The 1153433-nt window shown below is 42.7% G+C and overlaps 1 protein-coding gene and 1 non-coding gene across 2 annotated transcripts; one reads left to right on the top strand and one right to left on the bottom strand.

Moving 5' to 3' along the window:
- The first annotated feature begins 197406 nt into the window (after positions 1–197406).
- LOC126413202 (gonadotropin-releasing hormone receptor-like) lies at positions 197407–945469 on the top strand. The gene is made up of 8 exons (XM_050083098.1): positions 197407–197422; positions 197579–197931; positions 748552–748735; positions 832702–832901; positions 879760–879887; positions 898389–898515; positions 902196–902210; positions 944915–945469. Exons 1-8 carry the CDS (start codon positions 197407–197409, stop codon positions 945467–945469), a joined length of 1578 nt encoding a protein of 525 aa, XP_049939055.1.
- Trnat-ugu (transfer RNA threonine (anticodon UGU)) lies at positions 577324–577398 on the bottom strand. The gene has a single exon. It is a non-coding gene; the product is annotated as a tRNA-Thr (tRNA).
- Positions 945470–1153433: the final 207964 nt, after the last annotated feature.

The following is a 1153433-nucleotide window of genomic DNA, read 5'->3' as shown; positions in this document are numbered from 1 at the left end:
GGTCTTCCGCGCGCCTGTGTGTATTGCTTCGCGTGAGCTGTCGTCCCGGACCGCTGTTATTGCTGGGTGGTCGTTAAAAGTGGCGCGGGTGCCGCGCGTTCCTCTAACAAGGGGAAGGCCTCAGACACGGCCAACGGATTCGGCTCAAATGTGGCAGGTCGCTTGCGTACAACCTAAAACGAAGGAATCTAAGTTATTTTGTGTCAACACCCCCGCGTTTTTGAGAAAATCACCCCTAAAGATTGGGAAGAGCAGTCGACTCAAAATTGGAGGGATCGATAGATAATTGTAAATAGAGCGTTTTTCATCATCGGGTATGGGGTCCGCAAACGCAAACTTTTCCAGAAATCGAGGAAAGAAACTTATATAACTGCCGCTTCTGTACCCACGTGGTAAACGCTACTCTGCGACAGCGCTGATAACGCACCGGGCAAGGTAACTGGCTTGGTCTCGAAGAATCCGGGTTCGAATCTCGAAAGATACGACGCAACAAACAATAACCAGTTACTACAGCATAAACAGACGAGCTAATTACTACAAACTATATAGAGTACTCGTCATATGTTACGTACGGAAGGGCACTGTATTCATTCACAAAACGTATTTGATTCGGTGCATTAACGATGGAAATATCACTACTGTATCCGCGAGGTTCGCGGCAGCCTAATGACGGAAAACAAATCTTTCCGATTGACTTGTATAAGGCTCGTGCTAGACACCTTCACTCTTCCAGGTTCACAACTATGATATGACGAAGAGGCAACCGGGACAACTTAACTCTCCGCGCGTGCATTCCGTCCCGTGCCTCGATGTAAACAAGCGTCGCGCAGTTGGTTATCTGTGATCCCTCGTGAGGAATTCGCAGCACTCTTACTCGGAGTTGTTTTCATGTGACAAGGCTTAAAAGTTTTGTGGTATCACCGCCAGACACCACACTTGCTAGGTGGTAGCCTTTATATCGGCCGCGGTCCGTTAGTATACGTCGGACCCGCGTGTCGCCACAATCAGTGATTGCAGACCGAGCGCCGCCACACGGCAGGTCTAGAGACTTCCTAGCACTCGGCCCAGTTGTACAACCGACTTTGCTAGCGATGGTTCACTGACAAAATACACTCTCATCTGCCGAGACGATAGTTTAGCATAGCCTTCAGCTACGTCATTTGCTACGACCTAGCAAGGCGCCATTATCAGTTACCACTGATATTGTGAATCATGTACCGGCAAGACCGACGTTCTTCATTAAAGGATTAAAGTTAAGTATTCCACCATCTACGTCCGTTTTTCTAAATTCTAATTTCCTTGTCCTATTCCAGACCTCACGCCAGCCTGTGTGGGCTAAAACGCGTGCCTTTCGGCCTCCTTCTAGTAACACGGTGTTGGCTCTCCTGCCAACCAAAACAAGTTTAATACTTTACTAACACACGGCGTTTGGGAAATTAGTTTGCCTACCTTGTTATTATCATTCCGTATTGATTTACTTACCTTATTACCTTATTAACCCTATCAATTGAGATATGGAAAGATACAAACGAAAAGAATAACATCCGCTAGGTTTCTTCGAGATTCGAACCCGGGTTCTCCCATTCCGAGCCAGTTACCCTGGCCATTGCGCTATCGGCGCTGCCGGCGAAGAGCTTTTTGCATGTCGGTACAGAAGCGCCAGTTGTAAAAGTTTCTTAGCCCAATTTCTAGAAAAGTTTGCGTTTGCGGACCCCATACCTGATGATGAAAAATGCTCTACTTTCAATTATCTATCGATCCCGTCAATTTTGTGCTGATTGCTCGTCATAACCTTTAGGGGTGATTTTCTCAAAAACAAGGGGGTGTTGACCCAAAATATCTTAGATTCCTTCATTTTAGGTTGTACACAAGTGACCTGCGAAATTTGAGCCGAATCGGTTGGCCGTGTCTCAGGCCTTCCCCTTGTAAGATGTTCTGGTGCCTCGTACTGGTACGTTTGTGAATGAAGACTTCACGTCGAAACTAGCCATCAGGACTGTGGCCGAGATAGACCTTTCTACAAAATGGGTGTAGTCCTTAACGTACGAACTTGTGTGGCTCACTAAATGTCGGAGCTTCGGAACCGGTTCTTTTTCTAGTCTGATTTAATGGTACTCACAGTCGGTCGTAAAGAAAAGGCCTCCTTATGGATCTTCGGTACACCACATACCCATCAGCACACGATATTGCAGATTTCAGTTGCTAAGAGTTGATGGTAGAAATCGAGTGTGGCACATACTCCACGAACCCATGGAGCCGAAGTGTCAATGAGACAAACTAGTGGGGGCTCCATAATGGTGTGGGCTGTGATTACATGGGATGGTTCTAATGGCTCTGAGCACTATGCGACTTAACATCTGAGGTCATCAGTCCCCTAGAGCTTAGAACTACTTAAACCTAACTAACCTAAGGACATCACACACATCCATGCCCGAGGCAGGATTCGAACTTGCTACCGTAGCGGTCGCGCGGTTCCGGACTGTAGCGCCTAGAACCGCTCGGCCACCCTGTCCGGCTTACATGGGATGTGTTGGGTCCTATGGTCCAACTGAACCGATGACTGGATCATTAGAGACCATTTGCAGCCATTCATGTGCCTAAAGTATCCCAAACAACAACATTCCACGGGGCTGCAGGTGTTCGCAGTTGATTTGAAGAACATTGTGGACAATTAGAGCAAATCAGTTGGCCACCCAGATCGCCCAATATGAATATCGTCGAAAATTTATGGGTCATACTCGAGATATCCGTTCTTGCACAAAATCCTGCACCGGCAACGTTTTCGCAATTGTGAACGGCTACGAAGGCAGCGTGGCTAATTTTCTGCAGGGGACTTCCATCGTCTTGCAGGCCGCGGTGGTCGAGCGGTTCTAGGCGCTTCAGTCCGGAACCGCGTGACCGCTACGGTCGGAGGTTCGAATCCTGGCTGGGGCATGGATGTGTGTGATGTCCTTAGGTTAGTTAGGTTTATGTAGTTCTAAGTTATAGGGGACTGATGACCTCAGATGTTAAGTCTCATAGTGCTCAGAGCCATCTGAACCATCCAACGGCTTGATGAGTGCACGCTAGCTCGAATTGCTGAATTGCTGCACTACACCAGGCAAAATGAGGTCCGACACAATGTTACAAGGTATCCCACGACATCTGTCAGTTCATTGTATGTTGAAAGTGAAGTAATGTTTTTGAACGGTCCAACGCCAGCAATGACGTAAGTTGTTCCAGGGTAGCACTCGTAACACAAGTGAGTGCGCTGGAGAGTGAGGGTAGAACGGAGCAAGCTGGCCGGCCGGCACAGAATTTTCTGTTTTTCCACGTAAAAACGCTCTACATCCGAATGCAATATAAGAATTTTATTTAATGAAATAGGAAATTTTATAAACAGATCTCTGATTCTGGCAACCTATGAAACGTCTCTTAAGTGGGGGCAGGCATATTCATCTTAACTTAGTGCTAAACGCCACTTTTCTGTGAAATGAAATTTTTTCTTTCAGGCTAGTGTACCTGGCGGCGTCGACATCTGACATGGAAGTGGCTTCTTTAGCGTGCGTGTGTTCGCGCTTTGTGCCCGGCGACAGTGTTTTTGTAATGAACGAATCGAAATGAAATAAGCAACTTCCCTTGTCCTGGCTAAGGACAATAACTGCAGCTTTAGGAGTGACTTGGATGAAGCAGGAGTATCAACTACATATACAATGGTGAGTTTTGTGGAGGTCCTGCAGCGCTATGACCAGTCCTCGGTTAACACTGCTGTGAACTGTGTGTCTCGAAATTTGGTAGAAAATCCGAAGAAATTCTGGTCGTATGCAAAGTACACAAGCGGCAAGACGAAGTCAATACCTTCGCTGCGCAGTGGCGATGGTACTGTTACCGACGACTGTGCCGCTAAAGCGGAGTTATTGAACGCAGTTTTTCGAAATTCCTTCACCAGGGAAGACGAATGGAATATTCCATAATTTGAAACACGAACAGCTGCTAGCATGAGTTTCTTAGAAGTAGACACCTTAGGGGTTGCGAAGCAACTCAAATCGCTTGATGCGGGCAAGTCTTCAGGCCCAGATTGTACACCGATTACGCTCCTTTCAGATTACGCTCATACAATAGCTCCCTACTTAGCAATCATATACAACCGCTCGCTCACCGATAGATCTGTACCTACAGATTGGAAAATTGCGCAGGTCGCACCAGTGTTTAAGAAGGGTAGTAGGAGTAATCCATCGAACTACAAACCTGTATCATTGACGTCGGTTTGCAGTAGGGTTTTGGAGCATGTACTGTATTCAAACATTATGAATCACCTCGAAGGGAACGATCTATTGATACGTAATCAGCATGGTTTCAGAAAACATCGTTCTTGTGCAACGCAGCTAGCTCTTTATTCGCACGAAGTAATGACCGCTATCTACAGGGGATCTCAAGTTGATTCCGTATTTCTAGATTTCCGGAAAGCTTTTGACACCGTTCCTCACAAATGACTTCTGATCAAGCTGCGGGCCTATGGGGTATCGTCTCAGTTGTGCGACTGGATTCGTGATTTCCTGTTAGGAAGGTCGCAATTCGTAGTAATAGACGGCAAATCATCGAGTAAAATTGAAGTGATATCAGGTGTTCCCCAGGGAAGCGTCCTGGGACCTCTGCTGTTCCTGATCTATATAAATGACCTGGGTGACAATCTGAGCAGTTTTCTTAGGTCGTTCGCAGATGATGCTGTAATTTACCGTCTAGTAAGGTCATCCGAAGACCAGTATCAGTTGCAAAGCGAATTAGAAAAGAATACTGTATGGTGTGGCAGGTGGCAGTTGACGCTAAATAACGAAAAGTGTGAGGTGATCCACATGAGTTCCAAAAGAAAACCGTTGGAATTCGATCACTCGATAAATAGTACAATTCTCAAGGCTGTCAATTCAACTAAGTACCTGGGTGTTAAAATTAGGAACAACTTCAGTTGGAAAGACCATATAGATAATATTGTGGGGAAGGCGAGCCAAAGGTTGCGTTTCATTGGCAGGACACTTAGAAGATGCAAAAAGTCCACTAAAGAGACAGCTTACACTACACTCGTTCGTCCTCTGTTAGAATATTGCTGCGCGGTGTGGGATCCTTACCAGATGGGATTGACGGAGGACATCGAAAGGGTGCAAAAAAGGGCAGCTCGTTTTGTATTATCACGTAATAGGGGAGAGAGGGTGGCAGATATGATATGCGAGTTGGGATGGAAGTCATTAAAGCAAAGACGTTTTTCATCGCGGCGTGATCTATTTACGAAATTTCAGTCACCAACTTTCTCTTCCGAATGCGAAAATATTTTGTTGAGCCCAACCTACATAGGTAGGAATGATCATCAAAATAAAATAAGAGAAAGGTTTAGGTGTTCGTTTTTCCCGCGCGCTGTTCGGAGTGGAATGGTAGAGAGATAGTATGATTGTGGTTCGATGAACCCTCTGCCAAGCACTTAAATGTGAATTGCAGAGTAATCATGTAGATGTAGATAAACATTAAGTTGAACAGGTTGCTGCTGACTGAAATGACGTTTCTCATGAGTGTAGTATGTGTTGCTATAATTTTGAACTGGGGATATACTAGACATGGCGTGCACCTAAACAGAAGAAAGATACGTTCGCTGAGCTTCTTACAGATAATATAAGGCCCCCCCACCAACGTACAAAGCAAGAGCCCTGTGGTTACTTCTTCTTAGTTAGAATAAGGGATTCAGGCATCCTGTTTTAAAATAACAGAAGAGCACAGAAAAATTCTTAAAAATGCACAGAAAAGTACGGTTAGCTTATTTCATCAAAGTATTAGAGGATGGACTAATAAGGTTGAAGAGTTTTTTTGCCTGTTTGGAAAATTTAGAGAGCTCTGAATAGCTAGATACTCTGTGACTCTCTGAGCACCACATAACCACAGAGCTAGAGACGTTGCATATGGATGACTGCACTATAGCAGATTACTCATACAGAACTAATACGGGAGAAGTCAGAAAACAAGATCAGAAGCATTGCGACAAGTTGATTTTGTAGTGATCAGGAAACAGAAGTGAGTGCTTGTCAACTAACACTGAAAAATAATTCACTGTTAATTGTAACTGTATATCGATCCACACTAGGAAATTTTGAAATGTTTATGAGGAATCTGGATTCCTTACTGTGCTATCGGTCAGACACCATCAAGCAGTTATTACTCTGTGGTGACTTGAATGTAGATTTTCTGCATGATTATTATATTGTTCATCATTGTGTCAACGTCGGGGTGCGTTGGAAATTATTGTAGTATTCTGAAATATCAGCTGCGCCAAGATCGCTTGTAAAACATTTTATTGATTATCTGTTTCGACAGGTCTGTGCTGTCATCATACGGTATTGTAACATATTAACAGAAGTTAATCATTTTTACTCATTCCTAAGTCACATAGTGATGATCCGCGGCTTTACAATAAAAGGCAGCAAGGAACATCAGCATATCACACATAAAATAGCACAAATATAAAACATACATCATGTTGTTCTAACGTGTGTGAATTTCTAAGGGACCAAACTGCTTAGGTCATCGGTCCTTACACTTACTCAGTACTTAAACTAACTTATGCTAAGAGCAACACACACACGCATGCCCCAGGGAGGACTCGAACCTCCGGCGGCAGGGGCCGCGCAGTCCGTAACATGCCGCCTCAAACCACGAGGCCACTCCGCGCTGCCCTAGCGCACATGTTCAATTACCACCTCAATGGCAACGCCCCAGGACAGCAGCAGAACATGCTGATGCTCCTTTTTACCTTTTATTGTGAAACGACGCAACAGGACTACATCACCTACATATTTGGAAAGATCATGAACTTCTGCTAATATGTTCTAAGTCCCGATGATGAGAGCACAAATCTGTTTTGAAACCGATAACAAATGAAATGAGTTACAAGCGATCTTGTGGTATCTAATATTTCGAAGTAATAGAAAGAATTGTGAAAGGAAAAATTATCTGGAAACCTTATTTGGATTCTACAATTTGATCTCAGTCACTAACTTTCCAAAACGGGTGGATTAATACAGTAGGACCGTAAATGATAATGTGTTCTTCGGTGAAGCTCAAAGCAAGGAAATAACCGTTTACCCAGTAACAAATGCCCTCTGTGATCAATATGCACAGTTAGTTAGATTAAATAACGAAGTGCCTTACACTATGGATACTCCTCAGTAGACATCAGTTAGAATAGATGATGACTCCAGGAGGAACGTTTTTAGAGTAGCTTCCAAGAGGTGACCTGGGATGAAATTTACAATCAATCAAATGCTAACAAAAAATTTGATGTATTGTTTGACAAATCCATATCATTATTTGAAAATTGCTTTCCGCATAAGCTAATCAGAAAGGGCATTTTAACAGCCATGTAACAAACCATGGATCACTAGAGGGATTACAGTATCTTGTGAAAAGAAAAAGGAAATGTATTTTCTCACAAGAACGAGCAGAAGTACTGCAGCAGTTACACACTATAAAAATACTAAAAATTACTATGAAATGTTATTAAAAATTGAGGAAATCAGTAGTTTCGACAACAGACATAGGGCTGTATGGAATGTTGTGCACATGGAGACAGGAGATCCAGCCACCTTACAGGATAACATCATTATTGAGTCACAGATAGTAAATATACTTAATAACCATTTCTTAAATATGGTAGAAAGCATAGGGAAAAAAAGTTCAAGAGAAAAATCACAGCATTATGTTGAAAAAGAATTCAGTTATGTGAATGTATCACGAAGTTCTACTTCTGATATTAAGAAAAACATAGATTCTGTCAAAAACAAAAGCTTATATGCTTTCGATTGTGTTTCCATTACAGTACTAAATATTTGTTCAGTGAGTACTAAATATTTGTTCACATATAATAAGTATGGTCTTATCTGAAATTTGTAATGCATCAGTAACTCAGGGCATTTTTCCAGAGTGATTGAAATATGTCATTGTTAAGTCCCTTCTTAAGGTGATAAGAGAGATGTCAATAGCTAACGAACTGTTTCACTGCTGACTTCATTTTTCAAAATTTTTGGGAAGTTGCCGCGTGGAGTGGCCGCGCGGTTAGAGGCGCCATGTAACGGCTTGCGCGGCCCCTCCCGCCGGAGGTTCGAGTCCTCCCTCGGGCGTGGGTGTGTGTGTTGTTCTTAGCATAAGTTAGATTAAGTAGTGTGTAGGTCTAGGAACCTATGACCACAGCGTTTGTTCCCTTAGGAATTCACACACAATTGAACATTTTGGGAAGCTCTTGCATTTTTATTTTTTTTATTTATTTTTATTTATTTATTGTTCCGTGGGACCAAATTAAGGAGAAGTCTCCATGGTCATGGAACGAGTCAATACATGAAATTATAACACGATATTACAAACAGATAAAATGAAATATATAAAAAAAAACACATTCAAGTGACAAGTCGTAAGTTTAAATAAAGAAAATCAACATTGTAACACTGGAATGCTTAATTTTTTAGCTCTTCCAGGAGTTCCTTGACAGAATAGAAGGCCGGCCGCTGGTGGCCGAGCGGTTCTGGCGCTACAGTCTGGAACCGCGCGACCGCTACGGTCGCAGGTTCGAATCCTGCCTCGGGCATGGATGTGTGTGTTGTCCTTAGGTTAGTTAGGTTTAAGTAGTTAAGTTCTAGGGGACTTATGACCTCAGCAGTTGAGTCCCATAGTGCTCAGAGCCATTTTGAACAGAATAGAAGGAGTGAGCCATGAGGAAACTCTTCAGTTTAGAGTTAAAAGAGTTTGGGCTACTGCTAAGATTTTTGAGTTCTTGTGGTAGTTTATTGAAAATGGATGCAGCAGAATACTGTACTTCTTTCTGCACAAGAGTCAAGGAAGTGCATTCCACATGCAGATTTGATTTCTGCCTAGTATTAACTGAGTGAAAGCTGCTAACTCTTGGGAATAGGCTAATATTGCTAACAACAAACGACATTAAAGAAAATATATACTGTGAGGGCAATGTCAGAATTCCCAGACTATTGAATAGGGGTCGACAAGACGTTCTCGAACTTACACCACATATAGTTCGAACAGCCCGTTTTTGAGCCAAAAATACCCTTTTTGAATCAGAAGAATTACCCCAAAAAATAATACCATACGACATAAGCGTATGAAAATATGCGAAGTAGACTACATTTCGTGTTGAACTGTCACTTATTTCAGATGCTGTTCCAATGGTAAATAAAGCAGCATTTAGTTTATGGACAAGATCCTGGACATGGGCTATCCACAACGGTTTAATATCTATCCGAACGCCTAGGAACTTGAACTGTTCCGTCTCGCTTAAAATATGCCCATTCTGTCTGATCAAAATATCGGTTCTTGTTGAATTGTGAGTTAGAAACTGTAAAAACTGAGTCTTACTGTGATTTAGCATCAAATTATTTTCCACAAGCCACAAACATATTTCATGAACTACATTATTTGATGCTGTTTCAATATTACACACAAGATCCTTCACTACCAGGCTGGTGTCATCAGCAAACAGAAATATTTTTGAATCACCTGTAATACTAGAGGGCATATCATTTATATAAATAAGAAACAGTAGTGGCCCCAGCACCGACCCTTGGGGAACGCCCCACTTAACAGTGCCCCATTGGGACTGAACATCACTACCACTCTCAATATTGCGGAGAATTACCTTCTGCTTTCTGTTCTTAAAGTAAGAGGCGAACCAATTGTAACCTACTCCCCTTACTCCATAATGGTCCAACTTCTGCAGTAATATTTTGTGGTCAACACAGTGAAAAGCCTTCGTTAAATCAAAGAAAACACCTAGCGTTCGCAACCTTTTATTTAATCCGTCCAAAACCTCATATAGAAAAGAGAATATAGCATTTTCAGTTGTTAAACCATTTCTAAAACCAAACTGTACATTTGAAAGCAAATTATGTGAATTTAAATGCTCCAGTAACCTTGTATATACAACCTTCTCGATAACTTTAGCAAACACCGATGGCATAGAAATAGGTCTAAAATTGTCAACATTATCCCTGTCTCCCTTTTTATAAAGTGGCTTCACTACCGAGTACTTTAATCGGTCAGGAGACCGATCACTCCTAAAGGAAAAGTTACAGTACTGGGCTAGCATACATAGAGCAATACTTCAGTATTCTGCTAGATACCCCGTCATATCCATGAGAGTTCTTGGTCTTTAGTGATTTAAATCTTAACTCAATCTCCCTCTTGTCAGTATCATGGAGGAGAATTTCGGGTAACAGTCTCGGAACACTATTTTCTAAGAGCGCTATATGATTCCCTGTTGGGACTAGGTTTCTATTTAGTTCACCTGCTATATTCAGAAAGTGATTATTAAATACTGTACATATATGCGACTTATCAGTAACACGGACATTCCACTACGCACTGATTCTATATCCTCGACCTGTCTCTGCAGACCAGCCACTTCCTTTACGACTGACCATATGGTTTTAATTTTATCCTGAGACTTAGCTTTTCTATCTGCGTACCACATACTTTTTGCCTTTCTAATAACATTTTTAAGCACCTTACAATACTGTTTGTAATGGGCTGCTGCATTTAGATTTTGTCTGTTTCGAACGTTTTGATATAATTGCCGCTTTGTTCTACAAGACATTCTTATCCCTCTAGTCAGCCACCCAGGCTGCCTGTTTGTGCTAGTACCCCGTTTTGAAAGTTCTAACGGAAAGCAACTTTCAAAGAGCACGAGAAAAGTCTTGAGAAAAGCATAATATTTATCATCTATTGTATCAGCGGTATAAACACCTTGCCACTCTTGTTCCTTGATAAGGTTTAAAAAGGTCTCTACAGCAACTGGATCAGCTTTCCTAAACAGTTGATAACTGTATTTAACATGTGTTGCAGCACAAAAATCTTTTAGAGCTAAAATTTGTGCATCATGATCTGAAAGGCCATTCACCTTTTTGCTAACATAATGCCTTTCTAGTAATGAGGAATGAACAAAAATGTTGTCTATGGTTGTTCTACTGTTCCCTTGCACTCTCGTTGGAAAGAATACGGTTTGCATAAGATTATATGAATTAAGGAGGTCTACCAGCATCCTTTTCCTTGCACAATCACTTACACAATTAATGTTGAAGTCACCACATATAACTAACTTTTTGTATTTCCTATAAAGTGAACCAAGAACCTCTTCTAGCTTTAGCAAAAATGTTGTGAAATCGGAGTCTGGGGATCTATAAATAACAACAGTTAGAAGTTTAGCTCCATTAAATTTAACCACACCTGCACAACATTCAAACACCTTTTCAGTGCAGTACTTTGAAACATAAATTGACTCAAATGGGATGCCGTTTTTCACATACATGGCTACTCCCCCACACCGCAAAGAGCTCCTAGAAAAGCTGCCAGCCAACCTGTATCCTGGTGACGGAAGCCTCTGAATTATCTCCTTATTTAAGAAGTGTTCAGATATACCAATAATTTCGGAGTCCACATGTATAAGCAGTTCACTAACTTTATCTCTAATACCTTGTATATTTTCACTGTGGATCCCCAAAGCACAATCTTAGATCCTCATATATGTCAACGATTTAACAAACAATATACAAGAAGCAGAACTAGTTCCTTTTGCAGATGACACTAGTACTGTAATCAGTTCAAGTATACGTACACAACAGAAGAAATGGTACACAAGATTTTTAAAAATATCACTGGTTTCTGCCAGTGGTCCCACCTTCAATTTTTTCAAAGACACAAAATATTCGATTCTTCACATCCAGGTGTACTAAACCAATGACAAATGTAGCACATGGTGAGAAAATAATAAATAGTGTGGAAATTTCAAAAGTCTCAGGTGTCGATATTGACGAAAAATTAAACTGGACAGAGCACATCTTGGAACTCCTAAGACAAATTAGTTCAGCCACATCTGCACTTAGAATCACTGCAGATCTCGGGAAGAGACAAATCAGTAAATTTACATAATTCGCATATTTTCATGTAGTAATGTCAAGCGGAATAGTGTTTTGGGGTAACTCATCTTTAAGAGAGAAAGTCTTCATAGCTCAAAAACACTCTGTAAGAATAACATGTGGTGCTCAAACACGAGCATCTTGTAGACATTTGTTTCAGTAGTTGGGCATTCTGACTATTGCTTCACATTACACTTATCTCTTCAAGAAATTAGTTGTAAATAATCCACTGTGGTTTAACTGCAGTTCAAAAGGAACAGAAATGTACACAATTGCAAAACCAGAAGGAAAAATGGCCTTTATTATTCCACATTAAAGCTGTCCTTAGCACAAAATGGAGTGCACAATGCTGCAATTAAAATTTTTGATCACTTACCCGGAAAAGGAAATGTCTGACAGACAGCAAAATAAAATTTGAAAACAAACTGAAAAAGTTGATCCTTGACAACTCCTTCTGTTCCGTCGAAGAATTTCTATTATTGTAATGTGTGGAAGGAATTACGAACTCACGTCTGTATATCTCGAAATAAGACAGTCTCGTTTGCAAAATATTTTTTATTTAAAGGAAATGACGCGTTTCGACCTTTTGGGGCATCAGAAGATTGACGTCAAAATTAACACGGAAGCCAACATTTGTCCATTAATGCCCAAATATGGCATCTTTAAGAAAGAATGTTTTGATAGCACAAAAACGTACTGTAAGATTAACATCTGTTGCTCACCCACGATCATCATTAATGGACGAATGCTGGCTTTCCAAATTAATTTTCTCGTCAGTCTGATGTTGCCCCAAAATGGCGAAATGCGTCATTTCGTGTAAATAAAAAAAGATTTTGCAACCGAGACTGTCTTAATTCAAGAAATTGATAACTGGTTGCTATACCAGGCGGCCAGCATGGAATGGAACCATATATTCACATCTATATTTCTTTTTTGTTTTTATAAAAACCTTAGTGATGTTGAGCATGTAACCATATTTACAATTAATTTGCGGTGTGAATGTAAAATGACTCGTTCCGCATCTTTATGATTTGTCGTGCACAGTGATTCTTGAACATGAAAGTAACTAACTAACTGTCATCACTTCCTCAGTAGCTGTTGCGATCTCGTACGGAGCTGTTTTTAATTTGTTTTGTTGTATTCGAAACATATAATTTTCTTTTGCATTGATATGGATCCTAAACAGCATAAAGTTGATTGTGAAAATAGGAACTCTTTTACTGAGTGGGCTGAACGATATTATTTTACGGTGCCTGATAGGCTTGGAACTGTTCTAGTTTGCGCAATACGCAACAAAACTGTCTCTTGTTAAAACTGCCCATTTAAAGTGACAAGATGAAACAAATCACCAGCAGTTCTATAAAAAATTTCTTCTGGGTAGTGAAAAAATGGTTCAAATGGCTCTGAGCACTATGGGACTCAACTGCTCAGGTCATTAGTCCCCTAGAACTTAGAACTAGTTAAACCTAACTAACCTAAGGACATCACAAACATCCATGCCCGAGGCAGGATTCGAACCTGCGACCGTAGCGGTCTTGCGGTTCCAGACTGCAGCGCCTTTAACCGCACGGCCACTTCGGCCGGCCTGGGTAGTGAAGCTCGCCCATAAAACTCCAGGTATACCTAGCTTCTTGTGTAAAAAGCGTGGCCTTACCAAAACACTCTAGGAACAGGAAGTTAAGATCTGCCGAAGCAACGTGCTCCCTGCCGCCGTTGGATAAGCAGCTGCAGCAGCAAGTCGTATACTCCTAGCTCACTCATTTGTTACATAGTTTAATTCTTAATTTCTTTGCGTGTTTTTGGTACTTGCATTGTTTAATTCATAAATTTTGGGCGTATTATAGTATTTGAGAGTTGTAGCATCGCGTTCTAGTACCTGAATAGTGTAAATTCGCGTAGTCGTTTGTCTTCTGTTTTTGTTTTGAACGGCCAGTGTCGGTTGGTCACAGTCAGTGTGCTCCCTGCCGCCGTTGGATAAGCAGCTGCAGCAGCAAGTCGTATACTCCTAGCTCACTCATTTGCTACATAGTTTAATTCTTAATTTCTTTGCATGTTTTTGGTACTTGCATTGTTTAATTCATAAATTTCGGGCGTATTTTAGTATTTGAGAGTTGTAGTATTGCGGTTTAGTACCTGAATAGTGTAAAATCGCGTAGTCTCCTTCCGCCGCCGAGCAGTGTCAGCAGTGCGCAAGTAGCAGCATTACTGCATTTACTAAGCAATCTTGTATTTTAATAACCGTTTAAATTTTGTCGATTTGTTTGCGCTCTCTGTAGATTAGTTCAGACGTTCTTTGCAAAACAGTTTTTAGCATGGATAGGGACTGCAACTGCTGTGTTCGGATGCTGGCTGAGTTGGCATCCCTTCGCTCCCAGCTTCAGGCAGTGTTGGCTTCGGTCACACAGCTTGAGGCTGTTGCCAATGGGCATCACTGTGGGGTCCGGATGGGGGTTTGTCGGGGACGGCCAGCTCGTCCCACGCATCCCCCGATCGGACTACGACTGTGGTGGCCCGGGATACTGCCCGCATTGAGGCTGATCCCTCACCTGTGGTAGAGTGGGAGGTCGTCTCAAGGTGTGGCAGGGGGTGAAAGACATTCCGGAGGGCTGAACGGAAGGCCTCTCCAGTTTGTCTGACGAACAGGTTTCAGTCTCTGTCTCAGGCTGATACTGATCTTCGGCCTGACATGGCTGCTTGTCCTGTTCCAGAGGTTGCCCCTCAGTCTGCAAGATCCGGGCGGTCGCAGAGGGTGGGCTTACTGGTAGTTGGGAGCTCCAACGTCAGGCGCGTAATGGGGCCCCTTCGGGGAAATGGCAGCAAGAGAGGGGAAGAAAACCAATGTGCACTCCGTGTGCATACCGGTGGGAGTCATTCCAGATGTGGAAAGGGTCCTTCCGGATGCCATGAAGGGTACAGGGTGCACCCATCTGCAGGTGGTCGCTCATGTCGGCACCAATGATGTGTGTCGCTATGGATCGGAGGAAATCCTCTCTGGCTTCTGGCGGCTATCTGATTTGGTGAAGACTGCCAGTCTCGCTAGCGGTATGAAAGCAGAGCTCACCGTCTGCAGCATCGTCGACAGGACTGACTGTGGACCTTTGGTACAGAGCCGAGTGGAGGGTCTGAATCAGAGGCTGAGACGGTTCTGCGACCGTGTGGGCTGCAGATTCCTCGACTTGCGCCATAGGGTGGTGGGGTTTCGGGTTCCGCTGGATAGGTCAGGAGTCCACTACACGCAACAAGCGGCTACACGGGTAGCAGGGGTTGTGTGGCGTGGGCTGGGCGGTTTTTTTAGGTTAGATGGCCTTGGGAAAGTACAGAAAGGGCAACAGCCTCAACGGGTGCGGGGCAAAGTCAGGACATGCGGGGACCAAGCAGCAATCGGTATTGTAATTGTCAACTGTCGAAGCTGCATTGGTAAAGTACCAGAACTTCAAGCGCTGATAGAAAGCACTGAAGCTGAAATCGCTATAGGTACACAAAGCTGGCTGAAGCCAGAGATAAATTCTGCCGAAATTTTTACAAAGGTACAGACGGTGTTTAGAAAGGATAGATTGCATGCAACCGGTGGTGGAGTGTTCGTCGCTGTTAGTAGTAGTTTATCCTGTAGTGAAGTAGAAGTGGATAGTTCCTGTGAATTATTATGGGTGGAGGTTACACTCAACAACCGAGCTAGGTTAATAATTGGCTCCTTTTACCGACCTCCCGACTCAGCAGCATTAGTGGCAGAACAACTGAGAGAAAATTTGGAATACATTTCACATAAATTTTCTCAGCATGTTATAGTCTTAGGTGGAGATTTCAATTTACCAGATATAGACTGGGACACTCAGATGTTTAGGACGGGTGGTAGGGACAGAGCATCGAGTGACATTATACTGAGTGCACTATCCGAAAATTACCTCGAGCAATTAAACAGAGAATCGACTCGAGGAGATAACATCTTGGACCTACTGATAACAAACAGACCCGAACTTTTCGACTCTTTAAGTGCAGAACAGGGAATCAGTGATCATAAGGCCGTTGCAGCATCCCTGAATATGGAAGTTAATAGGAATATAAAAAAAGGGAGGAAGGTTTATCTGTTTAGCAAGAGTAATAGAAGGCAGATTTCAGACTACCTAACAGATCAAAACGAAAATTTCTGTTCCGACACTGACAATGTTGAGTGTTTATGGAAAAAGTTCAAAGGAATCGTAAAATGCGTTTTAGACAGGTACGTGCCGAGTAAAACTGTGAGGGACGGGAAAAACCCACCGTGGTACAACAACAAAGTTAGGAAACTACTGCGAAAGCAAAGAGAGCTTCACTCCAAGTTTAAACGCAGCCAAAACCTCTCAGACAAACATAAGCTAAACGATGTCAAAGTTAGCGTAAGGAGGGCTATGCGTGAAGCGTTCAGTGAATTCGAAAGTAAAATTCTATGTACCGACTTGACAGAAAATCCTAGGAAGTTCTGGTCTTACGTTAAATCAGTAAGTGGCTCGAAACAGCATATCCAGACACTCCGGGATGATGATGGCATTGAAACAGAGGATGACACGCGTAAAGCCGAAACACTAAACACCTTTTTCCAAAGCTGTTTCACAGAGGAAGACCGCACTGCAGTTCCTTCTCTAAATCCTCGCACAAACGAAAAAAAGGCTGACATCGAAATAAGTGTCCAAGGAATAGAAAAGCAACTGGAATCACTCAATAGAGGAAAGTCCACTGGACCTGACGGGATACCAATTCGATTCTACACAGAGTACGCGAAAGAACTTGCCCCCCTTCTAACAGCCGTGTACCGCAAGTCTCTAGAGGAACGGAGGGTTCCAAATGATTGGAAAAGAGCACAGGTAGTCCCAGTCTTCAAGAAGGGTCGTCGAGCAGATGCGCAAAATATAGACCTATATCTCTGACGTCGATCTGTTGTAGAATTTTAGAACATGTTTTTTGCTCGAGTATCATGTCGTTTTTGGGAACCCAGAATCTACTATGTAGGAATCAACATGGATTCCGGAAACAGCGATCGTGTGAGACCCAACTCGCTTTATTTGTTCATGAGACCCAGAAAATATTAGATACAGGCTCCCAGGTAGATGCTATTTTTCTTGACTTCCGGAAGGCGTTCGATATAGTTCCGCACTGTCGCCTGATAAACAAAAAATGGTTCAAATGGCTCTGAGCACTATGGGACTCAACTGCTGAGGTCATTAGTCCCCTAGAACTTAGAACTAGTTAAACCTAACTAACCTAAGGACATCACAAACAACCATGCCCGAGGCAGGATTCGAACCTGCGACCGTAGCGGCCTTGCGGTTCCAGACTGCAGCGCCTTTAACCGCACGGCCACTTCGGCCGGCGTCTGATAAACAAAGTAAGAGCCTACGGAATATCAGACCAGCTGTGTGGCTGGATTGAAGAGTTTTAGCAAACAGAACACAGCGTGTTGTTATCAATGGTGACACGTCTACAGACGTTAAAGTAACCTCTGGCGTGCCACAGGGGAGTGTTATGGGACCATTGCTTTTCACAATATATATAAATGACCTAGTAGATAGTGTCGGAAGTTCCATGCGGCTTTTCGCGGATGATGCTGTAGTATACAGAGAAGTTGCAGCATTAGAAAATTGTAGCGAAATGCAGGAAGATCTGCAGCGGATAGGCACTTGGTGCAGGGAGTGGCAACTGACCCCTAACATAGACAAATGTAATGTATTGCGAATACATAGAAAGAAGGATCCTTTATTGTATGATTATATGATAGCGGAACAAACACTGGTAGCAGTTACTTCTGTGCGGAACGATTTGAAGTGGAATGATCATATAAAATTAATTGTTGGTAAGGCGGGTACCAGGTTGAGATTCATTGGGAGAGTGCTTCGAAAATGTAGTCCATTAACAAAGGAGGTGGCTTACAAAACACTCGTTCGACCTATACTTGAGTAGTGCTCATCAGTGTGGGATCCGTACCAGATCGGTTTGACGGAGGAGGTAGAGAAGATCCAAAGAAGAGCGGCGCGTTTCGTCACAGGGTTATTTGGTAACCGTGATAGCGTTACGGAGATGTTTAAAAAACTCAAGTGGCAGACTCTGCAAGAGAGGTGCTCTGCATCGCGGTGTAGCTTGCTCGCCAGGTTTCGAGAGGGTGCGTTTCTGGATGAGGTATCGAATATATTGCTTCCCCCTACTTATACCTCCCGAGGAGATCACGAATGCAAAATTAGAGAGATTAAAGCGCGCACGGAGGCTTTCAGACAGTCGTTCTTCCCGCGAACCATACGCGACTGGAACAGGAAAGGGAGGTAATGACAGTGGCACGTAAAGTGCCCTCCGCCACACACCGTTGGGTGGCTTGCGGAGTATAAATGTAGATGTAGATGTAGAACGTCCCGTGTGTATTGGACGTATATTAAACAGCAGAAGCCATTTTCAAACTCTGAGATGGATGTTGGTAATGCCTGCGTCAAGACTTTTGATGACTTTATGAACAAAATCAAACATTAGTTACGATAAAACTGTGTCGGGCAGATATGTCAGAAAATTTAAAAAGGAAAATGGATAGGATGAAGTTAGATATAGTAGGAATTAGTGAAGTTCGATGACAGCTGGAACAGGACTTCTAGTCAGGTGAATACAGAGTTAGAAATTCAAAATCAAATAGGAAGAATGCAGGGGTGGGTTTAATAATGAATACGAAAACAGGAAAAAAAGAATAAAGTACGAAAACAGGAAAAAAAGAATAAAGTACTACAAACAGCATAGTGAACGAATCGTCGTAGCCAAGACGCCTACCACAGTAGTACAAGTTTACACGCCAACTAACTCCACAGATGATAAAGAGACTGAAGAAATGTATGATGAGATAAAAGAAAGAATGTTAAAGGAGACGAAAATTTAACTGTGTTGGGGGACTGGAACTCGATAGCAGGAGAAGGAAGTGAAGGAAAAATAGCATGTGAATATGAACTTGGAGAAAGGAATGAAAGAGGAAGCAGGCTGGTAGAATTTTGCACAGAGCATAATTTAATCATCGCTAACGCTTGGTATCATAAAAGAAGGTTGTATACGTGGAAGATACCTGGAGACACCGGAAGGTTTCAGACTGATAATATAATTGTAAGACAGAGGTTTAGGAACCAGATTTTAAATTGCAAAACATTTCCAGGGGGAGTTGTGGACTCTGGCCACAATTTGCTGGTTATGAACTGTAGATTAAAACATAAGAAACTGCAGAAAGGTGGAACCTTAAGGGTATGGAACCTGGATAAACTGAAAGAACCACAGGTTGTAGAGATTTTCAGAGGGAGCATTAGAACACTGTTGACTAGAACAGGGGAAAGGAATGCAGCAGAAAACGAATGGGTAGCTTTAAGAGATGAAACAGTGGAGGCAGCATAGGATCAAATAGGTAAAAAGACAAGGCCTAGTAAGAATCCTTGTGTAACACAAGAAATATTGAATTTAATTGATGAAAGAAGAAAATCTAAAAATACACCAAATGAAGCACATGAAAGGGAATACAAATGTTTCAAAAAATGAGATTAACAAGAAGTGCAAAATGGCTAAGCAGGAACACCTGTAGGGCAAATGTAAGGATTTAGAGGCATATTTCACCAGGGGAAAGGTTGATACCACCCATAGGAAAATTAAAGAAGGGTTTGGAAAAAGAGAAGCAGCTGTATGAATATCAAGAGCTCAGTCTGAAAACAAGTACTAAACAAAGAAGGGAAAGCTGAAAGGAAGGAGTGTATAGAGGGTCTATATAAGGGAAATGTACTTGAGGGCAATATTATGGAAATGGAGGAGGACGTACATGATGAGATAAGAGGTATGAATTTGCGAGAAGAATTTGATAAACCCTGAAAGATCTAAGCCGAAACAAGGCCACGGGAGTAGACGATATTCCGTTAGAACTACTAACAACCTTGGGAGGATGTGTGAGACAGGCGAAATACCCTCAGACTTTAAGAAGAAAGTAGTAATTCCAATTCCAAAGAAAGTAGGTTCTGACAGGTGTGATAATTACCGAACTATTGGTTTAATAAGTAATGGTTGCAAAATACTAACACGAATTATTTACAGAAGAATGCAAAAACTGGCAGAAAGCGACCTCGGAGAAGATCAGTTCGGATTCCGTAGAAACGCAGGAACATACGAGGCAATACTGAGGATATGACTTATCTTAGAAGATAGATTAAGGAAAAGCAAACCTACGTTTATAACATTTGTAGACTTAGAAAAAGCTTTTGATAATGTTGACTGGAATATTCTCTTTGAAATCTGAAGGTAGCGGGGGTAAAATACATGGAGCGAAAGGCTATTTACAGCTTGTGCAGAAACCAGACGGTGGTTATAAAGGTCAAGAGACATGAAAGGGAAGCAGTCGTTGAAAAGAGAGTGAGACATCTCAGATGTTATTCAACGATTCAACGTGTACATTGACAAGCAGTAAAGAAACCAAAAATAATTGGAGTACGAATTCAAGTTCAAGGAGAAGGAATAAAAACTTTGATGTTTGCCGACGACATTGTAATTCTGTCAGGGACAGCAAAGGACAGAAGAGCGCTGAATGGAATGGATAGGTCTTGAAATGAGGGTATAAGATGAACGGCAACAAAAGCAGGACATGGATAATGCAATGTAGATTAATTAAATCAGGCTAGACTAGGAAACGAGACACTTAAAGTAGTAGATGAGTGTTTTGAAAGGAGGATATAAAATGAACAGCAACAAAAGCAAAACATGGATCATGAAATATACTCGAGGACGAATTAAATCATATGAAGCTGAGGGTACTGGATTATGAAACCGACACTTAAAGTAGCAGGTGAGTTTTGCTATTTGGACTTCAAAACAACTGATGATGGCCGAAGTAGACAGGATATAAAATGTAGACTGGTAATGGCAAGAAAAGCATTTGTGAAGAAGAGAAATTTATTACCATCGAATACTGATTTCAGTGTTAGGAAGTCTTTCTGAAAGTATTTGTCTGGGGTGTATGCATGGAAGTGAAACATGGATAATAAAAGATAAGGCAAAAAGAGAATTGAAGCTTTGGAAATGTGGTGCTACAGAAAAATGTTGAAGATTAGATAGGTAGATGACGTAAATAATGAGGAGGTACTGAATAGAACTGGGTAGACAAGAAATTTGTGGCACAACTAGACCAAAGAAAGGGATCGGTTGAAAGGACACATACTGAGACATCAAGGGATCACGATTTAACATTGGAGGGAAATGTGGAGGGGAAATAGTAGAGGGAGACCAAGAGATGAGTACAGTGAGCAGATTCACAAGGAGACATTACAGCCTTTATCACTGCGATTTTTAACATGTAAAAGTTTTTTTTCTGTATTCGCGTCAGTATGTGCGAACTTTTAACATATACCAATGAATGTTGTAACCAGATATCTTTGCCGCGCTCCTGAAAAGCGCAGAAAAAAAAACCGATGCACCTATGTTTCAAAATAACAATTGCCAATTTTTACTTCTGCAGGGAGCCGTGCCGCTTTCTAGCTGTTCTGTGAATGTGTTGCGAGTCGGACGCAAAAGTATTGTGCTCCATACTGATATAATCATTTTATTGTAAATTTAAGAGTTTAAGTGATTAAAAATATATGTAGCCACAAACAAGCGAGAATGTACATCGTGAAAATTCGCTCCACCGCCACAATGGGTGGCCATGTTAATGTAAGTTTCCGTTTCATAATATAATACTTGAAGCCTTGAAGTTTATTTAATTTCAAAGAAAATCTCTCAACCTTATTTTCATTAATTATACTTGTGATAATCTTTTCTGTTTAAAAGATTTATGCAGCTTATGATCCAGCGTGTGTTCTGTCGGAACAGGAGGCTGTCGTGACGACATCGCTATAGTATTTATTCCAAGTTCTTTCAGTTCCGTTTATATGTTCGTACAAATCCAATTAGTTGGTCCCTTAGGTTTCTTTCATGTAACTTCTGTCTGTTTTCTCCGCGCGATCTTCCTCCGAAAAAAAAATTTCTGTTCATTTTATTTAGTAATTTTCGATATCGCGAATGAGAAAAGACAGTCGCCTCCTGCTTCGAACGGAACACCACGACTTTTCTACCGTCGGAGAGTAACGCACGAATTTTCCGCTAAAAGGTAATAGAATTTCTTAAAGCTGGATCAATTACACATGTTGCTGCTGTTCTCCGACAAATCTGGTGTGATTAATAGTAATTTATTCTGTCACGACAAAAAGAACCAATTTTATTTTTACCAAAGCAACAAAGCTTTCAATTAAATTACTAAAAAAAAAAAAAAAATCATACCAGATCTGGCGCCCGAACAGGGACTCGACTAAAATATTGAAAGTGTCACGGTACTAATATATGATTGCCTTATTTCATGTATCGCTCTTTGGAACCCAGTGCTGCATAAAATTACGGATGAGCAATAAATATACGCAATATTGAAGGACGCGGTATTTACACAAATATCTTGGGACTTAATAAGACGCAGATTTGCACTTTTGAAGACAACGCCGAGTGAGTACCAAATTTTCGTTTGCCATTGTTCTTTCTAAAGAGTAGCTCATTTGACCTTCAATTTCGACCTCACTCTATCCTTTCTGTAGCTTAACGTAAAAAACCACTTTTTTTCTACGTAAATATTTGAACATTTTCTGTAACCTTTTGCTTGGACTATTTGTTTTATACTGTAGTTAGTATTCTCGTGTTAAGTTCAAGATGGATCCCATTTCAGCCTTTTCTGTGTAACAGCGTTGGCAATCAATTGTTTCAACGGCGTTGACTCCATCTTGTCTTTTTGCTACAGACGTGTGTCAGTTATTACCAACGTAACATTAGACATTTGACGAACGCGCCGCGACTTTAACTTGCGCGGCAAGAATAATTAACAATCAGAATTTCAGTTGGCAGTACCCATTTTAAGTTGGCAATAGTTGAATTTCATTATGGCGGACGGACAATCGAGCGCGAACTCTGCAGACGAAAGCGACGGCACTGTTAACAAACATTACCGACTCCGCTCACGCGGAACGGCGGCCAGGACAGACGACAGACAAGAGGTAGTTAACGTGGACGACACTCAGCAGGAAACACCCACCTCCCCGACAATGGTATCAATTGACATTGTCAAAATGTTACAGGAATTGATACTAGACAGCCAGGAGAGGGAACAGCGCGAACGAGATAGCGAACAACGTGAGAAAGACAGAGACAAGTTTTTATCAGAGTTGAAAACGGATATGACAACACAGATTGACTCAGTTAGGAATGACGTAAATACCACCATTGATGCGAAAGTAGGTACCCTCACTACGCAAGTAGGCTCTCTCACAGCGAAAGTAGGTACCCTCACTACGCAAGTAGGCTCTCACACAGCACAGATAGATTCGGTTAAGGGTGACGTCACGGCGCAACTAAACACTTTGACAACACAGATAAGCACTCTGAATAACAAAATTGATAACATTGGTCAGAATCTCACAACTCAAATCGAAGCGTGTCGCAAAGAAACCGATTCGGTAAAACTTGCGTATAAAACAGTTGCACGACAGGTAGACGAGTTAGCGACAGCGGTAGCCACTGTAGAATCAAAAGTGCAATGGCGAATGACATTTCGGACCGAACTATTGAGGAAAGAGTTAACAGTAGTGTTGCTTCGCACACTAAAGCACTTACCGAACTTTACAAAGAATGGATTGATGTACAAGAGAAGCTTGTTGAGGAGAAGGTTACACGTGACTTGAAAGATGTTGTTAAATCCGCAACCTTAGACATATTATCTGCACCCGGCAGTTCAGGAGACACTGTTTGTACTGAACTAGGCCAAATTAGACGAGTGTTTACCCGGGATTTGCCGGAATGGCGGAAGCAAGTAACAGATGAGATATCCGACCTGAAACAGCAAATTCAAACACTACAGTATGATAACCAGAGTGACGGGAAACACTCACTACCTTCTGAGCCAGATGAACATCAATACCAGACAACACAACACACCACAGTACATTCCGCGACCGAAAAATGAATTTAACGATCCACACAACAACAACACTGAACAACTGACGCTCACAACCCTCATGAAAGAGGAGAGTGTATTGAAACACAGAGTTTTTCAACCATTCCGACCGGAAAAGCGAAATATTCATCCAGTCGTTTTCCTAAAGAACTTTTCAAAATTGGAGCGCAGGTGTTCAGCAACGCCTACGCAAAGAGGTCTACAACGCCGAACCTTTCCATTCGAACAGTGGCGGACTTCGCCGGTACTTTGAAAAGTACTTGAGAACGATACAATATTGGGACACTCCCATAACAACAAAAGATGTTATTACGATTCTTAAGTCAAAACTACCCATTTCCATATGCGAAAAATTAGTGAACGTGTCAGAGGAAGATCAGGACGCATTTTTATCCGTCCTTGATTCGCTCGATCTTATACACGAAGACGCGCGTGCGAATGCTAACCGTAAGAACAACAACGCAGGCACATATTCGAATGGAAACGGTAGTACTGGAAATGGTTCACACGAAACACAATACGGAAACAAACAGTACAATAACCGCAATAGAGGCCGAAACAATGGTTACCGTAATGGTAAACACAAAAACAAGCATTACGGCAACCAACGGTACAATCCAATATACAACACGCAACAACAGTATTACGGGAATGCCCCATACCAATCAAACAATAACGGTAGTAACTTCTACCAGAATGGGAACAAATACAAGGGTAAACGTTGCAACAATCAAAATTGCGGAGGTCAGCTACCTCCACCACAACCCTATGGGCAGCCACAACACCAGCAACAACAGCAATACACGCCTCAGCAACAACCATTCATGCAACAACAACAGTACACGCCACCACAACAGGACTTTAGATACAATAACAATAAACCAAGAAAACAATACAATCCACCGGTATATTTTACGCAGGCAAGTAATGTACCGATTTTTCAGCCTGGTAACCAAGTGCAGCACCAACAAGGGTTTGATACAAATCAACACACACAATGGGTAAAAAACCAGCGAGAATGGTCAAGTGATGTGACAGAAGAATCAAATCAGTCGCATCGCAAGAAAGCGGAAAACTAAAGGCAGCACCTTTTCGCCTCCTTGGGGATGCTGCGGGACATAATGGGGGCAAACTCGACCTTGAACGACTTAACGTAATACGTTATGATCGCGACACTGATTTGAGAGACGATTTGTTGCAGGAGAATATTGAGACAGACTTGAATGACGTATGGGAAGACGAAGTACAAGCAATGACTAAAATTTACATAGCCAATACATCAATAGATGCTATTATTGATATTGGTGCAAACGCAAATGCTTTATCACTATGTATGTTTAAGAAAGTTTCTGCAGGGATGAAAATTTTAACGTTACCAGTACGAGGTTGTTCAGTAACAGGAGCGGTAGGATCTTTATCACAGCGAGTCAATTTGCAAGCTCAGGTACCGATAAGGATTAATTCTACTTCTTTCATGTGTGTATTTCTAGTAGTTAAGAATTTGTCAGTGTCATGCTTATTAGGAATGGAGTTCCTGAGGAAGAATAAGGCAGTGATTGATATAGAAAAGGGTATCTGTACAATCCGAGTAGGTGAACAGGAGGTAACGCTGCAATTGTTGCGCGGCAAGGTCAAAAGAGTCAACACTGAGCACAAAGTTAAGGTACGCAGACTGGTACAGCGAATGTTTTTGAACCAAGCACACATGACAAGACAGGGTAACAGTTGGACGGATTTTGATACTGATGATGGACTTCCGACTAGAGAAGAGATTTTGAATAAAGTAAGCGAATCAAGTGAACTTGATTACATACAAAGGCAAGATTTACTCCACTTACTTATGAGGTATCTTCATGTCTTTTCTTCGAAACCTGGAGTAATACGTGACTACGAATATGACATGAAGGTCGCTCCCCATTCTACTTTTCGCAAGACAACGTACTCTGTCCCGTATGCAAGGCGCGAGGCTGTGAAAACTGAAATACGTAAAATGCTTAAGTGGGAGATCATTGAACCGTCAGACTCACCTTACAGTAGTCCGTTATTGCCAGTTTTGAAGCAGGATGGTAGTGTACGTATAGTTTTGGATGCAAGAAACATAAATAAAATAATTATTCCAGTAAGAACTCGACCTGAGGCTATGGATGAACAATTACAAAGGTTTCAAGGAGTAAAATTCCTCACATCCGTAGACTTGAGATCGAGCTACTGGCAGGTCAAGATGACATCACAGTCTCGAAAATATACAGCGTTTATATTTGCAGGTAGATCATACCAATTCAAAGTAGTTCCATTTGGTTTGAATGTGAGTTCAGGCGTATTCATAGCTGCACTTGATCATGTATTAGGACCTGAACTGTTGGATCGAGTAACAGTGTATGTTGATGACTTACTGATTGCTACGAAATCTTGGGAAAAACATTTAGACATAATAAGCAAAGTTTTCCAGAGGTTTGTTGACTATGGAGTCACAGCTAATCTACATAAGTCTAAATTTGGTAAAAGCGAGATTAAATTTTTAGGACATCTTGTATCATCACAGGGAATTACCCCAGATCCAGACAAACTAGCAGCTATTAAAAACTTACCCTCTTCTAAACGCCAGTTGAAAGGCTTCCTCGGAATGACTTCCTTTTTCAGAAAGTTTATTTCGGACCAGTCGATGAACAGTCAAGCACTGCATGATCTTCTAAAGAAAAATACTCACTGGCATTGGACGCCAGAGTGTCAGGCAGATTTTGATCGCATTAAACAAGCACTTCTTAACAGCAATATTTTGTTCCATCCAGACATGGATAAATAATTTTGTATTTCGTCAGATGCTTCATTTCAGGGTCTTGGTTCTTGTTTGTTTCAAATAGAAGTATTTGATGGAAAAGAAGAGATAAGAGTTATCAGCTTTGCAAGTAGGGTTCTCACAGAATGTGAGAGGTCATACTCGGTGACAGAGTTGGAGGCTCTGGCCATTGTATGGTCCTTTAAAAGGTTCAATTACTATATCCATGGTCGGAAAATTAAGGTCTTTTCTGATCACCAAGCTCTTAGTTTCTTGCTCTCGTGTAAACTTCTTCATCCTCGTCTTACACGATGGAGTCTATTCTTGCAAGAGTATGATTTAGAAATAGTATACATCAAGGGTAAAAACAACATTATCGCGGATGCTTTGTCACGCATGCCGCAAGGACTTCCCGAGTCCAGTGAACTTATCGAGCAGATGTCTAACTACCGAATTCTTCTAATGAAAGACCCACTACATAGAAAGTATTTCCTTCAGCTCTGCAAGCAGATGCGTGTACTCCAAGAAACAGATCCCAAATGGCGTAAGGTCAAACAACTTCTTCTAACAAAACCCGATCACCACTTGTCCAAATTTTATAAACTACACAACGATGTTTTATTCCATCGAACTTATCTCCTCTCTGGTAGATGGTGTGTGTGTATACCACACGCATACGTTGAACACCTTATCTGGTACACACATCTTTCCTGGGGTCATTATGGACCTGAAAAATGCAAACGAAAGATTTCTGCGTATTTCTATGCACCAAACTTGCACCATCGAATCCACAAGTTGTTAACTACATGTCTTATCTGCCAGAAGGCAAAACCCTTCAACCATTCGAACCTAATTCCTCTGAATCCAATTATTACTGAGAGACCAAATCAAGTTCTGGCCCTTGATCTCGCCGGCCCCCTGCCGCAAGGGAGGGGAGGGGTGAAATACCTAGTCGCATTGATGGATCTTTTCACAAAACATGTGAGACTTTAGGCAGTGAAATCATCCAGTGCACTTCCGATCATCCGTCGAATCGAACAAGACTATTTTCCTCGATTTGGCAAGCCGGAGGCCATTCTATCAGATAATGCATCGAATTTCACTGGCAGACAATGGCGCAATTTTCTTGCCAGACATGGCATCAAACAAATACTTATGTCTCGTTTCAGACCGCAATCTAATCCCACCGAACGTATCTTCAAAGAGTTCAATAGATTCATTCGAACCTACATACCTAATCGACAAAAACTACTTTGTATCTTCATTCGAGCAGATTGTCAACAATCTTCCACACTTCTCAACTGGATTTACACCTGCGGAATTAATGACGAGTCATCGGGAAAGAAATGAATGGTTAGATCCCATACCTAAAATTGTAGAACCAGAATTAGATTTAGATGCAAAACTTAGGCAAGCATTGGTATCCTTAGCTGTACAGGCGAATCTACGCAAGAAGTCTTATGACAAGAAAGTATCTAAGGCTCTTACATATGATATTAATGAAAAGGTGCTTTTACGGACACATTTTAAGCCATCGAGGTTGTTGAAAAGAAATCGGAAATGGAGGCTATTGAACGACGGACCATTTGTAGTAATTAGAAAACCACATACAGGATGTTATCTACTAGCGGATCCAGCATCTGGCAGAATTAAAGGATTTTATCACCACCAGGATCTCAAGAAGTATAACGAGGCAAAGTAACAAGCAAAGGAACATTAGCCTAAGGTTTAACCTGTGAAACACTTCCGTATTCTAACACACCAATACGACTATTCACACTTTGGCGAAAAACTATGGAGGTAATTGAAGATTTGATTTATTATGGCGTACGAAAAGGAAAGCACATTCCATTTGAGAGGACAGATTCTCAGTTAGTTTTAAGTTAGTCATAGGTGTAAGCAGTCCAAGTTGGCTGTTGGCAATGAGAAATGCCGCTATTGGTGAAAGGAGATACGGAAGGAAGTAGCTGATTGCCACCTTCCAACTCCAATGAATATATATGTATGTGAAATATTAGGTTAAGCAATTTCTTTTTCAGCCCTCAAGATGGAATGTTAGTCTTTAAGTGTACAGAGTACAGCCTATTGCGTGTAAACTGTGCGTTATTGTAACACCGCCATGAACTATACCTTTTGTTAGCGCGATCTTTAGAATTAAACAGATTTGTGTAGCCAAGTGTTTGAACTGTCAAAAGCAGTAAATAACAGAGAGAGAGAGTATCACGTAGTATTTGATAGTTTTCAGGAGATTCAATCTCAGATTCAAAGTATCATCTACGAACAGTAAGCCTCATAAAGATTTAATAGCTAAGCAACAAAGCATTTCCTTTATTCTGTTTTACAACAGCTGTTAGGTCATGTAGTCGAGAGTGCCACTACATGGAAACATATACGTCGTACTGACAAGTCTTAAGTATTCCTGATGGTAAACGTTTCTTCTTTAAACATGTAAGATGCACTAATGTAATTAGCTATTTCACAGCCAAGCCCGACAATTGCCCAGAAGGAAGCGTGAGAAACTAGAAAGCTGTCACCAGATATGACTCACATTATAATAATAAAACTAAGATCTGATATTAGATTAAAGAATAACCACTTGAAGGCACACGTGACGCATGTCATGCATCTAAGGTCACAAAAATATCCTAGTGTAGTTGTGCTAGAATTTGTATATGTATATAGTGTATTTATGTTCATATTTGATCCTCTCCTCTTCCACTTCCCCACCCTATCCCATTAAAAAAAAGTGAGGATTAGAATTTGACAGGCTCATCTGAGTGCTCTTTAGACGGTTGAAGTGGAAACGAAATTTGTGGGAGAGATCCGTTAGCGAAAGTTTTGTTCTAATAGCGTATCGCGAGTAGCAATGTTGAGAGATTATAATACATTCCGCGAGTAGTACTTGCAGCCAGTAACTTTATGAAGCATGAATCTTCCGGAGAGAAATGCATGAGTATGCTCGACCAGTAGAGACAGAATTTGTTCAATCTGTGCTCTACATAAACAGTTACACAAAATTTTGATTCGAAACGAAATAACAAGCTGCTTAAAAGATTTGTTTAAAAAAAAAATTTTACCTTTGTAAAAGGGAGAGAGAATAACCGAAATAATCGTGCCTTGATGCACAAGTAGTGGTATTCAATACGCTAATCCGGCGTGGCGTGACTGAAAAGGTTAACAGAATTTTGTGACTGTAAGCAAACTTAAGAAATGTATGTATGTATGTATGTAATTTATGGACATTGTTTAATCTTGTAATGTATTTACCTGTGAGTAACTTGAACTGTGAACTTTGAAATCGCAATGTGAGATGGGAGATGTGAATTTGCAGACACCCTAAGACGTTCTAAACAAAATGCGAGTGATAAAGTGTACAAAATAAGTGTGCAGTGACATGTGTACACGCAAGTGCAGGGAGTGACAGCGATCACAGCAAAGCATTTTGCAAACTATATGTAAAACGTTGGCTTCACTTACCTGTGTGTAAGAAGCATGGCAGGTCGCAGGGACTGTCGTGTGAAATCCTCGAAACAGACGGTGGTATTTTCTACCCAAGTTTTCGATACGCCGATCGACGATGGAGAAAGGACACTAGACGTGTGTTTTCCGCGTGTTCTCATTTTAGCAGAGCGCGAGTGACACACGTTAAACTTCATACGAGCATACACGAGCGCGTGTTGCACTGGACTAGTAACCGGCAACAGCGCGGAGCTGCTTGCAGTTGGACTCAACAATTAACATTTGAAACACAACCGACGCGCGCGTTGTGGAGGCGTGTCATTGACCTTAGAATGTTTTCCGTCTCACAACTACGCAAGAGACATTGCTAAAGCTATCACAGTGAAACTTAATTATGAACTTTATTTATTCTGTAAAAAGAGAAGTCTTAGCTTCAAATTAATTTCCATTTAATCAGTCACGTCGGATATTTTGCGATAGATAGTTAAATAAAGACAAGGCATTACTGAGCACTGAAACGTTAACTGGAAGGGAAGGTTATCAATCCTGTCCTGAATCCTATAAAACCTTTACCTGTAAGTCTAGATTATAGCACGAACCTAAGACAGGTTTCTTTCTGTTTATTTGCATGTAAACGACCTGACGCTTGATGCGAGACACTAGAGAGGCAACACGAGCGAACACAAAAAAGACGCTACCAGGGTCGCGACCTCTCGGACGACGCCGCTCACCGAACGAGAATAGACGTTCCAGACTCCGGTTAAGTGAGCGCGTGACAAATAAAAGTGTACAGTGTAGTGTCAAGTGAAACGTCCTGATTAACAACGACATTCTAAAAGAATCTAATGAAACGGATAAAAAACATTACGAGACCAAACAGGTCACAGACAATTTTAGAGGACTGTTTAAGTAATTATTTCAACGTATCTGTGTATGTTCGCCTACTGACATGTTTTGTTTTCTATATAGAGTATTATTCATTTATCTTTGTGTGTGTTAGACTTAAGATTGTTTTTTGTCATATTTTGTTTCACAGTAACAGCAATTAAGATAACAGTGCAAGGACACCTTACAATGAACTGAGAGAAGTGCCAAAGTGCACAAAAGACCCTGAAAGACTATTTGTTTTCATAACTGTACTGGAAGCATAAAATAACTAGATGACAAACTCATTCCAATTGTATGTTAGAACGAAAGTAAACAGATGATAAAACACAGTAATGTCTTGAAACTACATGTGAGTCCTGATGATCCTTCCAGAATCATCATGCCTCACATGGGAGGCATTGTGACATTACAGCCTTTATCACTGCGATTTTTAACATGTAAAAGTTTTTTTTCTGTATTCGCGTCAGTATGTGCGAACTTTTAACATATACCAATGAATGTTGTAACCAGATATCTTTGCCGCGCTCCTGAAAAGCGCAGAATATCACGATAGCTATAAACTGTTATACGCTGCTATCGATCAGTAAAAAAAAAAAAAAAAAAAAAAACGATGCACAATGTGTTGCGAGTCGGACGCAAAAGTATTGTGCTCCATACTGATATAATCATTTTATTGTAAATTTAAGAGTTTAAGTGATTAAAAATATATGTAGCCACAAACAAGCGAGAATGTACATCGTGAAAATTCGCTCCACCGCCACAATGGGTGGCCATGTTAATGTAAGTTTCCGTTTCATAATATAATACTTGAAGCCTTGAAGTTTATTTAATTTCAAAAAAAATCTCTCAACCTTATTTTCATTAATTATACTTGTGATAATCTTTTCTGTTTAAAAGATTTATTCAGCTTATGATCCAGCGTGTGTTCTGTCGGAACAGGAGGCTGTCGTGACGACATCGTTATAGTATTTATTCCAAGTTCTTTCAGTTCCGTTTATATGTTCGTACAAATCCAATTAGTTGGTCCCTTAGGTTTCTTTCATGTAACTTCCGTCTGTTTTCTCCGCGCGATCTTCCTCCGAAAAAAAATTTGCGTTCATTTTTTTTAGTAAATTTCGATATCGCGAATGAGAAAAGACAGTCGCCTCCTGCTCCGAACGGAACACCACGACTTTTCTAACGTCGGAGAGTACCGCACGAATTTTCCGCTAAAAGGTAATAGAATTTCTTAAAGCTGGATCAATTACACATGTTGCTGCTGTTCTCCGACAAATCTGGTGTGATTAATAGTAATTTATTCTGTCACGACAAAAAGAACCAATTTTATTTTTACCAAAGCAACAAAGCTTTCTATTAAATTACTAAAAAAAAAAATCATACCAGAGGTTGCAGTAGTTATGTGGAGATGAAGAGCCTGGTACAGGATACATTAGGATGGAGAGCTGCATCAAACCGGTCTTAGCACTGAAGACCACAACAAGAACAACTCTTTCAATTGACGGGGCCCCAACGACGATCAGCAAAGAACAGGGACTAGTAAAGAGAATCAATTATACGAATGCATAGAAAATTGGTTTATGCATAGGACTATACAATGTTCTTGTTAAATACAGGAAAGTCTTAAGAGCCTGTAAAATTGGTGTTACGTGAAATCACTGAAAATTCGTCTGAAATTATTCTTCGGTTTCTGTAAGAAGTGTAGCCACTATACGCTCGAACAAGTCTTTGGTGGGACACTATCGGTGGGGCTGACGTCCTTTACGTACATATTCTATTGTCGGACCACAAATTACAGTGTCACAAGTCTTCACTGCATAAGATTGTTTGTAGAATATTTGTGAGTTAAGGTCCTCACGAATCGTGAACCACATATTCTCGATTACTTAACGATGACTCTCAGGCGACATTGGTGGTTTGGCACAACGCTATCACTGCACTGGTGTCAACACAATTTCGAAATCTTGCCAAAGAAAAACAGTATCGTTTAACAATGTTTACTGCAAACGATATTATAACATATTTCGACAAAGAATAATTGTAAAAATTGTTGCCCGCATCTCGTGGTCGTGCGGTAGCGTTCTCGCTTCCCACGCCCGGGTTCCCGGGTTCGATTCCCGGCGGGGTCAGGGATTTTCTCTGCCTCGTGATGGCTGGGTGTTGTGTGCTGTCCTTAGGTTAGTTAGGTTTAAGTAGTTCTAAGTTCTAGGGGACTGATGACCATAGATGTTAAGTCCCATAGTGCTCAGAGCCATTTTTTTAAAAAATTGTTTTTTTTTTTTAATTTACGCACTTTCTTTACTCCTATTTTCTAAGAAAACACAGTTCACTGGCATGATGTGTTTTTTTTGTGTTAGGGAAATGAGAGACTGAAGTAATATGTAATTTTTGTCTCCGTTTGTACCAAGTATTTCATTTAATCATAATCGCCGGCCGCGGTGGTCTAGCGGTTCTAGGCGCTCAGTCCGGAACAGCGCGACTGCTACGGTCGCAGGTTCGAATCCTGCCTCGGGCATGGATGTGTGTGATGTCCTTAGGTTAGTTACGTTTTAGTAGTTCTAAGTTCTAGGGGACTGATGACCACAGATGTTAAGTCCCATAGTGCTCAGAGCCATTTAATCATAATCCATGTTTTCTCAGTCTGTGTCAAATCCTGGAACATGTGTAAACTATTGATGTTTTTTTGGCAATGTCAATAACAGCCACGGAGTAGTTGTCTTACGTCATAATACTGATTCCGGTATTTTGTCACCCGTCCGGAGTATTATTGTGCCAGTACCGCATGTCTTCTAGGAAAATAGTAGAATAGGAAATGCTTACATATGTGAATGTGTGTGTCTGTGATGATTATAAATTGAAAAAAAGGAGATTACTTGAAATAAACCGACTTAATGTAATTGTTTGATGATTACACACAAATTTGCTCAAGATGGCTGTATGGGCTAATAACTAAATAATCATTTAAATAATAGAAAACAGAAGCGGTATACATTGGAAAGTGGCAATGTTGTAAAGAAAAGCTATCTGTGCTCGTTGCAAGTATCAGGAAGCGTGAGAAAGAGAAAATACGCTCTCCATTTCATCAAGCATATAAAGTAAGTTATGGCAAACATGTTTGTGGTTAATGTACGGTAATTACATGCTAATACGGCATACTGGTCAGAATCAACCAACGGCTCAGTTTAAATAAACTTCTGCTGGCTAAAGATTTCAGGTAGGAACTCAGTCGTATCAATAAACTGTCGTCTGAACGTAAATATCAAATGGCTGAAATGGCTCTCAGCACTATGGGACTTAACATCTGTGGTTATCAGTCCTCTAGAACTTAGAACTACTTAAACCTAACTAACCTAAGGACATCACACACATCCATGCCCGAGGCAGGATTCGAACCTGCGACCGTAGTAGTCGCGCGGTTCCGGACTGAGCGCCTGAACCGCTAGACCACCGCGGCCGGCGAACGTAAATATCCCTGGAACTATAAACCATACGTTAAAGGTATGCGTACGTTGTATGGTAATTATTATAAATTAAATTTTACTATTAGATTGGCACTGGCAAACAGTGAATCAATATAAAACAGTAAGTAAATCACCTTAATTATGTAGAATAAATATTTTTGTAAAGGTAATGTAAGTTGTAACGGGGCATCCGTTAACAATCAGATAGATAAGAGACACTAGTGCTCCTTCAGAAGTGTAACAGTATAGAAAGCAGCTCGGTTCTTCCCACAGTGTGAATTCCGTTCTTTTATTTATTACCAGTGGTAGGCAAAATACCGATTTTTTTATTTTTAGCTGTGATGGCTGTGTTGTAGCAGAGACAAAAGAAAAGTTTACTATACGCTCTTCTAAAGTGCCTGAAATTTAATTTCAGTGACGCCCCCGAGAATGGGCCACAGACGGGCTCTCGGAAATGTCCTTTATGTCGTGAATGCTCCTTCCCAGCAGCGTCGGTGAGTCCTTGAGGCGTCTGGGCCGATGCGGGGGTGGGGATTTGGGGTGGGGGTGCGGGTGGCGGGGAGGCAGCGGGAAATTAAGGCTTTGAGTCCGTCCCCGAGGCGTGGCCGGATTTCTCAATGGTACGGCTGCCGCTGCGAAAGAAAGTTGGTTCGAATTCCGATTCAGCTCTTCGCTTCAAATTGTCACATGATGTTCAACGCTGTAAACCCTACACTAAAGAGTCAGAAATCTCTTTCCAGGTCCTTATTGTATGGTAGTCGCTAGTTAGATAGATAAGAGAGAGAGAGAGAGGGAGAAAGAAAATTATGATTTCGTGTGTTATGTGGTTTATGAAGGGAGGAAGGAGGGAGGACTAGGGTGTAACGTCGCACCGACAGGTGACTTATGAAATTTACTCCATGGGTTACAAGAAAAATTTGCTGCTATTCGAAACAAGTTTCAGATTTTTACTACGAAAAGAACTGACATTCCTTGAATGTTATGCGACATTGCAACTTCATAAAAATAATAAAAATATCAGAAATAACTTTTTAAAACAATTTTTGATGCAAAATCCCATAACAGCTTATAGCAGTTGCACAGAAAATCACAACATTAACGTCCACTAACATCACCTTTCCACGCAACCATTCTTCTTAAACAAAACCGCAGCGGCTGTTGAATAATTAAACCTTTTTTTTTAGTACAATCACCTATGCAACCTAAAGTTACATCATCATGTACATATGCAATCGATTTACAGCGAAACTTAGAGATTACTGGGTGTCCCCAACACTCCCCGTCAAGTTGACGCGAAAGTCCTTAAAATGAATGGTATTTAAAATACGAGTTCTTTTTAAGGCAACCTAGCTGACCTTACACTATAGTGATTTGAATGCGTACCTGATGATGACTTTGGGTTGCGGAATTGGTTGTACTAATGAAGTTTTATCCACCAGCTGTTGCGGATTTCCTTAACAATATTCTTACAGCTGTGGTTGCCCACAACACGAAGTGTGTTGCTCTCTATGCAACGTTACTGCGCAGCTTCTCCAAGGACTTCTCAATGTGGTTCTATCGAGGCAGAAGGTACACACTATCCAATTAATCTTCAGTTTTCATATTTTTCTATAGCACTATTTTGTCTGACGTATCCATAGACAAAAATGTAATGATGTAAGCTGCGCTTACCTCTTCTGCCATCTGTGAGCAAACATACTATTTAGATAGTTTCGGCGTCATTAAAAGTGGTCATTTATTTTGCTGGAGTTTCCAGCCGTTAACGCTCTCAGGCGACTTTTAAGGATTTAGCATATAGTTAAAAATGGTTGATGAGAAAGCTTCATGAATGTACAAAAACGCCAACCAGACAGCGCTATGCGTTAAACATGAAAAGAAAACAGAATGAGATTAATGAAATGTGTAGTGCGTCGCACGAACAACTTTTTTTTTTTCTGACGCTAGTATCTTCGTAGGCTCGTTTTCGAGTCTAAAACCAAAAACCATCAGCGACTTATTTACTTCCATGTTTTGTAAACTGTTGTTAAGGATGCAATAAAAGAAAGGTTTCCATTTAAGAAAAATCAATCGTTATTAAAAACCAACAGTTAAAGCTCTTGTATTAACATTGACCTGTTAAAGAGTTCCTGAAATTAACGAAAGAAACAAAGAAAATCTACTGCAACAATGTTCAGAAAAATGTTTTAAGTTCAAATAATGAGAAATTAACTGAAGTGTAAAGAAAAAATTAAAGACTGACTTTCAGTAAAAAAAATGGCAGTAAGTACATGAACGAATCAGATAAGCACTTATTTCCGCTCATCAAGTCAATGCACAACTTTTCGTCAACTGAATGCGTTTTGCATACTTATTTTTGACATTTAGAACATATTTTGGTTGTTTTTATGTATTAGGGCGTGGGACATACGAGGTGTCGTGACACCTTTGACTTTTTTGGCTGAGTCGATCCCTTTTGGACTTGCTTTGCATTTTCATCAAACCTGCCCTCATTTTTGAAAAAAAAATTGCTAAGAGCTTTGTCCATTTCCTTCTCCAAGTTCCTCGAAAGCCCATTATAAGAAAAATTTCTCTGCCATGAAATAAATTACTGAAAATGTTAAAGGAGTAGTAAAACTACGTTGAGTGTAATGCATGTGAAGTGCTAACTTACAATGAACTAACTAACCCAAAGCAATTAAAAAAATCCCACTAAGACTTTCCATTTTTCAAACATACCATAATTACGTGCAAACAAGCAGTGCAGCAACAACTTTACCTCATTACCATCGCTTGTCCAGTAAATATTTACCAAATCATATTCCATAAGTTATCATTATCTGTATCTTTATCTCTGTACTCTGTAAGTTATTTCAAATGGCTCTGAGCACTATGGGACTCAACTGCTGAGGTCATTAGTCCCCTAGAACTTAGAACTAGTTAAACCTAACTAACCTAAGGACATCACAAACATCCATGCCCGAGGCAGGATTCGAACCTGCAACCGTAGCGGTGTTGCGCTTCCAGACTGCAGCGCCTTTAACCGCACGGCCACTTCAGCCGGCTTAAGTTATTTCAGTCCGCTCAGAACGGTACCCAACACCCGACTCACTTCCTAGCGTCTGAGCCGACCGAAGTGGCCGTGCGGTTAAAGGCGCTGCAGTCTGGAACCGCAAGACCGCTACGGTCGCAGGTTCGAATCCTGCCTCGGGCATGGATGTTTGTGATGTCCTTAGGTTAGTTAGGTTTAACTAGTTCTAAGTTCTAGGGGACTAATGACCTTAGCAGTTGAGTCCCATAGTGCTCAGAGCCATTTGAACCATTTGAACCTAGCGTCTGTTTGAATGCGGCCACAATGGCATGATTACAATACTTCGTTCATCATAAGAGTAAACCTGATGTAGACAAACACAAGTGTGGTGATTGGTCAGCAGCCTAACTCTCGTACACCGGTATTGCTCCACTCTTGGAAGTCGGTCCAACTTATTATGAGATATCTTATTACTATGTCATTATAAATGAAATTTTAAGACATTCTGATGTTTTAACAGTCATGAACGTTTTTCTTAATCATACTTTAGCTACCGGTACGTAATTCTTTTGTTCAAAAATCGTGTACAGTCGCAGTCGCCGTAAACGCTACATGTGCTCTGATTGTCTCGCTGTTAATACGTACCTGAAATTGTTGACACTGCTTCCTGCTACGTAGCGAAATATGCAGGCGGAACACCGTTAATGGCGAGAAAAAAGTGTTCTTAATGTTTTTCACAAGTTTACAGAGAAAAATAAATTCAGGAAACACTATGTTATAAGCAGTAGATCATAGTCATATGTGTGGCGTCATCGGTAGCGTCGACGAAGCCCGCGCGGTAGCTCAGCGTGTTCGGTCAGTATAGTATTCAACGATCAGCTCGAAGGGATGTCAAATGACGTCTGCCTAGACCAAATGAGGAGAACTATAACGAACAGAATGGACCAACATTGAAAAAAAAAAAAAAAAAAAAAAGAAATCGTTCAAATGGGTCTGAGCACTATGGGACTTTACCGAGCGAGGTGGCGCAGTGGTTAGCACATTGGACTCCCATTAGGGAGGACGACGGTTCAATCCAGTCTCCGGCCATCCTGATTTAGGTTTTCCGTGATTTCCCTAAATCGTTTCAGGCAAATGCCGGGATGGTTCCTTTGAAAGGGCACGGCCGATTTCCTTCCCAATCCTTCCTTAACCCGAGCTTGCGCTCCGTCTCTAATGACCTCGTTGTCGACGGGACGTTAAACACTAACCGCCACTACCACCACTATGGGACTTAACATCTAACGTCATCAGTCCCCTAGAACTTAGAACTACTTAAACCTAACTAACCTAAGGACATCACATACATCCATGCCCCAGGCAGGATTCGAACCTGCGACCGTAGCGGTCCCGCGGTTCCAGACTGTAGCGCCTAGAACCGCTCGGCCACTCCGGCCGGCAACGACGGAAAAAAAGAGTGACAATCATGTATGCTTTGGGGTGAAATTTCGGATCTCGTTGAGGTCTATAACTTTTTTTCGGTTTGAAGATCTAGATAACTTAAATATGAAATTCATCAAATACATGTTAATTATCTGATACCCAGTCACCATTTTTTAAGAATAATGAGCGTCTTCCAGTTTCTAATGACATATCGTACGCAAAATTCTGATTTTCATTGAAAATATAATTTCTTAAGTATCAATATTTTCTAAAAGGTTGTTAAAGATTGCTGAAGAAAACATCAAATCTTTTTGCAGAAAAATGAAAAATCTTATACTCTTTCTTTGAATATGCCCAGGACACCAATGGTCTCACACTAGCCAGAGTTAAAAAAAAATGGTTCAAATCGCTCTGAGCACTATGGGACTTATCATCTGTGGTCATAAGTCCCCTAGAACTTAGAACTACTTAAACCTAACTAACCTAAGGACATCACACACATCCATGCCCGAGGCAGGATTCGAACCTGCGACCGTAGCAGTCCCGCGGTTCCGGACTGAGCGCCTGAACCGCTAGACCACCGCGGCCGGCGCTAGCCAGAGTAATAAGCGTCGTAGAAACATGCAAAACAGTAACTGACACGGCGTCTAGCACACAGTACAAATACTGATTTTTCCAGTTGTCAGAGTACCATCGCTATCTGAACCCAGCAGAACTGATCTAGAGCCAAGTTAAAGGATTTGTCGGGAGAAATAACAACGCATTAAAGCTGCCAAACGTTGTGGAACTAATGCAAGAAGTTTTGAGGCACGAAATGCAGAACAGCACGTCAATAAGTAGTAGTAGTACGGTATTCTGCCTTACGGCAGGTCTTGTCATGGGTTAAGTCTCATCCACTTTTATCTATCCATAGCCAGTCTTTTCAATTCTGAATATTTATCTCCTTTTATATTGTCCAGCATTTGACATCTTCTTTTTCCTCTTCCCCTTTTTCCCTCCACCATTCCTTCTAATTCCTTCCTTCAATAAACAATGTCCAATCTAGTTCCGTTTTCTCTTTCTGATAACTTTCAGCATGTTTCTTTCTTCTCCAACTCTTCTTAATACTTCTTCATTCCTTACTCGTCTTCCCATTTCACTTTACCCATTCTTCTCCATATCCACATCTCTAGTGCCTCCAATCTTCTTTCATCTTCCTTCCTCAATGTCCAGGTCTCCGCACCATATGGTGCAACGCTCCAGATGTAACATTTGACAAGTCTTTTCCTCAGATCTTTGATTACTGGTCCACAAAGTAATTTCTGTTTCCCCTTGAATCCTTCTTTTGCCATTGCAGTTCTTTTCCTAATTTCTGTTGTGCAATATATATCATCCATTATTACACTTCCCAAGTAATTGAAGTTATTCACTTGCTCAATTTCCTTCCCCCCTATTTTCATACGGCATTTTCTCCCCTTTCCTCCAGTTGCTATGCTTTTCGTTTTCTTCTTGTTAATCTTCATTCCATATTCCTCTAATTTTATGTTTAGATCATCTAACATTTGTTCCATCTCTCTTGCACTCTCTGCCATGACAACCATGTCGTCTGTAAATCTTATACACTCCACTCTCCGACCCCCTATACAAACTCCTCTCCTTCCATCAAAACTTTCATTAATAATTTCCTCCAGATAATTACAGTGTTGGTGATAAACAACAACCTTGTCTTACACCTCTTCCCAGTTCTATTTCTTCACGCATCACACCTCCTATTCTTTCTCTTGCTCTCTGGTTCAAATATAAATTTCTAATTAGCCGTATCTCCCTCCAGTCACCTACATGTTTCATTAGGATTTCCATCAGTCTGTCCCATCTGACACAGTCAAAAGCCTTTTCAAGATCAATAAACACAACATACACCTTCCTTTTCTTCTCCATGTACGTCTCCCCTATCACTCTCAGTAGCCCAATGGCATCTCTAGTTCTCACTCCTCGTCTGAAACCAAATTGTTCATCTTCTATTACGCAATTAAGCTTTCCATATAGCCTTCTGTTGACCGTACTCAGCAAGACTTTGGCTGCATGCGATATCAGGCTCACTGTTCTATGTTTCTCACACTTTTTGATATTCTTTTTCTTTTGTATAAGTATTAAGATACTTTCTGTAAAGTCCTTTGGCCATTTCCTGTCATGTACATTTGATTGCACAATTCAATCAACTCCCTTTTCCCTTCTTTCTCCAATGTCTTTAACAGTTCCACAAGAATCTCATCAATTCCCATTGCCTTTCCATTTTTCATCTCCTTCAAAGATTCTTCAATCTTACTGGTTGGTATTGCATTTCCTTTGTCATCATCTGAAACTTTATCTTCTTCATCTATCCCAAGGTCTTCTTCATTTGGTCGACTGTCTGCAGTGTATAGCCATTCTATATATTCTTCCCATCTTCTCATTATTCCCTGGGGTTCACTCATCATTTTACCGTCTGCTGCCACTACTTCCTTTAGTCCATTGTTGTTTCTCTTTTCCCTGAATGTCAAATCCATTGCTTCTTTGTACATCAAATCATATTTTCCTTCCTTCTCCAATTTCTCTATCTTGTTACACTTTTCTGTCAGCCATTTCTCCTGTGCTTTTTCTGTCTTATTTCTTAATCCATTATTTAAACTCCTGTAGTTGCACTTCCCTTCTTCTGTGTTTACAGTTTTCCATTTCCTGCGAACATCCATCTAGGTTATCATATCTAGTGTTACCCATTCTTTCTTTATTTTTTCCTCTCCTTGACTCCAAGCGTTTCCTTAGCTGTCTTTTTGAGCCCATTTTTAAAGCGATCCTATCTTTCTTCTGTGCATTTCGCTTCCTGTCCTTGTATCATGATTTCACCACATGCATTGTCTAATTTTTAACAATTGCCTTTGTCGCTCAGTTTCTCAAAGTTAATGTGCTCCCTCTTCTGTCCTTTCCAGGTTCTTTTCAATTTAACTAAAACCTCAGCATCTACTAATACATGGTATGAATAAATAACTGCGCCTGGATAGCTTTTGACACTCTTTAGGCGATTTTGGTATCTTCGTTGTATCATTATGTAATCAATTTGGTATCTTTGGTTCTTAAATCGCGATATCCAAGTATAGAGTCCTCTTTTGTGGTTATCAAATAGAGTATTTCCGACTATCATGAAATTTTCATTGCAGTATTCCAACAATCTTTGCCCTCTCTCATTTCTTTCTCCCACTCCAAATTTTCCCAGAGCTTTTCCTTCTGGTCCTTTATCAACTACCGCATACCAATCACCGATTATAACAATACATGCATTTCTTTTCTCTCTCTCTGTTAAGTTTTCTATCGTCTCATAACATTCTTCTACTTCTTCATCTGAATGATTACTTGTAAGCATATAGACCTTGATAATAACTAAGTCTTTCAGTCTCATCATCATTATTCTTCCACTAACATATTCAATCTTGATAACCTTGCTCTTCAGTCTTTTACCTATCAAAATTACAACCCCATACATTCCATTTTTATCTTCACCTTGTAATGTATTACTATCTTTACGACGTTTCTCATCGAGCCATTTCTAGGTGCTTCTCTCACACAAATAATGATAAAAATTCAAGGCCACCAGTAGCCCAAGCCCTCCTAACCATTTAGAAAAAACGGAAATGGAAAATTATTAGTTTAATTACTTTAATAATTTAATTACAAGTATGCAGATTTCTTTAAGTAGCCAGATAAATAGCACTCCATGTCGTGCATGAAGCAACTTGATTAATTCAGGATTCGAAATCGGAGTAAGTGGGTAAGATCAACACTAGATTATTTATTGTATCTAAGTATTTGGTTGCACATCCTAACTACACATAACTGGTGCCTGCCTAGAAATATTTAAGCAAGAATTACTTGAGAATGTAACAGAGCACAATTTAACAACTGCAAGAAGAAACACAGAAAAGGGGGGTGGGAGACAATGATACTATCATCTCCTTTGCATTAATACCATGAAAATATCTCAGTGAGATTGGCATTACGATTCTACGGATGCACTGTTCTGGACAGAGGTTTATAACTAATGCACGAGGTTGCGTGATAATTATTCAACATACTAACTGCGTCTGCTGCTTGCAAACGGCCAAACTAGAGCACGTGGTGCATTCCGAATCAGACTGTTGTGCTGCTTTGTAGAAAGCGTACGAAAGAACTGATATTCTTGCAGAAATTATAGCTCATTAAACAAGCAAACTGTTGAAATAAAGCCTATTGCGGTGCCGTGGTGAACCAGAAGGGTCAGTGATTACCAAACACGTGGCGCAAAATCGACACACAAAGACAAAAGCAACTTCCACAAAATATAAGATTAAAAATCATTAAAAATCATACTCGCTTCGACACAGTATTGCACTCACGCACGGTTGAAGTGATCCTAACCAGCTTTTACTAATCAGATTTACCGTTTGAAATTCTACTTCACCGTTGTTCAAAATGAACAAAGTAACTTCCACACTTTTAACTCAAACACCCAAATATCGCCTATTTAAAGCAATATAACTATGGCAAATTCGGAAAAATAGCTCGCTTCACACGCTTCAGTTAAGCTGAAGGTCTTAAGTATTTCAACAGTTAAACATAACGAAGTCCTAACTCAACCTGCTTCCTATCACCTGAAACCCCCTTTAAGAGCTGCGATCCGTACTCATGAAGTGTTCACCGAAGAGTGCCGCCTTCTCTTCCGAGATTACCTAGCTCCCCGTGCAGCGGAAGCTACCAGAGGAGTAGCCCTCTGTCACCAACCTCACACACAAGAATTGCCTGCGACACAGCCCTCGACTAAGATGGGTAAACCTCTCTGTTCAGGTATGGGAAACCTAAGTAGGTCATCCTTTACTCCCAGCAGACGATGACCAACTCAGCGCTTCCCACAAAACAAAACCGAAACCCCACATTAAAACACACATATAATATTCAATAGGTCTTATTTGAGCGCTCAGTCTTTCTGGAAGAGTTCATGAATTGAACTAAAATCAGGTAGTAAAGTGAATAAGTTGTAGCGAATTCGACAAGTGTCTTATGAAACGACTTCACAGAGACGTTTCAACCTGAACAGTACAATCGGAAGACGTCACTTTCTAGTTCTCCACAACCACCCCATCTCACCTCACACATAACGAGTACATACAATTTGTTTCTTGTCATTTCATGCTTGGCATTTTCTAATTTACCTTCCTGGAGAAGGGTTAAAACATTCCAAGTCCCAATCCTCAATAAGTTTTCCTTCTTCTTCTCCTTCCTTTATTTTCCATTTGCCCTAATCTCTGGAGTCCTCATTGTATTCCCCTGCTGGAGAACCGATTGAGGGGAAACTTTACCTCCGGAATATTGAACAAAGAGGTCCATCCCGTGAACGTCTAGGGAAGTAATTCCAGTAGTGGTTTCCCGTTGCCTTCCACTGTCCTCCACATCCTGTCGCTGATCCAGTTTCCCGCTGGGGTTGGTTACCCAACCTTCCACTGGGTTGCTCAGCTGTGGAGAATTGAGTTGAGAGAGGCTAAGAGAACTCCCTTGTTGAGTTCTTGTATTCGCATCTCACCCTCATTTTTCAGCCAGTGTCGCAAGGTTGTATCAGCGACTCCCCCAGTTCATCTCCCAGGCCCACGTCAATAAAGAGGAAGAGGAAATGTGGAGCTTTTGGTGACTTGGGATTCTGTTGCTGATCGCCTGTTTATCAACGTAGCAGCACTGAAATGTATTCTTTGGAGTGCCCCCCCCCCCTCCTCCAACGCCATATCACTGCAGGTTAATTGAGTCACTTGACTAGCCAGTGCTCCTAAGTTAAATGCGCAGGTAAAGCTGTTGTGTCCTTTATCATCGTTGAGTCGACGTACGCGTAACGCACAGCATACACCGTATCCTCATTACCATACGTAACTGCAGTCGAGACAGCTTGGGTTCAGCTTCACGTGATACAAAATCCAATGAGGTTGCAGCAAACGCGGAAGAATACGTAGTGTAATGTTGGCAACAGGTTTTTTCTTATGATGAGCTGAGTATAGCAACCAAAGATCACGCTGTTTGCACTCAGAACTTCAATGACGTAACATACTGACTACTGAAAACTACTTGCCCGAAAAATGTTTAGCGTACAAATATGAAGTATAACACATGAAATGTAAATGTAAAGCTCAGATCATTTTCCACGAATACCAGAATTAAACCAGAGACCTTACACTGGTATTAATGCATAGCTCAGGCATACTCGTACTGTAACCTTTTTTTCCACTCTGCAGTAGATTCTTTATTGGTAGGTCTTTGTAACAGAAAAAGCAACAGAAATAGTGCGTCAATTGAGTAGCAGCCAAGGTTTGATTTTTATACGGATTCCAATTTATATGATTCCCTCAACAATATTATTATAGCCTTAAGCTGCAGTAGTCTGAATCAATGCACAAATTTCGACTTCAAAAGAACCATTGCGATTTTCTGCAACAATAATGTGCGCAATTAATATGCTCCAACAATACTTCGACAAAATAGTGGCTTCAGAAAATTTTCTGAAACTAAATTTGCAACATTTAGTTTCATGTTTGCGAAGCAGACATGGCTAATTAGAGGTATGATTCGTCCCTTGCAGTCGAAATTGACCGATATTGACAAGAGGATTTGCCAGCAGTAATTCAGAGGGCAAATAACGGAATTACCGCACTTGCTCGGAGCGTGAAATTGCCTCTGCTGCTTACGTACAAAATTTACATTCACCAACCAACTGCTGAAAATCCGTTTCGTGAGATTATATGTTATAGCAATATGATGTGCTATGAACTAAATAAAATACTTCTGATGCATAAGTGTCTTTCGTAATGTGGAACAGGACTCTTCGTTCACTACCGCTCATTTGCAATGCCCTGTAATGTGAAAACCATGGGTGTGAGTTTATGAATGAGTACCATCAGCTGCCCTCCCGACAGTTTTATTGCTTTCTGTTAACATACACTACTGGCCATTAAAATTGCTACATCACGAAGATAACGTGCTACAGACGTGAAATTTAACCGACAGAAAGAAGATGCTGTGATATGCAAATGATTAGCTTTTCATAGCATTCACAGAAGGCTGGCACCGCTGGCGACACCTACAACATGCTGACCTGAGGAAAGTTTCCGACCGATTTCTCATACACAAGCAGCAGTTGACCGGCGATGCCTGGTGAAACGTTGATGCGATGCCTCGTGTAAGGAGGAGAAAAGCGTACCATCACGTTTCCGACTTTGATAAAGGTCGGATTGTAGCCTATTGCGATTGCGGTTTAACGTATCGCGACATTGCTACTCGCGTCGGTTGAAATCCAATGACTGTTAGCAAAATATGGAATCGTTGGGTTGAGGAGGTTAATTAGGAACGCCGTGCCGGATCCCAACGGCTTCGTATCACTAGCAGTCGAGATGACAGGAATATTATCCTTATGGCTGTAACGGATCGTGCAGCCACGTCTCGATCCCTCAGTCAACAGGTGGGGACGTTTGCAAGACAACAAGACTATCAGCTACGGAGACCATGGCTGCGGTTACCCTTGACGCTGCATCACAGACAGGAGCGCCTGCGATAGGGTACTCAACGACGAACCTGGGTGCACGAATGTCAAAACGTCATTTTTTCGGATGAATCCAGGTTCTATTTACAGCATCATGATGGTCGCATCCGTGTTTGGCGACATCGCGGTGAAGGCACATTGCAAGCGTGTATTCGTCATCGGCATACTGTCGTATCACCCGGCGTGATGGTATAGGGTGCCATTGGTTACACGTCTCGGTCACCTCTTGTTCGCATAGACGGCACTTTGAACAGTGGACGTTACATTTCAGATGTGTTTCGACCCGTGGCTCTATCCTTCATTCGATCCCTGCGAAACCCTACATTTCAGCAGGATAATGCGCGACCGCATGTTGCAGGTCCTGTACGGGCCTTGCTGGATACAGAAAATGTTCGACTGCAGCTCTGGCCAGCACATTCTCCAGATCTCTCTGGTCAATGGTGGCCGAGCAACTGGCTCGTCACAATACGCCAGTCACTACTCTTGAAGAACTCTGGTATCGTGTCGAAGCTGCATGGGCAGCTGTACCTGTACACGCCATCCAAGCTCTGTTTGACTCAATGCCCAGGTGTATCAAGGCTGTGTATTACGGCCAGAGGTGGTTGTTATGGGTACTGATTTCTCAGGATCTATGAACCCAAATTGCGTGAAAATGTAATCACATGTCAGTTCTTATATAATATATTTGTCCAATGAATACCCGTTTGTTATCTGCATTTCTTCTTGGTGTAGCAATTTTAATGGACAGTAGTGTATTTAACCCAACAGGGGTTCAGATGCTTAACCACTATTATCATCGGTAAGGTGCATCTGTTACATGTTTGTTCGTACTGGAAAACACTGACGCTTTCTTGTAGCAGCACGTGAGATGGCTGAGCGGTTACTTTGCGACTTGCTTTGTTAATATGTAAATAAGCTGTGACTGAGTAGGCCCAGAGAATAAGACTTGACTTTCCACACAATCCCCTTACCGCAAAATATTTCATATGAATTTGCAAATGTCCATATACGCAAAGGCATTAATATATCTTTCACCACCAGAACCAAATTGGGCACATTACATCATAACAGCAACACAAGAAAACCCTTTACAGGTGTGCACAAAATTCACAGATGTTTGTTTCTTTCAGTAAAATTGAATGTTTACACTGTGATTGTGTCCACTAATGTCAGACAGCTAGATTATCTGTCATCAGATTGAAGGAAAACATGGCGTCACTGAAAAGTTAATAATCCCTCGTATCATTTTTATCCATCCATAGACTGTAAATAAAATACTGTATTAATCACGCAAACATAAGTAATCTGAATATGCGGCCTAAAGGCGAAAAACAGATCACTCAACACCGTGTCCACATCCGACTGTAAACACGCTGAAGGTTACAGTTTCTAACCAGAAGGTCATTGGTTCAGTGTGGACGTTGACTGTCAGTGAATGTTTGCAATTTGTGTTAACTGAAGAGGAAAGGAAATTAATAAACATTTACAATGGTCTGGTTGCACAGTGTTATGACAACTACGCCTACATCAGAGTTGCTGGGTGGTCACATGTGCCACCAGAATAGCGTGTGCGGGGTACATGATGCTGGAACCTACCAGAAGCATGGGGCGAGTGGAGCCAGGAATGATGGCTCAGCAAAACCATTACAGGGTGTACATAAAGTCCGGGAACACTCTCAATTATTTATTGCACAAGAACCGAACACTGTACAGATATTATACATATGTCATTTTGAAGAGAAGCCCTGAAAGTCTTTTTTCCCTGTATACCGCCACAGCGTAGTTTGGTAATAGTCAGCGCTAGTCGCAAACATGGCGAGTTCAGGTGCGTAGCGAGCCTTCTGTGAACTGGAATTTTTGAAATGGCCTCCCCGATCACCAGATCTCACTCCGTGTGACTTTTTTCTGTGAGGACACATTAAAGATCTGGTGTATGTACCGCGTCTACCACGTAATGTAGCAGATCTCCGGGAGAGAATACGGGAAGGGACTGCTACAGTAGACGATGCCATGCTGGGACGTTCGATTACCATATTGATATCTGCCGGGTCACTCAAGCTTCGCACATCGAATGTTTGTAAAGAAAACTTTCAGAATTTCTCTTCAAAATGCAGTATGTATGTCATCTGTACAATGTTTAGTTCCTGTGCAATAAATAATTGAAAGTGTTCTCTGACTTTATGAACACCCTGTATTAATCGACGTTTTTCATACAGTAGTTCGACGGCTGCAGTCCAGGTGCTGACCATGGCTAGCAGCAGTGTGCGAGTCCGCAGAGACAGAGCAAATCAGTAACAGCATAACAAATGTTGACAGTCAAGGAGGACTTGGTGACGCACAGTGAATGTCCACTCCGCAGCACATGCGGCTTATGGCTGGAAGGACATGTTATACACGTGGCCCAAGGCTGTTGATAGTGGCGTGAAGACACGAGTTGAACCCAGGAATCTTGGATATTGACTGCATTTCAATTCATTATTTCCTTTATGCCCTAATTTTTACTCTCGTAATTGATAATGTAATGATGTGTTTTAAGAAAAGGATGGCTCATTTGTAAAAACCCAGTTTGTGGAAAACATAGCAGAAAAATGCTCAAAGACCGCATTTAACATAGTAAAACTTGCAGTGTTTGTAAAAGTGGTGCATGCAGAGCCACTGAGAAGAAATGAAGAAGCGCTGCAATTTTGTCTTCTTCCTGTAGAATTATCCCTTGTTCGGAACTTCTTGAGCTGCGCAGCCCTGAGGTGTGTAAGCAGTTATTCTTTAGCGGATAAATTTCATTTACATCTATATATTTTTCTGTTGATTCCGTCATGAATTGTAATTATTATCTAATATCCTTAACAATTATGCAATTTACGTTTAAATTAACATGTGTTTCAGCAAAAAGCGGGCTGCATTGGCGATGGATTGTTCGGATATGAACGATCCGGCGCAGCTGGCGTTCTTTCAGAAATTACTTTTCAATTAGTGCCCAAATCCTCCCGAGTTACTTAATTCGATGATTTCTCGGCTGCATGGAATATTTGCAATCAAAATCACGCGGGTCTGATTGGTTTCCATTTCCGAACAATGATGTCTGCCAGCCTATTCAGTGGCCGAATACCAAGCAGATCTACGTACAAAAGACACGAGGATGGACGTCTGTAAGCCAAAGTTTGTTAGTAAGTCGGAAAACTTATGCGTTGCGCACCGCACTGTGTGCATCTTTGTGAGATAACCCACCGTCAGTGTGGGTTGTCTCGATGTCGCGGCTGTCCTATTGTTCTGAGTTTCACTATTTGTAAATTATTAAATTATTTCCGTGCCTATGAGTAACCTTTAAATTTTTTAACTTTTCGCTGCGGGGCAAGGAGAGAAAGACACATTGTGTCGAGCTATGGCACCTAGCAGATGGCTTCGCCTCGGCAGTACCAGTTCGTTACCGTGAAGCATCAAACGTAGCTGATGGCCCGTGGACCAGAGGCTTCACCTAGTTGATGGTGCTGCTTGATGAAGTTGTAGCTGTAATGCTGCACATAGAGTACCGTCTGATGTGGAGACTGGGGTGGTCGAATACACGGCGCTGGTGGAACGAAACTACCAGCTAATCTAGGAACATGTAAATTTGGCCTGTCCAGGCGTGTTGTGACGGGAACTCATTACTATTCTGGCTGCGAAACTTCACATTACGCTACAGCACTACGCAGTTGAACCTGTCACTGCGGTAGACCACTGAGCTGCACCAAGGCATTCTATTATTACTGCAGTGGCCAACAACAAAATTAAGCAGGGCCAAGAACTGCACATTATAAACGTGTGCTCATTGTTTATTACTAGTTTGGTGGCAGAATTGGAGTCTTTTGGTATGAAAGCAAAGCACAGTTACCTTTCAAATAACTTACCTCATATTCCTAATAACCTGCAGATTAGAGTATTACAGAGTAGACTAATTACAGAGTAAAAGTGAATAGAAATCAATTTACAGACATATGCGATGATTTTAAAGTCTACCCGTATTTCTTGAGAGAGGCACAGTATTCATCATCCTACGCCAGTTAGGATACTAGTGCAGCAGGCTGAGGCAAGTACGCAGTGAGAAGAAGTAAACCTCGCTTTCGCACACTGACAGGATAGGTCCCTATTTGTCTCCTCATATTATCTATAAACCCAATTAAATTATTACCACAGATGTTTAGAACTTCTCTTACGTAATACATGTAGAGTTTTTATACACTGCTGGCCATTAAAATTCCTACACCAAGAAGAAATGCAGATGTTAAACGGGTATTCATTGGACAAATAAATTATACTAGAACTGACATGTGATTACATTTCCACTCAATTTGGGTGCATAGATACTGAGAAATCAGTACCCAGAACAATCACCTCTGGCCATAATAATGGCCTTGATACGCCTGGGCATTGAGTCAAACAGAGCTTAGATGGCGTGTACAGGTACAGCTGCCCATGCAGCTTCAATACGATACCACAGTTCATCAAGAGTAGTGACTGGCGTATTGTGACGAGCCAGTTGCTCGGCCACCATTGACCGGAGGTTTTCAGTTGATGAGAGATCTGGAGAATGTGCTGCCCACGGCAGCAGTCGAACATTTTCTGTATCCAGAAAGCCCCGTTACAGCCATGCGGATAAGATGCCTGTCATCTCGACTGCTAGTGATTCGAGGCCGTTGGAATCCAGCACGGCGTTCCGTATTACTCTCCGGAACCCACCGAGTCCACATTCTGCTAACACTCATTGGATCTCGACCAACGCGAGCAGCAACGTCGCGATACGATAAACCGCAATCGCGATAGACTACAATCCGACCTTTATCAAAGTCGGAAACGTGATGGTACGCGTTTCTCCTCCTTACCCGAGGCATCACAACAACGTTTCACCAGGCAACGCCGGTCAAGTGCTGTTTGTGTATGAGAAATCGGTTGGAAAGTTTCCTCATGTCAGCATGTTGTAGGTGTCGCCACCGGCGCCAACGTTGTGTGAATGCTCTGAAAAGGTAATCATTTGCATATCAGAGCATCATCTTCCTGTCAGGTTAAATTTCGCGTCTGTAGCACGTCATCTCCGTGGTGTAGCAATTTTAATGGCCAGTATTGTATAATCACTAACTAGTATATAAACCACTAACTGTAGCGACAGTACTAAATACATTGACGATCCAAATCATTATGACCACTTGCTTAATAGCTTGTTTGTCAGACTTTGAAACGAAATACATCACTGGTTCTGCGTACCAGGGATCCAGCAGTTTGCAGTTTATGGATGTGTGTGGCATTTTATATCTACGTAAATTCGCGTAAATTTTCTAACTGCGTAAATAACGGGCCGCTGATTTGCGTACGCGGTGACGGTGCCCGATAGCGACCCTGGTGGGTTGCATAGGATTTACATCAGGCGAATTTGGTAGCCGAGATATCAACGTGCGTTCACTATAATGTTCCTGAAGCCACTGTAGCACGGTTCTGGCTCCGAGACACGGGCAGTTATACTGCTGAAAAATGACATCGCCGTCGGGGAGGACATCGAGCACGAAAGGGTGCAGGTGGTTCGCAGCTGTCAGCGTGTCTTAGATTACCACTAAAGATTCAGCGCAAGCGCAGGAGAACGCCTTCCATAGCACAGTACTGGTCCAACCAGCCTGCGTGCGTGGCGCGCCATACGTTTCGAGCCGCCGTTCACGTCGATGACGGCGTTTGTGGAGACGATCATCGACCTAGTGTAGCAAAAATGTGTTTCGCCCGAAGAGCCGACACATTTCCATTTGTCGACGGACGAATGCCGATGGTCCCGTGCGCAGTGCAATCGTAACTGACGATGTCGTTGCGTCACCATTTGAACATTTAGGGGTGGTCTGCTGCACAGCTCCATGTTCAAGAATGTATGATGAACCGTGTGCTCCGAAACACTTTTGCGCGCACCATCATTCTGTTCTTTAGGCAGAGATGCGACAGATACTACTTTAAAGAACAGGCAAGCCTCCGAACCCCACCTTCTGTGTAGAGTTGTGGACGTCCAACTATTTAGCACCTAGTGGTAGTTGCACTGTCCTACGTCCTTCCGTAGATGCTTACGACAATAGCACGTGAACATTCGATCAGCTTCGCCGTTTTGGAGACACCGGTTCACAGGCTCTGTCTAATAATAATCTCCTCTTTTTTAAAGTCCGCCCCCCGATAGCTTAGTGGTCAGCGCGATAGAATGTCAATCCTAAGGGCCCTGGTTCGATTCCCGGCTGGGTCGGAGATTTTCTCTGCACAAGGACTGGGTGTTGTGTTGTCCCAATCATCATTTCATCCCCATCGACGCGCAAGTCGCCTAAGTGGCGTCTAATCTAAAGACCTGCACCCGGCTAACGGTCTGCCCGACGGGAGGCCCTAGTCACACGACATCTCAATGGATTTCCTCATTTGCAGTCCATTTCATCGCCTGGGCGATCCCCCGTCGCGCGCGCTCCACTTGCATACTTCTGCTACCGAGTCACGTGCCTGCAACTCCATCATGGGCTATCCAACGCCGCTGTGGGCAGTGCTCATTATGTTTTGCCTTACCAGCGTACGTTCCTGTATGAGCATCCTAACAATCGGAATCAACTCATCATTACTGAACTACATCCAAATGTGGAACATAGCTATATATTACGTGTACGTGTGTGTTGTCAGAATCGTGCAATAAGTCTAATCACAATAAGAAACCATTTGGCATTAATATGCTTAATAGCATATCCCTGAATATTGAACAGTCCTCCTCCGACACACTGTATTTTGAGGCGTTATTAATGAGGCGGGCATAGACGGCTCAGGTTCGGTTTACGGGGAGAATTTTAGGAAAGAGTGATTCATCTGTAAAGGAGACCCCGTGTAGGACGCTGGTGAGTACTGCTGGAATGTTTGGAATGCGTACCAGGACGGATTAGAGGAAGACATGGAAGCAATGCAGAGGTGGGCTGCTAGATTTGTTACTAGTAGGTTTGAACAACACGTACGAGTAAGTGTTGAAATGAGAATCCCTGGAGGGACAGCGACATTCTTTACGAGGAACACCAATGAGAAAATGTAATGAACTGGAATTTGAAGCTGACTGCCGACGGATTCTACTGCCATCAACATACATTTCAGGTTAAGGACCACAAGATGAGACACGAGAAATTAAGGCTCATGTGGAGGTATATAGATAGTCGTTATCCCCTCGTTCTATTTTCGATGAAACGAAATGACTAGTAGTGGGCAGTAGATCTGTTGAAAAATATCGATATTTCGACATTTTTTTTCAAAAATGTACATTTGCATCTGCGGTATCCCCCCCCCCCCCTCCCCGATATATCGAGTACCCATATTTATATTTTTATTACATTTTTCACAATTTTCGGCAAATATTTGATGCTGTTCTGTTGAAATTGTAGCGGGACATATGTTTACTGTCGCTGTGTGAAGGAGTCTTACATTTTTTGTGCTTCACCACGCCCAATCTTTGTCCCTGACATGGTGAAGGAAACATATGCGGCAGAAAGAGTAACTCCAATTCCACCGTTCCACCGGGAGAGGGAGGGGGGGGGAGGGGGGTTGATCGGGAATTACAAGATTTCCGATGAGAAGAAACGACACACCAGTTCCGTTAAAAACAATTTTTAGCACTACCAGTTGCTATATCTTCACATGGACGTTCTTCAAAAACAATTGCTGAAAATTAAATGGTAATTAAATCGACACCCTAGCTGCAAACAGGCGTTTATATACATCATTGGGGATATGTGGAAAATTTGTACCGCGATCGGGACTCGTACCGGGATCTCCTGCTTACATGGCAGACGCTCTATCCATCTGAGCGTCAGCGATGTAAGCAGGAGATCCCGGGTTCGGGTCCCGGTCGGGGCACACATTTTCAACATGTCCCCAATGATGTATATCAAAGCCTGTTTGCAGCTAGGTTGTCGATTTAAATATCATTTCATTCTAGAGAAGCTACACGGTCGTCAATGGTATCTGTTCTTTCGGGAACACATACTACCTTCATATATTGCTCAAAATGATAAACAAAATTCTAAATGACAAGACTGATCGTTGAGGTGGGTGGAGACTTGTTAGGAGAAATGTAAACGTAATTGACGCTCGGCGCTACCGGCAAAAACTGCAACGTTTTGCTTCACCACGCAGTTTTGAGACTAGAGGTGTTAGAAAAAAATCATGGAAGTGAGCATGAATTGTTCCAGACGAATCTGATATGAGACGAAACCGAACGATGGACCCATCAAACTAATTTTATTGTGCTACTTGAGTGCAGTTACGATTGTTAGCAAAGTGATCATCGCAAAGCGTGAACGTGCATCGTTTTCCTTTCAATTCTTGCTCTAAGGCCCGATAGTGATTTTTTTTCAAAATATGGATATATCGAATTCCAGATAGTTTTAAAAATATCCTACAGGGCAGGGTAGCGCCCATAACGCTCCGTCCGGTGGCTTGTATCTATGTAGATGTAGATGTAGAAGCTGGACAGATCGGCTAACTAGAAACCTGACACTGGCATTTGCTCACTTGTACGCACCGTCCTTTGAGTGGGAGTAAACCAACGGGAGAGGAGGCAGAAGATTTCGAGGCACGTACGGAACAAGCGGAAGTACTGGCAGATAGAACAATCGGAACTGCGTCCGAAATGGAGTAACGTAAGTGGCGCGACTTGGATGTCTGGTGTTGACTCACTGGAAGGCGAGAGCAGGGGAAGAGGCAAAACAGTTCCGTTGTGTAAACGAAAAGTTTTCCCGTGTCCCTCGGCGCGCGCGTGCGTCACTGCAGAACAATGGGCAGGTGGAGATCGGCGAATTAAGCGCGGCGGAAGGCGGCGCCAGGCGCGCCGGCTGAATATTCAGCGCGCGGCCGTCCTGTGCGTGTTGAACACGGTCGGCGGCCAGCTAATGGCTTTCAGGTGTCGCCCGGGTGTGCGGCCCCCGCTGCTGCAGCTCGCGGCGGCGAAACAGCACGCGCTGTTGTTCTTTGGATTCCGCTAAGCAGCTTTAATTGCACGGCGCTCCGGCTGGCTCACGCCGCGCACATGTTGCGTAAACAGGACAACCAGCTGCGTGGCGCGCTGTCGCACTCGTTTTTTTTTTAAAGAAAATTCCATTCCGCTGCCCTCAAGACACTTTAGGATGATTGAGAGAAACGGAAAATTAACAAAATTAGTTAGTGTTAAGGAAAATGTTTTCAAAGCCATTTGTTTACATAATGTAACAGTAAAACTGCGAGCAATTTAAGAAGGCAAATTTATTTCTTGAGGATTACACCTAGCAGGTGAACTCAATATTCGCTGAAACATTCCTGCACTCTTACAAGTAAACCCACTCTATGGATACACTTAGATTTTCATCGGCTTCCAATATGTCGTGCTGCGCGGGATTAGCTGAGCGGTCTAGGCGCTGCAGTCAGGTTAGTATGGACTGTGCGGCTGGTCCCAGCGGAGGTTCGAGTCCTCCGTCGGGCATGGGTGTGTATATTTGTCCTTAAGATGATTTAGGTTAAGTAGTGTGTAAGCTTAGGGACTGATGACCTTAGCAGTTAAGTCCCATAAGATTTCACATCCATTTGAACATTTTTTCCAATACGTCGTGGTGCATAGCAGAATGAGACACACACAATTTTTTATATGTGCCGTTAAGGAGGTGCAAAACCTTCTTCAAAAAACCTTAGTTTAATATTTCTGAATGAATACCCTCAGAGGGTAATATATATATATATATATATATATATATATATATATATCAACGGTGCACAGAGATTTGTCGAAAAAGTAATTTTTTTCTAAATCCCTTCAAACTCCACTATTATGTTCTTTATGACTGGTAGCATCATTAGTACCAAACTCAACTGTATGTCATGAAGAGATATTCCAAAGACACATCTGTCAGAAATAAGATAGAAATCTCTTTATATCGATGATCGTCCAATATGTGACTGCTTCAATATCAATTATCATGTGGGCGTTTTAATTTTTTCAGATAAATATATTCTAAATGCATATTATATGTATATTGTTCTCTCTCTCTCTGTCTATCTCTCTCTCTCTTTTCCCCTTTCAGTTTCATGAAATATAAAATATCTTGCGTTATATTTCTCTTGTCTTTTTACATTTTGTGCCTTGTTATATTTTCAAGTTGCAGCCTTTTCAGATTTAATTATCTTATATTTGAAACTGTTTGTGCATTGCTGTTGTAACATTATTGTAAATCCATACAATAATGAGGAAGGTGCAGAATTATACAGGTACAAAAAAAATGCTGAATGCAGTTTCGTAGAGAGGCTGTCTAGATTATGTCTAACAAATGCGTCTTTGGAATTCCACTTCATCATATATGACTCAGCTTGGTATCAATGATGCTATACATTTTGCTATTAGTTAAAAAAATGGTTCAAATGGCTCTGAGCACTATGGGACTCAACTGCTGAGGTCATTAGTCCCCTAGAACTTAGAACTAGTTAAACCTCACTAACCTAAGGACATCACAAAAATCCATGCCCGAGGCAGGATTCGAACCTGCGACCGTAGCGGTCTTGCGGTTCCAGACTGCAGCGCCTTTAACCGCACGGCCACTTCGGCCGGCTCTATTAGTTAAACTCAAAACGAAAAAGAAAATAATAGGTGAGATGGGATTTTGAAAAAAAGTGAATTTTTTGACAAATCTCCATGCACTACTATAACGTTATTTGAATTTTTTTCATATTTTTTAGCGTTTCAACGGTATTCTGTCACGAATATTAAACTCAATTTTTTCAAGGGGGTGTTTCACCCCCTCTTCAGCAGTAGGGACACATATAAAAGAAAACTATTTCTCTTATTTCTCTCTATACTACAACATATTCAAAGCCAATCAAAAAACGAAATGTAGTGGCGTAAGCTGTCGCCAGCGCACCGGTCGGCAAAGATGTAGAGCGAAGATTGGTAGTAGGCTCTGGATGAAGCGCACCTGTCACGAAAGAGGCCAGAGAAACACCGACAAGCAACACGCCGCCAACGCCTTCTCGACAGCGCGTATTTATGCCGCCGCCGCTGACTGGAGGGGCACTGACTCGCACTACCAGTTGGTATCTGTCATTCATTCGCAGAGCTGCCTCAGATCACGTAACGGGCTACGACAGTACAAACCGACCAGATTAGTGACAATAGCAGGACCAGCAGTGAGACTAAAGTTTGTAATAGCAATATTACGGATATTGTCTGCAAGAGGGCTATTACTGATGAGCTTGTATCACAACACGTGAACTCTATTCAGTTAATGTCCATGTAAATAAACAGCCATTTGTGTTGTAGAAAGAGGACATTGGCCACCAGTAATTACATCCTCTCCCTTGCTTCTTTGCTGGTCCCGGCGGAGGTTAGAGTCCTCCCTCGGGCATGGGTGTGTGTGCTTGTCCTTAGGATAATTTGGGTTAAGTAGTCTGTAAGCTTAGGGACTGATGACCTTAGCAGTTAAGTCCCATAAGATTTCACACACACATTTGAACATTTTGAACAAGACTCTCAAAATGTTCAAATTTTCTAATGTGTGTGAATTCCTAAGGGACCAAACTGCTGAGGTCATCGGTCCCTAGAGTTACACACTACTTAAACTAAGTTAACACTAAGGACAACACTCACACCCATGCCACAGGGAGGACTCGAACCGCCGGCGGGAGGGGCCGCACGATTAGTACAAGACTCCATACTGGCTACACGGATACTCCATAGAGTGGATCCCTTGTGCAGTTATACTTGTTAGAAAAAAATATGTGTGGCTGTGAGCAACTGCTTTTCGAATCACAGCTTTAAGTTCTTCTGTTGTAGCAGGCCGACTACGACATACTTTGCGTCAAGGTGACTGTTATGACCAGACAAAACTACAATTCTCCGGACGTAACTGTGGATATTTTGATTGTCCTGTGAGACAGCTCATTGGAACTATAGCAGAAAATATTAATTGACTTTATCACATGAACGATAAAAAGATTTACTTAACTCGATACAATCTGTTGCCACAGGAGTGCTTGGTAATGCACAACTGGCATTGACTATTAAAGCACCACTTGATGCACTGCTTAACAAATCTGCTCTTGAAGTACAGTGTTCAACATTTACAAAATTACGTTTCCGTCTGAGTTCTACTTGATGACGTTTACTGCTACCTGAGTTCTACTCGATGATGTTTACTGCTTCAGATGACGTCGGGAACTTGGGCAGGATGCTTCAGTACCGGCCTCTATATTGACCTCTCTGCAAGAGCACTGCCGGCCGGAGTGGCCGAGCGGTTAAAGGCGCTACAGTCTGGAACCGCAAGACCGCTACGGTCGCAGGTTCGAATCCTGCCTCGGGCATGGATGTGTGTGATGTTCTTAGGTTAGTTAGGTTTAAGTAGTTCTAAAGTTCTAGGGGATTTATGACCACAGCAGTTGAGTCCCATAGTGCTCAGAGCCATTTGAACCATTTGCAAGAGCACTGCTGTACAGAGAGAGAGAGGGTGTGTCTCCTGGAGCACCTTCCGTTGATCATTTCAGTTGCACATTATGAGCGTGGCACTGATCCGTGTTGGTGAAACCACCCATTTCCAATAATTTGTGGAAATGTCTATAGGTTTTGCTCAACAAAGGTTTCAGTGGTGATAATGTACAGGTCTGAGGTGGCTATAGTGGCAAGGCTATTCTCGTCCCTAGAAAAGAAGTAAATAGTGGTCCATTATGACTTATGATGTTGCAGCACACTACATGCGCAGTAACCTTGTTGCAGTGGAAAGTACGTTGGAGTTACTGTGTGGAGTTTTCTTGTGCCCAATAACGAAAAATTCGTTTATTAACATATCTGTTAAGATGGAAATGGGGCCTCGTATCACACGATCAGGTTGTTAACAAACTCATTGTCATTGATTATCTTTTCGAACATTCGTTCTATCGTCGCAATAGGCTATCTTTGGGATCAGTTCTTGGACGATCTGAAGCTTGTATGGGCGGTAATGTGATTCCCGTACCAATATTCTTCGAACACTTGAACTATACAGTTATAAAAATAGTTTATGATGACAGCTTGAACGATGTGGGCTTCATACGACAATAGCTCGAACAACTTTGATATTGTTCCTTCTACGAACAGTTTGAAAAGGGCCTGAACGTTTCTGGTGCAGCTGCAGAAGGTGTGCAGAAGATGAAGGTAGCCAATGGGGTAAATAATTTATTGACTTCCTAGTTAGACCGACAGGAGTAGAATGCGTGCACCTACAGAAGTTGAGTGGTGGCAGCGACCGGCGAACCTCTTGCGTGTCGGGCAGGCGATGATGCGCTGTGTCAGCACTTCTCATCAATGCCGCTCGCTACCTTTCTGGCAGCGCATTCCTGCTGCTACGTATTGCTGTCACTGGCGGTGGCACCTCTGCGCTCGTAACCGTGTGTGGAGCGGGTCGATTCTCAGCTTGCGAATTGCTGGTACTGTTGTCCAGGGTCGAGCCCTGGACCCCGACCCCAAGGGCTCGGGGCTGAGAGGAACTTAGAATGAAGCCTGGCCCATCAAGGTTGCGGTTCGACCTCTGAGCTAGCAGTCCCTACAGGACGGCGGAAGAAGACTGCGGTCCACACAGCTCATACTATCACAGAGGACTCCGATTTGAGGCCTGACCGTACCCTGCTAAGCTTGGTTGGACGACTGTCTCTTAGACACGACCGGTCTTATTGCACATGAAGTCGTGTACGCAGTCTGCTAAGCGCCTCTGCATTGTCACGAAAGCTGGCATAGCATTACGCTGAGCTGGCGACTGTTTGGCACTCGGCACGTGACTGAGCCTCTGTCGTTGCAGTATCCACGTTCTAATTGCATGTGCCGATGGTACGCAATCTTTGTGTTAAATTGAGGTGATGGCGAACTTCTGTGCATTCAGCCTCCACTCTGTGGTGAAAGCACATTGTGCACTACTTCGCAGGCCGGAGTGGCCGAGCGGTTCTAGGCGCTTCAGTCTGGAGCCGCGCGTGGATGTGTGTGATGTACTTATGTTAGTTAGGTTCTAAGTTCTAGTGGACTGATGACTTCAGATGTTAAGTCTCATAGTGCTCAGAGCCATTTGAGCAGCCAACGTTCCAACAATTTCGGCGACTTGTGTTATGTGATGCCAGATGCGCTGGAACTAGTTTTAGTATGCAGGGTGCGCCCAAAATTACCGTTACAAACTTTTAGGACTTGTAGAGGGGAGTAAGTACATAGTATTTTATATAGGAACCCATGCCCGGAAACGTCATTCAGCGACGCTACAGAGCGTCAGAGCTACAGGCGCTGCCTACCATATAATCTGTTGATGTTTGTATATACGGAGTGATTCCGTCTTGATGTTACAAGCTTTCTAGGGAGATGGAGAAGGATAAATGTATCAATTTGAGGTAATAGTAGCGGTACCAGACCTGAACGAGTCAAAAGTTTTTAGTGGAAACCGTTCTGATACCTCTGACAGTGGAATATACGTAGTAGTGTTGTTGTTGCTAAGATTCCAGGAAGGCAACTGTTTTCGCTACTGTGGAACATGTCTCCTCTATTGAGCAAGTGAACATAGCTCTTCAGGTAAGGATTTTGGAGCCCATGTTTACAAGAAATTTTTTCTTGGTTTGGTGAGTACTACCATCGAGGAAAGCTGCCTACCATACAATCTCAACAACAACAGTACCAGCACGAAACTTCCTGGCAGATTAAAACGGTGGGCCGGACGGAGAATCGAACTCTGGACCTTTGACTTTCGTGGGGTGGGAAGGGGGGGGAGGCAAGGGGCAAGTGCTCTACCAAATGAGCTACCCAAGCACGACTCACGACTCGTCCTCACAGCCTTAATTCTGCCAGTATCTCGTCTCCTACCTTCCAAACTTCTCAAGCTCTTCTGCATACCTCGCAGAACTAGCACTCCTGGAAGAAAGGATGTTGCGGAGACATGGCTTCGCCACAGCGTGGGGGATGTTTCCAGAATGAGATTTTCACTCTGCAGCGTAGTGTGCTACCGGGAGTGCTAGTTCTGCAAGGTATGCAGAAGAGCTTTTGTGATGTTTGGAAGGTAGGAGACGAGGTACTGGCAGAATTAAGGCTGTGAGGACGAGTCGTGCGTCGTGCTTGGGTAGCTCAGTTGGTAGAGCACCTGCCTGCAAAAGGCAAAGGTTCGAGTCTCGGTCCGGCACACCGTTTTAATCTTCCAGGAAGTTTCATACCAGCGCACACTCCGGTGCAGAGTGAAAATTTCATTCTAGTACCAGCACATGTATTCCACTGCCTGAGATATCAGAAAGATTTTCGGTTATAACTTTTGACTCGATCATTTCCGGTACAGGGACCCTCACCTTAAATTGATACTTTTATCCATCTCCATCATCCTAAAAAGTTTGTAACAGCATCACTGGATCACCCTGTATATGCACTGACTTACAGGCGCCGGCGCCTATAACTTTGACGCTCTGTGGCGTCTCTGGATGACGTTTCCGGGCGTTGGTTCCTATACAAAATACTGTGCACCCCCCACCCTCTACAATTCCTAGAAGTTTGTAACGGGAATTTCCGAACACCCTATATGTGGGCTGTACAAAGCGAATAACACTGAGTACTTTGAGAACGAAGTCTTTTGCGACTGCAATGACATGTGAAACATTCACGGTTTTCTTGCCGCGTCAATTCGATTTCCGTCCCATTCTGAAAATTCCTTCGTGGTGCGTCTTTCTTTTTTTCCTTTTACAGTGTGTACTCTACTTGTAAATGTTTGTACCAAATTCTCGTTTAGCCTGTATTTCACTAAATTTTATTATTCAGAGGATGACAACAGTGTAGCCAGTTCATAAAACGGTCTGTTGAAAGTGATATTGATGATAACATATTCTAGCTGTGAACTATATGCTAGAGAAAATTCCATTCCGCTGAAAACTGTTTGTAGATTTATTTGAAAAGTCTCATATTCCTCTTTCAAGCAAAGTTTTTAATTTTTCTAAAAATTTAATTTTTCTAAAGTTATTCGCATTCAGAACTTTTGTATTCAAGAATGTTGACTTCTATAAACGATATTTTTTCAGAAACTAATGGTCAGTATTTTAACCCCAGTTTTGCTGATTCCAGAAATGTATATTTTAATTAAATAACCTGTTACTTCCTTAATTGTTTCATACAGAAAATTTCACTTACTTATGAAATCTTGGCGAACTTTGAGAAGCTCCGTGCACAGTAAAGCTTGTCTGTCATAAAGTAGTACCTATTACTTTCTCATTTTTTAATTTTACGGCTTTTGATTCAACTAATTTTTTAAATGAATACTGTATCTTTATATCCTTTACTTGTTTCTTTCATGGGAGCATCTGTCATGTAATAATCTTGTATTTGACCGAAACGTAATTTCTGTTTACCCAGGCGTCTCACACAAAGCACACATAGGCAGCCGAAGGCGAGCATTAGGAATTTAAACATCATATAGTATTCATCAGCCGTAAATGGTTGGCGTGTATAGTTACTGTGTGCCAGCCAATGAGGGTCCGGCGGTAATCTTGGAAGTGTACACGTCACTTCTGTGTCAGAACGCTTGTATTATGTGTACATTATCGATCCGTAAAATGAAATCTAGAATCCAATAAAAACCAGTTAATTATCGGAATTGTTTAGTGACGATAAATGTGAATGTCTTTAAAAGCAAAAATCAGTTGTGTTGTATTTAGCTCTATAGCTTGATAATAACAGAACAACAACAGAATGACAAACTTTAATTAGACGTGTACAGACATACGAACAAGGTGGGTAACGTTCGATGTTATGCCACAGGGGTACTGTTTCAGGAAATCACCCCTCGGTTTCCTTTCAATACATGACACCATTTTAGCACTTTTACCGAACGATGCTTTCGTTGCCCATGTAAATTTACACGTCGTATCTTCTGTTCTTTGGCCACCTTGCTTCGCATGAAGAAATATACTTTCACTTCTGCTGCTACTGCTTCGTCATTCCATGTTTTAATTTTAGGCAAGTCTTTTAAACCTTCATTACTATTCTTCATCACTTTCAGCTTTGTTCTGTTTATCTTTCACCCAAATTTCGTTAAATATGTTGCCCAATTCTTTCAGTAGATTTCCAAACCTTCCTTACATGACACTATCTAGAAGATTCAAAGTGTGTAAAGGGAAGTCCAAACGGTGTTATCCTTTATCAACTGAGCCGCCGAAGTACGAGTCACGACGCAACCTGAAAACTTTACTTCTGGCAGTACTTTTCTCCTATTTTTCTACTTCACCAAAGTTCTCTGGCATACTTCGCTGCAACAGCACTCTTAGAAGAATTGACTCCTGCCAGCAGGCGAGATATGACTTCTGCTACTCTTCAACTTGTATTCCAGTATTTTATTTGACTTCTTCTATTGCTTCTACAACGTAAAAGTTGACCGAAAATGGAGATAATTTTCAGCCGTGTCTTACTTCTTCTTTGGTTCTGTAACCAACCCCTATGATTTTGTAAATGCTTCTGGTTCTGTAATGTAGCCCCACGCTTCTAAGGCCTGCCAATATCTTATCCCACTTTTCATTGGAAAGCCTTACTTAAGGCTGCAGATACTGATAACGTATCTATATCGTTGTACAGTTTGCCTTTCTTTATTAGTCGTGATTTCAACGTTTCTGCTCTGTTACCATTCCCTTTCCTGAAACCAGACTGACTTTCCTAGAGTAGATTTTCAAGTTTCGCTTTTATTCCTCTATATGTCGCTCTGGTCAACAACTTTCAAATGTTCCTTGAGCGAATTGTCATCTGATACTTTTCACATTTATCTGTAAGTGCCTTATTTCGTAATTTTACGATAATGTTTTTCTGGAAAACACTTGTTTCATTGTTTTCTGACATCGAGTAAAATATCCTTCCACAGATTTCAATATCTCCGATTATACACCATCGACTGCTACTTACTTGTGTGAGTTCGTATCATTCAGTGCTCAGTCCAATTCTGACTGCGAAACCGAATTTTCTAGATCTCCCAGATTTACTTCCTCCTCCTTCTCTTCTGTTACCCTTTAGGACATTTCCCTGTAGTTCAAGTGTTTCATGTACACGTTTCCTCTGTTTCCCAATTCCTCGCTGTTAAATAGACGTTTTCTACTTCTACATGTAGCCTTTTCTGTACTCTTTGTCAATGGTTCTCGCAACCCTTACTATGATTACATGCTTCTCCCATCCATTCTGACTGAACTGTTTCGCACTTCCAGTGAACGTCACTCGTAAGCAAATCTACACTGCTGCATTCCCACCTTTCCTAAGATTCTTATATTTTCTTCTTTTATCCTTGAACTTGAGGATATCGTCACTCTTTCACAACGTCCTTACCTTTATTTTCTCAGTACCTATGGATTTCAGTCTGTCTCTGATCGTATCAGTCTCTTTATATGATATGTTCAGAAATTTAGTCACAGATCTATTGGGTGCATTAAGGAACCGATAAATTTATACAACAGCTTTCCTTGAAGTACGTCTCAGTAGAAGTATTTCGGGAGGACGGAAGCTCGGAAGGACAAGCACATAGGGTATTAATGGCAAAAACTAAAGTAACTTATCATTCCAAGTAGGCTTTCACGGCCGGCGTCTTTATCAGTAAACTCTTCCGGGCTAAGTTGCCGTGGTCGATCTGTAGAACTTCTTCTCCCTGACGTTTCGTTCTCAACTACGGAGAACATCTTCCGAGGTGAGTCGACTCACCTCGGAAGATGTTCTCCGTAGTTGAGAACGAAACGTCAGGGAGAAGAAGTTCTACAGATCGACCACGGCAACTTAGCCCGGAAGAGTTTACTGATAAAGTAACTTATATCACAAACCTGATTGACGACATAATTCATCCACATCCCAACGGTCTTCTTCGTCTCCGTCGTTTCTGGCTGTCTAGAAGGCTTGCCAAGGTCAAGAAGGCGGCAATTTAAGTTCCAAGCCAGGTCCGGGTGTACGCATTGCAGGCAAAACAACCATGGAACCTTTTTGCCACACAGCCGGTTTTCTTGATGCGTCGTGTAGTTAGTAACGAGATTTAGCTACGGCTATGTGCAAAGAATTACCCAGAACCTGTTCTCGATGCTTTCGTGTCAAGGTTTACAACGTGGTCACATCATACTGTCACCTGCAGGCCGATTTCTGAGGTAGTGCTTCCTATCAACAGAATGTGGGCCATACCCACGACAACTTCAAGTGACGCAATATAACTAACGAATTTTTTTTTCCTTGCAGCATATCCGTTCTTAGTGTCACCATTATTTCACAACTGGTGCATCAGAACGAAGCGAACATATTTGGTCCACGTCTTTTTCGATCACTCATACCAATTTACGAACAGTTTACAATATTTGCACGCACAAAACACAAGGATTGTTAATAGCGCATGAGATCACGGTATAACACTAGATGAACTGCTCACGTGAACTTAGAGTATGGAAGCCGCATACCAGAAGGTATGTCCTCTATATCCCGTAAACAAGAATGATATGCTTTTCTACAAAGTCACGAGAAACAAACTGCTCAGGTTGTATCGCTACCAATTTTCGGGTTCTGTGGCACCCTGCACGGTCCCAATGACAGCAACTACCGACACCTTAATTCCAGTCTAGATCCGTATATCAAACGCAGAATCGAGATACCTCTCCATAAAGACGTTTCTCTTCTAGTGCACACTCACTCTAACCTACACAAATTTTAAAAAAGTGTTACTGACACTACGTTTACTCCATGCCCTCTCACTAATCACGGGTCTCCTTCTCTGTTGCAGTACGCAATAATCACATTAAAAAGACCTTCGAGGAACTGCCTTTACTTTTTAAACTGCTGACAGTCACCTCTTAATGCTACAAGCAATGAGAGTGTCATTTTGTGTTGCAGACACTTAACTATGGAGCAACTTCTTTTGAAATATCAGACAAGTTCCTCCACTTTTAGAAATAAAATGATGATTGTATCTGTAAGTAATACTAAATCTTAGTTCGTGTACTCTTTGTTAATTTGTTTCCGAAAACTTGTTAAATACCCTTTCTGCTATTCGCCACATCTTTCATTTGTATTTGATGTTGTTGTGATATTTGTTTTTCCATTACAGTTATTTTAATTTTTTACAAGCTGCAGGTAACGAGAATCGTCAGGAATGATCATTGTGTATAGAAGTATGGTATTAAAATAGTGAATAACATTGATATGAATTCTAAGTTCTCTGAGGATGTAGACAATGCACTAAGGAGTACTGCAAGAGGAACGAAATGCCCTAAAATGGGAACTCATAGAATCTGAAAAGACGGTTATCCAACATACAGTGCAGAATCTATGCTACTGGAGAAATGTATTGGACGTTTGGAAGAATATCATCCACATAAGCCCGAAGATAGTAAAAGCAAATAAATGCATAGTCTGCTGCACAGTCAGCTTAACAGGTCGTGCTTTCAAATTTCAGCCAAGGATAATATACAGGAAATGGAAAAAAATAGATAACGCAGAGTTCGCCGTCAAGAGACATCAGGGAGGCCAGGGAGGCAGTGCTGACGTTGCGCTTCGTAATTGAGGAAAGAGTTTGGAGAAAGCAAGAGATCTTCATAGGATTCGTCAATCCAAAAATGTGATCAACCATGGAAAATTGATGAAGATATTTGAATAGTCTCAGACAAATAGATATATGCTATAGGGGCAGACGGATGATAAATAGGAATCTATTGGGAACAATAAGAGCGGAAGACCAAGAACATAATGCTCGCATTAAAAAAGGAGTAAGGAAGTATGGCTGTCTTACTATTGTACTTTTCAACCAGTACATCGAGAAAGCAATGACGGAAATTAAAAAAAAGGTCCAAGAGTGGGTTCAAAATTCATAGGGCAAGGATTTCAGTGATATGATTCGCTGGTGACATTCCTCTTCTTGGTAAAAGTCCGAATGAACTATAGGACCTGTTGACTGGGACGAATAGCCTAATGCATCTGTACAGATTGGTGCAGAGGTTAATCATGGACTGTGGCGAAACAAGGAAGGAAGAGAATCAAAAAACGTTTGGTGTATGTTGGAGCACCACGCGGAAAATTAAGTGGTAATATAAGAAATGAGCAGTTTCTCCGCAGAAATGGCAGAAAAGGGAATGTGTGGAAAACAAACAGAAAAATGGATCAGGTGGTGGGACACGTATTAAGGTGTGTCGCATCATCAACGTGAGGGTGTGAGGGTTACAGTCAACGGGCAATGGTAGATAAGTTACAACGTACTGGACTCCCAGGAGAGCTTCCACGCGGTTTCCAGAGCCGCGCCAGAATCATAGATTTACAATAGCAGAATGACTCCAACGATGTCGTCGAATCTTATACAATGGACTAGCACCCTACTAATCTCGAGAAAACTCTTGAGGAAGGCATAAGTTTCTTGGAGAGACGTCGGCAGGAAGCCTGCAGTATGCAATCGCGAAGTAATTTCTGTGTCCTATCGTCTATGTGAAGGTGGGAGGGTTACAGTAAATGTGCAGCGGTGTGTCGCTTACAAGCTACCGAACTCCCCTGATAGGTTCCATGCGGTGACCGTAGCCGCGCCAGTATCATAGATGAATACTAACGCAATGACTCTGACAACGACCTCGAGGCTTATGCAGCAGCCCAGCAGCCGCCTAATGGCGAGACAACTCTTGAAGGCGGCATTAGTCTCCCGGAGAGAAGTGAACATTGAGCCTGTAGTATGCAATTGCGAAGCAATTTCTGTGTCCCATTGTCAGTGTGAGAGTGCGAGTGGTTACAGTAAGCAGGCAGCCGTGCATCGGTTACACGCTACTGGACTCCCACGATAGACTGCATGCGGTGAATATAGCTGCGTCAGTATCATAGATGTACACTAGGAGAATGACTCCGATTGTGTCCTCGAGGCTAATGCACGGAGCCTGTAGAATGCAATCGCGAAGCAATTTCTGTGTCGCATGGTCAATTTGAGGGCATGTGGGTTATAGTAAACTGGCTGCGGTGCATCGGTTACAAGCTACTGGCTAAAGCTTTTATAAGGACAGTTGGGTGTGGAGATTCTTTTCCAGTGAAAATACTCGGAGCTGGTGATGCTTCAATAAACTTTCTTCTAGAAGTAGCAGCGTTAAGGTGGGTGCTACTCCCAATAATCTGCGTGCGGGCTGACTTTTGTGCCTTATTTTAAGAAGTTCATTTGTAGGGACTAGTTGTTTCAAACATTTGATGGGACAAGTGGGAGCTGCTGACCCATCTTATGGCTGTCCTTTTGTTGTATTGGCAGAAGAGCCAACACCGTGTTACTAGTGGAGGCGGAAATGCACGCGTTTTAGCTCACGCACGCTGGCGTGAGGAGGGAAGAACTATACTGACGTGAGGTCTGGAACATGACAAGGAATTAGATTTCAGAAAGCGGACGTAATTAGTTTGATACTTAACTTTAATCCATTAATGAGGAACGTCGCTCTTGACGGTACATGATTCACAATCTTATCTCTTCAGAAGACATATAGTAACTGAATATGGCGCCTTGCTAGGTCGTAGCAAATGACTTACCTGAAGGCTATGCTAAACTGTCGTCTCGGCAAATGAGAGCGTATGTAGACAGTGCACCATCGCTAGCAAAAGTCGGCTGTACAACTGGGGCGAGTGCTAGGGAGTCTCTCTAGACTAGACCTACCGTGTGGCGGCGCTCGGTCTGCAATCACTGATAGTGGCGACACGCGGGTCCGAATTTGCCGTTGCCTTCCTCTGACCGTAATGGGGATAAATGCTGATGATGTAGACGATACAACAACATCCAGTCTTCTCGAGGCAGGTGAAAATCCCTGACCCCACCGGGAATCGAATCCGCGACCCCGTGCTCGGGAAGCGAGAACGCTACCGCGAGACCATGAGTGGCTGACTGGTGTATATAAAAACAAATTATTACAATTATAGAAAAAAACTGGATATTTTATTCAAGAGAAAGCGCTTCACAAATGCAGCAAGTCAGTAACGTGTTGGTCTACCTTTGGACCTTATGAAAGCAGTTAATCGGTTTGGCATTGATTGATGGAGATGTTGAATGTCCTCCTAAGGGACATCGTGCCAAATTCTGCCCAATCGGCGCGTTAGATCGTCAAAATCCCGTGCTGGTTAGAGGGCTTTGCCCACAATGATCCATACGTACTCAGACAACTCCAGCAATGTTGCCGGCGAAGGTAGTGTTTGTCAAGCTCGAAGTAAAATGGTAGAAATTCTCGCCGTGTGCCGAAGGACATTGTCTAAGTGTAATCTTATTGAGTAATCTCATGACGTTCGGATATCTACAGAGCGGTGCTTGGTGTTATTCATGCGACTGGCCTGAAGGAACGTCGAAACTGGTTGCCTGATAAAAAATATCAAAATAACGGCTGTTGGTACAGTGTTATTACATTTCATCGACCAGCCACTGTCCCAAGCTCCTGAACTCAAGATGGAGCTACATTTACCAAACTTACGCCCCGACAACCGCTAATGATCATGTTGTTGTTGTTGTTGTTGTTGTGGTCTTCAGTCCTGAGACTGGTTTGATGCAGCTCTCCATGCTACTCTATCCTGTGCAAGCTTCTTCATCTCCCAGTACCTACTGCAACCTACATCCTTCTGAATCTGCTTAGTGTATTCATCTCTTGGTCTCCCTCTACGATTTTTACCCTCCACGCTGCCCTCCAATACTAAATTGGTGATCCCTTGATGCCTCAGAACATGTCCTACCAACCGATCCCTTCTTCTGGTCAAGTTGTGCCACAAACTTCTCTTCTCCCCAATCCTATTCAATACTTCCTCATTAGTTATGTGATCTACCCATCTAATCTTCAGCATTCTTCTGTAGCACCACATTTCGAAAGCTTCTATTCTCTTCTTGTCCAAACTATTTATCGTCCATGTTTCACTTCCATACATGGCTACACTCCATACGAATACTTTCAGAAATGACTTCCTGACACTTAAATCTATACTGGATGTTAACAAATTTCTCTTCTTCAGAAACGCTTTCCTTGCCATTGCCAGTCTACATTTTATATCCTCTCTACTTCGACCATCATCAGTTATTTTGCTCCCCAAATAGCAAAACTCCTTTACTACTTTAAGTGCCTCATTTCCTAATCTAATTCCCTCAGCATCACCCGACTTAATTAGACTACATTCCATTATCCTTGTTTTGCTTTTGTTGATGTTCATCTTATATCCTCCTTTCAAGACACTGTCCATTCCATTCAACTGCTCTTCCAAGTCCTTTGCTGTCTCTGACAGAATTACAATGTCATCGGCGAACCTCAAAGTTTTTATTTCTTCTCCATGAATTTTAATACCTACTCCGAATTTTTCTTTTGTTTCCTTTACTGCTTGCTCAATATACAGATTGAACAACATCGGGGAGAGGCTACAACCCTGTCTTACTCCCTTCCCAACCACTGCTTCCCTTTCATGTCCCTCGACGCTTATAACTGCCATCTGGTTTCTGTACAAATTGTAAATAGCCTTTCGCTCCCTGTATTTTACCCCTGCCACCTTTAGAATTTGAAAGAGAGTATTCCAGTCAACATTGTCAAAAGCTTTCTCTAAGTCTACAAATGCTAGAAACGTAGGTTTGCCTTTCCTTAATCTTTCTTCTAAGATAAGTCGTAAGGTCAGTATTGCCTCACGTGTTCCAGTGTTTCTACGGAATCCAAACTGATCTTCCCCGAGGTTGGCTTCTACTAGTTTTTCCATTCGTCTGTAAAGAATTCGTGTTAGTATTTTGCAGCTGTGACTTATTAAGCTGATAGTTCGGTAATTTTCACATCTGTCAACACCTGCTTTCTTTGGGATTGGAATTATTATATTCTTCTTGAAGTCTGAGGGTATTTCGCCTGTTTCATACATCTTGCTCACCAGATGGTAGAGTTTTGTCAGGACTGGCTCTCCCACGGCCGTCAGTAGTTCCAATGGAATATTGTCTACTCCGGGGGCCTTGTTTCGACTCAGGTCTTTCAGTGCTCTGTCAAACTCTTCACGCAGTATCGTATCTCCCATTTTATCTTCATCTACATCCTCTTCCATTTCCATAATATTGTCCTCAAGTACATCGCCCTTGTATAGACCCTCTATATACTCCTTCCACCTTTCTGCTTTCCCTTCTTTGCTTACAACTGGGTTTCCATCTGAGCTCTTGATATTCATACAAGTCGTTCTCTTATCTCCAAAGGTCTCTTTAATTTTCCTGTAGGCGGTATCTATCTTACCCCTAGTGAGATAGGCCTCTACATCCTTACATTTGTCCTCTAGCCATCCCTGCTTAGCCATTTTGCACTTCCTGTCGATCTCATTTTTGAGACGTTTGTATTCCTTTTTGCCTGTTTCACTTACTGCATTTTTATATTTTCTCCTTTCATCAATTAAATTCAATATTTCTTCTGTTACCCAAGGATTTCTACTAGCCCTCGTCTTTTTACCTACTTGATCCTCTGCTGCCTTCACTACTTCATCCCTCAAAGCTACCCATTCTTCTTCTACTGTATTTATTTCCCCCATTCCTGTCAATTGCTCCCTTATGCTCTCCCTGAATCTCTGTACAACCTCTGGTTCTTTTAGTTTATCCAGGTCCCATCTCCTTAAATTCCCACCTTTTTGCAGTTTCTTCAGTTTTAATCTACAGGTCATAACCAATAGATTGTGGTCAGAGTCCACATCTGCCCCTGGAAATGTCTTACAATTTAAAACCTGGTTCCTAAATCTCTGTCTTACCATTATATAATCTATCTGATACCTTTTAGTATCTCCAGGGTTCTTCCATGTATACAACCTTCTTTCATGATTCTTAAACCAAGTGTTAGTTATGATTATGTTGTGCTCTGTGCAAAATTCGACCAGGCGGCTTCCTCTTTCATTTCTGTCCCCCAATCCATATTCACCTACTATGTTTCCTTCTCTCCCTTTTCCTACACTCGAATTCCAGTCACCCATGACTATTAAATTTTCGTCTCCCTTCACAATCTGAATAATTTCTTTTATTTCATCATACATTTCTTCAATTTCTTCATCATCTGCAGAGCTAGTTGGCATATAAACTTGTACTACTGTAGTAGGCGTGGGCTTCGTATCTATCTTGGCCACAATAATGCGTTCACTATGCTGTTTGTAGTAGCTTACCCGCATTCCCATTTTCCTATTCATTATTAAACCTACTCCTGCATTACCCCTATTTGATTTTGTATTTATAACCCTGTATTCACCTGACCAAAAGTCTTGTTCCTCCTGCCACCGAACTTCACTAATTCCCACTATATCTAACTTCAACCTATCCATTTCCCTTTTTAAATTTTCTAACCTACCTGCCCGATTAAGGGATCTGACATTCCACGCTCCGATCCGTAGAACGCCAGTTTTCTTTCTCCTGATAACGACATCCTCTTGAGTAGTCCCCGCCCGGAGATCCGAATGGGGGACTATTTTACCTCCGGAATATTTTACCCAAGAGGACGCTATCATCATGTAATCATACAGTAAAGCTGCATGTCCTCGGGAAAAATTACGGCTGTAGTTTCCCCTTGCTTTCAGCCGTTCGCAGTACCAGCACAGCAAGGCCGTTTTGGTTATTGTTACAAGGCCAGATCAGTCAATCATCCAGACTGTTGCCCTTGCAACTACTGAAAAGGCTGCTGCCCCTCTTCAGGAACCACAAGTTTGTCTGGCCTCTCAACAGATACCCCTCCGTTGTGGTTGCACCTACGGTACGGCTATCTGTATCGCTGAGGCACGCAAGCCTCCCCACCAACGGCAAGGTCCATGGTTCATGGGGGGGATCATGATCATATAGAGTGACATTTCTTTTCATAGCAGGATCTCTTTGGTCTTCATCCGTAGCACTCTTACTCCACATTGGTACGTCGACGATATTCTAAGCCCCGTTTGTTGCCCTTCATGGCAAGGCATCCTGGGCTTACATTTAAGCAAGATAATGCCCGCTCACACAAGACCAAAGTTTCAACTGCTCGTCTTCGTGCTTACCAAACCCTACATTTACCAGCAAGGTCGCCGGATCTCTTCCCAACTGAGAACATTTAGAGTATTATTGGCAGGTCCGTCCCACCAGCTCAGGATTTAGACGGTCTGACATGGCAGTTGAATCGAATTTGGCGCGATATCCCTCAGGAGAGTATCCAACAACCCTATTAATAAATACCAAGCCGAATAACTGCTATCATAAGTTCCAGAGGTAGACCACACACCTTACTGACTTGCTCAGTTCATGAAACCCTTTCTCTTGAATAAAACTTCAAATTTTTCAGAAATTGTAATAATTTGTTGGTCTATACGTACACATCACATCTGAGCCTTGTTGCGCCTTTTCTGGCACACCAGCTCTTTGCACGTCACCATCGATTACCCGGCTGTACTACCATCTTTGCCCCTGTTGTGATCTGGCGGCTGTTTTGCGGTCGCGGCAGTTGGGCTCGGACTCGCTACGAGGTGGAAGGACGTGTTCGCGGGGACGAAGGAGGCAGACACGCTGGCTCGGCCAGCAGCGGCGCGGCCGGTCTACGTTGCAAGACGGTCGCGAGTTTGTGGTGGACCTGCCTGATGTCAACTGCGGGCGCTGTTCGTCGCATTGCCTTGGTGCCTGTATTCTCGGAGAGACCCATTCCTGGAGACCATCTCGAACAACGCTCTCCATCGAAGGTGTAAGTGATTTTGGTGCCTTTGTTTCGTCGAACGATTTGCGTTGCAGCGAGTGTACTCTTTAGTTGGTTGCCCTAGCGTGCCTGTTGCTGAAGTAAGAGCAGCCGGCAAGGTGTGTGACCGCATGAAGTACAGCAGTCACTACTTCCTTTAAAAAATCAGTGTTCCCAAATGAGGTAGTAACTGTAAGGTATTGAAGATATTAGGTCATAGTCTAGTTGTAATTTTCTGCATACGATCTACATTGCAGACCTATGCCAACAAATTAAAGTGCACAAAACCTAGTACCGTTGTGAAGTTGTGCATTTGAATAACGTGATATTATCTTGAAATTTTTTCCCTTTCATCTTTGTACACATTGCCAGCCTTAATCATATGTGGAAATATTGTTTGGCAAACTATGAGAGTGTAGAAGTCTGATAATATATTTTGAGCATTGGATTTGTGTACAGTTCCTAGTTTAAATGTCTTACAGCATTGATATTGCTGTAAAACTTGTCACTTCTATTGAAAGTATTTATTGGTTCTTCATTTATATTGTTGTTTATTGATCTCTTAACTTGTATTAATTGATGTTTGCTTAGTGTCTGCCGTGTTTTCTGCCGCCTGTTTGTGTTCCAGTTTTCTGCAAGTTGGGGTGTGCGGGAGCGGCGCCACGTTCCGCTTCGGTGCACAGAAGCTGTGACGTGACGTCTAATGGGAAGTGACTCCCGGTTGGGCCCCGGCGTTTAGGTGTTGTTTTGGACGGCTGGTCAGCTGCTTCCGGCATTTAAGTTAAGCCACTGACGTCACTGCCCGTTTGGTAGACATTTAACCAGACATTTAACCTGTGTCAGGTGAATGAATAGTTTTAATTAACTTGTTGTGCTCCTTGTGTTATCTGGGTTTGTAACGAACTGGTGTGCTTGTAAATCACGTTCATACTGCAGATTACTACCTTATTAAAAAAAAAAAAAACATTTTTGTGCCACCTTTTAAAATCATCTTCGGATTGTAATTTATGTTTCTTAAGTATTGAAATCTCCATGTCTCATATTTTATGTCATGTGATTGTATATTTTGATATTGCCTTAAACACGGCCAGGTGTTGATTGCCTCTTATCTGTTTTATAAAAGCTTGTTTTGAATAAATTGTCAGTTATTGATTTGCTAGTTGTTGTGTTAAGGAGTGACATAGTAGGGGCGTTGACCTTCCATGCTAAGTGTACCTCTCATTCCGACTTCCTAAGTCACAGCCGGCCGCGGTGGTCTAGCGGTTATAGGCGCGCACTCCGGAACCGCGCTGCTGCTACGGTTGCAAGTTCGAATCCTGCCTCGGGCATGGATGTGTGTGATGTCTTTAGGTTAGTTAGGTTTAAGTAGTTCTAAGTTCCAGGGGACTGATGACCACAGATGTTAAGTCCCATAGTGCTCAGAGCCATTTGAACCATTTGAAGTCACAATGTCTACCAGTTCTGTCCCATTCGTGTAATTCCTTCGTGGTGCTACTTTTTTCCTGTCTTAGAGGGTATATGACAAACGAAAAGAACTCATAAAGGAAAAACAAATATATTGACATCAGAAGTGATATAATATCAGGTAGGCTAATTCTGTGATGCAAACATTCTAAGCAGGTGAAAAATCTAGTATCCAGAGAAGAAGAGCCTGGAAACATCTGAAAGGTGAAATTATGAATGGGACAAGTTCTAACAAGAGGAGGTGATGTCGAATGTCTATGGGAGACACTCACCAGAAGAAGTAGATGGTGAGAGGAATGTCTGACAGTGCCTTCGGCAACAGTTAACGTCGTGTCGGAAGGAATAATCGAGAATAAACATAATATATGTAAGACGAAGACTAGAAAATGCAAAACACATTGTACAAAACGTTGAGTGTTAACAGTTGTATTAAAGTGAAGGCAGCGGCAGGACAAAAGGTAAAAAAACTTTACGAAACTAGAAACATTTACGGCAGTCAGGATCCCACACTAATGCAATTAATGTGGTAAATATATTGTATTAAAGTGTAGGTAGCGGCGGGACAAAAAAAAAAAAAAAAAAAACTGTACGAAACTAGAAACATATGGAGCAGTCAGAATCCCACACTAATGTAATTAATGTAGTAAATATAAGAATGGTCGTGGGAATGCCAGATGATTATCGAACAATTTCCATCTGCTTTAACAAACATTTCAATGAAATAATTGGATATAAAGAGAAGTGGGAAGTTGTAACTTGTTGTTATTGCAAATTTAACTGGATTGAACTAAACTGGTTCAAAAAAATGGTTCAAATGGCTCTAAGCACTATAGAACTTAACATCTTAGGTCATCAGTCCCCCTAGACTTAGAAATACTTAAACCTAACTAACCTAAGGACATCACACACATTTATGCCCGAAGCAGGATTCGAACCTGCGACCGTAGCAGCCGCGTGGTTCCGGACTAACTAAACTGGTTTCCTGCACTTAAGCTTCCGTGTTTGTGTGTGTGTGTGTGTGTGTGTGGGGAGGGGGGGGGGGGTGTAATCCTGAACAATGTATGTGGTGTAGTTACGTAAATGCTGTCTCACAAAATGAGTCGCCAAACACCTGAAACTGTGTACACTATTCGGCCAGAACATTATGACCATCTGCCTGGTAACCTGTGGCATGCGTCGTGACGTGGAAGCAATGAGGCCTTGGTAGGTTGCTAGAGCGAGATGGCACCACATATGCACACACAAGTCACCTAATTCTCGAAAATTCAGGCGAGGGGTGGGATGAGCTCTGACACCAATTTCACATCTCAGTGCTTTCGATCGGGTTCAGATCTGGAGAATTGGGGGCCAGCACATCAACTGGAACTCGTTACTGTTTTCCTCGAACCACTCCATCACACACCTGACCTTGGGACATGGGCTATTATCTTGTTGGAAAACGCCACTGCCATCGCGGAACATGATCGTCATGAAGGGCTGTACGTGGTCTGCAACAAGTGTACGATACTGCTTGGGCGTCAGAATGGCTTGCACGAGCTGCACAGGACCCGTGGATGCCCACGTGAATACTACCCAAAGCATGATGGAGCCGCCGTCAGCATCTCTCCGTTCCGCAATACAGCTGCCCAGAAGCTGTCCCGCTAGAAGGCGACGGATTCGCGCCCTCCCACCGGCATGGTGAAGAAGGTATCGGGATCCATAAGACCAAGAAACCAACGCTCCGCCACTGCGCCAGCGTCCGGTACCGATGGTCACGTGCCCATTTCAGCTGTAGATGCCAATGTCGTAGTGTGCATGGATTGTTCGTTGGCTGTGAAGGCGCATCGTTAGGAGTGTTCGGTGCAGTGTGTGTTCAGACGCACTTGTACTCTCCCCAGCATTAAAGTCTGTTGTTAGTTCCGCCACAGTTCTTCGCCTGTCATATTTAACAGTCTGCTCAGCGTACGACGCCCAGCATCTGTAACGAGGGGTGGCCGCCAATCTCACGACGTCTGGATGTGATGTCATCTTGGTTTCCCCACGTGTTCAAGACTCTCACCACATCACTCCTCGAACACAAGACAAGTTGTGCAGTTTCCGAAATGCTCATGCCGGGCCTCCAGGTCATCATAGTCTGCCCTCGGACAAACTCATGCAGATCGCGCGTCTTCTCCCTTCCACACACGCACAGCTCTGTCACTGATATTACATGCACCGTGAATGTGTCTGACTAGAAGTCATTCCTCGCCAGGCGATGCTGCTATCGTCTGGACGGGCTTATATCGATATTAGGTCGGTGGTCATAATGTTTGGCTAATCAGTGTAAATATATTCACGTGCTGCAATTAACCTCTAGCAAATTTATTAGAAAGCCAAAATTGTATGCCAGGAAAACTGAAAATCTTTACCGTGAAGTTCAATGTGTGACGTCACAATATGTCGTAACTTGCAATTCCTGCACACAAAACTAGCAGAATAAAAAATTATAAGTAAGATTTCAAAACGAATTTTGAAAGAATAAGTCTCCAGAATGTTTCTGCAAAAATGCCCTGTAGATTTACGTATCAGAACTAACTCGAAACATTCCAAACTTTAAATGAAACACACGCAAACGCTACATTGCTGTATACGTATGACAATGTCTGCATAAGAAACCTAAAGACAATTTTGAAATGCAAAGCTTCACTGAATAATCTTACTATGTTCGACTGTAGTGTAAAACTGATCCAAACAAATTTTTTTAGCTTACCTGTGGCAGTGGAAACTCGGTAGTGCTCGAAAGGCATCAACATAAAAATACATTGCAGCCCTCTAACGAGCTAAAAGAAAAGAAACTTTGCGCGGTGCAGTGCTAGGGCATGCAACTTTGCTAAGCACATTAAGCTTGAGTTTTAATCCCTGTGTCCGTGAAGTGCAATGTGGCGAGGTACAATTGGAAATCCAAATTTCAGTGGGAAAACGGTGGAAGATATTGCATTTACTAAATGGCAAAGCATTCAAAAAGTATGTACAATCTCTGATACTTTAACAATTTAACCATCTTCACAAAAATCGTGTATATAAAAATATTACTTTGGCGTGAGCTAAGTTACAGAAACAGTAAGGGTGTGTTGTATCTACAACACTGGGTGCAAGCAATATGAGCAGGTAACTTTTACTTAATAGCGTCTCAATAATCGAACTAACTGACCTCTGAGGCTGCGCGGGATATATACTTGAATATTTCTTGGATCTCAACTGCAGATTTTTCAGCGCTCTTTTAATCGTGGGAGAGATTCTCCGTGGTGTACAATCACTCTACAGAAATTTCTAAAGAAACAAGCATTACTGGATAATAAGCATAAAACAAAGCATGGGGCTATAGACAGAGAGGGCTCAATTCAGTACATGTGGCAGTTAAAGGAGTAATGTTTGATGACTTCAGTGACTACATTAGCAGAAAATTATCGAAAGGTCTTTCACAAAACCCAAAGAAATTCTGGTCATAAGCAAAGGCTGTGGCACCGAGTTTGCGTCCAGTCACTCACGGACGAGACAAAAAATGAAATGCAGAGCAACAAATCAAAAGCGGAAAGGCTTAGCTCTTTCTTCAAATGTTCCTCTGCAGACGAATACCCAGGAGTAATGTCCCAGTTCAATGCTCATGCCACTGAAAAGTTGGGTGAAAAAAAAAAAAAAAAAAAAAAAAAATATATATATATATATATATATATATATATATATATATATATATATATATATATATTAGTGCAAGTGGCGCTAAGAAATGGCGGAAATCATTAAAACTGAACATAGCCACAAGACCCGTCGCAATCTCTGTTAGATTGTACGCCTCATTTGCGGGCGAGATAGTCCCTCTGTTACCTACAATTTATCGTAGATGCCGGCAACAAAAGAACCGTACCTAGTAGTTAGAAGACAGTACGGGTAACACCCATCTTCAAGAAGGGTAGCAGGAGTGATCCACAAAACTACCGTCCAATATCCTTTACATCTGTTTGTTGTAGAACTGTAGAACATATTCAGAGCTCAAAACAATGATGTATCTTGAACGGAGTGACCTCATTCATGCCAACCAGTGTGGATTTCGATAATATCGCAGATGTAAAACCAGCTCCAACTTTTCTCACATAACATCCTGAAAGAAATGAATGGAGCGAAAATCATTTTACTCAGTACCATACCTACGCTTATTATCAAAAGTACGTTCGTATTCAGTACGTAGCGAACTTTGTGACTGCACTGAGGGTTTTTTGGTGAGGAGGGCGCAACAAGTTATCTTGGACGGATAGTCATTGACAGACACGGCATTAAGTTTGGGAGTACACCAGGGAAGCGAGTTGGCCCGTTTCCGTTTATGTTGTATACTGACTTGACAAAACTAGCGGGATACCTCCTAAGGTAGTCTCAGACCTCCTTTCCCCTGCGTAGTGCAGCCTGTTGACGTGGCATGGGCTCAACGAACCGTTGGAAGTCCCAAGCAGAAGTACTGAGTCACGCTGCATCTATAGCTATTAATAACTGCGAAAGTGTTCCCGATGCAGGACGTTGCGCACCAACTGAACTGTGGTGTCACCGCCAGACACCACACTTGCTAGGTGGTAGCCTTTAAATCGGCCGCGGTCCGGTAGTATACGTCGGACCCGCGTGTCGCCACTATCAGTGATTGCAGACCGAGCGCCGCCATACGGCAGGTCTAGAGAGACTTCCTAGCACTCGCCCCAGTTGTACAACCGACTTTGCTAGCGATGGTTCACTGACAAAATACGCTCTCATTTGCCGAGACGATAGTCAGCATAGCCTTCAGCTACGTCATTTGCTACGACCTAGCAAGGCGGCATTACCAGTTACTGTTGATATTATGAATCATGTACAGTCAAGAGCGACGCTCATCATTAATGGATTAAAGTTAAGTATCAAACTAATTACGTCCGCTTTCTGAATTCTCATTCCTTGTCATGTTCCATATCTCACGTCAGTATAGTTCTTCTCTCCTCGCGCTAGCCTGCGTGAGCTAAAAAGCGTGCATTTCGGCCTCCTCTAGTAACACGGTGTTGGCTCTTCTACCAACACTACAAATGCTATTCGGAAATATATTCTGCAAGTGTAATGATGGATTTGTTGGGCTTAATTGCACCGAAACAGTTTTGTTATTATTGTTGTCGTCAAGGTTGGAGTGCTCCGAGTTGACATAAAATGTGTCTACCTTGATTCAAGAAAAATGACCTTGCACTCACCTTGACCCTGTGTATGCAAATATGGCTCATACTTCCCACTTTAGTCATGCACGAGAACAAAGGATGGCTGCAATAATGGTTGAGAAGTTCAATCATGGTGTCTGCGGTCTGCAGAGCAAGTGCTCGGTCTGACGACCCTATAGTAAATGATCACTACGCTTCGCCTGGAGCAAGTGTTTTCTTTGGCACCCCGGAGTACGTGCTTTCTTATTCTTCTATAGAAAACTTACCTGGTTCTGCTACCACCGGAATCTCACCAGTCAACAGCAACAGACCTTGTGAGTTTGAGCCACTGATAATTTAATAAATATGATGTCACCGCCAGACACCACACTTGCTAGGTGGTAGCCTTTAAATCGGCCGCGGTCCGTTAGTACACGTCGGACCCGCGTGTCGCCACTATCAGTGATTGCAGACCGAGCGCCGCCATACGGCAGGTCTAGAGAGACTTCCTAGCACTCGCCCCAGTTGTACAACCGACTTTGCTAGCGATGGTTCACTGACAAAATACGCTCTCATTTGCCGAGACGATAGTCAGCATAGCCTTCAGCTACGTCATTTGCTACGACCTAGCAAGGCGGCATTACCAGTTACTGTTGATATTATGAATCATGTACAGTCAAGAGCGACGCTCATCATTAATGGATTAAAGTTAAGTATCAAACTAATTACGTCCGCTTTCTGAATTCTCATTCCTTGTCATGTTCCATATCTCACGTCAGTATAGTTCTTCTCTCCTCGCGCTAGCCTGCGTGAGCTAAAAAGCGTGCATTTCGGCCTCCTCTAGTAACACGGTGTTGGCTCTTCTACCAACACTACAAATGCTATTCGGAAATATATTCTGCAAGTGTAATGATGGATTTGTTGGGCTTAATTGCACCGAAACAGTTTTGTTATTATTGTTGTCGTCAAGGTTGGAGTGCTCCGAGTTGACATAAAATGTGTCTACCTTGATTCAAGAAAAATGACCTTGCACTCACCTTGACCCTGTGTATGCAAATATGGCTCATACTTCCCACTTTAGTCATGCACGAGAACAAAGGATGGCTGCAATAATGGTTGAGAAGTTCAATCATGGTGTCTGCGGTCTGCAGAGCAAGTGCTCGGTCTGACGACCCTATAGTAAATGATCACTACGCTTCGCCTGGAGCAAGTGTTTTCTTTGGCACCCCGGAGTACGTGCTTTCTTATTCTTCTATAGAAAACTTACCTGGTTCTGCTACCACCGGAATCTCACCAGTCAACAGCAACAGACCTTGTGAGTTTGAGCCACTGATAATTTAATAAATATGATGTCACCGCCAGACACCACACTTGCTAGGTGGTAGCCTTTAAATCGGCCGCGGTCCGTTAGTACACGTCGGACCCGCGTGTCGCCACTATCAGTGATTGCAGACCGAGCGCCGCCATACGGCAGGTCTAGAGAGACTTCCTAGCACTCGCCCCAGTTGTACAACCGACTTTGCTAGCGATGGTTCACTGACAAAATACGCTCTCATTTGCCGAGACGATAGTCAGCATAGCCTTCAGCTACGTCATTTGCTACGACCTAGCAAGGCGGCATTACCAGTTACTGTTGATATTATGAATCATGTACAGTCAAGAGCGACGCTCATCATTAATGGATTAAAGTTAAGTATCAAACTAATTACGTCCGCTTTCTGAATTCTCATTCCTTGTCATGTTCCATATCTCACGTCAGTATAGTTCTTCTCTCCTCGCGCTAGCCTGCGTGAGCTAAAAAGCGTGCATTTCGGCCTCCTCTAGTAACACGGTGTTGGCTCTTCTACCAACACTACAAATGCTATTCGGAAATATATTCTGCAAGTGTAATGATGGATTTGTTGGGCTTAATTGCACCGAAACAGTTTTGTTATTATTGTTGTCGTCAAGGTTAGAGTGCTCCGAGTTGACATAAAATGTGTCTACCTTGATTCAAGAAAAATGACCTTGCACTCACCTTGACCCTGTGTATGCAAATATGGCTCATACTTCCCACTTTAGTCATGCACGAGAACAAAGGATGGCTGCAATAATGGTTGAGAAGTTCAATCATGGTGTCTGCGGTCTGCAGAGCAAGTGCTCGGTCTGACGACCCTATAGTAAATGATCACTACGCTTCGCCTGGAGCAAGTGTTTTCTTTGGCACCCCGGAGTACGTGCTTTCTTATTCTTCTATAGAAAACTTACCTGGTTCTGCTACCACCGGAATCTCACCAGTCAACAGCAACAGACCTTGTGAGTTTGAGCCACTGATAATTTAATAAATATGATGTCACCGCCAGACACCACACTTGCTAGGTGGTAGCCTTTAAATCGGCCGCGGTCCGTTAGTACACGTCGGACCCGCGTGTCGCCACTATCAGTGATTGCAGACCGAGCGCCGCCATACGGCAGGTCTAGAGAGACTTCCTAGCACTCGCCCCAGTTGTACAACCGACTTTGCTAGCGATGGTTCACTGACAAAATACGCTCTCATTTGCCGAGACGATAGTCAGCATAGCCTTCAGCTACGTCATTTGCTACGACCTAGCAAGGCGGCATTACCAGTTACTGTTGATATTATGAATCATGTACAGTCAAGAGCGACGCTCATCATTAATGGATTAAAGTTAAGTATCAAACTAATTACGTCCGCTTTCTGAATTCTCATTCCTTGTCATGTTCCATATCTCACGTCAGTATAGTTCTTCTCTCCTCGCGCTAGCCTGCGTGAGCTAAAAAGCGTGCATTTCGGCCTCCTCTAGTAACACGGTGTTGGCTCTTCTACCAACACTACAAATGCTATTCGGAAATATATTCTGCAAGTGTAATGATGGATTTGTTGGGCTTAATTGCACCGAAACAGTTTTGTTATTATTGTTGTCGTCAAGGTTGGAGTGCTCCGAGTTGACATAAAATGTGTCTACCTTGATTCAAGAAAAATGACCTTGCACTCACCTTGACCCTGTGTATGCAAATATGGCTCATACTTCCCACTTTAGTCATGCACGAGAACAAAGGATGGCTGCAATAATGGTTGAGAAGTTCAATCATGGTGTCTGCGGTCTGCAGAGCAAGTGCTCGGTCTGACGACCCTATAGTAAATGATCACTACGCTTCGCCTGGAGCAAGTGTTTTCTTTGGCACCCCGGAGTACGTGCTTTCTTATTCTTCTATAGAAAACTTACCTGGTTCTGCTACCACCGGAATCTCACCAGTCAACAGCAACAGACCTTGTGAGTTTGAGCCACTGATAATTTAATAAATATGATGTCACCGCCAGACACCACACTTGCTAGGTGGTAGCCTTTAAATCGGCCGCGGTCCGTTAGTACACGTCGGACCCGCGTGTCGCCACTATCAGTGATTGCAGACCGAGCGCCGCCATACGGCAGGTCTAGAGAGACTTCCTAGCACTCGCCCCAGTTGTACAACCGACTTTGCTAGCGATGGTTCACTGACAAAATACGCTCTCATTTGCCGAGACGATAGTCAGCATAGCCTTCAGCTACGTCATTTGCTACGACCTAGCAAGGCGGCATTACCAGTTACTGTTGATATTATGAATCATGTACAGTCAAGAGCGACGCTCATCATTAATGGATTAAAGTTAAGTATCAAACTAATTACGTCCGCTTTCTGAATTCTCATTCCTTGTCATGTTCCATATCTCACGTCAGTATAGTTCTTCTCTCCTCGCGCTAGCCTGCGTGAGCTAAAAAGCGTGCATTTCGGCCTCCTCTAGTAACACGGTGTTGGCTCTTCTACCAACACTACAAATGCTATTCGGAAATATATTCTGCAAGTGTAATGATGGATTTGTTGGGCTTAATTGCACCGAAACAGTTTTGTTATTATTGTTGTCGTCAAGGTTGGAGTGCTCCGAGTTGACATAAAATGTGTCTACCTTGATTCAAGAAAAATGACCTTGCACTCACCTTGACCCTGTGTATGCAAATATGGCTCATACTTCCCACTTTAGTCATGCACGAGAACAAAGGATGGCTGCAATAATGGTTGAGAAGTTCAATCATGGTGTCTGCGGTCTGCAGAGCAAGTGCTCGGTCTGACGACCCTATAGTAAATGATCACTACGCTTCGCCTGGAGCAAGTGTTTTCTTTGGCACCCCGGAGTACGTGCTTTCTTATTCTTCTATAGAAAACTTACCTGGTTCTGCTACCACCGGAATCTCACCAGTCAACAGCAACAGACCTTGTGAGTTTGAGCCACTGATAATTTAATAAATATGATGTCACCGCCAGACACCACACTTGCTAGGTGGTAGCCTTTAAATCGGCCGCGGTCCGTTAGTACACGTCGGACCCGCGTGTCGCCACTATCAGTGATTGCAGACCGAGCGCCGCCATACGGCAGGTCTAGAGAGACTTCCTAGCACTCGCCCCAGTTGTACAACCGACTTTGCTAGCGATGGTTCACTGACAAAATACGCTCTCATTTGCCGAGACGATAGTCAGCATAGCCTTCAGCTACGTCATTTGCTACGACCTAGCAAGGCGGCATTACCAGTTACTGTTGATATTATGAATCATGTACAGTCAAGAGCGACGCTCATCATTAATGGATTAAAGTTAAGTATCAAACTAATTACGTCCGCTTTCTGAATTCTCATTCCTTGTCATGTTCCATATCTCACGTCAGTATAGTTCTTCTCTCCTCGCGCTAGCCTGCGTGAGCTAAAAAGCGTGCATTTCGGCCTCCTCTAGTAACACGGTGTTGGCTCTTCTACCAACACTACAAATGCTATTCGGAAATATATTCTGCAAGTGTAATGATGGATTTGTTGGGCTTAATTGCACCGAAACAGTTTTGTTATTATTGTTGTCGTCAAGGTTGGAGTGCTCCGAGTTGACATAAAATGTGTCTACCTTGATTCAAGAAAAATGACCTTGCACTCACCTTGACCCTGTGTATGCAAATATGGCTCATACTTCCCACTTTAGTCATGCACGAGAACAAAGGATGGCTGCAATAATGGTTGAGAAGTTCAATCATGGTGTCTGCGGTCTGCAGAGCAAGTGCTCGGTCTGACGACCCTATAGTAAATGATCACTACGCTTCGCCTGGAGCAAGTGTTTTCTTTGGCACCCCGGAGTACGTGCTTTCTTATTCTTCTATAGAAAACTTACCTGGTTCTGCTACCACCGGAATCTCACCAGTCAACAGCAACAGACCTTGTGAGTTTGAGCCACTGATAATTTAATAAATATGATGTCACCGCCAGACACCACACTTGCTAGGTGGTAGCCTTTAAATCGGCCGCGGTCCGTTAGTACACGTCGGACCCGCGTGTCGCCACTATCAGTGATTGCAGACCGAGCGCCGCCATACGGCAGGTCTAGAGAGACTTCCTAGCACTCGCCCCAGTTGTACAACCGACTTTGCTAGCGATGGTTCACTGACAAAATACGCTCTCATTTGCCGAGACGATAGTCAGCATAGCCTTCAGCTACGTCATTTGCTACGACCTAGCAAGGCGGCATTACCAGTTACTGTTGATATTATGAATCATGTACAGTCAAGAGCGACGCTCATCATTAATGGATTAAAGTTAAGTATCAAACTAATTACGTCCGCTTTCTGAATTCTCATTCCTTGTCATGTTCCATATCTCACGTCAGTATAGTTCTTCTCTCCTCGCGCTAGCCTGCGTGAGCTAAAAAGCGTGCATTTCGGCCTCCTCTAGTAACACGGTGTTGGCTCTTCTACCAACACTACAAATGCTATTCGGAAATATATTCTGCAAGTGTAATGATGGATTTGTTGGGCTTAATTGCACCGAAACAGTTTTGTTATTATTGTTGTCGTCAAGGTTGGAGTGCTCCGAGTTGACATAAAATGTGTCTACCTTGATTCAAGAAAAATGACCTTGCACTCACCTTGACCCTGTGTATGCAAATATGGCTCATACTTCCCACTTTAGTCATGCACGAGAACAAAGGATGGCTGCAATAATGGTTGAGAAGTTCAATCATGGTGTCTGCGGTCTGCAGAGCAAGTGCTCGGTCTGACGACCCTATAGTAAATGATCACTACGCTTCGCCTGGAGCAAGTGTTTTCTTTGGCACCCCGGAGTACGTGCTTTCTTATTCTTCTATAGAAAACTTACCTGGTTCTGCTACCACCGGAATCTCACCAGTCAACAGCAACAGACCTTGTGAGTTTGAGCCACTGATAATTTAATAAATATGATGTCACCGCCAGACACCACACTTGCTAGGTGGTAGCCTTTAAATCGGCCGCGGTCCGTTAGTACACGTCGGACCCGCGTGTCGCCACTATCAGTGATTGCAGACCGAGCGCCGCCATACGGCAGGTCTAGAGAGACTTCCTAGCACTCGCCCCAGTTGTACAACCGACTTTGCTAGCGATGGTTCACTGACAAAATACGCTCTCATTTGCCGAGACGATAGTCAGCATAGCCTTCAGCTACGTCATTTGCTACGACCTAGCAAGGCGGCATTACCAGTTACTGTTGATATTATGAATCATGTACAGTCAAGAGCGACGCTCATCATTAATGGATTAAAGTTAAGTATCAAACTAATTACGTCCGCTTTCTGAATTCTCATTCCTTGTCATGTTCCATATCTCACGTCAGTATAGTTCTTCTCTCCTCGCGCTAGCCTGCGTGAGCTAAAAAGCGTGCATTTCGGCCTCCTCTAGTAACACGGTGTTGGCTCTTCTACCAACACTACAAATGCTATTCGGAAATATATTCTGCAAGTGTAATGATGGATTTGTTGGGCTTAATTGCACCGAAACAGTTTTGTTATTATTGTTGTCGTCAAGGTTGGAGTGCTCCGAGTTGACATAAAATGTGTCTACCTTGATTCAAGAAAAATGACCTTGCACTCACCTTGACCCTGTGTATGCAAATATGGCTCATACTTCCCACTTTAGTCATGCACGAGAACAAAGGATGGCTGCAATAATGGTTGAGAAGTTCAATCATGGTGTCTGCGGTCTGCAGAGCAAGTGCTCGGTCTGACGACCCTATAGTAAATGATCACTACGCTTCGCCTGGAGCAAGTGTTTTCTTTGGCACCCCGGAGTACGTGCTTTCTTATTCTTCTATAGAAAACTTACCTGGTTCTGCTACCACCGGAATCTCACCAGTCAACAGCAACAGACCTTGTGAGTTTGAGCCACTGATAATTTAATAAATATGATGTCACCGCCAGACACCACACTTGCTAGGTGGTAGCCTTTAAATCGGCCGCGGTCCGTTAGTACACGTCGGACCCGCGTGTCGCCACTATCAGTGATTGCAGACCGAGCGCCGCCATACGGCAGGTCTAGAGAGACTTCCTAGCACTCGCCCCAGTTGTACAACCGACTTTGCTAGCGATGGTTCACTGACAAAATACGCTCTCATTTGCCGAGACGATAGTCAGCATAGCCTTCAGCTACGTCATTTGCTACGACCTAGCAAGGCGGCATTACCAGTTACTGTTGATATTATGAATCATGTACAGTCAAGAGCGACGCTCATCATTAATGGATTAAAGTTAAGTATCAAACTAATTACGTCCGCTTTCTGAATTCTCATTCCTTGTCATGTTCCATATCTCACGTCAGTATAGTTCTTCTCTCCTCGCGCTAGCCTGCGTGAGCTAAAAAGCGTGCATTTCGGCCTCCTCTAGTAACACGGTGTTGGCTCTTCTACCAACACTACAAATGCTATTCGGAAATATATTCTGCAAGTGTAATGATGGATTTGTTGGGCTTAATTGCACCGAAACAGTTTTGTTATTATTGTTGTCGTCAAGGTTGGAGTGCTCCGAGTTGACATAAAATGTGTCTACCTTGATTCAAGAAAAATGACCTTGCACTCACCTTGACCCTGTGTATGCAAATATGGCTCATACTTCCCACTTTAGTCATGCACGAGAACAAAGGATGGCTGCAATAATGGTTGAGAAGTTCAATCATGGTGTCTGCGGTCTGCAGAGCAAGTGCTCGGTCTGACGACCCTATAGTAAATGATCACTACGCTTCGCCTGGAGCAAGTGTTTTCTTTGGCACCCCGGAGTACGTGCTTTCTTATTCTTCTATAGAAAACTTACCTGGTTCTGCTACCACCGGAATCTCACCAGTCAACAGCAACAGACCTTGTGAGTTTGAGCCACTGATAATTTAATAAATATGATGTCACCGCCAGACACCACACTTGCTAGGTGGTAGCCTTTAAATCGGCCGCGGTCCGTTAGTACACGTCGGACCCGCGTGTCGCCACTATCAGTGATTGCAGACCGAGCGCCGCCATACGGCAGGTCTAGAGAGACTTCCTAGCACTCGCCCCAGTTGTACAACCGACTTTGCTAGCGATGGTTCACTGACAAAATACGCTCTCATTTGCCGAGACGATAGTCAGCATAGCCTTCAGCTACGTCATTTGCTACGACCTAGCAAGGCGGCATTACCAGTTACTGTTGATATTATGAATCATGTACAGTCAAGAGCGACGCTCATCATTAATGGATTAAAGTTAAGTATCAAACTAATTACGTCCGCTTTCTGAATTCTCATTCCTTGTCATGTTCCATATCTCACGTCAGTATAGTTCTTCTCTCCTCGCGCTAGCCTGCGTGAGCTAAAAAGCGTGCATTTCGGCCTCCTCTAGTAACACGGTGTTGGCTCTTCTACCAACACTACAAATGCTATTCGGAAATATATTCTGCAAGTGTAATGATGGATTTGTTGGGCTTAATTGCACCGAAACAGTTTTGTTATTATTGTTGTCGTCAAGGTTGGAGTGCTCCGAGTTGACATAAAATGTGTCTACCTTGATTCAAGAAAAATGACCTTGCACTCACCTTGACCCTGTGTATGCAAATATGGCTCATACTTCCCACTTTAGTCATGCACGAGAACAAAGGATGGCTGCAATAATGGTTGAGAAGTTCAATCATGGTGTCTGCGGTCTGCAGAGCAAGTGCTCGGTCTGACGACCCTATAGTAAATGATCACTACGCTTCGCCTGGAGCAAGTGTTTTCTTTGGCACCCCGGAGTACGTGCTTTCTTATTCTTCTATAGAAAACTTACCTGGTTCTGCTACCACCGGAATCTCACCAGTCAACAGCAACAGACCTTGTGAGTTTGAGCCACTGATAATTTAATAAATATGATGTCACCGCCAGACACCACACTTGCTAGGTGGTAGCCTTTAAATCGGCCGCGGTCCGTTAGTACACGTCGGACCCGCGTGTCGCCACTATCAGTGATTGCAGACCGAGCGCCGCCATACGGCAGGTCTAGAGAGACTTCCTAGCACTCGCCCCAGTTGTACAACCGACTTTGCTAGCGATGGTTCACTGACAAAATACGCTCTCATTTGCCGAGACGATAGTCAGCATAGCCTTCAGCTACGTCATTTGCTACGACCTAGCAAGGCGGCATTACCAGTTACTGTTGATATTATGAATCATGTACAGTCAAGAGCGACGCTCATCATTAATGGATTAAAGTTAAGTATCAAACTAATTACGTCCGCTTTCTGAATTCTCATTCCTTGTCATGTTCCATATCTCACGTCAGTATAGTTCTTCTCTCCTCGCGCTAGCCTGCGTGAGCTAAAAAGCGTGCATTTCGGCCTCCTCTAGTAACACGGTGTTGGCTCTTCTACCAACACTACAAATGCTATTCGGAAATATATTCTGCAAGTGTAATGATGGATTTGTTGGGCTTAATTGCACCGAAACAGTTTTGTTATTATTGTTGTCGTCAAGGTTGGAGTGCTCCGAGTTGACATAAAATGTGTCTACCTTGATTCAAGAAAAATGACCTTGCACTCACCTTGACCCTGTGTATGCAAATATGGCTCATACTTCCCACTTTAGTCATGCACGAGAACAAAGGATGGCTGCAATAATGGTTGAGAAGTTCAATCATGGTGTCTGCGGTCTGCAGAGCAAGTGCTCGGTCTGACGACCCTATAGTAAATGATCACTACGCTTCGCCTGGAGCAAGTGTTTTCTTTGGCACCCCGGAGTACGTGCTTTCTTATTCTTCTATAGAAAACTTACCTGGTTCTGCTACCACCGGAATCTCACCAGTCAACAGCAACAGACCTTGTGAGTTTGAGCCACTGATAATTTAATAAATATGATGTCACCGCCAGACACCACACTTGCTAGGTGGTAGCCTTTAAATCGGCCGCGGTCCGGTAGTATACGTCGGACCCGCGTGTCGCCACTATCAGTGATTGCAGACCGAGCGCCGCCATACGGCAGGTCTAGAGAGACTTCCTAGCACTCGCCCCAGTTGTACAACCGACTTTGCTAGCGATGGTTCACTGACAAAATACGCTCTCATTTGCCGAGACGATAGTCAGCATAGCCTTCAGCTACGTCATTTGCTACGACCTAGCAAGGCGGCATTACCAGTTACTGTTGATATTATGAATCATGTACAGTCAAGAGCGACGCTCATCATTAATGGATTAAAGTTAAGTATCAAACTAATTACGTCCGCTTTCTGAATTCTCATTCCTTGTCATGTTCCATATCTCACGTCAGTATAGTTCTTCTCTCCTCGTGCTAGCCTGCGTGAGCTAAAAAGCGTGCATTTCGGCCTCCTCTAGTAACACGGTGTTGGCTCTTCTACCAACACTACAAATGCTATTCGGAAATATATTCTGCAAGTGTAATGATGGATTTGTTGGGCTTAATTGCACCGAAACAGTTTTGTTATTATTGTTGTCGTCAAGGTTGGAGTGCTCCGAGTTGACATAAAATGTGTCTACCTTGATTCAAGAAAAATGACCTTGCACTCACCTTGACCCTGTGTATGCAAATATGGCTCATACTTCCCACTTTAGTCATGCACGAGAACAAAGGATGGCTGCAATAATGGTTGAGAAGTTCAATCATGGTGTCTGCGGTCTGCAGAGCAAGTGCTCGGTCTGACGACCCTATAGTAAATGATCACTACGCTTCGCCTGGAGCAAGTGTTTTCTTTGGCACCCCGGAGTACGTGCTTTCTTATTCTTCTATAGAAAACTTACCTGGTTCTGCTACCACCGGAATCTCACCAGTCAACAGCAACAGACCTTGTGAGTTTGAGCCACTGATAATTTAATAAATATGATGTCACCGCCAGACACCACACTTGCTAGGTGGTAGCCTTTAAATCGGCCGCGGTCCGTTAGTATACGTCGGACCCGCGTGTCGCCACTATCAGTGATTGCAGACCGAGCGCCGCCATACGGCAGGTCTAGAGAGACTTCCTAGCACTCGCCCCAGTTGTACAACCGACTTTGCTAGCGATGGTTCACTGACAAAATACGCTCTCATTTGCCGAGACGATAGTCAGCATAGCCTTCAGCTACGTCATTTGCTACGACCTAGCAAGGCGGCATTACCAGTTACTGTTGATATTATGAATCATGTACAGTCAAGAGCGACGCTCATCATTAATGGATTAAAGTTAAGTATCAAACTAATTACGTCCGCTTTCTGAATTCTCATTCCTTGTCATGTTCCATATCTCACGTCAGTATAGTTCTTCTCTCCTCGCGCTAGCCTGCGTGAGCTAAAAAGCGTGCATTTCGGCCTCCTCTAGTAACACGGTGTTGGCTCTTCTACCAACACTACAAATGCTATTCGGAAATATATTCTGCAAGTGTAATGATGGATTTGTTGGGCTTAATTGCACCGAAACAGTTTTGTTATTATTGTTGTCGTCAAGGTTGGAGTGCTCCGAGTTGACATAAAATGTGTCTACCTTGATTCAAGAAAAATGACCTTGCACTCACCTTGACCCTGTGTATGCAAATATGGCTCATACTTCCCACTTTAGTCATGCACGAGAACAAAGGATGGCTGCAATAATGGTTGAGAAGTTCAATCATGGTGTCTGCGGTCTGCAGAGCAAGTGCTCGGTCTGACGACCCTATAGTAAATGATCACTACGCTTCGCCTGGAGCAAGTGTTTTCTTTGGCACCCCGGAGTACGTGCTTTCTTATTCTTCTATAGAAAACTTACCTGGTTCTGCTACCACCGGAATCTCACCAGTCAACAGCAACAGACCTTGTGAGTTTGAGCCACTGATAATTTAATAAATATGATGTCACCGCCAGACACCACACTTGCTAGGTGGTAGCCTTTAAATCGGCCGCGGTCCGGTAGTATACGTCGGACCCGCGTGTCGCCACTATCAGTGATTGCAGACCGAGCGCCGCCATACGGCAGGTCTAGAGAGACTTCCTAGCACTCGCCCCAGTTGTACAACCGACTTTGCTAGCGATGGTTCACTGACAAAATACGCTCTCATTTGCCGAGACGATAGTCAGCATAGCCTTCAGCTACGTCATTTGCTACGACCTAGCAAGGCGGCATTACCAGTTACTGTTGATATTATGAATCATGTACAGTCAAGAGCGACGCTCATCATTAATGGATTAAAGTTAAGTATCAAACTAATTACGTCCGCTTTCTGAATTCTCATTCCTTGTCATGTTCCATATCTCACGTCAGTATAGTTCTTCTCTCCTCGCGCTAGCCTGCGTGAGCTAAAAAGCGTGCATTTCGGCCTCCTCTAGTAACACGGTGTTGGCTCTTCTACCAACACTACAAATGCTATTCGGAAATATATTCTGCAAGTGTAATGATGGATTTGTTGGGCTTAATTGCACCGAAACAGTTTTGTTATTATTGTTGTCGTCAAGGTTGGAGTGCTCCGAGTTGACATAAAATGTGTCTACCTTGATTCAAGAAAAATGACCTTGCACTCACCTTGACCCTGTGTATGCAAATATGGCTCATACTTCCCACTTTAGTCATGCACGAGAACAAAGGATGGCTGCAATAATGGTTGAGAAGTTCAATCATGGTGTCTGCGGTCTGCAGAGCAAGTGCTCGGTCTGACGACCCTATAGTAAATGATCACTACGCTTCGCCTGGAGCAAGTGTTTTCTTTGGCACCCCGGAGTACGTGCTTTCTTATTCTTCTATAGAAAACTTACCTGGTTCTGCTACCACCGGAATCTCACCAGTCAACAGCAACAGACCTTGTGAGTTTGAGCCACTGATAATTTAATAAATATGATGTCACCGCCAGACACCACACTTGCTAGGTGGTAGCCTTTAAATCGGCCGCGGTCCGGTAGTATACGTCGGACCCGCGTGTCGCCACTATCAGTGATTGCAGACCGAGCGCCGCCATACGGCAGGTCTAGAGAGACTTCCTAGCACTCGCCCCAGTTGTACAACCGACTTTGCTAGCGATGGTTCACTGACAAAATACGCTCTCATTTGCCGAGACGATAGTCAGCATAGCCTTCAGCTACGTCATTTGCTACGACCTAGCAAGGCGGCATTACCAGTTACTGTTGATATTATGAATCATGTACAGTCAAGAGCGACGCTCATCATTAATGGATTAAAGTTAAGTATCAAACTAATTACGTCCGCTTTCTGAATTCTCATTCCTTGTCATGTTCCATATCTCACGTCAGTATAGTTCTTCTCTCCTCGCGCTAGCCTGCGTGAGCTAAAAAGCGTGCATTTCGGCCTCCTCTAGTAACACGGTGTTGGCTCTTCTACCAACACTACAAATGCTATTCGGAAATATATTCTGCAAGTGTAATGATGGATTTGTTGGGCTTAATTGCACCGAAACAGTTTTGTTATTATTGTTGTCGTCAAGGTTGGAGTGCTCCGAGTTGACATAAAATGTGTCTACCTTGATTCAAGAAAAATGACCTTGCACTCACCTTGACCCTGTGTATGCAAATATGGCTCATACTTCCCACTTTAGTCATGCACGAGAACAAAGGATGGCTGCAATAATGGTTGAGAAGTTCAATCATGGTGTCTGCGGTCTGCAGAGCAAGTGCTCGGTCTGACGACCCTATAGTAAATGATCACTACGCTTCGCCTGGAGCAAGTGTTTTCTTTGGCACCCCGGAGTACGTGCTTTCTTATTCTTCTATAGAAAACTTACCTGGTTCTGCTACCACCGGAATCTCACCAGTCAACAGCAACAGACCTTGTGAGTTTGAGCCACTGATAATTTAATAAATATGATGTCACCGCCAGACACCACACTTGCTAGGTGGTAGCCTTTAAATCGGCCGCGGTCCGGTAGTATACGTCGGACCCGCGTGTCGCCACTATCAGTGATTGCAGACCGAGCGCCGCCATACGGCAGGTCTAGAGAGACTTCCTAGCACTCGCCCCAGTTGTACAACCGACTTTGCTAGCGATGGTTCACTGACAAAATACGCTCTCATTTGCCGAGACGATAGTCAGCATAGCCTTCAGCTACGTCATTTGCTACGACCTAGCAAGGCGGCATTACCAGTTACTGTTGATATTATGAATCATGTACAGTCAAGAGCGACGCTCATCATTAATGGATTAAAGTTAAGTATCAAACTAATTACGTCCGCTTTCTGAATTCTCATTCCTTGTCATGTTCCATATCTCACGTCAGTATAGTTCTTCTCTCCTCGCGCTAGCCTGCGTGAGCTAAAAAGCGTGCATTTCGGCCTCCTCTAGTAACACGGTGTTGGCTCTTCTACCAACACTACAAATGCTATTCGGAAATATATTCTGCAAGTGTAATGATGGATTTGTTGGGCTTAATTGCACCGAAACAGTTTTGTTATTATTGTTGTCGTCAAGGTTGGAGTGCTCCGAGTTGACATAAAATGTGTCTACCTTGATTCAAGAAAAATGACCTTGCACTCACCTTGACCCTGTGTATGCAAATATGGCTCATACTTCCCACTTTAGTCATGCACGAGAACAAAGGATGGCTGCAATAATGGTTGAGAAGTTCAATCATGGTGTCTGCGGTCTGCAGAGCAAGTGCTCGGTCTGACGACCCTATAGTAAATGATCACTACGCTTCGCCTGGAGCAAGTGTTTTCTTTGGCACCCCGGAGTACGTGCTTTCTTATTCTTCTATAGAAAACTTACCTGGTTCTGCTACCACCGGAATCTCACCAGTCAACAGCAACAGACCTTGTGAGTTTGAGCCACTGATAATTTAATAAATATGATGTCACCGCCAGACACCACACTTGCTAGGTGGTAGCCTTTAAATCGGCCGCGGTCCGTTAGTACACGTCGGACCCGCGTGTCGCCACTATCAGTGATTGCAGACCGAGCGCCGCCATACGGCAGGTCTAGAGAGACTTCCTAGCACTCGCCCCAGTTGTACAACCGACTTTGCTAGCGATGGTTCACTGACAAAATACGCTCTCATTTGCCGAGACGATAGTCAGCATAGCCTTCAGCTACGTCATTTGCTACGACCTAGCAAGGCGGCATTACCAGTTACTGTTGATATTATGAATCATGTACAGTCAAGAGCGACGCTCATCATTAATGGATTAAAGTTAAGTATCAAACTAATTACGTCCGCTTTCTGAATTCTCATTCCTTGTCATGTTCCATATCTCACGTCAGTATAGTTCTTCTCTCCTCGCGCTAGCCTGCGTGAGCTAAAAAGCGTGCATTTCGGCCTCCTCTAGTAACACGGTGTTGGCTCTTCTACCAACACTACAAATGCTATTCGGAAATATATTCTGCAAGTGTAATGATGGATTTGTTGGGCTTAATTGCACCGAAACAGTTTTGTTATTATTGTTGTCGTCAAGGTTGGAGTGCTCCGAGTTGACATAAAATGTGTCTACCTTGATTCAAGAAAAATGACCTTGCACTCACCTTGACCCTGTGTATGCAAATATGGCTCATACTTCCCACTTTAGTCATGCACGAGAACAAAGGATGGCTGCAATAATGGTTGAGAAGTTCAATCATGGTGTCTGCGGTCTGCAGAGCAAGTGCTCGGTCTGACGACCCTATAGTAAATGATCACTACGCTTCGCCTGGAGCAAGTGTTTTCTTTGGCACCCCGGAGTACGTGCTTTCTTATTCTTCTATAGAAAACTTACCTGGTTCTGCTACCACCGGAATCTCACCAGTCAACAGCAACAGACCTTGTGAGTTTGAGCCACTGATAATTTAATAAATATGATGTCACCGCCAGACACCACACTTGCTAGGTGGTAGCCTTTAAATCGGCCGCGGTCCGGTAGTATACGTCGGACCCGCGTGTCGCCACTATCAGTGATTGCAGACCGAGCGCCGCCATACGGCAGGTCTAGAGAGACTTCCTAGCACTCGCCCCAGTTGTACAACCGACTTTGCTAGCGATGGTTCACTGACAAAATACGCTCTCATTTGCCGAGACGATAGTCAGCATAGCCTTCAGCTACGTCATTTGCTACGACCTAGCAAGGCGGCATTACCAGTTACTGTTGATATTATGAATCATGTACAGTCAAGAGCGACGCTCATCATTAATGGATTAAAGTTAAGTATCAAACTAATTACGTCCGCTTTCTGAATTCTCATTCCTTGTCATGTTCCATATCTCACGTCAGTATAGTTCTTCTCTCCTCGCGCTAGCCTGCGTGAGCTAAAAAGCGTGCATTTCGGCCTCCTCTAGTAACACGGTGTTGGCTCTTCTACCAACACTACAAATGCTATTCGGAAATATATTCTGCAAGTGTAATGATGGATTTGTTGGGCTTAATTGCACCGAAACAGTTTTGTTATTATTGTTGTCGTCAAGGTTGGAGTGCTCCGAGTTGACATAAAATGTGTCTACCTTGATTCAAGAAAAATGACCTTGCACTCACCTTGACCCTGTGTATGCAAATATGGCTCATACTTCCCACTTTAGTCATGCACGAGAACAAAGGATGGCTGCAATAATGGTTGAGAAGTTCAATCATGGTGTCTGCGGTCTGCAGAGCAAGTGCTCGGTCTGACGACCCTATAGTAAATGATCACTACGCTTCGCCTGGAGCAAGTGTTTTCTTTGGCACCCCGGAGTACGTGCTTTCTTATTCTTCTATAGAAAACTTACCTGGTTCTGCTACCACCGGAATCTCACCAGTCAACAGCAACAGACCTTGTGAGTTTGAGCCACTGATAATTTAATAAATATGATGTCACCGCCAGACACCACACTTGCTAGGTGGTAGCCTTTAAATCGGCCGCGGTCCGGTAGTATACGTCGGACCCGCGTGTCGCCACTATCAGTGATTGCAGACCGAGCGCCGCCATACGGCAGGTCTAGAGAGACTTCCTAGCACTCGCCCCAGTTGTACAACCGACTTTGCTAGCGATGGTTCACTGACAAAATACGCTCTCATTTGCCGAGACGATAGTCAGCATAGCCTTCAGCTACGTCATTTGCTACGACCTAGCAAGGCGGCATTACCAGTTACTGTTGATATTATGAATCATGTACAGTCAAGAGCGACGCTCATCATTAATGGATTAAAGTTAAGTATCAAACTAATTACGTCCGCTTTCTGAATTCTCATTCCTTGTCATGTTCCATATCTCACGTCAGTATAGTTCTTCTCTCCTCGCGCTAGCCTGCGTGAGCTAAAAAGCGTGCATTTCGGCCTCCTCTAGTAACACGGTGTTGGCTCTTCTACCAACACTACAAATGCTATTCAGAAATATATTCTGCAAGTGTAATGATGGATTTGTTGGGCTTAATTGCACCGAAACAGTTTTGTTATTATTGTTGTCGTCAAGGTTGGAGTGCTCCGAGTTGACATAAAATGTGTCTACCTTGATTCAAGAAAAATGACCTTGCACTCACCTTGACCCTGTGTATGCAAATATGGCTCATACTTCCCACTTTAGTCATGCACGAGAACAAAGGATGGCTGCAATAATGGTTGAGAAGTTCAATCATGGTGTCTGCGGTCTGCAGAGCAAGTGCTCGGTCTGACGACCCTATAGTAAATGATCACTACGCTTCGCCTGGAGCAAGTGTTTTCTTTGGCACCCCGGAGTACGTGCTTTCTTATTCTTCTATAGAAAACTTACCTGGTTCTGCTACCACCGGAATCTCACCAGTCAACAGCAACAGACCTTGTGAGTTTGAGCCACTGATAATTTAATAAATATGATGTCACCGCCAGACACCACACTTGCTAGGTGGTAGCCTTTAAATCGGCCGCGGTCCGTTAGTACACGTCGGACCCGCGTGTCGCCACTATCAGTGATTGCAGACCGAGCGCCGCCATACGGCAGGTCTAGAGAGACTTCCTAGCACTCGCCCCAGTTGTACAACCGACTTTGCTAGCGATGGTTCACTGACAAAATACGCTCTCATTTGCCGAGACGATAGTCAGCATAGCCTTCAGCTACGTCATTTGCTACGACCTAGCAAGGCGGCATTACCAGTTACTGTTGATATTATGAATCATGTACAGTCAAGAGCGACGCTCATCATTAATGGATTAAAGTTAAGTATCAAACTAATTACGTCCGCTTTCTGAATTCTCATTCCTTGTCATGTTCCATATCTCACGTCAGTATAGTTCTTCTCTCCTCGCGCTAGCCTGCGTGAGCTAAAAAGCGTGCATTTCGGCCTCCTCTAGTAACACGGTGTTGGCTCTTCTACCAACACTACAAATGCTATTCGGAAATATATTCTGCAAGTGTAATGATGGATTTGTTGGGCTTAATTGCACCGAAACAGTTTTGTTATTATTGTTGTCGTCAAGGTTGGAGTGCTCCGAGTTGACATAAAATGTGTCTACCTTGATTCAAGAAAAATGACCTTGCACTCACCTTGACCCTGTGTATGCAAATATGGCTCATACTTCCCACTTTAGTCATGCACGAGAACAAAGGATGGCTGCAATAATGGTTGAGAAGTTCAATCATGGTGTCTGCGGTCTGCAGAGCAAGTGCTCGGTCTGACGACCCTATAGTAAATGATCACTACGCTTCGCCTGGAGCAAGTGTTTTCTTTGGCACCCCGGAGTACGTGCTTTCTTATTCTTCTATAGAAAACTTACCTGGTTCTGCTACCACCGGAATCTCACCAGTCAACAGCAACAGACCTTGTGAGTTTGAGCCACTGATAATTTAATAAATATGATGTCACCGCCAGACACCACACTTGCTAGGTGGTAGCCTTTAAATCGGCCGCGGTCCGGTAGTATACGTCGGACCCGCGTGTCGCCACTATCAGTGATTGCAGACCGAGCGCCGCCATACGGCAGGTCTAGAGAGACTTCCTAGCACTCGCCCCAGTTGTACAACCGACTTTGCTAGCGATGGTTCACTGACAAAATACGCTCTCATTTGCCGAGACGATAGTCAGCATAGCCTTCAGCTACGTCATTTGCTACGACCTAGCAAGGCGGCATTACCAGTTACTGTTGATATTATGAATCATGTACAGTCAAGAGCGACGCTCATCATTAATGGATTAAAGTTAAGTATCAAACTAATTACGTCCGCTTTCTGAATTCTCATTCCTTGTCATGTTCCATATCTCACGTCAGTATAGTTCTTCTCTCCTCGCGCTAGCCTGCGTGAGCTAAAAAGCGTGCATTTCGGCCTCCTCTAGTAACACGGTGTTGGCTCTTCTACCAACACTACAAATGCTATTCGGAAATATATTCTGCAAGTGTAATGATGGATTTGTTGGGCTTAATTGCACCGAAACAGTTTTGTTATTATTGTTGTCGTCAAGGTTGGAGTGCTCCGAGTTGACATAAAATGTGTCTACCTTGATTCAAGAAAAATGACCTTGCACTCACCTTGACCCTGTGTATGCAAATATGGCTCATACTTCCCACTTTAGTCATGCACGAGAACAAAGGATGGCTGCAATAATGGTTGAGAAGTTCAATCATGGTGTCTGCGGTCTGCAGAGCAAGTGCTCGGTCTGACGACCCTATAGTAAATGATCACTACGCTTCGCCTGGAGCAAGTGTTTTCTTTGGCACCCCGGAGTACGTGCTTTCTTATTCTTCTATAGAAAACTTACCTGGTTCTGCTACCACCGGAATCTCACCAGTCAACAGCAACAGACCTTGTGAGTTTGAGCCACTGATAATTTAATAAATATGATGTCACCGCCAGACACCACACTTGCTAGGTGGTAGCCTTTAAATCGGCCGCGGTCCGGTAGTATACGTCGGACCCGCGTGTCGCCACTATCAGTGATTGCAGACCGAGCGCCGCCATACGGCAGGTCTAGAGAGACTTCCTAGCACTCGCCCCAGTTGTACAACCGACTTTGCTAGCGATGGTTCACTGACAAAATACGCTCTCATTTGCCGAGACGATAGTCAGCATAGCCTTCAGCTACGTCATTTGCTACGACCTAGCAAGGCGGCATTACCAGTTACTGTTGATATTATGAATCATGTACAGTCAAGAGCGACGCTCATCATTAATGGATTAAAGTTAAGTATCAAACTAATTACGTCCGCTTTCTGAATTCTCATTCCTTGTCATGTTCCATATCTCACGTCAGTATAGTTCTTCTCTCCTCGCGCTAGCCTGCGTGAGCTAAAAAGCGTGCATTTCGGCCTCCTCTAGTAACACGGTGTTGGCTCTTCTACCAACACTACAAATGCTATTCGGAAATATATTCTGCAAGTGTAATGATGGATTTGTTGGGCTTAATTGCACCGAAACAGTTTTGTTATTATTGTTGTCGTCAAGGTTGGAGTGCTCCGAGTTGACATAAAATGTGTCTACCTTGATTCAAGAAAAATGACCTTGCACTCACCTTGACCCTGTGTATGCAAATATGGCTCATACTTCCCACTTTAGTCATGCACGAGAACAAAGGATGGCTGCAATAATGGTTGAGAAGTTCAATCATGGTGTCTGCGGTCTGCAGAGCAAGTGCTCGGTCTGACGACCCTATAGTAAATGATCACTACGCTTCGCCTGGAGCAAGTGTTTTCTTTGGCACCCCGGAGTACGTGCTTTCTTATTCTTCTATAGAAAACTTACCTGGTTCTGCTACCACCGGAATCTCACCAGTCAACAGCAACAGACCTTGTGAGTTTGAGCCACTGATAATTTAATAAATATGATGTCACCGCCAGACACCACACTTGCTAGGTGGTAGCCTTTAAATCGGCCGCGGTCCGTTAGTACACGTCGGACCCGCGTGTCGCCACTATCAGTGATTGCAGACCGAGCGCCGCCATACGGCAGGTCTAGAGAGACTTCCTAGCACTCGCCCCAGTTGTACAACCGACTTTGCTAGCGATGGTTCACTGACAAAATACGCTCTCATTTGCCGAGACGATAGTCAGCATAGCCTTCAGCTACGTCATTTGCTACGACCTAGCAAGGCGGCATTACCAGTTACTGTTGATATTATGAATCATGTACAGTCAAGAGCGACGCTCATCATTAATGGATTAAAGTTAAGTATCAAACTAATTACGTCCGCTTTCTGAATTCTCATTCCTTGTCATGTTCCATATCTCACGTCAGTATAGTTCTTCTCTCCTCGCGCTAGCCTGCGTGAGCTAAAAAGCGTGCATTTCGGCCTCCTCTAGTAACACGGTGTTGGCTCTTCTACCAACACTACAAATGCTATTCGGAAATATATTCTGCAAGTGTAATGATGGATTTGTTGGGCTTAATTGCACCGAAACAGTTTTGTTATTATTGTTGTCGTCAAGGTTGGAGTGCTCCGAGTTGACATAAAATGTGTCTACCTTGATTCAAGAAAAATGACCTTGCACTCACCTTGACCCTGTGTATGCAAATATGGCTCATACTTCCCACTTTAGTCATGCACGAGAACAAAGGATGGCTGCAATAATGGTTGAGAAGTTCAATCATGGTGTCTGCGGTCTGCAGAGCAAGTGCTCGGTCTGACGACCCTATAGTAAATGATCACTACGCTTCGCCTGGAGCAAGTGTTTTCTTTGGCACCCCGGAGTACGTGCTTTCTTATTCTTCTATAGAAAACTTACCTGGTTCTGCTACCACCGGAATCTCACCAGTCAACAGCAACAGACCTTGTGAGTTTGAGCCACTGATAATTTAATAAATATGATGTCACCGCCAGACACCACACTTGCTAGGTGGTAGCCTTTAAATCGGCCGCGGTCCGTTAGTACACGTCGGACCCGCGTGTCGCCACTATCAGTGATTGCAGACCGAGCGCCGCCATACGGCAGGTCTAGAGAGACTTCCTAGCACTCGCCCCAGTTGTACAACCGACTTTGCTAGCGATGGTTCACTGACAAAATACGCTCTCATTTGCCGAGACGATAGTCAGCATAGCCTTCAGCTACGTCATTTGCTACGACCTAGCAAGGCGGCATTACCAGTTACTGTTGATATTATGAATCATGTACAGTCAAGAGCGACGCTCATCATTAATGGATTAAAGTTAAGTATCAAACTAATTACGTCCGCTTTCTGAATTCTCATTCCTTGTCATGTTCCATATCTCACGTCAGTATAGTTCTTCTCTCCTCGCGCTAGCCTGCGTGAGCTAAAAAGCGTGCATTTCGGCCTCCTCTAGTAACACGGTGTTGGCTCTTCTACCAACACTACAAATGCTATTCGGAAATATATTCTGCAAGTGTAATGATGGATTTGTTGGGCTTAATTGCACCGAAACAGTTTTGTTATTATTGTTGTCGTCAAGGTTGGAGTGCTCCGAGTTGACATAAAATGTGTCTACCTTGATTCAAGAAAAATGACCTTGCACTCACCTTGACCCTGTGTATGCAAATATGGCTCATACTTCCCACTTTAGTCATGCACGAGAACAAAGGATGGCTGCAATAATGGTTGAGAAGTTCAATCATGGTGTCTGCGGTCTGCAGAGCAAGTGCTCGGTCTGACGACCCTATAGTAAATGATCACTACGCTTCGCCTGGAGCAAGTGTTTTCTTTGGCACCCCGGAGTACGTGCTTTCTTATTCTTCTATAGAAAACTTACCTGGTTCTGCTACCACCGGAATCTCACCAGTCAACAGCAACAGACCTTGTGAGTTTGAGCCACTGATAATTTAATAAATATGATGTCACCGCCAGACACCACACTTGCTAGGTGGTAGCCTTTAAATCGGCCGCGGTCCGTTAGTACACGTCGGACCCGCGTGTCGCCACTATCAGTGATTGCAGACCGAGCGCCGCCATACGGCAGGTCTAGAGAGACTTCCTAGCACTCGCCCCAGTTGTACAACCGACTTTGCTAGCGATGGTTCACTGACAAAATACGCTCTCATTTGCCGAGACGATAGTCAGCATAGCCTTCAGCTACGTCATTTGCTACGACCTAGCAAGGCGGCATTACCAGTTACTGTTGATATTATGAATCATGTACAGTCAAGAGCGACGCTCATCATTAATGGATTAAAGTTAAGTATCAAACTAATTACGTCCGCTTTCTGAATTCTCATTCCTTGTCATGTTCCATATCTCACGTCAGTATAGTTCTTCTCTCCTCGCGCTAGCCTGCGTGAGCTAAAAAGCGTGCATTTCGGCCTCCTCTAGTAACACGGTGTTGGCTCTTCTACCAACACTACAAATGCTATTCGGAAATATATTCTGCAAGTGTAATGATGGATTTGTTGGGCTTAATTGCACCGAAACAGTTTTGTTATTATTGTTGTCGTCAAGGTTGGAGTGCTCCGAGTTGACATAAAATGTGTCTACCTTGATTCAAGAAAAATGACCTTGCACTCACCTTGACCCTGTGTATGCAAATATGGCTCATACTTCCCACTTTAGTCATGCACGAGAACAAAGGATGGCTGCAATAATGGTTGAGAAGTTCAATCATGGTGTCTGCGGTCTGCAGAGCAAGTGCTCGGTCTGACGACCCTATAGTAAATGATCACTACGCTTCGCCTGGAGCAAGTGTTTTCTTTGGCACCCCGGAGTACGTGCTTTCTTATTCTTCTATAGAAAACTTACCTGGTTCTGCTACCACCGGAATCTCACCAGTCAACAGCAACAGACCTTGTGAGTTTGAGCCACTGATAATTTAATAAATATGATGTCACCGCCAGACACCACACTTGCTAGGTGGTAGCCTTTAAATCGGCCGCGGTCCGTTAGTACACGTCGGACCCGCGTGTCGCCACTATCAGTGATTGCAGACCGAGCGCCGCCATACGGCAGGTCTAGAGAGACTTCCTAGCACTCGCCCCAGTTGTACAACCGACTTTGCTAGCGATGGTTCACTGACAAAATACGCTCTCATTTGCCGAGACGATAGTCAGCATAGCCTTCAGCTACGTCATTTGCTACGACCTAGCAAGGCGGCATTACCAGTTACTGTTGATATTATGAATCATGTACAGTCAAGAGCGACGCTCATCATTAATGGATTAAAGTTAAGTATCAAACTAATTACGTCCGCTTTCTGAATTCTCATTCCTTGTCATGTTCCATATCTCACGTCAGTATAGTTCTTCTCTCCTCGCGCTAGCCTGCGTGAGCTAAAAAGCGTGCATTTCGGCCTCCTCTAGTAACACGGTGTTGGCTCTTCTACCAACACTACAAATGCTATTCGGAAATATATTCTGCAAGTGTAATGATGGATTTGTTGGGCTTAATTGCACCGAAACAGTTTTGTTATTATTGTTGTCGTCAAGGTTGGAGTGCTCCGAGTTGACATAAAATGTGTCTACCTTGATTCAAGAAAAATGACCTTGCACTCACCTTGACCCTGTGTATGCAAATATGGCTCATACTTCCCACTTTAGTCATGCACGAGAACAAAGGATGGCTGCAATAATGGTTGAGAAGTTCAATCATGGTGTCTGCGGTCTGCAGAGCAAGTGCTCGGTCTGACGACCCTATAGTAAATGATCACTACGCTTCGCCTGGAGCAAGTGTTTTCTTTGGCACCCCGGAGTACGTGCTTTCTTATTCTTCTATAGAAAACTTACCTGGTTCTGCTACCACCGGAATCTCACCAGTCAACAGCAACAGACCTTGTGAGTTTGAGCCACTGATAATTTAATAAATATGATGTCACCGCCAGACACCACACTTGCTAGGTGGTAGCCTTTAAATCGGCCGCGGTCCGTTAGTATACGTCGGACCCGCGTGTCGCCACTATCAGTGATTGCAGACCGAGCGCCGCCATACGGCAGGTCTAGAGAGACTTCCTAGCACTCGCCCCAGTTGTACAACCGACTTTGCTAGCGATGGTTCACTGACAAAATACGCTCTCATTTGCCGAGACGATAGTCAGCATAGCCTTCAGCTACGTCATTTGCTACGACCTAGCAAGGCGGCATTACCAGTTACTGTTGATATTATGAATCATGTACAGTCAAGAGCGACGCTCATCATTAATGGATTAAAGTTAAGTATCAAACTAATTACGTCCGCTTTCTGAATTCTCATTCCTTGTCATGTTCCATATCTCACGTCAGTATAGTTCTTCTCTCCTCGCGCTAGCCTGCGTGAGCTAAAAAGCGTGCATTTCGGCCTCCTCTAGTAACACGGTGTTGGCTCTTCTACCAACACTACAAATGCTATTCGGAAATATATTCTGCAAGTGTAATGATGGATTTGTTGGGCTTAATTGCACCGAAACAGTTTTGTTATTATTGTTGTCGTCAAGGTTGGAGTGCTCCGAGTTGACATAAAATGTGTCTACCTTGATTCAAGAAAAATGACCTTGCACTCACCTTGACCCTGTGTATGCAAATATGGCTCATACTTCCCACTTTAGTCATGCACGAGAACAAAGGATGGCTGCAATAATGGTTGAGAAGTTCAATCATGGTGTCTGCGGTCTGCAGAGCAAGTGCTCGGTCTGACGACCCTATAGTAAATGATCACTACGCTTCGCCTGGAGCAAGTGTTTTCTTTGGCACCCCGGAGTACGTGCTTTCTTATTCTTCTATAGAAAACTTACCTGGTTCTGCTACCACCGGAATCTCACCAGTCAACAGCAACAGACCTTGTGAGTTTGAGCCACTGATAATTTAATAAATATGATGTCACCGCCAGACACCACACTTGCTAGGTGGTAGCCTTTAAATCGGCCGCGGTCCGTTAGTATACGTCGGACCCGCGTGTCGCCACTATCAGTGATTGCAGACCGAGCGCCGCCATACGGCAGGTCTAGAGAGACTTCCTAGCACTCGCCCCAGTTGTACAACCGACTTTGCTAGCGATGGTTCACTGACAAAATACGCTCTCATTTGCCGAGACGATAGTCAGCATAGCCTTCAGCTACGTCATTTGCTACGACCTAGCAAGGCGGCATTACCAGTTACTGTTGATATTATGAATCATGTACAGTCAAGAGCGACGCTCATCATTAATGGATTAAAGTTAAGTATCAAACTAATTACGTCCGCTTTCTGAATTCTCATTCCTTGTCATGTTCCATATCTCACGTCAGTATAGTTCTTCTCTCCTCGCGCTAGCCTGCGTGAGCTAAAAAGCGTGCATTTCGGCCTCCTCTAGTAACACGGTGTTGGCTCTTCTACCAACACTACAAATGCTATTCGGAAATATATTCTGCAAGTGTAATGATGGATTTGTTGGGCTTAATTGCACCGAAACAGTTTTGTTATTATTGTTGTCGTCAAGGTTGGAGTGCTCCGAGTTGACATAAAATGTGTCTACCTTGATTCAAGAAAAATGACCTTGCACTCACCTTGACCCTGTGTATGCAAATATGGCTCATACTTCCCACTTTAGTCATGCACGAGAACAAAGGATGGCTGCAATAATGGTTGAGAAGTTCAATCATGGTGTCTGCGGTCTGCAGAGCAAGTGCTCGGTCTGACGACCCTATAGTAAATGATCACTACGCTTCGCCTGGAGCAAGTGTTTTCTTTGGCACCCCGGAGTACGTGCTTTCTTATTCTTCTATAGAAAACTTACCTGGTTCTGCTACCACCGGAATCTCACCAGTCAACAGCAACAGACCTTGTGAGTTTGAGCCACTGATAATTTAATAAATATGATGTCACCGCCAGACACCACACTTGCTAGGTGGTAGCCTTTAAATCGGCCGCGGTCTGTTAGTACACGTCGGACCCGCATGTCGCCACTATCAGTGATTGCAGACCGAGCGCCGCCATACGGCAGGTCTAGAGAGACTTCCTAGCACTCGCCCCAGTTGTACAGCCGACTTTGCTAGCGTTGGTTCACTGACAAAATACGCTCTCATTTGCCGAGACGATAGTCAGCATAGCCTTCAGCTACGTCATTTGCTACGACCTAGCAAGGCGGCATTACCAGTTACTGTTGATATTATGAATCATGTACAGTCAAGAGCGACGCTCATCATTAATGGATTAAAGTTAAGTATCAAACTAATTACGTCCGCTTTCTGAATTCTCATTCCTTGTCATGTTCCATATCTCACGTCAGTATAGTTCTTCTCTCCTCGCGCTAGCCTGCGTGAGCTAAAAAGCGTGCATTTCGGCCTCCTCTAGTAACACGGTGTTGGCTCTTCTACCAACACTACAAATGCTATTCGGAAATATATTCTGCAAGTGTAATGATGGATTTGTTGGGCTTAATTGCACCGAAACAGTTTTGTTATTATTGTTGTCGTCAAGGTTGGAGTGCTCCGAGTTGACATAAAATGTGTCTACCTTGATTCAAGAAAAATGACCTTGCACTCACCTTGACCCTGTGTATGCAAATATGGCTCATACTTCCCACTTTAGTCATGCACGAGAACAAAGGATGGCTGCAATAATGGTTGAGAAGTTCAATCATGGTGTCTGCGGTCTGCAGAGCAAGTGCTCGGTCTGACGACCCTATAGTAAATGATCACTACGCTTCGCCTGGAGCAAGTGTTTTCTTTGGCACCCCGGAGTACGTGCTTTCTTATTCTTCTATAGAAAACTTACCTGGTTCTGCTACCACCGGAATCTCACCAGTCAACAGCAACAGACCTTGTGAGTTTGAGCCACTGATAATTTAATAAATATGATGTCACCGCCAGACACCACACTTGCTAGGTGGTAGCCTTTAAATCGGCCGCGGTCCGTTAGTATACGTCGGACCCGCGTGTCGCCACTATCAGTGATTGCAGACCGAGCGCCGCCATACGGCAGGTCTAGAGAGACTTCCTAGCACTCGCCCCAGTTGTACAACCGACTTTGCTAGCGATGGTTCACTGACAAAATACGCTCTCATTTGCCGAGACGATAGTCAGCATAGCCTTCAGCTACGTCATTTGCTACGACCTAGCAAGGCGGCATTACCAGTTACTGTTGATATTATGAATCATGTACAGTCAAGAGCGACGCTCATCATTAATGGATTAAAGTTAAGTATCAAACAAATTACGTCCGCTTTCTGAATTCTCAATCCTTGTCATGTTCCATATCTCACGTCAGTATAGTTCTTCTCTCCTCGCGCTAGCCTGCGTGAGCTAAAAAGCGTGCATTTCGGCCTCCTCTAGTAACACGGTGTTGGCTCTTCTACCAACACTACAAATGCTATTCGGAAATATATTCTGCAAGTGTAATGATGGATTTGTTGGGCTTAATTGCACCGAAACAGTTTTGTTATTATTGTTGTCGTCAAGGTTGGAGTGCTCCGAGTTGACATAAAATGTGTCTACCTTGATTCAAGAAAAATGACCTTGCACTCACCTTGACCCTGTGTATGCAAATATGGCTCATACTTCCCACTTTAGTCATGCACGAGAACAAAGGATGGCTGCAATAATGGTTGAGAAGTTCAATCATGGTGTCTGCGGTCTGCAGAGCAAGTGCTCGGTCTGACGACCCTATAGTAAATGATCACTACGCTTCGCCTGGAGCAAGTGTTTTCTTTGGCACCCCGGAGTACGTGCTTTCTTATTCTTCTATAGAAAACTTACCTGGTTCTGCTACCACCGGAATCTCACCAGTCAACAGCAACAGACCTTGTGAGTTTGAGCCACTGATAATTTAATAAATATGATGTCACCGCCAGACACCACACTTGCTAGGTGGTAGCCTTTAAATCGGCCGCGGTCCGTTAGTACACGTCGGACCCGCGTGTCGCCACTATCAGTGATTGCAGACCGAGCGCCGCCATACGGCAGGTCTAGAGAGACTTCCTAGCACTCGCCCCAGTTGTACAGCCGACTTTGCTAGCGATGGTTCACTGACAAAATACGCTCTCATTTGCCGAGACGATAGTCAGCATAGCCTTCAGCTACATCATTTGCTACGACCTAGCAAGGCGGCATTACCAGTTACTGTTGATATTATGAATCATGTACAGTCAAGAGCGACGCTCATCATTAATGGATTAAAGTTAAGTATCAAACTAATTACGTCCGCTTTCTGAATTCTCATTCCTTGTCATGTTCCATATCTCACGTCAGTATAGTTCTTCTCTCCTCGCGCTAGCCTGCGTGAGCTAAAAAGCGTGCATTTCGGCCTCCTCTAGTAACACGGTGTTGGCTCTTCTACCAACACTACAAATGCTATTCGGAAATATATTCTGCAAGTGTAATGATGGATTTGTTGGGCTTAATTGCACCGAAACAGTTTTGTTATTATTGTTGTCGTCAAGGTTGGAGTGCTCCGAGTTGACATAAAATGTGTCTACCTTGATTCAAGAAAAATGACCTTGCACTCACCTTGACCCTGTGTATGCAAATATGGCTCATACTTCCCACTTTAGTCATGCACGAGAACAAAGGATGGCTGCAATAATGGTTGAGAAGTTCAATCATGGTGTCTGCGGTCTGCAGAGCAAGTGCTCGGTCTGACGACCCTATAGTAAATGATCACTACGCTTCGCCTGGAGCAAGTGTTTTCTTTGGCACCCCGGAGTACGTGCTTTCTTATTCTTCTATAGAAAACTTACCTGGTTCTGCTACCACCGGAATCTCACCAGTCAACAGCAACAGACCTTGTGAGTTTGAGCCACTGATAATTTAATAAATATGATGTCACCGCCAGACACCACACTTGCTAGGTGGTAGCCTTTAAATCGGCCGCGGTCCGTTAGTATACGTCGGACCCGCGTGTCGCCACTATCAGTGATTGCAGACCGAGCGCCGCCACACGGCAGGTCTAGAGAGACTTCCTAGCACTCGCCCAAGACTTTGCTAGCGATGGTTCACTGACAAATTACGCTCTCATTTGCCGAGACGATAGTTAGCATAGCCTTCAGCTACGTCATTTGCTACGACCTAGCAAGGCGCCATTACCAGTTACTATTGATGCTGCAAAACATGTACCGTCAAGAGCGATGTTCATCAATTATGGATTAAAGTTAAGTATTCCAGCAGCTACGTCCGTTTTTTGTTAGTCTCATTTCCTTGACCTGTTCCAGACCTCACGCCAGCCTGCGTGAGCTAAAACGCGTGCCTTTCGGCTTCCTCTCATAGTGGGTTGGCTCTCTTGCCAATCCACAACAATTGCCGTGCATAAAATTGACGTCTTTGTTTGCTGCCAATGTTCCCCAAGTAGACGAACGTAGCTGTTTACAGTCAATGATCGGTTCAGCTGGACCGGAGGACCCAGTGCATTCCATGTAAACACAGCCTCCACCATTACGGTACCACTATCAGCGTGCACAGTACCTTGTTGACAATTTGGGTCCACGGCTTACTGGGGTCTGCGCCACACTCGAACCCCAACATCAGCTCTTACCAGCTGAAAGGTGACTCATGTGACCAGCCATGATTTTCTAGTCGTCCAGGATGCAATCGATATGGTCACGGACCCTGAGGAGACGCTGCAGGCGACGTCGTGTTGTTAGCAAAGGTACTCGCTTCGATCGTCTGCTGCCATTGCCCATTAACGATAAATTTCGCTTTACTGTCCTAACGAATACATACTTCGTACGTCCCACATTGCTTTCTGCTGTTATGTCCCACAGTGCTGCTTGTCTGTTAGCACAGATGACTCTACTCCAACGCCGCTGCTGCCTGTTGTTAAGTGAAGGCCGTCGGTCACTGTGTTGTCCATCGTAAGAGGTAACGTCTGAAATGTGTTCTTGGCACACACTTGACGATGTTTTTCTCGGAATATTGAATTTCCCAACTATTTCCGAAATGGAATGTCCCATGGGTCTAGCTCCAACTACGTATCTTTCCACGCTCAAAGTCTGCTAATTCCCATCGGGCGGCCATCATCTCTCCAGAAATGTTTTCACGTGAATCACCTGAGTACAAACGATAACTCCTGGAATGCACTGCCCTGTGCGCGATACTACTGCCATCTGTATATGTGCATATCGGTACGCCATTACTTCCGTCACCTCAGTGTGTATTAATGACCTTGCGGCAATTTTCACAGTACCCTCAGTCTTTTTGCAGATAATGCAGTTATCTCTAATGAAGTACAGTCCGAGAGAAGCTGAACAGATATTCTGTGGGGTTTTGATACGATTTTAAAGTGGTGCAAGGATAGACAATCTTTTCTGAATATTCAGAAATGTAAAAGTCAGAATTTCACTAAAGGAAAAAACATAACATCAGCGCAATGGGAATGAGTAAACTCATACAAATACCTATAACACTTCGTAGCACCATGAAATAGAACCACCACAGAGACTCAGTCGTTGGTACAGAAGGTGGGAGGCTTCGGTTCATTGGTAGAATACTGGGGAAATATAGTGTACAAAGGAAATTCCTTACAAATGACTCCTCCGTCCCATTCTAGAATACAGCTCAAGTGTGTGGGACCCGTACTGAATAAGACTAACGGGGGGATATTGACCTTATACACAGGAGAGCAGCACGAATGAACGCAGCAGATTGTCACAGAGATACAGAAAGACGTGAGGCAGACTCCTGAAGATAGATGAAAACCATCGCGAGAAGGCCTTCTTACCAAGTTTCAAGAAAGGGCTTTAAATGATGACTCTATAAATATCCTGCAACCCCGTATACATCGCTCTCTTAGGGATTGTGAGACAAGATTATATTAATTACAGCACAGAGGCATTTAAACAATCATTCTTCCCATCCCCCGTACATGAAAAAGACCTAATAACTGGTACAATGGAACGTACTCTCTGCCATGCACTTCATAGTGGCTTACAGAGTATGGATGTAGATGAAGAGGATAGACAAATTTGGTACATGGTATTACATAATAATAATGAAGATGAGATTCGTAAATCGGGCAACTAATGAAAAGAAACTGAATTGAAAAAACCTTCGTACTACAGCGTAAGTACACTCATAAATTAAGCATAATGCTGATACATGGTGAAACAACGCTCTGGTGGGCGGTTTGCGGGTTTAAATCACCTCGGGGTATGACCATGCGGTGCATTTCACCTGCGGTCTTCGAACGGTGGAGATGGCAACAGTCCACATACGCAGAGGTGTGTTGGTGCATGTCAGAGTACGGTGCAGCGAGTAAGTGTGCAGACGTTTTCAGACGTGCTAATGGTGACTATGTGTTGAAAATGGCTCAGAGAACACATATTGATGACGTTATGAGGGGTAGAATACTAGGGCGACTGGAGGCTGGTCTAACACAGCAGGTCGTAGCACGGGCCCTGTGTGTGCCACAAAATGTGTTCTCAAGATTATGGCAACGATTCCAGCAGACTGGAAACATGTCCAGGCGCTACAGTACGGGACGTCCACAGTGTACAACACAAAAAGACCGTTATCTCACCATCAGTCCCCGCAGACGGCCACGGAGTACTGCAGATAGCCTTGCTCGGGACCTTACCACAGTCACTGGAACAGTTGTCTCCAGACACACAGTCTACAGACAACTAAACGGATATGGTTTATTCGCCCAGAGACCTGTAAGGTGCATTACACTGACCCCTGGTCACAAGAGAGCCCGAAAAGCGTGGTGTCAAGAACACAGTACACGGTCACTGGAACAGTGGTCCCTGGTTATGTTCACGGACGAGTCCAGGTTTAGTATGAACAGTGATTCTCGCTGAGTTTTCATCTGGCGTGAACCAGGAACCAGATACCAACCCCTTAATGTCCTTGAAAGGGACCTGTATGGAGGTCGTGGTTTCATGGTGTGGGGTGGGGTTATGACTGGTGCACGTAAACCCCTGCTTGTCTTTGACGGAGGAACTGTAACAGGTCAGGTGTATCGGGACATCATTTTGCACCAGTATGTCCGCCTTTTCAGGCGTGCAGTGGGTCCCACCTTCCTCCTGATGGATGATAACGCACGGCCCCACCGAGCTGCCATCGTGGAGGAGTACCTTGAAACAGAAGATATCAGGCGAATGGAGTGGCCTGCCTGTTCTCCAGACCTAAACATCATCGAGCACGTCTGTTCTGCTCTCGGTCGGCGTATCGTTTCACGTCTTCAAACCCGTGGGACACTTTAGGAGCTCCGGCAGGCACTGGTGCAAGAATGGGAGGCTATACCCCAGTAACTGCTCGACTACCTGATCCAGAGTATGCCAACCCGTTGTGCGGCGTGTGAACGTGTGCATGGTGATCATTTCCAAAATTGATGTCGGAGTACATGCGCAGGAAACAGTGGCGTTTTGTAGCACATGTGTTTCGGGACGGTTTTCGTAACTTACCACCAATACCGTGGACGTACAGATCTGTGTTGTGTGTGTTCCCCATGTGCCTATGGTATTAGCACCAGTTGTGTCGCACCACATTCTGCAATTTTCCTTAATGTATGAGCAGAAGGGGTATGTTTTAGGAAACATCCAGGACCATTAACGTCTAGTTAATTTGTTGACACTGAATTTGCTGTCGAGATGGACAGAGATGGCAGGCTTCCATTCTTGGATGTTTTAGCTGAGTGGAAGGCAGGAGTTGGGCTTGCTCGTTCAGTGTACAGAAAAGCTAAGCATGCTGACCCGTACTCGAACGTCAATAGCCTTCACTTTCCTGTACATAAGAAAGCAGTCCCGAACGCGTTAGTATACCGGGCTAAGGTTATTTCTGAAGACGACCATCTACAGTCTGAATTTCAGTGTCTGATTAGAGTGTTCAGGGAAACTGGTTACAGCAAAGGCGAGATTGCAGAATCTTTTCGGTGTGAGCGACGCTGCTGCCTCCAGATTCGGTGGAGCAGGCCAGCCGCATTCCTACCACACTGTGCGACAACCACCAGCAAGGCAGGACCCGTGCTGCCAGAGACATGGAGTGAGACTGTATTCCAACCCCACCCCACGAGATATGGGTCACTTTGGCCGTCTCTGGAGGGTTCTAGACGCTGCCATCCCACCTTTCTAACTGTGCCAACCCTGGCAGTCAGTGATTTTAGCTCATGATGACGACGGCGGAGAAAGCCACCTAAAACTCTACTGTGTTACTGGAAGAGACAAGGCTTATTGTAAGTTGAGAAGATATGTTTAAAGTTTGCCACCACGAAAGACTCCGACAGCAAAAGTGGTAATCACACTTCTAAATTGCTACAAAATATATGCAGCTAAAAAATAACATCCTAAGCAAGTAGCTGATATTCCATTTTTAGGTCTACATGTGACGATGTACCAAAACATACCTGATCGAGACAATGATTACGGAACACTTGTTGGGTGCAATACTGTGTTAAGTAGGCAAGCATACAAACAAGTAATTACTGTCAGTAACTGGAAGAATGCAGTTAACGTAGTTCTACGTCTCAATGAGAGTATAAAGAACAACAAATCTCAACAAGCGCCATTTTAGGAAGGAAGAAGATACGGCGAACATAATATATATGTATCACAATGTTATTTTCAAGTTTAAAATGTCTGTCAACCGCACTAGTATTCTTTTTACGACATTTGGCTTAGGCACACTTGAGATTAAATACGAAAATAAAGTTTGGAGGAAGGCTACAACATTTAAGAACGAGAACTACTGTGTCAAAGCACTCTTCAGTGTTTACAGATCGTATTTCCATAATCAACACTAAATAATACCAAAAATCTAAACATCATGATGCGTAATACGAGATGTAAAACAGCGATAGACATACGAACGGACCTAGCCCAATTTTAAGAGTGACGAAAACGTTTTGATGAGATATTTATTGAACAGCAACACTTAAATTGCATTTTTTCGTAATACGCTAATATGAATTGATAATACTCCGAATACTAGATGATGGAACAAGACAGAGCTGGAAGGTCGATATTCGAAAATTCGTTCTCATCAGCAATAAATTTATTTATCAGAATAAGAAAAGGTTTTGAATATAAACACACACAGATATATATATATATATATATATATATATATATATTAGTAATTTTATTTGCGTATTATCATAATACACAAACACACGTATATTGCTTATCATAATATGAAAATAAAATTACAGATCTCTGACCGTGGGAAAAAAATCCCAACTTTGCACGACAGTAAAATTATTCCTCAAAATATGTAAGAGCACAATCATATATGACACTACTATCGTGATTTACTTGTGTTTTGTATCAGTGAAAAATAAATACACATAGCTCACTTATTCGCGCTATTGATAAATCTTATAGGTTTAGTAGCACTTGTTGACGACCGTGGTGAGGTAACCCTGCCAAACTTGGCTAGCACAATGGATCCACGAACTAAATATTTCAACAAGTATGTTGTCGGTACTACTTACCAGAATACACTAAGACACTAGTGAAGTAAATTTTGGTTTAGTCGATGAGCTTAAATTGTTCTTGTGCCATGTATTATGTTTATGGTTCAAATGGTTCAAATGGCTCTGAGCACTATGGGACTTAACATCTATGGTCGTCAGTCCCCTAGAACTTAGAACTACTTAAACCTAACTAACCTGAGGACATCACAAAACACCCAGTCATCACGTATTATGTTTATGAAATCATGTAAAAACGTATTGTATAACACTACAAAATACACATGGATACCGTTTCTGACCTACTTTGTAACTCAAAGTGTACTTCTCGACAAACATTACGAAAGCAAGCAATGTTATTCCCACAATTTTAACACTGAGAACAACTTATCCTTGCAAAAAGCGGTTTCAACTTGTTCACCACTCTTCCATGCATCTTTTCATTCCTGGAATGGATTTAGCATAGCAGTGTGATCGGAATACCTAACTCCAGCAATTAACTTTTGCTGATTGGTTGCCAGTGCATCACCGTTAAAGATGCCCGTTATCATCGTGTTCCCTAGTCTTGGTTTAGTCGATAAGCTAACAAGGATCTGGCTCCATCTGTTTTCTTTTTAATCTAAGCATTTAATAGTTTCAGTTATTGCATCAATAGATGGAGGCTGAAATGCCCTGCTAAGAAACCGTGCTATCACTCCTGTTACGTTGTAATTTTATTTATGTTTTAAATAGACAGTCACCGAAGTAGCATTCGAAATGTGTGTGTATGTAAGCGAACCTAGCAAGTTTTATAATTAACAGCTTAAGAGATGGTTAAGAGCCTTACGAACAGTACTTACTTTAGCCCTGTCGGCCTTGTCCTAAGAAAGCAAGGTGTCAGAGACGGCCACACGACCTGTTAGCATAACAAGGACTCAATAGACTCAATTGGTCACATAGTCGGCCGACTCGACCTACTGCCGGCGAAGGCCTGCAGGCGTGCGGTGGCGCCGTCTACCAGGGGCCGATGCCCGCCTGTACTGGTGGCTGAGTCTGGGGTCTTGAGCTCAGCTGTAATGTCGCCCCGAGAGCTGGAACCTTTGTTTACGTCAGCTCTCTGTAACTCGGTACTGCAACATAAACTTGCGGCTTAGTGCAGGTCATGCACATCATGTTCTCAAAAAATGGTTCACTAAGCAAGTGGGACTTAACATCTGAGGTTATGTCCCCTAGACTTAGAACTACTTACACCTAATTAACCTAAAGACTTCACACACATCCATGCCCCAGGCAGGATTCGAACCTGCGACCGTAGCAGCAGCGCTGTTCAGACTGAAGCGCCTAGAACCGCTCGTCCACAGCGGGCGGCTCATCATGTTCTACCGGAGTGGATTGTACCTACGCTATTCACAACGACAGTTCTTTGTTTGTTGCCTAGAGACGTTACATTTGCAATAGGCGCTGTCTTGCTTTGCTTCTCTGCAATCAGAGCTTTGTTGTGATCCATATTTGTTTCCTTTTTTCCTTTAGGCAAGATTTCCTCATCAAAGCTGCATTGCTGTAGGAGAACCAAACCTAAGAGTGCGCAGTTAAGGAATAACCGTAAATATCTGGATTATTATCAATAGGAAAATGAAATCATTTTATGTTTATATTTATTGGCACAAAATCTACGCGCTAGGCAACTACAGCTTAAGAGAGGCAATACATTCATTGAACTTTTCAAAAATACAAAAAACGGGAAATGCGCAGTCTTTCGTTCACCTGCGCCTGAGAGTATGTAAAACATGCCTACAGAATACACGTTTAGCAAATGTCACAAATTAACACAATATTACCCTCAGTGAAGAGCATTGTTAGTACCACCATCTCCCACACTCAATGCACTGGATCCAGTCCTCTGGAAACGCCAAAATCTACGTTCTCTACTGGCAGCTTTCATTATTTTCCTAAAAGCAGACTCCTTCGTATCAAGAGCAGAGGCAACCTATGTTTGCTGTTTCCGTTCTCAGTTCGTTGTCTGGCCTCACTGAGCGGCTCTTCAGTTTAGCTCAGCTTCCTGTCCGATTTTCGTACTTAATTTGAAGTCATTCAGAAACAAAACCTATCCTTCGGACTGCACAACGCAAATTTGCAGTTGTGCCCTAAAGAGAGAGAGAGCGAGGTGACGCAGTGGTTAGCACATTGGATTCGCTTTCGAAAGGACGACGGTCCAAACCCACGGCCGTACATTCTGATTTGCGTTTACGTGATTTCCCCAGATCGCTTCAGGCAATTGCCTGGATGGTTACTTTGAAAGGGTACGGCCGACTTCCTTTCCCATCCTTCCCTAATCCGGTGGGACTGATGACCTCTCTGTTACTCTTCCAAATCAACAAACGAACGAACCAACCAACCCTAAAGCCCCAGGGCAGCGTAATAGGTCCGCTGCTTTTTACGATTTACATAAACGATCTGGTTGATGGTATTGACAGCGGTATTAGGCTGTTTGCCGATGATGCTGTAGTCTACAGGAAAGTAGTACCACACGAAAGTTGTGAACAAATCATTAAGGATTAGCAAAAAATAAATGCTTGGTGTAATGACTGGCAGTTATCTCTCAATATTAGTAAGTGTAACCTACTGCGTATAACAATGCGAAAATCCCCATTAATGTACGAGTGCAAAATAAATGCCCAGTCTTTGGAAGCGGTAACATCTGTCAAGTATCTGGGTGTGACTATTCGAAACGATTTCAAATGGAATGATCAGATTACACAAGTAACGGGTAAGGCAAACTCTAGATTTCGGTTGATTGGTAGAATCCTGAAGCGATGCAGTCCTTCAAGAAAGGAAATAGCTTACAATACGTTAGTTCGTCCAGTCTTAGAGTATTATTCGTCTGTATGGACCCTTACCAGTTGAGTCTGATAGAAGAGATTGAGAAGGTCCAAAGAAGAGCGGCAAAATTCGTGACTGATACATTTAGCCGTCGCGAGAGCGTTACAAATCGCATAGAAAGCTTGAAATGGGACACACTTGCAGATAGACAGCGGGCTAAACGGAAGGGACTGCTCACAAAATTCCGAAATCCAATCTTCACCGAGGATGTAGAGCATATATTATTACCACCAACTTTCAAATCGTGCAATTATCACCATTCAAAGATAAGGGAAATTAGAACTCGTACTGAGGCGTCCAGACAGTCGTTTTTCCCTCGCGCGATCCGCGAATGGAACAGAGGGGGGGAAATATGACTTTGGCGTGAATTATGCCCTCCGCCACACACCGCTTGATGGTTAGCGGAGTATATATGTAGATGTAGAAAGAGAACTCACACACCCTTTGTGGACGTTATATGTGCGAAGCGAAGTTAACAGATGGCAGCACACATCACATTTGGGAAACATGTGGATGCAATATGGTAGTAAAATGTAATCAAGAATTAAAGGCTATTGCTTGTGTTTTCTGTGTATAACTTACGCATCTCAGTACCAGAAATATATCAGGAAAGTTGAAAAGTGATTCTTGCCCGCTTCACCTCGGAAACACAGGATTTCTTCAAACAATTTCTGCGAGGTGTTTCTGATACCAGTCTGAACACAACTACGTCAGTGGCGAGCTGAAAAGTTCAGTCAGCTGTCAGGAGCACAAGCGGTGCTCTGTTTGCTGCTGCGCACTCTTTGGTTCGTTTACCCTATGTAGTTCATTAAGCGCTCTGCAATATACGACTTGCTTCTACATCTAGTAACCCAAATTCAGTCTAAATTCTCTGATTTTATGGCACTGACCGTTGTACTGAAAATAAATAAGCACAGCATCTATCAGATAGAGAATCATATTTTTTGAATGCATTTTTCTTTGAAAAAGCTATATAATATTTTTTGGTCTATCTCCATTTATTTTTTGTGAGTACTTGGGAGAAATTCGAGACTGCAGAAAGCCGTAATGCATTATTAGCTGTACCATTGCACGTGCAGTATTCAGAAATTAATAACTAAAAAATATGATAGAGTTCAAACGCTTCGGCAAAAAGTCTTAGGTGTTGTACTGGTAAATTTTCTGAGCATTTTGTCACAAGGGACAGTCGGCATCCGGTTGCTGGTTACTGAGTAACAATGTATTTATGATTTATTTGGTTTGTTGCACCAGTTACCTTTATTTACGTAAAAATACCTTTACAATTGTGAAAACGCCTATAGTATTGAATCATCCTAACACCGAAGGATCGAGTTTCTCGTAGGCGCCTACATACTGAAAGCTCAGCATTGCGTCGTTGTGCTACATTCCCACCGCATTCAGTGAACACATACACTGCGTACGTATCGACCAACTCTTCTTCAGCAGACATAGTGGCTGTGTATGACTGTCAAGGTACAGCATACCCGAAACAGAACCAAGCAGTACCGAATGTAAGCTCGAGAGCGAAAACCAACGTGCGTATTACTGCTGGCATTAAAAATACCACGATTGAATGGAACATGTCTTTTTCCATTAAAGACACCGTCGATATTTGAAATATTGTGTATTTTGTTCACTGATATACAAGCAGAAAGATAAAGGGGACAAGAAGCTGAACGAAACGGAATTACGCTGTAATGAGCCACTGGAGGCCATAGTTCTGTTATACCAAAATACTCAAAAATGGTCCTGAGCAACCGACAGACTTGCCAGCAGGAATTGGGTTCACCCTATACGATAAGGAAAGGACTTCTAAATTAGATTCCCTCAGTTGCAACTTGTCCTATAACGTTACTCAGCTCTTCCGATTGAGTTACGACAATTTGCAGAGCTGCAAGTCCGACTTTTGTGTGCCTATCCACGACATCGCCTGATTATATCCTGGTGGTACGCCAAAAAAAGAAAAAAAAAATGACGGGATGGGAAGGGAGGGAGACTTGGAAGAACGGTTCAGTGGAATAGACAGGCCACTCAGCCCACAGCGTGGCTTGCTGACGTACGAAACTAATACGAACTAATGAATAAGAGAAATTCCAAAAGAAATATGCTGAACTTCAGAATGTGAAGATATTAAAAAAGAGGTGCGAGTATTAGGTTCTGAGAGGAAAAAACGATATCGAGGATGTCTGAATCAAAGAAGATATCAGAAACAAACTGGGAAGGAGAAAGAAGATTTCTTCAAATGGTAACTAATTCAACTAACCCTGAGAATAAACTGAAGAAATCGACCTTGACTGTTGGCCGTGACTTAGTTCGCCAAGATTGGTGCCGTCTAAACACGCCATCTGACTTCATTGGCATTCCGTAACGGGTGGTGTACAGGTTTCCTGTTTGTACTATTTATTCATATGTTTCGTATTCCGTACCATATAGTTTTCGCCAGAAACTGTGGACGGAAGTATGATCTACGAAACGCACTGGATGTTACTGAATACACTTCTTTTTCCTCTTGTTCCTCGACCCTTGTTTAAACTTTTCTTTCATCTTTTTCTCTGTTCCTTATCTTCCTCTTTAACTGCTTGTCTTCTGTTACAGCATCTGTTCCTTCTGAAATTTCCTTTCTCTTTCTTTTAGAAAGCTTCTTCCTTCTCTTGCTTTTCAGCTTGTAAGTAGGCTGCATTGTTGTAATACTCGCCATTGTAGTGTTAGGCAGCTGGCTGTGAACAGCGCGTAGCGTTGCACAGTTGGAGGTGAGCCGCCAGCAGTGGTGGATGTGGGGAGAGAGATGGCGGAGTTTTGTAATTTGTCATGAACTGCTACATATATTATGACTATTAAGGTAAATACATTGTTTGTTCTCTATTAATATCTTTCATTTGCTAACTATCCCTATCAGTAGTTAGTGCCTTCTGTAGTTTGAATCTTTTATTTAGCTGGCAGTAGTAGCGCTCGCTGTACTGCAGTAGTTCGAGTAATGAAGGTTTTTGTGAGGTAAGTGATTTCTGAAAGGTATAGGTTAATGTTAGTCAGGGCCATTCTTTTGTAGGGATTATTGAAAGTCAGATTGCGTTGCGCTAACGAAATATTGTGTGTCAGTTTAAGGACAGTCTTGTATAATTGTTCTAAGGGGACGTTTCATATGGCGACCCTGCCAGGATACCTCACTGGAATCTTCTGATTTTTTCTTGTAGTTTGTGTAATTAGTGTAGATTTTGTTTATTGCTAGCGCGTAATTATAGAGAGAATTTCCTTTGTAGTTGTAGTTTTTCATTGTTGTAAAGTAAAACAGGTGTGGCATGCATGAAGATTTGCACAAAGTATTTCGCAGCTGCGCTTACTATTAAGTAGACATTATATCCATTGCTATGTTATTTTATTTTTGCTCTTCAAATTGTGCTTTTCTGTGTTATTGTGTGAAATATTGTGACAATTATGGCGTGTGAAAAACGTAATACTAGGCTCCAAAGTAAACTGAGAAATGACAGTGAAGACGAAAGCAGTGTGTTAGCGCCACAGAGTAATGAATTAACTAATGTTCAAAGTAGTAATTTGGTAATTGCGCATAGGGAAATTGAGCGGGCGGCAAACAATGGCATAGGCAGTGAAACAATTAGTGAACAGGGAAGCATTATCGATCGATCGATCGGCAACAGCTCGCCTCAGGAATCGGGAATAACAGAACACAATATTGCAAATACTGTAGACCCAGGTTTTGGGTTCTCACCGTTTTCTCAAATGAGTCAAGAAACATTTTCTGCTTGTCAAAATGTGAATGTTGCCGGTGCAACTTCACTGCCGAAAAGCACTGAGGAACATGTTTCAGACACCAGTGCATTGTTATTACAATTAATGCAACAAATGGGACAAAAGCTTGAAAAGTTAGACAAAATGGAACAAAATCTTCAAAAGTTAAACACTACACTTGAACAAACACGTGAAGATTTAACCACTGAGTTACATAACATCGAATTGAAATGTCAAAAGGTCTGTAATGACGTAAAAACACAAATTTGTGAGCATTTCCAACCTATTTTTTCGCGTCATGAAAATGTATTACAGAATCACGAAGCAGCCATAAAAGAACTGCAAACTATTGTTCATGAAAATCATGAGACCTTGCAAGCTAAAATTGACTCAGTTGCATCTACCGATTCGGTTACGCAACTTGCAAGAACTCAGGAAAACTTAAAGGACACAGTAGATACCCTGAAAATTGGTTCAGAAAGACACATGGAGGAAATAAGTATACTATCGGAGAAAGTAGCCGAACTTTCGGATCAGGTCACTAACTTATCTACAAAGGTAGATGATGATCTGAATGACACAAGACCCGTAGCCTTCACTGACACAGAAGAGTATGAACAAATAAGAAAATTCAAACAAAATCAAAATCAAATCAATACACAGTACAAAAGAGAAATCCGGGAAGTACAAGATCAGCTGACACAGGTAATACAAGAATTACGTATTTCAGAGGACACTCGCGCCCCAATACGGGAAGAGGGACATACAAATACGGAACAGCCACAAAATAATAACACAGCGCATTTCGGAAATTATGAAAGAAATTGGCAGGGTGCACCGAATTTTGAAATGGAACCGCCGAAACGACGTAACAATGACCGATATGCGACTCGCCGACATGATGACTTAGACTATAAGCTGTTCATTACTACACGTAAATTCAAAACATTTAAGAATTCTGGCAACGACATTCATCCACAAGCGTGGCTCCATCAATTCTCTCATTGTTTTCCTCCCAACTGGTCATTAGAGCACAGATTAGAATTTATGTGTGGCTACTTAGAGAATGAACCAGCTGCAAGAATGCGATCGGTCATTCACGATTGCCACAGTGAAGGAGAGTTTTACCATGCCTTCCTCTCAGCATATTGGTCTCAAGCTACACAAGACCGAGTAAAACATAGCATCATGATGATGAGACACTTTGAACAATCTGAATTTTCCAGTCTTGTCAAATATTTTGAAGACATGTTGCATAAGACTCAGTATCTTTCAAACCCATACAGCCCCTCAGAACTCATCCGCATTTGCTTAATCAAATTGCCTGAACATTTACGACATATTATTTTAGCAGGACGTTGCAAGTACGACATTGAAGCTTTTCAGGGACTGTTACAAGAACTAGAAATTGACACTGATAATCGCGGAATGCGAAAACAAGAACACAACAATTACAGATCACATCCGTCACAATTCCGCGATGAAAGAAACAATAACTGGACACGACAAGTCTATTCTTACAACGCAAATCGTGACCAAAACAGACACCACCCATATGACAACCACTGGCAGAGTAATAATAGTTACAGAGAAAGATCGCATTTCTGTAGTAATGACTATCACAGAGACAATCAGAGAAACAGACAATATGGGTACCTAAACAATTATTATCAAGGGAGGCAGAATAACTTCAGACGCAACAGTTCGACGCACAGTTACGATTCAGGGAGAAATTCTCCACCACGTGACGGACAAGAAAGAAACTACGCAACCTACCGACATGACGACAGTCGATATACTCGTAACGACAGACCTGAATTGCATCAGAACTGGCGGGATTCAAACAGAGCAGGGCACTTTCGACAACGTGAATTTGTAGAAGCTAGGTCTCCTAATCCCAATAACGACGCGCGCCAACAAAGGGACAGACAATGACTCGCACCGCAGGCAGCCGCTTGCGCCGGCTGGCTCAGGGAAAAATGACATAGACGCAAACCTTAAGAAAAATTCCAGTAATGTTTAACGACGTATACCGCATGATAATTGCGTTGAAGCTGAAACTCTGCGTACTAGGAAGAGTAAAGGTTTACACCACATTTCAAATGTAAAACAATTTATTAAATGATAATCTGCTGTTTAACTTTGTCTTTTCCATATAGCTTTTCACTTTACATTACTAGTATGCTTTGTCAGACTTAGAATCTGTTAATATGCAACAATGTTTGAAGTTAAATATCCAGTCAAGAACCAAGAGAACTTATTTAAACAGAAATTACGAATGCATTGTTATAGTGAACTGACGACACAGCGTTATTGTGTGTGTACATTCTTGCTTGTTAGTGGCACGATTACGTAACGACCATAAGGCTCACATACTTAAAACATATACTGGTACTGCTAATGAGATTTTAATGCAACATTTTGATTTACTTGAAAATACATTCTGGATTTAAAGTACTTTCTGTGAGATACCAGATGACACAGTGGTTAGTTTATGTGACAGCTACACGACTATATCACGACGCTACTAATGTGTGACACAATTTACCTCGTTGCTTTTGTGGTGTATCTGTTTTATATCTGCACAGTTTTTCTGATTTCTTCTGGAAAGTAAAACATGTTTTAGTAGTAACTTTTGTGGTATAGCAACAATGAGACAGCCTTTTTCGTGGCACAACAATACGTTACTGTACAGTACTTTCTTCATCACGCCAATAAACATAATAACTACGATATCTATTCGCAAAGCATTTCACTTTCGTTTATGATGAGGTAAGTACATTGACTTCAGCAGAACTTTGCTTACAGAGGACGATAACTACGACACATGCACAGAATTATCTTACAGCAAGACGCACATTTATCGCTACAGGACACGCATTTGAGTGATCAATTTTGTACTTAAACCATTTATTTTTCAAGATTTTTGAATTACAAAGAAAGTTTTCCGTGATACATTTCATTCCATTGCTGTAATCTGTAAGACTTGAGGATATAATTACATTTATCCTCAGGGGGGTACACACCTACTTTGTGTACCATGTGTTTGGCAAGCACAAGGAGCCCTAGCTAATATGGTATTTGCTTATACAACTTTACACATCGGTACCATATTTCTCTAACACAGAATTACACAGCTATCTGATCATTTGACAGAGAAACAAACATTTTTTTTCTACATCAGTGACAGATGTTTATGTAATTACATCGTTGTATAACTTCACACTTACGAAATTGTATTTTGTCTGTACTTTGTGAAATGCTCATATTTTTCGGAACCGTTGTGGTACTATGAGAGCTTTGAATGATGTATTTGGTATGAGATCACGATTTTTAAAGTACGTTTGAGGTTGATGACACTATTGAAATGAGCAGGGAATTTTCTTTAGGTTTTGAAATTATTGCAGAAAGCTACGACGTTTTTGAGAGTTGACTGAGGTGTTATGATGTTATTATTACGATGACTATGTGTATTACGCTGTTGCAGTATGTTTATAATCAGTAAGCTGATGATATATGAGTTTTTTGATTATGCTACATATCTGTAATCATGAAATATTGAAGAAGTGTCGACGAATAAGGTAAGGAATAATGAGTAGTGTTTAGGGACTCTGATTTGTGGAAAAGGTTGTTGGAAACCAAGAATCGTACTTTAAGAGTTATGAAATGTGTGTATATGCATGAATGTATCACAATGCTGGCGAAAATTTTTTGGACGCTGTTATATTTACAGGATTTTGTTACTACACATTTGTAACGCAAATTTTCGACCTGTGAAATTTTTATATGAGGCTGTCACTGTAGCGAAAACTGCTGTCGTAAATATTTGGGTAAGAAAGGTAAGTGACCGTGACGTAATTCGTTGTGAGCGGCCAGGTGTGCCAGCCGCCTTGAGAAAAAGCCATTAGGTGGTAGAAAAAAAAAGGGGGAGGCCATTATCCTCGCCATTGTCATTCCTTTAGAGAAAGCATCACAAATACGACACGCTAATTACTTGGAAACATATCGTACTTTCTGATATTTACTGAAATGCCTAATGAAATGACAAGAAATAGTTTGTCTACACACCTGACTATGACTACTGTCTTTCTAGATGAGAGATTTTTTTACTACTTATGAAATGCCACATGACTATTGAACGATGTTCTTATGCTTTGCTTTGTACATAGTTGCTTATTTCATTTGATATTTAGTTTCTAGCGGCACTGCAGCATTGGTTAAAATAAAATTTTATGGATGTACTAATATAAATATTTTCTGTCTACAGATCGAGTAAATAATAATTTTTTTCAAAAAAATGAGGGAGCACAAAACGACATTTACCTTACCTTCACAGGAACTGCATTCATAATTTTCTTTTCAAGTCCTTGGTAATTTCTTTTGTAGAATAATTTGTGGTGCACCACTTTAATTACTTAGACATTAAGATGTGATTATACATTTCCCTTATCTGCATTGTTATCTTTAGTGTACTATTTTTTCTGCTTGAGCTATGTCATGTTTCGATATAAGCTGCTGTTTGCCAGGCATAGTGCTACTGAACTTTAATTTGTGTTACTCTGCTAAGCCAGATTTATTTTTTTGTTTGCTGCGCATTGCCTCATATTAGTTGTAATGTTGAATTGCTTGGTAATTTAGATTTACTGTAGCTTGCTTTGCGATTTTCCATTTTTTTATTGCTGTTTATATTAATTGTTTTATGTGCTGCTGCATTGCCTCGTCCCTTAGTTTAGCATCTGAGCTCAGTAGATTTAAGTTAGCTTAAGAGTGGGTAGACTATATAAGAAACTGACTATGGAGAATAGGTAAAGAATGCATTGCGAAGTTATATGAAAAAGATTTGGGCCCAAATGAGTATTGTACAATCAGAAATAATTATTTTGAAAGAAATATGAACAGAATAAAGAAAGCAGGCTTAGATAGGACTTTTTGGGAATAATGATGAACAAAGGGAGATCTCCATGCAAAATACTGCAGTAAAACAAACCCTGTCCTTTCCCTTTTGTGTTATCCCACTATATGTTTGTGTACCCTTGTGTATTTGTTTTCTTCCTGTCTCTGTGTACTGTTTCATAGAACTTTTTTCTCTTCTAATACTAAGTTACATTCACTATGATGAGGAATACTGTTATCCTCAAATACAATTGGCATTAATAATGTGTTATTTACTTTGTAAAGATGTTTAGACATTATTTATTCTGTTTTGTGTTAATGCTCATGTGTGAAGTTGATGTTTCGAAAGTTATTCTGATCTTTTATGTACGTACTCATGTCATAATTCCTGTAACACTGACGTATATGTCTATTTCTATTCTTTTGTAACGCCTGTTTTACTACAAATGTTATCTGTATTGTTATGTTCTTTAATGATGTATTTTGTACCTTTGTTATTGTATTCTTATGTTATGAAATTGTAATTGTCACCAGTTCATCATATTATTAACTTGTTAGTTACATTTCACTGCACACGTTTCTGTTGGTCATAGTATATGGACAATATGTGAGAAGTAGGGACTGTTAGTGTTTGCACGTGTGTTACTAATTCAGCAAGGGACTGGATAACAGCATTGCTGGTTCTAAGGACAATTTCAAAAACTTTGTGAGTGCACAAGTGGTGGTTTATGGACTTGATATATTCTCCGCAAGACCCTTTGATGGTGAATGTGCACCTGCACAATCGCAACAGATGGCTGCTGGCCATCTCTACAAGGACTACAGTGGGTCTGCACCTCTGGTGGCCCACCAATACCATTATCTCTACAAGGACTACAGTGGGTCTGCATCTATGATGACCCACCAATACCATTATTTCTACAAGGACTGCAGTGGGTCTGCACCTCTGGTGGCCCACCAATACCACAATCTCTACCAGGACTCAAGTGGGTCTGCTCTGTGATGACCTACCTACCAATATTCTTCAAAACTTCGAATGACTCTGCTGTGGGTTTGTTCCATTGTGGCCCATTACCTGTCAGCATGTCAAGAGTCAGCACTGTCTTTCCGTTGGAAGGACAACACTACTTCTTCAAGACTGCATGGAAATCCACTACTTCTGTGTGCATTTTCTTTCACTGCTCAGACTTTGAGAAAAACTCTGCATTTTTACTGTGATGAACAATCTGGACTGTCTTTATGGACTGTGAGAAATTTTTAGCTTTTGACCAACATTGTATCAATAAGTGTGTGCATTTGATTTCTTTGTTATTGTAATTAGGAAAAATTTTTTTCAAATCTGTATTGGCCACTGCCCAAAACAATTTGTAAAATTTTTTGTGGGGATCATGGGGCTATGTAAGTAGGCTGTTTAGGTTTTTTTATTGGTAACGCCACCTCTGTATGAAAATCACTGGCTGTGCTGTGTGCAGTCTGTGGCTGCTTTGCATTGTTGTAATACTCGCCATTGTAGTGTTAGGCAGCTGGCTGTGAACAGCGCGTAGCGTTGCGCAATTGGAGGTGAGCCGCCAGCAGTGGTGGATGTGGGGAGAGAGATGGCGGAGTTTTGTAATTTGTCATGAACTGCTACATATATTATGACTATTAAGGTAAATACATTGTTTGTTCTCTATTAATATCTTTCATTTGCTAACTATCCCTATCAGTAGTTAGTGCCTTCTGTAGTTTGAATCTTTTATTTAGCTGGCAGTAGTGGCGCTCGCTGTACTGCAGTAGTTCGAGTAATGAAGGTTTTTGTGAGGTAAGTGATTTCTGAAAGGTATAGGTTAATGTTAGTCAGGGCCATTCTTTTGTAGGGATTATTGAAAGTCAGATTGCGTTGCGCTAACAAAATATTGTGTGTCAGTTTAAGGACAGTCTTGTATAATTGTTCTAAGGGGACGTTTCAAGCTTTCCCTTCACTTGTATTTTTCCATTGCTTATTTCTGGAACTTAGGCTTCTATATTATTCCCTCTTCTATGTCAGTTCTTCTTCTCCTCTGCTTGCTTGTTTTGTCCTTGTTTTTCTCTTTCATTCTCATTTTATAACTGATAAGTAGCTTGCTTCACTATCAGTATTCTGTCACGAAGATCAAAGACCTCTTCAGATTTTTCGTATTTATTGCCATTTTTGATGGCACACTTATCTACTTCTTCCTGAATGTATCCCACAATATTATCATTCACTGTCTTTTGGCTCAACTAACTCATGAAGGGACTGCAAAGTCGCAGAGGTTACACCTGAAGTGCTGTAACTGCCATGCACCAAAAGAACTTATAATAGCGCGCTTCATTTCAAGGAAGTTGAGAATTACCTTTTATTTTCATTTTGATCAGGTTCTTACTGGGATCTTGAAGCGCGAATAACGTGTCTGGACACTACTCTACTAAGCGACGAAGTCTATAATATTTTCCGGTTAAATAGAAATTCGCAATGTGGACCTCTTGCTCTTGTGGATGAACTAGTCCTGTTAGTACATCTTCTATATCTTCCAGAGTAGGCTGCTCCAGCTTGCGTGCCCCTCAATAGATAGCTGGGTGCCCATGGGTACGGCTGGACAGAAGTGGGGCATGCAGCTGATGTGCGGGCAGTCGTCCAGTCGCGCCTTGACGTACGTGATTTTACTACAGCCGCCAGACCCACGGCCAGATGTGATCAAGTGATTAGCGCATACTCAGAACGCATGAAACAGTGCCGCCTAGCGGGAAGTCTATAAGAGCTGCTCCTGTCCGCGTCTGAGCTGATGGGCTTCCAAGCGTGCTAGCAACCCACGCGGCAGCGATTCCTTTGCACACTCGACAGCTTCCTTGTTTTCTTTGATTTCTGTTTCCAGATTTACTGATTGCGTTCTGGTCGAATATGCTTTCTCTCTCTTGGAATCTTTGGTTTCATTGCTGCAAACAGTATCTCACAGCTGGCTCTCCATGGGTCACTGACTGTTACCATAGAATTAGGAGGGTCTCTATTTCCAACTCAGGTCTGGTCGTCGTACGTGCGTCGGCTGATGGCGGGGCGGCAGACGGGGCAAGCCGCGTCGGGCCGCGGCTGGTCGACACGGGTTCACTCGTTCCTCTCGCGCGCGTAACTCCTGCCTCCGTAACGGGCGACGTCTCAGTCGCGACTGGTAGCAAGCGCTCCGTCCACTTTCTTATGGCTAACTTATAGCTATATTGTGCAGGATTTACTTTTTACGCATTGCCTGCTTCTTCTGGGGTTTAATGTGTTGAAATTTGTTCTTCTTTATTGATCTGTCTCTTATGTGTGTGTGGGACGGGGGTGTGGCTTTATTGCTTTTGCTTTGCGGATTTTTCTATTTTTTACTTCTGGAGCGGTTTACTTCAGAGCCTTTTTTAGGCTGGGAGAGGTTGTTTTTAGTCTTCTTTCTGCGTCATCTGTCGAGTAGTGCGATAGGTCTTCTATACTTGTCTCTTGCAGGTTGTGGTTCCGTCAGTGCTCTGATGTGTGGGTTGTCTGCGTCGTGGACCCGGTCATAAAATCTTCTTGCTAGTTCCTTATGTCGCTGTAGTACTTCCTGTTCGTCTGCTGCTTCTTGTAGGAATCGGTGTGGAAATTTCGAATGAACATGAAAAACACGTCGGAGTATTTTATTGTGTAATGATTGAAGTCGTTGGATGTGTGTCCTGGCTGCACATCCCCATACTTCGCTTGCGTAGTCCATTATAGGTCGTATATACATTATAAAAATCAGCAGGCCGTTTTCAATAGACAAGTCTGAAGCCTCGTTGATGAGCGGATATAGTGCTCCTATTCTGTGGTTGATTTTGGCTCGTACGTCTTCTATCTGTAGCTCCCACGTCAGTCTTTTGTCGAGGATTACTCCGAGATATCTTGCAGATGTGTCCCATGGCAGCTGGGTGTTGTAAAGGCGGAGGTGGTGGACAGGCATGGTTTTTTCAACCTCTACATCGCGACTTATATTCCCTGTTTTTATTTCTTGTGGAAAGAACTGTATTGGATGTTTATGTACGAGACTCCAAAGAGTTGCTAAGTTTGCTATTTTCTCCCTCTGCACACAGTAGCTCCTTTCCAGGTTTGTATCTGAAATCTGTATGCTGTGCATACGTGACTCTAGTGAATGTGCGTATAGTTTGGTATCAGGTTTGTGGCACATAGTTAGTAGAGATTGGAGAGGATGAAATCCGCTGCTACCACATAGTGTACTTCTCTTGAGTAGCACCACGGAGACAGCAGAGATTAATGTCGACATCTGGTGGCAACACTGTGTAGAGGTCTGGATTTTAATCCAGGATATCTGGGGATCGATAACATTAGGGCACCACAACTATTCTCCACGCCGCCGAAATACCAGAAACTGGTTACGTGCGGGTCGCGGGCCATCACATACTGTTGCATTAGCGACCTCATCTGTGGAGCTGGTTGATCTTTCTAAATCTACTGTAACAAATTCCAGTCCAAATATTTTGATGTTTTCACACATTCTTGCATCTGGACTGCCCACTTTTATTACCTCACATTGTTCTGGGAATTCTCAATCTGACACAAGTTCGTCAACGCTTAAGTCCCATTCCCAACTCTCCCATCCACTGTCTTTTTCAATCTCTAGAACTGATACACATTAACGATTTAATGCAGGACATGCGAGTCAGCTGTATCGTTGTTGCGTTTTGCTCTCGCATATTTGCTTGCACAGGACTGCATCCTGTCAGAAGACATAGTTCCCTAAAAGCCAGGAGATTGTTCAAATGATGTGCTGGAAGCGACGCTGCGACTCCCCATTCCTTGTTGCTTTGTTGTTGGTGTTATTATAGCATGCTGCTGATTTGCAGCATTTGTCTTTGTCGCGACGTACGAGTTGTCATGTACCTGCAGCGAATAAGTGTAGTAAGTATAATAGTTGTGTTGTCCTTATGTTGACCAATGATAACGAGAGAAGCGAGAGGGTAATACCTGGTGCCGGCTCCCCGACTACTCGTTTCGAATAGCGCTAAAAGGGCCACCAAGTTCAATGTCCCCATCTGACAGACAGATCACCAACAGTGTTACATTCCCTCACTTCGTAACAGACTACAGAGCGGTTTTGAATTTAATGCAGGACATTCATGCAAAGACTGGTTTTAACAAAAATCAGTCCAGAGCACAATAAATCGTTTATTTTTAATCCTAGAATTACAAATAATTAATTTATTGAGATATGGAATGTTTTTAGTTCAAGCCGCAATTTACTACCGATGTCATTCCTAAATGACGTTAAGATATAGTAGCAAAGATGTCTGATCAGAAACCTTATGTCACAAGCTCTGCTCTAATTATCGCTCAAATACTGGCATTAAAAATCTCATCCATCACCAGGATTCGAACTGGGGTCGGACTGTAGCTGTGGTAGAAAATCATTATTATTTATTAATATTTGAGACTTGTCACTAAGGGTAGTACTGGGGTGAAATAATAATTTCAAATATTATATTACATATACATAAGATGTATCAGCATCATCACTACTTGATGTTGCTAAAGAAATATAAGTGTATTTATTTTCGTCATAAATAAGGAAATTATAAATATCAAATATTTCATATTAAGAAACAAAATTCTGTGTTCTCTAATACAGATTATGTGTTGTAATGTATACACATTCTTTTATTTTAGTTTTAATTACTGTAATGTATAATTCCAAAATGACTACATGGCCCTGTAAGACTTTTCCCCTATGATTCCAAAATAGTTGCAACTTACCCCCATCCCAAAAGTCATCTGGGTGTGGCATCCTTCATTTGATGGGCGTGTCACTTATGCTTTACCAATGAATCAGTCATCAAGAAGCATCTTTTAGTCAAATTATGCGACACACTCCTTTTCTCCCCAATTCTGTTCAGTACCTCCTCATTAGTTACATTATCTACCCATCTAAACTTCAGGATTATTCTGTAGCGCCACATTTCGAAAGCTTCTATTTTCTTCTTGTCTAAACTAGTTATTGTCCATGTTTCACTTCCATACATGGCTACACTCCATACAAATTCTTTCGGGAAAGACTTCCTGAAACTTAAACCTATACTCGATGTTAACAGATTTCTCTTTTTCATAAGCGCTTTCCTTGCCATTGTCAGTCTACATTTTATATCCTCTCTACTTTGACCATCATCAGTTATTTTGATGCCCAAACAGAAAACTCATCTACTTCTTTGTGTCTCATTTCCTAACCTAATTCCTTCAGCATCACCTGATTTAATTCGACTACATTCCACTATCTTCGTTTTGCTTTTTTTTTATGTTCATCTTATACCCCCTTTAAAGACACTGTCCATTCTGTTTAAATGCTCTTTCAAGTCCTTTGCTGTCTCTGACAGAATTACAGTGTCATTGGCAAACCTCAAAGTTTTTATTTCTTCTCCATCTATTTTAATTCCTTCTCCAAATTTTTCTTTTGTTTCCTTTGCTGCTTCCTCAATATACAGATTGAATAACAATGGGGATAGACTACAACCCTGTCTCAATCTCTTTCCAACCACTACTTCCCTGTCATGCCACTGGACTCTTATAACTACCGTCTGGTATCTGTACAAATTGTAAATAGCATTTCGCTCCCTGTATTTGGTCCCTGACACCTGCAGAACTTGCAGGAGAGTATTCCATTCAACATTGTCAAAAGGTTTCTGTACGCCTACACATGCTAGAAACGTAGGTTTGCCTTTCCTTATATCTTTCTTCTAAGATAAGTCGTAGGGTCAGTATTGCCTCGCGTGTTCTAACATTTCTATGGGCGCGTTCTCCCGTTATCATGCGGTGAAATATACCTCACTGCAATTAAATACGTATTAAAACTCTTTAAAAATTTAGGGAACTCTTTCTGTCATTACTGGGTGTACTAAAATATTTCTTGCTGCACTTACGATGAGTGGTACATGGATGAGTGGCCTCCAGTGGACTGGAAACTTACATTAACATGGGATATCTGTCTGACATGCCCTGTTTACCCAGGAGTGTGCAGTGATCGCTCACTGGTCAACACATTGGGCAGCAGGTGTCTGCATGTGTATAGATAGTCGATTTATTAACTGTGTGGTAGCGTGTTACCTGTATATGCGGCACACACACTGTAAAGGTGGAGGCGTTGCCAACTCATCACAATAATGCATCTCTAGCAGTGGGTGGAGAGGCTCCTCATTGATACTCAGCACTGAGTCCTCGCCTCTGGAGTTGCCAGTCTGCCTCCACTATGCAAGGCGGTCCATAAGGTACAGCATAACCTAATTTTGTCACACAGACTATGGCTACAGCACGTCCAACTCTTCGCATACACACTGCCATTGCGGCCTAGGTAATAAAAAGGGCATGTTTGCTGCCTGACATAAGTTATACACATCGCAATACACAGGCAATATAATGCATGCATTCTGTATGTTAACGAAGCCTGACTGAGGTGTTTAGTAACATATACTCTAAATTTATTGCCTCTGCTAAAGTTCCTGTGCACCATCAATCCTCCATACAGTGATTTTATTCAGTGCAATAACTTACACACATTCGAGAGGGGTACACCAGCATCTATCTCGAAATTTATAACCCCTGGCAAACTTCCTGTGCGTTATCAATCCTCCATACAAAGCCTGGATTCAGAATGTTAATGCTACCCCACACAAAACAGTGATACACGTGTTTAAATAGAACACACGTAATGGTTGCAAACATCTTCCAGTGAGTCCTTGCACTGTAAAACAATTCTGTCAACATTCTCTTTTCCTGTTGGTCGAAAAACCGTGGGAGGTTACGCTATCACTATCGTTGGCAGCACTTATAAAGATGTTACCGTGGTATAGCTCACCAAATAAAGTGGTGTAGAGCACAGTGTCAATCTGAGAGGGAATATACATGTTGTTGTAGGCATGCTGTCTATTCTTGAGATCAATGTGTTGGTAATGTTTGAAAATCCCAAATTTAATGGGATGGAAGTACTACTTTCACATTGTGAATGGTACGAATTATTCCCAAATTCTACAAGAATAACTACAGTGTTCAATTCTCAGATGTTTATGGTATTACTGGACTATCATAAATATGATTTAGAGACTACCCAAGAACAGTGAAAATATACAACAATGAGAATACTGCACAGTCACACACTTTCAGGAATCCACGTTTAGAAACTTGATATGTGCTAGCTTGGCCGTCAAGCGTGCTGAGAATGAGCGTTTCAGAAGGGAATATAAGTATGTGCATGAATATTTTGGAAATGTGTGGTATGCACTTACAAAGCTTACCCATCAGAGCCCTTCAAATGACACTTTTGCTACTAATTTCGATGGTGTTGTGCTTATGTATGCATATATAAGATGCATCAGCATAATCAATGCTTGACATTGCTAAAGAAATACATCTGTACTTGTACTTATTTGTATACCCTAGAATTTTATAACAGATTAGAAAATAAATACACATTTATGTCTCTAAACTGTGTTTCATTGAAAAGGCAAAGACATGCATATGTAGGCCCTCCATAGCATGTATCAATGCACAGTCATTGTAGCTCAACCAGTAAGGTGCTTCCACTTAAATAAAATAGAAATATCTCATTACTATTGTAGCCCCAATGGCTACGTTATAGCGACAGCACATTTTCATGTGAAACAGAAATAGAACACCTGCAGAATTCATTCATCAGGAAGCATCTTAACAGATTTTTAGATTTAAGAGAATCAAACATGTAATAAGCATTACCTCTCTCTTATTCCTCTTCGCTGAACTGATAGTCCTCCAGTTTCTGAATCGTTACGTGTTCGAGATTCATGTCTTCCAGAATATGTAGGACGACTGGGTTTAGTAGATTTCGTGAGAATATCAACATCCATCTGTCATCACTCTCCCTTAGCAGTGACTTAATTGTTGAGTTCTAAGTTCTGACTGATGCTTCAGTGTTCCAGACTGACAGTATAAATTCACTACCATCACTTAAATTAACAACTAATACTATTTTTCTGCGTTTATCGCGTTTGGTGTCGATTATCATACACTTATTCCTAATATGACCATATCTATGAGAGATACCAATGAACTTCCCGAGGAGATCAGTGAGTGCTTTTTTTGTAAATGAAAGCAGATGTTATATATGCTTTTTTATTTTAAAATTGCATACACTGCTGCGAAAAGCTTTCTCCCAGTCGTGGAAGAACTTTCAAAGGGTGAACACATCAAAATATGCTGTCCAGCTCTCCTCCTCCACCTCATTCCAGCTGACAAATAAGTATCAGTGGTGATGATGGTGACAGCACACTGTAGTCATACATAAGTGTCCAAATAATTATTGGTAATTTCTTTTGTGCAAGTGAAGCAAATCCATTACAGCTAGCTGACTTAAAAACAATAAAATTTAGTTCAACATTCAGTTCAAGCGGTAGTGATAGCAAATGTATTAGTTTGAAGATGATGTCAGATTGTGACTTTTACTCAGGGGTTGCTTTCGAAAATTCTCGGCGTAGTTGTACAGAAGTAATATTACAGTTGGATGTGTGGATCACTTATACGATACTTCAGTAGAAGTTGCTGTCATGTTCCGTGGAACTGTTCAAGCTCTCTTGGTGATACTAGGTGATCACATAATCTCCACAGGGTAATTCTCATGAATGGCTGGACTTTTTAACAAGAGAGAGAGAGAGAGAGAGACAGGGAACACTGTAGGAGAAAATACTTAAAAAAATTTAATATATGCCAGTTAGGTGATCCAGCACGCTTTATACAAGTAAATAACCTAGCATCCATACGTATACAGATTCAGTGAGAAAATATGCACTGATATGGAGTTAGCATGTCAAGCTCTACATCCGCTGGGAGAAATTATTGGTCAACTCTACGACACATTCTATGCATCGAAATGTGGAAATACACAACTATATGTAAGTTTATTAATAAAAAATGTTTATGTGCCATATGTGTGTGTTTATTCTGTATAAATTCCCTTGCATGCTATTGGAAACGTATAGTCATCTTCAAGGGCGTGTGACTGAGACACCATCACCACAAGGATTTTATAGCAACTGACTGGTTCTAGAGTGAAGAAGAATAAGAGGTAGAAAAGAACAAGAAGGAGAATTGATCGTTCCTCCCAGATAACATACAAACGATTCTGAAACAAGAATCATATGCAAGGGCAAATAATTTTTTCCAGGTACTTATATAGTAGTTCATTGACATTCGTAATCCGCAATACACATATAACCTCCTTATTATCAGTTGGGTTCGTGCTTCTTAATATTTTCTCAAGCTTGGCTTGGAGATCTATGATCTCCACTGCAATATCATTTCTAAGTTCCATAGGAATGAAAGAAAAAATACTCATAACAAACACACGCAAGCATAAATTATTAGTATTGTTGTAATGATTACTCTCTGATCTGCTCATTCACAGATGAAATGCATTGCTGTGAACATTGGCCTGAAAATTGCGTCATGGTTTTTGATGAGAAAGTTTCGTTGTGCTCAATTTCAGCAGCTGTGGCATTTACGATTCTGCCAGTGTGATATGGTTGTCTAAGCTGCCTACGGACAAAAAAATGAAGCATGAATTATTGTAGAAACATTCTTTTGTGAACTTATTTCTTACGTATCCACTCATCCACAATCAGACAACAGCACTATGGATTTAGCGCTGAAAATGGCATCATGAATTGTGATGGGAAGTACATCCCCAGGGCTGGGGTGTTTCTATAAAACACAACAGTCACTGGTACAGAAGTATTGGGTATAAATATACCTTTTTATTAGTTGTATCTCTTCTGACTCTTTTTATGTCGACCATCATGATTTAGTTTCTTCTGCCATTCTCTTCAACCCTGAGTAGCATTTGCGTGCTATATAAATCCATACACACACACACACATATATACACTCCTGGAAATGGAAAAAAGAACACATTGACACCGGTGTGTCAGACCCACCATACTTGCTCCGGACACTGCGAGAGGGCTGTACAAGCAATGATCACACGCACGGCACAGCGGACACACCAGGAACCGCGGTGTTGGCCGTTGAATGGCGCTAGCTGCGCAGCATTTGTGCACCGCTGCCGTCAGTGTCAGCCAGTTTGCCGTGGCATACGGAGCTCCATCGCAGTCTTTAACACTGGTAGCATGCCGCGACAGCGTGGACGTGAACCGTATGTGCAGTTGACGGACTTTGAGCGAGGGCGTATAGTGGGCATGCGGGAGGCCGGGTGGACGTACCGCCGAATTGCTCAACACGTGGGGCGTGAGGTCTCCACAGTACATCGATGTTGTCGCCAGTGGTCGGCGGAAGGTGCACGTGCCCGTCGACCAGGGACCGGACCGCAGCGACGCACGGATGCACGCCAAGACCGTAGGATCCTACGCAGTGCCGTAGGGGACCGCACCGCCACTTCCCAGCAAATTAGGGACACTGTTGCTCCTGGGGTATCGGCGAGGACCATTCGCAACCGTCTCCATGAAGCTGGGCTACGGTCCCGCACACCGTTAGGCCGTCTTCCGCTCACGCCCCAACATCGTGCAGCCCGCCTCCAGTGGTGTCGCGACAGGCGTGAATGGAGGGACGAATGGAGACGTGTCGTCTTCAGCGATGAGAGTCGCTTCTGCCTTGGTGCCAATGATGGTCTTATGCGTGTTTGGCGCCGTGCAGGTGAGCGCCACAATCAGGACTGCATACGACCGAGGCACACAGGGCCAACACCCGGCATCATGGTGTGGGGAGCGATCTCCTACACTGGCCGTACACCACTGGTGATCGTCGAGGGGACACTGAATAGTGCACGGTACATCCAAACCGTCATCGAACCCATCGTTCTACCATTCCTAGACCGGCAAGGGAACTTGCTGTTCCAACAGGACAATGCACGTCCGCATGTATCCCGTGCCACCCAACGTGCTCTAGAAGGTGTAAGTCAACTACCCTGGCCAGCAAGATCTCCGGATCTGTCCCCCATTGAGCATGTTTGGGACTGGATGAAGCGTCGTCTCACGCGGTCTGCACGTCCAGCACGAACGCTGGTCCAACTGAGGCGCCAGGTGGAAATGGCATGGCAAGCCGTTCCACAGGATTACATCCAGCATCTCTACGATCGTCTCCATGGGAGAATAGCAGCCTGCATTGCTGCGAAAGGTGGATATACACTGTACTAGTGCCGACATTGTGCATGCTCTGTTGCCTGTGTCTATGTGCCTGTGGTTCTGTCAGTGTGATCATGTGATGTATCTGACCCCAGGAATGTGTCAATAAAGTTTCCCCTTCCTGGGACAATGAATTCACGGTGTTCTTATTTCAATTTCCAGGAGTGTATATATATATATATATATATATATATATATATATATATATATATATATATATGAATATTAATTATGTTGATGTGCAGCTGTCCGACTGGCCTCATCTGGGATAGGCTTAGGGCATATGTCCCATTAGCTAATAGCATCCAGAGACGATAAACTGGTAGTATTGTCTACACCCCAGGAACACAGTCAGACGGCCTGGCTCGGCCATAATACACTCACAAATATTCATTTCAGCAACATCATTCGAAAATCTTACAGGAAAAAGGACATAGCATTAGATAAGCATTGTAAAAAAAAAGTTATTCACACACAGATGTATTAATAAATGTACCAATACCCACAATCTTCATTTGATAGCAATGCTGATTAAGTCATACTGAACCAGTCTCCTGTCTCTGGAGCACCCATTACTAAGAGAGTCAATGTTTCATCCTTCATTAATGGTGGCAATATGCTGCTGTCTGTAACGCCAAACAACACAATCATTATATCATGACTATACATGCACACACTTGCACTAACATAAATTAGTTTTGATAAATACCTCACTATCGTCTGACCTATCTTAAGAGTGCTGCTGCTACCACTGATGGTCAGAGAAACACTGCTGTGTGCTGAAGCTGAGCAGCATATTTCATATATAGTCGAGCTGTGGATGGAAGCTGGATACCTCACATCTATTTTTTGTTTGTTGGTAAGCTCAGATACTGTCCACAACGATAGTGATATTAGAAAGTTAAAGACTAGGAAGAATTCGCCTATGCACTTCTGCTGCTCTGACGTTTTGCCTAGACTACTGGTGTGCTGATGCTACTGCTGCTGCAGTGTAGATGCTGGAAGCTCAAATTGCTGTTTCCTGATCCCATGTATCAGACACACTGCCTCTGAGCGGCTTTTGTGGTAGTGGTGTTGGTTTAGATAATGGAAATTCAAAGTTCATGAACACTTACTGCATTTCCAGCACCACATAGTCATCAGGATCCTATTGTACTGTGAGGGAAATAATAAATGAAAACATGCATATGCACACAATGAATAGTAATGAGAATTCAGAAGAAGTGCTTAATAGTAATTAATCTGAATATGTCATCCACTTCTTTCACTGTTACAGTCTACGAGCGGTGACTGATTTCTGCTGCTGCTGCTGATGCTTCTTGATGACTGATTTACTGACAGAACATAAGTGACAAGCCCATCAAATGATGGCTGCGAAACCCGGATTACTGGGGGAGGGGGTAAATTACGACTATTCTGGAATCATGGGGGAAAAATCATATGGGGAAATGTAGTCATTTTGGAATCATACATTACAGTTACTAAGATTAACTAAAATAAAGGAATGTGTACACATTACAACACATAATCTGTATTAGAGAACACAGATTTCTGTTTCTTAATATGAGATATTTCGTATTTACAAATTGCTTATTTATAATGAAAATAAATACACATACATTTCTTTAGCAATATCAAGTAGTGATGATCCAGATACATTTTATGTATATGTAATATAATAATTCAAATTATTATTTTATCCCAATAGTAGCCTTAGTGGCAAGTCTCAAATATTAGCAAATTAAAATGATTTTCTACTACAGCTACAAATAAACCTTTAACCAAGCTGAGTACTGATAAACTGTAGGTCCGGTAGACACTCATATCCATTTGATGATCAATCTTCTGCCTAATTTGTTGTGGACAGGCAAAATTTCCTCTGTGGTGTCAGTCCCTTCATCTCAGGGTAGCTCTTACTGCAAACGTCTTCAAGTATTTGCTGGATATATTCCAATCTCTGTCTTCCTTTGAATCAAGAGGCAGCCGGCACAACAAATGACAAATGGAACAAACAACCTGTAAAACGTAATTCGATAAATCCGATAAAGAACCAAAGCAAAAAAGGCTCCCAACTATGATACTATAACAGGAGAAATGCTCCAAGCACTAGACGACAAAACACTTAAGTTCTCTATATGAGCTCGTGAGTGAGATGTATGACGAAATACAAATCTCTGAACGTTTCCAAAAACCAGTCCTTGTACTACTACCGAAGAAAACCGCAAGATACTGACAAAGATCATAAGCAACAGAATAGCAGACAAAATTAATCTTAATATAGGAAAGATAGAGGAAATAGATAAATAGTAATTAGCTGAAGAACGCCGTGTATAAATGTTCATAATTAATAATGTACTCTTTGTAGGCTCTATTGATTTAGAAAAATCTTATGACTGGTGTAACATGATGAAAATTTTAATGCTCATCAAGGTGTACCATCGAGACAGGTAAATAATCTAGCAGGTTTCAGCAATCACACAGCGGTTTACAAAATAAGAGAGACTGACAGCAATTTTTCAACAATAAATGAAGGTGTTCAGCAGGGTTGCAGCCTTTCCCGAATTCACGATAACATACACATTGAGGATGTAATAACCGAGTGTAAAGACAAGTCTGTTGAAGGAATAATCATACGCAGAGGAAACATAAAAATTGTGCAATTTGCGGACGAATCTGTAAACAGTCTACAAAAACCCGTGGGAGGCATGAAGAAGGAATTTTTAGTACCAGATACTATGAACCTAAAAGGTAAGAAAGATAAGATCATTGTTTGTAGTGAACTATGCAGTGAACTTATATTTGGATGGAGAGAATCTGAAGCAAGTCAATAGCTATATCTGGGTAGTAGAATGACAGAAGATGATGGATAATGCCAGGAGATTAAGTATGAAACTACACAAACTAAAACGGCATTCAACAACAACAAGTAGCTATAAACATCAAAATATCTTTGTTTAAGTAGCAGGAAACAATGTTTCAGACCTCTGGTTTGATCTTTGATCTATAAGGCTCGTGGATATGGACAGTAGGGGGGTGGGGGCAGAACGGAAAAGAATGCAGGGTTTAGAGATATGGTATGGGAGAAGTTTTCAACAGAATAGGAGAGAAGATCATTGTCGATAACTGTTAAGGAATGGGGGGACCAATGTGTCGGACGCCTAGACGACACTGCACATTCATTGTGAAATTAACAAATGAAAAAATGCACGAGTAATATCAAGACTTCATTACGTCACGGAGATAAAGGAAGGGATGGGAGTGACAACATTTTCTGAACTGAAGAGACGTGTAGAAAATAGTGAAAAATGGAGAACGAGTATTGTTGCCATCCAACCTACGGTTTGAAAACAAAAGAAGAAGAAGTCTTCTTTTCCAATTTTTGCCCATCCCAGTCCCCTGTCATGCGATTCGTTTATATCTCAATACATCGCATATCATCTTGTCCCTCTCTCTAGAAGTTTTCTCCACATCTCATTTTTGGCAGATTCCACTTAAGTTTTGGATCCTTCTGTAATACCACATCCGAAACGCTTTGCCCTTAGTTTCCAACTTTCTCAACAAATCATCATTCATTTGCATACATTGTCGTTCTCCACACGTACTTAATGTCTATGTTTAATACCAGAACGTGCGACTAAAATTTCGGTTAGTTGTCTTAGAAAATTAAGGAAACAAGACTTAGAAACAAAGTACCTTTACCGACCTCCAAAATAATCACCGTTAGCTGCTGTGACATCGGTTGTAACGCATGTAAGCCTTTCAGGGCTTATTTAAGGTATGGTAACACCCAGTATGGAGAATAAGGAGGATGTTGAAGAACAATCACTTTGCACTGAGAGAGAAAGTTGTGCACGCACACATCGTGTATATCCAACAACGCGTGACCACGGGGTTCCGAGTGACTACACACGAAGCATTGTTGAGACTTCGCAACATGTTTAGAACCGCTGTCAGACGTGATATAGCTAATGGTAATTACTTTAATCACCAGTAAAGATATTTTGTTTGGAACTCTTGTTTTCTTTATTTCCTGAAACCATTAACCGGACTTTTTATTACGTTCTCTTTACTTTTTTCACCATGCGGTATTTTGCTTCCGAAGTAGCAGAACTGTGCAGCTTCTTGTACTACTGGACCTTCATTTTGATGGTAAGTCTGTAGTCAGTTTCATTTTTGATGCCACTCAACACTTCTGTTATTCTCTGATTTACTCTCAGTCGACATGCTGCGTTGAGCAAAGTATTTGTACCATCTGCAGTTAAACAGCAGACAATAAAGACTGCATCTGCCTCTTACCACATTCCTCATCCGCGCACCTCTTTTTTGGTACACGCTGTACATTACTCATCTTCCTTAAAACGTCAACCCTTTCTCTGAGTATTTCAAACATGTTTCACCACTCACATTATCGAAAACACCATCGTTGATGTATCCAATATCTTGATATTTGGGGTCCTGCTTCCTACGAAATTATGTGGTTGACATTCTTCAGAAAGCTTGACGGTGTGACACCAATCCCGTAAATTCTACACATTAAGCGGGATAATCGCTTGGTCGACATCTTCCCACAACAATATGAGAAACTCCGGAGAAAAGGTACCAATTCATATCGCCTTGTTCGAACTTAAGTATTCCAGAGTACTATCAGTTTCTGACTCTAATACTGTATCTCAGATGTCTCCTAAATCGACACCCACTTCTTCTTTCATACTATCAAAGTGCAACTTCCCACTCGCAGAGGCTCTCACTGTTTCCTTTCTACCGCCTATTCTCACTTTTCTGCGTTTAACAGTGGTATCAATTTTATGCTCTTCAGCGTTGAAGCCTTTACATTTATGTTATCCGCAAGTTGTTGAGATTTTACTGTATGGTGAATTATGTTGAAGACAATACTGTAGGGAAGGAGGAGGAATTAATGGCTGTGAGATGGGAGACACGCTACTACGAGGTAAGTTGACGTAGCACTGAATGCCCCCGGAGTCGACGACAGTGCCCCAGAATTATTTCCCTTTTATTTTTCGGGGATCTGCTACTTCTAAGTCCTTAATAAAATAAAACATGGTCCTTAGTAGGCTGTAATATAGACGTTCTACGAGGGCTATTCGGAAAGTAAGAAATGATAGGTCGCGGAATGGAAACCACAGTGAAAATCAAAACTGTTTTATTTGCAACAGTTAACTACAACTTCCAGCTACTTACCTCCATAGTCACCGATCCGACTTAGATGTTTGTCGTAGCGTTGTACCAACTTTCCAGTACCCTTATTACAGAAGGCAGCAGCCAGTGCTTTCCGCCAATTCTCTATTCTGGCCTACAGCTAGTTGTCTGTGTCAAAATGTTGTCTTCATAGCCAGTGGTTCATGTCAGCAGAGACGAAACTCAGAGGGAGAGAATTACGGGCTGTATTGTGGATAATCAAACATTTCCAATTGAAAACGATGCAGGAGCATCTTCATTGCCCCTGTAGAGTGCGGCTGAGAACTGTCTTGAAGAAGAAAACGCACGACGGTTGTGTAATGTTGACTGCATAGCTTCAGGCGAAATTTCACTCGCATTTGGCGGGAGACGCTATTGTTCTAGGTATCTTTAGGTGCTCCCTGTGTGCTCAGAACGAAGAAGAACGACGTAACGTGATCGATGGGCATGCTAGAGACACTGCCCAACACACCTGTGCAAAACTTCATCGGATTTTCACTGTGGTTTCCATTTCACGACCGATCGTTCCTTACTTTCCGAATAACCCTCGTACCGTATATTTAATCTCACGATTTAAATAAAGACTGTCTACATCGAAACCTACTACAGACCATGTTTTGATTTGTTAGAAATAACAAAACTATTTCATCCGGCCTGCAAAATACATCAAAACAGGCGAAATACCAACGGACTTTAAGAGACACACAATAATTCCAGTTCCAATCAAACAAAGTACTTATCGATCTGATTATTACCGTGCTTGCAATTTAATAAATCATGGTTTGAAAGTACTGGCGCTAATTATTTACATTACATACAGAAGAATGGAAAAACTGGTGCAAATTGACATCGGGGAAGATCGGTTTGGGTTCCGGAGGAAAGGAGGAACACGTCGAAACAATACACACTACGACATTTCTTAAAAGACAAATTCAAGCATTAGTCGTTTCAGAGTAAGCACTTGTCAATGTTGATTAAAATAATGTCTGTGAAATACTGAAGGAGGCAAGGGTAAAATACAGGTAGCGAAACTTTATTTACAACTTGTACTGCAACAAGACTGCAGTTGCAAGAGTCAAATGACAGGAAGGGAAAGCAGTTGTTGAGCAGGAAGTAAGACAGGGTTGTAGCCTCTCCACAATTTATTTAGTCTGTACGCTGAGCGAGCAGTAAAGGAAACCAACGAGCAATTAGAAAAGGGAATTACAGTTCAGGGAGAAGAAGTAAAAACTTGGAAATTTGCCGATGTAACCATAATTCTGTGAGAGACGCAAAGAACTTAGAAAATCGTTTAAATGAAATGGGTACTGTCTTGAAAATAGATAACAAGTTCAATATCATCAAAAAAATGATTCAAATGGCTCTGAGCGCTATGGGACTTAACATCTATGGTCATCAGTCCCCTAGAACTTAGAACTACTTAAACCTAACTAACCTAAGGACATCACACACATCCATGCCCGAGGCAGGATTCGAACCTGCGACCGTAGCAGTCGCGCGGCTCCGGACTGAGCGCCTAGAACCGCTAGACCACCGCGGCCGGCCTCAATATCATCAAAAATCAATGGTGGTAGGTGGGTAGATCGAATAACTAATAAAAAAGTGCTAAATCGAACTGTGGAGAAACGAAATCCGTGGCACAAGCAGACTAAAAGAAGGAATCGATTGATTGGACACATCCTATCAAGGTATCAGCAGTTTGATAACGGAAGGAAGCGCGTGTGGGGAGGGGCAGGAGGAGTAGTAAAAACTGAAGATCAGGACCACAGTTTGCATGTAGAAAGCAAGTTCAAATTATTGCAGTAGCTTGCAGTAGTTACCCAGAGATGATGACGCTTGCACACGATAGATTGGTGTGAAGACCTGCGTCAATCTGGTGTCCGGATTGAAGGCCAGAACAACAATACATGTTGAATTTGTTCTAACAGTGATTATTTCTGTTTTTATTTCTTCTGGTTCCTCTACGCCAGCTGTAAAATAAAGACAGAATCACACGGTGGCAGTCTATAGATAAGGTCACATCCCAGTATAAAAATATCTTTCAGTAACAGCAATAAGTGAGATAGAACACACAGACGAGTGGAAAAATACGACTACTTGCACAATAGTATGTTTATACCCTTTTGGCACGCAATTCAACAGCGATTCTCTCTGGCATGGATTTTAAAAGTCTTTCGTAGGTTCCCAGGCGTAGATGGCACCAGATGCCTACGCACAGCTAATGCACTTCCAGTAAGTAATTACCGGCCGATTGTTTGACGTTGCGGAGCTAGCACCCAATAGCGTCGGACATGTGTTCCATCGGATTGAAATTAGGCTAATATGGTGGCGAAGACATAATCGTCAGTCCACTATCGTGCCCTTCAAACCACTTTAGCACGATTTTGAGAGTCTGGCACGGACATTTCTCCTATTAGAAGGCACCATAGCCATCAGGGAAGGTACCAAGCATGTAGCCGGCCCGAATTAACATTCACATAGTCCACAGGTGTCATGGTGTCTTCGATTACTGCTACAGATCCATGGAAGCACAGATGAATGTCCCCCATAGCATTACTGCCTTCTCCTCTCTGTGACCGTAGTGCAGTGCACGTTCTGAGCATGTAGCTGGCCCGAATTAACATTCACATAGTCCACAAGTGTCATGGTGTCTTCTATTACTGCTACAGATCCAATGGAAGCACAGATGAATGTCCCCCATAGCATAATACTGCCTTCTCCTCTCTATGACCGTAGTGCAGTGCATGTTCTGAGCATAGGACACGACCATCGACTTAGTGTAACAAGAAACGCGACTGACCCGTCTAGATACTACGTTTTCATGGTACACAGTCCACCCTCTGTGATTCAGTGCCTGCTGCAGTAGTAACTGACAATACTGTTGTTTCACAAGGGAACTCTTAAATGTTGTCAGCTGCGGAGCACTACGTTCAACAATGTGTACAAAACAGTGTGCTCCGAAACACTTGTGCCTTTAACAGACTTGTACTGTGTCGGCAGATCTGCGATGGACTGCCGCCTATGCTTCCTTAGAGAGCGGGCATACCATGACCTCCACAGTCTGTGTTGAAGTAACACCTTGATGACTACTCGTGGTTTCAACGTTCTGCAGGCACACTCCATAGATGCTCACGACAGTAGCCGACCAGCTTCGCCGTTTCGGAGATGATCGTTTCCAGGCTCTGGAGCGTAACAATTTTCCCTTTATCAAAGCCGCTTGTGTCGATGGATTTCTCATTTGTTGCCTCTACAGTGATTTTCTATTGGTCTTTTTTCCGTTTAATGTATGTGTCTTATCGCATCACGTGCCCACAACGCCTCCAGGTTGCGTTCAATTTAACGGTGAGCAGTGGTCAGAATGTTTCTGCCCATTACTAAAGACGAGCGGAAAGAAAGCAGAATATGCTATAGTTTATTAAAACACTCTGCCGGAAAAGTGGGGTGCCAACTGCCTCTCTGTGTCTTCAGCACCATTAAATACTTCCAAAAAAATATTGTATGCAAACATACTCGTGCTAGTGTTAGCATAAATCTCATCTCTCACTCCCATAAATTCCCCTGACTGTAACTCGCTGATACCCTCTGGCCCATAGCTGTAAGTTGCTCATACCCGCCCACTTGCCATTTCCCTCTCACGCATTCAGCTCAGCTCTCTCACTACTACTGTCTCATTTATTCCTTCCCACTACTGCCGTCACTTCTCACCGTCACTATCTCTCTCTTCCTTGCTGTCACTGGCTCTCATTATCACTGTTCTCACCCACTTCACCTTTCTCCATCTCTTTATTTCTCACCCTTGACTTCAGCACTCTTTTCCTAGCACTGTCACTGTCGACTGTGTTTTACTGCCACTGTGTTCCTCTCTTTCTCTCACACTGTCGTCGTCTTCTTTGCACTTTCTCTACCACTTTTTGTACCGCAACTGTCTTCTAACTTCCAGTATCCCACTGCCACTGACTCTCTCAGCACAAAGAAGCTCAAATATGTTCCATACCAAAATTGTTGGGAAAATTTTTAAAGGTGCTGAGGAAGGTGGAATGAGGCATTTGGTCCCCCACATTTCAGTCAGAGTCTTTTAATAAACAGGAGCGTAGTCGCCTTTTTTGGGATCTGACAGAAGCATTTCTCATGGGTTCCCTTATCTTCCCCGCTACCGCAGAGCATGTTACTCGTATGAAAAGAAATTTATGAATCAGGAGAATTTTGATTGGCTATTTATGTGAAACTGAAGTAATGCGAAAACCATAAATGTTAGACCTCACACCGGATTTTATGTGGACAAAAGACTTGCAGATGCTCCAGTACTACAAAAACTTGGGGTTCCCAGAACACTTGTGATGATAACTGACTCACTGATATCATAATTCTCCGTGATATGTCATTTTATAAACTACGTATTCGCCTCGAACCGGATTTTACATGTACAAATAGGGTGATTTTGAACCTCTGTATCTCGGAAACGGATAATGGCATCAAGGAAATTTTCAAGTTTTTTTGAGATCGGGTTCTTAGGAATATATCGTAAATGATTCAGCCATTTGCTGTGCATAGTCGTCTTGGAATCGGCGGCTCGGATTTGGTACCCAAAAACCACGTTTCTCGGTTTTTCTCAATAACCGCCCATGGAAATAGTGCCTCCGTAAGCCCCCTAATGCTCACTGTAGACCACATAAAATGCAGAAAGAACCACTCTATTTTCTCCATTTGCCTAACCTGGAGGGAGTGTTCAAAAATGTCTCTAAGCACTATGGGACTTAACATCTGATGTTATCAGTCCCCTAGACTTAGAACTACTTAAACCCGACTAACCTAAGGACATCACACACATCCATGCCCGAGGCAGGATTCGAACCTGCGACCGTAGCAGCAGCGCGGTTCCTGACTGAAGCGCCTAGAACCGCTCGGCCACAGCGGCCGGCGGAGGAAGTGTATAAATTCAAACTTTAACCCTGTGCTGTAGGATAGTTACTGAACACGATCCTTCTTATGAGTTTGCAAATGATTGCTGGACCACGCGCTGTCCGTAAATACTTGACCACACTTTTCTGTCACCAATAGAACCCGAGGTGTGAACCCCCGAAAAATCTCGTTTTTATGCGCGGCGTTTTGAAACGTATTAGGACATTAGGTAATGCATGCTGTCGCACGCGTACCAATTTTAATGCATTACAGGGCTGACTAGACTAGAGTAGCGTAGATTCCATCTGTTGATAGTTACGCAGCTTCAGAAGTCAATCATGTAAAACTGATTTTTGTGATCGGGACTCTAACTGAACTCGCATCGGTTATTTAATGGATTGAGGGAGCCCTTAAAAACTAGCATGCCACGTCCGTTTAACCATCACGGCTGACCCCACAAGTCGGGATTAATGCTTCGAAAGAGAGAGAGGACGTCAAATGGGCCGATTTGGATCAGGAAAGGCACTAAAGGACATTTTAATTTCCTGTGTCTATACTTTTACAAATAAATCCATAAAACTGTGGCAGCATGACCAGGAAGGATTCAGGATTTCACTCATAGCAGTGGAAGTTCAAAAACATGGCAAATAATTTTTTTTACATGTGAAACTCCATCATTATTTCACTTACTGTTGGCTGCATTTGTTGCAGTACACTTCTCTTCATAAATAAGACAGATTCTTCGATGAATTTTGCACAGCATACAAACCAAACTTACAGGTGTATGAAACTCTAGAATTTATTTAATTTATGAAAAAATGAATAACCTATTAGATTTTCAGCTTCATGCTTAGAAAGAACTCAAATTTTACAATTAATTATCTCAATTTTTACCACAGTTTTTAATAAATTTGGAAAATTCTAGAGTTTCATACACCTGTAAGTGTGGTTTGTATGCTGTGCAAAACTCATCGAAGACTCTCTCTCACTTATGAAGAAAAGTGTACCTATAGCAACAAATGCAGCCAATAGTGAGTGAAAAAATGATGAAATTTCACATGTAAAAAAAATATTTTGTTTTGTTTTTTAACTTCCACTGCTATGAGTGCCAATCCTGAATCCCTCCTTGTCATGCTGACAAAGTTTTATGAATTTATTTGTAAAAGTATACACAGTGAAAATTAAAATGTCCTGTGGTGCCTCCTCTGCTGCAAGTCGACTCGTTTGACGTCCTACCCCTCTTAAAGGCTCTCATGAAGCCGCTACCAACAACTTTCGCAATTGTGACTCTCACTCTTGGCTTTCGCATACGAACTTTTGGTGTTTCCTTCGCCGAGTCCCTCTCATCAAGCAAAACTGTGAGGACTAAAAGGCCACGCGTTGTGTTTGCTGATAGGTTGCCCAATTTGCAAGCGATAGTTATTTTAAACTAATGCCGCCATGACGTCTCCCCTTCAGCGTTGAGAGCGTTGCACTGCTTGCATGCGCATCGGGGCGCCGCACGTGCGTCACAGAGGGCCTTGTTGTCAGACAGTGCCGCATTGGCATGCAGCTGTCGGAGGCCTAGACGTCCCACTGACGTCAAGACCTGCAATCGTAATGGGATAGGAGACACGTTGAGAGAGTAATGGGTAATGTTTCATGCTAAGAGTCGCTTATCCGTTAAGTGCATTCTCTGCTTCCCCTCTAGAGTAGGATAAAGTCGGAGATGGTGAGGGAGTGTGCCGCCTGCCACGGAAACCTGTTACGTTTCATATACAGGCAGAGTCTCTGTACAGAAAACGATACACGCAACAGCTAGCGGAAAGTAACTTCGTCTCGAAATGTTGGGCATAAGAGAAAAGAAGCTAAGTGCAAAGGTTTACGAAAATCAGAAGTCCCTGTCGAAAAGCGTTTTTGAACCTTCGCCTACAAAGGTATTTCAACAAAAAAGATGTAGTGTGATGTAATGATCCTAACGTAGTTACTGAATCTCATTTAAAATGTCCTGGTCAGAAAAGCAGGCCGGCCGTTGTGGCCGAGCGGTTCTAGGTGCTTCAGTCCGGAACCGCGCGACTGCTACGGTCGCAGGTTCAAATCCTGCCTCGGGCATGGATGTGTGTGATGTCCTTAGGTTAGTTAGATTTAAGTAGTTCTAGGTTCTAGGGGACTGATGACCTCAGATTTTAAGTCCCATAGTGCTCAGAGCCATTTGAACCATTTTCAGAAAAGGAATAATATTAGCATCTGATTACTAAACTGCTAAAATTGTCACCCATTCTCAGTTGCAGGTTGCCTGTCTGATGGGTTCTAAGGGCAGCAAAAATTTGATTTCAGGAAACTCATGACGCATGGCTGCATTAGAACAATTTATTAATTTACTACCCGTTTCGGTCAATGACACACAAGAAAAATGGTTCAAATGGCTCTGAACACTATTGGACTTAACATCTGAGGTCATCAGTTCCCTATACTTAGAACTACTTAACCTAACTAACCTAAGGACATCACACACATCCATTCCCGAAGCAGGATTCGAACCTGCGACTGTAGCAGCAGCGCGGTTCCGAACTGAAGCGCCTAGAACCGCTCCGCCACAACGGCCGGCTGACACACAACAGGGTGTGTGCATGACGAAGATTGATGACGTATGGAAATTATTGTTCTGCTGTATTATCATTTATGAAATTGAAAATTAATGTATTTCTTTGGTTTATCATGATTGACATCTGACTTGCAGTAGTTAATTTTTCGTGCCAGGTGATGGTCGTTGACCAAAACCAGTAGTAAACTAATAAATGGTTCTTACGCAGCCAAGCGTCATGAGTTTCTTAAACATTTTCCGCTGCCGACAATTGCCTGAAGAAAACATTCGAAAAATTTAATTTTCAGTATTTCATATAATTATTCACAAAGCGTAATAATATAAAATTTTGTCATAACCTGCTTATTAAAATGCTTACGTTAAGAGCTTAACGCAATTCTTCAAGTATTAAAGTTACCCATTCTTGATGTGTGTAGGGGCAGTGTAACTCATTGCGCTCATGTTACCCAGACTGTACTCATCCTGTATTCGAGAATGCCCGCACTTAGCAACTTACGGCAAACTTTATGCTTAACATCACATTTTCTAGAAACTTCTTCTCGTAACACCAACCGCAAAATAATGAAATGTAAAGTTTTTTTGGCTTATTACATCTTCTCTGTTCATGCAGTAAAAGTTGAATATCAATCATAAGACTATAATTTATTACTTCTTTACCACCAACTCCATTCTCAGCATATTTTTCAGACAGTACCTACGCATACCACTGAATACACCTGCAAAATTATGTGATTGAATGATATATAGTTCAGCATTGTGACGTCACAAAAAATAAGATGCGTGATTTGTAAAGTAATCAGACTTTTGAAGCAGTTGCACGTATCGGAATTCGCATGGTGCGCATGTGTACTACCTTTTTGGGCGTCAACTCCTTCCCAGTGCAAATATCCAAGATGTAGAGGAGCAGTGACAACAGTTGTAGGCCAGTTTAGTCAGCGTAATAGCGTCACATACCCTGTTAGTCCGTGAAGTCTTATTTCATGTTTTCTCATCTCCTTCTGAGCGTTTCACTTTTTTCTCGGGCAGTGTATTTGCAATTGTTCCTCGAATCTTGACTGGCCTTGGGTTCATCCTTTGCTTAATGTGTAACTTCTGGAAGTATACGAATAATTCAATGAACTTACGCTATCCGACAAATTGTTGCCGTATCATAGGTTTTAACGACATTAGTTCAAAAACACAGCTATTTAGGTAAACTAAATTAAGGTGGGCACGCAAAAACAAGAGCAGCACGATTGTGACCATTTTGTTTTATTCGCGGAAGAGAATCAGAGAGACATGACATGAAAGATCGTCATTCAGAACACTAGAAGAAAGACAGTTAATTTCTTGTGAGAACCTAATTACCAAATATTAAACTTCATTAAGTAATATAATTATATTTTAACTCCCATGTAGGCTGCGAACAAAATTTTACGTTATTTACAACCGACATAGGACTACGTAACGAGTTGTTCTTTCGATGCTCCATCAAAAAGAAGCTTCACTATGTGAAACAATGTTTCCACGACCCATACACTCCCTATTATGACCGAACCTGCATCGCTGCCATAGTCACCGTTTTCCCTTATCGTTTGATGTACTTCCCTCACTAAAAATTCACGACGTTCACTCTGACAGGTATTATACAAAGTGCAAACGGAAAATGTTTACGACGTACGACAACGGTGTAGGGGAAACTGAGATATAGGAGACCGCATGTAGGACACTGGTGCAACCCATTGTTCAGTACTGTTTGAGTGTTTGGGGTGCGCACCAGGTGAAATTGAAGGAAGAAACTGAAGGAACTGAGTGACGGTTTGCTAGATTTGCTGTCGGTGGGTTCGAAAAAGACGCAGGTATTACGGAGATACTTCGGGAACTCAAATCGGAATTACAGGAGGAATGGCGATTACTGCCTGAGGAGCACTACTGAGAAAATTTAAAGAACCAGCAATTGAGGCTGATTGCAGAACGATTCTACTGCAACCAACGTACATTTTGCGTACGGACTATGATAATGAGAGAGATAAGCTCATGCGGGGGCATATTGACACCCGTTTTCTCTCGCTCTATTTGCGAGGGGAACAGGAAAGAAAACGTCCGGTAGTTGTACAGCATCATACGGTGACTTGCGGAATATGTATGAAGATGTAGATGTAGATGTAGAATTTAATCTTTCCCGCGAACGATACGCAAACGCTAATTACGTTTACAATTCGACCCCAAACTTAACCCTTACAAGCACAGGAGTAAGTATGCTAGACAAACAAAACGATTAAACTGTTAATTTTATGCTGCGAGAGCCGGCCGCTATGGCCGAGCGGTTCTAGGCGCTTCAGCTCGGAACCTCGCTACTGCTACGGTCGCAGGTTCGAATCCTGCCTCGGGCATCGATGTGTGTGATGTCCTTAGGTTAGTTAGGTTTAAGTAGTTCTAAGTTCTAGGGGACTTATGACCTCAGATGTTAAGTCCCATAGTGCTTAGAGCCATTTGAACCATTATGCTGCGAGAATTCATAATATTTTGAGATAAAATTCATAAAACATCGATTTTACGCTCTCTGTGTGCAAGAAATCGTGTTCTTTTTATATATCATGGAAGATTTTAATCACACAAATGAATGAATTCGTATGGTGCGAATGGGCTGTTTACTTAAGTGGCTTTTGCAGACCAATTTGACGCTGATGCCTGCGTCAATGACCACAAGCGTCCCACATCAATTTGTTCATCTCGTCTTCACTTACACCACTGTGGTACGTTGTAAATTCTTGTAATTTACGTTCTACACTACTGGCCTTAAAATTGCTACACCAAGAAGAAATGCAGATGATAAACGGGTATTCTTTGGACAAATATATTATACTAGAACTGACATGTGATTACATTTTCACGCAGTTTGGGTGCATAGATCCTGAGAAATCATAACCAGAACAACCACCTCTGGCCGTAATAACGGCCTTGATACGCCTGGGCATTGAGTCAAACAGAGCTTGGATGGCGTGTACAGGTACAGCTGTCCAAGCAGCTTCAACACAATACCACACTTCATCAAGAGTAGTGACTGGCGTATTGAGACGAGCCAGTTGCTTAGCCACCATTAACCAGACGTTTTCAATTGGTGAGAGATCTGGAGAATGTGCTGGCCTGGGCAACAGTCGAACATTTTCTGTATCCAGAAAGGCCCATACGGGACCTGTAACGTGCGGTCGTGCATTATCCTGCTGAAATGTAGGGTTTAACAGGGATCGAATGAAGGTTAGAGCCACGGGTCGTGCCACATCTGAAATGTAACGTCCACTGTTCAAAGTGCCGTCAGTGCGAACAAGAGGTGACCGAGACGTGTAACCAATGGCACCCCATACCGACACGCCGGGTGATATGCCAGCATGGCGATCACGGACACACGCTTCCAATGTGCGTTCACCGCGATACCGCCAAACACGGATGGGACCATCATGATGCTGTTAACAGAATCTGGATTCATCCGTAAAAATGACGTTTGCCATTCGGGTACCCATGTTCGTCGTTGAGTTCACCATCGTAGGCGCTCTTGTCTGTGATGCAGCGTCAAGGGTAACCGCAGCCATGGTCTCTTAGCTGATAGTCCATGCTGCTGCAAAAGTCGTTGAACTGTACGTGCAGATGGTTGTTGTTTTGCAAACGTCCCCATCTGTTGACTCAGGGATCGAGACGTGGCTGCACGATCCGTTACAGCCATGCGGATAAGATGTCTGTCATCTCGACTGCTGGTGATACGAGGCCGTTGGAATCCAGCACGGCGTTCCGTATTACCCTCCTGAACCCACCGATTCCATATTCTGCTAACAGTCATCGGATCTCGACCAACGCGAGCAGCAATGTCGCGATACGATAAACCGCAATGGCGATAGGCCACAATCCGACCTTTATCAAAGTCGGAAATGTGATGGTACGCATTTCTCCTCCTTACACGAGGCATCACAACAAAGTTCCACCAGGCAACGCCGGTCAACTGCTGTTTGTGTATGAGAAATCGGTTGGAAACTTTCCTCATGTCAGCACGTTGTAGGTGTCGCCACCGCCGCCAACCTTGTGTGAATGCACTGAAAAGCTAATCATTTGCATATCACAGCATCTTTCTCCTGTTGGTTAGATTTCGCGTCTGTAGCACGTCATCTTCGTGATGTAGCAATTTTAATGGCCAGTAGTGTATATGTGTATGTTAATCTACGAATTGTTGCTATTTCTCTCATGCCCAGCTAACTGAGCGTTTGCACTTACAGCAGCTTTGTAGTTACTTTCTCTCTCCTGTTCATATGTTATTACATTCACTAATTTAATTTAAACTCTTACACTTGAAGTGCTTAAAAAAAATTGATTCTTTTGTAACAAGGAAACCGTTTGTAGACGTTCTTTCTGTTGGCCTCTTCAGAGAAACTTTCGTATATTTTAACCCTGACTTCTTTTATCCAGCCAAGTAACTTAATTTCAGATTATTTTTTTAGAGAAGCATAGGTTTTATATACTATGATAAAAATGTGTGAAATTCTTGCATCAAGTTTTTCACTAGATTATTTTGGTATAATTTGTAACCACTAAGAATTGGAAGTTGTGCATTTATCTAGCTACATTTATAAACCATTTCTGCACTCCTTCCAATGAGCGACAAAATTTACTGGACTAACTTAGTTAAGCTCCGGACACATTACTATCGTTGAAGTCAAACGTATTGCTGAACAAATTTAGAACAACAAATAGTTTCAGTACACACGTGTAAATTTATTGATAGACAGTTTTTGTGCAAAAGCTCGAAACTTTATTCCATTCACACTGAACAAATATATGACGGGAGAGAGATAATATGAATGAAGAACACTGCATGTTTATTAGTAAAGTTATGTCATTTGTATAATATTTCTTACAGTGGTAAATCAGACTGCACACAAGCCTACTGTACATGCAGGGATTACTCTGGGAATAAAAATATTTTGCAGACAGAAGCGCCTAGAACCGCTCGGTCACACCGGCCGGCTTTGGAACTTATTATTGGGAACAGCGCGAAATAACGAAAACACAACCTGCGTGCAATAATGAGTACCACAGTAGGCAGTTTAGTTGAAGAGGAAGGAACATCTAAGAAAGGCAATCAGAGGCGTTGGACATGGAGGGTAATTGCGAAGAAACCTTGTGCAACAGAAGAAATATGTCAAGTCATCGATGAAAGAAGGAAATACAAAAAAGTTCAGGAAAAGGCAGGAATACAGGAATACTAGTCCTTACAAGTGAAGTAAATAGGAAAGGCAGGAAAATCAAGGCGAAATAGCTACAGAAAAATGTGAATCAACACAAAAAAGAGTGGTCGCCGAATGACATCATCATTAAGAATGCAAGAAAAATTTCCCTGTTAAACGCATGGAAGAGAGTGGATGTATGGAAAGAGTACGCTGTATGCTTCTACGAGGGGAGGAACTGCCTGATAATGTGACAGAAGAAGAAATGGCAGTCGATATGGAAGACGCTGGAGATCTAGTATTAGACAGATTTTAACAGAGCTCAAATAACGCGGAAGGTGTAGATTACAGCCCTTCGGAACTTCTAAAATATTTTGGACAAGTGTCAAACTGACTACTATTCAAATTGGTTTGACGAATTTATGAGGCTAGAGCAATGCCGACAGACTTTTGGAAAAACATTATCTTCACAATTCCGTAAACAGTAAGAGTAGAAAAACCCGAATACTATTACATAAGGAGCGTAATATCTCACGTATATAACCTACTGATGAGAATAATACACTGAAGACTGGAAAAAAACTGAATACCTGTTACATGATGATCGGTTTAGTTTTATAAAAATTAAAGGAATTTGAGGGACAGTTCTGACGTTGTGCTTGATAACACAAGCAAGACCTACGAAAAATCAACCACGTAAAATCGATCGACAATGTAACATGTTCGAAATTAACAAAGAAATTGGTACCAGTTATGGTGAGAAACTAGTAATTTACAATATACACATTAACTAAGAGGTAACAATAAAAATGGAAGACCAAGAACGAAATGCTCGGATAAATATGTATAACACAAGGATATAGTATTTCACTCAGTAAAGAGATTAACGGTAAACTCAACATCAAGCAAAGGATCCGAAGATATTTTTCTACTTTTGAAGCAAAATACGACCGACAAACGAAATACGTAGGAAATAAAAAGCAGACCAGTGAAGGCAAACAGGGGATTTCTCGCCAAAAGAGAGCTACTAGCGTTAAACATCGCCCTTAATTTGAGGAAGAAGTTTCTGAGTGTCTATATTTGGTATCATAGTGAATCATGGGCTGCTGTAAAACTTGAAAAGAAGAAAATCGAAGCAGTTGGGATATGGCGTTGTTGGATGATGTTGAAAATTAGTTGGCCTGGTGAGGTAAGAAATGAGGAGGTTCCCCGTAGAATCGGAGAGAAGAGGAACACGCGGAAAACACTGATGAGAAGAAGGGTCAGCATGAAAGGGCGTGAGTGAAGTCATCAGGGAATAATCTCCATGATACTAGAGGGAACTGTAGAAGGTAAAACCGTAGGGGAAGACAGAGACCGGAATATATCCAACAGGTATTTGAGGACTTTAGGTACAAGTGCTTCTCTGAGACGAAGAGGTTCTCAAAGATGAAGAACTCATGGTGGGCTTCATCAAAGCAGTTACAAGAAGATTAGCAGAGCTGGAGGAAATATGGAGGAAGAGTGATGCAGAGAATGTGTCTAGCGTAACAAACGTCTCTAACTAGGAATTTATATTTGCGGCTGGTGGAGAAGAAGCTACCGGAGAAGGTAATACAAACACTGAGTCACCTGTTCCGACGTAGAGGAGACTGAGATCAATTGGGACCCACTCTTAAGATTGTCTTGTGACGTGTCACAAACTTTCAACAGCGAAAGACGAAGCATGATGACATTGATGAGGGCTGACAGATCAGCAAGTAATTTACTGTAACACTGGAGACTAGCCATTACCAGTAACACAGGAAAGGGGCTCACTTCACCGCGAGAATTACAATCTGCCATGGAATCTTCAAATTCATTGTATTCCTTATCCTACCATAAATGATATACTAAGGTAATTAATGAAATTGTGTAGCTAATGATAACTTAAGTAATTTCTTGCAATCTGTCATTTACCACTAATACATTTTTGCAACTTTTTCAGTTAGTCTAATTAAATCGATGTAAATTTTTGTTGGAAAAAGGGATAAAAATACTGCGAGGCATCCACTGTATTTCGTTTGTGTTAGTATTCTGTAAAATGAGTTGGAATTATTATGTTTACACATGCAGCCACAAATAATATATAATATTAACCAAATCACAATTTTAATTTTAGCTTTACTCGAATGTTGGGAAGGTCATTTTCATATGTATGTACTTCTTGTTGTTGTTGTCTTCAGTCCTGAGACTGGTTTGATGCAGCTCTCCATGCTACTCTATCCTGTGCAAGCTTCTTCATCTCCCAGTACTTACTGCAACCTACATTCTTCTGAATCTGCTTAGTGTATTCATCTCTTGGTCTCCCTCTACGACTTTTACCCTCCACGCTGCCCTCCAATGCTAAATTTGTGATCCCTTGATGCCTCAGAACATGTCCTACCAACCGGTCCCTTCTTCTTGTCAAGTTGTGCCACAAACTCCTCTTCTCCCCATTTCTATTCAATACCTCCTCATTAGTTATGTGATCTACCCATCTAATCTTCAGCACCCTTCTGTAGCACCACATTTCGAAAGCTTCTATTCTCTTCTTGTCCAAACTATTTATCGTCCATGTTTCACTTCCATACATCGCTACACTCCATACAAATACTTTCAGAAATGACTTCCACGCACTTAAATCAATACTCGATGTAAACAAATTTCTCTTCTTCAGAAACGCTTTCCTTGCCATTGCCAGTCTACATTTTATATCCTCTCTACTTCGACCATCATCAGTTATTTTGCTCCCCAAATAGCAAAACTCGTTTACTACTTTAAGTGCCTCATTTCCTAATCTAATTTCCTCAGCATCACCCGACTTAATTCGAATACATTCCATTATCCTCGTTTTGCTTTTGTTGATGTTCATCTTATATCCTCCTTTGAAGACACTGTCCATTCCGTTCAACAGCTCTTCCAAGTCCTTTGCTGTCTCTGACAAAATTACAATGTCATCAGCGAACCTCAAAGTTTTTATTTCTTCTCGATGGACTTTAATACCTACTCCGATTTTTTCTTCTGTTTCCTTTACTGCTTGCTCAATGTACAGACTGAATAACATCGTGGACAGGCTACAACCCTGTCTCACTCCCTTCCTAACCACTGCTTCCCTTTCATGTCCCTCGACTCTTATAACTGCCATCTTAGTAACACATAGCTGTTGGTTTCTGCGGCTTGTCATAAGTACTGACTGCGAGAATTAAAATATTCTTTCAGTTAAATTAGAGAGGGTTGCAAATTGTTTCACGTCGTATTTAACATTGAAAGAAAAGGACGGAAATGCAAAACACTCATTAATTTAGCTGTCAGTGAACATTGGACTGAGATGTAATTACGACTGTGTCAGGAAACTCCACTCAGTCGTTAAGCTTTTTTGAATAATCAATGTACTATCTGGTTAATTTCCAGATAAAATAGGCCTTTTTCTCCAGATGATAGAAATATTTTGATAAATAGCAAAGTTCAGGAAAACATCTAATAAAACTTTTATTGACATCAGTAAATTGTTCGTACCTACGAAACTGAACGATTTTCATCCATCCGACGCAGAAAATATGAGGACGTGCTGCCAGTGGAATGATGGATTACACTTTACACTCTGATAACCGTAATAGAGTAGGAGCCGAAACTAATAGGTATAACTATATTTTTCACCTGGTTTGGTTAGCCTTTTTTAATTTTGAGCCGTAATAAGCACTTGACTACTTTCAGCAGAAATCACGTAACGAATACCGTCGTTTCTTTTGATTTGTGATCATTATTCTTACAGTTAGAGACACAAAAGGGAATGTGCTGTAGACGTTAACGAAAGCAATTTATATGTTTTTGATTAAAGGATACGAACAAATTGCCAACACACTCTGGTTCTCGGTAACGGAATTAGGAATAAGAATTGTGAGTACCGGTAAGTGAGAATGGTTACTCAACGACATACCCCGTTCCGCTTGCATGCATTGCGTTTTTGTTTCCAATTTCATTACCCGAAATTATATTTTCTTTGAATCAACGAAATACGTGTCTGCAAATCTCACTTTCAAAACAATCTTTCCTGTAGCTTGGAGAACTATGATTCCTTAACAAGAGATGTCAAAAAGTGATTGATACATAAAATCCGAGCTTCATAGAACTTATGTGTACTCGTAATTAAATGATTTTATTCACATATGTACATGTATGTGACACCAGTTGCATTAATCTGTAGGCAACGAAATGTGTAGTCTGCTTCGCAGGTTCAATTTATTTACAAAGCGGTATCATAGCAGTTGCAAAAGCTACTGTTTCAATAAAAATAAGTGCTGATTATTTATGTTGTGAAGTTTGTTATGTATCACAATTTTATATTACGTTGGAAATAACTGTACGTCAGAGTTCACTTTGATCTATATTGTCACACCATGTTATTATGTAGAATCTTCATTAAAACTTAATACGTATCGGCCGCTATGTTATGATGTTAAACAAATCTGTACATCGTGAACTGCAAAGATAGGTGCTCTTGATAGTAAGCTTTGAACAACAACGATGGTGCCGCAGTGTTTGGAACTGCAGCATTCACATCTGCTACTCCTATGTAGTATTTGACTACTGTTTAAATATTCTGTTCATTGCGACATGTTGAGTACCGGATTCCTCGTTAACTGTCAACAGATCACAAATTTACGTTACAAACAGTGATTCTACACTGGACAATAAATGAAAACCTAAATAACTTCTCTGTGCACCACGTTTTATAGTTACACGCCCAAAACAGATGACTTGAAACCATCTCTGTGTTATAACGACAAATGAACATATTCATAGAGAAATTTAAAAAGTACATCTCCGATACTGGCAAGATACTACACGCTGTGACTGAAAACATGACGATAGCATAGGCGCTAGTGTCTACTTCTTCAGAAATCATAGTTTTTGCTTAAAGGGTCGTTTCCACATGTGAATAATTTTATTTTGAACGCGCAGCTATCGTAAAATAAATCCTTGGAAGTTTAATTTCTTCATGAAGGTTCGACAGAACAATATTCATTTCTAACGCGTTTTAAGATTTTCTATAGGGTCCTAGTCTTTCATTTCGACTGAACTTTGGCATACATTTCACCATATCTGTCACAAATTAGTCTAGCGGCCTCTAAAACTACAGATTTGGCTTTAATTCCGGTTGTTTTCAATTATTTTGTATGCCATCCCTTCTCACCACATCGCCACCAGTACGGGGAAAACGTCCTCATAGATAACATCGGTGTGCCCAGTCATCTCATAAACTTTAGATTCGATCCAGATTCCAGTCAGATTCCTTTATTTTTGCATGTTATTACTTGTGCACCTCTAGCCCCCATTATAGGATACCCATTATCGTAACTGTCACCTATGAAACAACAATCCCAAAGGCTATGAATATGATATTAATATCTGGTCACTTTCGAAGGTTTTTCACTTTTCTATGCCTATCTGCGCAGCAAATTTCAATCAAAATCACTCGAAATATTCAACATTTTACTTTACATATCAGTCCCTTTCCCAGTTCCACAACAATCCCTACAGGTCACTTTGTCCTCGAGGCTGCCACTTACCAGCCTAGAATTTGACACAAATGTTTATCAGTTTTTATCATTTGTGCATTACCCTCTTCTCAGCCCACCGAGTGAAAGGAATTTCGAATTGTCAGTAATCAGTCTAATCTCAACTAATAACTGTCACTTCTGATAATTTTTTTCTGTCACCACCTTCCCACATATAACATAACTTCATTCCTAGCAGCACTATGGGCTCTTAAGCTTCCACTCTTAATTTCTTCACAGTCAGCCATATTTTTTGAAGCATTGCACAGACACACACAGATATATATATATATATATATATGTATATATATTTGTCGTTATATATATATATATATATATATATATATATATATATATGGCCAAATATCTCTCGAAATAAGCATGAAACGTAAAAACTATGAGGAACGAAACTCGTCTAGCTTCAAGGGGGAAACCAGATGGCACTATGGTTGGCCGGCTAGATGGAGCTGCCATAGGTCAGACGGATATCAACTGCGTTTTTTAAAATAGTAACCCCCATTTTTATTACATATTCGTGTAGTACGTACAGAAATATGAATGTTTTAGTTGGACCACTTTTTTCGCTTTGTGATAGGTGGCGCTGTAATAGTCACAAACGTATAAGTACGTGGTATTACGTAACATTCCGCCAGCGCGGACGGTATTCGCTTCGTAATACATTACCCTTGTTAAAATGGACATTTTACCAATTGCGGAAAAGGTCGATATCGTGTTCATGTATGGCTATTGTGATCAAAATGCCCAACGGGCGTGTGCTATGTATCCTGCTCGGTATCCTGGACGACGTCATCCAAGTGTCCGGACCGTTCGCCGGATAGTTACGTTATTTAAGGAAATAGGAAGTGTTCAGCCACATGTGAAACGTCAACCACGACCTGCAACAAATGATGACGCCCAAGTAGGTGTTTTAGCTGCTGTCGCGGCTAATTCGCACATCAGTAGCAGACAGATTGCGCGAGAATCAGGAATCTCAAAAACGTCGTTGTTGAGAATGGTACATCAACATCTATTGCACCCGTACCATATTTCTATGCACCAGAATTGCATGGCCGACGACTTTGAACGTCGTGTACAGTTCTGCCACTGTGCACAAGAGCGATTACGGGTCGATTACAGATTTTTTGCACGCGTTCTATTTAGCGACGAAGCGTCATTCACCAACAGCGGTAACGTAAACCGGCATAATATGCACTATTGGGCAACGGAAAATCCACGATGGCTGCGACAAGTGGAACATCAGCCACCTTGGTGGGTTAATGTATGGTGCGGCATTATGGGAGGAAGGATAATTGGCCCCCATTTTATCGATGGCAATCTAAATGGTGCAATGTATGCTGATTTCCTACGTAATGTTCTACTGATGTTACTACAAGATGTTTCACTGCATGACAGAATGGCGATGTACTTCTAACATGATGGATGTCCGGCACATAGCTCGCGTGCGGTTGTAGCGGTATTGAATAGCATATTTCATGGCAGGTGGACTGGTCGTCGAAGCACCATACCATGGCTCGCACGTTCACCGGATCTGACGTCCCCGGATTTCTTTCTGTGGGGAAAGTTGAAGGATATTTGCTATCGTGATCCACCGACAACGCCTGACAACATGCGTCAGCGCATTGTCAATGCAGGTGCTAACCTTACGGAAGGCGAACTACTCGCTGTTGAGAGGAATGTCGTTACACGTATTGCCAAATGCAGTGAGGTTGACGGACATCATTTTGAGCATTTATTGCATTAATGTGGTATTTACACGTAATCACGCTGTAACAGCATGAGTTCTCAGAAATGATAAGTTCACAAAGGTACATGTATCACATTGGAACAACCGAAATAAAATGTTCAAACGTACCTACGTTCTGTATTTTCATTTAAAAAACCTACCTGTTTCCAACTGTTCGTCTAAAATTTTGAGCCATATGTTTGTGACTATTACAGCGTCATCTACCACAAAGCGAAAAAAGTGGTCCAACTAAAACATTCATATTTCTTTATGTACTACACGAATATGTAATAAAAAATGGGGGTGGTTGTTTAAAAAAACGCAGTTGGTATCCGTTTGACCTATGGCAGCGCCATCTAGCGGGACAACCATAGAGTCATCTGGTTTCCCCCTTCAAGCTAGACAAGTTTCGTTCTTTGTAGTTTTTTCGTTTGACGCTTATTTCCTTATATATTTGGTTCGGTCACGATCAATGGACCACCCTATATACAGAGTGAGTCACCTAACGTTACCGCTGGATATATTTCGTAAACCACATCAAATACTGACGAACCGATTCCACAGACCGAATGTGAGGAGAGGGGCTAGTGTAATTGTTTAATACAAACCATACAAAAATGCACGGAAGTATGTTTTTTAACACAAACCTAGGTTTTTTTGAATGGAACTACGTTAGTTTTGTTAGCACATCTGAACATATAAACAAATACCTAATCAGTGCCGTTTGTTGCATTGTAAAATGTTGATTACATCCGGAGATATTGTAACCTAAAGTTGACGCATGAAACCTCCGACGTTCAGTTGCGTGTTGTAACAAACACGGGCCACGGTCGGCGAACAGCATCTGCAGGGACATGTTTACGATGACGACCGTGTTTACGAGTGTGGCTGTAGTGCACTGTTGTGGTTTGGTCTAGCTGTCGCAGTGTCCGCATGTAGCGCTTGCTGCTATTGTTATTCTGCAGTCGTCTCCGCACGCAGACCAACTGTAGTACAGCGTGTTACCAGACGTCTGTCATAGTGTAGTGTTGTAGGAACTGTGACCATGGTGTATTAGAACTCTGAAAAGGCGGGGATGATACTCATCTATGGCGAGTGTCGACGAAATGCAGCTGAAGCCTGCAGGGTGTATGCAGAACAGTACCCGGACAGAGAGCATTCAACGTGCCGCACATTGCAAAACATCTACCGCCAACTGTATGCAACAGGTATGGTCGTAGCACGCAAACGGGTCCGTAACAGGCCCGTCACAGGAGAAGCGGGTGCAGTTGGTGTGTTAGCTGCTGTTGCCATGAACCCACACATGATTTCACGGGACATTGCGAGAGCCGGTGGACTGAGTCGAAGTAGTGTCATGCGCATACTGCATCGTCACCGCTTTCACCCGTTTCATGTGTCGCTACATCAGCAATTAAATGGTGATGACTTTAATCATCGAGTGCAATTCTGTCAATGGGCATTAACAGAGAATGCGTTGCAGCTCTACCTGTTTATCGGTGAAGCGAGTTTCACAAACCACGGGGCAGTGGATCTACGGAACATGCATTACTGGTCCGGGGACAATCCTCGCTGGCTCAGACATGTAGAGCGACAGCGACCGTGGACCGTAAATGTATGGTGCGGAATCATTGGCGACCACCTCATTGGTCCTCACTTCATTGGAGGGGCCCAAACAGATGCATTATACATCGTGTTTCTACAGAATGATCTGCCAACGTTGCTCGAAAATGTCCCACTGGAAACGCGTCGACGTATGTGGTATCAGCATGATGGTGCACCTGCACATTTCGCAATTAACACTAGGCTGACCCTTGACAGGATGTTAGACGGGCGTTTCATAGGACGTGGAGGGCGCATAAATTGGCCAGCCCGTTCTCCTGATCTTACACCTCTGGACTTCTTTCTGTGGGGCACTTTAAAGGAGAATGTATACAGTGATGTGCCTACAACCTCAGAGGTTATGAAACAACGTATTGTGGCAGCCTGCGGCGACATTACACCAGATGTACTGCGGCGTGTACGACATTCATTACGCCAGAGATTGCAATTGTGTGCAGCAAATGATGGCCACCACATTGAACATCTATTGGCCTGACATGTCGGGACACACTCCGTAATTGAAAACGGGAAACCACATGTGTACGTGTACCTCACCCCTCATGGTAATGTACATGTGCGTTAGTGAAAAAGACCAATAAAAAGGTGTTAGCATGTGGACGTTATGTGCTGTTCCAGTCTCTTCTGTACCTAAGGTCCATCACCGTTCCCTTTGGATCCCTACGTAATTCGGTGCTCTCCGATACATACGATCGAACAGCGGAGGAGTGGTACTCAAGCGTCATCTTTAGGTTACAATATCTCCGGATGTAATTAACAGTTTACAATGCAACAAACGGCACTGATTACGTATTTGTTTATATGTTCAGATGTGCTAACAAAACTAACGTAGTTCCATTTAAAAAAACGTAGGTTTGTGTTAAAAAACATACTTCCGCGCATTTTTGTATGGTTTGTATTAACCAATTACACTAGCCCCTCTCCTCACGTTCGGTCTGTGGAATCGATTCGTCAGTATTTGATGTGGTTTAAGAAATACACTCCTGGAAATTGAAATAAGAACACCGTGAATTCATTGTCCCAGGAAGGGGAAACTTTATTGACACATTCCTGGGGTCAGATACATCACATGATCACACTGACAGAACCACAGGCACATAGACACAGGCAACAGAGCATGCACAATGTCGGCACTAGTACAGTGTATATCCACCTTTCGCAGCAATGCAGGCTGCTATTCTCCCATGGAGACGATCGCAGAGATGCTGGATGTAGTCCTGTGGAACGGCTTGCCATGCCATTTCCACCTGGCGCCTCAGTTGGACCAGCGTTCGTGCTGGACGTGCAGACCGCGTGAGACGACGCTTTATCCAATCCCAAACATGCTCAATGGGGGACAGATCCGGAGATCTTGCTGGCCAGGGTAGTTGACTTACACCTTCTAGAGCACGTTGGGTGGCACGGGATACATGCGGACGTGCATTGTCCTGTTGGAACAGCAAGTCCCCTTGCCGGTCTAGGAATGGTAGAACAATGGGTTCGATGACGGTTTGGATGTACCGTGCACTATTCAGTGTCCCCTCGACGATCACCAGTGGTGTACGGCCAGTGTAGGAGATCGCTCCCCACACCATGATGCCGGGTGTTGGCCCTGTGTGCCTCGGTCGTATGCAGTCCTGATTGTGGCGCTTACCTGCACGGCACCAAACACGCATACGACCATCATTGGCACCAAGGCAGAAGCGACTCTCATTGCTGAAGACGACACGTCTCCATTCGTCCCTCCATTCACGCCTGTCGCGACACCACTGGAGGCGGGCTGCACGATGTTGGGGCGTGAGCGGAAGACGGCCTAATGGTGTGCGGGACCGTAGCCCAGCTTCATGGAGACGGTTGCGAATGGTCCTCGCCGATACCCCAGGAGCAACAGTGTCCCTAATTTGCTGGGAAGTGGCGGTGCGGTCCCCTACGGCACTGCGTAGGATCCTACGGTCTTGGCGTGCATCCGTGCGTCGCTGTGGTCCAGTCCCAGGTCGACGGGCACGTGCACCTTCCGCCGACCACTGGCGACAACATCGATGTACTGTGGAGACTTCACGCCCCACGTGTTGAGCAATTCGGCGGTACGTCCACCCGGCCTCCCGCATGCCCACTATACGCCCTCGCTCAAAGTCCGTCAACTGCACATACGGTTCACGTCCACGCTGTCGCGGCATGCTACCAGTGTTAAAGACTGCGATGGAGCTCCGTATGCCACGGCAAACTGGCTGACACTGACGGCGGCGGTATACAAATGCTGCGCAGCTAGCGCCATTCGACGGCCAACACCGCGGTTCCTGGTGTGTCCGCTGTGCCGTGCGTGTGATCGTTGCTTGTACAGCCCTCTCGCAGTGTCCGGAGCAAGTATGGTGGGTCTGACACACCGGTGTCAATGTGTTCTTTTTTCCATTTCCAGGAGTGTATATCCAGCGGTAATGTTATGTGACTCACCCTGTGTATATATCCTTTGGGAGCTGAGATATGGGCAAAAAAAAAAAAAAAAAAAAAAAGACCCCTGACATGTAAGCTGCCATACACTACAGGTGCGTTATGCTGGTGGTATCCACATGTGTTGCAGGGACTACATATTTGCATCTGCAGACAGAGTGGGTGGGATAGACAGGGGAGGGGGAGAAAATGTGCAATAAATGTGGCATGGGTAAAAAGCTATTACATGCATGCTTGGTTCAGTTTCTTTCACTGTCTGGGGTTCATGATTCATCACTCCTTTCCAATCATCCAATTGTCAAGGGGCATTGCACAAATCTCCTTCATCCTGTCTCCTATACTTCAGTCCACTCTTGTCCTTTTTTGAAAGGGGGAAGGGTTTTACTGAAAGAGTACTGTATCAGTCGTCTTTCATGTTGTATGTCTCAGGAATATATTAATTACGTTCAAATAATGTAGGAGGTAAATATGTTGATGTTTGCTTTACATAAAATGAGATGTGGGGACAGAGTCTGTATGGAAAAATTATAGATTAATCTCATTTCATTTTATTTCATATGAGGAACCTCTTCTGCGTTCTTACCATATTCCCCTCAAGAACTAACTGGCCGAATAGCTATTCGCACATTTATGCAGATATTCAGGGCGGTTTGCCATAGTTCTTCTTTGTAGAGGCCGTGTAATTATCAAGTAAATCTTATTTTTCACACCTGGCTTTTGACCTGGGCTCATCATAGGCAGTGTGCTTCCAACTCTTCTTAAAATGAATGCGCTGTGGTTGGCCAATTTAGAGTAAGCAGAGGAAGCTGTAGATAGTTTACAGAGTTATCAGCTCGAATATGATCCGGGAGCCTTCGATGAGAATAAGGAACAAAGGTTTATGCCGGTTTCCTGGCACCCATTGTATTGAGTGAGAGTCTGCTGTTAGAAGGACGTATTTCTGATTGGCGTAAAAACTTTGTAACGACGTGCCTGTCAAGCGACGTCGTAGTTGACTTTCTACAATTTTTGCAGGACAGGCTATAACCACATGCTGAATAAGACAAGTTCTTAATCAGTGCTCTTAGTTTAAGTTGAATTTTTGTAGGATCGGTCCAGCTTCTTCACGGTATAAAGTTAGTGTTCATTGCTCTTCTTTAATTCGGGCTCAAAGAGAGTTACTACTTTTCTGGCAGCGTGTGCAACGTAAAGTATTTCTGAGATTGTGTGGCTTTCCACTTGCAAAGGATTGGTGAATTCCCTAGGATGGAGTTATCACTCTAATGGATGATCAGATCCTTCGAAGCCAAGCGAAAAGAATACCACGATCGATATATAAATTTGTGAGTGACTTCTTTTATCAATATTTTCTCTTTTTCTTGGAATGACTTGGAGGAGTTGGCTCGATAGTAATATTACCATGCTGTAGTTTTCTCCACTAGTCTTTGACCATTATAAATGCAGACAAGCCAGAGAAGACATTAGTGATTTGTCGATAGGTGTTGATCATTAGAGTCTCCACCAATAGGATGAACTTAGTTACTGAGCTTTGTTTTCTTCTCCTCTAATGCCAACATCCATTAGTTGTGCTCCTTTCTCTTGTAGTATTGCTTGTTTAGTTGAAGTGAATATGCGGATATTTCTTTCCCAAATTCACCCATTTTGCGATATACACTGAAATTTCACTCCTCGCCTCTTAAGGAACCATAAAGATAATTTTATTTTGTTTATGGTGTTTGCTTATTGAGTTGAGGAAAGAGAGCGTGGGAGATAGTAACTGTTAAATCTCATACAAAGAAATCCAGTGTTCTTCCTTCCCCCACATACATTCCGCCATCTTCCCCCGCCCACTGTAAGCTCACTGCAAATGACAATGATCACTTAAATAGAGAAGTTCACTTATTCCATTCGCTGCCCTGTCGCGTGAAGTAGACTTGGCCACTGTTTCCATGTTTCGATACAGTGTATCGATACGTGGAACTGTTTCTTTGTTTCGAAACGGCGGTGGTTCACTGTTTCGAAACAGTGATGTTTCAGTCCGCTCTGTATCGGACGAGTTTCGGGCTCGGCAGAGATACTGAAACACATGCAACACACCACTTCATGAAACGCTTTCAAGAGTGTCGGGATCTTTTTGAGGTACTACAGCATGAAGCTTAAGATTTCCGAAAATAAAGCTTCGTTTCTAATTGACTGCCCTATTCCGAAATGGCGTAATATCTGCCTTTCGAACACTAACCAAACAATAAAATAACGCATACTATTCGCATTCAGACTAAAAAAAGTGTGAAAAACCTTCAGTTAAATTACACATCTTTTATAAATACACTTCTCTGTTCATGTACAGTAATCATATTAAAAAACGCAAGTAAACCTACAATATTTTAAATAAAAAAAGGCGTAGAGTGGCAGTTTTTAGATATGTACGAGGTATAATTGCAAGAAATCTGCTTGACGGATCACTGGTGGTGTAATGTTGAACGGGAAGCATGGTGGATTTATAGTAATGGTTCGAAACACCTTGAGGGACAAAAGTCTTCTCTCTTATATTTTTGTTATTTATTCGAATTACGTGGCGTGAATTGTGAATATAGAGTCAATGTGCCTATTCTCCTCAATGATTCCTTTGACGTGCGTGGAAATTAGCAGCATGGATATATTACCCATGCTAACGGAACGTGGGACTCCCAATAGTGCATCCGTTGTTTCTATAGTTTGCTCTTGCCTCCAGTTCCATTCGTGGTGGTTCTTTATGTCTTCAGCTATGACGTTACTAAGTCCAGTGTGGGATTATTCTATGAAGATGAATCCTGAGAAAATTAAGTGTAACTTGTGCTCGGCAGTGTTGTCCCTTAAAAATAGTTCAACCTCTTGCTTAAACAGACATTTGCGACATAAGCTTATAACAGTTAATTTAAGTGAAACCCTTTCGAAACGAGTTTTTATGGATCTGGGCAATGACGAAGCCAGTTCAGCTGCCACTGCAACCGTTCAGGAACCTGCCATTTCACTGCCTCTGCGGCAAGATGAACAATCTGTGCAGGAAATACCCAGCACTTCCACGGGTTCATTTCTGGCTAGGTATGATAGATAAACAAAGATTACTGGATTTGCATCAACACCAGTGCCTTCATCCAAATGAGCCAAAATAGACGAACAGATTTTAACACTTGTTGGTAAAGAACATCTTCCGTTTAATGTAGTTGAGAGTGTAGAGTTTAGAAAAATGACTTATTTATTAAATGAAAACTATATACCTCCCAGCAGAAATACACTCTCCAACAGTTTATTGTGTCAAGTGTTCGGCAGCACACTAGTGCGAGTAAGATCTGCAGTGCAAGCTGTATCCTACATCTGCATTACGACTGACGGATCGACATCAGTGAAAAATGAGAAATATTTCGCAGTAGCTGCTCACTTCATTGACGAAAACTGCAGTCTGAAGTCATATTTGCTATCTTATTTTAAATTCACTGACAAGCATGCAGCCGAAAACATTTCCAGTGATTTACAAAATGTTACTTCAACTTAGGGTATTACCAAAAAAAATTGTGGCTTACACTACAGATAATGCACCTAATATGGTGAAGGCAGTGATGATGTGCAAATGGTGGATGTACCTTGTTTTGCACATACATGGAATTTAATTGTGCAAGCAAGCCTTGAACCAATTACAGACACATTGGCAAAAGTGAAGTGAGTAGTGGAATTTTTCAAAAGAAGTCCTCAAGCACTTGAGAAATCACACAATATTCAGAAGCAAATGGGCTTCCCTATTTTACCACCGAAACAAGATTGACTTACGAGATGGAATTCCACGTATGAAGTGTTTGACTGGCTTTTGAAAATCAAAGAGCCTTCGCAAACACCCTCACCATCCTAAGTGTGGAGTCACAAAGAAAACTGTCCAATGATGACTGGTAAGTTGTTGAAATATCTTGTGAAATAATATCTCCTTTTGCAAAAGTCACAACAGAAATTTGCAGCGAAAGAAATGTAACCTTGTCAAAAGTTGTCTTGTTAAGCTAAGGTTTACGAAGTCACTGTCTGAAACTGAAAAACTCAGATTACAGCAATGAAGCCATTAATACACTAACTGCTAAACTTGAGGATGGTATCTGTACCTGCTTAGTTCAAAAGTCTGCAGATAAAGCAACTGTTTGTAAAGCAACATTATTGGATCCTCGCTTCAGGGACCATGGATTTCCGAAAACTGGGCATCGATTAAAAGAAACAAAAAATGACGTCATTAAGGGGCTCCAGAACGCCCTATACTTGCAATGTTAAAATAACGCTTATAAATTACATCTTTCCTCACAAAGTATTTGAGGTAGGAAGTTGAACTTTTTACAGATTATTTATTAGAATATGGGCTACAACTTAACACAGGGATTTTACAAAATTTTAGTTCAGTTATTAAAGATGATTTTTTTTTCAATTGTAATGACAATTCACAACATTTTTTTGCAATTTTTTATTTATATATTCAAAAATATACAGTTTTTTGGAAAAAGGCTGCGTTAAATTATGCAGAAGGTACAGTGTAACATTTACTGAAAGTTTGAAACAAATATGTTTGGAAGATCCTTAGAAAATATGTAATTAGTATGAGAAAATAAAAGTTTTGGGAATCGAGCGACAAAGATTGGATTAACTTTTTAGTGCATTCCAGGTCCATAGGATAGATTATCTTCATCCTCTGCAAACTCCTCCTCCAGCTTCCTCTTGTTCCTCCTCCTGTTTACTCTTGCTTGTATTTCTAGACTCTTTACAGCCCTGTCTGCAGCCTGAAGGTTTTCCTTGTCTAAAGCAAGCATCGCTCCCACCATGTTAGAACCTATCTTCATTCCCATATTTCTAAATACCTTGCACCTTACAATGTTGCCATCATTGAAAGTCGCAACACCATCATACACACCAAAGTGAAGTGTTTCTATTCCAACAAATACAGTCTTGGGGATTCTCGACCTTATAACACTATTTACACTTTCATTGGGGTTTTGAGTTTTTCCGTGAATACACTTTTTCAACAGTTCAGGTGCTGCTAAGTCTCTGAAAATAGGTTTTATCACCTCCATTATTGCATGAGGCAGACTATGCTTATGAGTGTACACTTCACCAGTTAGCAATCCTTTGTTATATTTACACCAACTGTCTTCTTCTTTGGGACACAAGCTATGTTGCGGATTTTCATCGGTTGAAGAAGTACGAAAAAAAAAAGAGCCCAAACAGCCTTCTCCATTTCGTCGACACTTTGTGTATTTTGCCTAATAGCCATTCTGTATTTTGTCAATTACACTGTCAGTTAACCTTCCCTTCCCATCCAACCCTTTACCATCACTGAGTTTTTGTTTTTTGTGCAAAGCTTTCAGTCGCCGAAGTCTTGTTCCCATTCGCTTCTGTACGTGTCCAATACACTCAAATTTCTGCACTACAACATCATCACCATAGGGCTTCAGTCCTTGAACATGTTTGAAACTTTTAGAATCACCGTCACCAAGGTAATTAACATATCGCACTTTATCACACGCCTCAGAACGCTGGAATATACTGGCAACACCAGCCACTTCCATTCCTCCACTACTACCACTATAGTTAGCTTTGCAATTATTTTCATGTGTACCTTTATATTTTTGTGGACATCTACAATACTTTGATATTACTGCTACATCTAAAACTTTCCCTGTATACATACTGGTGGCAGATACTACACAATGAAGAGATGTGTGTCCCCGTTTATGCCAGGTACCACCGAACGCTGCAGTCAAATCTCTGTTACCATTATTTTCCATTACTGCCCCTTCCACAGCGTTCTTCATAGATTCTATACAGATGTATTCTACTTTAGACCCTATTAATTTATTATAGGTCGTAAACTTGGTTGGGGGATTTGGAAGATTCATGATGCCACAGATAATTGCACCTGCAGTAGCACCCTTACCCACTGAACGCAAGGAATAAACAAATCTAATGTTGTGTTCGTAGATTTTGCTACCATTTTCTTCAGCTGCAGTTACTGCAACACTGTTCCAAAAGGTGGTCATGTATGAACACTTATCACATTTCAGTTGTATTTCACTAGCACGTCCTACGTGCTTTATTATGGAGAGTTCCAGACCAACTTCACTACAATGAATACATCTTACACAGTTTGAAAAAATTCCTTTGAGAACCGACATATCAAATATTTCATTCACATCCGATTCGCCCATAAAACATTCATAGTTTTCACTCATTGAACCAAGCTTCTTCTGTGAAGTATTTTCTTTCCCACTTTGACTGCTATGGGCAGATGTACTTGAGAAGTTAGGTTCACTCACTTGGTTATCGTCTTTATTGTTTACAGTAATAACACATACCTTTGGCATTCCAACATTTCTCCTTTTCTTAAAAGCCTTCAGAGGATTTCTAATAACTTTACTTTTACTCATTATTATACTTCAACAAAACAGAGACTCAAGAAACAGAATTAATTACGAATATTTTCCAGATAACGACAGAGTAAATAAACATGAAACAATCGACAATCACACCAGCGATATATATTGAACCATCACAGGTTAGCAACAACACATACTTTATCTCACATCACTAAAATGTACCTGATGAACACGGACGTTAATAATAACACCATTTGACAGCAGTTTAACAGCGCCACAGTGGGTCACGCCCATGTAGAACGCATTTCAAAAAAAATTTAAAAATAGTTGTAGTCTTCGGAATTGAATAAATTATATATCTATTAAAAGGTAATAGTCTGCAGATTCAGAAAACGCAAAAAAGTAAAAATTGAACTTTTCATGATTTTGAGCCTTTCCGGAGCCCCTTAACAGGTGTTGTGCAATATGACTGAAACCCACTCAGTGTTGTACAGACAATCCACCACCAGTTGTGGTGAGCACATTCAACTCAAGCAGTGGCATAATTTGGCAAGATTTTGACGGGGCTGGAGGAGTGTTGATCCAAAGTGTACAAGATCCACGTGCTGCAATTATAGTTGAGTTTGATAAAAATATGAAGATGACACTGATAAACAGATCACAAGTTCCATTGTTGTGGTGGAAAGAAAATCATGTGCTGTTTCCTACGCTGTTTGAAATAATGAAACAACATCTTTGTACCAGGCCACCTCTGTTCCATGTGAGCGCATATTTTCAAAACAGGGGCAAACAATAACACAGAAACGATCCCACTATTAAGTGAAAAAGTATACAAAATGATATTTCTGAACTACAACTTAGAATAGGTACAGTAGATCTACTCATAAATGAAACAGTAAAACTTCAGTTGATTTTGTTCTTCTCTGGACATAGTGCACTGAATTTATATTTGACTGTATTTTGTTTAGTCCACTAAACATTACATGTAACTATCTTACAAGAACAGTTTTTCAAATCTGTTGCACACAGAAGACACTTACGTTTTTTCTCACCATTCAGTGAGTTTAATTTGTTGAGTATGTTTATTTAGTTATGTGTTTGAGAATATCTTCTTTAGCAAGAATTGTAACTGCTGTATAGCCAGATCTGCCATGATGTAGGTCTCACAAAGGCTTTACATTATATGGATTGTTTTAAATTTGTATGAATTGTTTCAAATGTTTTTCAGTTAAATCAAGTGTTCATATTATGAGCTGTATCCAGCTGACTTGCGAATGATGAAAAATTGCCATACTTGACCATTGCATTATATGCTCGTTTCTTATAGTAATTTTTTGACCTGTGTGCGTGAGTCACGTTGCAGTCCTTCTCTGTGTGACAAACAATGGAAAATTTAACTGTGAGTAAGAAAAGTGTGAGTGGCACACTCATAAATGTGAATCCAGTGCCTCGCTTCCAGTAATGCTATTTCAATAAATTATCTCACATCATATGCCTTTTCATCAGCACATATAATCACTCATAAAACCTATCAAAATTAGGAGCTAGAATACAGGGAAACGAGTTTGACAAAATCTGTTATGTCAAACATATAAAATCTGTCCTCAGCGAATTGGAAAGAACGAAAGTCACATGACACGAAATCATCGCATTTGCTGGGGAAATACGAAACTGCCAAGACACTTAAATGAAAGTTTAATACTTTCTGCGATATGATTGGAGCTCTGCCACTTCATTTGTGTTTATATCGAAATATTGGTACAGTAGACACTCAAGATGATATAATGCGTAGGCCTATACGATTTCAAAACACATACTGTTTCGAAACATTACATTGTCCTACATGATTTGTTTCGAAACAGCTGTGTGTTTCAGTTTGCCCATCTTTGAAGTCATGATATCCATCTTCCGTTGCGCTTTCTCAAATAATTTTCCGTGCTGTTCTCACTAATGATCTCACACGACACTGCACGGCAGTGGTTTAAAAAGGAAAGAAAAAATCTTAAACGAGAACAGAATAGAGCCTTTTTAGGTGGTGATGCCTGTAAGGATCATCGACTTTCTAGGTCTATTGAACAAGCATCCAGGAGTCCCGTTTTTATGATCTGTGTAGTGATCGGCAGGATAGGGTGAATGCGTAAAGCATTATAGTTCTCACGCGCGTAGGCCGTAGCGTTCCGAGACAGGAAGCTTAGGCACTATAAACCAGCTGCGAGCGGAAAGAAACGAATAAAAATTCCAGCAAAGCGAGCAAGAACAGTACTTTAAGAACCAAGTACCTCTGTAAGACGACCCCGTGTCGACCACAGTTCCAGGGTGACAAAGTCTGGACCCCAACATTACAGCCGGCCGGTGTGGCCGTGCGGTTCTAAGCGCTTCAGTTTGGAAACGCGTGACCGCTACGGTCGCAGGTTCGAATCCTGCCTCGGGCATGGATGTGTGTGATGTCCTTAGGTTAGTTAGGTTTAAGTAGTTGTAAGTTCTAGGGGACTGATGACGTCAGAAGTTAAGTCCCATAGTGCTCAGAGCCATTTGAACCATTTGAACCCAACATTCCCCATCTCTGAGAGCCAAGCAGCCCTTTGTTCCCTCTGAAACGCTTAGCCAACAGACAATGAACGTGCCTATTGCTGAGAGTGAGCGGGTATCATGGTACGTTTCCTGCTCCGCAACTCTACAAACTAAGTTGGCTGGCGCCACATCTGTTGCACCTGCATTTGATTTCTTACTGTTCGAGAACTTAATTTTACAACAGTGACGAATTAAAAAAAAATAGGAGCGTGAGGGCACAGGGTATCGAACTGACGAAGAGCAGTGAGATGCAAGACACCAAGATAGGAAGAAAAATGTAGTGACGAAACTAGTCACATATATCTTGGAGAGGAAAGGGACCACCAAAGAAATTCCAAGGCACCTCGCAGAAACAAGATCAGACCTTGACATACTAAATAAGCGGCACAAAGAAGTAAATAATAATATTTCTGAGGCAAACAGAAATGGTTCTAAAATTACAGATCAGTAAAACAGAGTGACAGAGAGTACTAAAAACTGAACATTAATTATGGAAATTAAACTCATAGTGCAGTAGAGTACCCACTAATAACACACAAGGATGGGAAGCGATTCATGAAACCTTACATGAACAAAGCAAAGCAATATGAATGGGGTCAGAAAGGTTGGAGTTGCTCACTACCACAGCTGAACAACTTTCGGTCTAGAACAATAAGGACCCCGAACGCTCCTGTCCAGGCACAGTTGGTGACAGAGCAGAGATGCAATTCTGTTACATTTCAGGCACAATCAGGCTGCAATAAATGACAGGAACAGAGAAGCATTGACCGAGCTTCAGCAGTTTCCGTCCAATGGAAAAACTGTACCAAGTGTGAACATGAGTGATGTTAGCGCAAGCGGAATTGCACGTATGCGAACTAAATTACGAGAATTAGGTGATCTGGAGGAGAAATTGTGCCATATGCTTGAAACAACCACGGATACAGAACAGAGCAAAGGGAAACTTCAATTGATTTTTGTTTCAGTTCAGAAGTAAGTGCTCTTTCATGATAGTTTGAGTGATTAAGATCCATGGACGTGGCCTGAGCAGTTTGAGGCAGACCGATATTAAAAATGAGTTTCTTCTGTGGACACTTGAGGGGAGAAGCAGCTGGAAGAATGACGTTGCTAATGCGCGACTATGAAATATATCAGGACTTCAAACACTGAGGTCTGGTCTAAGTGGTCCCAGGATCAAACAAAGTTAAGTATTTGGATGATAGCATCGTATGTCAACTTATGTTATGGGAACCTCATTTGGTTTTTCAAGGAGATGATAAAACAGAATCAGTAATTAACTCTGTATGACACGACAGCGTTAGTGTGGAATTGCCTAACAAAACTGCTCCATTGATTACAGAGGGAGATACTCATAGTTGGGCAAAACACGAATAGCGTACAAGCATCTCAGCATACTTTGGAAGAGCAATGTTGAAACAGTAATAGTGAGTCGTGAACATGAGATCGATGAGTGAGAAATAATTCCTTTCAAATCGTAGAGCAGAGGTTGACAGTCCCATTATTATTCTACTCTCAATTATGGGAGGTGGAACTGTGGCCACAGGAGAGGACGATGGTCTCCACGAGATAATTATGATAATAGCAGTTATTTTGGTGATAACGACAGGGCTCAGAATAGTCCAACAGAGATTACAGAAGTGCGGATGATCAACCAGTGATCTAATGCCCCAAGTATGAGTGAAGCTGGAAATGCTACGAACTGACTAGAAGTGTATGGATTGGGTACTGATGTAAACAGGGAGACAAAACACGTGACGGTTTATCCAATTTTGAAGGGATAAGAGCTTTGCTGTTAGGGGAAAGAGGAATAAGCAAAGGTTGCTGGTTGCCCAGTGTTGAGAATAATGGCCGGTCACAAAAAAATTTATGGCATCCCCGACACAATACTGAAGTTAGTGCTGCATTGGCAGAGAAGGCAGTAGAAGTCTGGAGGCAGGTGAGAATTGATTTTATTCGCCAGTCACTCCCAGTGTGGGTGAATTTCTTAATCGTTGTTTCCTTTACTATCAACACAGTACCAGGGAAGGACATTATAAACCAGTGGAGGATGACTGCGAGCTTTGATGAGAAGTATGTAATGGAAGATGTTAATGGTGAGCACGTCAAGCTTGTTTCCGACGATTACGTAGATAAAGATGCTCTGGGAAAACGTTGCTCAGTGATATTTATTCCTGTGTCAAAGATGGAAAACTCGACACCCTGTGTAAATGATGAGGGGATAGATTTGGCTCGAAAGGAAAATGAAAATCTGAATCGCACTGACACCATTGCAGAGCATCAGCTGCAAAGGATATTTATGTCACATGGTAGCGTAGATCCTGAAACACGTGATACAATGAAGAACTTTGAATACTGTTTTACAGTCATGCCACATCAAAAGATATTTGTGTGACCATAATCAATTCCTTTAGTGCATAAAGAGGGGCAGCGGAAGAGATATGGAGTATAGCTGTACATGGAGTTATTGAAACAGCCTCTAGTTTTCACAGCAATTCCCTATTGTGTTTCTGCGCAAGAAGAATGGGCCAATACATCTAGTACTTCAAACACATCAAATTAGTACAATCTCAGAGCCAGTGTTATACCACCCTGAAACACTAGAAGAATCGTTGCAGCATTTCGTGGTGTGCTTATAGTTACTTGGGTAGATTTACGACAGGTTATTGGCAAGTGGAACTGCACCCAGACTGCCGCTAATATATAGCCTTCCTCTGTCATGGGTGCTGCTATCAATTTAAGATATTACCATTTGGGGTAAATGCCTTATATACCATGCTTATCAGTGATTTACAGATAGTAATTCTGCAGGAAGTATGGGTGAAAGTGGCATTATATGTTGATGATGTTCTGATCCTGGTACAATCTTGGCAATACCACAACAAGTCATTGTGCCATTTACTTCACACTTCCAAGACCACGGCGTGACAGTGAACCTTGGGAAGACAATGTTCAGGTGCAAGGAGCTCAACTTCCTCAGGCGCGTGATAAGATCACAGCGGATTTGAACTGCTACTGAGAAGATGAAAGCCATTCAAAATTATGCTGTACCCAGGACAAAACAGCATACTCGTGCCTCGTTAAGGCTAATAAATTTTATAAAATATTGGTCTGTATGTTTCTATAGAAATGTGTCACATCACCAACAACTTTAATCTTGGCGGCCACTTCATTATCACACATATTTATAATGGTCACTTAAAGTGTATGCAATATGTAAAATGTTTTATAAATTTACAATTACTCCTCCACACTCCCCTATTATCTGCTTTCTCATACCAGTTACCTCTTTTTCCATATATCATCGCTACCATTCCATTCCAGCCTCCTTTTCCTCTACCCTCTACTCATCACACATCTTTAAATTATTATTTACGTATAAGCTATGGTTTTATAGATATATCGCAACACCCATACAAAAATCTAGTATTACTCCATCATTCATCTTGTCTCATATGTTACCAGTTTAGAGAATAACCAAACGACTGTTGTTTTACACTTGAGTAAATACTTTATATTGTACATTTAAATTCTTATGGAATTTCAACATTTTCTTAACTCACATGCAAACTGTGGTGTGGGCGTTAATGAAGCACATACTCAAGCAGTTTGACAATGCGTGTTATAGGTAGCGGTACACAAATTTTATTAGTACTTCAATAAATTTTATAATTTAGATTCTACAGGAGTTTTATCTATATTTGACAGATAGTAAGGATCTGAGTGCAATAATCTCATGATCTCTGGTTTTTTCCCCCCACCTACCACTTTGGTGACCCACTTCTTTAGTCTACCCCTCCATCTCAATTCCCCACCTTCCTCGCCACCCACAACACTGCCACCTCTATCCATTCTGAATGATGTCTTCATGTTCTGTTGGTTCCACAACTGCATCCACGTTCCTTCTTACACCCCACCATTTTGTAATCATTGCATTGTGGTTTTCTTTGTTGATTATGTTGTTGTGAGGGAATTTTGGAAGCATTTGGATGCTTCTGTTACAGTTTGTAACGAACCATATTACTTCTCGCTTTTATAGTGCACCATGTTTTATATAATTAACTGTATTAAAGAGTAGGAATTCCATGTATGTTACAAATATGTTACGATAAGACACATCACGATGTTTACATGTGAGCTTTGATAGTGAACCTCCATCTCATATACCTTAATCACTGTTACGTACCAATCTACGCAAAGATAATGTAATTATCACGCAAAATAAGCGCTTCAGCTACCTTGTTCCCTAACATACCACAGATTGAATTGTCCATGCTTTGATGTCTCTCAAGCGATCTTTCGAAGATCGTTTTACCTATATGTCAGCTGTTGTCCAGAGACAATAGTTGGACGTATACCTGTCTATCGGTTAGCAGTTCCATATAATAGCTGGGTTATAGGGTCCAGAAATGAAAGTCTACAATATAGTTAGGTATTTTAGAAATATTCTTACTCTTACATATGAGAGATGTGGTTTTACTACAAGGAATTGTATTTCGTACGAGCCTGATGTCTTTTGACATATAAATAAGATAAAGAATCAAGGTATTTCTACGCTATTTTTCATTGTTGCTCTGTCTCTTCTTTGTGATTTATACTTTTGTTGCCTACTCCAGTTTTGGCATTTGAAAATGGCCTAAATCCGAAACCGGGATCATGTAACAATAAAATAAAGACCGTTACAGTCAAATGGCAGTAGCTCATTGAAAAAAAGCGAAAATGTAGTAAGCGACAAGCTTTTTTCCTTTCATTTCGTGGGGTTCGTGAGGGAGAAAAACTTTTATGAAAGATTGAAATTATCTGTAAAATTTCTTTCAAGTATCCATGTGGTCTTTTTCTCAAATACTGGATAGTTAAGTTATGGGTACTCACACGTCGGAGGCTACATTGCTTTTTCAATACCATTCCCGTCTCTTAATAGATAGGTGGTTTCTACCCACACGGCCCTTCTTTCCAGACAGTAAATGATATGTGTACGACGTTTGGTTGAAATAAATCCAGTGGTTCAGTAGGGGATGTGGAACACACGTACTTACATACGTACATAACGTACTCTCATTTTTTATTAAACAGGCACCTGTCTGGAAATCTTGCATGACCCAACTGAGCGTAAGAATAATGTTCCTTGTTAATGTCATCTTTTGCTGAAAAGTTTTTTGTAAAGATTTTGTGAATCATTGTTTTGCTATGAATAGTCAACCACTTACAGTGTTCCACTGCCATTTTTCTCCCCGTATTGCTGCAGAAATTTAATCTTTTGGCTTCATATGAAATGAGAATTGAGAGGAAGACTGCTTAGGAAACCGTTGTACATTAATTTGATTTCACTTTATTTCACATCAGCATCATGTGCCATTCATTTTGCCGGATTTCTCTTCAAGAATGAGCTCTTAAAGCGTTGATGCATGAGTAATTGGGCATTTCTTTGCATCTGAAGATTCAAGATGGACTGTCTTTTCAAAAGAATCTTATTTTTCACAACTGTCTGGTAGTCGGAGCTGGCAGTAGGGAATGAGCTTCCGACTCTTTTTAAAAATCACGCTATGTTGTTGGCCAAATTAGAGCATAAGCGAGAAGCCGTAAGAGTTCCACTCAGTTTTCTGTTCGAATTTCGCCAGGTGAGCTAAAATGGGAGTAAGGCACAAAAGCTTCGGTGGTTTAATTGTGCACCAGATTTGGTGAGATTGTGGCACCACCAGCGTGTTTTTGTGATTGGCCAAATGCCTCCCCACCCTGTATAGATGCGCAGGTCAAGTGGCTTTATAAAACTTTTGAAGAACAGAGGGAAGCTGCGACCACAAGCTGAGTAAGACATGCTCTTATGAACATTGCTAATATAAGTCGCATATAGGGGGGTTCGATTCAGCTACTTCATAATCCGACGTAGGTGTTCATTGAGTTACTTCAATTCAATTTCCAGCTATTTAATTCAGTTTGGCAGCACATAAATGATAAATTATTCCTAAGATCGGCTGGCTTTTTGCTTGAAAGGCATGAGTGTGTTTCCGTGGATCAAATAATCTCTTCAAAGAGTGATCAAATCTTCCGAAGCCGAGCACAATGAGTACGAGGATAGATATCTAAATTTGCATGCGACAACATTTATGAATATTAATTTTTTTTAGCAGAATGACTTAGAGATGTCGGCTCGTTAATAATGTTGGCATGCCACACTCTCCTACACAAGTGTTTTAGCATTATGAACGCGTTAAAGGCAGAGAAGACGTTAGTAGTCTGAGCATAAGTGGTGACCATTAGAATCTCCACCACTATGGTGCACTTAGCTTCTGGGCTTTGTTTCCTTCACCTGTGAAGCCAATATCCGTTAGTCATGCCCCTTACGTTTGAGTTTTCCTTGTTTAATTGATGTGAGTATGAGAATACTGTGACTATTTGGTGCTTATTTCGTTGCCGAGTTCATCCATTTTGCCATCATTTACCAATGCTGATAAACATTCGTAGTTCACTCCCTGCCAACCACTTAGAGAACCATAACGGTATTTTTTTTAATTTTTAATGCTTGCTGATTGAGTTGAGAAAGGAGTGCCTGAAAGATGATAAATGTGGAACTTCATGGAGAGATATTCAATGATCATGTAAGCAGAAGATCCCGGGTTCGAGTCCCGGTCGGGGTACACAAATTTTGCTGTCCCCATTGAGGTATATCAACAACACCTGTCGGCAGCCGAGGGTTTCAATTAATTATCAGTTACTCTAGAGAAGCTGCATGGTCATCAATGGTATCTGTTCTTTCGAGAACAGTTACTACATATATATATATATATATATATATATATATATATATATATATATATATATACAGGGTGTTTCAAAAATGACCAGTATATTTGAAACGGCAATAAAAACTAAACGAGCAGCGATAGAAATACACCGTTTGTTGCAATATGCTTGGGACAACAGTACATTTTAAGGCAGACAAACTTTCGAAATTACAGTAGTTTCAATTTTCAACAACAGATGGCGCTGCGGTCTGGGAAACTCTATAGTACGATATTTTCCACATATCCACCATGCGTAGAAATAATATGGCGTAGTCTCTGAATGAAATTACCCGAAACCTTTGACAACGTGTCTGGCGGAATGGCTTCACATGCAGATGAGATGTACTGCTTCAGCTGTTCAATTGTTTCTGGATTCTGGCGGTACACCTGGTCTTTCAAGTGTCCCCACAGAAAGAAGTCACAGGGGTTCATGTCTGGCGAATAGGGAGGCCAATCCACGCCGCCTCCTGTATGTTTCGGATAGCCCAAAGCAATCACACGATCATCGAAATATTCATTCAGGAAATTAAAGACGTCGGCCGTGCGATGTGGCCGGGCACCATCTTACATAAACCACGAGGTGTTCGCAGTGTCGTCTAAGGCAGTTTGTACCGCCACAAATTCACGAAGAATGTCCAGATAGCGTGATGCAGTAATCGTTTCGGATCTGAAAAATGGGCCAATGATTCCTTTGGAAGAAATGGCGGCCCAGACCAGTACTTTTTGAGGATGCAGGGACGATGGGACTGCAACATGGGGCTTTTCGGTTCCCCATATGCGCCAGTTCTGTTTATTGACGAAGCCGTCCAGGTAAAAATAAGCTTCGTCAGTAAACCAAATGCTGCCCACATGCATGTCGCTGTCATCAATCCTGTGCACTATATCGTTAGCGAATGTCTCTCGTGCAGCAATGGTAGCGGCGCTGAGGGGTTGCCGCGTTTGAATTTTGTATGGATAGAGGTGTAAACTCTGGCGCATGAGACGATACGTTCCCAGTCCGTTGAAATTTTTCAAACAGATCCTTTATTGTATCGCTTTTCGGTCCTTTGGTTACATTAAACCTCCGTTGAAAACTTCGTCTTGTTGCAACAACACTGTGTTCTAGGCGGTGGAATTCCAACACCAGAAAAATCCTCTGTTCTAAGGAATAAACCATGTTGTCTACAGCACACTTGCACGTTGTGAACAGCACACGCTTACAGCAGAAAGACGACGTACAGAATGGCGCACCCACAGACTGCGTTGTCTTCTATATCTTTCACATCACTTGCAGCGCCATCTGTTGTTGAAAATTGTAACTACTGTAATTTCGAAAGTTTGTCCGCCTGAAAATGTACTGTTGTCCCAAGCATATTGCAACAAACGGTGTAATTCTATCGCTGCTCGTTTAGTTTTTATTGCCGTTTCAAATATACCGGTCATTTTTGAAACACCCTGTATATATATATATATATATATATATATATATATATATATATATGTAGTTAAAGGCTACCCAGCCATTGACCTTCGTCTGCGCGAATGCGCACAGGTTGCCCGAACTCTTACGGGAATCGCCAAAGTGTGCGCGAGTAATGATTGAATGGGCAAATATCTATTAGGTACATTACATATGTAGAATTGTGGACAGTTGGGAATGTGGATCTCACGGGAAGCGGGCATGGGATAAGTCCCTGCAGTCGCGTTATTCATCTGTCTCCTCGGTGGCTCAGATGGATAGAGCGTCTGCCATGTAAGCAGGAGATCCTGGGTTTAAGTCCCGGTCGGGGCAAACATTTTCAGCTGTCGCCATTGAGGTATATCAACAACACCTGTCGGCAGCTGAGGGTTTCAATTAATTATCATTCGATCATTATTCCTCCCCATGTGAACTACACCATCTTCCCACTCCACCTGTAAGATTGCTCGAAATGGCAATGCTGGTTTGAATAGAGAAGTTTAATGCAATCCATTACTCCCTGCCCCGTCGTGTGAAATCATAAATTTCAAATTCTGTTTCGCTTTCTAATGTAAAATAATGTGATACATTCGCCATCTGCCTCGCATTGAGACAGACGTAAAAACCAAAACAGAAAAATATCACAAACCAAAATTGGCAATGTTTTAGTACAACTCATTTGTGGGTCCTAACGTGGACCACAATGTATTAATGAACGTTGTTTTTCTTTCTCGATAAGATTTTACATTTAACACCGAGTCGTTCTAGCCATCTACGCCTGTCGCTATGTACGAATGCGTGCCAGAATGATAGACCAAATTCCGCGGAGAGTACAGAGTCGGGACTAACACTCAACATAGCCCAGCATTTTTAATGACCAATGAGGAGGCGTTGGAGAGAGGCCATGTTACTGCCTACATCGTCTGCTTGTGGAGAAAGACTGGCGAATTACGCTCGACTGTGTTTAGCTCTCCTACAAGGCAGATAGCATAAGCCATTTGCTGCTACTCTCTTGTATTTAGGCCGTTCTTGCAACCCACTCCTATTACCTATTTGATTGGTGTGCAGCAAATTTACGTGCATACTAGGGGATCTGATTACATACGGGTCAGCCAAACGAAAACCGAACATGCATTACAATTGGACCATGAAATGATTCCATTTAATCACCTCAGGCGTTAAGATATTTATCTCAGTGGGAGACGACTCGATCAGATCCTGTTTCGTATAACGCTGTCTGCCGCTGGCGGGACCACAACCACACGCACTCTTGCACTTCCTCATCCGACTGAAACCAACGTCTGGGCGTGCCTTTCTTCAGGTCGCCGAAGAGATGAAAGTCTTTCGCGATCTGGAGAAAGACATACGTAGACGTCGGATGCATTCGGACGAGGAACTGCAAGAGTGAGTGTGGTAGCAAATCAGGCAGCGACCGACTGCGTTCTGCAAAATACAAATATTGATCGTCTCGTCTCCGAAAAGGATGAGTATATTAATCCGTATGGTGATTACTTTTGAAGGGAACCATTCCATAGCCCCGTTGTGGCCGGTGTAAGGTTTTCATTTGACTGCCCCTTATAAACTACTGGCCATTAAAATTGCTACACCAAGAAGAAATGAAGATGATAAACGGGTATTTATTGGACAAATATATTATACTAGAACTGACATGTGATTACATTTTCACGCAGTTTGGGTGCATAGATCCAGAGAAATCAGTACCTAGAACAACCACCTCTGGCGGTAATAACGGCCTGGATATGCCTTGCATTGAGCCAAAAGAGCTTGTGTGGCGTGTACAGGTACAGCTGCCTATGCAGTTTCAACGCGATACCACAGTTCATCAAGAGTAGTGACTGGCGTATTGTGACGAGCCAGTTGCTAGGCCACCGTTGACCAAACGTTTTCAACTGGTGAGAGATCTAGAGAATGTGCTGACCAGGGCAGCAGTCGAACATTTTCTGTATCCAGAAAGGCCCGTACAGGACCTGCAACATGTGGTCTTGCATTATCATGCTGAAATGTAGGGTTTCGCAGGGATCGAATGAAGGGTAGAGCCACGGGTCGTAACACATCTGAAATCACAGATCAAAGTGCCGTCAGTGCGAACGAGAGGTGACCGAGACGTGTAACCAATGGCACCCTATACCATCACGCCGGGTGATACGCCAGTATGGCGATGACGAAGACACGCTTCCCATGTACGTTCACCGCGATGTCGCCAAACACGGATGCGACCATCATGATGCTGTAAACCGAACCTGGATTTATCCGAAAAAATGACGTTTTGCCATTCCTGCACCCAGGTTCGTCGTTGAGTACACCATCGCAGGCGCTCCTGTCTGTGATGCAGCGTCAAGGGTAATCGCAGCCATGGTCTCCGAGTTGATAGTCCATGCTGCTGCAAACGTCGTCAAACTGTTCGTGCAGACGGTTGTTGTCTTGCAAACGTCCCCGTCTGTTGACTCAGCGATCGAGACGTGGCTGCATAATCAGTTACAGCCATGCGGATAAGATGCCTGCCATCTCGAATGCTAGTGATACGAAGCCGTTGGGACCTAGCACGGCGTTCCGTATTGCCCTCCTGAACCCACCGATTCCATATTCTGCTAACAGTCATTGGATCTCGACCAACGCGAGCAGCAATGTCACGATACGATAAACCGCAATTACGATAGGCTACAATCCGACCTTTATCAGTCGGAAACGTGATGGTACGCATTTCTCTTCCTTACAAGAGGCATCACAACAACGTTTCACCGGGCAACGCCGGTCAACTGCTGTCTGTGTATGAGAAACAGGTTGGAAACTTTCCTCATATCAGCATGCTGTAGGTGTCTTCATCAGCGCCAACATTGTATGAATGCTCTGAAAAGCTGACATGTGCAAATCACAGCATCTTCTTCCTGTCGTTTAAATTTCGCGTCTGTAGCACGTCATCTTCGTGGTGTAACAATTTTAATGACCGGTAGTGTAGTCTGCATCTGCGATACAACGAGGTGACAAAAGTCACGTGATAGCGATATGTGAGTATACTCACGGCAGTGGTATCGTGTACGCAAGGAACAGAAGGGAAGTGTATTGGCTGAGTTATCATTTGTTCTCAGGCGATTCATGCGAAAAGATTTCCGACGTGCTGATGCCCACACAACGGGAATTGACAGACACTGAACGCGGAATGGTAGTTGCAGCTAGACGCATAAGACATTCCATTTCGGAAGTCGTTATGGAATTCAGTATTCGGAGTCGACAATGTCAAGAGTGTACTGAGAACAGCCAATTTTGGGCATTACTTCTCATCACGGACAACGGACTGGCCGGCGGTCTTCACTTAATGATCGAGAGCAGCGGCGGTTGCGTAGAGTCGTCGGTGGTAACAGATAAGCAAAAGTACGTGAAATAACCTCAGAGATCAACGTGGGACGTACGAAGAACGTATCCGTCACGATAGTAAGGCGAAATTTAGCGTTAATAGGTTATAGCAGCAGACGACCGACGCGAGTGCCGTTGCTAACAGCACGACATCTCCTGCAGCCAGTCTCCTGATCTCGTGACCACATCGGTTGAGCCCTAGACGACTGAAAAATAGTGGCCTGCGCAGATGAGTCCCGATTTCAACTGGTGAGACCTAATGGTTATGTTGGAGTGTTTGGTAGGCCCCACGAAGCCATGGACCCAAGTTGTCAACAAGGCACTGTGCAAGCTGCTGGTGGCTCCATAATAGTGTGCACTGTGTTTACGTGGAATGGATTGGATTCTCTGGTCCAACTGAACCGATCACAGAGTGGAAATACTTATATTCAGTTGCTTGGAAACCATTTGCAACCATTCAGCAATGGAAAAGAGCACAGGTCATCCCCGTTTTCAAGAGAGGGACGTCGAACAGATGTGAAAAACTATAGACCTACATCTCTAACGTCGATCAGGTGTAGAATTTTGGAACACATATTACGTTCGAGTATAATGATTTTTCTGGAGACTGTCCGCCCCCGGTAGCTGAGTACCAGCCGGCACGGTAGCTCAGCGTGTTCGGTCGGAGGGTTAGCAGCCCTCTGTAATAAAAAAACTGAGCTAATCGATCAACAACGAACTTAAACGGATGTCTCACGACGTCCGCCCCGAGCACATACAAAGAACGAATACCAACAAAATGAGACTTTAAAAAAAAAAAAGTGGTCAGCGCGACAGACTGTCAATCCTAAGGGCCCGGGTTCGATTAACGGCTGGGTCGGACATTTTCTCCGGTCAGGGACTGGGTATTGTGTTGTCCTAATCTTCATCATTTCATCCCCACCGACGCGTCAAATCGAAAGACTTGCACCAGGCGAGCGGTCTACCCGACGAGAGGCCCTCGTCACACGCCATTATTATTATTGTTATTGTTCTGGAGACTAGAAATCTACTCTGTAGGAATCAGCATGGGTTTCGGAAAAGACGATCGTGTGAAACCCAGCTCGCGCTATTCGTCCACGAGACACAGATGGCCATAGACACGGGTTCGCAGGTAGATGCCGTGTTTCCTGACTTCCGCAAGGCGTTCTATACAGTTCCCCACAGTCGTTTAATGAACAAAGTAAGAGCATATGGACTATCAGACCAATTGTGTGATTGGATTGAAAAGTTCCTAGATAACAGAGCGCAGCATGTTATTCTCAATGGAGAGAAGTCTTCCGAAGTAAGAGTGATTTCCGGTGTGCCCCAGGGGAGTGTCGTAGGACCGTTGCTATTCACAATATACATAAATGACCTGGTGGATAACTTCGGAAGCTCACTGAGGCTTTTTGCGGATGAAGCTGTAGTATATCGAGAGGTTGTAACAATGAAAAATTGTACTGAAATGCAGGAGGATCTGTAACGAATTGACGCATGATGCAGGGAATGGCAATTGAATCTCAATGCAGACAAGTGTAATGTGCTGCGAATACATAGAAGGAAAGATCCTTTGTCATTTAGCTACAATATAGCAGGTCAGCAACTGGAAGCAGTTAATTCCACAAATTTTCTGGGAGTAGGCATTAGGAGTGATTTAAAATGGAATGATCACATACAATTAATCGTCGGTAAAGTAGATGTCACAATGAGATTCATTGAAAGAATCCTAAGGAAATGCGATCCGAAAACAAAGGAAGTAGGTTACAGTACACTTGTTCGCCCACTGCTTGAATACTGCTCAGCAGTGTGGGATCCGCACCAGATAGGGTTGATAGAAGAGATAGAGAAGATCGAACGGGGAGCAGCGCGCTTCGTTACAGGATCATTTAGTAATCGCGAAAGCGTTACGGAGATGATAGAAAAACTCCAGTGGAGGACTCTGCAAGAGAGACGGTCAGTAGCTCGGTACGGGCTTTTGTTGAAGTTTCGAGAACATACCTTCACCGAGAAGTCAAGCAGTATATTGGTCCCTCCTACGTATATCTCTCGAAGAGGCCACGAGGATAAAATCAGAGAGATTAGAGCCCGCACAGAGGCATACCGTCAATCTTTCTTTCCACGAACAATACGAGACTGGAGTAGAAGGGAGAACCGATAGAGGTACTCAAAGTACCCACACACCGTCAGGTGGCTTGCGGAGTATGGATGTAGATGTAGATGTAGAATTTTAATGGATGAGAAAATGGATGTTAGTGGGCCGAAAGCGCTCGCGACTGGTTTGAAGAATATTCCGGACAATTCCAGCGACTTATTTGGCCAACAACATCGCCCAACATGAATCCCATCGAACATTTGCGAGAAATAATCGAGAGGTCAGCTCGTGCACGAAATTCTCCACCGGCAAACTGTCCGCAGTTACGAATGGCCTAGTACTTCCGCAGCGGACTTCCAACGATTGAGTCCATCCCACGTGGAGTTGGTGCACCACGACGGGAAAAAGGAAGTCCGACACGATGCTAAGAGGTAGCCATGACTTTTCTCAACTCTATACATTTCCAAATAGGCTAAGTACGAGGGTCACTCCAAAAGAAATGCACATTATTTTTGTAAAAATACAGTTTTCGTTCTGAAAGTGTGAAAAGTTTTGCAGTGTGTAGATACATCCTTCTCGCTTGTTTTCAAACTTAGTTCAACCTGTTCCCGTGAGTGGCACCGTCACAGCATGTCTTCAAGATGGCTGCTACACTTGACGTTCGTCAGAAGCAACGTGCTGTCATAGAAATCCTGTGCTGTGAAGACGAGACCGTGGGAAACATCCACAAGAGGTTGGAAAAGGTGTATGGAGATGCTGCTGTCGATCACAGTACAGAGAGTCGGTGAGCAAGCAGAATACTTGATGAAAGGGGGCACGGCAATATTGAGGATTGTCTCGCAGCGGCAGGCCTCGTACTGCACACACTCCAGACAATGTGCAGAGAGTTAACGAACTGGTGACTGCTGAGAGACGCATCACAGTGAACGAATTGTCACGCTACGTTGGGATAGGGGAAGGTAGTGTTTGCAGAATACCGCAAGTGTTGGCGTTAAAAAAGGTTTGTGCCAGGTGGGTTCGCAGGATGTTGACACTGGATCACAAAGAAGAAAAATGGTATGCAGCGAACTTTTGGAACAGTCCGGGAATGGTGGGGATGAATTTCTTGGAAGAATTGTGACAGGTGATGAAACATGGCTCCATCATTTTTCACCATAGACGAAGAAGCAATCAATGGAGTGGCATCATGCAAATTCACCCAAGAAAAAAAAATTCAAAACCACATCTTCTGCTGGAAAAGTTGTGGCTACGGTGTTTTTCGATACCGACGGACTCTTGCTTGTGGACATCATGCCAAGTGGAACCACCATAAACTCTGATGCCTATGTGACGACACTGAAGAAACTTCAAGCACGACTGAGTCGTGTTCGACCACATCGGCAAAAGCAGGATGTTTTGCTGTTGCACGACAATGCACTGCCCCATGTCAGTCAAAAAACCATGGAAGCGATCACAAAACTCGGATGGACAACACTGAAACACCCGCCTTACAGTCCTGACCTGGCTCCATGTGACTGTCATCTCTTTGGGAAACTGAAAGACGCTCTTCGTGGAACAAAGTTTGAAGACGACGACTCCCCTGTGCACGCTGCCAAACAGTGGCTCCAACAGGTTGGCCAGAATTTTACTGTGCGGGTATACAGGCGCTGGTTCCAAGATGGCGTAAGGCAGTTGAGAGGGATGGAAATTACGTGGAGAAATGAAAATATTGTTCCTAAAGCATGTATCTACACACTGTGAAACTTTCAAACATGCAGATTAAAAGATGTATTGAAAAAAAATAGTGTGCATTTCTTTTGGAGTGACCCTCGTACATAGTGTTCATAGTCTGTCGCCTGATAAACGAAGTAAGATCCTACGGAATATCAGACCCGCTGTATGGATGGATTGAAGAGTTTTTAGCAAACAGAACACGGCATGTTGTTCTCAACGGAAAGGCGTCTACAGACGTTAAAGTAACCTCTGGCGTGCCACAGGGGAGGGTTATGGGACCATTGCTTTTCACAATATATAGATAAATGACCTAGTAGATAGTGTCGGAAGTTCCATGCGGCTTTTCGCGGATGATGCTGTAGTATACAGAGAAGTTGCAGCATTAGAAAATTGCAGCAAAATGCATGAAGATCTGCAGCGGATAGGCACTTGGTGCAGGGAGTGGCAATTGACCCTTAACATAGACAAATGTAATGTATTGCGAATACATAGAAAGAAAGATCCTGTATTGTATGATTATATGATAGCGGAACAAACGCTGGTAGCAGTTACTTCTGTAAAATTTCTGGGAGTATGTGTGCGGAACGATTTGATGTGGAATGATCATATAAAATTAATTGTTGGTAAGATGAGTGCCAGGTTGAGATTCATTGGGAGAGTCCTTAGAAAATGTAGTCCATCAACAAAGGAGGTGCCCAAAATGAGAATTTCACTCTGCAGCGGAGTGTGCGCTGATATGAAACTTCCTGGCAGATTAAAACTGTGTGCCGGACCGAGACTCGAAAAAAAATGGCTCTGAGCACTATGGGACTTAACATCTGAGGACATCAGTCCCCTAGAACTTAGAACTACTTAAACCTAACTAACCTAAGGACATCACACACATCCATGCCTGAGGCAGGATTCGAACCTGCGACCGTAGCAGCAGCGCGGTTCCGGACTGAAGCGCTTAGAACCACTCGGCCATTACGGCCGGCCGAGACTTGAACTCGGGACCTTTGCCTTTCGCGGGAAAGTGCTCTACCAACTGAGCTACCCAAGCACGACTCACGCCCCGTCCTCACAGCTTTACTTCTGCCAGTACCTCGTCTCCTACCTTCCAAATATTACAGAAGCTATCCTGCGAAACTTGCAGAACTAGCACTCCTGAAAGAAAGGATATTGCGGAGACATGGCTTAACCACAGCCTGGGGGATGTTTCCAGAATGAGAGCTTCTGTAAAGTTGGGAAGGTAGGAGACGTGTTACTGGCAGAAGTAAAGCTGTGAGGACGGTGCGTGAGTCGTGCTTGGGTAGCTCAGTTGGTAGAGCACTTTCCCGCGAAAGGCAAAGGTCTCGAGTTCGAGTCTCGGTTCGGCACACAGTTTTAATCGTCCAGGAAGTTTCACATCAGCGCACACTCAGCTGCAGAGTGAAAATCTCATTCTGGAAACATCCCGCAGGCTGTGGTTAAGCCATGTCTCCGCAATATCCTTTCTCTAAGGAGTGCTAGTTCTGCAAGGTTCGCAGGAGAGCTTCTGTAAAGTTTTGAAGGTAGGAGACGAGGTACTGGCAGAAGTAAAGCTGTAAGGACGGGGCGTGAGTCGCGCTTGGGTAGCTCAGTTGGTAGAGCACTTTCCCGCGAAAGGCAAAGGTCCCGAGTTCGAGTCTCGGTCCAGCACACAATCTGCAAGGAAGTTTCAACAAAGGAGGTGGCTTACAAAACACTCGTTCGACCTATACTTGAATATTGCTCATTAGCGTGGGATCCGTACCAGGTAGGGTTGACAGAGGAGATAGAGAAGATCCATAGAAGAGTGGGGCGTTTTGTCACAGGGTTATTTGGTAAGCGTGATAGCGTTACGGAGATGTTTAGCAAACTCAAGTGGCAGACTCTGCAAGAGAGGTGCTCTGCATCGCGGTGTAGCTTGCCGTCCAGGTTTCGAGAGGGTGCGTTTCTGGATGAGGTATCGAATATATTGCTTCCTCCTACTTATACCTTTCCGAGGAGATCACGAATGTAAAATTAGAGAAATTCGAGTGCGCATGGAGGCTTTCCGGCAGTCGTTATTCCCGCGAACCGAACAGGAAAGGGGAGTAATGACAGTGGCACGTAAAGTGCCCTCCGCCACACACTACTGGGTGGATTGTGGAGTATAAATGTAGATGTAAATGTAGTCCTGCCACGTGGATCGAAATAGAAATTGGAAAGGATTGGACGAATTTGGTGCCATATTAAGTTCACCTGCTGCAGTATGATGTTTCCAGCAAGCAACACTGTTAAAGAAAGGGTAATCGCCGAATTTCAACTCTGTGGTGTCGTAGTGGGATGGAGGGGAAGTGACTGACACTTGGCGGCCAGCGTGGGCGTGTCGCCTCTGAACAGGCCAGCAATCAAGAGGGCACCGGGAGGCAGCAGGTGCGACGGACCTCGACGTCGCGAATCAGCAGCGCCTGCGTGGCGGCGCCTTTGGTGGGGACGGCGGTGGGTGGGGGAAGAGGGGGAGCGGCGCCAGCGGGCGGTGGCGGCTTTGGCGGGCAGTGGCTGCGCGACTGCCGGCAGACGCGACCACCGGCCACCGCGACGCGAACGGCCGGCGCAGCTCCGACGCACGCGGCACTCTCCGGCCTAACTGTCGGCGGCGACGACGCCCGAGGGCTTTCTCCTTACCGTCCACGAGGAACAACCTAGAGAACAATCATGAAGAACGAGAAACACCCGTATGACGTTATCACAATATTACTCGATATTCTCGGATCATCTGGCTGCGATAGGTCTCACAGTGTTACAGCGCGGCATTAATGTGTCACGACAATTTCCAGAGCTCATTTCTCTTCCGAAAACCTTTCTTTCGTATAAATGCTGGTATTTTTCACAGCGTTAGCATTCTCCGTCTGCGACCAGTCCTCGCGCCTGGGTGAACCGGCTAAAGTAAACCTGTTGGCGCCGTGTGCGGGCTTACATATCGGTACTTGCGCGTCTTCTCGTGGATGAGTCGGAGCAACGACCTGTGTCTGCGACGGAACCTGAGGACAACCGCAGTGGTACCGGGAGTGACTGCTGGCGAGTGGCGTCTGCAGGAAAACGCACTGCTCTTCCAGCGAAACAAATTTTTCAGTTCCCAGTAGAGTGTGGTTGACTGAATGTGTAGGCTACACCACTCCTGAAACTATAAATAGTTATGTACATGCCAAAACGTGTTCGTTCAGGACAGTTCAGGACGTTTTAAAATAATATCCCTTGCTTTGCAGTGAGTGACATTGCCCTATTTCTATTTCGTCTATCTGATGTAGTTTAGTAGCTGCAGAAACAGGAGAAAACCCAAATAGATCCGTACATTAGTTACGTGCATGACGGCACAGTCAATAATATCTAGCGACTACATTAATCCACGACTGTAAAGTGATTACTTTTGTAGATAAAAACGGCCGTAGAAAGGTATTATTTTTGTTACCGCACAAGTACGACGATAGGGCGCCTTACGTTCATAGTCACAGACGGACACTGATAGCACTTGTATCGAGGATTGCCAAAGAATGCGTGTTATAACTCAGTACAAGTCGGAGGATATGTCTGAGGGATTCTGTGTACTGTTCCAGGAGTCTTCTTGATAACGTATTACTTCTCACCCTTCAGTAACCTTTCTTTTCATAAAAGACATTGTGACTTCTTAGTCTGGTGTGTGATATCATCGTCGACTGTTGCAGGTACCAAATAAAGTAACTGTGCGAAGGATTTTACTTCTGACATTTATTATTTGTCTGCAGTTTATCACGATGGGAAATATACACAACAGAGAGCAACACTAGACGCCGTGGTCACCTACAAAACTGCAGCGTTTGTACGTTCAGTTTCCTAAGAGAAACAAGGCAGCAGCGACCGATGCCGTAACCTTGGCTAGGAGCTGAGAGGAATCTGATGTAAACAAACGCTTTCGCAACGATTAGAGAGAGGAAAAAAGAAACGACTTTGGCTCGGCAGTACAACTGGATGTGTTTAGTAAGGAACAGAAGGGTATCAGGAATCTTCAGTGGCCGTTGGACGAAAGTACAGTGGACCGAGGGAACTTTTACGAAATACAGATTATAAGCGAAACCAGTGCGTTGTTAGGGGATTTCGGAAAGGAGTCGAGCGTGTGACGATGGCGTTGTGCGACGGTGGCTGCGACCTGGCCAACGAGACGGAGGCGACGGCCGTGGCTGCGGCGGCGGCGGCGAGCGGCAACTGGACGTGCGAGCCGGCGCCCACGCTGACGCGGTCGTCGACGGTGCGCGCGGCCGTGCTGCTGGCGCTGGCGGTGCTTTCGTTGCTAGGCAACGCGGCCACCATCGCTAGCATCCGGCGGCGGCCGGCGCGCCAGCCCTCGGCGGTGTACGCGCTCATCCTGCACCTGTCGGCCGCCGACCTGCTGGTGACGGTCTTCTGCATCGCGGGCGAGGCCGCCTGGAGCTACGCCGTGCAGTGGCTGGCCGGCAACGCCGCCTGCAAGCTCTTCAAGTTCGCGCAGGTGTTCAGCCTCTACCTGTCCACCTTCATCCTAGTGCTCATCGGCATCGACCGCTTCGTCGCCGTGCGCTACCCCATGCGCGCGCTCGGCACCGCCAAGCGGCTCAGCCGCCTCATCGCCTTCGTCTGGGTCCTCAGCATGCTGCTCAGCATCCCACAGGTAGGTCGCCGACCGCTAGCAGCTGTACGCCCGCTCTCAAGACCACCGACACTGCTCCTTCGGTACGTACAGTGTGGTTACAAAAGTTATGGGATACCTCCTACTGTCTCGTCGGACCATGTTTTGCTCGTTTGGAAGGTATGAGCTAAAGTCTGATCAGGGTAGCTCCAGAAAATAGTCGGTAGTTGCCAACCGCAAGGTTGAACGAGTATAATATCTTCGAGTAGGAGGTTCTTTGGTGGTTAAGAGAGCCGGGCGCGTGCAGAAAAAAACAGAGGAGTCGCAGGTAGGTGCCCGGAGGAAGCAGACGTGTGGTGTACAGGGTGTTACAAAAAGGTACGGCCAAACTTTCAGGAAACATCCCTCACACACAAATAAAGAAAAGATGTTACGTGGGCATGTGTCCGGAAACGCTTAATTTCCATGTCAGAGCTCATTTTAGTTTCGTCAGTATGTACTGTACTTCCTCGATTCACCGCCAGTTGGCCCAATTGAAGGAAGGTAATGTTGACTTCGGTGCTTGTGTTGACATCTGTGAACGTTTGGGCAGGCATTGTTGGTGATGTCTTGGTTGGGCCCCATGTTCTTCCACTTACGCTCAATGGAGCACGTTATCATGATTTCATACGGGATACTCTACCTGTGCTGCTAGAACATGTGCCTTTACAAGTACGACACAACATGTGGTTCATGCACGATGGAGCTCCTGCACATTTCAGTCGAAGTGTTCGTACGCTTCTCAACAACAGATTCGGTGACCGATGGATTGGTAGAGGCGGACCAATTCCATGGCCTCCACGCTCTCCTGACCTCAACCCTCTTGACTTCATTTATGGGGGCATTTGAAAGCTCTTGTCTACGCAACGCCGGTACCAAATGTAGAGACTCTTCGTGCTCGTATTGTGGACGGCTGTGATACAATACGCCATTCTCCAGGGCTGCATCAGCGCATCAGGGATTCCGTGCGACGGAGGGTGGATACATGTATTCTCGCTAACGGAGGGCATTTTGAACATTTCCTGAAACAAAGTGTTTGAAGTCACGCTGGTACGTTCTGTTGCTGTGTGTTTCCATTCCATGATTAATGTGATTTGAAGAGAAGTTATGAAATGGGCTCTAAAAGGAAAGTAAGCGTTTTCGGACACATGTCCACATAACATATTTTCTTTCTTTGTGTGTGAGGAATGTTTCCTGAAAGTTTGGCCGTACCTTTTTGTAACACCCTGTATAATGATTTCAAATTGTTTTTGTTAGATAACATTCAGAGTTAGGATTTGTATGTCCAAGGTTTGACACAGTAAGTGTTTACGGTAGGTTTTGTGTATGAATTAAAATTTTAACAATGTATATATTGAGACCAACATAGTGTTTCTAACAGCCTGAATCATAATCCAAATCCTTTGCTTAAATTGAATATGAAAATGAGTAGTAGAATGAAGTTAGCCACCAATGAAAGATCCAAGTTAATTTTCCAGTACCACCTTAATGCCATTGCACAAACGGCATTATTCTCTTAAATTTTATTGCTGAGCCCAATACAAAAAAATGGCTCTGAGCACTATGGGACTTAACATCTATGGCCATCAGTCCCCAGTCCAATACATGTTGCATTTCTGTCAAAATGGAGGAGTGCAAGAAACAAGTTCACAGACGCAGTCAGATGCAGGTTTGCTGAATAATTAATTTAGAACAATCTTATCAATGACACTTTAACGTTGTAGTGCAGACACTCGACGTGGCATGGGCTCAGCAGTCGGTCGATATCCGCTGCACAGGTACTGAGTAATGTTGCCTCTATAGCCGCCCAGAGCCGCGGAAGTGTTTCCAGTGCAGGATTTTGTTCACGAACTGTGCTCTCAGGTATGTCCAACAAATCTTTGGTAGGATTTGTGTCGGGCGATCTGGGTGGTCAAATCATTCGCTCGGACTGTCCAGAATGTTCTTCAGACCAACCGTGAACATTGTTCCCCAGGTCACATGACGCATTATCATGCATAAGAGTTACGTAGATGTTTCGTCTCCATTTAGCTGAACGTAAGGGGGGTAGGACGTCATACAGACCGACTTGGAGCAGGAGAGGCACCACAGGACATTTGAATTTACACTGTCTATACTTTTACAAGTAAATTCATAAAACTTTGCCATCATGACCAGAAAGGGTTCAGGATTCATAGTCATAGCAGTGGAAGTTCAAAAAGTAACAAAATAAATTTTTTGACATGTGAAATTTCATCATTTTTTTTTCACTTACTATTGGCTGCATTTGTTGCTTTTCTTCATAAGTAAGAGAGATTCTTCGATGAATTTTGTACAACCATACTTAAGGGTGTATGAAATTCTAGAATTTATTTAATTTATGAAAAACTGAATGAGCTGTTACATTTTAAATTTTATTTTTAGAAAAAAAACTCAAATTTTATAGTTAATTATCTCAATTTTTACCAAAGTTTTTAATAGATTTGGAAAATTCTAGAGTTTGATACACCTGTAAGTATGGTTTGTATGCTGTGCAAAATTCATCGAAGAATCTCTCTTACTTATGAAGAAAAGTGTACCTATAGCAACAACTGCATCCAATAGTAAGTGAAAAAATGATGAAATTTCACATGCTAAAAAAAAATTATGTTGTTACTTTTTGAACTTCCACTGCTATGAGTATGAATTCTAAATCCTTTCTGATCATGCTGGCAAAGTTTTATGAATTTATTTGTAAAAGTATAGACAGTGGAAATTCAAATGTCCTGTGGTGCCTCTCCTGCTCCAAGTCAGCCCGTTTGACGTCCAACCCCCCCTAAAGGGGGGTTTACTATCTTTGGCCCGAAAAAAGCTTATTCTTTGAGATTTTTTTTCTCTGGATGTGTTATAGATATCAATGTCAAATTTGGACAAAATGTTTATTGATATTTCCTCTACAAACTGGATGTTTTTCGACCAGAAATGTCGAATAGCAAAGGCGGAAGTGCCGTCGGAACGAAACAAAATTTCGATGTAGACCTCCACGCGCGGTATGTTACAGGTCAGCCGGCTCGTCTGAAATCAAAGTTGAATCGACGTTAGCGAAGTATGTAAGATTATTTAGGAGTTGTACCTCGCTTAAGTTATTTGGACAATAGGAAACAAAAAGTTGCAGCCATTTGAAAAAGAATAGGGTTTTTTCATCGATTATTCGACTTCGTCGGCCAAGTGAAAAAAATTACAGTTGATGGATCGGAATAAAAGTGGTACTACTACTAGACAATTTAGTTAACTTCGTCGGAAACAAATAATCATGCCAATCGGTTCAGTAGATTTGAAGTTACCATACCGCGCGATTAAAAAAATGTCGTTTAGAGAAAAAAGCGTTTGAGGTTTTGACTACATATAAATGCAATATTATACAACTTACGTTCAATCTGCTATTCCGGGTCCATAAACTAGTCCTTCCTCTTCCTCACACAGGGCGTTCTGCTCGATCTGGGCCATCCTGCACTGCTTCAGAGCCGCTCGTACGACCGATGACATGCGGTTTTCGGCCGCTTGAATCCGGTGGTCGTCCGCATGCTTGGCGAGCTGCGTCGAATAGAGTCCCAGGGTGACGTCCATCGTTGTCATGGTCTTCAGAATTGCTCAATACCCTTCGCTGAAGCTGCTCACTGCCAGGAACGTCGCAATCTCCACAGTCTTCGCACCAGAATGCATATGCTTGGGAGCTAACCTCCAAACATACCCGTTCAAACTTTCATTTGAATTTTGTGTGTTTCCTCCCAAGAACCGGTACAATAACTCGTCCTCCGAAAGAAAAAAACTGGAGCGTGAAAAAGGCCGATTTCAGGCATGTGCATTTTTTTCAGTTCCGTATTCGGAAAAATGCAGTAAATGAAGCAGGCAAAAAGGAATACAAACGTCTCAAAAATGAGATCGACAGGAAGTGCAAAATGGCTAAGCAGGGATGGCTAGAGGACAAATGTAAGGCTGTAGAGGCTTGTCTCACTAGGGGTAAGATAGATACTGCCTACAGGAAAATTAAAGAGACCTTTGGAGAGAAGAGAACTACTTGTATGAATATCAAGAGCTCAGACGGCAACCCAGTTCTAAGCAAAGAAGGGAAGGCAGAAAGGTGGAAGGAGTATATAGAGGGTTTATACAAGGGCGATGTACTTGAGGACAATATTATGGAAATGGAAGAGGATGTAGATGAAGATAAAATGGGAGATACGATACTGCGTGAAGAGTTTGACAGAGCACTGAAAGACCTGAGTCGAAACAAGGCCACGGGAGTAGACAACATTCCATTAGAACTACTGATGGCCTTGGGAGAGCCAGTCATGACAAAACTCTACCATCTTGTGAGCAAGATGTATGAGACTGGCGAAATACCAACAGACTTCAAGAAGAATATAATAATTCCAATCCCAAAGAAAGCAGGTGTTGACAGATGTGAAAATTACCGAACTATCAGTTTAATAAGTCACAGCTGCAAAATACTAACACGAATTCTTTACAGACGAATGGAAAAACTGGTAGAAGCCGACCTCGCGGAAGATCAGTTTGGATTCCGTAGAAATGTTGGAACACGTGAGGCAATACTAACCTAACGACTTATCTTAGAAAAAAGATTAAGAAAAGGCAAACCTACGTTTCTAGCATTTGTAGACTTAGAGAAAGCTTTTGACAACGTTAACTGGAATACTCTCTTCCAAATTCTGAAGGTGGCAGGGGTAAAATACAAGGAGCGAAAGGCTATTTACAATTTGTACAGAAACCAGATGGCAGTTATAAGAGACGAGGGGCATGAAAGGGAAGCAGTGGTTGGGAAAGGAGTGAGACAGGGTTGTAGCGTCTCCCCGATGTTATTCAATCTGTATATTGAGCAAGCTGTAAAGGAAACAAAAGAAAAATTCGGAGTAGGTATTAAAATTCATGGAGAAGAAGTAAAAACATTGAGGTTCGCCGATGACATTATAATTCTGTCAGAGACAGCAAAGGACTTGGAAGAGCAGTGGAACGGAATGGACAGTGTCTTGAAAGGAGGATATAAGATGAACATCAACAAAAGCAAAACGAGGATAATGGAATGTAGTCAAATTAAATCGGGTGATGCTGAGGGGATTAGATTAGGAAATGAGACACTTAAAGTAGTAAAGGAGTTTTGCTATTTAGGGAGTAAAATAACTGATGATGGTCGAAGTAGAGAGGATATAAAATGTAGACTGGCAATGGCGAGGAAATCGTTTCTGAAGAAGAGGAATCTGTTAACATCGAGTATAGACTTAAGTGTCAGGAAGTCGTTTCTGAAAGTATTTGTATGGAGTGTAGCCATGTATGGAAGTGAAACATGTACGATAAATAGTTTGGACAAGAAGAGAATAGAAGCTTTCGAAATGTGGTGCTACAGAAGAGTGCTGAAGATAAGGTGGGTAGATCACGTAACTAATGAGGAGGTATTGAATAGGATTGGGGAGAAGAGAAGTTTGTGGCACAACTTGACTAGAAGAAGGGATCGGTTGGTAGGACATGTTTTGAGGCATCAAGGGATCACAAATTTAGCATTGGAGGGCAGCGTGGAGGGTAAAAATCGTAGAGGGAGACCAAGAGATCAATACACTAAGCAGATTCAGAAGGATGTAGGTTGCAGTAGGTACTGGGAGATGAAGAAGCTTGCACAGGATAGAGTAGCACGGAGAGCTGCATCAAACCAGTCTCAGGACTGAAGACCACAACAACAACAACAACATTCGGAAAAACCGTTTCAGGGGTGGATTCTACACACTTTTATGGATCCAAAAATACAATTTAAAACAAATCGATTTTTGGAAAAAAAACGTAAACCTCCCCTTAAACGAGGCCATTCAATGTTCGGTTCAGCTGGACCAGAGGATCCCGTCCATTCCATGTAAACACAGCCCATGCCATTATGAAACAACCACCAGCGTGCGGAGTATCTTGTTGACAGTTTGGGTCCTCGGTTGCGTGCGGTCTGCGCCACACTCGAAACCTACCATCAGGTCTTTTCAATTGAATTCCGGACCAGGCCGCGGTTTTCCAGTTGTCTAGGGCCCAATCGATATGCCACCGAGCCCAGGAGATGTGCTGCAAGCGATGTCGTGCTGTCTGCAGAACACTCCCTTTGGTCCTCTGCTACCATAGTCCGATAATGCCAGGTTACAACACTCTGTCCTAACAGATACGCTCGTCGTACGTCTCACATTGATTTCTGCGGTTCTTTCACACAGTGTTGCTTGTCTGTTAGCACCGATAACTCCAGGCAAGCGACGCTGCTCTTGGGAGTTAAGTAAAGGCCATCGGCCGGTGCTTTGTCCGTGGTGAGACGTAATGCCTAAAATGTGAAGTTCTTGCCATCGCGGATCTCAGAATACTCAATTCCCTAACGATTTATGAACTGGAATGTCTCATACGTCTAGCTCCAACTACCATTCCGGGTTCAAAGTCTATTAATTCCCATCGTGCTACCACAATCACGTCGGAAATCTCTTCACATGAATCACCTCAGTACAAATGACAGCTGCACCAGTGCACTGCCCTTTCATACCTTGTATATGCATAACTCCAACCCTCTTATATGTGCATATCGCTGTCCCATGATTTTGTCATTTCAGAGTGTATTCACGGTGTTAATTTTAGCACTACGTCCAAGTATTGCCCTGAATTCGTTCAATGCATTTGTCAGGGGCTAGCGGAAGAAAGAACTCACGAGAAAGTTATTTAAACACTTTGACTGCCAGCCACGTAAACCTTGTTTCTTGGAATGATTTGTCATTATGTCTTATTAACTCCACTACTCAAAATTTTTCATACTAACCTTCTGTCAAAGCCTGAAACTACTTCTCCTCGATTACACATTTCCATCTTATCTGAATGTTTGGTTTTATTTTCTTATAAGGGGGCTATTCCGAAAATAAGGAACGATCGGTCGCGAAATGGAAGAAAGAGTGAAAATACGATGAAGCTTTACACAGATGTGTTGCACGACGTCTCTAGCTAGCGTGAAGTCGCTCTTTACAGTTCTGATGGCACAGGCGCGCGTAGAAACTCCTACAAAATAGTGTTCCCGCCACGTATGGGTGCCTGCCCAGAGATTTTGCCTGATTTCCCGTTGGAGTCATGCAGTTTCCTCTTCATGACAGTTCTCCGCCGCACAATGCAGTGGCAATGAGGAAGCTCCTGCAGCTTTTGCGATGGGAAGTGTATCATTGTCCACCATACAGCCCGGACTTGGCTCCCTCTGGTCTTCATCTCCGCTCAAATGAACCGCTGGCTGTGAAGACAACATTTTGGTACAGGCAAACAGCTGCAGACCAGTGCAGAGAACTGGCTGAAAGCACAGGAGGATGCCTCCTGTGACGAGGGTACTGGAAACCAGGTACGACATTCTGAGAGGTATCTACGTCAGAGAAGCGGCTATGTAGAGAAGAAGCTGGAAGGTGCAGCTAACAGTTGCAAATAAAACAGGTTTGATTTTTCACTGTGGTTACCATTTTGCGACCGATCGTTCCTTACTTTCCGAAGAGCCTAGTATTTTTAACAAATGTTTGGTTTTGCAAACAGAATAAATTTTAACAAAGACAAAATGGTTTCCATTTACCTTTCTAGTTGACTTTACTACTTTCAGTAATTGAAAACTTTGAACCTATAACCGCAATTATAAACTGTTACACCCTTCTTCATATAGTATAATTTTTATGTTTACACGTCTTTTTGCCCATGACTATTTTGCTTTCACTACACTGGTATGATGTGTCTCTTCCTGCAGTCCTTCCTAATTGCCTATAACAAATTAAAAAAATGTATCATGGTTGACAAAATGAAGAAACATCGGGAAAAAAGCAACTTTTTAACGAACGATTTACGAAATAAAAACGAGAAATACTCACTTGAAGGTTGACGCAATTCTTTTTCATAACGTCGGGACATTAATCTAAATCGTCTATAGTGTATCCACACTGTCATCGTAAACAAATTCTTACTCCAGTTCACGCAAAATTTCGTCTGTGTGTAAACTGAACGAACAGTTGCCGCTATCCAGCAGCTTGATTTGATACAACAAACAGCTGTTTTAGAAAATTCAGGCCCCTCGCCAACACAATGAAGACCAACTGAATCATCAATATTTGTGATTTCGTATATACAAAGGGAGAAACCGAAATGTTCTCGTCCCGTAAGTTGATGTGACTGGTAGTTAAGATATTAAGTTATTGCATGTTACAATACCGATAAACTGAATGACATGAACATTAATAAAATAAGACAAAACAGTTCAAATAGTAGACATTGTTTCTACCAGTCGTATGGAACACCTTTTCATCTGCATACGGTCTATTCAAAAACACAACAAATACCGTGAGCTTAAGGTTAGCGCTTTGCGGTGGTTCTCTTACCTAAAGCCTGAATGATTGGGTTGAACTGACAGAAGTCCAGCCTGCAGTTTCAGGCCGGTCACATTCTCTGCAATACCAGTTCCACTAATCTGGCTCGGGTGAAGCGTCCATGAGAAGACGCATAAAAATCCCTGATTAAAGCAGCGGGTCCCGTACGTTAAGTCTTACTGAGGCCATAATTTTGCATCTGATTGCGTGTTCTCATAGACTTTCTACATTAGACAAACATAGCTCTGGGCATATAATAGCTCCAAGGAACAAACAACTCTCCCTAATACACGTATCAATCCTCTCGTCACGCAAAAGAAAAGACTGTGAATCGGAGACCAAACAAGTCTTACTTACATTCTGAACCCACAGTTACAATCAATGTTCCTCGTGATCTTAACTGTCCTTCCATATGCCAGTTTCAAAAGAGATCAAATTCAATCAATTATAATCGGCAGACGCAACAAAAATACACACATCAAAAAAGATTTGGGTCACCCCATTTCCCAGAACTCCTGAAGATAGACGTTGACTGTGGCTATTATATCACAGACACAGTCCCTTTGACTGTCAGTAAACCCGCCTTACCAACAATTAATTTTATATGATCATTCCACTTCAAATCGTTCCGTACGCATACTCCCAGATATTTTACAGAAATAACTGCTACCAGTGTTTGTTCTGCTATCATATAATCATACAATAAAGGATCCTTCTTTCTATGTATTCGCAATACATTACAATTGTCTATGCTAAGGATCAGTTGCCACTCCCTGCACCAAGTGCCTATCCGCTGCAGATCTTCCTGCATTTCGCTGCAATTTTCTAATGCTGCAACTTCTCTGTATACTTCAGCATCATCCGCGAAAAGCCGCATGAAAGTTCCGACACTATCTACTAAGTCATTTATATATATTGTGGAAAGCAATGGTCCCATAACACTCCCCTGTGGCACGCCAGAGGTGACTTTAACGTCTGTAGACGTCTCTCCATTGAGAACAACATGCTGTGTTCTGTTTGCTAAAAACTCTTCAATCCAGCCACAAAGTTGGTCTGATATTCCGTAGGCTCTTACTTTGTTTATCAGGCGACAGTGCGGAACTGTATCGAACGCCTTCCAGAAGTCAAAGAAAATGACATCTACCTGGGAGCCTGTATCTAATACTTTCTGGGTCTTATGAACAAATAAAGCGAGTTGTGTCTCACACGATCGCTGTTTCCGGAATCCATGTTGATTCCTACGTAGTAGATTCTGGGTTTCCAGAAATGACATGATACACGAGCAAAAAAACATGTTATAAAATTCTACAAGAGATCGATGTCAGAGATATAGGCCTATAGTTTTGCGCATCTGCTGGACGACCCTTCTTGAAAACTGGAACTACCTGTGCTCTTTTCCAATCATTTGGAACCTTGTGTTCCTCTAGAGACTTGTGGTACATGGCTTTTACAAGGGGGGGGGGGGGGGGCAAGTTCTTTCGCGTACTCTGTGTAGGATCGAATGAATTGGTATCCCGTCAGGCCCAGTGGACTTTCCTCTCTTGAGTGATTTCAGTTTCTTTTCTATTCCTTGGACACTTATTTCGATGTCAGACATTTTTTCGTTCGTGCGAGGATTTAGAGAAGGAACTGCAGTGCGGCCTTCCTATGTGAAACAACTTTGGAAAAAGGTGTTTAGTATTTCAGCTTTACGCGTGTCATCCTCTGTTTCAATGCCATTATCATCCCAGAGTGTCTGGATATGCTGTTTCATCCATTTACTGATTTAACGTGAGACCAGAACTTCCTAGGATTTTCTGTCAAGTCGGTACATAGAATTTTACTTTCAAATTCACTGAACGCTTCACGCATAGCCCTCCTTACGCTAACTTTGACATCGTTTAGCTTCAGTTCGGTTGCGTCCGCGTTGTTACTTTGTGCCAGGAAGGGCTCTCAACAAGGGAAGTGTCCAGTCATCTCGGAGTGAATCAAAGCGATGTTGTTCGGACGTGGAGGAGATACAGAGAGACAGGAACTGTCGATGACATGCCTCGCTCAGGCCGCCCACGGGCTACTAGTGCAGTGGATGATCGCTACCCACGGATTATGACTCAGGGAAACCCTGACAGCAACGCCACCATGTTGAATAATGCTTTTCGTGCAGACACAGGATATCGTATTACGAGTCAAACTGTGCGCAATAGGCTGCATGATGCGCAACTTCACTCCCGACGTCTTCGGCGAGTTCCATTTTTGCAACCATGACATCATGCAGCGGGGTACAGATGTGCCCAACAACATACCAAATGGACCGCTCAGAACTGGCATCACGTTCTCTTCATCGATGTGTATCGCATATGCATTCAACCAGACAATCATCGGAGATGTGTTTGGAGGCAACCCGGTCAGGGTGAAGGCCTTAGACACACTGTCCAGCGAGTGCAGCAAGGCGGAGGTTGCCTGCTGCTTTGGGGTGGCGTTATGTCCGGTCGACGTATGCCGCTGGTGGTCTTGGAAGACTCCGTAACGGCTGTACGATACGTGAATGCCATTCTCCGACCGATAGTGCAACTCCATCGGCGGCAGCTTGGCGAGAAATTCGTCTTCATGGACGACAATTCGTGCCCTCATCGTACACATCTTGTGAAGGACATCCTTCAGAGTGGCCGGAACGTCTCCAGCCATGAACCCTATCGAACATGCCTGGGATAGATTGGAAAGGGCTGTATATGGACGACGTGACCCACCAACCGCTCTGAGGGATCTATGCCGGATCGCCGTTGAGGAGTGGGACATCTGGACCAACAGTGCCTTGATGAACTTGTGGTAGCATGCCACGATGGATACAAGCATATATTAATGCAAGAGGACGTGCTACTGGGCATTAGATTAACCGGTGTGTACAGCAATCTGGACCACCACCTCTGAAGGCCTCGCTGTATGGTGGTACAGCATGCAATGTGTGGTTTTCATGAGGAATAAAAAGGGCGGAAATGATGTTTATGTTGGTCTCTATTCCAATTTTATGTACAGGTTCCGGAAATATCGGAACTGAGGTGATGCAAAACATTTTTTGATGTGTGTGTTAAGTCGGTCAGTAATGGTTACAATGCTAAGACTGCGTTTGACAAGTTTTTAGAGAATCTTTTAGCTCAGCCCCGTTTCTGTGCATTCAATGCTGTCCGGTTTATTGCTATGTTGCCTTCAGCCCCGTTATGACTCCTGCGACCAGGATATGTACACTGATATAGTTGGACCGTTACAACTGTCTTCCACCGGCCGCCCTGATAGCTGATCGGCCAGTGTGACGGACAGCCGTCCTAAGGGGCCCTGGTTCGATTCCCGGCTGGGTCGGGGATTTTCTCCGCTCAGGGACTGGTGTTGTGTTGTCTTCATCATCATTTCAATCCGGCGCAGGTCGCCCAACGTGGCGTCGCATGTAATAAGACCTGCACCAAGGTGGCCGGACCTGACCCGTAAGGGGCATCTCGGCCAATGAAGCCAAGCGCTCATTTCCAGTCTTCCGCCGATCCCTTCAAGGATGTTACGAAGCTGCTTTGACCATATGATCCGGAACATATTCATTAAAAACTATTTCTTGTTCAGTTCCTTTATGCATCAACATGGAATTTAAGACGTTTGCTTTAAAATATTGCATTTTCATTCTTTATTATCGAGTTTTTGCGAAAGCTTTCGACTGTTGCAGTAATGGCTTAAATAATATGGTACTGTGTCAGTTCCCTTTCTTCCCCGAGCGTATCACGATGCGTTTCGGGAATTTACCCCTATTATAAAGAGCAGTTGAATTTTACAGCAGTGTTCTCATGTAATGTCTGCGTTTGTATTTATATCCATCTTTTGCCCTGCGTTAAAGCAATTTGAGACCAGCAGCCTCGTGCAGCACTAACGCATACCCCCACAGCACTCGAAAAAGGGAGATAACGTTTATCCTGATGTCCGTGACTTTTCTTTTGAACTGCCCTTTTATAGATTGAAATTTCCAAATTTATTTAGTTAATTCAGCAGATTAGAATTAGCACGTGTTTTTAGGGATTTACATCGATTATCAACTCAGAACTTGCTGGTTAAATGAATTACATCGAATGTTTTCAAGCCGGCCGGTGTGGCTGTGCGGTTCTAGGCGCTTCAGTCTGGAACCGCGTGACCGCTACGGTCGCAGGTTCGAATCCTGCCTCGGTCATGGATGTTTGTGTTGTCCTTAGGTTAGTTAGGTTTAAGTAGTTCTAAGTTCTAGGGGACTGATGACCATCGATGTTAAGTCCCATAGTGCTCAGAGCCATTTGAACGTTTTCACACTCTGCATGACGAGTGTCTACATTACAACTTAAAAAAATACGGTTCTGCGTCTCATGACACATATTTTTCCTTCAAATCATATATTACGTTTTTCACTTTTACTGAATAATATCCTAACTATAGTTCCGATAGCAGTATAATGGCACAGTAAATGAACACTATCTATTTACAATAGCAACGAAAGAGAAGTACAAATCAATGCTACGCTCTCGCGATTGGAGACTCGCAAAGTGTTTTCATGTGATGGCCAGATCCGGGGACCGTATTTGATTCACGCACGATACATTTCGTTCGGGCGAATTCTCTCGTAGTGAACACATATTCTGTGTTGTTATTTCTAGGTGTTTCATTATTTGGCACTACACCACAGTAATTACGCAAAGGAAGTCACGACTTCTGAGAAGCTGCAGTATGAGCAGTTTATTCAGCGACTAAATTCGAGAGCGTTATCGTCATTTTGTCAGAGTAACTGAGTCATACCGGCTATACATCAAGAGTCATTGTGAACACCCGCCGTGAATCATTAAAAATTGTGAGCATTCGCATATGCATCTATATTTTGTGCATCTGTACGTTGTGTCAAGGGGTAATAATGTACTCTAAACAAACAAACAAAAAATTCGAGGTGCTCCGGAACACTACTAAAAAGGACACGTTAAATAAATTACAAATTTAAACGTTCTCGATTCAACAAAATACCTACGGATTGAAGTTACGAGCGACTTAAAGTGGAACCATCACACAGAAAACGATGTGGAGAATGCGAACCGAAGACTACATTTTATTGGCAGAAATCTTAGAAGATGTAACAGTTTTGCAAATGAAACTGCCTACACTTCGTACTTTTGTACTTGGCTGTGGTATTCTAAATTTCTCAATACTGGTTTTTGAAATGTTGTTCGCAGACTTTCGCGGAATAGTTGATATCTCTCCTAAATCGTCTGACAATTCAAGTTTCTAGTATTGCCGTAACATTCTACCTTGGCTCAACTATCCTACCAATATTCGTGCTGCCCCTATTCGTATACGTTCAATATCCCCTATTCATCCTATTTGGTATGGTTGCCACACAACTGGGCGATATTCTACGGTAGGTTGCACGTTTTTTTAAGCAATCTCCGCTGAGCATATCCTACGCTACTGGCCATTAAAATTGCTACACCACGAAGATGGCGTACTACAGATGCGAAATTTAACCGACAGGAAGAACATGCTGTGATATGCAAATGATTAGCTTTTCAGAGCATTCACACAAGGTTGGCGCCGGCAGCGACACCTACAACGTGCTGACGTGAGGAATGTTTGCAACCGATTTCTCATACACGAACAGTACTTGACCGGCGTTGCCTAGTGAAACGCTGTTGTGATGCCTCGTGTAAGGAGGAGAAATGCGTACCATCACATTTCCGACTTTGATAAAGGTCGGATTGTAGCCTATCGAGATTGCGGTTTATCGTATCGCGACATTGCTGCTCGTGTTGGTCTAGATCCAATGACTGTTAGCAGACTATGGAATCGGTGGGTTCAGTAGGGTAATACGCAACGCCGTGCTGGATCCCAACGGCCTCGTATCACTAGCAGTCAAGATGGCAGGCATCTTATCCGAATGGCTGTAACGGATCGTGCAGCCACGTCTCGATCCCTGAGTCAACAGATGGGGACGTTTGCAAGACAACAACCATCTGCACGAACAGTTAAACGACGTTTGCAGCAGCATGGACTATCACCTCGGAGACCATGTCTGCGGTTACCTTTGACGCTGCACCTCAGACAGGAGCGCCTGTGATGGTGTACTCAACGACGAACCTGGGTGCACGAATGGCAAAACGTAATTTTTTCAGATGAATCCAGGTTCTGTTTACAGCATCATGATGGCCGCATCCGTATTTGGCGACATCGCGGTGAACGCACATCGGAAGCGTGTATTCGTCTTCGCCATACTGGCGTATCACCCGGCGTGACGGTATGGGGTGCCATTGGTTACACGTCTCGGTCACCTCTCGTTCGCATTGACGGCGCTTTGAACAGTGGACGTTACATTTTGGAAGTGTTACGACCCGTGGCTCTACCCTTCATTCGATCCCTGCGAAACCCTACATTTCAGCTGGATAATGCACGACCGCATGTTGCAGGGCCTTTCTGGATACAGAAAATGTTCGACTGCTGCCCTGGCCAGCACATTCTTCAGATCTCTCACCAACTGGAAACGTGTGGTCAATGGTTGCCGAGCAACTGGCTCGTCACTTTACGCCAATCACTGCTCTTGATGAACTGTGGTATCGTGTTGAAGCTGTATGGCCAGCTGTACCTGCACATGCCACCCAAGCTCTGTTTGACTCAATGGCCAGGCGTATCAAGGCCGTTATTACGGCCAGAGGTGGTTGTTCTGGGTACTGATTTCTCAGGATCTACGCACCCAAATTGCGTGAAAATGTAATCACATGTCAGTTCTAGCATAATATATTTGTCCAATGAATACTCGTTCATCATCTGCATTTCTTCTTGGTGTAGCAATTTTAATGGCCAGTAGTGTTTCAGGAAGTAATAGCAATGCACTGTGTCAACCACACTGTACTTAAATACGTTACTAATTTCTGAGTGATTCGGTACCAGTACTATAGCACTATTTTCCTAAAGTAGACTCCGCAATAGACAGCTTTACATATTATGGAGTATGAAAAAGTGCTTGATGAAAATTTGATCACCCCACTCCCTCGCTTGCCTTCCCAACAGTCACCGATACGTGGCACTGAGTCTCAGTCACTACCTTTACCATGTCACTAACTGCCTGTTCATTGCAGGTACTGGTTATGGGGTGAGCACGTTCCCATGTTTTTATGGTATTATGTGTGGTCGGCATTTTGCGGTAAGCTTCTTCCTGCTCGTGCCCTTTAGTGTCAGTTGCGGTAAATTCAGCCGCCAGTCCGCAGATGAAGATCGTGCTTATCGAGCCATTTACACCGATTTAAAACGTTTAATCACTGCGTCTGATCCTTGGAAAGATGGTTGCATTGGGCTGCGGAGACCATTTAGTGTGATGAAAACTTACTTGCACGATTCGCGTTCCAGGAACAAGCATAGAGCGGTTTTTTCTTCTTTATTTTTTCTTTCCTTTTTCTCGTGGTAGCACTGATCGTAACGTGTTGATACGTGGTCGCAGACAGTTTTCTCACGTCGCTCGTCGTGTTGGTGAAGAAGGGAATGGTTAAGCAAAGTGTTTGTTCGAACATAATTTCGCCTGTCTGTGTTGTAGCCCTCCTTAAAAGCTGTTGTCTGAATTTAAGAAATGTGAATGCGTTATTTGTTAACTTTTACATGAAGCAAAGAATTGTGATAACATTAAAATGCGACGAGGTCGGAGTGATTTAAGATTTTAACTAGTCGTATAGCGTGCGTAGTTATTAAATTTAGTCCAAAACAAAAGTTTATCGTGCGTAAGAGCCCGATATTACGTTTTTTTGAACTGAAAGGCAACATTCTGCTTGTATTTTCAACTTTCGTGCCTGCTTATGAGGTGCCTCACACGTTCCAGAGGAGCATCACCTGCAGTTCTGGAACAAAATGACGGAAACATGCGTTTATGACATTTTTGGTGTGGTTTAATAAAATTAGTGAAGTGACAAAAGTGGCAAGATGAATAAGCAGGCTGACGGAATTGCAATGCAGTGGTCACCAAGCTGATAATCTGGTACAGCAGAAAGTGGAAAAATCCGAACAAAATCGAACTCCCGAAGTAATACTTTCCTCATCTACGTTCATCAGGATTCCGTAGCTCAATATGTAAAAGCGGAACCCTTACAGGGTGACTTTGTCGTCTATCTGTGTGTCTGTCTGTCTGTCTCAGGAACGGATGGAAGCATCCAGTGGAAATTTATGTCACATATTGAGGTCTACAGTCTCTTGGCAATACAAAAAAAAAAAAAAAAAAAAAAACCGAAGCTTCTAATTCAATGCAATCAAGAGATTTCTGTACTTGCAAACTCACTCACTAATCCTACCAGACCTACAATCATGAAATTTTCCAGGAAGTAAGGTTTCACGATGAAGAAAAAAAAGAAAAATCTGAAAATTCGAAATTTGTAATTACAGCAAACGGAAAAAATGATTTTGTCATCCCTTTTCGAACTATCTGTCTGTTCCTCAGTCTGTTAAATCCCCTTTTTCTCATGAACGGTGGACGCATCAAGTTGAAATTTATGTCACACACTAATAGCTATGAACTCTTGGCGGTATAGTAAACGTTAAATTTTAAGTAAATGAAATAACTAGATACGACCATTTATGTAACATGCTTTGATAGAAACTCTTTCATCAAAACCTATAGCATACGGTCCCTTGATGCAGAATCATGATATTTGGCAACAAGCAAAGTTTCACTGTAGATGCCAACGAAAAATCCTTAATTTGTAATTATATCACACGACATAAAATCTGTCTTTTTTATCAGACTGTGTGTCTGTCCGTCCGTCTATTACGTACCTTTTTTCTCCTGAACTAACTACTGATAGGCATAGTTAGCAAATGAAAGATTTTGATAGAGTCATAATGTATATAGCAGTTCATGACATCCAGTCTTACAAATTTCAAAACTCCGCCATCTCTCTCCTCACATCCACCACTGCTGGCGGCTCACCTCCAACTGCGCAACGCTTCGCGCTGTTAACATCCAGCTGCCCAACACTACAATGGCAGACAACAATGCAAACTAGCCACAGACTGCACACAGCACAGCCAGTGATTTTCATACAGAGCGCTACGTGGCGTTACCAATATAAAAACCTAAACAGCCTACTTACATAGCCCCCATGCTCCCCACAAAAAATTTTACAAATTGTTTTGGGCACTGGCCAATACAGATTTGAAAAAAATTTTCATAATTACAGTATGAAAGATATCAAATGCACACACTTATTAGTACAATGTTGGTCAAAAGTTAAAATTTTCTCACAGTCCATAAAGACAGTCCTGATCATTCATCACAGTAAAACTGCCGTTTCTTTTCTCAAAGTCTGAGCAGTAAACGACAATGCACATGGATGTAGTGGATTTCTATGCAATCTTGAAGAAGTAGTGTTGTCCTTCCAACGGAGAGACAGTGCTGACTCTTGACATGCAGACAGGTATTGGTCCACAACAGAGCAAACCCACAGCAGAGTCAGTCAAAATTTTGAAGAGTATTGGGAGGTAGGTCATCACAGAGCAGACCCACTGTAGTCCTGGTAGAGATTATGGTATTGGTGGGCCACCAGAGGTGCAGACCCACTGCAGTCCTTGTAGAAATAATGGTATTGGTGGGTCATCAAAGATGCAGACCCACTGTAGTCCTTGTAGAGATGGCCAGCAGCCATCTGTTGTGACTGTGCAGGTGCACAATCACTATTCAAGAGTCTTGCGGAGAATATAGCAAGTCCATAACCACCACTTGTGCACTCACAAAAATTTTTTGAAATGTCCTTAGAACCAGCAATGCTGTTATCCAGTCCCTTGCAGAATTATTAACACACGTGCAAACACTAACAGTCCCTACTTCTCACATATTGTCCATATACTATGACCAACAGAAACGTGTGCAGTGAAATGGAACTTACAAGTTAATAATATGATGAACTGGTGTCAATTACAATTTTATAACATAAGAATACAATAACAACGGTACAAAATACATAATTAAAAACATAATAATACAGATAACATTTGTAGTAATAGGGGCTTTACAAAAGAATAGAAATAAACATATACATCAGTGTTACAGGAATTATGACATAAGTAAATACATAAAAGATCAGAATAATTATTGAAAAATCAACTTCACACATGAGCATTAAAACAGAACAGAATTAATAATGTCTAAACATCTTTACAAAGTAAATAACATATTATAAATGCAAATTATATTTGAGGATAACAGTATTCCTCATCAGAGTGAATGTAGCTGAGTATTAGAGAAATTATACGACATAAATCTTATTAGCTAAACACATAAAGACAGGAAAAACACAAATATACAAGAGTACACAAACACATAGGAGAATAACAGAAAGGGAAAGGACAGGGTTTGTTTTACTGCAGTATCTTGCAAACAAAACTTTCTTTACTTCTTGGAGATCTCCCTTCGTTCTTCATTATTTCAAAAAGTGCTATCTATACCTGCTTTCTGTAATTTTTTCGTAAAACTTCTCAATGCATTTCTTCCAATTCATCACAACTCATTCTCTTATATAGTCTACCCCCTCTTAAGCTAACTTAAATCTACTGAGCTCAGATGCTAAACTAAGGAACGAGGCAATGCAGCAGCACAAAACAATTAACACAAACAGCAATGACAAAGAAATGGACATTGGAAAATCAATTGCAATATTACGACTAATATAAGGCACTGAGCAGCAAAGAAGAAAAATAAATCAGTAATAAAACTAGCTTAACAGAGTAATACAAAGTGAAATTTAGTAGCACTATGCCTGGCAAACAGCAGCAGCAAATGCAATAACTTATATCTGAACATGACATAGCCCAAGCAGAAAAAATATTACATTAAAGACAACAATGCAGACAAGGGAAATGTATACTCACATCTTAATGTCTATGTAATTAAAGTGGTGCACCACAACTTATTCTACCAAAAAAATTACCAAGTAGTTGAAAAGAAAATTCCGTATGCAATTCCGTGAAGGGAAATGTCTTTTTATGCTCCTTCGTTTTTTTGAATAGATCATAAAATTATTTACTGGATCTGTAGGCATAAAATATTTATTTTAGTACATCTATTAATTTTTATTTTAACCAATGCTGCAGTGCAGCTAGAAACTAGATATTAAACAAAATGAGTAAATAAATACATAAAGCAAGCCATATGGCATTTCTCTCAACTAGCAAGACAATAGCTGTGAAATGTTTCTCATCGTTTCATTAGGCATTTTAGTAAATATCATAAATTAAGAGCTCCACAGTATAATCATATGTTTTCAAGTTGGAGCGTGTCGTATTTGCGATGATTTCTACAAAGGAATGCCAATAGTGAGGATAATGGCCTCCCTTTTCTTTTTCTACCTGTGCCTCTGAAAAGGCACACACTAATGGCTTTTTCTCCAGGCGTCTGACACAGCTGGGTGCCCACGACGCATTACGTGCAGGTGGTCACTTAACTTTCTTACGGAAATATTTACGACAGGAGTTTCCACTACAGTGACAGTCTCATATAAAAATATTTCACAGGTCAAGAATTTGCGTTACATATCTGTAGAAACAAAATCCTGTAAATATAACAGTGTCCAAAAAATTTTCGTCGGCATTGTGGTACATTCACGCATTTACACACATTTCATAACTCTTAAAGTACGATTCTTGGTTTCCAACATCCTTTTTCACAAGTCAGAGTCCCTAACCACTACTAATTATTCATTACCTTATTACACATATACATATTCGTCGACACTTCAATATTTCATCATAATAAATACATATCATAATAAACATTCCTCAACAACATAATACACATCGTCGTTGTCGTAGTTATTACGCTTATTGTTGTGATGAAGAAAGTACTGTACTGTAACGTATTGTTGTGCTACGGAAAAGGCTGTCTCATTGTAGCTATAGCACAAAAGTTACTACTAAAACATGTTTTACTTTCCAGAATAAAACAGAAAACTGTGCAGATATAAAACAGAAACACTGCAAAAGCAACATTGTAAATTGTCACTCATTAGTAGCATCGTGATAAAATCGTGTAGCTGTCACATAAACTAACCACTATGTCATCTGGTATCTCAATGAAAGTACTTTAAATCCAGAATGTATTTTCAAGTAAACCAAAATGTTGCATTAAAATCTCATTAGCAGTACCAGTATATGTCCTAAGTATGTAAGCCTTATAGTCGTTACGTAATCGTGCAACTAACAAGCAAGAATGTACACACACAATAACACTGTGTCATCTGTTCACAATAACAATGCATTCGTAATTTCTGTTTAAATAAGTTCTCTTGGTTCTTGACTGGATATTTAACTTCAAACATTGTTGCATGTTAACAGATTCTAAGACTGACAAAGCATACTAGAAATGTGAAGTGAAAAATTTTATGGCAAAGACTAAGTTATAAAGCAGATTATCTTTCAATAAACGGTTTTACATGTGAAATGTGGTGCAATCCTTTACTCTTCCTAGTACGCAGAGGTTCAACTTGAACGGAATTATCATGCGGTATACGTCGGTGAGGAATGCTAAAATTTTTCTCAAGGTTAGCGTCTATGTTATTTTTCTCTGAGCCAGCTGGCGCACGCGGCTGCCTGCGGTGCGAGTCATTGTCTGTTCCTTTGTTGGCGCGCGTCGTTATTGGGATTAGGAGTCCTAGCTTCTTCAAATTCACGTTGTCGAAAGTGCCCTGCTCTGTTTGAATCCCACCAGTTCTGATGAAATTCAGGTCTGTCGTTATGGTTATCTCGTCTGTCGTCATGTCGGTAGATTTCATAATTTCTTTCTTGTCGGTCATGTGGTGGAGAATTTCTTCCTGAATCGTAACTGCGCGCTGAACTGTTGCATCTGAAGTTATTCTGTCTCCCTTGATAATAATTGTTTTGGTTTCCATATTGTCTGTTTCAAAGGTAATCTCTGTCATATTCATTACTATGGAAATGCGATCTTTCTCTGTAACTATTATTACTCTGCCAGTGGTTGATATATGGGTGGTGTCTGTTTCGGTCATGATTTGTGTTGTAAGAATAGACTTGTCATGTCCAGTTATTGTTTCTTTCGTCACGGAATTGTGACGGATGTGACCTGTAGTGATTGTTTTCCTGTTTTCGCATCCTGCGACTGTCTGTGTCAATTTCTAATTCTTGTAAGAGTCCCTGATAAGATTCAATGTCGTCTTTGCAACGTCCTGCCAAAATAATATTTCTTAAATGTTCAGGCAATTTCATTAAGCAAATGCGGATGAGTTCTGAGAGGCTGTATGGGTTTGACAGGTACTGATTCTTGTGCAACATGTCTTCAAAATATTTCACAAGACTGGAAAATTCAGATTGTTAGAAATGATTCATTATTATGATGCTATGTTTTACTTGGTCTTGTGTAGCTTGAGACCAATATGCTGAGAGGAAGGCATGGTAAAATTCTCCTTCACTGTGACAATCGTGAATGACCGATCGCATTCTTACAGCTGGTTCATTCTCTAAGTACCCACACATAAATTCTAATCTGTGCTCTAATGACCAGTTGGGAGGAAAACAATGAGAGAATTGATGGAGCCATGCTTGTGGATGAATGTCGTTGCCAGAATTCTTAAATGTTTTGAATTTACGTGTAGTAATGAACAGCTTATAGTCAAAATCATCGTATCGGCGAGTCACATGTCGGTCATTGTTACGTCGTTTCGGCGGTTCCATCTCAAAATTCGGTGTGCCTTGCCAATTTCTTTCATAATTTCCGAAGTGTCCTGTGTTATTATTTTGTGGTTGTTCCGTATTTCCAAGTCCGTCTTCCCGTTTTGGAGCATGAGTGTCCTCTGAAATATGTAATTTTTGTATTACTTGTGTCAGCTGATCTTGTACTTCCCGGATTTCTCTTTGGTGTTGCGTATTAATTTGATTCTGATTCTGTTTGAATTTCCTAATTTGTTTGCACTCTTCTGTGTCATTAAAGACTACCGGTTTTGTGTCATTCAGATTATCATCTACCTTCGTAGATAAATTATTTAGCTGATCCGAAAGTTCAACTACTTTCTCTGATAATGAACTACTTTCCTCCATGTGTCTTTCTACTGTGTCCTTTAAGTTTTCCTGAGTTTTTGCAAGTTGCGTAACCGAATCGGTAGATGCAACTGAGTCAATTTTAGCTTGCAAGGTCTCATGATTTTCATGAACAATAATTTGCAGTTCTTTTATGGCTGCTTGGTGATTCAGTAATGTATTTTCATGCCGCGAAAAAATAGGTTGAAAATGCTCACAAATTTGTGTTTTTACGTCGTAACAGAGTTTTTGACATTTCGATTCGATTTTATGTAACTCAGTAGTTAAATCTTCACGTGTTTGTTCAAGCGTGGTGTGAAGATTTTGTTCCATTGCGTCTAACTGTTGCTGTGTTTGTCTCTGGTGTTGTTCCATTGTGTCTAACTTTTGAAGATTTTGTTCCATTGTGTCTAACTTTTGAAGCTTTTGCTGTGTTTGTCTCTGACTTTGTTCCATTGTGTCTAACTTTTGAAGCTTTTGTCCCATTTGTTGCATTAATTGTAATAACAATGCACTGGTGACTGAAACATGTTCCTCAGTGCTTTTCGGCATTGAATTTGCACTGGCAACATTCACATTTTGACAAGCGGAAAATGTGTCTTGACTCATTTGAGAAAATGGTGAGAACCCAAAACCTGAGTCTACAGTATTTGCAATATTATGTTCTGTCATTCCCAATTCCTGAGGCGAGCTGTTGTCGACCGATCGATCGATAATGCTTCCCTGTTCACTAATTGTTTCACTGCCTACGCCATTGTTTGCCGCCCGCTCCATTTCCCTATACACAATTACCAAATTGCTATGTTCAACATTAGTTAATTCATTACACGGTGGCGCTAACACACTGCTTTCGTCTTCACTGTCATTTCTCAGTTTACTTTGGAGCCTAGTGTTACGTTTTTCACACGCCATTATTGTCACAATATTTCACACAATAACACAGAAAATAAGAGAACACATTAACATAGCGCTGAAAATAATATCTATTTAATTGCAAGCTGAGAAATACTTGGTGCAAATTTACATGCGTGCCACACCTGTTTTACTGTACAACAATGAAAGACTGCAACTACAAAGGAGATTCTCTCTACAATTACACGCTAGCAATAAACAAAATCTACACTAATTACACAAACTACAAGAAAAAATCAGAAGATTCCAGTGAGGTATCCTCGGCTAAGGGTCGACATATGAAACATCCCCTTAGAAAAATTTATACATGACTGGGCTTAAACTGACACACAATATTTTTAGCGCAACGCAATGTGACTTTCAAAAATCCCTACAAAAGAATGGCCGTGACTAACATTAAACTATACCTTTCACAAATCACTTACCTCACCAAAAATCTTCGTTACTCGAACTACTGCAATACAGCGAGCGCCACTACTGCCAGCTAAATAAAAGATTCAAACTACTGAAGGCACTAACTACTAATAGGCATAGTTAGCAAATGAAAGATTTTGATAGAGAACAAACAATGTATTTACCTCAATAGTGTTCAAAAGTCATAATGTATATAGCTGTTCATGACATCCAGTCTTACAAATTTCAAAACTCCGCCATCTCTCTCCCCACATCCACCACTGCTGGCGGCTCACTTCCAACTGCGCAACGCTACGCGCTGTTCACATCCAGCTGCCCAACACTACAATGGCAGACAACAATGCAAACTAGCCACAGACTGCACACAGCACAGCCAGTGATTTTCATACAGAGCGCTACGTAACATTGCCAATAAGAGAACATAAACAGCCTACTTACAAGACGTATCAAGCTGAAACTTACGTCACATACAGAAGCCTGCGGTCTCTCGGTGACATAAGAAACGTTAACTGCTAAGTCATTGCAATCAAAAGTTACGGCCATATATGTCACATACTTTGATACTGGCAAACTCACTTATTAAAACTTATACGTTACGTTTCCTTGACTTAGAATCATGAAATTTGGCAAGAAGAAAGGTTTTACAGTACAAGTAAAAAGGAAAAGCATGAAAAAATTTTTAATTTCATATTACATCATATGAAGCAATATTCCTTTTGTCATTTATTTTTCGGCTTCAAACTTGAAATTAAAACTTTCTCGGAAGTCTTGGAATCACTGCGGCCAATGTCTTGTCAGTGTAACTACTGATAGCCGGCCGTCGTGGCCGAGCGGTTCTAGGCGCTTCAGTCCGCAACCGCGCTGCCTCGGACATGGATGTGTGTGATGTCCTTAGGTTAGTTAGGTTTAAGTAGTTCTAAGTCTAGGGGACTGATGACCTCAGATGTTAAGTCCCATACTGCTTAGAGCCATTTGAATCATAAACTTTGATAACAGGCAAAAATCGTCCCCATCCTCGATTACCGGAATGGATAAACTGTCTATAGACATAATTAAGTTTCTACGGAAATCTCAATGCGCCAGGGCTACTCGCACCTGGTCAGATTTTGACCTTTAGTTTAAGAGGTAATTTAAAAATTCTGTACGCTTTTCTTCTGACGACTAGCGGCACACACGTGATGCACGTCAGGATCTATGTTATCATAACTTGATGATGTTGCAACTGTATGTAACTAGCACGATATTAATAACTAACATTTCAATAGACTAAAGAAATTATATATGAAGCTTGAGCAGAAGCCTGCGTATTGCTGTAGCCTACATTTCTATTCTCTTACACAAGTCCGTTACACCTTACTTTCTCGAAAACGTAACTACATATATCGTCTAGACGCTGTGGTAGGTTGCCACCGTAGAAAGTTGTAGTCAACAGGCACGTACTAGCGTATAAAGCGAGCTTGATACCAGCCCTGAGAACAGCAACGTCAGTAGGCTCACAAGGGTTAGAAAGAGAGTGAAAACTGTTGACCTAGCAGTCCCTATTGCGGGGAGCCCGAGGGGCGGGGCTAAATGACGTATAACAATAGTGTTGCAGGCCTTATTTGGCAGAGCAGTTACGTGTAGCTTTCAGCTGAACAACATTGATAACAAATACGGACTAAGTGAACAGTTTCACATTCAATATGTTTTGTTTTGCAACTAAGTTGTTGCCTTAAGATGCTGCTAGTATTTGCTACTGTGTTTAGGATCCACTCTGGGACTTGTGCACTGGCTTCTGTTGTAACAGTGTTATTCATGCTTTTTCTAACCCTAGAACTAGCCTCCAGTGTATTAGTTAGTCCTGTCTGGAATAAACAACAATTTCATAACCCTGTTTTTCCATGAGTCTTCACACCTAGTTCCCCACCGCATCTCACCACCAGCATTTCTAGTAAATGCCTGTACCAGTGTTGTCTCAGATAGAAGAAAACAATCAAATGCCTTCACTGTGAATTGTCCTTCTGCCTTCTGCTCTGTACCGCTCGGGAGAGCAGACTGACTAGCAACCCCGTTTCTCCCTCTCCCACCTATGTCAGGACATGACGTAGGCTCGTAACGAGGCTTATAGGTAGTTATTTTTCCCTCGGTAAATTTGCGAGTGGGACAGCAAATGACTAGTAGCGGTACATGGTACTCCCCACCATGCACTGTACGGTGGCTTGCTGAGTATGTACGTAGATGTAGATCAGAACTGCCCAGTCACTCGTTGTGAAACTAATGATGCGGCGATACCGTTTTTGTTACGATTGCCAGCCTCTTATTGCCGTCTGTCGTTTCCCAGTCCTGACATCGCACGTGTAAAAACAGTTAATTTCATATTAATGAGATGTTGAGAAGAAAGACTTGAGAAAACTATTTACTGGTACAAACACAGGCCAGAAATTACATACAATCATAATATACGAAGAGTTCTGCTGTTTAATCAAGATCGCTCTCTTACAGAGCGTTTCCTAGTTAGACGTGAAACATAGTGTGACGTGACATTACGTTGTCTGCTCAAGGGCCTGCTGACAGCTGTATTAATTTGTTGAAGTACATCTTACAAATTCTTTCCAAGAGATTATCCATTCCGTTCAGCTCCACTTTCAAGTCCTTTGTCGTCTCTCACACAATTACGATGTCGGCGGCAAACATCACAGTTTTTAAGTTCTTCGCCATGAACTATAATCCTCTTCCCAAATTGCTCCTTGGTCGAAAGTAAACAAGATATCCTGAAATTCCCGTTAAAAACTTCTAGGATTTGTGGATGGAACTGAGTACATAATATTTTGGATAGTAACCCATGACCAGAAACGTGGCCGGCCGGTGTGGCCGGGTGTTTCTAGGTGCTTCAGTCTGGAACCACGCGACCGCTGCGGTCGCAGGTTCGAATCCTGCCTCGGGCTTGGATGTGTGTGATGTCCTTAGGCTAGTTGGGTTTAAGTAGTTCTAAGTTCTAGGGGACTGATGACCTCAACTGTAAAGTCCCATAGTGGTCAGAGCCATTTTTTGTTACCTAACAACTGTACTGTGTCACGCTTAAGTCAGTAACTCAAGCGGAAGTGCGGAAGTTTAACAAAAATGGCTCGAATGGCTCTAAACACTATGGGACTTAACATCTGAGGTCATCAGTCCCCTAGGACTTAGAACTACTTAAACCTAACTAACCTAAGTATATCACACACATCCATGCCCGAGGCAGGATTCGAACCTGTGACCGTAGCAGCAGCGCGGTTCCGGACTGAAGCGCCTAGAGCCGCTCGGTCACAATGGCCGGCCTGTTTAACGTCTGAATTCAAACCGACGTAGAACGCAAATGGTACTTTTCTGGACATGGGTTCCTATAGAAAGTATGATGTACTCAATCCCCTCTACGTGTCCTAGAAGTTTGTAACGGGAAGTTCCGAACACACTGTATACGAACTTTTAAGACGCCGCCTACGTGTGCGCTTCGACGCCGACCATTCGCCATCGCCGATTATCGGGCGACTTGTCACGGGCAGGTAATTGCACCATCCAGCTGTTAGCAAGCCCTTGAGCAGACAACGTAATGTCCCGTCACACTATGTTTCACGTCTAACTAGGAAACGTGTTGTAAGAGAGCGATCTCGATTAAACAGCAGAACTCTTCGGATATTTTGATTGTATTTAATTTCTGGCCTGTGTTAAATAAAAAAGATTTGAACCAGTAAACAGTTTTCTCAAGACTTTCTTCTCAACATCTCATTACTGTCATTTCACTAAATGCATCCGAATTAAATCAGCGATCCCGAGGGATTCAAAGCCGGAAATTAAACATTATAATTAGAACATGAGTTTTGTTATTCGGGCACTAAAATAACTGATGATAATCGAACTATGGAGGATGTTAAAAATAGGATGACAATAGAAAGAAAGAAGAAATTCTTAAAACTTAACATACATTTAAGTTTACTTTGAAGGAATTTGTGTGGAGTACAGCCTTGCAAAGGGAGGAGGACAACGAGGCCATTAGAGACGGAGCAGAAGCTCGGATTAATGAAGGAAAGGGAAGGAAGTCGGCCGCGCCCTTTCATAGGAACCATTGGCATTTGCCTGAAGCGATTCAGGAAAATCACAGGAAAACTTATCAGGATGGCTGGACGAGGGTTTCAACTGTCGTCCTCCTGAATGAGAGGCCTATAGCCTCGTACGGAAGTGAAACATGGACTATAAGCATTTCAGACACGAAATGAATAGAAGCTTTTCAAATTTGATGTTACAGAAGAACTTTGACGATTAGATGCATAGATAGCGTAACTAATGATGATGTACTTAATCGCGTTGGTGAAAAATGAAAGCTGTGCCAAAACTTGACTAAAAATAGGCTTTGGCTGGTAGAACATTTCTGAGACAGCAAGGGATCACCAGTTTAGTACTGGAGGCGAGGTGCTGAGTAAGAATTGTACAGCGAGCCCAAGGGATGAATATAGATGGCAAGTTCGAATGCATGTAGGTTGGAGCCGTTGCTAGCAAATGAAGAGGCTTGTCCGGAATAGACTAGCATAGTGAGTTGCAACTAACCACTCTTTGGAATTAAGACCACCACCACGGCAACTACAATATTTCGGAGCCAATCTCAATATCGCTCCTCGCAACCACTGCTCTGTTAACGACTGGCTCGTGTGTCTACCGGCTCGAGAGCAGTGTACGTCGAGAATGCCCAGGCAAGGCTTTCCAAGTCACCTTTTTTTCCCCGACCGACCAATTTGCCGCTTGCGAGCATGTTGCTCGCAAGTGCATGTTAGTGGGTACGTGCTTTTTTTGTTCTGTCGATTTCCGACAAAGCCCATTAGCGCACATACAATGTTAAATTAGATGCCGAGCTTGGCTGGAGTGCCGCCCGGATATTGTGTATAATTACGTGAGGCTGAAACCAAACGGTTATCGCACTTCACCAGTAAAATATGAGGCACAATGCTTATCAAAAACCGAATTATTTATGCAGAAGCAATAAGTTATGTGATATAAAGAGGTTAAAAATGTGTATTTATCTGACTGCATCGCTCCAATGTAACACGTGAAATACACTCCTGGAAATTGAAATAAGAACACCGTGAATTCATTGTCCCAGGAAGGGGAAACTTTATTGACACATTCCTGGGGTCAGATACATCACATGATCACACTGACAGAACCACAGGCACATAGACACAGACAACAGAGCATGCACAATGTCGGCACTAGTACAGTGTATACCCACCTTTCGCAGCAATGCAGGCTGCTATTCTCCGATGGAGACGATCGTAGAGATGCTGGATGTAGTCCTGTGGAACGGCTTGCCATGCCATTTCCACCTGGCGCCTCAGTTGGACCAGCGTTCGTGCTGGACGTGCAGACCGCGTGAGACGCCGCTTCATCCAGTCCAAAACATGCTCAATGGGGGACAGATCCGGAGATCTTGCTGGCCAGGGTAGTTGACTTACACCTTCTAGAGCACGTTGGGTGGCACGGGATACATGCGGACGTGCATTGTCCTGTTGGAACAGCAAGTTCCCTTGCCGGTCTAGGAATGGTAGAACGATGGGTTCGATGACGGTTTGGATGTACCGTGCACTATTCAGTGTCCCCTCGACGATCACCAGTGGTGTACGGCCAGTGTAGGAGATCGCTCCCCACACCATGATGCCGGGTGTTGGCCCTGTGTTCCTCGGTCGTATGCAGTCCTGATTGTGGCGCTCACCTGCACGGCGCCAAACATGCATACGACCATCATTGGCACCAAGGCAGAAGCGACTCTCATCGCTGAAGACGACACGTCTCCAATCGTCCCTCCATTCACGCCTGTCGCGACACCACTGGAGGCGGGCTGCACGATGTTGGGGCGTGAGCGGAAGACGGCCTAACGGTGTGCGGGACCGTAGCCCAGCTTCATGGAGACGGTTGCGAATGGTCCTCGCCGATACCCCAGGAGCAACAGTGTCCCTAATTTGATGGGAAGTGGCGGTGCGGTCCCCTACGGCACTGCGTAGGATCCTACGGTCTTGGCGTGCATCCGTGCGTCGCAGCGGTCCGGTCCCAGGTCGACGGGCACGTGCACCTTCCGCCGACCACTGGCGACAACATCGATGTACTGTGGAGACCTCACGCCCCACGTGTTGAGCAATTCGGCGGTACGTCCACCCGGCCTCCCGCATGCCCACTATACGCCCTCGCTCAAAGTCCGTCAACTGCACATACGGTTCACGTCCACGCTGTCGCGGCATGCTACCAGTGTTAAAGACTGCGATGGAGCTCCGTATGCCACGGCAAACTGGCTGACAATGACGGCGGCGGTGCACAAATGCTGCGCAGCTAGCGCCATTCGACGGCCAACACCGCGGTTCCTGGTGTGTCCGCTGTGCCGTGCGTGTGATCATTGCTTGTACAGCCCTCTCGCAGTGTCGGGAGCAAGTATGGTGGGTCTGACACACCGGTGTCAATGTGTTCTTTTTTCCATTTCCAGGAGTGTAAAATGATCGAATGGCATTTATGGCCGGGAGCCTTCACTTTGGGAAATTCGTCCACCGAGTTGCAGCTTAATTCAGCTTACGACACATTAGGCGACTTGTTTGTCGATAACGATGAAATGATGATGAGAACAACACAACACCCAGTTCTCGAGCGGATAAAAACCCCGACCTAACCGGTTATCGAAACCCGGCCCGCCGCTTAGCAGTGACAGGGCTGACCACTCAGTTAAGGGGGCGGACTCCAATGTAACACAAAATTTACAATATTACACCAAGGTTTTTTTTTTTACTTTTGCTTTTCTGATGTCCTACGTTAAGTGAAATATTGTGTTGATGATTTTGAAGTTAAGTGTGTTTGCTGTAACTGAATGAAACCAATATTACCACGCCAAAATAATGGTGTACACATAAAGATACATATATTTCACGCCACTGGTAAAGTCATTCAAAAAATACATGGGAAAGTCGTATGTCTGGGTAATATTTAAAGCACTGAGTTACACATAGGTGGACATAACCTGGAAATTATTAAAATAATAAAACCTACTTGTACGGAGAGGTTCAGCTGCCCCTACCGACTGGTTTTATGCAATCTGCAATGCCTTTAAGTACCTCACGAAAGATGTTCATACACTCTCGTTTGTTACGTGAGAACTGGTAATCATACAGAAAAAAAACAGGATCTTTTTCTGGAAGCTTAGGGTAGTTAAATTCTGTACTGGGGTACGTTTCCACTAGAGGCTACAGTTCTCGAATTATTTAAGAGAAACGTACAAGAGTGACCTACAAACGCGTTTTTCTTGAATATCTCAGAAACCGTGTCCTCCAAAGGAAACGTATCCCAGCAACAAAACCTGATACATTAAATTTCCTACAAAAAGATCCTGTTCATTTTTTTTTGTAGGACTAATAGTCTGCAAGTCGCAGAACATGAGAATATCACATGTGGTTTTGAAGACGTTGTGGGTTGCATAACGCCCATCAGTAGGGGCAGTTGAATCACCCTGAATATTACGTAAGTATAAATAATGATACAAAGTAAAACTTCCCTTTCACAGGGAAGAATGATACGGAAAAATACAGTTAGCAATGGAATAACTGAAAGAGACAAGAGGTAGCTTAAGAGAAAAAATTATCTATTATGTTTAAAAAGGTTGAAAGTTGTAAAAATTTTATCAATATCTTCTTTTATTGGTGCTGGTCCGATTAGCTGTTACACTATTGACAGAAACACGGTTTTTCTTTCCTTCTGTGAGCTCCAAGTGGAGAAATCATGAGTGGCGTGGTGGGGGTTGCTGTATTGCCAAGCACGACGAACCTCTGATGTCATGGACCACGTCTACCAACATTGCCTACTCCGACTTTGCTCGGTTGTCGACGCTGCTGTGGTAAATCATTGTGCCGTGTGGGTGGTACTTGGGGAAGAAGCAGGCTCTGTGTTAGGGGCGACACTGCAGTCAAGAGAACCCTGTGACCATTGCCTGAAGTGGGGCCAACCTCTTTTCCTTCTCCATTTCTCGACGTCAGCCGCTTTCCTTCCCCTCGCTCACCATAATGTCACCTCCTCAGCCCTCCCCTGCCCTCCCTATGCACACATAGACAGTTAAATGGAGATGGAAAGAAACCAAGAGGGAGACAAAGATTCAAATTACAGTCGACGTACAAGAAGAGGTTCAAAAGGCTCTGAGCACTATGGGACTTAACTGCTGAGGTCATCAGTCCAATAGAACTTAGAACTACTTAAACCTAACTAACCTAAGGACAGCACACACATCCATGCCCGAGGCAGGATTCGAACCTGCGACCGTAGCGGTCTAGCGGTTCCAGACTGTAGTGCATAGAGCCGCTCGGCCACCACGGCCGGCTACAAGAAGAGGGAACAGCCAAAGAACTATTAGTACTAACAGAGGAATATACATAATTTGTTAGTTTTGTTAGGTTCATCTGCTTTCCCTCACATACATATTCTCACATTAAATAAAAAAATGTTATGAAATAACATCTTAGTACAACTTTTTAAGATTGCGTAATGCTACAGTGTATTTGTGTATTTCAGTTTTAGGTCACAGGCCTGTAATTGCAGTCTTTGACCTGAGCATATATTTTCACGTGTCGCAAGGTTACAAATATATTTCACCCTCGGTATGTGCTGTTCATATCCGTTTGTAGATTCTTCCATGCAGCGGGGAACTGCGTGCGAACATAAAAATTCTCAGAACGCCTCCAGTTTTGCAGAGCTAGAGCTCTCCATGTCCAGGATGGTTGACGGCCGCAGCTGGCGTACACTTGCCGCTATCATCTGTAGAGTATAGTGCGACCCGCGCGGGCAGAGCGGGGCCGTAACTCCACTGTAAGAGGCGCCGACCGCTGTATTCAGGTGGAAAACCGATTCCAGCCTATCCTTGCTGTGGGTTGCGACCTCTTTTGCGCGTCTTGTAGTCATGTATTGTCGTGCTATGCCTTTTAGAAGCGTTAGTAAGATCTCTAGCGAGAGTGGTGCCTGGTGAGAGCAGCTGTCTTTAACTGCGGCGTCTTTGACGACTGTGCCGTTTTCCAAAGGAGAGATGAATCTACAAAATGTATATATAGCAGTATACATTGACGGGAAAATATCACAGTACCAAGAAGGAGTTGTGCGACATAAACGAACTTGGTAGGCTTGTTTATACATCTGGAAGATAACGTCTATTAAGATTTCCCACCAATCACGCAAGAGTGGCGCTAGTATCCATAAGGAGACATAGACACCACTATCAACAGCTCACTCTGTTTGAACGAGGTAGTGTAATAGTGCTAAGAGAAGCTGGAAAGACTTACGCCTAGCAGGAAAAAAGCCACTGTACATGTCTTCTGGCAGCTACGGTGGCAATGAGGCGGGGCTCCAGAAAGTCATGTGGCTCTACCGAGAGGGAACGCGACCATGTTCGGCAAATGGCTCTGTCACATTGTTCTGCATCTGCAGTAGCAATATGGGCGGCAGATGGCACCACCGTGGCGGTACGACCTCCGAGCCAGACCACTGTAGCACGCATTCCACTGAGCCTTTGCCGCGCGGAGTGGCCGAAGAGTTTGAGGCGCCATGTCACGGATTGCGCTACCCCTCCCGCCGGAGATTCGAGTCCTCTCTCGGGCATGGGTGTGTGTGTTTTTATTAGCATGAATTAGTTTAAATTACACTACTGGCCATTAAAATTGCTACACCCAGAAAAATTGCAGATCATAAACGGGTATTCATTGGACAAATATATTATACTAGAACTAACATTTGGTTACATTTTCACGCAATTTGGGTGCATAGATCCTGAGAAATCAGTACCCAGCACAACCACCTCTGGCCGTAATAACGTCCTTGATACGCCTGGGCATTGAGTCAAACAGAACTTGGATGGCGTATACAGGTAAAGCTGCCCATGCAGCTTCAACACGATACCACAGTTCATCAAGAGTAGTGACTGGCGTATTGCGACAAGCCAGTTGCTCAGCCACCATTGACCAGACGTTTTCAGTTGGTGAGAGATCTGGAGAATGTGCTGGCCAGGGCAGTAGTCGAACATTTTCTGTATCCAGAAAGGTCCGTACAGGACCTGCAACATGCGGTCGTGCATTATCCTGCTGAAATGTAGGGTTTCGCAGGTATCGAATTAAGGGTAGAGCCACGGGTCGTAACACATGTGAAATGTAACGTCCACTGTTCAAAGTGCCGTCAATGCGAACAAGAGGTGACCGAGACGTGGAACCAATGGCACCCCAAACCATCACGTCGGGTGATACGCCAGTATGGCGATGACGAATACACGCTTCCAATGTGCGTTCGCCGCGATGTCGCCAAACACGAATGCGACCATTATGATGCTGTAAACAGAACCTGGATTGATCCGAAAAAATGACATTGTGCCATTAGTGCAACCAGGTTCGTCGTTGAGTACACCATCGCAGGCGCTCCTGTCTGTGATGCAGCGTCAAGGGTAACCGCAGCCATGGTCTCCGAGGTGATAGTCCATGCTGCTGCAAACGTCGTTTAGCTGTTCGTGCAGATGGTTGTTGCCTTCAAACGTCCACATCTGCTGACTTAGGGATCGAGACGTGGCTGCACGATCCGTTACAGCCATGCGGATAAGATGCCTGTCATCTCGACTGCTAATGATACGAGGCCGTTGTGATCCAGCACGGCGTTCCATATTACCCTCCTGAACCCACCGATTACATATTCTGCTAACAGTCATTGGATCTAAAAAAAAAAAGGGAGCAGCAATGTCTCGATACGATAAACCGCTGTCGGAAACGTGATGGTACGCATTTGTCCTCCTTACACTAAGCGTCACAACAACGTTTCACCAGGCACCATCGGTCAACTGCTGTTTGTGTATGAGAAATTGGTTGGAAACTTTCCTCATGTCAGCACGCTGTAGGTGTCGCCACCGGCGCCAACCTTGTGTGAATGCTCTGAAAAGCTAATGATTTGCATATCACAGCTTCTTCCTTTCGGTTAAATTTCGCGTCTGTAGCGCGTCATCTTCGTGGTGTAGTAATTTTAATGGCCAGTAGTGTAGTTTAAGTTCAAAATGGCTCTGAGCACTATGAGACTTAACTACTGTGGCCATCAGTCCGCTAGAACTTAGAACTACTTAAACCTAAGTAACCTAAGGACATCACACACATCCATGCCCGAGGCAGGATTCGAATCTGCGAACGTAGCAGTCGCGCACTTCCGGACTGCGCGCCTAGAACTGCTAGACCACCACGGCCAGGCGTAGTTTAAGTAGTGCGTAAGCTAGGGACCGATGACCTCAGCCATTTGGTCCCTTAGGGATTCACACACATTTGAATATTTGAACTGACCCCAAACAACAGCCATTTGCGACTGGTGTCAAGTGATATACCATTGGAGAGCAGGGTAGGTATCTGTTGTGTTTTCTAGTGAAAGCTGGTACTACCTCAGTGCCAGTGATGGCCGTGCGTTGCTCAGAAGTAGGCCAATTGAGGGCGTGCAAGCAACCTGTCTGGTGCTATATACACTGAACTTACACCTGGAGTTATGGTCTGGGGTGTGATTTAGTATGACAGCAGGAGCACTCTCGTGCTTATCCATTACACCGTGAATAAAAAACTGTACGTCGCTCTGTTGATTCGAACTGTTGTGCCGCCGTTCATGAACAGCACCCGGGTTTTTTTGTCAAAATGATAACACTCACCGACATACCGCTGTTGCAACCCAACATACTCCACAGAGAGTCGACATGTTGCTTCGGCATGCTCGATCACCAGACCTGTGTCCAATCGAGCACATAAACTCGAACGTCATCCATAAACAGCATTAACCGTGCCTCTATTGACAGACCAAGTGCAACAAACATGGAACTCCATCCCACAAACTGACATCCGGCGCATGCACAACACAATGCATGCACGTTTGCACGGTCGCATAACACTGCGGCAGCTACACCGGTTATTAATGTACCAGCATTTAACGGTTGGTATGACGACCTTAAATTAATCTGTGGTCTTGCAATGTTAAGTTCTTAAATATGTTCCTACACAAATGAATTCCCCAAATTTCGTTACACTACACGAGTTATTTCTTGTTGCCGCAATTTTTTTTTCCTTCAGTGTAATTTCAACAGTGGTCAAGGGATTAGAAGTTTCTCATACACTGAAGCGCCAGAGGAACTGGTAACGACACGCGATTTCAAATACAGAGATATGTAAACAGGCAGAATACGGAGCTGCGTTCGGCAACGCGTATATAAGACAAAAAGTGTCTGGCGCAGTTGTTAGATCGGTTACTGCTACTACAGTGGCAGGTTATCAAGATTTAAGTGTGTCAGAATATGGTGTTATAATTGGCGCACGACCGATGGGACACAGCACCTAGGTCGGGCGTTGTGGCTGAGCGGTTCTAGGCGCTTGACTCCGGAACCACGCGGCTGCTACGGTCGCAGGTTCGTATCCTGCCTCGGGCAAGGATGTGTCTGATGTCCTTAGGTTAGTTAGGTTTAAGTAATTCTAAGTCTAGGGGACTGATGACCTCAGATGTTAAGTCCCATAGTGCTTGGCGCCATTTGAACCATTTTTGAACACAGTACCTCCGAGGTAGCGATGTAGTGGGGATTTTCCCGTAGGGCCATTTGAAGAGTGTACCGTGAATATCAGGAATTCGGTAGAACATCAAATCTCTAACATCGCTGCGCCCGGAAAAAGATCCTGCAAGAACAGGAACAACGACGATTGAAGAAAATCGTTCAACGTGACAGAAGTGCAATCCTTCCGCAAATTGCTGCAGACTTCAGTACCGGGCCATCAGCAAGTGTCAGCGTGCGAACCATTGGTTCCACTCGTGTACCCTTTATGACTGCACGACACAAAGCTTTACGCCTCGCCTGAGCCCGTCAACACCGACATTGGACAGTTGACGACAGGAAACATGTTGCCTGGGCGGACGAATCTCGTTTCAAATTGTATGAGTGGATGGAAGTGTATGGATATGGAGACAAACTCATAAATACGTGGACCCTGCATGTCAAGCTAGTGGAGGCTCTGTAATGGTGTGGGGCGAGTGCAGTTGGAGTGATATGGGACCCCTGAAACGTCTTGACACCACTCTGACAGGTGACACGTAAGTACGTCTTGTCTGATCACCTGCACCCATTCATATCCATTGGGCATTCCGACGGGCTTGGGCAATTCCAGCAGGACACTGCGACATCCAACACGTCCAGAATTGCCACAGAGTGGCTCCAGGAACACTCTTCTGCGTTCAAACACTTCCGCTGGCCACCAAGCTCCCCAGACATAACATTATTGAGCATATCTGGAATGCCTTGCAACGTGGTGTTAAGAAGAGATCTCCATCTCCTCGTACTCTTACGGATTTGTGAATAGCTCTACAGGACCCATGGTGTTAATTGCCTCCAGCGCTATTTCAGACATTAGTCGAGTCCATGCCACGTCGTGTTGCGGCAATTATATGTGCTCGCGGGGGACCTACACGATATTAGGCAGGTGTACCAGTTTCTTTGGCTCTTCAGTGCATACTGAGCGTAACACGGAGACGCACACACACACACACACACACACACACACACACACACACACAACTGTTGCATCCTTGAGCCCCCGTTTCGTGATGTACCCGTGCCCGGTTAATGGCTGACGCTACAGTTCAGTTTGCATTGTAATGTCTCTTGCAGCGGTCTCTCCACGATATTTTCAGAAATTTTAGAAATTATATAACTCAGTACATAGCTCGAAATATCTCTTCTTATCTTACCGATTATAAATGCAAAGTAGTTTCAAGCCCAATTATTCCTTGGAGCGTCCATTTACTCCATGGAATAGCTTCTCTGCTATCTATGTTTTCTCTTATGAAAAGAATAGGAACTTCTTGCCGATTAGTCGTAAAAGAAGGATCTATATGTACGTATTGTGGAGCGAGTCGCCATCTTGATGAGATTCTGTATGAGAAGGAATTTAATATATGAACTAAACTAAAGTAAGTGTGTTCGCGTATTATTTAACGGATTATTATTATTGACAGTGTCTGCTTACTACGTTGTGTTGCACGGGATCAGTGGGGAACGTCTGATTTACACTGGACGAACCTGCCGTTTTGAATGCTCAAGATATCCAGTTACTTCAAATAAATAGGCTAACACGGTCTTACCAGCAGATCTCCGGTCTTCCTCATGTGATCACCGAAAGTTAATAATTATTACAAATGTTTCCAGGAGATCGACTCACAATTTTCGTCGCACCAAGACTTCGAAATTGCTTCACTGCCTTATGGAATTTAAGTTAAGCTTAATTTAATCAGGACAGAACAGTATTCAACTGTGTGAATGTGATAAGCCTGCTTTGTCAATGAAAATTCCCTTAATATACACGTTTTTACTATCCTGATCAGTGAAGCTAAATCAGGCCGGTGTGAGAGAGGTTCTTTAAATTTAAGAAATATTAAATTTGGCGACCGTGACAGGACTCATTTTTGAGCATTACTTAAACATTGTGTGAATTTTATGTTGCATGCGCACGAGAGCAAAGAAGACGAGGCCTGTTCCAGAAGTCACAATTTCGCCACAACCTACGAGAACGTCGTTCAGGCCAGACAATACACAATTAAATTTTTGTAGATAGAAATTTATAATAACTATTTAAATGTCTATCGGGTTGAACTTTAGATAGGAAGTGTTTAATAGAAGTGAGTATTATGCAAATTTTAGGTCAATGACATTATTAACTCAGATGCGAGTGACTTTATATGTTTGTTGTTCTGTGTATTAATGGTTCTTACTAGGGCGGCTTATAAAATGGCAATGCAACAGCAGAGCGAATCACAACAGCCCTCAGCTGTTTCTGAGGTTAGTGAAACATTAGACGCTAGCTTAACTGAAGTAGTGCCTAGCGGCAGCATTAGTCAGGCCCCACAACAAAGCTTAAGTGTTTCGATGTCATCTGAGCCGGACGAAATAAACCCATTGACTGTAATCATGCAGCAGTTAACACTGTTAGCCAAAAATGTAACAGACTTAACTAAAGCGCAAATAGAGGCTAAAAGGGAATTAACTAAAGCGCAAATAGAGACTAAAAAGGGAATTAACTAAAGCGCAAATAGAGACTAAAAGGGAAATAAATGAACAATTAGCAGCCAATCAAGTGAAAGTCCAAGAGCAATTAGAAGCTAATCAAGCGGAATTAAATAATAAATTAGTAGAGAGTTTTCAGAAACTTGATGATAAATTAAATAAAGCTGCGGAAGAATTGAAAATTCAGAATGAAAAGACAGAATTAAAATTAGCTGCTCAAATTGAGCAAGTCACTCAGCAGTGTAATGAAAATGCGAAGAAGTTACGCCTAGAGCTAACTGAGTATGTTGCTACTAAGCTTGATACTATTAAAGAGCAGGTCGAGTCAATCCCACAGATAGTTCAAGCACAAGAACAGATGCAATGTTCTATCGCGGTAATTCCGGTATTAGTTGAAGTTCAAGATGAGTTAAAGCAACAAGTAAACGAGATGTCAGCAGATATGCAGGATTTGAGACAATCACAAGACAAGATCCCGAAGGACATGCAAAATTTGGATAAATCCATAAATAACATTAAGGAGAGACAAGACGAGGTTGATCATAAGGTAAACATTCTCGCTGGAAAATTCTCGCAGTTAAGTTTAGAAAGGAAAAGCATTTCTTCAGACAATATTGAACATGTTGTCAGAGCAGCTATACAATCTATAACCGAGGGTTCTGAAGAAAATTTATTTAATAAAGGTTTTCGAGAAGCCAAAGAACAACTAGGCGAAGAACTTAAACAATGGAAAGAAAACATTGAGAGATCTTTAAATCTATCTCGAGAAGATTTGTGTTCCAGGCAAGGAAATGAACCCATGACAAGATCTATCAATGAAGCTACATTATTTACCCGATCAAAGTACAGACAGGGACATCAATGCACACGCTCGTTTTTGCAATCAACATCAATCACAACACTATGACGGTAGTCATAATGCCTGTAATTGTAAAAGCAATACTGAGGAGAAAATGCTGAAACAACGTCAATTCCAGATCTACAACCCAGACAAGAAAAATGTTCATCCCGTAGTGTTTATAAGAAGTTTTAGGGGAGTATTGCCAAATATTTGGAGTGAGTGGCAAAAGGTTAGTTTCGTGACCGGTTATATTCAGGGGTCAGGAGCTATATGGACATCTGATATGATATCAACTTGGGACACATATGAAGATTTTGAACGAGCATTTTTATCCAAATACTGGTCTGAAGGAGTACAAGAACGTTTAAGGCAGGAGGTATTATACCCGGAACCTTTTTCTTTTTCACGTGGGTCTTTAAAGAAATACTTTGAGAAATATATAAACAAATCGCGGTATTCGGATAAGCCTATGCCTCTACAAGACGTGATTGGTATATTAAAATCTCGACTTCCGGCCAGCATCAGAAATAGAATGCTGTATATTAATGAGCATGACCTTGACTCTTTCATGACTACGCTTGACACTATAGATATGATCGAGGAAGATGAACATCGGCCAAGACAACCGGTTATGCAGAGGAGAGCGATTGAGGCGCCAAATGCAAACCGGAATGGAAACGGATTTAATAATTAGTATACTAGGAATAGTCAGAGATTCAACGGAAACAATTGCAACGGAAATGGAAATTTCAGTAACAGTGCTGCGAGGGGCAGATTCAGAGACAATCGAACAGGTCGCAGATACAACCCAATGTTTGGAAATGCAAGAGATTATCAGAACCAGCAGTTTTCAAATAATAATAATGCGTACAGAAATTCTGACACTCGATTTGAAGCAAATAACACAACCAGTCATCAACAACAACCAGTCATAACAGAAGTAGTAGATGATTCAAGAGGAAATAATAATCGACATTTAAACTGAAGAGGGTCGCTTTATGCTCCGTAAAGTCGGCCGGGGAATACAAAAGGGGCAAACCTGTTTTAAAAAAAATTAATTCCGTGGCAATGTTGAGATATAATGAAGGCGAATTAATGACAGATGAATTGACAAGAGACTTAGTGGCCTGTGTAGTCGAAGATAAAAGGGTTCCTGTGTCTGAGATCATCACAGAAGTGGGAGGAATTTTAACCAATGTTGTATTGGACGCAGCTTCATCTACAGACGTAGTATCCGGAACTTTGTTTCGCAGAATTAGTAAAATTAAGAAAATCCCTGTCCTACCAGTACAAAATTGCCTAGTTGTAGGTGCAGTGGGAGCAAAATCCAGGAACGTCAAGATACAAACGCTTATAGAGATAAAATTGGGAAATGTAGCTAAACAATGCACATTCCTTGTAGTGGAAAAGTTGTTAGTAGATTGTATTCTTGGCATTAGAACTTTGCAAGCCTGCAATTGCAAGTTGGACTTGGTAGAAGGAAAGGTGCATTTTAAAATCGAAGATCAATTTGTTACACTGATCTTACTGAGAAAGGAGGCAGTGTATGAGCGATATTTCCGTGGTGCTGCTGTGCAGTTGATTTGTGCTGAAAATAATAATATGTGCCGACTACCGATCAAGTCAATTCAAGAAGAGGATTTCAGACAAACAGTCGAACAGAAGATTGCTGAGTCAGATTGCCTAACGGATAGTCAGAGGGAACAATTATTCAATATATTAACAGAATATGAGTCAGTTTTCGATGAAAGGCCCGGAATTATTAGAGGATATGTTTGTACATTACAGATTAAGCCCCATAAGACATTTTGCCGCACACACTATTCCATTCCCTGGCGATTAAAACAACCAGTTCAGGAAGAGATACAGAAAATGTTAAACTGGAATCTTATTGAACCATCGAACAGCCCATATTGTTCTCCGTTGCTTGTTGTACCAAAGCCAGGAGGAAAAGTTCGATTGGTATTAGATGCAAGAGAAATTAACAAAATTATAGTACCTGTGCGCACACATCCGGAGAACATCGATGAGTTAATACAGAAATTTCTAGATGTATCCTATTTAACCAGTATTGATTTGAGAAGTTCGTTCTGGCAAGTCCAGTTAGACAAGGACTCAAGAAAATATACTGCTTTTATATATGGAGGGAGAAGCTATGAGTTCAAGGTCGTTCCGTTTGGTCTCAATATCAGCTCTGGAGTTTTTATTTCTGCGTTGGACTATGCCCTAGGACCAGAACTACGTAGACGAATAACGATTTTTGTGGACGATCTATTAATTGCCTCTAAATCTTGGGAGGAACATGTACAACTCATTAGGAGGATTTTTGCTGTATTCAAACAAACTGGTATAACTGCAAATCTAAAAAAATCCCAATTTTCTCTACAGAGAATAAAATTCTTAGGACATATGATTAATGCAAAAGGCATTCTTCCAACAGAAGCGAAGATTAGTGCGATAAAAAGTTTTCCAACTCCAAGAAACAGAAGACAACTGAAAGGCTTTATAGGCTTGGCTTCATTTTTTCGTCGATTTATTAAAACTGAAGCAATGAACTCTGAAGCACTAAACCGGCTCCTGAGGAAAGATGTACCATGGCAATGGTCTAATGATTGTGAAAAGGCTTTTTGTGAAATTAAGGATCAACTGATAAATGCTCCGTTATTATACCACCCTGATATGAATGTCGGATTCTGTTTAGCCACTGATTCATCAGATGTGGGATTAGGATTTTGTTTATTTCAAATTAGGTACATCGATGGTGTAAAAACCTTTTGTCCAATTGCATTTGCTAGCAGAGTTTTATCCACCTGTGAAAGAGCATATACCACTACGGAATTAGAAGCTTTAGCAGTTATTTGGTCTTTGAAAAGGTTTAATTATTATGTATATGGCTCAAGGATAGCCGTTTATTGTGACCACCAATCACTAACCTTTTTACAAACTTGTAAGTTGCTGCATCCTCGCTTGTCAAGGTGGACGCTGGCGCTGCAAGAATATCAGTTTCAAATTATTCATGTAGCCGGAAAAGAAAATATTATAGCTGACGCGTTGTCAAGATCTCCAGAAGGAATAACACCTGAACTGGATGTAAATAATAAGGCACAATTTCCAGTGCTTCTTCTTCAAGAAAATAATTACAAGTTATATTATATTCATTTATGTAAGACAATGGCTCAGCTTCAGAAGAAGGATCGACGATGGAATGCTATAATACGACAATTCAACCAACAAAATCGTATGGTCAATTTGGAATACTACCGTCTTGTGAATAATATTTTATGTTTTAAATCTGGGAAGGCTGAGAATCCAAAGTGGTGTGTCTGCATACCCGAAGAATATGAAGAACGATTAATTTGGTTTACACATTTGACCTGGGGTCATGTTGGTGTTGTAAAGTGTGCTAATAAGATTAGATATTATTGTTACTTCCCAAATATAAGGCGAAAAGTGCACAAAGTCATCCAGAAATGTATTCTCTGTCAAAAGGCTAAGCCGGACAACAAGGGAAATAAAATTGCGCTTCACTGAATAATACCTGAAGCACCAAGATCACTTACATCATGTGATATTTGTGGACCACTTCCTAGAGCCAGAGGTGGTGTTAAGTACATTATTGGATTCTGTGATGTGTTTACAAAATATGTTAAACTATATCCTATAAAATCAGCAACTGCAAGAGCTGTCGCAGTAAAGTTTGTAAATGACTACATTCCTCATGCAGGGATTCCAAAATCTATAATCTCCGACAATGCGAAGATATTTACTGGATATTTATGGAGAAAATTAGTATCACAACGAGGAATAAAACAGATATTTACATCTTGCTATCATCCACAAGGGAATATAATTGAACGGGTTTTTCGAGAACTAAACAGATTCATGAGAACGTACTGTCATGATAAACAAACTACCTGGATAAACTATTTGACCGAGTTTGAGCAGATTTATAATAATTTACCTCATAGTTCTACAAACTTTACCCCGAATGAACTGATGTTCAGGGATAACGAAAGAAACTTTTGGGTAGATAACTTGCCTAAGCTCGAGGACACCAAAATGTCATGGGAAGAAAAAATTCGCAATGCTCTCATTAATATTACGGAGAAAGCAAGACAGCGAAAGGAAATCCATGACAGAAACATCAAACGGATTCAGACTTTCAATATCGGACAAAAAATTCTTTTAAGAAGACACATCAAGTCATCAAGGTTGAAGAAGACCATCAGAAAATGGAATCTAATTTATACAGGTCCATATATAATAGTTGATATACCGAAACCTGGTGCGTATTTATTAGCATATCCGGATTCTGGAAGAATAAAAGGATTATTTCCCCATGTAGACCTAAAGAGGTACTTTTAAGAAAAGTGTTTCAAATTAAATGAAAAGTCTGTATGAAGTATTTGGGTGTTAAAAATGAAGTGCGAAGGACAGTATGCCTCAGCTACTGTGATAGGTTAAATGACAGCATGCCAAGCATCTGTGATAGTTCAATGAACAGTAAGCGATTGCTTCTGTGATACTATAGGAATATTTAGAAAAGTAAGTGGAACTGTAGCTATTGCTGCTGTGAAGACTTACGGTTTATCTGTCTACACGATGATCACCAAAGAAGCTTGTGCGTGTGAAATAATATACATTCAGGGAGTGTTAATCTCCAGTGAGAATAAGTTTACTGAAACTATATGATCGAATACGGTGCTTGCGTGTGAAGTTAGTGTTTGTAAACTGACAGATCACAGGAGAACAAATGAACCGCGTTAGGAAATTAGAATCGATTGCTACTGTCCACAGATATAAAGACTCGCTGGTTTTTTTCTTTGCGCGAGCTAAATTCTATTCAAGAGAATTTAATTAACCAGCTTAGTGTGTGTTTATAAAATTAGAGTTAATAAGAAAGTTCTTCATTGAATTTATAATAATGTGTCATTTTCCAGTTGGATTTGTTTATTGTTATATTGCATTCGTATATGTTCATGAGAAAATGCGGCATTTGGAGTATAAAAGAGAAAAATTAATTTCAGCTGGAGAGGTCATGCAGCAAGACTTAATCAAACGTTCTCTTTCAGCAAAATTTCATTTTAATCATGTATGAGTAAGATATAATTTTTTTGGAAATTGTCTCCAATAATAAAGTTTTTAACGTTCTGAGATGCTATCCACATTCGTACTTGAAACCAAATTAGGAAAGATTCAGATCTACTTCCACCTGGAAAAGCCAACGAAAATTAAGTAAATAAATAAATAATAAAAACCAGGATTAGAACCTTTCGGCTTACTCAAGAAGACGGATGAAATTATCCATGTTTTCAAAATTGTTTTCCGATCTGGAGTTGTGATATTGTGCAACTACAGTATCAATTAAGACACCTAAGTGTGGAAAGTATAAGACGAATGGATTTTCCCATTCCTCAGATGGAAGATTGGATGGATCAGGTCCATATTTGAGTTCAAAATGAATCTGGAAAAATTCGACTAACCATTCTCTTCCAGGAATCTTTAATAGTTGACCATTCCTTAGACGAATTTCGATTGTTTCATGCCACAATCCTGAGTACCTGTTCCTGAGGTTCCTTGTGGTCTCTCAAATCCGTTACGTCTCCTGTCCGGTACGCCAATGCGACGCCTGTCCTCCGTGCCGTGTCCCATGTTCCTGTTCGATCAGTTTCACCGCAGTTCATTCAGCAAGACAACGATGAAGAAAATTTTTCAGAAGATTGTAAAAAAATTTGCATGTGTAAAGATTTTTTTTGGGGCAGATTTTATCTTTCCTATGAATTCTAGAATATCACTCAAATTTCTAAATTATTCTGTCTTTCCTATCATCTGTGATACCTAGTTGGGGTCTAAGCCTCCAGGTTTTCCGGGGTTTCCCTGTGAAGGCCAGTTCCTGAATAGGTAGACCTGATTAACAACTATATAAGTCCATCTTCCCTGGTTGTGTACGTGGGATGCGGGTATGCCCCAGTACACGTGAAAGCAACAACTAGGTACCTAGGTAACGAAGATACCAAATCTCTTTCAATTCTTGTAATAAAAAAAAAAAATTCTTACTAACTTCTGAAAATTTATAGGAACGTATGTTCCAGAAATTCTAACGAGTTAGCTAAGCCAATAGTTAGCTCGCAAAGTGGATACATATCAACTTTGCTCGCTGCGAGGGGCGGCCTCTCCACGATATTTTCAGAAATTTTAGAAATTATATAACTCAGTACATAGCTCGAAATATCTCTTCTTATCTTACCGATTATAAATGCAAAGTAGTTTCAAGCCCAATTATTCCTTGGAGCGTCCATTTACTCCATGGAATAGCTTCTCTGCTATCTATGTTTTCTCTTATGAAAAGAATAGGAACTTCTTGCCGATTAGTCGTAAAAGAAGGATCTATATGTACGTATTGTGGAGCGAGTCGCCATCTTGATGAGATTCTGTATGAGAAGGAATTTAATACGTGAACTAAACTAAAGTAAGTGTGTTCGCGTATTATTTAGCGGATTATTATTATTGACAGTGTCTGCTTACTACGTTGTGTTGCACGAGATCAGTGGGGAACGTCTGATTTACACTGGACGAACCTGCCGTTTTGAATGCTCAAGATATCCAGTTACTTCAAATAAATAGGCTAACACGGTCTTACCAGCAGATCTCCGGTCTTCCCCATGTGATCACCGAAAGTTAATAATTATTACAAATGTTTCCAGGAGATCGACTCACAATTTTCGTCGCACCGAGACTTCGAAATTGCTTCACTGCCTTATGGAATTTACGTTAAGCTTAATTTAATCAGGACAGAACAGTATTCAACTGTGTAAATGTGATAAGCCTGCTTTGTCAATGAAAATTCCCTTAATATATGCATGTTTTTACTATCCTGATCAGTGAAGCTAAATCAGGCCGGTGTGAGAGAGGTTCTTTAAATTTAAGAAATATTAAAGCATGAAGATGAATTTATTTGTGAAAATACAAAGTACAGTCACCAACAAACTTTACATACTCACATACTCCTTTACCTTTAACCCAAATGAACACAGACTCATTTAAAGATATTTTTCTCTTATTAGGAGTATACAAAGACAATGCAGAAGGTGACATATACGCAGATTTACCAAAGTCTTTATTTGCAAGTTCTGCCATATGATAGGTACGGTAGGCAATAATGTCTCTATCAACGAAACTTTCAAGTCCAGGTACGTTAGGAACTCCACTACCTCCACGTACAATGGCTACAGTGAGCCAACCATTACCGTGACCAAAAGTACCATTAATGTCAATACTAAAATTAAGTCTACAACCACAGAAAACACAAGGTGCGTCGACAAGTGCAGTAGCAGCAACACACTTAACTGGTATGCAGTTCTTCTTGTCTCCAGCTGTTGTGGAAAACTCGATGTTCTCGATGGTTTTATACACTGTCTGCTTTGTTCTTTAGAATCCTTGCATCTGCCAGAGTACGAATCTAGTAGTCGGACTGATACAAAATATTTTACGAGAAATACACGAATTTTTCTGTTATTTTCGTCTTCTTTCTTCTCATTGTTTTCGATACTCACAAATACGCACACAAAACTGTTTAGATTCCGGACTAAACTCAGTGGCTACACAGCAAAGTGCTGAGCGTTATTGACAAAATGAATTTTCACGACAATTGATGATGCCCGTGGCCACGCACTCGCGTGACTGTATTTAGAGTACGAAAACAGGATGGTGAAGAGAGCGGATGGCGAGCTGAATGCCACGACCGCATTTTACCCCAGGAAAGATCTCCGATACTAATTTGATAGAACGCTGACTGGAACTGCTGTCATCCTGGAAGTACTGAAACGAGGAGAAGTCCCCTCCCTTGTCCAGGATCGAACGCGGATTCTGCAGAGCCGGATTCTAGTGCTGTATCGCGCACCCACATCTGATTTGCTTTCCTAAAACAAATATGACAGAGAAGCATTGACTGAGACCACTAACTGAGAGTTGCTGTTAAGTCCGAGGGGGAGTATTTCACTTCTATATAATCCGTGTTATACTATTTGAGTGTCAATGTCGTGATGTCATTTCCCACAGTTATGTTATGGCATACTATTCGGGAATACGAGTAGAATTTCGTAGCCAACAAGAAACGTACTTTTCAAGGCATACGAACATACGAAAGCAAAATGTTTATGTAGGGAGATAAAATAAACTAAGGTTCTAACATGAGTTGCAGAACTAAAATCAAATACTCTTATTCTGACTTTAGAAACACTTTTCCAGTTACACTGAACAGTCTCAAAGGTTTCTGCCGTTCTGAGTCAGAGTTTGTTGCGTCGCTTATTTACGAGGATAAATGACACATTTTGATATAGGCCAACTAGATGGCACTACAATTGTTTCTTATTCTCCGTTTGTTATGACTGTAATAGACTTAAAAAGAAAATACGAGTAATCAACTGTTGCCGATAGCGAAGAGCCTCCTCTCACCTGTAACAATTATTGATGTTATTATAGAAAATTAACTTACGTTGCAATTTAATACGTTGTCGCACTGGTTCCGTATACGAAACAAGATAGCAATTGCTTTTAATTTCCTGCTATAATTATATATTTATGGAGAAACTACCGATATACCTCTAGTTTCTATTCCTTACGCAATACTGACACTTTGAAGTGAACTGATTAATTCAAAACAGGTATGCTTTTAAAAGACTGCAGCTGGGAAAACAATTTTTTACGCAGATAATACTATGCCTCTCACTTCATACCCTTTCTCCTTTCACATTGTGCAGTTACAGCTTAAAGAGGACTTCAGATAAAACGGCTGTTCTTTTCTAATACTAGACAAGATTCTGCTTCCAGTATTCCTAGAAAGAATTATCTCTGTGTTTCCATCCTTGATTTTTTTGTTTGCTTATAACTTGTAGTACATAATGGCGGTACTCGTAAAAGTATCTGCTTCCCTCGTATCATCCGCTGTTGGAGCGAGAGGAAAATGACTTATTACGTGATTTTTATTCACATCTTGTCGTCACGTTCCTTCAGCAAAATACTGTAGTCTGATAAGTACGACAACTTTTACAAACTAGTGTTGAGTATTGGTAAGCGTAATTCCTATTAAGAATATTGTTGAAACTACCAAAGATGCATAGACAGTATTTCTTTATCTATAGCTATCCTAAATGATCGGTGCCGTAAGATATGGAAAATTCAATGAGGGCACATGTATGCAGTGATAATATATTAATGTTGATAAGAAGAAAAAGTCAATGTCCAAACTAAGGTGATGTAGTTTCACGCATATGCTGCTACATTTGTTATTGTGTGAACAAATTTAAACGAATGACTATGATCAATGAAAATGTGGCAATTCATGGTAGCATGGTACAAAAAAAAAATGTTCAAATGTGTGTGAAATCTTATGGGACTTAACTGCTAAGATCATCAGTCCCTAAGCTGACACACTACTTAACCTAAATTATCCTAAGGACAAACACACACACCCATGCCCGAGGAAGGACTCGAAACTCCACCGGGACCAGCCGCACAGTCCATGACTGCAGCTACTTAGGCATCATGATGGTACATCACCATAGTAAGATTCGGGATTCTGATAAGTTGTTAGGCATGTTTCATGGCCTTGGTGGGTCCAGATCATAGGCGTTCCACCAGAAACGGTTCAACATCTTTCTGGGTACAGTTGAAACTCAATGTGATGAAACTGTGGGGTCGATACATAGCTGCAGACGAGCCGCGTAAAGTCTTTACGCCAAGGAGACATGTCATCTACAGTCGAAACCGTGGGCTGCTTAAGATAAAAGAACAACGGCATAATAGTATGGGAATGATTTCATAGGTGATGATAGTAACCAGTAAAGTTTTGGGAACTCACAAACAACCTTTAGAATGGATTACTTAGAAATTGGTGAAGCAAATGTCTGGTGTTAAGAAATAACGAACGCCTGCCCACGTATCGGATGTTGCGCAGGCGGCAGCCTTCGAGATGGCTCTCCACAGAACTTTTCCTCCAGATATGGGACCACCTAAGTTTCTGCTTTCGTCCTTGCCTGAAAAAAAACGAGTGGAGCACCGAAAACGAATGAAAGTGTTATCAGAAAGGAGAAACTGTGTCGCAAGAGATAACAGTAAACTTGTCTGGTAATTCTGCGAACAAAAGACGGACTACATCCTTTTTTAATAGGAATTACCTGCGTGATGTAGATGAAGATGAAAAGGGAGATACGATACTGCGTGAAGAGTTTGACAGAGCACAGAAAGACAAAACTCTGCCGTCTGGTGAGCAAGATGTATGAGACAGGCGAAATACCCTCAGACTACAAGAAGAATATAATAATTCCAATCCCAAAGAAAGCAGGTGTTGACAGTTGTGAAAATTACCGAACTATCACTTTAATAAGTCACAGCTGCAAGATACTAACGCGAATTCTATACAGACGAATGGAAAAACTGGTAGAAGCCGACCTCGGGGAAGATCAGTTTTGATTCCGTAGAAATGTTGGAACACGTGAGGCAATACTGACCTTACGACTTATCTTAGAAGAAAGATTAAGGAAAGGCAAACCTACGTTTGTAGCATTTGTAGACTTAGAGAAAGTTTTAGACAATGTTGACTGGAATACTCTCTTTCAAATTCTAAAGGTGGCAGGAGTAAAATATAGGGAGCGAAAGGCTATTTACAATTTGTATAGAAACCAGATGGCAGTTATACGAGTCGAGGGGTATGAAAGGGAAGCAGTGGATGGGAAGGGAGTGAGACAGTGTTGTAGCCTGTCCCCGATGTTATTAAATCTGTATATTGAGCAAGCAGTAAAGGAAACAAAAGAAAAATTCGGGGTAGGTATTAAAATCCACGGAGAAGAAATAAAAACTTTGAGGTTCGCCGATGACATTGTAATTCTGTCAGAGACAGCTAAGGACTTGGAAGAGCAGTTGAACGGAATGGACGGTGTCTTGAAAGGAGGATATAAGATGAACATCAACAAAAGCAAAACGAGGATAATGGAATGTAGTCCAATAAGTCGGGTGATGCTGAAGGAATTAGATTAGGAAATGAGACACTTAAAGTAGTAAAGGAGTTTTGCTATTTGGGGAGCGAAATAACTGATGATGGTCGAAGTAGAGAGGATATAAAATGTAGACTGGCAATGGCAAGGAAAGCGTTTCTTAGTTGGTCGAACGCTATGTTTACTTAAATATTGGCGGCGAATTGATCTCCTTTTCATAGGCCCTTCAGCTTGCAACTTTCTTTTATTTGCTCAGGACTCGTTTCCCATCTGCGCTCGGGACGTTGATACAGTTGCTTCTCTTGTCTCCGAAGGCATCTTTAATTTTCTTGTAGACGGTATCTGTCTTTCCCCTAGAGATATATGCTTCTAAATCCTTACATTAGTCCTCTAGCCATTCCTGCTTAAACATTTTGAAACCTCGTACAGTCTGTAATTATATCTTACATGTACTAGCCTGTAACAACGTTTTGGTATATGCGTGAGATGTTTCTTCCAAGAATGTTCAATGGCACCTTCGCAACATTTTCGCAACACGCTATGTGATTTGACTACATTGCTAAAGGAATGGATTCGTAAGTCTGTTTTGAATTCTAATGAGATCAAGCAGAAGCATTTAATGTCCCGTCGACGATGTGGTTATTACATACGGGGCGCAAGCTTGGAGTACAGGCGTACTCCAAAGGAACCGTCCGGGAACGAGCCTTCAGAAATCTGTTTGGCCAGACGGAGGTTTGAACCGCCCTCCTCCTAAATGTGAGTCCGATGTCCTGAGGCTGCACCGTGCCACCTCACTAGGCTCCTCAATAGGGGTAGCAGGTGGCTTGCATCGCACTTAGCGGTATGATATGTGTGTTTTTGGCTCTTGGTCCGGAGTGTATCTGCTTGCGAATGAAATGAGTTTACCGAAGCTGAATATTCTTTAATCGCGCTTTATAGCTGACGTGGCTTAGCAGTTGTTCTTCCCGACGGGATGCAAACAAGTGCTTAAATGCCTTACCTTTGCCGAAATTCACTCAATCGCTTATTTGCATACGCCTGCGCTGGCCACAACGCAGCTTGCTTTCGGCAATGTCTTTTTACAGCTCTATTGATTATAGGAGAGTGAGCAAAACCCGCTGGCTCAACATGTATGTATTTCTCGGAAACGATCGAAGGTCAGGTCAGCGAGTTCCTTGCTTGTTAAATGGCAACGCCAGGCAAATGATCACACGAAGTACATTAGTGTTCTCGTAGCAACGTCTGTTATGGAAAATTGTTGACAGTGAAGCGTATGTGACGTAACTTCATCGTATACGCCGCTTACAGCTGAGCCCAACGGTACGGGCAATAGATGATCTTACAGTGGAATAGATTAAAGTATACACCAGCTAAGCTGTGTAGTAAACAGACAACACGATATATGTAAACTGGGAGAATTCACGGTTTGTGTACGAATTTTAATATTTAGAGCCTCTGTCGTGCTTGGAAAATAATTTTTAAGCAAATGTTTCTCGACACGGTGGATTCAGTGCGAGACCTATTGAGTTTGTATTGCAGGAATTCACTGTTTGTACACCGATTTTAAAATCGAGAATATTTGCAGTAGCTTGCATCGTGCTTGGTTAATAATGATGAAGCAAATATTTATCGAAATTCTGGAAATCAGTTTGAGTCCCTCTGCTTTGACAGAAATAAATTTCATCGCAATAATTTTTCGGTAATGCAGAGGAGATGAGGTACAGATCTAACTCAGTCAACAGACTGCCCGTCAGAGGCCTTACTGAACTCCATATTCTATAATCGAAACAACGGGAGAAGCGCAAAGGAATACGGTATTCTGTTTGGTGCACAGGATGACTGCAATAAAGTGAAGAAATTGCTTGTCGTGCTAGAGACGAGGAGTAGATTTAATGCCTTATTCTTCCTATTGACCTCCGTATTCATTACAGCAGTTCCAAGAGAACAACGCTTTAAAATTTCCAGTGCAAACAGTTATACAAAACACTACCATACGAAACGACTGTAAGGTCGACAAACGCGTACGTGGAGGTCACCACACACGTGTACTGTCCGTATCGCTCACTCGAGGATGTGAGATTTCACATTCCGAAACTTTTCCCACGGCACACATAAGCAGGTCAATGTTAAAATCAGCTCTGTTAATGAAAAGGCAGTTTATATGAAGGAAGTTCTCAATCAGGAGGAAATGAATCAAAGAGGCAATCGTCACTGTACTGCATGAAATGCTAACAATGAAAATAATTGAAACATTTGCATGCACTTACAAGAAAGCTACTTCGCACCTCTTTTTTATTATAATTTTTTTTCTGTCATCTGTCTGTTAACTGGTTTGATGCGGCCCACCATGAATTCCTCTCCTGTGCCAACCTCTTATTTGCAACATACATCCTCAATTATTTGCTGGATGTATTAAAACCCTGTCTTCCTCTGCAGCTTTTGCCCTCTACAGTTCCCTCTAGTACCATGGAAGTCATTCCTTGATGTCTTAACACATGTCCCATCTCCTTGTCAGTGTTTTCCACGTATTACTTTCCTCACCGATTCTGCGCAGGACCTCCTCATTCCTTACTTTATGAGTCCACCTAGTTTTCAACATTCATCTGTAGCACCGCATCTCAAATGCTTCGATTCTCTTCTGTTCCGGTTTTCCCACAGTCCATGTTACACTACCATACAATGCCGTGCTCCATACGTGCATTCTCATAGATATTTCCTCAAATTAAGGCCTACGTTTGATACTAGTAGACTGCTGTTGGCTAGGAATGCCCTTTTTGCCATTGCTAGTCTGCTTTTGATGTCCTGCTTGCTGAGTCTGTCTTTGGTCATTGTGCTGCCTAGGTAGCAGAATTTCTTAGCTTCGTCTACTTCGTGACTATCAATGCTGATGTTAAGCTTCTCGCTGTTCTCATTTCTGATGCTTCTCATTTATTTCTTCTTTCTTCGATTTACCCTCAATCCATATTCTGTACTCGTTAGACCGTTCATCCCGTTCAGAAGATCATGTATGTCCTATATGCAACAGTAAAGAAGACTGATCTGCCCCTCACCGTGGTCAAGGCACCAGACACCCAGTGGTCTGCCAGGCTTCATCTATCACTCTAACTTTATCTCTTTTGTGATTCCCTACATCGATTACGACGAACACCTTTGATTGTTCCTTGGAAACGAAAACTACGGGTTTGCTTCCCCGTCGTTGTCAATCCCGAACGCGTGTTCCATATGTAATGACCTCACTGTCAACAGCGAGTTAAAACCTTATCTACCTCCCTTTTCTCAGAGAAAATTCCATATGGGTACCACGTTAGTGTCCTCACCCGAAAAATTTTGATTACCATTGAATGGACGTACCACACATATTTAAGAAGACTAGAAATGTTTTTGCTGGTCGCACAACCGAATACAGATTCATTCTGTTGTTGAGCAATTGTCTCTTTGTTAATCCTCCTTAAAACCTATTTCTGCAACTATTATAATAATGTTACCATATTACAATTATTTATTGAACATGATACAAAATGCTAGACTTACAACCTTAATTCACAGAATTTTGACATCTTGTGATGGGTGATTTTTCATGACACCTACTGTCCAGTTACAGGATATCAACTGTCTGTAGTTAAAATAAACTACAACTAGTTAAATGGAAGTATTTTGAGCTGTAGTTCCATGGGTCGTGGCAACGCATTGTAACTGATGATTGCAAAAGAGTTTACATGGAAATGATTCCATAGGACTTAGAAGAAATGAGCTATATCACGATACAGCTTCTACATAATGACTTTAATTTCATCCTTATATTAAATTACAAAAATTATTTCTCGTAAAATGCTTGGATAACTTAGTTGCAGATTCTTCTTACTAACTAGCTACACATAGAAGCAAACAGTTGAGTTGATGCAGTGAGATACAACAATGATACATTGACTAGATTTCTGAGAGAAAGAACGGGGGCGCTTGTGTTTACAGTTTACATCTAACTTCATTGCTACACTTATGCTCACCTTTCTTGCCTGTGTTCTCCATATTTTGAAATTGGTAATGTTGTATCACGAGCCGATAGTACCCCACGGGGGTCACAATGTTGGCAACGGAATTGCGAGCGGTCGGTTTGTATCTGGCGGACCCAATGGCGCGCGCCCGCTGAGCCACGCCCCTAGTGGCTCTGGATTGAGAGCGCCCTCTGCTGCCACAACATAGGAAGGTCGGCGGCACCCACACTGCTGACTTCCACGCGGAGCCACTTCGGTATGAGACGTTATGCAGACTCCGCCTAGTTGCGGCTTGTACACCCTCGTTCGTACATTAGTTCGAAGAGATTTTTGACTGTCGGTACTGAGAGCTGGACTCTATTTTTTGCTACATCATTTGTAATGAGTCTTCGTACACTTGGAGAAATACAAGGTAAGTAATTCTCTGTTTACTGTCTAACTTGTTCGCCAAGCATTTCTGCTCCTGTGCAGCTTTCCTACGATGACAGTTGCAGCATCAGGCAGTAGCCTACCTCTACTTACTGTTGTGTATGAAGTCATATTCAACAGGTAATAGGCCTATGACGATGCAGCAGCTGAAAAACACGTAGCAGACATGCATCTCCATCTTGTGAACTGGAAAAGAACTAACTTATTCGCTAATCATTTTTACTCCTGTCCAGTTTTCTTACGACGACAGTTGCTGCACCATTCAGTAGACTACCTCTCCTTACTGTTATGTACGAGGTCACACACAACAGGTAATAGGCCTATGACGATGCAGCAGCTTAAAAACCCGTAACAGAAATGCATCTTCATTTTGTGAACTGGGAAAGAACATGTAGGTACATTACACATAACGTTTTTCTCTTCAGAAACAAAAAGAGTGACATACACTTTTTTATTGTTATATCCTGGATATATTTTCTGCAATCTTTAGTCACTTATTAGGTACTTCGGTAATATATGTCTTTCTTTAGGCATAAGACCAGTTAAACCAAATGTGGTATTGCGAAAACATAAATCTCTATAACGTTCTATTTCTAGGAAAGTAGTTTTTCACAAGTATTTAATTAAATTAGTAATATTATTGCTCGAATTTTGTTTCTCTATTAAAAACTGAGACAATTATGTGCCCCTAAAGAGTTTCTTGGGGCACTAAGACATTTACGTGAAAACCGAGACTGTCCCAGCAAAACCGAGACGTCTGGTCAGCCTAAACAATGAGTGTCAGCCACATAAAGACTTGGTCAGGGCTGCAACATCGTCGTCTATACTCCAGAGAAAGTGGTTAAGAGTGGCGGAAAGTAGAGTCAAAGTGTACACTCCATATTCTTACAAGCTGAAAATTGTCATACCCACAGAAAGTGGTTAAGAGGGGGGGAAGTAGAGTCAGAGTGTACACTCCCTATTCTTACATGTTGAAAATTGTCATCTGCTACACGTCTAACGCAAACATCAAACTGAAGCGCATTTTCGTGTAACAATTACCATCACTCACGTAGATCTTTTAATTCCAGTCTGTCCGTCAGCGAGTCACTTCTTCCACAACTTGCGCCTCTTTTACTCACGCAGCCTTACCCTTTTCGTTATCAGATGCCGTCACCTTCTCCGTGAGGACGGGCAATTCTTATTCCTTCTCCTCTTCAGCACATTTATTGATGGATAACAACAAGCCAGCGCAACTACCGACAAATGTACACTCCTGGAAATGGAAAAAAGAACACATTGACACCGGTGTGTCAGACCCACCATACTTGCTCCGGACACTGCGAGAGGGCTGTACAAGCAATGATCACACGCACGGCACAGCGGACACACCAGGAACCGCGGTGTTGGCCGTCGAATGGCGCTAGCCGCGCAGCATTTGAGCACCGCCGCCGTCAGTGTCAGCCAGTTTGCCGTGGCATACGGAGCTCCATCGCAGTCTTTAACACTGGTAGCATGCCGCGACAGCGTGGACGTGAACCGTATGTGCAGTTGACGGACTTTGAGCGAGGGCGTATAGTGGGCATGCGGGAGGCCGGGTGGACGTACCGCCGAATTACTCAACACGTGGGGCGTGAGGTCTCCACAGTACATCGATGTTGTCGCCAGTGGTCGGCGGAAGGTGCACGTGCCCGTCGACCTGGGACCGGACCGCAGCAACGCACGGATGCACGCCAAGACCGTAGGATCCTACGCAGTGCCGTAGGGGACCGCACCGCCACTTCCCAGCAAATTAGGGACACTGTTGCTCCTGGGGTATCGGCGAGGACCATTCGCAACCGTCTCCATGAAGCTGGGCTACGGTCCCGCACACCGTTAGGCCGTCTTCCGCTCACGCCCCAACATCGTGCAGCCCGCCTCCAGTGGTGTCGCGACAGGCGTGAATGGAGGGATGAATGGAGACGTGTCGTCTTCAGCGATGAGAGTCGCTTCTGCCTTGGTGCCAATGATGGTCGTATGCGTGTTTGGCGCCGTGTAGGTGAGAGCCACAATCAGGACTGCATACGACCGAGGCACACAGGGCCAACACCCGGCATCATGGTGTGGGGAGCGATCTCCTACACTGGCCGTACACCACTGGTGATCGTCGAGGGGACACTGAATAGTGCACGGTACATCCAAACCGTCATCGAACCCATCGTTCTACCATTCCTAGACCGGCAAGGGAACTTGCTGTTCCAACAGGACAATGCACGTCCGCATGTATCCCGTGCCACCCAACGTGCTCTAGAAGGTGTAAGTCAACTACCCTGGCCAGCAAGATCTCCGCATCTGTCCCCCATTGAGCATGTTTGGGACTGGATGAAGCGTCGTCTCACGCGGTCTGCACGTCCAGCACGAACGCTGGTCCAACTGAGGCGCCAGGTGGAAATGGCATGGCAAGCCGTTCCACAGGACTACATCCAGCATCTCTACGATCGTCTCCATGGGAGAATAGCAGCCTGCATTGCTGCGAAAGGTGGATATACACTGTACTAGTGCCGACATTGTGCATGCTCTGTTGCCTGTGTCTATGTGCCTGTGGTCCTGTCAGTGTGATCATGTGATGTATCTGAGCCCAGGAATGTGTCAATAAAGTTTCCCCTTCCTGGGACAATGAATTCACGGTGTTCTTATTTCAATTTCCAGGAGTGTATTTTCTACTATTACTTTGAAAGTGAAAATATAAGCGTGGTATGGCAATGTTTACTGGAATATCCCATGGGGTAGGGTCAGCCATCTGCCGGAAAGAGTGTCCTTTCTGTGCTGACGTCCGATGAACGATGTGAGAAAGGAAGGTTGGCACCTCGCAACGAAACCACAGAAGAATACAGTCGTTGCATGTCTCACCGACGAATGAGCAACGCCGCCGTAGCCACGCCTCCTCCTCCTAGAGTTTCACTACGCCACGACAATCGATGCTACAGTTAAGCCTCAGCGGGGAAACGGTCGTCCCAGTTCGCAATCACCGGTCAAGACGACAGCGGTTGGCAGACCCCCATTGTAACTTACACTGACAAGCCAAAACATCACCACCTGCTTAATAACGTCACCGATTATGCGTTTCACGGATTCGAAAATTTGTTGGTAACTTTGAGGAGGTATGTCGCAACAGAGGCCCAAACACATTCCATGTAATTCCCTTAAACAGCGGAGCGCTGATTTCTGTATGCGGTAACGGCTCCTGGTAGCGACATAAATGGGTTCCATTGGATTCATTAAGCGAATTTCCTGACCAAGACATCAACGTGTGTATACTCCATGCTCCTTGAACCACTAATTTAATTTGTGGTAAGATCTTATGGGACGAAACTGCTGAGGTCAGCTTACACACTACTTAATCTAAGTTAAACTAACCTACGCTAAGGACAACACACACACCCGTGCTCGAGGGAGGACTCGAACCTCTGACGGGGTGAGCAGCCCTAACCGTGGCAGTACGCCCTAGATCACACGGCTACCCCGCGTGGCCCTCGAACCACTGTAGCACAGTTCTGGCTTTAGGGGACACACAATTATCCTGCTGGAAGATGACATCGCTGGAAGGAAAGACCTCAAGCATGAAGGGATACAGGTGGCCCATAGCTATCAGCCTGTCTTAGATTACTACTACAGGTCAAATGCGAGCGCAGCAGAATGTCTCCCGTGGCATAACACAGCCTGAGTCCGTAGCGTGCAGCATCTTTTGAATCGCCGTTAACGTGGGTGACTGCGTTTGGGATGACGCCCATCGACCTGATGTAGCAAAACTGTGATTCATCCGACTAGGCGACACGTATCCATTTATCGATGGTCCAATCTCGGCGATCCCGTGGCCACTGCAATCGTAACTGAGGATGTCGTTGGGCCAACAGGCGAACACGTAGGGGTCGTCTGGTGCGGAGCCCAATGGTCAACAACGTTCGATGAGCGGTGTGTTCCGTAACACTGACGCGTGCACCAGCATTTTGCTCTTTCGGCAGAGATGGCACGGATCGGCAAGTATTCTGCTTTACAAAGCAGGCAAGCCTCCAAATCCTATGTCCTGTGAACAGTCGTGGACGTCCAATAGTAGTTTCACTGTCGTTCTACCATTTTCCACAGATTCTCTCTACAGCAGCACGTGAACATTCGACCAGCTACTCAGTTTTCGAGATACTCGTTCACAGCATCGGGTAATAATAGTATCGCCTCTGTCGAAGCCGCATGTGTCAGTAGATTTCCCTATTTGTGGCCCGTGCCGTCGGTAGCGTGAATCCCCATCCTCTTTGATCCACTTACGTACTTTCCTTTCCTTACCGTGTCACGTTCGCGCAACGCCTCCAGGCGACATGCAACTTCGCGGTGGGCAGTAGTCATAACGTTTTGACTTAACAGTGTATGTCTAGGCAGAACGTTATGTAAACATTATGTCAGTTTACTTCAAGTGAAGGGTCTTGTAGATTTGTCGGTATTAAATGATACTTTTATACCCAGAGACGGGTGTAAATACTCAGAAAATTCCTGTAAATGGATTGTACCAAGTTAGGCAAATCTTCATATCCATTTTGTAACAAATTTAAATAATATTTTATGTGTTATTGCTCCACTCTGTCTCCTCCCAGAGCAAACCAAAGGAGCCACCAATGCAGCGGCGAGTGTATTTACACGAGGCCCAACACTTCTTCCACACACATTGGCCATTTCCTACGCTGATATGTGATAGGCGTGCAGTTTCTGGATGTGCAGAGTGTAGGTGAGTCACAGTACGTGTACATGTTTTTGTTGTGTGATAATAGTGATAATGTGAGAATCGGGAGGGTCAAACCTATGCTACGCCTGTCGAATAGCACCAGGGGGGCTGGTGATATTAAAATCTCCATCCAATGGAACGATCACCATGAGCAGTGTCGCACGTCATCCAGTGTCACTCCATGAAAAACTGCGGAGAAGTTTGGAATTTAATCCAGGACACTGTTGCAAGCAATAGTGATCAGAAACTTTACTAGGCAACCTCTCCTCTTGCTGGCCAAATACTGGCAGTGAAAATTTCATACGCCCGCAGCGTACGAACAGGCTTATCTCTGAAACACTCGCCATCACACAGGACTGCTGTAGCAGCCCTTTTGTTAATTTTCTTTTCACCCTGATTTCCACTTTTAGTGAGCGGGCGCGTTAATCGACTTTTTTGTAGCCCTAACTGCTTTTTTTTTTAAAGAAATTTTACTTTTTCTAAGCAGATGCTCTGACCAGACTCACACACACACACACACACACAAACACACACACACACACACACACACACACACACACACACACACACACACACATATATATATATATATATATATATATATATATATATATATATATCTACAATGTGTTACAAAAAGGTACGGCCAAACTTTCAGGAAACATTTCTTACACACAAATAAAGAAAAGATGTTATGTGGTCATGTGTCCGGAAACGCTTAATTTCCATGTTAGAGCTCAATATATATATATATATATATATATATATATATATATATATATATACACAATGTGTTACAAAAAGGTACGGCCAAACTTTCAGGAAACAGTTCTTACACACAAATAAAGAAAAGATGTTATGTGGTCATGTGTCCGGAAACGCTTAATTTCCATGTTAGAGCTCATTTTAGTTTCGTCAGTACGTACTGTACTTCCTCGATTCACAGCCAGTTGGCCCAATTGAAGGAAGGTAATGTTGACTTCGGTGCTTGTGTTGACATGCGACTCATTGCTCTACAGTACTAGCATCAAGCACATCAGTACGTAGCATCAACAGGTTAGTGTTCATCACGAACGTGGTTTTGCAGTCAGTGGAATGTTTACAAATGCGGAGTTGGCAGATGCCCATTTGATGTATGGATTAGCACGGGGCAATAGCCGTGGCGCGGTACGTTTGTATCGAAACAGATTTCCAGAACGAAGGTGTCCCGACAGGAAGACGTTCGAGGCAATTGATCGGCGTCTTATGGAGCACGGAACATTCCAGCTTATGACTCGTGACTGGGGAAGACCTAGAATGACGAGGACACCTGCAATGGACGAGGCAATTCTTCGTGCAGTTGACAATAACCCTAAAGTCAGCGTCAGAGAAGTTGCTGCTGTACAAGGTAACGTTGACCACGTCACTGTATGGAGAGTGCTACGGGGAACCAGTTTTTCCGCACCATGTACAGCGTGTGCAGGCACTATCAGGAGCTGATTAGCCTCCACGGGTACACTTCTGCGAATGGTTCATCCAACAAAGTGTCAATACTCATTTCAGTGTACATGTTCTCTTTACGCATGAGGCTTCATTCCAATGTGATCAAATTGCAAATTTTCACAATCAACATGTGTGGGCCGACGAGAATCCGCACGCAATTGTGCAATCACGTCATCAACACAGATTTTCTGTGAACGTTTGGGAAGGCATTGTTGCTGATGTCTTGATTGGGCCCCATGTTCTTCCACCTACGCTCAATGGAGCACGTTATCATGATTTAATGCGGGATACTCTACCTGTGCTGCTAGAACATGTGCCTTCACAAGTACGACACAACATGTGGTTCATGCACGATGGAGCTCCTGCACATTTCAGTCGAAGTGTTCGTACGCTTCTCAACAACAGATTCGGTGACCGATGGATTGGTAGAGGCGGACCAATTCCATGGCCTCCACCCTCTCCTGACTTCAACCCTATCGGCTTTCATTTATGGGGGCATTTGAAAGCTCTTGTCTACGCAACCCTGGTACCAAATGTAGAGACTCTTCGTGCTCGTATTGTGGACGGCTGTGATACAATACGCCATTGTCCAGGGCTGCATCAGTACATCAGGGATTCCATGCGACGGAGGGTGGATGCATGTATCCTCGCTAACGGAGGACATTTTGAACATTTCCTGTAACAATGTCTTTGAAGTCACGCTGGTACGTTCTGTTGCTGTGTGTTTCCATCCCGTGATTAATGTGATTTGAAGAGAAGTAATAAAATGAGCTCTAACATGGAAAGTAAGCGTTTCCGGACACATTTCCACATAACATATTTTCTTTCTTTGTGTGTGAGGAATGTTTCCTGAAAGTTTGGCCGCACCTTTTTGTAACACCCTGTATATACAGGGTCTATCATAACTAATGGCGTAAACGCATACAGTTGAAAATACACGATACTAGAAGCAAAAAAGTCTCAGCAAACGTAGTGTCGAAAATGCATACCTGAAGAGCTACGAGCAAATTTTCATCTTCGATACTGTGAAACAAATCTCTTCTACTGCAACTTCTTTGCTTTCCATATTTTGGGAAGTGGTAGTATGGACCAAAATAAGAAAAAAGTCCTGCAAACATGTGATCTAAAACGCATACCTTAACAGTTACGAGCACTTGATCATTGGAAGAGTTGTGTTTCAAAGTAACAAAGATGAACAAGTGCTCATAGCTATTAACGAATCCATTTTAGAGCACGTGATTACTGGACTTTTTACCTTGTATTGTCCAATACTACCAGTTCCAAAAATATGGGTAGCAAAGAACTTGCAGTAGAAAAGATTTGTTTCACAGTATCGAAGATGAAAAATTGCTCGTAGCTCTTAAGATCTGCATTTTCAACCCTGTGTTTACTGAGACTTTTTTGCTTTTAGTATCGTGTACTTTCAACTGTATGCGTTTACGGCATTAATTATGACACACCCTATATATAAAGGAAGCACAGAAGTCAGCGTCAGGCAGGTGGAGGCAGGTTGGCTAGGGGTCGAAACCTGAGGCCTGTCCCGGAATCGCTCCCCTTCAGTATTTAATAGTATATATAATATATATATGGTGGAGAAGAAAAGCAGGTAAAATAAAACATCTTTATTCTTACTATGGTGCCTTTGTCGGGGTAAAGAAGGTAACTAAACAACAAAAAAATTAAAAGGCCGTCCTTCTGGCGGAACCAACATCAGACATGACACCCAGTGCTATCATCTATCGACATGTCCGTAGATCCTTCTAACCCATCATTCGGTCCAGTCACGTCTTCACGAAGAAGTGGTTCATATGATTCTGTCGCTTGTTCCAGTTCGTTCTGTATAATTCACATGCACATAAGGTTCTCATACACGGCACACCAATACCGTGGAGAGGGTCCAAGAAGACACTACCCAGCTAATTAGCAAAGTATTGGCGGCAGCGTGGGTGGCGTCGAAGCGAGTGAATCGTTCCAGTAGGAAGGGCAAAAAAAATCGAGAAAGTATTTGTCATCATCACGAAAAGATACAGTACGGTCAGGCCCTTGATCCATATCACTGCAGTCATCTGTATATGTGGATAAGGAGTCATATCTTGGATAAAAACGGATGTGGAAGTCATTGCTGAATGAGGGCCAGTATCAATGCCGTCAATCTCCACACCTCCATGGCGGACCCACATTCCACGGTGTTCATCTGTACCACACAACGGAGAATCGATACGATATTGCAGTGCTTGTGTTATTCTGATTATGACGCGAAGCTCCTTTGGACATGTATGTATGTCCAAAGCAATAGGCACTGCGGCGACTACAGCCTTTATGAAATACATTGAATGAATACGCAATTGCGAATAGGGACAACCATCAGCTATAGAGTGTATTTCATAACGGATGTAGTCGCCGCAGTACCTGTTCCTTTGGACATGCATGAACGTCCAAAGAAATTTTGCACCGTAATCTCAATAAAACCGGCACTGCAATTTCGTATTTTCCTGCCGATACCGAACAAGCGACTATCAAGTGCAACATCTGACCTGCACGATAGTATAAATGATTCATGTACTAGTACTGGTCTTAGAAGCATGGTTGACGACATATGGAAGTTTGTGGTTGGCCGCGAGTCGAGCACGGATAGTCAAATGGACAGTCGGCCTTATGCTGTGGAGCGGTGCGATACCTTCCGGCCGCTCCGTCCTTGTCGCGTTTCCGGGCGTGTTGTTGTTTACCGCGCCAGTGCTAGTGCTAAGTGTTGTACTTACGTTCCAGACATCCGATGGCTCTTTCGTATAAGAAAGCCACGACCAAGCTGCAGCTCGACACTACGTATTCTAGACTCAAGACCCACGAAGTAGGCACATTTTTACGCGGCCTGATACATGTTGACCCGAACGAGCAGCTAGGTATTCACTTATCTATTGTCTCCAGCTTTGTCTATCTTAAGTTCACTGACGATGAGGCCTGTGAGAAACTTCTCAGACGCTCAACGGAAGGTAATCGGTTCTGCCACTCTGGGGGAAACGTGCTGGATTGGGCATACAAAATGTGCGCGTGTTTGAGCTACCATTTGAAGTTCCAGCGGATGTGGTCACCCTTGCTCTTCGACCCAAAGGCACAATCCTCGGACATACGGCCGAAAAATGAAAGACTTTCGAAACTTACCCTGTCCTTAAGGGGGGTAGGACGTCAGACGGACCAACTTGGAGCAGGAGAGGCACCACAGGACATTTGAATTTCCACTGTCTCTAATTTTACAAATAAATTCATAAAACTTTGCCAACATGACCAGAAAGGATTCAGGATTCATACTCATAGCAGTGGAAGTTCACAAAAGTAACACAATAAATTTTTTTAACATGTGAAGTTTCATCATTTTTTCACTTACTATTGGCTGCATTTGTTGCTTTTCTTCATAAATACGAGAGATTCTTCTATGAATTTTGCACAGCATGCAAACCATACTTGAGGGTGTACGAAACTCTAGAATTTATTTAATTTACGAAAAACTTCATGTTTGGAAAAAAACTCAAATTTTGTAGTTAATTATCTCAATTTTTACCACAGTTTTTAATAAATTTGGAAAATTCTAGAGTCTGATACACCTATAAGTATGGTTTGTATGCTGTGCAAAATTCATCGAAGAATCTCTCTTACTTATGAAGAAAAGTGTACCTATAGAAACATGTTAGTTAGTATGTTAAAAAAAGTATTCTGTTACTTTTTTGAACTTCCACTGCTATGAGTATGAATCCTGAATCATTTCTGGTCATGCTGGCAAAGTTTTATGAATTAATTTGTAAAAGTATAGACAGTGGAAATTAAAATGTACTGTGGTGCCTCTCCTGCTCCAAGTCGGCCCGTCTGACGTCCTATCACACTTAACGGGGTGCAACAGGTCCGTATTGAATTGCACCGCCACATACCATCGTATCTCACGATCGCTGGTTGCAGGGCGATAATTATTTACGATGGTCAACTGAGGACCTGCTCCGGTTGTGGACAGGCAGGGCACCTGCGTACCGAACGCCTGCAGCGCCGCCTCGTGCAGAGGCCCTCAGCCGATCAGATTCGACCGTCGGTGGCGACCTCTATGCCGATTACGTATGTAGCGGCGGCGAGACTGGAGACTCCAGCTTTTTATGATGACTCTTCGGTATTGGTGCAAGCCTTGGAGGCCCCTGAAATAGTGCCCTCAGGAGCCCCCAGCGTCTTCCAGCGTCGATGCCTCTGTTGCCCTCTCGTCGAGCCCAGGCGCACCGCTGCAAGACAAGCCGATGGTGCGGTGGAAGTTGAAGTTCAGGATGCCGCGTCCTCTCCCTGCCCTGCGCCGGACACAGAGGCGAGGCAGCGAAAACAGAAATCGCCAAAGCGCCATGAGAAACGGCGCATAACTGTTGTGACTTGGCAAGACAGCCAAGCCACTAAGAGAGGAAGCCGAAAGGCACGCGTTAAAGCTCACGCAGGCTGGCGTGAGGTCTGGAACAGGTAAAGTAATTATACTAGTAAGAAAAGTACGTAGCTGCTGGAATACTTAACTTTAATCCATAATTGGTGAACATCGGTCTGACGGTACATGCATCACAAGATAAATAGCAATTGATAACGGCGCCTTGCTAGGTCGTAGCAAATGACGTAGCTGAAGGCTATGCTAACTATCGTCTCGGCAATTGAGAGCTTAATTTGTCAGTGAACCATCGCTAGCAAATTCGGCTGTACAACTGGGGCGAGTGCTAGGAAGTCTCTCTAGACCTGCCGTGTGGCGGCGCTCGGTCTGCAATCACTGATAGTGGCGACAAGCGGGTCCGACGTATACTACTGGACGGCGGCCGATTTAAAGGCTACCACCTACCAAGTGTGGTGTCTGGCGGTGACACCACATTCCTCCCCCGCAAATCGGCGAACGGTTGTGTTATAAGGCTTCCACCCGCCGTGGGGAGGACCCCATGTTGACGTATGCGACGAGGTGGGGAGCCTAACAACAGGAGAGGCTGTGCCACCCGCACCCTGCCATTCGGTCCAAGGGGAGCTAGGAAACGCCTGAAAACCTAGTCCATGCCAACATGCGGTGTATGCGCCCGTAAAGAGACACGAGGGGCCGAAGGGTCGACCTCCATCGGGTCGGGGCACCTGACGGGCGAGGACGCCATGTGGTCCGGAGCGGGCAAGAAGTCCATGTCGGAGTACAGCTGGTCACGGGAAGCGATCGGCGGCGCGTGACCCAGGGAGGCGCCCGGCGGTTGCAGCGTCGCGTCCACTGCGGGCGTCGCCAGCGGGAGAACAGGCGGCGGCGCGTCGCCATGGGGCAAAATGGAAGGCAGCGTCGGTAACACCTGGGGATGAGGCGAGCCAGTAGATGGGTCCCCAGGGCGCTGACCGGACGGCACCGTCGCTGAAAGCAGACGGGGAGCGGCAGAACCAGTGCGACGACAGAGGCGCAGCTGATCGATATGCCAACGCACCTCACCAGAGGCCCCCAAAACCAGATACATAGCACGGCCGAGGCAGCGAAGAATGCGCCCTTCGAGCCAACGCCGTGAACCTCGATAGTTGCGATGGTATACAACGTCGCCTGGGGCAAATGCAGGTGTCTGCCGCTGCACAGGAACCTGATGCGGCGGATGTAGCAAAGACATCAAGGTCCGATGAGGACGACCGTGGAGCAACTTAGCGGGCGAGCGACTATCTCGGGGCTGAGAGCGATACGAGGACAAAAAGAGCAATAACGCGTCCTCCCGAGAATGCGACTGTTTCAACTTCAACATCTGTGACTTGAAAGACCTGACCAATCGTTCAGCGGCACCGTTTCACTGCGGCGAAAACGGCGTGGACGTCAGATGTTGAATACCATTGGCCTTGCAGAATGACTGAAATTCTGCGGACATGAATTGTGGGCCATTGTCGGAAACAATAGTCTGTGGAAGACCTTCAATGCAAAAGATAGCGGATAACGCTTGGATGGTGGCAGATGACGGCGTGGAAGACATCCGGACAACAAAAGGAAAATTACTGAATGAACAAAAGGAAAATTACTGAAGGAATCGACAACAACCAACCATCGAGCATTCCAGAAGGGACCAGCAAAATCGATGTGTAAGCGTTGCCAAGGGGAAGTGGCTTTTGGCCATGCAAAGAATTTCTGCGGTGGTGTGGATTGTTGTTCGGCACACGCCATGCAAGAAGAGCACATATGCGTAATCGCAGCATCGATTCCGAAGCAAGTACAGTGCTGACGAGCAAGGTGTTTCGTTCGCACTATACCCCAATGTCCTTGGTGGAGAAGCCGTAAGACAGAGGACTGTAACGAACGTGGGACCACGACCCTGGACTGATCATTATCAGAACGCAACAGTAAAACACCACGTCGAACAAAAAGTCTCTCCTTGTGAGCAAAAAATCGTCGAACCAACGGATCCTTGATCCGTGACTTTGACAAGGGCCATTGCGTAGCAACAAAACGCAGAACGGTAGCAAGGACAGGGTCAGCAGCTGTGGCTGTAGCTACACGACGAAAATCAATCGGAAACGATTCGACCACGTCATCGGTTTCCGCATCAATGAACATGCAAGCAAGTTCGGAAGAATCGAATGCACTATCCTCAGCAACAGGCAAACGGGACAACGTATCGGCGTTTCCGTGCTTAGCAGTGGACCGATACAAGATATCGTAGCGGTACTGCGAGAGGAAAATAGACCAGCGAATGAATTTCTGCGTTGTACGTGGAGGTACAGGCTTGGTCGGATGAAAAAGCGATGTCAAAGGTTTGTGGTCTGTGATGATGGTAAAGTGACGACCATACAAGAAATCATGAAACTTAGTAACACCTAATACGAGAGCCAAAGCCTCTTTCTCGATCCTGGAATAATTTCTTTGCGCAGACGAGAGCAATTTGGACGCAAAGACAGTAGGGCGATCGTGCGAACCATCTTTGTGCGCAATCACAGCACCGATCCCTAAATCCGATGCATCTACCATCAACAAAAGGGGTTTCTGGGGATCGAATGGCGTAAGGCAAGTATTGGAAAACAACGACGATTTCAACTGGCGAAAGGCGCGTTCGCATTCCGTCGTCCAGACGAACGGAACACTTTTACGGCGTAAGCGATGAAGCGGAGCTGAAATGGAAGAGGCGTGGCGCACATATTTATGGTAGTAATTGATTTTTCCCAGCACACTCTGTAGCTGCTTCAAATTCTGCGGCGAAGGCAAGTCTTGTATGGCACGGAGGTGCTCGGGACTGGGATGTATGCCCTGGGCATTGAGTACATGTCCTAGATAGGGTAAGTACCGAACAAAAAACACACATTTGTCCTTCCGCAAGCGAAGACCATTTTGTCGCAAGACCTGAAATAATGTCCTGAGATTGACTAAATGTTCTTCTTCCGTCTTTCCGGTAGTTGCAATCACTAGTTGTGGATTCACTGTTGCCTTGAAGTCCACACAATGTCTCAATTTTCCGGAAGGTTTTTGCAAAATTACTAAGGGTGATGCCCAGAGAGAAGCCTGCACCCGTTCAATTACACCTTGTGATTCCAATCGTGTAATGTTCTTGCGACCTCATCACGCAATGCGTGGGGAACATTGCACGCTCTGAAAAATTTCGGTTGCGCGTTGACTTTCAGTTGGAAATGTGCTTCATAGTTCCTAGCGCAACCGAGGCCCAGTGCAAAAATGTCTGCAAATTCTTCACATAGACGAGAAACACTGGCTGAAGGCACAGTCTGGTTCACTGATAGGACCTGATTGACTATAGACAAGTTAAACAACTGAAACAAATCGAAACCAAACAAGTTCACTGCAGAAGAAGAACGAAGTACGTACAATGACACAAGTTTTGTTTGTCCTTTGTATGTTGCAAGAAGGCTGCACTGTCCTAACACAGGGATTGCTTGTCCTGAATAACTACTTAACTTAACATTTGCGGCACGCAACAGAGGGGTGCCAAGCTGTTTGTACGTGTCGTGATTGATCAATGAAACTGCAGCTCCGGTATCGAGCTGGAACAGTATCACATTGCTGTGAATGGCCAAGTCCACAAAAAGTTTATTGTCCTGCTGACGACAAGAGCGACTGTCTCGTGCAACGTGAACCGACACTGGTACAGAATCACTTGCGACATGACGGGATTTCCTGCGATGTTGACGCACACTATTTGTGGGACGAACACAGTCACTGTTAGAGAGAGTGGCACTGGGCGGAGTGGAATGAACTACATGAATGTCCATGGGTGAAGGTTCACGAGCCTGAGTATTCTGGGTTTGATTCCGATTCCGGCGCGAAGCAAAGGGCCTGGATTGGTTGTGAGTGTCCGATCAGAGCTTTTTCTGGCAATCACTTTGAACATGTCCTTTTTTATTACAGAAAAAGCAAATAGCTTGGCGTGATGGGCAATTCTCACGAGAATGTCTAGTAGCACACCGCGGGCATGATTTTAGCACTGCATTTGCTTGCTTGCGCGGCACATGTGGCGGAGAGCTTGGCGGCAGCTGTGTGGACGGGCGCGAGGGTTGTTTACTGTTCTGTGTAGCTCGCCCGGCGGGCCGGTTAATGTGACACATGGCTGGGGAAGTTTCAAATGTTTCCTGAGCAAAGTCAAGTGTGTCTTGCCGATCCAATATGTCCATCACTTGTTGAAGGGAGGGATTGACCAGTTTCAAAATCTGTTCCCATATACGAACATCAGAAACGTTCTGTGCAATTGCATCATATACCATAGTATCTGAATAAGGGAGTCCACATTCACACTCAAAAGCACAATCCCTAGAAAGGCCTTGCAAAGTTGCAACCAACTCCTGATTAGTTTGACCGGCCATATGTTTTGTACGAAAGAAGGTATACCTTCTACATGGACTGATTCTTTGAAATATGCGTCTAATGCCGACAAAATTTCGTCGTAGGACAGAGTTGCTATGTCGCGTCGGGGAAATAATTTCAGTATCACACGGTAAGTGGTCACTCTGACACACAATAATAAGAAAGGCTGCCACTCGTTACCTTGAATTCTGTAGGTGGCGAGATGGAATCCAAATTGGCGTGACCACTCTGTCCAGCTTTCCAGTGCAGCATCAAAAGGACGAAAAGGTGGTGCAACTGCGTGTTGTGGCTGCGGTATCGGTGGAGCGGCGGCTGTCGCATCGTTTTGCATTGCACGTTGACCCTGGACGAGCTGTCCAAGGGCATCCAATAAGGCCTGCGTCTGCTGGTTCTGTAAGCGATAAAATTCGGAGAGTACATCTGGAGATGGTGGCGAAGCCATTACACAAGCAAATCAGACGGTATCAGTACAAACGCGAATTGGGTCGTCGCCAATCCTCGGCGCCAAACTGTTGTGACTTGGCAAGACAGCCAAGCCACTAAGAGAGGAAGCCGAAAGGCACTCGTTAAAGCTCACGCAGGCTGGCGTGAGGTCTGGAACAGGTAAAGTAATTATACTAGTAAGAAAAGTACGTAGCTGCTGGAATACCTAACTTTAATCCATAATTGGTGAATATCGGTCTGACGGTACATGCATCACAAGATAAATAGCAATTGATAACGGCGCCTTGCTAGGTCGTAGCAAATGACGTAGCTGAAGGCTATGCTAACTATCGTCTCGGCAATTGAGAGCTTAATTTGTCAGTGAACCATCGCTAGCAAATTCGGCTGTACAACTGGGGCGAGTGCTAGGAAGTCTCTCTAGACCTGCCGTGTGACGGGGCTCGGTCTGCAATCACTGACAGTGGCGACACGCGGGTCCGACGTATACTACCGGACCGCGGCCGATTTAAAGGCTACCACCTAGCAAGTGTGGTGTCTGGCGGTGACACCACAATAACAACCGACGCAGTAGAACAGCCCGAGACGGCAACGACGGATGATGAGGTGCGTCAGCCGATAAACTGATCCGACACGGGCGATACCACCGTACCACACGGCTCGACGACTTCTCCCGCTACCGGTTTGTCTCAGTACTGTGGGGATGTGGGAGATCACCGAAGCCCCGAATCCGGGGATGCACCCAGTCTACGTCTGCCTCTCGAGATCCAGTGGTATCGCCGTCCCTAGGAGACTGTGCGCAGGAGATGGAGATGCAGGATGCGTATCTGGATCCTGACGATGCACCGATGCCGCTGGCAGCGTCTACCTTGACGGCACGAGCCACACCCGTCGCTTCCTATCTCTACGCCATAACGACGCTCCACACCACGACTACTGCCCACCTGTAATACCAAGGAGAGCCCTCGTGACTTATGGAACAGGCATACCGCCTCGCTACGATCAATGTCAACGGCGTTACTTCTGCTGTCAAAACCAGTACGCTGCAAGATACGTTACGAGCTGCAGATCTGGATGTTGTTTCCCTTCAAAAAGTCCGGTCAGGACTCTGTATTGATACCTAAGGATATGACGCCTACACTATGCCTTCAGATGTTGGCGACTGAGGTACGGCAATTCTGCTGAGGGAAGGGATTATGGCAACTGATGTCTCCTATTTACCATCGGCCTGGGTTCAAATGGCTCTGAGCACTATAGGACAATATCTGAGATCATCAGTCCCTAGAACTCAGAACTACTGAAAGCTAAATAACCTAAGGACATCACATACGTCCATGCCCGAGGCAGGTTTCGAACCTTCGACCGTAGCGGTGGCGCGGTCCCAGAGGCCTGGAAGCGTTCGGCCACAACGGCCGGCAGGTCGCACTCACGATTGATGAAGTTCGCCTGGTGAGCCTGTATTCTCCTTCCAGCATCGACAGAAGGAGAGAACGCCGCACCTTTTTTGCCGAAGACATAGCTCTGCTCTTCCAGGGCAATGCCGACCACTTGGTAGTAGGCAGAGATTTCAATTGTGTGCTCAGACCATCCGCCAGGAGCCGCACTACACCACCTGCCCAGAACTTCAGCCACTTGTAAAGGAGCTGGCTTCTTTGGATACTTGGGTGATACAGCACGGCGACCGAAAGGCATACACCTACTTTACTGGTCATTCCGCGAGCCGTTTGGATATAATCTACGTCACACTCGGCCTGCGGTCGGCAGTTGTCGACGCTGAGATGTGGCCGGCAGCGTTCCCGGACCACATAGCATATATGTGTACTCTCACCCTCTCCCGCCAACGCGTCCGACGAAGTAGAGGTCTGTGGCGCCTCTGTGTGGCCCTTCTTGATGAGGTAAATTGCAGACGCGAAGTTGAATCCACATGGAGCAAATGTCACCTTGATTACCCGCCTACGGATCCGTACTTCTGTGGTGGTTACGGGGTGTCAGACATTAGCCAGCTATGGACGAGATAGAGCGTGCTGGTGTACTGTGACTATTGATTTCTACTACACTGCGCTCCACGAACTGGCTGTGGAACATCCGTCGCGCGGAACGACAATCGGCAGAACTCCACGTCAAGGCTACGTATCATCGCCGTACGTCTTGCGGCTATGCTGGTGCGAGCGAGGACAAGTGATGATGTTAGTGGAGAACGACCTTCCCTCCACCATATCACTCAAGATAGAAGAAGACGCAAGAGGCAGCTGATAATGGAGGTCGGGACGGACGATGGAGGGCGAGTTGACATCGTCCGAGCGTTCTTACAGTCATATACTGTCAGGGAAGTCCTATCTGATCTACCCGTCTCCCGGAACCCACAAGATGATGCTACGCTCTTGTCGGTGGTGACTTTGGAAGAACTACGAGAGGCCGTGTTGCGCGGTGCTTCCAAAACGCCAGGCCCTGACGGACTCCCTCATTTACAAAAGGTTTTTTGATCTGTTGGGTCCAATGTGGGTCAGGATGTACAGAGAACTCCTGAAGTCCGATTTTCAAGTACCTTCTGAATTCACTGAGGGTCTCTTGATTCCGGTGACCAAACCCGGAGGAAGCTGTCGGTCACTTGATTTTCGCCCATTGACAATGCTAAACACCGACTACAAGCTGTTGACACGCATACCCCGATCCCCCGTCAGAGGCTCAAATCTACGGTAATGGCGGCCATTCACTCTGACCAAACCTACCTCGGAGGCGACACTGATGTGTTTACGACTTTAAGCACCTATAGAGACGTAGTAGCGCTCGTGCAAACATGCCGCCTCCACGGTGCTCTTGTTACGCTGGGTTTTTACCATGCTTTCCATCGCATTGAACGTGGTTTCCTGCGTGCAGTTATGGAACACACCGGTATACCGCGTATGACGACATCTGTTGTGCTTCGTTTGATCCATGGTGCGGTCACGAGGATTATCGTATATGGCTATCTGTCCGCCCCCGTCCGAGTCAACAGGTCCGTCAGACATGGTTGTCCTCTTTCTGCCATGTTATTCGCCACTGCCCTCGTACCAGCTCTTCATGGACTGCGCAGACGCTTGGAAGGACTTAGCCTCCGCTCCGTGACCTTTCGATGTGATGCATACGCCGATGATGTGATGTTCTTAGTACGGACTGGTGACGAAATACGAAAGGCGCTTTCCTGGCTCCAACAGTATGGGGCGGTGGCAGGCAGTGTGATAAACCTCCGGAAATCATGCTACATGGAGGTGCGACGGGACATGCCTGCAGAAAGGTCCCAATGGTTAAATGTTTAGGGATATCGCTCCATCGACAAATACAACGCACGGAGGCCTTTACGTATCTTAAGGTCTTATGACGACTCCGCATAGAGGCTCGCCTCAATAAATTCAGATCGTTGGACATTTTACAACGCGCTCAATACGTCAATGTGTACATGGCTTCTCACCTTACGCCCATGTATTACCGATGACAGACACGATGGCTTCCAGGATACAGGCAGTGTTCGGACACGTGGTAAACGCTTGTGCCGGTTTTAAGATCCGTTTTGTTAGTCTTACTTTACCCGTCCACAAAGGAGGTGTTGGACTCACTCACGTCAAGGATAGAGCGTTGGCGCTGTATCTTAGCTCAACGCGGCGACTCTGGCTTTCACCAACAGATGATCTTCCCGGCATCGTGATAGCAGAGGCGGCCCCACACACGCTGTGCCCACCGGTACCTGTTGGACATTAATCGCATTCGTTGTCACATGTTAGGATGTTTTTCGTGGAGCTCAGCTGTATGTTGGGGGCCATACCGGAGACACGGAATCCGACAGCAAAGACTTATTATAGTGTTCTCCAACGCTGGAATCCGGCTGATGACGTTGTACGACGCCACCCCACGATCGACTGGACGCGGGTTTGGCGAGCCATCCACGCGCCCTTCCTGTCAACTTTAGTGCGGTCGACGTGGTATGTGGTCACTAACGAGAAATTTCCGACCCGACGACGGCTACATGCCAGTCACCTAACTGACTAACCTATGTGGCCCCGTTGCGCGACAGTAGACAGCTGACGAACACAGACTGAACTATGGCCTCGTACGCTAGTGCTGGAAACTGATCCGCCAGATACTGGCTTTCCTGTTACGCCGCCGCCCGCATCTCGTGGTCGTGCGGTAGCGTTCTCGCTTCCCACGCCCGGGTTCCCGGGTTCGATTCCCGGCGGGGTCAGGGATTTTCTCTGCCTCGTGATGGCTGGGTGTTGTGTGCTGTCCTTAGGTTAGTGAGGTTTAAGTAGTTCTAAGTTCTAGGGGATTAATGACCATAGATGTTAAGTCCCATAGTGCTCAGAGCCATTTCAACCATTTGTTACGCCGCCCCTATGTTGCGATTGTGCCCCAGGACCTCTTTCAACAAGACGCTGTGTATTTCCCGATGACCCGAATGAATGCGGTCACTTGGGTACGAGGAATAGCGATACACTACGTGTACCTCGTCGGCGAAAAGGAAGTCCTCGATTTGTGGCAATACATGATCGACGAGTTCCTGGTCTTAACGAACGGAACGGGATACCGGAACTTTTTGCCAACTATTCGGGATCATCATTCATGGACCCAACGCCAAGCTGGGGCATGCAGGGTATGAGAAGAAATTGACTTGCAGACTTGATGTTTCCACGATTCCACTACGGTAACAGATAAAGTTTCTGACTGTGTGCGTCAGCCCCGGGCGCTCCGACGGTTGATGACTGGTGATGTTCATTGCAATGACGACCGCCTGTTACTGGCTGCCTGCTTCGATATGGTGATCCCAGCGGGCAAGATGGCCCTTCTTAGTTCTCACTATCGGCATATAATTTTTGGCGTATGGCTCCCTTGATTTTGTTACTTCTTACATTAAATAAATAAATAAATATTTTTAAAAAATGTACTGGTACGCGTAAAAAAACCACTTGGTCGGCAGCCCGGGTTAATTTCCGGTCGAACCATTTGTTTTTGATTTATTCTTCTTTTTCCGTATCCAAGAGGTAGAAGAAATGCATAATTGTTTTACCCATAAAGCAGACAAAACCTCTCTTTTTTTATTAAAGAAAAAATCTATTCTAAAAATAAAAAGGTCGGATACAGCGTCTGCCACAAAAAGTGAGTTCGATCAAGGGGGTTGCCGATTCCTGTAAAATAAAAATGGTAAGGCGACCGCTCGGGATAAGTGGGAAATCTGGGTTCGACCCCCAGTCGAGCATAATTTTGATTTTCGTTGTTCCATTCTACAGCTGATGGTAGTCCTTCGCAATTACGAATTCATTTAATGTACAACGGAGAATCAGCCATAGGTATGGAGTCTCTGGCGATTCATATATTTGTGGCTGGCCGCGATATGCCGAGCCGCTCTGTCATCGGAATCGAGAAGAGCGCCATGCACTAAACGCCAGACCACCGACCTTGTAACCGAGGGTAGACAGCTTTCAGCCGGATTTCGGGGAAACGGCCTCAGCTAAGGAGGCGTGTATTACTTTGAATGTTTGCACTGTAAGGATGAGCGTGAATTTGATCAGGAACCTGGCTGTACATACTCTAATGAAAGTTAGATATCCGCTGTTTCCAGGATTACAGCTTGCTTTGACGACTAATACACTACTGCTTGTGAAAATCGCTCTAATGAAGCTTGCAAGCGATGTTTCAGGTCAGTGAAGCAGAATATGATGCGTAAACTACGGAGGGTAGTGCGGGAGTAGACTGAGCAGTGAATAAAGAATGCTGAACATCGATGGAGCAGATGCAGTTCAGTAAGCCCTTATGTCGAACAGGTTGAGTAGTTTTATTTTTTAATGAACGAATATACAAACACAAATTAGCAAGACTTATCTCTGACAGTGATAGTATTGTTTCACTAACGAAATACAACAAATGTAATTTATCAGCGACCGATGTTGTTGTTGTGGTCTTCAGTCCTGAGACTGGTTTGATGCAGCTCTCCATGCTACTCTATCCTGTGCAAGCTTTTTCATCTCCCAGTACCTACTGCAACCTACATCCTTCTGAATCTGCTTAGTGTATTCATCTCTTGGTCTCCCTCTACGATTTTTACCCTCCACGCTGCCCTCCAATACTAAATTGGTGATCCCTTGATGCCTCAGAACATGTCCTACCAACCGATCCCTTCTTCTGGTCAAGTTGTGACACAAACTTCTCTTCTCCCCAATCCTATTCAATACTTCCTCATTAGTTATGTGATCTACCCATCTAATCTTCAGCATTCTTCTGTAGCACCACATTTCGAAAGCTTCTATTCTCTTCTTGTCCAAACTATTTATCGTCCATGTTTCACTTCCATACATGGCTACACTCCATACGAATACTTTCAGAAATGACTTCCTGACAATTAAATCAATACTGGATGTTAACAAATTTCTCTTCTTCAGAAACGCTTTCCTTGCCATTGCCAGCCTACATTTTATATCCTCTCTACTTCGACCATCATCAGTTATTTTGCTCCCCAAATAGCAAAACTCCTTTACTACTTTAAGTGCCTCATTTCCTAATCAAATTCCCTCTGCATCACCCGACTTAATTAGATTACACTCCATTATCCTTGTTTTGCTTTTGTTGATGTTCATCTTATATCCTCCTTTCAAGACACTGTCCATTCCATTCAACTGCTCTTCCAAGTCCTTTGCTGTCTCTGACAGAATTACAATGTCATCGGCGAACCTCAAAGTTTTTATTTCTTCTCCATGAATTTTAATACCTACTCCTAGTTTTTCTTTTGTTTCCTTTACTGCTTGCTCAATATACAGATTGAACAACATCGGGGAGAGGCTACAACCCTGTCTTACTCCCTTCCCAACCACTGCTTCCCTTTCATGTCCCTCGACTCTTATAACTGCCATCTGGTTTCTGTACAAATTGTAAATAGCCTTTCGCTCCCTGTATTTTACCCCTGCCACCTTTAGAATTTGAAAGAGAGTATTCCAGTCAACATTGTCAAAAGCTTTCTCTAAGTCTACAAATGCTAGAAACGTAGGTTTGCCTTTCCTTAATCTTTCTTCTAAGATAAGTCGTAAGGTCAGTATTGCCTCACGTGTTCCAGTGTTTCTACGGAATCCAAACTGATCTTCCACGAGGTTGGCTTCTACTAGTTTTTCCATTCGTCTGTAAAGAATTCGTGTTAGTATTTTGCAGCTGTGACTTATTAAGCTGATAGTTCGGTAATTTTCACATCTGTCAACACCTGCTTTCTTTGGGATTGGAATTATTATATTCTTCTTGAAGTCTGAGGGTATTTCGCCTGTTTCATACATCTTGCTCACCAGATGGTAGAGTTTTGTCAGGACTGGCTCTCCCAAGGCCGTCAGTAGTTCCAATGGAATATTGTCTACTCCGGGGGCCTTGTTTCGACTCAGGTCTTTCAGTGCTCTGTCAAACTCTTCACGCAGTATCATATCTCCCATTTCATCTTCATCTACTTCCTCTTCCATTTCCATAATAATGTCCTCAAGTACATCGCCCTTGTATAGACCCTCTATATACTCCTTCCACCTTTCTGCTTTCCCTTCTTTGCTTAGAACTGGGTTTCCATCTGAGCTCTTGATATTCATACAAGTCATTCTCTTATCTCCAAAGGTCTCTCTAATTTTCCTGTAGGCGGCATCTATCTTACCCCTAGTGAGATAGGCCTCTACATCCTTACATTTGTCCTCTAGCCATCCCTGCTTAGCCATTTTGCACTTCCTGTCAATCTCATTTTTGAGACGTTTGTATTCCTTTTTGCCTGTTTCACTTACTGCATTTTTATATTTTCTCCTTTCATCTATTAAATTCAGTATTTCTTCTGTTACCCAAGGATTTCTACTAGCCCCCGTCTTTTTACCTACTTGATCCTCTGCTGCCTTCACTACTTCATCCCTCAAAGCTACCCATTCTTCTTCTACTGTATTTATTTCCCCCATTCCTGTCAATTGCTCCCTTATGCTCTCCCTGAATCTCTGTACAACCTCTGGTTCTTTTAGTTTATCCAGGTCCCATCTCCTTAAATTCCCACCTTTTTGCAGTTTCTTCAGTTTTAATCTACAGGTCATAACCAATAGATTGTGGTCAGAGTCCACATCTGCCCCTGGAAATGTCTTACAATTTAAAACCTGGTTCCTAAATCTCTGTCTTACCATTATATAATCTATCTGATACCTTTTAGTATCTCCAGGGTTCTTCCATGTATACAACCTTCTTTCATGATTCTTAAACCAAGTGTTAGTTATGATTATGTTGTGCTCTGTGCAAAATTCTACAAGGCGCTTCCTCTTTCATTTCTGTCCCCCAATCCATATTCACCAACTATGTTTCCTTCTCTCCCTTTTCCTACACTCGAATTCCAGTCACCCATGACTATTAAATTTTCGTCTCCCTTCACAATCTGAATAATTTCTTTTATTTCATCATACATTTCATCAATTTCTTCGTCATCTGCAGAGCTAGTTGGCATATAAACTTGTACTACTGTAGTAGGTGTGGGCTTCGTATGTATCTTGGCCACAATAATGCGTTCACTATGCTGTTTGTAGTAGCTTACCCGCATTCCTATTTTCCTATTCATTATTAAACCTACTCCTGCATTACCCCTATTTGATTTTGTGTTTATAACCCTGTAGTCACCTGACCAGAAGTCTTGTTCCTCCTGCCACCGAACTTCACTAATTCCCACTATATCTAACTTCAACCTATCCAGTTCCCTTTTTAAATTTTCTAACCTACCTGCCCGATTAAAGGATCTGACATTCCACGCTCCGATCCGTAGAACGCCAGTTTTCTTTCTCCTGATAACGACATCCTCTTGAGTAGTCCCCGCCCGGAGATCCGAATGGGGGACTATTTTACCTCCGGAATATTTTACCCAAGAGGACGCCATCATCATGTAATCATACAGTAAAGCTGCATGCCCTCGGGAAAAATTACGGCTGTAGTTTCCCCTTGCTTTCAGCCGTTCGCAGTACCAGCACAGCAAGGCCGTTTTGGTTATTGTTACAATGCCAGATCTGTCAATCACCCAGACTGTTGCCCTTGCAACTACTGAAAAGGCTGCTGCCCCTCTTCAGGAACCACACGTTTGTCTGGCCTCTCAACAGATACCCCTCCGTTGTGGTTGCACCTACGGTAGGCTATCTATATCGCTGAGGCACGCAAGCCTCCCCACCAACGGCAAGGTCCATGGTTCCCTTGAATACTTTTCTGATAGTAATACAAATTGTAGATTCGTGGATAACGAATTACATGCCACCATACTGTGGCCTGCCTTGCCTACTGTGTGTCGTTGCCTGCCAGAGCTGTGCATTGCAAAAAAGGACGCAGTGTTTTATCACACTGAAGTAGATCCTTGTGATAGTGTTATGGAGTCGCAACGAGGATAACTATGTCTGTTTCAGGAACATAGTATCGGTTCTTTAAAATTCATCATGGAAGTGATCTATGTCCTTGACTATGACCTGCAGATGCCTTCAGGTACAATGTCTCGTTATTACATGCTGTGCCGCATTTTACGACGTACCATGTTCCCGTCTTGAATGCAACGGTGGCCACTTTTATGTCAAAACTAGTAAAATGGGGTCTACATTACATTATACGAAAATAATTCCAGGTCTGATAGCTTGGAGCTTTACTGCGCGCAAGGACGAGCTCTGTTATTCTCTCTTGTATCGAACGTTGCTCCAAAGTGGTTGTACAGTTCTTGCATCTCATTCATGACTCAAAATAAGAAAAAGGCTCTAAGCACTATGGGACTTAACATCTGATGTCATCAGTCCCCTAGACTTAGACCTAACTAACCTAAGGACATCACACACATCCATGCCCGAGGCAGGATTCGAACCTGCGACCGTAGCAGCAGCGCGGTTCCGGACTGAAGCGCCTAGAACTGTTCGGCCACTCTGGCCGGCTCTCATTCGTGACTCTACACTTGCTCTAAAGAAGATTTGCTCTTTCTACATCAAACATTGCTTTCTTGCGCGCGTTTCCATCAAGCAGTTACGTGGTGAAGCTATGTCCAGTAGCAACAGGCAGCTTACCAACCGTCACAGCAACCTGAGTCGTCATTTTGTTATATCTGCATGTAGGCTCGGCTTACCAGTAGGCGCTCGGTATTTACTGCACTACTTCATCTGCTTGTGACACCTGTGCCCGTTAGGTATTTGCGGGCGCCCAGTCTTAACGATCTGCAGGGCGTAGACAAAAATATGGTAACGCCAAAGATACAACACATTACCACGCCCTTTACGGTACGGCAGTCCTGTTCACATTCAAACAGCATCCAACCGTCTCGGAATGGCTAAATACAGGTCCTGCATGGTTTTCGAGGGAATTTTATTCTATTGTTCCAGCAAAATAGTTGAAAGTTAAAGTAACAATGTTGGAAGCAGATAGCGATTACGTATATTTCGCTCAAATGTACACCACAAAGGTCCAATAAGAAATCTTGTGACATTGATGACCATTGGGGGTGGGAGAATTTATCCTCGTGGTCAGAAAACCAATGCTGAACGATGCCTGTTATGTGGACAGCATCCCTGTTCGGGAAGAAACACTGTACTTTGGGATGGACACGATCAGCCAAAACCGTCACATAATCCTTGGCAATAATGCGAACTTGCAAAGTAACCGTGGAGCTCATGGAATACCACGATATGGCTGCGCAAATCATCATCGAACTCCCGATATATTTCACTCTTGGAACATCGACTCGGCATGGGTGGGAAAAAACGTGAAACAAAACTCATACCACCAAACGATTTCTTCCATTGCTCCATAGTACAGTTTTAGGGCTTTGGCGCTTCGTTTTCCTGTTAGGGGCATTTGAATCACTGGAACTCCAGCTCGCTCTACAGTTTTCTGCTTCTGGAGCTCTCTCCAAGTTGTTTTGGTGCTGACAGTGTCCTCACTTCTGCAGTGACTTTTGAAGCTGCTGTAATCATCAGTGACTTTCATTCAACATACACTTTCGTCCATGCTGTGTCGGATGATCTTTTTCCGCTTTCCCTGTATGCGGTAAAAATCTTCTATACGGTGCGTCATGAAACACCAAACAGTTCGACTCCCCTGCTTACGGAAGCACCCACAATTCGAGCAGCAACATTGTTCTGAATACGACTGACACTTGCAACGAACTGACGACATTTCACGGGTACCGTTCGTCATAAAATACAACACTGCTGGCTTGTCAGGAATCTGCATTTATGTTCAAACATGCATTCCTCGCGGTTTTTGCATATTTTTGTCCAACCCCTGTTGCATCATTGCGGGTATGTCACTTTATTCCGTGGCTGTGGAACAGATGTTAACAGCATCTCTTACTTCGCGGTTACTCGGCTATATTCACATCTGAACGTCTAGTACCAATGTTAACAGGGTATAGTATACTACTGGCCATTGAAATTGCTACACCACGAAGATGACGCGCTACAGACACGAAAATTAACCGACAGGAAGAAGATGCTGTGATATGCAAATGATTAGCTTTTCAGAGCATTCTCACAAGTTTGGCAAGGTGGCGACACCTACAACATTGTTGTGATGCCTCGTGTAAGGAGGAGAAATGCGTGCCATCACGTTTCGGACTTTGATAAAGGTCGGATTGTAGCCTATCGCGATTGCGGTTTATCGTATCGCGACATTGCTGCTTGCGTTGGTCGAGATCCAATGACTGTTAGCAGAATATGGAATCGGTGGGTTCAGGAGGGTAATACGGAACGCCGTGCTGGATCCAAACGGCCTCGTATCAATAGCAGTCGAGATGACAGGCATCTTATTCGCATGACTGTAACGAATCGTGCTGCCACGTCTCGATCCCTGAATCAACAAATGGGGACGTTTGCAAGACAACAACCATCTGCACGAACAGTTCGATGACGTTTGCAGCAGCATGGACTATCAGGTCGGAGACCATGGCTGCAGTTACCCTTGACGCTGCATCACAGACAGGAGCGCCTGCGATGGTGTACTCAACGACGAACCTGGATGCACGAATGGCAAAACGTCATTTTTTAGGATGATTTCAGGTTCTGTTTACAGCATCAAGACGGTCGCATCCGTGTTTGGCGTCATCATGGTGAACGCACATTGGAAGCGTGTATTCGTCATCGCCATACTGGCGTATCACCTGGCGTGATGGTATGGGGTGCCATTGGTTACCCGTCTCGGTCGCCTCTTGTTCGCATTGACTGCACTTCGAACAGTGGACGTTACATTTCAGATGTGTTGCGAGCCGTGGCTCTACCCTTCATTCGATCCCTGCGAAACCCTACATTTCAGCAGGATAACGCACGACCGCATGTTGCAGGTCCTGTACGGGCCTTTCTGGATACAGAAAATGTTCGACTGCTGTCCTGGCCTGTACATTCTCCAGATCTATCACCAATTGAAAACGTCTGGTCAATGGTGGCCGAGCAACTGGCTCGTCACAATACGCCAGTCACTACTCTTGATGAACTGTGGTATCGTGTTGAAGCTGCATGGGCAACTGTACCTGTACACGCCATCCAAGCTCTGACTCAATGCCCAGGCGTATCAAAGCCGTTGTTTCGGCCAGAGGTGATTTTTCTGGGTACTGATTTCTCAGGATCTATGCACCCAAATTGCGTGAAAATGTAATCACATGTCAGTTCTAGTATAATAAATTTGTCAAATGAATACCCTATTATTATCTGCATTTCTTCTTGGTGTAGCAATTTTAACGGCCAGTAGTGTATGTCTTAACTATCAGTTGGATCCAACTATCACTGAACGAACGTGTTTTTCTTTATGAAAACTAACTGTATGTTTTTGGAGTTGCAAGGTAGCAGATACTTGTAAGGGACTTACGCTTTTCAGTTAGAAAAGTATCTTCATTCAGTTGGGTTAATTTTTCTTTCACTTAAGTAGCTGATTTATTCCCCGCACGAACACTTTTTGAACGTCGCAGCTGCGTAGCACTTTTGAGCGATTAGCCGATATGTGCATAGTAATTACTAACTCTTCCCGTCATGTCAGTCTGTTTTCTGCACACGCTATCACACATCAATTTTGTTAATAGGGCAACAGCCAATTATCAGTTCGCAGTGAAACTAATTTGATTTCCAATTGCCATCAGCCAACATATTTAATTTTATGAGTTTTTGCTGTAGTTTCATTTTCATAACTTGCCAGCGGTTACTCTTCAGTATGTAGAACGAAGGAAAACACACTCATTTTCGGCTCGAGTCGGTAGCGAGAGATTGAAATCCCCCCTCCACCACACAAAGAATAGATCGTCGGTATTTGAGAAGTCAACTACGCTCTCAAGGATAGTTTTTACTCTTTTTGTTTTGGTGTTTGAGGTCCGCCAGTTACGCAAAACACCGTTTTTCTCAGTACCCAAACATGTTTCGGCACCACTGTGCCATAATCAGTGGGTTTTCGTTTCTATGTATGGTTCAAAAAATTCATGCTAATCAAATGTAAATAATAAATAAAAACGAAAACCCACAGTGGTGCCGAAAAGTGGTTGGGTACTGAGAAAAACGGTGTTTTGCGTAACTGGCGGACCTCAAATCCCAAAAAATTTAACTGCAAACACGGCCAATACAAGGAGCTTCAAATCAAAAGATGGATAGTTTTTACTGTCTACAGACTGACGATAAATGTATAATTACTAATATAGCTGTAGCAGTTTCAATTATATCCAAAGGACATTTTGACATTAATGAACGTGATAGTAGAATAGTATTACTGATATATTTCATTTACGTTTTTCGTAGTTCACTTTGAATTCTTTTTATGTTGGAAAAAACTTTCAAAAATTTCTTCTTGAACAGTAATCGGGATTGTGTTTCTTTTTTTTAAAGTCAAAGTTATTAATAAATACACTGTTATTAAATACCCACAAAAATTAAAAAAAAAAAAGAAACAGAGGATCGTACGACGACTAGTTGGCGAATAAATGATCACACAAAGAGCGCTGTAGATGTTCTTGAACAAGCAATATCTGGCGTACAGAAAGTAATTCTTGCGTTCACGTCGCGGAAACCGGTTTGCGCAGAGGCAGACACCGAACTATCTATAATTGATTTGTCCTAGAGCCCCGCCATTAATCCCTGTTATGGATGCTAATCTGCAGTTATTACTCTTGCTGCTCTCGACCTTCCCGTTTATTTTCCTTCTCAGGTTCTCGATTGTTAGGTACAAATTTTGCTTCTTTTGTGCATATGTCACCACTAGGGGCATACTTGCCGTATTAGCATTTCTGAGGCCACCTTAGGTATTACACGTACTTCCGCTGTCGAGTTTAATGTCAGATTTTAATATTACAGCTATCAACGAGGTTCGGGGTTGCGAAAGAAGTAAACTCGCAAGATACAAATTACATTTCAACAATAATCGGTAGCTATACTTCCGGCCATTAAAAGAGCAATGGAAAAAAGGATAACATATGATAAATTTACTTATCGTACGTGTAGAACATACACTGAAGCGCTAAAGAAACTGGTACAGGCATGCGTATTTAAATACAGAGCAATGTAAACAAGGAGAATACGGCACTAACGCCGATAACGCGTATATAAGACAACAAGTGTCTGGCGCAGTTGTTAGATCGGTTACTGCTGCTACAGTGACGGGTTATCAAGATGTAAGTGAGTCTGGACGTGGTCTTATAGTCGCACGAGCGATGGGACACAGGTTCTCCGAGGTAGTGATGAAGTGGGGATTTTCCCGTACGACCATTTCACGAGTGTACCGTGAATATCAGGAATCTGGCAAAACATCGAATCTCCGACATCGCTGAGGCCGGAAAAAGATCCCGCACCACAAAAAACTTTACAGCTAGCCTTGGCGCGTCAACATCGACATTGGACTGTTGATGACTGGAAACATGTTGCCTGGTCGGACGAGTCTCTTTTCAAATTGTATCGAGCGGATGGACGTGTACGGGTATGGAGACGACCTCATGAATCCATGGACCTCGCATGTCAGCAGCGGACCTGTCAAGTTATTCGGGCCTCTGTAATGGTGTGAGGCGTGTGCAGTTAGAGTGATATGAGGCCCCTGATACGTCTGGATACGACTCTGACAGGTGACACGTACGTAAGCATCCTGTCTGATGACCTGCTTCCATTCATAACCATTGTGCATTCCGACGCACTTGGGCAATTTCAGCAGGACTGCTACGCCCAACACGTCCAGAATTGCTACAGAGTGGATCCAGGAACACTTTTCTGAGCCGGCCACGGTGGTCTAGCGGTTCTAGGCGCTCAGTCCGGAACCGCGAGACTGCTACGGTCGCAGGTTCGAATCCTGCCTTGGGCATGGATGTGTGTGATGTCCTTAGGTTAGTTAGATTTAAGTAGTTCTAAGTTCTAGGGGATTGATGACCACAGATGTTAAGTCCCATAGTGCTCATACCCCCCCCCCCCCCACTTTTCTGAGTTTAGACACTTCCGCTGACCACCGAACTCCCCAGACATGAACACTATTGAGCAAGTCTGGGATGCCTCGCAACGTGCTGTCCAGAAGGGATCTCCACGCCTCCGTACTTTATGGATAGCCCTGCAGGATTCATGGTGTCAGTTCCCTCCAGGACTACTTCCGACATTATCCATGAGATGCAGTGTTGCGGCACTTCTGCGTGCTCACTGGGGCCCTTCACAATACTAGGCAGGTGTACCAGGTTTATGTAGGTCAGGAGGTCAGTGGGCGTCGACGCTGGACAGGAGAGGCGGTGACGGTTGTATGTGTTGGAGGTCGAAGTCCGAGAGCTGATTGGGTTTCATTATTTCCCCCGAAGGAACCAGAGAAACAGACTTTTGCAACAAACATTTTTAACTTTTTTGCTACAGTCAATATTATCTTCCCAGGTGCTCAGGAAACAGCTGGGCTGCTCGGCCAGATGTCAGCGAGAAATGCTGGACAAAGCACCCAAATATCTCTTAAAGTGCGCGGCATTCTATCTGACTGCGAAGTAGAACAGGGGCGGCAGCGGCACCCCGTATGTCGATCCGTGGACGCGCCATGTTGAACCCGAAGGCCTCAACACACTTGAAGACGGACGCGCACGTAGACCTGTACCCACAGCGTCTTCCGGATGGCGGCTGTCGTGAAGGCGGGGCTCTCTACTGCCTGGGAGCCGGCTCTCCGGCGCTCACCCAGCAAGCAGAAGACGGCAGCTTGCAGTCGGTCCGCTCGGCCCTTCACCAAAGGAGGGCTCCATAGGTCTGTATCTTCTACCAGACACGGCTGTGATCTATCAAGAGCGGCGGCGTGGAGCGACTAAGTCCACCTACAGCCGGCAGGCTGCAGTGTCATTATTAGCTGAAGTCTTCAGACAGGCTGCAGAAAGTACATAATGTTTCGCCAAGAACGCCAACCTGTAACTAACAAGACTGTCAGTTCGTCAGGATTGTGATGCATACGGAATGAGCAGACACACTAAGGGTGAGCTGTCCGAAACAAGGGTATTTAAAGCCTACATCTACATTTACATTTATACTCCGCAAGCCACCCAACGGTGTGTGGCGAAGGGCACTTTACATGCCACTGCATTACCTCTCTTTCCTGTTCCAGTCGCGTATGCTTCGCGGGAAGAACTACTACCGGAAAGCCTCCGTGCGCGCTCTAATCTCTCTAATTTTACATTCGTGGTCTCCTCGGCAGGTATAAGTAGGGGGAAGCAATATATTCGATACCTCATCCAGAAACGCACCCTCTCGAAACCTGGACAGCAAGCTACACCGCGATGCAGAGCGCCTTTCTTGCAGAATCTATCACGCTTACCAAATAACCCTGTGACGAAACGCGCCGCTCTTCTTTGGGTCTTCTCTATCTCCTCTGTCAACCCGACCTGGTACGGATCCCACACTGATGAGCAATACTCAAGTATAGGTCGAACGAGTGTTTTGTAAGCCACCTCCTCTGTTGATGGACTACATTTTCTAGGGACTCTTCCAATGAATCTCAACCGGGCACCCGCCTTACCAACAATCAATTTTATATGATCATTCCACTTCAAATCGCTCCGTACACATACTCCCAAATATTTTACAGAAGTAACTGCTACCAGTGTTTGTTCCGCTATCATATAATCATGCAATAAAGGATCCTTCTTTCTATGTATGCGCAATACATTACATTTGTCTATGTTAAGGGTCAGTTGCCACTCCCTGCACCAAGTGCCTATCCTTTGCAGATCTTTCTTCATTTCGCTGCAATTTTCTAATGCTACAGCTTCTCTGTATACTACAGCATCATCCGCGAAAAGCCGCATGGAACTTCCGACACTCTCTACTAGGTCATTTAGATATATTGTGAAACGCAATGGTCCCATAACACTGTGGCACGCCAGAGGGGACTTTAACGTCTGTAGACGTCTCTCCATTGAGAACAATATGCTGTGTTCTGTTTGCTGAAAACTCTTCAATCCAGCCACACAGCTGGTCTGATATTTCCGTAGGCTCTTTGTTTATCAGGCGACAGTGCGGAACTCTATCGAACGCCTTCCGGAAGTCAAGGAAAATGGCATCTATCTGAGAGCCTGTATCTAATATTTTCTGGATCTCACGAACAAATAAAGCGAGTTGGGTCTCACACGATCGCTGTTTGCAAAATCCATGTTGATTCCTACAGAGTAGATTCTGAGTTTCCAGAAATGACATGATACGCGAGCAAAAAACATGTTCTAAAATTCTACAACAGACCGATGTCAAAGATATAAGTCTACAGTTTTTCGCATCTGCTCGACGACCCTTCTTGAAAACTGGAACTACCTGTGCTCTTTTCCAATCATTTGGAACCTTTCGTTCCTCTAGAGACATGCGGTACACAACTGTTAGAAGTGGTGGCGGGGGGGGGGAGTTCTTTCGCATACTCTGTGTAGAATAGAATTAGTATCCCGTCAGGTCCAGTGGACTTTCCTCTGTTGAGTGATTTCAGTTGCTTTTCTATTCCTTGGACACTTATCAAGCCAGTTATCAAGTCACTGTCGCTTGTTAGGCGACCATTTTCTTTCACTTAAACATAGATGTCTGCGATCCTGTCTGCACCGTGATGTCTAAAGTACGGACTGTTTCTCCTGCCTCTGTATTTCTCATCAGTAGTAGCACGCCATGGAGCGGTGGAGGTCGAATGTTGCATGTTATTATACCGTATTGTAGAGCTGGTAGACTGACGTTCTGAGTGACATCATACTGGACCGTTTGCAATCCTTGTCACACCTCTGCTCGCTGTGTAGCAATGAGGTACGGACGTTGTCGTGGTTTTGCAATACTGGCACCCTCTGCATGCTCTACATTACGGTTTTGATACACGGCCTGATTTGATCTTGTTTCTTTTAAGGTCGGCCGCTGTGACCGAGCTGTTCTAGGCGCTTCAGTCCGGAACTGCGCTTTTGCTACGGTCTCAGGTTCGAATCCTGCCTCGGGCATGTATGTGTGTGATGTTAGATTTAAGTAGTTAGTTACGTTTAAGTAGTTCTAAATCTAGGGGACTGATGACCTCAGATGTTAAGTCCCATAGAGCTCATAGCTATTTGAACAATTCCAACCATTTGATTCTTTTAACGACTGGGGTGCAATAGCTTCGAAAATTTTTAGTGCAGACGGAAATAGTGTTGCCATGCAACAATGATAAAACATTTAGATGATTTGCAGGTATACAATGCGCCAAACTTAAGGACATAGGGACGTCACCTCTTTCACCAACAATGACTATAACAAAATTGCGCATCTAGTTAAATTGATCGTAATTGATAGAATCGAATACATCATTCAATATTGCTTCAACTCCATTCTGGTGTTCATCAGTCCTAGTGTCTGGAACTTGGTGGTGCGTCAGTCACTCGTTAACACATGACCAGTTGTTTCCAATCAGTGAGAGATCTGGACAATGTGCTAGCGCGGACAACAAACACCCAGTGTATAAATACAGACACAGAGCTCTAGGAGACTGTGAACAGCGATTGACTGTAACACGTGAGAAATGTAGGGCTTCAGTCCACATACTACATATGTGAAGACCCAACACAGAACGTCGCGCTGACAGTCCATTGTGCTCCAGAAGCTTGTGTGGCTCCTTGTCTTGCTGTGTCTGTGGCTACTTGCTTGCTGTCCGTGAGTCCATTTCCTCACTGAAGGTACACTTTGTGGGTGAACGATGTAGCATGGACGAACAGTGGATATGAAGGCCCTGTCGGACACTGGTCTCGTACCCCCATTGTGATCCAGCATAGCGTTGAGTATGGTCTATCTAAACCCAACGATTCCTTAGCTTCATGACAGTCATGAGGACTCGACCAGCGCGAGACGAAACACCGTAGAATGACAACCGTAGTCTCAGGAATCTTTCGAGCACTATCATGTACTGGTACATATATCTTCTTCTTACACAAGTCTTAACATGGCCATTTCACAGACGCCTAACTTTGAAATGGGATTTATGAAAGGATGAACTAGAAACCCACACCATGATCTTTTCACAAGGTGCTTGGCTACTATAGGTACACAGGAGAGGGGTGAGCTGTGCATTCCTATAGATTCGACTGCTCACTGACCAGTGCAGCGCCACGAAACGGCATCAAGAAGGCGCTGATCCGAGCGGCAATGGAAAGAGCGGATAGCGCCACTCCTCCAGGAAAACTGAGTTCAGCGCTCCCTGTCAACGCTGACTTAACCAGCCGCCCATCTCTGGTTGACTCCAGTTCAGTCACAGACTTCAAGAGCATCAGTACTGAAAATTAGGAAGACGATACTTAGCCTGCGTTCTGCGAATAGTAATAGACATGAAATTGCATATAGGAGACACAGGAAGCAACTTCATAATGAGAAGGTAACTTACGTTTATTTAGTTTTTAGCAATAACGTTTCCTATTAATTTGAAAGTATTATGTCCAGATCATTTTGGATTCCTGCTACCTGCACTGTAACTTCTGTCCTTACTTCTTTGGGTCTGTGCTGACTCTCAGAGTAACAGAATAACACGACTAGAGACCAATCATGAACCTAATCCATACATATCACAAAAACATAAGCACATATGTACATGTGTACTACATGTCCTCTTAAACCACTGGATTAATTTCAACCAAACTCGATACACGTATCACTTACTATCCGGACAAAAAAAAAAAAAAAAATCGCTGTGTGGGGTAGGCAACCCCCCCGTAACAAAGGTGTGGGGGTGGAGGTGAAAACGAAGAATAGCCACGACGTGCGAATGCTCAGATTTTATGGCTGTTCAAATGGCTCTGAGCACTATGACACTTAACATCTGAGGTCATCAGTCCCCTAGAACATAAAACTACTTAAAGCTAACTAACCTAAAGACATCACACACATCCATGCCCAAAACAGGATTCGAACCTGCGACCGTAGCGGTCGCACGGTTCCAAACTGAAGCACCTCGAACCGCTCGGCCACACCGGTCGGCTCAGATTTTATTCACTGAGTATTTGATAATGAGTACAGTTAGTGACTTGCGACAAATTTTACATGTAATTTCGAACTTTTACTCGCTGATAACACCCAAAAAATGTTGAAAGGAAAAAAGTTTATCACTACATTTTCGCTGTTCATGCAGCAAATCTGCCACATTAGGCATGATGTTCCAATGTATTACTTCTTTACTAGCACCTCTATTCGTTACATATTTTGCTGACAGTATTCACATGTATTACTGAAAGTGCAGTAGTATTTTGGAACGTATACTGGGTTCAAAGACTATGAGTTACCTCAAAGAAAACGATTTTTTGACTAACAGCCAACACGGGTTCAGAAAATACTGTGCGTCTGGAACACAACTAGCTCTTTATTCTCAACAAGTAATGAATGCTATTGACAGGGGATGTCAATTTGATTTCATATTTATGATTTCGAGAATGCTCACAGGCGACTTTTAATCAAATTGCGTGCCGGTGTGCTATCGCCTCAGCCTGGATTTGTGATTTCCTGTCTGAAAGGTCACAGTTCGTAGTTATTGACTGAAAGTCGTCGTGTAAAACAGAATTAGTATCTGACGTTCCGCAAGGAAGTGTTAAACGTCCGCTGCTGTGCCTATTCTATCTAAACGATTTAGGAGACAGTCTGAGTAGTACTCTTAGATTGTTTCCAGAAGATGCCGTCTTTTACCTTCTTATAAAGTTATCTGATGATAAAAAATTTGTTAAACGATTTATACAAGATGTCTGTATAGTACGAAAAGTGACAGCTGACGCTGCATAATAAAAAGTGTGAATTCATCCACATGAGCACCAAAAGGAATCCGCTAAATTTCGGTTACACTGTAACTCATACAAATACACGGATATAAATTTAACTAAATAGTTAGGGAACGATCACTTAATTACTGTTGTGGGCGAAGTAAACCAAATAATACGATTTATTGGCACAAAATTGAGAAAATGTTACAGTTATACTAAAGAGAGTGCCTATGCTACGCTTCTACATCATCTTCTATGCAATCGACGGATGATATCGGATAAGTTCAAAGAAGGGCAGCTAGTTTTGTGCTGTCGCCAATAGGGGAGAGAGTGCCACAGATATGATACGTGAATTCGGGTGGCAATCATTAAAACAAAAACGTTTTTCGTTGAGGCGGGATCTTCGTATGAAATTTCCATTACCAACTTTCTCCTCAGAACGCGAAGATATTTTGTTGATGCGCACCTACGTACTGAGGAATGATCATAACAAAGTAATATAAATCAGAGCTCGCACAGAAAGATTTAATAGTGTGACGTCATCCACATGAGTACTAAAAGGAATCCGTCAAACTTAGGTTACACGATAAATCAATCAAATCTAAAGGCCATAAATACGATTTCATACGTAGGAATAGCAGCTACGAAGAACTTAAATTGGAAAGGAAACACAAAGAAGGTTGTGGCGAACACGAACCAAAAACTGCGTTTTATCAACAGAACACTTAGAAGATGCAGCAGATCCACTAAAGGGACAAACTGCACTACGCTCGTCCATACCTCCGTCCTCTTTTGGAGTCCTTGCCACATGGGATTAACGGAGTGCATCGAGAAGGATCAAAGAATGGCAGCTTGTTTTATGTTATCGAGAAGTGGGGGAGAGAGTGTTACGGACATGAGGCAGAATTTGAGACTGACATCATTAGAATAAAAGCGTTTTTCGTTGCCGCGGGATCTTCTCACGAAACTTCAATCACCAACTCTCTCCTCCGAATGCGAAAACGTTTTCTTAACGCCGACCTACGTAGGGAGAAACCATCATCATAACAAAATAAGAGAAATCAGAGCTCGCACGGAAAGATATAGGTGTCCCTTTCTTTCTCGCATTGTTAGAAAGTGGAAGAATAGAGAATTATTGTGAAGATTGTTCGATGAACCCTCTGCCAGGAAGTTAAGTGTGACTTGCAAAATGGGAGGTCTCTTTTAGCTGACGGGCAGCAAATTGCTCAAGCATGTTCACATAAACCATTCCTTATACTGTTTGCTCGATATAGAAAAATGATCCAACTATCATGTCTTTCATCACCTTTGACTGTTTCTGATATGTTCCAGAAAACTGTGGAGGTTTTCCGAGCTTCAGATGCGACCGTTGCGCCGATTAAATTTTTCACATTTGTGGAAGGTGGCTTCGTCATAGACAACGACATGTCCTACGTGATAGGGGCTTTCCCCGATCCGGCCCAACATCTCAATAGGAAATTCGTGGCGTGTTTCCAACTAGTTTTGCTCCAAAACTTGCACAATTTGAACTTTGATGGCCTGCAAGCGAAGTTGTTCACGCAGCATCTTGTTAACTGTTGAGCTCGAGATGTTTAGCTCTCGACACTTTGGCGAACTGAGGTTGATAGGCTTCTTTGCAAGATTTCTGCGATATTCTCTACCATTTCATTAGATATTCATTTTCTGCCAGAAGGTGACTGTCTGTTAACACTCCCAGTGAGTAGGAGCTTCTGATACCAAACCGAAATTGTCTCAACGTCTCGTAAGCTCCTCTGAAATCCCGTTGGAAACTTCTTTGTACAGCTACATAGCACAACAGCATTGGGCTCTCTCTTGGGGTGTAGGCATTTCTGGTAATTATTCAGCACCTGGAACAGAACAAAAGGAATCGTTTTACACAAAACCTTTTAACTTGCTCTATATGATGCCACAAACAGCAGGTATCGGTGTACTTTTAATTGCTAATAATTTTTAATGCCATAACGGAACTTCAGTGATCGTATTTAACAGTATAACAGAAATAGTCAGTCGAAATCACAACAGTTATTTATGTATTCATTACGTTGGCCTGTTACAGTGTAAGCGATCATGTTCAGACCTGCAGCTCTGAAATGTACAACAAAATGGGCCAAGTTTGATACAGTTGTTCAGCATAAAAACTAATATACAAACATCATAGTTACAAAATTAAATGATGACGTGTAGGTCCGGTTCATGGAGGAGCTGTGCATACCAGCAAGCACCAGTCGACAACTGGTGATTATCTAGCGAATGACAGGCGTGACTGTCTGCATGTGCACGTAAAACCTTACTGATGAACCTCTCACGACGTTGAGTATAAGGCGAGACACACATCGTTCTAGTGGCCCTCAAGCAGGACAAGTTATCAGTGGTATAGCAGAACTAACGACACTGTGTTCCCATAGCAACCATTACATCCGATACAGCGTGATCTTTGCTTGGCAGATCCCAAATGTTTGTGGAGAAAGGAATTACAGGAAAGAGAGCTGTGTATAAAGCTCCTGAGAAAGCCATCGTGAGCCACTCTGTCTACAGGTTGACACTAACTGCTTGTAACTTGGTAATAAGTGGGCAGAAATGGCACATGTCGTTAACAACCAAAGCTACGATACCGTAGGCTCTGTCACTAGCACAGTCCCTTTTATACGAATTACAGCCTGTGATATCTTTGATGTGGCCCACGAAGATACAGGTGCAATCAGCGACCGCTAGCCGAGAGACGCTCTTCCACCGCAGCTAAATTTGCAGGTGATGCTGATCAAAGAACCAGAAACTTCTATTTATCTACACCTACATCTACATCCATACTCCGCAAGCGACCTGCCGGTGTGTGGCGGAGGTTACTTTGAGTACCTCTATTGGTTCTTCCTTCTATTCCAGTCTCGTATTGTTTGTGGGAAGAAAGATTGTCGGTATGCCTGTATGTGGGCTCTGATCTCTCTGATTTTATCCTCATAGTCTCTCCTCGGGATATACGTAGGAGGGAGCAATATACTGCTTGACTCGTCGGTGAAGGTATGTTCTCGAAACTTCAACAGAAGCCGGTACCGAGCTACTGAGTGTCTCTTCTGCAGAGTCTTCCACTGCAGTTTATCTATCATCTCCGTAACGCTTTCACGATTACTAAATGATCGTGTGACGAAGCACGCTACTCTCCGTTGGATCTTCTCTATCTCTTCTATCAACCCTACCTGGTACTGATCACACACGGTGAGCAATATTCAAGCAGTCGTTAGCAGCAAATCGATTTGGGGAAGTTTCCGACGGTAGTTTTTATTTCTTTATCTATTTACTTTGTTTTTAGTAGAGACTAATTGAGGTGTGGAAAATCAAGTGAATAGGTAGAACTCAAGATGGAGAGGGTATATGATGAGGAACCCAACCGAAAAACCTTTTTCAATAGGGTATGAGTTACTGGGACACTCCGTGGAGTATCTAGGTATATATGTTCAAATGTGGCCAAGCGGTTCTAGGCGCTTCAGTCCGGAACCGCGCGGCTGCTACGGTCGCAGGTTCGAATCCTGCCTCGGGCATGGATGTGTGTGATGTCTTTAGGTTAGTTAGGTTTAAGTAGTTCTAAGTTCTAGAGGACTGATGACCACAGATGTTAAGTCCCATAGTGCTCAGAGCCATTTGAACCATTTTTTAACCTACGCTTGCACACTACTTAACCTAAATTATATTAAGGACAAACACAGACATCCATGCTCGAGGGAGGACTCGAACCTCCGCCGGGACCAGTCGCACAGTATCTAAGTATAGATACATTGCCAGTCCAAAGGAAATAAGTGGGAATTTTGTGGAAGTGCACGACGATTAACAGGAAACGCCGAAGATATATTTGGAGACGATATGAATAAATAAAAAGTTCACCCCAAGCTATAAATGGAAGAAAAGGCAGTACGTATTGGATAAGCCACTGAAGACTACAACGAGGCCGAGAAGGGCACTAAAGTGTACTCGTGGTGCATTCGATAATTTTTGTGTTACCAAAAGTCGTATCGTACTTGCTCTTAGTAACAAAGTTTTTACCCACGGGCTGGCGTGGATGAAGTTTCACTTTCACTGTCGGCAGAGAGGATTGACATTGGAGGGCCCGGAAAAAGGCGGGGAACAAAGGTTCCGGACTACTTTCCGGAGAAGGCGGTTCTTGATCTGCCATTGGCAGGGAACCTTAGGCGATATTTTCCGATCTCTGAGCGGCGCCTAATGCGAAAATCGATACGGGAGCCCGGGCAGGCTGGGTCCGCTGTTAACGACAGACGGCGGCAGCAGCAGCGGCGGCGTGCCCGCCGCCTATCTGGCGTTCACACTGAGTTATCCCATTGAGGCCGACCGAGCCAGGCTAACGGCGGGGGCGACTTACGTGCCGAGGCGTCCGTCCCAGAGAAGACGCGGCGCGGCGCGGCCCGGCGCTGGCTGCGGTGTGTGGGGGTTGCGGGACGCTAGGAGCAGCGTTGGCTTGTCTAGCGGCAGCGGCGTAACGTTACAATAACCATAGGAAGAAAAAAGAAAGTCCGTTGACGGACATTTTTCCACTACTGTTATGAGCTGTATTTGGGTGTGGTAGCATGAAGTGATCTGTTGGTAAACTTAATCTGTGGGCCGGCCGTTGTGGCCGAGCGGTTCTAGGCGCTTGAGTCTGGAACCGCCCTGGTGCACAGTCGCAGGTTCGAATCCTGCCTTGGGCATGGATGTGTGTGATGTTCTTAGGTTAGTTAGGTTTAAGTACACTACTGGCCATTAAAATTGCTACACCATGAAGATGACGTGCTACAGACGCGAAATTTGGCCGACAGGAAGAAGATGCTGTGATATGCAAATGATTAGCTTTTCACAGCATTCACTCAAGGTTGGCGCCGGTGGCGACACCTACAACGTGCTGACATGAGGAAAGTTTCCAACCCATTCCTCATACACAAACAGCAGTTGACCGGCGTTGCCTGGTGAAACGTTGTTGTGATGCCTCGTGTAAGGAGGAGAAATGCGTACCATCACGTTTCCGACTTTGGTAAAGCTTGGATTGTAGCCTATCGCGATTACGGTTTATCGTATCGCAACATTGCTGCTCGCGTTGGTCGAGATCCAATGACTGTTAGCAGAATATGGATTCGGTGGGTTCAGGATGGTAATACGGAACGCCGTGCTGGATCCCAACGGCCTCGTATCACTAGCAGTCGAGATGACAGGCATCTTATCCGCATGACTGTAACGGATCGTGCAGCCACGTCTCGATCCCTGAGTCGACAGATGGGGACGTTTGCAAGGCAACAACCATCTGCACGAACAGTTCGACGACGTTTCCAGCAGCATGGACTATCAGCTCGGACACCATGGCTGCGGTTACCCTTGATGGTGCATCACAGACAGTAGCGCCTGCGAGGGTGTACTCAACGACGATCCTGGGTGCATCATTTTTTCGGATGAATCCAGGTTCTGTTTACAGCATCATGATGGTCGCATCCGTGTTTGATGACATGGCGGTGAACGCACATTGGAAGCGTGTATTCGTCATCGCCATACTGGTGCATCACCCGGCTTGATGGTATGGGGTACCATTGGTTACACGTCTCGGTCACCTTTTGTTCGCACTGACGGAACTCTTAAAAGAGGACGTTACATTTCAGATGTGTTACGACCCGTGGCTCTACTCTTCCTTCGGTACCCGTGAAACCCTATATTTCTTCAGGATAACGCACGGCCGCATGTTGCAGGTCGTGTACGGGCCTTTCTGGATACAGAAAATGTTCGACTGCTGTCCTGGCCAGCACATTCTCCAGATCTCTCTCCAACTGAAAACGTCTGGTCAATGGTGGCCGAACAACTGGCTCGTCACAATACACCAGTCACTACTCTTGATGAACTGTGGTATCGTGTTGAATCTGCATGGGCAGCTGTACATGTACACTCCATCCAAGCTCTGTTTGCCTCAATGCCCAGGCGTATCAAGGCCGTTATTGCAGCCAGAGGTGGTTGTTCTGGGTACTGATTTCTCAGGATCTATGCACCCAAATTGTGTGAAAATGGCCGGCCGAAGTGGCCGTGCGGTTAAAGGCGCAGCAGTCTGGAACGGCAAGACCGCTACGGACGCAGGTTCGAATCCTGCCTCGGGCATGGATGTTTGTGATGTCCTTAGGTTAGTTAGGTTTAACTAGTTCTAAGTTCTAGGGGACTAATGACCTCAGCAGTTGAGTCCCATAGTGCTCAGAGCCATTTGAACCATTTTTTTGTGTGAAAATGTAATCAAATGTCAGTTCTAGTATAATATATTTGTGCAATGAATACCCGTTTATCATCTGTATTTCTTCTTGGTGTAGCAATTTTAATGGCCAGTAGTGTACTAAAAGTTAATGTACACAACTGTAGGGAGAGGGTCGGAAAGAAAGTAGGAGGAATTTGAAAACACACAAAACAATTTCTTTACCCTGATGCAAACCAATGTTTAGTCGTACCTCGTACACGTCCAGTCTGTAGCTCACCCCGTCTTCAAGTGCCACGTTCTCTATCTCATTGTCGCGAGAGGACGCACTTTGTGTGGCACCCTCCGGCCAATCATAGCAATAGCTTCCCGGCGCAACACGATGGTCCTATTGGATAGCGTCAAAAACGTGCTATAGGGGTTACTCGTGCGCCCAGTATAACGGAAGGACTCTCTAGGAAGATTTCGAAACTCCTTTCGCAAAGTTCCATCTACTAAATCAACGATTTTGGTGGGAAAGATCGTTCCACCTACGTGTCCCATATGACGTACGCCAAGAGAGAGAGAGAGAGAGTTGGTGTCCTCTACCACCATCTGTCTCCTCGTTCTCCGATCCTACGCCCCCCCCCCCCCCCCAATATGGTCCTGCTATTTTCCTGTGAATTCCACCGGTTCAGCCCTCCTTTCCTAAGCTCGAAGAGATCAGAAAATTCGCCTTAGTCCACAGCTAAACCAAAACAATGGATTTAATGCAAGACAGGGAGTGTTCATGAAACAGAGGCTGCTGATCGGTAGGGGAAAGATATACTCAAATAAACGGACGTCTTTCAGTGTGATATCTTTTTTAGATCGTACTACGGTTCCTCAATAATATTGTCTTACGGATGTCAAACTGGGAGTAGGATTCAACATAGAATATGGGAATGAATGTACTCCTCTTCTAGCAGCACATACCTATGGTCACTGGAGGAACGAAAAGTTAGAAAGAAGCGCAGGTCATACCCGTTTTTCTTTTTTTAAGTTATCTATCATGCAGACAAACCTACGGGCCTATATCACTGACGTCAGTATGTTGTAGAATTTTGGACATGTTTCAGACTCGCATCTTATGATATTTCTGTAGACGGAATATCTTCTGTACACAAATCAACATGAACCCCAGAAATAACGATCGTGGGAAAAAAAGCCAGCTCTCTTTGTCCACCAGACAAGCATATCACTGAATACCGGCTCCCAGATTAATGCCTTGCTTATTGATTTCGATAATCTCGTGTGATGTGTTTCCGCCCTGCCGTGTAATGAAAAAAATACGAGCGTATGGAATATCAGGCAAACTTTCTGACTGGACACCAGAGTATTTGGCAAACAGAACACAGCTTGTCATTCCCAGCTGAGAGAAATTTTTGGACGTAAAAGTAATTTCTGGTGTAGCACATTGGAGATTTATGGAAACACTACTTTTTAAAATTTAATTAGTGACTTTTTCGTAACATCTGACGTTCCATCAGGATTTTCAAATCGTTCAAATGGCTCTGAGCTCTGTGGGACTTAACATCTGAGGTCATCAGTCCCCTAGAACTTAGAACTACGAGGTGCATTCAAGTTCTAAGGCCTCCGATTTTTTTTTCTAATTAACTACTCACCCGAAATCGATGAAACTGGCGTTAGTTCTCGACGTAATCGCCCTGCAGACACGGGCAGCCGTGTGGTCGTCCATCAGCATTCGTGGCACCCACCTGGATGACACTTTTCGCATTTTCAGGTCGTTATGCAGGATTGTGTGCACAGAACCCACGGAAATGCCAACTCTGGAGGCGATCTGTTCAACAGTCATTCGGCGATCCCCCAAAACAATTCTCTCCACTTTCTCGATCATGTCGTCAGACCGGCTTGTGCGAGTCCGAGGTTGTTTCGGTTTGTTGTCACATGATGTTCTGCCTTCATTAAACTGTCGCACCCACGAACGCACTTTTGACACATCCATAACTCCATCACCACATGTTTCCTTCAACTGTCGATGAATTTCAATTGGTTTCACACCACGCAAATTCAGAAAACGAATGATTGCACGCTTTTCAAGTAAGGAAAACGTCGCCATTTTAAGTATTTAAAACAGTTCTCATTCTCGCCGCTGGCGGTAAAATTCCATCTGCCGTATGGTGCTGCCATCTCTGGGACGTATTGACAATGAACGCGGCCTCATTTTAAAACAATGTGCATGTTTGTATCTCCTTCCAGTCCAGAGAAAAAAAATCGGAGGCCTTAGAACTTGAATGCACCTCGTACTTAAACCTAACTAAGATAAGGACATCACACACGTCCATGCCCAAGGCAGGATTCGAACCTGCGATCGTAGCAGTCGCGCGGTTCCGGACTGAAGCGCATAGAGCCGCTTGGCCACAACGGCCGGCTCAGGATTTTCGTGGATGATGCTGTTATATACAGAGAATTCGCGAAGCTAGTAAATCGTACCTAGATGCAGGTAAAGCTACAGAGGATCAACGTTTGGTGCAGTGGTTGGAAGTTGATCCTCAACATAAACAGATGTAATGTATTGTGCTTAATAAGCGAGAAGGAGCCATTGTTACATGATGGCACGCTTACAGAACATACCCTGGAACAGTCATATCCATTACACATCTGACAGTATGCGTACGGAGCGGTTTAAAGTGGAACGACTTCATGTAACTGAGCGTAGGTCATCATTGAAACAATTCTCATGAAGTGTTATCCTCTCTCGAAGAAATTATCGACACTCGAAGGAAGCACTTTACAAAATCCCTCATTCAACAAATATTTGAACACTTCTTGTTAGTTGGGGATCTGTATCACGCAAGATTAATAGACAAAATAGGGAATATCCTAAGAACTGTAGTCCTCTTCGACACTGGTTCAGTTAGGAAACCCAAAAGCTTTATGGAGAGGCTCACCTAACTCTAGTGGTAGACGCTATAGAAGAGAGGCGCTATGCATCAAGGTGTGTCTTAGTGCTAAAATTCCGCGAAAGTGTGTTCCTAGAAGTTGTTTCAAATGGCTCTGAGCACTATGGCACATAACATCTGAGGTCATCAGTCCCCTAGAACTTAGAACTACTTAAACCTAACTAAGATAAGGACATCACACACATCCATGCCCGAGGAAGGATTCGAACCTGCGACCGCAGCGGTCGCGCGGTTCCAGACTGATGCTCCTAGAACCGCTCGGTCACAACGGCCGGCTGTTCCTAGAAAAGTCAATGAATATATTTCGTGGTTCCATGAATATCTTCCGAAAAGTCCAAAAAGGTAAAATCAGAGGAATCCGGGCTCACACACAGGATTGCCTACAGATGTTGTTACCTCCAACCACTGGCTGTTGGAACAGGAACAGAGGGCACGTGACAGTCCTATGCCAAGTACTCTTCGCCACACACCATGAAGTTCGTAGGTGCGAACGTAGACGTATAATGGAGCCATGGTGTACAGTTATTCGTTGAAGAGTAATTGCTTGTCTTTTATCACCACCTTTTATCTTTGTATCTATGTCGCACTGAAAATATCTGTACAGCAGCGCAAATGTCGGTGGTATATACTGTAAGTCATCTTTCGAATCAAACTTTCTCCATTTTCGCACGGTATTTTCTGTTTACTGCAGTAATGGCCTCTTTTCTCTTCAAGATTGGGTTCTGTACTACTCGGGTCTGCCAGAGATGAATTTTCCGACATTATTAGTTGTACATTAACAATAGTAAGCCGGCCGGAGTGGCCGTGCGGTTCTAGGCGCTACAGTCTGGAGCCGAGCGACGGCTACGGTCGCAGGTTTGAATCCTGCCCCGGGCATGGATGTGTGTGATGTCCTTAGGTTAGTTAGGTTTAATTAGTTCTAAGTTTTAGGCGACTGATGACCTCAGAAGTTAAGTCGCATAGTGCTCAGAGCCATTAGAACCATTTTTTAACAATAGTAAACAGTAGTATGGATAGGTGTGCTGATGAAGAATTGGGCGATATGCATCTCGTATATGACTGTACTAACAGCAGTGAGAGAATGGCTCTGCGACGTTATGCCGAACTGTTCCCACAAGAACGACAACTACGTCACAGTCCCTTTACATCTATACACAGCTGTCTACGAGAAAATTCCATGTCGGAATGGAAAGTATTGGCCATGCGAGGTATACCAGATCACCCGACCTCATGTCATGGAGAACGTGTTACACTGCGATCATTGACATGTGTGCCAGCTGTATAATGTACGAAAAATGCGCTGGCCGCTAGACGCGCAGTTTGCTGAGGAAGCATGTGGAGAGCGACTGTGATTGAGGGGGGGGGGGCGCTTAGAGCACTGTAGGGGAAATAGCGAGCGCTGGAGGGGAAGTACCGTTCTAAACTAAAGCCTCCGCTCACATTTTTTGTAAATATTAAGTGGAGGCCCTCCACACCCACACTTGCATGGTGAAAACTGGAAATTGTGACAAGGTCGTATGGGACCAAGCTGCTGAGGTCATCGGTCCTTAAGCTTACACACTATTTTAATCTAACTTAAACTTACACTAAGGATGAAACACACACACACACCCATGCCCGAGGGAGGACTCGAACCTCCGACAGGAGGAGCTGAGCGAACTGTCACAAGGCACCTGAGACCACGTAGCTACCCTGTGCGACCACTTGCATGGTGACCATTCTAAAAGATCTAGTATCAGCTCTGCTTTCGTTCCTATATAAAAATAGTCCCACAGAAAACGCAGCTATTTACTTCCGCCTGGCTTGTAAACCATTTGTAACTTTCAGAGAAGCGTCATGAGGCGAATTTTGAGTAAAACGTACAGATTTCTCTTGTTGCCACGTCAAAATCTGCCTCTTTTGCCAAAACGCAGAGGAGTCTACACTGCCTCACCTCACTAACATGTTGTGCAGTCACAGTTACTAGAGAATTCTGAAACAGTGGTTTATTAAGTTTATTAAGTGAGGAACTGAGGAAAAGTAAAGTCTGTAGCTTATGAAAAAGCACATCCTCGGTACAAAAGAACGTGTAATGTCTTCATTTATGTTGCTCCAAACCCCACAGCATTTCTCGTTTCTCCACCTGTCGATGGTCCTTAAAAATCAAATTCCTTCACCGAAAAAGTCTGTACCTATTGGAATAATGCAGTATATAAAAAAGTTTTATATAATAACGATTTGGTAAAATACTCTTGTCTTTGTGTGCTACCATCTGCCAAAATCTTATTTCCATATCTGAAACCGTTTATGAAATAAAAGGAATGTTGTGGATATTTCGCTTTGCCTTTATCGCAGGCGCGGTGCGATCGCAAATGAGTGTGTTATGTCAGATCAATTTTCTCGAGATTGCTGACAGATAACCCTACTGAAGTCTGAAGAAAAATTCAGTACGTTAGACACATTTCATATGCAACAACATATTACGTAGTATGCACCAAAAGAAAAATCGTAGCGACCTCTACTTTTCATTGTATACTTTTCCGAATTTCGCGCAGTGTCTTACTTTCACGTGAATATCACAGGAACTATGACCATTAACGAAACGATGGGCACGTCATCATAAACCTGACATATAAAGCTATAAGAAAAGCAAAAATGATTTTTTTTACCAAATAGTTCCTGTAAAATCGTCTGAGAAAGATTGCACAGTGCGCGCCTCATCGCTGACGAGCCAAAAGATGGAAAACACTTATCGGCCTCCCGTTCCGAACACACAAATGAACTCGCCCAGCGTTTTGGACGAAAACTGGTCAGCCATTGTGTCCTGAGCGAGATATAGTCAGAGGATTGCGAAGTTCTGAACACAAACAAAGATTCTGAGCATCTTACAAGAGCAACGGCTGTACCCTCATCATCCATGGAAGGTGCAGTTATCGCCGCCTACCGTCTTCCCTTGTCCAGTGGAGATTCCAAAAACACTCCTACAGAAATGTGTAGAAAACCAAGATTGGAGTAACAATTCGAAAGTTACAATACTACTACGTTATGAGCCACCGGCGATTTCCATTATGCAGAAATAGACAGAAAATATCCATAAACAAACTCTGAAACTTTGTTCGCGGATTTCGGCATCTCCTTGCACAGACGAATTCTCGCATAGCGTTTAAAAGCTTTCATACACTTGTAAATAACTCAAATTAATCGACTTGGGGAACACCACGAGATGATATCACAACTTCTGCTGACAGCTGCTTCCTAATTTTCTTGACGCGTCACTGGACAGAAGTATTGGAGGAATTTGAAAAATAAACAGAGGATTTTCCCGGTCCTTGAGGTCACCTACATTTGTTCTTCTCAAACGCACGAATTCACTATTCCATTGTGGCACTAGTGACATGTGTAGCTGAATCTTGCTTTCCTGGGATGCGGAGGTGACATGTTTAGAGGAGTTTAAACTATAGTACACCCAGTCCGCACTTATTATTCTTTGTTGAATTTACTTATCTGTCATACATTTATTCGACAATGTTGATCCCAGATAACTGAATTTTTCAACTCTTTCAATACGGTGACCGTGTGTAGAGCACATCTAGCAAGGGAGATCCATTAATACTGATTTTCCCCTAGGCAGCAGGTCAGGCATGGACGCAAAATGGGAAGTCTATACTGACATGTGTTGTCCACTTAATGTGCAGCTACGGCCAGGTGGAAGACACCAGGTAGTTCATTATGTGATTTGTTTGTGGCAAGACTGTTAATCGCAAAAAAATTGGCATCAAACACACGGAAGTGGATACATCTTAAGTTGCTAATGATTATATCTGCACTTATACCCCTCACAATACATACAACAGCTTATACACTCGACCAAGCTTTATGAATAGTATCGTACTGCATATTTATGTATGATATTTGGGGGATAGGTACATATGTTATAATTAGAAGCTTAAATTGTACCTACCGTGTGTTTGATGCCGTATTCTGCGTCTAATAGTCTTCCCACAAACAAGTCGCAATATTAACTACCTGATGTTTTCTGCTTGGTCATAACTGCACATTATGTGGGCAACACATGTCAGTACATACTAACCATTTTGCGTCCACACCTGACCTGCTGCCGTGGGGAAAATAAACATCAGTGGCTCCTTCTTGCGAGGTGTGGATTTTGGTACTAACTAACACAAAATATACTACTCCTTATAGCTGTAATTACCAGAACATGATAATAATTAAAAAAAATACGAAACGCTTGCTAATATTCTGAAAAGTCAGATTTATGTGGTCACTAATCAGCTTTCGGCTTCTTAGATCATGTTCAATTGATAACTGAATGTCACAAGCACAGATAAAGTGACGTCCGACTTACAAAAGTGTTATTTACACAGAAGATACAAAGTACACAGTAATGGTGACATGCAGAGTGTCTACAAATGAATGTATTACAGTTTTTGTCGCGCAGAAATAGTTGTTGTTGTTGTTGTTGTGGTCTTCAGTCCTGAGACTGGTTTGATGCAGCTCTCCATGCTACTCTATCCTGTGCAAGCTTTTTCATCTCCCAGTACCTACTGCAACCTACATCCTTCTGAATCTGCTTAGTGTATTCATCTCTTGGTCTCCCTCTACGATTTTTACCCTCCACGCTGCCCTCCAATACTAAATTGCTGATCCCTTGATGTCTCAGAACATGTCCTACCAACCGATCCCTTCTTCTGGTCAAGTTGTGCCACAAACTTCTCTTCTCCCCAATCCTATTCAATACTTCCTCATTAGTTATGTGATCTACCCATCTAATCTTCAGCATTCTTCTGTAGCACCACATTTCGAAAGCTTCTATTCTCTTCTTGTCCAAACTATTTATCGTCCATGTTTCACTTCCATACATGGCTATACTCCATACGAATACTTTCAGAAATGACTTCCTGACACTTAAATCTATACTGGATGTTAACAAATTTCTCTTCTTCAGAAACACTTTCCTTGCCATTGCCAGCCTACATTTTATATCCTCTCTACTTCGACCATCATCAGTTATTTTGCTCCCCAAATAGCAAAACTCCTTTACTACTTTAAGTGCCTCATTTCCTAATCTAATTCCCTCAGCATCACCCGACTTAATTAGACTACATTCCATTATCCTTGTTTTGCTTTTGTTGATGTTCATCTTATATCCTCCTTTCAAGACACTGTCCATTCCATTCAACTGCTCACCCAAGTCCTTTGCTGTCTCTGACAGAATTACAATGTCATCGGCGAACCTCAAAGTTTTTATTTCTTCTCCATGAATTTTAATACCTACTCCGAATTTTTCTTTTGTTTCCTTTACTGCTTGCTCAATATACAAATTGAACAACATCGGGGAGAGGCTACAACCCTGTCTTACTCCCTTCCCAACCACTGCTTCCCTTTTCATGTCCCTCAACTCTTATAACTGCCATCTGGTTTCTGTACAAATTGTAAATAGCCTTTCGCTCCCTGTATTTTACCCCTACCACCTTTAGAATTTGAAAGAGAGTATTCCAGTCAACATTGTCAAAAGCTTTCTCTAAGTCTACAAATGCTAGAAACGTAGTTTTGCCTTTCCTTAATCTTTCTTCTAAGATAAGTCGTAAGGTCAGTATTGCCTCACGTGTTCCAGTGTTTCTACGGAATCCAAACTGATCTTCCCCGAGGTTGGCTTCTACTAGTTTTTCCATTCGTCTGTAAAGAATTCGTGTTAGTATTTTGCAGCTGTGACTTATTAAGCTGATAGTTCGATAATTTTCACATCTGTCTGACTTCTTGAAGTCTGAGGGTATTTCGCCTGTCTCATACATCATCCTCACCAGATGGTAGAGTTTTGTCAGGACTGGCTCTCCCACGGCCGTCAGTAGTTCCAATGGAATATTGTCTACTCCGGGGGCTTTGTTTCGACTCAGGTCTTTCAGTGCTCTGTCAAACTCTTCACGCAGTATCATATCTCCCATTTCATCTTCATCTACATCCTCTTCCATTTCCGTAATATTGTCCTCAAGTACATCGCCCTTGTATAGACCCTCTATATACTCCTTCCACCTTTCTGCTTTCCCTTCTTTGCTTAGAACTGGGTTTCCATCTGAGCTCTTGATATTCATACAAGTCGTTCTCTTATCTCCAAAGGTCTCTTTAATTTTCCTGTAGGCGGTATCTATCTTACCCCTAGTGAGATAGGCCTGTACATCCTTACATTTGTCCTCTAGCCATCCCTGCTTAGCCATTTTACACTTCCTGTCAATCTCATTTTTGAGACGTTTGTATTCCTTTTTGCCTGTTTCACTTACTGCATTTTTATATTTTCTCCTTTCATCAATTAAATTCAATATTTCTTCTGTTACCCAAGGATTTCTATTAGCCCTCGTCTTTTTACCTACTTGATCCTCTGCTGCCTTCACTACTTCATCCCTCAAAGCTACCCATTCTTCTTCTACTGTATTTATTTCCCCCATTCCTGTCAATTGCTCCCTTACGCTCTCCCTGAATCTCTGTACAACCTCAGGTTCTTTCAGTTTATCCAGGTCCCATCTCCTGAAATTCCCACCTTTTTGCAGTTTCTTCAGTTTTAATCTACAGGTCATAACCAATAGATTGTGGTCAGAGTCCACATCTGCCCCTGGAAATGTCTTACAATTTAAAACCTGGTTCCTAAATCTCTGTCTTACCATTATATAATCTATCTGATACCTTTTAGTATCTCCAGGGTTCTTCCATGTATACAACCTTCTTTCATGATTCTTAAACCAAGTGTTAGTTATGATTATGTTGTGCTCTGTGCAAAATTCGACCAGGCGGCTTCCTCTTTCATTTCTGTCCCCCAATCCATATTCACCTACTATGTTTCCTTCTCTCCCTTTTCCTACACTCGAATTCCAGTCACCCATGACTATTAAATTTTCGTCTCCCTTCACAATCTGAATAATTTCTTTTATTTCATCATACATTTCTTCAATTTCTTCGTCATCTGCAGAGCTAGTTGGCATATAAACTTGTACTACTGTAGTAGTAGAAATAGTTACATTAACTGAAAAACGACGTAAGGTTTTATGTGGAGGTTTATTTAATAGGTGATGATGAGAAAAAACTTGAATTCGTAGTCTCAACTTGATATTTATAACTAAAATTTAATTTAACCGAAGGTGAAAAGGGAAAGTGAATTTGGCCACATATTCAGAGTATCTCACACAACACCTCTTTTTCCCACAGTTCCTGCGATAATATGCAGAGAAAATAGGCCTCAGGACAGCGCGGGCAGTCATCTTTACGGCATTACAGCATTTACCAGTTGCTGTCGCATCGTTCCAATTTGTTGAAGTCTAAGTATTCCAGATGGTATAAGGTTTGGAGCAGTGACATCAAGTGTGCCATCACTAATTGTACACATAGTGCCATTTAAAAGCCCTAGCTTAGTGTTGAAAGTGGTGTTTGTCCGATTGTATGGGTTGGCCATTCGTGCGCATTGTGTGTGCCCCTGACATAGGTGCATCCCTGACCAACTGCAGTTTTCGCATTTTGTTTCATTTCGGAAATACATGAGGTGACAAACTTATGTGGGACACATCGTAGATTTGCGAACCTACTAATCCCAATCATGGTTCATGTAACGTTGCTCAATTTCCACTTGCGGGTTGCCTACCTAATGGCTTCCAGGGCCAACAATAATTTGATTTCCTATATTTCATAGAATTACTAAAGGAATTTAAAAATTTAAAATTTTGTCCTAATCTGCTCCTTGAGATGTAGAATCATATGTTAAAGGTTCAACACAGTGAGACAAGGATTGCAGTTAAAAAGTGTGCATACGTCTAGATGTAGTATATTTCACAAGGCAAAATTACCACGTACCAATATTTAGAATTGTATGGTCATCCGTATTTACACTGCGAGGAACTAGCTACAAGTTTGTACTGAACATGCATCACCCTTAAAAGTACATAGGAAATACTTTTTAATGTTGTTCAATGTTATCTTTAGTTCGTTGGGAACCGGTTACTGACTTCTCAGACCATCTTCAGGAGATAACGGAATGTCACTAGCATAGCGAATATGATTTGCGTCATACACAAATATTATTTGGCCTCCCTGCAACATTCTGTGTCATTCCAGACCATTGGTGGAAGAGCAGACGCACGCAGACTAGGGAACTGCAGTGCCATTCGTAGGCTGCCGTTAACACCACAACACAAACTGTTGTATCCTCGTCGGCACTGTAGAGTCTTGTACCGTAGGAATGAAGGGAGTAGATGTTGTTTGGTGGCCATCATCCTGTTTCTACAACACAACTGCACGCATGTATTAACAGCGTTCTTTATTTACATGAACAGGAAGCTACTTATCTTTATGAGTGTCCATGTGGTGCAAGCTCTTCCGTAATAGTCCACCTTAGCGCCACTGCTAGCGATGTTCTAGTCTCGCTATGCGATGAATGACAGATGCCAGGCTGGAGTGCGAGTCCGTGTGACAGTGACTGAGCGACTACGCCAGTGACTGAGACTGAGCTAGTGACTTAGACTGACTGTGCTAGAGACTGAGGCCTCCGGTCAGCGGCTGCGATCCAAATACTTGCGGTCGAGAGGGCGTTGGCGGCTTGTTTCTGACTTTGACCTCTCTCCTAACCTATCCTTGATCCAGCGCCTGCTATCGATGTTCTTGCTACGTCTTTGCCGACCCGTGTGCCAGCGACAGCTTACGCCAGTTCAAAAACAGCGGCGTTTAGAGTGGTATCGTTACGTGCTAGCTGATGACTGTCGTCGCGTTGTGTTGAGCAATGAATCGGGACTCTGCACTGCCCCAGATGACCATCATCGAGGAGTATCGTGGCCAGCTGGGAAGAGGTTCAATCGTTCCAATGTTTTGGACAGGCAAATCGGTGTTAATTCTGACCTCGTGGTGTGCGGAACCATTGGGTATGAATTCAGGTGACGGCTGGTGGTGGTTGAGACGACTGTGAGGGCCCATGGTATGTCACGAACATCCTGCGTCCTCTGTGTCGCTTCTTACACAACAGTTTGTGGTGTCACTTTCCAACAGAACAATGCTCTTGCACGTGACTCTACAATCTGTCTGCCTCAGTGTGTTTTTGTGTGTGTGTGTGTGTGTGTGTCTGGGTCGGGGATTTTCTCCTCTCAGGGACTGGGTGTTGTGCTGTCTTCATCATCAGTTCATCCCCATCCGGCGCACAGGTCGCCCAATGTGACGTCGAATATAATAAGACCTGCACCAAGGCGGCCGGACCTGCCCCGCAAGGGGCCTCCCGACCAATGACGCCAAACGCTCATTTCCATTTCTCTCTCTCTCTCTGTGGGTGTTTTTGTGAGTGAGTGAATGAGTGTGCAGTGTTGACATATTCCCGTGGTCAGGAAGATCCACAGATCTGTTCCCGATAGAAAATGTGTGGGACGAGCTCTGACGTCAACTTAATCTCAGTGCCAGTACCCAAGATATCAGATATCAGTTACACCAGTTGTGGTCCAGACTGCCTCAGTAGAGAATACAAGGACTTTATTACACCCTTATAAACTAAATCAGTTCAGGCATCCAGGGAAGAGGGTTGGAACGCCATACTGAAGTAGGCTCAAACTGTCACGTTCTTTACAAATGTGACTCGATTTTATGATCGCTGAAATAACATACAGAGCCTCTTAACCCGTGATATTTCTTTTGGTTTCGTAACCCTCCCCCACTCTTCTGGTGAGTTTTTTTCAGGCAGTGTATAATTATCAGAGTAGAGAATGCTACGGTACAGCAACATGATAGAGTTTCAGGTGCATACCATTACAATAACTGTGCCAGTAAGCCAGAATATGAAGCTATAAGAGGCTTTGAAATCGACTGTACATAGGGTAAAGTAAGATCACAACTGAATGGAAAGTCGGTGTGATTCATAACAAAAAAGCACACAGCTGAAGATTATTCACGGTTTTGTGGTTGGATATGAGGGCACCAGCCATCTGGTACTCTTCCTCTTCATTCACAACAACTTTGCAAGTATCCGACTACGGATCTTAATGGCTTCTGTATTTGTGTTCAGATTAATAAATGTACCGTAGGCAATTCCTCAACGCCTTGCTGAGCTCACAACACTGACAGAGAAGAGAACGGTTTAGCCATAGCCTAAGAGCTGTTTCTGGAATACATCTTTCACCGTGGGTGTCAAGCCGTGCCTGTCAGTACAGATATCTCAGTAACAACGAGCGTCCAAGCTTAAGATCTGTAATATATCAGGACGTTACATGCAGGCCGATACTATTAAGTATGAAGAGGGAGGGAGGATTGCAACAAACAATAATTTGACATCGAGTGTTCTGAATGCTAGAATAGGCAATGATTAGCACTTCAGCACAGCCATACAAAATCTGTAACGGTAGAAGCATCTGACTTCCGGACGTAATGCAATAGTACGCAGCGGGTTTCGTATTCAGAAATCGCGTTCGGATGTTGTTTGTTTGTGAGGAGGTAGTGTTATAACTACTATACGAAGGATAAACTTCAGCTAACAAGTGTTGGGACTGCACACCAGTACTGTCTTGCCTACAGTTTGTTTCGAAATACACTACTGGCCATTAAAATTGCTACACCACGAAGATGACCTGCTACAGACTCGAAATTTAACCGACAGGAAGAAGATGCTGTGATATGCAAATGATTAGCTTTTCAAAGCATTCACACAAGGTTGGCGCCGGTGGCGACACCTACAACGTTCTGACATGAGGAAAGTTACCAACCGATTTCTCATACAGAAACAGCAGTTGACCGGCGTTGCCTGGAGAAACGTTGTTGTGATGCCTCGTGTAAGGAGGAGAAATGCGTGCCATCACGTTTCCGACTTTGATAAAGGTCGGATTGTAGCCTATCGCGGTTGCGGTATATCATATCGCGACATTGCTACTCGCGTTGGTCGAGATCCAATGACTGTTAGCAGAATATGGAATCGGTGGGTTCAGGAGGGTAATGCGAACGCCGTGCTGGATCCCAACGGCCTCGTATCAGTAGCAGTCGAGATGACATACATCTTATCAGCATGGCTGTGACGTATCGTGCAGCCACGTCTCGATCCCTGAGTCAACAGATGGGGACGTCTGCAAGAAAATAACCACCTGCACGAACAGTTCGACGATGTTTACAAGAGCATGGACCATCAGTTCGGAGACCATGGCTGCGGCTACCCTTGACGCTATATCACAGACAGGAGCGCGTGCGATGGTGTACTCAACGACGAACCTGGGTGCAGGAATGGCAAAACGTCATTTTTCGGATGAATCCAAATTCTGTTTACAGGTGGTCGAGCAACTGGCTCGTCACAATACGCCAGTCACTACTCTTGATGAACTGTGGTATCGTGTTGAAGCTGCATGGGCAGCTGTACCTGTACACACCATCCAAACTCTGTTTGACTAAATGTCCAGGCGTATCAAGGCCGTTATTACGGCCAGAGGTGGTTGTTCTGGGAACTCATTTCTCAAGATCTATGCACCAAAATTTCGTGAAAATGTAATCACATGTCAGTTCTAGTATAATATATTTGTCCAATGGATACCCGTTTATCATCTGCATTTCTTCTTGGTGCAGCAATTTTAATGGCCAGTAATGTACTTCTACTCGCGTTGGTGGAGATCGCATAACTTCCATACAGATATGGAATGCATGACTACAGGCGGCCGGCCTGAGTGGCCGTGCGGTTCTAGGCGCTACAGTCTGGAACCGCGCGACCACAACGGTCGCAGATTCGACTCCTGCCCCTGGCATGGATGTGTGTGACGTCCTTAGGTTAGTTAGGTTTAAGTAGTTCTAAGTTCTAGGGGACTGATGACCTTAGAAGTTAAGTCCCATATTGCTCAGAGCCATTTGAACCATTTTTGAACTACAGGTGGGACGCGCTCAACGCCATGCAGGTTCCTAACGATACCACGTGAGTGGAGCCAGAGAAGAGAGAAATATTGTTCGCCCAGTTTTTCAGTATCGTACAACCACATCACATACCTTTAGCCAGCAAATGGGCGGACGTATGCATCACTCAGTCGATTGAACATTGTAACACAGAAGGTATAGACGCAGTTGTCCTACTGAAGAAGTTTGAAAGCCCCAAGTTTGTCTCGGCTTATATAAAGATGAAGAAAATCTTCTGGTTCCTGTTTTTCATCATGTAATTCAATCTACAGCCACGGAGGTGAACCACTGTTGACATAGACAAGTTAATGATTACCGTTTATTGCTTGTTATTCATGCTATGACCTTTGATGTGAAATAAGACGTATCTGTTGGATAGACATTTAGGAAAAAATTCTATAATGGTGATCTCCATTGTTAATTGTGGTGTTTTTCATCACTACTCGCTTCTGCCACTCCAATATTCTTAAAAAATATGCCCTAGCAACATTTGCTGAGGGCGAAAATGCGATTTAGTTAAGATTTCGAAATGGTAGGTGAATTTATTACTTGTTAAAGTTTTTTTCTCAAAGGTTGTGTCCTTTATATATCAATTATCTGTAACAGACAAAATAAGACCTAAGTAATTAATTAGTGTGAGGTAATGGAAGAACTCATCATGGATTACAAACTACCGCATAATTAACTTTCTTATACTAAACGTCGAAGTGGATTACACACCGTGCGAGGTGGCGCAGTGGCTAGCACACTGGACTCGCATTCAGGAGGACAACGGTTCAAACCTGCATCCGGACATTCTGATTTAGGTTTTCAGTGATTTCCCCAGATCGCTTGAGACAAATGCCGAGATGGTTCCTTTGAAAGGACACAGCCGATTTCCTTCCCCATCTTTCCCTAATCCGGGCTTCTACTCAGTCTCCAATGACCTCGTTGTCGACAGTACGTTGAACGCTAATCTCCTCCTCCTCCTCCTCTTTAAAAGGCGCCCAATCAGATATCGACGGAGCTCCTATGGGCGAAGACATTCTTCCTCAAGAAGTGCTTCGTACCACAGATTCGTAATCTGCATGAAAGTCGCAATTTGCGCTGCCTATGATCCCTGATTGTCTCTTTATGTGGTCTTCAAACGTCAAACGATAAAACGACGTCGATCTGTTACACTTAGTACTTACGAAAGAAGAATGGGATCATTGCGTCCGATTTTTCTAAATCGGTCACACTTCAGATTTATTCACATCTGTGAATCGTAGCAAAGTAGTGCAATTTCGTTTCCATTCTCCACAAACGTTTTAAGAATGTTTCGAAGAAAACGGACTAGCTGAAGTATTGTGTCATCAGTTTGCTAGCAAGAAGGTTTCTGTTGCTAGCACAGTAATCTTAATCCTTATTGCAACTAAATTCTGTCTAATGGAGCAAAGTTCCATAGTCCACTAATAAGGTTAACACTAAATATAGCCTCCACGTACAGGATGTTGTAATCAAGAAAACGCTAAGCTACCTCTAGCATATAAACAGCAGTAGTTTCCTGTTATAACTGTGGAGGCAGCAGCTTTTGTCAAAGTAGTACTTCCCGTTACGGTATACCTGATTAAATTTAGCTGAATGTTGTTAAACTGTATAATAATAGTTCACTGTTCATAAAAATAGCGTAATAAGTTTCTACGGTTTTCTTGTGTTTTGTTAACGTTTACCTTGACTCACACCACACTCCTGATGATTCACCTTCTTGGAGTTATTTATGAAACGCGAAGAAAGAATGAAAACTGGGAACAAATGGCTCATGCCTCTTGTAAAATTCCCACTGAAGTAGCACAACGAGTAAATTCGACAACCCAGCCTTTATTCTATGCTGTTTTATATGTACAAACGTCAAAAAAAGGTTTGCTTCACCCCGGTTCCCAGAACTTCTGAAGGTAGACGTTGAGTGTAGATATTGTGTCACAGACACAGTCCCTTTGACTGTTCAGAGATGTCACTAAACCCGCCCAAAGATGTAAACAACCATGCATGAACGGCGCCTACTAGACGGTGGGGGTCCAGCAGCCGATCAGTTCCAATCATTCCACCACGAAGGATGTACACAGCTAGTGTTGACTGTGGTTCAACCACGCCTTGACGGTCAATATTGCGGTTCGATCGCGTACGCATTGTTACTTTGTGCCAGGAAGGACTCTCAACAAGGAAAGTGTCCACGAGTCTCGGAGTGAACCAAAGCGATGTTGTTCGGACATGGAGGAGATGCAGAAAGACAGGAACGGTCAATGACATGCCTCACTCAGGCCGCCCAAGGGCTACTACGACTGCAGTGGATGATCGCTACCTGCGGATTATGGCTCGGAGGAACCCTGACAGCAACGCCACCATGTTGAATAATGCGTTTCGTGCAGCCACAGGACGTCGTGTTACGACTCAGACTGTGCGCAATAGCCTGCATGATGCGCAGCTTCACTCCCGACTTCTTTCGCGAGGTCCAGCTTTGCAACCACGACACGATGCAGCGCTGTACAGATTGGCCCAACTAAATGCTGAACGGACCGCTCAGGATTGGCATAACGTTCTCTTCACCGATGAGTGTCGCACATGCCTTCAACCTGACAATCGTCAGTGACGTATTTGGTGGCAACCCGCTCAGGCTCGACGCCTTAGACACACTGTCCAGCGAGTGCAGCAAGGTGCTGTTTTGGGGTGGCATTGTGTGGGGCCGACGTACGCCGCTGCCGTAACGGGTGTACGACACCTGAATGCCATCCTCCGACCGACAGTGCAACCATATGGGCAGCATATTGACGAGGCATTCGTGTTCATCGACGACAATTCGCGCCTCCATCATGCACATCTTGTGAATTACTTCCTTCAGGATAACGACATCGCTCTACTAGAGTGGCCAGCATGTTCTCCAAACATGAACCCTGTCGAAATGCCTGGGGTAGATTGATAAGGTCTGTTTATGAACGACGTGACCCACCAGCCACTCACAGAGATCTACGCCGAATCGCCGTTGAGGAGTGGGACAATCTGGACCAACAGTGCCTTGATGAACGTGTGGATGGTATGCCACGACGAATTCGGGCATGCATCAATGGAAGAGGACGTCCTACTGGGTATTAGAGGTTCCGATGTGTACAGCAATGTGGACCACCACCTCTGAAGGTCTCGCTGTATGGTGGTACAACATGCAATGTGAGGTTTTTATGAGCAATAAAAAGGGCGGAATATATGTTTATGTTGAAGTCTATTCCAATTTTCTGTTCAGGTTCCACATCTGTCGGAACTGAGGTGTTGCAAAACTTTCTTTAATCTGTGTTGTTTCATAAAGTTCCTCTAGGTGGCGGCGCTATACGAAGCCTTCAAAATGGCGTTTGTAGCGGAGGTCAGTTCAAAGCAGAGAGCTCTCATTGCGGGTTTCTTTTCTCCAATAACCAGTGCATCTCACATATTTATAAGCTCTTGCAGAATGTCTGTGGAGACCAGGCAGTGAACAAAAGCACGGTGAGTGCCACAAGGTCGCGCAGACTTGTCCGATCTCCCGCTTGCCGTCCGGCCGCGCACTGCTGCGTCTCCTGCAATGTTGGGACGTGTGGACAACCTCATTCAACCTGATCGATGGATCACACTCAAACACCTCACTGCTCAACTGGACGTCTCTGTTGGTAGCGCCGACACATTCGTCCAACAGTTGGGGTACTGAAAGTTGTGTGGGCGCTGGGTTCCTCGCCGCCTCACAGAAGGCTATAATGAGCAACGAAGGACCAACCCAATGAAGGATGCTCTACGCAGGAAGCAGTATGTGGATGGTGGGTAGACTTTTGATGCAGCAAGACGTTGGGGCAGAAGTCGAACAGTCGCGTGGCACCATACAGACATACAGGCCCTCCCAGTAAGGTGGCGTTAGGCCGTAGTGATGAACGGAGATTATGTTGAAAAAGAGGGTTTTTTAGTCAAAAGAGTGCGGAATAATATGACGTATTGCAATCCGGCATTAAATCAACCTGCTTTCCGAAAAAAAGTGTCGTATTACAAACTGAATACCGCTCGTATTATGTATTTCTAAGCGCACCATGAGTTTTGTGCTGTTAGATATTCATACCAGTGAGTCAGGGGCATAAAATCTACGCTGAATGTGTTTGAAGAAATCTGCAGGAAAACAGCTATGTCAGCTTGAGGTAGTAAACATTTGCCCTCAGAAGGAAGAAATTTCCCAGAAGACTTGGGTTCAGACTTAAATTTATATCACGACCAAACATTTGGGATCACTTCAATCAGTTTCATTATTTTATAAGATTCTTCTTGTTGAGCTGGCGAACAGCCTACCCTACCTGCTGTATCCGGGCTAGAAATTTCATCCACGGGTCCTCATGACGCTGGGTTACACAGGCTGCAGTCACTTAATAAAGTACTGTTTGGGATTGTAATATAAAAGATACGTCATGTACATCAGAATCTCTTCCAATTCTTGAATCTTCTGCTTATTCTTCTACACTGAAGAGCCAAAGAAATTGGCACACCTGCGTAATATCGTGTAGCGTCCCCGCGAACACGCAGAAGTGCCGCAACAACATGGCATGGACTCGATTAATTTCTGAAGTACTGCTGGAGGGAACTGACACCATGAATCCTGCAGGGCTGACCATAAATCCGTAAGAGTACGAGAGGTTGGAGATCTCTTCTGAACAGGTATCCCAGATAAGCTCAATAATGTTCATGTCTGGGGGGTTTGGTTGCCAGCGGAAGCGTATAAATTCAGAAGAGTGTTCCTGGAACTAATCTGTAGCAATTCTAGACGTGTGGGGCGTCGCATTGTCCTGCTGGAATTGCCCAAGTCCGTCGGAATGTATAATGGAGGTGAGTGGATGCAGATGATCAGACAGGATGTTTACGTGCGTGTCACCTCTTTGAGTCGTATCTAGACGTATCAGGCGTCCCACATCGCTCCAACTGTACACGCCCCACACCACTACATAGCCTCCACCAGCTTGAACAGTCCCCTGCTGGCATGCGGGTCCATGGACTCATGAGTATGTCTCCATACCCGTACACATCCATCGGCTCGATACAATCTGAAATGAGACTCGTCCGACCAGGCGACATGTTTCCAGTCACAACAGTCCAATGTCGATGATGACGGACCCAGGCGAGGCATAAAGCTTTGTGTCGTGCATTCATCGAGGTACATGAGTTGGCCTTCAGGTCCGAAGGCATGTATCGGTGTTGTTTCGTTGAATGGTTCGCATGTAGACACTTGTTGATGGCCCAGCACTGAAATGTGCAGCAATTGGCAGAGGGTTGCATTTTTGTCACGTTGAACGATTGTCTTCAGTCGTCGTTCGCCCCGTTCTGGCAGGATCTTTTTCCGGCCACAGCGATGTCGGAGATTTGATGTTTTACCGAATTCCTTATATTCACGGTACACTCGTGAAATGGTTGTACGGGAAAATCCCCACTTCATCGCAACCTCGGTGATGCTGTGTCCCATCGCTCGTGCAGCGACTATAACACCACGTTCAAACTCACCTAAATTTTGGTAACCCGCCGTTGTAGCAGCAGTAACCGATTTAACAATTGTTGTCTTACATAGGCACTGACGACTGCAGAGCCGTATTTTGGCGGTTTACATATCTCCGTATTTGAATACGCATGCCTATACCAGTTTCTTTAGCGCTTCAGTATATAACCTCTTCCATTCATTACACCATCAGCCAGAACGTAATCTGTTTTGGAGCTATGCCGTCTCCACGAAATCATTCTTATGTAGAAAAGAAATACGAATGTCAGTATGATCGCTGTAACTATAAAAATCAACAAAAACGGGTAGTAGCATTCCTGCTACATTCAGGTGTGTCCATAAATTGTTTTCATCATGTTGCATATTTTCAGTAATCATCCTACATGTGCAATGTTAACGAAAAAAATTTATATCGTTCTCTTCCATTCATTACACCATCAGCCAGAACGTAATCTGTTTTGGAGCTATGCCGCCTCCACGAAATCATTCTTATGTACAAAAGAAATACGATTGTCAGTATGATCGCTGTAACTATAAAAATCAACAAAAACGGGTAGTAGCATTCCTGCTACATTCAGGTGTGTCCATAAATTGTTTTCATCATGTTTCATATTTTCAGTAATCATCCTACATGTGCAATGTTAACGAAAAAAATTTATATCGTATCAGCAGCTAACATTTTCGAGAGAATTTGTGAAATAATATTATGTGCAATTTTCAGTCTTCATTAGAAGAAGCATTTCACAGTATGTAATCAGTGAAACTGGATGTAATCAGGAACTACATTCACGGTAATCAATTTGATTTCGTGCACGGAGAGGAAGAACACTAGCTGTAAATAAATTTACGAGCGACTCCCGTAGTGACTTTATACATTAATGTAGGATACGTTACTGTGAGTTAAACTTACTTTCGTTTGTATCAGAAGAGTAATTCCACAGACGACAAATGTTACCTGAACACTCAAAGACGGGTGCGTCAAAGGCTGTCGGTAAATATTCATACCATTACTCACTGGTTCGCTGTTATCTGAAGCCTACCGACTTAGAACGTAAAATGATTCTGATAATTATCAGAGAAACTATTCTAAATACATTAATACCAATACAACCGATTGATGTAGTAAATAAAGTTATAAACAGCATTTAATACAAATGGTATATTTATTATGCAGTGTCGCGTGACGTGTTAATTTCTTGAATAACCTTAAAAATTGGTCCTCAGCGTGTTTTTGGAAGCACAAAGCGGTACTTTCTCCTGAATATGATTGAAATCTGGGTCTTATGCCCATCTTCTAATACTGTTTCTGTTATTCATACTATACAAATTAGAGACTCTGTTACAACATGCTAGAAATCTTAGGTTTCACATTACCCTCCAATTTAGTATATACACATATACTTACACGTTTCAGTTAATGGCAATATATGCGAGAGCGCTATCTATTGAAACTCTAATGATCACAGTACAAAATTCATAACTACTCACCATAGAAATAAAAAAAAAACAGAATTATGGAAAGAATAAGAAAAGTGTGACAAAGCGAGCTTATAGTATTGTAGGAAGTTTCGTGATGCTCTACACGTTGTAATGTACAAGAATAGAGACATAAATGAAGGAAGAGCCATCATTATTTGGAGAGATCAGCCATCAGTTTGTCGTTGATTGATGAGGCGCTTTGTATCTTTATTTGAAGCGTGCAACACAAGAAGACTTGAAACGTTCCGTTAGAAAAATGTATGAATGACTGTGCTGATAAACCTCTTACATTAAGCGCAACGCAATCTGACTTTCAATAATCCCTACAAAAGAATGGCCCTGACTAATAATAACCTATGCATTTCATGAATCACTTACCTCACAAAAATCTTCGTTACTCAAACTGCTGCAATACAGGGTGCGCCAATACTGCCAGCTGAATAAAAGATTCTAACTACTGAAGGCACTAACTACTGACAGGCATAGTTAGCAAATGAAAGATTTTGATAGAGAACAATCAATGTATTTAGTAATGTTCAAAAGTCTATATATATATATATATATATATATATATATATATATATATATATATATCAGTTCATGACATCCAGTCTGGACACACGTCCAGATCATACGCTCTTAAAATTCTGCCATCTCTCTCCCCACATCCACCACTGCTGGCGGCTCCAACTGCGCAACGCTATGCGCTGTTAACAGCCAACTGCCCAACACTACAATAGCATATACTCCAACAAAGCAAACCTGCCACAGACTGCACACAGCACAGCCAGTGATTTTCTCTACGTGGCGTTACCAATATAAAAACCTAAACAGCCTACTTACAGTCTAAGTGCAACCACTTGTATTCTAAGTAGGTTATACCTAGAATTTTTAGGTGCTAAATTGTGACAAGGAGGGTGCAAGAAGTTGCGATGTTTTAGACAACAGAAAGGTGTCAATTCCAATTGTGCAAATTTGTTATGGAATGCTTATCATCATCATCAACTAGTATAATTTTTCATTCGTCATGCAGCATAGGATCCCAACAGGTTCCTCCATTTCTGCCTATCTTGAGCTTCCCACTGGTAACTGAAACCAGTTATCTCTCGTAAGTCTGTGCCTCATCTGTCCGGTGGGCTTTCCCGGTCTGTTTGGATAGATTTACCTCCAGTCTAGTACTCGTTTTGACCATCTGTCATTTAGTGTTCGAGCGACATAACCAGTGCATGGGGGCTTAATTAAATAAAATGAAAATATTTTTAGTAGCTGTATATCCGCTTACGCAGTATCTCGTGAACGGTTGGCCCTGACTTGTATTATTACGCAATCTGACTGCATAGAACAACAACAAAGAATGAAATGAAAATTTTCGTTAAAACAATTAATTAATTAAGTCCCTAGCAACTATAAAACCAACGCAACAACAAGCACAAGTGTAGCTGTTCTGTGTGTGGGAGTGTGACTCAACGTACACATCTGGCACGGTTCTTCTTCAACAAGACAAGAAATTTTAAATACCATTTATACTGAAGTAATTAAAAAATAGAAATACTATAATTGCGTAAGGTAAGCAGAATTACACTCTAATACAAGAACACAAGCCAGATGCTTTGTTGACTGAACCTGTAATGACGCATTATTCAGGACATTGAAATAATGAGAAAAAAAAGAAAAGTAGTTTGTTACCTTAATTTATATTGATGAAATCACTCTAATCCTTACAATATATCTTCACACCGACTCTCTACTACCACATCTCAACAAGACTCTTCAGTATCACATCTCAGCAAGCACTGCCTGCTAGCACATCTCAACAAACACTCCTCACTACGACATCTCAGCACAGACTACCCCGAGTCCTCGACAGGCACTGACTACCACGAGTTCTTAACAGGCACTGACTACTACGAGCTCTCCCCAAGCACTGTGGAGGCGGCTTAATAATACTCTTTGGCGCAATCTCTGGCGCAGTGGCTCAGTGTAGCCACCTTTCATATGCCCCTCCTCCACAGGCCAGAATTTGATGGTATTTTTGCCAGCATTGGTGGTGAAAATACCACCAAATTCGTCCACAAAAATACAGACAAAAATAAAAAATAATATTAATACCTAAATATCACATAATTAGTTAAAATTTTGGCTTTGCACTGACCTTTCAATAACCTAATATATAAAATACAGTAGGCAATACAAATTCTTTCATACATGTGGCTTTACATAATAGTTTACACAATACACAAAAAATCAGTTTATACAAATGTTCACATAAAATACTTTTAATTACTCAAAAAAAAACAAATAGTTGATAATTCCAGCCCAGCAATGGCAACAGGTGCAAACACCAACAAGTGACATCATTTTAGTAAAAGCAGTTCCATCTGTGGCACCCAGTAGTGTTGAGCAGGTACACACAGCAACAAGTCACATTATTTCAGTAAAAAGCAGTCCATCAGTGGCACCCAGTAATGTTGAGCAGGTACACACAGCAACAAGTGACATTATTTCAGTAGAAGCAGTTCATCAGTGGCACCCAGTAGTGTTGAGCAGGTACACACAGCAACAAGTGACATTATTTCAGTAGAAGCAGTTCATCAGTGGCACCCAGTAAAGTTGAGCAGGTGCACACAGCAACAAGTCACATTATTTCAGTAAAAAACAGTCCGTCAGTGGCACCCAGTAATGTCGAGCAGGTGCAGACAGCAACAGTGACATTATTTCAGTAGAAACAGTTCATCAGTGGCACCCAGTAATGTTGAACAGGTGCAGACACCAGCAAGTGACATTATCTCAGTAGAAACAGTTCCATCTGTGGCACCCAGCAATGTTGAACAGGGGCAGACACCAACAGATGACATCTTTTCAGTAGAAACAGTCCATCAGTGGCACCCAGCAATGTTGAACAGGTGCAGACAGCAACATGTGACATTATTTCAGTAGAAGCAGTCCATCAGTTGCACCTAGCAATGATGAGCAGGTGCAGACAGCAAGAAGTAACATCATTTCAGTAGAAACAGTTCTAACAGTGGCACCCAGCAATGTTGAGTAGGTGCAGACAGCAAGAAGTAACATCATTTCAGTAGAAACAGTTCTAACAGTGGCACCCAGCAATGTTGAGTAGGTGCAGACACCGATAAGTGACATCATTTCCATAGAAGTAGCTCCATCTGTGCACCCAGTAATGTTGAGCAGGTGCAGACACCAACAAGTGACATCCTTTCAGCAGAAGCAGTCCATCAGTTGCACCTAGCAATGATGAGCAGGTCCAGAGAGCAGTCCATAATATTCACTATCACTGATCACACTGTTCATCAGAGTTTATTAGCAGAAATTAAACATGCCCTAGTGGCACCAATCATGTAGAAAAAGTACAAGTAACAGTCCATATTATTCACTATCCTAATCACACAGTTCATCAGCAGAAATTAATCATTCCTAAGTGGCACCCATTATGTTGAAAAGTGCAGGTAACAGTTCATAATATTCACCATCACTAATCAGACAGTTCAAGCATGAACAATAGTTTGAATACACATACAAATGCTTTTACAATGCTCTTACACTAAACATACAAATTCTAATAAACACACAAATGATATCAGATAATTGTCATATTAACTATTACAAATACTCAAATATCAGTAAACCTATAATACACTCCTGGAAATTGAAATAAGAACACCGTGAATTCATTGTCCCAGGAAGGGGAAACTTTATTGACACATTCCTGGGGTCACATACATCACATGATCACACTGACAGAACCACAGGCACATAGACACAGGCAACAGAGCATGCACAATGTCGGCACTAGTACAGTGTATATCCACCTTTCGCAGCAATGCAGGCTGCTATTCTCCCATGGAGACGATCGTAGAGATGCTGGATGTAGTCCTGTGGAACGGCTTGCCATGCCATTTCCACCTGGCGCCTCAGTTGGACCAGCGTTCGTGCTGGACGTGCAGACCGCGTGAGACGACGCTTCATCCAGTCCCAAACATGCTCAATGGGGGACAGATCCGGAGATCTTGCTGGCCAGGGTAGTTGACTTACACCTTCTAGAGCACGTTGGGTGGCACGGGATACATGCGGACGTGCATTGTCCTATTGGAACAACAAGTTCCCTTGCCGGTCTAGGAATGGTAGAACGATGGGTTCGATGACGGTTTGGATGTACCGTGCACTATTCAGTGTCCCCTCGACGATCACCAGTGGTGTACGGCCAGTGTAGGAGATCGCTCCCCACACCATGATGCCGGGTGTTGGCCCTGTGTGCCTCGGTCGTATGCAGTCCTGATTGTGGCGCTCACCTGCACGGCGCCAAACACGCATACGACCATCATTGGCACCAAGGCAGAAGCGACTCTCATCGCTGAAGACGACACGTCTCCATTCGTCCCTCCATTCACGCCTGTCGCGACACCACTGGAGGCGGGCTGCACGATGTTGGGGCGTGAGCGGAAGACGGCCTAATGGTGTGCGGGACCGTAGCCCAGCTTCATGGAGACGGTTGCGAATGGTCCTCGCCGATACCCCAGGAGCAACAGTGTCCCTAATTTGCTGGGAAGTGGCAGTGCGGTCCCCTACGGCACTGCGTAGGATCCTAAGGTCTTGGCGTGCATCTGTGCGTCGCTGCGGTCCGGTCCCAGGTCGACGGGCACGTGCACCTTCCGCCGACCACTGGCGACAACATCGATGTACTGTGGAGACCTCACGCCCCACGTGTTGAGCAATTCGGCGGTACGTCCACCCGGCCTCCCGCATGCCCACTATACGCCCTCGCTCAAAGTCCGTCAACTGCACGTACGGTTCACGTCCACGCTGTCGCGGCATGCTACCAGTGTTAAAGACTGCGATGGAGCTCCGTATGCCACGGCAAACTGGCTGACACTGACGGCGGCGGTGCACAAATGCTGCGCAGCTAGCGCCATTCGACGGCCAACACCGCGGTTCCTGGTGTGTCCGCTGTGCCGTGCGTGTGATCATTGCTTGTACAGCCCTCTCGCAGTGTCCGGAGCAAGTATGGTGGGTCTGACACACCGGTGTCAATGTGTTCTTTTGTCCATTTCCAGGAGTGTATTTATGGGTGTCAGTGCAAGCCACTACAAACAAATAAAATAATATTTAGGAGATAGGTGGGTAGGATTAGGAAAGGAAAACACACAAAACACACTCACTCATCTTTCATCCGCATTAAGTTTTACTGTGTAATTGAATAGTGTTAACTGTGTAAATGCAATTCTGTCAAAATTTGATGTTCATCATGTGTATCAAGTAGTAGTGGCAGCAATGTATAACAGTCAATAATAGTTAAGTCAAAGTGATAGTCATCATTTCAAGACCAATGTTTGCCACGCCAGATCAAAATGTACGGTTGCTGAACAACTGTCAGTGAGCCAAGATATGCAATTACTTCCTCTCTCCAAAAAAAAGTTATATACTGCTTAGTGATTTAACAAAGTGTGTGTAGACAATCTTCCTTCCACTTTAGTGTTCTAGTCTGCTATCTTCATCCTCCTTGTTCCATATAGACCAACAAAAAAAAAAATGCACCTCACTTACTTCGCCTCTTATCCACCAAAACTCCAATAATCATCAGCATCACATAATCTCAATACTTCAATAATACCTCTTACGTCGATACATATAAACCTTATCATTAATAGCATTTACCTTACCTCTTGTCCACCAAAACTCCAATAATCATCAACTTCATATAATCTCAATACCTCAATAATACCTCTTCAATACGTCGACACATATAAACCTTATTACCAATATCATTTCACTTCCATAACAACTCTTTCCTCTAGTCAGTCTCCTCGAACAAGTACAGATAAAATCCTAGTGCAAACTTCAGTTCATCATCCCATACAATCTGAAGACACATTGTCAACACACAACCTCTGTGTAATCCATCTGAGCCAAATCTTCCACTCATTATGAATTATAAACCAAAGAAATGCATGCATGACCTCTAACAGACTTAGTTCGAATAACTCTCAGTAATTAAGTACGATTACGGAGTGTGAATGATCATAATATTTCACAGTGTGTACACCACTTCAAGAATTATGGCAAACAGAAGCAAACATGTGGAGTATTTCTTGTGTCAAGTGTCACTTCCTATTTCAAATGCTCACGAAAAATGCAGTGTAATAACTGTCAATGGTCTAAACCTAGTTTTGGTATGTCATGTCGTTAGCTTCCTTCCTATTAGCATAAATTTATACAGCTTCCATAAAACCTCCAGCTCATGTGACTTCTATGAAGTTTCTTGTACTAATGTTGTTCGTCGAATTATAGCAGTTCATTTTCTTATCTTAAAAATATAAGGCACTGAGCGTAAGCAAAACAAGCAATAGCGAGTAAATATACCAGTAGTGAACAGAATGTCAACAAGTGGATGCAGCACAATTTGAAACGTCCCCTTTTGAACAATTCTTACAAGACTGTGCTTAAACTGACACAAAATATTTTTTAGCGCGACGCAATCTGACTATCAAAGATCCCTGCAAAAGAATGGCCCTGACTAACATTAAACTATACCTTTCACAAATCACTTACCTCACAAAAATCTTCGCTGCTCAAGCTACTGCAATACAGCGAGCGCCACTACTGCCAGCTAAATAAAAGATTCAAACTATGGAAGGCGCTAACTACTGATAGGGATAGTTAGCAAATGAAAGATATTAATAGAGAACAAACAATGTATTTACCTTAATATCATCACAAGTCATAATATATATATCAGTTCATGACAAATTATAAATCTCCGCCATCTCTCTCCCCACATCCACCACTGCTGGCGGCTCACCTCCAACTGCGCAACGCTACGCGCTGTTCACAGCCAGCTGCCTAACACTACAATGGCGAGTATTACAACAATGCAAAGCAGCCACAGACTGCACACAGCACAGCCAGTGATTTTCATATTGAGCGCTACGTAACGTTGCCAATAAGAAAACATAAACAGCCTACTTACATAGAGAAAACATAAACAGCCTACTTACATAGCCCCCATGCTCCCCACAAAAATTTTACAAATTTTTTTTTTTGGGCAGTGGCCAATAATGATTTGATAAAATTTTTCATAATTACAATAACAAAGATATCAAATGCACACACTTATTGATACAATGTTGGTCAAAAGCTAAAATTTTCTCACAGTCTATAAAGATAGTCCTGATTCATCACAGTGAAACTGCCGTTTCTTTTCTCAAAGTCTGAGCAGTAAAAGAAAATGCACACAGAAGTAGTGGATTTCCATGCTGTCTTGAAGAAGTAGTGTTGTCCTTCCAACGGCAAGACAGTGCTGATTCTCGACATGCAGACAAGTATTGGGTCACAACAGAGCAAACCCACAGCAGAGTCATTCGAAGTTTGGAAGAATATTGGTAGGTAGGTCATCACAGAGCAGACCCACCGTAGTCCTGGTAGAGATTACGATATTGGTGGGCCACCAGAGGTGCAGACCCACTGCAGTCCTTGTAGAAATAATGGCATGGTGGGTCATCATAGATGCAGACCCACTGTAGTCCTTGTAGAGATAATGGTGCTGGTGGGTCATCAAAGGTGCAGACCCACTGTAGTCCTTGTAGAGATTGCCAGCAGCCATCTGTTGCGATTGTGCAGTTGCACATTCACCATCGAAGAGTCTTGCGGAGAATATAGCAAGTCCATAAACCACCACTTGTGCACTCACAAAGTTTTTGAAATTGTCCTTAGAACCAGCAATGCTGTTATCCAGTCCCTTGCTGAGTTATTAACACACGTGCAAACACTATCAGTCCCTACTTCTCACATATTGTCCATATACTATGACCAACAGAAACGTGTGCAGTGAAATGTAACTAACAAGTGAATAATAAGATGAACTGGTGTCAATTACAATTTTATAACATGAGAATACAATGACAAAGGTACAAAATACATCATTAAAAACATAATAATACAGATAACATTTGTAGTACAGGCTTTACAAAAGAATAGAAATAAACATATATATCAGTGTTACAAAAATAGTGACATAAGTACATACATAAAATAATGAGAATAGTTTTCGAAACATTAATTTCACACATGAACATTGAAACAGAACAGAATTGTAAACAACTTTACAAAGAAAATAACATATTATTAATGCCAATTATATTTGAGGATAACAGTATTCCTCATCATAGTGAATGTAGCTTAATATTAAAAGAAGAAAAAATTCTATGAAACTACACAGAGACAGGAAGAAAACAAATACACAAGGGTACACAAACACATAGTGGGATAACACCAATAGGAAAGGATAGGGTTCGTTTTCAGTGTAACATTTGGTACTGCAGTCCAACCTAAAACTTCATATATCTTTCCTCTTATTTCATCCTTTGTTTCCACCAAAAAAATTCTATCTAAGCATGCTTTCTGTATTTATATGTTCACACATTTCTTACCTCAACATTTATTTCCAAGAAAATCCTACCTAAACCTGTTTTCTCAATGCATTTCTTCAAATTCATCGCAACTCATTCTCTTAGAGGCTACCCCCTCTTAAGCTAACTTAAATCTACTGAGCTCAGATGCTAAACTAAGGGACGAGGCAATGCAGCAGCACATAAAACAATTAATATAAACAGCAATGAAAAAATGGAAAATTGCAAAGCAAGCTACAGTATAAATTAGCAAAAGTCAAATTCAATAACACTATGCCTGGCAAACAGCAGCAACTTATACCTAAACATGACATAGCGCAAGCAGAAAAAATATTACAGTAAAAACAACAATGCAGATAAAGGAAATGTATATTCACATCTTAATATCTATGTAATTAAAGTGGTGCACCACAAGAAGTTATTCTACCAAAAAGTTACCAATTACTTGAAAAGAAAATTATGAATGCAGTTACTAGTTCCTTCTTATTGTTCTTTCCTTTCCAAGTGCTCCTTTTTTAAAGAATGTGGATCATAAAATAATTATTTAATAGATCTGTTGACAGAAAGTGTTCACATTAGCAAATGCATCTAAGTTTATTTTATAAAACTAATGCTGTAACACAGCTGGAAAACAGATATCAAATGAAATAAGCAATTACGCAAACCAAAGCATAAAAATATCATTCAATAGTCATGTGACATTTCATAAGTTAGTAGAAATTCTCTCAACTCTCGTAGAAAGACGCTTGTCATAATCAGGTTTGCAGATGTAAGAATATTTCCCATCAATTCATAAGCATTTCAGTAAATATCATTAATTAAGAGCTCCACAGTGTAATCATATGTTTTCAAGTTCGACCGTGTCGTTTTTGCAATGCTTTCTACAAAGGAACGTCAATAGCGAGGATAATGGCCTTCCCTTCCTTTTTTTTTTCTTCCTGTGCTCTGAAAGGCACGCGCTAATGACTTTTTCTCCAGGCGTCTGACACAGCTGGGTGCCCGCGACGCATTACGTGCAGGTGGTCACTTAACTTTCGTACGGAAATATTTACGACAGCAATTGTCGCTAAAGTGACAGTCTCACATAAAAATACTTCACAGGTCAAGAATTAGCGTTGCAAATCTGTAGAAACAAAATCCTATGAATATAACAGTGTCCAAAAAATGTTCAGTGGCATTGCGATACATTCACACATGATTCACACATGTCATAACTCTTAAAGTACGATTCTTGGTTTCCAACATCCTTTTTCACAAGTCAAGAGTCCCTACCCACTATTCATTACTCCTTACCTTATTACACATATACGTATCCATCGACACTCGTCAATATTTCGTCATTATAAATATGAAGCATAATCAAATAACTCATATAGTAGCCTCAGCCTATTAATCGTAAACATACCTCAGCAGCATAATACACATCGTCGTCGTAAAAATAACATCATAACACCTCAGTCAAATCTCAAAATCGTCGTAGCTTCCTCCAATAATTAAAAAAATTCTCTGCTCATGTCAAAAGTGTCATCTGCCTCAAACGTACTTTAAAAATCATGAATCCATACCAAATACATCATTCAAAGCTCTCATAGTATCACAATGGTTCCGAAAAAATATGAACAGTTTACAAAGTACAGACAAAATACAGTTTCATAAGTATGAAGTTACCCAACTGTGTAATTGCGTAAACATGTGTCACAGATGTAGTAAAAAAAGTTTCTTTCTCTGTTAAATGATCAGATAACTGTGTAATTTGAGTGTTAGAAAAATATGGTACCGATGTGTAAAGTTGTATAAGCAAATACCATATTAGCTAGGGCTCCTTGTGCTTGCCAAACACATGGTACACAAAGTAGGCGTGTACCCCCCCTGAGGATTAATGTAATTATACCCTCAGGTGTTACAGATTACAGCAATGAAATGAAATGTATCACTGAAAACGTTCTTTGTAATTCAAAAATCTTTAAAAATAAATGTTTTAAGTACAAAATTAATCACTCAAATACGTGTACTGTAGCGCTAAATGTGCGTCTTGTTGCAACATAATCTGTGTGGAAGTGTCGTAGCTATCGTCCTCCGAAAGCTAAGTTCTGCAGAAGTCAATGTACTTACCACATGATAAACAAAAGTGAAATGCTTTGCGTATAGATATCGTAGTTATTATGCTTATTGGCGTGATGAAGGAAGTACTGTACAGTAACGTATTGTTATGCCACAAAAAAAGGCTGTCTCATTGTTGCTATACCACAAAAGTTACTATTAAAACATGTTTTACTTTCCAGAATAATACAGAAAACTGTGCAGATATAAAACAGATACACTGCAAAAGCAACATTGTAAATTGTCACTCATTAGTAGCGTCGTGATAAAAATCGTGTAGCTGTCACATAAACTAACCTCTGTGTCATCTGGTATCTCTCAGAAAGTACTTTAAATCCGGAATGTATTTTCAAGTAAACCAAAATGTTGCATTAAAATCTCATTAGCAGTACTGGTAAATGTTCTAAGTATGTGAGCCTTATAGTCGTTACGTAATCGTGCAACAAACAAGCAAGAATGTACACACACAATTACACTGTGTCGTCTGTTCGCAATAACAATGCATTCGTAATTTCTGTTTAAATAAGTTCTCTTGGTTCTTGACTGGATATTTCACTTCAAACATTGTTGCATGGTAACAGTTTCTAAAGCATACTAGTAACGTGAAGTGAAACGTTTTATGGCAAAGACAAAGTTAAAATCAGATTATCTTTCAATAAACGGTTTTACATTTGAAATGTGGTACAATCTTTTACTCTTCATAGTACTCAGAGTTTCAACATCAACCCAGTTATCGTGCGGTATACGTCGGTAAAGAATACTGGAATATTTCTCAAGGTTAGCGTCTTATGTTATTTTTCTCGGAGCCAGCGGGCGCACGCGGCTGCCTGCTGTGCGAGTCATTGTCTGTCTCTTTGTTGGCGCGCGTCGTTATTGGGATTAGGAGACCTAACTTCTACAAATTCACCTTGCCGAGAGGGCCCTGCTCTGTTTGAATCCCGCCAGTTCTGATGCAATTGACGTCTGTCGTTATGATCATATCGTCTCTCGTCATTTCGGTAGAATCCGTAGTTTCTTCCTTGTCGGTCACGTGGTGGAGAATTTCTCCCTGAATTGTAACTGCGCGTTGGACCGTTGCGTCTAAAGTTATTCTGTCTCCCTTGATAGTATTTATTTTGGTTCCCGTATTGTCTGTTTATCTTATTGTCTCTGTGATAGTCATTACCACGGAGAGGTGATCTTTCCCTGTAGTTATTACTACTCTGCCAACGGTTGTCATACGGGTGGTGTCTGTTTTGGTCACGATTTGCGTTGTAAGAATAGCCTTGTCGTGTCCAGTTATTGTTTCTGTCGTCACGGAATTGTGACGTATGTGACCTGTAGTGATTGTTTTCCTGTTTTCGCATCCGGCGACTGTCAGTGTCAATTTCTAATTCTTGTAACAGACCCTGAAATGCTTCAATGTCATCTTTGCAACGTCCTGCTAAAATAATATGTCGTAAATGTTCAGGCAATTTGAGTAAGCAAATGCGGATGAGTTCTGAGGGGCTGTATGGGTTTGAAAGATACTGATTCTTATGCAACATGTCTTCAAAATATTTCATAAGACTGGAAAATTCAGATTGTTCGAAACGTTTCATCATTATGATGCTATGTTTTACACGGTCTTGTGTGGCTTGAGACCAATATGCTGAGAGGAAGGCATGGTAAAACTCTCCTTCACTGTGGCAATCGTGAATTACCGATCGCATTCTTACAGCTGGTTCATTCTCTAAGTAGCCACACATAAATTCTAATCTGTGTTCCAACGACCAGTTGGGAGGAAAACAATGAGAGAATTGATGGAGCCATGCTTGTGGATGAATGTCGTTGGCAGAATTCTTAAACGTTTTGAATTTACGTGTAGTAATGAACAGCTTATAGTCAAAATCATCGTGTCGGCGAGTAGCATCTCGGTCATAGTTACGTCGTTTCGGCGGTTCCATCTCAAAATTCGGCGTACCTTGCCAACTTCTTTCACAATTTCCGAAGTGCCCTGTGTTGTTATTTTGTGTCTGTTCCGTATTTGTATGTCCCTCTTCCCGTATTGGGGCGCGAGTGTCCTCTGAAATACGTAATTCTTGTACTACTTGTGCCAACTGATCTTGCACTTCCCGGATTTCTCTTTTGTACTGTGTATTGATTTGATTTTGATTTTGTTTGAATTTTCTAATTTGTTCATACTCTTCAGTGTCCTTGAAAGCTACAGGTGTTGTGTCATTCAGATCATCATCTACCTTTGTAGATAAGTTAGTGAACTGATCTGAAAGTTCGGCTACTTTATCCGATAGTGAAATCATTTCCTCTCTATGTTTTTCTGAACCAAGTTTCAGAGTGTCCATTTGTGCTGAAATCGAATCTACTGTGTCCTTTAAGTTTTCCTGAGTTTTTGCAAGTTGCGTAACCGAATCGGTAGATGCAACTGAGTCAATTTTAGCCCACAAGGTCTCATGATTTTCATGAACAATGGTTTGCAGTTCTTTTATGGCTGCTTCGTGATTCTGTAATGCATTTTCATGCCGCGAAAAAATAGGTTGAAAATGCTCACAAATTTGTGTTTTTACGTCATTACAAACTTTTTGACATTTCGATTCAATGTTATGTAACTCAGTAGTTAAATCTTCACGTGTTTGTTCAAGTGTGGTGTCTAACTTTTCAAGCTTTTGCTGTGTTTGTCTCTGATTTTGTTCCATTTGTTGCATTAATTGCAATAATAATGTATTAGTGTCTGGAATCTGTTTCTCTACGCTTTTCGGCAGTGCATTTGCACCGACAACATTCACATTTTGACAAGCAGAAAATGTGTCTTGACTTATTTGAGAAAACGGTGATGACCCAAAACCTGAATCTACAGTATATGCGAGATTGTTTCCTGTCATTTCGGATTCCTGAGGCGAGCTGTTGCCGACCGATCGATCGATAATACTTCCCTGTTCTCTAATTGTTTCACTGTCTACACCATTGTTTGCCGCCCGCTCCATTTCCCTATGCACAATTACCAAATTACTACTTTGAATGTCTGTTAATTCATTACTCTGCGGCGCTAACACACTGCTTTCGTCTTCACTGTCATTTCTCAGTTTACTTTGGAGCCTAGTATTACGTTTTTCAGACGCCATTATTGTCACAATATTTCACACGACAACACAGAAAAGCACAATTTGAAGAGCAAAAATAAGAGAACACATTAACATAACACTGAAAAAATATCTAGTTAATTGCACGCGCTGCTGAGAAATACTTGGTGTAAAACTGCATGCATGCTACAACTGTTTTACTGTACCACAATGAAAGACTGCAACTACAAAGGAGATTCTCTCTACAATTACGCGCTAGCAATAAACAAAGGCTACACTAATTACACAAACTACAAGAAAAATCAGAAGATTCCAGTGAGGTATCCTCGGCTAAGGGTCGACATATGAAACGTCCCCTTTTGAACAATTCTTACAAGACTGTGCTTAAACTGACACAAAATATTTTTTAGCGCGACGCAATCTGACTATCAAAGATCCCTGCAAAAGAATGGCCCTGACTAACATTAAACTATACCTTTCACAAATCACTTACCTCACAAAAATCTTCGCTGCTCAAGCTACTGCAATACAGCGAGCGCCACTACTGCCAGCTAAATAAAAGATTCAAACTATGGAAGGCGCTAACTACTGATAGGGATAGTTAGCAAATGAAAGATATTAATAGAGAACAAACAATGTATTTACCTTAATATCATCACAAGTCATAATATATATATCAGTTCATGACAAATTATAAATCTCCGCCATCTCTCTCCCCACATCCACCACTGCTGGCGGCTCACCTCCAACTGCGCAACGCTACGCGCTGTTCACAGCCAGCTGCCTAACACTACAATGGCGAGTATTACAACAATGCAAAGCAGCCACAGACTGCACACAGCACAGCCAGTGATTTTCATATTGAGCGCTATGTAACGTTGCCAATAAGAAAACATAAACAGCCTACTTACATAGAGAAAACATAAACAGCCTACTTACAAATTCTTACAACGAGGCTCTGCCAAGCGAACAATCTGTAACTAATACCATAGTGTAACCTAAACTCTATGTTCGTACACTGTACATCAGCATTGCTATACACCAAATTAAAGAGTAGTTGTGACGACAAACAGAAATGTATAAATATGCAATCCATACGCATAGCAGTAAACATATATCTTACGTAATAAACAGGTCATTAGCATCATATCAGCATAAGCAAATAAATGTTCATATGTCATCTTAATAAGTAAACATGAAGGCGCAAGCAGATAAATCACGAAGTATAACTTACATACATAATCACAGTCAGCACAATTAATCAGGTGACAATTATAATTTAAATAAATAAGCACAGCAGGCACATAATAAAAAAAATATGACATCAGTGAAAAAGCAGTGCAGCCAAGCGATGCATAATATACACAAGTTACAACCCAGTTCATTAATAAGACATTGTCAAAATCAGTTAACGTACGCAAGCACGTCGCTTCACAAGTAAATTCATAGAACATGAAATTAGCACAAAGTATGAATCACGTAATCGCGAGCAGCAAATTACGTCTAAAATACGTACCTAAGTGGAAACATGTTACCTGAAAAATAAACTCAATTAATAGTTACCTTTTTAGTTTATTAGTTTCTTCTTGGAAATTACATTCTTTCTGAAATTTTCTCGATAGCACGTCCTCTTAACGTCGGAGACACACAGAATTTACCTGAAGTTCTTAAATATTTTATACAACCGTATCCTGAAAAATACTTAATGTTAATAACATAATTCATCAAGTCACTATAGCTTTATACTGAATTTAATCGGAGAAATTAGACTATGTATTTGTTTACGGCTGTCAGTGCATTCGCACTGAGCGCTCGATCAGCTGTAGGCGCGTGACGTAGGAAGTAATTGTTTGCGGTCAACGACTTCCTTGTGCGGCGCGCAGACTTGACTGTTGCTTTGAGTATATGCCGCCGCCAAAACACAGCGCGGTATCCTTGTACTCTCTGCGTGTTTACATGAAGCTGTTAGTTTCTCACAAGTATGTCATTCCACAAAAATTTTTCAAAAGTATATCATTCCACAAAAATTTTGGAAACTACGAACCTCTCGTTTTGTGGTAGGAACAGCATAATTACGAATAGCGTCTAATTTTTTTGGATCAGGAAGAATATCTTCTGTACAAATAATGTGACCGAGAAATTTCACCTGAGAACGACCAAATTCAGATTTTTCCAAGTTCACTGTAATGCCAACTCTTGCAAAATACGTAATAATGAATCCAAAATTTTGTTGTGCTCACTCCAAGAACGTTTAGCAATAAGAATGTCGTCAACATATGAAGTAATATTGTCACGAAGATGAACAGGTAAAATTTCGTTTAAAGTAGGAATGAATGCTGCTGAAGGTACAGTAAGTCCAAACGGTAATTTCCGAAATCACTTTTGGGTAAATAGTCATATCCGGTTATTGTTTACTTACTCTCTAGATAGATTGATAGTCGAAGAGTTGTTTTGACAGATGCAAAGAATAGTAAAAGAGTAGGCAGCGGTGCAGAAAACTAAAAGGGAAATAGCACCACTACAGCTCGGGGCCCTATGCTCGCTACGGCACATATTCACTTAGTGTAGTGAATCCCCTGAGGACATTAATAGCCGCACATAATTTCAAGTTTGTGACTTAGTGGCAAATTTGGCGGGAGTGCGTACATAAATTGATCTAACCATGAACATGGATGTATGTCATTCTTAGAATTGCGGAAGATCTTAAATTTCCGAACAGCCAAAAAGTGTTTATAGTCAAAGTTTTCGCCTCGTGGCGACAAAGACCTACCGCGTCTGTTCCAGTCCCAATGACGATTATTGTCAAGTTCGCGCGCCTGGCGCTCTCTTGTTGCATCCCGTAAATGAAACAAATTATTTTCTTCAAAACCTCTGGTATCTGTGATTCTAAATTTCTTTTGCCGTCTTTTCCTACGATTTCGCCTTCGATCTGTTTGACTTGCTTTCGTAATGCCTCAACTTCCCTTTTAACGCGTTCATTAAATTTTCCCTGATTTTCAACATGTTTATTTATGTTCTGATACTCTTCGGTTTCTGCAAATGGCAATGGTGCTGTATCATCTGAATCTCTGTCCCCACTTAAACTAAGACTTGTCAGTTTATCTGAAATCTCCTTGACTCTTTCCGACAAATCACCTACTTGTTCTTTCTGTTTATTTATGTCTTCCGTAAGTGTCGCGACTCGGGTTTCAGTATTAACACATTTGGTAGCTAACTGTTCATATTGTTGTGTTAGATTATTTAATCTGTCATTTGGTACGGATTCCTCGATTCTCTCAAATATTTCTTTCTTATCGTGTGCACGTTGTAAATTTAACTCTGAAAATTTTTGTACTATCACGCGATCTCTTTCTTCCTGTTCTCTATCCTGTTCCCTTTGTCTAATCTCTACTGCAATTAATCTATTATTGTGAGCATTCAAAATCGGTTGTACTTCTTCTCTGATTTCTTTGTTTAACTCATCTTTCATATTTTTGAAACATGTCCCTATTCGTGAGTCTAACCGTGTTTCCAGTATTCCCATCTCAGTTCTGATTGTTCCTATTTGTGAGTCCAACCGTGTTTCCATTGTTCCCATATCAGTTTTTAATTCAGATCCCAAAGTTCCCATCTCGGTTTTAATTGTTCCTATCTCTGTTTTTAATTCAGATCCAAGCCGTGTTTCCATTGTTCCCATTTGTGATCCCAGTGAGTCAAACCGTTTTTCCATTGTTCCCCTACCTGTTTTTAATTCAGATCGTAACTGTGATCCCAAATATAATATTGCACTCATCAACTGCTCCATATCAGCCGGTTCGAAATTCTTTTCGCCCCAAACATTTCCCACAAAACTAACTTCCTTCTGCATAGCCATAAAGCTATCTGTGTTCGATACTATTTCAGAATCTTCTATCGTTAATCTCGTATTCTGTGAATTTTCTGATTGAGAAAAATTTTGAAATGGTTCCGGACTATTTTCCCGACTTATTAAATTGTTTTCCACTTCATTATTCATCATACTGTTCCCCTGTGTTGGCGAGTTCGCCATGTCAACAATTTCGTCATTCTGACTATCCATCATTTTTGTCTTTTTCATCGATCGTGTAATCATTTACAAAACATAAAAAATTCGTCACTATACGAAAATTACACACAATGACTCCTCATCTCCAACAATCCCATTCACACGAAATGTTTCCCTCAAACACGATCAACGATCAATTGAAATAATTGCACTAAATTGTCAAACGCGTATACAAGACAACAAAATTAAATTCTGAAAAGAAAAATACCATTAGAAGAATGACAATTACCAAATCTACACATGCAAAATAGACTACAATTACTAAACTACAAATTACTACAACAATACTACTGTCTACTATTCTTACAATCAGAAGAATTCCAAGGGACGATCCGAAGCAGGGGTCGCCACGTGCATGGGGGCTTAATTATTTATAATGAAAATATTTTTGGTAGCTGTATGCTCGCTTACGCAGTATCTCGTAAACGGTTGGCCCTGACTAATATTATTACGCAATCTGACTGCATAGAACAACAACAAAGAATGAAATGAAAATTTTCGTTAACACAATTAATTAATTAAGTCCCCAGCAACTATAAAACCAACGCAACAACAAGCACAAGTGTAGCTGTTCTGTGTGTGGGAGTGTGACTCAACGTACACATCTGGCACGGTTCTTCTTCAACAAGACAAGAAATTTATACTGAAGTAATTAAAAAATAGAAATACTATAATTGCGTAAGGTAAGCAGAATTACACTCTAATACAAGAACACAAGCCAGATGCTTTGTTGACTGAACCTGTAATGACGCATTATTCAGGACATTGAAATAATGAGAAAAAAAAGAAAAGTAGTTCGTTACCTTAATTTATATTGATGAAAATCACTCTAATCCTTACAATATATCTCCACACCGACTCTCTACTACCACATCTCAACAAGACTCTTCAGTATCACATCTCAGCAAGCACTGCCTGCTAGCACATCTCAACAAACACTCCTCACTACGACATCTCAGCACAGACTACCCCGAGTCCTCGACAGGCACTGACTACCACGAGTTCTTAACAGGCACTGACTACTACGAGCTCTCCCCAAGCACTGTGGAGGCGGCTTAATAATACTCTTTGGCGCAATCTCTGGCGCAGTGGCTCAGTGTAGCCACCTTTCACCAGCCCGTGGCCATTTCAAAATATTTACTCTTCCCATTACGTCACTGATGTTTGTTGTACGTGTGATATTAACTGGTTTCTTCCCGTCTTCCTTTGTGGAACCCAACACTTATCTTTCCATTTCTCTTTGGGTTACTGTTAGTTTTCTAACAATGGACTCGCCTAATTTCAGTGACACAAAAATTTAGTTTTCGGAATTTTTTTAATTTATTTATTTCTTTTTAACTTTTTATTTTGCTGGATGATGTTAAGCAGAGATTTGGTTCATTTGAGAAAAAAGAAGAAAGCACCTATCTCGACACTTCGTGGGTGCTGAAATAATCACCCGAGAAGACTTTTCTTCTGTACCAACTAGCAGTAATGACTGCGAGTACTTTTTTAGTGATGTGGTGCGGTGCTCAATAACGAACGCGCCAGAGTGGGGATCTGTATGTTTTCGTCCAATTCCGTCTGCCGATTTCGATGAAACTTCTTTCTGACTTAATTTATGCTAGTCCGCATCACGCTCGACGTTATGTAACTTCAGTAGTTTTATTATTTCAGTGTGGACCGCCAGTGTGTATGTATTATTCATTTTCTGCCCGGAGAATTATGTTTCCGATGTTTTTACAAATTCCACCAGGATATTTGATAATTATTTAAATCTGCCAAATTAGTATGCTCTACTGCATATGATAAATCACAGTAATAATAATACTGAAATACTGATTACTTTCCGATAATATTTATTTGCTGCAGATAAAAAGAACAACTTAATGTAGGAAAATAAAGACCCTGCAAATCTGGTGTCGGACTGTAGATTGTGTCAGCAAATCCTAAGGTTAACACTTCAGCCGCTTGCACGGTGGACCGACTCGACGTTACTGTCGTAGGACAGAGGAAATACATGAGATTACTATGCCAATTTTTGTGAGAAACTACGGAGCGTGGAGCTAAAAGACGCAATAAGTGTAAGTATTTTTCTCTTTATTATGACGAACATTTGTGCGAAGCTTCATCTACATCATTTACCGGCAGTCGAGAATCTCCGCTCGTGTGTTGAAATATGTCGTTACAGACTCTGGATGAATAAAAAAACCTGGACACCATAAAAGTTGAAAAGAAAGTAAATTAATGTTATCCAGTATAACGGCTTTTGACGTAAAAATAGAGCAACATTCAGTGGAATAAATGCTGACGTAGTGGAATGTTTGCACAACGAGTGTTTGTGGCTGAACGTTTGCCTAAAGTTTCTTAATACTCGTATATTCCACTGGCCAACAGTGCTCCTAATATGTGTACTAATACGGTGTTTTTCACTATTTGCGTATAACCTCTGAAATGCTACCCTATAGCGACGCTTCCTTACGGACGTTACTTTATCGCATTGTTTCGTTCCTTATTAAAGAGTGCTGTTTGAAAATCGCATTCACCACCCCACAGATACGGCGCAACGAGAAAACAAAAGAAAAGTGGAAGAGAACAGTGAGATTCTATCTCCGAATCATTCTTTCAGCGCCATGTTTAAAGAAAAGAAGGACGCCCTTTAAAGTAAAGCGAATGGGAAAAATTTCGTAATTTACTTACATACCTAATATCACAACCGCTCTTTTCAAGATAAAATTTCTAAGATGAAACAATATTTTAGCAAAATGGGGGCTACACTGATGTAGCCAGTAGCAAACGTAAAAATTAAAACAGATATGAAAAAATTACAACGCTGTTTACTCTGCTAATTAAATTTTTGAAGAAGAGTTCATGTCGCTTGTGGCGAAAAGGTAAAGGGAAGAAGCTTGTGTGTGTGTTTTGTGTGTGGTATGTGTGTGCGTGTGCGTGTGTGTGTGTGTGTGTGTGTGTGTGTGTGTGTGTGAGAGAGAGAGAGAGAGAGAGAGAGAGAGAGACCGAAATGATATCCTTTAATTGCATTGCCTTGTAGCTTAATAACTTGTAGTTCCTCAAATTGTTACCATGTTTTACCGCGTGTGACATCATGTAAACATTGTTTGCGTGACATGATGTAAACATTGTTTGCATGTTGAAATTAAAATAATTTCCAAAGTATTTCCTGGATTTTAAACGGGATTTGCGACTGTTCTCTTAAGAACTGCGGAGCTCCCAGTGATACGGCTCTTTACTTTATTAAACATTTTATAACTGTTTGTTCCTTCACAATTGAAGAACGTTGTATGTACTTCCTTGTATCTGCTGAAGTAACTGAATTCCAGCGCTCTTTCCCAAGGGCCGGCCTCGGTGGCCGAGCGGTTCGAGGCGCTTCAGTCCGGAACTGCTACGGTCGCAGGTTCTAATCCTGCCGCGGGAATGGATGTGTGTGATGTCCTTAGATTAGATAGGTTTAAGTAGTTCTATGTTCTAGGGGACTGATGCCCTCAGGTGTTAAGTCCCATAGTGCTCAGAGCCATCAGCCATCTTTCCCAAGTAAAGGGATTACCTCGGCCGCATTACCTCAGGTGACTGAAATGCTGCTTGAAGAATTTCCCTGTTGCCAAAATAATCCTAAATGCCTTAGTATTTCTGCTTCTAAGACAAGAAAATCAGCGAAGTTACAAATGCGCTGAAGCCAACAGTCCAAAAAGATAATATGAAGGTAATGTTTGGTGCTGGTTTACCAGTCGGGCGATAAATCTGTACACAAAGAAACTGGATAAATTGAAAATGTCACAGTCAAACATAAACTACTGTAGCTCATAAAACCACGCGATGCTTAGGCTGCGCAGTTATCCTCAAAACTTTTGCTACCAGCTGGGAAGTCAGAAGACCCTACCGTATGGGGCTACAGTCTCAGCGTATTCAGATGGAGGACAAATGAAACTTTTATATTACGATTGTCTGCATAATTCACGAGACAGCGTGGAGGAACGAGTCTCTCTTTCCTGGAGCTGATATTTCACCGGAGATGATGAATGCAAACATACCTGACCGAATACTGCAGCAGTTCCTCAACTCCGTATTTCAGATTCTCCTTTCTGTCAGTCGGGAAACGAAATATTAATCCAAGTTGACTCCTTCATGCCGAGTGTCGCGAATTCACATCATACCAGTGCGGTGCTAATAACTCGAAAGTCAACTGTTTTTGAATGCGAGTACCGGTAGTTGCTAATTCTTCATGAAACTGCCAACGCTTCTGCCAAATGCTGGATTGTCCTGAGTGTTTCGGGTATCTCTAAAGCACCACGATTTTTTATTTTTATCTTTCATCTAGAAATTTTATTTAGGAACTGTGGGGTTAAGTGTCAACAACTAGTCACTTGGTTCCTCATCCGCGTTTTCACATCTACTGGATTCGATCTACCGTTGCATTTATTGTGAGTTTTGAAACTCACTTTGTGACAGCACTAACTAAATACAAGTGAGGTTCATCAGCTGAGTGGTTTAATATGTTTTTCCGGCTGATGTTGCGGCCGGTGTGGCCGTGCGGTCCTAGGCGCTTGGAACCGCGTGACCGCTACGGTTGCAGGTTCGAATCCTGCCTGGGGCATAGATGTGTGTGAGGTCCTTAGGTTGGTTAGGTTTAAGTGGTTCTAAGTTCTAGGGGACTGATGACCTCAGATATTAAGTTCCATAGTGCTCAGAGGCATTTGAGCCGGCTGATGTTGATCTACGTATTTGCGTTTACGTCATGCACAATGACTGAACATTTCTTCAGGAAGTAAGCACATTCTACATAAGTAACGTTTATATTCACTGTTATTGTTTCAGTTTTCACACTGATTTGAAACGATGTTTTAGAGGATTTATAGTGAAATGTGGTGAATCAATGAATATGCAAATCGCTAAAGAAGTATTCCACTTAGTGACCATGCCTGAGTTGCATATGTACTTGAAATACAGTACTACTGATTGTGTTTAAAGGGAAATTTATTTTTTTCTGTAATTACTGAGCTTTCACGGGTAAGCTCCAAAGACATAATGGTTTTTTTACATAAATTTGTTGTGGCCCGTAACAGCAGACAGATAATGACATAAGAAGTACATGATTATCTGGTGCGTCCATTCACAACAGACCACTTTTTTTTAGTTTCCATTTACTTACGTACAACTGCTTCTTACGCTGTCATCAAAATATGCTTTTCTTCACTTGACATCAGTGAAAAAAGTAACAAGTACAGAATTAATACCAGATAACGACTGGATGTCGAAGCTAATCGTAAACAGAATAAAATACTGTTTAATTTGCTTTCTGCGCACTATACGCTGTGTGATCAAAGTATCCGGACTCCTCTATGTAATGCGTAATTGACTGCTGGATGTCAAGGACCACCATTGTAAAACGATGGAGCGAGTTTTGTGTTTTCAGTAGATAAGTAGTAACAGAAGTATGTGTCGGCGAGGAAAGCTCAGTGACTTCGGACATGGTCTAGTATTTGATGTCACCTGAGAAAGAAACCCTTCAAAAGTTGACTAAGTCTACAGTTGGGAACGTAATTGTGAATTCGTAACTTGAAGGTTCAGCCACTGCCAAAGCAACATCAGGCAGACCTGACCTACTGACGGAAGGTATCGTCGACTATTGCGAGGATGGTTATAAAGAATAGTATGACATTCAGGAGTTCCAAAGTGCTACAGCAGTCCATCTAGCGCAATGACGTCTGGAGGGAAGAAACGGGTACAATGGTCGAGAAGCATATTTCTGGGGAATTGGAAAACGACGATGGAGGCGCTGTAAAGAGCAACACCAATGAAGAATGAATGAAATGAGCAAGTGAGCCGGCCGAAGAGGCCGAGCGGTTCTCGGCGCTACAGTCTGGAACCGCGCGACCGCTACGGTCGCAAGTTCTAATCCTGCCTCGGGCACTCATGTGTGTGATGTCCTTAGGTTAGTTAGGTTTAAGTAGTTCTAAGTTCTAGGGGACTGATGACCTCAGATGTTAAGTCCAATAGAGCTTAGAGCCATTTGAACCATTTTGATATTCACTGATTCACCACAGCATCGGCTGTTCGTTGTTTCATCGAATCTAGTTATGGTAGGTACTTAAGAGATAATACTACCTGCTGTTGTTTAAGAATGGGAGGGGGAGTGTGAGAGACAAAATGCGCTCGATAACATGCGTTATATCTTTGATCGAATAAGGAGCCAGAACGGAGGTAACATCATGTTCCTGATAGCTGTGCAGTTCCACCCGGATGTTGAGAAACTAAGGAGTGCCTTGGAACGTTCAGAGGGAAATTTAGTAGCCAAGGAAGTAAGTGACTCCGCGGGGTGGCCAAGGCATCGGAATGGCAGTGGACTCGCATTCTGGTGTACAGCATTTTAAAACAATGTCCAGCCATCCAGATTTACGTTTCCTGTTGTTCCCCACTTCCATACAGGCAAGTTACAGCCTGAGCAAATCCTGCAGCGGGTGAGTGAAACGAATGCTACAAGACAGTGTGTGCTATTTCTAACATGTATGTGACATAGTTGAATGCTTCACTGATGTGCATTTTCATACCTCCATGGCGTATAGATAGCTCTAGATTTATGGCTTTCAGCACACCACGCCGGAAATCTAATGCTACCATGTTGGAATCACGCGACTTGGTTTTAATGTTTCATTATTGAACACGACGCTCCCCATCTCACTAAAATCTCACCCGACATCATTGAAGATTCTGAAATTTAATTAGAAAGGGAATACATGTTGGTGATGTTAAGCTTGTAACCAAGTGCAATGCATACATAAAATGTGTAGTACATTCTATAATGCCTGAAGCTTCCCAACCATAATCTCTCACTGTTAGCGGTGCCATAATTTCAGTTTACTTCACTTAGTAACCTTCCTTTAAAGTTCATACCAGAGTGCGAATTTTGTCTTACGAGAATGACGTTAATGAACAAATGTATCAACGACGACAACAATAGGAAGTTTTCACGACTTCCGTGCTGCCTCTTCAAGAAGACAGACTATTGCGGGACACACAATTAGTAGTGAACTATGACCTGACCAGAAATCCGTGATGTATCGAGTGGAAGAAAAAGATGGCTACGTTATAACGTCTCGTCGGCAAGGAGGTTGTTATTGTAGACGAAGCACAAGCTCAGTTCGCCAAGGATGGACAAACAAATAGGACGTGCCGTTTTAAAAGGAATAGCCCTATCAGTTGTCACAAGCAATCTTTAAATATATATATATATATATATGTGTGTGTGTGTATGTATGTATATATGACGTCGCCGGACGCAGATTTAACCTCTCGCCCCTCCCCGAAGACCTGTGGCTTAGCCTGTCTCCCATTTCAGTCTGAGGATGGTGAGCTTATATTTCCTTTTAACTTACTCACACATCCGCACATCAACTTTCTTATTAAATCATCATCTGTTGGATGCACTTAGTAGGCACTTTGCCTACGTCTTTGTTGGCGTGGCACAGCTTCAACACGTTCGAGAAAGCACCAACATAGGTAACACTAGATTGTTGTTAGCTTTACATACAGGTTACTTCTGCAAACATGATGTTACAGAAGAAAAAAGTGGTTGCTTGAGTCATTCTGAATGGGAAATAAAATAAACTTACCTTCTTTTCTGAACAGTTTCGATCGTACCCATACTACGTTCTGTCAGGATTGGAAACGAGACAGACGATAAACATGAAGAATTTCTGTTGTTTTTTGCTTGGTACCCAACGCCAAATGGTCACCGCATATACGCTTTGCAATGTTTGCTCCGAGACTGTCTAAGGTAGAGGAGCACCACCTGACATAACTGAAACCGATTTTCACTGACCTGGTTTTACACTCGTCTCCGTTCCATTTCGGTTAGGATCCTTTTACGACCGATATTGTTATGACGTGTTATGTGGCTGGTAATGTTGTGCCATTTTCTGTAGACACTTCACGCTTATACACTAACACGTCGCGCCTCTTTATACAAGGTGTGGTTCTGGGCGAAACAGGATAGTTACTTTCTGAAATTTTGTAACGTCTCCACCTCCACACATTTTGCTGTGCTAATAGCATACAACCGAGCGGCACTCACGTACACACATCATTAGCATGTCTTAGTTCAGCCTTGGAGGGTCAAATCTGGTACTATTTCTGCACGATATACAGCGGTTCGAGATGACAGTGTAGTCTTTGAAGGGGATGACTAATATTTATCCGCGTTCAGAAACGATGATACTGTCACCTCTTGGCTTATATCCGTTTCCAAGAGAAAAAACATGCAGTTTTAAGAAGTACGCTCCCTTCGGGTAGTGATCACTTTGTTTTTCATTTGTGAGACATTGTGCTTGAAAGAAACATGTGTACAGCAGGTACGTTAAAATGAAAGTGTTACAAATTCATTAAAATATTACCTGTCATCTAGTAAAGAGGCTGCATACATTACGCTTGTTTGTCCACTTTAGGGGCGCTGCCGTGCGGTGTGGGATTCTTATCAGACAGGGTCAATAGAGTACATCGAGGAAGTTCAAAGAATGGTAGCATGTTTAGCATTATCAAATAATAGGGGAGAGAGTATCACAGGCACGATATGGGACTTGGGACGAAAATCATTAAAACAATGGCATTTTTCCTTGAGGTAGGATCTTCTCAGGAAACTTCAATCACCAACTTTCTCCTCCGAACGCGAAAATATTTGGTTGATGACGACCTAGGTAGGGAAAAGCGATCATCATAATGAAATAAGGGAAATAAGAGCTCGCACGGAACGATATAGGTGTTGGTTTCTTACGAGCGCTGTTCGAGAGGGATAATAGAGGATAATTGTGTAAGTGGTTCGATGAACCTTCTGCCAGGCATTTAAGTGTTGTTTGCAGAGAAGCTATGCAGATGTAGGTAACACCAGTTAATTAACAAGATATTTTGTTGTCTTCCTGGGTCACGAAATTATAACGTGGAGGGTGAATAAAATTTGGTATATACTCTCACGTTTGTTGCAAAAAATGGTTCAAATGGCTCTGAGCACTATGGGACTTAACTTATGAGGTCATCAGTCCCACAGAACTTAGAACTACTTAAACCTAACTAACCTAAGAACATCACACACATCCATTCCCAAGGCAGGATTCGAACCTGCGACCGTAGCGGTCGCGCGGTTCCAGACTGTAGCGCCTAGAAGCGCTCGGCCACTCCGGCCGGCGCGTTTGTTGCAGTTTAACTCTGGAACGCCTGGAGAAAGTAGCAGACGACGCCAGTTAATTGTTAAGCTTTCTTATCCTCTGGATATTATAGATTCCAGTTGTAACTTCCACGTAAGTATGTGCATGTATGGGCAGTAAAACGATTATTGGAACATTTTATTTTAAAGATATAAAGAAGGTCCTACACTGCCTTATTTAGCTAACTGGCCCAAACTTGGAGCTCATTGTAAGGCCTGTGGCCGGCCTGGCAGGGAACTTCGCAAACTATGAATTCGACACTAGTATCAGTCCTTTTCGAATATTTCGTACGTCATACTCTTCCTAGTTCCATTCCCATTCTCTGTGATGCCGACGAAAAGTCACGCCAAAAATTAGCATATCCACCACTGAAACAATGGGCACGAAATTAATATCGATGGTTTCTATCTATCCTTAGATGTTACTCCCAAGCCAAGGACTCCACCGTCCACAGTGCTGCTACAGATGTTTTACCACCATTTTACTATTTCCCCGATTAGCAAATTGTATTTGTATAGCAAATTGTATGTTACGCTGAAGTTGCTTCAAGAATTCTTTCATAATCGCTACCCCAGTGGGCTCTAGAGGGATATAGCAAACAGCAAATAGCAAGTAATAGCTGCACCAAATTTTCTTGGATCAACTCCAGAGAGATTCGTTTGTTATGCTGAAACACATACATATACGCAACCATATATACGTGCTACCGAACGTTGTTATTTCGAAAGTGTGACACGATATTGAAGTTGAAGATCACGAGACAACGTAAACTGTGAAGGTGTAGGATAACTGAAGGAATTGGCAGAAGAAAGGGCTAGCCCGAAAGGTCGTATTTTGAGACATTACCTATTACATGTTCGGTTCGAACACAAGAACACAAGTACTATAAGACACAACAATTTATGTATTAGACAGTGGTTTCTAGCGATTCATAGGAGGCTAGTTTCTACCAGCATGCGACAGACTCGGAAACACATAAGAAAAACTGGTCGATGTAAGCCGTACTAAATAAAGCATTATTACTTCGTTCTCGCAACCAGTTCAATTGCTTAAATGCATGCAGTAGTATGAAAATGTAGCTCACTTGTGGATGAAAATGCAATCCTTCCGAAAGAGTAAGTAGTTGTAGCTCTCGGGAACTAAGGACTTTGAAGCATTACTTGAAAAATATTCTCTCTTTTTTTTGGATAAGTTGTTCAAAGCAATTTTCTTGCGCAAATGAGCAGTATTTTATTAAAAAAATATTTCAAGTTTTCTACGCCGCGCGGGATTAGCCGAGCGATCTAAGGCGCTGCGGTCATGGATTGTGCGGCTGGTCGCGGCGGAGGTTCGAGTCCTTCCCCGGTCATGGGTGTGTGTGTTTGTCCTTAGGATAATTTAAGTTAAGTTGTGTGTAAGCTTATGGACTGATGACCTTAACAGTTAAGTCCCATAAGATTTCACACACATTTGAACAAGTTGTCTACGAAAAACGTAATAAATTAACGATATCACAGAAATGAGCGTATGGCTGAAACGAATCGGAGGAATTGTACTTTAAAAAGAAAATAAAAATAAAGTGAGGAGCTAACCTCGTCTCAGCAAACTGAATTTTCGACACGTCTCTTGTTTTCATAGAACTGAGCAGACGTACTGTGTAACTGTCTCTGTAATAGGTAGAGATTTGATTTTAAAATTAAACATTTTAAAAAGGGGTTATATTTTTGTTATCATTTATAAATAACATTTGTTCGCCGCGGTTATTAATTAGCACATGAAATATGGTTTTTGTAATATTTGTTTCAGAAAAACAATCAATTCAGATCCGTGAGGTCAGAGGATCGTCACAAAGAGACACAATCTGCTGAATGCAACTCGCCTTCAGCTATTGATTTCATTCTGCTATAAGCAAAGCGCATCCCTGAGATTATTCGTGGCTCATTTAACAGTGACTTGCGATCATTCTTCGCAAGCGCAAATTACGTATGATGTGGTCATTTTCTCCGAAATGTGAATCTGGTGTTCTAGCTTCTGTCAGAATTACTACGGCTGGTAAATAGTAAAAATTTTAGGAGCAAATTGTAGTCTGAGATAATTGCACTCTTTTTATATGCGTAAAAAAAGCAGTAGGAAGAGTGTGCGCCACCATCAGCAGTGACAGTTGCTCCATATCTCACTGAGAAAGAAATTAAATTCATTTGACTTTTTACAAATTATTCTGCTTTATTCAAATACTGGAGCATAACGCGTCGGCGTTCGGGAAGAAACTATGAATTATGCATTGCTCTGATGCTGCGCGCAGGTTTCAAGTTATGACTGCAAGCACGCTACAGAAAGCTTAAGGCAGAAAGGTTTAGCTACAAAATACGTACAGTGTTTTACGGGGTAGGCTGTGTGTAGACTGCACATATGAGAAACTTTTACCTTGATCAGGCAGTGTCCAGATTTATTGTTGGAAGCTTGGACATTTTTGTTTCACTGTGATAGTCGTTTCTTACATATTTATAAATGTTACCCAGTCGACACTATACCTCTGCTACCATTTTATAATGGTTGCCCTATCGTTGAAGACACAGCTAACGTTGGTTAACGCGTTCCTCCCGTGTATGTTCAGAGGAGTGATTGTTGATGGTAGCTGACTGACAGTACCTTCCAAGTGTGGCTCTAATGTCCCCCGTCTCTTCAAAATTTTTCCAAATGCGCAGTCGTTCGATGCGGACAAGACTGCGGTCCGTTTATAATACTAGGATGCGGAGAACAAAGTTATAGCGGTCCGCCCACGCATCTTCATACCGTCCGCCGAGGCGTACCACGTTGTAATTAGTCTTCGCATCAAACACGCCCACGAGGAGCCAAAAGTTTCCCCAATAAAATGTGAGATTGCGCCGTAGCTCCACGTGTGGTACAAGTTGAGGGGATCGTCAAATACTAACCAGACGGAGTATCTTCGCAAATACGTTGTTTGCTCGAGGAATATTTGATTAATATGACTCGGCACTTTATACTGTACTGCAAATTTCAGGCGTAAACGAAAGTACTCCGCAAGGAAACGTAGCACGGACTCTTAGTTTTCAGTATACGAAAATAATTTATCACGCACGATCGGGGGACACCGTAATGTGTTCGCTGATGACTCTATGTGTTTACAGGAAAGTATCGCCCTTAGATGATCCCGAGGTATTGCAGAAAGGCTGGGACAAAATTTCCACACGGTGCAACGCGCCCCTCTTATATGTCGATGAACGTAAGGTAATCATTATAACAAAGGATTAGTGGTGAACACCTTGAGCACACTCCATCTGGCTGGTTAAAATTAAAATGCAGCTACTCATAGAGGTGCAGTGAGAGCTGCAAGTACCGCACGGCAGCGACACTTGGTAGATATTCTAATACGTTAATGGGGAACCGATTTACGGTGAAAAAAAAATTTTGTTCAAATTTTGGCCACCAGGGGCAGATATGTCCCTGTGAATGCAAGAAATACGCACAGAAAGTTTTCTAAATATGATGGCTTAGGAACGGTACATGGGCAGAAAAGGTAAAACAAGTGAGGAAGGCATAATGTTGATTTCATTATTGATCACCGCTTACACAATTTGTGCAGTATGAGCATCAACGTCGACAGGATGCTGCATCCGTAAAACAACGTGATTCACAGTCGATCGCAGCAGTTTCGGTGGTATCTGAGCAACGCGTGCTTGTACAGTGGCCTTGAGATCAGGTACAGTCCGAAGTGGCCCCTGGCAAACGCATTCATTTAGATGTCTCCAGAGCCAGGGTTGGTTGATTTGGGTGAGCGCAGCAAGCAGTAAGGTCATCGGTTCCATTGGATTAGGGACGGATGTGGAAGGAAGTATTCTCTTCAAAGAAAAACAGACCGAGGGTAAAGCTGCCTGTCAATCCAAATAATACAGTACTAAACGACGAGTGCAATGGCTCTTCGTGCACAATACGCGGTGTAACAGTACCCCAAATTCTGCTCTTCTATGTATTTACTGCATACTGTAGCGTAAAATGTCCCTCGTAACTCCATAGAATATTGCCAGTATGCATGTCGTCAACTTCGATCAGTAGCAGAAACTCAATAGTAAATTCGGAACGTTGCTGCGCATCTTGAGGTTTCAGTTGCTGCACCATCTGGATCTTGTACGGATCCCAGTGTAAATTAGACCGCAGAACTTTCTGTACTGTTGACCAGGTGATGGACAGTTCTGGTGACACTGCACGATGCGGTTTTTCAAATAAAATGATGAAATGAAATAAGGTAATGGCCCTCAACCACGTACCCTCCGACTCAGAGCTGAAATATTAAAAGTTTTGGCTGGTTTCGCTGTCTAGTGTCTGGGATACGCAGTTGCCGCATTACAAGCCAAATACTGCTGAGTCTGCAGTGTTCAATATGAATATACACATGAATCGAATGGTAGAAGGTGCCTATCACTCGGTAATTGCGAATGTAACGTAGAAATTTATAAATGAAAAATGGCCATTAAATAAAATCTGCAGGTACTATCCTAACGACTTTAAATGATGAGTACTATAGTAGAAGTATTTTTGAGAATGTGGTACATTTCTGCAAAACACCTGTTGGTGTCGATGGTCAAGGAATAAAATAAAATATAAGTTGAATAACAGGGAAACAATAGATTCATACTGCACGCAATTAGTTATGAACAACAACATAGCTCGCGAGATATTCACTTCCAAACGCATACTACGTCTTCACTGCAGAAGCCACGGAAATCGCACAAGAGCACAGGTCGGCAATCCGAAATATTTCTATCCTCCGCGACCACGCGCAAAGTGCTCCACTGTCCAAGTTCTCCCGCCGACTGTCCGTCCGTTGCGTCATCACGTCCAGCACCTCCCGTGTCCTGTGCGACTCTCCCTCCAGAACTGCCTCGTGTCCTCTCCGGAAACAATGCTACTCCCCAACCTCCATACGTCTCTCTTAGTAACGAGTGCAGTGATTGGCTAGAGCGCTCCCTCCATGTCCCCAAGCCAACGTGCACTCACAAACATATTGAAACACATACGAAATACTGGATTTACATTTAAATAATATTCCTACGGCTGGACAATAAACACGCTCTAACACACACTATTAAATACATAAACAAATTAAATAAATATATATCAAAGGAATAGCAACAAAAGGTAGGCCAATAGCCTAATGTCTCTGTGCTTTGTAAAACACAATAAATATTTAACAAATTTCTTCATGAATAGTATGTACTGGATATAAACAAAGACATAGATGAATAAATATAAGCATGCTGCTACCGTTTTTTGCGTAACTGTGGAGTACTTGTGGCCTGACGCCATCGATAGTAATCGGCCACTTTGACCTCCAATAACTCATGTACTATTCAAGTTACATGCCTGTAATTCATACCGATTTAGGTTTACTCTAATAGCTTTCTAAAGATACCTAGATCGACGAACTCGGATGAACCGTTTAGATTTTGGAAATTCGTTGCTGGGTGTTACTTGTATAATTTATCGTCAGATACTAAACTTTAAATTAATAAATATATTGAAAATCTGATTACACCATCAGAATCGTCGTGCAAATAATTCTTTTTGAGGTATCATGATCCATCTGGCTACTATTAATTTCTATACGAACTGTGAAATGTCTGCCTTTAAGGTTTCACATGGTCCGCCATCGGCACAGCGTCATAATGGAATTCCCAGCCAGGCAGCTGGACCATGCGCTGGGGCCACCCCTCTCGTCCGGCTAACGTCCGGCACCACGTGTTTGCTGCCGGGCCCCGGCTGGCCGAGCAGCCCGTGCGGCCACGCCACCTCCGAACTCTGTTTTCAGGGCATCACAATTCGCCCGTTACATCACGACGAGCACTAACTAGCGTTACCCAGGGCACTTGCTGCATGGCGAATTGCACCAACAGCAAGGTCGTTAATAACTTCCTCTGAGATAGGAAGTCTCCCTCTTCCAGATGCCACACAGAGCTCACCAGTGTTTTCAAATTCCCTTATCATCTTCCTTAATCCATTTAGTGATACTGGGCCTCTCCTCATATCTTTCAGTTGCCGATAATCTGTCAGTGCAGCACTGTAACTGCTGCCGTTCACGCTACAGAGTTTCACTTACAGCCCATGGTCTCTTTTCGCGATACCCATATTGTACACTTTACGGATTGTCAAATGACAGTGTGGATATCGTACCACCATGCAACCAGATTGCAGCGCCAGATCTGCAGCTGGTGGCCAAAACTGGAACTCATTTCTTTTTCAGCGTAAATCGGTTCCGCATTACAGCGTTAACATATCTACCAAGAAAGGCTTGAAAGACAGGAGACGAGGTACTGGCTGAATTGTAACTGTGAGGACGGGTCGTGAGTCGTGCTTGAGAAGGTCAGTCGCTGCCACCACGGTAGCTGAGCGTGTTCGGTCAGAGCGCTGGGTGGCGGTCTCTGTAATAATAATAAATAAAAAAAAAACGAACAAAATGGAAAAAAAGTCGGTAGAGAACTTGCCAGCAAAGACAAATCCCGAGTTCGAGTTTCCGAGTCTCGGTCCAGCACACAGTTTTAATCTACCAGGAGGTTTCATCTCAGCACACACTTCGCTGCAGAGTGAAAATTTGATTTTGGGAACATCCCCCAGGCTGCGGTTAAATCATGTCTCCGCAATATAATTTCTTCCAGGAGTGCTAGTTCTGCATGTTTCCCAGGAGAGCTTCTGAAAAGTTTGGAAGGCAGGAAACGAGGTACTGGTGGAGTTGAAGCTGCGAGGATAAGTCGTGAGTCGTGCTTGGGTAGCTCAGCCGATAGAGCACTTACCCGCGAAACGCAAAGGTCCCGAGCTCGAGTTCCGGCCCGGCACACGGTTTCAATATGCCAGGAAGTTTCATATCTACTAAGTTTCGCTGCCATGCGATAATTACAGTCCACACAGAACCTCCATCAGTAGCTGCACTTCAGTTGTAACCACCCATTAATGAGATATTACGCTAAAAAGCGACATGAGACCGTTCGATCACATGATATTAGTATTTGGGAAGATGAGTGGGAGACTGCGATTTCTGTAAGGGTGCTGGAAAAACACAATGTATTTGTATAGGGATTCGCAAGAAATACCAATTGTGACAAATTGTAGACTACAGTTTCAGTGTTTGGAGTCCTGAACAATTTTCCGTAACAAATAATATAAAACGAATTCAGTGGCGGTGCAATTAGCGTCGTAACTGAAAACTATAGTAGATACGAAATTATGCTAGAGGGACAAATGAGAATCCTTGAAAGAAAGATAACGTGCATGGGGGCTTATTTATTAAGTTTGAAAATAATTTTTATTTTTCGTAACTGTATGTCCGATTACGCTTTGTCTCGTAAACGGTTGGCCCTGATTAGTATTTGTACGCAATCTGACTGCATAGAACAACAACAAAGAATGAAATGAAAATTTCCGTTAATACAATTAATTAATTAAGTCCCCACCAACTATAAAACCTACGAAACCAAAACACAAGTGTAATTGTTCTGTGTGTGGGAGTGTGATTCAACGTACACATCTGGCACGGTTCTTCTTCAACAAGACAAGAAATTTTAAATAGCATTTATACTGAAATAATTAAAAAAAAAATAGAAATACTATAATTGCGCAAGAAAACCAGAATTACACTCTAATACAAGAACACACGCCAGATGCTTCGTTGACTGAACCTGTAATGACGCATTATTCTGGACACTGAAATAATGAGAGAGAAAAGATAAAAGTTTTTTTTTACCTTCGTTTATATTGATGAAAATCACTCTAAACATTACAATATCTCCACACCGACTCGCTACTACCACATCTCAACAAGAACTGACTACTGCCACATCTCGACAAGCACTCCTCACTACGACATCTCAGCAAGCACTCTGACTACTACGAGTTCTCAACAAGCACACCCTCCGCTACTTCTCAATAATCACTGCCAGTGGAGGCGGCGAAACAAAACTCTCTGGCGCTGTAGCTCAGTGTAGCCACCTTTCATATGCCCTTCCTCCACGGGCTAGAATTTGATGGTATTTTTGCCAGCATTGGTGGTGAAAATACCACCAAATTCGTCAAAAAAATACAGACAAAAATAAAAGATAATATTAATACGTAAATATCACATAATTAGATAAAAGTTTGGCTTTGCACTAACCTTTCAATAACCTAATATATAAAATACAGTAGGCAATACAAATTCTTTCATACATGTGGCTTTACAAAATAGTTTACACAATACACAAAAAATCAGTTTATACAAATGTTCACATAAAATACTTTTAATTATTCAAAAAAAAAAAACAAATAGTTGATAGTTCCAGCAGCAGCACCCAGCAATGGTCAACAGGTGCAAACACCAACAAGTGACATCATTTTAGTAAAAGCAGTTCCATCTGTGGCACCCAGTAATGTTGAACAGGTGCAGACAGCAAGAAGCAACATCATTTCAGTAGAAGCAGTCCATCAGTGGCACCCAGCAATGTTGAGCAGATGCAGACAGCAACAAGTGACATTATTTCAGTAGAAGCAGTTCATCAGTGGCACCCAGTAATGTTGAACAGGTGCAGACACCAATAAGTGACATTATTTCAGTAGAAGCAGTTCCATCTGTGGCACCCAGCAATGTTGAGCAGGTGCACACAGCAACAAGTGACATTATTTCAGTAGAAGCAGTTCATCAGTGGCACCTAGCAATGTTGAACAGGTTCAGACAGCAACAAGTGACATTATTTCAGTAGAAGCAGTTCATCAGTGGCACCTAGCAATGTTGAACAGGTACACACAGCAACAAGTCACATTTCTCAGCAGAAGCAGTTCCATTAGTGGCACCCAGGGATGTTGAACAGGTGCAGACACCAACAAGTGACATCATTTCAGTAGAAGCAGTCCATTAGTTTCACCTAGCAATGATGAGCAGGTCCAGAGAGCAGTCCATAATATTCACTATCACTGATCACAATGTTCATCAGAGTTTATAAGCAGAAATTAAACATGTCCTAGTGGCACCAATCATGTAGAAAAAGTACAAGTAACAGTCCATAATATTCACTATCACTGATCACACAGTTCATCAGCAGAAATTAAACATTTCTAAGTGGCACCCATTATGTTGAAAAAGTGCACGTAACAGTCCATAATATTCACTATCACTAATCACACAGTTCATCAGCAGAAATTAAACATTTCTAAGTGTCACACATCAATGTTGAACAAGTGCAGGTAACAGTTCATAATATTCACCATCACTAATCAGACAGTTCAATAGTTTGAATGCACATACAAATGCTTTTACAAAATTATTTTCAATGCTCTAACACTAAACATACAAATTCTAATAAACACACAAATGATATCCGATACTTGTCATATTAACTATTACAAATACTCAAATATCAGTAAACCTATAATATTTATGGGTGTCAGTGCAAGCCACTACAAACAAATAAAATAATATTTAGGAGATAGGTGGGTAGGATTAGGAAAGGAAAACACACAAAACACACTCACTCATCTTTCATCCACATTAAGTACTACTGTGTAATTGAATAGTGTTAACTGTGTAAATGCAATTCTGTCAAAATTTGATGTTCATCATGTGTATCAAGCAGTAGTGGCAGCAATGTATAACAGTCAATAATAGTTAAGTCAACGTCATAATCATCATGTCAAGACCAATGTTTGCCAAGCCAGATCAAAATGTATGGTTGCTGAACAACTGTCAGTGAGCCAAGATATGCAATTACTTTCTCTCTCCGAAAAAAAAGTATGTACTGCTTAGTGATTTAACAAAGTGTGTGTAGACAATCTTCCTTCTACTTGAGTGTTGTAGTCTGCTATCTTCATCCTCCTTGTTCCATATAGACCAACAAAAAAAAAAAAATGCACCTCACTTACTTTACCTCTTATCCACCAAAACTCCAATAATCATCAGCATCACATAATCTCAATACTTCAATAATACCTCTTACGTCGATACATATAAATCTTATCATCAATATCATTTACCTTACCTCTTGTCCACAAAAACTCCAATAATCACCAGCATCACATAATCTCAATACTTCAATAATACCTCTTACGTCGATACATATAAACCTTATCGCCAATACCACTTCACTTCCATAAGAACTCTTTCCTCTAGTCAGTCTCCTCGAACAAGTACAGATAAAATCCTAATGCAAACCTCATCATCACATACAATCCGAAGACACACTGTCAACACACAACCTCTGTGTAATCCATCTGACCCAAATCTTCTACTCATTATAAATTATAAGATGGATTTTGGTTACCTTGTCCATCATTAAATAAAAGAAAAGCATACATGATCTCTAACAGACTTAGTTCGAATAAATCTCAGTAATTAAGTACGATTACGGAGTGTGAATGATCATAATATTTCACAGTGTGTACACCACTTCAAGAATTATGGCAAACAGAAGCAAACATGTAGAGTATTTGTTGTGTCAAGTGTCACTTCCTATTTCAATTGCTCACGAAAAATGCAGTGTAATAACTGTCAATGGTCTAAACCTAGTTTAGGTATGTCATGTCGTTAGCTTCCTTCCTATTAGCATAAATTTATACGGCTTCCATAAAACCTCCAGCTCATGTGACTTCTATGAAGTTTCTTGTACTAATGTCGTTCGTCGAATTATAGCAGTTCATTTTCTTATCTTAAAATATAAGGCACTGAGCGTAAGCAAAACATGCAATAGCGAGTAAATATACCAGTAGAGAACAGAATGTCAACAAGCGGATGCAGCACAATTCTTACAACGAGGCTCTGCCAAGCGAACAATCTATAATTAATACAATAGTGTGACCTACACTCTATGTTCGTACACAGTACATGAGCATTTCTATATACCAAATTAAAGAGTAGTTATGACAACAAAACAGAAATGTGTAAATATGCAATCCATACGCATAGCAGCAAACATATATGTTACGTAATAAACAGGTCATTAGCATCATATCAGCATAAGCAAATAAATGTTCATATGTCATCTTAATAAGTAAACATGAAGGCGCAAGCAGATAAATCACAAAGTATAACTTACATACATATCAGCACAACTAATCAGGTGACAATTATAATTTAAATAAATAAGCACAGCAGACACATAATAAAAAAAATGACATCAGTGAAAAAGCATTGCAGCCAAGCGATGCATAATATATACAAATAACAACCCTGTTCATTAATAAAACATTGGCAAAAATCAGCAAATGTACGCAAGCACGTCGCTTCACAAGTAAATTCATAGAACATGAAATTAGCACAAAGTATGAATCACGTAATCGCGAGCAGCAAATTACGTCTAAAGTACGTACCTAAGTGGAAATATGTTACCTGAAAAATAAACTCAATTAATAGTTACCTTTTTGGTTTATTACTTTCTTCTTCGAAATGACATTCTTCCTGAAAATTTCTCGATAGCAAGTTCTCTTAACTTTGGACACTCATAGAATTTACCTGAAGTTCTTAAATATTTTATATAACCGTATCCTGAAAAATAATGAACGTTAATAACATAATTCATCAAGTCACTATAGCCTTATACTGAATTTAGTCGGAGAAATTAGACTGTGTATTTGTTTACGGCTGTCAATGCATTCGCACTGAGCGCTCGATCAGCTGTAGGCGCGTGACGTAGGAAGGAATTGTTTGCGGTCAACGACTGCCTTGTGCGGCGCGCAGACTTGACTGTTGCTTTGAGTATATGCCGCCGCCAAAACACAGGGCGGTATCCTTGTACTCTCTGCGTGTTTACATGTAGCTGTTAGTTTCTCACAAGTATGTCATTCCACAAAAAATTTTACGTTCGATATGTGATGTATTCCCTTAGAGCGTCGAGATTTAAGAGTTTCTACTTCGACAGTGTTATCATGAATAATTTTGCGAATTCTATATGGACCGTTATAAAGCAGAAAAACTTTGCGACACAAGCCTTTTCCTTTGTGAGACAAACGATGAGACTTAATTAACACCTTTTGGTCAACCGACAAGGTTTTTAATCGATCAGGACGTTTAGCTGATTTCTCTCTTCTAGCAGCCGCAGATGCAATATTTTGTACAGCCAGGTTGACAACTTCAGAATGCCGCAGTTTCCGTGAAGGCGGAAAAGGAACGATTTCAGAAATGCGATTTGTCAGTGCTTTGTTTTTTAATATCAGTATAGGCGGTAAAGAAGTTGAGTCATTAGGAAGTTCATTCAGAATGTTTTGAAAAATACTGATCCCACGTTCTGTGATTCTGATGACAATAAAGACGACACAATTTATTGATTTCCTTCATCCATCTCTCTGAGGCGTTAGATTGAGGGTGAAAAAGTGTAATGAAAATTGGTTTAATTTTACGACGCCGTAGAGTACGAAGCCAAATTTTAGAACGAAACTGTGATCCATTATCTGATATAACCTTATCAACATGACCCACTTCTTTAAGAAAATGTTTGAGCATCTGGCTTGTGTTTTTGTATTAGAGTGTAATTCTGGTTTTCTTGCGCAATTATAGTATTTCTAATTTTTTTATCACGTCAGTATAAATGGTATTTGAAATTTCTTGTCTTATTGAAGAAGAACCGTGCCAGATGTATACGTTGAGTCATACTTCCACACACAGAACAATTACACTTGTGTTTTGGTTTCGTAGGTTTTATAGTTGCTGGGGACTTAATTAATTAACGTGCATGGGGGCTTATTTATTAAGTTTGAAAATAATTTTTATTTTTCGTAGCTGTATGTTCGATTACGCTGTGTCTCGTAAACGGTTGGCCCTGATTAGTATTTGTACGCAATCTGACTGCAATGAACAACAACAAAGAATGAAATGAAAATTTCCGTTAATACAATTAATTAATTAAGTCCCCAGCAACTATAAAACCTACGAAACCAAAACACAAGTGTAATTGTTCTGTGTGTGGGAGTGTGATTCAACGTACACACCTGGCACGGTTCTTCTTCAACAAGACAAGAAATTTTAAAAACCATTTATACTTAAATAATTTAAAAAAATAGAAATACTATAACTGCGCAAGAAAACCAGAATTACACTCTAATACAAGAACACACGCCAGATGCTTCGTTGACTGAACCTGTAATGACGCATTATTCTGGACACTGAAATAATGAGAGAGAAAAGAAAAAAATTTTTTTTTACCTTCGTTTATATTGATGAAAATCACTCTAAACATTACAATATCTCCACACCGACTCGCTACTACCACATCTCGACAAGAACTGACGACTGCCACATCTCGACAAGCACTCCTCACTACGACATCTCAGCGAGCACTCTGACTACTACGAGTTCTCAACAAGCACACCCTCCGCTACTTCTCAATAATCACTGCCAGTGGAGGCGGCGAAACAAAACTCTCTGGCGCTGTGGCTCAGTGTAGCCACCTTTCAAACGTAGATCTCATGAAATCCTGCTGCATAAATTAGAGACCCATTGGAAGAAGAATGTGTGACAATTCTCCTGCCACCGTAGTATGTCTTGCTCAATCAATAGGAGAAGAAGATGGGAGAGATTAAGGCAAGTACGATAGAGGAAGCCGTACCGTAGGTGCGATCACAATGGACGGTTATCTACGCAGGCGCCAGAAAACCATGTTGTTTCTGAAGAGGGCAGCACTCTTTTCAGTAGTTGCAGGAGCAACAGCCTGGGTGATTCACTGAACTGGCCTTGTAACATCAGCCTTTATGATCTTACTATGTTGCTACAACCAACGGCTGAAAACAAGTGGAAAATACAGCCGTTATTCTCCCGAGGACATGCAGCTCTGCTCTAAGGCATAATGAGGGCTTCACCCACCTGTGTAAAATATTCCGAAGGTAAAATACTCTCCCATTCGCATCTAGGGTGGGGACTACTCAGGAAGACGTTGTCAGTGGAAGAAAGAAAACCTGGTGTTCTTAGCGTCGGAATGTGGAATATTAGATCCCTTAGTAGGGTAGGTAAGTTAGAGAGTTTAAAGAGAGGAATGGATAGGTTGTATTTAGATACTGGGTGAATCAGTGAGGTGTGATGGCAGGAAGAACAAGACTATTGGTTAGGTGTGTACAGGGATATCAATGTAAAATCAAATAAGATAAATGCCAGTATTGGTCCAATAAACAATAAGAATACCGACAAGCTACTATTAACAGCCTAGTCGACGCTTTAGAGTAGCCAAGAATGACACCCACTGCAGTATTGCAAGTTTATATGACTACTAGTTCTGTAGATGATGAAAAAATGGAAAGAATATATGGTGAAAACATATTACTGAAATGGAAGAGGGAGGCAAATATTTTGTTCTGATGCGGACTGGTATTCGATGCTAGGGAAAGGACGATGCGACGCTACGTGGCAGCTACTGCTGAGCAGTTGCTCCTCCTAACAGCATCCCACACGAAAACCAATTGCGAGTTTTGTCGGTTTGTCCATTAATAAATAACCCGGAGTTCTTGCGCCAAGTGTACTTATGTTAAATGGGAACAGATTGTCGCTAAGATTGCTTACATAGTTATTTATGTCTGCCTGACATAAGCATCTTCTGGCAATCTTTTCTATTGCTGTGTCCGCTAACATATGCTATTGACCACCTTTAAATTACCACAGTTTTTTAATAGCACTTACAGTCAACATTTAAATAAAGTTACTGGCAAAATAGTAAACTCAAAAAATGGCTCTGAGCACTATGGGACTTAACATCTGAGGTCATCAGTCCCCTAGAACTTAGAACTGCTCAAACCTAACTAACCTAAGGACCTCACACACATCCATGCCTGAGGCAGGATTCGAACCTGCGACCGTAGCGGTCGTACGGTTCCAGACTGAAACGCCTAGAACCGCTCGGCGACTGCGGCCAGCAATAGTAAACTGTTCATTAAAAAGGCGGAAGTACATCAACATGTAACGCACTGATGTTGTGTTCATTTTCTGTGTAAATGTAGAGAATACGCTGTTCTGACAATAATTTGCACAGTGAAAAAGATACAAAGGACGTCATAGATCAGTAAATAAAATAGATACAAATACGTAGCTTTCCAGGATGATAGACATAGTTCAATGCTATCATCTGAGATATTGTATGTTGAAATCAAGTGAGGTGTTTGAAATTTGTTAATTCAGAGATTCATTGTGTAAATGTTTATCCACTGTGAAATATTAACTTTTGTAGTTTTAAAGATGTTGAAATATTGTTGTGTCACTGGATGCGTCTCGTTCTCCTGGGATCGCCGATGTATTCAGATTTGCTTTAATATTTGGTTGCGAATTATTATAGACTCTCAGAGAGCTGTAAGATGCCATCTTCCAGTTTGTCTCAAAGACCGCCATTGCCGAGAGTGCAGCGATCGACGCGTTGTCCAGATTCCCCACACCAGGATGTTCCAGTTTCCAGCCACGTGCTCCTTTTTTCATCTCCGGCTGTCATGGAGCATCCGCTGCGGCCAGCTATGAGTTCCGTGCCCTTTAGCGTTCAGCTGTACATCATATTCACGTTACCTCGTACCAATTCTATTAGGTCGATTACCTTGTCTACATACGCGTAATGTTACAACAAGAAACAAAAACATTAGTACAACATGGACTGGTGGGAGAGGAATGCGCCGAGCGCAGTTTAATCATGGGTAGACCTTGATATAAAAATCATGAATAGAAGATTGTATGTGTGAATGGGAGCTGGAGGCCCCGGGAGGCTCCAAAGAGATTCTGTCATGGGAAGACAGAGATTTCGAAACCATATTTCAAACTGAAAAGTATCTCCAGGGGCAGGTGTGGGCTATGACCATAATCAGTTTCAACGAACTGCCAATTAAAACTTAAAAAATATGGGAAAACGTAGGAAATTAAGGGGGAAGGAACGTGGATACGTTTAAAAAACCAGAGTTTGTTGAGAGTTTCAAAGGGAGCACTACGGAACGATGGACTGAAGCGTTGGTAAGGAATACAACAAAAGACCAATGAATAGGCTTCACAGACAAAATACTGAAGATTAAAAAAAGTAAAAAGATAAGGAGTAATAGAAACCACTAAATAACGCACGAAATACTGATTATGATTAACAAAAGGAGAAAATACAAAAATGGAGCAATAAAATCTGGCGGAAAGGATTATAGGAATCTAAAAAGTGATATTGACACGAGATGCAACTAGCAAAGCAGGAATGATTAGAAGAAAAAAGAAATTTTTTTTATCGGTACTCATGTAAATGAATGTCGATATAACGGGTAGTTCACACGTCTCGGTTTTCACTATCACCACATTATTACTTCAGATAGTGCAGCTTTTGTATCTTTTTTAAAGGAATGTTACAATATTCATGAGCCGTTTCCTTTTATTTCTCAAAATACATGTTAAATTACACTACTGGCCATTGAAATTACTACACCAAGAACAAATGCAGATGATAAACGGGTATTTATTGGACAAATATATTATACTAGAACTGACATGTGATTACATTTTCACGCAATTTGAGTGCATAGATCCTGAGATATCAGTACCAAGAAAAACCACCTCCGGCCGTAATAACGGCCTTGATATGGTTGGCCATTGAGTCAAACACAGCTTGCATGGCGTGTACAGGTACAGCTGCCCATGCAGCTTCAACACGATACCTCAGTTCATCAAGAGTAGTGACTGCCGTATTGTGACGAGCCAGTTGCTCGGCCACCATTGACCAGACGTTTTCAATTGGTGAGAGATCTGGAGAATGTGCTGGCCAGGGCAGCAGTCGAACATTTTCTGTATCCAGGAAGGCACGTACAGGACCTGCAACATGCGGTCGTGCATTATCCTGCTGAAATGTATGGTTTCGCGGGGATCGAATGAAGGGTAAAGCCACGAGTCGTAACACATCTGAACATCCATGTTCAAAGTGCCGTCAATGCGAACAGGTGGTGACCGAGACGTGTAAGCAATGGCACCCCATACCATCACGCCGGGTGATACGCCAGTATGGCGATGACGAATACACGCTTCCAATGTGCGTTCACCTCGATGTCGCCAAACACGGATGTGATCATCATGATGCTGTAACCAGAACCTGCATTCATCCGAAAAAAAATGATATTTTGCCATTCGTGCACCCAGGTTCGTCGTTGAGTACACCATCGCAGGCGCTCCTGTCTGTGATGCAGTATCAAGGGTAACCGCAGCCATGGTCTCTGAGCTGATAGTCCATGCTGCTGCAAACGACGTCGAGCTGTTTGTGCAGATGGTTGTTGTCTTGCAAACGTCCCCATCTGTTGACTCAGGGATCGAGACGTGGCTGCACGATCCGTTACAGCCATGCGGATAAGATGCCTGTCATCTCGACTGCTAGTGATACGAGGCCATTGGGATCCAGCACGGCGTTCCGTATTACCCTCCTGAACCCACCGATTCCGTATTCTGCTAACAGTCATTGGATCTCGACCATCGCGAGCAGCAACGTCGCGATACGATAAACCGCAATCGCGATAGGCTACAATCCGACCTTTATCAACGTCGGAAACGTGACTGTACGCATTTCTCCTCCTTCCACGAGGCATCACAACAACGTTTCACCAGGCAACGCCGGTCTTCCGGTGTTTGTGTATGAGAAATCCGTTGGACACTTTCCTCATGTCAGCACGTTGTAAGTGTCGCCACCGGCGCCAATCTTGTATGAATGCTCTGAAAGGCTAATCATTTGCATATCACAGCAACTTCTTCCTGTCGGTTAAGTTTCACGTATGTAGCACGTCATCTTCGTGGTGTAGCAATTATACTGGCCAGTAATTTATTATGATCTAGTTCCTTGCTAATGGACGACCAATCCGGCCAAGCCGGTAGTACGGCTTAGCTTTCACTTTCGCTCCTCAAGTTAGCTGTGGAACTTCACTTGCGATTACTAATTTACCCCTTGTACTACTCACCTTAAACGAAAAGTGAAATGAACAACTTTAAAAAAGTCTAAAACGAAAGAAAGACAAAGGGAGAGACGGGGCAGAAAAACTGATGATGAGTTATAAATGAGAAGAAGTCATGTGCTGTTAAATATGGACTGTTGTCAGACATAGTGCCAACATAATCAAACTTTACGTACTCACGATGGCTCAGTTTGCCGTCTAATCGTTCGAAATGGTTGCGTTCTACTTCACTGCTTCAGGATTACTCTTGATGTTATCTTTCCTACTACCCGCAAGCGGTTATCATGTTCATTGAGCAGGTACCACGCATTTCAAATTCAGATTAGAAGTCCCACGCCCGTTGCATTAAACGTCACAGCTATGGCTATGTCAGCACACAGCGGGTGACCGATGGGTCGCTGAAACGCGCGGCAGTCTCTTATTGGCCGCTAATGTGATTACCTCATAATTACCCGTGGGACGCAATCGGCACTGATCTGCGATCAAAGAGAAATACTGAAAGATCTGTCCCTATCAATCTGGAACATTCATTCAGTTCGTTACTGGCTTTTAGCTACTGGCACGCCGAAGTAATATCTGGTGCGAGCCATCATTTATGTTTTTTTTCTTCTCTCTCTCTCTCTCTCTGGGGGAACTGGCCTGGGGGAACTGGCCTGAAAAGACGAGTCGATGTCTGCCTCCAGACATTAAATATCAACGCGTCTGCTTAACGTAACGCCTTCTCATAAAAAAGAAAATACTACACAACTTGCGCACCACCTCAAAGTACACCCCGTCACCCCCTAGTTAAATTTTACTTTTCTTTCAGTACGCTATTACTATTTTTCTTTAAGCAGTCTTTATGTAGTAGTAGAAAAGTTCGGTCACATCCTGCTCAACCGAACACTTCGTTCACATCATCATACACTGTCCCATGCTTATGATGGAAGTCTCCACGTATAATGAACGCGTTCTCTATAGAAAATAACCATCCCTGTCCTCTAGCCGTGCGTCATTTCAATTAATGTGCACTTTTAATGCCCCATGCACAACAGCAAGAGAAGTTACCTGTTGCATTCGCTAAAATAATGAGTGATCGCAGCAAAAGAACTAGTTTTTTTAAGCACAAACACTACTTAGTTCTACATAACTCTTATAAACTGGTTTAAAACTCCTAGGAATCGGAATCGCTAACTTAGGTTGACGACGACGTCTAACCTTTACTGTCCGCAGATCGTGGTCGTGCGGTAGCGTTCTCGCTTCCCACGCCCGGGTTCCCGGGTTCGATTCCCGGCGGGGTCAGGGATTTTCTCTGCCTCGTGATGACTGGGTGTTGTGTGCTGTCCTTCGGTTAGTTAGGTTTAAGTAGTTCTAAGTTCTAGGGGACTGATGACCTCAGAAGTTAAATCCCATAGTGCTCAGAGCCATTTGAACCATTTTTAAGTTATCACATAGACAAAGTTTCTAATATCTACACTTCATTTTTATTGGTAAACATTCGACGTGCATTTATTTTACAATGTAGATATCCAAGCATATTGTGTGAATGGCAGTTCATCCAAAGAGTCCTATTCTTTCCAAGGTCTTAAGCCGCCGAATAAAGGAAAGAAGAAATGCAAGAGTTTCGCGTCCCCATAGTATTGCGTTTACCACAGACGAAGCAATATTCTAACTAAGTAGTGCAATAGAAATATGGGATCATTGTGGTTTAAAAAGAAAGAAAGCAGACCGGCAATCCCCTAGCTTTGTACAAGAGGAGTTGAATAAATGTGGAGATAACGTGTGCCGCCTATTTTTATTTCGTTTTATCGAAGTTAACAGTGCCTTACTACTGTAATACACTATATGATGGGAAAAAAGGTATTGCACTAACGGAAATATATGAATACCTTGACTGAACGATACCAAATGTATGCTCCAGTGGTTCCATATCTGTGGTACACAGTGAGGGCAGAAATAATCCGGAAAGCTTGTATGGTTGTTGAAGGGTAGGTAGTGATGAGACATAATTGTTAAGAAAATAATTCGATATGTTGCGCCGTTTCTGAGTTAACTGATAATGAAGACAGACAATGACGCCGTTGCGCACCCAAGTCCCAGCGCGCGCCGGAGATTGTGTGGTCAAACGCGTTGATCTTTCGCTTTTCTAAAACCGAACAAGGGAGCGATAGAAACACTGAAGGACAGAACCAGAGCCAAAGGCTAAGAAGTCACGAACGCTACCATTTACGCTATTACAAGTGACATTATTTTTTATCTATCGGGTAGCTTGAATTTCCGCGCCTGATTGGCTAAGTGCATTACTAATATTGGCTAAGCACATTGCTAATTAATTTGGAAACGCCGTAAAAAATCAAAATTTTTTAAAAGGTATTTCTCAGCACAACCTATCTTCCGACGCCCTTACAAAATTTTCAGACTGTTTCTGAACACCCTGTATTTTGATTAAAATTTCATCCTTAGGCGAACTGATTTTCTGCCATTACTAGAAAGGGGGAATGGTGTGAATACTTGGTGGCTATTAGGTGTGACGGACGTTAATCGAACTTTTAAGGTCAAAACTGCAACACAACATGCTCATTATGGATATCTGTGGCACTTGGAAATAGATCGAATCATTGCTATGAGGATCATGGGAGAATCATGCCTACAGTTCACGCATTGAGTTGGCTACACTGCTACAACTGCAGAAAACGTACTGAGGAGATGGTCTCAGGACAACAGTGTAGCAGCGTACATCACCGTGAGCTCTGACGAATATTGGAGTGATAATATGCGGAAGTCGGGCGGAGTTTACACGTACGAACAGACTACTGGAAGTTGGGTTAGCATCTCGAGCTGCTCTGCGCCTTTTTATTGCTGACACCACACCACACGCAACAGACAGTTGCTTCGTGTAGACCCAGAGTCAACTAGGAAAGTTTTATATCAGCTTCCAACAAACAATCTTCTGGAACTGACGCAAAATACGTTTCAGGAATGGCAAGGAGTTACTCACGATGACATTAGGAGGTGTCATTACCACGGCGAACAGATTTGTGCCGTTTAGGACTCAAACTGATGTTGACGATGGGCGTAACTGGAATGAAAGTTTAACCATCTTATATTTCTTATGTGATAAAACATCCACAAAATGTGGTCAGTACAGGACTGGTACTTCATGGCCTACCACTTCCATGTCTGTCTGAGTATTACGAGCCGTTAAGGCGTTCATGTAATAAAATTGTTCTATGGTGAACATCAGTCGACAAAGATTACATCTTATGAGCGCAGCTCAGTTAAGCTGAAATTACTTATTGCTGAGCGCTTTAACTCCTTGAGTATCAGTGTTTTTTCTGCCTGACACCAGTGTTTAATTACTTTTTCTTTTTTGAAGTACCAGTGCCTTTAGTATGATATCCCCGGTCCTATTGCAAGAAAGAGAACTCTAGTGGCACCCTGAAGTATTTCTACAAATGTAGTGAGTGGATTGTAGCAGTCACTTAACAGCGTTGGAAGCAACAGTCGACGCTGAGACTTTGCTACATGATGGTAGGAAACAGCAACACGCGTTTCTTTTTATAGTGATCATAATAAGTAAATCACTGACAGTAAGCTACTGTAACGTAAATTTGTGTCAATACTACTGTTTGTATGACTAGTTTCGAAATGAACGCACTGGAGCAGTATGCACTTTTGACATAACTTTCTTATATTTCAGGCCCGTTTTCGCTTGTTATTTGGGACTATAATTAGTTTTACGCATTGTGAGTTGATGGAAGTGTAGAGATGTGGGACCGCTTCTAGGAGGACTTCGAAATTGCTTTCAAATATATCTCATGAAATCATTAGTGGTTGAAAACTATATGTCCCAGTGGTTCCAATGTGAAACCACAGTCTTAAAAGAATTGATTCTTTACTTTTTGTGGATTTCTCCTTGTATTCGTATCTTTCTATGAAAATAAAAATTAATTTTGTAAAAAAAAATATTTAAAATTATGTTCCAAATTGAAACCACCTCCTTAAAATAATTGATTGCGAAAGTTTTTCCACTTTCTTCTTGTATTCGTTGCTTACTGTAGTGATAATGATCAGTTTTCAGAAAATTTTTAAAAATGTTCAAATGTCCGTGAAATCTTATGGGACTTGACTGCTAAGGACATCAGTCTACATCTACATCTACATGATTACTCTGCAATTCACATTTAAGTGCTTGGCAGAGGGTTCATCGAACCACAATCATACTATCTCTCTACCATTCCACTCCCGAACAGCGCGCGGGAAAAACGCACACCTAAATCTTTCTGTTCGAGCTCTGATTTCTCTTATTTTATTTTGATGATCATTCCTACCTATGTAGGCTGGGCTCAACAAAATATTTTCGCATTCGGAAGAGAAAGTTGGTGACTGAAATTTCGTAAATAGATCTCGCCGCGACGAAAAACGTCTTTCCTTTAATTACTTCCATCCCAACTCGCGTATCATATCTGCCACACTCTCACCCCTGTTACGTGATAATACAAAACGAGCTGCCCTTTTTTGCACCCTTTCCATGTCCTCCGTCAATCCCACCTGGTAAGGATCCCACACCGCGCAGCAATATTCTAACAGAGGACGAACGAGTGTAGTGTAAGCTGTCTCTTTTGTGGACTTGTTGCATCTTCTAAGTGTCCTGCCAATGAAACACAGCCTTTGGCTCGCCTTCTCCACAATATTATCCATGTGGTCTTTCCAACTGAAGTTGCTCGTAATTTTAACACCCAGGTACTTAGTTGAATTGACAGCCTTGAGAATTGTACTATTTATCGAGTAATCTAATTCCATCGGATTTCTTTTGGAACTCATGTGGATCACCTCACACTTTTCGTTATTTAGCGTCAACTGCCACCTGCCATACCATACAGCAATCTTTTCTAAATCGTTTTGCAACTGATGCTGGTCTTCGGATGACCTTACTAGACGGTAAATTACAGCATCATCTGCGAATAACCTAAGAGAACTGCTCAGATTGTCACCCAGGTCATTTGTATACATCAGGAACAGCAGAGGTCCCAGGACGCTTCCCTGGGGAACACCTGATATCACTTCAGTTTTACTCGATGATTTGCCGTCTATTACTACGAACTGCGACCTTCCTGACAGGAAATCACCAATCCAGTCGCACAACTGAGATGATACTCCATAGGCCCGCAGCTTGATTAGAAGCCGCTTGTGAGGAACGGTGTCAAAAGCTTTCCGGAAATCTAGAAATACGGAATCAACTTGAGATCCTCTGTCGATAGCGGCCACTACTTCGTGCGAATAAAGAGCTAACTGCGTTGCACAATAACGATGTTTTCTGAAACCATGCTGATTACGTATCAATAGATCGTTCCCTTCCTACAGTACATGCTCCAAAACCCTACTGCAAACCGACGTCAATGATATAGGTCTGTAGTTCGATGGATTACTCCTACTACCCTTCTTAAACACTGGTGCGACCTGCGCAGTTTTCCAATCTGTAGGTACAGATCTATCGGTGAGCGAGCGGTGTATATGGTTGCTAAGTAGGGAGCTATTGTATCAGCGTAATCTGAAAGGAAACTAATTGGTATACAATCTGGACCTGGAGACTTGCCCGTATCAAGCGATTTGAGTTGCTTCGCAACCCCTAAGGTATCTACTTCTAAGAAACTAATGCTATCAGCTGTTAGTGTTTCAAATTCTGGAATATTCCATTGGTCTTCCGTGGTGAAGGAATTTCGGAAATCTGCGTTCAATAACTCCGCTTTATCGGCACAGTCATCGGTAACAGTACCATCGGCACTGCGCAGCGAAGGTATTGACTGCGTCTTGCCGCTTGTGTACTTTACATTCTGTAACCTCCCCGTACAAATATATAACAATGATAATGAGACAAGTGTAACCTCTCCGCACGAATTTAGATAAATGAAAAATGTGAAATGGAGCCAAGTGTAATCTCCCCACAAATAATTTTTTGTTAAATATAAATGCAAACTGCAGCCAAATGTAAACTCCCCACAAAATTAAAGAATAATTTTTGACCAAAAACCCACACAATAATATTGATTAAATAATGAACCATGTAGGAAATGTAATTTCCTAACAGAAATAATAATGTCTGGTAAATTTTATAAGGACAGCAGCGCTGACCTTCGGCCCTGTGAAATAATTAAACCTGGTAAATCTTATAAGGGCAGCAACGCTGACCTTCGGCCCTGTATTCTGAATAACAAAAGCAAAAATTCTTATCTCAATAAAAACTGCATCATAAAAACTGCATCTATATCTGCTCTTATCTATCGACACAGCTTCGTGCAATGCTGGCGTATATTTAATTCTGATTCTTGGAGGAAATGCATAGGAAATATTCTTTAAATTGAAATGAATGTTTTTCTTTAAAAGATTTACTTTATAAAAAAATATTATTGGGGCATTTTTTAAACAAATTAATTACAATTAACATACATTACTAGATGTGCGCAATGCTGCTTCATTACCTTCTACAACAATACTCATCGTCCACCACAATCCTGACGCGAGTCGCGAGAAGAGCACGCCGCCGACGAACGCCGACTTCTGCTTAGAACAACCGTCCACTCGCTACTACTACTGCCGACTGACTACATACAACTACTGTTCCTGCCGACTCGCTACACGCAACTGACGACTCGCGCGGTCAAGCGCAGACTAGCAACGATAAATAACTCTCTGGTCAGAGATTCTGTCATGCCTTGCCATCGCTGGTAATGAATACATACGTCTTTTATAACCCTCCACTGGGGGGGCAAAAATTTGGCAGCGATGGTGAGTCATTTGGACTTGCCATGAGCAACAAATTTTTGTTAACTAACTAACTTTACAATCACAGAATATACAGATATATATAGGTGTAGAACATGAAATAAATATATAGTGCACATGCACCGAGTACAGAACATATCAGGCAATGACAAAATATATGTACTATGAGTACAAAACAAATTAACAAATGACATAGGTGCACACGCACTGAAGTTCAGAACATATCAGCAAATCAAAAAAATGTATATGCAATGAGTAGAAATCATGTTAGAAAAAATGATTTTCACTATATTACAAGAATTAGGATAGGAAAGGGAAGGATTGCATCATGGTTGTAGCACTTTAGGTTGCACGCAGCTGCACTGAAAGTCCATATTTTTCTACAGAAGCACAACACCAAGTGAGACAATCTGAAGTTCTTTTCCCAGAAGTATTAATCAGCGTAGCCAAGACACTGAAATGTCGTAGTAATATTCCATGTTATCTTTCTGGTAGTACATTAGGTACACCAAACAGTGGGACCATAATAGCATCTCCACCACTCACGGTGGTGGACAGCATTTCGTGTCAACACCACGTTCTTGTAAGGTACACCAACGTAGAATTAGTGCAAAAACCAAATATAGTGCTCCATGATCATGAGGATATACAGGACAACCGGATATTGCAGTAATTCCAGGTAATTAGGTCAGAAGGTGAAGGACATTAACTCACATACTAGTCTTCATTGAGAATTACACTAATAGTTGGTGGCACTCATTGCCCAGTTATTGAACATTTCTGTACCATGTATGCAGTATTACAGAATAATGTATATAAATCGTTTTACAGAGAACATTGGCATTCATTGCCTAATTATAAACCATCAGAGGTCATCATTGAAAACAAGAGCTAATAAATGACATAGTATTGCAGAATAATGTTCATGAGTCGTTTTACAGAGAACATTGGCACTCATTGCCTGATTACAAAGCATTATATTTTTTTAAATTTTTTTTAAGCAATGCATTGCGTTGGGTAATTACTGAAGAATGAAAATATTTGCTTTTGAGTTGTTGCTGCAAATGAAGATGTGTAACGTCATTCGTCATGAGTCAGCTGTAGCAAGATTATGAAACAAATAGAGTATATGAATCACATTCATAAATGACATAGGTTTAATGAACAACTGCTTATAGCACATTAATTTCATAAATAATTTCTCCTGCAAAATACAAAAATGGATTATTAAACTGAAAGAAGAAACGCATTTTATGCTGAAAAGTAGTGAACTTCGAATTAACAGGTAGTGAAATATGTATAAAAAAAATGTGTTCCCTAGCTGTCCTTTCCAAAACCTTCAGTCATCATACTATGCAATATAACACATACTGTCAAAACGAACTGCAACAAAAACTTAAATAACTACATAGCATCTCTTAACTAACAGCAAATATATAAACTTCATCATTATTTTCATCTGCAAAGAAAAACTTCATTATCCATATCACCATAACTCCATTATTATCATCACCTGTAAAGTAAAACTTCATTATCCATAATAGCATACTCTTCATCATTATTCATCACCATTCATTATCATCTGCAAAAAAGTCACCTCATTACTCATTACACAACTATTCCGTATTTCTAGCATATTTCATCACTAAAACTAAGATGTGTAGTTCTGTCTGACAGCCTGCATCAATCGCCTTGTATTCTGAAAGAAAAATTAGTTAAGATTGCTATTCTACGATGTGTATAGTATATTCTTGTTAATGCTTGTTGATCCTGATCCATTTACTCTTCATCACGAAGTATTGCATCCTCTTTCGTTCATTCCGAAGGTAAAATTCCCATTTCTGTTTAATTTATTTCGTTCATACGTTATTTCTTTCTGAAAATGATGAACAAAGATTAATGTCTTGCATTTAAATCATATACTCATTAAATAAAAACTGGTTTATAGTAGCATAATTGAGCATACAGCATAGCATGACAGAAAACGTAGATAGTGTTCAGAGGCAAAAATGTACCCATTGTATCACAATGTAGCAGCAAAAAAAAAAAAAAAAAGAAGTAAAGTAGTCACGATGTTGAGATATCATAAGGCAAAAAGTCAAAGTCAACTGGAGTTTGCTATATCTTAACTATTTCATAGTGCGTACAAACAAAACAGGAAAACTATCGTACATACATAAAAAATGATGACAAGAAATGTGACTTTCTTTGTGTTCAGCTTGTATGTTGTGTAGTTAATAGAGGCGAGAATTAAAGACTTTAATGGAGAGAGAATTTAATAAAATTTATATGTCACTAGATAAAATTGCATAATTATTCATAAGGTATGTAAGTTTATCTGGAAAAATGTGCACGGTCTGATGTGTAACGACAAGAAGAGCGACCTGCTAACCTTACCTTGCCGGGCACTTGCCAAGAAAAATAAGACAATCATCAATAAGTAGTCACATAAATATAATTGCATAAATTGTCATAAAATGTGTAAGTTCATTTGGAAAAATATGCATGGTCTGATGTGTAACGACAAGAAGAGCGACCTGCTAACCTTATCTTGCCAGGCACTTGCCAAGAAAAAATACGACAATCATCAGTAAGTAGTCACATAAATATAATTGCATAAGTTGTCAAAAAATGTGTAAGTTCATCTGGAAATATATGCACGGTCTGATGTGTAACGACAAAAAAAGCGACCTGCTAACCTTACCTTGCCGGGCACTTGCCAAGAAAAAAAAATAAAAAAATGCGATAATCATCAGTAAGTGTTCATGAGAATATAATTGCATAAGCGGTCATAAAAAATTAGGAAATGGCATTACAGTGTGATAAATCATAAAGTATTTTCATTCAATAAAAGGTTTGACGTTCGACACGTGGTGGTTCCCTTTGGTTTTTCTGGTTCTCAAAGTTTCGACGTGTACAATGTGGTGTCACCGCCAGACACCACACTTGCTAGGTGGTAGTTTTAAATCGGCCGCGGTCCATTAGTACATGTCGGACCCGCGTGTCGCCACTGTGTGATCGTAGACCGAGCACCACCACAAGGGAGGTCTTGAGATAAGGACTAGCACTCGCCCCAGTTGTACGGACGACTTTGCTAGCGACTACATGGACGAAGCATTGCTCATTAGCCGAGCCAATAGTTAGAATAGCCTTCAGCTAAGTCAATGGCTACGACCTAGCAAGGCGCCATTAGTAACATTGCATGTATCTAAAGAGTCTCACTTGTATCGCCACAATCTCCAGATGCACCAAAAAGGATGGATTAAAGTTAAGTATTCCAGAAGCTAGGTACTTTTCTTTATAGCATTCATTACGTATCCTGTTTCAGACCTCACGCCATCCGACTTTAACTTAGCGCGTGCCTTTCGGCTTCCTCTCATTGTGTCTAGGCTGTCTTGTCTAGACACAACATACAACATTGGGGTGAGGAATGCTGCGAATCCGATATGGACCTGCGTATAGAAGTTCAAATTTACTGCACCTACCTTTTACTCTATTGGATAAATAATGTGTACGTACTAATATCTTCTGTCCAATGTGAAATTCACGGCGTGTACAAACCTGTTTTTGCTTTCTTCTCCGGCGCTCTGCGGCACGTTTGATGTTGTTCAGCGCAATGTCAATTATTTCATTGTGTCGTAGTCGACGAGATGTAGCAAAGTTTACTAATTCTTTAATTTTGTTAGGTGGTTCAACATATTTTTAGTATAACAGACGGAGATAGCATAGTGGATTCATTTGGTATGGAATTAATTTAATCAGCACGTTTCAAATAACGTTTCGTGAACAAGATTCTGCGTGTCAAAAGTATTGTTTGCGTTACTGGAATATACAACCTGTACTGTATTTAATCAAATTCTATCTGGCGTGTTATTATTTTCGGGTGGATGCTGTGGCATTTCAACTATTTGTACTGTTCTGTTATTTCTTCCTGACGTATTACGTTCTGGATGATACCTATTGTCTGGTTCATTCATAATAATTTGTTGTGGCGGATGTTCTTGCTGCTGATAAGATAGACTGTCATTAAATGTAGGCTGAAAATTGTGCTCATTAGTTTTTTACGTCTGTCATGATAGTCATTTCTATACGGCGCATTGCGATAGGAAATGAAATAGTGTGTTTTCTGTACGTAGTTATTTCCTTGTTGCTTTGCGTTACCATTTGTTGGAGCTGAGACTACACATGCACGTGGCGAAACATTAAAGCTTGGTTGACCTTGTACATTACATTGTTGGTTAGGTATGCTAACCGGGTGGTTTTGTTGCTGTTGTGGTGAAAAACCTGTATTGTTACTAAAATGCGTTCGTTATTGCTGATAATTTTACACATACTGATGATTAAAATTTTTTTTTGTTATTAAAGTTGTCGTGTTTGTCATTTCTGGAGTGTCAAATCAAAATTGTCACTTTCGGTAAAAACTTGTCTTATCGGGTTTTCTTGACACTTTTCTTAATACTACGTAGAGCAATAGTTGAAGAGCTGTTTTGATAGATATAAAGGATAGTAGAAGAGAAGGCAGCAGTGCAGAAAACTAAAGATGAAACAGCACTACTACGGCTCGGGGCCCTGTGCACGCTACGGCACATACTCATTAAAGCGTAATGAATCCCCTGAGGTCTATTACACGCTGCAAATAAATTTTAGCTTTTGCGTTACAGGCAATGTTGGTGAAAATTCAAAAATAAATTGCTGTATCCATGCTAATTGTAGCTTCTGCATTACAGGTAATGGCGGTGAAAATACAGAAATAAATCGTCGAATACGGTTCAAAGAGTGTATCTGTGCTCTGTCATTATTAAATTCCTTAGATTTTCTCACGGATAGAAAATGCTCATAATCAACGTTCTTGTCTCTGAATTTCTGTACAGGATCAGGTTTGTGTGAAAATTAGTTTGTCTGTATCTTTTCGGATTTTAAGTCCCGTAGTTTCTGTAAATTACTCAAGTTACACTGGCTGTACGAGTGTGAGAAACGATCGGAATGTGCCGTACGCTGTGACGTGTTAGTGACTGAAACATTTTTCATTTCTGTCACTTTAATACGTTCGTTAATTTGGTTGTTCTCCTGTTCACATTTCTTATCGACTTCCGTATCCACAGTGTGTGAAAGTTCTGGTGACTTTAAATTAAACTCGTCGCATAAGTCGTGTAGTCTCTGTAAATTGCTTAAGTTATACTGGCTGTGTGAGTATGACAAATGATCGGAATGTGCCGTATGCTGTGACGTGTTAGTGAGTGAAACAATTTTCATTTCTGTTACTTTAATACTTTCGTCAATTTGGTTGTTCTGCTGTTCGCATTTCTTATCGACTTCCGTATCCGCAGCGTGTGAAAGTTCTGGTAACTTTAAATTAAACTCGTCGTGTAACTGTGTCGCATTTTCAGAACATTTTTCAGCGACTGCATTAATTTCATCTCTAACTGATTCTGTTGTCGCTAAGGCAAAAACATTTTTCATTTCTGTTACTTTAACACGTTCGTCAATGTGGCTGATCTGTTGTTCAAATTTCTTATCGACTTCCGTATTCAGAGTGTGCGAAACTTCTGGTGACTTTAAATTAAACTCGTCCCGTAACTATGTTGCGATTTTAGGACATTGTTCAGCGACTGCACTATTTTCGTCTCTATGTAATTCTGTTGTAGCTGTATGTTTATTATCTAATTCTTGTGCAACAGATCTAGTTTCTTCATTATTGTTAGTAGCACAAGTCTTAGTATCCTCACGTAATTGTTCTTTAATATCATCACGTTGCACGGTAACGGCTGTAATCTGTTCGCTAAGTTGTTTGTTCTGTTCGTTAAGGTTGTCGTGTTTTTCATTCGACAGTTTGGAATTGTTGTTTGATTTTTCATACCACTGTTTGAGCATTTCAATAAGTTGTGTGAAATACTTGTCTATTATTTCGTTAAACTGTTGGGAATTGTCGTCAAGTTTTTTATTAAGTGGTTTATTCGATTCATTAAGGTTATCTTGTTTTTCATTTACCAATAATGCCTCAACTCGATCCGTGCCAAAATTATCTGCTCTATTCTCCGTGCTGTTTGATGGCATACCTGCAATTGTCACGTTTTGTGTGACCATTTGGTCATTTTGTGATTCTCGAAAATGTTTGACAATCGGATGTGCACTGTTAGTCACTACCTCGGAATCAAATAAATCTGTCCTGCTTTGAGTATCCTGTTCATTTTCATTAGAAAAATATATCTGTTCGTCACGAAAATCCTGCAAACCGGGTGTGTCAAGTTGGGCAGCGCTCATTGCAACAGAACGTCCCGCGTCATCAATTTTCGTCAAATTAACAGAGGACACAATTGAATTCGTTTGTTCATCATTAAGATAACAATCATTATTAGTGGTCAGTACGCACTGATTGTCCGTAAATGGATGATTGTCATCATTACACTGCGTGTCGCAAGTACTATCGGTCAAGTTATTTATGTCGGCTATTTCACTCATTATACCTCGTGACGTACTATTAACAGTTTTTCGCGGCATTTTTACACAAATCACAATTATTCACAAATGAAACAAACACTATTACAATAAAGAGCAACAAATTGCCGATGATCTGTGGAAGAAAGAGTGACAAATTAGTAAATGCGTTGCGCCAAACGCTAATTACATTTAAGTAAATAAGAGCAGATATATGACTACTTCTCAGAGGATTCACAAAGAAAAGCGATCCTGGTCCGGACGTCGCCAAGTGTAACCTCCCCACACTAAATATTGTTAAATGAAAATGCAAAAATTGCAACCAAATGTAAACTCCCCACAAAATTAAAGAATAATTATTGACCAAAAACCAACACAATAATATTGATTAAATAATGAACTATGTAGGAAATGTAACTTCCTAACGGAAATAATAATGTCTGGTAAATTTTATAAGGACAGCAGCGCTGACCTTCGGCCCTGTGAAATAATTAAACCTGGTAAATTTTATAAGGGCAGCAACGCTGACCTTCGGCCCTGTATTCTGAATAACAAAAGCAAAAATTCTTACCTCAATAAAAACTGCATCTATATCTGCTCTTATCTATCGACACAGCTTCGTGCAATGCTGGCGTATATTTAATTCTGATTCTTGGAGGAAATGCATAGGAAATATTCTTTAAATTGAAATGAATGCTTTTCTTTAAAAGATTTACTTTATAAAAAAATATTATTGGGGCATTTTTAAACAAATTAATTACAATTAACATACATTACTAAATGTGCGCAGTGCTGCTTCATTACCTTCTACAACAATACTCATCGTCGACCACAATCCTGACGAGAGTCGCGAGAAGAGCACGCCGCCGACGCACGCCGACTTCTGCTCAGAACAGCCGTCCACTCGCTACTACTACTGCCGACTGACTACATACAACTACTGTTCCTGCCGACTCGCTACACGCAACTGACGACTCGCGCGGTCGAGCGCAGACTAGCAACGATAAATAACTCTCTGGTCAGAGATCCTGTCATTCCTTGCCATCGCTGGTAATGAATACATACGTCTTTCAATACGACCAGGATTTCTTCGGATTTTCTACCAAATTTCGAGACAATGTTTCGTTGTGGAACCTATTAAAGGCATCTCGCATTGAAGTCCGTGCCAAAGTTCGCGCGTCTGTAAATTTTAGCGTCTTCGGGATTTCGCTTTCTTCTGAACTTCACACGCTTTTTCCATTGCCTCTGCAACAGCGGTAGGACCTGTTATGGTACCATGGGGGATCAGTTCCATCTCTTACCAATTTATGAGGTATGAGTCTCTCAATTGCTGTTGCTACTATATCTTTGATTTTGAGCCACATCTCGTCTACATTTGCATAGTCAGTTCGGAAGGAATGGAGATTGTCTCTTAGGAAGGCTTCCAGTGACACTTTATCCGCTTTTTAAAAAAAAAATTATTTTGCGTTTGTTTCTGGTGGATTTGGAAGAAACGGTATTGATCCTAGCTACAACGACCTTGTGATCACTAATCCCTGTATCAGTCATGATGCTCTCTATTAGCTCTGGATTGTTTGTGGCTAGGAGGTCAATGTGTTTTCGAAACCACTTACAATTCGCGTGGGTTCGTGGACTAACTGCTCGAAATAATTTTCGGAGAATGCATTTAGGACAATCTCGGAAGATGTTTTCTGCCTAGCACCGGTTTTGAACAAGTATTTTTGCCAACATATCGAGGGAAGGTTGAACTCCCCACCAACTATAACCGTATGAGTGGGGTATTTATTTGTTACGAGACTCAAATTTTCTCTGAACTGTTCAGCAACTATATCATCGGAGTGGGGGTCGGTAGAAGGAGCCAATTATTAACTTAGTTCGGCTGTTAAGTATAACCTCCACCCATACCAATTCGCACGGAGTATCTACATCGACTTCACGAGATAAACCACTACTGACAGACACAAACACTCCACCACCAATTCTACCTAATCTATCTTTCCTGAACACCGTCTGAGACTTCGTAAAAATTTCTGCAGAACTTATTTCAGGCCTTAGCCAGCTTTCTGTATCTATAACGATTTCAGCTTCTGTGCTTTCTATTAGCGCTTGAAGCTCAGAGACTTCCCCAGCACAACTACAACAATTTACAACTACAATTCCGACTGTTCCTTGATCCAAGCACGTCCTGTATTTGCCATGCACCCTTTGAGATTGCAGCCCACCCCGTACTTCCCCGAGGCCTTCTAACCTAAAAAACCGCCCAGTCCACGCCACACAGCCTCCGCTACCCGTGTAGCCGCCAGCTGAGTGTTGTGAACTCCTGACCTATTCAGCGGTACCAGAAACCTCACCACCCTATGGCGCAAGTCAAGGAATCTGCAGCCAACACGGTCGCAGAACCATCTGAGCCTCTGATTCAGATCTTCCACCCAGCTCTGCACCAAAGGTCCGCAGTTGGTTCTGTCAACGGTGCTGCAGATGATGAGTTCTGCCTTCATCTCGTAAGCAAGACTGGCAGCCTTCACCAAATCAGATAGCCACTTGAATCCAGAGAGAATATCCTCAGATCCAAAGCGACACACGTCATTAGTGCCGACGTGTGCCACCACATGCAGCCGGCTGCACCCTGTGCTCTTCATCGCATCCGGAATGACCCTTTCCACATCAGGAATGACTCCATCCAGAATTCACATGGAGTGCACACTGGATTTCTTCCCCTCCTTAGCCGCCATATCCCTAAGGAAGCCCACCCTGTGCGATTGCCCGGACCATGAAGGCTGAGAATCATCCTCTGAAACAGGGCAGGCAGCTGCATCTGGCTCAGCCAGAGACAGTACCTGAAACCTGTTTGTCAGACGCACCGGGGAGGCTTTCTCATCAGCCTCTGGGGACGTCTTTCGCTGCCTGCCACGCCTTGGAACGGCCTTCCAATCAACCACAGGCGAGGGCTCAGCCCCACTGCGGGCAGCAACTGGGGCATCCACAGTGGCAGACCAATCTGGGAAGAGACGGGACGAGGTTGACATCCCCGTGATACCGAAGTCCAGCTCCCCACAGTGGTGCCCATTGGCAACAGCCTCAAGCTGCACGACCGAAGTCAGCGCTGCCTGCAGCTGTGAGCAAAGGGATGCCAACTCAGCTCTCATCCGAACACAGCAATCAGAGTCCGTGTCCATTCTAATCACAGTACCTAAGCTTACACACTACTCAATCTAAATTATCCTAAGGACAAACACACACACCCATGCCCGAGGGAGGACTCGAACCTCTGCCGGGATCAGCCGCACAGTCTATGACTGCAGCACCTCAGACCATTACTGTGGCTCAAAGGGCTACAGGACTGTTGTTTTATTGTTCGTAAGCATGTTCAGAGTAGTCATAACATGTAAAAGGAACATTAGATAGAGAAAGTGCCCAGGTAACCAGTGAGCTATTGACTACATAATTCACTGAGAGTTAGGAAACTGACTGCAACAATTGGGTTAGGTATGAAACGATTTCTGTTCTTACAGTGTTTATGAAGTCTATGTATTGGCCACGACATCTTGGTAGATGATTGTTGCAGTGTGTGTGTTTATGGGTTGCATTTTTTCATATGACTTGTCAAGCCAATAGTAGCATGGCATCTCTTGCCGCAATTCTCACAAGTGTATCTGGCTGATAAGGCAGGAGCAGTGATAGCATTGCGAAGCTTTTTCTGCCTTAACCTGTCTAACAAGCCATCATCATGCTTCGACATTCCAGATGATATATCATCACGCCACTCTGGTCTCATGCTAGCCCGTGCCTCCCATCTGTTTGTGTCGATTCCAAAGCTCCCCATATCTCGTTTACATGAGTCCTTGAACCTCAATACAGGGCGACCTACAGGTCTTTTGGCTATAGAGATCTCTCCAAGTATCACCTCACGTGGTAATCTGTCAGGATTCATACGGTGGACGTGTCCCAGCCAGCGGAGTCGTCTCTGCTTCAAGATAGCTGAAATACTGTTGCAGTTAGTTTCAGATAGCACTGCTTCGTTGGTCACTCGGTACTTCCACATTACTCCGAGGATAGATCTCAGGCACCGCATGTGGAAAGCATTAAGGCGACGTTCTTGTTTGACATAGGTAGTCCATGTTTCAGATGCATAGAAAAGGATGCCGAGGACGCAAGTTTGATATACAAGAATTTTGGTGGTCAAAGAGAGTTTGCCAAAAGTTGTCACAGCTCTTCCAATGCGAGCATTAATTTCCTTGTCAAGAGGCATATTTGATTCTATAGTAGATCCAAGATAGCAGAAGTTATCTACGACTTGCAGAGTAGTGCCATCTAGTGTGATATTCGGCTTTGTGTTATCACCCTGAACCATAATTACGGTCTTACTGCTGTTTGCACTCATCGAGAATAGGTGGCATGCGTGACTAAATCTTGATACTAGCTCTTGCAGCTCTTCTGCGGAGTTCGCAACAATTGCAGCATCATCAGCATACAGAAGACTGACAGTGAAAAGCCTTTAACCTCTCCTAGTACGCAGATGTACTCCAACATTGTAATTCTCGAAAGCCACTTGGAGCAGGCCCGAGAGGAAAATTCCAAAAAGTGTAGGTGCCAACACACAGCCTTGTCTTACGCCACAGTTCATACTGAATGGTTTAGATGTACTGCCATCGAAGATTACGGAGCTACGCATATTGTCGTGAAAAGATCTTATTAAAGAAAGCAAAGTTGGGGGACATCCATTTTTTTCCACTATGCTGTCTAGTCCTTCCCTGCTGACGGTGTCAAAGGCTTTGTTGAGGTCAAGAATAGCCACATATAACGGCACCCTGTGTTCGCGGCACTTCTCTTGTAGTTGGCGCAAGGTGAATATCATGTCATTTGTGGATCTGCCAGTTCGAAATCCACACTGTGACTCAGGGTAGATCCGAGCAGCCAAGGTTTCCAGTCTCTTCAGGATTATCCTTGCATACGCCTTTCCAGGAATGCTCAAGAGAGATATTCCTCTATATTTGTTACAATTACCTCTTTCGCCTTTTCCCTTATAGATTGTTACTATATTTGCATCTCGCATGTCTTGAGGTACTGTGCCTTCTTCCCAGCACTGCAGTAGGATTTGATACAATATCGGCAAAACGAAGTCAAGCTTGATGATTTCTGTGGTAAGTTATCACGGCCTGTACTCTTGGATAGCTTTAGACTTTTAAGTGCGAGTTTTAATTCGTCAACGGTGAGCGGATCATCAAGCTCAGACATAACTGGGTAAGTTGGTAAAGTATCCAAAGCTTCTGAAGGAATGTTGACCTCTTCTGAGTATAGTTTAGCACAGTGCAGCACCCATCTATGTAGCTGCTGGTTTATATTGTTGATTGGGTCTCCATTTAGATCTTTTATTGCAGCGAACTTCCTGCTTGTTGGTCCAATGGCCTTTTTGATGCCTTGATACATGCCACTATAATCTCCTTTGTCTCGGCAGATCTGAATAGTTTTACAAAGGTTGGTCCAATATCTATTTGCGCAATGGCGAGAAACTCATTGCAGATCTGCTTTGCAGGCCTTGTATTCAGCTATTGCTTGTTGGTCTTTAGGATTATTCATAACCTGTATATGAGCTTTACGTTTCTTGTCTATATATGGACGGAATTCACTTTCACATTCAGTAAACCAGTCACTTTGAGTCCTATCCTGCTTCCCAAATGTTCCGATAGCTGTCTGCATAATATTTTCTTTAGCTAGATGCCACATATTTTCGGCGCTCTGTGCAGTTATAAATTGCTCAGGATTCAGTTTTATCTCAAATTCTTCTCTGAACTTTTTGTATAGCGCATCATCTTGAATGGCTTTGGTGTTGATCTTCACTCTTCGACAAACACTCTCAGCTGAGTGAATCTTCTGTGGTGGTGACCGTGATTTGGTCATAACTAAAGAGTGATCAGTATCACAGTCAGCACTGTGATATGTGCGGGAATTAAGGACATGACGTAGGTCGCTTCTTCTGGTTATGATGAAGTCGAGCTGATGCCAATGGCCTGAACGTGGGAGTTTTCATGTTACTTTGTGCATGTCTCTGTGAAGCCTAGTATACTTCTAACTATGTAAAAGTGGCTTTTCGTTCCCTATCTCTGCTTCTCAAAAAAGAAATTTAATACGACACATCTGACAAAGTGGAAATATGTTCATGAACTGTACTGCTGTTTCTGTAAGTAATCCGGACTGTTTACTATACGAAAGCGACAGTGCTATTGTAGTGTTGGCAGTTTGCCAACACTACGCACATTTTTTAAGGGAGGCGGCCATTAAGCAAGCAGGCGATTGAGGTATGAAACAGGAGAAATAATGAATGCTATAAAGAAAAGTACGCAGCTTCTGGAATACTTAACTTTAATCCATCCTTGTTGTATACATCTGGAGATTGTGGCGATACAAGTGAGACTCTTTAGATACATGGAATGTTACTAATGGCGCCTTGCTAGGTCGTAGCCATTGACTTAGCTGAAGGCTATTCTAACTATTGGCTCGGCAAAGGAGCGAGGCTTCGTCATTTTAGTCGCTAGCTACGTCGTCCGTACAACTGGGGCGAGTGCTATTCCGTATCTCGAGACCTGCCTTGTGGTGGCGCTCGGTCTGCGATCACACAGTGGCGACACGCGGGTCCGACATGTACTAATCGACCACGGCCGATTTAAAGCTACCACCTTGCAAGTGTGGTGTCTGGCGGTGACACCACAGCTATCACAAAAGTACTTATTACAAATAATAATCACACAAGTAATTACTGAAATATGAAAATGGATAAAACTGTTCTCTTAAACTGCTGTACCAAAATGATGTGGCAGGATGGGAAAGTGTTGTGGAAACGGGCTAGAATTAGTGTTGGCATAAACTGGTTAAGATTTTCTGTCATTTCATTAACGGACTCTCGCCAAATATCAGGTTACGGCAAGCATTCCTCAGTAGATATAAAATTCTCCACAAATAACTTTTGGCTGTAAGAGTGGTTAACGATAAATTTGCCAAAAATTATATGTCAACGAAAATGCAATGGTTTCAAAATATTTACAACAAAAAAGCACTCGCGTTCACATACAGCGAATATATGTTGTAATTGAAATCATTAACGAGAATATCCTCAAAAACAAACCCCCTTAGAGTCAAGGTAAATATCAAACTTATCATGATCAGAGAAGCAACCTGACCTTCAGATAATATTAAAATTTTCGTACTCAGGTTACGGAAATATGTAGTTCGATTAAGGGACCAGCAACATAACGTGCGCAGCAATGAATGGTGGTGCTGACGATGATACAACTGGATGTATAGAAAGAGACTGTAATTCTTATCGCAAAGGCTGTGATATGTATGAAGAGAAGTGTGAACCACGAGCCGTGGAAGATACTCATCAGCAAGAAAGTTTCCAATAGGCCTATTCTTGCAGCATGAAATAATCAGTTTGTATACAACAGCAAAGACGCAAAAAAGAATCAGAGTTGTCCTGTTAATACACTTGTTCCACACATAGGAAAACACTGACTTTGTCTGCTTATCTGAAGACGTAGAACTGTCGGAATATGAAATACCTTGCGTTTAACGCATTGTCGATTGAGGGAATAGAGAACACGTTGCTTCTGTCTACTGAAAAACAGTTCCTCAAATGTCTGCTAAGTGTAAGTATGTCATCATTTTAACTAGGTACTAGGGCATTCTGTTTCTGTTAGTCAAATAAACTTCTAGATCCCTTAAAAATCTTTTGCCAAATTTATTCAGAAAATGTTTTAATAACGGCAAAGGAGACAGTTTTCAGTTGTTACGTGTAACATTGTTTTCATTATTACTTATTACTAAATGTGGCTAATCAACAGTGAAGACTTGATAACGTAATGTGCATCAGGTCCTCTGCAACGTACGTAGATAAAAAAAGATCTATTTATTTTGAGGGCCGGAGATGAAAAGCGAGCAGCCATCCTTTGTGAGAGTTTTTCGATTCTCTGAATTTCAGCCCCAGCTGTATGGCGTCATTCATCGACACGACATGCACATTACAGAACTGCTGCAGTTATTGGCGTAAGCGCGCTGCCATTGCCGCTAATTTTGCCTCTAACGCATGGAGCTCGGCGGCGGAACAAGAGGTATAAAGAAACAAAGAACTCTTTCTAGGAATAAGTAATCAATCTGAAATCAGTCCACTTACTTTTAAGTTCATTACTTCTGTCCTTCGCAGGCGGATGTTTTAATGCAAATGCTTCCAATGTATCGGATTGTTGCGGAGTAGTTGTGTACTTCGGCGATTACGTGACATTCGTTGCTGTACAGCACACCTATTTAACGAGACCGAGAATACCACGGCTGAAATGGCTGTCTGCGCTGCTGATGTTGGGGATAAACTGGCTGAAATGCGACATGATATACAATGTGAAAATAAACTGCTATTTAGAAGACTTTCGAGAAACGTTCATCACGCGACGAGTTTAAATTAAAGCTACGTGTGGGCTGATATGAAACTTCCTGGCTGATTACAACCGCGTGTCGGACCTGCACTCGAACTCGGGACCTTTGTTTTTCGTCGGCACGTGCACCACCGACTGAGTTACCCAAGCATAACGTAAGATAGTCCTCACGACCCTACTTCCGCCAGTATCTCGTCTACTACCTTCCAATCTTCACAGCAGCTATCCTGCGAAGCTTACAAGACTAGCACTCCTGAAAGGAAGGATACTGTGCAGACGTGGTTTAGCCACAGCCACAACGAAAGCCACAGCCACAGACTCGGTCCTTCACACAACTTTAATCTGCCAGGAAGTTTCATTTCATTCGGAAATAGTGTCCATCGTCAGCATTTATTTGGATCTAATACGCTTTTCTGTTCGTTGTTGAACGGAAAGAAACAGTCTATAAACAACATTTTGAAGAGTTCATTGACATGTATGAAATACATGCCGTGCCAGTTCAGGAAAATTGATGACTGCAGGCCTATGAAGTATACTTCTTCCCGTCGTATCAATCCTTTGTATGTGACAAAAATCATGAGACCAGTCAGGCCAGTCGAGGATTCGTGCATTCCTCGAGGCGTTTGTGGCGTAGCTACAGTGTGGGGTCTTGCGTTATCCTGCTGGAATATGCCACTCTGGTCATAATGTTATGACAACACGGTTTTCCATGCTTGCTACTGGGCGTGCATTCAGCCTCCCTTCAACAATTACACAACGTGTCCCGTCATCATATCCAGTAGAAACGCACACCACGAGTGTCGAAGCTGAAAGAGCATTTGTCTCGAGAATCGCTACTTCCAGTGGACCTCCAGGAGGCTTTCTGTGCAGACATTGGTGTTGATATAACCGCCGCACACACAAGCAAGAATCATTGCTGGACACCGCAGAATGCCAGTCTATGCCCGAATTGATTCTGAGGCTACAGGGCGCAAGTCTTCGTTGTCTGTTGTGCGGTGTTAGCGGTAAACGACGCGTAGTGACTCCAGAACAATCCAGCTTCCTGTAATCCCATCCACTTAAGTCCTCATTTGCCACTTCATCCCGATTTTCAGCTGAGTAATCAGTCTATTCGTCGCAGACAGACACTATTCTACGATTTTCTCGCAGGGTAAGCCTTCTGAGAGGATTTTTCCAGCACGCTGTTATCCTCAGTCCATCTCGTCACCACGTTCCGCAGTCGCTTCACTACAGTAAACTGTATGTACGAAATGTCGATGCAACGCCCCATGTCATTCAGGCCAATGAGTGATCTTTCTCGAGGTCCAAAATATGGCGATACGCTGCACTTTCATGTACTGTGGGCATGGTGTAACGCTTTCTCCACATAGAATATTCGTTATGTAAGGGTGCCTGTCTCCATCTGCAGGAATGGCAATTTCTAGTTCAGCAAATACTCAAAACGAGCTTACACCATGGATGAAATTTTAATAAGTGTATCCCGAAGGCACGGATATGCTCGGTATCCATGTCCCAGTCTTCAGTGAAGGTGTCCATCAACAAACACTTTCCATTTCTCGTCCGTGTAATATGACTGGCACGTCTTCATAACTCAATCTCTGTAGTGGGAATCGGTACTGAATGTGACATTGCTGACTATCATATCTACAATGAGTTGGTTTTGCAGTATACTTATCCAGTGAGAGTGGCGACATGGATTTGGAAAACTTCTGTCAAAATTTATCCGATCTTTCTCTAAAAACAAACATTTCTGTAGCTAAAGATCTGTATAGAAACAGTAATCAGCTACAAATTAAGTTAAGACTTTGTTTTAAAATCACAATCAGTGCTACGACCAGTTAAAAAAATTTCTGATAGCGGCTGTTTCAGGTTATATGATGAATTCGTGCAGTATGATATTAATATTATATTCCACGACGAAATAATTGAATATGGAGGTTCCGCTTTTGTATAATGGAAATCACTATCTATACACCGTTAGTCCTATTGCGCAGCAACAGATGTCAGATCTATATTCGACGCACTACCGTTACAGTAAAAAGTTGATACGTTGCATTTGTGCAACAGCTTTAATGTGACTGTTACGTAGAGATAAATCTGTAACAGTTTCAACGTACACCAGTGTGTTTCACGCAGTACACTATTAATATACGCTGTGTGATACCCTGAACAGTAAATTTAAGCAATAACATCGTTTCCACCATGCCCTTAATTTCGATGAGTACTTTAATCAGAACTACTCGCTGGTTTCCAGCATGCGTTTATCCTCAAACGTACCTGCAAACACTCGACAGGTAAGGGTGTAATAGACGATATAGGTGAATGTTTCAAACTCTGGACCGGTTATGTCGTATTTATGAATGAAAGTGAGTCATTTATGACTGGCTACTAGTCTAAAGCCAAAATTTTTATTCGTCGTTGAACGTATCTACGAGGTTTGCCCAGAAAGTAATGCATCACGTTTTTTTTTTTTTTTTTCCTCAGCCGAAAACAATGCTACGAATGCGCAACGTTACGTATGTGTTATTTGAAATCTCCTGACAGAGCGCGGCAAGTTTCCGTCACTTCCGACAGATAGCGTAGCTGCAGGACAGGTTCAAAATGGCGTCTGTAGGTGATGTACGTTGCAGATAACGTGCTATCATTGAATTTCTCACTGCAGAGAAAGAAACTGTGGGGAATAGTTACAAACGTTTGTGCAAAGTCTATGGAGCATCTGCTGTCGGCAGAAATACACTTAGTTGCTGGGCACGGAGGGTGACGTCATCAGAAGGCGGTTCGGCGGAGCTCCACGATTTGCAGCGGTCGGAGAGAGCATCCACGGATGTCACACCTGACATGTTGCAGCTAGCTGATATTGTTATTCACGAGAACAGACGCATTACGAATCCGCAGTTGGAGCTGCTTCTGACAATCAGCCAAGGAAGCGTGGATGGAATTAGCCGCACTCTTGGATATTCAAAAGTGTGTGCAAATGGATCCCACTGTGTCTAATGGTGGATCACAAATCGCACAGAAAAATCATTTGTCTTGATTTGTTGCAACGTTTTGTAGCTGAGAGGGAGGCCTTTTTGTTCCGGATTGTGACAGGTGATGAAACCTGGGTTCACCATCTTGAGCCCGAAACAAAACGACAGTAGATGGAACCGCGCAATTCCCACTCCCCACAGAAGAAAAAATTCAAACCAACTGCTTCCGGCGGTACGGTCATGCTCACCATGTTCTGGAACTGTTAAGGTGTGATTCTCATTTATGTGATGCCAAGAGGCGGTACCACTAATTAAGAAGCATATGTTAACACATTAACAAAACTAAAGACGCGCTTCCGACGCTTCAGCGCCACAGCAACCTAGGACATGTTTTGTTGCAACATGATAACTCTCGACCCCACACAAGTCTGAGGACTGCTGAACACATCGCGTAACAAGGTTGGACAGTGTTACTCTATTATCCACCCTACAGCCCTGACCTAGCCTCTTCAGAGTTTCACTTGTTTGGTTCAAAAATGGTTCAAATGGCTCTGAGCACTATGGGACTTAACATCGGAGGTCATCAGTCCCCTAGAACGTGCAACTACTTAAACCTAACTAACCTAAGGACATCACACACATCCATGCCCGAGGCAGGATTCGAACCTGCGACCGTAGCAGTCGCGCGGTTCCGGACTGAAGCGCCTAGAACCGCTCGGTCACCTCGGCCGGCTAACTTGTTTGGGCCGTTAAAGGATGCCATTCGTGGAAAACATTTTGAGGACGATGAGGAGGTGATTCACACAGTGGTATCGACAGGGCATACAGGCCTTTGTTTCGCGCTGAAGGAAGGCCATAGCACAGAATGCAGATTAAGTGGAAAAATTGGGTGTGTGTAATTCTCATTATGTTTAAAAAAGAACCGTTGAACAAAAAAAAATGCGGTTCATTAATTTCTGGGCAACCCTCGCATCTATTTCTCATGGCGATTCACTGAAAAACTGCTGGAGAGGTTCGGTTTCTGTAGCTTTCGGATTTCAGTGGCTGGACCTACACTAACACAGGGGACATTTTTACTACATAGAATTTGGTGGATAGCACTGAAGGTTTACATAAATGAAAATAACGATTTTCCTGGGTCCCTTCGAAATGGTAAGCCATTTCCGCAACAGCTAATTCTGTAGCTTTTCTGGTCCAGGCTGCTGACATGTAAAAGTACTCTTAATAACTGGAACTTTGTTTGGGGCAGACCAATATACACTCCCTCCCTTAATAACTGGGGAACCGTTCGGTGCAGACACCATGACGAAAAAGTGAAGCACTTAGAAGATACGATTGGATGTTAGTGTGATTTCATACGCATACACAACATCGTGGAATACGTAGATGATAAGAGTGGCAGTTCACTGTGACAGGTAGAACGGCTACCAGGCTACGTTACTGTTGATCGTGTTTAGTGTGGTTACCAGATCTGGTAGAGTATACAAGGGGCATGAACAGCGTCACATGTTGAGTGATAACTGATGGTCATGGAGAAGCTGGAGCTGGCCAATGTGACCGTGCGGTTCTAGGCGCTTCAGTCTGGAACCGCGTGACCGCTACGGTCGCAGGTTCGAATCCTGCCTCGGGCATGGATGTGTGTGATGTCCTTAGGTTAGTTAGGTTTAAGTAGTTCTACGTTCTAGGGGTCTGATGACCCATAGTGCTAAGAGCCACTTGAACCATTTTTTGAGAAGGTAGATACTTATGTGAGACAGTGTTATCAGAAAGGGGCTTCACTGTGGGTCTCCATTTAGCCGGCTGGTCGAATGGTACAATGACTAGAGTTGTGTGACATTCATATGTGACAGCAGTCCGAACAAGTGATGGATCTCTTTCATCCCGCACCACTGGATGGAGGGAAGTAGCAGCCATATTGGATAAGTACCCTCCCTAGGCTGCCGTTAACATAACACAGACGGCTGCGGCTGGGGTGGCACCGAGACCAAGCAGCTTGGACTGCTGATTTATGGCGTCACATTGTGTTCGGTGATAAATCACGGTTCTGCACGGCCCAGAATGCCCTCGTGGGCGAGTATGGCGGTACGGCGGTGTCACTCCTGGCGTCACGTGTTACGTCTCAGGCGACAGGACTCTTGCTCGTTCACACATGAAATGCGTCTGTACGAAAAGTCTGTGCCATGTTGACATAATCTGTGGACTTCAAGATACCCATACCCGTCCCTGTTAGAAATATGTGGAACCAGCTAGGAAGTCAGCACCGTCCCAGAGCTAGTACCAATTACAGCTTCCTTCCACAGTGGATTTATGAGACATTTCCCGACCGAACCAGTGCTTACAACCAGGCTAGACGGTGTGCTGTATGATATGAATAAGCAGCCTCAAACTGCCAAGTTCCTTTTAAATTTGCCGGCCGCTGTGGCCAAGCGGTTCTAAGCGCTGCAGTCCGGAACCGCGCTGCTGCTATGGTCGCAGGCTCGAGTCCTGCCCCGGGCATGGATGTGTGTGATGTCCTTAAGTTAGTTCGGTTTAAGTAGTTTTAAATTTTAGGGGACTGATGACCTCAGATGTTATGTCCCCTAGTGCTTAGAGCCATTTGAACCATTTGAACCTTGTAAATTTGACTAGATTTTGTAATCACCGAAGTAAGATCGCATACCCTCTCAATCAATAACGATTCATTTCGTCTCCTCTTCCCTTTTTGGGTGCTTTACTTTTTGTGAGTAGTGTATTTTCATTGAAGCTATAAAGGTACAACGGCTCATCTCATGTGGGCAACGGGCCACTATGGTGTAAGTTACAATGAAGCAGCGAACGATTTTGCAAAGCAGAGCATTCTATGAGACAGAAGACACATAAATATCCTGCGTGAAGTAACAGAAGAGGACAACTGCAGATGGCCTACACAACTGTAGGCATCACAGTGCGGTAGAGGAAAGCGTTGGATCAACAGTGCATACGTACAAGACCTTTAAACTGTCGTATTAATCTAACGAGAAGTCATTCAACCACCATTATTAGATTGCTTTTTTGCCAAGAAAATCCATGTAAAAACAAAGTTGTCCTCACTCTCAAATGACAATATCATGTGAGCAAATAAGAAGGCCTAAAACATCATTCGGAGATCTATATCTACATCTACAAAGATACTTCCCAACCCGCCGTACGGTGCGTTGCGGAGGGTACCTGTAACACTACTTGTCACTGCCTTTCCTGCTCGACTCGCGAATACAGCGAGGGAAAACGACTATTTATATGCCCCCGTATGAGCCCTGATTTTTCGTATCCCTCCAATTTAAACCCTCAACAGAAGATACTATAAATTATTTAATGAAAACTGTGTTCTTTAATCTACAACTACCACCAATAGCTCCATACAGCCGTTCCAGGCGTGTACCGTGCCGTAGTTCTGTACACAAAGAATTCAGGTTCTTACGTATGACATAAGAAATCTCAACATAAAAAGTACAAATAAGAGAAAATAAGAAGAAAATCATATAGGATGTAAGTCGAGTAAGTATCTACGTTTACTGCCTCTATATAAATAGGAAACGACTGTAAACTATAAGCAAAACATTGCAGCAGAAACAGATTATACTTCTCACTAACCTAAACTAGATTCTTGTGTGCTGTTTCTAAAATTTGTGTATGGCATGCCTATGAGTTAATTACAATTACTGAACGGCAACAACAGCTTTTGTTTGAGAATACGATCCATTAAATAGTGTAGAATATCTTTGTTGTCACGATACGATAACCGTTCCTCAAAATTTATAATTGGGCTCGAGTGTTGTTACGCACAGATGACGTATTGCTTAGGACATTTTCGTTGTGCCAAATTACAGGTTTCAGTTCTTTCACAGTCATCCAGATATCGGAATAATGGAAGTAAGATGAGGCGTCAGACAGGCTATGCATGTCTGTAACTTTGTCAGCCTCATCTGTACATTTTTTACGGTAAACGTTAAGGTGGAACGAGCGGTAAATTTTCTTTATTTCAAAATATTGTGGGACGTGAACGCTTTCGTACGGAGCAAAATCGTATAATTTGAAGTAAATCACTTATAAAACGCATATTACCGAAAGAAACAAACTGCTTAATTGCATGATCTGTGGAATGCGTAAAACCAGAGATGCGTAGTCTATGGTGAAGTCCAGAAATTTCGAGATGCGGAAAAAGGAAATCAGTTGTTTTAGAAAAACTGAATATCAGTATTACGTCCTTCAAGCATTTGCGTGGTAACAGAAGATGTGTTATGACAGGAGGAAGTGTTGGTATACACGTTATTATTTTCGAGAAAAACGAAGAGAGAACCTCTTCATGGTCAGCAGTGATTTGTTTTGGCGAAAAACAGCTTTCAGGCAAGGAAATGTTAGTGGGAAAAGGTGAGGCTAGTTAGGGAAATACTGCTAAAGTGTAATTTGGAATATCCTAATTTTATGGTAACAGATGTTAAAATAAGTACCAGTGTGTAGGAAATATACGGAACGCCTGTGAACTTTCTTAAACTCAGATATATAATGTGAATATCGACTTTCCTGTCATGAACTAAGTCTTTCAGAATTATTGAATGTGAAGGAGTGGTAGTAAGACTTAATTATTCCACTAGTGGTAAACATAACTTTTACGCCTCTCCATTTTGAAGATAGATCCACACATCTTGCTGACTCAGAGATTGTCAGTCGATTGTTCACATTAACCAAAGAGGTAGGGGTACCGTCGCTTGTTTGTTGTATGTTGAAGCTCCCCGTTGTCACAACCAATTTTGAATGAAAGGAACTAAATCCGTACAAGACAGGGCATACGCAATAAATAAGCGGAATTACTCTAGAAATAATAAGCACAGAGGCTCAGTTCTTTTTAAAATTTCGTGATAGAGGTTTGAATTCCTTGAAACGTATAACATCAAAACAGTACAGAATCTCCCAGTGACTTAGCTGTGGTCCTGAAAAACTCGATGTTGGATAAGTTGAACAGATGCAGAACAATAACTGTAACCCATTATATACACGAAAACAGACCCAAATTCATACTAGGCATATTTTGCGTCAGGATGTGTTGCTCTACACCAAAATAATAATAACTGTAACAATAAAAATGATCACAATAATAATAAAGAATAGTATAAATATCCCAATTCGGCTAAAGGTTCACAAATTTTAAATTTAGAACTAATGTGTCCCTTTATAATCTTCTCGTGATCTGAGTGAATAGACCGATCAATAGGTCGTATCCCTTACAGCCTACTCAAAACTTCGGGTTAAAGAATGAACTATAAAAAAGTGGATATTATGGATTTAAGGAAGTTTTACAATGACAAAGAAACTAACTTCTATGACTTTAATTTTCTGCGTGAAAAGCTTTAAGTAAATTCTCGAAAAATAGCACTTCCGGAATTAACGAGGGAAAACCAACAGTCAGCGAAAGCTAACACGAACTTTAAAACACATTTACTAACGTAACAGACACCACTGACCTCTGAAGTTCCAAAATGATCTTAGTGCATATGTGATCACACACGTGACACGTCACTGCGTAACAAAACTGTTGTTCTATATAATCTACCTATTTCATGCTATTTATTCGTTTACACGATGAAAGAGTGTGTTGCTACCAAATACGTGTCATTTAGTCATCGGATAGTGTTCAATTACGAATGAAAAGTTCTCAGAGTCTCAGCAAAATGTGATTCTTGTTTGGTCATTTTATTTGGGAAAGAATTCTGCAGATGACGACGCAAAAGGGAGAAGATGTTTTGTGGAACTGATACTCAGTCTATGTACTTGGATACGTGACTGATTTTTTTAAAACGAACTACTATTACTGACCAGTGATAGTGGTCATATCGTGCGAGGTAAGAATAGTTAAAGATTATATACTCAGTGATATCTGTACCCGCTTACAGCAACGACATTTAAATGTATCAAATAGCAAGAAAAACGCTTTTACAGGATATCACAGCAATTAATGTTAACTACGTGTTTTCTAAGAGCATGTATGATACAATAATTCAGTACGTTTTATTTCCTATGTATAAAGTACATAATTTCTGCGTCGTTTGCACTCACACGGGGAAGAAGGAATACATGTAGGCTTACGTGGCGTGATGGTAGTTAATTTATGGTGATTAGTCAGCAGGTTATCTGTTGGGTAAACGATTTTAGATCTAATCAGGAAACTGCATACCCCTTGTCATGCAGCTGGCAATGATAGGTCACTGCAGCTCTAACCACAACAACAGATCTCCCTCATAGTCTGTGTAATGAAAAGTATGTTTTTAGAGTTCTGACTCTGATGACCCAGCCGAAAACTTTACTTTTCCCGAATCTTTATAAGACAAGAAATGGACTTCACTCTGTACATAGTGTTAATTCAGACTGAACTCACATATATGTGGCAATTCAGGATTACCCGAAGTGTCTGCTGAATGTACTGTTCTCTGGCCTGGCGCCAGTTCAGGTTGCAACCGGTGTTGCTACTTGCCAGCAGAAACCAACTGCAAACACCTCAAGATGTCGAACTGTTGTTTTGAAGAAATATTGCGGACGTTACACAACGAGATTCGTCTGTAGTCCCCAGAAAAATATGTTAGTACCCTTAGCGTGTACTGTACATAAATTATGAAGTAAAAGTTTTAAAAATTCACAATAATATTAACTTCGCCCAAAAAAAAAAAAAAAAACGATTACCATACACTTCCAATCTACTTGCGTGCGTCCGTAAATATTTGTTGGCAACCGGAATAAAATAATAATTGGATCCTTTTACTGACCTCCCAATTCAGATCATACAGTTGCTGAAAGGTTTAAAAAAATCTTGAGTTTGGTTTGAAACACGTACCCGACTCATACGATAATAGTTGGTGGTGAATATTATAATCCCCAAAGCCTCGAAAAATAAGCGAAAAATATACCTATTCAAAAAAGCAGATTAAAATTCACTTGACGCCTTCCTGAGAAATAATCTCCACTCATTCCTAATTAATAATATAAGTGTAAACCAGATGTGGCTTAAATTCAAAGAAATAGCAGCGCCATCAGTTGAGAGATTTGTACCAAATAAATTAACAAACGACGGAGCTGATCCTCCTTGGTACACTAAACGGGTTAGAACACAGTTGCAGAAACAACGAAGCAAACACGCCAAATTTAAACAGCCGCAAAATCCCCAAGTTTGGCTATCCTTTACAGAAGCTCGAAATTGAGCGCGGACTTCAATGCGAGATGCTTATAACAGTTTTCACAACGAAACTTTCTCTCGAAACCTGGCAGAAAATCCAAAGAGATTCTGGCCGAATGTGAAGTATGTTAGCGGCAAGAAACAATCAATGCCTTCTCTGCGCGATATCAATGGAGATACTATCGAAGACAGTGCTGCCAAAGCAGATTTACTAAACACAGCCTTCCGAAATGCCTTCACAAAAGAAGACGAAGTAAATATTCCAGAATTCGAAGCGAGAACAGCTATCAACATGAGTAACGTAGAAGTAAATATCCTCGGAGTAGTGAAGCAACTTAAATCACTTAATAAAAGCGTCTTCTGGTCCAGACGGTATACCAATTAGGTTCCTTTTGGAGCATACTGATGCATTAGCCCCTTACTCAACAATCATATACAACCGTTCGCTCGACGAAAGATCCGTACCCAAAGACTGGAAAGTTGCACAGGTCACACCAATATTCAAGAAAGGTAGTAGGAGTAATCCACTAAATTACAGGCCCATATCGTTGTCAACATGGGTTTAGAAAACATCGTTCCTTTGAAACACAACGACCTCTTTTTTCACATGAAGTGTTGAGTGCTATTGACAAGGGATTTGAGATTGATTCCGTATTTATGGATTTCCGGAAGGATTTTGACACTGTACCACACAAGCGGCATGTAGTGAAATTGCATTCTTATGGAATATCGTCTCAGTTTTGTGACTGGATTTGCGATTTCCTGTCAGAGAAGTCACAGTTCGTAGTAATTGACGGAAAGTCATCGAGTAAAACAGAAGTGATTTCTGGCGTTCCCCAAGGTAGTGTTATAATGTCTTTGCTGTTCCTTATCTATATAAACGATTTGGGAGACAATCTGAGCAGTCGTCTAAGGTTGTTTGCAGATGACTCTGTCGTTTATCGACTAGCAAAGTCGTCAGAAGATCAAAACAAATTGCAAAAGGATTTATGAAAGATACCTGAATGGTGCGAAAATTGGCAGTTGACCCTAAATAACGAAAAGTGTGAGGGCATCGACATGAGTGCTAAAAGGAACTCGTTAAACTTCGGTGACTCGATAAATCAGTCTAATCTAAAAACCATAAATTCGACTGAATACCTAGTTATTACAATTACGAACAACTTGAATTGGAAGGAACATATAGAAAATGTTGTGGGGGAGGCTAACCAAAGACTGCGTTTTATTGGCAGGATACTTAGAAAATGTAACGGATCTACTAGGAGACTACCTACACTACGCTTGTCCGTCCTCTTTTAGAATACTGCTGCGCGGTGTGGGATCCTTACCAGGTAGGACTGACGGAGTACATCGAAAAAGTTCAACGAAAGGCAGCACGTTTTGTATTACCGCGAAATAGGGGAGAGAGTGTCACAGAAATGATACAGGATTTGGGCTGGACATCATTAAAAGAAAGGCGTTTTTCGTTGCGACGGAACCTTCTCACGAAATTCCAATCACCTACTTTCTCCTCCGAATGCGAAAATATTTTGTTGACACCTACCTACATAGGGAGAAACGATCACCACGATAAAATAAGAGAAATCAGAGCTCGTACGGAAAGGTATGTGTTCGTTCTTTCTGTGTGCTATACGAGATTGGAATAATAGAGAATTGTGAAGGCTGTTCGATGAATCCTCTGCCAGGCACTTAAATGTATTTTACAGAGTATCCATGTAGATGTAAATGTAGAATGTAAAGGAATATAAGTAATCTCTTGAAACACGGTGGTTTCGGAAAATTATTTCTGCAGCGTCAACATCTTTTAGAAACGATCTGAGCCGGCCGGTGTGGCCGAGCGGTTATAGGCGCTTCAGTCTGGAATCGCGCGACCGCTACACTCGCAGGTTCGAATCCTGCCTCGGAGATGGATGTGTGTGATGTCCTTAGGTTAGTTAGCTTTAAGTAGTTCTAAGTTCTAGGAGACTGAGGAGCTCAGATGTTAAGTCCCATAGTGCTCAGAGCCATTTGAACCAAACGATCAGAGAGGCTCTATTTGTTTCTAAGAATTTCCTGAAGACCTAAAAATTTCCTGAACATTCTATAGTGTTTTCCAATCAGCTTGGAGGGGTCGAAAGCTATTAACATACTGATTCACGTGGTATCTCTAATCACTAGCCCTCAGGAGGCGTTTTTTTCACATACTGAGATTTAACTGTAACGAGGCTGGTTGAAACTGCTCTAATCATTTAAGATTTCACAGCAACAACCCAGGCCTAAGGGTGCCTGGCAGTTTTTTTACCCGACACGTTATTTTTCCATTGATGAGAAGTCACATGTGTGCTATGACTTATTAAGATTACGTTGAGAGTTTCCGCATTTATGCTCACAAACACGCATTGTAATGTCCTCGTATTGAGGGTTGATGAAACATACTTTTACAATAGAACTGTTCGTTAGAGTAACTAAACAAAGTACACTTGATAACTGAAAATAACTGAAATCTGTCCATCCTGGACAATATCTCGTGGAGCAGGGACGAGATTTCAGCACGGTCCTACGGTGCAAGGAATTCGTAGGCAGGCACTGGCATCCGCGGCGAATCGGTGCCTCCTGAGCGAGAGGCTGTTGGAAGCGCAGCGGCAGATGCGGCTCACAGCAAAGACGATACAACGACTCCGAGGACAGCGGGAGCGGCAGCGAACACGGACACGGTAGGTGGCGCCCATTGATGAGATTGAAGCGCTTCTTGATACTTCGAGTCCGGGACATGTCTAGCTACCTCTGGGCGAAGTGCGGACCTATGTAGCAGTCTGCTGAAAGATAGGGCACTGTACCCTACCACGTGAGCACGTGACCGTTAGGACGGCAAATGGTGCCCGCTGAACGCAGCGCTTCGTGTTGCAACTCTCAAGCTACATGGTGGCGCAGTTAGCGCTCCCGAACACTGTGGCAGCTCCTGGTCCTCTGACTGAATGCAATGCCTTGCCTCGTCTATTCACTAACGACCTAGTAGGGGAGGCATGAGCTGTACCTAGCCCACTAAACATAGCTGGAAGTATAGAAGCAAAAGCAATGATTTAAAATTTCTGCCACCCCGGGACATTCTTTTTAAATCTTCCCCTGGTAGGAGAAAGGGATCCAATAAAAGGAAGGAAAATTATTACCGCCACTTTTGCCTTAAGTATAAAAAAATTAAGAAAAAAAACAGCACCTCAGGCGTTGGCAACTATTTAATTCTATTTCTAGTATGACTAACCTAGAGCTAGCCCGCCCCGTTGGCCGTGCGGTCTAACGCACGGTTTTCCGAGCGGGAATGAGCGCCGGTCCCCGGCACGAATCCGCCCGGCGGATTTGTGTCGAGGTCCGGTGAGCCGGCCTCTCTGTGGATGGTTTTTAGGTGGTTTTCCATCTGCCTCGGCAAATGCGGGCTGGTTCCCCTATTCCGCCTCAGCTACACTATGTCGGCGATTGCTGCGCAAACAAGTTCTCCACGTACGCGTACACCACCATTACTCTACCACGCAAACATAGGGGTTACACTCGTCTGATGTGAGACGTTTCCTGGGGGGTCCATCGGGGTGCGAACCGCACAGTAACCTTGGGTTCGGTTTTGGGCAGCGGAGGGATGAAGTGGACTGCGGTAGTCGTCGTGGGGTTGCGGACCACTGCGGCTGCGGCGGGGACGGAGCCTCTCCGTCGTTTCTAGGTCCCCGGTTACCTTAACATAACATAACCTAGAACTATGAGGGGACGAGAAAGGATAAAGTGAAGGAAGTCGCCGGGGGGCTACGAAAATTAAACATAATTAGCTATTTTTTCTTTTTTGTGTATGAGCGTGTTTTTTTGTGTATGCGTTTTTGTGTTTTTTTTGTGTATGCGACGGCCAGCACGTCCAAACGTATCTTGTCGCTCAATGAGCGTAGAGTCCGATATCGTTCCTGTTAGGTTCGGTTAGCTTCAGATTAGTTTTCAGCTTCTCTGGGCTCGGACGTTCCAGCTGCGTGGCGGATCATGAAAGGTGCTCCCTAAGGAATAAGAGAAGTATTGCTGGTAGCGTGTGTTGCGTGTTGGGACGTAGTGTCGTTCGTTGAGATAACTCCTATGCCGTAGCGCTGACTTATTGCCACAATTAGAAAGACAACGTATCGTTTGGCTACATGTCCAGGTCCTAGAGTGAGATTTGGTGTGGTGCAAAAGGTCTCTTCCGGGAATAAAAGTGTGTGGATGCCGATCTGAGCGGGTGTTTGGCGAGTAAGATACGCTAAAATACGCCGCTCAAGAGACCAGACTTCGGACGCTGGACCGCAGTGGAACCGGCGGTCGTTTGTGTCGTCCACTCCACAGTGGGTGCAGCGAGGTGAGTCGGCTAGATGGATGCGATGCGGTCGATGTCGGATAACTTTTTTGCAATTCAGTGTGATACACCACGCCGATTGCACGTCTGATTTGAGAAAGCGTGTGTCGACCGCATTCTTTCAAATGGCTCTGAGCACTATGGGACTCAACTGCTGAGGTCATAAGTCCCCTGGAACTTAGAACTACTTAAACCTAACTAACCTAAGGACAACACACACATCCAAGCCCGAGGCAGGATTGGAACCTGCGACCGTAGCGGTCGCGCGGTGCCAGACTGTAGCGCCTAGAAACGCTCGGCCACCAGCGGCCGGCGACCGCATTCTTTAAGTGCTGCCACACATACTGGGGATAATTTCGATGGGGTTGGCCAGGTGGCACTGTTGTAACACTTCGTAAACTGTTTTCGTCTGATACAATCATGTAAGAAATAAAGACCGGTAGACACACCTAAAGTCCGGGAAAAATCATCAGATATGATAAAAGGGGGCTGAAATGGTCGATAGCAAACTGGGGTGGACAAGGAGATCAGCACGAAGTCTAGGAATAGGTGTCCAGTGAAGCTCTTTGGGCAACGATGCCAGAGTCTTAGTTGGGAGCTGACGTACACCTCCTTAAATCTGGTCGGCATTCGTATTAGTCCCGCCCCACCATGGTCCCGTGGAACTGTGGGGGAGTCATATTGCACTATGAATAACATCCCTGAGCTGACAAAAGAGCCTAATGCCATCAAGAGCAATCGGGCCAGTAGAGTTGGGACTGATAGTACCTGAGCGACGTGTGGTATACGGGAAGCATGATAGATTTTCATACATTGCACATGATGTATAATGTCGAGGATTCATAGCTGGTGATCTGTAAGGCTTGCTCTGATGGTCTGTACCAAACGCCTACCGTTAATAGCCACCGAGAGACGAGTATCGACCGTAAATTCAATGCTTAGGCCCTCATCAGTCAGCAGCAGCCTGGATTTCGACACGTTGGGCGAGCTACCTGATGTGTTGCCGTAAGTCGACAGCTATATCAGGGCTCCTCCAATTTCATACTGACTACACAGATAAAGGACTATGTCATCTGCATAGGCCATGCAACAGAAACAGTGCCCGTGCTACGTCATACCTTCCAAACGTTGGCGCAGTCCCTGGAGCACATGTTACAAAGCGAAAGCATATGAAATCGTGGAAATGGGGCAGCCTTGCCGGACAGATCGTGCAATGACTAGGAGCGGCGTGAGGGGACCCTTTTACATGAATTGGAGGTCGCGTGTCTCAAAAGGTGCAAAAATATCGTGACTGCCGCTGGGCAGTCCATATACTGAAGAAATGTCCGCACATAAGAGCAGTCAACACAGTCCAAGGCCTGGCTATAGTCCAGCGATGCCAAGGTACCAGGGAGAAGTTGGTGGCGAGAAAATGCTGTTATATCTCGGTAATGGCAAATGACTGTACAGATATTTTTGTCGCCTTCTAGGGAAGTCTGATAGCAGGATGTGCTGTAACGTGCGACCCTCTTGATTCGCGTTGCCAGCACCTATGTAAATATTTTCTTAATAAAGTTGAACAACGTGATTGGCCTATAATCACGGACCGTTAATCGCCGGTGAAGGTTGCGAAAGGCGATAATGCCGCCACTGAGAAAGGTGTTACGGACCACTGACCTCAGGTACATCTGCTCTTGTGCTATTGTCGTCCATGTGGGATAGCAATGGGCTCAGGGGATCTGTTATCAGGTCCAGCCTTAATAGCATCGAATACTTCCTCTATGGTCACGTCTTCCTGGAGCAGTATGTCGTGCAACCTCTGTGATCAGTTCCATGGGATCCGATACAGCTGGATACAATCTGGTGAAATGATTGTGGAGAGCGTGACCGATGGTTTTCTGGGTCCCATATTGGTGGCCTTTCGCATCAGTGAGGACGTGGATCAGAGCCCTGTGTCGTTGTTGTACTTCCTAGAGGAGGCGGTACATCGACAGATTTTCTTGAGGTAGACGATTACAAATTCGAGATCAGTTGCTTCCAGGTTATGGCGCATGTTCAAGGAGATCTGCGCCTTTGTCCAGTGTACCACTGTCTGCCAGGCTGGCGAGAAAGGCATCGTCAGGAAGATTTGAGTAATCAAAATGCAGGGTATAAGTTCGCCACGACTTGACTTCCTTACCATAATCCGTCAGTCTTACGAAGGGTCGGCTTTGCACAGGGGAGCCACCAAGATAACGTGGAGTCACAGACATTGCAGTGATGCAGCTTTGCGCCTCGACCATACAGCGAGAGTTTGGGGAGGTCAGGTGGTCGACATCGAATTTACACAGATCACGACTATGCCACACAGCTATTGGGCCTGAGTAACGTCGCAGAAGTATGCTTCATGGTCTGAAAAGGCCATGTGCCAGTCTTTTGTACGGCGGGTGTCATCAACAAGGGTGTGGGTGACGCAGATGCGGTCTATGCGGCCTGACGAATGAATGGAGGAAAATGTGTAACCCTGTTGGGTTCTGTGGAGATCCATGATGATGTCAACGAGTCGCAGGCGACTGATGACCAACGAGAGAGTCGCACAAGCTGAATACCATGGGAGTTGGTCGGTGGGCCTTTTTATCGAGTATCAAATCGTCTTGTGGGCTCGTAAAGAATGATGTGACCTCCTTGGTGAAACCGTATGGAATTCATGATGGCAGTTAGACCCAGATGGTTTGCAGATATTAAGGATACTACACATGCCAATCAGGGTGAGGGCCATACCCCTAGTGGTGGGGAGGTAAGCGACGTCCTCTGCAGGGAGCCCATCACGTAGGAGGGTGATGATGCTGCAACCACTGAGAAACGTGGGTGGCGTACCCAGTGGTAATTGGAAGTCAGCGACGAACGCCTTCTGTAAGAGCGCAATATCAACATCCTAAAAGCAGATGGTGTCTCAGTTTTTGAGGGGCTCCGATGGTGGCAAAATTCATTGTAGTGAAAGAATGTTGCTATTTACAGTCCCTTGCAGTCGATGCAGAATGCGTGATGGAAGCATCTGGCGGGTGTAGATCCACCAGATCTGCCACTGGAAGGGCCCCAGCTGAGGCATCTCCATTGGGTGCACCCCCTCAGACACACTGGCTGTCTGATGTGCTCCTTCTTCAACATCATTGGCCCAGGATACCGGTGTTGAAGACATGTGATGGTCATGCATTCTCGGGGTGGGTGAAGTGGGAGCTGCGACAAAAGCTGTTGGGGATCTGTGGTCCTCATGCACTGGAAAAATTGAGTACGTGTTCTGGACTGAGAGAGCATCCGTCACGAGAGAGGCGCCAGGAGTGGTAACACCATGTGACTGGACGCAATGTGAAAGGTCACCATCAGAAATCCTGTCGTCATCATGAGAGGTCATCTGAAGGAGATTTTTGCGCTTCTGATGTGTTGTTTCAAATGAGAATGTGGTCAACCATCGTCCTATGACGTACCCGTCTGGATAAAGGCAGAAATTGGCACTACATTTAGTTTGACGTCCATGGTTTGAACAGGGTTTTCTGTGGATGGTTCTGGTGTGAGCACTGGAGGTGACGCAATGCTCGTCTCGTCGGCGCAGTGGGTGGCAATGACGATTCTTCAAGCATATCCTGAAATGGCTTGGCACGGTTCTCCACTACCTTCGCATAGGTGACAGATAGGGACGTGAGGGCGACGCCAGGGTCACTTCACCAGCCTGCCCTGATTTTCCCCTTCTTAAATTCTTAAATTGTCAGTATTGCATAGACTCTCTGATAATGGAATGGAACCTCAGCTTGTCGAAGATAAATTTGAGACTCAGCATGTCTCCAGGCGAATCATGCAAAAAAAAAAAAAAAAAAAAAGAAAAAAAAAGAAAAAGAAAAAGTCGTTCAGATGGCTCTAAGCACTACCGTACTTGACATCTGAAGTCTAGACATAGAACTACTTAAACCTAACTAACCTAAGGAACACACACATCCATGCCCGAAGCAGGACTGAAACCTGCGACCGTAGCAGCAGCGCGATTCCGGACTGAAGCGTCTAGAACCGCTCGATTACAGCGGCCGGCCATGCAGGGAGCAACCATGCAAATAACCCCCCCCCTCCCCCTTCCCCCCAGACACACACAGGGTCTCCAATTTAAACTTTGTGTCTCGAATTATTGCGTCACCGTTCACCATTACAGTCACTAGTGCCCAACAAATATCTGGGAGTAGTTGGGTTGGGTTGTTTGGAGGAAGAGACCAAACAGCGAGGTCATCGGTCTCATCGGAATAGGAAGGACGGGAAAGGAAGTCGGTCGTGCCCTTTCAAAGGAATCATCCCGGCATTTGCCTGGAGTGATTTAGGGAAATCACGGAAAAACTAAATCAGGATGGCCGACGCGGGATTGAACCGCCGTCCACCCAAAAGCGAGTCCAGTGCTGGGAGTAGTGATGTGTAGATATATCCAGTGTAAAAACCATACTGACTTAGCTGTGAGTAAAGCTATGGCCGGCTGCGATTGGTAAATGAGATTCTACGAAACATTGGTTTGTATAAAAAGAAACTCCTTAAAATATACCTTTGTGGCCCATATTTGGATGCTGCTCAAGCGGGTGGGACCCACGTTAGAGTGATTAAAAGGAAACGCCGATCGTGAACAAAGTAGAATAGCGAAAAAGTCAGAGCCTTCTTTTGCAGGCAAGGAAGCTTAACAGAAGTATTGGGAGTAGTGAAGTGGCAGAAATTGGAATAACGACAACGTACGTCTTGCAAGGCTGTGATCAGAAACTTAAACATCAGTCTTTCGGGGCAGAATCTATGAGTGCCCTTCAGTTCAGCCCCTCTGTATCAACCCCGCAGAGGTGGCGCAGATCAAATTTGGGAAATAACGGGTGATATAGATACATAACTAGCAGTCCTCTCCCTTCTCATAAATGGAACAAGAGGAAGCGTCTATGAACGCTACAACAGAAATTTCTGTCTGCCATAGGCTTGACTGTGATTCGCGGAATATAGGTGTAGATGCAGATATAGATGTTGAGGCCAGCATTCGTCATGCCACCAAGGAAATACTCATTATTAAAATAAATAAATAAATATTTTTTATTTGAATTCATCAGTAAAAAGATACTAAAATCCGTTTGAGCTAGATTTGAGGTATACACCTTACAAATCTCTACCTATAACAAGTCTTAAGTTTGGTCGAAATACATAAAACCCTGGGCAGATCTATTGCGTTGCTTCGTCACCATTCGCGACGAAATAAGCGGGGAAAATTTCAGAAGTTGTCGGATGATGGGTGCCTATCGATGATGAAAAGGGTATCTGTAGCTCTGTCACTCCTACCAGCAACTTATCGGGTAAATTGGAGATTACTTGCAAGATCTGTCTGACTCCTTGATCGTACAGCATCGGCGCTCGCAAAATACAGCAGGTGTGACAACTGACAACAGTAGCACGTTTCAGTTTTTATGGACACGTGGAAATCTGAAGACCAGTAACAGGGATTCTGTAGTTCAGTCCAGAATTCGCATATCGATATCAGGCACATGAAAAAAAAAGCAAGTCAGCCTTCACAGTTTGGTAGAAGACGTGACTCCGCAATTGTAGATAAATAGCGACACAAGCAAGCTCTCCACAGTGAATGAAGCGCGCAAACACCAGTCCACCCCCCCCCCCCCCCCCCACACACACACACACCAAACAGACACAGATCCAAAACAATAAATGTCAAATAAAGGTAGGAGTTCGTTCCAGCCCTTAGAGGAAATTACTTTCTGTATCGAGAGAGGATTAATCTCTAGGACGTAAGTAAGAAGTTAACGAGTCACAGAGAGAAGAAGGAGGGCGCAGGCGCCTGTGCACGTTGCTTATGACAGGATATTCAGCTTGCTGGCGGTGGCCGCTTTCACAACCAGATGCGAGTGAGTGTTGTTACTGCGATGACGGAGATTGTATATATTTTCCTGAGATACGACTGTATTACTCTCGTGAGATTCCAGTTCACACCTGACTCCGAGGTAATGGAGTTCAGCACATGTTGCAATGAAGATGGCGACAGATTTAACGCCAATCTCCACTACCAACCGACCGCGATTAGATACAATACAATACTGTCTTTGTAATGGCCACACAACTTCTAATAGAACCCTATGCTGCCCACTCTGCATTTCATCTAAACCCCCAAGCTTGCAATCCCCACAACAATTTTCATTTCGTTTATGCGTTTACAGTCCTCTCGTCACTTTACTTAAAATACATTCTGAACATCTGCTACCCACGTTCCTCATCTGATCTCATACTATGGAGGTACAGGTGTACAACACTCTTCTCCACAAGATCCATTCTCTACCAGCTAACATAGTTTAATTTTTCAACGTCAAGTCCAAGGTTCTGTCCTCAACGAAACCCTCTTTGAGACTTATAATCAAATACCCACCACAATAGCGGAAAACCGAACACTAAAAGAATATATCTGGTTAACAATAACATCTGTACAATATTTCCGCAGAACAACTCTTCATTACTGGTTTATTATAAAATTTAACCGACAGTCCTGACACTATGTATGTATCCAACATCCTCGTCGCACTCCGTGTTACGTCCTCTCACAAATGCACAGCTTTTCTCCGCCAGTGTTATTGCTGTTGACCTAAACACCCTTAGCCGATCCCCTGTAGAACTACTGGAGTGACGTCAGTTTACTGACACTCTCAAGGTAATAAAGTACTCAGTTGACAGTATACCCGTCATCAAAGCAACTCCACCCCTTGATGTTCTCTTAAAATCTCATCACTAAATTGGGCGCATTTCTGTAGAAGTTGCTGATATTATCATGAGCATACCTGCTTAGCGTCAGTTGTCATAAAAGGTTTATGAATATCGTTGTTGTTGTTGTTGTTGTTGTTGTTGTGGTCTTCAGTCCTGAGACTGCTTTGATGCAGCTCTCCATGCTACTCTATCCTGTGCAAGCTTCTTCATCTCCCAGAACCTACTGCAGCCTACATCCTTCTGAATCTGCTTAGTGTATTCATCTCTTGGTCTCCCCCTACGATTTGTACCCTCCACACTGCCCTCCAATACTAAATTGGTGATCCCTTGATGCCTCAGAACATGTCCTACCAACCGATCCCTTCTACTGGTCAAGTTGTGCCACAAGCTTCTCTTCTCCCCAATCCTATTCAATACTTCCTCATTAGTTATGTGATATGAATATCGTACCGTATAATAATATGAAAAACTTTACCGGAGATACCACCTCTTCGGCCGCGGTTACAGTGGCCTTTTTCGAGCTCCGGGTAGACGATACTCAGAATATTTTAATGCCGATTATCGTAAGTGTTCACTTACCCATCGAACTCACTATGCGCCACAAAACACCTCACACCCCTAAGCCCATCCAATCCCATCACCAACCCCCTTTTCTTGTACCATCCATTTTGGCAAGCAGTATTCTTGGGCATTCAGCTGTGTTTATTATTATTGCAACTCTAGACGTTCTGTTCACCTGTCTTAGTAGCTGCTGTTTATGTGTAGAGTATATTATGTGTTGACGCCATCTTCAGAGACCTAGATGACTGTGGTATACTGTACAAGCCCCTAACATTTATACTGATGTCGAGATACAAACATATGTCTGACAAATTGATATTGCTACAAGTCACTACGAAAAGCTATACTGTGGTCGACATGTGATGTGTGCGATATTTGGTTTGTCCATTAGTCCGAAGCCAATTGACTGGACAGTATTATTTATGTCTGAAGATGCAGTGATATAACTATGAGATTGGTAATATGTTGTATACATATGGACGTTAGGGATATTGGTCTATGACACTGCTACTTATTGTCATTCAAACTTTATACAGGGTGTTACAAAAAGGTACGGCCAAACTTTCAGGTAACATTTCTCACACACAAATAAAGAAAAGATGTTATGTGGACATGTGTCCGGAAACGCTTAATTTCCATGTTGGAGCTCATTTTAGTTTCGTCCACCTACGCCCAATGGAGCACGTTATCATGATTTCACACGGGACACTCTACCTGTGCTGCTAGAACATGTGCCTTTACAAGTACGACACAACATGTAGTTCATGCGCGATGGAGCTCCTGCACATTTCAGTCGAAGTGTTCGTACGCTTCTCAACAACAGATTCGGTGACCTATGGATTGGTAGAGGCGGACCAATTCCATGGCCTCCACGCTCTCCTGACCTCAACCCTCTTGCCTTTCATTTATGGGGGCATTTGAAAGCTCTTGTCTGCGCAACCCCGGTACCAAATGTAGAGACTCTTCATGCTCGTATTGTGGACGGCTGTGATACAATATGCCATTCTCCAGGGCTGCATCAGCGCATCAGGGATTCCATGCGACGGAGGGTAGATGCATGTATCCTCGCTAACGGAGGACATTTTGAACATTTCCTGTAACAAAGTGTTTGAAGTCACGCTGATACGTTCTGTTGCTGTGTGTTTCCATTCCATGATTAATGTGATTTGAAGAGAAGTAATAAAATGAGCTCTAACATGGAAAGTAAGCGTTTCCGGACACATGTCCACATAACATATTTTCTTTCTTTGTGTGTGAGGAATGTTTCCTGAAAGTTTGGCCGTATCTTATTGTAACACCCTGTATACGCGAGCGTCAGACAGAGCTCTATGTTGCGTGAGAGATTCTCGGTGAATGTTACCAACAAATAGCGAGTCGCAAAACTTCTTTAGTGTAGCGTCTGGCAGGAATACCATTAAAGTGCAGTGCCTAGGTTGCTTTGAGTAGTCGTAACTGCTCTCCAGTATCGAACATTGGTATGTGCGACTCGCATGGTGTAGAAGGGAGTAGATTTCTGATGCATGAATCCAGTATTAAAAGCAGAACTTACTATTTCAGAGTTCTGTGCACCATCTTGTGCTATGATAATATATTAACATACAGAAAAGTATGTAAAGTTTCGATCTCTTCTCTGATATTAGATTGGAGCAGAATGTACCAGCTTCTCTCATACTTCTTTCTTTAGCATCCTGGCGTTGGAATTGTTCTCGACATAACGCACACCACCAGTTATTATTAAATTTTATCTATTGATTTTGCTACCCTTTGCTTTTCGACGTGAGTCTTGGTACTCTTAATATTCACTGTTTATTGTTATTTCTGTTCGGCTATGTAGCTGTGAGGTCAGCGTGGCTGCCTGTTACACGAGGGATGCCGCATCCGTTCCTGGTACTCTTAGCGATTTTTCCTTTGTGGGAGGTCTGTAACAGGTGAACTCAGCCTCGTGATGTTGATTGAGGACCTTCTTGAAAGAGTATTAGCAGCACCAGGTATCCTAAACCGAGAGAGCGATGTACTGCCCAGGCACTTCCATACCACATCCATATGACGCCATTCAGAGAGCATGACATGGCGGTCGGTCTGTTTTGTCTATGGGAATAAGTTTTTAAATGATATCATATTCAGGCTTTTGAGCTGGCATGTTATTATTGAGTGTGTTTGATTTTGTAAGCGATGTTGATGATATGAATATTATGTTGCTTGTATCTCGCGAGAGAAGGATGATTATTGTTTCTTTATCATGTCTTTAGGTTTCAGTGTTTCAATCCGTGAAAACGGAATCCTTTGGCTTTGTTTCCCATGTATCTGTCTGTCTGTCTGTGTGCCAATAGCACTTTTTCTCAGGTAATGCTAGACGTGTCAAGCTCAACATTATCTCAAGTATTAAGGTCAGTGGTTTATTGGCGGTGTAAAAGTTTTAAGCTACTAAGTCAATGCAGTCAAATGATACGGCCATTTATGTCAAATATTTTGATGCTCATCAAAACTTTGTTTCTGTTGACCAAGGATAATGAGATTTGGCATGAAGCAAGGCTTCACCGTAAAAGAAAAGGAAAAAACCCGAAAACTATTAATTTATTACTATATAACTCCAGAAATTATATTTTTGTCATTTTCTATCCGTCTGTTTGTCTGTCCCTCTGTTAACACTTGTGTTCTCTGAAAACGTTTGGCGTGTCAGGTTCAAATTTACTTCATATTAAGCTCTGTAGCTCCTTGCCAGCGTAAACAGTTCAAGCTTGTAAGAAAATGAAATCAAAACATAGGATTACGATCATTTACATCACTTATTTTGATACTCTAAATCTCACCTATCAAAACGTGTAGGATACCTCCCGTTCACCTAGAATAATGAAATTCGGCAAGCAAGATTTCAAAGTTCAAGCAATGTAAAAAATCTCAAACATGTTATATTGCGATGATATCACATAAAAATATCTTTTTGCCATTTGAACATACATTGCACTCATCATCCGTCAAAAGCATAATAGGCCAACATTATTGCCTGCAAACGTAAACTGTAAGTTGTTGTCATGTTCTCGTAAGTAAATAAAAATGTTTTATTAAATGTTCTCTCTCTAATGTATAAACTGATCTCCCCTGCTCAATTCTTTCTGCATGTCCGGGCTAGTCTGAAGAACTACTCTAGAGATTCTGATACGGTCTTGGAATTCCCAGGACCAATATCTATCCAGTATCGATGTCGATAACAGGCAAAAATCGTTGAGATTCTAGACTCCCAGGTTAGTTGAACTAATTAGGTTTGTGAGGAACCCGCAGTGCGCAAGTCCTACTCTCACTTGCCAAATATTCTTATTATATCCAGGAACATATTGTTTCAGTCGCTCTTTCCTGACAAGTCAACGTAATTATAAGTTCTTTTTAAGCAATTTTTGATCAATTTTATTCTTGTTTCGCCCGAATTCGCCATGCAGAAATGATATTCACATATCTACACCAGTATAGCACCTTGTAGCAATGTTTCGCCTTTATGTTGCAACGCACCGTGCAGATTAGAGTGACATCTCGTATCTCAGCGGACAGATCCACCTTTTGACAACGAACAATGGATGGTACACCGCGCTGTTTAGGATGGAACTTGTCGGCAGATCAGTTGCGATTTCTTAGACGAGCCACTTTTGTAACATCCTGGGCAAAAGTGAACTGTAGTTATTTCATATACAACGAAGAATTTACCAACGACGTAACTAATGGCTGATCTCCGAAGGAAGAGTGCCGCTGACAAACATAATACCAATCCGAACCTTGACACAATACTAATTTCGGGCGATATGCCCATATGTTAGATATCTCAGTTGAAAAAGTTTTTAGATAACGCATATGACTTTAATTAACAAGAAGTATTCCACAGCTCCTACTGTAACCAACATCTATGACACTAGTTTGGCAGGCATTAAATTAATGCAACAGCGCTGAATTCTGAGTATGCTCTCCTCAAGAGCGTGCAACCTTCCGTAGTCCAGAAAATAACAACTAACCTCGACACGTAGACACCACGTATCAACATCACTCTCCGAGTATTATGATGGAACACACGCTAATAGAGATCGACTGATATGAAATTAACCAACAGCTCTATTCACTTAAAAAAAAAAAGAGCCAGCTGTCAACACTGTCACGACGACGTAACGTATAATTAATACAATATTGGATATTAAAATTGCTACACCAAGAACAAATGCAGATGATAAACAGGTATTGATTGGACAATTATATTATACTAGAACTGACATGTGATTACATTTTCACGCAAATTGGGTGCATAGATCCTGAGAAATCAGCACCCAGAACAACCACCTCTGGCCGTAATAACGGCCTTGATACGCCTGGGCATTGAGTCAAAAAGAGATTGGATGGCGTGTACAGGTACAGCTGTCCATGCAGCTTCAACACGATACCACAGTTCATCAAGAGTAGTTACTAGCGTATTGTGACAAGCCAGTTGCTCGGCCACCATTGACCAGACATTTTCAATTGGTGAGAGATCTGGAGAATGTGCTGGGCAGGACAGCAGTCGAACATTTTCTGTATCCAGAAAGGTCCGTACAGCACCTGCAACATGCGGTCGTGCATTATCCTGCTGAAATGTAGGGTTTCACAGAGATTGAATGAAGGGTAGAGCCACGAGTCATAACACATCTGAAATGTAGCGTCCACTGTTCAAAGCGCCGTCAATGCGAACAAGAGGTGACCGAGACTTGTAACCAATGGCACCCTATACCATCACGCCGGCTGTTACGCCAGTATGGCGATGACGAATACACGCTTCCAATGTGCGTTCACCGCGATGTCGCCAAACACGGATGCGACCATCATGGTGCTGTAAACAGAACCTGGATTCATCAGAAAAAATGACGTTTTGCCATTCGTGCACCCAGGTTCGTCGTTGAGTTCACCATCGCAGCCATGGTCTCCGAGCTGATAGTCCGTGCTGCTGCAAACGTCGTCGAACTGTTCGTGCAGATTGTTGTTGTCTTGCAAACGTCCCCATCTGTTGACAAAGGGATCGAGACGTGGCTGCACGGCCCGTTACAGCCATGCCGATAAGATGCCTGTCATCTCGACCGCTAGTGATACGAGGCCGTTGGGATCCAGCACGGCGTTCCGTATTACCCTCCTGTCATTGGATCTCGACCAACGTGAGCAGCAATGTCGCGATACGATAAACCGCAATCGCCATAGGCTACAATCCGACCTTTCTCAAGCTCGGAAACGTGATGATGTGCATTTCCCCTCCTTACACGAGGCATCACAACAACGTTTCACCAGGCAACGGCGGTCAACTGCTGTTTGTGTATGAGAAATCGGTTGGTAACTTTCCTCATGTCAGCACGTTGTAGGTGTCGCCACCGGTGTCAACCTTGTGTGAACGCTCTGAAAAGCTAATCATTTGCATATCACAGCATCTTCTTCCCGTCGGTTAAATTTCGCGTCTGTAGCACGTCATCTTCGTGGTGTAGCAATTTTAATGGCCAGTAGTGAATCAGCAACAGCGTTAATTAATATTCTATTATCGAGCACTGCTGAGCTTTAGTATGCACCACTATCACCAACAAACTTTTGCTACTGGTGATAACAAAACCTTGCTTTAACTGTGGCTGATTCCACCACAATTCTTTCGTCTGTTTAAACTTACGTGTAGGATATCCACTCGCAGAAATAAAAAAACGCACTCCTCCTAGTACGAAACCAAACTGACGAACACCAATAGCTACTATTCCAGTTCAAAGTGGGCATACACAACCTTGTTTAATAATCATACTGACGTATTATAATTTCATGAAATATTACGTATATGTATTCCGTTAGTTTCTGTTGAAGCAACGATATTATTATTACGTCTTATTTACATTCCGTTGCGAACTAGCGTCTGTGTTATTCGCAGCCTCAGAATTCATCATTTTATTCCCATGTTCCAAATCTATTGCGAACCTGTTCTTTCGTAATGTTGCTTCTTTTTAAGTATATGTACTATCTTTTCCTTTCCAAAGATTCTATCTTTTGCCACGTCCGACTCAATACTGTTATTATTATACAGGTGAGTCAATAACTATTGACACCAAGAATAGTTCCGGAAGTATGATAGGAGCTAAAAAGTTTGTGGTACAAAAGTTGCATGGAACAACCGGACTCGTAATATGACGTTGGTTTTTTATTGCTAGGTGGGGTCGATTCAGAGATATGGAGGCCAACTTGTTTTTTTTTTTTTTTTTTTTTGTAAGTTGGGATGCTATAGTTTGATAGGTCCTTATTTTCTTATAGCGGCTATCGAGACGAATCCAATGATATGTAAGACTAAGGACTTTGAAGGTTAACGAAGGTCAAAAAGGTGCGATGAACGTCGATTTAGAGAAGGTGTTCGAAATGATGTCCATTGGTATCGGTGCAATACTGCAAACTTCTTATCATGGACTGAATGGTATTCCTTACCACTTCGGCACTTATTGAAGCACATGGTCTGACAATTCTCTCTCGCATATCCAGGTGTAGTTGGAACGTCTTTATAAACATTGTCTTTTACGAATCTCCACAAGAAAAAATCGAGAGGCGTCATGTCTTCCAATCCAATGATTTGGGAATTGTCTCTGCAACTCATTTCTAGCCACCAGCGAAAAATGTGCCGTACACCCCCAGTGTTGATCCCACATTCTGTTCCTTGTTCCTAAAGGTATTTCTTCCAACAGCAGACCTAATGTTTCTTGCAGAATGTGGTGTACTTCCTACCATTAAGATTTCCTTCGATGAAATAGGGGCCTATAATTCTGTCCTCCAGAATCCCACACCATACATTCACCGACCACGGTTTTTGGTCTGCAACTTTCCACAGCCAACGTGGATTTTCAGTTACCCAGTAATGCATGTTAAGCAAATTAAAATTTTGATGGTTCGTGAATGTAACCTCGTCAGTAAATAAAATCAAATTAATAAAAGGGTCTTCCATCTGAATCTGAAGTTGAGCCCATAGGCAGAATTCAATGCGACGCATACAACCCGTATCAGTTAATTCTTATTGGAGACTGATATGGTAAGGATGATATTTATGGCGATGCAGAACACGAACCACACTACTCTGGCTCATGCCAGATTCCCTTGCGATTTGACGCGAACTAACACAAGGATCTCGAACCACAGCGGCAAGAGTATCAATTTCCGCTTCCTCGTTAGTAACTTTCCTTTGCCGGATGTATTTCCGATGAGTCAAAGGTCCAGTTGTTCTCAATTTGTCACGCACATATTTAAATGTACGACGTGTAGGGTGAGTACGTTGAGGATATCTTTCAGCGTAGAAGTCTCTAGCTCTCACTGAATTTCTTTGGCATTCTCCGTAAATGATAAGCATATCGCCTTTTTCTTCGAAGGAATAAATCACTCACATTCGTTTGATTCGACGATACTAGTGTCACCGTTCCTATTAGTGTTGTATTGCGAAACCGTCGAATGGTGTTTATACGTCAATGTCATGTGTGATGGATACGCCGTATTCGGCGGATATTTACTATTTGCACGATATACGAGAGAGAATTGTCAGAGCATATGCTTTGATAAGTGCCGAATTGGTAAGCAATACCACTCAATCCATGATAAGAACATTGAAGCACTGGAATGCTACCAATGATCATCGCTTCGAACACCTTCTGTAAAAGGATGTTCATGCCAATTTTTTGACCTTCAAAGACCTTACTGTTACACATCATTGAATTCGTCTCGATGGCCGCTATCAGAAAATAAGTAGCACACTGTAGCATCCCATTTAAAAACATCAAGCTGATCTTCATATCTTTAAAGCTTCCTCACCTAGCAACAAAAAACCAACGTCATATTGTGGCCCCCGTTGTCCCAGTCAACATTTGTCCCACAAACCTTTCAGCTACTATCATACTTACGGAGTTGTTATAGGTGGCAATAGTTTGTGACTCACTCTGTATATTTCTCAAATAACGTATTGCAAAATCTTTGGTTGCCTACGTTTACGTAATATTATATTCTTGGCCCGTGCAAATCCAATAAATGCGATTAACTTTAATTAACTTCCCCTAGAGCAACTCTGAAAAAAATCATCTATTCTCTCCCTGTCTCTTTATCTCTTTCTTTCTCTTTACTAAAAGAATGAAAACTTTCCTTAGTACATTCTCTGTACGACAAATCACGTACGCGGAACACAGTTCTAAACTTTCACGTAATTAAACAACTTAATCTTGTGTCTTGAAAATCTCAATGGTCACATTTTACGGTGGTTGGTTCAAGTCTGTTTATGAACTATCCCCCATCGAATCGCGAAAACAAACTAAAACAAACACAAAAAACATGTGTCATCTACGCGGACGCCCACCTAGCTATCTTCCGAATCTAAATTGTCATATAGCAACCACGTTGGGCTGCCACGCAGACACCAAAATTTCTCAGAACTAATCCAATCGATTAAACTCCCGACCTGAAAACTGGCTGCCGAATCTTGAACGAATTATTTTCAATTAACTTGGAGTGTATTATTATTGATGACGAACGAAAATTCAGAATCAAACCATGACATGTCAGTGTCCTATTATACACCACTACTACCGACCGTTACCCATCTACGTCATAACAGCAACTACTCACGCTTCCTTCCTCGAGGATCGAAGTAAGAACCATTTTTCGAACAATCTTAGAACGGTGATTATCCCTTGTACATGTTAAGTTCATTCTTCGTGGACTTCGGTAATGTTTCTGGTGGCCAGCGGCAGTAGTTGTAGCGTCGCTGACTCGCTCTACTACCCACTCGCTCTGGTGATGGAGCATCTCTGGTGATGGAGCATCTCTGACTGCGACCTGGTTTTCGTCAGCTTTTTTTTCTGGGTCTTTAGATAGTGTACTATAACATGTCAAAGGAATACACGTTAAAAGATATCTTTTACGAAGTTTAAACATGCATTTTCTTGTAGAGGCTAAGTTCAGTCGGCTCTGTTAAGTAAAGCGAAACGAAAAAATTTTTGACGCGTTACAATGTCTTACAACGAAGGACGACAAAGGTTGAGTGTAGCGTCGACGCCGAGGTCATAAGAAACGGATCACAAGTTCAGTTTGGTAAAGAATGGGAAATTAGCTGTGTCATCTTCGTTGGAGCCTTCCCTGCAATTTACTTAATCAATTTAGTGAAACACGGAAAACCTCGACGTGGACGGGCGAATAGGAATTGTAGCCTCCGTCTCTCGAATGTGTGTCCAGTGTCTTAACCACTGCGCAACCTAACTTCGTTTCCACGTAGTTAGTGGACACTCTTGAGAAAGCGTCTCATTCTAGTAATCGACAGTCTGATGCACTTGATTCGAAAAGGTTCCCACCGACAAAAAGAAAATGTGTCGTAGTAGGAATTGTCTTTCAGAATTCTTCGCATTATAAGGTCATTCCCCATCGAAAAGCAATGTTATTTCCGCCCTTGTGATTTTTACATCTTTCACATGTCAGCTTTACTGTACTGGGCACAGATTATATCATGATTTTTTTTATTTTATCTTTTTAATAAAAGTCGTGCGACCATGTCCGTTGGAAGACTTTCTCTACCTCCCCCCCCCCCCCTTTTGCCGATATATTTAACTGTTGCTCAGTTTGGGTAATATGTTTTCAGTTGGAATCCAAGGGCGCCGCCTTTGGATTCTTTTGCTCTGGCTGTTGTTTCTCCCGGCAATAAATCGTGTTGATTCTGTCTCTTTCCTTGAAATTGGAATTTGTAAGCAGGCTCCGATTTTAAGAAACTGATGTAGTCTCTCTAAATAAGATTCTCACTTCTCTGTGTGTGACGTCGCCTGTTATTCAGCTCCATTCTCTTTCGCTTATCTGGTTTTGTTACATTGTTTTTCCAATCTTTTTAGGAATTTCTCGAAGAATTAATGTTTAATAATTTGAGTGATTACATTAGTTTCTTTGAGTGCGGTCTAATGTTTTTGACTTCATTAATAATAATTCGTTTTCTTTTCTAACAATATGGGTTGTACATGTGTTATGATATGTAAGACGTGACTTCAGCTGTACGTTTTGTGCTTATGAAGTTAATTGTGGTTGATGGAGTGTGTTATTTTTGTACGTCGATTATTTGTGTCCATTACGCAGCGAGTTTGTAAGTTCTTTTCTGTGCTTGTTCTGTATCTCTATAGTGTGCAGTTTTATCAAATATATATCGTGTAAAATATACATTTACTTAGTACGTTCATAAAATAGCATTCTAATGAGCAACCACTCATTGCATTGCGCAGTGACTGTCCTGCTTTGTGTACGCTAATACGAATTCAGTCAAACAACTGATCTGTGCCTCAGCGACCAATCAGCCTTCTAGTACAAAATATCGCACTTCAATAAACTGAGTAAACTGTAATACCGCAACAAAATACGGTAGTACTCAGCACTCGCCTCTTAATTTAGAAAAATAAACACAGATACGAGAAACGAATAAGTGTAAATAACAGATTCATTATTCCACAGAAACAAAACACCCTCGAAAACACGAATGGTGGCAACGCTGTCGGTGTATCTATGCATATAAAGAGATGCATTTAATTTTGTTCGCTTCATGAATAATGGAAAACGAAAAGAGCCGACCACAAATTTGTTTCTAACTATGTTGAATCGGGAACAGCTACTGCAATGTAAAAATATAACCACATATATTTTATTCGTACACAAAAACTCCAAAACTCCAAAATAACTATCTGTATCCAAATCAAATATTACGAAATCAATTACAATGTGAATTTTGCAGCATAACACTTCAGGTGATGATTGGCAGAAACATGTAAAGCGCTTCTGCTGACATTGAATGGAGAGAAAACAGGAGACTGCTGGGATTGAGTTTCTAAACTTTAGCTTTGACAATTCTAAGACTGCAGAAGACAAGTATGCGACTGAAGAGAGAATATTATAGAAAAACAACGTTTCGAACTACGTCCCACGATATTCTTCTGGCTGTCGGACATAATGAAGACAGATCTCCTATGCGTATTCTTTTTGATGGAGAGGAGATACAAGTGTTGTACAATTACGTGGTGCCCATAGATAATAATACACATTGGTACAGTAGTTTTCACCGAATAATGCTGCAAGCAAAGTGAATTAAATTTTACGTTGCAAGTGGAGAGTATTAAAAACAGCATAGGTTAATAAGCAATGAATTACTAATGTTATGAGTAATAACTATTTGTCTACGCTGTCATTAGCTGCAATTTACTATTCTCGCGGTACTCATAAAGCTCTTTAGAATAATGCCAGAATGTGAAATGCTCCATATTCGGCTCTTTCACGAAGCCTTCACTATGTGAGATGGGGTTCTGTCATCTAATGATGTCGCTGTTGACGAAAAGTTGAACTCTTACTGACCAGTACCACCTTTCCGTGCCATAATAGGCTTCACACATCACTTTTTCCTTCGTATTTCTATCACAGTCATATATGTAGGGATATCAGTTTTCTTTCCATTAACATTTGAAACAACTCACTGCAGAGTATCAGGTTTCATCAAGCTGACTGTATGAAGAGTCCTGTTTGCTAATGACGCACCGGAACATAAAACAGCCGAAGCTGTTAAAAGCCCAGTACTACATGAATAAATCTGCTTTAATTAAGAGTGAAAGCGTTGTTGCTTATTTAAACGTTTATCTATAATGCAGTGCAGGCACGGAGCTTACGAAGTTGAATGAGGCTCGTAAAGTTCTATATCCTTGAAACAAACAAGGAAGAAGACGGCTTGGATTTATTTACTTAAAGATTGTATGTAGCCTGAATCGACAAACACGACTTTGTTCAAGTTATAAGGCATTTTACGCTACAAATATCTTCCACTCGGAATGTCTGTGTGGATGTATTACAAACTGCCTCGCCAGATGTCGATGTTCAAAGCTCAGAAAGCGAGTAACTTGCTTTGCATTTCGTCTCGAAATGTTTTCTGTATTAGGAGCTGAACTCAGCAAAGATTCTTCACTAACAACTAGGGGAACATATATACGTGGTGGAAGGAAGTTAGCATTATCTTAGTAAGAATATGTGCTCATGTATTTGTATATACGAAAATCCCAGAAATTTATAGTGCTACCCCATTCCCTTCTCTCTCTCTCTCTCTCTCTCTCTCTCTCTCTCTCTCTAGTTGCAATAATTGTGAGGACACTCTATAGGTCACACACTTGCACGAAATCTTATCATCCATCTTGTTTTCGAAGTAAGAATCTTACTCGTTCAATCACTCTCATCCGTCTCAATAAAGCTAGGAGATATCTTACTCGTTCAATCACTCTCATCCGTCTCAATAAAGCTAGGAGGTAACCTTCTGAAAACAGAGTGGGCAATGGCCTTACATCGCGACATGCCCGCTAATTCCTTAATGGGCTCAATCACCCGCCTAACGTTGAACAGCCCAATGACCAGCAACTCACCTTCTGTTCTTGTCCAGACCTTTGAGGAAGATCGGCCCTAGTCTCAACAGGCGAGGCGTCCAGTGCTGGTTCAGATGTACTTTCAGTATCTGCTCTACGTGTACACTTATACTCCGCAAGCCACGTTATGGGGCGTGGGGGCGCGTGCTAGGGTACCACTGTCCTTTAAACTGTTTTCCGTCCCAGCCGCGATTAGTTATTGGATAAATTGTTGTTGGTAAGTCCTTATGTGAGCTCCCTAATTTTATCTTCATAGTCTTTTTTGTGAGCTACACGTAGCAGGTTCAAAATGGCTCTGAGCACTATGCGACTTAACTTCTGAGGTCATCAGTCGCCTAGAACTTAGAACTAATTAAACCTAACTAACGTAAGGACATCACACACATCCATACCCGAGGCAGGATTCGAACCTGCGACCGTTGCGGTCGCTCAGTTCCAGACTGTAGTGCCCAGAGCCGCACGGCCACTCCGGCCGGCTATACGTAGCAGGAACCGATCACGAAATATGCAGCAGTTGTTTACACTCCTTTATCAGTACTTTTTAGCTCAGATTCTAGAGTGATTACTTAATTGGACAAGTCGTCTTGAGCATCCTTCCAATGAATTTTAGTATGGGATCTGCCATCTTCGCGATTATTTTCATGTGGCCGTTCCATTTTATCCTCTACATTTGTTTAAGTTGAGGGTCTACTGCCAATTACTACAACAAGCTCTGATCCTCTCCAGATCTACTTGCATTTCACTACAACTCTCTGGCGTTTCTGTTCCATACAACCGCATGATCTACGAAAAGTCATACGAAATTTTTCACGTCATCCACTAAATCATTTATATTTATTGTGAAAAGGAATGGCCCTGTGTTACTCCCTTGGGTCCAGCACGAAGTCTGAAGATTTTTCTCCGTTAAGAATGACATGCTATATTCACTGGTAACCAGGGTCCGATCAATGCACCCACACAGGTGGTCTGATACTCCGTGTGCTCGTACTTTGTTCATTTGGGGGCCGTGCGGGATTGTATAGAAAGCCTTCTAGAAGTCAAGGAACATGACATCAATCTGGGCTCTTGCACCTACTGTTTCTGGATCTTGTGCAAGAACTGAGCGGACTGAGTTTCATTGATTTCTACAGACGAGATTTCCGGTCTCTAAAACAGTCTCGCCCCTCCAGTGACTGCTATTAGAAGAGGAGCAAATTCTATAGTACACACTATGTAGAATCGCGTAGATATACCATAGGTCCACTAGGCTGGTCTGCAGCGAGTAAGAGGGAGAAAAAATCATTAATTTAAGGCGCGTGGCAAAAGTACTCATACGCAAAATTAAAAGCCTACTGCGGTGGCCGGGAATCGAACCCGGATCAAGACTTCCATCTGTTGAACGATTTTAGTGATTCTTTATTCCATAGTTACTTATTTCGATATGTATCATACAGACGTTCTTCCGGTAGTTTAAAGGATGTGCTGCAGTACGATCTTTCTCATTGAAACACTTTTGGGAAACAAAAGAAATATACCACAGCCTTCTCCCTGCCATCCTCCGTTTCGACGCCATTATGTGTGTCTACACGCATGGCAGTGATCCGTTTACTGATTTAAAATGATGCCAGAACTCTGTGGGATTTTCTGAGATCCATAGATTGAATTTTATTTTTGAATTCACTAAACGCTTCACGCTTGGCTCTTTTTATGCTGATAGTGGTTTCATCTACACATACAACGTTCTGGTTTTGCTGCGAGGCTATGCATACGTTTGAATCTGACATGAAGTTCTCTTTTCTTTCGTAGCAGCTTTCTAACAAGGCTCTTCAACCACGGCGCGTCTTCTCATCCATCAGTGCTCGGCTGATATTTGTCTAATACCTGTCCCATATCTGCCTAATACTTTTCAACTTCATTTATGCCGAACGTTTTTGGTCTCAGAGATAAATGTTTGATATTGACCGCTAAGGTTACCTGAAATCCCCCCTTTTTTTGCATGCGCTAAGCAGAAATATCTCCCAGGCTTTCTTTATATTCTGCTGGCCGGGATGGCCGAGCGGTTCTAGGCGCTACAGTCTCTAACCGCGTGACAGCTACGGTCGCAGGTTCGAATCCTGCCTTGGGCATGGATGTGTGTGATGTCCTTAGGTTAGTTAGGTTTAAGTAGTTCTAAGTTCTAGGGGACTGATGACCTCAGAAGTTAAGTCCCATAGTGCTCAGAGCCATTTGTACCATTTTTTTCTTTATATTCTTGTTTACAGCCGAACTGAATGATGCTCTAACGGCCTTATGATCACTGATTCCCTGTTCTTCCCTAACTGAATCAAAATGTTTGGGGCTATTAGTAACCATGAGATCTAAGATGTTACCACCATGAGTAGTTTCTCTGTTTAATTGATCTACGTAATTTTCGGGCAGGCATTTACAACAATTTCACGCGATTCCCTGTCAATTCTACCCACTCTAATCATCTTAGTCTCCTAATCCATAGCCCGTAAGTTGAAATCTCTCCCCATTACCGTAACATGACTAGTAAATTTAAACACAAGATTCTCCAAGTTTTACCTGAATATTCCGCCACTACTGCCTCTGAGGCATGGTGTCTATAAACACTTCCAGCTACCATGTTACATGCACCTTTAACACTTACCTTCAACCAAATTATATCGCGCTCGTGATGACTGGGTGTTGTGTGATGTCCTTAGGTTAATTAGGTTTAAGTAGTTCTAAGTTCTAGGGGACTGATGACCATAGATGTTAAGTTCCATAGTGCTCAGAGCCATTTATATATCGCGCTCAGTACTTCGGAACACTTGTAGCCACTTCGCTGTAACACACAACTTGCCAATGGTGTACTGTAAGTCTCTTAATTGTCTACTCGATAGGGGTGGTCAAAAAATCATTATGGAAGATCGCCGCAGAATCATCGGAGCCTCTGGGTTAGGTCTTGCTCTCGGCTTCAAACAAAAGAGCCATATGAACGATGTTGAAAGACTCTTGCTCTACTTGTAACCCACGCACGTGGACAGCTGTTTTCACAAAACCTGCCACCTTGTGAGGTGCCAGTTGACCATTTAGCATGCCCCTGAGATATTACAGAACCTACAGTGGTAGACGACTCTCCACAAGGTACTAAAATTAAAACAAAGCAATGTGGTGCATGGTCTGCTTAAATTACCAGGAGTGGCCGGAGTTAAGCATGAAATTGGGTACCGCACGTCACGCAGACATATTGACAACGAGATGCATCAAATTTCTAAAATAAACTAAGGAATACTTTTAAAAACCTGATTTACCGGTAAAAGACATCAAAAAGTTTTATTCACAACATCAAAAATGCAATCATGATCGAGGGAAGAAGGGCTTAAAAGTATGTACGACAGTGTTGATGCAAGTGGGTGATACAAACGATATAAAATTGTGCTCTTGAATATGATAAATTATTATGAAATAAATTAATGAGCAAAAGAAAACTCGGAAAAGCATGAAAAAACACCGCTATTCGCGCAAAGGTCCATAGCGGCTGCAGCTAGCTGTCTGTAAGGATCAGATCAGCAAAAGGAAACCTTGATTCTAGAAAAATGACCTTGCACTCACCTTGACCCTGTGTATGCAAACATGGCTCATACTTCCCACTTTACTCATGCACGAGAACAGAGGATGGCCGCAATAATGGTTGAGAAGTTCAACCATGGCGTCTGCGGTCTGCAGAGCAAGTGCTCGGTCTGACGACCCTATAGTAAATGATCACTACGCTTCGCCTGGAGCAAGTGTTTTCTTTGGCACCCCGGAGTACGTGCTTTCTTATTCTTCTATAGAAAACTTACCTGGTTCTGCTACCACCGGAATCTCACCAGTCAACAGCAACAGACCTTGTGAGTTTGAGCCACTGATAATTTAATAAATATGATGTCATCGCCAGACACCACACTTGCTAGGTGGTAGCCTTTAAATCAGCCGCGGTCCGTTGGTATACGTCGGACCGGCGTGTCGCCACTATCAGTGATTGCAGACCGAGCGCCGCCACACGGCTGGTCTAGTCCAGAGAGACTCCGTAGACTCGCCCCAGTTGTACAGCCGACTTTGCTAGCGATTGTTCACTGTCTATATAACGCTCTCATTTGCAGAGACGACAGTTTAGCATAGCCTTCAGCTACGGCATTTGCTACGACCTAGCAAGGCGCCAAATTCAGTTACTATAAGAAATATCTTCAAGAATGTATTCTAAACAGATAATATTGTGAATCATGTACCGTCAAGAGCGACGTTCATAATTAATGGATTAAAGTTAAGTTTCAAAGTAATTACGTCCGCTTTCAGAATTCTCATTCCTTGTCACGTTCCAGACCTCACGTCAGTATACCAAGCGAGGTGGCGCAGTGGTTAGCACACTGGACTCGCATTCGGGAGGACGACGGTTCAATCCCGTCTCCAGCCATCATGATTTAGGTTTCCCGTGATTTCCCTAAATCGTTTCAGGCAAATGCCGGGATGGTTCCTTTGAAAGGGCACGGCCGATTTCCTTCCCCATCCTTCCCTAACCGTCCGCAGCTCGTGGTCGTGCGGTAGCGTTCTCGCTTCCCACGCCCGGGTTCCCGGGTTCGATTCCCGGCGGGGTCAGGGATTTTCTCTGCCTCGTGATGACTGGGTGTTGTGTGATGTCCTTAGGTTAGTTAGGTTTAAGTAGTTCTAAGTTCTAGGGGACTGATGACCATAGATGTTAAGTCCTATAGTGCTCAGAGCCAGCCTCCTTCCCTAACCCGAGCTTGCGCTCCGTCTCTAATGACCTCGTTGTCGACGGGACGTTAAAACAACACTAACCTAACCGCGTCAGTATAGTTCTTCCCTCCTCACGCCAGCCTGCGTGAGCTAAAACGCGTGCATTTCGGCCTCCACTCGTAACACGGTGTTGGCTCTTCTGATAACACAAAAATAAATATGTTAACAAATTCCCTATTCTTAAGGATTCTGCCGTGTTCAACCACTGAAGCACATTTCGACCTTGGAGTGGGGTAGCAGGTAGAAAATCTCCCCCAATATATGACAGATTTATAGTTACGACCAATGAGAAGGCGTGCATGTAGACTGCACGGGAACTCTCCCCAACGACTAAAATCATTGTTAGGAGTCCCTCAGGGATCTCCTTACTGAATTTCAAACAAAAGTTCAGCTGGTCTCCTTTGAGCTTACCGCTGGGTCCTACACTAGCAGGGTGATGTTTTCTTGTATCCTGCAGATCTTATCTATGCTAAAAGGCATTGCTTGAGCTTTCTTCACATACAGACTTCATAACGGCCTGCCTCACTTTTCGCTCCTGCTGCCTTCAGCCTGCAGAGCACTCTTACAACATGCACCAGGCTGAAGCACTGCTTTCAGCAGGCACATTTTTGTGACATGTACAGTTGCCAACATGACTCAGTCCCAGGCTGCAGAACATTGCAAGCATTACGTTATTCCAATGGCCGTGTTATTCAGAAATACGATGCAAAGTTATTTCCGATATGCATACGTGTCCGAAGGAACAGGTACTGCGGCGACTACAGCCATTATGAAATACATTAAATGTATTCGCAGGCGACCGCTCGCCGTAAATGGGAAAACCGGCTTCGAGTCCCGGTATGGCACAAATTTTAACTGTCGTCATTCCATTCTAGAAATGATGGTTGTCCATATTCGCAACTGCGAATACATTTAATGAATTGCAAGCATTCGTCTCCTTAACTAGAGTAAAAGGGATAGAGCTAACTACATCCGCCATTCTTTTTTCTTTCTTTCTTTCACTGGTGCCATGTCCCGCACTGACGCAAGGTCGGCATTGTTAGGAACGGATTTGGCAAGAGTTAGTATGAAGGGGTGGCCGGATGCCCTTCCTGCCGCCACAGACCTAACTACATCCGCAATCATTGGCATTTATTATTATTGCTCGAAGCTTTCAAACAGCATTAATGATTTGATTTGAATTATAATTCTGATCTGCATACTGAATTATTAAACAGCTTATAGCACAGTTATGGAGAGAGACTGCCGCATAACAGCCTGTAGGACCCAGACAGCAGGGGTCATTCGTGCTGATATGAGCCACGGATTGCAGCCGGGCGCCACGTGTGGGCTCTATTGCTGCTGGCAGAGCCTTCTCAACATATTGGGTGTGGCCTCTCAGCGAACAAACAGGATCACCAATCGCTTTCTTTTCTGAACCGCCCGCTGTCTCGTTAAGTGGCTCCACCACAAGCGTAATTTTGGAGCTCCCAATAAGCGGCAGTCCCACACTCTGCACTTGTCCGAACCTCGCATTGCCCACAGATAAGACGTCCCGATTTGGTTCAGGTGAGATAACTCATACCTGTATTTAAGGCGTAAGGTGATATCTGTGCAGCCAGTACCCAGTTTTGCCTTCCATCCACAGATTTGCATGTGGCCACTGTCCGCCACTAACACTCTCGTGGGTACTGAAAGACTCAGCCGATCGCATCGGAAAGCGCTGCTGCATGAGGGACCTCAGGCGTTTCCGTAAGCACCAGAGGAGTCGCGCCTGTATACCTCACGCTTCAACGCCACTGGAGCCCAGGGGAACCGGCGGAGTCCCTATCCATCTTTAATCTGCGTTCATCTACGCAACAAAGAATATATCACAAAACCAACCCTTCCTACTGACGGTGGGGCAGTGATTTGCGACGCTGTTGTTGCCTTTCGATCAGTTCCACACATGTTATCTCTTTGAAGTCCTCTTCGAAGACTGTTTGTAAAGTACGTAATCTGCCTTAAGGGGGGTAGGACGTCAAACGGGCAGACTTGGAGCAGGTGAGGCACCACAGGATATTTTAATTTCCACTGTCTGTACTTTTACAAAAAAGTTCATAAAACTTTGTCAGCATGACCAGAAAGGATTCAGAATTCACACTCACAGGAGTGGAAGTTCGAAAACATAACGAAATGATTTTTTTTACAAGTGAAACTTCATCATTTTTTTCACTTGATAATGGCAGTATTTGTTACTATAGGTACACTTTCCTTCGTAAGTAAGAGAGATTCTTCGATGAATTTTGCACAGCATACAAACCATACGTAATGGTGTATGAAATTCCAGAATTTTCCAAATCTATTAAAAACTGTGATTAAAAATTGATGTAATTAACTATAAAATTTGTGTTTTTTCTAAACATGAAGTTTAAAATATAACAGTTCATTCGTTTTTTTTCCTAAATTAGATAAATTCTACAGTTTCATACACCTGTGAGTATGGTATGTATGCTGTGCAAAATTCATCGATGAATCTCTCTAACTTATGAAGAAAAGTGTACCTATAGCAACAAATGCAGCCATTAGTAAGTGAAGAAATGATGAAATTTCGCACGTAAAAAAAATTATTTTGTTATATTTTCGAACTTCCACTGCAATGAGTGTGAATCCTGAATCCTGAATCAATCATGATTCGGCAGCTACAAAAGGCAAAAAATTACGTGTGTACGTAAGTAAATTCGCGGCGCTGTACGCAATAACTTTGGATTAACCGTAAACCGCATGTCGGTAAATTTTGACCGTCAGACGTTATGTACAGTAGAGCGTCGATTATCCGAAGTAATTGGGGGACATGGGTGTGCGGAAAACTGGTTTGTTCGGATAATCGAACTGTACATGTCTATTTGCCAAAAAGAAGTACTGTATAGTAAATTTATTCATAAAAACAGACATCTCTTTTAGTATTACAAAGTAACATACAAAGGCAACTTCAGTAGGAATATGTAGTGTGTGGCACAGTTTATTAACCAAAAATATATACATATTACATACGCATTTTGCATGAACACAGTAAACAAAATTAACGTTTAAAAAAATCCTTTATTTTGGTCTGTCTAAGCATGCCTACACGCTTACGAGCAGCTAAGTCACGTACTTTTACCATTGCAGATATCTGAAACTGGTCTCTTTCATCTTGGGCTTCAAACCATCGTAAGGCAGTATCTAAACAAGTGAACGCCTCAGAAGCTGTTGGTATACTTTCATCTTCACTTTCTGGAGCACTGATTGATGAGATGCTGGCGGCGTCATCTTTATCAGTGACGACGTTTACAATCTCGCTGTCCTGCATGATTTGGTGTCCTGGATCTGCATCATCCCTATTCATCCATTCATGAACGTCTTCTTCATCACATTCTTGGCGATCTATTTCTTTTAGCATAACGAGTATTTTGGACATATCATCCTGTTCGTCATTTTCAATCATACCTTGTGAATTTTCTTCTGTGTCCAAAATTTTATTCCAGGCTTTCTTCAAATTCTCTTCCTTTACACTATTCCATGCTGCGCTGATCATGTAGGACGTGTCTTTCAAGTCAATATTCTTATGATTTCTTAAGAGACTTTCTTCTCCATCCTCTTTTCTTTCTGACAATAACTTACGCAACAATTCTTTCCTGTAATATCGTTTGAAAATCTCAATAACGCCTTGATCCATGGTCTGTAATAAGGAGGTTACGTTAGGTGGAAGAAATATTACCTTTATGAACTCGTCTTTTTCGCTTAAAATATCACATGACGGATGAGTTGGTGCATTGTCAAGGAGAAGTAGTGTTTTCTCCCTCTTCCCATTCTCTACCTGATGAGCTTTTACAGAGGGTACTAAACGTCCAGAAACCAGTTCATAAAAATCGTACTATCCATCCAGGCACTCTTTTGTGAGATGTACACAACAGGCAAGGCTGACATATTAACATGCTTGAAACAACGCGGTTTTTTACTTTTACCAATGACGAACATAGGCAATCGGTGACTTCCAGTAGCATTAGCACAAGCCAAAGTTGTAATACGGTCATTGCTTATTTTAGGACCAGGTGCTGCTAATTCATGACGTGAAACAAGAGTTTTTCTCGGTAAACCTTTCCAGTTAAGTCCAGTTTCGTCAGCATTGTAAACGTTTTCGAGAGCATAATCTTCTTCCCTTAATACGTCCCTTAGTTTGACTTTGAAATAATCAGCTGCTGAAGAATCAGCGACAGTTTTTCTCCCTGTATTGTAAGCTCACGAATGCTGTGTCTTGACTTGAAGCGTTTTAACCAGCCTGTGCTCGTTTTAAAGTTCGAAAGCCCTCCAAGTTTTTCATTGCACTGCATTGCCTTCTCATACAGAACGGAACCTGAGATAGGTTCTCCTTCCGATCTCTTTTGTGTAAACCACTTGTAAACAGCACCATCTAGATCTGTGTTAGTGGCGAGCTTCATAGTTTTACGGCTTGTTGATCCATCAGTAGAATCAAGCATAGCCATAAAATTTGCTATGCTCGTCTTTTGTTTTTTTATATCCGTAATTGTCGACTTCCCCACCTTGTACTCATTGGATAAAGTGGTTGTAGATTCACTTCCTTCTAACCATTTAATAATCTCGTACTTGTCCCTTATAGAAAGGACAACACGTTTACGTTTAAGCATTTTGTATCGTCAAGTTCACTTCTTCACGCAGCAGCACACAAGTGGTCGTAACAGAGAACAGAAGGTGACTGTTTGCACCGTGAGAAGCTCTTCTTGGGTGAGCACAATCCTTCAAACTGCGCGGAGCGGCACGCCTCAACTCTAAGCTGGCGACTACTGTGGGAAACTTGGTTTGGGAGTGAGGGGGTGATGGACGGTAGGGTGGGAGAGTAACAGGTGCGAACGAGTACACAGTTCCGTTAAGCGGTCGTTCTGTTGACCGACGTTCGGATTATCGACGCTCTACTGTACATTACATAAACACAGAGTTGAAGCGATTAGCACGGGAGAGAAGGAAACGGAGGCAGCATCTGCACAACTGGAAAAATTGATAACCGTAAAACCATAACGGTGGTAGCCGGTACATGAAAGAAATTGTTACTATACCTATAGTTTCTCACTAAACTGTTGGACTTTTTTTAATATATTCTTGAAAAATTTCACTATTTTTGACTAAAATATTTATTAGAGGACGCTGGTTAAGGGGAACCACCAGGTAAAGACTTTGTTTTTTAGTTTCACGTTTTTTGCAACTATAGTAACCCATTCTATCTTGCTAGGAAAGTAAATATTTCAGTATGTAAATTTTCGTACTAATCATGTTCAGCCAGTCATTTGTTTTTTTTTTTTTTCTTAGCAATCCCTTTCTACGAACTCATTGACTAAGAGGTCGTTACAAGAATACAACAGTTACTGATAGCATACAGTTGTTTTGGGCACTGATATCCGCTTCCTTACATACAGGCTGTTACAGAAAGGTACGGCCAAACTTTCAGGAAACATTCCTCACACACAAATAAAGAAAAGATGTTATGTGGACATGTGTCCGGAAACGCTTAATTTCCATGTTAGATCTCATTTTAGTTTCGTCAGTGTGTACTGTACTTCCTCGATTCACCGCCAGTTGGCCCAATTGAAGGAAGGTAATGTTAACTTCGGTGCTTGTGTTGGCATGCGACTCATTGCTCTACAGTACTAGCATCAAGCACATCAGTACGTAGCGTCAGAGAAGTTGCTGCTGTACAAGGTAACGTTGACCACGTCACTCTATGGAGAGTGCTACTGGAGAACCAATTGTTTCCGTACCATGTACAGCGTGTGCAAGCACTATCAGCAGCTGATTGGCCTCCACGGGTACACTTCTGCGAATGGTTCATCCAACAATGTGTCAATCCTCATTTCAGTGCAAATGTTTTCTTTACGGATGAGGCTTCATTCCAATGTGATCAAATTGTAAATTTTCACAATCAACATGTGTGGGCTGACGAGAATCCGCACGCAATCGTGCAATCACGTCATTAACAGAGATTTTCTGTGAACGTTTGGGCAGGCATTGTTGGTGATGTCTTGACTGGGCCCCATGGCCGGCCGAAGTGGCCGTCCGGTTAAAGACGCTGCAGTCTGGAACCGCAAGACCGCTACGGTCGCAGGTTCGAATCCTGCCTCGGGCATGGGTGTTTGTGATGTCCTTAGGTTAGTTAGGTTTAACTAGTTCTATGTTCTAGGGGACTAATGACCTCAGCAGTTGAGTCCCATAGTGCTCAGAGCCATTTGAACCATTTATTTGGGTCCCATGTTCTTCCACCTACGGTCAATGGAGCACGTTATCATGATTTCATACGGGATACTCTACCTGTGCTGCTAGAACATGTGCCTTTGCAAGTAAGACACAACATGTGGTTCATGCACGATGGAGCTCCTGCACATTTCAGTCGAAGTGTTCGTACGCTTCTCAACAACAGATTCGGTGACCGATGGATTGGTAGAGGCGGACCAATTCCATGGCCTCCACGCTCTCCTGACCTCAACCCTCTTGACTTTCATTTATGGGGGCATTTGAAAGCTTTTGTCTACGCAACCCCGGTACCAAATGTAGAGACTCTTCGTGCTCGTATTCTGGACGGCTGTGAAACAATACGCCATTTTCCAGGGCTGCATCAGCGCATCAGGGATTCCATGCGACGGAGGGTGGATGCATGTATCCCCGCTAACGGAGGACATTTTGAACATTTCCTGTAACAAAGTGTTTGAAGTCACGCTGGTACGTTCTGTTGCCGTGTGTTTCCATTCCATGATTAATGTGATTTGAAGAGAAGTAATAAAATGAGCTCTAACATATTTTCTTTCTTTGTGTGTGAGGAATGTTTCCTGAAAGTTTGGCCGTACCTTTTTGTAACACCCTGTATATCAAGCAGTAGCCTCATCATGTAACGAAACAAGCCGAAATATCATCCTCAAATTTACTTTCACTGGAAGTGAAAAGCACTGTGTCTTTGTTTATGATGTTTTTTGTTTACCGTTTTTGTCCTTTACGCAAACGGACTAAACGATATTCTAGTGGGATTGGGCTACGGCCTTTTCTTAAGAATGCTCTCTTCATTTTTTCTGCGAAATTGAAATGATTCGGATTTCACGTTTTTCTCTTCATGTTGCCCTTTTCCGAGTTGCCAGAGACTCCTGTGACAAGTAGAAGAAACAAAAAGAAACTGATATGCGGATGCATATCCTATTGGCAGTTCAATACTCCCACCGCGAAGTGAATACCACTTCTCTGCGGCTGCTCATGGTATTCTTTACCGCCTAAGGCCGTGTGGCATTTTTCGATTCGTTTCAGTCTCACACTCCGCAACGTTGATGTTGTTCGTTTTTCGTATTTGGGGATACGGCTGTACTTACATTGCTTTGCCCGCAATAGCAATGTCTGATTTTAAAATACGTTCAGCGTATCTCTGTTTACGAAATACAACCGTTGTGCGTTACGTGGACATAATTTCATGTAAACGCCTTAGTCAGAGCGTACTGTGCTGATGTGACAAGGGTAAGTGTGGTGCGTGACACAGTTACTCTCTGGAACGCTTCTCTAAGTGTTTACTAAGTGCTCCCATAGCGGCCGTTAGTGTAAACACCTGATATTAACCATTCACTCAGTGACAGGTCTGTTATTGTTCTTTCCAATATGCAATCATAATGTATCACGGAGAAACTGCTGGAACGGTTTGTTAAATGAAGTTGTTCGATTTCATGTAGATGTTGAAACGTTTCACCTCGATTGTCCGGAAAGCTACCGCAGCCTCTAGCGATGACCCGCTCTTAAAAGCGTCCAGAGGCGACACACTCGTAGTGCCGTGCGGTGCGCGAGGCAAACCACGCGACTTAAAAAGAAGATGCACCGTAAAGGACTGGCCCGAATGGGATGGAAATCGGTAGATGTATATGTACACACAAAGAAATGATAACAATTTCAGAAAAAGTGGATGATTTATTCAAGAGAAAGAGCTTCACTAATCGAGCAATTCAATTACGTGTTTTTCCACCCCTGGCCCTTGTGCAAGCAGTTATTCGGCTATTCATTGATTGATAGAGTTGTTGTATGTCCTCCTTAGGGATATCCTGCCACATTCTGTCCAACTGATGCGTTAGAGCGTCAAAATCTCTAGGCGGTTAGAGGGCCCTGCCCATAATGCTCCAACCGTTCTCAGTATGCAAGAGACCCAGCGACGTGTCTGGCAAAGGTAAGGTTTGGAAAGCAGGAAGACAAACAGTGGAAACTCTCAACGTGCGCGAGTGGCAGTTATCTTCCTCAAATACACTGAAGAGCGAAAGAAACTGGTGCATGTACCTAATACCGTTAGGGCCCCTGCGAGCACGCAGAAGTGCTGCAACATGACGTGGCATGGAGTCGACTAATATCTGAAGCAGTGCTCAAGGGAATAGACACCATGAATCCTGCAAGACTGTCCATAAACCCGTAAGAGTAAGACGGGGTGGAGATCTCGTCTGAACAGCGCGTTGCAATGAATCCCAGATATGCTCAATAATATTCATGTCTGGGAAGTCTGGTGGCCAGCGGAAGAGTTTAAACACGGAGGAGTGTTCCTGGAATCACTCTGTAGCAATTCTGGTCGTGTGGGGTGTCGCATTGTCGTACTGAAAATGCGTAGGTCCGCCGGACTGCACAAAGGACATGAATGGATGCAGGTGATCAGACAGGATGCTTACGTACGTGTCACTTGCCAGAGTCGTATCTAGACGTATCATGGGTCCCATATCACTCCAACTGCACACACCCCACAGCATTACAGAGCCTCAATTAGCTTGAACAGTCCCCTGCTGACATGCCGGGTTCATGGATTCATGAGGTTGTTTCCATACCCGTACAAGTCCATCCGCTCGTTACAATTTGAAACGAGGTTCGTCCGAGCCGGAAACATGTTTCCAATCATCAATACTCCAATGCCGGTGGTGACGGACCAAGGCGACGCGTAAAGCTTTGTACCGTGTTGTCATCAAAGGTACATGAGTGGCCTTCGGCTTCGAAAGCTCATGTCCATGAAGTTTCTTTGGATGGTTCGTACGTTGACACTTACTGATGGCCCAGAATTTAAAACTGCTGCAATGTGCGAAAGGGTTGCACTTACGTCACGTTGAACAATTCTCTCAGTCGTCGATGGTCCCGTTCTTGCAGGATCTCTTTCCGGCGGCAGCGATGTCAGAGATTTGGTGTGTTACCGATATATGCACGGTACATTCGTGAAACGGTCGTACGGGAAAATCCCCGCTTCATCGCTACCTCAGAGGTGCTGTGTCCCATCGCTCGTGCGCCGACTATAACACAACATTCAAACACACTTAAATCCTGAAAACCTGTCATCACAGCAGCAGTAACCGATGTAACAATTACGCCAGACACTTGTTATCTTGCCGGCCGCGGTGGCCAAGCGGTTCTAGGCTCTTCAGTCCGGAACCGCGCGACTGCTACGGTCGCAGGTTCGAATCCTGCCTCGGGCATGGATGTGTGTAATGTCCTTAGGTTAGTTGGGTTTAAGTAGTTCTAAGTTCTAGGGGACTGACGACAACAGATTTTAAGTCCCATAGTGCTCAGAGCCATTTGAACCATTTTTGAACTTGTTGTCTTATATAGGCGTCGCCGATTGCAGCGCCGTATTCTGCCTGTTTACATGTCTCTGTACTTGAATACGTATGTCTATACCAGTTTCTTTGGCTCTTCACTGTATAAGCTCAGGATGCTTTGTCACGAAGGGCAACAAACCGGTGTGTAGAATATCGTCGACGTACCGCTGTGGTGTAAGCGTTTCGTGGATGACAACCAGAGGGGTCGTGCTATGCAATGAAATGGCTTCCCAGACCATCAGCCGTGGTAGGTCGAATGTGTCAGAAACAACTTCAGATGGGCTGATTGGTGTACAGAGGTCAATGGCAGTCGGCGCACGGGGCCCCGTGAGCTCAGCCCACTTTTTGTGAGCCGCCATTTTCTATGCAGTTTACGAGTCAGATCGCGCATCGAAGTTGTTTCTCTGTGCTTAGAATTATACGGGTTGCACATCTAGAAACTACCCTTGTCGGAGCGATGGTTGGTTGGTTTGTGGGGATTAAAGGGACCAGACTGCTACGGTCATCGGTCCCATGTCGGAGCGATGACAGTGATGGCTCCGGGGCTGTGAGTGCCTCTCTGACCATCGCTCTCTCCTCACGTTCTGTCCTCTCCCCGGTCGCAGGTTCGAATCCTGCCTCGGGCATGGATGTGTGTGATGTCCTTAGGTTAGTTATGTTTAAGCAGTTGTAAGTATAGGGGACTGATGACCTCAGATGTTAAGTCCCATAGTGCTTAGAGCCATTTGAAAAGCAACTCCCGCCTTGAAAACAGGCAAACGACTGAGCCATTAGATGCTCCAGCACACGCAGCGGACTCACAGACCATTGCGAAACTCTCCACACGATCGTAAACAATTCCTTGGACGCTGACCAGCAACTTCCAAAATATACTCCGCAACGCTACCTCAGCCCCACAGGAGCTCCACCAACCCCTAGAGGACTGACGGCCTACCATTGGCTACGCGAGCTCCAAAAGAGCTCCACCAAATAATATTAACATTCACGCTTTTGGGGCAATCAGCTTCCGGAGCACTATGTACGAACTCTATTTGAATCGGTGATTTGGAAAAGGGATCATGTTCTTTTTTTTCATGTTATATTCACCCGAAATATCGGGTCTGTTGGTATAACAACGGCGTCATATCCCACCAACAGTAATGCTCGTTAGATGTGTTTTCGAATAGGAGCCATGTCCGGAGATTACTCCATAGCTGTATGAAACTTAGGTTCGTCATCTCAAAAGCAAACGTTTAGCGTCGTAAAATAGAATAGAAGACCTAAAACACCTGGAGGCCCAGCCACTACAAATGGGTTGCTACATCGGTGTGCTCTACCGGTAGTAAAACAAAAATGAAGTTCCAAACATCTTCAGCGAGCCACTTCTTTTTCCATATCGATTGTAATGAATTACTGAAGCCAGCTTGTAGTTAGACTGTTTAGGTTTTTATGTTGGTAACGCCACGAAGTGCTCTGTATGAAAATCACTGACTGCGCTGTGTGCAGTCTGTGGCTGGTTGGACTCATTGTTGGAATATGCACTTGTGTAGTGTTGGGCTGTTGGATGTGAACAGCGCGTAGCGTTGGGCAGTTGGAAGTGAGCCGCCAGCAGTGATGGATGTGGGGAGAGAGATGCCAGAGTTTTGAGCAAACGATCTGGACGTGTGTCCGTCAGAAAAAGGAAATTTGTTTAATTAGATGTCACAAAATTGTATGTATATTATGACTTTTGAACTCTATTAAGGCAAATACATTGTCTGTTCTCTATCAAAATCTTTCATTTGCTAACTATGCCTATCGGTAGTTAGTGCCTTAAGTAGTTAGAATCTTTTATTTAGCTGGCAGTATTGACGCTCGCCGTATTGCAGTAGTTCGAGTAACGAAATTTTTGTGAGGTAAGTGATTCATGAAATGTATAAGTTATTGTTAGTCAGAGACATTCTTTTGTAGGGATTATTGAAAGTCAGATTGCGTTGCGCTAAAATATTGTGTGTCAGTTTAGTGATGATCAGAATAAGTTAAGACAGAACCGTCTGAGTATGTAGAGTTTTACTTAGCTGTTTCTGTATCAAATAACGAAGAAGTTTACAGCACAGTCATTCAAAATTTTCAAAGGGGAATTTTCAAGCTCATTCCCTGAAGGACTCGTTGCTTTCCAGTTTCCACTGCTCAAAGAATGACGTAAGGCAGATCTTCATCATGGAATAGCTACCTATTCCAATAAAAAAACGAGAAGTTGGACCATGTAAGGAAGTGGAGTGATGCTGTCTGCCACTAGAACTACAGTCTTCTACGGCAAGGTACACACACCGTCCAACCTCTTGATTTTGAAGTGCAGTTTGCATATAAATAACATCTAATACTTCAGCAGAATAATCCACATAGTTTATAGACAAATAATTAATACTGTAGGCAGGCAGGCCCGCCCAGTTAGCCGTGCGGTCTAATGCACTGTTTTTAGGGCGGGAAGGAGCGCTTGGTCCCCGGCACGAATCTTCCCGACGGATTAGTGGCGAGGTCCGGTGTGCCGGACAATCTGTGGATGGTTTTTACGGCGGTTTTCCCATCTGTCTCGGCGAATGCGGGCTGGTTCCCTTTATTCTGCCTCAGTTACATTATGTCGGCGATTGCTGCGCAAACATTTCCTCCACGTATGCGTACACCATAATTACTCTACCACACAAACATTGGGATTTCACTCGTCTGGTGTGAGCGACGAAAGGGGGGAGGGGGGGGGGTTTGTCCACTGGGGGCCGAACCGCTCAATAACCCTGGGTTCAGTGTGGGGAGGCGGTGGGGTGAATGGACTGCGGTAGCCTGTTGTGGAATTGTGAACCACTGAGGGCTACGGCGGGAACGAAGTCTCTCCGTCGTTTCTAGGTCCCTGGTTCAGTACAATAAAATAGGCAGGCAGAAAGCATAGTTTCTAAGCTTTTCTCAGTCTTGATTGTCTGCAAGTTGTACTTATATACCAGTCAATTTTTCTGTGTCTTTATTTCTCGCAGGACACAAATTTCGGACTCAAATATTTTGAAATCGTAGCTTCTAGTTTCGTAATACCAAGATCTTAAGGCAAGGGAGAGGTTACAGTTCTATCATTATTTCCAATAATATTACCGTTTTCTGGTTGTCTACCTCTTACACACAGAAGTCGTGGTTTCATTTTAGGTAGTACGCAACTCTTTTTTGTTAAGAACCGCAGTGAAGTCCAGCAGTACATCATATCAATAAGACGATCATCATCTAAACAAAGCTGACGCAATGGTCCTGGCAACTGATCTCTTAGAGCCTGCGTTTTAACATCAGCCAACTTTCCTTTGCATCACTTAGGCATAGTTCGTTGATATTCGCTCGAAATGGTTTGCACTGCATTCATGTTAATTTTCTTTCCAATACGCCTTTTGCTAATGCAGTACTGCCCACGTGTAAGGAAATATAACAGTTTTATGTTGACACCACGTCTCTACAGTGTCCCGTCTTTCCATTATTAAATTGCACATGCGTGGTGTCATCCCTCTCCCACACCTGGTGCTTACAGTAAAGTCCTACGGCTTATGGCACAAATTTCGATTACTCCTTCTACATAATGATTTTTTCTAATTGCTTCTGTTAATCAGTGTAGGCAAGAAAATATAATTCGTATATTACAGCTGGGTTGTTTGGTAACAAGATCAGATTTTTTCCTTCAGTGCACATCAAAACAGCATCAATTCATCACTTGCGTTGCAAAGTGTACATTGCAGGCTGCTTCTGGCATGTTATTCCCATATTGCGAAGCAGTTGTTATCAGATGATACAGATGTTTTACCAACAGTACACTGCAAAAAACAAAACCGTGTCTTTCTAAACGTTCGAAAGACCGTCCACGTCGACAAACGGTGGTGCTGTCTGTCAGTTCTACGTTTTTAGCACTAAAACCATGATTTATTAATCATGACCAGTTTTTTCTTTAGAAGGAAATGTTAAGATCACAATGTAATCATATTAAGAATTGAACTATCTCGCTATTATTTTTGTCTACATAGAATGACGACGTATCGTCTCTCATTTAAAACAAGCAACAGACTTTTGTGTGTATATGTAACTATACAATATTTATTGCTAAATTCACCATAAGATCTCTAAATCCAAAACGCCTACCTATCCTCTATGTCCGAAGTAGAGTGTAAACTAAGGCGCATGTCGTAAACACTCTCGAAACCATCATTTTTTCTGCACCTAAGTGAACGCGTACCCGTGGTCTAGGAGTAGCGTCTTTGATTCATAATCAAAACGTCTTCGGTCCCGGGTTCGATCCCCGCCACTGCCTAAATTTTGATAAATAATCAGCATTGGCGGCCGAAGACTTCCGACATAAGAAGTCAGCCTCATTCTGCCTTGTCAAAGAGGGCGGAGGAGCGGACACAGGTTCAGGGCACTCTCTTGTCCTAGGCGTGGGAACTTGTCCCTAAAGGCGGAAGAATCAGCAATGATCAACGACATGAGGATGCAGAAGGCAATGGAAACCACTGCATTAAAGGCACGTAACGTGTATCCACAGGACATGTGGCTCGTAATTGAAGAAGTGTCATGATGATCTCTCCATTGGCAAAAGATTCCGGAATAGTCCCCCATTCGGATCTCCGGGAGGGGACAGCCAAGGGGGAGGTTACCATGAGAAAAAGATTGAATAATCAACGAAAGGATAACGTTCTACGAGTCGGGGCGTGGAATGTCAGAAGCTTGAACGTGGTAGGGAAACTATAAAATCTGAAAAGGGAAATGCAAAGGCTCAATCTAGATATAGTAGGGGTCAGTGAAGTGAAGTGGAAGGAAGACAAGGATTTCTGATCAGATGAGTATCGGGTAATATCAACAGCAGCAGAAAATGGTATGACAGGTGTGGGATTTCTTATGAATAGGAAGGTAGGGCAGAGGGTGTGTTACTGTGAACAGTTCAATGACCGGATTGTTCTAATCAGAATCGACAGCAGACCAACACCGACAACGATAGTTCAGGTATACATGCCGACGTCGCAAGCTGAAGATGAACACATAGAGAAAGTGTATGAGGATATTGAAAGGGTAATGCAGTATGTAAAGGGGGACGAAAATCTAATAGTCATGGGCGACTGGAATGCAGCTGTAGGGGAAGGAGTAGAAGAAAAGGTTACAGGAGAATATGGGCTTGGGACAAGGAATGAAAGAGGAGAAAGACTAATTGAGTTCTGTAACAAGTTTCAGCTAGTAATAGCGAATACCCTGTTCAAGAATCACAAGAGGAGGAGGTATACTTGGAAAAGGCCGGGAGATACGGGAAAATTTCAATTAGAATACATCATGGTCAGACAGAGATTCCGAAATCTGACACTGGATTGTAAGTCGTTCCCAGGAGCAGGTGTAGACTCAGATCACAATATAGTAGTGATGAAGTGTAGGCTAAAGGTCAAGACATTAGTCAGGAAGAATCAATACGCAAAGAAGTGGGATACGGAAGTACTAAGGAATGACGAGATACAGCAATAAGGAATCGTACAGTTGAAGAGGAATGGACATCTCAAAAAAGGGCCATCACAGAAGTTGGGAAGAAAAACATAGGTACAAAGAAGGTAGCTGCGAAGAAACCATGGGTAACAGAAGAAATACTTCAGTTGATTGATAAAAGGAGGAAGTACAAACATGTTCCGGGGAAATCAGGAATACAGAAATAGAATTCGCTGAATGAAATAAATAGGAAGTGCAGGGAAGCTAAGATGAAATGGCTGCAGGAAAAATGTGAAGTCATCGAAAAAGATATGATTGTCGGAAGGACAGACTCAGCATACAAGAACGTCAAAACAACCTTTGGTGAAATTAAAAGCAACGGTGGTAACATTAAGAGTGCAACGGGAATTCCACTGTTAAATGCAGAAGAGAGAGCAGATAGGTGGAAAGAATACATTGAAAGCCTCTGTGAGGGTGAAGATTTGTCTGATGTGATAGAAGAAGAAACAGGAGTCGATTTAGAAGAGATAGGGGATCCCGTATTAGAATCGGAATTTAAAAGAGCTTTGGAGGACTTACGGTCAAGTAAGGCAGAAGGGATAGATAACATTCCATCAGAATTTCTAAAATCATTGGGGGAAGTGGCAACAAAACGACTATTCACGTTGGTGTGTAGAATATATCGGTCTCGCGACATACCATCCGACTTTCGGAAAAGCATCATCCACACAATTCCGAAGACGGAAAGAGCTGACAAGTGCGAGAATTATCGCATAATCAGCTTAACAGCTCATGCATCGAAGCTGCTTACAAGAATAAGGTACAGAAGAATGGAAAAGAAAATTGAGAATGCGCTAGGTGACGAAAAGTTTGGCTTTAGGAAAAGTAAAGGGTCGAGAGAGGCAATTCTGACGTTACGGCTAATAATGGAAGCAAGGCTAAAGAAAAATCAAGACACTTTCATAGGATTTGTCGACCTGGAAAAAGCGTTCGACAATATAAAATGGTGCAAGCTGTTCGAGATTCTGAAAAAAGTAGGGGTAAGCTATAGGGAGAGACGGGTCATATACAATATGTACAACAACCAAGAGGGAATAATAAGAGTGGACGATCAAGAACGAAGTGCTCGTATTAAGAAGGGTGTAAGACAAGGCTGTAGCCTTTCGCCCCTACTCTTCAATCTGTACATCGAGGAAGCAATGATGGAAATAAAAGAAAGGTTCAAGAGTGGAATTAAAATACGAGGTGAAAGGATATCAATGATACGATTCGCTGATGACATTGCTATCCTGAGTGAAAGTGAAGAAGAATTAAATGATCTGCTGAACGGAATGAACAGTCTAATGAGTACACAGTATGGTTTGAGAGTAAATCGGAGAAAGACGAAGGTAATGAGAAGTAGTAGAAATGAGAACAGCGAGAAACTTAACATCAGGATTGATGGTCACGAAAATGAAGTTAAGGAATTCTGCTACCTAGGCAGTAAAATAACCAATGACGGACGGAGCAAGGAGGACATCAAAAGCAGACTCGCTGTGGCAAAAAAGGCATTTCTGGCCAAGAGAAGTCTACTAATATCAAATACCGGCCTTAATTTGAGGAAGAAATTTCTGAGGATGTACGTCTGGAGTACAGCATTGTATGGTAGTGAAACATGGACTGTGGGAAAACCGGAACAGAAGAGAATCGAAGCATTTGAGATGTGGTGCTATAGACAAATGTTGAAAATTAGGTGGACTGATAGGGTAAGGAATGAGGAGGTTCTACGCAGAATCGGAGAGGAAAGGAATATGTGGAAAACACTGATAAGGAGAAGGGACAGGATGATAGGACATCTGCTAAGACATGAGGGAATGACTTCCATGGTACTAGAGGGAGCTGTAGAGGGCAAAATCTGTAGAGGAAGACAGAGATTGGAATACATCAAGCAAATAATTGAGGACGTAGGTTGCAAGAGCTACCTCTGAGATGAAGAGGTTAGCACGGGAAAGGTATTCGTGGCGGGCCGCATCAAACCAGTCAGTAGACTGATGACCAAAAAAAAAAAAAAAAAAAAAAAAAAGTGAACAAATGACCACTCTCCTTTAGTATTTTATCTTAAATACCCGTATCCTGTATTCCCGTTTCGTTTCAGCGCTTTTTTCATGTTTTATATGCTCTTTCATATTTTTCCGTATTTTCCAGACTTTCTCCTGTATTAAGTGTGTAAATGCACCAGAAAATTTGTGCTTTTATTGCTTATCCTACATGGTTTCCTAAGCATCTAGCAATGATTCGGATTCCCCAACCAAACCACAGAGTATCTATAAAGTCTGTGCTAGAGCACACGTTCCTTTTCTTCCAAAGGTCAAAAAAGAAAAACCTCCATCAACACACGATGCTAACTGCCGAAATCAACCCTTATATGCACTAAAAGACATGGACTGCGGCTGAGACGGACTGATGAGTTTTAACATCTCAAATACAGCTTCACATTTACTGATTCGTACAAAATATGCCTCCATGACCACCTAACAATGATGATATCACTTTGTACTTTCTTATACGTTGATAACACAGAATACTGTACAGCTTAAGCTGTACGCACTTCCAGATAATACCACTGACCTAACACCTGTAGATACATCTCTGAATCGTACCTCTGATGTAATGAATGAGAGTCGAAACCCAAACCTAATCCCAGATCTACCGTGGACTGTTCCCTGTAATGAAACATAGACTAGGTACACAGCAAGAGCATATTTGTTGTTGTGTATTAATTATGTAACGTGGGGTGTTACTGTATTTGTTAAAATATCGCACTGTACTAATTGTTTAATGTTTTATATCGGTGTATTTCTAATCCCACGAAACTGCCTGAGAGTCGTTGGCGGTGACCTCGTGATTAAGTCGTTATCTGGGGTAGAACTGGTATTGATCCGCCACTTAGGTATACCATATCAGGCGGCACATTTTCTGTGACCCCCTGGATCATTGGCTATGGTCTGTGACTAAACATAGTGTCAATGTGATTTAGTACTGCAATTCTATCGAACTCGTCTTCTCTTTGCACTCTTGTGAGTTTGTATTCTGGAAACTTGAACTTAGCGTCTACCTGTGACTTTACCAATAGTGGACTCTTTTTCCTCGAAGATACAAGTGTTGCAGTGCGAAAATAACGCGTCTCTTATTTTCAGTGGAGGCAAGTCGGAGCGCTGCCTCACTGGCGTGGCAAGTTTCTACTTTTAAACAACAAACGACCTTGACGATGGATCGGTAAGACAGGAACGCAGTACCTTCGACTGAACGCACGGCTCCCTTGATTCTCGGCTCTCACGCCGACTCACTTCCTCCTTTGTGAGTAGGTCAAATACAACGAATGGCCTTTGATATCGAAAGCAAACAAAGTTCAAAACACTAGGTCGTGACAGCCTGCAACACCTTTCGGAGCAAATGTAACATTGCCTCAGAAACACTACTTATTTCGAGAGTAGGTCAAAGATAATGTTTGTCCGATATTAAACATCGAATATCAATAGCGACTGTGAGTGGTGGCACAATGATGGTATCGTTACCGTGACACATCTGTTGAAGAATACTCTCTTTTGGTCACAAAAACGTTTATTGAGATGTCAATCCCAGGTTACAATAATCTCCACATCAGCTACTGCGCAAACTAGTTTGTTCAAGGATACTGATGTAACTGTTAATGTTATGTAGCTATTAATATGCTTTAGAACACACACCTTTTCGTCGTAGCTGATCTGAAGATGGTACACTCCAGTCACTGATACAGGTTATAGATGATAGTTTTTGCATAGCAGATGGTGAGTTATTTAATTAGTTGATCTGTTGATCGTGATGAGCTGCCAGTCTTTTGAGAAGAAATATTAGATCATCTTCATATGGCCTCTGCTTCAGATTACTGCCATATATGAGAGGAAACAAAAAGCAACGAACTGTTTGTGCTGTGCCGGTGGTTGTGCATTTCGCCTGCTGGTTGCCTGTATTACACACAGATTTCAATCACCGGCTAATCATCATCAACAGAAAAGCGTTAATTTTGTCGGTGTCTATACGTAAAGGCTCTGTCATCATTTTTATTTCGCCTCTTCTATGCCGTGAAAAAGTTTGTCTTTCATTCTAGGGAAGAGAAAAAGCCACTGGAGGAGCGGTAATAGTACGACTGAAAAACTGTTATTTTTTTTTAGGTTTTGGAGAAGATTCTCGTGATATCATCAAGAGGGTTGTTGTGGAGGAGCCAGTCTTTCGATCTCTGCAGTACAGGCCGTTCTTCATTCCGTACCTCAAGGAACTGGTGTAACACCAAAGTCAGTAACGAGCGTTAATTGTAGCACCTAAGCGGAACAAATTCATGATGGATTATTACGTCTATCATCAACTCACACTATAAATTAATTTCCGCTCACACATTTTTCAGTCTGTACGTGAAGGTAATCTCAGGAGCTACTGTAGGAATTTTGATACTGTTTTCACTAACAGATTTATCCACGAGGAGGTTGTTTTATATCATTTACTACCGCTAAGGCAGTCACGTCGTATGGCTGTAGGTAATTAGAAGCCGGGCTGGACCTCTAGTGAAACACTAATGAATATTATTTTGACATTGATTTCGACATCTTTTGCCTTCTTCAGCCATGGTGATGAAGCAATCTTCCGCTGACTCACTTACCGCTTTATTTCAAAATGTTCAAATGTGTGTGAAATCTTATGGGACTTAAGTGCTAAGGTCATCAGTCCCTAAGCTTACACACTACTTAACCTAAATTATCCTAAGGACAAACACACACACCCATGCCCGAGGGATGACTCGAACCTCCGCCGGGATCACACGCACAGTCCATGACTGCAGCGCCTTATACCGACCGCTTTATTTCTGAGCCATATTCTGGCCATAACATGATGTCTTGTTCTGTATTAATTTCTGACAGAAACTTTATTTAGTGCAACCGCAAACCTGCTGATCGCGTGAAACAGTGATTACGAAAACAACATCGTGACATAACTCACGATGACTGTTAATCAACTCATTCAAAACGGAACGTAACAGAGACACCTAGCAGATAAACCAGGCCATTTCTCCGGTACAAATGAAATCCTAGCTAATTCTTGGTCTCTCCTAGTATAGCATTTGGAGACACAAAATTAGATTCCAGTGTCGAGTGTTGGATTAAATTTGTAGCGTACCCCTCGCCAATAACTCGTGAAGTTTCAGCTATCAACACTAATGTTGATCTGATGGTCTTCGTTTCTGCCGTTTCCTAAGCAAGTATTCTTTTCACTTTGGCATAACAGCTCCTTCCTGCATAATAAATCATTTTCCACTGGAACTAAGATGTAGACGCTACGCCCATGCGATTAATTCCTTCTCCAATCTCCTGGACAACGGTTTTCGGAAACATGTTTCGTAATAAATACCGAAACATTCTACCTTTGCGAGTTATATTGTTCTGCAGTAGTACATTTTGCTGCCTCTGACACGTTGCAGGACGATTTCCTACGTAACTGGATCAGTGCTCTTGGCATAGTTTTCAATTAACATTTTTCTGGGCGGAAGATCCATATTTTTGGATGCCTGTTTTAAACGTAAGCCCGTTTTTATTGAAATCCTTGCTACTGTATCTAACTTAGATCTTACTTCTGTATCTGTTCTCTTGAACAGTCGATTCTTAAAGTTTAACGGTTAGCCTTCGTTTTTGTTTTGTGTTTGCATGCATACTACTGCAGTCAGCTGTCAGACGTTCCATTTCATTAAGCATCCTACTCTTTTCGCTACAGGTCTCTGCAGCTATGTCGTAAACTAACTATATTACGGTAATTTTGTGTCCGTGAAAAATAAGTCTAATATTGAGGCAGCCGTTCACTTTCCTCATTGCCCCATCAATTTTTAAAATTAAATACACGTCGTAACAACGATAAATCCTGCGTCCTTTCATGAGAGAGATTCATTCAGCATAAATGAGCTTGTAGACAGCGTAATAGAAATTCCCCTCCGCCAGGAATTTGCAGTCCCTTGCTATGTATAGACATACATTCAGAGCTTAAGCTAATTCCTGCTTGTAAAATGAGGAGGCTTGTTGGTTCGCGGAGAATTGACGATATTTGTGAACCTTCTACACAACGCACTGTATTGTAGGTGCATTACAAGCTTCCGTCTCACAATAAAAGTGCGAAGTCAGTTATAAAGAAAGTTAGCAGTAAAAATAAAAGTCTGTTCTTTCCATCCATTACTGAAAATAGTTCATCTAGTAAAAGCAAGAAATAAAGGAAGTAATTGCTCGCCTATTTCCGCCTCCCTGTGTTAGGTCTGCAATCTATTCCCGCGACAAATGTTGCTTTTATCGCAATTACCCCAGACCTCTTTATTGTACCCCAAGCTTCTTATAATGGCGACACCAATAACCTTAATTGTCTTACCTGATGGACACGGACACGGCGCAGCCAGTAACAGGTGTTTTTATTCTGCCCGATGGCGGCCATGTGCTGAGGAAACCATTGTCCGCGAGCGAGTTACGTGCGACGGAGCTGGGTTTGGACGTGAGGACAATATACATAGAAAGGCCGGCGTGGGAGAGAACTGTGTCGGACTGGCGTGGACATTACTGTCCTCGTTAATATGCAGCGAGCAGGGCCGCCGCTATCCGAATGACGTCGACTGCCGGTCGCTTGCTGTGTGTGGAGAGGTTTCGTCCTTAGTACGTCTGTGTGTGTGTGTGGCTCATCGCATTCGTTTCGACTGCTCTCATTTGAGGGGGCTGTGCGACATTGTTCTTTCACGAATCCCCAACATTTTCATCCACCAAAGATAACAAATATTCAGTGTTGAAGTTGTGAGAATGTACTCACAGCTAGAAAGTTCATTAATCCGTATGGGTGGAAACAACATTTATACGTCTGGTGCCAGAAAACAGCTGCAGAGGTGTGGGGGGGGGGGGGGGGGTAATTAGAACACACTGCTGTGGTGTGAGGGGTGTGACTTACCTGACTGATGTTGCCGAAATGACGTGTCAAAAGAAATACGTTTTGTCTCCAGTGTGTTAGGTCCAAATGTTTTTAGCAGTATTGGTAGTCGTTCATGACGTCGTTAGAGTATCTGATTATTATCTTGTAAAAATCACTTCGAGCAAGATGTATATCACATATATTTTACAAATAGCTCGCAATAATCAGACAATATTCCTAGAAGTAATAGTATTTTTTAGCATGTGATTTTTTCATCCGTCTACTGGAGAAAGCGAGTATTTTGAAGTATTATTCTTAGCATTCGATAACTTTTGAAAGTAATACCTTGATACGATACCTACAAAGATCACGAGCGTAATTTTTTGGGATAAGGATGAAATTCAAGATAACCATCACTGAAAAAAGAACTAACTTTATTCAGAATATAGCTCTTCCGACAGGCTGAAACTGAAACACACAATTCCGTAAGTAGCTTGACATAGTGCCTCCTTATGGGCGTGGGGCCCGTAAAAAACTGTTAACCTTAGATACATACACGAGTAACTTGGCGAGTGATAATCCACTTCGTTTGGTGACGTGCATAACACGAATCACAGCGTCCGACTGATGCAGTGTCTCAGTCTCAAACAATTTTTTATGAATACATTCCAACCATCCACAACATTTTTCCCATTAATAAATGAAAATACGTCTTCTCATCAAAGCACCAATCACGGTTTTTCGGAGATTCCTCTTGGTAATCAGACGAATACTGGTATTAGAAATCTCGCCCAAATATTCCCCGTTATTCGTCCCCTGACCCACAGTTTAACCCGATGTATGGCTGAAACAGGCAAAGTTATACAACAGTTCGCCCGACTTTCATGATTAGGGAACGAGAGGTATCTAAAATAAATCAATAAATAAATAAATAACAAAACACGCGAATCAGCAGCTTCTGTGCTACAAAATGCTGCATATGCTGGACAAGATGTCTATATACACTATACGCTCATAAGCAAATACACACATACTGGGGCCTGAAATTTCTTTTTTGGGATCCAGTCCCTGAATTAAATTAAAAACTGTCTTTCCCCTTGTTCTGGCCGAGGTTTTCGGCCCGTTCCCTCGGCTGTAAGGTAAATGCCGCAACTGTAATTTCCTCCCAAATCGTTGCCACTGCCCCACTGCTACCGGCGCGCCTGGTATTTGGCTGAAAAGACAGTAACTCGAACAGCCTGTTGCAGCTGTAAACACCATAAAAAAGTGTAGCAAAGAAACTAACAGAAATCTGAATGAACAGATGCCACTCCCACATTGATACTCACATACGACAGCGAGTCAGTCACCTGTTCTCTCTACATAGTTTTATTTTGTGGACATCTAGCTGCAGTGCTTTACAAAGCAGTCGCACGGTGATTTCCTGTCGTTATCGTTTTTCATACCGCACTGTCCATCACAACACCACTCGATATGCTTATCATAATTTTTCAGCAGAGATTGTTTAATTAGGGTTGCTTATGATGAAATTCTTATAGCGTCAACCTATTCTTACGTCAGAATTTCGATGTTCCTACGAATCACTTTCTTATTTGCCTGTTTCAAGTGACTCTGAAAGTGGACCAAAACAGAATTCGGATACCTTCACAGAATGAAGATTCTGTTTACGTGTAAACCACTTTCATTAAATATTTACTGAACTTGTGGATAGAAAAGCTAAACAGTATAAAGTCCGCAGCTCGTGGTCGTGCGGCAGCGTTCTCGCTTACCGGGCGCTGGTTCCCGGGTTCGATTCCCGGCGGGGTCAGGGATTTTCTCTGCCTCGTGATGACTGGGCGTTGTGTGCTGTCCTTACGTTAGTTAGGTTTAAGTAGTTCTAAGTTCTATGGGACTGATGACCATAGCTGTTAAGTCCTATAGTGCTCAGAGCCATTACACAGTATAAAAACGGATATCACTGAAGAAATTTGGAAATAATAAATAAATAGAATGTGGTAGATATATCAAAATATTGAATTTAATTCATAGATTACTAATTCGAGCAGGCCGGTGTAGCCAAGCGGTTCTAGGCGCTACAGTCTGGAACCTCGCGACCGCTATGGTTGCAGGTTCGAATCCTGCCTCAGGCATGGTTGTGTGTGATGTCCTTAGGTTAGTTAGGTTTAAGTGGTTCTAAGTTCTAGAGCGCTGATGACCTCAGATATTAAGTTGCATAGTGTTCAGAGACATTTGAACCAAATATGAGGTTGTTCACACTTCTGATAAATAGCAGTAATGGTGCGGGTAATACCTAAAGGGAAAGTAAGGCTAATAACTTAATTCACACAACGGAAACTCATAAAGTAAACATAAGCATGAACACTGATATAAAAAAGGTGGCTAATTTTATACTGTAGCCTAAAACAAAGAACATACTGTCCGTGGCAATCAGGTATAGCTTGACTGCCAGCATGCCGTGTTTGATTTACTAAAAGAGGGGAGAAGCCAGTAGACTTACATCAGAATCTTACAAAGTTAGGACGGGCTACATAAATCCTATAGTAATTTTATATAATACCGAACTGCACAAATGATGTGTCACTGTTTCTTCGATAAGAAATAAAAGTTTAGTGAAATTATCAACTGATTTTGTGACAAATCAATCTAGACTTTCGTTTATAATCTGTAAAATGTTGATGAATTGTAATACGAATGCAATTACTTCGAGGAAGTCTGTAACAATCTGTGCCTGCAACTGGAAATACGGACGAATTCACGTTGCTGTGTCGCACGCCGTTAGACAAGTGAAAACCGCTGCAGCTTATAAAACTCTCACGTCTACATCTACATCTACATCTACATCCATACTCCGCAAGCCACATGACGGTGTGTGGCGGAGGGTACCCTGAGTACCTCTATCGGTTCTCCCTTCAATTCCAGTCTCGTATTGTTCGTGGAATGAAGGATTGTCGGTATGCCTCTGTGTGGGCTCTAATCTCTCTGATTTTATCCTCATGGTCTCTTCGCGAGATATACGTAGGAGGGAGCAATATACTGCTTGACTCTTCGGTGAAGGTATGTTCTCGAAACTTTAACAAAAGCCCGTGCCGAGCTACTGAGCGTCTCTCCTGCAGAGTCTTCCACTGGAGTTTATCTATCATCTCCGTAACGCTTTCGCGATTACTAAATGATCCTGTAACGAAGCGCGCTGCTCTCCGTTGGATCTTCTCTATATCTTCTATCAACCCTATCTGGTACGGATCCCACACTGCTGAGCAGTATTCAAGCAGTGGGCGAACAAGCGTACTGTAACCTACTTCCTTTGTTTTCGGATTGCATTTCCTTAGGATTCTTCCAATGAATCTCAGTCTGGCATCTGCTTTACCGACGATCAACTTTATATGATCATTCCATTTTAAATCAGTCCTAATGTCTACTCTAAGATAATTTATGGAATTAACTGCTTCCAGTTGCTGACCTGCTATTTTGTAGCTAAATGATAAGGGATCTATCTTTCTGTGTATTCGCAGCACATTACACTTGTCTACATTGAGATTCAATTGCCATTCCCTGCACCATGCGTCAATTCGCCGCAGATCCTCCTTCATTTCAGTACAATTTTCCATTGTTACAACCTCTCGATACACTACAGCATCATCTGCAAAAAGCCTCAGTGAACTTCCGATGTCATCCACCAGGTCATTTATGTATATTGTGAATAGCAACTGTCCTATGACACCCCCTGCGGCACACCTGAAATCACTCTTACTTCGGAAGACTTCTCTCCATTGAGAATGACATGCTGCATTCTGTTATCTAGGAACTCCTCAATCCAATCACACAATTGGTATGATAGTCCATATGCTCTTACTTTGTTCATTAAAAGACTGTGGAGAACTGTATCGAACGCCTTTCGGAAGTCAAGAAACACGGCATCTACCTGGGAACCCGTGTCTATGGCCCTCTGAGTCTCGCGGACGAGTAGCGCGAGCTGGGTTTCACACGACCGCCTTCTTCGAAACCCATGCTGATTTCTACAGAGTAGATTTCTAGTCTCCAGAAAAGTCATTATACTCGAACATAATAAGTGCTCCACAATTCTACAACTGATCTACGTTAGAGATGAATCTCAGTCTGGCATCTGCTTTACCGACGATCAACTTTATATGATCATTCCTTTTAAATCACTCCTAATGCGTACTCCCAGATAATTTATGGAATTAACTGCTTCCAGTTCCTTTGCGTACTCTGTGTAAAATCGAACTGGTATCCCATCAGGTCCAGCGGCCTTTCCTCTTTTGAGCTATTTTAATTGTTTCTTTAACCCTCTGTCGTCTATTTCGATATCTACCATTTTGTCATCTGTGCGACAATCTAGAGAAGGAACTACAGTGCAGTCTTCCTCTGTGAAACAGCTTTGGAAAAAGACATTTAGTATTTCGGCCTTTAGTCTGTCATCTTCTGTTTCAGTACCATTTTGGTCATAGAGCGTCTGGACATTTTGTTTTGATCCACCTACCGCTTGACATAAGACCAAAATTTCTTAGGATTTTCTGCCAAGTCAGTACACAGAACTTTACTTTCGAATTCATTGAACGCCTCTCGCGTAGCCCTCCTCACACTACATTTCGCTTCGCGTGGTTTTTGTTTTTCTGCAAGGCTTTGGCTATGTTTATATTTGCTGTGAAGTTCTCTTTGCTTCCGCAGCAGTTTTCTAACTCGTTTGTTGTACCACGGTGGCTCTTTTCCATCTCTTACTATCTTGCTTGGCACATACTCATCTAACGCATATTGTAGGATGGTTTTGAACTTTATCCACTGATCCTCAACACTATCTGTACTTGAGACAAAACTTTTGTGTTGAGCCGTCAGGTACTCTGTAATCTGCTTTTTGTCACTTTTGCTAAACAGAAAAATCTTACTACCTTTTTAAATATTTCTATTTACGTCTGAAATCACCGATGCTGTAACCGCTTAATGATCGCTGATTCCCTGTTCTGCGTTAACTGTTTCAAATATTTCGGGTCTGTTTGTCACCAGAAGGTCCAATATGTTATCGCCACGAGTCGGTTCTCTGTTTAACTGCCCAAGGTAGTTTTCAGATAAAGCACTTAAAAAAATTTCACTGGATTCTTTGTCCCTGCCACCCGTTATGAACGTTTGAGTGTCCCAGTCTAAATCCGGGAAATGAAAATCTCCACCCAGAACTATAACATGGTGGGGAAATCTACTCGAAATATTTTCCAAATTACCCTTCAGGTGCTCAGCCAAAGCAGCTGCTGAGCCCGGGGGCCTATAGAGACATCCAATTACCATCTATGAGCCTGCTTTAACCGTGACCTTCACCCAAATCGTTTCACATTTCGGATCTCCGTCAATTTCCTTCGATACTATTGCACTTCATATCGCTATAAACACGCCTCCCCCTTCACTGTCCAGTATGTCTCTGCGGTATACATTCCAATCTGAGTTTAGGATTTCATTGCTGTTTACGTCTGGTTTCAGCCAACTTTCTGTCCCTAGTACTATATGGGCGTTGTGACCGTTTATTAATGGGAGCAGTTCTGGGACCTTTCTATAGACGCTCCTGCAGCTTACTATCAGCACATTAATATTGTTATTCCCTGTTGCATGTTGCATTTTGCCTACTCCTACCTTGCCGCGTCTCAGGAGGCGTCTTGTCGGGCCTAGGGAGGAAATTCTCTAACCTATAAAACCCCCATGTGCACTCCACACGTACTCCGCTACCCTCGTAGCCGCTTCCGGCGTGTGGTGCACGCCTGGCCTATTCAGGGGGACCCTACATTTCTCCACCCGATAGCGGAGGTCGAGAAATTTGCACCCCAGATCTCCGCAGAATCGTCTGAGCCAAACCATTAGACAACAGTATTGGCACTGCGATGAAGGTAATCGTTAATGTTATTCACAATATTTTGTCCTGCTTACTATGTGGGTTAATCAGATGGTTTAACCTGATGTCCTAAACACGTAATTGGGAGACAGATGTTATGCATCTTGATGTTTATCAGAACGGCTGTGGGTGGTTTTACCAATACCACGAAGATGTAGCACTGATCCTCATTTTAGCACTGAAATTCGAAGACCTAAAAGAAATGGTGCCCGTCGAATTCCTTGACAGGAAACTACAACTGCTATTGTGTTTAAACGCTGTAGTACACATTCCTGAAAAAGCATGAACTTGTGTTAACGGAAACACCGTCATATCGGAGCTGCACTGCAAGGAAAAATCATTCCCACGGACATCGCTCTACTGTCTCTTTTCATCTAGCTTCCAAACTGCTTCAGCTCACAATCTGGAAATTTTAGGTATTACATTTTTGTTAAGTAGCTGTCAAACGCTTTGCTGAACGTATTCAGGAAATTGATCGCGAATAATGTATTCCAGGGCTTTGGATACAATTGGGAAGATACTGCTTGGTCGGTAGTCACATTTTGATTGCGGAACATTGCACTATTCTTCGTTTCGATTCAGTGCGATATATCGCATTCACGACTAAGAATGCAATTGGTTCATTGTTGATCACGCTACTGCTAATACTATCGTTGCTTATTGTTTCTGAAATGATTCTAATTATTTGTTTTCTGCTTGCCTTTATTGTAACACGTTGTTGGTGGAAAGTATAATCGTTATTTATATAGTTTGTGGTTTCTTGTGCGTGGTAGCTCTTCGCAGCTTGGACGTCTGAAAATACGTAATTCATTTCGTCAGCTGAGAGCTGAAAAACAGTTTTCGATTTTGCCTTTGCAAAATGCAAGTTTTGTACATTTTTCCAGAGAATCGATGACTGCATTCGCTGTAACAAGAAAGTAAGTGCAACTATTATTGGCACTACAAACGTACTGATTGCTTTTCCCTGCTTCACAGCTTTCTGTATTCTTCATAGCGTTTAGACTTCGAATTCGACTTGGAACGCCTGTGAGCGACATTCCTGTTGTTCATAATTTGACGTCGTTCAGCTGTCGGAGTAGGAGAAGTTCTTCTTACTCGTATTGTACCTATAGAGGCATGATTGTCAAAGAGAACCTTCAACTTATCAGTACGTTCATGAACTTTGGCACGGTACCTCATTGGAATTTTAAGAAGTCAGCTGTCAGAGCACGGCAATGTATACGTTTACAGTTTTGTACGAATTATCTAACACGATTTGAGGTTTTGGAGATGTAAGGGATGCACCAGGAATATTACATAATGTGCTGAGAGGCCTCGAAATGATGGACAACGAGCGTTTTTCGTTGTGTCTACGTCCGTGAAAGAGTAACTGTGCATCGGGAGGTGTAATGGAGGAATGCTCGTGTTTGCAACTAAGAATTCGTCGTAGGCTTATTGTGAAGAGATTCTCTCCTTCCATATCTCTCTCTCACTCTCTCTCTCTCTCCCTTCCTCTCTTCCTCCTCCCTTCCCACACAAAACCCTCTCTCGTACTTTGTCCCTCTCTCTCTCTCTCTCTCTCTCTCTCTCTCTCTCTCTCTCTCTCTGAACAAATCTATGTGCATGTTATTGATGTTATTGCAGACAAACACATATATCTGCTTATCCGTCAGCTACGTTAGTGAAGATGGTACAGGACTTTACCATTACTCTTATGCAGGGATGGGAGAAGGAGATGATGGGCCTCTGTAAATGCGTAGATGGAGCCGACGAGAAGGTAGATACCGGCAGGATTCTCTGCCCTGTATACTTAGAGTCGATTCTGTCATGTGTAACGCAAAGTGTGATGTCTGGCTGGGCGAGGAAATGGAAGGAAGCGACATGATAGGGCCTATAGTAGAAGATTCTGAACGTGTCAAGATGTCGCCTTTTTTTCTCATCTCAAACGAAGTGGTAAGACTAATACCTCACGACGGTACCACGAGTGAGTCAGTCGCTCCCTTTGACAGCAACAACTGATTGACGTCGGCGTAGACATACCCTCAAGAGCTTCCATAAAACGCCGCTGCAGGAGGTGTACCTACGTCAGAGCTTGGTGCGTCTCAGTTACATTGTGCATTCACCGCTTACAACCAAAGCACCGTACTACTTCGGATCCAGCAGCGCGAGTTGTATTATAAACCACAACTGTATATCGAAGTCTACAGTCGGTTGTACATTAAGGTGTCACTATCATTCTGTATAGTATTAAGTGATAAAAGTCATACTGTTCAAGATTCAGTAAGAGATGCACTGACATTTTGTGGACATGGGTCGTTTCCTAGTTGAGTATTCTATCTTATTCAAGTCTGAATTAAGTGATTTAATATTTTTTGTGTGTTTTAGCATCTTTTCGACCTCTTCCAGAAGTAAATGTAGGTGATTCTTTCGTAAGTGCGAAGGTGACTTCACCCGCTCTCGTGTAGCAAAATGCCAAATGACACACTGTTATCTCTTTCGATAAAAAGAACCACTGGAATGCCATGTTGTTGCGTTTGCTCTCGCTCTGCCACATAATATTGTTATTTGCTGTGTTGACAGGAGGGGAATATTTGCCAACCAAGAGACTTATCGCCAACTTTAGCCATTAAAGGAACGATTGTACGGAAATTGCAAATGTTCTGTGTTGCGTCCGAGTTCCTCTTTAATTTAGTGCGGTGGAGGCGTTAATGTGTTTGGGAGTGGTTGTGCATCCTACTAATCCCGCGACCATCAAACCACACATACTTAATAAACAAAACAAGAAATGGTTCAAATGGCTCGGAGCACTATGGAATTTAACATCTGAGATCATCAGTCCCCTAGAACTTAGAAGGTCCCCTAGAACTTAGAAGTACTAAACGTAACTAACCTAAGGACAGCCGGCCGCGGTGGTGTCGCGGTTAAGGCGCTCAGTCCGGAACCGCACGACTGCTACGGTCGCGGGTTCGAATCCTGCCTCGGGCATGGATGTGTGTGATGTCCTTAGGTTAGTTAGGTTTAAGTAGTTCTAAGTTCTAGGGGACTGATGACCACAGAAGTTAAGTCCCATAGTGCTCAGAGCCATTTGAACCATTTGAACCTAAGGACATCACACACATCCATGCCCGAGGCAGGATTCGAACCTGCGACCGTAGCGGTCGCACGGTTCCAGACTGAAGCGCCTAGAATCGCTCGGCCACACCGGCCGGCCTTAATAAACAGTTTTATCAGATATATAAACGTTCATGTTCCCATTGAAAAACAGTACGCTCAGAGACACTGACGGATGCGTATGCTGTTTCTAAATAAACACGTCGCTAATACTACGAACCTCTTAATTTTTAATCACACACGTCACATTGTTTTAAGCAATGGGCACTGATGACCTCGCTTTCATCCAATTAACCCACCCACGAAATTTATTCTGCTACTTGCGGTCACCTACATTTTCAGGCTAATCACAGCGAAGTTGAAAACATTATAGAATGCTTCGAGCATTTTTTGTGTACCGGAAGGTTTGCCTGCAACGAGAAGAAACAAAAAATTCACGAATTATCTGGAATAGTATCAAATGCAATCATATGTTTATTTTTTGGATACAAGAAAGAGACATTCTTATCATCACAATACAACTGAATATACTGAACATCAGACTTATTGATATTATATTCCAATCTTGAAAAAATTACGTTTGTCACAGCTTTTCTGGGTGAGGCCTATTTCATATCCGTGCTAAATTAGACGAACAGAAATATATATTTTGCACAGTGCTAAAAATAACAATGTGGTGACTTAAGTGAGAACGCAAGGGCAGCGGATGGCGTGGCGCATTCGCAAGAGGACCAGCGTTCAAATATCCATGCGGCCATCGAAATACAAGTTTTCTGTGCCTCCCGTAAATGCAATGTGACAAATCCTTGGATGGTTTCTGCTTTGTCGACCGAACAAGATACAGCCAGGGCAAAATCACCGCCGGCGCAAAAAAGCGAGCTGGTTGTAGTGCCGTAGAGACTCGCCACTTGCGCGAGTTTCACCAGCGCCACGGGCGACTCCGCCTCGGCCACTTGCCGGCCGAGTACAAACCGCCAGTGACCGGATGACAACGGACAGGAGCCTACCCGGAAGATAAAACAGCAGCTCTCGCCCACTTGGTTATACAGGGCGTTACAAAAAGGTACGGCCAAACTTTCAGGAAACATTCCTCACACACAAAGAAAGAAAATATGTTATGTGGACATGTGTCCGGAAACGCTTACATTCCATGTTAGAGCTCATTTTATTACTTCTCTTCAAATCACATTAATCATGGAATGGAAACACACAGCCACAGAACGAACCAGCGAGACTTCAAACACTTTGTTACAGGAAATGTTTAAAATGTCCTCCGTTAGCGAGGATACATGCATCCACCCTCCGTCGCATGGAATCCGTGATGCGCTGATGCAGCCCTGGAGAATGGCGTATTGTATCACAGTCGCCCACAATACGAGCACGAAGAGTCTCTACATTTAGTACCGGGGTTGCGTAGACAAGAGCTTTCAAATGCCCCCATAAATGAAAGTCAAGAGGGTTGAGGTCAGGAGGGCGTGGAGGCCATGGAATTGGTCCGTCTCTACCAATCCATCGGTCACCGAATCTGTTGTTGAGAAGCGTACGAATACTTCGACTGAAATGTGCAGGAGCTCCATCGTGCATGAACCACATGTTGTGTCGTACTTGTAAAGGCACATGTTCCAACAGCGCAGGTAGAGTATCCCGTATGAAATCATGATAACTTGCTCCATTGAGCGTAAGTGGAAGAACATGGGGCCTAATCAAGACATCACCAACAATGCCTGCCCAAACGTTCACAGAAAATTTGTGTTGATGATGTGATTGCACAATTGCATGTTGATTGTGAAAATTTACAATTTGATCACGTTGGAATGAAGCCTCATCCGTAAAGAGAACATTTGCACTGAAATGAGGATTGACACATTGTTGAATGAAACCTTCGCAGAAGTGTACCCGTGGAGGCCAATCAGCTGCTGATAGTGCCTGCACACGCTGTACATGGTACGGAAACAACTGGTTCTCCCGTAGCAGTCTCCATACAGTGACGTGGTCAACGTTACCTTGTACAGCAGCAACTTCTCTGACGTTGACATTAGGGTTATCGTCAACCACACGAAGAATTGCCTCGTCCATTGCAGGTGTCCTCGTCGTTCTAGGTCTTCCCCAGTCGCGAGTCATAGGCTGGAATGTTCCGTGCTCCCTAAGACGCCGATCAATTGCTTCGAACGTCTTCCTGTCGGGACACCTTCTTTCTGGAAATCTGTCTCGATACAAACGTACCGCGCCACGGCTATTGCCCCGTGCTAATCCATACATCAAATGCGCATCTGCCAACTCCGCATTTGTAAACATTGCACTGACTGCAAAACCACGTTCGTGATGAACACTAACCTGTTGATGCTACGTACTGACGTGCGTGATGCTAGTACCGTAAAGCGATGAGTCGCATGTCAACACAAGCACCGATGTCAACATTACCTTCCTTCAATTGCGCCAACTGGCTGTGAATCGAGGAAGTACAGTACATACTGACGAGACTCAAATGAGCTCTAACATGGAATTTAAGCGTTTCCGGACACATTTCCACATAACATCTTTTCTTTATTTGTGTATGAGGAATGTTTTCTGAAATTTTGGCCGTACCTTTTTGTAACACCCTGTAGATCATCGTCCAGGACTGACTTGGACAGAGAACGTCGTTTAGTGAACTCTCACAAGTGAAGAGACGGTTCTTGTAAATTGCATTTGCTATTTACTGCGAAGTTTTGAAACGTCCCCATTGAACAATTATACAAGACTGTGCTTAAACTGACACACAATATTTTGTTAGCGCAACGCAATCTGACTTTCAAAATTCCCTACAAAAGAATGGCCCTGACTAACATTAAACTATACCTTTCACAAATCACTTACCTCACAAAAATCTTCGCTGCTCAAGCTACTGCAATACAGCGAGCGCCACTACTGCCAGCTAAATAAAAGATTCAAACTACTGAAGGCACTAACTACTGATAGGGATAGTTAGCAAAATGAAAGATATTAATAGAGAACAAACAATGTATTTACCTTGATATCATCATATACAAATATAGCAGTTCATGACAAATTTCAAAACTCCGCCATCTCTCTCCCCACATCCACCACTGCTGGCGGCTCACCTCAAACTGCGCAACGCTACGCGCTGTTCACATCCAGCTGCCGCTGCCCAACACTACAATGGCAGACAACAATGCAAACTAGCCACAGACTGCACACAGCACAGCCAGTGTTTTCATATTGAGCGCTACGTAACGTTGCCAATAAGAAAACATAAACAGCCTACTTACAGTTTAGCTACGATTATTTGCGCTTAGCCATTGAGGGCCTTTTCTGTGTTATATTACAAGCAGTGTTGCAGACATAATCATTCAACAAGTCACAAAGATAAGTAAACGGTTTTAACTCACCTGTGTGACCTTGTTTCTTATTTGTTGGAGTGTGGTAGAACCATCGTTCACCTATGTGTTACCTTACTCTGGGGCATAGCTGTGTAATAGTGGTAGGGAGAAATTCTCTTAGCGGTGTACTACATCAGAAGCCATTTCAAGAACTCACAAACTCGGTCTAACGTGACAACAGTGGTAACTCTGTCTCCATAGCAGTAGCGAAGAGGCCTTTACAAAACTGGCGACGAGTTTGCAAAAGTTTCTCTGAAACGGACATGACTAGCCTCTTTCCTTTGCCTTGCTATGTTCGATTGTTATAACCTCACGAAGCTCCACTCGTCTGGTCGTAAATGCGTGTTCATTGATTGCTCTGGAGGATGGGAACTAAAACTACGACGTACGAAACATTAGTTCACTTTATTACGAGAGCGATGAAAAAGTTTTATTTAACTTTATACAGTCCATTGCCACAGGAGTGCAACGAATATTTACAGCTGTCTGAACAGTAAAGCATCACTTGAGGCACACAATTGCAAACTCTCTTCTTGAAGTACAAGTTCAACATTTACAACAGTACACATTCGTTTGACACTTGAATAGCACTGGTGTCAGAACCAGATGATGCAGCCTGCTTCATCGGATGTCACGAACTGGGGCAGGGCGACTCCATACTTGGCTCTACAACGAGATCTGTGCCATGGCGATGCGATGCTGAGTGAGAGGGCATCTCTCCAGGAGCGACTCACATTCGTCTTGATGACTGCTTATGTCTATCGTACCGATGCCCGTTGCGCGACTTTAGTGTAGCACTGCGATCTTTGGACGATACCACACCGACCTTGTGCCCCATCTCTAATGACCTCGACGTTGACCGCTACGGTCGCAGGTTCGAATCCTGCCTTGGGCATGGATGTGTGTGATGTCCTTAGGTTAGTTAGGCTTAAGTAGTTCTGTTCTAGGGGACTGATGACCTCAGATGTTAAGTCCCATAGTGCCCAGAGCCATTTGAACCATTTGACCCTCGACGTTGACTGGCGTTAAACCCAATTTTCTCTCCTCTTTCTTTGCAAAGGTGAATAATGGTGCTGTCTGACGAAAGCTGTCACTGGTCTACTCAATTTTAAAGAAACCACACTTACTTGTATCATGTTCCTAGACATACTGATAATTACTTTATGACCGGGAATAATTCCCAAATGGACAGTATCATTTCTTGACAGATTCTTTCGGAGATTCGGACCTATGCAATGACCAACACGAACATCTTTTACGCTGTTGCGTATAGGCAAATGTGGTCGTCTTTGGGGGTTTGAGTTGCCAGATCACGAAGCTGACAGAACAGGTCGCACTTTTGACGCTTACTAACGTGCGGCAATATAAATGGCCTTATTATGGCATTCAGGTAGAGCAGTGCTAAAACTCTACAATAGCTGTCCTCATATATGTAAATTGTAACGCAGTGAAGACCATGACCTTAGAAATACGAGAACCACGATATCAATCGTTTCGTTGTTGGACATCCTGTTTCTGTGTAGTGACCGTATATTTCTCATAAGACGTCATAAACAGACTTAGGTTTCTCGAAACCAACTTACCAATAACTCAGTACCGTACTAAAACTTTTGTTTCACTGAATCATTTCCGTGAAACTGTTTCTCGGAAGGAAGACGTAATTGTACACGCCTAAGAGGGTTACATTTAACCACACTATACTGCTCATAAATGAGCATATCACAATATACTGAAGATGGGACATGTGCTTACATTACATGCACGCATTAAAATGTTAGCAAATGATTTCAGGTAAGATAATACTTCCAGTAAATTTTTGCGCGCGTGACAAATAATGGAGTGGAATCTGATAAACCTAGACGTAATTTTTCGCTGTCAGATGATACATATTGTCTTAGAATCGATTATCCTCACTGAACCTGCTGATGACGCCATCCTCCAACTTCTCTAACTCAGAAATCATCTAAACTTTAACTTCTCTGTGTGACTTAAATGCTGTCTTGAAATACTCATTTGGCAGGTATTGTGTATTAAGGCAGTCTCCGTTTTTCAAACGATAACAGTGACCCAAGAAATTGTATATTGCAATTGACAGACGATGATGTGTTTCCTCTAGCAACCAGGCACTTTAACCGTAACACATAATACAATTTTCAGTTTTCGTGACTGCACGGAAAAGTTAACATTTCTGAATCCTTTTGCATACAGGAAAAAATATTTCATTCTGTAACCCAGTGGGCAAGCCGAGCATTTCGAAGTCATTTTCACTACGCAGAGAACGACGATTCAACTCTCCTCTGTAACTACAAAGCCCGCAATTCATAACCGCCGTGCGGCGGGCGGTGCGAGCAAACCAAACGCACGCAAGCTGCGTTTTGTTTTGCGTTATATTCTAATATAATCTTCACGTGTCAAATACACGCCAAAAAGACAAAACAAATAGGCACAGAACGAAATACGTCAAATTTCCACAAAAGTGAAATGCGAACGTTGATTTTATTTGTACTAGAAATAATTATTTTTTAGACCGTTAATAAACGGGTATTATGTAATTAATTACGAATATCGCATGGTCAAATACGAAAGAGCATAAACAATTTGCCGTCGCACTGGTATTGTTTCACGCCTTGATACAGAAATACGGATTGAAGCGGGTATACATTTACGTAAGGCCCTATCAAATCTGATCGTTCGATTACGTGCTGGACGAAGGATTCCAGTACGCTGATTATAACAGCTTTTATTTTTCGAGGTATAGATTGCGAGGCATTAACAGAGGGAGAAAGTAATTTTGCAACGACAAACAGCATTTGACCAACTGTGCAGCATGCAGACAATACTGGTGTCGTGACTGAAATCATAAGCATTCATCCACTGATCAAGTCCACCTGGATGCTTTAATTGTCTCAGTGATTCTTTGTTTCTTGTTGGGTAATATTTTCTTTCCTTTATCCACCACTAATCAGTATAACCTACTTTTTGCGGTTCCTATAGACACGAGAAACCATGTCAGAGGACTGTAAGAACTACACAGATTTGTTACTATTACAGAAACCATGCACTTCCCGAAAAGCAACTTGATACATCTACATCTACATCTACATCCATACTCCGCAAGCCACCTGACGGTGTGTGGCGGAGGGTACCTTGAGTACCTCTATCGGTTCTCCCTTCTATTCCAGTCTCGTATTGTTCGTGGAAAGAAGGATTGTCGGTATGCCTCTGTGTGGACTCTAATCTCTCTGATTTTATCCTCATGGTCTCTTCGCGAGATATACTTAGGAGGGAGCAATATACTGCTTGACTCTTCGGTGAAGGTATGTTCTCGAAACTTTGACAAAATCCCGTACCGAGCTACTGACCGTCTCTCCTGCAGAGTCTTCCACTGGAGTTTATCTATCATCTCCGTAACGCTTTCGCGATTACTAAATGATCCTGTAACGAAGCGCGCTGCTCTCCGTTGGATCTTCTCTATATCTTCTATCAACCCGCGCTGCTCTCCGTTGGATCTTCTCTATATCTTCTATCAACCCTATCTGGTACGGATCCCACACTGCTGAGCAGTATTCAAGCAGTGGGCGAACAAGCGTACTGTAACCTACTTCCTTTGTTTTCGGATTGCATTTCCTTAGGATTCTTCCAATGAATCTCAGTCTGGCATCTGCTTTACCGACGATCAACATTATATGATCATTCCATTTTAAATCACTCCTAATGCGTAATCCCAGATAATTTATGGTATTAACTGCTTCCAGTTGCTGACCTGCTATTTTGTAGCTAAATGATAAAGGAACTGTCTTTCTGTGTATTCGCAGCACATTACACTTCTCTACATTGAGATTCAATTGCCATTCCCTGCACCATGCGTCAATTCGCTGCAGATCCTCCTGCATTTCAGTACAATTTTCCATTGTTACAACCTCTCGATACACCACAGCATCATCTGCAAAAAGCCTCAGTGAACTTCCGATGTCATCTACAAGGTCATTTATGTATATTGTGAATAGCAACTGTCCTATGACACTCCCCTGCGGCACACCTGAAATCACTCTTACTTCGGAAGACTTCTCTCCATTGAGAATGACATGCTGCGTCCTGTTATCTAGGAACTCCTCAATCCAATCACACAATTGGTCTGATAGTCCATATGCTCTTACTTTGATACGTGGCTTACAGAACATCACTATGGTTTCAAGATGGGCTGTTCGTACTCTGAATACATCTTTAGACAATACTTAAACTGGCGAAACACAGAGAGAAAATACATGTTAACAGTTCCATACAGTAATGAGTATATTCCACACCGCTTTAGAAAATATCTTCAGCAAATGGAGAAAATGACTCGGCCAAAAGAACCGGCTGATTGATGAAGATAATGATATGTTGCTCCGGCGTGTAACAGCCAGGTCCTTAGTGACAAAATGTCATAATATCAGTATGATTAAAGGGCACAAACAGATAAAAATTGTAACTACAGAGGAAACCAGAAATAAGGGCCTTAATTCGAGCGCGCACGAGCGCATACACAAACAAACAAACAAACACGCGCGCACACCCACCCACCCACACACACACACACACACACACACACACACACACAGAGAGAGAGAGAGAGAGAGAGAGAGAGAGAGAGAGAGAGAGAACGAACTCACAACAATAAAGAAAATTAACGAAACGATGTGAAAGAATACAACAGAAAAAAATGGCTGCCCGATCACTGAAATGAAAAGGATGAGCCATCTATTGTGAAACGCATTAAGTTCGCCGGACGCTGAACAGCTGGAACAGAGGGTAGATTCCCATTGAAATCCACTGTGCTTTTATCCACAACATAAAATGCACTCAGTAAAAATGTGGTATAGAATGCTTTCCACGCTACGGTCTTAACAGACCGAGGGATCGTCTCGCCAGAATCGGAAGCCATGTGTTAGGGACAGTGACCAAGTGGAAGAGCTTAAGGGTCGCTTCACCCTACGTGACAGCTAGGAGGTCAACCGCTGCCGGATGGTTGGCTTCACCACTTTCTGCCTGTCGTCCCTCATTGCCAGCCACTCCTCCACCACAAAACTACATGCACCAATGACGCAACAGTGAATTGCCAGCCTGCAGAGCAATGGCGCACTGTGCCACGTCATGTTCCTTGCAGGCCTCCTTGGCGGCTCAGTCTGCCTGTTCATACCCAAACCCCCACGTGCCCCAATACCCAGCAGAATTACACCTGCTCCCTCTACCATTGAACAAAGTATAGTCGGCCGTGCACTAGATGGACCAGATCCTCTGCTGGGCACACGTACTGCACTGAATGTATAGCACTAAGGGAATCGAAGCAGATGAAACGGTTTGACCTGAAATGCCTTCTGGGTCACATTTAGCTCCTAGTAAATACAGATCATTCACAGGGAAGACGAATCGTGAAAACGTGGTCTGGGAGCACTACTGAACAGCTAAGGGTGTACCCTAAGCTTGATCCATAAGTTTGTGCAGCTAGAAAACTGTGATCAAATTTAAAATTTAAAAAAGAAAAACAAAAAGCAAAGAGAGGTTGAAACGAAAAACTGGAGTTGAATCTTTTTTATAATGCGTAAAGTGTGAAAGGGTTTCGGGCCTCTGTAAGAGCCAGGATACAGACCTGCTCCAACCTTGGTGGAACTCTCAAAATAACCCCACCCGTCTCTAAAACACAATGTTTCGCACGAATCCCATAGCACCTTGTCACTATTTATTGACTTTGAAAAAGTCCTTCCATCCTTGGCCGTGCAGCGGTACGGAACGCAGGTGCATAAGGCGTGTCCAGTGTTTTAAGATTCGTCGCATCATGATGAATCATTGTCTGATGCGAAGCGGCGGGTCGCTAACCTCAGCACAATGGCTCGGTAAGAGGCTGGTTCCAAAGGCCCCAAAAGCCAGCCCAAATCCTCCATGGTGCAACGCATCGAACGTTTATAAATAAGAGGGCCGAGGAAGCCCATGCACCGTCTATCAATCATCGAGTGAATGAACGACTCACCTTGTTGGTTCCTAAGGTGCGCCACCTTGCATATTTAGTCTAATGTGAGCCATAGAAAGCTCACCGTGTCTGTAAAAGTAATAGCAATGGCCTCCAGTCGCAACTCAGGAAAGTTTAAAACAGAAAGTGAACGGTTTAAAATAACGCACAAACACATACACACGCACTCCTCGGGAAGAAATTGAAACCTCTCTTCTCCGCCCATTCCTGCAACCGTCGAATACTCAGTTGCAATAGACAAGTTTTTGTAAGACTCGATGAGGAGCAAAAGACAGAGAAGTGGTGAACAAACACGGAACACTTGACAGGACGTTTAACTATTGAAGTGATACTATTAATAGCTATGGCAAAGACATTACATTGCGGGGCAATTTCGTCTTGCTAAAATAGGCCAGAGAGAACGTGACCGACTTAGTATCTAAAATAGCGTGATGAGAGGAAGGAGAGTATGGAGATGGGAAGACATCCCCGGAAACCTCATTCATTGTGCCGTCCGAGGATAATGTGGCTCAAAGTAGTATCGTAGGCTCCCTCCATGTCAAAAAATATACCATCTACGTGATTGCGGCACAGTAAAGCCTGTTGTATGGCCTGTATCTGGAGGGCAAAGTTATCAAAGGTGGTGTGATATGTCATGAAACCGCACTGAAAGATATTAAGATCCAGACAAGGCGGCAATTGACCGTCCGCTTAAAGGTGTTCCCGCACGAGTAGTGAGCGCGACACTAAGGTAACTACTGGTGTACATGCGGGATTTCTCGTGTTTCAGAGTGGAATCATAATTGCCTCTCGCCATGAGTCGCGAAAGTGACCTGATGCCCAAATGAGGTTAAAAGTGCCGAGGAGGGGTTCTTTGCTCCGCACTGTGACTTGCCGCATCATAGGCCCTACTACACTGAGCAAAAAGGTGTCAGTTTTTTCGAAGCCTGATATTTCTCTCCCAATACGACAAATAAGTCTGAAAATTTGCTCATAAATGCAAACCTTCGCTTGTAATGCTGCAGAAGCTGGACACCCTGCGACATCACCTTTGAGCAGGGCGACGCTTGAAACAGTAAGATGTCACACGTGTGATAAAAGGCCATAACATAGATGTTGATGCGAGGTGTACGGTGGTTAGTGATGTCACACTGGCACAAAATTTCTCCACAATTCTGCCTAAGGCCATCGCGAAGGTCGTCACGCCACATCTAACCCACATATCAGCCCTTCTTTTGACGCCTTTGTGATCAAGGTCCGAACTGCGACACACACTGCTGAAACCACGCGGCTTTCTTCTGGGTGGCCAAGGAAAACACTTAAGACACACCGCCGATCAGAATCGACACGAAACGTCCTCAGGAGCTGGCATAAAAGGCGTCAATAGAGAAGCTGCTTTTCTCAGAAGTAGCGCCTCCTGTCACAAAAGCTATCAGCGGCCGGGAGGGCGTTGTTGCTAACTACGTGCCCCTCCATACCCGCATGCAATGACGCCTGTCCGGCGGATGATACGGCAGTCGGTCGGTACCGTTGGACTTTAGGAGGCCTATTCGACTGCAATCAGTCGCAGTAGAAAACGACAGTTCACGGAGCTATCAGCAATAGGACCATTCTCTTGAAGTTCAACACTGTTAACACACCCCGGACGTTTCAACACTACTCTTCAGGACACCATGGGGCTGCAAAGCCATTGAACATAATCTGTCCCATTTAGAGCATTGTGTAGTTTTTCTTACGGTATAAGGGGTGGAATCACTAGGGATCATTCAAAACCATTCGACGAAACCTGAAAGTAATCCGAAGCAGCAACCCAAGTGTTTATTCTTCTTCAGCCATCGAATTTTGCGACCTCCTGTGGTGTGATCACGGTGGGGTGCTACATGGATATGTGATAGTATAAAACGGCAAAGGGACTCTCTAAGATCCCTCCAGTTTGGCAAAATACTCGGTGCTACCTACGCGCCTTTGATTAGTGCGTTAAAAATCTACCTATCAGGGACTTCGATAGCCACTCAGTTAACTGAAAGATAATTAATTCAAGACCCGAACTTGTCGACAGGCGTTGACATACATCAACGGGGACAGTTGAAAATCTGTGCCCCGACCGGGACTCGATCCCGGGATCTCCTGTTTACATGGTAGACGCTCTATCCACCTGAGCCACTGAGGGCACAGAGCATAGTGCGACTACAGGGATTTATCCCTTGCACGCTCCACGTGAGATCCACATCCCCAACTTAACGTCCACACACTACATTCGTAGTGCCCCTGTCCATACACTCATTACTCGCGGCGGACAATCTTACCGAGTACTGTAAGAGTTCAGGCAATGCGTGTGCATTCAGCACAGAAGAAAAAGGTCAATGGCTGGTATGGAAATGAGCGTTTGGCGTCATTGGCCGGGAGGCCACTTGCGGGGCAGGTCCGACAGCCTTGGTGCAGGTCTTACTACATTCGACACCACATTGGTCGACTTGCGCGCCGGATGGGGATCAAATGATGATAAAGACAGCGAACATCCAGTCCCTGAGAGAAGAAAATCCCCGACCCGGAATCGAACCCGGGCCCGTAGGACGGCAATCCGTCACGCTGAACACTCAGCTATCGGGCCGGACAATGGCCGGTTAGCCTTAATTATATGATGTTATGTTTTTACAGAATGACATTTTCACTCTGCAGCGGAGTGTGCGCTGATATGAAACTTCCTGGCAGATTAAAACTGTGTGCCCGACCGAGACTCGAACTCGGGACCTTTGCCTTTCGCGGGCAAGTGCTCTACCATCTGAGCTACCGAAGCACGACTCACGCCCGGTCCTCACAGCTTCACTTCTGCCAGTATCTCATCTCCTACGTTCCAAACTTTACAGAAGCTCTCCTGCGAACCTTGCAGTACTGTAAAGTTTGGAAGGTAGAAGATGAGATACTGGCAGAAGTGAAGCTGTGAGGATCGGGCGTGAGTCGTGCTTCGGTAGTTCAGATGGTAGAGCACTTGCCCGCGAAAGGCAAAGGTCCCCAGTTCGAGTCTCGGTCGGGCACACAGTTTTAATCTGCCAGGAAGTTTCATGTTATGTGTTCTTTCGGACATGTCCGAAAGAACAGATACCATCTTCACATACTTAAGGCTAACCGGCCATTGACCTTGTTATTCTGTGCTAGATGCACACCAATTGTCCGAACTCTTACGGTACTCGGTAAGATTGTCTGCCGCGAGTAATGAGTGTAATGGGCAGGGGCATTACGAATGTAGTGTGTGGACATTAAGTTGGGAATGTGGGTCTCATGGGGAGCGTGCAAGTGATAAATCCCTGCAGTTGCACTATCCTCTGTCCTCGGTGACTCAGATGGATAGAGCGTCTGCCATGCAAGCAGGAGAGCCCGGGTTCGATTCCCGGTCGGGGCACACAGTTTTAACTGTCCCCGTTGATGTATGTCAACCCCTGTCGACACGTCAGGGTCTTGATTTAATTATCATTTCATTCTAAGAGAGCTGCATGCTCACCGATGGTATCTGTTCTTTCGGATATGTCCGAAAGAAGAGATACGATCTTTATACACCCATTTAACTGGTACCTCGCAACCTGTAGCGCCTGAGGGCAGCTGACTCCTCCTAAGGGGTGTCGAAGGGGTTGCCTGCCATCAGGTGCTAGAGCAGCTGCGAGGCACCACCCAGCCGAATGGGTGTCGAAGTCTCTGACAGGTACATTTTTAAGGTGCTCGTCAAAGGTGCGTAGATGGCACCCAGGATGTTGCCGATTTGGGGGATAAGGTACCTGCAATAATTCAAGGACTGTGGTGCAGCATACGTGTTATCACAAACCACTTAACAGGAGGTACGCGCTATTTGTGAAATGGCCTGTGTTTTCTCTTTCTCCAGCTACTGTGGTACGATGCCGCTCTGCTAAACTACAATGACATTAGGTGCAAGCTGCTTGCGATCGAGAGTAGCGTAAAGCCGGTGCCAGCCTGTGCCTAGCACCTGTTAGTCGGGGTATTTGGCGGAAAGTGTTGGACCGCGGCAGCGGGAGCGCTCCCATAAACACAGACCATTATGCAGAGTGGCTGTACACCTGCCCGTGACACGCCACTCATTGAAGCCGGGCGGAGCCGGATGGCGCAGTTCGCACGTCGGCTTGTCACCCTCCATCAAGGAGCGGCGCTTGTCTCATTGCGGGTACGTCAGCCTATGACATGTGGTTGTACTCGGTTTTGCCGGTTTTATCGGTGGGCTTTTTTCAGAGTAGCGGTAATAGTGCAATCCATTTCCATGGACATACATGAGAAAATTCTAGTGATAGTGTAATAGATAAAGGGAAACATTGTAGCCAATCTGAAATCGTTGCTACGAATTTCCCGCGTCAGCCACTAAGGGTTAACTGAAGACTGCAGCCGCGCGGGATTAGCCGAGCGGTCTCAGGCGCTGCAGTCATGGACTGTGCGGCTGGTTCCAGCGGAGAAGGTTCGAGTCCTCCCTCGGGCAGGAGTGTGTGTGTGTTTGTCCTTAGGATAATTTAGGTTATGTAGTGTGTAAGCATAGGGACTGATGACCTTAGCAGTTAAGTCCTATAAGATTGGTTTTTTTGAAGACTGTAATTCTCTGACAGAAATTCGAGGATTGAACGAAGAGGATAGAGATTGTGACTGTCTTTTTCCGTGACTTGGCTGAATATACGAAGTATGTAGTCAGCAGGATGAAATATTTAAACAATGGCGATACTTCGGACGTAAGTGTATTCTGAAAACGAAAGCAAAAGTTTTAAAATAATTAATCGCACGTAGTACTAGGAGGAATGTGTCAGTTTCTGTAATCACTTCATCACCAACAGTTGATATAATAGAAAAACCTAATGGAACATCCGCCTGTTTCTCTGAGTGGTAACGTGTTTGCCTATCATGCCGCAGGCCCGCGTTCGATTCCTGGCCGGTTTGGAGGCTTTCTCTGCTCGTGGACTGGGTGTTGTGTCGTCCTCCTCGCCATCATGCCCAATGTGGCGTCACCTGAAATAAGACTTGCAACCTCGCTGCGGAACTTCCCCGAATCGCGACTCCTGGCCAACAACACCACGCGATCACTTCATTTTTGACAAACTGCCTATTGGCTTCTGTATCGGGTTCTTCGGCCATCGTTCATCTAATGATTTTACTGGCGTTTCGCCAGCCCGAGTTGCTGGCATTGTCAAAGCTTCACCCTCCATTGCCGGTGGTGAACTGGAGCCGAGTTCGCAGCCACAAACTATATGTACCTGGCGCGCCAACGTCCGAGGGCTTCTCCGCGGTCATTTCCGGTGCGGTTCTCCTCTTGCTACCTGCGACGGTCGTTCGCTGCAGTACGGGAAGCCCGAATCCGTTTACCTTAAGGCTTTCCTCTTTCTTGCGTGTTTTTGTATTTCTACAGCTTCTCTGAACAAGCCCGTGTGATAGTGCTTCTCTACAGCCAGAATTTCCGTGTCGGCGAATTTTATTACGTGCTCGGTCTCACTCAGTGCGTGCTCTGCCACGGCCGATTTCTCCACCTACCCCAACCTGCAATGTCGCTTATGTTCTTTGATTTATCACCTCCGCATTTCCCTTGTGATGTCTGATACAGATAATTCGCATTGTAGACAACGAGATTAGTTGTAGCTGCTACGGAGAATGTCATTTCCACTGTCGACAAACATATATTAGATAAGTCGATGACACACCAAAGTGCAGAATCTCTTATTGGTATATCAAGTGAATGTTGCAAGATAATTCTGTGCCATTCCAGGAAGTAACAAAACTATCACAGCGTTACCAGACATGTTCCACTACTTTGTCATGACCCTATCATAGTCGTAGCAGGGCGATTTTGTTTCTACAGGGAATGTCTTTCTTGTGTGGGCTAACAATTTAGGAGTGCATCTTTTGCATCAACGATGCAGCAGCTTAACTGCTTTTCCTACGACGTCATGAGGAATATGCTAGTATTTGTGGTAAGTGAGAAGAATGGAAAGTTGCACAGACCACCGCGGTACATACGAAAGAAAATAAACGTAATCCACTGAATTTGGGGTCCATTTAATTGACATAGACATGTAGCAGGACGTGTAATCAAATACCTTGTTCCAAAGTTATGAAATACCCCAAAATATATTACCTATTGACATCAAATCAGCATGGATTTGGAAAGCACCAATCTTGTGAGACACAGCTGGCACGTTATTCGCACAACGTATTGCATATAGGAGCTTTCGGATTGATTCCGTATTTACAGAGTTCGCAAAAGGCCGTTGATATCATTCCTCATAAGCGCCTTCCAACGATATTGCTTTCCTATGGACTATCGTCTCAGTTGTGCGACTCGATTCGTGCTTTCCTGCCTGAAAGATCACACTAACTGAAGGGATGTTACCTAGTGAAACAGAAGTGATGGGTGTAATCCTCGAAAGTAAAGTGATATAGAACTTCTTAAATTTCTAATATACATAAACTATTTAGCAGAAAATCAGAATATTTCTCTTAGACTTGAGGCAGATAGTGCTGCTGTCTAGTAAACTCGTCCGAAGAGCAAAGCGAATTGAAAAACAATGTTGAAAACGTATCTTCACGGTGCAAAACATGACAGTTTAACCGTAAACAAAGAAACGACTAAGGTTCTTCATATAAACGTAAACAGTTCCTTTAAAGTTCGCCTTTACGATAAATCAGTCACATCCTAACGTTGTCGATTCAGCTAAATGTCAAGGACCTACGATCATGGATAACTTAAATTGGAACCATCATACGGAAAATATTGTGGGGAAGGAAACCCAGACACCGCGTTATATTGGAGAATTTGTAGTAGATGATCCCTTTTATGAGTTCGGCACATGAAGGAGCCTAACCCTTTAAAGGAAGATGCTGCTGCAGGTGATGATGAATATGATGATGATGATGGTGACTCTGAACTAACTTCTTTTTCACACCAGAAAAAGAGACCCAGCAGGAGACACTTCTGGGTCAACGCTGTATAAGGAATGGAAAAATGACCGACAAGTATGATAGTTTACTGATATTTGTGGATGCGCAGATATTTATTTATTTTCTGTCGTATCTATAGTTTTCCGCCGAGAAACAAATTCAAACTGCTACTACAATCATATAAAAAAGAAGAAGAAATTATATTAAGTGCATAACGAAATAAATTATAGCAATTGAAAACTGATCATCTAAAAAACTTCATAGTGATCTAATTCTAAACGAGAATAGCTGTTTATTCACACGAAGTAATGTGTGTTATCGTCAAGGAATCTCAAATTGATTCCATATTTCCAGAAATCCAGAAGCGACCTCTAATCGAATTATGTGCCTATTGAGCATCGTGGCAATTGTGCGAATGGATGCGCGCTTTGCTCTCAGAAAAATAACAGTTGGTTGTAAGTAAAGGAAAATCATTGAGTGAAGCGAAAGTGATATTTGTCATTCACCATGTAAGTGTTATAATCCATCTTCTATTCCTAATCTATGTAGACGATTAACGAGACAATCTAATCACCTCTCTTACATTGTTTGCAAGTGATGCTGTCACTTACCGTCTAGTAATCATTTACCTTCTAGTAAAGGCAACAGAAGATCAAACCCAACTGGTGAAAGAACTAGACAATTATCTATACCGCGTGAAAAGTAGCAATTGACTCTGAATAATGAAACTGTACGGTCATCCACATGAGTACCAGAAGGAATTCATTAAATTTCTGTTACACGAAAAAAACCCGATCTGAAACCTGTAAATTCGCCTAAATATCCAGGGACTGCAATTACGAACAACACAAATTGGAACGATCACATACACAATGTTGAGAGAAAAGCAAACCAAATACTGCGTTTTATTGGCAGAACAGTCCACTTAAGGGACTGCCTACACTACAATTGTGCGTCGTCTTCTGGAGTATTGCTGCCGGTATGGGATCCATAATTGATAGGATTAACGGAGGACATCGAAAAAAATTCAAAGAAGGACAGCTCGTTTTCTATTTACAGGAAATAAATGATCGAGTGTCACGGGTACGAAACGCGAGTTCAGGTACAGCCATTAAAACAAAGGCGTTTATCTTTAGATTGAGATCTTATCACGGAATTTCAAACGCCAACTTTCTATTCCGCATGCAAAAATTAATTGTTGACGCTCACCTAGAGAGGCAGAAATGTTCTTAATAATAAAATAACAGAAATCATAGCTCGCAAGAAAAGTTTTAAGTGGACGTAGCTTCCACGCACTTTTCAGTAGTGTCACAGTTGAGAAATAGTCTGAAGGTGGTTCAATGACTCCTCTGCCAGGCGCTTAAGCGTGAATTTCAGGGTGGTCCAGTAGATGCAGGGGTAGATCCGGCTGTCAGCCCGCAGTGTGTTCGTTTACCAAAGCGAAGTCTTCTGATCCGGTTCTCTGTGACACATGGTACTGTTTCCCAGATGCGCTACCTGTCATTGTATGCCACATACATTCCTATTCCATTATACTCACTTCCATGTATGTATTTACAGTGGTATAAAATACTGAGTGTCCGGGCCAGAGGTATAAAAAAATATTTGTTTACAATTCAGCATCTATGAAGATTTATAACTTCATTCGTCCAGCAGTGTACACAGGGGCTGGAACATTTTTATGCATGTTGATACTATTCAACGTGGGCACTGTATCTCGACAGGTATCAAAACGGTACTCCACTTCTCGCCTCGTGTTAATAAGCATGACAGATGTTAACGCCTATACTGCGGCGTCGACCCGTTGTCTCACATCTCAAACCCTTGTTCTCTTAACAATGCCCTCGATAAACACCTGAGCAGTGGTAAAAAAAATTTCTGTTTTGAAGAGCGCGCCGCAGCGCGTAGTGTGAAGCAGTCGCCCTCCGTTTCTGGCGGTGGCGTGGCTGTGGCACTCGCAGCTTTGGTGTCTCCCTCTGGTGGGAAAGGGGAAAGGTTGCCTGTTCCCGTGCATTTAAGGGGCGCTATAAGCTCGCCAGTCGGTCAGTCTGGTCACATTCGTAATTTGCTCGCGGCTAAGAAACGCCGGGACTGGCGACAGACATGCACCCGTTTAAATGCTACCCTACCAATCAACTCGTCCAAGTTCTGGTCGGCCTTCCGTCGCCTTACCGGAACTAAACCCTCCCCCTATTATCCTCTTCTCCATGATGATCACCCTCTCCCTGACTCCCTTAGTAAGGCCAATCACTTTGCCTCCTACCTCTCCGATGTATTTTCCATCCCCGATGATCCCCATTTCGATTACTCCCTCTTCCCGGATATCCGCGATCGAACTGACACCTCTTCCCCTCCCCTCGCTCCTGGTTTCCAGTACTTGGACAACATTGCACACACCCTATCACTACACAGGATATCATTGCTACACTCCGCACAAAACGCAACACCGCTCCTGGTCACGATCGTGTCACCTACCGTCACCTTCGTGAAGCTCCTGTCTCTTTCCTCTCCACCCTGGCCAGGCTCTACAATGTAGTCCTGTCCACCGGTTACTACCCCGACCTGTGGAAAACCTCCCGTATCCTCATGTTCCTTAAACCCGGCAAACCACCGTCCGCCGTCTCCTCCTACCGCCCCATCAGCCTTACCTCGGTCTTCAGCAAGGTCCTGGAATCTATTCTCACCCGCCGCATCCACCAGCATCTCCGCCAGCACCGCCTCCTTCCCGTCAACCAGTGTGGCTTTCGGCCGTCCTTCTCTTCCGACGACCTTCTCCTTCACCTCACTCATCTCCTTTCCGAACAGCTTAATTCCCGTCGCTCCGCAATCTTCCTCTCCCTGGACCTCGAACGTGCCTATGTCCGCGTATGGCATTCCGGTCTCCTCTTCAAGCTCCAAACCTTCGCCCTTCCCATTAAGTACGTCCGGCTCCTTTCTCTCCCGCCGTCCTTCCTATGTCACCGTCCATAACTCAGATTCCTACACCTTTTTCCCCTCTGCCGGTGTGCCCCAAGGCTCCGTCCTCTCCCCCTTTCTGTACCTTTTGTACACGGCGGACATGCCGCCGCCGTCAGCCCCCGTCCACCTTCTCCAGTTTGCCGATGACACCGCCTTCCTTGCCCTTGCCCCCACCCTACAGCGCTCCCAACACCTTCTCCAATCCCATCTTGACCGGTTCACCGCTTGGTGCAACCAGTGGTTGCTCAAGGTCAATCCCTCCAAAACCCAGGCGATCATTGTAGGCAAAACCACCCCTTCCTTCCGCCTCCTTGATTTCTACATCACCATCTATGGCCGTCCTATCGCCCTCACTCCCACCCTTAAGTACCTTGGCGTCACCCTCGACCGTCGCCTCTCCTGGACTCCCCACCTCCGGACAATCCAAGTCAAGGCACGCTCCTGACTCAGTCTCCTCAAGCTCCTCTCCGGCCGTACGTGGGGTCTGGACCCCTCCACCATCCTCCACACCTATAAATCCCTCATCCGCCCTATCCTTTGTTATGCCCATCCGGCTTGGATCTCCGCCCCCCCTCCCTTTTATAAATCCCTCCAAATCCTTGAACGCCATGCTCTCCGCCTCGCCTATCGCATCCGTCTCCCCTCCCCCACGCGGATCCTGTATGATCTCATCCCCTTCCCCCACCTCCTCCTTTTCCTTGAAAGGATACGGATCCTGTACACCTCCCTTAAACTCGACCCTCCTCACCCGCTCGTCTCCCCGATCCTCACCCACCACCGCCCACTGCCGCGCCTGTATTCCCATGTCCCACCCGGTCTCCATTTCTCAACCCTCCTTACCCTCTCCCAAGGTGGCTTCCGCCAGATTCCCCTCCCTGATGATGTCCTCCTCCCCTGCATCTACCCCTCCTATCAACTTTGATCCTCCCCCCCCCACCTCCTGTGTCCTTTCCTTTAGGCACCCTCCCTCCCCCCTTTCCCTTCCCTTCTCTTTCCTTTCCCCCCTCCCTCCTACCGTCTCCCCCGGGCTTCCCCTCCCCCTTCCTCCCTCCCCCTCTCTCCTTTGCCCATGGCATCTCTGCCCTCCCCTCTCCCATTTCCCCTTCCTCCTCCTCTTGGCAGGTCCCCGGACTCGTACACGCTCAGTGAACATTCGCGCGCCGGAGATCATCGCCATCAGTGTTTAGTGTGTGTGCATCGTTTTGTGTTTCGTGCAGTTACAGCTCAACTGTTCACATGTGCCATCGCCGTTCTCCGTGTTTTGTGCGCCGTGTCTCCAAGTGTTAGTGTTTTTTTTTTTTCATCCAACGTGAACGGCTTCTTGATTATTGATTTTTTTTTATCTCCATTTTTTCGCCCGCCGTTTTTTGTATTGTATATATCACCTCTCTGTCCTGTTTAATGTTCCACTTAAGGCTGAAGAGCAGCGTACTATGCTGCTGACAGCCCACCTGTATAGGTGTTTAAAATTACAATAAAGGAAAAAAAAATCAGTCTGGATCAGTCTCTCGTCCCCAGCTTGCTAGTCTGTCTCTCGCCCGCATTTGTTAGGCAGTTAGTCTCTGTCTGTCGTTCGGAGTGCTAGTATGTCTGTCGTCCGGATCAACCTTTAAAGCCGGCAAAATGAGAGTCTTTCCACTCCGCCAATAAGAGAACTCAGCGTGTGGTCATCCGGTAGGGGCTTAGTTCCTGCATCTGAGTCTGTGCGTTAGACCGCCAGTCTGCTAGAGTTTGCTCAGGCAATGGTCATTAGCGGTGGGATCGATCGGTTGGTCGATCGCGCACTGAGACATAAGATGACTTGTCCGTCTTGAGCGTCGGCGCATGAAGGGTCGCCACGTGAGTCCAGTAGGCCGCGGCGTATGGCGAGGGGTAGTGGCTTCGCGGTTGACACGAGAGCAACAGGAGTCAACCCACAACATCAGTCTGGCCGGTGCGAGCTGCGACGCCGTGAGACGGGAGATCGGCGCGCCTTGCTGCGTCCGTTGAAGTGGCTGGTAGCAGACGGTTCGGGAGAGCGATTTGGGGGTGCTGTGCCAGGTCTTCTCGAGAAATCGCAGTTTATTAGAAGTTAAGTGGTTGGTGATATCTTGTTTGATTTACTGTTGTTAAATTCTAGATGTTTTCTTGGTGAGGTTACCAGCCGTTTTGCTTTGGTTTCGTCCCACCATTCTTCTCCGTTTGTCCACCCGCGGGAAGGTGGTTGTTTATAAATTGGGTGGTCCGCTTTTCCCTTGTGGAGTAGGGGTGGGTTAGAGCAACCTGCGGTTCGGGTCGTTCGGTAATCTCCCTATCAATCTACCATACGTTAGTAGCTGCCTCTGTCATGTTTGTCGGATTTGGTGTGTTAACGAATTTATTGCTTGGAGTGTAACGGCCTAACACCTGAAATATGTTTTTATATTTGGAAGCTTTGATATTATTGCCTATGATCTTGAGAGGCGGTATCTGTGTACTGTAGAGCATCTTAACTATTGTTTGGCCAACCTTGTAGAATTTTATATAAGATTGAATGTCATGGGCTTTTATTTAAATGAACATTTTAGTATATAAAGTTGCCACTCTTTCACTGTAAGACATTTCTTAGAAGTTAAAATCAAGTTGCACCTTCGGTGGCAAGGTTAATATTTTAACTGTTAGTGTTTTGTACCATCCCTTCAAGGGGGGGTGGGGTGCATAGTTTGTGTGCTTGTGTAAATTGTTAAAACTCTTAGTTTAAAGTAATCTGGGTGTTGCAGATTTGAACCAGTGTAGTCTTTCAGAGGCTGTTGTGAGCGGTCATAACTACGGCCGTGTCAAAAGGGAGCGGCAAGGTTCTCTGCCCAACAGCTCATAGTCAAAACTTGTTTCTTTCTGCCTCTAAATAAATTGTAACTTCGATATTTAGAGGGTGCTTTCTGATTATAATTTTAAATCTGTTTCTTTTAAAAAAATGCTTTAATGCACTATTAAAGTGAATAAAATTCCCATTTGTTAAAAGGAATTTGGTTATTATTTCATCAGTTACTCCCTTTCAACTACTTCCGTGTTTACATAGTGTGATTAGATGTGTTAATGTACTTGATGAATCGCTAGTAAATAAAATAAATTATTAAGAATATTCTTTGAAAATAAATTACGGTTCAACACCCATGCGCTGAAATCCAGCAGAGTCAGATTGGGAGAGCGAGGGAGCCAGGCAATTGAATCCACCCACACCCACCCACCCCCATCCGATCCAACGCTCAGGAAGCGTCCCATGGAGAAATGTGGTAACATCCTAGTGATGGTGGGACGCGAATCCATCCTGCCCGAAAATGAGGTCGAGAGTCATCTGTGGACCTGCATAGTTCGCCAACATGTCGAAGCGGGTGTGCCCTGTCAATGGCGCGCATGCGCCTTGCGGCTCAGCGCTGTTCACGAAATGGTGAGGATCACATCTTGGAGACCTGCGCTGTCGACTGCGTATGTACCTAACAACATAAAATGTCGAGTTCTGTCGTTATAAGAGTTTGTTTCTGTATACCTTTAGCCAGTTGTCTTTCACTTAATGTGGTCTGCCACGTGTTGCTATCACCTCGCGCGTAGCTACCACCAAGAGGTGATTTCGCGGGCTCTCATGTCTTTGGACGCCTTTGCAGGCTGTTTCCACACCGTGACGCCTCTATATTTTTTTCGCTTATAACCGAAACGCGCTGAAGTGGCCCGAAGTGGATTCTACGATTATCTGCTCTTACATGCCTTGCGAATACTACTTAACCTGTTGCACAATTTTACTTAAAACTTACATAATACTTTGCATTAACGAGACAGATATTTTTAAGTGTAACGTGCTCCTTATTACCTACAGTTTATATAGTGCAGTGGATTAAAACTTAGGAACTGTACGTGCAATATTATTCTTCAACGCACTTGAGCAGCGTGTTTAACGTCCTATTGTAAGGTGCTACTTAATTTGTTCCCCCTACAACGACGTGGAGCTAATAAGCTATGTCTGATATGATCTAAGTTATTTAATCCTTGCTTGTTGTCTTTGACAGTATTTAGGTCGTAATGCGAACCACTGATGTTCTTGTTGCTGCCCTAGGACCATCTCACTTGTGCTGGAAGCCTGCGTCTTCTCGTAGTTGAGTCCTGTTTCGTCAGGCTCTCTAAGTCACGTTGCGGCACCTTTTCACATAATCTGTTTGATGTCTCGTATAATCGCCGCCCATAGCTATGCTGTAAAATACTTAATCGTTCTCTCTCTCCATATGTGATATTCGTACGAGGGTTGGAACTTTTATAGTGGCAACTATTTATTTACAGTTCGTACAAAGTAGATACGTGTTTAAAAGTTTTAATGACCTTCAGAGTAGTCACCAGCATTGCGCATAACCCGTTGCCAGCGATGTGGAAGTCTTAGGATACTCTTAGCAGTGGTAGTTGCGTTGATAGTTCGAGCGGCGCGGTCTATTGCCCGATGAATTTGTAGCAGCTCTGAAGCGAACGCCGTGAAGTGTTTCCTTCAGTTTAGAAATCGAGTTGAACTCACGAGGGCTTAAATCAGGGGAGTGCAGTAGGTGGTATAGCACTTAGCAGCCTCATCAGTCAAACAAATCAGTAACAGCTTGCAATGTACGTGCTTGAGCATTGTCCTGCAAAACGATGTTTAGGTCCTGCAGAAACTGTCATCAATTCTGTCTCTAAGCTGGTCGTAGGTTGTGTTCCAAAAATGAACAGCATAGAGACAGAAGTGAGAGTACTTTGAAAGTAAGTAAAACTTTGAAATATGTATGTATTTTGTACGAGCTGTAAATAAATAGTTGACACTATTAAAGTTGCAACCCTCGTGCGTAGATCACGCTCGATGACAATGTGCTCAGGAATCCCGGTCACCTAAAAACCGCAAACGTCGCTTTCCCTTCCGCTTATCTTTTACAAGTATGACTATCTGTATCCTCCATGACAACCGATACTATCGGTATTACCTGCAATGCCGTGGAGGTCATCTGCTGTGACTTGGATGCAATGCACTTGTGTACTGAGTTCCGGAAGCATCTCTTGTCGTTGCACGCACACCGTCCATTTTCGGATACAAGTTCATGGGACATTTCTTCAAAATCCGTCCTCACTCAGTCATTTGTTACCCATTGGAACTGTTTATAACTCATCGATTTCAGTCTGAAAACTGTTGCAATATACGATAACAGTGTCCACCGACGTCCACCGCTACGACATTCCAGAAACTGACACTAGACAATCCCTTCCATAGGAAAACAAGTCGTATGGTATAATAGGCTCAGAGTTTCCGTTTTATGTACTATAGCCCTTTTATTTTCGCAGTATGTGTGTTACACTGTCGTACTTCATTCGTATTTTGTAGTCAGAAATCAGTCCCATTTATGACGTGTAAAGTTTTAGTGTAAGGTTGAAAATAAGGCAAATTAGTAATCTCTATGCATTATTTCCACAAATAATAAAGGTCATTTTCGCAACCATTTCGGAATATTACATCGGGGAATGATGAAGAAGGGGATATATATACCGGTCTCACATTCCAGTAACTCTGTTTGAGCACAGGGTGTGTAAAGAATATATCTGAATAAGACTGCTAATAAGATGAGTTGGCTTAATATGGTAGGTAATTATTAAGTGATTACACCGGCAAACGGTACTAACACACCTCTCAGTCAAAAAGTACAACACCATGGAATCATGTATTTATGCATACGCTTGCGTCATTACAGTAGGATGCAATCTGACATTAATTTGATGAAAACGCTGCGGCACGGAAGCGGAACCCATAAAATAATTAACTGGCGTAACTCACCATAAAGCAGCAGCAAACACGCTTAGCTTAATGCAATTGTATTATGGCTGAAATTAATTACTGCATTCCCATTTACACATATTCTACTATCTGACTTCATTATTCAAAGTATCACACACTAACACTGAAATATAAGCGGATACTCCTGCAAATCTTTCGAGAAATTTATTGGTTAGATCTTTTTGTTTATCATAAAACAAAAGCGGTTTTAAATTTGTTAGTTACCAGATGATATATTGATAAATTTGCACCCTTTGTCGCAGTTATGAAAGTGGACGACTAACAACTCATATAAACCCCAGAACACTGTCGCGTTGAACATTTTTTTGAGACATATACATAACGCCATGACACGATGTTGGAAGCAGTAGACGATAAAACCTCTGAATGGATCTTTATGTTCACTTCCATATTTCCGGAAAGCAGCAAAACTGCAATGAATCACTATGTTCCCCGTAATTTCATTGACGATAATCCACATAAGGACGCCACGGAAATGGACAAAAAATATTTCAATCGATGTCATCAGTCAGTGGGATAGTGCCATACTAGGAATTCACAGACGGGCGTTGACAAATAACGTTTGACGCATTGAAAAATCTTGCTTTCTTCATGGTGGGGACTACCATTAAGTATGTACGTGGAGAAATTCAACCCAACATATAGTGATATTGATTCTGACTTCTGACAACTACGTCATCGAATACGCGAGGCAATAGATTGCTTTTCAGTTTCAAATATTACAATAGCTCACTTGGTACTTACCATCCACTTCACAGAGGAATGATGAAAGACTATTGGAATCAGATTCACTGATGTACTTTACCAGATTCGAATCCTGCATCGGGCATGGATGTGTGTGATGTCCATAGGTTAGTAAGGTTTAAGTAGTTCTAAGTTCTAGGGGACTGATGACCACAGATGTTAAGTGCTCAGAGACATTTGAACCATTTTTGAAAACAGCGAATCTCAACTATAATTATCGGTCTTCTTTGTTGATTCGCACTAAAGACCACTTTCTACCCGTCATTAACCTGAGCAGTTTCTGCAGGAACGATTGCAGAGCATGTGTGGTCGCAGTACCTATGTAAATTTTTATTTGTTGGAATAATGTGATGCTCTTAGATCAGGAACTTCAGATTCATTCCATTGTAGTAGCTTTTATAGAAGTATGCTGAGCTGATAAATTGCACAATCCGAGATGCGTCAAACGTAGATAAAACGAAACTGAAAGAATCTATTTTTAATAAAACTGCATGAAAAACCTGCTTGGTTTTAGGAGAAGAAACTGTCCAAGCCTTTGCCCCGATATTTTCTTCGATTTTCCTACTAAACAGAAATAATACAAAAACGAAAGCCAAAGAATAACAACTAAATTAAAATAAGGAGCATAGCCCCTTAGAATATCAATCAATTCATCAAACAAAGCACCCAACTTTTAGAAGGAAAGTGAAGCAAGATAACTGGAATTTGCAACCTTTGTGTGAGTGAATTAATCTGAAACTTCGGTAAAGTTGCGGAAGGTGGATATACCTTACCAATGAATGGTGTGTAGTGTTACGCCCGTGATTAACAGGCTTTAATTTTGACGGTACACGTGTTTTTCGTCTAAGAATAAAAGAAATTTATGGTAATGAGTAGGCAGTGCTACGCGCCGTAGGTTTGACATTACAACCGCGAAAAGCGTTTTGAGTAAAACGCAACATATTTTACGGACTCCCGAGCCACGAAATGGCGACCAACTAACACTTTTGCAGCGTCAGGCCGTTCTCGTTCATGCTCCCCATGTTCCAATTACACGCTACCGCATCCCGTCGACCAAACGCTGCCTCCCAGCGTTTTTTTCTGCTGCTTACGCTACAGAAGCAGCCTACCTCAGCCGTTCCATACAGGGTGAAAATAATTTAAACCGACAAACTCTGGGAGGTTGTAGGGGACATCAAAACAAATATTTTTCCCTAATGCCATTTCTTCCTATGAGGAGTATTTAAACCGGTAGAGGAAGTTTTCTCTGGTCGCAAATTAATTAAGCAACAAACACTTTTCCATTTTTTTATGACCAAGAGACAACACATTAGCACAACCCAATTTTCAATTACATTAGATTTTCAAAAATGCCTTCATTGACACGAAAACAAAGGTTACACCGTCGGATCATGTTCTGTCTGACGTGGGCAAAAATCCCAGGAGTATCCTGAATTGTTCCTACTGCTGCTACTATCAGGGCAACCAGATCCTCTTCTGATGTAACAGGAGTTGCGCAAACAGGATTGCGCATCTCTCCCCACACAAAAAAGTCCAGAGGGGACATATCTGGGGATCGAGCAGGCCATGGTACAGGACCACCTCTGCCAATCCACGTTTCTGGGAACCGTCGGTCCAGGGATCGATGCACACGACGACCCAAATGTGGCGGCACCCCGTCTTGTTGGAACCACATGCGTTGTCCTGTTGGGACCGGGACGTCTTCCAGCAATTCTGGCAATGCTCTGGCGAGAAAATTGTAATAGTGCCTGCCATTTAATGGCCTAGGTAGCAGATACGGCCCAATTAAACAGTCCCCAACAACACCGACCCACACATTAAGGAAGAACCGCACTGATTGAAGGATCCCGCTCCACATGCTGCAAGACAGCTTCCTCAAATTGCAGCGTTCTTACCGTGCGACGGCGTCCCTGTCCAGGTAATCTGCTAAATGACCCGGTCTCACGCAGACGTTGGTACACAGCAGCAAAGGTCAAATGATGCGGGATACGGCGATTAGGATATTGTTGTTGATAAACCAGCTGTGTAGCTTGTCCGTTGTGGTGCGCTACGTAGTACGCACCAACTATATCAGTGTACTCACTCCAGGTGTATCGCTCCATTAGTAAACACAGACAATGCACTACTACACTGGAAGACAGCAGTTGCCTACAACTGACGAGCGTAATACGGCCTCCACCAGTGTAAATAATCCTCATAGGAAAAAATGACATTAGGGAAAAATATTTGTTTTGATGTCCCCTACAACCTCCCAGAGTTTGTCGGCTTAAATACTTTTCACCCTGTATATCTAAACGCGAACTTGCACAGCCAGACACAGTGACATCCACGCTACACTTATTCCACGAGTATCTTTCTCAGCATTCTTCCATTTGCTTATATCTGAGTCTATTCTTTCTGTTTGTACATAAACAGCTAACGATGTCAGTATCTTCCCCGTATTCGTCGCCCCACGCAGTTTTCAGCCATTTGTTTCATTTCATCGACTAATTAGTACGTCCAGCATGTGGCATGTGAACCTATTTCATTTATCGGCAAAAAATAAAAATGTTGCAAATTATCGCCCTGTTGAAGTCAAGGACATTGAAGTCTTGGCTCAGTTGTTGGAGGACCGTGGAAAGAACCACTGGGTGGATTTCTTACAGCCTGGTTCCCGCAAACTATTCAAGAATTCTAACCCATGAACTCGATACCCCTTTCTGCTTTGTGGACATTCTATTGAATCGTTTCTTCGTCCACGCTATCTCACACATTCACAGTGGCTGCTTTATACTTCGATTTGTTGTTTCATATCTTTCTGTCACGACATACAAAACGTCTCCTTTCCCTTCCTCTAATGCCCATGTTTTGCTTCCATCAGGCACTGTGATTGAAATATATAACTACAACTCATGTTACACGCCATGTACACAAATGTTGGAATGTCACTGATATAAGCTTTTATAGCTCACGATTATTTTACATACTTAGCAGATTTCATTTACTATTTCAACTGGATTTCATGTAAGTTTCATATTTCTTTACTGATTGCTCAGGTTGGTATAGGCGTGTTTCAATTTGACAGTTTTTTCGAGCTTCCGTTATATTAAGCCCGTTCGAAAGTTTAAACACTACATTGGTATGCGAGTCTTGAACTGACTTTCGTTCTGAACTTTCATTTAATAAGCACACAATTTTCTGCTTCAGTCGAGTTCAATACAAGTGTTCAGTTTAGCAGAACTGGATGCGAAAGCATGCTGTTGTCTTTCGGTGTGCAACATTCACCCCGCAATATTACAACAGAAGATTTCGTCATTTTCCAGATTTTCGCGAAACGAGATACTCGTCGCCACATGAACCGACGTTTCGCCACATGCGACCTTTTCTATACACATAGTCACAAGACATAAGATTAACAGTTTTGTGACAGAGAACAATTATTTATTTGATTTACAAAAATCTGTTTAATGTCGTCTAATAATACACGTTGCCTTTATATGGTTAAATACAAGAGAAATAATAAAATACACTTAAGGAGCATTTCATTGTACAGTACATAGAAAGGAGAAAGATAAAGAAGTCAGATGGAAGCGGTGAGCACGTAGTACCGAAGATAATATGGAGACAGGACGAAAGTTACTGCAAATGTGATGTAGCAAACAATAAGTCCCAACCGGATCGCTATTTTTCAACAATAATTATTAGTGTAGAATTGGCGAAATACGAGGCAGACACGAAATTTAGCTGTAGTCTCCATCGTAAACAATAAAATTTAAAACAATATTAGAGATACTGGAGATTCTTAGACGTAGTAGCAATGCACATTTTAGAAATGAAAGAAAGATACACCACTGATGTTATTAAAATGTGTCCCTCAACGCCTTCATATTCTGACGACAATAGAAAATCTTGCCTCCTCCTATCACACTTGGCAGACGGAAGGTCACTACCAAGTAACCATAACAAAGACTTAAACATAAGGAGACAAAATATCATCGCAATGGCAACGCACACTATACATCCCTCCTCATCATACGACGTTTAAGTTGGGAAGTGTGTGACCTGCCATCACCTACCATTGTCGAATTTTTAATTAGACCGTGATCAGAGTCACAAAACTGACGCTTTTAGAGTCCCCCTTAAAGTATGGCAACCGTCTACCCATCTACTTGACCCCCGCTCTAATCATTTTGCCAGAATCTCAGAGGAAACACGATTCTCAAATGTAAACGGATTGAGATTCCTTCACCGGTTGTAATACTGAGAGCTTACTGACACGCGGCCAGTATATTTTTCTGGGCTCTCTGGTACATTTCCCAGAAATCCTTGCGAGATATCTCGCTGGATAGTAGTTCTTCAACACATCACAATTCAGCTAATGGCAAATTGGACCTAAAAGTGAGCATCAATCCCACTGACGTCTCCCTGTGCATCTCATGCTTAGCTGTATTAAATAAGTGCATTTACTATGCCAGTCTCGTCCCAGTTTGTGAGATGTAAGTGACGGTACGCAACTAACGCCATCTGCTTATTACGCGTACCTCTGCCTGCGAAATATGTGTTTGGAAGCAAGTTGTGGTGGTTGATTATTTTATTCCGAACCAAAAACAAAACTCGTTGAAACCTCTAAATGTAAATGTGTTGGAATTACCGGATACTAAAGCTTTACAAGGACCTTAGGTACTACAGCTGTCTTCAACGAATACATCGCAACTTCTACGGTGGTAGTACTTGTAGGAATCAATCATTAGAACCTTGAAAATTATCCACGCATTCCAGATCTTACTTGTTTCCTACCCGCGACCCTGGAAACGGATCAACAGAATCGACGAACAGCTTCTTCATCTTAATCCTATTGGTTTCGATGCCAACATACCTTGTTTCGTATCTTGTGGTGGTTTGCTTACGGAACACGTCTTACACACGCAAGCCATTGTTCTGATATCCCCATCCATTTCTTTCCAAAAAAAAAAATCCTCCCAGATTCTGGCCAGTGTTTTATAGAATCACAAACGTCCACCAACGGGAAAGTGATGATAATACGGAAATAACGTATGTACCATCTCCGTGGGCAGCACAGTCTACAATGTCGGAAAAAAAAATCGCAACGCCAAAAAATAATTAATGTAGACTAATGAAGTTGCTGGACTACATTTGTCTATGTACCATACTGAAGCGACTAATATTGCAAGATCATAGGTTAATATAAGCGCGTTACATCCTATGCAAACGTGAAATGCTGGTACGTTAACAACCGGTGTGACTGCCACAGTGTTGAATGAAAGTATGCAAACGTGCACGCACTGTGTTGTACACGGGCCGGTCGTCAGTTTGTGATTGGAATTCCATGCTTATTGCACTTGGTCGGTCAATACAAGGACGGTTAATGCTGTTTGTGGATCATGCTGGAGTTGTCGTCCCATGATGCTCCGCATGTGCTCGATTGGGAAGAGGTCTGGTAATCGACACTCTCTAGAGGACGTTGGGTTACGACATGGGTATGTGGCTGAGCGTTGCCATATTGCCCTGAAATGCTGTTCATGAACGGCAGCGCAATTAGTCGAGTCACCAGACTGACGTGCAAATTTGCAGTTAGGGTGCATGGGATAACCACACCGTAACTCCAGGTGGGGGTCCAGTGTGCCTAACACGCAGAGAGGTTGGTTGCAGGCCCTCAAATGGCTTCTTTCTGACCAACACATGGCAATTACTGGCACCGAGGCGGAACTAGCTTTCATGAGAGACCACAACAGACCACCATTCTGCCCCCCCCCCCCCACCCCCGCCCCCAATGAGTACTTGCGTGACTTATTTATTATTCATTTATTTATTTCATTAACAGTACAGAGTAACCCACCGTCTTGACATGTAAGGTGGGTCGGATGCTTCTGAATGTTGCGTGACACCACTGAAGTACCAAATGTTGGTGATATGGTCCTACTCAAGTCTGGATTAATCGTTAAGTAGGAATGGGAGTGAGAGGGGCTAAGCCAAGTTCCGGGGGATCGAGCAATACAGGTTCCGACAGAGATAGCGAGTGGCGCGCCTCAGAATAGGCACCTCTCAACCCAAATACGCGCCCGAGGTACAGGATACAAGATCACGGTTGGAACATCGGAAACCAATGTCGGCCCTTCAATGATCATAAATACCGACGTTTCTTGTGTTCCCAAACCTTAAGTCGGAAGAATGTATATAAAAGGATATACCAACATTATGGTCACAACGCAATCATCCAACAACCGGAGCACAATTCTCAATAATGATAGGTTAATTCTCAGATCTGTTGCGACCATATATATATATATATATATATATATATATATATATATATATATATATATATATATATATATATATATAGATTGAGAGAGTACGTATGTACATAAAACTAGAAAAATATAATCAACCAAGCAACAAGCCCAGAATACTGCAGCTGATGGCAGTAAGTTACCAGGAACCCGCTGCGGGTAAGACTATTAAATGCCCAGAATTATTTTACCTTTTAAATATTAACAGACATAGATAAAGAACCGCAACAAGATAATCGTTGAGGCAACAAGTAGCAGGTAGCAGGTGTTACTGACAACAGTAATACTTAGTCGCCGAACCTGCTGCGACCCAGCATATACATACATCAAAAATAAGGGACTTTTATCAGCAATACATGTATATAACAAGAACTATGTTATCTTGATGAAACGATAATAATCAGTCGCCAGACCTGCTGCGACCCAACATATACATACATAAAAGGAGCTTAAACAGCAATAGGAACCGCGCGATTGCTACGGTCGCAGGTTCGAATCCTGCCTCGGGCATGGATGTGTGTGATGTCCTTAGGTTAGTTAGGTTTAAGTAGTATTAATTTCTAGGGAACTAATGACCTAAAATGTTAAGTCACATAGTGCTCAGAGCCATTTGAACCATTTGTCAAACGGTCCACATCGATATTATCGGTCCCCTTTCCGTGTTCGACTTCGCACTGAAAGGCCGAAATTCGCGTAGCGCTCCTAGCAGTTCTCTCTGTGTGCCTGTAGCGTTCCAGTATCGACTTAAGAGCTTTCCAATTGAAAGCGTTTGTGTTCTAGGTAGAACCTGACTTTCTCAAAAGCATACAAAACTGCGAAAGCTTCCAGCGCATATTTTTCTCTAATGGGGACAGTTCTTTCAAGGCGTACCTCTCCGGATATTCCAGAAGCAGCACAGCCGCTACTCCCTGCATAGATGCGTCCTTTCGAACAATACCCTCTTTATCGAAATCAGGTACGGGTAGGACAGGAGCTCTGCCTAGCTCCTTCTTCAGTCCCTCAAATACAGCTTGTTGAGAATCACTCCCCTCAAATTTACAAATGTTTTTCGTCAACTTCACCGACCAGGATTCATATCAGCGATTAATATGGGTTCGTATACAAGAAGTGGCCCTTAAATCAAGATAATTTCAATAATTACTACATGCAATGGACAACCCTGATGACAAAAAGTGAGTTCTCTACAGGAATGCAACGAAACAGAAAGCTGAAGAACGTGACTGTGGAATATAGTAGCTGGTTTCTAATCATATGTCTTCTCGCTCAATAACGGCAATTTGATTATGCGTTGCATACGTCAGGGCGTTAAAATACAATATGAGTTGATGAGGGGTTGAGGATATACCGCTTGAGGGTGCATTAAACTACCAATAGATTCAGAAAACATCTATGGATTTACATGTATAATTTGACAAAGGTGAAGCACTGTTACACACATCACCACAAGGCATTCATGGGGCTCAGGAAGTACATTCTTACATTGTCTAATCACATAAAGATAATCACCAGTCAAAAGCCTGAATAACCACCTTTTCCACCGCAGACCGCCGTGAGACGTGCAGGAGGAGAGTCAATAAGGTTGTGGAGGGCGCCGACGAGGATGTGGGTCCATGCTGACGCCAGTTGCACTGGGTTTCTCAGTTGACGATTCCCGGAGCGAATAGGCAGATCGAGGTGGTCCCACAAATTCTCGATGGGTTTAAATCCGGGAAGGGGTGGTGGATTCGATGGCCAAGGGTGAACTCATCCTGGTGTTGATACTTCTTGGCTTATGATAACTATGTGCCAGTCTGAGAATCTAACTCGGGACCTTTGCCTTTTTTCGGGAAAGTGTCCTACTGACTCATCCTCAAAGTTTCATTTCCTCCAATACTTATTCTCCTACCTCCCAAACTTCACAGGAGCTCTCATGTGACGGGTCGTGAGTCGTGCTTGGGTCGTACAGTACAGGTGGTGCAGTTACCTGCGAAAAGCAAAGGTCCAGAGTTCGAGTTCTGCTTCGTCACGCAGTTATAATCTGGTTACATATCATCGCACACTCTGCTACAGAGTGAAAATTTCATTCTCGAAACATCTCCCAGTGTGTGGCTATGTCTCCTTTCTTCCAGGCGTGCTAGTCTTGCAAGTTTCGCAGGAGAGCTTCTGTGAAGTTCGAAAGGTAGGAAACGAGGTACTGGCTGAAGTTAAGCAGTGAGGACGGCTCGAGAGTCATGACTGGGTTACTCAGTCGGTAGCAAAAGTCCCGACTTCGAGTTCGTATCTTCACACAGTTTTAATCTGATCCAGTATCATATTTCGTTCTGGAATCCTCCTGCTGTCCTTCGAATCACGCACGTACTCTAAGAGCAGTGTGACACGTTGCATTGTCCTGCTAGTACATACCGTTCTGCAGAGGAAATACACACTGCAGCTGCGCGGCTTGAGACGCCATGTCACGGATTGCGCCGCCCCTCCAGCTGGAGGTTCGAGTCCTCCCTCGGGCATGAGTGTGCGCGTGTGTGTGTGTGTGTGTGTGTGTGTGTGTGTGTGTGTGTGTGTGTGTGTGTGTGTGTGTGTGTTTGTCGTCCGTAACACAAATTAGTTTAAGTCGAGTGTAAGTGTAGGGAATGATGACCTCAGCAGTTTCGTCCCTTAGGAATTCAAACACATTTGAACATTTTTTACAAGGTGCGTGTGGGGATGGTCGTGGTCCCCGATGATAGATACCTACCTGCGCCTTCTACAAAGACGAGATCCACCAGCGAATACCAAGAAAACATTCCCCAAAGCAAAATGCATTTAGGACGTTCGTTTTCACATGTTTCACGCCGTATGTGACAATGGCCGTCTGTCCGATGAACATAAAAGGTTTGGAAGGTAGGAGACGAGGTACTGGCAGAAGTAAAGCAGTGAGGACGGGGCGTGAGTCGTGCTTGGGTAGCTCAGTTGGTTGAGCACTTGCCCGCGAAAGGCAAAGGTCCCGAGTTCGAGTCTCGGTCCGGCACACAGTTTTAATCTCCCATGAAGTTTCAATATAAAACATGATTCATCTGAAAATAACACCTGCCGACACTCAGTGGACATGCAAATTCCAGCTTTCGTTGCCAATGAACAACGATCAGCATGGGTGAATGAAGCAGTTGCCCACTTCAGAGAACCATACGTCTTCTGTGAACTATGGTGCACCACGGTCGCCTCGGTGCAAATTTTGCCATGCAAAGTATACTTTAACCTCGGCGGCATGCTAATAATTTAGAGACTTAGGCCTTCCGCAAATACTTGCACCCCTCGCCCGAAAGCCTTTTGGCCTTTTTGGCGTCAGATAAATCGCACCATTTCCGCAATACGTCAACGACTGCACTGTTTTCTGCGTTCTTCCAACAGGCACTGCTACTGCTGCCACCTGCTGTCCGAGATCGGTTATCACTCGCTGACGTCGCACGTAGGCTGTGGTCACATTAATGTGAGTAGACCGTGTAGAAGTAACGGTACTGTATACTCAGACTCCTCATGGACTGTATTGTTCACGAACAGTTGTACGCCGGCCGCGGTGGTCTCGCGGTTAAGGCGCTCAGTCCGGAACCGCGCGACTGCTACGGTCGCAGGTTCGAATCCTGGCTCGGGCATGGATGTGTGTGATGTCCTTAGGTTAGTTAGGTTTAAGTAGTTCTAGGGGACTGATGACCACAGAAGTTAAGTCCCATAGTGCTCAGAGCCATTTGAACCATTTGAACCAACACTTGTACAAATAAACTGAAAGAGTAATTACAAATATGGAAATTCACTCCGCCCGGCTTTTGGAATTACTGGAGGACACAATAAGAAAGAGGTCAAAAGCACTAGAATCACTTGAATATCTATTCATTCAAGAAAAAATACATTAACTGCTCGACAATTTATTCTTATTCCAAGAGCAATAGAGCAATCTAGAGTGCTAGGAATGTGCATACACTTTACGGGGGCAGCTCCACACTCAACATCCAAATCAGAATATAAATATTTGGCTCAGTTACCGAAAGGAAATACCGATGAGTTACAAAGATCCTAAATGTTTCGACTCAGGGCACATGGGGTGATAGCAGACAAAAGTGCACTGTCTCCAGAAGTTTCAGAAACATGAACATTACATAAGATTCAAATTTATATATTTAGTTATTCGAATCAGTGGTTCGTGATCTATAATTCGAACATGATTTTCCTGGCTCCAGAATTGTATCTACATCTACATCTACATCTACATCCATACTCCGCAAGCCACCTGACGGTGTGTGGCGGAGGGTACCCTGAGTACCTCTATCGGTTCTCCATTCTATTCCAGTCTCGTATTGTTCGTGGAAAGAAGGATTGTCGGTATGATTCTGTGTGGGCTCTAATCTCTCTGATTTTATCCTCATGGTCTCTTCGCGAGATATACAGTGCTATAATGATTGAAGCGATTTCATAAATTCACTGTAGCTCCATTCATTGACATATGGTCACGACACACTACAGATACGTAGAAAAACTCATAAAGTTTTGTTCGGCTAAAGCAGCACTTCAGGTTTCTGCCGCCAGAGCGCTCGAGAGCGCAGTGAGACAAAATGGCGACAGGAGCCGAGAAAGCGTATGTCGTGCTTGAAATGCACTCACATCAGTCAGTGATAACAGTGGAACGACACTTCAGGACGAAGTTCAACAAAGATCCACCAACTGCTAACTCCATTCGGCGATGGTATGCGCAGTTTAAAGCTTCTGGATGCCTCTGTAAGGGGAAATCAACGGGTCGGCCTGCAGTGAGCGAAGAAACGGTTGAACGCGTGCGGGCAAGTTTCACGCGGAGCCCGCGGAAATTGGCTCATGCCACAACTGGAGACCGACAGCGCCGACTTCATCTTTCAACAGGATGGTACTCCACCGCACTTCCATCATGATGTTCGGCATTTCTTAAACAGGAGATTGGAAAACCGATGGATCGGTCGTGGTGGAGATCATGATCAGCAATTCGTGTCATGGCCTCCACGCTCTCCCGACTTAACCCCATGCGATTTCTTTCTGTGGGGTTATCTGAAAGATTCAGTGTTTAAACCTCCTCTACCACGAAACGTGCCAGAACTGCGAGCTCGCATCAACGATGCTTTCGAACTCATTGATGGGGTCATGCTACCCCGAGTGTGGGAGGAACTTGATTATCGGCTTGATGTCTGCCGAATCACTAAAGGGGCACATATCGAACATTTGTGCATGCCTAAAAAAACTTTTTGAGTTTTTGTATGTGTGTGCAAAGCATTGTGAAAATATCTCAAATAATGAAGTTATTGTAGAGCTGTGAAATCGCTTCAGTCATTTGTAATAACCCTGTACGTAGGAGAGAGCAATATATGCTTGACTCTTCGGTGAAGGTATGATCTCGAAACTTTAACAAAAGCCCGTACCGAGCTACTGACCGTCTCTCCTGCAGAGTCTTCCACTGGAGTTTATGTTGTGTCTAGACAAGAAAGCCTAGACACAATGAGAGGAAGCCGAAAGGCACGCGCTAAGCCAAAGCAGGGTGCGTGAGGTCTGAAACAGGATACGTAATGAATTCTATAAAGAAAAGTACGTAGCTTCTGGAATACTTAACTTTAATCCATCCTTTTGGTACATCTGGAGATTGTGGCGATACAAGTGAGACTCTTTAGATACATGCAATGTTACTAATGGCACCTTGCTAGGTCGTAGCCATTGACTTAGCTGAAGGCTGTTCTAACTATTGGCTCGGCTAATGAGCGAGGCTTCGTCAGTGTAGTCGCTAGCTACGTCGTCCGTACAACTGGGGCGAGTGCTCGTCCGTATCTTGAGACCTGCCTTGTGGTGACGCTCGGTCTGCGATCCCTGACAGTGGCGACATGCGGGTCCGAGATGTACTATGGACCGCGGCCGATTTAAAGCTACCACCTAGCAAGTATGGTGTCTGACGGTGACACCACAGTTTATCTATCATCTCCGTAACGCTTTCGCGATTACTAAATGATCCTGTAACGAAGCGCGCTGCTCTCCGTTGGATCTTCGCTATCTCTTCTATCAACCCTATCTGGTACGGATCCCATACTGCTGAGCAGTATTCAAGCAGTGGGCGAACAAGCGTACTGTAACCTACTTCCTTTGTTTTCGGATTGCATTTCCTTAGGATTCTTCTAATTCATCTCAGTCTAGCATCTGCTTCACCGACGATCAACTTTATGTGATCATTCCATTTTAAATCAGTCCTAATGCGTACTCCCAGATAATTTATGGAATTAACTGCTTCCTGTTGCTGACCTGATATTTTGTAGCTAAATGATAAGGGATCTATCTTTCTATGTATTCGCAGTACATTACACTTGTCTACATTGAGATTCAATTGCCATTCCCTGCACCATGAGTCAATTCGCCGCAGATCCTCCTGCATTTCAGTACAATTTTCCATTGTTACAACCTCTCGATACACCACAGCATCATCTGCAAAAAGCCTCAGTGAACTTCCGATGTCATCCACCAGGTCATTTATGTATATTGTGAATAGCAACGGTCCTATGACACTCCCCTGCGGCACACCTGAAATCATTCTTACTTCGGAAGACTTCTCTCTATTGAGAATGACATGCTGCGTTCTGTTATCTAGGAATTCTTCAGTCCAATCACACAATTGGTCTGATAGTCCATATGCTCTTACTTTGTTCATTAAACGACTGAGGGGAACTGTATCGAACGCCTTACGGAAGTCAAGAAACACGGCATCTATCTATGAACCCGTGTCTATGGCCCTCGGAGTCTCGTGGACGAATAGCGCGATCTGGGTTTCACACGACCGTCTTTTTCGAAACCCATGCTCATTCCTACAGAGTAGATTTTAGTCTCCAGAAAAGTCATTATACTCGAACGCAATACGTGTTCCAAAATTCTACAACTGATCGACGTTAGAGATATAGGTCTATAGTTCTGCACATCTGTTCGACGTCCCTTCTTGAAAACGGTGATGACCTGTGCCCTTTTGCAATCCTTTGGAACGCTACGCTCTTCTAGAGACCTACGGTACACCGCTGCAAGAAGGGGGGCAAGTTCCTTCGCGTACTCCGTGTAAAATCGAACTGGTATCCCATCACGTCCAGCGGCCTTTCCTCTTTTGAGCGATTTTAATTGTTTCTCTATCCCTCTGTCGTCTATTTCGATATCTACCACTTTGTCATCTGTGCGACGATCTAGAGAAGGAACTACAGTGCAGTCTTCCTCTGTGAAACAGCTTTGGAAAAAGACATTTAGTATTTCGGCCTTTAGTCTGTCATCCTCTGTTTCAGTACCATTTTGGTCACAGAGTGTCTGGACATTTTGTTTTGATCCATCTACCGCTTTGACGTAAGACCAAAATTTCTAAGGATTTTCTGCCAAGTCAGTACACAGAACTTTACTTTCGAATTCATTGAATGCCTCTCGCATAGCCCTCCTCACACTACATTTCGCTTCGCGTAATTTTTGTTTGTCTGCAAGGCTTTGGCTATGTTTATGTTTGCTGTGAAGTTCCCTTTGCTTCCGCAGCAGTTTTCTAACTCGTTTGTTGTACCACGGTGGCTCTTTTCCATCTCTTACGATCTTGCTTGGCACATACTCATTTAACGCATATTGTACGACGGTTTTGAACTTTGTCCACTGATCCTAAACACTATCTGTACTTGAGACAAAACTTTTGTGTTGAGCCGTCAGGTACTCTGTAATCTGCTTTTTGTCACTTTTGCTAAACAGAAAAATCTTCCTACCTTTTTTAATATTTCTACTTACGGCTGAAATCATCGATGCAGTAACCGCTTTATGATCGCTGATTCCCTGTTCTGCGTTAACTGTTTCAAATAGTTCGGGTCTGTTTGTCACCAGAAGGTCTAATATGATATTGCCACGAGTCGGTTCTCTGTTTAACTGCTCAAGGTAGTTTTCAGATAAAGCACTTTAAAAAATTTCACTGGTTTCTTTGTCCCTGCCACTCGTTATGAACGTTTGAGTCTCCCAGTCTAAATCCGGCAAATTAAAATCTCCACCTAGAACTATAACATGGTGGGGAAATCTACTCGAAATATTTTCCAATTTATCCTTCAGGTGCTCAGCCACAACAGCGGCTGAGCCAGGGGAAATGTGGTGGGTTGAACTACAAACTAATTCTAACTCTGGGAAAATCATAAAATCGACAAGTAATGGGATCTTGTGTAGGTATTCATCTGAATCAATCCATTATGTTTCCTATTCTGAATGACACAGCTAAGCACTAATAGCACACTGAGGGTAACATGATAGGCAGATGGTCAAATTTACACCAACGACATAAAAATTCAGAAATAGACAATTGACATGAATTTCTGTCTCATGTAGGTATTCATCTGAATATACACATTTTAATCTATTTTGTAAAAGGTGCAGCTAAGCTCTAATATCACATCAGGGAAAACAGGAAGGCAGACGGTAAAATTTACACTAACTCTGTAAAAATGCAAAAATAGAAAATCTTTGGGAATATCGGGCTCACGCAGGTGTTCACCTGAATCTGTACACTATGAACTATTTTTTGAAGAACGCAGGTGTATTATTCCGAGAAAAATAAGTAAAATGTTGAATTTAACAAACAATTAAACCGCTATGAAACGCAAAGGCAACTCATGAGAAATATTCGAGATGACGATTCTCAAATTAATATCTAAGAAAGATGATATTCTATTATCTTCTAGAAGCATACTGTGGGCACAACAGCTTTCAGTATGCGCTAGCGATACAAATGGTCCCATTTTAAATTCACATCAGTATACCAAAAGAAATAAATATATTGAAAAAATGTCAAATACGAATAAGACCATGGAACGTCCACCATAAATTACAGCTGAAAGAAAATACTGGTAAAATCAGTACCTTTGTTCCCCTCTACTAGTGGCTTGCAAGAACCAGTCAAACAAACCTTCAGTCCGAACATTCGGCCCAGAGTGTCCATTGGCAGGAGGCCTTGGACCTCTTGCCTGGTGACCAGGTGGCGGGGGACTTCCTGCTAGCCCAGGGACGGCGTACCCACTACTTTTTGACAGTGTATTGCCCTAGCTCTCATCTCGTCACTGTGCAACCAACTGTGGGTCCCACGGCGCGGTACTACCCGCCTAAGTTGGCAACACAAGCTTTCAAAGCTACAGACCCTGACCATGTATAGGTAACATCAAAGCATCCTCTCGCACACAGGCGTTCAGACGCATACGTATGCTAGGAAAAATAGGAACAAAGCGGACTTTGTACGGCTAAATGAATAAACAGAGATTGCTCTTTCCTTCTACAGACATTGCGTGTGATTGCACTAGGCCGAAAATGACAGAGAACCAGACACTGCTCGCATGACAAGAAATGAAGTGATCTTTAACCCTTGTGAAACGGATTCAGCTGTCTAGCCACTGCACGAGTTTCGGAACAAACTTCGTAAAACAATTAACTGTATCCACGAATACTGTCACCTTGGCATTCATTGGCATAGGACACTCCCTACAAGACTTCGTGTGTCAGGATGAACTCCTCTCCCAGCGTCACTATATGTCTCTGAAGCTACAAGTCTGGAAATCAGTTCTTCATCTTCTCAGGTTCAACGGTCAATCGCAAATTCCTAAGACATGTGAACGCCTCTCGTACGTTCCTCCCTCCCCTAACTAAGAAACCTTATATCGTCCAGGTTATAATATGAAGATCTGAATTAATTATAAAAACAACTTGTTTAACAGTTAGGATAAAACCACCACCTAAGTTGTTCGACTAGAGGGCACCGATTAAATTCAGACAGGTTCCAACCAATGGTAAACGCTCTCATATGCTTCGATCCCTCATGTAATGTAATTTGATAATATGCCCTGTTACGATCTAATGAAGTAAACGCACTGTTGCCTGGAAACCACCCAAAATATTTATGCAAATTTGGAAATGGTATATACCGGAGGATCATCTTCTGATTAAGTTCTTCGTTAGATAATAATTGTCTGGATTTACCTGCTGGTCTTGGCACAAGAAACATGAGTGCTGCAAACGGCGACTTCGAAGGGCGACAAACTTCTTCCTGCATAACCGTTTTAACTATTTCAATGGTGTGACGACAGGATATATGGAGGCCGCCTCACAGGCATAGTATCAGTCAAATGAAGGCGAATTTGATTACATTGGTAAGCCCCGAGTAGCAAGTCAACAAATCTTCAAATTCTCTACATCCTTGGTTTACTTGTTCTCTGAGACTCAATAAATGATCGAGTTACGTTGCACCACCTCCTCCTTCCCCTTGTTGTAAGGCCAGCGCCTTATTTTGAGTTATTTACACGCAAGCACCAAGGGCTTTGTTAGACTTCTAGCATGATTGTAATCATGACTGAAGATGGCAGTTTTTATGTATCTGAATGAGTGTTTGTAAGAAAGAATGACGTCTGTAATTTATTATAGCCTAAACGGTGAGCGTGGAGCTGGGTCTTATATCCGAAGTATTAGCGTAAATTTTTTTTTGTTTATTTTTTATAGTGCACGTCGAACTGAGGAGGCGATTTCCAAGAGTATGGAACGAGATAGAACATGAAATTACCATAAATAAAATAAAATCTAGACTAAACCCATGCAGGTGACTTACAGGAATTAATTAATTTTTTCCAGGAACTCCTGAACAGAATTGGAGTTTAGACTTTAATGTGCGAGAATTACTGCTAAGCCATTTTATTTCTTGTGGTAGCTTGCTGAAAATGGATGCAGAAGAACACTGTATGTCTTTGTGCATAAGAGTCAAGGAGGTACAATCGTAGTGCAGACTGGATTCCTGACTTGCAGTAACTGAGTGAAAGCTGCTAATTCTTGGGAATAAGCTAGTTGTTAACAACATACGATATTAAAGAAAATAAATACTGAGAAACCGCTGTCAGAATTCCCAGACTCCTAACAGTGATTGAGAACAGGTTCGCGAATTTACAGGACATATTGGCGGAACTACCCATTAATATAGTGCCATATGTCATAAGCGAAAGAGAACAAGCAAAGTAGACTCATTTTCGTGTTTGTTCCTCATTTATTGCAGATATTCTTCTAATGGTATATATAGCAGCATTCAGTTTCTGGACAAGATCTTGAACGTAGGCTTTCAATGATAGTTTATTGTCTATCTGAAGACCTAGAAATTAAGGTAGTTGGGCTAACCAAACATATGCCCACTCTGTGTAATCAAAATCTGTTTTAGTTTAATTGTGTGTTATAAACTGTAAAATTTGAGTTATGGTGATTTAGCATCAATTTACTTTCTACAAGGTATGAACATATTTCTTCTACTGTAGTATTTGATACATTGATAATATGACACTCAGAATCCTTCATTACCACACTAGTGTCATTAGCAAAGAGAAATAATTTAGAATCACCTGTTACATTAGAAGGCATATCATATAAGAAGCAGTAGTGGCTCTAGCACTGACCCCTGAGGAATTTCCCTTCACATTCGCCCCCCCCCCCTCCGCCCACCACTTAACTGTCCACAAATCAGATGCCACCTCATAGCTGTTTTCGTTACAGTGCAGAGTGATCTTTTGCTGTCTATTTTTAAAGTATGAGAAGAATCAATTGTGATATACTCCTCTTATTCCATAATGGTCCTGCTTCCACAGTAAGATCCACACAATCAAACGCCTTAGTTAAATAAAAGAAGATGCCTAGCGTTCGCATCTTTTTCTTTAATCTGTCCAACGCCTCACCGAGAAAAGAGAATATAGCGTTTTCAGTAGCTAAGCCTCTCCTGGAACCAAACTGTACGTTAGGTAGCAAATTGTCAGAAATGAAATGATCAGTTAACCTTATATACAGGTTGTATCATAATTAATGGCGTAAACGCATGCAGATCTTAGTACACGATATTCGGAGGAAAAAAATCTCATTGAACATGGACTCTAAAACGCATAACTTCATTCGATACTGTGAAACAAATCTCTTCTACTGTACAAGTGTTTATAGTTCTTAACGCATGCACTTTAAAGCTCATAGTTACTGCACATTTTTTTCTTGTCTTGGTCCATACTAACTCCTCCGAAAATTTGGAAAGCAAAGAGCTTCCAATAGAAGAGATCTGTTTTACAGTGTCGCAGATGGCGAAGTGGAGCTAGTTCTTAAGTTATGTGTTTTAGTGCCCATGTTTGCTGAGATATATTGGCTTCAAGTATCGTGTACTATAAACTGTATGCGTTTAGCCCATCTATTATGCTATCTCTTGATACAGCCTTTTCAGCAACATTTGCAAACACCGATGGCATAAAAACAGGTCCAAAATTGTCCACAATATCTATTTCTGCTTTTTTAGAAAGCGTATTTACTAATGAGTACATTAGTCATTCCGGAAACTGACCATTCCCAAAGGAAAAATTATAAATTTGGGTTTGTTCTAACATACGCTGCACAGTGTCTCAGCATGCTGACAAAAACCCCATCATATCCAAGAACGTCTTTGGGCTTCAGGGATTTAATTATTGACTCAGTCTCCCCCTTGTCAGTATCACTGTAGTGTATTGAAGATAGAACGCTTGGAAGGCCTTTTCTAAGAGAGTGGTTCCCTGTAGAAACTACATTTCACCCAATTCCCTACTATATTTAGAAACGTATAACTGAATTATCTGTATCAAAAACTTCTTTAATCCGTATTGACTTTATATTCTCGAAATTGCGTTGTTGGCTAGACACTTACTTCAAGGCTAACCATATAGTTTGAGTTTTATTCTCGGAATTAACTATTTCATTTACATGCCACATGCTTTTTGCCTTTCTCATGAGATATTTAAGCACCTTATAGTACTGTTTATAATGGACAACTACAGCTCTGTTGTTACTTTCCCCAAAGTTTCGATGTAATTCAAATGTTCCAATGTTGGTGAATTCCTAAGGACCAAACTTCTTAGATCATAGGTCCCTTGACTACTTACACTAACTTATGCTAAGAACAACAGACAAAACCATGTCTAAGGGAGGACTCGAACATCCGACGGGAGGGGCCGCGGAGTCCGTGACATGACGCCTCAAACCGAGCGGCCACTCCGATGTAATTCCTACTTTGTTCTGCGTGATATCCTTATATCACTAGCCAACCATCCAGGTTGCCTGTTAGTCTCAGTTTTCTGTTTTAAACGTTCTAATGAAAAAGCAACCTCCAAAGATTATGAGAAATGTGTTGAGGAAAGCGTTATATTTATCGTGTATGTTATCTGCACTATAACATCATAAACGTCCTGCCACTAAACCGGTGTACCTAACTGACGAATGATTTGGATGAGTTGATGAGTCAAAGTGGATACCTTCTCACAGAGGTTCTCTGACTTATTTTTGATATATAAAAAGATGGGTGGTTCTCCTAGGAGATCCCTAATGTATGTGTTGGGAGTTTACCTGTCGATCTCAGCTGAACTGCGAAAGATACTGACTGCTCTGTAGTGCTCGGAGCTCATTGAGGTATATGCTGGCTGCCATGGACCACACTTCCCATTCACGCAACACCATCGGAAGGATGACGGACTTTTAGAGCAGTAACTTTGTCCTTGTTGTTAGCCCACCTCCCCGCCCCCCCCCCCCTCCCCTCATCGTTAAGGAGTGGATACAGCTGATAATAAGCAGCTACCAGAGACCCAAAATGTTCGCAAAAGGAGAACGTCCTTTTCCTTCAAAGTTGGAAGGTGAAGTTGTGAACCCCCCCTCCCCCCTCCACTCCTCTCTCCCCGCTATTAAAGAGAAAGAAAAATGATGCCAGTTAGTTACCTATCTAGATCTCTGCCCAAGGAACCGCACTAATTAAACTGTGCGCAAGGAAGTTAACAAAGGCGACTTTTCGGCCCAGCTGTGTCCTGTTTGCCCTGCAGCTGAGACCATTCACAGAAATCGTCTTATACTGTACCCAGTAATCACACAAGGGATGTCTAAAACTGCTGACATGAAAGAAAAGGAAGAAATCACCTACCTAGTGACTGTTGTTGTGTTCCTGTTAGACATAAACATGCGTTTCTGCAGACGTCTCCTTGATTTTCATATCAAACTGACCGATTTCCACATAGGAATGTGATTATTTTGCAAAATAACATACTGAAGAATGAGGAGAGACAAGGTATAATATTTCGTCGCTTTTCAAAGTGAGCTTGTCCCCAATTAGAAATCTGTCTTGACCACATTATCACATCGAGGCTCAAAATCAAAGCCTTGGAAATCCTCAGTTTAATCCTCCATGTGAACACAGAAATTCTCAACTCACTCTGTTTCAGCACACGCAAGTTGCTTGAATTGCCATCGTTAATCTTGTAAGTAGGCTGTTTAGGTTTTTATGTTGGTAAAGCCCTGTAGTGCTGTGTATGAAAATCGCTGATTGCGCTGTGTGCAGTCTGTAGCTGGTTGGACTTATTGTTGGAATATTCGCTTTTGTAGTGTTGGGCAATTGGATGTGAACAGCGCGTAGCGCTGGGCAGTTGGAGGCGAGCCGCCAGCAGTGTTGTATATGGAGAGAGAGATGTCAGAGTTTTGAGAGGTTACTATAGTTCAATTCTTTTATCTTGGCGGTTCGCGCATGCCCGCCCAGACGCGGGAGATTGCTGCGTTGCCAGTTGTACGCGCCAAGAGAAGCAGCGCCATAGCATAGCATAGTTCGCAAACTTACGTTCAGGGGGGAGCGCGCAGTTTATGAAGTAAAGCCACCACGGCCGGATTAATCCTTTCGCTGCTACAGAGACGTGCTCCCCGCATTCCGCGCTGTGCGCGATTTTGTCATCACTGCACTGCTCGCCTGTGCAGACACACGGTGTTCCGACTGCTTTGACACACTTATCATTCGGTTTCACAAAAACTATTTGGCCCAAAAATTTGATTTTTACACATCTTCTTGACTGATACCTTCCCCCCATAATTTTGTTTCGATGTTCAGCGCAGTTATTGTGCAGCATTAAATGTAGTAAACCATTGCACGAAATTTTGAAGAGTCTGCAGAGGTGAAAGTCCATAGCATATACTTTCCATATGGTCGATTTTAGTTGCCACTAGAAATTTAAAAAAATTACATTCAAACGAATAAAATTCATGAAGTAAGACACTTCGATATCGTTTTCAAATAAAGAAAATATTAAGCACCAAACAAGTTTTGCACTCAGAACCTTTCGCTTAGCAGCCATACACGTTAACAATTACACTACCGCAGCTCGTCATTCAATGCATCTACTGGAGGACTTTAAAGTTCCACGCAAATAATCGATAAACGCTGTTGGTATGACTATTAATTATTCACGTTTCGTCGAAGTACAATAGCAAATAAACAATTGCCGCTGTTCTTTTTTGCGAGAAAGCGGTTAGTGAGAATGATATAAACACCTTTCCTTGCTATCGCCTGAATTAGGAGGCTTATTGCTTGTTTCATTTAATTAATTAATAGAATATGAAGCAATTGGTGTAAACAATGCTTTTTTCCAAACTTTCTATAAAAGAAACTCTGCTATCCAGGCATTGCTTTTCTTCAATTACTCTATTTATGAGCGAACGTTTCTAAAACTGGAGACACTCGCCCGTGCTCTGCACTGCAGTCAAGCTCTGGCAACGTCGTTCTCTGTTCATTGGCTGACTGTGTTTTGTGACGTCAGATGCGCAGAACGAACCTAAACTCGGCCGCCGTCGTAAATGACGCGCACTTTATAAGCGGACGATCTGGACGTGTGCCCGCCAGAAAAAGGAAATTTGTAAAGATGGATGTCATGAATTAATAGATATAAATATGATGACTTTTGAACATTATTAAGGTAAATACATTGTTCATTCTCTATGAAAATCTTTCATTTGCTAACTATGCCTAACAGTAGTTAGTGCCTTCAGTAGTTAGAATCTTTTATTTGGCTGGCAGTATTGGCGCTCGCTGTATTGCAGTAGTTCGAGTAACGAAGATTTTTTTGAGGTAAGTGATTCATGAAAGGTGTAGGTTAGTCAGGGCCATCCTTTTGTAGGGATTATTGAAAGCCAGATTGCGTTGCGCTAAAAAATATTGTGAGTCTGTTTAGTGATGATCAGAATAAGTAAAGAGAGAACTATCTGAGTACGTTCAGTTTTACTTGGCTGTCTTTGTATCAAATAACGTAGAAGTTTACCAGCACGGTCATTCTAAGGGGACGTTTCAATCTTTGGCCAACCACATACTGCCTGCTTAGTGTGAAACCTTCTTGCATTCACAACAGTGGATAACCTACTGGTTTCAAGCAAACCACATGCTGACATGCTGTCTCGTTATTAATATCGCAACAAATGAATGAGGTGGTATGCCTGACGGCAATAATCAAGTTCACATCCCTTACTGCACTCTCAGGAGAGTGTTAACTGCTTATGTTCAACTCCTTTGTCTGCTGTGTGTAATCCAGCCTAAAGTGTCCTACGTAACCACAGAGAAAAATGTTATTGGGTCTTAAAGTTCGGTTTCAGCTCACAAACTGTTCATGTATTATAGCTACTTCCTGTTCCTCATTCCCTCCTTAGTTAACATATCGAAATCAGTCGATGATACATTCTAATTCCTCAAAGTACAAGAAGGTTGAGTGGAAGTTACCCACGAACGGTCAACTGTTGATTCCTTCCAGAATATCAGCTACTGCTTCGGCTTCCATCTCCAGAAGACAAGATGCGCATGCCACTGTGGGTATCCGGTTAACATACTTCCCAAACTTCTCCTGTTTGAGTCTTTATTGTTTAGGAGGTTGTATTATGTATTTTATTATTTACATTATTTCACATTAACATTGGCCGTGGGCAGAGTATTGTCAATTTATAATTAACTGTTTAACATTCCATCGATACCATTGTGTTTTTATGAAAATAATTTTGAGGTTAGTTTTAAGCCCACACCCGAACAACGATTAGCTAAAACTTCACTCCACGCAATCCTTGACCTGCAGTTGGTAGCGCAGTGTGGTTGCAAATTGTCCAGGAGAGGTGCCCATGGCTGTAGATTTGAGAATACTTCCGTAGGTCATCGGTGAGCCGTTGAAAGCAGGGGAGCAGGTGGATATGAATAGTGACACTGACAACATTACGTTGACTGTTATGGACACACAATTAATGCTGCTATTTTTCGGAAGTTAACGGATGTGTAAGTTACAGCGTAGGGCAATTCATCATCTGAATAGGGTTAATAACTTGCTGTTTTTATGGAAGGAAGAAGAAAGCAAGCTAGGAGTGAGTGAACTACAAGATAAGTTTGAGTGGATAGAGGTTGTAATTAGTCGTTTGTTGACTGAGCCATCCTTGTAGGGATGCAGGATGGATTCAAATTTGGTACTAAGGGAGGATGTCAATCAAACAGAGGCCGAGAAAGCAGAAAGCAGAAAACACAGTTCGCTAATCGAGGGTCTTCAGAAGATTCAGATTTTTATAGTATATTGTGTCGCTAGGTGAGTTGAACTAAGGGTTTGAGTTAAAGGGTGTGCTATTATTGAAGTTGTTGAATCCCCATACCTGGCAAAAAGGATAGCTAGTGTCATAATGGAAAGGGAAACATCCCAAATATGCTTCAGGTCTTATGACACACAAGCAGGCACCAACCAAGAACAACGCAACAGAAAGCAAAATATTCATACTTTCCGCCTATACTACATTACAATCAGGCAATCACGTAAAAATTGTACAATACATGAATAAAATCACAACAAAATCTATTTCTAATAGCAAGGAACTCCACCACATACAACATGGCCACCAAAGCCACCTCTTCCACAGCAGACAGATGTAAAATAAAATTAGAAGAACTTTTATCTATGTACAATACTTGAAAATTCGTTCAGCGTCATTAAAAGTAGAATACAGAGCACTCTCTTATACAACAATAAAACATACCCTCAACGTGCAGATACGACACAATGCAAAAGCGTACTCTTGCGCCCAAATGTCCAAGCATTTCGATATCAGAATTTGTAATGAACACTTAACATTCAAAACACATACACCATCGAGTATCTCTCTTAAGCGTACACAGCCCCTGCTGTGCAATAATCTCAACCTGACGACGTGTCAGTTGTCCACCAACACTGCGAGCCACCCTGGTCCATTCTACTGCTCTGTGTGTTACAGCAGTAAGAACATCAGTATTCTCTACGAGTCTGGTTTTGGCTGTCTTCTTCCCTGGGCGCCTGGTAAAGACACGTCACCCCCTCCAGATAGGCGGAGTCCACAACACCTCGGCGAGGCCCTACTTTGACGGGTGACTGCCAAGGCTGCCCGGATCCCCAGCACACCACGTTTTAACTGAATATCTGTCTCGGATGCTGGCCACCAATCAACTGCACTGCACTTCGCTCTTTCAGCAGAGAATTACTGGAGAGGCGTCAAGTCCGTGCACAAAGCGAGCCCTCTGGTGGAGCGCGCCATTCCCAGCCCACCACACCCTCTGCCCCGGCGGCGGAAAATCCAGAAGTGAGAGGCACACTACGCTATGGTAATACTTCCAAGTTGCTTAGCGCCGTGATTCAAAGGAATTCCATTCAAATTGTTTATTTTATTTGTACCACATAAATGCGACCACGAATTCAGCCTGTACTGCCTAACATGCATCAGGCCTAACGGAAACTGTTTCCAGTGTCAATGAAAATAAAATTGGCGCAACGTCTTTCTCGAGGGAAAACTGGTATATCCCGTGTCCCTAATTTTACGAAACGTGTTCGAAACCGTACCACACACTAGACGAACAAACAAAATACGATTATACGGAGAATCGTCACAGAAGTGGTATTAGCTCCATGAATGTTTCGCTAATATAACACAACACGTTAGAATGGACAATTCGTGTTTTATAGGAGCGAAAGTACCAGACCACTAATTTTCGGAATATACATAAACGGTATACCAGATCGGAGACAGCAACAGATTGTTTACTGACGATGTTGTTGTATACATGATAATATGATTGTTGAGTGATTGTAAGTAATGCAGAAAGAGCTGCACAAAATTGTCACTTGGTCCAATTAATTGCAGTTCCTGTTAAACTGAGTGAATAATGATTAATCGTCATAAAATAAAGAAAAAAGGGATCAATATTAGTTTATAAGAATAGAAATGGCGGACATGTGGAGCACGTCACACCGTATAAGTATTTAGGTGCGATACTAAGAAGCGATCTGAAAAGGAGCGTAGGGAAGGCGTTGGAAGGCGTCGATGTGTTTGAAGTGTTCCGGGGAGTTGCATTGTGATCAGTCATAGAGTATTATTCCAAGGATTGGAGTCCAAAGCATGTAGAGGCAGCAGCAGAGATTAAAACAATTCACAGACGTGGTGCTAAGATCATAACAATCTGTGTAGCCCGTAATGAAATGTAACAGCTGTTAGAACTTAAAATGGATATTTTTGGAAGGAAGATGAGGTACAGATCCGGTTAGTAAACACGTATAAAAGGTGTCGGGGTGGATGGAGTGTGCGAGTGGTATTCTGCTGGTGGCGAATGGAAATGTGAACGATGAAGACAGCCAGAGGTCGAGAAAGTTCTATATTGTTAACTACAAACAGACGTACGATACGTCACTGCACTGCCTGTGTTATTCCGAATTACGATGCAAAGTTCCTTCCAACATGCATGCATGTCCACGGGAATAGGCACTGCGGCGATTACAGCTGTTATAAAATGCAAGAAATGTATTCGCAGTTGCGAGTATGAACAACCATCACTTGTATAATGGAATGACAATAAAAATTTGTGTCGGACAGGGACTCGAACCTGGTTCAAATGGTTCAAATGACTCTGAGAACAATGGGACTTAACATCTGTGGTCATCAGTCCCCTAGAACTTAGAACTACTTAAACCTAACTAACCTAAAGACATCACACACATCCATGCAGGATTCCAACCTGCGACCGTAGCAGCCACGCGGTTCCGTACTGCGCGCCTAGAACCGCTAGACCACCGCGGCCGGCCTCGAAGCTGGATTCCGATGTCCGAAGGAAAACTGCATCGTAATCCATAATAAAACAGGCACTGCAATATAGATATATCCACCGACACTGGGCGAGCGACTTTAAACTAAAAAGTCATCCCTGTACGGGAATATACGTAATGGATGTATGAGTTCTAGACGCGTGGTTGACGACATGCGGAACTCTGGATCTGGTCGTGAGTCGTGCTCGGATAGCCTAATAGTAAAGTGGCAATCGCGATAAAAGGGAAAAGCGCATTTGAGTCCCGATCCGGCACAAATTTTCATTGTCGTCATCCCATTATACAGCTGATAGTTGTTCATATTCGCAACTGCGAATAAATTTCTTGTAAAAAAAATAGTGCAGCGCGCCTGCAGTAACGAGGCGGCAGGCGATGGGCGTTAAACCTTGAGCCCACGTGAGGCGTTGTGGACACACCGCTGTAAGCCTTCCTCAGAGAGAGCGTTCAGTGACCGGTAGTCTTTCTATCAGCACATTCCCGCAGCCGGCTGAACTGCGTCGTGGTGACGTGACAGCGTCCCGGCTTCGGTTGGCCAATGCGAGGCCAGGCTTGGTAACTAGCCTAATAGGAGACGGTGGCGTTGACCCGGGTGTCGAACCCTGCGCCAATCCTGCGGTTCAGCGTCTGTAAGCGTCAGATACAGGTTGTAATGGTACTTGAATTACGTAACCATTACGGCACCTCACCTCAACCTCTCGATACCAGCAATATTCTATTGTGTTTCTGTAAAGTAGTTAACATATTTCTGAGACAACATTCAGATTTGATTTCATTAATGTAGAGGTACTTTGATACATCGATATGTTTATATTGCACTGGTATTATTCTTATGTGTGTTCTTCCTTTTGTCACTATGATCTTTGACGTACTTGTAACTCTGATTTTTGGGTGCGTAAACGGTTATTAGAGAGTCAAGTCTTGGTCGTCATGTTGAAAAGACGCAAATTGTAGTCAGTTTATAAAATGTGAACTTTAACAGTGAGGAAGATATTTTCAAGTTATATATTGTGAAGTGATGCTTTGGGAGTTACGTGATATTGCAACAAAAGTAATGAAAAAGAAGTGTAACTTAAATTCGGAGTGCTGATTACTTTTTTACATCACCATTGTGCTAACTTTCAAAAGTTTAATCTTCAAGAATGGTTTATGAAACACATCTATAAAACTTTCGAATATCGCAGAATAACACCTACACCTCTTTGCATCCGAGCTTGGAATCATCAGCACCTAGATTTTCGACGATTGAGCCATGAGTTCAGAACGAGACCAGTGTGGGAAACACGAGAAGATGAGTGCCTAGTTTATTTATTATTTCATCAAATGGCTTTATTAACTGTGCTCTATTGACACCTGCCACATAATATAACGTTGTTGTTGCCCAAAATACAATATTTAGTAGCGTGAGCAACACTACAATCATAATTAATTTTTGACCTTTGTTGTGGTAGGGTTGTTACAAGGTGTCACGGAGATGGTAGGACCTCGGACCTCTGACCCTAAGGTAGCGGCAGGTTGCCCGAAAGGTGGTCTGTTGGAGATAACTGTAGGCTGAATGTGACCTGGTGTTCCGGCCTTGAGGTAGTGGTCGATGGTTCACAGCCCAGTTGCGACAATTGTAATTGTCGTGAGAAGACTGTCAGCGATCCCTGGTTAGAGACCAACATACAGCAAGCGCTGATGCATGGCCAGGTCATGGAGATGGCCTGTTTGGCTTGATCGGGGGTGTGTATTCGGCCAAAATGGGCGTGCTAATGCAAAAGGCAATTACGCTGCTTACTTCATTGCCATCGAAAGTTCCTGAAGGCTGGTCACTGCCCGGAGAACTGAGTCGCTATTGTGGGCACTGTCGGTACAGCGAAATACTGAGTCGGCTGTGTGCGACTCATATCGTAGGTACACCACGGGGCTCCTGTCTTGTGTCGCTACACAAAAATATTATCCAAGTACCGGTACAACTTGAGTGGAAATAAAGACATTGAGAAAAATACAAAAGTATACCGTCAATATTCCTACAAAGTGCCTCAGAAGAAAGACAGGAGGCGATAATTTACTTCCTTCCGTGTCCATCTCACGAGATGACCGTTAATGTGAAACGGTTGGTTTTTTTGTTGATTTGGGAGAGGGGACCAAACACGCCATCGGTTCCATCGGATTAGGGAAGAAAATCGGCCCTGCCTAGCAAAGGAACCATCCCGGCATTTGCCTGAAGCGATTTAGGAAAATCACGGAAAACCTAAATCACGATTGCCGGAGGCGGGTTTGAACCGTCGTCCTCCCGTATGTGAGTCCAGTGTGCTAACCACTGCGCCACCTCGCTCGGTAACGTGAAAGCGACTAAAATGGCAGAAGCTTGTGGGGTACCCACCACCACAGATTACCTGGTGGTTTGTGGAATGTAAGTATCATTGTAGATGTAGGACATCATACAGAGGTTCTGTGCTAACAGGCTACGTATTTTTGGAGTCACAACGCGTTGCATCAAAAACATGGTATCCTATATATACACTCCTGGAAATTGAAATAAGAACACCGTGAATTCATTGTCCCAGGAAGGGGAAACTTTATTGACACATTCCTGGGGTCAGATACATCACATGATCACACTGACAGAACCACAGGCACATAGACACAGGCAACAGAGCATGCACAATGTCGGCACTAGTACAGTGTATATCCACTTTACGCAGCAATGCAGGCTGCTATTCTCCCATGGAGACGATCGTAGATATGCTGGATGTAGTCCTGTGGAACGGCTTGCCATGCCATTTCCACCTGGCGCCTCAGTTGGACCAGCGTTCGTGCTGGACGTGCAGACCGCGTGAGACGACGCATCATCCAGTCCCAAACATGCTCAATGGGGGACAGATCCAGAGATCTTGCTGGCCAGGGTAGTTGACTTACACCTTCTAGAGCACGTTGGGTGGCACGGGATACATGCGGACGTGCGTTGTCCTGTTGGAACAGCAAGTTCCCTTGCCGGTCTAGGAATGGTAGAACGATGGGTTCGATGACGGTTTGGATGTACCGTGCACTATTCAGTGTCCCCTCGACGATCACCAGTGGTGTACAGCCAGTGTAGGAGATCGCTCCCCACACCATGATGCCGGGTGTTGGCCCTGTGTGCCTCGGTCGTATGCAGTCCTGATTGTGGCGCTCACCTACACGGCGCCAAACACGCATACGACCATCATTGGCACCAAGGCAGAAGCGACTCTCATCGCTGAAGACGACACGTCTCCATTCGTCCCTCCATTCACGCCTGTCGCGACACCACTGGAGGCGGGCTGCACGATGTTGGGGCGTGAGCGGAAGACGGCCTAACGGTGTGCGGGACCGTAGCCCAGCTTCATGGAGACGGTTGCGAATGGTCCTCGCCGATACCCCAGGAGCAACAGTGTCCCTAATTTGCTGGGAAGTGGCGGTGCGGTCCCCTACGGCACTGCGTAGGATCCTACGGTCTTGGCGTGCATCCGTGCGTCGCTGCGCTCCGGTCCCAGGTCGACGGGCACGTGCACCTTCCGCCGACCACTGGCGACAACATCGATGTACTGTGGAGACCTCACGCCCCACGTGTTGAGTAATTCGGCGGTACGTCCACCCGGCCTCCCGCATGCCCACTATACGCCCTCGCTCAAAGTCCGTCAACTGCACATACGGTTCACGTCCACGCTGTCGCGGCATGCTACCAGTGTTAAAGACTGCGATGGAGCTCCGTATGCCACGGCAAACTGGCTGACACTGACGGCGGCGGTGCACAAATGCTGCGCAGCTAGCGCCATTCGACGGCCAACACCGCGGTTCCTGGTGTGTCCGCTGTGCCGTGCGTGTGATCATTGCTTGTACAGCCCTCTCGCAGTGTCCGGAGCAAGTATGGTGGGTCTGACACACCGGTGTCAATGTGTTCTTTTTTCCATTTCCAGGAGTGTATGTGTGTTCCTAGGAGTCTGGCTGTTACGTATTTAAAACTAAATTCAGTGGTACTAATGGATGTGGTACCTTGGTCAACCAACTGTCATCGTCTCACACCCCAACTACATTCAAGGGATGACAAGATGAGTAAAAGAGTAGTAAGGATGAAACTGATATCTTCAAGGCAAAATGAAAACTATGATATTTGAGGCAGGCTTGTGATATTGTATTGGTACGTGGTTTGAAATGAGTGCCGCAGAAAGAATAATATATTAATTTTTCCTTTTCCCAATAATAGTGCTACCTACAGTCTGTACGTGCCCATATAGGCAGTCTCACATATGATCACAACTACCTTTCTTTTGACATGACGTTCCAGCTTTACGTGTTGCTTTGAATAATTGGCACAATGGCGCAACTAAAGAAATGTAGGTTTGAATGACAAAACATTGTGTAGTCCTCAAAATTCACGTTTATGACGTGTAAATTCATGTTGTAGAAACAAAACGATCCGTGGCGAAATCAACGTGTCGTCGGCATTACCAGGTGCTTCGAAACTGTTCTCTTCACAACAGGCACCCCTGTCTTAGGCTGTTCAAAAGGACTGGCGCATTTTGTCTCATATATCCAGGCGTATACCGACAGAACATAAAATCGCAGTTCTGTTGGATTCTGCCGGAATGCCTGATATCATAGTGCCAGCATCATTTATCGTCCACTGTAGGGCCGAAAATTAACGAGCACTCGCCTCAGTTTCGCATATAATGTATGAATCTTCCTTTAGCGAGGGCTCGCAGCAATCCGCAACGACGTATGGGAGCCGCTCCTGAAGATAACGCTGCATCACTGCACTGAGGTCGGTATAGTTCTGAGCATGCAAGACCTTAGTCCCAATTCGAGAACTCGGCTACAGCAGTAAGCGTCATAGTATAGGACCACCGAGTAGATAAATTTTCAGATGAACCTGTACTGAAGTCAGTGTTCAACTTTGTACCTCTACAGAACAGGTTGTTAACTAGTACATTAAGTCATTAAGTCACGCTTTGTTAGTTCATGTGAGCTGTAAATTATCCAATGCCCCTGTGCCAAAGAACTGTGCCAAAGTTAAGTAAAGCTTTTATGCTCTTATGCAATAAAGTGAACTAATATTTCATGTGCTATACTTTGACGAGCCTTGTCCCACAGTTGTGGCTGGACGAAAGTAGTCTCGCCTGGTCACAACAATAATCATGCATGAACACAGTATCCAGTTGAGCATCAATCCGTATTTTATTGGAGATCAAGCTGGATCTATAGTATATCCATCACGATATGGTTTAGCAGCGAAGCATGAAGACCCAGAGAGCTTGTACAAGCACATTTAATTGAAACGACCGTAAATTGCCCGTAGCTCAAATCATTTAAAGGCTGCCGTTTAAAATCCTACATTGGCAGCTACCGTGTACGCCATAGACAATATAAGGGGGCCTCTATGCTAGTTACAGTTTGGTTACAAAACATTATAAATTTACACTTAAGTCTTAATATAAATTTACGAATTTTGCATTGGATAAATAAAACCAGGCTGAAATACACTGCTGTCCATTAAAATTGCTACACCAAGAAGAAATGCAGATGATAAACGGGTATTCATTGGACAAATATATTATACTAGAACTAACATGTGATTACATTTTCACGCAATTTCGGTGCACAGATCCTGAGAAATCAGTACCCAGAACAACCACCTCTGGCAGTAACAATGGCCTTGATACGCCTGGGCATTGAGTCAAACAGAGCTTGGACGACGTGTACAGCTTCAACACGATACCACAGTTCATCAAAAGTAGTAACTGGCATATTGTGACGAGCCAGTTGCTCGGCCACCATTGACCAGACGTTTTCAATAGGTGAGAGATCTGGAGGATGTGCTAGCCATGGCAGCACTCGAATATTTTCTGTATTCAGAAAGGCCCGTACAGGACCTGCAACATGCGGTCGTGCATTAGCCTGCTGAAATGTTGGCTTTCGCAGGGATCGATTGAAGCGTAGAGCCATGGGTCGTAACACATCTGAAATGTAACATCCACTCTTCAAAGTGCCGTCAATGTTAACAAGAGGTGACCGAGACGTGTAACCAATGGCAACCGGTACCATCACGCCCGGTGATACGTCAGTATGGCGATGACGAATACACGCTTCCAATGTGCGTTCACCGCGATGTCACCAAACACGGGTGCCACCATCATGATGCTCTAAACAGAAGCTGGATTCATCCGAAAAATTGATGTTTTGCTATTCGTGCACCCAAGTGCGTCGTTGAGAACACCATCGCAGACGATCCTGTCTGTGATGCAACGTCAGGGGTAACCGCAGCCATGGTTTCCGAGATGATAGCCCATGCTGCTGCAAACGTCGTCGAACTGTTCGTGCAGATGGTTGTTGTCTTGCAAACGTCACCATTTGTTGACTCAGGGATCGAGACGTGGCTGCACTATCCGTTACAGCCATGCGGATAAGATGCCTGTCATCTCGACTGCTAGTGATACGAGGCCATTGGGATCCAGCACGGCGTTCCGTATTACCATCCTGAACCCACCGATTCCATATTCTTCTAACAGTCATTGGATCTCGACCAGCGCGAGCAGCAACGTCGCGGTACGATAAACCGCAATCGCGATAGGCTACAATCCGACCTTTATGAACGTCGGAAACGTGACTGTACGTATTTCTCCTCTTTACACGAGGCATCACAACAACGTGTCACCAGGCAACGCCGGTCAACTGCTGTTTGTGTATGAGAAATCGGTTGGAAACATTCCTCATGTCAGCACGTTGTAGGTGTTGGCATCGGCGCCAACATTGTGTGAATGCTCTGAAAATATCACAGCGTCTTATTCTTGTCGGTTAAATTTCGCGTCTGTAGCACGTCATCTTCGTGGTGTAGCAGTTTTAATGGCCAGTAGTGTAGATCTGCAATAAAACACAGATCGATTCGGTTTTCGTTGTACCGACCATGATACATACTCGTGTGATAGACGCAGAACTACATGACCCACTGGTTAAGTCACGGAGCTCGCACTTGGCAGTGCGGTTGTTCAGACGTCCACGTGGTTACCAAGATTTAAACTCTCTTTGGTTTTTGGTGAACCAGTTGGGGAAAATGACGGCATGGATCCTTTGAAACGGCACGGCCGATTTCCTTCGCAGTCCTGATTTGTGCCCCTTCTTTTCAGACCTCTTCGTGGACGGAATATTAAATTCCATTCGTTCCTTTCTTTTGTGAGAACGAGCTAAATAAAACCAGACTGTTGCCATTATTCATGACCACCCTGATCTTAATATCTTTTAATTAATAAACTTGTTGCTTAATTTCATATCTCTACAATTAACAGAAAAGCCTGTTCAAGTTACTACTTGCGTGATGCGTTGCCACGCTTTGACACAGGGCAGACACGGCGGTGTCCAGTCATTGCTCTGTTGGAAACGACGCGTAGAAAGGTTCCGACCAGTGGAAGGAACGAATAGAAGCCAGTGTGGCTTGAGGTGAGTCCAACTCTGAAGACTAAGCATCGCTAAATGAACATACCTGATAATCGAACAAATCGGCATCACTTGTATGTAATACACGATACTGTCCGGCTACTTTCCATTTGTGCATAGTCGAACGTCGTGCAAGTTAATCTCTTATACTGTATTAGCACTGGCTTTTTCATAACCATTGACAGAACATGAATTTATGTGTGTGAACGTGTGTGCATATATTTTTCTTGCAGCCATGTTTATGCAGCCATTATTACGCTGCATCACTTTGCTGTAGTGCTTAGCCGAACATAATATTAATGGAAAGGAGAAAGAAAACTGTTTTAGGTAACCTGCAATAATTGCTTATTTCATAAAGCAGTTTTCGGCTTCATACACCGTAGCAAGTTGCGGACTATCACAAGCCCACATCAAAGAAGAGTCGATGCTTCTCTCTCTAACGACGAATTTCGAGCGAGCGACAGCTGCCACAGCCGATGTCGCTAAGGCTGACTCGAATCACAGCGGTTGAACAAATGTTCACCGCCGAGAATTGTCCGGCAATGGGAGCGGAAGTCGTGGTGTATGGTGCCACTCAGCATCAATTTTCGCTCCATTGTCCCGGTCTCCATTCTGAACTACTCTACTGTCTTGCAACTCTGCTCTCTCTTCTGTACTGTTCGAAAGAAGAAGCAAACATAGATTCCGCCCAGCGGAAAAATGTTCCTATCGGAGCACAAAAAATGCTCATTTAAAAGACTCTGAACGATGGAAAACCAGCTGTCTCATTTTACCTTCCTCAGCGTTGTGTCCGACGTCTTGGACACTGATGTGGCTAGTGATAGTGCAGTTAATGAGACGCCTCTGTATAAGTAATAAGTACTTACAACAAAACTTATCTTTGTTAGCCAAGCTCGGCTGTAACTGTGAAACTGCACACGTGCACTTAAGGTTCAGAACACACTAAATGAGCCACGATTTCTGAGTGGCGAATTGAAACAAGTCAGAACGGCGGTACTGTAACATCATTACACTCACTAGATAGACAAGTTCGTAGACACTTATTGACACAGCTCTGATACCGTTGCCGCGTAGGCACAGTTCGTAGGAGGCGGAAGTCTCTTCACTTCCAGTCGGTTGACACATGCTGTGTCGCGGTGAGTACGCAGTAGAGCGACGTTACTACGACAGGAACTTCCTGGAAGTGGGCAGGATCTGACCTCGACCAGAACTGCCCTCTTGGCCTCTGGTGACGCTACTTCAGGGCAGAGCCGCGGCGGTGGCCCCTCGGAACTACGGGAGTCACTGCTTCTTCCTAGCATCTCATTGGCGCCTCGTGGTTTCGCTTTGCTGTGCGGTATTCCTGTGGTGCTCGATACTTCTTGCGCCCCGCTCAATACTGGTCGACACCGCACGCAGTACCTTTAAAAAATTTCCCAAAAATTTTGGCGTGAGACAATATTCACGCCCTAAAACACCCACAAGCTCCCCGAACTGTGACTCATTCATAACCATCACCGGCGCTCAAGTCACCCACAGTGGCGTCAAATGAAATACGACTTGCGCTTGGCGGCCGAACTGACATACGCTCTTTATCATCTCCATTTTGTCCTTTCATTGTCACCTGTGTCTAATCCACAGTACGCTTCGTTCTGTTCTACTGCCACAGTCTCCTCTCACTATCACTGTCTCTTTCTTGCTCTCTCTTACTCTTAAAATCTCGTTCCTTCCTTCCTACTGCTCATGCCTCTTCTCTCTGTCACTCTGTTCCTCGTTCTCATTGCCATATACTCCGTCTCTCATTACCAATGGCTCTCACCTACCTCTAGTTTCTCTTTCGTTTTATTCCTTTCCTTCCCTCCTCCGCCCGGCACTGTCTCCCTCACTCGTTTCCTAATACTGTTCTGTCACTGTCAACTACTGTGTGTTCCACTTCCATTGTGTCTCTCCGTTTCTCTCACAGTGCCATTGTCTCTTTCACTCTTTCTGTATTACTACCATTCTGTACAACTTCCAGTATGTATTACTTTTCCCTCTCTTTGCCACTTCCACTGTGTTCTTCTCTCTCAGTATAAAATGAGCGTACGGCATTGTGGGCCGGGAGTTCCCCATTCGGGCAAGTTCGGCCGCCGAGGGCAAGTTCAAGTGGCTCTGAGCACTATGGGACTTAACTGCTGTGGTCATCAGTCCCCTAGAAGTTAGAACTACTTAAAGCTAACTAACCCAAGGACATCACACACATCCATGTCCGAGGCAGGATTCGAACCTTCGACCGTAGCGGTCGCGCAGTTCCAGACTGTAGCGCCTAGAACCGCTCGGCCACTCCGGCCGGCCGCCGAGGGCAAGTACTTATTGCATTCGACGCCACATTCGGCGACTTGCGCGTCGGAGATGGGGATGATATGATGATGAGGACAACACAACACCCACTCCCTGAGTGGAGAAAATCTCCTGACCCAGCCGGGAATCGAACCCGGGCCCCTTGGCGTGGCATTCCGCCGCGCTGACCACTCAGCTAACGGGCGCGGACTCTCTCAGTATAAGAAAGCACGAATATGTTCGCATGCCAAAATTTATGGGGAAATTTTTAAAGGTTCTGAGGAACATAGGATGAAGACGCTGGTACCCCACTTTTCACTCAAAGTCTTCTAAATGAAGAACATATTCACGTTAGTTCTGCTCCGACAGGAAAATTTTTCCGTTGGTTTCCCTCTTTTCCCTACTGCAGCAGGGCATGTAGCGCCTGTGGAAAGAAATGTATCGATCAGAAAAATGTATATGGTGTACTTATGCTGTATGCTATACGTGTTCGTGAATGTAGATAGAAAAGCAGTAGTGTGATGTCTCAATGAGGAAACTTTCAGCACAGGGCAGAAGAATGTAGAGGAATTATGGCTCAAGTTTAAAAGAATAATTGACCATGCAATGGGTAGATATGTACTCGGTAGAACAGTTCATAATGGGAGGAACTCTCCTTGGTATTCAGTCACTGTGAAGAAACATCTAAAGAAACATAGATTATTGCATAATAGATGGAAAAAAACCTAGGGCTATAGACAGAGAGATGCTGAATGAAATGCGTTTGGCTGTGAAGATCGTAATTCCTGAAGCCCTCAGTGACTACCGTAGCAGAATATTGTCAAATAACCCTTTGCAAAACCCAAAGAAATTCTGGAGATATGTAAAGCGTGTTAGTGGCACCAAAGTTAGTGCCCAATTCCTAGTGAATGAGACAGGAACTGAAATTGAGGGTAGCAAACCAAAAGCTGCAATGCTTAACTCTCTTTTCAAATGTTCCTTTACAAAGGAAAATCCTGAAGGATTGATCCAATTTAATCCTCATACCACGGAAAAGATGAGTGAACTAAGTATTAATGTCAGTGGTGTTTAACTGTTTCTCAAGTCGTTAAAATTGAACAAACCTCCAGGTCCCTATGGAACCCCTATCAGATTCTATATTGAATTTGCGGCTGAGTGAGACCCCGTTTTAACTATAATCTATCGTGTCCCAGTTATGGGAAAAGACCACAGGTCACACCCGTGTACCAAAGGGTAGTATCCATGACATCGATTTGCTGTAGAATCTTAGAACATATTCCGAGCTCAAACATAACGATGTATCTCGAAGAAAATGACTTCTTCCATGCCAGCCAGCATGGATTCAGAAAACATCGATCACGTGAAACCCTTTTTTCGAATGACATACTGGAAGCTTTGGATCAAGGCAACCAGGTAGATGCAGTATTTATCGATTTCCGAAAAGCATTTGACTCAGTACCGCACCTACGCTTATTATGAAAAGTACGATCGTATGGGGTATCAAGTGAAATTTGTGACTGGATTGAGAACTTTTTGCTAAGGACGATGCAGTATGTTGTAATGGACTTACAGTCATCGTCAGATATAGAAGTAACTACGGGTGCCCCCAGGGAAATGTGTTGGGACCTTTCTGTTCCTGTTGTTCATTAATGATCTTGCAGACAATATTACAGGTGACATGAGACTTTTTGCAGATGATGCAGTTATCTACAATGATGTACTGTCTGATGGAAGCTGCATAAATTCTGTCATATCTTGATAAGATATCAAAGTGGTTCAAAGACTGACAACCTTAGAACTTCACAAAACGGAAAAAACATAGTACCTAGGTGTACCACTTCGTATGGACATGAAGTGGAATTATCACATGGGCTCAGTAATGGGTAAAGCAGGTAACAGACTTCGGTTTATTGGTAGAATACTGGGGAAGTGCAATGAATCTACAAAGAAGATTGCAAATCACTCGTAGGACCGGTTCTGGAATAGAGTTTGGGACCCGTGCCAAATAGGAATAACGGTTGGTACTGAACGTATACAAAGAAGGGCAGCACGAATGGTCGCAGGTGTGTTTGATCCGTGGGAGATTGTCACAGAGATACTGAAGAAACTGAATGGCAGACTCTTGATGATAGAAGTAAAGTATCCCGAGAAAGTCTACTAACAAAGTTTCTGGAACCGGCTTTAAATGATGACTAAGAATGTACTCGAACCCCTTACATATAGGTCACATAGGGATCGTAAGAATCAGATTACAATAATTATAGCACACATAGAGGCATTCACGATATCATTCTTCCCGCACTCCATATGTGAATGGAACAGGAAGAAACCCTAATAATTGGTACAATGCGACGCATCCTCTGCGATGCACTTCACAGTGGTTTTCAGAGTACGGGTGTAGATAGATGCAGATGTAACTGTGAAATTGAAATAGCGCAAAACAAATGATCCACGTCAGACGGGATTTTAGTTGCGTAAAAACTTTGCATGTGCTTCAACATTACAACAAAGGGTTCCCACACGACAACGCTTACACTTTACAGCATAATTCTTCATGTTACGTCACTTTATAAAATACGTTTTCGCCTTACACCGGGATTTAAGTGCGTATTTTACGTGTACATGTAGCGTAATTTTGAACCTCTGTATCTCGGAAACGGATAAAGATTTAATGAAAATTTGGATTGCTATTCGTGGTCGAGATCTTATGAATACATCCTGAAAATTTGCTGTGCATTGCCTTCTCGGAATCCGCGGCTGGGGTTTGGTATCCAAACAACTATTTTCTGGAGTGTGTCTCGATAGAGGATGAAGATTTTTGAAAACACGGTGATGACTCTTGTAGATAAATTACTGGAGAAGAAATCGTTAAAATTTGGGCAATTTTCTGTGATTATTTAATATTTAGATTTCGCCTCATACCGAATTTCGTAGAAGTAGGATAAATTTGAACCTCAGTGTCTTGGAAATGGATAAAGATGCAACGAAAATTTTCACAGTTGTTGGAGATCTGGATCTTAGGAATATATCGTCATAATTTCAGCCGTTTTCTGTGCGTAGCGTCTTGTAATCCTCGGCTTGCTTTTGATCCTCTAGTGACGGCGAAAATATAGTCAAAACATTTTTTTTTTGGGGGGGGGGGGGGTTCCGAAGAGTCACCCATGAACATATGGTGCCTCCGTAACTTCCATCAAGCCCTCCGCAGACAAAATCAAATGCAAAAGGAACCAACACATCTGCTCAATTTCCCTAAGGAGGAGGAAGTGTGCAATATTCATGCTTTGACCCTGTAGTGTAGGATTGTGACACTAAGATGATCATTCTGCTGGGTGCACAATTGGTCCCTAGCACAAGGGCTATCCAAAACACTTGTCCTTACGTTTTCACTAACAGAACCCGATATATGAGCACCGGAAAATCCTGTTTTGATTAACGGCGTTATGGACGTACTGGGTACGCATGCTGTCGCATGCTTACCGATTTACAGTAATGTGGGAAACGAAACCGTCTTTATTTTAGCACAGACGGAGAATGGCCTATAAAAGAAAGTAGTTAAGCTCCAACAATCGCACCGTGAGAGAACATTTAAAGGTCCCTTGCTGCCCCGGTTATATTCAATAACCTGTAAATCTCCGCAGTCATCCATTAGAGGTCGCTGATTATGCCATGCCGGTTACTACGCTACCTTTACCTGAGTTACGCTATTCGAGAGTAATAGAGACGGTGCAGTGTGTATGTCGAGTACCATTCTGTGAAGTTATTTGTCTAGTGAGGCGTCAGAAAGGTTGTGAACCATGCCAATGTCCTGCGATTGGTTGAGATGAAGTTACAACGAGTTATTCTTCGTGAGGTTGATGTTGGAGTAGAAGATGAATCATTCACAGGTTTTCCGGTGTCCGTTATAGTGCAAAACCGTATACTGTTGTAACACTAACGCGTAATAATGATGTTAGTGATGATAATGAGAAATATCTCGATGCAAGCTTTGGTGATAAGGAAAGTTAGAGAAGAGACGAAAGAAGCAGTGAAAGTGAATTCCAACCTTCTCCTAATAAGGAGTTCATAGCCAAAAGTGTTGTCAAGGTGTTTGATGCCATCACACTAGAGCGCGTGTATATGATGATTATCATGTCAGAGGTTTCAACACACATCACAGGATAATGAAAAGATGATCTAAACTGAAGACTAAAAGCATTATTACAGGAGTACTGGACTACGTGACAAAGAAAACTGAAGGCAGTACAGCAAAGGAAATCGTACGCTGCACCTCACACTCATTATCATCAAGCTGCGTGTAACGGCGAAGTTTGATGAAGCGCGAGAATGCGGTTCTTCCTTTCGTTATTGGGATCAACAACACTGGGCACTGGACGTAGCCAGAAATCTCGGGTATATAAAACTTAACGTCACTGTGATTTATTACAAATTTAGTGAGATCTTTTACTAATTTGAAACTACGTTCCAAGCACTAAAGGATAATGACGACGAGGAAGAGACGAATCAACATCTTAAACATTTGTTGCTGAAGTCAAAGCGCGTATGGCGAGAGGAAACACCAAATGGGTTCTGTATGGGTCTGTGATCAGGTTCAGTTCAATTATGAGCTGTCTTCTGAGAGAGCGCTGTCCATAAAAGGGAGAGAAACATGGTCTCGACCTTGTCATCACATAACAGTGCAACACACAGCTACACGATCGATGTTGCTGTATCTGGCAGATTGGCATATAGGCTCTACAATTACATGATTCCAAGAAAGTACTGCACTGAAAAGGTGTTTGAATGTTGTGCAGGTGTGGTTAAATTTAGTGGAGCTAAACTTCTTACTGTTGTTATTTATAGATCCCCAGACTCCGATTTCACAACATTTTTGCTAAAGCTAGAGGAGGTTCTTGGTTCACTTTATAGGAAATACAAAAAGTTAGTTATATGTGGTGACTTCAGTATTAATTGTATAAGTGATTGTGCAAGGAAAAGGATGCTGGTAGACCTCCTTAATTCATATAATCTTATGCAAACCGTATTCTTTCCAACGAGAGTGCAAGGGAACAGTAGAACAACCATAGACAATATTTTTGTTCATTCGTCATTATTAGAAGGGCATTCTGTTAGCAAAAAGGTGAATGGCCTTTCAGATCATGATGCACACATTTTAAGTCTAAAAGATTTTTGTGCTGCAACACATGTTAAATATAGTTACCAACTTTTTAGGAAAGCTGATCCAGTTGCTGTACAGACTTTTGTAAACCTTATCAAGGAACAAGAGTGGCAAGATGTTTATAGTGCTGATACAGTAGACGATAAATATAATGCTTTCCTCAAGACTTTTCTCGTGCTCTTTGAAAGTTGCTTTCCGTTAGAATGTTCAAAACAGGGTTCTAGCACAAACAGGCAGCCTGGGTGGCTGACTAAAGGAATAAGAATATCTTGTAGAACAAAGTGGCAATTATATCAAAACGTTACAAACAGTCAAAATCTAAATGCAGCAGCCCATTACAAACAGTATTGTAAGGTGTTTAAAAAAGTTATTAGGAAGGCAAAAAGTATGTTGTATGCAGATAGAATAGCTAAGTCTCAGGATAAAATTAAAACCATATGGTCAGTCGTAAAGGAAGTGGCTGGTCTGCAGAGACAGGTCGAGAATATAGAATCAGTGCGTAGTGGGGATGTCCGTGTTACTGATAAGTCGCATATATGTACAGTACTTAATAATCACTTTCTGAATAGAGCAGGTGAACTAAATAGAAACCTAGTCCCAACAGGGAATCATATAGCGCTCTTAGAAAAAAGTGTTCCGAGACTGTTACCTGAAATGCTCCTCCATGATACTAACAAGAGGGAGATTGAGTTAATAATTAAATCACTAAAGACCAAGAACTCTCATGGATATGACGGGGTATCTAGCAGAATACTGAAGTATTGTTCCACGTATGTTAGCTCAGTACTTAGCCATATCTGTAACTTTTCCTTTAGGAGTGGTCGGTTTCTTGACCGATTAAAGTACTCGGTAGTGAAGCCACTTTATAAAAAGGGAGACAGGGATAATGTTGACAATTATAGACCTATTTCTATGCCATCGGTGTTTGCTAAAGTTATCGAGAGGATTGTATATACAAGGTTACTGCAGCATTTAAATTCACATAATTTGCTGTCAAATGTACAGTTTGCTTTTAGAAATGGCTTAACAACTGAAAATGCTATAGTCTCTTTTCTCTGTGAGGTTTTGGACGGATTAAATAAAAGGTTGCGAACGTTAGGTGTTTTCTTTGATTTAACGAAGGCTTTTGACTGTGTTGACCACAAAATATTACTGCAGAAGTTGGAACATTATGGAGTAAGGGGAGTAGCTTACAATTGGTTCGCCTCCTAGTTTAAGAACATAAAGCAGAAGGTAATCCTCCGCAATATTGAGAGTGGTAATGATGTTCAGCCCCAATGGGGCACTGTTAAATGGGGCGTTCCCCAAGGGTCGGTGCTGGGGCCACTGCTGTTTCTTATTTATGTAAATGATATGCCTTCTAGTATTACAGGCGATTCAAAAATATTTCTGTTTGCTGATGACACCACCTTGGTAGTGAAGGATCTTGTGTGTAATATTGAAACATTATCAAATAATGTAGTTCATGATATAAGTTCGTGGCTTGTGGAAAAAATTTGATGCTAAATCACAGTAAGACTCAGTTTTTACAGTTTCTAACCGACAATTCAACAAGAACTGACATTTTAATCAGACAGAATGGGCATGTTATAAGCGAGACGGAACAGTTCAAGTTCCTAGGCGTACGGATAGATAGTAAGCTGTTGTGGAAAGCCCATGTTCAGGATCTTATTCAGAAACTAAATGCCGCTTTATTTACCATTAGAACAGTATCTGAAATAAGTGACATTTCAACACGAAAAGTAGTATACTTCGCATATTTTCATACGCTTATGTCATATGGTATTATTTTTTGGGGTAATTCTTCTGATTCAAAAAGGGTATTTTTGGCTCAAAAACGGGCTGTTCGAGCTATGTATGGTGTAAGTTCGAAAACCTCTTGTCGACCCCTATTCAATAGTCTGGGAATTTTGACATTGCCCTCACAGTATGTATTTTCTTTAATGTCGTTTGTTGTTAGCAATATTAGCTTATTCCCAAGAGTTAGCAGCTTTCACTCAGTTAATACTAGGCAGAAATCAAATCTGCATGTGGAATGCACTTCCTTGACTCTTGTGCAGAAAGGAGTGCAGTATTCTGCTGCATCCATTTTCAATCAGCTACCACAAGAACTCCAAAATCTTTGCAGTAGCCCAAACACTTTTAAGTCTAAACTGAAGAGTTTCCTCATGGCTCACTCCTTCTATTCTGTCGAGGAGCTCCTGGAAGAGCTAAAAAATTAAGCAAATTCCAGTGTTACATTCTTGATTTTCTTTATTTAAACTAACGACTTGTCGCCTGAATATGTTTCTTTTATTTCATTTTATCTGTTTCTACAATCGTGTTATAATTTCATGTATTGACTCGTTCCATGACCATGGAGACTTCTCCTAAATGTGGTCCCACGGAACAATAAATAAATAAATAAATAAATGGTAAGTTTGAACCACGTCTGCCAAGGTAAATAGAAAAATTGTTCCCTCCGAACGTCATCGTAGATGCGAATGTGAGCGGGAAGATGAAGGAAGAACACCTGAAGACGTTTTCTATATCACTTTTGAATTCACATTTGACGACAAAGTCACTAGTACCACGTGACTTCTAGTCTACGGGAAGCCTCTGGAGGACTTTTAGGCCAGCCGCTGTGCCCGAGCGGTTCTAGGCGCATCAGTCCGGAACCGCGCTGCTACTACGGTCGCAGCTTCGCATGGATGTGTGTGATGTCCTTAGGTTAGTTACTTTTAAGTAGTTCTAAGTCAATGGGACTGATGACCTCAGATGTCCCATAGTGCTTAGAGCCATTTGAGCCATTTTTGAGGAGTTTAAAAAATCGCTCCACCTAAGACTGCAAAATATACAAAACCTCTAGGCATGTATTTCTTCAGGCAATATAAAGTATATGCCAAGAGAATAACCGACTTCCTCAAACTACGTTCCAGGAACATGCTGCCACAATTGCATGCCAGATTCTTTAACGTGAGCAAGCATTATGTCATTTATAATCAATTATATCCGGAAGTATATATATCAGTCATAGAATGAAGGCTTTCACGACTAGATATCACAGTTGCTGATGAGTGTTCCGGGCTGTATGGCCGTGGTAGAAGAAACTTTTAGGTGCCTGACGTTTCGTCCAGAGATGCGCCACACATCTTCGGAGGTGCTCCAGATGACGCTGAGTCTATTCGACTGCAAGTGAACCAAGACGTTTATCTCGACATTTTTCCGGATGAATGCAGGTTCTGTTTACAGCATCATGATGGTCGCATCCGTGTTTGGCGATATCGCGGTGAACGAACATTGGAAGCGTGTATTCGTCATCACCATACTGGCGTATCACCCGACGTGATGGTATGGGGTGCCATTTGTTACACGTCTCGGTCACCTCTTGTTCGCAATGACGGCAATTTGAACAGTGCCCGTTACATTTCAGATGTGTTACGACCCGTGGCTCTACCCTTCGTTTGATTCCTTCGAAACCCTACATTTCATCAGGATAATGCACGACCGCATGTTGCAGGTCCTATACGGGCTTTTCTGGGTACAGAAAATGTTCGTCTGTTGCCCTGGCCAGCACATTCTCCAGATCTCTCACCAATTGAAAGCGTCTGGTCAGTGGTGGCCGAGCAACTGGCTCGTCACAATACGCCAGTCACTACTCTTGATGAAGTGTGGTATCGTGTTGAAGCTGCATGGGCAGCTGTACCTGTACACGTCATCCAAGCTTTGTTTGACTCAATGCCCGGGCGTATCAAGGTCGTTATTACGGCCAGAGGTGGTTGTTCTGGGTACTGATTTCTCAGGATCTATGCACCCGAATTATGTGAAAATGTAGTCACATGTCAGTTCTAGTATAATATATTTGTCCAGTGAATACCCGTTTATCAGTTGCATTTCTTCTTGCTGTAGCTATTTTAATGGCCAGTAGTGTATTTGGATCTTCTTAAGTAGAGGGTTGTTATATTGCACACTCAATCACTATTCTGAACATGAATTCATCTGTTACACTCATCTTGTTTCTTTAGGATACATATGAAGCTTTCGCAGCTGTAGCTGTGCAGCATTCTTTGTTATCAACGTACAAGAAAGGACAAAGTGATGTCATCATTGTTAGTTAGTCATGGAGGCATATTTTGTAGGAATCAGTAAATGTGAAGCTGTATTTGAGATAGAAAAACTCATCAGTCCATCTCAGCCGCAGTTCATGTCTTTTAGTGCTTATAAGGATTGATTCCGGCAGTTAATATTGTGTGTTGATGAAGGTTTTTCTTTTTTGGCATTTGGAACAAGCGGATCGTGTGATATTGCTCAGATTTTATAGATACTATCTGGTTTGGTTGGTGAATCCGAATCACTGCTAGATGCTTGGCAAACCAGGTAGGATAAGCAATCAAAGCACAAATTTTCTGGTGTATTTACACACTTAATGCTGTAAAAAGTCTGGAAAATACGGAAAAATATAAAAAAGCATGTAAAACACGGAAAACACTGAAACGAAACTGGAATACAGGATACCGGTATTTACGATAAAATACGAGTACTAAAGGAGAGTGGTCATTTGTTTACTTAGTTGCAGAAAAAACGATGGTTTCAAGAGTAGTGTTTCTCAGAATCTATGCACCCAGATTGCGTGAATATATAATCTCATGTCAGTTCTAGTATTATATATTTGTCCAATGAATACCAGTTGATCATCTGCATTTCTTCTTGGTGTAGCAATTTTAATGGTCAGTAGTGTACAATAAGGAACCCACTAACGGCAGAGGGCAGCAATTACTGTATATAAATATGAAGAATAAAGCTGTAAAATTTTAATAACGTTCCTTTTAATTAAAAAGCTTTAATAGTTTTCACATAAAAGACTCGGAGGCAGTACTTTTCAATAAGCTTTACTATTCACCGACATGACAAAAGTCACACGATACCTACCAGAGTGCCTGCCGTAGTGCAACAAATCGTTGGTAGTCCCGTGCATAAATATTGTGCCATGCTGCCTCTATAGCCGTCAATAATGGCAAAAGTATTGCCGGTACATGATTTTGTGCACGAACTGTGGATTTAGTCCCATAGTTTTTCGACGCGTGGCAAAATACTTCGCTCGAATCGTCCAGAATAAACTTCAAACCAACTTCGAACAATTGTGTCTCGGTGACATGGCACATAGTCACCCATAAAAATGCCATCGCTGTTTGGGAACATGAAGTCCATGAATCGCTGAAAACGGTCCAAGTAGCAGAACATAATCGTTTCCAGTCAATGATCGGTTCAGTTGGACCAGATCACTAGTCTATTCCATGTAAACACAGCCCATATCATTGTGGATCCACTACCAGCTTCCACAGTGCCTTGTTGACAAACAGTGTCCATGGCTTCGTAGAGTCTGTGCCACACTCTAATACTATCATCAGCTCTTACTAACTGAAATCGGGACTCATACGACCAGAACACGGTTTTCTAGCAGTGTAGGATCCAGAAGAGACGCTGCTGGCCATGCCATGTAGTTAGCAAAGGCACTCGCTCCGGTGTCTGCTGCCATAGCCCGTTAACGCCAAATTTCGCCATGGTGTCCTAAGCGGTAAGTTCGTCCTACGTCCCATACTGATTTCTGCGATTATTTCACGCATTGTTACTAGAAACTTCGTGGCAGATTAAAATTATGTGCCGGACCGAGACTCGAACTCGGGACCTTTGCCTTTCGTGGGCAAGTGCTCTACCACACAGTTTTAATCTGCCAGGAAGTTTCATATCAGTGCTCACTCCGCTGCAGAGTGAAAATCTCATTCTGGAAATATCCCCCAGGCTGTGGCTAAGCCATGTCTCCGCAGTATCCTTTCTTCCAGGAGTGCTAGTTTTGCAAGGTTCGCAGGAGAGGTTCTGTGAAGTTTGGAAAGTAGGAGTCGAGGTACTGACGGAAGTAAAGCTTTGAGGAGGGGCCGTGAGTTGTGCTTAGGTAGCTCAGATAGCAGAGCACTTGCCCGCGGATGGCAAAGGTCCCGAGTTCGAGTCTCGGTCTAGCACACAGTTTTAATTTGCCAGGAAGTTTCATATCAGCGCACACTCCGCTGCAGAGTGAAAATCTCATTCTGGACGCATTGTTGCTTGTCTGTTAGCACTGTGAACTTTTCCCAAGCGCCGCTGTTCTCGGGCGTTAAGTGCAGCCTATCGGCCACTGCGTTGTCCACGGTAAGAGATAATGCCTGAAATGTAGTATTATCGGCGCAGTCTTGACACTGTGGATCTCGGAATATTGAATTTCCTAACGATTTGCGAGGCGGAATATGCCACGCGTCTAGCTCCAACCACCATTCCGCGTTAAAGTCTCTTAATTCCCGTCATGCGGCCATAAAAACGTCGAAAACTTTCCCACGTGAATCACACGAGTACAAATGACAGCTCCCCCAGTACACTGGCCTTTTATGCCTTGTGTACGCAGTACTATCGCCATTTTTATATGTGCATAGCGCTATCCCATGACTTTCGTCAGCTCAATGTATTATGTGTCAAAATATATGACAGATGTTTCAAGTCTGCTTTAATTTTATGGTCTTATTCAAAAAGGATGATATACTTTATATAAAAATCTATCAGCAAATATAGAAGAAGGTAAAGAACAAAAATTTCATTTTCTGCCGTAATTTGATATTTCTTTCCTTTCTTTCAATACGAAAGAAAGAATTGCACAGTTTCCACACTACAGTAACTTTTAATGCGGACTTAGATGAACAGATGAACTTTTTTACACTCAATTTACAGTAGCTGATAGTGAAATATTTAGCTTCTCCCTCAAATCGGTAATCAAGTTTTGTTAGTTATCCTGATTAGTTTCAAGCAAATAAGATTTTTTTGTGAAAAAGTAGAGAACTCGCTGGTCATTTTGATACTCCGTTTCTTCAATTCTCATTCTTCCTTTGGCTATGAAAATTCGAACAAAAATCCATTTTAATGTCTAGGAAGTCTTGTTTTCGCACCTCTGAAATATTTGACCAGTGATACACAAATACATCACAAACTTTTATGTATACTATATATCCAAAACTGCAAAAACTATTGCATTTTTCGGCTAAAAGGAAACTAATATCATACATCTGTACCGTATTCTTAAATTCAATAAACCCCTTAGCATTCTAGTGGTTAGAAGGACAATCATCGGCATTTCATTCATAAATCGATCCTCATTCGCATACAATTCTTCACACAGCGAGGAACCACATGATTGTGGCACGTAGCCATATCGAGTCTCTTCGAACCTCTCGGGTCTCTACGTTACTTTGGTTTATTTTGTTCCTGAAGCAATCTAGTCTGAAACATAGTAGCTACGCAGTTTATTTTTCTTCCATTGTTAAAGCGCCACAGCTGCTGAAGTACTTGGCAGGTACTTAGAAGTGAAGCTTCGTTTGCTGTTAAGTAAAATCATCAAATCATTGTTCGCAGAAGTCATCAAACTATCATGGCACCTCCTAGTACTGGAACTTTAAATCAGATTACACCTATTTAGTTGATGAACCGGTGACTTTCTCGGTAATATTTGGACGTACATGATACAAAATTATTTGGTACAGTGTTTCAAGAAACTAACAGTTCTTTTATTAATTATGAGCTATGATTATAAGCTCTAGGAGTTACGGAATGGGTTGTACTCTGTTACCACTTTCTACGGACAGCACTACTGGCGCATGGGAAGATGAGACTTGCCAGTCTTTATCCAGAAGCCAATATCTAAGTTCATAACACACGCAACTATCGGCTGCCAGATTTCCTGATGGTGGACGGCTTGTAACGCTTTCGGGCGGGGTATCAGGCTGACCCATGAATAATTCAGAGCGCTGCAGCTCCCGATCTCAATGCAAAAGGGAACACAGGCCACAGTTAACATCCTGTGATGTGGTGAGACTAGGGTAGTTATGGCACTGTTATGAACACTGAGTTCAGGCATATAAAGAATACATATTTCGTGACCACGATTATTTCTTCATTTTCTTTCATTAGTTTGCATCTTCTTTCTTTCTCTTCAACTATTGTTGTTATTATTGTTATTATCATTATTATTATACACACATTGGCAGCTAGTGAACAACACGAAATGTTTAATCGAGGTGAGAGTTTCTCAGTCACGACACTCCTTTCATCTTCTCATAGTGCATTTTCTTCATTTCATCCGACAATGTTGTTTCTGTCCTGAATAGTTTTTCTTCCACTTGAATGCTTTGTGCTTGAATTTTCGTCTGCCTTGTATTAGATTGGTATATAGCTTCGTAGCTTTTTTCCGTCCGTAAGCTCAATAATCCCAACAGATCCACATACTAGACACGTTAGTCACCAATAAAATATTATTTTCCTTCACTACTTAGAACAGTGTGCCAACGCTGAGGTATATTTTCCATTCCGCGACTATAGAAATAGCGTGGTTTTGAGCCATGTTCGGGGCTCATCTTCACTCGGAAAGGAAGTTTCTTGGGGTATGTGTGACAGAGAACGGAAAAGGTGAAAATCTGAGGACGTGAGATTAGGTGAATAAGGTGGGTGCGAAATGACTTCCCAAACCAACTCCTGTCCAGTGTTTTTTGTCAATGTAGCAGAACATAGGCGGGCTTTATCGTGGACTAGCATCACTTCACGCAGCCATCCAGGTCGTTGTTCCTAGATTGCGTCTGCAAGACGTCTCAATTGTTGACAGTCAATGTCAGCAGTGAATGTTACACCTCGAGGAAGCAAATCTAAGTACAGCACACCGTCGCTGTTCCATCACATTCATAACACTGTCTTTAGTCCATGCAGGAATACGGGGAGTTGTTGCTCTGCTTGGGTTCAGCCATTTCTCTCTTTTCCTTATATTAGAATAAAGACACCATTTCTCGTCACCATTAACGATACACGATAAGCATGGTCGGTGTCGTTCACGAGAAAATTGATGTGGTGCAAGCAGAGATGCACTGAGTTTTGCGATTTTGGCTTACAGGTAGTGGTAACCATCGACTCAATTTTTGAATCTTCCCATTGCATTCAAATGTCGGACGATGGTGGAAGATCACAGTTCATCACATTTGTCAGTTCCAGTGTCCACTAATTTGAATCACTGTGGGGTAAGGCGTTTAAAAGAGTCTGTAGTGTCAAAAATATCCTCCTCAATACAAGAAAATAGTTTTCTTGCCGTGCTATGTCCAGTAGCATTATCACCATACATGGAGCAAGTGTTTCTGTCTGTCATCTCTTCTGTCACTCCTCTACTGAACTCAAACAGAAGAATATGTCGGAAATATTCCGATTTCTACATTTGGCACTCCATTTTCTAGCGACCAAGGCACCTAAACTCAAATAACAACAGTGAGCCAGAAATAAAAAATGACAATTCATAAATAAACACTTAGCAACCGGAATACCAACATGCAAAACCAAAAGGACACGAACCTATGCACAACGTAATTTATCTGAGTTAGTTGCGCCAAAGTCCTTCATGTCTATTCTGACCTCTGTGTTTCACTTAATGTTCTTAATGCTTTCTGTGTACTGTCTGTGTAGTCTAAGTTCCGTTTAGTTGCTCCGGAGTCTGGCGCTCGTAAAATTTCAGTCGTCGTTACTTCATGTCATGCACTATGTTAGAAGTGTGTTGGGTCTACTGTCTACTCCGCGGTCTGAGGCGTTCATACACTATGTGATCAAAAGTATCCGGACATCTGGCCGAAAATGACTTAAAAGTTCGTGGCGCCCTCCATCTGTAATGCTGGAATTCAATATGGTGTTGGCCCACCCTTAGCCTTGATGAGAGCTTCCACTCTCACAGGCATACGTTCAGTCAGGTGCTGGAAGGTTTCTTAGGGAATGGCAGCCCATTCTTTACGGAGTGCTGCACTGAGGAGAGGTATCGATGTCAGTCGGTGACGTCTGGAACGGCGTTCCAAAACATCCCAAAGGTGTTCTGTAGGATTCAGGTCAGGACTCTGTGCAGGCCAGTCTATTACAGGAATGTTCTTGTCGTGTAACCACTCCGCCACAGGCCGTACATTATGAACAGGTGCTCGATCGTGTTCAAAGATGCAATCGCCATCCCCGAATTGACCTTCAACAATGGGAAGCAAGAAGGTGCTTAAAGCATGGAAAACAGTTACGGATAAATAAAAAATACTTACTTACTTCTTAAATTTTGATTCGGTAAAACTACGAGTAAAATTCTCCCTCTCTCCCCATGGGGTGGGTTTTGAGAGAAAGGAATTAGAGTTTTACAAATGTTGACCCAAATGACAAACCAAAGTTATCCGAATCTGTGGAAAAAATTAATAAATTATGAGAGCCCAGCGAGCTAAAAAATGCAAAAATGGGAACATGGATTTTCCTGAATTACAGCGCCACCTACCAAGAATCAAAATAAATGTTTAAGAGAAAATGTACGTAGTTTTTCATGTAGAATTTGATTCTGCAATAAAAAATGGGGGTTCCCACTTGAAATTTTAAAGTTGCCTCCCGCCCTACCCCAGGGGGCTGGGGTGGTGGGCTAATTTTAGCACCAGCAGACGTATCCCTCGAGAATAATCAACTTTGGAATCGACACATTTTTTCGTATGAAGCTTATTTTCGAGTTATTCTGGTTTGTCGACTGAAAATTTACACCCTGTGTACATCACTAAATGGCTAAATGGACCACCCAGTGAACATGTCCCAGTGCAAGTTGCCTGTCTAACGCCTACTTGTGGCAATGAAAATTTGATTTTCTGTATTTCATATAAATACTGAGCGAATTCAAATACTTAAAATGCTCTCATAATCTGTCATTAAGAGGTATAGTCTTAGGTTAAAGGTTTATTACAAGTCAGCAACTGAATTTAGAATCCGTGTATGTATCTTGACACTGTAACTAACGGTGTGCAGATTACCCATACCACATGCATCCAGTATTTGAGGTTGAGTGGCATTAGCGACCTTCAAGTAACTTTACGCACAATTACAGACCTTTCTGAGACTTTCTCTCACTAACACCCCCGCCCCTCCCCCTTCCTCCCCCACACTCAGATACATGTACTAATGGATAGAAGAAAGTATATCACTTACTACATTTTCGCTCATATCACAGTGAAAAGCCTCATGAGACATGACATTTTAATTACTTATTTACTACTGAATTAATTCGCAAAGCTGTTATATCATTTTATGATGCATTTCAGCATGTATGATGTCATAAAATTCGATGCTTACAGGTAGTATCCTTAAAACGCTTAAGGAATATGCTGGAATGCTTCTTCTGGAAGGGAGTCGACCGTTGCTCTTCCATCTTCCGAACTTACCCATGCTTGTGCTCCTTCTCTACAGACTCTGACGTTGGCAGGATATCAATATCTTAATTTTCTCTTTTCTTAAGTGGTACCCCTGAGTGACATATAATTCATTGTTGATTCTAAATGAAGCCACAAACATCGTGATAATGGACTCCGGGTTTTCCACTGTCTATGGATATAACATTTCACTGTATACACTTCGAGTACAGTCCTTGATTCAATAAGATGGTTGAAAGTTATACCTACCTACTGCTAGATGGTCTGTGCCAAAGTTATTGGCTGCCCCTTAGAAGAACTGGTCCTTCAGTGAGTTGTTTGAGAACCTAGTGCATCGAGAATTACATGAGATACGGAAAGGATTATGAGAATCCAGGACTGTACTTCGACTAATAGCAATGATCAAATTAGTATGTGAGTATAGACCATTATATGGCGGACGACACTGTTAATGTCATGATACAACTTACCGCCGACGATATTTGCTGTTTAAATAAGGGCTAGTCATGATTTCAGAGATTTATTAGACTGCTATAAGTAAGAACTATCTGGATGAAACAGAATAAAATATAACTTTTTCCCAGCCATACGTAGGTAAACTAGACATTTTAGGAGTATCTATAGCTTCCTACAACAAAACGCACAACCAGATTACCACCGAAAACGACGGGAAAATCCTAAGTTTCTTAAAACATGTTCTAATCTTGGGGCGTTCCATTTTTGTACTAGTGGTTGTGGCTTCTAAATAATATGTTTGTGAGTCAAGGAAACGAGTTGCGAATATATCATAGAAAAAATTTACGGAGACAGTTATTGTTACATATGTTTTCCTGTATTCATTTGTAATAAACTTTGTGTGTCAGAAAACTATTATTTCAGCGATGAGTCCTTATGGGAAGAATTTCTTTTTATTTGTGGTAAAATGTAACTTACGCTGCAAGGGAAGATAACGGGCACACAACAAGGAAACTACGGTACTTCAGTGTAACGCTCATCGGATCCAAGTGCGACTCTTCAACTACAGTGTAATTTAACATACATCTGTTTTATGGGTGTCGTAAATATGCTAAAATAGATTGAGGAGTATGTCATATTATATGCAAAAGTGCTGTACTTGTTTCTTCAGTTGTACGTCTGCTATACTGATGAACTTAATTGTCATATGAACATCAGAATTCCAGCCAGTATTTCGTAGATGAGAGAAGACGAGTGGATTCCAATTTGCGATATGAATTCCACTAATCTCAGCAAGATCTTTGGAGGCAGCACCAGAGTACCTAATATAGGATGGAGAAGCTCATTTAAGGTAACTGATGACATTTTAATTACTTGATAAAAATAACTTTTTATTAAATCTGCTTTCATTTCTGACTGAATGATCTCTGGCCTTTAGGCTCTAGGAGGTACCTTTTCTTTTCAAAGCACAAGTTGTGGAATACTATTAAAATATTTTTATTTTTAGAATAGTAGATGTACGCTCATTGCACAAGTGTTGATGAATTTTTTTCCTTCTGTGACTTGATATGTCACTAGTAATTATCTTTTAATGAAGGTATGGTGCAAACTGAGTAGTTATAAATTGGATATTTATTTCTGAACTTAAATCGGTACTCATTTGGTTTCAATATAGAGAAAGAGGACAAGGAAAACAGTCTAGACCGTTTCCTAGAGCTACCCTCAACACTGCAGTTGAGAATATTTGTTGTCAAATGCCGCTATCTATCTGCTCAAACAGAAAAACAATGACCTCATAATTTTTGATAATAAATGAGGCGTGGTACTTAGGGAAAGGCAGGATTCAGTGTGGACGGCGCCGTACCCAGTTACCGTTGGTTCCTCAGTTTTTTTTTAAAATCACATACACTTAATTTGAAAACAATTACAAATAAGGTTGACAGTAAGGAACAATTATTAAATTTGACTGTTGAGACACAATGTCTAATAAAAAATTTCTTAAGCAAGTTGCACTCTCGGCTGAAGGCCTTATTGACCAGAAATTCAGCTTAGGCCCCAATAGTAATAACGGAAAAAATAATTTGACGGCTGAAGGCCAGGATAGCAAATTATTAAGAACGAATCAAACTTCTCCGAGAGATAGTAAAATATTATAAAAAGGACAATCATTAAATTTTCACTATTAAGAGGCAATATGTAATTAAAAATCCTTAAGACAAATTGCATTCACGTCTGAAGGCCTTATTGACAAGAAATTCAAATTATTTGTTGGCTGAAGGTTCAATAGTAATAACTCAAAAACAATTTGACGGCTGAAGGCATAGATAGCAAATTGTGGAGAACAAGTTAACTTTTCCAAGAAATACTGAAATATTAAAAAAAGGACAATCATCTTATTTTCACTATTACAATATCTAATTAAAAATTCTTAAGACAAATTGCATTCACAGCTGAAGGCCTTATTGGCAATTATCACAATCTGACCAAGTCAAGAGAGAAATGGGCCTCAGACAGTGCTCCATGGATTGATCTGCGAAAGTTGCTCAACTTCATAAACAATGAGACAGGCAGCAAAGAGTTTTATTCACTTAACCGGATGGCAACTCAAACCAGTGACACTTTAAATGCAGGCCAACACTCTTGCAACATCTACTTAACATGTGATAACCAACGGAACGATGGAATAGCCCAGACAAGGCGGAACTGGTGGACAGCACTGCGTCTTCAGAATCTGGTGATTAGAACATCCAGAAGCAGAAGGACCCAAAGCAGTCCAAAAGAAACAAAATATCCGAACCAGGAGGCTGTCGATCTACACGCCTTACTGGACAGCAGCGGCAAGGCGAGGAAAGTTACACTGCCGTAAAAATATACCAACCTCCAGGGCAGGTAACTGGCGCGTTAGCGGCCTCTAGACAGAAAAATACCGCTGGTTGAACTTCATCAATAAACACAAGGAATTCAATGATTAATAATAATAGGTGGAGGATAGCTAATTAATTTCACCAACTCCAACCACTCCACTCATTGCTCTATGTCTCCGCTACCCTGAGAGCAGCAACTCACGAACAAACGGCGTGATCTCAAAATAGTGGAGGTTTCACTGCTGGGGTAGTGTTCACTCAACTCAGACGTCCTGGGTCCGGTGGAGAACGCGGCTGTGGCCCTCGCAACTGCAGCCCCTCGATCCGGCAGTGCCTGCGTACCGCCAGCGATCCCGGCATGTCGGCGCCGCTGCAGGACCTCACTGCTTCTCCGTCCCAACCGAAATACCTGACCACTCCGATCCGGAAAACATTCGACGCCCCTCCAAAGATAGTACAAGGGTACTAGATATCGATAAGCGCTGCTGCTGCCACTCGCAGACAGACAACGCTTGCAAACGTAGTGGCGCCAGTGAACACGAGAAGAAAACGACACGAGACGCCACTATCCCTATTACACGATGCCAACCTACCAACGGCACCAGCGTCGAGCTGCAACACAGCTCAATAAACTATGCTAACACATGATAGTAAATGCCAAAATATACAGCATTTTTACTCTACAGGCTCAAATAAAAGTACGGAACGAACACAGTAACTTGTTGTGAAACGTAATTTCCACGAAATATTGTGGTTGTATAAGTTATGGATTTTCACCTATGCTGCTGAAGTCTAATGAAGGCTGATGTGTTTCTTCGACAGTGTACATAATTCGACTCAAAAAGTTTTTTTCACAAGGACTCATGGTCAACGATTTGTTTAAAAATATGTCGAAATCTTTCGCATATGCTGTTAATGCTAGACAGAATGGAAATTCACATCCATTAATCCGTCCTGCAATGATCCCCACGATTTGCGCTATGTAACATTTGGCAAGACACCAAATGAATTCAGAGACGCGATCCTAGGATCGCCACAGGTCAATATATCCTTCACAAAATTCGGCAGAGGGTCTCGTGGAATTAAGACAGCAATCTTTAGAAGATCTGCGACGCAGTTCTCGGTGAACGCTGCTGGATAAATCAAGAGAATCGATGTTCCGGAGGACTGTGTGCCAATACTGCTATCTCCACCACACATCTCGCTAAAAGATTTTGATAACGATGAGTCACACAGGTTGAAAACAAAAATTAACGCGGAAATTGGCAAGCAAATAAATATCTGTGACAAGATTTTGTCCAGTAAATAATTTCGTTTGAAAAAGCACACTAGTAGCGGACTAGTAATATTATAATAAGATGTGCAACAAGTACCATCATTCACATCGACGTAACAACGCTGCCCGATCAGTACAGAGGTCAGGGTCTTAGGCTCTAATATTTGAGCTCGACTCAGGGTGTAAACGTATTTGTTTATATTTTCTAATGCAGCTCTACTGAATGATACGATAGTGTAACACACACTATTTCTTAAATCGTAACAATTATAAGTAGGAGATTACCTTTATCAGTGAATGTAGCCGGCCGATGTGGCCGAGCGGTTCTAGGCGCTTCAGTCTGGAACCGCGCAACCGCTACGGTCGCAGATTCGAATCCTACCGCGGGCATGCATGTGTGTGAAGTCCTTAGGTTAGTTAAGTTTAAGTGGTTCTGTTCTAGGGGACTGATAAACTCAGATATTAAGTCCCATAGTGCTCGGATCCATTTGAACCATTGAACGTAAGGCTAATTGGTCAAACAACTCAGAAATATTCACTTTACACTAATTTTACCTGTCTTTGTACTCACATTACTACAAAACTTTCTGATATGGTGAACGCGATTAATACGTATACAATTTAAAATCTGCTTGTCTTGCATACTATATACAGCACTAAGAATCAGATACAATACAGCTACTGCAATGCTGCCATCTTGCGATTTTTTGACGTCCACCTACCACTGAGATCGAGTGAAACTTAATTATAGATAGTTTTGTACTGATATAACGTGAAGAATTACGTTACGAAGACTGAGTTCTCTAATTTTTATTCAATTTCAATATGTAATAATCTTTTCTACGGTCCGTGCAGAAATAGACAGGGATAGAAAAACTTTATTGTTATTATGGTATACACTCCGCCACGCACTGTGCAGTAACATGCAGAGTATATGTGTGAATGCAGATGTTAATGCAGTCAGCTACCGACAACTGACTGAGATCGGCACGTATGCCCATTTCTGGCGGAGGAGACTGTTAACTCGTTGACTGTTCTTTTTCCATCGATTATCCGACCTAACTCCAATACGCCTCTGTAACAAGCTCTTGCGCCCTTTGCTCGTCGCTAACAACGTCTCAGACTGGTGTGGTTATGCAAAGGGCGTCTCTCCCCGACCTCGTTTCAAGTACTTCCCCGTTCCCTTATCTGAAAAATAACTTGTAGTAACGTGACCATGTGCATTACTTCTGCACTGTATCTGCGTATGGGTCGTCCTCGTTTTGGCACCTGAAGCACTGTTAAATCAACAGCGTGGTTACCCTCGTTTTTGTCCACAACGAAAATCGCGTACTTGCGTAGTTCGTTGTAAGAAACCAGCATCGTATAGCTTTCTCGGTGAGTTTCCCAGGCGAACTGTAATTTTAATCCATGGATGAAACATGGTCTCGATAGAATGATTTAAAGAGACTATAATTCATTAATTTCTGCCGATGTAGAACGGGACAAGTGCCAGATGTTTGTAATTAAAGTGCAGCTATTCACATAGATCCACTGTGGGCAGTAATTATCGTATGGCAGCGAAATTTCTCAAATATTCTAATGCATTAATGTGTAGCCAATTTACGATGAAAAAATTCTAATGCATTAATGTGTAACCAATTTACGATGAAAAAATTCTAATGCATTAATGTGTAACCAATTTACGATGAAAAAATTCAGTAATGTATTTACGTTCATTACTGAGCTTCTCATAATAAAATCAGTCACAAATTAGTTTAAAAAAAAAAAAGGTAGTGAGGCACACATAACATAACAACGTCTGCGATGTCCCAGCGCATACAAACCACCAGTTTATACATAGGTGTCTGCTGCTACATGCTTCCGGAAACCTACGCAGGATTTGTCGAAACCCAACAACGCAGAATCGTTGGTGTACTGCGTTCCTTTGGTGCAGTTATAACCAGGTGGTCATACTATTTTGTCTGGTGGATACTGAGTATAACTCAGTAAACCGAGCAAGTAAGCGTCACTATATATTGCGTCTAATATGCTAAAAAATGATTTAAAGGAAAATAAAATGAACTTGATACGTCTGGCTCAAACATGTTTACATTTCTTGCATCCTTATTTGAAATGAATAATTGTGGCAGCGACATCACTTTCGCTGGCGAAATTTAATTCAATCTCTACATTAATATAACTACAGATAGCCATTAGACGTACTGTGCGAAACATCTAAAATGTTTCGTCTTCTTCTGCACTTCACGCTCAGACAGACTGTGTGCGCCGACTACATATTAAGTTTTGTGACGTCGTTGACACTGTAGAGTCTTGTACCAGGGGAGGCCAGGAGAGGATGTTGTTTGGTGCCCGGTATCCTCTTTCTACAACACAACTGCACTGTATCAACAAGGTTCTTTATTTATCAGAACAGAAAGCTACTGATCTATGAGCTAGACCATGTGAGGTGCTACAAGCTCTTCCGTAATAGTCCACGTCAGCATCACTGCTGGTGAAGTACACGTCCCGGTAAGCACACTACTCTGGTCGCTATGTGCTGCCTGGGACTGAGACTCTGATTGCGATGCGACTAGACTGCGACCGATGGCTCCACTCTGCCTGTGACCGACTGGGACTTCCGATCTGTTGCGGCGCTCTAAATACCGGCAGTCGACAGGGCGTTGGTGGGGCGTTACTTGCGAGTCTGTCTTTGGTCTTTATCCTGATCGGCTCGCTTGCTCCAGCGCGTGCTATAGATCTTCTCGCAGACTATTAAGAATTGTTCCCATCGTTTTGTCCGTCTTCCACGATCTTTCCTTCCTTATGGCTTATGATAACTTACCTGTTTTAGTAGAATGTCTTCGTTCATTTTGTAAATATGTTCTTTCTTCTGCAATTGTTCACTTTCTCCCAATTACTATGAATATTTAGTTCTGTTTTCATGTTATCGTTAGGTAGTCTGTCTAAACTTGAGCACCGTTTCACCTTCCTTAAGAACGTCTTTCCATCTGTTTGCACCTTACTCTTGCCCTTCAGCGTGGACACTCTAGTCTTGCCCTCAGACGTTAAACAACTGTTGCTATTACTTGACAAATCACGATTCTGCCTTTCTTGCATTGTTGCTCAAAATTCTTTTTATAATTATGTATTCATTGTGGTTCAAAACTTTGAATCTTAGATTCTGTACCTGTCTTTAATGTAACTTATGTCTGCTTCTAGAGAGGAGAAACGAGAGTTTTTTCTGTGGGATTCCTGTTGATATTTGTCTTTAAACGGACAGAGTATTTCCACTGAAATGGCATTACTCTAGTTTTAGGTACTGAAATGTCTAAGACAGATTATTTGGCAAGTTATTCAAGTTCACACACATACCTTTTCTTTTTTGTATGAGTCTATCATATGATACCCCCCCCCCCAAAAAAAAATTGTTATTTATTTTGATTTCAGGATTTATTTCCATTTTCCATTCTATAACGATATGGTCAACGTTTATGTTCGACAATATAGATGAAAGGTTACATTCTTGTCTTCGTCGTTGAGTAGCTGCAAATTTAATATTTCAGTCATTTCGATATTGATCAAAATATCAGCTTTTTGGTCGTTCTCTCTCTCTCTCTCTCTCTCTGTTTGATCTACCCCCACCCAAGGGTGTAGTCGCATCACGTGATAATGACCCTGACATCTGTCTCCACAAAGTTCTATCTTCGGCGTGGTGACTTGGCTGCAACGAGCCCATCCAGGTAAAGTTCTTAACCTGGTCTATCCACTGTAATCCTGCACATTCTCTAGGTCTTCCTCCATTGACTTTTCCCTCTGTCATTAGTTTTTCTATTACTTCTTGCAATTAGACCAAAATATTTTACCTGATTTTGGTTGACGAGAGTGGACATTCTCTGTTGATCTATGCATTAGCTCAATGTACTGTCCGAAGTTTTCGACATAATCTTATATAGCACCACATTTGCAGAGCATCAGTCCTGTGACGATCCACCATCATCATCCTCAAAGTTTCTGCTGTATAGATCATGACAGGGAAGATCAGAGTTCGAACGAGGGTGAGTTCTGTTTTGGCAGTGATGGTGGTGTCGTTCCAGAGGCGGCCAAGTTTTGTTGCACAATTTTTCTCAATTAAAATTCGCCTACAGATACCACACTCGCAATCTCCAGCATCAGAGATAACAGATCCTAAATACTCGAAGCGGTTGTCGGTCTCGTAAAGAAATTCTTGTGATGCCTGGTCTTTTGTCGTTAGGGTGATCTACAATGATCACATTGATGTTTTCAATGTACTCTGCTTCGTTCGTCAACCTTCGCATGATGGTTTCCAACTGATTTTCGTTTGTTGGAATTATCAGTCTATCTCTATATACGTGAGATTGTTAATTTTTCTGCCACCTGCAACGATGCCGTCACACCAGTAGTCAAGAACTTCCCTCATACTGTACTCTCTATGTGCACTGAACTACAGTGTTGAGAGAATTCAACTTGTCTCACTCCGGCATCAGTCGAAAAGATGTCTGAAAAGATGATACTGATTCTTACTGTCGCTAGATTCGAAAAGTAGACAGAATGGATAAGGTATACTAGGAGCCTCGGCGTACCCATCTCGATGAGGATAGCCCGTAAATTTGGCCATTTCACCTTGTCGAAAGCGTTCCTGTAATTCACAAAGCATATTAATATCTGGATACTATATTCCCTTGCCTTCTTTATGAGCTACCGGATGTTCAGGATCCGTTAGGGGTTCACTTGCCTGGAAAAAACTCTGCTTCGTATTTTTTTTTAGTATATGAATTAAATTTCAGGGGTGTCCTGTGGGGCTCATAACATTCCATAATTTAGATATGTTTACTTTATTGAAAGATTTTTTAAGTCGATAAATGCTATCTGAGGTTGTAAGATGAATTACCGAGTTTTCTTCTGCTATCTGTTTTAGAAGGAAGATATGCTATTTTTGAACGGTTACTTCTAAATCCTGCTTGTTTCTTCTGTAATATTACACCAGTTATTATGGTATGCGGATTATTTATTATCGTAGCATATACGTTATATTCTGAATTCCGCATCGTAGTTTTCGCAGTGGTAACTTCCTTAAAAAGAGATGTTACTTGAGGAGGAGATTAGTGTTTTACGTCCCGTCGACAACGAGGTCTTTACAGACGGAGAGCCAGCTCGGATTGGGGAAGGAGGGAGAAAGAAATCGGCCGTACCCTTTCAAAGGAACCATCCCGGAATTTGCCTCAACCGATGTTGTAAAATCACGGAAAACCTAAATCTGGTTGGCTGGACCCGGGTTTGAATCGTCGTCCTCCCGAATGCGTGTTCAGTGTGCTAACCACTGCGCCACTTCGCTCAGTAGAGAGATATTACTTGAGCTTTATGCAATGACGATGGTATATCAGAGTTCCCCCAACATTCGTTTATTATGTGTAAGAATCACAGTTCAAAAAACACTTCCCAATATTTTAGTAATTCACTGTTTATTCGTCTAGACCACAAGGTTTTCTATTTCTTGATTCTTTTCGTGCTTGTCATAATTCTGCCAGTGTTATTGGGCCTCCCGCATTTAATTCGGTTTCAATGATATCTCCAACGTTTTTGATTTCACACCATTATAAACCCTCGTAGTGGTTTTTCACATTTCATAATCAATTATATTTAATCTCACTGTGTCCTTTTCTGTTGTATTAAGGTGCTATAGTACTTTGTTCTCTATTAATCGTCAGCCATGTTTATCATGTTCAATAGTGCTGATATCTCTCTCCACATCTTGTTGATAACCTATTCTAAATAAAGCTTTTGCTTCGTTTCTCTTCCTTTCATAATCTTCGTGATTTTCTGGTGCGTGTAGTTGTAGCTTTTTATGATTGGCTTTTTTTACTCCTTTTTCGAAATTTTGCCTTCATTCTACCTGAAAAATGACTTTCGTGCGTATACATGTTTTAAATACAATAGGTAACAGGAAAGAAATGTGAGGGCAGTGCTTTCTATGACTGTGTAAACTTTTATTCAGAAACTTCGTCACAGAAATTAAATGAGACCAAGGCATTATTGGAGATGATAATGTGAACTGGACGTATCGGAGAAATATTAGACATTATTAACCTGTAGGACCGAAGAAGTAAACTGAAACACGCGGTCTACCTCAGGAGCTACTGTAGGTACCAAAGTTCAAGTAATCTCGTCTGCAAGTGCATAAGACATCTTCTACAGCTCATGACAACGTGTCAACAGGCCGCTGTATTTGGGTTTCACTGTCGTGCTTTTATCGAGAATGCTTTAACCAGAATAACGAATAGTTTCTGTACACATGTTATAAAAATGGAACCATATTGGCTTCTGAATCCGGTTTCAATAGTAGTTTCTAGAGATAAAAATTTGAATAAAAAAATCTTACGTGGTTTCTACACTATATGATTAACGTTCACATAAGAGAATCCATTATGTCTTGAGAAAGTGGAAATTCGTCAGAAAGATACATAGAACCCTAAATATCATTCAATATGTATTTTATAGATGAAAAATCAACATTATATATTACAAACCACCGACATTTCCAACACTTCGTTGAAATCACTTGACGTTAATAAGGTGACATACAAATCAGATTGCCGAATTTTTCAGGCAAGTTATACAAAAATATTTTTCGAGAGCAATAAATTCATAATGCACTGTCACCAATATCATCATCAGCCTCATTGTCCGGTATACAAGGTCGCCAGCTAGAGGAGGAATATTTTAAATGTGGTACCGTAGCCATAGAGGCTGGCACTAGGGGTTTCCCTGTTGTCCAACAGCTGGTAGCACGAGTACCAAGGCCCCTGAGCTGATCACTTGGACAAGAGGCCCTCCAACTGGAGCTGTAGCCACTTCTTGCCGAGTTCTTGCCCAGACGCCGGGTAGCTCCAGTTAGCAGCAGTCGAGGGTCGTCTAGCGCAGTCGCAACTTTCTCTACGAAAGTAATACATCAGGACTACTATCAAGACTTAAGATTTTTTCTAAATAGTGAACTGTTAACGTGTTTGAGTTATCGTGGCTTTGCCAAGGACTTGTACACTCATGCTCGTAAATTAAGAATACACATGGCGAAACAACGCTCTGGTGGGCGGTTTCCGGGTTTAAATCACCTGGGGGTATGACAGTGCGGTGCATTTGACTTGCGGTCGTCGCACGGTAGCGCTGGCCCCAATCCACATACGCAGAGGTGTGTTGGTGCACGTCAGAGTACGGTGCAGCGAGTAAGTGTGCAGGCATTTTCAGACGTGCTAATGGTGACCGCGTGTTGAAAATGGCTCAAAAAACACATATTGAAGACGTTATGAGGGGTAGAATACTAGGGCGACTGGAGGCTCGTCAAACACAGCAGGTCGTAGCATGGGCCCTCTGTGTGCCAGAAAGTGTGATCTCAAGATTATGGCAACGATTCCAGCAGACAGCAAACGTGTCCAGGGGCTACAGTACTGGACGTCCACAGTGTACAAACACCACAAGAAGACCGATATCTCACATTCAGTGCCTGCAGACGGACAAGGAGTACTGCAGGTAGCGTTGCTCGGGACCTTACCGCAGCCACTGGAACAGTTGTCTCCAGACACACAGTCCACAGACGACTGAACAGACATGGTTTATTCGCCCGGAGACCTGCAAGGTGCGTTCCACTGACCCCTGGTCACAGGAGAGCCCGTAAAGCCTGGTGTCAAGAACACAGTACATGGTCATTGGAACAGTGGTCTCAGGTTATGTTCATGGACGAGTCCGGGTAAAGTCTGAATAGTGATTCTCGCCGGGTTTTCATCTGGAGTGAACCAGGAACCAGATACCAACCCCTTAATGTCCTTGAAAAGGACCTGTATGGAGGTTGGGGTTTGATGATGTGGGTGGGATTATGATTGGTGCATGTACACCCCTGCATATCTGTGACAGAGGAACTGTAGCAGGTCAGGTGTATCGGGACGTCATTTTGCACCAGTATGTCCGTCTTTTCAGGGGTGCAGTGTGTCCCACCTTCCTCCTCATGGATGATAACTCAATCGTCCCACGACGTATCGCTGCACGTCTTCAAACTCCCACGACACTTCAGGAGCTCCGACAGGCACTGGTGCAAGAATGGGAGGCTATACCCCAGCAGCTGCTCGACCGCCTGATCCAGAGTATTCCAACCCGTTGTGCGGTCTGTGTACGTATGCATGGTGATGAGATCCCATATTGATGTCGGGGTACATGCGCTGGAAACAGTGGCGTTTTGTAGCACATGTGTTTCGGGACGGTTTTGTCAACATCACCAATACCGTGGACCTACAGATCGGTGTCGTGTGTTCCCTATGTGCCAATGCTATTAGCGGTAGTTTTGTGTAGTGCCACGTTGTGTGGAACCACATTCTGCAATTATCCTTAATGTATGAGCTTAAGTGTATATGGATTTCAACTAGGACGGTCTGTACGAAAGTTGAGCATAAGACAATATTTCTCTCCGTGATTGTGTTCTCTCATCCTTTTCATATGTGCTTCAGAACCCATGCGCCAAGCCGACGGGACATTGTGCGAGGCCTATTCGGAAAGTGACGTCCGATCGGGTGCGAAATGAAAACCACAGTTAACGTCTGATGAAGCCTTCCACAGATGTATTGGGCAGGGTCTCTGGTATTCCCGTCGATCGCACAGTTCTGAGAGCACAATGAGCATGTAAAGATGCCTAGAAAATAGTTTCTCCCACCAAGTAAGAAGGCCTGATGAGAGATTTCGCCTGGTGTCATGCAGCCCGCATAATACAACTGTCATGCGTTTCCTTCTTGATGACAGTTCTCGGCCGCACTCTGCAGGGGCAATGAAGATGCTCCGGCGGCGGTTTCGATTGAGAAGTGTTTGACCACCCTGAATTTCACCTCTGCTCACATAAACCGCTGGCTATGAGGAAAACATTATGGCACAGTCAACGAGCTGCAGAGCAACGTAGAGAATTTATGGAAAGCACAGGCGGCTGCCTTCTACGATGGTATTGAAAAGTTGGTACAACGCAACGATAAATGTATAAGTTGGAGCGATGACTATTTAGAGAAGTACCTCGAAGGTGTAGCCAACTATTGTAAATAAGACATCTTTAATTTTGACAGTCGTTTGCATTCGTGAACGATAGGACATTATTTTACTTTACGAATAGCCCTCGTACGTTTGACGACGAGACTTACTTGGTCACTTCATTAAGGGGTTGTAATAAAATTTTATTCTGAAGTTTTTCTGGTATGCTTTTCTATTGAAGTGCGAGCGTGTGCTTCCGCAGTGCCTGCATTTGGCCGTTGCAGGACAGAAGCAGTTCATTCCAGTAAAAGTAGAACTCAATATCGCACTTCCCTTACTGCAATCACTGTCGAATAAACTCGCCATCCACACCAGCATTTAGCCAACAGGGTACGTGCGAGGTCAGCCAAATGTGTCGCTGCTGGAAGTTTCTGGAAGGCAGAGAGCAATTGCGTCGCTCTCTTTTGTGTTGTGATAGCCGGCATACAGACCAGAAGCTCTCTCGTACTCCAGGCTTCAGCCAGGGTGGAATGCTTTCACCCGCCGTCCACATGAACGTGAACCGCCACCTCTCCCGTTCTCCATTCCGTTCGTTTCTTTGTTGAAACTCCTGGACTGGCAGTCATACACTAATCCGGCTTCCATCATCTCGAATATTTCCCAAGTTCTTGAATTAACTTTTCTATCTCGTCGCCTCCCTTCAGAAGTGCACCCACCCAGTTTCGCAACTTGTATACCAGGGCCAATCATAGCGCGCCGAACCGCCAAGCGGTCCTACCCACTCTCGGCCGTCTCTGCTTTGCTCCGTCCTCCACAGAGACCCGATACAGCACGACAGTTCATTCACTTCCGCGGTGTGGCATTCTTCAGTCGGCACAACTTTCTTCAGTTCGACAGAACAGTGCTGTCGGCGCTGCTTACACTTCGCTATTTGTTCGTGATGTAAAGGATGTTGACATGCCCAGTGGTTATTTGCACAAAAAGAGGTAGTCGAGTGGTCTGTCATCGCAAATATTTAAAACCAAGGGGCATGACAGAAGAGAGTGACGGGAATTCTTACTATCTATTACGCAATCACATAATTGGTGGGTTCTGCAAATTAGCTACAAAAGGCATTACAGTACCATGCAAGAATAATTTAAAGATTTAGTTGACAACGTAAGAGTAAAAAAATTACAACGATCGACGAGTGGGGTTCTGTGCATAAAGAAGCACTTTGTGTTATTTGCAGGCTTCGAGCACATGAAGAAATTGGTGATGCTAATAATAAAATTTCCGATGTCGAATGCATTATTCCACTTTCAGTTGTAACAGTTTTCAGTGGAGCTGAACGAAGAGTATGGAGACATTATACAGGGTGTCACAAAAAGGTACGGCCAAACTTTCAGGAAACATTCCTCACACACAAACAAAGAAAAGATGTTATGTGGACAAGTGTCCGGAAACACTTAATTTCCATGTTAGAGCTCATTTTAGTTTAGTCAGTATGTTCTGTACTTCCTCGATTTACCGCCAGTTGGCCTAATTGAAGGAAGGTAATGTTGACATCGGTGCTTGTGTTGACATGCGACTCATTGCTCTACGATACTAGCATCAAGCACATCAGTACGTAGCATCAACAGGTTAGTGTTCATCACGAACGTGGTTTTGCAGTCAGTGCAATGTTAACAAATGCGGAGTTGGCAGATGCGCATTGGATGTATGGATTAGCACGGGGTAATAGCCGTGGCGCGGTACGTTTGTATCGAGACAGATTTCCAGAACGAAGGTGTCCCGACAGGAAGACGTTCGAAGCAATTGATCGGCGTCTTACGGAGCACGGAACATTCCAGCCTATGACTCGCGACTGGGGAAGACCTAGAAAGACGAGGACACCTGCAATGGACGAGGCAATTCTTCGTGCAGTTGACGATAACCCTAATGTCAGCGTCAGAGAAGTTGCTGCTGTAGAAGGTAACGTTGACCACGTCACTGTATGGAGAGCGCTACGGGAGAACCAGTTGTTTCCGTACCATGTACAGCGTGTGCAGGCACTATCACCAGCTGGTTGGCCTCCAAAGGTACACTTCTGCGAATGGTTCATCCAACAATGTGTCAATCCTCATTTCAGTGCAAATGATTTCTTTACGGATGAGACCTCATTCCAACGTGATCAGATTGTTAATTTTCACAATCGACATGTGTGGGCTGACGAGAATCCGCACGCAATTGTGCAATCACGTCATCAACACAGATTTTCTGTGAAGGTTTGGGCAGGCATTGTTGGTGATGTCTTGATTGGGCCCCATGTTCTTCCACCTACGCTCAATGGAGCACGTTATCATCATTTCATACGGGATACTCTACCTGTGCTGCTAGAACATGTGCCTTTACAAGTACGACACAACATGTGGTTCATGCACGATGGAACTCCTGCACATTTCAGTCGACGTATTCGTACGCTTCTCAACAACAGATTCGGTGACCGATGGATTGGTAGAGGCGGACCAATTCCATGGCCTACACGCTCTCCTGATCTCAACCCTCTTGACTTTCATGTATGGGGGAATTTGAAAGCTCTTGTCTATGCAACTCCGGTACCAAATGTAGAGACTCTTCGTGCTCGTATTCTGGACGGCTGTGATACAATACGCCATTGTCCAGGGCTGCATCAGCGCATCAGGGATTCCATGCGACGGAGGGTGGATGCATGTATCCTCGCTAACGGAGGACATTTTGAACATTTCCTGTAACAAAGTGTTTGAAGTCACGCTGGTACGTTCTGTTGCTGTGAGTTTCCATTCCATGATTAATGTGATTTGAAGAGAAGTAATAAAATGAGCTCTAACATGGAAAGCAAGCGTTTCCGGACACATGTCCACATAACATATTTTCTTTCTTTGTGTGTGAGGAATGTTTCCTGAAAGTTTGGCCATACCTTTTTGTTACACCCTGTATGTAACTGCAAAGTACACTGGTTAGATCAACGGGCATGCCCGGAACGATTTTTCGATTTAAAACACACTGTTGTTGAATCTTTGAAGAGAAAGGAGTGCAGCAACGAAATTTAGAAGAAAAGCAATGGATTGCAGACCTTGAACTGATCTGAGTGCATCCTGCCGACAGTTAGACATTGCAAGCTGTGAAACTCTTTCTGATTTGATGGAGATGTGTTTAAAAATTCCACATTTAAGAAATCGTTTACGCAGGAGAACCATACAAGTCATCAGTAGAAAATATAAGAGTAGAAAACAAAAAGGTCGCCAGGTCCCCATAGCACCCCTGCTTGGTTTTACAGTCCTCTAAGTCATTGTCCCTTTACTTAGTTTTCATTTATCGCGAATCTTTAGCAAAGTGTCAAGCGACTGAAAAAAATTACAGCTGCGCGTGATTAGCCCGCGGTCTAAGGCGCTGCAGTCATGGACTGTGCGGCTGGTCCCGGCGGAGGTTCGAGTCCTCCCTCGGGCATGGGTGTGTGTGTTTGTCCTTAGGATAGTTTAGGTTAAGTAGTGTGTAGCCTTAGGGTCTGATGACCTTAACAGTTAAGTCCCATAAGCTTTCACAACCATTAAAAAATTACAGGTGGCTATTTATGTAACAAGGGTAAAAGGATGGACCCGCAAAATTGCAGACTAATATCCTTAACAGCGGTTTGGGCCGGCCGGAGTGGCCGAGCGTTTCTAGGCGCTACAGTCTGGAACCACACGACCGCAACGATCACAGGTTCGAATCCTGCCGCGGGCATGGATGCGTATAATGTCCTTAGGTTAGTTTGGTTTAAGTAGTTCTAAGTTCTAGGGGACTGATGAACTCAGCAGTTAAGTCCCATAGTGCTCAGAGCCATTTTGAACAGCGGTTTGCTGCAGGATTCTAGAGTATATTCTGAATTCGAATATAATAAATATCCTAGATATCGAAAAGCTCATATCCATGATTCGGCACGTCTTTAGAAAGCATCACTCGTGCAGAACCCAGATTGCTATTTTCTCACATAATATACTGCGATTTATGGATAAAGGGCAACAGGCTGAGTCCATATTTCTGGATTTCCGAAAAGTATTCGACACTGTACCCGAGTGCAGACTGTTAACGAAGGTACGAGCATACGGAATAGTTTCCCAGGTATGTGACTGAATGGCTCGAAGACTTCTTAAGTGATAGAACCCATTACGTTGTCCTTGATAACGAGTGTTCATGATTAACAGGGCTAATATCAGGAGGCTCCAGCGAAGTGTGATAGGACCACTGTTGTTCTCTATACACGTAAATGATTTGGCAGGCAAGATGGTCAGCAATTCCCGTTGCTCGCTGATGATGCTGTGGTTGTGGTGTTCAGGAAGGTGTCGAAGATAAGTGGCCGTAGGTTGATACAATGTGACCTAGACAAAATTTTTAGTTGCTTTGATGAATCGTAGCTGGCTGTTACTCTAGAAAAATGTAAGTTAATGAGAATGAGTAGGAAGAACAAACCCCTAATCTTTGGACACAGCCTTAATACTGTGCTGCTTGACACAGTCACGTCTTTAAATATCTGGCCGTCACGTCGCGAAGCGATATGAAATCTATCATGTTACTGTTTCGGTAGGAAATGCAATGGTCGAATTTGGTTTGTTGGGAGAATTTTAGGAAAGTGTGGTTCATTTGTAAAGGAGACCGCGTATGGGACGCTAGTGCGACCTGTTCTTGAGTACTGCTCGAGTGTTTGGGATCGACACCAGATCAGATCGAAAGAAGCCACCGAAGCAGTTCAGAGGCTAGCTGCTGGATTTATTACCGATAGGTTCGATCAGCATGCAAGTGTTATAGATATGCTTTGTGAGCTCAAGTGGAAATCCCTGGAGGGAAGGAGAAATTCATTTCGGAGAACACTACTGAGAAAGTTTGTGGTAGAGAACCGGCATTTCAAGCAGACTGAACAACGATCCTACTGTCGCCAACATACATTTCGATTAAATTAGGCCTCATACGGAAGCATGTAGACAGTCGTTCCCCCCCCCCTCCCCCCCTCTCTGTCTGCGAGTGGAACAAGAAAGAAAACCACTAATTGTGGTACAGAGTACACTCCGCAACGCTCTGTTCGGTTTGTTGCGGAGTATGTGATGACTCTCGATATTCCACTATAACCCAGTCCATCATGAGGTAGCAAATATGATGTAACCAAGGAGGTGGAAACGTGGGTTCTACTACGCCAAGACTGCTTGGTAGCTGCAACAGGGAAACGCAGTTAGTTAGCAGGAGTACAAAGAAAGAAAGTATTTATTACTTAACTTTGTTGCAAACCATGATCTGTTGCTTTACAATTATAGAAGACGCGAGTATACTAAGTGTCTGCAGAATGACATAATTTACAAGTCAAAAACCTTGCAGTGACGAATTAATCTCTCGTAATCTTGAATGTCGAATCCGGTGAATTTGAAGACTAACTTGGAACTGGGACTACAAAGACTTGATGGCAGCAATGACTAAGCTGCAGAAGATGACTAACATGGGCGCTGGCTGACCACTGATCGCGGCTACGAACTGTAGACTGGCACAACTGCACTACTCCCCTGCTGCACATGAAGTGACTGGCTGTGTACTCTTTGGCTAAAACAGCCGTTCTTCTGTTCCGTTTATCGAGAGAATCGCATCCGGCGGATCGACCTCTCAGGCGGCGGTGTGGTCGTATGACTGACATCACAGTATGTATGTAAATGTAGAAAAAAAATCACTTTGCAGAAAAGATAAATTCTAACAAAAGCCTTTTTGGCTACCCTCAGAAGCCTTAAAAAGCGTCAAACAAAACACGAGGTCTTAAGAATCCATTTTGGCCTTGAAAGTGTTACAAGGATTTCTTCTAAACGTTTTAAGGGTACTACGAATGTTACATGTGTTTTGGAGAGCGTTTGCCGTTTCTATTGAAAGCGCTTCTGTGCATGTAAAGATGTAACTGACTGATCTCCAGTTAATTCCTGTTTTAAGGGCAAACCCTTTTACAACGAAACTGTCGAGGACGTCTACATTACTTTCCTCAGATGGAGTTTCCGTGTCTCCATAATGATGCTGCAAAAGTGCTAGAATATTTCGATCACCGTATGAGGCTAAAGACCTATTTTGATTATAAAAGTATGTAACTCACCATTATGTGGCAACCAGAGTGCGAACATCTGTCAAAGCTCTCCCTGCTTTAGCCGTAGATTGTCACAGACGGCAGCTGATACAACAGTACAAGACTAAGTAATGTAGTACCGTTATACACACACACACAAAAACTGTTTCCGTTATAGGCTGACGGCAAAAACTCACAACACAAATAAGGGGAAGTGCGACATAAGGAAAGGCGTGTTTCTACATCTAAAAGATGGTTGGAAGGAGAAACAGCCTTGGTCGGTTTCTTTTTTGTTTTATTATCCGCAAAATCGATTTTCGGTCACTTAGTGACCATCCTCAGTGCTAGAAGTTAAAAATTTCACTTAACGATCAGAGAGTGTAAAACAGAAAATCAAACTACACCTGCGTAGAAACATAACAGTTGGCAGGGACATACCTGTAAGATACAATTAAAATTGTTAGGCACTGGTATTAACAAGCTTAGAGCGATCCCATAAACTGAGGCTGCTGTTTACATGCACCTGTTCAGCAGACCTCGGTGTGCCAGGGCTTGAACGCCCTCTATGTGACATGTGTCACGTCAAAGCTTAATATCACTGGTTTTGCAAGATATTAACACAAAATAACTTTTGTGCATTCGTGAATCATGAAGTAAACCTTTTTTGTTGTTGTAATGAATATTGTTTAACGGCATTTCAATTGTTGCTTAGTGGGATTTTCGTTCTATTACCATTTTTATATATTTCACTTCTCAGTTTTAACGTAATATTTACGTAAATCAAGAACGATATACTTCTAACTTTCCACGCCAAATGGTGGGTGCTATGTTTTACTGTAAGCAACCGTGTATATTTGATGTCATGTATCTATGGGTTCTGACCCAGTACTTATGCGGAAGCGTATAACCACTGTTATAATAATGCTAGCTTGTTATGTTCATACGCAGGTGTAGTTTGATTTTCTGTTTTATACTCTCTGAACGTTATGTGAAAATTTTAACTTCTAGCACTGAGGATGGTCACTATGTGGTGTCACCGCCAGACACCACACTTGCTAGGTGGTAGCCTTTAAATCGGCCGCGGTCCGTTAGTATACGTCCGACCAGCGTGTCGCCACTATCAGTGATTGCAGACCGAGCGCCGCCACACGGCAGGTCTAGAGAGACTTCCTAGCACTCGCCCCAGTTGTACAGCCGACTTTGCTAGCGATGGTTCACTGAAAAATTACGCTCTCATTTGCCGAGACGATAGTTAGCATAGCCTTCAGCTACGTCATTTGCTGCGACCTAGCAAGGCGCCATTACCAGTTACTATTGATGCTGTAAAACATGTATCGTCAAGAGCGATGTTCACCAATTCTGGATTAAAGTTAAGTATTCCAGCAGTTACGTACGTTTTTTGTTAGTCTCATTTCCTTGACCTGTTCCAGACCTCACGCCAGCCTGCGTGAGCTAAAACGCGTGCCTTTCGGCTTCCTCTCATAGTGGGTTGGCTGTCTTGCCAATCCACAACACACTAAGTGACCGAAAATCGATTTTTCGGATAATAAAAAAAAAAAAACAAAAAAAAAAAAACGACCAAGGCTGTTTCTCCTTCCAATTATATCCATTATCTGGTCGTGGTGCACAGAACACTCCATGGAGTCGCCAATCAATAAAAGATGGTTTCTGTTCAAATTTCTAGACAGTCGCATAACTGGCGCTAATAGCGTCATTGTGAGTATGCAAATCAAGTTTGCTTTAAATACACTCTGTAACGGTCGCGAGCGTTAAGTTACAGGGTGTCTCAAAAATGACCGGTATATTTGAAACAGCAATAAAAACTAAACGAGCAGCGATAGAAATACACCATTTGTTGCACTATGCTTGGGACAACAGTACATTTTCAGGCAGACAAACTTGAGGATGCAGGGACGATGGGACTGCAACATGGGGCTTTTCGGTTCCCCATATGCGCCAGTTCTGTTTATTGACGAAGCCGTCCAGGTAAAAATAAGCTTCGTCAGTAAACCAAATGCTGCCCACATGCATATCGCCGTCATCAATCCTGTGCACTATATCGTTAGCGAATGTCTCTCGTGCAGCAATGGTAGCGGCGCTGAGGGGTTGCCACGTTTGAATTTTGTATGGATAGAGGTGTAAACTCTGGCGCATGAGACGATACGTGGATGTTGGCGTCATTTGGACCGCAGCTGCAACACGGCGAACGGAAACCCGAGACCGCTGTCGGATCACCTGCTGCACTAGCTGCGCGTTGCCCTCTGTGGTTGCCGTACGCGGTCGCCCTACCTTTCCAGCACGTTCATCCGTCACGTTCCCAGTCCGTTGAAATTTTTCAAACAGATCCTTTATTGTATCGCTTTTCGGTCCTTTGGTTACATTAAACCTCTGTTGAAAACTTCGTCTTGTTGCAACAACACTGTGTTCTAGGCGGTGGAATTCCAACACCAGAAAAATCCTCTGTTCTAAGGAATAAACCATGTTGTCTACAGCACACTTGCACGTTGTGAACAGCACACGCTTACAGCAGATAGACGACGTACAGAATGGCGCACCCACAGACTGCGTTGTCTTCTGTATCTTTCACATCACTTGCAGCGCCATCTGTTGTTGAAAATTGTAACTACTGTAATTTCGAAAGTTTGTCTGCCTGAAAATGTACTGTTGTCCCAAGCATATTGCAACAAACGGTGTATTTCTATCGCTGCTCGTTTAGTTTTTATTGCCGTTTCAAATATACCGGTCATTTTTGAAACACCCTGTACATTTGAGGTTGGAAGTGTTGAGTTGACGTTAGTAAAGAATACCTTTAATGCGACAAAGGCACCATTATCGCCATCTCACTGAGTCTGATCGATGGCGTGTAATAGGGCTATGAGGAGCTGTATATTCTTTCTGCGATGTTGTAGAAAGCCTTGGCAGGAATGTAGCCACTGTACATGAATACTGGCAATGGTGGTCAGGAGAATGTACGATCGCAAGAAGGTAGGGCTCCGCTTGACCATTTGTCACTACCGAGAGGGATGACCATCGTGTTCGGCGTGTGGCTTAGGCTCATCGTACTGCATCTGTTGCAACAATATGAGCAGCAGCTGGCACCACAGTGACACAACGAACTGTTGTAAATCGATTTATTCAAGGATAGCTCCGAGTCAAACGCCCTGTGCACCGAAGCGCCGCCATTTTCGACTTCATTGGTATAAAACGGAAGCTCACTGGAGGGCAGGGTGGACGTCTGTTGCGTTTTCTCATGAAAACCGGCTCTGCCTCGGTGCCAGTCATGGCGGTGTATTAGGAGGAGGACATTTGAGGGCCTGAAACCAACAGCAAAACGCTGGGCCTCATACCGCTGCTGTATCCAACATAATCTATAGAGTGTTGCCTTGACCTGCTCGATCACCACATCTGTCCCCAGTCGAGCACATATGGGACATAATCGGACGAAGACTCCAGCTTTGATCGTCCCTGTATTGACCGACCAAGTGCAGCAGGCATACAACTCCGTCTCACAAACTGACATCCTGTACCCCTACAACACATTAATATTCTGGCGGGTACACCGGTTATGCAGGGTGGTACATTGATAGTGACTGGGCCAAATATCTCACGAAATAAGCGTGAAACCAAAAAAACTACAAAGAACGGAACCTGCCTAGCTTGAAGAGGGAACCAGATGGCGCTAGGGTTGGCCCGCTAGATGGCGCTGCCATAGGTCGAACGGATATCAGCTGCGTTTTTTTAAAATAGGAACCCCCATTTTTTATTACATATTCGTGTACTACTTAAAGAAATATGAATGTTTTAGTTGGACCACTTTTTTCGCTTTGTAATAGATGGTGCTGTAACAGTCACAAACACAACGTAACATTCCGCCAGTGCGCACGGTATTTGCTTCGTGATACATCACCCGCGTTAAAATGGACCGTTTACCAATTACGGAAAAGGTCGATATCGTGTTGATGTATGGCTATTGTGATTAAAATGCCCAACGGGTGTGTGCTATGTATGCTGCTCGGTATCCTGGACGACATCATCCAAGTGTCCGGACCGTTCGCCGGATAGTTACATTATTTAAAGAAACAGGAAGTGTTCAGCCACATGTGAAACGTCAACCACGACCTGCAGCAAATGATGATGCCCAAGTAGGTGTTTTAGCTGCTGTCGCGGCTAATCTGCTCATCAGTACCAGACAGATTGCGCGAGAATCGGGAATCTCAAAAACGTCGGTGTTGAGAATGCTACACCAACATCCATTGCACCCGTTCCATATTTCTATGCACCAGGAATTGCATGGCGACGACTTTGAACGTCGCGTACAGTTCTGCCAGTGGGCACAAGAGACATTACGGGACGATGTCAGATTTTTTGCACGCGTTCTATTTATCGACGAAGGGTCATTCACCAACAGCGGTAACGTAAACCGGCATAATATGCACTATTGGTAAACGGAAAATCTACGATGGCTGCGACAAGTGGAACATCAGCGACCTTGACGGGTTAATGTATGGCACAGCATTATGGGAGGAAGGATAATTGGAACCCCATTTTATCGATGGCAATCTAAATGGTGCAATGTATGCTCATTTCCTACGTAATGTTCTACCGATGTTACTACAAGATGTTTCGCTGCATGACAGAATGGCGATGTATTCAGAAATGATAAGGTCATACAGGTACATTTATCAGATTGGAACAACAGAAATAAAATGTTCAAATGCAGCTACGTTCTGTATTTTAATTTAAAAAACCTATCTGTTACCAACTGTTCGTCTAAAGTTGTGAGCCTATGTTTGTGACTATTACAGCGCCATGTATCACAAAGGGAAAAAAGTGGTCCAACTAAAACATTCATATTTCTTTACGTAATACACGAATATGTAATAAAAATGGGGGTTCCTATTTTTAAAAAAATGCAGTTGATATCGGTTTGACCTATGGCAGCGCCATCTAGCGGGCCAACCATAGCGCTATCTGGTTTCCACCTTCAAACTAGACGAGTTTCATTCTTTGTAGTTTTTTCGTTTGACCCTTATTTCGTGAGATATTTGGCCAGGTCACGATCAATGGACCACCCTGTAGACATACCAGCATTTCACATTTGCAGTGGTTTTTCTCGCGCTTACGTTAACCTGTGATCTTGCAACGCTAGTGACTTAAATATGTTATCTAGACAAATATATTGCAGAAATTTCATTATTCTACATTAACCATATTTTGGCGTTGCGATTTTATTCTCTCAGTGCAGTTTCTGTCACTTTTATATGGGCAACAGAGGTGTTAGCTATTTCGCGAGGTAGGTGATAACAAGATTGCAGCTGGCGCTGTTTGGACGGACAGCGGGCGCCTCCACAGCACGGCGGCGCCTAGCCCCGCTACGTAATGGCCGCGCGAACATTAATCACGCCGCCGCGATACTCGCTGGCTCGCGCGCCTCGTTAGCCTCGGGGGCAGCGCAGCACAGCTCAGCGCAGCAGACCTCAGCGCGCGCAGGGCTGCTGGGTATCCAGTAGCTGCGGGGGCGGCCAGCGACGCGCCGCTCCCCCTAATCAGCCGCCTGCCGCACAGCTGGCTGCCTCTAGAGGAAGCGGCCGCGCCCGCCGCCCCCACCGCCCTCGCCGCCCCCGCCGCCCCTGCCGCCCCCGGCGTAACTACAGCTGCGCCCCCACACCCTATACCGTTTATTTCCGCCACAGCCTCCGGGTCACCCCGCCCTCTCTTCTAGCCGCGGGTTCTGCCCCCGTAAACAGTGAACCAGCCTCGTTAACTATATTTTGCTTGTGTCTCTCGTACCTCACCGAACACGCGATAAAAAACGCTCCTCTCATCGGTCGCTATATATGAATGCGAACGTTGCCCGCTCCCTAGTCTTTTTCATTTATTTTTTAACCGTAGCATCGTGGCCGGATTTTTTCGCAGCTCTCGTGACGTCGCAGGGAATAATTTGTTTGTAACACACGCCATTTTTATTCCACCAATCGCCCTAAACCGTTACACAACCGCGAATTGTTGTAAAGTTTTAATTATCACCTCAAGAAAGTCAGTCTGCAAACTTGGTGGCGATGGTGGTGTTCGTCCTGGTCTACGTACTCATTTCGCAACGTTGGGAGATTTGGACGTGGACGCCTATACAGGGTGTTACAAAAAGGTACGGCCAAACTTTCAGGAAACATTCCTCACACACAAAGAAAGAAAATACGTTATGTGGACATGGGTCCGGAAACGCTTACTTTCCATGTTAGAGCTCATTTTATTACTTCTCTTCAAATCACATTAACCATGGAATGGAAACACACAGCAACAGAACGTACCAGCGTGACTTCAAACACTTTGTTACAGGAAATGTTCAAAATGTCCTCCGTTAGCGAGGATACATGCATCCACCCTCCGTCGCATGGAATCCCTGATGCGCTGATGCAGCCCTGGAGAATGGCGTATTGTATCACAGCCGTCCAGAATACGAGCACGAAGAGTCTCTACATTTGGTACCGGAGTTGCGTAGACAAGAGCTTTCAAATGCCCACATAAATGAACGTCAAGAGGGTTGAGGTCAGGAGAGCGTGGAGGCCATGGAATTGGTCCGCCTCTACCAATCCATCGGTTACCGATTCTGTTGTTGAGAAGCGTATGAATACTTCGACTGAAATGTCCAGGAGTTCCATCGTGCATGAACCACATGTTGTGTCGTACTTGTAAAGGCACATGTTCTAGCAGCACAGGTAGAGTATCACGTATGAAATGATGATAACGTGCTCCTTTGAGCGTAGGTGGAAGAACAAACTAAAATGAGCTCTAACATGGAAATCAAGCGTTTCCGGACACATGTCCACATAACGTCTTTTCTTTATTTGTGTGTGAGGAATGTTTCCTGAAAGTTTGGCCGTACGTTTTTGTAACACCCTGTATTTTGGCTGTTCAGAAAACAGTGCACATCGAAAATGACATCATCATTCTGTAAATCTCTCACAAATATTGGTTCCTCCATCCCACGAAAGGCAACAGACTCACGGAGTGCCATATTCGGAGAAAGTAGTGGTGAATCCCAAATTTTATAGTCCGAAAAACAAAATTTGGTACCCTGTCCTCTCCAGAACAAACTGGGGCCTTGTCTCACAGCAGAAACACTTGCTTGGACAGCCTCCTATGAAGAAGTCTGTCCGCGGCATATGGCATCGTCGTCACGAAATTCCGGTAATGTGTGTTGTGAGCAGACCAAACTACTGGGTTGGTGGATAAGTTCGTAGCGTTATTGTTTGCATTTTGGTCTTTGAGTTGCTATGGGTTCATTTAGCGATTGTCGTTTCCCACTTGTAGTTCACTGTTACTGTCTGAGATTACCTGTCGTCGTTTTCTCGTTTGGAGACAGTGAGCGGAGCTGTGGACGCTAGGAAATGGAGTGTCGAGTGGAGAAATCAGAAAATTTCCGTCGTAATTCTTCTGTTTGAGTTCAATAGCGCGGTGCCAGCAGCGGAGGCAGCCTGAGACATTTGCACCATGTATAGGTACAATGCCACTGTACAGAGCGTGGCAAGATGGATTCCTCGTTTCAAGGAGGATCATTTTGGCTTTAGTGCCTCGCCACAATCAGGAAGACCTTCCGTGTAAAATCTTCAAATGCATTAATTAACTATGATCCACGTCAGTGTACTCGAGAACTGACAAATATTGTGGTTATTCTGCAAATGTGCGACATGTAAATGCAGTGGAGAAGGTTAAAAAATTGGGTCGATGGGTACCAAATGCTCTAAGCCAAAGTCACAAGAATTGGTGGGGGGCCCTTACAGTGTGTAAACTTTTAGATGGCAGACCTCTCCCTAGTCCTGAATCGGTAGAAGTCGTTAAACGTCGGGAGGCTTCGGTAGGCATGCAGTTTCGACTGCTGCCAACATTACGTAGCTGACTGTGTAGCTGTACGCGCGTGCTTCGCAACGGAAGAAATCTCGGAAAGTTGTTGACCGATTGATTTAAAATTTTGGCACAACGTTTTTTAGGAATACGCCCGTGGTTTTATATACTTTTTTCAACACGTTTGCGAAACGTGTGGCGAATAGTGTTAGTAGTGAAGAAATAATAGAACAAAACGTCATGCCTGACCCGGCACTTTTTTACGCATCTCGATGTTTACCACGTCATATCTCCTGAGTTATATGCCGTAAAGAGACATAAATTTGCCGGCGCATTTACTGATATATGGGGATACTGTATGCGAAATATGTTGCGATTAGAGTTAATAGTAACGAAATAATACATGAAAACGTCTTGCCTACTGCAGCAGATTTACGGTATGTACTGAGAAACTGTAGTAAGCGACAACCTTTTTTCCTTTCATTATTTTGTGGGGGGTGTCTGCGAGAAAAATTTTCGTAAAGGTTTGAAATTGTTATGTAACGTTTGTTGCTAGTCGCTAAGTGCTCTCATTCTCAAATTGTGGATGCATAAATCTGGGTATTTTCCCGCGGTGGCATCTCATTGTTTATGACGTCATATCTCCTCAAGAATGTGTCTTATTTCTTTTTTTTTTTCGGTAGGAACCTTCGTGGGCGTACGGAGAACAAATCAACAAAATTTCATCGCAATCGGATGAATGGTTTGGGAACGCACAGAGGGCATACCTACATTTTTATATATAGAGATTGACAGTTACGTTATACTATATGACCTGTTTAAGTATATTTAAATTTTATAATTAATAGTTTAACATTGCGGGGAATGAAATAAAATGAGAGCAGTGGGCATCGAACCCGGGTCCGCTGCATAACAAGCCTTTACCTGATCAAATGCGCTACGCATGCTACAGTCACCTGGCTGTTGAAACATTATCCATTACTCTTTTCGGGCGTTCGGAGAACAACTCACCAAAGTTTCATTGCAATCGGATGAATGGTTTGTGAGCACATAGTAGACAAACATACATACATTCATTTATACTTTTTTTACTTCCAAGCCTTTCGTCTGCTTTCGTGTAAGCATGACGCGCAATTTGTAGTGCCAGCACTGCAACTGGTAGGCGTGCCTTGTCCCCCCACCCCCTCCCGCCAAAGGCTCCACTCCCCTCGCTAGGCAATGCTTGCTTCCTCCTCTCCCCGCACTCCCCACACAACTCTGCCGTCTTACAGTTAACACACTGTACGTGTATCTCTGCTTGCGCCATATGAACTGGCTCGTGAACAACACTGACCATTCCTATCGTGTATCATTGCTAGTGACGAGAAATGGCGTCTTTATGCTAACATAAGGAAAAGAAAGAAATGGTTGAGCCCAAACAAAGCAGAACTTCGCCGTACTCCTGCATGAACCAAGGACGGTGCTATGCATCTGATGGAACAGCGACGGTATGGTGTATGACGAATTGCTTTCTCGAGGTGTAACCACTACTGATCACATTTATTGTCAACAGCTGACACGTTTTGCAGACGCAGTCTAAGAACAACGACCGAGATGACTGCATGGACCGATGGTACTCCACGATAACGCCCACCTACGATTTGCTAGATTAACAAAAACAACTTTGCAGGAGTTCGGTTGGGAAGTCGTTCTGCACTCACCTTATATTCCTTGTACGTAGGCTGTTTAGGTTTTTATGTTGGTAACGCCACGTAGCGCTCTGTGTGAAAATCACTGACTGCGCTGTGTGCAATCTGTGGCTGGTTGTCATTGTTGAAATACTCGCTATTGTAGTGTTGGGTAGTTGGATGTGAACAGCGCGTAGCGTTGCGCAGTTGGAGGTGAGCCGCCAACAGTGGTGGATGTGGGGAAAGAGATGGCTGCGTTTTGAGAGTGGACGATCTAGACGTGTGTCCGTCAGGAAATGGAAATTTATATGACTGGATGTCATGAACTGATATATATATATTATGACTTTTGAACACTATTAAGGTAAATACATTGTTTATTCTTCATCAAAATCTTTCATTTGCTAACTATGCCTATCAGTAATTAGTGCCTTCAGTAGTTAGAATCTTTTATTTAGCTGGTAGTATTGGCGCTCGCTGTATTGCAGTAGTTCGAGTAACGAAGCTTTTTGTGAGGTAAGTGATTCGTGAAAGGTATAGGTTATTGTTAGTCAGGGCTATTCTTTTGCGTTGCGCTAAAAATATTGTGTGCCAGTTTAGTGTTGATCAGACTAAGTAAAGAGTGAAATGTCTGAGTACGTTCAGTTTTGCTCAGATGTTTGAAAATAAAATAACTTAAGAGGTTTACCAGCAGAGTCTTCATAAATTTTTCTAAGGGGATGTTACAACCTGATCTCACGCCCTCAGTTTTTCACCTTTTCCGCTCTCTACCGAACAATCCTCAACAGCCTCGGTAGAGCACTTTCTCGCGATAGGAAAGGTCCCGAGTTCGAGTCTTGGTCCGGCACACAGTTTTAATCTTCCAGGAACTTTCAATCCCCAAGAAGTTTCCTTTCTGGGTGAAAATGCATTCCGAAAGTGACTCGACATTCTTGTCTCAAAACCATCGAAAAGCTACCCTAGCGTTTCAGACTGTTGTAAATGGTGAAATAGAATATATTATTGATGTTTAAAGTCTCTGTTATGTGTATCTGTTGTGTTTATTAAGCTTAAAGAAAAATGCTACGAACTTATGCAGCTACCAAACACAGTCATCCAGTCACAACTGTGGTTTCGTTGATTATATGGAGAGGTGGTACACTAAACTAGTATACACGAAATGTTAGTTTACTTTATTACATAAATAAATAAAGGAATTACTTAACTCTGACACAGCTTTCTGCCACAGGATTTCTGGGTAAGTTAAAACTATTATTCACTATTAGAGCTTCACTTGACACACAGATTAACAAACTGTCCTCTTGCAGAACAGTGTTGCACTTTTAAATGAACAAAAGCACCGGAAAACTTAACTATAACGTTGGTCCTACACTATGATGATGACGCTTGAGATGAGATCACGAACCGGGGAAGGTCTTGCATGCTCGACATTATATTAACCTCAACTTAAGGGTGCTGCTGAGGGTGAGAGGGAAGTGTGGTATCGATTTGCATTGCTGACTCTGTTGCGCTGTTTCTGCCTTTCAAATGCTGAAAATTAATTGCCTCACGGCACTCCATTTTATCAGTGCGCTACGCCATTTCGTTTTGTTTCTTCTAACGGCGTGCTACGGCACTGAGCTGCTAAGAGTTCTGTGTGTACCAGAACAGCACACACATACCTCAGAATAAGCAAGAAATTAATTACATAACTACCTTTGTTGGACAGGGTGACTTTGGTAACTACCCCTCACATGTTACTTGGAAAATCCGTGAGTAGGACGTTCTTCAATAGATCACTGAGATCATGAAGGGGCAGCTAGCTTTAGTGTCTCGGTCAGAACCCCAGAAACTGGTAGGCGACTGCAGCGCAGATAAGAGAGTCAGCATCACTTCCACATCAGAACTGGCATCACTTTTTTAGTCCCTCTCCTGCGGCCCAAGTGGCGTAAGATCTTGAATCTTAATTCGGTGGTGTCGGAATTTTTAACAGAGAAGACACAGTACTCTTTTGGTTAGAAGAAAAACTGGACAATAAGTTTTAAGTTTGTTTGTGGAACATACTACTAAGCTACCAGTGGGTCAAGTTTATTGACTTGGAGTACTAGACGATAACAAAAACCCCGTTATAAGTGATGATCAGTGATTTTTATCTGCCTACATGTAAAGACATGATCGACGCTAGCAGATGCCCCCGTCACCCTTTGAATTGTCAAATAATAGAAACACACACAATATCCTAGCCTCCCATGATCGACGTGCCTGTTACTATCTATTCCCGTTTAATATCCTGTTGTTATAGAATCTGCTGCTCTGATATGATTTTTCTACTAAAATCATTTCTACATCTACATGAACATCCACCTGTATGTGCGAAGGTCATCGCTTTGTGTGTGGCGGTGTAAGTCTGCTACTACTGCCATCACTTCCATTCCGCGCTCCAGTCGCGAATAGTACAAGGGAAGGCCATCTGTCTGTTAGCTTCCGTATGAGCTCAAATTCCTTCGTTATTTCTCGAGACGTATATGGGAGGACACTTTTTGCAATATTCCCTCACAGATTTTATTTTGTAAGCCTCTCAATTGTGTTATCCGTCGTAGGAGTTTATTTAGCACATCCGTCACGCTAGTGAGGAAAAAATGCCACACTTGGTGGAATCTTCAGCTGTTGAGATACACAAATGTTCCGTTACAGTAAGCAGGTTCCAATTGATGTAGGTAGCAGTAGTTATGCAGTGGTCGAAGAACACAACATGAACAGCTGTTCTATTAATGTAGCCTGATGAGTGTCTCAGACTGGTGAGCAATACTCAGAAGTCGTTCGAGCAAGTATTTATATGCAGTTACGCTAATAGGGTTGTGCCCTAAGCTCAAAAAATGGTTCAAATGGCTCTGAGTACTATGGGACTTATCATCGGGGGAAATCAGTCCTCTATAACTTAGAACTACTTAAACCTATCTAACCTAAGGACATCACACACATCCATGCCCAAGGCAGGATTCGAACCTGTGACCGTAGCAGTCTCGCGGTTCCGGACTGAAGCGCCTAGAACCGTTCGACCACAAGGCCGGCGTGCCCTCCGCAAACAAAATTTTCTTATTCAAGAGTGCTTTTGAAGTACTATGACACACAAATACACACGCATGCACACGAACACAGACACGCCTCTCAGAGCCTGTTGTAAATACAAAGATCGAAATTACCGCACAGAACACAATAAAATGATGGAAGACGTGAATATTTCGTAAACAGTGCGCGTTGATGAGTACAGCTTCATAGACGCATGAAACAGTAATAATCCTTGTTGCCAACAGGATGTAACATAAATATTTGCTAACATAATCTAAAATTGACTAAACGCCAAAAGAAAAAAAAAGCCCAAATACTTGTAGTTTCATTTTAGGCCGAACATTTCGTTAAATGTCAGTAATCGGTACGCTTGCGCCTGCCTTCGCTGTCTAGTACTTCCAAAACGCCACACACAGCCGGCCGAAGTGACCGATCGGTTCTAAGCGCTTCAGTCTGGAACCGCGCGACCGCTACGGTCGCAGGTTAGAATCCTGCCTCGGGCATGGATGTATGTGATGTCCTTAGGTTAGTTAGGTGTAAGTAGTTCTAACTTCTAGGGGACTGATGACCTCAGAAGTTAAGTCCCATAGTGCTCAGAGCCATTTGAAAAAACGCCACACATAGCAACAGGATTTTTGCGAGTCTCATACCTAAGGCTCTGTTGGTGATAAAAAGGCAGGCTCAAGTGTTTTGGATAGCCCAACAGAAGGTTCGTCTTACTGTAACTACCCTACTGTACAGGGTCAAATTATGAGCATTACACACGTCCTCCAGCTTGGGCAAATGGAGCGAGCAAGTCAGTTGGTTCTTTTTGCGTTAGATGGGGTCTACGGTGAGCTTTGAAGAGGGTGTAGAGGCACAGTTTAGATCGTGGGCGGTTCCTGAGGAAACACGAAAAACATGACTTTTGGGTACCAAATCGATCCGCGGATTTCAAGACGGCTGCACTCAGCAAATGTCTGAAATTTTTACGATCTTGATCTCGAACAGTCTTTAACATTTTCTTGATATCTTTCTCCGTTTCCGAGGTCCAGAATTTCAAAGTTAACCTACTTGTACACGTAAAATATGCAAGTACAGTTCGGCGGGAAACGAAAATGTAGCTTATAAAGTGACATAACTCAAAGAAATAGCCTGTTATGTGTTTCCGTTATCCTCAGAAGAATTCTGGTCTATGCTGTTTTAGTACTGACGTATATGCAAAATTTTTGTGCACGTAAAATCGGGCCTGAGATCTAAATTGATATAGTTCTGCGTTATGTAAATTTCACAAAGTAAACTATCAAAGTTTTACTGACACGTGAAGTCCATATGAGTGACATGCACTTCTGTAGCTGGGAAAAGTAGGGAACCAGTGGTGAAACGCTACTATGGGAGCAGAAAGAAAGGCGAACATGTTCCCGTTTATTAAAACAATCTCACTGAAAAGTGGGGTAAGAGCTGCCCTATTCTACGTCGCTCGGCACCATTAAAACTTTTTCCAGAAATGTTTACATGTGAACATTTTCGCGTTTTTTTTTTTTTTTTTTTTTTTTTTTTGCTGAGAGAAGAACACAGTGGCAGTAGGAAAGAGACGGAAAAGTAATAAATACCGTAAGATATTAGAGAGGTATACAAAGAGCGAAGACAAGGCAGTGTGAGAGAAAGAAAGAAACACAGTGGCAAGGGTACATAGTTGACAGTGATAGAATAGTTCCAGAAAAAGAGTGAAGAAGACAGTGCTAGGGGGAGAGGAATAAAGAGAAGTGGAAGTGGATGAGAGCCAACGATAAAGAGATGCAGAATCCATGAGAACGACAACGAGAAAGAGAGAAATAGTGACAGTGAAAAAGACGATAGTAGTGTAAAGGAGTGAACGAGACAGCAGCAGCAAGAGAGAGCAAGAGGGAGACAGTGAAAGCGAGAATAGACAATATTAGTAGGACAGAAAAAAGGAGACTGTGGCTGTGAGAAAAGAGACAGTGACAGAGACACAAAGAGATAATGATAGTGAGTTTGGGTGAATGAATGAGAGAGAAAAGGCACGTGGTAGTGGTTGGGTGTGAGCGATTTATAGCGATGAGGGTAGTGGGTATGAGCGAGTTGCAGTTAAGGGAGCTTGTGGGAGTGTGAGGTGAGTTACATGTTAAAAAGAGCGGGAATTTATTCGCATGGGCAACATTTTGAGAAAACCTTTAAGGGTGCTGAGGAAGGCATAATGAGGCATTTGGTACCCCATTTTTCCGTCAAAGTCTTTTAATAAACAGGAGGTCATTAGCCATTTTGTTTTCTGATAGGAGCTTTCTTCCAGTGGTATACTAAGGGGAGCTTCTGACTGTCTGCAGCTGACAAACTGCAGCAAAACGTCAGCCGTACTGCAGACGAAAGACAGCTACACGAAAGTCGGTAGTGTTATTAAGATGTATATTTTATTATTAATGTTGTGAATATTAATACGATAATCATCAATGTGTATCTATAGTCATGAAAAATTCGACAAGAGATGGAAAGAATCCGCTGCCGTAGGGAAACCACACCAAAACATCTATAGGCCTCAAAGAAGGTTCAAATGGTTGAAATGGCTCTGAGCACTATGGGAATTAACATCTGAGGTCATCAGTCCCCTAGAACTTAGAACTACTTAAACCTAACTAATCTAAGGACATCACACACATCCATGCCCACGGCAGGATTCGAACCTGCGACCATAGCGGTGGCGCGGTTCCAGACTGAAGCGCCTAGAACCGCTCGACCACACCGGCCGGCGCCTCAAAGAAGGAAGTGATGTTTTGTTAAGACAGCCAGATATTTTCTATAATTACACATTTGAAAGCAAACAAGGGTAAAAACTGATCTTGAATCAGAAGATGAAAGTATTTTTTGAGACGTTTCGTGGACGAATTAAATTTCCTAAAAAACTTACAAGCAGTCTCATCTGGTACCTTCCTCCTATGACTAGTTTCATGTGAACATTCCACTTTAAATCGCTGCGGAAGATTACTTCTACATATTTCAGTTGCACGGTAATACAGCCGTAGTCTCTCCAGTGATTTATTGCCATTAGCGTAAACGGTTATGGATCTCTTTCCCTTTCTATGTGCGTTGGGTCACATTTATTTACGTTTAGAGTCAACTACATTTCATTTTACCAGTCGTCGATCCTTTGTAGGTTTTCCTACGTTCCGCTAGAAAAGTTTACTGTTGCATAGTTTCTACGAACAGCAGCATCGTCTGCGGACAGCCTGATGTTGGCCAGTAGCTTTTTTGTATACTGTGAACAGAAGGGACCACTTGGCATACTTCTTAATGTGATAAAATTGAGAAACGTAAATCTAACTTCAGAACGACGACATACTAAATATAGCGGTAAAAGGAATCCTTATGTTGTAAATGCTTGTTTTAGAAACTATTGTGTTTTAGGAGAAAAGTTTTAAATGTGAGTATGCCTGAATGAGACCCTTTAAAATTGTTTTGAATTCTTTGTAAATCAGCGTATGAATGTCTATTTTTGGTGGAGAGAACAAATCTGTTGGTACTGCCGATCACATGCGCACGTGCGTGCCGCGCGTGTCCTCATGCTGAGAGAACTTGCAAATTTTGCCGCGTGGAGGAACTTTAATTACGGGAACGCTGAATGTTCCGAGAATTGCAGCCTTTTGCATCCGCCATGTGCCTGAAGAGACAGCAGTCTTGGTGCAGTGTTCATCTTATTGCGTGGCTTGAGGTGCTAGAGTCAAAGATATGCCACAAAAGATATCGCAAGCTCCCTAGACTTAGTGAAGAACAACTATAAAAAAGAACTGGATGTGTAGGTGTGTAGCAGTATCTCAGTTAAGTGAAACACTGAGAAAAAAGGAAGTCTGCACAAAATGGTTCAAATGGCTCTGAGCGCTATGGGACTTAAGATTTGAGGTTATCAGTCCCCTAGAACTTAGAACTACTGAAACCTAACTAACCTAAGGACACCACACACATCCATGCCCGAGGCAGGATTCGAACCTGCGACCGTAGCAGTCGCGCGGTTCCGGACTGAAGCACCTAGAGCCGCTTGGCCACCATGGCCGGCTGAAGTCTGCACAGTCATTTTTCTATCCTACGTAGCGTAAGTAGATCGCAGTTTATGATCGCTTGCACTGTCTGTGACGCAGATACCGGTGGAAAAAAAGTGTTTCCTGTAGACGATGACGGCAGAGTTGACAAAGTAAACGACTTGACAGTAACCAAGTCCAAAGCGTAGCGTAAGTCGTCATAAGCGTGCGCAAATGATCGAATCAGCGAACTGAACAAAAGAAGGCATAGACATAGTCAGATTCAAACACCGTACTATCACAGGCGCGTGTCGAAGGCTTCAGACGATAGTGAGGGCCACAGTACAAGTCTAAGGAAAAAAAAAAAAAAAAAAAAAAAAGGAACGACCCGCCACGGAAGAATTTGCCGAGAAGGACGAAAATGGTTAGATGTGAAATATTGGTATTAGTTTCAGGTTTCAGGAAAATTGAGGAAAATTGGGTGATCTATTGAAGAAAAAGGGCTTCACAAATTGAGCAACTCAATAACTCGTCGACCCCCTCTGGTTCTTATGCAAACAGTTACTTGGCTTCGCATTAACTGATAGAGTTATTGGATGTGGTCCTGAGGAATACTTTGCACAAATTGTATCCAGATTGCGCATCAGAGCGTAAAAAACCCGAGATGGTTGGAAGGTCCTGCCGATTATTCTCCAAACGTTCTCGATTGGGGAGAGATGCAGCGACCTTGCCGGTCAAGGAAGTGTTTGGTAAGCACGAAGAAAGCAGTAGAAACTCTCGCAGTGTACGGGGGGCGGCATTATCTTGCAGCGCAGGGTGGCTTGCCAGGAATGGCAACAAAACGGGTCGTAGAAAATGGTCAACTATCCGCTATGCCGCAAAGATGCTGTAGATGACAACCAAAGGGGTCCTGCTATGGAAAGAAATAACACACCTGACCATCAGTCCTTGCTGTACGGCCATATGGTAAGCGACAGTCACGTTATTCAACCGCTGTCTCTCGACATATCTTCGGCTTAGAATCTCACTGACTGGAGTAGAATTGTCTTCGGTGATGTGCCACCCTTGGTCAACAATTTTGCCACTTCTCTCCCCAGTTTCAAACGTACCGTCTGGAGCATTGTGGGACAGGGCCCTCCAACCATCTCGGGATTTTGACAATCTAACGCGCCAATTGGACAGAACTTGGAATGAAATCTTTCAGGAGGACGTCCAACAACTCTGTCAGTCAGTGCCAAGCCGAATAACTGCCTGCTTAAGGTCCAGATGTCGACCAACGCGTTGTTGACCTGCTCAATTTGTGAAGCCCTTTCTCTTGAATAAATCGTCCAATTTTTCTGAAATTGTAATCATTTGTTTGCCTGTACATTTACATCACATCTACAGAGACCTCCGTACCATTAGGATAATTCTTTCGTGGTGAGTCGTTTTTTGTCGTAGGGTGTGCTCACTAGGCACTCTCACGTCAGTCGATGCTGACGGCGGCGGCAGCGGCGGAGGCGGAGGCGGTAGCGGCGCCTTCCATGGAAGCAAGACGCAACACGATATTTTCCAACAGGCTGAAAGGTATGCGTCAGCAATGTAAGAAAATGAAGCAAAGGTTAAAGGTTACACTGCAGCCTCAGTTGCGTGAGCTCAAAGACCAGGGGGCCTTCTTGCTAGCAGAGTAATGAAACTTAGATTGTAGGCGGATGTCTAACGTGACGTTCCGTCTAAAGGTGCTTCGCTTGCTGCTAATTACACTATTTTGCCCTGGTAACTTGTGAAATATGTCACGTCGGTGGCACAAATTATAAGATTTAACTCTCGAAATTGTTCCTGTGAACAACAGCTTTTTTCCCCTTCTGAATTTCTGTTGCTTCTCTGAATAAGCGAGTGAACCATTTCCGCGCTTTGCATGTCAAGAAATGATATCGTATGCTGAAAGGTTGCCAACGTTACTTTGAACCTATTCGTCAACGTATTCGATCGAAAAGGCGTTGGCCTTGCTGATACGGTGAAGTAAGCTTTCTCATACGTTTTCCGGGTTTGAAATTAAAGTTTCAAGCTGCCAGATGCACTTTGCATGTAACTTGTCTTGGACGTGGTTCGTAACAGTTAGTTTCAGCTGAGTTCATAATAGTATTATGCTGACATTAACATAATGATCGCTTTATGTCAGCTGCTCAGTGATTCAGGAAATTTCACTGCGAGATCAACACTCAATTTGTTTTTTCGTTTTTACATTTCTCGTCGTAGACCTACGAAAGGAAAGAAAAACAATATTCTCATTACAGGAAGACTTAAAGAATGAAAGCCCCACGTAGAAAATAGTTTCAAAAGCTGATTACTTTACAAATAAGATAATGTGTTAAATGCGAGGGTAATCCCAAAAGTAAGGTCTCCTATTTTTTATAAGTACATAGACCTGTTTATTTCTACAAGGATTTACGTCTGTTTACAGCTTGAACATTTAGCTATTTTTCGACATAATCACCATTTCTGTCATACCAGCTCGCCGCCATGCTGTTCAGGACGTCATGAACCTCTTCTTTCACCTCATAGTCGGAGCTGAATCGCTTTCCGGCCAAATGTCCTTTTAACCTAGGGAACAGGTGATAGTCACTGGGCGCCAAGGGTGGGAGGGTGGGTGGGTGATTATGTTCCACTGAAACTGTTGCAGGAGAGCAACCAACGGTTTGCCGAGCGATATGTGGGCGAGCGTTGTCATGCACAATGTGTACGCCCTTGCTCAACATTCCTTTTCTCCGGTTCTGAATTGCCCGTTTGAGTTTTTTCAGAGTCTCTCAGTACCTGTCAGCGTTAACTGTGGTCCCAGCGACTCAGCTCCGACGACGAGGTGATCGAAGAGGTTCATAACTTTCTGAACAGCATGGCGGCGAACTGGTATCACAGGGGCATACAAAAACTGCCACTGCGTCTACAGAAATGCATCGACAGAAATGGTGATTATGTCGAAAAGTAAGTAATTGTTCAAGCTGTAAACTGATGTAAACCATTGCAGAAATAAACAGGTCTATGTACTTATAAAAAAATAGGAGACCTTACTTTTGGGATTACCCTCGTATTTGACGTTAAGTAACAAATTTAGAAAAGGTTTCAAATTATGTTTAATGTTCGTTGTACGTAGTTAAAATCCTCTTGCTATCAAACACTTGATGCATATAATCTGGGTAATTTGGTCTCTGTTTCAGTAAAATCACGTTTTTCATGTATCTCAAAGTTTATGACGCCATACCTACAGAAGTACGCGTGGTATAGTCATATAGTTTTATAGATATATCCAGTGGTAGATGTGGATACAGTTTGCAAAAATTCTTGCTAATGTAGTTAGTACTAAAGTGATAATAAATTAAAATGTTGTGCCTGCCGCAGAAATTTTACTGTGTCAACATCGAAAATGTAGCAAGTGATGGACGTCTGTATGCATTTCGTGTCGTGCGTATTAGGGGTAGATACAAATGGACAGAGAGATTGGGAAAGAGCAGACTCAAAGAGAGCGAGAGCGAGAGTGGTATTAGGAAATGGGCGGAGAGAAGAGAACGAGGATATGGATAGAGAGTAAGGACGGAGGAGATGGGCGTAGAGAGGTGTAGGCGAGTTGGACAGCAAGGGGGAAAAACGGAGTTTGAAAGATGAATGGGCAAGGAGGGAGTTACGGAGAGACACGGAAGGAGGAGATGGACAAATAGATGACTGGAATAAATACATAGCTGGGAAATGCCAGATACTCAGGTAGTTATGTATATTAAAGTATCAAATATTTTTTCAGTATCATTTTGTATCTGATTAACTTTCCTGGAAAGGGGAAATATTTTTTGAATAGTGTAAGTTTCTACTTCTAGTGTTGGTCTAACACTGAAATGGATCGTAAACTTAATCGTGCATATGTTATTGTGTCTTTGATGGAATTAGCATTTGACGACATGAATTGTACTTATCATTGGGTCATTTCCATTTCACTGTAAATTATCTTTGAGCCTAAATTTATCCGCTTATGCTTTGAAATCGCGTAATAAATGCAACAACTCATGGACTCTTAGCTTTCTTGTATCACATGTCTCCTACATTTGATCCTTCTGAGTCAATTGGAAAATAGATTTTAGTGCGGCTTTGTTTTCTATCTGTTCCTCAGCTATAAGTTTACATTCACGACAGTTGGTCGGCGCTAGGCTGTGCAGTGCAGCACACCTGGAACAAACAGAGGCGGCGATACGAGAGCTACTGCGTTCACGATTAGGCTGCCGGCAAAGAAGTCAAGTCAGAGAAACAGGCCGCACCATAACCGAGCTAATCAGAATGTCTCTCTCATTCCTTTTTTTTTTATCTTTGTTTGTTTCAAACCGAATAGTAAGGAACAGGCTTCTTTTGAAAATGATCACTGACTATAATTACTGAAGAGGCCTATTACTAGTGTTCGATTTTAGACGTCCGGCCCATGAACGACAGTGTCAGTCCACCATGAGGGCATAAAATGTGATTCTTCCTCAAACGGAATAAGAGTTTCCAATGATTAACATCATCGCATATCTGTAAGAACCATACAATAAAAGGTGTGAAGGCGCTGGATAGAGAAACGGCTGCTGGAAGTGACAGAATTGTTGTTAAACTCTACATGGAAAAGCGGAAGAAAGGACCTGTCTTCTAGCAGCAGTCTGTCGTCAGTCGCTAGAGGAGCGGAATACCGCACACGACAAGAAGAAAGTGAAGTTCGCAACAGCAAAGAAGGAGGGAACTGAGACCGATAAGCAGGATTACAAAAAAATGGTTCAAATGGCTCTGAGCACTATGGCACTTAACTGCTGAGGTCATCAGTCCCCTATAACTTAGAACTACTTAAACCTACTTAACCTAAGGACATCACACACATCCATGCCCGAAGCAGGATTCGAACCTGCGACCGTAGCGGTCGCGCGGTTCCAGACTGTAGCGCCTAGAACCGCTCGGCCACTTCGGCCGGCCCAGGATTGCAGACCGATGTCACTGACGTCCATGTGTTGTGTTATAGTGGAATATGTCCGTCTGTCGCCTGTATGACTTTTTCGGGGACTGAAAATGTCGTGTGGAGGAACAAAGATGGATTTTGCTTGCAGTGGCCGTGTGAGAGCTTGCTCTCTTCATGGACAGGCTGTAGACTGTGCTGCCACCGTTGATATCTTCACTCGATTTGTGAATTGCCTTCGACACAAACTGACGGAAGAAAAATCGCAACTCGAAGAAGGAGCTGTGCGCCATAAACGAAAGTTGGTAGACGTGTTTCTACATCTGATAGATAATGTCTATTCAAATTTCGCGACAGTCGTATAGTAGTGGCGACAGCAGCGCCGTAATGAGAATGCAAATGAGGTTTGCTTTAACTCTTTTTTGGACAGTGGTCGATATGTTGCCCACCTACCATAAGTGCGAAACTGTGTAAATTTTCTATAGAAAAATGACCCTTAAAGATGCATCAGGTGTTGCTAAGTGGATGGTGTACTCTCAAGCGACCACTTTTTGTTTGCTGAGGTTGGTAGAACATTCTTATTGAAATGGTGGTTGGCTAGGCGACCACTGTCCACGTGAGGAGTATCTTTGGTGGCGTTTTGTGTGTATGAGAGAAAATCGTCCCACTGAAGGCGCAATTAATGTGAGAATTTGTTAAAATATAAGGTATGTATGACATTTATTGAATTAATAGTTACGTGTTTTACATTGTATATACGTTGTATGTACCTAAATAGAGACTACACGTAATAATACAGAGATAACTGAGAGCGTGGAAGCAAAACTTCAGTGTCGTTTATTACATTTTCGTAAAAGTGCTCTTTTATCAAATACGTACGAGAGACTATGCAATATTTACGATATACTCCGATAATATGCAATTAATTTACAATATATATAAGCCGGTTTTAGTGTCTGGCTAACAAATTATTAGCAAATGCACAATGACAAAACGTAAACTGACATAACCTCGCATTTCATTATTACAGATACACAGAACTAAGAACACCTTTACATTTCGTGTATTGGAAGAGATGTCATCACAAGACTTCGAGAGTTTGATAGGCGATGATCAGGTTGTTGATTCCGAGTGTGGAGGTGATTCGGATGCCGACGACGTATTGACAAATACTCATCCCACTAATATAAGCAATGGAGATAATTCATACCATGACTCTTCAACGAACATGTGTAATCCCTGAAAGTGATGAGGATGAAGACGAAAGTGAAGAAGAGGATCAACGTGACGATGCTCATGTTAGGCCTACCATGCAGTACATTTTTTCAAAAAACATTACTAATGCTGCCATATACAATTCAGTAAATTATTCACAGGGTTTTGGAACAAACATTGAAGTGAATTTAGAATCTCCTACAGTTTTATTCTCGCAGTTTTTTCCTATCTTTATCTTAGAACATGTTGTCAGAGAATCTAATCTTTATGCTAATCAGAAAAGTACTGATTTAAATGTGACCACAGCTGAATTGAAAGCATTCCTTGTTGTACTTCTTATAATGGGTTTGCACAGACTTCCTAGCATAAGACATTACTGGCCATCTGATCCCAATTCATTTGTAAACAGAGTAGCTTAAGTTCTGCCAAAAAAGGGAGAATGTGGGTATGACAAATTTTATAAGCTTCATCCACTTCTTACCCATGTAAACCAAATTTTTTTGAAAAATTTTAGACCGAGCCGATTTATCAGTATTGATGAAAGCATAGTGGCTTTCAAAGGTAGGGCTTCCCGAAAGCAGTATATGCCAATGAAGCCTACAAAACGAGGATTTAAAATTTGGGTTGCAGCCTGCAGTGTTACAGGGTACATGTTATCTTTTCAAGTGTGTGAAGGAAAATCTGAATTCAAAGAAGAAGGTTCTCTATGTGAGAAGGTTGTTTTGTCACTTTCAAAACGATTCCAGTTTTTATGGTACCGCTGCTTTTTTGACAGACTTTTTACTAGTTTACCATTGCTTTTTAAATTATTGACTAGAGGAACATTTGGTTGTGGAACAATGGTTCAAAATAGAAAATATTTTCCTAAAATGTTATTGAAAGCTGACAAGCATATGAAATTAGGACAGCATGACTCTGTTATGGAAGATGATATTTCTATAACAAAATGGAAAGACAGAGGTACAAAATCAGTAGTAATTGGGAGCAACATGCATAACCCTAGTGACATGTGTCAAGTGTCTAAGAGAAACAAGAAGGGTGAAAAGGAAAGTATAGAGTGTCCCAAGGCTATCGCTGACTATAATAGCTGCATGGGAGGGGTTGATAAATTTGATCAACTGATGTCTGCCTACAGGGTTTCATGGAAATCAAAAAGTGGTAGATAAAATTATTCTATTACTTTCTGGATGCTGCAGTTGTCAGTTCCTTCATTCTTTATTATGAGACTGCAAAAATAGCACAGTCTTATAATGGAAGGCCACTGTCACATCTAAATTTTCGCAGTATCTTGGCCAATGAGGTAATTGTAACTTTTTCTAGCAGGAAGACATGTGGGCCACAAACTTCCCCAAAAGTTTTTATTACAAAAACAAAGTTTTGGGGCAAAAATGTTTCAAACGTGAATCCACATATAGTAATGAATGTAGGGGCACATTTGCCACAGAAGGGTACGAGCAGAAGGTGTGCTCACTGTAGCACAAAAAAGCAACCCGAAAGAAGTAGTACTGTATGCAAGGAATGCAAAGTTGCGCTTTGCCTTTCTTGTTTTCACCCGTTTCATTCTAGATAACATGCTTACCACTGGAATTTGTTGTATTTCATAGTGTTTGCTAATGTTTTATTGTTTGAATAGTGAAATGTGTTCAGTTTTTGTACTTCAGTACATTAGTTAATAAACTGTATTTTACTTGCATTCAGAATGCCATGTTTTTATTTATCTGTACCAGATATAAGAAGGTGGTCTTTTAAATGACCACCATCCACAGTAGTCTAAGCCCCACCCAAAATGGATAGTGGTCTGTACATCAACCACCTATTTCTTCCTTTGAGTTCCAAGACAAATGAACATAAAATAATTGTAAGTGTATTACATGCCTATATAAGTCACATGGGATGCAATAAAAATATTACCTTTCAAATTTTCATAAAAAAAGTTTTGTCCTATAAAGGGTTAAACACATACGGCAACGGTCGTGAGCGTTAGTTACCTTTGAGATAGGACGTGGTGAGTTGATGTTGGTCAAGAGTGCCTGTAAGGTGATAAAGACGCCATTATCAACAAATGGTTCAAATGGCTCTGAGCACTATGGGAATCAACTTCTGAGGTCATTAGTCCCTTAGAACTTAGAAGTAGTTAAACCTAACTAACCTAAGGACATCACACACATCCATGCCCGAGGCAGGATTCGAAACTGCGACCGTAGCGGTCTCGCGGTTCCAGACTGCAGCGCCTAGAACCGCACGGCCTCTTCGGCCGGCCATTATCAACACCTGACCGAGTTTGAACGTGGTCGTGTAATGGGGCTACGGGAAGCTGGATGTTCCTTCTGCGTTACTACAGAAATGTAGCCACTGTACATGAATACTGGCAGCGGTGGTCACGAGAGTGTACGGTGGCAGGAAGACCAGACTCCCTCGGCACTACCGAGAGGCAAGATCGTCGGGTTCGGCGTATGGCTGTGACGCATCGTGCTTCGTCTGCAGGAGCAATTTGATCCAGTTGGCACCATAAGGACGCAAAGAACTGATACAAATCGGTTACTTCAAAGGCAGCTCCGAGCCAGACGCCCTGTAACACGCATTCCACTGACCCCAAACCATCGCCATTTGCGAGTTCAGTGCTGTCAAGGGAGAGCTCATTGGAGGACGGGGTTCAGGTGTATTGCGTTTCTGATGAAAGCTGGTTCTGCCTCGGTGCCAGTGATGGCCGTGATTAGGTGGAGGCCCGCTGAGGGCCTGAAACAAAACTGTCTGCGTGCTAGACACGCTGCAGCTGCATCTGGAGTTATCGGCACGGATCCGATGTCATATTACAGCAGGATCACCATCGTGGTTGTCCCACGCACTCTAACTGAAAATCTGTTAGTCATTCTTCTGATTCGACCTGTTGTACTGCCATTCACGAACAGTATTCCAGAGGACGTCTCCAACGCTCGCCCACGTATCGCTGTTGTAATTCAACGTCCTCTAACAGAGTTTGGACATGTTGCCCCGGCCTGCTCGATCACCAGATCTGTCTCCAGTCGAGCACATTCTGGACATCATCGGACGGAAACTCCAGCGTCATTCATAAGCAGCAGTAACCGACCCTTTATTGACCAACCAAAAACTGACATCTGGTACCTGTGCAAGACAATTCATGCACGTTTGCATGCTTCCATTCATCATTCTAGCAATTACACACATTATTAAAGTACCAGCATTCACATTTTCAATGCCTTACTTCGCTCTTACATTAATCTTGCGATTCACTTTAATATGTTACCTAGACAAATATATTCCCGAAATTCCGTTACTGTGTATTAATTATGTTTCGGTGTTCCGATTTTGTGTCCTCAGTGTAGTTCCGCGCCACTGCTTGGATCAAGTATGTGCGTAGGCAATGTCGTAACTCGTATTCTATGGCGAAATTAGAATTATATTAATACATTCAGCTGCTGACAGGCGTTGATTTATATCACCGGGGACAGGCGAAAATGTGTGCCCCGACCGGGACTCGAACCCGGGATCTCCTGCTTACATGGCAGACGCTCTAGCCATCTGAGCCACCGAGAGCACAGAGGATAGTGCGACTGCAGGGACTATCTCACGCACGTCTCCCGCGAGACCCACATTCTCACCTTGTATGTCCACACACTAAATTCGTAGTGCCCCTACCCAACACACGCATTACTCGTGGAAGACATTCTTACTAAGTCCATTATGATTGTCCTGGCTGTTATGCCCTGGTCGGTTGATGAATTTTGTCTCAATTCCCAACGTTTCATCCCCGTCTGCGGGAGACATCTTCAAGTCCCGTAAGAGTTCGGGTAGTATGTGTGCATCTTCACAGAAGAAGAAGGTCACGGCCGGTATCGCCAGAACTATATCCGTATAAGTATATCCATGTAAGTACGTTTTCTATAGGGCTGAAGATAAACAGAGAGGAGATATTTTCAAAATGGTTTAAGGTCAAGCGAAATGACGAAAAATAACCAAGTCCTGCCTTCACTGACAATATTCAGAACTGAAACCCACATTTTATTTTCTCGAAAGTGCCATTCGGCAAATGATGAGTATTTTTTATCTGTCTGGGACGTTTCAAAAGTTGGATGAACGTCAGAAATATGAATATTTGAATACGGGCATGGGGCTTCGTCACGGGTTTATTCTGCTCGAAGCGTCGCAGGAACGTTTAACAGACTCCAGCAGAAAACTCAACAATTAGATGAGAATTACTCTCAAAACTCAGAGAATAAAGAAACGTTACTTGTATCAGTATTACGTTTCGCATAATTGTTAGGAAGCTAACATTGCCAAAAACCCTTCGTATACAAAGGGGTACCAGCAACCTGTGTAGCTTTCTTCGCATCGCCCATGAGTAGAAAACAATAGAGGAAACGGAAATAAATGTGGAACGTCTTGTGACCTCGTGCCGCAGCAGATGGTAGCATGCGGAGTGCACATGTAAATCTGAGTGTAGACTGCAGCCCTGACTAACGAAACATAACATATATAATGGAAAAAGTTTCTGAAAATAACTGTCATTTGGTGCAAGGCTTAGTAATTCAATGTCTGCATCATTTACCTCACGACACACGTACAAACGACGGAATTGATCTAACAAATTTTGTTGGACAATGAGCACACCAGACTATATTTTAGTTGCTCCCATTGTGTTCCTAGGCAACCAACTCGCTTCTCTAGGGCAGCCTCTGGGAGCGGTTATTGGGCGCCTAAGAAGGCAAAACCTTTTCTATCCTACCTGTGTCGCTGGAACACACTCCAGCCGTGCATTTAGCATTGCGGAGTTTTAGTCATGACGTGCAATACATGACGGAAAATCGAAACTCTCTGGGCTCCAACAGATCGATCCAGCATTCTGCGTATTACCCTCGTTCCACCATCTCTCCGTCCGCACCCTCTACATATTACTTAGTGACAAACTAAATCAATTAGTAGGAATTCTCTCCCAAATTCTATGTAGTCTCCAAAGTATTCTACTCGACTGTTCTTGTAAGGGGGGGGGTCATGCAAATTTAATTCTCACCTAAAAAATACAAAAATATTTAATTAGATTCAAGCGCCAAAAATATGGTATAGGCATGCGTATTCAAATACTGAGTATGTAAACAGGTAGAATACGGCACTGCGGTCGGCAACGCCTATATATGGCAATAAGTGTCTCGCCGCAGTTGTTACATCGGTTACTGCTGCTACAATGACTGGTTAACAAGATTTAAATGTGTTTGAACGTGGTGTTATAGTCGCCGCGCGAACGATGGGACACAGCGTCTCCGAAGTAGCGATGAAGTCGTGATTTTCCCCTACGACCGTTACACAAGTGTACCGTGAATATGAGGAATCCGGTAAAACATCAAATCTCAGACATCGCTGCCGCCAGAAAAAGATCCCGCAAGAACGGGACCAACGACGACTGAAGGGAATCGCTCATTGTGACAGAAGTGCAACGGTTCCGCAAATTGCTGCAGATTTCAATGCTAGACCATCAACAAGTGTCGCCGTGCGAACCGTTCAACGAACGGACGAGTCTTGTTACAAAATGTTTCGAGCGGATGGACGTGACCGACTATGGAGACAACCTCACGAATCCATGGAACCTGCATGTGGGCAGTTGGAGTGATGTGGAAGCGCTGATACTTCTAGATACGGGTCTGACAGGTAATCATCCTGTCTGATCACCTGCATCCATTCATGTCTACTGTGCACTCCGACGGGCTTGAGCAATTCCAGCAAGACAATGCGACCCCCTCCCCCATATCCAGATATGCTACAGAGTGGCTGCAGAAACACTCTTTTGAGTTTAAACACTTTCGGAGGCCACTACACTACCCACTCATGGGGACCGACGATCAAGCAGTTTGGTCCCTTTTCCCCCTTTTCAACCAACCAACCAACCTTCCCCAGACATGAACGTTATTGGGCATATCTGGGATGCCTTTCAACGTGCTGTTCAGAGATGATCTCCACCTCCACGTACTGTTACGAATTCATGGAGAGTCCAGAACGATTTATGGTGTCAATTTCCTCCAGCACAACTTTAGACATTAGTCGATTCCATGCCACGTCGTGTTGCGGCACTTCTGCGTGCTCCTGGGGGCCCTACACGATGTTAGGCATGTGTTCCAATTTCTTTGGCTCTTCATTGTATTATTTTTATGTATTTGCAGTCAAATGTCTGTAATCTTCGTACTCAATGAAATTATCCTGCCACAGCACCGTAGTACGTTGCTTTATTTTGTTTTGCCCCTTTAGTGGCGTCATAGGGTTCCGTGGCGCGGTAAATTCGATGAATAACAAGATTACAGATGATTACCTGCAAATGTGTAAAAATAATAACTACGTAACTTCATGTTTTTGAGGTGATAGTTAAAACTCTATGACTAACCCTTACAAGAACTGTTGAGAACAATGCTTTGGAGATTATACGAACTCGAATTTCTTTCTGTGGGTTTCATTTGATAGATAAAGTGTTTGTCTTTGTAAACAGTCCTAACTCTTTGAACTCGGAATGGAGCAACTATTTGTGACCACTAATGCACTCTCGTGCATTTCACAGTAATATCTTATGGAATGGACGCCTTTGAAATGTGTATGCGTGTTGTGCATGACAAACCGACGACAATAATCGAACGAATGCCTCATGTAAATTAATGCGTGAGAGTGAGTTGGCGTAGTTGAGTTTGGAATCGCTGTTTTTTTATTGGCTGCAGTGGCTGAGTTGTAGCGCTGTTCGCGCTTATTTATGGCAGTCCAGTTGCCGGTGCGTAAATATCGGATCTCTGGCCCCTCTGCCGGACGGGCAGGACTGGCTGTAGCCGGCGGACACCGCCGCGCCTTCCGGCTGGCTCATCGCCGCCTGCCGGGATGAAATATGACGCACGCCTCTCCATACTGCTGCGTCCACGGCAAAATTATCTGCATATAAATTTGCCGGACGCTTCCATTCCCTTCCTCATAGTGTAGATGCTGCACACATTTCTGACAGTGTATTTCCAGGAAGCGTAAGGTAGTCAAATGCACAGTATTAGTGCTTGCACCTCCCCGCATGAACCATAGAACTTGCCGTTGGTGGGGAGGCTTGCGTGCCACAGCGATACAGATAGCCGTACCGTAGCTGCAACCACAACGGAGGGGTATCTGTTGAGAGGCCAGACAAACGTATGGTTCCTGAAGAGGGGCAGCAGCCTTCTCAGTAGTTGCAGGGGCAACAGACTGGATGATTGACTGACCTGGCCTTGTAACACTAAGCCGGCCGCGGTGGTCTCGCGGTTCTAGGCGCGCAGTCCGGAACCGTGCGACTGCTACGGTCGCAGGTTCGAATCCTGCCTCGGGCATGGATGTGTGTGATGTCCTTAGGTTAGTTATGTTTAAGTAGTTCTAAGTTCTAGGAGACTGATAACCACAGCAGTTGAGTCCCATAGTGCTCAGAGCCATTCGAACCATTTTTTTGTAACACTAACCAAAACAGCCTTGCTGTGCTGGTACTGCAAACGGCTGAGGGCATGCAGCTTTACTGTATGGTTAAATGATGATGGCGTCCTCTTGGGTAAAATATTCCGGAGGTAAAATAGTCCCCCATTCGGATCTCCGGGAGGGGACTACTCAAGAGGACGTCGTTATAAGGAAAAAGAAAACTGGCGTTCTACGGATCGGAGCGTGGAATGTCAGATCCCTTAATCGGGAAGGTAGGTTAGAAAATTTAAAAAGGGAAATGGATAGGATAAAGTTGGATATAGTGGGAATTAGTGAAGTTCGGTGGCAGGAGCATCAAGACTTGGTCAGGTAAATACAGGGTTATAAATACAAAATCATATAGGAGTAATGCAGGAGTAGGTTTAATAATGAATAAATAAATAGGAGTGCGGGGAAGCTACTACAAACGGCATAGTGAACGCATTATTGTGGCCAAGATAGACACGAAGCCCATGCCTACGACAGTAGTACAAGTTTATATGCCAACTAGCTCTGCAGATGATGAAGAAATTGAAGATGAGATAAAAGAAATTATTCCGATAGTTAAGAGAGACGAAAATTTAATAGTCATGGGTGACTGGAATTCGATAGTAGGAAAAGGAAGAGAAGGAAATGTAGTACGTGAATATGGATTGGGGATAAGAAATAAAAGAGGAAGCTGCCTGATGGAATTTTGCACAGAGCACAACTTAATCACAGCTAACACTTGGTTCAAGAATCATAACAGAAGGTTGTATACATGGAAGAAGCCTGGAGATACTGAAAGGCTTCAGATAAATTATATAATGGTAAGACAGAGATTTAGGTATCAGGTTTAAATTGTAAGACATTTCCAGGGGCAGATATGGACTCTGACGACAATCTATTGGTTATGAACTGTAGATTAAAACTGAAGAAACTGCAAAAAGGTTGGAATTTAAGGAGATGGGACCTGGATAAACTGAATAAACCAGAGGTTGTACAGAGTTTGAGGGAGAGCATAAGGGAACAATTGACAAGAATGGGGGAAAGAAATACAGTAGAAGAAGAATGGGTAGCTTTGACGGATGAAGTAGTGAAGGCAGCAGAGGATAAAGTAGGTAAAAAGACGAGGGCTAGTAGAAATCTCTGGGTGACAGAAGAAATATTGAATTTAATTGACGAAAGGAGGAAATATAAAAATGCAGTAAATGAAGCAGGCAAAAAGGAATAAAAACGTCTCAAAAATGAGATCGACAGGAAGTGCAAAATGACTAAGCATGCATGGCTAGAGGACAAATGCAAGGATGTAGAGGCTTATCTCACTAGGGGCAAGATAGATACTGCCTACAGGAAAATTTAAGAGACCTTTGGAGAAAAGAGAACCACTTGTATGAATATCAAGAGCTTAGATGGAAACCCAGTTCTAAGCAATGAAGGGAAAGCAAAAGGTGGAAGGAGTATGTAGAGGGCCTATACAAGGGCGATGTACTTGAGGGCAATGTTATAGAAATGTAAGAGGATGTAGATGAAGATGAAATGGGATATATGATACTGCGTGAAGAGTTTGATAGAGCACTGAAAGACCTAATTCGAAACAAGGCCCCGGCAGTAGACAACATTCCATTAGAACTACTGACAACCTTGGGAGAGCCAGTCCTGACAAAACTCTACCATCTGGTGAGCAAAATGTATGAGTCAGGCGAAATACCCTCAGACTTCAAGAAGAATATAATAATTCCAATCCCAAAGAAAGCAAGCTTTGACAGATGTGAAAATTACCGAACTATCAGTTTAATAAGTCACAGCTGCAAAATACTAACGCGAATTATTTACAGACGAATGGAAAAACTGGTAGAAGCCGACATCGGGGAAGATCAGTTCGGATTCCGTAGAAATACGGGAACACGTGAGGCAATACTGACCCTACAACTTGTTTTGGGAGCTAGATTAAGAAAAGCAAACCTACGTTTCTAGCATTTGTAGACTTAGAGAAAGCTTTAGACAATGTTGACTGGAATACTCTCTTTCAAATTGTGAAGGTGGCAGGTGTAAAATACAGGGAGCGAATGGCTATTTACAATTTGTGAAGAAACCAGATGGCAGTTATAAGAGTCGACGGGAATGAAAGGGAAGCAGTGGTTGGGAAGGGTGTGAGACAGGGTTGTAGCCTTTCCCCAATGTTGTTCAATCTGTATATTGAGCAAGCAGTAAAGGAAACAAAAGAAAAATTCGGAGTAGGTATTAAAATCCATGGAGAAGAAATAAAAACTTTAAGGTTCGCCGATGACATTGTAATTCTATCAGAGACAGCAAAGGATTTGGAAGAGCAGTTGAACGAAATGGACAGTGTCTTGAAAGGAGGGTATAAGATGAACGTCCACAAAAGTAAAACTAGGATAATGGAATGTAGTCCAATTAAGTCGGGTGATGCTGAGGGAATTAGATTAGGAAATGAGGCACTTAAAGTAGTAAAGGAGTTTTGCTATTTGGGGAGCAAAATAACTGATGATGGTCGAAGTAGAGAGGATATAAAATGTAGACTGGCAATGGCAAGGAAAGCGTTTCTGAAAAAGAGGAATTTGTTAACATCGAGTATGTTTTTAAGTGTCAGGAAGTCGTTTCTGAAAGTATTTGTATGGAGTTTAGCTCTGTATGGAAGTGAAACATGGAAGATAAATAGTTTGGACAGTAAGAGAATAGAAGCTTTCTAAATGTGGTGCTACAGAAGAATGCTGAAGATTAGATGGGTAGATCACATAACTAACGAGGAGGTACTGAATATGATTGGGGAGAAGAGGAGTTTGTGGCAAAACTTGAGTAGAAGAAGGGATCGGTTGGTAGGACATGTTCTGAGGCATCAAGGGATCGCCAATTTAGTATTGGAGGGCAGCGCGGAGAGTAAAAATCGTAGATTGAGACCAAGAGATGAATACACTATGCAGATTCAGAAGGATGTAGGCTGCTGTACGTACTGGGAGATGAAGAAGCTTGCACAGTGTAGAGTAGAATGGAGAGCTGCATCAAACCAGTCTCGGGACTGAAGACCACAACAACAACGGTGCTTGCAGTGCAACCAGCTAGTTGTACGTAGATAGGGACAGTGATGTTATTGGAACTGGTGCCAGATACAGTGAGTCGTATGACATAGTTCTGAATGTCTTCGCGAAGAGGAAAGCATCCGTGACTATAAGGTTATGATAGCAACTATGACCACGGGGTTTACAGGGAATATTAAGAGAAGTACGAAAATATATTTTCTCAGTGAGAGTAGCAGGATACAATTTGCAGAGTATATGAATAGTCAGCACAAAATATTTGATGGTGAGGACGAAAATGTGATGCACAAACGGAAAAAATTCAAAAGCGTCGTTCAGTATCCCTTAAGACTAGTACGTTCCGTGCACGGCCTTAAAGGACAGAAAAAGCGTACCACGGTTTAATAGCTGTATTAAAAAACTGCAATGTAAACAAACAGAGTTTCATCACAGAGCACGAGAAATCAACTAGCTGACAAACAAAAGCCGAACGAATGGAAATTGAGAGTAAAAAGAGCAACGAGAGACGCATTCAGTGACTTTGAAAGTAAAATTTAGCCAACCAATTTTGGGTAATTCATCAAGCCGGGCACAAAAACGTGCAGTAAGACTTATATGTGGTGTGAACTCAAGAACATCCTGCAGAAGCCTGTTTAGGGAACTAGGAATACTAACTACTGCTTCCCAATATACACTCCTGGAAATTGAAATAAGAACACCGTGAATTCATTGTCCCAGGAAGGGGAAACTTTATTGACACATTCCTGGGGTCAGATACATCACATGATCACACTGACAGAACCACAGGCACATAGACACAGGCAACAGAGCATGCACAATGTCGGCACTAGTACAGTGTATATCCACCTTTCGCAGCAATGCAGGCTGCTATTCTCCCATGGAGACGATCGTTGAGATGCTGGATGTAGTCCTGTGGAACGGCTTGCCATGCCATTTCCACCTGGCGCCTCAGTTGGACCAGCGTTCGTGCTGGACGTGCAGACCGCGTGAGACGACGCTTCATCCAGTCCCAAACATGCTCAATGGGGGACAGATCCGGAGATCTTGCTGGCCAGGGAAGTTGACCTACACCTTCTAGAGCACGTTGGGTGGCACGGGATACATGCGGACGTGCATTGTCCTGTTGGAACAGCAAGTTCCCTTGCAGGTCTAGGAATGGTAGAATGATGGGTTCGATGACGGTTTGGATGTACCGTGCACTATTCAGTGTCCCCTCGACGATCACCAGTGGTGTACGGCCAGTGTAGGAGATCGCTCCCCACACCATGATGCCGGGTGTTGGCCCTGTGTGCCTCGGTCGTATGCAGTCCTGATTGTAGCGCTCACCTGCACGGAGCCAAACACGCATACGACCATCATTGGCACCAAGGCAGAAGCGACTCTCATCGCTGAAGACGACACGTCTCCATTCGTCCCTCCATTCACGCCTGTCGCGACACCACTGGAGGCGGGCTGCACGATGTTGGGGCGTGAGCGGAAGACGGCCTAACGGTGTGCGGGACCGTAGCCCAGATTCATGGACACGGTTGCGAATGGTCCTCGCCGATACCCCAGGAGCAACAGTGTCCCTAATTTGCTGGGAAGTGGCGGTGCGGTCCCCTACGGCACTGCGTAGGATCCTACGGTCTTGGCGTGCATCCGTGCGTCGCTGCGGTCCGGTCCCAGGCCGACGGGCACGTGCACCTTCCGCCGACCACTGGCGACAACATCGATGTACTGTGGAGACCTCACGCCCCACGTGTTGAGCAATTCGGCGGTACGTCCACCCGGCCTCTCGCATGCCCACTATACGCCCTCGCTCAAAGTCCGTCAACTGCACATACGGTTCACGTCCACGCTGTCGCGGCATGCTACCAGTGTTAAAGACTGCGATGGAGCTCCGTATGCCACGGCAAACTGGCTGACACTGACGGCGGCGGTGCACAAATGCTGCGCAGCTAGCGCCATTCGACGGCCAACACCGCGGGTCCTGGTGTGTCCACTGTGCCGTGCGTGTGATCATTGCTTGTACAGCCCTCTCGCAGTGTCCGGAGCAAGTATGGTGGGTCTGACACACCGGTGTCAATGTGTTCTTTTTTCCATTTCCAGGAGTGTATTTATTCCTTAATGAAATTTGTCATTAAAAATATATCACTTTTTCAAACCAACAGCTCAATTCATGGAATCAATACTAGAAATAACAATAATCTTCACAAGGATTTAAAGTCACTTACTCTTCTACAAAAAGGTGTGCATTATTCAGGAACACACATTTTCAATAACTTGCCAGCAGCCATAAAAAGCTTAACAAACAATGAAATTCTGTTTAAGAGAAGCCTAAAGGATTTACTGGTGGCCAACTCCTGCTACTCCATTGATGAATTTCCCAGTAGGACCAATATATATATATATATATATATATATATATATATATATATATATATATATATATATATATATATATGTATGTATTCTGCACCATTTCAGTGCAGTAATGTGTTCATTGTAAGTAAGTATTTTATAAGTTCTATTACATGTTTATTACCTCATAAAGAAAAAACACCTTTTTTTATTTTAAATTCAGTGCATTAGTGATTGTGAAATGATTCTTTCATATAGTGTTCATTAAAATAAATGACTATCATTCCACTTGGGCTCTTTGGAAGGTACATTAGCTTATTTGTTTGAGTTGTAAATATTTGTCATGTATTAATGTTTTTCTGACATGTTCCACATCCTGGAGGACCTCCCCATTATGGATCAATTGGAATGAAAGTAAATCTAATCTAATATAATCAAAAACTTTAAGAAATTTTAGCCTCACGTAAAAACAGTAAGTGGGTCAAAATCATCATTCACTCAGTGACTATAATTCCACCGAAACTGAAGATAACAGAAAGAAGAACGAAATACTGAATTCATTCTTCCGAAACTTGCATTGCGGAAGATTTTAACACGGTCCATCCTTTCGGCCGACATACGAATGTCGAAATGGCAGATACTGAGATAACTGATCGCGGAATAGAAAAACAACTACAGTTACTCAGCAGCGGAAAGGATCAGGGCCAGAAGAGATACTTACAAGATTTTACAAAGATTCCAAGAAAGAACTTGCTCCCTTTCTTGCAACAGTATATCATACATCGCAGAACCAACGAAGGGAATCTAGTAACTATAAAAAAGCGAGGGGTTTATTCGGTTTCTAGAAGGGCCGTAGGACAGACGCATGAAATTATAGGCTCACATCGTTGTAGAGTATGTTGTAGAATTATGGAACATATTTTGTGCTCAGAAAGTATAACGTTTTGGAGAACGAAAATCTCCATTGTATAAGTCAGATCTTGTGAAGCTCACTCCGTTCCATTCCTCCGCCGCGGGGTGTAGCCGCGTGGTCTAGGGAGCCTTGTCACGGTCCGCTCGACTCCCTCCGTCGGAGGTTCGACTCCTCCGTCGAGCATGGGTGTGTGTATGTTGTCCTTAGCGTAAGTTAGTTTAAGTTAGATTAAGTGGTGGGTACGCTCAGGGACCGATGACCTCAGCAGTTTGGTCGGATAGAAACTTACAACAAATTTCCAATTTTCCATTCCTCCATGCGATCCATAGCCCTGTAGACAACGGCGCTCGGGTTGCTTTCGTGTTCCTCGACTTCAGGAAGGCATCTGACACCGTCTCGCCTTAGAGGTTAGTGGAAAAAATGTGCTTATCGAGTATCTAGCTAGATTTGCGACTGGATACAACACATCCTTGCAGATACAAATCAACACGTCGCCCTTAACGGAAGAAAATCGAAAGATGTGAAGATAATTGCGGGAATACCTCAAGGAAGTGCGATAGGACCGTTACTATTTAGAATATATATGAATTACGTAGTAGAAAGCGTTGGGTCTCTTTAAGACTGTTCGCTGAAGATGCAGTTGTTTATAGGAAAATAGCAAGGACAGAAGACAGTATCGATTTGCAGAACGACATGGAGAGGATTAATGAATGCTGCAGGCTCTGGCACTTGACCCTGACTAAACAGAGCGACCTTAAGTGGAATGAACCCAAAGAAATAGTAGGAAGAGCAGATTCATACGAAGAGTTCATAGGAAGAATCTTAAGGAAATAAAACTTCGAGTGATTCCTGCGTATTGTTCACCAATCTGAAATCCTCACTAGGTAAGACTGGTAGAAGAGTCAAGAAGATCCAACGAAGATCGGCGCATTTCGTCACAGGATCGTTTACTCGGTTCGAGAGCGTTAAAGAGATGCTCAACAAACTCCAGTGCAGACGTTACAAGAGAGGCATTGTGCATCACGGAGAGGCTTGCTATTGACATTTCGAGAGAGCACTTTCCGGGAAGAGTGCGACAACATATCATTTCCTCCAACATATTTCTCGAGAAACGACCACGACAAGAAAATGGGAGAAATTAGAGCTAACACTGAGGCTTACCGACAATCGTTCTTCCCTCGCGCCGTTGGTGAGAGGAACAAGCAAAGGCTCAGTTACTGGTATCAGAAGTATTCTGCGCCAGACACCGTTGGCTAGCTTGCGGAGTATGTTGTCCATGTAGTATCACATGCTCATCCATTGCGGACATCTGCACGTATGTCTACATCTATACATATATACCGCAAGCCACATCTTTGTGTGAAAGAACGGTGCTTCCCGTACCAGTATATTATGCCGTTGCCCTGTTCCACTTGCGATTGATGCGTTGAATGAACTTCCGTCGTTAAGCCATTCCTTCTTTTTCTTATTTTCTCAATTTTCTCATTTATCGCTTCGGAGCAATGTAGATGGTGCAATAGTACCAGGTGGCCATTTAACTTCCACCACTCAAATGTCACTTCAGTGAAGTGGTGTATATGTGGCAACGACTATTTGGTATAATCACATTAAAATGAGTGGACGAAGAATCATGGAATAATGGAACAAAGAAATTATCATGGTAAAAGATCTTCATGATCACACTGTGCATAAATGTGCCGCATGTAGACACATAAGAGAGCGTAAGAAATCGGAGTACTGGGTCTACGGCTGTACAATGATTCATGACCCCCTCCACTGCCAGTCATTTTCAAGATCACATCCCTCCCGTCCAACTCCCCTTGCCAGCTCCTCTCTCTTTCTCTCTCCCTTTCTCTCTCTTTGTAGACCAATTGTACTGTAATTCAATCTTTATTCAGGATCTAATTTACGAGCCTATGTTTTTAGTATATTGGTTGGAGGACAGTTTGTTGATGTTTATCTAGGATCCAACTTACCACTTTATTAATTATCCTTATCGCTATGACATTACCAAAATGGCAGCTTCTATATTTGTGTCACAATTTTCTTTATCGCTTCAATTTATAACCCTATATGTCTGCCAGATATTATTCCAGGATAAAATTGTCTTAATTAGCATAATTAGTGATGCAGTACAGCTCCCAAATCAAAACATGGCTTTTAAGTTTATTTATTTATTTATTTATTTATTTATTTAACCTGGCAAGATTAGGGCCATCAGGCCCTCTCTTACATCTAACCAGGCATTCCACTTATTTTACATTCATGTGTTTTAGTAGGCATGTTAAACTACATCTAGTACAAAAAGTGAAATAAACAATTAGAAAGGTACACCTGGAAAAATACATACATATAGAGTTTATATTCGTAGATCGTAAGTACTGTTATAATTAGACATTATTGAAGAGACAGATTTTAGATAGGAGTGCCGGCAGCAGGGAGTATGAGGGAGACTCATGGTGAAGGGAGGAGAAGAATAGAGAGACATGATGAAACATAATTGAGGAAATATAAAGGAAAAGAAGATTGCGTGGCTAATAGAGATAGATGAAGAGGAAGGCATCTCGGGAGCAAGATAGGAGACGCTAGCTTTGCTATTTGACAAATGAGAGGATTGGCCTTGTACATTAATTTTGTGGAGAACTTTATGAGGATGATAGTAGGAAATGCTTCAACTTCTTCTTAAAAGCAGCAGGAGATTGAATTTTGCGCAAGGTAAGGGGCAGTTTGTTCCAGAGGCGGACAGCGGCAACTGAGAAGGAGTTTGCAAAAGTTTTTGTTTTGTGAGTGGGCACAGTTAGGATACCAAATAAGAGTGACCTCGTGTTTCGATTGAGATGGCATGACAGGTTTTTAATCTCTGAAGCAAGGTACTGGGTTGCTTGCGCGACGAGGAGTCGGTGAAGTAGACATAGAGTGTGGTAGTCACGCAATTTGTCCGGCCGCAGCCACCCTAGCTCGGAGTATGAACCACTAACATGATAATATCGCCGAATGTTGCAGGTGTAACGCACACAGGCATTCATGGTTAGCTCTAGCCGTCTTTTGTTTTCACTACTCATGCCTTGTTGAATCACATCACAATACTGGAGGTTCGGTAGAACGAGTGCTTGCACGAGCTGGCGTTTAAAGTCCTGTGGAAATATGAGCATAGAGACAAGCAGACGTCTTTCGGTACACTGCGACTGTATTCTCCGCCCAGTTGAGATGCTCATCCAAAGTTACACCCAAGTTCTTCACTGTTTTCTGATATGGTATTGGAGTACCGTGGAGCAGAATAGGAGCTAGCCGTTCGCGGAAATCTGAACTTATTAATTTCTGATGGGCTATTAAGATTACTTGCGTCTTTTTTGCATTTAGTTTAAGGCCCAGGTTTTTCGCCCATGTTACTACTGAAGACAGATCATCATTCATCTGAGCGATTGCAGTGTTTACATCTTCAGGTCTGACGCTAAGGTAGAGCTGGAGGTCGTCGGCATAGAAATGATATTTACAGGAGGACAGAACCGACGAAATATCGTTGACATATAAAGAAAACAAAAGTGGTCCAAAGACTGATCCTTGTGGCACTCCCGAGGAAACATGTTTCCAGGAAGATCTTTCATTTACGCAGACAACACATTGCTGTCTGTCTTTTAAGTAGCTTTCAAACCATCTCATTGCACTATCAGAGAAATTAAGCTGTTGCATTTTTCTGAGCAATATGTCAAAGTTAACAGTGTCAAAAGCTTTGCTATAGTCCAGTAGCGTCAATATTGTTGCCTATCGATTGTCGATGGCATATTTCAGGTCATCAGTTACTTCAATTAGAGCAGTGTTTGTGCTGTGATGTTTACGGAAACCGGATTGAAATTTGTCATATAGGCTGAATTCATGCAAGTGTTCAGCGATTTGGTCATGAACAATATATTCAAGTGCTTTGGAAACAGCAGGCAGTATGCTAATTGGTCGGTAATAATTAGGCAGTTGCTGGTTTTCGATCTTAGGGATGGGTCGAATTATGCTTAAGTTCGCCACTATGCGATTACAGTTGGCATATGTTTCTGTTGTTGTGCTCTTCAGTGCAAACACTGGCTTGATGCAGCTATCTGTGTTACTCTGTCCTTAGAAAGCCTGTTCATCTTTGCATAGCTACTGCAGTTTCCACACATTTGCTCCTGCTTGCTGTATTCACCTCTTGGTATCCCTCTACAATTTTTAGCCCCTCCACACTTCACTCCAATTGGAAGCTGACAATCCCACGATATCTCGGAATGTCTTCTATCAACCAATCTTTCCTTTTAGTCGACCTACCCCACAAATTGTTCCCTCCCCTACCCCCCCCCCCCCCTCCACCCACTTACATTCTACACTTCCTCATTACTTACAGTATCTACCCATCTAATCTTCATCGTTCGTCTATAGAAGCACGTTTCGAAAGCTTCTATTACCTTCTTGACTGAACTGTTTAAATCGAAATTTCACTTCCATACAAGCCTACACTCAGACAAATACCTTCAGGAAAGACATAGCGATGATGGGCATAGCCCTGTGTAAAATCGGTGTGAAATAAAAAAAATGGGTGAAGTAGCTTGCATTTTTCATGGTCTGCTTATACAGTGGAGAACAAAAGAAGTTAGCACTCTTGCCTAATATTGTGTAGGGCCCCCGCGAGCACTCAGAAGTGCCGCAACACGACGTAACATGGTCTCAACTAATGTCTGAAGTTAGAATGAAATCAATACCTTCAGCTGCTGACGGTCGTTGACATATATTGTAACCTCCCCACCGCAATTTTAAAAGAAAATAAAGCATAATACTTAATAGAAATGGGAGCCGAGTGTAACCTCCCCACAATAATTTTGAAAACGTATGGGCAATATTATTTAAGAATGCTAATGGACACTGCTCTAGGCGTAACCTGCCCACAATCAAATGTACTGACAATGGCAACAAAAATGTGAAATACGCAATCTGACTCAAATATAAATTCTTCACAAAATTAAAGTCCATTCAGTGACAAGAAAATTCAATTAAACCGAAATATCGGTCTTTGGCCCTGTGTAAAACAATCAGAATTAAAGTCTTACCTCAGAATAAATGGATGTCACATATCTGCTCTTGTTGTTGCGCACCGCTTGGAGGAACTGCATTGCAAATAAGAATATTCTCTTTTTTTGTGATTTTAGTGGAATTTTTCTTCAAAAGAAGTGGAATGAAATGGGAAGTGCAACGAAATCTTGAGTTCAATAAAAAATTAAATTTTTGAGAAAATGCTTTTGAAATAAAAAATTATTATTGGGAGACTTGTTGGAGAATAACTACAATAAATAAAATTTTCCATTATCTAATGATTATATTAATTAACAGTATACCTTATTCCTCATCTTGACCAGTGTTGCCGACCGCCTACATCACACAACCGCACTGGGCTGCTACTACTGACCGACCGCTCTGCATGACGACTACAGACTGAGTACTGCTCTCAACTAGACAGAGCTACAGACTCGCAACGACTACTGACCGACTCGCAACGACTACTGACTGACTCGCAACGACTGACTGACTGACTGAGAACCGCTCGCAACACTCGCGCGGTCAAGCGCATACTCTCTGGTCACAGATGCTACAATGCCTCGCCATCGCTGCTGCGTTACATACGTGTTTCATAACCCTCCACTGGGGGGGCAAAAATTTGGCAGCGATGGTGAGTCATTTGGACTTGCCAAGCGCGGCAAAATTTTTCTTTAACTAACAAAATTCTACAACTTACAGAATATTTAAATGTTGTGCACACGCACTAAGTACAAAATATATCAGACAAAGACAAAATGTGAGTACAAAACATAGTAGCAAATCAGAAAAATGTATATACAAATTATTTGACAGATAATAAAGTGCACAGGCACTGAAAAAATTCTTTAGCATATGCAGAACAAATAAACAGACTGGCAAGAATAATTAGATGTAGTACATAAAGTAAATGTTGTGCACACGCACTAAGTACAAAATATATCAGACAAAGACAAAATGTGAGTACAAAACATAGTAGCAAATCAGAAAAGTATATACAAATTATTTGACAGATAATAAAGTGCACAGGCACTGAAAAAATTCTTTAGCATATTCAGAACAAATGAACAGACTGGCAAAAATATTATATTGACAAGTGACATAAGTGTATTCGCATTGGAGTTCAGCGAATCGAAAAATGTATAACCTATGAACTATGTGGCAAGAATCAGGATAGGAAAGGGAAGGATTGCATCATGGTTGTAGCACTTTAGATTGCACACAGCTGCTCTGAAAGTCCATATCTTTCCACAGAAGTACAACACCAAGTGACACAACTTGAAGTTCTTTTCCCATCAGAATTTATCAGTGTAGCCAAGACACTGAACTGTCGTAGTAATGTTCCATGTTTTCATTTTGGCAGTACATTACGTACACCAAACAGTGGGACCATAATAATGTCTTCATCGCTCATGGTGGTGGACAGCATGTCGTGTCAACACCACACTCTTACAAGGCACACCAACGTAGAATTAGTGCAAAACCAAAGATAGTGCTCCATGATCACTAGGATAAACAGGACAAATGGATATTGCAGTAATTCAGGGTAGTCAGCTTATGAGGTGAAGGACATCAAGTCACATAATATTGACAATTACAGACTTAATTAGTAGTTTGTGGCATTCATAGCCCAGTTATTGAACATTTCTGTACCAAGTATGTAGTATTACAGAAAAATGTTCATTAATTGTTGTACATAGAATCAGTAGCCTTCTTTTCCTGGTTACAAAGCATTATGAAATAATCGCATTCTTTTCAGTTACAGAGTATAATTAAGAATCATTAACCTTCTCCTAATTACAGTTAATTAATCATTTGTCATTCCAATAATCATTAGCCTTTTCCTAATTACAGTTAATTAATCATTTGTCGTTAATTGATCATTTGTCTAATTACAGTTAATTAATCATTGTCGATAATTAATCATTTGTCTAATTACAGTTAATTAATCATTTGTCGTTAATTAATCATTTGTCTAATTACAGTTAATTAATCATTGTCGTTAATTAATCATTTGTCTAATTACAGTTAATTAATCATTTGTCGTTAATTAATCATTTGTCTAATTACAGTTAATTAATTGATCATTTGTCATTTCAATATAGTAAGAATTATTAGCCTTAATTAATTACAAATCATTATTAAACAGTACCATAGTTAATTAATTATGTGTCATTCCAATCTATTAAGAATCATTAGTCTTTTCCTAATTACAAAGCATTATGAAACAGTCACATTCATTTCCAATAACAAAGTATGGCATCGTTAATTAATCATTTGAAATTCCAATATAGTAACAATTATTAGCCTTCTCCTAATTACAAAGCATTATTAAACAGTCACATTCATTTCAAATTACAAAGTATCAACATTGGAAACAAGAGCTAATCAATGGCATAATTAATAACAATTCGTGGAGTGACATTAATTATTGGCACTCAGTGGCCAGCAAGTATTGAATAGAATCATCATTCAGTATTATTCAGATTATTACGAAGTCATTATTAAAAATCAGTTAATTACAGTCAAATCATTAATGATCACAGGCATTACAATAAACAGTGGCAGTTATTAGCTAGTGACAAAGCATTATTTTGAATATAGTCTCATTAAGAGGTCATTCGTCATTACAATAAACAGTGGCAGTTATTAGCTAGTGACAAAGCATTATTTTGAATATAGTCTCATTAAGAGGTCATTCGTCATTACAATAAACAGTGGCAGTTATTAGCTAGTGACAAAGCATTATTTTGAATATAGTCTCATTAAGAGGTCATTCGTCAAGTGACATGCTATTCATAGTTGATCAGTATTATTCAGAATTATCATAAACTAGTGACATTATGTGCGACTGGTAATACATTTTTGTTGGTAGCAATGCATTGCGTTGGGATCGATAATTAATTGCTGAAACATAACACTATTTGCTTTTGACCTATTGCAGCAAATGAGGATAGGTAACGTCATTCGTCATGAGTCAGCTGTAGCAAGATTATGTAACAAGGCAGTATATGTGATCACATTTATAAGTGATAAACACAAATGGGTAAAAAATAAAAATGCAAGTACTAGAACAGGTATAATAACTAACAGGTTTAGTAAGTATCATGAAAAGCTTCTCCTGGAAAAAATACAAAAACGGATTATTGACCTGAAAGAAGAAACGCACACTATGCTGAAAAGTAGTGAACTTCGAATTAACAGGTAGCGAAATGTGTATAAAAATGTGTTTCATAGCTGTCCTTTCCAAAACTTTCCGTCATCCTACTATGCAATATAACACCTGCTGTCAAAGCAAACTGCAACAAATACCTAAATAACTACATAGCATAAATACATAACTTCAACATTATCCTCATCTGTAAAGAAAAAAACTTCATTATCCATATCATCATAACTTCACCATTATCATCACCTGTAAAGAAAAACTTATATTATTCATAATACCATTTCCTTCATCATTATTCATCAGTATTCATTATCATCTGCAAAAAAATCACTTCATTACTCATTACATAACTATTCCTTATCTCTAGCATATTTCATCACTAAAACTAAGATGTGTAGTTCTCTCTGACAGCCTGCATCAATCACCTTGTATTCTGAAAGAAAAAATTAGTTAAGACTGCTATTCTGTGATGAGTATAGTATAGTCTTGTTAATGCTTGTTAATCCTGATCCCTTTACTCTTCCTCATAAAGTTATTGCATCTCCTTTCGTTTATTCCGTAGGTGAAATTCCCATTTATGTTAAATTTATTTCTTAGAATCATCATTCCTTTCTGAAATTGATGAACAAAGATTAATGTCCTGCATTTAAATCATATACCCTCTAGATAATGACTGGTTTATGGTAACATAATTAACCCTACAGCATAACATGACAGAAAACGTAATATGTCAAAAACATTGACAGTGTTCAAAAACAAAATTATACACAGAATAATACAATGCAGCAGCAAAAAAAAAAATGTGAAACAGTCACGATGTTGAGATGTCATAAGGCAAAAAAAAAAAATGTCAAAGTCGACTGGTGTGTGTTATATCTTAACTATTTCATAGTGCATACAAACAAAACTGGAGTACAGTCATATACACAAAAAAAATGGAAAATGTGCACGGTCTGATGTGTAACGACAAGAAAAGCGACCTGCTAACCTTACCTTGCCGGGCACTTGCCAAGAAAAAATGCGATAATCATCAGTAATTAGTCAAGTGAAATAATTGCATTAATAAATGACATCATAGTGTGTTGAATCATAAAGTGTCTTCATTCAATAAACGGTTTAATGTTTGAGATATGGTGATTGCCTTTCGATTTTCTGGTTCTCAAAGTTTCGACGTGTACAACATTGGGGTGAGGGATGCTGCGAATCCGATATGGACCTGAGTATAGAAGTTCAAATTTACTGCACTTACCTTTTAATTTGCTGGATAAATAATGTGTACGTACTAATATTTTCTGTCCAACGTGAAAGTCTCGGCGTCTACAAACCTGTTTTTGCTGTCTTCTCCGGCGCTCTGCGGCACTTTTGATGTTGTTCAGCGCAATGTTAATTATTTCGTGGTGTCGTAGGCGACGACTTTTGGGAAATTCTATTAATTCTTTAATTTTGTTCGGGGGTTCAACGTTTTTCAGTATAACAGACGGAGATAGCATAGTGGATTCATTTGGAATGGAATTAATTACATCTTGGAATGAGAGTATGTGTGTATCCCAATCAATATGTCTTTTGTGGCAGTATATTCGGCACAGCTTACCAATTTCCTTCATTAATCTTTCACAAGGGTTCGAAGAAGCGTGGTACTTGGATATATAGATCGGAGAAATGTTTCTGGCTCGTAACATGCGTGTCCATACGCTACTACGAAATTGAGATCCATTGTCAGAAATTACTTTCATTACATGCCCTACATGAAATAGAAAATGTTTTACAAATGCATTTGAAACAGTTTTAGCAGTAGCTTTGCGTAACGGAGTGAAAGTAACAAATTTTGAAGTGAGCTCAACAGCGACAAAGATGTAGCAAAAACCTCTGTTAGTTCTGGGAATCGGACCAAAAATATCTACTGCGGCCATGTGTCTTAATTTAACAGGTATAATGGGATATAAAGGAGGAATATGTGAAGTGGTGTCTGATTTAGCTTTCTGGCAAATTTTACAAGACGCTAAAACTCGTCGTATACGTTTCCCCATGTTGGCAAAATAACAGTTCTGTCTCAGTATAAGAAAACATTTTCGTGCTCCGTAATGTGCGTAACTTAAATGAGTGTACCAAATTAATTTGTTAACCAGTTCGTCAGGAATGCATAATAACCAATTGTTGCTGTCAGGATGAGAGCGGCGAAACAGAATGTCATTGCGTACAGTGTAGTGGTTCCTAATCGTAACATTATTCTTATCTAGCCAAAGGTGTTTAATTTCTTTCCACACGTTGTCTTTATTTTGCTCCTTTGCTATGTCCTGTAATGACGATGAAATAAAGTTTTCAAATGCAACTTGCTGAATGTACATGACACTGAAATTTGTTTTGCAGAAGTTGGTTGCAACGTCTTGCTGATTGTTGCCGAGAGAACGCGATAGTGCGTCTGCTATAACATTTTGTGTGCCGGGATGTGAACAATTGTAAAATTAAATTCCTGTAAATATAGTTTCCATCTGCTTAATCTATCGTGAGTGAATTTGGCTGAAAGCAAAAATTGTATCGCTCTGTGATCCGTGTAAACGGTGGTATGTCTGCCATAAAGAAAGTGCCTAAATCTCGTAAAAGCCCATACAACACATAATGTTTCAAGTTCTGTAACGGAGTAATTTCGCTCAGCAGGTGACAGAATGCGGCTTGCAAATGCGATGTTTTTAATTACTGTAGAGCCATCTTCTTCAATTTCCTGGAAAATGTGTACGCCTAAAGCGGTGTTGGAACTGTCGGTGGTAATGAAAAAATTTCTAGTAAGATCTGGGTGCGATAAAAGTGGTGCATTCAACAAAGCATGTTTCAAATAACATTCTCGTGAGCAAAATTCTGCGTGTCAAAAGTAATGTTTGCGTTACTGTAATATGCAATCTGTGCTGTATCTGGTTAAAAACTATCGTACGTATTATTATTTACGGGAGAATGTTGTGGCATATCCACTATATGAACTGCTTTGTTATTTCTTACTGATGTGTTACGCTATGGATGACACCTATTGTCTGTTTCATTCATGATTATTTGTTGTTGCTGATGTTGTTGCTGCTGATAAGATCGACTGTTATTAAATGTACGCTGAAAATTGTGCTCATCATTTTTACGTCTGTCAAGATAGTAATTTCTATACGACGTATTGCGATGCGAGTTGAAATAGTGTGTTGTCTGTACGTGGTTATTTCTTTGCTGCCATCCGTTACTATTTGTTGGGGCTGGGACTATACGTACATGCGGCGAAACATTAAAGTTAGGTTGACCTTGTAGACTGCATTGTTAGTTACGTATGCTAAGCGGTTGACTTTCATGCTGTTGCGGTGAAAAACGTCTATTGTTACAAAAAAAATGCGTTTGCTGTTAATTTTACACATACTGATGATTACGATTTTTATCTGTTATTTAAGTTCTCGTGATTCTGGAGTGCCTAATGAAAATTGTCACATTCGGTAAAAATATTTCTCATATCGGGTTTTCTTTAGTCATTTTTCTTAATTCTAGGTAGAGCAATAGTTAAAGAGCTGTTTTGATAGATATAAAGGATAGTAGAAGAAAAGGCAGCAGTGCAGAAAACTAAAGATGAAACAGCACTACTACAGCTCGGGGCCCTATGCTCGCTACGGCACATATTCATTAAAGCGTAATGAATCCCCTGAGGTCATTTACGCACTGCAAATAGATTTTGGCTTTTGCGTTACAGGCAATTGCGGTATAAATTCAAAAGCAAATAGTTGTATCCATGTTAATTCTAGTTTCTGCATTATAGGCAATGCTGTTGTAAATACAAAAATAAATTGTCGCATCTGGTTCAAAGTTAGCTTCTGCATTACAGGCAATAGCGGTGAAAGCATAAAAACAAATTGTCGTATACAGCTCAAAGCGTGTACCTGTGTTCTGTCATTATTAAATTCTTTAGATTTTCTTACAAATGCAAATTGCTCGAAATCTACGTTCTCGTCACTTAGTTTGATAATACGTTCAGGTTTGTGTGAAAGTCTGTTTGTCTGTGTGATTTCGGATTTCAAGTTGCGTAGCTTTTCAGATTTTAAGTCGCGTGGTTGCTGTAAATTGCTCACATTAAACGCGTTGCGCGAGTCTGACAAATGTTCGCAATGTGGCGGGTTCTGTGACGTATTGGTAACTGAAATAGTTTTCAACTCTGTTACTGTAACACTTTCGACATTTTGGTTGTTCTGTCGTTCACTCTTATAATTGACTTCCGTATTCGCAGTGTGTGAAACTTCCACTGACTCCAAATTAACTTCGACGCGAATCTGTACTGCGTTTTTAGGGCATTGTTCAGTGATTGCATTAATCCCGTCTTTATGTGATTCTGTTGTGTCTACACGTGTGCTACTTAATTCTTGTGCAACAGTGCCAACTTCTTCATTACTGTTATTAGCACAAGTCTTAGTATCTACACGTAATTGTACTTTATTGTCCCGACATTGCACGGTAATAGCTGTATTCTGTTCACTAACTCGTCTGCTCCGTTCGTTAAGGTTGACTTGTTTTTCGTTCGTCAGTTTGAAACTTTCATTAATTGTTTCGCTAAGTTGTTTGAGATCTTCGGCATAATTGTCAAGTTTTTTGTTCCGTTCATTAAGTTGTTTACTCATTTGTCGCAACAAAGCCATAATTGGATTCGACTCAAGGTCAGCATTTCTATTCTCTGTGCTGTTCAATAGTGGATCTGGAATTGTTTCACTTTCTGTAACCATTTGGTCATTTTGAAATTTACAAAAAGGTTTGTCAGTCAAATGTATACTATCAGTCATTGTTTCGGAATTAAATAAATCTGTCCTACTTTGTGTGATCTGTTCATTTTCATTAGACAAATTTGTCTGTACATTACTTGAGTTTTCCGAATCGGGTGTGTTAAGCTCGGCAGCGCTCATTACTATAGACCGCTCCGCGTCATCAATTGTCGTCAAATTAACAGACGAGACAATTGAGTTCGTTTGTTCATTATCAAGGTAAAAGTCATCATTAGTGGTTGTAATGCACTGATTGTTAGTGAACGCAGGAATGTCATGATTACACTGCGTGTCACATGTCCTATCGGTAAAATTGTTTAAATCGGTAGTTTCGTTCGTAATACCTCGCGATACACTATTCGTAGTCTTTCGCGGCATTTTTGCAATGGTCACAATTATTCACAAGACAAATGAGCACAATGCAAAAGCAACACACAAATACAACAAAGCAACAAATTGCCGTTGACCTGTAGAGAGAAAGTCACAAGATTAATAAAAGCGTAGCGCCAAATCCTAATTATACTTAAACAAATAAGAGCAGATATCTGACTGTTGCTCAAAAGACTCTCAACGAAATACGATCCTGGCAGGGTCGCCAAGTGTAACCTCCCCACCGCAATTTTAAAAGAAAATAAAGCATAATACTTAATAGAAATGGGAGCCGAGTGTAACCTCCCCACAATAATTTTGAAAACGTATGGGCAATATTATTTAAGAATGCTAATGGACACTGCTCTAGGCGTAACCTGCCCACAATCAAATGTACTGACAATGGCAACAAAAATGTGAAATACGCAATCTGACTCAAATATAAATTCTTCACAAAATTAAAGTCCATTCAGTGACAAGAAAATTCAATTAAACCGAAATATCGGTCTTTGGCCCTGTGTAAAACAATCAGAATTAAAGTCTTACCTCAGAATAAATGGATGTCACATATCTGCTCTTGTTGTTGCGCACCGCTTGGAGGAACTGCATTGCAAATAAGAATATTCTCTTTTTTTGTGATTTTAGTGGAATTTTTCTTCAAAAGAAGTGGAATGAAATGGGAAGTGCAACGAAATCTTGAGTTCAATAAAAAATTAAATTTTTGAGAAAATGCTTTTGAAATAAAAAATTATTATTGGGAGACTTGTTGGAGAATAACTACAATAAATAAAATTTTCCATTATCTAATGATTATATTAATTAACAGTATACCTTATTCCTCATCTTGACCAGTGTTGCCGACCGCCTACATCACACAACCGCACTGGGCTGCTACTACTGACCGACCGCTCTGCATGACGACTACAGACTGAGTACTGCTCTCAACTAGACAGAGCTACAGACTCGCAACGACTACTGACCGACTCGCAACGACTACTGACTGACTCGCAACGACTGACTGACTGACTGAGAACCGCTCGCAACACTCGCGCGGTCAAGCGCATACTCTCTGGTCACAGATGCTACAATGCCTCGCCATCGCTGCTGCGTTACATACGTGTTTCAATATCAACGGGGATAGGTGAAAATGAGTGCCCCGACCGGGACCCGAACCCAGGGTCTGCTGCTTACATAGCAGACGCTTTAACCATTTGAGCCACCGAGGGCACAGAGAGAGTGCGACTGCACGTACTTATCTCGTGCACGCCCCCCGCGAGACCCACATTCTCACCTTATATGTCCAGAAACTACAATCGTAGTGTCCCTACCCAACACACTCATTACTCGTGGAAGACATTGTTACCAAGTCTCGTAAGAGTTCGAGTAATAAGTGTGCATCCGCACAGAAGGAGAAGGGCATGGCTCGTATAGCCAGATCTATATGCTTATATGGATATGGTGTCTGTTCTTTCGGAGTCCGTAAGAATAGACACCATATCCATATAAGCTCGATCGTGTTGAAAGAAGCAATCGCCATCCCAGAATTGCTCTTCAACACTGGGAAGCAAGAAGGTGCTTAAAACATCAGTGTAGGCCTGTGCTGTGATAGTGCCACGCAGAACAATAAGGGGTTCCTGCCTACTCCATGAAAAACACGACCACAGCATAACACCACCGCCTCTGAATTTTACTGTTGGCACTACACACGCTGGCAGATGACGTTAATTTGCCATACACACACCCTGCCATCAGATCGCCAAGTTGTCTACAGTGTTTCGTCACTCCACACAACGTTTTCCCATTGTTCAATCGTCCAATGCTTACGCTCGTTACACCAAGCGAGGTGTCGTTTGGCATTCACCGGCGTGATGTGTGGCTTATGAGCAGCCGCTCTACCACGAAATCCGTTTTGTCACCTCCGACCTAGCTGTCACAATACTTGCTGTGGATACTGATGCAGTTTCGAATTCCTGTGTGATGAAATGAAATGTCGAGTGGCTGGGGCCTCCCGTCGGGCAGACCGTTCGCCGAGTGCAAGTCTTTCGATTTGACGCCACTTCGGCGACTTGCGCGTCGGTAGGAATAAAATGACGGTGATTAGGACAACACAACACCCAGTGCCTGAGCGGAGTAGATCTCAGACTCAGTCGGGAATCGAACCCGGGCCCGTAGGATTGACATTCTGTCGCGCTGACCACTTCGCTACCGGGGGCGGACTCGTGTGTGATGGCTTGGATAGATGTCTGCCTATTACACATTACGACCCTCTTCAACTGTCGGCGGTTAGTCAAAAGACGAAGTCGGCCTGTATTCTTTTGTGCTGTACGTGTCTCTTCACGTTTCCACTTCACTATCACATCGGATGTTTCGGAGTGTGGAAATGTCGCGTACAGACGTATGACGCAAGTGACATCCAACCACCTGACCACATTCGAAGTCTGTGAATTCCGCGGAGCGCTCCATCATGCTCTCTCACGATGTCTAATGACTACTGAGGTCGCTGATATGGAGTACCTGGCAGTAGATGGCAGCACAATGCACCTAATACGAAAAACGTATGATCTGGGGGTGTCCGGATACATTTGATCACATAGTGTATTTGTTTCGTCTCATAGGCATTTGATTCATTTACCAACACTCGCTAAATCTCGTGATTCCAGTGCAAATTTTAGAAGTCACACGTGATAGGTTGTCATTTTCACCACAGGCCTGTTGTCGTCTTAAATATACTTATATCTGATAGCCGTTGAAATCTGGTTCAGTCCGGGGAGCAGGCTCGGGTCCTAAGTGGTATGGTAACCGCTCGCAATAAGCGGGAAATCAGTATTAAAGTCCCGATCCATCATAGATTTTCGTATGTCGCTGTAGGTTTTACATCTATACCTATTACAGTTAAATTGAATCTCAGGAATTAATTTCAGTACTTGAATCTGTAGTTCATCAGCATTAAATATAATGGAATGTTACTGTCTCACCGTGATATGTTCCCAAGACAAATCACTGAGAATATTACACTACCTCAAAAATGAAACACTTATGTTAACCATAATACCATTTATAACGCAGAGATGAGAAACGGACACTCGAATTGTACATGCGGATGTCAGAAACAACCAGAAACACTCTCAGGCTGACGTGTATATCAAATATTCGCGAATTCCGCGTGCAGTACTACTTATAACACACAACTTTTTATGTTACTGCTAGTCACAATTTTCTTTTGAAATATCATGTGTATTTCGACCAGTAGATCTACTAGTTGGTCTGGAGATTCTTTTGATTAGCTAGTATACACACAATGTAGACTACACCACACTAGGAGTAACTAACAAAGGAGCGAGTTTGTGAATATGTGGTACGCAAGTAGCAGGAGGTACACGCTATGCCTGTGAATGAATGGAATGAACGAGGTAAGCCCATAGTCAAATAATACAGTGTGTATCAAAAAGAATCATCCGATTTATGTTATTTGTTATTTGAGATAAGTGCGTGAACAACGTATTGTTGAAAAGAGCAAACTCTCGAGTTTTACAAGGTTCCCACTTGGTAGCAGCAAAGTGCGCCCACTTCAATTCTAAAAAAATGGTGTCCGGACAACAAAAGCGTTTTGTGTTCTACGTTTTGCGCAGTGCGGGTCAGTAATAACTAGAGACCGGATTACATGCATCATAAGAACCTTAAATGGTTCAAATGGCTCTGAGCACTATGGGACTCAACTGCTGTGGTCATCAGTCCCCTAGAACTTAGAACTACTTAAACCTAACTAACCTAAGGACATCACACACATCCATGCCCGAGGCAGGATTCGAACCTGCAGTCGCACGGTTCCGGACTGCGCGCCTAGAACCGCGAGACCACCGCGGCCGGCTAAGAACCTTAAAACATGCAACATGCAAATATGCATGAAAAATGCTTAAAATGAATGAAAATTGTTGATATATGCAAGATCAAATAATAAAAGAATGTGGTTGTTACTGCATGCATTATATCTCAAAATCGAATCTGTGCGTATCAGTTACGAGGAAGAGCGTCGGCCACACGAAAAATCGGTACATTCAAAACGCTGATATTTTCTGAATACTTTCTGGTACACGTTAGGGAAGAGGCCTTTCGGGGATTATTTTCTAAAAATTTGCAAAATGGGGACGCACACAGTGTTTTCAAGAATTGTTCCTTCTTTGCTATTGTTGTCGGTAACAATCGGATGCGATGCGAGTGAGTCGCAACAGAACAATCGACATGTACAAGACCAACTTTGAGATATATCGCAAGCAGAGGAGCACGCTCAAAAAATCCGTAATATTTTATTTAAAAAAGAACATATAATCATGAATTTTCTTGAACGGCACTAACTATTAATTAATACTATCGGACCAAAGTATCATTTACAAATTATTTTACATTTTTCTACTACTGTAAACATAAACGATCAAGTACTGTTCTTAATGTTCCGTAGTAAGGTTGTGTCTTCGATCACTCAAAATATTTTTATAAGCGGAAAAGGACCGTTCTACATCAACTGAGGTAACTGGGCAGTAGTTCAATTTGGCTGCTATGTTGGCACTTATTGTTTCTGGTAAAAGTTCATCCATCCCATTAATAAAATTAGGGCTCAAAGCCTTGGTTATTGTTTAAAATGTTTTCAAACTTTTCTTGGGAATACCTCTGGCAATGAGGAGTTCACTAGAATAATTTTTTCATTAACTGAATAAATTCATTGAACCTTGAGTTCAAGCTTTCTAATACTTGCAGGTATATGGGGAAAATGAATGCTAATCACAGCAATGTCTTTTTTAATACCGGAATCATTAAAAGCTTCCTCGCACTGGCAAACTGCCAAAGCTTCTGCACTATCGAAGTCGTTTACTACCCCTCTAATGACTTCGAGATGTTAATTGCAAAACAACACAACTTCGACCCGCGTACCCCAACGAGCTACCACTGGTTTGGGAGGTAAAGGCAAATTTGGTAGTTTTCCTTTGTGGGCCCTGATACGAGCAGGAACCTTTAGAAACGTTTTATTTACATTCAGAAACGTGGAACGTACTTCTTCAGCAAGGCGATGTACTCCATGAGCAAAGCACATCGCAAGAATCATATTGGGATAAAATACTTGGAGTGCTTTCCCTGTGTTGATCATATTGGCAATCGTACAATGATTTACTTTTTCAAGTTCTTTGGAGGTCGCTAAATAGGAAGAAGTCTCTCCTTTTAAAGCACCAACAAGTAAATTTGCATGTAAAGGCCACAAGTGTCTGTTGTTTTGCGGACTAAAATCCAGATAACCCTGTCCTTGAGTTTATTGCGTATTTCTTCCACAACATTTACGTAAATTGTCGGTATGTAATTTTTACGAAATGTTGACTCATCTGGTATATTTTAAGCAGTATTTGCGCAGGAAGCCTTTGAGGATAGGGTTTGTAAGTTTGTGAAGAGGAATATTGATTGCAATGAATGCTTCACATAGATCCATGTTAAACCCGCTTTCAGGTTACCTGTGGAAAAATCCCTGATACTGCAACTTCTTGCTGTCAAAAGTTGTTGTGGTACTTTCTTCTGCATTCTTGCGATATGACATGCTGGTCTATTTGAAACTTTTTTTGCACGAAACGTTTTTCTCGCAAACTCAACGATATAAAACAATTCCGTCATATGTAAATGTTCCAAGATGGTCAGCTATCCATGAAACGACGTTTTCGGGCGACATGGCACGCAGCACCTTACACACTACACGTCTTAAGGACGTTCAACTGTGTACAAGTAAATGGAAAACAAAACTGAAACAACGGACGTGCGACTAAAAGCTTGCGTAGTTTGATTCAATTGTTGCCGACGCGTACGGTATAACAGCGGAGGGGATTAACCGGGGCCGCGGGCGTAGGAACACCGACTCTGTCTGTCTGTTCCTCATCTGTAATGATTTCGCTAGGCAGTGGCCTCTTGGTTGGTGATTGCACGCAGTTCTAGGTCGCGGTCAATCTGTGAGATATCAAAACTAGATCGAGCTAGAGACCACCCGTCTAAATTTTCAAAATATTGTAAACATAGAGGATGATGATGTTTGGTTTGTGGGGCGCTCAACTGCACGGTTATCAGCGCCCGTACAAATTCCCAACCTTTGCTCAGCCCTATATCGCCACGTACATGAATGATGATAACACAAACACCCAGTCATCTCGAAGCAGGTGAAAATCCCTGACCCCGCCGGGAATCGAACCCGGGACACCGTGTTCGCGAAGTGAGAACGCGACCGCAAGACCACGTGCTGCGGACTGTAAACATGGAGCGAAAATACGCATCGTCACTAGTTTTGAGTTAAAACATACAATAACTGGTGAAAAGGAGCCAATGTGCAAACGCACACGCAACATGCAAATGCATATGATCCGGTCTTTAGTAATAACAGTTCAGCGTGGATTTCGTACTAGATATGATGTTGGTTCTTCTATAGCACAGAGCATTTGACGATGGCATGAACAATTCCGAGAAACAGGCTGTTTGTGTAAGTGCAATTCAGCGGGCCATTCCCGAGTGATTGACACAGACGTCTAATGCATCCACCATAGTTTCATAAGGAGACCGCAGAAATCCGTTAGCCGTGCAGGTCGACAGCCCATCATGCCCCCGATGTCCGTCTGGTGTGTGTTACGTCGACGTTTACATATGAAACCATACAAAATTCAGCTACAGCAAGTTCTTCGTGAAGGTGACAAACAACGACGTGTGGAGTTCTGCAATTTCGTTCTTGGTAAGATGGAGGATGACAGTTTTCTTCCACTCTTAGTGTTTAGTGACGAGGCAATATTCCATTTAAATGGAATGGTGAACCGTCTTATTGTGAAAACATGGGATACTGAAGTTGTACAACATGAGAGGGACTCTCCAAAATTTAATGTGTTTGTGGGCAAAGGTTTACGGTCCATTTTTCTTTGCCGAGAACGCTGTTACAGGTAGCACATATCTCGATATGCTTGAGAACTTTCTTTTCCCACAGTTGGAGATTGATTCGAACGACTTCATTTACCACGAGGATGAGCATCTGGAAGTGCGGGAATTTTTAAATGAAAGGGTTACTGATGGATCGGTCACACTGGACCAAATGAATCAGCCTCACATTACTGGCCTCCAAGGTCACCGGACCTGACCGTGTGAGATTATTTCTTGTGGCGGTTTACAAAAGACTCTGTGTGGTGTCACCGCCAGACACCACACTTGCTAGGTGGTAGCTTAAATCGGCCGCGGTCCATTTAGTACATGTCGGACCCGCGTGTCGCCACTGTGTGATCGCAGACCTAGCGCCACCACAAGGCAGGTCTCGAGATACGATAGAGCACTCGCCCCAATTGTACGACGACATTGCTAGCGACCATACGGACGAAGCCTTCCTCTCATTTGCCGAGAGACAGTTAGAATAGCCTTCTGCTAAGTCCATGGCTACGACCTAGCAAGGCGCTATTAGCCTTACCTAGTTTGAGAGTTATCGTATAAATGTCTCAAGAAGAACGCTGTATTCATCAAAGAATAAAAGTTAAGTATAAAGCAGCTACGTACTTTTCTTGCTACCATTCAATAGTTATCCTGTTCCAGACTTGACGCCAGTCGGCGTGTGTGTACGCATGCCTTTCTTTCGCCTCCCTTCCCAATGTGGCATAGCAAGCTTGTTACGCCACAACACTCTGCTTATCTGCCTTCGTTACCAACAACAATGAATTAACTGAGACATCACATGAAGGGCTTATTTCAATAGTGGTAGAAGTCCATTTTTGTTCATTCTGAGATACAGAGTACTAAAGTTAAAGGAGCGCTGAAAAATCTGCAGTTGAGATACCAGAAGTATTCAAGCATATGGCTTCTTGCTTGAGATGAACCTTTCTTTCTGTTTGTTTGGATCATTAATTTCTGAAGCATTATAGGCAGAAAAGTGGAGGTAATGGACTTGTACCACTATTGAAAAAAGCCCTTCACACAACAGCAGCCATGGAAGCTGTAACTGAAGACATGCTTGCTGCATGTAGGAACAATTTGAATACCGTATTGAGATATGAAGTGGATCTCAATGGCGCCATATTTAACACCCATGAAAAGGTAAGGAAGAAACTTTTTGAGTTTCCCGTACATCAAAAACCAAAATTCATTGTGTATGTTTATTAGCTTCAAACATATAGACGTGCCTAATCGTTTTTTTTTACACTCTGTATTATGCTATCATATAGGAGGGAGATGATACCACAGATCTGTACTTGAACAGATGAATAACAAAACATTCTACAACTGTCATAACATTGTAACACAGAAAATTCATAGATCGATCATACATAAAAAAGTATGTGGTCGTTGCAGCAACTAAGTTGCAAGCAAAGTGGGTTCAGCTCTATGCAGATGAACCTTGCTAGGTATAGTATGCAATGGTGGTGGGAATGTTATCATCTCCTTCCTGGAAATATTACAGACGACTAAGAGGCCAGAAACCATTCAATAGCTTAGGTGAGAGCGATACCACCATAGTGATGCACTGAGTGTGACACAAGGTGCTCTGAACCAGGGTCTGTCGACAGATGCATGGTGGCCATGTTGTGTTGGCAGGTGTGTTGCATAGTGGAGCGTGAGTATTGGCAGTTGCTTCTTCAGGCTGGTGGCGCGAAGACTCAAAGACACTCATCTGCTTCTCGTGGTGGTTTGAGTGATTAATGCGTTTATTGGGGTATGGCATGGTCCTTCCACTGTGCTCATAGGAGCAGAGCTGAGCCACAGCCTCTGAGGTGGTATAGCCCCCTGCTCTCGGCCACTGGCTGGGCGAGGTGGCCCCACTTGTGAAAAGACTGTGAGAACGGGTTTCGCATTGACTGTGAAAGTGACCCTTCCTTTTTTTCTTGTTTTATATAAAGCCATAATCGCTGCCTTCTTTCTTACTGCACTGGATGTTACAACATGACTACATAAAAAACAATCTTTAAACATGGAAAGCCGGCCGAAGTGGTCGAGAAGTTCTAGGCGCTACAGTCTGGAACCACGCGGCCGCTACGGTCGCAGGTTCGAATCCTGCCTCGGGCATGGATGTGTGTGCTGTCCTTAGGTTAGTTAGGTTTAAGTAGTTCTAAGTTCTAGGTGACTGATGACCTTAGAAGTTAAGTCCCATAGTGCTCAGAGCCATTTGAACCATTTTTAAACATAGAAACCGTGGCTATCAGTTTCATTTGTTTATTCATCCCTGCAGTACAACTGAGCGATGTTTTGTGTGAGCTGCAGCGTATTTATCGTAATACTACTGAATACTTGACTGGAGGGACCCAAAAGCATTTCTGCATAGATAAGCCACGCAAAATGCAAACTGTCTCACTTGAATGCTTTCAAATTCACACCATCTTTTACCTAGGCTATGTCCACTATTGTGTCATAGTAACGGCAGCCAAGTTTTGTTTCTGATAGTGATACTGGATCATAAGCTATACTATTTAAGATAAAACTATCTTGGAAAAACAACTTGCAGCTACATTGAGTCATGGATTATAGCGATAGTGATAGGGGTGAGGCAGACATCTTTGATAATATATATCTCATAGTGGCAAGGATGATTAAGTGTGTACTAAATTAGATCCTAAATAAACATCAACATTTTACATCCAGACAAAAGGATAACCCCCTAGGGTCACCAATTAAACCCTAAATAAGTGCAGAATAACAACAGCCCAAGTGCTGTATAGTAAGGGGGGTGGTGATGCAGTGAGGGGGAAGGGGAGGGATGTGACGTTGAAAGTGTCAGATAGGGGAAACGATCATCGAACATTGTACATATACCGAGATTATCCCATTATTCACTGTTCGTAAAACGATCCTAACCGACAAGAACCGCAGACAAGTGTGAGGCCTTGTCAATCAGATTAGGTTTCTAAGCCGACATAAATTACTGTTACCAGTGAATGCTGGTCAGTCTCGACAAGTCTCCGAGAGAACACTGCGAATGGAACTCTAAGTAATTGACATTTGGTGTCTGTTACCTTGTAAAAGGCCTCTGTCTGCAGAGGCACATCTTCAGTGCGCCAAACAAGACAGAAATTGGAGAGTAATTGACTGGCGGCATGTGACGTAGTCAGACGAGTCGGGATTTTACCCCTTTTCGTAAGCAACGTGACATCTCGAGTGTGGCAAACAGTCAATGGTTTGTTTAGCCTGCTGCCTGTGGACGGTCAGGGAGTGTTCTGTGATGCTGAAGTGGAGTTTTTGTGGCATATCCTGTCTCACCTCGTTCAAAATACCGTGAACGTGAACCACGATGTGTATCTCAGTATTCTCGGTGACTACCTCTTTCCCTTACCTGTAAATCTCAACGACAGATATCCTGTGGAGCCTCCTGTTTTCGAATATAGCAAAGACTTTGTTCACGTGGCTGCGTGCATACCATTCCTGGCTTGACGAACATTCAGACACAGTATCGCACTCGCACTGTTCCCGGTTCTGAATAGCACAGAAAATGTCTGTGACTGTTTGGCAGAGTGCATAGCGTTAGAGATTCTGGCCACGAAATACATATATGCATATATGCATTGCCCCCTTGTAACTTCGTAACCGTCTAAAGCGCGAGATAAAATTTACCAATAGAAACATGTTCATACGGTGAAATATGGTAAATTCATGTTTTTGTTTTTGTGCGTAAACATATTTTGCAATAAAAATAATAATAAAAAAGTTTGATCAAAGACCATTGTTAAAGAGGCCAAACGGAAACCAACTCTGTATCTCTTTTGCTGCAAGACAAATGAAACTCTACTTCAGTTATTCTCGCCATTCCGTCGTCTGGCTGTTGTAGTGTAAGCACACATGTTTCTAAGTACCAAAACTTTACATAAAATGTAAGGGTTTTTTTGAACTGTGTAAGGGGAATTTAATTGTAGTTTCAGCCCTGATGATATCGCATGGTAATAACCATAACTTCGCGTGAATATTTGCATCTTTCTTTTCGGAGACTGTTGAGAATAAACTAGTGACGAATTGTTCGAGAGTAGAACGACCGAACACGTTCTCTCGTTATCTGTTCAATATCGCTATGCAGCCTCAGCCTGAGATCGGGTTGCTGATCATTTCCTTTCATTCCTTACATATATTTTAAACATAATAATCATGTTGGACTGATTGGTCAGTTACTTTCGAACTATGACGTCGCAGTCGCTTCCGTGACTTGATGTATGGTGCCTCATGATATTAATAAGTTGTAACCTGATAATTACGTGAATACATAAATAACGTCTTATGACAATATCCATTAATGTAAATTATCTATATTTTTTGCTCAGTTTTGACATTTTTGAATGTTTCTCCCTGCCCACACCCGTCACGGAATTGCATAATAATCAGTATTTGTGTTTGCCGAGACGTACTGGACACAGCTTTGACAATAGTAACATCTCTGGCCTCTGCCTTGTCCTATAAATTCACGAGCGATGCGCTGAACGTGTTTGAAATGTGTGAGTCAACATATCCGCAAATTGCTAGCTCTGCAGGATACAACGATCATTGAGTAGCATACCTAAAGAAACTTGTGTATTCTTCTTCTCCCTGACTTGAGGCCCGTATTAGTACTCTACGCGCAATGACTAGTTTCCTTTCCGTTGTTTTTACGTTGTCCTGCTCTTCCGGGGACGCAGGCGCTCTGAATTTCAACAGAAATCTTCTACGTGATTGCAGTGCCTCTCTTGTTGCGGCCTTCAACGGAGATTGTTGCACGCCTGATTAACGCCTTTGTGCTTACTAAACGAAGCCGTCAAGAAATGTGCATCCCTCTTTGTACGTCTTCTATTATTCGAACCTGATAAGTGTCTCTGAGGAGCTGTATCCAAGAATCGGTCAATCAACTGTTGTAATATTTCCTTTCTGTGGATGAATTACATTTCCTTATGATTGTTTTAATGAATCTCATACGTGCATCTGCTATTTATGCAACAAGTTACATTTTTTCTTTGTGCTTTACGTCACTCCGGAATTTTAGTCGTAGGTATTTTATGGCTACTAATATTTACAGTAATTCCTCACCAATAGCGTAATTGAATAACAATGGGTATAACAGAGCTGGTCACAGACTTCGAATCATTCGTAGGATAGAAGAGAAATGTAATCAGTCTCCAAAGAACACAAATCATAGTGCGACGTATAGTAAAGTATTTATCAAGTGTGCGAATCCAGTCCCACATACGAGTAGTAGGAGATACGTAACATTATATATATATATATATATATATATATATACAGGGTGAGTCACCTAAGGTTACCGCTGGATATATTTCGCAAACCACATCAAATACTGACGAACCGATTCCACAGACCGAACGGGAGGGGAGGGGCTCGTGTAATTGTTTAATACAAACCATACAAAAATGCACGGAAGTATGTTTTTTAACACAAACCTACGTTTTTTTAAATGGAACCACGTTAGTTTTGTTAGCACATCTGACCATATAAACAAATACTTAATCACTGCCGTCTGTTGCATTGTAAAATGTTAATTACATCCGGAGATACTGTAACCTTAAGTTGACGCTTGAAACCTCCGACGTTCAGTTGCGTGTTGTAACAAACATGGGCCACGGTCGGCGAGCAGCATCTGCAGGGACATGTTTACGATGACGACCGTGTTTACGAGTGTGGCTGTAGTGCACTGTTGAGGTTTGGTCTAGCTGTCGCAGTGTCCGCATGTAGCGCTTGCTGCTATTGTTATTCTGCATTCGTCTCCGCACGCAGACCAACTGTAGTACACCGTGTTAGCAGACGTCTGTGATAGTGTAGTGTTGTAGGAACTGTGACCATGGTGTATTCGAACTCTGAAAAGGCGGAGATGATACTCATCTATGGCGAGTGTCGACGAAATGTAGCTGAAGCCTGCAGGGTGTATGCAGAACGGTAACCGCAAAGAGAGCATCCAACGTGCCGCACATTGCAAAACATCTACCGCCAACTGTATACAACAGGTATGGTCGTAGCACGCAAACGGGTCCGTAACAGGCCAGTCACAGGAGAAGCGGGTGCAGTTGGTGTGTTAGCTGCTGTTGCCATAAACCCACACATGAGTACACGGGACATTGCGAGAGCCGGTGGACTGAGTCAAAGTAGTGTCATGCGCATACTGCATCGTCACCGCTTTCACCCGCTTCATGTGTCGCTATATCAGCAATTACATGGTGATGACTTTAATCATCGAGTGCAATTCTGTCACTGGGCATTAACAGAGAATGCGTTGCAGTTCTACCTGTTTACCGATGAAGCGGGTTTCACAAACCACGGGGCAGTGAATCTACGGAACATGCATTACTGGTCCGTGGACAATCCTCGCTGGCTCAGACAGGTAGAGCAACAGCGACCGTGGACTGTAAATGTATGGTGCGGAATCATTGGCGACCACCTCATTGGTCCTCACTTCATTGCAGGAGCCCAAACAGCTGCAACATACATCGCGTTTCTACAGAATGATCTGACAACGTTGCTCGAAAATGTCCCACTGGAAAAGCGTCGACGTATGTGGTATCAGCATGATGGTGCACCTGCACATTCCGCAATTAACACTAGGATGACCCTTGACAGGATGTTCATAGGACGTGGAGGACGCATAAATTGGCCAGCCCGTTCTCCTGATCTTACACCTCTGGACTTCTTTCTGTGGGGTACGTTAAAGGAGAATGTGACCGTGATGTGCCTACAACCTCAGAGGATATGAAACAACGTATTGTGGCAGCCTGCGGCGACACTACACCAGATGTACTGCAGCGTGTACGACATTCATTACGCCAGAGATCGCAATTGTGTGCAGCAAATGATGGCCACCACATTGAACATCTATTGGCCTGACATGTCGGGACACACTGTATTCCACTCCGTAATTGAAAACGGAAACCACGTGTGTACGTGTACCTCACCCCTCATGGTAATGTACATGTGCGTCAGTGAAAAAGACCAATAAAAAGGTGTTAACATGTGGACGTAATGTGCTGTTCCAGTCTCTTCTGTACCTAAGGTCCATCACCATTCCCTTTGGATCCCTACGTAATTTGGTGCACTCCGATACATACGATCGAATAGCGGAGGAGTTGTACTCAAGAGACAACTTTAGGTTACAATATCTCCGGATGTAATTAACATTTTACAATGCAACAAACGGCATTGATTACGTATTTGTTTATATGTTCAGATATGCTAACGAAAATAACGGGGTTCCACTTCAAAAAACGTAGGTTTGTGGTAAAAAACATACTTCCGTGCATTTTTGTATGGTTTGTATTAACCAATTACACTAGCCCCTCTCCTCACGTTCGGTCTGTGGAATCGATTCGTCAGTATTTGATGTGGTTTACGAAATATATCCAGCGGTAATGTTAGGTGACTCATAATTACTGGCCATTAAAATTGCTACACAACGAAGATGACGTGCTACAGATGCGAAATTTAACCGACAGGAAGAAGATGCTGTGATATGCAAATGATTACCTGTTCAGGGAATTCACACAAGGTTGGCGCCGGTGGCGACACATACAACGTGCTGACATGAGGAAAGTTTCCAACCGATTTCTCATACGCAAACAGCAGTTGACCGGCGTTGCCTAGTGAAACGTTGTTGTGATGCCTCGTGTAAGGAGGAGAAATGCGTACCATCGCGTTTCCGAATTTGATAAAGGTCGGATTGTAGCCTATAGCGATTGCGGTTTATCGTATCGGGACATTGCTGCTCGCGTTGGTCAAGATCCAATGACTCTTAGCAGAATATGGAATTGGAGGGTTCAGGAGGGTAATACGGAACGCCATGCTGGATCCTAACGGCCTCGTATCACTAACAGTCGAGATGAAAGGCATCTTTGGCTGTAACGGATCGTGCAGCCACGTCTCGATCCCTGAGTCAACAGATGGGGACGTTTGCAAGACAACAAGCATCTGCACCAACAGTTCGACGACGTTTGCAGCAGCATGGACTATCTGCTCGGAGACCATGGCTGCGGTTACTCTTGACGCTGCGTCATAGACAGGAGCGCCTGCGATGATGTACTCAACGACGAACCTTGGTGCAAGAATGGCAAAACGTCATTTTTTTCGGATGAATCCGGGTTATGTTTACAGCATCATGATGGTCGCATCGGTGTTTAGTGACATCACGTTGAATGCGCATTGGAAGCATGTATTCGTCATCGCCATACTGGTGTATCACCTGGCTTGATGGTATGGGGTGCCATTGGCTACACGTCTCGATCACCTCTTGTTCGCATTGACGGCACTTTCAACAGTGGAGTTACATTTCAGATGTGTTACGACCCGTTTCTCTACCCTTCATTCGATACCTGCGAAACCTTACATTTCAGCAGGATAATGTACGACCGCATTTTGCAGGTCCTGTACGAGTCTTTCTGGATTCATAAAATGTTCGACTGCTGCCTTGGGCAGGACATTCTCCAGATCTCTCACCAATTGAAAACGTGTGGTTAATGGTGGCCGAGCAACTGGCTCGTCACATTACGCCAGTCACTACTCTTGTTGAACTGTGGTATCGTGTTGAAGCTGCGTGGGCATCTGCACCTGTACAGGCCATCCAAGCTCTGTTTGACTCAATGCCCAGGCGTATGAAGGCCGTTATTACGGCCAGAGTTGGTTGTTCTGGGTACTGATTTCTCACGATCTATACAACGAAATTGCGCGAAAATGTAATCACATGTCAGTTCTAGTATAATATATTCGTCCAATGAATACCCGTTTATCATTTGCATTTCTTCTTGGTGTAGCAATTCTAATGGCCAGTAGTGTATATATACGGGGTGAGTCGCGTAAGACGTAAAACCCCCATTATTCCGTTGGCGATTGCACGTATTGACACGCGGTGTTCGGCGAATCATAGCCGACTATGGGGCACATACTTTGGTACATGTACAATAACCACAACGTTTATATTGACCGAGATAATGAGGCAAATACATGATTTTAAATGGGACGCTATACTTTTTTTACCATCATTCGAACGCTCTGGAAAAGACGCGTATAGTGATGTAACGCATGTTACTACTGTGATTGAAACTTTTCTTAAAAGACGCTGGGAAATATTGAACGATTGAAGGTCGAGGCGGTCGGAAGCGGCTGCAGACTGTAAATACGCCTCGCGCGACCCGCAGGCCGAGTTGCCGTGCTCTATGCAGCACGTAGATAAATCCTCATCCACCCTTTTTTAAGCAAAGTTTGAATCACAATAGCAACATGCATGACATCACTATACGCGTCTTTTCCAGAGCGTTCGAATGATAGTAAAACAAGTATAGCGTCCCATTTAAAAAACATGTACTTGCCTCATTATCTCGGTCAATATAAACTTTGTAATTATTGTGCATGTACCAACGTATGCGCGCCATAGTTCGCTATGATTCGCCAAAAACCGCATGCCGATACGTACAGTCGCCCCCGGAATAAAGGGGGTGTTACGTCTTACGCGACTCACCCTGTATAGAGCTGATAGACACTTGCCGGCAGGATTGGCCGAGCGGTTCTGGGCGCTACAGTCTGCAACCGCAAGACCGCTACGGTCGCAGGTTCGAATCCTGCCTCGTGCATGGATGTGCGTGATGTCCTTAGGTTAGTTAGGTTTAAGTAGTTCTAAGTTCTAGGGGACTGATGACTTCAGAAGTTAAGTCCCATAGTGCTCAGAGCCATTTTTGAACCATTTGATAGCTACTTGAACATAGAGGCAAACTATCCTGCGGAACCATAACTAAAGAATCATCTTAATGTCAGGAACGTAGGAATAGACCTAAAATAAAAACCCCTACGTATCACTCCTATGGGTGTAGTGAGAGCAAGGTCACAAAAAACTGCAACGAGACGTTTTCTTATCATTCTTTCCATGACCCCGAAGAAAATGGAATAATACGGAGCCTTAAAAACAGAAACAGTACGAAGTACTCTCTTCCAAGTGTTTCATGGTTGCCGATGGAGGATAGCTGTAGATGTATAACCATATTAACAGAATCTTCCGTCGTTTCTTGGTGGAACAACATTATAATAAAAGAAAAGCAGCAGTTTGCTTTTGTTCTACAATATTACTTTTATTGTTAACCGGTTTTCGGCTTACTAGGCCATCTTAAGATGTCTGAAGATGGCCTAGTAACCCGGAAACCGGTTAACAATGAAAGTAATATTGTAGAACAAAAGCAAACTGGTGCTTTTCATTTGTTATGTATAACCATCTTGAATGACTACAGTAATTCAGTTTTTCTGGATTGCGTCATTTGAAAGTTCGCAAACAGGTTAATCAATTTATAATCAAAGTTTATCTACTTTCGTTTGTTTACGGAGCACTTAAATGTTATTTTGGGTTAATAGAACTCCTGGGAACGAAATTTTGCTGAGAGAAAGCGGCTCTAAGAATAATGTTTGGAATGACTCTCTTGAACACACATCTTCCGTGGTTGTAAATAGAAGTTAAAAATGTGAGCCGAACTCCGAGCTCGTCTAATGGACCGCCTTAATAAATGCACCTAGAATCCGATTAGACAAAGAGATTTACTCTCAGCAGCGACACTATGATTGTTTGCGGGGCTGAACCGAACGCTCCGTCACATACTTGCTCTCGGCGCTACAGAGTCAATGCGCTTATAAGTAGTTACAAAAATTTTGATCTTCCATATAGCACATCACGTTGTCGAGGAGCACTTTCCTTCCCTTTCTTTTTTTAAGTTCCATACGCCATTGGGTAAAAACGAAACACTTATAGGACCTCTTTGTTGTCTGCCTTTCTGCCCGAGTCAGGAACAGGGTTGAGGAATCAAGGCGAAACTGACATCAATAACTTAGATTTACTGGCCCTTGGCGGTGTAAAATGTTAAAGCTTCTAACTCAATGCAATCAAAAAATATGGTCATTTTTTGGTACTCGCAAGCTCATTCGTCAAAACCATTCAAACCATTCACCAAGAATAAAGAAATTTGACAAGAAGCAAGGATTCAGAGAACAAGTAAATGAAAAAATCCTGAAAGTGTTAATTTGTACAAGTAACTATGAAAAATTTCTCACTCCCATTCCACTTCCCTCACAAACAATCTCACTTTACTAAGGCTCTTGATAAGACCTTTTAATTTATATCCGAGCACGGCACCCAAAATGACGTTCTTCATTTCAATGACAGCCTGTGCCACCTGGCTCCTTCCCTTACAGCCATTATTTTTAGCTGCAATTTTGATAAGATAGATTTATTTCTCGTTGGCAGATGAACTGAGGGAGTTTTACAGTTTAACATGCCATTTTCTGCAGTGTAGGGTGGCATGAAGAATTATTTATACTTACATTTGTGGTGGCTAGTTTTCTATGAATTACAAAGACATGCTTTTCATTTATCTTTTTTATTCTAAGATCAAGAAAACTGATGCATCCTTCTGTGTGATGCTCAACAGTGAATTTGATATTGTGGTGCATGTTACTCATGGCATTTTCAAATGATTCCATTTCATCCACTGTACCACTGAAGAATATTATTGTGTCATCAACATAACTTCTGTAGTAAATTAGTTTATCTTTTAAAAGGCTGTTGGCCCTGAAAAATTTAATTTCCAAATGTTTAATGTAAATATCTACTGATAGTCCTACAAGACTGCTTCCCATTGCTACATCATCTTGTTGCATACACATTTTCTCATTGAATGAGAAGTTTTTATGTGCTAGAGTTAATTTTAGCATCTCTATGAGTTCATATGTCTATGCCTTGCAAAGCTATTTGCTTTTTTTATTAAATTTCATTTAATTATTTCAATAATATCACAGATATATTTGTACACAGTTTTGCAATGCACAGGGATGCAAATATGGCACTGCCTGGTAGGCACACATCACTTACATCATCAATAAATTGTTGGGGATTTTTGGTACAGAAGTTCTCTTCAAATGTGTAAAATGAGGAAATCTTTATGCTTTTCAGAGATGTAATACACAGAAATGTTCCTTGAGTTAATAATAGGATGTAATGGGCACTGACATTTATGTATCTTCGTCTGAGATCTTAGTTTTGGAGGCACATGATTCATGATTATGTTATGTTAGCATCAGATTTAAGGTAGCTGCAATTTTCAGTAAATTTCCTGATCTTAGCTTGATATTTAGGTATGGGACCAGTCTTCAGTTCCTTTACGTTGTTTTGAATAATGAATTGTAGGTTTTTTTTATGTAGTCTTTGTTGTATATAACTACTGCAGTGTTACTTTTATCTGCCTTAACAACAAGGGCTTTGTTATCTGTAAGTTTCTTTATAAATACTAGTAAGTTTGTTGACTCACGTTTCCCAGAAATATGTGTTTGTAGATTTCTTATGATAATTTGTTTGTATTTTGAAGTTACAATATTTTTTTTCATTTTACCTTAGTTTTTCAATGTCACATCCAATTTGTTTGCTGACAACTAATTCTTTGATGTTTTTGTAAGTTCAGTTGTAAGACCTTTATTTAGTAGATGAAGTTGAGCTTCTTCAGGTAAAATGCTAGTGGAGTTTACTACTCTAACATAAAATTCAAATTCCGAGTCGTTGCAGATGTCAGTACAATAATTCGTTAATTGTGAAGTAAGCAGCTGAGTTTTGTTTTTATCTCTCATGGAGATAAGTAACTGTTCTTTGCTTATCTATCTATTCATGTTATTTAAGATGTGCATGAAGTCTGTAGGAAGTATTTTATTACGAGTTGAAGATGCATTTCGTGTATTTATACATGGAAAATGGTAAAAATGACATACTAAACAGGCAAATATATATCAGATGCAACCTACAGACTTCGTGCACATCATAAATAATATCAGTAGACAGCTAAGCAGAGAATGGTTTATTATTTCCATAAAACATGAAAAGAAAATTCAGTCACTTACTTCAAAATTAACATGTGATATTATTGACAATAACAATGCCTTACAATTGGAATTTTATGATAGAGTAGTAAAATCCACCAACATTTTACTTGATATATCTACACTTTGTCTGCCAATTAAAGGTCTCAGGCATAACATTGTACCAAAACTGAATGACAAAAACATAAAAGAATTAGTTGTCAGCAAACAAATAGGATGTGACATTGAAACACTGAGCTCAAGTGAACAAAATACTGTAAGTTCCAAATCCAAACAAGGTATTGCAAGAACTCCGCAGACAACACATATTTCTGGGAAAACTGAGTCAACAATACTTACTAGCATTTATAATAAACTTACAGATAACAAAGCCCTTGTCGTTAAGGCAGATAAAACTACCACTGCAATAGTTATATATGACGAAGACTGCATCAACAAAACGCTACAATTCTTTCTTCAAAACAACACAAAGGGGCTGAAGACTGGTCCCATACCTAAATATCAAGCTAAGATTAGGAAATTTATTAAAAATTGCAGCTACCTTTTATCAGATGCTGACTTTGAACATAGCATAGTAATGAATCATGTGCCTCCAAAGCTAAGATCTCAGACAAAGATATATAAATGTCAGTGCCCATTACAACCTACTGTTAACTCAAGGAAAAGTCCTGCATATTACACCTCTAAAATGATTAAAGTTATCCTCATTTAACACACTTGAAGAAAACTGTGCCAGAAAGCCTCAACACTTTATTAATGATGTAAGTGTAGTGTGCATACCAGACAGTGCCAGATTTGCATCCCCGTGCATTGTAAAATTATGTACAAATATACCACTCTGTAAACAGAATGAGATTTTCACTCTGCAGCGGAGTGTGCGCTGATATGAAACTTCCTGGCAGATTAAAACTGTGTGCCCGACCGAGACTCGAACTCGGGACCTTTGCCTTTCGCGGGCAAGTGCTCTACCATCTGAGCTACCGAAGCACGACTCACGCCCGGTACTCACAGCTTTACTTCTGCCAGTATCTCGTCTCCTACCTTCCAAACTTTACAGAAGCTCTCCTGCGAAACTTGCAGAACTAGCACTACTGAAAGAAAGGATATTGCGGAGACATGGCTTAGCCACAGCCTGGGAGAGCTTCTGTAAGGTTTGGAAGGTAGGAGACGAGATACTGGCAGAAGTAAAGCTGTGAGTACCGGGCTTGGGTCGTTCTTCGGTAGCTCAGATGGTAGAGCACTTGCCCGCGAAAGGCAAAGGTCCCGAGTTCGAGTCTCGGTCGGGCACACAGTTTTAATCTGCCAGGAAGTTTCATACCACTCTGTGATATTATTGAAATAATTAAGTGACATTTAGTAAAAAAGCAAACAGCATTGCAAGGTGCAGATATGTGAACTCATAGAGATGATAAAATTAGCCCTTGCACATAACTACTTTTCATTCAACAAGGAAATCAATATGAAGTGATATGACCTATCAATGGGAAGCAGTCTTGCAGGCCCTTTAGCCAATATTTGCATTAAGCATTTGCAATGTAAATTTTTTAAGTCCAATACACTTTCAAAAGACACACTAATTTATTAAGAAAGGTATGTTAATGACACAATAAGCTTGTTCATCGGTGCAATAGATGATATGGAATTATTTGAAAATGCTGTGAGTAACATGCATCCAAACATTAAATTCACTGTAAAGCATCAGATAGAAGGGGGAATATTTTTTTATCTTAGAATAAAAAAGTTGAATGAAAATCATACCTTTGAAACACATAGAAAACCAACCACAACAAATGTCATTATAAAGAATTCTTCACGAGGCCCTGCACTGTATAACATGGCTTGTTTCAGACACATGTTAAACTACATAAATAAAATTCCTTTCAGTTCAGCTGCCAAGGAGAATGAAGTCAATATTATCAAAACTATCTGTAAAAATAATGACAATAAGCTATAAGAAATTGATCACCTGTACAATAAAATGAAAGATATTAAATCCTGTGCAGTAAATTAACTTACCCTTAACAGTCACATGAATGCAGTCTAAGATTCCAGTATGTAAATGTATAAATATAAACTACCATGATGAAGAAATGTGTTGCTCTCATCACACCTTCGAAATTTTTAATTTTGTATTTCCTGCAACTAATTTATGAACTGTAATCATAATCAAATACCTGTATATATAAATGTGTGCACATGTATGTACACTTTATTTTTTCAATAATTTCTACTGTCAGAGAACAAATATGCTGCTAATAGGAATTTCTCCTACTTTACTTCAATAATATGTTTTCTCTTCTAGTGAAAATATTTTCATGTTATTACCATGTTAAATGTTGCACATCCCACACATCATCGTTGCTCTGTTGATGTACTTGTTCAATATTTAATGAATGATATTTTTTGTGTTTGCTTAATGATGATCTTTGCACTGTAAATAAAAACATCAAGTGTAAGTATATTGTAATGCTCAACACTCATTTTAAGAATATTATGAAATGTGCCCGAGTAATTTATAATCAAAATGTGTGCCATAAGGAACTCCAGAACTTATTCATCAAATTAGAGAAACACATAGACAACAGCAAAAAACTGCGATCTGTTTTTATGTATGTAAGTGAACACAACTAATTTGCATCATATGTACAAAATGTAAGCACTCTGTCGTATATTTATTAAGAAAACAACTTATAAAGTCTCACTAAGTATTCTAATATTCTTGTGCAGTGTGGAGCAGACGACATGCTTGGTCAAAACATCTATGTAACGAAAAACAATAGTCATCGGAAGATGGGCGAAGTAAGCCAAAACCAGTTCGGGTACTAAAACAGAACATCTACAATGTATCTGGTTATAAATTTTCTTAATTACGAAGAATTAAAATTAAGTTGTGAGAACAATGCTATTGCCACCTAACGAACAGTCACCGTAACTTGAGGTGCTTCGAAAATACAGTAAGTGGTATCTAATTCACATCCGTTGTGGTGCTCTAGTAGTAGAGCGAGTGGCTGGAAAAACTCAAATATGTGAAGACACGGATTTCGAAATATGATGACAGTTTCAGACTGACAGTTCCTGCTTCCCTCAGATTAACAGCTGCATTTCAGTCTTAATTCTCTCCAAATTCTTCGGACAATGGCATTGAGACTCTCAGCTTTGAAGCATCATAATAAATGTCACCAATAATAATAGATAACAGTACCATCATGAGGCTGAGATGTGCTACTTCCCTGAAATCGTTTAAGAACAGTTGCATAGGAATACAAACACGCTGATCCAAAATGCGTGTTCTTGTTCTTTATGGTACAAGTAAAACATTTTCGAAAACCTACGTCAGCAAGCATGAGCAACTTCGCTTCGTTTGTGTACAGTGCGTTCTTTCAGCAACGAAGTAGATGGCTCACCTTTCAGCTTTCTGCCTTTCTTGAGTCAAACCTAGATCTGGACACGATTCTTTGCGTGTTTCGGTGCAGAATTCACTATAACGACTCGACGACAACGAATTGCGGCAGTGAGTTTCAACAATGCATAACAGTGCGTACTAAGCTTCACAGCAAGTATGTTGTTACACGAGCTAAACATGTACATCATGCCTGTTTTTTGTTATTTTTTTTCCATTTGTCCCATCTCAGCCAGCCTCTAATACATATTGAAACATTGAACGCCCATACACATATGATTCGCATTCATTAATTACACTAATCGTAAACATATTACTTACATCGTTATGTGCCCACTTCATTGCAATGAGATGTCATTCCAAACACCAATTAAATGTGGAACACATAACATTCATGTCTACAGACACATTTCCTGCCATACGCTAGAAACATTGTGTAACGTATTTGAACGTGGTGGTATTCACTCACTCAACTTTTTCTGAAATTATTCATAGCTCAATGGAGTGACTAGGAGACAAAATACGCTATGTTGGAAAGTCGTCTGGTCGTAATACTTAACGCTACCCATAAGAAGCTGGGCTGCTTGTACTGCTTGTGTTTGCTTCAGCGTTGAACTTGCCCTGTCAACTAATTACGTCGTTTATGCCTTCAGATATGTTATCAAAAGTTTCTATAGTCATACGGTGGTATTTATTGAATTTATATGGGGAATTTCGCAAAGTTTATCGGATTACAAACAACTGCCCTGCAGATCAGTCTTCTTTATAGTTGCACCCAAATCTTTTTTCTAATTTCCTCTTAAGAATACGTTCTTCTCCAGCAGAAACCAACACAATAAATACCACAGGGCGCGTAATCGCTCTGCATTGAATCGGGAAAAATACAGATACAATCTAGGTGTAACCCATAACGACGCCGGACGTCATCGCATCACACAATAGGTCTACATCAAATCGGTCACACCGCTTCTGATTCCGACAGCCGTCAATCTCCTGCCCTGCCTTGACCATCCAGAAGAACCTGAAAATTCCACGCACCGCTCTTCTACGCATTACTCCTTGCCCCATCACCACCCCCTCCCTGCTCGCCCCCACCCAACCATGGGAGTGGTGAGAAACTGGTTCCGCGCTACGGAGGCGGCGGCGACAGCCGGACAGATTTCATTAAGGCCGCAGCTGCGTACGAAGTTTTCCGATCTTCCGGCCCTCACCCTTAGTAGTGCCCCGCTTTTGGACCTGACACCCGACTCCCAGGAACTAATCGATAAGTAATTAGGAATTAGCCGAAGCGCCAGATAGCGTGATGGGCCACGAAATGTGTTTCGTTTGTCTCTGGCGAAAGAGCAAATTAATGCCGTTTGTGCTCGCTGATCTCCGTGGCGTTTCCCTAGACGACCTGCCAGCGTAATTATGCAAAGGGTAACTTAAAACCCCTGCTAGTTTATAATTCCTCGAAGGACCACTTCTATTTGTGATATCAAAGACATATGCAACATCTACTATTTCTGGCAGTTCGATCTGTATACAAATAAGACTGCCCTAAACAATTTCTACAAGAGTTCCACTTGTTTCTCTTATTAATTTTTGATGCTGTGCTCAACTTCTATCTCAGGACTGTTTCAGATTTTGTTGTTATTAGTATTTCCTTCATGCCATATAATTGTCTTTATGTCATTCCCATTTCACATCCTTTTGATTTCTTTTTTCACTCCGTCTCTATACTAAATCTTCTGTTGGATGACAAAGTGCTCCTTTCAACATACATATCTACAATCTCATCATATATTTTAAGACGAGTGACTGCAAATTTCCATCCCTTTTTTTCATTTCTATTCTTTTCATTACTGTCTCTCTCATTTTTTCTTTTCTTTCATTTCCTTTCTTCCACGATTACGCATTCCTGGTGTTTATCTAGTTTGTGTTTCACTGTGTGCCGAAATATCAATAATTCTGAAATGCAAATTATAGTGCATGTCGAATGTGTCATCAGACAAGTGGCTCCCCCAAACAATTTCCGAAATCTACAAGTTTGACAGCTAGTGTTCAGCCATCTCATGATGTTTCAAGTCGACTGATCGCTAGTATGTCTGCGCAGCTATGTTTATGATGGGTGAGAACATCGAGAAAGTGTTCCTGATTTACAGTTAATCTACAATCAGATTCAAATTCATCTTGCAACATTCCATGGACATGAACATAGATAATCATCTTGTAGTGCAGTTCTTCTTGTTGTCTCTGTGCTTCCTAAGAAAATGGGATGAGAAGTTCCGCCTTCTGCAAGACACCTTTTTTCTTCTGTTTCACCCATACATGTTTCAGCACTTTTGTGCTATCGTCAGTGGGTTCTATTTTTATTTTTAACTGTAAATTTGTTGTTAACATATTAACATTTGCGTCGTTGCAACATTATGTAAAAGTTGCATTTATAACTTAATTGGCGAAAAGTAACATACCTTACACTTTGTTATTGTCCTCTTGTTTTTGTAGCTGTTGTGCTACACAATATACAACTTGTCATCCGCAAACAGCAAAACGTAATTTATTTTCTGTTTGTTATGCATTTACGAACGGAAATAAGACTGTATCACGTTTTCTTTCTGTACCTTACAGTTTTTAAGTTGTAGTACGTTTTCTGTGTTGTTGGAGAAGTAAATAGGCTTACTTCTTTGCCTGTGTTCGCGTGGCAATGCAGTTTTTCGATTACTCAAAACATAGGTGGAGTTTTCGCTACCATTACGTGTTGTTGTGGCTGTGTGGCGTTCACTTGTATCGTGGCGTGTTCTGCTGGGTGAGGCGCGCGAGTTTGAATTGTATTTGGTGTTAGTGGTGTGTGGTTTATGTGGGTTTGCGTGTGTGTGATGAGTACTGGTGCAGAGAGAGAGTGAGAGAGAGAAAGAGAGAGACTGAAAGAAAGAAAGAAAGAAAAGAGAGAGACAGAGAGAGGATTTGTTTGTGTTTGTGTGTGTGTGTTACTTGTATAGTTCTTCTATTGTGGCGAGGAGAGTTTTGTTGCACAGTGATGTGTATTCATTGAGTACTTTCTTTCCTTGGGCTATTGATTTTTGAATGTGGTAGTTTTCTTCTATAGTTAATTTTTGGTATAGGCTGCTGCTAGTTTTTAGGATGTGAAGGTCAGTTTCAATGTTTCTTGGGTGGTGGTTGTGTGCTACCAGGTGGTCTGCAAATGTTGAGTGTGTGCTATTGATTTTCAGTGCTCTGAGGTGTTCATTATATCTGGTTCTGAAGGTCCTGCATGTTTGGCCCACATATACAGATTGACAGCAGTTGCAAGTAAGTTGGTAGATGCCAGACTGGCTGTATTTGTCAGTGTTGGTGGTGATTCTTCTGAGTCTGCTCTGTATTGTGTTGTTGGTTCTGTATGCTATGTTGAGTCCTTGTTTCTTGAGTATATTACCCACCCTGTGTGTGACTTTGTTGTTGTAAGTCATTATGTGCCATTTGTTGCTTACTGTCTGCTGATTTGTTGTGTGCTGAGTTGGGTTTGTATGTGTGTGTGTTTCATGGTTAAGGGCTGTTTGTTTTTGTATTTTGTGGTTTATTTTGTCTACTCTCTTTGCATCATATCCATTCTCCTGTGCACACACACACACACAAATCCTCTCTCTCTTTTCTTTCTTTCTTTCTTTCTTTCTTTCAGTCTCTCTCTCTCTCTCTCACTCTCTCTCTGCCCCAGTACTCATCACACACACGCAAACCCACATAAACCACACACCACTAACACCAAATACAATTCAAACTCGCGCGCCTCACCCAGCAGAACACGCCACGAAACAAATGAACGCCACACAGCCACAACAACACGTAATGGTAGCGAAAACTCCACCTATGTTTTGAGTAATCGAAAAACTGCATTGCCACGCGAACACAGGCAAAGAAGTAAGCCTATTTACTTCGCCAACAACACAGAAAACGTACTATAACTTAAAAACTGTAAGATACAGAAAGAAAACGTGATACAGTCTTATTTCCGTTCGTAAATGCATAACAAACAGAAAATAAATTACGTTTTGCTGTTTGCAGATGACAAGTTGTATATTGTGTAGCACAACAGCTACAAAAACAAGAGGACAATAACATAGTGTAAGGTATGTTACTTTTCGCCAATTAAGTTATAAATGCAACTTTTACATAATGTTGCAACGACGCAAATGTTCATATGTTAACAACAAATTTACAGTTAAAAATAAAAATAGAACCCACTGACGATAGCACAAAAGTGCTGAAACATGTATGGGTGAAACAGAAGAAAAAAGGTGTCTTGCATAAGGCGGAACTTTTCATCCCATGCACATAGATATCTAGCTGCACTTTTAAAGTAATTGAGTGGCACGATGTGTTTCATCACACATGGCACTAATGGCACACACTCGTTTGTTGACGCCTTGTTTTACAGTCAGTCCAAATTGATTCGTAATGACTATTTATTCATCATAGCCGCTACCTACTGGATATTGCGATATTGCTTACAGGCGTGAATATTAATGAACCATCGTCACTGAAAAATACTGACACGAATTTCTTACAGAAGAACAGAAAAACCCATAGGAGCCAACAAAGGGGAAGATCAGATTGGGTTCTGGAGAAATGCAAGAACATGAGAGACAAGAGTGACCCTATGACGTAACATAGAAGATAGATTGAAGAAAGGTAAAACTACATTGATGGCACGTATACATTTAAAGAAATCTTTTGACAATGTTGGATAGAAAGACAGTGGAGATAAGGTATGGACATCAAAAGACTGTCTACTGCCAGATGCAGATATGAGTCAAAGGCATGAAAGGATAGCAACAGTTGAGGAGTGACAGTGTTGCAGTTTATCCCCAATGTTATTCAAACCGTATTTGAACAGGCAATAATGAGAACCAAGGATTAGATTTGTAAAGGGTTTACAGTTAGCGGAGAAATATGAAACTTTAAGGTCTGCCAAAGTCATTGTAGTCAGAGATAGGAAATGATTTCGAAGAACAACTGAACAGAATTTATATTGTCTTGAAAAGAGATTATTAGATGAACGTCAACGATAGAAAAAACCAGTTAACGAATGTAGTAGGAACAAAATTAGGAAAAAAGTACAAAAAGTGATAGATGAGTTTTGCTGTTTGTACTGATAAATAACTGATGATGGCTAAGACAGAAAAAAAAGTATATAGGCGGTAAAAACTTAATAGAAAGAAAAGAATTTCTGAGAAAAAAAATAGTAACAGTCGAGTATAAATTTAAGTGTTAGATAGTCGTAACTGAAGATATTTATCTTTATTACCTTGTATGGAAGTGAAACGAGGACATAAACATTTCAGACAGAATACAGTAACTTCTGAAATGTGGTACAACAGAAGAATGTTGAATATCAGATGGTTAGATCGAGTACCAGATGAGGTATTGAATCGAACTGCAGAGAGAGGAAATGTATGACTCATCACGACTAAAAGAAGGCATTGCTTGAGAGAACACGTCCTGAGGTATGAAAGAATCGTCATTTCGGTAATGGAGGGAAATCTGTAAGGTAAAATTTGCATATGCAGGCCAAGGCATGAATGGCAGTAGTAAGCTTATTAAATCTGATATAGGTTACTGTCGTTTTGCACAGCTGATGGACTTGTACAGTGTGGTGTGCATCAAATCAGCCTTCGGACTGAAGACCGCAACAAGAACCACATGACAAAACAATTCGCCTAAACAAACGTGAGAAAACTTGTGTATTCGACGTATATCAAAGTACATAGTTTAGAAGCAACTGCACAATGCATGGTGGGATTGTTCCTTTCGTCATTCCTAATTATTCCATTTCCATTTCACTAACAGATGAGGTGATCAGTTTCGTGGCTTTCTACCAACTTTAACCTCTCTAATTTTGTTCTTATTACCCTTAAGCCAGATTAGAGTTGGAAGCAGTTGTATATGTCTCTAATCTGTCACTGAAAATAGCACACCTATCGTCCTTAGACAACTTTCACCTTCAAAGATATGCTGAAGATCATGAAAGACATACATATACATGTCGTGTCCTGTCATACATGACTGTACAAGTCTTGCTTTGCCTAACAGTGATGTGATCACTCTTATCAATGACGTAATGGCTCTGAAGGTGATGTCTTCATGATCATCATCCTGTGGCATCCCACACCATCCCCTCCTACTCCCTCCATAGCCAATAACAGTTAAACTGTGAAATGAAACCTCAGACCACAATGTTAAGTCTCACAGTAGTATTGTAGCAATCATTAAAGTGAAACAGCCAGTTCCAATGTAGTCCCAGAGCTGAAATCATGGACATGCCGCAAAACAGTATTTGAAAGATATTCGTACGTATTTTTGCGCTGTGTTTAGAAGTATCCATTCAAAACATTAAGTAAGGGTGCAACTTGTAATATTTTTACATGTAAAATATGACAGCGACACACACACACACACACACACTCACACACACATGCAAATACACGTACACACATATCTGTCAAATTACTGCGTGAAACTTAATGTAACCCCTTGAATTACTTACCACAGTGCTACGTTCGTTCCTAACTGGTTATAAATAACATGCTAAACAGATAGTTGACATTAGACATTAGGTGATGTAGCAAAACCAACCTGATGAAGCATATAACTGCAAGAAGCATGTGTTGGCTAAAATACTCCACTAATTAGCCAAGCACATAAACAAATAGACGCTCTGAAATACTGCCAGCTTCTAGAAGAAGGTAATTAACTCCATTTTTTAGCCTATAGCTGGTGTAAGTAAAATGGACCGTCAAATAAAATATTTCCAAATCTAAATACTTGCGTTATGAATGTCAAGTGTTACAATGGTATCCCTACAGCTAAAATACAAAACGGTTGTTGCCATCATTTTGATCTTTCACACTACAAATTGTCATTATATGACGCTTATTCTGATTTTTCGGTAATATTTCATGTTAGCAAGCTCCATCTTGGAGGGAAGAAGGTATTGCATACTACAGTGGAATACTGTAGTCGATGATAAAAAGTTTCTCAATGTTATGTACAAAAACTACCTTCTAGGAAAAATGCAACACTCACCGATCACAGCTCTGGTGCCACGGCACTCTATACGTTTACACATTATATTTCCAATAATCAGGTACTAAATGACACCAAAATCGAATCAAAATATTTGACGCTAAAACACACAACATAGACAAACACAAATGGATTGATTAAACATAATTTTAGGAATGAGGTAAGAAGATGTTTTGTCGAGATGTTCATTATGATGCAACACTTAAACTTCATATTTTTCTAAGACACAAGGAGGATTTCTTAATACGATGTGTTTACATATTACTCAACTTTATGGAAACAGACAGAGATAAAACATGACCAAAGGTAATAGTGGTAGACAGTACTGAACGGTGCATATATCCAAAATTCAGTTTTTCCACCAAAATACAACTAATTACCATAATAAGTACAAAAAACATATACACAGATTTCTTATCATAATACACAAGTGTAGTAACAGAGCTCTGATTGTGATCAAAAATTCAAAATTTGTACTGAAATTAAATAGTAATATTAATCAAAATATGTGAGCTTTCGAGTACAGCATACATGAGGCACTATTGTCATAACTTTAATGTAAGAAGAAAATTTCCCTTTAATTTGATGGACCTTGATACAACTTTGAAGCAAATGGTTCTAGTTTTTGGACAATTTGTTACGGTTTTGGAGCAATTTGTTAAAGTATTCATTTAACTTGTTACATTTTCAGAGCAACTTGTTACAATTTTGGGCAATTCATTACAGTTCCAGTGCAACATCTTGTAGCTTCACAATCACATGGAGAGCAACTGGTAACTGTTTAGGGGAAACTTGTTACAGTTTTACTGTGATGTAGAGGGCAAATTATTACTGTTCTGCTGCCAGTTTGTTGCAGTTTTGCTATAGCATTAAGGGCAATCCAGTATCTGAAACTCCACAGTCGTTGACATGTCCAGTAGATAATGTACTCAGTGGTTGACACCCCAACTGCTGACATTCACTGAACATACAAATTGTCAGCTTCTGGTGCTTCAATATAATTTTAAGATTCAGTAGCTCACAGCCATAGCCAAGTTATGACCAACACAATGTTAAGTTATGAGGATTGCTGTTACATAAAACTGACTTATCATAACCAGTCAGATGTAGTTGGAAGTTCTCAGAACTATTTGGAACTTTCTGAAACTTCCTTTCAGATCATGACATGTATAGTTACCAAGCATTTGAGGCAGTGGTAGTCACCATTATTGGGGTAATGGCCTCACCATGCAAAGTGACCCTCATTTTCTCACGCAGTATTCACCATTCAGGTGTCACACAGGATTAACTTCTTAAATTTTGGCTGTACATTGTTGGCAGCTTTTTGACGTTTCATTGTAATATGGGGCGATTGGTTACAATATGGTAAAGCACAGGGGCCAACCTATGTAGCTGACACTACCAATTTCTGAAATTACATCAACTGACAAGCAATGTACATACACACTCTCAGATACTGACTTTCCAGAACAGTTTAAAATTCTAGTAGCTCAAACCCCCTTCAAGTATGGCACATAAATCGTTTGTATGTCTTTCGAATACTATTTGAGTTCTGAAGGGTTATTTGTTTGTGTCAGTCTCCACTGCCTTGACTGCTCAGCGTTGTTGCAGAAAATGACAAACGTTTTGTACTAAAAAATTAAGTTAACACATTAGCATGGAATCTCTACATTGTCTGAGTGACTCTGGAAGTGGGTAGTTCAGAATACTCATTTCACACCTACATGAATGTGTATTAGTAATGTTCAACACGCTATTTCCTCAAAGTGGCATCTAGAGTCCACTGTGCACCAGCACATGTTAGCGCTATTGGCAGAAGATGACAGACTTTTGTACCGAAAAATAATGATACCTCCTTAACGTGATGATTACTGTAAGGTTTGGCATTGTCAGTAGAAGATGGCAAATTTTTGTACTACAAGATAAAATTATACCGTAGCATGGGGTTGCTACAAAGTTTGGATGACTTTAAAAGCATAAAAACCCTCATATCGTATCTATTAGAATGTGTATTACTGGTACGTGGATCCCTATTCGTACCACACTTACCCACCATATCTTAGATACCATAAAAGAGGAAGCGGGATGGAATCATGGTTGGTAGTCACAGTTTATAATTAAGACTATTTATTGAAATTACGCCTTTTAAGGAATTTGACAATTACAAATTGTGGATGAGCCACTAGATAAAGCTTTGCAAATAGAGTTAGAAACCTAACGTACTCAGTACTCAAATAAACCGTCCCTTAAGTAAAAGTTATAAAAAACTTAATGTGCCATGCTTTTACAGAAACCTTAAACATAGCAATTAGTAATTACTTCACATAGCCGCTTCATCAAACTTCTTAAAACCAGTTATTACATTAAGATGGCCACACTTGACATTCTTCATTAAAATACCCTTATAAACTTACTGTTTCAATCCGTTAAAGAAGCACTTGTTAAAAGGTCAATTACAAACTTAACGTTGCCGGGCACTAATAACCCTCGCTTTATTTTCCATTATTAAGAAAACAGAATTACTGACAAACTTTAGAAATTCAAACTCCCATATAGGATTTCCCTCGACATACATATAATGAAAACAGTTACCAATAAAGGGTGACTTAAAGACACTTCAACACTAGTGCCAACCTAAGATCCAATTACATAACGTGATAGAACTGCTTACATAAAAACTACAGCAGGAACACTGATTTTTAAAATTGAGTGTTCACTTGCTCAGACGTGTTAATAAAAGACTACTAGAAAGAGCTGCGCAAGGAACTCAGCAGATGCTATGCAATTTAAAATTTAGCCAGTTGCCAGTCGCTACATTTAAGGAAGAAGGTTCGTATAAGAACAGGTTACATACAAGATATGTTTACATATCTACCAGTTTAACCCGCCTTGGCTGAAGGAAGATAAAGAATAAACTTTGGAAGGCGGTATGTGAGCAGGTATGTGGCCAGGTTCTCAAACACTGCCAGGCCTAGACCTCGAATGACATTTCACTCCCCGCCAAGGAGCTGGCACAATCAAAGGTTTTTGCGCGAATCACAAAGACATTCCAATAACTCTGAAACATAGAAACACTCGGTAGAACCTTTTACTCGATATATGAGTAAGCGTGTGAAGGAACACGTTACACTACTGACAAATTCGCAACTTTGACCTTAAGCATTTTACACATGCACAACTGTATTAATATAGTGCAGGCTTTGAACACGCCAACGTAAAATCATTTGATTACAAGAAACACAGAGCACTAGTAAAACTTCTGAGAAAACTTTCAAATAACGGCTACCATTTACCTAGGCAAACTGAACTCTTCCACACCGTCTTAAAGTTAGACTATCAAAGTCTCACCATAATAATAAAATTTAAATGCCTGTGAGTGCGTCGGTCAACAAAAGACAATCACGACCACGTACTTCATATCACGTACACAATACGAAGGAGCGGGTTCCACAGCTTCACCACTTCACTTCAAATTTTGCTCCCAGCAAAATCACAGAACTTGTACCTTCAAGCTGCCCATGTTGCCAAAACGCCCGACCAATTTCACACCATAAAATATAACGGTCATTACTCTCGTTCGGCAGCCGTTGACACCCGTCTCCCAGCGAATGTCACGAGATCTCGAGGGTTACCCGTCGAAGACTAACAACCAAATCGCTTAGCCCGCCAATCCGGAATATAAGACACGCGAAAAGCAAAGATAGCTTAGCTCAACCAAAATCGATCTCGACGAAACATGAAGAAAATAACACTGGCGCCAGCTCGCCAAGACTCAATTACTACTGTTCCCTATGCTATTTAATCGAAGACATGTAGTTTCCAATGTTTGACAGCAGAAGGTGACAACGCGTTGAACTGCAATATGATGTTAATGCACTGACGTTGGATCACTATAATGTTTGGTTAACTCTGATATCGGTTGTAGAGACGAGATTTTGATGAACTTAGATTTGGCAATAACATTATTTGCTTGCTAATTCTTCAAAAATAATAAAACGTTCGGGGGTATTATGCCATGGTCAAACGGATTACTCAGTTAAAGGCAACGTTTCTTCCACATCTGCATGGGACGTTTTCAAATAGAATCATAGGTTTTTTGAGCGTCCGGATTCACACCCTGGCTCAGTACTGTAGCGCTGTTAGTAGCGAGCCAGGGTATGAACCAGACAGTCACAGAACCTACGATCCCACGTAAAATGTCCTCCGCAGATGGGGACGAAACGTTGCGTTTTAATGAGAAATCCATTCCACCCTAGAATAATAGTATGGAACATTTAATTAACTGTGACGTTTCCAGCAATGAAAATTAGCATTTTACAGTTTGGTAAATCTAGTCAACAAGTGAACGTGAAGATGTGAGCTAGATCAGCCGTAGTGTTCATCTGTCTCTTGTAGGGTCAATATTTACGGAGTCTGATGAATTTAATGAGTTTGATCAGTAAGTACCACGGTCCATGAACGATGGACCTTGCCATTGGTGGGGTGACTTGCGTGCTTCAGTGATACAGGTAATTGTACCTCAGGTGCAACCACAACAGAGGGGTATCTACTGAGAGGCCAGACAAATATGTGGTTCCTGAAGAGGACAGCGGGCGTTTCAGTACTCGCAGGAGCAACAGTCTGGATGAGTAACTGATTTGGCCCGGTAACATCAACCAAAACGGTCTTTCTTGTGGAAACCGCTCCCACAATTTTCCTCAAGCGTATGCAGCTCTACTATATAGTTAAATGATGATGATGTCATCTTGCGTAAAATATTTTGGAGCTAAAAATATTCCTTCATTTGGATCTCTGGCTGGGGAACTACTCAGAAGGACGTCATCATCAGGAGAATTGAAACTGGTGGTTAATGGATCGGTGTGGGGAATGTTGTTCATTAATTGGAGAGGTATGTTAGAAAATTTAAAAAGGGAAATGGATGGGTTACAAAAAAATGGCTCTGAGCACTATGGGACTTAACATCTGAGGTCATCAGTCCCCTAGAACTTAGAACTCCTTAAACCTACCTAACCTAAGGAGATCACACACATCCATGCCCGAGGCAGGATTCTAACCTGCAACCGTAGTGGTCGTGCGGTTTCCGGACTGAAGCGCCTAGAACCGCTCGGCCATATCTGTCGTCTTTCATACCATGCCCAGCGTCGACGAATGCGTCGATTTGTTTCCGTTTTTAAGCGAAACGGTTCTGAAATGGGAATTTTCAGCGCCCATTCGATAGAACACGACCAGTTTAGTCTAGTGCGATATTCTGTTTACCGACAGTGAAACACGAAGAATGGTCAATACTCCAGCAGCGACTGAGCAGCGCGCTTCGGTGTGTTGGTAGCAGTCAGAGCGGGCCGGGGCGGCGCTGTCGCTGCCAGACTACTCGTCATCCTTCGTGTTTTGTCGTATCTGTTAATACATCTCGGTAAAACGAGTGTCGCACTAGACTAATCTGTGTCGCTCTGTCAAATGGGCACGTAAAATTCCTCTTTAAAAATCGTTTTGTTTGTAACAGTGGACAAACCTACGCTTTCCATCGTGATCATCGCATGAAGGCCGTGTTGAGCAGTATTTCTTTCGCTGACTTCATCTACAATTTGCAAGAACAGAATTGCAGATATGTGCCAGAACAGCAGAGAAAATGCGCCTGACGCCTCTTAGGGGAGACACCCTGTGTGTGGAGAACAGGAATAGCTCTACTATGTCTTCCGCAGGCGCTCCTGATGCTACTCTTGTCTCTGGTGAACATCCGTCGACCGGGAGGTCGCACAGGCCTCTGTCACTAAGAGACAAGCGACGCATTCGCGTATTTGATAACATATTTCGTATGCTCCGATGTATGCGAATTTACAGTTTACTACTACGTTGGACGGAATCCGGAAGTCTAAAAGTTCGGAATCTGTCGCAGAACATAATGATTGGGTAGGACGAGCTATGTTTCGAAAGAAGTCAGCTTCCTAAATGTATCCCGATTTATGGATAGAAGAATTTCCCTCTTTAGAAAACACGTTGTATTCGAGCTGGGAATATGATCAAGTTTTCTATAGCAAATCAACGCCAACAGTATTGGTCTGTTATTCTGAGCATCTGCTTTTCCTGATTTTACTTGGAAGTAACCCGCTATTTCCATCCAGTTGCTAGGGTTTGTTCACTGTTCGAGATGTTTACGACATATGTGAACGTTTATCGCTGCACAACCCTTCAGATCTTTGGCGCTTTGTATGGAAGTCATCAATGATTAAAAATTTCCGTATTAAGACGTTATTCAGAGGTGTGTCCCCTTCCTTTGAGTTATGCAGGCAGTATACTTCCACCCGATTTCTAAGCATACTGTGTACTGTAGATATTTAACAATCGACCAACTGCTTCCAGTATAAAAACGCCTACCAGACACTCTTGTCAAAATGGCGTGACAGGCATCACAACATGTAACAATGAACAGAGCTCATGAAGGCGTAAATGTTGGAAACTGCGTCTATCAATGTTCGAAAATAACACTTCGAATCAGGTAGAATAATGTCTTTAGAAGCCTTCTCTACTCTTAACGCCATTATTTTTAATTTCATCTGAAGTTATTTTGATTTTTCTAAATCCTGATCAGTCGTGCCGACGTACAGTTCCATATATTTTCTGTACCTCCAATTCTCATCAGTTCTTTTGCACCTCCCAATAATTTGATTCCTACTGGACTTGCGTTGCTATATTCCTTTCTTTTTCAGAACACTTTTTGTATTTCTTGTGTTATTCGTAGTTTCTTCGCAGCTAAATTCCTTGTAGTACGTTCGTCAGTCCAACTTCAGTGTCTACCCATTTCAAACATTCGCATTCCCCTCGATCTAATCTTCCTACAGTGGTAGTCTTCATTTCAGTATCTACTGCCTTAGAGAAGTTTAGACGCAGATCATCATTCTCAATATTTTAATATCGACCTCCTTTCTGATGACTGTGATAAACTTCTGCCTACATCCCTACTAAACTGTGGTTGTGAGTGAACATCTGCTCCTGGGAACGCCTTACAATTTAGTATCTGACTTTGAAACCTGTGTCTCATCATGGTGTAATCCAGCAGGTACTTCCAGTGTCACCAGGCCTTTCTCAAGTGTACTTCCTTCTCTTGCGACCCTTTCACAGGGTGTTTGATATTACTAGTTGAAATTTATTGATGAACCCGGGGAGTTTTTCTCCCCCCATTTCTAACACCGAACACATATTATCCCGTAACTCTGTCTCCTGTTCCTTCACCTAATCACCCTGATAATTATTCCTTATATACAGAGCTACCCCTTCAATGCCTTCATTCACTCTGCCTTTTGCTCTTATATTTGTGACTTTGTCTTGCGTACCTGAACAATTATTGGCGTTGACTTTGAAGTGAATAATGTTATTGCAGAACTGTCAAAAGTGACTCACTCTTTGTCCTACCTTCCTATTCATTACGAATCCTATTCTCTCTATGAAATTTTCTCTTTCTGATCATATTACCTTTTATTCGGCAAGAATCAATGACAATTCTTCCCCTTGTAAGGTCACTTGTATTCTTCTCCGTCATCGAATGAAATTGGACTTGTGTTAAACGCGATGTTTAACCAGTTAAAGATACGTAACGTTACTGACTACACTGGTCTTAATATAAACGTTTTATATGATACGTGTATTTTAGTTATTTTATTTATGATGTAGTTCCAATATGTTACATTGCTTTTTAGAATTGCCAATTGCGATTAATGAATTACTGTCAACATCCTTCTCAAACAGCAATAAGATATTAAGAAAGGCGCTATATAACTTTTATGTATTGTTGTGCGTCGATAGCAATATGCCTGTAAAAAGTAATCGTAGCAAACTTCTCGAATTTTGCCCTCATATCAACTGGAGCAACAAGGACAGCACTGTTACATTCAAACTTCCCTCACTCCCTTCTGTGTCCACTGCTGGTAATTGTGCTAGTACAAGCGTTACAAGAAAGAAATGCGATGTCTAGAGCGACTGTTAAGTTTTTGTATGGGAAGCACATGCATCACAGAATGAGCAGCAGTAACTTATTGCCTCAATTATCCCAATTCGGTGTACGAAGATCACTGTTTAATAGAAGGCTCGCTTCATATTTCTTTCGAAACCCAATTTCCTTGTAACCATCTAACTACATGCTCTCGACCGAGATAAGTCCCACTGCAGATTCAAAACGCAGAGTGAAGATTTTTCTCCTCTGTCTGCTGTTAACGATACACGTTATCTAACACGGAGATTCAGCCACACGATTTACAGTGCCTGGGCTCGTTCCCACTAAATTCGTCGTCACTGTCTCGACGATGAATATTCATGACGCCCATTCGTTGTAGTAGTGTCTCCTTGGTAAGCGACCTATTTGCATGTTAACACTGCTCTCACAGTAGATCCGCGATCTCGTTTTCAGAATTGTACTAACAACTAGTTGTTTTCAATGTTCGTAATCTTGCAGAACGCACCATCATTGTGACAAATAAGAGGGAACCAAAGAGTCTAACAATTAAAGAAAAATGATCCTGTGGTTTCCTTATAAAGAGAATAGATTAAGACGGATAAAATCTTCCAGGTGTGGTTTGAGATCATAAAATTGTTTCTGCTCATCTTAACAATACTGTAATATATGTAGATATACTTCTCCACAGAGTGCGTGCATGGGAGACGCTTTCCTACTGAATCCGAATATCATACAAATAGCGTATAATTTTGATAACAATCAATTCATAAGAACAAAAGTGGGGAAACAGAAACGGTACTAGAGCAGCAAAATATAAGGATCAGGAGTTTGAGGACAGATGATAGCAATATGGAGACTCACATTCCAGAATATCAGACTGCGTGAAAATAAGAAAGCTTTAGAGAAACGTTTCAATAAACTGGGAACTATCTTAACATTTCATATTTTATTGAATTCTGACAATAAATTCAGGAGAATGAAAATTTGAAATTGATATGTTTGAAGCCAGTAATAATAATAATAACAATAATAGTAATAACCCCCCCCCCCCCCCCCATGAACCATGGACCTTGCCGTTGGTGGGGAGGCTTGCGTGCCACAGCGATACAGATAGCCGTACCGTAGGTGCAACCACAACGGAGGGGTATCTGTTGAGAGGCCAGACAAACGTGTGGTTCCTGAAGAGGGGCAGCAGCCTTTTCAGTAGTTGCAAGGGCAACAGTCTGGATGATTGACTGATCTGGCCTTTTAACAATAACCAAAACGGCCTTGCTGTGCTGGTACTGCGAACGGCTGAAAGCAAGGGGAAACTACAGCCGTAATTTTTCCCGAGGGCATGCAGCTTTACTGTATGATTACATGATGATGGCGTCCTCTTGGGTAAAATATTCCGGAGGTAAAATAGTCCCCCATTCGGATCTCCGGGCGGGGACTACTCAAGAGGATGTCGTTATCAGGAGAAAGAAAACTGGCGTTCTACGGATCGGAGCGTGGAATGTCAGATCCCTTAATCGGGCAGGTAGGTTAGAAAATTTAAAAAGGGAAATGGATAGGTTGAAGTTAGATATAGTGGGAATTAGTGAAGTTCGGTGGCAGGAGGAACAAGACTTCTGGTCAGGTGAATACAGGGTTATAAACACAAAATCAAATAGGGGTAATGCAGGAGTAGGTTTAATAATGAATAGGAAAATAGGAATGCGGGTAAGCTACTACAAACAGCATAGTGAACGCATTATTGTGGCCAAGATAGATACGAACCCCACGCCTACTACAGTAGTACCAGTTTATATGCCAACTAGCTCTGCAGATGACGAAGAAATTGAAGAAATGTATGATGAAATAAAAGAAATTATTCAGATTGTGAAGGGAGATGAAAATTTAATAGTCATGGGTGACTGGAATTCGAGTGTAGGAAAAGGGAGAGAAGGAAACATAGTAGGTGAATATGGATTGGGGGACAGAAATGAAAGAGGAAGCCGCCTGGTCGAATTTTGCACAGAGCACAACATAATCATAACTAACACTTGGTTTAAGAATCATGAAAGAAGGTTGTATACATGGAAGAACCCTGGAGATACTAAAAGGTATCACATAGATTATATAATGGTAAGACAGAGATTTAGGAACCAGGTTTTAAATTGTAAGACATTTCCAGGGGCAGATGTGGACTCTGACCACAATCTATTGGTTATGACCTGTAGATTAAAACTGAAGAAACTGCAAAAAGGTGGGAATTTAAGGAGATGGGACCTGGATAAACTAAAAGAACCAGAGGTTGTACAGAGATTCAGGGAGAGCATAAGGGAGCAATTGACAGGAATGGGGGAAATAAATACAGTAGAAGAAGAATGGGTAGCTTTGAGGGATGAAGTAGTGAAGGCAGCAGAGGATCAAGTAGGTAAAAAGACGAGGGCTAGTAGAAATCCTTGGGTAACAGAAGAAATATTGAATTTAATTGATGAAAGGAGAAAATATAAAAATGCAGTAAGTGAAACAGGCAAAAAGGAATACAAACGTCTCAAAAATGAGATCGACAGAAAGTGCAAAATGGCTAAGCAGGGATGGCTAGAGGACAAATGTAAGGATGTAGAGGCCTATCTCACTAGGGGTAAGATAGATACTGCCTACAGGAAAATTAAAGAGACCTTTGGAGATAAGAGAACGACTTGTATGAATATCAAGAGCTCAGATGGAAACCCAGTTCTAAGCAAAGAAGGGAAAGCAGAAAGGTGGAAGGAGTATATAGAGGGTCTATACAAGGGCGATGTACTTGAGGACAATATTATGGAAATGGAAGAGGATGTAGATGAAGATGAAATGGGAGATATGATACTGCGTGAAGGGTTTGACAGAGCACTGAAAGACCTGAGTCGAAACAAGGCCCCCGGAGTAGACAATATTCCATTGGAACTACTGACGGCCGTGGGAGAGCCAGTCCTGACAAAACTCTACCATCTGGTGAGCAAGATGTATGAAACAGGCGAAATACCCACAGACTTCAAGAAGAATATAATAATTCCAATCCCAAAGAAAGCAGGTGTTGACAGATGTGAAAATTACCGAACTATCAGCTTAATAAGTCACAGCTGCAAAATACTAACACGAATTCTTTACAGACGAATGGAAAAACTAGTAGAAGCCAACCTCGGGGAAGATCAGTTTGGATTCCGTAGAAACACTGGAACACGTGAGGCAATACTGACCTTACGACTTATCTTAGAAGAAAGATTAAGGAAAGGCAAACCTACGTTTCTAGCATTTGTAGACTTAGAGAAAGCTTTTGACAATGTTGACTGGAATACTCTCTTTCAAATTCTAAAGGTGGCAGGGTTAAAATACAGGGAGCGAAAGGCTATTTACAATTTGTACAGAAACCAGATGGCAGTTATAAGAGTCGAGGGACATGAAAGGGAAGCAGTGGTTGGGAAGGGAGTAAGACAGGGTTGTAGCCTCTCCCCGATGTTGTTCAATCTGTATATTGAGCAAGCAGTAAAGGAAACAAAAGAAAAATTCGGAGTAGGTATTAAAATTCATGGAGAAGAAATAAAAACTTTGAGGTTCGCCGATGACATTTTAATTCTGTCAGAGACAGCAAAGGACTTGGAAGAGCAGTTGAATGGAATGGACAGTGTCTTGAAAGGAGGATATAAGATGAACATCAACAAAAGCAAAACAAGGATAATGGAATGTAGTCTAATTAAGTCGGGTGATGCTGAGGAAATTAGATTAGGAAATGAGGCACTTAAAGTAGTAAAGGAGTTTTGCTATTTGGGGAGCAAAATAACTGATGATGGTCGAAGTAGAGAGGATATAAAATGTAGGCTGGCAATGGCAAGGAAAGCGTTTCTGAAGAAGAGAAATTTGTTAACATCGAGTATAGATTTAAGTGTCAGGAAGTCATTTCTGAAAGTATTCGTATGGAGTGTAGCCATGTATGGAAGTGAAACATGGACGATAAATAGTTTGGACAAGAAGAGAATAGAAGCTTTCGAAATGTGGTGCTACAGAAGAATGCTGAAGATTAGATGGGTAGATCACATAACTAATGAGGAAGTATTGAATAGGATTGGGGAGAAGAGAAGTTTGTGGCACAACTTGACCAGAAGAAGGGATCGGTTGGTAGGACATGTTCTGAGGCATCAAGGGATCACCAATTTAGTATTGGAGGGCAGCGTGGAGGGTAAAAATCGTAGAGGGAGACCAAGAGATGAATACACTAAGCAGATTCAGAAGGATGTAGGTTGCAGTAGGTACTGGGAGATGAAGAAGCTTGCACAGGATAGAGTAGCATGGAGAGCTGCATCAAACCAGTCTCAGGACTGAAGACCACAACAACAACAACAATAGTAATAACACTTATTCTTCCCTTGCTGGCACGTAGAACTGATATTACACTATATAAACCATTTTTTTAATGTAAGTATATTCAATAAAAATCTTACCTTCTAATGCTTGTACTTATCTCATCAGTTGGATATTTTCATGTGCGTGTCACACAGTGACACCATCCTACTCACCTGGCATGACACACTTCTCTACCCACACAATCATTATTTTCCTTTACCACACTTACTTTGAGAGATTACTGAGTAGCTAAGCGCACAGCAACAAAGCCGAAAAACCGAGCGAGGTGGCGCAGTGGCTAGCACACTGGACTCGCATTCGGGAGGACGACGGTTCAATCCCGCGTCCGGCCATCCTGATTTAAGTTTTCCGTGATTTTCCTAAATCGCTCTAGGCAAATGCTGGGATGGTTCCTTTGAAAGGGCACGGCCAACTTCCTTCCCCGTCCTTCCCTAATGTGATGAGACCGATGACCTCGCTGTCTGGTCTTCTCCCCGAAACAACCCAAACACAAAGCCGAAAAGTCGCAATATATTTATATTCCCCTTGTTGCAGAGACATAGGATTCACAGCAAACATATTATTTTCCGAAGTGGAAGACTTGTGTCAATGTGAAGTACTTATGTTTTTCTCAATTACATGGGAACTACTAGAGATGAGTATCTTTTTCAAGTCCTGAAATAAACCTTACGTCTCTCTGTTTTTATTTCTGCACGAAATGCATTAAGGATTATTCCAGGTTCATTTTCTACGTGAATACTTCGCAAATCACACTCAAGTGCCTGGCAGAGGGTTCATCGAACCACCTTTACAACAATTCCCTATTATTACAATCTCCAACAGCTCCCGGTAGAAACGAACAACTACATCTTTACGTGCAACCTCTGATTTCTCTTATTTTATTATGATGATCGTTTCTCCCTATGCAGGTCGGCATCAACAAAATATTTTCGCATTCGGAGGAGAAAGATGGTGACTGAAATTTCGTGAGAAGACTCCGTCGTAAAGAAAAACGTCTGTTTTAATTATGTCCACCCTAGATCCTGTATCTATCTCTGACAGTCTTTCCCCTATTTCGGGATCATAAAAAAGTGCTGCCCTTCTTTGTTCTTTCTCGAGGTATTCCGTTAATTCTATCTGGTAAGGATCCGAGACCGCACAGCACTACTCCAAAAGAGGACGGACAAGTGTAATGTAGGCAGTACCTTTAGTAGATCTGTTACATTTTCTAAGCGTTCTGCCAATAAAACGTAGTCTTTGGTTTGCCTTCCCCACAACATTTTCCATTTGTTCTTACCAGTTAAAGTTGTTCGTAATTGTACTTCATACGTATTTAATTAAATTTACGGCCTTTATATTTGACTGTTTTTTCGTGTAATCGAAGTTTGATTCCTTTTAGCACTCATGTGGTTGACCTGACGCTTTTCATTATTTAGGGTCAACTGCCAATTTTCGGACCATTCAGATATCTTTGCTAAATCGTTTTACAATTTGTTTTGAGCTTCTTACGACTTTACTAGACGATAAACTACAGCATCATCTGCAAACGACCTAAGATGGATGCTCATATGGTCTCCTAAATCGTTTATATAGATAAGGAAAAGCAGGGGACCTATAACACCGCCTTGAGGAACGCCAGAAATCACTTCTGTTTTACTCGATGACTTTCCGTCATTTACTACGAACTGTGACCTCTCTGATAGGTAATCAAGAATCCAGTCACATAACTGAGACGATATTCCTTAAGCACGTAATTTCACTAAAAGGCACTTGTGAGGTACAGTGTCAAAAGCCGTCTGGAAATATAGAAATACGAAATCAATTTGAAATCCCTTGTCAATAGAACTCAATACTTCGAGTGAGTAAAGAGCTGGTTGTGTTCCACAAGAACGATATTTTCTAAATTCGTGTTGACTTTGTGTCAGCAGATCGTTCTCTTCGAGGTAATTCATAATGTTCGAACACAATGTGTTCCAAAGTCCTTCTGCATATGGACGTTAATGATATGGGCCTGTAATTTAGTGGATTACTCCTACTGCCTTTCTTTAATACTGGCGGACCTGTGCCACTTCCCAGTCTTTGGGTACTGATCTTCCGTCCTGAAAGCCGTTATATATGATTGTTAAGTATGGAGCTGTTGTATCAGCATACTCTGAAATGAATATAGTTGGTACACAGTGTGGACCGGAAAACTTTTTTTTATTAAGTGATTTATGTTGCTCCACTGCTCCGAGGATATCTATTTCTAAGTTGCTGATGATGGCAGCTGTTCTTGTTTCGAATTTAGGAATATTTACTTCGCCTTCTTTGGTGAGGGAATTTCGGAACGCTGTGTTTAGTAACTCTGCTTTGGCAGCACTGTCGTCATTAGTATTTCCTTTGCTATCGCGCAGACAAGGCATGGATTGTGTTTTGCCGCTAGCATATATTACACACGACCAGATTCTCGTGGGATTTTCTGGCAGGTTTCGAGACAAGCTTTCGCTGTTGTAAGCATATCACATTGAAGTCCGAGGTAAATTTCGATCTTCTGTAAGAGATCTCCAGTCTTGGAGATTTTGTATTCGTTCAAATCTGGCATGCTTTTTTAATTGTTTCTGCAACAATATTCTGACCCGCTTTGTGTACCAAGAGGGATCAGCCCCATCGTTTGTTAATTTATTTGGTACAAATCTCTCAATTACTATCGATACTATTTCTTTGAATTCTAGCTACATTGTTAATTTGGAAAGAGTGGAGATTGTCTCTCAGGAAGGCGTGAAGCGAACTTTAGTCTGCTTTTTTGAATATTTTATACTTTTCTGATATAGCGCGCTCTGTACCTCTGTAATCCTGTAATAAAACCTACTTCAGTTCTCACAATTGTTAGCTTGTATGTTGAATCCCTGCGTGATATCAGGTAACATACACTTCCACAGTGATGTAAATACAAGGGCATACTATATTAAAAAGTTACGCCTCCAAATTTTTTATGTTTAAGCTCTTAAATCTTTTTAAATGAAACTAACCTAATTAACAGTCTGTATCTTTATTCTTCGTGTCTGCATATTTGTAGCCCTCTGCCGCTAGAGGACTCCTAATTCTAGCGTCTAACATGGATGTGTGTAACATAACAATGTCGGTGCGTGAGAGACAGCTTGCTGCAATCGAGTTTCGAATTCGAAGTGTTTGACCACATATGGAGCACCCAGTCCTTCAGCATGATAAGGTCAAAGCACACACGAGCGGTGCGAGATTTGCAACAATCCAACTTGTTGGGTTCACTGCCATCGACCATAGCGTCGACTTGGCCCCATCCAATTTCCATCGGTTTCCATTTCCTAAGAACACCTTCGAGGACTTCACTTTGATAGTTCTGAAGCTGTGCAAGCACAGGTGAGGTTGTGACTCCGTCAAAAAAGTCAAACATTCTACAGTGACAGCATCAACATATTGACCTCTCTTTGAGGGTAATGTGTTCAACTCTAGAGTGACTGTTGATAAATAAATCTGTAGACATTAAGAATAAAGAAGTAGAATGTTAATAATTTTTGTTTTATTTAAAAAGCCTTAAGAAGGTTCAAGTAAAAAATTTAGAGGGATTACTCTGCAGCACACCATCGTATTCCATAGAAAGTGACAATTTGAAATTCTAATAAAAGGTTGCATGATGGTTCCCTATTGGTATGATTCATCCAAAATTTATGTTCCTCTTTTTATAAGTTAAATTTGCAAAACTACGTCTTCCTCAAAACAGCATAGTGATGATAACCGACCCGGCGGAGGTTCGCGTCCTCCCTCGGGCGTGGGTGTGTGTGTTTGTCCTTAGGGTAATTTAGGTTAAGTAGTGTGTAAGCTTAGGGACTGATGACACTAGCAGTTAAGTCTCATAAGATTTCACACACATTTGAACTGTTTTTGATGGTAACGGGCAGTGTACATTTGAATAGCACATACTACTCTATCAGTATTACAGTAGTCGAGCATTCTGAGGACGTAACAATACTTAATCACCGTTTTGGTCAATAATTATGCATGTTTTTGCCCCATTAACTGATCATCTTACCATACTCTAATACTTTGGGTGAGATGTTTGTTTAGCGTAACAGCCTCTCCCCTTTTGCCCAGAGGCCTCCCCGTTTACCCTCATATACTTTTCGTAACACCATCTTTTTCCATACAGCACATTTCGGTGTGTGACGGCGGATATGTCTGGGAGTGCTTTGTTTAAACCTTTCCTGTTATCGATATGTACGATATTGCAGTACCCGTGTTATTCTGATTACGATGCAAAGTTGCGGCGACTACAGTCGTTATGAAATACATTAAATTAATTCGCAATTGCAAATAATGACAACTATCAGCTGTAGAACGGAATGCCGACAGTGAACATTTATGCCGCACCGGAACTCGAAACCGGATTTCTCGCTTATCGCGAACGGTCGCCTTAGGATTTGGCTATTCGTACGTGTCCATGCATGTCCAAATGGAAGTTTTGAGTCCGGCGGTGGGCGGCCTTTTTGACCGGTTATGTGCGATACACTAGATTTGCCAGTTTCCCGTCCCTGTACAAACTGTTGATAATATACTGATCTTCTTAATATAATTAGGACTCAGAAAACTATTTGAAAGAGGACGCAGAAAATAAATGAAAGGCCGTAGACAACCTGATAATACTCGCCCAAGGTTTCCTACAGCTTAAGATATTCAGAGCGTATGAAGGATGCAGGAAGCTAATGTCACCCGATCTTGAATGAGTAAATCAGAAGCATGAAATATTTGGTGGGTGGAACGCTGTTATCTCAGGACATTCACTGCAATTTGTATCTGGGTTTCTTGATTCTTGTAGTCTGCAGTTTTAAAAGAAAGGTAACAGATGTACGAGGGCTATTCGGAAACTAAGGTCCGATAGGTACCGAAATGAAAGACGCAGTGAAAAACTATAATGTTATATTTTTAAATTTGCTGTACCTTCCAGCTACATCTCTACGTAGCCACCTCTGAGACTTGGACATTTGTTGTAGCATTGTATCAATTTTCCTATGTCCTCGCCATAGAAGGCTTTCCGCAAGTTCTCTAAGCTGGTCTGCAGCTCGTAGTCTGTGCCAAAATATTGTCTTCATAGGCACCGGTTCGTGCCAGCAGAGATGAATATCAGAGGGAACTAAGTCCGGGCCGTACGGTGGGTGAACAAACACTCCCCGTCGAAAACGTTGCAGAGGTGTCCCCATCGCCCCTGCTATGTGAACTGACATGAAGAAGGAAATGCACTTTATGTGGGGTTGCATGAAGTCAAGCCAGATCTAGCAGCGTGCTCCCTTACTTAGCGGGAGATGCTTTTGTTCTAGGCATCTTTAAGTGCTCACTACCGATAGGAGCGAGGTGTCGCGATCGACAAGCATACTAGGGATACGCCCAACACATCTGTGCCAAGCGTCATCGGATTCTGACTGTCATTTCTATTTCGCGACCTATCGGACCTTACTTTCCGTATAGTCCTCGTGTTATCTTACTTTTCTTCAATTCTACTGATGTGCTGTCCAGGATGATCTGCTTAGAGAATAAACTTGAAAACCGTAAGTAACAATGAGGAGGGGATTAAATTTTTCTACCGACGGCAGTTCAAATACACTCCTGGAAATGGAAAAAAGAACACATTGACACCTGTGTGTCAGACCCACCATACTTGCTCCGGACACTGTGAGAGGGCTGTACAAGCAATGATCACACGCACGGCACAGCGGACACATCAGGAACCGCGGTGTTGGCCGTCGAATGGCGCTAGCTGCGCAGCATTTGTGCACCGCCGCCGTCAGTGTCAGCCAGTTTGCCGTGGCATACGGAGCTCCATCGCAGTCTTTAACACTGGTAGCATGCCGCGACAGCGTGGACGTGAACCGTATGTGCAGTTGACGGACTTTGAGCGAGGGCGTATAGTGGGCATGCGGGAGGCCGGGTGGACATACCTCCGAATTGCTCAACACGTGGGGCGTGAGGTCTCCACAGTACATCGATGTTGTCGCCAGTGGTCGGTGGAAGGTGCACGTGCCCGTCGACCTGGGACTGGACCGCAGCGACGCACGGATGCACGCCAAGACCGTAGGATCCTACGCAGTGCCGTAGGGGACCGCACCGCCACTTCCCAGCAAATTAGAGACACTGTTGCTTCTGGGGTATCGGCGAGGACCATTCGCAACCGACTCCATGAAGCTGGGCTACGGTCCCGCACACCATTAGGCCGTCTTCCGCTCACGCCCCAACATCGTGCAGCCCGCTTCCAGTGGTGTCGCGACAGGCGTGAATGGAGGGACGAATGGAGACGTGTCGTCTTCATCGATGAGAGTCGCTTCTGCCTTGGTGCCAATGATGGTCGTATGCGTGTTTGGCGCCGTGCAGGTGAGCGCCACAATCAGAACTGCATACGACCGAGGCACACAGGGCCAACACCCGGCATCACGGTGTGGGGAGCGATCTCCTACACTGGCCGTACACCACTGGTGACCGTCGAGGGGACACTGAATAGTGCACGGTACATCCAAACCGTCATCGAACCCATCGTTCTACCATTCCTAGACCGGCAAGGGAATTTGCTGTTCCAACAGGACAATGCACGTCCGCATGTATCCCGTGCCACCCAACGTGCTCTAGAAGGTGTAAGTCAACTACCCTGGCCAGCAAGATCTCCGGATCTGTCCCCCATTGAGCATGTTTGGGACTGGATGAAGCGTCGTCTCACGCTGTCTGCACGTCCAGCACGAACACTGGTCCAACTGAGGCGCCAGGTGGAAATGGCATGGCAAGCCGTTCCACAGGACTACATCCAGCATCTCTACGATCGTCTCCATGGGAGAATAGCAGCCTGCATTGCTGCGAAAGGTGGATATACACTGTACTAGTGCCGACATTGTGCATGCTCTGTTGCCTGTGTCTATGTGCCTGTGGTTCTGTCAGTGTGATCATGTGATGTATCTGACCCCAGGAATGTGTCAATAAAGTTTCCCCTTCCTGGGACAATGAATTCACGGTGTTCTTATTTCAATTTCCAGGAGTGTAAATGGCTCTGAGCACTATGGGACTTAACTTCTAAGGTAATCAGTCCCCTAGAACTTAGAACTCCTTAAACCTAACTAACCTAAGGACATCACACACACCCATGCCCGAGGCAGGATTCTAACCTGCGGCCGTAGCGGTCGCGCGGTTCCAGGCTGTAGCGCCTAGAACCGCTCGGCCATCCATGCCGGCGACAGCAGTTCATTAAGAGCTTACATTATATGACTAGAAATATGTAGAGCACGCTATCCAACTAAGCAGATGTAGTGAAATTTATTAACGAGTCAGCAGTTCAAGGAAAAACTTCTAGCTGGTGGAAAATCGATAGATAGTCAAGAAATATATGCTCTTCCAGAATATCTCGAACTGCAAGTTAAAGTAAACACGAAATATTTTAGTCAGATGAAGAGGAAAACACTGATTTCAAATTGAAGAAAATACCAGCATTCAAGTTAGGCAAAATTTTGTATGAACACCACATTTGTCAATTACGGATTCGTACGTCTCTAAGTAAATGATGAGGATAATGGAAGAAAACTGTGGCTGTCTTATAGAACGCCACTCCGTACAGAAAACGAAATAACACAAAATGCAAGGTGGGTCAACAAACTACAATATTCAACATTTTATCTAGGTGACTGTGCTTCCGACTTCTTCCTTTAAGTGGTAATTGAAATTACTCTATTATTCTTACGTTAGAAACTGTTCCAGAGGAACTTAAGGTTCAGTGACGTGGCAGTTTCTCCTAAACTAGTCTCTTAATGGATCTCATGGCTCTTGGCCAACAGTTGCACTCCTGTTTGTTCTCCCGGGAAAACTTCACGTTGCAGACATCCCCAATGTAGCTATGCTAAAAACTTCCAGGCCCCTTCCTAAAGAAAACGGTTCCTTATGAGAAGATAATAAAAACGATTACATAAATGTCATGTTAGAACTTTTTCGTAAAAAAAAAAGAGTGATATACGTCCTGTAACAGTGTCGGCTGCAATTACTTGAGTGCCCAGAACGAAGGATCAGGTTTCATTGCTTCACATTTTACTTCCACAGCCTTATGTACGATATTTCAACGTTAATAAAGCGGGTTTATTATATCCGGACAGTTAGTGGCGTAATGGGCAGCTTTGGCGCTAAGCTTCCCACACTGGTTTCGGGGGACCAAGGGCGCCAATTAAACGGCCAAGAACGTCGGCGTGTCACGACCTTGAACAGGCTCTAATGAGCGAGCTAGTGCAATCTCTGGGCAACTGGAGTCGTACTTGACAGGACTTGGATTCACATCCTACGTCTGATATAGCTCTTGAAAGGTTATATAAATTAGTTAACACGAATGTTCCGATAGTTCCTTCTCCTATACCTCTTCATCACAACGAGTGTTCCGTCTCTAATGATGTCTATATTCGCTGGATATTTCAACCATTTGTGAACAGACATCATCTGAACCCTGACATAACCTTGTAGTTCACAAGCAACACATATAATGGCACTTGCTAAATGTTTCCAAAGAGGTATACCTAAGATAGCAAACGAAATGATGCGCTACAGCAGAGATGCTGTTAGATGAGAGTGATATGACTGTCATTTTTTTGTAAGTGGGCAGAAAGAGAGGAGTCTGTGCTGTGTCTTTATGATGAGAGGACGCGAACATTTTTATCGCTTTCCCTGTTGTAACAGTTTTCTGATTAAGATTATATTTTGGGTTCATATAAAAGTTGAGTGAAACATGGCACCTGTCGATTTATCTGACAAACGATTCATGTCACCGCATCGAAATAGAAGTTTCTTTCATTGGACGACTCGGTCAACAATTGTCAACTTCGACGACGGCTGTATTCGAGACGATCATCGCAGCAGAAAGAAGAGGTAAAATTTCCCACTGTGAAGAAAACACAACTGCGAACATTTACTATTAAATTTCGTAGAGAGGTTATTTCAGATACGTTACAAGGGGTCTATTCAGAAGCCGGCCGTAAAAGCATTTAACCCTCCGTTACTCGCGCGAGAATTCGTGACATCGTCACTCGCGCGGATGACTGATGTCATCCACAAACCAAGCCGTCTATTTGCACACTTTGAACGGTCTTTATGACTAGTTTTATGATTTTTTATTAAATCTAAATATAATACATTTAATATTTGTACACAGACAGTATGATATATTCTAACGATTGAAACAGTTTGACCATTCGAAGAACAATGTGTTCTGCTGAATTACTGACATTACATGGTCCTTCTTGTTGCTTACCAACGTACTTTTCTAAATTCAAAGTGTAAGCTGTTTTTACATCAACGAAAGCAAACACTTTTAACCCATACTTTGCTGGTTTGCTAGGAATATATTGCCTGAAACGGGCAGTTTCCTCTAAATGCCAAAAGCTATTCGTCAACTGTAAGATATTCACTAGGTGAAAAATATTTTTAGCAATTGTTCGTGAATAGTTCAAGTACCTCTCATTAGCAGCCAACTTAACAGTCTCCCTGCCAACACCTCTATCACGGATATTATCAAACCTCCGACATCTCAACAGAAACCTGAATCGGTTTTCACTTATGCATAAATAGCATGATTCAAGTCCGTTTCCCTTTGAGTTATCCCACAATTACGATATACTCTTCGTAGAACATCTTAAAGATCGACATAGATATAACAAACCAATGAAGGCTCTGATCTCTATCACATCTGTTTCTTTATCGTCCCTTGTCCTAGAGAAGTTACCAGGAACTTAATTGATGCATGTATTAGTGCATGTTGCAATAGTGCTTATTTTGTTTTCATCCAAGAGCAAATTCAGAATTTCTGTTTCTGTCTTTTTTATACGGGCTTTTTTTTTGGTCGAGGCAAATGCGTAGTAAAATCACAAGATCTGCTTCTAACACTGGTAGGATATTTATTGTTCCTCCGTTTAGTTATTCCATCTTTCCATAAAAAATGCATCCTCTTGAGTTACTTCTTCCTGTGATTCATATTCATCATTTTCTGACACTTCTTGTTCTGTTCCTGAATCATTACCGCTTTCATGAACACAGTTCTCAGTATCTGAGTCAGCGCTATCACTTTGAGCATTTTCATCACTCAGCTCACTGACCCATCCCAGCCATACATTAGGATCTCTACTAAACTCTGCCGGCCGAAGTGGCCGTGCGGTTAAAGGCGCTGCAGTCTGGAACCGCAAGGCCGCTACGGTCGCAGGTTCGAATCCTGCCTCGGGCATGGATGTTTGTGATGTCCTTAGGTTAGTGAGGTTTAATTAGTTCTAAGTTCTAGGGGACTAATGACCTCTGCAGTTGAGTCCCATAGTGCTCAGAGCCATTTTACTAAACTCTGTCCGAGTTTTATTGCCTTTGACATTTCTTCCACAATTTAAAAATAAAGAGAATACTAGGTAAGACGGAAGGTAACTGCAATCAGAGTCAATGGTATAAATTTACGCACATGAAAGATCGATTGAATCCAGGAAAGCAATAAAGTAATACAGACTTACTTTGTTTCAGCTTGTGGCGGCAGAGCTCGCGCGGATGACAAATGTCCTCCAGGCTATAATAATGTTTCATAAACAATATATCTTTCGTAACTGAAAGACAATAATGATTGGGGCTAAAAGCCGGAGAGTTAACAGAAAGGTACTGAAAATAGCGCGGACTCAGTCCAGCCCTGTCAGACAAAATTGAGCGGGAAAGTCATGTGGATTACGAGTGTCATCCGCGAGAGCAACGGAGAATTAATTAACTTCCATTTATGACATCATAGTTAAAAGTCGTAAAACATTTCCCATTCAAAAACTCCAGTTCATTATACAGCTAGCAGGTAGTAAAAAATAGAATGCAATACAGGCATAATGTTTCTCTGTGTAGTGAGTGATTGATTCGGGAAGAGGATTATATTTCACATGACAGAAGGAAGTATCATGAAAGGTGCCTAGGGGAAGACGTTGGCCTGACAGCCAACTGAGCAACAGTGCTGGTGGGCGCGCGAATATTCTCACACCTATAGACGAGGTCCTGGACGTCCTCGCAGCAGAGACGCCCTCCAGGAACGTCGCAATGTAAGGGACTCAATGGCGGATCGTACAGTTACCACAGCACCGACAACAGGCCTTGTGATTCCAGACATGTCAACAATAAATGTTGCGAATCGGTTAATAGCATTGGGACTCAAGGCATGCACACCTCTAGCCCGTCTTCCATTCAGGCCACACCATCGACGTGCACGACTCAACTGGTGCCACCAGAGGTAATTCTGCCCGTATGTAAGCAATGTTCGTTTGCGCGTACGGTGTAGACCTGGTGAACGTTACCTTCGTCCAAGATACACTGGTGGCAGCCCGGGCCTTATGATCTGGGGTCTCATAAGCTACTACTCTCATTCACCTTTGGTTCAAATGGCTAAAAGCACTATGGGACTTAACATCTGAGGTCATCAGTCCTCTACACTTAGAACTACTAAAACCTAAGTAACCTAAGGACATCACAGACATCCTTGCCCGAGGCAGGATTCCAAACTGCGGTCGTATCAGCTGCTGCGCGGTTGCGGACTGAAGCGCCTAGAACCGCTCGGCCACTGACCTTTGGTGTTTCTGGAGGTAACGCTAAGTATTGTTCGGTACGTGTATAATGTTGTTACACCAGTTGTTTTGCCGTGCTTACTACTGGAAGGTGATGTGTTGTTCCAACAGGACAATGCTTGCTCGCACCTGCCCGTGAAGCTCAACGTGCTTTGCAGGACGTCAGCAACCTCCGTGGACATCCCGATCTCCAGACTTTGTCTCCAATTGAGCACGTGTGCGATGTGATGGGACGAGAAGTGACTCGTGCGACTCCGTCACCCAACAACTCTTACATAACTACGTAACCAAGTCGAGCAGCCGTGGCGTAACATAAGGAAAGTGTTCGCTATCTGTACGATCGACTGAGTCATCAGCGCCTGCAATGTCTCCCGTTGAGGCTTCGCCACATACTATTATGGTTGTTTTAGCATGGTCGATATCTGGTGCTTTAGAAGTGCTTGCGCTATTAATCTGTAAATCGACTTTTGCGACAATAAATCATCTGTGAACTGGAACCCTCTAGAAAGGCATGTAATTTTTCTACTATGGTGTACTTACAGTGCATATCGACGAGAACGGAAAATCAGGGCTATCCTTGAGTGCCAGTCGATGAAACGGTAAAATATCGAGGTTTCAGGCGCTCGCGATTTCTTTCGAACCTGGGATGGCCTTGAGCATGCTGCTCACACTAGTTAGTGTAGAGAATGGCACCTATGCACTCAAGTAACTGGCCACTGACATCCAAACTAAACAATTCTGAAAAATTAACCTTTTTTTTGTTCGTATAATACACTACTGGCCATTAAAATTGCTGCACCACGAAGATGACGTGCTACAGGCGCGAAATTTAACCGACAGGAAGAAGATGCTGTGATATGCAAATGGTTAGCTTTTCAGAGCATTTACACATGAGGAAAGTTTCCAACCGATTTCTCATACACGAACAGCAGTTGACCGGCGTTGCCTGGTGAAACGTTGTTGTGATGCCTCGTGTCAGGAGGAGAAATGCGTACCATCACGTTTCCGACTTTGATAAAGGTCGGATTGTAGCCTATCGCAATTGCGGTTTATCGTATCGCGACATTGCTGCTCGCGTTGGTCGAGATCCAGTGACTGTTAGCAGAATTGCAATCGGTGGGTTCAGGAGGGTAATACGGAACGCCGTGCTGGATCCCAACGGCCTCGTATCGCTAGCAGTCGAGATTACAGGCATCTTATCCGCATGGCTGTAACGGATCGCGTAGCCACGTCTCGATCCGTGAGTCAACAGATGGGGACTTTTGCAAGACAACAATTGTGGTGTCTGGCGGTGACACCACAACAATCATCTGTACGAACAGTTCGACGACGTTTGCAGCAGCATGGAGTATCAGCTCGGAGATCATGGCTGCAGTTACCCTTGACGATGCATCACAGACAGGAGCGCCTGCGATGGTCTACTCAACGACGAACCTGAGTGCACGAATGGCAAAACGTCATTTTTTCGGATGAATACAGGTTCTGTTTAAAGCATCGTGATGATCGCATCCGTGTCTGGCGACATCGCGGTGAACGCACATTGGAAGCGTGTATTCGTCATCGCCATACTGGTGTATCACCCGGCTTGATGGTATGGGGTGCCATTGGCTACACGTCTCGGTCACCTCTTGTTCGCATTGACGGCACTTTCAACAGTGGACGTTACATTTCAGATGTGTTACGACCTTCATTCGATCTCTGCGAAACCCTACATTGTAGCAGGATAATACACGACCGCATGTTGCAGGTCCTGTACGGGCCTTTCTGGATACAGAAAATGTTCGACTGCTGCCCTGGCCAGCACAATCTCAAGATCTCTCACTAATTGAAAGCGTCTGGTCAATGGTGGCCGAGCAACTGGCTCGTCACAATACGCCATTCACTACCCTTGATGAACTGTGGTATCGTGTTGAAGCTGCATGGGCAGCTGTACCTGTACCCGCCATCTAACCTCTGTTTGACTCAATGCCCAGGCGTATCAAGGCCGTTATTACGACCAGAGGTGGTTGTTCTGGGTACTGATTTCTCGGGATCTCTGTACCCAAATTGCGTGAAAATGTAATCACCTGTCAGGTCTAGTATAATATATTTGTCCGATGAATACCCGTTTATCATCTGCATTTCTTCTTGGTGTAGCAATTTTAATGGCCAGTAATGTAGTTGAAGTTGCAGTGCTAATCAGGTGCCCTTAATTAATAAGTTTTCAAGCATCCAACGTGCCTGCTAAGTTCCACCCATTTCTAGGTTCAACATCTGAAACGTTTAATGAGGATGTTATTGTGACCTCACACATACAACACAAACCTCAGTCCCATGCGGTACTTTCTTACCTTCAGTAATTTATAACAACACTCGTTGCAAAAATTCCAACCAGTAGGTGAGGAGTTGCAATGGACTCAGGCTATGCCACGGTACAGACCCTATATTGTTCTTTCAGTTATACGAATTTCCCGTTCTTCTGAACCATACTGGTTCTAGCAGTGTGAGTGGTGTATAAAATGCAACTCTCGCTTGCTGTTAAAATGGTTTAAATGGCTCGGAGCACTATGGGACTTAACATCTACGGTCATCAGTCCCCTAGAACTTAGAACTACTTAAACCTAACTAAGCTAAGGACATAACACAACACCCAGCCATCACGAGGCAGAGAAAATCTCTCACCCCGCCGGGAATCGAACCCGGGAACCCGGGCGCGGGAAGCGAGAACGCTACCGCACGACCACGAGCTGCGGGCTCGCTTGCTGTTAGAGCAGTAAACTTATAAGTATACGTAAAATATAAATGTACTTTGGCTCTAACAACATTCTAATGACGTAATAGTTATCTTTAAATTTCATATATATTGCCATACTAAAATTTAGTTCCGTTTACAGAATATCATAAAAATACATCAGTAAAACCGTTAGCTAAAACATGAAACAGTGGATCGTTTAACATAGCATACAGTTAGCATTTGATTGCATACTGCATTACTTTCAGATTTATCGTGTGCAGTAACTTCGATGTAACAGAAGCATTGAAAGTAACATGACATGTTAGTGCACATACAATAAATTTTTGTGGAAGACACAGAAGCACAACAACTCCACAATAGTATATTGCGATCAGCCAAGAGTGATTACGTCTGTATTTAACCGGTATTGTAATAATGTAATATGAAGCTCGTACGGGAAGTTGTTTCCGCAGCAGCCATACAATCGCAGTTCGGCTCATGCGGTGTACTTGGTTTGAGTCAAGGAGAAGGGGGTGGCATCTTTTCGAGTTCTCCGTGTGTTATATATGCTGTATAGTGGTTTTTTAGAACGGCGAAGATTACTCAAAACGCGGCCGCTCCTGAAATTGCAGCTATAACTCATTTTCTGGCTGCGAAGAGCGTTAAACTAGTCGACAGTCATCGAAGGTAGAACAGAATTGGGTCTCTACTGTAGCAGAGATATATGCAGGAAATACGATGAGTGACTCAACAGTAAGGAGAGAATCCGACTGTTCAATGAAGGGCGCGATCAGTTACACTACGATGAAAGATGCGGAGTCCGTTCCTGGTTAATGAAGACTTCGTTCGAGTGGTTGGAGAATCCCGTATCCAATCTTTCTAAAAACTTACCGCTAATTTCAAGATCATTTCTTCATGAAATTGTTTTTGGAAGACTGAATTTTCGAAAACTATGTACTCGTTGCATGGCAAAACTCTTATAGCGCAACAGAAATATTAGCGTCTGGATTTTTGACATGTTACGACAAATGCTGTGAGGATTTTCTAGCCATGTAGCGATCGGAGATGAAACTTGGTCGCTTATGAAATTCTTGAATGGAAACGACAATCAGTGAGCTGCAGGCACATTGTGTCACGAGACTAAACCCAAGTAAACCTTGACACCTTGAAAAGTTATGGGAAGACTCTTTTGGGTTAGACATGGCTTTCTACTGACGTATCTCTTGCCAAAAGACGAAACAATCAGTGCAAATGTTTACTGTGAGACGGTTACGAAACCGTGTCGTGCAATACAGCATCAGAACCCCAGGAAGCTGACAGATGGTACAGCTTTGATTCGTGACGTAGTCCAATACCACACGGAGAACACGACACAACAGTGGCTGAAACTCGTTTGACAACCCTCCGCACACTCCTAGCCTCGTCTCTAGCGACTTCAACCTCCTTTTGCAACTGAGAACGTTCCATGGCGGACAAAAATTCAGCATCAATGACTAGCTCAAAGAACATATTAGCATATGGTAGACAACACTGTCGGCAACATTCTATGCTAAAGGTGCGTAAAATTTTGTGCTCAGGTATGACAAGTGAATACAGAATGCTGGGAGCTATGTAGAAAAATGAAGTAAGATTTTTAGTTTTTTCCAGTAAATAGTTCTTTCTGTATCTGTACTCGTTTTGTTCTTATAAGCACCTGAAATTTGTTTTCTGCGTGCAATTCAAATTATTCCACAGAATTCTTCACAAAACTGAATGTATCACTTTCACTGTGGTGACACGAGCTCAGTTGTTGCAGATACCACTGCGTTTATTTGAGTCATGCATATTGCCTGAGACCTCTGTCCAGCTGTGCAGCAACATTTATTGGTATGTGTCATTGTGTAGTTCATTACTAAGAGGTCATATTTGTTATCAGAAGCAACGAAATATCGTGCAGTTTGATTCATAACCGTCTGTTCTGAATGAGGAAAACAGTAAAATTTACCAAGTGCGAGTAATTACTTCACAATACGTGACATGATATGGTACATACCTGAACTTCTTTCTTTTATCTTTTATTTCTGCTGTTAGCCCGCAGCGCGTAATAACAATGTCGACTGCGCAGAGGGCACTATTTTTCACAGCCACCCCAGCTGCCCTCATTTGCATAGTTTTGGGCAGGTTGGTCTTCTACATTACGCTGCCATACACTGACATCTTCTAATGGCCACAGCCTTTCTGGTGTATCCATGTATAGGTAAGCGGTCGTTCAAACTTGACAGAAAAGGCTCCCTTACAACGAAAAATGCCGTCTTGGGGAAAAAAATTGGGATACTAAATTTTTCCCAGTGTGTGGCAGCTGAACTGAATAGAGTACTACTTCTAGCACCCGAGCACAAGTAGTAAATGCCTATAGTGCTTCTGCACCGCTTTGACCTTTGCAGTAGGTTTGTCTTACATGCAGAGGCAGCAGCAGGAGCAATGACGTCACAAGCCACGCCCCACTTGTCTACCACGCGGCAAGCCACGCCCTGCTTCCCCCCTCCTCACTCTTCAACATCAATGAAAGGGCACTCATAGATTCAAGATGTCGGAACTAGTCCAGTTGTCTTAATGTGAAAGTAAAACACTCTCCCTGTCTACACCCAATCAAGAAATTAATATGGTAGAATTGATTTATTTGTGCCCCATCCCTCCCCCTGTTTCCGACCAGTAACAGCGAACAATTAAAATTTCCCGAGCAATCAGAACATAGTTTCAAACAATAATTTGTAAAAATATCCAGTTGTGCTTTGTAACCCACTGCCCCCTGCTCCTGTCCACTCCAGCCAGTGACAGTATACTAATAAAATGATTCACAAAAACCAAGAGTTCATGTAAAAGGGCAACACACACACACACACACACACACACACACACATTAAATAATGTACCATCTTCCTATCCTCTGTACCAATCGTAGCCCAGTGTTTTAGGCACTACGATAATCAAAGAGACAAAGACAATTTAGCCCCATCTTGGCTTTGCTCAAAGGTACCCGAGAGACCTGAATTATTTTCAAAAAATATATCCCACTCTTCAAAAAGTATGTGAATTGTGTAAAATGATGAAAATTTTGTCCACTGTTTTCATTACTGAGATCAATACATCGTTTGTAGCTTACTGGTTTAAGCTCCTGTTGCTTGTTTTTGTCAACAGGTGTGTACAGTACAAAAAAGTTCAGTGTTCGATCTGAGTAACACACTTGGCTTAAGAAACAACAGAGCATCAAAATTAATAATGTTACATGTTTATTATGCTTGTCAAGTGTCAAATTTTCCTTTCCATCTACGCAATACAATGGAATGTTTACATCAAGTATCGCATGATTATTTTCCACTTACACTCATCTTCGTCGAAATAGTGCCTAAAACATGATAGTCAACTCTAACGTAAGCTCTCCCGTGTTATTTCCATGCGTAAATAGTTACAAATAATACGAGACACTGACAGCTGACATTAGAACAAAACTAACCTGACCACGTATGTAACTACAAAAATTACATGCCAGCTGAAATACTTCTCCAAGAAGACAAACACGCAAACAAAAAAGCGGTCTGATTTATTGGAACAATGTAATTAATTAACATATTCATAATGTAAGTAACAATACCCACTCAAATTAAATTTTACTAACCTATATTGTTCTCAAACATCGTTCTAGAATGGACAAAGGTAATGTCTCTATAAACTGGGAACTTTGTCTAGGACGAAAAACGGTCTATCATCTGAGTTAACGAGAGCGACTCACAACACACCATCACAGCTATACTTCTTCCTGTTCCCCATGTCCTACCTTCTGCCAGGAATTTTCATATCAGCACACACTTCACTGCAGACTGAAACATTCCGCTTGTATGTTGTTACATGGAGAGAGCTTATTTTAAGCCTCTGTGAGAGAAGTATTCTGAAGAGTGAGACAATGCGCGACGCTCAGAGATACCCCTTGTCTTGCTATGGGAAGAAGTTTCCAAAGAGCGAGTTAAAGCCTAATGTCCCAGAACCGCAGAAAGCTTCGTCTTACGATCTTCACTTAATCCTTGAGACCATTGGTTCTGAGTCTTTCAGCCGTTCTGGTGCATTCAGAAAAACTCGGCCGTTTATTAGGCATTTTTATTAGCAAAAAAAAAAAAAAACGAAATCAAAACGTGATGAGGAGGTATCGAAATCAGAAAGAAAACTCAATAAATTAATTTTTGTTTTCCATAGCGCATAAATGAAACTATCGAAAGGAACAAAGCGATGTCGCTAACTTTTTAACACACATAGTAAAATTAGTGAATCATTATAACCTAGCCAAGCATGTTCAATGTTAGATTGCATTCACAGAGACAAGATTATGGTGCTTGATGTTAGCATTAACATAAACTTCCAGAAATACAGCAGTTACAGATTTAAAGAGAAAGCTTTCGTAGGAAATAATTCAAATATAAGTAAAGCCTATCGAAGAAAAGTAATGTCACTAAATTTTTAATATGTAAGGTGGATTTAGTAAAACCCTATCTTCTAGCTCAGTAAATTCGCTCTTTGTTCCTATTCGTAAAAGTAAGTCTGCTGGGCTTAATTCTGTCACTGACTTAAGGTTCTGAAAGAACTTCTGCTACTGAGTGAAAACTATCTAACAGCGCACTGTATTGGTTCTTTGGTGTGCTGTATTGTAATGATCAAACATCTCAACTACTCAGCTGACAGAGACAGATGACACAGTGGTTAGCACACTGGACTCGTATGCGGGAGGACGACGGTTCAAACCAGCGTCCGGCCATCCAGATTTGGGTTTTCCGTGATTTCCCAAAAAACCTTCAGGCAAATGCCGAAATGGTTCCTTTGAAAAGGCGCAGCCGACTTCCTTCCCTATCCACTAACCCGATGATTTCGCTGTTTGGTCCCCTCCCCCAAATCAACCAGACAACCTACTTAGCTGAGCAGACGATTTTAGATAAAACTAAATTACGATCTTTCTTTTTTTCATGTTACGATTTTGATAAAATTAAGTCTATATGTTACCCCAAGCTACACCCGAGTTACCTGTGAAATTTCGTCTAGCAGTGTCGAACATTATCGTTTTCAGACAGGCAAACAGACACGCATGACGGTTTGGGTAAAACTATAGCTTACGATATCATAGTTTTTGTCGTGATCAGATTTTGGTGAAATAAAGCCTGTATATTTCGTCTGGTAGTTTTGGAGATTAGCGTGTTAAAACAGACAAACATACAGAGACGGAAGTTTTACAGTTTTATTCCTATAGACAATAATAATAATTATAATAATAATATTGAATGTAATTATTTTACCGAATTAAAAGCTTTGATACTGACATCCGTACATTTCTCCTAAGGGATTAAAATATACTACCAGGCAGTACTGGGGGAGAGTGTTGTACCTAGAGAATAGTGCACCTAGCAACACGTGATGTTCTTTGGTTGGTACACCAGCCTAGTGACTGATTTGAGAATCACATGAAGGAATGCGCACTAGAGGCTGCCGTAAGCAGATTCCGCCATTTTATACATTATATGTTAATGTTAGACATCGGGTTGTGTTTTGTGGATCGTTTGTAAATGTTTTGAGAATCACACATTTAAGTGCTGATAATAAATTAAAGCTGTATGGAATGTATTGTTAATTCCCAGGTACAGAATTTTATGGCGAGTAAAATGCCACATATTTTTAAAACTGTTTATATAATTTGTGAACAGTTAAGCCATAATTAGTCACTCCTGCATCATCTTGTGCCTTGAAGCAGGATAAGAGCTTTTACCATGGAATATTTGATACTTGAAAATGAACTGAGTTTCTCTAATTTTCTAAAAATTTGAACTGGCTGGTAAATGTGAATTAGTGATATCTTCCAATAGCTCAGTGTTCCCAACGTTTCTTACAAGGGAACCTCCCCATCGCACCCCCCTCAGATTTAGTTATAAGTTGACACAGTAGATAGGCCTTGAAAAACTGAACACAGATCAATCGAGAGAAATGGAAGAAGTTGTGTGGAATTATGAAAAATTAAGCAAAAATACAAACTGAGTAGTCCATGCGCAAGATAAGCAACATCAAGGATAAAACGACCTCATGAGCGCCGTGGTCTCGTGGTTGGCGTGAGCAGTTGAGAAACGAGAGGTCCTTGGTTCAAGTCTTCCCTCGAGTGAAAAGTTTACTTTCTTTATTTTCGCAAGGTTATGATCTGTCCGTTCGTTCATTGACGTCTCTGTTCATTGTAATAAGTTTAGTGTCTGTGTTTTGCGACCGCACCGCAAAACCGTGCGATTAGTAGACGAAAGGACGTGCCTCTCCTATGGGAACCAAAAACATTTGATCGCAAGGTCATAGGTCAACCGATTCCTCCACAGGAAAACACGTATGATATATTCTATATGACATTGGTGACGGCATGTGCGTCACATGACAGGAATATGTTGTCGACCCACCTAACTTGTACACTTGGCGAATGGGTAAAAAGATTTTTCTACCTTGCTCGATTTAGGTTTTCTTGTGGATGTGATAATCACTCCCAAAAAAGTGATGAAAACATAAGAGTTTGTCACATAAACTGCAACAAATGAATGCAACAGTTTCCCAGTCGCACAGTTTTGCTTGCGCTCTGTCAAAACGTATGTTTTTAACGTTTTCAATTTTTTCCGTGTGTAGACCGTCAAATCCTGCATATGCCCAAGCAAATCTGAACATGTCCTGGAATTTTGGAGAGCGAAGATGATTATGTGTGAGTACCTGAACTTTGATAATTGTCTGAAAATAAAAAATTAAACTTTTCGTTCGAGGGAAGACTGGGACCAAGGACCTCTCGCTCCGCAGCTGCTCACGCTAACCACGAGACCACGGCGCTCTTTAACTTACAATTTCCTTGATGTTGCTTATTTTGCGGATGGACTACTCAGTTTGTATATTTTTCTTATATTTTCATAGTTCCACACAACTGCTTCCTGTTTTCTCGATTGATCTGTGTTCAGTTTTTCAAGGCCTATCCACTGTCCCAACTTATAACTAAATCTGAGTGGGGTGCAATGAGGAGGTTCCCTTGTTAGATCATTACCCCTGAGTGCATTTAGACAATAGCTAGTACGACGCCCTCCCCCTCCCCCTCTCCCTACCGTCTGTTGTCTGTTCCTCCCCCCCTCCCCCCCGGTACCCCATATTCCCACATTATCACCAACTTAAGCCACGTAACCAAGCTGTTGGAAGCCTTTTCTTGAAACACTTGTATTTTGAAAATGACGAAAGATGAATAATGTTTCGTTTGTGTGTATGTGGGGAGGGGAGGGGGGGGGGGGAGGTCTAACCACAACTCCTCCTCAGAAAATAAAACTAACTAGGTACAGTGAGGGTAGACACTTTTTGCAAAACATACTTCCCCTGCATCACTCCCTTCCATTGCGGCACTTGCTCGACCTGCACACTGCAGCCCCATTTAAAATCAAACAGGTGGACTGTACTTACTGTTCATAAATCATTTGATTGCTGCGCTCCTTACTTCTGGACTGGCGGAAATTGGAAGACTTCTCGCTGTTTAAGCTTTATGTCTGACCACAGCCACTAATAGTAATAGTAATAATAATAATAATAATAATAATAATTCTGTGTACTGAACTGTAGTAGTCCTTATGTACTTACTGTTGTTGCGTGCTTTCAATTTATTCGTTTATCTGTTTCGAAGTGAGTAATGAGGTAATTTCTGGACTACTGCAGGTACTATCTACAACTTGGGGACGACATTTTCTTGAGATATTTAGCATTTGCTATGAATATATTTCACTTTTATCATCACCGATGTTAGAACCTAATGCTACTAATTATTGATAACTTACGTAACCAATATTAGCGTCTTACAAAAGTGCGATAATAGTAATTATCTTTTGAAAATAATTTAGTTTCTTAACTAAAATAGAATCGAATCTTTTAGTTTTTAACCCTCACAAAATTTCATTTTACCCCTCAGATGGTAATTACCCCCACATTGGGAACCACTGGAGTAGCCCCCATTCCAAAATATACTGAACTAGTAACTGGTTGCTGACAATACTTCGACTTAATTAGATTTCACTTATGGATAATTGGTGTCTAGTAGAATAATAATGAAACAGGGAGACTGTTAAATGCAATACTGCAATATTTTCTCGTCTGCAACCCTTTTAAATTTCGTACATAATTTATTCTTAAGTACATGGCCAAGTCGAACCTTGGATCATGTCTTCAAATTCGGGAAAATTTTAATTTTTCAGTGTAATGTTTGTAATTTCATAAAAATACTGCCACACTTAAAAGTGAATACCATCACTTAAAAACTAATTAAGAAATTACATTAAACTTCTATTACAAGCCTGCTGGATTCGAAAGAACGAAATGTGTATCAAAGTACAAGACTCTCCCCTACCGAAAGTAAGAAGTCTGCTGAGGGCAATTGATCTGAGGAGAACAAGAAATTATAGGGAGGAGTTAGCAGGAAGATCATAAAAAGAAAAAATGAAGGGAGAAACGAAACATAAAGTGAGAGGAAGCCTAAAGATGGGTGAGGATTGACGTAGTGGAGAGATACCACAAGCAGCAGTAATTTACCGATAGGGAGCTACGCCGATGATAGCAGTAAAAATTTAAATATCTTCTTAACTGCTGAGTAGTTTCAGATCAAACTCAGGTTTCTCAGTAGTTGGCTCCTCAGATGAATTGCTTAGATAAACAGGAGATGTAGAAAGCTTTAGGGTTTTGGGTACATACTGGCCAATTCTAGATGGGCAAGGTGTTGCTTTGCTCTTATACACTCCTGGAAATGGAAAAAAAGAACACATTGACACCGGTGTGTCAGACCCACCATACTTGCTCCGGACACTGCGAGAGGTCTGTACAAGCAATGATCACACGCACGGCACAGCGGACACACCAGGAACCGCGGTGTTGGCCGTCGAATGGCGCTAGCTGCGCAGTATTTGTGCACCGCCGCCGTCAGTGTCAGCCAGTTTGCCGTGGCATACGGAGCTCCATCGCAGTCTTTAACACTGGTAGCATGCCGCGACAGCGTGGACGTGAACCGTATGTGCAGTTGACGGACTTTGAGCGAGGGCGTATAGTGGGCATGCGGGAGGCCGGGTGGACGTACCGCCGAATTGCTCAACACGTGGGGCGTGAGGTCTCCACAGTACATCGATGTTGTCGCCAGTGGTCGGCGGAAGGTGCACGTGCCCGTCGACCTGGGACCGGACCGCAGCGACGCACGGATGCACGCCAAGAACGTAGGATCCTATGCAGTGCCGTAGGGGACCGCACCGCCACTTCCCAGCAAATTAGGGACACTGTTGCTCTTGGGGTATCGGCGAGGACCATTCGCAACCGTCTCCATGAAGCTGGGCTACGGTCCCGCACACCGTTAGGCCGTCTTCCGCTCACGCCCCAACATCGTGCAGCCCGCCTCCAGTGGTGTCGCGACAGGCGTGAATGGAGGGACGAATGGAGACGTGTCGTCTTCAGCGATGAGAGTCGCTTCTGCCTTGGTGCCAATGATGGTCGTATGCGTGTTTGGCGCCGTGCAGGTGAGCGCCACAATCAGGACTGCATACGATCGAGGCACACAGGGCCAACACCCGGCATCATGGTGTGGGGAGCGATCTCCTACACTGGCCGTACACCACTGGTGATCGTCGAGGGGACACTGAATAGTGCACGGTACATCCAAACCGTCATCGAACCCATCGTTCTACCATTCCTAGACCGGCAAGGGAACTTGCTGTTCCAACAGGACAATGCACGTCCGCATGTATCCCGTGCCACCCAACGTGCTCTAGAAGGTGTAAGTCAACTACCCTGGCCAGCAGGATCTCCGGATCTGTCCCCCATTGAGCATGTTTGGGACTGGATGAAGCGTCGTCTCACGCGGTCTGCACGTCCAGCACGAACGCTGGTCCAACTGAGGCGCCAGGTGGAAATGGCATGGCAAGCCGTCCCACAGGACTACATCCAGCATCTCTACGATCGTCTCCATGGGAGAAGAGCAGCCTGCATTGCTGCGAAAGGTTGATATACACTGTACTAGTGCCGACATTGTGCATGCTCTGTTGCCTGTGTCTATGTGCCTGTGGGACTGTCAGTGTGATCATGTGATGTATCTGACCCCAGGAATGTGTCAATAAAGTTTCCCCTTCCTGGGACAATGAATTCACGGTGTTCTTATTTCAATTTCCAGGAGTGTAGAATGACGCTAAGTGTTTGATTTGGAAAAGTGCAGAGGAGTCTACAAACTAAGAAATCGACGAAGGGGACATATCGTGTAAAAAATTGAGGTACATATTCAAAAGTGTCTATTCGAACTGAACTTAAGCAGCTCTAAAATAATCATACAAGATAAGGTTACCCATGTATTTTATCCAAGCATCCATGGTTCGCTCTAGTTTCCTGGCATTTTCAATATTTTTGTAGTACTGAGCTACATCACGATAGTAGATATTTCACAGGGTTTGGTATTGTTTAATACATTCCCAAACCGTGTGTTAACAGGAAAAGGTTCCCTATACGTCGTGACAGTCTGCCCCGTGCACTTTAGATGCCCATGAAGGAGTTCCTGCGCTAACGAGAGGCAAATTAAAAATGTCTTTAAGAAACAGAATTAAAATGTTGGCAATGATTTCAGTCAGTCCAGTGTTCAATCTGCTATTACCCACAGCCTAAGAAGACATTTGCGTGATGGATTTCTATACAGAGATTGTAGGAACTTAGCTTACGAGAGATCCGTTAGTCTCTAAAATCCGATGCCTGGTCATTAATCGCTTCTGCAGAGCTTGCCGGTGTCGAGAAAAAGTCGTGTAACTGGTCTGTGGAAGCCTGATTAGTATCATTAGACTTTTCCTTTCCTAAGCCGAGGCTGCGCACTTTTTTGCACGGTACATGTATTAAAGCAGCTGTCTACATCAGTCGCTTTTTTCTCCCGCGACGCGTTTCAAGGGCTTACACCACACCTTCAGGTGGATCAGTATATCACTTTACAATTTTCTTCGCTGGATGCAGCCACTTGAACTTCACTTCACTACAAACACGGTGTAATTTGTGACTTGTTACTGCTACATGGTACTGAAACTATAAATTTTTAACAATAATGAAGCTACTCACAAGAAGTTCCAGCAGAAAGGACCCTCAGGGTCATTACGATGACAAAAATGATGTTACTTATAAGGAATTCCAGCAGAAAGAACCCTGAACGTCATTTTTGTTGTTGTGACTCTGGTCTCCAGTCCGAAGACTGGTTCGATGCAGCTCTCCAGACTACTCTGTCATGTGCATCTCAGAATAAGTAGTGCAACCTACATCTTGCGCAACAGGTAGAATAGTTTTGTCATGGCTGGCCTTCCGAAGGATATCAGTATTTCTGAGAGAATGTTGTCTGCCCTAGGGGACTGTTTTTACTTAGGTCTTACAGTGCTCTGCAAAATTCTTCTCGCGGTATTATATCTCTTATCTCATCTTCATCTTCATCCTCTTCCCTCTTTATAATATTCCTTTCAAGTTCATTTCCATAGTACGTACAGGTGCTCTATATGCTCCTTCCACCTGGTTTTCAATCCGAACTCTTGATATTCATACACCTGCATCTCTTTTCACCTCAGGCCTCTTTAAATTTCCCGTAGGCGGCACCTATCATTCTAGTTACACATACTCCTATAGATTTGCATTTGACCTCTAGCTTTTCCTACTTAGGGATTTTTCACTTCATGTCAATCTCATTTCTTGGACATATGTATTCCCTTTTCAGGCTTCATTTGCTATCCTCTCCATTCATCAGTCAGATTCAGTATCTCCTTTGACATCCAAGGATATCTATTAGGCCTATCTTTTTACCTGTCTTATTCTCTGATGCCATCACTGTTTTATCTCTCAGAGCTAGCCGGTTTTTTTTTTGTGTAGGGGAAATGATTTTAGGCTAGACGTTTCATGTTATTGGCCAAATGATGAAGACTTTTGTTACTGTGTGCTGAACTCCTTTCTGAGCCACTGACAGATATTTAAAAATGAATGATGAAGGTGATTTGTTTCTCCAATGTTGTATTTGTGAATATCACTATTAATCTGAAATTGTGGTGGAGTATTTATGACGAATATCATAGTACGCCCAACTGCTTTAAGACCTACCAGGAGACAGAATATACCCACGCGTGAACACCACACATTGTTTTAATTGCTCGCTTTTGTACAATCAATAATTTCTTTCCAAGTTGCACAAAAAATTGTTCCATAATTCGTTGCTGAGTGAAAATTTGCAGAATACACACATAAAAAGTATGGCATCACCTCGGTTCCCAGCTCTCGTGAACACTGACATTGAATGTATATATTGCATCAATAACACAGTCCCTTAAATTGTTCAAAGATGTCACTCAACCCACATGAAAATGTAAACACCCATGCATGAGCTGTGCTTAGATGACGGACCGGGTGAGACAGCCGATCACTTCTAATCGTAACACAGGGAAGGAAGTACACTGCTGGTGTTATCTGCAGTGCTGCCGTACGTAGAATGCCAATTTGGTCGTATCCGCATTGTTATGTTGTATCAGGATGGACTCTCTTCAAGAGAAATTTCCAGACGTCTGAGAGTGAACCAAAGCGATGTTGCTCGGACATAAAAAAGATACACAGATGCAAGAATTGTAGATGAATTGCCTCGTTCAGGCCGCCCAAAGCCTACAGTTTATGACCACTAATTACGGATTTCAGCTCGGGGGAATCGTGAGAGGAACACCACGGGGCTGAATAATGACTTTAGTGCAGCCACAGGACGTCGTGTTTCTTCTCCATGATCTGCAACTTCACTCCCGACTGCCGACGTCCAGGGTGAGGTCCTACTTTAACACACAGACACTATGCAACGCGGCACAGGTGGGTGCAATAACATGCTGAATGGACTCATCACAACTGGCGTCAAGATCTGTTCACAGATGAGACTCGCGTGTGCCTTCAACCAGACAAAGGACGGAAATGGTTTTGGAGGAATCTGGTCGGTCTGAACGCCTTAGACACACTGTCCAGCGAGTGCAAAGAAATGGTAGTTCCCTGATGTTTTGGAGTGGCACTATATGGAAACAACGTACCCCGCTTCTGGTAATTGAAGACAATCATCGACTATACGTATAGTGCAACCGAATCGACAACGTTTCGGAGAGGCATTCGTCTTAATTGACTACAATTAAAGCGCTTATCGTGTGCGCGTTGTGAATTCATTTCTTCATGATAACGAAATCGCTAGATTAGACTGGACAGCACGTTCTCCATACATGGACCCTATAGAATGTGCCTGGGATACATTGAAAATGAATGGTTTTGGACGAGATGAGCCACCAACCAATACGAGAGATCTACTCTAAATCGTCGTTGAAGAGTGGGACAATCTGCCTTGGTCATCTAGAGGACTGAATGGCACGACGACTATGGGCAGGCATCAACGTAAGAGGACGTGTTACTGGGTGTTAGAGATACTGATGGATGCTGCTATCAGGAATACAAGTTCAAAAAGTCTAGATTATTATCGTACAACTTGCAGCTTGTGTGTTCATGGACAACAAAGAGAGCTGTAATGTTGTTTTTGTGTATCTTTATTTCACTTTTATATAAAGGGTCAGGTACTCCCACAACAACGGTGATGCAACACTTGTTTATGTGTGTATGTCTGGAGGTCGATTCACTAGCTTCGGATTAAAATTACTTGCTAGTTGATGTCTGTCACTCGTCGCTACAATGTTGCCAGATCAGCTGCCAGCAACCTCTCGGTTACAGGCGATGCACCAAAACGGCGTGTCATTTCAAAAATGCTTTTAATGTGTAACGCGGTGCAATGTTAGAACTGGCCGCCTCAAGATACGTCGGGAATGCGAGATGCTTTGACGACAGTTGATTTTAAATAACCAATGACCACAATGCGGCAGACGATGCGTTTTCTAACCCTGAGATTAAACTCATTTTCTAAGCTAATCACATCCTTATGATGCCCAATGTATCCGCGAGAAAACGGCGGTCAACAATCTGCGGCAGAACTAAAATCATGATCGCTTTGTTCACGGCAATTAAAGTTAACATCTATGAGCAAACTAAAGACAGAAAAAATTTAGTTTCAGCGTCACAAGAAAACTGTAATTTCTCGCTATCAATGGTTAACTGATACTATCCTAACAATGACTACACGAGATGCCGCTTAACCAACTGTTGATCAGTCCTCGTTGGCAGTTGGTAGCAGATTATAGTCGATATAGACAGATTCCAAACGAATAAAAGAAGAAGAGGAAAAATAAGAGCAAATAAAAAAGTCAATACACTGATGAAAATGACGCAGTTAATAATTAGAAGTAAAAGAAATTACATTTAAACGTATTAATTGAATAAAAATAAAAATCCAAGTCTTTTGATTTGATTTGGAAATAAGAAAAATGTCGCTATATTTAAACCCACGAACGTCTACTCGCTAAATTAATACGCTAACCGTTGCTTTACACCACAACGTTTCGTCAAGTAGTTGTATTTATAACTGTGTTGACCCAGTCGTAACGATGAACTGCAGCGTTCAAAAAATCAGCTTCATGTAATGTCGGGCGGAGCTTATCTAACGCAAGCCGATCTCTGTGATTATGATCTGTATATCTGACACTGAATCGTGTCTTGTGCTGATGAATCCAGTAGTGTTTCTTTGATGCTGTAGATGAAGTGTGTGTGTGTGTGTGTGTGTGTGTGTGTGTGTGTGCGCGCGTTTGTGTGTGTGTGTGTGGGTGTGTGTGCACTGTTTTTTGGTGGGATCATCATGTGTGATGAAATACGGAATAAAAGTGCCAGACCCATGATTTGGGATACAAACACACCAAGAAAGAACGTCAGACAAGTAACTGGAAGTGCACTGACCAGTTGCCGTGGAAGTTTGGCAATTGTGAATGGTTTTCAGGTGTGACACAGAGTGCTCTGATTGGAGGAAACCAGTTCCGAAGTGTGAGGTGTCATCTATCAAGTAATTTTAATTGTCTATAGCAGTACACAAAGAGAAAAGAAGATGAAAATTGTTTGACCAGCTCTGTAATATTCTTCATGCATTTAAGGTTTTCGTGAACGTACATAAAAAAATTTACAGCATTCAGCTACATTTGCTGACTCTGGTTCATCTGCTATATCACTTGTTGATATGACTCTCTTTGTTGTACAGAAGAGAATATAGTGCGTTTTCTAAAAACTGAGAGCGGTTTTTCAGAGAACCATTTAATGATTATGTGTAAAACATCATCAACGATTCGTCTGTTGCGTGCTCTAAAAGGCTGTAGTATAACAGTAGTATATGCATCAACTTTGTCTGCTGACTTTATCTAACAACTACGCCAGACACTTGTCATCTTATATAGGCGTTGCCGACCGCAGCGCCGTATTCTGCCTGTTTACATATCTCTGTAGTTGAATACGCATGTCTGTACCAGTTTCTTTGGCGCTTCAGTGTATTTTTGCCACGACATTTACAAAGTGATTGTTAAAGGTAGTTACAACTTGTGAATTATTAATCAGATCAATGTCATGTAGTTAATCACTATCATATCTTGTTCACTATGTGTCTGACTTGTCTCCCGTTTGACTCTACCCCATGTACTTTTAATCATGTCATCTGCATTATTAATTTGTGTCAGAACATGATACCTCTTGGCATTTCAGTGACTTTCCATAAAACACTTAAAAATATTTTTGTAGTATGCGAGTAAAGTCAGTTATTGACTTAGTCTGCTCTTTATATAAACTCCTGTCTGCGTCTTACATGGAATATTAATTCCGATATTTATCCAGGGCTTACTTTTTATTTTTTTAGTTATTATCTGGATAACGTTTTAGGTAAGGAGCTTTCAGATATAAACTTCTCTGCTTTGTATGAACACGTCTCAGGCCTAAAAGGTGGGGTCTTGTTTCTTTTCGCTAATTGCACATCATGATCAGATAGTCCATTAGCAATTGGGTCAACATTAAGTGTTTCAGGCTGAACACTGACTACAGAAATGTTAGCAGTCTCTATTTTCCAGCACCCAAGTTGGAAAAGTGACTACTGGCATTAGATTGAAATACCCAGATAGTTATTCCAGTTCACTTTTCTTGTCCTTATCTTTTAAAAAATATACATTTAAATCTCCACATGCTTCACTATGTGATCAAAAGTATCCGGAACCTCCAAAAACATACGTTTTTCATATTAGGTGCATTTTGCTGCCACTTACTGCCAAGTACTCCATATCAGCGACCGCAGTAGCCATTAGACATCGTGAGAGAGCAGAATGAGGTGTTCCACGGAACTGACGGTCTTCGAACGTAATCAGATGATTGGGTGTCACGTGTGTCATACGTCTGTACCCGAGATTTCCACACTCCTAAAGATCCCTGTCCACTGTTTCCGATGTGATAGCGAAGTGGAAACGTGAAGGGACACATACAGCACAAAAGCGAATAGGCCGACCTCGTCTGTTGACTGACAGAGACCGCCGACAGTTGAAGACGGTCGTAATGTGTAATAGGCAGACATCTATCCACACCATCACACAGGAATTCCAAATTCCATCAGGATACACTGCAAGTGCTGTGACAGTTAGGCTGGAGCTGAGAAAACTTGGATTTCACGGTCGAACGGGTGCTCATAAGCCACACAGCACGCCGGTAAATGCCAAACGACGCCTCGCTTGGTTTAAGGAGCTTCAACACTGGACGATTGAACAGTGGAAAAACGTTGTGTGGAGTGAAGAATCACGGTACACAACTTGGCGATCCGATGGCAGGCTGTGGACATGGCGAATGCCCGGTGAACTTCATCTGTCAGCGTGTGTAGTGCCAACAGTAAAATTCGGAGGCGGTAGTGTTATGGTGTGGTCCTGTTTATCATGTTGGGGGCCTACACTCTTGTTGTTTCGTATGACAGCAATTAGGGGATGGCGACTGCTTCTTCCAACACGATCGAGCACCTGTTCATAATGCAATACCTGTGGTGGAGTGTTTACACGACAATAACATCCATGTAATGGACTGGCCTGCACAGAGTCCTGACCTGAATCCTATTTAACACCTATGGGATGTTTTGGGACGCCGACTTCGTGCCAGGCCTTACCAACCGACATCCATACCTGTCCTCAGTGCAGCACTCTGTGAAGAATGGTCTCCGATTCCTCAGGAAACCTTCCAACACCTGACTGAACGTATACCTGCGAGAGTGGAAGCTGTCATCAGTGCTAAGGGTTGGCCAACACCATACTGAATTCAGCCGATGGAGAGCTCCACGACCTTGTAAGTCATTTTCAGCCAGGTGTGGCTCTGAGCACTATGCGACTTAACTTCTCAGGTCATCAGTCGCCTAGAACTTAGAATTAATTAAACCTAACTAACCTAAGGACATCACACACATCCATGCCCGAGGCAGGATTCGAACCTGCGACCGTAGCGGTCGCCCGGCTCCAGACTGCAGCGCCCAGAACCGCACGGCCACTCCGGCCGGCTCAGCCAGGTGTCCGGATACTTTTGAACACATAGTGTACTAGGTGTTTCTTCTTGTCTGACAGGTTTCTCAATAAAGCATTTAGATTTATCGTAGCAGCTGAAGTTTCCTAGGGCAGATTTGTAAAGTGTTAGAAATTACTGGAGAAGTATTCTGCAGTAACAGCTCACTAGCACATTCCTCTAGGTTCCGTTCTACAAAATAACTGTTTGTTTCAAGAAGTCTTTGTGTCTCAGTGTTCATATGTTGCAACTCCTGCTTTTCCCATGTTAACTCTACATTAAGCTGCTGCTAGTCTATAATCCCCGATATATACCCTTGACAGTCATTACAATGACTCTCATGTTTGTTTATGCTGGAAAATATTGTAAGTAACTTTATTGTTTTTTATTATTCCAGTGCCATATTACGATAACAAGTGAGATATTACATTTATTTGTAGTGAAATGAAGCTGAAAACAAACAACTAACTTTATGTAGCATACAAAAATACGACGTAATACACTGAACCACACAAAGGTGATGGTGAATGAAAATAAAATTGACTAACACAGATAACTGTTTTTATTTAACTCTTTGATCTCTAACTGTACCAGGTTTCAAACCATAGTCCAACAAGGACGCCGTAAGCTTTGGGTATAGTGTTAACAGGATTCATGTGACAGTTCACAATACAACAAGTATGCCTGATATTGCGTTGTGCACATTTCGTCTACTCTGTTCTTCTGTTTCCCGTATACTTCATAAAGTTGTGATGTTCAGTTTTGCTTCAATCCTCTTTTATGACAATCTCGTGTAATGGGACTTAACATTTCAGGGTGGCATGACACTAGTGTTGATTAAACGCTGATGAGCAGCTTTGTTATAAAATCCATTAAATATAGAGTAAATTATAGAATTATGGCCACCCCCATGAGATATAGGAACTGTGCTTTTTAGAGCACCATGGTTGACATGTTTCTGGTGTATAGTGGTGAAGTGATGTGTCTATGGACGTCTGTACTCAGTGCTGTACGACAGGCTATTTTGTCATCTTGATAGTCATTGAATCTGCGAAAATGAAATTGTATGGCATACATATTACTGGAGTGAAACAATCTCCATAAATTCTACGCAGTGTGGGTCATTATACGAGTGTCTTTACTCATGACACATTAGCGAAAAAATCTTACTGGACAGCTGATACCATACAGACCTACGTTGAGTTATAGGTAGCACAGGTCAATGAGATCTCCTTCCATACATTTGTTTTGAGACGTAAGATTATAAAGAAACCTTTTGCGCAGTCATGGGTACTCGGTACCCAAATAATCGGTTTCCGTTACTATTCACTTCCTTCTGAAACATATAATCACACCAGTTTGCTTGAATACAACAGTCAAAGCTACGCTTCTGCCGTATATAGCAGTCTTAAACGAACAATATGTACATAGAGCCCTACATTGTGAACATAGATTGTTTATTACGACTAATTTTCCCGCGCATATGTAATACGATATGTTGAATATGTACATAGAGCCCTACATTGTGAACATACATTGTTTATTACGAATAATTTTCCCGCGCATATGTAATGTGGTGTCACCGCCAGACACCACACTTGCTAGGTGGTAGTTTTAAATCGGCCGCGGTCCATTAGTACATGTCGGACCCGCGTGTCGCCACTGTGTGATCGCAGACCAAGCGCCACCACAAGGCAGGTCTCAAGAGACTGACTAGCACTCGCCCCAGTTGTACAGACGACTTTGCTAGCGACTACACTGACGAAGCCTCCCTCCTTTGCCGAGCAGATAGTTAGAATAGCCTTCAGCTAAGTCAATGGCTACGACCTAGCAAGGCGCCATTAGTAACATTGCATGTATCTAAAGAGTCTCACTTGTATCGCCACAATCTCCAGATGTACCAAAAGGATGGATTAAAGTTAAGTATTCCAGAAGCTACGTACTTTTCTTTATAGCATTCATTACGTATCCTGTTTCAGACCTCACGCCATCCTGCTTTAGCTTAGCGCGTGCCTTTCGGCTTCCTCTCATTGTGTCTAGGCTGTCTTGACTAGACACAACATGTAATACGATATGTTGCATCTTGCTGCAAGTTGCTAGGTGGCCGTTAGTTTGGAATGAGTTAAGTAAATCATGTAAAATCCAGGTATTTGCCCAAATTACTGTACTGGGTGGTTCCAAAAGGCATTTGAACTTTGGAATGATATGCAAATTTATTGAGATAACTTACAGAATCGGCATTTCGGAGCAAAAAACATCAAGTTTGATTCACGTCGTGCATCAGTAGTGCAGTCCGCCACCAGGAGCGCCAGCGAAGCGCACAGTTAAAATGGTTACTTTCTCTGGTGCGGAGCGTGCTCGCTGGGTGATTTTGAATTCATGAAGCCGGCCGGGGTGCACGAGCGGTTCTAGGCGCTTGTCTGGAACCGCGCGACCGCTACAGTCGCAGGTTCGAATCGTGCCTCGGGCATAGATGTGTGTGATGTCCTTAGGTTAGTTAGGTTTAAGTAGTTCCAAGTTCTAGGGGACTGATGACCTCAGATGTTAAGTATCATAGTGCTCAGAGCCATTTGAACCATTTGATTTCATGAAACGGACTTGCAACAACTATTTGGAGTAAATTTCGCTCCGAATACGCTTGAGAACTTCCAAGCAGGCCTGCAGTTTACTGTTAGAACACGAACCTTCTTGAGACAGATTGTTAGCTGCGACATGATAAATCACCAGGTCACCAGCGTGTTGGTGATTATGTCTAAGAGGTTAGGGAGAGCTTTGCCTGTAGTCCACAAAAATCAACTCGACGTGCATCTCGCGACACTGGTATTCCACAAAAGACAGTTTGCCGAGTACTCCTTAGACGTTTACACTTGAAACCATACAGATTCAGAATGACACCGCACACCAGTGATGGAGATAAAGATTCGACCGTCGATCAATGGAAACATGTTGGCTCTTCGGATCGAACGCATTTTTGCTGTAATCGAGGTGAACGACGACTCGAAACGTGCAGCGCGCCGCGGACGCAGGATGGTGGGATCAGTATTGTGCTATGAGAGACATTCTCCTGCGCTTGGATGGGATCTGTGGTAGCAATTGAAGACGCGCCGACAGCTGCGAACCACCTGCATCCCTTCATGCTTGATGCCTTTCCCAACGGCCTTTCAGCTGTATAAGTGCCCGTGTTTCGGTGCTACAACCGTGCTGCAGTGGTTTCAGGTGCATTATAGGACAAAGGTAGAACAGGTTATGAATGTGACGCACATAAGCAACAATCGATAATAAAGCGGTTGTTACCCAGTCCTTCTCCCAAAAGAGACATATAATAACGAAACGCAGCAAGAGATCAGTCTGCTAGACTAACTCGGAGTAAGCTGGGCATTACAAATGAGAGGGACATCAAAGGGGGCTGAAACAGCCACTTTCACCGTGAGTAGCGCTTTTTGGTTTTATTTGAAGTACACAATATTTCTGCATGAGGACTTACAAATTTACAAGAGCATCAGCGGTGAAATTCATTTCGTTTTGCTGAAGGTAATTAATTTAAAACGACGTTTAGTACGACCTAAGACCACAGTTCTCCTTCGCATTTAACAACGTTTTCTGACGTCGCAGCAACAAACCTGTGATGTTTACTGAAAAGCCGAAAATTAATTAGGGAAATCGGATTAAATTAACGCTGACTGCTCATTCAAATTGAATTGGATTTGCGACATTCGAACGACATCGCATTTCTGCTTTTATGCAAATTCATGTTTTGGAATGGCAACACAGCACTTCCAGAAACATCATTGGTAAGATGTACGAGCTAAGATTTACGGTGATTTAAGACAACATGGTGCTGTTTTGCCGTATTTTGTTATTTCTTTTGGTTACATAAATGATGGTATCGAGACTTTCTCCTCACGTAATGAGTATTTACTAATACGCGTTTTGTCTGAAATGTCTCTGAATCGTATGACAGTAGAAAAAGGATGTTATGTCGACAGAACATCTTATTTCGTTATAAAAGTGATCCGTTCATCGCAAGATGCCTATAACTATGTGTGGTGTCACCGCCAGACACCACACTTGCTAGGTGGTAGCTTAAATCGGCCGCGGTCCATTTAGTACATGTCGGACCCGCGTGTCGCCACTGTGTAATCGCAGACCTAGCGCCACCACCAAGGCAGGTCTCGTGATACGAGAGAGCACTCGCCCCAGTTGTACGAGAACCTAGCTACCGACCAGATGTACGAAGCCTTTTCTCTCTCATTAGCCGAGAGACAGAATAGCCTTCAGCTAAGTTAATGGCTACGAACTAGCAAGGCGCCATTAGCCTTACAGTGATCGTAATTAAAGTCTCCTGTGTATCGTCAAGATCGATGTACCACAATGATATTAAAGATAAGTATTAATCCTGCTCCGTACTTTTCTTCCTTACATTAATTACGTATCCTGTTCCAGTTCTTCACGCCCGTCTGCGTTAGTCTAGCGTGCATTTTCAGCCATCTCAACTTCACGGTGTCGGCCCAGCTACCGACACAACACTATGTTCGTAAACTATGGGTGAAGTTCGACTTTCAAACCGAACAAGATGCTGTCGTAGAGCATTTTTGCCTGTCCGTCGAAATGTGACGCTGAGAGCTCAGGAATCAGATCATCATTTTCGCTTAATGTATTCTTGACCGCACCAATGGCACTAGTTTAATCCCACGTGATGACTGTTCGAGAAAGCGAAACGAGTCATCACATATGTCAGTGACATCCTAGGCACCTTGCGTCACTGTTGTCTTCTGCTCAGCACTTAGCTTATGCCGTCCGAGCGGTTCTAGGCGCTACAGTCTGGAGCCGCGCGACCACTATCGTCGCAGGTTCGAATCGTGCCTCGGGCATGGATGTGTGTGATGTCCTTAGGTTAATTAGGTTTAAGTAGTTCTTAGGGGACTGATGACCTCAGAAGTTAAATCCCATAGTGATCAGAGCCATTTGAACCATTTTTGAAAATAATAAACACGTATTGTTGTTCTTAACTGTCATCTGGTGTTTGCTTATACTTAAACTGTAACTTTCGTTTCACATTGACATCTGCTATGAACTGTCAATGGCATGATCATCATCTTTGTTCTTTTGCTTCACTATTGGTTTTCCGAATATTGAAAAAAACTTATTTTCAGGTATTAATGAATATGTACATTCTTTGTATTAGGTATGCTTGTAATTTTATGTGTTATCTTGTTCCTACCGCTCACCTTATTTTCTTTATTGTTATTTGACTCCCCCCGCCCCCCTACGGGCAGTAGGTGGTGTGTTATCAGGTACAATTCTCGTCAGTGTACGTAGGGTATTGTGCTAAGCTGTCAGTAACTCGTTATTCACATTGTTTTAGTTCGAAGTAAACTCGATATTGAATTTCCCATGGTCAGTATTCCATGTTGATGCTGTGTAAAGTCTCTTTGTGATACAAAAGTTTCTTCTGTGTGTTCATGATTCGCAGAGTATGTTAATATATCTGTTGATGTTTTCTTAAGTGCTCTGCCCTGAGCTGCACGTCCGTTCAGGCCCCACCGTGATGTTTGCGGTTTAGGACGTTACACTTTACAGCTATGCCAGTTCAGTGAACACATTTGGCGCTATGTGTATTTTATACATTCATCTTCTTATTGCTGACAATCGCAAATAATGCGATAGCTATAACTTTCTGAAGAAGTGTACTAAGTGCCCAAAACCAGTAAAGAAATTAAATTTCTTTCATGCAGCTGGTTGCTTGTTATTTCTTTATATAAATTTATTTCCTTCATTTTATCTTCATCTGAAAAAAAAACTGCTGTAATGCAATGCCGTTTTCGCCTTTTTCGGGAATGGTAAGATACGTAGTGTGACTACGGCCTCCCGTCGGGTAGACCGTTCGCCGGGTGCAAGTCTTTCGATTTGACGCCATTTCGGCGACTTGCGCGTCGATGGGAATGAAATGATGATGATTAGGACAACACAACACCCAGTCACTGAACGGAGAAAAATCTCTGACCCAGCCGGGAATCGAACCCGGGACCTTAGGGTTGACATTCGATATAGTTCGTTGAGTTTGGTCTGGGCGGACGTCACAAGACATCCGTTCAAGTTGATCGTTGATTCCTTAATTCGGTTTTTTTTTATTACAGAGAGCACGCAGCCCTCTGACCGAACACGCTCAGCTACCGTGCCGGCAACCACTCAGCTGCCGGGGGGAGACTCGGGGATGATGAATTAATGTTACCCTGCAGTCATAGTGATACACCATAACTCATCTGTGGTGATGGTGTTAAGTTCTCCTCTACATAGTCGTTCTTAAACGCTCCAAATTATCTCAACAAGGTTTGGCTTGGCAATTTCGTCGTTCTACAGTGAAGCGTCAAAGAAAGTGGTAGAGGCATGTGCATTCAAATACAGATATATGTAAACAGGAAGAATACGGCTCTGCGGTCGGCAACGCCTACATAAGACAAGTTTCTGGCGTAGTTCTTAGTTCGCTTACTGGTGCTACAAAGGCAAGTTATCGAGATTTAATTGAGTTTGAACGTGGTGTTATAGTCGCCGCACGAGCGATGGGACACAGCGTCTCCGAGGTACCGATGAAGTGAAGATTTTCCCGTACGACCATTTCACGAGTGTACCGTGAATATCAGGAATCCGATAAAACATCAAACCTCCGACATCGCATCCGCCGGAGGAAGATCCTGCAAGAACTGGACCAATGACGACTGCAGAGAATCGTTCAACGTGATAGAAGTGCAACCCATTCGCAAATTGCTGATTACATTGCAGAGCAGCAACATGTGTCTGCTTGCGAACCATTCAGCGTAGCATCATCGATATCAGCTTTCGGAGCCGAGCACCCACTCGTGTACCGTTGATGACTGCATGACACAAAGCCTTACGCCTCACCTGGGCTCGTCAACACCGACAGTTGACTGTTGATGACTGGAAACATGTTGCCTGGTCGGAGGAGTCTCGTTCCAAATCGTATCTAGCAGATGGACGTGTACGGTTATAGAGACAACCTCACGAATCCATGGACCCCGCATGTCAGCAGGGGACTGGGACTGTTCAAGCTGGTGAGGCTCTGTAACGGTGTGGGGCGTGTGCAGTTGGAGTGATATGGGACTCTGATACGTGTAAATACGACTATGACAAGTGACACGTACGTAAGAATCCTGTCTGATCACCTGCATCCATTCATGTCCATTGTGCATTCCGACGGACTTGGACTATTCCATTAGAACAATGCGACACCCCACACGTCCATTATTGCTACAGAGTGGCTCCAGAACACTCTTCTGAGTTTAAACACCTCTGATGGCCACCAGACTCCCCAGACCTTAACATTATTGAGCATATCTGGGTTGCCTTGCAACGTGCTGTTCAGAAGAGCTCTCCAACCCCTCGCATTCTTACGGATTTATGGACAGTCCTGCAGGATTCATGGTGTCAGTTCCAAGCAGGACTACTTCAGACATTAGTCGAGTCCATACCACGACGGGTTGCGTCACTTCTGCGTGCTCGCGAGGGCCCTACACGATATCAGGCAGATGTACCAGTTTCTCTTGCTCTTCAATGTATATTTGGGAGCTCAATGGTAAAGTGGAATTTCGTGCCTCACGACACCTGGGGTGTACAAGATACCTTGCTAGTGCGGCCCACCTTACGTCGGGCAAGCAGTACGCACTGTGGAACAATGCACGGACCAGCAGGAGAGGTTTTATCGCCTAAGGTACCCCAAGAACTCTGCTTTATCGGAGCATGTTTCAGAAAACGGACACCGGACAAACTTTGACGAAATATCCGCTATGGCTCTCACGAATTTCTCCTGGGACTGCGTGCTTAAAGAAGCCACTGAAATAAAATTCACCGATAACGCCCTAAAGAGATGTGGCGGTCTGCAGCTCAGCACAGTGGTGGATCCAGCGATCCCCAGGTTGAAGCGGCACATCGAACGCCGAGCCAACGTATGGCTGGTATATGGCGATGCCACGGGGGCCATTGACGTCACAGCCCGCAGCTAGTGTTCAAAGAGTACAAGGGGCTTACCAGCAGCCCACCGGCAGCTACACCGCTTGCCAACGGCGAAGCAGTGGCTGGTCGAAAGCTCGTGTAATTTTAATTACTTGACGCGGTTAGAAATCTGGGTACTTTTTATTCAATGTTACAGCCGCGAGACTCTGTATTCTTACAGACTGTAGATTCTTGCATCTGTGTAACGACTCTCGTAATATTATTCATGAACAGATGTCAAGGACTGCACTAAATTGTTTAATTCGCTTGACTGCCACATATAAGACATAAGGAAGATACAGAAGAATTGGAAATTATTCTTATGTGCTGTATCCCACGACCCAGAGAGGGACTTTATCATATTTGCAAACGCTGTTTAGCTACAATAAATATTATTATTTAATTGTCTGCTACGGATAGGTTTCGGTATTTGCTACATATTCTAGTGTACGTGTGTAGGTATCTTCTAATCCATATACTCTTCGCAGTGTAGTAAGAGAAGAAACTGTGCAGAATAAAAGAATAGCGGATGTCCTAGGTAAACAGCCTTGCAGAAATGATGCTCCCGTCTAGGAATCTAGTGACGCTCACGTGTTCAGCTCTAAGAAATCAGTTGCATACTGCGCTTATGACAAATGTTAAATTTTAAGCTGTGTACAAGACATTTTCCATTTGAATAGTTAGATGGATAGTAACGGTACGCAATGCGATAAGAAGACATTTCTAAATCTTCGCTTAATATCTTATTAGTCTTACTCTACTCTAACTGATGAAACATATGGAGCTCTTTTTTGGATTTGTTGGGTTTGTGGTCCACCAGTTATCAAAACACTGTTTTTCGCAGTACCCAAACATGTTTCGGCACCATTGTGCCATCATCAGCGGATTTTCGTTTTTATTTATTCTTTACATTTGGTGAGCATGAATATTCTGGACCACTCTTGTGTTAATTATTACAGGTAGCTTGTCATTTTTTCGTGTGGAAAGCACTTCCATTCTCCGCATCATGCTGAGATGTTGTGATGCATACGTAGCTATAACAAGTATATTCCACAAATAACGTAGTAAAACTCTTTTCACTACACCAGAACACAAGGAGCTGCAAATCAAAAAATGGATATACAGCTCTTGTTGGAAACTGAGGAATAATTCATCGATAGTGTGATTATCAGGGAACGAGAAGCATTCTGGAAGTTTTATCTTTCTTTAGGTGTAGAATACATGTGTCACAAGAACAAGAGTAGGGAGACATTGCCAATCTGTATCACAGGGCAGCGTGACAGCGGGTAGACAAAACATCTTAACTTTCTAGAATTCGTGAGCTAATGTTTCTGTCCTAAGGTATTGAGCCTGTGTGCCTCTCATAATACTGTCCTTAGAGCCCGTTATATGGCTCGAGCGTTATTCCGACGGGAAATCCTGCCACACTGTATTCCTTTTTATGAGCTTATGAATATGTAATATGTTTCCTCACTCTCCAGTTTCAAGAGTAAATACTAGTAACGTAACTTCGAGCATGAAACATACAGTGTTCAGTGTTATTATCGCCGCATAATATGCAAATCTCTGTTATGACTATGTAACTTCAACAAAGGAAAACAACGTATTATGTCCAGTAAGAGTACCAAAAAGTTCCTACACGCATATGCCAAGTACCTAGCAAGTTGCATGGGGGCTTAATTAAATACGATTGAAAATACTTTTTAAATTTTTTGTAGCTGTATGTCCGATTACGCTGTGTCTCGTAATCGGTTGGCCCTGACTAGTATTATTACGCTATCTGACTGCAAAGAACAACAACAAGAATGAAATGAAATTTTTCGTTAACACAATTAATTAATTAAGTCCGCAGCAATTATGAAACCTACGAAACCAAAGCGTAAGTATAACTGTTCTGTATGTGGAAGTATGACTCAACGGACATCTGGCACGGTTCTTCTTCAACAAGACAAGAATTTTTAAATACCAATTTTACTGACGTGATAAAAGAAAATTAGAAATACTATAATTGCGTAAGGAAAGCAGAATTACACTCTAATACAAGAACACACGCCAGATGCTTTGTTGACTGAACCTGTAATGACGCATTATTTAGGATACTGAAATTAAAAACAAACGGAGTTAATTACCTCATTTATATTGATGAAAATCATTCTAATCCTTACATTATATCTCAACCAGAACTCTCCAATATCATATCTCAGCAAGCACTGCCTAATAGCACATCTCAACAAACACTCTCTGCTACAACATCTCAGCACAGACTACCCCGAGTCCTCGACAGGCACTGACTACTACGAGCTCTCCACAAGCACTGACTTCTACGAGTTCTCTCCAAGCACTGACTTCTACGAGCTCTCGACAAGCACTGTGGAGGCGGCAGAATAATACTCTTTGGCGCAATCTCTGGCGCAGTGGCTCAGTGTAGCCACCTTTCAAAGTCCAAAACTATAGTCATTAAAAATTCGTTAGCAAATTGTCAGCGACTCCAGTATGTGACACATGTCCATACTAAGAGTGTGACTACAATTTAATCCGTTACGTTTGCTTATTCAAATGCTTTTAATCATACCACACAACAGGAACGTACTTATAAATATGTAATTATTGTAGAAAATATTCTCCAGGACATTGTCGATGTATACGAGCGCATCAAGAGGCAGGGGAAGAATCTTAGCAAAATTGACAGGATACCTCCGCGTAACGACTACACATTTTCCTGTCGCGGAAAGATCTGGATTGGCATCCGCTTATCATCGTGAGGTCAAATGAGAAGCCGCTCAAATAAAAAAGCGGCTAAGTGGTCTCACATTGAAAGGATTGCGTTAAACTTGAAGCAACTACATTTGTTCTTCTTTTAGTTTTGTTAGAAATTTGTAAGCCGATAGCTGTATGGTCGCTGATTTCGACGTGAGAAAAAAACTTCAAATTTGGGATGCCACTTGTTTCTTCCTGGTTATACCCTTTATTTGCTCTCCAAGTCATGAATCCTTAACCCACAAAGCACCCGCAATTAACTATGTTGTCTACATATTTTACTGTATTAAATTATTTTCATCCTTAAGAAACGGTGAAGTTGTGTACAAAAAAACTGAAATAAACACCGAAACGTTAATGACTGTAATACGCAGGTGCTTGATAGCTGCCCCGTGTGGTAGAAGTATCGTCAGCGGGTGTCTCTGAATTTACACGATAACGTATCTCTTCAGTCGTGCTCAAGTGAAGACGAAACATTTTGTAAATATAAAACAGCAAAATCTAGGTTTGGTAAGAGGGATTTCGTGCTTGGTAAAAATTACAGAAATGTAATATCCGTTTTTGTAGCATGTTACAGAAAGTCACAGATTTTAACAGAAGAGAATGAACATTACACAGCTAAATCCATTAACGTGCCTCAAGCGCAACATAATGATACCAGTTTTTATTGGGTATAGGAAATAGGGAATTCATGAATATAAAATTGATCAAAGCCTACTTTTACTAGTTCCAGATATAAGCTACACTAAGATGTGTCAGTTAGGATCATGTATAATCCCTTTTTTTCAGATAATATTTCACGCAAAATGAACCAAATAGTTTTCTTGTTGGCTCAAATGGCTAAGAGCACTATGGGACTTAACATCTGAGGTTATCAGTCCCCTAGAACATAGAACTACTTAAACTTAACTAACCTAAGGACATCACACACATCGATACCCGACCCAGGATTCGCATCTGCGACCGTAGCGATTGCACGGTTCCAGACTAAAGGGTCTAGAACCGCTCAGCCACACCGACCGGCAGTTTTCTTGTTAATTTACCCCTTGTCGTCATTAATTTTGAATGGAATTAGTGAAATTTCAAGTGTATAGTGATATGTATTTCAGCATTTAAGATAAAGGGAAATATTCGTCGTAAAGGGGTGAATGGAGGATAAACAATCGAAGTCGATAGTTCAAAATTCGTACGAAAAGATCCGACCCGAAAGCACCATTTGCAATGGAAATATTTCTTGCAAAGAGTCAAATGGCGCATACAAAATCGAACACGCATGCTAATTCAAAAGTCATACGGACAGATCCGGTCTCAAAACACCATTTGTAACAAATGCCAAGTTCTTGTCTGGCTGTCTCTTGTTCCTAAGCCAGTTATACGAATACGTGAAAACGGAAAAGAGTACGATGCTTGAATCTTCTAAATAACTCATATGTTTAATTTCCTCTCTTCGCACACGAGAGAAGGAAAACCAAATGCCTCTGCTGAAAATCAGTGAATGCCACAGGTAATAATAGCTGAAAACTCATAATATCAGGAAGACATGGACAATGCTGGGAATTGTAAGTCTCATTGATGAAGATTACAGTTGTCTTACTGGACTTTAATACAATACACGTATGCGTAACAAACCGAACAGCCGAATGGTCTGTATATAGGGTCTTAGCAATTTTTATTCAGCGACAGAATAAATCAAGCTTCATTATTATTTTCTTCCATTTCTGGAAGTAGGCGACCACATGAAAGCCTGTCTTTGTTTTAATCAATTGTATATTATCCACCTGGGAAAACCTTGCTTTTTTGAATCTGCCACTTCACGCTATCGTAATTAGGAGAACAATGCATTACGTTTTTTGAAGTGCAGAAATACTTAGAAAAGTTTTTCCCTGTTAGTGAACATTTGACCGAAACACGAAAGATCACTTGGATACGTAAGGCAATACCGGAAATTCGTCTCAGTAGTTGTTTTGGTTAACCCTATCGAAGTGAACAGAAATATTTCACTTCTTTCTCCCACCACTTAAACAGAATTAAGTTTAGCAATACAGGCAAGAGCAGACTTACAAAAACGAAATTGCGCGGCTCAGCTAGATCCGTATATCTAATCCGAGAAGTCGGAATGAATTAACGCTGACTGCTCCTTCAAATTAAACTAGAGATCTGACGATGCTTCCGAATTCCATCTGCTGAAGAAGATCTCGAGTCTTCGAACTTAAGAATACCTAAGTATTTAGTTACAAAGCAGGGATCAATTCCAGAATGAGAATTTCAGAGATCAATTAATTACTAGACACGAAGACAACGAAGCCGAAACTCCAAAATTAAGTAATTCTGATTGATTGTAAAACATCGAGCATAGTACTCGAAACACTATGACATTCCCATCACTTTCCCTCCGACGTCCGATTTTGATTAGGTAATATATATATATATATATATATATATATATATATATATATATATATATATATACCTTAGCCGTGAAGACACGTAAAAAATTAATGCCTTGTAGTTCCTTATATCGTTGCCCCACATGTGAGCAAATAAAAAGAAAAAAAAAACTCTATTAGCAGCGGTACGAAATAAATCCTCCGTGTCGGCCAGGCACAGTTCGCAGAACCGTGTAGCATGCATACTCAAGCGCAGGTCCATCAAAGCACCAACGCTTAATTAGTTTGTAATTTATCAGTGCAAGACAGTGGGTTCTGTGTAACACAGAGGAAAAAGTAGTCACATGAAGATGATGTCGAACCCTTGAATATCAAAACGAGATGACGCGCTAAAAGTGAGAACTCAAAGTCAGAGACTCAAAATTTAATGTAATCGATTCGGGAATTTTATATCGTTTGACTAGTGTGCCAGTATATGCACATATTCATAAGTTCATGTTACCCGCGGCTACGCTCGCATGTCAGTAGTTTTGTTACGCTGAGTCATGGTAAGTAAGTAAGCTACTGTAAGAGTAATTGCGATAAAGTCAGTCACTATCATGCGTCTGCCTGTTCGGGTAAGCGCAGCCAGACGAACAGGTGCGCCGACTCCTCTCCATCTACACCAGCACACGACGATGTGTTTACAGTGTTGCTGCCCTGCGATACATGCTGACGGACGTGGGCAGGTGCGCGCATCGTGATTTTGGAATAGTTACACACAATACAGCGGTACATTATGCGATACAAATAATAATTTTTAACGTGGTTAAAGCTCACTGAAACCATGTCTGGAAGGTAACTAGCCTTCCAGCCGGTCCCAAGCCCGGATAAAGTGGGAGGGTTAATCGTAAAAAACTGACGGGTTCCTATTCAGTCACACGCAGCCTCGGATTGGAATGGATCTGACGGAAAGCGATCCAAGTTTATGAATAAAGGACTACTATTAGGTATTCTGTGGTGAGCGTGTGGCGCGCCCGGGTTCCCGGGTTCGACTCCCGGCGGGGTCAGGGATTTTCTCTGCCTCGTGATGACTGGGTGTTGTGTGATGTCCTTAGGTTAGTTAGGTTTAAGTAGTTCTCAGTTCTAGGGGACTAATGACCACAGATGTTAAGTCCCATAGTGCTCAGAGCCATTTGAACCATTTTTGAACGTGTGGGCGCTATTCTGTCATTCTGCGCAACGGATTAATCTGAGATGTACTCTTTACTCTTGGCTCCTGCAAGATGCAATTTCTACCCCCACACTACTACAGAAGTCAGACAGACGCTCCTAACGTTCTAAAGAGAAATGACTGATAAACTTTCAGCTATAAATATCTTCTGGAGTCTTTCGCTGTAAGGAAATGACATAAAAATTCACAAAATTTCTTACGTAACTAGTGGGATACTTGGGTACTGGAGTAGTTCTAGTTAGTGTAAGAAAAACATGAAACTAACGAAAATTATATTTTTTTTTTTTTTTGCAAAAATTCTGAGAAATCACAATGGCACTTTTAGCTATGAACCGAACAAGTTATTTACGGGTTCTTTTCGGAATGTGAAGTTACCTCTTGATGATAGGATTCGCTAATGAAATTTCTATACAAAGTTTAAGATTGTTACTGACTTGGCAGAATGGCTGAGAGCCGCGCCTACTCAACTTGAATAATTATCAGTTAGAATGTTGCTAGGGATGGTCGAGGCTGTCACGTGTGAAATGCAGTGAAGTGTACTGTTTTGGAGGAAATGTGGAGCTCGCAAGAGCTGTAGCGCACAATACCGTAAGCTGCGATGACTGCTGTCAGTGCTGCTCGCTGCTGACAAATAAGATAACTCTCGTTCTATCTGGATTGACTTTCGCCAATCAAACTCTCCCTACGCCTTGATGAAATCAAGGACTCCTATTCGCCCCTAGTCTAACTATTGGCGTTGTACACTGGTCAGATAACCAGTCCATCGTGATGCCACTCAAAAATTCGCTCACAGGCATTTAACTATAACTCTGTCCGTTCACACTGCACAATAAGTGTGGCAGCGAACACAGTGAACAACGCTTAACCACAAGGACTCAGTACAGAGTCACACTCCGATTCGCTCTCGACAGAGGTGCTCTCCCAGTGAAGTACTGAGGAGAGACTTGTTCCTCGCTCTTTGAGTACATGTACGAGCGAACACTCTCTCGTGGCCTCTCCCAAATTAAAAGCTTTTGTGACCATCGTGTCGTGAATGTGTGTGTACGCCAGCCTCGAGTATTTCAACCTCAGTGCGCACTTGCGATTTACCTGTTATTTGCATATCGTTTACATAAATTTATACAACGTCGCCTTTATCTTATCGAGTTTGGGTTCGAATAAAGCGTCTAGATCTGCGGAATATGATTGTGAGGGCGGAATATGTAAGCAATGAAGGTCAGGAGACCATGACGTCTTACAGTATATGTAACGTAAAAACACTACGCTGCAAGACAGACAAAGATACTTGATGGAGAACTAACACAGTACAAGATGAATATTATCGCCCTGCAGGAGATAAGATGGCATGGACAAGGTACGCACAGAGAAAAAACTACATGATCATATTCAGCGGAAACAAGCATGGTCACCATATATTTGGAACAGGATTTGCGGTTCATAATAAAATAATGGCCAATGTGATGACACTAGAACATGTAAATGAAAGAATATGTTACATCAGAATCAAAGACAAATATAGAAATATATTATTAATCAGTGTTCATGCCCCAACTGAAGACAAGGGGCAAGACAAAAAAGACGAATTCTACGACACCTTAGACCAGATGTACTCCAGATTACCACAATATGACGTCAAAATTGTGCTGTGAGACCTAAATGCCGAAATAGGACAAGAACAGCAATGGGAACCGTATATAGGCTTCTTCAGCCTTCACACTGAATCAAATGATTATGGTATAGGGCTTATGAACTTCGCCACAGCTAGAAACATGAAAATAGAAAGTACGTCGTTCTCCCATAAAGACATACATAAAGCAACATGGACCTCACCAGATGGATTAACTACGAACCCAATAGACCATGTTTTGACAGAGAAAAAACATAAAAAGGCAATAACACATGTTAGGACAATGAGCGGAGCTGAGATAGGATCAGACCATTCTCTTGTGCTAATAAAGATGAAACCACCTAGTAAGAACAACAGTGGTAAAAGGACCCAAAGAGTGGATGTGAGTTGGCTAAAAGAGCAGGACGTGAACAAACAGTTTAAGATTAAGCTTAGAAATAGATTCGCTGAATTAGAGAAGCCGGCCGGGGTGGCCGGGTGGTTCTAGGCGCTACAGTCTGGAACCGAGTGACCGCTACGGTCGCAGGTTCGAATCCTGCCTCGGGCATGGATGTGTGTGATGTCCTTAGGTTAGTTAGGTTTAAGTAGTTCTTAGTTCTAGGGGACTGATAACCATAGCAGTTAAGTCCCATAGTGCTCAGAGCCATTTGAACCATTTTGAATTAGAGAATGACAACAATAGAAAAGAAGATGAAGATATCAACACAAAATGGAAGAAGGTGACAACAGTCATGAGGGAGACAGGGCATGAACTACTAGGAGATAATAACAATAGCAATATAAAAAGCAAATCATCAAATCATGGTTCAATGAAACAGGTAAAAAGGCAGTACAGGACAGGAAGAGAGCCAGGCAGCGAATGATCAACAATAACAACCATGAAAACCAAAGAACTTACAGGAAAGCCACGAGAAAAATGGAGAATATAATAAGGCTAGAGAAAAGAGAATTCATATGTAAACAGACAGAGAAGGCTGTGGAAGACTATAACCAGTAAACAGTTTTACAGGACAAAGTGTCGCTATAGATAAGAGTACAGAGCTAAGTCTGTGATAATGAAGGACGAGAATAGAAAATTGATCACTACAAATCATGAAAATTTGGAGAACTGGAGGAAATACTTCAAAGAACTGCTGAGCAACCCGGTAGATACCTACAACAATGAAAACAAGGCAGAAAACAATCAGAACGTACAGCGATTAGTCGAAGAACCAATTCAAATGGAGGTGAAGGACGCAATAAAAAGACTAAAAAATTGGAAGGCCCCTGGCATAGACATGATATCAGCAGAGCTCATTAAAGAAGGGGGAGAGAAGATACATGAATGGTTAGCCGAACTGATAAAAGAGGTGTGGGGGAAAGAAGTAATGCCAGAGGAATGGAAAACTGCTGCCGTATGTCCCATATACAAGAAAGGAGACAAAATGCTGACACAGAACAACAGAGGGATATCTCTCCTATGCACATGCTATAAAGTAATACAAAGAATTATACTGAACAGGCTAAACCCATACTTTGAGGAAATATTAGACACAGCACAAGCAGGGTTCAGAAAAGGTAAATCAACAGTCGACCAATAATTCACACTAAGACAAATATTTGATAAGAACTGAGGGGCACAATCATGATACCTTTCGCCTGTTTATAGGTTTCAACAAAGCCTATGACAGCATAGTAAGAGAGGAAATGTGGGGGATAATTGCAGAGTGTGGGATACCTGAAAAGCTAATAAAGATAACTAAAATGTGTGTGATGGAATTAAAGTGTAGAGTGAAAGTACAGGGGGAGTTCTCAGAGGCATTTGAAGTAAAAACAGGAGTGAGACAGGGAAACATTATATCAGCAACCCTTTTTCAATTTGGCCCTCAACAACATCCTGGGGAGAGTAACATGTGAAGGTGCAGAAGTCACCATAGGAAAGAAGATAAATATCCTGGCTTTTGCGGATGATATTGTGCTGATAGGAAAGAACATGGAAGACCTGGGGAAACGGGGACTGTGCTAATGGAAGAAGCTAAGAAAGTAGATCCAAGCATGGATGAAAGTAAAACAAAGTTCATGGTAGCAGGAAGAAGAGCTCGCAGTAACAAGAATTAAAGCTTGGGGAAGATGTCTAGGAGCTATGCACAACATCATAAGATCGGAGTTACTATCTAGGCAGGCAAGAATAAGAATATATCAGACCATCATCAAGCCAATAGTGTGCTGTGCAAGTGAGACATGGACCCTAACAAAGAAAAGAGAGAAAAAAACTCATCACTTTTGAAAATAAAGTACTGAGAAAAATATATGGACCAGTGACGGAAAATGAACAGTGGAGAATAAGGAAAAAAGAGAACTCTGACAGTTATACGCACTGCCTGACGTCGTAGCTAGTGTGAAAAAGAAAATGACCAAGATGGTACGGACATTTGAGAAGGAGAGGGGAGAACTCGGTAATAAAGGCTGTAACGGATGAAGAAGCTACAGGAAAGAGACCACTGGGACGGCCGAGAATGAGATGGAAGGATAATATCATGGGAGACATGCACATACTGGGTCTGGGAGATGAAGATGCAGATGGAAGGAAAGAGTGCAAAGCAGGACTGAGTGGGGCCAAGGACCGGCTGCGGTTTGTGAGGCCGGTATAAGTAGTAAAGCTCACTGATGAAAAAAGTGTGTTCTGTTCTCTAAAAATGCTTTTACGTGTCGACTTCCTTTCTTCTAAAGTAGCCTATGTTCTTTCTCAGAGTTTAGTTATCCCTGTACCAAATTCCATTAAAACTGGTTCAGCGGTTTCATTGTGAATACGTAACAGGGTTACTTTCGCATGTATTAAATTACACTGAGCTGACAAACGTCATGGGATACCTTGTAATGCCGTGTCGGATCTCTTTTTGCCGGGCGTAATGCTGCAACTTGACGTGGCATGGACTCAACGAGTCTTGCGAAGTCCCCTGGAGAAATATTGAGCTATGCTGCCTCTGCTAGACGTCCGTAATTCCGAAAGTGTTGCCAGTGCACGAACTGACCTCTCGATTATGTCCCATAAATGTCGTGCGATCTGAGTGGCCAGATAATTCGCTCTAATTGTCCAGAACGTCCTTCAAACACGAACCATTATGGCCCGGTGACATGGCGCATTGTCACCCATAAAAATTTCATCGTTGTTTGGGTATATGAAGTCCATGAATGGCTGAAAATGGTCTCCAAGTAGCTGAACATAACCAGGACCAGTCTACTGCACACAAATGCTGGCCACACCATTGTTGTTGTTGTCTTCAGTCCAGAGACTGGTTTGATGCAGCTCTCCATACTACTCTATCCTGTGCAAGCTTCTTCATCTCCCAGTACCTAATGCAACCTACATCCTTCTGAATCTGCTTAGTGTATTCATCTCTTGGTCTCCCTCTACGATTTTTACCCACCACGCTGCCCTCCAATACTAAATTGGTGATCCCTCGATGCCTCAGAACATGTCCTACCAAACGATCCCTTCTTCTAGTCATGTAGTGCTACAAATTTCTCTTCTCCCCAATTCTAGTCAATACCTCGTCACTAGTTACGTGATCTACCCATCTAATCTTCAGCATTCTTCTGTAGCACCACATTTCGAAAGCTTCTATTCTCTTCTTGTCCAAACTATTTATCGTCCATGTTTCACTTCCATACATGGCTACACTCCATACGAATACTTTCAGAAATGACTTCCTGACACTTAAATCAATACTGGATGTTAACAAATTTCTCTTCTTTAGAAACGCTTTCCTTGCCATTGCCAGCCTACATTTTATATCCTCTCTACTTCGACCATCACCATTATGGAGCCAAAACCAACTTGCTTGAACTTGGGTACATGGATTCGTCGGGTCTGTGCCACACTCGAACCCTACCATCAGCTCAACCAACTGAAATCGGGACTTATCTGACCAGGCCACGGTTTTCCAGTGGTCACAAGCCGAACTGAGGCGCTGCAGGCGATCTCGTTGTGTTAACAAAGGCACTCGCATCGTTCGACTGGTGCCATAGCCCATTAACGCCTAATTTCGCTGCACTGTCCTAACGCATACATTCGCAGCACGTCCCACGTTGGTTTCTGCGGTAGTTTTACGCGGTGTAGCCTCTGAGATAGCACTGACAACTCTAGTAAAACATTGCTACACTCAGGCGTCGCCCAGTGCGTTCTCTGCGATGTGAGGCAATGCCTGAAATTTGGTATCCCCAGCACATTCTTCACACTGCGAATTGCGGAATATTGAATTCCCTAACGATTTCGGAAATGGAATGTCCGATGCGTGTAGCTGCAATCACAACTCCGAGTTCAAAGTCCGTTAACTGCAGCCGCGCGGCCACAATCACTCCGAAAACAGTTTCCCATGAATCACCTGAGTACAAATGACAGCTCCACTAACGAACTTCCCTTTTACGTCTTTTGAACGCGGTACTGCCGTCATCTCCATACGTGCATATCGCTATCCCGTGACTTTTCCATCTCACTGTATAATATGGAAGTATGGATTAAACACCTTGAGGATTGTAGAAGCGTTGTATTCACTACTCTGAACTGTATTTTCCAGAACATATGAATCATTTGTGCAAGTATGATGAAGTCCAAAACTCAAGGAATAAATTCCTTTCTCAAAGAATAAATATTTTCTCTAATTCTCTTATTATTCTCCACACCAATAATTATTTTGTAGTGCGCAGTTTCGGTGGTAGCGTATGCTATTCCTCAGCGTTCAAACTATTTCCATACCAAATTTCAAAAACTCGGATCAGCTGTTTACTCATGAAAAAAGGAACAGATGAATACACTATCACATTTGGAGTACTTTTTACACTACTGGTCATTAAAATTGCTACACCAAGAAGAAATGCAGATCATAAACGGGTATTGATTGTACAAATATATTGTACTAGAACTAACATGTGATTACATTTTCACGCAATTTGGGTGCATAGGTCCTGAAAATCAGTACCCAGAACAACCACCTCTGGCCGTAATAACGGCCATGATACGCTTGGGCATTGAGTCAAACAGAGCTTGGATGGCGTGTAGAGGTACAGCTGCCCGTGTTGCTTCAACACGATACCACAATTCATCAAGAGTAGTGACTGGCGTATTGTGACGAGCCAGTTGCTCGGCCACCATTGACCAGACGTTTTTATTGGTGAGATATCTGGAGAATGTGCTGGCCAGGGCAGCAGTCCAACATTTTCTGTATCCAGGAAGGCCCGTAAAGGACCTGCAACACGCGGTCGTGCATTATCCTGCTGAAATGTAGGTTTTCGCAGGGATCGAATGAAGGGTAGAGCCACTGGTCGTAACACATCTGAAATGTAACGTCCACTGTTCAAAGTGCCGTCAATGCGAACAAGAGGTGACCGAGACGTGTAACCGATTGCATCACGCCGGGTGATACGCCAGTATGGCGATGACGAATACTCGCTTCCAACGTGCGTTCACCGCGATGTCGCCAAACACGGATGGGACCATCGTGATGCTGTAAACAGAACCTGGATTCATCCGAAAAAATGACGTTTTGCCATTCGTGCACCCATGTCTCCGAGCTGATAGCCCATCTTGCTGCAAACGTTGTCGAACTGTTCGTGTAGATGGTTCTTGTCTTGCAAACGTCCCCATCCGTTGATTCAAGGATCGAGACGTGGTTGCACGATCCGTTACAGCCATGCAGATAACATGCCTGTCATCTCGACTGCTAGTGATACGAGACCGTTGGGATGCAGCACGCCGTTCCGTATTACCCTCCTGAACCCACCGATTCCATATTCTGCTAACAGTCATTGGATCTCGACCAACGCGAGCAGCAATGTCGCGAGACGATAAACCGCAGTGGCAATAGGCTACAATCCGACCTTTATCAAAGTCGGAAACGTGACACGAGGCATCACAACAACGTTTCACCAGGCAACGCCGATCAACTGCTGTTTGTGTATGAGAAATCGGCTGGAAACATTCCTGATGTCAGCACGTTGTAGGTGTCGCCACCGGCACCAACCTTGTGTGAATGCTCTGAGAAGCTAATCATTTTCTCTGCCAACTGAAATACCCCAGCACGACTCACGCCCCGTCCTCACAGCTTTCATTCCGCCAGTACCTCGTCTCCTACCTTCCAGTCGATGCTCTTTGCGGGTACTGTCTGCCGACCAGACGCTTCACCGCGAGATTCGATTAATGGTAAACCTGTCGTCAGTTGCTATCTGCCAGTGGTATGCAGTCTGGGGTAACGGTTCGTTTATTATCCTACCTTTCGTCGGTGTGCTGTTTCCATGCAGCTTCTGGCCGTTAATGGTGAAATCGGTACATGCCTTTGGATTACAGAAAACATTGATATCACAATCTACTTGTCTACTTGTAACGCAGCATGTTATTACGAGATGACATTCGTTGCACTAAAGCACGCAGCCGTCTGGCTCAAAGCACAGCGTCTGCCGTGAGAACGGCATTCAGTTGATATTAGTTTTTATCCGATTTTGTTCAAATTTGGTACACAGCCTTTTGCTATTAATGGAATGATGCCGTAAAAATTTCAGATTTTTATTTATTATAGTTCTGAAGATAAAGAGAATTACCTAAAACTCCTACACCTACGCTTTTTTTTTTAAACCAAGTTAGGAAATAACAGATTGACTTTCATTATCATTTGAAGCCATTCCAAAGTTATAAGTGCATAAAAATAAATTAATTAGAATTTTCTTTTTAAAACGTCAGTCACTGTGCGTTACGTAATACAAAAAATCGGTCAAAATTGTTATTTGATTATATTTTGCCGTGTGAGTGCGTGAGAATGATTGAGAAAGTGTATGTGGGACATTATAATTTCATTCGTCGTAAAACATTGTACAAACGAACTGTGGGAAAGTTATGTTGCAACCACGATTCAGGTGACGTATGTCGATGTGTGCTTGCTTTCGTATAAAAGCAGCCAGAATGGAAGTTACAGCCGGAATAAGTTTATTTATCAATTTAAAGAATATTTAGCATTTCGTTTATTTTGATTAAACAAAATACAAGAATTTGAAGTTTTGCTAACATTTATTACTATCAAATTAGTGATTGGATAAGGCAAGATTGGATAAGGGAAGATCTGACGAAGAGAAACGTATTTCGTCACTGGCTCTTTTAGTGAACGTAATATTGTTACGGAGATGATTACCTCTTGTAGTGACCTAGAACTACAATGGAGCTGTTATGCATCACGGATACGCTTAGTGTTATAATTCCGAAAAACTACGTTCAGGAAAGAGTTGGCCAATATTTCATTTCTTACCACAAACGATTCTCGAAATGATCACTGCGAGAAATACCACACAAATTAGAGCCCATATGGAGGTTTATCGACGGTCGCTTATCCCACACATTGTTCCGAATTTAGGGAAATGAAAGTGGTACGAAAATTATCCTCCGTCAAACTCCGTAAGCTGGCCTGCGGTGAGCACGCGTAGCATGTATGTAAATGAGTGGAAAATTTGGGATCCATGTAATACGAGCGTACTGCTTATCACGTGCGTTTAAAAGAGACGGACCAGTAATCAGGACAAAGTTTCAGCGGCGATAGTCACCATAAAAAGAGACGTTCACCATGGAGACTAGGGTATTCGTGTTTAGTGGAGTTGCAGGCAGTAACTAACAACTCTCTCAAAAATATAACTCAGGAAATTTAGCTAATATCCGAGGAAAGTAAATAAGTTGCAAATAAGACGCAAAAGACATACCACGGTGTAATGCTATCATTCAGAGATTTTTCTGAAAGGGGACTTTGTACACTTTAGATACAAATGTAAATGTATCCAGATGGAAATTTACCACAAACGATTGATCACTGCGAGAAATACCATACAAATTACTTCCTGGCGACATATCAGTCACAAAATCGTAGGAATTTCTCACACAGAATAAAGTCAAAGGACCAATTCTAAGATCCAACCATCCTCTGTAGGCAACTGTTATGTTGAACCCGAAGATGTTAATGATAAAGCTGAAATGTTATATAATGAACGAAACCTCCACTGAATGGAAAAGGAACCAGACAACATCTACGCATAAAAAAGTGAATTAACTGGTGTACATAGTTATACACCAATATCTATGACTTAGGTTTGTTACAGAGGACAAGAGCAAACCTAAAGTATTAATCTTACGACATTTCTTGAAGCAAAGGAGCGTGCTGAGATTTTATCGTCTTTGGGAGCTTAAATTGGAATATGTGGATGAATTACTACGTTATTCAAACGAAAGCCATTGTTGTAAATTTAGAGAACTATTGTTTAAGTTGTTGTTGTTGTTGTGGTCTTCAGTCCTGAGACTGGTTTTATGCAGCTCTCCATGCTACTCTATCCTGTGCAAGCTTTTTCATCTCCCAGTACCTACTGCAACCTACATCCTTCTGAATCTGCTTAGTGTATTCATCTCTTGGTCTCCCTCTACGATTTTTACCCTCCACGCTCCCCTCCAATACTAAATTGGTGATCCCTCAGAACATGTCCTACCAACCGATCCCTTCTTCTGGTCAAGTTGTGCCACAAACTTCTCTTCTCCCCAATCCTATTCAATACTTCCTCATTAGTTATGTGATCTACCCATCTAATCTTCAGCATTCTTCTGTAGCACCACATTTCGAAAGCTTCTATTCTCTTCTTGTCCAAACTATTTATCGTCCATGTTTCACTTCCATACATGGCTACACTCCATACGAATACTTTCAGAAATGACTTCCTGACACTTAAATCAATACTGGATGTTAACAAATGTCTCTTTTTCAGAAACGCTTTTCTTGCCATTGCCAGCCTACATTTTATATCCTCTCTACTTCGACCATCATCAGTTATTTTGCTCCCCAAATAGCAAAACTCCTTTACTACTTTAAGTGCCTCATTTCCTAATCTAATTCCCTCAGCATCACCCGACTTAATTAGACTACATTCCATTATCCTTGTTTTGCTTTTGTTGATGTTCATCTTATATCCTCCTTTCAAGACACTGTCCATTCCATTCAACTGCTCTTCCAAGTCCTTTGCTGTCTCTGACAGAATTACAATGTCATCGGCGAACCTCAAAGTTTTTATTTCTACTCCATGAATTTTAATACCTACTCCGAATTTTTCTTTTGTTTCCTTTACTGCTTGCTCAATATACAGATTGAACAACATCGGGGAGAGGCTACAACCCTGTCTTACTCCCTTCCCAACCACTGCTTCCCTTTCATGTCCCTCGACTCTTATAACTGCCATCTGGTTTCTGTACAAATTGTAAATAGGCTTTCGCTCCCTGTATTTTACCCCTGCCACCTTTAGAATTTGAAAGAGAGTATTCCAGTCAACATTGTCAAAAGCTTTCTCCAAGTCTACAAATGCTAGAAACGTAGGTTTGCCTTTCCTTAATCTTTCTTCTAAGATAAGTCGTAAGGTCAGTATTGCCTCACGTGTTCCAGTGTTTCTACGGAATCCAAACTGATCTTCCCCGAGGTTGGCTTCTACTAGTTTTTCCATTCGTCTGTAAAGAATTCGTGTTAGTATTTTGCAGCTGTGACTTATTAAGCTGTATTGTTTAAGTATGAATGCAAAATTTTATTGCCTCCATCATATATTTCGCGCAGCGCCCATGAACGTAATTCTAATGTCTTCGTCACTCGCTCCACGCGTCAATGGAACAGAACAGGAATTGGACGATTTAGAGTGAAGTGATTTCCACCACGTACTGTCTAGTCAAGGACATGTTGTTGTTGTGGTCTTCAGTCCAAAGACTGGTTTGATGCAGCTCTTCATGCTACTCTATCCTGTACAAGCCTCTTTATCTCCGAGTAACTACTGCAACCAGCTCGATCTGAATCTGTTTACTATATTCATCTCTTGGTTTCCCTCTACGATTTTTACCGCCCCTCCCCCCCCCCCCCATCCCCTCCCGCTTCTCACCTGTACTAAATTCGTGATTCCTTGATGCCTCAGAATGTGTCCTACCAACCGATCCCTTCTTATACTCAGCTGCTACCACAAATTTCTCTTCTCCCAGTTCTATTCAGTACCTCCTCATTAGTTACGTGATCTACCCGTCATCTAATCTTCAGCATTCTTATGTAGGACCACATTTCGAAAGCTTCTTTTCTCTTCTAATCTGTTTATTGTCCATGTTTGAGTCCTATACATGGCTACACTCCATACAAATACTTCCAGAAAGGAAATCCTGGCACTTAAATCTATACTCGATGTCAACAAATGTCTCTTTTTCAGAAACGCTTTTCTTGCCATTGCCAGTTACATTTTAAATCCTGCCTAGTTCGACGACCATCAGTTACTTTGCTTCCCAAATTGCAAAACTCATTTACTACTTTAAGTGTCTCATTTCCTAATCTAATTCTCTCAGCATCTCCTGATTTAATTAAACTATATTCCATCATCCTCTTTTTGCTTTTGTTGATGCTTATCGTATTACCTCCTTTCAAGGTACTGTCGATGCCATTCAACTTATCTTCCAAGTCCGTTGCTGTCTCTGACAGAATTACAATATCATAGGCAAACATCGAACTTTTTATTTCTTCTTCCTGGACTTTAATTCCTACTCCATTTTTTCTTTTGTTTCCTTTACTGCTTGTTCGATATACAGATTGAATAACATCGGGGCTAGGCTACAATCCTGTCTCACTCCTTTCTCAATCACTGTTTCCGTTTCGTGCCCCTCGACTCATACGACTGCCATCTGGTTTCTATTTCAAATTGTAGTTAATCTTTTGCTCCCTGTGTTTTACTCCTGCCACCTTTAGAATTTGAAAGAGAGTATTCCAGTCAACATTGTCCAAACCTTTCTCGAATTCTACAAATGTTGTAAACTGGGTTTGCTTTTTCTTAACCTACCTTCCGTGTGAAGTCGTAGAGTCAGTATTCCCTCGCGTGTTCCTACATTTCTCCGGAATCCGAACTGATCTTTCCCGAGGTCGGCTTCTACCAGTTTTTTCAATCTTCTGTAAATGATTCGTATTAGTTTTGTGCAACCTTGACTTATTAAACTGATAGTTGGGTAATTTTCATACCTGTCAGCAACTGCTTTTTTTTGGAATTGGTATTATTATATTCTACTTGCAGTCTGAGGGTATTTCGCATGTCTCGTACATTTTGCTCACCATATGGAAGAGTTTTGTCATGGTTGGTTCTCTCAAGGCTATAAGTAGCTCTATCGGAATGTTGTCAACTCCCGGGGCCTTTATCAACTTGAGTCTTTCAGTGCTTTGTCAAATTCTTCACGCAGTATCGTATCTGCCTTCTCATCTTCCTTTTTGTCTTCTTCCATTTCCATAATATCGCCCTTAAGTACATCTTTCTTGTACAGACCTTATATATTTTCCTTCCACCTTTCTTCTTTCACTCCTTTGCTTAATAATGGTTTTCCATCTGGGCTGTCGATATCCATACAGATTAATCTCTTTGCTCCAAACGTCTGTTTATTTTCCAGTAGGCAGTATCAATCTTACCCCTAGTGATATATGCTTCTACATCCGTACTGTTGTCCTCTAGCCATTCGTGCTTAGCTGTTTTGCACAACCTGTCGATCTCATGTTTTAGAAGTCTGTATTCCCTTTCGCCTGCTTCATTTAGTGCATTTTTATATTTTCTGCTTTTGATGATTAAATTTAATATCTCATATGTTACCCAAGGATTTCTACTAGCCCCCGACTTTTTACCTACTTGATCCTCTGTTGCCTTCACTATTTCATATGTCAAAGTTACGTACTCTTCTTCTTTGTATTCCTTTCCCCTATTCTTGTTAATCGTTCCCTGATGCTCCCTCTGACACCCTCTGCAACCTCTAGTCCTTTAGTTTATCCAGGTTCCATCTTCTTAAATTCCTGCCTTTTTGCAGTTTCTCCAGTTTTAGTCTGCAGTTCGTAACCGGTCAGAGTCCACATCTTACAATTTAAGATCTAATTCCTAAATCTCTGTCTAACCATTATATAATGATCTGAAACCTTCGAGCGTCTCCAGATCGCTTCCACGTATACGGCTTTCTCTTATGATTCTTAAACCAAATGTTAGCTATGATTAAATTAATCTCTGTGCGAAATTCTACCAGGCGGCTTCCTCCTCTATTCCTTTCCCCCAGTCCATATTCAACTGCTATTTTTCCTTCTCTTCCTTTTACTGCTATCGAATTCCAGTCCCAGATGACTCTTAAATTTCCGTCTCCCTTAATTATCTGATTAATTTCTTTTGTCTCATCATACATTTCCTCAATCTCCTCCTCACATGCGGAGCTAGCTGGTATCTAAACTTGTAGTACTTACAATAATGCGTTCGCTATGCTGTTCACAGTAGCTTATCCGCATTCCAACTTTTTTTACTCATTATTAAATCTACTCCTGCGTTACCCCTGTTTGGCTTTTAAATTGTAACAGTGTATTCACCTGACCAGAAGTCCTGTTCCTTCTGCCACTGTTCCTTCTGCCACTGAACTTCACTAATTCCGACTTTATCTAATTTTAACCTATCGACTTCCCTTCTTAAATCTTCTACTCTACCTGCCCGATTAAGGGATCTGATACTCCACTCTCCGATCCGTAGAACCCTTTTTTTTCTGATGACGACGCCCTCCTGAGTAATCCCCGCCCGGAGATCCGAATTGGGGAATATTTTACCTCCAGAATATTTTACCCAAGAGGATGCCATCATCATTTAACTATACAGTAGAGCTATATGTCCTTGGGAACATTAGCGACTGTAGTTTCCCCTTGCTTTCAGCCGTTTGCAGCACCAGCACAGCAAGGCCGTTTTGGTTGATGTTAGAGGGCCAGATCAGCCAATCATCCATACTGTTGCCCTGCATCTATTGAAAAGGCTGCTTCCCGTCTTCAGGAAACACACTTTTGGCTGGCTTCTCAACAAATACCCTCCGTTGTGGTTGCACCTATCTGTATCGCCGAGACACGCAAGCCTCCCCACCAACGGCAAGGTCCCCTCAACATCAACGACAAGGTCAGGGGAAGGGTGAAATACATATGTAAATGTAAATTTAAGTCAGAGCCTAAGAGGTATTTAAGTCGAGAAGTGTATGTCCTGAATTTTGAGAGTCGTGAAGTTACCGAGGTCTGTATTGTGAGTGAGTACTCCCTCGCAATATTGTTCAAAGCGGCAGAGATGCCAAATTTATCTTTCGTAGTGGGTCACTAGTTTGGAAGATCATTTCAACGTGAGATACATCACCATGAAATGAATTTCAACACTAATAAAACCAAAACTGGAAATCTTTATTTGAATTTTATTTGAATTTTTTTTTAAATAAACGTTGGTACATATGCAAAACGACACAGTAGTCGTATGGGAAACCGCATACCGTAAGAAAGACATTAAGCTAAAGAGAAAACCGTAACTAACAGACACGTAGGCTACATTACACAAAGAAAGGTGTAAACAGACATAAGTGGTCCTAATATTATCTTGCTTTACGTTAAGAAACGCGTAGTACCCTAAGGAAAAGTGAAATTATACCAAAAATATAATTGCGTAGGTTGTCAATGTAACTTCGTACACGTATACATAGCGGCTGGTAACATCTCCGCCTGCCATCCGAGAGCAAATAATGGACTTTCCTCGGCATTCCGTGCTATCACGCGCCATTGGTTGGAAACTAGCAGCAGTCAGACTACGAAACTACGACGGCTATTCGGAAAATAAGGTCCGATCCATCGCGAAATGGAATCCACAGTGGAAATCCGATGACACTTTACACAAATGTGTTGAACGGTGTCACTAGCATGCACATGGATTGAACCACGTCACTCTATTTAGTTCTGAGCGCAGATGCCTAGATAAATAGTGCCTCCCGCCAAGTATGAGGGGCTGGTGCGAGATTTCGGCTGCTTTTATGCAGCCCACATAACACAGCTGTCATGATTTTCCTTCTTCGTGACAAATCTCGGTCGCACACTGCAGGGGCAGTGAAGATGCTCTTGCAGTGTATTCGATGGGACATATTTGATCACCAACATTACAGCCCGTAACTGACGCCCTCTGCGTTTCATCTCAGTTCGCATACATCGTTGGCTATGGAGCCAATATTTTGGCACAGACAGCCCGCTGCAGACCTGCATAGAGAATTGGCGGAAAGCACTGGCGACTATCTTCTATAACGAGGGAATTGGAAAATCGGCACAATCTCTACGATAGGTGTCTAAGCTGGAGCGTTAACTACACTCCTGGAAATGGAAAAAAGAACACATTGACACCGGTGTGTCAGACCCACCATACTTGCTCCGGACACTGCGAGAGGGCTGTACAAGCAATGATCACACGCACGGCACAGCGGACACACCAGGAACCGCGGTGTTGGCCGTCGAATGGCGCTAGCTGCGCAGCATTTGTGCACCGCCGCCGTCAGTGTCAGCCAGTTTGCCGTGGCATACGGGGCTCCATCGCAGTCTTTAACACTGGTAGCATGCCGCGACAGCGTGGACGTGAACCGTATGTGCAGTTGACGAACTTTGAGCGAGGGCGTATAGTGGGCATGCGGGAGGCCGGGTGGACGTACCGCCGAATTGCTCAACACGTGGGGCGTGAGGTCTCCACAGTACATCGATGTTGTCGCCAGTGGTCGGCGGAAGGTGCACGTGCCCGTCGACCTGGGACCGGACAGCAGCAACGCACGGATGCACGCCAAGACCGTAGGATCCTACGCAGTGCCGTAGGGGACCGCACCGCCACTTCCCAGCAAATTAGGGACGCTGTTGCCCTGGGGTATGGGCGAGGACCATTCGCAACCGTCTCCATGAAGCTGGGCTACGGTCCCGCACACCGTTAGGCCGTCTTCCGCTCACGCCCCAACATCGTGCAGCCCGCCTCCAGTGGTGTCGCGACAGGCGTGAATGGAGGGACGAATGGAGACGTGTCGTCTTCAGCGATGAGAGTCGCTTCTGCCTTGGTGCCAATGATGGTCGTATGCGTGTTTGGCGCCGTGCAGGTGAGCGCCACAATCAGGACTGCATACGACCGAGGCACACAGGGCCAACACCCGGCATCATGGTGTGGGGAGCGATCTCCTACACTGGCCGTACACCACTGGTGATCGTCGAGGGGACACTGAATAGTGTACGGTACATCCAAACCGTCATCGAACCCATCGTTCTACCATTCCTAGACCGGCAAGGGAACTTGCTGTTCCAACAGGACAATGCACGTCCGCATGTATCCCGTGCCACCCAACGTGCTCTAGAAGGTGTAAGTCAACTACCCTGGCCAGCAAGATCTCCGGATCTGTCCCCCATTGAGCATGTTTGGGACTGGATGAAGCGTCGTCTCACGCGGTCTGCACGTCCAGCACGAACGCTGGTCCAACTGAGGCGCCAGGTGGAAATGGCATGGCAAGCCGTTCCACAGGACTACATCCAGCATCTCTACGATCGTCTCCATGGGAGAATAGCAGCCTGCATTGCTGCGAAAGGTGGATATACACTGTACTAGTGCCGACATTGTGCATGCTCTGTTGCCTGTGTCTATGTGCCTGTGGTTCTGTCAGTGTGATCATGTGATGTATCCGACCTCAGGAATGTGTCAATAAAGTTTCCCCTTCCTGGGACAATGAATTCACGGTGTTCTTATTTCAATTTCCAGGAGTGTATATAGAGAAGTGGCTGTTGCAAATAAAACATTCTTGATCTTCACAGAGGTTTCCGTTTTGCGACCGATCGGATCTTACTTTCCGAAAAGCCCTCGTGCGCCCCAGAAATACGCTGCTCATCATATCACAACAAGTACTGCTGCACTCGGTGTGGCACCGTGTCCGAGAAACATGGATTACTCATGTGTTACCTCTCATGTGACAGTATCGTCATGCCACTTCTCAGCAGGAAAATGCTTATGTACACACGGCATGTGTCTCTAAGAGTGGCCTGCTTGATTTTGAGGCACTCCTGTGGCCATAAAGATCCCCACTCGTCTCCGCGACAGACCGTGTGTGGGACAAGCTCGGATGTGAACTTCGTCCCTCTGCTACTATCCAGGACATGAAGGACTAGTTACAACAGATGTGGGCTATATAGCCACAGAAGTGGTTACAACGGCTTTATAATACCCTCATCTGAATCAGTGCACGTATCTATATATAGTTCAAATGGCTCTGAGCACTATGGGACTTAAATCTGAGGTTGTCAGTCCCCTAGAACTTAGAAATGCGACCGTAGCGCTCGCGCGGTTCCAGACTGAAGCGCCTAGAAGCACTCGGCCACTGCGGCCGGCGCACGTATATGCGCCACATGCTGATAAGTGGACTCTTGCAACAAAGTTCTTTCTGAATTTGACTCGATGTTGTAATCGCTGAACTAACATCACATACGCTCTTAAACAGCAATGTCTCATTTAATTTCCTTCCCCCCCTACCTCCCCCTTCGCCACCGCTCTGGGTACTTCACTTTACAGTTCAGCATGAATCTTTCGTTTCAGGCCACTACTGATGATGTAGTAAATGAATGAATAGCTATTGACAAAATAAATATGCGGTTTTTAGGAGTTGCAAGGACAGATCTCAAATACCTTAACTACTATAAAGCAACTACATGCATACTGCCCACACGGAGAAGAAATTAATTATATTACGTAAACGCTGAAGCCTTCATCAATTTGCATGCGACAGCACGCGCCACCAGTACGTTTAAAAACGCCGCACGTAGAAACGAGATTCTTTCCGTACCGAATCCGAATCTACACTGGCAATTCTCTCACGGAGAATTTACTGGATTTTCTTTTCGTTTTTCGTGTGCTGAAATCGGAGACACATACTAAGTGTATTGAATCGATAGCGGCAGTTATGCAGAATGGAAGGTAAGTAATAAGATGGTTTCTAGAATGCCTGATTGATACGGGCGAGTCATTTAGCCACGGGATGAAATTCAAGGGGAGCACTTCGATAGAATGAATATTTTTCAATGTCGTCGTCAGTGTGCTTGCAAAAAATGGACCACAGTTTGAGGTGGATACAAAGGTCACATAGTGCAACTATATAAGGTAAATGGCGAAATGGATATTTTAAGTTTTCCACTTTTAACGTTTTGCGTTATATCGAAATGTAGTGTTACCGTCAAATTACTCTCGGACCGCTTTTGCGACAAATGCTCGTGTCTTACAAGCAAGATTACTAGGACTGTCTGCGCTAAAAATATCGAGATCAGTTTTAACTTTGGTTTAGACTGTCAGCCGAATCGTGCAATGTACAGCGTGTTAGGGGTGTAAGTGACCGAGGACAGTATATCAGTATTTACTTCATTTTATGTATTGTACAGTAGTTTCACACCTTTGTAAAAATAAAGTTTTAACAGAATGTCAGTTTGGTTTCCAGAAAGGATTTTCAACGGAAAATGCTATATATACTTTCACTAATGAAATATTAAATGCCCTGAGTAACCGGAAGTCATCCGTTGGAATTTTCTGTGATCTCTCAAAAGCTTTTGATTGTGTAAATCATGGAACACTCAAGTACTGTGCTATGAATGGGACAGCGCTCAAATGTTTTAAATCATACCGAACTGGAAGAGTGCAGAAATTTTAAATAAGCAGTTAACATAATATGCAAAAGCCGGTGATTTCTCAAACTGGGGAACAATCAATAATGGGGCGCCGCAAGGTTCGGTCTAGGGTCCTCTGCTGTTCTTAATATATATTAATGACTTGCCATTCGGTATTCACGAAGATGCAAAGCTGGTACTTTTTGTCGATGATACAAGTATAGCTATCACACCCAACAGACAAGAAATAACTGATGAAACTGTAAACGATGTTTTTCAGAAAATCATTAATTGGTTCTCTTCAAATATATACAGTTCCACACAGTGAATGGAATGACACCATTAATAAATATAGACATCGATCAGAAATCGGTAGCCAAGGTAGAATATTCAAAATTTCTAGGTGTCTGCATTGTCGAGGGGTTGAACTGGAAAAAAAAAAAAAACACACTGAAGATCTACTGAAAAGTTTGAGTTCAGCTACTTATGCTATTAGGGTCATTCCAAATTTTGGCGATATACATCTCAGTAAATTAGTTTACCACGCCTATTATCATTGTCTGCTTTCGTTTGGCATCATATTCTGGGGTGACTCATCATTGAGTAAAAGAGTGTTCATTACACAAAAGCGTGTAATCAGAATAATTACTGGAGCTCATCCAAGATCATCCTGCAGACACTTATTTAAAGAGCTAGGGATCTTCACTGTAGCCTCACAATATATATATTCACTTATGAAATTTGTTATTAACAATCCGAAAGAATTCAAAAGTAATAGCAGTGTACATGGTTACAACACTAGGAGAAAATATGATCTTCACTACTCAGGATTAAATCTAACTTTGGCTCAGAGGGGAGTAAATTATGCTGCCACAAAAGTCTTTGGTCACTTACCTAATAGCATCAAAACTCTGACAGATAGCCATACAGCATTTAAAAGGAAATTAAAAGAATTTCTGAATGGCAACTCCTTCTACTCATTAGATGAGTTTTTGGATATGGTAAATGGGTAATTCTCCCCCCCCCCCCTCCCAAAAAAAATTAAAAATATTAAGTGTCATGTAATATTTTGTGTAATGTAATATCTTGGAGAGACACCTTTTATTAACCCGACACGTTCCACATCATTACAAAGTATCGTATTCATGATCATGGAACAAGTACTAATCTAATCTCATCTAATCTTGCAGAACAATAACTAGAGTTATTAGGAGCTGCATGTTTTCAGATTGGCTAGTACGTTCAAGCACACGTGGTAAAAGCGAGCCACACTAATGGTTACTTTGCTCTGGGCAGCAAGCGAGGTGTTGACGTGTTGGTGCGTAGATGGAAAACGGTAAAACTACACTAACAAGTGTAGTGCACATTGCGGTGCAGCTACGACGTGCAGAGAAGACCAGGTAGCAAATTGCGTGAAATATTTACTGGAAGACTGCTAGACACAGATAAGAAACAATTAAGACACTGAACTGGGAACTGTTAAGGGATCATAAAAAAAAAAATCGTTCAAATGGCTCTGAGCACTATGGGACTTAACATATATAGTCATCAGTCTCCTAGAACTTAGAACTACTTAAACCTAACTAACCTAAGGACATCACACAACACCCAGTCATCACGAGGCAGAGAAAATCCCTGACCCCGCCGGAATCGAACCCGGGAACACGGTCGTGGGAAGCGAGAACGCTACCACACGACCACGAGCTGCGGACTAAGGGATCATCCTATGTGCTCTTGTACCCCTTACACCCTGTATATCTTAACAGAGTTATCAGTCTGAAGTACATTTGCATCCTCATATGTTTCGAATGAATTAGTCTCCTTAGTTTTAAATAGTGGAACTAGAAAGTGAACCTGGGAACCATTTATATCAAACCAGCAGCCAGGCTACGAAATATTCTTGACTGACCGACACGCTGCCAAAAAACGTATTGCGAGGACGGCAAGCTATTGCGTCAGGCACATACTGTCAGGACCAAACGAGATGAGAAATTTTGTTTTCGTATCAAGGCCGAGAAGAGCACGTACAGCAGACGAGGCTTAATAAGCTGATTACGCAGACGCTGGAGGTCGGAGGCCACTTTCTGTTTTGAACGACGTGGGCGGGTTGCACCTCGGGTTTTCATCATGCAGCGCTGTATTCTGAGGATATCCACCACGTTCTATTGCTTCTTATTTTATATGTCCTGACTCAGGCCTACGTTCGCTCTGGAATAATCTCTTATTTACTTATTCGAAGCTACGAAAATACAATTAGCTGCCGAAGAATATAAAACGATCAAAGCAAATGTACATGCGGCTACTACTGTCATTCCGTTTGCTAACGCATTTGTTCATAAGCGAGAAAACTAGCAGAAAGAATATTGATAACATTTGATGCAGCAGCAAAGTTCTCGGGACGGAATAGAAAAAAAGTACTTACATCACTGAAACTTTATTTTTAAATGTAGTCTCCTTGTAGATTAATGCACTTGGTACAACGATGTTTCACTGCCTTGATCCCATCTCGGAAGTGAATCTCCTCCAGGGCTGAAAGTAGTTGTCAACTCTGGCTATCAATTCTTCGTTTGAAGTGAATCTTCGTCCACCAAGAAAAATTTTCAGTTTTGGGAAGAGGTGGAAGTCTGACGGAGCCATATCAGGTGAATACAGCGGGTGCGGGAGCAATTCACACCTTAGTTCGTGTAATTTTGCCATGACGAATTTCTCATTCTTCAGTTAAAATGTGATATACCCTTTCAGATGGCATGTGGCAAGCGTGAGCAATTTCGCGCACTTTCAATCGACGATCCTCCATGACCATTTTGTGCACTTTTGCAGTGATTTCTGGAGTAGTGTCACACATTGGCCGCCCACTGCACGGACCATCATCTAAGCTCTCCTGACCAAATTTAAATTCATTTGTCCGCCTGGCAACAGTAGAATGTGAAGGAGTGTATTCTGGAAATCGCCATACATGTCCTTTGCTGTCATACCTTTCTTTACGAAGTATTCAATCATCGCTCGAATCTCGACTTTTTTCCATCTTCGCAAATCACTACGCTGGAAAAACAACAGCCACGTCACCGCCACAGCTCTCTTCCAAAAGCACTGACGTGACACGTGTTTACCGACAGCAGTGCAATGAATATCACGGCAATAACTCGTCGTGCTAGCGCTGACCTCTAGTGGTGATTCCGACGACTTTTCTAACCACCCTCGTAATTCTTCCACTTCATTTGTGAAATTAATCTTCAAGAAGTGTATTGTGCCTTTTTTCGTGCCCTGTGGCCCCAATCTTCTCACCATGACTAAATTCATGAACAGAGAAATACGTTATGTCTATTATACTGGCAAATAATAGAAGAATGAAGGGAGAATGCCTGCACGGTCAGTAGCGACTCAAGAAGCAGAAAACTAAGTAACCACCGGGCGGATGTCAACAGCAGGAAGTGTGACCCATGGGAAGCGCGCTGATCGAAAGTGGGACTGGCCAACACTCACATATGGAATAACCATTGGTGTAAAACAACAAAATAAAGTAATAGGCACAAAATATGCACAAAACAGAAGGAATACATTTTGGCACGTACAAAGCTGATAAATTTATTTACACACTGTAAGGAAAAACAGAAAGTAAAAAAAGAGCACACCACGAACGAATTAGGTATATGAGACGGAAATCGCTAGATCTGATATACATGTACAGAAAACAAGGCTACGGTTTCAGAAAAATTGGATTATGCAAGAAAAAGTGCTTCACAAAGTGAGCGAGTTGGTCCACCTCTGGCTCTCATGTAAACAGTTATTCGGCTTGGCATTGACTGACTGGCTGTTCTCCCGAGGGATATCTTGCCACATCATCAAAATCCCGAGATGGCTGGTGAGCGCTGCCCATAATGCTCGGAACATTCTCAATTGGTCAGAGATCTAGCGACGTTGCTGGCCAAGTAGGGTTTGACAAGCATGTATACAAGCAGTAGAAACTCTCTTCGTGTGCGGGCTGGTATTACTTTGGTGCTGTCCGCGGCTCGTGGTCTTGCGGTAGCGTTCTCGCTTCCCGCGCACGGGGTCCCGGGCTTGATTCCCGGAGGAGTCAGGGATCTTCTCTGCCTCGAGATGACTGGGTGTTGTGTGTCTTTCATCATCATTTCATCCTCGTTCACTCGCAGCCGTAGTGGCGTTAAAGAACTTGAGGACCGGCAGCCGAACCGCCCCGCAAGGGGTCTCCCACCACCAATGCCTTACGCTCGTTATTATTATTGCTTTGGTGCTACATGAGCCCCGGATGTTTGCCATTAAGGGCAACAAGATGGGACGTAGAATATCGTCAGCGTATGACAACCAAAGAGGTTCTGCTGTGAAAAGAAACAACACAACAGATCGTTGGACCGTACAGCGGGAGACCGTGAGGTTGGTAAACTACCGCTCTCTCGGGCATCTCCAGATACGTGCTCGGCCTGGAATGTCATTTACTAGAGTAGGACTGCCGTCATTGATAATGACTTCCGCTTGGAAATGAGCTCCAATGAGCAGTGAAAACGAGTTTGGAGATGGCCCAAACAGCGGTGTGATACCAACCTGACAGTTGCCCTCAATACGGCACGACAACCAAGAGTAACGATCTCGGTTCCCATATCTATTCATAGGAGGACCCTTTTGGTTGTTACCCGGGATTACACTTACAGCACAGCGGCACGTCAAAGACGTAAGCCTGCAACTACATCGGATACCAGAAGATGCAAGCTGAGGAGGTATTCGTATGGGGGAAATATTAACACGGGGTTAAGTGGTCCATCTGCTTCATCTGCCATCGTCTCTCCTCGGGAAGCGGTACAAAGAACTGATGTTCAGTCGCATGAATCCCATGATGCTACACTTAACCTCATAAATATCGATATCCAACCCACTGCTCCGGAAGTCTCAGAATGGTTACAGAATGGTTATAAGAATAGCCTCGGTCATAAGAGTTCTTGCAGATTAGAGAAGTGTGGCGTGCAGGTCCGGTACTTCTGAGTAGGTTCTGAACGAAGACTATGCAAAGAACAATCAAAAGTTGAGAGATGCTATATCATGATTTACACATATTTTAATTAGGTAAATTGAGTAGTTAGCACTATGACCTCACTAAACCATCTAAAACATTTATCTGCAGAGATATAGTAGACGATTCGGCGTATGGAGAACTGAATAAAATTAAAATGGCTGCCTGAGAATTGCAGCAGACAATAAGTGTTTGTGAAGCCAAAGGTACGTGTCCTCACTGTGCACGTACTTTTAATCACTGACACCACCTCTAGTCGCAGCAGCAAGTCAGTCTCATTTGAAGAAAAAAAAATGGGGGAGGGGGGGCGGGCAACATCAGCTAGCAAAATGGGCGTGCATCGACATTAGATAGTGGCGTTTATCAGCATATCTCCATTAGATATTGTATTTTCCAATGATATTTTTGGAGAAAACTTTTCAAGAACATGCAACCGATGTATTTCTAGAAAGAAAATGGGCTTTCATTATCATCTGAATGTCGGTTCTGTTGGTCTGGGGATCGGTTCCGCCTTGAGGGAAGTTTGCTAGTATACCGCCACATCACAACTTCACTCGTGCCCGGACAGCTTTTCCTCAGTGTCGTTTGTGTATTCAGGTGTCACCGTGTGAGAACGATGACGCGAAAGCAACCAGTCCACTTGTAGCAGATACAAAACCTTAACTAAAAAGATATCGTTGTTAGGATCGAAATAGGCAGCATCAACCCGATCAGATGTTTCAAGCACAATATTAATGAGCCAGTCATGAATCTGCAGAAATTTTGGCTGCACGGAAAGTGTGGATTTGTAGCAATTAAAGCTAACTGTACCTTTTCTCGGAATACGCTTGGAACCTATGACCGACCTTATGAGCGGACTACGCAACTAAAACTATGGACGAACCGCAAATGTGAACCACACTGCTTACATTATTACAAGAATCAGCACTTGTTAAACGGTACCGGTGAGAACATGCAGCATCGCTCAACTCCTGTTTTCACTGCTGTTGGATCCCCAAACAGACCTCGAATTGAACCTGGCACGTGTAGTTTTCATACATGCACTTGACAAGAGCAATTATTTTCTTGGGAATTCCAAAAGTTTGCAGTGAGCTCCAGGTTTTTGTTCTAATTATACCGTGGAAGGACTTTTCAAAGTCTATAAACAGCATGCAGAGCGGTGATTGATACTCATATGAATGTTCAGCTATTATTTTCAACGTGTTTATCTGGTCAATGCAAGAGCGACCTTCCCTGAACTCTGCTTGTTCTCTTCTTATTTTCTTGTCTACATAGGCTTTTATCCTATGTAGGATTATTCGGGAGAGTATCTAGCTTAGGATTTAACAGCAGGGTGACGCCTCTCCAGTTATCACAAACCGATAGGTCTCCTTTCTTGGGGAGCTTGATGAGCACGCCTCTGTCCCAATTATTCGGTACTTTGAATTCATCGATATGGTTGCAGGAGTGGATGTAAAACTTCTGCTGTTACAGAGGGATTTACTTTTCTATTTTCTGTTTGTGGGGCTCTTTTAGCGATTTCTTCTTCGGATGGCTGTTATACGTTAATTGATTTATCTTGCGGGAGTCCTTCCCCGTCCACATTCAGCTGAGTTACAGTGTCATCTGCAGTTTCACGGTTCAGAACGTTCTCAAAATGTTGTTTCCACCCCTTCACTTTGTCTTTTCTATTTGTGAGTAGTCTTCCCGGCTTCCCCTTGACTGGCATATCACCCCCACATTTCTTATTTGACAGTTTTCTTGTCTTGTTATATTGTGTCTTCGTTGCCTCTCTTAGCTGCTGTCTCCGCCTTTGCTGGGAGATTATTGATGAAGGGTCTCTTATCTTTGCGGAAAGTCGTCTTCACCGCCCTGCTGGATTTCTTTACTTCCCTTGTCTGTGCGCAATTTATCCGGAGATTGGCCTTCCTACTCTGCTGCATTGCGTCCTAAGTATGGTCAGAGATCCATTCTTGTCTGCCGTGGACCTTTTCCCAAGAATTTCTTCAGCAGTATTGTCCAACTTCCCAAAATTAAACTTAATCCTCTTCTGCCTCAATTTCTGTCGTGTACAGCTGTTTTTGGACAGACTGTTGCTCGCATAAGGTGGTTGCCGCTACAAACATCTGCTCCTCTTTTATTCCTCACATCTAGGAGTGAGCTTCGTTGGGTCATGCTAGTTGCAAATTGGTCTATCTGGTTCTTTGTTTTGCCGTCTGGTGAAACCCACGACAAGTTGTGACACTGTTTATCGTGGTAAATGGAACCTCCAATGATCAGGTTAAACATGCCGCACTAATCTATGAGACGTTCGCCATTGCCATTTCGGGTGCCCAACCCACGTTGCCGGATGGTCAGTTCTATACCATGGTTGACATTCCCAATATTTCCATTAAAGTCATCTGTCAGCATCAGGATATCTGTTTTGCGACACTTTTGTAGCTTATCTTTGAATTTGCTACAAAACTTGTCTCTCTATTCATCCTCAGACATTTCTGTTGGTGCATAACATTGTACAATGCTCTCTACTCTTACCCTCGTTGCAAAGCGAGCGACTATGATTCTCTCTGTAACTGGATGCCACACTATGAAAGACGGTATAATGTTAATGCCACTCTTTCACTAGAGGTTTCATCCTGTCTTGCAGAATAAACGAGGATATGCACTTCCTTTATTCTTCTGTCTTCAAATCCAGTTACCCTTGTTCCACTTAATCCTGAAATTTCTAATCTTTATCCTTCCATTTCTTGTAGCACTTCCGTTTGTTTCCCTGCCTGTTACATTGTTCTCACGTTCCAGAAACCTACTCATGTCACCTTTTTCATTGCCAAGATTGTCATCATTGAATCTGACCGATTATTGGTATTCTCTCCTGCAGTTTCTGTGATATGCTGGTTTCAGGTTGACCGGTTATCGACCTATACACTCTAGTTCGGTGTAAGGGCTGCTCCCTTGACTGCAATCGAGCTTACATGAGTTTTCTGTCAGGGTTCTCTCCCTTAGCCTTTTAGAGATCTCTCTCTCTGCAAGACAGCAGCCACTCTGTGAGGGGTAAATGGTCCCCCATGGGCCGCCCCCCAGGTAGAGGATAGGTCAAATATGGTGCATACTGGGGAAATAAAATACCACTTCAGCTAGGTATGCGTGTACCTATGGTACCCTACGTGTTAATTCACATGGTTCAAATGGCTCTGAGCACTATGTGACTTAACATCGGAAGTCATCAGTCCCCTAGAACCTAGAACTACTTAAACCTAAGGACATCACACACATCCATGCCCGAGGCAGGATTCGAACCTGCGACCGTAGCGGTCACGCGGTTCCTGGCTGCAGCGCCTAGAACCACTCGGCCACACCAGCCGGCCTTGTTAATTCATGATATAAGATATCTCCATTCGAAATTCCATCCAAATTAGCAGAGACGTTTCAGCATGATGGAGTAACAAGCATACTACGTACACACACTGTCACACAGACAACAGCTTTCGCATCTATAACAAATGTAAGATTCGTTGAGATCGTCGGAGGTGTCTTGCTTGAGGAGTGCCTCTGTTCCATCTGTTGACCCCAGCTATTCACTTTCCGTGTCCGCCTCCATCAGTGTCACTTTCATGCTGCCGTCTAACCCTCGTGATAATGTTGACATCTCTGAATATCTACTACTCCAGCGTTTTAGATATTCTGTCTTATTTATTCTACTTTTCATCTAACAATCAGTTTTTCCCTTGTTACTTCCGGTGTCAAGGTAACTTCTCTAGAATGAGTAAGTAGATACGTTCGTAAACTGTCCCTGCTGTACAGTTTCTATAGCATAGTTTATCACCTTTTTCTCCGAATATATCTTTATGTCGCGGTTTATCATTCCTCTTAGTTACACCCCCGCACTTGGAACCAAATATCAGAGTCTCTATCTTGATTGTGCGTCATTTTACAAGTTTTGCTCTCGAGTCATACAGTTTCAGGAGTTTCACCCTCGGTACTACGCCAGTGTATAATGATGGAACGTCTCTCCCACCTCCCACGTTTTCTTCTTTTCTTTCAGAAAACCATGTAAAAATTGTGTAAAATATTCTTTTGTTTTACTCAAATGTCTCATTAACTGAGAACCAATGACAACACTACCCCAATGTTATTATTAGACAATGTGCATTATCCGGTGATGCGAAAATCTTGCATCCCATCCACATAAGTGCACCACACTCCCGTGTTCATATTTAATAAATGTGCTTAAAAGAAGCAAGACAAATTTTTGAACAGAGGACACACGGTAGTTTGTAACCAGTAAAGCCCCGATTGTCTAAAGAAGGGAGCTCCCATGTACAAAACGGCTTCTAACTTCTAATTACTTTGCAGATGAACTGATGTTTTAAGTAGTCGATGTTAAGCATTTAAGCGAGAATAAGTTTAGAGAAAGTTTGAAATTATGTTTAAAGGTTGTTGGAAGTCGCGACGTATTCTCACTGTCAGCACTGGACGAATACAGTCTGGGTAATTTGTGTTCTCTTAAAAAAAAAAAAAAGTTTTCTTGCGTATCGGTATTTGAAACGTCACATCTCTTGAACTCTGTCTGGTACAATTATATACTTTGCAGGCACATTCAGTGGTATATATCTATACTTGCTGCAAAATGCTTTGTTAACAGGATTTATAGTAAAGCAGTAATTCAATCATCATGCGTGATGCGGCCGTTTTGTTGTATGAACAGCGAAAAAACAGTAGGCAACGAAGTTTTTATTTCCATTATTTTGTGAGGAGTGTCAGCGAGGAAAAGTTTTGCCCAGGTTTGAAATCATGTTCAGCTATGTTGCATGTCTCTATATGCTCTCATTCTCAAATACTGTATGAATATAGTCTGGAAATGTTTCCGCACTGATTTACGTTGCCTGAAAACATATGGACAGTTTTTGTTAACTGTCTTTATTATTTTAGACCACTAACATATGATATACCTTCTACTGAGTGCTCTATGACAGCACTTTAAATTTTTAAATTTTGTAAGAAAAAAGTGAAATGTGCAACATGAGTGAGCTATTCCATCATTATATACTGGCGTGGTAATCAGGGTGAAATTGTTGAACCTGTATGACCGGAGAGAAAAACTGTTTGGATCTGAATAACAACCATTGGGAAAATGAAGCGGAAGTAAGTTAAAGACTCTGAAATCTGGTGCCATATACAGGTGTGTAAAGAGGAATGATAGACTGTGACATAAAGGTAAACTGGAGCAACAGCTCACAGAAACTGCGTAGTAGGGACAGTTTACTAACGTATCTTCCGACTCATTCGAGAGAAGTTGCCCCGGCACCAGAGGTAGCGTGGGAAAAAAACTGCTTTCTCACACAAAAAGTAACGTAAAACGTAAATTCGGATGGTGAAACTGGGGTTTAGCTGAAAGCCGGCCCAGCTACTGATAATGTTTCGGAAGTCAGATTACATACTTGTTGCCAGCACTGGCACCGTACTCTAAAAGAGAGCAACTTGAAAAAGTATATGGGTATATGGCGCGTTGAATTACCTGAAACTACGATTTCTTTCCATTTTCTGCATTGTACTCGAGTACTCAGCATCAGCAACATTTTAAAAAGGAAGAGGCAGTGTTGAAATGTAGGAACACATTTTCGTCATCAAACTGAGGTATGACATAACTTACAACGTGTAACGTAGTTTCTTTAGCGCACAGTGCGCAGGCTGTATCGTCGTTCTCGAACAGCACAATCGCCCCAAGCTACCGTAAACAACAGAGTAACAATTGTTATAGACGATTCCCATACATTTTCTGCAGTTTCCACTAATGTGTACTAGTCCCCCTAGCCAAAAATACAGCTTTGCATTAATTCTTGCATAGTCACTAATTCCTAGTTATGTTTTATACGCATTTTATACGCATGGCCGTGAAACATTAAGGCACATGCAGAATTTGGCAAAAAGGTGGCTGGCACACATCCTGTTGAAGAACTCAGAGTTCCTGGTGATGCATCCCAGAACATGTGTTGCGAATTAGCTACTAAACGAATAGTAAAACGTTTTGGAGGTTTAGTACCCAGACGAGGGCAAAGCTGATGTAAAGGAAAATTGGTTGTACACCTTGTTGCACAACAAAAATGAAGAAGAGGTTTCTATTATGCTACGTAATTCGGTTTTAGACCCACTGCTATTCAAATGTTTTTCATATACAGGCGAAACCTGTTCCCAGGTAATATCTTACACTGAATGCTATGAACTGTATTGACATTACGTATCTCTCTCACGACAAAGCGGAAATTTTATACCAACTAAACTAAATGGACTGTAATTATTCAGGAGGGCGACTAAAAGGGAAGAAAAAGCTTTAATGAACTGTAGACGACATAAAGACAGCTTAGTGACTCCTAAAACGCAAGGGTTACACATTCTGGGGTATATCTCGCTGCTAAGTCGTAAATGGAACATGTCTGCTTCGTCAATTCACGAATTTAAATTATGTAGTTAGTACTAGAAATAATTCCTACGTAAAGCTTTGCAGAAGTCGTAAGTTGTTGCTGTAGTCTTCAGTCCGAAGACTGGTTTGATGCAGCTCTCCACGCTACTCCATCCTGTGCAAGCCTCTTCATCTCCTTCTGCATGTGCTCACTGAATTCATCTCTTGATCTCCTAAGATTTTGACCCCACACTCCTCACTCCAGTACTAAACTAGTGATCCCTTTGATTTCTCAGTGTGTCCTGCCAAACGATCTCTTCTTTTAGTCAAGTTGTGCCACAAATTCTCTTCTTCCAAATTCTATTCAGTACTTCTTCATTAGTTGAGTGATTTACCCATCCTATCTTCAGCATTCTTCTGTAGTACCACATTTCGAATGGATCTATTCTCGTCTTGTCTAAACTATTTATCGTCCTCATTTCACTTCCAATCATGGCTACAATCCAGATAAATACCTCCAGAAAATACTTTCTATCCCTTAACTTACATTTGATGTTAACAAATTTCTGTTCTTAAAAACGCTTTTCTTCCCATTGCCAGTGTACATTTTATATACTTCGGCCGTCATTAGTTATTTTGCTGCACCATTAACAAAACTCATCTGCTACTTCAACTGTCTCGTTTTCTAATCAGATTGCCTCAACATTCTCTGATTTAATGCGACCACATTCCATTATCCTTGCTTCGCTATTTTTGAAGTTCATTTCATATCCTTCAAGACTTTTCATTCCGTTCAACTGCTCTTCCGAGTCCTTTACTGTCTCTGACACAATTACAATGTCAAAGGCAAGCCTCAATGTTTTTGTTTTTTCTCTCTGAAGTTAAATTCCTCCTCCTAATTTTTCTTTGGTATCCTTTACTGCTTGCTAAATGTACAGATTAAATAACATCAGGGATTGGTTACAAATCTGCCTCATTTCCTTCTCGACCATTGCTTCCCTTCCACGCCCCTCCACTCTTATACCTGTCCCTGCCGTCTGTTTACTGTACAAATTAAAAGAAATGGCTCTAAGCACTATGGGACTTAACATCTGAGGTCATCAGTCCCCTAGACTTAGAAAGTACTCAATCCTTACTGACTTAAGGACATGACATACATCCATACCCGAGGCAGGATTCGAACCTGCGACCTAGCAGCAGCGTGGTTCCGGACTGAAACACCTTGAACCGCTCGGCCACAGTGGCCGGCTCTGTACAAGTTGTAAATAGCCTTTAACCCATGTATTTTACCCCTGATATCTTCAGAATTTCAAAGAGAGCAGTCCAGTTTACATTGCCAAAAGATTCCTCTGTGTCTGCAAATGCTATAAATGTAGTTCTGCCTTTTCGTAACTTATAAGGTAAGCAATAGGATCAGTACGTGTGTTCCTACATTTCTCCCAAATCTGAAGTGATACTCTCTGAGGTTGGTTTCTACCAGTTTTGCCATTCTTCTGCACGGAATTCGTGTTAGTAATTTATAACGATGACTTGTTGAACTGATGGTTCGGTATTATTCAGTCCAGTCAGAGCCTGCTCTCCTTGGAATTCTTACATTTTTCTTGAAGTGTGAGGTTATTTCGCCTGTCTCACACATGTTGCGCCCCAGATGGAGGAGTTTTGTCATGGTGGTCTCTCCGAAAGCTATCAATAGTTCTGACGGAACGTCATATCCTCCCTGGGCCTTGTTTCGATTTGGGTCTTTCATTGCTGTGTCAAAATCCTTCTCACAGTGTCATATCTCCCGGCTCATCTTCATCTACGTCCACTTCCAATTCTACAGTAACCTTCAGATTTATGTCCACACACACACACACACACACACACACACACACACACACACACATATATATATATATATATATATATATATATATATATATAAGTCACGCTAAGTAAATCAAGTCAACATATTTCATGAATGAACGGCGTTTTAAAGATATGAAAGATGTTTGTCGCTTCTCCGGATATCAGAATATCAATGAGGTTGGCAACGAGTTTAGTCCAAATGAATGGGTACGTCGATCAGTGAGACCAACAGAGGAAGAAATAGTGTATATTGATACCGCTGTCGTTTCTGTTGTACAAAGTAGTTTTAAAATTTTATTTAATTTTTTGTTGTTACATAATTTTATCCTTTTGTGAGATTTTGGCAGTTTTCCCTCTCTGTTTTATTTATAGCGAACTATATTTACTGAATTATTTTGGACTCACCTCTCCTAAGTGCTTCTTCATGGAGTACCATAGGTATGTTGATGTCATGCTTTCAGAAATTTGGCGCAGAGTGATACAGTGTACAAAACGAATTGACGAATTGATAGCAATTAAGCATTTAAATAATTTTGTGTTATGAGATTTTGAAAACCTCTGTTGTGTTTCTCATCTTTCTCGTGATTACGGAGTTCTAAATAGCTCTGCAACAGGTGTACGTTATACAGTTGTCACAAATCTTTAGCTACGTGTATTCTCATGCGTGCACCTTACTTCTACGCGGCTTTTGCTATATGTTTTAACAATGAGGTAACCACCAGATTCAGAGCTTGTGAACTTCTTAAAATATCTATTGATGTGGACACAAGCTGTCCATTTACGGCATTGTTTTTGACGCTTTATCATGGATGTAATGAGTTGTTAAGGAGAAACGACTATACGCGCATTTGACAGCACTGATTCCTTCTGTTGGACATTTTATTTCCGTGGGTCGTAATGGAATTTCACTTGGGGAAGGGGGGGGGGGGTACATCATATCATATAATTTCTCCATAAAGTATTGTTTCAGTATATGTAACTATTACCTTCAGATTCATCTAGTCCGTTAATGCTTCCAACTGCGGAATCAGAAATATGCACAAAATCCCTTCAAATAATGCTACTTGCTTTCTTTTGCACAAAGATTATTTTTTGTTAATATATACCGCTGGATATATTTCGTAAACCACATCAAATACTGACGAACCGATTCCACAGACCGAACGTGAGGAGAGGGGATAGTGTAATTGTTTAATACAAACCATACAAAAATGCACGGAAGTATGTTTTTTAACACAAACCTACGTTTTTTTAAATGGAACCACGTTAGTTTTGTAAGCACATCTGAACATATAAACAAATACGTAATCAGTGCCGTTTGTTGCATTGTAAAATGTTAATTACATCCGGAGATATTGTAACCTAAAGTTGACGCTTGAAACCTCCGACTTTCAGTTACGTGTTGTAACAAACATGGGCCACGGTCGGCGAGCAGCATCTGCAGGGACATGTTTACGATGACGACCGTGTTTACGAGTGTGGCTGTAGTGCACTGTTGTGGTTTGGTCTAGCTGTCGCAGTGTCCGCATGTAGCGCTTGCTGCTATTGTTATTCTGCATTCGTCTCCGCACGCAGACCAACTGTAGTACACCGTGTTACCAGACGTCTGTCATAGTGTAGTGTTGTAGGAACTGTGACCATGGTGTATTCGAACTCTGAAAAGGCGGAGATGATACTCATCTATGGCGAGTGTCGACGAAATGCAGCTGAAGCCTGCAGGGTGTATGCAGAACGGTACCCGGACAGAGAGCATCCAACGTGCCGCACACTGCAAAACATTTACCGCCAACTGTATGAAACAGGTATGGTCGTAGCACGCAAACGGGTCCGTAACAGGCCCGTCACAGGAGAAGCGGGTGCAGTTGGTGTGTTAGCTGCTGTTGCCATGAGCCCACACATGAGTACACGGGACATTGCGAGAGCCGGTGGACTGAGTCAAAGTAGTGTCATGCGCATACTGCATCGTCACCGCTTTCACCCGCTTCATGTGTCGCTACATCAGCAATTACATGGTGACGACTTTAATCATCGAGTGCAATTCTGTCAATGGGCATTAACAGAGAATGCGTTGCAGTTCTACCTGTTTACCGATGAAGCGGGTTTCACAAACCACGGGGCAGTGAATCTACGGAACATGCATTACTGGTCCGTGGACAATCCTCGCTGGCTCAGACAGGTAGAGCGACAACGACCGTGGACTGTAAATGTATGGTGCGGAATCATTGGCGACCACCTCATTGGTCCTCACTTCATTGCAGGGGTCCAAACAGCTGCAACATACATCGCGTTTCTACAGAATGATCTGCCAACGTTGCTCGAAAATGTCCCACTGGCAACGCGTCGACGTATGTGGTATCAGCATGATGGTGCACCTGCACATTCCGCAATTAACACTAGGCTGACCCTTGACAGGATGTTCGACGGGCGTTTCATAGGACGTGGAGGACGCATAAATTGGCCAGCCCGTTCTCCTGATCTTACACCTCTGGACTTCTTTCTGTGGGGTACGTTAAAGGAGAATGTGTACCGTGATGTGTCTACAACCCCAGAGTATATAAAACAACGTATTGTGGCAGCCTGCGGCGACATTACACCAGATGTACTGCAGCGTGTACGACATTCATTACGCCAGAGATTGCAATTGTGTGCAGCAAATGATGGCCACCACATTGAACATCTATTGGCCTGACATGTCGGGGCATACTCTTTTCCACTCCGTAATTGAAAACTGAAACCACGTGTGTACGTGTACCTCACCCCTCATGGTAATGTACATGTGCGTCAGTGAAAAAGACCAGTAAAAATGTGTTAGCATGTGGACGTAATGTGCTGTTGCAGTCTCTTCAGTACCTAAGGTCCATCACCGTTCCCTTTGGATCTCTACGTAATTCGGTGCTCTCCGATACACACGATCGAACAGCGGAGGAGTGGTACTCAAGCGTCAACTTTAGGTTACAATATCTCCGGATGTAATTAACATTCACAATGCAACAAACGGCACTGATTACGTATTTGATTATATGTTCAGATGTGCTAACAAAACTAACGGGGTTACATTTAAAAAAACCTAGGTTTGTGTTAAAAAACATACTTCCGTGCATTTGTTTATGGTTTGTATTAACCAGTTACACTAGCCCCTCTCCTCACGTTCGGTCTGTGGAATCGATTCGTCAGGATTTGATGTGGTTTACGAAATATATCCAGCGGTAATGTTAGGTGACTCACCCTGTATATGGTTTTTCCAACTTAAGTTGCTATCAGTATGCACAACAGAAACTACCAACTTCTTATGTTGTGTAACTTTTTGTTAACAAGATAGATTAAAGGGAGATTTGGTACGAAAAGCAGGAAAAATTTTGTCCACAGTACTTTTTATCTTCACCCAAAGTTTACAGCTATTCAGTGTATTCAAAGTTAGATAATATCCTTTACAATTTTCCCTCTAACGCTACTTTAGTCCGCTTCACAAAAATATTTCTAACTTCTTCATAGTAGGGCATTTACACTTTTCTTCAAATAAAATGGAAGGTCATACTTGTAGAACAAAAGCGGTAATGGATCGTTTACGCTGTAGAAGGATTGACGAATATTCTGTCCTTGAAAATAATTCGGTATCCCTCTGGGAGTTATTTAAATATCCTATCGTACGTTCTGCATCCTGAGCCTTAAGTCGAAACTACAACAAACGTTTGCTAAACCATGATGTAATTATATTGCAGCCTTAAGATGGACGCGCTATATACTATCTTCAATAAATAGATAAAATCTCAAAAACTAATATTTAAAAACTGAAAGCTCTATTATTCGTTCAGTGAGTATATAAATAGCTGTATCACTAAAGCAGTACTTTTGAAATTCAAACTGTCATTTGCTGCCTGTACGTCCTCCATGATGTACAGGCTGGTGACATCTATTACATTATCAAAAATTTTGAATAGCTCGTGATTTCTGGGAAATATGAATTCCTTTTTATGACAGAGAAGTTGAGTAGTTGTATGTTTTAATCTGTCTGTGTAAATATCCGAAATTAATGATTGCATTACAAGACACACCCGGAATCCGCCCGATGAATTAACGGCGAGAGCCATTTTGCCAGACTGGATGTGTTTTTTACGAGATTTGCAACATCTGGGTAGTTTAATACCATGGTGAAACCTACGCTCATTCCCCCTCCCCCCCCCCACCCCCCCCCCCCCATCCCCCACATCACAGCTACAGGACTCGCATGCTTTCCGGAAACGTTCTCATACTTCCACATGGGTTAACACTAGATGCACAAATATAAAGTAAGCACATTTCGTTCCGGGGGCACTAACGCTACGAAATTCATATTATCCTGAGGACCCCATGATTCAACGGGGAGGGTCCAGAAAAGAAGGACGATTGCGTTAAAAATTTTACCCAGAATATTCAGCCTCGGAGGGTTATAAAGTTTGTGTTCTATCAGCAATTTCGGTTCCATACGAACTGTCATATATAACCTATCTTTTAGAATTCTTCCATTCTTCCAAATGTAAATGGAAAGATCTTGCTGTTTCAGATACATTCCCTACTCAATTAGTTCTTATATCTCACTACTCAATTTTGGGCGGGATATATATACTTCTGTTTGTTTTACAACGTTTCTTAATAAGTTACGGTACTGTTTACATTAAGGCTTGTACCCCCGTATTTCTATTCATTCCGACGATATTGCTGGTGTCACATTTAGTTTTAAGGACATCCTTATACCTCTAAGGATGCACTTTTAGGATAACTGTGATAAAGTAGATAGAAATTTAGTAATAAACCTGTTCATTTAAACAAACACCGAATTACCCATTTTGAAGCTTTGTTGCCAAAGTAAACACCGGTAACACATTGAATGTGACTGTTAATATATGTTACATTTTCCTTATCACAAAATGTGCATGTGCGATATTTATTTAGCTTTTTAGTATTGTATGAAATACATCGAACTACTGGAGCAGAGATATTTATGAATACTATTTTATGATGAGTTACTAAATCTTCTTTAGATCAAAATTTCGTTCAGATTCCTTTAATTAATTTACAAGAAGCAATGTTTTCTAAGGATTAGCTTATGCAACAGATGGTAATAGGATTTTAGCTGTTGTTCAAATAGAAAGAATGAGAAAAGATCTGATGCAAAGATAGTGGTAAGCCCTAATTGGGGCAAGAATATTGCTTGTTCGGATGCATAGTTGTGTATTAAGTATCGGAGGACCCAGTGCATCCCAAGAACGTCTTTGTTTCCACTTATCTTTTGTCTAGTTCCTGCGGCGAGGGGATTACATTGTATTTCAGATTTTCACATTGTCAATTTTCAACTGCCGTGAATCCACGAATAACCCTATCTGTCTCCCCGCAGCACTGGTTTAATCGTGCACAAACCATTGGTCTTGGTGGGGCTGTGTGTTTAGGTACAGACTCCAGATTCACAACTGGCAATAAAATTGTTATGTGCAGACAGCTGGAGATGAGATGGGTGAGCTAAAGTGGGAGTAATCATTCTGTGAACCGGCTGAGTCAACAGATGCAGGGAGCACAATAGATTTACAATAACACGGCACAACCGCGGTGCCACAAATAATGTTTGTCCAGCTGCCGGGAGCGATACGGGAAGCAGAATTTTCCATAAAGTGGAGATGTTACGAGCACACACGTTCTCACGTCTCTATCACATGTGTGGGTGACGTGCTGTGCCATGAATATTCATGGGCGCGTGCGATCCGGCGCAAAGCTGCGTCGCGTTATGTGAATCCTATTGTCCGCTTACGTCGGACAACCACAGCCGTATTTACTGCTCCTGGGAGAAAGGAAATAATCCTTTCGTCTTGCCAAACCGAAGCGCAAAATGCTATCGGAGAAAGCTCTGCCCTCACAAAATGCATACCGAGCGAGGTGGCGCAGTAGTTAGACACTCGACTCGCATTCGGGAGGACGACGGTTCAATCCCACGTCCGGCCATCCTGATTTAGGTTTTCCGTGATTTCTATAAATCGCTTCAGGTAAATTCCGGGATGGTTCCTTTGAAAGGGCACGGCCGACTTCCTTCCCCGTCCTTCCCTAATCCGATGAGAACGATGACCTCGCTGTCTGGTCTCCTTCCCCAAACAACCCAACCCACAAAATGCTTTTATTTCGTGAATCCCTTGCCGGCAGGGGTACTATCATTCGACTCAGGTCTAACTGTGAACAGCAGAGTAAACATGAAAAGTTATTTCCGTAAAGTGTTGGTCTCATCCCTATTTAAAGTTAATAAAAGTACTGATTATGAGTATCTTCTGATTTTGTTCTCATATTACTTGTTGATGGCGAGGATGGAGGATATTGTCCGAAAATATAAGCTACAGGTCAACCATCTGCTCGTGTGGCGTTCGTGATTAATAACTTATGTCTGGGACCGTGGATGTTAGCTACTGTCAACTTTATTATAATAACGAAAATGATTTGTCTTTTGCAGTAATTACCAGCCTGTGTTGTAGATGGACTGCAATGGACGTTCATGTGGGTGATTAGCTCATTCCTCTCACCATCTGAGCCTCAGTAAGTTTTTTTTTTTTGCATTAAAACAAAAAGAGAGAAGCAGCGAGAACGGAAATCGGACAGCGTTGAGGACAAACTATACGTCTTCCTATATTGTTCATGTTTTTCTCTTTCCATACCTATTATACACAGCGTCCACAATAGTAGCAGTTCGATTTTTCCCTTCCCAACCCTGACAATGTCTCTCCTACGTCTCTTGATTGTTATTTACTGACTGTTTTCCGTAGAAATCTTCTTTCGCCTATTATTTCTTTTGTCTCTTCACTTTTTCCTATGCCAGTCGTCTATTTTTAACATCCTCTAGTAGCGACACGCTTCAACTGACTCCAGTTACTGCTTCTGCAGGTTTCATTACGGCCTACCTGTGACCACCTATCAGTGTTTAGCTCCGGGCCAACTGAATCAGAAAAAGCTTCCTGAACAAATAAAAGACGGGAAATCTCTAAAGATGTCTGTGATAATGTTTAACACCTATGGACAAAATTTTTGTCAAGATCGCAGTTAATTTTGTTTTGCTATTTTCCTTACGATTTGTTTGGGTACAGCCGCCATCAGATCTGTAAACGAAAGGAACATGTGTGACGGTTAAACAACTGTAGTCAATTTTCTCTGAAGGGAGAGAAAGAGGATCTTCAGTGGTTTTATCGTGTTTGTGGCCGAAAAGTGTGACTAATTGCATTGGGCGGTTCTGTCAGTGGAGCAAGGAGTGGAAGATGAGTCAGCCAAAGTTGGGATGCGTTGGACAGATGACGAGAGAGAGAGAGAGAGAGAGAGAGAGAGAGAGAAGGAGGGAGAGGGAGACAGACAGAGAGCGAGAGAGAGAGAATGACGAGACAGCAAAGAAGGAACGAAATTGTGAGAATGATAGTTAGTTCATTCATCACTCCCTACAAATATGAATTGATTAGCCGAAGTTACAGTGATACGAACTATGTTAATTACTTGTTTGTATGGTTAATTATGATTATTGTTCCTTGAATATATTCTAGACGTAGCTTATAAATGAGTCTGTGATCCTTGTGAATTTGTGTGATTGAAGCACCAAGATCGTTTAATACATTTATTTATTGTGACATTTTGGCTGCTGCCATCAGATGGTGAAAAGTCAGACCTCGTAAAATAAGGTTCAGTATCCGTTGAAATTAAACTTACGCCGACTGGAACGCCATTAGATGGCTGTATACGCAAAAACAGAAATTAATCTTTTACCGTTACAAATGGCGTCGTCACACCATCCCGCATCATTTTCAGGTTTATTCTCATGGAATATTTTAAACAGTTACCAGCTGGATATGAAGAAGTAACGTACTGCTTATCATTTGAAACATTTACAACAGTTCGGTTACCAGAGACTGGCGTTAAAGAGGTTGCTGGCCTACTCGTCACTAAAAGAAAGTTAATTTGTTTCTAAAAATATTTAGTTCAGTAATGAAATTGTGATCTTTATGTATCTGTACTGCATATACAATTATAATGAAAGAGACAAAATGTAAATAATTAAACAGGTATGTATTTGTGTTTATCTTCTGTCTACCAAAGACTTCGTTGTTTCCTTCTCCCCAATTGCTATCCAGATATTACAGGAAAACAACCGTAGTTCTATAATAGTTCTATAATAGAACGCTATCTATTACATTATGTGTTATAAAACCATGGACTTCACAGCCAGTGGGGAGGCTTACGTGCCTGAGCGATACAGATAGCCGTACCTTAGGTACAACCAGAACGAAGGGTATCTGGCTGTTGAGAGGCCAGACAAACGAGTGGTTCCTGGAGAGTGGCAGGGCCAACAGACTGGATGATTGACTGATCTGGCCTTGTAACATCAACCAAAACGGTCTTGTTGTGCTGGTACTGCTAATGGCTAGTAGTACGGGGAAACTGCAACCTTAATTTTTCCGGAGGACATGCAGCTCTACAGTATGGTTAAATGATGATCTTGGCTGACATATTCCCGAGGTAAAATAGTCCCCCATTCGGATCTCCGGTCGGGGACCACTTAAGAGGATGTCGTCGTCAGGAGAAACAAAACTGGAGTTCTACAGATCGAAGCGTGGAACATTATATTACTTTATCTGGCATGTAGATCAGAAAATTTAAAAAGGGAAGTAGATAGGTTAGCATTAGATATAGAGGGAATTAGCGGAGTTCGGTGGCAGGAGGAACAGGACTTATGGTCAGGTGAATACAGTGTTACAAATTCAAAGCCAGATAGGGGTAATACGGGAGGGGGTTTAATAATTAATAACGAAACAGGAATGCGGGTAAGCTACTAAGAACAGCATAGTGAACGCATTATCGTAGCGAAGATAGACACGAAGCCTACGCCTAATACAGTAGTACGAGACTACATGCGAACTAGCTCTGCAGAAAATGAAGAGATTGAAGAAATGTATGAAGAGATAAAAGAAATTATTCAGTTAGTTAAAGGAGACAAATATTTGATTGTAATGGGGGACTGGAATTCGATAGTAGGAAAAGAAAGAGAAGGAAAAAATAGTAGGTGAATATGGACAAGGGGCAAAGGAATGAAAGAGGAAGAGGTCTGGTAGAATTTTGCATAGAGCAGAATTTAGTGATCGATAACAGTTGGTTTAAGAATCATAAAAGAAAGCTGTATACGGTGAAGAGACCTGCAGACATCGGAAGGTTTCAGATTGATTATATAACGGTTATACAGATATTAAGGAAACAGATTAAACTGTAAGACATTTCCAGGGTCAGATGTGGAATCTGACCACAATTTATTCGTTGTGAACTTTAGAGTAAATCTGAAGAAATTGTAAAAAGGTAGGAATCTATGGAGATGGAACCTGAGTACGTTGAAAGAACCAAAGGTTTTTGTGAGTTTCAGAAGTAGCATTAGGTAACTGTTTACCAGAACAGGGGAGAGGAATACATTGGATGGCAAATGGATAGTTTTAAGAGCTGAAATAGTGAAGGCCGCATAGGAACTAATACGTAAAAAGACTAGTAGAAATCGTTGGATAACACAAGAGATATTGAATGTAATTGGTGATAGGAGAAAAACACGCAGCAAGTGAAGCAGGAGAAAGGGAATTCAAACTGTTAAAAGTGAGATTGACAGTAAGTGCAAAATAGCCAAACAGGAATGGCTAGAGGACAAATGTAAGGTGGTGGTGATTAGTGTTTAACGTCCCGTCGACAACGAGGTCATTAGAGACGGAGCGCAAGCTCGGATTACGGAAGGATGTGGAAGGAAATCGGCCGTGCCCTTTCAAAGGAACCATCTCGGCATTTGCCGGAAACGATTTAGGGAAATCACGGAAAACCTAAATCAGGATGGCCGGAGACGGGATTGAACCGTCGTCCTCCCGAATGCGACTCCAGTGTACTAACCACTGCGCCACCTCGCTCGGTGACAAATGTAAGGATTTAGAAGCATAATTCACTAGGGGAAATATATATAACATCTACAGGAACATTAGAGAGGCCTTGGAAAAGAAAATCAGCTGTATGTATATCAAGAGGTCAGATGGTAAACCAGTCCTAAGCAAAGAGGGAAAGCCGAAAAGTGGAAGGAGTGTGTAGTGTCTATACAAGGGAGAATAACTAGAAAGCAATATCATAGAAAGGAATGTGGACTTAGATGAAGATCAGATGGCACATATGATACTGCGAGAAGAATTTGACAATTCTCTGAAAGAGATAAGTCGAAACAAGGTCACGGGGGTAGACGATATTCCATCAGAAGTACTGGTAGCCATCTGGTGTGTAAGATGTATGAGACAAGTGAAATACCCTCGGACTTCAAGAAGAATATAGCAATTCCAATTCCAAAGAAAGCAGTTGCTCACAGGCATGAAAGTTACCGAATTATCAGTTTAATACGTCATGGTTGCAAAACGCTAAAACAAGCTCTTTACAGAAGAATGGAGAAACTGATAGAGGCCGACCTCGGGTAAAATGAGTTTGGATTCCGGAGAAATGTAGGAAAACGTGCGGTAATACTGATCATACGACTTATCTTAGGAGATGCGTTAAGGAAAGACAAACCTACATTTGTAGAACCTGTATACTTAGGGAACGCTTTTGACAATGTTGACTGGAATACTCTCTTTGAAATTCTGAAGGTATCAGGGCTAAAATACAGGGAGCGCAAGGCTCTTTACAACTTGCAGAGAAACTAGACAGCAGTTGTAAGAGTCGAGGGATATGAAAGGTGGCGGTGGTCTACAATGGAGTGGGACAACTTTGTGGACTATCCCCGATATTGTTTAATATGTACTCTGAACAAGCAGTAAAGGAGACCAAAGAATAATCTGGAATAGGATTTAAAGTTCATGGAGGAGAAATAAAAGCTTTGAGTTTCACGGGTGACACTGTAATTCTGTCACAGACAGCAGAGTTCTTGGAAGACCAGTTGAACTGCATGGACAGTGTGCTAAAAGAAGGATACAAATTAACATCAACAAAAGCAAAACAAGGATAAGGAAATGTGGTAGAATTAAATCAGGTGGTGCTAAGGGAATCAGATTAGGAACGAGACACTTAAAGTAATACATGATTTTTGTTATTTTGACAGTAAAGTAACTGTTGATAGCCGAAATGGAGAAGATATAAAATATAGACTGGCAATAGCAAGGAAAGCATTTCTGAAGAAGAGATATTTATTAACACTGAATACATATTTAAGTGTTAGGAAGTCATTTCTGAAAGTATTTATCTGGAGTGCAGCCATGTACGGAAGTGAAACATGGACGACAAACAGTTTAGATGAAAAGAGAAGAGGAGCTTTCGAGATGTGGTGCTACAGAAGAATGCTGAAAATTGGATGGATGGATGACGTAACTAATGAGGATGTATTGAATAGAAGTAGGGAAAATGGTTCAAATGGCTCTGAGCACTATGGGACTTAACATCTATGGTCATAAGTCCCCTAGAACGTATGGAAAGTTCTCTGCCTGCAGCAGACCTTGGAATACTTTTCCCTCACCTTCTGGTGTAATGACTTATTACACGACTCTAACACTACTACTGTCTCTCAAGCTGTCCTTCAACTTTTAATTTCATTAATACAATGGTGTTGTGTTTATTGTAATCCAACTTTATTAAAAAAAAGAGCTCTTATTTTCAACAATGTGGAAACGGCCCTCTAATTTCCTTCCAGCCTTTTGATTTCTTTTTGGTGAGAAAAACCAACTACGCCGTGTGTTCAGAGAAGGGTAGGCAAGCCGAACGACGTCTCCGACTTCAGAAGACACGCCTTGGTAATTAGTGGAACATCAAGGAACGAGCTGTTGTTCTTGTTTCCGATGAACTACGTCTCTCACAAGAGAGCATCTAGAATGATAATACCCCTTGCGTTTCTCTTTCACTGTCTTTCGCGCGCTTACTTAGTTATGCTTACTTCTCAATAAATGTCTTTTATTGTAATAGTAACATTTCTAGACAGCTATTTTATGTGTAAGTCATACATCCATAATCAAATGGCCATTTGCGTTGGGCGAACTTTTTGTAAAATATCGTAACAGTTGCAAAATTAAATAGATAAATAATAAAAATGGGACATTACTCTGAGTCAGCGTCCTCTGCCTAGAATGACGTGAGATGAAACTGTGCACATTAAGTAGGATTTACCCATGAATTCCGGTTCTGGTACTCCTATGGATGGTTACCTTCTGAGTATTTTGGTACAAGGGACACGCAGCCTCCGGAGGCTTGTTATATATATTTCGTTTCTTGCCCCACTTAGATTTGTATCTAAATTGCATTGAAGTGCACATGTCGATGGCATGCGCTGTTAATACTGTTTGCAAACATGTGAAGAATCTACTTTTGAGGCTTAGATCGATACTCGCAGCCACGGAAGTAGTACGTGAAACTCTCCTGATTCTTGAGCATTAAGATGGTCGATGGTGCGTCACTGTAGACTTTGTCGTCACCACGGTGATCGAAATTTTGAATAATAACCCTAAGAGAACGTCCCTTCATTTGTTACATGCTGTTCTGCAGACCGACAGAAGAAATTGAATACACTGTGATAAAAGTGTACGTCTTTAGTCTGAGGGTCATTGCATTACTCTGTGTGGTGTGTTGTACGTTTTGGTTATTGTATATTACAGTGAAGACTCAAAGAAACCGGTAAACCTGCCTAATATCATGAGGGCCCCCGCGAGCGCGCAGAAGCGGCGCAACACGACGTGGCATGGACTCGACTAATGTGCTGGAGGGAACTGACACCACGAATCCTGCAGGGGTGTCGTTAAAGCCGTAAGGGTACGAGGGGGCGGAGATCCTTTCTGAACAGGACGTTGCACGGCATCCCAGTTATGCTCAACAATGTTCATGTCTGGGGAGTTAGGTGGACAGCGGAAGTGTTTAAACTCAGAAAAGTGTTCCTGGAGTCACTCTGAAGCAATTCTGGACGTGTGGGGTGTCGCATTCTCCTGCTGGAATTTCACGAGTCTGTCGAAATGCACAGTGGACATAAATGCAGGTGATCAGACAGGATGTCAGAGTCTTATCTAGACGTGTCAAGGGTCCCATATCACTCCAATCGCACACGCCCCACACCATGACACAGCCTCTACCAGTTTGAACAGTCCCCTGCTGACCTGCAGGGTTTGTGGATTCATGAGGTTGTCATCATATCCGTATACATCCATTCTCTCGATACAATTTAAAACGAGACCCAATCGACTATGTTTCCAGTCATCAACAGTTCAGGCGAGGGGTAAAGCTTTGTGTCGTGCAGTCATCAGGGGTTAAGAGTGGGTCTTCGGCTCCGAAAGCCCATATCGATGATTTTTGGTTGAATGTTTCGCACGCTGACACTTGCTGATGGCCCAGCATTGAAATCTGAAGCAATTTGCGGGAGGGCTGCACTTCTGTCACGCTGAACGATTCTCTTCAGTCGTCGTTGGTCCCGTTCTTGCAGGATCCTTTTCCGGCCGCAGCGATGTCAATGATTTGATGGTTTACTGGATTCCTGATATGCACGGTACACTCGTGAAAAGGTCGCACGGAAAAATCCTCACTTCATCGCTACCTCGGAGATGCCGTATCCCATTACTCGTGCGCTGACTACACACCACGTTCAAACTCCCTTAAATCTTGATAATCTCCACATTGTAGCAGGAGTAACCGATGTAACAACTGCTTCAGACACTTGTCTTATATAGGGGATGCCGACCGCAGCGCCGTATTCTCTGTGTTTGAATAGTATACCTGTACCAGTTTCTTTTGCGCTTCAATGTGTGAGACTCTTTTCTGTTGTGAAGGTATTTTCAGAGATATAAATGTGATTGTGATATGAGCTGTATCAGGTAGAAATTCCTGCTATTCGGTGCTGCACTTTTGTGTGACAACACAACCACTGAATATTTTGTCAAGAATCACGTATTTTAAAAATAAAGGGAACTTTTTTAAATTAACGACTATTCTATTAAAAGAAAAAGCTCTCAAAGCAACTGAAGCGTAGTTGTGGTGAAAGACGGCACATTATAAGTCGTCGCAGGCGTTACTCAAAAAAAATTATCGCCAGTAAATCTGTCAATCCTTCTGAGCGATACGAAACTACTCAATGTTGGCAGAACGACTAAGAGCTGCGATGACAACGTATAGAGCTGCTTCTCCTTTTTAATAATTTCAAAGTAACGTTCAGGTTTTGTATTAATAATTAATGACATCCTGGTCTGTTGAACACGATGGAACATTCAAAAAGCTGATACATAATCCATAGCGGCAGAAGCCATTTGTCATTCATTGCTGGATAAGTTCTGCTTTGGACTTTTTCAAGCATTCTATTCACCTTCCATCAGGTAGTAGTCAAGATCCTGTATTGTCTTTCAAGCAGAGTACTTGCTAGGCCATTTTTCCACTTATTAGCTTGGAAACACAAGTTGTCCCGCTGAATTTAACTTCTTTTCACACGTAACTACGTCTTACACTCTGTGTATTTCTTTCATTCGTTTGTTTGCTACTAATAAAACGAAGGTATTTGAGGGTTTCAGGTAGCTCTTACTCCCAATTGTCCGCAATTTAGAGAGTGCTTTAGGCCTAATGTTGTTGATTTACGAATCCTCAGTTGCTATTAATATCATACTAATGATATTTGGGTTCTGTCAGTCAGTTTTCTACTGAGTAAATATACTGTTTCACTCTTTAATTTCCTTAAAGATTTAAAAACACTCTATTGTGCGAGAAGGTACGATATTTGACTGCTTATTTAAGTCACATTGTCATCTTTTGGGGAAAATTAAAAACTGCAAATAGATTTTAGATTTTCACTGCAGGAGTGGTTTGACGTCCTCTACAAAAAGCAGTGATTTATCTGCTTAACTAAGAAAAAACGGCAAGAAAGTTTGATCACAGCAGTACACTAGCGCTTATCTGTGACTTGGTACAAGCCGATAAATATCAGCTTTCACACTGAGTAGTTTAGTTTTAACGTTTCGTAGGGGGAACGTTCTACGTGAAAATGACGGAGCTGTGGCCTGTAAGTGAATTGTGATTGATTGACGTTTTAAGCACATTAGAAAAATTCTTAACACTGTTGATGAAACTGACATCGCGTAATTAACGACAACAATGATAGGCTGTGATATCACAGAAATATCCCCTGCGTTGGACTGCTGTTGATGACGTATATGTATTTGTTGTGCGGATAAAAACTATCGACTTGTTAGAAATTAATTCGATGAGATACACAAACGTTACAAATAACTTTTTGCAGTTTGTCGCATTTTAGAATTAACTTACTGTAAAATACAACAGTGCAAAGGATTTTTGTACAATGTCAGACAAAATTATAGTGTCTGACGGAGAGAGGCAGAACATATAACAGTTCTTTAATTAAAGGTCAATACACATATTCGACGTAGCAAATATAACTGTTCATATTAGCGAGTATGAAAAGTTTACTCAAATAAAGACGCGCTCCATTCTGTGACGTCACTGGTGCTCGCTCTAGCGCTGTAATAAGGTAATGTTTTCGTGGCGCGCCCGCCGCTCCCGCTTCACTCTTCAGAGATGGTGGGGTCCCAAGCTGTGCTTAGGTGCAAGCCCACGTCTTTATTGAGAGTATTGTCACAAATTTTTACGTCGATCGCTTCTTTCAAGACGCTGTCCTAGCAACGTCTTTTCGAATACAATACGATGTCCGTTTTATAGAACACGCTACTGCCTATTTCGCAGATTGTTGATGGTGAAGATATTACTGCTCAATAGTATGCACCGTCTCTTTGCTGGAGCGAGCAACAGAGACGTCACAAAAGTCAGTGTACCTATGCAAAGAAAACAGCAACAACCAGAAGACAGTCACCTGACGCGGCAGGAAATTTTATCAATATACGGGGCGTTGTAGAAGACGTTTTAAAAATTTGGGGACAGGTTCCTTACCCAAAAACAACAGCAAAATGTTCAGTAAACATGGGCTCTTAAATGCACACCTTCAGAGATTTGAAAACTTGTTCATCTTCGATACCGCAAAGCACGGATCTTCTACTGCAAGCACGTTGCTTTCCATACTTTGGGAAGAGGTAGTATGGACCAAAACAACAAAAAGAGTCCAATAAACGTTGGCTCTGAAATGCATGCCTTAAGAGTTACTAGCTCTTGTTCATCTTCGCTACAGTGAAACACGTATCTTCTACTAAAGAAATGCTCTTAGGTCTTAAGGTATGTATTCTAGAGATCATGTTTAATACACATTTTTTCTTCTTCTTTTGGTGTAAGTAACCTGTCTCAGAGTTTTTAAAACGTCATTTTGAAACACCCACTATAGTGCTGCGAATCCTTGTACTCGTATACCACATCAAATAAATGTGTGAACAAAGCAGTCACGTTTAAAGAGCTTATCATCTCCCCTAAATGAGTGTCGCAATCTACATTGCTGTCGCTTATTTAGCACGTGCCGACTGCACTGCCAGTGTGTCCAAAATGAGTCTTTCACTCTGCACTAGTGTCGGCTAGCTTTTCGCGCGCAGATTTAACCATTAAAACGATCTACTTTCTCGAGAACATACATCGCTGCACCTACTGTCGTTCACCATTGGATTTCTCTTTTTTCCTACTTACCATACGCTTCTTCGACAGAATTTTGGCATGGACTAGGTATCGAAAAACGTGAAAGCAGCACAAAATTCGAATGTTCGTTGTAATGTCGTTCGTATTAAATACACAAAATGTGTTCCCAGATACGATAATACACTGACGGAAAGAATCACAACATACAAAAAATTATGTAGAGTAACGAAATTTGGAAGACACATTTGTCTAGGTAAAATATTAAAGTGATTGGCGCTCCAAGACCACAGGTTAATGCAAGAGAGAGACAAACCATTGTAAATGTGCAATGCTGGTACATTAATAAGCGGTATAACCGCCAGAATGTTGAATGCAAGCAAGCAAACGAGCAGGCCAAGGCAACATGTCTACACTCTCTAGAGCATGTTAGAATACAAGATCGGTATGTGGTCGAGGGTTATCCTGGAATGCTGTTAATGAGTGGCACCATAAAAGATCGAATCACCAGAGTGACGTACAAATTTGCAGCCATGGTGCGTGGGATAACCAAGAGAGTACATAAGAGCCGGCCGGTGTAGCCGTGCGGTTCTAGGCGCTTCAGTCTGGAACCGAGTGACCGCTATGGTCGCAGGTTCGAATCCTGCCTCGGGCATGGATGTGTGTGATGTCCTTAGGCTAGTTAGGTTTAAGTAGTTCTAAGTTCTAGGGGACTGACGACCACAGATATTAAGTCCCATAGTGCTCAGAGCCATTTGAACCATTTGCTGCCATAAGAAATCGCACGTTAGACTATAACTCCAGGTGTACGTCCACCGTGTCTAGACTGCAGACAGGTTGGTTGCAGACGCTGACCTGGCTTCACTCTAACCAACAAACGCCTAGCACTGGCACCGAGCCATAATCGGCTTTCATCAGAAGACACAACAAACCTCCACTCAGCCGTCGAATGAGCTTTCACTTGACACCACTGAAGTGGCAAATGACAGTAGTTTGGAGTCACTGGAATGCACGCTGCAAGGCGTGTAGCTCGGATCTGTTCTTGAAGTAATCGATTTGCATCACTTCGTTTTGGTGTGAACTGCTGCTCAAATAGCTGCTGCAGATACAGTATGATGCGTCAGTCATACGCCGAACACGATGGTCTTCCCTGTCGGTAGTGCCATGTGGCCATCCGGAGTCCAGTCTTCTCGCGCCGTACATTCTCTTGACCACAGCTGTCAGCAGTGATACACAGTGCCTCAAGCCCGCCCGGTTAGCCGTGCGGTATAACGCACCGCTTTCCGGATTGGCAAGGAGCGCCTGGTCCCCGGCACGAATCCGCCCGGCGGACTTGGATCGGGGTCCGGTGAGGCGGCCAGTCTGTGGATGGTTTTTAGGCGGTTTTCCACCTTCCTCGGCGAATGCTGGCTGGTTCCCCTTATTCCGCCTCAGCTACACTATGTCGGCTATTGCTGCGCGGTCGTGCGGTAGCGTTCTCACTTCCCACGCCCGGGTTCCCGGGTTCGATTCCCGGCGGGGTCAGGGATTTTCTCTGCGTCGTGATGACTGGGTGTTGTGTGATGTCCTTAGGTTAGTTAGGTTTAAGTAGTTCTAAGTTCTAGGGGACTGATGACCATAGATGTTAAGTCCCATACTGCTCAGAGCCATTTGAACAATTTTTTTTAACGTACTACGCACTTGCAGGGATCAGTGAGCCCATTGGCACTCATTTCTCAGTGCCGTTGCCTTATTTCAAACAAATATTCTCGTAGAGACAATTACTACTGATTAGATGCAATTTTTTATTTTATAGACTTTGTTCACGTTTTCCGACCGTAGGCAATATTCTAACCTACATAATACGCAACTGTATCGGTAGGACATACTGCAGAAACTACAAACAGAACTTCAGCCGCTGTTGTCAAGAAAGGTTTGGAGATTCCAGATGTATGCGTCTTTCCACACATCTCAGTATAGGTTTCCAGCCGTAATCGATTTGCCCATACACCAGCTCCAAAGTCCACTGCTGAATACGAAGTTGAGGTACACAAGCACAACATTCAGTGACATTTTGGAATCTACAATACTGAAACGGGCTGTTTAGTGTACAATTTTGACAGCCTTCGGCGAACTGTTGCTATCGGTGTGGAAACATTTCTTCCCTCCCCTGCCCCTCCCCTCCCCCCCCCCCTTCAACATCAATGTGCAGACCTATATATTTGAAAACAATATTTCCATTTATTACAATTCCACGGAACCCAGTAGTGTAGACTAGCGTATTTGCACCATTTTCATTGCTGCGCAAACAAGTTCTCCACGTACGGGTACACCACCATTACTCTACCACGCAAACACAGGGGTTACACTCGTTCCCCTGGGAGGGGGGGAGGGGGGTCCACTGGGGACCAAACCGCACAGTTAACCCTGAAAGAGTGGTTCGATGTGGGTCGGCAGAGCGGTGGACTGCGGTAGTCGTCGTGGGGTTGTGGACCACTGCGGCTGTGGCGGGGACGGAGCCTCTCCGTCGTTTCTAAGTCCCCGGTTAACATGCAGTACAATACAATATACTGTGCCTACATTCCTGTCAAGGGTTTCCGCAGTATCGCAGAAGAAACATTAAACTTCTCGTAGCCCTATTTCGATTCTCGTTCAGACCCAGTGAGTTGTTGATAATGGCGTCTTTGTCGCATTGGAAGCATTCTTGACTAACGTCAGCTCACCACATCCAATCTCAAAGGTAACTAACGCTCACGACGGTTACAGCGTATATTTTTAGCAAACCTGATTTGCATCCCTATCTGGTGTTACTAGCGCCACTCTTATGAGACTGGTGCGAAATCTGAATAGACGTCATCTTTCAGGTGGAAAAACACGCCTGCCAAATGTCGTTCGTATCGCATGACTCCTTTTTGATGCTGCGACTTTTTTCCGTCAGTGTACAACAACTGTGCCCTTCACTAGAACCACACAAAATTTTTTGCCGGAGTGGGAGTCGAACCCAGATTTGCCTCTTACCGCGAGCGATCGCCTTTACTCCTTCAGCTATTAGAGCAAACGCAAGAACTTATGCAAACTACCACATATCATAGTATCTCGTCCCGCACTGTTCGCACTTATGTGTTCTCACACAGGGACAGACATTGTTTTACTCGTCAGTTTGACTTCGCTTTGGCGTGAAATACAGTTACTGCAGTGTCTGTCTTTCTGTTCTTGAAGATGCTTTTGCATGACTTTCAGTTATCAGATTTACACAAATTTCTACAGCTTTCGCCTGCAGAATAAAGAATTTACATAATGTAAACTGGCTGCGGAAGAACTTTAAAAATTAACGTAAGGAATTCACCGCAGAATCGGAGCACGAAGGAACGTACGGAAAACACTGACAAGAAGAGCGGACAGGATGGTAGGACATATGTTAAGACTTCAAGGAATAACTTACATTCCACTAGAGGGGGCTGTAGAGAGCAAAAACTGTAGAGGAAGACTGAGAATGGAATACGTCCAACGAATAATTGAGGACGTAGACTGTAAGTGCTACTCTCTGAGATGACGAGACTAGCGTAAGAAAGTCTTTCGTGATGGGCCGCATCAAACCAGTCACAAGTCTAATCATTTCATCCTCACTGTTTCACCCTCTGCAAATTCAAATACAGTAACTTTTGCCCTCAATCGCATTTTCCTCTTCACTTCGCCACCGAACAACGGAACGATACATTATCAGTAACAAAAGATTGCAAGTTGATCGAACATACACAAGTCACCCAACCTAGTGCACACGGTTGTGACGTCATGCACTCTGTGTGGAGTCATTCGTTTTTCAGAATATTCTGGCAGAATGTGGCAAAGAGCCGCGGAGAGAGAGAGAGAGAGAGAGAGAGAGGCGAAGACAGACACCGCAGGGCAGCAGAATACGGCAGAGTAGAACTGATTAGATCGATTTTTGGTGAAGAGTTAATGGGCTCATTAAGTAAAGAAGAATGCTCTTTGAGTTATCTGATTATGTCAAGGTTGGTTCCATGTCTGACGAACTATAAGCAGCTACATTTGCAGTTAAATTTCTTTCATAAAAGCAGTCAGAGTTCATGCAAATTAAATAATATAAACAAGTGTCAAATTTCCGTTGCACACATATATCTTACTACTGAGACAGTGACCACAAGCAGATTACACATGTTTTAATGTGTCAGAATTCTTTAAACAGAAAAGTGCAGTTATGCGCCAAAGTTACTAAGATACTGCTGCGCAGTTGATTAGCTCCACAGTGCTATGATCCAGTGAGACAGCGACAGTGTTTGTTATACACACCTCAGACAGAAAGATTCAGTAACAACGTATACAACAAGTGTACCATATGGCCACCGTTCATGTGAAGGCAGTATTTAGCATGTCTCCATATCGATGCCCATATTCATTGAAAAATCGCAGGCGTGTTGCAGATGCATTGAGATAAGTTCATAAATATCTGAAAAAGAAAAAGCCAACGGGTTGAACTCAAGAGGACATGGGAGCCCACGCCATTGGCGAGCCACTACCGATACACTTGCTATCGTAACGCTATTTGCCAGTACTTACGTATCTGCAATGATGATAGACCATCGCAGTTTATCACCATGTACTGTACACCTCACATGCGGTGATTCGAAATCACGTAGCCGTAGACATTAATAGTGTTGTAACTTTGGCGTGGCTGGAATTGCGCAGATGTTGTATTGGAGAAGCAGTACGTTTGCAACTTACCTTTATAAGGATTATTTGCTTGCTTCACTTTTTGTTTTGTTTTTGTAATACCCAAATACTCTATACAGCGAGCAATAAGATTGAGCAGCAAGGTGATAAAGCTGTTCGCTCCTACAAACAGAACTCAACAGCGCACATTAAAGGGCAACACGTGAAACACTTACAGAGAAACCTCACAGGTGCTACCACCGCGGCCATATTATGCGCACGATTGAAGTAGGGTCATCAATTCCCCTTCTGTGTTTACTTATAAACCACTTTGTTATTTAACCAAAGTACACTATTCAAAGATGATGATGCTGATGTCTGGCTTGTGGGGCGCTCAACTGCGCGGTCATCAGCGTCCACACGAAGTCCCAGTTTTTACACAGTCCAATTTTTTCGTTTTTTACACAGTCCAGTTTAGTCACTGTCACAAAGGATGACGATGAAATGATGAGGAAAACACAAACACCCAGTCCCTGGCAGAGAAACTCCCCAACTAAGCCGGAAATCGAACACAGGACCCCATTATCTAGAGGCAGCAACGCTAGCCACTAGACCATTCAAAAAGATTTTCATTCGCCCCAGTTCACTTTTGGCGACGCCTATAAAACTCCTACAACTGTAAACGAAGTTTTCTTTCGGTATCAGTCGCAGCTTCAGAGTCACACATGTGTGGGGATTCCTATCAGTGCTATGCAGACAACCGTACACTGCAATCGTAATAGCCACCTGCCCTATACCATGTCCAGTTGGTGCCATTTGATCTGATTCTACCTGATGATGACACGCAGACAACTAGCATATTTGTCACACATGCTGCAGAAATATCTACCAGTTGCAGTTTGTGTAGTCGTCTTCGCGTCAGACAATTTGTGCTTTAAATATCAATAGCAGACATTCGGCTTTACTTTAATACCTGTCCACGATAGATTTAACATTTTCCTAAGAGTCTTCGCATGGACAGTCGCAGAGTTTGAGATCGCAGATGTCTCACACACACGCTATTGTATCAGTAGTCGTGTTTGAGATACGAGCCGCAAGCGATATATCGTCAACATTTTCCTTTCTATCCCAAATGCATTAGAATCAGCAGGAAAGGTATTTGCAAACACGGCTAGTCATACATACACTTGCACCGAAAACCCTTCGGACAACAGGCAAGTGTTACGGAGATGCTTCGAGCACTCAAGTGGGAAACGTGAAGGGAAGACGACGTGCTTTTCCAGGACCTCTATTGAGAAAATGTAGAGAACCTGTATTTGAAGGTGACTGCAGAACGATTCTACTGTCACCAACATACAAGGGTCGTTCCGAAAGTAATGCCTCACATTTTTATTCATGGAAACTACAGGAGATAAAGAAGTCGCAACAGCACAGGTAAACAGAGCCATACTTCAGCTACAGAATATCATTTTTCCACATAGTCACCACCTTTCGTTAGGCACTTTTGCCAACGATGAAACAACCCCGCATGCCGCCCTTATAAATACTGGAACCACCTGAGGTGAGCCACTTCCTTAAAGTTTTGACAGCAGCATCAGGGTCTTGAAAATTTTCGCCACATAGTCCATCTTACATAGGCCCAAAGAGATGGAAGTGTGATGGCTCTAAATCGGGACTGTACGTTAGATGTGTTAAGACAGTCCAGCCGCATTTTGAAATGAGTTGCTCCGTGGCGAAACTGGTGTGCTGCCTGATGTTATCATGTTGTGGGTGAAAGTTGGTCTTCTCCTCTGCCTTACCCTGGAAATTCGGGCTTTCAGCTTAGTCCGTGTCGTCGTGTAGCGCGCTGAACTGACAGTTTCTCCAGCCTCCAGGACATTCAAAAGAACCACTCCCTGGCTATCCCAAAAGAGTGCGCGCATCAATTTGCCTGCAGACGGATGTACCTTGAATTTCTTCTTTAACGGAGAATTCACATGTCGGCATGCATTGACTGTCTTTCGTATTCCAGCTCGTAATGGTGACATCACGTCTCATCTCCGGTGATGCTATTCAGAAAATGTTCACCTTCAGCTTCATATTGGTCCAGCAGATCCTGACAAATTTCCATTCGTTCAGTTTTTTGTTCATTTGCAAACACCCGCGGGACCCGTCTCGCAGAGACTTTGCGATAACCAAGACGTTTCAGCATTTGTTCCAAGGCATTCTAGCCAACATTCAGCTGTGCACACACAATTCTCTGGTCGATATCGGCCGCTCAGCACGGATGAGTTGGTCAGTACGCTCTTCATTCCGAGGAATGACAGCTGTGCAGGGTAGACTGGGCCGTGGCTTGTCGTGCACACCCTTTTCACCACCTTCAAAATGTCGTACCCATGGCCTCACATTGCTCATGACTTTTGTATTGTCTCCTTACACCTTCAGCGAGCGTCGATGGATTTCAATCGACGGAATTTCTTCACCAATGAGAAATTCAATTACGTATCGCTGTTTTATACGCGCGTCCATATCAGCCTCCATTTTGGAACACTCCTCTACTGGCGAAAGCTACCGCAGAACAATGGAATCACTTGAAAATGAAAGAGGAAGGTTCAGGCATTGGCACTACACCAGTGACATCTGACGCGGACATCCAAAGTCACCAGCAAAAAATAGGAGACATTAGTTTCGGAACTTCCCTTGTATATTTCACGTAAGAACCATGAAGATAAGACACGAGAAACTAGGCCTCATACGGAGGCATATAGAAAGTCGATTTCTCTCGCTCCGCTTGCGAGTGGAACAGGAAGGGAAATAAGAACGTAGGCTTCCGCGGCCGGTGTCATAGTGATTAAAATTCTTCTGGGTATTATGCCGCGTCATTGCTAAAAACAGACAACAATAATAAACTAAAAAAATGGTTCAAATGGCTCTGAGCACTATGGGACTTAACATCTGAGGTCATCAGTCCCCTAGAACTTAGAACTACTTAAACCTAACTAACCTAAGGACATCACACACATACATGCCCGCGGCAATATTCGAACCTGCGACCGTAACGGTCGCGAGGTTCGAGACTGAAGTGCCTAGAACCTCTCGGCCACAGCCGCGGCAGTTAGGTTTAAGTAGTTCTAAGTTCTAGGGGACTGATGACCACAGATGTTAAGTCCCATAGTGCTCAGAGCCATTTTGAACCACTCGGCCACAACGGCCGGCCAATAATAAACTAAAACCAACGTTTCGGCCGAATTACAACGACTGCCGTGCCCTGAGGAAGGCCGTCGCAATTCGTTCGAAATGTCGGTTTTAGTTTATTATTGTTGTTAGTTTTCAGTAATGTCGCGGCATAATACCCAGAAGAATTTTAATCACTAGGAAGGGAAATGATTAGCAATGGTACAAAGTAACCTGCGTCATGGACCGTACGGTGGAGTTGCGGAGTAAGTATGTAGATGCAGAGGTAGGAATCGCTGTTTCACGCAGTCCCAAACGACACTTCATATTTATGTGGTGTTCCGTTGTCTAAACCAGTAGTTCTCAATCTTTTCTCCTTTGAGGCGTACGTTTCGAACTTCCGCAACAACGCTACACATGAATTTTCTCCTAGATGCAAAAAGCAAAACAAATGAGAAGCACCTACATTTTTCAAAATGTTATGCGTATATTCACTTGTAATGATGGTGATTTCTCTGAAATTAGGCTACTCGAAGGAACGATTTTGAGATAATCTTTTGTCTGTGAGAGATATTTTATCTCCGGAAGATCAGAACACATCAAAGATCTCGCGACACACCCGACAACTATTCGCGACACAACAATGTGTTGCGAAACGGCGGTTGAGATACGCTAGTCTACACTACTGGGTTCCGTGGAATTGTAATAAATGGTAATATTGTTTTCAAATATATAGGTTTGCATTTGATGTTGAGGGGGGGGGGGGGGAGGGAAGGGGCAGGGGAGAGAAGAAATGTTTCCACACCGATAGCAACAGTTCGCCGAAGGCTGTCAAAATTGTGCACTAAACAGCCCGTTTCAGTATTGTAGATTACAAAATGCCACTGGATGTTGTGCTTGTGTATCACAACTTAGTTGACTTTGGAGCTACTGTATGGGCACATCGATTACGACCGGAAAGCTGTAGATCTATACTGAGGTGTGTGGAAAGACGCATACACCTGGAATCTCGAGACCTTTCTTGACAACAGCGGTTGAAGTGCTGTTTGCAGTCTCTGCAGTATGTTCTACCGGTACAGTTGTGTATTACGTAGGTTAGAATACTGCCTACGGTCGGAAAACGTGAACAAAGTCTATAAAATAAAAAGTTGCATCTCATCACTTGTAATGGGCCCTACGAGAATATTTGTTTGAAATAAGGAAACGGCACTGAGAAATGTGTGGCAGTGAACTCACTGATCCCTGCAAGTGCATAGTATCTTACAAAATGTTACACAATATTGGTATAGCAGAATGAGAGATCCAGAGTGAAGCTTGTAAGTGGACACAAGAGCATGCACAGCATGGAACAGCCCTATATATGAATGTGGACTTCCTTCAATTGCACATTCTGACTTTAGCTGTGCGTGAGATTTTGTATTAAAATTAGAGCAATACGGCCTCGCAGAGACTCGATTAGAGGTGGAACAGCTAACAGCCGCAGGGCAGAAAGTGCATTAGACATAATGTAGTCAGCACGACAAGGGACTTGGCAAGATAAGAAGTCTTTCGTAAGACAGCCACGAAACCTTGAGGTATGTAGGACGTAAATAAAGTTGTTGTACATACATCGGGTTGACTTCCTTTCTTTAACTGCGGTGTGCTTATACACAAAAATTATTTCATTTTATTTATTGAACTCATTATTTTCCATTAAACATTTTTTCGACACAAGTAATTTTATGACTCCAGTTGGAACCATCATGGATTGTCATATGCTAACACTTGTGTGATGAACAACCTAGAGTAGAGGCTCAAGATGATAACTCTTGATGAAATGGCAAATTAGAGAAATTATGGAAATTCAACAATCAAGAATGTTCCAGGGCACTGGTATACAAGTCTCCAGACTCACAAAGTCCGACAGCCTGTAGACGACAATACTGCATCATCTGATTGTTTTCACAGCCTCATGTCGACCTTTCGCCACAAGCTGTCACTTATAAATCCGTTTTTTAACTCAACCGTATTTTGTACTTCATTGTTTTTCGATGATACTCTCCACATTTGAGACGCGGTGTCTTCCACTTAGTACCGGGTATGTCTTGAGAATCAACAGGTGGCTCAGACTGGTACACCTTGCTCTGTTACTTGTATACCAGCGTGCCTCTGTTCTCCTTGCAGATGGTGATCTTCCACGTGGAGAGGGGCCCGTTCTGCGAGCTGTTCCTGCAGTGCGTGACGTACGGCTTCTACACGGAGCCGTGGCAGGAGCAGCTGTACGCCGCCTTCAGCCTCATGTGCATGTTCGTGCTGCCGCTCGCCATCCTGATCGGAACATACGTCTCCACCGTCATCACCATTGCGAGTGAGTGTACCCAGCTGCACACCTTCCAGAGGTGTCGTACGCCCGAGCGCAGCCACCATTTCAACCTGCTTTACGGATATCGCCTTGCTTTTTAGCTGCGAAGAGGTTATCCTGGCCGTGTTGCTTAGTTTGTTATCGAGGATATCGGACAAAGTCGTTTGAGAAAAGTATTCGTCACATGATCAAAGAAAAAGTTTCAGCCAGTGACAGATGAAAATAGGCTATTTTACACGATCATGTTGTATGGTTGTTATTTCTGTTATAAATATCTTAACAGTGAAGGTGAAAACAGTGATATGTAATAACATATTTGCGTTTTTGCTCATACATTATTTTCCAGTTTTACCTCTGAATTTAGGGAGTTTTTTTATTGAGATCCTAAGATTTAATCATTCATCAACATCTATATAAAATGTAGTGGGGCCGCTCTATCACTAATGGCACGTCTTCCTTGAAATTTTGTTAAATCACTTTCATGTTCGTGAGATGTGGCACGATGGTAGACACATTTCAGGTCAACTCCGAGCACTCCAGCCTTGACAACAACAATAATAACAAAACTGTTTCGGTGCAATTAAGCCCAACAAATCCATCATTACACTTGCAGAATATATTTCCGAATAGCATTGTAGTGTTGGCAGAAGAGCCAACACCGTGTTACTAGAGAAGGCCGAAATGCACGCTTTTTAGCTCACACAGGCTGGCGTGAGGAGGGAAGAACTATACTGACGAGAGGTCTGGAACATGACAAGGAATGAGAATTCAGAAAGCGGACGTAATTAGTTTGATACTTAACTTAAATCCATTAATGATGAACGTCGCTCTTGACGGTACATGATTTCACAATATTGTCTGTTCAGAAGACATAGTAACTGAATATGGCGCCTTGCTAGGTCGTAGCAAATGACATAGCTGAAGGCTATGCCAAAACTGTCGTCTCTGCAAATGAGAGCGGATGTAGACAGTGAACCATCGTTAGCAAAGTCGGCTGTCCAACTGGGCGAGTGCTAGGGAGTCTCTCTAGACTAGACCTGCCGTGTGGCGGCGCTCGGTCTGCAATCACTGACAATGGCGACACGCGGGTCCGACGTATACTAACGGACCGCGGCCGATTTAAATGCTACCACCTAGCAAGTGTGGTGTCTGGCAGTGACACCACAGCATTTGTCACTGTATTTTCATAAAGATAGTAAGACTTTCAGTTTGTTTTATTTTCTCAGAATGAGGAATATCTGCCAAACCCGTTACACTCGTTGCTGTTCTCAACCACCATGCTCGTGAGTAAAGTATGAAACACTTCCACGACTTCTGAAAATGAGTTCTTATCGTTTAACAATTTCCATCACGTGTAAAGCGGATATCAGTCTATTTTCACTCACCAGTCGTAATCCTTTGCTACCATCATTCGCCTGTAACTTTCTATTCACTAATTGTAATAGAAATGACGCAAAAAATTTTACCGGAGAATATTTACGGTTTTTCTCCACGCACAGTCACAGTTAGCCGAAACATTGTAAAAATCAATAAAAGGAAGTCGTTGTGAAGGCAGCCTGAAAGATATATTCGCCAAGATAAGCAAAACTTTAGGATTATCTCTTTATGTCTCAATAACTACGTTAGCTGTTGCTAGCCATTCAAGGAGTGCTTTACATGATCTGGCAAAGCAACTGTCAAGTGGTCAATTAAGTGCCTTTTGACAATAAACTGCCCGATTTCCAGTTAATACATAGAATACAGTTCAACAGAGAACATCAATGTATGACGAACAGCCATGTAGAACATTCCACATTCCGAAATGAAATGTACAGAGCACACAACGGAAGAAACTAGACGTGACGAATCAATATTCATACGCCAGAGCTGAAAAAGTCCTATTTTTGCACAGAAAGAAAAGAGATATAGCTATTCAACACACATTAACTCAACAAGTGGATCCCTTCTACCCTCCTCCATCTCCCAAGATAGCAATGAGGAAGGTGCACCATTGTTCCAGATTTCCTATTTCATTTAAAGTGCAGTTATATGATAGGCGGTCAAACTAGCTTTCAGAGCTCTGTTTTATGTTTCTCCTGTCGTCAAAATGACCTTCCACATACTTTAGGGACCAGACGCGGTGAATAAGAGGAATGGCTGACCAACTGAAAACACAGAACCATCAACTTGACAGTGACATCTGGGGAAATTTGCTAAGCTGTGTTGTTCTGCAGCAAAAGAATCGCTATTGTTATCTTTCAAGACGTACCTACACACTTTTGTCGTTCAGCTATTGTCTACGTAATATTCTTCGGATATATTTCAGCCCTTAGGCAGGTAGTCCATGAACGGAATACGTGTTGTCCCGGGAAGCAGATGCCCTGCATTTCTGGCCATTTTTGGACGCGCAACTTCTTAGATAGCAGCCTCTTCCAGTATCTACTATGTAACATTCATTACTATTTGATTTCAGGACCTTAAAAGTGGACCCATACTTCATTCTTAACTAGTAATTTGGACAAAAAGTCCTTCGAAGCGTCAACGGGGCGAAAAAATGTTTTGGATGATTCGACTCATGCTTCTTCCTGTTCGCTGTTCAAATATTTTCGAAGAGGGGTAGTGCAGTAGTTAGCACACTGGACTCAGTTTCGGGAGGACGACGGTTCATACCCCCGTCCGGCCATCCTGATTTAGGATTTCCATCATTTCCCTAAATCGCTTAAGGGAAATGCCGGGATGGTTCCTTCGAAAGGGCACGGCCACTTCCCTTCTTCATCCTTCCTTAATCCGAGCTTGTGTTCCTTCTCTAATGACCTCGTTGTCGACGGGACGTTACACTATTCTTTTGCTCCTCCTCCTACTCAAATATTTCAACATCCACTTCGTTGAAAGCTTTCTCATGCGTAAAATATTGTTAATAATGAAATCAATACACTCCGTGGAGGATTTAAGTATCTTGATTTCCTTTCTGACGGATATTCGACGGTCCTAATCACAGAACTGTTTGTTGATGTTCTAGCCACTCACTTCGGATTCAGAATTTAAACGGGAAAATCGGGTTCTGACTGTGCCGTAAGTATGACACTTCTTCTTCAGCAATTCTGACATCTTAGTATGAAAATCCTTTGCAGACTTTGGCTATAGAAAAAGACACCTCATAATTCAAAGAGATAAACTATCCAACGTTTCTACCATCTCACGATCCACTTTACTTCACAACATTTATGTGAATAGGAAACTTGTAAGGTATCAAGTTATCATGTGATACCAAATTCATTTCTTACTCCGAGCTGTTGGGACCACACCTGGAAATTCTGCAGACGTCCATAAAACTGTTTGAGAAACATAATCGAACAGGTCGATGTTACATATCAATAGCACGTTCGCACATCTCAGTCATTTATAAATGATGTGTTATTCGGCCTTAGTGAAATGCTCCATAAAATGTTAGTTTTTGCGACAGTATATCCCAAGTGATTATTAGAGAAATGAAACTTGTTCCCCGTTAATCAAGGCAAATAATTAATTGCGATGAATTTTATTTCCTTTGAACAGGACAACCGAAGTCAGTAATCATTTAAGTATAGTCCTAAGGTTGGAAGTGGGTCGTTTTACGATTTACGGAATGTCTAAGTCTCTTTAAAAATAGTTCACACTTTATAATTGTAGATAATGTAATTAATACGTGTGAATGGGAAAGAACCGGTCCAGATTCACGTGAGGAACAAAGAAAAGTAAATGTATAGCACACGATGTTTATCGTGGAAATGATAAGGAGAGTTTCACATTACCTGGGAATGAAACATACATTTGAATAGGGTTTCTATTTTCTGGTCTGATTTGATAGCAGAACAGTAAACAGTGTCGGGAAAAGCTCAGACCCGTTTAAGGATAGCTCGGGTTTAATGTATCTAAGGAACTCGTGCATAATATAACTAAGAGAGAATACATGTTCAGTGATGTGTTTATGTTAAAACGATCTCATTTTGTATTACGTTTCGCCCTGAAGAAGATTTGTAGGGAAGAGGTGGAGGAGCCCCTTATAAACTTGACAATCAATATCCACATGAAATACGAAAGACGCTCGAATACGGTATGTCCACCTTCGACACGAATAAAAGTGGCGACGCGTCGTGGCGTGGAAGGAATGAGGTCTTGATAGGCCGCTGGAGGGAGTTGGCACCACATGTGCACACATAAGTTACCTAATTCCCGTAAATTCCTGGGAGCGGAGCAATGAACTATGACGCCACGTTCACATCCCAGATGTGTTCGATCGGGTCCAGATTTGCCGAGTTGGGGGCCACCACATCAATTGGAACTCACCACCGTGTTCCTGTAACCACTCTGTCGCACTCCTGGCCTTGTGAGAGAAGGCGCATTATCTTGTTGAAACATGCCGCGTCCGACGGGAGGCATGGTTGTCATGAAGGGATTTACGTGGTCAGCAACCAGTGTGCGATGCTCCTTGGCCGCCATGTTTCTTTGCTCGAGCTCTACTGAACCTAAGGATGCCTACGTGAATGTTTCCTAGAGCATAATGAAGCCGCCCCGGCTTGTCTCCGTCCCGCAGTACAGGTGACAAGGAGCTGTTCCCCTGCACGGACTCGCGCCCTCCCATCGCCATGATGAAGAAGGCATCGGGGTCCTTCAGACAATGCAAAGCTCTGCCACTGCACCAACGACCAATGCCGGTGGACGCGTGCCAATTTAGGTCGTAGTTACCATTGTCGTGCTGTTAACAACTGCACATGCGTAGGTCGTCCGCTACGGAGGCCCATCTTTATGAGAGTTCAGTGCACTGTGTGATCAGACATTTACACTTTCACTCTGCCCAGGATTATAGTCTGATGTTAGCTCCGCCGAAGTTCGCCGCCTGTCCTGTTTTACCAGCCTGCCCAGCCTACGACGTCCGACATCTGTAATGAGGGGTGGTCGCCCAACCCCAAGACGTCTGGACGTGGCCTCACCTTGGATTCGTCACGTGTTGAAGACACTCACTACAGCACTCCGCGAACACCCCAACAAATCGTGCAGTTTACTTGTGCTCGTGCCGAGCCTCCGGACCATCAAAATCTGCGCAATCAAACTCAGACAGATCGTGCGCTAATTCTACACACGGACAGCGCGACCGCTGATACTACATGCACCTTGCATGCGTCTGACTGCCAGTTATTCCTCGCCAGGTGCCGTTGCTATGGGACTTAACATCCGAGGTCATCAGTCCACTAGAACTTAGAACTACTTAATCCTAACTAACCTAAGGACATCACACACATCCATGCCCGATGCAGGATTCGAACCTGCGACCGTAGCGGTGGCGCGGTTCCAGACTGAAGCGCCTAGAACCGCTCGTCCACAGCGGCCGGCCCAGTGATCATAATGTAGCGGCTGTTTCTAGCATATGCTGTGCACATGTAACGGGACTCACGAATTTCTAACAGAAACGATTGTTACCTTACGACAAGTGAGGAAATCTATAAGAAAACAGTCGTAGATTAATTTGATGAAAGTCCTCTTTTTGTCTCGTTTTGTGGTAATATTTTCATTTGTCTCAGTGCCGCGCTAACATTTGAAGGCTGTGTTTGAAGTACCTCAGACTTTTCTTCTTATGCCGAATTCCTCACAAGATATCCTGAGGACGGGAGAAATATTTAAATAATAATATAATAAATCATACCAACAATGTCGTGTTTATGCCTTCAGCCAAGATAGTAGATGCATGGGTGATTCTTTCAGTTGTTCTTTCAGTCCTACTTAATTAAGAATTGGCAGTCACTGTGGGGCTTCCACTAACTTACTTGCTTCCCCAAATGTTGTTCTGATTCTAAGTTTTCACTCCAGAATCATCACCCGATTTTTGCCAAGTTGTTGAAACTTTCATTCAGTTGAAATCTGTCTTGAGACTTCATGAACGTAACTGTTCTCTGATATCCGTGCACTTTGTGCTTGACTTGAAGTTCACAGGACCTGTTATCTCGTAATAATGTGTTATTAAATATGTGATGTACCATCTGACGTATCTGAGCTTATGGTCACCTGATTGGGCTTTACAGTGACCTTCCCATTCAGTAGTTTGCTGAATTTAGTATTCTCAGAACCTTCGTGAGTTACTCCACACATTTTTCATGTGTGTTAGGACCACCCCTGTTTAGTTAATTCAGTTCACTGTGGTATCCATTGTGTGACACCTGTAATTAAATTTACGTGACCTATGTACTGGTAAGCTCACTCTGTACAGATCATTCTCACATGGACAACCGTAACTTCACATCTGCTCTCCACAACAGTTCTGCCTACCGAAATACATTTCCTCGTTCACTACAGACATTTGGCGTGTCTCGGGAATGGACTACACGAGGCTTGCCCAGAAAGTAATGCAGCACATATTTTTCTTCAACAATTCTTTATTGAACATAATGATAATTACACACGCGAAAGAAAGGTGTTTATCTAAACTCCCTATTTTTCCACGTAATCTCCACCCCGTTCTGTGTCCTTCCTCCAGCGCGAAACAAGGGCGTGTGTGCCACGTCGGTACCAATCCTTGTCCTGATGGTGGAGGCAGTGCTTCGCTGTGTGACTCACCTTCCGATGCAGCGCCAATTGCCGACTCGTTAATGCGTCTGTCCTCGCGACTGTCACCAGTTCGCCGCAACATGTCAGAATGTGACAGCCGTAAATGGTCTCCTCGACCGCTGCAAATAGTGGAGCTCCGCCGAACCGCCTTCTGGTGACCTCACCCTAGGTGTTCAGTGACTAACTGTACTCCTGTCGACAGCAGATGCTCCTAATCGTGTGCTTCTTCTAGTAAGCTGTACAAGCACAAAAAAAAAGAAAAGAAAAAGAAACACACCCACCGCCATCTGACTGTATGCGACTGTATTTTTTCTGCATAATCCAGATTTCATCTTTCACGCCATTGTCGAGTACAATGTTCGTAAACCGTTATCATCATTTTGCTGTGTACTGTGCAGGATGACAGACACACAGTTCAACACATTTGCTTAACATTGATAAAAATGGTACAAAACTAACGTCTTGTAGGAATCCAGCACGTTGTCGTACAAGCACTTAAAATATGGCAAAATCAGACGAAAGCAGATAAACACAAGACTAGCACATGCCTTAGAGACGTGTACCTATTAAAGTAACCGATGGTTTTGCGCGCTGCACCATTGTCGGTGTTGTTACAGTAATCGCTCGTGTTGCTTTACATCTCAGAATATATTTCATTCATAAGAAAAAAGGTGGAAAATACACTCCTGGAAATTGAAATAAGAACACCGTGAATTCATTGTCCCAGGAAGGGGAAACTTTATTGACACATTCCTGGGGTCAGATACATCACATGATCACACTGACAGAACCACAGGCACATAGACACAGGCAACAGAGCATGCACAATGTCGGCACTAGTACAGTGTATATCCACCTTTCGCAGCAATGCAGGCTGCTATTCTCCATGGAGACGATCGTAGAGATGCTGGATGTAGTCCTGTGGAACGGCTTGCCATGCCATTTCCACCTGGCGCCTCAGTTGGACCAGCGTTCGTGCTGGACGTGCAGACCGCTTGAGACGACGCTTCATCCAGTCCCAAACATGCTCAATGGGAGACAGATCCGGAGATCTTGCTGGCCAGGGTAGTTGACTTACACCTTCTAGAGCACGTTGGGTGGCACGGGATACATGCGGACGTGCATTGTCCTGTTGGAACAGCAAGTTCCCTTGCCGGTCTAGGAATGGTAGAACGATGGGTTCGATGACGGTTTGGATGTACCGTGCACTATTCAGTGTCCCCTCGACGATCACCAGTGGTGTACGGCCAGTGTAGGAGATTGCTCCCCACACCATGATGCCGGGTGTTGGCCCTGTGTGCCTCGGTCGTATGCAGTCCTGATTGTGGCGCTCACCTGCACGGCGCCAAACACGCATACGACCATCATTGGCACCAAGGCAGAAGCGACTCTCATCGCTGAAGACGACACGTCTCCATTCGTCCCTCCATTCACGCCTGTCGCGACACCACTGGAGGCGGGCTGCACGATGTTGGGGCGTGAGCGGAAGACGGCCTAACGGTGTGTGGGACCGTAGCCCAGCTTCATGGAGACGGTTGCGAATGGTCCTCGCCGATACCCCAGGAGCAACAGTGTCCCTAATTTGCTGGGAAGTGGCGGTGCGGTCCCCTACGGCACTGCGTAGGATCCTATGGTCTTGGCGTGCATCCGTGCGTCGCTGCGGTCCGGTCCCAGGTCGACGGGCACGTGCACCTTCCGCCGACCACTGGCGACAACATCGATGTACTGTGGAGACCTCACGCCCCACGTGTTGAGCAATTCGGCGGTACGTCCACCCGGCCTCCTGCATGCCCACTATACGCCCTCGCTCAAAGTCCGTCAACTGCACATACGGTTCACGTCCACGCTGTCGCGGCATGCTACCAATGTTAAAGACTGCGATGGAGCTCCGTATGCCACGGCAAACTGGCTGACACTGACGGCGGCGGTGCACAAATGCTGCGCAGCTAGCGCCATTCGACGGCCAACACCGCTGTTCCTGGTGTGTCCGCTGTGCCGTGCGTGTGATCATTGCTTGTACAGCCCTCTCGCAGTGTCCCGAGCAAGTATGGTGGGTCTGACACACCGGTGTCAATGTGTTCTTTTTTCCATTTTCAGGAGTGTATAATATCTCGTAGGTACTACTGTATATAGAGATGCAAATATGAATTATTACAATGAATTTTGATATATCATTTTACTATCTCCGCTCCTTCCCCATGGGAATACACTAACATCTAGATCTACGTGATTACTCTGCTATTCACAATAAAGTGACTGGCACAGGGTTCAATGAACCACATTCAAGCTGTCTCTCTACCGTTCTACTCTCGAACGGCACGCGGGAAAAAAGAGCACTTAAATTTTTCTGTGCGAGTCCTGATTTCTCTTATTTTATCGTGATGATCATTTATCCCTATGTAGTTGGGTGCCAACAGAATGTTTTCGAAATCAGAGGAGAAAACTAGTGATTGAAATTTCATGAGAAGATCCCGTCTCAACGAAAAACACCTTTGTTCTAATGATTGCCACTCCTATTCACGTATCACGTCAGTGACACTATCTCCCCTATTTCGCGATAATACAAAACGAGCTGCCCTTCTTTGTACTTTTTCGATGTCGTCCGTCAGTCCCATCTGATACGGATCCCACATCGCACAGCAATACTCCAGTATAAGGCGGACAAGCGTGGTGTAAGCAGTCTCTTTAGTAGATCTGTTGCACCTTCTAAGTGTTCTGCCAATGAATCGCAGTCTTTGGTTTTCTCTACCCACAATATTATCTATGTGATCGTTCCAATTTAGGTTATCTGTAACTGTAATCCCTAAGTATTTAGTTGAATTTACAGCCTTCAGATCTGTGTGACTTATCGCGTAATCGAAATTTAGTTTATTTCTTTTAGTACTCACGTGAATAACTTCACATTTTTTTTTATTCAGGGTCAATTGCCACTTTTTGGACCATACAGATATCTTATCTAAATCATTCTGCAAGTAGTTTTGATCATCTGATGACTTTACAAGACGGTAAATGACAGCATCATACGCAAACAATCTAAGATGGTTTCTCAGATTGTCTCCTATGTCGTTAATATAGATGCTGAAACAGGTGCGGATAACGTCGGATGTTTGGTGTAGCTGTCTGTTGTCAGCAGAAATCCAGCAGTACCAGAAGACTGTAGTGTAATGCAGACAGACCTACAGAGAATCCGGTGTCAACTGACCGTCAGCATACGTAAATGCATTGAATTTCGCACAAATAGGTGGAGAGGTCCATTAGTGTTCTATTATTTAGGTGATAAAACTGTAGAACCAGTAACAAGTATATAAGACGAGGGAGTAACCGCCAGGAGCTACGTATAATGGAACCGAGCACAAAAAGCCAGCTGTAGGAAAAAGCAGATGCCAGGCTGTCAGTCATTGGAAGAATTTTAGAAGAAAAGTAGTTCATTTACGAAACAGGTATCTTTGAAACATTCGATGTGTCTATTCTTGGCTGCTGCTCGTCAGTCTAGAACGTTCATCTGTTTATAATTTTGCAAAAGAGAGAGAGAGAGAGAGAGAGAGAGAGAGGGAGAGAGAGAGAGAGAGAGAGGATCAACCGGAAAGTTGTTCAGAGTCACTCAAGGGACCCTAGTGACGGAAGCTACAACCGAGGAACTTTGTTGAACGGAAACGTTTGCTGTCAAATTTCTCAGGGTGTATACAACAAGAATCACCAGCAGTGTGTTACTTCCTTTTGCAAAAATACCAAGAAACGATGGCAACACGAAATTAATAATAATAAAAAAGAAACATAGCTGATATTACCTCTCGCTGGCTGTCCGTTCACAACGGCACGCCGTTCAAAAATGGAACAATAAAGGGGAGAATAGATAATGAGATTCTCCCCTTTCTTGTTCCATTTTTGAACGGCGTGCCATTGTGAACGGACAGCCAGCGAGAGGTAATAGAGAATAGGGGAGAATAGGGGAGAACAGATAATGAGATAACACTTGGTTTAAGAATCATGATAGAAGGTTGTATACATGGAAGAACCCTGGAGATACTAAAAGTTATCAGATAGATTATATAATGGTAAGACAGAGATTTAGGAACCAGGTTTTAAATTGTAAGATATGTCCAGGGGCAGATGTGGACTCTGACCACAATCTATTGGTTATGACCTGTAGATTAAAAATGAAGAAACTGCAAAAAGGTGGGAATTTAAGGAGATGGGACCTGGATAAACTGAAAGAACCAGAGGTTGTACAGAGTTTCAGGGAGAGCATAAGGGAACAATTGACAGGAATGGGGGAAAGAAATACAGTAGAAGAAGAATGGGTAGCTTTGAGAGATGAAGTAGTGAAGGCAGCAGAGGATCAAGTAGGTAAAAAGACGAGGGCTAGTAGAAATCCTTGGGTAACAGAAGAAATATTGAATTTAATTGATGAAAGGAGAAAATATAAAAATGCAGTAAATGAAGCAGGCAAAAAGGAATACAAACGTCTCAAAAATGAGATCGACAGGAAGTGCAAAATGGCTAAGCAGGGATGGGTAGAGGACAGATGTAAGGATGTAGAGGCTTATCTCACTAGGGGTAAGATAGATACTGCCTACAGGAAAATTAAAGAGACCTTTGGAGATAAGAGAACCACTTGTATGAACATCAAGAGCTCAGATGGAAACCCAGTTCTAAGCAAAGAAGGGTAAGCAGAAAGGTGGAAGGAGTATATAGAGGGTCTATACAAGAGCGATGTACTTGAGGATAATATTATGGAGATAAGAGAACCACTTGTATGAACATCAAGAGCTCAGATGGAAACCCAGTTCTAAGCAAAGAAGGGAAAGCAGAAAGGTGAAAGGAGTATATAGAGGGTCTATACAAGAGCTATGTACTTGAGGATGATATTATGGAAATGGAACAGGATGTAGATGAAGATGAAATGGGAGATACGATACTGCGCGAACAGTTTGACAGAGGACTGAAAGACCTGAGTCGAAACAAGGCCCCCGGAGTAGACAACATTCCATTGGAACTACTGACGGCCTTGGGAGAGCCAGTCCTGACAAAACTCTACCATCTGGTGAGCAAGATGTATGAAACAGGCGAAATACCCTCAGACTTCAAGAAGAATATAATAATTCCAATCCCAAAGAAAGCAGGTGTTGACAGATGTGAAAATTACCAAACAATCAGTTTAATAAGCCACAGCTGCAAAATACTAACACGAATTCTTTACAGACGAATGGAAAAACTAGAAGAAGCCGACCTCGGGGAAGATCAGTTTGGATTCCGTAGAAATACTGGAACACGTGAGGCAATACTGACCTTACGACTTATCTTAGAAGAAAGATTAAGGAAAGGCAAACCTACGTTTCTAGCATTTGTAGACTTAGAGAAAGCTTTTGACATTGTTGACTGGAATACTCTCTTTCAAATTCTAAGGGTGGCAGGGGTAAAATACAGGGAGCGAAAGGCTATTTACAATTTGTACAGAAAGCAGATGGCAGTTATAAGAGTCGAGGGACATGAAAGGGAAGCAGTGGTTGGGAAGGGAGTAAGAGAGGGTTGTAGCCTCTCCCCGATGTTATTCGATCTGTATATTGAGCAAGCAGTAAAGGAAACAAAAGAAAAGTTCGGAGTAGGTATTAAAATCCATGGAGAAGAAATAAAAACTTTGAGGTTTGCCGATGACATTGTAATTCTGTCAGAGACAGCAAAGGACTTGCAAGAGCAGTTGAACGGAATGGATGGTGTCTTGAAGGGAGGATATAAGATGAACATCAACAAAAGCAAAACGAGGATAATGGAATGTAGTCGAATTAAGTCGGGTGATGTTGAGGGTATTAGATTAGGAAATGAAACAGTAGTAAAGGAGTTTTGCTATTTGGGGAGCAAAGTAACTGATGATGGAAAAGTAGAGAGGATATAAAATGTAGACTGGCAATGGCAAGGAAAGCGTTTCTGAAGAAGAGAAATTTGTTAACATCGAGTATAGATTTAAGTGTCAGGAAGTCATTTCTGAAAGTATTTGTATGGAGTGTAGCCATGTATGGATGTGAAACGTGGACGGTAAATAGTTTGGAAAAGAAGAGAATAGAAGCTTTCGAAATGTGGTGCTACAGAAGAATGCTGAAGATTAGATGGGTAGATCACATAACTAATGAGGAAGTATTGAATAGGATTGGGGAGGAGAGAAGTTTGTGGGACAACTTGACCAGAAGAAGGGGTCGGTTGGTAGGACATGTTCTGAGGCATCAAGGGATCACCAATTTAGTACTGGAGGGCAGTGTGGAGGGTAAAAATCGTCGGGGGAGACCAAGAGATGAATACACTAAGCAGATTCAGAAGGATGTAGGTTGCAGTAGATACTGGGAGATGAAGAAGCTTGCACAGGATAGAGTAGCATGGAGAGCTGCATCAAACCAGTCTCAGGACTGAAGACCACAACAACAACAACAACAACAACAGATAATGAGAACTTCTATAAGTGGCCTCCGTCAGCATTTTAAGGTGGCGTGCGTAACAGAGATGAAGATTAATCAGAATTAAAGTGGACTTCCTATCGTACCTGTTTTTATCTTGACCAAGCGATCGGCTGATTGGTAGCATAGACGTCCTCTCAGCTACTGGTACGGGGTCAGCTACAGACGATCACAGGCCGGCTCTTCCTTGCAATCCTTAAGAATGATGTTGCAGAATTTTTAGAAGATTTCAATGGAGCGATTGATCATTATCGTTAGACAATGAAATTGGTTGTTGGTGAAAGATTCTAGGACAGCAGCAGTTTCTAAACGAATCGCATACGCTCAGTCGAATGTCCCAGCTGGCAGTAAAATACTCTCGTGAAATTCCACTAACGGTGAATTCCTTCGTCTTATCACTATAGGGCGTCGAAACATTCCGAAAATTCTGAGCCTTTTAAATAGCTGAAATTAGTTTATACAGAAAAACATTAGCTGTTGATTGGGCACTGAAACTGTGAAATGTATTTGCGAGAGATTGGTAAAGTTAACGAATATAATGTGGGCGCTAACCAGAAAAGAAGTGAGTCGTAGCTCTTGTGCAACGTGAAGTATCTGTGTAGGCCATGGAGGGACTAGTAGAGGAACAACGTGGTATGTATAGAGGTACATAAAAAGACAGGCATGTTAACAGGGATTATGTAGGACAATGGTAGAGCTGAGATGTTTACATGGCTATCATACGGTAACACCGTTTTAGGAACGTAATATTCCCAATTACATAGATGGCAGGTACTGAAAAGTCTAAAAACTTGGAAACCATCGCAGAATACTAACACTAACTGTTTACATAGCAAAGGAAAGAGGTTAAAGCCGACATCGGTGAACATCAGTATGGGTTCGGGAAATAAGTAGGAATATGCGAGACAATGCTAATCCTAAAACTTAGAAGATAGACTGAAGGAATTGCGACCTACATTTATAGAATTTACAAATGTAGAGAAAGCTTTTGGCAAAGTTGACTGGAATACGCTATTTTAACATCGGTCATGTTTGGTCATGACACTGTAATTCAGGTAAAGGCCAACAAAGATCTACGAGACTTTTGAAACCTAATGTACAGGTTATAAGATGAACATTACAAAAGTAGAACAACTGTAATACAACAAACTTACGAGATTAAACTAACATATTATGAAGGAATTAGATTAGAGAATCGGGTACCGAGATTATTATATGAGTCTTGCTGTTTGGGAACTACAATAAATCACGGTAACAGAAGGAAAGTGGATACGTAATGCAGACTTACAATATCAAGAAGTTTCTTTGTGAAAAAGAGAAATTTGTAAGTGCGTAACCAACAGGACAGGAAATCTTTTCTGAGGTCTCGACTGTAGCCTTGTGTGGAAGTGAGACAAGGACAGTGAACATTAGAGACAAGAAAACAGAACAGTTGAAAATATGGTGCTGCTGAACAGTGCTGAATATTAGACGGTTAGATCGGTTAACTAACACAAAGACACCGAATGGAATTGGTGACGAAAGAGATTTATGCGGAAACACGACGAAGAGAAGCGACCAGTAAGTAGGGCACTTTCTGTGGCGGCGCAGATGGATATAGAGTGCAGCAGTTACGCAGAGATGAAGATCTTCACACAGGGTAGGCCAGCGGTGGAATCTGAATGAGACCAGTCTTCGGTCTGGACTAAATAACAACAAATAAGCGTTTGAAAAAATTTATTGTTCATGTTGGAAAGAAAGATATTTTTAAATTTTGCTAGTGTTGATGGAGAGGTGCTGATGCTTTCTCGCAATTCTAAGCCGTATTGCCTAAAATATGAAATTAGTGTTGGAACGTCACATCAAACTGAATATAAAAACTTTTAACTCGTCGGCAGCTCGTGGTCTAGTGGTTAGTGTTGCTGTCTCTGGCTCACGGTGTGCCGGGTTCGATTCGCAATCGGGTTGGGGATTTTCCCTGCCTGGGGACTGGGTGTTTGTATTGTCATCATCATTTCACCATGATTCGTGAAAGTGGCTAGATTGAACTGTGTGTAAAGATTGGCGCTGATGACCACGCAGTTGAGCGCCTCACAAACCAAACATCATCAGCAAAACTATTAACTCTACTATTGCCTAAGTTTTATCAGCTGGCAATTAAGATGCGACTTAGTGAGTACACGAAATCGCAATTTGTTTTCTTAATAAAAGCTGTCAATAGCAGTCTCCCTAGCGAAGGGGGGCGGGGGGGGGGGGTTCTTGCTTGTAAGTGTACATAACCCAAGTATATTCTCACAGCTCCGCATGATTCGGATACAAGTACAACTTCCCAGCCTCAATTTAAGATTGTAACTTAACGGACGATTAATCACGTAGCTCTCTGCGTCATTATATCTATGAAGTGTGAAGGCCAAATAACTTGCAGGGAGAGGAAGACGCTCTGAAACTGCGTCAAACTTGGGAACCACTGAACCGCGCTAACCAAATTTCAGGAACTTCGACAGCCTTTAGGAGCATCGCCGTGTAATTGCATTAAGTTTGTCTTTCAGCAAAGGTGGGTGCTCTGAGAGATGAGTGCGAATTTTACCTACGAAAACACCGGATCGAACATTCCTGGCAACTGTGCGCAGCTCTGTAGACGCGTAACGGGTGTGGCAGGTGCCCCGAATATGAAATGAGCTATCGCATTATCACTTCTCTGTGACTGTGGCACATTTGCCTCTTTCCATTCGTTTCCTTGTTGCAAACTGATGAATCAAGATAGCAATGAATCAATAGAAAGCAATTACACACTTCCTCTTTTAAAGAAAAATGTTGCCAAAATAGTCTAGTGAAATTGAAGCAAAAAACCCTGTACTCTGTCGTAATTATAGCTGTATAGAACAAGTAACTTTTATCTGGTGCTAGGAGTAATTTCTAGTGTTCTCACACATCAGCACTTTTACAATACAAAAAGTTATGCGCCTGTTTCCCATGATTGGTATTACGTCGTGTAAGCACCCCAACAGTGTCAGAAAAAATTGCTGTCGTGCTTGGTGCAGATATTAAGACGACATGCGCATTAACACGATATATTTTTTTTTACCAATCATTTCTTTCTGCCCTCCTACTCTTAAGGCTGTACCTTTTGGAATATGAGACTGAGAGTACTTTTGCTCATATGCTCATTCATTGGAGAATCCGTCCTCTAAATTTGGTCGTAATCACGGTAGTGTGTAGAGGAGTCTATAAGTCTTTCATCGGTACAGACGTATGGGCTAAGAAGTAACTTATGGGCTAAGAAGTACTTTTGAGTATCACATCAATGAAGCAGCTGCTACTGACTGTCAAATATTTCTCCTGTGCAAATATCTATCTGCCAACTGGAGATTTAAAGAGCGTTCACAGTGGTAAACTCAGGAGAACTGTTAAGAGTCTCAGAATCAGTTGCATCTCTTTCTCTATTGTAAATGAAATTTTCAGGCGTACAAGAAAAAAAATAGTAGAGAACAAGCGCGTTTCTTCAAAACAGCTTTATTCTCGTAACAGGGTCCATAAATTTCACCATATAAAATTACACAGGTGTTAACAGTACAGGAGGACACCGAGAGAGGAAAGGTCTCCTTTCTTTAAATGTCTAAAATGTGCCCAACTGTGGTTTGAAAAGGCCGGCCGGTGTGGCCGTGCGGTTCTAAGCGCGTCAGTTTGGAACCGCGTTACCGCTACGGTCGCAGGTTCGAATCCTGCCACGGGCATGGATGTGTGTGATGTCCTTAGGTTAGGTTTAAGTAGTTCTAAGTTCTAGGGGACTGATGACCTCAGTAGTTAAGTCCCATAGTGCTTAGAGCCATTTGAACCATTTTTTTGTGGTTTGAATATACTGGTTACGGCTTTTAAACAGCAAGGTTAAACACGTAGTCAGACTATATTTTACCTGATAGTGTGCGATGTACATCGTGAAACGGCCGATTATCTGTTGTGCATTTCGCGTTGCATAGCTTACTCACCTTCTCCTACGGTAGCTAGTCCAACAAGTAGATCTGAATATCTTCACAACGAACCACGCATAAGAACAAGTGACAATAATCAGAGTCCACTTGTAGCGTGCAAGAGACAGTTACCAATTCTACAAAACTGAATCAAACTGAAGAGTCAAGACGTAGAGTCATAGTGCACATTGGGGAATTTGGAATGAACGGAGAACTACCAACATATCGTCTCGTTCTTCAGGAAGACACTGAAATACGTATCACTTACGAAATACTTTAAGATGTAGATAACACTGGACATTATTTGTCTTTTCTGTGACAAAATGCAAGTTAAACTTAATATTTTGTACATGATGTAATTTTCAGCGATAAATTCAGGCATCAGCTGAAAATAAATATTATTATGGTTTGCCGATTTCGACAAATTAATTTTTGATCTTGAAAAGCCTACAAAATTAGGAATATCACAAATCTGTAGACCTAGAACGTGAAGTATAAAATTGTGTTACAGATACTTATTTAGTAAGTTTCTGTAATATGCTTACTGTGGTTGGATTTACCCAAACAAACATTCACAGTATTAGTTTAGTAAATTAATTAAAAAAATGAATCAGATTCACTTATGGAGGAATTTGTGTCCAATGGCAGCGCCTGATAATCACATAATACTTCTGGAGGCAACCCGTGACAAGCAGTAGTCGTTTTCTTCGCTCAAAATAATTAACAATGAACTGAGGCTCATGCACAGGTATTCTGGCAATATCAAATCCAAAGAGAAGCATTTAACACAGGACGTAAAAAACAGAATACAATTAGCTCAAATGCCCATAATAAGCAGTGAGGATGAATATTCAGTTACGTATACTCAGACAGTTTGTCAACAGGGAACGTCACTTCCGGTGCAGCTGCTATAACTTTTCACAGTTGTAACCCCAAGGCGCTGGGACTTTTAAAGTTCTGCACTACGAAAACGGAAAGCTTAACAGAGCTTCTGAATTTTTAATCATATACCCTAATTTCCCCCAGGGGTGGCATAACGGAAATGAGACGCGCCGGGCTTACGAGGATGGGTAGACGTGGCTTCCGGGACCTGGGATGAGCTTCACGAGGATATGGCGCAGTTGCGTGCGCTCCGGGTGCCCGCTCTTTCGTGGTTGAGTCAGATTCCAAACTACGCGTGGCGCATTCGCAGTGGTGACTCAGAATGTAGTTAGATAAATGCCTCCGTCACTAACTAGATGAGTAGAAGTAAGACAAATTTTGAATGTTATTCTCAGAAGCTAAATTAGTTTGCTGAAAGTCTCGTCTTCATACTTTTGGTATCACACAATAGATACACGTGGAATTACTGGGTGATTCCAAAAGAACTTTATAACTTTAATTACACACAGAATTTTAGTGAGACGACGTAGACATATAGTTAAGGTTTCATATTGTAGCAAAATGCTGCAAGTTTCATCCCATATGTCCAATTTCAAATTAACTTCCACTTTAATTCTCATTTCGGCTGAATGTGTCTGTCATTGCTCATACAGCAGAAGTCCAATCTGAAGTCAGTTTCTTGGCACACCTTATTCAGCATATCCTGTGAAGCATTGCGTTTTTGTTTCAACTTTCTGACGTTCCTAGAGACGAAATTCCTTACTATAATAATAAGTGTATGAAACTTTTGCTACAAGATGGCACCGTAACCAGACGATTTTCAGTATTCTGTTGTTGCTAGGGCGGAGTTTCGTACTGCAACAATAAGTGAGTGGAACTTTTGCTACAGTAGGCACCTTACTCACGGTTCTAATTTGTGTCGATAAAATTTCTAAACGTAAGTGGAACTGTGAAATCCTTTTTGAATCATCAGCAGACCATTAATTCTGATGAATTTATCACTCTGTGAACATTCAGAACTTATTTCCAATGGTTTCATCCAGCAATAAGGTTTCCCGTCAAAAAATTATGTTGACACTGGTCTGATCGAACATACGATTTAAGAGGAATTATCACTGATTCGTTCAGAAGCAGAAGACCACGCGTGACACCATTCCGCATGTCGTTACTCCTATCATGCGAATGACAGGTTCTTTATCTGAGCTTGCGTTCAGTATTAACGTACGAAATGATCGGAGGCTGTAGGCTGCTATCGTCTTGATGACAGGAAGATCATAAACGCCACTGACCATTTCAGGCGTATGAGTACACATACGCAGCATAATTAAATAATTTAATCTGATATATTCAATTTCTCTTCCTGATAGGAGAGTAGAATGAGACGTTATAAGTGCGTACTTCACTTTCTTTCATCTTAGAATAATAAAGAATATCTAGATTTAGTTATCATTTTTCTGAAAAAAATAATCATTTCAGAAATCCTATCAAAAATTTAAAATAGCTGTCACAACTCCTAAAATTCGTGGTCTTCTTCAGTGCAATAATGTTTTTTATTGAGGCTTTCCATACAAAAAAGACAGTATGTTATGAAAGAGTAGAAGACGGACAAGTAACCGTTAATGATAATTTAGTTCGATGACGAACTTTAGCTGTCTGGAGGAGTAAACGTTTATCACTGACTTGCGATGTAAAATAACTCTCTGATATTTTGCTATCAAAGAGATGGCTACAATCAGGATGACGATGTAAGTCATCACCCGACGAATCCGTGTTTCAAAGGTATCGGAAGACTGTATTTCATTTCGAATCATGACACCGACATGCTCGTAGTAGGTCATATTACTGGGGGAAATTAGGAGTACATGATTAAAAATTCAGAAGCTCTGGTAAGCTTTCCGTTTGAGTAGAGCTGAACTTTAAAATTCCCACCGCCCCAGCTTACAACTGTGAAAAGTTATAGCAGCTGCAACGGAAGTGACGTTTCCTGTTGACAGACTGTATGCGTATACGTAACTGAATATTCCTCCTCACTGACAAGTGTGGGCATTTGAGCTAATGATATTCCTACTTAGAAGGAACAAAAGCATGATACTAGCTCTTGAGAGATGACAAGAAAAGTCATAAAATTGAGATACCAAAGATAAAAAGAGATAACGATGAATTGGAATCTCAAATGTTCTTTTACAAAAGAATATCGAAGCGTACTGAATCAATTCTGTTCTTACACAGCTGCACAGATGCGTGATACAGATATCCGTGAGAGGGGATTCATAAACAGCTGCAATCGTTAAAACTGACCGAGACCCCACGTGGCAGCTAAATCTCTGCAGACGCTACACCGAGTTAGCTTCGCCCTTACCAGTGATAAAACTGGAGATTTCTCTAACAACAATAGTGCGCTCTGCGGTTGGGAGAAATTACAGGTCACACCTGCCTACAGGAATGGAATCAGAGCTGACCGATATAGGTGCGGTCCAAACTCAGTGACATCCGCCTGTTGTAGAATCGCACAACACACTCTTAGCGCAGAAGTAATGAGGAATGTCGATCAGAATGATCTCTATTCCAAACAGAAGGGTCATGACACACTGAACCAGCGCTTTTCTTTACGTGACACCCAGTGGCGCAAAGCAATTAGGTACATGATTTCCGGAATGAATTTGCAGTCGGCGAGAAAACAAATGCCGGCCGCTGTGGTCGAGTGGTTCTAGGCGCTTCAGTCTGGAACCGCGCTGCAGCTACGGTCAAAGATTCAAATCCTGCCTCGGGCATGGATGTTTGTAATGTCATTCGGTTGGTTAGATTTAAGTACATCTAAATATAGGGGACTGATAGCCTCAGATGTTAAGAACCATGTGTGCTTAGAGCTTTCTTTCTTTGTGTTTTTTTTTCCCGCAGCGACGTATGTGAGTCGTCCCTGAAGACCACATCTCCCCCTCAGGACAGAAGCGCCCTCAGGCTGCGGTCAGTATAGTGCCAAACTTGTAAGAGTTCAACGCTGTTCAGGACTCAGCCACAGCAGTTAACATCATCATCTAGGACCAACGAGTAATTCCAGTTTTAGATAGACCTGTACTGTTCTTAATGTTTAGCATTCTACCTCAAGAGAACAGTTTCTTCATTTTTTCAATGCTGGGCCATCAGCAAGTGTCAGTGTGCGAACCATTCAACCAAACATAATCGATATGGGCTTTCGGAGCCAAAGATCCACTCGTGTACCCCTGATGGCTGCAAGGGACTTAGCTTTACGCCCCGCCATGGGCCCATCAACACCGACAATGGACTGTTGATGAATGGAAACATGTTGCCTTGTCGGACGAGTCTCTCTTCGAATTGTAGCGAGCGGATGGAAGTGTACGGGTATGGAGACAACCTCACGGTTCCATGAACCCTGCATGACAGAACGAGACTATTCAAGCTGGTAGAGGCTCTCTAGTGGTGTGGGTCGTGTGCAATTTGAGTGATATGGGACCCTTGGTACGTCTAGATACGTCTCTGACATGAGACAAGTATGTAACCATCCTGTCTGATCATCTGCATCCATTCATTTTCGTTCTGCATTCTGACAGACTTCGGCAATTCCAGCAGAACAATGCGACATCCCATACGTCCAGAATTGCTACAGATTGACTCCAGGAACACTCTTCTGAGTTTATACACTTCCGCTGCCTACCAAATTCCCTATACATGAACGTTATTGAGCATATCTGCCTTGCAACGCGCTGTTCAGAAGAGATCTCCACCCCCTCGTACTCTCTTGGACGCCCATGTAGAATTCATGGTGTGAATTCCCTCCAGCACTGCTTCAGGCAGTATTGCTGCACTTCTGCGTGCTCTCTGGGACCCTACGCAATATTAGGCAGGTGTACCCGTTTCTTTGACTCTTCAGTGTACCTTTGAAAATGAAAACGAAACACCAGATATTTAATTTCAGACGCAACATCTTAGAGTGTTCAGCAGATGACCTTCACATAGTCTAAGTCATTGGGGAAATTTCAAAATATGTGAGACATATCGGATTTTTTTTGATAACGCTACAATTCGTTTGTAACAGACGTCGTAACTTAGCAGAGGGAACAAAAACGAGAACAAATGAGTAGGAACAAGAAACATATATCCAGAAGATAGCGAACGCGTACATATTTCAGTGACATCCAAACGTCCACAGAAATGCAGCTCAAAGAAAGTAATTTAAAGATCTCCTCAAAAAAGTGCAGAAACGATGAGCATTATAACAGTGATATCAAAAACCTATTAAGAGAAAGATCGTCTTGAGCACTTCAGTAGTTTGTAGAAAGCATTAAACACGAAGCTGCTGTTCCGGAAGATTACCAATCCCCAGGAGAGTTACGCTGGGTGCAGCGCCTCTGATGAAGTATCCTGAAAACCGCTGGTCCTGTGTGCTTGACACCAATGCTACTGCCAAACTCCGGAATGAAACTGGTGCACTACTGTAGGCAGTTGATGTACTTTTAAAGTGAAGTTGACACAGCCGATGTTACATAAGACCATTTGCTACAAGAATGTACACATTTTCTTATAGCGTCGGTATTATATAAATGGTTAAATCTTGCCAAGTCAGTTTCTAAGCAGACAATAATTTATGAAATTAAAAAGAGGTATTTCCTATTTTAAAGTACCTGCCTCACGCCGCATTACACAACGTTTTGTGTTCACTGTGCCCGATTTTGCCAAAGGTACCTCAAAGAAAGTATTGTTGCAGCAAACAGTGATCTGTATCACACAATCTATCATCTTTCTTTATCTCAATAACTGAAGAATGTGTCAATTTGGTACACCTTCTTCACGATGATTTTGCTAAAAGAAGATAAATCGACATTTCGACTATGAAACTGATATAGGCTACATGGTGCAATGGTTGAGGCAATCAACTTGGCTCAAATCGTCATCCGAGTTTACCTTGATTTTCAAAATTAACAAAAGGCAAAATATTCTTATGATTCAGCAGATGTGTACACAGTAGACCTTTACGCTAAGAAACTGGACCGCAGTTCCGTCTCCAAAGCTTTCGCTGCCTTAAAAACATCAAGACGTAATGCTTCTTATCTTACCATCAAACTGGTGTTTACGGACAACAAATGCGATCTCAGTGGCGAAAAATATGTTTCGTATTTATTACTGAATAGCGCGAAAACAGTTAAACATCATTGTTGTCATTTGGTTACAGGAATTCAGCGCGCCGGCCGGGGTGGCCGAGCGGTTCTAGGCGCTACCGTCTGAAACCGCGCGACCGCTACGGTGGCAGGTTCGAATCCTGCCTCGGGCATCGATGTCTGTGATGTCCTTAGGTTAGTTAGGTTTAAGTAGTTCTAGGGGACTGACGTCCTCAGAAGGTAAGTCCCATAGTGCTCAGAGCCATTTGAACCAATTCTGCCCGAAGTTGCTCTTCTAGTAGCATCTCAGGAAGGTCACATGAAATCTGGATGAAAACTTTACTGCCATAAGTACTTGGATTATAAAGAATTATCTCACCAGGACTACTGCGCCGAAGAATGTAATTCACCATGATATAGTGGCCAAGTTAAGAATTCAATCTATTCAAGAGGTTAACAATAAATAGTAATTTTATTGTAAGCACAAGTTTTGTGCAGCAATAATTATTTACTAGTAGTGCGACACGTTACGTAAAACCCCACAGACTGCTAGACTGGCAGTACAGTCTCCAACATCGTCGGTGTCTCTCAATCCAGCGCTTTAGAACGGCAATATGGCTGCGAGCGCAGAGGACGTGTAAACAGCTTTTTATTTACTGATACAACAGTCGTAATAAATGGGAATAAACTGTTATAACGAAGTCACGTTTTGAATTTTCACGTAATCATCAATAAATGCGTCGAGTTAGGCTGTAATTTTTCGTGCAGCAGACGGAAACTACAAGGAATGGAATACGTCTCAATGCAAGCATAACTGGAAGCATATTACGTATTTTTTGTGGTGTACGAAACCCTACATAATTATACAACAATTTGGTAGTTGAAATATAGAGAGTGTTCAAATAGTTTATTGATATTTCAAGAGGGTTAATAAATGTAATATTAACATACTTTTTAACCAGTTTCGGTCAGCTTAGGTTCTTCTTCGAACAATATGGTCATTATGAAAGTGCTCCCGTAAGCTGAATATTTTATTTGTTGTTGACAACAATTGTCTTTATACCTTTGAGCGTTATTATGAAAACTGCAGTCTGCTTTAAACGTGCATATGGAACCATTTTGGAATGTATGTGTTAAACCCTTTATTTGGTAATATTGACCTCAAGCAACATATTCTTCCTTATTGTCGTGTGGGCGGCCCTGACGAATACGGGCCACTTCTTGTCAGTGTTCCTTAAAAAAAAAAAATGGTTTAAATGGCTCTGAGCACTATGGGACTTAACTTCTGAGGTCATCACTCCCCTAGAACTTAGAACTACTTAAACCTAACTGACCTAAGGGCGACACGCACATCCATGCCCGAGGCAGGATTCGAACCTGCGACCGTAGCGGTAGCGCGGTTCCAGACTGTAGCGCCTATAACGTCTCGGCCACTCCGGCCGGTTGTCAGTGTTTCTGTCTGTTAACACTCCCTGAACACGATTCAGCACGTTTTTGTTTTAGTTGTTTGCAGAGAGGTGCGCAGAAATCGTTTGTTTGAGTGCATGTAACGGTTAGCTGTGACTAAGCTGCGTAGTGTTCTAAATTCTTATATGATTTAGGTGGTGGAACTTTAAAAAGGTAAGTGTATCTGAAATTTATTTGTAGCAAAATGTCTGCCATTGTAATACGAGATGTTACTGGTGGTTTAAAAGCAAATCTGAAGGACAGAGAAAAGACAAAATATACGTCTTGCTTTAGAGAAACATTGCCAATAACAGTAACTGGAAAGTAACATCACGGCTAATAGGTACTTTTGTTTGCAGCTAAAACGAAGCTGAATCCAGTGAGCCTTTCTGGAAAAAGGAAGTGTAAAGCCATTATATTTCCTCCGCTGGATCCTTTGCATTCTGACTGCGACAACCCAAGTTCGGAATTAGATGTTCTTGCGGACAGTTCCAATGAAGATCCGTATTACCAGCCTCAAATTTCAGGAAATAATCAGTTTGTAATCGGAGCAGAAACTGACTCTGAAGATGAAGAAGTAACAACAGACTAAGTAGTACCACCTCACCGTTACGGTCGCAGGTTCGAATCCTGCCTCGTGGCCGGCCGGAGTGGCCGTGCGGTTCTAGGCGCTACAGTCTGGAGCCGAGCGACAGCTACGGTCGCAGGTTCGAATCCTGCCTCGGGCATGGGTGTGTGTGATGTCCTTCGGTTAGTTAGGTTTAATTAGTTCTAAGTTCTAGGCGACTGATGACCTCAGAAGTTAAGTCGCATAGTGCTCAGAGCCATTTGAACCATTTGAACCTGCCTCGTGCATGGATGTGTGTGCTGTCCTTAGGTTCGTTGGGTTTAAGTAGTTCTGAGTTCTAAGGGACTGATGACCGCAGAAGTTAAGTCCCATAGTGCTCAGAGCCATTTGAACCATTTTGAACAAACGTAAGTGAAATGGAGCATTTCACTGATATGGTAATTTACATGTGCATAGTAAATTTACTGTTATTATAGAAAAAACCTCAAGTGTTAAGGGGTTTGAAAAGATTTCAGAAACTCCGCAGATACCTTCACTTATGAAATAATGAGAATTCTGCCAGTTTTAGCGACAGGTTCGTGAAAAGTAGACCTGTTCTGGATGCTGAAATAAGCAAGTGTCGAAACCTTGATACAGAAAATGAATATTCAGCCCATGAAATTATGGTTCCGTATAAATGTACCAGGGCTGGAAATCTATGTCAGTATATTCAGAACAAACCCCACAAATGAGGCTCTAAGATTTCTGTGTGAGCAGGAGTGTCTGCAATTGTATACGATTATAATCCATACACCGGTAAAGGTATCATTACGGAATATTCAGAAGATGAAAAGAAATCTGGAACTGGTGGCCAAGTTGTAATTCTTCTATGTAAGACTATAGCTCAGACGCTCACTCCAGGGGTGTACGTTGACAAGATCTTTTCACACTGGAACGGTTCATTTCCCTGGAGAATAAAATAAACATAAATTGTCTGGGAACAGTACGTAGAATCGAATAAAAGTTTGCTCGTTTGAACCAGAAAGGCCACTACTGAAGCGATGTCGGGAAAGCTATGGGAATGTTCGTAATTTTGCGGATAGACAACAAGATGGTGAGTTAAGCAAGTTCATTTTGTGGAATATAACCAGCGAAGGCTGTGAAACGTTGGAATACTGCTCAAAAACGAGGGACAGATATGGCATGCCCGAATATTGATTCTACATTAGGCATATGGGTGGTGTAGACCAGACGGGAATGCTTATCGAACTACACAGAGTACCTCTCAATTCAAAGCGCTGGTATCTGAGAAATTTTGGCTGGTTATTGGAGCTGTGTGTCTAAAACGCTTTTTTTTCCCCGTGACAGTTGAGATACAAAAATTTCGTTGAAATCATTTCGAGTAGATATCGCTAATGCTTTGATGGGTACAAACAAAGAGAAAGCAGGAAGACCTAGTAAGGAATCGCAACCTCTCAAGAAGCGAGCGAAGATTCCAGTGCCTGTACAGGACGTTAGGTTCGATGGCCTTGACCACTGGCCTGGATCAAAGGGTCGATGTCGTTATTGCCAGAGAGGTTACTCGATAGTCACGTGTTCTAAGTGCTATATAGTTCTTTGCTTTGTGCCTGGAAGAAATAGTTTCAAAGGTTTTCATACTAAACGTAATTGATATGTACAATTATCCATCACTGGTAATCATCGTTTTCAGTTGTTATGTGTATCAGGAGACTAATATTCTCATGTATGAAGACTATAAACTAGTTGTAGACACATTTATCACAAATGAACTGAAGTTAAGCAGAAAACAGATTACCTTCAAATTTCAGTATATCACTGTCACTGTTTGGCAATGTTGCTCTCAAGCAACATTCTGTATTTTTTATAGAATGAATAAATGTTACAACATTTACTATCATTATTCTAAGTCTATATAAAGAGGTTAAACAAGGAAAATATTTGACTCTACAACTTTAGTATTTGCCAGTTAAAGGGTTAAGCTCAACTAGTACGCAAATATTTGCTCAAGTGCAGAACTTGTTTAGATCATCTTCTAAAGCTTGCGTCATTTCGTTCCAGAAAATCGCAGTAGCACCCTAAACAAATTTCCTGGCGCCATCATCTTATCTCTCCAAACGTCAGGCTTCAGGTAAAGATGGGGTTTGGCTTTTGCCAGTCTGGTAATGTGTGTCTGTGCAAATACCATAAAATACTATCTCTGAAAAATGGAAGGTAATCACTGACTTTCTATGAAATAGATATTCCATTGTAAATATGTAGTAGCGCATGAGCCGAAGCTTTCAAAAGAGATGTTAAAAATAACTTTACAAGATCACGAAAAGAGAAAGATAAACATACACTGAAAAGCCAAAAAAAATGATGCACCAACCTAATATCGTGTAGAGCCCCCGCGAGCCCTTAGAAGTACCGCAACATGACGTGGCATGGATCCGACTAATGTCTGAAGTAGTGCTGGACGGAATCGACACCATGAATCCTACACGGCTGTCCATAAATTCGTAAGAATGCGAGGAGGTGGAGATCTCTTGTGAACAGCACGTTGCAAGGCGTCCCAGATATGCTCAGTAATGTTCAGGTCTGTGGAGTTTGATGGCCAGTGGAAGTGTTTAAACTCAGTAGAGTGTTCCTGGAGCCACTCTGTAGCAGTTGTAGACTTGTGGGTTCAAAATAGTTCAAATGGCTCTGAGCACTATGGGACTTAACTTTTGAGGTCATCAGTCCCCTAGAACTTAGAACTACTTAAACCTAACTAACTTAAGGACATCACACACATCCATGCCCGAGACTGGATTCGAACCTGCGATCGTAGCGGTCTCGCGGTTCCAGACTGTAACGGCTAGAGCCGCTCGGCCACTCCGGCCGGCGTAGACTTGTGGGGTGTCGCATTGTCCCGCTGGTATTGCCCAAGTCTGTCGGAATTGACAATAGACTTGAACGGATGCAGATGATCAGATAGGATTCTTACGTACGCGTCACCCGTCGAAGTCGTATTTAGACGTATCAGGGGTACCATATCATTCCAAATGCACACGCCCCACACCATTACAGAACCTCCACCGGCTTAAATAGTCCCTAGCTGACATGCAGGGTTCATGGATTCGTGAGGTTGTCTCTATACCTGTATACTCGATATAATTTGAAACGAGGCTCGTCCGACCAGGCAACATGTTTCCAGTCATCAGAAGTTCAATGTCGGTGTTGATGGGCCCAGTCGAGCGTAAAGCTTTGTGTCTTGCAGTCGTCAAGAATTCACGAGCAGACCTTCGGCTCCGAAAGCTCATATCGATGGTGTTTCGTTGAATGGTTCCCACGCTGACTCTTGTTGACGGCCCAGCACTGAAATCTGCAGCAATTTGTGGCAGAGTTACACTTATATCACGCTGAACGATTCTCTTCAGTCGTCGTTGGCCCCGTTCTTGCAGGATCTTTTTTCGGCTCCAGCGACGCCGGAGATGTGATGTTCTACCGGATTCCTGATATTCACGATACATTCGTGAAATGGTCGCACGCGAAAATCCCAACTTCATCGCTACCTCGTAGACACTGTGTCCCATCACTCGTGTGCCGACTATAACACCAAACTCACTTAAATCTTGATAACGTGCCATTGTAGCAGCAGTAACCAATCTAACAACTGCGCCAGACACTCGTTGTCTTATGCAGGCGTTGCCGACCGCAGCACCGTATTCTACCTGTTAAAATATCTCTGTGTTTTGAATACCCATGCCTATATCAGTGTCATTAGCGCGTCAGTGTATATATAACACGATCACATCAAAACAAAAAGGCAACCACCTCACATTAACCAAGAGACAAACACGACGTGCTTTATGTAGACATAGGCTGACATAGACGTAAGGGACAATATTATGCATGTTACACCATCTTCACAGATACACTTGATAATGGCAAAACGCCGAGACCAGCTCGTCGTGTAACTTGTATTACAGCCGGCCGAAGTGGCCGTGCGGTTAAAGGCGCTGCAGTCTGGAACCGCAAGACCGCTACGGTCGCAGGTTCGAATCCTGCCTCGGGCATGGATGTTTGTGATGTCCTTAGGTTAGTTAGGTTTAACTAATTCTAAGTTCTAGGAGACTAATGACCTCAGCAGTTGAGTCCCATTGTGCTCAGAGCCATTTTTGAACTTGTATCACTACGAATAAGTAAATAATAAAGTAGCAAAAAATTTTTAGTTCAAATAAAATATGTTTTTCTTCGACCTCACGGAAGCTTTGGGCCCACTAGAAAGCAAATAAATAGTGAGTCAACAGCCAGCCTGAAAATCATTTGCTACGAGAATTCCGATTTCAAGACAACAAATCGCAATATCAAATTTATTGCAATCACGTGCTGTAAAGCAAACCTCTTCATAGCAGGGCCCCTTTGGTTGTCATCTGGGGAACCCATACGCCACAGCTGTACGTCGATGATATTCAACGCCCCATTTTGTTACTCTTCGTGGCAAGCCATTCTGGTCTTTCATTTCAGCAGAATAATATCCACGGTGAGAGCTTCTAGAGCTTATCCTCGATCTTGCCAAACCCTACGTTGGCCAGCAATCTCTCTCCAAAAGAGTGCGTTTGGACCATTAAAGGCAGGGCCTTCCAATTAGATCGGGATTTTGACGATCTAACGCAACAAATGGACATAACTTGGTACCATATCCCTTATGAGTACGTCCAACAACTTAGTCAGTGCCAAGCTCAACAACTGCTTATACAAGAATCAGAGATGGACCAATGCGTTATTAACTTTCTCCATTTGTGAAGTTCTTTCCCTTGAAAAAATCATCCAGTTTTTCTGAAATTCCATCAAGTTATATATCTGTACATGTACATCATGTCAACCGATCTCCGTCCCATTCGCATAATTCCTTCTTGGTGCATCGTTCCTTGTGTGTTAGGGTGTTGATGCTGCGGGACGGAAGAAAGATTTGGCACTTCACGAGATTTATGTGTATGTTTCTGTTACGTTAAATTCAGACCGGCATTTTAGATTAAACAGATCTGTAGCTACATGTACATAGGTACCCCGCAAGCCAGTGTTCGGTGTGTGGCGGAGGGTACCGTGTACAACTACTTGTCATTTCCTTTCCTGTTCCACTCGAAAATAGAGCGAGGGGAAAACGACTGTATGTATGCCTCCGTATGAACCCTAATTACTCTGTCTTATATTTGCGGTCCTTTTGCTCGCAACGTATGTTCGCGACAGTAGCATCGTTCGGCAGTCAGCTTCAAATACCTGATCTCTAAATTTTCTCAGTAGTGTTTCTCGTAAAGAACGTCGCCTTCTCTTCAGGGATTCCCGTTTGAGATCTACATCTACATCTACATTTATACTCCGCAAGCCACCCAAAGGTGTGTGGCGGAGGGCATTTTACGTGCCACTGTCATTACCTCCCTTTCCTGTTCCAGTCGCGTATGGTTCGCGGGAAGAACGACTGTCTGAAAGCCTCCGTGCGCGATCTAATCTCTCTAATTTTACATTCGTGATCTCCTCGGGAGGTATAAGTAGGGGGAAGCAATATATTCGATACCTCATCCAGAAACGCACCCTCTCGAAACCTGGCGAGCAATCTACACCGCGATGCAGAGCGCCTCTCTTGCAGAGTCTGCCACTTGAGTTTATTAAACATCTCCGTAACGCTATCACGGTTACCAAATAACCCTGTGACGAAACGCGCCGCTCTTCTTTGGATCTTCTCTATCTCCTCCGTCAAACCGATCTGGTACGGATTCCACACTGATGAGCAATACTCAAGTACAGGTCGAACGAGAATTTTGTAAGCCACCTCCTTTGTTGATGGACTACATTTTCTAAGCACTCTCCCAATGAATCTCAACCTGGTACCCGCCTTACCCACAATTAATTTTATATGATCATTCCACTTCAAATCATTCCGCACGCATACTCCCAGATATTTTACAGAAGTAACTGCTACCAGTGTTTGTTCCGCTATCATATAATCATACAATAATGTATTCGCAATACATTACATTTGTCTATGTTAAGGGTCAGTTGCCACTCCCTGCACCAAGTGCCTATCCGCTGCAGATCTTCCTGCATTTCGCTACAATTTTCTAATGCTGCAACTTCTCTGTATACTACAGCATCATCCGCGAAAAGCCGCATGGAACTTCCGATCCGGAAGCATCTCCGTAAAACTTACGTGTCGTTCGAACCTACCGGTAGCAAATCTATCAGCTCGCCTCTGAATTGCTTCGATGTCTTCCTTCAACCCGATCTGGTACGGATCCCAAACACAGTTCTAAAATGCTCGTTCAATCTAATATCGCTTTACAACGTTACGCCCAGGTATTTACAAGACTTGACTGTGTTTACCAGGACACCAGCAACACTGTAACTGAATATTACAGCTTTTATCTTCGTACTCATCCGCAGTAACTTACGTTTTTTGACATTTAGAGCTAGCTGCCATTCATCACACCAACATCACACCAACAAGAAATTTTGTCTAAGTCGTGTTGTGCCTTCCTCCAGCCACTCAACTTCGACACTTTACCGTTCACCACGGCATTATCAGCAAACAACCGTAGATTGCTGACCATACTGTCCGAAAAATCATTTATGTATACGGAGAACAACAGCGGTCCTATCACACTTCCCTGGACACTGCTGACGATACCCTCAAACCTGACGAACATTCGAGTCGAGGACAACGTACTGGGTCCTGTTATTTAAGAAGTCTTTGAGCCACTCAGATATGTGTACCTTCGTTTATAGCCAGCAATGGGGCACCATGTCGATATCACGTGAGGAAAGGGCAAGCTAAGTTTCGCATTATCGATGCTTTCTAAAACCTTGATCTTGAACATAAGTTTCTCAGTCTCGAGAAATTTTGTTGTATTTGAACAGAGAATATGTTCAAGGGTTCTACAGCAAACCGAATTTATGGACATTGTTTGCGGGTCCGGTCTTTTGTCCTTCTTATATACAAGAGTCAGCTGCGCTTTCTTCCAGTCGCTTGGCATTGCACACGGAGAGAGTGGCGTTTAGAGATGATAGGAGTGCATTTTATATTTGGACACAAATTAACGTTTGATCATTCGGTAGCCTAAAGGTACAGGGAGAAAGCTGCAGCGACGAAAGCGTTGGAAGCGGGAAGCTTCGTCATTATTCACACAACAACCTACAAATCTTCGTCACCTCCAGGACAGACACACACATACACATTTTTTCTCTTTATCAGAGCTCAGTATTTTACCACCACAAAAAGACAACCAGCTGAACGTTATCAACTCCGAAGGTGGCCATCTTTGTCTCTCAACTTCATTTGGCGCCAGAACAAAATTGCTGTTTGAACGTTGTACCCACTTGGTACAAGCACAATGAAACCCCCCCCCCCCCCAAGTTTAAACGTCACAATGCTCTTTCTACGTCTAAATTGTCTCTATTAGCCGCGCGGGATTAGCCGAGCGGTCTCGGCGCTGAAGTCATGGACTGTGCGGCTGGTCCCGTCGGAGGTTCGAGTCCTCCCTCGGGCATTGGTGTGTGTGTTTGTCCTTAGGATAATTTAGGTTAAGTAGTGTGTAAGCTTAGGGACTGATGACCTTAGCAGTTAAGTCCCGTAAGATTTCACACACATTTGATTTTTTTGTCTCTATTAATTGTGCAGAATACACGTAGCTCACGTTATTATGGTTTAACTAACAGATTTGGTGCACTAGAGCATACAAAGGCTAAATTCAAATACCCACATGCTCTCGGCTAGAAGAAGGTTTGCAGAGAGTGTACACAAATGTGGCGCCTCCATTTCGTGGGCTCCGTTATCGGGGAAAGAGTCTCCTACCATTTCATACACTGTGTCCTGATCATCGGAATCTGAGAGATGTTTATCGGTTTTAGCCGGACTAAGAGGAGTTTTTGACAGATAATACATACATTTTGGACACGTAAATAATATTGTGGTACTTCGTGTGTGGGTCTGTTGCGCCTGCCACAAAGTGGGTACATAAATAAAACTATGGTCGTGGTTTTCTGTAGTACAGCAAATTACTACGCATTTTTAATCTATAATACAGACAACTTAGCAGTGGAAATATTATCATGGTACTTTACGGATTCATTATTCCTTGGACAGAGTTTGTACAATGATGAAACAGCAGCCTGAATTTAGTTTCAAGTGTACCATGGACTGCAACTTAGACCGGTAACGCCAGTAACTGAGCCGGTTGTAATAAAACTTTATATACACTGACGGAAAAATGTCGCAACAGAAAAAAAGTTTATGTATAGTAATAGGATTTCGGGAATACATTTGTCTATGTAACTTACGCAAGTGATTAGAATTGCAAGATCAAAGGCTAGTGTAAACGCGAGATAAGCCATTGCAAATGTGAAATGCCGATACATTAATAACCATTGTACTCCTGGAATGTTGAATTCAAGCATGCATACTTTCAGGCATTATCTTCTGCAGATGCCGAATGTCAGTTTGGGGGAGGGGGGGGGGGGGTCCATTCCTGTCGCACTAGGGCGCTCAATAAGGGACGGTTAATGTGGTTGTGGATGATTCTAGAGTTGCCGCCCGATGATCCCCATTGTGCTCAATTGAAGACATATCTGGCAGTCGAGCAGGGCAAGGCAACATGACGACACTCTGTAGAGCATGCTGGGTCACAACATCGGAACGTGGGCGAGCGTTATCCTGTTGGAAAACACCCCCTGGAATGCTCTTCACGAATTGCTGCACAGCAGCTCGAAACGCCAGATTTGCAATCAGGGTGAGTGGGATAACCAAGAGAGTGCTCCTGCTATCATTCGAACACAAGACCATAAATCAAGGTGTAGGTCCAGTGTGTAACACGCACACAGGTTGGTTGCAAGCCCTCATTTGGCCTTCTTCTAACCAACACACAAGTATCACAGGCACCGAGACAAAATCGTCTTTCATCAGAAAACACAGCAGATATCCTACAGCGATATCTCGCTCGACACCAATGAAGTGACAAGTGGCGGTGGTTTGGGGTCAGTACAATACACGCTACATGCCGTCTGGCTTGGAGCTGTCCTCGAAGTTATCGAATTGTAACAGTTCGTTGCGTCACTGTGACCCCAACTGCTGCTCAGATTCTTGTTACAGATGCGGAACGATGTGCCAGAGTCATACGCCGAACGCGAGGGTCTTCCCTCTCGCTAGGACCACGTGGCCGCCGCGAGACCGGTCTTTTTCCGGTCTATCGTTCATCAGAGGAATAAAAAATAAAGTAGAGGAGCTGTTAGTGTGTTTAGATGATCTCAAAAATAAGAATGAAATTGATATACTATGTCTGTCTGAACACCATATAACTGTGGGGATGGGAAGTGTCAGTATAAATGGTTACAATTTAGCATCTTACACTTGCGTGATCTAGCATGGATAAAGGAGAAGTCGCCATTTACGCAAAACAAGGGTGTAAGTACTAAACAGTAGAAGTCAGCAAATTTTGTATCGATCAGCACTTTGAAGTTTGTGCATGTGAACTGCAGCTAGACAATGTAATGTTGATATTAGCATCAGAATACAGGTCCCCATTAGAAGATTGGGAGCTATTCATAAAAAAGTTTGACTCTCTATTACACTGCCTGTCAGCAAAAAGAAGGAGTTATTAATCTGTGGCGATTTCAGTGTAAACTTTCAAAGCAATTCTGATAGGGAAATTGAACTAGAAGTGTTATTAATGACAAAGAATCAGTGATGAATTTCCCTACACGTATAGCTGAAGACAGTAGCACTCTAATAGATAATGTATTTGTGCAGCAAGAGGATGTAAAACTAACGTATGCTTTCCCTGTGATAAATGGATTATCATACCATAGTGCACAACTGATTAACTTTCAAAGATTAGCAGTGTGTACAGTTCAGAAGCTATTAAGTAAAAGTGTAAGGCTGGTCAACCCGGTATCTATGGAGCACTTCAGAGAAAGTTTAAGAAATGTTAATTAAAAAACAAACTTAATGTTCTGTCTTACGGAAGGCCTGGTCATGGGAGAAGCCTCGTCAGAGAGGTCCACCGCATGAGTGTCTTGGGAAGTGATTCCAGTGGTGGTTTCCAGTTGCCTTTCACTGTCGACGATGAAATGATAAAGATGAAACACAACACCCAGTCTGCCACACTGACCACTCAACTATCAGGGAGGTGTATATAATGAGACAAATGCCAATGATGAATGCATCATATTTCTTGAGAAACTTATTTCCCTTTTTGATCACTGTTGCCCCAGGAAAATTACTAAATATAACACCAAATAGTTTTCAAAGAACCACTGCAGGTATTAAAGTCTCTTCAGAAAGGAACATAAAATTGTATGGGGGCAGCAAGAATTGGTTAAGACCCGGAATTAATTTTAGATTATAAAAGTTATTGTAAAATACTAAGAAAAGTTGTCAGAAAATCAAAAATATGTATTTTAGACAAGAGACGATATTAACAACTCGGCCAATAAAATAAAATCAGTATGGAACGTTGTTAGAAGAGAGACAGGAGAAGTAACCACTGGGATAGGTATAGTATTACTACTAAAGAGAAAGAGACCGTCTTAACTAAGAGTACACCAGTAGCTAATGTATTTAACAACCATTTCTCAAGTGTAGGTGAAAAAATTGGAGGTAATAAACTTCCTAGCAGATTAAAACTGTTTGCCGGACCGAGACACGATCTCGGGACCTTTGCCTTTCGTGGGTAAGTGCTCTACTATCTAAGCTACCGAAGCACGACTCACGGCCCGTCCTCATAGCTTTAATTCTGCCAGTATCTTGGTGGTAATAGTTCTAAACAAAAAGCCATGCAGTATGTGGAAGAGTCAGTTTTGAGAAATCCTAGTCAGATTAATTTTCATCTAACAAACTCTTGTGAAATAAGGAAAATCATTAAATCTTTGAAAAATAAATGTTCTATTGGAGTAGATGACATCTCTGGCAAGATATTAAAGGAATGTGGAGCAGTTACAGCTGATATTCTGAGTCACATCTGTAGTGCTTCACTAACTCAAAATATTTTTCCAGACAGATTAAAATATGCCACTGTCAAGCCTCTCAACAAAAAAGGGGACAGCACAGATGTCAATTATTGCTGGCCACTATCCTTGCTCACAGAGTTTTCAAAAATTGTCGAGAAAGTAATGTACTCAAGAGTTGTTAGCAATCTTACCAGTAATGGGATACTTAGTAAATCACAGTTTGGAATTCAAAGGTGCCGATCCACTGAGACAGCAATATATAATTTCACTGCCCATACAATAGAGTCTTTAAATAGTAAAATGTCACCAATAGGAATTTTCTGTGACTTATCCAAAGTGCTTCATTGTGTGAACCATGACATAATGCTACAGAAATTATAATTCTATAGCATAAATGGAAGAGCATATGAGTGGTTCAAGTCATACCTACAGAACGAGAAGCAAAAAGTTTCTTTATATGGTTTAAGTTATTTAAGAAAGTTTTCCACGTCATCTTACTGGGGTGAAATCACATTAGATATTCCACAGGGTTCGATCATGGGTCCCCTTCTGTTGTTGGTATATGTGAATGACCTCCCTTCGTATCTGACACAAGAAGCTAAACTGACACTGTTTGCTGATGATACAAGCATCATTATTAATCCAGTGTAAGAAACTCCAATAGAAAATGATACAAATTATGTCTTTGGAAAAGCTATTGATTCGTTTTCTGGGAATGGGCTTGCTCCGAACTTTGAAAAAACACAGTTCATCCAATTTTCTACTGCAAGGATACAGTTCCTTCAATAAATATGACACATCAACAGAAGTCAGTAGCGAAGGTAGAGCATACTAAGATTTTGGGTGTACGTATAGGTGGGAATCTTAATTGGAAAATTGATATTTTGGATCTCCTAAGTTCAGCAACTTTTGCAATCGGAATAAATGCTAATTTCGAGGATACAGAAATTAGCAAGCTAACGTACTTTGCGTGCTTTCACTCTCTGATACCATACGGAATAATATTTTGGGATAACCCAACACTTAGGGAAAAATTATTCACTGCTCAAAAGAAACTGCTTAGAATAATGTGTGAGTCTCATAGTCGCACATCATATAAGCATCTCTTTAAAAGATTAGGAATTATTACAACAGCCTCACAATACATTTACACAGTAATGAAATTTGTTCTCAACAAAATGGACTGGTTTAAATACAACAGTGACATACATGATTATAATACCAGAAGAAAGAAATACTTACACTATCCTCTACTTAACCTATCTCTGACGCAGAAAGCGGTAAAATATGCTGCCGTAAAACTCGCTGATAAATTACCAGACGAAATAAAATGTCTGACAGAGAGCAGTAACAGTTTGAAAATAAATTGAAATCATATCTACTTGACAACTTCGTCTATACCATGGATGAATTTTTGAATAGGAATAAATTTAAGAGCATGGGGCAAATAACAAAAATTTTAATCTTAAAAAAAAGAAATTTAAGAGCATGGGGCAAGTAACAAAAATTTTAATCTTAAAAAAAAAAGAAAAAACACCTTCTTTCATGTGTGTATTTCTTAAGCACTTGACACGTTCCACATCATAACGGTTACCGTGAGACTGATCAGTGGGACACGTAACTAACTACCATATTTACTCGAATCTAAGCCGCACTTTTTTCCGGTTTTTGTAATCCAAAAAACCGCATGCGGCTTAGAATCGAGTGCAAAGTAAGCGGAAGTTCTGAAAAATGTTGGCAGGTGCCGCCACAACTAACTTCTGCCATCGAATATATGTAGCGCTAAGCATGCATACTTTGCAGGCACAAAGATAAATACTGGCGCCAAAACCTCTGCATCAGAAAAAAAATTAAAAAAAAACGGTGGAAGACGAGCTTTTTTCTCCGCCCCGAGTTTCGACCATTGCATTTTCATACATTATCCAACGAAGTAAACACAAATTCCATATTGTTCATCATCGAATGTAGCAGCTTTTCAATGTACTACGAAAATCCGACTGGCAAGACTGTTTGGGATGTTTGTCAATACGGCCAACTCTACGTTCTGAATTTTTTCCTACCTGTGAGAAGAGATGATTGCTAATAGGAACTTTTATGAATTGTGAATCACATGCAGCATTCTCTTCACCATAAGAATAATACGAATATAAACATTTTGCCATGTATTCTTTCGTGTTTGCTGCTATCTCATTTAAATCCTGTCTGCCTTATAAACTACGAAACTAGAGTGAGATAACACCGAACGCGGAAGAATATACATATCATGTCATGTATACATTCGTATTATTATTATGCCTAATAGTGATACAGTGCAGAAATGAAGCACGGCAATTGACTAGATTTTTAAATCTAAGATGACTCTAATTTCTGTGCAGAATGTAATGTACTACAGAGGCGTCTGCAAAGATTTTCAAATGGAGAAAAATTTTCGCTTAACTCTCGTTCAGAACATCTTCTATTATTTGGTTCTTGTTGATCAATATCAAAGAAAGCAGCAGTGTAAGTAACAACAAATAGCAGTCACTTGCCATTGTTTCGCTTATGAGAAAATTCCTCTTTTTTTTTTTTTTTTTTAATAGTAAGCGGCGGTAGCGCGCACAATAGCAAGCCATGCTGCGAGCGGCAACAGGTCGTAAACACTCATTATCAGAATGCGACAAACAATGGATGACACAGTGCAATAATGCAATTTCAGCTTAAAGTGACGTAAACACCTATAACTAAGAGAACGGCACTTATCAGATCAAAGAAAAATAAGCAATCAATTCAAACCAGACGAAGCACGTGAAAAAGGAAGGGTACCCGTATAAATACGGACGGAGCGCCTGTCGCATAGCAATGGCTACCTAGTAAAGCTTAACTGCTAAGCTTACGACTGGAACCAAACTACTGTAGCTGTATCATCATTCATTCGACCTAAAATGTGTCTCATATTACAATGGACCAACTTTGATTCGATTTGGAGGTGCGGCCTAAAACTTTTCTCTCCCCTTGAATTTAGAGTCTCAAATTTCAGATTCGGGAATTTTTTTTTCCTTGATTTCGAGTCTCAATTTTCAGGTGCGGCTTAGATTCGAGTGCGGCTTACATTTGAGTAAATGCCAGAAATCGTGTGCAGTGCTACATTCATGAAGTTCTTTCTGCAGTATCGCGAAAGGAACGTACAGCTTCTCTGAGCCCTATTACAAGACCACGTTCAAACTCAGTAAGATGTCGATGATGACGCCTTCGTCGCCTTGAAGACATTGGTCGCCAGCATCAACTAGCCAAGTCCAATCTCAAAGGTGGCTAGCGCTCACGACCGTTACAGAGAGCATTTAAAGCAAAGCTGCTTTGTTTCCTCATACGCCTCTACTAGCTCCACTCTTTGCCACTGGCGCGAAATTTCAATGAATATCATTCTTCAGATGAAGAAACACTCTAATAATTTTCGTTTATGTCGCACAGCTTCATCTTTGTGTTGCGTTTTTCTTCCATCAGTGTATTCTGATAAATAATAAAATCCGTTTTTAGTTTATTTAAAGTTCTACGAAAGCTGAACCAAAGTAATCGCTAGTTATACCTAAACTATCAGTTACACCAGTTGTGCCATATTTTTACATATTTTTGTAAATAACTATCCGAGTACCCAGCGCTGCCTGGGTATGTGTTTATTCTGTGCTTCTATCAGTCCATCTCCTCCTTCAGCTCCTTCCTGGCTATATGTTCCTTCACCCCATCTTTGTCCATCTCCTCCACTCCTTCTCTCTGTTCATCACTACCATCCCCACTCTTCACTCATCTCCTCTTGCCCATTTCTCTGCCTTTTTCCGTCTCCCCCCTTTGACCAACTGCTCCCATCCACTCTGTCCATCTCCACCTCTTCACCGTAATTCCACCTCCTCCACCCATCTTTCTCTGACCATCTCCTTATCTTGCCCTTCACTGTCCATTTTCTCCTACCCATCTCTCTGTCCTTCTGCTCTACCCCCTCTCCCAGTCTCTACCCATCTCCTTTTTCAACCCCACTGTCTGTCCTACTCCACCTCCTTCTCTCTCCACATTATCACACTTACTCGAGTGAGAGGCTGATGGTTCCTACCCACACAGCATTTCTTTCCAGATCGTAGCTAATATGTGTACGAAATCCGGTTGAATCGCACCTACCCTTAGTATGAACTTTATCTTTGTGGCTTTGCTCACGTATGCACATGTCATTTCACATGTACTTTATTTTTCCAGCGAATTTTTCCCCGCAGTTTCATTTTCACGCAGCTCAACGATTATGACGCCGTGTCTTCTGAGCAATGTGCTGTACAATGGTATAACTTTACAGGTGCATCCAGTGTGTACTACTATCTGCGAAGTGTGTTGTGAACAGAGTTACTAGTAACAAAGTGTTAAACTCATACGCCATGCGTGATGCGGCAGTCTTTCACGCGTCTCAGTGTTTATTAAGTTATATATCCTGAACCGTGTGTTGTAGAATAACACACTTTTCTAGATACTTTCAGCGGCGTATTGCAAAAAATGGCTCTGAGCACTATGGGACTTAACATCTTAGTTCATCAGTCCCCTAGAACTTAGAAATACTTAAACCTAACTAACCTAAGGACATCACACACATCCATGCCCGAGGCAGGATTCGAACCTGCGACCGTAGCGGTCACGCGGTTCCAGACTGTAGCGCCTAGAGCCGCTCGGCCACCCTGGCTGGCACGGCGTATCACACACTTCCTGCGAAATGTGTTGGGAACATAGTTAGTAATAAAGAGCTAATACATTAAAACATCATACATGACGCCGCAGTTTTCACACACCTCAGTTTCTGACGTCCTATATTGCGAAATATCTTTTGTACAAGGACATATCTGCCGAGGTACATTCAGTGGCGTATCTGGTTACTTCCCGCGAAATGTGTTGCGAATAGAATTATTAGGAAAAACTAGTACCTTAAGACGTCATACATTATGCTGCAGTTTTCATGCATCTCAGTAATCAGTGTCATATATCTTGAAATATGTTTCGTTCAATGATATCTTTTTGAAGATACATTCAGTGACGTATGTGGATACTATCTATGAAATGTGTTGCGGAAACAGTTAGTAGTTAAGAAGTAATAAATTAAATCGTCATGCATGGTGCGGCAGTGTTTCACGCATCTCAGTGTTTATAACATACAGAACTGCGTCTCGTATACTGTTATAATTTTGCTGGTACATTGATTGGCGTATGTGAACACTGTCTGCAAAATATGTTGCGAATACAGTAAGTAGTAAAGTAGTAACAAATAATAACATAATATTTTATGCTCCTGTTTTACTGCATGAACAGCGAAAATTCAGTAAGGAGTAAAAATTTTCCCTTTCATTATTATGTGGCGGTCGTCAGTGAGGAAGAGTTTCGTAAGGATTTGAATTTATATGTAGAGTTAGCTGCAAGTCTGTAAGTGCTCTCATTCTCAGATGCTGGGCGACTATAGTATGGATATTCGTGCGTCGTGGGAAAAAAGGAGCCTTGATAGGTCGTGGAGGTAGTTGCCACCACATCTGGACACACAAGTTACCAAATCCCCGTAAATTCCAGGGAATGGGCGATGAGCTCTGACGTCACCCCGATCACATCCCAGGTGTGTGAGATCGGGTTCAGATCTGCCGAGTTGGGAGGCCAGCACATCAAGTGGAACTCGCTATGTCTTCCTCTAACCACTCGATCACACTTACGGCCATGTGACATGGCTCGTTATCTCGTTGAACAACGCCACTGCCACCGGGATAAAAGATCGTCATGAAGGGATGTGATCTGCAACCAGTGTGCGATACTCCTTGGTCATCATAGTGCCTTGCACGAGCTCCTCTGGACCCATGAAAGCCCAGTTGTTGCCCTGGAAGACGACGGTCTCGCGCCGTACTATCTGCATGATGAAGAAGGTATTGGAATTCATGAGACCATGAAAGTCTCCGTCACAGCGCCAACGTCCAGTGACAATGGTCACGTGTCCATTCCAATGATGGATGCAAATATCGTGATGTTAACATTGGCAAATTCATGGGTCGTCGGCAGTAGACGCCACACCTGTACTTGCCCAGCATTAAGTTCAGGTGTTAGTTCTGCCACATTTCACTACCTGTCCTGTTTTACCAGTCTGTCCAGCCTCTGTAACGGGGGGTGGCCACCCAGTCCCACGATGTGTGGACGTGGTTACACGTTGGTTCAAACTCGGATAGATCGCGCGCCTTCCTTATTATACGAGGTGCATTCAAGTTCTAAGGCCTCCGATTTTTTTTTCTAATTAACTACTCACCCGAAATCAATGAAACTGGCGTTACTTCTCGACGTAATCGCCCTGCAGACGTACACATTTTTCACAACGCTGACGCCATGATTCCATGGCAGCGGCGAAGGCTTATTTAGGAGTCTGTTTTGACCACTGGAAAATCGCTGAGGCAATAGCAGCACGGCTGGTGAATGTGCGGCCATGGAGAGTGTCTTTCATTGTTGGAAAAAGCCAAAAGTCACTAGGAGCCAGGTCAGGTGAGTATGGAGCATGAGGAATCACTTCAAAGTTGTTATCACGAAGAAACTGTTGCGTAACGTTAGCTCGATGTGCGGGTGCGTTGTCTTGGTGAAACAGCACACTCACAGCCCTTCCCGGACGCTTTTGTTGCAGTGCAGGAAGTAATTTGTTCTTCAAAACATTTTCGTAGGATGCACCTGTTACCGTAGTGCCCTTTGGAACGCAATGGGTAAGGATTACGCCCTCGCTGTCCCAGAACATGGACACCATCAGTTTTTCAGCACTGGCGGTTACCCGAAATTTTTTTGGTGGCGGTGAATCTGTGTGCTTCCATTGAACTGACTGGCGCTTTGTTTCTGGATTGAAAAATGGCTTCCACGTCTCATCCATTGTCACAACCGACGAAAAGAAAGTCCCATTCGTGCTGTCGTTGCGCGTCAACATTGCTCGGCAACGTGCCACACGGGCAGCCATGTGGTCGTCCGTCAGCATTCGTGGCACCCACCAGGATGACACTTTTCGCATTTTCAGATCGTCATGCAGGATTGTGTGCACAGAACCCACAGAAATGCCAACTCTGGAGGCGATCTGTTCAACAGTCATTCGGCGATCACCCAAAACAATTCTCTCCACTTTCTCAATCATGTCGTCAGACCGGCTTGTGGGAGCCCGAGGTTGTTTCGGTTTGTTGTCGCACAATGTTCTGCCTTCATTAAACTGTCGCACCCACGAACACACTTTCGACACATCCATAACTCCATCACCACATGTCTCCTTCAACTGTCGATGAATTTCAATAGGTTTCACACCACGCAAATTCAGAAAACGAATGATTGCACGCTGTTCAAGTAAGGAAAACGTCGCCATTTTAAGTATTTAAAACAGTTCTCATTCTCGCCGCTGGCGGTAAAATTCCATCTGCCGTACGGTGCTGCCATCTCAGGGACATATTGACAATGAACGCGGCCTCATTTTAAAACAATGCGCATGTTTCTATCTCTTTCCATTCCGGAGAAAAAAAATCGGAGGCCTTAGAACTTGAATGCACCTCGTACATACAGATAGCACGCTCACTGATACTACATCCACAGTTCGTGTCTGACTAGTATTGATTCCCTACCAGGTTACGCTGATATCGTCTGGACTGGTTTGTATCGGTATTAGGTTGGTGGGCGAAATGTTGTGTCTGATCAGTGTAAATACATACATACGTGTGTATACATTTTTATAATATGTACGGATAAAGCAATTTCGACATGGGAATAACATTGTGAAATTTAATATCAGAATCGAGTGTGACTTGCACCAAGTTGAGTGTAAAGACAGAACAACAGTCGTGTTTGGGGGACAAGTGGGGTACACAGAAATAAATGGCCAGCTCTGTCGTGCATACAAATTGGCCACTTCGTTTTTAATAGCGGTTAAGTGCTAGGCTGTGATTGAGAGATTAAAACGTGTGTGTATGTGTGTGTGTGTGTGTGTGTGTGTGTGTGTGTGTGTGTGTGTGAGGGGGGGGGGGAGGGGGAGTGTGTGTGTGCTGCTGCTGATGAGCTGCGAGCGTTCTGCGAATGCGAATAAAGCGTCCAGGTGACGCAGCTTTGCTAGCCGCAGCTCTCCTCCTGTATGTAGCTAACCCACACGTCAGAGGCTAATTTGTGTCCAGAGAGTAGATAGCTCATCTACCAGAAATATACAAACGAGTGTAGTAGTAGTAAATGTTGTTAGAGAAGGATGTAAAGTCAAATATGGCATTTGCAGTGCGACGTGACAATGGTCACGTGTCCATCCCAGTCATAGATGCCGATATCGTGGTGTTAACACTGTTAAATTCGACGGTCGTCGGCTGCAGGGGCCACACTTTTACGGTGAGAATACAATCTTACTATTCTGGGTAAATTGCCAGAAACTTACACAGCAAATACTGAGGAAATGGAAAATGCTACTGATGTGCGGGTTTCACAGAATGTGCTCGTATTCTTAGCTAATAAGTAGTTTATAACAGCACTTAGAAAATGTATTTTTTGTGCAGACATACACGTTTTTAAATGTAACATTGACTATTGACACTGACAAACAGAAAGCATGGTAAATTAGAACGTCAGTGGTGTTTGATGCAGGATTGTACTGCAAGTTGTTTACCGGATATTTTATTTTGAAAAATTTCAACACCATCACTTCCTTGTGCCATTCAGCATGCGTAGTTGCTAGGTGCGATGTTGTTATGTTTGCTTATTACAGTGTGCTTGTGTGTTCCTTGAGTGCCCTGCGACTTGCTAGTCAGCTACTATGTGACAATCTAAGCTGTAAGTCTTGAGTGAAGGAGGGAATTTAGCAATCCTGCAACAGTCGACATTCTCATGGTGTGTGGAATGTGTAGGAAGAATGCAGTTCGTTACTGTAGGCGGCGAGATACCCCAGCAGACGTCAACCGTCTCAGCAGTTATTTATCAACATCTTCAATGAGTTACGTAAAAGTGGTAGCGTAACACCTAAAGAATGCAACAGAAGGAAACAACTGACCACAGAAGAACGAGAAATTAATATTCTTGCTGCTGTTGTAGTTGACCTTCAAGTTAGATCCCGCGCATTCGCACGAGAAAGTGGCACGTGTCAGGCAAGCGTTCTACGTATTCTCCATTGACCTACGTTCCATCCCTCTCATATCTCTCTCCATCAAGAGCTGCATGCTAACGATTATGAGAATCGTGTTAACTCGTGAAATGAGCTTTAAGACACATACACTACTCGTCTGTTGGCACTTCTCTTTGGCTCCGTCAGGTCGAATGTCAGCGTCCATGGAGTGTAAACGTGCGGTGTGGTATGCTGAACCGTTAGCTCACAGGCCCCGTTTTTCATGGGCAGAACACTGAATGCGCACAAATATCCCAGCCTCCTAACAGATCATGTTCCACAGATGTTCTAGAAGACGTTTCTCTGCAGACTAGGAGAAACCTATGGCACCCACATGACGGGTGTTTAGCTCATAGTGCGCGAAGTACTACATAATGTCTTCACGAATTTTTTTTCAAATCGTTGGGTTGAGGCAGCGGACCTGTGCCTTGTCCTGCCCATTCCCTGGATTTGATGCCTGTAGACTTTTTTCTGTGGGCAAAGCTGAAGGACGCTGTTTACAAGAACATATCAGCTACACCCGATTATATGTAACGACGTATTACTGCAAGTCTGCTCGGTCATCTCCGCTGAAATTCCAGCAGGTGTGCAGCAGTCGTTCCACACCATACTAGAGGCATGTACTGCCACTGGGGAGCTGCTAGTGGTGATTTGGAACACAACCTGTGATGGTCAGTTGTCTCATTAATGGTCAGAATCCAAATAACGGGTGTATGCCGTTGTTTGGTTCTTTAGAGTTTGCTACGATTGTCGATGTGCGAATTTTTCAACATACGCTATCTCGAAAACGATTCGCACTAGAATCCTGTAACAAACACTACTGACATTAATATCAATAGGCATTGTTCCATTTAAAACATTGTATATTTGTACAAAAAATACACTTTATAAGTATTATTACAATCTGTTTATTGGCTAAAAATATGAGGCTCTGGCTACCAACCCATTCTGTGAAAACCGCACATCAATAGCACTTTTCTTTTCCGCAATATTTGCGGTTCAAGTTTCCGATGATTCACCCTGTATATCTGTCATAAACTCTTTCACTAATGCAAAGACATACTCCATTACAATTTTAGTAACTCGATCTGAAGTTAGGTGGAGAAACAGTGCATCAGGGACGAGTCACATCCTATAACTGGCTCTATAGCTGTTGATGAACTTTATAATGGTCGCCCAATCGTTGTTATTTCTATATTCGCACTGTATCACTCCAATATACGAAGCTTGTTAGCACTTGATGTAGAGAATTTGGTTGGCGCCATTAAATTGTATTGTAGTAGTTGCTGCTGCTGCTGGCTAGTTCACAGCTGTATCTTGATGTTAATGTTGGCTCTATATGTATTCGTCTAGGGGTAAAAAGATGAGGTCCCGTGTTGTTGATGTGCTTGTTGATAAATAATGAACGACAACATAAGTGAACTTCAACTATTTTTTGGCATGGTAGCCATCTTAACTCCGTTGACCACACAAAGACGTTGTCACAGTACAGAGTAACACTTCTTTTAGATCATATTTGCATTGTTTTTCCACATAGGACAATAACATACACACTCTACGAAAGTTCTATCAAGACTGAGCTGACGAGGCTTCTTGCTGCTTGTATTTATAACCTTGTCAAAGAACTGCTAAGAAGAGATTTGGTTTATAAGTCAGGCATCCATCTGTTATCGTATATTTGTGCAAAGAAGTTATTAATTTACATCGAGTGACATAATTTAACATGTCATTAAAATGACAGACAGATTTGTCAACTTGTCAGAACAGTTTTTTGTTGCAAAAAGGCCGTTTTTCAAAGGTACATCTATTGACTTCTCTCATTTGCATACATAAGTAAATAACTTGCATTATTAAAAATTACAGTGGTTCTCGTTTTAAATAGCTGTGTTTACGTGAGTAGTGAGTGAAAACAGTCCTAGTGAATAAATAGGTTTCACTGGGTAATTTTTATTTAAGGAGATCCAAAATACGTAAGTTGACCAATATTATTCGTATTTCATATTAATTATTTCAGTTGAATAAAGTGTTTGACATAATGACATCTGCTGTATCAGTGCTCAAGTGATGTTAACTTTTGTGTGGGTCAGTTATTAATTATATTTCAATGGGTTGACTGTTTATGTAGACATGTTATGCAATCATTGCTAACATACACAATTACATTTCTATTATCATAATTGCTAGTTAAACTGGTTGAAAACTGGAGGTTATCGCATACTTCGTTATAATGAAGCCTTTAATAGGTTCAGTTACAACTGCTTTCAGTTAAATTTTCAGAAAATTCATAATGAGTTTTCAAGCGAATCCTACTGTCATGATAGCTGAAGCAATCACATAACTCTTAACTTCTCCGCTGTCTGGTATCTTTCTGCGGGGATGATTACATCGTATATGTTTACGTTATTACTTTCTCGACTTTACAGGAGGCGGAGTTTTTAAAACTCAGAAAACTGATTTGAGGCAGATTTCCAATAAAATCATTATAACCTTTCTATAAGTAAAAGTGGATTGAATGAGTGCTGACAATGGTGTTTATATCCGTGACACAACACTCTCAGTAACTTTCAGCTTCCTAGACGCTATCGTCCGATTTATATCTCTCCACATATCTCCCTAAACTAGGCCCTCGACTTGTCCATTAGCGTTACAATCAATTTACTGGTCGTTAATTTAAACGAATTTGGCGAATGACAGGCATTTTTTAGACACTGTTGAGGAGCTTCATATCCCTGCATTGTATCCGTTCACCACTGTCACATGCTTTTTTGCGTATGGAAGTGTATGTATGCTATACAGTCGCTTTAAAAAAGGAAAGGAAAAAATCCAATGTCGTGTGTAGCAGACTTAATTAAACGCAATCAAAATCGCCTGTGTGAAGAATCATTACTAAACTTTGTTCGAAGCTTAAATGGCCGCTTTAAAATCTGATGGGGCCAACAAGCAATCACATATGAAGCGAAAAATGGATATTGGTAACGTACCAAAATCGTATGGCTCTTGCATGTCAGTCACACATTCGGACACCTCCGTCTGTCCACAACAGCAATGACAAAGAGTAATATTTTGCCGGATGTCGATCTAGCTAAACATAATAAACATGTATCTTTACACTTTCTGTTGTCTTTGGCTCATTTCTCAAACATTAAATAATGTAGCCAGTCCTACATTAAAAGATTACCTATTGTACGTGTAGAACTGAATTGAAGATACAATAACAAGGGCTTAGAAACACTAGATACGAAATAATATTAGACGAAAACATTAATCATTTCACAGTAGATACAGTACTGCACAGGGAAAACCTTAGCCCTCTTCCGACAAGAATATGTCCGTGGTTAATTCATTCTTACTATACTTCAGAGACAACTAAGGAACCGTGATAGTTCGTCCACGGTAGGTAAGGAATCCGACACTATCAGTTTCATATCAGACGACCCATACGAGAACAGATGAAGCAGAGTGACCTCAAGCCATGGATAACAATAATCCTCAAAAATGAGGTCGTGTAAAACGTTATCTTCAATAAAGCGCTGTTCTAATGGGTTTTCAATTACATTAAAATATTGAATGCCAGTTCAAGTATATATGTAGTAAATATTAGCCATCAGAGATGTTAACAAACAGATTAACAGGTTTTCAAAACTAAGCCGTACGTCGAAAATAAACTTTTGCCTTTTACTACTGTGTCAGCCACCTTTTTCTCACTGTAGTTTAATTTAAAATTACTGCCATGCTTTGCAAAAAGGTAATCATCTTTTCTTGTTACTCACAGAGGAATTAAAAAATGGTTCAAATGGTTCTGAGCACTATGGGACTTAACTTCTGAGGTCATCAGTCCCCTTGAACTTAGAACTACTTAAACCTAACTAACCCAAGGACATCACACATCCATGGCCGAGGCAGGATTCGAACCTGCGACCGTAGAGGTCATGCAGTTCCAGAGTGTAGAGCCTAGAACCGCTCGGCCACACCGGCCGCCACAGAGGAATTATCCTTTTCGCAGTTAAATATTGTGACTGAACGTTCTGAAGAAGGGCACTAACTGCCCGTAACCAGTTAAGAAATTAAATGTTTTTATGCAACTGGTTGCTGATTCCTTCGATATATCTCTGCAGTTTGCTTATTTAAGCATCAGCGGCGTTTCGCCATGCATCCACCGCGTACTACACCCATTTGTATCCTATGGGTCTTGTATAGATGGCTGGTACAAGTTCTAGCTTTAACGCTGCCCGCGGACTTAGCACTGGATACATCTACATCTACATGACTACTCCGCTGTTACACTTAATTGCTAGGCAGAGGGTTCATCGAAACACTTTCAGACTAATTTTCTACCGTTCCACTGTGGAATAGCATCAGGGAAACCAACGCCTAAACCTTTCCGTGCGGGCTCTGATTTCTATTATTTTATTACGATGGTCATAGTCTCTCAACGTCTGCAGTGCCTCGGAGCACAGCTTGTTAATATACTGGCCCCACGATGGATGCCTGTCGCGTATAACACCAAGGTGGCGAGCTGTTAACGACAGATTTTAATATGGCTCTGAGCACTATAGGACTTAACTTCTGAGGTCATCAGTCCCTTAGAACTTAGAACTACTTAAACCTAACTAACCTAAGGACATTACCCACATCCATGCTCGAGGCAGGATTCGAACCTGCGACCGCAGCGGTCGTGCGGTTCCAGACTGTAGCGCCACTTCGGCCGGCGTTAACGACAGATGTCGACAGGTGGCAATGCTGCAGGCGCTTTCAGCTGCGTGATGGTTAATGCCTGCGTTTTCGCCGGGTTAAACTCAAGCTTCCACATGGTGGCCCATCCGGTGATCCTTGTTGCTGTTGAATGAACCGCAGCATACTTCATTTGATGAGATTACTTAAATCAACACCATCAAGAGGCGAAACCAAGACATCATATCACGTCGTCATAGGCAAGCGACGCTCGTAATATAAAACAGCCAACAGAAAAAGAGTTGCATGGCTTGTAAATTTAACGATTGTTGAATTGATACTTGACTGAGATGAGTTGACAGAGAAAACATGTATAGTTGTTTATGTGTACATGAGGCGAAAACAATTAAGAACTCATAACGACGATTTATGTCGTGCATCGCATATAAAAACACGACAGGAAAATTTGTAAACAAAACTGCTGACATCTTTGAAAAATGTGTTATTTTCGTGCGTATGAACGGTTAGGGACATCTGGGGCATTTTTAAATGTAGCCTACAGAAGTTTTTCAGTGAAACGTTGACACTTTTGCAAGTAATATTTTGATACAATCACTCTGAACCAAGCACATCACAGTCGGTTACATTCACACAGTCTTTTGTTATCAGTACCAGATCAAGAACAAATTCAGTGCATTGAATCTCGTTTAATGAAACCCTTCTTGAATAGACCATCTCTTTCAAATGATTATATGTCACAATATAAAGTATGTGATGGAACTGCGCACATAGATCTATACACTATTCTATCACTATTTTCACTCAGTTCTTTTTACGGAAGTTACTTCATCTTTCAATTTCTGAATGTTGATACACGAAATTCTTCTTAAACCCCCATTCTGATTGAAATTGATGTTTTCGGCAATACCGCTACCTCGAACGTGCTTTTTCTTCTGGTCGCTCTCTCTGGATGGCCCTGCAGCTGAAGACAGGTAAACTGGGCAGATCGGAAAAGTGCCTGGCACGCCAATTCAGCCAAGCGCTGGTTTTGTGAGAGGAGAAGTTATGAATTTTTCCGTCTGTGGCCGATACTGCCTAGATAATGTAGCTATCTTTGAAATGCTTGTGACACACATGAAAACGAAGTAGATTAATTGCAATATATTCAAGCCAAATCATCCCACAAATAACAATATACCTTAATTTAAAATATGCATTACTAAGGGACATGCAGAACGAAACTTACCACTGAGCGATTAGTAACTGCGAGATCCTGGCCTGGGTTTGAATGGATCCATATATGTCTTTCTATCGTCCTTAGGAGCACTTGAACCTTGTTTCTGCTGTGTCATTTCCATTAGCTTTTGGCGCGCACTCTTCATAATCGGAAAGAAGATGGAACTGCGTAAACTTGTGTTACGTTGAAGTAAACTCACACGAACGCAACTTAGTAACACACAGTATGACTTCCGTGTATTAAATAACAATCTCTTAAAAAAAAAAAAAGATTCATATGGCTCTGAGCACTATGGGACTTAACATCTGAGGTCATCAGTCCCCTAGACGTAGAACTACTTAAACCTAACTAACCTAAGGACGTCACACACATCCATGCCGGGGCAGGATTCGAACCTGCGACCGTAGCAGCGGCGCGGTTCCGGACTGTAGCGCCTAGAACCGCTCGGCTACAATGGCCGGCCAATCTCTTGACAATCACATAGCACAACGAGTTTTTGTTACTCAACACGTTTTTGATTAAATGCAAGACAACTGTTGACTCCCTCCTGTTCTCGCTGGGGTCACAAGTTCGAATTCCTCCATTTGTTCTGTCTTCCCATCTAGGTGGTGTTGCTTAAATAAGGCCTTCATCATCATCTGTAGCCTCTAGGATGACGTTCATCGATCAGATCAGGGTCCGTGGAATCATCTATGGGCGTGAAAATCTCCGCAAAGACGTCTGACAGAGCTTCAGATTTAGCGTGCGCGTTGCTGACAACCGAATCTCGGACGTGAGGTGGTGGCACGCATCTCAGGAAGCACCATGTAGCCTTCCACGGCGTTCCGTCTGTGAAGAGTAGTGCGGCGACCACACCCGCGTACACCTGCCTTCTGCGGTCTTCAGTTTCCTTCCAGGTGTAGCTCCGCATTCCGTTAAGCAGCCGTCTGTTGGCACGGTTGCGTGTGAACTGCCATTCACGTCGGCCCACGAAGACGTCGCCTCAGTGTAGCCCCCAGCAAGGATCCAGGGTCTAACCATAGATGCGCTTCATGCAGAGGTTTTCTGCCGGCGTGCGACGCTTCAGGCTTCCTGAAGCTACAGTACTCTCGTCCGTTCTTTTAAACCGCTGGATCCCGCCACTACACATGTCCCCACATACACAAAAGGGCCATAGATGCTATTAAGTGACAAAGTTGTACGAACTGGACCTGTGGTTGGACGCTCGATTCAAGTTGGGATATAGGTGCATCAGTAGGAGCTGCACTATACAGACGTCTTTGCGAGTTTATCAAATTGCCAGATTCCATAGTTTGTCCAGGCTGAAACGGCTTTTTCTGTTGATTAGATACTTCTCCAAACATATTTCCACTTCTTCCTTCAATCGTCGAATACTAGGACGATGAAGTTGACGGTAGAATTTCGACTTTTTCATACTGCGTAGAGTAACCAGTGCCCATGAAGGCGTAGGGCTGCAATCGAATTGCAGCGGTGTAAGAGCCGGTGAACCTTCGGTGTTATGGTAAGTTCTCATTGACTGCACGCATCGTCTTCCCGATGTATAAAAGATCACATTCGCAGGGATCTTGTAAGCCTAAAGCCTGTGGAGCATCAAGTCATCCTTGACGGAAACCAAAGTTGCTGACGTCTTCAGTGGATAATGAAATAGCACTTCAGCTCTTGCTCGGTGAGGATTCAACCTATTTTTTGCGACAGACCTCCCGCATATGGCTGGAAAGACATGGATTTAAATCTGCCTAAACGGTGTTTTACCCTTAGTACTTTCCGTATTGTCGCACAGGTAAGTAGTGGAGGCAATAAACTGGGTGATAACTGTACAAAATGATTTGTCAACATTTATCATCTTAATATACAAGTTCTGAGAACCAATATTTAACAGTTTCATGCTTCAACCACATACTCACACATAAATTGCACACCCTGGCTCAATACTTTTTTTTGTGGACTGGCAAGACAGCCAATCCACGAGGACGGGAGGCCGAAGGGCACGCGTTTAAGCTCACGCAAGATGGCGTGAGGTCTGGAAAATGACAAGGAATTGAGACTAGCAAAAAAGGTACATAGCTGCTGGAATACTTAACTTTAATCCATAATTGGTGAACATCGGTCTGACGGTACATGCATGACAAGATAAATAGCAATTGATAATGGCGCCTTGCTAGGTCGTAGCAAATGTAGCTGAAGGCTATGCTAACTATCGTCTCGGCAAATGAGAGCGTAATTTGTCAGTGAACCATTGCTAGCAAAGTCGGCTGTACAACTGGGGCGAGTGCTAGGACGTCTCTCTAGACCTGCCGTGTGGCGGCGCTCGATCTGCAATCACTGATAGTGGCGACACGCGGGTCCTACGTATACTACCGGACCGCGGCCGATTTAAAGGCTACCACCTAGCAAGTGTAGTGTCTGGCGGTGACACCACACTTTTCATTAATACAATCAACAACAGCGTTCACCCGTTAGTAATGAAAGACCATCCTCAGCTCAGAGGCCATAGGTTACGTATGGCGTTGCGCCACCACCTTCAAAGCAGTACTCAAGTGGGTTCTATTGGTCATCTGGGAAACAGTCTACTTCAGAACCGGGCCAAAATGGCAACTTACATTCACTATATATAAAATACTGTGAAGGATGGACAGTTAAGTTATTTTCATTTTATCGGCACATTTACGACTCGTTGTTCTTCTTTTTATTGTGCGTTTGCCCTGCTCCCAGGATGGAATATGTGGATGCAATATGTGTACCCCGATACCTGCGTGTAGTATCATACATTTTAAACTTAGTGAAAGTTTCCGAAATGTTTGCCAGCCGCGAAATTGAGGCGAGATTTGAGTACCAACCCAGTGTTCACATAGTGAGAGGTGAGAAACTAGCCAGAAACCACATCCAAGTTCGCCAGCACACAGATCTTCGTCGTTATTCTGCCTGCCCGATTCGACGGAGAACCAGCGAACCTCCCCATTGTGGAAGTGGGCTTCAACACGCACGTCTATCTGGATGGGAATAGTTAGCTTTTAAAAGTTTGGAGGTAAAAATTTAGACACGTTAGTTTCCGAGAATTCTGCCGGGTTGTATGGCCGTAGTCCGTGGAACTCTTCTGTCCCTGACGTTTCGTGCAAAGCTACGTTGGACATCTTCGGAGGTGCTCCTGTTTGTGCTGAATCTGGCCGATCCATGAGCCGGAGTCGAAGAGCGGCCTAAATACCGTGGAAAGTGGGCGTGGTCTGGATTTCACGCGATGCATTGATGAACCTTGTCAAAGATAATATAGAACTACCGATCACAGTACGTCAAAGATAAAAACTTCTCATCGAGTCTGTAGCGCCACTCTCCATATGTCGCGGAGTTTCATGGCTTCTTCTTTTCTGTTAAAAAGTATCCCCATGTTTATATAGTTCGATGGCTTCTCTATATAGTTCGTCATAGTACATAAAACTTCAGTTTCCGAAAATTTCACTACGTGATCACATGACTGAAGAGCATATTCCGCCACAGCTGACTTGTCTGTTTTCCTTAGTCGGCAAAGACTTTCATGTTCCTTCAACCGTGTATTCACACTTCTCTTTGTAGTTCCAATATAGACCCTATCACATGTACCCAGAATCTCGTATACACCACTTGCAGACAGAGGGGGAAATTTATCCTTAACGGAACAAAGTGTTTGTTCTATTTTCTCAGTTGGTCTGAAAATCGGTCGAACGTAATGTTTACTTAAAATCTTGCCGATTTGATCCGTTACTTTTTTGATGAAGGGTAGAGAAACCGTGTTCCTCCATCGCTGTGTCCTATCGTTGTCCTTATGCCTCCTGTTATTCGGTCGCAAAACTCTATGTATTTCCTTACTACAGTACCCATTCTTCTCAAAAGCCTGGTTTAGATGATTTAACTCGGCGTCCAGGTATTCCGGCGCACAAATTCTTTTAGCTCTGTCCACTAGACTTTTAATTACACCTATTTTCTGTTGTGGATGATGATTGGAATCCTTATGCAAGTATCTATCGATATGTGTAACCTTCCGAAACAGTTTATGTTTCAAGCTGCCGTCACTCTGTCTCATAACGAAGACATCGAAAAAGGATATTACATTGTATTTCTCCATTTCCATGGTAAACTGGATTTTAGGATTTATACTATTTAAATAAAAAAAAGAATTCCTCTAAAGCTTTTTTGCCATGTGACCAAACCACACATGTATCATCCACGTATCGATACCATCGACATAGTTTCTTATTCGGTTCTTCCAGAGCTAATTGTTCGAATTTCTCCATGTAAAAATTGGCGATCGTAGGACTCAATGGGTTACCCATGGCCACACCATCAACCTGCTCATAAAAATCATCTTCCCACTGGAACTGACTAGAGGTAAGACAGTATCTGAAAAGGGCAGTCAAATCTGCTGGGAAAACATTCGCTGTGTAAACCATAATTTCGTCAAGTGGAATCACAGTTCATAAAGACACTATGTCAAAACTGACAAGAATGTGCTCAGGAGCAAAAGTTAGTGCCTCCAGTTTCTCAATGAAATGAATCTTTTACATCAGGTCTGCCAATATGTGGTTCTAAACAAGTTGCCAGATATCTTGTTATTTGGTACTTTGGGGAATTAATAGCACTGACAATGAGTCTCGGAGGAAGATTAATCTTATGAACTTTATCTTCAGCTGGGTGATCAGGTAGTGAAATTTTTGGAAACTGAAGTTTTATATACTGTGACGAACTAATATAAACTGCTATACAGAACAGACATCGAAATTTATAAACGGGGACAGGTTTAACAGAAAAGAAGAAGCCATGAAACTTACCGATATATGGACAGTGCGCTACAGAATCGATGATAAGTTTTTATCTTTGACGTACTATGATCCATAGTTAATTTTATCTTTGACAAGGTTCATCTCTGCTATCACGTGAAATCCAGACCACGCCCACTTTCCACGGTATTTAGGCCGCTCTTCGACGTTCGACTCGTCAGTCGGCAAGGGGCAGCAGAACCTGGAGCACCTCCGAAGATGTCCAACACAGCTTTGGACGAAACTTCAGGGATAGAAGAGTTCCACGGATCACGGCCATACAACCCGGAAGAATTCCCGGGTGCTGAAATATCCGGTCATGAAAGCCTTCATTGTATGACACGTTACTTAACTAGTTCAAAATTATATCTTTATAAAAGAAAGTTGGAATGCGCAGCACATTTTAAAATACGAAAAGCTCAGAGACAGCAAAATCTAACATACAGCCAGAGTAACAACATAATTTTTCCTTAAAATGAAAGCCTACAAAATTGTATTTTAACATAAAGCCCCACATGTGTGATGAATTAATTTTGCTTAGTGTAGTTCGCAGCAGGCATAACACATATGCAGCATACACAAGTGGCCAATATGCGGCTCATAGCACACATGCACGCACACACACCGCTAAGTGGCTATGGTAAAGTCTGATGTATGCAGCGCCAGTTCTCAAAGAAATTTCTGTGCCACAAAAATTCTCTGGCCACACCCCAGTCCCAAAACGGTGTCGTCTTCCCTAGGTGAAGTGCCCAGAAGAGTGGACAACCAGATTCACAGCCATGCAATTACCAAGCAGATAGGTAGCAACCGATAGAGCGTACAACACACATTCAGTAAATCATTGTGTGAGGTGCATCTCTCCTCAAACGTGTCCCCTCCTGAAACCTTATGTACTGTCGAACAAATATACGCAGGTATCGTGGAGAATCAGCTTTGTCCAGTGCATCCGCGGCTCACCGCTCTACACACGATTCCCAGAACAGCCGATGACGAACGTCGCCTTGCAACCATCATCGCAGCTTGGCAACTCAGAGAGCAGGAGGCCAGCAACACGACACAATGGCGCCCCTTTCCCTTTACAGTACAATGGCACTCTCGATGCTTTCCACGCTAGTCACTTGCCGGAGTCAGTTGTTCTCCGACAGGCCAGTCTTGCAGTGCGGAGACAGAAAGAAGACGAACCGACCTGTGTCTACGCCAACCTCTGCCTGCGCCACGGAGTTTGGCAGCTGCACAAAGCCAAGGATAACACGACAGCTTGTCACAAAGAAAATACGTAACCTAGCGGCACAGTATCCGTTGTGACCAGTATCTATTAGCTTCAAAAATCTCTATTTAAGTGTGCAGTGACGGTCCGCAGAATGCTCTCGTCAACATCCCTGTACGCCACATGAACCAAAGTTCTAAGAACATCTATGGTTGAGAAGCGTCGTGGAAGGTATTTGTGTGTAAATAAAAGTCGATATGAGGCGGTCTGGCCGGCCGGTCATAGTGGCCGAATGGTTCTAGGTGCTACAGCCTGGAACCGCCCGACCGCTACGGTCGCACGTTCGAATCCTGCCTCGGGCATGGGTGTGTGTGATGTCCTTAGGTTAGTTAGGTTTAAGTACTTCTAAGTTCTAGGGGACTGACGACCTCAGAAGTTAATTCCCATACTGCTCAGAGCCATTTGAACCTTTTTTTTTGAGGTGGTCTGTGATTAACTGCGTGGCGCCGTTATCCAAATATGTGTCGATAGTTGATAGCACATAATATCTGCTTGCTTTTATCTTCCTTTTAATGTCAGGTGACTGGTAATTAATTATTCATGGAATGGCTCAAACTTTTATTTTGATTCGTACTGTCAACGTTCCGTATACTCTGCTGGTAGAGGAGGTTTTCCACCCACCTTCAATAGTGAAACGTATGAAGTGCTGTAACACGTAACGTTACAGTGTTCACTGTATGCGAGTGGAGTGAAAACTTCGGTCGAAATTTTACAGGAAAATATATTGAGGTGCGAATATAACATGTGCTGCTCCACAAATAAAAGGGATCTCAACCGTACAATTTTTGAACTAGTACATTGCTCTAATCGTGTGGAAACAAATTCCTATGGAGATTCTTTTGAATAATGACAAGGTTGCGTAATTCGTCATGGGGGAACATCGTTTTCAGAGTTCTCTATGACAGCTTGAGGATTATCCTCAGCTTTGAAATCCTTATCAAGTTATACTAATCGAGAACTAGCAAAGATGAGTTTCTTAGATGCTCAGACAATGTTAGGAAACTCCATTGGGATATGCGGCAAGAAACAAGTTTTGAAAATTTTTTTCAAAGTAGTGAAATATAAATAAGTCCAGTAGATGACAAAAGAGAAAAGAGACGATTCTTCACTTTTGAATGGGAGACATATCAGTGATGACTGTCTGTCAATGCTGTGCCACCATTAGTTTCATCGAAAGCCGTTGCCTTTGATGTGAATTGCAGCTGCTGTAGCTGATGCTGCCATGCGCCGGCAATAACACAATATGTGGGTCGGCGTTTATATAACACAGTTGTTGGTAACGACCAGTACTTGCAAACTGTTTCGAAAATAACAGTTTCCGATTTGTCTGTTGCTGTGACTGAGCACGTACAGGACTGTTATTTATATCGTTGCGTATTTATAGGACTGAACTTGCTGCTGTTTATCATGTAACGATTTGGTTGTTAATAAAGAAAAAAACAAATATATCTGCATAGGGATGCATGATATACGCCGTGAGTGAACATTCAGAATGAATATTAACCTTTCTGTATGTAGTCGGGTAATAAAATATCTGCGCAGTAATCGACGAAACAATTAAAATTATATTGTAAGGACACGAAATGTACGATGTTAAAAATATTGGTATCACCCTCACAAAGTAAACGAGACGCATAGGTTGAAAACAGAGTAAAATCACGAGTCCCACCGGAGCAGGAAAAATAATTGTGTAGACTGTATATTAATGTTCACTTCCGTAACATCAAGAAGAATAAAGAGCGAGTAAGTGTGAGCAGAAATAGGAAAATATAATCACGTAAATTATAGATGCGCTAACGACCAATACATGACGTTCATACAACCGTACATGCTGATCAAAATAAATGATGAAAAATCGTTAGCAAAAAACACGAATCCTTACAGTCTCTGCACAGAGCCTAAGTTCAATACTGGAGTCTAATGTTTCGGAAGGGATCAGTGACCACGCTGACACAATGCTATTAAAAATTATTACAAATTCCTCGCACTCTAACACAATGCACTAATGCGGAAAAATTTGTTGAAGGTATTTTTGCAATGCTACACACGTCTTTTCTAGAAATGACTGATATGCAATCTCCACTGATGCCACAATCAAAGATGACGTCCAGCTGATTTTGGAAAGTGCAAGTGTTAGTCTGGGTTGTCTAAATGCCCACTGACATTTCGATGATGTCCACAAGCCCTCCTGTGTTTCCCCCTCCCCTCAACCTCCTCTCCCTCCCTCCTTCCCCCCCCCCCCCCTCCAGAGAATCATAGCATGAAGATAGTGGAACTACTCCAATTATTCTAGGGTGAAAATAAAAAAAGCCACACCTCCTCCTTCTCATCCTCCTCTCCCCCCCCCCCCCCACCTCAGCGTAGTATTAAAATAAAAATGCTACATTCATACCAACCCACCCACCCACACCCAACCACCCACCCACACACACACACACACACACACACACACACACACACACACACCAACCCAAACGCACACACACACAAACACACATACATGCACACGCGCGCGCGCGCACACACACACACACACACACACACACACACACACACACACACACATACACAAACAAAAGCTGTATGTTAACTACCCTATCCTCAGCTAAACGTTTCATTTCTTCTCCCTCTCTCTCTCTATCTCTCTCTCTCTCTCTGTCTCTCTCTCTCCCTGGCTTATCATTTCCCACTAACGAGTATGTCAAACGCTGCGTTACCTCGTCATCAGTGTGGAAGAGAGGGCATGAGAACGTAATAACGACTCAAACAAGAAAATGCTCCATTGTAAGAAAACTGCCTTCCAAAAAATGGTAGTTGCACACTTGGAGAACTGTGCGTATTTACGTACAACAATAAATATTTAGAATATTTTTTTCACATTATATTCTACTCAATAAAATATTCTGGTATCCTCACAAGCAGTTTACTTTACAGAAACAGATCCTCAGTTTATGCTACCATAAACAGTGGAAACATATAAATTTCACATACATTTCAATTCATTTTCGACACTTTTGAGAATATCATTGTTTTAAACAGTGGGTTGTTACAGTCATAGTAAATATTTGAGGTATCTTCGCCAGCTAACCTGGTTTTGCTAGTAGTATCAGCCTTAATAAAGCGTAAATTATGTTTTATGTGTAAAGTGTATGTAGTATGAGTAATACATTTACCTTTAATTTAAGAATCAACAGTGTTATTACACTGAAACAGAATCACTTCAGTATAATAAATGGATTCATATTTATCATACACTTCAATAACAATAAAGTATTCAGAATTTGCAAGGCTCTGAAGCACCTGTATTATTTTTCACTTTCATTCCTGAAAAAGGGGATCAGAGCCAAATCCATTGGCTTTTTAAGTGAGGACCAAATACTCTTGTGAGTTAGACACAGAATAACAAGAATCTTCCATTTTAAAGTAAACATTAACTTCCCTAATATTTCCATTCTGTGATGCCTTGTCAACAGGACGTGATATTTTCAAATCTGCAGTGTTTTATACTAGACAAAACGTTCGTTCTTATCATTGATTTCGAAATCGGCTGTCTTCATCTTGTTCACTGTTCCACGATATATCATGCCCATGGTGCTGTTTCTACATCTCTCATCCTTCAGGTAGACCAGCAGTGCTGCTCCAGATATGGTGGTGACAAAATTTGCTTTCATGACTGTTTTTCTCCTTCTCCTACAGTGAAACCTTTTCGATGTGGATTGTGCTCCCACATGCTTCAAGCTCTGCAACATGGTATCGGAAGAACCCCTGCTTCTTCAATTATAACAAGCAATTGACAAGCAGAATAAATTTTTTATTAATAATAGTGTATATTACACTCAGACTTATTCCAGTTCGGTGACGTACACACAGACCACAGCACCAACAGCAACAGCAATCATGACTTACTTCTACTAAAAGTCATCTTATATTTATGCCGATTTTCCAGCTGAGTCAGCAACTGTCGACAAGCTCTGACAAACACAAGACGTTAGTCAGGGAGTGAATAGTTTCGGAATCTGAGAGCATGTTACATTTCACCGACTCGGCAAAAGTGCATGTGTGCTTTGCTCAGAAGAGATTGAGGATGGCAAAAATCCATAGTGGTGAGTTTAGACTTACAAATAGCTAACTGGCATGCCTATTACACTGAAGCGCCAAAGAAAGAATGCATGCGTATTCAAATACAGAGATATGTAAACAGGCGAAATGGCACTGCGGTCGGCAACGCCTATAAGACAACAAGTGTCTGGCGGAGTTGATAGATCCGTTACTGCTGCTACAATGGTGGGTTATCATGGTCTAAGTGAATTTGAATGTGGTGTTAATAGTCAGCGCACGGGCGATCGGACGCAGCTTCTCAGAGGTAGCGACGAAGTGGGGATTTTCGCTTAGGACCATTTCACGAGTGTAGCGTTAATATCAGGAATCCAGTAAAACATCAAATCTCCGACATCGCTGCGGCCGGAAAAAGACCCTGCAAGAATGGGACCAACGACGACTGAAGAGAATCGTGCAGTACGACAGAAGTGCAGCCCTTCCGCAAATTGCTACAGATTTCAGTGCTGGGCCATCAACAAGTGTCAGCGTGCGAACCATTGAATGAAATATCATCGATATGGGCTTTCGGAGCCGAAGGCCCACTTGTGTAACCTTGCTGACTGCACGACACAAAGCTTTACACCTCGCTTGGGCCCGTCAACACCGACGTTGGACTATTGATGATTGGAAACACGTTGCCTTGTCCGACGAGTCTCGTTTGAAATTCTATCGAGGAGATGGACGTGTAGGGATATGGAGATAACCTCTTGAATCCATACTCTGCATCTGAGAAGGGTATTGTTCAAGGAGGTGGAGGCTCTTTAATGGTGTGGGAAGTGTGCAGTTGGAGTGATATGGGACCCCTGATACCTCTAGTTACGACTGACAGGTGACACGTCTGATCACCTGAATCCATTCATCTCCATTGTGCATTCCGACGGACTTTGACAATTCCAGAAGGACGATGCGACACCCCACACGTCCAGATCTGCTATCGAGTGGCTCCAGGAACACTCTCCTGAGTTTAAACACTTCCGTTGGCCACCAGACTCCCCAGACATGAACTTTATTGAGCATATCTGGGATGCCTCGCAACGTGCTGTTTAGAAGAGAACTCCACCCTCTTGTACTCTTACGGATTTATTGACAGTCCTGCAGGATTCATGGTGTCAGATCCCTCCAGAACTGCTTCAGACATTAGTCGAGTCCATGCCATGTCGTGTTGCAGCACTTCTGTGTGTTCGCGGGGGCCCTTCACAGTATTAGGCAGATGTACCAGTTTCTTTGGCTCTTCAGTGTATAATACGCCAAGCCGAGAGTCAAATACAGTGGTCTCGATCAACTGTGTGCGATTACTGTTATGAAGCAGTTATATGTTTTCCATTATACTTCTAATTTTTCGACAGACATTGCAAGCTGCAAGCACACAAACACACACATACACACAAACCGGCCAGTTCAGTTTGTTATATTGAAACAGCATGACTTCAATGACGTATATAAATTCTTGCATATCAGACTCTTCAGAAGCAACAAAGTGTTCATAATCTGGAAATACCGATATTATTCCTTTGCTGGACCCGTATTCCAGTCGTGAATCTCATGACAATCATTCGTGTCACCGGAGTCGTAATGACACCACATTCCAGTCGGTACCTTCCTGAACCACACTAAATCTCTTCCTGCTCGGCTCACAGCAGTCCACGCAGCAAAAGGTGGTTTTTAAGAATCTGGTGAGGTTGTCCTGTCAATGAGAATGGACAGTGTATCTCCACAGCGGAAGTCGGAAAGAAACGTCTTGGAATTATCCTTAATCTACATTCCAACTCGGTTTGTCAGACTGTAGTGAGTCCGTTCATTTCGATGGTGACTACATTTTTATTAAAAATGACGCTCCTTCGAAAATTTGGTTTTGCAATAAATGTACCTGTCCTGAATCGGCCTTGCCACTGTGTTGGTTATCCCGTATCACTCTTCTTCCTACATTTTGCATAGTTTTGCCAAAAATAGCATTATAAACGACTCTGAGATAGTTCTTGTAGAACTCACTGGTTGTATTCATGCGCGTTTTTGTGTTAATCTCAATGAATGCCTTTTCTAAGGATATTATCTAAATGAGAAAATTTGATTAAACCCTTTTTTACGGAGTTATATTGTTAAGATCGTTTTTTAATTTCTGTAGTGAATGAAAAAGTTTTTCTTATCATTGACAGCTGGAAATAATTTATTTGGTTTCATACTGTTTGATAGTGGCGAAATTATTTTCTAAATGCAAGAAATTGATAATACTTTCCATTATGTGGAGTGCAACCCATGCTCGAAACGTATGCTCCTTCAGATAACTTTTCACACACTATGGAGGAAGCCATTCACAACTGGGCACTGCAAGACGCTGCAACATCGAGTATCTATATACGCTCTTCACATTAAGATAAATGATTAAAGATTCATCGACTTCATCATTAGAATCGACCATGCCTCTGTTTTTAGCTACTTGAGGTCTTCAAGAGCAATGGAAATTTCTGTGTGTGACACCTCACTCAAGAAACTATAGTTATCCAACATCTGTTACAAACTGCAGCTCTGCTTTACTAATTCTCAGCAAAGCATCCCACGCCAAGCCAGGCGAAGTAATACACTGTCCAGTCATTTTAATGTGACCACCTATCACGAGAATAAGTAACTACGAAGTTTGTCCAGAAAGTAAAGCACCCATTCTTTTCTTCAACAATTCTATATTGAGCATAAGGAGAATTCCACGGAACAATGGTGTTTTATCTACACACCCTATTTTTCCACGTAATCTCCATTCCGTTCTCTGGCTTTCCTTCAGCGCGAAACGATGGCGTGTATGCCTTGTCGGTACCAATCCTTGTCGTGAGAGCCACTGCTTCATTGTGTGGATTGTCCTCAAAATGTCTTTCGCGAATCGCATCTTTTAATGGCCCAAACAAGTGGAAGTCCGAGGGAGCTAGGCCAGGGTTGCAGGGTAGATAGGGAACCACTGTCCAACCCTGTTTTGGGACGTGTTCAGCAGTCCTCATACTTGCGTAGGTCCGAGGGTTGTCGTGTTGCAGCCGAAGTCGCCGGAAACGCGTCTTGAGTTTTGTTCGTGTGTTGACATACGCTTCTGAATTATTGGTACCGCCTCTTGGCATCACATCAATGAGAATCACATCTTCACAGTCCCAGAACACAATGCTCATGAGCTTACCGACGGAAGGAGTTACTTCGAATTTTTTCTTCTGTGGGGAGTGGCAATAGCGCTATTCCATCGATTTGTTTCGGGCTCAAAATGGTGAACCCAAAATTCATCACCTTTCACAATGCGGGACAGGAAGGTCTCAACCTAAGCTTCAAAACGTTGCAGCAAATTAAGACAAATATTGAAACTTCCTGGCAGATTAAAACTGTGTGCCCGAGTTCGAGTCTCGGTCGGGCACACAGTTTTAATCTGCCAGGAAGTTTCATATCAGCGCACACTCCGCTGCAGAGTGAAAATCTTATCCTGGAAGACAAATATTTTTTCTGTGCGATTTGTGACCCACCGTTAGACACCGCTGGACACATCTTCCACACACTTTTGAATATCCAAGAGTGCGGATAATTGCATCCACATTTCTTTTACAGATTGACAGATGCAGTGTCAACTGCCGAGTCGTAATGTGTCTGTCCTCGCGAATGGCTACATCAGCTCGCTGTAACACATGAGGTGTGACAGCCGTGGATGGTCTCCCCGACCGCTGCAAATCGTGGAGCTCCGCCGAACCGCCTTATGATAACCTCACCCTCCGTGCCCATTAACGAACTGTACTTCTGTCGACAGCAGATGCTCCATAGACTATGTACAAGCCTTTGTTTGTGAATATTCCCCGCAGTTTCTTTCTCTGGAGTAGGAAATTCAATGAAGGCACGTTGGTTGTAACGTACATCACCTACATCGCCATTTTGAAAATGTCCTGCAGTTACGCTATCTGTCGGAAGTGACGGAAATTTAGCGCCCTCACTCAGCAGACGTCTGGTGCTCTTCGAATGACGTGTGTACACTAAGAGCTGTGTGACAGCTGGTAGATGCTATCATGCCGTGATAAACAAACTGCGTGTGGGAGTAGATATGGTCCCAAAGCATAGATGAATTCTTGTGATTAAACGTTGTGGCTTTCACGACCATAAAATTCCGTCGTACAGGCTTGACCCTTCCGATCAGTGTTGCGTGGTGTTTGCTTTCATATGTTTCACGCCACACACGCCAAAAGGCATGTGTCCAAAGGAGCATAAAACGTGACTCATCTATAAAGGCCACCTGTCACCTCTCAGTGGGCATCCACTTGTCGTTTTGGCTTGCAAACTCGAGCCGTCGTTACTGATGAACGGCACTCAGCATGTATGCGTGTGCTGCAGAGGCCCATGCACAGCAACATTAGCTGAACGGTCATTGAGAAGACTATGTTGGTAGCCCATTGGCTCATGTCTGCAGTCTGTTTCTCAATAGTTGCACATATATTCAGCCGTACACAGCCATCGCTCAACCTGTCATCTATAGCGCATGGAGGACCGCAGTCACCCCAGCGCTGGTTTTGCATGGAGTTAGTTTGCCACGTATGTTGCACTTTAACCAATGTGGCGTACGATCATTTTACAAACTTTGGCTCAAAAGGAAATGATCGTGCTCTTTTGGACGTCCGTTTCCATATTGCGACACTGACTGCGCTGTTTCCCGCGGCACTGCAATACGTATTCTACACCCTCCACTGCTAATGTTGCCACCTGCAGTCAGTGTGAGGTTATTCTACGTTGACTTCGAACGTAGGAGATGGTCACATTAATATGTCCGTTTATATAAAAGAAATATCCGGCAAATCGTGTAAAACTGAAAGCCTCGTATACCATATTAAAGCTCCAAATACCTATGTAGACACTACGAGTGGTGTTCGCGAATGGTTCGATACTTCGGAAATCCTAGAAAGTAAGAGATATGGTACTCCACTGGTGTATAAAAGAGTTTTCGGTTTATGAAAGACAAACTGAATGGCGAACCGCTGCTGTATCTGTTCATCTATGAGTACAAATGCATGCTCATGAGACCAATTCTAGGTGCATAACACACAGGGCACAAGGTATAAAACTGTCTCCTGTGAGAAACTTAACCAATGACGATTAGATTCGAAAGTATGAATGACCACGCAGAACACGAGTCAACCTACCAACCAGTTGTTTCTACTATTAAACTTTAGAAACTTGCATTGTCTGCAGAATACGATCAACTTTTCGATAATTGTGGTGGCGTTGGGATCACTATCGCATGCGAAATGATTACTCTTTGTTGCAAACTGTGATTGTAGTTATACGTTGGAATTTGGAGTCACCGCCGTCTTTATAACTGATGTCAATACGATGTAAATATCCGAAAAATATGAGTCAAAAATATAAATTACAGATTGTAACTGATGTGTGAATTTTCATTCTCCTTACTCATCTTCTCATTACTCTGAAGATTATTTTTCGACGGAACTTTAGTTCACGTGTTCAAATGTGTGTCAGTTCCCAAGGGACGAAACAGCTGAGGTCATCGGTCCCTAGACTTACACACTACTTAAAGTAATTTATGCTAAGAAGAACACACACGCCCATGCCCGAGGGAGAACTCGAAACTCCCGCAAGAGGGGCCGCGCAATCCGTGACATGGCGCGTCTAACCACGCGGCCACTCCGCGTGGCAACAACTTTAGCACTCCATTGTAAATACTCAGATTTGAGATAAATATTATTTTTAGAATATTATTTTGCTTCTGGTCTCTTTAACATGAAATATATCTTTCTGTGGGAATTTTGTGATCCAAAGCACGTAAAAAAAATATAAGTAAAAGCAGTAGTCTACACGTAAAAAAATTTGTAATAAATTCTTATCTAGAATTTCTTTGTTTGAGTTTCTACGTCGTTTCTCATTCTCTCTGTAATATACTGATAATGAGGCAATACAGTATTTTCGTGTAACAATACTGGAATATGGAATTTGCTGATGAGTCAGCTATGAGATGAAATTTACTGCTTAGGCAGTATGGTATTAACATATACATTAAGGTGTGAGTATTTGTCGGTGTTGTGACTGGTCGCAAAAACCGCAATATTTTTTTAATTTCCCTCCACAGTTTAAAAATACGTTTATGTGTGTCCCGTGACAGGCAGAAAAATGCTTTTTTTTGTTGACAATATTTAGGTGTATGTACGGCTACATAATTTTTTTGAATACATTTTTTGAATTCGATGCAGGAAAGACTTTTGAATACTTTTGAAGACGGTCCTAGTACTTGTGTGTGCGTGTGCGTGTGTGTGTGTGTGTGTGTGTGTGTGTGTGTGTGTGAGAGAGAGAGAGAGAGAGAGAGAGAGAGAGAGAGAGAGAGAGAGAGAGAGAGAATGAACTTGTCATTTTTACGTTTCATTTCAATAGCAGGGTGTGACTGGCTGCTGCAGAGGACGCTGAGGAGAGGGTTAGGAGGGGGGGGGGGGGGTGGATAAATCAAATGCCTTTTTTTTATTTTCACGGTAGCACTATTGGCCAAGTTTCAACATCTTGCATTTTTTATTGGTTGTTTCGTTTTATGACTTGCTATGTTAATCTGGACAGGGAGGGTAGGGTGAAAGGGGGCAGAGCCTGAAAATATCATTGAAAGGTCAGTGACTTAGGAACATGCAGGTAACCTGCACTAACCCTTGCACATTTCAGGGGCAATTGGACGCCATGTTGAATTGCCACGTCAGTGGCATCGAATACTACAATACCTCTTTTGACTGCATAATAGGTCAAAAGCTCCCAAAACATTCTACTGTTACAATTTTCACTTACACAACATATTAAAGAAATTTTAAAATAATCTTTTTAATTCTGATCTTGACGAATGGTTGTAGTCACATTGTGCATAGGCAGCTTCGAGCTACGTTTAATTTTCATGAAAATATCAATGGGTAAAATGCAAAGAAGTCAATTTTCTAAAGGATCTTAACAAAAGGAATACATAATTTATTTTATGGTAGACAGTTTACTTCTTCATTTAGGTTATTTTGCTCTAAATGCGGATTATCTATTGTTGTTCAAACAATAATTGTGACTATAATAACTTAAGTAAACGTTCACAGGACCGCTGGCACTGGATGTTAAGAAAACACGCAATGATACACTCCTGGAAATTGAAATAAGAACACCGTGAATTCATTGTCCCAGGAAGGGGAAACTTTATTGACACATTCCTGGGGTCAGATACATCACATGATCACACTGACAGAACCACAGGCACATAGACACAGGCAACAGAGCATGCACAATGTCGGCACTAGTACAGTGTATATCCACCTTTCGCAGCAATACAGGCTGCTATTCTCCCATGGAGACGATCGTAGAGACGCTGGATGTAGTGCTGTGGAACGGCTTGCCATGCCATTTCCACCTGGCGCCTCAGTTGGACCAGCGTTCGTGCTGGACGTGCAGACCGCGTGAGACGACGCTTCATCCAGTCCCAAACATGCTCAATGGGGGACAGATCCGGAGATCTTGCTGGCCAGGGTAGTTGACTTACACCTTCTAGAGCACGTTGGGTGGCACGGGATACATGCGGACGTGCATTGTCCTGTTGGAACAGCAAGTTCCCTTGCCGGTCTAGGAATGGTAGAACGATGGGTTCGATGACGGTTTGGATGTACCGTGCACTATTCAGTGTCCCCTCGACGATCACCAGTGGTGTACGGCCAATGTAGGAGATCGCTCCCCACACCATGATGCCGGGTGTTGGCCCTGTGTGCCTCGGTCGTATGCAGTCCTGATTGTGGCGCTCACCTGCACGGCGCCAAACACGCATACGACCATCATTGGCACCAAGGCAGAATCGACTCTCATCGCTGAAGACGACACGTCTCCATTCGTCCCTCCATTCACGCCTGTCGCGACACCACTGGAGGCGGGCTGCACGATGTTGGGGCGTGAGCGGAAGACGGCCTAACGGTGTGCGGGACCGTAGCCCAGCTTCATGTAGACGGTTGCGAATGGTCCTCGCCGATACCCCAGGAGCAACAGTGTCCCTAATTTGCTGGGAAGTGGCGGTGCGGTCCCCTACGGCACTGCGTAGGATCCTACGGTCTTGGCGTGCATCCGTGCGTCGCTGCGGTCCGGTCCCAGGTCGACGGGCACGTGCACCTTCCGCCGACCACAGGCGACAACATCGATGTACTGTGGAGACCTCACGCCCCACGTGTTGAGCAATTCGGCGGTACGTCCACCCGGCCTCCCGCATGCCCACTATACGCCCTCGCTCAAAGTCCGTCAACTGCACATACGGTTCACGTCCACGCTGTCGCGGCATGCTACCAGTGTTAAAGACTGCGATGGAGCTCCGTATGCCACCACGGCAAACTGGCTGACACTGACGGCGGCGGTGCACAAATGCTGCGCAGCTAGCGCCATTCGACGGCCAACACCGCGGTTCCTGGTGTGTCCGCTGTGCCGTGCGTGTGATCATTGCTTGTACAGCCCTCTCGCAGTGTCCGGAGCAAGTATGGTGGGTCTGACACACCGGTGTCAATGTGTTCTTTTTTCCATTTCCAGGAGTGTATTTAGGGAGGCATTGACTCACCATTGAGTTGTCTGGTCTACCTATGTGACACATCTGACTTCGATGTGACGAAATGTAATTTCCTCTAAATATTACTTTTTCGACTGGGAACATACACGAGAAAATGGCTGCAGAGAAAGTGCTAAATATGGAGAGACTGTAAAGAAGATGAAACAAGTAATCAGGAGAATAATATGAGTGCAACACAGGATGCTGCCGTAAGTAGTTAGAAACCAATTAAGCAACAAAGCGGGGGACCTTCTTAGATACAAGGAAACTATGCAGTTTGAATCTTGGCTATGGGCCGACGTTACAAAGCGGGACATCCAAATCGTAGCAGTCGACGCCACGCCAAGTATCCGGAAAATTCAGCACTGCTGGAAGTGGTTATATCTCATCGGCAGAGCTCCTTAACCTTGTTTGGATGTTGGAATAATACCTCTTGCGCGTAATTATATCAGGCTGTCAGCCGGAGAGGGTAGACGCAAAAGAGCAGCGTTGATGAGGATGGAGGCGCCGCGCGGACGTCGTCCCACTCTGCTCGCCAAATATTCCCAAATATGTTCTTCCAAAGTCTCCTACAGCCACGTATCGAGAATGACTTCCAACTTTGCCCTAACTTTCACGACCTCGTCATCTTTCATTTTTGTGCAAATTCTGAAGACGTTGACGAGCTTTGCGATATAGAATTCTGCTCCTTCCGGATCCGGTGGTACGCCGTTTCCTATATTTTACAATATCGAGCGCTGTTTTGTGTTTGATATGTTAACACCTAAGGAGAATATCTGAAGCAGCGTGACAGGACTCTCCAGCTATTGCGCATATGGATGAAAAATGCCTCTCATTAGTAATAGCAACTCACCATTAGAAAAAATATATGTATTTAGTGTAATGGGATATACTCCTCTAGCATTGCATTTCCTCAACAGTAGTTGTCGATACCAGTATTATTTTTCGAATTCTGGACAAGTCAGTATTATCTCAGTTGCTTCTCTGAAAACTGTCATATAATTTTACGCGCAGTATGTTATATTTGAAGGTAAACTTCATGAAAATGGATTACTTTACAAAATGTTTTACTCTCGATGTTATAATCGGTAAGCACTAGTGTTGAAGGCACAGTTAAAATTTTTTTTTTTTTTTACACATTCGAAATTACAAATTATTGGCACACTTAAAATTTCCATTATTAATTACGCAATGCTGTACTAGTTAATTTCTGGATTCATTTATTAAATAATAGTCTGAACTAATAATATAATAAAAATTAGTAGAAAAATTGTAAACCCTTTGGAATATGGTTATTTCCGCAGAATGTGAGAGTTGTAAGTATGCCTCTGATGTGATCAGATATATTTTCGTATTATGTACAACTTAATTTCGGCTTTGTTAGTGTGAGAAACCAGGAGACTGTATGATATACTAAAATATGACGAAATATTTTTACGTAAAAGCAAAAATTCTGCAACAACAATCTTAGAATTTATTTAGTTCAGTTAAACCGTGAGGAACTAAAATGTGAGAATTTCAGCTTCAAGAATCAGACCCCAAGACAAGTAGAACTGGAGTCAACTCAACATGACAACCTAAGTAAACTAGAAAGTTTATTGTAATCTTCGCTCCTCTCAAATTTTTCATAAGAGACTTTGCTTATTGTGGACAATAGCTGCGAGTAGGAAGGAGGGGGAGATTACATTGAGTAAGAAAGAAAGCAAAACCTTTGAGCGGTAGATGGTGGTTTATTTTTAACAGGTGAGTTAAACGTTCAGTCATATGATCAAATTTCGCCGGCCACTGTGACCGAGCGGTACTAAGCGCTTTAGTCCGGAACCGCACTGTTGCTACGGTCGCAAGTTCGAATCCTGCCTCGGGCATGGATGTGTGTGCTGTCCTTAGGTTAGTTAGGTTTAAGTAGTTCTACGTCTAGGGGACTGATGACCTCAGATGTTAAGTCCCATAGTGCTCAGAGCTATTTGAACCATTTTTTGATAACATTTCCAAAAAGAATGACAAAAACTGTTCTATTCACTTTATCCAAGCCTGCCATTACTTCTTGTCTTTAGCAGCGTTATTGATTTCATTCGTTTTTTGAGATCCTGCAGACAGATAGATGAGGAGTGGCTTGCTCCTTTGAGCCTATCCAAGACAGTAGCGTGACAGGACTTATTTTATATGGAATAGTGGAGAAGGTGATATCTTGAGACTATCGTGACCCCAACGTACTTGGGCCCTTTCAACATCAGCTGTCGTAACTGAATAGCACATAAAAGACATCCCAGTATCATAAGTGAACATTTGTTCGTTGGATCATCAAACCCATATGGAATAGTCGGAAATTTTAAAAAATGTGTTAAATGTTAGTAAGGTTTGATATCTGAGAAAGGAAAGTAAATCATATCCCGGTGATACCTGATGAAGAGCTAGTGCTTAGTCAGATACCTGTCTCATCTGTTGGTCGATCAGCGCAGATTTTATTCGGGTACGACAACTGAAGACAGAACCAACCCGTTAGCATACAGTTTGCCCTAAGTAATCACCAATATACTGTAGATAGCGAAAGTGACAGGAAAAACTGAAAATCATTGTCGTAATTATCTAAGGCGTGGATAAGACGCTTGGAACATCTAGATGGCCACTCTCATGAACGCTATTACGTTATTGCGTGAGAACCTTTCGAGCTGGAGCGTGTGGCTGGAGGGCTATTACCTCTCTCATCGGTTGGTCGATCAGCACAGATTTAATTCGGGTAAACGACTTACAGGAATCTGCTTTCAAAATAACAGGCTCCTAATGGTGGCCGTCCACCTTAGCGGTTATGTAAATTGTATAAAGTGTGTGTGTGTGTGTGTGTGTGTGAATTCCTAAAAAAATGGTCCAAATGGCTCTGAGCACTATGGGACTTCACTTCTGAGGTCATCAGTCTCCTAGAACTTAGAACTACTTAAACCTAACTACCTTAAAGACGTCACACATCCATGCCCGAGGCAGGATTCGAACCTGCGACCGTAGCGGTCACGCGGTTCCAGTCTGTAGCGCCTAGAACCGCTCGGCCACTCCGGCCGGCTGTGAATTCCTAAGGGACCAAACTGCTGAGGTAATCGGTCGCTAGACTTACACACTACTTAAACTAACTTATGCTAAGAACAACACACACTCCCAAGCCCGAGGGAGGACTCGAACCTCCGGCGGGAGAGGCCAGCAATCCGTGACATGGCGCCTCAAGTAAAAAGTAAAGTAAAAAATAAAGTAAAAAATCTTGCATAAAGTAAAAAATAAAGTAAAAAAAAGTATAAAGTAAAAAATAAAGTAAAAAAAAGTAAAGTAAAAAAAGTAAAAGCATAAAGTAAAAAATCTTTTGCATACTAGAAATAAATCAATTTACGAAGGCAGCCACATTTCACCAAAGGTATCATGAATGGTGTCGTGGGCTGTTGCATGGCGTTGATTTACTGATATTGATTATATCTCCAAAACACGGCACACCTACATTTTAAAATAAAATAAAAGGTGTACCTAAATCTTTAGTGGCAATACTGTTTCCTCTCACACGGTAACATGTTGAATGTCGCACTTTTTGGATCTTTGCATTTTTTAGTATGTTAAAATCGAAATTTCCGTGTTTCACTTCATTATTTGAAAGTAATATGTGATATTATTAGTCAGCCACTGTAGCATCTGGGTCACCAACTTCTATAAACATCTTGTTATGTCGAAAAGTCATTCCATGTCTACTAACGTGTGGTTCACTTCAAGCGTGATGCAGCTGCATTGTACTTTGTAAGTCGACGTTGATGAACAGTGTACACAAAGTGCGTGCGTCTGTCCATAAAAATGGTCACACAGGTTGGAGCGTAGATGTGAACTTGTGCATTTCCACTCTGTGAACTGATTCAAACGAATTTATGTTAATGTTTATATGAATACCTACACACATGCGGAAAGTCTAACTGAGGAGAGGTAATACTTGGAAGAAAGATAGAACAGATAAGGAAAAGATTTGTGCGAACTTTATTAGAACGACAGAAATGAGGGAACGTGTGTTAAGGCATGGTAACTTCAGTAGTTTTGAATAGTTGGACCCATATGATTAGCAGAATTTAAGGGGAAAGAAAAGACTAGATATCTACAGTCTCGTCCAGATAAATATATGGAAATCACCAGGGAAAACAAAATTTCCGAGCATGCGCTTTCATATCTTGAGTGAGACCCCGGGGTTATTTTAAGTTTGCTATAGTGAACTTTGCCAATTATTTTCCGCCTTTCACACGCACACTAAACTTAAACTAAACTATTTGCTAGACGGGTACACTGTCTGTTTCAGAAGTTTCCATATCATGCAAGATAATCATGTCTGTTACTTTTCCTGCTTTCTCTTCAGATATTCGTAGTTTAACTTAATCATCCAAGATACGTACATTCACTTTTCAATAACACATTTAAAATCGTTATAAAGTACCACTCTGGTCCGGAGATATGTTTGTCCATCTCATAGTTTTTCTTACATGGGAGATGTACTTCAGGGCGACAGCTCATATGGAAAACCAGTCCCAAGTAATTAAGGGAAAGCAGAAAAATGGAAGAAGTATATAGATGGTCTATAGAAGGGAGATGCACTTGGCAGCGTTATGGAAATAAAAGGGGACGTAGAGGAAGATGAGAAGGGGCATTGGATACTGAGTGAAGAATATGACAGAACGCGCAAAGACGTAAGTTGAAACAAGGCTCCGGGAGTAGGCGACATTCCGTCAGAACTAGTGACAGACTTCGGAGAGCCAGCCATGACAAAAGTCTTCCATCTGGTGTCGAAGATGTATGAGACTGGTGAAATACCCTTAGACTTCAGGAAGAATGTAATAATTTCAATTTGAAGGAAAGTAGGTGCTCACAAGTGTGAAAACTACACAACTATCAGTCGAATAAGTCACGGTTGTAAAATACTAACACGAGTCATTTACAGAAGAATGAAATAAACTTGTAGAAGATGGCGTCGGGGAGGGTCAGTTTGGATTCCGGAGAAATGTAGGAACACGCGAGGCAATACTGACCTTACGACTTCTCGTGGGTTAAGGAAAGGCCAATCTACGTTTGAAGCATTTGTAGACTTAGAGAAAGCGTTTGACAATGTTCACTGGTATGCACTCTTCCAAATTGTAAAGGTGGAATGGGTGAAATACTGGGCCATGTACAATTTGTAGAGTAACCAGATGGCAGTTATAAGAGCCGAGGGGGGGGGGGGGGGGCAGCGGTTGAGAAGGGAATGAGACAGGTTTGTAGCCTATTCCCGTTGTTATTCAATTTGTATATTCACGAAGCAGTAAAGGAAACAAAAAAATTTGGAGTAGGAACTAAAGTCCAGGAAGAAGAAATAAAAACATTGAGGTTTACCGATGACGTTGCAATTTTGGCAGAGGCAGCAAAGGACTTGGAGGAGCAGTTGAACGGAATGGACAATACCTTGAAAGTAGGATATAAGATGAACATCGAGAAAAGCAAAATGAGGATAATGGAATGTAGTCGAATTAAATCAAGTGATGCTGAGGGAGTTAGATTAGGAAATGAGACACTTAATGTAGTAAATGAGTTTTTTTATTTGGGAAACGAAACAAATGATGATGGTCGAAGCAGGGAGGATATAAAATGTAGGCTGGCTATAGCAAGGAAAGCGTTTCTGAAGAAGAGAAATTTTTTTACATCGAGTAGAGATTTAAGCATCAGGAAGTCCTTCCTGAAAGTATTTGTATGGAGAGTAGCCATGTATGGAAGTGAAACATGGTCGATAAACAGTTTAGCAGAAAGAGAATAGAAGCTTTTGAAATGTGGTGCTCAAGGAGAATGCCGAAGATCACGTAACTAACGAGGAGGTACTAAACGGAATATGGGAGAAAAGGAATTTTTCGCAAAACTTGACTAGAAGAAGGGATCGGTTGGTAGGACATATTCTGAGGCTTAGAGGTATCACCTATTTAGTACTCTATGGAAGCGTGGAGGGTAAAATCGCCGAGTGAGACCATGAAATGAATACAGCAAGCACACTTAGAGGGATGTAGGTTACAGTGGTGACTAGGAGATGAAGAGGCTTGCACAGGATAGAGTTGCATGACAGCTGCTGCATCCGACCAATCATCGGAATGAAGACCACAACATCAACATTACGCGTCTACTCATCTTGTAACACAGACTGAAGTTTTAAAGAAATTTCAAAAGCTGTACACAGTAATTAGTTTATCTTTTCACTTTACGTCTGTGCATAAGCCTTGCTCTGTCTGACGACGCACCACACACACACACACACACACACACACACACACACACACACACATGGACACTGACACGCACATGAGCCCTCGTTATCGAACGCTTACGCAGCGGTTTGTGGAAGGCACAAGAAACGGTAGCAGCGCGTCGCGGCCTTGCCGAGAGACACACTTGCGGTCCGACACGTAGAGGCCGCAGAGCGATTACAATCGCAGTTAAGCAATGCTCAGGAGTTGTCGAGGCCAAGCAGGAAGCAGAACTGCTGCAGCTCTGGAAAAATGTGTGCGACTCCATGAACAGTATTTTAGTTTTTTATCCTGAAACTAGAAAGTTTGAAGTTTGCAGGTTTTTCACAGAATTATCATCGTATGTTTACTGCAAAAATTATTTTGTTCCACATAATGTTACTTCTATGAAACTAAAGTTTATAGTGCGAATATGCCTACCGTAGAGCGTTCTCGGTATTATCGCGAACAGTTGCGTGGTGTTGTGGAAGAGGATCACAACACTAGATGCGATCGATTAACTCCCATTTGAATGCTAAAACATAGAAATAATCAGCCGGAACTTGAGTGCGATATTTGACGTAGGGTGATTCGCTTACTGTCGTACATTAGATGCATAGACCGTGTTCATGGCTCTGAGCACTATGCGACTTAACTTCTGAGGTCATCAATCGCCTAGAAATTAGAACTAATTAAACCTAACTAACCTAAGGACATCACACACATCCATGCCCGAGGCAGGATTCGAACCCACTACCGCTCGGTTCCAGAATGTAGCGCCTAGAACCGCACGGCCACTCCGTCGGCGAACCGTGTTCATGAATTCCGTGTTTGGTACTACGCATATAACGGAAATATTTCATTGCTGCCCAACATTTCTATTCATTATAACGTTTAGCTAATGGCACCATACGGAAGTATTTATTAGCTTCGATTAGTGGAGAACTACTGGAAAACTTGGAACTCTGATAGATTTGCGACGTGTTATATACCAATGTCAGCTCTTGTTATAAGCCCACAAACACTCTCGTATTCGATCTAATGGAATTAAATTTTCTTGAAACATAGAGTCTCATCTCCATCTTTAATAATGCTAGAAGCTGGCCGGTACTTGAACCTGGGTTTACTGCATACTAGGCACATGTGCTAGCCGTTACACCACCGCAGTAGTATAATTAACACAGCCCCACGAACTACCCTTGTCCAACACCCTCCCTAACACAAACTTCAGTTCACACCTTCATCCTATTTTCCCCCCTTCTTAAGAAAGGAGTCTAGCACTATAGCTAACACAGGTCGGGGACTACCCTTTCTTAAGAAATGGCAAAATAGGCTGAAGGTGTGAAGTGAAGTTTCTTTTAGAGAGGGCCTTGCACTAACGTAGTCCACGCAGGTCTCTAAGCTACTGAGTGCGGTGGTGCAACGGCCAGCTCTTCTACCTCATTAAAGAGTTCAAGACCGTGGTAAAGCAGAATATTTAATTCATTTCTTCACCATCTATCTCTCGTATTTCTTAACTGGGTTACAATTCTATGGGGTTTATTCTTTTACCGTTATCAGATGTTACTGGGACAGTTTGAACACATTTTCCTGAATCGACTTCTAATAATTAGTAAACTGTGCATCCAGTAGCAGTAAAAGCTCTTACAGTGGTCTGTGTGCAGGTTCGGGCTTCAAGATATGGATGTACAAGATACCGGGTGATCAAAAGGTCAGTATAAATTTGAAAACTTAATAAACCACGGAATAATGTAGATAGAGAGGTAAAAATTGACACACATGCTAGGAATGACATGGGGTTTTATTAGAACAAAAAAAAGTTCACAAAATGTCCGACAGATGGCGCTGGACAGCAAAACGTCAGTGATTACTACCGTGATGGGTGAGAGGTACGCCGGTATGTTACAGAAGCGCATCATCCTCAGCCTAGCTGATAAACACCTGCTCTAACGTACGATGTTTATACAGGATGGCGCTCCATATTGCTAGACGCGTGAAAGATCTCTTGTGCGCGTCGTTTGGTGATGATCGTGTGCTCAACCGCCACTTTCGTCGTGCTTGGCCTCCCAGGTCCCCAGACCTCAGTCCGTGTGATTATTGGCGTTGGGGTTACCTGAAGTCGCAAGTGTATCGTCATCGTTCGATATCTCTAGGGATGCTGAAAGACAACATCCGACGCCAATGCCTCACCACAACTCCGGACATGCTTTACAGTGCTGTTCACAACACTATTCCTCGACTACAGCTATTGTTGAAGAATGATGGTGGACATATTGAGTATTTCCTGTAAGGAAAACCATCTTTGCTTTGTCTTACTTTGTTATGCTAATTATTGCTATTCCGATCAGATGAAGTGCCATCTGTCGGACATTTTTTGCCCCTTTGTATTTTTTTGGTTCTAATAAAACCCCATGTCATTCCAAGCATGTGTGTCAATTTGTACCTCTCTACCTACAGTATTCCGTGATTTATTCAGTTTTCAAATTTATACTGACTTTTTCATCAGCCGGTATTTAACCGGATGTTTGTTAACACTGTAGAAATATCATCATAGCAACCGGAAATGCATATGTATCAAAACACATCCATATTGTTAAGCAAATCGTCACTTAACACAGAAAAATATTTGACGTGTCAAGGAAGGCCATCAGGTGGTGGTGCATCCATTAAGACACAGAAGTCGTTTTGGCAAAGAGTGTCTGCCTTTTATGTTTAAAGACTCGCTGAAAGATTGAAACTTAGTGCTAATCTAGAACTCAAGTCATCACCCATATCTTAATTATGAACGTTTCCTACAAAAGGCAAGGCCCTAAGAACTACTTAACGTCTTCTAGTCGTTAGGATCGTTTACCTATGTGGAGCTAGCTAATTAACGTAGATTATATCATAGGTTCTATGTTACAGGATATTGTTATACGTTTTAAGTATTTGGTGCAGAACAGAATAATGCGACGAAGTAATTGTTTCTGCTGCGTATCGCCGAGGTAAGCTTTTACCCACATTTGATTACTCCCGGAAGCAGGTATATAGACAATCTCCCGAAATAATGCTCGTATCATAAAATGCTTCCGGATTACTGTTTTGCACACTGCACGTGTACCACAGTAATGCAAGCTGTGGTATGGGATCAAACAGGATATCGATCGCATGGTCCAGATGAATCCCAAAGTATAGAGGTAGTCTTAATGCAGCTGTAATCTCGCCTCTCACATTCTTTATTTCTTTAGAGAGCATGAATTTATTAAACCTTTAACAACTGTTGTTTGGAGCGATATATTGTGTAGTGGAGAACAAGAACACGTCTGCAGGAAACTGCACGTCGGTAGCATACGATTTTAGCAGCCTTGCTGGACTTTGATATAGTACAAAAACAGAATTCAGAATCGAATAAATTTCGTTTACTAATACAGACATGACAGCAGATGCTTGGTAACGTCTGAAACTCGTTTTCTTTGGATCGAAATAAGATCATGCCGCAAAATATTAGTCAGCTGGTTGAAAAAGTACACTCGCCGTTTTGTAGTGCTATGAGTAGCGTTAAAATGGTACCAGGAGGTCGTTTGTGTGATCTTGACCGCTGGCGTAAATCATGACAGTGAAGTTGCGTTTTTGTGACTGTTGAATGAAAGTAGCGTAGTAAGTGGGTCAACTTGGAGACATGACAGATGTTTTGTCTGTGTCTGGACTTGTTCGGCTATGGTCGCGGGGTATCCAACACGACTACAAGAAAAGGCATTTTATCTGCTTACAAACAGAGCTCGCTTGAAGAGTCTAACGAACACTGAGCAGAGACTTCCTATCGATGACACTCGGTTTCCACACCGACAGGACTTAACTGCTGTCAGTCAACGCAGGTTCATATCAAGCAGTTTCCGAGCGATCATTGTGAAGGGAAGTGCTTGCAATGGGCTCTGGAGTCCAATGCTCACAAAAGGCCATTGCTCAGAGCGGAACGTAAAGCTGCCCATCTTTAGTGGCTCAAACAGTACAGAAGCTGGGCAGCAGCTAACCGGAGGCGCGCACTGCTGTTCAACAAGTCGTTATGATGCCTCTTGTCGAACGATGCAAGGCGTCGAGTGTACTGAGTGGCCAATGAGTCTCTTACACTGCAGTATGTGACAGGCCGGAGATTGTTCTGCAATGTTCTGGGGATGTTCATCGTTCCATGACTTCAACCCACCACCATGAACATGGACCAGGATGTTCATCTCAATGCTACCTTCCTCCTTTCTCGGTTCATTTCCTCTTCCCCCTCTCAGTCCATCTCCTTTTCTGCCCTCTCTTCCTCCATCACCCACTTTCCGTCCATCTTCTTCTGCCCCTTTCTGTCAATTTGCTACTGTCCCCATTCCTCCCTCTCTCTGTTTATCTGCTTCTCTCCCCTCCTTTCATTCATCTGACTGAGCGAAGTGGTGCAGTGGGTCCACAATGGAATCGCATTCGGGAGGACGGCAGTTGAAATCCGCGTTCGACCTATTCCCTAAATCGTTCAGTGCAGACGGCAGGATGATCCCTTTGAAAGGGCTCGGACGATTTCATTCCCCGTCCTTGAAACAGCCCGAGATCGCCCTCCGTCTCTAATGATCTCGATGTGGACGGGAAATTAAACGCCAAGTTTCCTTCCTTCCTCCAGTCCATCTCATCCTCGCCCCTCTCTCTGTTTATTACCTCCTTTTCCCATTCCCTCCGTCCGTCTCCTCTTCCGCCTCTTTCTGTACATCTCCTCCTATTTCTATTACCTCCTGTCCCGTCTCTATCTACATCTCTATTCCTTTCTCGGCCCATCTGATGCTCCCCCTCTCAATGCCCATCACGTCCTCTTCCCTTTTTCCGCCCACTTTCATTCTCTTCCTCTCTCTGTCCACTTCATTCTCCCTCATATCGGTGTACATATCCTCCATCCCTTCTCTGTCTGTCCATCTACATCTACACATATATGGCTGCTTCGCAAATCACACGCAAGTGCCTGGCAGAGGTTTCATCGAACCACCATCACAACAATTCTTTATTATTCCGCTGTCGAAAGGACACCGAGAAAACGAGCACCTATACCTTTCGATGCGACTTGTCATTTCCCTTATTTTATTTTACGATGCTCGTTTCTCCCTATGTTGGTCGGCGTCAACAAAGTACACTATGTGATCAAAAGAATACGGACACCACCAAAAACATACGATTTTCATATTAGGGGCGTTGTGCTCCCACCTACTGCCAGGTACTCCATATCTGCGATCTCAGTAGTCATTAGACATCGTGAGAGAGCAGAATGGCGCACTTCGCGAAACTCACGGACTTCGAACGTTGTCAGGTGATTAGGTGTCACTTGCGTCATACATCCCTAGGTCCACTGTTCCCAATGTGATAGTGAAGTGGAATCGTGAAGGGACACGTACAGCATGAAAGCATATATGCTGACATCGATTGTTGAGTGACACAGACCGCCAACATTTGAAGAGGATCGTGACGTGTAAGAGGCAGACAGCTATCCAGAACATCACACAGGAATTCAGAACTGCATCAGGATCCACTGCAAGTACTATGACAGGCGGGAGGTGAGAAAACTCGGATTTCGTCGTCGAGCGGCTGCTCATAAGCCACACATCACGCCAGTAAATGTTAAACGACGCCTCGCTTGGTGCAAGGCGCGTGAACACTGGACGATTGAACAGTGGAAAAACGTTGTGTGGAGTGACGAATCACGGTACACAATGTGGTGATCCGGTGGCAGGTTGTGGATATGTCGAATGCCGGGTGAACGTCATCTGTCAGCGTGTGTAGTGACAACAGTAAAATTCGGAGGCGGTGGTGTTATGGTGCGGTCGTGATTTTCATGGAGGGGGCTTGAATGCCTTGTTTCGCGTGACACTGTCACAGCACAGGCCTACATTGACGTTTTAAGCACGTTCTTGCTTCCTACTGTTGGAGAGCAATTCGGGGAATTGCGACTGCATCTTTCAACACGATCGAGCACCTGTTCATAATGCACGGCCTGTGGCGGAGTGGTTACACGACAATAACATATCTGTAATGGACTGGCCTGCACAGAGTCCTGACCTGAATCTTATGAAACACCTTTTGGAAGTTTTGAAACGCCGACTTCGTACCAGGCCTCACCGACGACATCGATACCTCTCCTCAGTGCAGCACTCCATGAAGAATGTGCTGCCATTCCCCAAGAAACCTTCCAGCTTCTGATTGAACGTATGCCTGTGAGAGTGGAAACTGTCGTCAAGGCTAAGGGTGGGCTAACACCATACTGAATTCCAGCATTACCGATGGAGAGTCACGAACTTGTAAGTCAATTTCAACCAGGTGTCCGGATACTTTTGATCACATACTGTATTGTTGCATTCTGAGGAGAAAGATGGTGATTGAAATTTTGTGAGAAGATCCCCCCGGAACGAGAAACTCCTTTGTTTGAATCATGTCCATCCCCATTCACGTAACATGTCCGTGACACTCTCCCCCGTGCTCCTCGATATACAAAACGTGCTGACATTCTTTGAACTTTCGCTATGTACTCTCTAATCCTGTCTGTTAAGGATCCCATGCCGCGCAGCACTACTCCGAAACAGGACGGACAAATGCAGTGTAGACACTTTGCTTCTCCTCCATTCTCTCTCCACATTTTCATCCCCATCCCAATAGCAAAAGGGCTTTTTAACACCAGCTCTACCCAGTTGCACACATGACACATATATTTAACATATTTCGCAAATATTTGCACATATATCACCGGCATCTCTAATGAATTTCCCCCTAAAGCTTCTTTTCCGTGCAGCTTCATGTTTATGATATTATATCTCGTGAACTCAAAAATGGCTCTGAGCACTATGGGACTTAACATCTGTGGTCATCAGTCCCCTAGAACTTAGAACTACTTAAACCTAACTAACCTAAGGACATCACACATATCCATGCCCGAGGCAGGATTCGAACCTGCGACCGTAGCAGTCGCGCGGTTCCGGACTGCGCGCCTAGAACCGCTAGACCACCGCGGCCGGCATCTCGTGAACTATCTGTCGTAAAATGTTCTAATTTACAGGCACATCCAGTAGAATATGTGAACGCTCTCTGCAAAATGTGTTGCGAAAAGAGTAGATTTTATAGCATCTCAATATTTATGACGTTATATCCTCTGAACAATATGTCGTACAGTCATACATTTTTGAGAGTACATCATTACATGTGTCCTACCTCCACACCCACAATCCTAAGGGCCCGGGTTCCATTCCCGGCTGGATCGGAAATTTTCTCCGCTCAGGGACTGGGTGTTGTGTTGTCCTAATCATCATCATTTCATCCCCATCGACACGCAGGTCGCCGAAGAGGCGTCAACTCGAAAGACCTGCACCAGGCGAACGGTCTACCCGACGGGAGGCCCTAGCCACACGACATTTCCATTTTTTTACCCGCTATTTTGAGAGGTACGTTGTTCATGACCCCGGAGTGGTTCTCTCCAGACAGTTTGACTGAAATAGTTTAAGCGGTTTAGAAGGAGATGCGGAAGATACATACTTACATGTATGCATTTCGTATTATGTGTGGATTCTCAGTGATTAAGTGTTGCTGTTTCTTCTACATCCTCGTGATTAATATGCTGCCTGCCGGATGACAAAAGTCGAGGTCACAGTCTTGCGCACGAATGTTCCTGGCTTCACGAGTTTTCAATCTACAGGATCTGACCATCATTGTAAATCTTTAGCTGGCTATGGCGTAATGGAAGAGGTGAAGTATCTTCTTTCCCACTCTGTCACAATTATCGAGGCTAGGTGTTGTTACGTGCTAGTAGCAAGATGTTTCCTGTCCGGAGCGCTTACACAACGACAAAAATTTAAAGAAGAATATTCTAACGGTACCATATTCGTACTATTTTGTGATACTCCATTGGTCTAAATCCTCTAAATTGCGTAAGTTACAGTATTTTGATGTACACATAGCCTTCTAAGGCTCCTGAGCATTATGCGATTGACGAAGGGCAAAAGTCTGAACCTGCGTTTCCCCTACACAACGTGAGGCAGTTCGCGGGCCCGACCGTCTCCACGTGCTGTCGTTTCTGTTGTCAGGGAGCGAGCGGGCGTTCCGGGCAGAAGTGGCCGTGGGGCTGAAGAGCGAAGTGCTGGACGCCAACCGGCGGCGTCTGATCCACCGCGCCAAGACCAAGTCCATGCGCATCTCGGTCGTCATCGTGGTCGCCTTCATCGTCTGGTGGACGCCCTACTACTGCATGATGATCATCTTCCTCTTCCTGAACCCTGACAAGCACGTAAGTACCTCGACCACCACCACCGCTCACTACCGCTGCAGCGAGAATGTTCAAAATTTGAGTGTGTTACTGCTGAGGAAGGCCCTCGTTGCGCGAAAGAGAAGAAGACTGTGTGCGTCTTCTACATTAGGTCTGGTTTCGAAGTTCTAATTTCCTCATCTTCTTCTCCTTCTGTTAGTTTTTATTGTTACTACGGTGTTACTATGGTTATTCGACGCGTTCTTGTTCTACCGCCAGTTTACATAGCTTAACATTGATGGAATCTTAACGTCATCCGCAAGACCACACGCTGTTGTTGTTGCTTTTGTGGTCTCCAGTCCAGAGACTGGTTTGATGCAGCTCTCCATGCTACTCTATCCTGTGCAAGCTTCATCATCTCCCAGTAACTACTGCAACCTACATCCTTCTGAATCTGCTTAGTGTATTCATCTCTTGGTCTCCCTTTACGATTTTTACCCTCCACGCTGCCCTCCAATACTAAATTGGTGATCCCTTGATGCCTCAGAACATGTCCTACAAACCGATCCCTTCTTCTAGTCAACTTGTGCCACAAACACCTCTTCTCCCCAATTCGATTCGATACCTCCTCACTAGTTATGTGATCTACCCATCTAATTTTCAGTATTCTTCTGCAGAACCACATTTCGAAAGCTTATATTCTCTTCTTGCCCAAAGTATTTATCGTCCATGTTTCACTTCCATACATGGTTACACTCCATGCAAATACTTTCAGAAACGACTTCCTGACACTTAAATCTATACTCGATGTTAACAAACTTCTCTTCTTCAGAAACGCTTTTCTTGCCATTGCCAGTCTACATTTTATATCCTCTCTACTTCGACCATCATCAGTTATTTTGCTCATCTACTACTTTAAGTGTCTCATTTCATAATCTAATTCCCTCAGCATCACCCGACATAAGTCGACTACATTCCCTTATCTTAGTTTTGCTTTTGTTGAGGTTCATCTTGTATCCTCCTTTCAAGAAACTGTCCAATCCATTCAACTGCTCTTCCAAGCTCTTTACTGTCTCTGACATAATTAGAATGTCATCGGCGAATCTCAAAGTTTTTATTTCTTCCCCATTGGATACCTAATCCGAATTTTTCTTTTGTTTCCTTTACTGCTTGCTCAATATATGGATTGAATAACATGGGGGAGAGGCTACAACCCTGTCTCACTCCCTTCCCAACCACTGCTTCCCTTTCATGTCCCTCGACTCTTATAACTGCCATCTGGTTCCTACACAAATTGTAAATAGACTTTCGCTCCCTGTATTTTACCCCTGCCACCTTCAGAATTTGAAAGAGAGTATTCCAGTCAAAATTGTTAAAAGCTCTCTCTATGTCTACAAATGCTACAAACGTAGGTTTGCCTATTCTTAATCTATCTTCCAAGATAAGTCGTAGGGGCAGTATTGCCTCAGGTGTTCCAATATTTCTACGGAATCCAAACTGATCTTCCCCGAGGTCGGCTTGTACCAGTTTTTCCATTCGTCTGTAAAGAATTCGCTTTATTATTTTGCGGCCGTGACTTATTAAACTGATAGTTCGGTAATTTTCACATCTGTCATCACCTGCTTTCTTTGGGATTGGAATTATTATATTCTTCTTGATGTCTGAGGGTATTTCACCTGTCTCATACATCTTGCTCACCAGATGGTAGAGTTTTGTCAGGACTGGCTCTTCCAAGGCTGTCAGTAGTTATAATGGAACGGTGTCTACTCCCTGGCCTTGTTTCGACTCAGGTCTTTGAGTGCTCTGTGAAATTCTTCACACCGTATCATGTCTCCCATTTCATCTTGATCTACACCCTCTTCCATTTCCATAACATTGTCCACAAGTACATCGCCCTTGTATAGACCCTATGTATACTCCTTTCACCTTTCTGCTTTCCCTTCTTTGCTTAGAACAGGGTTTCCATCTGAGCTCTTGATATTCATACAAGTGGTTCTCTTTTCTCCAAAGGTTCTTTAATTTTCCTGTAGGCAGTATGTATCTTACGCCCAGGCCACCCATTAATGGGCAAAAATAACATCGCCGCTGCCCACAGCGATATTCAATGCCAACTGACGTGTTACCGTATGCAACTGGAGCAATACGAAGGTGGCAAAGAAAACTGGTTGTAAGGGTAGTTGTAAGAGTGGGAATAAAATGAAACCATGTTCAGTTATGTTAACCAGTAATAATGTATACATATCCTGTAAACTGACACGTTCCTGACCATTTTGATGAGAGAATCAGTAGAGACTTGTAGCGTTGGAAGGAAGACAGGGGATGTTATGGTTGGCTGGTATCCCCTTTATAACAATGCAAATGCATACGTGATTGAAGAGGGTTCTTTATTTACATGAACAGATAGCTATTACTCAGCTTTTACAGAGACTATGTGTGGTACAAGTTCTTTCAATAATAGTCCACGTTACGCTCACTGCTGGTGAAGTAGAAGCCCCGCTATAAAGACTACTCTGGACGCTATGTAGTGTCCTAGGCGAAGCCCTCTCTGCGAATGAAAGACGCCAAACTGGAGTTAGTGAATTAGTGACTGAGTTATTGACTGAGTGACTGAGGCCCTCCGGACACCGGCGGCGATCTAAATACTTGCGGTCGAGAAGGCCTTGGCGGCTTGTTTATTGCGAGTGTGTCTTTGGCCTCTTTCGTGATACTTGCGCTTGATCCAGCGCCTACTATTGATCTAAACGCTAGATCTTTGCAGCTTACGCCAGCAGAGAATTATTCAAAACATGTATGCAACATGTAACTAAGTAACCTAACTAGCAACGATATGGGCCACACATGAGGAAATAATCTAAAATAAGCGAATTTGACAAAAGGACAAATTGTTATCGCTCGCCACCTGGCAATGAGCATCTCGGAAACGTCGAAGGTGGCAGGTTGTTCGCGTGTTGTTGTCGCTATCGTATGTGGAAACTGATTGAAGGATGGAGAAACCACGAATACACGACAGGGTGTTGAACGACAACGCCTCACCAGCCACGCAGAAAATACTCTGTCTTCCTGTAAATGTTGGAGGCTCGCCACCCTCTCCAAACCAGGATCGCAGTGATCTACGGCAGACATTACGACAAAGTGTAATGCTTGTGCAGCTACAAATGTTTTGGAGCACACCGTTTACCGCATCTGGTTAAATGTGGGTTTTTGCAGACGATGAGCCGTGTTGATCAAATGACATCGTCAATTGCGATTTCTGTGGGCACAGGATCATCGACTGGACGCTGAATGAATGGAAACATGTTTCCTACTTGTACGTTGGTCGTGTCCGCATACGCCGTCTCCAGGCAGATGGTTGCTCGAACATGCGTCGCCCCATGCGCTCAGACCAGTGGGGGAAGGATTACGTTAGCGTAGACATTTTAATGAGCCCTGTGATGGTAATCGAAGGACGCTGTTGCGGGCCATTCGTGAGTGGTACCTTCCTCCGAGGGCTAAGTCATCCTCCAGCAGGTTTTGACCACACGGGACAGCTTTTGATACTCTTCACTTGGCCAATTTTTTCTATCCACGTGGGGTACTTCGTGAGAATATGCATGCGGAGAGAAACAAAGAAGGAAGTGGCCATAACCGTGCTACAGGGGTTTCAGCGTATGACACAGAACTCACGTTATATCTTGATCACTGTATTCTCCTAATCTGAACTCGGTGGAACACATTTCGTACGCTGTCGCGAGCAGCTCCATGCTTACAAACCATCGCCCCATAAATTAAATGAATTGAGCACCTAGACATATGGTGCCACACAGCTGCGATAACTACCGAGACTTGTCGAATCCTTGTCACTCAGATCCGCTACTGTAGTGCGTTCCGAAGGTGGAGAAAACATGGAATTAAGTAGATGGTCATAAATATTTGGTTGATCAGTGTACGGCTGTGTATTCCGTTGATTTGCTTTCAGAGAGAGGAAAGGTTGAAATAAGATTGTTTTACCGTCCCATCGAAAAAGAGGTCAGCAGAGACGGAGCATAAACTCGAATTCGGAAAGATGAGAACGTAATCGGCCCTGTTTATCCTGCTGTAAATGATTTCCTCGTGCATTTTCGGCGGCTTAGCACTGCGCTTTCTCTCTCGGTTTACTTTTGGTTAGTGAAAGCAGGTATTTGTACAACATCTCTTTCCCTCTCTTTCTACGTTTCCTTTGAACAAGTCATCGAATGTACTCCGTATGTGGAACAACTAATAAGCTTTTACGTACAGTAGGCTTCATATTTTTTAGCTGGCGACATAGAGTCCCAGAAAAAATTAAACATAGTTCCCATGCCCCCCTTCTGAGCAATTTTTTTTTTTAAATTTCTCCTGATCGTAAGGCAAAAGCTGGAGCTGGAAAAGTAATCACATGTATTCTTAATTGGGACTGCCTATGACCCATTAACAGCTCACTGGACGTTTGGCTGCAAACCCATTGACCCCACTGTTGCTGATCTAGACAGAGCGCAAAAAGTGCAGAAAGTGACTTTGGGAAAGACATTGAGACGAATATCCATACGGCCGCTATGTTTAGGACTTCCTTTGTTTCTGTAATCACTTCATCCCTCATTTCAGTAGATCAGTTTTCTCTCCCAGCCTTTGTCGAATTGAGATGCTGTTTCCTCACATATACTGAAAATGTCGACGAAATATCTAACTCTTGTCATTATTTCCTTCTGCCCACTAGTCGTGGTGTTGTGGTAAGTATCGCTTCCTCTAGGTCACGAGGTTCCGGGTTCGTTTCCCAGACGAGTGGGAGAGTGCGCAGGGCAGCGTTTGTGTTGCCCTAATCATTTCGTTTCTTCTTCGTCACAAAACCACGCAAGTCAACGAAGTTGCATGAGATACAAAGACTTGAACCGGGCGGCTGATCTACCTCAGACGGATTCTCCCGGTCAATAATGCCATACGATTGTCTCGTTTCATTTCTTCCGTCTTGACTTCCTTTCTCTCTGCATTCACATTCTCTTCAATGCCCCCTCCAAGATAAAAAATCAAGTAGCCACATGCTTTCCACACAGAGCGAAGAGTATAAAAACTGATTCCATGTTTTCAAAACTACGAGAATCATTTGTGGACACAGCAGAGCGTAGTAGTGATTCTGTTTTCTCGTTCATGGAGTATCAGGCATCAATGTAACAATCACGCAGCTTCCGCACATTTTATTCATTTACCACTTTTCTGTACAGAATATACTCCCAAATTCACAAAACATTGATCACAGGACCTGCACCCTCCCCGTCCCTATCCCGTCCCACCCACCCACACATCCTCGTATCCGGATTCTTAACACTCAATTTTTTATATACAGTCTTGAGTAATATCTTCAAGTACTCCTCAGTAGGAAACTCTCCTTGTTCTTCTCAGACGCAATATGGCGAGCCTATTCCTCCATCTAGGTGCAGATTTTGTGTAATAAGTGTCCATTACTGAATTTTATAAGTTCCACTGATACATAAAATCTCTGTGGTACGCTTCGTTTATTCATGTAGCATACCAGTACAATGCTAACGTATATGGTAGTACTTCTCTGATAGCTCTAGAGCAACTCAGTCCACATTATTAAAGCTTCCTTGAAATGAATTACGAAATGTGTGTACAAAATCTTATAGCACACCCGTGTCCCAATGCTAATTCCTTCTTTTTCTAACTTCTCAGCCACTTCATTCCCGTGAAGGCTGCGGTGTTTTGCCCGCATGAATCAACTTCGTTGTTGTCATCACTGCACTATATCAACGGTAATTCCTCTATAGAAAAAATTCATAGAGAAAAATTTTAATAATTATGGGAAACCATTTTCACCCTTTAACGATAAGAGCCAATAGGGCACAGGTTTTTCAAATGCACAAACTGTACAACTATAAGTACTGGCATGAGCAAGTGTAACGGCTCAGCAGATTATAACCACTCAAGTATTCTGTATAGAACAAAGAAAATCCACCATACCCCAATTAAATATTATTCAAATGTATCTCCAGGTAGTTAAATACAGCAACAGCATGTATTATAAAATTACATTAAATATAATTATTATATGAAAAGGCACCGGAAGATAGTCACAATCTGATCAAATTTCGCTGTGCTACAGAACATTGTTCAGCATCTGAAGTAAGCTATAGGGCACAAGAAGTCATAATAACACATAGACACACAGGCACAGATACGCACACAAAAACACTCACAAACACTCGAGTGTGTAAATCAGTGAGGTGCAGGGGGTGCCTGTGTCCTCTCCGTTTGGAAAGAATTCTTCACGAACCAAACTAACATTCGATCGCAGCAGCTGGACGAATTGTTATATGATCTGAGAGAAGGCATAGCATGTAGTTGTTATTGACTAGCAGCAAGAGCTGCGGAGAGCGTTGAGCCCAAAACACTTCTCAGACATTCGCCTCTAGCAATCAAATTGATAGGAATTTAAAGTATTTTCTTATTCCATTTTTAATTGGTACTATTGACTTTATGTGTGCTTCAGTCTTTTTCTGAAATTACAAAAAGTGGTGCTCCGGTAAAGTTAGGTTTTTACAAATATGAAAATATTTCTTACTGTCCGTGTTGATGGGAAAAATCGTCAATTCCTAAGAAAAATTTAAATGAATATATATATATATATATATATATATATATATATATATATATATATATATATATATAAGCCTAAGTAATAACGATGGAAAAACTTTGACAAATAATAAAAACTGCAGGGGTTAGCAAAATTTTAGATAATGAAGTCAAAAACATTTTTCAGTTTAGATTTCAATTGTTATAGAGAACGGTAGCTGACTCAAGCTGTGAGCGAATAGTGTCGTATCTTTATTAACCAATTTAACAATAAATGCGACACACTCAGGCGGGAAGGGGCACAATAGCACTGACTCGAGTTCAGACTCAAAATCACAGTTAACCGCAAGAATTAAATCTCATCGGGATCTCAGTAAAGGAAATTGCGCTAAGCATATGGACTTGAGTACTAACTGTCTGGCACCCAGTTTGCGTAATAAACAGCTTCGCGCAGCGTACCATAACGTCTACTGTTAATATTTATAATATTGTAATTGTTCTCAAATAAAAGTATTTACATAACAATAAATGCGACACACTGTTAAACAAAATATGTCTTGTGTCCTCGGAGTCTTTCGCGACGGCATACATGAATAAAACCTCGATTTTCTAGCCGCGTCAATTTGAATAAAATCCTCGAATTTTCGATGCCCTCTCCGTCATCATCGTCAGAAGTTCACTGACTGCCGGGAGTGCTACGGTTTCACGCTTATATAGACACGATGACATCAGCAGCAGCCAATCAGATAGACCCACTGTTGCGCGCGCTGAGAGTGTACCCTTGGTCTCTGTTGAGATTGTCGTTGTTTAAACGATTCTCTACCGCTTCCTTTATAACGGAGTCCAATATGTAGAAGAATGAGCCAACACCTTCGTATTTTCGAACTATGTTTTATGTCCGTTTTCTGGGCAATGCTCCACTATGGCCGACTTGTCAAACTCCCTTTGTTTTATATGACGCTTCCGCCACCGTGCGAATTGTTTGTCCAATATACATGCTGCCATATTTACACACCACACACGCCGGACACTCGAAGAGCAATGTCATCTTTAACAGGGCGCAACATATCTCGTATCTTGGGGGCGGGCCGGAACATTGGTCTTAGCCCATGTTTCTGCAGCGGACGTCCTAACTTTGCCGCTAGTAGCTCCACAGTATGGAAGGAATGCAGTCCGTTTGGCCTCTTCTACTGATTCACCAGGTGTCTTTCGTCGGCGGCCCTTGAAAGCTATATCCATTTTCTCCGAAAACACGTTTTAAGTTCTGCTATTCAGAATGTAGATGGTCGTCAGAGATGATCGTGGCTCTATGAACCAACGTGTTCAGGACCGCTTTCTTGTGTACAGGGTGGCGGAAACTGTTGGCGTTCAAGTACTGATCAGTGTGTGTTGGCTTCCGATACACTGAATGACCAAGCTAGCCTCCTGCCTTCCGCTGAACCAAAACATCCAAGAATGGTAGCTTGCCGTGCTCCACCATCTCGACAGTAAATTTAATGTTGGGATGGACACCATTCATGTGATTGACGAACTGTTGTAGTATATCTTCACCATGAGGCAATATCAGGAACGTCTCATCAACGTATCGTTGAAAGCAAGACGGCCGGAATGTCGCAGTTCGCAGAGCCTGTTCCTCAAAGTGCTCCATGAAGAAAGTTGCGACTGTTGGAGACATTGGTCATCCCATGGCTGTGCCGTCCGTCATCTCATAATATTCATCGCAGTACAAAAAGTACGTTGTCGTTAGGACGTGACGAAACAACTTAATGATTCCAGATGGAAAATGTTGCGCCAAAAGATCGAGCGTATCTGGTATTGGTACCATCTTAAAACGTGACACAACGTCCATGCTAACCATTAGGTCGTTTGGACCTATCTTCATTCTCTTCAGTTTCGCAACAAATTTCTGTGAGTTGACAACATGGCGTTCACAAAGTCCCAATTTTGGTGCTAATAATCCTGCCAGATGTTTAGCAAGTCTGTAGGTGGGCGAACTGAAAGCAACATAGTGGGCTTCAGAGGGACACTATTATTGTTGTGTCTAGACAAGACAGCCTAGACACAATGAAAGGAAGCCGAAAGGCACGCGCTAAGTTAAAGCAGGATGGCGTGAGGTATGAAACAGGATACGTAATGAATGCTATAAAGAAAAGTACGTAGCTTCTGGAATACTTAACTTTAATCCATCCTTTTGGTACATCTGGAGATTGTGGCGATACAAGTGAGACTCTTTAGATACACGCAATGTTACTAATGGCGCCTTGCTAGGTCGTAGCCATTGACTTAGCTGAAGGCTATTCTAACTATTGGCTCGGCTAATGAGCAATGCTTCGTCCATGTAGTCGCTAGCAAAGTCGTCCGTACAACTGGGGCGAGTGCTAGTCCGTATCTCGAGACCTGCCTTGTGGTGGCGCTCGGTCTGCGATCCCTGACAGTGGCGACACGCGGGTCCGACATGTACTAATGGACCGCGGCCGATTTAAAACTGCCACCTAGCAAGTGTGGTGTCTGGCGGTGACACCACAATTATTTTTGCTTATCACTATCACATTATTTTATTTTTATTTTGCACCTCAATGTACGACCAAGAAAAAAAATTAAAACGTGCAAATTTAGTTAGGTCTTGCTGTCTTTCACTTATAAAACATTTTTTAAAGGCATCAGTGTGCGTAAGTAAGGTCCTCAACCTGCGAACGTTAAACAAGACTTAAATTTTTGGATTAAGTTTAACTAAAAAATTTAAAGTATTTATGCAGTCTGATAGACTACGCGATTTTTTTTTCAATACTTTGAAATATAATTAATCAAGTGAATCACAATATTTAAAAATGGTGCGCATAAAGTAACGCCCTCCCCTTGGTACTGCGTGGCTTAATGTGTGGTACGAGCCGTTCAGAGAATGACAACGTGTCTATACCTAATTGATATGTGAGTGCTATACGCTAAACGTCTTCAGTTGGGATTTTCTATAGGCTTCACGGTATGCCGCAGTCGTCAGTCTTGCACTTGGTTACGTCCAGTAGAATCAGAGTGCAACGGAGCCAGAAATGCAGACGTCGAAGCTGCTCCGGCCGCCTGGCAGTCAAAACACGGACGAGGCCTGCCGTAACGTCGCGCCTGAGGCCAAGGACCCCGCGACCGCAGCGATTACTACCGCTGCACGCTTCGCGCCGCACCGGCTGTCCTTCGCACGAGCCCACCTGATGATGATGGTCTTCGCGGCGCTGGCAACACCTATCTCTTTGCTGCCGGTTACCTCGTAGCGTTCACATACGGGCTTCGGTTTCCTTTTCGTCCGTGGCACCTTTCGACTACTTGAGGACTCTCACTGTAGCCTGCTTCCAAAACTCGAATTAGTACCGCACGAGCAATTCCTCCTCGTGCAAGACACCTTCTTAGTTACGTTTTACCCAGACATGTTTCAGCACTTTTTGTGCTATCTTCAGTGGATTATTTTTTTTTTATTTTCTTACTGTAAAATTGTTGCTACATAATAACATTTAGCGAAACTTTTGGTACATAATATTTACAATTGTGAATGAATTATTGTTTGTTCATAGTTCACAGTTGTGAAATGTATTAACGACCTGATGCACTGTGTGTTGTTTATAACACTATGTCTAAAGTTCTAGTTATTGCTGAATTGGGAAAACAGTGGATGTAGGCATTAGTTTACATACCTTACATGATGCTACTGGACAATTACGTTCGTAGCTATTCGGCTACACAATCTACAACTTCTCATCTGCAAACACCAAAACGTAATTCTTATTTTTCTGTAACTTACGGCTTTGATAATGTAGTGCGTTATCATATGTTGTTGGCGAGGTGAATAGGCCGATTTCATGACCTACGCTCACTTGACACTGCACTTCCTCCGATTTTTCAAAATATAGGCAGAGTTGTCGTCGACATTACGTGTTGTTGTGGCTGTGTAGTATTTATTGGTTTCATTGCGTGTTTTGCTGGGTAAGGCGCGTAAGTTTGAAGTGTATTTGCCGTTTGTGGTGTTTGGTTTGTGTGTGTGTGTGTATGTGTGTGTGTGTTTGTGTGTGTGTTTTCAGGATTGGGGCAGAGAGAGAGAGAGAGAGAGAGAGAGAGAGAGAGAAAGAAAGAGAGAAAATGCCTTTTTTCCCCTCACGAGTAGTTTTGGCCGGCCGGTGTGGCCGAGGAGTTCTAGGCGCTTCAGTCTGTAACCCCGCGACCGCTACGGTCGCAGGCTCTAATGCTGCCTCGGGCATGGATGTGAGTGATTTCCTTAGGTTAGTTAGGTTTAAGTAGTTCTAAGTTCTAGGGGACTAATGACCTCACATGTTAAGTCCCGTAGTGCTGCGAGCCATTTGAACCGTTTTAGTAGTTTTGGTGTGGGTGTTATTTGTATATTTCCTCAATTGCGGCAAAGAGAGTTTTTTTGCACAGTGATGTGTATTCATTTAGTACATTCATTCCTTGGGCTGTTGATTTTTGGATGTGATAGTTTTCTTCTACAGTTAATTTTTGGTATAAGCTGCTACTAGTTTTAAGGATGTGTACGTCAGTTTCAATGTTTGTTGGGTGGTGACTGTGTGCTGTCAGGTGGTCTGCGAATGCTGAGAGTGAGCTACAATACTTGAAGAACCATATAAATAACACCCACACCAAAACTACTTAAGAGAAAGGGAAAAAAAAGTTCATTCTCTCTCTCCCTCCCTTTCTCTCTCTCTGCCCCACTCCTGAATACACACACACACACACACACACACACACACACACACGCACGCACACTCACACAAGCCAAACACCACAAACGCGAAGTCAGACACGCTACCAAACAAATGAGTACTACACAGCAACAACAACACGTAATGGCGACGAAAACTCTACCTATGTTTTGATAAATCGAAAAAAGTGCAGTGTCAAGCGAGCGTAGGTCACGAAATCAGCCTCTTCACCTCGCCAACCACATATGAGAACGCACTACAATATCAAAGCCCTACGTTACACACAAAAAACGTTTTCATTTGTAAATGCATAATAAACAGAAAAATAAGAATTACGTTTTGGTGTTTGCAGATGGGATGTTGTAGATTGTGTAGCAGAATAGCTATCAACACAAATGTCCAATAGCATCATGTAAGGTATGTAAACTAATGCCTACATCCACTCTTTTGCCAATTAAGCTATAACTAGATCTTTAGACATAATGTTATAAACAACACACACTGCATCTCGTCGTTAATACATATCTCAACTGCGAAATATGAACAAATGATGTTTAGTATTTTTCAACAATTATTGATTCACAATTTTTAATATTATGTCCCAAAAGTTTGTCTAAATGTTAATGCGTAACAAAAATTTTACAGTAAGAAAATAAAAAATAACCCACTGAAGATAGCACAAAAAGTACTGAAACATGTCTGGGTAAAACAAAACGAGAAAGGTGTCTTACCTAAGGCGGAATTCCTCGTCCTATTTTCAGAGAAAGCACGGTCATAAGAAGGAGAACTGCAACACCACAAGATCGAGTTAGTATTTTTCATTTCCAGTGGAGTAAAATCAAGTAAAACCAATGAGAAAGTGGTCGTGAAATTAGACCTTCCCCCCCCCCCCCCTCCAAACAAGTTTGAAGGTTTTCTAGATGCGAGTACCTTACTGAGTGATATGAAACACGCTGAACACACTCCGTGTGTTGATACGACTCTCTTCTTATCGATGTGTTTTTTGTAAAGGAATCGAATGAAATATACAAAGTCTTTTACAAAATTGGGAGACGGTGTTCCTTCTGTATGAATAGTATTAGTTTGGTGTGTAGGTTCGTAGTGTTTTCGTTCTGCATGTTGGTATTGCTGTTGCTATGGGTTTATTTATTGATTTTTATTTTTTATTTGTAGCTCAATGTCGCCGTTTAAGTTTACGCATTTTCATTTTGTCGTTTGGAGAACACTTCCGGCGTATTCTTGTCTTCGTGTTCAGAAGTGGGTAACAGTAGCTGAGGCAGTCAGAAACATTTGCACCGTGTATAGGTATAATCTCATAGGACACAGCACGGCATGAAACTGTTTTTCTCGTTTTACGGGGTATCGTTCCGACGTTATTGACTTCCCACGTTCAGGAACACCTTTGTGGTTCGTTGAAGATCGTTTCACCGTATAAATCCCCAATGATCCATGTTAGTGTACTCGATAACTTGCGAATATGATGAACTGTGGTCATTCCGCCATCGTGCCACATTTGTATACAGTGGGGAAGGTTCAAAAATTGGGTGTATGGGTACCACATGCACTAAGACAAGATCACAAAAATCTGCGAGTGGGCTTATGTGCCCTGCTGAAACGTCCCCTTTGAACAATTCTTACAGGACTGTGCTTAACCTGACACACAATATTTTGTTAGCGCAACGCAATCTGACTTTCAAAATTCCCTACAAAAGAATGGCCCTGACTAACATTAAACTATACCTTTCACAAATCACTTACCTCACAAAAATCTCCGCTGCTCAAGCTACTGCAGTACAGCGAGCGCCACTACTGCCAGCTAAATAGAAGATTCAAACTACTGAAGGCACTAACTACTGATAGGGATAGTTAGCAAATGAAAGATATTAATAGAGAGCAAACAATGTATTTACCTTAATATCATTACAAGTCATAATATATATATCAGTTCATGACAAATTAGAAACCTCCGCCATCTCTCTCCCCACATCCACCACTGCTGGCGGCTCACCTCCAACTGCGCAACGCTACGCGCTGTTCACATCCAGCTGCCGCTGCCCAACACTACAATGGCAGACAACAATGCAAACTAGCCACAGACTGCACACAGCACAGCCAGTGATTTTCATATTGAGCGCTACGTAACGTTGCCAATAAGAAAACATAAACAGCCTACTTACATAGAGAAAACATAAACAGCCTACTTACATAGAGAAAACATAAACAGCCTACTTACATAGAGAAAACATAAACAGCCTGAGAAAACATAAACAGCCTACTTACATAGCCCCCATGCTCCCCACAAAAAATTTTTACAAATGGTGTTGGGCACTGGCCAATACAGATCTGACAAAAATTTTTCTTTTCATAATTACAATAACAAAGAAATCAAATGCACACACTTATTGATATTATGTTGGTCAAAAGCTCAAATTTTCTCACAGTCCATAAAGACAGTCCTAATCGTACATAACAGGAGAATAGCAATGTTTTTCTCAAAGTCTGAGCAGTAAAAGAAAATGCACACAGAAGTAGTGGATTTCCATGCAGTCTTGAAGAAGTAGTGTTGTCCTTCCAACGGAAAGACAGTGCTGACTCTCGACATGCAGACAAGTATTGGTCCACAACAGAGCAAACCCACAGCAGAGTCAGTCGAAGTTTTTATGAATATTGGTAGGTACGTCATCACAGAGCAGACCCACTGTAGTCCTGGTAGAGATTACGGTATTGGTGGGCCACCAGAGGTGCAGACCCACTGTAGTCCTTGTAGAAATAATGGCGTTGGTGGGTCATCATAGATGCAGACCCACTGTAGTCCTTGCAGAGATAATGGTATTGGTGGGCCACCAGAGGTGCAGACCCACTGTAGTCCTTGTAGAGGTAATGGTATTGGTGGGCCACCAGAGATGCAGACCCACTGTAGTTCTTGTAGAGATGGCCAGCAGCCATCTGTTGCGATTGTGCAGGTGCACATTCACCATCAAAGAGTCTTGCAGAGAATATAGCAAGTCCATAAACCACCACTTGTGCACTCACAAAGTTTTTTAAATTGTCCTTAGAACCAGCAATGCTGTTATCCAGTCCCTTGCTGAGTTATTAACACACGTGCAAACACTAACAGTCCCTACTTCTCACATATTGTCCATATACTATGACCAACAGAAACGTGTGCAGTGAAATGTAACTTAATTGGAAGAACTGGTAACAATTATAATTTGATAACATAAAAATACAATAACAAAGGTACAAAATACATCATTAAAGAACATAACAATACAGATAACATTTGTAGTAAGACAGGCGTTACAAAAGAATAGAAATAGACATATATGTCAGTGTTACAAAAATAGTGACATAAGTACATACATAAAATAATGAGAATAGTTTTCGAAACATTAATTTCACACATGAACATTGAAACAGAACAGAATTGTAAACAACTTTACAAAGAAAATAACATATTATTAATGCAACTTATATTTGAGGATAACAGTATTCCTCCTCATAGTGAATGTAGCTTAATATTAAAAGAAAAAAAAATTCTATGAAACTACACAGAGACAGGAAGAAAACAAATACACAAGGGTACACAAACACATAGTGGGATAACACCAATAGGAAAGGACAGGGTTCGTTTTCAGTGTAACATTTGGTACTGCAGTCCATCCCAAAACTTTTTTCTCTAGATCTTTCGTCTTATTTCAACCTTTGCTTCCACCAAAAAAATCTTATCCAAGCATGCTTTCTGTATTCTGTTCATATTTCTTTCAAAATAATTATTTCTGATTGTACAATACTCATTTGGGCCCAAATCCTTTTTATATAACTTCGCAATGCATTCTTTACTTATTCTCCATAGTCAGTTTCTCATATAGTCTACCCCCTCTTAAGCTAACTTAAATCTACTGAGCTCAGATGCTAAACTAAGGGACGAGGCAATGCAGCATCACATAACAAATCAACACAAACAGCAATGCAAAAAAATGCAAATTGGCAAAGCTAGCAGCATAAATGAGCAAAAGTCAAATTCAATAACACTATGCCTGGCAAACAGCAGCAACTTATACCTAAACATGACATAGCGCAAGCAGAAAAAATATTACACTAAAATGGCCATGACTAATACCTATGTCACATCTTAACATTAGAGTGATGCATCACAATTGATTCTACAAAAGAAATTACCAAGTACTTGAAAAGAAAATTATGTGTTACTGTTATTAGTTCCTTCTTATTGTTCTTTCCTTTCCAAGTGCTCCTTTTTTTTAAAGAATGTGGATCATAAAATAATTATTTAATAGATCTGTTGACAGAAAGTGTTCACATTAGCAAATGCATTTCATTTTATAAAAGCAATGCTGAAACACAGCTCGAAACCAGGTATCAAATGAAATAAGCAATTACGCAAACCAAAGCATAAAAACATCATTCAATAGTCATGTGGCATTTCGTAAGTCAGTAGCTCTCAACTCTCATAGAAAGACACTTGTCATAATCAGGTGTGCAGATGTACGAATATTTCCCATCAAATCATAAGCATTTCAGCAATTAGCACAAAGTGCGAGTAATCATATGTTTTCAAGTAATGAGGGTGTCGCATTAGCGATGAAAGGCACACCCTAATGGCTTGTTCTCCAGGTGTTTTCCTGTGCTCTGAAAGGCACACGCTAATGGCTTTTTCTCCAGGCGTCTGACACAGCTGGGTGCCCACGACGCATTATGTGTAGGTGGTCCGTTAACTTTCTTACGGAAATATTTACGACAGCAGTTTCCGCTACAGAGACAGTCGCATATAAAAATATTTCACAGGTCAAGAATTTGCGTTACAAATCTGTAGAAACAAAATGCTATTGATATAACAGTGTCCAAAAAAAAATTTTCGTCTGCATTGTAATACATTCACGAATATACACACACATTTCATAACTCTTAAAGTACGTTTCTTGGTTTCCAACATCCTTTTCATAAATCAGAGTCCCTAAACACTACTCATTACTCCTTACCTTATTCGTCGACACTTCTTCAATATTGCATCATAACAGATAAGTATCATAATCAAATAACTCATATAGCATCAGCCTATTAATCATAAACATACCTCAGCAGCGTAATACACAACGTCGTCGTAAAAATAACATCATAACACCTCAGTCAAATCTCAAAATCGTCGTAGCTTCCTCCAATAATTAAAAAAATTCTCTGCTCATGTCAAAAGTGTCATCTGCCACAAATGTACTTTAAAAATCATGAATCCATACAAAATACATCATTCAAAGCTCTCATAGTATCACAATGATTCCGAAAAAATATGAACAGTTTACAAAGTACAGACAAAATACAGTTTCATAAGTGTGAAGTTATCCAACTGTGTAATTACGTAAACATCTGTCACTGATATAGTAAAATAAATGTTCGTCTCTCTCAGTTAAATGATCAGATAGCTGTGTAATTTGTGTGTTAGAGAAATATGGTACCGATGTGTAAAGTTGTATAAGCAAATACCATATTAGCTAGGGTTCCTTGTGCTTGCCAAACACATGGTACACAAAGTAGGCGTGTACCCCCCTGAGGATTAATGTAATTATACCCTCAGGTGTTACAAATTACAGCAATGGAATGAAATGTATCACAGAAAACTTTCTTTGTAATTCAAAAATCTTTAAAAATAAATGTTTTAAGTATAAAATTGATCACTGAAATGCGTGTCCTGTAGCGCTAAATGTGCGTCTTGTTGCAACATAATCTGTGTGGAAGTGTCGTAGTTATCGTCCTCCGAAAGCTAAGTTCTGCAGAAGTCAATGTACTTACCTCATGATAAACAAAAGTGAAATGCGTATAGATATCGTAGTTATTACGCTTATTGTTGTGATGAAGAAAGTACTGTACTGTAACGTATTTTTATGCCACGAAAAAGGCTGTCTCATTGTTGCTATACCACAAAAGTTACTACTAAAACATGTTTTTCTTCCTAGAAGAATTCAGAAAACTGTGCAGATATAAAACAGATACACCGCAAAAGCAACATTGTAAATTGTCACTTATTAGTAGCGTCGTGATAAAAATCGTGTAGCTGTCACATAAACTAACCTCTGTGTCATCTGGTATCTCTCAGAAAGCACTTTAAATTCAGAATATATTTTCAAATAAACCAAAATGTTGCATTAAAATCTCATTAGCAGTACTGGTAAATGTTCTAAGTATGTAACCCTGATAGTCGTTACGTAATCGTGCAACTAACAAGCAAGAATGTACAAATACAACACTGTGTCGTCTGTTCACTATAAAAATGCATTCGTAATTTCTGTTTAAATAAGTTCTCTCGGTTCTAGACTGGATATTTAACTTCAAACATTGTTGTATGGTAACAGTTTCTAAAGCATACTAGTAACGTGAAGTGAAACGTTTTATGGCAAAGACAAAGTTAAAAGGCAGATTATCTGTCAATAAATGGTTTTACATGAGAAATGTGGTGTAAACCTTTACTCTTCCTAGTACGCAGAATTTCAACTTGAATGCAATTATCATGCGGTATTCGTCCGTAAAGAATACTGGAATCTTGCTCAAGGTTAGCGTCAATGTTATTTTTCTCTGAGCCAGCCGGCGCACGCGGCTGCCTGCGGTGTGAGTCATTGTCTGTTTCTTTGTTGGCGCGCGTCGTTATTGGGATTAGGAGACCTAACTTCTACAAATTCACGTTGTCGAAAGTGCCCTGCTCTGTTTGAATCCCGCCAGTTCTGATGCAATTCAGGTCTGTCGTTACGATCACATCGTCTGTCGTCATGTCGGTAGTTCGTGTAGTTTCTTTCTTGTCGGTTAAGTGGTGGAGAATTTCTCCCTGAATCGTAACTGTGCGCTGGACCGTTGCGTCTAAAGTTATTCTGTCTCCCTTGATAATAATTATTTTGGTTCCCATATTGTCTGTTTCTCTGATTGTCTCTGTGATAGTCATTACCACGGAGAGGTGATCTTTCCCTGTAGTTATTACTACTCTGCCAACGGTTGTCATACGGGTGGTGTCTGTTTTGGTCACGATTTGTGTTGTGAGAATAGCCTTGTCGTGTAAAGTTATTGCTTCTTTCATCGCGGAATTGCGACGGATGTGACCTGTAATTGCTGTGTTCCTGGTTTCGCGTTCCGCGATTGTCAGTGTCAATTTCTAATTCTTGTAAGAGTCCCTGAAATGCTTCAATGTCGTCTTTGCAACGTCCTGCCAAAATAATATGTCGTAAATGTTCAGGCAGTTTGATTAAGCAAATGCGGATGAGTTCTGAGGGGCTGTATGGGTTTGAAAGATACTGATTCTTATGCAACATGTCTTCAAAATATTTCATAAGACTGGAAAATTCAGATTGTTCGAAACGTTTCATCATTATGATGCTATGTTTTACACGGTCTTGTGTGGCTTGAGACCAATATGCTGAGAGGAAGGCATGGTAAAACTCTCCTTCACTGTGGCAATCGTGAATTACCGATCGCATTCTTACAGCTGGTTCATTCTCCAAGTAGCCACACATAAATTCTAATCTGTGTTCCAACGACCAGTTGGGAGGAAAACAATGAGAGAATTGATGGAGCCATGCTTGTGGATGAATGTCGTTGCCAGAATTCTTAAACGTTTTGAATTTACGTGTAGTAATGAACAGCTTATAGTCAAAATCATCATGTCGGCGAGTCGCATATCGGTCATTGTTAGGTCGTGTCGGCCGTTCCATCTCAAAATTCGGTGCACATTGCCAATTTCTTTCATAACTTCCGAAATGCCCTGTGTTATTATTTTGCGGCTTTTCCGTATTTCTAAGTCCCTCTTCCCGTGTTGGAGCGCGAGTGTCCTCTGAAATACGTAATTCTTGTACTACTTGTGCCAGCTGATCTTGCACTTCCCGGATTTCTCTTTTGTACTGTGTATTGATTTGATTCTGCTTTTGTTTGAATTTCCTAATTTGTTCATACTCTTCTGTGTCAGTGAAGGCCACCGGTGTTGTGTCATTCAGATCATCATCTACCTTTGTAGATAAGTTAGTGAACTGATCTGAAAGTTCAACTACTTTCTCTGATAATGAACTAATTTCCTCCATGTGTCTTTCTACTGTGTCCTTTAAGTTTTCCTGAGTTTTTGCAAGTTGCGTAACCGAATCGGTAGATGCAACTGAGTCAATTTTAGCTTGCAAGGTCTCATGATTTTCATGAACAATAATTTGCAGTTCTTTTATGGCTGCTTCGTGATTCTGTAATGCATTTTCATGCCGCGAAAAAATAGGTTGAAAATGCTCACAAATTTGTGTTTTTACGTCGTTACAGACTTTTTGACATTTCGATTCGATTTTATGTAACTCAGTAGTTAAATCTTCACGTGTTTGTTCAAGTGTGGTGTCTAACTTTTGAAGATTTTGTTCCATTGTGTCTAACGTTTTAAGATTTTGTTCCACTGTGTCTAACTTTTTAAGCTTTTGCTGTGTTTGTCTCTGATTTTGTTCCATTTGTTGCATTAATTGCAAGAATAATGTATTAGTGTCTGGAATCTGTTTCTCTACGCTTTTCGGCAGTGCATTTGCACCGACAACATTCACATTTTGACAAGCAGAAAATGTGTCTTGACTTATTTGAGAAAACGGTGATGACCCAAAACCTGAATCTACAGTATTTGCGAAATTGTGTCCTGTCATTTCGGATTCCTGAGGCGAGCTGTTGCCGACCGATCGATCGATAATGCGTCCCTCTTCACTAATTGTTTCACTGTCCACGCCATTGTTTGCCGCCTGCTCCATTTCCCTATGCACAATTACCAAATTACTACTTTGAACATCAGTTAATTCATTACTCGGTGGCGCTAACACACTGCTCTCATTTTCACTGTCATTTCTCAGTTTACTTTGGAGCCTAGTATTACGTTTTTCACACGCCATTATTGTCACAGTATTTCACACGACAACACAGAAAAACACAATTTGAAAAGCAAAAATAAGAGAACACATTAACATAACACTGAAAATAATATCTAGTTAATTACAGCTGCGAAATACTTGGTGCAAATCTATATACATGCCACAACTGTTTTACTGTACAACAATGAAAGGCTACAACTACAAAGGAGATTCTCTCTACAATTACGCGCTAGCAATAAACAAAATCTACACTAATTACACAAACTACAACAAAACATCAGAAGATTCCAGTGAGGTATCCTCGGCTAAGGGTCGACATATGAAACGTCCCCTTTGAACAATTCTTACAGGACTGTGCTTAACCTGACACACAATATTTTGTTAGCGCAACGCAATCTGACTTTCAAAATTCCCTACAAAAGAATGGCCCTGACTAACATTAAACTATACCTTTCACAAATCACTTACCTCACAAAAATCTTCGCTGCTCAAGCTACTGCAGTACAGCGAGCGCCACTACTGCCAGCTAAATAGAAGATTCAAACTACTGAAGGCACTAACTACTGATAGGGATAGTTAGCAAATGAAAGATATTAATAGAGAGCAAACAATGTATTTACCTTAATATCATTACAAGTCATAATATATATATCAGTTCATGACAAATTAGAAACCTCCGCCATCTCTCTCCCCACATCCACCACTGCTGGCGGCTCACCTCCAACTGCGCAACGCTACGCGCTGTTCACATCCAGCTGCCGCTGCCCAACACTACAATGGCAGACAACAATGCAAACTAGCCACAGACTGCACACAGCACAGCCAGTGATTTTCATATTGAGCGCTACGTAACGTTGCCAATAAGAAAACATAAACAGCCTACTTACATAGAGAAAACATAAACAGCCTACTTACATAGAGAAAACATAAACAGCCTGAGAAAACATAAACAGCCTACTTACACTGCTTACTCGTTGTAACTGGTTCGTGAACAACACAGATTCCTATCCTGTATCGTTAGTGGTGACGAGACTTGGTGTCTTTATTCTAACGTAAGGAAAACAAGGGAAGGACTGAGCCCAAACAAAGCAGCAACTTCCCGTACAAAGAACTATGCGCATCCACAAAAGATAGTGTTATGCATCTGGTGGAACAGCGACCGTATACTTTCGCGAGGTGAACCCATTACTGTTGACATTTATTGTCAACATTTGAGACGTATTGCAGACACAGTTTAAGAACAACGTCCAGGAAGATGGCGTGAAGTGGTGCTATTACACGATAACTCCCTCCCACATTCTGTTGGACTGACCTAAAATAGTACAGAGAAGTTGGGTTATGAAGTCATTCCGTGCCCACCTTATTCATCTGATCTTGCACCCTCGATTTTCATCTTTTCCGCTCTCTATCGAACAACCTTCGAGAAACTTACTCTCTGGATGAACGCTCGCTCCGAACGTGGTTCGTTGAGTTCTTCACCTCAAAACCACGTGATTTCTGCAGTCGTGGAATCGAGAAGTTAATTCAGCGTTGGCACACTGTTATAAATAGTGAAGGAGAACGTATTATTGATGACTGAAAGTCTCTGTTATGTGTATCTGTTGTCTTATGGAAAAACGCTACCAACCTATGCAGCAACCGAATGTTGTTATGTCGACGAGAGATAAATAGAGACAGAAGCTAAGTCTCTGATTCCCTATATCTCAGCGATTCCATCTGCCAGAGAAAAGTCTCCATCGAGAAACAGAGTGCAAAAAGGCAACACATCTATGCATTGCAGACTGACAAGAAAGGAAGTTGTTACCCCGCGAACATCACAACTAAACGCTGCCAAACTATTACACCAATATTTACAGGTCTGTAGGATGTATTGTTCAAGATTTCATTCTTAACCGATTTTATTTTCAGTGTAATGAATGCAGAGGAAAGCTACGCATACAGACGGAGAATAACTCTTGAGCTAACATCACTGAGATAGGTACTAGATCTGCACAACGTTTTTGGAACTTTCAGTGCAGTTAGCAGCACAACGGGCACAAAGGGCTTGTAACTCCAGCTTCTCACCATCTCTCCGACTTTGCAAAAGGTCAAACGAGAGACCTGCAACAGCCTTCTGGCCGCAGTGCAGTGACTGAAGAACGACTGTTAACGAGATGGACTCAGGATAACGGCTTGGGAAGAAGGAATACACCACGAAGGGATCGCAGGATTGTTCGACTGTCTCTGACGAACAGACGGATAATAACAACTGAGTAGGGGAGTTGGAAGGGATCAGGAACAAAGAGCTTATTTGTCTCCTTATGCAAACCGGCTGCTTGGCCTAGTGTAAACAAACAACTAACTTGTTATGTTTATCCAAGTGTAACGTATGACCCTAACATAAACAAACCAGTCACTTGGCTAGGTCCCTTGAGTATACAAAATAACTTCTTTATACATTTAGCCCTATGTAAACAACCCATACGCTTGTGTTCTTATGTTTATGTAAGTCTAACTTATGAGCAGATGGTTTTAGATTATCTTAATGACCATAATTTATGACCCAAAATGGTCACCATCACAATTCCCCCACTTATCTTGTCCGACTGAGTTGCCCCATTGATAGGATTTAATACCCACCACTAGTCCTCCTCTCCCTTCTCTCCCCCCCTCCCCTCCCACTACACTCCAGGCATGGTAGATGTCATCATGAGATAGACTAGTCATTCAGGGTCTGCAAACGGCTTGGTTACCATGAAGTGTCAACTGGAGAGATCAGCCATCGCCCATAGACAGAACAAAAAGAGGGAGAAGACTATCATACTAGAAAAATCCATATTTCTCACTGCCTGTTATTATTATTTGCGTTTACATTAGTTACTATTTCTCCCATAGTGTGAGGACCTCTGATGATGCAGTGGAGCAAAGACTGTCTACACCATGGTAGTAGCAGTACGGACTTGACCTACATAATTTTTGGCATCAGGACATGCAGCAAGTGCTTGCATTTCCATTGTGTACAACACTGCAGCAGTGTACACTCAGCCTGACTATTCAATTAGCCTTTCTTCAACACTGAGTCTACACTGTAGCCGCAGCAACACTGGCACGCACATGATACAACCTATACCCTGACACTGAGTCCCTGCTACCACAGTCATCAGCACCAGTCCTCAGGCTATTACTATGACATTCCTCACCTATAAAAATGATACTGTTCTCTGTAATATACAACCTAAATGTTTGTTTAAGTAAATATGTGGTTGTGGGCATGTCCTCTAATAATGATTTCAACATAGTAATAATGTTTGAAAATCCACAGTTTAATGACATTAAAGTACTGCTTTCATACTATGAATGGTATGAATTACCTCATAATTTTTGTGTCCTGGGGTACTGCTACTGTGGGGGAGTTCCGTCAAGCAGACTGGGCACAAATTCTGGGGACACTCATACATCTTTATTACGAAAGTAAACCTAACTCGGTGACAAAACATCAAGCACATTCATGAATATACTAGCCATGGTGATTCAGCTCGTGTTTCACTCAAGTTCGTTCCATTAATTTTTGGCGATCGTCATTGAAGCACAGTAACCGAAGTGGGGCGCAAACTCGGGAAATATGACTCAAGGGATAACACAAGACTCTCAGTGCTGTATGTAAACCGCTGCAAAGGCTGGCTTCTGTTTGCACTTTCTGGAGGCGTTGACCTATCATTGGACGCCATTTGGAATCTGATGTGCACTTCTTGGGTGGCCTCTGCTGTTCTTTAAGGCCAGCTGCTGAATCTTGGAGTAGATTCCTAATGTGTTGTTTGTGAAAATGGATGAGCTCATTCCTCGCTCGACCCCCTCCCCAACTAGACTTCTACATAATTTTTGTTTACTTTGATGGCAAGTACTATCTATGGGGAGGGACGGGAGGAAGGAGAGATCTGAACACATGAGCTGCTGAACAAACAGGGGCTGCATTGCTGGCTGATGGCAGACCCATGTCTGCACCCTGGCATGCACCTTAAGAGTAACCAGGCATGTTGGCTGGAAAACTGCACGCAGGGTGCACGTGTGAACTCAACGACTGTCAAACAACTGCTGAAGCATTTGCGACTTGTGATGGACCCTTGAGGAGTCTATGAAGATGGTTGGATGCAGGATCATAGACCACTGGAGCTGAGGCTGCAAAACCAGCAGTGGCGATGGAGGTTGCACATCGATCTTCGTCGGTGCCTCATCCCAAGTCAGGGCTTCGAGAAGGTGAGGACAGCAGGTGCTGCAGAATCCTGTGAAGTTAAACATCTGTGAACAAAGTGTCTGAGGCAAGGGTACGCAACTGACTCTGATGCTGCCGGTACAGCCTAGATAGTCGTTGCACAGACTAAAAGGATCTGCCCAATGCATGTGTTACAATGTCCTGTTTCCGATGATGACCTTTACTGAACACCGGGAATAGCGCTTTCTCCTGGGGCTTGCACTTCATGAGCCACATGGAAATCTAGGACCTCTGTGGTAGATGCATGAGACACACCTGGGTACGATGCTGACGTCCATGAAGGAGTTCGGTTGGCGACCTGCTGTTGCCTGGGAGGGAAACATACGGAAACATGAGAAGGGCTCACTCCCTGTAGTGGAAGGCATGGAGTTTGTCCGTCTGACTCCTAAAGGTTCTCACGAAACGTTTGGCCTCTCCACTGGACCCAAGATAGAACAGAGCAGTAGTAGCATGCTGAATACCATTAACAGAAATGCCGAAAGTCTCCTGACGTAAACTGAGAACCATTATCTGATGCAATGACCACTGGTACTTCTTCAATGCAAAACACAGAGCAAAGGGCTCTCAATGTACTGGCAGTCGACATGAACTGCATGGAAACCATGAGAGTAAATTTGCTGAACGCATCACTCAGCCATACTTTCACTAAGGTTCAACACAATCAACATATAGTCGTTGCCAAGGGAGACCTGGTCGTGGCGATTCAGAGAATCGCTGCGGAGGAGGAGATTGATGGTCCGCACATGCTTTGCAGTGGACAATCAACTGCTTGATCTTGGTGTCCTGGTGTCCATCCCGAGCCATGTACAGTGGTGGGTAGGTAAATGTTTGCTGTGTGCGATTCCCCAATAACATTGGTGTAGTAGCTGTAGTATTTCGCATTGGAGGCAGTGACATAGGGATAAGACCCTCTGACTGGCATTTTTATGTTTGGACTATGATGACATCATGCCTTAGAGAGAGAGAGAGAGAGAGAGAGAGCATGTCACAATGCAAAATAACGGCGAATCAGGGAATTGTGAACACCATTCGCACTGTAAGGGCAAACGTTGCGGATGTACTGTAATACACTGTGAGATTAGAGCCCACATCAAGCTATCTGCCGATAATTTATAGGAAATCCCTGAACTGTTCCTTGATCTTGAACGTCAGTCTGTCTCCTGTGATGAGTCAAAAACTGAATCTTCACCTTCTGACAACCGCTATAACGTTTAAGTATTGGGATAAAAAGCTTGTGACGGCTGTGAGAGGGAAGGTGAATGGTCGACTTCGGTTTATTGGGGGAATTGTAGGAAAGGGTGGTTTATCTGTAAAGGAGACCGCATACAGGACTCTGGTGCGACCTATTCATGAGTACAGTTCGCGTTTTGGGATCCTTACCACGTCGGATTGAAGGAAGACATCGAAGCAATTCCGAGGGGAGCAGCTAGATTCGTTATCGGTAGGTTTTAACAACACGTATGCTTCGGGAACTCAAAAGGGAATCCCTGGAGGGAAGGCGACGTTCTTTTCGAGGGAGACTATTCAAAAAATTTAGTGAACCAGCATTTGAAACTGAGTGCTGAACGCTTCTACTGCCTCCAACATACATCGCGCGTAAAGAGCACTAAAATAAGATACGAGAAATTAGGCCTCACAAGGAGGCATATAGACAGTCGTTTTTTCCTCGCTCTATTTGCGAGTCGATAGGAAAAGAAATTCCTATTTGTGGCACGAAATTTCTCCCGGACGCTATAAACACCGAACACTGTAATGTCATTGCAACTATACTTTGAAATTGTGGAATGTGACTGATGAAGCTTGGGAGTATCCAAGAACACGTCTGTACAGAAGTGTAATCGGAGCTCCGGTAACTAAATGCAGTCGAACACAGATTAGCAACTTGTAACTATACGTAAAGTTTGTTGACCGTCTTTCAATAACCGATAACTCCTGTGACGTTTCTCTAGCAAACACTGTCTACAGAACATGCTACTTTCTAACGGAGCGCTTGACGAACACAACACTGACATTAATTGAGGAACGCGATCAATCTGAGCCAGGTTGACGATTGGCTTTAAGTTTTTGCAAACAGGTACATTTTTCTTAAGCAGAAATGATTCGTGGTAAGTACATTCATTACGTTCATGAGTACTGAAGCACAGCGGGCGACACTTAGGGTTTGTGCTGGGGCATTATCTCGCCAACAGGGTTGGGTGCGCTGTCTGGAACCGCGCCTGAACATTGTTTGGCGTGCTTCGTCGGATTGGTGGGGAAACCGATGGTTACTTTCACACTTAACGTCGGAAAAAACCAGAGCTTCTGATCGACTTGCACACTTTCAGATGTGTCTTGGGTCTCTATAATTTTAAGCACAGTATCTAAGTTAGGGTACGGCACCTTCAGGGTGTCTGCTCGAATTACCGCGTCTGATACTTAGTGCATCGAGGAAACTCGTAACATAGCATCACTGTAAGACTTTCCAAAAGCACGCTTCAGTGTCCGGCTCCTCGTTAAGCCCAAATCAAAAAGAAAAAAATGAATGTGTATCTTTCCAGACTTTGTTTTATTTCTCTCAGAACATGTCACAACAAAAGATAAGGTGCACGGCCAATATGAGATTCCTGTGCAGTGTTATGTGTGGAGGCTTCTTGAGCGTGTAAAAGCGTTGATTTGCCTTCTGCTCGTGTGGACCTGCTCACAGTGGCCATTTGCATGCCAGAAGTGTAAGAAGAGGTGTTAGTTGATTGGGCGAATGGCCCATACGCTGCACAAGACACAGGTGTTTGTAAACAAGAAAAATTGTAAAGATATATGATAACAAATTTATTACTAGTTTCTTTACCAAATGTATATATAATATTTTCTTTCATAACAGTTTTTGTACATTTTTAGAGATACCTTTTTTATATCAATTTTTTTAGTGCAGTGTGTAAGACATACTTCAACATTGAGTAGAAACTTACATATACACACATATCTTCAGAGACATATTTTACATTAATAATAGAAACATGTGAAACTAAAAAGAATATACATAACACGTTACCCATAGCAGTCTTTAAAAAATACTATAGTTACGTTTCCTCAATATATTTGTCACAATATCCTTCTTACATACTATAGCTGATGGAGAATTTTTGTGATACAGTTGCTACAATTATCACTCTTCAATGTAGCTGTTGCGATGTTAATGCGTTCCTCTTTGATATTACTGTTTCTATGCAACCTTTTTTTCCCACGGGAAACGAGAAATGATTTACGCAAATAATACTGACTGGGATGACCAGCAGCAGTTGAGAAAGATATACAATATATAGTACATACACATATATTATATTGATGCACACGTATTATACAATGAAGTCACATATACAATGTACACAAACACATTTAGTGAGTGCTCTAATCTCTCTCTCTCCCTCTCTCTCTCACTCTCTCTCTCTCTCTCTCTCTCTCACACACACACACACACACATACATACACACACACACACACACACACACACACATCCATTTACACTATGAAAAATGAGATGTACTAGGTACCCATTTGTCTTCAATGCGCAAGAGACTGACTTTCAGCTACAATACACTGTGTACCACATGGTTTCATGTTTGAATGGCGATTTGGTTCACCATATGCTGAGGAGGATGTGGAGCACTGCCAACACCACCGATCAGCCACTCCAAGTAATAAATTTGAGAGTCATCGTGGCTTCACGATACGCATCCTTTGCCTGCCTTTAGGTGGCTCCTGTATTTGTACAATATCTGTACATTTTCTGTCCAAGGCTTACAAAATTCGAATCCTCAACCCGTTCACTTCATCTTTCAGAAGGTCGACAACCTTGTAGATTCCAAACGTTATGCCATAAGTATTACTGTATAAGCCACATATCCAGACGTCTCGTATGAGTTGTCGGCGGCACCTTACTGCTTCATAGATCATAGTCCTTCACCATTATATGAAGTTGTCTGTCTCTATGTAAAGTAACTTTAAAGTAACTCTGAATGTTCAAAGCGAGTTTTTGCAAATCCGTAATGAAGCTGGTGCCTGTGTAGTTTGGATAGACCCAATATACACATACTGACATAAACAGATTTCTGGAACTCTAACGAAACCTTAGCCATCTCCTGAGTGACAAATTTTGTATTGCAGATTGTGGTTCATTTAAAATTTATACTGGTGCCATATATACCCACCCATTTCGTTCTTACGTGAATTTTCCTGTGGTTTGCAAGATTCTCCATTGTTCTGCCGAAAATTGCATTATTCATAAGTTTAAAAATATCTTTTTCGAACTATTACATCACGGAATCTCTCTTTTCGCTATTGGTATCAATATGCTCCTTCGACAAATGGTGTTGCTAGGAGGAGACAGCACTGGTGACTCTTAATCAGTTTCATCCTCAGCTTGACACACTTCTGGGGGATTCTATAATGCATTCTGTATCTCTGTTTATCGTGCAGCACAGCCATCAGCTTGGGGAGGCGCTCTGTACATAGTGGCAAACTGCTGTGTGGATCATTCAAACTATTAGAGTATGCTGTTTTCATCCCCACAACATTTCCTATGGCAGAATAAGCAGCCACTTACTTGACTCAACTATTTCGGTGATTTCGTGACTGGACAGCTATGGCAGAGACTGTTGCTTGATGTGCCAGTAGTAGTTGTTTTCATCTAGGTACAGTATGTAACTCATGTCGTTGGAACCATTCACATTTTATTTTACTTGCCGTGACTATAAGTACATTGACAAAGCCACACACGAATTACTTGATCAAGTAAGAGCGACATGTTTACACTAGTTCGGTGCTGACGCGTATGTTTCTGAGCACTGCATCCCAGCAAAGCCCTGGAACTGTGTAATAGAAGTCAGGATCCATAGCGTATGTTTCCATGCATACACTCCGGAAATTCTCGGAAATATCTGTCAGCAAGCGTACATGCATGGCAATAGAAAGCTTTGCATGCTCCCCTAAATAATAGATGTTGAATTCTTGCCAAACATTCACTGCATGTACTTACTCCATATCCGTTATAAGATTACTGATGAATACAGTTATTTTGAGCCATATGGTTTCGTTGAGTGTCTCCATTGAAACCAGGTATTCATATGGAAAGACACTTTTCATCGTTATGAGCTGAAATTTTGCATAATTAGGATGTGTACCTTCAGTGATATGTATATCCTCCTGGCACATAGTTTCAAGCAATTTATGAAATGGTATATACAAAAAAGTAGGTAGTCCAGAAACTGCAGCACATTGTTCTTGGCAATTTGCTTGCAAAATGAAACATATTTTTCGATGCTCTCTTGGGACTAACCTACTCATTTCTTAATAAATAATCAGCCAAGTGTTCACCGATGTAGTTAGCGTCATAGCAGACAAGCTTGTGGAAGAAAACGGGTGTGTGTCGTGGCTGTTGCCTGTTGAAGTTGCATGTGTTGTGTGCTACGTTGTGGATCTTTAGCATTAGATGACAGTGATCTCTATGTGCAATTTCCTCTTCTCCGGCTAACTGCAACCCAAAAATACGACAGCCAACTGCGTTCTTGTATAATTCGTCATATTCCTGTGATGTGAATGTTGGTGAGATGTGTCATATCAACATATGTTGCAAGTTGTTCAAGTTCAGAGAGCAACCATCTCACGAGATAATTGATGCAGAACACTTGTGACTCGAATCATATGTGCATTCAACCTGGTATGTCACTGCATATGGTATGTGCCACCATGTGAGAGTACTACGTGGAGCAGTGGGGTCACCTTCACGCTGACCACACGAGCTAGGAAGCACTCAAAGTCAGTGTATACTACAACATTCCGGTCACTCACGAGTATAAGATTTTCATATCCCTGAATTACACGTTCAATGTCCTCATATGCATTCTCTACGTCTTCACCTCCTGACTGTGATGCAGCCATGTGTACCTGTATTATTGTTGTGGACATTGATTTGTTGTCGATTCTAATGAGTGCAATCCTATCACTAAACTGCCCAAACTCACTCTCTGCCCTACCTTACAATTCATGACGAATCCTATACATGCTACAACACTTTGCGCCATTGCCAGTAACAACAGCCTATACTTGTATGACCAGATATCTTTATTTTGGTTCCATTTGAACTCAGTGAGCACCACTGTAGCCAGACTGAGTCTTTACACTTTTCTTCCCAGAATTCATAACTTCCCTACCACATTTAGACTTCTGAGATTTCACACTCCAACACGTAGATTGTATTTTTCGCATACTTTTCAATCTGTGGTCTACCTCTTGGTGAACTCCCTCATGACCGGTAGACTGAGCCGGAATCTTTTGCCAACGAAGAGATCATCATAACATTTTTTTTTTCAATTAGGAATCACATGTCCTGTGGACATATATTATATGTGACTTTAACGCAGTGGTTTCCATTGCCTTGTCTTTCTTCATACCGTTGACCATTGCTGATGCTTCCACATCTTATGTGTAGTTTCCCACCTGCCAGGAAAGCGGGTGCCGCAAATCATTGTCTTTCCTCTGCCCTCGTTACTAAGGCCGCTGGCAGGACAAAGGTCATCAGTTATACAAGAAGTCTACGATTGGCATTGTTGATGACTTTTAATCAGGATTTAAGCAGTGGCTGATGTCGAAATCTGAACTCATAACGTTTTAATTACTAGTGAAGGATTATGCCTTTACACCGAAGGACTTTTTCTTCAGAGAAAATTACGACAAGAAAAGGGGAAGTGGATGGAGCTGAGACAGATAATGCGACACGACCAGAAAAATTCAACAGAGCACTGAAAGAAAGGTGAATTGGTCGACATTCCCTCAAGATATTTGTGTTCTTGGGAGAACCAATCATGATAAAAGTTCTCCTGGAATGCAGAATATATGAGGTTGTCGATGTGCCCTCAGACTTTTAGACGAATGGAATAATCCTCTTACCAATGAAGGCAGGTGCTAACAAGTGTGAGTACTCCAAATGCATATGTGTGTCATTGTTGTAAAATACTAACACTAATGATCTTAAGAAATATTGAACGACAAGTATAAACCGGCCTGGGAGAAAATGATTTGACTTCCGGAATTATGTAGGACCACAGGAGGTAAAAGTGACACTACAACTTACCTATATTTAAATTTATAATCCGCAACCCGTATACAGTACATCGCGGAGTGCACTTCTTATAATATACATTGAAGAAAGGCAGACCGGTGTTTACAGTATGTGTAGACGTAGAGAAAATGCTTTTGACCGGTGTTTACAGTCTATGTAGATGTAGAGAAAATGCTATTGACAATGTTGACTGAGAAACACTCTTCGGAGTTCTTAAATCATCTGATATAATACAAAGAAAGTAGTCTGCAGTTACAAGAGTCGAAGGACGTGAAAGGCAGGCAGTTGAAGTTGAGGACGAAGAAATAATAGCGCTGAGGCATGATGAAGGGTCTGTAATTTTTGATACTTCCTTGAACGGAGATTACAGGATGTACATAAATAACAGTGTAGCAAATTTAACAGAATGCAATCACTTTACATCATTCGATGCTGAAAGAATTAATTTAGACATTAGTAAGTATTTTCTGAAAGTATTTCTGTGGTGTGTACTCTAATGTGGTATAAGTTAAACAACACAGGCAAGCGGAGAACAGGAGGCTTTGAAGTGTAGAATTTCGGAAGGTAACTATTCTCCCCCATATTCTGGAGAAGTCAGAGACGGAGACGGCTTTCGCTTAACTTGAGCAATACAGCGAGACGACTCTTGTTTGGTGACAGAGGTAAACATCGAGACTCAAAGAGATTACCAAAGTTCACTAAAAGTGTTGAGTGGTTGCTTCATGCCAGCCAAACAGGTGATACGGTGAAAAATAAATTGCCTTGAGGAGAGGACACTTACAGGGCACCTAGGAAGACAACTTGATAAGGATAAAAGACGGTCCTATGGCGAGAAACTGGTTTTGTACGTGGCCGCGCGGTGTCCCAGAGTAATGAAGTGGAAGCAATGGCAATGCCGGCGTTAGGTCATCGAAAATAGCAGGTAAATTGCCTAATGGCTAACGAAATGAGACGACTGCCTTCGAGGTATCTCATGCCGTAATTGGTGCCTGCAAGCTGAGGTTTAGGAGCAGTGAAATTGCAGGAGTGTAATGCCAGTTAAGAACGGAGACTTCGGAGGAGATCCTTGAACCTTGCGGCCTCTGTCTTGGCGGCTTTGAGGCGGACAGGATTGCAAGTCGATTGATCGGTTGTTTGATGGTACGGGCGAGCAGACAAACACCTGGCGCTCTATGTTACGATTAACTTTGACTCTCATCCTCAGATTCCATTTTTTCATACAAACAAGTGCTGACATATTGTCAAGTAGCACGAATATGAGAAGGTTTAGCACGCCTGAATGGAACACGACTGCTTATTATGCGAACAATTTGGTTGTATTTTTTACCTTTTTCCATTTCTCACAATCAGCGTATCGTTTACGTTGATGTCAAAGATACAAGAAGTTTTCCTTATCGTGTAAGAATAAAGAACTGGTTGGTTGCGTGCCACTGCTTAGAGATTACCCTGATTTGAACAGTATGAGTCGGGAAACGTGTGGATGTCTGAAATCTTGCAACGAATCATGTTTCTTATCACGGATTGTATTGTTACCAATTCACCACATCGGTCCAACAAATATTCATTCTGATTCACCGCAGCGTTCTGACAGCAATGTCAATCGCTAAACCATTTTTAATATTGTCTCTTCGTTTTACCAACTGGAGACGACCTCTCAGGAACCAGAGGAAAAAAATTCGAGAAAACCGCTCTTCAGCTGAAGGAAACTAATTTTTTTACTAGTTACAGTAAATATTTTGTAGGAAAAATAAAGGCAACAAACATATTCATTTAAAAATAGATCACAAAATGAGATGACACAATTGGTGGTATCTTCCCCTTCCTGCTACTATATCAGTGTACAACACTCACTAGCAGAATAATAGATCATGCTTTTGTAATCGATCATGCTTTTGTGGCCGTCTGCTTACATTCATTTGACTTGTCCCACTGTAACCTTTCAACGAAAGTTACCTTCCACGGCAACGGTTCTTCAAACGCCTATTTCCAGTACCAGTCATCGAAAGTTAAATTGTCATTAGGTTCCATTTATATCTTATCTGCTTAATTAATAACAAAGTTTACTGCTTTGTACTCATCGTGTTTCCTCTTCTCCAATGATTCGTACTTCGCGTGCGCGACTTTCCTCTTTTATTATTCCCAAAGAAAAGGATACTAAAATTGATACTATGTTGTCATTATGTCGACACATGGAACCTTTATCCTCTCTCTAATCGGCTACATATATGATCGTATTGGCATTAGCATAATCGGATCAAAAAATTAATGCGGTCGTTTGTGAAATAATAACTGCGTTGTGGGATGTAATTACCACAAATTGACTATGCAAATACTGTACTCCACGTTTCTCTTACGTAAAATTTGGAAGATCGTTATAAATAAGTGCAAATCACACACTAAAATGACAACAAAAAGAACCACGAGGATTTTCATTAGCCCAAGGGAAATCAACGAATTATTTCTAAATTTGATCGCCAGTTCAATTGGACATGCTCTGTTCGTTAACTACAGTAGTTGGTTTTCAGAAGTGAAAATTATTACGTAAAATACCTGAACAAACATATCGAATAAATGTCGAATAAATAGCTCACTCACGAAACTAAAAGTTTCACTTCACAAAATAAGAATGAGAAACGCTAACTCTGAATGAAAATCACTAAAAGAAATTTAATTTAATAATAGGAAAGAGATGCAAACACTCGTTAAGAACATAATCAAATGGTGAGCTCTTTCAAATAATACTAAAAATTTCGTTACGTAGAAGCATCTTTTACCTACAGAAGTAAAGTTTATTATCTTCATAAATGAAAATTATAAAATGTAATTGTTTTAAATAATTTGGATCTGTTTGCATTAAAAAGTAATTACTAAATTTCAGATCAGCTGCAATACGAAGGCGCCAAGCAAGCGTTTAACAAAGCACGTTCGGAAAGTCAAACATCAAATGAACAGTTTGAAAAAACATATTTTCAGTTTGCCATTATTGTTTCATTTAAATTGTTGTACTGATACTTGCATACCACTTTCAGTGAAAATATAATGAATCTTACTGTCTCTGATTTTTATTTTGAACAAAGTGACTGACTGATCAAGATCATTTTACTGCACGAGTTAGCCTGTTCTCCAACAAAACAAATCAGGCATAATTTTGAACCGATATCCTTCTTATAGTTGGCAGAATATGTATTAATCAATAACAACCATATTGTCAGAACAGGGAAGGTGCAGAATCCTAGTCCAAGTAAGAATGGTTGGGGATAATGACAAGATCGTGGAGTTAGAATATTATAGGAATAATGTGGTTATTCATTAAGAAATTCTGATTGATGTTCACTGAATATGCTTTACGAAATGAAAGTTATTACGTAACTCCATAAAGGCAGTTACCTAAAAGAACTGGACTGATGAGTTGGTCATCAGTAATTTTGTGGTGTCACCGCCAGACACCACACTTGCTAGGTGGTAGCCTTTAAATCGGCCGCGGTCCGTTAGTATACGTCGGACCCGCGTGTAGCCACTATCAGTGATTGCAGAGCGAGCGCCGCCACACGGCAGGTGTAGAGAGACTTCCTAGTACTCGCCCCAGTTATACAGCCGACTTTGTTAGCGATGGTTCACTGCCTACTTACGTTCTCATTTGCCGAGACGATAGTTTAGCATAGCTACGTCATTTGCTACGACCTAGCAAGGCGCCGTATTCAGTTACCATTGATATTGTGAATCATGTACCGCCAAAAGCGACGTTCACCATTAACGGATTAAAGTTAAGTATTCCACCAGCTACGTCCGTTTTTCTAAATTCTAATTTCATTGTCCTGTTCCAGACCTCACGCCAGCCTGCGTGAGCTAAAACGCGTGCCTTTCGGCCTCCTCTAGCAACACGGTGTTGCCTCTCCTGCCAACCACAACAAATTTTGTACTCAGTTATGGGTCAGATCTGAAACACCCTTCTCTTCTTCTTCGAGCACAGTGAAAAAAAGGAAGAAAATGTAGCGTACTGTGAGGCGCACGTGAAGTAACTTCTCTCTGTTATTAAAGAAAAGGTTACTGATTCTCTGGAGAGCATTTCTGCACCCACACTTTTGCAAATAACAAATGTTCTTTGCTTGTTTAATTCCTTGAGTCCATCAATGATGTGTGCAGACAGCTTGTCGAGCATGCCAGTGTTTCGGAAACGCACCTGCAGCACCGAGGCCAAATATTTCGCCAGGGTGCGACTTGGCGGGCGCTCGCTTGTGGACTTCGCTCTTAGGCCAACCGCACCAACAGTAGTCTGATGGAATAAGATCAGGCGACCTCGGCGGCCAAGAAATGACTCCACGGCGACTGATGGAACTGCAAGGACACTTTCCAGTGGGACGCTGACTAACTGACGGTATGGTATGCGCAGGAGCTTCGTCGGACTGCAGAACATCCTCAAAATATTTTGGAAACATATTTTGAAGGAAATCAAGATAAGGAATTCCATTAAGACAGTTTCCACAGTAGCGTGCAGATTGTCACCTGCGCACACGAGGGAGTTGCGCTTGCTGTTGTTACCGCTGCGGGTAAACCTTGACTCACTAGTGAACACAATACGCCGTTCATTGATATCATTTCCTACATGCAGATTCTGCACACTCTACCCATGACGCGGATGCAGACCCTGTTCATGTACTGTGCGAGTAACTCGTGTTTGTTGAATACCAAACAGTGCAGCAATTCTTTTGGAGCTGGTAGTTGGGCTGTGTTCTACATTTCACCATGACCCACCCTGTGTAACTACGAGAACATCACTGCCGCTGATATCGTGTGCAGGTTCAATACAAGCTGAATGAAAGGAAATGACACCGCCAGCATTGCTGACTAACTACGCTGTTTTGCACTAAAATTATAACAGCTAGAAGAAAAATAATTAGTGACATTTTACTTATCATGGGTCTACAGTATAGTAAGTAAAATACTCTATTAAATTTGTAGGTCTCACAGGCTGTGACATGGTCGCGAATTGAACAGTGGCCCGAATATAGACTAAATTTCTTTTACTTCACGTCTATGGTAACAATTTTTTTGTCATCAGGCCACCTGTTTCGGTCTATAATGACCATCTTCAGATATGCAGCAAAATATGGGAAAACAAAATATACTAGAAGATTATCTACAGCTTGAAAGAAAAAGTAGACCATAGTGAAACGTACTTCAGACATACTTGTCCATTTATGCGCTTTAAATATGAAGAGGCAAGCCTGCTTTATAAAAATATATCGTCGTTTGCTGGAGCCATAGTGGCATCGTCAAATGCTAAACACAAAATCAGCGCCATATATATATATATATATATATATATATATATATATATATATATATATATATATATATATATATTCCCGAGGGCATGCAGCTTTACTGTATGATTACATGATGATGGCGTCCTCTTGGGTAAAATATTCCGGAGGTAAAATAGTCCCCCATTCGGATCTCCGGGCGGGGACTACTCAAGAGGATGTCGTTATCAGGAGAAAGAAATCTGGCGTTCTACGGATCGGAGCGTGGAATGTCAGATCCCTTAATCGGGCAGGTAGGTTAGAAAATTTAAAAAGGGAAATGGATAGGTTGAAGTTAGATATAGTGGGAATTAGTGAAGTTCGGTGGCAGGAGGAACAAGACTTCTGGTCAGGTGACTACAGGGTTATAAACACAAAATCAAATAGGGGTAATGCAGGAGTTGGTTTAATAATTAATAGGAAAATAGGAATGCGGGTAAGCTACTACAAACAGCATAGTGAACGCATTATTGTGGCCAAGATAGATACGAAGCCCACACCTACTACAGTAGTACAAGTTTATATGCCAACTAGCTCTGCAGATGACGAAGAAATTGAAGAAATGTATGATGAAATAAAAGAAATTATTCAGATTGTGAAGGGAGACGAAAATTTAATAGTCATGGGTGACTGGAATTCGTCAGTAGGAAAAGGGAGAGAAGGAAACATAGTAGGTGAATATGGATTGGGGGACAGAAATGAAAGAGGAAGCCGCCTGGTAGAATTTTGCACAGAGCACAACATAATCTTAGCTAACACTTGGTTTAAGAATCATGAAAGAAGGTTGTATACATGGAAGAACCCTGGAGATACTAAAAGGTATCAGATAGATTATATAATGGTAAGACAGAGATTTAGGAACCAGGTTTTAAATTGTAAGACATTTCCAGGGGCAGATGTGGACTCTGACCACAATCTATTGGTTATGACCTGTAGATTAAAACTGAAGAAACTGCAAAAAGGTGGGAATTTAAGGAGATGGGACCTGGATAAACTAAAAGAACCAGAGGTTGTACAGAGATTCAGGGAGAGCATAAGGGAGCAATTGACAGGAATGGGGGAATTAAATACAGTAGAAGAAGAATGGGTAGCTTTGAGGGATGAAGTAGTGACAGCAGCAGAGGATCAAGTAGGTAAAAAGACGAGGGCTAGTAGAAATCCTTGGGTAACAGAAGAAATATTGAATTTAATTGATGAAAGGAGAAAATATAAAAATGCAGTAAGTGAAACAGGCAAAAAGGAATACAAACGTCTCAAAAATGAGATAGACAGGAAGTGCAAAATGGCTAAGCAGGGATGGCTAGAGGACAAATGTAAGGATGTAGAGGCCTATCTCACTAGGGGTAAGATAGATACCGCCTACAGGAAAATTAAAGAGACCTTTGGAGATAAGAGAACGACTTGTACGAATATCAAGAGCTCAGATGGAAACCCAGTTCTAAGCAAAGAAGGGAAAGCAGAAAGGTGGAAGGAGTATATAGAGGGTCTATACAAGGGCGATGTACTTGAGGACAATATTATGGAAATGGAACAGGATGTAGATGAAGATGAAATGGGAGATATGATACTGCGTGAAGAGTTTGACAGAGCACTGAAAGACCTGAGTCGAAACAAGGCCCCCGGAGTAGACAATATTCCATTGGAACTACTGACGGCCGTAGGAGAGCCAGTCCTGACAAAACTCTACCATCTGGTGAGCAAGATGTATGAAACAGGCGAAATACCCTCAGACTTCAAGAAGAATATAATAATTCCAATCCCAAAGAAAGCAGGTGTTGACAGATGTGAAAATTACCGAACTATCAGCTTAATAAGTCACAGCTGCAAAATACTAACACGAATTCTTTACAGACGAATGGAAAAACTAGTAGAAGCCAACCTCGGGGAAGATCAGTTTGGATTCCGTAGAAACACTGGAACACGTGAGGCAATACTGACCTTACGACTTATCTTAGAAGAAAGATTAAGGAAAGGCAAACCTACGTTTCTAGCATTTGTAGACTTAGAGAAAGCTTTTGACAATGTTGACTGGAATACTCTCTTTCAAATTCTAAAGGTGGCAGGGGTAAAATACAGGGAGCGAAAGGCTATTTACAATTTGTACAGAAACCAGATGGCAGTTATAAGAGTCGAGGGGCATGAAAGGGAAGCAGTAGTTGGGAAGGGAGTAAGACAGGATTGTAGCCTCTCCCCGATGTTGTTCAATCTGTATATTGAGCAAGCAGTAAAGGAAACAAAAGAAAAATTCGGAGTAGGTATTAAAATTCATGGAGAAGAAATAAAAACTTTGAGGTTCGCCGATGACATTGTAATTCTGTCAGAGACAGCAAAGGACTTGGAAGAGCAGTTGAATGGAATGGACAGTGTCTTGAAAGGAGGATATAAGATGAACATCAACAAAAGCAAAACAAGGATAATGGAATGTAGTCTAATTAAGTCGGGTGATGCTGAGGGAATTAGATTAGGAAATGAGGCACTTAAAGTAGTAAAGGAGTTTTGCTATTTGGGGAGCAAAATAACTGATGATGGTCGAAGTAGAGAGGATATAAAATGTAGGCTGGCAATGGCAAGGAAAGCGTTTCTGAAGAAGAGAAATTTGTTAACATCCAGTATTGATTTAAGTGTCAGGAAGTCATTTCTGAAAGTATTCGTATGGAGTGTAGCCATGTATGGAAGTGAAACATGGACGATAAATAGTTTGGACAAGAAGAGAATAGAAGCTTTCGAAATGTGGTGCTACAGAAAAATGCTAAAGATTAGATGGGTAGATCACATAACTAATGAGGAAGTATTGAATAGGATTGGGGAGAAGAGAAGTTTGTGGCACAACTTGACCAGAAGAAGGGATCAGTTGGTAGGACATGTTCTGAGGCATCAAGGGATCACCAATTTAGTATTGGAGGGCAGCGTGGAGGGTAAAAATCGTAGAGGGAGACCAAGAGATGAATACACTAAGCAGATTCAGAAGGATGTAGGTTGCAGTAGGTACTGGGAGATGAAAAAGCTTGCACAGGATAGAGTAGCATGGAGAGCTGCATCAAACCAGTCTCAGGACTGGAGACCACAACAACAACAACATATATATATATATATATATGTATGTATGTATTGTCAGCAGCACTACTGTTCACAACACACTTGCCACAAAATGTCTGTGTTGCAAGTTCCCCAGATGTCGCTATTGTAGGCGTACAGATATCCTTCAAAGATTACTTGTAGGATGTAAAAGAAAGTGGGGTACAATGGGTAAAGTCTGTAATGGGCTTCTTATGTGTGAGATTTTTTTCCCCGTTCATTGTATTTCAATGCTCCATATGGGGCGGGCTGGCAGCAGCGTAGGCGCTGCTCTTCAGCCGAGAGACAGACATTAAGTACAGAACATGAAGACAGTTAAAAAAAAGGAGGAAATACGACGAAACAGACTTATAAAAGGTTAAACATAATGGAAGACAGCGTAAAAAATGGGGTGCCTGTAAAATGGTGATAAAAAGCTAAAAACTGTACACAAAAAACTACACACTGTGACAAAAGAAACACAAACCAGGATTTGGAGGGCGTTATGAAAGTGGGGGGGGGGGGGGGAGGGGGGCAGAGATCCAGGCAACGCTGGCGTAACAGGAGATAGGGCGGATAAGGGATTTGTAGGTGTGCAGGATAGTGGAAGGATGCAATCCCCATGTCCAGCCAGACAGGAGTTTCAGGAGGTGGGGGCAGGAATGGGCTTTCTGCTAGATGGTCAGGAGATGAGGTGTCCAGGTGAGGTGACGGTCGAAGGTGAGGCCCAGGTATCTCAGAGTGGAGATGATCTGGATGGGATAACCATAAATGGTGAGGTAGAAATCATGGAGACTGAAGGAGCGGGTGATGTGGCCTGGGTTTTGGACCAATGTGTAAGAAGCATGACAGTAACAAAGAAGAGTGAAATAAACCAAGGCAAAAGTTAGATTGTTAAAAAGAAAAAAGTTAAGAGGCAATAATTGACATACGCTCAGGTGGTGATATTATAGATAATGAGATGGGATAATAATCAGCTTTCTGAGTACATAGAGTAATACAAAAATTATAAAACAAGTAGATAAAGAAGCTGAATGAATGAAAACAGAACGTTGCACATTATCAGCGCCCTCTGTTAGCGCTAACGCCAAAACACTCACATAGTCGAGAAGTGGCAGCAGAACGTGACTGCCAGAGGGCCCCTCGTATCCTGCAGTACGCCGTTCCAAGGAAAGAATGATAAAACCCCGTACCAGTGAGTGAACAAGATGATCAAATTAATGATGTGTATTTTGTAACCAGAGAAGAAACAAGAAATCACTAGAGTTATGTAAACAACTTAAGAAAACGAAGTAAATATCTAAGGCACTCTATACTCGATGAAACTATCAGCAAGATATATAAAACAGAGGTGTACATTGTCAGGTAAATTCGATTCCAAGTGAGAAGATTACACAGCCTGGGCTACACTCAGGGGGAATCAACTTATTTGGAAGTACCCCCTGCCTGCTCCCCGCCAGCACGTATTCCTGCCTGCTGCACCACAGTCTCTGTGACCCACACAGCCCCACCCACTGCATCACCCACCCTTCAGGGAAGACCTGCCCCCTGACACCTCCCCCTGCAACACATCCCCCAGTCCCCTTCCCACCCAGCCCTGTTCACGAAAACTACTGAATGTCCTAATGTTGACCCTACCCCCACCCTCTCCACAAAGAAAACCCCTGATCCCCATGTCCCACCCACGATCATGGACGTGACCCCAGGCCCCGCTCCTACAACCCCTTCCACCAACACCTTCGTCCTCTCCAATCCTGACCCTCAGTTCTTCGATTGCACCCTCTTCATGGCCATCTGTAAAGACTTCCCCAATGCCCCCATCTCCCTTTTCATTCCTCTAAAGGACTCCTCATTAAATCCCCAAATGCTTCCTTCGACATCGATCTCCTCTCCAAAATCCCACGTATCGAATTTGGCCCACGAGCCACCCTATCCCCTACCACGCCCTGTTCTCTCCCCAACAGCCTCAACCTCCCCGACACCCGCTGACCTTCATCGCTTTGATCACAAAGCTTAGCCACGTGATTACAGAGGCTAAGGTGTTGGCAGAGCTAAATTCACATCTCCACATTGAAATCCGCTTGGCCCATCGCATCTTTAATGATGCTGGGCCAACTTACCTTATGCACCTATTCACTGAATCCTCCTCCTCTATCGACTGCCTACTTATAGAGGGAGCCTTCATTTAAAATAGATGTCACAGTTGCCCTATCTCCCTCCATTTATCCCTCCTATCAACTCTGATCCTCACCTCCTCCTCCCTTCCTCTGTCATTTTCCTGGGCTCCCTCTCCCCCATTCCATTCTGTTTTTTCTCTGCCTACCCTCTCTTTGACTCCATTCCCCCTCTTTTGCTTTCCCCTTCTCTGCCTTCCCCACTCCTTGCCGCACCCACCCTGCCCCTCCCCTTTTGTGTGTCCTTTTCCTTCATCAGCTCCCCTTTTTCTTTTCCTTTCACCCCCTTTTCCCCCCCTCATCGGTCCAGGTCCTCCCCCCCCCCCCCCTCCCCACTCCCCATCTGCCATCGTGTTTCCATTATGGTGTAGTTTTAAGTGAGTTTTCGGTGTTGTGTGTCCCATTTCAGTGTTCTAAACAGACACCAAACTGTCGCTATATGATTTTTTAACTCTTGCGAACAGAAACCAGACTATCACAGTGTTTTTTAATTGTGCCTGTCGGCATCAAGAATCTTTTTTTTTATCTTCACTTCGCAACTTTTCGCCACGTTCCAATTTTAACCAATCACCGTTTTGTCGCCTGGATTTATTGAGGAATGGAAATTCCATAAAGAAAAAAAATTGTCAGATAAAACAAAGTACGAATTGGGCACCAAGTGGTTCTAGCCACGTTTGTCGGCTCTTGTTTTTTCGCTTTGTGAACTTCAGGCTCTTCTAATACATTAAAAATACTGCCTGTTTGCACCCTGTGGAGAATATGCATATTATTCTCAATGTTCCTTATACAATTTGTAGGTGGAAAATATAGTACATAGAGCTGCCATCCGTGATAACAACGGATACATTCTAAGCTACTTCAACTAAATGACAGAGAATTCATCGATCGCAATAGCTGGCCACTAGTTGCGCGTCAGTGTCTCCACAACCTGTGGCTAGGTCTTTTCAGTGGTTGAGCGACCTGCAGAACCTGATGACAAGGCGACCCTCTGTATCGAGATTAATCAGGAAAATACAGATAACATATGGTCTTACATTATCCTGTTGAAACATGACGTCACGGGGACCTCGAAAATATGGTGCATAGACCTGCCTTAACAGATCAGAAACACAACGCGTACTGTTCAAATTAGGGGCTATTCGCACCAGAGGAGTTTTTATTGTGTACCCAGTCGCGCTACACGATGTCACGACAGGTGTTGAGCGCGTGTGACGATGAGGAATGCAATCTGGCGACATTCGCTCTCCTGGGCACCTCCGCACACAGAGAGGATCATCGCGGTGGTGCACGCAGAACCATGAACCGTCTAGATTCTACAAGGACGGCGCGGCTGTGTACAGTGTTGCCGACGCGCCGTATCACACGACCTCTTCTGAAACGTCAAAGAAAACCCAACAATGGGCGCCGAGCTGGCTGTCCGCGGTGGTCCAGACGTCTTCCCGCTGTCCGCATGGACATGTTTTGCCAAAGACACGGCGCCCGTATTCGACAGGTCGGCGGGAAAAAAGCGGTGCTAGGCTGCAAGTTTAGGATCTCCGTTACTTCCCTAAATTGTTTAGGGCAAATGCCGAGCTGGTTCACTTGGTAGAACGACCAATTTCCTTCCCGACCACCGCCCAATTCAGGCTTGTGTTCCGTATTTGGAGACCTCGTCCTTGACAGGGCGTGAAATCTTTATCTTCCCTGTATCCTTTTCTATGAAGATGCTATTGGCTGATCGTTTCTTAGCCAACTGAAAGCACGGGAAAGACTGCATTACTACAAGGGGCACAAAACAAACAACGGGAGGCCAACACGTTGGGATCACAGATCTACTTCAAACTTTGTACACCTTTAGTAGGCCATTAAAACAACATAATGTTCAAGTAGATGCACTACTCTGACAGCCCAGAGAAAATAACAAGAGGCGTTTTACGCGTCTATTATATCCCTTATGTAAGTGTGGATAGCTGCCGGATGTTAGAGAGTTGATGTTAGTTAAGTGGTTTTCATTCGAGCGTCGAAAGACGAACATGGCTGAAGCAATAGTTCGACTCCCGCTCAAACTTAATTTTTAGTCTATATTTTTTTCGCGACTGGTCATATTATTTAATTTATATGACATTTGAGACGTAATATGACAAAAAAACCACATGTATTTGCATGAAGTTTTAATGAATTTCATGTTGTTTGAGTAACCACAATTTTTAATAAAATTTAATTATGAGAACAAATACATTTATAACTGTCGACAAGTAAATGAATAAACGCAAAGAACTTTCCTGCAAAAGTGTGTCTGCTGTGATTTACAAAGTCTCTTACACATGCTACCTGTCACGTACCCGGAACTACTTTGCACCCCGACGCTTCGAGCTGCAGACGCAGAGGCAGCCATCAGTTGGCAATTAACTTGCGCAGCAGTGAGACGTTGCTAGCAAGAATGAACAGTGTAGGCGCAGTTTGTTTAAATACCACAGACTTCAACCTGTGCTACAGAAATGAAGATTTGAACGTGATTCGAACCATCGTCTCAGACACATACGTCTTACGAAGCTCAAACGTTAACCACTTAACCGCCATGAACTCTAACGTTTAGTACGTACGCACAGATACACCAGTTATATAACAGACGCGTAAAACTTCTCTTGCTATTTTCTAGGAATTGCCAGAGAAGTGCACCTTACTATCTGCACATTATGTTGTTTTAATGGGCCAGTAAAGGTGTACAAAGTTTGAAGTAAATCCTTGATGTCGACGTCGTGGCCTACCCTTGTAAGTAGTAACCAAGGGGTACGTGAACTCAGTTCTGTTCTATTTCTATCTAGCTCCCTCCCGTAGCAAAAAAAAGAAAAAAAAGTATCGACGTGTTTGGGATTTCAGAAGATCAACATAGTCATGTTTATCTGCTTATAAATGAGAAGCAAATTCGTGTGCTTGTAGTTTTTTGGATGCTAGAACGGTAGTCACCCATGGGTTTTACTGGCACATTAGAAGAGCAGTTAGTGGCGAAGTGCTGAAAATGTTTCAGGTGATGATATTTTTCACCTCTGGCCCTTTCATTGGTACAAATACGGAATGTGAATGTGTCTGCTCTCACACGGCTTAAAATATGCAAGATTGGTTTGATAATAATGATATTGTAATAATATTTCTTCCCTATTTACTATTTACGATGTATCAGCTTGTGGATTAGCGCCCCACATTTTTGGAAAAACAGCAATGGAACTGGAACATCGAAGACGTCAGAAAGTCACAGTAGAGGCGGGTGGTCATTATAATCGTTTTGATGAAAGCGGCTCTAAAATAGGCGGTTAATTGCAACGTAATAGTCACACAATGTTTCTCGATCTGTTTATTGTTCATAACACGATCTATGCTCTGCTCATCTTCAGACTGGTAATACGAAAGTATTTTTACAATCTTGCAAATTTTTCATAAGTGTCTTAAAGGAAACGGAAATGAACGCATGGCATCATTGGCCGGGAGGCACCTATTCGGGGAAGTTCGGCCGCCAAGAGCAAGTCTTATTTCATTCGACGCCACATTGGGCGAATTGCGCGCCGGTGATGAGGATGAAATGATGATGACGACAACACAACAGCCACTCCCCGAGATAAGAAAACCTCCACCCCGGCCGGGAATCGAACCCAGGCCCAGCTTGCATGGGAGGCAAGCACGCTACCACGCAGCTAAGCAGGCGGACGTCTAAAAGGAGGAGCTATGCTAAAATGTGATTGAACAACAAAGGCATTTAAAACAAAATACATACTATTTAGTACAGAATGAGTATACAACTTTGACAACATCAGTTAACGTTGAAAGAAACGTGAAGTTTCCTGTTTCTGTCTGTAGATAACTTTATGACGACACTTGTGCTGTTTACAGCCGAGTGACGTGGCTGGCAGACAGGTCCTCCTAAGACAGCTTGTTGACGCCACATGGCGTGACAGCTGTAGCACTGTCGTAAATGGCCGATACATAAATGCAAGTGATGATAACATCTGTTAAAAAATTTATACAGTTTTTTCTTACATCATAAATGAATTTAATGCCAACCTTAGGCAAAGACAAATTTAAAAGACAAATGTAAAAACGTACCGGGTTTTAGTATCATGGAAGAGAGCTTACTGACGCTGGATGGTGTAAGTACTATGACGCTACGGTATATGACATACAAGTGGTAATTTAAAAGCATATTGCACTATTTGCGTTTTTCTGTTACCACTTTGCTACCAGGTCATCTAAAGATAGGCCGAGTCCGAAATGTGTAATCCTGTGATTATTATTTTGCTCCCAACCAGCTTTACAAAGAAGTCGTTTTCATCGTTGGAACTGAAACACTTTCTTTGCAGTGGCCTGTGTGAAATCCTGTCGAACGCCACCTAGGATCCACATGTATTTGCTCCCACCAGGACTTAATAATTAGAATTTTAGGAATCCGCGAAGGTCGATAAGATGCTCCGGGCGATAGTAAGTGGAAGCTTACATTACTGCATTCACTACCACTGCAACTACAGGGTGAGAAATTAGATGGTTCGTGTAAGTTGAGTTGTATGTCTTACGGAGTATGAAATTCTTTCCGAGAGACTTTTGTTTCGCCCACCCTCGCTTTGTTCATTACAGACAGTACTGTCCCCGCAACTTAACAGGTAGAAGCTATCGAGGGAGCGAATATATGTAGGCTAATATAATCGATATTGATATTGTTGTTAATTTACTAATGAGTATACGCTAGAAATAGGACTCTGCCACGGTTATTACCGAATCCAGCGTAGTGGATGTCGTCTCATTACCAGAATAATGTTATTGTTTGTGTGTGTGTGTGTGTGTGTGTTTTGATTGACTTCGGGGCCGTCGGCAGTGACCGGTGTGTGCTGTTGCAGCTGAGTGAGGACTTGCAGTCGGCCATCTTCTTCTTTGGGATGTCCAACAGCCTGGTCAACCCAATCATCTACGGCGCTTTCCACCTATGGAGACCAAAACGCAGGGGTCGACTCAGCGATAGAGGGAGGTATGTGTAAACTTTTTCAAAGAAGGTTATTGTTTTCTTGTAGAAATACTAAATAGCCAGTCAGTTGCAAAATAGAAGCTTTATTAAAACTCCTTACAATGGTTTCAGCGTACTAGGTGTACATTGGTAAGGAAATACCAAACGACTACAACAATGTTGTGGATGTTTAAATTATTATGTAATCCAGTTGTCAATATTTCCTTCTGACGAAAACGTTTTTATAAACATTGAAACCTTGTTAAAGGGATTTTAATAAACCTTCCATTATGCACCTGATTAGCTGTTTACTATTTCTGCAAGAATCTTTCATCCTACAGTTGCTGTTCCAATTACGTACAAATTTTTTTTCTATGTTGTTGCACCTATCCAAGCTGTGCTGTTGTGTGAGAAATGTACGGTTTCCATTTCACGTTATAATACCGCGCACTTCGTGTAACGTGAACACATTCAGTACACGTAATAGGTTCCAGCTGTAGAAACTGGTCGTATCCTAGCGGCAAGACATAATGAATGCCTTCTCTGCGCGATAGCAAAGAAATACTATAGACGACACTGCTGACAAAGTAGAGTTACTAAACACAGCCTTCCGAAATTCCTTCACCAAAGATGCCGAAATAAATATTCCAGATTTCGAATCAAGAATAGCTGCTAACATGAGTAATGTATAAGTAGATATTCGTGGAATAGTGAAGCAACTTAAATCACAAGCAGATCTTCTGATCCAGACTGTATACAATTTAGTTTCCTTCCAGAGTGGGCTGATACAATAGCTCCATACTTACCGTTCACTCGACGAAAAATCCGCACCCAAACAATGGAAAGTTGCACAGGTCACACCAATATTCAAAAAAGGTAGTAGGACTAATCGAATAAATTATAGGCCCATATCGTTAACGTCGATTTGCAGCAGGATTCTGGAACAAATTTTGTGTACGAACATTACGTATTACCTCGAAGAGAATCAACACTGATTTAGAAAACATCGTTGCTGTGAAACACAACAAGCTCTTTACTCACATGAAATGTTGAGTGCTATTGACAAGGGATTTCAGATTGATTCCGTATTTCTAGATTTCAAGAAAGTTTCTGACACTATATCACACAAGCGGCTTGTAGTGAGATTGCGTACTTGTGGAATATGTGACTGTATTCGTGATTTCCTGTCAGAGAGGTCACCGATCGTATTAATTGACGGAAAGTCATCGAGTAAAACAGTTGTGATTTATGAGGTTCCCCAAGCTAGTGTTATATGCCCTTTACTGTTCCTTACATATATAAACGATTCACCAGACAATCTGAGCAGCCGTCTTAGATTGTTTGCAGATGATGCTATCGTTTATCGACTAGTAAAGACATCATAGGATCAAAACAAATTCCAAAATGATTTGGAAAAGATATCTGTATTGTGCTAAAATTGGCAATCGACCCTAAATAATGAAAAATGTGAGGTCACCCATATGAGTGCTAAAAGGAATCCGTCAAACGTCGGTTACACGATGAATCATTCAAATCTAAAGGTCATAAATTCAACCAAATACCTAGTATTTACAATTACGAACAACTTAAAAAGGTAGAAACACATAAAAAAATAGTGGGAAAGGCTAACCAAAGACTGCGTCTTGTTGGTTGGACACTTAGAAAATGTAACAGATCTACCAAAGGGACAGCCTACACTACGTTTGTCCGTCCTCTTTTTAGAATACTGCTTCGCGGTATGGGATCCTTATCAGATAGGATTGACGGAGTACATCGAGGAAGTTCAAAGAAGGGCAGCACGTTTTGTATTATCGCGAAATAGGGGAGAGAGTGTCACTGAAATGGTATAGGATTTGGGGTGGATGTAATTAAAACAAAGGTGTTTTCCGTTGCGGCAGAATCTTCTCACGAAATTTCAATCACCAATTTCCCCTCCGAATGCGAAAATATTTCGTTGACGCCGACCTACATAGGGGGAAACGATCATCATAATAAATTAAGGGAAATCAGAGCTCGCACGGAAACATACAGATATTCGCTTTCTTCGCGCGTTGCACGAGATTGGAATAATAGAAATTGTTGTGCAGGTGATTCGACGAACCCTCTGCCAGGCACTTAACTGTGATTTGCAGAGTACCCATGTAGATGCAGATGTAGAACTAGGTTTCTGGTAAGCGACAGTACACAAAAAGACAATTATTGCGCTGTACGGTAAATATTTATATGTTTTTTTTATTTTATTAGACGTCGAAGCAGGTACATTTTTAAAATCAAACTGCGTTAGATATTTGTGGGACTGTTGGAAGAACGTAAGAGCTCGCTGTGAACCACACTGAGAAAATTCTATCACATGTAGGAATGAGGTCTGGGAGCAAATCAGTTTTAGCCATCCATTTATGCGACATTTTCACCTCTATGAGATTTAGATTAGCCAAAAAACTGTGATTGGAAGCGTATGGTCCCAACGAGTGAACTATAAACCTGTAGTGACCGATCGTCTGAAGGAGCTACTATGAAACTTTGATAAAGCGCGGAAGGAGAGAATCAAAAAGTGTTACATCGATGAAGTACGCCTGGCGGTTCAGTTGCATAGAACTAAGTGACAGGCGTTCCTCGCGTGAATTTATACGGGGTCAAGGCGAACTCCACTGACGAAATTTCAGAGCTTGTTCACGGCGATTTTCTATTTCCGCTATCTACAGTGGTTTGCTACAGAGTAATAGGGTAATTATGATTTATTATCTTTCTTACATCATTTACTTGGTTTTGTGAAAGTACTTTCACACCAATGAAGAAGCCCGTAATGTGCAGTCATCAAAAAGTACTACACGAAACGCAAAATTACGCAACAGCTGTCAGAAGATGTTAAATTACAGTGATGTGGTTGCTGTCGCTACGTAGTTGTGATTCGTCGCGGCTCTCTTCCACTGCACTGTGTGTACCCGCACGCCATCATCAGTAAATATATGCCTACCGATGTATATCACGACTAACATACAACCAACACTGCCGAAACATCCAAAGAGTAATACTACATTCGAGCTTGAGTGCGAAGGGTAAAGAGGGTAATAGTGCTGTCAACAGCAAATACTGTGAGTGAAGGAAACAAATTTTTTTCAGGCAATTTTCATCAGTTGATATATGTTTCAAAAAACTCATGACACTAAACTGTATCAACTGGATTTTATTAGTAGTACCGGTTTCGGCCGTATACCATCATCTGGTACGTAAATCACTTAAAACGTTTCATTTGTCATGAATATTAAAACACACAAGATATTGAATATTTTAATCCACAAGAAATACGTAATAAAATACGCAATAAAAAAACTCATTCATAGTGCAGCAATCGTCCTATTCATGCGAGATAAATGCTATGAGGGTCCTTTTTCCACCGTCGACGTTCACACAGTTGTGCAGTTATATTTAAAGCAGTTCAGACACAAGAATAAGTGCAGTAAGAAATCAAACGAAATGCTGTTAATCTGTAACGAGCCACCGGAGATGACGGATCTGTGATACGAAAATACTGAGAAGGTATCTTTGAACAACCTCCGAAATTTAGTAGGTGGAAGTAGGGTTCACCATTTATGTCATTCTCTGACTCGTTATGGTCAAAAAATTTACGCAATCGGATGAGATCATTAAGTTAACATATTACATGTCGTTCAGTAAATAGAAAAAGGAAATAGGATATCACCATAAGTAGAATAGCTTATAATACACCAGCAAAAAATGCTTCTATCGGAACAGGAAAGAGGCTATTATGTTCCTATTTTAAAAGACGCTGACTGAAAATTTTGCTACCACCTGCCTCTTTCTACCTTTCTCAACACATTTCAAAAAGTTCCCCTATAGTCTGACATGCGAACATATTCGCGCTCTTTTTAACGTGCAGCTCATCTCTAACCCCCACAAGCTCCCCTAACTGTAACTCGCTCACACAACACTAGTCCATCGCTGTAGTCCCTCATACCCGCCCATTCCCACTTGTCCGGTCTCATTCACTTATTCAGCTCCACTCATCGTCAGTATCTCCTTGTGCCCAGCTGTAATTGTCTCCTGTCTCACATCCAGAGCGTTCTTTGATCCGCTCTTCTACTACTACTTCTACTACTGTCTCCTCTCACTCTTTCTGTCTCCCACATGCTCTCTCTTTCTGTTAATATCTCGTTCACTCATTCCTTCCTTCCTTCCTACTGCTGCAGTCTCTTCTCACTGTCCCTATCTCTCCCTTACTCGTCGTCATTGTCATAGACTCTGCTTTTCATTATCACTGACTCTCACCCACTTCCACTTTGTTCTTCTATTTATTCTTCTGCCATCGTCACTTTCTCCTTAACTCTTCTCCCAGCACTGTTACGTCATTGTCGACTATATTCCACTGTCACTCTTTCTCTTTCTCTAACACTGCCATTGCCCCCTTCGCTCCTTCTATACTGCACCTACTCCTTACAGTCTCTCAGGTTTTATTACCATGAAGTACTTTTACCACTGCCACTGTCTTCTTCTCGCTCAGCATAAGAAAGCGCGAATACGTTCGATAGCCGAAACTGTGGCGAAAATATTTGAAGTTGCTGAGGAAGGTAGAATGAGACCTTTCAGTCAGAGATTTTTAAATCAGGAGCATATTAACGTATTTTGTGCTCCGGTAGGGGCATTTTTCCCTATTTCTCTTCTTTTCCCTGCTGCTACAGGGCGTGTCACTCATTGGAAAAGAATATTACGGGTCACTAAATTTTTTATAGTTTACTTATGAGAAACTGAAAAATGCAAAAGTAATTTCCCACCTCAGACTGGATTTTACGTGCACACAAATTCTCCACGTGCATCAGAAGTTGAACATGGGGTTCCCAGAACCCTTATGATGATAATGGAGACACTCTACAGCATATTTTTGGGTGCTACGACACTTAAAAAATTACGTTTTTGTTTCACACCTGATATTACGTGCGTATTTTACGTGTACAATTAGGGTAACTTTGAACCCCTGCATCTCGGACACGGGTAAAGTAATCAAGAAAAATTTTCAAGACTGTTGAGGGTCGGGATTTTAGAAATATATCGTAAAAATTTCAGCCATTTGTTGCGCATAGCTGGCTTGAAAACCGCGGCACGGTTCTGGACCCCAAAAACCACGGTATTCGAGTTTTCTCAGGAACCGCCAATGAACTAAACTATGCCTCCATAAGCCTCTTAAGACGCACCGTAGACCTCATCTAACACAAAAAGTACCAACCGAGTTGCTCCATTTGCGTAAGCTGGAGAAAGTGTGTAATACTGAAACTTGGAATCTGTAATGTAAGTTATATACAGTAGGACGATCATGCAGTTGGGTAGATTCGTGCAAATGGTCCCTAGCCCAATTGTTGTTGTTGTGGTCTTCAGTCCTGAGACTGGTTTGATGCAGCTCTCCATCCTACCCTATCCTGTGCAAGCTTCTTCATCTCCCAGTACTTACTGCAACCCACATCCTTCTGAATCTGATTAGTGTATTCATCTCTTGGTCTCCCTCTACGATTTTTACCCTCCACGCCGCCCTCCAATGCTAAACTTGTGATCCCTTGATGCCTCAAAACATGTCCTACTAACTTGTCCCTTCTGTTTGTCAAATTGTGCCACATACTCCTCCCCAATTCGATTCAATACTTCATCATTAGTTATGTGATCTACCCATCTAATCTTCAACAGTCTTCTGTAGCACCACATTTCGAAAGCTTCTATTCTCTTCTTGTCCAGACTATTTATCGTCCATGTTTCACTTCCATACATGGCTACACTCCATACAAATACTTTCAGAAACGACTTCCTGACACTTAAATCTATACGCTTTCCTTGCCATTGCCACTCTACATTTTATATCTTCTCTACTTCGGCCATCATCATTTATTTTGCTCCCCAAATAGCAAAACTCCTTTACTACTTTAAGTGTCTCATTTCCTAATCTAATTCCCTCAGCATCACCCGACTTAATTCGACTACATTCCATTATCCTCGTTTTGCTTTTGTTGATGTTCATCTTATATCCTTCTTTCAAGATACTGTCCATTCTGTTCAACTGCTCTTCCAAGTCCTTTGTTTCCTTTACTGCTTGCTCAATATACAGATTGAATAACATCGGGGAGAGGCTACAACCCTGTCACACTCCCTTCCCAACCACTGCTTCCCTTTCACGCCCCTCGACTATTATAACTGCCATCTAGTTTCTGTACAAATTGTAAATAGCCTTTGGCTCCCTGTATTTTACCACCGCCACCTTTAGAATACCAGTCAACATTGTCAAAAGCTTTCTCTAAGTCTACAAATGATAGAAACGTAGGTTTGCCTTTCCTTAATCTTTCTTCTAAGATAATTCGTAAGGTCAGTATTGCCTCACGTGTTCCAATATTTCTACGGAATCCAAACTGATCTTCCCCGAGGTCGGCTTCTACTAGTTTTTCCATTCGCCTGTAAAGAATTCGCGTTAGTATTTGGCAGCTGTGACTTATGAAACTGATAGTACGGTAATTTTCACATCTGTCAACACCTGCTTTCTTTGGGATTGGAATTATTATATTCTTCTTGAAGTCTGAGAGTATTTCGCCTATCTCATACATCTTGCTCTCCAAATGGTAGTTTTGTCAGGACTGGCTCTCCCAAGGCCATCAGTAGTTCTAATGGAATGTTGTCTACTCCGGGGGCCTTGTTTCGACTCAGGTCTTTCAGTGCTCTGTCAAACTCTTCACGCAGTATCATATCTCCAATTTCATCTTCATCTACATCCTGTTCCATTTCCATAATATTGTCCTCAAGTACATCGCCCTTGTATAGACCCTCTATATACTCCTTCCACCTTTCTGCTTTCCCTTCTTTGCTTAGAACTGGGTTTCCATCTGAGCCCTTGATTTTCATACAAGTGGTTCTCTTTTCTCCAAAGGTCTCTTTAATTTTCCTGTAGGCAGTATCTATCTTACCCCTAGTGAGATGAGCCTCTACATCATTACATTTGTCCTCTAGCCATCCCTGCTAGCCATTTTCCACTGCCTGGCGATCTCATTTTTGAGACGTATGTATTCATTTTTGCCTGCGTCATTTACTGCATTTTTATATTTTCTCCTTTCATCAATTAAGTTCAATATTTCTTCTGGAAATGTCTTACAATTCAAAATCTGGTTCCTAAATCTCTGTCTTACCATTATATAATCTATCTGATACCTTCTAGTATCTCCAGGATTCTTCCATGTATACAACCTTCTTTCATGATTCTTGATCCAAGTGTTAGCTATGATTAAGTTATGCTCTGTGCAAAACTCTACCAGGCGGCTTCCTCTTTCATATCTTAGCACCAATCCATATTCACCTACTATGTTTCCTTCTCTCCCTTTTCCTACTCTCGAATTCCAGTCACCCATGACTATTAAATTTTCGTCTTCCTTCACTACCTGAATAATTTATTTTATCTCATCATACATTTCTTCACTATCTTCATCATTTCCAGAGCTCCAAAATTGTGTCAGAGTGCCTCAAAGAGCATGTGCCAATGACGCCTTCATCGATGTTGCGTTAACCCCTAATCTTCTTTCTTCCTTTCGACTAATCGCTGAATCGCTACAAGCACTGAATCTTTCGGATGCTCCACTCTTATAAACGAAAACAACCTGCGACTGGTAAGTAATAATCGTGGACACGTATAAAAATAAAAAAAAAATTGATTCTTCTCTTAGAACTTTCATTTGTTCGCTGGGAAAGAAAATAAAGGTATTAGGATTATTTTTAAGCACACGTTTATTACAGTGATTTATGTTCTCAGGTACAGGGGAGAACATAAAATTTCACTCACCCGATCATTCAATTTATATTTTAGTGTGAGCTTAGGTGTTCGCCTACGGTCGCGCTTTAACATCTCAGCATATTGCGCTCGTGGCTAGTCGGCTCGCAGCGTAAATATAACAGCACTCTCCCCATAATCTTCATTCTCTGTTTTTAAACGAATTTAAAAATTTAAGGAAGTAATTCAGTGGCTCCAACGCTATATCAAAAGCAGAGGTTAATTTAAATAAACTAGCCTGAGCATGAAACGATTCAAACAGTCCTACAGGAGGATGAAAATATTTTAGGATGAATGTTATATACCTTACGTAATTAATTGAAATTCTTATGAAACCCAATTGCATGTATGTAATTCTTCCGATATATTCAAAAATTGAGACGTTTCCATAGCAGTTCGCTAACTTCATTTAGTTACAAGAACGTGACTATTCCTGTCGTTGCGTAGATAGCACTTTTTTAGTTGCACACAGGCAATTTCAGTGCAATAGCAATGTTCAGGAGATGGAAACAAAGAGGAAATTTAAATCTTCTGTAGCTTCGGTATTAGGATAAGTAAAGTATATCCCAAGACAACGTAAAAGTATTTTCTCAAATTGAACTAAACGTTAGACAAGTCTAATGATAGCCTAATACCAAAATAAGTCATAATAATGTAGTTGCATTCAGTGGAAAATATAAAATATAGAGCCTTCTAGAGAAATAAGATTTTTATCACCTTAGGTACTTGAAACCGATCTGCAGTACTGGAAGGAAGAGAAAATAGGGATTTAATACCCCACCAACGATGCTGGTATTACAGATGGAGTAGTTGTGGTTCGGGAGGACAGTGATTAAAATTCGCGGTGTTCTTTTCTTTTCTTCTTTTTTTTTACAATAAAGAAGAAACCAACAAGGATTCGAGCCGCCGTTATTCCGCTTGCGTTGGTGCCATATTGCCGTATTCTAATGCTCGACAAAAAAAAAAAAAAACCACATTCAACAGAATGGATAGCTTGGTAGGTAACTGTACCCTAGGTGGCCATCATTGAAATATGAATCAGAAATGAACTGTTCTTCCACATAATACAGAAACATGCATTGAAAATACTCGTCGGAAAAATTAAGTCAGAAATCTGGTCGCTTACACGCATGGTGAGCCACCTCGAAACATAATAACCACCGACTCAACAGCTTTTTGATATGATTTTGGAATGCAATACAGCAGAAAGTCTGCATGGTGTGAATTCCAAAAGTCCTTGGTAGGTTATCGGAGCTATGCGACATCAGATTCATACGCACAGGTCGCGCAGTTTCCGTAAATTACGGGCCGGTGTTTTTTGGGGACGGTGCTGGTCCCCAATATCAAACGAGGTGTTTGCACGATTCTGGCCTTGTGACATGGACAGTGGTCCTGTTGAAAGATGCCATCGCCATCGCTTTCGGGAACGACAGCAAGCTTGAAGCGATGAAAGTGCTCCGTAATGTGTCATGGTGCCTGACATTACTACCACAGGTCCCAAGGGAAGCCTAGGTAAATGTTCCCACAGCATAAAATTGAACCTCCAGAATGCACGGGTAGCGCCAGTGCGTGTTTCGAACAGCCATTTACTTAGATGACGGCTATCCAGACACCGACATGATCTAACAAGACACGTGACTCATTAGACCCGGCGACAGCTTTCATTGAACAACGGGTCAACTCCGTTATCCTGTTTCCGCCACAATCGTAACTGTCGATATCGTTGCGTCAACGTTGGAACACGCTGGGGTTGTCTGTTGCCGAGCCCCATGTTCAATAAGAGAGAGGTGCGTGACCTGGCATTGTACTGTTTTGAGATCTGCCACAGGTCGCTACCGGTGACGTTCTTAAAAACGGGCGAACTTCCGGCCCCCATATTCTGTAATGTGACGTTGACGTTCAATACTTGGTCCCATACTCTCGGTTTCACTTTCTTTCAACCACTTTCCATAGATGCGCACGACGGTAGCACGCGAACACGCGACTAACTACGTCGTTTTCTAGATGCTCATTCCAAAGAGTCGAGCGTTGAGATTTTCCAATGACGATTGCGTTCAGCTTTATAAAAATATTCCATGAATTTAAAATCCAAGCACAGATTCTGACTGTCAAACTTTGTAAATCTGGTAGGCAAATTTTGCACTTATAAGTACATGGAGGAGGCAAAGAAACTCGTACACCTGCCTAATATCTATAGGGCCCCCACGAGAACGCAGAAGTGCCGTATCACGATGCGGCACGGACTCGACTAATGTCTGAAGTAGTGCTGGAGGGAACTGACACCACGAACCCTGTAGGCATGTCCATAAACGCGTAAGAATATGAGGGGTTGGAGATCTCTTCTGAACAGCACGTTGAATGCAACCCAGATATGCTCAATAACGTTCATTTCTAGGGAGTTTGGTGGCCATCGGAAGTGTTTAAATTCGGAAGAATGTTCCTTGAGTTATTCTGTAGCAGTTCTCGACATGGTGTCGCATTGTCCTGCTGGAATTGTCCTAGTCCGTTGGAATGCACAATGGACCCGAATGGATGCAGGTGATCAGACAGAATGCTTACGTACGTGTCATCCGTCAGAGTCGTATCTAGTCGTATCAGTGGTACCATATCACTCCAACTGCACGTGCCCCACAACTCCACAGAGCGTCCACTAGCCTTTACAGTCCCCTGCCGACATGCAGGGTCCATGGATTCATGAGGCTGTATACACACCCGTACACGTCCTTCCGATCGATACGATTTGAAACGAGACTCGTCCGGCCAGGCAACATTTTTCCTATCATCAACAGTCCAGTGTCGTTGTTGACGGGCTCAGGTAAGACGTAAAGCTTTGTGTTCGTTGATATATTATGGGTCGTGGGACGACGGCTGGCAAGAACTTCTTGATGCAATAATTTACCAACAGCCGTATGATTTGTAGAAGTTTATTTTATTTTATGAACTTCTATGTGCTACCAGTTTCGGCATTACATTGATGCCATCTTCAGGCCCCACGTGTCATAGTCGTAAAATCGCTATGCACGGAAGGAGCCATATAACTGGATCCGTGAATCAATCGTCCTGCAACAGCTCTTGGTGGCCTGGCCACTTATACAAATCATATGGCTGTTGGTAAATTATTGCATCAAGAAGCAAAGCTTTGTATCGTGTCGTCATCAAGGGTGCACTACTGGTACTTCGGTTCCGAAAGCGCATATCGATGGTGTTTTGTTGAATGGTTCGCACGCTGACACTTGTTGATGGCTCTGCATTGAAATCTGCAGCAATCTGTCACGTTGAACGATTCTCTTCAGTCGTCGTTGGTCCCATTTTTTCATGATCTTTTGCGATCGCAGTGATGTCGGAAATTTGATATTTTACAGGTATCCTGACGTTCACGGTACACTCGTGAAATGGTCGTATGGGAAAATGGCAATTTCGGAGATGCTGTGTCCCATCGCTCGTACGCCGACTGCAACACCACGTTCAAACTCACTTTAATCTTCATAACCTGCTATTGTAGCAGCAGTAACCGATCTAACAACTTCTCCAGACGCTTGTCGTCTTATATAGACGTTGGAAACCGCAGCTCCGTATTCTGCCTGTTTACATATCACTGTATTTGAATGTGCGTGCCAATACCAGTTTGTTTGGCGGTTCAGTGTAATTTTCCCAGCGATTTCCAACCTGCCGACATGTTGCCAATGAAAGGGACGGTAGGATGGGAAGGTTCAGATAATTTTTCAGTTTCAGAGAATCAATGCAGTGAAAAGTCCCAAGATAATGTTTCGGCCGTTGTGTTCAAATTCAGTGCGGAAACACGCTTCCACAGAGAAAGGCATTCTTTTTCACTGAGGTGTTGGTCTGGCGACACTGAAAAACGTCCGACCTAAATGCCCGCCTCTTCGCCTCGAATGTAGCAAGAAGAGCCAGCACTGCCTCCGTAGTAACGTTGGAAATGTGAGATTACGTTTTCTAGAGTGAAGTCTCCCTTGTGTCACTGACCATTCCCTTGCCAGTTTAGGATCCATTTGGCCTTAAAAGTTGGGGAGAACGTGCGTATATCTTCACTATATTACTTATTTTACTTAGTCAACACTTTTATCAAATAATTTCCTTGTTCAAATAACTTACGGGTTTGCTGCCGGGTGGCGTCGTCGGACACCGCCGATATTTCGACAGGAGCACACCCTGCCATTCTCAAGGCACAAATGCAACGAAGAAGAAATGTGCAAGCAAATTTAATACCTCGGTTCACAGAGGAGAAACAAGGAAGACACCACACACAGAACAAGTGTCAACACAAACAAAGATAACCAACATCAGAAATATCGATAGTTACTATTAATCAACAGGTGAGGTAGCACTAATTCTGTCCCTCTGTTTTTTGATGAGAGACAGAGCTGGATTGCAAGCAACATTTAAACAAAATCCACCGTCTCTGTTAATAAGGTTGCTTGATTGATTTCAACAGCTTCCTTAATAACACTATCCCAATAGCTGAACGTGCAAGCCAGAATTTCCGTGTTGTTGTAATCCGTAGGATGACCGGTGTCAACATTGCCATGTTCTGCAATAGCGGATTTGATCGGCTGTGGTAAGCGTGTGTGACGCTTATGTTCAATACAACGGTCTTCCAAAGTCCTGATTGTCTGACCAATATATGGAAGAATACGGTAGACCCCAGTCTTACGCAAACCAAGATCATCTTTTACGAACGCCAACTGGGCCTTAATCTTAGAAGGTGGTCGAAAAACACATCATATTTCCGCAAAATACGGCCAGTCCTGTTGGAAATGCTTCCTGCGTAAGGCAAAAAGGCCGTAGACGTAGATGCCACTTCGTTGCTGTCGTCACTCACTCGTTGCACAGAAGGCTGATGGCGCAACGCTCGTTTGATCTGCCTCTCACTGTAACCAATCTGACGAAAGGTGACTTCGAGATGTGATAGCTCAGCTGTCAAACTCTCAGGGTCTGAGACAACGTGGGCCCTGTGAACCAAGGTGCGAAGTACTCCTTCACGCTGAGCTGGATGGTGACAACTATCAGCTCGCAGATACAAGTCAGTGTGGGTAGGCTTCCTATAAACAGAATGTCCCAACGTACCATCAGTCTTCCTTTTGACCAACACATCAAGGAAGGGAAAACATCCATTCTTTTCTACCTCCATAGTGAACTGAATATTCGAGTGGATTGAATTCAGATGTTCCAAAAACCGGTTTAAATTCTCACTACCATGAGGCCAAACAACAAAAGTATCTACATATCTAAAAAAACACACAATTTCCTTGTTTCACGTAATTACATGACTCTCATCTACTCCTCTCATCCTACTACCCTTCCTACTCTTTTTTAAAGAATGCTGAAGTTGAAAAGCTGTCTTAAAAATTTATATTTCTGAAACTATGCAAATGTCATGCCGATTACCCTGTTGAATACTAGTGTATAATCTGCCGAAGTCCTTTTGTCTTCGCGTGTGTTACATGTGTTTAAAGAGATACATCTGATTTCACTCCCCCACTCCCCTAAGAAACTTCAACCTCTACCTATTGTTGCATTTAGTATTGTCGACAGCGGAATGGATAATTTACGTCACTGCTTGCTGTATATGGCTTTGATTTCATTTTCTTTCGCTAGACAGTTATTTAGCGTAATTTTCTGGTTTTATAACGCTTCCGCGTCTCGTATTTTTATCCACTGACAGTCTGAAGGTGACCACTGACTGTCCGAAAGCGATTACGGCGTTGTGAAATACCCTTGAGATAGTTCCTTTTTCTCCTTGTTTCATATAGTTCCCCTAAGGACCACGACATTCTAATATTGTATACGAAATTGTTCTTTGGTCATTCGCCCAGTAGTTGCGTATGCTATGCCTACACTGTTCCTTCCTCTTGGTCCTTTGTTCTGGATGTCATTTGCTTAAGCACCTCCCGAAGTATGTCAGATCTTTTAAGTCTCTTTTTGCACATCGCATTTGCTGCAGATCTTTTATAACTTCTCTCAGTTTTGATGACCTTTTTTCCGTCCTTCGCCAGTATTGGAGGATATGACTGGACAACCTGCTGGGACGTCCACACAAGGCATGACGTCTGTTCTTAGCGAAGTCCGTATTATTGTGCAGCACTCGTGGAGGCCTTGGTTTCACCGCCTTTTAATTTCGTTACTTACCTTCACTGGTCCCCTATCTTCCTCATTATGTTTCTCTCCTCTGCTTCAGATTTGTGCGTGAGACTATTCCTGTTGAGTTCTAGACACTCGGGATTGTACGAGGCTTCGGGGCGGGTGATCATCTGGTACTGTCTTATGTCTGACTTACAGGAGAGACGCGTTTCGTTATACGCACTGCTGGTCAGTTGCTATGTCATTTGCTCCTCGTTAATTCGGATTAATAATTCTAGTCTTTCGGAAAGACTGTATATGGGATATTCTCCCAGGAATTTAAACCTGTTGGTTTTCTTGATTTCTTCCCGCTCTGATGCAGTGTGCCAGGAGAATCATCACTGTCTTCCTGTTGTGTCGCATTTTATTCAGGCGACACTTGTAACCCTACCTTTGCTTCTTGCTCCCTGAGAGCACTGAGGTGATATACTGAAATTTATGTTGAGTTACGTATGTGTGACAGATCGTCGGCAAATATCGGGCAATCAACATTGAGCCATCTTCGATTGTGTCACACGGAGATACTACTTAGAAGCCTGTCTAACTCCTCTCGAAACTCTCTCATTACCTTTTCCAGAGCACAGTTAAAGAAGAGACGGGAGAGACAGTCACTCAATCTTGATTTCAAAACTTCTTGAAAGTCGTCCTCTCAACTTGAGTCTTGTTCTGCTGTTGTTTACAGTAGGCTTCTGGTCCAGCCTACTTCTGGTACCTGCAAGATGTTCATGTGAGTACTTATGTCAGTCGCTCCATACTTCTTTTTGAAACCAACAGATGCTACGACATACTTCTTATCACCAGTATTCTTTTGGTCTAGCACTAAGTTCAGGTTTAGTATTTGTTTTGAATCTTCCCCGCTATTCTCCTAGTTATGTGCCCCTTTGGGATTTATGCCTGTTTCACAAGGCCTTAGAGGAAATATTTGACTGGTACCAGAGAGATCCGTCGACAGTATCTCATATGTCCTTGTACGTGCGAGCAGAAGTCCAATCAGTTGGTAATGTTTCGCCGACCTAAAATTTTTGTTGTTTCTCTGTCAACTTGCTTACAGCACCATCTCCAGCTTAGTTCCATAGTCCAGCTACTGTAGAATCATTCCCATATGAGATTGTATATTTTTTATTTATTTACTTAAATTAATATTATTAGGGCCTTTTGGTCTCTCTTCCATCGTAACAGGGTTCTACACATCCATATAGTCTACGACAAAAATTACGACGCGTCACGCAGGAGTTATCCGAATGGGAGCGAAATCGATGGATGTGAAGTACATGTACGGAAAAGTTATTACAATTTCAGAAATATTCGATGTTTTATTCAAGAGAAAAAGCTTAAAAAGGTTATCAAGTCAATAAACCGTTAGTCCACCTCTGGCGCTTATGCAAGGAGTTATTCAGCTTGACATTGTTTGATAGAGTTCTTGGATGTGCTCCTGACGGTATCAGTCCAGTTGGCAGCTTAGATCTTCAAAATACCGAGTTAATTGGCGGGGGGTGGGGGAGGGGGGCTCCGCCCATAATGCTCGAAACTTTGTCAGTTGGTGACGGATCTAAGGACCTTTCTGGCCAAGGAAGAGTTTGGCAGCCACAAAGACAGGCAGTAGAAACTCTTGCAGTATGGGGGCGAGCATTATCTTTCTGATATGTAAGTGCAGGACGACTTTAGCAAAGGGTAACAAGGCGGAACCAAAGGCGTAATACGAGAAATAGCACCGCAAACCACCACTTCTGATGGCTGGAACGTATGGTGGACGACGGTCAGATTGTTATCCCACCGCTGTCTGGGGTGACTCCAGACACGCCTTCGGTTTGGAATTTCATTGATTGGAGTAGAATTGTTTTCAGTCATGATTCCCAGTTGTAACTGAACCCCAATGACGTATGATGATGTGTCTTGAGACGCCCCGAACAGTGATGGGATACCTGACTGGCTGTTGTCCCGTATACTGCCAGACAATGGTCTGGGGTGTCATTTCTATTCACAGCACGACCCTTTTGGTTGCCATTCGCGACAACCTTACATCACGGCATTACGTTGACGATATTTTACGGCCCATTTTGCTCTCTTCATAGCAGACCAGCCTGGGCTTACATTTCACAAAGGTAATAGGCATGATGAGAGTTTCAACTGCTTGTCTTCGTGATTGCTAAACCAAACGTTTCCCAGAAAGGTCGCCAGATCTACCCCCAGTTGAGAACGTTTGGAGCTTTATGGGCAGGCCCCTCCAACCAGCTCGGAGTTTTCACGATATAACAGGCCAAATGGACAAAGTTTCGGGCGGTGTCCCTCAGGAGGACACCCAACAACTCTGTCAATCATCGCCAAGCCGAATAACTGTTGCATAAGGGTGAGAGGTGGACCAACGCGCTATTGGCTTGCTCAAATTATGAAGCTCCTTTTTCATAAATAAATCGTCCATTATATTACGAAATTGTAATTATTTGTTTGTCTGTGTATGTACATCATATCTACCGATTTCCGTCCCATTTGCATAATACCTTCGTGCTGCATCGCTTTCTTTTGTCTTAGAGTATATATAAATACTACGTATATCAGTCCGTTTTCAGTGTCAGTTTCCCGTGTGGGGCGTAATGTGCTGTGTAGATTGGGTTTTCTTAGAGTGGTTTTAAGTTTTCCACCGAGAAGTCCGTATGTGTTCTTTTTCAGCGTTCTCGTTCGATTTTAACCTTTCCTGGGTTGAGGATGAGGGACACTGTCCTTACTTTTAAAGACGCGGGGAGATTTCTGGGGCTCATTTTTGACTCGGAGCTTCCGTGGTTACCTCATCTTAAAGACCTGAAACGACGGTCCCTTAAGGCTTTAAGTATTTTAAAATGTCTTAGCCACAGTACATGGGGAGCCGACAGGACTTGTCTGCTCTGGTTTTACAGGGCGTTTGTGCGATCTCGGCTCGATTATGGGTGCACGGTGTATGGGTCTGCGAGACTTTCTTACTTAAAGAAGTTGGACGTTGTGCACCATGAAGGGCTTCGGTTGGCCACTGGGGCATTCAGAACTAGTCCCAAACCAAGCCTCTGTCCAGAGGCTGGTGAACCGCCACCTCATATGCGGCGGCGGCTACTTACTGCGCGCCAGGCGTATAAAACTTTGTCCGCACCATACACACCTGCATACCATACCATTGCTTAGCCTCCTCTGTCACGGCTATTTCATAACCGGCAATGAGCGACACGGCCCTATGGGATTCGCGCACAGGATTGCCTCTCTGCGATGGATATGGCTGGTCTTCATGTTTTCCGTCGCGGTTGGAGCAAATTTCCACCTTGGCTCCTCCGGAGACCCAGAATTAGTTCAGATTTGACTAATTTTAAGAAATATAGTACACCAGATTTTACATTCCAATCTCAGTTTTTTAACAATTTAGATGGGAATCACGATTTTACCGTCGTTTACACTGATGGCTACAAACAGGAGAATTTCCTTGGCGGTTCTGTAGTGTTACCTAATATGTTACCCGGATTCGCCTCCCTGATGAATATACCGTTTTCACAGCGGAGCTCCACGCGATCCTGAGGGCACTGAAGCGGATGAATTGTGTTCGGGGCAAATCGATTTCTCCCCTGCTCCGATTCTCTTAGTGCCTTACAATCATTTCGGAATCTGTACCCAACTGAGGAGATGGTCCAGCTGATATATGACCAACTGTACTTGCTCCAACGGGGGGGTAAGGAGGTGTCCTTCTGCTGGGTGCCTGGTCATGTATGAATATGGGGCAATGAACAGGACGATCGGGCTGCCAAGGAGGCCTGCAGAGAGCAGGATGTGGTCCAGTGTCCTATTCCCTTGCAGTCTGTCATTTCTGCACTCCACAAGAAGTGCATGGAGTTGTGGGAGGAAGAATGGCTGGCTGTGACGGCCAATAAACCGCGGTTGGTGAAGTCAACCACTCGGCAGTGGCGTTCCTCCTGCCGGTTGCTCAGGCGGGAGGAAGTGACCCTCACGCGTCTTCAGATTGGCCACTGTCCTCTCACACATAGCTTTCTATTACGGCGGGAGGATCCTCCGTTTCGTGCGCATCTCTGTCCGTCATATTTTAACAGACCGCATTTCATACCGTGATGCAAGGGCAGAAGCAAAAGTTGATGGTGATCTGCCCTGTGTATTAGCTAATGATGAGACGTGTGTATGTAGGGTTTTAAAGGTTTGTGATGTGTCTGGACTCTGGCCTAAACTTGTAGGCTTGAGGTTTTAGTATATTGCACAGTGGCTGGCTCCTCCCTGTTTCCTTGCGGTCAGCCAGCCACTTCCATCTGCTATATTGTTTTAGCTCCATCTACCACTTTCTTCCTGTGTTGTCCATGTTTTACTGCTGGCGGCACTCTTCGTCCCACGCTTCGGTGTGCTTAGGCCCATATTTTTCCTAGCTTGTTACCTGTGTTTTACGTTCTGTTTTATCTTACTGTTCTGAGTCTTTTCTTGACACCTGTCTCAATCTGTTACTGAGCGGGCGCTGAAGACCTTGCCGTCGTGCGCCCATACGACAATTTCCATCCATCCATCACATCGACACACTTCGGTACGTGAGGTACGCTAACGCCGGCCTCGTGGTGTGCCCTTAGGGACGGCTCGACGTTCACGCAGCGCAGCCTGATGGGCAGCATGCGGCGCGTGCGGCCGCCCACGGCTGAGGAGACGACGCTGGTGGCGCTGGAGGAGGGCCCGGCCGCCGCCGCCGCCGCCCCCGCAGCGGGTGCCGCCCCCGCCGCCAGCGCCAGCCGCCTCTCGGTGCGCCTCCTGCGCCGCGCGTCTCGCGCCGGCAGCTTCAAGACGGCGCTCTAACGCCGCCCCCGCGCCCGCGGCTCTGTCAGGCTGCTGCGTGGTGGCGGAGGCGGTAGCGGCGCTGTCGCCGCGTCGTCGGGGCCCCACTCGTCTGGGGCTAGTCCTCGCCGTCCCTGCCTACATCAACATCCCTGCCTGGGAAACCAGTGCGTCTCTCATCTCACAGTCCACGCCGGCAGCGCCCTGACGGTGCTCTAACAGTGGGACCACCGCCACCTTGCTGTCGCGTCACTTGCGGTGCACATCCGCCGTCGGCAGTCACTAAGGACTCGGCCGAAGTTGCCGGGCTTCAGTTTATGGCAGAACCGACGATACTGCTACGGCTGTACCTCTCTCCCAGTGCTTACACGTTGCTGCCTTGTTAGAGTTGTGACTTCCCGTTGAATGGCGCTGCAATGAACTTCCTCGTCCGCCGCAGGTCACGAGAACGAACAGTCGCTCCCCTGAGCGAAGCAAGGACTTTAAAAGTGTTGCGTGTTAACGTTGATCTCAAAAAAATAAGGAGGTGGTTGATGTCACACACAATGAGTCTCTCTCGCCGAGTCAGAAATTCCAAGTGTTCACCCGAGAGCATTATTGTCACCTTTCCTCAGACGACGTCATCTCACTCATATACATATTGATGTTACGACTAAGCAAACTCTAGGCTATACTTATGTCTTAAATCACAAGAGAAATTCACAGATGTCCAAATACGAGCTTTACCATCACATCCGTGACGTAAGTTTGGAAACGGGGTAACTTCAGCACTGCCTAGGTGTTCACCTTGTTTTATAATTGACAACAGAAAAAGTCACTGAATGTTTATACACTGACTCGTAGTTGCGGACCTAAGGAATGTTGAGAATTTTCTGAGACAATCCTTTCATCTCCTTATTACGTACTCTACGATGTTTTAATACGTGACTTTTAAACTCCTTTCTACGCATGCAGTAACCAATTGGAACTTTCGTGTTAGTACCAAACATACTGATGTTGGATATAGTTCCACTCTTATTCGTTGCAAATGCTAGAGTTGAGCCAATGAGACTTTCTGGAGTGCCTGTCACAGCCTCGAACACCAGAAGCTTCATATCTCGCCAAGAGAAGGAGTCGATAGGAGTTAACGTATATTGTCAACCAGCAGCTCCCTAAGTGTCAGTCACAAGATGAAGCAAAATGCCTTACAGTGGTCTTAACACATTATCTTCAACATATGCAGACGGGTGTTATCTTGTAACCTAGTATTTATCACAGAAATTGCTTTTTGAGCACCTACGCATCATCTTGTCAGTACCACCCTGTCTTTCGCAGTCCTAAGATACGTTTACTTAAGTATTCGCAGATAAATACTTAGCCAATCCGAAGATTGTGTAAGATAAACAAACTGGAAATACATACATGCTCTGCATGCACAATGCAGACATATCTTTTCCACATTTTCGTACGTTCAGTTGGTACGTTGAGAACTTAAAGAAATATATTACTTTTACGTACACATACTGTAGCCTTAGATGACAAAACAAGAGGAATAATTCGTGTACATTATTCACTAAATGTGTTTCTCACATGTGTCGGTTACGTTGAGTACTGCAGACCCATACCTATAATGTCAATCGTAAAACCTGGTCAACGGGCTACTTCTACTGTTGCCGCAAGTAGAAGGCGGTATCTAGACAGCAAAATATTTCTATCACAAGACACAACGCGTACTAGGATAAATATGTTACACGCTCTTAATCCCAAAGCACAGTCTCTAGTTTCCTTCTTTAGTTACGGTTCTCTCGTAGGCTACCACCAAACGGTGCTAAGGAAATTAATTTCATTTTCTCTTTCTACTCTACGCAACTCTGCGATGCAGAATAGCCTATCAGACGCCTGCAACCTTCCAGTGCTTTTATCAGTCACATTCATTCTATCTGTTTTGATCACCAACTTGTTTAACAACATACTTATCTTGTGCAATAACGAAGTACTGTTCCAGACAGTACACTTGACTGCAGCGGATTTGCCCGGCATTTCACACCATTGGAAACCACAATACATTATTGAATTTAGTACAAAGCAATTTTTTTGACTAAAATTTTCAGCTTTGAGCTTAGGACGGCTGACTGACGCTACCATTTAAGCGAGGTACAAAATTAACAGTTCTACGGAAACTGATAGCTAAAACCAGGCCTCTTCAAAGTATTTCTTATTTTATAGGGTTTCAGCCGGTTAAAAATTGTGGACCTCTCTAAACGTACTCTCTGAACGTAGTTGAAATTATTTCCACCCATTTTTGTTTTTGAAAGTCTTTTATTTGAACTATAAAAATCTGCTGTTTCATGGTTTTAGTAACATTGACCTACTTCTTGATAATGCAGATTCTAAAACTAAAGCTTTTTTCTTAGAACTATGATATTATTGCTGTTGTCAGCTCGTAAGCTGACTGTAATTAAACTTCCTGCTCCGAATCGGAGAAAGAATGATGAAACAAGGCTACGTTTAATCATGAAATTTGGCAGAGAAATGTTGTTCAAGTGAAGCAAATTAAGGATGATGTTAGTTGTATGACAATTGTCTTCTTTACGGAAGTGTTTATGTAAACTGTATTGTCCTGTAAGATATCAGCGAATATTTTAAAAATCTTTTACCAAGTCACTTTGTGCAACCAATAACACACAAATATTCTCATTATCCACTTAACCCACATGATATTTTTAACAAGAGGTATTTAATCAATGAGAAACTCTGAGTGCTTTATATCAGGTGTTACATCGGAATACGCATACTCGAAAGCCCTTGAATAGAGACTATCTGCACCACACTTTGTTAAATGATTTTCAGGTCTTTTTTATGACGAAAATTATAGTCTTACACATACAAGCACATAGCTTTATTATTGTTTACTGGCACATCAGATTTATGACACTTGCTATGGAATGTTAACTGACACTGTAAAATTTAAAAAATCAAATAAAATATCATATTTTGTATTTATTTTTGAATTGTGGTAGTTGTTCCGGAAAAACAAAACTGTAATGCCTTGTGACTTAAGTGTGTATTTCTACTCCATTAACAATAGAGAAATATGTTATTTTAAAAATATTATTCTTTTTATAGTTAACTAAGACATAAAACTGACAAAAGTAGAAAGCGCATCCCTCCACGCCAGCGAGAAACTGGTAAAATTTTACTGTTAGCAAAAACTTTGTCCCATTTTACGATTCACATAAAGATGACTTATTGGATCTGCACCGGAGGTCCAACATTAACGCAAAACACAACGTTTTATATTTTAGGATATCTTGACATGGACACTTGCACTAGAGTTATGACATGTCATTGTCTCAGAATGATTAAGGTAGATTTTTGAACACCTCGTGCACTTTTATTTGAAACTGTTGAAAGACTTAAAGATTCCTCCTATGTTAATATCCCAGATTTACTAGTGATGTACTGCTGCAGTGAAAAATCATCATATGTAAAGAAGTACAATGTAAAGAAATACTATGAGAAATTTATAAAGCAGGTAAGTAGCTAATATTATTAGGATGATCCCTAGAACGAGGAATGGAAATCACAGTGATATAAACGAACTCATGACAGATTTTCTTGTGTTAAAGGTAAGTGCAATGCAGGTAAGTATTGTCTGCTGAGGACACTCATAGTTGAAATAAGAGCTCATTAAATCAACATCTATGTATTAAAAGCTAATTGTAATTTCTTTTATTTTAACATTGATAAGTTTGTGGTGACATTCTCTTAGCTATTGGTTTATTGATTAGCCTATAAATGAAATGTCTTCTTAATGATTGTATTATTTGTATCCCCAGAGTCAATGTTCGAAATAGTTTCTTTATAGAGGTGAAGCGAGACTTGCTTTAATGTATGTAGTAGGTATGTTATGGATAAAGCTCCTCCGCTCTGTTGGCCTTTGAATTTGTAAACATTTGAAAATGACTTCACAGCTGGAACTTTGTAAACGGTCTGTTGTGTAATAAAAACAATCAACTGACTATAATGAGCAGTTAAGTAAAGTCCATAACTCTAAAGCTATGCTCTACTATGAGAATATTTATGACCCATAAAACAAACTGGAAACGCGATCTGACCACAAAGTTTGAATGGAATAGCCAGAGACACACAATGTAGGCGTACCAGGAATGAATTTTGAATAGCTATATATTCAAACATCATGCATCATGCATTCATCAACACCCTGTCCAGAAGTTATATAGTACGTACATATGCTTTCATCTTGCAGCCAAACCTGAAATGAGAATTATCACTCGTATGTATAATCACTGAAGCTAGACTTGCAACGTCCTGACGGACTGACTACTCATCGCACAGCCCAAACCGCTAAAGAATAGAAACTTGAAGTTTGTAGAAGGGAGTTTTCGAAATTCCAACACAAGTGGGTGAAATAGGGGGTTAAAAGTTGTTTTGAAAAATGTCGCTACTAAAGCAATTTTGAAGCTGTTCCTACAAAAATTGGTATTTGTTTCTCAGTCGAAATAAAGAAATACGTGTTTCAGCATTTTTGGAAACTTAGTCCGTTGGGAGTAAAATAGTGGGTGAAACCTTGTTTTGAAGTACATCATTGTGAAAGAACTACTAAAGTATTTTTAAAACTGCATCTTTGAACACTGGTATTTGATTTCTCGGTTACAAATAAAAAAATACACGTTTCAATGTTTTTGGTAAATGAGCCCTTAAGGGTATGAAATAGGGGATGAGACTTTTTATGACGCTGTTTTATTATGAAAGCATTTTCAAAGCTAAATCTATAAAATTTTAAATTTGGCTTCTCAGTTAGAAACAAAAAAAATACGTGTTTCACTGTTTTTGGAAATTGGATCACTAAGGGGATGAAATGGAAGATGGAAGTTTTTATGAAAATATTTCATTGTGAAATCATGTTTGAAGCTAAATTTATGAAAATTTATATTTGGCTTCTCTATTAAAAATAAGATATACGTACGAAAGAATTTTAAATCTAAATCTTTGGTAATTGGTGTTTGCTTCTGGGTTGGAGATGGAAGAATATGCGTTTCACTGTTTTAGCAAATTCACACCCTAAGTGGGTGAAATAGTGTCAGACTGATTCCCTGACCCATCATAGTCCAGTCCAAACCCGTAAGGATAGAAAATTGATGTTGGGAGAGAGCGTGGATCTTGTATTGTAGGCATCGCTTAAGAAGAGATTTCAGTAATTCCACTCCTAAGGGGGTGAAAAGCTTTTTGAAAATATGCCGCTATTAATGGAGTTTTGAAGCTATTACTACGAGAAGATTGTATGTGTGGAAGAGGCCTGGAGACACTGGAAGGTTTCAGATAGATAATGTAATGGGAAGACAAAGATATAGGAGCCAGGTTTTTAAATTGTAAGGCGTTTCCAAGGGCAGATGTGGACCACAATTTATTGGTTTCGAACCCCAGAGTGAAACTGAAGAAACTGCAAAAAGGTGAGAATTTAAGGAGATGGGTACTGGAGAAACTGAAAGAACCATATGTTGTTGAGAGTGAAGGCAGCGGAGGATCAAGTAGTTAAAAGACGAGGGCTAGTAGAAATCCATGGGTAGCATAAGATATGTTGATTTTCATCGATGAAAGGAGAAAATATAAAAATGCAGTAAATGAAGCCAGCAAAAAGGAACACAAACGTCTCAAAAATGAGATCGATAGGAAGTGCAAAATGGCTAAGCAGGGATGGCTAGAGGGCAAATGTAAGGATGTAGAGGCATATATCAATAGGGGTAAGATAGATTCTGTCAGAAGGGAAATTAAGGAGACATTTGCAGAAAAGAGAACCACTTGTGTGAAAATCAAGAGCTCAGATGGAAAACCAGTTCTGAGCAAAGAAGGGAAAGCAGAAAGGTGGAAGGAGTACATAGAGGGGTCTATACAAGGGCGATGTACTGATGTTCTGGAGGGCAATATTATGGAATGGAAGAGGATGTAGACGAAGATGAAATGGGAGATATGACACGGCGTGAAGCGTTTGACAAAGCACTGAAAGACTTAAGTCGAAACAAGGCCCCGGGAGTAGAGAACATTCCATTAGAACTACTTATAACCTTTGGAGAGCCAGTCCTGACAAAACTACGTTCTGGTGAGCAAGATGTATGACACAGGCGAAAAACACGCAGACTTCAAGAAAAGTACAATAATTCCAATCCCAAAGAAAGCAGGCGTTGACAGATGTGAAAATTACCGAACTATCAGTTTAATAAGTCACGGCTGCAAAATACTAAAGGGAATTCTTTACAGACGTATGGAAAAACTGGTAGAAACCGACCTCGGGAAAGACTGGTTTGGATTCCGTAGAAACATTGAAACTCGTGAGGCAATACTGACCCTACGACTTATCTTAGAAGATATATTAAGGAAAGGCAAACTCACGTTTCTACCATTTGTAGACTTTGAGAAAGCTTTTGACAATGTTTACTGGAATACTCTCTTTCAAATTCTAAAGATGGCAGGGGTAAAACACAGGGAGCGAAAGGCTGTTTACAATTTGTGCAGAAACCAGATGGCAGTTCTTGGAGTGGAGGGGCACGAAGGGGCTGTAGCCTGTAGCCTGTCCCCGATGTTATTCAATCTGTATATTGAGCAATCCGTAAAGGAAACAAAAAGAAAAATTTGGAGTAGGAATTAAAATCCATCGATAAGAAATAAAAACTTTGAGGTTGCCGATGACATTGTAATTCTGTCAGAGACAGCAGAGTACCTGTAAGAGCAGTTGAACGGAATGGGCAGTGTCTTGAAATAAGGATATAAGATGAACATCAGCAAAAGCAAAACGACTGTGGTGGAATGTAGTCGACTTAAATCAAGTGATGCTGAAGGAATTAGTTTAGAGAATGAGACACTTAAAGTACTAAATGAGTTTTACTATTTTTGGTGCAAAATAACTGACGATGGTCGAAGTAGAAAGGAATAAAATGCGGACTGACAATGGCATGGAAAGTGTTTCTGAAGGAGGGAAATTTGTTAACATGGAGTGTACATTTAAGTGTCAGGAAGTCTTTTCTGAAAGTATTTGTACAGAGTGTAGCCATGGAGGAGGAGTATATTAGTGTTTAACGTCCCGTCGACAACGAGGTCATTAGAGACGGAGCGCAAGCTCGGGTGAGGGAAGGATGCGGAAGGAAATCGGCCGTGCCCTTTCAAAGGAACCATCCCGGCATTTGCCTGAAGCGATTTAGGGAAATCACGGAAAACCTAAATCAGGATGGCCGGAGACGGGATTGAACAGTCGTCCTCCCGAATGCGAGTCTAGTGTGCTAACCACTGCGCCACCTCGCTCGGTGTGTAGCCATGTATGGAAGTGAAACGTAGACGATAGAAGCTTTCGAAATGTGGTGCTACAGAAGATACAGGAAATTGAAAATTTGTGGTAAGGTCTTATGGAACCAAACTGCTGAGGTCATCGGTTCCTAAGCTTACACACTACTTAATCTAACTTGGACTAACTTACGCTAAGGACGACACATGCCCGAAGGAGGACTCGAACCTCCGACGGGGAAAGCCTCGCTAACAGTGACAAGACACCCTAGATCGCGCGGCTACAGGCAATTGCTGAAGATTAGATGAATAATCACGTAACTAATGAGGAGGTACTGAATAGAATTTGGGGAGAAGAGGAATTTCTGGCACAACTTGACTAAAAGAAGGGATCGGTTGGGAGAACACATTCTGAGGCATGAAGGGATCAATAAATTTAATATGGGAGGGCAACGTGGAGGGTAAAAATCGTAGAGGGAGACCAAGAGATGAATACTCTAAAAGAAGGATGTAGGTCGCAGTAGGTACTTGGAGATGAAGCAACTTACACAGGATAGGGCAGCATGGAGAGATGCATCAAACCAGTCTCTGGACTGAAGACCACAACAACAACAACTACAAAAACTGGTATTTGGCTTCTCATTCGGGAAAAATACGTGTACAAGCATTTTTGAAAATTCAACCACTAAGTGGATAAAATAGTGGGTGAAAGTTATTTTGAAAATAAATAATAACTAAAGAACCGCTAAAGGAGTTTTGAGGCTACATCTATTAAAATTTACTGTATGACTTGTCGGTTATAAATTAAAAAACCTCTGTTATAGTGTTTCTGGGAATTCAAGTCTTAAGAAAGTGCAATAGAGAACAAAAATATTTAAGAAAATATTTACTTTTAAAAAGTTTAATGCTAAGTTTATGAAAATTCGTATTTCATTTCTCGGTTAGACACAAAGAAATATTTGTTAAGGGATGAAAGTTCCGATCGAAATATCTCCACAAGAACGCAAAAGGTATGATTAACAAAATCTTTGGTATCCAGCAATGAGAATCGCTTTTTGGTCAGAAAAGACCATGCTTTTATGGCCTTAATTAGAGTGATAAACATAGATGTTGCAATTTGTGAACAGCATAAAAATTCAGTTGAATAAAAGCAAAAATGCAGCCTATAGAGTCTACGCGAGGGGATAATTTGGCACTAAGTTAGTTATGATGTAACTTAACAACAAAATCTCACATACTGCTGCAAATGGGGAGTACCCCGTATCATGCGTTCCTCTAAAGATGTCATTAATACACAAGAGCACGGGGAATTGACTTCAGAAATCATCGGTCTTCCAGAACAGTATCTGCCAACGCCAATTCACCTTTCTCCACCCATTATGTCCAAAGTTAGCATGTGACTAATTCATTTGGACTTTTTTTTATTTTTTTTATTTTTTATTTTTTTTGCAATATGTAAGCACAGCAATGATGAGACCTGCAGCAACAGGCGAGAACAAAATCATGGCACAGCGGTATGTAGCTATATTACGTGGGATAATAAATGAAATGACTTAACTTGAACGAAATAACTTAGAGAGAATATTCGAATGATGTATGAATATTGTTCAAATTTATGAAATATTGTCAAAAAATGAAAGCGAAAATCAATTAGCAAGTTTGAACTTTTAAGTAATGGAAATATAAAATAAAAATAATTTTTACTGCACTTAATAAAAACCAGTGTGGTACATTTTATCGTTTGAGGAGTCCTGCAGGTTCCACCGTACACTCAAACTGAAATACGTTTTGCCGAAAATTGAGTACACTAAAGTTCTACTTAGAAATTGTTAATAATTCCTATTAAGATGCATCAGTTAAGAACTACGAAATAATTCGTCAGTAGTGAGAAGCAGCTGTGGTACTTGCAAGTAAAAAATTACTGAATTCAATTAAATAGAAGGAAGTATAACCTCAGACAAAATTAAATTCGTAATCTTTTTCTGACTAAAATTCTCGTGATGTCTATCGCACATTAACTACTTGCGAGTTAATTATACATAGACTATGTCTATGAATCCGCTATAATTGTGTATGTTGTTTCCTTTTATTCACTATTTGAAATGAATTTGTCTCATTGTCATCAAATGAATATATAGAAGGATTTTCTATCAGATAACATGGCGACAGTGACATGGACAAGAAGAAGAAGAACAACGTAGTGATGACGGTGGACCTCAACATCACATTCTAGCGACTGCACAAAAAAATGTTTGTACCTTACAGAGCGGCAAAACGCCTCTAGTGCACAAGAACAAACAGTCTGAATGTGTAAAGTCGGCCTTAAAAACAAAAGTACAGCATATAGCATATAAAAATGGATAAATGACGAGAAATGGCCAGCACGCTGTAGCATGTTATGGGTTTGGCTAACACATTACGGCTTTAAAAAGAAAAATACAGAATGTAATATATAAAAATGGATAAATGAAGAGAAGTGGATAAAACATAGTAGCGTGTAACGTTTGGCTAGCACATTATAGAAAAATCGATAAACCAGTTTAAGTGATGTACATAAAAACGTCTGTACAGAGGATATGATGTAATGTTTAGAGTACGTATAAAGCTTTAAGAGGCGTTCTATACACGTTTCAGCATTAGTTAAGGCGTTATGCTGGACCTAGCTTAAATTTACGTTGTTAATGAGAAATTGTATTTCTCATACGCAGTTTTGCAATACTAGGGTAATTATAAATATCTAAAATAACAATGTGCATTAGACAGGTAAAAGAACACCATTATGTCACAATTGAGTGTTTGGAAGAAAACGACGCAGTCGCATGGTTGATTTTACAGTCTGTATCTTGTCACTCATTTCACATCTCTCCGTCAACAATTGACGAACTTCTCAACTATAGAAGAATATCTCGATGTTCATGCCTGTATTCCCCGTTGTATTAGCCTGCTCGTTTGTTTTGAATCCACGTACCACTAATTTTGTAGCAAGGAAAGTAAAATCTTGGAAACAAGATTGTTTCGGAATTTTTTGGTGAATATTTTTCTGGGAAATGACAGAGCACTGCAAGATGGAAACATTTCATCTGAGTCATTACTATGAGATTCGTCCACACTTGACAATGAGTGTATACTGCGCAGTACCTGATGGGCTTATATGAAATGAAACCAGTTGCTAGAAACACAGCTTCACGAACTTCGCAAGTTTGCCTTCTTACAATGAAGTCTCGCACGACGAAGCTTTGTATTTAAACAGCTACTTCGACGGGAACCGGTACGTCATTAGTATCTGGCTGAATGGATCTAATGATAAATATTTTCGAGGTTAGAAGTGTGTCATTCCGACAGTCACTCGACTGACGGCTGCGTTGACTTGGTGCACAAACGTCGTGTAAGTTGCCCTTGTCTTCTGCTTTGCATGCGCGCATTGCACAATGAAGTCATTAACCAACTGCTCGCCGCTCATGCAAATCAGCTTGAATAAACGTGGGACGAGGGAGACGCGCATCGGGAGAAGTGCACGAAGAGAAGACGAGGAGCCAGCACTGGGATTTGCGAACTGCCGCTGCTGCGGTAGCACGTCTCAGCTGCGTTGTACAGAAAGGACTCCCTCGTGGCGTACCGTCACACTTTTTCTGAGGCAAAGTATTTATCCATCCCTAAAGCTCAGAGGAGCACAATGTGATCAACTTTTGTTATCCAGAGATCAGTTGCTGTAGCAGTAATAAGTCACAAATACAAGAGTGCAAGAACAGATGATAAAGTTTGCAGAAAGAGCCTGTCACATAGAACTTCAGCCAAAGCTTCAGTTTCTATTAAAGACCTAAACAAAAGATGCATAAAGTGGAAAACTGAAATTAATACCATACCGAGGAAGGTAAAAATCTGGCTTCGCTCATCATACAGGAAATTCGTTCCTTTTGTTGTGATTTCATTCCCCTGCCCCATGGGGACAAAAGAAATGTAGACATGAGAAGGCGGAAGCAATTTTTGTTAAAATATACAAAAAAGGATAGGTCGATGAGACCCATTTACATAAAATCCACGTACATTTAAAATGGGACTCAGTAAAAATGTAGTACGTTAACACTGGTGGCACGAGTGGCACCATTAAAAACAGTGTTTTCAGTATGGGACGCCGACACTGAACACCCACAGCACTGAAGTTACATACATGGCAAGCACCAAAACACAACAGAGTAACTGCAGTAAAATTTGAAGTGTCTGCCAAGGAAGAAGACGTCAGAGAGGAAGGAGAGAGGAAAGAGAGATGGGGAATGACAGAGGAGGGGTGGGGGGTGAAAAGCGGGGTAGAGGTGGAGTCAGTTGCACACTGACGGGCAGAAGATGGGAACAGAGTGCAAGGACTGGGAAAGCTGAAGTGAGAAGGACAGGAGATGGGAGGGAGGAAACAGCAGAGGGGGGAAGGGAGGGAAATGGAGCCCAAGGGAGGAGAGGAGGGGAAGAGGAGGGTCAGAGTCGGAAGGAAGGATAAATATTGGAGTGAAGCACATCATCTGGGATGGGGAGATGGTGGAAGTTCCTTTGGGAGAAGAGGTGTGGTGTGTGGAGATGGAGAGAGGGGGGGGGGGGGGCTCATCGATAAAGTTGCGGCAGCATGTGGGGAGTTAAGAGAACTGCTGACACCTGGGGGTGAGGAGGATCGAGGCAGCGGTTGGTGTGGAGGACACAGATGTATTCAAGGAAAAGGACGAGATATGGGAAGGGGACAAGCTATAGAGGATCCTCAGGGGGATGGGACATGGGTACGGAAAGGCAACAAATTTTATTTGCCAGTATCCGCAAGACAAGTGCAGAGAGACCGATTAGGTGAAAGATACATATCTTATTACATTTGGAAACTGATTTGTTCTAGGCCAGCACTCAAAACAGTTTATTAATTATTTCTGTTTAACATCCCATCGATCTTGTTATCCCAATACAAAAAAAAAGGATAAGAAAGATTGTACTTCTTGGCGCACTATAGAATGTCTTCAAGACATAAGCAGCAGGACGTGTACAAGATGGCGCCCTCACCTGCCTGCCACTGCATCTGCTTCCACGACGCTGTAATCTCTGCTGCCAGCAGGCGGCATTCCCACTTTAAGCGGGCGTGTATCAACAGCGTTAATTGCTAATCAGCGTTAGATATGTATCTCTAGTAATGGTTTCCGAGGAATTCGCCGTACCACTGCCAGCTGTACTACATAGCAGCTAAAAAGAGATATTTGCGCTTCATAAATAAGAATTTTATAGGTTCTCCTGCTGAGAGGTGACAGTATGTAACTCTAAATTAGGGAAGGCAGTTACCGCTGAAATAACTGGTTTTAGATTTATCGGATTTTTTCCACGCCAGTTTAACCTGACTGTTAAAACCGTCCAAAATAACAAGTTTCTCAAATAACCGATTTCAGGATTTTTATTCCTATTATGACCTGTAGGAAGGGTGGGAAACGGCATGTCTTTGTTGTTCGTTTCTGTCGGCATTGCTGTTACAGTAGCGCTAATCGTTTTCCCCCTTTTTCCATAATAACGTAATATTTCAAACAAAAAGCAATTTTACAAATAAAAATTACCCCTGTTTTAAAAATGGTTTATTTAAAAACGAAAAATTTTGGCACTTTTGCTATGGCTAATTGGTGTTTCAGTCTTTTTACTCAGTTATAAATAAAATCTAAAAAAAAAACTGTTGTAACATAGATCAAACAAATACGAAAAAATACCAGCTATTCTGAACTAAAAGTCTTTCGATTTTAACCGGTCATTTACCCCATCCCTCACTGGATGCATGTACAGAGCACGTACTGCAAACAGAGGCTTTATGGGGAATATGTAAAGGTTTTCTCAATGACAACTACTGTCGGAGAAGAAGCTTAGTATCACTGTGGTGTAGTGGTTATGCTACTGAGCTGTGGCATGGAGGGTCGTGACTTCAAAACTCACATAAGCTGTACAATTTTAATTTCTATATTCGGTTCGAGTAGATTCTAGAAGTATCCACAAATGTCAAGAATCATTGTACTGAAATGTTCTGTAGCTGTATACATACTGTATGTGTTCTGGCTGGAGGCAGTTCGCTTCGCGCCCTTGTATGTGCAAGTACTGAATAAATCTTCGTTAAGTCAAGTCAGTGTCCGTCATTCATCTAATTACACCTTCTTCTACCTGGCATTATGATGGTGGAGACGCTGGGTATTGTAACTTATGATAGCGCACATCGTCGACGACACAATGACTCCCACGAGGCCACGACAGAGCCGCCGTTTACGTGGCGAGACCACGAGTTCGAGCCATATTCAACAAAAAAAAAAAAAAAAAAAAAAAAAAAAAACATGGCTCTGAGCACAATGGGACTTAACATCTGAGGTCATCAGTCCCCTAGAACATAGAACTACTTAAACCTTACTAACCTAAGGACAGCACACACATCCATGCCCGAGGCAGGATTCCAACCTGCGACCGTAGCAGTCGCGCGGTTCCAGACTGAAGCGCCTAGAACCGCTCGGCCACTCCGGCCGGCCATATTCAACAGTTTAGTGTCATAACCACCGGCCGGCCATATTCAACAGTTTAGTGTCATAACCACTGAACACGGTGCTACTCAGCTTCTTCTGCGACAGTACAGCGCACTTTTGCACGTGAGTAGAGGCGCACTTGTCATGTTTAGAACTTATTTAACATCCGTGAAGATTTAGAAACTACGAATAATCACCTGGCAGACGATAATATAGACTGGACAAAATAAAAGATGCATGCAAGGAAATAATTATTGTAAATTACGTACTTCCAACATTTTCGCCCGTAAAAGAATCAGATTCTCAATTTTAATTATTATTTATTTAGGTTTCTGACATTGTTGCGTACAATTTATTGATGGTGACTAGTTTCTAACGTTAACGTTTATTTTCAAACAGTGTCTGCTTTTCAAGTGTTACTTAGAACATAATTCCATTCATACATTTACAAGACACCTTCATAAAAAAAATCTGCATGGTAAATGCCATAATACCATAGAACAATGTGGTATTTCTGAGCTTCAGTATAACCCAGTTTCTTGAATGCACGGCTTCTGTATTATGGAAATAGCATATTTATCATGGACAGCTGTTTTATGGAGACGTAAACGTATCAGTGGAACTATGCCCTAACAAAGACTTCAAATGCAGTCAGTGGTTTCAGAATGAACGTTAACGTTCAACACTAGTCACCAAAAAGAAACCCCTACGCAAACGTGCCAGGGATCTGCATGAGTAAAAACTACGTATTATAATGTTTACGTCTGCCAGTGGTGCAGCTGACTTGCCACTTCCTTTGCATATTCATATTTGCTACTGTGATATGTATTTAATAAAAAAGTTGTATGACCCTATCATACTTACGTAAGAACCATGCAAGCTATCGACTACAACATAAGCACGAGGGAGGAACAAATTTAGCAAAGCATCCCTGATACAACCAGGCCTGTATTCACCTCAAACAAAGTAGGAGACTCACGGAGCACATGTACGTAGAAAGCAGAAAGGGACTTTTAAGTCACTCTTGTCAGACACAAATAACTTAATTTAAATGTAAGTAATCTTCACCCTCCTTCTACCAGTGGTGAGTTTATTGCTTCACTCTCTTCAGTCTTGTTCATATCTCTGGCAGATCAGTTTCCTCGGAATATTTCAAAGTTCCTCCATCGATGTCTTCAGCGCCAACATAAAATTTTGTCGTGGTCATTTGGCTAATTTCACTGATAATGAATCTTTACTTTTTTTCGTCTCCAGCGCTACAGTTAGAGCCATTTTGCTGGTGCAGGAATGTTCAGAAGGGTGTGAATTCGTAATAATGCCTTACGATTATCTTGACATCACGTTTCGGAGCTCTGTGTTTTGTCTGACCAAAGCTGATTATAGAAAGCCGTTTCCAGGTTTCTGAAATTATTACTTCAAGTAACGACTCTCCTATCCGGCTCAAGATTCTTTCATCCTTCCTTTCCCATTTCCATATTTTCCGAGGGCAAATTACATGTCCTACATTTAATTTTCAAATCAGGTTAGAACTATTTTCTTTAAGTATGAAGTAACAGCCTGTAAATACCGACACCAACCAAAATGCAAAGTGTTATGCAATATGACATACGTGCGATATTTGTGAAAGTTAGTGCCAATGTTCATCAACACTTTCTTTCCATTCGGAACACATCTTCATCATGAACAATAGTGAAAGGCCTGATTCACTGTTATTACCATCATTATCATTATTATGATAGTATTATTCTTATAAATGTTATTGAAAAGAGCAGAACTCACTTCAAATTCCTCTCGTGTCATCTAGATCAAGCTTCTCCGCGGTTTCCCTTAAGACGCTAAGGACGAGCGCTGGAATAGTTCATTTGAAACACTACTGCCGATTGTCTTCCCTGATCAGAGATTGAGTGATTTAGTGATATCTTTGGCGACGGAATGTTGGAAGCTAATCTTCTTCTTATAACTAGGGAATTATTACTAGTGTCGCTATTCATATTGATAATGAATATTACGGAAGAAGGTGCACTAAAGGCAGTGGCTTAGTTTCTCGCCACGCAGATGAAGTTCTAGTTGCACTGATTATAAAAATACCGGGACCAGAGGAACTGTATAAGATTGCTGAAGAGGTAGTTTCTTGTTTACGGCAGAGTACTAAAATTAGCAAACTTTGAAGAAGTTCTCTTCTGAACTGGAACACCCACAGACAAACTCTGCTCCCTGTGTGCTGTGCATAATACGTTTTAAAGTAAGAAATCGTACGACCATCAGGTGTTGCAGGAAGGACGGTAATACAAAATGAAGCACAGGAACCTCAGTGAATATCTTAATTTCAATGATGCATCTCGCATTCAATGTACCTCTATATTACGAAGACAACAGTTAAAGCCGGTGCTAACAGATTTCTCTGTAGATAAACGTAAACCATTTTTACATATAGTTCCTGTATCCTCCCGACTGCAGCTGGCAAGTACATCCTGGTAGACTGAAAAACGAATAATAAACTGTAGAGTTGTTCACGAACAGAGAATACTTGAGAGGGCCATTTACTATGGACGTAATGCTATCTACAGTTATGAAAACACAGTCGTACTTAACACTAAAGTTGAGGAACACCATTCTCTGACATAAAACGTTTTTGTATGCTTCATTAACTCGATATCTAACGTAAGTTGAGGGGAGGAATGGCAACAAGAAAACTGGAACACGTGCCTGGAAGCATCATGCCTGAATGGTCCAAATGTTAGGTATGCATTGTCTGCAAGCGAAAATTTATTGTACAGTCGCCTCCAATGGAATCATTTTGCCAGCGGAGGAGTGAAATCCTCTGAACCTTGGCTGAAAGCCACTACGGTACTTATAGGATTCCAACAGTTAAACAAGAAGATGGTATACTATTTCCTATAAGGTCTTTCACATACAATTAGTGAGGGATGCGCAGTGGCAACGACTTTGGTCACGTACGACAGTTACGATGGTTGAGGGGAGGATTAAAATGTCTTTCTTTCATGAACTGGGAATGGTCCCAGCTCCGTTTCAACAATTTAAAAATCACAAGGGATTTCTACCGATTCATGATGAGATTCTTCTGTATAAGGCAATAGATATGCTACAGAGTTTCCACGCTGCAGTAAATGTTGACCCCAGCTTCAACGTAGAGCTATGGAATTTTTTGTTTACTTCGTCTCTCGCGGAACTGAAATCTCAAACTCCCCCTCATCGCAAACGCTTTATAGCGGTGGAAATCCTCAACCAGGCTGCTGGCAATAGGGATAGTGGCGGTTTGGTCACTGCTCCACTGGAATTCCCCCTCATGGCCACTCCGCTGCTGACTGTGTGCTGTTTTTAATCGTCACATTATAACAGAACTGTATGCTGGACGGGAATTCAAATGTGAACATGCTAGTCTCAGCGCAGATACACGTTCACGTCTGTGCAGTGCTTTCTAAAATTCAGAGAGACAGAGACTGTCTTTAACCTGTCATCTTCTTGTGTCGTAACCTACAATTTAACTGGCGAAAACTTTTGTGGACAGCCACGACTTATCATCTAAATATTGTTACCGACTTGTGGTTTCACAGTCTGCTTCATTTTCCTCACGTCCACTTTTATGACGAATAACTGTGCTTCGTCTTTACTCCTCCACAAAGTCAATTTTTATTAGTTACAATTATATGTGTAACATTTTCGTTACCGTGTTTTCATTTGTGACCAATCTCAGGAAATGTACTCTCCTCCATCCATTCATCTCTAGCTCTTCTTTGACTCTCTTTTTTTTTCAAATTCTGTGTTCATTATGCTTCTTGGGTGAGCTCTCCCACCACCTACCTTGGTAAGAGTATTTCTAAGATCCCATCTCGATTATTCCCCTTCCTCAGACCATCGCATCTTATTGATTTCTAACATACGTGTCCGAACTGTTTACTCTGTCCCTCTAGAATTTGTCTCACTACCTCAGCATTCCCTCTTTCCAAGTGCCGACGCTAGTTTACATTTTCATTTTACCTTGTAACTCCTCCCGAGTATTTCCTGCTGGAGTTCCGAAAGGAAGAGAATTTCAGTAAAAATTTACGATCGAGGAACTTATTATCATATTTTTGGCAGAGAACCGCATGTACTAGGAAAAGATAATGCGGTGCTTTACTGTTACCTTCATCATGGTACCAATGCAGCTGTTTAATTTGTCCCCAGCACCATTAAGGTAGCGTCACATTCTCTGCACCAATCTACTTGATTTCTGACCGCTATGATTACGTGGATGACTGTCATCCTCTACCAAAAAGGAAATGTCTAATTATCTCATCAGAGAGGGCTGCTGCTTCCGCTCTATGAGCTACATTGGTGATCACCTGGCAATCTTACACATATTCGTAGTCTTCTCGATAGATCTGGCAAGAAGCCCTTACTTCGTAGTAGCAGCATATACAAATGGACAAAGGTCTTTTAAGGTGGTGTTACTCCTTCCTCACTCCACCTTTATCCTGTCTTTTGCCAAGGCTTCGGGAGAGAGAAAGGGGGGGGGGGACAGTGGGCGGGGAGAATGGCCTCCGAAGAAAGAGGTCAGATTGGTGGGGTTAAAAATGTTACATCCAATGTTATCAATAAGTTTTGACACACGAAGTAACAAGCAATCATCTGCGCTCTGTCACTCAAGATTCCTTCGAATGGTATGTACATGAGGCGTATATGAGTGTGTAGAAGTGGCCGAAGGGTAGTAAAGTTCAATGCATCATGGTGATTCACTGACGAAACGTTTTTGCTGTTGGACGAGCTACAGCCATCTCATATAACAAGAGGAACCCCCCCCCCCCACCTCAAGCTCTAACTCCCCCACACCGAGTGAAAATAATTTCAGAATACGGCGACGTGCCTGACGTGTAACTCATCAAACGAAACGTAACAGCAGGTTGATTTTGACAACATCGTAAACGTGGCTTTTTATGTTGCACTGGTGCTGTGCGGATGCAACAAAAACGATGTAGGAAATTCTCCTGTTTCACGTGTCAAGTGGACGTACAGTTCGATTCCTCTCTGTTTTAATCACTCCACTGAACCCCACATTTGCACTCCGATGATGAGCAAGGGAGAAAGTAAAACACAGCAGTTTCTACTTCTAGGAATATTATTCCACAAGTACTACAAGAGTTAACATATATTGCTTCAAGGCAATAATTAGCCGTTGCGACGTTCTTTTAAAAATTATTCTTAGAGGAACTTAAGTGAGTGCTTGTGATCATAACAATGTAATAAATTTTCCTTAGCTCTAGAGTCGCAACGGATGTAATCTTGGTATTCTGATCTCTCCACAGTAGGCATAGGAAATATTCAATCTTGGCACAGCGAAGTGCAACGCCGCGGGTAAAATAGCGTTATACAAATAATATCAGTAGACTGGTTGATAAACGAATAACCTTGCAAATGTTCAGTGAAAATATTGGATACTGGCGCAGCACTGTGCAATGATGTCCGCATTAAAGCTGTTACAAATATTAACACTTTTTTCTGAGTCTGGTACATTAACTATTTCTGACTGATTGAAAAAAGAATTCTTTAAAAAATATTAATTGAATTTAAATAAATACAGCATAGAAGAGGATGAGGCACTGATAAGGGGATATCATAAGACCAAAAGCATCAGTTTAAAAATTGTATGTAAATTAAAGTTTCTCTTTCACAAAATCTGATACGAAACGTTTTACATTATCATCAAAATCAGTGAACTTCTCAACTGTTCTACAATTCCACTTACCGTCATAATTAAAAAACACTTGGATTGTTAAATGACAAAAAGTCTGACATCATCTGATAAAATAGATAAGGAAATTTAATTACTCTGTGTCAGGATTACAAAACACATAAAATATTAGCAATCCAATATACTAAATCAACCTATATCTTAAATATGATGGAAAGTACTTGGTTCCTACACTCAAGAGTCAGTACTTTAAAATTTAGCGGAAGTTAATAATTGGCTCCTTCTACCGACCCCCAGACTCCGATGATATAGTTGCTGAACAGTTCAGAGAATATTTGAGTCTCGTACGGTTATAGTTGGTGGGGACTTCAACCTTCACTCGATATGTTGGCAAAAATACTTGTTCAAAACCGGTGGTAGGCAGAAAACATCTTCCGAGATTGTCCTAAATGCTTTCTCCGAAAATTATTTCGAGCAGTTAGTTCACGAACTCACGCGAGTTGTAAATGGTTGCGAAAACACACTTGACCTCTTAGCCACAAACAATCCAGAGCTAATAGAGAGCATCATGACTGATACAGGGATTAGTGATCACAAGGTCGTTGTAGCTAGGCTCAATACCGTTTCTTACAAATCCACCAGAAACAAACGCAAAGTAATTTTATTTAAAAAAGCGGATAAAGTGTCACTAGAAGCCTCCCTAAGAGACAATCTCCATTCCTTCCGAACTGACTATGCAAATGTAGACGAGATGTGGCTCAAAGTCAAAGATATAGTATCAACAGCAATTGAGAGATTCATACCTCATAAATTGGTAAGAGATGGGACTGATCACCCATGGTACACAAAACAGGTCGGAACGCTGTTGCAGAGGCAACGGAAAAAGCATGCGAACTTCAGAAGAACGCGAAATCCCGAAGATTGGCTAAAATTTACAGACGCGCGAAATTTGGCACGGACTTCAATGCAAGATGCCTTTAATAGGTTCCACAGCGAAACATTGTCTCGAAATTTGGTAGAAAATGCGAAGAAATTCTGGTCGTATGTAAAGTACACAAGCGGCAAGACGCAGTCAATACCTTCGCTGCGCAGTGCTGATGGTACTGTTACCGACGACTGTGCCGCTAAAGCGGAGTTACTGAACGCAGTTTTCCGAAATTCCTTCACCAGAGATGACGAATGGAATATTCCGGAATTTGAAACACGAACAGCTGCTAACATGAGTTTCTTAGAAGTAGATACCTCAGGGGTTGCGAAGCCACTCAAATCGCTTGATACGGGCAAGTCTTCAGGTCCAGATTGCATACCGATTAGGTTCCTTTCAGATTACGCTGATACAATAGCTCCCTACTTAGCAATCATATACAACCGCTCGCTCACCGATAGATCTGTACCTACAGATTGGAAAATTGCGCAGGTCGCACCAGTGTTTAAGAAGGGTAGTAGGAGTAATCCATCGAACTACAAACCTATATCATTGACGTCGGTTTGCAGTAGGGTTTTGGAGCATATATTGTATTCAAACATTATGAATCACCTCGAAGGGAACGATCTATTGATACGCAATCAGCATGGTTTCAGAAAACATCGTTCTTGTGCAACGCAGCTAGCTCTTTATTCGCACGAAGTAATGTCCGCTATCGGCAGGGGATCTCAAGTAGATTCCGTATTTCTAAATTTCCGGAAAGCTTTTGACACCGTTCCTCACAAGCGCCTTCTAATCGAGCTGCGAGCCGATGGGGTATCGTCTAAGTTGTGCAACTGGATTCGTGATTTCCTGTCAGGAAGGTCGCAGCTCGTAGTAATAGACGGCAAATCGCCGAGTAAAACTGAAGTGATATCAAGTGTTCCCCAGGGAAGCATCCTGGGACCTCTGCTGTTCCTGATCTATATAAATGACCTGGGTGACAATCTGAGCAGTTCTCTTAGGTTGTTCGCAGATGATGCTGTAATTTACCGTCTAGTAAGGTCATTCGCAGACCAGTATCAGTTGCAAAAGCCATTTAGAAAAGATTGCTGTATGGTGTGGCAGGTGGCAGATGACGCTAAACAACGAAAAGTGTGAGGTGATCCACATGAGTTCCAAAAGAAATCCGTTGGAATTCGATTACTCGATAAATAGTACAATTCTCAAGGCTTTCAACTCAACTAAGTACCTGGGTGTTAAAATTACGAACAACTTCAGTTGGAAAGACCACATAGATAATATTGTGGGGAAGGCGAGCCAAAGGTTGCGTTTCATTGGCAGGACACTTAGAAGATGCAACAAGTCCACTAAAGAGACAGCTTACACTACACCCGTTCGTCCTCTGTTAGAATATTGCTGCGCGGTGTGGGATCCTTACCGGGTGGGATTGACGGAGGACGTCGAAAAGGTGCAAAAAAGGGCAGCTAGTTTTGTATTATCACGTAATAGGGGAGAGAGTTTGTCAGATATGACACTCGAGTTGGGATGGAAGTCATTAAAGCAAAGACGTTTTTCGTCGCGGCGAGATCTATTTACGAAATTGCAGTCACCAACTTTCTCTTCCGAATGCGAAAATATTTTGTTGAGCCCAATTTACATAGGTAGGAATGATCATCAAAATAAAATAAGAGAAATCAGAGCTGGAACAGAAAGGTTTAGGTGTTCGTTTTTCCGGCGCGCTGTTCGGGAGTGGAATGGTAGAGAGATAGTATGATTGTGGTTCGATGAATCCTCTGCCAAGCACTTAAATGTGAATTGCAGAGTAATCATGTAGATGTAGATGTAGATCCACAAATTGAATTGCTGCTTACTTAAAACTAAATATACAAAATATCATTACCTTACAAATTTGTCCCAGTTGCTTCACCTCTGAGTTACAGTGTCATTCATAACTTCATTTTGTAAAACCTGTATTACGAGTATGCTGCGCCCATAGACCAACAACTAAATTCTCACCGATAGCCACTAGCTTTAAACCTTACATCCTACCTGTAACAGAGTGCAACGGCAACTGCAACCTACTTATAATCGAATCTGCCACACAGGCAACAACTTTGGTTCAGTGGTGTCAAAAATACAATATCTTCCACGTAGGACAATTGTTTCAGGTCATTTTTCATGAATTATATTACAAAATTGGACTCCACATACAAGCGGACCCATCACACTGTTTACGAAATACAGTTAACGTCCCACACGGGTGGTACAAATTACAAATCTTCATCTTCCAAAATTATTATGATTTTTGTTCAACATTAGTCTTTAATTTGGATACTCTTTTTCTAAGGTACTCATATAATGGGGTGTGCGTGAATTTGTGGAGACGACTGCAATTCCATTTTAAGCACTAAAATACATCCGGTTTTCCGATTACTAGTAGGGTGTAGTGTCTGTGAATGGTCTTAATGATAATACTGAAGTCAGTACTTCTCACGTGGGTTTCAATTGATCAACCGCTTCCAATATCTGCTTTATTAATGCCGAAGTGTGTCCAAATAGTAATGATTACTGAATTTTCGCATTGAAAAATAAGGCACCAGCCAGAAACGGTTTTGTAGAATGCCAATTATATAGCGTTATTGTTGTGTAAATAGCAATACGTTCATCAGTTACCTAGCAACGGTGAATCTATAGAAGTCGCCTTCAAAGTTCGTTTCTCTAAACGCCTTGAAGCAATTTTGTTAGTTAGAGAAATGACCGAGTGTGCATCGTTCACGAACTCAGTAGTTTGATTCTAGTCGTAGAAAGTGTACGTGCGTAGCATCAGAACTTCGAATTCTTATCCTGACTGCCGAGCAACCAGCTGGCGACTACGGCAGTGGGGAGAGGCCTCTCCATGGGACATCAGCAGCTTTCTATACGGTCGCAGGCAGTCTCGTGCAAGCTGTAAGTACGCTCAATTATGAGGAAACAGAATATATTGCAATAGATCTAGAGACTAAATCTGTGAAATGTAGCACAGCCACGGTAAGTGCAATGACTTAGAAATAACTATGGCTGGAGGTAAAACATTTGAAGTAGACTAGGAAATGACAAAGACGGACAAAAGGCAACTGTAAGACCAGTACTGAAGTGTAATATATGCAAGAGCTTAACAGGAACCAGCCAGAAACAGTTTTGTAGAATGCTAGTTATATAGCGTCATTGTTGTGTAAGTAGAAGTGCGTGCCTCAGTTACCTAGCAACGGTCAATGTATAGAAGTTTAGAAGTTGTCTTCAAAGTTCGTTTCTTTAAACGCCTTGAAATAATTTTGTTAGTTAGAGAAATGACAGAGTGTGCAACAGATAATGGTGTGTTGTACTGAATCGAAATTTGATTACTAACAATAACTTGCTAGTTTGTACGATGTCTACATGGAGGGACTAGATACTAAAATTGTAGAGGGACAGTCAATGAAGCTTGAGAATGTGTGTTTTGTATTCTGATAGGCAGACACCACCACAATACTTACATTTGTGTGTAAAAATATGTGAGGTAAGAGAGTATGGACTGCCGACGAGATTCTATAAAAAACTGTTTGAGAGTGGACGCCCAAGTAATTAGTTTTGGAGAAAGGCGGTCTGTGTGTCGATAACTATTATATACAGGGTGATATTTTCCACCGTGTACTAACTCTAGGGATTGATAGGTAAGTGTATAGGGAACAAAAAAGGTCTCATGAACTTATGCCCGGAAATGCAAGGTTTCCATGCTAGAGACCATTTATTCAATCATACTGCGGTCAAATACGCGCTGTACCATGCATGGTTTCTGTGGTGTCACCGCCAGACACCACACTTGCTAGGTGGTAGTTTTAAATCGGCCGCGGTCCATTAGTACATGTCGGACCCGCGTGTCGCCACTGTGTGATCGCAGACCGAGCGCCTCCACAAGGCAGGTCTCGAGATACGGACTAGCACTCGCCCCAGTTGTACGGACGACTTTGCTAGCGACTACATGGACGGAGCATTGCTCATTAGCCGAGCCAATAGTTAGAATAGCCTTCAGCTAAGTCAATGGCTACGACCTAGCAAGGCGCCATTAGTAACATTGCATGTATCTAAAGAGTCTCACTTGTATCGCCACAATCTCCAGATGTACCAAAAGGATGGATTAAAGTTAAGTATTCCAGAAGCTACGTACTTTTCTTTATAGCATTCATTACGTATCCTGTTTCAGACCTCACGCCATCCTGATTTAACTTAGCGCGTGCCTTTCGGCTCCCTCTCATTGTGTCGAGGCTGTCTTGTGAAGACACAACAGTTTCCTCGTAGAGGGTGGTACTGTTCCTCATACGTCATGCCCTTGCGCGCTCTCCTGTCACAGTAATTGGTAATGTTGTGTCCGATTCACTTGTCTTACTGACTCACCTTGTAGTGGATGTGATATAGCGTTGTACACAATGGTTCCTTATTCGAATCGTGAGCTCTCCGAGATGGTGTTTAGTTACGGAAAGGCCAATGACAACGGGCGGCGGGCAGCAAGGTTGTTTGAGGACACCTATCGCCACCGACAACAACCATAGCATTCAGTGTTTGCAACAGTATTTCGCCGTTTGTCTGAGACGGGGCCGTTTCAGGAAGCAGGAAATCAGGAAGGACGTACCCGAAATTCTCGGACACCAGACTTGGAGGAAAATCTGATTAGCACTGCAGAAGGCGACCGCCGTGCCATTACCAGGCAGTTGGTCCGCCAGTTACTGGATACGCCAGGCGACCGTTCAGAACATTCTCCATGACAATTGTTAGCACTCTGATCACTTACACAGTGTGCAAGGCTTGCTAGCGACACACTTTGCACATCAGGAGCAGTTTAGTCACTGATTTCTTCACCAGGCAACCACGATTCCGCGATTTGTGTCATCCATCCGATGCTCAGATGAGGCCACCTGTGCGCGGAGTGGTATCTTCAACTTTCGTAACAGTCATCCGTGGGACAGTATGCAGAATCCCCACAGTATGGTTACAGCGAATCATCATCATCGGTGCAGCTGGAATGTGTGGGCCGGGATAACTGGCGACCGTATTTTGGACCAGTCTTCTTCCACGTCGCCTAAGAGGCCGGAACTATCGGCGTTTCTTGCGGGTGACATTTCCTCCCCTGCTGGAAGAAGTGCCATTGATGATTCGAAGGGTTATGAGGCTGCTACATGATGGTGCTGCCGCTCACTTCACCGGTAATGTCCGGACGCATCTCAGTCGAGTCTTCTCTGGTCGATGGATCGGACGAGAGTTCCAACTGCATGGCCTGCTCGTTCAGCGAATCTCAACCCGTGCGATTTCTGGTTACGGGGGAATCTCAAATGTACCGTGAATGCAGAGCTCGTTCAAGGTCTGGAGACACTGAAGCAGCATATTCATGCTGCTTCTGGCACTTCGGATGCAGCCTGGCCGATGTGAACGTGTGAAACGGCGCTCACACGCGTTCGTTGAGACACCTGTAAACCATTTTCAACACTTGCTGTAGCTATGGCTGTATGGTACAGCGCATATCAGACCGCAGTCTCTGTAACAATGTATGACTGAATAAACTGTCACTAGCATGGAAACCATGAATTTATGGACATAAGTTCTTTAGACCTTTTTTGTTCCGTATCCTCTCATCGATCGATCCCTGGAGTTTCTACACGGTGGAAAAAATCACCTTGTTTAGGGCGCAGCACTTTCATCGTAGTACGATGGGAAAATTTTACTACTTTTCAGGTATTTGTCCTCCGCAGTTGTACTCTATTTAGGAATGTAAAACACTTTGTTACATTCAATTGTGTGAAAATAATACATAAATTCGCATTCACAGCCACAATAGCTGAAGTTGTCACAGTTTTCTTCACGGTAAATTATTAATAGCACGTAGATTGAAACAGTTGTGGTTCATCAGTTCAGACGTATAAATGTAAAACGCATACTAGTGATGCATACAGACTTTCCCCAACACTCTTAAGGAAAGTAACAATTGCTTTATAAAGTCGAATTTCTTTGGTAAATAGCTCAGCCATGTCTTCAGGAAGACCAATCTCTTACAGTCAAATTTGTGACATGGACACATGATTTATTCCTTTCTTTATATATTTTTCAATAGGTGAGTGTTTATCAGAACATCGTATCCTCCACCATAACACAGCAACTGAATAGGGCATGAGTACTTTGTATCTAATCATACTTGTGTAGTTATTTAATAAATATTTCACTATTTTTTCCAGTAACTTTATTTAAGTATGATTGCAACCAATACTAAAAACCATGGTAATTTAAAGGTTGTCAATAAGACATAACTAATTGTGTACACACTATTTCACAATATTTTGTTGTCAGATGACATGAATCCAGATACACATGAATGCTGACTCATTTGTTTTTGCATAAACTGTAATTTATATTTATTGAAAATGGTTTGAGAGTGACAGAAATTATAACATTTGTTTATTAAATATTGTTATAACACATCAGTTTAGTGAGAAAGCTGGTCAACCTGAGTCACGTCATGTCTGTAGAACATAAAAACCATGTATTTTTTTTGTGGGGATGGGCTTCAGCCAATGGAGAAATCACGTCTGTAAAACATAAGAGCGATATGATTTTGGTGCAGAAGTAGGCAGTGGCAGAACGATACTGAAGTTTTTGAGCGGTGCAGTCAAGTGAATAATTCGGGACACTTTTACATTAGATCTGGAAGAAGGCAGACCAGGCCTGAAGTGATATGTGATCTTCAGTCATCTAGGTGATAGATTCTGGAAGGTGAACGGCCTTGGGAAAACTTAAACTTTTGAAGAGACTTTATCTTTCGCTTGCATTGCGGACCTGAGAGTACAGAGAGTATAAGCTCCTACTCAATATCTCTCTTGCAGTGATTGAAAAATAGTAATTCTGAATTATTTCGAGCTGTCGAATATTTCGTATACAGTGGTTACGAAGTGGACTTAATTCTTCGTGTGTATTGGATGACTATTTATTTGAGGATTCTGTTACCATTCTTATGACGTACTTAACACTACTTCACTGCATTTTATAACGTTACTTTTTTATCTGTGTTATAGCTGGTAATTGTAGGACCACTTCCCATTTATTTGAGATGGCTACTTGCATAAACATCATTTGTCATAATTCTCTAGTGCCATCAACAGCAGTTACAGTCATTACAATAGAATCCTTTATTTAATTATTCATTTATGTTTCATTGAATACTTATGATTATTTCATTAATGGGCAATTCATGCCAATGCAAAGACTGTTTAACTGTAAAATCACAGTTAGAGGTTACTATTTTCAGCGAGTTAGCTGCTGGGCATGAAAGCAAATGTTTACTGCTTGACCCTACGATTTCATTGAGCCATGCTTTCTAAACAGCCCAATTATCCAGGATACAAGTAACCGTAGGTAAAGTCGTAGGATCTGTGATAGGAGATTTGGTGTCAAAGCTGACAGAAACGACCGGAAGTTTATTTCTTTTTAGGAGGAAGTCCAAGCTCGGTAAATGCAGCCTCGACTTTCATAGGCAGAACTGTCCATGAAGGTCATATCTTGAAACTAAAGTTCATATGACAGTATTTGGCGCCTAGTGTTCAAGGGCATATGCCCTGCCTTCACCAGAAGCAGAATTGTGGGCTTCCAATGCATGCATCAGATACGAATGGCCCTTTATTGATGAGTATCTAATTTGGAGACATAAACCTTAGGTGCAAAGTGATACAGTAGACAACAAGAATCTGGTCGAGATGGAATAATTCCTCAGTACATGGTGAGCTCTATGTGGTCCCCACACACGTGGGTGAGTGCGCGAATTAGTTTTAAACCTTCTTCACGCTTACGAACAGTAGTTAGAATGTGAGGCGCCCACCTCAACTAAACGTACAATACCAGTCCTAGGAGTTGAGCATGAGATCTTATGTTGAAAGTGTTCTTTCCGCACGTGGAACGAACATCAAAGCGACCAGCGTTCGATTAATGAAAAGGGACGATCACTGATTTCTCAGCCTAAACCTCCAGGTCATCTGCAGACAGCCATTCACCGATGTGTGCTATGGTAATGAGTAATGTCATTTTGGCTTTAAGATAAGACTCGGCAGTGGAATAAACACATATGTCGTGGAAGGAGTGAGCGTGCACTCTAAACCCGGAGTATCTAGAGCAGACAAGAGGGGGCTCGAAAGTGCACCAAGTGGCAAGCCTTGGGAGGCAAGAAAAGTTCAGAGCAAGTTGAACGTTCAAATGTGTGTGAAATCTTATGGGACTTAACTGCTAAGGTCATCAGTCCCTAAGCTTACGCACTACTTAACTTAAACTATCCTAACACCCATGCCCGAGGGAGGACTCGAACCTCCGCCAGGACCAGCCGCACAGTCCATGACTGCAGTGCCTTAGACCGCTCGGCTAATCCCACGCGGCTCAGAGCAAGTATCTTTCAGTCTGACGTAGATTGGTGTTTGAGCAGCCAGGGTATTGATACCATAACCATGCGTGACGAACATCCTAAATTTGAAATTTGTGGTAATATTATATGTGACCAAACTGCTGAGGTCATTGGTTCCTAAGCTTACACACTACTGAATCTAACTTAAACTAACTTGCGCTAAGAACTACACACACACACATATTCGCGGGAGGACTCGAACCTCCGACCATAGGAGCCGCGCGAATCGTGACACGGTGCCTTAGACCTAATTCCGCCAGCTCTTCCAAGAGAATTGGTATACTTGTGTGATCAAACGCTAGCTTAATGTCAACAAAAGCGGCGACGACGGTTTGTTTCGATTGAAAGGCAGGCTTGATAATCACAGCAATCGAATACAGATTGTACATAGCCCCTTTTCCGTTCCTGAATCCTTATTGACTCTGAGACATCAAATTTTTATGTTCATTCCACCATCACAATCTCCATTTTACCATTAGTTCCAGAGTTTTTCCAACACTTGACGACAACGCGATCGGTCGGTAGTTACAGGCGAGATTTGAATCTTCCCCAGCGCAAGGGAAGTGTACTTGCCATGAGGTCGCGGGGTTATAAAACTACATAAGAACGAAACTACGCGAAAGAATTCACTGTGACTCGGGTACAAAAAAGTTGAGCTCTTTTATTAAGAATGCCATTGTTCAAATATGTGAATGACGGTTACCAATACGGAGTCTACCTGGAGACAACTGTAGGTTGCGCCTTTTCATCTGTCCAGCTCGGAAGTTAGCCACATGTTCAGTTCCACCATTGTGTTCAATTCAACCCTCTGCTCTAGGTGTAAGTTCTAAAACGTCACGTCACGTGACACTGTGATCAAAGTACAAGCACCAAATTCATTCTGGGTGATTTCAGAACTCATCACGCGACCTGCGGCTCCCTGCACGTCGTTTGACTCGGAGACAGTTATGGTATTAATTGACGAAAAAACCTCTATAGTCGTGCATGACAGGATAAAAACGCGAATACGTCCACCTCAGCAGTAGCATTTTGCACGGAAATGATTAAAACGTACAAGACCAAATCTTTCACTTCCATGGGCAGGTTCGCAAGCATAGATTAATGAATAAAATCGATATGAATATAATCTATACCAGGATAGCTGTCACACTATATTTTAAAGAATCATTGAGTTCTTCTGTTGAGCAACGAAAGGTACCTAACGACTGGAGAAAGCGCATGTCATTCTCGTTTTTAATAAAGGCCGTAAGACAGATCCACACCATTGTAGACCTATATCGTTGACGTCAATCTGTTGTACAATTAGGAGACATGTCTTATGCGCAAGAATTATGACGTTCTGGGAAAATGAACATCTCCTCTATAAAAATCAACATGAATTCCGCAAACAGAGATCCTGCGAAACTCAACTCGTTCTGTTCCTCCATGAGATCCACAGCGCAGTTGACAACGGCGATCAGATTGATACCGTGTTCCTCGATATCAATGAGGCATTTGACACCGTCCCGTACTGCCATTTAATGAAAAAAATACAAGCTTGCGGAGTATCGAAGCAGACCTGCGATTGGATTGAAGACTTTCTTGCAGATAGAACTCAACATGTCGCTCTTAACGGAACTAAATCGAAAGATGTAAATGTAATATCCGGAGTACAACAGGGAAGTGTCATAGGACCGTTGCTGTTTACAATATACATAAATGATCTAGTAGAAAAAGTCGGAGGCTCTTTAAGGCTATTCGCAGATGATGCAGTTGCTGATACCGAAGTTGCAAAGCAGAAGATAGTACGCATTTGCCGAACGACCTGCAGAGAATTGATGAATGGTGCAGACTCTGGCAGTTGACCCTGAACGTAAATAAATGTAACATGTTGTGTATTCATAGGACAAGAAATCCACTACTGTACAGCTGCACTATTGATAACAAACACCTGGCAGCGTCTGCCGTAAAATATCCAGGCGTAAGTATCCAGACTGATCTTAAGTGGAATGACTATATAAAACAGATAGTGGGAAAGGCAGACATGAGATTCAGATTCATCGGAAGAATCTTAAGTAAATGTAACTCGTCCACGAAGGAAGTGTCGTATAAGGCGCTTGTTCGCCCGTTTCTTGAGTATTGTTTATCAGTCTGGGATCCCTATCAGGTAGGACTGATCGAGGAGATAGAGAAGATCCTACGAAGAGCGGCGCGTTTCTTCACTGGATCGTTTAGCTGGCGAGAGAGCGTTACGGAGATGCTAAACAAACTCCACTGGCAGACATTACATTATTACATTATTGCTAGCATAATGCTGGGTGCTGGCTCTATGACAAAAAGATGGAACTCACTTTAATGTATCGCCATCACTATAGCTTATCTGTCGATATGTATGTAAATTTAGTTTTATAGTTACTGCCACAGTATAGGAGGCTTTTTTCGATTAGTGTCCATCTGTCTGCCTACATTTTGATGTCCACTTGTTGTATCACTACACATACTTCCACACAAAGTGTGAAATAAAACATACGAGGGTTATTCCAAAAGTAAGGTCCGGTTATAAAAAAAAAAATCAAAACTAAAATGTTTTTTCAAAACAATTGTTTTATTTACATTCCTTACATCTTTATCTATTTTTCTACATAACTTCCATACTTATTTAAACATTTGTCACATCGTTCAACAAGCTTTTGAATGCCCATGTTATAGAAATCGGCCGCCTGTGACGATAACCAGTCCTTAACTGCTTCTTTCACTTCATCATCTGTGTCGAAGCGCTTGCCGCCGAGAAACTCCTTTAAGTAACGGAACAGGTGGAAATCACTTGGCGCCAGGTCCGGACTGTAAGGAGGATGGTCCATCTGTTCCCATCCAAATTTCTTGATCAGAGCTTGCGTTTCATTTGCAGTGTGGGGTCTGGCATTGTCATGCAACAACAAGATTCCAGACGACAAAAGACCACGTCGCTTATTCTGGATTGCACGTCGAAGTTTAGTCAGGGTAGCGCAGTAGGCGGCTTTATTAATCGTTGTTCCTCTCTCCATAAAGTCGACTAACAATACTCCACGTCTATCCCAGAACACAGTCGCCATAACCTTACGTGTTGAGATTGTCTGCTTTGCCTTGACCTTGACTGGCGATGACGTGTGACGCCATTGCATTGACTGACGTTTAGACTCTGGAGTGATGTGAGAAACCCATGTCTCATCCCCTGTGACAACATTGTCTAAAAGACTGTCACCTTCCTTATGATATCGCTCCAAAAAATCAAGAGCAAAAGCCATTCTTTTCATTCGTTGGGGCTCAGTAAGCAGCCTGGGAACCCAACGGGCACACAATTTGTGAAACTTCAAATGTTCAGACACAATTCTGTACAAAGTTGTTCTACTCACATTCGGAAAATGCATGTCTACGTCTGTAATAGTGAATCGGCGATCTTCACGAATTTTTTTGTCAACCGCATTGACCAAATCGTCTGAAATCACTGATGGTCGGCCACACCGTGGTTCATCGTGCACATTATCCCGTCCTTCATTAAAAGCTCGCACCCACTTGCGCACTTTACTGTCGCTCATTATGTTAGGTCCGTACACTTCAGTAATCTGCCGATGGATTTCCGCCGCTGAATTGTTTCTTGCAGACAAAAACCGTATCACTGCCCTTACTTCACAATCGGCGGGCTGATCAATTGTCTTAAACATTGTAAAGTGACACTGTGAACTACACTCAGCAACAGTAACAAAGCGAATGGCGGCGTTTGACGCGCAAGGCTTGCCGGGAGTCGGCGCGCATGCGTGTTTTGTCATTGGCGCCAAATTTCAATAGTTACGGCGAATCGGACCTTACTTTTGGAATAGCCCTCGTAATTATTCAAAAAAGTGACTGGTTGCCGTTTTGTATAACTTATTTACATTCTATATACAGTCACGGTTCTAAAATATCCGTAACCGATAAGCATAATCTGTTGCTACCAAGTAAAATATGTCGGTCATCGTCGACAGGAGATGGATGATTAAGGAAAGGAGTCGTGGGTGTCGATAAATTCCTCTGACCAGGCAGTGGTGGTAGGAAGAGGGGAAGACAGTCAGCACTTTGTAAAAGCCTTTGTATCATAGCAAATAGCCGTAATGGCGCTTGCTTTATTGCCTGAAGAGGAAAACGTAATCCGATTACCCTGTTTTTCCAAGAGTTTGTTAAGAAGCGCATTTAATTTGCACACTTTCAAGAGATTGCCCGTGATAGAATTCTGGCGATAGGTTCAACAAACGTCGGCGATTTTCATATTCTCGAGAGCACTCGGTACTCCACTAAAAAGCTGAACGTTACTTCATAATAGTGAACTCTTTTTTCTTAGGAACACTGATCTACGCTGCAAATTCCTTAGTGGTGAATAAAGCTTGGTACACGTCTTCTTACCGTGTCACGTCGCTAGTTTTCCAGTGTCCATCGAACTTTGTCCACATATTTATCCCAATTGGCTTTCGTAATCTTCCGCTTACTATTAGAGTAACATATTTGTAAAGTATCAACGTTGATATTAATGTGGAACTCTATTGGGAGATGATCGGAGTTCACAGAGTCTCTTTTAACATGTAAATTAGAAGTTTCAGTGATACTACTGCAAAATGTCTACTGAAAGACGAGTATATCATAACTGATTACCACTAGGTTATTATTTTCTATAACATTCATCTAAGCCCTGCCGTTTCCATGTGTCATGTCTCCTGCCCAGAGTACACGATGACACGTCTTGACTTATTGCAAAGGGAAGCTGCAGTTGGTTTCTTAAGAGTGTCCAGACATCTTCCTCAATAGTATGGTGGGCAGCTTTATTCATCGATGCAAATGTCAAGATATTTTGAGCAGATTGTATCTGTACAGCAAGTAATTCTGTGTCCCTGTTCATTAAATGGTATGGCTGATGCGACAGTGAATGTTTTACCAATATAGGAACGCCACTCTTCCCAGCGAGACGATCCTCCCTTGCTATGAAATAACGTTTAAAGTGAGCAGTCTGTTGAGATCAGGTTGACTAATGAATATGCAAGCTTTCTCTAATGGAGTTAGCCGATCTAGCGTCCACGCAATACTTTTATAGGCTCCATAATTTAGGCAGAAGCAAAAAGAAATTTATCCGTTACGAGTTGTCGGATATTGGTGTCATTCATACTATTCTTATGTCGTGTACCTTAAATGACAACTTCAGTACAATTTATTAGTATGAACTGCAGACTATCGTTGATTTTTTTAATTGGGGGAGTTGCTAACCTGTGAGCACCAGGATGGTAGCTAATGTGGCTTATAGGTGCGGTTAAATGTTGCGTGCTGTGTAGGAGGCTACGGCAGTGAACCCACTCACGTTCATTACGGCGTTTGTGTGCTTCCGCCTACCGTCGGTAAGTTCGGTGAGTGGGGCTTGTCGGCTGAGGTTCATCCACAAATTCAGTTCCATACCTGCTCCTGTGCAGATCACCCTGAATACTTTCGGCGGACAGCTGCTGAAAAAGGTCCGGGTTTTGGAGTTATGGAGCACAGAAATTTGACAAAGAGCGATGATCGGTACAAGAACTGTTGATGTCTGCGCCACCCAGGTGACGGAAGCGTAGACTGACATACGAGCAATGTCCAGCGCATTAGTGAAGTCCGTAATATTAAACGTAGCCACTTTTTGGGATCGTCGGCATATATGATATTCAGCACAGGACCGTTCCCACCCCAACCCCTCTCCACAAATTGTGATGGGAGAGGCACGGGAGTCAACAGAATGAGGCCCATTACATTTGACGCATCTCGAACTGACATTGTTTACTGATGCGGCCGTAACGAAAGCAATCACAGCACTGTCTGATAGTTGGCACATAAAGATCTACAGCAGATACATTTCCGTGGATAGACACAGCTTCCGGCAAAACTTGTGACTGAAATGTTATCAGGCAGGTCTGCAGCTTGGAAGTTTGTTCTTTACTATATCTCCTCGTAAGTCTGCGAACATTTGTAACGTGATACACTGATTGCACGACTTCCAAAATCTATGCTCTTACAAGTTCAGTGCGAACTTTTCTGATTACTCCTAGTTCGTGAATAATGAAAGAAGGAAGTAAGCATCTACGTTTCTAGAGTTAAATGCTCCCCTGTTTACTAAGAAATGAGCCTTGTCTGGAATTTTAAATTTCAACCTGCATCTTGGTTTTCACAACAGAAGAAATTTCATTCTGTCCCGCTTGAGTTATTGTAAGGAAAGATGTGAGAGTTTCTGTTGTAACCTGCTGTGACCGCGACCGGAGCGGTCGCGGGGCGGCCGAAAAAGCGCTGCGAAACCAAACGGAGAGCGGCCCGTGCACAAAGAAGCGAACGGAAAGGACAGACACGAAACAACGACGGTTGATGGAGAAAGACCTTACGACGTCAACACGCAAAACGCAACGGAGTGACAGAGACAACCAAACGAATCGAAGACGTCCACGATAAACACGCTGGCTTGTCGAGACGATGTATCGAGACTCACGCAACGATTAGACTCGCTGGCAGAGCGACAGACCGGCTCTTAAATACTCTGTCGGGGGCGCCGCTATTGGCCGCTGGAACCCCGTGTTCCACTGTGGCGTCCTCACACTATATGTTCCACTGTGGCGCCCTCACACTACATGCAGGACAGTACGCGAGCGCCGCCACAGCTTATGGCGCGATGATGCAGAGACCTCTAGGGGTCTTCGACGTCCATGACGTCTGGCGGGGATACAAATTCCACGGCACGCGGTACCAGAGTTTCCCTAGACGCACAGGATGCAGGCGGCCTCTGTTTTTATTATAATTTCTCTATGAAGAACGTACGCCCCAATATCTGTAAATTTTTAGACCTTGGGAGACCGCTGAGTAGCAACACTTCTCAAGGTGGGAGTGTTGGTAGCATTTTGCTGGTCCATAGTGGAAAGAGAAGCTACTGTGGCCAAGGGGTCAGCTACGTTTCAAACGGCAGACAATAGCTGAGCTTTTGCTGTGTAGGTTTTTGTATTTATGGTCCAAACAAGACTCACTTTGTCGTTTATTCGAAATGGTTCAATTGGCTCTGAGCACTATGGGACTTAACTTCTGAGATCATCAGTACCCTAGAACTTAGAACTACTTAAACCTAACTAACCTAAGGACGTCACACACATCCATGCTCGAGGCAGGATTCCAACCTGCGACCGTAGCGGTCAAGCGGTTCCAGACTGAAGCGCCTACAACCGCTCGGCCACTCCGTCCAGCTTGTCGTTTATTTCTCGAGGCAGAGGAACAGTAGGCATTGTGTTCTTGGAACTCCGTCTTCTCTTCGTCGGGGTTTATTCTAGATTCAACCCGAAAGAACGCTAGCGAGTGGCTCATAGCATCCATTGTGGTGTCTTAAGCAGTTCCTGGAGGAGATGGAAAGGGAACTGCATATTAGTGTAGCTCCTGGGCATCCGCTAGTTGTTGGTGTTGTACAGCTGGGCCGTCGAAATGACCACCCTTATCACCATATACATCACCACACATGACTGGGCTTGACGCCACCAAAGTGAAAGTCAAGTGTTAAATATTATTTAAAGTAAAGGGGGAAGGAGGAGAAATGAAAGGAAAGCCAAAGAACAAATGAAATCAGGTGCATCGGGGCTCACAGTGGTATGAGCAGTGACGAGTGGACACGTATTCCGGCCTGGGGCTCCAGCACGGGGTCTCCTGCTAAATAGGCATATGCGTTAACCACTGCGCCACCTGGGCACAGTGTTTATCGGAAATGCGGGGACTGTCTCGGCACGCTTCTGGGCCGATTCACATTACTACCAAGCGGCAATTACCCGCTGCCCTCCTCCACGTCCTCCATTCTCGCTGGTTCTAGATTTCCGCTGTAGGTATGCATGCATCCGCACTCAATGTTGTGTGGCGAAACAATTATTTGAATGCAGACACCACGCAATCACATAATCGAATGTTTACCTTTGTTACAGATGATCGAACCAAACGCAAAACCGGTATTGACACTCTATATCGAATCCGCTCACTTGTGCGATGGAGGTAATCAACTCGAGCCACGTCTTCGCGGAGGTAAGAACACGTCAGAACTTTATCGCATCTCAAGCTAAATCGTGCAAATTGTAACCTACCTCACAAAACACCATACCAGGAATACGAACGACTGCGATAGGCACACGAGTTAACGGGATGGCGTAATATTTTGAACAGAACCGCAACTGAAGCGTTGAAAACGGTATCATACACAGCCAGAAAAAAGTTTAGTACATCCTTTTCGAGTTTTCCAGTTGACTCTATTTATTGCTGCAACTGCTAATCCACTACAAAAAATGGTTCAAATGGCTCTGAGCACTATGGGACTTAACTTCTGAGATCATCAGTACCATAGAACTTAGAACTACTTAAACCTAACTAACCTAAGGACGTCACACACATCCATGCTCGAGGCAGGATTCCAACCTGCGACCGTAGCGGTCAAGCGGTTCCAGACTGAAGCGCCTACAACCGCTCGGCCACTCCGTCCAGCTTGTCGTTTATTTCTCGAGGCAGAGGAACAGTAGGCATTGTGTTCTTGGAACTCCGTCTTCTCTTCGTCGGGGTTTATTCTAGATTCAACCCGAAAGAACGCTAGCGAGTGGCTCATAGCATCCATTGTGGTGTCTTAAGCAGTTCCTGGAGGAGATGGAAAGGGAACTGCATATTAGTGTAGCTCCTGGGCATCCGCTAGTTGTTGGTGTTGTACAGCTGGGCCGTCGAAATGACCACCCTTATCACCATATACATCACCACACATGACTGGGCTTGACGCCACCAAAGTGAAAGTCAAGTGTTAAATATTATTTAAAGTAAAGGGGGAAGGAGGAGAAATGAAAGGAAAGCCAAAGAACAAATGAAATCAGGTGCATCGGGGCTCACAGTGGTATGAGCAGTGACGAGTGGACACGTATTCCGGCCTGGGACTCCAGCACGGGGTCTCCTGCTAAATAGGCATATGCGTTAACCACTGCGCCACCTGGGCACAGTGTTTATCGGAAATGCGGGGACTGTCTCGGCACGCTTCTGGGCCGATTCACATTAGTACCAAGCGGCAATTACCCGCTGCCCTCCTCCACGTCCTCCATTCTCGCTGGTTCTAGATTTCCGCTGTAGGTATGCATGCATCCGCACTCAATGTTGTGTGGCGAAACAATTATTTGAATGCAGACACCACGCAATCGCATAATCGAATGTTTACCTTTGTTACAGATGATCGAACCAAACGCAAAACCGGTATTGACACTCTATATCGAATCCGCTCACTTGTGCGATGGAGGTAATCAACTCGAGCCACGTCTTCGCGGAGGTAAGAACACGTCAGAACTTTATCGCATCTCAAGCTAAATCGTGCAAATTGTAACCTACCTCACAAAACACCATACCAGGAATACGAACGACTGCGATAGGCACACGAGTTAACGGGATGGCGTAATATTTTGAACAGAACTGCAACTGAAGCGTTGAAAACGGTATCATACACAGCCAGAAAAAAGTTTAGTACATCCTTTTCGAGTTTTCCAGTTGACTCTATTTATTGCTGCAACTGCTAATCCACTACAAAAAATGGTTCAAATGGCTCTAAGCACTATGGGACTCAACATCTGAGGTCATCAGTCCCCTAGGCTTAGAACTACATAAACGTAACTAACCTAAGGACATTACACAAATCCATGCCCGAGGCAGAATTCGAAACTCTGACTGTAGCAGCATCGCGGTTCCACACTGTTCGACCTGTTTACGTAGTTCTGTAAGAGTTGTTGATCGACGTGTCGCCGAAGTTGTTTCTCGTCCCATCCCATGCCATGCGTGCTCGATTGGAGACAAGTCAGGTGACCGTGCTGGCCAGGCAAGCTGCTGCACATTTTGCAGAGCACGTTGAGTCGTGGGTGAGCATTACCTGTTGGAGGAACACATCACATTCCTGTTGCATGAACGGCAAGGACTTCGGCAGTCTGCTCGAAGAGAAAACAGCTGGGAAAGCAGCGGCACAACGGTGAGAGACAGCAGTACGGAATGAACAACCGTGTGTGTAGTTGGACACGGATTATCAGGAGGAATTTCTATGCCGAAAGCTGCAAAGCTAACGCTGCATGGGAAAGTTATCTACACTACTGGCCATTAAAATTGCTACACCACGAAAATGACGAGCTGCAGACGCGAAATTTAACCGACAGGAAGAAGATGCTGTGTTGTACAAATGATTAGCTTTTCAGAGCATTCACACAAGGTTGGCACCGGTGGCGACACCTACAACGTACTGACATGAGTAAAGTTTCCAACCGATTTCTCATGCACAAACAGCAGTTGACCGGCGTTTCCTGGTGAAACGTTGTCGTGATGCCTTGTGTAAGGATGAGAAATGCGTACCATCACGTTTCCGACTTTGATAAAGGTCGGATTGTAGGAGGTTCATCGTATCGCGACATTGCTGATCGCGTTGGTCAAGATCCAATGACTGTTAGCAGAAAATGGAATCGGTGGGTTCAGGAGGGTAATACGGAACACCGTGCTGGATCCCAACAGCCTCGTATCACTAACAGAATTTGAGATGACAGGCATCGTATCCGCATGGCTGTAACGGATCGTGCAGCCACGTCTCGATCCCTGAGTCAACAAATGGGGACGTTTGCAAGACAAAAACCATCTGCACGAACAGTTCGACGACGTTTGCAGCAGGATGGACTATCAGCTGGGAGACCATGGCTGCGATTACCCTTGACGCTGCATCACAGACAGGAACGCCTGCGATGGTGGACTCAACGACGAACCTGGGTGCACGAATGGCAAAACGTCATTTTTTCGGATGAATCCAGGTTCTGTTTACAGCATCATGATCGTCGCAACCGCGTTTGGCGACATCGCCGTGAACATACATTGGAAGCGTGTATTCGTCATCGCCATACTGGCGTATGACCCGGCGTGATGGTATGGGGTGCCATTGGTTACACGTCTCGGTCACCTGTTGTTTGGATTGACGGAACTTTGAACAGTGGACGTTACATTTCAGATTTCTTACGACCCATGGCTCTACCCTTCATTCGATCCCTGCGAAACCCTACATTTCAGCAGGGTAATGCACGACCGCATGTTGCAGGTCCTGCACAGGCCTTTCTGGAAGCAGGAAATGTTCGACTGCTGCCCTGGCCAGCACATTCCCCAGATCTTTCACCAATTGAAAACGTCTTGTCAATGGTGGCCGAGCAACTGGCTCGTCACAATACGCCAGTCACTACTCTTGATGAACTGTGGTATCGTGTTGAAGCTGCATGGGCAGCTTACCTGTACACGGCACCTAAGCTCTGACTCAATGCCCAGGCGTATCAAGGCCGTCATTAAGGCCAGAGGTGGTTGTTCTGGATACTGGTGTCTCAGAATCTATGCACCCAAATTGCGTGAAAATGTAATCACATGTCAGTTCTGGTATAATATATTTGTCCAATGAATACCCGTTTATCATCTGCATTTCTTCTTGGTGTAGCAATTTAATGGCCAATAGTGTACTACGATAATCTTGTCAAAGGTATCTAAAACGCAACTGACAAAGCAGTGACACAACTGTACGGAATGAACAACCCTGGGTGTTGTGAGATACGAATTTTCGGGAGGAATTTAAACGCCTAAAGAGGCCTTCACCAGCTGCAAAGCTAACGTTGCATGAGAAAGTTATCGATATATTGTCGTGTGATATTTCGTACACAACGGTAAGGAGAGTTGGACTACAGGGTGGTGCAGCAGCTGTAGTAATAAGGAAGCTGGGCGAGACCAAAAATCATTAAGGAACTCACAAATATAGAATACAGAACTCTTGCTTAAATTATAGCTTTCTTCAAGCGTTGCGGAGAAACAAAAGGATAAACAGCTGCAAGCCCAGCTATTACAAGAAACAAACTAAAGACTTCCGTGTAGCATGAGGCTCCCACTGCTAATGCACGAGCAGACTGTCGAAGCCTCACTAAGGCTGAAAACGGTTGGAGACTGCGACTCAGACCGGGCTGAGCAGCCGCCGCCGGCCATCCTATACTGCGGCGGCAGAAAGCACTCGTAGTCGTAGCTGGTGAAGGTGTGGCTCAGTGGGCGTGCATCATTGGTTCCGGAAGGTCTCTGTGCGAACACTATTGGCGTCTCTCGGAAACATGGGTTTCCATTGCTAATTGTGAGACGCCAGTGGGGGTGGTATCGATGTGTATAATACCAAATCCCCCCCCCCCAAAAAAATGAAAAGAAAAGAAAAGAACACTTCAGCCTTGCCATGCATGTAATGTGGCTGAGTGAACGACGACAATGGGGGGGGGGGGGGGGGGGGGTGCTGTGGTGGAGGAAGGACTGGATGTAGGTGGCAACGAGGAGACAGGAGCCGAAACTGAGGCCAGTGCTGAGCTCCCACCTGCACCCCCTCACACTCCCTGAGCCTGCCTGGGAACTCCAGCCAAGGAATTGGCCTGCGGGCGGGCACCCACATCCAGAGTCGGAGCAGCAAACAAATACGGAGGGATCTGGATGACTTCAGAGGGGTTTGAGACAGCGTGTGGGACAGCCTCCAGGAACAGTGGCTCATCCCCAGGCAGTGGTGGCTGTCGAGATGGTGACGACCATAAAAGGGCGTCTACCTCTATCAGCTCCAGGGCTGGTGGCGAGGGCGCTTGTAGTAAACAAAACCAACCGCGGGAACGCCTTGGGCTGCGGATCGGAGCCGCCAGGCGGGAAAGCCGCCGGCGGTGGAGCACGCACCACCGGGTAAACACAGGACGAGTCGGGCGACAGACCAACGACAACCGACAACGAACGACAACGACCGACACAACAAGGAAGAGATAAACAACAGAGGCTTGTAGAAACCACAACACCAAACACCAACAGTAAATCAACTCGGAACCAGAGCCAGGCAAATGTCAACAACGAGCAACAATCAGAACGCAGTACTGCCGAGATAGAGAAGCAATCCAGAGCGAGTACCAGACTGACTGGACTAGGACTTTTTTTTTCTTTAGTGTTATTTTGAAACCTGTATTACCGGCAGGCCTGCAGCAGCATACTACGCCCCCCTTTGGCCGCAGAGAAACACAAATATACAAATGAAGACATTTAGAGAAAAAACATGGTGGACATAGAAACAGAGACAAACACTTTTTAAAATACAATGTGCTGTTCACGGGCGTAGAGTCCAAGATAAAATTGTTCAGATACTTGGACACAGACAGAGACGAAAATTGTCACACGTGAATGTAGGTGCATAAAACAAATAACACTGAAGCACTTAAGCACAAAACGATGGCACACACAGAACACGAGGTGTTGATCTCCGGCGCGCGAATGTTCACTAACCGTGTACGAGTCCGGGACCTGCCAAGAGAGGTGCACGGGGGGTGGAAGAGGGAGAGGGGAGAGCAAATGCCATGGGCAGGGGAGATAGGGGGAAGGGAGGAAGGTGGAGGGGAAGCCCGGGGGAAGAGGGAAGGAGGGAGGGGACGGGGGAAAAGGAAAGAGAAGGGAGGGAGGGTGCCTAACGGAAAGGACACAGGAAGTGGGGGGGGGGAGGATCAAAGTTGATAGGAGGGGTAGATGGAGGGGAGGAGGACATCATCAGGGAGGGGGAGCTGACAGAAGCCACCTTGGGAGAGGGTAAGGAGGGTGGAGAGATGGAGACCGGGTGGGACGTGGGAGAGGATGGGTGAGACATGCGGTTGAGGAGGATCGAGTTTGTGGGAGGTGTACAGGATCCACATCCTTTCAAGGAAGAGGAGGAGGTGGGGGAAGGGGATGAGATCATACAGGATCCGCGTGGGGGAGGGGAGACGGATGCGATAGGCGAGGCGGAGAGCATGGTGTTCAAGGATTTGGAGGGATTTATAAAAGGTAGGGGGGGGGGGGCGGAGATCCAGGCCGGATGAGCGTAAAAAAGCATAGGGCGGATGAGGGATTTATAGGTGTGGAGGATGGTGGAGGGGTCTAGACCACACGTACAGCCAGAAAGGAGCTTAAGGAGACGGAGTCGGGATCGTGCCTTGGCTTGGAATGTCCGGAGATGGGGAGTCCAGGACAGGCGACGGTCGAGGGTGACGCCAAGGTACTTAAGGGTGGGAGTGAGGGCTATAGGACAGCCATAGATGGTGAGATAGAAATCAAGGAGGCGGAAGGAAGGGGTGGTTTTGCCTACAATGATCGCCTGGCTTTTGGAGGGATTGACCTTGAGCAACCACTGGTTGCACCAAGCGGCGAACCAGTCAAGATGGGATTGGAGAAGGTGTTGGGAGCGCTGCAGGGTGGGGGCAAGGGCAAGGAAGGCTGTGTCATCGGCAAACTGGAGGAGGTGGATGGGATGTGACGGCGGCGGCATGTCCGCCTTATACAAAATGTACCGAAGGGGATAGAGGACGGAGCCTTGGGGCACACCGGCGGAGGGGAAAAAGGTGTAGGAGTCGGTGTTATGGATGGTGACGTAGGAAGGACGGTGGGAGAGAAAGGAGCCGATCAGACGGACGTAGTTAATGGGAAGGGCGAAGGTTTGGAGCTTGAAGAGGAGACCGGAATGCCATACGCGGTCATAAGCTCGTTTGAGGTCCAGGGAGAGGAAGATTGGGGAGTGATGGGAATTAAGCTGATCGGAAAGAAGATGAGTGAGGTGAAGGAGGAGATCGTCGGAAGAGAAGGATGGCCGAAAGGCACACTGGGTAACGGGAAGGAGGCGGTGTTGGCGGAGATGCTGGAGGATGCGGTGGGTGAGGATAGATTCCAGGACCTTGCTGAAGACCGAGGTAAGGCTGATGGGACGGTAGGAGGAGATGGCGGACGGCGGTTTGCCAGGTTTAAGGAACATCAGGATACAGGAGGTTTTTCACAGGTCGGGGTAGTAACCGGTGGACAGGACTACGTTGTAGAGCCTGGCCAGAACGGAGATGAAGGAGACAGGAGCTTCCGGGTCACGCATGTGTGGAGGAAGGCACGGTAGAGACGGCAGGATTCACGGAGGAGGAGGATGGCCTGTGGGGGTAAGGTAGGACTGTGGGGGTGGGCCGCGACAGTAGGGACGTGGGCCTCCATGGCCTCAGACAAGGTCTGCTGAAGAAAGGAGGCGGCATGGGTTACATCGTCAGGGTGGTGGTAGGTGAAGGGGTGGTGATCGACCTGGGTGGAAAGGGTATCCCGGTAGGCATTCCAGTTGGCACGGGAATAGTCTTGGATGTACTTAGGGGGAGGGTCATTACGAGGGTCAGGGCGGGGGCGACGACCTTCTGAAACAGCAAGGAGGACAGGGAGATGGTCGCTACCAATAGGCTCCAGGACATCCACCGTTATGCGGCCAAGGAGGTTGGGGGAGGAAAGGAGAACATCGGGAGTGGAGTAGGATTTGGGACGGGTGTGCTGGGGGATGGGGATTAGGTCGCCTTGAAGGGAGGAGAGGAACCGATGCCACCGCCGTAACTGGGCGGTGGAACGACTATGGATGTTGAGGTCGGCGGCGATCACATAGGAGGAGAAGGTATGTTCAATGTGGGAGAGGAAGTCGAAGGGAATAGGGGCGTTAGGGTGGACATAGATGGTGGCGTAGGTAATGGTAAGGCCGGGGAAGAAGAGCCTAAGGATCAGGTGTTCGGTGGGGTCGGGAAGGAGAGGTTGGAGCCGAATGGGGATCTGGCGGTGGTGACCAATGGCAACTCCGCCACGCGCAATCGGGAGGGGATTATCGGGACGGTGGAGGAGGTAGGGCGAAGTGTGGACGGTGTGGTGGAGTTGGAGGAAGGTTTCATTGATGAGGAAGGCATCCACATGGTGGGTGGCAAGGGTGTGCAGGAAGAGGTTCTTGTTGGCAGGAAGGGAGCGGATGTTGTTGAAAAGGATACGGTGCTGTCGCGGCATGACAAGGAGAAGGTGAAATGGGCCTGGTTGTTGGAGTAGGTGGCGTACATTTTGAGTTGGAAAATGGAACAGGCGGCGAGGGAGATCTGTTGGAGGGTGTGCGGGCGCTGAAAAGGATGAACATTCTGAAGGACGATGGTGAGGAATCTGATGACGTCCTCAGCGGTAGGGGGTGGGAGAAAGGAATTGCCAGGTGGGGTGGGGGCGTCCAGAGGGCGGACAGGAACAGTGAGTTCAGGAGTGGTAGGAGGGGGTCGGGCCTTACATTTCTGGGAGTAGGTAGGATGAGGCAGGTTACAGATATTACAGGAGGGGGGGACTGGAGATTGGGGCACTGCCGTAAAAAGTGGGCTTGCCTACAGTGCGGGCACGTGGGGGCCTTGCGGCACTCAGATATTGGGTGTGCATTATACCGCAAGCACCTCTGGCAGCGGAGGGATTGAGGAGGGGAATGGGAGGGGTCAACTTTATAACGTTGGTTAAAAAGGAGGGCACCCTCCGTCAGCAGACGGTCTATGGAGGGGGCATGCTCGTAAAAGACCCGCATAAGGCGGGTGGGGCCGGCAGCGTTGTGTATGCGACGAACCACACGCACCTCCAGATGGGGATGTGCCTGAAGCTCCGCCAACATCTCCTCCTCCATGATTGTTGGACTAAGCCGAGTGATCATGGCGGTGAGGGTCGGTGGGCGACGCGGGGGTTGGGGTTGGCGGTAGAGAGGTGGAGAAGGAGCAGGGGTGAGGGAGGCATTACGGCCAAAGCGGGTGACAGGGATGCGGGAAAGGAGGTCTGTGTGGAGGGTAGGGCTGGGGGAGGAGATGAGCACTGAATCATGGCGAGGAGTGAGGAGGGAGATGGGGGCACCAGGAAAATTCTGGTGAAGGAAGAGGGTGAGGTTCCGGGCGTCAAGAAGGGAGGGATCAGGACGGGAGAGGAGGTAGCGGTAGGAGGAGGGATAGAGGAGGAGGGGGAAGGGTCAGTGATAGGCGGGGAGACATCCATGGCATCATGGGTGGGGGAAGGGGGACGAGGCGGAGCCTTTTTGGGAGTAGAGGAGGCAGGGGTGCCACTGGGGAGCTTGACGGCGATGGTGGAGGTGTGGGGGATGGGAGCGACTGGAAGGTGGCGGGGATTGGCAGGTCCTGGTGCTGGAGGCGGCACCGGAGATGGTGAGGGCGATGGCGAAGGTGATGGTGAAGACGATGACGATGAAGGCGAAGGGGAGAGTGGGGCGTGGGCCATAGCCCTCCGGGCGACCACCCTAGCAGGGGCCGCAGAAACGGAAGGAGCAAAGGGAGGGAATGGAGGCACGGGATCAGAGGAGGTGCGGGAGGGAGGAGCTGGGGATGGGGCGACAAACAGTGAGGGAGATGGGAGAGTGAGGAGTGGGGGGATGGACTGAGGGGGGAGTGTTGCGGCACACCACGTGAAAGTGGTGGCGGCGGCGGAGGGGTTCAAAAATGGTTCAAATGGCTCTGAGCACTATGGGACTTAACATCTGTGGTCATCAGTCCCCTAGAACTTAGAACTACTTAAACCTAACTAACCTAAGGACAACACACACATCCATGCCCGAGGCAGGATTCGAACCTGCGACCGTAGCGGTCCCGCGGTTCTGGACTGAGCGTCTGAACCGCTAGACCACCGCGGCCGGCGGCGGCGGAGGGGGATGTGTATATGATAGCAATGGTGGTGGCAGTATTGGCGGTAGTGGGGGTCGACATTACGAGAAGGGGAAAAGCACAGGACAGGACAAAGAAGGCGACGAGAAACACAGAGTAGAAGGGACGGAGAAACTATGTAGGAGACTGGGGACGAAGCCCCATTCTGCTGCTGCTGGCGGGGGAGGCGACCTGGCTGGCCAGCCAGTGGGGACGCTATTGCTGCTGCTGCCACTGCCGCTGCTGCTGCTGCTGGAGGCTGGCTGGGACTGCAGCTGGACGCTGGACGCTGGCTGCTGGGAGGAACCGCTGCTGGCTTCTGGCTGGGACCGCTGCTGGACGCTGGCTGCTGGCAGGAACCGCTGCTGGACGCTGGTTGCTGGCAGGAACCGCGGCTGGCCGCCGGACGCTGGCTGCAGGCTGCTGGCAGGAACCGTTGCTGGCTGCTGGACGCTGGCTGCAGGCTGCTGGCAGAAACCGCTGCTGGCTGCTGACAGAAACCGCTGCTGGCTGCTGGCAGGAACCGCGCGGTAGTGGGGGTCGACATTACGAGAAGGGGAAAAGCACAGGACAGGACAAAGAAGGCGACGAGAAACACAGAGTAGAAGGGACGGAGAAACTATGTAGGAGACTGGGGACGAAGCCCCATTCTGCTGCTGCTGGCGGGGGAGGCGACCTGGCTGGCCAGCCAGTGGGGACGCTATTGCTGCTGCTGCCACTGCCGCTGCTGCTGCTGCTGGAGGCTGGCTGGGACTGCAGCTGGACGCTGGACGCTGGCTGCTGGGAGGAACCGCTGCTGGCTTCTGGCTGGGACCGCTGCTGGACGCTGGCTGCTGGCAGGAACCGCTGCTGGACGCTGGTTGCTGGCAGGAACCGCGGCTGGCCGCCGGACGCTGGCTGCAGGCTGCTGGCAGGAACCGTTGCTGGCTGCTGGACGCTGGCTGCAGGCTGCTGGCAGAAACCGCTGCTGGCTGCTGACAGAAACCGCTGCTGGCTGCTGGCAGGAGCCGCTGCTGGCTTCTGGCAGAAACCGCTGCTGGCTGCTGGCGAGGACCTGTAACACCTTGTCGACGAATGTCGGATGTAGGACTGGGGTCCCCACTCAATAAGTGAGAGCGACGAGGTGAAATAAATTCCTCGGGGCGCTGATATGGAAACCAGTAGCCACCGCATCGAAGATTCACAAAGGATCAAGCCGCTGAACACGAGATTCACGAATTTGTACAGTGAATGCTACTGTGAACGCACGACACGGGCACTCTGCTGGACTAGGGCAGAGCGGGTCCTTATATACGAAACCGGAGGGAGCGGCTATTGGCCGCGGTCTGCACGTGGTGTAGCGGTGGTGCCCTCGCAGCGCGAGAGCCGCTGCACGGAAGAGCCGCCGCGGACGCGGAGCCCTCTATGGGCTGGCCACGTCCATTTGTTAAGGCGCGTGTTCGACTTCCGCGGCGGGAGGTACTTTAGCGCTCATTCCCAGGAGCCAGATGAAGCGAGGGCTGCTGCGTCCAGGCAGGCATGGAATCTGAAAGCACAAAGCCTGCAGCAGGGTCGCGTAATCAAGATAGACGAATCTGATTCTGGAGGCGTCTCTGCAATCTTCTCAGTCCCTGCAGAAAAAACATACAACGTCCAAGAAGTCGTACAACGGTGGCTTGTTCCCAGAACCTCTGTCTTGCATACGGTCTGTAAAAAACGAATCGTTAGCTTGATAGTGTGCCTGACTCGGCAGAGGGGCACCTTCTGCCATTGAAGAAACAGTAACTGACGTAAGGTGCAGCGGAGCCCTCCAATAACAACTCCATCAGCGATAGTACATTGCCTTGTTTGGAGCGGAAGGAACAAAAGAAGAGAAAAGGAAACTGATCCAGTGGGGGGGGGGGGGGGTGAAGTTTGTCCATCTGTTACTTAAATGTTCGTACCAAGTGTTCAGCTTCGTTGTTTGACTGTGAGTCAAAAGGTGCATTCTTGATGTGATTAATGGTAGAGGCAGTGCAAAACTATTGAAGCTAGATAGGAACAAAGTGAGATCCATTGTCAGTTACAATCACTTCACGCATTCGCCCAAAGCAAAAGGTCGACGACAAGGCCTGGATTGTGCAACAAACTGTAGTAGAGAGTGTAGGAACCACTAAGGGAAATTTGTTGAATGCATCAATGCCGATGGGCCGATGCGTAATCCAGTAATGACCTGTAAAATTAAAGTGCTGACTGATGTTCAGCACAGGCTTCGCACAGAAAAGTCAACTGCTCAGTTCGTGCATCCAGACTGTGCCAAGTTCAGTGACGTCATGACAACTGCTTGGTACAAACGACACCCCAGGGACTGTGATGTAGCAACAAAAGCATGTCAGGCTGGAGAGTCCTGGGAACCACAACACCTGACTGGCCGTTATTAGTGCGAAGCAAAAATGACATCTTGATGAACAGCAATGGCACGCCAAGGGGGAAAATATTGGGGAACCACAGAGCTATGAAACTGTCTGGCTGAATGCAGCCGATCAATTCCCTTCTAGTGCAACAGAATCTGCAAATGCAGTGCCCTGGGTGATTTTTGGCGATTAAGAGGAAAGGAATCCAAAGAATAGGTGTCTTGCGCGTCGAAGTAGCAACAAGAACCAGAGGACTCGGCGAATGCTCAATCTGGGCCAACAGAGTGGTGAGAAAGAGCACCTACGTTGGCATGCTTAGAAGGGGTAATACACTATCTTATATTGGTAATTTGACAAAAGAAGACCCCAGCGGTGCAGCTTCCGCGCTATTCGCGTTGCGACTGATTGAGAAAGGCTGAACGAATATTGAAGAGGTTTAAGGTCAGTCACCAAGAAAAATATTTTGCCAAAGAGATACAGGTGAAACTTAGCTACAGCATATACTCCTTTCCAATTTTCGTATAATTGCTTTGAGCTTGCATCAATGTCTTCGAAGCAAAGGCGATCAGCATGTCAACTGAACCAAATTTATGGGACAGAACTGCACCAATTCCGTAAGAGGAGGCATCCACAGCCAATAACAATGGTTTGGTTGTATCAAAATGAACAAGGCATTGATGAACAGGCAAAGAATCTTTCAACAAATTTATGGGACAGAACTGCACCAATGCCGTAAGAGGAGGCATCCACAGCCAAGACCACGGGTTTGGCTTGGTCGAAATGAACGAGGCATTGATCACTAGACAAAGAGTCTTTCAAAGTCTGGAAAGCACACTAACACTCTTGCGATAAAACAAAAGGAACACTCTTCCTGCGCTAGCGATGCTAGGGAATCGCGACTTGTGCATCGTTGGCATTGCATGGGGATGGAAGGTCACGGATGTGTGCTAGAGACTGATGCATCAGCTGTCGCTGTAGAGAACCTGGACAGGAGCAGAAATCATTAGTGAACACGAAAATACGGTAAACAGAACTTTTTCTTAACTTCTAGTTTCCTCGAAGCGCAGAGAAGAACTTTTAAAAAAGAATAAACAGCAATAAAGTCCAGTTATTATAAGAAGGAAACTAAAGACCGTTGGGCAGCGTGAGGCTCCCACTACAAATTCATGGGCAAACTGTCAAAGGACTGAAGACTGTCGAGGAGTCAGACTGATACTGGACCGTGTAGTTGCCGCAGGCCATCATACGTCTTGGTAGCAGAGGGCGCTCCTAGTCATAGCCATTGAGGGCGTGGCTTAGTCGGTGCATCATTGGATCTGCTGGGTTTCCATGCGACTGTTATTGGTGTCTGTCGGAAACGTGCGTTTTCACTGCGAACTGTGTGATGCTGGTGGGATTGGTCTCGATCTATGATACCACGCAAATCAAATACACATGACCACGAAGAGAGAACAAGTACTGAGAAGGACAAACAGGAATAGTTTGGAGGAATTCTGCTCGAAATTATATGCTGATGTGCAGGTGAACGAAGTGTTGCAATAGAATCAAAAGGCTTCTCACTAAAGAATCCAATAAATGGCGAACGGAGTAACCAGGCAAAGGAGCTGGTGGGGCAATCTTACACAAACTGTTAGCACCGGCGGTGCACCCAAACCTCACTCACAGTCAGTCCAGTGGCATCCATGAGCTACTTCAACTCCTGCGTACACCACTAATGGAGAAGGCCTTACTTCTTGGAAGGGAAACAGCTACGCAACTGGCAACGTACATTTCAGTATGCTGGAACTCCTGCCAGCATCAGGGGGGCAAAGACTGTTTAATACGCTTAAAGTATGGAGTCAAAGGATAAACACTGAGGACAGTGCCTGTCAAACTGCGGTCTTGTCCTTTGAAAGTACTTGAACGAATGATAAGAACTAGGTTCGAATTGTGGATTGGGAACGAAAACGAATTATGGAGCAACGAGTTTAGCTTCAGGCCTAGGTGAAGCTGTTTTGCTGCGAACAACTGGTAGTCAATTATGTTTAAGCTTTAACAAACGTGCAGGGTGGAAAGCGATAACCCGGTAATGAGATGGGGCACTTACAATCGATCACAGTTTTCCAGACAACAACAGCCCAGGGTTACGGCTATAAAACGACAGCCAATCGCTGACGAACGAGTGAAAGTGTCTAGCAGCGTTGCTTTCCGACTGAGCTGCGGCTTTGTTATACTGCGCTTATTGTTTATCTATTAGGTGATGTAAACTTTGCACCGATGTTGGAGACAGAGATTTCACGCATTTGCTGTAACAAATGCTATTTGAGGAAATTTTTTTAACACCATTGTATCAGCTCAGACATACCGATCATCTGCACTTAGTCACTCATGCCCTCTGTACGTTAGCAAAAGTTAGAGCATGTGGTTTCTAAACTTCATTATTAATAACATTGCACATGTGAACTACCTAACCAGCAGTGCTGTTCTTGCGGTACCTCTCATTATCTTTACAAATTAATTGCCCTGCAGCACTTTTGATGTAGTTGTTTAATAGTCAAGCTTTACTCAGTAATCATCACAGAAGGTTCACTTCTAGTGAAACTAGCAATGGATCTGAATTTTAAATTCGCCTAGTTTTTATATTCCATCTACAACCATCACCATCTGCTAATTAATATAATCCGAGTACCTTGCACATACTAGTTTTGTTAGGACTTTGTTGCACGGTGTGTGGTTCTTTAGTGGATACAGAAGCCAACAACAGATGCTATTCATGAACAGATAATTCGGATGTTAATTTATGCTACATCTAATATCAAATAGTCAAAATAATACATAACTTGGTTGCTGCATTTGTAGCGTCAGTTACTAACAGTGGACCTGAATGTAGAACACTATATAAACACAAAAGATTTAGAAATCTTTCACTCTTCAATACAATGTCTATTCAGAAGAAGTCGAGCACTGGTCACTTTGTAAGTCTGTAGAAGTCATTCAGCTGGCAGACACAAATATGGGGCTCTGTGGATGAATGTTCGAACTTAAGTAGACACGGCGATAGAGCTCTGGAGAGGGGATACTAGCGTGTCATTGGCAGCGCCGTAATCGTTCGTGGTTTGACAATGCCGAACTTTTTTTAATTATGAGGCTGAATCACACTTGCGTGGTATCCGTATTATATTAACAGTCTTCTCGTGGTCCTCATTAAAAGGCATCGTTATGTCCAGGCCAAGCTTCCGGAAAAAGTATTGAATTATTTTTGCAAACTGTAAGAAGACATTCCGGCTGTAACGCTGAAAATTATTTTCTCCCACATTTCCAGATTTTTGTAAGTAAACAAACCTGTTTAAAAAAAATATTAAAATTTTTTCCGTTGGTGTTCCTCAAGACAGAGATAAAACTGCTGAAACAGTAATCCACAGATAAGAATCACTGGCATCGTGTACAGGAATGTGTCATAGCATTCATCTACTTCATAAGCGAATATCTACTTTCGCTCGACATGTTAAAGAACGGTTTGCACGAAACCTGACTGATTGACTTTATACGCAGCTTCTATGATGGGAAGGAAATTCTTTTTCACTTCAGGTAGGAGTTTCTGTATAGTATTACCTATGAATGATATATGCTGTACATGTTTACTTGAGGTAAATTTCATAATTTTGTGATATTCTTATCTGTACACTTTAATTTCCCGAATCTGTTTAATAAGGTTGAAAAATCCAGCAAATCACTATTGTTCATCTCTCTTATAACTCAGAGCTCTCAGTCTCATATATTTCCATCGGTAACAGTGCACCAACTCTTACGCGCAGGTTAGCATCTTCTGACAGTTTTTATTTCACACTTTTTGGAGTTTGGCGCGTATAGTATACTTCGTCTAAACCCTTCTTCCATTTATACAAGTCATGTTCAGATTTTAGAACACGAAACCGATTTTGCATACAGCATTGTTTGTTTTTTCTCCTTCATTCTTTTATCTAAGAAATTTACTGTAAGCTTTTACTGTACATGTTTTCTTTGGGCTTGGAAGGTACTCTATCTTTGTTCTGAGATTTAATTAACACAACGACCGGAATTAGAAGAACAATTCATAGAATCGCCCGAGTTATTTTCCGATTCTTTTTATGTTTTCAAGATTTCTAACGAAATATCGACATTTCATTGGTATTAATGTCCAAGAAATTAACTAATAAATAATAGATATTTAGGTCTTTGGGAGAAGTAGGTAATCTTGGCTGCATACCACGTTCTTTGGATTTCATCTTTGCAAGGTTTAAAACATTAATCGCATTGTACATTATTATGAAACTCTCGAACCTGCACAAAGACAAATGGTATTGGCAAGCACATATCAAGAAATCAGAAAGAAAATTCGGTTTTACCTCCATTGTTAACACTTTGCGATACTGCAAAGGCGTCTGCTAATTATTATGGATGTTAAATGAGCTGCAAATCCGAGTGAATTATAACTGTGAACAACAGTGTCAGAGAAACTATCAACGGAAAGTAAAGTTCACTTTACAAATAACGATTGAGGTGTGTCGTGTGATCTGCTTGAAGATGTATCGTCAGCCAAGGACATGTGCCCGCCGTGTTGCACACGCGCCGTCCGCTACAGTTACGGCGAAGTACACTACTGGCCATTAAAATTGCTACACCAAGAAGAAATGCAGATGATAAACGGGTATTCATTGGAAAAATATATTATACTAAAACTGACATGTGATTACATTTTGACGCAATTTGGCCGCATAGATCCTGAGAAATCAGTACCCAGGACAACCACCTCTGGCCGTAATAACGGCCTTGATACGCCTGGGCATTGAGTCAAACAGAGCTTGGATGGCGTGTAAAAGTACAGCTGCCCATGCAGCTTCAACAGGATACCATAGTTCATCACGTGTAGTGACTGTCGTATTGTGACGAGCCAGTTGCTCGGCTACCACTCAACAGACGTTTTCAATTGGTGAGAGATCTGGAGAATGTACCGGCCAGGACAGCATTCGAACATTTTCTATATCCATAAAGACCCGTACAGGACCTGCAACATGCGGTCGTGCATTATCCTGCTGAAATGTAGGGTTTCACAGGGATGGAATGAAGGGTAGAGCCACGGATCGTAACACATCTGAAATGTAACGTCCACAGTTCAAACTGCCGTCAATGCGAACAAGAGGTGACCGAGACGTGTAACCAATGGCATCCCATACCATCACGCCGGGTGATACGCCAGTATGCCGATGACGAATACACGCTTCCAATGTGCGTTCAGCGCGACGTCGCCAAACACGGATGCGACCATCACGATGCTGTAAACAGAACCTGGATTGATCCGAAAAAATGACGTTTTGCCATTCGTACACCCAGGTTCGTCGTTGAGTACACCATCGCAGGCGCTCGTGCCTGTGTTGCAGCGTCAAGGGTAACCGTAGCCATGGTCTCCGAGCTGATAGTCCAGCCTGCTGCAAACGTCGTCGAACTGTTCGTGCAAATGGTTGTTGTCTTGCAAACGTCCCCATGTGTTGACTCAGGGATTGAGACGTGGCTGCACGATCCGTTACAGCCATGCAGATAAGATGCCTGTCATCTCGACTGCTAGTGATACGAAGCCGTTGGGGGTCCAGCACGGCATTCCGTATTACCTGCCTGAACCCACCGATTCCATATTCATTTGATCTCGACTAACGCGAGTAGCAATGTCGCGATACGATAAACCGCAATCGCAATAGGCTACAATCCTACCTTTATCAAAGTCGGAAACGTGATGTTATGCATTTCTCCTCCTTAAACGAGGCATCACAACAACGTTTCACCAGGCAACGCAGGTCAACTGCTGTTTGTGTATGAGAAATCGGTAGGAAACTTTCCTCATGTCAGCACGTTGTAGGTGTCGCCACCGGTGCCAACCTTGTGTGAATGCTCTGAAAAGCTAATCACTTGCATATCACAGCATCTTCTTCTTGTCGGTTTCGCGTCTGTTTCACTTTTCGTAAAAACTCTTTTCTCTTATTTTGCTTTGTTTTATTATTATTATTATTATTTGCGTAATAACGCATATACGAAAAGAGCCGCGAAATACCTTTTAATAATGCTGTGCCTTGAATTTCTTTATAATCATTAATTTTCAACAAAACTGAATATATTGGGTTCTTATTGTTCTGTATCTGGCTTTCTGTGAAAGGAACATTTTCCGTTACTGTAACTCACTATAAAAGTCAACATATCTTCCCTACTTTATAGTTATTGAAAATGAAATTACTTTGTTATGAAATACTGATGTTACAGTTCACGAAGATTGTTCAACATCAAAATTTTGCAGTGGATTTTTGTTAAGAGTAAAACACCAATAATTACCACGACTAGCACAAGAACATGAGACTATTGTCGGAGAAAAATACGTTTTTACTATAAGGTTTGCTAGACCAGAACTAAGCACAGCAAAATTCCTACACTCCTGGAAATGGAAAAAAGAACACATTGACACCGGTGTGTCAGACCCACCATACTTGCTCCGGACACTGCGAGAGGGCTGTACAAGCAATGATCTCACGCACGGCACAGCGGACACACCAGGAACCGCGGTGTTGGCCGTCGAATGGCGCTAGCTGCGCAGCATTTGTGCACCGCCGCCGTCAGTGTCAGCCAGTTTGCCGTGGCATACGGAGCTCCATCGCAGTCTTTAACACTGGTAGCATGCCGCGACAGCGTGGACGTGAACCGTATGTGCAGTTGACGGACTTTGAGCGAGGGCGTATAGTGGGCATGCGGGAGGCCGGGTGGACGTACCGCCGAATTGCTCAACACGTGGGGCGTGAGGTCTCCACAGTACATCTATGTTGTCGCCAGTGGTCGGCGGAAGGTGCACGTGCCCGTCGACCTGGGACCGGACCGCAGCGACGCACGGATGCATGCCAAGACCGTAGGATCCTACGCAGTGCCGTAGGGGACCGCACCGCCACTTCCCAGCAAATTAGGGACACTGTTGCTCCTGGGGTATCGGCGAGGACCATTCGCAACCGTCTCCATGAAGCTGGGCTACGGTCCCGCACACCGTTAGGCCGTCTTCCGCTCACGCCCCAACATCGTGCATCCCGCCTCCAGTGGTGTCGCGACAGGCGTGAATGGAGGGACGAATGGAGACGTGTCGTCTTCAGCGATGAGAGTCGCTACTGCCTTGGTGCCAATGATGGTCGTATGCGTGTTTGGCGCCGTGCAGGTGAGCGCCACAATCAGGACTGCATACGACCGAGGCACACAGGGCCAACACCCGGCATCATGGTGTGGGGAGCGATCTCCTACACTGGCCGTACACCACTGGTGATCGTCGAGGGGACACTGAATAGTGCACGGTACATCCAAACCGTCATCGAACCCATCGTTCTACCATTCCTAGACCGGCAAGGGAACTTGCTGTTCCAACAGGACAATGCACGTCTGCATGTATCCCGTGCCACCCAACGTGCTCTAGAAGGAGTAAGTCAACTACCCTGGCCAGCAAGATCTCCGGATCTGCCCCCCATTGAGCATGTTTGGGACTGGATGAAGCGTCGTCTCACGCGGTCTGCACGTCCAGCACGAACGCTGGTCCAACTGAGGCGCCAGGTGGAAATGGCATGGCAAGCCGTTCCACAGGACTACATCCAGCATCTCTACGATCGTCTCCATGGGAGAATAGCAGCCTGCATTGCTGCGAACGGTGGATATACACTGTACTAGTGCCGACATTGTGCATGCTCTGTTGCCTGTGTCTATGTGCCTGTGATTCTGTCAGTGTGATCATGTGATGTATCTGACCCCAGGAATGTATCAATAAAGTTTCCCCTTCCTGGGACAATGAATTCACGGTGTTCTTATTTCAATTTCCAGGAGTGTATTATGTTACGAAGGTAAATTATCTCTTTTGTACTGTTAGCAATATATTATCAGCAGCCCGCGTCAACCTGCGAAACACATCATAAAATCTGCTGCTCTGCTCTGCAAGTCCGGAAGCTGAAAGAGATGATTTTATTTCACTATTACCTTCCCGCTTCTTTGCGGTATGATCGATTTCTTTTTATGCAGTTTGAATGCGCCGCGGCAGCGGCTCGTTCGTTCGTAGCGCAGCTCTGCACCACGGATAATATTTAAATAAGTGAAAATTTCTTAAAAGGCTGGGATAATATTCCAAGCAAGCTACTACAAATAATAATGCAAGGTTTCATTAAATAACTCTATTCAAAACATTCAAATATGTTAACTAATACACACCTTTTACAATGATTACGTAATGGCGTACATCTGTTGACCATGACAAAAGAAGACTACATTAGCATTTACTGCAACGTCACAGGCTATCTTACTCGTACAACTCCAAGAAGGAGACAGAGACATTAATGTTCGTTCTGCATTATTTATACTAGTGGTATTTTTTCATCTTTGTATGATATTTATCGTCTGTGCGGTTTCAGTACTCGCCGACACAGATATTATCTAAAATAAATAATAATAAAAAAATACATAATTCCATACAATAACAAAACATGATACACAATATTTTCTCTTTACTACAAAATATGTCTTTTGCTAATAGACGTTACAATGCCCCCTGGCAGCAATTGGCTAACGTTAAGAATGTTCGGCAATATGCTGCCACTAACGTCCGTTTTGTCATTGTCTATCACCTTGTTTGGAATATTCACTGTTCATTTCTTTGCTCTTTTACATTATAGTTTTAATTACACTCATTATAGTTTTTTCACACTTTGCGATGTGACCGTAAACCTAGTCCCAGGGTCATTACAATTTTCTGGCTCCCCCATTTGGGCTACGTGCGGTCAGGAAACCTGGGAAAACTGCGCCGGAGCCATGGTCATCTCGCATGGTTTGTCTTAACACCCAGTTTGATTGTTCATCAAAAAAGGTTGGACTTTATCCAATGTTCACAGATAACAAAGGTTATTTATTACCCAATGTTAAACTTTTAGTCTCTCTGTTAAAAATGTACCTTCTACACTCTTTCACATTTGTGTTGTAGTCAACGTCCGAGCAATATGGATACTGAGGAACAGCCATTAGTTAGTGCAGGAAATGTAGAAACGGGTGCATTAAGCAGTACAAGTACTCTCTTTGAGGATATACCCTGCGAAAATGTGGGGGCAGGGGCACAGGAAGTGGTGCCACCGCCCACCAGTGCTCAAGGAGAGGTAGATAAAGAAATAGCACCACCTCCAGAAAAGCAGGAACCAGAGAGTGGTAATCTGCCTGGTGGGTATTCACTTCAGGCGATATTAGAGCGCGTGCTGGATTACCAGGCAAAATTTGCGCAACAACAAGCTGAAAAAGACGAAAAAATTGAGATCTTTCTTGCACAGCAGGCTGAGCGAGATCGCCAGCAGGCTGAGCGAGATCGTCAGCAAGCTGAGCGAGATCGCCAGTTAGCAGAAAATTTACTTGCCCCGCAAGCTGAGCGAGATCGCCAGTTAACAGAAAATTTACTTGCCCAGCAGGCTGAGAGAGATCGCCAGCAAGCTGAGCGGGACCAGCAACTCGTGCAATCGTTAGAAAATATGAAAAAAGAGATTGCCTGTATGAAACAGAATTATGAGTCGATACCTAAGGCCGTGAAGGAGTGGACTGTACAGGTCAACAACCTGCAAGTAGCAAACACTAACAGGGTAGACGAGATAGCAGGCGATACCTGACAATTTGCCCCACGCTGGGCGCCAGTTTCGCGTCTGTTTCACTTTTCGTAAAAACTCTTTTCTCTTATTTTGCTTTGTTTTATTATTATTATTATTATTTGCGTAATAACGCATATACGAAAAGAGCCGCGAAATACCTTTTAATAATGCTGTGCCTTGAATTTCTTTATAATCATTAATTTTCAACAAAACAATAGCCGTCCAAGTACCTCGCAAGCGAGTCGTCCAACAAACTAGAATCGGCCTCGATATGCTCTCCATCGCTGGCCGAGGGGTGGAGTGAGAGCAACACCAATGACAATAATATCCCTGGAATACATATGCTGCGATACAACGACGGTATCAGTATGGATATGCATTTCTCCTCCTTAAACGAGGCATCACAACAACGTTTCACCAGGCAACGCAGGTCAACTGCTGTTTGTGTATGAGAAATCGGTTGGAAACTTTCCTCATGTCAGCACGTTGTAGGTGTCGCCACCGGCGCCAACCTTGTGTGAATGCTCTGAAAAGCTAATCACTTGCATATCACAGCATCTTCTTCTTGTCGGTTGAATATTGCGTCTGTAGCACGTCATCTTCGTGGTGTAGCAATTTCAATGGCCAGTAGTGTATACTTCTCGCCAGCCGCCTGACGAGCTCCGAATTTAGCAAATTTCAACACTTTTTTAAATACTTAAAGTCTGTCTCAACGGCTAAAATATTGACACTGCGTTTCCTTCTGTACATAAATAATTTCGGGGCTGGTTTCGACATGTCGGATTGGACCGTTCCCTTGTAAGTTTGGCCATCTGAACGATGTGGCAACAATGTGGAATGCGGGATTGTCTGGAGGAATTGTTATCTTCTGCTCCAGCTGAAAGAGTGTCGTCTTTGAGCGTCATCTAGTGATAAACGTCGCGCATCGTGGACTTAAAGTCATAAGTAAGCGTCACCAAGTGCCTATATTTTATTAACGGCTCTGCCGCTATCAGCTAAACTTATCAGTCTGATGTAGCGTCATACATAATATGCTTCACGTTCTAACCCAACAATAATATCAAAAACTTACCCTAAAGAGTTCGCAGCGGCATCATGTTGAGAACGGTTTCCCGGCCTTCAGCGCCAACTGCAAGCGACCATCCACTACTTACAGCCGTCTCACCACGTGAAAGCGGCGCCGATCGACACACCTTGGACACGTCTCTGCTCTCGCATTCTGAAGCATGAAATTGTTTCTTATGTTAGTTTAAATTACCTGTGCGAAATAATTTTGATGAACGGGGTGGGCTACCTTCAGTTAGACAACGTGAATAGGTTACCATTTGTTTGTTCATCAACTGCCTCTTCCTTATTTGAAGTTCTAGTATGTATCTCGTAGATTCGAATTGGATGTAGCGTACGTGAATCTTATGAAAGTGTCGAATCGTTTTGAAACAGGATCTCAAGTGGAAAAGACATGCTATGTACATCGTATCCTTCACTTTGGACTGGTGGAAGGGCATTCAAACGTTTGCGTTGTGTGTAGGGAGAGTGCTATAGGACTAATCACGCCAGGAAAGGATTATCTTGTTTCAAGAAAGATCGTTGTCGCATGAGTGATTTACCACATTCGGGATGGCTGGATGACTGGCGTACATGATCAACTGCGACCATTTACGCTATGTGCGAAATTTGCGTTCAATAGATGATGTTCAGAGGATGGGTGTAGAAGTACTGCAAGCTCTCATTCAAAGCATCAAAAATAAAGGGGTAACTATTAATGCATTTTTATTAGAACTTTATCACTTCGCTGATAGAGCATTCTTATGCAATACTGTTAGTGGTGACGAGTTATGATGCCATTATGTTTACTTCTTAATTAAAGGAGTCATTACTCCGAATATATTTCTGAATATCACAGTGCATGATACTGGTGGAGGTGTTATAATATCCTCGGGTATGGGTGTGTGTGTTTGTCCTTAGGATAATTTAGGTTAAGTAGTGTGTAAGCTTAGGGACTGATGACCTCAGCAGTTAAGTCCCATAAGATTTCACACACATATGAACTATTTTTTTTTGTTATAATATGCCAAAAGTGAGGCGTATTCGGAAATACAATCGGCAATCGTTGCAGTTCAGAAAGCGGTATCAAATCACCATGAAACACGATGAGTGATTATCACTATAACCGTGGCGCTTGCAAGAAACGTTAATTTAAATGCTGATTTCATCAGGCGGGTTCAAAAAATTGTTTGTCATCGGAGTGCGCTGGAAATTTGATTATAACGATGGCATAATTACTTGAATCATAAAGTGTGATCTGCTAATAGCTAATGAAAATCACAAGGAATCATATACTTCTTAGACATTGTCTTTACACCAAGACGACAAAAAATCACGGGAAACCTCCTGATATCTTATCAGTTCTACGTCTATAGCCGTCCATAATTTCAAAAGTGTTGCCGATGGAGGATTTTGTGCACGATCTGACCTCTTGCTTCTGCCCCATAAATGTTAAATGAGAATCATGTCGGGTCATCTGGGTGGCCAAATGATCGGTGGAATTGTGCAATATTTTTCAAACCAATCGCGAACAATTGTGACTCCGTGTGACCTGGCACAGAGTTATCCACAGAAATTTCAGTTTTACTTGAAAACAGAAAGTTCATGAATGGCGTCAAATGGTCCCCAACTGACCCAGCATAACAATTTCCACTCAGTGATCGGTGCAGTAGGACCAGAGGATCCAGTCCATTCCACAGCCAACACCATAATGGAATGATCACCAGCTTCGACAGTGACTTGTTGACAATTTGGGCCCAAGACTCCGTGGGGTCTGCGCCACACTCGAACCCTACCATCAGCTCTTGCCATCTGAAATCGCGACTCAACTGACCAGGACACGGTTTTCCAGTCGTCTAGGGTCCAAGCGATGTGGTTACGAGCCCTGGTGAGAAGCTGCAGGCCACGTCGCGCTGTTAGGAAGGGCACTCGCGTGGCTCACCTGCTGCCACAGCCAATTAACGCCAAATTTCGGCACACTGCCTGTCGGACACGTTCGCCGTACCTCTCACACTGATTTCTATGGTTATTTCACGGAGTGTTGCTTGTTTGTTAGCACTGACAGATCCACGCAAACGCCGCTGCTCTCGGTCGTCAGATGGAGGCCGTCGGTGACTGCGTTGTCCGTGGTGAGAGGTAAGCCCTGAAATTTGGTACTCTCGGCACATTTTTGACACTATGGATATCAGAATTTTGAATTGCCTCACAGTTTCCCAAAAGAGTGTCCCTTGCGTCTAGTTCCAACTACCATTCACCGTTCAGAGTCTGTTTATTGCCATCGTGCGGCCGTAATCACGTCGGACACGTCTTTACATCAGTCATCTGAGTAGAAATGACGGCTCCGCCAGTCCACTGCCCTTTTATAGTTTCCGTACTCGATACTACCGCCATCTGTACGCCTGCACGTCGCTGTCCAGTGACTTATCACCTCAGTGTATAACAGAACCAAAGGGGAAATTATTCACAAATACAACTAGGGTCGTCACCACGGTATTTAGGACAGTACTGTTCGAATAAATGTTAAGTACTTTGAGAGCTAGCAAATTAATTCAACCGTGGTTTAATCCAAATTTCGAAAGAAGGCAAGAATGTGAACCGAGTGCGAAATATCTCTGTAAATCCGTGGTGTGTTAGTAAAAGCGTCCAAAAGTTTGACAGGACATAGAGGATGATCCACTGAACAATTTGAGGTAGGGAACCTGGGATCGGAGAAGCCAGCTTAAGGAGATATGGAAGTAAATTTGTCTACCGTTTTGTCTGGCATTACTGTTTTCCAGCTTATTTACAACTAAGATGCGTGCAATGTACACGTACTCTGCTCTTAATTTAGATGCACATCGACGACGAGCCACATCTTTAACGTGGCCGTCTGAATGGCCGCCTGTGCTTGGGGTTCGTGGAAAGAATTCTACCTGAGTTGTTGGAGAAAGTAGCCTTGGCTATTCGTCAGAGGATGTGGATACAGCACGCCGGCGCCACGTCTCATTTCATTGTATATGTTCGCAGCGATCACAATGCTGTATTTTGTGTTCGATGTATTGGAAGGGAAGATCCTATTCCATGCCCTAAAAGGTCATTTGTAAGTAGGCTCTTCAGGTTTTTATGTTGGTAACGCCACGTAGCGCTCTGTATGAAAATCGCTGTCTGTGCCGATGTGGCCGAGCGGTTCTAGGCGCTTCAGTCTGGAACCGCGCGACCGCTACGGTCGCAGGTCCGAATCCTGCCTCGGGCATGGAAGTGTGTGATGTCCTTAGGTTAGTTAGGTTTAAGTAGTCTAAGTTCTAGGGGACTGATGACCTTCGATGATAAGTCCCATAGTGCTCAGAGTCATTTGAACCATTTTGTGCTGTGTGCAGTCTGTGGCTGATTTGCATTGTTGAAATAGTTGCTATTGTAGTGTTGGGCAGTTGGATGTGAACATCGAGTACCGTTGTGGAGTTGAAGGTGAGCCAGTGGTGGATGTGGGGAGAGAGATGGCAGAGTTTTGAGAGGAGACGGTCTGGACGTGTGTCCGTCAGAAAAAGGAAATTTGTAAAATTGGATGTCATGAACTGAATATATATATGACATTTGAACGTTATTAAGATAAATACAATGTTTGTTCTCTACCAAAATCTTTCATTTTGCTAACTATGCCTATATGTAGTGTCTTCATTAGTTAGAATCTTTTATTTAGCTGGCAGTATTGGCGCTCGCTGTATTGCAGTAGTTCGAGTAACAAAAATTTTTGTGGGTAAGTGATTCACGAAAGACATAGATTATTGTTAGTCAGGGCCATTCTTTTGTAGGGATTATTGAAAGTCAGATTGTGTTGCGCTAAAAATATTGTATGTCAGTTTAGTGATGGTCACAATAAGTAAAGAGAGAAATGTCTGAGTATGTTCAATTTTGCTCAGCTGTTTGAAAATCAAATAACGTAAAGGGGTTTACCAGCACAGTAATACATAATTTTCCAAAGGGGACGTTTCAATCTGACCTAAATCCCCTTGATTATTTTCTATAGGGATATCTAAAGTCACTTGTGCGTGAGTCCCCGGTGGATACGGATATGGAATTAGTTACCACAATTGTAGCTGCCTGTGATGTGATTCGAAACACACCAGAGGTATTTGACAGGATGTCTCAGAATCTTGTTCACGAACGTCACGCTTGCATTGAGGTTGATGGCCGACAGTTTCTGCACGTTTGTAAGATACAGTAAAGCTGTAAGTTCATTGTGTCAGTGATGGTATTTTCAGTTAACTGTAACTAAATAAAAAAGCACATAGTAATGTGATTTTATTCCTATTATCTCCTTAAGCTGGCTTCTCCGACCCCAGGTTCCCTACTTCAAATTGTTCAGTGTTGGACGCTCTTACGGAATCACGCTGTATAAGAACTAGGAAATAATCATATCAACATGACCTGAAATAAATTATTCATCATTCTAAAGACGATACGTGATTGGTGCTTAATTAAAGTCCCCCCCCCCCCCCCCCCCCCGAATTGAGCATCGCATAAAAAGAAAGAACTATGCCAGGAGCTGCGTGAAGCGCATGTCATAGTCAAGAGATTAGATGAAAGTAAAACATAAAAATGAAGCGCATCTCTCCTCAAACAGCTGAAATTTCTGTCGTCCATGGATCGCACTGCTGTGCGGGTTTACCGCGTCTGCTACGAGTCTGAGGGTTGTCGACGTACGCTGGGCTTCTGCAAGCGCTGTTGTCGGCTGGCGTAGGGCGAGCTGTGGCAAAGCCTGCCTTCCATGTACAACGCCTACGCACAGCGGCCATATTGTCACTTGACGCCACAAACTGTTGGCCATCTTATCTTCAGTCGGCAGTCCTGTTGGCGTGTATGTTGTGTTGAAAGTGTCTGACACGTGAAAGTGATATATATTTCATACAGTATTCGCCTACAGTTCTTTGAAGTATGGCTTACAAGTGCTGCGTTACTTTTAGCCACGGAAATTATAAATCCTAAAAAGGCATGACAGGGCACATGTTTCGATTTCCCAAATGAGTGAAGTTGAGAAATCGCTGGATTGCAGCTATTCCCAGATAGGAAGTTGTGTCTACGCATCATTCTGGGGTAACTAAATGACAAAATATTTGTAGCGTGTTATTTGTTTCCATTGCACCACATTTGCCAATTGTTTTTAAAAGCAGTTATGTATCATGTACCAGTATCACTTGTTTCTTAATTGTGGACCATTGCTGCGAGTTTAATACGAAGCCGGCTGTGAAATGTCTCTCATATTTGCAGCTATTGACACACATAATAGTTAAATTAATTAGTGTGACTCGAAAATGTTTAGTATTCCTTATCATTCCTACCAGATTATTGAGTTTGCAGTACTTTCATTTGGAAGAGCTACAGAATAATTTTGTTCAGTTTTACACATACAGCTATTCGGAAATAATTTTAATTTGAGTAAACTACCTTAGAAAATTGCTTTAATGAATTCAGTGTTCGACAGATTAAGCAGTATAGAAAGCAGAATTTCGAGGTAAGTGCATTTTGATTAAATTAACAGCACTCTGTGACACGAATTTCAATGAAGGATACAAGAGAAAAAATCTTTTCATGTTTAAGGTTCTAAAGTTCTGGAGAATAAGGGAAATAAAATATTTTTTCTAGTTTTTTGATTTATTGAACGTTATGTCAGGAGGTGCTCCATTTCGTCGAATGATTTGAGTTTCGTGTGAGGTCAGCAAATTTTGAAGTGGAGAGGAAAATTTACGAAAATAACCAGAGAAACAAATTCTTAAATTCTGTAGGAGCTCCAGCTGCTTTATTTAAACCAAAAACGTCTGCTTTTTGTTGCACATTGACGATTTTTTACTGCAAGAAAGCGTAGCTCCTGAGGTAAAAGACAGAATTTAAAATTACAGTTTGTATTCAAGCCAAGAAACGCGTATTTAAGGCAAATCGTCAAAATAATTTTACATCTTGAAACAACATAGGGCAGTTTTGTTCAGTTACTTTACGCAATGATATATACAAGGACACGTAGAAGGGGAAAGCACGAGAATCCCTGTGCGGTCTCAGCTCTAAGACTCTTTAAGTTCGTACAGCTGCAGAGTGCTTAACAGGAGCGTTCCGATACAGACCCGGCCATCAGTATGCCACGTCACAAGTGCGCGCGCAGGCCTGCAGTCTAGGTGGTGTTGGCTGTGGTGGGACGCACACAAGTCTCCTCAGAGGCGATGGCGGGAGATTCAGCCAAGTCGCGAGAACTGCTAAATCAAACTCCGGCAACGTGGCATAGAGCCGGATTCCAAATCGGCTCATCAAAGTCGTTGCGGTCTTGAGAGAAGCGCCCAGAGCGCCGCCACCGGGAGTCCATCCCTTCAGAAGAACCCTTCGCTCCCCGTCAGAAGCCTCTGTGTCTCCGCGCGGCTCTCTTTGTTCGGCAATCGCTGAAAAGGCCTAACCGCCTCTAATGAGAGGAGCGGTATTTATCCTGCTGTCTCCCACCAACAATTTAGATTCAAATACGAATGAACGTGTGAGAAGACTACCTGGCACAGATCCATGTCTCACAGCCGTTCCCTTCCTCCGACTCCTCAACTCACGTACTCAGAGAGTATAACGTAAATTCCGATACACGCTGGAACTTATCATCACAGCTGGCATTTGGTAGCAACAACCAAGACGCATTTTTGTCGCAATGTAAGAAACTGACCAAGAAAACTACCGGGTGCTTATAATTAACCTTTCCCTATTTAACACGTTGTAACACGGAACTAATTACCGTACGAGGTCCAAACTTGGTAGCATTAATATCGAGGACACGAGGAAGAGAAATAATGCAGAATAAATTCAGTTGAAACAGTTTTAATATGCTACTACGGTACGTCATACCATTACATACCGATACCATTACTGCTACAAAAGGGGCTCAATATGGCGCCCATCAGGGTCCAGAAGAGTGTGAAAGTGCAGGACTGTACTCTGCACAAAAGAAAGAAATTGTTGTTGTTGTGGTCTTCAGTCCAGAGACTGATTTGATGCAGCTCTCCATACTACTCTATCCTGTGCAAGCTTCTTCATCTCCCAGTATCTAATGCAACCTACATCCTTCTGAATCTGCTTAGTGTATTCATCTCTTGGTCCCCATCTCCGATTTTTACCCACAACGTTGCCCTCCAATAATAAATTGGTGATCCCTCGATGCGTCAGAACATGTCGTACCAACCGATCCCTTCTTCTAGTCATGTTGTGCTACAAATTTCTCTTCTCCCCAATTCTAGTCAATACGTCCTCATTAGTTACGTGATCTACCCATCTAATCTTCAGCATTCTTCTGTAGCACCACAATTCGAAAGCTTCTATTCTCTTCTTGTCCAAACTATTTGTCGTCCATGTTTCACTTCCATACATGGCTACAATCAATACAAATACTTTCAGAAACGACTTCCTAACACTTAAATCTATAGTCGATGTTAACAAATTTCTCTTCTTCAGAAACGCTTTCCTTGCCTTTGCCAGTCTACATTTTATATCCTCTCTACTTCGACCATCATCAGTTATTTTGCTCCCCAAATAGCAAAACTGCTTTACTACTTTAAGTGTCTCATTTCCTAATCTAATTCCCTCAGCATCGCGTATGTCTGTAAATATGCTGGCTACCTCACTTGATATGCTGCGCTTCAGATCAGCACATGTGTAAATCTTTCCCTGGTAAGCCTTGTCCGTCAGGTAGCCCCACAACCAGACATCACTGGGAGTGAGATCAGGTGATCGTGTCGGCCAAGCATTTGTAAACGATCGGCTGATAATTTGATGGTTTCCAATTGCATTCCGGAGATGCAGATAAACTTCACGAGCGATGTGCGGTGGGGCCCCATCTTGTATGAAAACTGTTGATGCCTCAAATGGCTCTAAGCACTATGGGACTTAACATCTGAGGTCATCAGTCCCCTAGACTTAGAACTACTTAGACCTAACTAAACTAAGGACATCACACACATCCATGCCCGTGGCAGGATTCGAACCTACGACCGTAGCAGCAGCGCGGTTCCGGACTGAAGCGCCTAGAACGGCCATAGCGTCCGTCTAAAACTGTTGACTTCAATGCGTCTCTCTTTCCTGTAGGACGGGTATGAGATGTTGGCGAAGCATATCGCAGTAACGCTGGCCAGTCACGCAGCACGTCTTTGGTTCCTGAGCGCCAACATGCGTCAAAAAGAATGGGCCAACGACGAACGCAGCCGTCGAGCCACACCCAACGCTGACACGTTCACCATACAGATGAACTTCATGCACAATGACTGGAAGTGAAGATCCTCACACTCCGCAATTCTGTGTGTTCACCTTGAAACGTCTCCTTAGAAAAATTTATGAATTACAGTGCTGATAAACCCCTTACGTTATTTGATTTTCAAACAGCTGAGCAAAACTGAACGTACTCAGACATCTCTCTCTTTACTTATTCTGATTGTCACTAAACTGACACACAATATTTTTTGCGCAACGCAATCTGACTTTCAATAATCCCTACTAAAGAATGGCTCTGACTAACATTAACCGCCGGCCGAAGTGGCCGTGCGGTTAAAGGCGCTGCAGTCTGGAACCGCAAGACCACTACGGTCGCAGGTTCGAATCCTGCCTCGGGCATGAATGTTTGTGATGTCCTTAGGTTAGTTAGGTTTAACTAGTTCTAAGTTCTAGGGGACTAATGACCTCAGCAGTTGAGTCCCATAGTGCTCAGAGCCATTTTTAACATTAACCTATAGTTTTCATGAATCATTTACCTCACAAAAATCTTCGTTACTCGAACTACTGCAATACAGCGAGCGCCCATAATGCCAGCTAAATAAAAGATTCTAACTACTGAAGGCACTAACTACTGATAGGCATAGTTAGAAAATGAAAGATTTTGATAGAGAACAAACAATGTATTTACCTTAATAGTGTTCAAAAGTCATAATATATATATTAGTTGATGACATCCAGTCTTACAAATTTACTCTCTTTTATGGACACACGTCCAGTTCATCTGCTCTCAAAACTCCGCCATCTCACTCCCCACATCCACCACTGCTGGCGGTTCACCTCCCACTGCGCAACGCTACGAGATGTTAACAGCCAACTGCCCAACACCACAATAGCAAATTCCAACAATGAAAAACCAGCCACAGGCTGCACACAGCACAGTGATTTTCATATAGAGCGCTACATGGCGTTACCAACATAAAAACCTAAACAGCCTACTTAAAACCTCACCCGTCAGAGAAAAATGGGCCTCGTCTGTCCACAGGATGGTCCAGGGCCAGCCCTTGTCAACTTCAGTCCTTGCTAGAAAGTGGAGATCGAAGTCAGCACGTTGTGCGTCCTGTGGTGCAAGCTGCTGCACGGTACGGATCTTGTACGGATGCCACTTCAGATTGGTTTGAAACACCTTTCGTACAGTGGACTACGGGACGTTCAACTGTGGTGACACAGCACGAGCTCTGCCTGACGATCGGGAACTGCAAGCAGTATTGTCTGCCACAGCAACAGCGATTTCAACAACCTGCGATGCACCCGATCGTCGGCCTCTTCCCGGAGCGACGTCCATTTCTCCAGTTGATTCAGACTTCATCATGCTCCGCACAGCAAGCGGAGAAAAAGTACACTTCCGTAACATGTCAGTCGCAACGTTATTGTTGTTTTAAAAATAGGGCTTCACCAATGATGTCCTACTCCTTTTGTCCAAGCTCATGTTGACACGTCAACAAGTGTACTGCGACTGGCCAGGTGTGTGAGACTATGAATCGCGATGACTGACCACGGCACCTGGTGGCCATAGCTGGAACTGGACGGTGGCGCTGTGACGCATGGAAATCATGCAACCCATACTCCGGACATTAATGCTACCAAGTTTGGTACTTGTATGGTGATTAGTGTTATAACGTGTTAAATAGGGAAAATTTAACTATAACCAACCGGTTCATAGTTTTTCTACTACATGATAGCACGTGCTGTGATTTCATAAACCATCACGTTATCCAACAACCAAAATAATTCATTGCCTGACGAAAAATCGTTTCAAACATGGCTTGACGACAATTTTAACTCCGAACGAGTAGGTTTCTAGAGGCGTGGAATCGGTAAACAACATATGCAGCGTCACACTGTTTTCGATAGTCTTAGAGAATAGCTTGTAGGAATCGATAATGCACCAAGTTTACTATTAGACCACGAACAGATACAGCATTGTTACAACTCGACCAGAAGGCAACACTGCCGCCATACACTGCCAGGTTGAGGAGATGGATGGATTTCTACGAGATGGCCAGGTTCCTCCGATTTGCTAGATGATTTCTGGATTAATCGAGAGACACATGATGTACTTACGTGTACAGAGGTATCAGGTAAGGCCACGAAAAATCTGTAGGCATTATCAGACCAAAACGGTAGTGTCAGTATACTCACGGCAGTGAATCCCGAAGGGGTTGCCCCATACAAGTAATCAAATATCTGTGGCTACCCACAGCTGAAAATTGAAGTGAACAGCAGATGATAAAACAGAGTTAGAGAAACGCGAGAGGCCTATCAGTATACTACGAGATAGATACCTCCGTTATGATGAACTTGTTTCCTACATTAATTTGCCAGAATCTCAACTATAGAAGTTTGGGTTGGGTTGATTTGGGGGAACAGACCAAACAGCGAGGCCATCGGTCTCATCGGATTAGGGGAGGATGGGGAAGGAAGTCGGCCGTGTCCAGTCAAAGGAACGATCCCGGCATTTGCCTGAAGCAATTTAGGGAAATCACGGAAAACCGAAATCAGGATGTCCGGACGCGTAATTGAACCGTCATCCTCCCGAATGCGAGTCCAGTGTGCTGACCACTCCGCCACCTCGCTCGGTATGGAAGTTTGCCTTATGGCTGAGCTTACGTAGCATCCTAGAGAGATTAGAGAAAACATTGTATGGAATAGAATGAAATTTTCACTCTACAGCCGAGTGTGCGCTGATATGAAACTTCCTGGCAAATTAAAACTGTGTGCCGGAACGAGACTCGAACTCGGGACCTTTGCCTTTCGCGGGCAAGTGCTCTACCAACTGAGCTACCCAAGCTCCACAGCCGAGTGTGCGCTGATATGAAACTTCCTGGCAGATTAAAACTGTGTGCCGGACCGAGACTCGAACTCGGGACCTTTTTCTTTCGTGGGCAAGTGCTGTACCAACTGAGCTACCCAAGCACGACTCACGCCCCGTCCTCACAGCTTTCATTCTAGAAACATCCCCTAGGCTGTGGCTAAGCCATGTCTCCGCAATATCCTTTCTGTCAGGAGTGCTAGTTCTGCAAGGTTCGCAGAAGAGCTTCTGTAAAGTTTGGAAGGTAGGAGACGAGGTACTGGCAGAAGTAAAGCTGTGAGAACGGGGCGTGAGTCGTGCTTGGGTAGGTCAGTTGGTAGAGCATTTGTCCTCGAAAGGCAAAAGTCCCGAGTTCGAGTCTCGGTCCGGCACACAGTTTTAATGTGTCAGGAAGTTTCATTGTATGGAATGTCTTGTCTACGCACAATTTGTTGAGGTCCTTGGACCCTCTACAGCATCTATGCACGGTTCATAGTTGCACCGCCGGCCGGGGTGGCCTAGCGGTTCTAGGCGCTACAGTCTGGAACCGCGCGACCGCGATCGCATGTTCAAATCCTGCCTCGGGCATGCATGTGTGTGATGTCCTTAGGTTAGTTAGGTTTAAGTAGTTCTAAGCTCTAGGGGACCGATGACCTCAGAAGTTATGTCCCATAGTGCTCAGAGCAATTTGAACCATTTTTTACATATGACATTCGCATCTCTAGCAATACGGCAGGTAAAAAACTGTTCCTTTAGTCTTGGATAGATTTCAGCCAAACTTGGTACATATTTTACTTACTATCAGGAAAGAAATACTGTGGGAGTAAGAACTACTAGCCTACTTTTGGGGTAGTGTAGGTAACACGGTTGTAGTGAGAGGAAATGAACGGGGAGAGGGGTGATCAGGAGACTGAAGAGAGAGAGGAAGGATTAGACAAATTTTTGGAGTGGTGGATGTGCTGGGGCCGACAGGACGCTGGTCGGCAAAGATGTAACAAGAAGATCGATAGTAAGCGCTGGATCAAAAACACTTGTCAGGAGCAGCCTGGAGAGTGACTCGCTGCGACCGTAGCGGTCGCGCGGTTGCAGACTGTAGCGCCTAGAACCGCCGGCCACCCCGGTCGGCTTAATGTCATATATATTTCACATATATTTAACATCTATTTCATACATATTTGTACACCTATATCCAAGGCGACTTTCACCCTGCAGTTCCGTTTCCACGCGGCCCGATCTTGATCCTTACTAATATTATACAGGGTGTTTCAAAAATGACCGGTATATTTGAAACGGCAATAAAAACTAAACGAGCAGCGATAGAAATACACCGTTTGTTGCAATATGCTTGGGACAACAGTACATTTTCAGGCAGACAAACTTTCGAAATTACAGTAGTTACAATTTTCAACAACAGATGGCGCTGCGGTCTGGGAAACTCTATAGTACGATATTTTCCACATTTCCACCATGCGTAGCAATAATATGACGTAGTCTCTGAATGAAATTACCCGAAACCTTTGACAACGTGTCTGGCGGAATGGCTTCACATGCAGATGAGATGTACTGCTTCAGCTGTTCAATTGTTTCTGGATTCTGGCGGTACACCTGGTCTTTCAAGTGTCCCCACAGAAAGAAGTCACAGGGGTTCATGTCTGGCGAATAGGGAGGCCAATCCATGCCGCCTCCTGTATGTTTCGGATAGCCCAAAGCAATCACACGATCATCGAAATATTCATTCAGGAAATTAAAGACGTCGGCCGTGCGATGTGGCCGGGCACCATCTTGCATAAACCACGAGGTGTTCGCAGTGTCGTCTAAGGCAGTTTGTACCGCCACAAATTCACGAAGAATATCCAGATAGCGTGATGCAGTAATCGTTTCGGATCTGAAAAATGGGCCAGTGATTCCTTTGGAAGAAATGGCGGCCCAGACCAGTACTTTTTGAGGATGCAGTGACGATTGAACTGCAACATGGGGCTTTTCGGTTCCCCATATGCGCCAGTTCTGTTTATTGACAAAGCCGTCCAGGTAAAAATAAGCTTCGTCGGTAAACCAAATGCTGCCCACATGCATATCGCCGTCATCAATCCTGTGCACTATATCATTAGCGAATGTCTCTCGTGCAGCAATGGTAGTGGCGCTGAGGGGTTGCCGCGTTTGAATTTTGTATGGATAGACGTGTAAACTCTGGGGCATGAGACGATACGTGGGCGTTGGCGTCATTTGGACCTCAGCTGCAACACGGCGAACGGAAACCCGAGGCCGCTGTTGGATCACCTGCTGCACTAGCTGCGCGTTGCCCTCTGTGGTTGCCGTACGCGGTCGCCCTACCTTTCCAGCACGTTCATGCGTCACGTTCCCAGTCCGTTGAAATTTTTCAAACAGATCCTTTATTGTATCGCTTTTCGGTCCTTTGGTTACATTAAACCTCCGTTGAAAACTTCGTCTTGTTGCAACAACACTGTGTTCTAGGCGGTGGAATTCCAACACCAGAAAAATCCTTTGTTCTAAGGAATAAACCATGTTGTCTACAGCACACTTGCACGTTGTGAACAGCACACGCTTACAGTAGAAAGACGACGTACAGAATGGCGCACCCACAGACTGCGTTGTCTTCTATATCTTTCACATCACTTGCAGCGCCATCTGTTGTTGAAAATTGCAACTACTGTAATTTCGAAATTTTGTCCGCCTGAAAATGTACTGTTGTCCCAAGCATATTGCAACAAACGGTATATTTATATCGCTGCTCGTTTAGTTTTTATTGCCGTTTCAAATATACCGGTCATTTTTGAAACACCCTGTAAATGCGAAAGTAATTCTGTCTGTTACGCTTTCACGGCTAAATCGCTGAACCGATTTTAATGAGATTTCATCTGAAGATAGCTTGAACGCTGAGGAAGAGCACTGGCTACTTTAAAAAGTGTGGTTCAAATGGCTCTGAGCACTATGGGACTTAACATCTTAGGTCATCAGTCCCCTAGAACTTAGAACTACTTAAACCTAACTAACCTAAGGACATCACACAACACCCAGCCATCACGAGGCAGAGAAAATCCCTGACCCCGCCGGGAGTCGAACCCGGGCGTGGGAAGCGAGAACGCTACCGCACGACCACGAGATGCGGGCTTAAAAAGTGTGTAGTACAACATGTTTACAGATTTGGGAAACATAACGCGAAATGTGGAATAATAATCAGTCTTTGAAAAAGCTACAATATTTTCTCTTTGACTTTTGAACTTTACCATATTTGTGAAAAATGCTTTTACTGCTCCGTACGTTCTAAATAACACGATTCAACGTAATGAATACAATGCTAATACAATCTCCTGCTTGTTTAATCCACTTTTCCATACTAGTATCGGTTGCGAGCGTGTTGCATTTTAGCCGCTCAGCATCACGTGTCTCTCATTATTTATAATTTGCTTCAGTAGCTCACGGTCATGTGGTTGGCATTTCTGGCTCTCTATCATGAGATTCCGGGTTCGTCTCCCGGCCTGTTTATAACTTTCTTTCCACTCCAGACTGCGTGTGTGTGTGGTATCATCATTTTGTCACCATTGAAGCGCAAGTCGCTGAAGTGGCATCAAATAAAAAGACGTACAGAAGCGCTCAAACATTCCGATCGGGTTCTCCCGACTGCTAAAGCCATACGGATACCTAATTAATTCTACTGATATGCGAGCGCAGCGGCAGTAATAGCGAGTGATTTCTATCTTCTGAACAATAACATAAATTTATGGTGCATTCCCGACATTGTGTGTTATATGGGTTGCAAATACAGTTAATAATATAGACGTAATAAAAATCAAACGTCATGCGTGTTGCGAAAGTTTGTGACGTCCTATCTCCTGACTACATTTCATACAATGATGTAATTTTGTAGGTGCATTCAACGACGTAGAACGCCTGGATGAACAACGAAACTGTAGTAAGTGATAAACTTTTTCGCTTTTATCATTTTGTGGGTGTCGTCAGCGAGAAAACGTTTCGTAAGGGTTTGAAATTGTGTACAATACGTTGACAGTCGCTAAATGCTCTCACACTCAAATACTGGATGAATGCAGTCTGGGAATTCATGCATCGTGGGCTACACTGCTCTTTTACCCTGCCGGCCGAGCGGTTCTAGGCGCTGCAGTCTGGAACCACGCGACCGCTGCGGTCGAAGGTTCGAGTACTGCCCCGGGCACGGATGTGTGTGATGTCCTTAGGTTAGTTAGGTTTAAGTAGTTCTAAGTTCTAGGGGGCTGATGATCTCAGATGTTAAGTCCCGTAGTGATCAGAGCCATTTGAACCATTTCTTTTGCCGCTGGATCTGTCGTTTAGGAGGAGATGTGAAAATATACATATACATATATACGTACATTCATATTTATAATATGTACGGCTGAAGTATTGCACTATTAACATAAGGTCGACATATCATTTACAACACCTAAAATTGCGTATGTTACCCAACGATATAAGAACACATGGGCTATATTAGCGGAATGTCACTGTATCGTCTGATTTCTGATCGATTAATGTACACAGTCGGATAAACGAAGTTACTCGCATTTTCAGATGGGTGAAAGGATATTGCACCCCTCAGGGGAATTAAAATCGGCGTCAGGACTAAGATTTTGTAAACCAATCCAAGGAAGCGTCAAGAAATAAACAGAACTATAAATGGAAAGGGTAAGGTGCCTGTCGTTCCAATCTGTAAATTACGCGACATTTTTGTTTACGTTCGCGATTCTGAAGTCTGTGAGATGAATGGAAGGCTGTTTATAAACTGTCATCAAGTCACTTCTACTAGATTTTCTCTCAACGACTGACGCTCCTCGATAACCCTTACGCCATGAAGGAAATAGCTTCTCTAGAGAATATTTAAGGCTCTAATATTAGGTAAGAGGGATACATCCAAACAGGGTGGCAACTTGTAAGTATACAGGGTGGACAAGCTTAATTCCTAATGGGGAATAACTAGTGATGTAGATAAAATGCAGCAAAATGTTTTAGATGAACGCTGCAGGTGACAAAGAGGGTCTCGCATTGGTAATGCTGATCGTGACCTTGAACGTGCGTTTCAGGAAGATTTGCAGGTTAAGGTGACTTTTTTCAACGCGAATGTTTCATTTAAGATTAGGAAAAAGTGGCAAAATTTATGTATAAAAATACATTATTGAAGGTCATGGCAAGTTTCAATGAAGGTCAAATAAGCAAATATATTTTAGGTGTAGCTGGGATTAACACGGAATAAAGGAGGGAAACAACAAAATACGCTGTTAGATACTGACCAGAAGGGGCATAAGGCGACACATATCATGATCTTAAAGGTAATTATCGAAGATCAATCGAATGTTGATCTTTGAGTCATGGAAACTCCTATTTGTGAGGTCGGATTTGGAAAGACTGAAGAGACATTTGAACTTCAAGTTTTAATTAAGTTGTTTATTGACAAAAAATAAATACATCAAAATGTGTAAATGTTATTTTGACACTTGCGACACAGAAAAAAGATAAACAAAAAGTAGATAATTGATTTACAAGTCTGTGAGTGAGCTCTCTCGCCTCTCATTCCTCAGGGTGCTTGATTTAAAGAGTAACCGAGCCTTTCGACTTTTATCTGGAATTTAGACATCAAGTATGTATTTAAAGTGACCACCATTTGCTTCAATGCACAGATTAATCATCCTTAAGAAACGTCTGAGAGCGGAAAGCAGGACGTTTCGGCTGCACAAGCTCTCCGGAGACATTCCGTCATGTTTTCTCAGTCGTTGGCTGCTGTTCATAACAAATACTTTTAAAATATCCCCAAAAGTAAAAAGCATGGGAAGTTAGATCGGGTGAGAAAGGGGGACACGAAATGAGACCGCCATGCCCATTCCATCAGTGTGGTTATTGTTCATTTAAAAATATCCGTACGACCCGTGAGTAATGTGGCTGTGCACCGTCGATCTGTACCTACGCTCTTCGTCTGGTGTGTAAGTCGACATCTTCACGTAAGCCGGGTAACTGGTCTCTCAATACTTCTAAAATATTATGTTGATCTATATTACCATTAAAAAAAATAGGTACCATTAAGGTAGCCATTGACAACACCACACAAAACGTTAAGTTTCCACCGATGTTGGTTGTCAACAGTTCTGTACCAGGGTGGATACACACAGGACCAGTAATGAATTTAGTGCCTGTTTAATTCAAAAATATTTGTAAATGTGGCTTCATATGAAACATGACTGATGCGAACAGCTCTTGACCATGTGCAGTCCAGTGGCAAAATGTAAGGCGTTCTTCGAACTTCCGAAGCGCAATTCTTGGTATAATGTAATGTAAGCGTGAAATATACACGTCTTTAGGATTCTGAGGACCGTCGATTTCGATAATCTAGTTATATTTGAATTTTCCGTGAAGTAATATGAGGGTTTACCTGGACCATTGCAAGTATGGCTGAGCCGTGGTAATCATTGTCTCCATATTCATGACGACGACGATGTGACCGTCCATTCCTGGCTCTCTCAATAATATTACGGATAGTGTGGGTATCGTCTACTAGGAAAACATCTAGCATATAGTGCGACCGCGTTGACGTAATTTCTCATAATATCGTAATCACGTTTACGACTTCATTTGGAGTCAAGTCAGTCATTGTAGCTATGCGACTCAATCAAACAAAGGAAAACGGAGTCGCAGTTTTGACGAACTGATCACTAAACCTAGCACTGAAACAAGAACAGTTTTCGAGCACGAGGACACGGGCAACACGTGTCTCTGGTTGTGCGCTGCGGCCCCAAAGGACCGTCCTCCTCTCGTCCTCTCTGCCAGCGGCACTGTACAAGAACGCCCGAATACACTGTGCGACGGTGTACCGCAGTACGACCATGTTGGTCTAGAAGAGTTTGTTTTCTTTGTTCAGAAAGTATCAGTTATTGCTTAAAATGTGCCGCTTTTTCCAAATTTGAAATCAAATATTAGGATTCTCATTTAAAAAACTAAGCACCAAATTACCTTGAAAGTCGTGTTTAAGGTCGCGATCATTAGTAGCAATACTAGATCAATTTTCCCACCTAAAACTTTTATCTGAAATGTTTTCTGTATTTCATCTTGATCCCGAGTTATTCCCGATTATGAATGGAAATTGCTCACCCTGTATAATGAATCTATGATATGCATATACACTGAAGCACCAAAGAACCTGCTACAAGCATGGGTATTAAAATACAGAGATATGTTCAAATGGTTCAAATTGCTCTGAGCACTATGCGACTTAACTTCTGAGGTCATCAGTCGCCTAGAACTTAGAACTAATTAAACCTAACTATTCTAAGGACATCACACACATCCATGCCCGAGGCAGGATTCAAAACTGCGACCGTAGTGGTCGCTCGGCTCCAGACTGTAGCGCCTAGAACCACACGACAGAGATATGTAAACAGGCAGAATAAGGAGCTACGGTCGGCGACTACTATATAAGACAAGCTCTCTGGTGCAGTTGTTAGATCGGATACTGCTGCTACAATGGCAGGTTATCAATTGAGTTTTAACGTTGTGTTGAAATGGACGTACGAGCGATGGGACACAGCATATCTGAGGTAACGATAAAGTGGCGATCTCCCCTACGACCACTCCACGAGTGTACCGTGAATATCAGGAGTCCGGTAAAAAACACCAAATGTCCGACATGGCTGCGGCCGGACAAAGACTCTGCGAGAAAAGGACCAACAATGACTAAAGAGAATCGTTCAGCGTGACGGAAGTGCAACCCTTCCGCATATTGCCGCATATTTCAATGCTGGGCCATCAAAAAGTGACAGCGTACGAACCATTCAACAAAACATCATCGATGTCGGTTTTCGGAGCCGGAGGTCCACTCGTGTACCTTTGATGGCTGCACAACACAGTTTTACTCCTCGCCTGGGCCCTTCGACACCGACACTGGACTGTCAATGACTGGAAATATGTTGCCTGGTCGGATAAGTAGCGCCTGGTCGGATAAGTCTCGTTTCAAATTGCATCGAGCGGATGAACATGTAAGAGTATGGAGACAATCTTATGAATCCATGGGCCCTGCATGTCAACAGGAGACTGTTCAAGCTGGTGGAGGTTCTGTAATGGCGTGTGAAGTTAGTGTGATATGGGACCGATAATACGTCAAAGTACGACTCTGACATATGATACGTACTATATAAGCATCCTGTCTGATCACCTGCTTCCATTCACGTCCATTGTGCATTTCGACGGGCTTGGGCAATTCCAGCAGGGCAATGCGACACCCCACACCAGATTGGCTCCAGGAAAACTCTTCTGAGAAGAAACACTTCCAATGGCCACCAAGCTCCCCAGATGTGAACATTATTGACCATATTTGTGATGCCTTGCAACGTGCTGTTCAGAAGAGATCTTCAGCCCCTCGTACTCTTACGGATTTATGATCAGCCCTATAGGATTCATGGTGTCAGTTATCTCCAGCACTACTTCAGACATTTGTCTAGTTCGCGCCGCGTCGTATTGTCGCACTTCGGCCTGCTCGCTGGGGCCCTACACGTTATTAGGCAGGTGTACCAGTTTCTGTGCCTCTTCAATGTATATTATACTGCATTAAATTGAGTATCCTAGAGCTGTATACTGATGTCATCTGGTACTGGAAATCTCGAAATGTTTTTCAAAAAATTGGATTGTACACTTTCACATGAAGTTACTCTTCAATGTACATATTATAGCCAAAGGAGTGGCATTCAGTTGAGAAAACATTTCTAAACGTTGGTATTAGCAATCAGCGTAGCAGATACAAGATTAAAAAGAAAGAAAAATTCAAATATTTATGCGTTTCATACTGGTATATCCGATGTTAAATGTATATTTATTGGTGCAATACCTCTAGACAGCAAACATATCGGTTTTGAAAAGAACATATGAAACATAACATTTAATAGTAGCAAGTAACAAACTGGTGGCATTACAAAGTTTTCACTATTTTCCATTAAGAAACTATTCAAACGTACACGAGCAGCTTCCATTTAAGACACTATGTCAGCTTCAGACTCCAAATAGTAGCATTTTGCACAAGTAACTCTGACTTATTTAATGATGGAAAGTGGGGGTGCATTAATTGATAATAAACAATCGATCTTTATGCGTAGTTAATTATGATGTTGTTGTTCTTGTCTTCATTCCAAAGACTGGTTTGATGCAGCTCTACATGCTACTCTATCCTGTCCAAGCGATCTTCATCTCCGAGTAACTACTGCAACCTACATCCTTCTGAATCTGCATTGTGTACTCCTCTCATGGTATCCCCCTACGATTTTTACTCTCTATGCTTCCCTCCAATGCTAAATTGGTGGTCCCTTAATGCCTCAGAATGTATCCCATCAAAACGATCCCTTCTTCTACAGAACGCAAAGTGATCTTCCCCGAGGTCGGCTACTGCAAGTTGTTCCACTTATCTGTAAGGAATTCGAGTTATTAATTTGCAACCGTGACTTATTGAACTGATAGTTCGGTAATATCCACACATGTCAGCATCTGTTTTCTTTGTAAGTGGAATTATTATATTCTTCTTTAAGTCTGAGGGTATTTCACCTGTGCCGGCGGCTGTGGCCAAGCGGTTCTAGGCGCTTTAGTCCGGAACCGCGCTGCTGTTACGGTCACAGTTTCGAATCCTCCCTCGGACATGGTTGTGTGTGATGTCCTTAGGTTAGTTAGGTTTAATTAGTTCTGTGTCTAGGGGACTGATGACTTCAGATGTTATGTCCCATAGTGCTTAGAGCCATTTGAACCATTTCGCCTGTCTCATACATCTTGCTCACCATTTACGGTAGAGGGGTAATTTTACTCATTTATTTGGAGAGTTACAGCAGAACTCTCAAGAAAGACAACTCAAATATAGATACTAAACGGAGAGTTTGTGAGGTACACGTAGCTAAATTGCGAACTTGAGGGAGAGTGGTAACAGGACAGAAGTCTCAAGAGGTCAGGTCGTTGATTCAGCAAACAGGAGAAGAGTCGTGGAAGACCAGGGCTGGAGCGTCTGAACTGTAGCCGTGTTTGCCGACGTTAATGCAATACGTGCGTTGCCTTGCGAGTTGGAAGTTGTCAGAGTGAGAGTCACGAGTTTCAAGCACTCCTATACTGTAATGAGATCGGTGGGATTTTAAGTCGTGAGAGTAGACAAGAACACAAAACGAGAATAGTTTCACAGAAATTAACTTGAATCATGTCTGCTCAGATAAAAGATTTCATTTTGGATGCCACGACCCCTTTGCGGATACAGCAGTCATCCGCTGAAGAAGGTGTTGTAACTGAGAGGGATTTCAGTACAATAACCTAACATTTCTCATAGTATCCAATCACAAGTTATCTACAGAGTATTGCTATTTCTTCACTGCATTGTATGTGTGTGAGATTCTTGGAATTAAAGATGAAAATATGGAAATCGATTTATAAACTCCACAACTCCAAAATGGGCTATGAAGAGGAGAAGTATACATTTAAAAAGATAATACTCGCTAATCTTTCAACTAGGCTATCTTGATGTAAATTTTTTGTTCACAATGATCTGTAAATTTATTTCCCAATAACACAAGACCTTGACACTTGATGAGTTTTCGTTTCGTATGTTGCTTCTATGCAAAATCTACGAAAAAGAATTAGTGTGCATCGCTTTAGGTACTTCAATTCAACACAAGGTAATTTCGTGTCTGCATGACATCATTCCCAGTTACTAAAACAATTCTGCCACGGACAAGGTGTATTTCCAACTTTTACTTTACCAGTTTATGTCCCATTGTTGTCTATGCTACCTTGTGAATGAAAATTACTAATCTTTACCCAGATCATATAAACTTAACACCAAAAATTGATGTACTGTTACTCCTTCCTGGCACTATGCATTTAGAATTATTCTGAAACTGTCGAAACGTACATAGTTGAAATAAAAAAGGTTACTTCGTGTAAAGAATTAGTTTAATACGTGATACCTTAGTTTCTCCCGGCATATTACTCGATCTAAAAGTCCTCAGGTATACTGCCAGTTTATGGTGTCGTGCGTGCGCAAAACTTCGGTGAGCAGACATATCGCAGTTGTCAAATGCGCAGTTCTTCAGCAAAATATAGTGTTCACTGGCAGGACATCTATGAAGTGGCTGGTCAGTGTTACAGTATTTTCCCATATTCTTACAGGAAATAATTCGGATAAAATCTAAAAGACCTACTAGGCTAAGTCCGGAAAAAAGTAGTTGTTTAGAGAGAACACATTTTACTTGTTTCTACAATAAGCAGCACTTAGACACGGCCAACAGGTTCGACTCGTAATTGGCAAGTCGACTGTATACAACCAAAACTGAAAAACTATGATATTTTGGCTCATCACCTCCCTCCCCCCCACCCCGCTACCCCGGTTTTTTGGAAAACTACCCCTGTACACAATGCACAATGAACTCAACGGAATCGATAGAACGAAAATTGAGCATTTTTCATCGACATGTGTAGGGTCCGGAAAGGCACATTTTGCTGGATATCAAGGAAAGAAAATTTTCAGTCGCCATGTATGTATCCATAAAGTATATGGAGAAAAACGTAAGCACTCCTGTCGTAGCGGTGAAGTCATGTGGCTCCGACTCTGTGTTCTTCGAATGCGAGCTGCATTCGCTTTTTTCCCACTGGAATTGGTAGGAACAGGGGGATTAATTGAGTAAGTAAATCAATAAGAAATAATAACACAATGGCCCAATAAATTTCTCCAACGACTTGAGTTAGCAAAGAATTAAAATTTTATATTTCGTTGCATGAACATTACGCAGAATAAGATTACTGCGAAGACGAACATGCGACGTACGTTATCGCCTAAGGTGGAAACTAACCCTTGTCGTAGTTGGTGGTGTACATAAAATAACAAATTCGTACGCGGCGCAATACTCCATCGCAGCATCTGGAAAATTGTCTGCTTAATTTTTTTCCCATACTTGCAAGGAACAGACGATTTATTTGGTCTTCCAGGCATAGGGGAAGTCCATTGTTTAATCGACTCGTTAAAAAATTGTTTACTTCACTTGCTTCAGATCCGAGAAATAGAAGAATTCAGTTTAATACATTATGAGCACATTTTAAAACCATACGTTGCTGATAAAACGTTTTGTCTGATATTGGCTTTCTGGCGTGGGCGAACTAACACCATCATGTATGATAGCATGTTTATTGATTACGGTCGTTAATTGAACTGCACGGTAGAAATAATACCGCGAAACTGCACAGCTGTGTGCCAGCCATGTGATGTTTATTTTTACTGCCAAGCTGATAATAATATACTGAGACTTCAGAATTACCTTTAGCTTCTAGAAACTCACCGAGAATTGTACAACCGAGTGGATGTAGTAGCGATTCATAATGAATTTTCAACTTTCATTTTTCGGACAATGTTGCCGTATGCTTGGTATACATCAGAATCAATTGCGGAAAAACAAATACATTAAATTGCAAACCAAATTTGTTTTCCTCCTTATCTTTGGAAGCAACGATGTAGTTTCGCGAAGACTGCATTCGTTAGGTGCTCATGATGTAAGTATATATGCTTCAAATCTTTATGTGACATGTACCATCCATCTAACTGTTCGAACAAAAATTGAAAATCTGCATCTACATCTACACAGATACTTCGCAAGCCAGCGTGGAGTGCCTGGCGGAGGGCACCCTGTACCACTACTTGTCATTTCCCTTCCTGTTCCACCCACAGGTAGAGCGAAGGAAATACGACTGTCTGGTCTGGACGCCTCCGTATGAGCCCTAATCTTCGTTGTCCTTACGTGGAGTGTAAGTTGGCGGCAGTAGAATTATTTGGCGGTCAGCTTCAGATACCTGTTGTCTAAATTTTTTCAACAGTGTTTCTGTAAAAGAACGTCGCCTTACCTCCAGGGATTCCCATTTGCGTTCCCTAAGCATCTCCGTAACACTTACGTGTTGTTTGAACCTACCGGTAACAAATCTAGAAGTCCGCCTCTGAACTGCTTCGATGTTACCTTCAGTTCGACCTGGTACAGATCCCAAACACTCAAACAACACTCAACAATAGGTCGCACCAGCGCCCTATATGTTGTCTCCTTTACAGGTGAATCCCTCTTTCCTAAAATTTTCCCAATAAACCGAATTCGACCATTCGCTTTCCCTTCCACAGTTCTCACATGCTTGTTCCACGTCATATCGCTTTGTAACGTTATTCCCAGGTATTTAAGAGACTTTACTGTACCAAGGAGGACACTACTAATACTTTATCCGATCATTACAGGTTTGATATTCCTACTCATCCGCATTAACTTAAATTTTTCTATATTTAGAGCCATGTTCCACTTATCACACCAATGGTAATCTTGACTAAGTCGTCTTGTATCTTCCTACAGTCACTCAACATCGTCATCTTACCGTCCACCACGGCATCATCAGCAAACAACCGCAGATTGCTGCCCACCCTGTTAGCCAAGTCATTTACCTACGTAGAGAACCTCAGCAGTCTTATCGCACTTCTCTGGGACACTCCTGACGATGCCCTTATCTCTGATGAACACTCGCTGTCGGGGACAAAATATTGGGTTCTATTATTTAAGAAGTCTTCGAGTCACTCACATACCTGTGAACGTATTCCGTGTGCTCGTACTTTCGTTAGCACCCTGCGCTGGGGTACCAGGTCAAATGCTTTCCGGAAAGCTGGAAATATGGAATCTGCCTGTTGCCCTTGACCCATAGTTCTCAGTACATCATGTGAAGAAAGGGCAAGCTGAGTTTCGCACGAGTAATGCGTTCTAAAACCGTGCTGATTCGTGCACACAGTCATCTCAATCTCAAGAAAGTTTATTACATTCGAGCTGAGAATATGTTCAAGGATTCTGCAACAAACAGAATTTACGGATATTGATCTGTAGTGTTGCCCGTAACTTTAGCTCCAGTAGTAAAATTGGTACATCGCGACGGAACCGCTAGCTAAAGACAGTCGTTGCCGTACGCAGTCGCAAATGAGACACATCAACGAAGAGACGCCCTCAAGAAGTTACGAAGGGCGTCACAGCTGGATGTCTATTTAGGACAGAGTGCAGCGCCGCTCACCCCAGTCTTCTATACCACAGCCTCAGAGCAGCGGCGTCGTAGCTCCGATTCAGGCAGCGAGTTAGTATAGTTAGTGAGAACAGTGCATTAAAGTGATATTTGGCTGTCATTGAGTCTACTTCAAAGTAAAAAAACCTTTATCATTGTGTCCAGGACAGTACTAAATACATTCACATGGACATGGATTGCATCCAAATAGCTCCCACTCCTCCAGAAGCAAAACTATAGAACTGCCATCTAGGTGGCGACGACATATATATAGGGGGACATATAATAGAGTGGGTGAAAGAGACATTGCAAATTGACCGGGAACGAACTTACGGTTGCCTACTGATCCAAGAAATTTATGTAGCCGGCTTTGTTATTACTTATCATTTCTAAGAAACTTATTTGCCCCCTTGTTATTACGAGTATTTCCTTTTGAATTATTTACATTAGTAACCCTCCTATGCCTATCAATTCCGAAACGGAGAAAAATACAAATAAAAAACTGCAGAATGCAAACGGGAATCGAACACAGGTTCTCTGCAGCCAGATCCCTTGGTCGGTAGACAACCAGTGCTTTCGTTTAACAGTACGTGCCTTGTGGATACATAAGCGGCAGTTGAAAATATTTCCTTCCTCGATTTCTAGGAAAACATGCGTCTGCGAATCTCCATAAACAGGGAAAAGTGCTTAATTTTCAGTTATTTATCGATACATCAAACTCTCAGTCGACTGCCTGTCAGGAACTTCAGGGGCATGTGTTTGTCTAGCCAGAATATCTTAGTTTTTCATTTTAGGCTGTAGACAAGCGACCTGCGAAATACACTATGTGATCAAAAGTATCCGGGCGCCTGTCTGAAAATGACTTACAAGTTCGTGACGTCCTCCATCGGTAACGCTAGAATTCAGTACGGTGTTGGCCCACCCTTAGCCTTGATGACAGCTTCCCCTCTCGCAGGCGTACGTTCAATGAGGTGCTGGAAAATTTCTTGGGGAAAGGTAGCCCACTCTTCACGGAGTGCTATCGATTACGGTCCTTCAGGCCTGGCACGAAGTCGGCGTTCCAAAAAGGCGTTCTATAGGATTCAGGTCAGACTTTGTGCTGGCCAGTCCATTACAGGGATATTATTTTCGTGTAACCACTCCGATACAGGCAGTGCATTGTGAATAGGTGCTCGATAGTGTTCAAAGATGCAATCGCCATCCCCGAATTGTTCTTCAACAGTGGGAAGCAAGGAGATGCTTAAAAAATCAATGTAGGCCTGTGCTGTGATAGTGCCACGCAAAACAACAAGGAGTGCAAGATCCGTCCACGAAAACACGACCACACCATAACACCACCGCCTCCGAATTTTACTGTTGGCACTACACATGCTAGCAGATGACGTTCACCAGGCTTTCGCCATACCCACGTCCTGCCATCGGATCACCACATTGTGTACTGTGATTCGCCACTCCATACAACGTTTCTGCACTGTTCAATCGTCCAATGTTACGCTCCTTACGCCGAGCGAGGCGTCGTTTGGCATTTACCGGCGTGATGTGTGGCTTAAGAGCAGCCGATGGACCATGAAATCCAAGTTTTCTCACCTCCCGCCTAACTTTCATAGTACTTTCAGTGGATCGTGATGCAGGTTGGAGTTCCTGTGTGATAGTCTGGATAAATGTCTGCCTATTACACATTACAACCCTCTTCAACTGGCGGCGGTCTCTGTCAGTCGACACACGAGGTCGACCTGTGCGCTTTTGTGCTGTAGATGTCCCTTCACATTTCCACTTCACAACAACATGGGAAACAGTGGACCTAGGGATGTTTCGGAGTGTGGAAATCTCGCGTACAGACGTATGTCACAAGTGACACCCAATCACCTAACAACGTTCGAAGTTCGTGAGCGCTCCATTCTGCTCTCTCACGATGTCTACTGACTACTGAGCTCGCTGAGATGAAGTATCTGGCAGTAGGTGGCAGCACAATGCACCTAATACGAAAAACGCAGGTTTTTTGGGAGGGGGGGTCCGCATACTTTTGATCACATTGTGTATCAGCCTTGATTGTCACACTGTTGTCGGATGCAGCTCAAAAAATTTTTTTTTGCCTTAGCCATTCTGTACGTGTCATTTGCAAATTTTGTTGACAGCAGAACAATATTGGGCCTTTCATGATAGCTGACAAACTAAAAAGTGAAATGAAATTCTAATCTTCCAATCAGAAAACAGTGAACACGATATTCTGCGGTGATTTACGCAATAGTATTAATCAGCAGCCAAATGTCATGTACAGTGAACGACGTGCTCAACAAAGTACTGTACTCCACGTGAACAGAAAATGTTCAGCAGGATGTGGGGAATCTATTTCCCCCACATGTCAGAATATCTGTTACATTTTGTGACATTTATGTAAGTTCATTGTTTAGCGTCACCACAAGAGTAACATCACAAATACTGTTTGACACAAGTAAAAGAAGCTGACACAGAAATGAATCAAATGTAACAAGCAACCACATATAAGTATGAACAGCAAAGATATCATATCATTTAGCAAAGAAAAACAGCAGTGTGTGTATACAGGGATGATAAATGTGTAATTAGAATTATCGGAAATCAGTAGTTACAGTTAAAAAATCAATTTCTCACAGGAATATAGTAAGTGATCTCACATTCAAATTGCAGATTAACGCTAGGAACGTTTTTGAGAGCTCACTTATTTTGCTGCACTTCGTATCCCTGTATCTTCTTTTCTTCTGCCTGCATTCCTATCCTCCTCACCCTTACCATGGATCAGGATACAAGAAATCAGCCAATCAAGTATGTAATTTATGCGACGGACAGTCCTGTCAGGGTACAGTTTAGGTCAGTTTTTGCATGTTCCGTGGATCATACACTCAACTGTACGCTATGATGTGACCATGTCAGTAGGCTTACAAACAAGATACTTTTCTTTGTAAAAGCATGGCTATGCGCTGGTGATATGCGTAAATGGATTTACTTTAAAATCTTAACATATAGCAAAATTCGTGAACTGTAAACCGAACCACACATACGAGTATAGTACCTGTTCACTATCCGTGATTTATCAGCACCTTATAGGAGTTTGAAAGGGCCTCATTCTAGGTCTCCATCGTAGTTCAAAACGCACAGTGTCCAGATTTGTGGGCCAATCAGAAGTGACAGTGGCCTTCGTTGGACTACATGGGAACGTGAGCGCATGCTCGTCGCCAAGATTCCGGTCGACGACGACCGACCGCCACTAGGGAACATCGCTATACTGAGCACCAGGCCCATCATAATCCCTTCAACCTGCGTCTGAAAACGTAATTGTCGTGCTGCAACCTTCTGCGTCATCCCGCACCCTTGGTGTAAGACTAGCATCAGCCGGGCTATGGAATTACCGTCCAATGCGTAGGCTGCCGTTCGCAACGCAATAGGACTTCCGGTGTATTTAAAAATATCGGGATTCCAACGCATCGATATTAAAAAGAAATATTGTCGGTTCTTGATATATCGATATACAACTAAACAATATCGACGTACCGGCCAAAAAAAACACAGTAAATATATTGCCAGTTTTGCAGGCTGTATATTTAAATATTTATTTCTTATTAAATATTCAGTACAACATCAAGTTAGCAACCTGCTTATCCCTCTTAGAGCAAGAACTGAAAGGAAAACGATGCCCGTTCACTGTTGCCGGTAACCAGTTTGCTAACAATGGTACCTGCTTGTAACTGTAGCCCCGGATTTACGATATTTCCTAGCCTGGCCAAATCTTAATAGTGGGTCCCCACTCCCTCACGCCCGCCCACCCCCTCCAATCCCCCCCCCTCCGCCCACGACTCTCGAGTATTCGAGATAGGACGACAAGAATAACAGACTTTCCCAAAATATGTTTATTTTGTAGCGCACATCTTCATGCACAGTTTGAAAACACTACTGGCCATTAAAATAGCTACACCACGAAGATGACGTGCTACACACGCGAAATTTAACCGACAGGAAGAAGATGCTGTGATATGCCAATGATTAACTTTTCAGAGCATTCACACAAGGTTGGCGCCGGTGGCGACACCTACAACGTGCTGACATGAGGAAAGTTTCCAACCGATTTCTCATACACAAACAGTAGTTGACCGGCGTTGCCTGGTGAAATGTTGTTGTGACGTCTCGTGGAAGGAGGACAAATGCGTACCATCACGTTTCCGACTTTGAAAAACGTCGGATTGTAGCCTATCGCGATTCCGGTTTATCGTATAGCGACATTGCTGCTCGCGTTGGTCGAGATCCAAAGACTGTTAGCAGAATATGGAATCGGTGGGTTCAGGAGGGTAATATGGAACGCCGTGTTGGATCACTAGCAGTCGAGATGACAGGCATCTTATCCGTATGGCAGTAACGGATCGTGCAGCCATGTCTCGTTCCCTGAGTCAACAGATGGGGACGTTTTCAAGACAACAACCATCTGCACGAACAGTTCGACGACGTTTGCAGCAGCATGGACTATGAGCTCGGAGACCATGGCTGCGGTTACCCTTGACGCTGCATCACAGACAGAGGAGCGCCTGCGATGGTGTACTCAACGACGAACCTGGGCGCACGAATGGCAAAACGTCATGTTTTCGCATCAATCCAGGCTATGTTTACAGCATCATGATGGTCGAATCCGTGTCTGGCGACGTCGTGTGAACGCACATTGGAAGCATGTATTCGTCATCGCCATACTGGCGTATCACCCGGCGTGATGGTATGGAATGCCATTGGTTACACGTCTCGGTCACCTCTTGTTCGCATTGACGGCACTATGAACAGTGGACGTTACATTTCAGATGTGTTACGACCCGTGGCTCTACCCTAGATTCGATCCCTGCGAAACCCTACATAATGCACGACCGCATGTTGAAGGTCCTGTACGGGCCTTTCTGGATACAGAAAATGTTCAACTGGTGCCCTGCCCAGCACATTCTCCAAATCTGTTACGAACTGAAAACGTCTGGTCAATGGCCGCCGAGCAACTGGCTCGTCACAATACGCCAGTCACTACTCTTGATGAACTGTGGTATCGTGTTGAAGCTGCTTGGGCAGCTGTACCTGTACACGCCATCGGAGCTCTGTTTGACTCAATGCTCAGGCGTATCAAGGCCGTTATTATGGCCATAGGTAGTTGTTCTGGGTACTGAGTCTATGCACCTAAATTGCGTGAAAATGTAATCACATGTCAGTTCTAGTATAATATATTTCTCCAATGAATACCCGTTTATCATCTGCATTTGTTCTTGGTGTAGCAATTTTAATGGCCAGTTGTGTATATAAAACGTATATGCTCGAGAAAATGTAAGGCATGTTATTTGGTCTTAAGTGTGCAAGAGTGCAGTGCTACGCCCCTTCACACAGCGTTCTTCTGTCGCATGTCAATGTAGGAGGGTCGTTCAATAAGTAATGCCCCATATTTATTTAAAAAGCGAGTAATATACACAGAAAATCATCCTTGTTCATGCTTCACATTTGATGTTTATTCTGTGCGCCTGTGAAGTTTAGAACCGTTCTGGCAGATGGCAGAGCCGTAGCACAGCGTCAAAATGGCGTCTACATTCGACTCACGTTACATGCAGCGTGCTGTTATTGAATTCTTGTGCGCAGAAAAAGGAACCGTGGTGAACATCCATAAACGTTTGTGTGCGGTGTATGGCGATGCTGCAGGTGATAGTACAGTTGGGCGATGGATGAAGAAAGTTACAGCCTCAGGAAACGCAGACACAGGGCTCCATGGGTGTACTGCCGGTCTGCAGTGCCCAAGGGATATTTTGATTATCAAATACGCCGGGAGAAACTCAAGAATCACACAGAGCTCCAAGATCAGCCACTCTCGGGACGTCTTGTCGCAACCACTGTTCCAGACATGGTGAAACGAGCGCATGCCGTTATTCGTTCCGACCGGCGCGTTACAACTTGACTATAGGCTCTATAGTTGTCGATCAGCATTGGAAGAGCATCTGCAATGGTCGAGTCTCTCGGATATTCAAAGAGATGATCACGGTGGGCTCCACGAATGCTCACAGCGGTCCACAAGATTCAAAGAAAGGCCATTTCATGTGAATTTTGGAGCGTTTTGAGACCGACAGAGAAGCGTTTCTGTCACGGATCGTTACGGGAAACGAAAGTTCGGCACAGCACTTTGCTACGGAAACAAAACGGCAGTCCATGGTCTGGCATCATCCTCATTCACTACAAAAGAAGAAATTCAAGACAACCCCCTGTGCCGGAAAAGTCATGGCGACAGACTTCTGGGATTGTAATGGTGTCATTCTCGTGGATGTGATACCAAGACTACCAACCATCAATTCAGAGGCATACGTGAAGACTCTGAATAAACTCATGAACCGTTTCCGACGTGTTCCATCGGACAAGAATCCAGGAGAAACCTTGCTCCAACACGATAATGCCTGAGAACCCGGCAACACCCCGCCAAATTTGGTTGGGCATCATTGTCTCATCCACCCTATAGTGCAGACCTGGTACTCTCGGACTTCCAACTCTTTGGGCCGCTTAAAGATTCCCTAAGGGGAACACGCTTTGAAGATGATGAGAGTGTCAGTCATGCTGAGAAAACATGGCTACGCCTACAGCACAAAAGATTTTACCAGCATGGAATACATGCTCTACCACAACGTTGGCGGACGGCCATAGAACGTGATGGAGACTACGTAGAAATATAGGACATGGACAACACATGTCGATGTCTATTCGTACCAAATTCTGACTTAACAATAAATATGTTCCGATGAAAAAAATGTGGGGAATTACTTATTGAACGACCCTCGTATCTTGCTCTGTGGAGTTGTAGCATGCACATTTTGTAATGGAAGCCATGAAACCTATATTCAGGACAGTGGAAATTAAAATGCCCTGTGATGCCTCCCCTGCTCACAGTCGGCCAATTTGACATCCTGTCCTCCTTAACAAAATTCTCAATTAATAGTGGGTGGGATTACTTGTGACCGGAGGAATAAGAACTCTTCAGAAAATTTAGTCTGTTTATTACCGATTAGCTACAAACTTTCTCTTTCGTGTGGAAAAATTAAATATAGGAAATATAAAACCATAAAAGACAAGAGACCAGAAGAACAGTATACATTTCTTCAGCCCTTAGGTCCCTTCATTTTTTTCTCTCTAATCTTGCTGCAGCTTTACACGACGAGCTTTCCTATCCGCGAAAAGATATATTACCTCATCAAAGTTCGCCAAACGTTTTGCTACATGAAAAATCAAAATGTCGTTCAAATGCCTATTAGGTCTACTACAAGTAAAACGTTTTATGATAGGAAATAGTTTCACATTTCACTCATATGCTCGAGTTTCTCAAGCATGAGATCGAAAAGTAGAAGTACGAAATTTTTATATAAATTTGGAATCATCATATTCTTCCATATAATTTGTGTAATGTCCCTGTTTCTTCTCCTTCCTTTTTATCACTAATTCTGTACCTATTCCTGCCACTGTCAGAACTTATTCTCCGGTTAACTTCACTAACCCTGCCAGAATCACTGGTTTAGTTATTCCGTTTTATTCTCCGATTAGCCGTTAATGCGAGTCAGTACAACGCGTTTTTCGCGCTATTCCAAGATTAGAACTTAAGCGGCTGCTAACTGGGTACTATACAACTGGCCCTTAGTAGTCTTGGCACTTGATATTGAAATTATGCACTGAAGCTCCAAAGAAACTGATGTAACCATGCGTATTCAAGTACAGAGATATGTTAACAGGCAAAATATGGCTCTGTGGTCAGCAATGCCTATATAGAGACGGTACGTGTCCGGCGCAGTTCTTAGATCGGTTACTGCTGCTACAGTGGCAGGTTATCAAGATTTTAGTAAGTGTGAACGTGATATTATAGACAGCGTGCGAGCGATGGGACACAGCAATTCCGAGGTAGCGATGAAGTGGGGATTTTGCCGTACTACTATTTCACGGGTGCATCGTGAATATCAGGAATCCGGCAAAACATCAAAGTTCTGACATCGCTGCGGCTGGAAAAATGATCCCGCGAGAACGAAATCAACGACGACTGAAGATAATCGTTCAACGTGACAGAAGTGCCACCGTTCCGCAAATTGCTGCGTATTTCAATGCTCGGCCATCAACAAGTGTCAGCGTGCGAAACATTCCACGAAACGTCATCGATATGAGCTTTCGGAACCGAAGGTCCAGTCGTGTACCCTTAATGACTACACGACACAAAGCTTTACGTCTCGCCTGGGCCTGTCAACAACGACACTGGATTGTCGATGACTGGAGACATGTTTCCAAGACCTAACGATTCTCGTTTCAAATTGTATCGAGTGGAAGGACGTGTACGGGTATGTAGGCAGCGTCATGAATCCATGGACCCTGCATGTCAGCAGGGGACTGTTAAGCTGGTGGAGGCTTTGCAATGGTGTGGGGCGTGTGCATTTGGAGTAATATGGGACCCCTGATACTTCTAGAACGACTCTTGACAGGTGACACGCACGTAAGCATCCTGTCTGGTCACCTGCATTCATTAATATCCATCGTGAATTTCGACGGACTTGGGCAATTCTAGCAGGGTAATGCGACACCCTACAAGTCTAAAATTGCTACAGAGTCACTCCAGGAACATTCTACTGAGTTTAAACACTTCCACTGGCCATCAAACTCCACAGACCTGAACATTATTGAGCATGTCTGGGATGCCTTGCAACGTGCTGTTCAGAAGAGATCTCCACCCCCTCGTATTTATGGAGAACCCAGCAGGACTCATGGTGTCAGTTATCTACAGCACTACTTCAGACATTAGTTGAGTCCATGCCAAGTCTTGTTGCGGTACTTCTGCGTGCCCGCGGTGGGGCATACGCAACCATTTCTTTGGCTCATCAGTGTGGCTTGTTTCGTGTAACCTTGTAGCGAATTTGTTTACTCCCATTATTCATTACTGATTTTCAATTAAATATGCCCTACACATAATATTACTGTTCAGTTAGTTCTTATTTAACGCTTGGAACACCAAGGCATTTTCCATATGTGCATTGCCTAAGGGGGGGGGGGGGGCGGTACTTTATGCCCAGCCTACAAAATTTAACACAGATTCAAAATTTGTTAACTGCCATCGACTTATATGAACAATACGGTTTTTAAAGAACTACAGATGTATTAGGATGGACCAGAACATGAAAATATCTTTTAGCACACTCGTACCAACATCAACACACTTTCAATAACATGTAGACCAAGAGGTGGATGCTTTATGGCTCAGTGGCCGTGCGGTTAAAGACGCTTCAGTCTGGAACCCTGAGACCGCTACGGTCGCAGGTTCGAATCCTGCCTCGGGCATGGATGTGTGGGAAGTCCTTAGGTTAGTTAGGTTTAATTAGTTCTAAGTTCTAGGCGACTGATGACCTCAGAAGTTAAGTCGCATAGTGCTCAGAGCCATTTTTTTTATGGCTCAAATGGCTCTGAGCACTATGGGACTTAACATCTGAGGTCATCAGTCCCCTAGAACTTAGAACTATTTAAACCTAACTAACCTAAGGACATCACACACATCCATGCCCGAGGCAGGATTTGAACATGCGATCGCGGTCGCGCGGTTCCAGACTGTAGCGCCGAGAACAGCTAGGCCACCCCGGCCGGCGGTGCTTTATGCCAGGCATAAAAAGTTAAAAATGCAAATTTTGGTCAATGTTGTTGACTTTTAGCCGGCCGTTGTGGCCGAGCGGTTCTAGGCGCTTCAGTCCGGAACCGCGATGCTGTTCGGTCGCAGGATCGAATCCTGCCTCGGGCATGGATTTGTGTGATGTCCTTAGGTTTACGTAGTTCTAAGTTCGAGGAAACTGATGAGCTCAGATATTAAGTCCCGTAGTGCTTAGAGCCATTTGTTGACTTTTACGAAAAACATACTTTTTAAACGGATCTTGATGTTTAATGAAAGACCTGAACCTGAAAATACTGAATATCACATTCACTGGGGAAAACCGTTATTTCTATTAACACTTAAATTTTTGGGTAAAGTTTAACTGAAGAACTTGAAATATTTGTGGAATCAGGCAGAATAATTCACAAAAAAAAAAAAATACTTTTTGACAGTTTAAAAATATAAAGTAATTGACTAGATTACAATATTTTCAAGAGGTGGGCTTAAAGTATCCGAGCTCCTCCCCCCACCCCCCCCCCCCCCTCCTGTCTTTCGCTTTGTGACGGTTAACCACTACATAATTGAATATTGCAGCCTTATTTCTAGTTTCAGAAAACTACTTCAGGAAACGTTTCTATAATTCAGTGTTTCACTATTTTGAACTAGGAGTAGCCCTAATTGGTGTGAACAAATGAAATGGGTGACCTTTCATCACAGAAACGTAGCAAGCCGCTCGGAATGGTTGAAAATTGCACTCACACGTTGTATTTGCCTTTGAGAGACATTGCATACAAAGGCTTAACGTGCTAGGAGCTCCCCGTAGTTTTCTAATTTACGTCAACGCAAACACGTGCAACGTTCCGCTCGAACGCTCCAGAGAGAACAGGTGGAGAGAGAGAAAGAGAGTGAGTGAAAGAGAGAGAGAGAGATGGGTAAGCCAGAGGTTAGGGGTTTATTACAGAGCGAAACTTCCACCTGAGAGCGGAGAGTATTCTGAAGGGAACTTTCTCTACGGATTAAAATCTGTGTGCTGCATACAGGAGCACCACCTGGGCATATTCCATTGTCTTTGAGCCATTATTTATTGAAATAGTTGTGAACATGTCACAGACAGTAGATGAAATTAGATATGTGGCCCATTATTGCTTATTATTCTTTTCCAGTAGGGGGAGAAGGGGTAGGAGTGAGGAAGATGCTTGCAAGTACTACCCGTTTAAATGATAATGTCTATGGAGATCACTGCAATAGAATGCTTCATTTGAGACAAAATTAAAATACGTTTCAGTTTTCTTCAAAGGCTGAAGCATTACACAATGTGAATATCTGCTGTCTGGTTATTCATTTGTGAAGCATGAAGTACAAACGTTAACTATGTCACATGTGTCTTCAATGGAAGATGCTAAGACTTAGCACTTATAAAAGAGTTTTACCACTCGTAATTCTACAAAACTGTTTGCAATAATGACCCGAATCAGGCGGTATGTTTAGTGAAACTATCAAACGATCATCCACTGCTCTTAACCAAAACTGATGAACTACACAAATAAGTAACCCAATGACGTATTTAAAGATGCTGGGAAGTGAGATTTCATACATATCAGCTAGTATGACTGTTTTAAACATCGGGAAATGTATTCGCAATTGCGAATATAAATCACCGTCGACTGTACATTGGAATGACGACAATGAAAATTTGTCCTGGACCGAGACTCAAACACGGATTGCCCGCTTGACACGAGTGGTCACCTTAGCCTCTACGGCTATCCGTGCACGAATCACGACCAGTTTCAAACTTCCTTAAGTTGCCATCCAAGCATCATAACCTGCAATCATATGTTACGTATATTTCCGGCCAGGAAGGGCGTATTTGTTGAAAGTCGAGGGTCTGGTGTTAGCCAATAAATATGAAATAGCAGTGCTTGCAGTACAAAGCTTGGTTGGTTGATTTGGGGGCGGGGACCAAACAACAAGATCATCCGACCCATCATATTAGGGAAGAATAGAGAAGGAAGTCGGCCGTGCCCTTTCAAAGGAACCATACCGGCATTTTCCTGAAGCGATTTAGAGAAATCACCGAAAATCTAAATCAGGATGTCCGAGCGCTGGTTTGAACGGTCGTCCTCCGGAATGCGAGTCCAGTGTGCTAAAGTACGACGCAGTGTTCCTTCGGACATACATGCATGTCCGGAGTAACATTGTAATGTAGTTCTTAACAACACAGGCATTGCTATTTCGTATCATTTTATGGTACAGTACGCTTGCTGGCTACGGTAGATATCAAAAGAAGCTTTGAAATGTAGAACAACACCACGCAAAACCAACACCTTTTCAAGACGTAGTTTTTTCTTCTCGGTTGAGAGTAAGAGCATTGGGAAACTAGCTTATGGCTTTTCCTGAAGTCTCAAAGTGGAGGTGTTCATTTATGGTTGCGTGTGGACAAAGTACTCAGCTAGTTATGCACTGTCAGGCAGATGCTGTAACAACACTCTCTTCATCACCACGAGCCATCTAATGGTTCAAATGCGTCTAAGCACTATGGGACCTGAGGTCACCAGTCCCCTAGAACTTAGAACTACTTAACCCTAACTAACCTAAGGACATCTCATGTATCCATGCCCGAGGCAGGATTCGAACTTACGACCTCAGCAGCAGTGCAGTTCTGGACTGAAGCGCCTAGAACCGCTCGGCCACAGCGTCCGGCACGAACCATTCTCTTCGCTCTTTTCGTTGTTTACTAGGATCATCAACGACGTGACACATACGGCCTGTGCTTTGCTTTAGAATACAAGAACAGCCATCTATTAGGAAGAAACTGAACCCTACGCATTCGCATACTTCAAGCTGCTGCCTGTGAGCAACAAGTTACGTACTTAGTTTTTTTCTGTGTTTTTTCGAAGATTAATTCTTCAGTTACGGGGGTGTTTTGTGTTAGAGAAGCTTTAGTAACTGCAAGGTGAACATTCGCGCAGTAAGTAGTAGAACTGTCATTTCTTTTGTCTGGTCAGCTACATAGCTCAGTGAAGCGTCAGGTCAACCTTCTTTGATGAAACGTCAGGAAGGCAGCAAGTTACATACTTAGCTTTCTGTGTGTGGTGGTATAGTCAATTCTTAAGTTAGTAGTAGTAGCATGGATAGGACGCGTGCTTGCTGTCTGCGGACGCAAGAGGAGCTGGCAGCAGTATAGGAACAGCTGAAGGTGTTTCTGGCTACGGTCAGCCGTCTTTAGGCTACTGCTTAGGAGTATAACGGTGGTGGAGAATCTGGTGCGTCACATGGGACACTTCACTTGTGGCTTGTCTCGCAGTGCGCTCTGCTGACGAGGCACCTTGCAGTGTATCTGACGTGGTGGAACTGCCCTCACCGCACCGCGAATGTCGTGTGGTAACGCATTCTCATCGCTCAAGCGGGGAAGCAAAGTGCGTGTTGGTCATCTGGCCTCACCCATTCACCCATTCACAAATGGCGCTCCCTCGACGGGGGTCGAGCTGGCACACGTGTGGAAGAGTTTGATCGTTATCGAAAGCTCCCATATTAGGCGGCTTATGCAGACCCTTAGAGAAATAGCATCCAGTACGGAAAGAAAATCCAGTGTGTACTCTATATGTCTGCCATGTTGGCCTCATCCGAGATATGGAGCGGGTGCTGCCTGCAGCCGTCGACTGTGCAGGGTGCAGTCTGCAAGGAGTGGCTCACATCGGCACTAGTGACGTCTGTCGCATGGCTTCTGTGGCCATGCTTAGTTCATACTGCCGGCTGGCAGAAGTGGTGGCCTCGCACGCTGGGTGCAAGCACAGCTCACAATCTGATGCATCGTTCTCAGAATTTATCGGGGGTCCTTTAATTTGGAAAATTGAGGAGCGTCCTAAACAAAGGTTCCGTTGATTTTGTGACCGACTCAAGGGAAGCAGCTACTCGGGTAGAGGAGAAATTATGGAGCACACATAATTTTCTTATGCTAGGTGGTGTTCTGAGGACCTCTGATGAATACTCGCTAGTCAGTATGCACACGGAGCAATCAGACCGCATAGAAACTACAGACACTTTCTGTGTCAAAATTTTGACAGTAAATTGCCGCAATATTCACAACAATGAACCTGAATTTATTCCCGTCCAGGCCGTTACGGCCTAAGGTCGAGCGCCGGCACGCCAGTCGCAAACGATAGAGATGGCTGTGAGAAGAAGTCAGCCAATCGCACGCTGACATCCCTTCGAGGACGACAACGCGACAGCAGCGTCAAGACTGGTGGGGCCCATTTCTATAGCAGCTTCAAGACTAGCGACTCGGATAGCAGTGTCAACGATAGTGACTTCGATTGCAGTTCAGGAAAGACTTTTGTTTGTTAGAGATCAGCAGTCACTGCAAAGACTGATTATTTGATATGTCGCCCTCTGCTTGCGACATGTCTGTGTAACTGCCAGAGCTAGGTATTGTAACTTTCTTATTGTAATAAAACTTATTAATACGACTTGTTTGATTGTTTGTCTAGCGAACGGAGTATGCGGGCTCCCTAGACGTAACAAGATCGACGCCGAGGGAGGACAAAAGACAGGCATGACACCACGCTTATTCTCGGTACAGAGAGTGGGTTGAAAGCCGAATCTCTTAAATATTCACCAAGGCAAGGAACGTATATCGACAATACAGATTAGACGCCATAGGTGGGGTGGGAGTGTTCATTGACTTGGACGAAAACGTTGTGTCAATCGAGGTCGGAACTGCGTCTGACTGTAAAACTATTTGCGCCCATGTAATACCCCTAAGTGAACTCAAACTATTTATTTGTCGTTTTTACTGGCTACCCGATTCCATTGACAGTTTTAGAAACATTCAAAGAAACTCTACGCTCGTAGCGTGGAAATACCTGGATCACGCAATTTCAGTTCCAGGCGACTTTCACCTTCCGAGTATAAGCTGGGAAGTCACTGAATTTTTGCAGGTGGTTCGGACAGGAAGTCTTGTATTTTGAATACGTTTTCTGAAGACTCTCTAGAGCAAATAGTTCGACAGCCCAAACGCAATGGAATTATCTCATACCTTGTAGCTTCGAATAGGCCACAGCTTATATACGGTGTCAGTATGAGAGACTGGGATTACTGACCATGTCGTCGTCTTAGCGAAGAAGGTTACTAAAGTTAATATACCCATTATGAACGCTAAGAGAGTGTTTTTGCTAGAAAGAGCAGATAAGCATTTTTTAGCATCCCAGTCAGAAAAAGAACGTACATCATTTACTTCCAGTATGATGACATAGATGAACTGTAGTCAAAGTTTAAACAAGTTGTAAATAGTGACCTGGAGAAGGGCGTGTCGAGTCAAGTGGTTTAGAGAAAAAGATAGCAGAAATTCGTAGGTCTGTAAAAAGAGCTCTGTGCGAAGTATACAAGTACCACCGTCATGCCTCACGGAAAGATCTTACCAAGAACCTCAGAAAATTCTACGTGAAACCACTAAGCGACTCGAAGGCTTCTATCCTCTCAGTCTTTCACCATCCTGGTGTGGCAGTAGACGAGTAGCAGTAGAAGACAGCAAAAAGAAAGCCGAAGTTTTAAATGTGTCGTTTAAGAAATCGTTCACACGGTCGTTTACCCGTAGTATACCCGTAGACTCCCGTATGGACGGACTCCTGGCGTAGGGAAGCAGCTGAAAGATTTCAAAACAGGTAAATCGCGAGGTCCGGATGGAATCACAATTCGAGCTAGAGAGAGTGCTCTGTGGCATTAGTCCCTTACTTTACTTGCGTTAATCGCGAATTTCTCCCCAGCGCAAAACTCCAAGGAACTGGAAAAAGCGCAGCTAACTCCTGTGTATAAGAACGGTAAAAGACGAACCAGAAAAATTACAGACTAATATCCCTAACATTGGTTTGCTGCAAAATTCTTGAACATACCACAAGTAGAAAGTTGTGAGGTATTTAGCGAGTCATGGAACGCTGACCAGAAGGTCAGATTAGACGCGTAAGGATGCAGGCTCTTCGTTGCAGTCGATCAGAATATTGCCACTAATGAGTTTGAAATTGAGTGTGACAGTGACTTTATCTGGTCACATGTAACAGGTCTAGATGAAACCATGTTAACTGTAGGATGTAGTTATGGGCTGTCCGATTCTGCTAAGACAGGTCTAGAGTCATTCAAAGGAAGTCTACTGTCAGTAGCGCGTACATACTCAAATCATACAATACTAGTTGGAGGCGACTTTACCCTTCCGAGTATGGACTGGGACGTCTATGGATTTATTGCAGGGGATGCAGACAGACAGTATCGCGAAGTATTTCTCAACACGTTTCCCGAAATTTCTCTAGAGCCGTTACCTCAACAGTCCACGCGCAATGGAAATATATTAGACCTTGTAGTTTCAAGTAGGCCTAAACTTATCGACGATGTCACTATAAGACATTGGGGCTAGTGACAATAATGTCGTCATAGAGACTTTGATTACGAAAATTAATCAATCAGTCAAGAAGGCTAGGAGAGTGTTTCTGCTACAAAGAGCAAATAAGCAGTTGTTAGCATCTCACTTAGACAATGAACTGCAGTCACCTAATTCCTGCATTATGTACATAGAGCAATTATGAGGAAAGTTTAAACGTACTATAAATCGTGCTCTGGACAGGTATGTGGCTAGTAAGTGGGTTAAGGAAAGGAAAGACTCACCGTGGGCTGAGGAAATAAAGGCTATTGCACTCTCGGTTCAAAAGAGAACGCGCAAATGGTAGCAGGCAAAAATTAATAGAAGTTCGTGCGTCTTTGAAAGATTTATGCGAGAAGCATACAACTACCATCGTCATACCTTAGCAAAAGATCTGCCGAGAAGCCGGGAAAACTCTGGTCCTATGAAAAATTGCTAAGCGCTTCTACGGCTCCCATCCAATCACTTCTTGATCAGCCTGATGTGGCAGCTGAAGGCGGCAAAACGAAAGGCGAAGTTTTAAATTATGCGTTTAAAAAATCGTTCGCGCTGGAGAATCGTACATCCATACCGTCGTTTGTCCAACGCACAGGGTCCCGTATGGACGATATACACTCCTGGAAATTGAAATAAGAACACCGTGAATTCATTGTCCCAGGAAGGGGAAACTTTATTGACACATTCCTGGGGTCAGATACATCACATGATTACACTGACAGAACCACAGGCACATAGACACAGGCAACAGAGCATGCACAATGTCGGCACTAGTACAGTGTATATCCATCTTTCGCAGCAATGCAGGCTGCTATTCTCCCATGGAGACGATCGTAGAGATGCTGGATGTAGTCCTGTGGAACGGCTTGCCATGCCATTTCCACCTGGCGCCTCAGTTGGACCAGCGTTCGTGCTGGACTTGCAGACCGCGTGAGACGACGCTTCATCCAGTCCCAAACATGCTCAATGGGGGACAGATCCGGAGATCTTGCTGGCCAGGGTAGTTGACTTACACCTTCTAGAGCACGTTGGGTGGCACGGGATACATGCGGACGTGCATTGTCCTGTTGGAACAGCAAGTTCCCTTGCCGGTCTAGGAATGGTAGAACGATGGGTTCGATGACGGTTTGGATGTACCGTGCACTATTCAGTGTCCCCTCGACGATCACCAGTGGTGTACGGCCAGTGTAGGAGATCGCTCCCCACACCATGATGCCGGGTGTTGGCCCTGTGTGCCTCGGTCGTATGCAGTCCTGATTGTGGCGCTCACCTGCACGGCGCCAAACACGCATACGACCGTCATTGGCACCAAGGCAGAAGCGACTCTCATCGCTGAAGACGACACGTCTCCATTCGTCCCTCCATTCACGCCTGTCGCGACACCAGTGGAGGCGGGCTGCACGATGTTGGGGCGTGAGCGGAAGACGGCCTAACGGTGTGCGGGACCGTAGCCCAGCTTCATGGAGACGGTTGCGAATGGTCCTCGCCGATACCCCAGGAGCAACAGTGTCCCTAATTTGGTGGGAAGTGGCGGTGCGGTCCCCTACGGCACTGCGTAGGATCCTACGGTCTTGGCGTGCATCCGTGCGTCGCTGCGGTCTGGTCCCAGGTCGACGGGCACGTGCACCTTCCGCCGACCACTGGCGACAACATCGATGTACTGTGGAGACCTCACGCCCCACGTGTTGAGCAATTCGGCGGTACGTCCACCCGGCCTCCCGCATGGCCACTATACGCCCTCGCTCAAAGTCCGTCAACTGCACATACGGTTCAGGTCCACGCTGTCGCGGCATGCTACCAGTGTTAAAGACAGCGATGGAGCTCCGTATGCCACGGCAAACTGGCTGACACTGACGGCGGCGGTGCACAAATGCTGCGCAGCTAGCGCCATTTGACGGCCAACACCGCGGTTCCTGGTGTGTCCGCTGTGCCGTGCGTGTGATCATTGCTTGTACAGCCCTCTCGCAGTGTCCGGAGCAAGTATGGTGGGTCTGACACACCGGTGTCAATGTGTTCTTTTTTCCATTTCCAGGAGTGTAGTAATTAGCATTTCTGGGGTAGGGAAACAACTGAAAGAGTTCAAAACAAACAAGTCCCAGGTCTGGATGGAACCCCAGATAGATTTACAAAGTGTACTCTGCGGCATTTGCCCTTTACTGAACTTGCATTGAAACGCGTACGTTTCATATGTATTCATTACCAGCGATGGCGAGGCATGACAGAATCTCTGACCAGAGAGTTATTTATCGTTGCTAGTCTGCGCTTGAACGCTCGAGAGTTCAGTTGTGTGTAGCGAGTCGGCAGGAGCAGTTGCGAGTTGCTCTCTGTCGGTAGTACACTCCTGGAAATGGAAAAAAGAACACATTGACACCGGTGTGTCAGACCCACCATACTTCCTCCGGACACTGCGAGAGGGCTGTACAAGCAATGATCACACGCACGGCACAGCGGACACACCAGGAACCGCGGTGTTGGCCGTCGAATGGCGCTAGCTGCGCAGCATTTGTGCACCGCCGCCGTCAGTGTCAGCCAGTTTGCTGTGGCATACGGAGCTCCATCGCAGTCTTTAACACTGGTAGCATGCCGCGACAGCGTGGACGTGAACCATATGTGCAGTTGACGGACTTTGAGCGAGGGCGTATAGTGGGCATGCGGGAGGCCGGGTGGACGTACCGCCGAATTGCTCAACACGTGGGGCGTGAGGTCTCCACAGTACATCGATGTTGTCGCCAGTGGTCGGCGGAAGGTGCACGTGCCCGTCGACCTGGGACCGGACCGCAGCGACGCACGGATGCACGCCAAGACCGTAGGATCCTACGCAGTGCCGTAGGGGACCGCACCGCCACTTCCCAGCAAATTAGGGACAATGTTGCTCCTGGGGTATCGGCGAGGACCATTCGCAACCGTCTCCGTGAAGCTGGGCTACGGTCCCGCACACCGTTAGGCCGTCTTCCGCTCACGCCCCAACATCGTGCAGCCCGCCTCCAGTGGTGTCGCGACAGGCGTGAATGGAAGGTCGAATGGAGACGTGTCGTCTTCAGCGATGAGAGTCGCTTCTGCCTTGGTGCCAATGATGGTCGTATGCGTGTTTGGCGCCGTGCAGGTGAGCGCCACAATCAGGACTGCATACGACCGAGGCACACAGGGCCAACACCCGGCATCATGGTGTGGGGAGCGATCTCCTACACTGGCCGTACACCACTGGTGATCGTCGAGGGGACACTGAATAGTGCACGGTACATCCAAACCGTCATCGAACCCATCGTTCTACCATTCCTAGACCGGCAAGGGAACTTGCTGTTCCAACAGGACAATGCACGTCCGCATGTATCCCGTGCCACCCAACGTGCTCTAGAAGGTGTAAGTCAACTACCCTGGCCAGCAAGATCTCCGGATCTGTCCCCCACTGAGCATGTTTGGGACTGGATGAAGCGTCCTCTCACGCGGTCTGCACGTCCAGCACGAACGCTGGTCCAACTGAGGCGCCAGGTGGAAATGGCATGGCAAGCCGTTCCACAGGACTACATCCAGCATCTCTACGACCGTCTCCATGGGAGAATAGCAGCCTGCATTGCTGCGAAAGGTGGATATACACTGTACTAGTGCCGACATTGTGCGTGCTCTGTTGCCTGTGTCTATGTGCCTGTGGTTCTGTCAGTGTGATCATGTGATGTATCTGACCCCAGGAATGTGTCAATAAAGTTTCCCCTTCCTGGGACAATGAATTCACGGTGTTCTTATTTCAATTTCCAGGAGTGTAGTTGTAGCGAGTGGACGGTTGTACTGAGCGGGCGTCGGCATGCGTCGGCGGCGTGCTCTCCTTGCATCTCTGGTCACGATTCAGGACGAGGTATATTGTAATAGAAGGTAATGAAGCAGCATTCCGCTCAGCTAATAACATATGTTAACTGTAATTAATTTGTTCAAGAATTGCCCCAATAATAATTTTCTTTTAAAGTAACTGTTTTAAACAAAAAGATTCATTTCAAGTTAAATAATATTTCCCATGCATTCCCTCCAAGAATCAAAATTAAATATGGGCCAGCATTGCACTGAGCTGTGCCGAAAAATAAGAGCAGATATAGATGCAGTTTACTGAGGTAAGAATTTTGGGTTTTTGTGTCCAGATTTAATTATTGCACAGGGCCGAAGGTCAGCGCAGCTGTCCTTATAAGATTTATCAGGTTTAATTATTGCTATTGAGATGTTACATTCAGTTCATAGATCATTATTTAATTAATATTATTGTGGGTTCATGATCAATCTTCATTCCTTACCGTTAATTCTGTTTGGGAGGTTACACTTGGGTCATTAATGTTGTCTTTTATTTTTGCGGGGAGGTTACGCTTGGCGACATCCGGACCAGGATCGTATTTCTTTGAGAATCTTCTGAAAAGTAATCAGATATCTGCTCTTATTTACTTAGTATAATTAGCATTTGGCGCAACGCTTTTATTAACTTTGTCATTCTCTTCCACAGATCATCGGCAATTTTGTTTGCTCTTTGTTGTATTTGTGTTTGTTGCTTTTGGCATTGTGCTTATTTCATTTGTGATTAATTTGTTTTGAGAAAAATGCCGCGAAAGACTGTTAATAGTGCATCGCGAGGTATAATGAGTGAAATGGTCGACTTAAACAACTTGACCGATAGTACTTGCGACGCGCAGTGTAATGATGACAATCCTCCGTTTACCGACAATCAATACGTACCGACCACTAATAATGATTTTGATCTTAGTGATGAACAGACGAATTCAATTGTGTCCTATGTTAATTTGACGACAATTGATGACGCGGGGCGTTCTGTTGCAATGAGTACTGCCCAGCTTAACACAACCGGTTTGCAAAATTCACGTGACGAACAGACAAATTTTTTTAGTGAAAACGAACAGTGTAATCAGAATGCGTCGGATTTATTTAATTCCGAGGTAGTGTCTAACAGTACACATCCGATAAGCAAACCTTTTTGTGAATCACAGAATGACCAAATGGTCACATAAAACGTGACAATTGCAGGTACACCACTAAACAGCACAGAGAATAGAAATGCTAATTTTGACTTGGAACAAATTATGGCAAGATTGCTACAACAACAAAGTGAGAATCTCAAACAACAACTTAGTGAGAAAATAGACAACAATTCCAAACAACAGAATGAAAGACAAGACAATAATCATAAACAACTTAGTGAAAACCTCAAACAACAGCTTAATGAAAATAACGAAAATCTCAAACAACAGCTTAATGAAAAATTAGACAACAATTCCAGACAGCTTAGTGAACTGATTAGAGCCGTTGCCGCGCAGTGTCATTATACTAAGGAACAATTACGCGAGGAAATTGAGGCTTGTGCTAGGAAAAGTAGCGAAGAAATTAGATCTGTTGCGCAAGAATTAAGAGATATGCAAACAACTGCAACAGAATCACTTAGAGAAGAAATTAATGCAGTCGGTAAACAATGCTCTGAAAAAGCAACACAATTACTCGACGAGTTTAAAGTAATGACAGCAGAACTTTCGCGCACAATGGATGCAAAGATAGACGCGAAATTCGAACAACAGAACAGTCAAATTGACGAGCGTTTTAATCTTCACCTACAAAACAGTGATACGCGTTTCCGTAAATTTATACAGGAACAGAATAAAGTAAAACGACAAGTCATGGAAACAATCACCGCACAGAGACAAGAAGATAAACGTAAATTGTTCGCGAAAGCAAAAACATACGTAGACAACAATATTGCTACAGTGTCTGACGAAATTAATACCATCGAACAGTTGAACACAAAATTACGTGATGAAATTTCTGATCTTAAATCAAAAACAGATACACACACGGTAGATATTCAAACACTGACCGACAGACTCGAACAATTAGAACTAACACAGGATTCCGATGTCATCAAAGCAGACGTTAAAAAATTGAACGAAACCACACGTAAATTACAAAAACAGGTTATTGCTTCTGACACTAAAAACGATGATCAGGTAAAAATACTGACTGAAAAATGTGATGAGTTGGCCAGTCGTATTGATGTTATTGAAAGTAATAATGACTGCAGATCAGACGATACTGCACCGATTTTGTTTAACCAAACACCTGAATTCCAAAATTTACAGCAGACAATCAATGAGATCGATTCATCTAATAATACATTACGTAGAAAGTTGTCAAGTTTACAGCAAGAAGTAACAGAGATGAAAAATATTTCAGTTAATAACACATCACAGCAGACGCCACTTTGCGAACATTTGTCAGACTCACACAGTGCGTATAATTTGGGTAATCTACAGAGAGTATGCGACTTAGATTCCGAACAGACACAGACAAATAGATTCTCTTACAATCCTGAACCTGTTCCATCATACAGAGACGATAATTTTGATTACAAACATCTTCTGTCAGTGAGAAAATTTAAAGTGTTTAAAAATGGCAGAACACTGATTCACCCACTGGATTGGATACAACAATTTAGCTTTGCTTTTCCACCGACTTGGCCCGTAACACACAAACTTGAATTTATTTATAGTTCTTTGGAAGGCGAACCGGCAACTCGAATGAGACCTATCGCGAGACAATGCTACTCGGTAGAAGAATTTCAGAATGCTTTTCTGTCAGCGTATTGGTCGAAGACGACACAGTGCGGAATTAAAGATCAGTTAATTAGTGTACCAAATTATGAGAACTCAAATTTTCCGAGTGTCACGCAATTTTTTGAGCATATGGTCCAACAAAACCAGTACTTAAGTGAACCATATATTGAATCTGCACTCATTCAATTATGTATTTCTAAATTGCCACGATCATTAAGAGTGTCACTTTTAATGGGTCAGCAAAAGGAAAATATCTCGGCATTCAGGGATCTGTTACAGCTTTTGGAAGTGCAGCAATCAGATTATTCCGTCATAAACAAGAATTTTTCATATAACAACCAAAGCCAACAAACTTACAGTACTTACGATCAGGCACATAATTTCAATAGCAAAGGTAATAGACGCTTTAGGAACGACAACCACCAAAACTTTAATAACAGACAAAATTCTAATTATCAATATTGTCAAAATTATCAGCAACAGGAACCACATTTTGGTAACAATAGAAGTTTTCCACCGCGACAGCATGAAAGTCAGCCGGTTAGCATACCTAACCAACAATGTAATGTACAAGGTCATGTACAAGGTCAACCAAGCTTTAATGTTTCGCCGCGTACACGTATAGTCTCAGCTCCAACAAATAGTAACGCACGCCAGCAAGGAAATAACTACGTACAGAAAACACAGTATTTCAATTCCTATCACAATGCGCCGTATAGAAATGACTATCACGACAGACATAAACATAATGAGCTCAATTTTCAGCGTACGTTCAATAACAGTCGGTCTTACGAGCAACAAAATGATCAGCAACAACATATTCTTATGAATGCACCCGACAGTATGTATAATCCAGAGCGTAATACGTCTGGAAGAAATAACAGAACAGTTGAAATGGTGGAAATGCCACAGAATCCTCCTGATAATAATAATACGTCAGATAGAATTTGACTAGATACAGTACAGGTCGCATCTTCCAGCAACACAAGCACTACTTTTGACACGCAGAATGTTGTTCATGAAAATGTTATTACTTTTGACGACATCCGAGACACTATTTTACAGGAAAGACCAGTTGTTCAGAAAACCATTTCACACCCTGTCATCGAAATTAAAATAGGATCATCGAAATTTTCAGCAGTAATCGATTCCGGATCACCTATGTCAGTTATAAATGAGGAAACTTTCAACGAGTGTAACAAAGAGAATACCTATCCTACATTACCATTAGGCAAAACGAAAGTAAAAGGAGCAGTATCGAGTAAAGGTGTAGACGTTAAATTACAGACACATTTGTCATTTTGCATTGTGGGCCACACATTTCACTCAAATTTTTGGATTATTCCGTTATTGACGACAGACATTATTTTAGATACGAATTTTCCGGTACAACACGACGCAATTATTGAGTTTCAAAATTACTATTTAATGTTAAAGGATGAAAATGTACAATTGGCTTTAGAATTTCAGCACTCTTTGTCTGCGGAAGAACAAACAATTAATCGCACAGAGGTCATTTCCGTATCACGTAACATAGACTGTAATTCCACATTGTTCACAGATACGTACGAACATAACTATAATACTCCAGACGAAGCTGACTATGACGTAATATAGATGATTTCTGATAAAGTTAAACAAAGCAGTGCAAATACAGAAGACGAACGTACGCAACTACACAAAATTCTTTTACAGCAAGCTCCAGGTTTCGACAACATTCCTGGCACTATGTCCGGTTTTATGTATGAATTTCAAGTCAAACAGCACGACACATTTAAAGCAACGCATTATCCCATTCCATATATACATAGAGAACAAATTAAGAAGGAATTGCAAGATATGCTTGACCAAGGAATTATTGAACCGGCAGTTAGTCCATACATAAACCCGCTCCATATTGTTAAGAAAAAAGATGGCTCACTTCGCCTCGTGCTTGATTCACGTCACATCAATGACATAATTGTTAATGAAACAGATCGACCACAGACACTAGAGGAACTTCTACAGAAATTTCACGGTACTGCTATTTATTCTACATTAGATCTGAAATCGGGATTTTGGCAAATTCAGCTCCATCCGAACTGCAGAAAGTACACAGCATTTCTCTGTTTTGGTGACTGTTATCAATTTTGTAAATTACCGTTCGGCTTAACAATTTCCTCAGCAGCTTTTATTCGCGGTTTGAATACAATACTTCCGACAGAGCTTAAAGACAGAATTACAACATACGTAGACGACATTCTTATTGCGGAAGCTAACTGGACTGAACACAATCTGATTCTAGAACAACTGTTCCAAACTTTTCGTGCACAAGGACTCACAGCTAATCTCAGTAAATCGCACTTTGGTAAAACTTCTATAAAATTTCTTGGACACGTAATTTCAGCAGAAGGCATTATGCCTGACCCGGAAAAACTTCAAGCTTTACGTGACATTAGTGTTCCTTCGAGAAAAAAAACAACTACGCAGTTTTTTGGGTTTAATTAACTTTTTTCGTAAATTTATTCATTACTCTGCTTTAGATACCCCCAGATTATGCCAATTGACAGGTAAAAACAGTATTTGGTCCTGGCATAAGCAAGCACATTCTGAATTTGTGAACCTGAATGAAGCCTTGTTGAATGCTCCACTTTTATCGCACCAAGACCTTACTAAAAATTTTTCCATTGCCACCGACAGTTCTAACACCGCTTTAGGCGTACATATTTTTCAGGAAATTGAAGAAGATGGCTCAACAGTAATGAAAAACATCGCATTTGCAAGTCGCATTTTGTCACCTGCTGAACGAAATTATTCCGTTACGGAACTGGAAACTTTATGTGTTGTTTGGGCTTTTACAAGATTTAGGCATTTTATGTATGGAAGACACACCACCGCCTGCACAGACCACAGAGCGATACAATTTTTACTTTCGGCTAAATTCACACACGACAGACTAAGTAGATGGAAGCTTTATTTACAGGAATTTAATTTCACAATTATTCACATTCCCGGCACACAAAATGTTGTAGCAGACGCACTATCTCGTTCTCTTAGCAACAATCAGCAAGACGTCCCAACCAACTTCTGCAAAGCAAATTCCAGCGTCATGTACATTCAACAAGTTGCATTTGAAAATTTTATTTCGTCGTCATTACAAGACATAGCACAAGAGCAGAGTAAAGACAACGTGTTGAAAGAGATTAAACACCTTTGGCAAGATAGGAATAATGTTACGATTAGAAACCATTACACTGTACGCAATGACATTATGTTTCGCCGCTCTCATCCTGACAACAACAATTGGTTATTATGCATTCCTGATGAACTTGTTAACAAATTAATCTGGTATACTCATTTAAGTTACCCACATTACGGAGCTAGAAAATGTTTTCTTATACTGAGACAGAACTGTTATTTTGCCAACATGGAGAAACGTATACGACGAGTTTTAGCGTCATGCAAAATCTGCCAGAAAGCTAAGTCAGACACAACTTCACATATCCTCCATTACATCCCCTTGTACCTGTTAAATTGAGACATATGGCTGCTGTAGACATTTTTGGTCCGATTCCCAGAACTAATAGAGGTTTTTGCTACATCTTTGTCGCTGTTGAACTCACTTCAAAATTTGTTACCTTCACTCTGTTACGCAAAGCTACTGCTAAAACTGTTTCGAAAGCATTTGTGAAACATTTTTATTTCATATAGGGCATGTGATGAAAGTAATTTCCGACAATGGATCACAATTTCGATCTGCTATATGGACACGTATGTTACGAGCTAGAAACATTTCTCCGATCTATATATCCAGATACCATGCTTCTTCTAACCCTTGTGAACGATTAATGAAAGAAATTGGTAAACTGTGTAGAATATACTGTCATAAAAAACATGTTAATTGGGACACACACATACTCTCATTCCAAGATGTAATTAATTCCATACCAAATGAATCCACTATGCTATCTCCGTTTGTTATACTGAAAAATGCTGAACCACCTAACAAAATTAAAGAATTAGTAACATTTCCTACATCTCGTCGACTACGACACCATGAAATAATTGACATTGCGCTGAACAACATCAAACGTGCCGCAGAGCGCCGGAGAAGACAGCAAAAACAGGTTTGTACACGCCGTGACTTTCACGTTGGACAGAAGATATTAGTACTTACACACTATTTATCCAATAGAGTAAAAGGTAGGTGCAGTAAACTTGAACTTCTATACGCAGGTCCATATCGGATTCGCAGCATTCATCACCCTAATGTTGTACACGGCGGAACTTTGAGAACCAGAAAATCGAAAGGAAACTATCACGTGTCGAACATCAAACCTTTTATTGAATGAAGATACTTTATGATTTAACATGCTATAATGCCATTTGCTAATTTTATGATCACTTATGCAATCGTATTCACATGACTACTTACTGATGATTATCGTATTTTTTCTTGGCAAGTGCCCGACAAGGTAATGTTAGAAGGTCGCTCTTCTTGTCGTTACACATCTGACCGTGAATATTTTCCATTTTTCATGTATGTACGATTGTTTTCATGTTTTGTTTGTATGCACTCTGAAATAGTTAAGATATAACACACACCAGTTTTGTCCTATGATAACTCAACATCGTGACTGTTTTACATTTTTTGCTGCTGCTTTGTGATATTCTGTGTACATTTTTGCATCTGAACACTGTCTATGTTTTTTGACATATTACGTTTTCTGTCACCCTATGCTGTATGCTCAAATTATGTTACTATAAACCAGTTTTTATGTAATGGGTATATGATTTAAATGCAAGACATTAATCTTTGTTCATTAATTTCAGAAAGAAATGATGCGTGACAGAAATAAATTAAACAAAATGGGAATTTCACCTTCGGAATGAACGAAAGAGGATGCAGTACTTCGTGATGAAGGGTAAATGGATCAGAATTAACAAGTATTAACAAGAATATACTATACACATCGTAGAATAGCAGTCTTAACTAATTTTTTCTTTCAGAATACGAGGCGATTGATGCAGGCTGTCAGACAGGACTACACATCTTAGTTTTAATGATGAAATATGATAGAAATAAGGAATAGTTGTATAATGAGTAATGAAGTGATTTTTTGCAGATGATAATGAATGCTGATGAATAATGATGAAGAATATGCTACTATGGATAATGAAGTTTTTCTTTACGGGTGGTGATAATAATGGAGTTACGATACTATAGATAATGAAGTGATGGATAATGAAGTTTTTTCTTTACAGATGAGGATAATGTTGAAGTTATGTATTTATGCTATGTAGTTATTTAAGTATTTGTTGCAGTTAGTTTTGGCAGTATGTATTATATTGCGTAGTATGATGACTGAAGGTTTGAAAGGGACAGCTATGGAACACATTTTTATACACATTTCACTACCTGTTAATTGTAAGTTCACTACTTTTCAGCATAAAATGCGTTTCTTCTTTCAGTTTAATAATCCATTTTTGTATATTTTGCAGGAAATTAATGTGCCATAAGCAGTTGTTCATTAAGTCTATGTCATTTATGAAGGTGATTACATATACTCTACTTGTTTCATAATCTTGCTACAGCTGACTCATGACGAAGGACGTCACACATTTTCATTTACAGCAACAACCCAAAAGCAATTTTTTTCCCCCCCTGTAATTACCCAACGCAATGCATTGCTAACACAAAAAAAAGGAAAGTATTACCAGTCCCAAATAATGCTACCAAGTTAAAAGAGTTATGAGTAATACTGAATGATGTTTTCCAACCACAGACTTTGAGTAATAGTTACAGTATAATAATAATGCTTTGTAACTGGGAAATGAATGCTACTGATTACTGTATTGAGATGACCAATGATTAATTATGAACATTATTCTGTAGTACTATGTTATTGACTACCTCCTGTTTTATGCTTTGTAACTGGGAAATGAATGCTAGTGATTACTGTATTGAGATGACTAATGATTAACTATGAACATTATCCTGTAATACTATGTTATTGACTACCTCCTGTCTTATGCTTTGTAACTGGAAAATGAATGCTAATGATTACTGTATTGAGATGACTAATGATTAATTGTGAACATTATTCTGTAATACTATGTTATTGACTACCGCCTGTTTTCAGTAATGACTTCTGATGATTTGTAATTAGGCAATAAGTGCCATTGTTCTCTGTAATATACCACATGAATATTATTATGTAATATAATTAGGCAATGAGTGCCAATGTTCTCTGTAAAACGCCAATCTATGAACATTATTCTGTAATACTACATACATGGTACAGAAATGTTCAATAACTGTGCAATGAATGCCGCAAACTACTAATGTAATTCTCAGTGAAGACTAGTATGTGACTTAACGTCCTTCACCTTCTGACCTAACTACCTTGAATTACTGCAATATCCGTTTGTCCTGTATATTCTCTTGATCATGGAGCACTATATTTGGTTTTTGCACTAATTCGACGTTGGTCTACTTTACAAGAACGTGGTGTTGACACGACATGCTGTCCACCACCATGAGCGGTGAAGATGCTATTATGGTCCCACTGTTTGGTGTACCTAATGTACTGCCAAAATGATAACATGGAATATTACTACGACATTTCAATGTCTTGGCTACGCTGATAAATACTTCTGGGAAAAGAACCTCAGATTGTTTCACTTGGTGTTGTGCTCCAGTAGAAAGATATGGACTTTCAGTGCAGCTGCGTGCAACCTAAAGTGCTACAACCATGATGCAATCCCAATTCTTGTAACATAGTGAAAATCATTTCTTTTTTTGCTAATATGATTTGTATGCATGACCAATACATTTTTCTGATTTGCTGATATATTCTGAATTATAGTGCGTGTGCACTTTTTTCATTTTTCTAACATGATTTCTTCTCATTGTATGTACATTTTTTTTGATTTGCTGATATGTTCACTACTTCAGTGCATGTGCACTTGTGTCATTTGTCAATATGTTTTGTACTCACATTTTGTTATTGCCTAATATGTTTTGTACTCGGTGCATGTGCACTATATTTACTGCATGTTCTACATCTGTATATTCTCTGTCTGTAAAGTTAATTAGTAAAAAAAAAAAATTTGTTGCTCATGGCAAGTCCAAATGACTCACCATCGCTGCCAAATTTTTGCCCCCCCTTCCAGTGGAGGGTTATGAAACGCGTACGTTTCATATGTATTCATTACCAGCGATGGCGAAGCATGACAGAATCTCTGACCAGAGAGTTATTTATCGTTGCTAGTCTGCGCTTGAACGCGCGAGAGTTCAGTTGCGTGTAGCGAGTCGGCAGGAGCAGTTGCGAGTTGCTCTCTGTCGGTAGTAGTTGTAGCGAGTGGACGGTTGTACTGAGCGGGCGTCGGCATGCGTCGGCGGCGTGCTCTCCTTGCATCTCTGGTCACGATTCAGGACGAGGTATATTGTAATAGAAGGTAATGAAGCAGCATTGCGCTCAGCTAATAACATATGTTAATTGTAATTAATTTGTTCAAGAATTGCCCCAATAATAATTTTCTTTTAAAGTAACTGTTTTAAACAAAAAGATTCATTTCAAGTTAAATAATATTTCCCATGCATTCCCTCCAAGAATCAAAATTAAATATGGGCCAGCATTGCACTGAGCTGTGCCGAAAAATAAGAGCAGATATAGATGCAGTTTACTGAGGTAAGAATTTTGGTTTTTGTGTCCAGATTTAATTATTGCACAGGGCCGAAGGTCAGTGCAGCTGCCCTTATAAGATTTATCAGGTTAAATTATTGCTGTTCCCATGTTACATTCAGTTGATGCTTCATTATTTAATTAACATTATTTGGAGTTTAATGAGCAATCTTCATTCCGTAATTTTGTGGGAAGACAACATTTGGCTCATTTTCCACTTAACATTGACTTTCATAATTTTGCTGGGAGGTTACAATTTCACTATTATTGACTTTTAAAATTTTTGCGGGGAGGTTACAGCATTTACCGTGAATCTCTTGCCCAACGCAAAGTCACAAAGGGCTGGACCCTGTTTATAAGAAGGCTAAAAAAAAAAAGACCCGCAAAATTAAAGACCAATATCCCTAAAATAGCGGTGCACAAAAATTCTAGAACGTATTGTCATTTCTAATATATTACATTTTCTTGAGATCGGAAAGCTTATGTCAACGAATCAGAATGGTTTTAGAAAACATTGCTCTTGTAAAACCTCAGCTTGCCATTTTCTCTCATAATATACAGGGAACTACGAATGAAGGACAGCAGGCAGATTCCATGTTTCTAAATTTCAGAAAAGCATTTGATACGGTACCCCATTTCAGACTGTTAACGGAGGTACGAGCATATGGAATACGTTCCCAGACATGTGAGTGGCTCGAAGACTTCTTAAGTTATAGAACCCAATATGTTGTCCTCGATGGCTACACTTCATCAGCGACAAGGATATCATCAGGAGCGCCTCAGGAGAGTTGATGGGACGGCTATTATTTTCTATACACATCTGACAGTCATAGCGAGCAGTAGTCAGTGGTTGTTTACTGATGACGCTGTGGTTTACGGGAAGGTATCTAAGGTGAGTAACTGTAGGAGGACACAAGATGACATAGACAAAATTTGCAGTTGCTGTAATGAATGCCAGCAACCTCTACACGAGGAAAAATGTAAGTTGACGTGACTGAGAAGGAAAAATAAACCCATAATTTTCGAATACAGCGTTGGTAGTGTTCTGCTTGACACAATCACGTCGTTCAAATATCTGAGCCTAACGTTGCAATGCGCTGTGAAATGGAGTGAGCATGTGAATGTTGTGGTAGGGAAGGCGATTGGTCGACTTCGGTTTATCGGGAGAATTTTAGGAAAATGTGGTTCATCTTTAAGAGAGACCGCATATAAAACGCAGGTGCTATCTATTCTTAAGTACTGCTCGAGTGATTCTTCAGTTTCTCCAGGCGTATTTCATGACGAAATATATCTCGGGTGAACAGCCTGGTGTGGGTGTACAAAGGACACAATACGAGGGTCACTCCAAAAGAAATGCACAGTATTTTTATGAAAATACAGTTTCCATTTTACATGTGTGAAAGTTTTTCAGTGTGTAGATACATCCTTAGCGCTTGTTTTCAAACTTAGTTCAACCTGTTCCCGTGGGTGGCGCCATCACAGCATGTCTTCAAGACGGATGCTACACTTGACGTTCGTCAGAAGCAACGTGCTGTCATAGAAATCCTGTGCTGTGAAAACGAGACTGTGGGAAACATCCACAAGAGGTTGAAAAAGGTGTATGGAGATGCTGCTGTCGATCGCAGTACGGTTAGTCGGTGGGCAAGCAGGTTACGTGATGAAAGCGGGCACGGCAATATTGAGGATTGTCCTCGCAGCGGCAGGCCTCGTACTGCACATACTCCAGACAATGTGCACAGAGTTAAAGAGCTGTTGGCTGCTGACAGACGCATCACTGTGAACGAATTGTCATGCTACGTTGGGATAGGGGAAGAAAGTGTTTGCAGAATACTGGAAGTGTTGGCGTCAAAAAAGGTTTGTGAAAGGTGGGTTCTCAGGATGTTGACAGTGGCTCGCAAAGAAACAAGAAAAACGGTATGCAGCGAACTTTTGGAACAGTACGAGAATGGTGGAGATGAATTTCTTGCAAGAAATGTGACAGGTGACGAAACATGGCTCCATCGTTTTTCACCAGAGACGAAGAGGCAATCAATGGAGTGGCATCATGCAAATTCACCCAAGAAAAAAAATTCAAAACCACACCTTGTGCAGGAAAAGTTATGGCTACGGTGTTTTTCGATTCCGAAGGACTCTTGCGTGTGGACATCGTGCCAAGTGGAACCACCATAAATTCTGATGTACATGTGACGACACCGGAGAAACTTCAAGCTCGACTGAGTCTTGTTCGACCACATCGGCAAAAGCAGGATGTTTTGCTGTTGCACGGCGATGCATGGCCACATGTCAGTCAAAAAACCATGGAAGCGATCACAAAACTCGGATGTATAACACTGAAACACCCGCCTTCCAGTCCTGACCTGGCTCCATGTGACTACCATCTCTTTGGGAAACTGACTCTCTTCGTGGAACAAGGTTTGAAGATGATGACTCCCTTGTGCACGCTGCCAAACAGTGTCTCCAACAGCTTGGTCCAGCATTTTACAGTGCGAGTATACAGGCGATGGTTCCAAGATGGCGTAAGGCAGTTGAGAGGGATGGAAATTATGTGGAGAAATGAAAATATTGTTCCTAAAGGATGTATCTACACACTGAAAAACTTTCAAACATGTAGAATAAAAGGTGGATTTAAAAAAATAGTGTGAATTTCTTTTGGAGTGACCCTCATATTTCGGCAATCGATCTTGTTGCCATCATCAGGTGTACTACAAAGAGACGGTAGTAGTGAGGTATATATCAGATTCGTCCCCTAAGAGGGAATGCCCAGACGCTACGCTACGCAAATGCACGGAACTTCGTACTCCGGTGTGTTGTAGGGTGAGTGGATCACGCCGTTCCTACTTCTGCCTTCGGAATCTTCCTCACGTTGCGTTTGTCCTTTTGTTCATCTTACTCATGTTGCGGCGTGCTTTCACTCCAGCAACAGGTCTGGCCACCGTGTGGTCGGGCGCCAGTGCACTTTGTGTCCCAAGGTGCGAATAAGCTCGTTCTCTGACATCCGGGAGGCCGCGTAAAAACGATGCGCCGCCTGCCGGGATTGGTGCTTGAGCAGCGGGACTCCTGTTACTCTGTGGAGTACTCCGGTGCTGAAATCTCGTGGCAGGTGAAGCGCTAACCTAAGCGCCTTGTTCTGGACCGCCTGCAGCCTGGCGATGGACGAGTCGGCAGCGTTGCCCCACACCACAGAAGCGTACTCTAACACATGCCTGATGAGTGTCAGGTGCAACGTTATGCCAGAGTGTGGGGGTGCCCAGACGGTGGGCTACAAGCCGGGCGTCGTACCCCGGCGCGGACGGCCGAGAGAGCGCTCGCGGCGCGGACGGCGGAGGAAGGACCCGCGGGAGGGGGAATCTGATATATGCCTCACGCCTACCGTCCCTTCACCTAGCACACCTGATAATGGTAAGAAGGTCGAGTGCCGAAATACTGTGTCCTTTGTACACTCACACCAGGCTGTTCACCAGAGATTTATTTCGTCATGAAATACGTCTGGACAAATTGAAGAATCACATCACATACCTCTATGGGGATGATATGCAACGCAGTATGAAAATATTCGAGAAGCTGCATCAACGAAGAAGTCGGCTACTGAGCTCTTTTGCTTTCCTTATGAGACGCCGAGAAGAACGCGTGGTACCGAGTTTTGCTAAGGTAAGCCACCACATTGACTCAGCAGCAGCTCGAAAAATCAAGAAACTTTCCAGTCTAGCTTGGGTACGAGGGAGAGTTCGTTACCCTCTGTGGTGTCCTGGCACCACCAATAAAGAACTCCTCCAGCTACATCTACAACTCGCCAACCGCTTCAGTTCCTGCACCTAGGATTGGGTTGATGGTGCCACATGGGCCGCAGCAGACTGTGCCCAAAAGAAATCCACAGAAGGACAGACATCCAAGTTCGAACGTATATCGGAGAAACGGTCCTCTAAGGATGTGGGAAAGACCATAATCAATCTCACGAACTTAGAACTGGATAATGACGCGATCTCGGTTCTCAAGAAAGGATGGAACTTTGCTCCAACACCTAAAGATACATCCATCGCCGACATCATTAGCGCCGTTGAAGAGATAGGGGCTCGACTCCCACCTGAGGCAGCGGAAGAGGTGCGTCGTGGAACCTGCAGGGCTATAACTGGAACTAGACCTATGAAACCGAATATTTCTAAAAAAGTGAGGGCGGCCATCCAGAAGCTAAGAAAAGATCGAGACATAGTGGCCTTCCTGGCAGACAAGGGCAATGCTATGGTAATCTTGTCCCTGCAGGTTTACACCATGAAGATGCGGTACCTGCTAGATGACACCACATGCCACAAGATTGGCATCAATTTCACCAAGAGGGTCGAAAGGAAAACTTAGACGCTTCTCAAAGATTCTAGCTTCCCTGAAAAGGTCACAAAGAAGTTATGACCCAGGGCCCCTGTTACTCCGAGGCTGTATGGCTTACCGATAGTCCACAAGGAACACATACCGTTTTATTCTATCGTCAGCAATATTGGTGCCCCGACATATCCTCTCGTCAAGTACCTCAAGGAGCTGCTCAGCCCTCATGTGGTTCATGCCAACATCATATCCATAAATCTTTGGGTTTCTTTGGACGCATCAACCACCCCACGATTAAGGAATCTGACATAGTTGTGAGCTTCGACGCGGTTTCCGTGTTTACTAGGGTTCCGTTACCTGAATCTCTGCCGGCCGCTGTGGCCAAGCGGTTCTAGGCGCTTCAGTCCGGAACCAAGCGACTGCTACGGTCGCAGGTTCGAATCCTGCCTCAGGCATGGATGCGTGTGATGTCCTTAGGTTAGTTAGGTTTAATTAGTTCTAAGTTAAAGAGGAATGATGACCTCAGATGTTAAATCCCATAGTGCTCAGAGCCATTTGAACCATTTTAACCTGAATCTCTGGAACTCATCGGCCGGAAATTTGATGAGAAAACCACCGATCTGTTCAGACATGTTCAACATATTTTATATTTGACAGTGACTACTACGAGCAGACCGAAGTTATTACTATGGGGAGTCCTGTCTCTACCGTCGTTGCTAACATGTACGTGGAACATTTCGAGGAAGAAGCCTTGGAGTCAGCGCATCTAAAAACTATCTATTTCGTGAGATACATGGACGACACGTTAGTTATTTGGCCACATGGAAGAGACAAGCTGATGGAATTTCTCGCACATCGAAACTCAAGGCACGAGAATATCAAGTTCACCGTGAATCAGATGGGAAGCTCTCCTTCTTGGATGTTCTCGTCGAAAGACGAGATGACGGCAGGTTGGGGCACAGCGTGTACAGAAAGAAAACTCACACCGACTTATACCTACACGCTGATAGCTGCCACCACCCTGCTCAGGAAAACGGCGTGCTAAAAACTCTTTAACACAGAGATCGCACCCTCTCTGACGAAGACAGTCGCCAACAAGAAATGGCCCGTCTCAGTGTCTGAGGAACGGTTGTAAGGAAAAGCAAATCCGGGATGCTCTACGTCCGACACTCGCAACACAACCGGCTGAAACTAATGAAGAACCTGAGAAAAATACGACCATGGCATTCATTCCGTTATGTGGGGCTTTATCGGGAAACGTTGGACGCATTTCACGCAAATATCAAGTAAAAACCGTCTTCTGCCCTCCAACTAAAACGAGAGCACTTCTTGGCAGTGTGGTGTCACCGCCAGACACCACACTTGCTAGGTGGTAGCTTTAAATCGGCCGCGGTCCATTAGTAGATGTCGGACCCGCGTGTCGCCACTGTCAGTGATCGCAGACCGAGTGCCACCACACGGCAGGTCTCGAGAGACGGACTAGCACTCGCCCCAGTTGTACGGACGACTTTGCTAGCGACTACACTGAAGAAGCCTCGCTCCTTTGCCGAGCAGATAGTTAGAATAGCCTTCAGCTAAGTCCATGGCTACGACCTAGCAAGGCGCCATTAGCCTTACATAGCAATTGATACTTATCGTATAAAGCATGTCTCATCAAGAACGATGTATACAACAAGGATGGATTAAAGTTAAGTATTCCAAAAGCTACGTACTTTTCTTTATAGCATTCATTACGTATCCTGTTGCAGACCTCACGCCATCCTTCGTGTGTTTATAACGTGCATTGCGGTCCCCTCAAATCACACTGTGTCGGCACTTCTGTCGACACATCAGGCAGCATTAAGGACGACCTTGGTTAACTGAAATAAAGGGTTTACAAAATACCGTGCCAATGCGGTAAGGAATACATAGGTCAGACAATTCGCACCATTGAAGACTGATGCCGTGAACACCAACGACACACAGGATTCCAACATCCTGATAAGTCTGCAATCGCCGAGCATTGCCTGTCAGAACTTCACGGCGTGGATTATTACAAGAACAAGGTCCTAACACAGACTTCGAAATATTGGGACTGTATCATCAAAGAAGCTATAGAGATCAGAGTAAGAAAACATGAACTGAATCGTGACAGCGGCTATTCCCTTAAGGAGACATTCGCGAAATCAGCTCCAAAAACCGAAATTTCTTTTATGGTCATTTCAAATGCTTTGTAGTTTTCTTTGTAAAAAGAGCTTTGTTTCATGCAAATCTGATGACAATCTTCCGAGATATCGTCAGTTTTACAATACGTTGTCCGGCAAGTGCCACATCCATTTTCGTGTTACTGTAATGTTTCGTGCATATGACCTCGTGGTATGTCCTTGTGATGTTAGTATCTTTGATTTACATTTCAATGGTTTTTCAGACTGTAATCAGGGTGACAACTGAACATCATTTGACAACAGACGGCGATCACTTTGTTTTGTTTATTTACACACGTGAATTGCTGTTGTGATTCATTTCGGCAAAGGAAATGCCGAGAATAAAGAAGTTTTCACCAAAGACAAGATTCAGAGGAAATCAATACACAAGTAATAAAAGCAGCAAACAAGAGAATGGCTGCCTTTACATACTTGAAACAAGCAACCCATAAGTGCATCAAGAATGAAGTTAAATGTAACACTTGATTATGTGTTTGACTGTCACATAAACCTTCAAAACAGAGAAAACTGTGAAAATATTATAATTGACTTGAAGATACTGAGTGAATTTATCAGTTCAAATACATGATTTTGTGGTGTCACCGCCAGACACCACACTTGCTAGGTGGTAGTTTTAAATTGGCCGCGGTCCATTAGTACATGTCGGACCCGCCTGTCGCCACTGTGTGACCGCAGACCGAGCGCCACCACAAGGCAGGTCTCGAGATACGGACTAGCACTCGCCCCAGTTGTACGGACGACGTAGCTAGCGACTTCACTGACGAAGCCTCGCTCCTTTGCCGAGCAGATAGTTAGAATAGCCTTCAGCTAAGTCCATGGCTACGACCTAGCAAGGCGCCATTAGTAACATTGCATGTATCTAAAGAGTCTCACTTGTATCGGCACAATCTCCAGATGTACCAAAAGGATAGATTAAAGTTAAGTATTCCAGAAGCTACGTACTTTTCTTTATAGCATTCATAACGTATCCTGTTTCAGACCTCACGCACCCTGCTTTGGCTTAGCGCGTTCCTTTCGGCTTCCTCTCATTGTGTCTAGGCTGACTTGTCTAGACACAACAGATTTAAGGAGTGTGGTGGTATTATATCTGTGGGGGAGAACAGAAATATTCGTAAGGGTATTGTGAGTCAGCTAGTTTTAGAATGTGCTAAGTGCAAATATACTGTGGCAATAATGACGTCTAGCTTAGGTCCAACGAAGTTATATGACCATAATACACCCCTTGTACATGGACTCAGATCAATAGGCAAATGTATGCAGGCAGGGAAGATTTTCTGTGCACATTTAGTTGTTCCTCAGCCTCCTACGCGATTTTCAGTTTCTAATAAAGTCATTGGTTCAGCTGTCAGTGAGGTGTGTAAATGTGTGTAAATGAAAGAAGCAGCTCAGCAAGCGATAAATGAAAACACCGAAGATAATTCCACACATATAACAGCTTGTTTTGTTGGTTATGAGGGCACACGTCTCTCAATGGCATCGTTTCGGTCACATATTTTGACACTGGATAAAGTTTTAGATGTACAAGTGATGAGTAAATTTTGCTTTGTTTGTAAAACGACCCAGGAGCAAAAAACATCTGTACAAAAGATTATAGCGGAGGAAGTGGGGGTATGGCGGTGGCTGGAGTACGAAAAATATTTCAGCGCTCTGTCGGTGCAAGAGGTGTCATGTACACGAAATATCTCGGTGATAGCGACTGGAAAACCTTCGCAAAAATCTGCGAAGAGAAGCCATATGGCCCTGACATTCAGATCACAAACCTAGAAGGCATAGGACATGTTCAGAAAACATTTGGCTCAAGGCTTAGAAAGGCTTCTAAAGGAAAAGGCAGGAAACAAATTAGAAGATGGAAAAAACTTGGAGGAAAAGGACTTCTTACAAACTGTGAAATAGACAAGCTGCGAGTTTACTATGGGTTAGCCATAAGAAGGAACTGTAATGATTTGGAAAATATGAGAAGAGCTGTATGGGAAATATTTTTCCATAAAGTATCAAGTGATGAAGACCCACAACACAGCCTTTGCTCAAACGGTCCTGAAACTTGGTGCAAATATAATCGGGCATTATGTTCTGGTGAAAATTTTAAACACACGCACTCTTTACCTCTAGCAGTTATGAGTGCAATAAAACCTGTATTTAGGGACTTGGCTGGTACTGATCTACTCAAGAAGTGCTTACATGGAAAAACTCAAAATTTGAACGAAAGTTTGAACTTTGAAATGTGGAATCGCCTACCGAAAACGGTCTTTGTACACTATGAAACTTTAAAATTTGGGGTATTAGACGCTGTTTTGTGTTTTAATGGTGGAACATCAAGAAAAATTTAGGTACTGGAGAGACTTGGAGTTAATGCAGGTGCAAACACTAGACTGGTGTTGCGTAATATCGATTTTTCAAGAATTCGTAAAGCGGACATAGCTGCTCTCTATTGCACAAAAGAAGAGAGAAAAAGAAGAAGAGCCATGAATAAAAGAAAGGAGGATGCCTAAAATTCAGATGATGCTGAATATAGTGCAGGAAGATACTAACTGTATGTACTGTAACAAAAATTTGTAAATAATATACAAATAAAACTATGAACCAAGTTTTCCCAAAACTACATTTTTTAATTTGTAGGTACCATTATTTCCTGAACGGTTTGTCACAGAACGTTGAAATTTTGTGGAGTTGTTGCAAGACAACAAATGAACAAACACATGCACGTTTGGCATTGTGAGTGTATTTCTTTTGAGGTAGGCCAAAAACAATTATAAATTTTATAAAAAAAATAAACCAAATGTTTGGAAAAATGTCATACGGTCTGTACAAATTCGATGTGCCTGAATTTGCACTAGATTAAAGCAATTATTGCTTAAAATATGCATAGCAAGTTTCAAAGTTCAGAAACAGTACCTGAATACCTCGGAAATTTTCATTGCCACCATGGGGAATATGGCTCGCGCCTGTCTCCTCTTAACCAAGCTTTGGAACCAGCCATTACCCAGATTAAGGAGTATCCCAGAATGTACTGACTTTGAGGGTAGGGGGAAGAACCTCCGAAACGCCGCCGGCAAACCTCCTTGGTCGTGGACCTATGAGGGAACACCCAGACGCTGCTTGCGTGCGTGCGTGCGTGTGTGCGTGACTCGCGTGCATTCAATGCACGTTTGAAGCAGGTTAAGCAAGGCCTGCCATTCCAGCGTCGTAGATCTCAGTTGGTGTGTAGTCCTCTCTGTCAGATTCGTTTAGTGTCTTCATCTTCTCTTTCTGCCTGAATGATTATTGCAGCAGCAGGTCAGGCCATCTGGTCGCTGGGCGCCAGTGGGGTTGGTTTCGCAGTCCACTGATCAGCGTGATGTCCTCGCCGACTCGTAGAAACTTGTTCCGAGCGCGCGGAAGCAGCGCTTCAACATCGGAACTCCAGCGATGTTCAGCAGACGAGTGTCGTAGTCCCTTGGCAGGTGCAGCGCCGCCGAAGGGCTTTGTTCTGCACTCGCTGCAGTATCTGTAGGTGTGTGTCAGCCGCGTTTCCCCACACCACGGCCGCGTACTCCAGCATAGGCCTGATGAGTGCTAGATAGAGCGAGAGGCCGCAGTGAGGGGCGGCGTCGTCCTGGGGTTGAGGAGGGGATACAACAAGCGCATCTGTCCAAGCGCTCGGCACCTCAGCTTCCGGATGTGTGGACCCCAGGTCAGGCGTCGGTCCAGCGTGACGCCGAGGTATCTTCCTTTGCGCGACTACAGGATAGGGCCTCCGATGATCCGTACTTGCGGCAACGCGTCGGGTATGAGGGGGCGCGTAAACACCACCACCTGGCTTTTCCCAGCGTTGAACTTAAGCCGCCATTTGGTGGCCCACGCTCCAAGTTCGTTGCAGGGAAGTTGTAGGTGGCGGCGCATCAGCTGCGCGCTCATGCTGAGCGTTTAGAGTGCGGTATCATCGACGTAGAGCGCCAAATGTATCCTCGGCGTCGTCTTCGGGACGTCGGTGGTGAAGATGGAGTACAGAAGGGGCCAAGCACGGACCCCTGGGGTACTCCAGCTCGGATGTGGCGCGCCGTTGACACGCCACTGTCAGCACGCACAGGTACGACTGGAGAAGGCGGACGTGCGACACGGGTACCCCCTGTACCAGCAGCTTATACAGGAGGCTGTCGTGCCACACGCTATCCATGGCCTTGAAGACGTCAAGGAGCACCGCCCCAAGGTACTCGCGACTCTCCAGGGCCCCCATCGTCTGCTCCACCAGTCGCAGAAGTTAATGCTGAATGGCCGCTGCTGAAACCAAACTGCTCGTCAGGAAGCACGCCTTCTTCACTGACGTGGCGCTGCAGCCGTTTGGCGAATATCCTCTCGAAGGTCTTCGAGAGGAAAGGCAACAGGCTTATCAGTCGATAGTTGTGCGCCAGCCTGGAGTCTTTGCCAGCCTTCGGGATGGCGACAACCTCAGCGTGTTTCAACGCAGTGGGATAGACGCCAGTGCAGAGGATGGCGTTGAAGCTTGCCGTGACTATGTGCACTGCTTCCAGTGGCAGCTTCTTCAGCAGTGCGTTGTCCATCCTTCCTGTGCTGTAGGAATGTGAGGTGGCGTTGGACTTCATCCTCTGTGGTGGCGTCGATGACATCGTCCTCGTCCTGTTGGTTCAGGTACAGCTGAAGATGCTCGTTCACCTCCTGGATCATGTTTTCGTCGACAACGTCGTCCACTGGCGTAAAGTTATCTGCGAAGGTGTCTGCGAGCACGCTGGCCTTGATATCTGGCTCTGCAGTGACGTCCCGACAAACTTGTAGCGGCGGGATGCGGTGGCCCTTGCGCAGAAAACTCTTGGCCATGGCCCAGGTGCTTCGATCGTCGATCCTGATTGTCGCTATCTTGCTAGCCCAGTCCCGGTTTCGGTGGTGGCCTACGGCCCCTGAAATCTCGTGGCGCAGGCGGTTTCGCATGATCTGCCACTCACGAAAAGCCCTGTTTTTCACACGGATAGACTCCAAGAAGTCAGGCGGAAGCTGCTTGGAGTTCTCCTTCAGCTTCCGCTGTCGCCACAGCGCTGCTGCATCTGCCGCCACCAGTGTGTACTGGGTGAATGCGGCTAGTGCTGCATCCACCCCCTCCTAGTCTGGATCAGGTGTAGCTGTGACCATCTCTGTCAGGTGCTGCTAAAAGTGCGCCCAGTTGGTGTTGAGGCGGGCACAGCGATGGTCAGGTGGTGCCATCCTGTCTGCGTCAAAGTCGAAAATCACTGGCAAGTGATCGGAGGACAGGGCACAGCGAGTGGTCGCGATCGCTTCGTGTGCTGCCCCTTTCACGATCGCGATGTCGAGCACGTCGGGACGGCCGCGCGTCGGGTAGTTCGTAAGGTCGAAGGGACCCAGCATTATGGCGTCGTGGTCATTAACGACCCGGAGTAGCTGTCTGCCACTAATATTGGTGACCCTGGATTTCCACTCCGGGTGTTTTGCATTGAGGTCGCCGCCGATGAACAGATCCCACGCATCGACGGCAGCGGCTCGACGTCCCTGGATTGGAGGTGTCCTGACGGCTGTCAGTAAGCTGCCACGAACGTAACGTGACCCACGGAAGTGTTGACCACGACGCCGGTGGTTTCCAGGTTTGGCGTCTCGGGAAGTTGCACCTGGTAGTGGCGCAGCGATGTCTTCACATAGACCACCGTTCCGCCACCGTGAGTGGTGAGGATGGTCGGTGTGGTAGCAGCGAAAGTTCGCCGCCCGCACTTCCACGCCCTGCTTCAGCCAGTCCCTGTGACGAGACAGACGTCCACGTGTTCGTCCCACAGAAACTGGCGAAATCCTCCCGCTTGAGATCGAAGGCTGTTTCCATTCCACACACAAACGGTTAGACCCTGGATGTGTCTATCCATGTTTGGGTGTGGAAACAGCTGGTGTGGTAGTGGCCTGGGCAGCTGACTGCACTGCAGACGCAATCATCTGTGGGAGTTGTCTCAGGAGCAGCTTAAAGTCCTCCCTCAAGGGCCTGACTTCTTCTGCGACGTTCACTGCGTTTGTCCCGTCAGTGCACGGATATGGTGCCGCTTGCTGGACTAGAACGGCGGGCTGTGGGGCTGCAGGCTCGCGGGCAGGGCGCTCCCTCTGCCGTCCGCGCCGGCGGCCAGCCCGTGGGCGACTACCGCCTCTGGCGCTGACTCTGACTGTCTGCCACGCCACTTGACGTCAGCGGGGGTAGCAGTACGCTGCTCAACTGACTTGGCGTGTGCCTTATCAGTAGCATCGGAAGCGTAGCTCCTCCCGGGTCGCACCAGCGCGGAATGCGCCGGTTGTCCTCGTTTTGCGGTGGCACGCCGGGAGGCAGTGCAGCCGCGGAACACGCCACATGTTTCTCACCACAATGGCAGCATGTGGGTGCTTCCGTCCTCGGTATCTTCCACTCCCAACTGGGATGGTCCCCCGTGCGTTTGACACAGCTTTAGTGAGAACGCGGTGTAAGTCGCGTCCTGCGACTCGGAATGTCACCATCCCCTTAACCACAGCTTTAATCTTCTCTCGGAATTCATGGAAGCTGCCAGTCCACTTGATGACCATGGAGGGAGGGGGGGAGGGGGGGCGACTTCTTCTGCTTCTGGCTTTCCATGGGCTCACCAGTATCATCAGTGAGGGCAGAGAAACGGTTGCCTGTGTTGATGACAGACTGTTGAGCTAGGACCACAGCCCTACCTGTGTGCTGGTGTGAGGGCTGCATGACTCTCACTCACTCATTCCTTAAGAGTCTGCCCTGACTCATGAAGGTGCAGGTTAGGCATTCGTTGCCATTCCTGTGGATCCTGTTTGTGTGGGATGGCTTCCTCTTGTTCCGAATTTGCCTGGAGTTGATTTCTGAATGGGGATGTCCTGACTCTGTTACGGAAATTTTTATTCCTGCAACAGGTCAGGCCAACGTTTGGTTGGCCTGTGATGTATAGGGTGGCCCAAACCCCTGATGAGCCGGTTGCCCGACCGTTCGAACCACTCGTAAAACACTCGCGCCGACTGCTCGAAGCAGTTGCGGAGGAGGGGGATGCCTGTCTGCTCGTGCAATCGAGCGGTCGAGTAGAGCCTCGGCAGGCACAGAGCGATCTCGAGCGCCCTGTTCTACACCCTCTGCAGCTTGTTGACGTGTATTTCAGCTGCGTTGCCCCGCACCACAGCTGCATATTCCAGCACTGGTCGAACCAGCGCCAGGTATAGCATGATGCCTTAGTGGGGAGGCAGCGCAGACGATGGACTGAGCAGAAGGTACAGAACTTGTAGGCGCCATATTGCCCTGCTCCTGACGTCCTCTATATATGGCATCCACGTCAGCTTCTGGTCCAATGTGACTCCCAGGTAGAGGCCAGTCTTGCTCCATGAGACAGCCCAAGGACAGACCCCTGCAGCACCCCAGCATGGATGGGTCGATGTGTGGATGGCCCATCTTCCAGCCTGACGTGGAATGTGATATGACTGGAGGAGGACTCCATGTTCCATTGGGACCCTGTGCACAAAAAGCTTGTACACAAGGCTGTCATGCCACACCGAGTCGAATGCCCTGGAGAGGTGAAGGAATACCGCCCCAAGGAATTCCCAAGTCTCCAAGGCGTGCATGGCCTCTTCTACCAGCCGCATCAGCTGGTGAACAATGGAATGGCCCCTCCTGAAACTGAACTGCTCGTCCTTTAGAAATCCTTCCCCCGTCATGTGGCGGAGCAGGCGCCTGGCATATAGGCGCTCAAACACCATGGAGAGTGCAGGTGGCTGTCTGATGGGTCGGTAGTTGGCGGCGTGACGTGGGTCCTTGTTCGCCTTGGGGATGACCACCATCTCTGCATGTTTTCACACAGAGGGGCAGGCCCCAGAACGAAGAACGTGGTTGAAGATACCCGACAGGAGCGGGTTAGCACCCGCTGGCAGGTTACTCAATAGGTGGTTGGTGACCCCATCAGCACCCCCAACCTTCCTGGTGTTGAGCGTCTCCAGATGCATAGCCACCTCCTCCCTGAAGATGGGGTCGATGTCATGCCCATCGTCCCTGGCTTCCAGGAACACTGGGAGCTGCTCTTCCACCCTGTAGAGGCGTTCATTGCCTATGTTGTCCTTCAGTGGGGTAAATGACAGCTCAAAGTGGTCCACCAGTGTATCTGCTTTGCCATCAGGGCTGCAGACGACGTCCTGTCCGACGAGTAGAGGTGGGGTGCACTGTCTTCTGCGCAGAAACGTCTTCACTATCCTCCAGGTGCTGCTGTCCTTATGGTTCAGGGAGGTGACGAAGTCTGACCAGACGCTGTTCCTATGGGCCTTAGCCCCAGCTTTGATGTCTCTCCAGGTGCAGTTGAGGCGCCGTTTTGTCGCAGGGTGGCTAGTGAGCATCCTCTCCCAGAATAGTCGGTTCTTCTCCCTTATTGCATCCTCAATGGGAGGCAGTAGACTTTGGGAGAAGTCCCTGGTCCCCTGTGGATGAGGGTGGAGGCTGCGTCGACTTCTTACAACAACTGACGGGTGAATAATCGCAGGGCAGCATCCGCCCCCACTGCAGCAGGGTCAGAGGACTCCACTAGCAATTTCAGGATGGTGTCTTGGAACCTGTCATGGTCCATGCGCCGGTACGTCTGACGGCGTGGTGGGAGCATGGCTCCGTCGATGTCTATTTCAAAGACCACTGGAGGTGGTCCGATGACATCGCACACCACGTGGAGGCGATTGTGTGGTGCCCAATGCCTTTGATGACTGCTGCATCAAGCACGTCCGACTGTCCCCTGGTCAGAAAGATGGTGTGTTCATGTGGGCCCATGACCAGGATGCCATTCCAATGGGCAGCAGAAAGAAGTCGGCAGCCACTGACATTTGTGAGGTGGGAGTACCATTCCGGGTACTTTGCATTGAAGTCACCCGCAATGAAAACCTACCCCCCAAACGTCAGGAGTGCTTCGACGTCCGCCTCCTGGAGGTGTCCTTGGGGTGGTCTGTATGCGGCTATGAAGGTGATCTGTCCTGCAGCCATGATGACAGTCACCCCAGTAGCTTCCATGGTGGCCAAGTCTGGGAGTAGTACCTGGTGGTGTTGAAGTGAAGTGCGGACTTAGATGGCAGTGCCCCCACCTGCCATCGGCCTGTCATTCTGGTAGCGAACATAATTTGCTACTCTCACGTGGACCCCTGGCTTAAAATGAGTTTCTCAGACGAAGCACAGGTCGATGGCCTCGTCCTGCATGAACTGGCGAAACCCACCTTGTTGTGGGAACAGGCTGTTGGCATTGAAGCTGCACATGGTCAGTCCATGGATAAGGGCATTATGCATGCTGCAGTTACATGGCGATGGCAGCGGTTTGGAGGGCCCCCGTAACTGCAGTGACAAGCACCAGTAGTTGCTGAAGCAGGGCGGAGAGAGAGTTCAGCAGATCTCCCAGGTCTGCAGCTTCCGGTCCTGGTGAAGGTGTGGGTGCCACCACAGTTGTGGGTGCGGGGGTTGCAGGGTGCGGCGTTGCAGCCATGTCCGTTTGCAGGGCCACATGCCTGGCAGTCTGAAGCGTAGCAGTGGTGGGGGAACGAGCGGTTTGCCGTCCTCCCTTGTGGTGGTCGTCCTGGGTGGCACCCGAGTGGGCTGACGGACCAGGCACAGTGGTGACTGGCAAGGACTCGGTGGAGTCCACGTGTTGTAGCGGCAGGAAGGCCACTTGCCGTCCCTTGGGGGCGTCTGCGGACACCCCCTTGGTGGCAGAAGTTAAGCTGGTGCCAGGTTGCACCTTCTGTGGAGGTGCTGCCACCCTTGTTGCCGTGGGCAGTGTCGGAAGGCTGCACAGCCTCTGTACCTCGCCTCATGTGGCTCGCTACAGTTGCAGCACTTTGGTGTCTTCTCACGTTTCTTAGTGCAGTCCCAGCTCCGGTGGGGGTTGGCACACTTGACGCAGCGGGCCGGCATTGAGCAGTAGCACGTCACATGATCAAGGAACTGGCAGGAGAAGCACTAGGCGCGCCTCCCCTTGGCCTTGAGCGGCTCCACCTCTACTCCAATCTGGGCCACCGTCTGCAACTGAAAAATCTTTCTGTTCTCGTAGTTGTTTGGTAGGACAATGATGAATAGAGGCATGTCCCACCTCGTCCTGGGGGACTTCATATTGTGACCGAGCTAGCCATGTAGCCCATTCCTTCCACCTCGTCCTTAAGGTGTGCAGTCTCCATCTGCAGAGGGAGGTGGCGCAAGACCACCTTCAGCTGCATCACTGGCTCCGCATTGTGGGTGAAGCAGTGGAGCTTCTCCTCCACAATGAGCCACTTGACCTCTTGGTATTCCTCCAGTGTGCCGATCGAGACTCGGTACAAGTCTCGACCAACACATTTAATATTGGCAGAGGTCGTGACTGCCTGGAACTTGTCGAGGAACGTCTTGCAGGTGTCCTTCCATGACACAGTAATTGGTGGTGGGGTGGGTGTTCGCATCTTGGGTGCCTCGGTGGCATCCATGGCCTTTGTCTCGTCTGCAACACCCGTGAACGAGCTCGGCATCGGAAGCGGCTACACTGTCTCAAGCTGTTTGACCCGAGCTGTGTGCTTCGCTTCGGGACAACGAAACCGTCGTCTGGCCCCTGGTCTGCCTCAGAGTGGGCAGGAACATCTGGCATCTTCTTCTTCTGACTCCACCTGTGGACAGATTCAGAAGTTGTGGGGGAGTCATCCTCCTCCATTGCAGTAGGCCTCTTCCTAGTGGGCTGGGACGTATCCATGGCTTCCGCCTCAAGCAGATCGCCTTGGTTGGCCTCTATGATGTCATTGTCACATGGCAGGACTGTGACGTCTTCTTCCATCACGCCTGCAGGGACAGTGTCCGGGATCTCTGTGGCTTCTTCACTGGAAGAGACCGGAGTGGCAGCCAGCTGTGCACGAGTTTCTTCTGTAACTGGGACTGGTGGCGCAACACTCATCGGGGACGCCGCTGGCAGAACAGTGTCGTCTTCATTCGACACGCCTGGCAGGGCTCCAGACGGTACTCTCGCCTCTTGACCGACCACGCCACTGAGTGAATTTAGGTACTGCTGGAACAAGCAAAAAGCTCGTTCATCGTCAGCACGTTCCGGGTAGTCAGTCCCCAGTGCCAATCTGTGTATTATGAGGTACACCTGCTCTGTCGTGAGCGGGCAAGTATCCGATGATAAGCCGTGCCGTAGTCCGTCGTCATTTGCTGCGTCGTCGTACGTGGGGGGCTGGATGGGGCCGCCGACGGGGCTGACTCGGTTGCCCGAGTCCGTCCCGCCACGCAGCGATCCGCCACACCCTGCGCCTGAGTAGCGTGGTCCTGCTCGCATGGCATGCTAACTGCGAATGGGCTGTATGAAGCCCAGACGATGGGCTACAAGCCGGGCGTCGAACCCAAGCGTGGACGGCCGAGAGAGCTCCAGCGGCACGGACGGTGGTGGGATATGATATATACCTCACGCCTACCGTCCCTTAGCAGTACATCAGCACACCTGATGATGGCAACAAGGTCGATTGCCAAAATATTGTGTCCTTTGTACATGGACACCAGGCTGTTCACCCGAGATTTATTTCGTACTGCTCGAGTGTTTGAGTTCCGCAATAGGTCGGATTAAAGGAAGACGTTCAAGCAATTCAGATGCGGGCTGTTATATTTGTTACTAGAAGGTTTGAACAACAGGCAAGTGTTACGGAAATGCTTCAGAAGCCCAATTCGGAATCCTTGGAGACAGGCGAAGCCATTTGGAGGTCACTGGAGAACAATCCTACTGCCGTCAACATACTACATTAAGCGTGGCGAGCACGAAGTTAAGATCACGTACAGCGGCGTATAGAAAGTCGTTTTTCCCTCGTTCTATCTGCTAGTGGAACAGGAAGGGAAGCGACTCGTAGTGGTACAAGATAGTCTCCGCCACGCACCGTACTGTGGCTTGCCAAGTATGGATGTAGAGGTAGATGTCGTCAAAATGACACAGAGGAAGTCTGTTGGAGTATTTTACGTGCTTTAAGACTGGGAGAAAAAATAGATATCTATTGAAATGCCCCCCTCCTCCTATTCCCGTCTTCCGCGAATTCGCCCAACATAAAACAAAGCTCAAGAGGCAGACCTCGTTTTTGCAAAAGAGCTGAACAGCCTAAAGATGTTACTTAGCTGGCGAATGCCGGTCCAAATCGCCACTCTGACGCCACACACCTGGCCGCATTCTGTCTCGTGCAGCCACTGGACGTCATGATAAGTTTTGGCTGATCAGTCATTTCACACCTTAATGCAATGTATATGTAAACAGCATCGCCATGAAAGGTATTACATACTCTTGCAACAATCATTTTTTCAAACAAAGGCTCACACGTTTGAAAATTAAAAAATACGTGAATTTAACTATCATGGCGGAAGTTGCCATGATATAAGTAGTTATCATTGACTCACTGTAATCTTATAATGTACAGCAAGCCCAAGACTAGAAGACAACACGCGATCGTACAGCAGAGACTGTAGAGTCGCAGGGTGACTGGACTCCGGAATGCACATATCATTACCGAGACGAAAGACCATAGCGTTCGGCGTGTGGTTCTGGCACATCGTACTGCATCCAGAGCAGCAATCTGAGTAGCAGTTGTAACCACAGGGACGTAACGAACTGTTACAAATCAATTAATTCCAGGACACCTCCGAGCCAGACGCCCTGTAGTGTGCGTTCCACTGACCCTAGACCACCGTCATTTGTGAATTCAGTGCTGTCAAGCGACAGCTCATTCGAGGATGCGGTGGGGGTCTGTGGTGTTGTCTGTAGAGATGCGAAAACTTGTTCATCCTTGGGAACTAGTTCACTGGTGATCGTTCTTTTTTACTCGTTTACCGTTCATTTGTGCTTAGTAAATGGTTCTTATGAAAAACTGACAAATAGTAGTGTAGGTGACTCAAGGATGGAGGGCATTAAGAGGGGCACTTGCCTCCGTCCTGGAGTACAGAGTTTTTATTCATTACAGAATTCTCACACACTTGTGAAAGTTATTTCTGTGATTCTGGAGAACTTCTCGTTTAGCCAACTTTAGCGTTGTGTGGCTGATCGCAGGGAAATGATATAAGGTGGCGCACGGAAAACCGGCCCCGAGTACAGACTGCTCGCCAATTAAGAACGGTTTGTTGCCCGTTACGAACAGATACAACAAACAGATAAACATGTAATAAAAAACTTCCTGGTAGATTAAGAATGTGTAACGGACCGAGACTCGAGCTCGGGACCTTTGCCTCTCGCGGGCAATTGCTCTTCCAACTGAGCTACCCAAGCACGACTCACGGCCCGTCCACCGGCCGGAGTGGCCGAGCGGTTCTAGGCGCTACAGTCCGGAACCGCGCGACCTCTACGGTCGCAGGATCGAATCCTGCCTCGGGCATGGATGTGTGTGATGTCCTTAGGTTAGTTAGGCTTAAGTAGTTCTAAGTTCTAGGGGACTGATGACCTCAGAAGTTAAGTCCCATAGTGCTCAGAGCCATTTGAATCATTTGAATGGCCCGTCCTCAGAGCTTTACTTCTGCCAGTACCTCGTCTCCTACCTTCCAAACTTTACAGTAGTTCTCCTGGGAAACATGTAATAATTAGGCATTGAAGAAATACCAAATAAGCTAATGCAAGCAACAACTGCGAAGCAATAGATGACAATTGTTGGGGGACAATGGGCAGTCAAGTACTCGGTGCCGATATTTTGTGTGCCAGCCTGCCACTGAAATAATATTGTAGAAGTTATCATATTCTCTTTACAAAATATGACACCAGACACTCGATTATGGATCGCAGGCTTCATTCGATTGTAAGTCGGCCTGTCTTCCATAGCAATGAACATGCCGTTTTACCTTGGATCAAAGAATGACGGAAAATAGCTGCTCGTCTGTACCGTACCGACTTCCTTCATGCCATCTTCGAAATATTGTTGTGGAGTTGCGTATGAGGCGTTTCACCACTGTCGTGGAACCGTATTCCCCGTCACAGTTTTCTTAACGTAATCAGCAATAGCTAAAGGTAGCGCTTCCTAGAGCAATGTTTTGTTTAACAGAAAGCAGTGTGCATTGCGCTCTGCCTTAAATTTTTTTTCTGCTTCATAGCTTTCGAGAAAGATTAGTCAAAGGTTCTTTATGACTGGTTCATATTTGTTTATAACCTATAACTCATTTCTGATCGTTTCATACTTCAGAATTTTCGCCGTCAGTATCAGTTTGACGTCAGTAGTACTTGATTAAAATATGTTTTCTAAATATTTTGCTATTTTATTTCCTAACTTACTGGTCATTTTATTGAATACTTGTTAAATACTATCGCAAAACGATATAATGTTAGATCATCAACTTGAGAAATGTGTCATTTCCAGAATCGTATTAATATCACAGAAGGGTATATTTCAAAGAAGATAATCGTGAATCATGCTTGTCTTATAATTATCAAAGTAATCTACACATAATAAACACGAATATTGAGTCGATATTCCTCATTTCGTGGAGAGTTCTGGTGGCATGACACATTTCAAATGAGATCAATTAATTTATATCGAAAATGGGTATTTTAGAGCCTTGCTTCCCTCCTTGGGAAAATTTCTGCGGACACTCACTACTAGTAGAATTGTACCCCGCAAACATTGCGTTTTACAGTGTTGGATAAAACTTGTAGAAACATATTTTTAAAATTCATAAATCTATATTTCATGGCACAAACTTATTTACAACAAAAAAGTATTACAGGTAATACGAAAATTGTTGTATTTGAATAAATAATACACATTTTATAAACTCAAGTGGGATCAGACGTTTTCGGAACACGTGCTATTAAAACAAATTGGTGACTTGAGCGAATGAAAAGGAGATTAGAACGAACTTAAAGCAGTCAGACTGCCCTATAATTCCTCCAAAGGATTACCAACCGAATTTGATATGTAGAAATGGTGCAGGGGACTATTTAGACAAATTGATTTAACTTCATTGTAAAACTTTATGTAACAGCTTCTAGAACACATATGTACAAACTGAAACATTGCCGTTCATAAAAATAATTTAAAAATTTTTGATGGCCCCAATCGACTTCTTTTTTTCAGTCAGTGTTTGTCCTGCTTTCGAAAATATCCTCTCTCAAGGTACTGAAGTCGCTGGTACGCACAGCCTCTCTAGGGCCAATGAATATAAATGCGGGTAAAGAAGTTTCCCTTGTTCCCACTACAACAGAGGATCACCACCCCTCGGGAGCAACTTCTCAGAAATGGATTTGTCCATTTCAGTTACAGCCATAGCCTTAGAATGTTTGTGTTGTTTTTGCCACTTCGTTGTCAAAGGCTTTCCACAAATTAAAATTTGTTAATATTGGAAAGAATGATGATGATGATGGAAGTCTCTTTGAAGAGGGAGTTACTGAAGTGGGTTTGTTAGCGTTTTCTTGTGCTAATAGTTGATGAACTTCACTCACGATTCCATCGTATGCCTGCATATACTTCGTGCATCTTGGTGTGAACCCTGTTTTTTTTTTTAATCGTGGATCAAGTAACGTCGCTTGGCCAACAACATACGACGTATTAACAAGCCGCTCTTCGACAGGCTTTATCATCGTCTCAGACATTGCAACTATTACGGAGGGAAACCCTTCCTTGTTTTTAAACGTAGACATGAAGGTTGAAAGCGTCCAGGTTAAAATCTCCGTTTTGGACAACGACACAGTTTGATCAACGCTCACCTCTTTAGTTCCTTCATAAAAGATTTGAAGTAACGTAATTAAATGTTCTATGATATCCCACTCCTCTGACATCAGTTTATGCTCATCGTTTCCCAGAACAGTTAAAGTGGAAATTATGACCAATTTGTTTCCAGAAACACGTCTAGCATGTCGAAAAGAGAGTTCCATCACATGGGGACTTCTTGTTTTAGTTTTAGTATCGGCAGATTCATTTGCACTTGCGTTTCCTTTAGTTTATTCATTGTAAGTGAACTTTTTTTAAAACATTGAACGAGACATTTAATTTTTTCGACAACATTGTCAACTGGTTTTTTGAGAATTAAATTTATAGTGTGGGCGTAACAGGGAATGTGAGCCCATTTACCAATTTTGACCGCAGCAACCATGTTAGCTGCATTGTCGGTCACAACTGCCACTGTTTTGTTGCTTATTCCCCAGTTGGTTGCTTCTCTTTGTAGAAAATTACCTATGTTTTCTGCAGTGTGTCGAGGTGAAAATTCCAGGCAACATTCGAATCACGTCTCGTGTTATCATCCACATAAATCGCAATAAAACTTTGATCGTTCAAGGAAGTCCACCCTAAATTGTCAGAGCGACAGCTGTCGTCGAATTCAGTTTTCCTCGTAAATTATCCCGCAGTTGACTGAATAGTTGTGACAGCAAGTTGGTCGAAAGGATTTTCCAACTTGGAAGCTGGTAATTGGGGCAGAGCAGGGATACGAACTTCCTAAATTCTTTGTCTTCCACAATGCTGAAGGGATGGTATTCCTTACAAATCATTCTAAGCAACTGTAAGTCAATTTCTTTGCTTTTATAAATTGGGAGGGGCTTAATAATACTGACAAAATTTGTCAAAGATGACTGTCCTCCTCCTATTGAAACAGGTTCAGAGGTGGCCAATGCCGGCATCCTGCTGTATAGATCGGCAGATCCGCTCACAGAAGCTGAGGAGGTAGAGGCCGGGGTGAATCGCTGGCAAGACGCAGTTGACGTCGTAGCACTTGTTTCTGTAGATGTTGACGATGGAGAACTAGATCGAAAATGCGTCCTTTCCAGTGGCACTGTGGGGTGTACCTTTATACGATGCCTCTTTAAATTAGCCATAGAGCCTCCAGAAATACTGATGATGGCTTTGCAATATATGAATTCTCCTGCATCCACCTCTATTTTCTTGTAGTGCTACCACAATACAGACGTCGAAAATCTTGGCATCAGTAATATTATTGTAATTTAATTGCTAATTCGCCTTGAAAGTTACATTGAAAAGTTTTAAAGAGAATCTCTGCATGCATTGCACAAACCATTGCAAATAAATATTGATACCTAAAATTGCACATTATTAAAATAGTTGGAAATTGAATAGCAGGGAATGGTGTTTATAAAGCCAATGATATAAGATTCGAAGTATAATTATGGCTGCCTTATGACAATTTTAAAAGAAACCTTATCTTTTCTTGGGCTACCACCACTCCCTCTCCTTTCCCCAACTGCGCACCATTCCATGTAGAAACGAGCTGTGAAATTCGAGCTGAATGAGATAAAGACCCTTGACCATAAAAATCTGAAAACCTAGAAAAAATATTAATTCCACCCAAGTATTACTTCTGCACGACTGCATGATAAATTCATTAATTGCCTAATGTAGACAGATTGTTTACTTAGAATTTCTTAGCTGAATGCGTTTTTCGCATCGCAATATTCTTGTGACGGGCCAGTGATAACAAGCAGACAAAGATGTTACTCGGTGGCCACACGGTCAGGTAAAGACTAACAGATAGGCCGGCAGGCTCAGCGCGAACGGAATTACGGATTTACGGAACTAAAACCTGTTTACGACCCAGCACGGCCACCCCAGAACACAGTCGCCTTTCCTTTTCGAGGGAAGATCGTAGCAAGTGCAACGTCTTTGTTTTCTGTTCGTTTACGTAAAATAATTCACATTCGCAAGGGAATTACTCGCATTAAATAACTGGCCAAGGGAATTACTCGCATTAAATAACTGGCCAGTAATGAGTCGTCTATCAAACCATCATTAATAGTTTTCTTTTGCAATTTGCTGGTGTCTACATCACATAGTCTGCGCATCAAACTGCCTTACTAACTGTGCGGTAACTGAAGATTTATTCATATAAATCATAACTTCCGACACTGGAGCTCAGAAACGGCATACTAAAATCAGAAGCTTTGTATCAGCAACAACGGCAACTGCATAAGGAGGTGGACTATCGTCTTAACTTTATAAGTGAAAAGAAAGTAGATGCGCGGGAAGGGTTCGTGAATGGAATCAGTCATCAGTAATTTGAGAAAGAGAACTTCTGAGTGAACAAGGGCAGTCAGATAGCCACTAACAAACGAGAGTGAAACGAATATGAAATTTTACAATTACTAACAAACGAGAGTGAAACGAATACGAAATTTTACAATTACGTTCCCCCCCCCCCCCCCCCTCAATGAACCATGGACCTTGCCGTTGGTGGGGACGCTTGCGCGCCTCAGCGATACAGATAGCCGTACCGTAGGTGCAACCACAATGGAGGGATATCTGTTGAGAGGCCAGACAAACGCGTGGTTCCTGAAGAGGGGCAGCTGCCTTTTCAGTAGTTACAGGGGCAACAGTCTGGATGATTGACTGATCTGGCCTTGTAACATTAACCAAAACGGCCTTGCAGTGCTGGTACTGCGAACGGTTGAAAGGGGAAACTACAGCCGTTATTTTTCCCGAGGGCATGCAGCTTTACTGTATGGTTAATGATGATGGCATCCTCTTGGGTAAAACATTCTGGAGGTAAAATAGTCCCCCATTCGGATCTCCTGGCGGGGACTACTCAAGAGGACATCGTTATCAGGAGAAAGAAAACTGGCGTTCTATGGATCGGAGCGTGGAATGTCAGATCGATTAATCGGGCAGATAGGTTAGAAAACTTAAAAAGGGAAATGGATAGGTTAAATTTAGATATAGTGGGAATTAGTGAATTTCGGTGGCAGGAGGAACAAGACTTCTGGTCAGGTGAATACAGGGTTATAAATACAAAGTCAAATAGGGGTAATGCAGGAGTAGGTTTAATAATGAATAGAAAAATAGGAATGCGGGTAAGCTACTACAAACAGCACAGTGAACGCATTGTTGTGGCCAAGATAGACACGAAGCCCACGCCTACGACAGTAGTACAAGTTGATATGCCAACTAGCTCTGCAGATGACGAAGAAATTGAAGAAATGTATGATGAAATAGAAGAAATTATTCAGATAGTGAAGGGAGACGAAAATTTAATAGTCATGGGTGACTGGAATTCGGTAGTAGGAAAAGGGAGAGAAGGAAACGTAGTAGGTGAATATGGATTGGGGGTAAGAGATGAAAGTGAAAGTCGCCTTGTAGAATTTTGCACAGAGCACAACATAATCATGGCTAACACTTGGTTCAAGAATCATAAGAGAAGGTTGTATACATGGAAGAAGCCTGGAGATACTAAAAAGTATCAGATAGATTATATAAAGGTAAGACAGAGATTTAGGGACCAGGTTTTAAATTGTAAGACATTTCCAGGGGCAGATGTGGACTCTGACCACAATCTATTGGTTACGAACTGTAGATTAAAACTGAAGAAACTGCAAAAAGGTGGGAATTTGTGGAGATGGGACCTGGATACACTGACTAAACCAGAGGTTGTACAAAGTTTCAGGGAGAGCGTAAGGGAACAAATGGCAGGAATGAGGGAAAGAAATACAGTAGAAGAAGAATGGGTAGCTTTGAGGGATGAAATAGTGAAGGCAGCAGAGGATCAAGTAGGTAAAAAGACGAGGGCTAGTACAAGTCCTTGGGTAACAGAAGAAATATTGAATTTAATTGATGAAAGGACAAAATATAAAAATGCAGTAAATGAAGCAGGTGAAAAGGAATACAAACGTCTCAAAAATGAGATCAACAGGAAGTGCAAAATGGCTAAGCAGGGATGGCTAGAGAATAAATATAAGGATGCAGAGGCTTATCTCACTAGGATTAAGATAGATACTGCCTACAGGAAAATTAAAGAGACCTTTGGAGAAAGGAGAACGACTTGTATGAATGTCAAGGGCTCAGATGGAAACCCAGTTCTAAGCAAAGAAGGGAAAGCACTAAGGTGGAAGAAGTATATAGAGGGTCTATACAAGGGCGATGTACTTGAGGACAATATTATGGAAATGGAAGAGGATGTAGATGAAGATGAAATGGGAGATATGATACTGCGCGAAGAGTTTGACAGAGCACTGAAAGACCTGATTCGAAACAAGGCCCCGAGAGTAGACAACATTCCATTAGAACTACTGACGGCCTTGGGAGAGCCAGTCCTGACAAAACTCTTCCATCTGTTGAGCAAGATGTATGAGACAAGTGAAATAACCTCAGACTTCAAGAAGAATATAATAATTCCAATCCCAAAGAAAGCAGGTGTTGACAGATGTGAAAATTACCGAACCAACAGTTTAATCAGTCACGGCTGCAAAATACTAACGCGAATTCTTTACAGACGAATGGAAAAACTAGTAGAAGCCGACCTTGGGGAAGATCAGTTTGGATTCCGTAGAAATATTGGAACACGTGAGGCAATACTGACCCTACGGCTTATCTTAGAAGCTAGATTAAGGAAAGGCAAACCTACGTTTCTAGCATCTGCAGACTTAGAGAAAGCTTTTGACAATGTTCATTGGAATACTCTCTTTCAAATTTTGAAGGTGGCAGGGGTAAAATATAGGGAGCGAAAGGCTATTTACAATTTTTACAGAAACCAAATGGCAGTTATAAGAGTTGAGGGGCATGAAAGGGAAGCAGTGGTTGGGAAGAGAGTGAGACAGGGTTGTAGCCTGTTCCCGATGTTATTCAATCTGTATATTGAGCATGCAGTGAAGGAAACAAAAGAAAAATTCGGAGTAGGTATTAAAATCCATGGAGAAGAAATAAAAGCTTTGAGGTTCGCAGATGACGTTGTAATTCTGTCAGAGACAGCAAAGGACTTGGAAGAGCAGTTGAACGGAATGGATAGTGTCTTGAAGGGAGGATATAAGAAGAAAATCAACAAAAGCAAAACGAGGATAATGGAATGTAGTCGAATTTAGTCGGGTAATGCTGAGGGAATTAGATTAGGAAATGAGACACTTAAAGTAGCAAAGGAGTTTTGCTACCTGGGGAGCAAAATAACTGATGATGGTTGAAATAGGATATAAAATGTAGATTGGCAATGGCAAGTAAAGCGTTTCTGAAGAAGATAAATTTGTTAACATCGAGTATAGATTTAAATGTCAGGAAGTCGTTTCTGAAAGTATTTGTATGGAGTGTAGCCATGTATGGAAGTGAAACATGGACGATAAATACTGTATATTAGATGAGAAGCTTTCGGTATGTGGTGCTACAGAAGAATGCTGAAGATTAGATGGTAGATCACATAACTAATGAGGAGGTGTTGAATAGGATTGGGGAGAAAAGACGTTTGTGGCACGACTAGAAGAAGGGATCGATTGGTAGGACATGTTCTGAGGCATCAAGGGATCACCAATTTAGTATTGGAGGGCAGCGTGGAGGGTAAAAATCGTAGAGGGAGTTCAAGAGATGAATACAACAAGCAGATTCAGAAGGATGTAGGTTGCAGTAGGTACTGGGAGATGAAGAACCTTGCATAGGATAGAGTAGCATGGAGAGCTGCATCAAACGTCTCAGGACTGAAGACCACAACAATAACAACAATTACGTTTTACTGTACTTACTATAAACTTTACACAAATGAATATGAAAATAAAATAAAAGCGAAATCTATTACTAGTTCAATGCTGATAATTGTGTTGAACGTAATATGGGAAAGGTTTCAAAGTCACTTCTCTACGTTTTTCTTTAATAAGTGGAAAACCATGGCCTCTAGCGAAAACGTATCCCAATATAATATTTAACAAATTAAATTTCCTACAAGAAAGGTCCTATTCTTTTTTCTAGCATTAATAGTTTGCGTGTAGAGAGCTGGAGAAGAGAACATGAAAATCTCAAGCGCCGCGCATGGGCTGTAGCTCATGTAGTGTTGTAAACCTGTTGGTGGCTGTTTCCCAACTTAATAGACCACAAGTATCTTGCATAAAATTCTTCGTCTCGACTTCCTCTTCACAGCTATGCTACGTTGTAAATAATTATCGTTTACACCGTTTCACGTTGTCTCTGAGTTCCTCGGCGAAGTAGAGACTTTATGGAAGAATAAATGCTTTTAAAATAAAATGTGGTTTTCTCATCTTTTCTCTCACCAGATTACTAAAAATTTGGTTTTTATGTCGCATTATTGAGTTAATGCAGCAATAATAATAATTAAGTTCGCGGTAATAAAGTTTTTGGTTTGAAAGCTCCTTCCGAACAAATGTTTTTGAGATAATAAGTAAATACGATTTTATGGCAATCTATCTTTTCAAATGGAGAGGCTCCCCTTTTCCCACTGAGCCAAAATGACCCACAACCCACTTTTTTTTTTTTTCAAATAAACCAAACTAGCAGGCAATGCAAATCTGAAACAACCAAACTTAAAAGTAATTAGAGCCTTCCTAAATGTAATGTTTTGTATATGAAAGATACAAGAAAATCGTTTTATATGAATTTTCTTACACTACAAATTAATCAAATTATTGAAAGTTAGTTGCTACATCAAGTCGATGAAACCAAAAAATATATGAATAACTAAAACTTGCCTTGTTATAATTATGTCTTCCGCTGTTCATTGATATAATAATGTGAGCTGATATGCCCTTTTGTTACCTGAAAAGACGTACCTATTACATACAACGTAATTTTTATGTAATTTACATAACTATAAAATACTTTTTAATTACCGGTCGTGGACGCTGAATAGACAGAATCAAGTGCAAGAACAGTTTGGAACACATGAAAAATGGGCAAGCGAAGTGAACGAAACGAGCAACTGGATACTGAACTAACTAGGAGCAGTCGGCAGTGGAACTGAGACAGGTGGTCATGCGAAGAACGACGAGTGCGGCCGAGGGAGACCGAGACTGAGACGAGCACGCCACCGAGGCTGGAACGGGAAGTGCCGAAGTGACCGCCGCGACCGAAGTGAACCAGTGAAGTATGAGCCGATCGTTCCTCGTTCCCGGGAACTATAAGCAGACCGACGCGACCAAAGTAAACTATGAAAGACAGTTTCTTGGAATTCGTTCCTCGGTCCTTTCGTTCATCTTGGTGAACCGTTCCTTTGGACCTGATCGTTCGTGAACTACCCATCTCTAGTAGTTTGGCATTTACTGGCGTGAATTGTGGCTTATGAGCAGCAGCTCGACCATGAAATCCAAGTTTTCTCACCTCCTACCTAACTATCATAGCAGTTGGAGTCGATCCTGATGCAGTTTGGAATTCCTTTATTTATTTATTTATTTACACGTCAAGTTCTGTAGGATCACATTGAGGAGCAAATCTCCAAGGTCATGTAACGTGTCAGTACATAAAATTGCAACATAAAAGTAATAACAAAATAAAATAAACGTTCATGAACCTCAGTTCATATGTTTAAGTAAACGCAACCAACAATATGAAAAGAATCAGCTTAATTTTTCAAGGAACTCCTCGACAGAATAGGAATGACCCATGAGGAAACTCTTCGGTTTCAATTTGAAAGTGCGTGGATTACTGCTAAGATTTCTGATTTCGAGCGATAGCTCCCTGAAAATAGATGCAGCAGTATACTGCACACCCTTCTGCACAAGAGTTAAGGAAGTCAGATCCAAAAGCAGGTTCGATTTCTGCCGAGTATTAGCTGAGTGAAAGCTGCTTATTCTTGGGAATAAGCTAATATTATTAACAAGAAATGACAGTATGGAACGTATACTTTGATAGGCCAATGTCAAAATACTCGGACTTGTGAACAGGGGTCGACAAGAGGTTCGTGAACTTACACCACTTATTGCCCGAACCGCCCGTTTCTGAGTCAAAATTTTCCTTTTAGAATGGGAAGAGTTACCCAAAAATATAATACCATACGACATAAGCGAATGAAAATAAGCAAAGAAGACTAATTTTCGATTCGAATGATCAGTCACTTCTGATACAGTAAAAATGTCAACATTAAGTCTTTTAACAATATCCTGAACGTGGCCTTTCCACGACAGCTTACTATCCATCTGAACACCTAGAAATATGAACTGTTCAGTTTCACTAATCATATTCCCATTTTGTGAAACTGAAACTTCAGGATTTGTTGAATTGTGTGTTATGAATTTTAAAAACTGGATCTTACTGTGATTTAGCGTAAGTTTATTTTCTATAAGCCATGAACTTAGGTCATGCACTGCACCATTTGAAACAGAGCCAATGTTGCACTCAACATCCTATACTACCGAGCTAGTGTCATCAGCAAACAGAAATATTTTAAAGTTTCCTGTAATACTAGAGGGCATATCATTTATATAAATAAGCAACAGGAGTGGCCCCAACAGTGATCCCTGGGGCACCCCCACTTGACTGTACCCCACATCACAGCCATTCTCAACATTGCGAATAATGACCTTTTGCTGTCTGTTGCTAACGTAAGAGTGAACCAATTGTGAGCTGCTCGCAATATTCCGTAATGGTCCAACTTCTGGTGCAATATTTTGTGATAATCACAATCAAATGCCTTAGTTAAATAAAAAAAAATACGCCTAGCGTTCTAAAACTTTTGTTTAACCCATGCAGTACCTCACAGAGGAAAGAGAATATAGCACTTTCAGTCGTTAAACGACTTCTAAAGCCGAACTGTGCATTTGAGAGCAAATCGTGTGATATAAAATGATCAATTATCCTTACATACACAGCCTTTTCAATAACTTTAGCAAACACTGATGGAATAGAGATAGGTCTAAAATTATCTAGTTATCCCTTTCTCCCTTATTATAAAGTGGCTCAGGAAACACACCATCCCTAAAGGAAAAATTACAAATATGGGTAAATGCAGGGCTAACATGTGCAGCACAGTACTTTAATATTCTTCTAGGCACTCCATCATAACCATGAGAGTACTTAGTCTTCAGTGATTTAATTATTGACTCAATCTCCCTCTTGTCTGTATCACAGAGAAGTATTTCAGATATCAATCTCGGAAAGGCATTTGCCGAGAAAGTTGTATGATTCCCTGCAGAAATTAAATTTTTCTTTAATTCACCAGAAATGCTCAGAAAATGGTTGTTAAATACTGTACATACATCTGATTTATCAGTAACAGAAATATTATTACTGTGAACTGACTTTATATCGTCGACCTTGTGCTGCTGACCAAACACTTCCTTCACAACTGACCATATTGTTTTAATTTTATCCTGTGGATTAGCTATTCTATTTGCATACCACATACTCTTTGCCTCCCTGATAACATTTTTAAGCACCTTACAATACTGTTTGTAATGGGCTACTGTAGCTTGATTGATATAATTACCGCTTTGTTCTAAATGATATGCTTATCCCACTAGTCAGCCACCCGGGCTACCTATTACTGCTAGTACCACGTTTAGAACGTTCTAATGGAAAGCAACTATCAAAGAGCATGAGAAATGCGTTAAGGAAAGCATTATATTTATCATCTATGTTATCGGTACTGTAAACATCCTGCCACTCTTGTTCCTTGACAAGGTTAAAAAAACTCTTTATTGCTATTGGATTAACTTTCCTATATAGTTTGTAATTAAGTATTACATTTGTTTGAATACTAAAGCCGTTTAGTGTTAAAATTTGTGCACCATGGTCTGAAATGCCATCCACCTTTTTACTGACAGAATGCCCATCTAGTAATGAAGAATGAATGAAAATATTGTCCGTGGCTGTGCTTCTGTTCCCCTGCACCCTAGTTGGAAAAACACTTTGCATGAGATCATATGAATTTATGAGATCTGCCAACATCCTTTTTCTTGCACCATCATGTACAAAATTTATATTGAAGTCACCATATATAACTAATTTCTGGTACTTCCGACAAACTGAATCAAGAACCTTCCCTAGCTTGAACAGAAATGCTCTGAAGTCAATGACACGCCTAACTGTCATAGTACTTGCGGTGGATCCTGATGCAGTTTGTAATTCCTAAGTGATGGTCTGGATAGATGTCTGCCTATTACACATTACGACCCTCTTCAACTGTCGGCGGTCTCTGTCAGTTAACAGTCGAGATCGGCCTGTACGCTTTTGTGCTGTATGTGTGCCTTCACGTTTTCACTACACTATCACATCGGAAACAGTGGACCGAGGGATGTTTAGGAGTGTGGAAGTCTCGCATACAGACGTATGACACAAGTGACACGAAATCACCTGACCACTCTCGAACTCTGTGACTTCCACGGAGCGGCCCATTCTGCTCTCTTACGATGTCTAATGACTGCTGAGGTCGCTGATACGGAATATCTGGTAGTAGGTGGCACCACAAGGCCCCTAATATGAAAAACGTAAGTTTTTGGGGGTGTCCAGCTACTTTTGATAACATAGTGTACATTTGGGATTGATCAGACCGTGTGTCTACTACACGGAGACAATACAACCTTGTATACAGGACTACAAGGAAACCTTCATTCGGCAACACTGTATTCTGAAAGGCCAACCATTGGCGAATATCGCTGGCAGATTTTTGATCAGGATTGTTTATTAAATGCATCACTTTAATTTCTTATTATCTTGCAACAGGAGAAAACAAGTAAACAGAGTATGCACCTCATTTACGTTATTTATCTTTCCTTTATTCAGTTTTGTTTCTAATCATTAATTTGTCTGGCTCTGATACTCAGATATGTTATTTATCCTTACATCCGTCTTTACGAGGACGAAGAAAAGACCTTCCAGGGAAACAAGCTGTGCGGTTAATAAGCTTTGAAACGACGCTTTGTGGTAGATTTAACGCTACTGACAGTGCTCAATGCCGTGATATGTGTACAGTGCTTTCATGGCAACGACAGCCTTCAAGCGGTGACTTTCAGCAGCGGCACAAACCCGAAATCTTCGTCAAATTTCAGCATCAGCTACAGTTTATCAAACATTGCTCTACATAAAACGTGATGAACTTTGTAAGCACACAAATGTAATAATCAATTATCAGGGAAAAAGGTATGTATTCTGACCAGCTTTCTTTTAGAACAATAAGCTACATGGATCCGTGCGTGAACAAATATATAACTTACAGAAACATGTAGTGTGAAGTCGGGTAAGAGAACACGTCTGGTACGAGTTCGCAGTGGCATTTTTTCTACGTTGGCAAACATTGACCGATAATGAAAAACTATATTCAGTTGTCGCTTCTAAAGCGACGCCATCACAGGTAATCTTAAAGAGCTCCGCCAGATTTATTGGTTATAGCAGATAAATATAAGTTTTTGTTTTACATCTTTAAGTTGTATATCGTACGCAATAAGCACTACCTAGCTATGCACTAGAAAATAAAATTATTTGGCAAAAAAATCACCGATCTGTAAGGAACAAATCATGGCAGTACAAACAGCGGAACCAAGCAGTGACTGCCCTTTTTTTTCGTGAACTGTGCGGCAGGTCGGTTAAGAGTACGCTGTAAGAAAGCGGGAAAAACTACGCGCGTACCATTAACCACTCACCCTTATTGTTTCTAACGGTTGCTAATCCAGGAAGACCCATTAGGCTGTAAGTAGGCTGTTTATGTTTTCTTATTGGCAACGTTACGTAGCGCTCAATTTGAAAATCACTGGCTGTGCTGTTTGCAGTCTGTGGCTAGTTTGCATTGTTGTCTGCCATTGTAGTGTTGGGCAGCGGCAGCTGGATGTGAACAGCGCGTAGCGTTGCGCAGTTGGAGGTGAGCCGCCAGCAGTGGTGGATGTGGGGAGAGAGATGGCGGAGTTTTGTAATTTTTCATGAACTGATATATATATTATGACATGTGATGATATTAAGGTAAATACATTGTTTGTTCTCTATTAATATCTTTCATTTGCTAACTATCCCTATCAGTAGTTAGTGCCTTTAGTAGTTTGAATCTTTTATTTAGCTGGCAGTAGTGGCGCTCGCTGTATTGCAGTAGCTTGAGCAGCGAAGATTTTTGTGAGGTAAGTGATTTGTGAAAGGTATAGTTTAATGTTTGTCAGGGCCATTCTTTAGTAGAAAATTTTGAAAGTCGGATTGCGTTGCGCTAAAAATATTGTGTGTCAGGTTAAGCACAGTCCTGTATAATTGTTCAAAGGGGACGTTTCATATGGCGACCCTACGTCACAGTGTTATTATGTGTGTACATTCTTGCTTGTTTGTTGCACGATTACGTAACGACTATAAGGCTCACATACTTAGAACATTTACCAGTACTGCTAATGAGATTTTAATGCAACATTTTGGTTTACTTGAAAATACATTCCGGATTTAAAGTACTTTCTGTGAGATACCAGATGAGACAATAGTTAGTTTATATGACAGCTACACGATTTTATCACGACGCTACTAATGAGTGACAATTTACAATGTTGCTTTTGCGGTGTATCTGTTTTATATCTGCACAGTTTTCTGAATTCTTCTGGAAAGAAAAACATGTTTTAGTAGTAACTTTTGTGGTATAGCAACAATGAGACACCCTTTTTCGTGGCACAACATTACGTTACTGTACAGTACTTTCTTCATCACGCCAATAAGCATAATAACTAAGATATCTCTACGCAAAGCATTTCACTTTTGTTTATCATGAGGTAAGTACATTGGCTTCTGCAGAACTTAGCTTTTGGAGGAAAATAACTACGACACTTTCACAGAGATTATGCACATTTAGCGCTACAGGACACGCATTTCAGTGATTAATTTTGTACTTAAAACATTTATTTTTAAAGATTTTTGAATTACAAAGAAAGTTTTCAGTGATACATTTCATTTCATTGCTGTAATCTGTAACACCTGAGGGTATAATTACATTAATCCTCAGGGGGGTACATGCTTACTTTGTGTACCGTGTGTGTGGCAACCACAAGGAACCCTAGCTAATATGGTATTTGCTTATACAACTTTACACATCGGTACCATATTTCTCTAACCCACAAATTACACAGCTATCTGATCATTTAACTGAGAGATAAACATTTTTTTACTACATCAGTGACACATGTTTACGTAATTACACAGTTGGATAACTTCACACTTATGAAACTGTATTTTCTCTGTACTTTGTAAACTGTTCATATTTTTTCGGAATCATTGTGATACTATGAGAGCTTTGAATGATGTATTTGGTAAGGGAGCATGATTTTAAAGTGCGTTTGAGGCAGCTGACACTTTTGACATGAGCAGAGAATTATTTTAGGCTTAGAAATTATTGGAGGAAGTTACGACGATTTTGAGATTTGACTGAAGTGTTATGATGTTATTGTTACGACGACGATGTGTATTATGTTGTTGAGAAATGTTTATTATGCTACGTATTTCTCACGATGAAATATTGAAGAAGTGTCGACGAATATGTATATGTATAATGAGGTAAGGAATAATGAGTAGTGTTTAGGGACTCTGATTTATGAAAAGGATGTTGGAAACCAAGAAACGTACTTTAAGAGTTATGAAATGTGTGACTGTATCACAATGCAGACGAATATTCTTTTTTTGGACACTTATATTTATAGGATTTTGTTTCTACAGATTTGCAACGCTAATTCTTGACCTGTGAAATATTGTTAAATAGACTGCCACGGTAGCAGAAACTGCTGTCGTAAATATTTCCGTACAACAGTTAAGTGACCACCTGCACGTAATGCGTCGCGGGCTCCCAGCTGTGTCAGACGCCTGGAGAAAAAGCCATTATTGCGAGCCCTTTTCAGCGGCACAGGTAGAAAAAAAAAAAGGGGACGTGGGACGTGTCAAACACCTGGAGAACAAGCCATTAGGGTGTGCCTTTCATCGCTAATGCGACACCCTCGTTACTTGAAAACATATGATTACTCGCACTTTGTGCTAATTACTGAAATGCTTATGAATTGATGGGAAATATTCGTACATCTGCACACCTCATTACGATAAGCGTCTTTCTACGAGAGTTGAGAGCTACTAACTTATGAAATGTCACATGATTACTGAATGATATTTTTATGCTTTGCTTTTCATAGTTGCTTATTTCATTTGATACCTGTTTTTCAGCTGTGTTGCAGCACTGCTTTTATAAAATGAAATGCATTTGCTAATGTGAACACTTTCTGTCAACAGATCTATTAAATAATTATTTTATGATCCACATTCTTTAAAAAAAGGAGCACTTGGAAAGGAAAGAACAATAAGAAGGAAGTAGTAACAGTAACACATAATTTTCTTTTCAAGTACATGGTAATATTTCTTTTTACAATCAGTTGTTGTGGTGCACCACTTTAATTTACATAGACATTAAGATGTGAATATACATTTCCCTTATCTGCATTGTTGTTTTTAGTGTAATATTTTTTCTGCTTGCTCTATGTCATGTTTAGGTATAAGTTGCTGCTGTTTGCCAGGCATAGTGTTATTGAATTTGACTTTTGCTAATTTATACTGTAGCTTGCTTTGCAATTTTCCATTTTTTTCATTGCTGTTTATAATAATTGTTTTACGTGCTGCTGCATTGCCTCATCCCTTAGTTTAGCATCTGAGCTCAGTAGATTTAAGATAGCTTAAGAGGGGGTAGACTATATGAGAAACTGACTGTGGAGAATAGGTAAAGAATGCATTGCGAAGTTATATAAAAAGGATTTGGGCCCAAATGAGTATTGTACAATCAGAAATAATTATTTTGAAAGAAATATGAACAGAATACAGAAAGCATGCTTGGATAAGATTTTTTGGTGGAAGCAAAGGTTGAAATAAGACGAAAGATCTATAGAATGAAGTTTTGGGTTGGACTGCAGTACCACATGTTACACTGAAAACGAACCCTGTCCTTTCCCATTGGTGTTATCCCACTGTGTGTTTGTGTACCCTTGTGTATTTGTTTTCTTCCTGTCTCTGTGTAGTTTCATAGAATTTTTTCTTCTTTTAATATTAAGCTACATTCACTATGAGGAGGAATACTGTTATCCTCAAATATTAGTTGCATTAATAATATGTTATTTTCTTTGTAAAGTTGTTTACAATTCTGTTCTGTTTCAATGTTCATGTGTGAAATTAATGTTTCGAAAACTATTCTCATTATTTTATGTATGTACTTATGTCACTATTTTTGTAACACTGATGTATATGTTTATTTCTATTCTTTTGTAAAGCCTGTACTACAAATGTTATCTGTATTATTATGTTTTTAATGATGTATTTTGTACCTTTGTAATTGTATTCTTATGTTATAAAATTGTAACTGTCACCAGTTCATGACATTATTAACTTGTTAGTTACATTTCACTGCACACGTTTCTGTTGGTCATAGTATATGGGCAATATGTGAGAAGTAGGGACTGTTAGTGTTTGCACGTGTGTTACTAATTCAGCAAGGGACTGGATAACAGCATTGCTGGTTATAAGGACAATTCCAAAAACTTTGTGAGTGCACAAGTGGTGGTTTATGGACTTGCTATATTATCCGCAAGACTCTTCAATGGTGATTGTGCACCTGCACAGTCACAACAGATGGCTGCTGGCCATCTCTACAAGGACTACAGTGGGTCTGCATCTTTGATGGCCCACCAATACCATTATCTCTACAAGGACTACAGTGGGTCTGCACCTCTGGTGGCCCACCAATACCATTATCTCTACAAGGACTACAGTGGGTCTGCTCTGTGATGACCTACCTACCAAAATTCTTCAAAACTTCGAATGACTCTGCTGTGGGTTTGCTCTGTTGTGGCCCATTACCTGTCTGCATGTCGAGAGTCAGCACTGTCTTTCCATTGGAAGGACAACACTACTTCTTCAAGACTGCATGGAAATCCACTACTTCCGTGTGCATTTTCTTTTACTGTTCAAACTTTGAGAAAAACACTGCTATTCTCCTGTTATGTACGATTAGGACTGTCTTTATGGACTGTGAGAAAATTTTAGCTTTTGACCAACATTGTATCAATAAGTGTGTGCATTTTATATCTTTGTTACTGTAACTGTGAAAAATTTTTGTCAAATCTGTATTGGCCAGTGCCCAACACCATTTGTAAAAAATTTTTTGTGGGGAGCATGGGGGCTATGTAAGTAGGCTGTTTATGTTTTCTTATTGGCAACGTTACGTAGCGCTCAATTTGAAAATCACTGGCTGTGCTGTTTGCAGTCTGTGGCTAGTTTGCATTGTTGTCTGCCATTGTAGTGTTGGGCAGCGGCAGCTGGATGTGAACAGCGCGTAGCGTTGCGCAGTTGGAGGTGAGCCGCCAGCAGTGGTGGATGTGGGGAGAGAGATGGCGGAGTTTTGTAATTTTTCATGAACTGATATATATATTATGACATGTGATGATATTAAGGTAAATACATTGTTTGTTCTCTATTAATATCTTTCATTTGCTAACTATCCCTATCAGTAGTTAGTGCCTTTAGTAGTTTGAATCTTTTATTTAGCTGGCAGTAGTGGCGCTCGCTGTATTGCAGTAGCTTGAGCAGCGAAGATTTTTGTGAGGTAAGTGATTTGTGAAAGGTATAGTTTAATGTTTGTCAGGGCCATTCTTTAGTAGAAAATTTTGAAAGTCGGATTGCGTTGCGCTAAAAATATTGTGTGTCAGGTTAAGCACAGTCCTGTATAATTGTTCAAAGGGGACGTTTCAAGGCAGACAGATGTGTGCTTTCTTTCGACCTGTAAATTCTAGAGCAGCCGCAGTCCCACTACTGAGAAATCCTTCGGGTCAACGGGAATGTTTCGGTTCAATCCGTATGTCTTCACGGCAGAAGACTTTGTTCCATCGGAAATCACTGAGCCAAACGAATTTCCAACAGCTGAAGAAAACAAAGGAGTTGAACAGGAGTCCACGAACAATTTTTGCTCCTGGTTTTCTGTGCAGTCACCAGGAACAAACCAGAACGTGACAACTGAAGCTCAGAGTGCTGATGTACTAGCAGGTACAGCTCAATCCAGTGTTTATCCACTGCCAAAATATGATCGACCCACAACAAAGAAGAAAATGGTAAAAAAACTCCAAGATTTTGTCTAGGTCACTGTACAAAAATGTATTGTTAGAAAAACTAGCTAAACCACACAAAATCAAGAAGGGACAAAATATCAGTAACGAACAACACAGAATTTCTAGGCCTAATCTCGACTTAAATGCGCCATCATCTTCAGGGACAACAAAGTCCAAACCCAAGGAGGGAACTGATGTTTCGAACTGCCCACGGTGTGGTGACAGAAGATAGGGTTAAGTGTGATAATTGTACCCAATGGTGGCATGAAGAATTCACTGGTTTTGATGGACGTGGGGATTTTTTGTAATTTATGTTAGCGCGTACTGTTTGACTACATGTTGCGTACTCTTCCCAGACGATGTGAGAAAGTGTAAGAGTACGAACGAGCAGTGTCTTACATATGTTGACGTTTAAAGTTTATGATAAAAGTTAAGCAGTTGTAAGTGATGTATGTTTTTCCTAAAGAAACCCGCAATAATCTGTTGTAAGGAAGGTTTGTTTTAACCCGCTTATCTACTAAATATTAGCGGTTAAATACTAAGTGCGTACTCTTTCCCGACTTTTCCCTATTCGATATATGTGTTAGAGGATCATATATTTATGGACGTAAGACTCGGTCCACACTGAAAAGCCTTCATTTGACTTGAGTGACTTTAGTTTAGAATAAACTACAAAAAATTAATTCTCTGACAGTTTATCTTAAATGTACAAATAAAGATATCCAATTTTATAGCCACCAATATGCCTAATATAATTTTGTGCTTCTGCTTTATATTCAAACGTTTGCCTAGTATGTGTGACGAAATGTAGACAACGGAGTGGCGTCCTGAAAACTGTGACTAAGGTCTTGTCACCAGGGACCTATTCATAAGGCAATAGCACTGCATATCTAAAAGTAGATCACGCTGCGCGATAATACTTTTAAAAAGTTGTATTGAGAAATATTGAAAATTAGTAATTGTAGAAATGGTAAGCTTCATTTGCAACAAGTTTTTTTTCTACCCAATTTCCAATTCAACATTATAAAGAAATAATGACCCTGCATAACGATTTTATTATTATTTTGATGTCTTCAGAGACGATTCTTTTGTCATAAGAGTCGCTTAGATGAGTGTTAAGCATTCAGTGTTCAACGTCCGTTCTAATACACAGGATCTTCGTTTGAAGTGATTACAACTGTCGCAGTATGCGTGTTTTTCTTTTCTTTGTGTGTGTGTGTGTGTGTTTGATGATAGTGGTTTTGGAAGTTTACATGGAAGAAAACCTTTAGCGAGACTAATTTTCATTTTCTAGATTTTGCACCAACTGCAGTTGTACCTAATGTTTCAAACAATGATATTAAGGTACGGTTGAAAACGCAGACCTATTCTCGTTGTACAGGCTAATACCCAGGTTTGCCAACCAAGCCAGGAGGCTGCAGCTCGTACAGTGCTCAGCCTAGAAACGATCTTTCGGGTCTCCGGTTGTACCATTCCAGGTCTCGTGTTCTGCAGTGTTTCTATGGGAATGTTTCTAAGGCAAATCGTCATTCAGCTACTTATCCGAAACTTTGTCGTGTCGTGAATGACTAATACACTGTTAGGCATCATAAAATTCGCCCAGTATACGTATATATCTAACGTCATTCAGGTATTGTACGATATTCAGAGCGGAAGCAAGAAAACCACAGGTAAGTATAAAGACTCACGGGATCTGAGTTTAATATGAACAGTAGTGAAGGCAGTTCTGAAATTATTCTTATATATCTACCTCACTCTGTTATGGAGTGACGTACTTCAGGACGTGATCACATGAATGAGAGTTGTTTTACAAATTCACAGCTCTCTCTTCTCTGTGATACGTAGTACGTGCGTATGTTCTCCAGTGAAATACTTTCTTATCCTTATAGACAAGAGTGTAGGAACTCTTCTTTTAATTAAGTTTGGTACAGACCTACCGTTCCGTTTTGCACAAGACCTGTTTTTATCACAACTCGCCAGCATTTCATACCGTAAAACTCTTCGTAAGCCTGCTTCGATTAAAATGAATCGTGTCATCGTGACAGTGCAACTAACTGATGGAGGAAAAAGTAATCAACCTCTATGTTGGACTTTTTTTAAAGTAGCTGGAAGACCTTCAACGGAGCAGCTCGAACCAGATTACACAACGTTAGGTAGAGCAGACATATAATAACCTCGAAGATCATGTCAGTTACACAATAAAAACTGGAATGATAATGTGTGACTCATTAACGAACCAGATAAAGATATTGGTCATCGTCCAGTTTATGCGAATACTTTGTTTGAGCCTGAGTACAAATATAAGGTAGCGTGTGATATCGTACGACGGAAAACATGGCAACGACAGAAAATAACTAACGAAGAGTAATGAAATTTTCTAGAATACATTAATCTAGATGACGTATTTAATTGATTAAGGTCCCACGATCTCGGGTTAATGAGAGAGCGAGGTAAGTCTTGCAAATGGGAAATGCTTTACATTAACGTTGAATCTGTTGTACAGGTACCAGATGCCAGTTGGTGAGTCAGAGTTCCAAGCCTGCTGCAGTTCGTCGGTCAATCCATGGACGGTTTTTTGGTGCTCGTGGATGTCGTTGGGGTTGTCGTCCGATGATGTCCCATATGCGCTCGATTGAAGACAGATCTGGTGATCTAGCAGGCCAAGGACCCATGTTGACACTCTGTAGAGCGGCCTCCTTTTAACCAAAACACGGCCATCGCTGGCAGAGTCAGAACCAGCTTTCATCAGTAAACACAGCAGCCGTCCACCCTGCTCTCCAATGAGCTGTCGACTGATGCCGGTGAAGCCGCAGATGGCGGTGGTTTGGGGTCAGTGAAAAGCACGCCTCAGGGCGTCTGGTGCAGAGCTGTTCTTAAAGTAGCCGATTTGTAACAGTTCGTTGTGTCACTACGGTGCCAACAGCTGCTCACATTGCTGCTGCACGTGTAGTACGATGCGCGAGAGCCATACACTGAACACGATAGTATTCCCTCTCGATAGAACCACGCGGCCGTTCGGATGCCGGTCTTTTTGCGACCGTTTATTCTCGTGAACACCGCTGCCGGCCATCCTACACAGTGGCTACATTCCTGTCAACACAGCTTCTCTTAGTTCTGTTACACGACCTTTTTAAAATCCATTGAGGTGGTGATAATGGCATCTTTGTCGCCTTAACCCTTTAACATCAAGGGGTGGGAACTTTATGCCAACCTTTTGAAAATATAATATTTTATAGTTTAAAACAATTTTTTTATTGTTTTTAGTGATTTGTTATACCATATTCCGTAATTTTTCAGCAATATATAATCCAAATACTTAAGTTTAGTTGTAAATTTGACTTTTCGCAACAGATGTGATATTGAAAGTACAATGAAATGAACACCCTTAGCTGCTTACAGGCGTTAACATACGTCAACGGGGACAGATGTCCGAAAGAACAGATGTCCGAAAGAACAAATACCATCTTAGTAAATATATAGTTCAGGCTCCCCGGCCACTTGACCACCTTCTTATTCTGTGCGAATGCACAAACAGTGCCCGAACTCTTACGGGAATCGGCAACGCGCCGCGAGTAATGAGTATAATGGGCGGGGGAACTACGAATGTAGTACGGGACAATACGTTGAGAATGTGGGTTTCGCGGGAGGCGTGCCAGAGATAAATCCCTGCAGTCGCGCTATCCTCTGTGTCCTCGGTGGCTCAGATGGATAGAGCGTCTGCCATGTAAGCAGGAGATCCCGGGATAGAGTCCCGGTCGGGGCACACATTTTCATCTCTCCCCGTTGACGTATGTTAAAACCTGTAAGCAGCTAAGGGTGTTCATTGCATTGTAATTTCAGTCTAACGAGCTGCTTGGTCACCGATGGTATCTGTACTTTCGGGCATGTCCGAAATCACATCGCGAGGTGACGGGCGGTAACGCGGGCCGGTGTTTACGTCGCGAGCAGCGCTGAGGTGGAGAGCTGAGCAGCGTGTGCGAACGCTGTTAACGTTTGTTTCTGTATAAAGGTTGTAAGTACGATGTCGACAATTAACAGAGCGAACAGCGTTCAGTGTGTTTTCGATCGAGCTGCCTTGCGACCGACGGCGTTTGAAATTCACGAGTGGATCTCTGAGGATTTGAAATTCCCTGAAGATATAGTCGACACGTTCCAGTTGGACTTTGTGCAGTACTCGTTATCTGTGAAATTTATTTCGAGTGACACTTATGAGAAATTCGTTGAGGAGCACGCTGGCGTGAGACCATTTCGTCATAATGATGACAGTATCTGTAATGTCCAAATCGTGCCGTCGGGATACGGAGTGAGAACGCCAGGGTATTTAGTGTGCCACCGGAGTGCCCTAATGATTTGACTGCACGGTCTCTGTCACTGTACGGCACTGTTTTGTCAGTTACAAATGAAAAATGGTCGAGTGCATATCGCTACCAAGTTAACAGCGGGGTGCGAAGTGTACGTGTAGACTTACAAAAGCATATACCTTCTTATGTTGCCATTGGCGGCTGTCGTGCACAAGTAACTTACATTGGACAACCCCCTACCTGTTCGATCTGCCATTCAACAGAACATCTGCGGATGAACTGCACACGTCGACGTCCATTTCAACTTCCACGGGAACGTCCTGCAGACGGTAGTGAAAGGCTTGTTCCGCTATTGAGTGAGGTAGTCGCGGGGACTGTACCACCACCCCGGCAGGCGGAACATGTTAGCGAGACGGAGTTGCCAGTTCAGGTGGAATGCAGTGCCAAAGACATTCGAGGTAGGACGGACGTCGATTCGGCACCGTCATCCTCACCGGGGCAGTTACCGCTGGATACCGATGATGCGCCAGCAACCTCTGAAACTGAGCCGTGTGAGATACAGGAGCGGGTGCAGATCAGTTTGCCTGAACCACCCCTATCGGTAGAGACCGCACCAGAAACGAAGAAAGGCCGCCGTAGGAGAAGCAAAGGGAATAGTAGCAAAGAGGACAAGTCGGATGATTTGAGACCCGTACACATGTCAGAGAGTGGCAGCGAGACTGAACCTCAATCTTCTTGCTCCGTGCGCTCCGAGGACATCGCGAGGCAAGAACGCATTCGTGAACAAACCAAACACCTGAAGGCACTACTGAGCGCTGAGAGGGAACAGAGCACCGTAACGGCTAAGAGGAAGAGCGAGCAGAGTAGCGAGCAGCTGCAGCAGCGCTCCCGCAGGAACTCGCTGAGGTCAGTCACAGCCCCTCGTGTTGACCAGGCGGATGCGACCACGTTGACAGACTCAGCCGGCGGTGGCGGGCAGGGCGGCGCGCGCACCGCGCAGCACCCCGACAGCAATGAGCCGTGGTCGCAGCAGGACGAGGAGATGCAGCAGCAGCTGCTCTCGCGCATGACCATCGCGCCGCGACCTTTCGACTCCCTGACCCGTTATTGGTTTTGACATTTCGCCTCGTGCTCCAGACGTTACTAACGAGCTCGGTTCAAAGCCGTCGAGAAGGACGATCCAACACTCAGAGCTCATTGTCCTCTCAGCCATCGTGTGCGACAGCCAAACCTACAACATTACCACACTTAACGTCAATAGAATTCATAGTGCGGTGAAACTCCGTTCGCTAACTGATTTCTTGTACGGTACCAGCGTTGACATTGCCCTCCTACAGGAGGTAGTCACAGTCTTAGAAGTGCCCGGTTACGTTCTTATTGATAACATCAATCTCCAGGATGCTGTAGGCACTGCCATACTTCTGCGCGACGGTATACCCTTTACGGACGTGCAGCGGCTGCCAAGTGGTCGTGACATATCTCTTCGAGTGAATGGTGTGCAGATTGTTAACGTGTACGCCCTCTCAGGTAGCACTCGTAAGAGAGACCGTTCAAATTTTTATAAAAACGAGGTTACCATTCTTCTTAGCGCTTATCGTGCGCATCTCATCCTTGGTGGTGACTTCAATTGTGTGCTTAACGACAGAGACCAAACTCCTAATACGAACAGATGTATCGAACTTGAACATTTAATTCACGGCATGCGTCTTCACGATACATGGGAACAACTGCACGGTGAACCGGTAGCGTACACCTTCGTAACCAGTCATTCTGCCAGTCGGCTGGATAGGATCTATGTGTCCGATGCCCTCCAGCGACACATTGTGAACTGTGACATAGCTCCTGTCAACATCTCCGACCATTGTGCATATCAGTGTTACCTTAACCTACAACGCCAGCAAATTTACCGCGGGAAAGGCTACTGGAAATTGAATGTCAGCCTTCTGCAGGACGCCCAACTTGGAGGTGAACATAACGTGGCAACAGCTCCAGCGGCACCGACGTCGTTGCGCTAGGGTTCTACAGTGGTGGATTCAGTGTGCTAAGCCTAAATTACGCCTCACCTTCATGAGCTACGCCCGACAAATAAAGCTTTTAGTAGAAACAGACTATTGAATTTTATTATCGCTGTTTGAGAGAACCGTACAGTCGCACTACCAATCCTTCTCGCGATATCGACGTAAAGATCAAACGATATAAAGTGAAAATCACGGCGGTACAACGCCAACGAATGCGAGGCATCATCGTGCGATCCCACCCCAAGCACGTTGCCGCCGAAGAACGGGCCTCTCTGTACCACATCCTGAGAACGACTAAACGGTGTAAAGCCATGTTGATTGAAACCGTCGTTGATGACGCTGAGAATGCCATCACGAAGCAACGTGACATCATCTTGCACGTCTACAACTATTATAGTCAACTTTACAAGAAGCAATCCGTTGATGAACACTCGTGCGACGATTTTCTTAGGACCTTGATCTGTCGCTTGTCACAACAGGATAATGCAAATCTGGAATCTGTTTTCACAGAGGACGAAATCCGACTGGTGGTCCACAGTGCAAAGAAAGGGAAATCACCAGGACCCGACGGTCTCAGCGCTGAGATTTACCAGCGATACTGGAACCTCCTCGGTCCGACACTCCTCGAGATAGCGAATGAACTCTGGCACCTGGACGTAATACCCAAGGCATTTACGGAAGGTATCATCTTGCCCTTACCGAAAAAAGGGAGCAGCAGGAAGGTCGAAAACATGCGACCTATCACATTCCTGAATGACGATTTCAAAATCATCACCAGATCGATTGAGCTACGGATGCAAACCGTTAAGTACAAGGTTTTAGGCAGTTACCAGTACAGTGCATTGTAAGGCCGAAGTGCAATCTCAGCTGCCTACGGTTTGAGGGACATCATCTGTTCATATGCTGAAACCAAATGACAGGGCGCTCTGATGTTTCTAGATTTTGAGAAGGTTTATGACCGTGTACGTCATGACTTCCTCTTTAAAAGCATGAAGAAACTAGGATTTGGACCTCATCTCACAGAATTAATTCGTAAACTTACTACAAAAGCCTCTTCACGGATTCTCATTAATGTCCATTTTACAAAAGAAGTTACCATTGAGCAGTCCATCCGCCAAGGATGTCCTCTGTCATTGATTTTGTACGCCATTGCAGTGGAGCCGCTACTGAACAACTTAGCGCATAGCGGGATCGGACTTAGCGTCGAGTCTGTCACTGTCCCATGCATTGCGTATGCTGACGATGTATGCGTCACTGTGTCATCATCGCAACAACTTCTGTCAGCAGAAACTCTTTTAAAAACATTCACGTTTCTTTCAGGAACAATACTAAATAGAACTAAAACCACAGCTTTGCAGATCGGAGGCCGTATCGGAGACGTATCCCACGTTACCTGGTGCAAGGTCAAGGATTATCACACAACCCTCGGTGTTACCTTTCAGGCCAAACCAGACAAATATCTGACGAAGAACTGGTCACACATGCTTAATAAATTACGTGCTGCTTTGGTACTTCACTCCGACCGTGACTTGAACGTACTACAGAAAGTTAAGACCATCGAGATCGCCATTACGAGCAAGATGAATTATTTGGCGCAAATTCTTCCGATCTCCGACCATCTAGCCAAGAGTATACAACAAGCGTTATGTTGGTTTCTTTTTAGGGGGCACAGCCTCAAAGCCTTGACCCACCCGTTAATATCGCCGGCATTCCACTTTCTTGCCGACATTTGCGACTGTACTACATGGAAATGAGCTACATTCGACACAACATCGTCGATATCGGAAGCCTGACGAACAGGAAGCTTTATGACCTTCTCATGACAACAAACCACAGGAATCGTCTCGGTCCGCAGCTCATGGTCGTGCGGTAGCGTTCTCTCTTCCCGCGCCTGGGTTCCCGGGTTCGATTCCCGGCGGGGTTAGGGATTTTCTCTGCCTCGTGATGACTGGGTGTTGTGTGATGTCCTTAGGTTAGTTAGCTTTAAGTAGTTCTAAGTTCTAGGTGACTGATGACCATAGATGCTAAGTCCCATAGTGCTCAGAGCCATTTGAACCATTTTTTTAATCGTCTCGAAAAAAACATCCAAATACACATTGGATTATAGTATGGCGGAATGTGCACAGCGATATGTTACCATCACGCGTCATAGCCGACTGGTATCTAACAGTCAACGGTAAAGTAGCAACGAATGAAAAGCTACATAAAATAGGACTTCATCCAACGCCCGACTGTGACGCATGGGGAATAGTCGATACGCTTATTCAAAGGTTCACCTGCGGACATGCAGAAGAAATTACAACATTTCTTCGTCAACGATTGTCGGTGATAGACCGTACGACGCCCAGTTGTGTAGACCTTTTAGAGATCATTCAGCCACAAAAACTGAGATATCGACGAGCAAAAAACAAAGCTGCAACGTGGATCATGGGCCACACAGCATCGTTTATTATGCAGAATAAGCATGCTACTTTCCTAGACTATTATTCTTACATAGAAATTGAACACTTTAAAATGAGCCAACATTTTGACTACAGGAGGAAATTTGGAAATATGCTGAAAATCATAATAAACGGTTAAATGCTTCACATACAATATTTCGGATAGCAGAGGTTGCCAGTGACCTGTATATATGAATCCATTTGCTTCCTGGGACTTTAGTTCTTGTCGGAATTTTAAGATACTATTCAGACGCTCACCAATTCAGAAGGCATTTTTTCTTTCCCGTTTTCGTTTTTAACATTTTCCTTTCCTCGCAGAGCAGCGGAGCAACTTTCCTTCAACAATGAAGTGATAGTTTTTTGTGCAGCATAAAATTTTCTGTTTACTACTTGGCCAAAAACAAAAAAATAAAATAAAATAAAAAATAAAAAAGATGGATAGAGCTTCTGCCATGTAAGCAGAAGATCCCGGGTTCGGGTCCCGGTCGGGGCACATATTTTCATCTGTCCCCGTTGACGTATGTTAACACCTGCAAGCAGCTAAGGGTGTTCATTTCATTGTAATTTCATTCTAACGAGCTGCTTGGTCACCGATGGTATCTGTACTTTCGGACATGCCCGAAAGAACAGATACCATCTTAGTAAATAAAGATGTGATATTCATATTTTCAATTTCAGGATCATTTTTACACATCGGCATGTGTGAATTACCTGCCAAATCACCAGTTCAATCGCACGATCCAGATGTAATGCTGGTTTCTTTTCTGCCTCACCAAAGCAACTAGAAATGAAGTTTGTATATTTTCTATCCCCTTAAGTAATGGTATCTACCTCGGGACTGTGTCTTCCCAAGGGAGCATACGACGGAACGTTCACTAAGAGGTTTGAGAAGATGTGTCTGTCCATGCAAATAGGAGAAGAATATTTAAGTATGCGAAGATTTAAAAGAAGTATGGGCCTGTACCGCATAGACAGAAAATTCGGGAGGATATTCGAACATGTCTGGCACACTCCTAATACTTCCCTTTTAATGTATTTCTTTCCTGATCGCGTGTTACATCCTTGAAAAGACACATGTCAATTGAACTCATTAAAAAAATATTCGTGTCTGTCCAGTTGTCAGCTTCGAGCCTGTACACTTACTGAACAATTATTTCATTGTAATAAATACCAACGATCTACATAACATTAAGCTATATTTGTGTGACTTATTAGACCTATTAACTGATCATACTTCTTTTTGTTGGGTTGTAGAACTGTCTAATAAGGTACTACCAAGTAAAGTGTTGTGAAGCGAGCGCGCGCGCGCGCGCGCGTGCGCTTGTGTTTCTGTGTGTGCGTGTGTGTGTGTGTGTGTGCGTGTCGGTGAGTGAATAATGTGGTTTGACAAGGATGCGGAAGGCTTACCCCTGTATAGAGAAAAAGACAGGGAGAAAGGGGACTGTGATTAGTGAGATTTCATTAAAGCCTTGAGAGACACACAGTTTCCTCTCTAACGAATTTTTCTCGTCAATACTAATCTACCTTTGCGTCTGGTGACTTGCCATAAGGTTCCAGTATTTAACTATTACGCATATTGTATTTAAATATGTCTTTGTGACCTTGAAAAATCCTTCAAAGATCACGCACGGTATTTACGACGTTAGAGGACCGCCTTCGCTCCCCAGACTGAAGCTCGTGATATTGAACCTGCTACGCAGGTTCCCAACCCGCAGAAGCCAATCAAGAAGGCGTATTTGTTTACTGCCCCTGGGGAGAGTAAGGGGAGGGGGGCGTATACGTGTAACGATCCAAGGAATTCTACATCGGTCCACTGCTACTGAAGACGCTTATTACCTTGTAACGTACGATTTAATTAGATTTTCATCGATAGAACAGTAATGGCTTCAATATCTGGCTAGAGGACTGGTCTGAGGCTACTAACTCTCATAGACGCCAATATCCACAATATCACGAGGGAAAGAACAGGAGAAGCATTCAGCGGAGTGTTTCCACAAGGACCACACTAAAAATAGTAGAAATCGGAGCAAATGTAAAAGACATTAGATAGAAGATCAAGGTCTATTTGAAACTGGAGCCTTATTGATAAGATAGAAACAGCGCTATCGAAATTAAACGGAGAGGGGAGTGGCTCAGTAGTTATGGTACTGAATTCATTAGAACTAAGGTTCAGTTGCTCATCCACACATTCGAGCCTCTAGATTTAGGTTTATAGTTCAATTCTTTTATCTTGGCGGCTCGTGCATGCCCGCCCAGACGCGGGAGATTGCTGCGTTGCCAGTTGCACACGACGCACGCGCCAAGAGAAGCAGCGCCATAGTATAGTATAGTTCGCAAGCTTACGTTTGGGGGGGAGCGCGCAGTTCATGAAGCAAAGCCACCACGGCCGCATTAACCCTTTCGCTGCTACAAAGACGTGCTCCCTGCATTCCGCGCTGTGCGCGATTTTGTCACTGCACTGCTCGCCTGTGCAGACACATCGTGTTCCCACTGCTTTGACAATCTTATAAATCGATTCCATAAAAACTATTTGGCCCAAAAATTAGATTTTTACACATCTTCTTGACTGGTACCTTCCCCCCATAAATGACTTAATTTTGTTTCGATGTTCAACGCAGTTATTATGCAGCATTAAATATAGTAAACCACTGCACGAAATTTTGAAGAGTTTGCAGAGGTAAAAGTCCATAGAGTATACTTTCCGTATGGTCGATTTTAGTTGCCACAATGTTGAGAATGAAATGTGGACAAGATACCTAAATTTCATATAAAATGTACTGTATAACAATAGCTCATTTAAGTACCACATAGGTGTCGTATGTAATATTGAGAAATATTCCGTCTCTCGCGACTGTAACAAAAGTTTTATTTACACTGAGCACGTTTGGCTTTATTTTAAAGCACTTCAATCAATCAAAAGGAAGTAGACAAAATACATTAAACAAAACTGTGGACTTACAAAAACATTAGGACTTGAATATACCGTCTATCAGTGAAGTGCTCTGAGCTATGTCAAATATAATTTTTATGTGTGGCACACACAAACATCATTTATTTGCTAAAACACTGATCTGCCAACACAAACGTTGAATATTGTGTTACCGCAGCACAAAACTACGAAAGGTGACTTGGCAATGGAGGAGACAAAATACTGTCCACTGAAGATGCTTCAAAAGAGAGAAACGCGTCTGGTCTAAATAAGTCCCTTATTACAGTTGCAGAGGAGGAATATATTTCAGTGCCATTGGTAAAACTGCTACTGTGGGACAAAAACGAGAAAGAGAACATGAGTACCATTGTGCATATGCCATACCTTTCCTTGATTGAAGAGCTTTAAAATAAAGCCAAACGCGTCCGGTGTAAATAATACTTTTATTACAGTCGCGAAAGACGGAATATTTCTCAATATTACATACGACACGTATGTCGTACTTAAATTAAATGAGATATTGTTATACAGTAAATTTTATATGAAATTTAGGTATCTTGTCCACATTTCATTCTCAACATTGTGGCAACTAAAATCGACCATACGGAAAGTATAGGCTTTGGACTTCTACCTCTGCAAACTCTTCAAAATTTCGTGCAATGGTTTACTACATTTAATGCTGCATAATAACTGCGATGAACATCGAAACAAAATTAAGTCATTTGTGGGGGGAAGGTAACAGTCAAGAAGACGTGTAAAAATCATATTTTTGGGCCAAATAGTTTTTGTGAAATCGAATGATAAATGTGTCAAAGCAGTGGGAACACCATGTGTCTGCACAGGCGAGCAGTGCAGTGATGACAAAATCGCGCACAGCGCGGAATGCGGGGAGCACGTGTCTGCAGCAGCGAAAGGGTTAATGAAGAGACAAAGCACTAGAAATTTCAAAAAATTGCATTCAAACGAATATAATTCGTGAAGTAAGGCACTTCGATATTGTTTTTATATAATGAAAATATTAAGCACCGCATAAGGTTTGAACTCATAACCTTTCGCGTAGCAGCCCAACACCTATTTTTTTTTTTTAAATCTCATTTGGTACGTTTTTGTTCGTTGAATCTGATCGGAGCGGATGTCCTAAGACACCCGTTTAAGTTCGGTGTTGATCTATTAACTCAGTTTTTTTTATTACAGAGGGCAGCTAACCCTCTGACCGAACACGCTGAGCTACCGTGCCCGCTACCCTTAACCGTTACGCTAACGCACCTCGTCTGACTATATAACGCCATGAGGACTCTTAACACATCACGCAAAATACTGACAAACACTGTTGGTATGACTATGAATTACTCACGCTTCGTCGAAGTACAATAGGAAATAAACAATTACCGCTGTTCTTTATTGCGAAAAAGCGGTTCGTGAGAGTGATACAAACACCTTTCCTTGCTATCGCCTAAATTAGGAGTCTTATTGCTTGTTTGGTTTAATTAATTAATTAATAGAATATGAAGCAATCGGTACAAAGAATGCTTTTTCCAAACTTTCTATTAAAGAATGTCTGCTATCAAGACATTGCTTTTGTTCTATTACTTTATTTATGACTGAACGTTTCTAAAACTGAAGACACTCGTCCATGATCTCCACTGCAGTCGAGATGTGGCAACGTCGTTCTCTGTTCACTGGCTGACTGTGTTTTGTGACGTCAGATGCGCAGAACGAACCTAAACTCGGCCGCCAACATAAATGGCGCGCACTTTAGTGTCGTTTACTTACGACAATACAAACAAAAGTCTGATATTTCTTTAAAGTCAGTACCGCTATTAGACTGTTTTTATTTGCTGTGTTAGATTTACACGATCATGATTTAGGCTTTACAATGTCATTATCAAGTGTTTTAATTGTTATACAGTGCCTAAGGTGGCATACTGTCGTATTTAAAATACACTGTTAGACACACGATCGTGTAAATGTAGCACTGCAAATAAAAAATAGTCTAATGGCGGTACTGACTTCCAGGAAATATGTTATGACTGCGGCCCCACATGATGTAAAAATTATTGAAAGTCTGATAGTTCCTATGAAAACGATATGCCAGATCCTTTCCATATCTTTGAGTTTTCAATGCTTGTGTTTTGTCCCTAATGAGCTTGTTGTTGATACGTTAAACCCTAATCGTTCTAGCCGGCCGAAGTGGCCGTGCGGTTAAAGGCGCTGCAGTCTGGAACCGCAAGACCGCTACGGTCGCAGGTTCGAATCCTGCCTTGGGCATGGATGTTTGTGATGTCTTTAGGTTAGTTAGGTTTAACTAGTTCTAAGTTCTAGGGGACTAATGACCTCAGCAGTTGAGTCCCATAGTGCTCAGAGCCATTTGAACCATTTGAACCTAATCGTTCTCCTTTCGATAAAAAACGCGAAAGCGCTTTAATTTTTAGATCATCTACAGCCGAGGTAGTAGTGGAGAATACCAGCATATTTAGGCAATGGTAACAAAATACACATCTGACCTGGCATACAGTAGCTGAAAGCCATACTTGATAAACGTCTTTCATGTTATGCATCAGTGTGCGAGTTGCGAAACAATCGAATGACTCAAAGATCTTACGATTTCCGCATTCGTCTGATATGGTGGTCTTGTCTTTGGTTGAGCAGAGAGAAGCATTTTTTCATTCAGTACATTGAGCGTGGAGTCTTTGTGAGCCAATCAAATTGCTTAGCGCAGTGCAGATTTCAAGTTCGATTGGGCCGCGTGAGGAAACACTCCCCGTCGTCGCCACCTCGAGCTGCCAAAATCATTCCAACTGCTGATGATTTTTAACATTCGAACATTTGCCTTGTTTAGTAATAAGATAGGTATTTCTATGCTGTAGCGATGAGGATCATTGGCGGGATTGTTGCTTCCTTGCGTTGCATTGTTCATATTACATGATTTTTCAGGTTTACCTCGGGGACAAACTTTTCAGTTGTATATCCACGTGAACAAGGCCTGATTTTATGGTATTGCAGTGCCTGTCTTATTTCGAATTACGATGCCTGCATGCCCGTACGAACAGTCACTGCGGCAACTACACCCGTTGTGAAATACAAGAAATGTATTCGCAGCTGCGAATATGGGCCACCATTAGCTGTGTAATGGACTGACGGCAATGAAAATTTGTGCTGGAGCGGAACCTGGACCCTAGTTTCCCGTCGGCCGAGCAGTCGCTTTATCATTAGGCTACCCGAAGCACGATTCACGGCCAGGTCCAAACTTCCGTAATGGATGTACGAGTTCAGATTGTACACACATGGTTGACAACATATGGAAGTTTGGAAAAAGGAAGGAAGGACGACTGGGTATTATGACCCGTCGACACCGAGGTCTTTAGAGACGGTTGTCATTAGAAACGGAGCACCAACCCGACATTTACCTCTAGCGATTTAGGGAAATCACGGAAACACTAAATATGGATGGTCGGACGCGAGTTGAAACCGTCGTCCTCCCGAATGCGAGTCCGGAGTGCTAACCAATGTGCCACCCCGCTCGGTGTATGGAATTTTGGGCGTGGTCGAATAGCCTAATGGTAAAGCACCCAATCACGATGAACGGAAAACTTGGGTTCGAGTCCCGGTTTGGCACAAATTTTCGTTGTCGTCATTACATTATTCTTCAACGAATACGTTTCTTGTAAGTTAGCTCTTTGTTTAGAGCGCGTCTTTGTTCAGATATGCGAGAATCAATATCTACTTTTCAGTGAGTCATAGGCAGGTACGGCTTGCATTTCAACTTACTCTCTCACTTTCCAAGTAAAGTACGGTGATTGAAGAACATATGGCATTATTTTCCCCTTTTTGTAAATGTGTGATGTTGTACACCCACTTGGTCCCTTAAAGGATATTTGTATATGCTCTTCATCAAGAGTAATAACTCAAGTTAATTTAAAATATCTCACGAATTATTTACCTCTCTTAATCAGTTTTAAGTCCTAAGATCGCCGCGAGGAGTGGCCGGGCGGTTTGAGGCGCCATGTCACGGATTGCGCGGCCCCTCGCGCCTAAGGTTCGAATCCCCCATCGGGCATGGGTCTGAGTACAGTTCATATCATAAGTTACTTTTTGTGTACGCCTAGGGACCCATGACCCCAGCAGTTTGGCCCCTTAGGAATTCACACACACATTCAATCTTACGATCGTTTATAGCGATACACACTTAATCTTCATTCAGAGTACCGCCAGGTGCTGGTACAGTGTACTTAAAAAGAATTACCTTTAGCAGAATCAATTATCAGTAAAACTTACATTAGCAGACAGGATATAGTACTATTTCATGTAATGGATGTGAAGTTCGTGACGAGAGGAAAACGTCCCATGCCGTTTCACTAAGCGCTAAGTCATCATCGGTGGAATCTGTCAAGTAGATAGCGATCTAACCTGTTGAATAAAAATCTTTTTCGTTTACAAGCCTTGCCACTTCTATATATATATATCAATCAATGCATAAATGTGTGCTGTTGTTACAAATGGTTCAAATGGCTCTGAGCACTATGGGACTTAACATCTGAGGTCATCAGTCCCCTAGAACTTAGAACTACTTAAACCTAACTAACCTAAGGACATCACACACATCCATGCCCGAGGCAGGATTCGAACCTGCGACCGTAGCAGTCGCGCGGGTCCAGACTGACGTGCCTAGAACCGCTCGGCCACACCAGCCGGCTGCTGTTGTTACCCGAAACATGGTTGTACCCACGTGCGTAGCTCTCCGTCTGAAGTAAATCGGCGGCCACGAATGTCTTTCTTCAGGGCTCCTAAAATACGGAAATCGCATGAGAGAGATAGGGCTCTTATGGAGGACGCCTAAGGACTTTCCATTCCAGCAGAACTGCTGCAGAATAGTAGAAACAATCTTGGCAACGTGAGGATTTCCACGTCAGTAACAGATACGTTGGGAAGCAATTACACATCCTCCATACAGTCTCAATCTCTCCCCATATGATTTCCACATACATTTTTTTAACCATCAAGAAAGGCAACCGCGGCCGTCATTTATCTTAGGACGAAGAGTTGCACTCCTGGCTACAAACATGGTTCCCTGGGCAACACCAAACATTTTTCGATTAAGGCATTGACGACCTTCTCTCACAGTGGGATAAATTTATGAACAGTTATAGGGATAACTTTTTAAATAATAGATTATTTACTTACATTTTTGTCCATCTGCCTCGTTCCTATTTGAGTGCCCCTTATACCTGCCTGTCTCGTGTTTCTCTGCTCCTTTTATAGTTGACTGGTTTGTTGGCTTAGGGTATAGAGTCATTGTAGTACTGCAGCTGTAATGAGCTGCGGTACCCTTTCCTTTAGGGTGCCCGGCGTCGTATCCATGGTTTGTTGCATCATATTCAATATTTTAACCCGGTCTTCATGGCCAGTAGTGGCGCCTCTGTAACCAGCAGGTCGCATTCCGTCATCGGTTTCTTTACTGTTTACATCACGAGCTGCAGCTTTCCTAGGTTGTTGAGAGCCACTAGCGGTTTTAGATGGATTGTAGATTTTCCTGGCCGGTGGATGCTGGGACTCCGTGGGTTGTGGTGGTGGTAGTTCAGTGACCGTCCGTCCTATTGGCTGACGTGTAAGATTCAGGAACAACTCGTGAGCTTACGACACTTATGGCCTTCATGCATCTGTGTGGGAGAGGTATTCCAGAATGTTTCTTATACCGGGGCAGCAACCACGTTGTGCGCCATTGCAGTGTGCTGTATAAAACATGGCAGGAACACCACAACATGGCTTGCGCAGGGTAGATAAGAATTCCTTCTGCATAGTCTGCAGTAACGCCGGCTACGTCAGTTACAGAGGATGTGAGGCATTCAAACGAATGATCGCTAGGCTGCAGAAATACCTCTCCCGCTCAGTTGCACGAAGGCCATGAGTATCGTAAGCTCAGAGATCATTCGTTTGATTACCTCACATCCTCTATAGCCGGCGACACGACCTACTTCGATGCAGAAAGTATTGTTATTATCCTTGCGGGGAGTGCAGTTCTTTTTAAGGTTTTCCTACCATATTTTACGGCCGCTGTGGCCGAGCGGTTCTAGGTGCTTCAGTCCGGAACCGCGCCACTACTACGGTCGCAGGTTCGAATCCTGTCACGGCCATGGATGTGTGTGATGTCCTTAGGTTAGTTAGGTTTAAGTAGTTCTAGGGGACTGATGACCTCAGGTATTAAGTCCCATATTACACAGTGCCATTTGAACCATTTTGCACAGTACACTGCCGTAATATAGTGGCGCATAACGTGGTTCATCCCCAGGCGTGGGAGGCAATGTGGTAGCCCACATTTAGCTAAACAAGTTTCAGAAGGGTGTGCCATATGCTACAATTGAAGAAATTTGCAAGTTGAGGGTTGCACCTATTGTTGGTAACAATAAACATACTGAGCGCAGTTCATAACCTTCCTGTTGTAGCTCTTCTTTAACAGTACCAGGGATATCTTTACAGGGTTGCTCTCTAGAGGATCTTGAGTGGTTTCGCTGGCTTCGTGGCACAAGTGTAGAAGCGAATTCCACCTTCTGCTAATACGCCAGCAATCCAGTAGTTGTCCTGCACTGAGCAGAGGAATATACCTGTTTTGTTGGGAAACGGGTGCACCGGTGGCACTTGCTTCGTGAGGTGCACAGCGTCATGTTGGTAGTACTGTCGATTACTGTATTTCTCTGCATAGTCCAATGCCAAACTTCTCATAACTCCCTTTCAAACACGTGCATCCGCTACACATTTTTCTTCTTTCCCTACTCTTTCTTCCTCTTCTTCCTCTTCATTACCCTCACTGTTCCACAACGCCCTTCCTCATTTTATTCGCCCGTCACAAAACTGCACCTTCACGGAAACTGTTCGCAGGGCACGCACCTCGGCTTCTACAGCCTAGTTACGCCACTGTGTACGCGTCCTGTGGCGCAGATTGAAGCCGCTAATTTTAGTGAAATATTCCCGTTTTGAGTTCATGCCTAGTATTTTACTGCAAAGCATGGTGGCAAGAGTCGACACTCGCAGCGGTGAACAGCCTCGAGGCTCGCCACAGAGCGCCGCTGCACGCGGGCGCCCGCTCGCTAGCCCTGGCCATATATTGCGGCAGCTAGCGATGCCGGAGAACGTCACAAACTTCCATTACCCCGCCCTCTTTCCTTCCCGCCTCCTGAAAGTTTTCTTCCATACGTTCCAGCGCTCTCCACACAAAAGAATATCACGCCCGGCGCGCAAGGTTTCGAGCACACGGAGGCTTATTCATCTTCATGACTCGCCGGTTGTTAGTTGATCTGCATTGTGAGATTTGGCATTGGTACAAGTTATCATTTTTCGCCTTCGCCTTCATATTGAGCAGAGTACCGTATAATCTTCAGCGCCATGAACTTTTTTTCCCTTACCAATGTGTCTTCCATTCCCACACCTCACATTCCTCCCTGTTCCATGTGCTATATCATAATGTACATTCTCTTGGTTAATATTTTATGGGAGTTTTCCCTAAGTTGTTCCATTATTTGATTCCGTAAATTACGATTACTCTAAACACCAGATGTTTAGCTCACATTGTATGCCGATGTCTCTTCGACTCCCAGTTCTCTGAAAATTTCCAACTCCCCTTATGAGAATCGTATTCCGAATCTACTTACTTCCTTATATTTCATTACCCATTCTTGCCAGTCACTTAAAAAGTAGAACAGGCACCAAGAATCTCATATTCTCACCTTGGATTTTTCATACTCATCTATCTGTTATTATCCTTTATTATGCTCGTGTATTTGGTTCCACGCATTGTTTAAATTGCATCTTTCTCACATTTTCTTAATTTTCCAAATGCGGCTTCCGGACATGAAGTTTACAGATGTCTGTAAATTATACGTTTTGACTTCGATATATGCCGTCACCAGAAATCTTAAATTGACTCAATTACTCTGTGGTACCGGCTCTGAATATTATATTTAAGTTGAAGGAAGAGGATACTATGAAAGATATTACTTTACTACTTTACTGTCGGATACAGAGTCTTCGATATCATCTTTTTCCTACAATCTCATAACATTTGTACAGGTCTCTTTGCAAGACTTCTTGCTAGTCTGAAGCGATATATTCTTTGTTTAAGTCCGCGATTCTTTGTTAAAGTCAGCGTCATGTTGGAAGGCGACGCAATTTTCAGCCGTTCTGCGCACCCCCCCCCCCCCCCCCCCCCTCCCACCACCACTAGCCACTGGCAGCCAATAATATTAATTTTTTCCGAGCAGCTAGCAGTGAGTTTCAGCTAGACAGCGAGAATCTCGATCCTACATGCTACACCGCTGCCGTACTTCGCGACAACCGAATTATTCATTCAACTGTCAGTTTTATTTCGGTTTTCTTTCTTGTAGCCGTATAGGTGTGAGTGTATATCTAAATGTTTAAGTGCGAATAAAAAATCAATAAAAAAGAGCCAGCTGACGGCAATAAACGTGAAATGCTTCACAAGCAGGCGAGGGGGATTATTTACCGCATTTATAACATTTTCAAACGTAAATTTGAAAGCAGGTCTTCTATTGTTGACAGTTGAAGAGACTAGAACGGGCTCTAGAACCATGTGTTGTCGGCAAGAGAACTGTAAACGAAAGTGTGAGAACTGTAGGAACCGTAAGAAAAAAGTTAATTTCGTGTCACCTGGAAAGCATCGAAATCGCAATATACCTGTAACACAAATGGATTGTTTTAACAACGATGTTTTTAAGTGTTCCATGTGAATGATGAATGTCCGACGTCACAAAAACGTGCTACAGTTTTGCAGGAGCAAATAGCTTCCATGATAAGCGCTTCGTCAATGTAAAGAATTTTAAAAGACGTTGGTTCCTGATTTGTTAAGAAGAGAGTTTTTAGTTCAAAGAAGTGACATAGGTACAGCACCAACTACATCCCATATAAAGAATCACGATACAACAGAAGGAGCTAGTTCAACAGTGTATTACCTTGATGAAACGTAGGCCAATTAGAATCATTCCAGGAAGATCTGCTGGAAAATGAGTGATGCGACTAGCGGTTTTAAGGTTTTCATAGGAATAGGTTCCCGAATAATTATTCTGCATACTAACTCTTCTTCTGTTTTTGCTTCTGAGAGTCAACTTGTATTTACGCGTAAGAAAAACAGCAATGACTACCATTCGGAAATGAATGCTGTAAGTTTCGTGACGTGTTCTCAATTCTTGTCATATCTTGCTTCGAGGTCGGTCACTGCCTGTTATAATTCAACTGTTACAGAAAAAAACACCAAGTATAAACACCGTAAAAGCGGATATTTTTCCCTGGCTCAAAAAAAAAAAAAAAAAAAAAAAATATTAAGCACAGACTAAACCAGACTCGTGCCGATCTCCTGCACTCATTAATTTATACAAGCCACGTGACAGAACGTACAAACTTGACTTCCTTGGACGTGAATGGGATCACACAGTTTTGCGTTTACCGACGTGTCTCTGTCAGTGTAGCCCTATTGCTTTAATTTTGGGAAAGGGTAAAGCTATACGGGAGAAAAAAAAAAAAAACATTCAAGGTAACATTCAGTGAACCACTTGCGCATGAGGCAGTTGACAACATCCCACTTGTGGTGTGGGAACATCTGTGCGACATACTGAAAAGCTTGGAAAAGAATAATTTTACCAGGGAGGTGATGATGGATATAAGCCTTGAACAAATAATCGTAAATTTATAATCAGATTGTTCGGAAACAGTCTCAAATAGAAGTGACAGTGGTATAGCAATGTAGACTTTGGAACAAAGTAATAATATTTTTTAGTTTTAAAGACTCTTGGTTCAAAAAATGTTTGTCGCCGTATCAGTTGCATACATAATAATGAGGACTTCCTAGCCTTTTTGATTAGGACTTTGTATCTTTGAACTATGCAGACTATAATGCTCAACATATCGACCAAGGAGAAGTTAAGCTTCTCGCACCATGTTGTATGCTCCAATAACACGCAAGAATGCAGCTAGATAAATTCGTCGTAAGTCCCATATTTTCACATGTAAACCCCTGTTATTTTCAAGGCACAAACTGGATAAGGCCCTAAAATGACAATGACTGTTACTGGTAGAGATGTCGGTGGTTTTCGATGTTATCGGTCATCTTTCCCTGGAGTTATTCGCAGATGATGGTTAATTGTTTGCTTGTTCAATGGATTATAAATGCGGTCTCCCACTGTAATGTCCAACGAGTTAGTTTACACTCATAACGCCAGTTAACAGCGAAAAATATGAAACTTACTTACCATTTATACGATAGGCTTTTCATTTGTCTTTCCTAGCATTAATTCTTTTTTATGCGCAGTGATTACACTTAACTACACTCAAACTCATCAACACACACCTTATATACATTTTTAAAAATTATATTGAGTAGAAGCGGTTGGCAAGCAAATATAATGATTTCGTTTGTGCTTGAAGGTAATTTTGTTGTGTATCAAACTTTTACGTATAATACAGTTCAAATTGCAATAAATGATAATTATTGCAAGCACTTTCTATGAACATGTGGTTAGACAACTGTCATTTTGTGAAAAATTTTACTTCACCTCTTCACAAAGTTGTGCCAACTGTTCTCGCCTCCCGGCGTCACGCAGAGTAAATCCGTGGAGCAGTGGAGGCAATGTCGTCAAGACGTGAATTAATATTCCTCTCATGATGACTGATTGAAATTGGTTTTAATATTTACTATTCCCCCAGAGATTTGAACGTATAATGCGATGTACTGTAGGCAAAGGAGTCTGACTGTTGTCTGCAACAATGCAGTTAGGCAACGTGGACTTTGTTTGCCTGCTCTCTGCTGCCGCGCATGCGCAGTTCTCATCCTTCCACTGCTCTGCCTCCATGCATGGAAGCGTCGTCTTACGTGACGCGAGCTATAGTGCTAAGCCTGAAAAAAAAATTAAACAACTGACAGTAGCGACATTATGTATTTTGACACTGACAACGTTGTTTTTGTCGGCTTAAAAGTGTTTTCACTCTGTAGTTTATTGTCGGAAAACAAACGCCTACACCAGTTTTACGTCGAATACCTTTGGTTTACATTAGCTGTTGTATTGTTTTTACGCAGTTCGCAACATGCCAATATCAAAGAGTATTCAGCAGGCCTAAAAAATGCGGTAGTATATGCTCCACAGTGAAGCAAGTCTCAAGGAGATTTTACTATGGGTTTTGCTTTGGACAGACAAATAGTGAGTTTTGGGAATAAGAAGAAACGATTGACAGGGACCACAGATAATAAACAAAGAATGGGTAGGCCCAGCAAAGTCACATTCCGAACGAGGAATCTCATAAGAAGGACGTCAAAGGGAGACCCAATGACTGCTGTTGGCGGAAACGTGAATTTCACAATGTGGAAATATCGAACAATACCGAGAAACTGATCTTCGAAGAGTCTAATCTTCAGTGCCAGCGCCCACGCAAAAAGCCAATTACATCAGCAAAGAATAGGAAATCCCGACCTGAGTTTGCCAGAGTGCATAAGGCTGGAACCTCAACAGTGGTCACGTGTGCTCAGAAGAGGTGAAAGTAAGTTTGTTTTTTTCCTATGGGATTCGATATTCCGAAGACTGGTCGATACAAGAAATTATGTCCGGTAGCCAGTACCCAACATTAGCCCGGCTGGCTAGCCGCGCGATCTACGCGCTGATTCTCGAGCGGGAAGGGTGTTTTGTCCGCCCGGCGGATTAGTGTCGAGGTCCGGTGTAAGGGCCAGTCTGTGGATGGTTTTTCAGGTTGTTTTCCATCTGCCTCGACGAATGCGGGCTGGTTCCCCAGTTACACTATGTCGGCGAATGCTGGACAAACACTGTCTTCACATACCCGTACACCATAATTACTCTACCACACAAACATTTGGGTACACTCATCTGGTATGAGACGTTCCCAGGGGGAGGAGGGGTGTCCACTGAGGGCCGTACTGCACAATAACCCTGGGTTCAGTGTGAGGCGGCGGCGGGGTGGGTGGACTGCTGTAGGGTTGTGAACCACTGAGGGCTATGGCGGGAGGAGCCACTCCGTCGTTTCTAGGTGCCCGGTTTAAATACACAATACACCCAATATTAAGCACGGTGGTAGAAATGTCGTTGTGTGGGATGCTTCTCCTGTTCACGTGTCAGCCCTCTACTGCCTAATGGCATTATAGATCGTTTCAGATATGCTGAAAATGTTCATGTAGCCCCACGCCAAAGATGAAATGGGAGTACAATGGGAATTTCAGCACGGCAACGATGCGAAGCACACCTCTGCGGCGGTCGCGGTGGTCTAGCGGTTCTAGGCGCTCAGTCCGGAAACGCGCGACTGCTACGGTCGCAGGTTCGAATCCTGTATCGGGCATTGATGTGTGTGATGTCCTTAGGTTTAAGTAGTTCTAAGTTCTAGGGGACTGATGACCACAGATGTTAAGTCCCATAGTGCTCAGAGCCATTTGAACCACACCTATGTTTATGTCGCAGGCTTGTTGAGAAGGATGCGAGTAAAGACACTTAAATGGCCTAGCCAAAGCCCAGATTGCAAGCTGATCGAACATGTGGGGGGGGGGGGGGGGGGAAATCGATCGAAGGCTAAGGCGACGATAATTCTCCAACCGCGAGCAATTATTGCAAACTTTGGTTAAAGAACGACAAAAAATCCCCTGCATCGCTTTGCTCCCCTCGATAACACGATACCATTGTGATGCCCTGCTGTAATTAAGGCGAAAGCTTCTGCCAGCAAGTGTTAATGGCTACGGTAACTGATTCTAATTCCACGACAATTTAAGCCATAACATGACTTTTGTTAAACTACAGTAATTTTGTAACACTATCCCTGTTATTGCCTGTTAGCGCTGTTAATCAAGTGACGTGACATTTACAAGGATTTTCCTTTGAATACTTTGTTTTTCTTATGAAAATATGTTTGTCAAAATAATTATTGCCGCTACTCTATGTGAACCGAGTACTGTTTTGGTACTTGACTCATGGGAATAGTCTATCAGTTTCGAGTAGTACTATCACGATGTAGGTTTAATAGGATGGATGTTAACCTACACCGTACTCCAGGTTTATCAACCATATGGCGTCTGTCCTGTGTGTGCATGTCTATGTGGCGCTACATAAACCCCATAGCTGTTGCAATAAATTTGCGAGGTACGTTTTAATATATTGCATACTTTTCGACTGACAAAGGTGTCAAAAGCTTGTAATCAATGAATATTACTCATGATCTCTTTATTGAACTAGTGTCTTATCCACTAGATGTGTTACAACAAACGGTCATCTGCAGAACATTTTCCTTGATTAAACTTACTAACTACTCATTACTCATTCTCTCAATTCTGTGGCTATTCTCAAAGGTCTCTCTCTCTCTCTCTCTCTCTCTCTCTCTCTCTGTGTGTGTGTGTGTGTGTGTGTGTGTGTGTGTGTGTGTGTATATACGAATAGGAGTCCATTAACTAAACAACTATCCCATCACGCAAACCATCTAAAAGTCATATTTTTCCTGTGCACCGAGTGATTACTACAGCACTAAAACTCGTCTAAAGAAGCAACTACTCGAATAGTTCACTATTACCGTTGCCAGTTTATTAACCTACCTAACTGCTTGATTTTTGTGTCTGTGCGGGTAATTCTTAGTTTTTCTATCCCGCACACTATGTTCCAGAAAATTTTCTTTCGTTATCTTATTTATCTCGTCCTATTATCATCAGGTGACTGACGTCTTTGTCTTATTATGGATTTTGATACGTGTGAAAGGTGACTAGATTTAATGGATCACTTATATCAAATGAGTTAACCAGGTAAAGTTTATGGGTATTCGTACTTGATTGTGAACAGGTACTGAATACATTACTTCTGCATTACTTCCTCTTAATCTAGTGTAAACAATGTACAAAAAAAGGTATAAAATAACTCGTTTTGAAATTATGTTCTCCTGCGTGTTTTTTACTACTACTTTCCACATTTCGCACTTAGAGAAAGTGCTGTTATAAATACGAAAATGGTACGTGTCCTATCAATCTGCCATCAAATTTGTGATTATAATAATAATATGTGAAAATAGAGAAATTTTCATGTCAATAATTCCTTCCATATTGCCCCGTTTCCTGTGTTGATGTTAATATGCTGACGGAAAAGAAATAGCAGCACCAAAAAATAATTAATGCAGAGTACTTAAATACCCAGAATACATTTGTATAGGTAAGATATGTAAGTTATTGATATTGTATTATCGTAGGTCATGCAAGTGCGAGAAAAGCCACTGCAAATGTGAAATGATGATACAATGGCTCTAAGCACTATGGGACTTAACATCTGAGGTCATCAGTCCCCTAGACTTAGAACTACTTAAACCAAACTAACCTAAGGACATCATACACATCCATGCCTGAGACAGTATTCGAACCTACGACCGTAGCAGCAACGCGGTTCCGAACTGAAGTGCCTAGAACCGCTCGGCCACAGCGACCGGCTATGATGGTACATTAATAGCCGATGCTACCACCAAAATGATAAATGCAAGCATGTAAACTGGCATGTATTGTATCGTACAGGTGCCGGATGTCAGTTTGTGTGATGAAGTTCCATGCCTGCTGCACTTCGTCGGTCAATACAGGGACGGTTAATGCTGGTTGTGGATGACGCTGGAGTTGTCCGATGATATGTCACATGTGCTCGATTGGAACTAGATCTGGTGGTCAAGCAGACCAAGGCAACTTGTAGGATTTTGGTTTATAGCAGCGGTATGTGGGCGATCGTCGTCCTGTTGGAAAACACCAGCTGGAATGCTGTTCATAAATGGCAGCACAACAGGTTGAATCACCAGACTGCTGAACAAATCTGCAGGGTGTGTGGGATAACCACGAGAGTCGTCCTGCTGTCATATGAAATCGCACCTCAGACCATAACTCCACTTGTAGGCCCAGTGTGTCTCGCACACAGGTAGGTTGATTGTTGGCCTTCAACTGACCACCCCCTAACCAACACATGGCCATCACCGGCACTGACGCAGAACCAGCTTTCATCAGAAAACACAACAGACCTCCACCCTGCCCTCCAATGTGCTCTTGCTTTACACCACTGATGTTGCAAATGGCGGTGGTTTGGACTCAGTGGAATGCACGCTACAGGACATGTGGTTCGTAGCTGTCCTTGATGTAAGCGATTTATAACAGTCTGCTATGTCACTGCGGTGCCAACAGCTGCTCAGACTGCTGCTGCAGATGGAGAACGATGCGCCAGAGCCGTACACCGAACACGATGGTCCTCCTTCTCGGCAGTGAAACGTGGGCGTCCGGAGACCGGTCTTCTTAAGACGGTACATACCCGTGATCACCGCTGCCAGCAATCATGTACGGTCTGAGATTTTCACTCTGCAGGGGAATGTACGCTGATATGAAACTTCCTGCCAGATTAAAACTGTGTGCCGGACCGAGACTCGAACTCGGGACCTTTGCCTTTCGTGAGCAAGTGCTCTACCATATGAGCTACCCAAGCGCGACTCACGCTCCGTCGTCACAGCCTTACTTCCGCCAATACCTCGTCTCCTACTTTACAAACTTCACAGAAGATTTCCTGTGAACCTTGCAGAACTATCGCTCCTGGAAGAAAGGATATTGCGGAGACATGTCTTAGCCACAGCCTGGGGCGTGTTTCCAGGATGAGATTTTCATTCTGCAGCGGAGTGTGCGCTGATATGAAACACCCTGGCAGATTAAAATTGTGTGCCGGACCGAGACTCAAACTCGGGACCTTTGACTTTAGCGGGCAAGTGGTCTACCAAGTTCTGCAAGTTCTGCAAGGTTCGCATGAGAGCTTCTGTGAAGTTTGGAAAGTAGGAGACGTCATTCTCAATGGAGAGAAGTCTTCCGAAGTAAGAGTGATTTCAGGTGTGCCGCAGGGGAGTGTCATAGGACCGTTGCTATTCACAATATACATAAATGACCTTGTGGATGACATCGGAAGTTCACTGAGGCTTTTTGCGGATGATGCTGTGGTGTATCGAGAGGTTGTAACAATGGAAAATTGTACTGAAATGCAGGAGGATCTGCAGCAAATTGACGCATGGTGCAGGGAATGGCAATTGAATCTCAATATAGACAAGTGTAATGTGCTGCGTATACACAGAAATATAGATCCTTTATCATTTAGCTACAAAATAGCAGGTCAGCAACTGGAAGCAGTTAATACCATAAATTATCTGGGAGTACGCATTAGGAGTGATTTAAAATGGAATGATCATATAATGTTGATCGTCGGTAAAGCAGATGCCAGACTGAGTTTCATTGGAAGAATCCTAAGGAAATGCAATCCGAAAACAAAGGAAGTAGGTTACAGTACGCTTGTTCGCCCACTGCTTGAATACTGCTCAGCAGTGTGGGATCCGTACCAGATAGGGTTGATAGAAGATATAGAGAAGATCCAACGGAGAGCAGCGCGCTTCGTTACAGGATCATTTAGTAATCGCGAAAGCGTTACGGAGATGATAGATAAACTCCGGTGGAAGACTCTACAGGAGAGACGCTCAGTAGCTCGGTACGGGCTTTTGTCAAAGTTTCGAGAACCGAAGAGTCAAGCAGTATATTGCTCCCTCCTACGTATATCTCGCGAAGAGACCATGAGGATAAAATCAGAGAGATTAGAGCCCACACAGAGGCATACCGACAATCCTTCTTTCCACGAACAATACGAGACTGGAATAGAAGGGAGAACCGATAGAGGTACTCAAGATACCCTCCGCCACACACCGTCAGATGGCTTGCGGAGTATGGATGTAGATATAGATGTAGATTTACTGACGGAAGTAAAGCTGTGAGGACGAGGCGTGAGTCGTGCTTGGGTAGCTCAGTTGGTAGAGCACTTGCTCGCGAAAGGCAAAGGTTCCGATTTCAAGTTTCGGTCCGGCACACAGTTTTAATCTCCCAGGATGCTGCAATCACGTTCGGTGGTTACATTCCTGCAAAGGCTTTCTGCAATAACACAGAAAGGTCATCTATCTTTTTTTGAGCTTACTGCACGCCCTCGTTCAATCTCAGGTGTTGATAATGGCATCTTTGTCACCTTAAGGGCATTGTTGACTAACATCAACTCACCACGTCAAATCTCGGAGGTATGTAACGCTCACTACTGTTACAGAGTGTGATTAAACGCAATTTGCCTCACTCTAGTGCGATTGGCGTGAAATTTGAATAGACATCATCTTTCAGATGTAGAAGAACGCCTACCAACTTTCGTTTATGTCGCAATATTCCTCCTTGGTGTTGCGCTTTTTTTCTGTCAACCTATTGGTGACAAAGGTTACGAACCTCTTCATAATGATTTTCAATTAAATTGCCTCCCGAATACAGGAATATACACCATTCTCGTGTCAGAAACGTACATAAAACCTGTTTTATACAATTGTTGACAGATCAGCACAGTTTATATAATTTTTGATCAAAATCTGGCCAGGTGGCTTGACACTGAAACATGTGTTAAACAGTCTATTCTTCCCCGCAGTCACATTGGTTTTTGTTTTCTTCAATGTACGTATCTCCATTCTGCCAGACCCATGACCTGCCCACTCCTGGCGTCAGCCTATTCTGTTCTTATCATGACCAGGGGGTAAAGATTCTGAAAATCTTTTCTAATCAGGACGATGCGATGTCTGAGCCTCCATAGTTGCAGCCTGGCTTCTTCATCAGCAGTTGTTAGTTTTTTCGTTGTTCTGAGGAAACTTTTTCTTGACCGTAGTTGTTGTGGGAAGAGTTGTTACCAATGCATGTGGTGCGTTTCTCCCTCTTCCAGTTTCGTTCTTCCCTGTTTGCTGCTATTTCTCTTCGATCAGGAGGTGGTGCAATTCCCGAAAGGTGGTGCTGCCATTCGGCTGGAGTTGACTTCAAGCAGACTGTTATAATTCTGCATGTGCCACTTAGGGCAATATCGATCTGTCTGGCACGCGCTGACTTATACAAAACAGTACTCTTCAACGGAGTAGCATAATGCAGTTGCAGAAGTTCCGATGGTTTTAGCTTGGCTGCCCCACTGTGACCCAGCCAGCTTTCTCACTAGGTTGTTCCTGGTGGAGACTTTTGATCTGAAATTCATACAGTGTTTTTTGAATGTTAGATATTTATCAAGTGTTATTCCTAGGTACACTGGAGTGTCAAAGTGGTCCACTTTAACCGCCTACCATTCTATTTTTAAATTGGCGGTGGTTTCCTGATTTCTCAGATGGAAAGCACACACTTGTGTCTTCGATGGGTTTGGTTTAAGCTAGTGTATTCCATAGTATTGTGAAAGACCTAGAAGAGCACCCTTTAGGGTGATTTCTATTGAATCGAAGTTTGTGCTTTGGGTTGACATTGCGAGTCATCAGCATGCAAGAAACTCCTGCACTTGGGGACTAATGACTGGTCGTTAGTATATATACTGAACTGGAACCAACACACTTCCCTGGAGGAGGCCATTTTTCTGTAGACTCCATCGGCTACGCTCGGTATGGCCATGGAGCTTCCACGGATAACCTAAGGGTGCGACGACCGCTCGCGGTAAGCGGGAAATCGAGATTCCAGTCCCGATCCGGCACAAATTTTTATGTCATCACTCATGATGGTTGTCCATTTATTCGCAGATGAACATAGGTTCACTTGTACAAATGCCTCTTGATACAAAAAAAAAAAATTATCTTCGTCAAATATCGAATAACACTGAAGTAGAAATAATTAATTGGAACAATATCCCCGTCACTTGTAGATGACTGATCAACAACCCTCACGTGTCCAGCAGAATGGCAGCATTGAAGTTATGTGTTGATTTGGCACAGGTCAAAAGGGTAGTACTGCGCAAGCGTGTAGAGACATTGTAGACGTTCTTATTTTTATTCGATTAGGGACGCCCGCTTCCTCCCCATGAGTCAGAGCATCGGAGTTCTATGAGAGACGGTGCTGAAGGGGTGGGGGAGCAGATTCGGCTCCCGGGTCTCCAGGATGGACATTCTTGTCCTGGGTTGTAGAATTCCTCTCAACAGCAGAGCTGGTAGCGTTCGCTCATGTTACGAGACAGTCGCCTCTCCTGCGAATCAATAAGGTGCCCATCGTTGACCGGAATTTAATCCGGGACGAGAATTTCCACCGAGAGATTCGAACGCAGACTCCGACCCCCACCGGCGGCCAGCACGGTAATCGAGAGGAGCGGGTGTCTCTTGTGTGTAGAACAGGATTTCCGCAATATTGACATACTCCGCTTAAACTTCATAGGTACTGCATAGTCAATGGGATTCTCAGTGCAGCTGGAAGTTCAGAAATACGATAGCTTTCCATCGTCATTATAAGCTGGGAATACTACTTCACACACAATGGGTGCTTCGCACACTCCTAATGAAACCCTGCAGGTGATTGACTTATTGATTCCTTGGAAACAATGAGGAGTGCTCCTTTCTTTAACTGAAACAAGATTATGGTACCACGTAGTGTTTTCTCGAACTTCCTGTCACGTTGAAATTGAAATAGTATTCCCTTTCATTTCTGGGCAAGGATTACCATAGAGGATACTGGCATCGGGAAAAGCGAAACTGATAATTTATGAGTCGCAGCGTGAAATGTTATATCTCTTGATCGGATAGTTACATTAGAGAAATGGAAATACAGAAAAAGAAATGAGTGCAGTAAAGTCAGATACGAGTATAATGAAAATCAGTGACGTGTGGAAGCAGGAAGAAGAGGACTTTTGGTCAGGTGAGTACAGGGATGTAAGTATAAAGTCAAACAGGGATACTGCCGGAACATTACAATAAATGAATTAAAAAAAGTAAAATAAAATAAAATATTTCTGAGCTACTCTCAACAGCTTACTGAAAGAATTTTAGTAGCCAAGACACACTTAAAATAAACACTCGTGACAATACAACTTGATGTAATTCCGCAAATGGTAAAGAGATTGAAAGATCATATAATGAAATAAAAGAAGATATTCAGACCGCTAAGTAAGACGAAATTTAGTTGCGATTGCGGACTGGAATTCGATAGCGGGATATGAAATAGAAGGCAAAATAATAAGACAACGAGGATTAGGGAAAAGGAATGAAAGGAGAAGCTGTCTGGCAGATTTTAGCACAGAGCATAACTTAGAGATGACACTTGGTTGAAGTATTATGAAAGAAAATTATGTGCATGGGAGACACCTGAGATTCTAGAAGGTCTCACGTGGATTTCGTTGTGGTAAGACAGATTTTCAAACCGAACTTTGAATTGCAAAACATTTACAGACTCTCATGTGGATAGTAACAGTAATTTATTGGTTATGAACTGCAGAATAAAACCGAAGATATTGTACACCCGCGAAAAATGAAGGAGCTGGGACATGGACGAATCTGAAGAACTCGAAGGAAAATTAAAGAACTCTTTCGAGAAAAGAGGGGCAACTGAATGAACATCACGAGTTCAAGTAGCAAACTAGTGCCAAGTGAACGTGGAAAGGCTTAAAGGTAAGGAGTATGTAGAAGAGCAATACAAAGAAGACGAATTAGAGTACAGTATTATGGAAAGAGAAGAAAAATGGTTCAAATGTCTCTGAGCACTATGAGACTTAACATCTGAGTTCATCAGTCCCCAAGAACTTAGAACTACTTAAACCTAACTAACTTAAGAACATCACACACATCCACGCCCGAGGCAGGATTCGAACCTGCGACCGTAGCGGTCTCGCTGTTCTAGACTGAAGCTCCTAGAACCGCTCGGCCACAAGAAAGAGAAGAAAATGTAACTGAAAGGGAGAGATATAAGCCCCCAGGTGCAAACTTCGTTCCTTCAGGCATACTAAGATTTCGTGAAATAACTATTTCACCTAGTATGCGCGAGATGATGTAAGATAGGTGAAATACCCTAAAACTTAAAAAAAAGTAAGAAATTTCATTCCAAATACTGTAGTCGCTGACAGGTGTAATTATCACAGAACCGTAAGTTCAGTAAGTTAGAACTGCTAGATATTGACACGAATTATTTACAGAATGACATGCAGATGCTGACCTCAGGGGAGATCAGGCAGAGTTGTGGTGAAGTGCAGGAACAGGCGGGGCAATGCTGACCGCACGAACTTATGTTAGAAGACAAACCCATGAAAAGCAGTCCTATATTAATTGCATTTTCACATTTAGAGAAAGGCCTTGACAGTACTCACTGAAAAACGCTGCTTCAAATTTTGAAGGTAGCAGAGATCAGCTATAGTTAGCGAAGTGTATCTACAATTTGTGTAGAAACCACACTGTAGTTATAAGTGAGGAAATAAGTGAAGGAGAATTAACATTTGGGACCTGAATCATTTCATCTGTATACTGACCAAGCAGTAAAAGAAATCAAGGGTAAGTTTGGAAACAGAATTGATGTCCCGTGTGAGGAAATAAAAACTTGGAGGTTTACCGGTGACATTGCGATTCTTTCAGAGACGACAAAAGGATAGGATGTGAATGGAGTCTTAAAAAGAAGGTATCAAATCACTATCGGCAAAAATGAAACACTGTGGTCGAATTAAATCAGATGATTCTGAGAGCATTAGATTATTAAAGGAGGCAGCAAAGTAGCAGATAAGTTCTGCTGTTCGGGTAGTTAAGTAATGGACGATGGACGAAAAAGTGAGGATATAAAATACAGACTACAAATAGGAAAAAATTTGTTTCTAAAAAAGGAGAAATATATTCACAACAGATATAAGTTTATGTCCTAGGAAGTCTGCAGTGATAATATTTATCTAGTGTGTAACCTTAAACGGCAGTGCTACATGGACGATAAACTATACAGACAGGAAGAGAATTAACGCTTTCGAATGTGATGTGCAGAAGAATGCTGAAGATTACATGGATAGACGGTATGAAGACGAGAAATGCATGACACAACTTCACTAACAGGAGGCATTCATTGATATGAAACACTGTGAGGCAACAGTTTCAAAACTGGCTCTAAGCACTATGGGACTTAGCATCTGAGGTCATCAGTCCCCTTAGAACTACTTAAGCCTAACTAACCTAAGGATTCGAACCTGCGACCGTAGCAGCAGCGCGGTTCCAGACTGAAGCGCCTAGAACCGCTCTACTACAGCGGCCGGCGAGGCAACTGGGATTTGTCTGTTTGGTAGTTATGAAAGTATGAGGCTGAAAGTTGGACTACAGTAATCAACAACAGTAAAATGATGCTTCTTGTTTTTCTACGTTCTGCAATCATGCACGCTTCCCAGTACGTATTTTTGCGCCTGTCTAGTAAGGTGCCACGCCAAAACATTCTACCTAAGAAAGCGACTGATGCTAATTAGATTTGTGATTGGTGATCCGGTTTGGTAATAGAGGTCAGTAACGCAGGCCTTGTACGATGGAGCTAGCCTCGGAGATGACCGGCTGAATCCTTGTAATGAAAGAAATTTCCAACGCCAGTATTTGGCTGGAGAGGGAAGGAGAGATGATGACGTAAAGTTCCTCGTGTCCAGCGACATTGTTCTGATTTACATTGCAAACCTCTTCGCAGTGCTTTATGGAACGTGACACCGTTGACCGTGATCCGTCCGTTGGATAGGGACGTTAAGTTCGGAACCTTCCAACTATTCGACTTTTTGCTGGGAAGGAGTTTTACTTTCCCCTCTCTCTTTCGTTTTGATCAATAATATAAACATGAGACCACACACCTGTTCCACCCACCTACTCTGAACAGGTATACGTACGACTCAACACTAGGAAAGAAGTCTTTGACGGAGGGACAAGAAAATCACGACGTTACAACTAATGCGCGAGATCAGAGAACCAAATAAGCCGTACGAAACCTTCTGTCTCTCGTGTATACTATAACGTAAACGGATGGGAATTTACAATGTATCTGCAATATTTCGACCACTAAGATCGTTATTAGGAATTCCTTGTGTGTCCTAAAACACCAAGCTACGCTTGATGATTTTCACTATAGCATGTAGACGACAAATTTGATAGTTATCACAGCTACTTCTGCATGTTATTAAGCTATATGTATCGCAATATTTAAGCATTGCAATCAGGTATCTTCACCGGTATATTACTTGTAAAACCGACATATGAAACAAGGAACTTCAACCAATATGCCAGTGTCGCCATACTGTACAAATTTAACTGGTCTATTTCTTGAAAAAGGATGCCTCTTCTTTATTGCTATACCTGCAACAGTGTCAGTCCTGCTGCTGAAATGGGTAACGGTTGTGTTTAAACTGACTGCGCAGGTGCATGTGTAGGTGCAGGCAGCGTTTATTAATTCAAACGAGTCACCGACGCCAACGACCCGTGTGGCGCCAAACTCGCCATCTCTCGTACACGCAATCACGCTAATTGGAACGGAATTGGCGGCAGTGCTTCGCGAAATGCACTGGCAGCAACTTTTAATGGACTGGCGGCAGGGCGGCAATGTTTGACTGCCAGCGTAATAGGCACTATGGCAGTTAATTATGTTGCGAACAACTGTCAGTCGTTACGCAGATCAATCTCGATACCACCTGTTTGTTGCCATTAAGGTAAGCAATGTACCTGTCATATTGGAGTACCAATTTTCATCTATCCAGGAAAATTTCGAGACAGCGTATATATTACGTGGCTTATTTGTGCAGCATGTTACAACATACCCTCATTATCTAAGGAATAATTTTGTTGTTACAAGTGTACGACGATAAACGCTACAGAATACCTTTTTATCTGGATTTAAACTATACTCTGTAATGTAAGGTTTGGGAAGATTCTTTCTCGTGTAACGCCTTCTGTCGACAACTGACGTACTAGATACAGCATGTAGTGAATTAATTAGCATTTCGTCAGCAAATATTGCGATCTACTGACCGCTAAATGCCTGGATTCTACGAAGATTCACATATGAGACCTATTCTTATAACCGAAGCAAACTCACTACTCCATTTTTGGATGATTATTTTTACGACAACCAAAACTGCCTCTTGCAAGCTTCTGCGCAATCTCTTCCGAATCATATTACAGTCTTTTTAAATTAACATTACTGATTACACGTGAGGACTCAGAGATAGTGAGACATTTATTATGAATGCACATAGTATGGAAATTAATGTGTATGGCTATGCCCGTTGAATAAAACAGCAACACGTATCCTGTCATTCAAGATGACACCTTGTGTCGAGCGTGATGCAATGGAGCTGTTCTTTTTTTTTTTCATGTGAGTTTCAGAAATGTATCTACATCTGTGTCATTACTCTCAACAACTCAAACACCAAGTAAATACCGCTAAACTAAAACAAAAATAGTACTACATCAAGTGTTGCTGTGTTTCGATAATACATGGCCGAATGTCGTCACATTAATGCAAGCAGTTATCCATATGCTCGGTTGGGAATTGACATCACAGTCTGCATGCCCCCTGATGTGGTGCCCTTGGACAACTTTTTTTACAATGTTTGCTATCCAACAACATTTGAATCGTATCTGTTGCGTAGGTCGTAATAATATTTTCTTTAAGGACCTCTTCAACTGCCAGCTTTACCAGCAAACAGATTTCATCATGCATGAGATCAAGAAACCACCAACCACTGGCGGAGAGTAATTGACAATTACGTTACCTCAAAATAAAACGTTGTACGCAAGAGAAATCCATTAATTATTTCAAATGTTGTCACAACGTGGCAGAAGGGAATGCTTCGTCGAAGGCGGACTCTACGACGTCCACAAAATTTTTCTCGGTATCGTAATTCCTGAAAAGGAATTGAGTAAAAAGTCAATGTTTCGTGTTGGGTACTAAGACGCCGCCCAATTGTAAAAGCGAACTAAATTCAACACAGCTGATTCACTCACTTTATTAATGATTGTGGATCATAAAGTCACTTGAAAAAACATTAGTGACCCATTTTTAGTGATCACACTGGTCGCTATGAATGTTGTAGAACTGGTATCACTCGGTCGTGCGATGATACCCCGTTGGCGTAAGTTGTGGAAGTGAGGTAGTCTGTATCTAATAGTCGATTGTATGGAATCAAATCAGTAAGATGCGTTACTTGGAGACTTAAAAAAATGGTAGAGAAGAGCTTTGGTGTTTGGACGTGTCCATGACCACACGATGAATTAAGTTGTCCGAGTTGTAGACGTACCCACCGTGTCTACAAGGAATGGTGTACCACAAGCAACCATGTAAGAATAATGCTCGTAAAAGTATCCTAACCGACAGCTACCGGAGATGAGTATCACACCTTGTCAGTGACAGTTGACTTCAAACCCGATCAGAGTGTCATCGAATCAAAGTCCATCAGAACCAGTTTCTGAGGGAACAAACCAAAACGAACAGCATGCAATGGAAACCTGGAGCTGGCTACCACGCAAAGGCCGTTGCTTTCAGCTGCACGTTAATCTGCACTTCTTCACTAGACAAACAGAACAGTAGTCGACTGTTGCCATGAAGTGTGGTCCGAAAAACTGTGTGTTTTCCTCTACAAAGCGTTGAACGTACTGATGGTCCACGGAGACGTTTAACCTGCGACGTCGGGAGTGAGCAGTTCACGTCAGATCTGATGTTCAAAAATGGCTCTGAGCACTATGGGACTTAACATCTGAGGTCATCAGTCCCCTAGAACTTAGAACTACTTAAACCTAACTAACCTAAGGACAGCGCACACATCCATGTGCGAGGCAGGATTCGAACCTGCGAGTTATCTGATGTATTGTTGATGATTATCGTACGATGAGTTGGACTGTCTCGTTAATGTTATTGTGATGTAAGCTCAAGAACCCTACTGCACTTCGCCTGGCCCTTTAGATCGCCTCATCTTAATGCCTTGGAAAACGATGGGTCTCATTTGGAACCATGGGTGACGTATTTCGGCCAACATCCGGCGACTACCGTCTTTGCCACAAAGATACTTCTATACACACATGCACACCACTCACACCATAATTATTATTTACAGTTCATCATGGTGGGTTCTTTAAGACTTGATTATCCCATCTCCATTCACTGTGCTCTAAGGAAGTTAGCTCCATGTTTAGCCATAATACACCACAGATGCCTCAAAGAAAAACTTAGTCTCAGTACCACAGGTGACGTCCGTCTGTAAGAGTACCGAAAGGATCCACAAAACTTCCATTACGCCAAGTTGCCAATCTCTGCAGCACTTTGAAACCACGAAGTATTTTGTATTCTGGATATCTGCAGGTGTTGAAAAGCATGATGTTAAGGATTCCGCTGACAGCTGGTAAAATCGTTGTTCTATTGATACGCAACAGGTATCGTAGCCTACAGGTGCATCAACAGGTGCAACGTATTTGATAAGTGTACTTTCATTAACAATCCGACCTCTTACAAAAATTTTCGTGTCCTCTCAGTATAATATTTTTTTCCTCTTTTGGATGCTGGCAAATTTTAAAAGAAAGGTCTCTTACTACGTGATCGAGTCATCAGTAATTTTTAGGTAATTAATGGATCACATCTTTGTCCCCCTTCGTTAGCCAATATAAATTAGATAGCATTCATTGGATAATATATCTTGACTGGAAGCGATGTGTACACATATGCCCTTTCAACACTGTAAGTAATTTTAAGGTCTGTTTATTAATTTTAATATGCACAATGTTGAAACAGTGTATATTACTCTTTAACATGTAAGTTGAAAGCCGCGAAACCGGTTGTGTATCAATAGAACAACAAGTTTGCCAGTTTCCAGCGAAATTCTTCTTAACATCGTGACTTCGAAATCATGCCGAAATTTCACTGAAAATTTGTAACTTTTTTAGATTCTACTTAGAGGTAATAACTGCATCAACAGCGAAAGGTCTGAAGCTACTATTAATATTGTCTGCACAGTCATTAATATACAGTATGGAGAGCAAGGATCCCAATACACTCCCGTGGTGTCACCTGAAGTTACATCTACACCTGTCGGATTACGGTCCATCCAAGTTAACGGGATACTTCCTCGCGACCAAAAAATCCTCAATTTAGTCAGAGAATTCACTTGATACCCCATACGACTGTACTTTCGGTACGCAGTGTAGGTGTGTTACTGACTGTATCTATCTGACTTGTGATCTATGACTTTGTAGATATTATGTGAATAAAGGCGCGAGTCAGGCTCCACATTATCGATGTTTCCGTAGCTGGTTGCCATGTGGAGGGTCAGCTGTTCGAGATACATCAGTATGTTTAAGCTGAAAATATGTTCTATCGAAAAAGTAACAGAAGCAGAGGAGGCATTTGGTGAAAAAAAGTATAGCACTGCCATATCATTCTTATAGTAATAATTAACTGACTTGCGGATAGCGTACTACTTTAGAATTAATGACTTTAATGAAACGTTATGGCCCAGATTCATTATCCTCTTCTGTGATCTCACATTTATTAATTTAGTACAAGTCAGTAAGTCAATAATTTCATTGAAGTAAACAGATTCGTCCATAATCTTTCCTCCAGTGCTAATCACTATATAGCACCAGCTTTTCTTTTGCATTTACCTATGCCGAAAAGAAACTGTTATTTAACCTTTTCTTCATTATTCTCCCATTCCGTTATATAGTTGCCTAATTTAATTTTATTTCCTCCAAGTGTTAAATACCTTTTAGTTTCTGCGCTTCCGACTGATAATGTATCTGACACTATACCATTAAATGTTTCTGTGATCTGGGAAACTCTGAACTCAGTTTTGTTTCACGACTTTATACTTTCTGGTACCTTCAACCATCTAACTGTGTTGTTGATTTGAACAAACAAGGAGTTACGGTGCTCGGACTGACCAACGGCTAACTTGTAATAACATACATTGAGCACTATGAACGCCGTATTAATCTAACCAAAAGTACTTGATATTAACGTATGTCTGCACGATGCCTGTTTCCACCTGCGCAAACGCAGATGCACGGGGATAAAAGGGCAGGAACAAAAATTTGTGGAAAGAACGCGTGCACGCATTGGCGTTCTCGTGTCCACACATTAGCACAGCGCGCAAGTAGTGTGCTACGGATTCCTTTCTTTGCTTGAAAGCTAGTGCCGCATTTATCGAGATGAAAAACCGACAGAAAAAGAAAACACAAAAGGGACAGTAGGTAAAGAACTATATAAATAACAGAGGTAGGAGAAATACAGAGTGACATCGTTTTGCTTGAAAATTTCAGGACGAGGTCACAGCGATATTTTAGATTTGCTGCTTGGGAAACTGCAGCGATAAGCCTGACAATAAGATCTCGGTAGCTTGTAACCGAGGATTTATGTGCCGGCACCAATCTGAATTATGATATCTGTCTCGTTTTTCGAAGCAACGCATTTCAGTGATTATTCCTGAAACCGAGAAATACCTGGGAGGTTCTTAGTCGTTCTGTGGAGGTTTATTACGTTTCAAGGCGTCATTTGTGTTTTATTTTATAAATAAAAGTTGTTTACGCACCTTTAATCATGAAATATTATATCATCAAACTCGAAAAATTTTAGAATACACTAGAACGGAAGTTATGTTTTTCAATTTTGTATTTCTTCCATCCTTAGAGTCCTTCATTATTATTTATAGTAGTTTGTTGAGGAGTTTTTGCGCTGTTAAGTCGCCATAGCATGAATATTCGTCCACAGCTTTCATATACATTTTTCATAAATTCGTGACTTGTTCTTCTATGTTTTTCTACTTCGAAACTTACCCGATCTTATTACAGTTGTACCATAGGATACATTTCATCCAATACTTGACGCTCAAGACATCAAATAAATTTTTATTCAAATAATCTTCAGAAGTAGCATTACATACGACTTTTGTTTGTCTGCAATCATCTATAAATTTAAGTGTACTTCCTTTTGAGTCATCAGACATTATTGAACATAAATCCTTCACAGTATAACCTCAACACGCTGCACAATAAAACACACATGGGCCCCAGCTGCCTGTCGTCTGCAAGAAGTGCAAAGATTCCCTAAAAAGTAGGGAAGCAATGCGCTTAACGCACGGCTACCATTTCCAGGAAACGATGCAAGCACAAATGCGCACGGGCAATGGCGCTGTTGGAAATTTATGGACATGCCCAAAGTTGAACACAAGAAAAGGCATCATGTGGACGCACTTTTAGACATCTGACACTTGGTTCTAGAACGTTACCATATCGGCTCTCAGCTGAGCATCAGCTGGGCTCGCACAATGGGTTGAGAGGCTGCTACGCTGTCAGACAACGTTTTCTCTCAGCGGCCGCTGACAGTCGAATGGGCTAGCGGTAGCGCAACATAACGGATTAAACGTGCACACTGCACGACATCAGTACTGCAACTGTACTGCTGGTTCGTTGTGATGTACTGGTATTGGTTATGCTATCTGTGTTTAATGCTGAACTGATGTTTCTTTTGTGATGTTGAGAGTTCCCACGAAAAACAATAACCACTGTGTAAAATGCCGATAAATAAGTAATTTCAATAGAGCAATAGTTCATATGAAATAAATGATGCGAGCTATGACAGGCCACCCAAAACATTCACCGAACGAGTAAATATCTTCAGGTGGAGGGGACAATGTCATAATATCTCCAACGTACGCAGTAAATCTCTAACGCATATAGCTGCCGCATTATCTCTTATTTTACTGCCTGAGTCCGTAGGTATTTTGCGCAAGATTTGAATTTATGAAGAAGTTACGTTGTCGTGCTAAAGTTTTCGCGGAACCTGCGGGTACTTTGTGAGCACGCTACTATGAAGATGTGTACAAGCAACAATCATGAGGTTACAATTTTAGTCAAGTGATTCCCTTGGACTCATGGTATATTTTTATGCCAAAAGCTTTGATATTCCTTCCGAGTCTATTACGTTCCTAATTTTAGTTGCAGGGCACAACATGAATCACAATCAACCAGTTTCTAGTTCGGTATATGTTGATGATCCCGAAGGAGCATCGACTGTGAATTTACGTCTCGAAGAACATGGCAACGAGGCTGAAAATAAAACTGAATTTTCCAAATTTGAAACAGGAAATCGTCAGAACCCACCCGAATTAAACTCTGATGACAATGACAGTGACTATATTTCCGATGCTCGCGATTCTAGCTCTGAATGCTCTAAGATGTCGTCTGACGAGTGCGACTGCATCAGTAAAGGATTGGTATTACTATTATGGAAAAACTGAACACAAATGGACAGTTACACCTTCAGTTCTAAACGTTCGTACACCGGCGCACAATCTTTCACGTTTGCGTAGTGTAAAACCAGCAACTAGAAGACAAGAGTCTTACTCTCAGGGATTCATTTCAACACATTTTTAGTGAATTGATGTCGAATGTGGTTGTAGCATGGAGAAACAAAACGAACTTCAGGATTAGCGCTTTAAATATCCATATGATGCAGCTTTTACATATACAAATCAAGTTAAACTGAAAGCTTTACTGTCACTACTACACTACCTTCTTCAAATTCACTTGGAAATGTGTACTATCATTGTTTAACTGTTGGTTCCGGACGAGAATTATTCAGGGCATCAATGTCCAGAAACCGATTTCTGGCTTCGTAATTGACACTTCGTTCTTGCATTTTTAGTGAACGTGGAGCCCGGAAGTCTGTCCTATTTTAAAGAGCATAGAAATGTTTGTGGTCATCAGTCAGCACGCAGCTGTCGATGAAATGTTTATCCCATTCAGAGGACCGTCAGAGTTCAAGATATACATGCCAAATCAGCGTGTCAAACCTGGTAAATACGAGCTGAAAATGCACTACCTGATACATACTAGAGGCTGTTATATCTGAAAAAAATATTTGAACACGTAGAAAGTCTGTGATGGGTTTGGTTTTGATGAGGAGGAGAGAAAGAAAAAAGAACGCAAGCTGTGCTTAGATTTTGCTGTTATGTTGTCAAAAGCAACATAAACAATGCCACTGACCAATGGTACGCTTGTATCGATTTACAGGAAGAACTCAAAATGAAGTGCTTGACAACAGTAGGCATCTAGAAGAAAAATAAAAAGGAGATACCAAAAGAGTTCCTTCCAAATAAAAACAGATCTGTTAAGTAGATACTGTTTGGATTTAGCAAAGTTTCTACAATGATTACTCATGTACCTAAGAAAATCAGAACACTTATTTTATTCTTCAATGTACCACGACAATGACATAAACCCCACATCTAAAAGATATGCATCATTGAGTACTACAACAATACCAAAAATGACATGTGTTCCGTAAATCGGAGTGCTACGTTTATTTGTGCAGTCGCCGGAAAACTAGATGGTCTTTGGCTCTGAATGCCCAAGTGATTTATGAAAGCCAAAGTAAGATCCCTAAGAATGTCACCAGGCTGCTTTTTCTGAAATTCATCGCAGAATACTCATTTCTACTCTCAGGTTCGTTGAATCGTATTATCCGCTGTCAAAGCTGAGATTCTTGAAGAAGTTGGTCAGTTGGATATGGAACACAAATTACCCAGAAAAGAAATAAAGTGTTGTTACTTGTATAGCTAAAAGAAGAGAACCAAACATCTTACATCTGCTACACAGGCAAGAAACCAGCATGTTTGTCGTGCTCCTTCAAAATATGAAAAACCCTTGTCACAGAGAAGCGACTGATTATTATACATGCAAGAAACTGGCATGTTTCAGCTATGCAGACGTTATGTTACAACAAAGTGAATAAACGCTCATCTATATTTGTTTTCATGCAAAAACATTTTAGTATTGTTTCGTAGGTCTACTTCCGTTGCAGAACTATTGTTTGTATTATAAGATAATTTCATATAATTCCACAGTCAGAAAGCTGGCTTTTGTTTCTTCAAATATAACTCCAATTAATTTAAGTTTCAGTAATCTAAACTTCTATTTAAATTGTGGAAAGTTCAATTACTCAAGATTTTTTAATTTTTTAATGCGTTTATTTTTATTATAGTATTATTATTATTATTATTATTATTATTATTATTATTATTATTAATAATAATGTAAAATAATATTGAATGTAAAAAATAAATTTTGCTTTTAAAAAATAAAAAATATACACATGAATCTTTGGAAATCATGGTAGATTTAAACGCTACTTACGTTCAGGTAGTGAATTAAGATTCAAGAGACCAGATTTTTAAAAAGATTGAATCTTATTTCGTATAGGCCTTTGGAAAGACTTTCCAAGCGCGTCGCGTCAACATATCGTGTGGAATTTGATCAAATAACAAGAAAATAATAGCTACACAAACTATTTTCCCACCTCAAGTATACAATATCCCACAAACGTATATCCTACTGTATTAAATAATAGTAATAATAATAACCTACGTGCACCTCACGTGTGGTTTGTGTGTTTGTTATCTGCTCATAATGTTGACCTTTTGCATCGATACATGTTTAATAAAGAGGTTCTGGACAGACTATACACAATATTGAATTTTATCTGGAATTACTTTTGCTGAGATCCATTTTATACGGTATTTCATATCTTCCAGAGATCTTGATCTAATCTTCCACGCAGACGACAGTCCAGAGGTCTTAAATCTGGTGAGCTTGCAGATTATTTTGTCTTTCCTGAATGACAGATACAATGATCAGCAAATATTATATTAATAATGTCTGCAGTCATTTGTGAGTAGAGGGCTGGACATCCTAGATGGTGATAATTGTGACAGCGTATGTGGAAGGAACGTTGGTGTAAGGAACTTGCAACCAATTGGAATCCTGTAAATAAAACGTGGAAATTTGGTGTGATGCTTGAAACCATGCGCCACACGATGATAGACAATGGTAATTGTTTATCGATCTCCCTCAGCCAACAGTGTATTTTCGGTTGACCAGTAGTGTGTGCTGGTTTGTAAACGACGCTTCATCCGTAAACAACATATTGTGTAGAAATGTCGAAAACTTCGGTGCTTTCGAGGGCGCCACTTAGAGAACTAAAATTCATTTTCAATATCTTTGCTATGGAACTGTCGATGTAGCGAAACGTGGAATACACGAAATGCATTGAAATTTCGAATAACTCTCCTTCGACTGATAGCTTAGCACATTCAAGTTCTGCCATTAATTATTGTTCTTACTTTTAGACGTATTTTATTCTTCACACTTCCGGTTTCTTGAACTCCTTTTATAGAGTGAACACAGAAAAATAATCAGGGTTTGGGCTATTCTTTTCAGCATAGAACCGCATCAATGATCTTTTTAGCGACATTCGTCTTAAACGAAAATTGTACTCGCATTTCTGTCATCCAAATCAATACTCTGCAAGATACGTTTCGTACTGCTATCGCCCCGTAACTTCGTTTTTCATTTGCGAACCTTGAATAGATGGGTAAATGTCAGTATGAGCTTTAATTTCTCTTTCTCGTTGTGGTCATTTCAGGAGGGCGGAAGAAACAATTTGTCCGTCTCTCGTCGGAACGCATACTCTCGTGATTTTAATTCTAAACCTGTTCGTTAGGCACAACGCCTCTCTTCTAGGATCTGCTCCTGAGGTTAAATTTACTCCCTTCTGGCGTACACCTTGCTGCGCCGTATCATGTCTGGCTTGGTTTCCGTTCCCTATTTATTTTAATAAACCTATCTTCTACTGAAATTCTATAAAAACGTTTACTTAGCCTACGAAAATGTTCAGTTGCTCTTGTCTCAGACATCCTCTTCCCTTTATCTGTCCATTTCCTACTTCCCCTCTCACAGTTAATCTCCTCCTCTCCATTTATCTACTCTCTTCTCCCCCTCTCCCCCCCCCCCCCCCCCCACTACTCACTGTCCGACTACTACTTCTTCCTTACTCTTCCATCTGTTCTTCTTCCTTCTATGTCCATTTCCCCTCCCCTATCTCTGCCCATCTCTACCTCCTCCTACCTATGCCTGTTTTCTCCTTTCCCACACCAGTCTGTCCGTCTCTTCATCCGCCCTTCTTTCTTCACGTTATCACACTCACGACAATAGGACGGTGGTGGGTCTTACCACAACCGTATTTCTTTCCAGATTGTAATTAATATGTGTACTATTTTTGATTGCAATCATTCCATGGATTTAGCATAAGTTTTTTACCCTTGGCGTTGCTTGCATGTGCACATGTGAAATATACACTGAGGAGCTGAAGAAACGGTTATACCTGCTTAATATCTGGTAGGGCCCCCAATAGCACGCAGACGTGTCGTAACACGACGAGACATGGACTCGATTAATGTCTAGTATGGCTGAAACTGGCACCAAGAATCCTGCAGGGCTGTCCATAAATCCGTAAGAGCACGAGAGGATGGAGATCTCTTCTAAGCAGCACGTTGCAAGGCATCCCAAATGCTCTATAATGTTCATGTCTGAAGTTTCGTGGCCAGCGGAAGTTTTTAAACTCAGAATAGTGTTCCTAGAGCCACTCTGTAGCAATTCTGGACGCGTTGGATGTCGTATTGTCCTACTGGAATTGCCCAAGTTTGTCTGAATGTACAATGGACATGAATGTACGTAGATGATCAGACAGGATACTTACGTACGTGTCACTTGTCGGGGTCGTATCTAGACGTATCAGGGATCCCAGATCACTCCAACAGCACTCGCCCCACACCATTACAGAGCAACCATCAGCTTGAAAAGTCCCGTGCTGGCAAGCAGGATCCATGAAGTCGTGAGGTTGTCTCCATACCCTTACACGTCTGTCCACTCGATACAATTTGAAACGAGAGTCGTCCGACTAGGCAACGTGTTTCCAGTCGTCATCAGTCCAGTATTGCTGTTGACGAGCCCAGGTGAGGCGTTAAGCTTAGTGTCGTCGGGTCATGAAGGCTACACGAGTAGGCCTTCGGTTCGGAAAGCCCATATCGATTACGCTCAATGGTTCGCACATTGACATTTGTTGATGGTCCAGCACTGAAATCCGCAGCTGTTAGCGGAAGAGTTGCACTTCTGTCACGCTGAACGATTCTCTTAAGTCGTTGTTGGCTCCACTCTTGCAGGATCTATTTCCGGCAGTAGCGATGTCGGAGATATGATGTTTTACCGGCTTCCTGATATTCACGGTACACTATTAAAATGGTCGTACGGGAATAACGCCACATTATTGCTACCTCGGAGATGCTGTGCGCCATCGTTTGTGTTCCAACTATAACACCACGTTCAAACTCATTTAAATCTTGATAACCTGCCATTGCAGCAGCAGTAATGGATCTAACAACTGTTCCAGACGCTTTTGTCTTATATAGGCGTTGCCGACCGCAGCTCCGTATTCTGTACTCGTATTTGAATATGCATGCGTATACCAAATTCTTTGGCGCTTCATTGTATCTCACATGAATTTTACTTGCTTCACGTGTATTTGTACACGTATTTCACCTGCATGTCTAACGACTTCAGGGCTGCTATTTTATTTTAATGCAACTCAATGGTTATGACGTCATATTAACTACGTGCTGTACAATGCCATATTTTTGCAGGTAGGTCCAATGGTACATGTGCCTACTGTCTGTGAGATGTATTGTGAGTACAATTAATTCTAAAGAAATATGAATTAAAATCTGTTACGTGATGCGGCATTTTCTCGCGCATTCCAGTGTTTATGACGTCGTAGTTCCTGAACTAAGAGTCACACTAGGTTTTTTTCTGGTACCTTCAGTTGTATTTGTGAATACTGTCCGCAATATGTGTCCCGAATACACACAATCATAGAGAAGTAATTAATTAAAACGTCATGCTTCATATGGTAGTTTTATTGCTTGAATCTCGAAAATATAGTAAGCGATGAAGTTTATTGATTTAATTATTTTATGGGATTGTCAGGGAGAAAGAGATTGGTAATAATTGAGAATTATGTGTAAGGTTTCTTGCAAGTCTGTAAGTGCTCTCATTCGGAACTATTGGTCGACTGAAGTATGTGTATTCTCGAGGCATGGGCTACATTGCTTTTTCACCCCCACCCCCACTCGTTTGATAGTGCGGTAGTTCTTAGCCCTACATTGATTCTTTCCAGAAAGTAAAAGATAAGTGAACCAAGTCTGGTTGAAATCGGTCCAGTGGTTTAGACGTGGAACATACATACACTGAAACTCCATAAGTAAACTGATAGAGGCACGCATATTCAGATGAAGAGTTATGTAAACAGACAGAGTAAGGCGATGCCATAGGTGATGCGTATATAAGCAACAAATGACTGGCGCAGTTGTTAGATCGGTTACTGCTGCTAAAATGGCAGGTTATCAAGATTTAAGTCAGTTTGAACGTGGTGAACGGGGAATGGGACACAGCATCTCCGAGGTAACAATGAAGTGGGGATTTTCCCTTGCAACTATTTCATGAGTGTACCGTGAATATCAGGGATCCGGGGAACATCAAATCTCCGACATCGTTGCGGCCGGAAAAGGATACTGCAAGAACGGAACGAATGACGAGTGAAGAGAATCGTTGAACGTGACAGAAGTGCAACCCTTCCGCAAATTTCTGCAGATTTCAGTGCTGGGCCGCCAACAACTGTCAGCGTAAGAAACCATTCAACGAAACATCATCGGTATGGGTTTTGGAAGCCGAAGGCCCTCCCGTATGCCAAGGATGATCTGCATGACACGAAGCTTTACCCCTCGCCCTGGGCCTGTCATCACCGATGGTGGACTGTTGACGATTTTAAACACGTTGCCTAGTCGGATGACTCTCGTTTCAAATTGTATCGAGCGGATTGACCTGTACGGGTATGGAGACTACCTCATGAATCCATGGACCCTGCATGTCAGCAGGGGACTATTCAAGTTGGTAGAGGTTCTGTAATGTTTGGGGCGTGTGGAGTTGGAGTGATATGGGACCCCTGAAACGTCTAGATACGACTCTGACGTAAGCATCCTGTCTGATCATCTGCATCCATTCATGCCCATTGTGCATTGTGACGGACTTCGGCAATTCTAGCAGGACAAAGCGTTACCCAACACGTCCAGAATTGATACAGAATGGCTCCAGAAACACTCTTCTGAGTTTAAACACTTCCGCTAGCCAAGAAATATGAACATTATTGAGCATATCTGGCGTGCCTTGCAACGTGCTGTTCAGAAGAGATCTACAGCCCCTGGTACTCTTACCGATTTATGGACAGCCCTGCAGGATTAATGGTGTCAGTTCCCTCCAGCACTACTTCATACATTAGTCGAGTCCATGCCACTTTATAATTCGGATCCTATGGATACAGAAATCTTCACTACAGAGAAAGCCTACGAATAACATCAGGTGAGTTTGGCGTCAAGTCAACTGACTTGTCTTCATCGGTATGACGAATCATCATGCAACTGGATATCTTTATCTACTCTGCTACCTAAAGTACCTTATGTTAATGCAGTCGTGTAGTACCTGTTCTGAAAAATCAATGAGCGAGACTGCGCTCTGAACAATTCCGGTGCATTAAATCGAGCACGCTTTGCATTTTCTTTTATTTTGCTATTTTTTATATTTCTTTTTTGTCCAATCAGTCGCGCTGGGTGGCAAGCACCAGCTACCATGCCGGAAGCGTCTCTAAATTGTCCGCAAAAGTTGGCGCGCTTTCATTAGGCCCTGCGTGCTCTAACAAGCGCACAGCGCCACAACACCGCAACACCAGCCAACACACAGCCATCAGTAACGAACAGGCAACCGACAGGCACCCACTGAATTCGCAGCATCTAATTTCCAGTTTCACGCCCAGGCGTGTTTTCAAATGACCTCCAGTGACCGCATTTTTGGTGCCGAGTATCTTGCAACTGCGACCGCGGATCGTATTCTACACTGCGGTTGTTCGCGGAAATACTCTCTGCAGCACGGCCTCTCCATGCCGATCAAAGTACACCAATCCACCACCCACAGAATCTCTACTTCCAAAGTAACGTTTCACTGTACAGCATAGACCTTACACTTATTTCTATCTTTTTGTAAGAAAAAAATCACGACTTTTGAACGACACTAGAAAATTGCTACGCCACGAAGATAGTAAATAGCGAAATTTTACGTGTCACGAGTACGAAATAATAGCAGATACGAAGTGCAAGGAATGGCTGTATGGCTGTATGTTGGAGAAGACGTTAGAGGTGATTCAGTTTACATAATCACGAAAGAAGAAGTGGAAACTGATTCGTAGGACCATTGTTGCGATGTCATAATTCAACACTACTTTAAACAACAAAGCCAACTGTACAGATAACAGTCCTGTTGAATTACTAAATACTGCTGCAGACACGGTGGTAGGACAACGGTACAAAGTCACACATGTAAGACATGAAGATGGAACATTTGTAATGGAACTAATAGAAACGAAAATAAGAAAACATGCCATACCTAATGCTTGCTCAAATTATATAATCTCGGCGTTACTAAACCATGCTTCGGAAATTTTACACATCATTTATAGCAAATGCCGAAAAACTAAGAATAATTAACATTCAGAGGACGACCACTTCTGCATTTACAAAAAATAAAAAAACCAGGGAAGCTATAATGGCATTACGAATGATCTTAGAAAGACGAAAACTTACGACGCATTCATTGATCTACAAAACATTTTGACAGAGTGGACTGAAGCATTCATTGATCTACAAAAGATTTTGACAGAGTGGACTGAAAGATATTGTTTGAAAAATTGAATACAACACGAACAGAATGGAGAGGTAAAAGACTGATTTACAAACTATACCTTAATCAGAGCAGAGAAAGAGGTATGAATGTAGTTAAGCAAGTTTCCGTGATAAGAAGTCTTTGCTATCTCTTCATTTTTATTTAATTTACGAGTATTTATAAAATACAGTACAAAGAATAAAAAGTGGCACCAAAAGGATCAAAATGAATTATAGTCAAATACGTTTTATTCGATTTGCTGGTCAAATACTAGTAATAGTACATTCTCAAAAGGTTGTGACAAATTAATTTTAAAGTTTTGCTGGGAACCTTGGACAACCACAAAGCGCAAATAAACACAAACAATTCCAATATAATGATAGTAAATGTATCGAACAGATGAACACCAAACATTAAGATTGGAGACAAAGCACTAAGCAGAGTGAATGAATTTTGCTAGTTGATAATTACAGTAAATGATGACAACCGATGTATACTGGATATCAAAACAAGAATTTTAGTGACTAAACAAGTGTTAACTTATAAGATTATTTATTAATAAACAGCAGTATTAAGGTAGAAACAAGAATGAAATCCATCAAGACGTTTATTTGCAACATTTTAAGCTATAGTTGTGAAGTGTGGTCTCTGTGGGAGCAATAAAAGAAAAACTTAGAAGGAATAGATATGTATATAGGGTCAGAGGAAGAATGGTAAATATTCTAGGATATGACAGGAAGGACATGAAGCAAAAAACTACGTATATACATATGCCCTATTCCAAATGGTTGCCAAGATAGGACAAATTTAACATAATGATCTTGATTCCTGACAGGCATCACGTGCAATGCGTCTTTAGCGTGTTTATTACATCTTATAATTGTTGTGGTAATAAAAACGCTATATCACGAGGACGTAAGATTTCCTTCTAAAAACTGCACAGCAATGAAGATCCATGATTATAACTTTATTTGTCGACACTGCTTTCCACAGGATTAAACTACATCATTTTGATTCCCCAAAGAATACTATTGTTAAGGTATTTAGGCTTGTAGCAGACAGTCCTGTATAGAATTCTTTGTAAGGCGGGAATGTACACCATTCAGAATGCAATTAAAACATTTTGGGAGCATGTAACTTATTCATTTCGCTAACCTACTAATGGCTCTACCCAGCAGAGTGAAGTATATCACGGAAAACAATGGATTCAACTATCACAGAAACCCTCCATAACATAGCAGCTATAATCCGTTGCGTACAACCAAATCCTTTAGATTTACCAATTTACTAATATTTCACTGACTTATAGATACAAAAGGCAGTATACAGAGGATGCAATTGGAATTTTCAGTTGAGGCTGTGGGGTTTTAATGTAAACACCATACATAAAGAGGGGTGACGTCACATACATGTACTTTAATAGAGAGAAAATGAGACATTCTAAGTTATACATAAAATGGATTAGTGTATTGGTCAAATAAACGATGTGAGCACAAGCTGTCAAATGAAACTACACTGTAGTATAAGAGGGATATGACACATACATACATTAATAGAGGAATGATGATACATTCTAAGTTATGCATCATTTGACGAATTGCATTGATGGAAGAAATGATGTAGAAACACGCCGTGAAATAGTATTATATTGCAATTAGGAGGGACATGAAACCAAATATATATTTTTGGATTACTATATAACACTAAGAAATTCCCTCCAAATCTTGTAAAGATATGTGACAAAACTTGATAGTGCCAAACTCTTAAGATCCCACAGTCATATGATGCTAAAGATCTCTTTCATTGAGTCAGACTCCTATAGATAGAAATTGTTGCAACATAAGTTAATAACACTAAACCTGAATCAACAGTTACGATTTTATGGAGACCAGTTCAGATTAACATTTTCTTCATATTCTTGACTTAACTTAAATCTCTCTGCAGGTTTACAGAAACAATAGAAATTATAGCAAAAGACTCGTATAAACTGATGAATATAAATGTGCCCTCTTATTATTTTCCGACTCGTTTTACCACATAAGCTGAAGATATACTTCAGAGCCAATTTATTAAATACTAGCTGCGTCCCATGGTGTTTCTGCAATTAAACAGTTTAAATTTCCTTTACTTCATGTACATGGTCACAAATTTTTTCTCATCAGACTACGGATTTCCGTCTGTAATGACCATCTTCAGATCTGCAGCAAAATATGGGAAAAACACAAATACACTCGCAGACTGTCTACAGCTTAAAACAATAAAACAGGCTATAATCAAACATATTACTGACATACATGTGCATTTGTGCTCTTTTTATAAAACATGTCCTTATATACTGGAGCCATAGTGGCATGCTAAACACAAAATCAGCGCCAGTATCGTCATATATATATATATATATATATATATATATATATATATATATATATATATTATTGTAACGATTGTTCCCCTTTAGGAGAGCGATTGCACTTGAATTCATAATTTCATCTTCGGATGTTTTTCTTCTTTGCTTCCCAACGCCTCCTCATCCTCTCAGAATGCTCCTTCTTCCGTTCCTCTGTCCATTTTTTACCATGCTGATACGATGTTCTTTCCCCAAACTTCACACTTGTGATTTTATGCCGGCACTCGGTGCGATCTTCTAGAGTTTTTATGTTGATCTGCTGTAGATCCCTCTGGACTTCTTTCAGCCATTCTGTGCCACATTTACTCCTTGTTATAATATTGAATAATTTCTTTGCTGTTCTGGAGTCTTCCATCCTGTAGATGTGTGTATAAAATTTGGCTCGGCGCTTTCTGATTTCATCTGTTACTATGTTGATCTTTCTATAGAGCTCGTTTTGTGGTCTCTTCATCCAAATGCCATTTTTGTTGATTGGACCGTAAATCTTCCTGAGAATTTTTCTTTCCGGCTTTTCTATTTTCTTAATTTTAGAATGACCATCAATCACCATTGTTTCAGCTGCATAGATTGCTTCTGGAAGAATCACTGTTGTATAGTGCCTTAATTTTGCGTCTGTCGAAATGCACTTCTTGCTGTAATGCGTTTATGTTAGCTTGTAGGCTTTCTGGAGCTTGGTGATTCTTTGTTCATTGGCAATTCGGTTTAATCCTGAGGACTGTATAGTTTCACCGAGGTATTTAAAATGGCAGACTTGTGCAATTTTACCATATTTTGTTATTAAAGGGGATTTATTTTCTGGCTGCCTTTCCATATATTGGGTTTTTTCATAAGATATCTGTAGTCCGGTTTTTTGTGAAATTTCGTGTAGTTTTTCCACTGCGTGAATCGCTTCTGTTCCGTTATTGGTGATAATTGCAATATCGTTAGCGAAAGCAAGGCATGCCGGCCGGTGTGGCCGTGCGGTTAAGGGCGCTTCAGTCTGCAACCGCGTGACCGCTACGGTCGCAGGTTCGAATCCTGCCTCGGGCATGGATGTGTGTGATTCCTTAGGTTAGTTAGGTTTAATTAGTTCTAAGTTCTAGGCGACTGATGACCTCAGAAGTTAAGTCGCATAGTGCTCAGAGCCATTTGAACCATTTTTGAACCATTTGAACCATTTGAAAGCAAGGCATTTGACTTTAATTCGGTTCTCTTTCTTGATACCAATTTGGATACCCTTTACGTGAGGTTCCCATTCCCTGATTATCTTTTCTAGAACAATATTGAAAAGGATTGGGGATAGTCCGTCCCCCTGTCGGACTCCAGATTTGATTTCGAAGGGTTCTGATACTTCGCCCATGAATTTCACTTTGGCCGTTGTTCCTGTAAGTGTCTGTTCTGTGATTTTCCGTGTCTTTCGGTCGATCCCAAATTCTTCCATGATTTTAAACAGGGTTCCACGGTCCACTGAGTTATATGCTTTCCTGAAGTCGATGAATGTAACTACTGTGTTTCTGCATTTCCTCATTTGTAATATTGTCTTTAAGCACCAGATCTGTTCCGCACATGACCGTCCTTTTCTGAATCCGGCCTGGTATTCACCAATTAGTGTATCTGCTTGGGATTCTAACCTGTTTAAAAGCGCTTTGGAAAGGATTTTGTAAGCGACTGGGAGCAGGGAAATTCCTCTGTAATTGTTCATGTCTGTCTTGTCGCCCTTTTTGTGTAGCGGGTGAATTATAGCGCATTTCCAGTCCTCTGGTATCTGCTCCGTTATCCATATGTCTGATATTATATGGTGTAGTTTCTGCATAAGTATAGGATCGTTTAGTTTCCAGAACTCAGCAATGATCCCATCTTCTCCTGGTGCTTTGCTATTTTTCAACTGCTTGACTATCTCCATAATTTCTTCAAGATCCGGGGCATGTGAGTCTAGTTGTGTGAATACTGGAGAAGAGAAGACAAGTTTTTCTTGGGGTGGTTCGCAGTTGAGGAGGGAGCTGAAATATTGGGCTAAGATTTTGCAGTTATTTTTCGTGTTGGTTTCCAAAGAGCTATCGGGTTTCTTGAAGCACAAGCTAGGCGCTTGGTATTCCTGTAAGTTTTCTCTGAAAGTCTTATAAAAATTTCTTGTATTATTTTTGATGAAATCCTGCTGGATTTCAGAGAGTCTGTTGTTGTCATATCCCCGTTTTTCTTTTCTAATTATTTTTGAGGTCTGTTTTTGGGTTTTAAGAAAGTCCTCCCAGTTTTCTTCAGTTTTGTGACTGCTAAATTTTTTCCATGCACTTATTCGGTTGTCAACTGCCTCATCACAGGTTGCATTCCACCAGCGATGTTTCCTGTTGCGAGGGGGTTGTCCTAATTTAAGGGCTTCCTGAATTTTCTCTGTTAGTTTCTTCCAGTCTGTTGATTTTTCCTGATTAATTTGCATGATGATTTTTTCTTTGTTCAGTAGCAGATATTCCGGATCTGGTTTGGTACTTTTGGGTGGCCTTTTAGCATTCTGTTGGGTTGGAATTTTGTTTTTATTTGGAGAAGATGATGATCTGATTCAAAGACACCTTTGCGGGTTCTGATGTTTTGAATTTCTTTTATGTTTTCTTTGGAAATTGCGACATGGCCTATTTGTATCCACCTTGTCTAAGACTGGGTGATCTCCATGTGGTTAATTTATATGCAGGTTTTTGAAACTGGGTACTCATTATTTTAAGTCCAAAGTTTCTGCAGAAGTCGATTAGTTTTTCACCATTCTTGTTGGTACGTTTGTGTTTGGTGTGGGGTCCAGTGGTATCTTTGAATTTTTGTTCCTTCCCTAATTGTGCATTAAAATCGCCTACTAAGATTTTCACATGGTGCCTAGGTACTTTATTTGTTGTTTCTTCTAGTGTTTCCCAGAAATTGTCCACTGTTTCAGGGTAGATTTTACTGTGGTGATTTGTGGGGGCGTGCACATTTATCAGAGTGTATGCTTTATTAGCTGATTTTACTGATAACAGGGAGACTCTTTCATTGGGAGACGTGAAGTAAATAACTGAGTCGAGTACGGAAGTGTGTACGGCGAATCCTGTTCCGAAAAGTGGTAGTTTGTCTCTTACTTTTATGGCAGGTTTGCCCGTGTAGATCCTGTAATTCTCTGTGTTAAAGTGTCCTTCATCTGTGAATCTTGTCTCTTGCAGTGCAGTGATTTTCAGGTTAAATTTTCCCATTGCGTTGGTGAGTTGCTTTAATTTGCCTGTTTTAATGAGGGTGTTCACATTAATTGTACAAATAAAATTTTTAAGTTTCGTTTTGAGAGTGTGACGAGTTTTTGAGAAGCTCCGATTCTTCTCCGCATGGTGTCCCTGATCCCCCAGAATCCGATGATCAGGTGAATCCAGTCTATCGACTGGTGCCTGGGGTAGTGACCCTGTGGTCGTCTTTTCCATCATGCGTTCAAGTTGAATTTTAATTTTTTTGTGGTGATCTCTGTTGAGACCACAGGTATACGACTCGATTTTTGAGTTCGAGAAGATTTTGAGCAGCCCTCAACTAGAGGAATAGACGCTGACCATTGGCCGCCAGATGCTGAACAGACACCACTGGGTTTATTGGTTTTTGGTCCGCCCTGGGTATTTCATTTCCCCAGTACCGAGTATATCTAGGAAGCTTTCCCCTATCCGCCACCCGGGGAGGTGCCCGAAGGGGGTACCAACAACCCCACACGGTATATATATATATATATATATATATATATATATATATATATATACGAGGGCAGTTCAATAAGTAATGCAACACATTTTTTTTCTCGGCCAATTTTGGTTGAAACAACCGGAAATTTCTTGTGGAATATTTTCAAACATTCCCGCTTCGTCTCGTATAGTTTCATTGACTTCCGACAGGTGGCAGCGCTGTATGGAGCTGTTAAAATGGCGTCTGTAACGGATGTGCGTTGCAAACAACGGGCAGTGATCGAGTTTCTTTTGGCGGAAAACCAGGGCATCTCAGATATTCATAGGCGCTTGCAGAATGTCTACGGTGATCTGGCAGTGGACAAAAGCACGGTGACTCGTTGGGCGAAGAGTGTGTCATCATCGCCGCAAGGTCAAGCAAGACTGTCTGATCTCCCGCGTGCGGGCCGGTCGTGCACAGCTGTGACTCCGGCAATGGCGGAGCGTGCGAACACACTCGTTCGAGATGATCGACGGATCACCATCAAACAACTCAGTTCTCAACTTGACATCTCTGTTGGTAGTGCTGTCACAATTGTTCACCAGTTGGGATATTCAAAGGTTTGTTCCCGCTGGGTCCCTCGTTGTCTAACCGAACACCATAAAGAGCAAAGGAGAACCATCTGTGCGGAATTGCTTGCTCGTCATGTGGCTGAGGGTGACAATTTCTTGTCAAAGATTGTTACAGGCGATGAAACATGGGTTCATCACTTCGAACCTGAAACAAAACGGCAATCAATGGAGTGGCGCCACACTCACTCCCCTACCAAGAAAAAGTTTAAAGCCATACCCTCAGCCGGTAAAGTCATGGTTACAGTCTTCTGGGACACTGAAGGGGTTATTCTGTTCGATGTCCTTCCCCATGGTCAAACGATCAACTCGGAAGTGTATTGTGCTACCCTTCAGAAATTGAAGAAACGACTTCAGCGTGTTCGTAGGCACAAAAATCTGAACGAACTTCTCCTTCTTCATGACAACGCAAGACCTCACACAAGTCTTCGCACCCGAGAGGAGCTCACAAAACTTCAGTGGACTGTTCTTCCTCATGCTCCCTACAGCCCCGATCTCGCACCGTCGGATTTCCATATGTTTGGCCCAATGAAAGACGCAATCCGTGGGAGGCACTACGAGGATGATGAAGAAGTTATTGATGCAGTACGACGTTGGCTCCGACATCGACCAGTGGAATGGTACCGTGCAGGCATACAGGCCCTCATTTCAAGTTGGCGTAAGGCCGTAGCATTGAATGGAGATTACGTTGAAAAATAGTGTTGTGTAGCTAAAAGATTGGGGAATAACCTGGTGTATTTCAATGCTGAATAAAACAACCCCTGTTTCAGAAAAAAAATGTGTTGCATTACTTATTGAACTGCCCTCGTATATATAAAACAGTGTATACAAGAGTCATCTTGTCAGCAGCACCACTGTTCAAAACATACTTTTCCCTTTTTAACAATCTAACTTTCATCGTGTTTTATTTCATTGCTTTTGATTACTGTAACGCCTCTTTACACTATATAAACCCATTACCGACTTTACTGATTGTATCCTCCTTTATTTTATATCGCACTATTAATCACTGAAGAGTATGTGTACGCCTGCAGTAGCGACCTCTGGCGAACTTGCAACGCAAACATTTTGTGGCTGCTGTAGGGTAGTTTGTTTTGAACAGTAGTACTGCTGACAGGATGACTCTTTTATATACTAGTATTTATACATATCTGACAATGCTGGCGCTGATTTTGTGTTTAGCATTTGACGATGCCACTGTGGCTCCAGAATATGAGGACATGTCTTTGTAAAACAGGTATGCTTCTTCATATTTAAAGTGCCTTATTCTATATCATGTCTGCCAAAGCTCTTTTAAGATCTGTTTCTATTTCTAGATCCACTCTCTCTTCCGTATCGGCAGCTGTTACTTCCTCTATCACTTTGTCCGACAATACTTCCCCCGTCATGGGGCCATTCGATACACTCTTTCCACCTGTCCTCTCCCTCCGCTGCATTTAGCAGTGCAACTCCCATTGCACTCTTAATGTTATCACAATTGCTTTTAAATTCACCGCAGGTTGTTCGCACTATTCTGAAAGCCGAGTCACTGCTTCCGACAGTCAATTCTTTTTCGATCTCTTCAAATTTTTCATGCAGCCATTTCGCCTTAACTTTCTTTCGTTTTCTATTCACTTGTATTCCTGAACTTCACTGGACATTTTTATACTTCCTTCTTTCATCGATCAGCTGAAGTATGTCTTGTATTACCCATGTTTCCTTCGCAGTTACCTTCTTTGTACCTAAGTTTTTCTTTCCAGTTTCCGTGACTGCCGTTTTTAGGGATGTTCTTTTCAACTGCACGGCCTACTGAGCTACTCCTTATCACAGTATCTTTAGGCTCAATGAACTTTAAGTGTATCTCTTCATTCATTATTACTTCTGCATCCCACTCCCTTGCGCATTAATAATAATAATAATAATAATAATAATAATAATAATGAATAATAATGAGCGTATGGCATTGGTGGCCGGGAGACCCCTCGCGGGGCGGTTCGGCCGCCCCTCCACAAGTTCTTTAACGCCACTACGGCGACTTTCGAGTCAACTAGGATGAAATGATGATGAAAGACACGCAACACCCAGTCATCTCGAGACAGAGAAAATCCCTGACCGCGCCGGGAATCGAACCCGGGACACCGTGCGCGGGAAGCGTCAGCACACTCCTCACCACTACCAAGTGGTTCTGTGAGTCTATATCTGCTCCTGGATATGCCTTACAAACCAATGTCCGCTTCCACAATCTTTGCCTACTGAAATCATCCCTATCTTCTCGGTTTTTCCTTCTCTTGTGACTCTTGAACAGAAAATTCGCTATTACTAGTCAAAATTTGTTGCAGAACTCAATTAATGTTTTTCCTCTCTCATTCATAGTACCAAGTCCATATTCTCCCGCCACCCTCCAACCTTCTGCTTCCGCTTCAACCGTATTCCAATCCCCCATGACTACTAGATTTTCATCTCCCATTACGTATTAAATTACCCGTTCCACGTCCTCAGATACTTTCCTATCTCTTCATCTTCGCCTTACGACATCGGCATGTACACCTGAATTATCATTGTCGGTGGTGGTCTGCTGTCGATTCTGATGAGAACAACCCCATCATTGAACTGTTCACAGTAACTCACTCGCAGACCTACCTTTCTATTCATAACGAATCTGTCTCCTGTCAACCATTTTCTGATGCTGGTAGTATTAATTACCCTATACTCATCTGACCAGAAATCTATGTCTTCTTTCCATGTCAGTTCACTGACACTCCCTATATTTAGACTGAGCATTGGCAATTCTCATTTTAGATTTTCTAGCTTTTTTACAACGTTCTAATTTCTGACATTCCAGATTATTAGAACGGTATCCTTTAGTTGGTTATTGAATCTTTTTCTCATGGTCACCTCCCCCTTGGCAGTCCCCTCCTGGAGTTCCAAATGGGAAACCAGTCGAGAATCTTTTGCCAGTGGAGAGATCATCATGATTTCTTTTCAGTTACAGCCCACATGTTCTTTGGATACTCATCATATGTCTTTAATGCAGTGGTTTCCATTACTTTCTGCATCCTCATGCCGTTGATCACTGCTGATTCTTCCACCCACCCTCCACCCTCTTTCACAAGGCTGTTGGCACAACGAGGTTGGCTTCTTATGTCATAAGTCTTCGGTTGTCATTGCTGATGATTTTTATTCAAAATTACGTGTGGCAGGGTTCGAATCTGGGGCCAAGGAAGTGTTGATTACTAATCTACTACCCTATCCCTAGACCATGAATGATCCAGCAAACATGTATAATCCACACAATACCATTTATTGTGCAGATATGCGGAACCAGCCCAGAATTTCCTTATGTGGGTGTCAGAAGCTATCCAGAACACCATTGTAAGATTGACCTTGGTAAGAGACAAACTTGAATGTCTCCATGTCGGTTCTGATTTTTCTTATTCTGTAATGATGATAATTTCTCCCTAAGTAGGGGGTCACGAAAATATTTTTGCATGGTTTCTCTGATAGTCATCCCATGCCACTCTCTCCCCTGTATGTGCCGACGTTATTTTTACAGAAAGTGCTTGGTTAGATATATTAGATATATACACACAATTATGGTTACAGATTTCTGATGAAAACGACAAATCCACTTGTTTTTTGTGACAAATTAAATAATGTCATTTTCACACGTAAATCTCTGAGTCATTTTGTAACAAAAAAAGAAAAGGATACTAGTTCCGCTAAAATCGATGTTAAAAGTCTCCATATGTAATAGTGACCATCTTCCCCAATGGTACGGCAGATTCTGACTTGAAATTTGTGACTTGAAATTTCCTTGTATTTTCCTTGGTGTCATCTATAGAGTTGCCCAGTTCAGACATAGTGTCCACTTGGAAGTGACATCTCGCATTAAAAAGACTCCAAGACTGATTTCCATCCAAAAGTGGTGTTTTGCTCTGTAGAGTAACCATACCCATAGAAAAACACAAGCATGTTGCCTATCATAAAACATATCTATGACTTCAGGCGACTGTTTGCAGATTATACTCATGAAGACCGTTACATACACCTTGGTATTTGCAGTATGTACTGCTTTACTGTGCAAGGATGCAATGTATTTGTCAGTCTACAATATAATTTTAGGTAAGTTGGGATGAACAGTAGTAGCAAAGGTTCCTACTCATCACACTCAAGTGTGGTTACAGATCTCTGATTGTGGCTGAAAGAAATTCGATCTTGTGTCAAAATAAAAATTGTCTGTATTATTATTTATTAATATGCATGCCAATTTGAGTATGAAGGATGTATGGTGGTATTGTCATAACATAACTGTTCTACTGCAGCAATAAAATGCACATGGTTCAAATTCTGGCACAAGTGATAAGATCATATTGCATGAATAATTGGTTGTTGCTGAGCCACGAAGCAAACGCACCAATATAAACGATCAGTGGAAGCTTCATGAGGCTCCTTGCAGATGATACTGTTGGCTACAAGAAGACCATAGCAAGTCCTGAAGACTGTACTGATTTGCAGGAAGACCTGCAGAGGTTTGAGAACAGGTACAGGCGTGGGAGTCCTCACTGAATGTAAGTAAATGTAACGTAATACATATAAATAGACCTTATATAAAGTATTTTACAATTATACTGTTGCTGAAATATCACTAGAAACATTAACAATCAGAAAATACAGACACTTAGGGAAAAACCAGAAGCGAGGCCCAGATTCGTAGAGAAATGTAATTAATCCGTAGAATAAGAGGCTTAAGAAACACTTTTTTGAGTAATGTTATTTTACTTTTTAATATTGGTCATCTGTCGCAGATAATTACCGTTTTATATTAATAGAATTGATAGACAAGATCCAATGCCGAATAATACAAGTATGATCACTTGCCTGCTGAGAGAGCATTATGGAGGTACTAACGCCAGTGGTAGACCCTAAGGTAAGGAGGATAACGGCAGGGTCATAAATTACAGCAATAATGGTTCTAAATAGAGCTTCTGGCAACCATGCAGGCTGTGCCAGTATCCCTTATTCGGTTTTACAAACTTCTGTGTATTCTACTCAAGGGGGGACAGAATATGAAGAACACATGAGCCATTAAAACCACTGATCTTAACGCATCTCTGTGTTTTATTAAAGAAGCTTCGAAAATTTTGAGACTGGCGGTGTATGAAATTAGATACAAACACATCCAGTTACTGTCGGTCCACAAACTAGCTGGATATTTGCGAATGTGTGATTAAGAACTACCACTGACCTCAGCGTAACATGTTGTTGTTGTGGTCTTCAGTCCTGAGACTGGTTTGATGCAGCTCTCCATGCTACTCTATCCTGTGCAAACTTCTTCATCTCCCAGTACCTACTGCAGCCTGCATCCCTCTGAATCTGTTTAGTGTATTCATCTCTTGGTCTCCCTCTACGATTTTTACCCTCAGCGCTGAATACTAAATTGGTGATCCCTTGATGCCTCAGAACATGTCCTACCAACCGATCCCTTCTTCGTGTCAAGTTGTGCCACAAACTTCTCTTCTCTCCTCCTCATTAGTTACGTGATCTACCCATCTAATCTTCAGCATTCTTCTGTAGCACCACATTTCGAAAGCTTCTGATCTCTTCTTTTCCAAACTAGTTATCGTCCATGTTTCACTTCCATACATGGCTACGTTCCATACAGATACTTTCAGAAACGACTTCCTGACACTTAAATCTATACTCGATGTTAACAAATTTCTCTTCTTCAGAAACGCTTTCCTTGCCATTGCCAGTCTACATTTTATATCATCTCTACTTCGTCCATCATCAGTTATTTTGCTCCCCAAATAGCAATACTCCTTTACTACTTTAAGTGTCTCATTTCCTAATATAATTCCCTCATCATCACCCGACTTAATTCGACTACATTCCATTATCCTCGTTTTGCTTTTGTTGATGTTCATCTCATATTCTCCTTTCAAGACACTGTCCAGTCCATTCAATTGTTCTTCCAAGTCCTTTGCTGTCTCTGACAGAATTACAATGTCATCGGCGAACCTCAAAGTTTTTATTTCTTCTCCGTGGATTTCAATACCTACTCTGAATTTTTCTTTTGTTTCCTTTACTGCTTGCTCAATATACAGATTGAATAACACCGGGGACAGGCTACAACCCTGTCTCACTCCCTTCCCAACCACTGCTTCCCTTTCATGTCCCTCGACTCTTATAACTGCCATCTGGTTTCTGTCCAAATTGTAAATAGCCTTTCGCTCCCTGTATTTTACCCCTGCCACCTTCAGAATTTGAAAGAGATTATTCCAGTCAACATTGTCAATAGCTTTCTCCAAGTCTACAAATGCTAGAAACGTAGGTTTGCCTTTTCTTAATCTAGCTTATAAGATAAGTCGTAGGGTCAGTATTGCCTAACGTGTTCCCATATTTCTACGGAATCCAAACTGATCTTCCCCGATGTCGGCTTCTACCAGTTTTTCCATTCATCTGTACAGAATTCGTGTTAGTATTTTGCAGCTGTGACTTATTAAACTGACAATTCGGTAATTTTCAAGTCTGTCAACGCCTGCTTTCTTTGGAATTGGAATTATTATATTCGTCTTGAAGTCTGAGGGTATTTCGCCTGTCTCATACATTTTGCTCACCAGATGGTAGAGTTTTGTCAGGACTGGCTCTCCCAAGGCTGTCAGTAGTTCTAATGGAATGTTGTATACCCCCGGGGCCTTGTTTTGACTTAGGTCTTTCAGTGCTCTATCAAATTCTTCACGCAGTATCGTATCTCCCATTTCATCTTCATCTACGTCCTTTTCCATTTCCACAAAATTGTCCTCAAGAACATCGCCCTTGTATAGTCCCTCTATATACGCCTTCCACCTTTCTGCTTTGCCTTGTTTGCCTAGAACTGGGTTTCCATCTGAGCCCTTAATATTCGTACAAGTGGTTCTCTTTTCTCCAAAGGTCTCTTTAATTTTGCTGTAGGCAGTATCTATCTTAACCCTAGTGAGGTAAGCTTCTACATCCTTACATTTGTCCTCTAGCCATCCCTGCTTAGCCGTTTTGCACTTTCTCCTTTCATCAATTAAATTCAGTATTTCTTCTGTCACCCAAGGATTTCTACTAGTCCTCGTCTTTTCACCTACTTAATCCTCTGCTGTCTTCACCACTTCAGCCCTCAAAGCTATCCATTCTTCTTCTACTGTATTTCTTTCCCCCATTCTCGTCAATTGTTTCTTTATGCTCTTCCTGAAACTCTGTACAACCTCTGGTTCTTTCAGTTTATCCAGGTCCCATCTCCTCAAATTCCCACCTTTTTGCAGTTTCTTCAGTTTCAATCTACAGTTCATCACCAATAGATTGTGGTCAGAGTCCACATCTGCCACTAGAAATGTTTACAATTTAAAACCCGGTTCCTAAATCTCTGTCTTACCATTATATAATCTATCTGATATCTTTTACTATCTCCACGGTTCTTCCACGTATACAACCTTCTTTCATGATTCTTGTACCAAGTGTTAGCTATGATTAAGTTGTGCTCTGTGCAAAATTCTACCAGGCGGCTTCCTCTTTCATTTCTTAGCCCTAATCCATATTCACCTACTACGTTTCCTTCTCTCCCTTTTCCTACTGTTGAATTCCAGTCACCCATGACTATTAAATTTTCGTCTCCCTTCAATACCTGAATAATTTCTTTTATCTCATCATACATTTCATCAATTTCTTCGTCATCTTCAGAGCTAGTTGGTATATAAACTTGTGCTACTGTTGTAGGTGTGGGCTTCGTGTCTATGTTGGCCACAATAATGCGTTCACTATGTTGTTTGTAGTAGCTTACCCGAACTCCTATTTTTTTATTCATTATTAAACCTACTCCTGCATTACCCCTATTTGATTTTATATTTATAACCCTGTATTCACCTGACGAAATGTCTTGTTCCTCCTGCCACCGAACTTCGCTAATTCCCACTATATCTAACTTTAACCTATCCATTTCCCTTTTTAAATTCTCTAACCTACCTGCCCGATTAAGGGATCTGACATTCCACGCTCCGATCCGTAGAACGCCAGTTTTCTTTCTCCTGATAACGACGTCCTTCTGAATAGTCCCTGCCCGGAGATCCGATTGGGGGACTATTTTACCTCCGGAATATTTTACCCGAGAGGACGCCATCATCATTTATCCATACAGTAAAGCTGCATGCCCTCGGGAAAAATTACGGCCGTAGTTTCCCCTTGCTTTCAGACGTTCGCAGTACCAGCACAGCAAGGCCGTTTTGGTTAGTGTCACAAGGCCAGATCAGTCAATCATCCAGACTGTTGCCCCTGCAACTATTGAAAAGTCTGCTGCCCCTCTTCAGGTTCCATACGTTTGTCTGGCCTCTCAACAGATACCCCTCCGTGATTATGCACCAATGTAATTGGCCTCAAATGTCACTCAGGGCACACCTTAACAAGTAATGTAATATTACTTCATTTGTCTATGTTATATGAGGTTATTTAAGTTCTGTGACTGTACTATAAATTATGAAATACGTTTTATTACTACAGTCGCTATTCACTAATATTTATTAGCCTGCTGCTATCGTCAGTTGCATTAGAGCTACATATACATTACAATAATCTGGAGTATTTGTAGTATCTACAAGCTTATTTGATACTGAAGACGGTAGCAGCTTATTTTGCCGTTATCTCACAAACGGTTTGTTTGAGGACTTAATGTTATTGCAACGTTTCTACTATGATATACTTTCACTTGTCAGTCTTCGTTGTTCACACACGCTGGTGATTTCTAACGATTCTGGCAGACTAATAAGCATAGCGTAATTTTAAATGTATCTCATTCACATTACAGGCGACAGAGCTGTTACCAGAGTACAGGAATGTAAATCTGTCGCCGTATACTGACTTGTAAACGCCAGACTGCCGCAGGACCTACTCAGTAAAAGCATGGCGCAGCATTCCTCGTGGTTGCCCTTTGTAGTAATAAATTGATGAGGGCCACGCATGCTTGTGGCGAAGGCGCTGTCAACGATATGGATTCAAGGATTTATTCAGCGTTATCAAAATATGTCGCGTCGTTCTGCATTTGGCCGTAATGCTTTGAACGGCCCATAATTCGCACGGACAGCGTTCTTTTCGCGGCACACAACTCTTCGTTGCATCTTCTAGACTCCACATGTATGTAGTGTTAGAAATACAAAGTTTCACTGAAAGATCTGATAAATGGAGAAACCAAACTGAGAACAAAAACCCACATAAACTTGTCGCTTTAGTGTTTATAATTGTAAGGTTTTGAATAATGCTATGGTAATAAGCGTAAAATAATTACTAAAATGACTTGGGGCATAGGAAATAAATATTTGGAACAAAAAGCGACAGAAAAGAAAATTCAATCATTCGCACAATTTACAGCTACGTGATGAAAACGTACAAGCTAGCAGAATATATAATGATATTCTTAACGAACATCGTTAATCATAAGCAATGTAAGTAGGGTCAATGGTATATGATAGTCCGCCATACCTCCTGTAATATAGCAACGTGTAGTACTAATCAGACAGTAATAAATTCTAAAATGGAAAAAATAGCTTTAGTAATGTAGTTATTTAGCGGTTTTGAGCAATATAAAACTTTAAAATTAACTGTATATTTTTCATATTATTATGTGATACCGACTTGCTGGATGATTTCCAAATCTGTGGTAGTTTAAATTACGTTTAATTTATTACCTACAGCACATATGAAGCCTGTGTCTCAATTATCAGGAGGAGGTAGGCGAAATTTAGGTTGCTCCCCCTTTTTTTCGTTCGAAGAAGAGGGGGGTGATTAGCACACTCTACAAATTCGCAGATGCTCAGCTCTAAAATTTATTTTGATTATTCACATCTCCTCATAGTAAAAAAAGTACATTTGCAGCAAATGTTGCGTGAGTTTTATTAGTGTTAAGTGTATCTTACATTTTGTGGCACAATGTGGCTTGTTCTGCCGATAGAATGTCTTTGTATGTGTGATGTTTACTCTCTTTGCCGTTTATACCAACAAACGGTCCTTTAGCCCTTTGCATATGTTTGCGTTCTTTCTCTTTTTTTCTAGGAAGTGTTCTGCACCTTGATTTTTTAAGTGCCTTCATTTCATCTAAGAAATAAAACTCGTTCATCATATGGTACTATAATTTAATGGTTCAAATGGCCCTGAACACTATGGGACTTAACTGCTGTGGTCATCAGTCTCCTAGAACTTAGAACTACTTAAACCTAACTAACCTAAGGACATCACACACATACATGCCCGAGGCAGGATACGAACCAGCGACCGTAGCGGTCGCGCGGTTCCAGACTGTATACTATAATTTAATACAGCCTGTCCAACAGGTTATGAGCCCAGAAAAACGTGTAAATTTACTATGGTAACGTTTTATTTTCTTTGCATCAATGAAGTTTCAAAGGTGCATTCAATTACATCGTAGGTTTTACTTGGAAATTCAGAAGGTAAAAAAATGATAGGTCGAACGAAGCTCTTCAGTATCCAAAATCTGGACGGAGGTTGTTTTCAGTTATGGAAGAAAGACGTGGAAATTACTTTTCGATCTCAGATATTGGTAGATGTCGTTGACGGAAGCAATGTAAAATCATTTGAAGGCAAAGATGCACATAACTTGTAGGATGAGCTTAATGCTAATTTCGTCTGGTATGGAATTTGACCAGCTGCAAACTGTCATGTCATGTGCAACAGCAAATTGCCTGTGGAACCGGTTAAGATAATTCATGAACGACACCTGCTATAAATAATATATTGTTGAAATAGCATCTCTTCAGCTATAAGATGTCGCTCTGTGATGCTATTGCGCAACATATTAATGAAGCTGAAGCATTAACACAGTCACTTGCATATGCTGGTAAACCAATGGGAGATACAGAAAATATTACCAAAGTTCAGAGTGAACTTCCGCCAAAGTACGATTGGTTTGTTACAGCTTGAGTCTCGTGTGATGAAATCAGGCAGAGTTTCGATAATTTAATAGCAAGGTTACTGAAAGAACAGCAACGTTTAACACAGAGTGAAGGAACGGCAACTGCATTCACTATTGTTACTGTTAATCACAAGAGGTATAAGGATCAGGATCAGTGTTTCCAAAGGAATTTGAGCAAAACGTATTTTAATAAGAATAATGTTGAATGCTGTTATTGTCGTAACAAAGGTCATTGTAAAGCTGAGTGCAAGAAAAGACTGATGGAATCGTCAAGAGAAAATTCAGAATCTAAACATCAAGCTCTGAATGGAGAAACCAGGTTCATTATGGCTACTAATTCTGATAACTTCGACTTGCTGACAGCACTGCATGTGAACACATGACATCACACAAGGAATGGTTGTTAATGCTTCAACCGATATGGAAGTTCAAAGTTCCTGTTCAGACGGGAGATAATTCAGCCGTCAATGCCGAAGGCATTGGAGCAGTGAAGTTAAATGCACTGGTAAATGGTGTATGGGAACATCTTACACAGGAGAACACATTCTGTGTACCTGGTTTGAAAAAAAAGTTTTTCTTTCAGTGGGAGCAGTAGCCAGTAAAAGTTTGTAAGTCACATTTAACAGTAATAAATTGAGGTATGTAGTGAGAGGATGGTGGGAAGTGGTGTAAAAGCTTAAAATCAGTGTTACACAACGTTATTTTATATGGAAAATGTGGAGCAAGCCAGCTGTGCATCATTTGTCTTAGCTTTGTTATGGCACAAGAGGTTGGGACAAGTAAAATTCGAAAATTTGAAGAAAGTGTCTGACTGTTTTTGATTCCAGAAATAAAATAAGTAAGTTGTTCTGTGAATCATCATGTCAGCAAGGTAAACTGCTTAGGAAGGCAATTAGATCAAGTTTTCAGACTCGTCGTGCCTCTGCTCCAAGAGAATTTATGCATGCTGATATACATGCAAAGATGTCGCACATATCGTTAGTTAGAGCTAGATACTTTTTTGTATGTAAAGATCACTTTACTTCATATAGGTTTGTATGTTTTCTTAAGAACAAAAGTGATATCACTTTGTGTTCTTATAGTTGCAACACTTGGTGCGAAGGCAGGCAGAGAGTAAGCTTAAACTTGTTAGGACTGATAATGGGACATAATTTGTTGATGATAAACTCCATAATCATTTCAACAAGACTGGTATCGTCCATGAAACCAATTCACCGTATACACCCGAGTGGTAAAGCTAACCATGAAATCAGATCTATAGTGGAAAGTGATCGCACAGTGTTTATCGATTCTGATCTTTCAGAAACACTTTCGGCAAAAGGTGTCAACGCAGCAGTCTATATAATAAAACGCTGTCTGCGTAAATCTAATTGTGATGAGGTGCTTTACGATAAACAGTTCAGGTAGAATACCTCATTAAAGCATTAAAGGACGTATGTTCCTGTAGCAAAGAAGATAGGTGTTACACAGGACATGTTTTCAACGAAAATGCTACAGCGTATCCTCCAGAACTCAGGCGGAACAACATTATATTCGAGCACAACTTCTTCAAAGGTGCAGAAGGAAATCGAGTTCAACAATCTGTTGAAAACGAAGAGGGATCTGTGCAAGATCTAGAACCCTATGCTACTGAAAAGGATGCTCTGTCAGAAGCGAATCCTGGAAACAGTGATAAACTTTGTCCGCGAGTTCGTCTCCAAAATCATGTGGCTCTTGCTGCAGTCAATGACAAACCTCTAGCATTCAGGGAGGTAATGACATCTGGCGACTCTGAAAAGTTGTACGAAACAATGGAAGATGAAATATCTTCATTGGCAGTAAATAATATTTGGGATTTAGTGGTTTAAACGTAAACCAGGTGGTAGCATAATGAAGCATGTAGATAGATTATGTGAAAAGGGGTATTGTCCGAAACCTGGACTTCATTATGGAGAATCCGTTTCACATGATGTTCGGTATGAAGCGATTCACAAGGCTTCAGAAGAAGTGCGAGGAATGGATATGAATCAATTTGACGTGAAAACTGTTTTTCTAAGTGGTAATTTGCTCTGATATATTCATGAAACAGTCTGAAGGTTTCACTTCTGAAAACGTAAAATGGTCTGCAAATTAAACAAAAGCCTTTATGTATTAGATAATCGTGTATTCCTTGCTCAGGTTTATGGCCAAGAAGTATTTTTATTTTTGTGGATGATGGGTTAATTATGAGTAAATCAACAGCAACTGTATATATAATACGAGGGTGAGTCAAATGAAAACTTAAATATTTTTTTAAATATTATTAATTGTGCAGAAGTGGTACAAAGCTGTATCACTTTTCAACACAATCTTCCCCACGCCCAATGCAAGTCTTCCAGCACTTACATAGTGCATAAATTCAGTTAGAAAAACATTCTTCTGGTAGTCCTCGCAACCACTTATGCACCCCGTGGCGTTCTTCTTCATCAGAACGGAACTTCTTTCCGCCCATTGCGTCTCTGAGTGGTCCAAACATATGGAAATCACTTGGTGATGAGGAATGGCGCCATTCCTCGCTCGCTCTCTTCGTTTACGTTTGGTGGAAGTGAACCCCGGTTTCGTTTCCAATAACGATTCTTGCAAGGAAGCCATCATCTTCTCGTTCAAAGCGCCGAGGAAGTACTTCACAAGCATCAACACGTCGTTCTCTCATTTCAGGAGTCAGCTGCCGTGGCACCCATCTTGCAGACACTTTGTGAAACTGGAGCACATCATGCACAATGTGGTGTGCTGACCCATGACTAATCTGTAAACTTGCTGCAGTGTCATTCAGTGTCACTCGGCTTTCTTCCTTCACTATGGCTTCAACTGCTGCAATGTTCTGTGGAGTCACAACTGGTTGTGCCTGACCTGGACGAGGAGCATCTTCCACTGAAGTCACACCATTTGCGAACTTCCTACTCCATTCGTAGACTTGCTGCTGTGACAAACATGCATCACCGTACTGAACCTTCATTCGTCTACAAATTTCAATAGGTTCACACCTTCGCAAAAACCGAATAACAACAGGGTTCTTCCCTGGTGCAAGTCGCAAGTGGGGCGGCCATCTTTATACTGATACTGCGACGGTATGTGTGCATCTGCACTATGCTGCCATCTACAGGCCATTCTACACGCTGTTTGTAGCACGCTTAACGACTTACAGGATAGCGGCGTGAAATTCCGATTAGTTATTACAAATTTAAGGTTTGACTCACCCTCGTACTTGAAGAACTCAAAACACATTTTGAAATTGTTGTTGAAAACGCTAGTTAGTTTGTAGGATTGCAGATCGACTGAGACCATGAAAGTAAAGAACTGTTTATCTACCAAGACGGTTAATCACTCGTCTCGTAGAAAAAACCAGCATTAACAATTGCAACCCTAGCAGTTTACAGTCGAATTTTGGAGTACTCAATGAATGAAGATAAGAAATCTATGAAACATTTTCCATTTCCTGAGACTGTAGGTCGATTGACATTTGTTTCCATTGTGACAAGACGTGATACAATGTTTTCTGTCAGTTAAGTAAGCCCGTTTCTTAACAACTCTGGACTGAACTCTGGTCTGCTGTTAAACGGATCCTGAAGTATCTTCGTGGTACAAGAGGCAACGGCATTAAGTACAGTGGTAACAACCTTAAACATCACATGTATTCAGAGGCTGATTTTGATGGATATAACGATACTCGTCGTTCTTCGACTGGCTATGTCAGTGTACTAATCAGTGGATCTGTTACATCGGCATCTTTGAGGCAGACATGGATTGCCAGATCGACAACAGAAGAGTGTTTTGCAGCGTCTGAAACAGCTGCTGAAATCACCTGGCTTCATATATTATTACATGGGGCAACAACACCATTCTTTGTGGACAACCAAAGTGCATTATAATTAATGAAAAACAATGAAAATAATAAAGGCACTAGTCATGTCGGTATAATGTTCCATTACATTCATGAAAAATAAATTACGTATCTACTCCTGTTTCTTGTGTGAAGTCAGGAGATAAACTGGCAGACATGTTCACAAAAGGAGTGTCAAACGAAAAGTTTCAGACTAATTGTAATCATTATCGACTGTGTCTTAAAAATCAACAGACAAGTGTTGGAATGTTGCGTAGTAGCCAATAGCTTGTTGTTCTGATATAACGTCTTTACCTCTCTGATGTTTTACCATCTTTACCGTTCTGGCTAGCACACACCCTTTTGTTCCTTTGCATATGTTTATTTTTTAATTTTTAGAAAACGTTCTGTGTCTACAGTTTTTAAGTACCTTCGATTTTTTAGAAATAAAACTCGCTCATCATATGTGGCTATATTTTAATTACAGCCTGCCGAACACATTTTACCAGTCCTTGCAAGTATTATGTATATCTTGATGGCAATCTAACCGACATACTGACGTACTGTGACGAACTAAAGATCTCAATCTGTAAATTGAAGCACAGCAGCGCATTTTTCTGACCACTGAGAGACATCGTTGAATAACTATGGGGACGAAACCGATTAGGAATTTTCCTTAAAAAAAAAAGTTACATCTTCCGATACATATCTTACGAATACAGTAATTTGTATCTTTTTTTCAAATCTTGTTGTGTATTATTTTAAGATCTATGTACTAACTACGATGGAAAACCATTGTTGGCAGCTGTGTTTTGCAATCGCCTATTCCCTGTTGCCAGTTATGCTGTTTTAATGGTACTTGTGACGATTTGTTGTTAGATTAATAAATAAGCAAAATAATACTTCTGATAATTATTGGTGATGGTTAAATCAAGAAATATGTGGACGAAATATTTAAATCTGTGAACCAAGTTCCCAATTTCCAACAGCCTTAAAAAAATTCTATTTTATTTCATTAAGAAAGGAAACTTGCGTGGAGGTTGACCATTTTGGTATTAGGAAAATGTGAGTTCACAAATAACATAATCCTCTAATATTACTTGTTCTACGAAGGCGATAAGCTGCAATTTTTGTGAACACTGCAGTCTATTTTACAGTCCATTAATTTATGTTTAACAATTTCTATTGTCTCTACTAATATTACTGTTATAAAATTATTTACAGTAATTTTGTCCTGTTTTGCGGGAAGTAATCGTACCACATTTCGTCACCAACTATATTTTACGTCATAGTACAAGTGAATTCTTTGAAGAGTTCACAATTTCTGATTGCTCGAAGGGAAGGAAAAGCAGTTTATGGCTACATCAGAATAATTTTTGCGGGTTTCACCTCCTTGACCTGATGTTTATTAATTATTTCTTGATCAGATCTCTTTTCTCCTGTTAAGAGTTAATTATTTGCAATTTGCGAAAAAGTGTTTTTACATTTCTTACGCGAAATTCAAAGGCTATGCATATGGACACCTTCTGCGTGCTCTCAGATGTTTCAAAGACGTATGAGGGCTTGAATAGACAACATCCACAGAAACTGAAAGTTCTGAGAGGTGCCGAGTGTTTGCCAATTAGGATGTATACTTCTGTTTTGTTTCACACGTTTTGCTAGCATTTTAAAGCAGGAAACTCCAGGAGTAGTGATTTCTGCCACTGGATTCCTCTTTAATTTGTAGAGGTCGGAGTGGAACATAAAACTAAAGAATAAATGACAACTAAAGAATAAATGACAACGATCGACTTCCGTTATCATTAGATTTTAGTAAATGCGAACCATCCCACCCAGTAGCAATAAACCGAAATTACAGAATAAGTTGACGGCAGTAACTGCATGCCGGTATTGACAATGGAATTCGCCACTGACAAGGGGTACCCAGGTACCTGAAGTAATGGAAAGTGTTAAAACGTAATTTTTTAATATAAAAAGTGGAAATGTTTTTTTTTCGAGTTTTAAAATCATTTTGTCACTATGCACAAAACGTTTCATTATTTAAGCTACTTAATACTATAAAATCCCAATAATATTATTAATTCATTAATTTCCATTAGTCAGAATAAGGTTAGAAGATAGTTTTAAAATTACGTTTTGAGATTATCTGGTGAGTTGATAGAAAAGCTTAGCTCACTTGCGTTGCGAAATGTAAGAAGCCATGTAACGCCAAGTGAAAGCCAGCAAAATTAGGCTAAGGTCATACAACCTTCTGTAAAGAGAATGGACAGACTGACAATGCTGTCGATTTTCAATACACACCAACGCGAGAAGAGGGGAAACAAACACTTTATGAACCGGGACTATCCCCGTCGATGTAGGTGAGTATAGTCAATGAACTGAATGTTAATTATTATTGCGAACGTTATTGCTGACAAATGTGAACGACAGATGCCCCAAATTTTTTCACGCACAGCGCTTCCACTCTGAAATGTAGTATTACCGGTTTAATTAATTCTGAGAATTATTTCACGTAACAAATCCTAGCAGATAACGTTCTGGCAGTTTAATTAATATTTTAGTTAACGAACTAAACGTGCGATAAAAAAGGTGCGGGCGACTGGAAATGCTCATAATATTTTTCCCCTCTGTGTTACCAATAGCTCTGAACACTATTTTTGCGAGCTGTGTAATCATGTTTTTCGGTTTCTTTTTGGGAGCTTATACGAGAAATTTTTCCAGTATTAATAGTTATATGGTCTTGACGCGTGTACAAAGAAACTGAATGGTAAGATCTGACAATGGTGGAGCACTAGCGTCAACTGTCGTGGATTGCTGTGACTGTTTCATGACATTGGCCTATTTCCGATTGCATGTTTTCCTTTTGGGTGGGCTGTAGGGCGGTGTTACTACCAGTTGCACGTAACCCTCCAATATTTTCTACACTGTGTCACTTTGTTTGTTTCAGAGTAATACGTACATACAAGTTTCTTAATTACTCGTTCTTTTTATTCCAGTCTCTGTCTTCTGCTGCAGCTTCTGTCCATTATGTCACCCTTTGATATCACGGAAGTTATTCACTGTAGTCAAAATAAATGGCCAGCCGGAGCGGCCGAGCGGTTCTAGGCGCTACAGTCTGGAACCACACGACCGCTACGGTCGCAGGTTCGAATCCTGCCTCGGGTATGGCTGTGTGTCATGTCCTTAGGTCAGTTAGGTTTAAAAAGTTCAAAGTTGTAGGGAACTGATGACCACAGCAGTTAAGTCCCATAGTGCTCAGAGCCATTTGAACCATTTTTGAACCAAAACAAATGTCCTGCCCTTCTACCTCATCTTCAAGTTAATACTTCCCAAATATTCCTTTCCTCGCCAATTCTGCGAAGCATCTCCTCGTTTCTTTAGTTGCCTCAAAACACCCAGAGAACCGGTGGAGAATACTTACTATTGTAACTGCGACTTGGAAACCCCTGCAATAAATTTTACCTGGTAGAAAGAAATCTGTTTTACAAGAGGAATAAGGAGGTGTACTTGGAAGAGGAACGACACGAGTACTTTTCAGATCAAGTGAATTAAAATGAGACAGATTTCCGATATCAGATTTTGGATTGTAAGACATACTCTGAAGCAGATACAGGCACTAATCACAATTTAATAAAATAAAGAGGAGGGTGAAGTTCTAGAGAATTCTCAGGTAGAATCAAAGTGTAAAGGAGTAGTACTCTGAAGTACTGAGGAACTATAACGTCAGTTTGAAATTTTCGAAGATTGTAGGCAAGGTGATAAACACCAGTGGGCAGTTCAGTGCAGCAGAAATGGATGTATCTGTAAAGGGCTGTTACAGACGCTGGGTAGACAAATATTTGTACATGTAAGGTAACTGTGAAAAAATCTTAGACAGCAGAAGAAATGTTTCACTTGTCAATCTTAAGAGTGAAATACACAAATTTCAGCAATAGATAGGAGTACAGGTATATAAATCCCTTGGAAGTGATCTTAATAGGAACTACGGAGAAGCTAAAACTAAGTAGTTTACACAAAAATAAGAAGAAATCAAAAGGTGAAGTTGGTCGTATGATCATATTCAGCATACAGAAATGTGATGACGTAAGAGAAGATGAAATGGAAGTCCGTCTGAAAGTCATATGGACCAAGGGTTAGAGCCAGAGCTTCACAGAGCATTGGAAGACTTACGACCTAACAAGATAAAAGGTATAGAAGAAACCACTTCAGAATTTCTAAAATCAAGGGAGAACGGGGAACGAAACGATTTATTCGTTTTAGTGTGTAGAATCAATGACACTGGTGACATACGACTGGAACAGAGGAAGAATATGACCCATGTAAGAGCAAAGTCAAGTAAGTCAGGGAGAAGGAATAAAAACTGTGAGGTTTTCGATGACACAGCAGTTTTGCCAGAGACAGCAAAGGACTTGGAAGAGCACTTGAACGGAATGGAAAGTATCTTGAAAAGAGGATATAGGAAAATATCAACAAAAGCAAAACGACGATAATTGAATGTAGTCGAATTAAATGAGATAATGCTGAGGGAATTAGATTAGGAAATGAGACAAAGTAGTAAATTAGTTCTTCTGTTTGGGAAGCAAAATAGCTGATGGCTCAAATGGCTCTGAGCACTATGGGACTCAACTTCGGAGGTCATTAGTCCCCTAGAACTTAGAACTAGTTAAACCTAACTAACCTAAGGACATCACAAACATCCATGCCCGAGGCAGGATTCGAACCTGCGACCGTAGCAGTCTTGCGGTTCCAGACTGCAGCGCCTTTAACCGCACGGCCACTTTGGCCGGCAAAATAGCTGATGATGGCCGAAGTAGAGAGGATATAAAATGTAGACTGGCAATGACATGGAAAGCGTTTCTGAAGAAGAGAAATTTGTTAACATCGAGTACAGATTTAAGTGCCAGGAAGATCTTTCTGAAAGTATTTGTATGGAGTGTAGCCATGTGTGGAAGTGAGACATGGACGGTAAATAGTTTAGACAAGAAGAGAATAGAAGCTTTTGAAATGTGGTGCTACAGAAGATTGCTGAACATTAGATGGGTAGATCATGTAACTAATGAGGAGGTACTGAATAGAACTGGGTAGAAGAGAAATTTGTGGTACAAGCTGACAAAAAGAAGGGATCGGTTGGTAGGACATGTTCCGAGATATCAAAGGATCACCAATTTGGTACTGGAAGCATGTGGAATAAAAATCGCAGAGGGAGACCAAGAATAAATACAGTCAGCAAATTCAGAGGGATGTAGGTTGCAGCAGATACTTGGAGATGAACAGGCTTGAACAACATAGAGAGCTGTATCAAACGCGTCTTCGGACTGAAGACCACAACAACAACAACAACAACAAGACCAAATTAGGAAAGGCAGATAACTGCGACAGCAGCTACTTTGTCTTTTGAAAAGGTAAAGTCACCAGAGAGGCAGTTACGACATTGAGCTTGATAGTAGGGGCAAAATGTAGGAAAAACGAAGACATCTAGGAAAATCTGTTGACCTACAAGTAGCGTACAACACCGTAGGATGGTGCAACAAGTTCGAACTTCTCAGAAAAATGGGTATAATCCATACTAGCTGAAAAATATTCCTACCAGAGAACAAAAACGGCGAATATGCCCCTCTCTGAAAGATTTTGGAAAAAAGTTGGGAAACAGATGTCTGAATACTCACTCCGCCTTTCTGAAAAATAATATTCTATGCGAACATACTCGCGTTATTTAACACAGAACATTCAAAATGCCCCTCTCCTTGGCTTACTTTGCGGGAAAGCCTTCGCAACCACCATGTCTCTCTATATATGTATCTCTCCCACTGTCTCATTTTTCTCCCATTGGTACTTTCCCCCTGTCTGCCTCTCCCACTGTTGCTGTCTTCACTCCTTTCTCTCGCTCTTCCTTGCCACCGTCTCCTTCTCTGCCACTTTCAGTGTCTCTTTGTCCTACTGATATTGCCTTTGTACCATACTTTTCTTTCCCATTGCCTCTTTTTCTTTCTCGCTTGCATTCTGCTCTCTTTTCCGTCAGTCACACCTTTCTCCACACATGTCCTTGAGGATGATTTGCTCGAGGTTTAACTCCTGACCGGAAACTGTGACGCCGAAGTATGGGGTATGAAGGAAGGTGGGAAAACTTTTTCATGTTCAAGTTTGCCGGTCTTGTAGGCGGCATCCAGATCACCCAAGCCTATGTGTGGCTCCACTCATCTCCCTCTTCCATTTCCACTATCTTGTCCTCCTCTTATTCCCACTACTACTATCCTCATTCACCTCACTTCCTCTTTTAGTGCCACTGTCTCATGACTCTTTCCTGTCTCTTTGGCTCTCACTGCTGCTGTCTTCATCCATCTCTCTCTCCCTCTTTCGCTGCCACTTTCTCTCTCCCACCATCATTCCTCTCTCTTTCTCTCTCATTGGCACTATCTCCTCTCTCTTCCATCATCAATGTCTCTCTGCTACTCTCTTTCAGGACCAAAAAACACAAATATGTTCGCATGTCAAAATTTTTTGTGAGAAAGACTAAATGAGGATTCAAGCAGCTGGCTCCCAACTTTACTGTCAGAGCCTCTTAAAGAGGAGCGTATTGCCTCTTTTCTTTTCTGACAGGAGCATTTTTCTGCTGTATTCCTTTTCCCGCGTGTTACAGCAGAGTGGGTTACATACATAAACCGAATTCTGTATGTCAGTAAAGTTTATACTTCGACACTTTTAGATACTTTGACACATAAAACAGTAAATAAGCACGAAGAATGTAAGGTTAACACAAATCCGTCTTCCACCCAATGCAAGTTCACTTTAACTACTTTACGTAAAAATACAGAACAGTTTTAGGCTACACCTACACTATACAAAAAATACGGTGTTTAATTTGCAAGTACAAAGAATTTAGTATGACAAAATAACGTGTTGTTAAAATTTACAGGTCTCAAGGCGGCCTGTATAAGCGTGAAGTGGCCGTTGTACAGAGATAATGCATTATAATTGTTTATTGGTGAAAATGGCGACTATAATCATAGTTTTGTGACCCCTAAAGCATTGTGGTGAACCCAGAACCCTGTCCTTGTGTTTTATGGGTCGGTTAAAATGCCTCAGACTAGATATGACGTAGATAATTAAGGTAACTTTGAACCATTGAAACCTGGGAACGCCTAACGATACCAAGAAATTTCAAGGTCCCTTGAGGACATTATCTGAAGAATGTATGGTAAAAATTGCGTACAATTCATAGAAATTATAAAAGTCGCCACCCTATAACTGGTACTTTTGGTATCTTCTTGCATTACGGACTCTGTAGGACCACGGGTAGCTCTTTCATGGACTGCATTTTCCTCTTTTTCTCCCAGAATCTCTTCATTCTTTCTCTTCTTCTCTCTCGCTCTTCTTCCGAGATCTTCAGTTTCCGTTCTCATGGCGGCCCCACTGGTGGCATTCTAATCTTTTCCTGTATTCTTCTCTGTCATTGATCTCTGGCATATTTGTCGGTGTATATTTGTTCCTCCAATTTTCCTTTCCTTCGACCTTGATCCCCAATTCCAACCAGTCCTTCCGAAGTTCAACAAGCCACTTGGTTCCTGTCTTTCCCCTTGTCCTACCTGTTGTTTCCCACACTCTCTTCGCCATTTTGTCCATACTCATCCTAACTACATGCCCAGCAAACCTTGCCCTTTTGAGTCTGATTTCCCCCGATATTGTTCTCATGTTCCGGTACAGTTCTTCCCTAGGTCTTCGCAGCCACCTCTCTCCACCTCTTTTGGGACCTAGTATTTTTCTCATTATTTTTATCTCTTTTTTGTCTAGTTGTTCTGTCCCATTTCTTCCTAGTGTCATCGTTTAGCAGTATATAGTACTGCATTCCTCACTGTTGCCTTGTATTGACTTATCTTTATCTTTGTGGGTATATTCTTTTTATTGTATATCACTCTCGTCATGCAGAAGACTGACCTCATCTTCTTTATCCTCTCTGTTATTCACTCCTTGCTCCTGTTCCTTCCTGTTATAAATTCTCCCAGGTACTTAAATTTGTCCACCATTTGCATAGTGCCTTCCGGTGTTTACCAGTCTGCAGTGGTGTTTAAAGTCTTTGTCTTGTTATAGGCGATCCTCAGTCCCACCTTTCTGGCTACCTTACTTAAGTTGTCGAGTTGTGTCTTTGCGTCTTCTTCCGTCTCACTTACTATTGCTATGTCATCTGCAAAGGCTAGGCAGTCCACTTAAGCCCTGTTGTCCTTTTCGTCTTCCACATGGGTCTTTGGTATTCCTCCTCGTTTATTGCTCTCCACTGCCTGATCACTTCGTCCAGTGCTATACTGAACAACAATGGTGACAATCCATCTCCCTGTTTAACACCAGTCTTGATCTCAAATTCTTCTGACAGTGCTCCTCTGAATCTCACCCTTCCTTTTGCGTCTGTCAGAATTTCTCTTATGAGTTCCTGTGCAGTTCCATCAAGTCCTCTGTACTTCAGGATCCTAACAAGAGTCTGTCTGTCGATGGAGTCATATGCCTTTGTGAAGTCCACGAAGGTCATTATTGTCTTTTTGTTTTTTAAGGCCCAGTGTTCTACCAGTTGCCGGCCGAAGCGGCCGTGCGGTTAAAGGCGCTGCAGTCTGGAACCGCAAGACCGCTACGGTCGCAGGTTCGAATCCTGCCTCGGGCATGGATGTTTGTGACGTCTTTAGGTTAGTTAGGTTTAACTAGTTCTAAGTTCTAGGGGACTATGACCTCAGCAGTTGAGTCCCATAGTGCTCAGAGCCATTTTTTTGTTCTATCAGTTGCTTCAGGATAAATATCTGTTCTACACAACCTCTTCCCTTCCTGAATCCCGCTTGGTAGTCGCCAGCTGTACGTTCTACCTATTCTTCTACTCTCTTGAGTAGTGGTTCTGACAGCACCTTGAATCCGACCTCTAGTAGCGATATTCGTCTGTAGTTGTTTGCATCCCTCTTGTCCCCCTTCTTGTATATTGGTGCTACAATTGCATTCTTCCATCCTTCTGGCAACTTCTTTGTTCTCCAGATCTGGTGAATTATGTTGGTCATATTGTCTATTGCTTTGTTGCCTCCCCACTTTATCATCTCGGCTGCTATACCATCTTCTCCAGTTGCTTTATTATTCTTCAGATCGCTTATGCCATGTGCGACTTCATCCCTGGTTGGAGGGCGTGGCTGTCTCTCTTCTGTGTCGGTCCCCAGTTCCAGCTCTTCTTCAGGTGGTTCACAGTTCAGCAGGTCGTGAAAGTACTCTGCAAAAATCCGACAGTTCTCCTACTTTTGGTATTAAAAAATCATATACTTTTTCAGTGTTTTCTCATGGAACGAACATGAAGAAATTGCTCTTTTATAAGCCGCTCAATACCCATCCTCGACCAGACACAATGCGAAAGAAGCAACCAGTTTACTGAATTAGCCTGAGCTTAAGGAAGTGTGTAATGTTTACATTCTGTTCATGTACTGTAGGATGACTACAGAATGCCCGTTTTTCCGATAGGTGTACTAATGGTCACAAGGACACAGGCTAAGGCTAATTCAAACAATGAACACCTTATTTCTGTGATCAGTAGAACCCGACATATGACCCTCTTAAAAACTGGATTTTCGCGCGCGGTTTTATGGAACTATTGGTCCGAGCGCTATTGTGCATGGACCGATTTCAAATCGGATAATAGACCATAGGTACAGGAACCAAGAGAGGACAACAGAACAGAAGATAAAGAGAGACTAAGACAGCGTGCATCTAGGAAGCAAAGATGGAAGTAAAAGAATTATTCAAAACTGGGATTAAAATTTGGAATGGAAAAGTGTCAGTGATAAGAGTCGCTGATGACATTGCTGTTAGCAGTGGGACTGAGGAAGAATTACTGGACTTGTTTAACGGAATAAACAGACTAACTAGTACAGAGCACGGGCTATGGGTAATTCAAAGGTAGACGAATGTAATGCTGAGTAGGAAAAATAAGATTGGCAATAAAGATGTCTTCGATGATAAGGACAGACATCGCAGAACAAGAACTGAAGTAATTCTGTTACTTTTGGAAGGAAAGTAATGCATGACTAACGAACCGAGGAGGTTATAAGGAGCAGATCGACACAGGCAACGACGGCATTTCTCGTCAAAGACGTCTACGAGTATCCAACGTAGGCCTCAATTTGTGGAAGAAATTACACATAATGTACATCTCGAGCGCAGTCTTGTGTGAAAGTGAATCACGAATGGTGGAAAAACATAAAAAGTGTGAGTCAAAGCATTTAAATATGGTGTTACGGAAGAATGCTTAAAACTGAGATGTCTCATAAGAAATGAGGAGGCTCTCTGGAGAGTAGCTGACGTAAGGAATGTATGTAAAACATTGATTATAAGAAGAAACAGGACGATAAGGTACGTGTCACGACATATAAGGATAACTTCTGTGGTACTCGAGGGAGGCGTAGTTCCCAAAAACTGTACTGGAAGATAGTGAGATAACGTACTTTCTAAGTAAATGAGGAAGGTGTGAGTAAGTCCTACTGTCAGATGAACAGGTTGCTGCAGGTGAAGAACTCTTGGCTGCCACATCGAAACAGTTAGAGTACTGGAAGGACAAAAACACTTTGATAATGTATGTCCAGTAATACACTCCTGGAAATTGAAATAAGAACACCGTGAATTCATTGTCCCAGGAAGGGGAAACTTTATTGACACATTCCTGGGGTCAGATACATCACATGATCACACTGACAGAACCACAGGCACATAGACACAGGCAACAGAGCATGCACAATGTCGGCACTAGTACAGTGTATATCCACCTTTCGCAGCAATGCAGGCTGCTATTCTCCCATGGAGACGATCGTAGAGATGCTGGATGTAGTCCTGTGGAACGGCTTGCCATGCCATTTCCACCTGGCGCCTCAGTTGGACCAGCGTTCGTGCTGGACGTGCAGACCGCGTGAGACGACGCTTCATCCAGTCCCAAACATGCTCAATGGGGGACAGATCCGGAGATCTTGCTGGCCAGGGTAGTTGACTTACACCTTCTAGAGCACGTTGGGTGGCACGGGATACATGCGGACGTGCATTGTCCTGTTGGAACAGCAAGTTCCCTTGCTGTCTAGGAATGGTAGAACGATGGGTTCGATGACGGTTTGGATGTACCGTGCACTATTCAGTGTCCCCTCGACGATCACCAGTGGTGTACGGCTAGTGTAGGAGATCGCTCCCCACACCATGATGCCGGGTATTGGCCCTGTGTGCCTCGGTCGTATGCAGTCCTGATTGTGGCGCTCACCTGCACGGCGCCAAACACGCATACGACCATCATTGGCACCAAGGCAGAAGCGACTCTCATCGCTAAAGACGACACGTCTCCATTCGTCCCTCCATTCACGCCTGTCGCGACACCACTGGAGGCGGGCTGCACGATGTTGGGGCGTGAGCGGAAGACGGCCTAACGGTGTGCGGGACCGTAGCCCAGCTTCATGGAGACGGTTGCGAATGGTCCTCGCCGATACCCAAGGAGCAACAGTGTCCCTAATTTGCTGGGAAGTGGCGGTGCGGTCCCCTACGGCACTGCGTAGGATCCTACGGTCTTGGCGTGCATCCGTGCGTTGCTGCGGTCCGGTCCCAGGTCGACGGGCACGTGCACCTTCCGCCGACCACTGGCGACAACATCGATGTACTGTGGAGACCTCACGCCCCACGTGTTGAGCAATTCGGCGGTACGTCCACCCGGCCTCCCGCATGCCCACTATACGCCCTCGCTCAAAATCCGTCAACTGCACATACGGTTCACGTCCACGCTGTCGCGGCATGCTACCAGTGTTAAAGACTGCGATGGAGCTCCGTATGCCACGGCAAACTGGCTGACACTGACGGCGGCGGTGCACAAATGCTGCGCAGCTAGCGCCATTCGACGGCCAACACCGCGGTTCCTGGTGTGTCCGCTGTGCCGTGCGTGTGATCATTGCTTGTACAGCCCTCTCGCAGTGTCCGGAGCAAGTATGGTGGGTCTGGCACACCGGTGTCAATGTGTTCTTTTTTCCATTTCCAGGAGTGTATGAGGGCGATTGAGGATAGGAAAAATCGTGAAGGCATGAAATAACAACATATTGCTCGTTGCATGTTGTAATGCTGCTCAGATGTCGGTATTTGTGAGTGCATGTCTTCGACCACAGACATAAATTTCACTGGAACTGTTTATTCACTAATGGAGTTAAACGGTGCTTTGCTTGTAGATATGCCGGTGAAACTGATGTATGGGAGTGTATCTACGTTGCTTTATGTGGTTTCCAGTCCAGTATGTACCTGAAATAACGCTTCCTGTTGATTAGTGCGGAAAGTCAAATACTGGCAGCGCGGACTATCGTTTGCTGGATAGTAATGAACTGTGAATGAGTTTTTATTTCCTTATGTGAAGTATGAGCTGCCTTGTGTGAAATTTAAAAGTTTCCCGGCGAACTGAGTATTCAAAAAGATTTCGGGCTTGCAGCCGGTCGTCGTTAGCTTCCATCCACGATATTTCGACTGGACAACTGCCAGCCGTCCTCAGGCGAGCCATCGAAGACTGACGAATTTATAGCGTGCAGCGAGTATTCCGCGCATGCTTCAAAATCATATGGAGAGACGAAGCACACCGCTCGCCAGCAGCGCCCTCGCTGGTGGAACTGCAGAACTCAGCTGTCTTCGGCGTTGTCAATTGCCGCGGCCATCGGAGTACTCTGACGCCTTCGTCTGGAGCAGATCGTAGAGATGATGGGGATCCACACATTATCTAGCTGATAGCCATTGTCACGGTTAATAAGATTGTCTGTCATGCGAATTTCCACTGATTCTTTCATGACGGAGTCCCAAAAGGATGTTGCTGTGGCCAAAATTGTGGTCTTGTCATACTCCATTGAGTGTCCAGTGGAAATGCAATGCTCAGCAACTGCAGACTTGCTGGGTTGCAAAAGGCGTGTACAGCGTTGATGTTCAGTGCAATGTTCTTCTACTGTTCGCAGTGTTTGTCATATATATGACATGCCACACTGACAAGGTATTTTATAAATATCCTCCACAGTTTCGAAGTGAAAGTAATTTTCCGTCCACCATCGAAGATTTCCGACCTGTTTGGGTCAGTTAAAGACGATCTGGTATTGCTGGCGGGCGGTGTGGTTCGTCTGTCCATATGATTTTGACGTATGCGCGGAATACTCGCTGCACGCTATAAATTACGGAACGGAGGGCATCTTCGTCAGTCTTCGATGGCTCGCCTGAGGACGGCTGGCAGTTGTCCAGTCGAAATATCGTGGATGGAAGCTAACGACGACCGGCTGCAAGCCCGAAATCTTTTTGAATACTTAGTTCGCCGGGAAAATTTTAAATTTTATATCAGACGCTTTTACGGGGAGGAGATGGCCTCACATGTGAGAAGTTTTGACAAACTACGTGGTAAGAGACCTAAGATTTTGTGTTCTTTGACCTTTTTATTGAGATGTCGGGATCATGGCATAATACCAAAATTTGCCAGAGTGACGCATTTTATTAAGACTGCCACTGCACGGAAGATAACGGAAAGGGTCAGTCACTCTATTGTTAAAGAGGGGATTTGCCACACAAGACGAAGATTGGATGCCATTTCAGAAGAATTGTTCCACGTGCATCTGAAGATTGCAGCACATCTGTCTAGTGCATCATGGGACTGGGTTGATGGAGTAACGTCCGCCAAATTTGAGTGGGTACACAAGGACGCCAGTTCTCGGCAGATGTCAAAATTTGATCGTCTGGCGCCACAACAGTCGTAGCCACAGGGGATTACTGCACGACGTTCAGTTTTTAACCTCACGGACAAGAATCTGGACGACGCGACGCTGTCGGTATTAAGTAAGGGTTTGAATTTTGCACCTACACCTAGAGCACCACCTTTGATAAGTTTTGTGAGTGGTGTTGAAGAAGCTGTACGACGCCTTCCTATGGAGACAGCAGAAGAAGTAAGGAGGGAAACTTGCCGTGCTCTTCTGAAAGCTCCTCCTCAACACAGTAACATAACCTCCGCAGAAAGGGCTGCACTGCGAAATAAAGGCAATTTAACTGTACTGTTACCTCGCAGTTTGTATGTGGATAAGTTGTATGGTCTACTAAATGATTCTGCCTACAGGACGTGTGCAACGGAAGACATCTACACTCCTGAATTCTTCCTAGTTGCCTCCAGAGACGATCAAGCGCTTAAGACCTCATGGCAGCGTACCTCCAAGACTGTATGGCCTTCCGAAGGTACATAAAGACGGACTACCCTCACGGCCAATAGTGAGCAATATCGAGGCCCCCACTTACGATTTAGCCAAACATCTTGCATCCTTGCTGAGGCCATTTGTGGGCAAATGTCCACATCACACTCGGCCGATTTTATCAACAGACTGGGGCTCTCCGACTTAGTACTTCTGATCTTTTAGTTACTTTTGTCGTGGTGTCTCTTTTTACAAAGGTACCTCTTGCAGACTCCTTGGCACTGATTGGCAATACGTTTGAGGTGGGAATCACTGCTTTGTTTCGCCACGCTCTCTCCTCAACATATTTTATATTCAACCAAGAATATTTTGAACAGATTGAAGGCGTTGCCATGGGTAGCCCCTCGTCTCCCTTGGTGGCCAACCTTTTTATGGAGGATTTTGAGGAGAGAGCACTTGAATCAGCAGCCCTCAAACCAACAGTTTTTTTGAAGGTACGTGGATGACACTTTCGTAGTGTGGCCTCATAGAGAAGAAAAATTATTGGAGTTTTTAGATCACCTCAACTCCATTCATGAGAACGTTCGGTTTACCATGGAATTAGAGACAAATGGTTGCCTCCCTTTCTTGGATGTGCTAGTTAGACGGAAGAGTGAAGCTCTCTCTGGGGCATTCGGTTTATCAAAAGCTCACACATACTGATTTGTATTTAAATTCGTCCAGCTGCCATCACCCATCGCAAACAATGAGTGTACTTAAAACACTTACAACACCGAGCTCATGTAGTGTCAGATGCAGACAGTTTGCCTGAAGAGCTTGCCCATCTGAAGAGGGTTTCCAAAGAGAATGGATATTCTACCCGGCAAATTAGCAAGGCACTTGCAATTAAGCCAAAGAAACAGGGAGTGGAGAAAGAAGAGAGCACGCCTACTAAAGCTTTAGCTTTTCTTCCCTTTGTTGGCAACATTTCCTTCAAAATTGCAAGAATCCTCCACAGTTTCGAAGTTAAAGTAATTTTCCGTACACCATCGAAGATTTCCGACCTGCTGGGATCAGTGAAAGACGATCTGGTATTGCGGAAGGCGGGAATTTATAAAATACCTTGTCAGAGTGCCATGTCATATATAGGACAAACATTGAGAACAGTAGAAGAACGTTGCACCGAACATCAACGCTGTACTCGCCTTTTGCAACCTAGCAAGTCTGCAATTGCTGAGCATTGCATTTCCACTTGTCACTCAATGGAGTATGACAAGACCACAATTTTGGCCACAGCAACATCCTTTTGGGACTCCGTCATAAAAGAATCAGTGGAAATTCGCATGACAGACAATCTTATCAACCGTGACAATGGCTACCAGCTAGATAATGTGTGGATCCCCATCATCTCTACGATCTGCTCCAGACGAAGACATCAGAGTACTCCGATGGCCGCGGCAATTGACAACGCCGAAGACAGCTGAGTTCTGCAGTTCCATCAGCGAGGGCGTTGCTGGCGAGTGTGGTTCGTCTCTCCATATCATTTTGACGCATGCGCAGAATACTCGCTGCACGCTATAAATTACGGAACGGAGGGCGTCTTCGTCAGTCTCTTATGGCTCACCTGAGGATGGCTAGCAGTTGTCCAATCGAAATATCGTGGATGGAAGCTAGCGACGACCGGCTGCAAGCCCGAAATCTCTTTGAATATGAACTGCCTTTCTTGTCATTACTGACTGAAACGGTCTGGGCTAAATGTAGGGCTGGCTTGCGTCCGGACCTCTCGACTGTTTCTGGCTTTGGCGCGGTTCTCCCCACGTGAGCCGCGCTGCTATGACCGACCAGATGGCTTTCCAGTTGACGTCGAAACAAGGTTGATTGCTGGCGGACTGGAAGTCGTGTTGTTTCTAATACAGGCTCAACTAGGGGTGACGGATTCAAAACCGTGGTTAGTTTGATTGTACAGAATGCAACGCTACAATCTTATCTTGTTCTTGTAACTGCTTATCTGATGATTTTGTCTATATCTACATCTACGTGATTACTCTGCTATTCACAATACAGTGCCTGGCAGAGGGTTCAATGAACCACCTTCATGCTGTCTCTCTACCGTTCCACTCTCGAACGGCACGCGGGAAAAACTAGCACTTAAATTTTTCCGTGCGAGCCCTGATTTCTCTTATTTTATCGTGATGATCATTTCTCCCTATGTAGGTGGGTGCCAACATAATGTTTTCGCAATCGGGGGAGAAAACTGATGATTGAAATTTCGTGAGAAGATCCCGTCGCAACGAAAAACGCCTTTGTTCAATGACTGCCACTCCAATTCACGTATCATGTCTGTGACACTACCTCCCCTCTTTCGCGATAATACAAAACGAGCTGCCCTTCTTTGTACTTTTTCGATGTCATCCGTCAGCCGGCCGAAGTGGCCGTGCGGTTAAAGGCGCTGCAGTCTGGAACCGCAAGACCGCTACGGTCGCAGGTTCGAATCCTGCCTCGGGCATGGATGTTTGTGATGTCTTTAGGTTAGTTAGGTTTAACTAGTTCTAAGTTCTAGGGGACTAATGACCTCAGCAGTTGAGTCCCATAGTGCTCCGAGCCATTTTAACCATTTTGAACCATCCGTCAGTCCCACCTGATGCGGATCCCACACCGGACAGCAGTACTTCAGAATAGTGCGGACAAGCATAATGTAAGCAGTCTTCTTCGTAGACCTGTTGCACCTTCTGGGTGTTCTGCCAATGAATCGCAGTCTTTGGTTTGCTCTACGCACAATATTATCTATGTGATCGTTCCAATTAAGGTTATTTGTAATTGTAATCCCTAAGTATTTAGTTGAATTTACAGCCCTCAGATTTGTGTGACTTATCGTGTAATAGAAATTTAGCTGATTTCTTTTAGTTCAAAAATGGCTCTGAGCACTATGTGAGTTAACAGCTGTGGTCATCAGTCCCCTAGAACTTAGAACTACTTAAACCTAACTAACCTAAGGACTTCACACACATCCATGCCCGAGGCAGGATTCGAACCTGCGACCGTAGCAGTCGCGCGGTTCCGGACTGCGCGCCTAGAACCGCGAGACCACCGCGGCCGGCCGATTTCTTTTAGTACTCATGTAAATAACTTCGCACTTTTCTTTATTCAGGATCAATTGCCACTTTTCGCACCATACAGATATCTTATCTAAATCATTTTGCAAGTCGTTTTGATCATCTGATGACTTTACAAGACGGTAAATGACAGCATCATCTGCAAACAATCTAAGACGGTTACTCAGATTGTCTCCTATGTCGTTAATGTAGATCAGGAATAATAAAGGGCCTATAACACTTCCTTGGGGAACGCCGGATATTACTTCTGTTTTACTCGATGACTTTCCGTCTATTCTAGGAACTGTGACCTTTCTGACAGGAAATCACGAAGCCAGTCGCACAACTGAGGCGATACTCCGTAGGTACGCTGATTAGAAGACGCTTGTGAGGAACGGTGTCGAAAGCCTTCTGGAAATCTAAAAATATAGAATCAATTTGACAACCCCTGTCTATAGCACTTATTAATTCATGAGTATAAAGAGCAAATTGTGTTTCACAAGAACGATATTTTCTGAATCCGTGCTGACTATCAGTCTATAAATCGTTTTCTTCGAAGTACTTCATAATGTTCGAATACAGTATATGTTCTAAAACCGTACTGGAAATCGACGTTAGTGATATAGGCAAGTGCCGTAGAGTTGCAGTAAGTGGGCCACCTAATTTAAGGGACATCGTTACAATGCGTCCCTCAAATGTAACACCTCATACCTCATTTCGCAATTAGGAGCGCTTTTCTATACAGGAATGCCAAAATACGTCACCGATTGATTTTCCAGCGTTGGAGACGTATCATTCTTTACAGGTCAAACTGCATGTTACGCGGATGATGCATAATGGGGATCCAGTAACAAAATACTTGATAACGTAATTGGCTGCTGAAATTTCAAATGACACGTAATGATGTGAGCATTTCTCAAATTACGGCTTTTGAAATCTTAGCGACGCAGGATCTTTTTACAGTGGAATATTTCTTTGGTTGTAATAGACTTCCTGGCCAGCCTCTGCAGAGAAAATGATCACCAGATGCGCCCTTGCCTTACATCTCTCTAAATTCGGAAGCAGATGTTTGGTGTTTTACTGTTAGTCGTCCATTGAACTATGGAAAGCAGAAAACATTTTGGTCGGGTATACGATTATGTTGGAGTCGTGATGAACTGCTATTGCGTTAGTAACCTGAGCACATGGTCCACGAATTGTATTATAGTTCTTCCTGTTTCGCACTTCCCACATCCATTAAGTAATGCCGCGCGCCTTTCTGTGAAAAAACTGAATTACTCAAGCACACGTTTACCCTACGACCAGACGTAGCATATTCGATTCTTGAAACTTCCTGGCAGATTAAAACCGTGTGCCAGACCTAGACTCGAACTCAGGACCTTTGCTTTTCGCAGGCAAGTGGTCTACCATCTGAGCTACACAAGCACGACTCACGCCCCCTCCTCACAGCTTTACTTCGTACCTCGTCTCCTACTTTCCAGACTTCACAGAAGCTCTCGTGCGAACCTTGCAGAACTAGCACTTCTGGAAGAAAGAATATTGCGTAGACATGGCTTAGTCACAGCCTGGGGGATGTTTCCAGAATGAGATTTCCACTCTGCAGGCGTGGCTAAGCCATGTCTCTGCAATATGCTTTCTTCCAGGAGTGCTAGTTCCGCGAGGTTCGCAGAAGAGCTTCTGTGAAGTGTGGAAGGCAGGAGACGAAGTACTGGCAGAATTGAAGCTGTGAGGACGGGTCGTGAGTCGTGCTTGGGTAACTCAGAGGGTAGAGCACTTGCCCGCGACAGTTCTTCTTTCTGTTGAGTTCTTCAGCTGCCACCGTTGTTTTCTTAGCGACTCCAGTGCAGGATCCCAGGCTCTGCCGTGTTGGTAGACAGTGTCAAGGCTCATTAGGTTTTCTGCCACCTTCATCTCGAGTGACTCTCTTACAACGTTGTCGCAGTCCGGGGATATGTGCCACAACGATCGTTTATCAATAGTTTATGGAATAATAAAAACTTTGAGGTTTGCCGACGATGGCGTCATTCTGTCAGAGACAGGAAAGGACCTGGAAGTGCAGCTGAAGGGAATGGACAGTGTCCTGAAAGGAGGATATAAGATAAACATCAGCAAAAGCAAAACGAGGATAATGAAACGCAGTCGAATTAAATCAGGTACTGCTGAGGGAACTAGAATAGAAACTGACACAGTTGAAGTAGTAAGTTTTGCTATTTGGGAAGCAAAATAACTGATGATGGTCGAACTGGAGAGGATATCAAATGTTGACTGGCTATGGTAAGGAAAGCGTTTCTGAAGAGAAATTTGTTAACATCAAGTATAGATTTAAGTGCCAGGAAGCCCTTTCTGAAAGTATTTGTATGGAGTGTAGCCATGTATGGAAGTGACACATGAACGATCAATAGTGTAGACAAGACGAGAATAGAAGCTTTCGGAATGTGGTGCTACAGACGACTGCTGAGGATTAGATGGGTAGATCACGTAGCTAATGAGGAGAACCTGAACAGAACTGGGAGAAGAGGAATTTGTGGCACAACTTGACTAGAAGAAGGGACCGGATGGTAGGACACTTTCTTACACATCAAGGAATCACCAGTTTAGTAATGGAGGGAAGCGTGGAGTGTAAAAATCATAGAGGTTCAGAAGGATGTAGGTTGCAGTAGTTCTTCGCAGATGAAGAGGCTTGCTCAGGATATAGTAGCATGGCATTAAACGGCTCTCTGGATTGAAGACCAAAACAAATACATGGAATAATTAATTTATAGACAGTGCTCGGCAATGGGTGACTTAGTTGCCTATCTCAGCCATCTGAGCCTCTGATGTTCATTTGACGTGGTCTCCCTATTCACAAACTATCGTTGATAGATTCTCCAGAACTGATCGCAAAAAAATTTGCGATGCTCTGACGGATCTGTTCAGGCATATACTGACTTTCAATGTATTTTCTATAAGGGGGTCAATATTACGAGCAGGAAGAAGGAGTGGCAACAGTCTGGCCCCTGTCTGCTGCGGTTGCCCTGAAGTTCATGGAGAAATTTGACGAGAAAGCATTAGAGACCGCTAAATACAAACACACATGCTTTTTCAGGCATGTGGATGTTACCTTTCTGATCTGGCCTCATGGTAGCGAGAGACTCAGTCTATTTCTGGAACACCTTAAATCACGCCATCCGAATATTAAGTCTCTGGTAATTCTTCAAGGACAGTGGGATACCATCTCGACATGAAGTATTTGAATAATGGTGATTGAAACCAACAGCCAACGTCGTTTATTCAAAGCATGCTACCGTTTTTGACTCCAAAAAGCGCCGTCTTGAGGCCCCGGTATATACCAACATACATAGCACGATAGTAAAGTTTGAGAGTAAAAAGAAAAACAGTCAAAGTTCGTGACTAAAATGGGGATAAATCACATGAAATTACATAATAAAGATGTACTATCCATACCCACACAATACAAAAATTCAATATCTAATTTATATTGCTTAATTTTTTTGTAATTCAGTTATCAACACTCCAATGTGGTGTATCAAAAAGGAATCCACGCATACAACAAATGACACCAACGAAGCTACCAAAGTCACTTATACCCCTAACCAGAACACCTACGAATATGGTATGCACCAATCATACAACGAAACAACCTAATAAGAAACTCATCAAAAACCTAATGAACAAACGTTCTTTGGATAATAACCCACTGAAATAATAACATATACTCTAATGGCCTCCAATACGTAAACAATGTACACTGATCAGAAAGGACATTATGACCACCCACCTAATAGCCGGTACGTCCAACTTTGGCACGGAAAAAAAAAAACGGTTCAAATGGCTCTGAGCACTATGGGACTTAACTTCTGTGGTCATCAGTCCCCTAGAACTTAGAACTACTTAAACCTAACTAACCTAAGGACATCACACACATCCATGCCTGAGGCAGGATTCGAACCTGCGGCCGTAGCGGTCGCGCGGTTCCAGACTCAAGCGCCTAGAACCACTCTACCGCACCGGCTGGCTGACACGGATAGCAAAGGCGACGCATCGTGGCGTGTAAGCAGTGAGACCTTGGTAGGTCGATGGATGGAGTTGACACCTCATTTGCACATATAAGTCACCAGATTGTAGTAAATTCTTGGGAGGGGGGCGACGAACTCCGACCCCACATTCAGTCACATCCCAGATATACTTGATGGGCTTCAGATCTGGAGAGTTGGGGAGCCAGCACATCAGTTTGAACTAGTCACTGTGTTCCTCGATCCACTCCATCAAACTCCTGGCCTTATGACATGGCGCATTATCTTTTTGAAAAATACCACTGCTGTCGGAAAAAATGATCGTCATGGCTTCATGAGCTCCACTGGATCATGGATGCCCAGGTGAATGTTGCAAGGAGCATAATGGAGCCGCTGCCAACTGGTCTTCATCCCGCAGTACAGGAGTCAAGGAGCTGTTCCACTGGAAGACGATGGATTTGCGGCACCTACCCCCCAACCCTCCCCCCCCCCCCCCCAACCCAAAGGCTTGATGAAAAAGGTTCGGGATTCATCAGATCATTCAACGCTCTGCCACTGCGATAACGTCCAGTGCCAACTGTGAAGTGTCCGTATCAGTCTTAGGTGCCAGTGTTGTGGTGTTAATATTGGTACATGCATTGGCCTGATATTAGTCCCGCCACAGTTCGCCACCTGTGCTGCTTTACCAGTCAGCCCAGCCTACGACGTCCGACATCCGTAATGAGAGTGGTCGCCTAACCCCAGGACGTCTGGACGTGGCTCACCTTGGTTTCGCTACATGTTGAAGACAGTCACCAGAGCACTCCTCAAACACCCGACAAGTCTTGCAATTTCCCAAATGTTTGTGCCGAGCCTCTGGGCCCCGACTTGCAGTGATGCCTCGCCAGGTGATGCTGTTATCCCCTGGACGGGTTTATATCGATTGTAGGTCGATGGCCATAATCTTGTGGCTTATCACTGTAAATCACGATCTAAAACATAGTATAAAAACAGCTTTGAAGTGACAAAAAACTATAAACACCTACTCCATTGACGCAGCAGCCTGGTTGTATCCCTAAGGTCCATGACGATACTGTCATAGCAAATGTATAACTTGTGTAAGTGAGAGGCCCTAAATGCAATAGGTCCAAAGTAACAACAAAACAAGTCATCAATGTTTCTACTAACTCCAGGAATAATACTGAAAATAAAACAATGTTGTCAACATTAGTAACTTCCACCGTCAATATGCACCCACAGGATTAAAAGTGACGTACACGTACATATGAACTAACAACTGCCGCAGAACATCTCGTGCTGCATATCCTATATTTATACGTAAAAATAGCGCAAAAGGTAACCTAGTATAAGCCACTATGTAAAAACCAGTAGCTACATATGTATAAAATACGCAAACAGGACCATGAACATAGAAACGTCCATATGGAAATTTAACGGAATAAAACCAATAAACACATACGTATTAATATACAAGAGCAAGATGGTGAGCTCTGAAGAGTCCATGTGAAGGGGAATCCAGACAGTAAGGTACAGAAACGTTACAAATGCCAAGCACATCCTTTCATGTCCTGGCTAACACAGAAAAATATCGCGCCGTCCATTTCATACCCAGTCGCAGTCTACGTGAAGTAATATCAGACGAAATGCATTATTCACATAATGAAAACTACACACAACACAATGTGATAGCGGGACACCAGTGTAAAAACCGAACCTTGCGCCCAAAATCACTTCGTACAGAGAAAATCAACACTGAAACCACTCCCAGTTATTAATGAATCAGACTCAACCATACATTTAAAACGAAATCGAAAGTGGTAGTTGAAGTCATTCATTATATAGCATAACATAACCGCCCAAAAGTTACAACCGAACATTGCACAAGCACACACAAAGTAATAAAGAGGCGAACTAATATACACTCCTGGAAATGGAAAAAAGAACACATTGACACCGGTATGTCAGACCCACCATACTTGCTCCGGACACTGCGAGAGGGCTGTAAAAGCAATGATCACACGCACAGCACAGCGGACACACCAGGAACCACGGTGTTGGCCGTCGAATGGCGCTAGCTGCGCAGCATTTGTGCACCGCCGCCGTCAGTGTCAGCCAGTTTGCCGTGGGATACGGAGCTCCATCGCAGTCTTTAACACTGGTAGCATGCCGCGACAGCGTGGACGTGAACCGTATGTGCAGTTGACGGACTTTGAGCGAGGGCGTATAGTGGGCATGCGGGAGGCCGGGTGGACGTACCGCCGAATTGCTCAACACGTGGGGCGTGAGGTCTCCACAGTACATCGATGCTGTCGCCAGTGGTCGGCGGAAGGTGCACGTGCCCGTCGACCTGGGACCGGACCGCAGCGACGCACGGATGCACGCCAAGACCGTAGGATCCTACGCAGTGCCGTAGGGGACCGCACCGCCACTTCCCAGCAAATTAGGGACACTGTTGCTCCTGGGGTATCGGCGAGGACCATTCGCAACCGTCTCCATGAAGCTGGGCTACGGTCCCGCACACCGTTAGGCCGTCTTCCGCTCACGCTCCAACATCGTGCAGCCCGCCTCCAGTGGTGTCGCGACAGGCGTGAATGGAGGGACGAATGGAGACGTGTCGTCTTCAGCGATGAGAGTCGCTTCTGCCTTGGTGCCAATGATGGTCGTATGCGTGTTTGGCGCCGTGCAGGTGAGCGCCACAATCAGGACTGCATACGACCGAGGCACACACGGCCAACACCCGGCATCATGGTGTGGGGAGCGATCTCCTACACTGGCCGTACACCACTGGTGATCGTCGAGGGGACACTGAATAGTGCACGGTACATCCAAACCGTCATCGAACCCATCGTTCTACCATTCCTAGACCGGCAAGGGAACTTGCTGTTCCAACAGGACAATGCACGTCCGCATGTATCCCGTGCCACCCAACGTGCTCTAGAAGGTGTAAGTCAACTACCCTGGCCAGCAAAATCTCCGGATCTGTCCCCCATTGAGCATGTTTGGGACTGGATGAAGCGTCGTCTCACGCGGTCTGCACGTCCAGCACGAACGCTGGTCCAACTGAGGCGCCAGGTGGAAATGGCATGGCAAGCCGTTCCACAGGACTACATCCAGCATCTCTACGATCGTCTCCATGGGAGAATAGCAGCCTGCATTGCTGCGAAAGGTGGATATACACTGTACTAGTGCCGACGTTGTGCACGCTCTGTTGCCTGTGCCTATGTGCCTGTGGTTCTGTCAGTGTGATCATGTGATGTATCTGACCCCAGGAATGTGTCAATAAAGTTTCCCCTTCCTGGGACAATGAATTCACGGTGTTCTTATTTCAATTTCCAGGAGTGTATGAAACAAACGACAGGCTGACACACTTCAAAAACAGGAAGTGATCATTAAATATCCAGACCAAATGGTCCACAAAACATTCCAATACCTCATACTGGGAAAGTGATAAGTGATATACCCAATAACAACAAATTACAAATGACCTAAGTAGCCACACGGAAATAGCTGCACGCACTGTACACACGTTAACCACAAAAACGAACAGTTTTAAACGAGCACCAGAGAACCCTAAAAGACATAAAAACTTCGTAAAAATCTAAAAGCTAAATAAATATTTACAATGGGAATTACAAGTTATAGGAAACATCTGTATATTTTTAAAAACACGAAACGCGAAACATTTGAATATCTGAAAAGCAACGATTTTGCAGAAAGATTTAGAAAAGACATCTGTATGGTGCAAAAATTGACAACTGATCCTAAATAACGAAAAGAGTGAGGTCATCTTCGAGAGTGCTAAAAGGAATCCGCTAACTTCGGTTACACGATAAATCAATCAAATCTAAAGGCCGTGAATTCAACTAAATACCGAGTAATTACAATCACTAACAACTTAAATTCGGAGTAACGTATACAAAATGCTGTGGGGAAGGCTAACCATGGACTGCGTTTTATTGGCAGGACACAGTGAAGGTGTAACAGATCCACTTAAGAGACTGCCTACACTACGCTTTTCCGTCCTCTTTTAGATTACTGCTGCACGATGTGGGATCCTTGCCAGATAGGACTGGGGGATTACATCGAGAAAGTTCAAAGAAGGGCAGCACGTTTTGTATTATCGCGAAATAGGGTTGAGAGTGTCAGTGAAATGGTACAGGTTTTGGGTGGACATCATTGAAACAAAGGCGTTTTTCGTTGCAGCGGAATCTTCTCACGAAATTTCAGTCACCAACTTTCCCCTCAGAATGCGAAAATATTTTATTGAGGCCAACCTAGATAGGGAGAAACGATCATCATAATAAGGGAAATCCGAGCTCGCATCGAAAGATACGGGTGTTCGTTTTTTACGAGCGCCGTACGAGATTGGAATAACAGAGAATGATTGGAAGGTGGTTCGATGAACGCTCTGCCAGGCACTTAAATGTGATTTGTAGAGTATCCATGCAAATGTAGATTTAGATGTAGATGTTGACGTAGATGTAGTATTGCATACCCATAATCAACCGAAGAAATAACAAAGTAGTACATGTGGAAGGTAAAGTGAGACCTCGTGATACCAGTGACTACGCACAACTCAACATTTAATCACAGGCAAGCAGTACTACCACCAACCTAGAAACGTCCAAAAATAATAGACCAACAACATGGGCCATTACTTAGTTCAGTGCAACAATCCAGGACGCCCTATATGTCGCAAAGCACCTACGACTGGGGAAACACCCAAAGGTCACAAACAAATACATAGTAATCACCGCTATTCGGACAACTGTAAAACACAGTAGAAATGACAGCTGTAGACGTAAGGTTAAACGGTGCATATAAGCACTATCTGTAGCCGTAATTCCCAAAAACGACCACTGCCATACAAGCAATACTGTTTAAAATTCATAAAATAACGAATCCTACTTGATCGTCACTAATGCACCATTACTCATGAACTGTGACACTGCGTACCAACTCGACCAGCGCCTGGGATCCTGCAGTGGAGGTGCTAAAAACGCAACGGTTCCAATAGCAGAACTTAACAGAATGAAGAAATGAGAATGTGGATTTGGGGAACAAATGCCAGACAGAGAACAGAACGACAGATCGCTATAAGGCGTACCGGACTGAAAATTGAACCTGAGCTCTGGGTCAGGCCCGAAGAGAAAACATCTCAGGGCGTCTCTGGTGGGAACGGACCGCAGGCGGAATGTAAAGGACCGACGATGGAGGTGCACGAGATCGAAAATGGAACGCCATCTCTCGGGCAGGGACACCTGACAGAAGTCGGGACGTCTCAGGACGCTTCTCATGGGAACGGACAGCAAACGGAATGTCTAGAATTGACCATGTAGGCAGCAGGTACAAGCATTGGGCTTGTTCCGTTCGACTAGCAGTCTCAGGAAAGCGACGCGTCACGTTGTCGAAATTTTCTGCATGGATGTCGCTGATATCGGGAGGGACATTGACGATTCATTTCCTTATAACTTCTAAATAACGTATTGTATCGGAATAGCAAGTAACACTGGTCTTTGTTTTTCTATTGTTTGTGACGTAGGCAAAATACAAGAGTTGCAGTAAAATCAAGAAGATTTGTCTCGTTATTTGACTGTCAGGGACTGTTCTCCCTCTTTGGTCTTCCTGTATTCCCTTGTGTTATCAGTTTTGCGGAAAAATAAATTATTAGCTGCTAAAAGCAGTAAGCGCTGTTGGCACAGATATGAGCTCTAGACGCTCTTGTATCAACTTCCTTACAAACTAAAGAGAATAATTTTATAAGCTCCTTTTTGTAGGATAAAGATTTATCCAAACCGAAATAAACGCGGTATCTCGCTCTAGAGCAAGAGAGAAAAGATCATACGGAACTTCAACAGCACGTCTTTACTACCTGATGTTTTGGGCAGTGAATACAGTCTCTCGGAGATTCGGTAACGTTGTCATATAGTGCACAGTTGCAAAACTGATACCTTGACAGTCAAAATGTAAAATGGTGTGAAACCTGTGCCACATCTTCTATAAACTCTAATTTGTGAACGTTAAGTATCTTCCGGCTCTGTCTGTGGCTGAAGTATAACCATAGTGGTACTTAACATTCTGTGGATTTAATCACACCCCGTATGTTTTTACTTCAATTTACTGTTAAAATATTGACTTCCCTGTAAAGTTGCAGGTAGTGTCGCAGATCGGCCCCAAAATAGTAAGCAAACATTATGTCCTATCAGCAAATTATTGGAGCCACAATACCGGGGGCTTCGCATTTGTGTACATATCAAAGCATGAGACATAAAACTATGAAACTTTAAAGTCATATTTAAGAATCTCTCAAGTTTATATTACAGGTGTTCAATATGTCTTCCACCAGCGACACGAATAATGTCGCATCTATACTCGAATTTCTCCCATACTCGGGTAAGAATGTCCATCGTTATTGACGTTATTGCGGTACGGATCCGGTTGTTCAACCCTTTTAGGTTCTGTGGTAGTGTTGAAGCATAAGCATTGTCCTTAATGAAATCCCACAGGAAGAAGTCACAGGGTATCAAATCCGATGACCGTGGACGCTAAACGAGAAGTGCTATGTCACCGCCTGTTTAAGGACTTACCCAAAGGTTCGGTAGAGTTTCATTCACATGTTCACGCACTTGGCGACTCCAGTGAGAAGGTGCCTCATGTTGGTGAAACATGAAGCTGTCAGCGTTCAGTCTCAAAACAAAAAGATTTGTAACATAGCCAGATACTGCTGACCGATAACCATGTTTCCATCAGAGAAGAATCGGCCGTAGACAGATTAGTGGGATATCGCAGAGAACACATTGACTTCGGGTGAATCTTGTACACGTTCACTTTGATTGTTCACTTTCCCACTACGATGCGCTGAGCAAAAGTGTTATCATTGTCAGTAGCAATCTGAAGTTCGTCAGAAAATACTACACATTTACCTTTAGTTGTCATGACGTAAACACTGTAACGCTGAGCAAAAGTGTTATCATTGTCAGTAGCAATCTGAAGTTCGTCAGAAAATACTACACATTTACCTTTAGTTGTCATGACGTAAACCCTGTAACAGCTGTATCTTGTAAGGCTTCATAATCAACCGACGCCTCAAAACACTCCAACTTGTTGTACGCATTTGTAGCTCCTGGTGGCAGGACGAGTTTATTTTGTAGACTATGTTGGAAAGCGGTTTCAATTCGTGCTACACTGTCGTCGGAAACACGGGGTGGCAGGACTTTTTCCTTTACACTCACATCCTGTGTGTAGCAAGCTGTCGATACAAACTGTGAATGCTCCATCCATTCAGTGGTTCAGTTTTGTACCTCGACCTGAAACATCTTTGCAACGTAATCACTTGAACTCGAAAACACAAAATGATATCTGCTGCGGAGACATGTGATGATAAGAAAAAAAGAAAGAAAAGGGAGAAACAACCGACATCTTGCCACGATGAATATAAAGTGACAATGTGTTCGCTCCTCCAATATTCGAGCCCTGGTGAAGCGATCGATAGTTTTGACAACATAATATTTTGTGATATGTACAAGAACTATTCGGAAAGTAAGATCCGATTTCTCCCGAAATGGAAACCGACGTTAAACACAAAAATGGTTTATTTCAAACCTTCCAGTTACTATATAGTCACTACTACGACATTTGTCGTAGCGTTGTACAAATTTTCCAATACCTTGTCACAGAAGGCAGCCCGCTCTACTTACCACCAATTCTGTACTCTGGTCCACAACTCGTTGTCTGTGCCATGGTGCTGCCTCCATAGCTAGCCGTTCACGTGGGCAGAAATGAAACTCAGCAGAAGTGAATTGTGCGTTGCACTGAGGGCGATCAAACACTTCCCATAGAAAACGCCGCAAGAGCGTCATCATTTCCATGCAGATTGCGGTCCAGAATTGTCGTGGTGAAGGAAACGAATGACAGTTATGTTATGTGGGCTGCATGACACCAGATGAACTCTCTCACTAGCTCCTCATACTTAGCGAGGGACACTATTTTCTAGGCATCTTTACGTGCTCACTGTGCATCCCGAACTGAAAAGAGTGACGAAATGCGATCGACGGGCGTG

Source organism: Schistocerca serialis, chromosome 7 (genome assembly GCF_023864345.2).
Source record: "Schistocerca serialis cubense isolate TAMUIC-IGC-003099 chromosome 7, iqSchSeri2.2, whole genome shotgun sequence".
Lineage (NCBI taxonomy): Eukaryota > Metazoa > Arthropoda > Insecta > Orthoptera > Acrididae > Schistocerca > Schistocerca serialis.
This window is presented reverse-complemented; position numbering and strand designations above follow the sequence as displayed.

Excerpts from the sequence above, each read along its gene's own strand:
- LOC126413202 (XM_050083098.1), top strand. Across the intron at positions 832,902-879,759 it reads TCCTGAACCCTGACAAGCAC|CTGAGTGAGGACTTGCAGTC; the intron begins GTAAGTACCTCG and ends GTGCTGTTGCAG. Across the intron at positions 879,888-898,388 it reads CGACTCAGCGATAGAGGGAG|GGACGGCTCGACGTTCACGC; the intron begins GTATGTGTAAAC and ends GTGTGCCCTTAG.